The sequence below is a fragment of the Sitophilus oryzae genome, unplaced genomic scaffold, assembly GCF_002938485.1.
Source record: "Sitophilus oryzae breed Bouriz unplaced genomic scaffold, Soryzae_2.0 scaffold_358_pilon_pilon, whole genome shotgun sequence".
NCBI classification, from domain to species: domain Eukaryota; kingdom Metazoa; phylum Arthropoda; class Insecta; order Coleoptera; family Curculionidae; genus Sitophilus; species Sitophilus oryzae.
The window spans coordinates 1358706-2373105 of NW_022146927.1; the positions used below are offsets into that span (position 1 = coordinate 1358706).

At 33.0% G+C, this 1014400-nt stretch overlaps 36 protein-coding genes, 7 long non-coding RNA genes and 1 other non-coding gene across 66 annotated transcripts in view; 23 read left to right on the forward strand and 21 right to left on the reverse strand.

The window, feature by feature from the left end:
- The window catches only part of LOC115884921, a 53684-nt gene extending 10299 nt beyond the window's left edge, over positions 1–43385 (reverse strand). Inside the window, exon 1 of the long non-coding RNA XR_004050631.1 lies at positions 43260–43385. This is a non-coding gene — a long non-coding RNA (uncharacterized LOC115884921). The remainder of the gene's footprint in view (positions 1–43259) is intronic.
- A 57118-nt stretch (positions 43386–100503) lies between these two features.
- On the forward strand, positions 100504–166383 carry LOC115884914 (insulin gene enhancer protein ISL-1). The gene is given in 6 exon segments (XM_030903639.1): positions 100504–100790; positions 137440–137632; positions 140787–141109; positions 155524–155843; positions 163710–163910; positions 164733–166383. Coding segments are annotated over 6 exon segments (1383 nt in total). The 5' UTR covers positions 100504–100636; the 3' UTR covers positions 164925–166383.
- A 571-nt stretch (positions 166384–166954) lies between these two features.
- On the forward strand, positions 166955–168795 carry LOC115884940 (rabenosyn-5). The gene is made up of 7 exons (XM_030903660.1): positions 166955–167190; positions 167242–167501; positions 167552–167702; positions 167753–167967; positions 168017–168214; positions 168269–168437; positions 168498–168795. Exons 1-7 carry the CDS (start codon positions 167055–167057, stop codon positions 168659–168661), a joined length of 1293 nt encoding a protein of 430 aa, XP_030759520.1. The 5' UTR covers positions 166955–167054; the 3' UTR covers positions 168662–168795.
- A 191-nt stretch (positions 168796–168986) lies between these two features.
- On the forward strand, positions 168987–173727 carry LOC115884922 (DNA mismatch repair protein MutL-like). Of its 2 annotated transcripts, XM_030903646.1 has the most exons (8): positions 168987–169111; positions 169169–172184; positions 172232–172450; positions 172514–172771; positions 172826–173010; positions 173174–173309; positions 173387–173538; positions 173592–173727. In XM_030903646.1, exons 2-8 carry the CDS (start codon positions 170855–170857, stop codon positions 173622–173624), a joined length of 2313 nt encoding a protein of 770 aa, XP_030759506.1. In that variant the 5' UTR covers positions 168987–169111; positions 169169–170854; the 3' UTR covers positions 173625–173727. The 2 variants fall into 2 exon arrangements, with proteins under 2 accessions (XP_030759506.1, XP_030759507.1); XM_030903647.1 differs by lacking the exon at positions 173592–173727 and having other exon boundaries at positions 173377–173528.
- LOC115884822 (DNA mismatch repair protein Mlh3-like) lies at positions 169022–170656 on the forward strand. Its single transcript, XM_030903520.1, has 2 exons — positions 169022–169111; positions 169169–170656. The coding sequence occupies exons 1-2, from the start codon at positions 169022–169024 to the stop codon at positions 170654–170656; spliced, it is 1578 nt and encodes a 525-aa protein (XP_030759380.1).
- Positions 173728–174866: 1139 nt separating the features above from the next.
- On the reverse strand, positions 174867–180312 carry LOC115884850 (protein arginine N-methyltransferase 1-B). 2 transcript variants are annotated; one of them, XM_030903556.1, is made up of 6 exons: positions 180199–180312; positions 179624–179865; positions 179424–179567; positions 179246–179363; positions 179041–179185; positions 174867–175720 (listed from the first exon to the last, which is right to left on the reverse strand). In XM_030903556.1, exons 2-6 carry the CDS (start codon positions 179850–179852, stop codon positions 175292–175294), a joined length of 1065 nt encoding a protein of 354 aa, XP_030759416.1. In that variant the 5' UTR covers positions 179853–179865; positions 180199–180312; the 3' UTR covers positions 174867–175291. The 2 variants fall into 2 exon arrangements, with proteins under 2 accessions (XP_030759416.1, XP_030759417.1); XM_030903557.1 differs by having other exon boundaries at positions 179624–179833; positions 180199–180297.
- A 108-nt stretch (positions 180313–180420) lies between these two features.
- LOC115884848 (exocyst complex component 5) lies at positions 180421–183981 on the reverse strand. Its single transcript, XM_030903554.1, has 15 exons — positions 183831–183981; positions 183640–183767; positions 183434–183551; positions 183186–183383; positions 183064–183128; positions 182825–183008; positions 182369–182586; positions 182200–182310; positions 182040–182135; positions 181825–181984; positions 181537–181772; positions 181389–181475; positions 181232–181337; positions 180776–180932; positions 180421–180720 (listed from the first exon to the last, which is right to left on the reverse strand). Exons 1-15 carry the CDS (start codon positions 183861–183863, stop codon positions 180476–180478), a joined length of 2142 nt encoding a protein of 713 aa, XP_030759414.1. The 5' UTR covers positions 183864–183981; the 3' UTR covers positions 180421–180475.
- LOC115884853 (tRNA-specific adenosine deaminase 2) lies at positions 181673–202635 on the forward strand. Of its 4 annotated transcripts, none has more exons than XM_030903563.1 (2): positions 181673–181794; positions 201822–202635. In XM_030903563.1, exon 2 carries the CDS (start codon positions 201934–201936, stop codon positions 202465–202467), a length of 534 nt encoding a protein of 177 aa, XP_030759423.1. In that variant the 5' UTR covers positions 181673–181794; positions 201822–201933; the 3' UTR covers positions 202468–202635. The 4 variants fall into 4 exon arrangements, with proteins under 4 accessions (XP_030759423.1, XP_030759421.1, XP_030759420.1 ...); XM_030903561.1 differs by lacking the exon at positions 181673–181794 and adding an exon at positions 198466–198635; XM_030903560.1 differs by lacking the exon at positions 181673–181794 and adding an exon at positions 198650–198744.
- LOC115884851 (protein HEXIM1) lies at positions 185654–189283 on the forward strand. Its single transcript, XM_030903558.1, has 2 exons — positions 185654–186492; positions 188134–189283. The coding sequence occupies exons 1-2, from the start codon at positions 186241–186243 to the stop codon at positions 188752–188754; spliced, it is 873 nt and encodes a 290-aa protein (XP_030759418.1). The 5' UTR covers positions 185654–186240; the 3' UTR covers positions 188755–189283.
- LOC115884849 (integrator complex subunit 11) lies at positions 190267–198253 on the reverse strand. The gene is made up of 10 exons (XM_030903555.1): positions 198141–198253; positions 197847–198079; positions 197580–197787; positions 197373–197510; positions 197068–197265; positions 196851–197014; positions 195751–195885; positions 195566–195697; positions 193954–194167; positions 190267–191115 (listed from the first exon to the last, which is right to left on the reverse strand). The coding sequence occupies exons 1-10, from the start codon at positions 198251–198253 to the stop codon at positions 190860–190862; spliced, it is 1791 nt and encodes a 596-aa protein (XP_030759415.1). The 3' UTR covers positions 190267–190859.
- LOC115884852 (single-strand selective monofunctional uracil DNA glycosylase) lies at positions 198738–200759 on the forward strand. Its single transcript, XM_030903559.1, has 2 exons — positions 198738–199477; positions 199535–200759. Exons 1-2 carry the CDS (start codon positions 198863–198865, stop codon positions 199784–199786), a joined length of 867 nt encoding a protein of 288 aa, XP_030759419.1. The 5' UTR covers positions 198738–198862; the 3' UTR covers positions 199787–200759.
- Positions 202626–219882, reverse strand: LOC115884847 (chromosome-associated kinesin KIF4). 2 transcript variants are annotated; one of them, XM_030903553.1, is made up of 18 exons: positions 219827–219882; positions 218792–219021; positions 216428–216691; positions 215061–215235; positions 214744–214958; positions 213563–213772; positions 212974–213313; positions 210818–211009; positions 210567–210753; positions 210343–210506; positions 208358–208565; positions 208082–208301; positions 206313–206606; positions 206122–206252; positions 205897–205992; positions 204853–204985; positions 203567–203807; positions 202626–203140 (listed from the first exon to the last, which is right to left on the reverse strand). In XM_030903553.1, exons 2-18 carry the CDS (start codon positions 219018–219020, stop codon positions 203068–203070), a joined length of 3372 nt encoding a protein of 1123 aa, XP_030759413.1. In that variant the 5' UTR covers position 219021; positions 219827–219882; the 3' UTR covers positions 202626–203067. The 2 variants fall into 2 exon arrangements, with proteins under 2 accessions (XP_030759413.1, XP_030759412.1); XM_030903552.1 differs by having other exon boundaries at positions 219704–219876.
- A 183-nt stretch (positions 219883–220065) lies between these two features.
- Positions 220066–245563, forward strand: LOC115884963 (DNA polymerase epsilon catalytic subunit A). Its single transcript, XM_030903686.1, has 29 exons — positions 220066–220291; positions 220357–220480; positions 220542–220760; positions 220813–221524; positions 221581–221734; positions 222812–223195; positions 224136–224479; positions 224666–224933; positions 227194–227455; positions 227958–228101; positions 228179–228387; positions 228445–228559; positions 228643–228893; positions 228953–229136; positions 229698–229854; positions 230121–230545; positions 230688–230875; positions 233893–234255; positions 238310–238544; positions 238614–238882; positions 240825–240964; positions 241023–241227; positions 241321–241430; positions 241489–241633; positions 242636–242762; positions 242828–243069; positions 244079–244233; positions 244295–244396; positions 245172–245563. Exons 1-29 carry the CDS (start codon positions 220203–220205, stop codon positions 245498–245500), a joined length of 6651 nt encoding a protein of 2216 aa, XP_030759546.1. The 5' UTR covers positions 220066–220202; the 3' UTR covers positions 245501–245563.
- A 377-nt stretch (positions 245564–245940) lies between these two features.
- LOC115884964 (ATP synthase-coupling factor 6, mitochondrial) lies at positions 245941–246648 on the reverse strand. Its single transcript, XM_030903687.1, has 3 exons — positions 246537–246648; positions 246237–246397; positions 245941–246182 (listed from the first exon to the last, which is right to left on the reverse strand). Exons 2-3 carry the CDS (start codon positions 246395–246397, stop codon positions 246014–246016), a joined length of 330 nt encoding a protein of 109 aa, XP_030759547.1. The 5' UTR covers positions 246537–246648; the 3' UTR covers positions 245941–246013.
- Positions 246649–246949: 301 nt separating this feature from the next.
- On the forward strand, positions 246950–254324 carry LOC115884965 (zinc finger protein 521-like). 2 transcript variants are annotated; one of them, XM_030903688.1, is made up of 5 exons: positions 246950–247048; positions 247107–247918; positions 248314–248685; positions 251387–251640; positions 253060–254324. In XM_030903688.1, exons 2-5 carry the CDS (start codon positions 247149–247151, stop codon positions 254181–254183), a joined length of 2520 nt encoding a protein of 839 aa, XP_030759548.1. In that variant the 5' UTR covers positions 246950–247048; positions 247107–247148; the 3' UTR covers positions 254184–254324. The 2 variants fall into 2 exon arrangements, with proteins under 2 accessions (XP_030759548.1, XP_030759550.1); XM_030903690.1 differs by lacking the exon at positions 246950–247048 and having other exon boundaries at positions 247163–247290; positions 247355–247918.
- A 4175-nt stretch (positions 254325–258499) lies between these two features.
- Positions 258500–261691, forward strand: LOC115884949. Of its 2 annotated transcripts, none has more exons than XR_004050650.1 (4): positions 258500–258981; positions 260692–260907; positions 261311–261454; positions 261585–261691. It is a non-coding gene; the product is annotated as an uncharacterized LOC115884949 (long non-coding RNA). The 2 variants fall into 2 exon arrangements; XR_004050649.1 differs by lacking the exon at positions 258500–258981 and adding an exon at positions 259861–259946.
- A 1621-nt stretch (positions 261692–263312) lies between these two features.
- LOC115884925 lies at positions 263313–269071 on the forward strand. 5 transcript variants are annotated; one of them, XR_004050636.1, is made up of 6 exons: positions 264655–264784; positions 265266–265370; positions 265569–265783; positions 266165–266308; positions 266435–268297; positions 268951–269071. It is a non-coding gene; the product is annotated as an uncharacterized LOC115884925 (long non-coding RNA). The 5 variants fall into 5 exon arrangements; XR_004050638.1 differs by having other exon boundaries at positions 264656–264719; XR_004050637.1 differs by lacking the exons at positions 264655–264784; positions 265266–265370 and adding an exon at positions 263313–263784.
- A 3418-nt stretch (positions 269072–272489) lies between these two features.
- Positions 272490–274858, reverse strand: LOC115884936. The gene is made up of 4 exons (XR_004050644.1): positions 274700–274858; positions 273985–274236; positions 273654–273820; positions 272490–273522 (listed from the first exon to the last, which is right to left on the reverse strand). It is a non-coding gene; the product is annotated as an uncharacterized LOC115884936 (long non-coding RNA).
- Positions 274859–275313: 455 nt separating this feature from the next.
- LOC115884919 (mitochondrial tRNA-specific 2-thiouridylase 1) lies at positions 275314–276856 on the forward strand. Its single transcript, XM_030903643.1, has 5 exons — positions 275314–275467; positions 275519–275684; positions 275743–275927; positions 275984–276210; positions 276264–276856. The coding sequence occupies exons 1-5, from the start codon at positions 275392–275394 to the stop codon at positions 276846–276848; spliced, it is 1239 nt and encodes a 412-aa protein (XP_030759503.1). The 5' UTR covers positions 275314–275391; the 3' UTR covers positions 276849–276856.
- On the reverse strand, positions 276794–278083 carry LOC115884920 (RNA-binding motif protein, X-linked 2). Its single transcript, XM_030903644.1, has 4 exons — positions 277966–278083; positions 277755–277907; positions 277525–277699; positions 276794–277468 (listed from the first exon to the last, which is right to left on the reverse strand). The coding sequence occupies exons 1-4, from the start codon at positions 277977–277979 to the stop codon at positions 276875–276877; spliced, it is 936 nt and encodes a 311-aa protein (XP_030759504.1). The 5' UTR covers positions 277980–278083; the 3' UTR covers positions 276794–276874.
- A 130-nt stretch (positions 278084–278213) lies between these two features.
- LOC115884839 (derlin-1) lies at positions 278214–279594 on the reverse strand. 2 transcript variants are annotated; one of them, XM_030903541.1, is made up of 5 exons: positions 279467–279594; positions 279277–279400; positions 278933–279200; positions 278786–278877; positions 278214–278726 (listed from the first exon to the last, which is right to left on the reverse strand). In XM_030903541.1, the coding sequence occupies exons 3-5, from the start codon at positions 279192–279194 to the stop codon at positions 278328–278330; spliced, it is 753 nt and encodes a 250-aa protein (XP_030759401.1). In that variant the 5' UTR covers positions 279195–279200; positions 279277–279400; positions 279467–279594; the 3' UTR covers positions 278214–278327. The 2 variants fall into 2 exon arrangements, with proteins under 2 accessions (XP_030759401.1, XP_030759402.1); XM_030903542.1 differs by having other exon boundaries at positions 279277–279470.
- Positions 279595–279753: 159 nt separating this feature from the next.
- On the reverse strand, positions 279754–291243 carry LOC115884841. 2 transcript variants are annotated; one of them, XM_030903544.1, is made up of 2 exons: positions 290972–291243; positions 279754–280594 (listed from the first exon to the last, which is right to left on the reverse strand). In XM_030903544.1, exons 1-2 carry the CDS (start codon positions 291015–291017, stop codon positions 280317–280319), a joined length of 324 nt encoding a protein of 107 aa, XP_030759404.1. In that variant the 5' UTR covers positions 291018–291243; the 3' UTR covers positions 279754–280316. The 2 variants fall into 2 exon arrangements, with proteins under 2 accessions (XP_030759404.1, XP_030759405.1); XM_030903545.1 differs by lacking the exon at positions 290972–291243 and adding an exon at positions 282245–282572.
- Positions 291244–291690: 447 nt separating this feature from the next.
- LOC115884840 lies at positions 291691–292706 on the reverse strand. The gene is made up of 2 exons (XM_030903543.1): positions 292545–292706; positions 291691–292477 (listed from the first exon to the last, which is right to left on the reverse strand). Exons 1-2 carry the CDS (start codon positions 292549–292551, stop codon positions 291732–291734), a joined length of 753 nt encoding a protein of 250 aa, XP_030759403.1. The 5' UTR covers positions 292552–292706; the 3' UTR covers positions 291691–291731.
- A 348-nt stretch (positions 292707–293054) lies between these two features.
- LOC115884923 (trafficking protein particle complex subunit 12) lies at positions 293055–302827 on the forward strand. The gene is made up of 10 exons (XM_030903648.1): positions 293055–293455; positions 294373–294528; positions 295855–296009; positions 297138–297199; positions 297445–297587; positions 299716–299881; positions 301253–301421; positions 301490–301560; positions 301711–301868; positions 302193–302827. The coding sequence occupies exons 1-10, from the start codon at positions 293159–293161 to the stop codon at positions 302436–302438; spliced, it is 1623 nt and encodes a 540-aa protein (XP_030759508.1). The 5' UTR covers positions 293055–293158; the 3' UTR covers positions 302439–302827.
- A 295-nt stretch (positions 302828–303122) lies between these two features.
- On the forward strand, positions 303123–304489 carry LOC115884931. Its single transcript, XR_004050643.1, has 2 exons — positions 303123–303234; positions 303808–304489. It is a non-coding gene; the product is annotated as an uncharacterized LOC115884931 (long non-coding RNA).
- A 3454-nt stretch (positions 304490–307943) lies between these two features.
- LOC115884838 (stromal membrane-associated protein 1-like) lies at positions 307944–312871 on the reverse strand. The gene is given in 6 exon segments (XM_030903540.1): positions 307944–309032; positions 310448–310927; positions 311719–311865; positions 311867–311909; positions 311966–312170; positions 312664–312871. Coding segments are annotated over 6 exon segments (1404 nt in total). The 5' UTR covers positions 312782–312871; the 3' UTR covers positions 307944–308621.
- Positions 312872–315372: 2501 nt separating this feature from the next.
- Positions 315373–320548, reverse strand: LOC115884889 (stromal membrane-associated protein 1-like). The gene is made up of 5 exons (XM_030903603.1): positions 320342–320548; positions 319649–319853; positions 319403–319592; positions 317888–318367; positions 315373–316452 (listed from the first exon to the last, which is right to left on the reverse strand). The coding sequence occupies exons 1-5, from the start codon at positions 320457–320459 to the stop codon at positions 316045–316047; spliced, it is 1401 nt and encodes a 466-aa protein (XP_030759463.1). The 5' UTR covers positions 320460–320548; the 3' UTR covers positions 315373–316044.
- Positions 320549–321896: 1348 nt separating this feature from the next.
- Positions 321897–322519, reverse strand: LOC115884876. Its single transcript, XM_030903583.1, has 2 exons — positions 322241–322519; positions 321897–322185 (listed from the first exon to the last, which is right to left on the reverse strand). The coding sequence occupies exons 1-2, from the start codon at positions 322352–322354 to the stop codon at positions 322039–322041; spliced, it is 261 nt and encodes an 86-aa protein (XP_030759443.1). The 5' UTR covers positions 322355–322519; the 3' UTR covers positions 321897–322038.
- A 200-nt stretch (positions 322520–322719) lies between these two features.
- On the forward strand, positions 322720–322791 carry Trnad-guc. The gene has a single exon. It is a non-coding gene; the product is annotated as a tRNA-Asp (tRNA).
- Positions 322792–325650: 2859 nt separating this feature from the next.
- LOC115884823 lies at positions 325651–326410 on the forward strand. Its single transcript, XM_030903521.1, has 2 exons — positions 325651–325697; positions 325757–326410. The coding sequence occupies exons 1-2, from the start codon at positions 325692–325694 to the stop codon at positions 326408–326410; spliced, it is 660 nt and encodes a 219-aa protein (XP_030759381.1). The 5' UTR covers positions 325651–325691.
- A 284-nt stretch (positions 326411–326694) lies between these two features.
- On the forward strand, positions 326695–352294 carry LOC115884824. Its single transcript, XM_030903522.1, has 16 exons — positions 326695–326883; positions 326995–327121; positions 327332–327552; positions 329949–330205; positions 332546–332803; positions 333624–333741; positions 333870–333990; positions 334053–334107; positions 336786–336848; positions 337729–338064; positions 339978–340294; positions 343235–343419; positions 347829–347982; positions 349066–349242; positions 350722–350923; positions 351691–352294. Exons 2-16 carry the CDS (start codon positions 327054–327056, stop codon positions 351772–351774), a joined length of 2616 nt encoding a protein of 871 aa, XP_030759382.1. The 5' UTR covers positions 326695–326883; positions 326995–327053; the 3' UTR covers positions 351775–352294.
- Positions 352295–352408: 114 nt separating this feature from the next.
- On the reverse strand, positions 352409–353329 carry LOC115884887. Its single transcript, XM_030903601.1, has 3 exons — positions 353054–353329; positions 352798–352926; positions 352409–352737 (listed from the first exon to the last, which is right to left on the reverse strand). The coding sequence occupies exons 1-3, from the start codon at positions 353192–353194 to the stop codon at positions 352681–352683; spliced, it is 327 nt and encodes a 108-aa protein (XP_030759461.1). The 5' UTR covers positions 353195–353329; the 3' UTR covers positions 352409–352680.
- A 480-nt stretch (positions 353330–353809) lies between these two features.
- Positions 353810–357918, forward strand: LOC115884875. Its single transcript, XM_030903581.1, has 3 exons — positions 353810–356829; positions 356894–357007; positions 357632–357918. The coding sequence occupies exons 1-3, from the start codon at positions 353971–353973 to the stop codon at positions 357707–357709; spliced, it is 3051 nt and encodes a 1016-aa protein (XP_030759441.1). The 5' UTR covers positions 353810–353970; the 3' UTR covers positions 357710–357918.
- A 665-nt stretch (positions 357919–358583) lies between these two features.
- Positions 358584–365934, reverse strand: LOC115884882 (NAD kinase 2, mitochondrial). Of its 3 annotated transcripts, none has more exons than XM_030903594.1 (6): positions 365584–365934; positions 361640–362810; positions 361372–361582; positions 361165–361323; positions 360834–361101; positions 358584–359003 (listed from the first exon to the last, which is right to left on the reverse strand). In XM_030903594.1, exons 2-6 carry the CDS (start codon positions 362014–362016, stop codon positions 358771–358773), a joined length of 1248 nt encoding a protein of 415 aa, XP_030759454.1. In that variant the 5' UTR covers positions 362017–362810; positions 365584–365934; the 3' UTR covers positions 358584–358770. The 3 variants fall into 3 exon arrangements, with proteins under 3 accessions (XP_030759454.1, XP_030759453.1, XP_030759455.1); XM_030903595.1 differs by having other exon boundaries at positions 358585–359003; positions 361640–361901; positions 365584–365931; XM_030903593.1 differs by lacking the exon at positions 365584–365934 and having other exon boundaries at positions 361640–362914.
- A 6227-nt stretch (positions 365935–372161) lies between these two features.
- On the reverse strand, positions 372162–381637 carry LOC115884894 (protein quiver). 2 transcript variants are annotated; one of them, XM_030903608.1, is made up of 4 exons: positions 381468–381637; positions 374640–374687; positions 373333–373479; positions 372162–373206 (listed from the first exon to the last, which is right to left on the reverse strand). In XM_030903608.1, exons 1-4 carry the CDS (start codon positions 381493–381495, stop codon positions 372977–372979), a joined length of 453 nt encoding a protein of 150 aa, XP_030759468.1. In that variant the 5' UTR covers positions 381496–381637; the 3' UTR covers positions 372162–372976. The 2 variants fall into 2 exon arrangements, with proteins under 2 accessions (XP_030759468.1, XP_030759469.1); XM_030903609.1 differs by lacking the exon at positions 374640–374687 and adding an exon at positions 379658–379699.
- Positions 381638–395261: 13624 nt separating this feature from the next.
- On the reverse strand, positions 395262–522105 carry LOC115884843 (diacylglycerol kinase 1). The gene is made up of 18 exons (XM_030903548.1): positions 521789–522105; positions 499706–499810; positions 485444–485520; positions 440114–440303; positions 423375–423521; positions 420505–420666; positions 414521–414637; positions 414332–414456; positions 413192–413429; positions 412872–413071; positions 406852–407010; positions 402681–402855; positions 399972–400085; positions 399744–399903; positions 398937–399042; positions 397393–397747; positions 396256–396437; positions 395262–395660 (listed from the first exon to the last, which is right to left on the reverse strand). The coding sequence occupies exons 2-18, from the start codon at positions 499770–499772 to the stop codon at positions 395571–395573; spliced, it is 2664 nt and encodes an 887-aa protein (XP_030759408.1). The 5' UTR covers positions 499773–499810; positions 521789–522105; the 3' UTR covers positions 395262–395570.
- LOC115884842 lies at positions 511581–513423 on the forward strand. The gene is made up of 3 exons (XM_030903546.1): positions 511581–511742; positions 512337–512457; positions 513296–513423. The coding sequence occupies exons 1-3, from the start codon at positions 511658–511660 to the stop codon at positions 513378–513380; spliced, it is 291 nt and encodes a 96-aa protein (XP_030759406.1). The 5' UTR covers positions 511581–511657; the 3' UTR covers positions 513381–513423.
- Positions 522106–523930: 1825 nt separating the features above from the next.
- LOC115884815 (enolase-phosphatase E1) lies at positions 523931–537111 on the forward strand. The gene is made up of 8 exons (XM_030903514.1): positions 523931–524212; positions 526783–527021; positions 529397–529650; positions 531184–531350; positions 532890–533046; positions 533433–533681; positions 534752–535209; positions 536492–537111. The coding sequence occupies exons 1-8, from the start codon at positions 524120–524122 to the stop codon at positions 536636–536638; spliced, it is 1764 nt and encodes a 587-aa protein (XP_030759374.1). The 5' UTR covers positions 523931–524119; the 3' UTR covers positions 536639–537111.
- A 4128-nt stretch (positions 537112–541239) lies between these two features.
- Positions 541240–545188, forward strand: LOC115884947. Of its 3 annotated transcripts, XR_004050646.1 has the most exons (5): positions 542489–542720; positions 543218–543322; positions 543521–543736; positions 544141–544283; positions 544421–545188. It is a non-coding gene; the product is annotated as an uncharacterized LOC115884947 (long non-coding RNA). The 3 variants fall into 3 exon arrangements; XR_004050647.1 differs by lacking the exons at positions 542489–542720; positions 543218–543322 and adding an exon at positions 541240–541720; XR_004050648.1 differs by lacking the exon at positions 543218–543322.
- Positions 545189–546196: 1008 nt separating this feature from the next.
- LOC115884924 lies at positions 546197–552160 on the forward strand. Of its 3 annotated transcripts, none has more exons than XR_004050632.1 (5): positions 546197–547672; positions 548453–548668; positions 549073–549217; positions 549343–551432; positions 552038–552160. It is a non-coding gene; the product is annotated as an uncharacterized LOC115884924 (long non-coding RNA). The 3 variants fall into 3 exon arrangements; XR_004050633.1 differs by having other exon boundaries at positions 546197–547607; XR_004050634.1 differs by having other exon boundaries at positions 546197–546669.
- Positions 552161–562782: 10622 nt separating this feature from the next.
- On the reverse strand, positions 562783–964478 carry LOC115884974 (ephrin-A4). Of its 2 annotated transcripts, XM_030903705.1 has the most exons (7): positions 964451–964478; positions 939336–939381; positions 843706–843766; positions 593973–594121; positions 590885–591059; positions 572024–572246; positions 562783–564445 (listed from the first exon to the last, which is right to left on the reverse strand). In XM_030903705.1, exons 4-7 carry the CDS (start codon positions 594017–594019, stop codon positions 564045–564047), a joined length of 846 nt encoding a protein of 281 aa, XP_030759565.1. In that variant the 5' UTR covers positions 594020–594121; positions 843706–843766; positions 939336–939381; positions 964451–964478; the 3' UTR covers positions 562783–564044. The 2 variants fall into 2 exon arrangements, with proteins under 2 accessions (XP_030759565.1, XP_030759564.1); XM_030903704.1 differs by lacking the exons at positions 843706–843766; positions 939336–939381; positions 964451–964478 and adding an exon at positions 659454–659743.
- Positions 676798–677583, reverse strand: LOC115884825. The gene has a single exon (XM_030903524.1). It carries the CDS (start codon positions 677581–677583, stop codon positions 676798–676800), a length of 786 nt encoding a protein of 261 aa, XP_030759384.1.
- A 14060-nt stretch (positions 964479–978538) lies between the features above and the next one.
- LOC115884826 (piggyBac transposable element-derived protein 3-like) lies at positions 978539–980501 on the reverse strand. The gene is made up of 3 exons (XM_030903525.1): positions 980488–980501; positions 979433–980281; positions 978539–979370 (listed from the first exon to the last, which is right to left on the reverse strand). Exons 1-3 carry the CDS (start codon positions 980499–980501, stop codon positions 978539–978541), a joined length of 1695 nt encoding a protein of 564 aa, XP_030759385.1.
- A 9901-nt stretch (positions 980502–990402) lies between these two features.
- Positions 990403–1014400, forward strand: part of LOC115884827 (beta-hexosaminidase subunit beta-like) — a 38941-nt gene continuing 14943 nt past the window's right edge. Inside the window, 1 exon segment of the mRNA XM_030903526.1 lies at positions 990403–990477. Within this exon segment, the coding sequence (XP_030759386.1) occupies positions 990403–990477 (75 nt within the window).

Genomic DNA, 1014400 nt, shown 5'->3' on the forward strand with positions numbered 1-1014400 from the left:
AAAAGTTTTGCTTGCCGTATCGGTGAGAACCAGCCCCTGGACAGCCCACCTAATCAAGGGTAGGCACAGAAACCGGTTGTGGGAGTGGAGCTTGGTTCCTCCCTTTACGACAAGCAAAACAATTTTCTTTTAACTTTTTATTTTTTTCTCTACTTTCGATTTTTCGAAATTAGTAAAAATGCACAGCTATAGGCAAGAAAATATTATTTATTAATATACACTAAAGCTGTAAGAATTTTGTTCATTTCAGATGAACGGGTCGAAAAACGCTCTTTACCATCTTTTGACGGGAGATGCACTAATATCTCACCGACACTTTACGACATCGTCTATTGATATTGAAAAAGTTTTGCTTGCCGTATCGGTAAGAACCAGCCCCTGGACAGCCCACCTAATCAAGGGTAGACACAGAAACCGGTTGTGGGAGTGGAGCTTGGTTTCCCCCATGGTACAAAGAATACAAGGTATGATCGATAGCGGCTCCAATTTCGTTCAGTTCGCGCATACCACCTGTGACGTCACTAGGAAAATGAGGAATAAATAAAAAATAAAGAAAGTTGACAGGAGATCTGCATTGATCTGCATTCTTTGGGGTTATGGTTAAGAATTGTTTATTTTTAAGACTTTTTAGTTCGTTTAATTTAATAATTACTAAAACCAGCAGTTCCAAAAAAATATATTTAAAAATAATAATTATCTATTAACATGGATTTGGACTTTGGACCATAATAGGTAAGAATACTAAATTTATTTCTATATTCGGTACCTATAAAATTGTTTATTAGGTTTTTAGTTTGCAGTGTTTATGGTAAATAATTTTCATGTTCATTGCCTCTGATTTCACATGAGGACAGAGATGAGGATATATATGGAAAAGTAAACACAAGAGGAATTGTTACATCATTTAAAAAATGTTGGGAATTTTATTGTTTCCCATCGAAAAGTAGAAAATGCCAATGCAGATGAATGTATTGTAATTGTGATAGAAGTAGGGTGATTCCAAGGGTGAAGTTTATTATAATTAGTGACCTGTGCTTCTTTTTATATGTAGATGTTTCAGGTTTTGAGAATAAATCAGTTTAACGAAACCCAAAATTTAGAGGAAGTATTTGCATACCCAGAATATGCCCATCAAGGATTATATAGCTCAAATTTCCTTTAATGGTAGGCAATTATTCAATGCAAATTAACTTTTTAAGTGACTGAAATATTAAATAGTTTACAATATGGTATATCATTAAAAATATATTACTTTTAGGTACAATTAGGGCCCGATACATTTCAAAAAGTAGAATATTATTTTATATTAAATGAGGTATTGTACCAACAATCAATTTATATTAATACCGGAGATTAAAAAATAACAAAATAAATAGTTCTTTTTTTATACTACAAAAATAAACTATAGAATACAACAGTATTTAAAAAAAATAAATAAAAAGTTATGTCCCGGCCGAGATTCGAACTCCGGTCTCTCGCTTCCTAGCCCGACTCCTTACGCACTGCTCCACAGTAACTTGCTTAGCGATAATTCAATGACGGTATATAAACTTGACGATTTGAACTGGCGCGCGGAGCGTGCTGACCAATAGCGAAAGTTTTGCTTGCCGTATCGGTGAGAACCAGCCCCTGGACAGCCCACCTAATCAAGGGTAGGCACAGAAACCGGTTGTGGGAGTGCAGCTTGGTTCCCCCCTTTACGACAAACAAAACAATTTTCTTTTTACTTTTTATTTTTTTTTCTCTACTTTCGATTTTTCGAAATTAGAAAAAATGCACACCTAAAGGCAAGAAAATATTTATTAATATACACTAAAGCTGTAAAAAAAAGACTTGTTTATTTATTTGTTAAATTACATAGAAACCAACGCCAACCCATCATTTTCTAATAGACAATATACACTTTCCTTATTGATGGTTACTGAGTTGAGAGAGAGAGAGAGAGATCGCTTTTAATGCTGCTTGAATTGTATTATTAACATATTTTTTATATTTTTTTTTTTCTTAGTCTACAGGTACCTATCTCCTGATATTACATGGGTACACTATTCATATAAATAAGTTATTTAGGACATAATTTTTCTTTCCCTTTACATAATATACCACAGTACACAAACGCCCTTGGCGTATATACCTAGCGATGATTTTAGGGCTCCTCAGCCACCCTTTAGTGTAGTCGCTAAAAGCATATCTGTGTTAGCGCTCCCCCGAAGACTAAGGGGGCAGGAGGATGGGAGAGTTCTAAATTGGGGTGCCCAGTGACGTAGAACTGAGGGGGGAATACCGATAAGAAAGGTATCTACTATCACACAAAAAATATAGGATTTAATTCAACATTAAAAAAATAGGGACTTGTAGAATCCGCTTTCTGTTGTGGCACACAACTGACATGGAAATCTAAAGGTTTCCTAATTTGGCAATTGACATAATTTGCGGAAATTTTTCGATCAATAATTTGTTTAACACCAGTAATTCAACTCTTTAACATTAACAGAGTGATGACTCTAACACATACTCAAAAAAAAACAAATCAAAATAAGAAACTACAACATTATACTTAAATTTGTATAAACATATAACACAAACTGTGGCTAGCTAAGTATTGTATTAGCTAAGTTATTATTTTTCCCCAACTCAGTTTACAATAGTACCCAAATATTGTTGATCGCTCCGATTATTATTTATCAGAGGTTCAAGGTCTATATGTAACACAAACAAACACAAATTCCATTTTCTTTTTCCTTCAAAATATTGCCGTTTCTGTTCCCGTGCCATTCCTGTTCCATAAATAACTTACACGCATCACTTTCTCGTCTCTTCTTCTTCCTCGCGATCGTTTACCAACCCCTCCCCTACCCCTGGACCTTTAACCCCCCGCTTCCCCCATGTCGCCGACTAATGGAACTTTTATTAGTGGCCCGTTTTAATGCCGGGATACGAGATGAGTGGGTCGTATATTTTAAATCACAGACGAAAGTGTTTTTGGGATCGAGAAGGAGAATTGCGATGCCATTGACGAAGTGAGTGAAAATAGGTAAAAATGCATGCAGATTTATCCCTCTGCTGTTTGTAGTGTAATCAAGTATTTAGTTAATAGGATCCTGCTGAGAGAAAAGTCTGTTTTTTACAAGTTTATATTTAACAGGACGCGTTTTAAAGGCCGGATCCACACGAAACCAACAAAACAGCAACACAAGAAAACTGGAGTTTTCAGAAAAAAATTATCAAAGAAACATACATCTACTGAAAAGAAAAATATATTTTCTCAAACTTTTTTAGCTTCATTTATACAGGGTGTTTCAAAAAACATGTGCCATCTCTCGTGGGGAGATTCCTCACGTAAAAATATGATTTATTTTTCATATCAACATAGGCCCGATTCTGCTTTGTCTCGTAGCTACAGGGTGTTAAAGTCTTAATATTTTTTCGATTTCTTATAATTTCCTCCCAAGTATTTTTAGCGTTTCGAATGAAATTTTGATGGTAAAAGTTACTATAAATGCAATATATTTTGAAGTTAAAAAAGTGTTATATCCACCAGGGACGTGCATATGGGTTACCACTGGAATAGTTTTCTAAAAAAAGCATGTACGCCACTGACTTTTTTTTCTCTTGTTAACAAAATAGAGTAAGCAGTTTAATGCCGATTATAAGTTATCTCTTGATATTTTTTTTTATTTCGGCCTCCTTGATGAGATAAACGCAATTTTATTGTTTTGCATTAATCCAAGTCTAAAAACAATCGTTATAAAAAAATAATATCATTTACTTGCGAAAGTTTTAAATAAGTACTCATTGATTCCTCATCAAAAAAATTCCTATAAACATATGGAAATGCATAATTTTAGAGTTACAGGATGTTAAAACTTTTTAAAATTAGGTTTTTTGTAATTACCTTAAATACCATTATTTTTATTTAAAATTGCTGTAGGTTGAACTAATAGTAATATTAACTAATAGTAATAATATTTAATAATAAAGAGGTAAAATATGTAATTTATTAATTTAATTTTTATTTAATTTTATTAATTGTGATTAATAAAATTGCGTTTATCTCATCAAGGAGGCCGAATTCGACAAATGTTTAAGAGATAACTTTTAATTGGCATTAAACGATCTACTCAATTTTGATCTCAAAAGAAAAAAATCAGTGGCGCATATGTTTTTTTTGAAAAATATTCCAGTGATAACCCATATGCACGTCCCTGATGAATTTATCGACACTGTTTTAGCATTAAAATTGGTAGCACTTATAGTAACTTTTACCCCCAAAATTTCATTAGAATCACTAAAAGTACTTGGAAGAAAATTATAATAAATCGAAAGATTATTAATACTTTAACACCCTGTAGCTACGAAACAAAGCAGAATCGGACCTATGTTGATATGTTGATATGAAAAATAAATCTTATTTTTTCGTGAGGAATGTCCCCACGAGAAATGGCACATGTTTTTTGAAACACTCTGTATAACGATGGTATAAAGCATGAATACTTGGATAGCATTATACTCTTTACTTAATCTTTTTATTCAAAGATTAATTTTTAGTAAACCGATCCTTTTTATATTCAAATAAAACACAAAATATACTGATGGGCAAACTGTATCTAATTATCGTTGAGAAGCTTTGTATTCCATCTGGGGAAACGTGGACAAACAAAAGTCGAATAAGATGTATATACTGATGCTGTGGATGACAGTCCCGTTGTACTCCCCTTCGAAGTATTATTGCTCCTCACGTACACTTCAGAATCCACGACAGCGCACTTAATTCCTATGTAAACATTAAACAGACACCCCCTGTATTAGTTCGATCACCCTGATTCTGGGGCGTGCAAGAAATAAACCAAAAAAGGTCTTATTAGCACCAGTTGAATTTCTGAAGAATAGTTATTTTTATACAAGACGATAAAATGGTATTTCGGGAGACTATAATGCAATTTTATCGTAGTGTATAAAACTATATTTTTTCCATAGCGAGTTACGTTTTAAAAAATATTCAGAAATTATTATTTCAATGAATTTAATACAAGTAGAAAAAATATTGTGCTGCGTTGGCGTTGGTTTCTATGTAATTTGACAAATAAATAAAGCTGTCTCTTTAGTTGTCAGTTTTGAGTCAATATTTTTTAATTCTCTTTCGTGTCGATTGCTGATTGAATTGGAGCCAGAAATGGCTCAAAACGAAATAAGTAAATTACCAACAGATATTCAGGCCGAGGCGACAAACGCCATATCCAAACTACTTCCATTTAAATCCCGAATAACTTATGAAAAGGAATACAAAAATTTTTAAAAATGGAAGCAATTAAAAAACGTGCGAGAAGAAATAAAGTTTTTAACCTATCCTATATGTTAAAGTATCATTAAAATTTAATCTATATAATATAAGCATAGGATATAAGGCAATTTTAACAGTTGCTTTGGAAAAAATATTTAAAATTCTACATTTTCTTTGTTCAAACTTTAGATATTTACTGGTACAATATATTATATTCAGTTTCCCATCTTTTATCATTTCCTTCTATTACCAAATATGTTTTGAATTCAAATGCATATTGACAAGATTATTTCACAAGGAAAAAGATATGTCCCGTCGCGTCGCTCTACAGACTTTTGTTCGTCTGGCGCTTTAATATCGGGGCTACAGATTGCTGTTTTGTCAATCAGTAATAGAGAGACAGCGTAAAATGACTGTGGGAGGATCCACGATCAGCCCTATGCATGCTAGCATTTCTTTTAATTCAAAAAACACGCGCGAGCTTATTCAAACGCACTGATGACAGTTTTGAACAGGTCTGAATGCCAGATGGAAACAGACAATCTACACCATAGACAAGTTTATGAATCTTAGCCATCTTAGCCGATAGTCAAGCAGTCTGATTTGTTTATTAAATTTTATATTTTAAGTATATTATTTTTTATTATCAAATAAAATGAAGATTTTACGATTTTATTACAATTTAGCTTTAATTACTATTATTTATTTTCTTTTTAAATGTTTAACATTAAAATAAAAATATAACAGGAACCTGTTATTTTAAGCTGTTATACAGGGTGTTTCAAAACAAATGCGAAAAACTTCAGGGGGTGATTCCTTGTTCAAAATAAAGGGTAGTTTGCTTCATAAACGTTGGGTCAAAAGTCAACCATTAGGGAGATATTGCGGTACAAAGATGGCGGAAAAATAATGTTGATAAAACTCACCGATTTGAAATTAAAAATGAAAAAAATGACATTAATGTCAGGACAAAAAACATTTTCTGATAAAGAATCTATATAGTGGGCTGCTGTAATTTTTTTAGGAAAAAATCTAGTCGGCCGCTGTTACTTTTTAGGATGTTCCTAATATTATTTTATTTGACATTACTCTACTGCAATACGTTATTCTCTAGATGATTATTATTATCGTTATTATCACTAGATTCTTAATCTAAAAATGTTTTTGTCCTGACATAAATGCTTTACATTTTATTTTTTAATTTCAATCGGTGAGTTCTATCAAAAAACACAAGAGGTAAAAAGGTTCTAAACAAACTAAACTATCCAAACTAAAGCATTTGCATGTGTTTGATAAGATTTTCTTTAAATTTCGTTAACAAGAATGATAGGGGTAGTTTATTTCCAACCCCTTCCACTCATTTTAAAAAGTAAAAATTACCTGAAAGTGTGTTTTCATACCAGTAATGCTTCCATAAAATTTCATTAGTCTATCTTTCGTTTTCAAGATAAAAAAATAAAAACATTATTTTTCCGCCATCTTTGTACCGCGATATCTCCCTAATGGTTGACTTTTGACTCAACTTTTATAAAGCAAACTACCCTTTATTTTGAACAAGGAATCACCCCCTAAAGTTTTTCGCATTTGTTTTGAAACACCCTGTATATAAAGGACAGTAACAGTTTTAACTATTATTTTAAAAAAACGGTTTTGCCCACCACTATAAAGAATGAATTTTTCCCAAAATGTCAATAATAAAAAAGTTTTTCCTCTTGTAAAGACAATCCGGAGACCATCCCGGAGACATACTGTATATAAGCTTGGTGCATTCTCCGCCGGTGCTGCCACCCTCGGAGAATATCGTAAACAACTAGTATATATACAAATACACGGCTTTAAATCGCGAGTATACGAAAAATTTATTATTTAATTATTCTAAAAGTGATGGGAAGTATAATTTGCAAAAATTCTAAAAATATAAATAAAAAAGTAAATATTTTGATATCTTCAAAAGGCCTAACTAGTAGATATTATAATTTATTATTTCAGTTAAAAAAAACTTTTTAGATGAGTTCAAATTCGGTAGCGAGCCTATTTTTAATCACCCTTTTTACTAGTGAGGCATAATTGGGGCTATTTTGGCTATAACGAAATTTTTTAAAGATACATAATTATAATTTTAGAAGATGCCCATGAAACATTTAATCACTAGTTGATTAAAAAAAGTTACGTTTGCATTACTATTGCAAATTATATTTTATTCTCACATAGAATGTAATCTGTTTATTTTTTTGATTATGTAACGAGCACTTTGTTTACTCACTTGTTTCGTCGCTTAAATCCATTTTTCCTTTTGATCAAATCGGTTTGAGAAACTATGAAGCTATAAAATGTTGTTTCGGGAGAGTTGCATATCCGGGAAAGTTAAGTTATTGAATGTTATTGCACCCAACAACGCCTTAATTACGTTCTCCTTTACGTGCTAACATTTTTTCGCCAATTTTATTAACATTTGAAATTATTACAACAAAACACGATGCCTAGTGTAAAATCGCTATTTTTGGGGCTTAATCAACCGGGTCTCACAATGCAAATTCACCTCAAATATCCATTTAGTTGGTCATTGGCAAGCACTCTCTCATTGTACATGAAAATAACAAAACAAACATTTACTAATCTGGATAAAATTGATAGTTAAATAGTAAGACTCACCCGGGGGTACTCCGCCCCCTAGCCACTGATATATTCTATTCAATATATCCCATTCCATATTTTCCATCTAATTCAAATATCATTCGGTTATATATTGGTTAATCATCTTCAACAACTAGCTAGTGTCACCTGAAATAGTATAGGGGCTTCCCCCGGACGCAAATCTGCCGCTAAACAAATTCGCATCCCAATCAAATAGGCTAATTGGGGTACCTCACTCAGGCCTGATCTCACTACCCCAACGCCGCATCGTGTCAATCGAGAAGACAAGGGAGACCTCAAACTCACAAGACCAACCTCGAAGGCAAGACGTCACAAGAGGTTTTCTTCTGGTCAAACGACCCGTTGCCTTACAGTACTTGCAACGTTTATAGTCAAAAGACTTTCAACCCCCAAATATCAGCTCTATAACAAAACACAACACAACAGCCGGCCGGCCTATCTACTACTGACCTGCCGCAGGCAAGCTAAGCCTCCTCTTACATCACAATTTTACCGGATCGTAAATATTTACATTACTTGCCAATGAATCATACTATTTTCTCTAATCGACTTTCAAATAGAGTGTTTTAGCATTACTAGATAAATAAATAGAGAGTTTCCGAATTATAAAACCATTATTATAACCAACTTATTTTCCAAGTTTTACACTAGTTCGAATTCTTTTCACTTATTTTTTACTACCCGAAACAGCGTTACATCACAAAAGTTTTATAGTCTCAATAACTGCACTAGCAAAAAACTAAAATAAACAAAATACAAGAAGCAGAAAAGGGGCCAAAAAAAAACTAAAATACTTAAATATTATGAGAAAACCACACGATTTCTATATTATTTTAATGCGATCAACACGACGCACAGTGCTTCGTCCCATGGACAAAAATCGAAAAAAATACCTGAATATGTAATTTTATACTTATAGCAATGTTCAACCATCCTGTATATTATTTTTCATAAACAGCGTTTTTTGTTAGCAAATATTTTCACTAAAAATAAATTTTACGATCATTGTCTTATCAGTGAAAAGAATAACATTCATAGTAGTTCTGTATATTATGGAGTTAAACGGTACGTACTTAATTGAAAGCCACTATGGATATTGTTAAACAAGGTATGTACTTTAAATTTATTTCTAAACAAGTTCGTGATTGTTTAGTTTTTATTTATTTTTTAAGATGATTCTTAAATGGGTATAAAAATTTTACGTTTTCAAACTTCAAAAAGGGATTTAAAAAAAACATATCAAAACATATCGTATTTATTGAATATTTTTGTTGTCATAGTCATACACTTTTAATTTTTGGATAGTTCACCTGCGTCTGCTTGCGACGAACTTTATTTTATGATACTTTTCAGATGGAGTAAAATTGATAAGCAACGCCAATCTGGTTAATACTTGGCTTGATCATAAGGATAAGAACTCAAAATTATTTATATTTCAAAAAATGCGTTCTTTATTAGATATTGATGAACCTTCCAGTCAAATGAGACACCACTTATGCCTGAAAAAGCTCACTATGTTGGAGCGAAACGTCACATAAAAAAAGTTTCCATCTTTCAATTTATTATAAAACCTCATACCCAAGAAAAGGAAAAAATAATATATGGATGTGGTCTATTAAAGAGGTAACTATTAACATCCCAACCCCTCATACCAATAAAAAGAACAGTAAGAACGCGAAAAAGTAACATATTAGAAAATGATGTACAGAAATATCTTATATGTGAGGATACTTCATCTGCCTGTGATTTGGATACTATAAATTTGCAAGATTATGTCAGCAGTGATTCTTCTGAATCAGAGTAGTTGCGATCTATGCATTTTGTTGTCCTAAAGTAAATTTATAGTATCTTAAGGTTTTTTTTAATTAAATATAACATTAATTTTTCTTTTTCATTAAAGAAAAACATTTTTATCTTATATTAGGCTTATAATGTAGGAATCATGTTCTAATGTTATTTCAGTTCTTTTTTATCACAGGGATTTATTTAATACTTATACCGTTTTCATACTATAAATTATTATTTCCTTAGATGGAACACAACTCCAACATTTTTATTATTTATAAGATTTTTTTCATAAACGTGGGACTAAGAACATTATCATTTAGTACAATGGGAGTACTCATCATTTGTGTCAAATAAACCTAGTTTGAATAAATTGCCTACCATAAAAGAGAAGTTTTGCATTTTTGTCCTCTAGAGCCATATGTTCGAAGCACTGTGCGATGGCGCGGCGCGGCGATGAAATATGTACTGATAATTTCTGATTTCTGCCGTTGAAGCGCTGCGGTCGGAATTGGTTGAAATCAATTGAAATGCACCAAGCCTACATATATACAATCTATAATACAAAAGCGTGAAAAAATCATTATAATGTAATGAAATAAAAGCAGATGAAGCAAAATTTTACCTTGCATCTTGTAGTACATAGAAATTTTTTAACCATTGCGGAGGGTCAGAAATCTCCGCTGGTTGGTGCATTCCTTCCGCGCCCAGCAATATCTTTACAGAAATTACACTTTATCGTGACAATGCCAAGTTGTAGAATCGAGGAAGGGAATAGTAAAGAGGGTGTGTGCCCTTGGGCCCTGATTGAAAAACGCACTCGATGGAAATATCGTCGCCGATACAACGACGATGCTGATGACGGGGAGCGAAACGGGGACGCGAAACAATGCAGTTTCCCGTCGCGACTAATCGGCGAATAGTCGATTGGCTTTTGTCCTCCCAACGCGAAAAAAATGCAATGCCCTTAATCAATCTCTACAGGTTCTATTCTCTTACTCTTCTGTATCCTATTTCTCGACCCTTGTTTCTGAAAAGATTCATTATCATCTATAGATTTTCCAGTAAATAAAGATTATATTTTTTTGGATTATATAGATATTTGATGTAAAGTCCCTGTTTCTTACTTGTTTCAGCAAAGCCACTAAGGTTACTGTAGTACAGCAACCTTAACTATGAAGTAAAGGAGTAACAGTACTATGAAGTAAAGAGTAAAGGAATAAATTCTATCAAATGAGTAAGCTCCCGGATATATCCAGGAGAAAACTGATAATATAATGACACAAATTACCTATAACAGATGCGAAAGAACACCGAATTACGCGTTCAGGTTTCTGTGACCTTCAGAAAGAGTTCATAGACAATCCGCATCAATGTATAGTTTGGGTTATTATTTGTTTGGGTGAAAATAATCTGCACCAATATGTTATCGAGGCATACAAAAAGGTCCACAGACTTCGAGACATACGAAAAATCAAGTCCATTTAGCGTGTATCGCAATTTTCAGACCTTAAAAATTAGTTTTTTATAGCTATAGCAACTGCAGCGACTATGAAAAAAACTGTGTGATTTTCATAGAAAATAAGGGCACCTGTAATTCATTTGAGAATGTTATAAATCGTTAAAAGAGGTTTCAAATCTCTTAGATTTCTATTAATATTAAATAAATTTTATTAAAAATTGAACTAAAATTGTTAGTATCATTAAAAAACTTCAAATTCAAAAATTGTATCAGTCAAATTCCCTCATTTAAGATGAATATTAAAGTAAGTATAAATACAGCTCATTCTAAGCTCTACTTATCTTTAAGAAACATTTAAATCATTGTTGCAATTGGGCCTTAATGCCATTTCGAATGAACAATAGTATTAATAATGTACATTATAATAATAATAAATTTGATATCATAGTGTGTATTAAAACTACTAAAATACTTTTAAATTGGTATTATATTAACAACTTTTGTTTTTTAATCCAAAAAAAAGTTACCAATTTTCTCAATCAAAATATTTGTGGTCCTGAAAAGGACCTTCGTTTTCCCATATTCGTCAAGGTAGGTAGATAAACGGTAAAAAAACAGGATAATGAAATTTAAAAAATTACAAAAATTGTTCAAAAGTGCCTCCCTCTTGCATTAAACAATAACCCAAACGATCATAAAATCCCCTCCTCACATTGGATAACATATCAGGGATGACAGTGTCAAAGGCATTAAATATTTTCTGCCTTAACTGCTCCAAGTTTTGAATTTCTTCATGGCCGTAAATTTTAGATTTTATGTACCCCCATAAAAAGAAATCATTCACCGAGAAGTCAGGTGAAATTAAACGTCAGTCTAAACAAAATTGTAATTTTTGAAAACTTGTCAAAATTTGGAAACACGCTAAATGGACTTGATTTTCCTATGTCTCGAAGTCTGTGGACTTTTCTGTATAATCTCAGAGTAATTTAATAGATTGCTCATCATATTATATCAGCTCGTAGGAGATTAGAAAAAAAAAGATATTTATAGTATAAAAAATAATTTATTTAACAAAATTTAATTAAAGATGTGACAAAATAGTTACATTTCTATTGGTTCTATCGGACTTTTTGCGACTATATAAATCTTTATTTTTTGTAAACTTTAATGCATAAAATATTTTCAATCTAATAAATAATTTAATGATGTAAATAAGAGGAACTTTCTCACATGGGTGGTCAAATTCTATAGTTTTCATTATATCAAACAGCCTCTGAATGTTTTCTTCAGTGCAAAACTCATCAAAATTTAATATAAATAATTTTTCCAGCCTCTAAATAAAATGAACAAATTTTTCCACTTTCATGATCAAAGGCTTTTAAATGGGTAAATAATTTCGAGTTATCCAGAGATTCGGATTCTTTTGCAAATTTTAGACAAATATCACATTGATGTATTTAAGACCCTTTTTAATGATGTAGTCAAACATAATTAAAGGCATTTTGAGTTGAAAACATTTCTCAGAGGCTGTTTGATATAATGAAAACTATAAAATTTGACCAACCATGTGAGAAATTTCCTCTTATTTACATCATTAAATGATTTATTAGATTGAAAATATTTGATGTATTAAAGTTTACAAATAAAGATTTATATAGTCGAAAAAAATCCGATAGAACCAATATAAAGGTAACTATTTTGTCACATTTTTAATTAAATTTTGTTAAATAAATTAATTTTTTATACTATAAATATCTTTTTTTTCCTTATAAATAAACACATTTGCATCCCATTTTAAATAAGATATACAAATTACCAAAACCTAGAAATAACAGTTCAAAAGTTCAACAAAAATCCTACACGCGTTTTTAAAAAGAAACATAACCAGGTTTTTAAAAAGAAACATAACTGGTGTATTTACACCACTCAATAGGCGTGTCGGGTTTGCCGAGCGGTTTCCGATGCAGTCGCTTTCTTTCGCATCTGTTATAGGTAATTTGTGATAATGACTAGACTCTGCATAGGATATAAACTAGTCAAAACTGTAACGTTTTTAGTTCGTTACCTATCTTTTATATATGAGATATGATGTCTGGCGTACTGTCACCGGATTCCGTATCGCTCAGACCTGATAATTTATTTGACACGCTTGGTGTAATTTTAAGGTTCTCAAATCGACAACCCTGTTATCGTTTCACTGCTCTATGGAGGCGCTGTCAGCATCGTTCCAAGGTTTCGCTCTCGGCGCTGTAACCTCACTTTTGGTTTGGCCGGCTGTCACCATCATGTCGCCATCAGCAACCCGGCTTAGAGAAATGGTAATTATTTAAATCTTGCTGCATAATCTGAATCAGCTGCTATTTCGAATCTACAGGGTAGAGTTTTGGATTGGCCCAACTTAACTTGTATTTGTATTATGCTGGCACGTTGGCGTTCTTTTGCTTTTGTCCTCCAGAATGTTGAATGGAAGAAAGGACAATTGCCTTGGTTTATTATTGAGCCCTCGGAAGTATTTCGAGGGTCCAAGGGACGGATGTCCAAGGTACGGACATTATCCTACGTAAGGGTAGTGATTCCTATGGACAGGTGTTCTATGGACGAATGTTCTATGTAGGGGCGTAGTTCCCATGTACGGATAGTTTATCCTATGTTTGATTACCTCAGTGTGGATGTAGCGTAAGCTCCATGCTGCTTTGCTGCTATTTTTAAGCCTTAGTAAATTGTCAACGGAAATATCTTTTTCCTAATAATGTGTGTGTCCTCCGCGGTTTCTACGCACTTCTGCACACCGATTTGTCATAGACTGAATGAGACTCTCTTCAGAAAAGGCGTCCCATTCCTCTCGAAGATTTTCCCCCAAACTTTGAAGATCTGGTGCTTGTGGACGACTTTGTAGTCTTCTCTTTTGTAGGTCCCAAAGGTGCTCAATAAGACTGAAAATCAGGGCTATTAGCAGGCCAGTCCATAATTGTGATATTAGACTCTTCAAGGTATCGAGTAACTAATCTTGCAGTATCAGGCCGGGCATTATCCTGTTGTGATGAATTCTGAACCATGCTGAGCAGCAAATAGAATAACATATGATTCAAGAACCTCATCTCTGTATCGTTCAGGATTAATTATACCTTCTAGAAACACATGCAAGTCAGTACGCCCATTTAAAGTTATACCTCCACCAAAACAAATCGCTTCTCTAACTGTTGTGTCCAGATACCGATCATTTGGTCTTCTGTAAACTCTCCGCCGGGCATCATTATCACTTAGTCAAAAACGGGACGTGTCTGTAAAAAAAACGTGCCTCCACTGATCCACGTCCCAGTGAAGATGTTCTTCAGCAAATATCTTTCGTGTCCTACGATGATTAGCAATTAAATGCGGCACAACAGCTGCTCACCTTGACCGAATGTTCACTTCATGCAGCCTATTTCTTATAGTCTGAGTTCTGAGTTGAAATTCGAGTTCCTCTGGAGATTGTAAGAAAATGTTATAGGTTTCTTGCGGTAAGTGTTCTTTCAGGAAGAGTATAGCTTGAACAAGATACCGATCTTCCCGCGTTACTCCTTGCGGTTGTCCGCGTTACTCGTTGAGGATATGATCAGCGGACAACAAAACCATATTCTCTGTATCAATTCCATAGTCTGGAAATGACCGACTGTGTAACATGAAAAAGCTGCGACACGTATCGTTGCGACCGACCCTTCTGCGGTAAAGTTGTGGCTCTGATAACTTCTTCAGTATCTAAACGCCTTCTAACACAGTTCGGTCTTCCCAAAACATTAAAATTTACCATATTTAACACAAATTTTGACGGTCAAGAAGGCAAAATCACAGTAAATAAGAAACTTTATGAAATTTATGCGTTTTCGAATGCGTCTTTATTGTTATTTTTTTATAACGGGAAATATAATTTTCGTTTTTGTATCAATTTATGCATAAAAATAAACGAAATTGTTCTGATGATATGCTGCTATAAATATACGGAGATAGATCTATAAATATAGCAAATACAGATACACATAATATATGTGATCCCTAATTCGTTTTGATTAGTTTATTAAGTTAACCCTTGAGCACCTCCTAAAAGGGGAAATTCTCCTAATTGCACTAATTGCAACACTACATTAACAGTCAAAAACATCTTAATAACTTGTAACCTACATTCTAAACATAAGCATCAACTTATGCGAATCCATACCATCATTCCTTCAAACTTATAATCATTTTTCACCCCATTCACAACCAACCACCTCTACAATACACCTCCATATCACACCTCTCAGATTTCCATTAGCCTCACAGCTATAAAAAAGAAACGCCGCCGATGCCTCTGTGCCGACGCCACCGTCCATCTCGAAGACGCTTTATTTACGACGCTTTCTAGCCCGTGTCCCTCCCCCAGCCCCCCTCTACACCCCCGGGTAATGGGTCGGTCCCATTAGGGTGTCATGTCGGCGTCTTGTAACGACTTGTCATCTCTACTGCGGGGCCCCCGGTTTGCTTAAAAGGGGCTATTTTTAGCGGAGCGCTAATGCGGGGCTGTCAGCGTCGGGACGCTACAGCGGCGGTGTCATCGTAAAAAAGAGATCGGGGAATTTATGAGGATGGTGCATCGAGATGACGGATAGTTTTGGGGAAGGAATGAGTACAAAGAGCGCCGCGTTGAAGGCGGATTCACACCTGTCACGGATTGAGTGTTGCTGAACGAATAATGAATGTGAGAACACATTTTTAGTGAAAGTGATCAGTATATTCATACTTTTAGTGAAAATGAAAGCTAGTTTTCCTTTTCTTCATTTTGAAAATTTTTCCGAACGTACCTATTTTTTAAAGTAAAGTTTTATATTTTTTAGCCGACCATACCAACAGGTATGATAGGCTATTAAGAACGGCAAAAAAAAGTTTTTTTAATTTCACTCAAAATGAGTTATTTGGGTCATAAATGACCTAAATACAAAATATTTTCATGGTGTCTGTCTGTCTGTCTGTCTGTACCGTCTGTCCGTCTGTAACACGATAACTCAAAAACCGCTAAACAGATTTTAACCAAATTTGACACAAAAACACTGTGGCACCCGAGGATCTGGCCATTAGTTTTTGGTGGTGGTGGGGGATTGGTAAGGGGGTAGGGGAGGGGTTTAAAAATTTTAAAAAATCGTAACTCGAAAATTACAGTAGCTAGCGGCTAGCGAAACGCGGTTTTCAATTTAAGATTAGGAATAATATTTGCAACAAAATTTGTAATAACATCAAAATCAGTCAGAGTCGCAGTTTTTGAGTTAAAAAAATTGGAAAATTTCCTTTACTTTGAAACTAAAAGAACTGCCTACCAACTTTTTATTAACATATTTTAGTATGGGCGGCTATACGTGCCTCCCGGCTACATTTTTTTTTAATTTTCTTTAAAATAGTAAATATCATCGATCGTAATTTTCAAGCCAAGACAACACTGTACTTTTATAGGATTTAGGTAGCTTTTATTATAGCTCATTTTTTTTGTATATGCCTCAAGGGTGCAACAAGAGAATACCTCACCAGGATGGGGTTACCCAGGTTATGCGGCCTGCGGCACCTGACACCCCTTTCAACCCTTTCGTTAACGCCACACACCCCCGAGGACAGATTTAACCTAATAAACCTCCATCATTAGGTAATTGATACTGCTTTTCAGACTCCCTTCGTAGCAACTGATGAGTATGGAGAGTTTTTTCACCTTGAATGTATTTCGACAGTTCGTCAACAAATTATTATAGAGGAACATTGTGGCGTTTTTCATACAATCATCAGCCAAACAGAATAAATTTAATAATACTTTTTTATTCACCGAAATTATTATCGATTGTCATTTCCCAGCCGTCTTTGACGCCGTTTTTTCGATCATTCGGTACAAATATTGTATCATATTATGTCACTTAACTTTTTAATTTATGTAATTCCTATATAACTGCTCAAACAGTTCCTTTATATATTTTTTTATTTATGAATAACCATAACTCTACAGCTACAATTTTCTATGATTTTTCTAAGGCTTTCGACTGTGTAAATCATAATATATCTTAATTAACAATTATTGCCGCTCCAATGGTTTAAGTCATATCTTGGCAACAGAAGGCAGCTTGTGAGGATTGATACGTCTATGTCTTCTTGTAAGCCTATAGAATGTGGTGTACCTCAGGGTTAAGTACTTGGCCCTATTTTGTTTCTGGTGTTTATCAACGACATTGCAAATCTAGACATTAGCGGTAAAATCTGCCTCTTTGCGGACGATACTAGTTAGACTTGGAGCGGTCCAGATGTTACGGCACTATATAATACTATATCCAGTGACTTACGCACCATTAAATATTGGTGCGATTCTAATCTCCTATGCCTCAACCTATCAAAAACTAAAGTTTTGTCATATAAAAGTACTATACAACCTTTTGTACTTAATAACACTATTGACGTCGTCGACTCTTCTGTGAAATTCTTAGGACTTGCAGACAACTCGTTAAAATGGGACTTTCAAATCGAAGCTCTATCAAAGAAACTAAGCACTGCCTGTTTTGCGCTAAGATCAGTTTCTAAGGAACTTAACTTATCAACCTCTAGAATAATATATTATGCCCTTTTTAAGTCGCATCTTCGTTATGCCCTTCCATTCTGGGGTACTTGCTGCGCGACAAAATTTGATCATATTTTCAAACTGTTTTCAAACAGAAACTGTTTTATCATCATTTTTTTGCAGAAAAATTTATGATTCATTTAAAAAAATTAAAATTTCCCAAATTTATTATTTGAGTGAAATAACTATCTACTCAACGTGTTTATTTTTTGTCAATAATGACATGTAGGTATTGACTATTGCCATTCTAAATATCTTGAGAACTGTTGCTCGTAGCGATTTTTACAAAGAGATATTTTTTACGTAAAATGTCACAAAGATGTATATTTTTTCCCTCGGTAGTTTTATACAGGTACGGACAAAAAGATTTTACGCTTCAAAACAGTTAAAACACATGTAACATAAATTTCTCATGTCAAAAAACCCCTAGACACCAATTTTCATCCAAATATTGACGTTACTTCAGAAATTATTTGGAAAAAATCGAAATAAAAATGAAACTTGTACACCCTGTATCTCCGAAACTAAGCATTTTAGGACATAAATTTATAAAATGCAAAATATACTGCCAAAGTTTCCGGAATACAGTTCGGACCATCCTGTATATGTTATCTTTTATACAGATCTTTGTATACCTCGGTATGTTCTATGACATGAAACGTCAGTTTAAGAAGTTCTTAAAACAAAAATCCTTCATTTCCGAAATATTTTCTGTATTTATTCATATTCTCTAGCCGTTCCATGCCTAGCCTACTCTATATCTCCAGGAACTATCCCTCACTCTCTCTCGAGAGTCATTTGTTAAAGTCGCGTGTCCCTGAAACCGTATCCGGAGACTCGAAACGTAGGGCGCCCGGGTCCCGACTTCCGATTCCCATATTTCGTTCCTTCGGGACCCTTTTCGGGACGATGCCTTTGTACGCGTGCCGGCCACAAGGATAATTATTTCTGCCGATACATTGATTGGAAGAAAGAATGGGATGAACTAGAGACATAAATATACTTTGGAGCGGGGGGTTTCAGTGTTATACAGGGTATTTTTTAAATAAGTGTAAGTTTTTTTGAGGGCTGATAGATCAATTATTATTGACAGAGTTTTAATTAACGTCATTTTTTTTGGTGCTTTAAAATGTTAAAGAAGCACAAAATTTACTTAGTTCAATGCTACGGAAAGTTTCTGTGCGCACTATGTACGCATATTTGAAGTTTGAAGTGGAACTTCTTACTAACAGCTAACAGCTATTAAATTGGAGAATTTGAAGTACACGTTTGAAAAAATGACATATAATGCTGTTTCAATATAAATGTTATTTTCAATTTATTTCTCTAATGTGTACAGGGTGTCTCATTTTGGTTGAAATCATACGGCATCTCCGTTATTCGTGAAGATAGAAGTGTACGGTTTGCACAAACCTATGCTACTTTTTTGTCAAACGAAAGATGCCGTAAACAAAATTTTCATAGCCCTCTTCGTTTCTGAGCTACAGGGTCTTTTTGAAAATTTTGCAATTTGGGACACCGCCTGTATCTTTGTTTGTCAAAGGTATCGAGAACGTGAAAACTGTTTATTGTAGAACTTTTTACGTAGAATATAGTGGCGTAGTCTATTGTTCTACGAAAAGAATATTTTTAAAGATATGGAATAAAGTTATAATTTATTAAAAAGTTATGTTTTATTAAATGGAACACCCTGTATATTTATAAATTGTATGATCTAACTTGCCATAAGCTTATATCACTCTATATTTATTTTCACTATTTCCTACAATATTTAAAAAATATATTAAAAGATCATATTTATTAGTAGGCAATGATTGGTAACAAACAAAGATATTTAAACTCGGGTAACAAAAGAAACTAAAGAATTATTAAAAGTATATACTGATATCTGTCTCTTGTTTTATTTTGAGAGCCACTAATAAATTCTTTATATATTAGAGAAACTTAACTCTCTACCGCTATTTGTAAATCTTGGAAGCCATTGTATCGGAACTTTTAAATATTCTTTTAGCTAATTTACGTGAAATATACTTTCAGCAAGATGGAGCTCCTCCTCACAACGAAAATATTAAAATTTTGTTAAATTATTATTTCTCAAATCAATGAATTGGAGCCAGTGGCGTAGCAAGGCAGGGGCGGGCCGCCCCGGGCGGCGACCTTCCCAGTACCTGTAGGGCGACAAAAAATTGTTATAAAGGCGGCGGACGGATTCTGTAGGGGCGGCAAATCTCTCTCCTAGAGGCTCTCCGCCCCGGGCGCCCCTAACCCAGGCTACGCCACTGATTGGAACCAATGGATCCATATGATAGCCTCCCCGAGTCTTGGATTTCTCCTTTCTCGTTTTCTGATCTATGTTTTAAAAAACTATACCCCCATAACACCTTCAATTAACCATACTATTCAATACCAAACACAACTTATGTTAGCTTTACTTTATGCCCACAGACTAGTGATTAGTGTCTAGTGATTAAATATGGTCTGAGGGACAGTTTTATGTATTTCAACGAAATAAATAGGAGAGGGTCGTTTGTGAATGCGCTGGCGGTTTTTCTATTAGACTTTCTCTGGAAAAATCCGGGATAATGACACGGTTTCCGCTGTTTTGACCGGAAGTATGGGGGAAGAAATAGATTTGTGTTGATGGCGAATCCCCTAACCGCGTCATTACTATGATTAAAGAAACGAAAATTGAGATTTCATACCACCACTTCCACATAATATTATGTTGGTAAATAATTTGGTTAAAGGTAGATGGTATGTTGATACATTTTATGTTGGTAAAACAACTAGGCTTTTAAATGTCGGAATTAATGAACATACAAACCATCTATACATATTTAAAAAAGGATATTTTCGCAAACCTAAAACGTGTCAACATTCATGGGATACAGACCACAGACTAAACTTAGCATAGTAGAAGGAAAAGAGTAGTTGCACTCTCCCAAATATTTTCTGCCAATTTTTACAATCTGTCAAATATCGGCAGATTGCACAGCGTTTCAGTTGAGTTCCGTCCGTCGACAATTTTTTTTTTGAAAAAAAATCTGGAATTTTTTTTAGTTTTTAGTTAAAAAACATAATTTCTTCTTAAAAAACATTTTCTTTCGTATACAGGGTCTGGCGGGACTGGCGGGAGTGCGGCGCAGTTCCTATAATAAATAACTTAGAAATTCTGTATAGATGCCCAACGTATCGTGTATACCCTGTATATCAATTACAAATGTTCGTCAAGTACACGAGTCGTGAGAATGCGCCTTTAGACATCACAAAACAACATAAATCTTAGTTAAAAAAGACAAGATATTCATAATAAATAAACCCGCCACAAACTCATCATTTTTCTAGTTTATATTCTACTAATTTATTCATTTTTTATTGTTGAATTTCACCCTATATTCTTTTGAACGTCTTTTAGCCCTTTATGAAGCTCTATTGTTTGTTTACCCAAGTTTTTGTTGTTCTTTTCCACCCGATGGTCTCCGGGAATCACCGGAAATATTAGCATAAGTGTCCTGAGGGTGGCCGGAACGGAAAAAAGACGCGTGGCGTCGGGACGCTACAAGATAAAAAACGATCTCATACTTCCGGTGTATACGAAACCAACCACAAATTGAACGTTATTGTGTCTTTCAGATTTATTATTATCTATTACATCCTTTCATAGAGCAGAAAAACATGGATTTTAATGGGTTTTTTTTTGCGAGGAGGTAAAAAATCTCTCAATATAGTATCAGAGAACGTCATTGGTTATGTCAGATTTTTACTGACTTTAAGCCCCATACTCACACTTCGCTACTTCACTTCGTTCCTTCCTCGCGTCCCTTCGTCCAAAAATCATATATTTACTATGGAAAAATGTCGATTTTATGCGACTGTGTGTTCCTTCCTCCTTCCTCAAAACGCTACTTCGTCCGTTTACTTCCTCGAAACGCTCTTTCCACGTATTGTCGGTTTTTGGAGGAAGTAGCAAAGGAATTATCACGAACACAAAAAAATATTAAAATATATAAAATATATAAATCGATCTTGGAATTCATTCGTAGTTGATTTCTTGATTTGGCAGTACGTCTGTACAGGGTGTCCCATTTGCGTGTGTTTTGCAGGGTTTCTCGTTTATGAGTTAAAATACAAAGATGCGGTTTTCACATTATGCTGTTACTTTTTTATGAAACTAAAGATGCTACATACAGATATGTCCTAGCTCTCTTACTTCCTAAATTATTGCATTTTTATCTGCAAACCGTTCTGATTAAACCTATATTTAAAACAATGTCTTTCTTACGAGCAACCATATAGCCATATTTAAACGCGTTCACTATTAAGAAAACAAAATGTTGTATATAAAGATAAGTATATTCTCCTCGCTGTTTCAAAAAGGTAAAGACTAAAGAGATAAAACTCCAGTTTGGGCCGTTGTTTTCAATCTGTGGCAGACAGTGATCGTCTAGCGACATCTTAAGATGTTTTCGACGAAGAATTCCATCGGTATCGTTAGAAATGCGGACCACCCGTTCTTCAGCTGATAAAACCACGTCTAAATATTTTTATTGTCTTTGGTTTTCGACGAAGAAACAAAGAGAGAGAGAGAGTAATACAGAAGATTTAAACATCACGAGAATTATTGTTTAGAATTTTGTTCAAACAAATCCAAATAAATAAAACAAAGATAACTCGAGAAAAAAAAATATTTGTAAGTGCTTGTTTTGAAGATAATGGTCCTATAACAATAAATTCTTAAACATACATATTACTACACATTCTCATCCCATACAACTATTAACTCTAATCCACTTTGTATCTACCATATTCCAACCCCAAATTTACTCCACAAATCGTGTCAAAAATCCATCAAATCTGTTTATATAAGTGCAAATATTGACCGATTGTATCGCATATATCTTCTGTCGACTGCCAAAAATTGGCACAAGTGACAAATTAATCCTCTTAAGCCAAACCAACGGACATATGCGCTCTTTGTGTGGCTTTCGTGACACGTCATAAGCTACGGAAACTAGCAAGATTATGGAAAGTTCGATACATAATCCCATTGTGTTGGTGATGCTGAATGTAATATTAGTTTGCAAAAGAAAAATGGATTAATAATATATTACTATAGGTTTGTTCCAACCCGCCGCAGAACCGTCACCGAACGATCAGGCTCGTGCGCAATATCAGGCTCGTGCGCAATAATTCAAATGTGTTCCAACCGAGATTTGACGGTTATCGGGCGATCCTATTTGCGTACCCACCTACCTTGGGATCGTTTAGTTACGATTACAGAACGGTAATTTCGGTACATGGTCCAAATTGAGAATTGTTTGGGTTGACTTGCGCATTAAAGCATATTGGCAGGGATTACCAATTTTTAACAGCTGGTTCTGGTCCGGTGTCCGGCTGATGCTTCTGTCTTGGTTATTTCTTACGAACTCGAATACGTGTGCGTTATACTTTTGCTTGTGAGTTTGTCACAATTATAATTAAAAAAATGTGACAACTAATGTCAAAGTTAAAAGGTGTTCAAGGTTTGCGACTAATAAACGAAAATTTAAACAGCATTTTCATATTTTTCGGTTGTAGATAAAACGTTGTACATGACACGTGCGTTTAAACATGATTACAACACTCGTTCACACTCGTTTTTGTAATCATGTTCATAAACACACTTGTACCACAAATTACCTATAACAGATGCGAAAGAAAGCGACTGCATCGGAAACCGCTCGGCAAACCCCACACGCCTATTGAGTGGTGTAAATACACCAGTCGTTTAGTCCGGAAACCTATGCTGTGTCGTATTCGCTTGCTGGAATGACATAGTGCGTGGTTATATGTTTCTTTTAAAAACGGGTGTAGGATTTTTGTTGAACTTTTTGAACTGTTATTTCTAAGTTTTGGTAATTTGTATATCTTATTTAAAATAGGATACAAATGTGTTTATTTATGAGGAAAAAAAATTTATAGTATAAAAAATTTATTTATTTAAGAAAATTTAATTAAAAATGTGACAAATGTTACCTTTCTATTGGTTCTATCGGACTTTTTCGACTATATAAATCTTTATTTGTAAACTTTAACATCAAATATTTTCAATCTAATAAATCATTTAATGATGTAAATAAATTTCTCACATGGTGGTCAAATTCTATAGTTTTCATTATATCAAACAGCCTCTGAAATGTTTTCCAACTCAAAATACTCATTATGATTGACTACATCAATTAAAGGGTCTTCAAATACATCAATGTGATGTTTGTCTAAATTTTGCAAAAGAATCCGAATCTGGATAGCTCGAAGTGTTACCCATTTAAAAGCCTTTGATCATAGTGGAAAAATTTGTTCATTTATTGCTGGAAATGGAAAAATTATTTATATTAAATTTTGATGAGTTTTGCAATGAAGAAAACATTCAGAGGCTGTTTGATATAATGAAAACTATAAATTTGACCACCCATGTGAGAAATTTCCTGTTATTTACATCATTAAATTATTTATTAGATTGAAAATATTTTGTCATTAAAAAATAAAGATTTGTATAGTCGAAAAAAGTCGATAAGAACCAATAGAAAAGTAACTATTTTGTCACATCTTTAATTAAATTTTGTTAAATAAATTAATTTTATACTATAACTATCTTTTTTTTTCTAATCTCCTACGAACTGATATAATATGACGAGCAATCTATTAAATTACTGTGAGATTATATGCCTCGATAACATATTGGTGCAGATTATTTTCACCCAAACAAATAATAACCCAAACTATACATTGATGCGGATTGTCTATGAACTCTTTCTGAAGGTCACAGAAACCTGAACGCGTAATTCGGTGTTCTTTCGCATCTGTTATAGGTAATTTGTGCTTGTATTGTAAATAACTATTAACATCCTGTAACTCTAAAACTATGCATTTCCATACCCATGTTTATAGGGACTTTTTTTTCATATTTTTTGATGAGAAGTCAATGCGTACTTATTTAAAACTTTCGCAAGTTAATGATATTAAAATTTTTTAAAGGTTGCTATTAAACTTAGAACAAGGCAAATGAATAAATTGCGTTTATCTCATCAAGGAGGCCGAAATTGACAACATATCAAGAAACAACTTATAACCGGCATTAAACTGCTTACACTATTTCGCTAACAAGAGAAAAAAAAGTCAGTGGTGTACATGCTTTTTTTAGAAAAATATTCCAGTGATAACTGATATGCACGTCCCTGGTAATGGTGGATATGGCAACACTTTTTTAGCCTTAAAATATGTCACATTTATAGTAACTTTTACCCTCAAAAATTCATTCGGAACGCTAAAACTACTTTCAGCTTCTACGGAACAGTCGATATATGTCATTATTGACAAAAAAATAAACGTGTCGAGTAGATAGTTATTTGACTAAAATGATAAATTTGGGAACTGTTTATTTTTTTTTAAATTAATCATCAATTTTTCTTCGAAAAAATGATGATAAAACAGTTTTTGTTGAACTTTTGGCGCTAAAACATTTGAAATTTATGATTTCAGTCTAATAACTATTTAGTCAAGATGTTTAATTTATGTCAATGATGTGTCAATGATAACAGGTATTTATATTTCGATTCCAAATATCTCGAGAACTAGTACTCGTAGCGATTTTTACCAAGAGACTTTTCTTGCGTAAAAAACTTCGTAAAAGTATATTTTTTGACTCAGTAGTTTTATACAGGTACGGACGAAAAGTTATTACTCTTCAAACCAGTCAAAAATATGTAGGTGGTGCCCTCTACAAGTAGGAGTCATATTGACATCAAAATCAAATTACTCATGTCAAAAAACTCCCAGACACCAATTTTCATCCAAATATTGACGTTACTTCAGAAATTATTTGGAAAAAATAAAAATAAATAAGAAATTTTAACACCATGTATCTTCAAAATTAAGCCATTTCAGGACATACATTTATACGAACTTTCTTACTTATTTTAATCTGCAGAATATGCTGTCGAAGTTTCCGGAATACAGTTCGGACCACCCTGTATAATATGCATCATCGGGCATTTACTTCTTTCAGATTGTTCAAACTGTATCATTAACATTTATAATAAATAAGTTTTCATGTTTTTATAATTATGATCAATAGAACAGTTTATTTGTATTTAGTAGGTATTTAGTACAAAATAAATGTTTTACAAAATATTTTTTTCTCTTTGCATTTTGAGTGATTTTTTTGAGAGCATTTTGAGCATTTTGAGAAGCTCTTAACTCACTGATAATAATTAAAAAAAAATTGTTCTAAAATTTGCAGAAAACCTTGAAATTTTTGATTATAGTCCGCCACTAGATGTTAAAGCTAATAATAAGCACCGGCTTCATTTTCCACGTGAGGAAACCCGTGGAAATCGCCTTATTTACGAATGATTTAACGCGCGAGCATGGAATACTGTCGCGACATATGGCACTAAATCGTTTTATCACATGTTTACCTACAAGCGGCACGAAAATTTACGTATATACGTACATAATATATAAATTTTCGGTAAAAATACTGTTTGCCATATAAGCATCGACGATGTTGCCCAATATTTTGACAGCTCTTCAATTTATAGACAGGCCCGTGTCAATAGATAGACGGCGATAATCGTGGTTTATGAAGTGACAAACAGGTACTTCATAAATTATTATTTTTCGCAACATCATTAGATAAAGGCATGTTTGTTTGGTATAATCATAAGTAAATAAAATTAGACTAGTATTTTTATTATTAATACAAAAACTGTCTTTCTGGCATTTAATAATAAGAGCAAATATTTTTAAGGGTGGTATATTTCGACCCCTATGAGGCTTTTTCGTAAAAAAAATGTTGAAAATCGTGCATTTTTTTTTAATTTTTCTGTTTTTGTTAGAACACTTTTTAGAACTGCCTATTCACCAAAATCTTTGATACTTCTCAGTTATAAGTCCTAAAAAAATGTCTAGAGCGTCTTAGACCCAAAGCAGAAGGACTTTATTATCTTTGTCTAATTTGTTCAGCTTCTCAAGGAATTCTTTGACCAACTTCGAACTGACTAGGGTGTCCGTTATTTACCAAGTTGATCATTTCTCTCACGACGCCCTCTAAATTTTTAGTTTATTGTCTAAAAAAAATAACAGACCATTGTAAACCCTTAATATTCACATCAAACCTTGCCCCAAAGACGATTCATTTCCCATTTAATTTACATGGAAATTTGCCACTTTCTGCAAATATTTTTTTTCTCTCGATCTTGTTCTCTCGTAGCCATGACAATCACATATTCTAGTACAGAATTGAACGCTCTACAAAAAAGGTTTCTTACAATTTTGCGATAAACCTAGTCCTTCAAAAGCTATTCACGGCTAAAGTTAACCACTCGGTAAATTCCTAAATTTTTCAACCTTTTTGAAAAAATGAATCTATTATTTGAAAAAAAGCAATTTTCATGATACCATGATAAACAATTTTGAATTACGGAAAACAATTGAATGCATGACAGGTTGTATTCTTTTGAAGTTATTTTTGAAAAATTTAATCTATTACTGTAAAAATATAGGTATAATTCTGATGGCGTTAAGTAAATAAATAAATAAATAAATGCCTTTATTGTCAAAAAATTTTTCAATTTGTAGACAAAGGTAAACTAACAAACAAAGTAAAAAAAACAAGGTACACAAACAAACAAACAAAAGATAATACAAAACATTATACAAATAATATTGTCAGTCTTATTGTTAAAATAAACATTTATAAATGTTTATAATGTCAAAGAACAAAAAAATAAAAATAATATTCAAAAATATTTAGCTAGTTAATATATAGTAAAAGGCAATGACCTCTAAATAAATTAATTTCGATGTCATTAGTAAATATAGCAATAGCAAACAGACCAGTGTTTACAAGATCAAATTTGATTTTCAAAATATAATTCATTTACGGCGTAGAAAGCCTTGTCTAGTAAATAAGAGTTTCAATGGTTTGGTTTGGAATGAAAAAAAATGATGTTATGGATTTGATTTCAAATGGCAGGTGATTGTGCATTTTTTCGAGTTGTATAATATTGAACTTTAACTAACTCTGAGCGTGGGGTAGGTAGATAAAGATCTTGCTCCGCGTTCCTGAGTGGATAAGTGTGAGATGGCCTTTCTTGAGAAGCTATGTTTACGTATTAGGCAAACGGATTCAAATATAAATAAGGAAGGAAAAGTCAATATTTTTAATTTTTTAAAAAAGTCCCGGCAATGAGTTCTGCTGTTTAGTCCCAGTGAATATCGAACAGCTCTCTTCTAGAGCCTGAAAATGCGGTCAAATTGAGTCGCACAACACGTACCCCAGAATGGAAGGGCATACCTGAGGTGCGACTCAAAAAGTGCATAATAATAAGGTTGGGAATTAAGAAATCTTCAAGTTTAATCAAGTTTAAACCATTTAAGCATAGCTGATTAATTTTAATAATTCTTGGTTAAGTTTTTAAAAGTTGGATTAGTTGGATTTTGATATTTTTTTGTATGTTGGCAAGAATGTTTGTAAAAATAAATTCAAATCGTCAACACAATAGAAAAAAAAATGTTAGGAAAATAACAGAAATTTGCCGAACTTACTTAAAGTTAGTTACTTAGTTAATTAAGTACTGCAAAAGAATACAAGGTCAAAAATAATAAGTATTATATTTAACAACCTGTCATACATTCAATTGTTTTCCATAATTCAAAATTGTTTATCATGGTATCATGAAAATTGCTTTTTTTTCGAATAATAGATTAAATTTTTCAAAAATAATCATAATTTTTTCAAAAAAGTTGAAAAATTTAGAAATTTACCGAGTGGTTAATTTTAGCCGTGAATAGCTTTTGAAGGAGTAGGTTTATCGAAAAATTGTAACAGACCTTTTTTTTAGAGCATTCAATTCTGTACTAGAATATGTGATTGTCATGGCTACGAGAGAACAAGATCGAGAGAAAAAAAATATTTGCAGAAAGTGGCAAATTTCCATGTAAATTAAATGGGAAATGAATCGTCTTTGGGGCAAGGTTTAATGTGAATATTAAGGGCTTACAATGGCCTGTTATTTTTTTTTAGACAATAAACTAAAAATTTAGAGGGCGGAGCGTTGTGAGAGAAATGATCAACTTGGTAAATAACGGACACCCTACTGATTACTTATGTCCACTATTTTTTAAGTTGCATTTATTAAAACCGTCATATTAAGCTTTCAAACAGTGTTTTTATATAATTCCTGCTCGATACAAAGTCCATCCCAAAATATTCGGTCACACGGTAACCTTTCCTTTACCCCTACCCCCCTCTAACTCCCCAGACAGACAGAAACACATACACAGAGACCCAGAAAAAAAGCTCCGATCAATTGCTCGTATTCCGAGTCATTCCTCGCGAACAATGGGCCCCCTGGCGGCCGACCGTGACGTCACGTGGCGCTCCTACCTTCCACGCACGTGCCGACGCCCCTACGCCGCAAATTGCGCCCCCGTCGCTCTGAATCTAACCCCCGCGACATCACTTTTCACAGTCTAATCGTCTCAAAAACGTATGAAGGCATGGAATAAGGGGTTTTGGATGTGAGGGAGGTAGTAAATAAGGTACAGTCTTAGCGTGGGTATTGATAGTACGTCATTTAGTTCATTATCCGGCCGCGTGGCGGCGCGTCGTTCGTGTTTATGAGTATTCGCGGGCGATTTTGACAAGTGTGGCGTTTGGGGGGAGGAGTTGATTGGGTTATTGTCGAAAATTTGTCGATTTTAAAATTAGAGTGTGAGAAGGGTCTAATTGTAAGTGTGAAATTGAGTAACGATAATATTTCAATGTCCGTAGATTTTTGAAGCGAAATTTCTTTACGCGCGCTGGGAGTAAAAATTGAAGGCCGTGACACACGAGCTAGGGAGACGAAAAGTGGTAACAATCTTAACAACATAGTGCACACACAATTTTTTTATTTACATAAAAAGTCTGAATGAGCTTCTGAAAACCTTTAGTTGAGCTATAGGTACTTAAAAGAAATATTTAAAAAAATCAAAAACCAAACTATAAACTTAAAAAAATATGATGGGAACTATAAAATATTAATTCTGCCGAAAAACTTGCATATTTTTCTGAACAATAATTTTTTTCTAAGTATACATTATATCTTACTTAACAAGAATGAGATAATTGTGTTTCTTCCTTACCTGTCTACAACTTATTGAACACTGTAAATACGTTTTCTGTATGAGCAATAAGTACCTGGAAGACAAAACAAACTCAATATTTTTTTAAATACTTGCACTTATTTCAGAGATGCCCTGTATAAAAACGTTATTGTTTTCTAGTAAGACACTTGTTTTCCTCGTACCACTTCCTTAAAGCCATTTCCCACGGTTTCTATTCCTCAGGTGCACACACACTTGCATTTCCTTAACATGAAAATGTGTTTAAATAAACATACCCCTATAACAAGGGTTATAACGCCCTTGCCTTTTTTAATTTACATTTTTACGTTATTAGTTCCTCATAACATCCGTTTTGTGTGCATCTATTTTTTCTTTTAAATTTTCTTATACTTATTTGAATTTTATTTATACAGGGTGAGTCTTAAATAAATTAACAAATTAAAGAAATATTTTCAAGACTGGTAGAGCTCGTTAAAAGAAACATATTTTTTCTTCTAAAAACTAGAAGATCAATATCTAAAAACTAGAAGATTAATATTAACTAGATTTAAAGAACATTTAGCTCAGATAAGATATGGTAGACCGGATAAATCTTGCGTTGCCGAACATATTGTTGATAAAGAACATTGTATAGATCTTAATAATTTAAAATTAATTAAACAAGTCTCAAATTACAGGCAATTAGATGCATATGAAAGCATCAGAATTAATAAATGTAAAGATAGTATGAACAGAGTCAACGGTCCAATTCCTTCAAGTTCTTTGTTCCTACTACTCTAGTGGCGGAAATTTAACTGTTACGCTCAGTTGGCTCTGACTCGGTTTGGCTAGATTTTGCCACGCCCACTCGGTGCCCACTGAGCGAGTATATAAACGCTCAACTTGTAGATTGTACTTTAGTTTATAATCATCTGCTGATGATGCTAACATGGTTAGCGAAACGCGCGTCCAGTGTAAAAGTAAAAGTGTTTTGGTGTATTGTGGTGATTTAGTGTTTTTATTTTGCTGTGTAACACCAAAGGTTCCAACCCTCAACTGTAATATTTTTTCTTTACCGTTTTTCAAATAAATTCAAAATAACCGAGATATTTTATTTTGAAAATTAAAAAAAAATGATTTTTCGCTTAAATTTTGAGAACCACTGGACCTTTCTGGGTTTTCTTTCTTGTAAATTTAATCTATGTTGCCATGTTATAAAAATATTATCTTTTTTAACTAAAAATTAAAAAAAAATTCAAAAATGTTCTCAAAAAAAAAACAAATATTCATTTTTTTTTCGCGAAAAAACCTCATAGACGTGTTTTTGTGGCCGAAATATACTACCCCTAAAAATATTTGCACTTATTTAAGACTCACCCTGTATGTATATTAAGAAAAAATCAGTTAATCAGTTTAAAAAGTCAAATTCAAACAATCTCGGTATTGGATTAAATCTAAGATTATAAATTTCATAAAGAAGAAAAAACAATTCAAACGCAAATACGCCTCTACTGTGATTCTTGGCCATGACTGATCTCATTCTTCCTCTTTACTTTTCATATTTTTTTGACGGTACTGTAAGTACCGACGGTATTCTACCAGCACCTGCTTCTTGTATCCGAGGCGGCATATTAATAACAAAAGAAGACGCGAAAAAGAAGAAGAACGATCGAAGAAACGCGCACCGCGATCGATTTTCATCCGTTTTATTTTTGTTTTTCGCGGGCTTCTATGACAGACGAAGAATATCGACGGAAACTGGTACGGTCAAATATCATCGACAGCAGAAGAAATAGAACTCCGTAGATTAAAGCAAATCAATTTTGAGTCGCTTCATTAAGCTTGACCGGCACAGCGTTGCCAACTTTTACATATTTTCTTTTAATCAAAATATTTGACGAAACAAAAATATATTAACTATAAATATATAAACAGTTATTATTTATATCAACAAAACTCACCTTCTTAACTCTTAAGGGATATAAAGCGTCATTACTATCGCTTTCCCGTTTAAAGTATTCTAATAAGATTGCGATGAGATTTTTGCAGCGGCTATTAAGCTATCTTGTACACTTTGCACTAAAAGAGGTTCTAAAAAGAACAATGTTCGACTGCAAGGTCTGCTAGTAAAAATTATTATAAGCTTAAAATATCACAACACAATTAATTTAAACAAAAAACTCGAAATACAAAACTAAAGTGTCAAAACAAATGACAATGTCAGGAAATAAATAAATAAATGTGGTAATTTTTTACAAAATATTTGTTGGCAGCTATTTCTGTCATAGTATTATTATTTAATTTTGATGACTTTCTCTTTAATTGAATATTTTATGGCAAAAAAATGGTTTAGACTTCAATGCTTCAAAAATGTATCAATGTAACACGCAAAACTGGTAGGTAAAATGTTAGGTGTAAGGGGGTTTTATATTATCAACAATTTTCAATTTTATATTAGTAGGTAAACAACTACAAACAAAATAAAACAGAATAAATGCAGATATTTATTGAGATCAGAATAGTTAAAATAATCAAAGAATTACAAGGTTTGTTCCAACCCCAAGTTTTAGAACGGTTCTGGAACCGTTCTGAAATCATTGGGACTAGTCTTATCCGCATACGTTAACTCGGCACTATTTTTGAACGATTCTAGATTGACAATCGGTTGGAACAGTTTCGGAACCGTTTTTAATATGTCTTGTCAAAACACCGGTTAAAATAACCTCACTTTTTGTTTGATGTAAGATGTAAACAAAACAAACCTTAATAATATTCTTCACAGATATTCTTATTAATTGTATAGAACAGTGGAAACTGTAAAAAGTGGTAAATTACTACAGTTTAACAAATATAGGAAGAGACTTGGGGATAGCACCGGTCGCGCACACGATAGAGAGAGAACGCATTCGGCGGAAGAGAGATGCAGTTACGCTACGAAAAATCTGATTGAAGCAAATTTGTGGGATGTCCACTGCGCATCGAGGGGCGTCTCTTATTTTATATTTCTCACGTCTCTAGCTATACTTGTTAAGTTGTACCTACATTAATAAATAATGGACACAAACCATAATTTTGGTAAGTTTCACTTGGTTAACTATTCGTTTTTTTTTGTTGAAAAGTGTGAACTGTAAAATGTTAAACCCGAGCTAAATTAAATCGACAAATTCTAAGTATAGAAAGAATTCTAAACACTAAAACCCATTAAACACCAAACAAATCCACAAAACAAAACAAGCAAAGGCTCCGGCCCAAATGTCAATCAGCTGATAAAATTTACTAACTGCGCATGTCAGTACAAACAGTTCTCTCTTACTGGCAAGTATCGAAATTCCGGTTCCGAAACCGTTCTAATAACGATCAGAAAATTGGTTGGAACGCAAAGAGAATCGTTCGAGAACGATCCCCATCAAGGTTGGAACGCTTTTAGCCCTATGCGCATGAACGGAACCGTTCCTGAACGGTTCTCAGCGGGGTTGGAACAAACCTACAATTTCAAATAAGTATACTAATCATTAAAATTTAAAATATATTACTTAACATAAATGAAGCAAGAAGGGTGTAAAGGGTAAATAGAACAAGATACGATTTCAATGGTTCTTGTATTGCTAGTTAAAGTAGTAGTAGATTTGCATCATACTGTGGACCTTTGATCTGAACTACTTTGGGAATCAATGGCTTATATGGTACTGTCATACCATGAGCTATGAGGTATTCTATTATTTCGAATATCTACTGTGAAATAGCGAGTAGTCTCTGGCGCGAAAACGAGAGAGACGTCTACAAATAAGGCCACGTTCACAATCTAACCGTAACGCCGAGCAACATCTTCATAAATAGTGCGCCAATCTCTCTCTGGTCCATTTGCGACTTGATTTAGCATTCACTGGACCATAAACTATCTTAATAAATAGAGCAGTGATTGGTGCAATTCATCGGAGTTTTCGTTTGCTTATTGAATTTTAGTAGTCTTAGATAAAATAGATTTATGACTTATCTTTATACTTTATAATATTTTACAAGCCACAGACATGTATAAACTATATCATATTAGCTTATCCAACATTTCCAATGATGGTGTAGCCTCCCTCACATATTTAGATACTCTCTTTGTAGTTGGGCCCATTTTGTCATCTATCGTTGACTTAAATGCGGGTCTAATAAGTTATCCATGCTAATTTCCTAATATCATAGTCCCATCACAGGTTCGCATAGGTCATGACTGGTAGTACATATTGATCGAACGTTAAGTATAAACAAGTCCAAATTAACGAACTAAAACAGCCAGCAATAAAGTATGTCTCAAAATCAATTTAGCAAAAACTAAAGTAATGTACAACAAACTGGTAGACAGAAAAGACATTATGATAAACAACACAATATTGGAAATAGTAGAAGAATATATATTTGTGGCAACTAATACACAACTCAAGATCTCTCCTATCAGAAATCAACAGAAGAATTAAGTTAGCATGGAAGAAACTCAATCATAAAAAATATAATATTCAATGCCCACAGACATGTATAAAATATAAATATCATCATCCATAACTCCTCTAGATGTTTTAATGGTCCATTCTCCGCATGCCACGTTGTATGATATCGCAAAGATAGAGTCATTTCCCGTAGGAAATTCCTACGAAAAAACGCACGCACAGCTCTGAGATTCAACGAATGTGAGCAATTTCCTCTATCAAGAACTATTTTTTATTTAAATAAAATAACTCGAATAAAATATTCCCAGATATTCCAGAGGTATTTCTCGAACTGAAATTATATTTCTAAGCCTACTGTAATGCATTTTTTATTCGGTCATACGGTATTCTTCAAATTTAGGATCATTATGTGTGTATAGAAACAATTTTCGATTTTTTTCCATGCCATTAGACAGGAGGCAGCCCCATATTCTGTTCTTTTTATCAATCAATCAAGTGAAATGGATTTAAAATTGTTTTAAAGTTCTTTTTGAATGGGAGGAGTGATTTATTTTCATTTATTTTCCTTTTTTTTTTCGTTTTTTATTGTAATGAAAATGCAAACACATATATATAAGTGAAACCGCGTATAAATAAAGGATTTCTTTTTAGTGCATTCAGAATATGATTTATAACTAATCTGTGTTACTCTATCCCAATTTAGGGCAAATATTTACAAGATTTCACTGGACGTCTTGTTTGTTGGTGCATCCAGACTGAACGCATTAAACTGTCAATTTGGCTGCCCGATACACGCATACAAATACGCACGGAACGCACACCCTCGCACAGGCAAAACGCTGCGGACCTAGAATAATATTGTTCCTGTCAAATGGCTAAAAGCCTGAGGGCCTACTATATGCGAGACTCTGTTTCAACAACTTACTGTTTTGAGTTTAATGGCTGATTAGGCAAGAATTACTCAATTTTTTCAGGCGGAAATAACGATAATGCAGCATTAGTTACCATCTTTGTAGCCTAGCAGCCCTAAAGACACTCGATTTCATTAAAGGACAGTTTTAGACTTAACTAGTAATAGAATTTTCTAGGTAAACTCTGTTTTTTTTTCTCAGGCAAGATTTCGACAGACGATGACAGAAGAAAAGCAGATGACGTCCCATACCAATCTATTTATTTTACTAAAAAAAGTTTCTAATAATTTTTAAGTTAACTATGGATGGGTTTAAATATAAATCCGTATGCGTCGTCTCTTGTTGTTTTTAACCAGTTTTATTGGTTTATTTCAAAAATGACAGATCGTATTTCAATTTTATTGGTTTAACGGAACGATGAACGACAAACGGACGCCGATGCGTATGAACTCGCCTTTAGATTTTTGACGCTTGTCAAAGTCTTGCAAAATTATAGGTTATAATTTTGTGCCAACTTTTGTCAAATACCTTGCGTTTTGGAAGATGATGCATTTTGATTCGTGTTATTACGTGTGTTTTGTGTCTTTTGAAGTCAAGTGGAGGAAAAATTGAGTGAAAATTAACTGTAGACCCAGAGCACAGTTTATGGTTAATACTCGCTGTCCAGGCAGAAAGTCTTATACGCCAATAAAGTTACCATCAATAAAGTTCCTATACCATCTCGTCGTAGATAAGTGCATCTCGAATATGGTAGAAGGGCCATACTAAAAACTGGAGTAGCTGTAAAATATCGACATCACACGATAAGTAAATCATGGATTTTAGTACTTTAATACTGCTTTAAAAAAATTAAGATTAACGTTAATTAATCAACCTTTAAGGTATAAAATTTGGTGTTATTATTAATAAAATAGTTTGCTTTATTTATGTTGTTTTATTTATTCCTGTGGAATATTACAATTTGTATTTGTACATAAGTTATATTGATAAATATAATCATAAATGCAGGAAGTTCCATAAAGCTTGAAAATAAGAAATAGTTCTATTTAATATTTTTTTGGTATGTGGTGTCTTGTTCTTGTTTTTTTTGTATTAACACATACCGTTTTTTATTAAATAAAATAACTCGATTACATTTTTTCAGTTTTATACTGTTTTTTTCACAATATTTTGAAGTAATCACTTGTCAGTCAAATTTTAAATAAATTTCCTGCTATGCGTTCCAGTTGTACCAACTTATTTCTCTTTGTAAAATAAAATAAACTACTTTGAAAAATTAAAATGACAGACACATCTATCACTGTCAAGGATCTTCTCGTTGGACAGACTATACGTGCGTGTCCTAAATACACTGGATGAACGTAGCTAAGTTACGTTAGACTGAGTATCGAAGCAGGAGGATAGTATACAGGATTCCTATAAACGTATGTCCTAAAATGCTTAGTTTCGGAGATACAGGATGTAGAAGTTTAATTTTTATTTCGATATTTTCTTCGATAACACTTTTTGAAAATGTTAAATTCATTCTCATTATAAATCATCCATTATACTCCGGTCTGATATTCCTGTAGTAGGCCCACCCCCTCTGAATCCTCTCGCGTTTCACCGCCAAAAATCAAACAAACCCCGCTGTCTGAGGGGGTGAGGGGGACGCTCCCATCAGACTACTCCCGAAATACGCCAACAATAATATCGGGTTTCGTAAACAAACCACCCTGCCCCTTCGGGTCGTACACCCCCTCACCGCGGCTTCTCTAGTTAAACAAAAGCCGGAAGAAAGGCATCCTTGCACCCCCTGTGGAAAACCTAACTTAAAAGTCAAAGGTGAGATGTGTCGTGTCGTTGATATTGTTGTTGTTGTTTCATTAGACAGACAGTCTGGAATGAAGTAAGGGAGGTATGGAGGTGCTAAATTTGGTTGACGAATGGTGAAAGGACCCATATAACACAACACAATCCTATAGATATCTTGAGGATATCCAATAAGGGTATAGTGAATATCTTAGGGATATCCAAAAACCAGAGGAGGATATTTATGGGATATCCAGATGGGACAAAAAAAGTCATGTTCGAGACATCCCTAGGCAAGCCTTTTACGATTATTTGGGATATTTATAGGATAATACAAGGATGATGTTGGGAGCATTAAAGAATATTTTTAGGACATTATATGAGGGCTGTTATTTGACAATACTTACTTCATCCTTAGTTTATAGTAAAAACGTTCGTGATTTAGTTTTATTTAGCCACATTTTGACGTTATTCATTGGATATTTTTATTAACAGTTCTAAAATATACCTACATATTATGTCAATGAATTTTGCGTCAAAGTTTAGAAGTTTATTTGTATTAGTACAGAGTTAATATAGTGTTAATTAGTTAGTATAGTGTAGAGTTAAGAGCTTTCAATTTATACTGTACCATCGAAAAAAAACGGCGTTCAATTGGCTTGAAAATTACGATTGATGACATTCCCCATATAATTTTACATACAAAATAACAGCAATCTTCATTTCCAAGCCACCTCTGACGCCGTTTTTTTCGATCGTATGGTATTATACAAGATTATACTACTCTTTATGGAGTCTAGCAGTTTATGTCTAGCAGCAACAGTTTACATCGTAATTGCGTGGTTCTGAATGAAGCTTAAGGAGATTTATTATTTTTTCTTGGATATCGATGACATCCTGTTAGTCCGACTAAAATCCTAAGTAGTTCTGAATAGTCTAAACTGTACTGCATTGCACAAAAGTCAAAATATTTGCCAAATTTTTCGGACTGTGTATTTGTGATTAATGCGAATATTTAGTGTGATCTTTTCCCAATTTTTCAGTTTTTTATTAACATTATTTCAAAAGAAATATCAATTATTTTAAAGCCCTGCAACAATAGCCTATATTTTCTTATTCTACGTCTTTTAATTTATTAGCAGCATTTTATTTAACAGCAGTTTTAACAAAATCGGTGACATGACGAAAATCGCGAAAAAAAAGTCGAAAAAATGTCCATTTTTGATTTTTGGCTATTTTTTACACATTTTCAAAGGCCTTAGAAAAATAGTAACCATAGCCATAGGATTATGAAAACTACAGCATTTAGTACGCAGGGGTTGAGCTCAGGTGGCCTAGGGCTTTTGTTATTTTTAAATGAGAAATAATTTTAAAAAGCACATTTTTTGAATAAAACGTTTTTACATGAATTTCTCTATCAATAAATTTCATATACTTGGTTATCAAACCGTGATCCCGTAGATTACTTAAATACCTACAAATTTAATAAAAAAATAAAAATGAACACATTTTTGAACACAACAAAATAATATCAACTAAATAAAACTAGAAAACGTCATTTTACTGCATCACAAGCAGGGTTCGGAAGTAGTTAATTAAGACGTAATTTACCTGATCAACTACGTGTAGTTTTTCTTCAAAAACTACGTCTTTTCCCGTTCATTAACTACATGAAAACTACGTTAATAAACTATGTATTGATATTATGAATAATTTTGTATGAGGTATAATAGAGATAATATGACGTAAACATTATATTTAAAGCCATATTTCTTCTGTTTTCTTAAATACATTATGTGTTTTTAAAGCTTCAACTTACTATAACCTCACCTCAAACCTTTGATATTTGAAAGTTACATACATAATTTACATAAACTACACCCTCTACATAAACTACATTAACTACATGTAATGTAGTTTATGTAGTTTTTAAAAGTAACATGTAGTTTTCCGAACCCTGATCACAAGCAAATAAAAATTAATACGTAGCCAAGAGTCATAATTCAGGATTTCTCTGGGGGGTGCCCAGCAGCACCTGGGGGGGGGGCGGCACCCACGGGCACCCCTGTAGTTGCGCCAATGCTCATTTCTCTAATTTACCCTGTAACGATAGTTACCATTCCTTTTTCCAAATTTTAATAAAATAGAAGAATAGAACAAACGCCTTATAGCAAGCTGTCATCTATAACGACTTCCCGACGTTTCTACCCTCTCTTCCCAGGTGTCATCATCAGGTGCATGGTGGAAAATAGTGGTTTAGTCGATTATTTCACACGGTCAAGGCACAGGTGGGTACACCACCTGAATTGCGTGGTATTCGTGGATTTTTTGCGCTGTTTCGTGTCGTTTGCGGTTATGCTGGGTACCCAACCGAGTACCCCACGTTGTCGAGTGATAAGATAAGACGAATTGGTGCAGAAAATCGTGGTATTAAGGTATAGATAAGGGTTTCCTGATTTTTTTCACTTGATTAATTAATAAGCGTGATTTATTTTACTTAAATTAGCTCAAAAATTTTGAAAAAAATTATAAAAAATCTTCTGTATACGGGGTGTCCCAATATTCTTTGTACATAGAAGTACTAAGTATTTTTGGAGTAAAAATAGGATAATTTGGCACAATTTACCTCTCTAAAAGTATTTATTTTGTTCGTTAGAGGGTAAGAATAAGAACAAACCCAAACGTTAAATAATTCAAAATTTATGAAGCTTATTATCAGAAATTATTTGTGACACTGACATAAACATTCAATATCCAATAAAAAATCAAACATTCTAGCTACAAAAGGAGCGAACACTCCTCTAACTGGACCAGAACCAGAACCTTCTGCTTCCCAAGTGGAAACCATCTTAAAGCAGAACTCAAGAACTTGGAAGACTCTATCCGTAACATGGAATAGAACGTCCTCCAACGGTCTAAGACACTCAAAGAAATTTCTCAGGATTTACCCGTTAAAAATTTTTAAATATACTTTACTTACAAAAAATATGAATTTTTTAACTCTCCATCTACTGAAAAAAATAATATACAGGGTATTCTATTTAAGAAAACAAAGAATATTTTTTATTTTAGAAAGTTTGGCGTTAGAATGCGTCTATGATTTACGATTTCCACATTTATACCAAAGTAAGTACAGACCATCTAAACTAAATACATAATATAGTTTTGATTTCAGGACAGTTCTTGTATTTTTAACATTTTTTTTAAGAAATGCTAAAAAATATGTTTTTTATTCATTTATTTATATCTCTGAAACTATCCAAATATGTTTACTAATATCTTAGAATTATGTAAAATGATCTAAAAAGAAGACAAAAATGCAGTAATAAACGATCCACCCACACTTTTTTGACCCACCCTGTAGAAGTTAAAATATTTTCATAAAATACATCCTCCTACATACTTTTTTTTGCACTTAAACAAAATTTTCAAGTTTTTTATTCTAGGAGCTACCTACACTTTTGCCGGACCTTGTATATGTCCACGGAATATTGGAACACTCTGTATCCTGGATAAGAATCAAATGCGTCAAAATGTTAAAATGTTTTTTTCAGATGAAAAATATACAGGGTTGTTCACCACATACGACACGGAGTATTGTAGCTAAACGATGAGATTTTTACAAATTGTAAGTTTGGGGTTCGTTGAAGGACTATTAGAGCTACAATTTAAAAATATTTTTACAAGATACAGAGTGTCCCGAATAAATAAAAAATATCAAAGTTGTATTTTTTTAAATGGAACACCCTGTATATTATTACATTTTTAGTTTCTACGATTAAAATAAAGGTAAATTTGATTAAGGTTTATTATACTTAAACCTTACCGTTTTTGAAATATTTTCAATTTTGTGAAATTGCAGTAAAATTTTAAAGCTTCATTTCTCCAAGGGTATCAATGTTTTTAATACTAAATATTTAATGAAGTTTATTTATTGATCAGTTATTGTGTTGCAATAATAAAAATAATACTACCTTATACAGAGTGTCTAAAAATTTATTTTAAATAATTATTAGCTTCAAACGGCAATAACTTTTAGGAGAATCAGATGCACAATTAAATTGTCTATCAAATTGTATTATACCATTGTTTACCTATCCCTTCAAGTTTTCGTAGAAAATGCATTTTCTTATAATTTAGACCTCATTTATAAATATATCCATGGAATATTGACATTTTAGATTGTTTTTAAAGCAACAAATGTACAAAATGTACAGACTAGTAATATTATCGTTTTTAGCAAAACGATAATACCGTATGATCCAGAAAAAACGGCGTCAGCGATGGCTATGGAATGAAGATCGCTGTCATTTTAAATGTAAATTTATATGGGAAATGTCATTGATGTTCATTTCTCAGCCAACTGGACGCCGTTTTTTTTCGATCATACGGTATTACTAGCCCATTTGTATGCAAAAAGAAAACTATTTAAATCTTTATAAAAGAGTATACCATTAATTAAATATAACACCATTATTTCCGCCCATATACTAATTAATGGCACACTTAATTGTGTTCGTTAATAAATTATTATAAATAAATGTGGATTTTTGAGTCAGAAATCAATATAATAATAAGTTATCAAATTAAAGTCTTTGTTGTTATAAATAAGCATTTATTAAAAAATGAAATATCATTTATAAGGTGTTACTTTTTATCACACTGGCTAATGCCCATACAAAATTCAGTTTTTTAGTATTTGGAGCAATTATTATTAATCAACGCAAACAGTCAGTTAATGTAGTTTGAATACTGGAATCATATTAATTGGTCCTCTTTGACAAATATTTAAACAGTTTTTTTTTATTTTTCAATGAAATAAACTTATTATATCGACAATATTAGTATCTGTACTCTTTAAAAATTTCGTACATCTTTAAAAATAATCTGAAATGTCAGTATTCCATAGGTATATTGATAAATTGATAAAGAAGTTTTAAATTACAAGAAAATGCATTTTCTACGGAAACTTAAAGAGGTAGGTAAAAAATGGTATAATATAATTTGATAGACAATTAAATTGTGCATCTGATTCTCGTAAAATATACAGGGTGTTCCATTTAAATTAAACAAGTTATTGCCGTTTGAAACTAAAAATTATTTAAAATAAATTTTTAGACACTCTGTATAAGGTAGTATTATTTTTATTATTGCAACACAATAACTGATCAGTAAATAAACTTCAGTAAATATTTAGTATTAAAACTTTGATACCCCTTGGAGAAATGAAGCCTTAAAATTTTTACTGCAATTTCACAAAATTGAAAATATTTCAAAAACGGTAAGGTTTAAGTATAATAAATCTTAATCAAATTTACCTTTATTTTAATCGTAGAAACTAAAAATGTAATAATATACAGGGTGTTCCATTTAAAAAAATACAACTTTGATATTTTTTACTTATTTGGGACACTCTGTATCTTGTAAAATTATTTTTAAATTGTACCTCTTATAGTCCTTCATCGAACCCAAAACTTACAATTTGTAAAAATCTCATCGTTTAGCTACAATACTCCGTGTCGTATGTGGTGAACAACCCTGTATTATTTTTTATTTTCCTCTGTATTTTTTCAATACAAGCTTCTGTCCTCTAACCTAGCCAATGACATCAATGACAATCCCACACAACTGTCAATAAAACACTGAAAATCATTTAATCCTGATGATAGTGGCGCCAACTGCTCTTATAAGTTACCAGATCGACACGAAGAGACTATTTTGGACAAGTCAAAACATCATAACACCCAAAAATCGCTGTGCATTAAAAATAAAAGAAATAAAAAGCGTGTCATGTGTCCAGATGAAAGATCAGTAGCACAGTTTTTTTATATCTATACACTAAGAAAAAATGAGAAACGGTTATAAATAAAGCATTTTAAATATTTATACAAGGCTTAATGCATTCCGCACATAAATCAGTCCAAGTTTTTCGATTCAGAATCGATAAACAAGTCCCGAGAGAACAGATTTGATAAAAATGGGACACATTCAGAGACCTTGTAGCGATTTATTTGTTTCGGATACTGTGTTTATTAAAGTCGACCGGAATCCAAAAAATATTGTAGAAAATGGGTAAAAATAATCTTAAGTTAGTTTTTACCTTATTAAAACATAAAATACTAAAAAAATATCTAAATCAACCTTGAAAGTATTTTTGTATAACTTTACCCAACAAATTTTTGTATAAAATATATAATAAATAAAATCCTACCTTTTGAAATTCCAGTAATAGAGACTATTTCGCACAAAAACACACTAAAGTCACATTTTTCACTATTTTCACTACTAATTTCTTAAAATACACTTTAAAATTGCAACAAAACATTTAATCAACAAGATTTACTGCCATTTTATATTGCAATTGACAGAAGGTAGCGGAATTGTTCATTTTTTTGTTCTGACCGAGTTGCTAGGTTTCTGTAATTCAATTCAAAGCCAACTAAGTTAGAGTTTTACCTAAACTCGCTAAATTAATGTTGATAATGGATTATTTTTAGCTAAAACCTTTGAAAAATGCCAAAAATACTAAAAAAAATATTTATTTTAATTGCATGCATTTTTCTATTAAATTTAATTAAATTATTTTTATTTAATACTATTATCTATACTGATAAATAAAATCCTTAAGTGACTGACTCACTGATTAATCACGATCCTGCTCAAACCACTCAACGTAAGAAGCTCAATTTTGGCATACAGGTTGATTCTAGGGTGTAGAGGTTCGATAAGAAAGGATTTTTCGAAATTCCAGTTCCAAGAGGGTGAAACCACCCCTCAAATATTACAATATTTTTTATTTAAAAAACGGTCAAGTTTCCGAAAAAACGCTTAAACACCTATATTTTATTTTGTTTTTTTACATATTTTAAGATTTTCTAAAAATGTATACAGGGTGTTTCGAAAAATCTGGTCATTGATTAATCACGATCCTGCTTTAAAGCGCTTGCCGTAAAAAGCTGATTTTTGGAAAACGGATTGACTTTAAGGTGTAGAGGTTCGATAAGAAGGGATTTTTCGAAACTCCAATTCTAAGGGGGTAAAACCACCCCTCAAATATTAGAATAATTTTTTTTTAAAAACCGGTGAGTTTTTCGGAAAAACTCTTAAACTCGTATATCTTATTTTGTTGTTTTACATATTTTAAGATTTTTTAAAAAATTATACAGGGTGTTTCATAAAATATGACCATTGAATCACGATTCTGCTTAAACTGCTTGACGTTTAAAGCTGATTTTTGGCAAACGGATTGACTGTGGGTTGTAGAGGTTCGATAAGGAGGGGGTTTCTCGAATCTCAAATTCCAAGAGGGTGAAAACGCCCCTCAAATATTACAATATGTTATTTAAAAAAAACGGTTAGTATTTCGGGAAAACGCTTGGACAGGTATAATTTATTTTGTTTTTTTTTACATATTTTGAAATTTTTAAAAAATCATACAGGGTGTTCCAAAAAGTTGGGTAATTGATTAACCACGATTCTGCTTAAACTGCTTGACGTAAAAAGCTTATTTTTGGCAAACGGCTTTTTCGAAAGTCAAATTCCAACGAGATGAAACTACCCCTCAAATAATACCAGGTTATACAATAATATCGCCATATTGTTTTTTCCATAGATTTAGGAAGAACAGATATCACATTGTGCATTTTAACCCGATCAAACAATCGGAGGTTGACTACGTACTGTAAAAACCAACTGAGATAGAGAAGGCGACATTGCCACGTCTCAAATTTGCGCCTATCTACTTAGTTTGATTTGCAGAAAAGGTGACTTTAAAACCTTCACCGGATATCGATAAATCTCAATTTCTTAATTAAATTAATAGTTTATTTTTAAAGAAGCATGCGTAATAGTATGTTATTAACCAGAGGATATATGCGTTACTATTAAAGGACATGTTTACTGTTTAATGTGCTGAAACGTCTAGAACTATTGGCAACGTCGCTGCTAGTCTTCCAGAATGAAATGAGCCGTCCGTCCCACCACCCCTCGCGACGGCCCTTGGTCCGTTATAGCGTACTACGTTTAGCTTACGGTGTGTTTGAAGTCGGAATCAAGTCCGAAGTGAACTTTTCAGTGTTTTTCAGTAGTTTTTGCTTTTGTTTAACGTACTTTTGAATCTGCGAATTTTCAATATGGTACGACAGTGTCAAATGTGTGGAAAAATAAGCTCAAATTACCCGAATTTGTCTTTTCACAGGTAGGTATTGTTTCCGCCGCGCCGTAATCGCCGTACATAGGCGTCTCACAAGGGAGCCTCTCACAATTAAAATAATTTCTAATTATATTTGTTGAATTTTGAGCTACTAAAACAAGAACGTAGTAGCCGGTAATTGAATTATAATTCGTCTCAATTACTATTTAACTATTGTAGATCATAACAAATTTGAATATAAACGTTGCATTTGAAACTTTATTATAAGCCAGAAAGCGACATTTTTTTTCTTAAAATTGCGTCATATTTTGGTCATTATATACGATATTCTAAAGGAATTTTGCTCAACAAATAAACAAAGGTGTTTACCCGCCCCTTTTTACATTTTATTGCATTATTATATCTGCCCCTTCGGCCTCGTTTAATCAATTTTTACCACCGTACAAATACCTCTTCCTAGAGTTATTTGTACGGTGTGTTCTTTTTTTAGAATGGGACGAACTGTAAATAATTCTTAGGCTACTAGTTTTATACATACCTATATACAGAGTGACCCAGGCCTCCAAAAAAGCTTTTTACCTATTACGTTATAGGTTTGTAATTTTTATTTCAATTTTTTACATAAGATGGGGGCCATTGTAACGCACATTTTCAAAATATTTTTGTCAACATACAAGGTGATTCTCGGGATGATTCAAATCGCAATACATATGCTTAATACAGTTCATGAAGATTGGGACATTTAATTAAAATTTGATTGTCTGATGAAGCTACCTTTAAAAGTAATGGATTTGTAAATAAACGTAATATTCATTATTATGCAACAGAAATCCCATACTGTAGCACACAGATTTGATACTTTTAATGATAAATGCCTTCTATTGAGAGACTGAAAGGTAATACCTCGTATCAGAGCCATCATAATACAAGAAGAAGACCAAAAGTCAAATCTTGTCTTATATTTTCAAAAAAACACAATTTTCTCATTAAATATTGATTTTAGGTATAGGAAGTTATTAATAATACAAGATTAAACAACTATTACATAGTACTTTACAGGGAGCTATCGATTGCGAACTAACTAAATCGTTACTAATTACTAATTTTAAAAAGTTCTTTTTAAGATCAAAAAAGGTAAAACTAAAACCTAAATTATCATTTGAGATTAAACGGGAAGTTCTAAATAATGTTGCCTATTCTAAACAAGAAAAATGTATTTATAAGTTTTATAACATCTCTAATTAAATTTGGACGAAAATAATATTTCTGTTTGCTGTAGGTAATTTTCTCAGGGAAAATACGTAAATAAAAATGACTTTTTAAGTAAAAAAAAAGTTATTCCAAAAAAGGACTGTCCTTTTCAAAAAAGGACAGGTGGCAACCCTAGGTATTTCTGGAATGGAAATTTAATGGCAAATCTACAACTTTAGTTTGAAAATATGTTCCGGCCCCCTATGTTTACAAAAATGTCTAAAATGTGCTTTACCATTGCCTCCATATTCTGAAAAAAAAAATTGAAAGAAAAGTCACCAACCGCAAACCTAATATTGAACTGTTTCGGAAGCCTGAGTCACCCTGTAAATATTCAAAAGTAACTGAAAGTTTATATAGAATTAACTGAAAGTTTAAATTGAAAATCGACGTTGGAGCGATTTTCGAAAACTACCTACTTACGTTTTAACATAAGTATATGTGGGATATTAATTATATTATTATATTAGACCTTATAACAAAACTCATCTGACGAAAAAGTGTTAATGTAGTATATTAATATGGAGTAAACATTTTACTAATTACTTTACTTTTACTTTACTAATTAAATTCGTTCCAAAAAACGATACGCCACTGGCCATTAGAACAATCCAAATGCGCCTAGTTGCCGGGGTCGGAAATTTTAGACTTCTCTGCCTCTTCTGTCCTTGTTTGACACATTGGAATGTTTGATACACTACCAACGAGTATTTATGAATGAGATGTTCGGTCTATATTTATAATGTCTTTGGTTTTTTCCCATGCTGACATAAATGTGAGAAAATTTTATCCAGTTTGTATGTTAATGGAAATTCTTGCTTTGCTTTATCATCACCATTGCAAATGATTAATTCGACGCGAACGAAGTTGCGGGTACACGCTAGTTAAATATATTTTTCGTTTACCTATTTATTTCTTTTCGACATCAAGAACTTTGGTTTAGTTATGGTATGTATGTAATAAGACGTGTTGAAAGATAAAAATGTATTTATTAATTTTTTATTAAATGTTAAAATCTTTCGAATTGCGGACTTTTTGACAGCAACATTGCTTTAAACTGGGACATCCTTAATTATTAAACACCGTTAAAGTGAAAAAATAAATTTAGGAAAAACAATAAATACTCCTTCTACAAATTAAAACAATTTATATTGTCCAAAACTGCCAGAAACCTTCATATTATTGTCTTCTTTTTGGGTAAAAATCCTTCAGCCTTCAAATTTTCCTTCAATCCGTCATATTCAAGGAAATTCTTCAATTCTGACAACACCGGTCCGGTTTTTTCAAAATCTGCGATGTTTTTGAAAGACACGAAGGACACTTAACCGCCAAATCACCACAAATCTATCGATCTTGGGTCCCTTACCCTTGCACTGTCGATATAACAAGAGCTCATGAATAAGCAGATGTAATTTGCTGAGTGCTAGCCAATCTGCGGTGGTAATAGTCGTAGTAATACTGTAGTAGTGTGCACACTGGCTGTGTGTTTGTCTATCTAACTGGGGAGTCTGTTCTCGGGTCGTCCTGTGCCCTTTTTACTCACACACATACACACTAGCATTGATAAGCGAGAGATGAATATATACAGATGAAATTAAAGCTAATATTTACAGTGGAAAGATGGGATATAATGCTACGAAAGCAGGATAAAGTTTGATAATATGATTTGATTGCCATTGATTGGATCAAGTCAAGTCTTGTGGAAAATAGCGCATAATCGATGTAATTTTTTCGGTAACTAACTTTACATATAAATTGTGTATTGTGTCTCTCTTTCTTGAGTTATATATATATATATATATATATATATATATATATATATATATATATATATATATATATATATATATATATATATATATATATATATATATATATATATATATATATATATATATATATATATGAAATGAACAAAATTCTTACAGCTTTTAGTGTATATCAATAAATAATATTTTCTTGCCTTTAGCTGTGTATTTTTCTAATTTCGAAAAATCGAAAGTAGAGCAAAAATTAAAAAAAATAAATCAAAAAGTAAAAAGAAAATTGTTTTGCTTGTCGTAAAGGGGGAACCAAGCTCCCACTCCCACAACCGGTTTCTGGGCCTACCCTTCATCCCAGGTGGGCTGTCCAGGGGCTGGTTCTCACCGATACAGCAAGCAAAACTTCTTCTATCTGACAGACGATGTCGTAAAGTGTCGGTGAGATATTAGTGCATCTCCCGTCAAAAGATGGTAAAGAGCGTTTTCGGCCCGCTCAAATATATGAAAATGAACAAAATTCTTACAGCTTTGGTGTATATTAATAAATAATATTTTCTTGCCTTTAACTGTGTATTTTTTCTAATTTCGAAAAATCGAAAGTAGAGCAAAAATTAAAAAAAAAATAAATAAAAAGTAAAAAGAAAATTGTTTTGCTTGTCGTAAAGGGGGGAACCAAGCTCCACTCCCACAACCGGTTTCTGGGTATCGGTGAGAACCAGCCCCTGGACAGCCCACCTGATGAAGGGTAGGCCCAGAAACCGGAAAATATATATATATATATATATATATATATATATATATATATATATATATATATATATATATATATATATATATATATATATATATATATATATATACATAACATACAGTCTCTTAGCCAGTATCTGAGACGGTTTTATAGAGGTTAGTTCTCCATCTCCGATATCGATCCTACCAAAATAAACTAATTTTAGATGTTTACAGAAAACCCACAAATACAGATAGAATACTTAAATTTCGCATCTCATTACAGTTTTAGTGTAAAAAAGGTGTCAGTTTCAGCAGTGTTTACAAAATCTTGGCGACGCCCCTGGCCTTACACGGAGCCCTAAAATTCACTTTCGACCTTTGTGCCCTTATTCCAGATCGTAAAATTCCAGGCACAGGTGTGCCAGAGCCGGATAATTACTTTTATGGTGGTTTCTTGTCCATTTACACAAGTTTATTCTTTGGTTATCAGTAGGGTGCGTTACCAGGGGGGTGACAGTAAACCGAAAAATTGGAAACAGTTGTGGCGCGGTTCTACCCAGGCAGAAAGCATGGCCTTCTAGACTGTCCTAAACAAAAATCTGAATATTTCTCTATGATTTCTGTCAATTTCTGCTACGGAACATTTTTATGCACGTCGGCGTCCTGTTCTTTTGTCTTTTGTCTGTGTGTCAGCGTCAGCTCCCGAGGCCTCTGGCAATGGGCAAGGTCGGGCGCCATTTTAATTTTTGCCGTTTAGATTTGATTGGAAGTTTGTTTCTAATATTTCGGCTGAAATTTATAAGCACAAAGATGTTTTTTGATATAAAGTTCCTTGTTAACACTTTAATAAAGTATATATGATATTAATTACATGAAGAAAATGATGAAATCGACGTTTCTGCGTGTAGTAGGTATAGACCATATTATATGTAAAAAATAGGTAATATATTAACTGTTTTATATTTTTTTAACAAACCAAGGATCTTGGGATATTCTTTGCCAGGAGATTTTTTCCGTATCTCTACTTTAAAGACTGATCGGTGATTTTGAGCAATTGAAAGCAAATTATGCAAGGTAAATTATGATTATTGAACTATTATTAGCCTACATTAATTTTCTACAAGATGAACAGAAATGCGTAATTACATATCGCATAGGTACCTATTATGTATTTTCATAGCAATAATGCATGTAGATTATTTTTAAATGTAGTTTTTTAATGTAATTTTCATGTATGTAGATTATTTTTAAAATACAAATGAGGTATTAGATGTATATGTATCATATTTTTTATTAATTTTATTTTCATTCAAGTCCTGTTTGATTTAATTCACAAAAGTCTTATGTACCTATATTTATGTTTTTACATATTTTTTTTTTTGATTCAAGGTTTGTGTGGGTTCCGGTTGCCTTTTTCCTGCTTCCAGTTATTTAGTTTTATGCCTGTGAAGCTGTGAAAACATTTATTTATCTTCAAGTTTCTGTAAGTCAATGCACTGTTACTTTACTAATTCACTTTAACACAGTATCTCTGATATTATTTAAATATTTGATATTGATACAGTAGTTTATTGGTTTATAGCTCTTTAATTGTGTTGATTTGTATATTTACATTGTTTTAAATTCCAAATAAATATTTTTGAGTAATTTTGTTGTATTATTTGCTACTAGAAAGAGTAAAAAGTATATTAACCCTCATTTAAACCTTCTGAACAGCCCGCCATTAAAAACCGGGAACGGAAATAAATTTCATAAAATTGAAATTGTCATGTCTATGTCATGTCAAATGTCCCAGCCGCCATATCTGAAAATTAGTTACCCAGGCAGCCACGCTGTTTCTATAATTTAACATTGACTTGACACTTCTTCTTGTATTTATTATTTTATGTGCGTTACTACATAAGAAGTGGAACGGTTCATTAAATATTTCATTCATGGATTTCAGAAAATATCCCTTGAGTAAAGCAAAGTAACTGCTAAAAAATAAGTGTTCTTGTAAGTTCTATTTAGATATTTCAAATAGTTCTTTTTAAGTAAAACTTCTTTACGCGGCTAAGAAAATCACTATATGATTAACCAAACCACATAATAAACTTGATATTGTATCAACCTTGTGTGCTAGGCAGTAAATTTTCACTTATAATATTACAAGAGCTTAAATTATTTTCGGAAATTTTTTTGAGGGCACGAATATTTTGAAAATTATCCCGAGTCGAAGACGAGGGATAATTTTCCTAAAATATTCGTGCCCGAAAGAAAATTTCCAGGAATAATTTAAGCTTGCGTGGTATTCGGTAAGAAAATTTCACACCTAAATTTGAAAAAAATTAATCCAACATGACATTTTAAAATAATTTCAATTTGTTAAGTTGGCCAAAGGTATTGATGTTTTGACATATTATGTGTTTTGTCATTTTTGTTTTGCGATTCTGTCATTAAGCTATTACTAGTTTTTAAAACGTCTGTACGTAGAGTAAGAGTGTATAGCGAAATGTCGCGATTTGGAAAAGTAAACCAACAAGTCATTAAAGAAGAAATTGAGAAAATATAAAACCAGATAACACCCGAAAATCAAAATCAAGTGTATGCAAAGCAGTTTGTTGAATTTTGTGATGAAAAGTCGTATAATATTCATGGGTGTATGAGTGTAGTACAGCTGGCTACTATACTGGAGGACTACGCATTTAATATGAAAAAAGAAAAATTTTGAAGATTATAAAGGAAAGTGTGGTCAAAGTGATGTGGAACTCTACTGCTAAGCAGTTGCAAGAAATTTATTACGAAAAATATAAAATAAAATTTAATCCGTTTTCTGATGTGGAATTTGTGACCGCCAGAGCTGCGCGATGCTAAGCGCAAATACTACAGAGAGATTCAGCAAAAAAGAAAAGTGAGTGCTTCAGCCTTAACCAGTGACGAATACAAAAATTATTGAAATGTGGGATGAAAATACTACAGATGGGTTGCAGCATCTCAAATTTTTTCACATAGTTTCACATGAGCTGGCATGGAGAGGAGGGAAGGACATTCTGCTTGTATCAATACTTCAAAAGAAGAAACTGATAATTTCGGAAACCCAAAGGTCGGATAGAATATAATCCAATTTTCTCTAAAACCACACAAGGTGGTTCTAAAAAACTGTCGGATAGTAAATGGTTGATTAGAAATTTCGAAAATTCACAAATAATGTCCAGTTCGCTTGTTTTAGAAAGTTGATGGAAAAAGGAAATCTTATTCAAACCGACAGACTATTCTTAACACCAAACCCATACTGGAATCAACCCAATTCGAAAAGGATGGTACAAGAATAGCCAGTTGGTAAGAACATTGTATCTTCATGGTTTAAATCCAGCAGCTTCAGATATAGGAATTGACACTAAAAAGTTAAAAATAACCAATCATTCTGCAAAAGAGCAACAGCTGTTTCGAATTTGGCCAAGAAAGGAGTTGGTGAACAACAGCTCATTAAAATTACTGGACATAGTAATAGTCAGTCGATCAAACCTTACTTACAGTTGGACGCTGAACATCATCAACAGATGATTGAATCCATGAGGAGCATTTCATCAAGTACTAGCCAGTTCAATCATGATCAGAGCACAATGCAAAATAAAACAGAAAATACCCCAGATTCAAACCACCAATTCAAGCCAGCCTACAAACATTTACAATAATTGTGTTTTTAATATTAATAAAACCTATAATTACTAAATGTGTTTCGTTATTATTTTGCTATATTAGTCGATTATCATTAAAAGATTTGGCATTGAAGATAATTCAACATGAAATAAATTCTAAAAAATCATATAGATATATCCATCATATTTCGTTAAATAGAAAATACCAGCTTTAGTTAAATAAAGGCAGCAGAACTATATTTTTAGAACATGGCAATTTCAGAAAGAAATTCATATGTAGGTATATCTAACATATTTCCTTAAATAAAAAATATTACCAACCTTAGTTACATCAAATGCTAAAACTCAAATGGGTAATATTTCAATATATAGACATTGTAGTTCATTCCCATTATGATTGTAGATCTTATGTTTACCTTTTCAACTGTCAAAAAATTTCCACTAAAGTTTCGTGGCGCCTCGAAAAAATTTCCGGAAATTTTTTCAGTTGCCATGGTAACTAGTCAACATTAAAGCATGTTATTGGTTGAAAAGTAGAGGTGTGAAATTTTCATGCATATTTTCATAGGTAATTTATATAAATTGGTTTTTGAAACAATTTTAGAGTAAATATTTTGTAGGTACATCTAAAGTCTCCGCAAGTTATTCATATTTTTTAATTGAAAGAATTTTATAATAGCATAATCTCTTATAAATTTAGTGGACTGTATTTTTTTATGTTTTTTTATTTATTTTTTATTATAAGTGGTCGTAATATTACAATATTCAAAATATTATAGACAAAATATTGAGTTTATATTTGAGGGAAGAAAAGTGCCACACCTAGCTTTAAACCACCGTAAATATACAGGATGGCCCATTAGTGCGAGGAAGTTCAATATCGTCGTCGTTGTCGAAGATGTGAAAAAGTTTTATTCATATGTTTCAAGGTTTATAAAGGGGTGTATCCTAAAATATTTTGTTATACAGGGTATCACAAAAAAGTTATGGTAAAAGTTAGTTTGATTTTTTTTATTATTTTACATCATTCTATATACATTATTCTATATTGGGTATTTTTTATGGCGTCACCAAAATCGCAATATTTAAAATGGTATATCTCAACTTTTAAATGCGACATTCTGTATATTTTTCTGTCAGATGCAGAATTAAAAAGTGAACATTTTTTTATTAATTTAAAGTGTTTCTAAATTTTTACCGTTGTCGCAGATATTCGCAGTATTATATTCCTACATATGGCTCTTTCAACAGTAATTTTTTTCAAAGCCACCTAATATGATCTTTGTCTATCTTGTCTTGTCAAAAATGTTCACCTTTAATTCTACATCTGAAGAAAAATAATATACAACGTGTTGCATTTAAAAAAAATGAGATGACATTTTTAAATACGATTTTAGTGACGCCTAAAAAATATCCTGTATACGATAAAGTAAATTTTCTACACGAATTTATTCCGATATCCTTCATGTTTAGAAGAAAACATAGCAAAGTATTAATAAAGTTATATTCACACTAGTTTTTTACCACTTTTCGTATATAATGTTTTTAACCAAAGTTTTAGTAAATAAGAAATAGATTGGCAACACCGCAGTGTGCTTTAAATAAAGACAGTGTACTATAGCATAATTTTATGCCGAATCCAGTTATCTACAGAAAATTGAACTTGCTTTAAATCAAATAAAAGTCGTAGAAAATCTCTGAAATAGATAATAATATAAAAATATGTCATTATATATTTTTTCCGCATTTATTCCCATCAGAAGATTTTCAGATACAGAAGAATTGTTACCTACACGAAATGTGAAAATATTCTGTTTTCAAACAAGTTTTTACTCGATGATCATTTTTTTTATTTTATTTTATTGTGAACTTATATTTTCCTAAATACATATCTATGGCGAGTAACTATGGCGAGTGCCACGTCTATACTTTGCCTAGTTAATAGACCACGACTATACAGCTACGTCGTCGGCTACGGAGGCGAGAACAAGGTCATATAAAGTGGCAGAAAAAGAACAAAGGATTTGACAAGGAGTAAAACTACTAGTTTCCTTATACTATGGTAGCAGTTAGTAGTAGTCAGAGATATAGATGTAGTAGTATCTTGGTTTAATGGCCACAACTGCCAGGCTATCCGGCCGAGGGATAGAATTATCGTTGTTTAATAAACTAAAAAAAAAATTATAAAATTATAAAGCTAGAATAGTATACGGCTTTATATTAACTCATATCCTTCAATTTAAAATATATCCTTCAAATCCTTCAATTTAATAGCTGTTAGTAAGAAGTTTTACTTTAAATATACAAACATAGTGCACACACAATTTTTTTTCTTTATTCTATATGTTTTTTTTGCTTCTGACATTTACTTCTGAAATGTTAAGCATTTTGTACAACAAAAATCTGTTCGTATAGATTCCAAGAAGCCAAACCATCATCAACAAAAACAAAACCAAAAAAGGGGCTATTCTGCCCCCCTCGAGGCTCCAAAACACACGCGCCCCGAGCGTCTAGCTCTGCCACTAACGAAATCCACTAACAAAATAATCGAATCAGCTAGAATCTCTAAGCGAACTAGAGGAGGCTCAAATAGAATTACTGGGGCCTCGCAGGCTGCTTTAGGGGGGTGTGGGGACTGACGAAGGGGGTTCGATTATTGAAAGCGACACTTACGTAGGGGTTGGATTGCCTCTACTCATAAAACAATTAAATAAATGATCAGGCGAGGGAAGAAAAATGAAAGAAAGATGTCGTGATTAATACATTTCAATTATAGTTATTTTTATCAGATATAAATCAGAAAAATCTAGAGACATATACAGGGTGCCTCACAGTCATGGCACGTTAGACGTTTATGAAGAACCGGTGATAGGATTTTTTTGAAAATTCGGATTTTTGCATAAAGGCACCTGCTCCATCTGTCTAAATTATTTTCAGCATTACAGTGTTGTCGCTTCATACTAAAAGTATCTTCTCTATTTTAAATGAAACACCCGGTATATTATTATATTTTTTGAAACTACTTTCATATCTTATAATTTTTCTATTATACAGGGTGTCCCAGAAATAAGTGCAAGTATTTTAACTGGTAGTATAGTTCAACCCCAGAAACACGCCTATGAGGTTTATTTCACGGAAAAAACAATTTGAAAATTCGAAAGTCCGTTATTTTGGACTTATTTGAAAAACGATAAAGAGAAAATACTATGTTTCTTTTATCCAAATCTACCACCCCTTAAAATACTTGCACTTATTTCTGGGACACCCTGTATTAACCTATACCTATCTCTAATAGTTCTCGAGATAAAAATAAAACATGTGTAAAATTGACAAAAACAGTATCTAAAATTATTTTATTAGTCTTTTAAATTTTAAATATTATACATGGAGTTGAATTTAAAATAACAAAGATTCGAGCAATTTTATAACAAACGGAAATAAATAATATTTTTGCTCTCTCTATGTAATATCCAATCGGTTTATTTAGACGGATCGAATATATCGACTTTCGTTAACTTATAACCCAAATTTCAATTTTATATATATTTAATTCATGCGATTTAACCAATACTTTAGAGAAAAAACTATTAGAGATAGGTGTAGGCTAGTATAACAGAAAAATTATGTGATATGAAATATGAAAGTAGTTTTCAAAAATTTAATAAAATACTGGGTGTTCCATTTAAAATAAGAAAGATGCTACCACTTTTCGAATGATTCGGCAACACTGTAATGCTGAAAATATTTTAGAAAGAGGTGCCTTTATGTAAAACCGGGTTTCCATAAATTTCTAACATGCCATCGCCGTGAGTCACCCTATACAGAGGCAACCAAAGACATAAATAATACTGGTTGGAAGTCTACATACACTAAAAAAACATGAGATTACAGTGTGTAGCATCTTCAGTTTCATAAAAAAGTAGCACAGTGAGACTTATAAAAAAGAAACCTTATATAAAACATACGAAAATAGAACACCCTGTAAACATCTTGGTAAAAAAATCATCACACATTTAGTTACCATCCAAAAAAATCCTTTATGGGTATTTCGCCACTGCACTGCAAGAAAAATCTACAAAATAAAATAGTTACTTTTTGTAAACACTTCTGCGTTAAACCAAGGTAAACCTAAACGGACGCTGCTTGTCAGAATTTGTGTTTACAGTTATAAACATTTGCCTAATAAAGAAAAAAATGCTTAACGTTTCGGAAAGTTTTCTCTTTCCGTCGTCGGAAGCAAAAAAATATAAAGAAACAAGAAAAAAACTATTTAAAATATTTAAATTGAACTATTCGAGAACACTTTACTTTTTAAAACAGATACGTCTACAAGAAATCGTTGACGTTCTGTTAAAATGACATTATATTAAGTTTCAAAATTAATAATTACTACCTGATAACAATTACTTAATAAGGTAAAACCAAAAAGCCCAAGCATAGCATACATCCTAGCACAGCAGCAGACATACTGCATCCTCTAATTACACGAGCTTGGGTATCCAACATCATCCCAGATGAATGGAAACAGGGTCTCATTATTAAACTCCCTAAAAAAGGAGATACCACTAACTATGACAACTGGAGAGGTATTGTTTTGTTAAACACCATTCACAAGATAATATCCTCTATAGTTCATTTAAGGTTAAACTCCTATATAGAGCCTACTCTGAGAGAGAACCAAGCTGGTTTCCGACCGAACCACTCGTGCATTGACCATATTAACCCACATTGCGCATTATCATAGAGCAGTCTATAAATTTAGGTCACCTTTATTCTTATTATTCATAGATTTCATCAAAGCTTTTGACAGTATCCCCCATGCGATGGTATGGAAAACTCTAAAAGAAAAAAGGTGTTCCGGAAAAACTAATTAATATAATCAAGGAACTCTACAGAAACACAGAATGCAATGTGCTGCACAACGGTAGAACCAGCGACAGTTTTAACTTAGGGACAGGAGTAAAGCAGGGTTGCACATTATCGCCGCTTTTATTTAATATCGTGCTCGACAGCGTTTTGACTAAAGCCACAGCAAACATTAGGGGAGTACAATGGACAAATGGATGATATCTGTCTCACAACGCAATCCTTCAAAGACATGGAAATGATGCTCAGACGTCTAAAAACAGAAGCAGACAAAGTAGGATTGAGCATAAAGATCGACAAAACAAAGTCAATGCGCATTAATACAAACAACAACACTCCATTCAATGTAGGAATCAAACATGTCGAGAATGTAACAAAGTTTACTTACCTGGGAAGTATTGTAACAGCAAACGGTGGCGCAGACGCGGATATTGTCAGCAGGATCAGGAAGGCACAGCGAGCCTTTGGTCAACTAAAATCAGTTTGGACCTCCTGTCAACTCTCCATACAAACAAAATTAAGAATATTTAATTCCAACGTCATACCAGTTTTATTATATAGCTGCGAGAAACTGAGAGTGACAAAAATATCCATCAACCGTCCACAGGTATTTATCAATCGCTGCTTGCGGAAAATACTTAAAATCTTTTGGCTAGACACTATACGTAACACCGACCTGCTTCATCTTACAAACCAACAAGAAGTAGGCATTGAAATCCGCAAAAGAAAATGGGGTTGGATAGGTCACACTTTGCGGAAACCTGATAGTAATATAGCGAGATCAGCGTTGGAATTGGAATCCCAAAGGAAAAAGAAAGCAAGGACGACCTGCTCAAACATGGAGACGTTCCATACTGGATGAGCTTCAACAAGTAGGGTCAACATGGAAGGAAGCAAAAACAACTGCCAAAAACAGAACCCGATGGAGAGCTTTCACTGAAGCCCTTTGCTCCGCGTAGGAGATATAGGATCCTATATATATATGTTTATTTATGTTATGTTCTTTAAAATCAAAGAAGCGATTGACATACATTACTAACATCTACAGATGCATGAGCAATACCTTTATTTTTATTAGATTGAATTAAAAAAGCCTCTTTTATTTTTATTTTAGAGGCTATCGCTTCTTTCATTATAATTTTGGCGTTATTAAAATTTATTCTGTGCCCTGTGTCCCATGAATGCTGACAAATCTTAGATTTGTGAAAATCTCCCTTTCTTAAATAATCTTTATGTTCTTTAATTCTAACATTTAACGGTCTAGATGTTTCACCAATGTAAAATTTATCGCATTCACAGGGTATTTGGTATATTACATTTTTTGTTTGTTGTTCTGTATTTATTGGTTTAGTATAAATATTAAAAGTTATTTTAGTTATTAAGTTATTTTTTATTTAGTTACCACTTCTGTTAAGTTTATTTTTATTTATATACCTTTTCCAATAAATCTAATGACGCAAGGATAAATAACTCACTATACCGGTTACGGCGCTCAAATTAAAACAAGCAAGCTGTGACTAACTCGGTCATAATCGGCATGATGCGAACATCGATGGGTGATAAAAAACCCGATGGTGCGGAAGAATTTGCCACATGTTCCCAAAAACACCCATGAATGATGAGTGGGGTGTTAAAAAGTACGAAACGAGGGTAGATATTGATGCCCGATACACTCTTCTGTAGTTATCTGTGAAAAAATGTATTATTATTATTAAAATAATTTCCTAAAATAACAATATTTTGTTTTCCCTCGTATATTAGACAGATGGGTACTTTAATTTTTAATTTAAAGTGGGTAAAAGAAGTCAAATAATTTAGCTACAAACCGCTTAAAAAGTCATCAAAATCGATCCACTAGATTAAAATATTATATTATTGAACGTTTTTTAATTGCTTCCATTTTTGAAAATGTTTGTATTTCTTTTCATAAGTTATTCGGGATTAAAGAAGTTTGTTAAAAAGTAGTTTGGATATGGCGTTTGTCGCCTCAGCCTGAATATCTGTTGGTAATTTACTTAATTCGTTTTGAGCCAAGTGCAAGTTACTTTGTTTTAAGATAATAAGAAAAATACGCTAGGAAGTTCTTCATTCAAGAAACATGGCAATTTTTCCAATAGCTAAATACTCTTTTGATGAAAAATAATAACGACACGCAAAGACGATGACGAAGGACGGTATATACAATCAGTCGGCTGTCCGATCAGTCGTACGTCGCATTTCATAGGTCGCATATCATAGTACGCACGGGTTTTGTTGCTTGGAATTTTCCACTTGGAATTTTGCATAATTTGCTTATTAAACGCATATCGTATAACAAATTAGTGATCGTTATTAACTTGGATTTGTCATTTTTTATGGACAAATTTTACGATTCTTTCAAGGAGTTTCTGAAAAAATGGAAATTAGAGCATTTATTTGGTATATTTGACGGTAAGAGACATTTACCTAATGCACCTGTTTAGATAATGCATGCGTGACTATAGATAGAATAAGACTATAGGTATATCGATTTTTTTATTCAAATAATTACAAAAATTTTAGAATTTCAAGTCGTCGTATTAAAAAATTCAAAATGTGACCAAAGCTTATAATGTTAATAATTTGTTTGCTTTACTTTGATTAATCGTGATGTAACATTTTTTTGTAATTTGTAGAGTGATAAACCACCCCAAAAAATACCAAGGAGTGAAGAAGCAGAAATAACTACTATCGAGGAAAATAATATAACTTTACTTACTACAGACCAGGAAAACCTAAATTTATCAGAAAATAATATACCTCGTAATATGCCTGTATATGATGTATATGCTTCTCTTAGATCAAAATAAATTTTAGTTGAGTCAAAGGTATTCGCTATTGGTTTAAGAACAGTGTTTTTTTAATCAAGAAATGTCCCTTTTCAATCAAGAATTTTTGCATGAATCAAAGAGACTATTGTTCTTGTAGCAAGAACTTCTTTGCATATTAATTTTGGGTCAAGAGTGAAATACTTTGGACAGATAGATTCTTCTATTCTCTAAAGTAATTTTTTAAAGCTTATGAAAAGATAGTTAATGCTTTTGCAGTGGCGTGTCGTATAGGGGGCCAGGGGGGGCGAACGCCCCCTCCGCCCCTATGCGCTTGGCGCCCCTGGCGCCCTTTGAAAAAAATAGAAAAACTAAATTTAACGCTAAAACAAACGGCGCCCTTCCGTGCCCTGAGCTCTTCAAGATAAAAATTGACGTATATATTTCTCACATTTTATTTTGTTTTTAACTTAACTTAAATATAAGCAAACATTCTTATATTTAATAATTTAAATCTCTAATGAAGTAAGCGTATATACTACGTACGAAAGTTTCCATATGGGTTTGAAACTTGAAACGCTACCGCTAGACCATTGTCTATAAATAAAAATACAATGGCTAGACATAACGTTGCACCGGCAGCGCCATAAAGAAAGAAGAGGAAAGCAGTCGCGATAGAAATAAATTCGGGGAATCACCGACCAAAATATAATCGATTATAATGAAGTGCTGAATAAAATTAATATATTGTCCAATCGCACTTGCAAAAGGTTAATATCAACTTATGTACAGCTGCTCATATGAGTACTGCAGTAACTATAGATCTCAAATCATTAAGAGTGAAAAATATTTTGAAAATTTTTAAAAACAGGCCACTATTTTGGCAAATAAATGCAATACGTCAACATCATTTTCCAAAAAAAAAGACAAAGAATAAAAAAAATTCATGATGAAATCCAGAATGATTACCTACATCAAAATTCTGAAGATAATTTGAAGATATCAGTGTTTTATGGTACTTTAGACATTTCAACTGGTACTCTAGAGAATCATTTTGAAGACTTCCTTAATATGTGCCAAAAATTTAATTGTTTATTGGATATGGACCAATATGGATGGATATGGACGCCAATGATGGCAATTTAAAATGTCTTGTGGATTGTTATGGATTATTCTTAAGTTGATGAATATAAACATTTTTGCAGTTTATTAGAAGAAATTAATGCAATGACAACAAATTTGCACCTGACGAATATTTATCATTTTTAATTTCCAATGTCCTAGAGTCATATCCTATCTATATTTAAATAACTGTTTTGTATACTAACTTTTTTAATAAACAAATTTATAATTAAAAAAAAATAAAAGTTTTCATGTAGTCTTATTATTTAAAAAAAGTTTGTAATTTATTTGATCCTTTATTGATCATTGCGCCCCTTAAGGTCTTCGCCCCCTCCGCCCTTTTATCCACGACACGCTACTGTGCTTTGGGCAAAGAAACGTCGTTCTTGGCCCTATTGAAAAGCGCCAATCTTTTGGGTCAAAGTCATATTCATTTCGACTGAGAGATCCTTTTTTTCAGTGTACATAAAGCTAAACTTAATCAAGAATTAAGAGAAAACAATTATTCTTTTAGTCGAAACCCTTCTCAATACTGCCAGATTCTAATCCTATAATCTTCTTGAATTAATCAACGTATTGCGTGTTCTCATGGTCCATTTCACACAATACCGCGTTCATGTCCCTAAAAAATCACACCCCTCGCGCTGTTCTGGCTCCCTTAATCCCTTATTCTCACTTCTGGATGCGAACAAGTAAGAAAACGATCATGGAAGGGATCCAGGGTGGTCGGAAATCGCTAATATTAATTCTGGAGTTGTCCTGGATCGACTATGGAACTAATCTAAGGCTTCGAGTTGGAATATGTTTGCAAGGTCACGTAATTTGAAGGTTGTCGAAGACCTGTGTGAAAAATGCGCTGTGTTTGTGTCTTAGGAATGTATTTATATAATAATAATAATAAGCGAATTAAACTTTTAGTTACGTAATCGAGGGCGCGATTTTTAAATTCATTGTTGCCAACCATGGACATGTTCGGTGCCAGACTGACTAACTGTAATTTAAATTTCCCGCTAGGGTTTCAGATAGTAGCTCTGCTGTAAAATCCTCAAGTTGCCACATTTATTTATTTATTTCCTGACATTGTCATTCGTTTTTCCTGACACTTTAGTTTTGTATTACGAGTTTTTGGTTTAAATAAATTGTGCTGTAATACTTTAAGCTTAAACATTTTGACTAGCAGACCTTGTTCAGGCCAGTCGAACCAATGACTAAAGAATCCAAGGACAAATAACACCCGAGAGCAAATTGCGACGATGCCATCAAACAGTGCCGTGGCACATATTTTTCTTAACCTAGCTGTTTGAAGCAATATTTATATTTTTTGATAATTGTTTTGACTACGCCTATGGTGTATCATCCTAATTAATTACGAAAAAAACGTATTAAAATGTTAACAAAAGGTACAAAACTAGTATCGACGTATAGCACATATCAAGTACATATAGATATTAATTGAAATTAAAGAATAATTATCGAATTCAACAGAATTAGAATTTAGAATAAGTGGGAAGGGGGTTAATCTCTGCGACCTTAGAGATCTATTGTGTCCCCCTTTCTTGAGTTATAACTCATCATACAGCCCCAGGACTTCCTACGGAGACCCGTGTCCCTCACAGTCGAGGAGCTACGACCCAGGCCGGGTAGACGAAACGGTAGCTTGTGTCGCCTGTTGGGTTTAGAGGTAGGAGGTAGGCTCCCGACCCTTGGAGGAGGTGGTAGCTTGTATGCCACTTGCGGAGGATGGTCTCACGCAAGTGTCAGCCACCTCTCCTGTAGTTCTCTTTGGGTTTGGCCCCTTGGAACTTTCATTGTTACTGTTCCCAGTGTCGCTAGGGGGTTTCCCCACAGCTTCACCGGTGATGTTTTTATTACTATTATTACCAGATCTCATAGTGTTCCTATGAGTCGCTAGGGACAGTCGGTCCACTTCTACAGAGCCCCGCATGTAGAAGTAAGGGGTAAAATACAATGGGGTGCCCCCCGGTGCCCCAAGGTTGAGGCTGTCCGTAGCCCCGCCCGGTATCGTTATATGTCTTGGTGCAATTCCCTGGCCACGACACTACAGTCAGAGACAAGACGATGAGTGAGATGCTTCTTAGACCAAGCCAAGTGCTAGGGGGGATTTCCCCCAGCACCTGACCAGGAGCTTCCCCACCAACGACAAGGTCTTGCATCTCCTAGGGGAAGATCGAATTCAATAAGAAAACGCTAAAAGGTTGGAGTGGACTGTTTATTTACCTATGAAACGTAACTCCTGGCTCTTTCGTATCGCTGCTGCTTTTACCCTTGAAAGCTGAACAACTAATCACCATTATAATAAAGTTTATACAAAGTTTACTACACACAAACTATTAAAAATCGCTAAAATTGTCGCTGGTGACCAAATGATGACTCATTGTTTGACACCAAAACAAAAAAAAAAGGTCACAAATTCTGCTGCAGCCCGTATAGGGGCGTTACATGTCCTTATATTCTTTAGTCATTGAGTCGAACATTGTTCTATTTAGAACCTCTTTTAGTGCGAAGTGTACAAGATATCTTAATAGCCGTTGCAAAAAACTCATCGCAACCTTATTAGAATATTTTGGACGGAAAAGCGCTAGTAATTGCCCTTTATTTCCTTTAAGTGCTGTTAAGGAGGTGAGTTTTGTTGGTGTAAATAATAACTGTTTATATACAGGGTGTTTCAAAACAAATGCGAAAAACTTTAGGGGGTGATTCCTTGTTCAAAATAAAGGGTAGTTTGCTTTATAAACGTTGGGTCAAAAGTCAACCATTAGGGAGATATCGCGGTACAAATATGGCGGAAAAATAATGTTTTTATTTTTTATCTTGAAAACAAAAAGAGATAGACTAATGAAATTTTATGGAAGCATTACTGTTATGAAAACACACTTTCAGGTAATTTTTTTACTTTTTTAAAATGAGTGGAAGGGGTTGAAATAAACTACCCCTATCATTCTTGTTACCGAAATTTAAAGAAAAATCTTATCAAACACATGCAAATGCTTTAATTTGGATAGTTTAGTTGGTTTAGAAACTTTTTTACCTCTTGTGTTTTTTCGATAAAACTCACCGATTGGAAATTAAAAAATAAAATGTAAAGCATTACATGTCAGGACAAAAAACATTTTCTGATAAAGAATCTAGTGATAATAACGATAAGAATAATCATCTAGATAATAACGTATTGCAGTAGAGTAATGTCAAATAAAATAATATTAGGAACATCCTAAAAAGTAACAGCGGCCGATTAGATTTTTTCCTAAAAAAATTACAGCAGCCCACTAGATTCTTTATCAGAAAATGTTTTTTGTCCTGACATGTAATGCTTCACATTTTTTTTTAATTTCAAATCGGTGAGTTTTTTCAAAAAAATACAAGAGATAAAAAAGTTTCTAAACAAACTAAACTATCCAAATTAATTTTTTTGCATGTGTTTGATAAGATTTTTCTTTAAATTTCGTTAACAAGAATGATAGGAGTAGTTTATTTCAACCCCTTCCACTCATTTTAAAAAAGTGAAAAAATTACCAGAAAGTGTGTTTTCATAACAGTAATGCTTCCATAAAATTTTATTAGTTATCTCTTCTCGTTTCCAAGATAAAAAATAAAAACATTATTTTTCCGCCATCTTTGTACCGCGATATCTCCCTAATGGTTGACTTTTGACCCAACATTTATGAAGCAAACTACCTTTTATTTTGAACAAGGAATCACCCCCTGAAGTTTTTCGCATTTGTTTTGAAACACCCTGTATACATATTTATAATTAATTTATTTTTGTTTCTTAAAATATTTCGATTAAAAGAAAATATGTAAAAGTGGGCAACGCTGTGCCGGTCAAGCTTAATCACGCGACTAAAAGTTTATTTGGTATGATCTATAATAACTATCCTTATACAGAGTGTTTCAAATTCGAGCTTCTCTAGGCACTGTTATTGTAACACCAAAACTTCCCATACACCTTCGACTATGTTTATTTACTTAGATATGAATATTGGGTGTATTATTTATTAGCAGGAGAATCGATATATTCTCCCCTCACCGCACCTTTTATTCATATACACCCCCTCGACATATTCAAGGCACACCTTCAATTAGATGTTGCCAAGTCATGCGAGGGTCATCTGTTACGTCAGAAAGACACCGTGAATTAAGGTTATGTGTGTGCACGGTGCGTTTTAGCCGATGAGCGATCTCTGGCGCCAGATGTTTATGCTTTACGACCTCTCTGTATATATCTGCGGCTGCTAATTACGTTTATGCGCGTGCACTAGGGCTGATTAGAGGGACCATCTGGTTTTGCCGGGGCCCCACAGACAAAAACAGCAGTTTTTACCGGGATGACGTAAGGAAGGAATGCGTCAGACATGCTAATATCATTTCCTGGTATACGAGCCCTAACAACTATATGTTGGGACAAGGTCATATTTTGCAATTATTGCCCTGGTTTTTCAAAATAACTGAAAAATATACGTTTAATTTTTTAAATATAAACATAGCCATATATCCTAAACAACTTGACAATATTTTTATGAATTTGTAAATCAATCCATATTACAGTAACGGATTTTGTTCATAAAAGGACAAATTTGCTGACAACTAAATGTTGGGACAAGTATTTTTAAATAATTAATATCATCATAGCTATAAACATCATCTTTGCTATAAACGTCACAAATGTCGCAAACTGTTTACTTCAGCATTGACAGCTTCTAAGTGACTCGATACTTTGAGTAGTGAAATTTACTGTAAGTAATTTTAATTTTTTTAATTTTCAATTTTGTTAATTTAATTCAAAGTAATGGTCCGTGGAAAAGCTACAAATCAAAAACTACGCGAAATTATCATTCGTCAATACAGTACGGAAAAAACAATTCGAAAAATTTCTGATGGTTTAGGTATTCCAAAAACCACGGTCTTTAATATAATAAAAAAAATACGGCGAATCTGCCAATGTAGACGTTAGAGGTAAAAGTTCGGAAAGGCCAAAAGTTGTATCTCAGAGAGATTTACGAAATTTAGTAAAAATTTGCGCAAGTCTGCGAGAAGAAGTACCCTTCGCGAAGTAACAGTTAAATGGAATACTGTAACTGGTTTAAATATATCAAGAGAATGTTGCCAAAAAAATATCCATAAATGCGGTCTGGGGTTTTACAAGGTAAACTTTATTTCGTGTGGATAATCAATTACCTGAAGATTATTGATACAAATTCTTATTTAGGCAAAAGAAAAACCGCTACTGACAGAAATTCAAAAGAAAAATCGCTACAATTGGGCAAAATCTAAATTATCGTGGACACAAAATGATTGGAATAAGGTCATATTTAGCGATGAGTCTAAATTTGATGTTTGCGTTGGAGATCATCGAAAACGAATAATACGAAATAAAGCAGAAGCCTTTCATAAAGATTGCCTAAAGAGGGTTGTTAAATTTCCTAAGGGGATTATGGTTTGGGGTTGCATGTCAGCAAGAGGTTTGAACAAATTGAATTTTATAGATGGCACTGTTAACGCCCAAAAATATCAACATATACTTGAGACCTCACTTTTTCCTAGTGCTCAAGAATTGTTTCCAAACGAAGACTGTATTTTCCAACAAGATGGAGCATCGTGTCATTCAGCAAAATCAACTAAGAATTGGTTCGGTAATAATAATATAAAAGTTCTATCCCATCCTCCAAGTAGTCCGGACCTCAATGTTGTAGAAACTGTGTGGCATAAAATGAAGCAATATTTAAGAAACCACCCTCAACGAACAATTTTTGATTTGCGGACAAAACTGCAGGAAATTCGGGATAATTTTTCTCCTCAAATGTGTCAATCTTTGGTAAATACAATGCCATTAAGAGTTCAGGCAGTTGTTAAGGCGAAAGGTGATGTAACTCCGTATTAAACAAATTTCTTGTTGTGCTGTCCCAATATATAGTTGTCAGCAAATTTGGCTTGATTTTGGCAAAATAAGCTATTATCTAAAGTGATTTGTTTGCAAACTTATAAAAATATAGTAAAATTGTCTAGATCATATTGTAATGTTTGAATTTAGAATAATAAACAAAATAAATTGAGTCGTTTTTTACTACAAATTACTATTTTTATTGCAAAAAAAGACCTTGTCCCAACATATAGTTGTTAGGGCTCGTAGTAACTAAAAGCTTTATTTTAGAGATCTGTAACTGTCTCGGCGCACATAGTGATGAGGTGTTCTGGTGTTTCCCCATTTTCCCCACGGAATCTGCATTCATCGTTGTTTCTTAGCTTCAATCTATTAAGGTGTTCAGTGAGGAGACAGTGTCCTGGACAGTGTGACAATCGTAAGATTTATCTTACTTAAATCGAGAAAAATCTTCAAGACTCCTAGACGGAGAGTTGGAGGCTTTTCATTCCAGATTACGGACGGAGTCTTCCAGGCCATGGCGCATCTATAGATTGAGTCTGGGAGAATTAAATTATGGGAGTATTGAAAAAAAGTCGAAAAAGTGCCAATTTTTGGGTATTTTTTACACATTTTCAACGGCCTCAAAAACATAGTAAACATAGACATAATGAAGTCACAAAGCCAATGAAGACATTGGCTTTGTGAGAAGATTGTTTTTAGTGTCTTTGTTTTTCCATCTAAACGTCCATCAGTCAAAGCATCAGTTAATGTTCTTCATAATTCACCTTTTCTTATTCTACACCTCTTAATTAGTAAATAATAGCAGTAGTTTAATAAAATCAGTGACATGACGAAAATCGCCAATTTTCATGACATGATGATATGTATGGAAAAAAAGTCGAGAAAATGACCATTTTTGGCTATTTTTTACACATTTTCAAAGGCGTTAGAAACACAGTAAAGATAGACATAAACTTTTTGAATTTGAGAATTTGTAGGGTATTTTTTTCTGCAGATTCAGAATATATACAATCTTTGATGACTTGGACATCTTGGCTTTACAAGAAAATTATTTTTTTTGGACCCTTGTTTTTCAGCTATTTTTGGTGAAGGTTAAAACATCCCCTAGATCAATTATTACTGTTCTCGTCAATGGCGTATCTAGAGATTGAGTCTGGTAGTGGTAGTATTTAAATAAATCATAAAAGTGACCGAAAACAATTGAATACCTCAATCAATCCTTAATTTATGTCATATACTAATATAACAAATCTCGTTTTTTGAACTCAAAAAAAGTTATAGGGGTGAACCACTTCTGAGACGCACCCGGTATACTTGGCTTAGAGCGACAAAATACGCTCTTTGTGGCTGATTTTAACCGTTCTTTTTTAATTTAAAGAAGGAGTAAATTACTGGAATTACTAAAATGCTTTTACTGACGCGTGACACGAACGAATAAGGTATATCTACCCCAGATACAACGGGGCTTCGTGTATTCTGTCACCGTCGACTTCCGAAACACACAAAGTCAATTTGCCCCGGTTGGGTATTCACTGATTTAATGCATTTTGACGGTAAACAGACAGACAGTGGAGACGATGGCATTTGGCGCGTGTCACACTCAACTAAGAGTCGAAAAAGGCCAAAATATTACGGTATTTTCTTGGTGCCACTGTGTATTATATTTCAGTAGAATAAGATATCTCAACTATAACACCAAAGTCTCATATTCTAAAAAAAATCTTACTATTTTAAAATAGTTAATCCAGTTTATAGGTGCTTTTCCAAGTTTCTATTGTTAAAGTATCACATTTTCCGATAACTATTTATTGCTCTTTGCGTATAGCATTAAACTAAATACATCTTGTTCTTCTTTAACATTTTAAAACAGCAAAAATATGACGTTAATTAAAATTCTATCAATAACAATCTATTAAAGAATGAAAACGAAATTATATTACCATAGAACTGCGTTTTGATTTTTTGACCATTTTTAGGATATTTTCATGTTTTTTATTTATTTTCTCTAAAACGGTATGGAATTTTAGAACAATACTGTAGATTAAAATAAAAAACAAAAATGATGATATATTTATTAATTTTTGTAAAGTGTAAGTTTTTTCATCGACATTTAAAACGAGGACGTATCACGACGACCTCGAGCACCTTCCATCGAGCTATAATATGCAGCGTCATGTAGCTTTTAGCGTTACAATAGAACTGTGGAAAAAATCAGCTTGCGATCTCGATAATGTTGAAAAATGGGCGGAAATCTGTGTCAGCCCCATATTTTTTACCTCAAAAAATTCTCTCTTTGATCCCCCGTTTTTAGATCGGTGCTGTGATAAGTGACAGTGAAGATATGTTGATGGGGTAACTTGTAAGAAGCCGACAATGTCAATTAAATTACGCCTTTACTCTGTTTTTAAGATTATTAAGAATAATTTCGCTAAGTCTGTTAATGAAAGGAAGAAAGTTAAAAATCTTTGTTAATAAACCTTTTTTAATAAATGAGTGGCAACGTAGCTTTTCTGTTTACATTTGCTTTGTGTATCTTGAGTACCTTCGTTTTGTACAGTGAAGTTTATCTATAATTTATATCAAATAAACTTTTACTCATGTGATTAAGCTTGACCGGCACTGCGTTGCCCATTTTTATATATTTTATTTTAATCAAAATATTTTAGGAAACAAGAATAAATTAATTATACAGGGTTGTTCACCACATACGACACGGAATATTGTAGCTAAACGATTAGATTTTTACAAATTGTAAGTTTTGGGTTCGTTGAAGGACTATTAGAGCTACAATGTCCCAAATAAATAAAAAATATCATAGTTGTATTTTTTTAAATGGAACACCCTGTATATTATGACATTTTTAGTTTCTACGATTAAAATAAAGGTGAATTTTATTAAGGTTTATTACACTTAAACCTTACCGTTCTTGAAATATTTTCAATTTTGTGAAATTGCAGTATAAATTTTAAGGCTTCATTTCTCCGAGGGTATCAAAGTTTTTAATACTAAATATTTACTGAAGTTTATTTATTGATCAGTTATTGTGTTGCAATAATAAAAATTTTACTACCTTATACAGAGTGTCTAAATATTTATTTTAAATAATTATTAGTTTTAAACGGCAATAACTTGTTTAATTTAAATGGAACACCCTGTATATTTTATGAGAATCAGATGCACAATTTAATTGTCTATCAAATTGTATTATCCATTTTTTACCTATCTCTTCAAGTTTCCGTAGAAAATGCATTTTCTTGTAGCATTGCATTTCCTCGGAGAAATGAAGCCTTAAAATTTATACTGGAATTTCACAAAATTGAAAATATTTCAAAAACGGTAAGGTTTAAGTATAATAAACCTTAATCAAATTTACGTTTATTTTAATCGTAGAAACTAAAAATGCAATAATATACAGGGTGTTCAATTTAAAAAAATACAACTTTGATATTTTTTATTTATTTGGGACACTCTGAATCTTGTAAAAATATTTTTAAATTGTAGCTCTAATAGTCCTTCAACGAACCCAAAACTTACAATTTGTAAATATCTAATCGTTTAGCTACAATACTCCGTGTCGTATGTGGTGAACAACCCTGTATGAATATATAAACAGTTATTATTTACATCAACAAAACTCACCTCCTCAACAGCACTTAAGGGACATAAAGGGTCATTACTACCGCTTTCCCCTTCAAAATAGTTCAATAAAGTTGCGATGAGTTTTTTACGGCTATTAAGTTATCTTGAATCACTTCGCACTAAAAGAGGTTCTAAAAAGAACAATGTTCGACTGCAAGGTCTCCTAGTAAACATTTTTACACTTAAAGTATCACAACACTATTTATTTAAACCAAAAACTCGCAATACAAAACTAAAGTGTCAAAACGAACGACAATGTCAGGAAATAAATAAATAAATGTGGCAACTTGACATTTGTTACAGCAGAGCAACCACCTGAATCCCCAGCGCGAAATTTAAATTCCAATTAGTCAGCCCGGCGTCGAATATGTCCATGGTTGGCAACAACGGATTTAAAAATCGCGCCCTCTATTACGTAACTAAAAGTTTAATTGATATCAAATATATCTGTGTTATTTGTCTGATCAACCACTATCACATAATAAACTTCCCCTAGGAGATGCAAGACCTTGTCGTAGGTGGAAAAGCTCCTGGTCAGGTGCTGGGGGAATCCCCTCTAGCACTTGGCTTGGTCTAAGAAGCATCTCACTCATCGTCTTGTCCCTGACTGTAGTGTCGTGGCCAGGGAATTGCACCAAGACATATAACGATACCGGGCGGGGCTACGGACAGCCTCAACCTTGGGGCACCGGGGGCACCCCATTGTATTTTACCCTTACTTCTACATGCGGGGCTCTGTAGAAGTAGACCGACTGTCCCTAGCGACTCATAGGAACACTATGAGATCTGGTAATAATAGTAATAAAAACATCACCGGTGAAGCTGTGGGAAACCCCTAGCGACACTGGGAACAGTAACAATGAAAGTTCCAAGGGGCCAAACCCAAAGAGAACTACAGGAGAGGTGGCTGACACTTGCGTGAGACCATCCTCCGCAAGTGACATACAAGCTACCACCTCCTCCAAGGGTCGGGAGCCTACCTCCTACCTCTAAACCCAACAGGCGACACAAGCTACCGTTTCGTCTACCCGGCCTGGGTCGTAGCTCCTCGACTGTGAGGGACACGGGTCTCCGTAGGAAGTCCTGGGACTGTATGATGAGTTATAACTCAAGAAAGGGGGACACTATAGATCTCTAAGGTCGCAGAGATTAACCCCCCTCCCACTTATTCTAATTCTAATTCTAATCACATAATAAATAAAGAGTTTATTATTTTTTTTTACTTTTTCTTAAACCTTTAGAATTATATCCATATATATATTTTTTTTCCTTTCTTGGGTATGAGGTTTTTTTTATTAATTGAAAATGGAAACTTTTTTTTATTATGCGACGTTTCGCCTCATCATGGTGGGCTTTCTCAGGCACTTTATTCTTGAAGCCGCAGCCGCCTTGCTACCACCAGTCTATATAGAAGAATGAATTCTCTGATGAGGCGAAACGTCGCATAATAAAAAAAAAGTTTCCATTTTCTATTAATAAAAAAAACCTCATACCCAAGAAAGGAAAAAAAAATATATATGGATATAATAAATAAAAAGTTATACCTACAGAATTCAAAAGTTTTTTATCATCCCCTTACCCTTATTACTTCATCCCTCAAATGGATTGATATAAAAATGATCTATGACGCTACACGTAACCAAGAAACATCAATCTTCCACATATATTTTCTCTATTTGTCTAACCCCATCTCTTTCTTGCTTTCGTAAAAATATATACAGGAAATATTTCTTTGTTGGCTTGGTTTGGTTGTGACAAGGTAGGATATATGTATATTTAGGCAAACTATTTTTGGGAAAATACCAGGTTTTCACGGTATGATTGGGATCGATGAGGCATAGAAAAATGCGGGGTTGGACAACAAAAGGGCTTGAAGGATTAATGAATAACTAAAAATGTAGGTATAGAAGAAAGGGTGAGATCAAAAAATGCAATGCGATGGTGGCATAGCTAATTTTTGTCGGTTGATTCGATATGGGAAACAAAAATTTTACTACAAAATATATTTTACTATAGTTCATATCAAATGAACTTTTAGTCACGTGATTATGCTTGAACAGCGTTGTCTATTTTTACATATTTTCTTTTAATCAAAATATTTTAACAAAATAAAGTAAATTAATTATAAATATATAAACAGTTATTACTTACATCAACAGCACTCACCACTTAAGGGACATAAACGACCATTACTACCGCTTTCCCGTTCTAAAATATTCTAATAAATTTGCGATGAGTTTCTTGCAGCGGCTATTAAGCTATCTTGTACACTTCGCACTAAAAGAGGTTCTAAAAAGAACAATGTTCGACCGTAAAGTCTGCTAGTAAACATTTTTAAGCTTGGAGTATCAGCAGTATTTATTTAAATCAAAATCTCGTTATACAAAACCAAAGTGTCAGAACAAATGACAATGAAATAAATAAATAAATGCGGCAACTTGACATTTTTTATAGCAGACCTACCACCTGAATCCCCAGCGAAATTTAAATTCCTGTTAGTCAGCCTGGCGTCGAATATGTCCATGGTTATAATGTACAGGGTGGGTCAAATTCGACGCTTTTAAATGGAAACACCCTTTTCTATAGGAGATAGATGAAAACTAATATCGGTGTCTGGAGCTCAATTTTTGTCAAAAACATGATGGTGAAAACCGCATATCGATATCTGTTACCGTTTCGGAGTTACGGGGTGTTTTTCAAAAATATGCACTTTTAACAAATCGCTGTAACTTTTTTGGTATGGAAAATTTTGTATTTTTATGAAAACATTTCCAAAGCACCTTTTCACGTAGAATTTAATGGTTTAAGTATAATTTTTTCAAAATGAATAATTTAAGAATTATCAACAGAAAATTTGATTTTTTATACGGGACACCCTGTATATTTTTAATTTATCGAAAATAATTTAAAATTACCTTTCCAAAAATATAACACACTTGATATTTTGCTCGATTCCTCTTCGAGATATAGAGTAGGAGTAGGCTTTGAACGACACTGGCTGTAATGCAAAAAAATTCTAGCTGTGAGCATCAATTAAAATGAAAATAATGAGAAATGCAGAATTTTATAACAATTTAAAATATATTTAACCAACATCAACACATTAAACTATATCTAATAACAATAAAAATAAATAGCAAACCAAGACATGAGATTTTGCTACAGGTGTTCGACATATCGACCGTCTTTTGTTATGGACAGACAGGGCAGTTTTTGAACATTTCTCGCGGAATTCATTAACTCAGTAGGGGTGAAAGATACCCTCTCATAACTGCTAAGTATTTCTAATTCTTCTCTAGATTATACGGAAGAATAAGGAACCTTTATTTTTCCGCAAATATGTCTATAGGATTAGATCCATCGGCACTAAGTCAGGCGGCCTCGCAGCCAACGGCTGGAATCTTGGTTAGCTATTCAATTATTCTTGAAATTGGATGCAAAAATTTGCTGATAACTTCAGCGTTCAGAGGCGGTGCGTCGTCTTGCTGGAAAAATATGTTTTCAAGTTTCATTAAGGGCATATCATCAATAAGGGATCCAAAGCCTACTCGTTAAAAGTGGCGAACTTTTAAAAATTCTGTATTTCGAAGGGGATTATAACAAAATATCAAGTGTGCTATATTTTTGGAAATGTAATTTTAAATACTTTTCAGTTAATTAAAAATATAGAGGGTGTCCCAAATAAAAAATCAATTTTTCTGTTGATAACTCTTCAAAAATATTTTTTTGGTAGAAAAACAGACTACGCCACTGTATTCTACGTAAAAAGTTCTACAATAAACAGTTTTCACCTTCTCGATAGCTTTAACAATAACAGAGATACAGGAGGTGTCCCAAATTGCAAAATTTTCAAAAAGACCCTGTAGCTCGGAAACGAAGAGGGCTATGAACATTTTGTTTACGGCATCTTCCGTTTGACAAAAAAGTGAGACAGGTTTGTGCAAACCGCACCCTTCTATCTTCACTAATAACGGAGATACCGTATGATTTCAACAAAAATGGGACACCCTGTACAATGTATTTAAAAATCTTTTAGAAAATTCTAATAAATACCTATCACAAAACACTGGAAATAGTAGAAGAATATATTACTTTATATACTCGTTAAGTTTTATGACTTAACTAGATTCGCGAAAATTATTATCGATTGCCATTTCCCAGCTCTCTTTGACGCCGTTCTTTTTTCGTTCAATTGGGTATACTCTATATTAAATATCCAACTACCTTTTTTTTCACCTGTATCTTCAGCCCGCCTTTGATCTCGCTACCTCGAAGGACCAATCTCTTTTAAGGGAGGGCATCAGTACCGCGGGTACCATCGTCGACGGTACCACCATTAAACGAACGCTGACTAGCGCTTTTTCGCCGTGTAATTTATTCTGTTCTCGGCCTTTTGTCTTTGAGCGGGTACTAAAAGCTTCCAGGAGCACAGAGACGTACCGCCGTTATTTCCAGTGGCGTTACAAAAGTTGAAAATTAACAAAAAAAATCGTAAATAGTATATTTCACTTTGAATAAGTGTTAGATAGGTAGTGAATATTTGAATAAAATATTTCTTCTAAAGAAACAGTGTGTACACTATGTGCGCATATTTGAAGTAAATCTTCTTACTAACAGCTATTAAATTGAAGGATTTGAAGGACATGTTTGAAACAGTCACATATAATGCTGTTTTAATATAAATATTATTCTCAATTTATTTCTGTAAGTATATTGAATATACAGGGTGGTCCGAATTGTATTCCGGAAACTTCGGGAACATATTCTGCAAATAAAAATATGTAAAAAAGTTCGTATAAATGTATCTCCTAAAATGCTTAGTTTCGGAGATACAGGGTGTAGAGGTTTCATTTTTATTTCGATTTTTTCAAATCAACGTCAATATTTAGATGAAAATTGGTGTCTAGGAGTTTTTTGACATGAGAAATTTGATTTTGATGACTCCTATTTTTAGAGGGCGCCACCTACATGTGTTTTAACTGTTTTGAAGAGTAATAACTTTTCGTCCGTACCTGTATAAAATTGTAGAATAAAAAAATATACATTTACGACGTTTTTTACGGAAAAAAATTCCTTGGTAAAAATAGCTACGAGTAATGGTTCTCGAGATATTTGGCATCGAAATTATCAATACGTGTCATCATTGACATAAATTAAACATGTTGACTAAATAGTTATTAGCCTGAAATCATAAATTTACCATTTATTTAAGAAGAGAAGAAATTTTGAAACTAACCAACAGCACTGAACCAAAAGTCGACATAAATATAATGAAAAAGTTTATTAATATAATGAATTAAATCATTAATTTTGAGCCGATGAACGATTTCATTGGCACAATGAAAAGTAATTCATTAACTCTATGAACTCTAAGTTCATTAAATCAATGAACAGTGTTCATTAATTTGAAGAACACATTCATATGTACAATGAACAGATTTCATTAATATAATGTACCTAAATCCTTATATTAATGAACCGTTATCATTAATACAATGAAATAATTCTATAACCTATTTAGTTATACATTTAAAAGTCGACACTATTAGTAACTCCTGTTACACCGTATAATCGATGATGAAGATCGCTGTCATTGATATGAAATGTCATTGATAGTCATTTCCCAGCCAACTACCTGAAATATTCTACTATAAATAGATTTCCATTTGAACAAGCCCTTAGCTACAAAGGTAACAAAATTACTGATAGTGCCGACTTACTTACGAGCACAGTAAATTTTTCCATTAGGGATTATTAATAAAAAACAAGTGCAATAAACTAATAATAATTCATTAAACTCGATATAGCGTATACAAATAAAAAATTAAAAAAATCGAATCGACGAAGAGAATAGTAATGTTATTATTAATTTTAGGGTAAATTATAATAAGAAAATTAATTTACCAGTCGATATCCTGAGGGATTTCTATAAAAAGACCATTTCTTCATTATATTAGCTGTATCCTTAGACTTGATAACGTCTAGACGAATTTGCAGCAGGCTTTCCAAGTCGCATCAAGTGGGTCCGATATTAAATTGTCGAATTTGAGGGCTTGAAGGCAGGTCTCAACATCTTCTTCCGGTTCTAAAAGACGTATATCAAAATAATTAAAATGCCAAATATTAAAACATTTGAATTTACCATAATCAGTTCCATGCCTCGACTTGTTACTATGTTTTTCTTCTTTTTGTTTTTTATCTTCTGAAACATATTTGGAAACCGCTGTTTTAATGAATATCCACACCAGAGATCTCGCACAGCGGAATTTGATTTGACAACACAACAAACTAACTACAATACGATAGGACTTTTATTTAAAATATTGAAGAGCACACTTACCGCTCTAATGAAACTAAAGCCTCACTGAATAACTCAACCACACAGACGTTATTAAAGTGCCAAAGTAACCGATCAACATGGCGGACATTTAAGCCCTAATATTTTATTCATGATATTAATAACCGCGTACATTATAGCACACAACCAGAGGATGTTGGTACACAGGTACAGTATAAAGTTTATTATAATGATTTTCTTGGGTTTAAATCAAATGTTTTTTAGCGTTTGCGCGATGGTGCGATCTTTACCAATTTTAAAAAAATATGGAACAAATCAATAAAACGGTAAATTCATAATACCATTTCTTTTCCAACTACAGAAATACATCAACAATGACTATATAACAAAAATATCCTTCAATAATCCGATTACAGGTTCTTTTGAAGCACTCTTCATCAAACCATCAGCACAGGCTATTAAAAATAATCCATTTAAATCAAATTAATTATTTACGATAAATATAGACCGCACGCCCATGGATCGTATCCTACAAAGAGCAGCAACGTTATCGTAATATCTGATCGACGCCCTGATGATGATGGACGTCGAAACGTTCGAAAAAAATAAAAGAAAAAAGAAACGTATATGAAATAATAACAGCACTTGGGTACATTTGGGTGATATTAACACTAAAAGTACTATAAGACAGACCATATAATTTGCTGTAAAGTGCATCGGTTGCTTTAGATTTTTTGTAGTGACTTGAAAATTGTTTTTTATACAGTGTGTCTTTTAAATAAGAACAACTATATTATTAATAACAAGGAATATTTTGGGAAATACCTGCCTAACAGGAAAATATAATAAAAAAATTTGAAAATCCTAAAAGTCAAATTTAGTGATTACCACAGGCACTGTGACATAAAAAAAGACATGTAATAATAATAATAAAGGCGGTAGCTGTGTTTGCAAGGACTATTGGCAATTACGACTCTGTCATCAGCGAATCTTAGATGATTAAGATATTCTCTATCTATTTTTAATCCTTTGTTGGTCCAATCCGGTTGACAGAATATTTCTTCTAGTGATGCTAAAAACAGCTTTGAAGATATCGCCTCTCTTTGTACTCTTTTGCCAGTTGGGAACTCTGCAGATAATATCTACTATAGCATGTGAAACGAATAACTTTGAATTTGACAGTTCCCGCGGGCTTTTCTAGTGTTAATTTCATTAGGTAGTTGCGGCCATGCTGACGCAATGCCGTCACTAATAGAACAGCATCGGAGCGAGATTTATGACGTCACGCTAGTTACATACTACAGATTAATATGTTGTAGAATATTTTTGGTTTATATTTTAAAAATGATATAGTTTACATGAAATATACATAATATACAGTTAATATAAATAAGTTTTTTTCGACTTTGAGTCTTTTTTCTACTGTTTTAATAAATAAGTTAATATAAAAAAATATATATACAGTTAATAAATAAAAACGCTGATTAAGTTTTCATTTGGTTTTTCATTATTTTTTTTTGGTTTAAAAAAAACGTTTCGGCTAACATTATAGCCTTAATCAGTGCTGTGTCATATGATTTTTTTTTCATTTTAAACCAACAAAAATAATGAAAAACTAAATGAAAACTTAATCAGCGTTTTTCCCGAACCTAAATCCCAAGAAAATCAAAAATTTCAGAATAATTTTACATATAAAATGACAGCGATCTTTATTTCATAGCCATCGCTGACGCCCTTTTTTTATAATATTGTATTATTTGCAAATATAATTTTTCGAACATTGATACTTGCAAAATATACAGATAAATTTTGTGAATGCAAATAATAATACATCACTATTAGTAGATGTTGAATGTTTTTTTGTTAAATTAAATCGATTTTCAAACCAAAATTTAAAATATATCCATCATCTTATGTACCTATTTATTATTTGTATATTGTAAAACATTTGCTGCATTTGTATGGTTTATAGTTTATTTGCCAAAGAATTTATTACTATAAATAGGTATATAATATATTGTATTTATTAACTATATATTATGTATATTTCATGTAAACTACATCATTTTCAAAATACAAACCAAGAAAACGAGGAATAATTATGTTTTCCATGTATTCTACAACATATTTATCAATCCGTAGTATCTAACTAGCGTGACGTCATAAATCTCGATCCGAGGCTGTTCTATTAGAGACGGCATTGGTCTGATATTTAGAAATGTCTAAAGCTGATGACATTTGACTTTTGACAATTATGCCATTTCGTGTTGATTTTTGGAAGAAGAGGCAGAACTGTGACTTGTTTTATAATTTTCCTTTTCTATTTCACGAAAGTAAAAAGAGTTACCTATCTGATTCGTTCAGTCACTCAATTTAAAGAATATCAGATAAATATCAGTAACTTTATTGATAGAGGGATTTTATATTTGCCATGTTGGTAAAAAATAACGGTCAAAATTCAAAGTTATTCATTTTATAGACTATACCCTTTGAATAAGAAGACTAAAGAAGGAGCATAATGCTATCCATGTATTCATGCATGGTGGGCGGAAAAAGCGCCATAAAAGCACTCTAGGGTGGGGATCCTTGACAGTTCTGTTTGACGATGCATTTGACACATTTGAATTTGATTTGAAATTTCGTGGATTTGTCAGTCTTTACGGAGCTTATTTTATGTTATTTATTATTTATTCCACTACTGATAGTTGTATAAAGGTAGTAAATCTAGATGAAAATTGTGGCAGAACTTAAATTAATAGTGACACTATCGCGATTTATCGAAAAAGACTCTAAAATAGTTGGTTGTGTAGCGTGCGGTAGATCTCGGCAAAAATTGAGTGAAATAATGGAACAACTTTTCGCTAGTAAGTGACTATATAATATACATACGTGTAGTAAACCGATCACATATGAAATTCACTAAAATTAACTAAATTATATATTTTTCTTGCATTTTAGCTTTTATTTATTACTTGTCAAAGATTAGATGTCAAAGAATTTAGATACGTTAATTTAACTTACTTGCTTCAGTAGCGTATCGGATGTTTGTGGTAATAAATACTTATTATAACTTATCTATTTTTATTAGAATTATATATTTTTATAACAATTTTAATAACTACCAACATTTATTCACAACGTAAAATAAAACAACAAATTATTGAGTCTACCCCACGTCTACCCTACATCATAGATTTACATTTTTTAAATAAAATTAGAACGACACTGATAAACCGGAATTTAAGTCGGCCATATTTGAGGCCCATCGCGGTGTACCTAAGATTTTTGATATGCTCCTTCCTTAGTCTTCTTATTGAAAGACTATACCCTTTGACTAAACCTATATATGACTCTTTATGATATGACGCTTTAACAAAATATGAATATGAGATTAAATAAGGCATTTTATTTGGAACACCCAGTTTTGTAAATACCTACCCTTTGACTGATTCACCGCATATTATCCTTCAAATCAATATCGCCCCATATTTGACTTAGTGACTTCAGGTTTCCAGAGTCAGGTTTTTTTTTCTGTCTAATAGCTGTCTCGCGTGACGTAGGTGTAGCGATGAGCTCCCCCACGTTCTCCTCATCTTTTACCCCCGTGTCCTAGTCACGCGATGCCAAAGATAATCAGACCCATCTGCCCGGTATTTACATTGATTATATTCACGTGAAATAATTCTTTTACTTATAGGAAAATCAATAAAATTTGGCATACACGCGTCATCAAAAGTCCGGAAATAATAAACTCATAAAAAAAATCATTAGGCGAACTTATAGAGAATGTTCTTATGTACAATTTGCGTGTAATTATTTTGTTGTAATACAGTTTTAAAAAAAAACACCCCTATTGCTCAAAAACCGCAAGGGAAAAATTTCCGATTTTGTTAATTTTACACTCAGAAGACAGTCGCTGACAAACTCTGAAAAAATCAGCTTGCGTCCGTAATTTTTTTCGCTCTCTATACGGCGATACAATTTTACTGGATGGCAGTGTGCTTTTTCATTACCTTCTATCTTAGGGAGCTGGCACCCAGAGTAGAAGGACTTTATTTTCTACGTTGCATTTGACTACTACTAGTACTACTACTACTATAATTTCTACTTATGTAGTTTCGATGATGTGCATATTTTTATTTTTCTATATCTTTTAATCTTTTCGGAAATCTACGAAATGTTAAAGAACACAAACAAACAAAACGGCAGATAAAAAATCAAAGTAGGTACACAATATGTTTGTTTATATTTCATAAGATTTTTGGTAGTACCTATTTATTCCGATAATTTATCGATTTTTTTCATTTTTCTCTGTTCCATTAGGTAAATATACTATTTTGAAAATCGCAGTTTTTGTTTGTTCACAAATAGGATCCTCTCCTATATTTGCTTTAGATAAGTCAAACACTGCGATAAGAGATGTAAAATGAAATATATTTCTTGAAAATAGATGGTACTTGAGGTACGGACGCGTCAGGTGCGTTTTCGGTACTTTGAAGGTACAGATTTATTTACTGTATCTTTCTTAAAATGATAAAAATCAACTCTACACAACAGTTAATCAATATTTACTTGTATACTGATCATACAGTCTCAGGGTTTTGACAAAAGCCAGTATCTGAGACGGTTTTACAGAGATTTGTTTTGAGTATTTCCGATATTAGTCGTACCAAAGTGTATAGCACGAATGGTTGTCGTCTCGGCGCACTCAGTAATGAGATGTTCTGGTGTTTCCCCATTTTCCCCACAGAATCTGCATTCGCCGTTGTTTCTTAGCTTCAATCTACTGTACAGGGGTGGATGGGCCATATGGGAAAAAGGAAAAATTGCCGGTAGGCCGGTGGGCCAGCAATATTTTTCGAGCTCCCCTTTGTAAAAAGATTAACGAATTTGACGCGAACTCTGCAGTTGACAGAGAAAACATGTGATGTCTATCTCTTTGCTTGAGAACTAAAAGCCAAGTCTAAATTATTTAAAATAAATGTTGCTAAAATTAATTTACTAAAAATTACTGAGACAGCAGAGAAGAGTTAAATAAGGTTTAAACTAGATTAGATAGTAAAATATTATAATGTCTGGAAAATCCAAATATTCTTATTATTGACTGTAACATAGCATTACCTCAGAGCACATTTATATCCACTGCCCAGGCCTAGTTTTTTTTTTTCGTTTGAGACATGGCATTATCTTACAAGATGCCAAATGTAGAAAAATATAAAGGAAAAGTGATAAGAACTAATATAATAAACTAAAAAATGCAGCAGTTTTAACAAAAAAACACATATACACGACGAGACTGCTGCTCTACCAGAAAAAAGAGAACTTCTTTCTACGATGTGTAAGAAAGTACAGTATGATCGAATAAAAACGGCGTCAGCGATGGCTATGAAATAAAGATCGTTGTGATTTTATATGTAAAATTATACGGGAAATGTCATCGATCGTCATTTCATAGCCATCGCTGACGCCGTTTTTATTCGATTATATATTTTTATCGGAATATACCTGAAAAGCTAAAAATAATGTATTTCACAGGGGATTGGGCCAGCTGAACTGAATGAATCAGGTAGTCTTAAAGTTTCTCAAAATCGTGACTCAAAATCGTAGCCTATTCCCTATTCAAGATCAAATTACCGTTATCGATAATGGAAATAAATTAGAACCCTGTAAAACTGAGCCTGAGAAATGAATCAGTAGAACCCTGCACTGAAAAAAAGGATCTCTCAGTCGAAATGAATATGACTTTGACCCAAAAGATTGACGCTTTTCAATAGGGCCAAGAACGACGTTTCTTTGCCCAAAGCATTAACTATCTTTTTATAAGCTTTAAAAAATTACTTTAGGGAATAGAAGAATCTATCTATCCAAAGTATTTCACTCTTGACCCAAAATTAATATGCAAAGAAGTTCTTGCTACAAGAACAATACTCTCTTTGATTCATGCAAAAATTCTTGATTAAAGAGACACTTTTCTTAAACCAATAGCGAATATCATTGACTCAACTAAAATTTATTTTGATCTAAGAGAAGTCTATACATAATATACAGGCATATTACGAGGTATATTATTTTCTGATAAATTTAGGTTTTCCTGGTCTGTAGTAAGTAAAGTGATATTTTTCCTCGATAGTAGTTATTTCTGCTTCTTCACTCCTTGGTATTTTTGGGGTGGTTTATCACTCTACAAATTACAAAAAAATGTTACATCACGATTAATCAAAGTAAAGCAAACAAATTATTAAAATTATAAGCTTGGGTCACATTTTTAATTTTTTAATACGATGACTTGAAATTCTAAAATTTTTGTAATTATTTGCATAAAAAAATCGATACCTATATTCTTATTATATCTATAGTCACGCATGCATTATCTAAACAGGTGCATTAGGTAAATGTCTCTTACCTTAAAATATAGAAAATAAATGCTCGAAGATTCTACTTACTTAAATCAAGGAATATCTTTGCATTTTTTCGGTCATAAGTTCTGAGAAATTTCTTCGAGTGTCTTAGACCACTGGAAGATCCCCATTCCAGGTCACGGATGGAGTCTTCCAGGTTCTTGAGTTCCGCTTTAAGTTGGTTTCCCCTTGGGAAGCAGAACAGTTCCGGTTCAGCCATTGGAGTGTTTGCTCCTTTTCTAGTTGCTAGTAAGTAACTTTATTTTAAATATTATCTATGAAAAATGAAATATAAATAAAACCCGTGAAAAAATGCAAGTCTTTTTCACGCTTATGATCTTGTTTTTTGTGCAAGACAACATTTGAACTTATTAAGGAACAGTTACTGATCGCAGCAAAGAAAAAAGCATTTCATATCTACTAATAACACTACATAAATAATAACCTCAATGAAATATTAAATGTAAAGAAAAAAAAACAGTAAATATTGCCTTAATTACACATCACATCGCCCTTTTTTACGTCGATGCATATCAACCGACTGAAAAAAGTCAATTTCCCATAATTACCCAATAAGTAAATTGATGTCCGTGCACGGCCGATAACGATCAGTGTGTCGTTCGGTTTTTGACTTTTCCCGCCGCCGCTGGGGGCGCCACAGTCACGTGACGACGTCGCCGCTCACGTCACCTGTCATAGGAGGCGACGCGCGTGACACGTGTCGCTCGCGGCCACGTGAAGGTGTACAATAAACAGGAAGCGATATTGTTCATTTTCATTTGCTCTGTTTTTTATTATTATGTTCTTTCGTATTTTCACACAGAAAAGAGAAACATTTTTTATTTACTTACCTTCTTTATATTGTGATGACAAATTTGTGTTTATGGAAGATCAATAATAGGCCATTTTAAAGATCGATTCTCACTATAGGTACCTTCCGTTTCCATTCCATATCCGTTCCGTATTTTTGATTGTATTCACGCTATACGTATGTTTCTGTTCCGTATCAATTCCATAACTTTTTATTGTACAGGGTGGTCGGAATTGGTCTTTTTTTGAACAGAGAAAACCTATTTCCTGACTAGATAGAGAAAAACCGACATAGATGTCATGGGCTCGATTTCTGAGACACTTTTAATGGCATAAACCGCCTGTTGATATTTTCACTGCCAACTGAGATACGGGGTCTTTTTAATTTTTTTACCATTTTGAAAATTGCCCATAACTTTTTTAATTCGCGGAATAATAAAATTCTGTAAAGACGTTCTTAAGGCACTTTTTTAAGCACAATCCGGTGGCGGAGTGAGTTTTTTTCTATGCTTGCTCTTTTTGTCAGAAATAATAAAAAATATGAGTTAACAATGTCTCCTCAATGAACACCTCAGTACGAGTAGATTGAAGCTATGAAAAAACGAACGGTGAATGCAGATTCAGTGGGGTAAATAGGGAAACACCAGAACACCTCATTATTGAGTGCCATAAACTCTGATACAACTGTTATCGGATGTGGAGAACTATTCTTTGTTTTTTTTTCTTTCTTTTGTTCCTCTTTGTTTTCTTCTTATTATCAATCAAAACATAATCTATACTAATATATAAAATACTAAGTGACTGACTCACTGATTAATCACGATCCTGCTCAAACCACTCAACGTAAGAAGCTCAATTTTGGCATACAGGTTGATTCTAGGGTGTAGAGGTTCGATAAGAAGGGATTTTTCGAAATTCCAGTTCCAAGAGGGTGAAACCACCCCTCAAATATTACAATATTTTTTATTTAAAAAACATATATTTTATTTTGTTTTTTACATATTTTAAGATTTTTTAAAAATGTATACCGGGTGTTTCGAAAAATCTGGTCATTGATTAATCACGATCCTGCTTAAAGCGCTTGACGTAAAAAAGCTGATTTGTGGAAAACGGATTGACTTTAGGGTGTAGAGTTTCGATAAGAAAGGATTTTTCGAAACTCGAATTCTAAGGGGGTGAAACCACCCCTCAAATATTAGAATATTTTTTCTTTAAAAACCGGTGAGTTTTTCGGAAAAACTCTGAAACACGTATATTTTATTTTGTTGTTTTACATATTTTAAGATTTTTTAAAAATTTATACAGGGTATTTCATAAAATATGACCATTGAGTAATCACGATTCTGCTTAAACTGCTTGACGTTTAAAGCTGATTTAAAAAAACGGATTGACTGTGGGGTGTAAATGTTCAATAAGGAGGGGTTTCTTGAATCTCAAATTCCAAGAAGGTGAAAACGCCCCTCAAATATTACAATATTTATTATTTAAAAAACGGTTAGTCTTCCGGGAAAACGCTTGGACAAGCATAATTTATTTTGTTTTTTTTACATATTTTGAAATTTTTAAAAAAAAAATACAGGGTGTTCAAAAAAGTTGGGTAATTGGATTAACCACGATTCTGCTTAAACTGCTTGACGTAAAAAGCTTATTTTTGGCAAACGGATTTTCGAAAGTCAAATTCCAACAAGATGAAACTACCCCTCAAATATTACCAAGTTATATAATAATGTCGCCATATTGTTTTTTTTTCATGCTGACATAAATGTGAGAAAATTTTATCCAGTTTGTATGTTAATGGCAATTCTTGCTTTGCTTTATCATCACCATTACAAATGATTAATTCGACGCGAACGAAGTCGCGGGTACACGCTAATATGTTTATAAAAGGAAAAACCGGAAAGAGCATTACAGTCATATCCTTAACCAAGAAAACAACCCCAATATGAAAGCGCTAAACACAATACCTCAGTATAACAGCCTCGATGTATTAGATACTCCAATAACAGAACAGCAAATAATGGCATCCATAAAACAGCTTAAAAACAACAAATCAGCTGGCTGTGACGCGATCCCGGCGGAAATCTATAAGTGTGCAAGTAAAGATCTTATTGGTCATCTTAAGGCTCTCTTCGATGTCATATGGGAAAGTGGAGAGGTACCTCAGGACTTTTGCAACGCGAATATAGTGAATATATTTAAGAACAAAGGAAGTGCATCAAACTGCGGAAATTACCGGGGAATTTCACTATTGACTATCGGAGGAAAAATTCTTGCAAAAATTATGTCAAATCGCCTTCACCCACATATAGAAAAAATCCTTCCAGAATCGCAAACGGGTTTTCGCACCAACCGTGGCACCGTCGACTCCATATTTTCCATCCGCCAACTACAGGAAAAAGTAAAAGAGCAGCAGTCTAAACTTTATGTTGCATTCATCGATCTAACAAAAGCCTTCGACTCTGTGAACAGAGATGCACTTTGGGCAATTATGAAAAAGTTCGGAGTACCCAACAAATTTCTTACAGTGTGTAAAAGCCTCCATAACAACAACCAGTCAAGAGTGTCACATCATGGATCACTGACCGATTCCTTCCTGACAAATACAGGAGTTATAGGCAGGGATGTGTCTTAGCGCCTCTCCTATTCAACATATTCATGGCAGCGCTCTCCATTATAGTGGACAGCAAACTGCAGGAGAGAGGATTGGGCATTAGATACAGATATGACGGCGGTCTGTTCAACATAAAAAGACTGAGGGCAAAAACACGTACAAAATTCATCACAGAACTTCAATACGCTGATGACTGCGCTCTAGTTGCAAACACGTTACAACAATTACAAGAAATGTTGAACACATATATCTGGGCATACGAGGCTTTGGGCCTGAGCATCGACAAAACCAAAATCATGTGCACTCCCCCGGAAGATCATAACAATGCTATAAAAATCGGAGAAGAACTATTGGAATATGTAGCGGAATTTAACTACCTCGGCAGTTTGATTTCGGAAAAGGCCAATATCGACTCTGAAATTCAGCACAGGATTAGCAGCACCTCAAGAGCATTCTGGAAATTAAAAGACAGGGTTTTCTACAATCATGACTTGAGTACAAAAACGAAACTGGCAGTGTACCGAGCAATTATAATTCCCACCATGTTATATGGGAGCGAAACCTGGGTGCCGTACCGCCGACACATGAAGGCATTAAACAAGTTGCAACAGAGACACCTTAGACAACTCTTAAGAATCCGGTGGTTCCATCATGTCTCAAACGTATCGGTCCTTGAAAAAGCTAACTGCGAGAGTATTGAAGTCATGGTTACAAAATCCCGCTTAAGATGGGCTGGTTACGTATGCAGAATGCAAGAAAACCGCATACCAAAATCTCTGCTTTACGGTGAGCTTGTAGACGGTAAGAGGAGGCCGGGTGGACAATTCAAAAGGTACAAGGACATTTTGCACGAAAACTTAAAGGGGATTAACATGCAGAATCATTAGGAGGAAGCAGTTCACAATAGAACTCAATGGAGAAGAATTGTAAACTCAGTTAACAGCGACAACCAAAAAGTAAAGAGGCAACAAAGCAATGAGATTTTTGAATGTCCGGAGTGCGGTAGGCAAATAACATCACGTATCGGGCTTTTCAGTCACAGAAAAGCTCATGAAAGAAAACGCCTTGCGTGACCATCTTTTGATGCGTGTCGAATACTCGTCAGCGAGTAATGGCAGTATGTATGTAAAAGAAAAAACCGTTTTTGAGTAAAACAGTTTTGCTCTTTCCATGTGCGTCCAGCCTATAAGAAAAATTACGTGTTTTTAGCAAAATGATACAGTGAAATTTACGATGTTTTCGTTTTGTCTGGTGTCGTACTGGTAGAGTACCACCTCCTTCCGACGCCCACCGTTCCTCGTGTTCTTCCATCAGCCGAGCATCATCCGCAAACGACACACAAAAGGTCGTACCTACCGTGCCAGCGGCGCCGATGTCACCTAACCGACCGGTCGTACCTCGGTAGTCGGGGATTTTACGGTACATTAACCAAACATCCACTCGCCGTTGGGCACCTTTTGTCAACGCTTCTCCTTTCTGCTGCTGCTGATGGTACCGATTCGAAGTGATGCGATAGTTATTCGAGCAACGGGTACTTAAATAATCCGCTTAGATTTTATAACTTTAGATGATGTATACTTACCTATTTGGAGGAAACCGGGTGAACAACTCAAAAGATACAAGAATATTTTCCAAGAAAATTTAAAGGGGATAAACATGCGCAATCAGTGGGGGGAAGCAGCGCATGCACAATAGAACGCAATGGAGAAGAATTGTAAAGTCAGTTAACAACGACAATCAAATAAAAAGAGGCAACAAAGTAATGAGATTTTTGAATGTCCGGAGTGTGGAAGAAAGATAACATTACGTATCGGGCTTTTCAGTCACAGAAAAACTCATGAAAAAAAACGTAACCATCATAGGTATTTTGATGCGTTTCAAATATACTCGTCAGCGGGGTAGTAAGTAAGGGCGGATTTACCCAATTCCTTAATTGCTGTTCCTTAATTCTTATTTCTTAGTCTCTAATTTGTAATTCTTAATACACAATTCTTTATCCCTTATTTTTTTAGAGACAGTTATCCAATGTCTTAATCCTTATTTCTTAATTCTTAAAACTGATACTAGTAGATCAAATCAAATCGTTTTTATTTCGCTGTGTTATTGTGTGCAATGAGGTCTATACAAAAAATTGCAGCACTTTCGGGTTTGTTTATAACCATGGCTTGTTGTGTCGCTACTCTCGTGAATCGCCACCGAGGTTGTAGGTGATTTGGGGTTCGCCCCATGAATAGAAGAAAGGACATAAAAGGCAATTTTGGAACTCTAATACAAGACATGCCTTCCTTGGAATTATAAAAATTAAAGTAATTACTAAAAATTAACATTTCAAAATTTCACGCATGCGCATCTACACGTTTTCCTTAATCGCTAATTCGTAATCGCTAAAAAGTTAAAAGTTGGGAACTTTCAAAATAAAGAATTACGAACCGTGGTTAAGAATTAAGGATTAAGACATTGTATAACCAAACTAACTGCATAACACGTATTTTATCTTTTTATAATTTAGCGAATAAGAAATAAGAATTAAGGAATAGCAATTAAGGAATTGGGTAAATCCGCCCTAAGTAATCCCTATTAAACATTTCTATGCTGCTTTAGAGAAAAATTAAGCTAAACTGAAAGAATGAATTTTAACGTTATTACAGATTCTCTCATTGTCATATTACAAAGTGAGTATTTTCAATTAAGAGTATATTTTTTTGTCTACGTGGCAACACTGAGCATCGAATAAGATGGTCTCGGCGGTTCTAAAAATGTAAACATTATTTTCATTAAATGTTCAAACTTAAATAACTTGTAAAAAATGTCTATACCTATGTGACGGATTCATCTCTCCAAACAAAATCCTTTATGGGTTTTTCGCCACTGCACTGCAAGAAAAATCTACAAAATAAAATAGTTATTTTTTCTAAACACTTCTGCGTTAAACCTAAACGGACGCTGCTTGTCAGAAGTTATGTATACAGTAATAAAAATTTACCTAACAAAGAAAAAAATGCTTAACGTTTCGGAAAGTTTTCTCTTTCCGTCGTCGGAAGCAAAAAAAATATAAAGAATAAAGAAAAAAACTAATTAAAATATTTAAATTGAACTATTCGAGAACACTTTACTTTTTAAAACAGATACGTCTATACAAGAAACCGTTGACGTTCTGTTAAAATGACATTATATTAAGTTAAACTTCAAAATTAACAATTACTACCTGATAACAATTACTTAATAAGGTAAAACCAAAAAGCCCAAACTTTCTGTATGATTATTTTTAAATTTTACGTATGTTATGTTCTTTAAAATCAAAGAAGCGATTGCCATACATTACTAACATCTACAGATGCATGAGCAATACATTTATTTTTATTAAATTGAATTAAAAAAGCCTCTTCTATTTTTCTTTTAGAGGCTATCGCTTCTTTCATTATAATTTTAGCGTTATTAAAATTTATTCTGTGCCCTGTGTCCCATGAATGCTGACAAATCTTAGATTTGTGAAATCTCCCTTTCTTAAATAATCTTTATGTTCTTTAATTCTAACATTTAAAGGTCTAGATGTTTCACCTATGTAAAATTTATCGCATTCACAGGGTATTTGATATATTACATTTTTTGTTTGTTGTTCTGTATTCATTGGTTTAGTATGTGATAAAATGGATCTAAGTGTATTTTGTGTTTTGAAAGATGTTCGTATGTTATATTGTTTTCCTATCCTTCTTATTTTTTCCGAAACGCCTCGTATATATGGAATTGTAAGTTGTATATATTGTGTATTATTGTCATTGTGTCTATGATTTGGGGTTTGTATTTCGTTTAATGTTTTGTCAATAAAATATGGTGGATAGTCGTTTTTTATTAATGTATTTTTTTATGTGGTTTATATCTCTGTTTAGTGAAATGTCGTCTGTACATATTATTTTTGCCCTATCATATAAACTTTTTATAACACCTTTTTTTACACTTATACTGTGATTAGATGTGAAATTTAAGTATCTATCTGTGTTTGTGGGTTTTCTGTAAACATCTAAAATTAGTTTATTTTGAAACTTTGACACTAAAACATCAAGAAATGACAAACGATTACCTCTCTACTTCTAAAGTAAATTTTATGATAGGTTCGCGAGAATTTATATAATTCAAAAAATGTCTATTTCAGAAACGTTATGTTGCCATATTGCAAAAATATCATCAACATAACGCAGCCATATTACAGGCTTTTTGAAAAACTATTTATTGTATTATTTTCAAAATCTTCCATAAAAATATTACTTAACAAAGGAGAAAGAGGTGATCCCATTGCCATACCGAAATCTTGTTGAAAAAATCATTATTTAATTGGAAATAAGTAGTTTTAACACAAAGTGTCAACAATTCCAAAATACTATCTATGTTTAATTTTGTTCTATCTATTAAATGTGTATCTTGTTCTAATCTATCCCTAACTATTTTAAGTGATTTATCTACCGGCACATTAGTGAAAAGACTAACAACGTCAAAACTAACCATTAAACTGTTAGGTGTTATATTAATTTTTGAAATTTTTTCTATAAAGTGTGGTGTGTTTTTAATGTATGAATCGGTGTTATTTGCAATCGGATTAAATAACTTGGTTAATTACAATTTAAAAACAAAAAAAAATAGTAAAAAGAAAATATGTTTGTATAGATGTCTGTATAGATACTCCTGTCTATCAGAGAAGTTAAAAATTAAATTATGAGTCAGGAAATCGGGACAAAATAATTATCACAGCGTCGGGTAGTACTTGGAAGCAGCAGTGCAGGATGCGGGTCGTTCCTTGATAGACTAAACTGACGAAAAACACATCCACGAACCTATACAACACTATACATACGCACATATAGAGCGTCGGCAAAGTTGATGGTTCTTATCTCAAGTGGTACTTGAACAGCGTCAAGATGTCGCTAGGTTGGCGGTTCTTGTGAACTAGGATTTTGTCCCTTTCTGGTTATAAGACGCCGACGAAGATTAGATAAGTACTAGATATAAAATTTTGAAGTGAAAAGTGGCAGAAAAAAGCGGAAACATATGAGGAAGAGGCTTAAAAAAATTAATACATTTTTAGTACCGTATGATCGAAAAAAAAACGGCGTCAAATACTCAAGAAAACTCAAAAATTCTGGATGTAAGTCGGCAAATTCGTAAAATAACTAGGCAAATTTCAAGGTAACTTGGCAAATTCTAAAGACAACTCGACAATACTCAACGTAAGTAACAAAGTAACTTGGTTACTTTCAACGTCTCAAGAAAACTCGAAAATTCTCGATGTAAGTCGGCAAATTCGTAAAATAACAAGATAACTGGGCAAATTCTCAAGGTAAGTCGGCAAATTCCCAAGATAACTCGACAATTCCCAATGAAAGTCGCAAAGTAACTTGGTTAGCTTCAACGTGTCTAGACAAATTTTCAAGAAAACTTGAAAATTCTCGATGTAAGCCGGCAAATTCGTAAAATGCCTAGGCAAATTTCAAGATAACTTGGCAAATTCTCAAGGTAAATCGGAAAATTCTCAAGATAAGTTCGTAAATGTTCAAGGCAAGTCATGCAGCTAAGTTTAAATATAACTTGGCCTTTTTTTAGGACAGCCAAAGTAAATCGGCAAATTCTCAAAATAACTCGGCAAATTTCATTGTAAATCGAAAATTCTGAAATTAACTCGGCATATTCTGGAGTAACTCAAAAATTTTCCATCTACTTAAAGTAATTCGGCAAGTTTTAAGGTAGCTTATCACATTCTCGAAATAGATTGGCAAATTTTTAAAGTAAGTTACCTACTTTAAAAATTTGATTAAAAATGTTATTATATGAAAATTTGACAAGTTATTTTGGTAAATAGCCGGCGTAAAAAGTAACTCGTCAAATTTTTAAGGTAACTCGCAAAATTCTCAAATAACTCGGTCAAATTCTCAAAGTAGATCGACAAAATTCTAAGGTAACATCAACATCTAATCTATACTAATATATAAAATCCTTAAGTGACTGACATATTGATTAATCACGATCCTGCTCAAACCACTCAACGTAAGAACCTCAATTTTGGCATACAGGTTGATTCTAGGGTGTAGAGGTTCGATAAAAAGGGATTTTTCGAAATTCCAGTTCCAAGAGGGTGAAACCACCCCTCAAATATTACAATATTTTTTATTTAAAAAACGGTCAAGTTTCCGAAAAAAAAAACGCTTAAACACGTATATTTTATTTTGTTTTTTACATATTTTAAGATTTTTTAAAAATGTATACAGGGTGTTTCGAAAAATCTGGTCATTAATTAATCACGATCCTGCTTAAAGCGCATGACGTAAAAAGCTGATTTTTTTTATAACAGATTGACTTTAGGGTGTAGAAGTTCGATAAGAAGGGATTTTTCAAAACTCGAATACTAAGGGGGTGAAACTATCCCTCAAATATTAAAATATTTTTTATTTAAAAACCGGTGAGTTTTTCGGAAAAACTCTTAAACACGTATAGTTTATTTTGTTGTTTTACATATTTTAAGATTTTTTATAAGTTTATACAGGGTGTTTCATAAAATATGACCATTGAGTAATCACGATTCTGCTTAAACTGCTTGACGTTTAAAGCTGATTTTTGGCAAACTGATTGACTGTGAGGTGTAGAGGTTCGATAAGGAGGGGTTTCTCGAATCTCAAATTTCAAGAGGGTGAAAACGCCCCTCAAATATTACAATATTTGTTATTTAAAAAACGGTCAGTCTTTCAGGAAAACGCTTGGACAAGCATAATTTATTTGGTTTTTTACATATGTTGAAATGTTTTAAAAAATCATACAGGGTGTTCCAAAAATTTGGGTAATTTCTTAACCACGATTCAGCTTAAACTGCTTAACGTAAAAAGCTTATTTTAGGCAAACGGATTTTTCGAAAGTCGAATTACAACGAGATGAAACTACCCCTCAAATATTACCAAGTTATATAATAATATCGCCATATTGTTTTTTCTCATGCTGACATAAATGTGAGAAAATTTTATCCAGTTTGTATGTTAATGGAAATTCTTGTTTTGCTTTATCGTCACCATTACAAATGATTAATTCGACGCGAACGAAGTCGCTGGTACACGCTAGTCTAATTATATAATAATTCCTCTGATTTGTGTAGTTTGTATGGATATATGCAACACACAGTACAGTATACAAGCATTTTTACGGTTGAATAAAACCTGCGTTTTTTAAATACTTTTTTCTTCATTCATTCCATTGGCGTTCAACACCCATCTATAGGGGGCTTAAGGGCGAGGGACCGTATCTCGGCTTGCTGTCACTTTGCGTTCCTTTACGGACCTGTGCCCCCCTTCGGGCATGGCCAGGCGTTAAGTCTTAAGCAGATAATCCGATTGGTTTGCTCTTTTTCACTCCAAATGTCGGCAGATGGTACGGGTACACATACAGTAGCGTATAACGCTTTTTATCGAGGTTATGTATGCGTAATAATGATATGTATATTCAATACCAAATAAACTTTTAGCAAAGATAATTCTACTACGAATAGATAACCCACGTAAATGGGACGGCTTGAACCGGCCAAAAGACATCAATGCACACGTAAACTTTAATATTTCGTGCGGAAACCCTCGTGAACGAGACGCGGCGTTGCCAATAACTCATTTTAGAAGAGATCTATTTAGTTAGAACATTATATTGAATTTGGCATTAAACTTTGGACTTTTTTGGTTCCAAAACTCCTTTTTGGTTCCAAAAAATTTACACGGGATGGGTTTTCTATTGTGTTAACTATAATATTCTTTGCTTTTAGTAACGTAATCGAGGGCGCGATTTTCAAATTCATTGTTGCCAACCATGGACATATTCGGCGCCGTGCTGACTAACTGGAATTTAAATTTTGCGCTGGGGATTCAGGCGGTAGCTCTGCTGTAAAAAATATTATCAAATTGCCACAATTACTTATTTATTTCCTGATATTCTCATTCGTTTTTACACTTTAGTTTTGTATTACGAGTTTTTGGTTTAAATGAATTGTGTTGTAATACTTTGAGCTTAAAAATGTTTACTATAGTAAACATATAGCTATAGCAGACTTTGCAGTCGAACATTGTTATTTTTAGAACCTCTTTTAGTGCGAAGTGTACCGTGTGTTTCACTAAGAATAGCTCTCGGCTGTATCTCGGAAAGTATTAGCCGTAGGGCTTACGGAAAAAAATATTTATAACTAAAGGGGCTACGGGAAATTGCTGGAAATTATTTTCAAGTTTGTAAAATGGCCGCTAGGTGGCGCAACTGGCTATGGAAAATAAGAAAATAGATTTTTTACAGAATTTTGCTTATATAATGGGTACTATAAATAATAGCTTCATAATCTTCAGTAAATTTTGGATTTTTTTTTGGTGGAACCATTTTCCCCTATCTGCTAAAATAAAGTGGTGGGGGAAGGTTAGATCTATCTTTATTTAAATGTTAATAACTCCGGACTGGATGATCAGAATCCAACAAACAGAGCTCGTTTAAAAGAGCGTTTCTTACTCTATATTATACCATAGAAATAATAATAATAGGGTTTTGAACGTAGACGCTAGGGGGCGCTTTCTTACAATTTAACAAACATAGCGCGTTTTTTCAAAAAAATTAAATACAATATTATGTGTTATTTTAGCTGATAGTAAAGAGTAGTAAAAGCTTAAAAAGTCAGCGAAACCCGCATCTTGATATCTTCTTTCAAACCGAAGATATTAGCAAAATTATAATAAATACCAAAACATAAGTCCTTAATTACCTTATCTTTAAAATACAGTATCAGTAGCCCTCTTGATTATGTCCACTCTAACAAAAAAATAAGATAGAAACAGAGTTCAGAAAAAAGCCCTACGCGTTATGTTAGGCATGAAAATTAGGGAATCATGTAGAAATAAGTTTAAAGAGAATAACATACTAACAGTGACAGCTATTTTAATTCAGGAGTGCACTTTATTTTTCTTTAAAAATAAAAACCTATTTAACATTGATAAGCCACAGATAGTATATAACACCAGGCATTCTGATTATAATTATCCAGTCCACAGGCTTAAATTAACAGAATTAGGACCATATTATTATTGTTTGAAATTATTTAATAACCTACCCGATTATATGAAACAAATAGATAATATCGTGCCTTTCAAAAATCATTTGTATAAATTTTTAATAGATTTGGAACCATATAATTTAAAGGATTACCTATCTGTAAATTAATATAAATTAATCATAAAACTAGGTTAAGTTATTTTTGTTTTTGACTCTGTTTCGTTTTATGTTATTTAACATACTTTTGAAATAAAGATTATTTATTTATTTATTTATTATTTATTTATTTTAAAATCGACGATATACCAGAATACCATAATACCAGATGTATTAATATCTAAATAATTAAGATATTAATAATAGTGAACAAGAAACGATGATTCAGTGAAGTCATGGTAGGCTTTGGAAAAAAGTTGCTTTTCGCGCAATAATATAAACGTCAAATTGTTATTAGATCAACATTTTGATAGTCTTAGCAGCGTTTTTTTATCTTTTAAATGCTTTTTCAAAATGCCTATATTATTTGAAGTAGTTAAAGTTTTTGGCATTTTTAAAAAGCAATCAAAAGATAAAAAACGGTGCTAAGACTATCAAAATGTTGATCTAATAACAATTTAACGTTTATACTATTACGTCAAGAGCAACTTTTTTCCAAAGCCTACCATGACTTCACTGAATCATCGTTTCTTGTTCACTATAATTATTAGATATTAACACATCTGATATTATGATATTCTGGTATATCGTCGATTTTAAAATAAACTAACTGTTTCTATCTTATTTTTAGATTAGAATGGGCATAATCAAGAGGGCTACTGATACCGTGTTGTAAAAATAAGATAATTAAGGGCTTATTTTTTGGTATTTATTATAATTTTGCTAATATCTTCGGTTTGAAAGAAGATATCAAGATGCGGTTTTTGCTGACTTTTTAAGCTTTTACTACTCTTTACTATCAGCTAAAATTACATATACTGTTGCATTTAATTTCTTTGAAAAAACGCGCAATATTTGTTAAATTGTAAGACAACGCCCCCTAGCATCTACGTTCAAAAGCTTATTATTATTGTTTATATGGTACAATATAGAGTAAGAAACGCTCTTTTAAACGGGTCCTCGCTTGTTGGATTCCGATCATCCAGTCCAGAGTTATTAATATTCAAATAAAAATAGATCTAACCTTCCCCCACCACTTTATTTTGGTAGATAGGGGATAATGGCTCTAACAAAAAATATTCAAAATTTACTGAAAATTATGAAGCTGTTACCTATAGTACACCTTATCTAGGCTAAATTGTGTAAAAACTCCATTTTCTTATTTTTTGTTGCAGTTGCGCCTCCTAGCGGTCGTTCTACAAACTTGAAAATAATTTCCAGCAATTTCCCATAGCCTCTTTAGTTACAAATATTTTTTTTCCGCAGCCGCTGCGGCTAATACTTTCCAAGATACAGCCGAGAGCTATTCTTAGTGGGACACCCTGTACAAGATAGCGTAATAACAACTGCAAAAAACTCATCGCAACTTTTTTAGAATATTTTGAACGGTAAAGCGGTAGGTAGTAATGGCCCTTTATATCCCTTAACTGCTGTTAAGGAGGTGAGTTTTGTTGATATAAATAATAACTGTTTATATATTTATAATTCATTTATTTTTGTTTCATAAAATATTTTGATTAAAAGAAAATATGTAAAAGTGGCAACGCTGTGCCGGTCAGGCTCAATAACGTGACTAAAAGTTTACTTGATATGAACTATAGTTGCTTCTGGTTAGGTTAGGTAGGTACACAATTTTTCAGAAAAAAATATTAAATAAAATATTGTTAAGTATGGTGTTATCTTCTGAATATGGCTGTCTTATTGAGAAACATCTAAAAAAAACATATCTGTAATATAGATATTGTAGGTACCTATCTCTGTATAGAAAATTCTAGGTATAGATAATTAATACACAAGTATTACAAGTATCTCAAGGCAATCAATATCAATTTTCAAACAAAAAAAAGATACACTTTATTTTCGTCTCGCGTTGAAAATTTTCAATATTCGTACGTAGAATATAATAATAAAAAAGAATATTATATTTTCGAGCGTTGGCATCATCTATCTCTCTCCCTCTCACGCTGCATCTAAAATAACAGTCAATACTTCCTACAGGGCCTTAAAAAGGGGGACTTTTGTATATATTTCCTGTAAAAGGTAAAGAGAAATAAGCCAGGGATGTATTTAGGTAAAAATGTCTTCATTTTTGAAAATTTTGGTGCATTCAATCAATAAAATACCTATCTATTATTCATTGTTTTACAACCCTTGTGTAACTATAAAATATAGTGTCATTTTAAATATAATATAAATATATAGAGTCGTTTAAGAGTTAGGTAAGTCCCCAGTTTTTGCCACACAACCCTCTATGCAGCTACCTAAAGAGATTGCTTTAAAATTAAGTTGTTATATTTAAGGTGACGTAGAGGTGGGAATTCTAGTTCCTTGAGAGGAACTAGTTCCTTAGTTCTAGTTCCTCCAGAGGAATAGTTCCTTGAACTAGGTCTTTAGTTCACAATAGTTCCCGACTAACATTGACATCCCCCTTGCTTGCTAATGCGTTTCGTTGTCAGTCAGAACTATTCACAGTATGATCTGCATAATTTTTATAATGTACGAAGATATAACGAGACGTGTAATTGTGTATGTTAAAAACATATAGGTAAGTTTTATTGCAGATAAAAAAAAATAAAAAAAACTCAAATCAGAATTTAAAAGACTATATCACAAATCAATTGGAGCAAATAATACAAAAATTTTACGAAAAATTGCGTTTTTCCTCACTTCAAGCTTTTTGTTTTTGTCTAAAAATTCAGAATATCTACTTCGTTTTATAAGATATTTCTTAATTTTTGGGACCTAAAGTGAAACATTCCCATAAAATATTTAAAAAACAAACTAAAAATTAAAAATACTATCCACGACAATTTTCTGTGGTAATAACGCCGCGCCGGCTGCGCCAATAGACAAGGCCGAATCCATCGTCGTCGCCTTGTATTATATCTCGGATCTGCCGACTGAATAGATTCCCGTGAACTAGTCTTTTAATAGTTCCTCTATGTCCGGATCCGATAACATACGGCTGGCACTCCCCGCGCCTGCCTAGCATCAATCGCGCTGGCTGATCCATACGTAAACTAGTCGTTTATTTAGTTCCTCTAGTTCCTTTAGGTCCGGATCCGATAGCATACGGCTGGCACTCCCCACTCTTGCCTAGCATCGATCGCGCTGGCCCGATCCGTTCGTACGTAAACTAGTCTTTTATTTAGTTTAGTTCCTCTAGGTCCAGATCCGATAACGTACGGCTGGCACTCCCCACTCCTGCCTACCATCGGGCTACGCGCGCTAGCCGACCCGTCGCCGTCGCATATTATTCTATATCGGTCACAGTCTCGATCCCGGAAGAGGTCCTGAGGAACTAGTTCTTTGAGAAACCAGGAACTAGTTCCTTTCATTCCGGGGTCGGAATAGTTCATTGGAACTAGTTCGTTCACGAATTACACACTTCTAACGTGAAGCCCAATAACCACACTATCTATTTCACAAAATGTCATTTCGATGCCACCAATAAAGAAAATTTAATCAACAATTATTTATACTCAACTTTTTCTAAACTGTCCGCCCACTGGCATATTCAAGCAGTGGCGTGTAGTGCAAATGGCAAAAAATGACAAAATAATAAAATAAGAATAGCATAAATAATTAAGTAATCTAAGTAATTATTTTTTTATACAGGGTGAGTCTTAAATAAGTGCAAATATTTTCTACCTTCTAATCTTTTAATAGGTACCTACAGTATGTCTCTAAAACGGTATGGAAATTTGGAAAAGTATATACAAGATTGACCATTTCAGAACAAGCAAACATTTTTATGAAGAATGCATTTTTCGCAAAATGTCAATAATAAAAAGTTTTCCTCTTGTAAAGACAATCCGGGGACATACTGTACAACTATTGATCTTTTCAAATATACCTATGCAAAAAAATAGATAAAGTTTTTGTTTTCAAACCCAATCATATCACATCCAGATACATATAATCGAACACAAACAATTCCCAAAAATCTCGTACCTCTCTCCAATCCCCGAAAAAAAATCCTTGTAATTTTCCAACCATAAAAAACACGAAAATCAACGTGAAAAAAATCCCAACCCGTACCCCCCGACGTACCGATCCCGACGTACGATTCCGCCACGCGGGGGTGTGACGCAAGGGGAGGAACCCGTCGACGTATCGATCCACTCGCGACCATTTTGTGCGCGACCTCGCCCATTCCCGTCCAATAAAATCATTCCAAAGGGGCGGGGCGAAGCCACGACCACGCCCGAAACTTCCCGAACTCGCCCGACCGGTCTAACCGGCGAGCGCCGAATCGCGCCGGGCTCAGTTTGCGTGAACGCGCCCTAAGAGACGTATGTACAGTGGCGTAGCGCCAAAAACACTGAAAAATCGGATTTTAGTGCTAGCAAGGAGGTTCGGAGTGAGTGTATGATTGTATATTATATTTTCGGTTGAGTAAGAGTGCTGGGGGGAGTAATGGTGATGTCAGAGCAGGGAGGCGGTATCGCCATGCACCACCAAGTGTTGCCCATGCATCACCAGAGGGGGCTGGTGCAACCTAGTCTGGTGATGAACCCCCACAACCCTATTGGGGGTGGTGAGGGATGTGCCGTGGACGGGGCTCAGAACAGTGAGTATTTTTAGTGATTTGTTTCGGTGGTATTGAAGGTTCAAAAAGGGCAAGGTCACCGGGAATGATAAAATTAAGTAAATAATTGATAAATCGCGATGTAGAATTATTTGTATTTATTTTGAACAAGTTTAATTGTACGGAATGAGATTCATTGAATTTTAGGTTTTTGCCACTAAAAGAATACCTATCTACAAAATAAAATAGTTACTTTTTGTAAACACCTCTGCATTGATTCAACGGAGACATGTTAGATCCTAACGGACAGATGATTCACGAACATAAAATCTCTAAGATTGTTTAAAAAAGGCGATTTTCGCAAATCTAAGAGTTTTCAGCATTCATGGGACACAGGGCACAAAGTAGATTATATGAGCCTTTTTTAAAAATTTCTAAAATTATATAATTATGAATTGTAATTATGTCTAAGGAACGTATTATATCTAGTTAATCTTAAAAAATAATTATCCTCTTGAGGTCCAACCTTAAAAAAATATTCACGATTTTGATCTGAATGTCGAAAAATTCCTGGTCTATTGAAAAAAAGAGATGTTGGTTCATAAATTAGTAGTATAACACTCGTTATATATGGTTTTTAATTTTTATTTTGAACATAATTCCAAAATTTCCTTACCTTTTATAAGTAACAACCATGAAATACAATAGAGATTTTGAGTAATAATATAAAATAAAAAACACTCATCTATAACTACTCTAATATAATTTATTTACTTCAATAATGTCACAAATAATAAATTTACAAGAGAACAGTTTCTTCCACATCTCCTACTACAATATTTTTCTGTACCAGCCACTGAAGGTATTTTTATATTTCTTTTGCTAAATGGATTCTATTGCTTTAAAATCTCGAAAAATAATTCTGAAATACTTATTTTATTAATACCTCTCTCAGTTTTTTACCTACTATATTCTTACAAATTATATATTTTAAGACTTAACTCTATTAAACTATCTAAACGAACTGCATGGAATTAATTCATTAATCCATTAGGTATGCATAGTTCAGTAAAATTAATATTAAAATGTTTCCTTTTTCTACATGTTCAGTAAAGAGTGAAGTATATGAAATTTCATTTTAATCGTGCTTATCGCTTTGGAGATATCGTGATAAGTCAGTGAATATATAAAATCAATCAGACATCACATCACATATTTATGGAATCGCTTTAACCTAGCTGTTTTAGTTAACCCAGCAATGTTACAAAGGTTCTCAAAAGGTCTATTATGTCTCTATAAAAAAAATTAAAAAATTAAAAAAAACTATACAATAATTAATTGTAATTATGTCTAAATATATCTATAAATAAAATATTATATCTTTAATTACGTATGTTACAGAAAAGTCTAGATCAACTTAAAGAATAATTTTCATATTGAGGTCCGATCGAAACTCAAAAAAAATGATGTTGATTTCAGTGTCAAAAAGTTCCTATAGTCTAACAAAAATACATTTTTGTTGGTTCATAGATTAGTACTATAACTCACGTTAACCTTGTTAGTTTTTAATTTTCATTTTAAACCGAATTTCTAGAAATTATTTTAAAAAAACAAAGAAATGCGTCTCATAAAAACGCAAATTATGACACAGTAAAATAATATTAAAATTTAAAAACGTTTTTAATGCTTTGAACTTATATCTATATAGTTCTATGATATAATAAGTGTATTGGATTGCACAAATTTGTGGGACAAAGAAAAAAATTTCGTCGTTATCTATTAGTTGATATGTGAAAACTGTAATAATAGTAAAATGAGAAATAAGTACTACTGTACGCAATTTACCTTATTTTTACCAAACTAGTACCTACATGTATCACAATTACCTCGCTTTCTACAAATTGCATTTACCTACATATTTTATGTATCCTTAGAAGAAGGTTTAAAACAAAACTTTCCATAATTTTTCACAACGATATCTCTGGAACAAAAAGTGTAAATCTCAAAAAATAGACTGTTTTGCAAAATACACATTTTTAGGCCTATACAACATGTTACAAAAAATAAACAAACCACATCTTTCAAAATGTTTTGAAAAGAATCAAAGGGAAGGACCAAGAAAAAGGTCGATAATGTAAAGTTCAAAATTATGAAAATTTTACGGAATGTCAATATTAGGTACATATGTGATTGTAAATAAAGTATATATTTATTTTAAAAAATTTTATAAAAAAAATATTTTTACATTTATCTAATCTAATAATTGTTTTGTCTGGTACAATTTCATTTTGTTTAAACAACATCCTAAATCAACATACTCCAAATTTTAACAGGACTGAGATTGGAGTACTATCTAGATTTTGTTTCTCCTTCAAAATTACTACAATTTAAAATTTTAATTTCCTTAAAATTAAGTTTAAAATGTGTACTTACAGGCTGTCATAATTTTGAAAATTAAATTATAGAAAATTACTTGACTTTCAAAGTCTTATCGTTTTATTATCTCTTGAAAACACCTTTGTTTATGAGGTACAAAATGTTTATTTCCTATAACCAACTAATCTCAAAATTATAAGGACTTTTTTTAAATTTGTCGCTGTTTATTTGATTTAATATTTTTTTTTTAAATAAAATGTAAAAAACTGGTACAATCTGGGATAAATTACTATAAGTTAAACAGACCAACAGTACTATACAAGACAAAGGTATATACCAAAGATATAGATGTATGTACTAACAAAAAATTCTAAGTTCACTTACCACTTTGGCTGTATGAGGCCGTGCATTGTCATGCATGAGAATGAAGTTTCTCCCAAAATCATTGGCATATGGTAACACGACAGGCTCAAGAATTAAATCACGATATGTGATTCCTGTTAGAAACCTTTCAAGAAAAACGAGATCGGTTTTTCGGCCTAACTGGACTCTTCCCCAGACCATAACTGTTTCACCTTGATAAGGGTGCACTTCCTGAACATGATCCAACCGAATAAGATTTCCCCGTTCTCTCCATACCCTAAGCCTTCTCGAATCCTGATGAATTCCAAAGTGTGACTCATCCGTGAAGAGAACATTGGCCCATTGTTCATTCGACCACTGAACATGATCTTGAGCCTACAAATATCGTACCTCTCTATTTCCTCTCGTTAAGGGTTGAGCTCTCCAGGGGCGTCTGCTTCTTAAGTTGACCTCTCTTAATCTATTGCGAACAGTGTCGGGACTAACGGTTACATTGTGTGTTTCCTGGAGAATTAAACTAAGCTCTGGTGCTGTAAGAGTCGGTCGACGTCGAGCATTTAATTGTAAAAAATAATCTTGCTGAGGGGTAGTAATGCGATGTCGCCTTGTGTGCCTTTCAGCAACATCACCACTTTCACGGTAGCGTGCACTTAATCGCGATATTACACTTTGCGTTGTGTTTAATGCTCTAGCTACGTCGATTTGGCGCATTCCAGCTTCGAGCATACCCATGGCCCTTAGCATTTCGTCTCTGTTAAGATGTCTACGCTCCATAATGTCGTTTAATACGAAACAGAGTTATTTGAATGAATGCTGGCCAGTTATCATAAAAACATAGCCAGTACAGGTTAAATTCGAACAATTGATGCTAGGTGCTTTTTATATATTTGACAAAAAATGCACAAACACTTCTGCAAATATCCCAAATTTAGAAATAACTGTGACTACTTCGTTTCAATCGAAGTAGAAATAATCGGCCTACAAATATGTGGTTGTTTATTCAAAACATTTATTTTTAACTTTAATAAAATGATATCCCTAGATTTTTCCGGTGTGTGTAGTTTATAGTTTATTATTTCCTTATATTTCGTGTGTTTTACCAAGTTTTACCTATTTTATAATTAGGAGAAAATTTTAAAAACTTATTTCTGATAATTTTTGGATACCGATGTTTTGAATCAACCTTAAATAAATTTAAATAAACTGCTTTTTATTAAAAAAATAAGACGATCAAAATGCTGTGATGAATATTTGACAGCTGTATTATAAAGTATGTTTCATTCATTATAGTATCATAAAGTATGTTTTCAATTAATTGCTTGCAATGACTGCTTGAACCAAGAATAATTAATCATGCAAGACACCATGATTAGCTGACTTAGATATGTTTTCCGTTTGCCTATTTCTTTCTTTTCAACATCAAGAACTTTGGTTTAGTTATGGTAAGACGTGTGAAATACGACCAAACCTTCATATTATTTTTTTTTTCTGGATGAAAATCCTTCAATCCTTCGATCGATGAAATTTTGACTGTAAAATCCTTCAATTCCTGCAACACTGCTCCGAGATATATATAAGTGGCAATGGGAAAAATTAGGTGTCTTATTATAGTACCGGGTGGCCAACTAAGAATGGACGCCGGCTGTATCTTAGAAACTACTTATCGTACAACTTTGGGAAAAAATCTAATAAGTAAATCGACCAAGGGAAATCGCTGGATATTGTTTTCAAGTTCGAAAAATGTCCGCTAGTGAGCGTTTATCTCAAAGCTAATCAGAAAACAGGGTTTTTCTCAAAAATATGCAGGTGAACAGGTATTTTAAATAATACTATTGTAATCATCAAGAAATTTGTAATTTTTTTGATATAGAGTGTTTTACTCTATCTCATAAAATAAAGTGGTGGGGGAAGGTTAAACTTGCTTTTATTAAAATAAGAATAACTTTGGTTTGGATTAGCCGATTTAAACAAACTAGGGCTCATTTAAAAGAGTTTTTCTTCCTTAATGATCTGCAGTATAAATTTTGTTTCCATAATTTTTTTCGTGATAGCTAGAGGGCGCTGTTTGACATCATAACAGATATTGCGCTTTTGTATAAAAAATTTAAATAGGAAGCTATATTACTTTTTGCACAGTTAAATAAATCAAAAAAATTCTAAAATATCAGCGCAAACCGCAACTTTCTATCTTCTGTCAAACCGGAGATATTAAGAGAACAAATCATGTTAGGCTGTCATTAGTATTATATGGTCTAAATATCTATGGACAATCAATAATTTTATTAAAATTTCTAGGAATTTTGTGGCGCCATATTGCTTTTAACAGAAAACGGCCGAATTTCGTATGGCTGATAACTCGGGGTTTATTTCATGTAACGTCATTTAGTTATTAATCCAGTTATAAGTTCGTCCTTGATTTCACTTGTTTTCGTTTTTTTTCTGTTATTTGTTATTATGTTATAAAGTTTATGTCGTTTGGGTCAGTTTTCATATAGCGCCGAAGCGAAGGTGCGAATCTTAAAGTGTTGCACTATTGGTCCAAATCTACCCTTGATGCAAGTAGTTCAGCACCAAGACCGTTGGTCGGTAAATGTTTAGGCAGGAATTCTACGATGGCGAAAGATTGGACTTTTTTATTTATATGAATGAAATAAACTATCCATAATTTCTAAGAGATACATTGCCAATTTTGTTAGGGATCTATCAGCATGAATGCAGTTGGTGTAGTTGTTGCAGTTGGTTGGTAAGTACTTTAGTAGATAGAGACGCTGGAGCGGCATATTTCCATGGCCAGCTAGGTGATCGGATTCAATATGCCTGAGTTTTAATTTATGGGGTCGAATCAAGAACGAACATGGATAAATAACAATTAAATGGTATTAAAATGAAATTAAAATATATGTTTTGATATTTTTACGTAACCAATTTACTTCTTAGCCTACTACTATAATTTTTAGAGCTTATAATCCTAGGCGACAGCCTAATATGATTTATTTTCTTAATATCTCCCGTTAGAGAGAAGATAGAAAGTTGCGGTTTGTGCTAATATTTTGGAAATTTTATGCTCTATTTAACTATGTAAAAGTAAATATAGACTACTATTTAAATTTTTTATGCAAAAGCGCAATATTTGTTATGACGTCAAACAGCGCCCTCTAGCTACCACGAAAGAACTTATGGAAACTAAGTTTACACTGGAGATCATTAAGGAAGAAAAGCTCTTTTAAACGAGCCCTAGTTTGTTTAGATCGGCTAACCTAAACCAGAGTTAACCTTATTTTAATAAAAACAAGTTTAACCTTCCCCCACCACTTTATTTTATTAGATAGAGCAAAATACTTTATATCAAAAAAATTACAATTTTCTCGATGATTACAATAGTAATATTTAAAATACCTGTTCACCTGCATATTTTTGAGAAAAACCCTGTTTTCTGATTGGCTATCAAAGAAACGCCCCCTAGCGGACATTTCTCGAACTTGAAAGTAATTTCCAGCGATTTCTCTTGGTCGATTTACTTATTGGAATTTTTTTCCCAAAGTTGTACGATAAGTAGTTTCTGAGATACAGCCGCCGTCCATTCTTAGTTGGCCACCCGGTACTCTTAGTTTGTTGCTAAGTTAAAAGAATGAATCTTTCCGCCCTGTATATAGGTACTATTAAATGTTTATTTTCTCTCTCGGATGTCTCTAATAAACGCCGCCGGTCTGGCCATCGCCAACTCGGACCACAAAGCAGTACCACAAAGCCGTACCGCAGACGAGACGACGTTTCGAATGCGGGGCGCGCCGTTTAGCGACGGGGTGCTAAACGGCGAGACGCGCTACCGGGGCCGGGGTTCATTGTAGCCGCTGTACCGCCGCCAGTACCACCTATAGAGCTCCGTGGGGCCCTAATTGAGAGACAGACACGGCTGTTAGAGGCCCCCGGAAAAAAAGAGCGGCTGCTAGGGAGGGTACAAACGGATATGGGTGGTTTATTTGTGTTTGTTTTTGGCTACTGCTATTACGGATGATTTTTGTTATTCCTGTTTTCTCACTGTCTATTGGTGGGTTCATACAGCCAAATAAAATAAAATAAGAATAAAATAAAATAAGAAATAAGGAATTCTTATTTGTGTGCGTTCATACAGTCAAATAAAATAAAATAAGAAATATATATTTGCTCATGCGCAGTACGATGAGGCTGGATAAAAGTTAACTTTTACGATTGTTTATAGTATATTTATTTATTCGTTGCCTACTATATTATACATTTTACTTATGTGAAATTATAAAATAAATTAAATCCAAACTGAAAATATTTGTAGGTTAGAATTAAGCGTGCGCAAAGCCGTTTTCACATAAAATAAAACAAGAAGTTAAAAGATAAAGACTTCTTATTTTATTTGTTATTTTATTTGGCTGTATGAACGCATGTACGGTATCCCATATAACCAACTTTCTTATTTTATTTTATTTTATTCTTATTTTATTTTATTTGGCTGTTTGGCTGTATGAACCCACCATAAAGGGTGGTGTGATCAAAAAATATTGTACAGGGTGGACCATTTTGGTTGTTTCTATAGGGTATCTAGGAAACCATGAGAAATATTCAAATTTTGATACTGCAGTCTCGGGTTCTTTTTTTGAAAAAATTACAATGGCGCAAACGGATCGTGGCTATCTTGATCGGTTTCGAAGCTACAGGGGGATTCTCAAATGTTGTACTTTTTGAAGATGTTCGATAGTTTGTTTATTTCAGCAACCACGGAAAAATGAATTATACATTCTAAAGGCACTTTTCTGTGTAGAATGCAGTGGCGTAGTCAGACTTTTTTCGAAAAAAATATTTTTTGAGATATTAACTATACTTATGTTTTTTTTTAAATAGAACCCCCTGTATATTTTTAAATTTTCTTATTCAGCTTGGCATGGGCTTCTCGAAAATATATAACACTCTATATTTATTTTCACTATTAACCTCAACATTTCAAATTTTTCTTAAAATATCCACGTAATGGATAGTAGGCCGCGCCGAGTAACAAAGTAAACGGTTGTCATGGTGATCGGAACATACCTTTGATGGATGCGGAACATTTCATTTCAACAGATTGAAGTGTGTGTATTTTAAATAATAAAAAAATGAGTATATTTGAAAATTTTGAGGAATATAATATGTTAGAATGTTATATTGAGTCTAACAAACATAAGCAAATGGCAGCTGATTTATATTTTGAGCGGTATCCAGAGCGCGAGCAACCAAACCCACAGCCATTTTTAAAAGGTTAAAAGATAGTTTAATCAATTTTGGATCTTTTCAAATACCGCGTCCCATGGGCGCCGGACAGGGGGGGCAAGAGGGGGCATTTGCCCCCCCCCTGGACATTGAAACAGTAAAAATAAAAGCTATCTTTTTACATCTGTAAAATAATCATTATTATTATGAAACTTTGGTAATTATTGAGAAAACTGGAAATCGTCAGATTTTCACCAAAATTGGTATACACCCTATTTTAAGGTCGTAGATTACGAATCTGAAGTTTTTTCTTGGCGGTCTCTTACCGTTTTTCAGAAAAACGGAAAATTATTTCAACATCGAATTTTTCTTAATTTCTCATATTTTTAAGGTTTTCTAGCACATATTTTGTTAGGTATTCAATAAACAATGATGTTATTGCTATTTTCTGTTACTTTTTTAACCAATTCTATGCATAATAGAGGAAAATTTGCTAAAATAAATTTGTAAACAATCTGAAAATGTTGGGTTATGTGTTTCTGGCATTTAAAGCAACGTTGCCAATGCTAAACCTAAATTTAGGGTGATTTTTTCGCTCATTCTGGGATTACGAAAGCCGGTCGCCAGAAGAACGGCTCCTTCCCATAATTGCTATTTTACCAACGAGAACTGACTATTTATAACCACGAAGTTGCACGAAAGAGATTTGATTGCATTGCTTACAACTTCCATGCGGAGGGTGTTAATCTTTTGTTGTTATATTATATCATAAAAAGATTAACCCCCTCCGCAAAGAAGTTAAAACCAATGCAATCAAAACCCTTTCGTGCAACTTCGTGGTTATAAATAGTCTTTATATAACTTCTTTACGGAGGGGGTTAATCTTTTTTTGATATAATATAACAACAAAAGATTAACACCCTCCACATGGAAGTTGTAACCAATGCAATCAAAACTCATTCGTGCAACTTCATGGTTATAAATAATATAATATAACAAAAAAAAAAGATTAACCCCCTCCGCATACAAGTTGAAACCAATGCAGTCAAAACTCTTCCGCGTAACTTTGTGGATATAGGTAGGTAGGTATATTTAATTATTTGTCGATCTCATAATAGGAAATTTATTTAAAATCCCTAATCACCCGAAAAATAGAAGATATGGCAACGTTGTAAATTTTCAAATTTCTAGATTAGGTTTAGAATATATTTGTCTCTCTCATTACATAGGAGAGAGAAAGAAGGATATATCAAATGTCAAACTTCCGTCTGGTCTCAATTTTCTTTGTTATTTTGTTAAGAAAAGTGTTTTTCAATAAAATTTTGGACGTTTTTCTATCCCCAATCAAGTGCAGCTTTTAGATAAACTATAATATAACGGAAATATAGTGAAATTATTACTTTATAGGGCCGAAATAAAGAAAAATTCAATGTTGAAATAATTTTCCGTTTTTCTGAAAAACGGTAAGAGACCGCCAAGAAACAAGTTCAGATTCGTAATCTACGACCTCAAAATAGTGTGTATACCAATTTTGGTGAAAATCAGACGATTTCCAGTTTTCCCAATAATTACCGAAATTTTTAGGTGTTACCTGTAAAATAATAAAAAATGTATTTCAATTTTTTATTCATTTTTACCTTGCCCCCCCCTAAACTTCATTCTTCCGGCGCCCATGCCGCGTCCCAAAAAATTATCAGAAAGAAGATGAAGAAAATCAATATATTATTGTCCTCGGAGTTAAATAAAATGGAACAATACCAAGCCAATAAAAAATAAGTGTGACAGAAACAAAAAAAAACATATTTTAATATAAACTCAGAGGTTACTTCAATCGGGCTTCTCAGTTAATATAAATGGTTTTAGTTTTTTCGATGTTCAGCTTAAGTCCCAAATTGCTGTAACAGATTTGCATCTGGAGCACAGTCATCATTCATACGCAAATCTTTTAAAAACCTATTTACAACGCGTAAAATTAACAGCATGGGATTTCCTATGTTTCCAAGACAATGCACCACTCGGTATATACTCACTGTTATTATCAGTCATTTACAAGCTAGTGTTTTTCGATCATACGGTATATAAACATTGTAAAACCAAATAAAGACAAAACATCAAACAATGTGAGGTTCGCATATATACTATAATATTTTCTCCAATATTTTCAACGCTGTTTTCCTAGTAATGAGCTCACTACTTATTACCTAACTACCATAATTATTGCAGTACGTACAGGTCTAGAATATTTTTTTATTTATGTATATTATGTTTTACATGAATGCGAACTATACAGGTATCTATATTAATTACATATAGTGAGTGATATATGACAGTCATTGTAGGTAAAAGTGTTGTAGGTATATTAGGATAAGCCGGCTATGTTTGTTTTAATAATTAGCGTTTTTTACATATTAAACTTGATAAAATGATGCGTTTTTAGTTTGGTTAAGGTTGTCTGGGTGTTATTTTTAGCCATCTTGTCACAATATCCGGAAATAGATATGGAGAGATAATTGGCAGAAAATTACTCAGTCAGTTCCAAGTTCCAAGAGAACAAAATGAATTTTATTTCACTATATCTCTTTGTTAATGTTTTATTTTCTGTATATACGTTACTAAAACTGTATATAAGAATTAATTTTAATTATAATGAGTCATAAAAAATAATATGATTGAGAAAAAAAACGAGGCAATATAAGAATAAAGAAGACTGGGAATAAAAACGCGCTAATTTTATTGTGGTACCATAAAGCAGTCGGTTGCTGGCAGTACCACAAAGCCGATGGGTCAAGGCCTGACGCTATCCGACGGCTGGTGGTTCTAGAATTTCTGTTTTTTGCTGTTTTTGATCATATATTCAACTTATTTTAATTTATTGCATAGTACAATTTCAATTAATTTCAATTTAAATTATACCTAAGTATTCGAAAAAACGATTACCCAGTTTTATTTGGATTTTTCTTATATTTTAATGTATCCTATATCTTAAGTTATTTTTAAAACTCAAAATTCCTTTTTTTTTGAGAAAATATCTAATTTAAACTTGATAATTTTTCGTTAATTTTCATTATTCCAAAAACGGTTTGTTATATTACTAAATTTATACACAAGAAATTTGTCGAATATCATATCTGGCGTTAAAACTCTGCATAGTTTTGACTCAGTTTTCACATTTTTCATAAGTTAGAGGTTCAGATTCGTCCTGTGTTTCAGGAATTAAGAAGGTTCACTGAAAAAAAGGATCTCTCAGTCGAAATGAATATGACTTGGACCCAAAAGATTGGCGCTTTTCAATAGGGCCAAGAACGACGTTTCTTTGCCCAAAACATTAACTATCTTTTCATATTACGAGGTATATTATTTTCTGATAAATTTAGGTTTTCCTGCTGGTCTGTAGTAAGTAAAGTGATATTATTTTCCTCGATAGTAGTTATTTCTGCTTCTTAACTCCTTGGTATTTTTTGGGGTGTCTCTACAAGTGTAGTTCTACGAAAAATATGTTTTTGTAAATATGAACTAAAGTTATGTTTTTTTTCAAATGGAACACCCTGTATATTTATAAATCATATGATCCGTCTTGCTATGGGCTTCTCAAAAATATATATATCACTCTATATTTGTTTTTACTATTTACTGCAATATTTGAAATAATTTTCTTATTAGTACACTGAAAAAAAGGATCTCTCAGTCGAAATGAATATGACTTTGACCCAAAAGATTGGCGCTTTTCAATAGGGCCAAAGAACGACGTTTCTTTGCCCAAAGCATTAACTATCTTTCCATAAGCTTTAAAAAATTACTTTAGAGAATAGAAGAATCTATCTGTCCAAAGTATTTCACTCTCGACCCAAAATTAATATGCAACGAAGTTCTTGCTACAAGAACTCTTTGATTTATGCAAAAATTCTTGATTGAAAAGGGACCATTTCTTGATTAAAGAGACACTTTTCTTAAACCAATAACGAATACCATTGACTCAACTAAAATTTATTTTGATCTAAGAGAAGTATATACACCATATACAGGCATATACAGTATACAGGACAGGCATATTACGCGGTATATTATTTTCTGATAAATTTAGGTTTTCCTAGTCTGTAGTAAGTAAAGTGATATTATTTTCCTCGATAGTAGTTATTTCTGCTTCTTCACTCCTTGGTATTTTTTGGGGTGGTTCATCACTCTACAAATTACAAAAAATGTTACATCACGATTAATCAAAGTAAAACAAACAAATTATTAAAATTATAAGCATTGTTCACATTTCGAATTTTTTAATACGATGACTGATTCTAAAATTTTTGTAATTATTTGCATTAAAAAATCGATACCTATATCTATATTCACGCATGCATTATCTAAACAGGTGCATTAGGTAAATGTCTCTTACCTTCAAATATAGCAAATAAATGCTCTAATTTCCATTTTTTCAGAAACTCCTTTAAAGAATCCACATATCCTAAAATTTGTCCATAAAAAATGACAAATGCATGTTAATAACGATCACTAATTTGTTATACGATATGCGTTTAAAAAGCAAATTATGCAAAATTCCAAGTGGAAAATTCCAAGCAACAAAATCCGTGCGTACTATGATGTACGACCTATGAAATGCGACGTACGACTGATCGGACTGCCAACTGATTGTATATACCGTCCTTCGTCATTGTCTTTGCGTGTCGTTATTATTTTTCATCAAAAGAGTATTTAGCTATTGGAAAAATGACCATGAAGAATTTCCTAGCGTATTTTTGTTATTATTTTAAAACAAAGTAACTTGCACTTGGTTGAATGAAAATAGATTCAAAAGAAATTTTCGAATTTTTCAAGTTTTCTTGAGTTAAGAGAGTTTTTCTTCAGGCAAAATATTTTCTTTTACGCTAAAATAAATTCTCTTGCCACTAAATTTTTTTTTTCAAGAACAATGACGATTTTAGTTCAAGTCTATCTTTTTTATCAGTGGAGGCCGTGATAAATATCAAAAAAATCAAAATGGTATTTACTAAAATAGTCATTCACATATTAAATTTGGTATTGATATATTTTACTTTTGAATTGTTACCACTGAATCTCTGAATATATTCTTCTTTTTTTTATAACGGAATTTATTATAACGGAATGGGTTTGCAAATATCTAAAAGCTTGCATTATTAATTTTGGTGCACTAGGTACGCTATGGTAAACATTTTCCAGGTGTTCGACATTGTTGTAGTTGCCACGATATATTTCATATTTCAAAAATCTCCAAAACCAGAAATCGAGAACGGACCAATCTCTGAATTAGGGAGGCCATCATTAGTTCCAATACATTGATTTGAGAAATAATAAAATAACAAAATTCTAATATTTTCAAAGTTGTGAGGGGGAGCCCCATCTTGCTATATTTCACGTAAATTAGCTAAAGTAATATTTAAAAGTTCCGGTACGATAGCTTCCAAGATTTACAAATAGCAGTAGAGAGTTAAGTTTCCCTAACATCTAAAGAATTTATTAGTGGCTCCCATAAAATAAAACAAGAGACAGGTAGCAGTATAATTTTAATATAATTCTTTAGTTTCTTTTATTATCAATCATGGCCTACTAATAAATATAATCTTTTTAAAAAAACTTTAAAGTATTGCAATAAATAGTGAAAATAAATATAGCGTTATATATATTTTTGAGAAGCTTATGGCAAGCCCGATCATATAATATATAAATATACAGGGTGTTTCCTTTAAGAAAACATAACTTTAGTTCACATCTTTAAAAATACTCTTTTCATAGAGTAACAGGCTACGCCAGTGTATTCTACGTAAAAAGTTCTACAATAAGCAGTTTTCACCTTCTCGATACCTTTAACAATAACAGAGATACAGGGGGTGTCCCAAATTCCAACATTTTCAAAAAAACCCTCTAGCTCCGAAACGAAGAGGGCTATGAATATTTTGTTTACGGCATCTTCCGTTTGACAAAAAGTGGTACAGGTTTGTACAAAGCGCACCCTTCTATCTTTACTAATAACAGAGATACCGTATGATTTCAACCAAGATGGGACACCCTGTACACATGTTATCCATGCAAATATCTTGAAAACGGTTGCTCGTAACGATTTTACCAAGAGACCTTTTTTTACGTAAAAACGTCGGAAGTGTATATTTTTTCACTCAGTAGGTAATAATACAGATACGGGCGGAAAGTTATTACTCATCAAACAGTTAAAAAAGAATGTAGGTGGTGCCCCCTACAAGTAGGATTCATAGTGACGTTAAAATCAAATTTTCCATGTTAAAAAATACCCAGACACCAATTTTCATCCAAATACCTGGATTAGTTCAAAAGTTATTTTGAACAAATCGAAATAAAAATGAATCTTCCACCCCCTGTATCTCCTAAACGAAGCATTTTAGGACATAAATTTATACCAACTTTTATACTTACTTTTATCTGCAGAATATGCTACCGAAGTTTCTCGAATACAATTCGGACCACCCTGTATTTTTTCCATATTATTACATAATTCTGAATATTTTTAAACAATTCCGGTGTTGCCAAACGTCTCAAACCCCATAAATATATTGGTTAAGTTATTTCCGTAGCAGTTTTATTACCGTCGCAGTGGTTAGTACCGATGGGCGAGCGATTGCTGTGCGCGCCATCTATATAAATTTTTATGGCACAGGAAATAGTGTGAAAAAGGAGAAAATAAAAGTTGAAACGGTCCGACATTCCGCCTCATTTATCACCCCAAAGGCGGCACTGACTTATCAGATTGCAGTAAAATAAAGGTTTTTATAATTCGAAAAGAAAAGAAAAACGTGGCAACATCGCTATTAGTAATAATTTTATTTATTCGATAAAAGTACCTGCCTACTTTTGGATAGAATGTTTGAAATATGTGGTATAATTCTATAAGGAAGAGTATGAGTATAAAAGATCTAGACTATTCATATACAGGGTGGCGCCTCTCAAACACCGCAGAGACTCCAAGGAAAACGACAGTTTGTGTTGAAATGAAATTTTGTGAGCATATGTAGGTTAATTCAGAGCACTTTTTAAAAATATAGAGAGTTCTACAGGGTGTCCCCAAAAAAAGTTACATAGCAAAGTTGTGTTTTTTGTAATGGAACACCCTATATTTTAAGTGAATTTCGGATTCTGAGAGAAAAATAAAGGTGAGTTTTATAAGAGAAGTTGTAGATGACTAATATAGTTTTTTACATATTTATCATTATCTAGAAATAAAGAACAATTTTTTAAATTACAATAAACGCTACCTAAATTGGAATTTACCCGGTAAAGCCTAATATGTAGTTAAATTAACTATTGTACTTTAAATCAAATTAAAACTTGATCCAAAAAGTTATACAGGGTGAGACAAAATTAATATTGAACATTGGTCACCTATAAAAGCATGCTACTCTCTTATTTTAAATGGAACACCCAGTATATTATTCCGATATTCAAAGGAGAATTCATGTCTCTTCAAAATTCTATTAAGGTTGCCTACCTCTCAAACAAAGATTTTCCTAGATATTTTCATTTACATGATTTGATCTGAGTAGATCTTCATTATTTGATAAAATCTAGGTGGCTATGATATGTCTAACGTTACTTCAACATAGCTGTCTAATTAGTCCAACTTTAACAATTAGTTATCATTTTGTGTCAGCAAAATAAAAACACTAAATCACCACAATACACCAAAACACTTTTACTTTTACACTGGACGCGCGTTTCGCTAACTATGTTAAACGCGCGTCCAGTGTAAAAGTAAAAGTGTTTTGGTGTATTGTGGTGATTTAGTGTTTTTATTTTGCTGTGTAACACCAAAGGTTCCAACCCTCAACTGTAATAATTTTGTGTCAGTTAAAACAAAAAAAAATCTCAAAAATTTGCCGAAAATGCAAACTTATCCTACATCAGAAAGAATTGATATACGATTCTATTAGTTGGTGAATGCAGTGTGTAATAACGAAATATAAAAAGTGGGTTTGCATTTGAAAAAGATGTTTTATGATAATTTTTTAATCTCATAATTCCATGACAGCTACAGCCAATATTGTATGACATTCAATCAATGGGAGATTTTTTGCACATCATCTAGATCTTGTAATTCTCTAGAAATTTCTAATATACGCTCAGCCTGGGACACCCTGTGTATGTAGGTACATTTTTCTAGCCGTATCGGCAATTGAGGCACTCGATTGGCATCTTTACCGAACATGACAAAATAAAAAAATCAGGATCAAAATGAATTATACTTAAAAAGTATTATATCTAATATTGTGTAGTTTACGTATAACAACTTAGTTTTAGCTATCTGCTGATGACTATTCTTATTAATTAAGTAAAACAGAAAAACTGAAAGTTTTGAACGAATTTACTGATGTTTGGCCAATTAAAACTCAGCGATGATCGCATCATTTATCGATATATTCGATTCCTAATTATAGTAAAACCGCTGAGACGGAGGAACAAAAACCACATCGAAAATAGGTAGAATATGTAAATTTTGTATGGTTGGACACGTTAAATTATACCGGTCGGCGTAAGTCATTTTGAAGTGTCGATTGGGAATTAATTACTCACATAAATCAAGTGAAATCGATGAAAAAATGTGTGATTTGAAATTCTAATATCTTCGATTTATACGGGGTGATAAAAAAGTAAAATCGTGTTATTTGGAAGTCATAGAAAGTAAATTATTGTTTAGATGTTATAAATAAATAAATGCCTTTATTATCAAAAAATTTTACAATTTGTAGACAAAGGTAAAGTAAACAAACAAAAGAGAATACAAAACAAGTATACAAATTACATTGTCAGTCTTATTGTTTAAAACAAACATTTTTAAATGTTTAGAATGTCAAAGAATAAAAAAATAAAAATAATATTCAAAAATATGTACTAAGTTTATAGTAAATATAGTAATAGCAAATATTAGACCAGTGTCTACAAGATCAAATTCGATTATCAAAATATAAGTCATTTACGGCGTAGAAATTCTTGTCTAGTAGAGGTGTGTAGTTCGTGAACGAACTATAGTTCCAATGAACTATTCCGACCCCGTAATGAAAGGAACTAGTTCCTGGTTTCTCAAAGAACTAGTTCCTCAGGACCTATTCCGGGATCGAGACTGTGACTGATATTGAATAATATGCGACGGATCGGCTAGAGCGCGTAGCCCGATGGTAGGCAGGAGTGGGGAGTGCCAGCCGTACGTTACCGGATCCGGACCTAGAGGAACTAAACTAAATAAAATACTAGTTTACGTACGAATGGATGTTAGTCGGGAACTATTGTGAACTAAAGACCTAGTTCAAGGAACTATTCTTCTGGAGGAAGTAGAACTAAGGAACTAGAATTCCCACCTCTATTGTCTAGTAAATAAGATTTCAGTGCTTTGCAAAATGAAGAAAATGATGTTATTAATTTGATTTCAAATGGCAGGTGATTGTGCATTTTTTTCGAGATGTATAATATTGAACTTTTAACTAACTCTGAGCGTGGGGCACTGGCGTAACTACAGGGGTGCACGGGGGTGCCGCCCCCCCAGGTACTGCTGGGCACCCCCCAGAGAAATCCTGAATTATGACTCTCGGCTACGTATTACTTTTTTATTTGCTTGTGATGCAGTAAAAATGACGTTTTCTAGTTTTGTTTAGTTAATATTATTTTGTTGTGTTCAAAAAATGTGTTAATTTTTATTTTTTTAGAAAATTTGTAGGCATTTAAGTAATCTACGGGAACCCGGTTTGATAACTAAGTCTATGAAATTTATTGATAGAGTAATTCATGTAAACGTTTTATTAAAAAAATGTGTTTTTTTAAATAATTTTTCATTTCTAAAAAAACAAAAGCCCTAGGCCCCCCCTGGGCTCAACTCAGGGGGTTTAACCTCAGGTTTCTTTAAACAACTATCATTGATTTATTTACAATTTAGTCTATGCCTAAGTTTCAACTTAAACATCCCAAAAACGCCCAGCGTCACACTGGACACTGGCCGATATCGTCCGCACAGCCGTCGCGTCCTCGCTGGCGCCTAAAATCGTGTCTCCCGGCCGACGCCTAGTCGTAAATCACGCCAAGCGTCGACCGCAAAGCGGGTCCTAGCGATGGAAACGCCGTCTGGCAGCGCCATCGCGTCAAATGAAGCCGTCCGCAATCGATGTACACGGAGAAACCCGGGTGGGTCTTTGGGGAAAATCACAAATTTGATATTTTTTGTTTTTTCTTAAAGCGGCCCACAGGCTGTTGCGCAACGAGTTGCCAGTGTATGGTAACGTTTGATGCGTTGCGCAATTATTTGATAAGTTTCAAGAATGTTTGAATTCTTTTGTACAACAGGAGTGTTTGCGCAACGCGTTGTGTAGTGTATGTGTGTGTTGCGCTTCGTTGTGCAATATTTTAGTTCTTTTAGTTCTTTCGTCCAAATTCTTTGTTTTCTTTTTCGTTTTTTAGTATCATAGACATCGTCTAGGGTATATACGATAATAATTGACGCAATGGCAATTGAGGACATGATTGTTTCTCGAACAATGCACAACTTTTAATAGAAAGTTTGATCAAAATTTTACAAAGTGGGTGATGCAGTTGTGCAACGCGACGTTACGCGTCGTTTTGTTGCGCAACTTGTTTGCTAATGTATAGGCTGCTGTATCAGCTGTGCAAAGCAACGTTGCGTATCGCTTTGTTGCGCAATTTGTTTTATAATGTTTGGATCGCTTTAGAGTCTATTACGCTGTACTTTCGGGTCGCTCGCAAGGGTCGGGCAAAGCGGGTGTATGGCCGAAGGAAATATAATATATTATATTTCAGAAATCTGCCTAAAGCGGCCCATACATTATCAAACAAATTGCGCAACGCAGGCTGTTACGCAACGAGTTGCCAATGTATGATAGTGTTTGATGCGTTGCGCATTTGTTTGATGAGTTTCAAGAATATTTGAATTCTTTTGTGCAACAGGACTGTTTGCGCAACGCGTTGTGTAGTGTATGTGTGTGTTGCGCTTCGTTGTGCAATATTTTAGTTCTTTCATTCAAATTCTTTGTTTTCTTTTTCGTTTTTTGGTATCATCAACATCATCTAGGGAACATACGATAATAATTGACGCAATGGCAAATGAGGACATGATTGTTTCTCAAACAATGCACAACTTTTAATAAAAAGTTTGGTCAAAATTTTACTAAGTGCATGGGTGAGGCAGTTGTGCAACGGAACGTTGCGCATCGCTTTGTTGCGCAACTTGTTTGATAGTGTATGGACCGCTGAATCAGTTGTGCAACGCAACGTTGGGCATAGTTTCGTTGCGCAATTTGTTTGATAATGTATGGGCCGCTTAAGGCTTAGCCCGATCCTGTCGTGTTAAGCCACACCCAAAATTCCAAACACACGTGCTATAATTAAAGCTTGATTAAGGTTTGCAGAGCTTCAGCATTTGCCATAAAATAGCGGGCAATTTGTTACAAAACCATATAAATTATATATCACTCTAATCACAAAACTTCAATCTATTTCCGTATTGTATTTTAAATGATGCCTTTATTTTTTCATTTCTCTCAGTGTAGTTCCAATTTCTTTACGCTACCTGTAGGTACCACACTGATTTGGGTGTAAATATCTTCCGAATACCTCTGGTCAACGTCAAGGCACTGCCCCTCTGACACTTCTTTTCAGAAACTAAGCGTAAATAAAGTGTCTGGAGACGAGATAAACATAAACAAGAGGGCATGCCGGAAGAAGGTACTCAAAATCAGCCCGAGTGGGTACCTTTAGGGTACTATAGAATCTCTTGCGGATCTACTACATTTCCTGTCATCGAGAAATCTCGTGTTTCTATTCTTTGAAAAGGGAACAGGACAGTGATTCACTGTTGTCAAGAGTTGTAACTTATTATTATATTGATTTCTGACTCAAATTTACATTTATTTTTAGACTAACTTATTAACTAAAACAATTAAGTATTACTTAACTAATTAACTAATTTTTAGGCGGAAATAATGGGGGGATATTTAATTGATATAATACTCTTTTACAAATATTCAAATAGTTTTATTTTTGTAAACAAATGGGCTTACAATATTATCGTTTTTAGTAGCTGTACAAGGTGTCCCATTGTGGTTGAAATCATACGGTATCTCCGTGATTAGTGATGATAGAAGGGTGCGGTTTGCACAAACCTGTCTCACTTTTTTGTCAAACGGAAGATGCCGTAAACAAAATTTTCATAGCCCTCTTCGTTTCCGAGCTACAGGGTCTTTTTGAAATTTTTGTAATTTGGGACACCTCCTGTATCTCTGTTATTGTTAAAGCTATCGAGAAGGTGAAAACTGTTTATTGTAGAACTTTTTACGTAGAATACAGTGGCGTAGTCTGTTTTTCTACCAAAAACATATTTTTGAAAATATGAACTAAAGTTATGTTTTTTTAAATGGATCACCCTGTATATTTATAAATCATATGATCTGTCTTGCCATAAGCTTCTCAAAAATATATATCGCTCTATATTTATTTTCACTATTTACTGCAATATTTCAAAGTATTTATTAAAAGATCATATTTATTAGTAGGCCATGATTGATAATAAAAGAAACTAAAGAATTATTAAAAGTATACTGCTATCTGTCTCTTGTTTTATTTTGGGAGCCGCTAATAAATTCTTTATATATTAGGGAAACTTAACTCTCTACCGCTATTTGTAAATCTTGGAATACGTGTATACGTAAGAATAATCTATCGTATCGAAAATTTTTGATATTCTTTTAGCTAATTTACGTGAAATATACTTTCAGCAAGATGGGGAACATTCCCCCTCATAACTATGGAAATATTAGAATACTGTTAAATTATTATTTTTCAAATCATTGAATTGGAACCAACGAACGCATATTGATAGCCTCCTCGATTCCCGGATTTCGCCGTTCTCGATTTTTGATTTTGGGGATTTTTGAAATACGAAATATATCGTGGGCACTACAACAATGTCGAACACCTGAAAAATGCTTTAATAATTCAAGATTTAGATATTTGCAAACCCATCCCGTTATAAGAAAAAGAAAAATATATTCACAGTTTCAGTGGTAACAGTTATTTCAAAAGTGAAATATATCAATCCCAAATAAATTTTAATATGTGTATGACTATTTTAGTAAATACCATTTTGATTTTTTGTTATTTATCACGGCCTACTAATACGAAAATGATATATTTTAAATATTGCAGTAAATAGTGAAAATAAATATAGAGTGATATATATTTTTGAGAAGCTCGTAGCAAGACAGATCATATGATTTATAAATATACAGGGTGTTCCATTTGAAAAAACATAACTTTAGTTCATATTTTCAAAAATATTTTTTGGAAGAAAACGGACTACGCACTGTATTCTACGTAAAAAGTTCTACAATAAGCAGTTTTCGCCTTCTCGATACCTTTAACAATAACAGAGATACAGGGGGTGTCCCAAATTGCAAATTTTTTTAAAAGACCCTGTAGCTCAGAAATGAAGAGGGCTATGAAAATTTTGTTTGCAGCATCTTCCGTTTGACGAAAAAGTGGGACAGGTTTGTGCAAACCGCACCCTTCTATCTTCACTAATAACGGAGATACCCTATGATTTCAACCAAAATGGGACACACTGTACATTGCTTTAAAAAAAATTTAAATGTCAATATTCCATGGGTATATTAATAAATGAGTAATAAGTAATATATCAATAAATAAATAAGAAAATGAATTTTCTAGGAAAACTTGAAGAGATAGGTAAAAAATGGTATGATATAATTTGATATTTACAATTTAATTGTGAATCTGATTCTCGTAAAATATATAATAGTTATTGTCGTTTTACTCTAGTAATTATTTAAAATACATTTTTTGACACTCTGTATAAGGTAGTATAATTTTTATTATTCCAACACAAAATTTAGCAAATAGAAAAACCTCAGTACAATTTTGAGTTTAAAAACTTAAATGCGCATATTCATTTTAAATTAAAATCACACCCCAACTTTGCCGATCCTTTCGATTAAATAAAGGAGATCAAGCTAATAAAAATAAATACCGAGTGAACGAAAAAAAGACGACAACATCACGCAGAGGGTCTATACAGTGAAAAAGAGATTGAAAAAAGCGTAGAGATGAACGTTAAGATAAGAGGTGGACAATTAGCTCCGTGACGGACGGTGTTTACCGCAGCCGCCGCGCGGTATTCTACCTGTTGGTCGTACCACAAGTCCAGTCGGTACCTCTCTCTGTCCCCTCATGCAAATCAGAGGCGCCCTGGTTCTTGGGTGATCCCCCGCGCATCTCATTGCTGTCTAATGAGGGCGCGAGTATCTGCCAGCCTGCAGTCTTTATAATCTATCCGATCAAAAACATAGAATGTAACTTTTTATAGTGGAACAATTGTGTTGTGAGACTTGGCATTTTTACATTCTATGTTTTTGATGGGATCTCATTTCTTTTTGTTGGTTATTCTCCTATTTTTTATAGGGTAATGGAATATCATTCAATGCTTATTCAAAATTATGTTTTTGTCAATTTTACACATACTTTATTTTTTATCTCGAAAACTATAAGAGATAGGTATAGGATAGTATAATACAAAAACTATGATATATGAGAGTAGTTTCAGTAGCGTGTCGTGGATAAAGGGGCGGAGGGAGCGAAGACCTTAAGGGGCGCAATGATCAATAAAGGATCAAATATATTACAAACTTTTTTTTATATAATAAGACTACATAAAAACGTTTATTTTTTTTAATTATAAATTTGTTTATTAAAAAGTTAGTATACAAACAGTTATTTCAAAGATAAAAGCGTCTTGTTTTAACCGATTTAAAAGAATCAATTATTTCGTCTATATTTAGATCCTGGGCTGTATCTGCTTCAATACTGAGAAGTGGTAAATAATTGGTTCTATCTTGTGTGCTGGTGCACCTCTGGTAATTATTAATTCTTCCTAATCTACTGAAAGATTGTTCTGCAGCAGCACTGTTGGTTGCTATAGTGTAAAAAATCCTCAGTAATGCACATAAAGATGGATATGAAGACTCTGGGCAATGGAAATTAAAAATGATAAATATTCGTCAGGTGCAAGTTTGTTATCATCAGCATTAATTTCTTCTAATAAACTGCAAAAATGTTTATATTCCTCAATTAAAGAAGGTTTAATATCCACTTGGTACAATATTTGTAGATCCATAAGACATTTTAAATTGTCATCATTGACATTCATATCCAATGAACAATTAAATTTTTGGCATATTAAGGAAGTCTTCAAACCGATTCTCTAGAGTACCAGCTAAAGTACCATAAAACACTGATATCTTGAAATTATCTTCAGAATTTTGATGTAGGTAATTATTCTGGATTTTATCATGATTTTTTTTTCATTCTTCTTTTTCTTTTTGTGGAAAATTAGTTGACGTATTGCATTTATTTGCCAAAATAGTAGCCTGTTTTTTTTTAAATTTTCAAAATATTTTTCACTTCTTAATGATTTGAGATCTTTAGTTACCGCAGTAATCATATGAGCAGCTGTACATAAGTTGATATTAACCTTTTGCAAGTGATTGGACAATATATTAATTTTATTCAGCACTTCATTATAATGGATTATATTTCGGTCGGTGATTCCCCGAATTTATTTACTTCGCGACTGCTTTCGTCTTCAATGGTCTAGCGGTAGCGTAGTTTCAAACCCATATGAAAACTTTCGTATCTACGCATACGCCTTCTTCATTAGAGATTTAAATTATTAAATATAAGTAAACATTAATAAAAAACAAAAATAAAATGTGAAAAATATATACGTCATTTTTTATCTTGAAGAGCTAAGGGTAGGTACGGTAGGGCACCGTTTGTTTTTGCGATAAATTTAGTTTTTCTATTTTTTTTTCAAAGGGCGCCAGAGGCGCTAAGCGCCTAGGGGCGGAGGGGGCGTTCGCCCCCCCTGGCCCCCTATACGACACGCCACTGAGTAGTTTCCGAAAATGTAATAAAATACTGGGTATTCCATTTAAAATAACAAAGATGCTACCACTTTTCAAATGATCCGGCAACACTGTAATGCTGATAATATTTTAGATAGATGGAGCAAGTGTCTTTATATAAAAATCCAAATTTTCAAAAAAATCATATCACCGGTCCTCCTGTTATCATCGCCGGAAAGTCGGTTACCGGCAGCGGCTAGACAGCTATCTTTTGATCCATAAGGATATTTCGGGATTTTTCATTCTTTTCCTTCCATTGGAAGCTTAATGCTATATTTTGATGATGTTTTGTTGTAAGAAATTTGACGTTGAAGTAATAATTCCTAAACTTGGTAACCTAGCCTGCTATAATATGTCTTCAAGTGTAGTGAAAATTAATATTCGTGCTTTATCCACAACAAAGTTACAGGGTGGTCAAAAGTGCAGCTAATACCAGAAAGGATAGTACGGCTGTGCTCGACTTGGCAGATAGATCATACCAAATAAACTTTTAGTCGCGTGATTAAGCTTGACCGGCACAGCGTTGCCCTTTTTTACATATTTTATTTTGATAAAAATATTTTAAGAAACAAAAATTAATTAAACAGTAATTATTTACACCAACAAAACTCACCACAAACTAGCTTTAAGGGACATAAAGGACCATTATTACCGCTTTCCTGTTCAAAATATTCTAATAAGGTCTCCAAGAGTCTTTTGCAACGGCTGTTAAACTGCTCTTGTACACTTCGCACTACAAGCGGTTCTAAAAAGAACAAATTTCTGCAACAAAGGTCTGCTAGTTAAACATTTTATGTTTAAAGTATCACAATACAAGTAACTTAACATAAAAATAAACCGTGAAACTTACCAACTTTTATTTTTTTACCACTCTCCGGCATTTTTTATTTCTCCCCCTTTATGTATATTTCCCCCCTTTCCCCTCATCGCTCCTAAATAGCGCTTTTAATTGCCGGCGAAGCGCCAACTGGCGGCCGATCAAATACCTTCCAATCGCCGATGCAAATTTTACGATAAGGCCGTCGCGGTACCACTGAGGAACGGGTACTATAGGTACCGGCGCCGGCTAAACACGAACCCGCAGAAGAATTCATTAAATCTTTTTCCGATCGGAGAGAAAATCGAGAAAAAAATCGGAATTCTTCGAATTGTGGGAATTGGCGAGCGGTCCGGCAACGGTGTAAATGGATTTCTAAAGATATATTTGTGGTTTTAATGGAGATAAAAATGTGTACATGGAATTCTTGAAATATGGGGGATTTTTGAAGCAATCTGGCAACAGTGAATGCTTATTTGTATATGTTATGTAATAATTTGTAAAGTAACTTTTAGATAGTTCACAGTATGTGACTTTTGAGATTTTTACGTCATAGCTGCCTGCCTAGCCTTTTGTTAAGGCGGAGTTGGCTTGAACCCAAATTTATTGGATAATTATTGCATATACAGGGTGATTTATAAATGAGTGCAAGTGTTTTAACCTATAGTAGGTATACTTCGACCCCAGATACAAGCCGATGAGTTGTAGAATGTAGAATGTTTAGGAGGGGAGTTAGTCACCGCGACCTTAAAGATCCATTGTGTGTTCCCCTTTCTTGAGCTATAACCAGTTATAATTCATCATACAGTCTCAAGGCTTTAACAAAAGCCAGTATCTGAGACGGCTCCATAGAGGCCAGCTCTCCATCCTTGACATCAGCCGTACCAAAGTTCATGGCACGAATGGTCGTCGTCTCGGCGCACTCAGTGATGAGGTGTTCTGATGTTTCCCCATATTCCCCACAGAATCTGCATTCGCCGTTGTTTCTCAGCTTCAGCCTACCATGGTGTTCGTTGAGGAGACAGTGTCCTGTTAGGAACCCCGTGACAATCCGAAGATTGTTTTTACTTAAATCAAGGAAAACCTTTGATTTTTCTCGGTCGTAGGTTCTGAGGAACTTTTCGAGTGTCTTAGACCGTTGGAGGACACCCATTCCAAGTTGCGGTTGGAGTCTTCCAAATTCTTCAGTTCCGCTTTCAGCTGGTTTCCGCTTGGAAAACAGAACGGTTCTGGTCCAGTTAGTGGAGTGTTCGCTCGTTTCCTAGCTAGATCATTTGCTTTTTCATTGCCTTCTATCCCTTGGTGAGCAGGCACCCAGAGTAGGAGGACTTTATTTTCTTTGCCCAACTTGTTGAGCTTCTCTAGGCATTCTTTGACCAACTTCGAATTGATGGTTACTGAGTTGAGCGCGTTTAGTGCTGCATGACTATCGGATAGGATGGCAATTTCCTGTTTTCGATAGTTCCTATCTAAGATAAATTGTACACATCTTTCGATAGCGTAAATTTCTGCCTGAAGGATACTGGGGTTGTGAGCCCATTGGTTCGGAGTATTCAGTTTTCGGCCCAAATACTCCTATCCCTGTCCCTGCTTTGGTTTTGGAAGCATCAGTATACCACGTTATGGTATGGTCTTTTATATGCTGAGTAAGCGTTTCTGCCTTCCAATCCTTTTTATTACTCAATACTACAGTGAGGTGTTTCTAAAAGTTGTAAATTCTTGGTATGTCATCCACTGGGAGTTGGAGATGAGTTCATTTTTAGCAAAGAAACGTTAAAATTTTTATATTTTTCTTGACATTTTACGAGGTGACCCTTCCCGTATGCATTTTTACGGATCCTATGTCGTTTCAGCACCGAGGTTCTAATTTCGCATAGGAAATTATGCAATTTCTGATATTACAAACAGTATGCGGTTTTGGCATTACTCATACTCATACAAATCAGTCAAAATGTGTACACAAATTTGTGTACACCTACCCCTGAGGAGCGCCCTTTATAAAAAAATAAAAAATATCCTTTTTGCACTGAAAATATTCATATATTTATTCAGAATTCATTTAGACTGTACGAATAATTAAAAACTTCTGAATTAAGTGAATTCATTAATGCCAAGCGTACTTTACTTTGTATACTGCTTTTATTTATTATTACCTTACTACTAGATTTACTTACTAGATTTTATCGCCCTTTTAATTAATTGAGTTTTCCTCTAATTACAATTTAGAACTCTCCTTTACTTTAATGTCATAAATACGACAGCTGACTTAGAGAGAAACGTTGTTTTGATAAGAAACATAGTGTTTATTTTTAATTAATAAAATAATTTATTATTAATTAAACAAATTATGCGAGTCAGTAATAAAAGGGAAATATATATTCATTGTACAGGGTTTTATAACTTACATATAAAATAAAAGCATTATAATGATACCACAGATTAGGTATCCTATAAGTATACAGATAAAAATCTTGTCCCTAATTCGTGGTACGAAAATTGTTTTTTATGACGATGTGCAAACGAGTCAAATTTCCTGTGCGCAAAAATAAACTCGCGTAAAATAACAATAAACAGCGTAATAGAGAGATATCGCTAAACCGAATAGCGTGCATGGAGGTTAATAAGACCAGGTGTTATTTCCTTTACGTGAGGTGGTATTAACTCTCTTCATTTATAGTTATCGGATCGGAAAGAATTCTGATCGCGTCGCGTCCGCTATTTAAACTTAACCTAACTTTTAATTTAAAACTTTGAAATTGTTTTGTTTACTAGGTATTTTAAAAATAAAGGGCTAAAGTGCTTATTTCCAGTGCTTTATTGTTCAACGTCTGCCAATGGGTTTAGGGCAACAAGCAACAAATTCTCTTAGAAAGGCTAAGTCGTCATCTGCTGTAAACCTAAGACTCTTTAAAGGTTCTTTAGTATTGGAAGAGGTGGAATCCATATTTTGGGCCATATTTATTTAATTAAAACTAATCCCAGCTTCTTAAATATCAAATTACCTAATAAAACTAAAGCAATAATTCAAAACAATTCAAACATAACCTAAAATAGAAGATCTCGCCGGCCGGCTCCGGTTGTCAAATACCCGCACATGCCCATTTAAGCAATTTTTAAACGTTATCAGAGGTTATTTAGAAAGAGCGCTTGGTGTAATTGATCCGCAAATTACGTCAGGCGGTAACGTTATTAGCGGGTGTTGCGTTGACTCGCGTATATCGTAACCATGATAAGGTAAGCGTAAATACTGGGTGACGCTATTCGGTTTTCCGATATCTCTCTAATAACTGTGCCGGTCAGGCGCTGTGCACAATTTTAGAGGCCATAAGTGGGCGTGCTATGTGCGCAAACTAGTCACCTAACTAGTGCCCGATTCCGAAAATTGGAACCACGAAAAACAATAAAGAAAAAACAAAGATTATAATCTGTATAATCTGTGATGATACTTGAAGCCTTGCGCATCCGCCACATCAGGAAAAGAAATACTTTTTATTTATTTTTTTAATTAAATGAAAAACAAAAAATCCGGCGACGACAGTTTTTAGAAGAGCCAATTAGCTGTCTTTTAGTAAAAAGGGCAACTTTCTAGAGTAAGTCGTTACTTCAGTAGAGACAACACAGATAAACATTAGCATTTTATATATACAGGGTGTGCCAATGGAAATTTCCACCCCAATTTTTCTCGTTTAAAATTAAAATTTGGAAAAACGCCCGGACACGTCGATTTATTTTTCAAGGGGGAAAAGAAAATATCATAAAATCACTTTTAGACCTACAACCCCCAAGGCGGGGGAGGCGCCACCCCTGAATTGTGTGAAAGGTCTTTCAATTCCCTTTTTAATGATATAGATGTCATGTACTTTCGTTCAGTAATTTTAGAGATTTATTGATTTAAAGTAGATTTTAATTTATCAGCTAAGTGGTGAAAAAATCGGTTTTTATTTTTTTTTCTCTCTTTGTATGTATTTTTTTGGCAAACTGTGTATTCTATATTTTGTATTTGAACTGATAGATATTAATATCATAAAATATGTTAAAAAACTTCAAAGCGGACATTGCCTACGTAGATATATAACAGAGAATGCGAAACGTATGGCCGGTAACATCGATATGGGCTTTAAATGCTGGAAATTTTTCGAGTTCGTCACATTCCCGTTGTAAAATTTCAATTATACTTTGCGTATTTTAAGCTGAAATTCCCTTGTTTGATTCGTTTAGAGTTGAAAAGCAATGGTGCATGAGAGTGATCAGAGTAACAATTAAAATAGACTTATTCAGTGATGAACCCCGAAACTGAATGCCACCTCTTCACTCTGTTGCCAATTTAGCGGTTTTCCCGCTAAATATAACGGTTTTTTTTCGGTTTAGCGTTTACAATTTTTTTGGCGGCCAACGTTTTTTTTTCTTTGAAATTTTTATATTTTTTTTCCGGAAATTTGTTTATAGCGCTTCGAGAGAATGCAATGTTGCCACCTCCTACGATATCCACATTCTGAATTCTAAAGTGGCACTATTAGCAACTGTTCCAACAATATTTCCTCCCTTATAATCCATATATGTTTTAATATGAATTTCATCCATGAGTAAAATCATATGTTTTTGGTGATCTTTTAAATATTTGTATACATTTTTGGCATATAGTAAAAAAGATTGTCTTTCTTCCAGAGTTGGGTCAGTGAGAAACGAATTACATATAGACTTTAGTGTATCAGGATGCGGCAATGTTAAAAATCCATGATTTCTTAAATACTTATATGCATGAGGACTGATTGTATTTAATATTGCACATAATATTAGGGTGTCGGCTGAATATCGATTTCTTTTTTTTAGATAAAGTTAATAGTTTTAATTGTTCACATAAAAAAGACACTGATGAACTATTATCTTCGTGTTTTAAATTATCTAAAATGCTGCAAACCTGATTAATTATATTATTGAAACTATTTGTTTTTTCCTCTTTTGATGTAGGTTGGGTACTCGATGGAAGATTTTCTAATTTTTCAATCTCATTTATTACTTCTGATAAATCATTAATATTATTTAAGGTAAAAGGTATTTTAAATTTATTTGTGTTTAAGGAAATAGCATGTTCATATAAATATGTGTGCAGTTTTAATTCGGAATCAATATTTATAGAATAAGTAATAATAGGATCTGGAGGTCTTTTTATTTTAAATAATAGAACTTCGTTTAAGTTACTAACTATTTTATGCCATTTTTCAGGAAGTATCCAACTATCAAAAATTTGTTTAAATTCATCGAAGTTTTTAAAAGTTGTTAATTTTTTATAGGTCTCCTATTCCTGTAGACTTTCTGTAAGCGCTTTTTGCAAATTTTGCTCTTGCATAATTGACTTTGCTTCTCTACTTTTTCGGTTGTTATCGGGTTTCGAAAGGTAAGAGGGACAATTTGGAAAAATTGTTGGAACAGAACCTGTTAAAAATGTTGGACGTTGTAAAGGTATATCGACAGTTTTACCTAAGGTTTTACCTGATTTCTCATCAAAATAAGTATTAAAAAATGTGATACTTCCTTTTGAAAAATGCTGCTCGCCTACCCATTGTTTCGAAAGTTGTTCGTCCTTTGGAAAGGCGAAAATATGGACACGTTTGTCGTCGGAATAATTACCACTGAACCCCGGAACACAACACTTATACGGCATGTTTACGGCACAATATCGAACACCAAACACTAAAAACTATCTAAAACCGTGTCAATACTGGAATTACAAACGAGGGCGGTCAAACGAAAAAAATCATCTGGCGCTCAGCAAAACCTCCTTACGGGTAAAATGATTGGTCCAATTCACGTGGGAGTTTTGAATCGGTACAACAGCATTCTGTCTTGCAAAATTCCTAAAGCGCGGCGGCGGTGGTGCCGGTTTGCTTCGGAAATACGATCGAACATAGTAAAAGCACAGTAAAAGATGAATGCCTACATACCAAGAAATGCAACCTTGCCCGTATTGGACAACCGGGACCTTCTTAATATCTAGGTGGTATTGATCCAAATCGTTTTTAAATCATTCTAATAGTCGATGTGTCAAGACTGGGCATCGAACAAGCGGAAATTCTGGTAATTGCTTGGTATTTCAAAATGTTGCCATCATTTTTTTTTAAATTCTCAAAGTGAAATAACTCGGTTATTATCAATTCATTTTAAAAATGGCAAAGAGAAAATATGTTTCTTTTGGCCAGATCTACCACTCCTAAAAATACTTGCACTTATTTCTGGGACACCCTGTATAAATACACCTTTCCTGTAAACCCGGTTTGAAATTGAAATAAATTTAAATTATGGTGTTTTGATTTTTTTTTTGGAAGATTTATACGGAGATATAGAATTCTTGAAATTCGATTATAGTTATCAGTACCATTAACAGGCTTAGTACTCGTACCGTACCGACTGCGTCCACTTTCTAAACCCCCATAGAAAATCGTCTGAAATCGGCTTAAGAAGACCCTCATCGTGCTACGTTTCGTCGTTGGCCTTTCTCCCTTCATCCTCCTGTTTATTGTCGTCGGAGGTCGACGGCGCTCGCCGATGATGGTGCCGGTACTACTCAGACTGCTCAGAGATAAGGACGGCGCCAGCCGAAGACGCTGTAAGTTTCGGCGGAATGTGGAAGGATTATATTATTGGGGTCCCCCATTTTTCGACAGGCTTCGAAAAAAAACGGCCCGCTGATAGGGCTAAGCCATAGCTAGTCCCAGAGCGATAATTAGACAGAGGCAGGGGTGCAACAATTCAGTTTTAAAAATAGATTTCATCGTCTAATGTTTTTAGTGTCTTGTCCTGGCGGGTTAAAAGATGCCCAAATCGTATTTTTAATCATATCTCAATTTTTTCAAACGGAACAAGGGTGACTCATTAGCATATTTGGAAAAAGCATTTTTTTACGAATAATTTGATACCACACACTTGGTATTTCGAGTCAAATTGTCGTTATGCATGAACCGCAGGTTACAATGGGGTCTTTCACTATATTTTGGAATTAGCATAATTGAATAAAGCAATTAATTCTAGAATTTTCTGCTATCTCACTTTCGAAAAATTTGAAGTCGTTCTTAAGAAAATATATAAAAACAAAAAAGCCGGAATACATTTCCCCAAGCCCTAACCTAACCTAACGTTTGGACAACAAAGTGATCCTATAAAAATCCGCACTTTATTTTTAATACGTCACACCTGGCATGTTGAAAAGCGGCAACACGGCGGGTCACCGATGCTGCCCCACCACACAAGGCTATTCAACCTTTTCCAATATGGCGGAGTTAGAAGTGCATTTATTTGGCGCGTATTTTAAAACCTGTTTTATTTCCAAATAGACATTTTTCACACAAATGTCGGGTTAGTTATAAAGTAATATTTCACTAATTTTATAATATACAGAGTTTAATTTCTCCCACATAAGTATGGAAATTTTTGTATTATTACTTTTATGAAAACATCAGTTAGTTACTTTTTTCTAAAAAGGTCTGCTTTCTCAGAAAATAGGTAGGTAGTGTACTAGTGTGTAAATATTCAAACTTGAGGTAGCATATATAAAGGGTGTTAAAATCATCTGAAAAAGAAAGCTAGATATGAAATATATAACAGAAAATAGCAATATAAACTAAATATTCAATTGCAAACACTTTACCTACCATAGTTTAGAATTTACTGCACGTTTGATAAATATATACTATTATGGACAGTATAGGAAGTTACTTGTCTTAGTAAAAGCCTTGGTAAATGCTCTTGAATTATAAACTACACTGGCTTGGGTCAAAATATGGAATATTTTTTTCTATGTTTTAAGCAGCATTACACAAATGGGAATAACTATTTTAGTTTTATAATCTAAATATTCAATTACAAACATTTTTTATATAGTTTTTATTTTGCACGTTTGAAAATCTTTACTATTAAATCCAGACAGTATAGGAACGAAACTTGTCTTAGTAAATTTTGTTTAATGATTGACGTTTCGACCATTTTAAACTACACTTCTTCAGAATCTATAATATACGTATATTTCTTTTTCTACGTTTTGGTAGCATTACAAAAATTATATATACATTTAAACTATAATAGGTAAGGATTGCTAAAAAATATAATATGTGTTTAAAGATTTTATATAAAAAAAAACTAAATACCTTTTATTAAACGTCATTCCTTTTTTGCATAGTTCTTTCAATAAAATTTTATAATCTGAACAAGATGGATTTAATAATAAATTCTGACGTATGTGAGGGGCAATTGTGCAACCTAAAAAAGACTTACATCCAGGCCATTTATATTTTCAAATGTGAAGGTCGTTGTCAATATCTTTCTGTGACCTTTTGGATGTAAAAAGCTTGACTATTCTCCCAATATTTTACTTATAGTAAGGTAAGTGTAAGCAGTAGCCATAACTACATCCTCACTAGGGTAACAGATGCTTTGGCCTTTGGCCTTTTTGAGGCATATTTAATGCACTCTTACCCGAGAACCACTAAGTAGGAGTGAATTATTCTTTCAATAGCTGTCAACCATTTTTTACGAAGGTCGTAATTTTTGAGGAATATAAAAGAAACCTTGGGACCCCCCTCTATAATTCCCGTGACAATTTGGAACAGAGCATGTAAAAGGTATGCTACAATAAAATGTTAATACCTACCCTTTTATACCTATCTTTTTGATTATTGTAAGTAACCATTATAAAGTACTATGCAGACTGGCGGTGAAGGCTTTTTACTCATTTAGGTGTAATATCTTGATTAGTTCTTACCTTTAAAATAACAATTCTTCCAATATTTTAGGCAGTACGCCACAAGCAGAAAAGTTTGAAGTTCCTATAGATGGAATGTCCTTTGGATTTTATTTACACTGTTATTTTATCACAATCATTTCCCATCAACCACTGCACGGAGTGAACACTATCTCTTTAAACAAACTGTGTTGCAGAAATATTTTACAAACATAGATAATTTTTTATTTCTTTGTACCTTTTCAACGTGGACCGATCAACATACTACCATCGCTTGACAGGTTAAAGCTGTTGTTAAAGGTAACGTCAATGCAAACCAAAATCGTCGCCATATATGATAAGTTTTTTGAAAGATATTTGATGTTGATTGGCCTTGAGTAATGTGCAGATGCTGGTCAAGGAAATCGTCAATGTTGCCAGTTGTTTAATCGGAAAACGGTTCTAATGTTCGCGTATTTTTAATAGTAGTAATCAATATAGGCTTACGTTATTTCAAAATTTTATGAAAAACCTATATTGGAAGTGATATGGTGTCATGGAACTATTTTTTTAATAAATTCATCTGAAAATAGTGTTCTATTTCAGATTTTATCCTTGAATTGGGTATATAATTTTTTGTGAAGGAGCCCATTATTTCAAATAAACCATTCTATTCAGAGTGCTAAAAAGATACCGAGGGTGCCATTTAAAAATCAAAAACTGTAGTCATTTCCCAAGCCCTAACCTAACCTAACGTTTGGACTACAAAGTGATCCTATAAGGGTTCCGTTTTTTCCTTTTGCGGTACCGAATTCTAAAAATAGAACTAGTAAAAGCATTTTCATTTTGTTTATTACGTGTTTTCGCATAGGAACTCATCGCACCGTTTAACTGAAAATTAAAGTCGCGTTCAATTAGCCGATCCAAACAAACCAACAGAATTAAGATTTCTGGGAAACGAGCAATCTAAAACGGTACCAGTCCGGCGACTTTGCTTAAAGGGCGACTTTAATAAATTCACTTTCCTCGATGACTGATGGCCGTGAAATATTATTTCAAACATGATGTCGGTTTTGAGTTGATGTCGGTCGCCAGTCTACGATGGTCGCAATGTCGACGGTTTATTTTTGTTCGATAGTTTCAGAAAAATCAATTGGGCTTATTTCCATACGTCATTTTGATGGAAAACGATTTAAAAAAGACATTGGCTAAAAACCGCCGGCGGTATTGTTGATGTATACAAAAAAGTCATTCAACCGGCGGTTAACTATTTTTATATCAGCAAAAGCGACTGCGACCATCGTACATATAGACGGCGCCGGCGTCCACTAAAACATTTCGGCCTGTAGAGGCCAGATTCCTACCTCTACCTATCTACGATAGTCGAGTCACCGCTTTCGCCGTTTCTCGCCGGACTGGTACCGATTCAGTGCGCGTACACCTTAAAACATTTCGGCCTGTAGAGGCCAGATTCCTACCTCTACCTATCTACGATAGTCGAGTCACCGCCTTCGCCGTTTCTCGCCGGACTGGTACCGATTCAGTGCGCGTACACCTTTAGGGTTCCGTTTTTTTTCTTTTGCGGTACCGAATCCTAAAAATAGAACTAGTAAAAGCATTTTCATTTTGTTTATTACGTGTTTTTACATAGGAACTCATCGCACCCTTTAATCAGGCGCATTAAAGTCAGCGTTCAATTAGACCGATCCAAACAAACCAACAAATATAGATCGGGAAAACGAGGAGATCTAAAACACTATAAATTTCCTCGGTTTATTTTGCTTAGCGCCAGCGGCTTTTAGCTTAATTCACTTTCCTCGATGACTGATGGCCGGATAAATATTATTTCTAAACATGTGTCGCTGTGTTGATGTCAGAAGTCGCCAGTTACTAAAAAGTTCACTCGACGGTTTATTTTTGTTCGATAGTTTCAGAAAAATCAATTCGGAAATATTTCCCGTCTTTTTTTGATGGAAACGATTTAAAAAAGACACTGGCTAAAAAACCGCCGGCGGTATTGTTGATGTATACAAAAAAAATACCGTCAACCGGCGGTATAATATTTTTATATCTGTAAATGCCGATAGAAAATTGAATTAATTTGTACCTGGTAGATAAATAATGCCATCCAACGGCGGCATATTGTCAGAAAAATCAATTGGGGAATATTTTTCTCGTCTTTCTTTTATGGAAACGATTTAAAAAAACACACTGGTTAAATAACCGCCGGCGGTATTGTTAATGTAAGTATACAAGAAAATACCGTCAACCAGCGGTATAATATTTTTATACCTATAAATATTGGTGGAAAATTGAATTAATTTGTCGTTGACGGCGGTATGAACTTAACCTGGTAGATAAATAATGCCGCCCAACGGCGGCATATTGGCAGAAAAATCAATTGGGAAATATTTCTTGTATTTTTTTGATGGAAACGATTTAAAAAACACACTGGCTAAACAACCGTCGGCGGTATTTTTAGGGTATATGAAAAATACCGTCAATCGGCGGTATAATATTTCTATATCTGTAAATACTGATGGACGGCGGTATGAATTGAACCTGTAGGCGGCATACTGTCATTTAAACATCAAATACTGCACCGAGAAAAACGAAAAAAAAAGAATGAAACCAAAGCAATCAAAATTTTGATTGCTAGAGCTATAACTAGGCATTAATTCTAACTTAACTTTAATGTTCGTTGATTTGTTATTTTGCATTTAACATGTCAAAAATGTTTATTTTTTTATGCAATAAAATATAGTTTTATTTTGACAACAGTACCTAATCACGGAACTTACGTTTGGAATAACAGTAATACATAAAATTTTCTAAAATAAGGGCGGTATTTTTATTTTTTAAAATATACCGGCGGTATCCTTTATATTATTTATAATTCATGTTAATAAATATGTAAGAATAACAATAACACATAAAATTTGCTAAAATAAAGGCGGTATTTCTGTTTTTAAAAAAATATACCGGCGGTATTCTTTATGTATTTAGCGGTATTCATGTTAACAAATAGGTAAAACCGTCTAATGGCGGTCTTTCTTTCGTCAATTTTCTATATCGCCGGCGGTATAATTTAGCCAATTTGTAAAAAATAATTAAACTGTTAAAATAGATCAAATCCGCCTCTAGTTAAAAAGGAATTAGGCGGTATCTCTGTCGGCGTTCTCCAGTTTTTTATCTGTAAAAACTAACTACTAACTTTTTTCGTTTTTTTTTCAGAAAAGTCGCGTAGATTGAGCCACTGCGTGGGCTGCGGTGGCCAAATCCACGACCAATACATTCTCAGGGTGGCTCCCGACCTTGAATGGCACGCGGCCTGTCTGAAATGTCAAGAGTGTCACATGTTCCTCGACGAGAGTTGTACGTGTTTCGTGAGAGACGGCAAAACGTACTGTAAAAGAGATTACGTCAAGTAAGTACCTATACCTGTAGTTATTAATGTGGAATATCATTATTATTAGAGGAAAATAACCAAATCATAGGAATATCATTTAGATTTTGTGTTATTATCAGTCATACAGTTGCACATGACTTAATAACTGTTTTCTGTTACATATATTAATATACAGGATGGTCCGAACTATATTCCGGAAACTTCGGCAGCATATTCTGCAGATAAAAATAAGTAAAAAAGTTTGCATAAATGTATGTCCTAAAATGCTTACTTTCGGAGATAGAGGGTGTAGAAGTTTCATTTTTATTTCGATTTTTTCCAAATAATTTCTGAAGTAACGTCAATATTTGGGTAAAAATTGGTGTCTGGTAGTTTTTGACATGAGAAATTTGATTTTGATGTCAATATGACTTCTACTTTGGGCGCCACCTATATATTTTTTAACTGGTTTGAAGAGTTGTAAGATTTAAAGCTTCCTTTTCGAGATACAGGGTGTTAAAGTTACTTAAAAAAGAAAAAAAAATTAAGATATTTAAAAGCTATTTAATCGATTTGGATATAACTTGACCCGTTTATAATACTTACTATGGGACTTAATTTGATGTAATTAGATTTAAGTTTACTGGCCAGGGGCGGCGGTGGGGCATCACTGTTAAATTATTTTAAAGGAAAAAATGGGCACGCCACTGCTTTTTTAGAAGTTAAATATTATTTTTGGATTTAGTAATTAAAAATATTATTTTTCTGCCTCCAGACTTTTTTGTCTATCTTGCTTACTTCTTGCGAAAAAAAATAAATTCTAATTGGTAATTAATATTATAATTGGTATTCTAATGGTACCCTGTATCTCGAAAAGGAAGCTTTAAATCTTACAAGTTGATATGAACTTTTTGTTTAATTTTTGCATGTTCTATCGTCTATTAAATTTTCCCGATTAAAATCTGAGACACCCTGTATATGCAATAATATTAATAATATTTTTATAGACAACCGATATCATTCACAGGGAAAAAATAATAGAAAAACGAGCCAACAGTGCGGAACCGGCATATCAAAACGTGACGCGTCACATGTCACACGTTAGGCAACTGTCACCGGAGAACTAATTTAGAGAAAGACTTGCACATGGACGTTTTTGCGTGTGGGGTCCGCCTCAGCACCGCTATCGGGTTATGTTGATTTAAACTCTAATGTTTTTCCTTTTGTGTTTTCCTCTGTGTGTTTATATGCGATTTGTTTTTCCTTGTTTTTTTTTCTCGTCAAACGATGCGTTTGTTTTTCTTTAGGATGGTAATAAACACCTGGTTTAGACCACCTGAGAAATGAATTTGTTGTTTAATATTATAAGTTCTGATTCAAAAAGCTTGATCATTCACAAAGTCATTCAAAAATACAATTAAAATTAAGAAAATATCAATATGAGGAAGATGCGAACAAGTTGCGACTAAATTTTTGGTTAATCAAAAATAATTTTACCTTGGAAAAATTCCATGCCAGTACACAAGGTGCTACAAATTCGGGGTAGAGGTGGGAATTCTAGTTCCTTGGTAGGTAAATGAAACATTCCCATAAAATATTCAAAGAACAAACTAGAAATCAAAAACAGTATCCACGACAATTTTCTGTGGTAATTACGCCGGCTGCGGCTGCGGCAATAGACAAGGCCGAATCCATCGTCGTTGCCTTGTATTATATCTCGGATCTGCCGAATGAATAAATTCCCGTGAACTAGTCTTTTGATTAGTTCCTCTAGGTCCGGATCCGATAATATACGGCTGGCATTACCTACTCCTGCCTAGCATCGATCGCGCTGACCGATCCGTACGTAAACCAGTCTTATTTATTTCCTCTAGTTCCTTTAGGTCCGGATCCGATTACATACGGCTGGCACTCCCCACTCCTGCCTAGCATCGTAATCACCGTCGTATAGTATTATACCTATATTCCTCACAGTCTCGGAATAGGTCTTGAGGAACTAGTTCTTTGAGAAACCGGAAACTGGTTCCTATCATTCTGGGGTCGGAATAGTTCATTGGAACTAGTTCGTTCACGAACTACACACCTCTAATTCGGGATACGAGCATTGGTATCTCGGAAACCGTAGTAGATGTAGATGTATCCGAAACAAAAAAAAATATTAAGTGTGTCATAGCATTGTACTAAGGAGACCGAGTTCTTTCAAAACCTGAAATAAAAAATGCAGGTCCGTATTTAAAATAAATAAATTTGCCTCTGTATCTCACAAATTATCAGCTAATTTGAAAATCTAAAAATACTATCAGGTAGCCCTAATTAAGTGACTAATAGAGAATGTGCAATTAGTTTTTTGATTTTCTAAAAATTAACGGCAGGAAAAAATAAAATTGATTTTCAAAAAAATCCATTTTTTCCAAAAAAACTCTGCAAACCTTGAAATTTTGAAAACTTTTTTGGTGGCATCTTGGTGAACATCCCAAAGCGCAACTTTGCCCTGATTTAACCATGTTCGTATCTAATACGGTTACCGAGATTCCAATGCTCGTACCCCGAATTTGTAGCACCCTGTATAGTAGACGCTTTCGTCGATGTAGATTATGAACTTGCAATAACAAATATACCTACTGAAGAGGATATAATTGCGCACACCGGTTAAACTGTACAGCTAGAAAACGATGTAGATGAAGAAGATAGAGAACAACTGCCGGAAAAAACATCTTCAACATTTGATAAAACGATTTTTGGAAAGTACTATAGGAGCAGAACAGAAGATCGTATTTTAAGTGCGTCTCTGGAAATAGAGACATATTTATAGCAAATTATACAGCTTCCCAAGTGGAAACCAACTTAAAGCTGAACTCAGGAAGTCTGGAAGCCTGGAATGGGAATTTTCCAACAGTCTAACACACTCGAAGAAATATCTATAAAAAAAATTCTTCTCATCAATAAGTGCGCCGAGCCGGCAACCATTTTTTCGATAAACTTTGGTACGACTGATATCTGAGATGGAGAACTAACATCTGTGAAACCGTCTCAAATACTGGCCTTTGACAAAGCCCTGAGACTGTATGGTGAGTTATAATTCAAGAAAGGGTGGACACAATAGATCTGTAAGATCGTGGTGATTTATCTACTCTAAGAGGATAATTTATTTAAAAAAATTAACGTAATTGAACAACTTTATTCTTTGTTTCAGATTATTCGGTACGAAATGCGACAAGTGCGGCAGTTCCTTCAGCAAGAACGACTTCGTGATGCGCGCCAAGAGCAAAATCTACCACATCGACTGTTTCCGGTGTTGCCACTGTGCGCGCCAACTTTGCCCCGGCGACGAATTCGCTCTGAGGGAAGGTGGCGCCCTCTACTGCAAGGAAGACCACGACGTCATCGAGGGCCAGAAGGGTGGGAGTGCCTCGGGTCCGGGAACGCCGCACGCAGGCGCGCAGGAGAGCAATAACAACACTAGTTTGAGTAACAATAACCATAGCAGTAATTCGACGGAGTTGGGGTGTATGAGTGGTGAGTACTGTTTTTTTATGTTGTTTTTTAAGCCTGGTTTATACTCTGGAAAATCCCGGTAACAAAAGTAACGGGAATTCCCGGTTCTTTTGAGACATCATCCCGGTTCCGAAAAGCAGCTCCGGTTCCGGAAACCCTAGTTTATACGGTACAAGTGTACTTGGATGACAACTCAGACCAAGTAACTTGAACAAGTAAATAAATGCCTTTATTGTCAAAAAATTTTACAATTTGTAGACAAAGGTAAAGTAAACAACCAAAAGAGAATACAAAACAAGTATACAAATTACATTGTCAGTCTTATTGTTTAAAATAAACATTTGTAAATGTTTACAATGTCAAAGAATAAAAAAATAAAAATAATATTCAAAAATATTTAGTAAGTTTATACTAAATATCAATGACCTCTAGATAAATTTACCTCGATGTCACTGGTAAATATAGTAATAGCAAACATTAGACCAGTGTTTACAAGATCAAATTCGATTATCAAAACATAAGTCATTTAAGGCGTAGAAAGCCTTGTCTAGTAAATAAGAGTTCAATGCTTTGCGAAATGAAGAAAATTATGTTATGGATTTGATTTCAAATGGTAAGTGATTGTGCATTTTTGTTCGAGTTGTATAATATTGAACTTTTAACTAACTCTGAGCGTGGGGTAGGTAGATAAAGATCTTGCTCCGCGTTCCTGAGTGGATAAGTGTAAGATGGCCTTTCTTGAGAAACTGATACATGCTTACGTATTAGGCATACGGATTCAAATATATATAAGGAAGGAAGAGTTAATATTTTTAATTTTTTAAAAAAGTCCTGGCAATGAGTTCTGCTGTTTAGTCCCAGTGAATACCGAACAGCTCTCTTCTGGAGCTTGAAAATGCCGTCAAATTGAGTCGCACAACACGTATCTACCCCAGAATGGAAGGGCATATCTGAGTTGCGACTCAAAAAGTGCATAATAAACAGTTCTAGCCACTGACAAGTTAAGCTCCTTAGAAACAGATCATAATGCAAAACAGGCAGAGCTTAATTTTTTCGACAAAGCCTCGATAAGCATTTCCCATTTCAGAGAATTGTCTACAACAAGCCCTAATAAGAATTTTACAGATTTTACGACGTCAATGGTGGTGTTGTTAAGTACAAAAGGCTGCAGCGAGTTTTTATACGACAAACCTTTAGTTTTAGAAATGTTGAGACTCAGGAGGTTCGAATCGCACCAAGATTTAATGGTGATTAAGTCAATTGATACAATTCTATGAAGTGCCGTGACGATTACACTTGGTTTAAGTTCTCGCTGGCACTTACTCGGTCGTAAGTCCTAAGAAATTTCTTCGGGTGTCTTAGACCGTTGGGGGATTCCCATTCCAGGTTTTAAGAGTTGCGCATTAAGTTGGTTTTTGCTTGAGAAGCAGAACGGTTCTGGTCCAGTTAGTGGAGTGTTCGCTCCTTTTCTAGTTCTTCTTCTTATCACGCCCTCTCTTGCCGAAGGTTGGCGATCCAAATGGCAATTGTGGCTCTGGAAACTGCAGCCCGGAAGATTTCCGCAGACGAGCGTTCAAACCATCTCCTTGAATCTTTTAGCCATGAGTTCTGGCGTCTTCCTACTGATCTTTTCCCTTGTACTTTGCCCTCTATTATGAGGCGCAGTATTTCGTATCTACCACCTCTCATCGCATGACCCAAGTATTGCATTTTTCTTTCCTTGATGGTGTTCAGTTTCTCTTTTTGTTTCTGCATGCACTGGAGTACTTCATCGTTGGTGATCCTTTGTACCCATGAGATTCGAAGCATCCGTCTGTACACATACATTTCGAAGGCTTCTATTCTCTTTTCGGTCTGTGAATCCAGTGTCCAGCTCTCACATCCATAGAATCACACAGAGAAGACGTAGCACCTGGCCATTTGAGATCTGAGTTTCGCACTGAGGTCTCGTCTTGTAAAAAATGATTTCATACTCAAGAAGATTTTTCTCGCTTGCTCAATTCTTGAATATATTTCTCTTTTCGGGTAGCACTGACTATTGATGTTAGTTCCTAAATACTTTATTGAGGTCACTTGTTCGATTGTTTGTCCCTTGACACGCAGGTGTGTTTTTATTGGAGTCTTAGAAAAGAGCAATAGTTTGGTCTTGGAGACATTGAGATGCAGTCCAAACATCTCACTATAGTGGACTACTTTTCTAGTTAGGTCGTACTTTTTCATTACCTTCTATCCCTTAATGGGCTGGCACTCAGAGTAGAAGGAACTAGCTGTCCACAAGCTACGTTTTATCTGCAGCACAAGCAAATCGTACGATAAGTTGTTGCGTCTGAACTGCGCTTAAGAGTCGCTTTAAATGTGTGTATAGCCCCTTTTTATGGTAGATTGTTGGAGTCTTTTTATAGTCACCGACACATCCAAACAGACAATAATTCCGTTCCTAAAAAAGCATCGTTTTTTTTCTTCTTTCAAAATAAATCTACGCTCATCTCGCTTAGTTTGTGTTTGCTTTCGCCGCCTCGGCATGAAAGGCCCGTCCGCACCGTGAATCGTTGTGTAAACACCAAAAACTTTCATTTTAAAAACGCCAATTAGCGGCCGCATTATCATGGCGGACCACACATAGCTACCGAGCAATAAAAAGTTTATATATATTTCGGTAAGAGCGCATCAAGACGCTAATTTCTTAAATGTTTAACTTTATTTTTCTGTATTTCGTATTTTTTTTTAATTTCCATTATTGGTCAACCATCAACAAAACACCTGTTATACTCTGTGTTTTTTTTCTCAAGTAAGATTTCGACATACGATGTCAAAAGAAAAGCAAATGACGTCCATACCAATCTGTTTATTTTACTAAAAAATGTTTCTAATATTTTTTACGTTATCTATGGATTATTAACTCCTTTGAATAAGAAGACTAAGGAAGGAGCATATCAAAAATCTTAGGTACACCGCGATGGGACTCAAATATGGCCGACTTAAATTCCGGTTTATCAGTGTCGTTCTAATTTTATTTAAAAAATGTAAAACTATGATGTAGGGTAGACGTGGGGTAGACTGAATAATTTGTTGTTTTATTTTACGTTGTGAATAAATGTTGGTAGTTATTAAAATTGTTATAAAAAATATATAATTCTAATAAAAATAGATAAGTTATAATAAGTATTTATTACAACAAACATCCGATACGCTACTGAAGCAGGTAAGTCAAATTAACGTATCTAAATTCTTTGACATCTAATCTTTGACAAGTAATAAATAAAAGCTAAAATGCAAGAAAAATATATAATTTAGTTAATTTAAGTGAATTTCATAAATGATCGGTTTACTACACGTATGTATATTATATAGTCACTTACTAGCGAAAGTTGTTCCATTATTTCACTCGATTTTTGCCGAGATCTAGCGCACGCTACACAACCAACTATTTTAGAGTCTTTTTCGATAAATCGCGATACTGTCACTGTTAATTTAAGTTTTGGCACAATTTCCATCAAGATTTAGTACCTTTGTACTACTATCAGTAGTAGAATAAATAATAAATAACATAAAATAAGCTCCGTAAAGACTGACAAATCCACAAAATTTCAAATCAAATTCAAATGTGTCAAATGAATCGGCAAACAGAACTGTCAAGGATCCCCACCCTAGAGTGCTTTTATGGCGCTTTTTCCGCCCACCATGCATGAATACATGGATAGCATTATGCTCCTTCCTTAGTCTTCTTATTCAAAGATTAACTCTTACTGTTATTAACCAGTTTTTAACCAGTTACGCCGATGCGTATGAACTCGCCTTTAGATTTTTGAGGCTTGTCAAAGTCTTGCCATTATAGCTTATAATTATATGTCAACTTATGTCAAATACCCTGCGTTTTGGAAGATGCATGCATTTTGATTCTCGTATTTTGTGTCTTTTGAAGTCAAGTGGAGGAAAAATCGATGGAAAATTAAATGTAGACTCAGAACACGGTTTATAGTTAATACTCGCTGCCCAGACAGAAAGGGCCATCAATAAAGTTTGTATACCATCTCATCGTAGATAAGTACACCTCATATATGGTACAAGGATCGTACTAAACGTATACTAAAAACTGGAGTAGCTGTAAAATATCGACATCACACGATAGGTAAATAATGGATTTTCGTACTGTAGAAAAATAATATCAAAGGGTACTGGTTTAAATAAATTAAGATTAAAGTATTAATCAACTTTTAGGGTATAAAGTTTGGTTATTATTAATAGAATAGTTTTTTTATTTATTCCTGTGGAATACTACAAATTTGTATTTGTACATAAGTTATATTGATAAATATATACATAACTAGCGTGTAACAGCGACTTCGTTCGCGTCGAATTAATCATTTGTAATGGTGATGATAAAGCAAAGCAAGAAAATATCCATTAACATACAAACTTTTTCCAAAAACGTTTGCCAAAAATCAGCTTTAAACGTCAAGCAGTTTAAGCAGAATCGTGATTACTCAATGGTCATATTTTATGAAACACCCTGTATAAATTTATAAAAAATCTTAAAATATGTAAAACAACAAAATAAAATATACGTGTTTAAGAGTTTTTTCCGAAAAACTCAGCGGTTTTAAATAAAAAATATTTAATATTTGAGGGATAGTTTCACCCCCTTAGAATTCGAGTTTCGAAAAATCCCTTCTTGTCGAACCTTTACACCCTAAAGTCAATCTGTTTTCCAAAAATCAGCTTTTTACGTCAAGCACTTTAAGCAGGATCGTGATTAATCAATTACCAGGTTTTTCGAAACACCCTGTATACATTTTTAAAAAATCTTAAAATATGTAAAAAAACAAAATAAAATATACGTGTTTAAGCGTTTTTTCGGAAACTTGACCGTTTTTTAAATAAAAAAAATATTGTAATATTTGAAGGGTGGTTTCACCCTCTTGGAACTGGAATTTCGAAAAATCCCTTCTTATCGAACCTCTACACCCTAGAATCAACCTGTATGCCAAAATTGAGCTTCTTACGTTGAGTGGTTTGAGCAGGATCGTGATTAATCAGTATGTCAGTCACTTAAGGATTTTATATTATATTAGTATAGATAAGGAAATTTGGCACTCTATTTGTTCTAATGTCGATGGCGTGGGACCTCTATTATTCGAGCAAATATCGAAAACAGAAAAAGGCATCGACGGGCCGGAAAAAACCTTAGCTTCGGCAGAACAAATAGAAAGGAAATTAGAATAAACGAAGAGCGGCTAAAGTGTTTGTTTATTGCGGTTTGTTTGATTTGAGCCTTATAGACCAAAAGCCTTTTACCGACCGACGATAGATCGAAAAACAATACTTGTATAGTTCCAATGTCAACATAAAAAAGAAGAAAAAATAAGAGAAGGTAAAAATCTAAACGGTGAAAGGTTCGAATTTCGTCATATCTCGATCACCTTTTTTGGTAAAATTTGTGAAGAAACAAACAAAAAAAAATAAAAAATCGGTTCCCAGAAATAAAAAAATAAAGAATTAGTAAGTGCCTAAAATTTCTCTTCAAATTAGTTTAAAAAAGAGAATAGCGTTTTTTTTTGCCAAAAATATTCGGAATTTTTAATTTTTTAGGTTGGCATTTTTAGATACCTACATTCGATACCAATTAAACTTTTAGTAACGTAATCGAGGGCGCAATTTTTAAATTCATTATTGCCAACCATGGACATATTCGGCGCCGGGCCGACTAAACGTAGGATTTCCTAACTGCGTCGAGACGCATGCGTCTGACGTGTGCGTTTTTAGATGCGTTGAACGCGCTGCGGCAAACGCACCAGGTTGTGTTTTTCTATCAGCGTTTCATATTAAAATAATGTTCTGGAAAAAAATATTTTAAAATAGATTTTTAAGTTTTGAAGGTTTTGAAATAAGGGACCACTTCTCAAAACCTATTTTAACAGTCCTCTAGGAAGTGTGGCATGCAAGAAGCAAATGGTATCAAGATTACGTTCTTAAAATTGTGTAGATTCAAAAAACATTCCGTATACTTTATATATACGGATAGTTATACGCATGCGTCGAACGCATACGTTCCGACGCATGCGATAAACGCGAGGTACTGGTTCAGTGCAATTATGTACAACTGATTTTCTATGTGAGCGTCTGACGCTTCAGTGTCCGGCAATCGCATGCGGTTATCGCATGACTACCCTCGAGAGGAGTCTAGACGCACATGCTTTGCCAATAGAAAAGTAACTATTTTGTCACATCTTTAATTAAATTTTGTTAAATAAATTAATGTTTTTATACTATAAATATCTTTTTTTCCCTAATTTCCTACGAACTGATATATGACGAGCAATCTATTAAATTACTGTGAGATTATATGCCTCGATCACATATTGGTGCAGATTATTTTAACTCAAACAAATAATAACGCAAACTATACATTGATGCGGATTGTCTATGAACTCTTTCTGAAGGTCACAGAAACCGAAACGCGGAATTCGGTGTTCTTTCGCATCTGTTATAGTTAATTTGTGGTATTGTAGCTAAACGATTAGATTTTTACAAATTGTAAGTTTTGGGTTCGTTGAAGGACTATTAGAGCTACAATTTAAAAATATTTTTACAAAAAACTTCGTTAAAGGCCTATTTTCTTGGATTATTAAATATTATTTAATGATAAAAGAAATGAGTGGTGAGTGGATATTATTAAACAACATAGGGTTGAATACAGAGGGTTTGGAATATGGATAAGGGCGGTATTACCGGAATTAGGCGAAGATTTGCGAGGTGTGAAACGCTGGTCAGTAGGGTTTAGGGTCTGGAACCTTTGAGCATTTTAAATCAAAAGGATTTCAATTTGTACAGGCGTATGTCCGGTATATGTAGATTACGCAGGGCTCTCCCGAAACATCCCGGATTCCCAAATGGGAATAACATGGGAAGTCTAAATGGGGATATTTATGCTTAAAAGCATTTTGGACAACAAAATAATTTTTCTTTACAGCATCAATCTTTTCATTTTTCTTTAAACCGCTCTCATTGAAAAAAATACCGAAAAGTTTTTAAATCGTCAATTTTCAAAGTAATTATTGCTTATATTGTGAGTTAATTTAAATTTAATTTACTCAAAGCCGTGATAATTGTAAAAAAGTAGCATTAAAAACTTAAAAAGCTGAGTGACCTGCAAAAATAATCGTGGATCGTGGCATAACGTCGGTTTCCAATGTTTCATAAGTATTTCATACATGTTCTTATATAAAATAAAGTGTCTTATATGCAACGCACTGTATTTTATTTAAAAAAAATAAAAGTAAATAATAATAAATTTAAATAAACAATATTTGGCGACATAATTCTGAAGAAAGCCGAACGGCTCCGAAATTATCAATGCTTTATTAAAAAGCTTTGGAGGCCTTATGGGCACTTTCCAATCTAAACTTGTTTCTTTTATCTGTGAACTAGCCTTTGTAAAACCGTCTCAGATTTTGGCTTTTGTCAAGCTGAGACTGAGCTGCTTTTGTAGCACTGAGACTGTATGATGAGTTAAAGCTCAAGAAAGGAGGACACCATAGATCGGTAAGGTCAGGGCCGGCGGAAAAGCCGGGCGATCCGGGCGACCGCCCGGGGCGCCGAATGTGAGGGGCGCCACGCCAGCAACTAAAATATTAAAAAAAAAAATGTTCGTGGTATTATACTTATAACTAAAAAGCTATCAACTTTTTGTAAATAACCCTTCTTTCTATAATTCTTGTTTTTATAAATTTTCTCTAAACAAACTGTTTTGGGTCGAGAGCCAACAAAATTGACAGTTTTAGACTGCTTGTTGCTCAAAATTGCACTTTGTCTACTACCCACACCCTTTATTTGTTAATGGCTGATCTGCCCAAAAATTATATGAGACAAATATTCATTCGCCAGAAGCTAAATAGGATCCCGATATCCCTATTATCAAAAAAAAGCTTGTAAGTTTACCTCATTAATTTATTAACAGTAGTGGGAAAAATATCAATCTTTTGGTGATTTTGAATTTTCTGGATTGAATATGTAGTAATACATGGTAAATGGTAGCAGAATCGTAGAAATTTCTCATTAAAGCAAGACAAATGAATGCATCTCAAATCTCAAACACTGCCTCATTTTGAAGCCGACAAAACTGTATCTGATCATACCTATACTGATTCTGCACGAAATAATTGATTGTGAAAAAGAAAAGAAATTTTTCTTAAATTCTTATAGAAAAATAATGCCAATTGCTTTATATATATTGCCATTTATATACCGAGTGCGTCTCAAAACTGGCTCACTCTTATTTTTTCAGATGAAAAAACGAGATTTGGTATGTTAGTATACGACATAAATTAGGATTAATTGACGTATTCAATTGTTTTTGATCACTTCCTCTTCCACCGGAAATTAATAAAATTTTTGATTTTTAAATCAACCGCTGTATATTTCTACTTTATGCTTTGAATAAGAAGACTAAGGAAGGAGCATAATGCTATCCATGTATTCATGCATGGTGGGCGGAAAAGCCACCATAAAAGCTCTCTAGGGTGGGGATCCTTGACAGTTCTGTTTGACGATTCATTTGACACATTGGAATTTGATTTGAAATTTTGTGGATTTGTCAGTCTTTACGGAGCTTATTTTATGTTATTTATTATTTATTCTACTACTGATAGTTGTATAAAGGTAGTAAATCTAGATGGAAATTGTGGCAGAACTTAAATTAACAGTGACACTATCGCGATTTATCGAAAAAGACTCTAAAATAGTTGGTTGTGTAGCGTGCGGTAGATCTCGGCAAAAATTGAGTGAAATAATGGAACAACTTTTCGCTAGTAAGTGACTATATAATATACATACGTGTAGTAAACCGATCATTTATGAAATTCACTTAAATTAACTAAATTATATATTTTTCTTGCATTTTAGCTTTTATTTATTACTTGTCAAAGATTAGATGTCAAAGAATTTAGATACGTTAATTTGACTTACCTGCTTCAGTAGCGTATCGGATGTTTGTGTTAATAAATACTTATTATAACTTATCTATTTTTATTAGAATTATATATTTTTATAACAATTTTAATAACTACCAACATTTATTCACAACGTAAAATAAAACAACAAATTATTGAGTCTACCCCACGTCTACCCTACATCATAGTTTTACATTTTTTAAATAAAATTAGAACGACACTGATAAACCGGAATTTAAGTCGGCCATATTTGAGGCCCATCGCGGTGTACCTAAGATTTTTGATATGCTCCTTCCTTAGTCTTCTTATTCAAAGACTTTATGCTATAGAAAATGACAATCTGAATAGAATGACATATCATAATGTGTCAACTTTTGACATTTTCGCATATGGATTATTTGAAATTGTAACATACGGTTCATAACGACAATTTGACTCGAAATATCAAGTGTGTGGTACAAAATTATTCGTAAAAATTTTTTTTTCCAATATGCCAATGAGCCACTTGTTCCATTTGAAAAAATTGGCATATGATGAAAAATACGATCTGGGCATTTTTTAACCGACCAGGACAAGACACGAAAAACATTAGATGATCAAATCTATTTTTCCAAAGTTCCTTGTTTAAAAATTAATGTTTTTAACACGGCCATGACACTATAGATTGAAATTTAAAATACAATTTTTTGAGCAAAAATGTCAAAAGTTGACATATGATATGTCATTCTACTAAGAGTGTCATTTTCTATCGAATAAACCAGAAATATACCGACGGTGCCATTTAAAAATCAATAATTCTTCGTTGAAACAGGAAGTGACCAAAAACAATTGAATATGTCAATCAATCCTAATTTATGTCATATACTAACATACCAAATTTCGTTTTTTATCTAAAAAAATAAAACTTTCAAGATGCACCCGGTATAGAAAAAACTACCGCGGACTAAGATTGAACAAAGAGAAGAATTTTGAAGTACCTATAAATGAAATTTTATTGTTAAAGTAGCATAAATATGCTTAGTTATTATGGTAACATGTTAACTATTGGGGGGGCGCCAGGTAGGGTATTCGGCCTGTCTCAATATTTCCCTTCCGCCGGCCCTGGGTAAGGTCGCAGTGATGAACCCCCCTCCCATGCATTCTACATTCTACTGATGGAGCCCCACGGCCTGATGCTACTTGGGGATATATCTTTCTTAATTTTTATGACAGTATTGGCAGGTCTGGAAAAAAATCGCGTCTATATGTCGTGCGCAAATTTCGACTGAGCTTTTTATCGCTCTGAGCTAAAAAGATGACCGGTTAATTATTCAAGCGGTGACCGTTGGCTGCGCGAACCTTTGAAGTTAAGCCCCCACTCGGAGGAGAAACGGGTAAATATTTGATGGCGGGTAAACGGGCAGTGCAGGTCACTTTTCGGGCCCGAGCCTCGTTCAAACCAAACAAAGAGAGGACAAACAGAAAGTCCCGAAGGACGTCAACGCGACCGCATCACGGACGCGACCAGAGAGATTATTGTCAAAACGCTCTGATTATCTGGCTAATGGATAATGGATGAGTCCATTGGAAATATCAACCTGATGAGTAAACTATACAGGGTGTTCCTTAATTAATTGAAAGGGGTGATTGTTGGGTGTATTCTAAGAAAAAACTTCATATCTGTACCCTAGAAGCAAACTATGTTAAGAGTCGATTTCACTAGTTCGAAAAAGTATCAAAATAAGCGTTCGGCATTTAACGTTTTATGTAAAGGTGGCTAGGTATTTTTTATACAGATGAAGAAGGGAATTAAAGATAAAGGATTATACTATACAGGGTGGTCCGAACTGTATTCCAGGAAACTTCAGCAGCATATTCTACAGATCAAAATAAGTAAAAAGTTCGTATAAATGTATGTCCTAAAATGCTTAGTTTCGGAGATATAGAGGTGTAGAAGTTTCATTTTTATTTCGATTTTCCAAATAATTTCTGAAGTAACGTCAATATTTGGATGAAAAATTGGTATCTGGGAGTTTTGTGACACGAGAAATTTGATTTTGATGTCAAAATTACTCCTATTTCTAGGGACGCCACCTACATGTGTTTTTAAGGGTAAGATTGAAGGAAAGAGAGGTCTCGGCAGGAAGAAACTATCTTGGTTGAGAAACATCAGAAACTGGACTCACCTAACTTTTGAAGAACTTATAAGGAAAGCCGAGAATCGTGAAGATTTTGCCAATGTGATCGCCAACCTCCACGAAAGAGACGGCACGTAAAGAAGAAGAAAAGCTGTCCCCTGGCTTCTTGCCATGATATCTCGGTTAATTTTGATTTGAGCAAAGAAGTATGTAACCATTTTTATGTAAAATTTGACGCTCCACAACGTTGAACTTGAACTGTTTTTCTAGTTGTTACCGTTTCTCCGAAATTTCGAAAAAATAATTTTATTTATTGAGTTCGCCCCTTCTCGGCGGTGAATTAAAAAAAATCTTTCACAATTCGTTTTTAGATCTTTCAAAGTAACTTATACAGGGTTGTTCACCACATACGACACGTAGCTAAACAATTAGATTTTTACAAATTGTAAGTTTTGGGTTCGTTGAAGGTACAATTTAAAAATATTTTTACAAAAAGCCTATTTTCTTGGATTATTAAATATTATTTAATGATAAAAGAAATGAGTGGTGAGTGGATATTATTAAACAACATAGGGTTGAATACAGAGGGGTTGGAATATGGATAAGGGCGGTATTACCGGAATTAGGCGAAGATTTGCGAGGTGTGAAACGCTGGTCAGTAGGGTTTACGGCCTGGAACCTTTGAGCATTTTAAATCAAAAGGATTTCAATTTGTACAGGCGTATGTCCGGTATATGTAGATTACGCAGGGCTCTCCCGAAACATCCCGGATTCCCAAATGGGAATAACATGGGAAGTCTAAATGGGGATATTTATGCGTAAAAGCATTTGGACAACAAAATAATTTTTCTTTACAGCATCAATCTTTTCATTTTCCTTTAAACCGCTCTCATTGAAAAAATACCGAAAAGTTTTCAAATCGTCCATTTTCAAAGTAATTATTGCTTATATTGTGAGTTAATTTAAATTTAATTTACTCAAAGCCGTGATAATTGTGAAAAAGTAGCATTAAAAACTTAAAAAGCTGAGTGAACTGCAAAAATAATCGTGGATCGTGGCACAACGTCGGTTTTCCAATGTTTCATAAGTATTTCATACATGTCCTTATATAAAATAAAGTGTCTTATATGCAACACACTGTATTTTATTTAAAAAAAATAAAATAAAATAATAATAAATTTAAATAAACAATATTTGGGGCGACATAATTCTGCAAAAAGCCGAACGGCTCCGAAATTATCAATGCTTTATTAAAAAGCTTTGGAGTTCTTATGGGCACTTTCCAATCTAAACTTGTTTCTTTTATCTGTGAACTAGCCTTTGTAAAACCGTCTCAGATTTGGGCTTTTGTCAAGCTGAGCTGCTTTTGTAGCACTGAGACTGTATGATGAGTTAAAGCTCAAGAAAGGAGGACACCATAGATCGGTAAGGTCGCAGTGATTAACCCCCCTCCCATGCATTCTACATTCTACTGATGGAGCTCCACGGCCTGATGCTAGATGGGGATATATCTTTCTTAATTTTTATGACAGTATTGGCAGGTCTGGAAAAAAATCGCGTCTATATGTCGTGCGCAAATTTCGACTGAACTTTTTATCGCTCTGAGCTAAAAGATGACCGGTTAATTATTCAAGCGGTGACCGTTGGCTGCGCGAACCTTTGAAGTTAAGCCCCCACTCGGAGGAGAAACGGGTAAATATTTGATGGCGGGTAAACGGGCAGTGCAGGTCACTTTTCGGGCCCGAGCCTCGTTCAAACCAAACAAAGAGAGGACAAACAGAAAGTCCCGAAGGACGTCAACGCGACCGCATCACGGACGCGACCAGAGAGATTATTGTCAAAACGCTCTGATTATCTGGCTAATGGATAATGGATGAGTCCATTGGAAATATCAACCTGATGAGTAAACTATACAGGGTGTTCCTTAATTAATTGAAAGGGGTGATTGTTGGGTGTATTCTAAGAAAAAAACTTCATATCTGTACCCTAGAAGCAAACTATGTTAAGAGTCGATTTCACTAGTTCGAAAAAGTATCAAAATAAGCGTTCGGCATTTAACGTTTTATGTAAAGGTGGCTAGGTATTTTTATACAGATGAAGAAGGGAATTAAAGATAAAGGATTATACTATACAGGGTGGTCCGAACTGTATTCCGGAAACTTCAGCAGCATATTCTACAGATCAAAATAAGTAAAAAGTTCGTATAAATGTATGTCCTAAAATGCTTAGTTTCGGAGATATAGGGTGTAGAAGTTTCATTTTTATTTCGATTTTTTCCAAATAATTTCTGAAGTAACGTCAATATTTGGATGAAAATTGGTATCTGGGAGTTTTGTGACACGAGAAATTTGATTTTGATGTCAAAATTACTCCTATTTCTAGGGGACGCCACCTACATGTGTTTTAACTGTTTTGAAGAGTAATAACTTTTCGACCGTACCTGTATAAAACCACTGACTAAAAAAATATACATTGCTACGAGCAACCGTTCTCAAGATATTTGGAATGGAAATAGTCAATACATGTCATTAGTGACAAAGAATAAGCACACGTTGAGTATAGTTATTTGACTGAAATAATAAATTTTTATTTTTTTAAATTAATCATAAGTTTTTCTATGAAAATATGATGATTAAACAGTTTCTCTTGAACTTTTGACACAAAAAGATTTCAAATTTATGATTTCAGTCTAATAACTATTGATATTTTTATAGTATTTTTATAGTATTGATAATTTCGATTCCAAATATCTCGAGAACCATTACTCGTAGCGATTTTTACCAAGAGACCTTTTTTATGTAAAAAAAGTCGTAAATCTATATTTTTTTACTCAGTAGTTAGTAGTAACAGGTACCGACGAAAAGTTATTACTCTTCAAAACAGTCAAAACACAGGTAGGTGGCGCCACCTACAAATGAGAGTCATACTGACATCAAAATCAAATTTCTCATGTCAAAAAACACCCATCCACCAATTTTCATCCAAATAAATCGAAATAAAAAATTAAACTTCCACACCCTGTATATCTTCGAAACTAAGCATTTCAGGACATACATTTATACGAACTTTTTTACTTATTTTAATTAGCAGAATATGTTGCCGAAGTTTTCGGAATACAGTTCAGACCACCTGTATTTTCCTTCAACCACACACCCACTTTACATGACCCCTGAGAGCGACCCGAACAGTACAGCGTAATAGACTCTTAATAAATCGAAGAATTCTGGCCATGAGTATTCCAAATTACCAACAGAATTCGAATTACCCTCATTTACTCTACATTTGCGGTGTTGCCAAGATGCTCTAATGTTCCTTAAACCTAAATAATTTTATTATATTAGCATTAAAATATATTTTTTCTTTTTTCCAGATTCTGGCTCGGAGAGCGGCTCCCACAAGGGCGGCGGACTCCGGGGCGGCAAAGGGTAACGTTTCCGCTTCGGGGGCGGCGGAGGAGGTGGTGGAGGCGACGGCAAGCCGACCCGGGTGCGGACGGTACTCAACGAGAAACAGTTACACACTTTGAGGAGTTGCTACGCGGCGAATCCCAGGCCGGACGCCTTGATGAAGGAACAACTGGTGGAGATGACGGGGTTGAGCCCTAGGGTGATAAGGGTGTGGTTCCAGAACAAGCGGTGTAAGGATAAGAAGAAGACGATACTGATGAAGCAGCAGATGCAACAGGAAAAGGTTGGTTTTTATTCGATATTTATTAGTAGAATGGTTGTACCATAAATACAAATATATAGAGCAAATTTATGAAATCACTCCAATACATTTATACAGGGTGTCCCACTAAGAATAGCTCTCGGCTGTATCTCGGAAAGTATAAGCCGTAGGGCCTACGGAATGAAATATTTATAACTAAAGAGACTATGAGAAATTGCTGGAAATTATTTTCAAGTTTGTGAAACGGCCGCTAGATGGCGCAACTGCTATGGAAAATAAGAAAATGGAATTTTTACAGAATTTTGCCTAGATAATGGGTACTGTAAATAATAGCTTCATAATCTTCAGTAAATTTTGGATTTTTTTTGTTAGAGCCATTATCCCCTATCTGCTAAAATAAAGTGGTGGGGGAAGGTTAGATCTGTCTTTATTTAACTGTTAATAACTCCGGACTCTGGATAATCAGAATCCAACAAACGAGGGCTCTTTTAAAAAAGCGTTTCTTACTCTATATTATACCATAAAAATAATAATAATAAAGTTTTGTACGTAGACGCTAGGGGGCGCTTTTTTACAACTTAACAAACAGCGCGTTTTTTCAAAAAAATTAAATACGATAGTATATGTAATTTTAGCTGATAGTAAAGAGTAGTATAAGCTTAAAAAGTCAGCGAAAACCGCATCTTGATATCTTCTTTCAAACCGAAGATATAAACATAATTATAATAAATACCAAAATTAAGCCCTAATTACCTTATTTTTACAACACGGTATCATGCAGTAGCCCTGTTGATTATGCCCATTCTAACAAAAAAACAAAAAATAGAAACAGTTAGTTTATTTTCAAATCAACGATATACCAGGATACCATAATACCAGATGCATTAATATCTAATAATTAAGATATTAATGAGAGTGAACACGAAACGATGCCTCAGTGAAGTCACGGTAGGCTTTGGAAAAAAGTTGCTTTTGACGTAAGAGTATAAACGTCAAATTGTTATTAGATCAACATTTTGATAGTCTTAGCAGCCTTTTTTATCTTTTAATTGCTTTTTCAAAATGCCTTTATTATTTTAAGTAGTTGAAATTGTTTTTTTGAAATTTAAATAAAGATAGATCTAACCTTCCCCCACCACTTCATTTTAGCAGATAGGGGAAAATGGTTCTAACAAAAACGGACAAAAAAATCCAAAATTTACTGAAGATTATGAAGCTATTATTTATAGTACCCATTATCTAGGCAAAATTCTGTAAACATTGTATTCTCTTATTTTCCATAGCAGTTGCGGTCTCTAGCGGCCGTTTTACAAACTTGAAAATAATTACCAGCAATTTCTCATAGTCCCTTTATTTATAAATATTTTTTTTCGTAGGCCCTACGGCTAATACTTTCCGAGTTACAGCCGAGAGCTATTGTTAGTGGGTCACCCTGTACAGAGTTATTCACCACATACGACACGAAGTATTGTAGCTAAACGATTAGATTTTTACAAACTGTAAGTTTTGGGTGCGTTGAAGGACTATTAGAGCTACAATTTAAAAATATTTTTACAAGGTACAGAGTGTCCCAAACAAATAAAAAATATCAAAGTTGTATTTTTTTAAATGGAACATCCTGTAAGTTTCTACGATTTAAATAAAGGTAAATTTGACTAAGGTTTATCACACTTAAACCTTGCCGTTTTTGAAATATTTTCAATTTTGTGAAATTGCAGTAGAAATTTTTAGGCTTCATATTTCTCCAATGGTATCAAAGATTTTAATACTAAATATTTACTGAAGTTTATTTATTGATCGGTTATTGTATTGCAATAATAAAAATAATACTAGTTCATACAGAGTGTCTGAAAATTTATTTTAAATAATTTCTAGCTTTAAACGGCAATAACTTGTTTAATTTAAATGGAACACCCTATATATTTTATGAGAATCAGATGCACAATTTAATTGTCTATCAAATTGTATTATACAATTTTTTACCTATCCCTTCAAGTTTTCGTAGAAAATGCATTTTCTTATAATTTAAACCTCATTTATCAATATACCCATGGAATATTGACATTGTAGATTTTAGAGAATACTTAGATGTAACATGTAACCTTTCACAAGCTAGTAATTTCACTGTTTTGCGTGCTTTAGTGCTGATTCGCTGGTATAACTAGACCTATAATACAGGGTGAATTGGTTTTCAAATAAGTCCAAAATGACCGAGTTGTTTTACTTTGAATATTTAAAAAAAATGATTTTTTGCTTAAATTTTGAGAACCACTGGATCTTTTCTAATCCAAATTAAAAACAAATCGCAAAAAAACTCATAGTCGTGTTTCTGGGGTCGAAATATACTACCCCTAAAAATATTTGCACTTATTTAAGACTCACCCAACTATAGATAATATAATATGGGCTAATATAAATTTGATACGGTATGATCGAAAAAAAAGTGTGTCATAGAGGGCTGGGAAATGACAATCGATGATAATTTTGGCTAGGTCATTCTCTAGACTTCATTTACTAAAAACTGACATCAAACTTGTTAAAAATGAATATTAATATTTCTTTTTGCCTATATGATACGATATCATGTCATTTAACTTCTAATATAATTATACATAAATGCTTTTGACGTCATTACAGGTATTTATATATTATTTAACACGCTTTTTGTGCTTTTATAAAGATCTTGAAACTACGTTAGTGACTTATGTATTATTATGGTCAAATCAAAATGTATAAATCTTTGAATAAAAAGGTATAAATAAACAAACGGTTTGTTTACATTTTGTTTATGATTATACCTATATTGAGACAAAACAAATCAATATAGGTAGTTATAATATATGGTTAGTCTCTCTTTTATACGTGACTATATACCTAAAACAAAGAAAGTAGATATACAAAAAAAATTATAATTATCATGTGTGTCAATGTCAGATTAAGATTACCTCATTTTAATTCGTAATACATCGTACTAATTCATAACAATCTAAAGAATTTATTATTACATGACATGGCAATAAAACATACATATTCATGAGCCTTTTTTATCATAATAATATTTTATTCAATAAGTACCTACAAAAAAAGGTGTTTCATACCATTTGAAATTATGAAATTTAAAACAGTTTCTAATACTTAATTACCTTTACATAAATTACTTTAAGTAAATAATGTATGTATTTAATCAATAACTAATGTTTTAACAATAATACCTAAGTTTTAAATGTTTTCTAATAATAGAAAATAGAAAACAAATAGGAAATTAGAAATTATCTATACTAATATATAAAATCCTTAAGTGACTCACTGATTAATCACGATCCTGCTCAAACCACTCAACGTAAGAAGCTCAATTTTGGCATACAGGTTGATTCTAGGGTGTAGAGGTTCTATAAGAAGGGATTTTTCGAAATTCCAGTTCCAAGGGGGTGAAACCACCCCTCAAATATTACAATGTTTTTTTATTTAAAAACGGTCAAGTTTCCGAAAAAACGCTTAAAACGTATATTTTATTTTGTTTTTTTACATATTTTAAGATTTTTTAAAATGTATACAGGGTGTAACCACCCCTCAAATATTGGAATATTTTTTATTTAAAAACCGGTGAGTTTTTCGGAAAAACTCTTAAACACGTATATTTTACTTTGTTGTTTTACATATTTTAAGACTTTTTAAAAAATTTTACAGGGTGTTTCATAAAATATGACCATTGAATAATCACGATTCTGCTTAAACTGCTTGACGTTTAAAGCTGATTTTTAGCAAACGGATTGACTGTGGGGTGTAAAGGTTCGATAAGGAGGGGTTTCTCGAATCTCAAATTCCAAGAGAGTATAACAATATTTGTTATTTAAAAAACGGTTTAGTCTTTCGGGAAAACGCTTGTACACGCATAATTTATTTTATTTTTTTTACATATTTTGAAATACAAATGATTAATTCGACGCGAACCAAGTCGCGGGTACACGCTAGTGATAGTATAAAGTGTTTTCTCTTTTTATTAAAATATTAAAAAAAAATATTGCGGGGTCATTGTGTCTGATATATTTAAAAAAATTAAGAATATTAATGAATTAATTGTTATATATTCAAAAATAATCTAAAATGTCAATATCCCATGGGTATATTGAAAAATGAGGTAGAAATTATAAGAAAATGCATTTTCTACGAAAACAAGAGATAGGTAAATGGTTTAATACTATTTGATAGACAACTAAATTGTACATTTGATTGTCGTAAACTTACAGGGTGTTCAATTTAAATTAAACAAGTTATTCCCGAATAAATCTAGAAATTATTCACAATAAATTTTCAGACACTCTATATAGGGTAGTATTATTTTTATTATTGCAACAGAAAATTTAGTAATTAGAAAAACTTCAGTACAATATTTGGTTTTAGAAACTTAAATACCCCTAGAGAAGAAGCTATAAAATTGTTACTACATTTTCACAAAATCAAAAAAAGATTAAAGAGCGATAAACCCTAATAAATAAATTAAAGCCTATAACTAATGAAATACTATATTAACATGTTGAAGATAACAAATTATTATGCTTTTTTCTATTCATAGATACGAATTCATCTCGTGTTTTAATTTTATATTCTAAAATTCACCATAAACCCGATAAAATTCCTCTTTTTTCACCTCCCGCACAACACAGGATCAAACCCCAACCGAATTCGCCCTTAATTCCCCTTATTTAAACCTCTCCCTCCTCCCTTTCATACCCCCCAGTACATCACCCCTCTCTCTTTACCCCTCTCCCGCGAAAACAAATCCTTCAATAACTTCCCCCACCACTCCGTCCAGGTATATTTGCCCGTGAGACGCAGACTTCGCCCCACCTCTCCACATATTTATCGATCGATCGCTCCGCCCACGAAAGTGTTTGTGATCGCCGAAAGTAGGCGGGGCGACTCCGCCTCCGGCCAATGAGCGCGGGAGATTGTGCATCGATCAGAAGCTGGAGCGCTGCGATTGGTCGCTGTGCGGTAGCTGGATTTTGGCGCTTGTTAACAAGCGTGTTGGACAGGTTTTTTTTGTTTTGTGTATCGCGTTTTGGTCTTCTATTTTTGGCTGGCGCTCGGGGATCGGTTTGGAGACGGTATTCTTGATTTTTTTTTGGTTCTGGTTCGTCGGTGTGTTTGTTGTAAAGGAAGATGAGTAGTAGTCTTGGCCTTGGTTTGAAATTGTTTTTTAGGGTTGGGTTTTGAAAGGGTATCTAGTATATCTGGAAGGGTGTTTTTTTTTATAAGTTTGCTATGTCTGAATTAAGTTTCGTATTGAAAAAAAGTGTTTTTAATAAAAACAAACATCTCCCTAGGGTGTTTTTTTACTCTTATTTTAACGTTTGAAAATTTATACAGGGTGTCCTAGAAATAAGTGCAAGTATTTTAACTGGTAGTATATTTCGGCCTCAGAAACAGGCCTATAGGTATTTTTTGCTAAAAAATTGGTTAGGTGTGGTTTATTTTTTTTTAGTTATGAGTTAAAAAACATAATTTCTTGATAATATGGCAACATAGGTAGTAGCTTAAATTTACATGAAAGAAAGTCCAGAAAAGATCCAATGGTTCTCAAAATTTTAGCAAAAAATTATTTTTTGGAAATTTTCAAAGGACTTACATATTTGAAAAACGGTAAAGAGAAAAAATGTTTTTTTTTTGACCAGATCTACCACCCCTTAAAATACTTGCGCTTATTTCTGGGACACCCTGTATAGTACAGAGGACAGTGAAAATATAAATACCTACAACCAATGACTAAAGCAATGATTAAAAAATACAAGGACATTAAATGTCCTTGATAAATTTTATCAAACGAACTAAGTTGTTACCATGGCTCCAAACAGTGCCGTGGCCATATATTTTTCTTAACTTAGCTACTTGAAGGGATATTTATATTTTTGATAAATGTTTTGACTACGCCTATGGTATAGGCGGTTTGGTTTGGTTTGGAATCTTAAAAAAACATTTCCAAAATCATAAATATAGGATAGGTACACATAGCTCCTATTTTACTTAAAATAGGAGCAACGTGTGCCTAGTGCGGAGTCAATATCTAATTTCGTTGACCCTTACCCTCAAAATTATCATTCCAATCGCTAAAAGCACTTGGAAGAAAATTATAATAGATATATCGAAAAAAAAAATTAAAAATTTAACCCACTGTAGCTAGGAAACAAAGTACTCGTAGAATCGGACCTATATTGATATACAGTGAAGTTTATATACTGGCATATTTCCAAAACTGACGTTGCCAAACTGATTAAATTTAAAATAGTAAAGCAGTTAAGCATTAAATGAAAAAATTGACGTTAGCAAATTAATGTAGTTAATATATTACAAAAATATAACGAAATAATTTATTACTTAATAATTGGTTGTGGTATTTAATCAAATACTAATACCAATATACAGGTAAATCTGGCAAATGTTTTCGGTGTAATAGAGATGGGAAAATAAGGATAGAATAATGGCTGATGAAGGAGGAAGGTAAACGATTGTATCTCTTGAGTTTAAATATCTTTGGCTCTTACCCTCAAAATTTCATTCCAATCGCTAAAAGCACTTGGAAGAAAATTATAATAGAGGTGTATCGAAAAAAAATGAAAATTTTAACCCACTGTAGCTACGAAACAAAGTAGAATCGGACTTTTATTGATATAAAAGATAAATTTTGTTTTTACGTGAGGAATCTCCCCACGAGAGACATGACGTTTTTGAAACACCCTGTACACAATCTATAAATTGGAGCGATCTCATATTACGTTCTTTATAATTGATATTATCCATACATTTTTCAATTTTATTATTTTCTTATTTTATTTCTATATATTATAAGTCCGAACTGTATTCCGGAAACTTTGGCAGCATATTCTACTGATAAAAATAAGTAAAAAAGTTCGTATAAATGTATGTTTTAAAATACTTAGTTTCGGAGATATCGTTGTTGATATTGTTTCGGTCTAGAAGTTTCATTTTTATTTCGATTTTTTCCAAATAATTTCTGAACTAACTTCAATATTTGGATGAAAATTGGTGTCTGGGAGTTTTTTGATATGCGAAACTTGATTTTGATGTCAATATTTCTCCTACTTATAGAGGGCGCCACCTACATATTTCTTAACTGGTTTTAAGAGTAATAACTTTTCGTCCGTACCTGTATAAAACTAGTGAGTAAAAAAATATACATTTACGACGTTTTTTATTTAAAAAAGATCTCTTGGTAAAAATCGCTACGAATAATGGTTCTCGAGATACTTGGAATCGAAATTATCAGAGTTTTTGTCCTAAAAGTTCAACAGAAACTGTTTTAGCATCATTTTTTCGAAGAAAAATTTATGATTAATTTAAAATAATAAAAAGTTCCCAAATTTATCATTTCAGTCAAATAACTTTCTACTGTTTATTTTTAGTCAATAATGACATGTATTGATTATTTCCAAGGGACATTTTTCCCTAAAAAATCACGAAAATGTATATTTTTTCACTCAATAGTTTTATACAGGTACGGACGAAAAGTTATTACACTTCAAAACAGTTAAAACACATGTAGATGGCGCCCCCTACAAATAGAAGTCATATTGACATCAAAATCAAGTTTCTCTTGTCAAAAAACTCCCAAACACTAATTTCCATCCAAATATTGACGTTACTTCAGAAATTATTTGGAAAAAATCGAAATAAAAATGAAACTTCTACACTCTGTATCTCCGAAACTAAGCATTTTAGGACATACATTTATAGGAACTTTTTTACTTATTTTTATCAACAGAATATGCCGCCGAAGTTTCCGGAATACAGTTCGGACCACCCTGTATATTAGACCTCCATTTTCTTTAATTGGCATTCTCTAACCTCACATAGTATTACGCTTCGCAGGACGGTAGAAAGCTGGGTTACGGAGCCATGCAGGGCATACCAATGGTCGCATCGTCCCCTGTTCGCCATGACTCACCTTTGGGAGTTCACCCTCTGGAAGTGCAGGCTTACCAACCTCCTTGGAAGGCGCTGCACGACTTCGCCATGCACTCCGACCTGGACCAACCTCATCAGCCGGCGTTTCAACAGTTGGTGAACCAGGTAAGTCAATTTTTTAACTAGCTAAATAACCAGGTACCTATATCTAGTACTTCCGAAGATGCGAAGTCAATTCGAATGATTTTTTTCGAATGGTTGTCGAATTTTTCGAAACTCGTTTGTAAAATCGCTGTATGGCTAATTCGCGTCATGTATGTAACAATGTTTTAATTTATCTTTATATTCACCAATATTCTTTATGACTTTATGAAAAAACTTGTATCTCATAGTAAATTTACTTATTCATTGCCAAATTTATCTTCTAAATTCACCAACTTCTTGTACTATTACTATAGAGTGACAACAAATTAAAACATTTTATTATAGGTAGTGTATTTACAATTACTTTTGTAAATTCACAAAGCGTTAGTAAATATTAATAAATTTAATAAAACACGTGTTTATAATTATGATATTTATTATAAAATTAATAAAATGTCACAAAACGGAACTTATGTACCTATGTAAGATACTCATTGCCAACTTTTCTGGTCTAGAAGAACCTTACTGAAATTCTGAGCCTAACCAAAATAGGAAGAAAATTGCCATTAGATACAAAATAAAAAAAAAAACATGCAAGAAAAGGGTATCTAATCAAAACAGTCAACTTAGTAACTTAGTGGCTACGGATGTATAGAGTCCTCTACTCCGGTCTTCTATTAAATTTTACCTCCGATACACATTCTGAAACAATAATATTGGAGACAAGTTTTTACAAGTTTCTTATTAAAAATACTATAATGTATCAATTTTTTTGTAAAATTACTTATATATTTTTCAGTGTACACCAAGTTCATAATTTCTTTCTTTTCTCTCTCCTTTCAGATGCACGGCTACGATCTACCACCTCCCTCGATGGGCGGACCTCCTCCAAGCGGTCCCGGAGGTCCCCACCCCGCCTCCCTCCTAGGTCCTGGCGGTCCTCCCCCTCCTCCCGACTCGATGACGCACCCGGACAGCACGGACGGCTACGTCACGTACCTGGAGAGCGACGACAGCCTGCCGGCCAGCCCCTAACAGGCCTAGCATTTCGGCTTGGCCCTGCTGATGCGCCATCGGCCGCCCCTGGCTCCCCCTTACGAGGAAGCGCAGGACCTGAGCGTCGTGAAGAGCGAACGAGGAGAGGGGACTCGAAACGTGCTGTTCGGTGACGCGGCGTGGGGCATGGACGCGTAGAAAATGTTGTTTGTTGTTTTTTTCATTCTCTCTGTATTCGTTACGTGTAGATAGTGGCGAGAAATGTGATCGAACTAGATTCGTTTAGGTTAACTCTATTTTTTATGTTAAAAAAATGTCTGACAAAAAAATTATTTTTTTTCGGAGAATGACCCAAAAAATAAAATTCATTTTTTTGCGGTTTTATGATTGTATGTTCGGTAAATAAGTGATTGCACTGGTCCAAAAAAGTTTAATTATGATATTAAAGATAATAATGAAAGTTTCATGAAAAAATAATGGAATAAAATAGTAACTCAACTAAAAAATAAACAATAGTTTGTATGAAATAAAAATAGAATATAAATATTACTTTTCTAATAAGGAAAAATTGAAACAATATTTTGTTTGAACAAAATAAATACTTTTATATATTTATTTTGTTTAAATAAACCGTTTTCCTCCCTCTGTATCTGTTACCTCAAAGAGATCATGTAGAAAATGCCGAGGAATGTGATTGAATTAGTCTTTTTTAGATTTACTCGATTTTATGTTAAAGAAAATGTTGTGACATAAAAATAAAAATTCCCTGAGAATTACCCAAAATTTTAAATATAATTTTTTGCCTTAATATAGTCATACGTTATGTAAATAAGCGATTGCACTGCTCCAAAAAATTTTGATAATGAAATTAAAGGTAATAAAGGTGGTTTTCTTGGAAAAAAAGTAATTTGGTTTAGGTACTCAAAAAAATATGTTTCAAATAAGAATACAATTAAACTAAATACCAGAGATTGAAAAATATCTATATAAAAATTTATATTATTTTTTTCAAAATATTTATATATTTTTATATATTTGGGTGATTCTTCGAAAATTCTCTTTTTTTGTCTCCAATAAACTTCGATATTTTGAACGGTCTCGTTAAAAATTAACTAAAAATTGTTACAACATAGCATTCATATACAAAAATTCTAGCAAATCACAAAATTACATTACATCTAAACAAAAAATTGAAAAAATATTGTGTTCAAAGTACAGTGCAATTTATTTCTTTAATTGTAACTTCTTTGTTCATATATGGTAAATGTTATTAAATTTTTTTCTGTTTTAATTATTATATTTATGTATTTTTTAAAACTTGTCATTAACTTTTTGACGAATACTGTGTATACATAAGAACAAACTAATAAAAATGTTTTTTCTTTTGTGTTATAAAAGGCAAATTTTAGACTAAATAATACAAGAAAATATTGAAATGAGATTAATTTAAAATAAGTATTTTTATCTAGAATTTGTTTTCATTCAAAATTTCTCAAAAGTGCAATTAATATACTTAGTTTTTTTTTTGTATTAACTATAATAATTATTGTAAGAAGCCGAAAAAAGTATTTATTATTAATTTATTAGCAAAGCATATTAATTGGAAAAAAATTGATAGCGATTAGTAATAATATTGTAAAATAATATTGTTAAAATGTAAATTGTAAATTTTGTTAACTTGTAAATTACTTAAGAGAAATTATTATTTTTCATTTCTTTTTGGAATTCTAATAAATTATTATCCATCACGGCAGTGTACGCAATATAATAAAAAGAATGAGATTTATTAAAGCATTTTATAAATAAGAGACTTATTATCAATATATAAATAGGACTTGTAAATATAATTAAAAACACTATTGTAAATATCTATTACCTTATTATAAGAATTATAATCAAAACTTGTGTTTTATTTTCTAATATATTCCCCAAAAAAGTATTCTTTAATTTTAAAATTTGTCTTTAGATAATTAATAATTAATTAAATTAAACATCTAATATTAGGCAACCAAATATACACTACTTAGAGTATAGTTAGTTGCCTGTGCTTTAACCCATGACATAATGACATATGAAATGACAGCTAATGTCAAAATAAAAACAATTTCAGTTTAAATTGGGTTAATTGGGTGGATAACTATTTTTTATTAAATTTCATAAAAAAAAATCATGGCTGAAAGCAACGATATCCAGGAAGGTTTCCTGTGCCCTATTTGTTTAAAGGACATGAGATCCCCCAATAATCTAATAACACACTTTCAGGACTTGCATTCTGAAGAGCAAGATATTTTAAAATCTATCAAAGGTGATAATACGATTATATCTCCATTTCCCTACATTATATGAAGATTTTTAGGTATATACGGTAAAGCAAAGAAGAAAATCTTCAAGCTAGACGATCAAGAACTCCAGGATTTTAAAGAATTGAATTTAAACCAACATCAACCGGAATACAAGGAACCCTTGGATCCTGGACCTACTAGAACTCACACTGATTATTTTAAGACTGTTAGAAGGGAGAGACTCGATCATAGAACCGCTGAGACCAATAAATTGATCATTAGACTGGATAAATTGTTAAGAACGTTTGGTTCTGACCGAAAACAGCAAGAACAAGTAAAAATACAATAAAGATATGTAATAAATAATGGTTTATGTAATTACAGGAACTAGTTCAATGGCTAGACGGGTCAACTGTAACCAGATGCCCTTCTTGCGCTGCTAGTTTTAACATAGCTCGAAGACAGCACCATTGTAGGTTATGTGGCAGTATCATGTGTAATAATTGTTCCTATTTCTTACCATATGACATTGCACGTAAGTTTTTATACTTAAAAGTGAGTTTAGCTAGAATAACAAGATTTTAGAGACAATTGTTGCTCCAGTCAACACAGTAAGCGATAGAGAACACTCGGGCAAAGATACAGATAGTTTAAGGATATGTCACCATTGTTTGGATATGTTAGAATCAAGGCGTAGAGTTCAGATAAATCAAATGAAGAAGCCGACAATATGGCATTTGTATTCCTTACTCCAGTCCAATAAAAAGCAAATACAAAACTCTGTTGAGTTGTATACGAAAGTAAATGTTCTTAAATAATAGATATAAGATTATTGTGACAGAATTTTAGATGTATGACTCTCTGATCTCCGGTAAAACAACTTTTCTACTGCAAGATGTTCAGTCTCTGAGATTATCAATCGCAGAGAAGGCTCAAGTAATTGAAACTTTAGGGAAAAAAATTGCTTCCGAGTCAGTGGATCCAGAATCACCGAAAGCGGCTTTAGTTCAGGCAAATATCTGGAAATCTACATCAAATTATATAAGGGTAAAATATTTTAGAAGTTTTTGGTTACTAAGTGATATTATAATACATATCTAGGACTTCTTATTGACATTACCTGTTCCTCCAACTGTTGAAGAGCTTGAAGAAATACGTAAAAGGTGGTCAAGATTGTCTGATGAAGATTTCCAGGTTGATCCCAGCACAGTTCAAAAAGTGACAGTAACTACTGGCTGGTCTCCGGCTAGTATAGCCAACGAAGTTAAAGGTAAAATAATTAATATATTAAAATAATTAAAAATTTGTGTGATTGGTTGTTTTTTCTTAGATGAAGAAGATAATCCTTTAATTCAACAAATAAAAATAGTTCAAAGTTATATAGCTCAAGCTAGACAAGCTCATAGGTATGAGGAGGTAGCTTCTCTGGAGCAAAACTTAAAAATGCTAAAAGAAAATTACAGAAAACAGCGACTTGTAGCCCAAAACAGATAATAAGTATTATTTTATAAGTAGGAAAATATACACATTCCTTGTTTGTGTTCTGCTCTGCAATTTTCTTTGTTATAAGCTAGTCAAGAAATATATTATTTTATGTATATTTTCTGTAATAAAGATGTTCAGCTTTTGTTTTAACGTTTTATTTGAATCTAAACTAATAAAAATCTATACTTTTCGGTATATCGATTAATCGATAACAATTCCCATCCCTAAAAGACAAGGTATGTTCCTAACTTCGCTATATAACCCTGACCGCTATTGCCATATTGTTAACTTCACACCTATCAAGTTTTAACTTGTTTTGACAGTGACAGTTTTTAATAATGCGTTATTTTTCGAAATTCCCACTACGAAATGGAATTAAAACGACTAAATTCCGACGTTATTTCGAAAATTCGAAGTTCATTTAACGTTTCCAATGTGGCACAATGTGTTTTCGAACTGGTAATTGTTAATTAACGTTGCAAACCGCCTTAATTCTCACTGTTTTTCTTATTTCAGATTTGCAATAGTCTAGATGCGAAAGCTTCGTCGGTAGCGGTAAGAGTAAACCTTATTTCTTTTAAAATACAGATAGCGGACAACGGTGAAGGCATAACTAAGGGAAATATGGAATTAATAGGGCTTCGATATATGACAAATAAATGCCGGACGTTAAAGGAGTTCCAGAAACAGCTCAATACTTATGGATATCGCGGAGAATCATTAGCGAGTATCATAGAAAATAGTATTAAAGTCAGTATATCATCAAGAAGTACCGGTTCTTCAGAAACGTTCATCAAAACAATGGGTAAAGATGTTAACATTGAGGTAAAAACAACAAAATTTCGACCTAGCATCGGAACTACTGTTACGGTATTCGGATTTATGAGCAACATTCCTGTTAGACAAAAACGAGTTATAGATGAAATTGAGCTTGAAGGAGTGAAAAAATGTTTAGAAAACTTAATAATTATCAATCCAATGACATCGTTTTCATTGCGGAACGACGCTACTGGTTTGTTACTTCTAAAAAGTCCAAAAAATGCCGATATTATCGGTTCTTTCAGGTCATTACACCAGGATATTAACGATTCTTTCGAATTACTGAAGGTATCCAAACATAAAGTGACTATAGAAGGTTTGTTTCATAAAGACTTCTCACTTTCAAAGAAATACCAGTACATTTACGTGAATAAAAGACCAGTAAATAGTCCTAAACTTCAAAATCACATTTTAAAACTTTTTCAAAAGAAGTACTTTGCTCAGAACCATCCTATTTATGAGACTAAAAAGTATCCAATGTATGTATTTCATATTCGATGTCCCTCAAGCATTGTAGATATTCTGAGTAATTCTATTAAGTCTGAGGTAGAGTTCCAGTCTTGGGATGTTATAATGGCGTGTACAGATAAAATTTTAAACACATTTTTGGGTTTGAATGAACAGAAAATTGAGAAAATGTCTCTGTACAGTCCTGAAGAAGTTAGCTGTGGTGTTTCTAAGGTTTTTGGAGCTGTACAAGGAAGAGCATTTAAAAGAAAAAGCGATGAAGCTTTTGAAAAAGAGAATAACGTGGAAAAAGGTAAAAACAGCAAGACAGAAAAAGTTTTAAGTCCAGGTACTGATCCAACTCAAGCTTATGAAATATACGATTCGGGGAAAGATTTAGTGAAACCTAGTGAACATAAGAAAATAGTTTCAATACTTAGGAAACCTCTGGAGATAAAGGTAAACAGAGAATCAAAAATTAAAAAACAAAAATCTTATATTGAAACGGATTTAAACCAACCTTATCATACTTCAGAAGGATTAGACAAAGAATTTCTGTATTCTAAGCCTAATAGTAATGAAATACAAGGTAAGAACTTTCTTTTGGACAAATTTCTTAGGTCTGCCCAAATTTCTAACGACCTAGATCAAGTTCTGAAATTGGTTATCCTGATGTCAGTTCTGAAACGATCTTGGAATCGAATTTTGTTATTGAAAAAGACGTTAAAGATCATTTAAAAGGAATTAATACTACTATGTCTATAAATATTAATATGAAAAAGAAAAAGTTGAAAGAAAAGTATAAAACTCGTGTCCAAACTCCTTATATGCGTCGTACTAATAGTGGAATGAGTGAATTAAGTGGAAAACTTGAAAATATCAATTTAGGAGACCCAGGAATTAAGAGAAAACCCCAAAACGAATTATACAATTGTCATGAACACCTCGAAAGATAAGACTTTGTATAAGTTTATTAAAAAAACCGATAGCTTGGAGGTTCAGACTTCATCAAATGAAGCTACTACTCCGAAAATATGCACTTGTTACATGAAAAAAGGAAAATTTTTTGAATTTCAGAATTCCACTCAAAAATCTTTAAAGGAAATTTCTAACGATCATGATTTAGAGCTTTTCAAAAAACCTTTGGATCCAAACAAAAACAAGGAGGATTTAAATAGTTTCGAACAGTTTGAGGTATGTGAAAGTCCATATTTTACGGAAATCTCTAAGAATGCCGCAGTAGTTCAAATAAACCATCACGATAAAACGAGTAATTCTAAACAAACACTGAGTCATAGTACGGTATATGACGAATTTCAGCCAAAATTCAACAGTACACAGTTTTCTACTGGTGTAGTGTACAGTTCGGCCGATAATATTGCTTCTAAAAGCAACAGTGCTTTTTTTCGCGATAATAATAATAATAATGACGACATTGTTGCGGAAAGTATGCTAAATGCAAGACCAAACATGCATTTCACTGTCAAAGACTCCTGTTTGAAGCCTAACTGTTGCTGTTCAAATTTCCTTCCTTCAAAACAAGAAATTTTAGATACCATAGCACAAAATATTGAAGCTGTGAATAAAAATATCAAAAATAATCTTCTGGGTATCAACAAACAACAAATAATAGAAGAATCCTTGTCTTTGAATGATAATTTTTCATCACAAACAGTTCATACGCTCCAAAACAACATCATAGCTGAAGAAAGTAATAGAAAAAGTAAAGAACAAGATCCTGAGGCCGATGAATTCAAATTTCAATTTAGTAACGACCTTTTTACTGAAGTATCTTCATTTAAAAGTAGTCCAAACGTATCGATTCATCCAAACAATGAAAATATATTCAAAAATATAAATAACCAATCTCAAACAGTAAAGAATTCTGGAGAGATAAAGAATTTGCAAAATAAACCATCCACTTTCAAGTTTCAATTCAGTAATGAGGTTCTTTCAAGGAATTTTCCTACGCGAAACGATCCACCCAAGAAATCCGATGATTTTTCGGTGTTGGACGAGGCAATTGCTCCTACAAAATCCTTCTTCGATGACACTTGCCTTGTGATAACTTTGCCAGAAACGAATGAAAAGAAGAAGATGTTTGAAGATCTACTGAATGAAGTTAGGCGCGAACAAAACCAAAGCACGTGCAATTCGGGGGAATACCCGGAATTTGAATCTGGAAAAGTCGTTATGGATTCGCAAAACATGTGGATAAAGTGTTATAACGATGCTGGAGGGAAATATTACACTAATAAAAGAACTGGTAATTATTTTTGGTGTTTTTTGCATTTTTTAATTTATTTTCTGTAGGTATGGTATCAAAAACTACTCCAAAATTAATGGAAATGAACTTTTCTTTTGGTTCAAGACTAGGGTTTGTCCCAAAAGGTTTATCACCAGTTTTAAAAGGGCATTTACCTGTAAATAAAGTAATGAGTCAGAAAAGTAAAAATAAACTACAAGAATTTATATTAGAAAGTTACGAAAACGAACTATTGGTCGTAAAGTGGCAAAATTACATTTCCGACGGTGCGTTGTTATCACATTTCTTAAAATTTCCTTGTTTTTTTTATGTGTTTCGATTTTTTACAGACCCTGTTGAATTTTTCAAAGAAATTTATCAGGAAAAAGCCAAAACCATCGAAAATGGAATAATGACTTTACAAAATAGCGCATTTAAAAAATGGAAAAATGAAATCAATTTCAAACAAGAAATGTTGAGCGACTTAGAAATTCTCGGTCAAGCCGATAAGAAATTTATTGTAGCGGTACATAAAACGGATAAACTTTTGGTTTTATTTGATCAGCATGCTGTTCATGAACGAATCAGGCTAGAAAGTATACTAAAAGGTATTTTTTATATCAAAGTTTTAAGAAATGATGGATTAACTCGCGTTTTTATAGAATATAAAGGAAAAAAGTCAAAATGTAAAGAAAACTTAACATTTTTCCTACCAAGGAATGACTTATCTTTACTCAAAAAACACACTAGCTATTTAAGTTCGTTAGGTTTAGATGTACGGTTTTTTACTGATGGTTTGAGTTTACTCAATATTCCTCTTTGTATCCAAGAAAAATACTGTTCTTCTGTAAGTATTTTCCCTTATTAATCAGAAAAAAATATTGTATTGTATGCAACCAGTAATACAGCAAATATAGACAGAAATCTTAGAATTCCGTGTATTGTTAGTTGCATACTATCTACAATTATGTTTTATTTGAATAATAAATAAATAAATATACTTTTTATAGGATTGTAAAGAAGACTTAAACAAAATCTTGTTAACTTTAATTAATGATATACTAGAATTTCTTAAACAAGCCAGATGTTCGACGCCAAAATTGCCTAAAATAATTCAAAACCTTCTAAATTTGAAAGCTTGTAGAGGTAAACCGAAAAAAACATATTAGAAGTTATATTTTTGTTGAAATTTTTAATTATTGTAAAATTAAAGGTAATTTTAGGCGCTATAAAGTTTGGTGACTGTCTATCAAAGGAAGAGTGTGAAGATATATTGAAGAAATTAAAATTGTGTAAATTACCGTTTCAGTGTGCGCATGGTAGGCCGACTATGCAACCCATGTTGCATTTGGATAAAGTCCAATTTACTCCAAAGGTTGTTTTTTTTTGGGTACAATATTAATTTGATTATTAAGTATATTTTTGCAGGTAAAGAGAATAAATTTAAGAAAACTACTATAAAGATATTACTGATGAACAAAAGAATTTTTTTATTTTAAGTACTTACGTATATAAGTTTGTGTTATTTAAAGAAAAACTACAAACAATTTTTTTAATATTTTTTTTATTTGATCGATAATTCAAATATATTTATGTTAAGTTACAGTATTTTTCTATAATATTATCATAAGTCTTTTTAAAATTGTTAATTTTACTATAATAATAATAATATACTTATATTTGCTTTATGTATCTTTTTGACTTTTTTTTAGATTTTTGTTACTCGGCTTGTTCATTTGAACTACTTTAAATTTTCACGTCGTTCAAGAAATTTAATTTTGAAATAAAAATACCAGATTTTTTATGTTACAATTTTATTATTTTTAATATGACTGACCTGTAGACTCACTCATTACTGAGTGTGACTCATAGTTTTAAATCCTAAAGGAAACCCCGCACGGTAATATTTAACGTATCCTGTAACGGTTTTCTTCATATACTTCACCCAGTTCTTCTTTGAAGCCTAGTTTCATGGCATTTGTAACTACAAAGCATGTTCATTTGAACTACTTTATTTTTTAACTACATTATTCAAGATTATATTTTTAAACGACCATACCGACAGGTATGATGGTAGCACAATGGTAGGCTATTAAGATCGGCAAAAAAAAGTTTTTTTAATTTCACTCAAAATGAGTTATTTGGGTCATGAATGACCTAAATACAAAATATTTTCATGGTGTCTGTCTGTCCGTCTGTCTGTAACACGATAACTCCGCTAAACCGATTTTAACCAAATTTGACAAAAAAATACTGTGGCACTCGGAAAATCTGGCCATTAGATTTTTGTGGCGGTGGGGGGTTGGTAAGGGGGTATGGGAGGGGGTTAAAAATTTTAAAAAATCCTCCAAAATTACAGTAGCTAGCGAAACGCGGTTTTCAATTTAAGATTAGGAATATTTGCAACAAAATTTGTAATAACATCAAAATCAGTCAAAGTCGCAGTTTTTGAGATATACCTTAATAGAATATTATTTTCTTTTATCTATGGATATACCTGCGTACAGCGTGACCAAATAGGTTTTAAATCCTAAAGGAAACCCCACACGAGACTTCTTAACGCATCCTGTAACGGTTTTCTTCATGCACTTCCCCCGATTCCTCTAAAGTCCAGCTTTATAGCAAGCTTGTTCATTTGAACTACTTTATTTTTTCACTACATCTTTTAGGGTAATTCTTTAAAAAAAATACCAAATTTTTATGTTACAATTTTATTATTTTTAATACGGCTCACTCATTATATAAATAAGTAATAGTATAGTACCTAAGCTAAATACAAAAATGGAGGAAAAATAATATAGATCACTTAAAGTACAGATCCTTCTTGAAAACAGAACGGTTATTTTTTGTAACGTAAAGACCATCGTTTTTTATTGATCACAATAATAAGGTAAAAAAAATTACGAAAATACGCCTAATAATCTCTCCGTTGAATCCGTTATTTGACTGCCCTAATATTGAATTTGCAACAATTTTAAACCTATATACAGAACGTCCAGCTAAATTTTTCAGAGACAAACAGTACGAAAATAATACTTATTATCACTTTAAGTTGAACGTTCCGTATATACTTGCGTACAGCGTGACCAAATAGTTTTTAAATCCTAAAGGAAACCCCACGAGACTTCTTAACGCATCCTGTAACGGTTTTCTTCGTGTACTTCCCCCAATTCACCTTTAAAGTCCAGCTTTATAACAAAATCCAAGTCTCTGTTGTTCCTCGGGTTGGGCTTCATGGTGAAGGTACCGTGGATCTCTTCGCCTTTCTGAACAGTCATGTAGTCTTCGAAATAGAACACCGTCTGCTTCCAGTGGGTGTAAGGAGCGTCGGGGGCAGTGGTGAAGCCGATTCGTTTGTGGCATTTGGTGAATTCGACAGTGAAGTAGGTGACCAGGGCTTGGACGTAGTCGTTTCTACGGACCCCCAGAGTGAAATTGGATGAGAACTCTAGGTCTTCCTTTTTGACAGTGTACAAGTCGACTTCTTTCACTAGGGCTGGGCCGGATACTACTTGTTTGGGGTCCACTACATCCACTAAAGGCTCACTAATAGCCACCTGAGAAAAATAAAGGTATTTTGAAAATAATTCGATTGCAGCAAACAGCAACATTACTATTGTTAGATTTATTACTATACTCTTTTTTTTTCATATATATACTGTTTTTTTTCTCAGGTAAGATTTCGACAGACGATGACAGAAAAAAAGCAGATGAAGTCCCACACCAATCCATTTATTTTACTAAAAACAGTTTCTAATATTTTTAAGTTAACTATGGATGGGTTTATACAGTGGTGGCCAAAAGTATGGAAACTTTTTTAATTTGTCATTTATGCTGAGAAATTAAAATATGAAATAAAACGACTTATATAATCGTGACCTACAAATAATTTCCTACAAAACCTAATACATTTAAATAAAAAATTACAGCTATCAAAAAATATATAAAAAATTATGAATATTTTCTTGGTCAAAAGTATGGAAACTTAAGAAGAATGTTTATTAAAATTCAAGATAATATAAAAATTACTAATATTTAGTGGAATATCCCTTTGAATTAATTATTTCTCTACATCTTCGTGGCATCGAATCGATCAATCTCGTACAATCTTTACTGGAAATGGCCGCCCATTCAGTTTTTAGCACTTCCCATAATTCATTTTTATTTGAAATAGAATGGCTTCGAATTTTCCTATCCAAATGGTCCCATAAATTTTCTATGGCGTTAAGATCCGGAGACTGTGAGGGCCAATCCATTAGTGGAACATTATGTTCATTTAACCAATTTTGAACAAACTGAGATTTGTGCTTGGGATCATTGTCTTGCTGGAACAACCATCTGAGTGGCATTTCTTCATCAGCATGAGGCAGCATATTATTATCCAATATGTCTTTGTACAAAAAACGGTCCATTATCCAACCTGAGCGAGAGGACCAACACCTGAGCGAGAAAAACACCCCCACACCATTATACTCCCACCCCCATGTTTTACTGTGAGCATCTGGTACTTATGGCTGTACCGTGTACCTTTTGGTCTTCGGATATAACGTCTCCCGTCACCACCAAACAGTTGAAACTTGCTTTCGTCGCTAAACAGTACATTCCATTTCTGATAAGACCAGGTGAGATGATCTTGAGCAAATTTAAAGCGGGCCATCCTATTTTTCTTTGATATTAGTGGTTTCTTCACCGCGACTCTTCCAAAAAGTCCCATGTCATCCAACCTTCTTCTCACCATGCGTGCAGACACCGATATTCCCCTTTCACCCATTTCTCGAGAAATGTCTGTGGATGTTTTTCTTGGATCTCCCATTGATATTCTCTTCGTTACTTTCATTGTCCTGTTGCACAACTTTCTTGGTCTTCCTGACTTAAAAGCTGTTGAAACGTTCCCTGTTTTATTAAATTTACGAATTATTTTCGAAACGGTGCCTTTTAAAATGTTTAAATTTTTACTTATTTGAATTTGTTTATAACCACTCTTGTATAATTCAACTATTGTATTTTTAAATCCGTAGAAATATTTAGACTTGGGCATGATGTTTATATTTATCTGGAAACAAATCATTACCGTTAATCAGCTTAAACTAAATAATTTTAATGTATTTATTTATGGTTTCCATACTTTTGGCCACAAGAAATCTATTGTTCTCCTACAAAAACTGCTAAACAGATTTTTTTCGCTGTGTAATTTTTGGAATACTTTTATTTGCTGATAAGCTGTTCATTTATATTCCTGAGAGTTTAAGCATAGCAATATTTTCTGTGATATTTTAAAAAGAAAAAAGTTTCCATAGGTACTTCTGGCCATCACTGTATCTAAATCCGTCGTGCGTCGTCTCTTGTTGTTTTTAACCAGTTTTATTGGTTTATTTCAAATTAGTTAGTGTAGAAAATACAGTATAAAATATAAAATTTTCTACCTACCCAACCCTGATTGTGGCGAATTGCAACATTACTATTGATACATTTATTCGTCAGTGAAACGTAATAACCTGCTACCTCCATTTTTTACGTTAACAAGTTTTTTTATACCATTAGAAAAAGAAAAAAATACTCTATAAGTAAGTAAAGAAAATTTGCTATTTTAACTCAATAATATCTGCTAACTCCCAGTGATCTGAAATAGCCACCGAAATGCTGCTATCCCCGTAATTTCCGTTACGATCACGCTAAAGCAAACTCACGGATTCTTACTCGTATGTTTCTTTAGTACAGTACGTCGATCCAGGGTCGCACTAGGCTAAAGGGGCCCGGGTGGCAATGTAAGGGGGGCATATGTGGATTTTTTTGCGTATTTTTTCGCCTTACGTTTTGGTCAATTTTTCCATAAAATAATTGGTTTGGATAATTATACTGCGAGCAATTCATCGGCGTGCTATAAATAATTTAAATAACATTACTTACTTGTACAAGAATTTCCATAATACCTAATCAGTTTTATTTTATTCAACGTTTTTCCACGTAAATGATATACATAATTCTTATAAAAATTAAAAAAATAACGAGAAAAGTAATAAAAATTTAATAAAATCACGCACTGTTTTCCAAGCTCGGCGGGTCTACTACCGTTGTATAAAAATTAGGAAAAGCATGGAAGGATTCTACCATATCTTCTAAGAATTATAAGTTTAATTTTTAAATTCTTTTCATATTCATTAAGTCCAAAATTCTGCTACTTCTTTAAAAATGCATTAAAAATTTATTCGTTTTTGGACTTGGTATGTTTTGCTTCTAGACCGACGATATTATAAATACTATATGGTTATGTTATAAAATAACAATAACAAATATCATATTTTTTAAAATTTAATTGATTATTTCTATCTGTTTGGGTAATATTTAATTCCATTTTCAAAATTTCAAACAATAAAGGTTGATCTCCAGAAGTATATTTTTATTTCTGCAAGATGAATATCCCTATTGTATCTGAAAAAAATGATGTAACACGAAATATTGAGTTTTATTGTTCCCCAGCAAATAAAATTCTTATATCTTTATCATATTAACGCATGAAAATACTTCCTGCATGAGTACATATTTTTTTTACCCTCTTTTTTTACTCTCCTGTAAAATTAGGAATAATGGAGTTAGCAGTTTATCACATTTCACCAAGGTATTACTATTTCACTCCTTTTATTGTTACATGCATTCCTCAAGTCCTTTGACGAGGTACACTTATAACTTATTTATTACACCATTTCTGGGTATGTGTATCATTACTTCAGTAATCCATAGTTTATCTCTGACATACCACTGACTAAACACAAAATTAATCAGAGTATTGATAATACCCCAATCTTTCAGACATACATATTCATCAAAAAGCATTATAAAGACCATTTATTTTAAATATCAACAAATAAAAAGCAAGTACCTTTCTGATAGAGCTCATATCAAAACCATACACATCATCCCACCAGTTGATTTTTTCATCTTTATACTGCCGATCTTCGATTGCAGTGATGTACAGGGAACACCTATCAGGAAACAGCAGACCATCGGGTTTCAACCATTTATCTCTGAAATTTACCATAAAAATCAATCATTTTCTATAAAAAACAGTGAAAAAAAGTGTATACCTGGCAAAAAGAACTGTATCTAACATGCTTTCATAGAAGAGGCAGTAACCCATCCATTCGGAGATGATTATGTCCACTTTTTCTATGCCATCAGGAAGAGTTATTTCCTCTACCTTTCCTAAATTACCAGAATAATATAATCTCAGATTCTAACATGAATTTTGATTACAAATATTACCTTTAACAATAGTTATGATGTGATCCAACTTATTTGTTTCAATAATTTTTGTGGCATATTCAACAATATTCGAGCACTCTACAGCAATAACTTTCTTGGCCCCAGCCTTAGCAGCGAACATACTAAGAATCCCTGTTCCACAACCTGTAAAAAAGGCCTAAATTACCGAAACATTCCTTGAACTGTCTGAAGTTCCTTACCGATATCCATGACAACTTTTCCATTAAAAAGATGCTTATTGTGGTACATTGAGTTCCTATACGTCAACGTTCTTACTTCGTCCTTCAACATTTCTTCGTGAATACCGAAATGAGCATAGGAATCAAAGTAGTAGTCCCGTGAGGTCATTTCTTCTGCGGGGATGTCTTCCATCCTTTCCTCTTTTGAGATGTGATTGGTCTGGAGGGGGGCTATTTCCATAGTTTCCATTTTAGTATGAGGTCTATTTAGAGAAACGATAAAGGCCAAATCATTACAATAAGCGGTGGTATGAAAAAATGCTGGTTATTTTGTGCAGCAAATATAAAATGATATTAATAAAGTGTTAAGATATCAATGAGTTCTATGCAAAACAAAAGTACAGCATTAATCAGGACAATAAATTAGTAACAAAAAGAAAAAAACACAGCTATCAAAATAAATGGATGGATGTACGCCGGGTAGTAGACATTGTTTAAATACACGTGCATTTGGTTATGATTTCGATACGAAACCCCTCCTAGATACTTGGATAATCAATAACTTGATAGAAAGTACTTGAAATAACGAAAATTACCTTATTTTAAATCACTATAACTAATTATTTTAACTTTCTTGGCGCCCAAACCAACAACGGTTTGGCGTTCTAAATGAAAAGAAAATTGACGTTTGCCCTTGAAAGGTTGACGTCAAAGAATTCTTCTTTTCGAAATATTAGGCGCTTACTTAAAAGTACATAAAAGAAAATTGATAAACAGTAATACTTTTTTTTATTTCTTCGTTAATACAGTTAAATATAAAAACTAAATACAATATATTTTATAATAATAAATAAATAACAATATATACAGATATTAAACTTTAAAAAAGGCTGGTTTTTGAGCCTTATAGTCGCTCCTGAGTTGAATAAAGTTATGTAGAATAGACTTGTCCAAGTTCACCAAGGAGTCTTCTGAGCAAACTTGGTTCAAATTTTCTGTTTTTACCAAAAGTAGATTACATAATGCGTGTAAAGTTTCAAATAATTCAGTTACAAGGGGACCCAGTGATTTAGTACAGGATCTGTATTCATTCAAATCGCATATCGCAATCATGGCACCTAAAAACATGTATTAAAGGTAGGTAAACAAATATTTTGAATTATATTTCATTACCTGCTGTGTTATATTGAAACTGCAACATATGATCGTAGATAGTTCTGTGTAAACGAATACCAAATTCTTCTAAAACTGCCGTTACATTATTTCCATCGAGACTTGTTTGAATTTCTTTCTTGATGCTGGTTATGTATTGAGACACGTGTTTACAAGCCTTAAAAGTTATAAAATTTGATTTAAATACCTTATTAAATGCAATACAATGTTTTACGTTTTATGTAAAAAACTAATGTTGTGACTAACTTCACAAGGTAATCCTGGCTGCTATCGCCAAAAAAAACAATATTAACTACTGCAAACTTCACACATTTGAAGTTTACATTTTTTGACAGATAATACGTTACTTTTTGATATACCAAAAAAATTCAATAAATGCAATTAAAATAAGTGAATTTACAAGTAATTACGCATAAAAAGTTTAGTTTTTAACAAAGTAATACATAAACAACTTACTGGCGAAGCTACTGTGTCGAAATCATCAGTTTCAGGTTTGAAATCGCTTTTTTTCTGTTCCGATTGCAAATATAATTTAACCCACGTAGTAACAGCGTTCAAACACCTAAAAAATATTACTGTAACAAAATAAAAACAGATTTTTATTAAGTTTAACCTGTCAAGTCCCAAATTTATCTTGCGCTCGATATCTTCAAGAACAAACTTCTTTTTTTGGATGCAATCATTGTGGTAAGGGGTATTACTGTAAGAAACGTATAAAAAATATGTAAAATCCATTATATACCTTTTATACAGTAACTTACTGAACTAATGGGACTACCAAATCCATAAATTGTCTTTCTGCAAGATGTGTAATGTTGTTACTTTGATGAACTACAGTAAAGAAATAAAGAACAGGGGAATTTTTAGCCCCCTCAACCACAGGAATAGCGTGGAGCCCTAATTCAACAGCATAGTCGACATGCTCTATCAGAAGGCTATTTACCAAGGTGTTAAGAATTTTTGAAGCATTGCCAGCTCTTTCTTCAGGTTTTGATAACTATGAAATAAGTCTCTAGTAGGTAAGTACCAGTTATATTAATAATACTTACTAATTGGCACCTAGAAAAAGCATTTTTGGTGTCTTGAAGTATCATAATCGCTAGTTCTTCAGATAGAAACGTTTCCCCACCATAATTCTCTATTTGGGCTATGTTTATATTTGCTCTTGTACCTATAACCGCTTGTAAGTCTCTTCTTAAGTCTTGAAATCTATTAAAAGTATAGTTTAATTCAATATAAATAATAATAATAATTATTTGAATACCCTCCACTTTGAATCTGCTTTTTCTGGTGATTTTTTGTATCGTAATACCTCTGAAGGTTTGTAGCACATCTGTCTTTTAATGATTTAAGTTCAATTCTAAAAGAAAAACGCTTTGATATAAATAGACACATACAAAATTATGGTTAAATAAGATACTTACTGGATATATTCACTAATATGCTTTGTAAATATGTTAGATGTTAATTTTGTTAAATAGTTCTTGTCATTCCCCAAGTTATAGACACTGAGCTCGTTAGAAAATTGATTTGTCCTGTAAAACAACAAAAAATAACGGTAAAATTCAATTATTGCAACAAAACTGTACATACTTTGAGTATAACTCATAGAGCATCTGTAAGTATCCGTGACTTCCCATTTTCGCGCTTAACTTTGAGTCAATATAGTCAGACAGCTTGAGCTGATACAAATTTAAGACAAACTTAGCCATAACTTGCTCAGAATTATTAAAAACCTCCCTTATAATGTCATAATTATGTTTACAAAGGAGTACTAAGTTGGCAAATACATCTTTACCAAGCAGACAACCCTAAAATTGTTTTTTTTTTATTTTAAAATAAATTACCTTATGATACATTTGAACTACTTTCTTATTTTATTCAAAAATTAAATAATTTAGTATTTCAAGTGTATTGCATTTGAACTACTCTCTTATTTAAGACAAAAATAATAATAAAGTAGTCAAAGAGTGTTGCGTTTGAACTATTTTCTTATTTAATTCAAAAATTAAATAAAATAGTTCAAATGAATTTAATTACTCTACTCACTGTTTGGCTTTGATCAATATACGCATCGACACACTGACTGTACCCTTTAAATTGCGACAATACATTTGCTATAGTCCTCATTCTAGTTAAATCTTCTTTAGTCATAGCCCTGACAAATTCTTCAATTAATGCTTTCTCAATATCGGAATATGTTCTTTCTATTTTACGTTTGACACTCTCAAATCTATGAACACAAATTATAGTACAACAAAAATCATATTTCGGTAAAATTATCTTACTTTGGAGATGGTAGATCTTGAGATATCAAAAATAACTTTTGAATTACATCAGCTGCTTCATCAATCTAAAAGAAAAAGGGATAAAATGGTAAAAATTGTTTTTGGTTAGTTTTCTGACTTACCCTGTATGGGTCATTAAATATAGAGCTAGTTAAAGGTCCGTTTGAAAGGAATTCACTGAGATGAGAGAGTAATTTTTGTGCATCTACCACCCGAGCTCTAGGGCCATTTACACTATCCAATTGATCACCTAAATGGAGCACTTTGGTGGCAACAATATTAATTTTACTGTCTAGTTCTTGAAAATTGTCCATTGATTGCTGAAATATGTTCGGTTTTTTTTAATTGAACTATAAAAAGAACCACTTACCTTGTTTTGTTCTAATAAGTTATAGATTTCTTGAAAAAACATCGCTTCATCATCTCTCACTGTCGATTCGAGTCTTTCACATTTCTTTTCCTGGCGTTCTTGTAATAACGTTAAATCTCTATAAATATAAAACACCGAGTTAAGTTTGTGGTTAAAATAACTGTATAAAATGGTTTAAAAAAGAGTTTTAAGGCAAAGTAACATACTTTATAGCTTGCACAAACGATTCATGTAGCAACGTTGGATTTAAATCACCCTCGTCTCCTTCAGCTCTTGTCTCTGCTATGGTCCTCCATGCCAAACGTTCCACAAACTCTTCAGCATCAAAAGGTTCCTTAAATTTACAAAAAATCACACACCTGTGCCTTTCCTGAATGTTATTTAAATTATTTTGTACCTGTTCTAACTCCTTTATATATTGTTGCATCATTTTGAATACGGGGAGGTAAGCCTTTATATAAAAATAAATTGGAATTAATAAAATTTCATTAAATCTTAAAATATAAACATTAAAAATAAACACTCCCAAGAAAAAAACAAATTTATATTTAATTTTAGACCACAGATAGGAAAATGAAAATATGTTTTGAATGACAGGCAGTAAGGGTTCCTGAATTATTAAAAAGAAGAGTATGTCTATCAGAAACTCTGGTAGTTAGAGCCTGATAAGGGTAAAAGATGAAGACATTCAATCCTAATCTGTGAATCCGTAATTTTTCGCAGTTAGAGATCAATAAAGTGAAAAGAAGAAGACAATTTGAATTTTTTGTCAATTACAGCGCCAAATTCAAATTTCTTAACTACATAAAATAGATTTTTTCCTGATTTATAAATTTCATATAATATCAACACGTAAAATGCCTAAAAATAATCATTCTTTGTACTAAAAATATCACTAATAATTAAATTCAACCTATATGGTCAGTATTATGCTGAAAAACTGAAATAAAAAATTACAATAAACAAATAAACAATAATTTTATGAATAAAAAATATCAAAAATAATTTAATTAAACTTATTTGGTCTATATTACATTGAAATTCTGAAATAAAAAATTACATAAATAGTAATTTATCGAGTCGATAAAAATGATAAAGTTTATATAATTTTCGAAATACACTTTATTTACACGGCACATGCAAACATAAATATTACGATGTTACGACATACTAAGGGATATAATTAGAAGTTGAAAACATTTACTATATGCAATAAATTAAATGTTGTGGCTCGAGACAAAGAAGGAAAACAGCTTGTAATTGTTGGTCTAAAAAGAGATAGTTAAATGAAGCATTCATGAGGAGTTTTGGCATGAACGAAATTTTCATATCGTAAACGTTATTTAATAGAATCTGAAAAAATCTTGAATTAAATGAAGTTTTAGTGAGTAATTTCGATATAACAAATATAAAGAAGTAAATTTTGAGTAGATTTATATAAATTAGAACGATTTTCAGATTTTTTTTGTAGATTTTATTTTAAAAAGAAAATATACCAAGAGATATTATCGACTTTTTTGTACTAAATACTGCTTTCCTCACTTATTATATCAATTTTATTGAAATAAAACAACTTATTATTTGTTTAATACAAATTTTATTTAAACAAAATTAACGCATTAAAACGCGACACAAACAAATTCTTTAAAATACTTGAAACAGACAGTTGTTTAACCATTATCTTTAAATCGATTGTCTTTTTATCTGTACAAGACAAAGTATTCACAGAAAATCAATGATTTTTCTTCAAGATTCAATTTTAACGTTAACGTTTACCGGTATTACAGTGTCCTGTAATGCGAAAACGCTCCTATTTTTCTTCAAACTTGCTTCAAACAGCCTACGTGAACTCTGCCACGAAGAACGTAAACAAAATCAAAAGAACGCGATCCGTTGGCCTCTGAAAACGTTTAAAAATAGTCAACACAAAGAAAAACGTTACTTTTTCACAGGGGGTTGCTTGTTCGATATAGTCCAGTCTTGCGAGATTCAGGAAACAAAAGATAGTTGTATTGCGTCGGCGTTGCCAAGTTTACCCGATGCATTTTCCTTGACTTTATTCAGCTAACTATAAAAATCATAAATTTTATATCTGAGTATTATTTTACTTATAAGTAAAGTCTAGTATTTGTTCTAGGCTTGTGCTATTTTACGAAAAAATTAATATAATATACATAGTAGTAAATAAAAGCAAAAATGCAAGAAAAAATATATAATTAATTAGTTAATTTTAAGTGAATCTCATGAAGATTACACACACCTTACACAACCGACTATTTTACAGTCTTTTTCGATAAATCGCAATAGTGCCACTGTTAATTCAAGTTCTGCCATAAAAAAATTCTTTCTAGATTTTCTACCTCTTTTTTCTAAAGACTGACAAATCTGAAAATTTCAAATCAAATTCAAATGTGTCAAATGAATCGTAAAACAGAACTGTCAAAGATTGTTATGAATACATAGATAGCATTATACTCTTTCCTTAATCTTTTTATTCAAAGGATCTGTACCAAAAAAACAACAAAAACCAGAGACCCCATATATTTTTTCCTTTTAATACGGTAAAAAATTGTCACGACGGCAACGTGGCCGTAGGGAAACGCACCGAATCCCGCATCCCTACACCGTTGCAGGCGACCGTCGCGCCCCCAAACGATCAACAATAAAAGCCGCCACAAGAAAATGGCGATTTCGCTTCGATCGTGTGCAGTTCGTATCCGACTCTCTACAGACGCGCGTCCCCACAGGAGCCCCGAGTGAGCATCCCGCAAGGTAATTTTCGTGAAAACAGTGCTAACGGGCGAAAAATGGATGAGAAAAAGTGCGAGAACGGCGATGAAAATCGAGCAAGAAAAACGGGCGACGACGACGCCAGCTCGGCGGACATTTTGAACGGTGCGCGCGCTTCTGGGAAGCCGAAGACGCTCGAGCAGGACGCGACATCTACCGAGGGCGACGCGCCGCCGAAAAAGCGCAAGACGAGGCGCGGGAAATCCAAAAGGAAGATGCCCTACCAGAAGTACGGGAGGATTACTAGGAAAAATACCAGCACTAAATCGGTAAGTTTTTTTTACCTCAAAATATGTGAATTAAGTAGTTCTTTTGTCGTAAATTTACAAATTGTTGGCACATATAGGGTGCCCCGTAGAGGAAAAAATAAAAGGAAGGTCCATTAGAGTGAGGAAGTCCTATTTCATCATTGTTGAGGGAGATATGAGAAAAATATATAAATGTTGCATGTTATAATATAAAGATGCATATCCTAAAAATATTTTGTTTTTTACAGGGTGTCTCAAAAAAAAGTAAGCAAGGTAAAGTTGCAATTTTTTTCAAATTGCAACCAACCCCATTTTTCTGTACAGGGTGCTCCAAGAATAACGGTAGTTTGTATTGAAATGAAATTGTGGAAGCATATGTTTAATTGAAAGCATTCTTTAAAAATATTATGAGTTCTACAGGGCGTCCCCAAAAAAATTAATCAAAGTTTTATTTTTTGTAACGAAACACCCAGTATATTAATTGATTTTCGGATTCTAGGAAGAAAATAAAGGTGAGTTTTATTAAAGAAGTATATGACTAAAATGTAATGTTTTGACATATTTCACAATTTGTGAAAATGAAGAATAAACAAGTTTCAATAACAGCTACTTAAGTTGTAATTTACCTTATATAGCCGGATGGTTTAGTTAAAATAAAAAATAACCATTGTATGTTAAACTAAATTAAAATTTGACATGAAAAGTTTCACAGGGTGAGACAAAATTAATATTGAACATAGGTCACTTTTAAAAGCAAGTTTTTAGAACACCCGGTATATTATTCCGATATTCAATGGAGAATTCATATTCCTTCTTTAATGTTTATATACAGAGTATCCAAAAAAAAAGTAGTAATAAAATTATATTTTTTTTAAATGAGAAATGGGGGTTGCATAATTGCCTGTACAGAATTGGGTTCTACATATAGAACGCTATGTTTGTTTGAAGCACTATGCAGTGTTGCCAGGCTATTTCTTATTTACTAAAACTTTGATTAAAAACCGTATATCTGAAAAGTGGTAAAAACCTGGGAGTGAATTTACCTTTATCAGTACTTTGATGTATTTTCCTAAACACCAAGAATAACAGAATAAAAAATGAAAATTTTCATTGTCTTATACAGGGTATTTTTTATTGCGTGGCCAACATCGCCAATATTTAATATGATATATCTCAATTTTTTTAAATGCGACACCCTGTATATTATTTTTTTAATAAGAACAAACAATTTTTGTATAAGTGTTCCTAAATTTTTAAAGGTTTCGCAGATATTTGAGGTATAATATTACATAGATCTTTTTCAGTAGTAAAATACATATACAAGGGTAAAATATAAAGCAAAACACCATGAGGTGTGTGATAAAATAGCTTGTGTGTCCATCATTACTTTTTTTGGGGCACCTTGTATACAACAAGATTTTTTAGAATATGCACCTTTATAATCCATTAGACTTCTTTGCGCTGATAGACCACTCTGTATGTTTCAAGAGGAGGCTGTAACTTCGACAACAAGCATCTTAGAGCATAACATTATGTTCATAGGAACTTATTCTCAGCTCTCTCTTCTATTTTTTATACCTTTTTTTTCTTTATCCGTTCTTGGTGCGCTATTTTTTTACACCCTGTAGACTATAATACTAACGTCCAATCAATCATTTTCAGGTAAAACCACGTATGGTTAAGCCAGAAGCCCCCCACAACGACAACCAATTCCTTCTCGAAGACCACGGCGATCTAGAAGAGCTAGACGAACGTTTCAAGTGTATTGATCAAGCCTCCACATCCACAGTCACCCGTACCAGAGACTCCAGCTTCAGCGTGGACTCAGACTGTGAGTTCTACTCCTCCCCTGATGATGAAGGCGAGTTCCTCATGAAAGACTTCAACGATCAGTACCAGAGCGTGCAAACCGAGCAACTTCACACGATGTCCAAGCAGGAACTCATCCAAGAATACATGTCTTTGGACAGTCGGTTCTCGCAGAAGTCCAAGGACTTGGAGGAGACTATAAGACGCTTGGAGAAAGAGCTGGAGAAGCAAAAGAACGATAAAGAGTGTTTGGAACGGGAAAATGCTGTTCTCAAAGCGAAATTAGAGGAGGTCGATAACTGTAACAGTGATTCGGAAGACTCAGAAACCGATTCGAGTGATTCTTGTAGTTCTAGTTCGTCTTCGAACAGTCCCAGTGGTGGTAGTAGATCTACTAGCCCCCTTTTAAATGACGTGGACTTTCTAAAACCGAACGGTCATATTTCGCCTACTGCTAGTGTGGAACCCGTGTAAAAAAATTTTTTTTATTAAAAATTAATTTTATTTTCCTCCCCTGTATCATCCGTTTCTTTTTTGTTATTTATTTTTCCCTTATTCTTGTCGATACATTTTTATAAGACTGAAAAAGTTTCAAGATTGGAATTTTTGTTGCCTGTGCATTTTTTATAGTATATTTATTTTAATGCCAATCTTTAAGCTCGGAAGTTTTTGTTTTTATATATAGTTTTTTTTTCTTTTTTTTTTCTCTCTTAGTACAACCAGGTCCAGTGTGGTTTTTTTTGAGTTAATTTTTTTAGGTTTTAAGTTGAATGTTTTTTTTAGATCTAGGGATGAAGTAAAAAAAAAATAATTGGGACTCAAGTCAAAATTCATCTCTAGATTGAAATCAGTTTGTATGTCGAATTTATCTAATTTATTTAATTTTTTACCTTCCTTTTGTGAATATTTTTTTGTAAAAAAAGATGAAAAAAGTCAAATTGTTGTAGGTAAGAAATTTTTATTGTAGTTTTAATGTTTATTCTAATAAAATGTTTAAATAGTCTTTTGGTTTTTATTTTTTAGTGCTCTTTAATTTGCGCTATTTAATTGCTTGCCGGGTGCGTTTCAGAAGTGGCTCACCCCTATAACTTTTGTATTTTTTTGAGATAAAAACACGAGATTTGATATGTTAGTATGTGAAAAAAATTAGAATTGACTGACTTATTCAATTGTTTTTGGTTACTTCCTGTTTCAGCGGAAATGACTACAACTTTTGATTTTTAAATGGCACCCTCGGTATTTTTTAATTTTACTCGATAGAAAATGACACTGAATAGAATGACATATCATATGTCAACTCTTGACATTTTTACATAGGGTTTATTTGGAAACGAAATATGTGGTACCAAATTATTCTTAGAAAAATGCTTTTTCCGAATATGCTAATGAGCCACCCTCGTTTCATTTAAAAAAATTGAGATATGATTAAAAATACGATTAGGGCATATTTTAACCGGCCAGGACAAGACACTAAAAACATTAGACGATCAAATCTATTTTTCCAAGGCTCCTTGAAAAATTAGTGTTTTTAACACAGCCATGGCACTCGAGATTGAAATTTAAAATATATTTTTTTCAAAAGTTGTCATATGATATGTCATTCTATTCAGAGTGTCATTTTCTATCGAATAAAGTTAAAAAATACCGAGGGTGTCATTTAAAAATTAAAAGTTGTAATCATTTCCGGTGAAACAGGAAGTGACCGAAAACAACTGAATACGTCAATCAATCCCTATTTATGTCATATATTAACGTACCAAATCTCGTTTATTTATCTGAAAAAATAAAAAGTTATAGGCCACTTTTGAGAAAAACCCGGTATAATATTCAAATGACGTATATTATTTGTAAATGATAAAAGTTTTTTGTTATCTATTACCTGAAAACTAACCTGAATAATAAAAAAAAATATTATTTTTTTCAGTTAAAATTTTATTATAAATTACATAAAATACATAATTTTTTAAATTACTATACAAAAAAATGATGAAAAAACTTATAGTATCTACGTTGGTGTGTAGTATTAATCTATTTTAAAGTTATTTAATCATACATTAGGAAATTCAATAAAAATACTTGGTTTAAATATTTGTGTTCCTTAGTTTATAAAAAGTAATTAGTTTAAATTATTAAGTAATATTTGTAAAACGTTTTAACAATAGTAGTTCAAATGTATAGGGCGCCCCATTATTGGTATTTTGAAAACTACAAGAGATACGATGTCCGTTAAATGGACTATGGAGACAAAGATGCGAAATTTAATGCTGATCAAAATGCCACCTTAAAAGTTTAAAAATTCGATATACCTCCAAAGATTTTTGAAAAAAAATATTCGGATTTCATTTTTACATATTTTTTTTTACTTCAAAGCTTGAATTTGGGACACTCTGTACAACACCAATATTTATGTCTACACCTCAAAATACTGGGAAAAATTACAAATTTTAGCATCATATTTTTTTTTCATTACACTGTAAAGAACAAAAAATATATTAGTTCATACATCACCTTACGTAGATCAAACGATTGCTGATCAAAAACCTTTTGACGAACGATTGCTAATCAAAAGGTTTCCAAGTTTACTGGCCCATGCTGCTGATCAAACCCAGAATGAAACTGCCCAAATCTTCATCCTGATTCGTCCAAGAAACATAGACAGTTTTTTGTTGCTCTGAGTCTTCACCTTCGACCTTCACCAACACTGATTCGACTGATATCTCTCCCTCTGAGAAGGTCACAGCCCACTGGGGTAGTTTTTCTTTTAATAAAGAATGGAGTTTGTGAGCGGTGGATAGGCTTGGACCTGTGTCATTAATAGCAACTGTTGAGGTGAACCTGCAATAATTAATTTTTAATATAAAAATCAAATTCAAGTGTGTCAATTAAAAATTGAAACGTCAAGCATACTATCAACTAAAGCATTAATACTAGATAAAGGAAATAAATTTATATTGGAATGCCTGTCAAAATTTTGCGTCGGGAAATTGTTTTGGGTCGCGACCGTTATACGCGATCTGGCGCTACTATAGCAGTTGCCAAGAACAACCGCAAAGAAAAATAGAAATCATTTTCTCTTGTCCATATCTCTTATCAAAGTCAGATTCTTCATAAATTATTCATAAGTTTTATTTGCTCAAACCCATGATAATTGTGAAAAAGTGGCATTAAAAACTTAAAAAGCTGTGCTGTGAACTGTGAACTGTACAGGGTGTCCCACTAAGAATAGCTCTCGGCTGTACCTCGGAAAGTATTAGCCGTAGCGGCTGCGGAAAAAAATATTTATAGAGGCTATGGGAAATTGCTGGAAATTATTTTCAAGTTTGTAGAACGACCGCTAGGGGGCGCAACTGCAACAAAAAATAAGAAAATGGAGTTTTTACACAATTTTGCCTAAATAAGGTGTACTATAAGTAACAGCTTCATAATCTTCAGTAAATTTTGAATATTTTTTGTTAGAGCCATTTTCCCCTATCTACCAAAATAAAGTGGTGGGGGAAGGTTAGATCTGTTTTTATTTGAATATTAATAACTCTGGACTGGATGTTCGGAATCCAACAAGCGAGGGCTCGTTTAAAAGAGCGTTTCTTACTCTATATTGTACGATATAAACAATAATAGTAAGCTTTTGAATGTAGACGCTAGGGGGCGTTGTCTTACAATTTAACAAACATTGCGCGTTTTTTCAAAAAAATTAAATGCAATAGTATATGTAATTTTAGCTGATAGTAAAGAGTAGTAAAAGCTTAAAAAGTCAGCGAAAACCGCATCTTGATATCTTCTTTCAAACCGAAGCTATTAGCAAAATTATAATAAATACCAAAAAATAATTACTTTTACAACAAAAGAAGGTTAGAGTAGTTAAAGTCAAGAGTAGCCCTCTTGATTATGCCCATTCTAACCTAAAAATAAGATAGAAACAGTTAGTTTATTTTAAAATCGACGATATACCAGAATATCATAATATCAGATGTATTAATATCTAATAATTAAGATATTAATAATAGTGAATAAGAAACGTTGATTCAGTGAAGTCATGGTAGGCTTTGGAAAAAAATTGCTTTTGACGTAATAGTATAAACGTCAAATTGTTATTAGATCAACATTTTGATAGTCTTAGCAGCGTTTTTTATCTTTCGTTTGCTTTTTCAAAATGCCAAGAACTTCAACTACTTCAAATAATAAAGGCATTTTGAAAAAGCATTTAAAAGATAAAAAACGCTGCCAAGACTATCAAAATGTTGATCTAATAACAATTTGACGTTTATACTATTACGCGAAAAGCAACTTTTTTCCAAAGCCTACCATGGCTTCACCGAATCATCGTTTCTTGTTCACTAGTATTAATATCTTAATTATTAGATATTAATACATCTGATATTATGATATTCTGGTATATCGTCGATTTTAAATTAAACTAACTGTTTCTATCTTATTTTTAGGTTAGAATGGGCATAATCAAGAGGGCTACTAATACCGTGTTGTAAAAGTAAGAAAATTAAGGGCTTATTTTTTGGTATTTATTATAATTTTGCTAATATCTTCGGGTTGAAAGAAAATATCAAGATGCGGTTTTCGCTGACTTTTTAACCTTTTACTACTCTTTACTACCAGCTAAAATAGCACATACTATCGTATTTATTTGTTTTTGAAAAAACGCGCTATGTTTGTTAAATTGTAATAAAGCGCCCCCTAGCGTGTAAGTTCAAAACCTTATTATCACTAATATTATGGTATACTATAGAGTAACAAACGCTCTTTTAAACGAGCCCTCGTTTATTGGAGTCTGATCATCCAGTCCGGAGTTATTAACATTTAAATAAAGATAGACCTAACCTTCCCCCACCACTTTATTTTAGCAAATATGGGAAAATGGTTCTAACAAAAAAAATCCAAAATTTACTGAAGATTATGAAGCTATTATTTATAGTACCCATCATCTAGGCAAAATTCTGTAAAAAATCTATTTTCTTATTTTCCATAGCAGTTGCGCTACCTAGCGGCCGTTTTACAAACTTGAAAATAATTTCCAGCACTGTCTCGTAGCCCCTTTAGTTATAAATATTTTTTTTCGTAAGCCCTACGGCTAATACTTTCCGAGATACAGCCGAGAGCTATTCTTAGTGGGACACCCGGTACAAACCATAGTGGAGCATGGCATAACGTCGGTTTCCAATGTTTCATAGGTATTTCATACATTACAGTTGAGGGTTGGAACCTTTGGTGTTACACAGCAAAATAAAAATACTAAATCACCACAATACACCAAAACACTTTTACTTTTACACTGAAAGTAGCAGTGTAAACTGCAGTGTAAAAGTAAAAGTGTTTTGGTGTATTGTGGTGATTTAGTGTTTTTATTTTGCTATTTCATACATGTCTTTATATAAAATAAAGTTTCTTGTATGCAACACACTGTATTTTATTTATAAAATTAAAAGAAAATAATAAATTTGAATAAACAATATTTGGCGATATATATTTGCCGAACCGCTCCGAAATTTTCAAAAGCTTTTGTCGCGACCGTTGCAAGAATAGAGCCAAATAGTGTTTACATTGTCCTGGGTACTTTCCAATCTAAACTTGTTTCATTTATCTATGCAATAATACATAGATAGCGTTATACCCCTTCCTTAATCTTTTTATTCAAAGATGGACATTTTATAATTTCCTTACCTTATAACATGCCTGTTTATCCCAGCTTCTTTGCAAGCATCGTCCACATCCATCAAACATATGTTACTGTCCTTCATAACCAGAACTCCGTGCAATATTCGCCTTCTTTTGGGATCAGGAGGCAAAGCATTAAATTTTTTAGCTTCCGATTTGAGAAGAGGCAGTGAAACGTCTATTGGAATCTTCACTGGGGTCTGTATAATGTTCGTTTCACCTAAAACACAGAATAAGTTAGAAGTGGCAGCACAGATTATACAGATTATAATCTTTGTTTTTTCTTTATTGTTTTTCGTGATACCAATTTTCGGAATCGGGCACTAGTTAGGTTACCAGTTTGCGCACATAGCACGCCCACTTATGGCCCCTAAAATTGTGCACAGCGCCTGACCGGCACAGTTATTAGAGCGATATCGGAAAACCGAGTAGCGTCATCCAGTATTTACGCGTACCTTATCATGGTTACGATATGCGCGAGTCAATTTTTAACGCAACACCCGCTAATAACGTTACCGCCTGACGTAATTTGCGAACTGATTACACCAAGCGCTCTTTCTAAATAACCTGTGATAACGTTTAAAAATTGCTTAAATGGGCATGTGCGGGTATTTGAAAACCGGAGCCGGCCGGCGAGATCTTTTATTTTAGGTTATGTTTGAGTTGTTTTGAATTATTGCTTTAGTTTTATTAGGTAATTTGATATTTAAGTAGCTGGGATTAGTTTTAATTAAATAAATATGGCTCAAAATATGGATTCCACCTCTTCCAATACTAAAGAACCTATAAAGAGTCTTAGGTTTACAGCAGATGACGACTTAGCCCTTCTAAGAGAATTTGTTGCTTGTTGCCCTAAACCTACTGGCAGACGTTGAACAATAAAGCACTGGAAATAAGCACTTTAGCCCTTTAGTTTTTAAATACCTAGTAAACAAAACAATTTCAAAGTTTTAAATTCAAAGTTAGGTTAAGTTTAAATAGCGGACGCGACGCGATCAGAATTCTTTCCGATCCTATAACTATAAATGAAGAGACTTAATACCACCTCACGTAAAGGTAATAACACCTGGCCTTATAACGTCCATGCAGGCTATTCGGTTTAGCGATATCTCTCTATTACGCTGTTTATTGTTATTTTACGCGAGTTTATTTTTGCGCACAGGAAATTTGACTCGTTTGCACATCGTCATAAAAAACAATTTTCGTACCACGAATTAGGGACAAGATTTTTATCTGTATACTTATAGGATACCTAATCTGTGGTGGCAGTAAGAGTCAGCTTCATTGAAGTATGCGACTCATTTTTTTGACAACTAAATTCACTAGTTCACTGAAAAAATACCGTATGATCGAAAAAAAATGGCGTCCAGTTGGCTGGGAACTGACGATCGATGACATTTCCCATATAAATTTACATATAAAATGACAGCGATCTTCATTTCATAGCCATCGTTGACGCCGTTTTTTCTCGATCATACGGTATCTAGAGTGTCTTATAACTTCATGAATAGAAAATTTATGAAAAAAAAACATGATTACAGTAGTGACACAAAGTATTTACACAAACGAAATTGCAAAAGTTCACACTTTTGTAAAACGATACATTTGAACTACTCACCGTTTGCCGGGTTATAACACGATATACTAAACTCTTGCTGAATTTTCTCCTTTAAAAATGCTATTTTTTCAGCTTCTCCATGCACCAGCATTACATTTCTTGGTTCACAGTACTGTATAAGCTGCATTATTCCTATATACCATACAAAATTAAGATTTTGGCAATAAAATTAACTAAAAACGTACCTTTTGCATCTGCGTGAGCTGAAAAACTCATATATTCCACTGACATTTTTACCTCTACTACTTGTCTGTTTTCAAATTCGATTTTTTTAGCGCCGTTTAAAATTTTGTGGCCTACAGTGCCCTGTACACAAAAACCTAAAAAGGAATAATGAATCTAAACAATTTATTTACTTGTACAGGGTTGGTCAAATGCGAAGCTTTTAAAAGAAAACACCCTCTTCTATAGGAGATAGACGAAAACTAATATCGGTGTCTGGAGCTCAATCTTTATCAAAAACATGATGGTAAAAACCGCACATCGATATATGTTACCGTTTCGGAGTTACGGGGTGTTAAAAATGTGCATTTTTGGTTTGGTTTCGTGGTCAAAAGGTGCTTTGGAAATATTTTCATAAAAATACAAAATTTTCCATAGCAAAAAAGTTACAGCGATTTGTTAAAAATGCACATTTTTGAAAAACACCCCGTAACTTATAAACGGTAACAGATATCGACGATCGGTTTTCACCATCAAGTTTTTGATCAAAATTGAGCTCCCGACACCGATATTAGTTTTCGTCTATCTCCTATAGAAAAGGATGTTTCCCTTTAAAAGCATCAAATTTGACACACCCTGTACTGCTGGAGCAAAATCTGTGACGTAAAATTATAGGATGCCATTTTTTAGGTGACAAAAAAGGAGGTAACACCAGAGACAGTTTTAGCCATTTTTAATAGTTTGTTGTGTGTAGTGAACTTTGTATAAACTTTGTTAAAAAGTTTTTATTTTGTTCAGGTTTCATGTTTAAAAGCAGCAATAAGAAGAAAAAACCAGGAATTACGTTTCTAGGCAAATAAAAAACAATCAATTTTCTGTACTGCACCTTTTTAGCTTTTTTTTATTGAATTTAATTACTATTTTTCTGATATTATACATATTATTGGGCATAGTAGTCCATACTACTTTTGTACCTTTTGTGAAAGTTTTATGTCATTATAGCATTTATTTTCACTATGCTTAGGTTGAAATTACAGAAACAAATAGAAATAAATAATCCTTATGAGTCAGTGTAATGTTAGTTGCCTAACTTTTGGAGCAAAAACTTTGTTCTATCTCTTACCTGGCATAATAATCATATTATTTTCGTTTGGAGCCCATTTTTTGAAAATGAGCAGGCTGAGACCAGCGTGCAACATACCGGGTGTCGCAAAAACAACCATAGGACCAGGATTATCAATATACTGTTTATCAAACGGCTTGATGTGTTTAAAATCAAACATATTCCTTTAAATAAAATAAAATTAAAAAAAAGCTTTTAGAAAATAAATATAACATACCTCTGAACAAATGTTTTTCTGATTTTTTGATTGGTCCACGTGATAAACATTTTGTAATAATTATTTGCTTTCTCTGTGAGACCCAGTGCAAAATATATTGGGGCCTTCAAGTTCATTCTTTCCCAGTATGTTTCCAGTAAAATACATAGTTCTTGTGCTCTTCCCAGAGCAAAAACTGGTATCAATACTTTGCCACCTCTAACAAAAATGTCACTATATTATTTACTGTTATTTCTTAACAGAATTATAATATATATTTAGACACAGCCTAAGATATTAAACTTCTTATGCATATATAACTATACCTGTCTATACATTCATGTACTTTTTTCAAAAAATCCTTCTCTCTGCACCTTTTTGAATCTCGTATTGTTGTGGCATATGTGGCTTCAGAAATTAGCAAATCTGGTCTGCATTTGTCTATCCAAGCAGCCCCCAGATGCCTTAAACCCAAATTAGAAACTTACAGCTCATGAATAACATAAATAATTTATATTTACTGTAATATTTACCTGTCTGGGGTCATGTTATAATCTCCAGTGTAAACAACAGACTGTGATCCTACCTTAATCCAAAACATTGCTGCTCCTAAAACATGACCGGCATAGTAAGCTTTAATTTCTAAATCATTATCCACCATCACAGACTGATGTAATGTTACAGCGACAACTTTTTTCATACAATCCTTGATCATCTGTGAAGTAAAGAAGTTTTGATCTCCTAAAACATACGTTTATATGAAACAGATTAAATATAATTAATGATTCGTGTTGTAAAACCTTTTTTCTCTACTGAAACTTTCCTCATATCTTCTAGTAAAATGGGTGCTATGGCTTTGGTGGGGTGAGTCATGTAGATAGGCCCACTGTATCCCACCATTTCAGACATGTATGGCAGAGCCCCACAGTGATCTAGGTGGAAATGGGATATAATAACGCAATCAATGTATGGTGTTAAAGGTCCCTCAGAGGTAATGTAGGTAAAGTCAGGAAATCTGCGTTCATCGTTGTATCTAAAAGAGGTAATATAATAAAAATATATATTCTACAAAAAAATTGATAAGAGTTGTATACCCCATATGCATTCCGCAATCAAGCATAATATTTTTTCCACCCATGGATAACAAAATACAACTTCTACCGACATCTTGACCAGCGCCTAAAGGGGTTACCTTAAGTTCCGGCATATTTTTAACGCAAATTATCTATTATTTCATTAAAAAAGCCGTAAATATTGATAAACAATCTAAAAAATACGCTGCACAAAAGTCGGGTTAACAGGCAAAATTTTCTGGGGTTAAGTTGTCAAACGCCAAACTCTTCTTTTCATTTTTTTATGGCATTAGGAAAGAAAAAAAATAAAAAATACATTATTTTGTTTATTTAAATCAATACCCCTGTTAAATTATTATTATTTACATAAGTTGAAATAGGGCAATAGTAGTTATATTCTCAGGTTTCAGAAACATAGAAATAGTTTACTGCTGTTGTGGTTTATTAAATTAAAAATAATTTTGTGTAAAAAAGAACCATAAAAGAACGTAACATCTGGAAAAATAATTCAATGACGTAAGTATCTATATTAAAAAATTAGATAATACAATTTCTGTAAGTTTAGTAAACAAAACAAGTGTCTGTAATTTGATTTGAACCTGCGATTTAAACTCTACAAAGGAAAGTATGTAAATTAAGAAGTAGTTTGCTATTAAAACTAATCATAGGTTTAAGGTGTAGTTGTATTGTTTACGGGTTATTGCTTTAAATTTAACTGTGCTTGAATTCGTTTATAAAACACTATGCTGCGAAGTAAACTACAAAAATCTGCTCTCTATGAAGATAGCATACAAAATTCTGAACTTTTGGACTTGTCTCTTCAAAACTGCCCTTCCTCAGAGATCTCTAAGTACTTCCCAAACAAAAACACAACGTCCAATGGTTTTCTCGATAACATTTTCACTATCCAACGAAATCTTAACGCCGAATTAAACCAAATCGATTTCAAGAAACATCCCATTAAATTCGTGTACAATCCTACCGTATACGCCTCAGAACCTTGCGAAAAGTACTTTAAAAGGTACTGTCACAACTCAATTAAGTTATTATTAGTTGGTATGAATCCTGGACCTTTTGGTATGTGCCAGACAGGAGTCCCGTTTGGTGACACAAACTGGGTGAAAAATTGGTTGTGTATCGAAGGCCATGTTTCGAAACCCCCTGTAGAATGCCCTGCAAGGCCTGTACAGGGTTTCAATTGTACCAGGAAGGAACAGAGTGGAGATAGATTTTGGAAATTCTGGAGTGAGTTGTGTGGAACACCCGATAAGTTTTTTTCAAATGCTTTTGTGTATAATTACTGTCCGTTAGCTTTTATGGATGAAGGAGGTAAAAATCTAACGCCTGCCGATATAAAGGTACTAAAAATTCATATACAGGGTGACCCAAATTGTTTCTATTCTTTTTTTTTTTAGGATAGAAAAGTACTCGAATCAGTTTGTGACAAGTACTATTTGGAACTGATTCGATTGGTTCAGCCTGAGCTGGTGATTGCAATAGGCAGCTACATAGAAAAACGTACCAAAGCACTGTTTAAGGCCTCCAAAATGACTCTTCCTGTGATTTGTTTACCTCACCCAAGTCCCAGGGCTGTAAACAATAACAACTGGCCAGAAAAAGCAAGGAATTTCTTGGAAAAACATCAACTGATGCATTTTTTTCAGTAAAAAATGTATAGTGACGAAAAAAAATTTCAAATAACTTGTTGAAAGCCTTTGGAAAGGTTTTCTTAATCAGGATGATCTCCTGTTTCGTATTTTCATGAATTTTGAACTCTATTTTCTGTGTTATATGAATGTTTAAAATATTCTGAATAGCTTAGTTATAAGAATGACCTTTTTTACGTTATTATTAAAAAAAAATATTGTAAAAATGTTACCTATAGGTATCGTAAAGGTGAAACCTTAAAAAAGTGTGATTGTTTTGTTAATATACTAGGTGTCTCAATAATTATTCTACTGTTCCAATAGAGTACTCTATTTTCATGCATATCTACAAGTTTAAATTATTCAGGGTATGAAATATATATGTTGGAGACAGATGCCGAATTCGGCCAATATCCGAAATAATTAGACATATGGCGATTTGTCCGTACTAAACTTGCCAGATGCGTGCAACTTCGTGGTTATAAATAGTCTTTATATAACTTCTTTGCGGAGGGGGTTAATCTTTTTTTGGTATAATATAGCAACAAAAGATTAACACCCTCCGCATAGAAGTTGAAACCAATGCAATCAAAACTCTTCCGCGTAACTTTGTGGATATAGGTAGGTATATTTAATTATAATCGCCATATCGATTCTGCCTCCTACATATACAAGGAATATTTAATTGGCGTTCTAAATGTGACACCGGGTATATTTGTTTGATATATTTATGAAGTTTATATTTTCTATGTTCAGATTTTATTTTTTATAGAACTATTTACCTTGATTTTTAAAGGTTTTTTTTTGTTGTTATTTAAACAAGTTTAAATAATTATTGTTTTTCTTTTCTACTAAAGTTTAAAAAAAAAATCTGTGTTATATTTTAGAAAGTTTTCAAACTTTTTGTTTATCTAATGTATATCACTTAAAGTAAGTATAGTTTTAAGTACTTTGTATATTGCAGTTTTTTTAAATAAGAAAAAACAAAAGTAGAGATAAGATTTTTATTAAAACCCCAAGATAATGAAGTGTAATTATTGACTTAAATGTTCTTTTATTTACATTTAATCATATTAAAAAGAAAAATATATAGAATTTATTTGATTTAAGTAGTTGTATACAGGGTGTCCCAGGCTGAGCGTGCATTAAAAGTTTTTAGAGAAGTACAATATCTAGATTAGTATAGTTAGATCATTATTGTTTCACAACGAGATCTATCGATTAAAACTATTTTTAATATGGCGGCGCTTCCGGAAATACCGGAAGTTGACAACAATTTTCTTATCTTAAATAGGTAACCCCTTTTTATATTACATACTTAAACTTTCTGTAAAATTTTATGAATTTTGATATCAAACACGCTATACCGGTTTAACGCTATACCCATTAACCATTTTTGAGAAAAAAAATATTTAAACTTTTTGGAGAAAAAAAAACTGCCTGTCAAAAAAATGTGTATAATCTAAAGAGAAGATACGTGCCTATCTATTTCAGAGATTAAATTGTTCGAATCTCATAATATTGGCTGTAGAATCGAAATGGACAAAATATACAACGTTTAATCGGCATTAAATGGCCTATACAATTGCAACTTAGCTAATAAGAGGAAAAAAGTCAGTGGCGCACATGTTTTTTTAAATATTCCAGTGATAACCCATATGCATGTCCCTGATGAACCTGTTGACGCTTTTTTAGCATTAAAATATGTAGCACTCATAGTAACTTTTACCTTCCAAATTCTATTTGAATCCCTAAAAGCACTTAGAAGAAAATAATAAATCGAAAAAAGGATTAAGAGTTTAACCTCCTGTAGCTACGAAACAAAGCAGAATCGGGCCCAGGTCGATATGAAAAATAAATCTTGTTTTTACGTGAGGAATCTCCCCACTAGGGATGGCACATGTTTTTTGAAACACCCCCTATATTTTTTAAAGTGTCCCAGTTGAAATTTAAGACCGAAATACTTCTTTGTGTGTCTTGTACAAAATGTCGCATTTTTAGACTCAGGCTGTAATGAATTTTCATACAAACTTTGATTTCCCATTGTTTATTTCAGGATAAAAATCTATGACAAGTATTATTTGGTTGACTTTGACTTGTCTGGATCCTGGAACACACCCAAAAAATGACGTTTGTATAGAAAACCCCCCAAAATCTCCTAGGAAAAAATGTCTACCGCAGAATCAGAGTCATCTTTAAGTGACATAGAGAAATCCTTCATGGAGAAAGCCTTTTGTTACGCCAAGGAAGCCCTACAAAACCAAGAAGTCCCTGTAGGCTGTATCTTCGTTTACCACAACGAAGTTATCGCTGTAGGTCGCAACGAAGTGAACCAAACCAAGAACGCAACCCGCCATGCAGAAATGGTTTGCGTAGATCAAGTTGTAGAATACTCTAAAACAAATTCCCTAAAACTTGAGTCAGTTTTCGAACAAATCGACGTTTTTGTCACTGTGGAACCCTGTATAATGTGCGCAGCCGCATTGTACGACCTGAAAGTACGTAGTATAACGTTTGGTTGTAAAAACGATCGGTTTGGAGGAAGTACCGTGCTAGATGTTAAGGAAATATTGAAGCCGGTCACTGTAGTGCAGGGGGGGCATAGGGCCGATGAGGCTATGGCCCTATTGAAGGAGTTCTATAAAGGACAAAACCCTAACGCGCCTGCGTCGAAAGTCAAGCTCAAAAAATCAGTAGAATAGTACCTTTTGATTTGTTTATATTCAAGTTTATGTTTAAGGTAAAGCCTTATTTTTTGTGTAGTTTTTGGGGTTTTCCAAGAGTTTCTGCCAGATAGTTCTTCATTTTGATGAGTGGTAGATTGAAAACTCAGATTTATTTGAAATAAAAGAACTAATTGTAAAAACAGTTTTTTTAATCACATTATAAAATTATATACATCATTAATAGGAAGCAATATTATTTGCACATTAGATTAAATATTAAAAATATGTACATTAGTTTCTTAAAAATATGTACAACAGTCTTTTTTTTCATTATTATCTCTTAATTTCTTGAATTTTCGCAATAAAATGCCGGACATACATTTAACACAAACGTAAAAATAATCAATGCTGTTAATAAATAAGTTAAATCAATATAAAATACAAGTAATCAATAATCAATACGTCAATTTTCTAAAAAAAGAAAATATAATCGAATTTTTTAATATAGCTTTAAACGAAGTCATCTTCTACTTCAATCCATGAGTCTAACAAAAAGAGTGTTAAAGTCACTATCAATACCGAATCACATGAGATACTCATAGGTTCTATTAATACCAAATTTCTCCAATTTCTGTTCTAAGAATCCAACAAAAACAGCTGCTTATTCTTCAATTTCCTCCTCCTCGGTGCCACGTTTTCATTATCAACCCTGCAAGAAAAAGAGAAAAATCAACCGTTAAATACCTTCAACAAATTTCGAAAATACTTTTTGGCCCGAAATGCTACAGGGGATACCAAGTTTTTCTGCGACTCTCGGCAAAACTCTGGGCTGTGAATGCTTTGGGTCGTTTGGGTTGCAGGATTTGGGATAGGCTGGGTCTTATTGGGTCTCTTTTAGATTAGGGACAATTAATGCGAATATACTATACATGGTGTTCGAAAAATACACGGCCCAATTCAGAGGGCAATTGAGTTGCGTTTCTCTTGGATCATGCGGTATTTGCGCTAGCATTATGGAGGGCAGAGGTGAGGAGAATCATTCTCCGTATATACAGTTCAGTTAGTTACAGTTACCTCTATCCCCGTAGCTAGGATTTGAAATTGAAAAAAAAACTAATAAAAAGAAGATACTTGCCTGGGTTTCTTAAAGGCACTGGTGTCGTCTCCATCAACCGAACCATTGGATGATATGGAATGGGACGAACTGACCTCGGCTGAAGATATTTCAACATTTCTATTTTCGCACACGGATTCGTTACACTTGCAGGACGCCGCGCATCCCCTACCTAGCTTTTTGCAGCCGCATCTCACAGTGTTGCACTTCGTCTTGCAAGTACAACCGCCGTCGGAGGATCGCTTGGTACCACCGTAATGATCTGGAAAAGAAAAAGTTGCTTGTTAATGATTATCAACACGAGAAATGAAATACAGGGTGGTCCGAACTGTATTCCGGAAACTTCAGCAGCATATTCTGCAGATAAAACTAAGTAAAAAAGTTCGTATAAATGTATATCCTAAAATGCTTACTTTCGGAGATACAGGGTGTAGAAGTTTCATTTTTATTTCGATTTTATCCAAATAATTTCTGAAGATAACGACAATGTTTGGATGAAAATTGGTGTCTGGGAGTTTGTTATATGAGAAATTTGATGTCAATATGACTCCTGTTTCTAGGGGGCGCCACCTACATGTGTTTTAACTTTTTTTAAGAGTAATAACTTTTCGTCCGTACCTGTATAAAACTACTGACTGAAAAAATATACATTTTCTTGACTTTTTACGTAAAAAATGTCTTTTGGTAAAAATCGCTATGAGCAACCGTTCTCAAGATATTTCGAAAGGAACAAAAGATAGTCAATACATGTCATAATTGACAAAAAAAAATAAACACGTTAAGTAGATAGTTATTTGTAAAATTTGGGAAATTTTGATTTTTTTAAATTAATCATAAATTTTTCTGCCGAAAAATGATGATAAAACAGTTTCTATTGAACTTTTTACACAATCAAGGTACAACTTATTTTTAATATTTATCTCTACAATCTCTGCAATTTATCTCTACAAAATCAAAATTCTGATGTCAAAAACTTCCAGACACCAATTTTCATCCAAATATTGACGTTAGTTCAGAAATTATTTGGAAAAATTCGATATAAAAATGAAACTTCTACACCCAGTATCTCCGAAACTAAACATTTTAGGATATACATTTATACAAACTTTTTTACTTATTTTTATATGCAGAATATGCTGCCGAAGTTTCGGAATACAGTTCGGACCACCCTGTATACAGCATTGAGAGTGATTAAGCAGAAAAAAGCTTCAAAATGCGTAAATAAATTAATAAAAATACGTTCCCGATAGGTACTATTTGTTAGTCACATGTTAATTGTTGTATTTCTTCAAAAATATTTAACTTACCAGGCATCTGACTGCCTCTCATTAACTTGGTTCGTCTTTCTGCCAGGATTCTTTTACCAAGGGGCGTTTTTCTCCAGTCTGGATCTTTTTCATCGTCGTCCACGAAGGATCCGTCCAGGATATCTTCATTATCCTTCAAAAAATACGTTTGATTTAAAGATTTCGGTATTTAAAAAATATCGATACGAAAAAATCGATATGTTTAACCATTCCTAGTTTATTTAGTGGTAAATTCCTTCGAATAAAGAGATTAAAGGAAGGAGCATATATCAAAAAACTTGGATGGTGACCTAAAATGGCCGACTTAAATTCCGGTTTATCAGTGCCGTTCTAATTTTACTCAAAACGTAAAAATATGATGTAAGGTAGACTCAGTAATTTTTTACGTTGTCGATAAATGTTGGTGGTTATTAAAATTGTTATAAAAATAGATAAGTTATAATAATTATTTATTAACACAAACATCCGATACGCTACTGAAGAAGGTAAGTCAAATAGACGTGTCTAAATTCTTTAACATCTAAACTTTGACAAGTATTAAATAAAAGCAAAAATGCAAGAAAAAATATATAATTATTTAATTTTAAGTGAATTTCATAAATGACCGGTTTACTACACAAATGGTCACTTACTAGTGAAAAATTATTCCATTATTTCCCCCGATTTTTGACCGAGATCTACCGCACGCTACACAACCAACTATTTTAGTCTTTTTCGATAAATCGCAATAGTGTCACTGTTAATTTAAGTTCTGTCACAATTTCCTTCTAGATTTACTACCTTTAAACAACTATCAGTAGTAGAATAAATAATAAATAACATAAAATAAGCTCATTAAAGACCGACAATCCACAAAATTTCAAATCAAATTCAAATGTGTCAAATGAATCGTCAAATAGAACTGTCAAGGATCCTCACCCTAGGTCCCCACCTCCATCTGCCATGCATGAATACATGAATAGCATTATACTATTATACTCCTTCCTTCTTCATCTTTTTATTCAAAAGTAAATTCATATTAAAATATGCATTTCCTGTACTTACAAACGCATCCGTCATATCGACAGGCTCTATTTTAACTTTCGGTACGTCTTTCTTGATTCTTTGCGTAACAGGCGTTAGAGCCTGCAAGGACGTTTTCTGTAATAATAAATAATACATCATTGATTTTCATTATATCTATCAAATTATATACGTTTTCAACACTTTTAACACCGTTTAATGGATTATTTCGCCATTACTAAGGTAGGATACATTTGAACTACTCACCTTTATCTCTTCCAGCCGTTTATTTAGCTCGGTTATAATCCTTTGTTGGTCCTCAAGTTGTTTCTCTTGTTGATCAACGCGTTCATTAAGAAACTGACAACGATTCGCCAGTTCCGAGTCATTGTCTTCATCTGAAAAACAATTTAAAATTTATTTTTTTTATCGCGGAAAATACCAAATAAAAACATTACTTTCGACTTTGACTCCCCGGAGTTGCCTCAACAGAATAGCCACTTTTTCTTCGTAAACTCTCTGCTGGGTGGCCATTTGTTCAGCGTAGCTATCCTCTACGACTTTCAACGCTTGCGCGCTGCTCTCTACTTTTTCTATCAGTTCTTTACGAGTTTCTTGAATTTCGGCCAGTTCCCTCTTTATATGGACCTTCTCCTTGTGCGATTCGGAGGCCTGTTCGTAGATGGCCTTGAGGGCAAATTTCGCCTCCGCCATGGACTGAATCGCGTCGAAACGCGTTTTTGACTTGACCTCTAACGATTTGAAAGAAAGACATATGAACTACATGATGTACATTTGAACTACCAAAAATATTTTTAAACTACCTATATGTATTTTCTCGCATTAGCATCGAAAAGTTTTTGACCATATTTCTAGCGTGTTGAAAGAAAAATACATTTGAACTACACGACGTACATTTGAACTATCGAAGATATATTTGAACTACTCCACGGATTTTCTCGTATTATAACATCGAAACGTTTTTGACTCTTTTTCTAGCGTATGTTTAGGAAGAAAGATATTATTTTATTGACAAAACATTAAACGAGAAATACAAACCCCAAATCATAGATACAATGATAACAATACACAATATATACAACTTACAATCCCATACATACGAGGCGTTTTGGAAAAAATATGAAGGATAGGAAAACAATATAACATACGAACATCTTTCAAAACACAAAACACACTTAGATCCATTTTGCGATCCATGCGATAAATTTTACATTGGTGAAACATCTAGACCCTTAAATGTTAGAATTAAAGAACATAAAGATTATTTAAGAAAGGGAGATTCTCACAAATCTAAGATTTGTCAGCATTCATGCGACACAGGGAACGGAATAAATTTTAATAACGTCGAAATTATAATGAAAGAAGCGATAGCCTCTAAAAGAAAAATAAAAGAGACTTTTTTAATTCAATCTAATAAAAATAAATGTCTCCAAAAAATCCTTTATGGGTATTTCGCCACGCCCAAGAAAGTTTGGGGCTTTTTGTTTTACCTTATTAAGTAATTTTTATTAGGTAGTAATTGTTAATTTTGAAGTTTAACTTGACATAATGTCATTTTAACAGAACGTCAACGGTTTATTGTAGACGTATCTGTTTTAAAAAGTAAAGTGTTCTCGAATAGTTAAATTTAAATATTTTAAATAGTTTTTTTTCTTTATTCTTTGTATTTTTTTGCTTCCGACGACGGAAAGAGATAAATTTTCCGAAACGTTAAGCATTTTTTTCTTTGTTAGGCAAATTTGTATAACTGTAAACATAACTTCTGACAAGCAGTGTCCGTTTAGGTTTAACGCAGAAGTGTTTACAAAGAATAACTATTTTATTTTGTAGATTTTCTTGCAGTGCAGTGGCGAAATACCCATAAAGGATTTTTTGGAAAGAAAGATATTTGTATCACCTGACGTACATTTAAACTATTTCACGTATTTTCGAGTATTTAGAAGATTTCTAGTTTACAAAAAAAATACATTTGAATTACTACATGTATTTCCGCGTATACCAGGCGATCGAAAAAAAACGGCGCCAAAGATGGCTGGGGAACGACAATCGATGATAATTTTGACAAGGTCAATCTTTGCGCCGTTTTTTTTTTCGATCATACGGTACTTGTGAAGTGCTTATGAAGAAAGACATCGAACTACCGAAAATACATTTGAACTACTCGGGACATATGAACTACTGCGAGTATTTTCGCGTAATTTTTTACCTTCGTTCGAATCCAATAGTTTCTGTTGGAGATCCTGAATCTGTACAGACCTCAGCTCGATGTCCTCTTCCAAATTTTTTACCTCGGGACTTCCTGCAGTTTCCGGGTTGTTCTTTAGTTCGTCCAGTTGATGGTACAGGGTGGCGCGATCTTCTAAGAGTCCCGTAAGCGCCGTTTCAGCTTCGACAAGGCTTAGGAACACTTCAAAGTCGTCTTTCAGCTGAGAAAAAACGAATTAATTGACTAGTTTTTATTTTTTTTATTCGATGTACACACCCAAGCCGCTATTTTTTCGACTTTTCCATTAAACCTTATTTCTTGAGCCTCTTTACGCTTATTGAAGGTGTTTTGCAGCCTCTTGTTTAACGCTGCCGCTTCTTCGAATTTTCTTTTCAATACATTTTTTTGTTTTTCGTAGGTTAGCTTCATTTTGGCGATTTCGTTTTGTTTTTTCCTGCCCTGTTCTTTTACTTTGGCCAACTCCCTAAATCAAATGATAAACGTAGTTGTAAAAATTCATATTTCCTTCACTACTGCTATGTTTTAAAACGGAATTGGTCGAATTATTAATCAAAACTGTTAAAATTATTGCGAATTGAAGTTTGACGATGAATATCTTTTAAACGGTTAATTTAATCGACTAATCATAAGAAACCATTTTTACAGAGCAGTGAATTTCCTACAAAACCATGAGCCGCGCTTACAGATACAACCACTTTTTCAGCATATAAATTGAAAAAAAAAATTGTCATTAGTAGACTAAATCGACAGTCGATTCCTTGTAATAGACAATGATAGGTCATTGAGAGAGAGCAATATGGAGCGTTCAGTCTCCAAGTTTCTAGACTTTGAAGATTGGATTGGAGAATATAACCTAAGGATCAGGAAAGGACTAGAGAGTGATGGGATAACTTTCGCTCGAGTAAACGATTATTGTAATAACCGACATCGTTCGATTATGAACGAGCGACGCAAGTGACGAGTACCAAGCGACGAACACAAGCGATCCTAGAATGAAATAAATTGAAATCCGATTTTAATGTAACATACTCGATAAAAAGCCGAGCGAATTTTCTATATACATTGCAGGTAGGGTGCGTCTCAAAAGTGGCTCGCCCCTATAACTTTTTTATTTTTTTAGATAAAAAAATGAGATTTGGTATGTTAGTATATGACATAAATTAGGATTGATTGACGTATTCAGTTGTTTACTGTCACTTCCTGTTTCACCGGAAATGACTACAATTTTGATTTTTAAATGGCACCCTCGGTATTTTTTTACTTTATTCGATAGAAAATTACATTCTAAATAGAATGACGTATCATATGCCAACTTTTGACATATTCGCTCAAAAACAAATTGTATTTTAAATCTCAATCTAGAGTGCCATGTCTGTGTTAAAAACACTAATTTTTAATCAAGGAGCCTTGGAAAAATAGATTTGATCGTCTAATGTTTTTAGTGTCTTGTCCTGGCCAGTTAAAAGATGCCCAAATCGTATTTCTGATCATATCTCAATTTTTTTCAAATGGAAGGAGGGTGGCTCATTTTTTTTACGAATAAACATTTTTTTTACGAATAATATTGTTATAATTTGATACCACACAGTTGGTATTTCGAGTCAAATTGTCGTTATGAACCGCATGTTACAATTTCAAATAAACCATATGCGAAAATGTCAAAAGTTTGACATGTGATATGTCATTCTATTCAGAGTCATTTTCTACCGAATAAAGTAAAAAAATACCGAGGGTGTCATTTAAAAATCATAGTTGTAGTCATTTCCGGTGAAACCGGAAGTGACCGAAAACAATTGAATATGTCAATCAATCCTAATTTATGTCATATATTAACATACCAAATCTAGTTGTTTAGTGAGCCACTTTTGAGACGCATCTGGTATATTTATCCGTTGCGTATCTGAGGGACAAAATTTATGATCTACATCGAAAATGCTTGGAAATAAACTAAATAAAGCGATCAAGCGAATCGCTCGCTGCTTACTACTTGCCGTTCATTACCGAGAGAATATGTGCCCTGCGCACGCAACTTACTGCTTGGCGCTTGGCGTTAACGAGTACTTACAACATGCGACGGGTGAAAACCGTATTTTTAAATACGAGCGATATTTCGCTCGAGTGATCACTCGGTTATTGCAATCGCTTGATACTCGAGTACTCGATGATTGAAATTAATCGGTTTTTCCCATCACTACAAAGTACCATCTCAAAGAATCTACTCTAATCTAAGAACATATTACCTTTCCGTCTGTACTTTCCAGTTGCGGAACCTATCGGCATCTTCGCGCATCTGCCTCAAAAGTTTAATCTTCATCGATTTCATAGAAACAATTTCTTGATTGAGCTGTTTTATTTTAAGTTCGTCTTTTTCCTTCAATTTTATTAGCCTAGACTGTTCGTTGATCTATAAAAAATATATTGTAATAATATAATAATTATATCATCAAAATATGAAGGAACAAACCTTTTTCTTAAGGTCCTTCAGCTGTTCTTCCAGTTCTTGAACGCGCTTTCTTCGTTGTTCCGCAAGTTTGCTAGAAGTTTCTTGCGTTTTGACGTTTTTAAGTTGCCGCATTAACTCGTCCTTTTCTTTTTCCAGCGTCTCGATTTTTTTCGCCGTTTCTAGCATAGCCTGTTCGTCGACCATATACCTATACAAAGATTAGTACAAACTAGAGTTTATACCAGAGAAAATACGACATAACTGGTCATTACCTTGCATTTGTTTGAAGCTGTTTGGCCAGCTGTTCTTTAAGTAACAATTGTTTGGATATCTCTTGCAACTCTGAATTTAAAACAATCTGTCTTGTCGTGTGACATTCTTGTTTTTCTTGCATTTCTTTCGGTATTTCTCCTGACGAATTTCTGGTCGTGTTCAGTAAAATGGTAAACGTTTCTTCATGATTCCTATAAAAAAATAATACCTACAACCTACTTTATTTTCATCGTTTTAAATTCTAATATTGTTTTTAGGGTTCCGTACCCAAAGTAGTAAAAACGGGAACCCTATTACTAAGACTTCGCTATCCGTCCGTCCGTCCGTCACAAAGGTCTATCTTATGAACCGTTATAGCTAGACAGTTGAAATTTTTACAGATAATGTATCTATGTTGCCGCTGTAAGAACAAATACTAAAAACTGAATTAAATAAATGTTTATAAATAAAAAAGTACTTTCACTAAACATTATCTTTTAAGTAAGAATTTTACATCGAATCTTTCAAGTCCTCGGTGGCCGCGTGGTTAAAGCGTTAGGACTTTACGCTGCTATGACGTTGGAGCCGTAGTAAGGCAGGTTGGAATCCTAGTCAAGGCGACTTTTTTTAATCGTTTTTTTTTAATTTTTACATATTTTTACATATTTATTTTTACTTTTTACATATTTATTATTGATTAATACAATTTTTAGTAATATGTTTCTTCATTTTTTTTTAAATTACTTATAGTCTAAGAGCTAGCAAACGTTTTCGAGAAAGTATTTTAAGACGTCTGGCTCTTTGATATATCTTTTATTATGCTCTCTGGAACAGCGTGCAGGCCGTCTGGCTGCCGATACACGTTGCGTTCACTACTGCGCATCCAAAGAAGATCCTCTATTTTTTACTTAGCGCTTTAAATTAAGTAAGTCTCCATTACCTTGGCGGGTAGAGCTTTCGCCTATGAAGTGAATTTTCGTTTTTATTCTGATAGTAAAGTATTAAATATTTGTTTTTTTTATCACCAGAACGGATGGCGTTTATGGGTTTATGATCCGTAGTGTATATAAGTAGAATTTGATACTTTCATTTGATTTGAAGGATTATTGTGGTAATTAATTATTAGATAGGTTTAGGATGGTCTGGCTGCCGCGCCGGTAGGTTGCGTTCACTACTGCGCATCACATGGGTACAGGGTGTCTCATTTTCGTGCGTTTTTTGGGATTTCTCGTTTATGAGTGGAGATACAATGATGCGTTTTTTTTCACATTACTTTGCTAGTTTTTTATGTAATTAAATATTCTACCCATAGATTTGCGCATTTTCTACACATTAACATTAACGTAACTTCTGCCTCTCTTTCTTCAAAATATTTCTTTCAGCTGTTGTTTATTATTTTAATAATGATTTTAATAATACTTTTTTTTAACAGATTGTTATCTAAAAGCTACAGGTTTATTTTCAGTTCAGTTTGTTAAGATAACGATGGAAAACAAAATTATCTGGTTAAATTAAATAAAATAAAATAATAATACTTTTTAAACAAGATTGATTTTGTTTAAAAAGTATTATTATTTTATTTTATTTAATTTAACCAGATATTATTTTCAATAGATATATTATTAAATTAAAAAACTTCCAAATTTATCATTCAGTCAAATAACAATAATTACATGTATTGGCTATTTACATTCTAAATATCTTGAGAATGGCGATTTTTACCAAGAAACATTTTTTACGTAAAAAATCACGGCAATGTATATTTTTTCACTCAGTAGTTTTATACAGGTACAGACAAAAAGTTATTACTCTTCAAAACAGTTAAGATACATGTAAGTGGCGCCCCCTACAAATAGGAGTCGCATTGATATCAAAATCAAATTTCTCATGTCAAGAAACTCACAGACACCAATTTTCATCCAAATATTGATGTTGCTTCAGAAATTATTTGGAAAAAATCGAAATAAAAATGAAACTTCTACACCCTCTATCTCCGAAACTAAGCATTTTTATATGAACTTTTTTACATATTTTTATCTGCAGAATATGCTGCCGAAGTTTCCGGAATACAGTTCGGACCACCCTATAATAAGTAAACCGACATGTGTGAACGAAGGAACGAACGCGCGTTTCGGGCTCCAATTCCGGTACATTTGAACCGTATACTACCACCTACCGTATCTCCGTTTCTGTTTTGACCTGATCGTCGTGCAATACGTTGAAATGCTGCTGTATTTCCTGCAATTTGCCCATGTTGTCTTTGACACATTGCACGTCGTTGTTTTCGAGACCCAAACTGATATTGTTGAAAGTGACGTTGTATTGATCCTTCAGTTCGGCAAGTTTCTTGTTAAGATTGTCGTTGGCGTTCTGCAGAATCAGGATTTTTTCGTGCAGACCCGTTTTATCTAGAAGGGCTGCCGATAGTTGATGTCTTAACTCTTTGATTTTGAAGGCCAATTCTTCGTTTTCAATTTTGAGTTTGTTGATTTCCGAAGCCGATATAGCCGGTCCACCTAAAAATAAAAAAAAACAGTAAATGCACTATGTAACTAACAGCTATTAAATTGAAGGATTTGAAGGACATGTTAGAAATATGACATACAGGGTGTCATTGAAATGGTGTAAAAAAATCGGGGGGTGTTATCACGTTTCACTGACGATATTTAAATAAAAAATTAAGTTTCCATGAAAATAATTGATACCAAACGAAAGACACGACGCAAAATGTGGGTCTATATAAACAACACAAAATAAATATTTACCTTGTTCAACAATTTGTAGTTGTAATTGTTTAATTTGTTTTTTCAGTTGATTGATTTCCGCAGTTTTGGGGTCCTGGTTCACTATAGGCTTGTTCTTAATTTTTCTAGCTCTATCGGCGTAGCGTAAAGTTGACATCGTTTCTTCGTAATTATAGTCAGCTGGACTGACACAGGCGATCATCAGTGTGACGCTATTGCCTCCAAGCGAATCTGCAGAAGTTAAAAAAAACATCGATATTTTAGAAAAAAGAATAACTTAAAATATACGAGGTACCGCAAAAAGTTAAATATAAAGTTATAGGGTTTTTAAATGTCTATTAGCGAATAATAAATTTTCATAGACAGAGGGTACCTAAACATCCCAACCCTGTATATTATTGCATGTTTCAATTCTAAGCAAAAATCGAAATACACACAATGTACCTGAAACCAACCGTTTCCGAGTTATTGACTTTTGAAAATATCACTTAAACAATTAGACGATTAAGACTAATCGTACCCGAGCGTAACAGTTAGATTTCCGCCACTAGAGTAGTAAGAACAAAGAACTTGAATGCATTGGACCGTTGTCTCTGTTCATACTATCTTTACATTTATTAATTCTGATGCTTTCATATGCATCTAATTGCCTGTAATTTGAGACTTGTTTAATTAATTTTAAATTATTAAGATCTATACAATGTTCTTTATCAACAATATGTTCAGCAACGCAAGATTTATCCGGTCTACCATATCCTTATCTGAGCTAAATGTTCTTTAAATCTAGTTAATATCCTTGTTTATATATTCTTATTGATCTCCTAGTTTGCCCAACATATTTCTAATTACAATCTTTACAAGAAATTTCATAAATACCCGACCTTTCCAGTGGAGGTGTTTTATCCTTTGGATTACCTAATAATTGTTGTAATTTATTATTAGCACTAAACACTAGTTTATAATTGACATTCTTAAAAACTCCTTTTAGACCACGGGATAACTCTCTATCAAACGATATTGAAAAATATTTTGACGTTGTTGGGAAATTACAAAATTATGTGTATTACGATTATTGCTTAAAATTGAAGGAAGAATTGAAATATGCAATATTGTGCAGAGGGTTGTATTTAAAAAAAAATTGATGTGCCACATCTTTTTGACCGATCCTGTATACTTAAATTTACTACTAGCTGTATATTTACCCTTTAAAAGTCGAGTAAGATTGCTATCCCTGTATGGTATGAAGCCATTCTGCAATTTTTCGTCCCCCAATGCACTAATAACATTTCCTAGGACGAACAGGCCTTTATTAATATCCACGCCTTCCTTGAAGGTCGTACCTTGGGCCCCCGTTTTTTTGGGCCGCTCTGAACCGGCTAGATCGACCAAATGTAGTTTTGCCGTTTTGTTTTGGCTCCTAAATTACATAGAAACATAATTAAATATTAAACAAATATTTCTTGAATAACTGATTTCAGCTAAACGAAATATGAGGCCTTAAAATTAAATGAAGACTTACTTGTCTAGTTTGTGTTGCATGGCAATATTCACAGTGAAAATGGAATGACTTCGCGAGCTCTGAGCGTTCATATTTGTAGAACCGGTGGCTCTACCGGTAGAGCCCCTCATGAGGATGTCCAGCACCTCTTTGGCGGACTCTACAGGTAATTCTGTGATATTCGGTATATAGACGCCTGTAAACATACAATAAATTATACAGGGTGTGCACAAAAAATTATTTTCCTGTATATTAAAAAAAAACTATACTAATATATAAAATCCTTAAGTGACTGACATACTGATTAATCACGATCCTGCTTAAACCACTCAACGTAAGAAGCTCAATTTTGGCATACAGGTTGATTCTAGGGTGTAGAGGTTCGATAAGAAGGGATTTTTCGAAATTCCAGTTCCAAGAGGGTGAAACCACCCTTCAAATATTACAATATTTTTTATTTAAAAAACGGTCAAGTTTCCGAAAAAGCGCTTAAATACGTATATTTTATTTTGTTATTTTACATATTTTAAGATTTTTTAAAAATGTATACAGGGTGTTTCGAAAAATCTGGTCATTGATTAATCATGATCCTACTTAAAACGCTTGACGTAAAAAGCTGATTTTTGGAAAACAGATTGACTTTAGGGTGTAGAGGTTCGATAAGGGATTTTTCGAAACTCGAATTCTAAGGGGGTGAAACTATCCCTCAAATATTAAAATATTTTTTATTTAAAAACCGGTGAGTTTTCCGGAAAAACTCTTAAACACGTATATTTTATTATGTTGTTTTACATATTTTAAGATTTTTTAAAAATTTATACAGGGTGTTTCATAAAATATTACCATTGAGTAATCACGATTCTGCTTAAACTGCTTGACGTTTAAAGCTGATTTTTGGCAAACGGATTGACTGTGGGGTGTAGAGGTTCGATAAGGAGGGGTTTCTCGAATCTCAAATTCCAAGAGGGTGAAAACGCCCCTCAAATATTACAATATTTGTTATTTAAAAAACGGTTAGTCTGTCGGGAAAACGCTTGGACAAGCATAATTTATTTGGTTTTTTACATATTTTGAAATTTTTTAAAAAATCATACAGGGTGTTCCAAAAAGTTGGGTAATTTCTTAACCACGATTCTGTTTAAACTGCTTGACGTAAAAAGCTTATTTTTGGCAAATGGATTTTTCGAAAGTCAAATTCCAACGAGACGAAACTATCCTTCAAATATTACCAAGTTATATAATAATATTTTATTATATTTAATTATATAATAATAATTTATTTGGTATGAACTTTTTTACTTATTTTAATCTGAAGAATATACTGTGAGAGTTGTTTGGGCCACCCTGTATTTTGAAAAAAAAACATACATAAATTATAGGAATCTTACCTTTGGTGACATCTTCTCTGAGCTCTAGAATGCTCTGTTCTTTGGGCCTATTAGAGAGCAAGTCATACAGGACTTCTCTATATAATTCTGTAAACGAAGTAGTCACGGTGTAATCTACACTAAATGTATCTTTAATATGATCAAATATATCCTGAATGGCTCTTGGTATAACTCCAGGATTCTCGTCGCCATTATATGAAGTACCCATCGAATGGGTTTTCCCAGAACCCGTCTGTCCATAAGCAAATATCGTTACATTCAGCCCTAAAAGGATAAACCCAAATAGCTCACATTCAAAAAGAAATATCTCAGCGTTTATTATACGGTCCTGGACACTTTATCTCCGTGGTCTGTATTTTAATGTGTGCGACAGAGATGAGTATAAATGACCGGTTAAAAGACAGAGAGACACAATAAAGAATTCTCTCCATGTATGAGCTTTTAATTTTAATAGGAAGGTCCTCCGCCTTTCAGTTTTTTATTTTTTTTTCCTTATTAGGTATTAGAAAGAAAAATTCATATCTCGGTATCTACAATTTGGAAAAAATATCTCGTCTCATATATTTGTAGGAAATTGAATTCTCTACAAAAAAGGTCTTTAACAATTTTTTTGTAAACCTCACCGTTCGAAATTTATTAAATGTTGAAGTTTGATTATTTTAAGGCAGTTTTCGTTGTTCTTCAGAATTTAATAACTCGTTAACAAAAAATCATTATGATACGCGCAATTCATGGTTTTGTAGGGAATTCACTGCTCTACAAAAATAGTTTCTTATGATTAATCGATTAAATTAACCGTTTAAAAGATATTCATCGTCAAACTTCAATGCACAATAATTTTAACAGTTTGGTTATCATTATCATTTACTGTCCCTACAAAAAATGCAATAATTTTTTGTTTCAATGTACCCAAACATGCTTAGCGCTAAAAAAATAGAACAGAAGTTTAAAATATATCTTTGTTCATAGAAACTCAAATTTGTAAAATTTTTCCCGAAACTCATAAAATAAATTGGAATTGTTCGAATTATTAATCAAAAACTGTTTAAATAATTGTGCATTGAAGTTTAACGATGAATATCTTTGAAACGGTTAATTTAATCGACTAATCATAAGGAATTCCTGGTTAATAATAATAAAAATGGTTAACCATTTTTGTAGAGCAGTGAATTTCCTACAAAACCGTTAGTTGCGCGTGTCATAATGATTGCTTGTTAACGAGTTATAAAATTCAAAAGAAAAAAGAAATCTGCCTTAAAACAATCAAATTTCAACCTTTAATAACTTTCGAACGGTGAGGTTTACAAAAAAATTGTAAAAGGCCTTTTTTTTGTAGAGAATTCAATTTCCTACAAATATATGGGAACAGATATTTTTTCCAAATAGTAGATACCGAGATAGAAAAATAGAAAATAGAGAACTGAAAGGCAGAGGAGGAGATGAATGAAATTAAAAGAAATATTATCAACTCAATTTTTTTCTAGATTTAATACATTTTTTGATTTTCCATTAAGCTTAATCACTGTCTTTTAGTAACATGTTTATATAACATTGCTATTTAACAAGCTACATATCACATACTAAAAAACCGGGAGCCGTCCACATTATAGTTTTCGTAATCATGAATCGTTTTGGCGAGAAAGAGGTTCTGCTAGGAGCAGCGGCGTGCGTAATTATTTTTGAAGAAAGAGAAAGAAAGTCGAGAAAAAAAGCGGTTCTGAGTCCGCCATAGCCTACAAGATAGATCTATATATAGTTGAACTCAATTAGCTTACCTTTTCAATACCTGCCTCGGCTGTTTCTCGTGGTGTGTCTCTGCCTTTTAAAACCATTAATAACTTAAAAGCAAACCATTTTGAATTATCCACTTCGTCTAAAACCTGATTTGCATTTCTTTTGTTCCCTGTGGAATGGCCCTATTAGATAACGCATTTTTTCTCAACTTTTTCTCTTTCCAAATACATACTTTTTACATCAATTTTACATCATTTACATCAATTTTTAACCATGCATCATGCTTTTTTTTATTTCACTTTAAATGACGGTATGAAAGATAAACTAATTGAGTTCAACTGTATCTAGATCTTGCTGGTAGGCTATGGCGGACTCAAAACCGCTTTTTTCTCGACTTTCTTTCCCTTTGTTCAAAAATAATTACGCACGCCGCTGCTGCGAGCAGAACCTCTTCTTTGCCAAAACGATTCATTATTACGAAAACTATAATGTGGACGGCTCCCTGGTTTTTGACATGTGATAAGTAGCTTGTTAAATAGCAATGTTATATAACATGTTACTAAATGTGGACCCTCCTTTTACACATTAAAATCCAGGCCATGCTTCTACAGTGACTAAATCTGTATATACCTTCGAATAGGTTTTTTAGTAAGGGAGCAACGCATTTTTCGTATAGTTCCTCTTGTGCTGAGTCCGTTCCCAGCACATAGTTGAAGGTAAAGGCCTTCTCAGCTGACCTTACTAGGAGTTGATTATTTTCGGGAATAACTTCAACAATTTCTTTACACCCCTTTGAAATTTCGTGTGGTACCAAGGGTCGAACACGCACAGCAACTTTAACTGAGCATGGATCGGTCATTCTGTAACATTAGCATTGTAAATATAGCTGAATATTACACTGGGTGTTTCAAATTGGAAGCTTTGCCTGCGTTTTAGAACAGTCTTTGGTAAAGACCTTAGATTATATTACTACTCTGAGGTATACATGGAGGAAAGGCTGCATTTGTTAATTATTATAGCATTTACAATGAAAAAAAAAATAGTTATTAACAGTTAATAATTAACGAATCTCAAAGGAAATGTTTAGGTATTGATCTCCTATCTCCTGTACATAGAGTTAATATTTGGTTTAAAATGTATATTAAAATTAAAGAATCTATAAAACATCTAGTAAAAAAACCTCTAATATCTCTGGTACTATTAAGAGAAAAAATTATGGTACCTATGTAAAATATATATTTTTATTTTCTCTTAAATATGCAAACAGATCAGTTGATAAAAAAGAAACTAAGGTATGCAAAATGGCCGTTTTTTCAAACTTTCCCCACTGAGACTGAATGGGACTTTTAAAAGGCTTAAATAGGGGATTATTACCTAAACATTACCGCTGAGATCATTTATTATCTAATTTTATCCACCTTGGCCCCCAGATTTGCCGGGATGCCGGGTTATGCTATATAATATGTTTGAGTTTCTTTTTTATGATTGTTTTTGCTCGTGCAGTTGTAGACTAATTTTGTATTAAATTATTCTTGTACTTACTTCAAATAAAAGGTACCTTATAAATCTACAAATCCACACAATACTACACGTTAAAAAATGATACTAAATAATTAAACGGAACAAAGATTACACGCTTACAAGACAACATAAACACCCACTTACGTTAACGCAACGGTCTGGAAGCAAAAGAGTTAACGGACAACCGATATTTAAAATTGATTTTTGACAAGTGACAAGTGTTATATAATTTTCTACTTAGTCAAATTTATCCTTGTCCAGTCTGTGGGAATAAGCATCAGTGATGCATCTTCTATCTTTGTTTGTTGATTTGAATTACAAAATTTGCACCAATGAGATTCCTCAAATTACCTCTCTGAAGTTAGCGCTGAAAACAAACCAAAGTCTAACCAATAAAAAAAACTCGCGGGAAAGTTAGAAATGTCATTTTTTGAAAGATAGGTATAGGTTAATTAATTAGGTTTTGATAATTTTGCCATTTTTGCTGTTAATTTTATGGATAAAATTATAAACATATAAGATGGTCCTCCAGAACACCGGGAAATATCGGGCCGATAGGCCCGAAAAGTCCGATCAAGTTCAGAAACCCGAAGAAACAGCCGTTTTTAGGTAACAAAATTATATATTTTCTAAAGGACTGTTAAGTGTTTTGTTTCTTGTAAATTATATTGCAGAGAGGAGAGTTCGGAGTTTCGATTACGACAAATGTTAGAAAACGATGCTATAGATGCAAAATATGGTTTTGAACGGGTTCAAGACAATACTGAACGAACTGGCTTTCTTTTAAACATGCATTCAGTAAGTTTCCAATTCTGTTGCTTTCGGGAGTTATAAAAACTATTTTTTCGAATTATTTAAGACCGAAATACTTGACGAGGATAAAAGATTGTGCGCCGCAGTCGATTATTATTTTATGGAAGAAGATGGAACCAGATTTAAAGTATCATGTCCATTTATGCCCTATTTTTATGTACTGACAAAAAGAGAACTCATACAAGAAGTAACACAATATCTTTCCAAGAAATACAGTGGTGTTTTTGGGAAAATTGAAACAGTGGCAAAAGAAGATTTGGATTTGGTACAAAATACACTTTTTTTGTTTGTTTATAATGAAAATAAATATTTTTTAGCCCAATCATCTAATAGGATTAAAACAGAAATACATTAAACTAAGTTTTTACAGTCAGGCAGACTTGATAAAAGTAAGAAAAGACTTACTAAGACAAGTCAAAAAGAATAAGGCAAGACAAAGTGAAAATAGTTACTACACAGAAATGTTAGCTACACATTTAACAAATAATATGAACGAAAATATAGTAGCTAAAGCAAATACAGATCAAACGGAGAATATTTTAGATATCAGAGAATATGATGTGCCTTATCACGTACGCGTCTCAATTGATTTAAAAGTGTTTTGTGGGTCCTGGTATACAGTTAGAACAAGGGGCTCTAGTGATGCCCCTGTAATCAGTCTGAGAAGCGATATAATTGAACGACCTGAGCCAATAGTCTTAGCTTTTGACATAGAAACAACAAAACTACCTCTAAAATTCCCCGATGCAGCTACAGATCAAATCATGATGATCTCATACATGATCGATGCTCAAGGGTATTTGATAACAAACAGAGAAATTCTCTCTGCAGATATTGAGGACTTTGAGTACACACCTAAACCAGAGTTTGAAGGTAAATTTACCATATTTAACGAACCAAATGAGATGTGCCTTCTCCAGAAATTTTTTGATCATATTATGGAGGTGAGGCCTCACGTTTTTGTGACATACAATGGTGATTTTTTTGATTGGCCGTTTATTGAGGCCAGGGCAGCAGTATATGATCTAGGTAAATTAAAATATACATTTTTTTATGCTATACATGTATGAGAACACTTTTTTTAGATATGAAACAGGAGATAGGTTTCTCTAGGAATCGCGAGGGCGTTTTTTGGAGTAGGCCAGCTATGCATATGGACTGTCTTTGCTGGGTAAAGAGGGATTCCTACTTGCCTGTCGGGTCGCAGAATTTAAAAGCAGTGGCTAAAGCTAAATTGAGGTAAGAAGTGTTATCTATAATGATTATTTTGCATTTAGTATTGGTATGTCGGCTAAAAATATATATGAAGATATAGTTGAATTTATTCCCATAAATCATAATGCATGTTTTCTATATTAATATCATTTTTAAGTTTTCATTCTTTGATAAATGGTTATTATTAATTTTGATTAACGTCATATTTCTCTCTTTCTATATTCTTAGTATTGGTATAGTCGGCTAAAAATATATATGAAGATATAGTTGAATTTATTCCCAAAAATCATAACGCATGTTTTCTATATTAATATCATTTTTAAGTTTTCATTCTTTGATAAATGGTTATTATTAATTTTGATTAACGTCATATTTCTCGCTGTTTTAATATGTTAAAGACGCACAAAAGGTGATTGTAAATTTTGCCTCTTTTACATTTTAAAATGTTCATATTGTTTTAAAGAATCAAAACCTCTGACAATGAAAACGAAATGATGAATAATGAAATATAAAAATAAAAAGTGAAAGAAAAAATTAAATAAAAAATGAAAACAAAATGATATTACCATAGAAACGCGTTTTGATTATTTGGGACTTAGAAAATTGAACTGTTTTCACATTTCTTCATTTTTCTCTGAAACGGTGTGGAAATTTGGAAAAGTATAAAAGGGATTAATGTTTTTAGAACAAGCATAAACTATTATAAAAAGTGCATTTTTCTCAAAAAGGTTTTAACTTGTGAAGAGAATCTGGGGTTATATAATTTTTTTACTTCTAGAATTCCGGAAAATACTCAATCATCAATCACATATATCTCTGTTTTAATAAATTTTCTTTCCAGTACATATGAACTACTTTTTCTCTAAGCAACATTTTTCAATTCTAGAACTAAAACGATAAATATCCAATCACTTACAGCTTTTTTTTAATGTATTTTTGTTTTTGGTCCATATGAACTACTTTTTCTGTAACTCATTTTTTACTTTCTAGAACCGAACAAGTAATTACCCAATCACATATCGCTATTTTATTAAATTTTGATTCTGGTACATACGAACTACTTTTTGTAAATCATCAAAAATCCTATTTTCCTTTTTCTAGATACGATCCGGTTGAACTGGACCCAGAGGAAATGTGCCCCTTGGCCGCTTCCGACCCGCAAGTACTTTCGAACTACTCCGTTTCCGATGCGGTGGCTACCTACTACCTCTACATGCAGTACGTGCATCCGTTTATTTTCGCGCTGTGCACCATCATCCCATGCGAGCCTGACGAAGTGCTGAGAAAGGGTTCGGGTACCTTGTGTGAAGCCCTGCTCATGGTTGAGGCGTTTCACGCTAATATAATTTTTCCTAATAAGGAAGAGACGGTGCTGAACAAGCTGACGCACGATGGGCACGTGTTACACCAAGAAACATACGTGGGGGGTCACGTGGAAGCTTTGGAGAGTGGTGTTTTTAGGGCTGATATTCCTTGCAGATTTCGGTAAGTAGATAACTTGTCTATCTGGATTGAAAATTGCTTTTTGTGCCTCGCCTCAAACGTACAGCCCTTGTTTATAAGGGTACAGCCTTGCCACAAAAAGTATAATTTTTATTCCTAATAAAACAATATACTACCTTTTTATTTTTTAACTACATATTTTTTTGCCGAAAAAAAACTTATTGACGTATTATTTAACTAGTCTAGAGTCTATTACGCTGTACTGTTCGGGTCGCTCTCAGGGGTCGGGTAAGGCGGGTGTGTAGCCGAAGGAAATATATATTATATTTCAGAAATCTGCCTAAGGCTTAGCCTGATTGTTACAAACCTTAGCAATTTGTTACAAAACCATATAAATTTTATATCACTTTAATTACAAAACTTCAATCTATTTCCGTATTGTAATGGAATTTTAAATTATGTCTTTATTTTCGAGAAAATTTAGTCCAAACATAAGGAATATTTTGTTGATGTTTTACCATCAAAATCTTAAAAATAAAGAAGTTGTCTAAAAATGTGCTACAATACGGATATATCGTCCTATTGCTGCCAAAAGTCACTAACTAACATTTTTCCGAACAACCAAATTCAATTTCTATGTTTTGAAGCGGAGAATCGATTGCAAAAATCATTAACTACGATTTCTGGCTATTTATGTTTTATTTTAATACCGAATAGTTACTAACTATAACATCTTTATGCAATGCAATTCATCTGTAGACGATTTTTCTCGGAAGTAATAAAAAGTAAGTTAGTGACTTTTGGCAGCAATGGGACGATATGTAGTATAATCCTTTATCTTTAATTTCCTTCTTCATTTGTGTAAAAATACCTAGCGAGACAAGAAAAAAAAGTGCGATTCGTGCGGTGAGTGCGGCTCTGGTCAATGTGCGCGTACCTAAGAGACAGCCTACTTAAAAGTAAAAGACACTCTGTATCTTAGGATAGTACCTGAAGCCGTCGATTCCCTGATCGAACAAATCCCAAAGACGTTAGAGCACGGTATCAGCGTAGAGGAGGGCGTACCCATGGACCTGGTCACCAATTTATCGGAAATCAGCGAAGAGATCCGGGCACAACTGACCGCTTTGAAGGACCAACCTTTGCGTCTGGAGAGGCCTTTAATATACCATTTGGATGTGGGGGCCATGTACCCTAACATCATCTTGACCAACAGACTGCAGCCCTGTGCCATGGTCAACGAGACTATTTGTGCTAGTTGCCATTTTAACAAACCCGGGGCTACTTGCCAAAGAAGCATGGCATGGATGATGAGAGAAGAATACAGTAAGTTTTTACAAAATACATCTAATTAAAGGGGAGACACACCACTAGATACCTAAAACTCCATTTATTCCTTATTGAAGTCATATAAAGAAAAATACAGCATGCTGCAACATTAATAGATGTCTTTGGATTTTACCTAATTTTCCATTTTTAATCTATTGATGTGATTTTTTTTTGTATTTTTAGTGCCCGCTTCTAGGAGTGAATACCAACGCATCCAGCAACAATTGGAAATGGAAAAATTCCCGCCATCTTACCCTGGTGGACCTCGAAGGGCGTTCCATGAATTACCCAAGAAAGACCAGGCGGAATATGAGAAGAAACGTCTTCAAATTTACTGCAGAAAAGTATACAAGAAGTTAAAAATTACCAGAGTTGAAGAAAACACCACTACAATTTGTCAAAAAGAAAATTCTTTCTATGTGGACACAGTCAGAGCTTTCAGAGACAGACGGTAAGATTTTTTATAGGAAGAATTTTGTAAAACCTATCGGAAAAAAATGATAATATTTTAAATAGTTGAAATTCATAAATATATTTTGAACACCCTGTTGGGCATTTAACTAAAATATCTTTACATATTTTTTATTTGTCTCTATAAAACTCCCCTACCAAATTTGATTAGTCCAACTTCAGAAACAGTGGCATCACTTAGAGTTTTTTTCACACTGAGATCGAACATTTGTTTAAACAAATTGAAATATTACAAAAACTAATAATTTTAGCTATATAACGTTATATACAGGGTTGTTCACCACATACGACACGGAGTATTGTAGCTAGAGGTGCGAATTCTAGTTCTCTCCTTGGGAGGAACTAGTTCCTTAGTTCTAGTTCCTCCAGAGGAATAGTTTCTTGAACTAGGTCTTTAGTTCACAATAGTTCCCGACTAACATTGACATCCCCCTTGCTTGCTAATGCGTTTCGTTGTCAGTCAGAACTATTCACAGTATGATCTGTATGATTTTTATAATGTACGGAGGTATAACGAGACGTGTAATTGTGTATGTTAAAAACATATATAGGGAAATTGAAAGAACTTTCGTTGCACGTCATTAATGACACCATGCGTCTTATGGAGTTTGCTGGTGGTCGTATTATGATCTGCAACGAAAGTTATTTTAATTTCCCTTATAGGTAAGTTTTATGGCAGATAAAAAATATAAAAAAGAAACTCAAATCAGAGTTTAAAAAACTATATCACAAATCAATTAGAGCAAATATTACAAAAAATTGCATTTTTCCTCACTTCAAGCTTTTTGTTTTTGTATAAAAATTCAGAATATCTACTTCGTTTTATAAGATATTTCTTAATTTTAGGGACCTAAAGTGAAACATTCCCGTAAAATATTTAAAAAACAAACTAAAAGTCAAAAACAGTGTCCACGACAATTTTCTGTGGTAATTACACCGCGCCGCGCCGGCTGTGGCAATAGACAAGACCGAATCCATCGTCGTCGCCTTGTATTATATCTCGGATCTGCCGCCTGAATAGATTCCCGTGAACTAGTCTTTTAATAGTTCCTCTATGTCCGGATCCGATAACATACGGCTGGCACTCCCCACGCCTGCCTAGCATCAATCGCGCTGGCTGATCCATACGTAAACTAGTCTTATTTAGTTCCTCTAGTTCCTTTAGGTCCGGATCCGATAACATACGGCATATGGCTGGCACTCCCCACTCCTGTCTACCATCGGGCTACGCGCGCTAGCCGATCCGTCGCCGTCGCATATCATTCTATATCGGTCACAGTCTCGATCCCGGAATAGGTCCTGAGGAACTAGTTCTTTGAGAAACCAGGAACTAGTTCCGTTCATTCCGGGGTCGGAATAGTTCATTGGAACTAGTTCGTTCACGAACTACACACCCCTAATTGTAGCTAAACGATTAGATTTTTACAAATTGTAAGTTTTGGATTCGTTGAAGGATTATCAGAGCTACAATTTAAAAATGTTTTTACAAGATACAGAGTGACCCAAATAAATAAAAAATATCAAAGTTGTATTTTTTTAAATAGAACACCCTGTATATTATTATATTTTTAGATTCTACGATTAAAATAAAGGTAAAATATACAGGTTGTTCCATTTAAATTAAACAAGTTATTGCCGTTTAAAGCTAGTAATTATTTAATATAATTTTTTGGACATTTTCTATTAGGTAGTATAATTTTTATTATTGCAACACAATATCTGATCAATAAATAATCTTCAGTAAATATTTAGTATTAAAACCTTTAATACTTTTGGAGAAATAAAGCCTTAAATTTTTTACTGCAATTTCACAAAATTGAAAATATTTCAAAAACGGTTTAAGTGCTATAGAAAGGTTTAAGTGCGATAAACCTTAATCAAATTTACCTTTATTTCAGTTGTAGAATCTAATAATAGAATAATATACAGGGTGTTCCATTTAAAAAAATACAACTATAATATTTTTTATTTATTTGGGACACTCTGTATCTTGTAAAAATATTTTTAAATTGTAGCTCTAATAGTCCTTAAACGAACCCAAAACTTACAATTTGTAAAAATCTAATCGTTTAGCTACAATACTCCGTGTTGAAAAAACATAATATGTTATATGCGCCATACTTTTTTGAAACACCCTGTACACTATAATAATTTTATATTTAACATTTCTTTTTGTAAACCTCTTGTTAGTCATGTTCTTGTGACTTCTTATCTATACTTCACTTGTCTGTTTCTGACAGTTACGAGTATAAAGGACTGTCGAAAAAAGCGAAACAGGCTGTCACCGAAGCTGTCAAAGGGGGTGACGCTTCCGAAATCAAGTCGGCCAAGAACAGGGAGGTGTTGTATGACTCTTTGCAGCTAGCTCACAAGTGTATCTTGAATTCCTTCTATGGCTACGTCATGAGGAAGGGGGCCAGATGGTACAGCATGGAAATGGCGGGAATAGTGTGCTATACAGGGGCGAATATAATTACGAAAGCCCGAGAAATCATAGAACAGGTAATATTTTGACGTATTTGTACAGGATGTCTATTTAAGTACAATAATATACCAATCTTTAAATTTAAAATACAAATTTTACTAATTTATTTATAGTTTTTGAGAAAAAGTGATATTATAATGGTTTTGTTTTACCTGGAAGGTATGAAACCCCAAAAATATATATTATAACTTATATTTATTAAAGTAAACATATCATATAGTCTGTCCAGGAAAAGAATATAACACAATGACAGTTCACTGACATTTCATTTGTCGAAATATGAATTATCTCGCAGAACAGACTATCATAAATGTTCCAATCACCTCGAATGATGTATTTATTGAATTTTTTCTATGGTACTTTTGAACTACTCTACAAAATCATTGTATTTTATTAGGTGGCAACCCTATTTAATTAGGAAAGTCGCTTTATAAATGTATATAGCGATTTAGAAAGAAGTTTATTTTATTTTTCGTGGTACATTTGAACTACTCTACAGGTTATCTTTTTATTTATTAGGTGGGAAGGCCTTTGGAGCTGGATACCGATGGAATATGGTGTATACTTCCCGCATCCTTTCCAGAAAACTTCACAGTACACTCGACCCACGCGAAAAAGAAGAAATTTGTGATTTCCTATCCTAATACTGTCCTAAACGCCATGGTATTTACAACACTATCTCCTAAATATTCAGATGTTTCGTGTTTTTAAAGGTTTTTATCGCACAGTATATGTTATAGGTTAAAGAACACTTCACGAATCATCAATATCATGAACTAGTTGACCAAGAAAAAGTGGAATACAAAATCAGAAGCGAGAATTCTATATTTTTTGAAGTCGATGGGCCGTACAAAGCCATGGTTTTGCCTGCCAGTAAAGAAGAAGGTAAAAAACTAAAAAAACGTTATGCTGTCTTTAATTTTGACGGATCTCTAGCAGAGCTTAAAGGGTTTGTTTTGAGTTTATTTTAATTTTAAAAGAATAATTTTGTATTTTTTTGAAAAAGGTTTGAAGTTAAAAGACGTGGTGAGTTGCAACTGATCAAGAATTTTCAATCTTCGGTTTTCGAAGCGTTTTTGAAAGGAGACAGCTTGGAGTCATGTTATGCTGCTGTAGCTCAGGTGAGTAAAAAAAGTATTTGAGACTTTATAAAATATCTGAAGGTTTTTTTATTATTTTATTATTATAAAAATAAATATTATAGGTAGCTGATTACTGGCTTGATGTTCTCTACTCCCACGGCAAAAATATGCCCGATTCCGAGCTTTTCGACCTAATTTCCGAAAACCGATCCATGTCAAAGAAGTTGGAAGAATACGGAGCGCAAAAAAGTACTTCCATAAGCACAGCAAAACGTTTGGCCGAATTTTTGGGCGACCAAATGGTCAAAGACGCCGGCCTGGCTTGCAGATACGTCATCTCGAAAAAACCGCACGGAGCTCCTGTCACAGAACGGTACAAACGAACTACTTTTACCTATTTTTGTGAATTTAATTCATTTTTAAATGATGTAGAGCTATACCTTTGGCGATTTTCCAAGCCGAAGACGCTATTCAGAAGCATTATTTGAGGAAATGGCTGAAAGATGGTTCAATCAACGAGGTGGACATTAGAGATATTTTGGACTGGAGTTACTACATTGAACGTCTCGGAGGAGCTATACAGAAAATTATTACCATTCCGGCTGCCATGCAAGGGGTAAGCATGTGTTTTCTAACATTTTGGCGTGTTTGTACATTTCAACTACTCATTTTATCTTGACCGTCCATTTGAACTACTATGCATTTTAAAATCTAGCAATGGATAAAAAGACTGTGAAAGTAGTGTATAAAAAAATGGTTTATTTTTTGTTATTTAATAACAAAAATATAGATACACTACTTGAGACTGATTTGTGTAAACTATTTTTGAAGCTCCTTTCTAAGATTTATACACTTCGCATGGAACCAAATATAAAATAAACAAGAAATAACATAAAATAAACTAACATCAACGAAACAAACCCGAAAAAATTCAAATTAAAGTCAAATATGTCAAATAAATCTGACAAAAGCATTGAACTCCTTACTTAGTCTTTTTATTTAGTGTTTTAATCATTATTAATAAATTTGTGTACTTATTACTAGCCTAAATTATTTTTTAATGGTATTAAAAGTCTTGGTACATTTGAACTACTCGGTAGTGTTTTTTAATGAATATAATCATGAATAATACTGATGTTATATCGATTCTTCTATTAATTTATAAATGTTTTTTTAGGTTCCAAATCCGGTACCAAGAGTGAGGCATCCCGATTGGTTACATAAAAAGATCTTAGAGAAAAACGACACTTGCAAACAACGACGTATAACAGACATGTTCTCGCGTTGCTCCAAAGAGGAGTTTAGTAGGTCAAATGAAGCGAGCAGCTCCATAGGTCTGTAAAATGTAATATATAGGTATTAAAATTACACTAAAAATGCCTGCCACTGTACAGAGTGTTCTAATTTCCTATAGGTCCTAAAGGTCACCCTCCAGTTCTGGGACACTCTGTACATAAATTGCAACATTTCTAAATCAAAATTTTATTACTAAACCATCATTTACATTGTCTGAAACAACTCTAGGCCACAGAAATAAGTTAATATAGAGACATCCTAAGACAAGTTTGTTTTTTTTTTTTGAAAAAAAATGTTTTTTAAGGTGACATGGAAGACATAGGTTCAAAACAAACATCTCCCGCTTTTAAAACACCCACAGTTGCCACAGTTAATAAAAAACGTAAACGAGGACCGGACAAAGACAACCAATTTACAGAGGAAGAACTTGATAAAACTTGGAGGGAAGTACTGGGAAATCCTCCACCCTTCGGTACGACCAAAAAAAGCAAGACCGAGTGGATCCTGTTTCAAAAAAGGAAGTGGCTGTTTCAGTCTCTGCAGAAAAACCTTGGAAACCCGAACAAAAAGAAGAAAAACAAAGGTAGTATGGCTGTGTTGAGGTCATCGGCTCCTGGGACTATGGGGGGATTTTTGCAGAAAACACAGAGGACTTTATTGACCACGCCATGGCAAATTCTTCAGATTATTTCTACTGCTACGCCTGGGGAGTTCAAATTATGGGCACTGGTAAGTTTTAACTTATTGTAATTGAATAAAAATGCATTAAAGACTGAAAGAACACGTATTTTCTCATTTTGATTGGATTTTTTCTTAAAACAAACTTTGATTTTATAGATTTTTATAAAAAAAAGTCGTTTTTTTCCTTTAGGTTCAATCAGAATTGTACTGTGTGAAATTGACAGTACCTAGGATGTATTATGCCAACTTGAAAACGCCTAAAGCTAGAGAGGAAGGTGCATTATTTAAAAAGTGTAACAGGACTTTGCCCAGAGCCCGCAAAGTGTACAATCTCTATCTGTATTCTGTTCCTGAAATTTTGTTTATAAAAAACAACGAGTAAGTGTTTTATTATACATATTTTTTTTTAAATATATTAATTGGTAATATATTCCGACCCCAGAAACACGCCTATGAGTTCTTTCGTGAAAAAAAATATATGTTCTTCGTATTTTCTAGCGCGTCTCAGCGCCAAACGCTACACTTTTATTTAAAACGCTTTATAACAAACTTTACAGTCTGTCCAATAACAAAATCCTTGATAGTGTAGAATGTAGAATGTTTAGGAGGGGAGTTAATCACCGCGACCTTATAGATCTATTGTGTGTTCCCCTTTCTTGAGTTATAACGAGTTATAACTCATCATACAGTCTCAGGGCTTTAACAAAAGCCAATACCTGAGACGGCTCCACTGAGCACTCCATCCTCGACATCAGACGTACCAAAGTTCATGGCACGAATGGTCGTCGTCTCGGCGCACTCAGTGATAAGGTGTTCTGGTGTTTCCCCATTTTTTCCACAAAATCTGCATTCGCCGTTGTTTCTCAGCTTCAGCCTACTGAGGTGTTCGTTGATGAGACAGTGTCCTGTTAGAAACCCCGTAACAATCCGAAGATTGTTTTTACTTAAATCAAGGAAAACCTTTGATTTTTCTCGGTCGTAAGTTCTGAGGAACTTTTCGAGTGTCTTAGACCGTTGGAAGACACCCATTCCAAGTTACGGATGGAGTCTTCCAGATTCTTCAGTTCCGCTTTCAATTGGTTCCCGTTTGGAAAACAGAACGGTTCTGGTCCAATTAGTGGAGTGTTCGCTCCTTTCCTAGCTAGATCATTTGCTTTTTTATTGCCTTCTATCCCTTGGTGAGCAGGCACCCAGAGTAGGAGGACTTTATTTTCTTTGCCTTATTTGTTGAGCTTCTCTAGGCATTCTTTGACCAACTTCGAACTGACGGTTACTGAGTTGATCGCGTTAAGTGCTGCTTGACTATCGGATAGGATGACAATTTTCTGTTTTCGATAGTTCCTTATCTAAGATAAATTGTACGCATCTTTCGATAGCGCAAATTTCTGCCTGAAGAATACTGGGGTAGGTGCCCGTTGGTTCGGAGTATTTAGTTTTCAGCCCAAATATTCCTATCCCTGTCATTGCTTTGGTTTTGGAAGCATCAGTATACCATGTGATGGTATGGTCTTTTATATGCTGAGTAAGCGTTTCTTTCTTCCAATCCTTTTTATTACTCAATACTACAGTGAGGTGTTTCTCAAAGTTGTAAATTCTTGGTATGTCATCCACTGGGAGTTGGAGAAGTGGAATTTTCTTTTTGAGGGTGTTCCAAGCCCCTGACCTGAAAATTCTCCCAGTACTATTTCCGTCAATGACCATTCTAATCCTTGATAGTGATAGAGGTGTCTCTCAGTTTAATTTCAGAGTAGTTTATTTTAATTACAAAGAAACGATTTGGGACAATTTGAATACAAAGCGGGAAATTAATATACTGGGTGGCGCACCACATTCGCCTCGGTTGATTATACGAAAGCGGAAAGATGTAGAAACAAAATATTTTATGGGTATATGTCCGGAGCAATGTGCACAATTTAAAATTATTTTGAAAAATACAGGTTGTTTCAGAACTAAGCTCCATACCAAAGTTATATTTTTTCTTATAAATATTATTTATTAAACTATTGTAGGTAAATTAAATAAAAGTAAACTGGTATAAATTTAAATAAGTCCTCCAAACCAAACCTAATCTAATTTCGATTTTGAAAATAGCTACAAACTGTCACTAGAAACTTGCCATGGCGACACTAGCCCTCTTGGTTGCCATTTCATTGAAAAATTGCTCTTTATTCAAAATTTTAGCTAGATAGGTATAGGAAATCTTAATATAGTTTGAAAGAGCATTTGAATCTGCTTCGATTTATTATAAAAAATACAGGGTGTCGTATTTGAAATAACAAAAGTTTTTATGTAAAATAAATCCTTAAAATAGATCAGCAATTTTTGATACCCCTGTATAAATTTAAGGAAGCAATAACATTTTCCAGTCAAGTTTATCTCTACATTTAAACTCACCCGAAGAATTAATTCTGAAAAGTAATGTATGTACAGGGTGTTAAAAATAATCTATTCTATAGTAGCATGCAAATTTGAATATCTTTAAATATATCAAAAATCAAAGATTTTAAACATATTTAACCCTTATAATAAATGCCTTTTTTGGAGCCCAGGAATCCAAAAATGAAATAAAATACCGGGTGTTCCATGAGAAAAAATATAACTTTGGTTTGGATCTTAGTTCTGAAACACCCTGTATATTTCAAACTAATTTTAAATTGTGCACATTGCCTCCCCACATATACCAATAAGAATAATCAATCGAGGCGAATGAGGTGCGCCACCCTGTATTGAAAATTTTAGTGACAAATGATTTCTTCAAAATATTATAAAAAAAAACTGTACAAATATTTAGGGTGTGTGTTAATACAAAAAAAACAATAGTGTAAGTTAAACAAAACACCACATACAAAAAACATCTATAAAAAAGAACTATTTCTTATTTTCAAACTTAAAGAAACTTCCTTCATTATTATTATATTTATCAATATAACTTATGTAGAAATAAAAGAAATTTTAATATTGCACAGAAATAAATAAAACACGACATAAAAAAAACGAAGAATTTTATTAATAATTTTAATAATTTACAAACACTTACTGAATTTTATACCTTAAAAGTTGGTCAATTAACTTTATTCTTATTTTTTTTGTAAACAATACCTTTTGGCCTTATCTCTCTATAGTTCTATCTTTTATTGTTTATCCTATCGTGCGATATGTCTATTTTACGAGATGGTATACAAAATTTATTGGTAACTAAAGCTAATACAACTCTCTGGGTCTACAAATACTTTTCCTTTGATTATTCCTCCACTTAAAAAAACAGAAAATACACTTAATAACACCAAAATGCTACAGCAATATCGCAAATATTTTTCATTTTCCAGAAGGTTGGTTATTTGACATAATTTAACACTAATAATAACATTTTAAGCTCAGTGTATTTTTTCCCACAGAGAACTCTTCATATCCATATCCGACCCAGACGTGGAAGGCATCTACGAAACCAAGACTTCCCTAATATTCAGAGCTCTGGTGTCAACCAGTTGCGTTTGCAAAGTATCCAGAGGCGTCACGCGCCTCGAATCCTTCAGCTTGGATGAGCTGGAAACCGTTCCACTAAACAGACAACCTTACCTTCCCAAAGATTCTTTGAAGCATGTTTATCTGTACCATCACAGACACCAGACCAAGCCGCAGCATATGTTTGGACTGTTTTTGACGCCTCTCAAGAAATGCCTGATTGTGGTGATTGATTCTGTCAGGACGAATCTGATGCCTAATATGGTTAATTTGTACAACACCGAACGTTTAGCAAAGTAAAGAAAAAAAATCATTAGATTTTATAACCTACTTGAGATAAGTAATTCGCGAATTGACTTGGAACTTTGAATTTTCTTATTCAAGAAGGATATAAGATCTAAGGGACTAAATTTGTATGGTTTAGACGTATAAGGTTGTCCTTGTTTAGGAGCAGCGATATGACCTATTTCAGATACGTATAAGTATTTGAAATACAGATATAAATACATTCATATGCAAAAAAACGCAACTGAGAAATTTTTAGTCAAATTTAAACTGTTATATGTTTCTTATTTTTAGCCCTATTTTCATGAATTTTTTAGCAAACCGTATACAGGGTTGTTCACCACATACGACACGGAGTATTGTAGCTAAACGATTTTTGCAAATTGTAAGTTTTGGGTTCGTTAGAGGACTATTAGAGCTACAATTTAAAAATATTTTTATAAGATACAGAGTGTCCCAAATAAATAAAAAATATCAAAGTTGTATTTTTTTAAATGGAACACCCTGTATATTATTACATTTTTAGTTTCTACGATTTTTTTTTAGAATTTTAGAATAAGTGGGAGGGGGGTTAATCTCTGCGACCTTAGAGATCTATTGTGTCCCCTTTTCTTGAGTTATAACTCATCATACAGTCTCAGGACTTCCTACGGAGACCCGTGTCCTTCACAGTCGAGGAGCTACGACCCAGGCCGGGTAGACGAAACGGTAGCTTGTGTCGCCTGTTGGGTTTAGAGGTAGGAGGTAGGCTCCCGACCCTTGGAGGAGGTGGTAGCTTGTATGCCACTTGCGGAGGATGGTCTCACGCAAGTGTCAGCCACCTCTCCTGTAGTTCTCTTTGGGTTTGGCCCCTTGGAACTTTCATTGTTACTGTTCCCAGTGTCGCTAGGGGGTTTCCCCACAGCTTCACCGGTGATGTTTTTATTACTATTATTACCAGATCTCATAGTGTTCCTATGAGTCGCTAGGGACAGTCGGTCCACTTCTACAGAGCCCCGCATGTAGAAGTAAGGGGTAAAATACAATGGGGTGCCCCCCGGTGCCCCAAGGTTGAGGCTGTCCGTAGCCCCGCCCGGTATCGTTATATGTCTTGGTGCAATTCCCTGGCCACGACACTACAGTCAGGGACAAGACGATGAGTGAGATGCTTCTTGGACCAAGCCAAGTGCTAGGGGGGATTCCCCCCAGCACCTGACCAGGAGCTTCCCCACCAACGACAAGGTCTTGCATCTCCTAGGGGAAGGTTTCTACGATTAAAATAAAGGTAGATTTGATTAAGGTTTACCACACTTAAACCTTACTGTTTTTTAAATATTTCGGTTTTTGTCAAAATACAGTAATAATTTTAATGCTTTATTTCTGTAGGCGTATTTAAATTTTTAACCCAAATATTGTACTGAAGTATTTCTATTTTCTAAATTTTGTGTTGCAATAATAAAAATTATACTACCTTATACAGAGCGTCTCAAAATTTATTTTAAATAATTACTAGCTTTAAACGGCAATAACTTGTTTAACTTAAATGGAACACCCTGTATATTTTATGAGAATCAGATGCACAATTAAATTGTATTATACCATTTTTTAACTATCTCTTAAGTAATCTAAGTTTTCGTAGAAAATGCATTTTCTTATAATTTAGACCTCATTTATCAACCATGTTTACCCATGGAATATTGAAATTTTAAATTATTTTTAAAGATGTAACAAATTTTTAAAGAGTACAGATACTAATATTGTCGATATAGTTCGTTTATTTCATTAAAAAAAATAAAGAAAAACTGTAACTGTTTAAATATTTATTAGAGGACCAATTAATATGATTCCAGTTTTCAAACTACATTAATTGACTGTTTGCGTTGAGTAATAATAATTGTTCCAAATACTAAAAAACTGAATTTTGTATGTGTATTAGATAGTGTATTAAAAAGTAACACCTTAAGAATTTTGTTTCATTTTTTGACGAATGCTTATTTACAACAGAGACGTTTATTTTCATAACTTATTATTATATTGATTTCCGATTCAAATCCACCATTATTTAGAATACTTTATTAACTAACACAATTAAGTATGTAATTAATTAATATTTGAGCGGATAATGGTGGTATATTTAATTAATGGTATACTCTGGGCTAGTAATATTATCATTTTTAGCACCTGTACATTTTGTACATTTGTTGCTTTAAAAACAATTTAAAATGTCAATATTCCATGGGTATATTGATAAATGGAGGTCTAAATTATAAGAAAATGCATTTTCTACCAAAACTTGAAGAGATAGGTAAAAATGGTATAATACAATTTGATAGACAATTAAATTGTACATTTGATTCTCCTAAAATATACAGGGTGTTCCATTTAAATTACAAGTTATTGCCGTTTAAAGCTAGAAATTATTTAAAATACATTTTTAGACACTCTGTATGAGGTAGTACTATTTTTATTATTTCAACGCAATAACTGATCAATAAATAAACTTCAGTAAATATTTAGTATTAAAAACGTTGATATCCTTGCAGAAATGAAGCTTTAAAATTTTTACTTCAATTTCAAAATAATTGAAAATATTTCAATAACGGTAAAGTTTAAGTGATAAACCTTAATCAAATTTGCCTTTATTTTAATCGTAGAAACTAAAAATGTAATAATATACAGGGAGTTCTATTTAAAAAACACAACTTTCATATTTTTTATTTATTTGGTACAGTCTGTATCTTGTAAAAATATTTTTAAATTGTAGCTCTAATAGTCCTTAAACGAACCCAAAACTTACAATTTGTAAAAATCTAATCGTTTAGCTACAATACTCCGTGTCCTGTATATATCTAGCTCCAATACTCCGTGTCCTGTATGCAACAACCCTGTATAAATATATCAATTTTAATTCGTAAACTCAGTTTTTTATAAACTTTAGTATTTGGCATATTATACAGGTTTAATAGAGGGTGTATTTTTTACATTAACTTTAAAACACCCTGTGCACAATAATTTAGTGTGTAAATTTTCCTAAAATATAATTTTACGGTCAAAAACATGACTCCTGACCATTTTGTTTTTGATTCTTGTCAATACATGCTTTGGTTAATATTTAAGAGCGAAATGAAGTGATTACGATCAATTTGCAATTTTTTCAATTATCATTACTTTTTGATGTAATTTTTTAATATGACGAGATGGTTTTGGTGATTATTGTCGTCGTAACGTCATTTTACGCTGCTTGGATACTCTATATTAAAGTAGAAAACGGTAAAGACTGACGATACAGTCCTGATTTTAATAAACATTAATAACGATCTGTAATACTAAAGTATACAAACAGAAAAAAAAATTAAAAAATACCCAATAGTTTGTATTGCCCTCCCTTGGCTCCTATAAATGCCTGTATACGTCCTTTCATACTGTCATTGAGGCTGCATATGTCATATTGCGTTATGCTCTTCTATTCTTCTTTAAGAACCAAGCGAAGTTCATTTAATGAAGCTGGTACCGCTTCGCACCTCTAAACCTCCGGCCAGGCATTTCCCAAACGTCGAACATGATGGGTAGTTTATAGTAGTATATAGTTCACAATAATAATCACCAAAGCCGCCTTGTCATATTGAAAAATAACTTCAAAAAGAAATGATAATTGAAAAAATTGCAAATTGTTGATGACAAGTTCATTTCGCTCTCTCTTCATGATCCAAAGAAAATGCTGAGGAGCCATGGTTCTGACCGTAAAATTATATTTTAGGAAAATTTACAGATGAAGTTATTGTACAGGGTGTTTTAAAGTTAAGGTAAAAAAACAACCCCTCGGTTATCCCTGTATAAAATGCCAAATACTAAAATTTAGAAAAACTGAGTTTACGAATAAAAGGTGGTACAATTATATACAGCTTACTAAAAAATTCAAGAAAATAGGACTATAAATAACAAAAATATAACCAAAACGGAGAAATTTGACCAAAAGTTTCTCCGTTGCGTTTTTTTGTATCTGAGTGTATATTATATCCTTTAATATTGGGACAAGAATATGTATGTTATAAAATAATAATAATAATAACCAACATGGAATTTTAGATTGGAAAAGCTTCAGCAAAATGCAGTGTTGCCACCTGAAGACATTCAGTTTGAGATAAAAGTCGAGACTGATGTGGCTCAAGCTTACAAGCTCCTGAATAAAGCTTTGTTGTCATACAAGGAGGAGAAAAAAGGACCTACAATGCTGGTGCTTCAGACCACAATGGATGTTCAGATACTTCAAGGGGTCATTGGTGCTATTAATGATTTTCCTCAAACGCAGATATATGTTAAGGTATTTTCTGATTTGTTCTTTGACAACATATACATATTTTCTAATTATATTTTTTTAATTATTTCTTAGGATGACGATGACCTTTACAATGTCCTAGAGTGGCAAAAAACAGGTGCTAAGGCCATAGTACGTCATTACCTTAACAGCGAAACTGCTTTGGAAATCATGACGGAACAATGTCGATATTTCCACATCCCTCTGGGTAACTACCCGACCGATCCCGCCATTTTTGGGGCTGATTTGTTCTACGCCCGTCACTTAGTGAAAGCGAACCACGTCCTATGGTGCTGTCCACTGGACAAGCCAGATTTAGGTGGCAGTGAGGAGACAGATACAAGGTTTGCTAAGTTTTCCTTTTTTGCGTTTCAAAAATTTGTATAGGTTGTGTGATAATTTATGCAAATTTCAACAAAATAGTGTTGTGTACGAACATCAATCTTATAAATTGTAATTTGTTATCAAGTATTTTAATACTTGAGTTGCAAATTGAAATTGATTTTTTAAACTTTTTATAATGGGATCAAGAGACCCACTATGATTTTTTGTGCTTGACTGATATTTTTAGTATTATAGTAGTGGGAACTATCGAAACATTTGATAGTTGCAATTCATTCGAATAATTCGATAGCTAGTAAGAAAACATTAATTCGATAGCTAGTAAGAAAACATTCGTCGAAAACTATTCGAATAAAAATTATCGAATAGATGCGTCATCTGCCTTGAAATATTGTATTCTAGTAATTCGGCAGCAAAAACCATTCATTTATAAAATTCATTTAGGATCGATTAGAATAAAATATGATCTGGATTTTAGTTGTCGCCCGGCGACGTAGGTTTCCTTCCTAGAAACCCGACAGCGGTCTGTGGCAATTGGCAGTGGTATGAAAGAAGCCGGCATCTTTGATTTTTTGCGTCAGATAAGGACACATTATTTTTTTTATTGAGGTGCTAGTATTTACACAGAAAATACATTATGAAGGGCGCTGTTGCCATATATTGGTATTAGTTGGTATTATCAAAGAATATTATTCTTTGGTATTAGAGTTAGGGATAGTATGTTTATATATTTTGCATTGTTTTTTATTAATATTCTGTTGTTACACTGCAATAATACTTTTTATTTTGGATGTAGGACAATTATTTTTAATGTTTTTAAGCAAATACTGGTTTAATAAATAATAATAACAGTAATAATTTGTTATACCTATTAACAAGAATATTTAAAATCATGAAATATAAACATTTATTTATTTTTTAAGTAGTAGCAAAATGTAAACAACAAATTAAAAGTCCAAATTATTTATATTAGATTCTATTTAAAAATAATAATCTCTAAATTTTTTGGCAGCGTTGGTTTATTAAATAATAATAATTACAGAACTAATTTTTTATATTAACTACAAATTTTAAAATCATGAAATATAAACATTTATTAACTTTCTAAGCAAATTAGAAATCAAAATTATTTATATTACTTTTTATTACTTTATATTACTATTTAAAAATAATATTTACTTTATGGCATTTACTTTAAAAAATAAATGAAATATTTCTTCGCAAAAAACTACATGTAAGAGAATTAGCTTAAACAAAATACAAATATCGTTAACTTTTTTTTAAATTGGCACGTGTAAAACTTTCAATTTCATTTTCCGATCCCAAAATTTGAGTTCGATAACCACATTACTTAAATATGATTATTAAGTTCAACTAATTCATATTATTAAAACATCTAAAATATAAATATGTATTTTTAAACTTAATTGTAAGTTCATCTCATCTCTCTTAAAAATTGCTACTTCTCAAAATTTCCCATTAAGAAAATAGACCATATACCATATAAAAGTAAATAATTGAAAGATCGGGCTACGGAAAATCACACAAATTTTCGGAAAAATTTTGACCACCTGAACACGGCACACAATCGTCAATTTAAAAAAAAAATACTGTTTTAGTATTTTAAATATATTACAAGGCGAAGTTAAAAAAATTTGAAAGAACTAATAATGCACTGACGCACACAAAAATCAAACGAATTACTAAATATTTCATTTATAAAAAGCATTCGATAGTCGTGGCTCAATGATAACCATTTAGTCGCACGGTCGGTCAGGTTATCACATATGCTTTAGTATACAAATGAATGAATGATTTTATTTGAATAAAACCATTCGATAGTTGGAATCATTCATTCAGTAACCATTCGATAGTCTAATTCATTCGATAGTTCCCATCGCTAATTTTTAGACACACTGTATAACATTATTTTGAATCTTCTAGACTTCTAGCTGAAAACCAAGAAGGATCTAGCGAAGTACTTAATGTTCCTGGTTGGTACTCTTCAGTTTGTGTTGCTTTAGACATAGATTGCCTTGCCATAAATACATTATTACAATCCCATCATGTCACAGACATAGAAGGTATAGACGAAATTCAAAAAAATTAATATTATCACTGTATTTTTATAATAATTTTAAGGAACAAGTAACGCCACTGCCTTCGATACCAACCAAGGGGTGTCCATAGATGAAATGTTATCAGGAAACAGCGCTCTTATTTACAATGAGTCTGGTAGATGCGCTGAGGCTTTTAGAATACTCAGAACTATGGCTGGTGGTTGGATGAGGGATATATCACTGTACAGAAACCCGTATGCTGACTATCAAGTCATACATTTTTACAGGTATTTCCCCCCAAAAAAACTATTAAAACCAAAATTCACATTGATTATAAATATTTATTAAATTAATATGAGTTATCTAATAAACTATTTTAGATGGCTGAGATCTTCTAAATCATTACTCTACGAACCGGCAATCCTTAGAACGCTTCAAACTCTGATGAAGAAGCTGTTTTTGCAATTGGTGGCTGAACTGAAACGCCTAGGTCCGAATTTATCCAGAGTAGTTCTAATGAACCGATTTAAATTTACGTTCTTTTTTAGGTTGTGTGATAATTTATGCGAATTTCAACAAAATAGTGTTGTGTACGAAGAAAAACAGCGTTGATGATGCAGTGGCTAATGTTGAATTTGTGGTCAATTCTATAAGAAATAAGGAATTATTTCACTCAATTGATATATCTTACAGGTATTTTTTTTTCTTAAATTAATTCATTTAACACTTTATTTTAAACGCTATATAATCATAAATTGGACAAGCAGATATCGTTCGTTTTATACTGAAATATATATATTTTTTTTGCCACAAAAAAAAAGAAATTAGGTCTCGTTATACCTATTAAACTAACAAAAAAAAACGTCGAAAATGTTTATAATCTAATATAGATCATATAAATAAGAATATTATTGTACGCCCTGATGTGACGTCATATTATGATGTTGACTACAGTGTGCCAAAGGGAATCACGTATCTAGGTGTTTGATGGTCTAAGATTTGGTTTTAATATTATCTTAAAGATATTTTTCCCAAAATGAACTTAGTTTTAGTCAGTGTTGGTAACATTTAGTATGGTTTGGTTTGGTTTTAAAAATTTTATTTGTAAATTAATACCAGTCATAAAAATGAGAAACTCATTTTTATTCTGATGTGACGCCATATAGTTTGAAATAATATTGGCTACAGAGTGCAAAAAATAAAGGCGTATATAGGTGTTACATGGTCTAAGATTTATTTTTAATATTGTTTTAAATAGATTTTGTTGCAAAAATAAACATATTTTTTGAACATTTGGTGTGATTGAACTTTTAAAAATGATATATGTATATAATTTTATATCATACAAATTAATAAGAAACTAATTTTTGCCCTGATGTGACGTCATAACGCCGATGTTAGCTACAAATTATACAGAAAAACGTGTCTAGCTGTTAGATTCTCTATTGTTTATTTTTAATATTATTTTAAAACGATTTTTGCACAGCTAAACTTAATTTAAGTCAGTGTTGGAAATATTTAGTGTGATTGGTTTGGTTATGTAGAAACTAATTTTTGCCTTGATATGACGTCATGTCATGATGTTGGCTACAGAGTGATATATAACAAAACGTGTCTAGGTGTTAGATGGTCTAATATTTATTTTTAATATTACATATTTTAAACTGATTTTTTTTTAAATAAACGTAATTTTAGCCAATGTTGGGAACATTTGGTGTGGCTAGATCCTGCAAACTATTGCGGTGTGAAGGGCAAAACTCAACAGGAATTAGATAAGTCTACTGAAGCAGTTGAAGAAGAAGAAAACGAGGAAACTGACGAGGTAATTTTTTTCTAAATATTATATTCTAAGTATATACCAACTAAATAAAAATATTCTTATTATAGCCTGATATTGATATAAACTGGAGCATGGCGGAACAGCTTCCAGAAACAGCAAGATGTAGGGATAATTTTAAAATCATCATTACCTCGTATCTGAACGCCATCTACATGAGCATGAAGAGTAACAGCAATAAGGGAACACCGATGGTACTGAGTCAACCCACATATGGTCTAGCAAGTCACGAAGAGGTTGTAAAGTACGCCAAAGATCTGATTGCTGGGGAAATCAGTCAAAATTTATTCCAGTAAGTGATAAAATATCCAGAGAAATAAGTAAACGTAGATTCGCCGTAACATTATCTAGATGTCTTCTAGGTTTACTTATTTCTCTGGGTTTACCGATATATTTTTATTACGTGAATTGTGGTAGGTATAGTCCATAGCAAATACGTTTAAATAATTTTTAAACGTATTTGGTCCATAGGCTTGGTGCATTTCAGTTGATTTCAACAAATTCCGACCGCAGCGCTTCCTGTTGATTGGTGCTTCGTGGTTTTGTCATAATATTTAAGTATTTTAGTTTTTTGCTAGTGCAGTTATTGAGACTATAAAACACTCAGGTACGAGGTTTGTGTGATGTAACACTGTTTCGGGTAGTAAAAAATAAGTGAAAAAAAATTCGAACTAGGCGTTTTGTGTTGTGACAATTTCAAATGTTAATAAAATTGCTGAAAAAATGTTAAAGCGTAAAGGAGAGCGTAATTAGGGCGTTGTTGGGTTCAATAACATTCAATAACTCAACTTTCACGGAAACAACATTTTATAGCTTCATAGTTTCTCACACCGATTTGATGAAAAGCAAAAATGGATGCATGCAGTTCGACGAAACAAACGAGTAAACAAAGTGCTCGTTACATACTCAAAAAATTAAATAGACATATACTATGAGAGGATAAAATATAATTTGCAATATTAATGGTATACTTTTTTTAATCAACTAGTGATTAAATGTTTTATAAGCATCTAAAATTATGCCCCACTAGCAAAACCGATGATTAAAAATATGCTCGTTACCGTAGTTGAACTCACCTAAAAAGTTTTTTTAACTGTGGAATAATAAATTATAATACAACATTATAGACCTTCTGAAGATATCAAAATAGAGAATGCTCCAAGCCTATAAAGACGATCATCTTAAAATAGTAGGAAATTGGACTTGGGTTGAAATTGGACTTTGATCCTGACCATTCCATATTTCTGATTACAATAAATTTAAAAGGCACTAAAAGAAGGAACTAAAATTGTTGATTTCAGGATGACAGAAAGGATTCACAACCGGTTAAAACCGGCCCCAGATGGCACTAGCGGCGCTTTAGATTTTGTAAAATCTGTGTGCCACGTGTTGGGACTTGATCCAGCTGTCGAAGACGCGGTAGATAACTTGAAAAGCAACTTATTAAGACTCATAGGTACGAAATGGTTTTAATTCATATTAAAAGAGACTTTTTAAACTAAATAAATTTATTATAGGGGTTGGAGAATTCTCTGAAAAAGCCGTGTGGACTGATACTACAGTTTCTTATGTTGTGCCACAAATAATTTGTAGGCAATGTAACCATTGCAGAGATATAGGTAAGGCTTCATAAGATGACTGAAATAGTTGGTTATTCTGATTTTGCTCATTTGGTCGGTAAGAAATTTAAGAAATTAAAAAATTCCTAGAATAAAAAACTAGGGAATTTTGTTTAAGTGTAAACCTAAAGTGTGTACCAGGATGTATTTCAGGAAAATATTTTAACGTCTAGAGTGGCTCCAAAAAGTGTGAGTGGATCGGGATGATCTTTTTTAAATGAGACATCCTGTATATTATTGCATTTTTGGCTTGCTTTCAGATCACTTTGCATAATCCGAAGATATGGGTAAATATATTTCGGTAGTTTCAGAGGTATTAATAAATAAATAAAAAAAATATATTTTTTTAACCTTTCTTAAAACAATTATTAAAAATACAAGAACTGTCCTGAAATCAAAACTATATCAGGTATTTACTTTAGATGGTCTATACTTACTTTGCTATAAATATCGTGATCTTAAATTATACAGGGTGTTCAAAATTCTACGCCAAACTTTTTAAAATATAAAATAGTTTTTCTTGGTTTTTTTTAATGGAACACCTTGTATATTATTTTTTTATTAGATGGAGAATTAAAAAATGAACATTTTTTGTATTTAGAGTATTTCAAAATTTTTAACGGTTTCGCAGATACTCGCGTTATTATTTCATATGCCTTCTCAATGGTAAAATACAAGAGAAAAAGCATTGGGTGGCTTTGATAAAAATTTACTGTGGAAAAATCGCTTACTAAACAGTTATATTACATTATTCAACAAAAAAAAATATTTTTAGACTTAGGAAGAGATCCTCATAGGACTGAACACGCCTGGTACTGCCCTCTATGTAGAGCAACTTACAACACCGCCGAAATAGAGTGTTTCCTCCTTGACACAATTTCCAGAAAATTTCTGGCTTACAATCTGCAAGATCTACAATGTAAAAAATGCTCCCAAATCAAAATGGAGAACTTGATAGTGCACTGTAAATGCGCATCGGAATTTAGGTGCCTTGTTTCTCAAGAGGACCTAATAAAATTGCTAGAAACGTTTTTGAAATTGGCTGAGATTTTTAATATGCCTGCCCTAGCAGAAACTGTGCAGCAAATTTTAAAGCTTACGTAAGTTATTTGTATTTTTTAATTGTTAGTAACTTGTTTTTTTATCTAAATAAATTATTTTTACTCATTGTTTTTTTTAATTTGATTTATAAATTATCTATACAGGGTATCCGCTTAAATAAGTGCAAGTATATAAAGGGTGAGTCTTAAATAAGTAAAAATATTTTCAGGGCTGGTAGATCTCGATAAAAGAAACAAATTTTCTCTTTACCATTTTTCAATTAAGTTCAAAATAACCAAGTTATTGTACTTTGAAAATTTCCCAAAAAAATGATTTTTTATTTTAAAATGATTTTATTTCTTAATGGTGTATCAAAGCCTTGCAATGTTGCCATCTTCTACATCACTGACATTCTGCATATTTGTGTGTTTTTATAATTCATTTGCCTTCTTTTAAAAGGGTTACACAGAATATTTTTAGTTTAAAATTATTGAAACAAAATGTATACCTTAATAAGTTTATTATTTATCTAATGGCTATACATACATATAAAGAATAGAAACAATTTAATATAAATTACTTGGTGTCCACGGTGATGGGGTCAATGACGGGGTCTTTGAATTGGAAAGTGGGGAATTTAGTCATATCGGTACCGGCACCACCACCAAACTGTTTGGTGATCTTTTCCAGTTCCTGTTTCAATTCTTTCTGCAATTCGGGTGTAGGGTCTACCAAGTTCTTTCCACTTAATAGAGAATAAAGTTAAATTTGTGATTTAAAATATTATTTAAGGACTTACTTGGCGCTTTTTTGCTTGTATTCCCGGATTTTATCAACGAAGAGCTGTTGAATTGGGTCCTTGGCTTTCTGGAGACATGGAGCCAGGATTCCGATATTTCTGGAATGGATGCCGTTCTTCAACGAGCATTTTAGGTTCTTTAAAATTTGGTTTGATAGCATCTAGAAATGTTGAGATTAGGTTACAGAATCAGTAATTATGTAATCATACAATAAACTGAAAATACTAAAGTTTTAGTGAACTTATATTAACAGATATGTAAAATATTGAATTCTGGTTAAATCTTATGAGGTAATTTACCTTAAATCTGCTTTTTTCTTAGGGAAAATTTAGAAATAAGTACTTTGCAACTAGCAGAACCAAAAATTCTTTGACCTCGAATTGTCAAATTCGGAAGAGCTGTCAAAATTGGTTTTCTTCTTTTTAGTTTGGCTTTTTCTGTTTCGACATTGAGCCAGCGTAATTTTGAGCCGAATCATATATATTTTCGAAAAAATATATGATCTACAATTTTTAATTTTCCAAACCAAACCAAACGTTTCAAATCTATATATTTTAATATTTTATGAGTGCTTTAATTATTTTAGGACAAACCAGAGTGATAAACGTTTAATAGATTGATTAATCTCTTTATAGGTGTGTTGTGGCTCATGCCCAAAGGTAGCCATAGTGGCGAAATAAAAGAAGAGAAGAAAGACATGACTAAGACCATAGATAAATAAAAGTAATATATAAATATGATGATAAATATGTACGGAGTGGTACGGAGACAAGAGACAAGACGCCGAAAAAGTATTGTTCTCCTGCCCCATGTATGTGTTTTGTAGGTGTTCTAAAAGAACAATTCATTATTTTTAAACTCTTTTCAAGCATTTCTAATATAGGTAGTAGTACGTGAGTAGTACTCCAAACATGGACAACGAATCAGACGATACTGGTAGTATTTCTGTTGGAGAAGAGGTTCCCTATCTTTCGAAAGTAAATCGTTCTGGTTCCGAAGCTCCTAGTTACTCTAAATTTGTTGAAAATCAAAAGACAGCCTTAGTATACGTCTGCAAGTTTTGCAGTTACAAAGTTCCGACGATATCCTTACTAAAAAAGCATTATTTATGTTGCAGGGAAAAACCTGCTCATACATTTATGTGTTATGTATGCCACCAGGTGTACAAAAATAAAAGAAAACTTTCCGAACACATAAACAAAGAACACAAATCGAAACAGTTGTGCTGCAACAACTGTTTATTCGAAACACCATTTCAAAAGGAATTCAAAGCACATTTCGTTAACGACCAATGTCCAGAAAAGAGAGTGTATTCCTGTAGCGAGTGTACACACTGTACAGCGTCACTGGACAATATACTAAACCATATGACAACTCACTTGCTAGATAAAACACATCTCTACAGCCCACAGGTGTGTGTGCATTGTAATACTGGATTTTTGTCACCGAAACTACAAAGGCACTTGCTTCATCATGACACAGTGGTTAAGAAGTACTGCTGCGAATACTGTAAATTTATTACTGAAGATTTAGAAGATCTGAAGAAACATAGGAAAGAGGAGCATTGCACGGAAAAAATTGATATGGTCAAATGCAGTTGTTGTAATCAAAAGTTTTTTAGTATGCACTGGCTTAAAGATCATATAGCTAAGGAACATAGAACTCCATTTAAAGTTAATATGTAGGTAGAAACAGATTTTATGGGAAATAAATAAATTTGGCATGCACTGTGAGTAGTATCTTAAAAACATAAAGACCAATGTTAACCAGTTAGAACTTTATAATTTTCAAAAACTTGCTAATATTACTTCATTTAATTAGAATATGTTAGAGAGATTAATAATCATAGATAAAGTAATAAATAATGTAGATATAAGAAAATATTTGTGTATGTATAATATTGTCACGATATTGTGACAAAATTACAACCAAAAGCCAAAGTAAATAAAGTAGCTGTGGCAACATTGCTACATGCATTCGTTGAATATTTTGATGACATGCATGCCAACATTTATTAATTTTCATATACAGATTTCATATGAAATATTTTCATAAAAAACCTGTTTTCTCTTCCAGTTCAATAAACAGTCCAACATCAAAAAATGAACAGACCTTACTAACATGCAAGCTTTGCTCTTACTCAACACAATCAGCACTAAGCTTGAACAGACACTCATACACTATTCATCGAGTAAATCTTTATAAATCTGAAAAACTTGATACTGGACCCACTCAATACCATTGTTGTGAGTGCAAGATGAAAACGAGTACTTTTAGTCAAATGATAACGCATTTCGACCGCCACTATACTGAAGAAGGCGGTTCTGTGAAGTATGAGGCGATTGAAAGGCTGGACTTTACGAAAAATCCGCATTACATATGCGACGTATGCGATTTGGTGATCATGGATCAGTGTCAGTTAGCCTATCATAAGCTAGCAAAACACGGGTAAATCAATTTTTTTGAAGGTAGAAGTACCATACGATCGAAAAAAAAACGGCGTCAAAGACTACTGGGAAGCAATGATAATTTTGGCGAGATCAAGAGGTAAACGCCATTTAATTCAAAAGTTCAAATTGGTTTCCTCTTCCTTTTTTCCCTTTTTTTTAGGGTTCCGTACCCAAAGGGTAAAAACGGGAACCCTATTACTAAGACTTCGCTGTCCGTCCGTCCGTCTGTCATAAAGGTCTGTCTTATGAACCGTTATAGCTAGAGCTGTTAGACAGTTGAAATTTTTACAGATAATGTATCTATGTTGCCGCTATAAGAACAAATACTAAAAACAGAATTAAATAAATGTTTATAAATAAAGAAGTACTTTCACTAAACATTATCTTTTAAGTAAGAATTTTACATAGAATTTTTCAAGTCCTCGGTGGCCGCGTGGTTAAAGCGTTAGGACTTTACGCTGCTATGACGTTGGAGCCGTAGCAAGGCAAGTCCGAATCCTAGTCAAGGCGACTGTTTTTTAATCGTTTTTTTTTTAATTTTTACTTATTTTTACATATTTATTTTTACTTTTTACATATTTATTATTGATTAATACAATTTTTAGTAATGTGTTTCTTCATTTTTTTTTAAATTACTTATACGCGCATTCAAAATTAGCTAAATAGGAAAAAAAAGCTTATAATAATATAGTGTCTAATGTTGTATATATAATGGTACGGAACCCTTCGTGCGCGAGTCCAACTCGCACCTAACCTAACCAATTTTTTTCTTTTTTTCTTCTTTTTTCTTTTTTTTCATTTTCTTTTTTTCCCCTTTTTTTTCGTTTTCCCCTTTTTTCTATTTTTTTCTTTTTTTTTTCCTCTTTTTTGTCCTTTTATTCCGTCTTAGTTGGTCTGAGTATAACTCGTATCCTGTTTGGTGACAACAAGGTGACAACTCGTTGATAATACCTGTGATAATACTAACTACAGAAAAAATAATAAGAATTAAAACATCTATAAATCCACTAATAATAAAATATACTACTTAACAACTGTATAAAAGACAAGCAAATAAAAACTGCATTTACATCCAATCCAATACAGGATTCTTAGCTGCTAAGGCTAACCTGGACTGTGCACGCTTTGTTCACGCGGAATTCGAACCTCGGTTCTCGGCCATCATAGTCAATGGCCTTAGTGAGGGTCTATACAATATATCCATTCTTACTCACGAGTTATCCGGCCTCTTCCGGCGGGAATGGGCATTGTGTGATTTTTACACTCTTGCCATTGAACAACAGCACGACAGAGTTTCCAGACGGCCACCCGTCCATCCAATCCCTTCTATTAACGTCGCTTATCTTCGGTGACCTATCGGGGAGTAAAAATTATTTTTAAATTGTCTAGTTTAAAATTCGAGAAAACAATATTTTTTTTTTGAAATAGATTTTGTGTCTGGCAACGTTCTATCTCCTTTTTTAATCTTTCTGCAATTCGTGTTAATTTTTGACAAGTTTTATGTCTCTAGAGATTGACCTCGCCAAAATTATCATCGACTGTCATTTCCCAGCTGTCTTTGACGTCGTTTTTTTTTCTTCTATTATACGCTACCTACAGGGTTGTCCAAATTTGTAGCAGGATTATCATCAACAAGCAAACTTGTGATTTTTTAAATGGGTTGTCCTGTATCAGAGCTGCAAGCTCACACAAAACTTAAGTCTTTTTTTGATTTAAATTAAATCATTTTAATGTCTTAAATCGTTTGATTTTAAGTCATTTTTCGAAAGCTGACTTAAGACTTAAAATTCAAGTCTTTATCAAAACGATTTGTGATTTAAATCTTTAATCCTTTATTTATATATTTTTGTTTTTATAAAAGACTTGGCTCATTAAAAAGATTTAAGTTTTTTTATAAAAGGCTTAAGTCAGGTTTTTATATATTTTTATGATACATTTTTAATAGCAGCTTTTTAAACTGTTAGGCGGCAGCCAAGCAGCAGAATTAAAAAAAATACAAGAAATTGATCTCGAATATATTGAAGGGTACCTTAAAATCTTCCAGCCCTTGGCTTATGCCATCGAATATGTCGATGGCATAAGCATAGTGATCAAAACACATCACCACTTTTTAATAGACATGTATTCGATGACATCTAAACTGTAATCCATACATATAAAGTACTACAAAATCGGTTAAATTATATTAAAAAAGAACATATTTTTGTGTTTGTAGTTGTTCTGAAAATCAACCGTTTTATTTTATGTGGTTTTAGTGTCATTTGTCCCTATAATAAATTAATAATATACATAGGTAATATAAAGAAATCGACCCAATCGGTAATATAAGAAAATTTATATTAACATTAAAAAATAGGTACCTACTTAAATTGAATTCTGGTTATCTTGACTTGAGGGTAATTATATTGATAATAATCATGATTCAAGTCAAAAATATAGACTTAAGTCATAAAAATGACTTGAATTGAAATAAAATGATTTAAACTTTTTTTTTAATTTTTGAATTTGACTTAGGATTTAAATCATTTTGATTTAAGAACTGACTTAAGACTTAAGTCTTTTTAAAACTGGCTTGTTGTAGCTCTGTCTTGTATATTATTTCATTATTTAATTTGCTTTGTTATGAGCTTTCTAAAAATACAATATATTCTATCCTTATTCCCTTAGAGGCATAAAAAAATTAAATATTTTTTTTGTAGGATTAACAACGAGCTGTTCAAATGCAAATTATCTTGTACGTCGTGTGATTATAATTTCCTTACTAAGAAAATATGTTTCGAGCATGGTAAAGAGCACGTCAAGGAAAACAATTTGTCTAGAGTGTGTTTTCTTCAGTCCTATGATGAAAAGGAAACAGGTTCTTTTACCATTGACTACTGCAGTCAAATAGTCACGGTTGAAATTAAGATAATTCAAACTGGACAAACGCTGAAAGAAGATGTTGAAAGAATAAGTGAGTAAAACACATCGGTGCAGAAAGCCGAATTTTACTAATATTTTACTTAATTTTTTTTTAAGAAATAATTTTGAATTTACATATGTATATACAGGGTGGCGCCTCTCATACGGCGCGGAGACTCCAAGGAGAACGACAGTTTGTATAGAAATGAAATTTTGTGGGCGTATGTAGGTTAATTCAGAGCACTTTTTAAAAATATGTATAGAGAATTCTACAGGTTGTCCCCAAAAAAAGTGACACATCAAAGTTGTGTTTTTTGTAATGGAACACCCTATATATTAATTGATTTTTGGATTATAGGAGAAAAATAAAAGTGAGTTTTATTGGGGAAGTATATGACTGAATTGTAAGGTTTTTGACTTATTTAACATTTTCTAAAAATGAAGAACAATTTTCAAATTTCAATAAAAGCTACCTAAATTGGAATTTACTCGGTATAGCCTAATATGTATTTAAAATAACTATTGTACATTGTACTTTAAATAATAGAGATCTACTATTATTTAAAGTTCAATAATCTACTACAAAGATCTACTGTCGCAAATCATAAAAATGAAAATATCTAGGAAAATATTTGCTTGATGGGTAAACAACTTTAATAATATTTTGAAGATATATGAATTCTCCAATGAACACCGAAATTACATGCTGGGTGTTGCATTTAAAATAAAAGAGTAACTGGCTTTTAAAAGTGACCAATGCGTTCAATATTAGTTGTTTTGTCTCACCCCTTTTCAGGTCAAATTTTTATTTGGTTCAACATACAATGGATATGGTAATTAAATATCAGGCTATACAGGGTAAATTAAAATTTAGGCTGTTATGGAAATTTAAATTTTATTCTTCATTATCACAAAATGTAAAATATGTTAAAATCCTTACATTTTAGGCATATGCTTCTTTAATAAAACTCACCTTTATTTTTTTCCTAGAATCCGAAAATCAATTAATATATTGGGTGCCCCATTACAAGAAACACACCTTTGATGTGTAACTTTTTTTGGGGACACCCTGTATAACTATATATGTTTTTATAAAATGCATTCTATTAACGTACATATGCTCCCAAAATTTTATTTCGATATAAACTGCTGTTCGCCCTGGAGCCTTCCCGTCATATGAGAGGCGCCACCCTGTATATATGTAAGTATTTTAAGTTAACGTCTCCTTTTTTGAATGAGGTAGCAACATTGCAAGGCTTTGATAATAATGACATAGATAATAATAACCTGCGGCACGAAAAAGTTTTAAGTTTTTCGGAATATTTCACGTAAAATGTAAAATTTTCAACAACTGTTTTTGCAGAAAAACCTCAGCTCTGTTTCTAGTTTAGAAATATTCCACTAGTTAAAGTACAAGCTCTTATTTAAGAGATATCCTGGTATAATTATAAAATAATCTTCGTTGTTTCAGCCTTCAATGGAAAATTGGAAGTTCTAAGCTTCTTACAAGACGAGTACATCGAAGACATAAAAAGAGCCTCAAACCTGGGCGATATGCTCAAATGGAACATTCCAGAAGATGTAGACCTGGATCCCAGCAGAACAACGTATACCCCTAAAACCAGAAGCAAACGAAGTCTAAAACAACCTGTTACTAGTGAATCCTCCCCATCTTCAGTTAGCAAGACCAAAACACCAGCCAAAAAACGTAAAAGAGTTGGTGTTAACCTCACTAAATCTGTGAAGAATCAAAAACGCCCTCAAGAAGATACCACTGACATGGATTCTTCTTTTGAATCAGTTAGCCAAGAAACTGCCGAAAAGATGAAAATAGAAGATCTTACCCCCACGAAAGTTACGAAGAGTCATAAAGAAGACACAATTAACTCGTATTCTTCTTCAGAACCAGTTGGCAAGAAAACTGTTAAGGAAGAACCCGAATCAAACCAAGAAGATTTTGATTTAGAGCAAGGACTCTTTCAGTACGAAGCAATAGAGGATGATCATGAAGATTTACTAGAGACACAAACAGATGTCATTGAGTCCAAGGAAGGATTCGTCGAATGTCAATTATGTCGGAGGGTCCTGCCCCAAACGATGAAGTCCCTGAAGCCCCACACCAACCGGCACTCCGTGGCGTTGAAAAATCGACTGTTAGAAGTTTTTTACGGCAAATACACGGAAAATGGGTTCATGCCTCAGTGCAGGGTGAGGGCCGTTTTCGAACCTTTAAAAACAGGCAATTCCAAAGTGAAAGCGTCCTATTTCCTGTGCAACTTGTGCGGTGCGAAGGTGCACAGGAGGGTGTACCTAAAAAAACACGTCAATAAGCACGCGAGAGAGCGAAACGGTGCGCGAAGGGTGTCGTTTGTAAAATACCTGCACGAAAACCCAGTAGAATATGTGGAAATGGAATCGGAGCTGTTCCAGTACGAAGAATGTGAGCGGGACGAAGTTAAAGCCAATGAAGTTCAGGAAGGATATCGGGTGGAAGAGGCTCACGCAACTATGAATACTCTCAAGTGTATATTCTGCGATTTCGCTTGTTCTGATAGGGACATTCTGAAAGAACATTATAACGAACATAAGATCTAACAAATAGGAGGTGTACAAGGGCTTTAATGTATAGGTTTAGAGTTGAAATGGATTTGTTATTATTTGGGGAATTGTTTACTTCCCTAGTAAAAATATAAGATATTATACTTATAATATATAGACTCCAAAAGATACAATTCATCTTCTTTCCTTATATTTTCCTGATAGTAATGTTTTATTTTATGTAAAATCATAAGGTTGTTTTATTTTATAGGAGTTTAGACTATTTATTTTTGATTTATTATTTTGCTTTTTTGCTGTACTTGCTGTACTTCTGTCGTCTGTTGTCTCTTTGTCCCATCTCTTTTATCTTTGTCTAATGCTTACCATAGATTATAATTTGAACTCCCTCGTTTGATTATTTTTTTCTGGGCACTGGCCGAATGACCTATACAAATTCTAGCCATTTGAAAGAATAAGAAGCGAAAATCTACATCAATCTGTGGTTGTCCATGTTTTGAACCAGAAGTTTAAAAAAAGAAGAAGAATATTATTTTGATTCTGTGGTCACCGTTTTTTTAAGACGTGAAATACGAAAAAGAAGAAGAACGCTGATGGCGCCATTATGGAAAAAGTGAGAAAATTTTGAACTAAATGTTTCCAAGGTGGCCAAGACATTAGGGAAATCCTGAAACTAAATCAATAATTTTGTAAATCTAAAATGAAATTGAACCGTTACAAAATCGTGATAAATCTAACAAACGTATAATAATACCAACTTTGTCTCAGTAGAAGAAATAATATATTTTTTTTAGACACAGCTGACACAGCATTATTTATGCAGTAAAAAATGACAATTCTTTTTTGCAGGTGTTCAATAATCTGACAACGTTGACGGTGCGACATTTTCCGTTGTTAGCACGAAGTCCTTACGCCGCTCTTATTACAATTTTTCTGATTTTTTATGGAAAAAGGGATTTTTCTGGATACTATTTGAGTGTATTCTGTTCCTTAAGGCCTGTTTAACCTTATGAAAATGTAAGTACTCACTATTTTGCCTATTTTCTATAGTTTTTTCACTTATAAGTTTTTCAATTACGTCATCGTTAAAAGCTGATATATTTTTCCTATTTTCATAATTTACTTTTACAAAATCGAGTGTATGGTTATATAGATACATTTCTTGATGTCTCTATTGTACATTAAAAATAAAGTTCTTAGAATATTGCTTCATATTTAGTAATATTTGGTAGTTTTTCAGTAACTTTTTTTGGCATAGTTTAAAGATGTTTGTTGTTACTAAAGGTAATTTTTTAAGTGTTTATTCGTCCAGGCATTTATTTTCTACGTCTTTTAGAAAGAGTCGGTGTTAGTACACCTAAAGGGGGCCCTCATTCTCAATAATTATATAATACTTTCAGATAAAATAAAATACTTTTACACACGTTTACTAATACAGTCATCATATTTAGGTTACCAATTTTGCATTATTTTAATACCGTATGATCAAAAAAAAACGGCGTCCAGTTGGCTGGGAAATGAACATCAATGACATTTCCCGGTATACCCATTTCCCATATAAATTTACAAATAAAATGACAGCGATCTTCATTCCATAGCCATCGCTGACGCCGTTTTTTCTCCATCATATGGTATAAGGCTTGAATAGGATGATTTTTTAAGGAGCGTTATTAATAATAAGCACTAGGACTTAAAGGCCACCTAAAAGAAGAGACCTGGGCTACCATTTGTATAATCCTGATGTTTGGCTATCATTCTCGTTTACGAGTCTGTATTATTATTTAGTCACACTACTTCAAAAGACTGCATATATTACGTTAAGGATTAAAAATTACTTTAAAAACTCTAACAAATATACTTTTCACATACAGAACAGTAATTTTTAGTAGAAGATTGTGATTTTTGGGTGTCCTAAATATATTTTTTGTTTTGTTTTAGACATTAATAATAGCACATATGAGCACACATTCTTCATGCATTCTTTCACAGAAGAGGAGGTAGGAGTGATCTCAGAGAAGGTAGCTAATCTTTGACCAAGGGTTAAATCCGATGCAGGAAGATAAAAAGCATGGGGACACAAATATTTATGGTAAATTGAGGCTTATCTAACACAGTTCAGCCATATCTACAACTACGACTTTGAAAGTAAACAAAGTAAGTTTTATTTTTTGTTAATATATTACAGGAAAAATTGTACTTTTCACAGTTTATATTTATTTTAGTCACATTATTATATACGTATATACTTATGCTTAAATCAAAACCAGCATGTAACTTAATTTATTTCTTTAGTTCTTAATTTTACTGATTGCCTACTCAATCATTAAAAAAATTGAAATTAAATCCAAGAACAAATTATAGCATTGTTTATTTCTAAATTTAAATTTTAAATGCATCTACTGTTTTAATGCACTTACTTTACAAACTATGGGCTAGTAGATATTATAAAATACTATGTATCTCCCTTGTTAAAGGATTTAATAATATCTATTAACATTAACTAAAGTATATGTAACTGAGTAAAAAAATATGATACAGCTTAATAATTCTATTTAGTAGGTTTTATCTTCGTGGCAATTGATGGTTATGTCCTTCTTCATCTGCAACAGTTTGAAGAAGATGCCCATTACATTGAATAAATTCAACATTCAACAGTGGAATCACGAAATTCAACATTGAAGAGAACCTAAATCATTTTAGGTAAATTGTACTATTTTTTTAAATCAAATATTTCTAATAAATATCTTTTTTTTAAATCAAATATATGTAAAACTTGTAGATATAAATTATAATGAAATGTAATATTACAAATCGATGGTTGTATACAGTTCCAGGGCAGTACATTTATCCTTTTGATGAATATTACCAACAATGCATCAGGACTTACAAGTATATCTAATTTTTTTGGCCTCTGGCTACTTCATTTTCTTATTGGTAAAATCTAATTAGAATTTTACATTATGTTGTTTTTGATTAACTTTCAATTTTCTATAATATCCTGAGTCCCATATTTTCTCCATTGTGGTAATAATAACATCATTCATTAATTCTTTAAAGTATTTTATTGCCTGTATTTCAATAAGTTTCTTTTATTTGCATTATCTTTCTTATGGTGTTATTTTTCTAATGAATTTTAGTTTTGATGGATGCATTTTTATGTCATTTTTTGAATTGATGTAATAACCCATAAATTGCTATAATTTTACAGATCTTGTTGGTTCCCTTTGCCCGTGTTTAAACACACAAAATACACTTAAAACTCCCACAATAAGAACTATTTCCAATCAATTCCTGGCGCATTCGCCATTTATTCAAAAAACCTGACTCGTCCTCAGACGATGTCACTTCTGTTTTTCCTAGCCTTTTTTCCAATGAATTTTTCTGAATAATATCGACTCTAGAGCATCACAGCTAGCCTCCCCGCAAAAGAGGAGACCCGGGTCGCCCCCTAACCCTGATGTTCGGGCATCGATGACCTATGTAGCATGCATAGGTACCCAAGGGAGTCACCACCCTCTGGTTTACGAGCTAGGTGTTCTAATGCTAGAGGCTTCGGCCGGATACGACCTGGCACCCAAGCTCCGAGACTTCTTCGTGCACGTATTCCGTGACCCTCGAAGAGGCAGGGGGCGGGATATCGGACACATTGAAGATGATGAGGGGGGTCCGCCTGTAGGGGGTCCCGGTGGATGTCCGCTCGATGGGTGACGAGGGCGACCCGAGACGAGGCTGCTTAGCTGGGATGGGAACTGACTGGTGAGGCTTAATCGTCGGACAAGGGTTAAATCGGATGAGGGGTGGCGAACTTGATGCTCTGGAGGATTTTTCTTCGTGCACTTCTGTCATATTTTGACGAGATATTCGTTAGAGGAGGCTAAGCATAACTTTTCGTCAATTTTCCTGTTCTTATTTACCAGGTTCTTTTTTATTTTTTAATATCATCTAATATTTTTTTGCTTGGTCTTGCTTTTAGCCTACCTCTTTATTTTTGTCTGCCATATATTTTCTTTACTACTGGAATATCATTCATCAATTCTGTATATACTCTTCCAATGACTCTCCTGTATATTTGTATTATTTTTCAATTCATCATATCCTTTTTGCTATTTTTCTCCCGTATTCTTTATTATGGGAATGCGTCATTTCTATAAATTCTTCTATTGATTGCATTTCTCTTAAGTTTTTTGTATATATTTGTATACCTTTTTTGTGTCATTCTTCTGAGACTCTTCTAAGACGTATTTCGTCATCATCACCTGTATAGAATTATAGTTCTTTTTTGAATTTATTTCAAGCCATTTTTTTCAATGCATCATATCTCTGTTTGTCTCTCATATTGTCTTCATTCTGGGGGGTGCAAAGCTAGTTCGCCTCCACGTGGTGCACCCTGGGTAACGCTAAATGAACTAGCAAAGATTTTCAGTCAGACAATTGAGACAATCCTAGGATCTCCTGTCCATAAGATCCATTTCACAAAGTTTCACTTTTTTTAAGAGATATGATGCTATCAAACGAGGCTAACGGTCTTTCTCTTTATTGTTTTTCTTCTAATTGTATTTCTTAATCTCTTCTTTATGTGTATTATTTCTTATTTTACTGTAATTCTTCTAAGACTTCCAAGTCTTTGATTTCATTTCTGTTGATGCCTACATGGGATTGTATAGTTTTCGATTCTTGAATGGGATATTGTACTGCTTTGGAACAAGGATTTTTGGACAAGAACAGCTGCACTTCAATTCAACCACCCTCATCAAGATACCATATGGTTGATTATATTCAACATTCAATGGTGGAATAGGATGAAATTCATCATTGAAGAGGAATAAAATAATTTTAGGTAAATTATACTAAAATATTTTTTTTTAAAATCAAGTATATTTGACAAACGCCTCATATTCTTGTAGATATTTTGTAAAATATTTAGGTATAAATTCTTTACTGAATACATACAGTACTTAACACGGTTTTCAGTATTATAGTACCGGAAATAATTTAAACATTAATGTGGGTGGTACTTATTAGATTTTATTAAAATTCCTATTATGGGGATTTTGAATGAATTTTTAGACTCTTAGAAAAATTATAGCCGTTTATTAAACAATTAATATTTCAGTCATATAATTTACAGCATAAAGTCTAATAGTTTACTGTTTAGATCATATTATTTAGATGATTTTCTCATAATATCATTCTAAATATTCAAAAAAATAAATATTTTTAACTGTAATTATATTAATAAGTGTACTAACATAATATTCAATAAACTGAATATGCTATAAAATTATTTTGGACATTTTAAATAAGAATCTCGCCTATATTGCAATAATGATCTGTCAAAAGAAAAATGTGTCCATTCAAATTTTCCTTAAAGCCCGCCTAAATGATCGCAGCGCCAATTTATCGCGGTGGTGTTTCTTGTAACTAAATTTAGTTGTGGCGCCATCTGCCGTAATGTAATGAAACTACGCTATTAATAGATGTAGAATTCTGTAAAATTGTCTCTCCTGACATCTAGCGGAAGGTGGCTGTATTGTGAATTTTAGAATAAAGAAATCTACTATTTCGAGTGTGGCACCATCGAACGTGGAATAGTTCAACTCTAACGACATTTAACAGAAATCTATATTTTTAGGGTTCCAAAAGTGTTTGATCAGAGTCATCTATTATTTTTATTTAAACATGTCTTACTGCCGTTTGCCGTCAGGGATTACGATTTTTGAAATTTTTGCTGGAAAAGGTGATTTTATTGTGTATTATTTGTTCATAAACTTTTCTTAAGGCTCTGCTCGATCATCTATAATAGTAAGTACCGTTTATTTCGTGATATTTTACGTATTTTTTCTTCTCCAAAGTTTTTGTTATCGCCAACGGCGTCTCTTGGAATTTAACAATGTTTTTACGTAATAATACTGTTTAAATACTTTCTTTTATAATTTCCTAACGAAAAAATGATCAAACATTACTACGTAATTGTTGATTTCAATACAAATTACAAGTTCTCTTTGTATTTGTTAGCATTGTCTTTGTTTTTGCACTTATAATCCGTCATGGAGACTGGAGTTTTTTCAGATATTAACTTTTGTATGTCTACTATATTATTTTCTATGTTTTAACATCATAAAACATATTTTCTAAAGGTTTGGATATGTTTTATTCTAAATATTACATTGTTTTTTTTTTTCCCATTTTCCCAAACTGCACATTTAGAAATATGGTATTTTAGTTGTATTGTTGTTTAATTTTAGGAAAGGTAAATCGCAAAATTTTTAGATACATTAACCAGGAAAAGATCCTATCTAAGGAATTTCTTGTTTTGATCTGGATATTCTCACACCTTTTTACGTAGTAGGTAAAAACTTTTGTTGTTTTGATTTCTGAAATACAAGGTATTAGTCACACTACTTCAAAAGACTGCATATTATTACGTTAAGGATTAAAAATTACTTTAAAAACTCTAACAAATATACTTTTCACATACAGAACAGTAATTTTTAGTAGAAGATTGTGATTTTTGAGTGTCCCAAATATATTTTTTGTTTTGTTTTAGACATTAATAATAGCACATATGAGCACACATTCTTCATGCATCCTTTCACAGAAGAGGAGGTAGGGGTGATCTCAGAGAAGGTAGCTAATCTTTGACCAAGGGTTAAGTCCGATGCAGGAAGATAAAAAGCATCGGGAGACAAAGATTTATGGCAAATTGAGGCTTATCTAACACAGTTCAGCCATATCTACAACTACGACTTTGAAACTAAACAAAGTAAGTCTTATTTTTCGTTAATATATTACAGGAAAAATTGTACTTTTCACAGTTTATATTTATTTTAGTCACATTATTATATACGTATATACTTATGCTTAAATCAAAACCAGCATGTAACTTAATTTATTTCTTTAGTTCTTAATTTTACTGATTGCCTACTCAATCATTAAAAAAATTGAAATTAAACCCAAGAACAAATTATAGCATTGTTTATTTCTAAATTTAAATTTTAAATGCATCTACTGTTTTAATGCACTTACTTTACAAACTATGGGCTAGTAGATATTATAAAATACTATGTATCTCCCTTGTTAAAGGATTTAATAATATCTATTAACATTAACTAAAGTATATGTAACTGAGTAAAAAAAATATGATACAGCTTAATAATTCTATTTAGTAGGCTTTATCGTCGTGGCAGTTGATGGTTATGTCCTTCTTCATCTGCAACAGTTTGAAGAAGATGCCCATTACATTGAATAAATTCAACATTCGACAGTGGAATCACGAAATTCAACATTGAAGAGAACCTAAATCATTTTAGGTAAATTATACTATTTTTTTTAAATCAAATATATCTAATAAATATCTTTTTTTTAAATCAAATACATATATGTAAAACTTGTAGATATAAATTATAATGAAATGTAATATTGTTTATTTCTTTGTTACAGATTTTGTACAACAAATCGATGGTTGTATACAGTTCCAGGGCAGTACATTTATCCTTTTGATGAATATTACCAACAATGCATCAGGACTTACAAGTATATCTAATTTTTTTGGCCTTTGGCCACTTAATTTTCTTATTGGTAAAATCTAATTAGAATTTTACATCATGTTGTTTTTGGTTAACTTTCAATTTTCTATAATATCCTGAGTCCCATATTTTCTCCATTGTGGGAATAATAACATCATTCATTAATTCTTTAAAATATTCTATTGCCTGTATTTCAATAAGTCTCTTTTATTTGCATTATTTTTCTTATGGTGTTATATTTCAAATGCTTTTTTGTTTGTGTAATTCCTTTTACAGAATTTTAGTTTTGATGGATACATTTTTATGTCATTTTGTTCAGATCGTATCCCATGAATTGCTATAATTTTACAGATCTTGTTTGTTCCCTTTACCCGTGTTTAAACACACGAAAGACACTTAAAAATCCCACAATAAGAACTATTTCCAATCAATTCCTGGCGCATTCGCCATTTATTCAAAAAAACCTGACTCGTCCACAGACGATGTCACTTTTTTTCCTAGCCTTTTTTCCAATGAATTTTCCCAAGTAACATCGACTTCAGAGCATCATAGCTAGCCTCCCCGCAAAAGAGGAGACCCGGGTCGTCCCCTAACCCTGATGTTCGGGCTTCGATGACCTATGTAGCATGCATAGGTACCCAAGGGAGTCACCACCCTCTGGTTTACGAGCTAGGTGTTCTAACGCTAGAGGCTTCGGCCGGATACGACCTGGCACCCAAGCTCCGAGACTTCTTCGTGCACGTATTCCGTGACCCTCGAAGAGGCAGGGGGCGGGATATCGGACACATTGAAGATGATGAGGGGGGTCCGCCTGTAGGGGGTCCCGGTGGATGCCCGCTCGATGGGTGACGAGGGCGACCCGAGACGAGGCTGTTTAGCTGGGATGGGAACTGACTGGTGAGGCTTAATCGTCGAGGATTTTTCTTCGTGCACTTCTCTCATATTTTGACGAGATATTCGTTAGAGGAGGCTAAGCATAACTTTTCGTTAATTTTCCTGTTCTTATTTACCAGGTTCTTTTTTATTTTTTAATATCTTCTAATATTTTTTTGCTTGGTCTTGCTTTTGGCCTACCTCTTTATTTTTGTCTGCCATATATTTTCTTTACTACTGGAATATCATTCATCAATTCTGTATATACTCTTCCAATGACTCTCCTGTATATTTGTATTATTTTTCAATTCATCATATCCTTTTTGCTATTTTTCTCCCGTATTCTTTATTATGGGAATGCGTCATTCATCAATTCTATAAATTCTTCTATTGATTGCATTTCTCTTAAGTTTTTTGTATATATTTGTATACCTTTTTTGTGTCATTCTTCTGAGACTCTTCTAAGACATATTTCGTCATCATCACCTGTATAGAATTATAGTTCTTTTTTGAATTTATTTCAAGCCATTTTTTTCAATGCATCATATCTGTATTTTATTATTTGTCTTCCATATTTTTTCCTTATGGGGTGTCATCATACATCAGTTCTATAAATTTTTCCATTGATTGTCTGACTAATCTTTTTTAGGTATATAGACATTTTTTTGTATTTTTTTCTGAAACTTTTCCAAGTTCATCTATTTTCATGCAATTTTTCAATTTATCTTATTTCTGTTTGTCTCTCATATTGTCTTCATTCTGGGGGGTGCAAAGCTAGTTCGCCTCCACGTGGTGCACCCTGGGTAACGCTAAATGAACTAGCAAAGATTTTCAGTCAGACAATCCTAGGATCTCCTGTCCATAAGATCCATTTCACAAAGTTTCACTTTTTTTTAAGAGATATGATGCTATCAAACGAGGCTAACGGTCTTTCTCTTTATTGTTTTTCTTCTAATTGTATTTCTTAATCTCTTTTTTATGTGTATTATTTTGTATTTTACTGTAATTCTTCTAAGACTTCCAAGTCTTTGATTTCATTTCTGTTGATGCCTACATGGGATTGTATAGTTTTCGATTCTTGAATGGGATATTGTACTGCTTTGGAACAAGGATTTTTGGACAAGAACAGCTGCACTTCAATTCAACCGCCCTCATCAAGATGCCATATGGTTGATTATATTCAACATTCAATGGTGGAATAGGATGAAATTCATCATTGAAGAGGAATAAAATAATTTTAGGTAAATTATACTAAAATATTTTTTTTTAAAATCAAGTATATTTGACAAACGCCTCATATTCTTGTAGATATTTTGTAAAATATTTAGGTATAAATTCTTTACTGAATACATACAGTACTTAACACGGTTTTCAGTATTATAGTACCGGAAATAATTTAAACATTAATGGGTGGTACTTATTAGATTTTATTAAAATTCCTATTATGGGGATTTTGAATGAATTTTTAGACTCTTAGAAAAATTATAGCCGTTTATTAAACAATTAATATTTCAGTCATATAATTTACAGCATAAAGTCTAATAGTTTACTGTTTAGATCATATTATTTAGATGATTTTCTCATAATATCATTCTAAATATTCAAAAAAATAAATATTTTTTAACTGTAATTATATTAATAAGTGTACTAACATAATATTCAATAAACTGAATATGCTATAAAATTATTTTGGACATTTTAAATAAGAATCTCGCCTATATTGCAATAATGATCTGTCAAAAAGAAAAATGTGTCCATTCAAATTTTCCTTAAAGCCCGCCTAAATGATCGCAGCGCCAATTTATCGCGGTGGTGTTTCTTGTAACTAAATTTAGTTGTGGCGCCATCTGCCGTAATGTAATGAAACTACGCTATTAATAGATGTAGAATTCTGTAAAATTGTCTCTCCTGACATCTAGCGGAAGGTGGCTGTATTGTGAATTTTTAGAATAAAGAAATCTACTATTTCGAGTGTGGCACCATCGAACGTGGAATAGTTCAACTCTAACGACATTTAACAGAAATCTATATTTTTAGGGTTCCAAAAAGTGTTTGATCAGAGTCATCTATTATTTTTATTTAGCACCATTTATGATTTTTTAACCGAAAAATTAAACATGTCTTACTGCCGTTTGCCGTCAGGGATTACGATTTTTTGAAATTTTTGCTGGAAAAGGTGATTTTATTGTGTATTATTTGTTCATAAACTTTTCTTAAGGCTCTGCTCGATCATCTATAATAGTAAGTACCGCTTATTTCGTGATATTTTACGTATTTTTTCTTCTCCAAAGTTTTTGTTATTGCCAATGGCGTCTCTTGGAACTTAACAATGTTTTTACGTAATAATACTGTTTAAATACTTTCTTTTATAATTTCCTAACGAAAAAATGATCAAACATTACTACGTAATTGTTGATTTCAATACAAATTACAAGTTCTCTTTGTATTTGTTAGCTTTGTCTTTGTTTTTGCACTTATAATCCGTCATGGAGAGTGGAGTTTTTTCAGATATTAACTTTTGTATGTCTACTATATTATTTTCTATGTTTTAACATCATACAACATATTTTCTAAAGGTTTGGATATGTTTTATTCTAAATATTACATTGTTTATTGCCTTTTTCATAGGTAGTATATTACATAATGTTTTTATCATTCCCATTTTTCCCAAACTGCACATTTAGAAATATGGTATTTTAGTTGTATTGTTGTTTAATTTTAGGAAAGGTAAATCGCAAAATTTTTAGATACATTAACCAGGAAAAGATCCTATCTAAGGAATTTCTTGTTTTGATCTGGATATTCTCACACCTTTTTTACGTAGTAGGTAAAAACTTTTGTTGTTTTGATTTCTGAAATACAAGGGTATTAGTCACACTACTTCAAAAGATTGCATATTATTACGTTAAGGATTAAAAATTACTTTAAAACTCTAACAAATATACTTTTCACGTACAGAACAGTAATTTTTAGTAGAAGATTGTGATTTTTGGGTGTCCTAAATATATTTTTTGTTTTGTTTTAGACATTAATAATAGCATATGAGCATACATTCTTCATGCATTCTTTCACAGAAGAGGAGGTAGGAGTGATCTCAGAGAAGGTAGCTAATCTTTGACCAAAGGTTAAGTCCGATGCAGGAAGATAAAAAGCATCGGGAGACAAAGATTTATGGCAAATTGAGGGCTTATCTAACACAGTTCAGCCATATCTACAACTACGACTTTGAAACTAAACAAAGTAAGTCTTATTTTTTGTTAATATATTACAGGAACAATTGTACTTTTCACAGTTTATATTTATTTTAGTCACATTATTATATACGTATATACTTATGCTTAAATCAAAACCAGCATGTAACTTAATTTATTTCTTTAGTTCTTAATTTTACTGGTTGCCTACTCGATCATTAAAAAAATTGAAATTAAATCCAATTTCTAAATTTAAATTTTAAATGCATCTACTGTTTTATTGCACTTACTTTACAAACTATGTGCTAGTAGATATTATAAAAGACTATGTATCTCCCTTGTTAAAGGATTTAATAATATCTATTAACATTAACTAAATTATATGTAACTGAGTAAAAAAAATATGATACAGCTTAATAATTCTATTTAGTAGGCTTTATCTTCGTGGCAGTTGATGGTTATGTCCTTCTTCATCTGCAACAGTTTGAAGAAGATGCCCATTACATTGAATAAATTCAACATTCGACAGTGGAATCACGAAATTCAACATTGAAGAGAACCTAAATCATTTTAGGTAAATTGTACTATTTTTTTTAAATCAAATATATCTAATAAATATTTTTTTTTTAAATCAAATATATGTAAAACTTGTAGATATAAATTATAATGAAATGTAATATTGTTTATTTCTTTGTTACAGATTTTGTACAACAAATCGATGGTTGTATACAGTTCCAGGGCAGTACATTTATCTTTTTCATGAATATTACCAACAATGCATAAGGACTTACAAGTATATCTAATTTTTTTGGCCTTTGGCCACTTCATTTTCTTATTGGTAAAATCTAATTAGAATTTTACATCCTGTTGTTTTTGGTTAACTTTCAATTTTCTATAATATCCTGAGTCCCATATTTTCTCCATTGTGGTAATAATAACATCATTCATTAATTCTTTAAAGTATTTTATTGCCTGTATTTCAATAAGTCTCTTTTATTTGCATTATTTTTCTTATGGTGTTATTTTTCTAATGCTTTTTTGCTTGTGTAATTCCTTGTACAGAATTTTAGTTTTGATGGATACATTTTTATGTCATTTTTTTCAGATTGTATCCCATGAATTGCTATAATTTTACAGATCTTGTTGGTTCCTTTTGCCTGTGTTTAAACACACAAAATACACTTAAAACTCCCACAATAAGAACTATTCCCAATCAATTCCTGGCGCATTCGCCATTTATTCAAAAAACCTGACTCGTCCTCAGACGATGTCTCTTCTGTTTTTCCTAGCCTTTTTTCCAATGAATTTTTCTGAATAATATCGACTCCAGAGCATCACAGCTAGCCTCCCCGCAAAAGAGGAGACCCGGGTCGCTCCCTAACCCTGATGTTCGGGCATCGATGACCTATGTAGCATGCATAGGTACCCAAGGGAGTCACCACCCTCTGGTTTACGAGCTAGGTGTTCTAACGCTAGAGGCTTCGGCCGGATACGACCTGGCACCCAAGCTCCGAGACTTCTTCGTGCACGTATTCCGTGACCCTCGAAGAGGCAGGGGGCGGGATATCGGACACATTGAAGATGATGAGGGGGGTCCGCCTGTAGGGGGTCCCGGTGGATGTCCGCTCGATGGGTGACGAGGGCGACCCGAGACGAGGCTGTTTAGCTGGGATGGGAACTGACTGGTGAGGCTTAATCGTCGGACAAGGGTTAAATCGGATGAGGGATGGCGAACTTGATGCTCTGGAGGATTTTTCTTCGTGCACTTCAGTCATATTTTGACGAGATATTCGTAGAGGAGGCTAAGCATAGTCTTTGGTCAATTTTCCAGTTCTTATTGACCGCATACTCCTTTTTTTCTTGCTTTTGGCCTATTTCTATTTAACTTTTTTGGTCTGTCATATTTTCTTTTTTTGGAATTTCCTTATTCGTATAGAATTATTTTATCTTTTTTATCAATTTTCATTCTATTTTTTCTCAAATTATCCCTCATTTTCGTGGCTTTATATTTATCCCTATTATTTGTTTTATTATTTTTCACTCATATTTTCATTTCATATTCACTCTTCTCTTTGTTTGCCTTATTCATTAATGTCATCCTTCTAAGCCATAATATTTCAACATTTCTATTTCCTGTATTATGTGTGTATCATGTATTCCTTGTGGGAATGGCATCATTCAGCAATTCTATAAACTCTTCCATTCAATTATTGTCTTCTTATATGTATGTAATTTTATATTTTTTGTGTCACTTTTCTGGGACTTCTAAATTCATTATACATATTTATGCAATTTTTTTTCTCAGCTCTAGATACCAACTCTATTTCGTTATTTCTATCTCATTTTATTTATCTACATGCTGTGAAATCTTCTAATTTTTTCTCTCATTCTTTTAAAATTGAGTTCTTTTATGGAGTACTGCTTTGGAACAAGAATGTTTTGGGAAAGCTGCATTTCCACTGAAGATTCCCTTTTGAAGATGACATTAGATTGGTTAAATTCAACATTCATCAGCCGATTGAGAATATATTTCATCATTGAAGTTGAAGCTAAGTCATTTTAGGTAAATTAAACTACACGGTGTCTTTTTTTTAAATCGATTATGTTAAATAAACACCCAATTTTATTATATTTTGAAAATATGTAGATTTAAATGATTAATTTTGAATAAAGTATTTTGGTGCATTTTATATTGGTTTATAGGCAACTAAACATACAATTTTGTGTATGTAGAGTTGCCTGTATTAGTATTTGAATTTTTTAAATTGTAGTTTTTCCACCTTGGTTTTTCCATATTTTTTTAAATATTACGATTAAAACATTTCTTAATTACTAATGCAGTCAACTTAGTCATGTTTTTCTTGTTTTGCTAAAAAAAGTTCGCTGTGTTACGAAAAATTGCTTATAATATGTATAATACCTACTACCTTATTAATTTACTGAAAATGTAAAGTTATAGAATAGATTTTAATTTCTGTTATCTGTGATTTTAATCAAGTATGTTAAGCAGGCCTCACACGACCAGTATTATTGACAGTATTTCCAAAAACTGTCAGTAATATTGACCGTGTGAGAGAAAAAATACTGATGGGATTGTCAGTATACTGCTGATATACTTTGGCAATCTTGAAGGTATTTTGGAATTTGACAATATCCAATTCAATCAATAATACTGATCGTGTGTTAATTAATTATTTCTTTATATTTTCCTTACAGAACCAAGACTTTCCTGAAGGGTACCGAGAAGATTTATTTACGTCCACATAGACATCAGCATGTTCATCAACACCTTGGATTTTAATGTTGTTTTTATGTTACTCTTGTTAATAAAATATAATATGTTAATAAATAATAATTAAAAATAAATGAGTTTAATTAAACCTAAATACTGTCTAATCCTGAACATAAAGAAAAAGGTATTTATCACAAAAATAATATATTCTAATAATAAACAACTTAACAAGTTGTTCAGAAATAGGCAGTATTTTATATAAAAATAATATCTACCGTTACCCCCTCGCTCTTCTGTACTTCTTATACAACTCCCAGAAAAATCTGCTTTTAACATAAATTGAACGAAAACTTTTTTTAATCCTTGCCCAAAATCACTGATTTCTATCAGGAGCGCATAAGTGTGAAGAGGTAAGAAATAAATTGAGTACCATTATTTACCTAGTCGCTCTTATGTGCTCCTGATACATATCCGAGAAAATTCAATTTTTGTCAAAGGTTGTACGAACTCGCTCTTATATGGCCTGATCGAAAATCCAAGCGTCAGTTTTTAATAAAAGGTAGTCAAAATAAATTCCTCTTGGTAAAAATCAGAGGACTTGACCAACGAGCTCAAATGAGTTAGATTTTTTCGAAAAACGGCCATAACTTCCAAATCATAAGAGATGTCGAGGAACGGAAGTCGGCATTCGATTCCCCTTTCAACCCTCTATAAGGGTGCATAATTAGAGCGCGATCGGAGACAAAAAAAATTTTTCGGCAAAAATGAAGGAAGGTTAACCCCTTACCTCATTTTTCGCCAAAAAATTTTTTGGTCTCCGATCGCGCCCTCGTTTTGTGCCCTTATAGAGGGCTGAAATGCCTATCGAAAGCCGAGTTCCGTTCCTCTCTAGCCCTTATAGTTTCCGAGATATTAAGGGTTGAAGTTTGGAAACGAGGTCGAAGTGCTAGAGATAGCAGAAATATCGTTGATCGATGCTTTATTTAAATGTGGTACTAAATTTGCTCCTTACCTCTTCGCTTTTATGTGTTCTTGATAGAAATCGGCGGTCTTTGACAAAAATTGAATTTTCTCGGACATGTAGCAGGAGCACATAAGAGCGACTAGGTAAATATTGGTACTGAATTTATTCTTTACCTTTTCGCACTTATGTGTCCCTGATAGAAATTAGTGATTTTGTTAAAAGCTGAATTTCCTCGGATCAGGAATACATAAGAGCGAAGAGGTGTTTTCTTAACTTAATTTTTCGTGCAATTAATCAGGTATAATTTTTATATAAAATACTGTCTAATTCCAGAACAACTTTTTAAGTTGTTTAGTATTATTACTTTCTTGATAATTAAATGACTTTTTCGCGATTAGACAGTACTTCTAAGAGGTTAAATAAAAGTAATTTATAGTTATTTTATTTTTTAATGATAGGCATATTTTATTAAAACAGTAGTACATAACATAAAAAGTATGTTAAAATCCAAGATGTTGATGGACATGCTGATGTCTATGTTGAGGTGAACAAATTATCTTCTGACCACCTTTCTGGAAAGTTTTGGTTCTGTAATAAAAAACAGAGAATTAATTATTTAATCATTAACAAGCTTCATTAAAAAATTATTAGTTTTATGACTTTAACTAGCCAGTGAATTTTTAGGGTACATGAAATGAAAGTTATAGTAGTATAGTTATATTAGTTACTTATATCAAAATCTTTGTAACAAAAAGAACTTAGTGCAGTAAAGTAATAGAGAAAAGTTAATAGTTAAGTTAGCTGTACCTGTATTTTTAAGAAATATTTTAATTATAATATTTAAGTGTTAAAAAAATCAAAAAATCAAACTGCTAATGTATGCAACTCAATATACACGTTAGTGTATTTATAGTTACCTACCCAAAAGTAATTTGTGCGCCAAAATAATTTATTTGAAATTAATAATTAATCTCAATGATATATACAAAATACAATGATATTAGGTATTTATTAAATATATCCGAATAAAAAAAAGCAGTTTCTAGTCCAATTTACCTAAAATTATTTAATTCCTCTTCAAATATGAATTTCTTTCTCAATCCACGACTGTTCAATGTTGAATTTAGGCAGATGATATCTCGAAGTGGGTTCATTGGTTAATTAAAGTGCAGGTGTTCCAAAAAATCTTTGTTCCAAAACAGTACAATATCCCATTCAAATAAAAAAAAATTTAAAAGAATTAGAAGACGAACAGAAAGAAAATCAATTAAAAATATACAGTTCTATTTAGACAATAGAAATGAAATGAAATATTTAGAAGTCTTAGAAGAATAGCAGTAAAATAAACAATACTGGAAATAAAAGCTGACTTTAGAAAAACAATCAATATAGAAGACAAAAAAAATAAATTATATTTAAGAAAAAATTAAATTTAGTTTAACCCTTTTAACTCAGTATGGTATGATGGATTGAAAGTCATGAAAATGATTCTAAAACTACAACTCTAAATAGACAATAGAAATAAAATGCCTTAGAGAAATCTTGACACAGAAAAAATAAAACACAATACAAAAAAAATAGTACAAGTAAACGACGACTGATAATATAGAAATACATAAATTAATATAAGAAATGCTAGAAAAGCTAATAGGTCAGGTTTTATGAATAAATGGCGAATGCGCCAGGAATTAGCTAATATTTTGAGATTTTTAAATGTGTTCACAGAATAAATATAACATGAGAGACAAATGCAGAAATAAGTTATGTAGAATTGAAAACTTTACACGAATATGAGTGATGAACTAAAAAATTATACAATTCCACACATTTAAGGGGACTTAGAAATACTATCAATAGAAGAGTTTATAAAATTGATGAATGATAACATTCCAATAAGGAAGAAAATATGGGAGACAAATTGTGAAATAGAGATACGATGCATTGAGAAAATGGGATGAAAACGAATAAAAAAATCTGTAATTCTATTCAGACAACAAAAATGATGAAATATGTTTCAGAAGAATGACACAAAAAATTTATATAAACAGGTATATATGTAAGATAATTGAAAAGGTTTATCAAATAATATTAAAAAAAAAATAAACGGGTAGCTGGTCAATAAAAACTGGAAAATTGACCAAAGATTATGCTTAGCCTCCTCTAACGAATACCTAGTCAAAATAAGACATCAAGCACATGAAGAAAAATCCTCCAGAGCATCAAGTTCGCCACCCCTCATCCGATTTAACCCTTGGGCGACGATTAAGCCTCACCAGTCAGTTCCCATCCCAGCTAAGCAGCCTCGTCTCGGGTCGCCCTCGTCACCCATCGAGCGGACATCCACCGGGACCCCCTACAGGCGGACCCCCCTCATCATCTTCAATGTGTCCGATATCCCGCCCCCTGCCTCTTGAGGGTCACGGAATACGTGCACGAAGAAGTCTCGGAGCTTGGGTGCCAGGTCGTATCCGGCCGAAGCCTCTAGCGTTAGAACACCTAGCTCGTAAACCAGAGGGTGGTGACTCCCTTGGGTACCTATGCATGCTACATAGGTCATCGATGGCCGAACATCAGGGTTAGGGGGTGACCCGGGTCTCCTCTTTTGTGGGGAGGCTAGCTACGATACTCTGGAGTCGATATTACTTAGGAAAATTCTTTGGAAAAAATGCTAGAAAAGCCAGAAGTGGATGTCAGGGGTTTTAAGTAAATGGCGAATGCGCCAGGAATTGATAGGAAATTAGTCCTTATTTTCAGACTTTTAAGTGTGTTATTGTATGTTAAAATTATATTTAAACACAGGCAAACCAAACCAACCAACAGAATCCGAAAGCTTACAGCAATTCATGGCATAAGATCTGAGAAAAATTATATAAAAATGAATCCATCAAAACTAAAATTCTGTACAAGAAATTACCCAACCAAAAATACAAAAGAATGACACCAAAAAAAAAAACAAATAAAAGAAGACTTATAGAAATACAGTCAATGGAATATTTTATAGAATCAATGAATGATATTATTCGTAAAGTGAAAAAATATGCGAATCAAGTTATTGTAGAGAAATAAATGTTAACCATAAACAACATGAATTAAAATCATAAGTAGATGGTATATATTTACCAAACAAATAAAACCTATAGAAATACACTCAATGGAATATTCTATAGAAATGATAAATGGTGATGTTATTCCTATAATCAAGAAAATATGGGAGTCAAGCTTTATAGAGAAATAAGTCAACCAAAAACAACATGGAGTAAAGTTCTAAGTAGAAGGTATTCTATCAAAAAGAAAAAGATGTGCCTAAAACCTTAAAATTGTTTCAAACTAAAAATAGTTGATCTGAATTTTTCTATGATAATAAGTAACCATAAAAAAACTAACTCAGGTACCCAATGGATTTTTTTCCAACTTAATTAAATTAATAAATGATAAAATCCACTGATTAAAAACCAATAAAAATATATTCACCCAAAAGAAGTAAAATTTTAAATATATACTTAAGTACTAATGCCTTTGTTGGTAACATTCATGAAAAGGAAAAATGTACTGTCCTGGAACTGTATACATCCATCGATTTGTTGTACAAAATCTGTAACAAAGAAATAAATAATAGTATTACATTTCATTATAATTTTTATCTACATATTTTACAAAATACCTACAATAATATTAGGTGTTAAATATACTTGATTTAAAAAAAAACACTTAAGTATAATTTACCTCAAATTATTTAGTTCCTCTTCAATGATGAATTTCATCCTATTCCATGTTGAATATAATCAACCTAATGGCATCTTGAAGGTGGTTGAATTGTTTGTATTATTCATCAAAAGGATAAATGTACTGCTCTGGAACTGTATACATCCATGTAATTTGTTGTACAAATGCTGTAATAAAAAATAAATATTACATTTTATTAATTAGGTATGCTATAATTGTTTCTTTTTCTTTTCGTATTAATATTAAATATATCTTAAGAAATATGGGTAGTCTGTTAATAACCAGTTAATAAATTTATTAAAACTCTTTTTAAATAATAAAATAAACTTACTTTTAATTGGATAATGTAAAACCAATCTTGTAAACCAGAGTGATAGCCAAACATCATGATTATACAAGTGGTAGCTCAGAGGAACGATTCTGTAAACATATTTCCTGTCTAGTGACTCATCAATCGTATACAAATAGCATAGCCTAGACAGGAAATTTCTGGCTACGGAGCTTACAGAATCCCACTGCAGGTCTCTTCTTTTAGATGGTCTTATTGGTCTTTAAATCCTGGTATGTATTATTAATAACGCTCCTTAAAAAGAAAATTATAATTATTAAAGCCCTATATTAAAACAATGCAAAATTGGTAACGTAAATATGATGACTGTATCAGTAAACAGTGTGTAGTATTTTATTTTATCTGAAAGTATTATATAATTATTGAGAATAAGGGCCCCCTTTAGGCGTACTAACACTGACTATTTCTAAAAGACGTAGAAAAATACTTATGCCAAAAAACAACTCCTCACCAGCCAAAAAAACATGCCAAAAAAAAACCAAATATTTCTAAATATGAAGCAATATTCTATGTAACTTTATTTTTAACCAAACCAAACCAAACTTCACCGAATGTATCTATATTTGTAGATACTCGATTTTGAAAAGAAAACTTATGAAAGTTGGAAAAATACATAGGTAAGCTTTAATGATGATGTAATTAAAATATTTGAAACTGAAAAAATCTATAGAGAAGAGGCAAAACAATGAGTACTTACATCTTTAGGAGATTAAACATGCCTTAAGGAAAAGAATATACTCAAATAGTGCATAGAAAAACCACTTTTTCTATTAAAAAATCAGGAAATTGTAACAACGACGTAAGGACTTTCTTCCATCTTTCTTCTAACAACGGAAAAACGACCACCGACAACGTTGTCAGATTGAACACATGTAAAACAGAACGGTAATTTTTTGTTGCATAAAATAATGCTGTATCTAAAAAATATACTATTTTTATTCTGCCGCAACAAAGTTGTCCTATATGTTTATTCGATTTATCATGATTTTCTAACGGTTTAATTCATTTTAGCATTTTAGACTTACAAAAATATTGATTTAGTTTAGTTTCAGGATTCTGGTAATATCTTGGCAACCTTGGAAACACTTTAGTTCCAAATTTTCTCACTTTTTCCACAATGGCGCCACTAGCATTCTTCTTCTTTTTTATATTTATGGCTTGAATCATAAGCAGCCACAGATTTGATATAGATTTTCTCCTCTTTTCTTTTAAATAACTTGAATTTGTATAGGTCATCCGGCCTGCGTTCAGAAAAAAATAATCAAAAGGAGAGAGTCCAAATTATAAACTATGGTTAATCATTAGATAAAGACAACAACAAAAATAAACAAAGACGGCATTAATAATATAAAAACAACCTTGATTATTCAAAAAATAAAATGTTAGATAATGTTTAAAAAAGTGGTTTTGGGGGTATCTGGGGGCGTTGACAGTGCCGTCGCTGCTCTGCTATTAAAAAAGAAAGGTAAATAGTATCCCAAGCAACTAAATTGATGAATAAATTCAATTATTACAGGGTTTGATGTCCATGGTGTTTTTATGAAAAACTGGGATGTTATCGACGAAACAGGTATTTGTAAGGCTGACGAAGACTACAAAGATGCTAGTTACTTATGCGAACAATTAAATATACCCTTGCACCCAGTTAATTTCGTTAAAGAATACTGGAATGAAGTTTTTTGGTATCTAGGAACATACTATGTTGTTTTATTGTATATTATGTTATAAATAACTTTTTAGTAACTTGATCAAGGAATACGAGAACGGGTGTACCCCAAATCCAGACATACTCTGCAATAGGAATGTAAAATTTAATTATTTTTATAAATATGCCACCGAGCATCTTAAGGCTGATGCCATAGCTACTGGGCACTATGCCAGAACAAATTTTGGGCCCTATTTAGAGAACTACCATCCTGATAATTGTAAGTAACACTCAAAATATGTGTTAATACTTCTGTACATTATACATACCTTGTAGTGGTAACATTATTGAGGGCAAATGATACTAGAAAAGATCAGACATTTTTCCTATGCCAAATTAGTCAGAAAGCTTTAAGAAAGACCATGTTTCCTTTAGGTAATTTAATGAAATGGGAAGTAAAACATATGGCAGTTGAAAATAATCTAGAAAAATTTGCTGTAAAACCAGAAAGCATGGGTATATGTTTTATAGGACCACGCAACTTTCAACACTTTATTAAAGAGGTACATTTTTACTTCTAACTGTATGTAAAATTATATAAGTTTATTTTTTACAGTATATAATGGATAAACCTGGTGATTTTATTGATATAGACACTGGAAAAATCATCGGACATCATAAAGGATTACATCAGTGGACTTTAGGGCAAAGATCACGCCTTGGTGGATTTGCCAAGTCCTATTTTGTAGCCAAAAAATCTACAGAAAATAATAATATTTATGTAGCATCAGGCACAGCACATCCTGCATTCCATTCAACAACCGTAGTCACTTCTGAGCCGCACTGGATCTCTTCTGAACCTCCCGAGCTCGTAAAGGATCATATTTTACACTGCGATTTTAAATTTCAACATACCGAACAATTAGCTTCATGTAAAGTCTGTAAAACTCATAAAGGGTTGGTAGTGACATTGGAAAAACATAAAAGAGCCTTAACTGCTGGACAATATGCGGTTTTCTACAGGAACAATGAATGTTTAGGGAGCGCTCGTATTCTTAATAGTGGGGCCTCAAATTTTTCATTGTTTTATATAAATAACAATAAATTAGGTGATGTTATAGATAAAGAGAAAAATGAAAAAGAAAATTCAGAATACTATAACGACTGTAATTTATACATGAATAGAAATAAAGTTTGTTAAAATTAATAGTGTTGGTTTTTATTTATTTAATTACCTTTTAAGATTTTATTTCCATCGTTTAGGAATAGTTGGACTGAAACCCACATAATAACGCTTGGGTTTGTCTTCATTGTCACCATCCCTTTCTTTACTTTTTGATCTGTCTCTACGTTTTGGAGAATCTTTTCTATAATCCTCAGAGTATCTCTCTTTGTGTTCTTTGCTTTTTTCTGAACTTTTATGACTCTTTTTCCTCCTGTTTGGACTTCTAGATCTGTCTCTTTTTTAGACTTCACCGCATGATCACTGCTGCTTGAATCACTTGAACTCTCATCTGTATCAGTTTCAGATTTTCGTGATTTCTTCTTTTTAGATTTTTTCTTCTTTTTCTTGCTTTTTTTCTTATCTTTATTTGATTTATTTTTGCTTTCATCTTCAGAGACTTTTTCTTTTTTTATATCTGTGTATATAGGAAGACGGGCCGGTAGTTTTAGTTCTCCTTCAATTTGGTCGGCTATAGTTTCACGCAAGTCTTGTTGAACACGCTCTACTTTGGGTACAATGGGCATAGCCTTTGGGGCACAGCCTTCTGAGTAAAGTTTTTTGGTTTCTTCATCAGTTTTCTTTCCTTCTTTTGGTACCTAAAAAATGTCAGATCATACTAAAATGGTACAAAAATAAAATTGACTTAAGAAACCTTATATTCTTGAACGTGGTCTACACGAATGGTCCTATTTAAAATCTTGATTCCATTAAAATTATCAACTGCTAAAATGGTGGATCTCTGATCCTCATAACAGAGAAAACAAAATCCTCTAGACTTTCCTGTGTCTTTTGCTCTTATAAGATTAACATTTACAACTTCTCCATACCTAAAACAGGTCTTTTGGTAATATAAAATTGAATAAGAATATTATGAATACATACTGTGAGAAAATACAAATAATATCACCTTCGGTAAGATCATAAGGTAGACCTCCCACGAAAATCCAAGCACTATCTTTGTACTGGTCATGCCAAGAGCTCTTACTTGTATTCTGAAGTTCCCGTTCACTTAGTTTTTGTACATTTTTCATATTCCTACAATCAAGAAATAAGTTAAAATGTTTTCACATATAAAAAATGTTACTGTACTTACGTTAAAGGATTCATTTTTAATTATTTTATCAAATTAAAACGAAATTAATATTTTGTTTGGATTTTACGATTTTACAATATTTGGAGGTTAGTTCCGGAAAATCTTCTTTTAATTTATTAAAGGGCCACAGCTGCCGGACAGATTCTTGAACTTTTAAATACTACGTTACGAGGGCGGTTAAAAAATTAACACCTATTGACCTATTTACATTTTGTTTTAGATAAACTTTATAAACTCAGGCTTTAATTACAAAAAAAGAGATAATTTATTCAATTAAATTAATATCTACATAATATAAATGTACATAAACAAAGATAGACTTAGAAAGAACCATTTTATTGTTTGAACAACTTAAAGTCTTGTTAATTCCCTCCCAGTACGTGTCCCTGACCCCAGTTGTGCCCCCTAAACATTCCCGGACCCCTAGGAACCCCCGGTGCTCTTTCTGGAGCCTGACCAAAACCGTGAACACCTCCAATCTCATCAGGAAACCAACTTTTCAAGAATCCAGGAGTAGAGAGTAACGAGGGCCCTCCTAATTCTTGAGGGTATTTGTAGGCAAGGAAAAAATATAAATGCCCCACTAAAATGCCCACTAGTTCCATCATACCACCTCCAGACATGACTAGATTAAATCCAAGAAGAACCCAAGGGAGGAATACAGCTTTGAATCTGGTTCCAAACCAAAACGTTACTATGACGTCTCGGTTGAGTTGACACCAAATATAGAGAACTGAGAGAACTGTGGGATCCATAAGCAGCTAAAATTAAAGTTAACATAGTTAATAATTTGGTTAGTTTAAGTAAGAATTACACTTACAGGCATATCTGCGACTAGGCCCACAATAACACAGCATATCCAGTTGAATAATAACAAATAAGCATAGTCAGCTGGCTTGCCTTGGTACTGACCTAAAAAGAGTAAATATATTCAGTTTTTTAAACCAATTTTAATACCCTTACATACCTTCTTCTAACCTCCTGGAATAATTATACAAAAAATACAAATTTATGAGGTAGTGAAACCCAGTTGAGGGTGTTAATGGATAATATAACACACTAGTAACTAGTCTCCATATCTGTGCTTTCTTAACAGCTTCGTATATTAAAATTAAGTTTACTGGATTGAGTAGTCCAAATCGACCTAATAATGTAAAAGCTACTGTTCCTGTAAACCAAGCCTTTGTGAATCGTGGAATACCCCGATACCAGTCGCCTAAATCCGACATTTTGCACTAAAAATAAAGATATTTTGCTATAGTTCTTTTTTATTAGTTTGTACTTAGATTAAGAATAAGTTTGTACACCTACCTTTTAAAAGGCTTAAACTTCAATAGAGCAGTCTTAAATTTAACACGTTTTCGACTTTTTATTCAATTTAGAGATGTATTTTAAGTTCTAACTGCTTTTATTTGCCTATTTTCGTTGAATTTTCCTTAAAAATTGATAAAATAATGTAAAAAATCTTATTTATCTTCACATAACCTGAAAACCGTCAAACCTATGGAAAATGAAAACGTCATCTTAAATATGTGGCTTTTTTAACCAATGGGAGATCGGGGTGAAGTTGGCTTCAATTGACTCCGTTTACACTGGCGACTTTCGTTCATATTGTAATACAGAGTGTCTGAAATTCAAAGTAAAGCACTGTAATGACTTGATTTTGTATAATTCAATAAATTTAAAATTTCATGCGTCATGTTAGATAGCAAATATTTGTAAGACGATTGAAACTGAGTATGTGGAACTGTTGTTTCGAGGAAACAATATAAAAAAAAGATAAGACAAATTTGATTTATTATTAAACAATGGTTTTTATTTCAATAATAAAAAAATACACAGACTCCAGATACATACAAAATAACAAGGTCGTATATCTATAATAACGTTACAATATTGATATCAATAAATTATAAAAAACATTAGTCACAGGATTAAACCGTATTTTCTACGAAAATGTAGATACAATAATTATTACCATAATCCGCCTTGATACTCGGGTGTGTCAAAAATATTAACACACCTTTTAATAAGATAGACGAATTTTATCAGTGAGTTTTTTACTGTTTTGTAAATATTTGATTACATATGTATACATATTTTGATTTTTATTTTAGAAGAGATAAATTTCTATACAGGGTGTCCCAAAATTTCGTGGACATATTTAAAAGAAATGATAGGATTTACTAAATATTCAACAACTCTCTTAATCGTTACTCTGAGCACCTAAAACTTCCAGTTCTAAAGTTCTCACTGAATTTTTCCCTACTTCCTGTCACCCACTAGCATTTAGTTTGTAAAAAACATGAAAATTGAGAGTTAAAACAGTCAAAAATAAAAGACAGAGATCTTCATTCTTTAAAATTGGCGTCTTTAAAGGAACTACTATCACTGCACACGCTGAAATAATCTTCATCACCCGATTTGCAGCTGTAGAACGACTGTACACTTCTCAAACTCGCGTTGTTGCTGCTCTGCCTCGTCCTTTTAAAATTCGGCTGTAATATCAGCTCCTGTTTCGTCCTGTTATTGCTGATCTCGTACTTGTTCGTCCTGTTCATGATGTCGACCGGCGACGACGATTTTGACAGGTAGTTGATATCCGGCAGCGGTTGCTTAGTTGGAGATTCTGTAAAATCAAATAGAGAAAACACTATAAGATTGTTTGTAATACTTATTAGGGTGGGTCAAAAAAATCGACTATTTTTTTCACTTTATACTCGGAAAAAAAGGTTGGTAGACACCTCTAAAAAATTCTCTCCAAGCATATGAGCCCCTTAATTTTAATAGGAGGGTCCTCCGCCTTTCAGTTTTCTATTTTTTCCTTATTACTATAAGGAAAAGTTTATTATCTCGGTATCTACTATTAGGAAAAAATATATCGCCTCACATGTTTGTAGGAAATTCAATTCTCAACAAAAAAGGTCTCTTACAATTTTTTTTAAACCTCACCATTCGAAAGTTATTGTTACGGATTCCGTGGGTCCACTAATTTAAACTCACGATAAAATACTTAACGAATTTGTTATCTCGCTTTATACACACAATAACTAACTATTTATAAAATTCCTTTACCAAATTGTCCGATTCACAATTTCCAAACGCGGAATATTCAAACTTCAAACTGCTCCAACTGCCAAGCACGGGCCTTTATATTCCCCTACTGACTGTTTCTCGAACCTTCTACAATTCTCGGAGAGCGTTCTGCTTCATACTGGACAATTGCATTGTCTGATTCGCTTACTTGTCAACTTGATTGAGAGATGGCGCCTAAAAATGTATTTTATTTTCTGGCGGATGCGCCATTTTTCTTGACACGTTGCGGTTGTGTAGGCAACCAGTAATACATTTTAGCGCTACATACACCTTGATATTATTAAAGGTTGAAATTTGATTGTTTTAAGGCAGATTTCTTTTTTCTTGTGAATTTTATAACTCGTTAACCAAAAGTCATTATGATACGCGCAAGCCATGATTTTATAGGAAATTTACTGCTCTACAAAAATGGTTTCTTATGATTAGTCGATTAAATTAACCGTTTAAAAGATGTTCATCGTCAAACTTCAATAGAGAATAATTTTAACAGTTTTTGATTAATAATTCGGACAATAATTCCAATTTATTTTATGAGTTTCGTGAACATTTTTACAAATTGAAGTTTCTGTCGTGAAAGTAACTATAAAAGTTCTCCAAAATTTATTTGAAATTTATTATTCTTATAATATTGTTACGGATTCCGTGTGGGTCCACTAATTTAAACTAACAATAAAATACTTAACGAATTTATTATATAACAATAACAATATAAGTAACAGGACGTATCAAGAGAGAAACTTAAACTTGTAAAAATTTTTCTGAAACTCATAAAATAAATTTGAAATGTTCGAATTATTAGCCAAAAAATGTTAAAATTATTGTGCATTGAAGGTTGACGATGAATATCTTTTAAACGGTTAATTTAATGGACTAATCATAAGAAACCATTTTTGTAGAGCAATGAATTTCCTACAAAACCATGAGTAATAAAGTTATAAAATTCATAAGAAAAAAGAAATCCCTTAAAATAATCAAACTTCAACCTTTCATAACTTTCGAACGCTAAGGTTTACAAAAAAATTATAAAAGACCTTTTTTGTAGAGAATTCAATTTCCTGCAAATATATGAGACGAGATATTATTTTTTATATAGATTATTTTTTTAACCTGTTATATTTTAGAGCCATAAAAAACTTTACCCTGTGTTTTGGTCAAATGTTAATTGCAATTACTTATTACATACCCTTGCTTTGACGCAACGTTACGCCTCTGATCATTTTGTTTCCATTTGTTAATTTTCTCTAAGGTAATTTTTTAAATTTTGAGTTGATTGTTTTTATTCATTTGACGGAAATTTGGACAAGATTTGGACGAGCAATATTGGATGACGGACTCTTGGACTGTCTGTCATAATGACGGACGTCTGTTTTTTGCGATGCAACACCCCGTATACAGTAACACGTGAATGCAATCAACGGATAACTGTTATGTCAGTTAAAAACCTCATTTTTAAACTAGACAGACAGATTAATAACAATATATATTCTGATGATTAATAGCGCCATATAGATCAAACTAAATTCTCAAAATAGATTTAAATTGTTGTTGTCAACTGCTGTGACTCATTTTATATAATTCCAATTAAGTATAAAGCTTTCCTTAATTGATTCCTAAATTTTTCTACTGAAAAACAAATATTTAACTAAGTAGTTATCTTATTTTGGATAGTAACAGGTATTTACTAAATTAGTCAATCTTTATTAGATTAATATTTTTAAAAAACAAATATAATAATTTTATAGAAATATGTTTTATAATTGTCTAGGACACATTTTTGTAACTTCGTATTTTTAATCATATCTCAATTTTTTCAAATGGAAAGAGGGTGGCTCATTAGCATATTTGGAAAAAGCATTTTTTTACGCCATAATTTGATACCACCCACTTGGTATTTCGAGTTAAATTTTCGTTACGAACCGCCAGTTATAGTTTCAAATAAACAATATGCGAAAATGTCAAAAGTTGACATATTATATATCATTTTAGCCAGAGTGACGTTTTCTATCGAATAAAGTAAGAAAATACCGAGGGTGCCATTTAAAAATCAAAAGTTGTAGTCAGTTCCGGTGAAACCGGAAGTGACCGAAAACGTCAATCGAATACGTCAATCAATCCTAATTTATGTCCATATAATCCTAACATACCAAAACTCGTTCTTTTAACTAAAAAAATAAAAAAGTTATACGGGTGAGTCACTTTTGAGACCACCCGGTATACCCAAAGTCCATATAGATTCTGTTTTATATTCTTAGATACAACATTATTTTTGTATGATTATTATTCTCCAAGAGATCCTCATTAACATCAGTTACTGTTTTTTATGCCTAGCCAATTCAATCAATTAAAATTATACAGAAATATTTTTATATACAGTAATATAAACCGTAAATTTATACTTAACATACATTAAGAGATATAGAGAAGAATGTCATAAAAGCTAAAAAGTTAAAATAAGAACAAGAACAAAAATTATAAGAACTATGCAGATGTTTTCATTTGACACATATAATATTATGATCTTCTCTGTATAGTTTTAGAATATTAATATAGCCTTTAATTCCTTACAATTATTTAAAAAGTCATAATAACACTTCAAATATTACCTCGATATCGATAAAAAAATCGACTAAATGAACTAAATGTACAGGGTGTCCCATTTTCGGGTGTTCTATGGGGTTTCTAGTTTTGCTACTTTTTTATGAAACTAAAACTAAAGATGCCATACACAGATTTGTCGTAGCCCTTTTAGTTCTTAAAATACAGGGCGAATTTGAAAATTTTGCATTTTTCGACACCCCTCGTATCTTTGTTCTCTTACAACTTATCGAAAAAGTGAAAACAGAGTTCCATAGAATTTTTCACGTAGAATCCAGTGGTGTAACTAGTTTTTCGCTCAGAGCTGTCATTTTCGAAATATGACTCGAAATTATACTTTCTTAAATGGGACACCCTGTATAGTATAATTTTATTATGGTACGTACACAATGGCGCGCTGCGCCGCGAACGCACGGCACGCGCGCACCGATTCGCCTCTATTAGTACGTGTTTTCAAGTTGCGCAAACAGCTAGCCGCGAAGCATCTCCCTCCCGCGCGCATTTATCAGTGACTATGTGTATTTTCTTTGAATAAATTCCATTTTTTGTGTTTTTCTTTGAATATTGTCTATTAATGGAGTGTTTAAAGAGTCGCACTCGTCATGATTAAAATTGCGTAGTTCTCGGACGATAGAGACATGATTAACGACTAGACGAAGGTTCGCGGGATTTCTATGGATCGCGGGATTAAAACAATAAAAGATCGCGTTCGTTAAAACCTTTGAATAAAAAAATAAACTTATTCTCTCTATGGGACACAGTTTTCACCGTTTCGATAAGTTATAAGATAGCCGAGATATACAGGGTGGTCCGAACTGTATTCCGGATATTTAGGCAGCATATACTGCAGATAAAAATAAGTAAAAAAGTTCGTATAAATGTATGTCCTAAAAGGCTTAGTTTCGGAGATACGGGGTGTAGAAGTTTATTTCGATTTTATCCAAATAATATCTGAAATAACGTCAATATTTGGAAGAAAATTGGGAGCTTTTTGACATGGGAAATTTTATTTTGATATCATTGTGACTCTTATTTGTAGCGGGCGCCACCTACATGTGTTTAACTGTTTTGAAGAGTCATAACTTTTCGTCCGTACCTGTATAAAACTACTGAGTGAAAAACTATATATTTCCGTAATTTATTACGTAAAAAATATCTCTTGGTATATTTGGTCTCTTGGTAAAAATCGCTACGAGCAACCGTTTTCAAGATATTTAGAATAGAAAGAGTCAATACATGTCATCATTCACAAAAAATAAACACGTTGAGTAGATAGTTATTTGACTGAAATAATAAATTTGGGAATTTTTATTTTCTTAAATTAATCATAAAAAATCACCCTGTATACAAAGGAGATCGAAAAATGCACCATTTTAAAATTCGCCCTGTGTTTCAGGAACTAAGAGAATTAGGAAAAATATGTGTGTAGCATCTTTAGTTTTACAAAAAAGTAACACAGTAATGTGGAAATCGCATCTTATTCTATACCTCTATTCATAAACCAGAAACCCTGTGTACTGTGAAACACATAAAAATGGGACAGGAAAAAAAATGAAATAGACTACATCTCAATGTTCTTTTACAATGTTATTATTTTATTATTATACCTACAGATTGTTAAACATACGTAAGGTCGTATGATAGCCTTAATATATTCTCCTGAAATGTAGAATGCTGTAGGTATGTATATCGCTCAAAAACCGGAAAAAGATTTATAAGAATGTAATTTGTTCTTGAAAAATTTTCCTATATTGCTGCTAAAATTTTCTTAATATTAATATTTAACATATTTTTTTATCCTTGAAGACATTATCTTATTCTTGTTTATCTAAAAACCTCAAATATTGGTTTATTTTTAAGTACGTACCTAGTTGTTAAAATTAATAGAAGTTTTTAAATAGGATAAAAAATAATGTACCTGTATTATACTTGTCGTAAACATAACTACATAACGAAGTTTAATGTTTTCTCAGTTATTTTCTTAATTATACAGGGTGAATCATAAATAAGCGCAAATATTTACAGGGCTCAGTGGCGGATACAGAGGGGGGCCCATGGGGCCCAGGCCAATAATTCATGTAAGAGTTATAAAATATTAAATATTCAATACTAGACCTTTAACCAGTGTGTGAGATGATCAAAATTTTAGAATTCAAAACTGTTCATGATTAAACATCAACAAAAAAGTCGTTTACCGCATATCTCCAGTAAGTATATGAATTCAGAGCTTTGCGAAATGCGGGAAAGAATGAAAGCGACTTGATATTCAAAGGCAGATGATTGTACATTTTTTTGGCATTGTACAGTATTGAGCCTTTAACTAGTTCTGAGCTCGGGGTTGGCAGATAAAGATCGTGCTCCGCATTCCTAAGCGGATAGTTGTAAGATGGTCTTTCCGGAATAACAGATATGTGCTTGCGGATTAAGCAAACGGATTCAAAAATGAATAAGGAAGGAAGAGTCAGTATTTTGAAATTTTTAAAGAAATTCTGGCAGTGAGTTCTACTGTTCAGTCCCAATAAATATCGAACTGCTCTCTTTTGAAATTTGAAAATACGATCAAATTTTGTCGCGCAGCAAGTACCCCAGAATGGAAGGGCATAACGAAGATGCGACTCAAAAAGGGCATAATAGACCATTCCAGAGGTTGATAAGTAAAGTTCCTTAGAAACTGATCTTAGGGATCGAACACACTGACGACCAGGTCGCACCGGCCAGGTCGCAGCTACCTCTAAAACCATTAAATCAAATGATATAGCGCACACTAACGTCCTGGCCGTCCGTTGGTCGTTGCGACCAGAAGACTGCACGGAAATATTATTTTCTGCCGCTTGTTGCCGGTTTTCTTCCAAATTAATAATTTTTCAGATGAAATCCCTCAAATTCAACGCACAATATTTTATTTTCTATAAGATATAGTGTTTTAGTGTAGTTTTTGCACATGTGCAGAAAATCCAAAGAAATAGTATACAGACTGGATCAAAGGTAAACTTAAATCTAATCCCTTTTTTTATCAAGGGTCGATTCTAGTAAAAACTCAAAACATTTTTATATGACATACCTACTCTATTTATGGTTGGTATGATACCTGTTATTATACCTTTGAGTTTCAATGTTAAAAAATAAAAAAATAACATTTAAAGTTTTTCTACAACCACTTGTTTTTTTTTATTAAATTAGTTTTTTTAGTTGTATTGTAGTCATGTACAAGGAGGACAACTGTATTTTAAATATTATATTTAATTTAACGTTTTTCAAACAGGGTTCATTAGACTATATTTCTATTAGGTACATTATTTTGAAAAAAAAAATTAAGAAAGTAACTTAAACATTCATAAAAATAGAAGTAATTACTGTTGTACATTCTTCGTTATATTGTAAACATTGAAATAACTGGAAGCTAAACTTTCTACCTGCTTATATTTAGAGCCAGTGTCTGACGTTCTTTTTTTACGATGGCCCTAATATGTTTACTTCTAAAGTCGATAAGGGCGCCATATCAGTAGAAAAAAGAAACAGAATATCTCCCCTTTTGTCGGTCGCGCGTACACAAACTTAATTCGGATATTTTAACATTTCTGAAACAATATTTTCTAATTGGTAAAACGTAAAAAATCGTTAGATTTGACAACTCTGTTGAAACTGGTCGTTCATCTGGCCGCAGCTAAAAACGCAATACATCCGGCCAGCCGACGGCCAGGTCGTTGCGACCTGGTCGTCAGTGAGTTCGAGCCCTTAGCGCAAAACAGGCAGCGTTTAGTTTCTTTGATAAAGCTTCGATGTGCAAGTGCCATTTTAACGAGTTGTCTACAACAAGTCCTAAGAATTTCACAGAGTCCACGGCGTCAATAGTGCTGTTATTAAGTACAAAAGGTTGTATAGTACTTTTATATGACAAAACTTTAGTTTTTGAAAGGTTGAGACATAGGAGATTAGAATCGCACCAAAATTTAATGGTGCGTAAGTCACTGGATATAGTATTACAGAGTGCCGTAACATCTGGGCCGCTCCAAGTGTAAATTAATTTTATTTACGTTAATGAAGCAGCATCCACCATAGGCATAGGCAAAAAATTTATCAAAAATATAAACAAATAATGTTGATTTATAACTAAAAAGTCCAATAAGCGTAACAGTAATTAATAAATTAAATTTTGTAACCGTCCGAAAAAGAAATGTTACAATAAACAAATATACAATTCTGCATTTTTTATATTAACCCTCTGACACCTTCTTATGTTAACCCCTTCCCCCGTCCCATACAATCTACAATACATACTCTTATTTAAGGGACATCCTGTATATTGTTTCTATCAATATTATTTCCCTTAAAAACAATACATCGTGATGTATTCTTTTTCAAACAATACCCACTCGAAAAAAATACCATTTAAATAATCTTGAATCGTTCTAAAATTGAAAAAAGCACTATTTCTGTCTTTATTTTGGTTTGTGTACTTTGCTCGCGTGTATCGATAGGAGATAAAAACAAAACAGAGAACAACAAACAGAACCCACTGGATCAAAGGTCGCTAGGCGACGTTTTTTTCACGGGTCGTAAACGCAAATCAAACACGATATTATATCATTATCATTATTAAATCAGATTTAAATTTACAGGAACCGGCTTTTTGGTGAAGTCGCATGTTGTGGTCACCGACCATCATACCTAATTGGTATTATTATAGTGCTATGACGCATTTGTGTTTGACGTCTATCTCCATGTATAATAAATTATTTAAAATCAATATACAGGATGTAAATTAATAAGTGCGAAAAAAAATTGAGGTGATGCATTTTGATAAAAATTAATATCTCTATTAGTAGGGGAAACCAAGCGGGCATTTTGGGATTTTCTCCCTTTTTGTTATTCCTCACTATCCCTAACATACAGTATGTACCCGGATTGTCTTTACAACAGGAAAAACTTTTTTATTATTGACATTTTGAGAAAAATGCATTCTCCATAAAAATTTTTGCTTGTTCTAAAATGGTTAATCCCGTTTATATTTTTCCAAATTTTCATACAGTTCTAGAGAAAATTAAGAAGGTAATATAACTTCGTTTTTATTCTTTGATAGATTGTTATTCATATAATTTTAATTAATGTTTTTTTTTCGGGATTAACCATTTTAGAACAGCAAAATAAAAACACTAAATCACCACAATACACCAAAACACTTTTACTTTTACACTGGAGGAGCGTTTCGCTAACCATGTTAGCATCATCAGCAGAAGATTATAAACTAAAGTACAATCTACAAGTTGAGCGTTTATATACTCGCCCAGTGGGCACCGAGTGGGCGTGGCAAAATCTAGCCAACCGAGTCAGAGCCCACTGAGCGTAACAGTTAGATTTTTGTTTAATTAGTTAAACAACTCTCAAATTACAGACAATTAGATGCATATGAAAGCATCAGAATTAATAAATGTAAAGATAGTATGAACAGAGACAACGGCCCAATTCCTTCAAGTTCTTTGTTCCTACTACTCTAGTGGCGGAAATCTAACTAATTTATCCCAAAAATTTGATAAACAAAAGAAAAATAGATAGATAAATCTGAAGAACCATTTTTTTGAACACATCTTCTAAAATAGAGCCATAAAATAACACTAAAAACACTGTACTGATTTGATTATGGACATGGACAATATTTTGAACAGTAAAACAAGAAAAAAAGGTGATTTTCTGGCCTGAAACCGGTCTTATATTTTTGCCTTCATTTAATTACCTACTACTCCGCCGTTTTTTTTTTGATTTGGTATTCGTACTTTTCGCCTTCTTCATTCAAATCAGCCAGGGTCAATGTGCAAGGCGAGGAAATCACTAGTTTTATTGGTATTAAATATATATGTATATGTCGCTGTGATAGTGAAATTATAATATGATGAAATGAAATCTTTGAAAATTTGACCTTACGTAGATATTTATTATTGTTATATAGGAAGTAGCTATTACCATCCTCAATATACAGGGTGATCGTTTTTTCATTGGTAATTAACCACCAGAGAAGTTAAAAAAATATATATTTTAAGAATTAACTATATAATAATTTTTTATCTATCTTTACTAAAAGGTAGGTATTTTTATTGCTTTATCTATTTTAATTGTTTTTATTCTTTATGGAATAGGAATTATTTTATCATAAAATCAAATTTTTAGCATATCTCAACAAATTAAATAAATACCTTATATCTATTTCTGTAGCCCAGAAGAGGAAGAACCGTTGTCGAGAAAAATGAATTTAAAGTTCTTTTTTAAAGTTATCTCCTAATTACTCAGTTATTTTTAAACCTATGATTGTAATATTTGGTATACGAATACCTAATTTTGAACTTAGTAAAATAGAAAAAGGTAGAACATAAAAAGTTGAGTAATTCATAGAATATATATCTCAAATATGCCAATTTTGGACTTAATATAGTTTGCTTCTAGGGTACAGATATGTAAAATATAAATATATATTTAAAAATAAGTGATTTTTAACTATAAAAACTTTTAAAAATGTATACCTACACACTAAATCTCATATACAGGGTGTCCCAGAAATAAGTGCAAGTATTTTAGCTGGTAATATACTTCAACCTCAGAAACACGCCTATGAGGTTTTTTTCGCGAAGAAAAATTTTTGAAAATTCGGAATTTTTTGAAAATTTTAGCAAAAAATCATTTTTTTGGAAAAAAGAGAAAATATGTTTCTTTTATCGAGATCTACCACCCCTTAAAACACTTGCACTTATTTCTGGGACACCCTGTATAGTGCGCTGTGGTTTCAAAAATTAAATATTAAATTGATTTTTTTTATTTTTTGAAAATAATTTTGAGCAACATTTACAAATTTTTATATACGCAACGTCCGTCTCCAAGATTTGTCCGTTATTCAACAGTATGTTCAAACATCCCCCAGTTGAATTCAATCAATTCAAAATTATGTTAGAAAAAATTAACGTGTAAGGAAGCAAAATAATACTAAAATAGATATAAAATTTTCTGGGAAAGCGGAGGTTTTCGGCATTTTTCTTTGGAAGATATTCTTTCATGGTAATCTCCGTAAAAAATTACAGTTTTTCAGTAGAATAAAAAATATATTTTAGTTTTTATTATATATTTTTTAAGTTCTTATAGTTTTTTTACTAAAAAAATTGCTATAGATACTTTTTTAAGTTTAAAAAACTTTTTTTGTGTAAAAATTACATGATGCGATAGTATTATTTTGGAAAAATATTTTTTTTGCCTCCCCATCTGCGTCCATCATTGGTTGACTCAAAATCTAGTCACTTTAAGAAAAAAATAAAATGAATTAAAACTAACTTACCGTTTTCTGCATTCGATGTTCTTCTAACACAGCACGTAAAAAACATTTTTATCTCACTTTTATACGCTTCACTTAATTTAAGTAAAAATAACTTAATTAAAAGTGCACAAAATGCGAGTTCCACTTCACGAAGTTCAACACGCGTAGGCAAACTAAAAAATGAAGATTAGATACTCGCGCCAATCGCTTATATCTTTATTTTTTCCCGCTAGCGCTCTTATCTCCGTTAACCCGAAGCGGAGAGTTCACCAAAATCATTTTACAAGGCGTCGATGATATGAATATCAATTAGATAAAATACTTACATGAATTCGTCGATCAAGGTGATCATATCCGCTGTAAACCCACTCAAATCTTCTTTCGGGAACGATGGACACTAAAAACGACGGTTTCTACGCTCGAAACAATTTACAAAGAAGAAGATTTCTCTCTTTTCTTCTTTTTCGAAATTCGGGCCATATAGTTCAGGAGTTCTGGCGCTGGAACATAAAAACAGCGGTTTTTATTGCCAAATTAAAAATATGAACAGCTCTGATAAACAGCAAGAGACGTTAACTCAAAATTTATTTTTAAATATCTAGAATTGTATTTTTAAAATCTGGTTTTATTTTTTCATACTATTGACTATCTCTTAGAATCTTTTTTCCGCAATGTTTTAACGTCAATTACTCTATTAAAGAAGCTTGAAGAAAAAGGAACAAAGATATTTTATTCTTATACATATATAATTTATTTTATAAGTTAAATAATGGCTTAAACACTAAACAAGCTCAGTTTTTGTTACATGTATTTTTTCTCTTTCCGAACCTTTTAAAAGTTGATTTTTCTCTTTTAATAACTCATTATGTTGTTTCTGCAATAATAATTCTTCTCTTCTCGTTTCTTTGTAGAAATTAAGCTTTTCTTTTAGTAAGTTCAGTTTTTCTCTCCTCAATTTTAAGACGTTTATGTAAAATTCCTTTTTGTCTCTCCTCATTTGTTCTAATACGTGATTAGTATCAGGATTTTTCTTTACAACCTTATTTTTGTTATTAACCGGTTTCAAATCTGGCATTTTCGATGGAGTAGGCATAAAAGGTATTGTTAGCAAACGTACCTGCTTAATTTCAGGGGTCGTCGTTGGGTTGGGTGTTTTTTTCGGACTAGAATTCATATTAATGTTTCTTTTCCTAACTATTTCTTCCATTTCCTTCTTATATTCGAAATATCTGTATCTCCTGCCGAACTTTCCATTAAGATACTTTTTATAGTTTCTTTCTACGACTCTCCACCGATTTTCGCAATGACATTCAGTGAAATTCACATCGAATTGAGTATTTATCTCCACTGCAATTTTTTCCCACATCTTTTTCATTGATTTTATTTGAAATGAACCGACTTGGTCTCTGTATTTTTTGTATAAATCGAGTAGGCCTAGTGTTAAAACGTGGTTCCACATTGGGGTTGCGGGACTGGATTGTTTTATTAAAGGGTCATAAAGTATAGGTTCACTAGTTTCTTCTATATCTAATAAATCATCACATATTGGATCATAATATATAGTTATATTATAAATAACTTTTGTTGTACCTACCTGTCATATTTGAAATAAAATTGATTACAAATATAAAACGCACCACTGTATATTTCCCTTAAAACAGGAAATCGTCAAAAAGTAAAAAAGTTAAAATAAATGGATATTGGCAAAAACAAAATGGTTGGCAAACTGTTCAAAATGGTTCAAAACAGCATATGCGCATTTGGAACGGTTTGAAAACTGTCAGCATATATTAATATGCCATATACATACAGATAACATAAAAGTACATAATTTTATTACCTTCTCAATTGAGCAGACAACACGGGGTTTCAAAATTAGAATAAAATAATTACTGTTTTTCAATATAATTTCCTTTATATTAAAAAAAATACTTAGACATTTTAAATTTTCAAACAAGTACACCACAGAAAACATAAAATATGCTTCTGCCATAGATAACATAGATATATTGACTAATACCATAGACTCCTAATGCTTATACTACTTTCTGCATATGCCAAGAAAAAAACGAAAAGAAGAAGACAATCAAGTTGTCAAATTTGACGCTTTCCCTTCGAATCAAAACAAAACGGGTTTATAGTTTATATTCCTGTTTTTAGGCAATTTAATGTAAATATTAAGCCAGTTTAAATGTATAATTGTACAAAATGAACGACCAGAAACCCCCTTCGCTCACCCAATACTTCGGAACAGAAGACAGCGTTGAAAACGATATCGAAAAAGATATGATCGAAGCTATGTCCAAGATAGAAAACATAAAATTGACCCCAGAAATAGAAACTAACGAAAAGGGGGAGCCGGAGGTATGCAGAATATTCGCCGAGACGCCCGTAGAGCCTAAAGATCCTACGGCTGCCTTTTTTGATTTGATTGGAAATGATCATATGAAAGCCAGTTCGGATAGTGCAGTTATTACGCAGTTGGGGCTCAGTAGTAAGAGCGAGGTAAGTTTTGAAACACTGAAAATGATGCCTAATGATTATTTTCCTAATTTACGTAATTTATACATGGTGTTTAGGTACATAAATTATATATTTGTACAATTAAAAGTCTCTATTTTACAATATAAAGTTAGCTAACATACATCAGATTAGATGTAGATAATCTTAACATGTTTTAAAAGTATAAAGTTAAGAAAATATGATTGTTAAGCTAAAATAACTTTCATGGGAAGTATTATATGGTCATTTTTGTATAATCACTTGTTTTTCCAAGAAAACTGAAAAAAATCAATACAAAGCACAGCGGTATAATGTGTTTATGAATATTTAAAACTAAAATAAGGGGTAATTCAGTTACTGCAAAGGTCATTAACCGTTAAAAATGAAAGGAAAAGTAGTGTTAAGTAAACATTTCCATTAACTGGACCTGTTTTGTAAGAGGTCAATGACTGCACCTATGCTAAATTCTTCAAACACTGTGCTCAAATAAACAAAAATACAAATAAAACACCTTTTTGTATCCACTAATTACCCTGTCACAATACAAAAGAGTTCAGATAATAAATTACCTTCATTTTCGTAATAATACAACTGAATCAATCAATAGCTTTCCTAAAATTGGACTTCCCCTATTGATTTTATAATTATTAGATTCTTTGTGCGTATCGAAATTGTATTATTGGTTTTATCAATTATTTATACGCCAAAGCAAGGGAGGACGCAGGTAGTTTTTTTCTAGTTAATTCTAGAATCAAATATCAGTGTGAAAGTTTGCTTGTGATATACTGTCTCGTATTTCTTGATTTGTTTTCATTTTTTAATGAATTTAAAATGAAAAAGTGTCTTTGTAGACATGCTAGGTGCAAAGTAGGTGTTAGTTGTTTAAGTAATTTGTTTTATGGACTTTTTTGTTGTTGTAGGAGTCTTATATACCCAGGGTTACATCCAGCGCTGAGACTGATAGAAGAAGGGATGCCTGGATTCCTATTGAAAGAACTCGACAAGCGCTTATAGCGAATGCTACTGCTCCTTCAGGAACTTATATTCCCGATCCGGACATGCTTACAACTCCAGGGGTAAGCATTGCTTTTAAAAAAATAAAATAAAAAAAGAAACATTTTAAATTATACATACATATATGTGGTGACTCAGGGCTGTAAATGCTTTTTCAATACATTTTTTCATAGACTTACAGGGTGGTTCAAATATATTTTTACACTAATGTAGTTTTTTAAATGGAATACGTATTTTTTTCTGATTCAGTGGATTTGCCATATAAATTCAATTGATTTCTGCAAAACGTAATCTGCAATAGCTTACCTTATATACAGGGTGATCCTGATTGAGTTTCTATTAGAATAATAATAAATAATCTTTATCTCAAATTAAAATTTATAAAAATTATTAAAAATACAAGAAATGGTCTTGAAATCAAAACTTTACTAGGTATTTACTATAGTTGGCCTGTACTTACTATGCTATAAACATCGTATCTTGAATCTTACAGGGTGTTCGAAATTTTACAACAAACTTTTTTCTAAAATATAATATTTTTTATCCGTTTTTTATGGAACACCCTGTATATTATTTTTTTTGTTAAATGGAGAATTAAAAAATGAACATTTTTTGTATTTAAAGCATTTTAAAATTTTGAACGGTTTCGCAGATATTCGCGGTTTTATATTACACATGGCTTTTTCAACCGTAATTTTTTATCAAAGCCACGTAATGATTTCTGTCTGGTATTTTACCATCTGCATCTAACAAAAAAATAATATATAGGGTGTTTCGTTTAAAAAAAAAACGAAGAAAAATTATTTTATGTTTTAGAAAGTTTGGCATAGAATTTTGAACACCCTGTGTGATTTAAGATTACGATATTTATAATAAAGTAAGTATAGGGTATAGGTACCTAGCATATTTTTTTATATTTTATATTTTTATTTTTTTTTCAAAAAGGCTGAAAATATTTATTTTTTTCATATACTTATTTACATATATCTCTGAAATTATAAAAACAAGTTTAATAATGTTATAGGACTATGTAAAGTGATTAAGAAGAAAGCCAAAAATGCAATAATATATAAAGGGTTCCATTTAATAAAAAAATATTCCCAATCCACTCACGCTTTTTTGAGCCATCCTGTGGAAGTTAAAATATTTTCCTACAATATATATAGTATGCAGTAAAGGCGGTATTTACAGATGCCTGTCGCACTGTTACAGAGTCCTGTATATGGAAAACACATGCAATCTAAAATTGATGTTACAGATATATCTATAATCATGTCTTTAAATATTTTAAAAAGAATTGATAGACAAAAAAATCGATTTATTTTAAATACAGAGTCTTTTATATTAAAACTCGTGTGAAATAAAGTATTATTATTATAAAAAAATAGGTCTTATTGGAAGAAGAGTTGGGTGACGCTATTGGCGAAGCTGTAGGCGTTTCTTTAGGCGAAGCTGAAGCTGCCCAGAGAAGAAGTCTGTGTGCCAGTGACGTCACGCAAGATGAAAGAGGGTTAAGGGAGTTAGTTCAAGCAGGTTCCTATAGGTTAGAATTAAAAAAAGTATATACAGGGTGGTCCGAACTGTATTCCGGAAACTTCGGCAGCATATTCTGCAGATAAATATAAGTAAAAAAAAATCGTATAAATGTATGTCCTAAAATGCTTAGTTTCGGAGATACAGGGTGTAAAATTTCATTTTTATTTAGATTTTTTTCAAATAATTTATGAAGTAACGTCAATATTTCGATGAAAATTGGTGTCTGGGAGTTTTTTGACATGAGAAATTTGATTTTGATGTCAATATGACTCCTACTTGTAGGGGGCCCCACCTACATATTTTTTACTGGTTTGAAGAGTAATAACTTTTCGTCCGCACCTGTATAAAACTACTGAGTAAAAAAATATACATTTACGACGTCTTTTACGTAAAAAAGATCTCTTGGTAAAAATCGCTACGACTAATGGTTCTCGAGATATTTGGAATCGAAATTATTAATACCTGTCGTCATTTACATAAATTAAACATATTGACTAAAAAGTTAGACTGACATCACAAATTTAAAATGTTTTTGTGCCAAAAGTTTAACAGATAGTGTTTTATCATCATCTTTTCGCAGAAAAATTTATGATTAACTTAAAAAATATATATATATTTCTCAAATTTGTTATTTCAGTCAAATAACTATCTACTCACGTGTTTATTTTTAGTCAATAATGACTATTTCCATTCTAAATATCTTGAGAACGGTTGATCGTAGCGATTTTTACCTAGAGACATTTTTTACATAAAAAGTCACGAAGATGTATATTTTTTCCCTCAGTAGTTTTATACAGGTACGGACGAAAAGTTATTACTCTTCAAAACAGTTAAAACACGTGTAGGTGGCGCCCCCTACAAATAGGAGTGATATTGACATCAAAATCAAATTTCTCATGTCAAAAAACTCCCAGACACCAATTTTCATCTATATAATGACGGTACTTTAGAAATTATTTGGAAAAAATCGAAATAAAAATGAAACTTCTACACCCTGTATCTCCGAAACTAAGCGTTTTAGAACATACATTTATACGAACTTTTTTACTTATTTTTATCTGTCGAAGTTTCCGGAATACAGTTCGGACCACCCTGTATATTGTATTTAAAGGATTAAAAAAAACTTGTTTTATAGGGCTGCCATCAATCTCACTGCCAGATTATTGCAAATTTACGGTCAAGGAAGGGGTAGAGTTGGTAGGTTTCTTTCTTTTTAAAGAACTGCCGTTTGATCGAATGAAAACGGTGTCACGTTAGCCGTAGTTATAATATAAAAAAAATGCGTGTCAAATACTCGTCAGCGAGTAATGGCAGTAGTAGTAGTAGTTATGTAAATAGCTTTAGTAAAGCTATTATTTCGACGCTTACCATAATGCCGTTTTTTTTTCATTACACGGTAGATATTTTTTTACGGTTTAATTTAAAGTAATAATTGATTGTAGGCCACATAACGAAGCATTCTCCCCATTCACTACAACTGTGGTTCACTAGAATAGCGATCTTAGTGAAAACGAAAGCTTATAACATTGCTCAAGCCGAGGCTGAACCTTTTGGTCAATTAGAAAAACCCGATGTTTTTTACCAGGTAATTTTTATTATACTCGTTTAATATACACAGTGGCTCTCTAAAGTAGGTATGTGCAAGCATGTAAATTGAAATTAAAAAAAATTATAAAAGCCATATTTTTCAAGACATTTTTAGAAACTTTCTGCCCTGCAATGTTGCCATCTCCTACGTTACCGATATTCTGCATATTATCTGTTTTTAAAATATACAGGGTGGCGCACCTCATTCGCCTCGGTTAATTATACGAAAACGGAAAGATGTAGAAACAAAATATTTTATGGGTATATGCGGGGAGGGAATGTGCACAATTTAAAACTATTTTGAAATGTACAGGGTGTTTCAGAACTAAGATCCATACCAAAGTTATATTTTTTTCTTATGGAACACCCGGTATTTTATTTCATTTAAGGGTTAAATATGTTTAAAATCTTTGGTTTTTGAGATATTTAAGAATATTTAAAAATGCTAGCTACATTAGAATAGACTATTAACACCCTGTACATTGCTTTTCTCAGAACTAATTCCTGTTCTGAATTTTAAGCCAGAGAAATAAAGTTTATTGAAAAATTTAATTCCTTCGTTTAATGTATACAGGGGTATCAAAAATTGCTGGTCTATTTTAAATATTTATTTTACATAAAAACTTCTTTATTTCAAATACAACACCCTGTATTTTTTCAAATAAATCGAAGCAGATTCAAATGTTCAAACTTTCAAACTATATATTAGGGTTTCCTATACCTATCTAGCTCAGATTTTAAATAAAAAGCGATTTTTCAATAAAATGGCAATCAAGATGGCTGGTGTCGCTATGGCAATTTTCTGGTTAAAGCTAGTAACTCTTTTCAAAATCGACATTAGTTTGTGGACATTATTATTTAGATTTGTAACAGTTTACTTAAATTTAGCTACAATAGTTTAATACTTATTAAACTGCATTATTCATTATTTTATCAAGAAAAATAAAGCAGTATCTGCTGGCGGAACGAATGGATATGTTACTAGTGATTTTATTTTGTGAGGAAAATTGTTTCTTCGCCTCAAGAGCCTATGCTCAAAGATATCCAAATAGGAATCTTCGTAATAAGCGTTCCTTGAAAAAATACTTTTCTATTTCGCACAGCTATGGCAGTGTGGTTTATAAAAAACCTATTAGGCAGAAACCTGTCGTTGGAAGTAAAAAAAATGAATTTGCCGTAATTGGCTCTTTTATAGAAAATCGATATATCTACGAATCATCATAAAATAAATGAGAGAACTACTTCTTCGTATTTCTTGAAAGAATAATAAATACATATTTAATAAAAATTATTTATTAAACTACTATAGGCAAATTAAATAAAAGTAAACTGCTATACAATTAAATCAAGTCCATAAACTAATTTCGATTTTGAAAATAGCTACTAACTGTCACTAGAAACTTGACATCAGCCATCTTGGTTCCCATTTTATTGAAAAATGGCTCTCTCAAAATCTTAGTTAGGTAGATATAGGAAACCCTTATATAATTTGAAAGAGCATTTAAATATGCTTCGATTTATTTAAAAAAATACAGGGTGTCGTACTTGAAATAACGAAGTTTTTATGTAAAATAAATATTTAAAATAGACCAGCAATTTTTGATACCCCTGTATACATTAAACAAAGCAATTAAATTTTTTAGTAAAGTTTATTTCTCTGGCTTACAAGTCAGCACAAGAATTAATTCTGAGAAAAGCAATGTACAGGGTGTTAATAATCTATTCTATTGTAGTATGCATTTTCAAATATCTTTAAATATCTGAAAAACCAAAGATTTTAAACATATTTAACCCTTATGATAAATACCTTTTTTTGGACCCAAGAATCCAAAAATGAAATAAAATACCGGGTGTTCCATAAGAAAAAATACAACTTTGGTATGGATCTTAGTTCTGAAACACCCTGTACATTTCAAAATAATTTTAAATTGTGCACATTGCCTTCCCACATATACTCATAAAATATTTCGTTTCTACATCTTTTCGTTTTCGTATAATCAACCGAGGCGAATGAGGTGCGTTACCCTGTATATTTATCCATATATCAGTGCAGTACAAAAGAGTGGATTGTTTTTTCTGTTATTTTTCATTTCACCAGGTATAACATGATATTGTATCTCTTTTAGTTTTATCCGGATATGTACGGTGGTAGATCTGGGTCTATGGCATCGTTTAGTTTTAGATTATTACTAGCGGAATTGCCCATGCATTGCGGGAAGCCTAAGGAATCGCTCACCAAGTTGTTCAGCATGCTTGCCACCATAAAAAAGATGCTGAGCAATTTAAGACAAGGTAAGTATTTTTTAGCCAACCATACCAACAGGTATGTAGGCTATTAAGATCGACAAAAAAACTTTTTTTAATTTCACTCAAAATGAGTTATGTATTTGGGTCATAAATGACGTAAATACAAAATATTTTCATGGTGTCTGTCTGTCCGTCTGTAACACGATAACTCAAAAACCGCTAAACCGATTTTAACCAAATTTGGCACAAAAATACTGTGGCACCCGAGAATCTGGCTATCAGTTTTTGGTGGGGGTGGGGGGTTGGTAAGGGGGTATGGGAGGGGGTTAAAAATTTAAAAAAATCCTGACTCCAAAATTACAGTAGCTAGCGAAACGCGGTTTTCAATTTAAGATTAGGAATAATATTTGCAACAAAATTTGTAATAACATCAAAATCAGTCAAAGTCGCAGTTTTTGAGATAAAAAAAAATTGGAAAAATTCCTTTACGTTGAAACTAAAAGAACTGCCTACCAACTTTTTATTAACATATTTTAGTATGGGCGGCTATACGTGCCTTCCGGCGCCAATTTTTTTAATTATAAACAAATTTACTTTTGCTTATACTTTTATGACAATTTTGCGAGACAAAGAGATTCCAAGTTGATAGATAGCTTTATCTAATCCAGTACTTTAAAAAATATTAATGTTACGTATAAAATTATTTAACAGGTCAAAACAATGCAAATAGTTATATTATTTGCTTTAGTTTTTTTAATTGGACCTATATTATTTATTTCCTTGAAATACATAAAAAAAGTCCTTCAAACCCTTGGAAGAATATAAATATTTAAATAATCTTTTTATATCGACTAAATAAATAAATAAATGTTTCCTAGGAAGAATTTTTAGGAACTATGAATAATTTATTTCTGAAACAGTCAAGGTTGTGATAAGACCTTGTGAGATTTATTTATATATATTTTCGGATAAATAATATTTTTATTTATTACCTTTAAGATATATCAGTTGAATAAAACCATTCCTTATAGAATTGACCACAAATTCAACGTTTGCCATCATCAAGACTGTTTTTCTTCGTACTCCACACTATTTTGTTGAAATTCGCGTAAATTATCACGAAACTTCAAAAAGAAAGTAAATTTAAATCGGTTCATTTGAACTACTAAGGATAAATTTGAACCTAAGCGTTTCCGCTTCAGTGCCCAATTACAAAAACAGCTACTTCATCATCTGTTTGAAGTATTCTCAGAATTGCTAGTTCGTAAAGTAAATATATAGAAGGTCTCAGTTGATCTCTGGTCTCAGTCATCTAAATTATGTCTATAAACATGTTACCACTTTGAATAATTATATATAATAAAAGAAATTTAGGCCTCGCTCAAATAATTTTTCTTATTGATGATTTTGTTGTAGGTTTGTGCGAAGATGGGAATCCTATGGAAATCGGAGAATCAGATAGAGCCGATTCTCTACGACTATGGAGCGGTAGAGAGGCTAGAGTGATGCACTCTATAATAAACTGCGCCATTTCTCTGAAAGATTACGAGTTGGCTATGGAATTATTGGGACAGCTTTGCGAAAGGTGAACCAAAAATCTAATAAATTAGTACAAAAATATAATAATTATTTTTCTGTATTTTTTTTTCATAGAGACGGGGCTCCTAAGCATTCCCTACTGTCCGCTTTAGGGAGGTTACATTTACAATTAGGAAATATTTCAGGTATGTATATTAAATGCGACATAATTGGGGTTTCAAAATGGTTCCTATGACGTCCTTTCTGTCTTTAATGTATAAACAGCGTTTTTTGTTTAATAAAAATGATTTTGTAGGTAGAATGAGTTGAAATAAAACGTTTTCTTTGCTATACAGGTGCTGAAGTTTGTTTTAATGAGGCAGCTCAATTGGCAGGCCCCACAGGAGTGAGGGAGTTGGTAGACAGAGGTCTTTTGGCCATTTCCCAGAACAATTTCGATGACGCTTACGTCTATTTCCAACAGGCCAGCAACATGGATCCGTCCAATATAATGGTAAGTCTTAACTGCTCCTACATTTCTATAAAAATTCTGGTGTAAATTACCTTCCTTGGTCTTTGAACTATAGACCATATAATAACTAGACACTTCATTTTTATAAAAAGCCTGTAACTAATATTAATAATGAATAATTTTTCTTAAGTCGCAACTATTAGAACGTTTTCTATAAAACTGCTACTGTAAACTTATCTCCCTAGGTCTAGAATCAACTAGACACTTTTTCCTGTCATTTTTTTAAATTTCATCTGTCAAAATCATCTCTTTTCTCGCTTGACAGACTTTTATACTCCACGATAACGTAACATATGTAATTTCCAGATTCTGAACAATATGGGTGTGTGCCTACTCTACGGGGGTCACCTCAAAGAGGCCATAGGAGTACTAGAATCGGCCATAGCCTCAAATCCTATTCACGCCCTTCATGAATCCTTAATTTTAAATTTGTGCTGTCTCTACGACATGGAATCGTCGAAGGGCATTATGAAGAAGTTTGCCTTGCTCAGACAGCTGTCGAAGTACAGCGCAGACGCACCAACAGCTATTTTAGAGAAACTATATGGATGATAGAGACGAATTTTTAGCTTTTTTCTTATTTAAAAATGACCGATAGTTTTCCAAATTTTCAGGCTTTCCGAATTTTGAACTTTCTAGGCACAGATTGAGGAATAACAGCTGACAAACCATAGAATAATAAAATTAAAGAGATATCAAGTCATTTATAATGGTTATGGCTTCCTACTCTAACTCATATACATATAAAAGAATATACTGCGTGTATCGCCTAAATTCTTGTCCCAATATTGAAGGATAGATATACGGTCTTGGACACATTATCTCTGTGGTCTGTATTTTAGTGCATGCGACAGAGATAAATATAAAAAACCCTTTGAATAAGAAGACTAAGGAAGGAGCATAATGCTATCCATGTATTCATGCATGGTGGGCGGAAAAAGGACTCTAGGGTGGGGATCCTTGACAGTTCTGTTTGACGATTCATTTGACACATTTGAATTTGATTTGAAATTTTGTGGATTTGTCAGTTTTTACGGAGCTTATTTTATGTTATTTATTATTTATTCTACTACTGATAGTTGTATAAAGGTAGTAAATCTAGATGGAAATTGTGGCAGAACTTAAATTAACAGTGACACTATCGCGATTTATCGAAAAAGACTCTAAAATAGTTGGTTGTGTAGCGTGCGGTAGATCTCTGCAAAAATCGAGTGAAATAATGGAACAACTTTTCGCTAGTAAGTGACTATATAATATACATACGTGTAGTAAACCGATCATTTATGAAATTCACTTAAATTGACTAATTACATATATTTTCTTGCATATTTGCTTTTATTTACTACTTGTCAAAGATTAGATGTCAAAGAATTTAGATACGTCAATTTGACTTACCTGCTTCAGTAGCGTATCGGAGGTTTGTGTTAATAAATAATTATTAAAACTTATCTATTTTTATTATAATAATATGTTTTTATAACAATTTTAATAACTACCAACATTTATTCACAACGAAAAATAAAAAAAAAATTATTGAGTCTACCCCACGTCTACCCTACATCATAGTTTTACATTTTTTAAATAAAATTAGAACGGCACTGATAGACCGGAATTTAAGTCGGCCATATTTGAGGCCCATCGCGGTGGACCTAAGATTTTTGATATGCTCCTTCCTTGGTCTTCTTATTCAAAGGGTTTATAATACAAACTATTATTATTTTGGTTAGTTCTATTGATACCTGCAGTTATTCTAGTAAAATCTGAATCACCCTGTATACTAAAGATAATCTATTACAGCTGTAGTAAAATGAGTAACTAATTGTGAAAAATAAAGTTCCAACCCTAAATGCCCAACGTTTTTTGTAAACGCCTACTGGACTGGAATATAAATGCATTTCCTCCATAAGTCTATTCTTGCGAGGTCAGAAGTTTTTTGCGCTTCCTCGATGCTGTGAGTATCTTTGATTGGGCAGTTCCAAATCCTGTTTGAAATTGACGTTTAGGACGTTGAAATAAAACCAGAGATATAGAGGGGAAAGTCGCTTCCATATCTCTTCCATACTTCAATACTGGAACATAAATCTTCTCATTGGTTATATGGGAAGGATGCAGTGTATTCTTTTATATGTATATGTCCTCTATGGTTAAAACTCATTTTATTCACAATTAAAACTATTAAATATTCTGTCAAATAGTGACAGATGTGGAGCAAGTCAAGACAATCATTTGACTATATTTTAGTAGTTAGATGTCATAGTCTGTCGAAATATAAAGAATTATTGTCGATTATAGTAATAAGTCCGCTATTATACAACACAAACTCTACTCTTCTATTCGCCTGTTAACACTGTGTTGGTAATAATTGTGATTCGACAACGAAATCAAGCTAAAAATACGTCAAAAATGATCGTATGGGGCAGCCTTTAGTTACTTTTTTAATGCTCTAAGATATAATGAAAACGACGTGATAAGAGGCGTAGAAATATCTGTATAGTTTGGACTTTCGCTGGTGTTCTTGACAGTTTTTTTACATAATTTCTAGGCCTAATGTGACGGCTTTTTTTAAGTATACTGTTACTGTCGGGTATTTTTATTTAAGAAAACAGCAAAAGAACGGGTTTAAATGTAAAAATTTCGGCACATTGTATTTTTTATCGCAATTATCGACAAAAACAATGTACAGGGTGGTTCAAAATTCCATTTTCTCGGTGTTTGAATCACCCTATATGTAGTATGATCAAAAAGAAAACTTTTTGATCATGTTGAACTTTTTTATTGTGGATTTGATCATTTTTGAGGCCTTTGAAGAAAATAATGTAACAATCACACATTCATGATGTGAATTAAAAAGTTTATAATTAATATTTTAAAATAATTGTGGAATGGATAATCTTGGAAGAGTTAATAATGAGTCAGTATAAATCAGATTCTACGAAAAAGTTTACTTTTAAAATAATTATTAGTTGTATTTATTGTTAATTATTTATTTTTTAATATAATGTATAGTCTACTTGACGTAAAAAAATGTGACTGCACTAGTCAATCTTGTTGTTCCGTATTTATTATTGCTAAATTCCATAAACTTTCTTCTCACATTTTACAAACTTTTAACTCTATTAGACTGATGTCTTCTATGTACCTACTCTGTATGATCCAAAAAAAAACTGCGTCAAAGACGGCTGGGGAAGGATAATCGGCGATAATTTTGTCGAGGTCAATCTCTAGACAAAAATTTACACTAATTATAGAGAGATTAAAAAGGATACAAGGTTTCCACATACAAATCTATTTCCAAAAAAAATATTTTTCTTAAATTTTAAGCTATACCATTGAAAAATCATTTTTACTCAATATAGTAATGAACTACAACCTTCTTTCTCAGTCCTTGACGCCGTTTTTCCGATCTTATGGTATATTGCTGTTTTAAAATATTTCTAACGCTTATATAAACTGTGTAATGCTCTTTGCTCTACTGTGGCAATAATAAATCTTATTTATTTATTTATTAAAAGTTGTTTTATTTATTTTCCTTAACTATACCTACTAAAATCGATCTTATGTTAGGGAGCTTCTATACTTTTTTCTCTGAGTCGTTAATAACATCGACATGAAGGACATTAAATAGAAAAAAAAACACTTCGATTGTTCCATCATATAGTTTATATTTTTTTATTTTGGTGACAATTATAATACAGCGTAGACAAGCCAAAAACTACGTTTGAAGAGTACAAAATCTATCAAATAAATAATACTCTACACGAAAATTCGTCAAGTTTATCCTGTTTTGGTTTATATTGCAATCGATCCACTTGGTATGAAGTTACTGAATATGCAACCAACAATACAGCAAGTCCTAACGTATGACACTTAAGGGTACATTCTGTCTATGTTGCATATCTTGTTACGTCATCCATAATAGGCTCAATTACTTCAATATACTCATAAGACCATATTCAGTACGTTACTAATTTAAAACAGTTTTGAATTGTAATAGGAAAAAGTATTTAACTTAAAAATTGCACAAAATAAATAACTTAGTCTTTTTCATAAAATATCTTTGTCGGGCAAGAATGAAAAATAAACATACAAGTAATACTCCTTTGAGGTTAGTAAAGACTTTGAGCATCTGCCAAAAGAGTGAGACGGCAACAACATGCAGAATGCTATAAACAAGGATGAATTTCGGCAGCATATTCTGCAGATAAAAATAAGAAAAAAGTTCGTGTAAATGTATGTCCTAAAATGCTTAGTTTCTCCCAGAATTCGAAAATCAATATATAGGGTGTTTCTATTACAAAAAACACAACTTTGATATGGCATTTTTTAGTAGAACTCTATATTTTTAAAAATTACTCTGAATTAACCTACATATGCTCAGAAAATTTTATTTCAATAAAATTTTCATTCCAAATGCCGAATTTAGTTCAGAAATTATAAGGAAAAAATTCAAATAAAATGAAACTTCTACACCCTGTATCTCCGAAACTAAGCATTTTAGGACATACATTTATACGAACTTTTTTACTTCTTTTTATCTGCAGAATATGCTGCCGAAGTTTCCGGAATACAGTTCGGACCACCAAGTGTACTAGCCTTTATAGGAGCATTACTCATATGACAATGAATCATTATATTTTTGTCCTAAAAATACAAACTTGTCAGTCAGTTATCAATAATAATTGTTTACGCCGTCCTTTATCCATACAAAAAATATATTTGGATAAATTTTAAACAGCACACCATTCCATCTTCCATCTAGCCTGGCCAACGTGGTCGTAAAGGGCCTGAGTCACTAAAATGACGTCACAAAAGTATATCTAATTATTACCTATGTACTATATTTACTTGATTACTAATATCTATCGGATTCTTTTTTCAATAAATACATGTAAAATAGACAAGTACGAAGCCTACTAATGTGACGTCACTGAGAATGACTTGTTAGGCCTGTACGTTCACGTAGGTCACGCTTCTAGTACATAGATTCTTTTTAAATAGTTTAATCTGTTTATTATAGTACTTGTTTATAAGTAAAAACGCCCGAGGAAGACTCCACAGGTCGCACAATTGTCCTAATAATATAATTTTATAAATCTAATTAAAAATATAATTAATCTCAATAAAAATAAGATCAAATGAAGTTGTTTTCGTCCAAACTAAGGAAATTTGTTGCTAATGCCTTGAAGCAATGAAAACAGAAGAAAAACATGGTCAAACTGAATTTAAATATATATTTTTTTTTTAAAAACCATTGATTTTACTTGTTTCAAACACATGTACAGCGTGAAGTGATAAAAAAAATGTCACACAAGTCATAGAAACAACGTTTAATCGAAGTTCTCTTGTGAATTTGTTAAATCTAAGTATCTAAAATAATTATTTTCCTGTTCAAAAACTATGTTTAAATTTTAGAATTTTGCCTCTTAAATGTCAAAAACTCGAGAAGTAAAGCTCAAACTAAAATGAAATTTCTAAGCCTACTATGACGTTTTTTTTTTCACTCTATCACGCCGTGCTTATTGGTTTACGTAAATGCACCTAACACATATACATATAAAAGAATATATTGCAAACATTGAAGGATAGATATTATATAATCGATACCAACTAAACTTTCAATTACGTCATAGATGGTGCGATTATTATCTATCTCTATCTTTTTAGAAGCTCTTTTAGTGCGAAGTGTACAAGATAGCTTAATAGTCGTAAAAAACTCATCGCAACTTTATAAAAATATTTTGAACTGGAAAGCGGTAGTAATGGCCCTTTATGTCCCTTAAGTGCTCTTAAGGAGGTGAGTTTTGTTGATGTAATTAATAACTGTTTATATATTTATAATTAATACATTTTTGTTTCCCAAAATATTTTTTTTAAAGAAAATATGCAAAACTCGACAACGCTGTGCCGGTCAAGCTTAATCACGTGACTAAAAGCTTACTTGGTATGATCTATAGTTTAGGTTTTATATATGAAAGGCGTGTACGTATATTCTTTTATATGTATGTATACGACCTAACATCACTTTAAAAATTACGAAATAAAATACTGCAATGCCTCTTTTCGTTAAATCTTAGATATAATTAAATATCTATACATCTATCCATATAATTTTTTATGTAGAATTCAAATAATCCACACTAAGCCTTTACTCAGAGTTGTTGCATTGTAGTTTTGGCATCCGATTTGAGGTTATGGTGCCTTCTTACCACAACTTACCCTGCACATAGATTCTTTAACGTGGTTATATAACAATGATAAAAGTGTGTGACTTGATTTATTTTAAATCTCTTTTAAATAAGTACCTTACTTAAAAAATAATTAAATTTGATTTCAGACACGGCTTATTCAGTATCCAGCCGCATCACTCGGTATATTTTCGAGAATTTGCGCATAACATTCTGCGCACATCTCCCTACACTGTCGAGTTACTATAGATTTTTGATATATTGTAAAATGAATCAGTAAAGTTTACAGGACAAAAAACTTATAATATTATGAACCCAGATTTCATTCCCATAAAAATATTTACTGTTCTTTTCCTAGTCTTATATAAATTAATTACCATTCAAATGTATGTTTGTTTTTGTGTATATAAGGAACTAAATTACCTTTAAGAATACAAAACTTAAAAAATATCTTTTTTCAAAGTAACCAAGCTGGAATGAATAAGCTGTGCCCAAGTGTTTTACAAGGAAAAAAGAGTTTAAAAACACCGATATATGTTTAAATTTATCGCTACTGCCATATATTAGTGGATAGAGTTGGCGTAGGCCCACCTGCAGGCGCCTGGGTAGCACCATTTAGTGACAAATTACCAAACTGTTGTTGCAACGCCATAGATTGATTATTGAAGAAAGCGTTGGGCATCTGCTGTAGGCCTAACTGATGTTGCTGTGAACTGACAAACTGTTGTTGTGGTTGTTGTTGTTGTTGTCCCAAGGACATTTGGGTGGTTCCCATGTTAAATGAGGATCCAAACTGGGGCTGACTCTGTCCATTTTGGAATGGAGTGGTACTTTGTGACGCAAACTGGTTTGGTAAAAATTGCGTATTTTGATTTGGTGGGTAAGTTGGCGCTTTATTCCAGTTCTGAAAGCCCGTCTGAGGTAAGTACTGGTTCTGTGACATTCCATTTTGAATGAAATTCTGCAATAAGGAAAATAGATGGCTCCAAAAATAGTTCGCAAATTCAGTTATAAAAAAAGGGGGCGCTCTAAACAATGCTATAAGTGTTAAGACCCTAAAGTACTACTACTTCTACTGGATCTGTGTCTATGAAAGGAATTTCAAGAATGCGGACACAATATTGGAGTATGATAAACAGCTATATATTTCATAGACCGCTACCTATACATACAGGTGTGGTAATGTCACATTTAGGCATATCAGTTACATGCATTGGAATGAAACGCCTATAAAAAGTCTAAGCTTAAACAGAGATGGACAACAACTTTCCCTTTTCCACTTCCACTACGACTCTTGAGTTAGATTAACTCCAATAAAAAATGTCTATACCTATGTGGCGGATTCATCTCTCCAAAATCTCTTCAAAAACCGTTGATTTTAACAGAACGTCAACGGTTTTTGTAGACGTATCTGTTTTAAAAAACTAAAGTGTTCTCGAATAGTTGAATTTAAATATTTTAAATAGTTTTTTTCTTTATTCTTTGTATTTTTTTTGCTTCCGACGACGGAAAGAGACTTTCCGAAACGTTAAGCATTTTTTTGTTCATTAGGCAAATTTGTGTATCATCTGTAAACCTAACTTCTGATTAGTAGTTTCCGTTTGGGATTAACGCAGAAGTGTTTACAAAAAAAACTATTTTATTTTGTAGATTTTCTTGCAGTGGCGAAATATCCATAGAGGATTTTTTGGAGAGAACTCCAATAAGACAACAAATTTTGCAAATGGCGCCGCCTCCCATCCACCTGCCCTTTATCTCCATTAATATTATCTCTTCCCGCGCTTCTCCGCGTCGCGCCAGCGCGTCTGTCCTTCGCAGAGTTGCCAGGTCTACCGATTTCGTCTGTAAGCTACCGATCTACCGATTTAAACAAAAACCTAACGACATGCGTCTTTAGCCTTTGCAGTAGAAGCACTTTTTTGGATTAAAAATTAAGCGACTATCGCGTCGTAAACCGTATAATTTAATCTAAATAAGTATTATTGTTTATTAAATTTTGTTTAGAAATTATAGTTCATCGTTCTGTCCGGTCGCAAAATTACAGAGACATTCCCAAAAATCCTTATTATCCCTGATTATGCGCTGCATTGCCGGCATTTCCGAAGATGATATCTTTAGAAAATATTTTGCCTGAAAATATTTGCACAGTGCAGTCGTTATCGGTAAAAATAGTTTATTATTTTTTTATTGATTTTCTTCTTAATTTTTAAATTTTTATAAAGATTATGTCTCATTTACGTGGAAAAACGTCGAAAAAAATAAAAATCATTTGGCATTTTTGAATTTTCGTATAGGCAAGCAATGTTATTTAAAATTTTGACTTTTATATCAAAATTCAATCTTTCTAAAACCTTAAGATAAAAAAAAATAACTTACCTGTTGATTGGGTTGCTGAGGGAAGCCTCCAAACGCCGGAAATCCTCCAGTACCACCCTGAAAAGGTACCTGATTTGTACCACCCTGAAAAGAACCTTGCATAGGGTTCTGGAACTGTCCAAAATTGTTCGGAATGGTTGGTCCGCTACCATACAACGCCAAAATACTGTCCTTATCTAACTTAACTTTCTCCTTCTCAGCGGGCAACGTCTGGTTAAAAAAGTTCTCCTCTTCGGTCTTTGCGCTGTCTTTTGGTTCCTCTTTTTTCGCTTGTTCGGTATTTGTGGCGGTTACAGTCGAGTTTGGCGTTTGTACCGGTGGTACCGCCGATATAAAGTTACTAAAGCTATCCTCGCCGTTTTGTAAACCAAGGAGATCGCTGTTAGTGGTGTGTTTCTGTTTCTCTTTAGTTTCCGGAGTGTTTGACGATGATCTTGACGGTTTAGGGCTAGGATTTGTTGGTTTTGGTAACTGAGGAACCTAGAAAATTTACATTAACAATATACAGGGTGTCCTAGAAATAAGTGCGAGTTTTTTAACTAAAGTAATCGCAAAACAATTTCCGATGCACGTGTTCAACTTTGAGTGACACAGATTGTGATGGATTCATAAGATGAATCTTAATGTAAAATTGGGAAACAATATATTTATTATATAATTTTTTAAAGATTTTTACGTTTTATTTTTAATTTAACTAATAATAATACTAACACTCACAGTAGCAATATTTAAATTTAATGCAGCAGGTACTCCTTACAAATCGAAATAAGTAGAAATAACTTTGAAAGTGGTATAAGGTGCTTATCAATCGTACAATCAAAAGTACAATTTTTAAAAAAGACTATGAAAATCGGCAATAAACGAGAATAACTCCCAAAGATTCAACAACTTGGATCCCAAAGGTTCACATTTTTAAATTTCTACTAAAAATACTTAATTTAATTTACTGTGTATTTTATAATCATTGTAAATTACTATTAAGTATAATGCAGCGTCTACTATATTTCATATATCTTTTTTACAGTTTAGTAAACTGAAAAAACGAAACTAAATAAAGTAAAATCTCCACTTCATTGGAGATTTTACTCAAAACAGTAGACCTCTAACAAAACTAAAAAAAAAAAATAGGCAAATGTAAGATAAGCCTGTAAAAATATTTTACTATTCAAATAAAAATACTGAAAAAAAAAGACATATCTATCACTGTCAAGAATTTTCTCATTGGACAGACTATAACAATTGATAAAAATTTAACTATTTCTTACACTTACTTCTACATTAGCCAGAGGTTTCTTCTCCAAAATAGTCTTCTTCTTCCTTTTCTGCTTCTCCATCTCCTCCTCGATCTCTTTCTCCCAGTTTACTTTTGGCAATGGCGGAGCTACCCATTCCCTAGCAATATATTTCTTGTGCTCATTACTTTGCTCTGATAAACGACTCCAAACTAGTATCATTTTGAGGCCTAGAAATAAGATAACCCTTGTAACCCTTTGAAAAAATCATTAAAATATAACGTACCTTCGAAAATTATCAGGTAAATTTGCTTCATACACAGCCCTCGCTCTGGAATTACCCATTTGTTGCAAGGAAACCACCTGTTCGGGTGTCCAAGAGTCCAGATTCACAGACTTCACTTTGGAGATGTGCACTCCCAAGTTTCTGTGAATACCCGCACATCTTATACAGAGAAAAACGCCGATATTCCATGAAGCCCATCGTGGCCCTTAAAAATAACGTTATATCTTTATGAGTATTAAATTTTATCACAAGCCATAAAAATTATTACACTACCATAATCTGTTTAGAATAAATCTTTTATAACTGAGTATTTAACATTAATCAATCAAGAATCATTTAACAAGATCAACAGAGAATGTTTATTTGTAATATTTGGCCTTCTCCATCTATAAATATATGAAAAAACTGTTTATATTTGATGTAATTGGTAAAGAATTGAAAGTTAATATAAGTTTATTAAATGTAGGCGTTTGGATGGTTGAATATATCTGTTTCATGTTAAGAGATAATACTTTTTTGAGTACCATGGAGTCAGCCTCATGTAAATCGAAAATAATGAGATAAAAATCATGCGGATTGACTTATACGATTAAAAATCGAAGAACAACCGATCAGATAAAGATTTTAATAAAAAAATATGACGTGGAGCGTGCGAAATCCTCCTCAAAAACACATCGATTCAAAAGTACAATACCTACCTTTGGAGTCGCAATCCACACAATACTTATTGTCTTCGTCGCGAAGCAAACCATTTAACACCGACTGGCACTTATCCTGGAGCTGCTTCACCTTATCCTTGTCCCCTTTGAGACTCATTTTCCCCGTAATTTATTTAAACAATGGGAGAAAAAACTATTTGTAAATGACAACAAAGGGTGGTTGCCATTTACAAACGTCAAACTGAGGCGATACGTCACGAATGACAGTGGTGGTGACAGGTCGATTTTTCTTCTTTTGGTCAAGGTCGATGCGGTTTGGTTTGCTGGGTGTTGTTGATTCCGTAAACGGATTATGAATTAAAATAGTGTCCGGATCTGTCAATGGAAGATATAGTACAATTTTTTAAAGTTCCTCAATATGGCCGACCTAGTTACGAAAATTGGTAATTTTTTTAATGAAGTTTTTTTTTTTTTTTAATAACTGTTTATATATTGACAATTAACATTTTTCAGGATTGTCAGGTTGATTGGGTTATTAGGTGATTTGCATAAAACATAGATTATTAGTATTTAATAAGAATAAGGTATTTTTTCATAAAATATCTTTGTCGGGCAAGAATGAAAAATAAACATACAAGTAATACTCCTTTGAGGTTAGTAAAGACTTTGAGCATCTGCCAAAAGAGTGAGACGGCAACAACATGCAGAATGCTATAAACAAGGATGAATTTCGGCAGCATATTCTGCAGATAAAAATAAGAAAAAAGTTCCTGTAAATGTATGTCCTAAAATGCTTAGTTTCGGAGATACAGAGGGTGTAGAAGTTTCATTTTTATTTCGATTTTTTTCCAAATAATTTCTGAAGTAACGTCAATATTTGGATGAAAATTAGGGGAAGTTTTTTGACATGAGCAATTTGATTTTGTTGTCAATATGACTCCTGCTTGCAGAAGGCGCCACCTACATATTTTTAACTGGTTTAAAGAGTAATAACTTTTAAAACATATGTAGGTGGCGCCCCCTACAAATGGGACTCATATTGACATCAAAATCAAATTTGTCATGTCAAAAAACTCCCAGACACAGATTTTCATCCTAATATTGACGTTACTTCAGAAATTATTTGGAAAAAAATGAAATAAAAATGAAACTTCTACACCCTGTATCTCGGAAACTAAGCATTTTAGGACATACATTTATACAAACCTTTTTACTTATTTTCCTTTGCAGAATATGCTGCCGAAGTTTCCGGAATAAAGTTCGGACCACCAAGTGTACTAGCCTTTATAGGAGCATTACTCATATGACAATGAATCATTATATTTTTGTCCTAAAAATACAAACTTGTCAGTCAGTTATCAATAATAATTGTTTACGCCGTCCTTTATCCATAGAAAAAATATATTTGGATAATTTTAAACAGCACACCATTCCATCTTCCATCTAGCCTGGCCAACGTGGTCGTAAAGAGCCTGAGTCACTAAAATGACGTCACAAAAGTACATCTAATTATTACCTATGTACTATATTTACTTGATTACTAATATCTATCGGATTTTTCTCAATAAATACATGTAAAATAGACAAGTACGAAGCCTACTAATGTGACGTCACTGAGACTGACTTGTTAGGCCTGTACGTTCACGTAGGTCACGCTTCTAGTACATAGATTCTTTTTAAATAGTTTAATCTGTTTATTATAGTACTTGTTTATAAGTAAAAACGCCCGAGGAAGACTCCGCAGGTCGCACAATTGTCCTAATAATATAATTTTATAAATCTAATTAAAAATATAATTAATCTCAATAAAAATAAGATCAAATGAAGTTGTTTTCGTCCAAACTAAGGAAATTTGTTGCTAATGCCTTGAAGCAATGAAAACAGAAGAAAAACATGGTCAAACTGAATTTAAATATATATAATTTTTTTTAAAAACCATTGATTTTACTTGTTTCAAACACATGTACAGCGTGAATTGATAAAAAAAATGTCACAGAAGTCATAGAAACAACGTTTAATCGAAGTTCTTGTGAATTTCTTAAATCTTCAATCTATAGTATCTAAAATAATTATTTTACTGTTTAAAAACTATATTTAAATTTTAGAATGTTGCCTCTTAAATGTCAAAAACTCGAGCAGTAAAGCTCAAACTAAAATGAAATTTCTAAGCCTACTATGACGTTTTTTTTTCACTCTATCACGCCGTGCTTATCGGTTTACGTAAATGCACCTAACACATATACATATAAAAGAATATATTGCAAACATTGAAGGATAGATATTATATAATCGATACCAACTAAACTTTCAATTACGTCATCGATGGTGCGATTATTATCTATCTCTATCTTTTTAGAACCTCTTTTAGTGCGAAGTGTACAAGATAATTAATAGTCGTAAAAAACTCATCGCAACTTTATAAAAATATTTTGAATTGGAAAGCGGTATTAATGGCCCTTTATGTCCCTTAAGTGCTCTTAAGGAGGTGAGCTTTGTTGATGTAGTTAATAACTGTTTATATATTTATAATTAATACATTTTTGTTTCCTAAAATATTTTTTTTAAAGAAAATATGCAAAACTCGACAACGCTGTGCCGGTCAAGCTTAATCACGTGACTAAAAGCTTACTTGGTATGATCTATAGTTTAGGTTTTATATATGAAAGGCATGTACGTATATTCTTTTATATGTATGTATACGACCTAACATCACTTTAAAAATTACGAAATAAAATACTGCAATGCCTCTTTTCGTTAAATCTTAGATATAATTAAATATCCATACATCTATCCATATAATTTTTTATGTAAAATTCAAATAATCCACACTAAGCCTTTACTCAGAGTTGTTGCATTGTAGTTTTGGCATCCGATTTGAGGTTATGGTGCCTTCTTACCACAACTTACCCTGCACATAGATTCTTTAACGTGGTTATATAACAATGATAAAAGTGTGTGACTTGATTTATTTTAAATCTCTTTTAAATAAGTACCTTACTTAAAAAATAATTAAATTTGATTTCAGACACGGCTTATTCAGTATCCAGCTCATCACTCGGTATATTTTCGAGAATTTGCGCATAACATTCTGCGCATATCTCCTACACTGTCGAGTTACTATAGATTTTTGATATATTGTAAAATGAATCAGTAAAGTTTACAGGACAAAAACTTATAATATTATGAACCCAGATTTCATTCCCATAAAAATATTTACTGTTCTTTTCCTAGTCTTATATAAATTAATTACCATTCAAATGTATGTTTGTTTTTGTGTATATAAGGAACTAAATTACCTTTAAGAATACAAAACTTAAAAATATCTTTTTCAAAGTAACCAAGCTGGAATGAATAAGCTGTGCCCAAGTGTTTTACAAGGAAAAAGACTTTAAAAACACCGATATATGTTTAAATTTATCGCTACTGCCATATATTAGTGGATAGAGTTGGCGTAGGCCCACCTGCAGGCGCCTGGGTAGCACCATTTAGTGACAAATTACCAAACTGTTGTTGCAACGCCATAGATTGATTATTGAAGAAAGCGTTGGGCATCTGCTGTAGGCCTAACTGATGTTGCTGTGAACTTACAAACTGTTGTTGTGGTTGTTGTTGTTGTCCCAAGGACATTTGGGTGGTTCCCATGTTAAATGAGGATCCAAACTGGGGCTGACTCTGTCCATTTTGGAATGGAGTGGTACTTTGTGACGCAAACTGGTTTGGTAAAAATTGCGTATTTTGATTTGGTGGGTAAGTTGGCGCTTTATTCCAGTTTTGAAAGCCCGTCTGAGGTAAGTACTGGTTCTGTGACATTCCATTTTGAATGAAATTCTGCAATAAGGAAAATAGATGGCTCCAAAAATAGTTCGCAAATTCAGTTATAAAAAAGGGGGCGCTCTAAACAATGCTATAAGTGTTAAGACCCTAAAGTACTACTACTTCTACTGGATCTGTGTCTATGAAAAGAATTTCAAGAATGCGGACACAATATTGGAGTATGATAAACAGCTATATATTTCATAGACCGCTACCTATACATACAGGTGTGGTAATGTCACATTTAGGCATATCAGTTACATGCATTGGAATGAAACGCCTATAAAAAGTCTAAGCTTAAACAGAGATGGACAACAACTTTCCCTTTTCCACTTCCACTACGACTTTTGAGTTAGATTAACTCCAATAAAAAATGTCTATACCTATGTGGCGGATTCATCTCTCCAAAATCTCTACAAAAACCGTTGATTTTAACAGAACGTCAACGGTTTTTGTAGACGTATCTGTTTTAAAAAACTAAAGTGTTCTCGAATAGTGGAATTTAAATATTTTAAATAGTTTTTTTCTTTATTCTTTGTATTTTTTTTGCTTCCGACGACGGAAAGAGATAAACTTTCCGAAACGTTAAGCATTTTTTTGTTCGTTAGGCAAATTTGTATATCATCTGTAAACCTAACTTCTGACAAGTAGTTTCCGTTTGGGATTAACGCACAAGTGTTTACAAAAAAAAATATTTTATTTTGTAGATTTTCTTGCAGTGGCGAAATATCCATAGAGGATTTTTTGGAGAGAACTCCAATAAGACAACAAATTTTGCAAATGGCGCCGCCTCCCATCCAGCTGCCCTTTATCTCCATTAATATTATCCCTTCCCGCGCTTTACCAGCGCTTCCAGCGCGTCAGTCCTTCGCAGAGTTGCCAGGTCTACCGATTTCGTCTGTAAGCTACCGATCTACCGATTTAAACAAAAACCTAACGATATGCGTCTTTAACCTTTACAGTAGAAGCACTTTTAAAAATCAGGCACATTTGGATTAAAAATTAAGCGACTATCGCGTCGTAAACCGTATAATTTAATCTAAATAAATTTTATTGTTTATTAAATTTTGTTTAGAAATTATAGTTCATCGTTCTGTCCGGTCGCAAAATTACAGAGACATTCCCAAAAATCCTTATTATCCCTGATTACGCGCTGCATTGCCGGCATTTGCGAAGATGATATCTTTAGAAAATATTTTGCCTGAAAATATTTGCACAGTGCAGTTATCGGTAAAAATAGTTTATTATTTTTTTATTGTTTTTCTTCTTAATTTTCTCATCTCATTTACGTGGAAAAACGTCGAAGAAAATAAAAATCATTTGGTATTTTTGATTTTTGAATCATTTGGATATTGAATTTTCGTATAGGCAAGTAATGTTATTTAAAATTTTGACTTTTATATCAAACTTCAATCTTTCTAAAACCTTAAGATAAAAAAAAATAACTTACCTGTTGATTGGGTTGCTGAGGGAAGCCTCCAAACGCCGGAAATCCTCCAGTACCACCCTGAAACGGTACCTGATTTGTACCACCCTGAAAAGAACCTTGCATAGGGTTCTGGAACTGTCCAAAATTGTTCGGAATGGTTGGTCCGCTACCATACAACGCCAAAATACTGTCCTTATCCAACTTAACTTTCTCCTTCTCAGCGGGCAACGTCTGGTTAAAAAAGTTCTCCTCTTCGGTCTTTGCGCTGTCTTTTGGTTCCTCTTTTTTCGCTTGTTCGGTATTTGTGGCGGTTACAGTCGAGTTTGACGTTTGCACCGGGGGTACCGCCGATATAAAGTTACTAAAGCTATCCTCGCCGTTTTGTAAACCAAGGAGATCGCTGTTGGTGGTGTGTTTCTGTTTCTCTTTAGTTTCTGGAGTGTTTGACGATGATCTTGACGGTTTGGGGCTAGGGTTTGTTGGTTTTGGTAACTGAGGAACCTAGAAAATTTACATTAACAATATACAGGGTGTCCTAGAAATAAGTGCGAGTTTTTTAACTAAAGTAATCGCAAAACAATTTCCGATACACGTGTTCAACTTTGAGTGACACAGATTGTGATGGATTCATAAGATGAATCTTAATGTAAAATTGGGAAACAATATATTTATTATATAATTTTTTAAAGATTTTTACGTTTTATTTTTAATTTAACTAATAATAATACTAACACTCACAGTAGCAATATTTAAATTTAATGCAGCAGGTACTCCTTACAAATCGAAATAAGTAGAAATAACTTTGAAAGTGGTATAAGGTGCTTATCAATCAAACTTACTTCTCTGACTACAGTCAAGGGTAATAAAAAAAACTTTAATATCACGTTTTCGTTTAAAATAGTTTATCAGGAAAGCTACAAGCTCTTTGCTTCAACTGTTTAAATGTTTCAGCATATTTTCAACACACAATTTCAAGATATACAATACAAAAACTCGAAAATTTAGTTGTAAAAAAAAACTGTTTGTGCTTAAAAGTACAATTTTTAAAAAAGACTATAAAAATCGGCAATAAACGAGAATAACTCCCAAAGATTCAACAACTTGGATCCCAAAGATTCACATTTTTAAATTTCTACTAAAAATACTTAATTTAATTCACTGTGTATTTTATAATCATTGTAAATTACTATTAAGTATAATGCAGCGTCTACTATATTTCATATATCTTTTTTACAGTTTAGTAAACTGAAAAAACGAAACTAAATAATGAAAAAATATAGCAACTTTTCAACAGTTAAGAATCAGCGCCCTCTATTAGATATGTAAATAGTCCACTTCATTGGAGATTTTACTCAAAACAGTAGACCTCTAACAAAACTAAAAAAAAAAATAGGCAAATGTAAGATAAGCCTGTAAAAATATTTTACTATTCAAATAAAAATACTGATAAAAAAAGACATATCTATCACTGTCAAGAATTTTCTCATTGGACAGACTATAACAATTGATAAAAATTTAAATATTTCTTACACTTACTTCTACATTAGCCAGAGGTTTCTTCTCCAAAATAGTCTTCTTCTTCCTTTTCTGCTTCTCCATCTCCTCCTCGATCTCTTTCTCCCAGTTTACTTTTGGCAATGGCGGAGCTACCCATTCCCTAGCAATATATTTCTTGTGCTCGTACTTTGCTCTGATAAACGACTCCAAACTAGTATCATTTTGAGGCCTAGAAATAAGATAACCCTTGTAACCCTTTGAAAAAATCATTAAAATATAATGTACCTTCGAAAATTATCAGGTAAATTTGCTTCATACACAGCCCTCGCTCTGGAATTACCCATTTGTTGCAAGGAAACCACCTGTTCGGGTGTCCAAGAGTCCAGATTCACGGACTTCACTTTGGAGATGTGCACTCCCAAGTTTCTGTGAATACCCGCACATCTTATACAGAGAAAAACGCCGATATTCCATGAAGCCCATCGTGGCCCTTAAAAATAACGTTATATCTTTATGAGTATTAAATTTTATCACAAGCCATAAAAATTATTAGGTATTAATCTGTTTAGAATAAATCTTTTATAACTGAGTATTTAACATTAATCAATCAAGAATCATTTAATAAGATCAACAGAGAATGTTTATTTGTAATATTTGGCCTTCTCCATCTATAAATATATGAAAAAACTGTTTATATTTGATGTAATTGGTAAAGAATTGAAAGTTAATATAAGTTTATTAAATGTAGGCGTTTGGATGGTTGAATATATCTGTTTCATGTTAAGAGATAATACTTTTTGAGTACCATGGAGTCAGCCTCATGTAAATCGAAAATAATGAGATAAAAATCATGCGGATTGACTTATACGATTAAAAATCGAAGAACAACCGATCAGATAAAGATTTTAATAAAAAATATGACGTGGAGCGTGCGAAATCCTCCTCAAAAACACATCGATTCAAAAGTACAATACCTACCTTTGGAGTCGCAATCCACACAATACTTATTGTCTTCGTCGCGAAGCAAACCATTTAACACCGACTGGCACTTATCCTGGAGCTGCTTCACCTTATCCTTGTCCCCTTTGAGACTCATTTTCCCCGTAATTTATTTAAACAATGGGAGAAAAAGCTATTTGTAAATGACAACAAAGGGTGGTTGCCATTTACAAACGTCAAACTGAGGCGATACGTCACGAATGACAGTGGTGGTGACAGGTCGATTTTTCTTCTTTTGGTCAAGGTCGATGCGGTTTTCTTTTTTGGTTTGCTGGAGTGTTTATTGGTCCGCTAAACGGATATGAATTAAATAAATTAATTGTCCGGATCTGTAAATGGAAGATATAGCTCTTACTACCGTTGAACATATTTCAACTCTGTAGGAAATAAAAGTCATAAAGAAATATAGGTAGAAAATAAAGTCTTATATGTTAAAACGACATATAAAACGACTTTATTTTCTATGTAAAGTTATATAGGGAATGTCATCGATCGTCATTTCGCCGCCAACTAGACGCCGTTTTTTTGGATCATACCTTTGATCAATGACTAAAAGAATCCAACAATTCAAGGACAAATAATACCCGAGAGCAAATTGTGACGATGTCACCAAACAGTGCCGTAGCACATATTTTTCTTAACCTAGCTGTTTGAAGCAATATTTATATTTTTTGATAATTGTTTTGACTACGCCTATGGTTTTTATCATCCTTTTAATTTATTACGAAAAAAACGTATTAAAATGTTAACAAAAGGTACAAAACTAGTATCGACGTATAGCACATATCAAGCACATATAGATGTTAATTGAAATTGAAGAATAATTATCGAATTCAATAAGAAAACGCTAAAAAGTTGGAGTGGGCTGTTTATTTACCTATGAAACGTAACTCCTGGCTCTTTCTTATCGCTGCTGCTTTTACACTTGAAAGCTGAACAACTAATCACTATTGTAATAAAGTTTATACAAAGTTTACTACACACAAACTATTAAAAATCGCTAAAATTGTCGCTGGTGACCAAATGATGACTCATTGTTTGCCACCAAAAAAAAGGTCTCTAAGGTCACAAATTCTGCTGCAGCCCGTATAGGGGCGTTACATGTCCTTATATTCTCTAGTCGCCTTTGATCATACGGTATTTGAAGAAACTATATACAAAAACTGGACGACTATTTTATTTTTATTTGTCCGTTCAGCGGACGTTCAGACACTTCGAATAATTCCCGTGTATTTGAGACGCGACGTTGCCAAAACTACCACATTTTCGTTTTGTTTAATTAATTTTCAGGATTTTCTGGAGAAAAATTAGAAAACCTCCTACTAAAAAATTACACTAATCATTAATTAGATCTCAAATTATGGATAGACATAACTTGATTAAATTATAAGCAATTTATTTCTATTTTTAAGATTTTTATCACAATTTTTATTTGGAAAGACATAAATCGGCCAACTAGATTGATTATTTTTAAAAAAATAATTTTCTGATTCTGAAATTAAATTCAGAAACTGTTGCAAAAAATAAAGATCAATGAAAACTTCATTTTTACGTTTATTTATTTCACATCTATGTCTTCTTTTTAAAGGAACACACTCGTAACAGTCAAATATAACAATACCGTAACTAATTTTAATAAATAACGCCTGTGTAGGTTTCTAAACTAGCTTCTATTTTCAAAGGGGCCCTCCGTTGTTTATCACAGCACACTCTTCCTCGCTAAGAGGGGCTCTTCTCCACCGTGCTGGTATTTGAAAGTCCCAAATAGCTTCAGCCGAGCTGCCTTGAGTCTTAGAACCTGCTTTTGCTGAACTCTGAGCGCTCTAAAATTACTTTTTATACTTAAATATCATTACTAACATAATAAAGTGTTATTACCTGAGTCCCTGAACCGCTAGGTACATTTCTGTGGGGCCCATATCGAAATTTAATCAACCGATGCCCTAGTTTAGAGGTTAGAGACAAATTCCTGCTCAAAATAGGGGAATTCATGGCCCCTTCTTTTCTGATATGTTAAATTTCAAACTGAAATCCAAGAGAAGAGTTCAGTTTTGCGAAATTTTTATGCGATAAATAGGTTTTCTTACGAAATATGCCGATTTGTTTTCGAATGTTACGTCACTCAACCGAATTTCGAGGGGTTGTCAAAAAATTCTTGTCAAAATCAGCTGATGGAACATAAAATAAAGTGTAATAAACACATTTATTGGATTGAAATTGTGTATTTTGATTGAAATTTATATGCTTTTTATAGATTAAAGAGTATTTTGGCTTAAAAAAAATAAAATAAGTATACAAAAGTATTTCGAAATTAAATATTTTGGTTTAAATACTATGAAATTGAAACGTTCTACAAGTCTTCGGTAGTATAGTGGTCAGTATCCCCGCCTGTCACGCGGGAGACCCGGGTTCGATTCCCGGCCGGAGAGTAACTTTTTTATATATTTTTTTTATTAAAAAACACCGTTTTGTATAATTAAAACTATTAGCTATCAAAACAAAACAGTAAAATGGTAATAATCTGCATTGTTTCATTGTTTTCTTCGTAATTACCGAGATGATCGATGTATTAAAAGTAATTACATCCATACTAATTAAAATTAAGATACTATTATTATTGTACCATTTGTACCACCTTGGTTAAGTACCACTTTATAAGCAGATGCATCGATTTGTGTTGTGTCAGATTCGCATGAACCTTCGTTTTGAGTCAAACATAAAAAAAACAGTTTTGTTTAAAAAATAACAAAAGAGAAAAAAATATGTTTCTGAACATGTCATGTAAGGTAAGCACTTCTTTAAAATGTTATTTTTTTAGTTGTTTTTTCTCCATCAATATAGAATTATTGAATTTATATTTTTCTTGTCATTATTTTTTTATTACCATCCATACAATACTTATTTATTTGATAATTAAAAATGGAAATATATACAGGGCGTCAAAATTAATAATTTGTTATCCATTATCTTGATTATTTAATTAAGAATGTATCACAATTTTTTAAATCTTCATGCCAAAATATATGTAAATTGAAAATAAATAGAGAATTAAATGGGACGCCCTGTATATTCTTATTTACCGCCTTTTGTATCAGTGTAAGATAAGGCAAATAGATTTATTTTTACCTGACAAATTTTTATTTATGCTAAAAATCTGAACATATTTTTAGAAATACACTGTATAATATATTATAATTTTATTTTTGATGATATTTAAATTTTTAAAAGTTATGCATATGTAATATGTTTATTAGTCTCCTTGATATTTTTGAATTTTATGAATATTTCATAAGAATAAATTCATAAAAATATCATTTTTTAAGAGAAAAAAAAACTATTTAAACTTTTTTACTTTCAAAAATTCCAAAAAATCCATAAAGCTCTCTAGTTAGAGCTATTAGTTTTTTTTCCATACCTAGATGAGCGAAAAAACCGCGTCAAGTTACCTTAGAAATGACGAGCGATGATATTCAGTGTCATATATAATTAAAAAAAGCAAGAAATTACCTATAATCAGTTTACTAAAAATATTAAACATAGTTATCTAGAGATATACAGAGGCTATAGATCGGAGATTTTTTGCACATCATTGTTTCTCTATAAGATATAAGATCTATTGATTAAAAATATTTTCAATATGGCGGCACTTCCGAAAATACCGGAAGTTGAAAGCAACTTTCTTATTTTAAATGGGAACCCCCATTTTTTATTACATATTTAAATTCTCTATGAAATTTTATGAATTTTTATATCAAACACTCTATATCTAACAATAACCGTTTTTGAGAAAAAAAAATATTTAAAATTTTTGGAGGAAAAAAACTGCCTCTCAAAAAAAATTGTATATAGCCTAAGCATCAAATTTAGTGATTACCACAGCCACTGTGACATAATATGTACGTGGTATCGATCTGTTTCAGACATCAAATTGTTCGAAAGTCATAAAAATTATGTATATAGTACATAGACAGCTGTAGCTGTCATGGAATTGAGCGATTAATAAATTATCATAAATCATTTTTTTTCAAATGGAAACCCGGTAATTGTATTTCCGGAAGTGCCGCCATATTGAAAATATTTTTAATCGATATAGTAATCGATAGATCTCATTGTGAAACAATGATGTGCAACAAATCTCCGATCTAGATATTGTAGTTCTCTGGAAACTTTTAATGCACGCTCAGCCTGGGACACCCTGTATATGTATAATAAAGTTTCAAACATAATGTAATATATACGCCTTCTATGACGCTGTTTTCACGCACTCAACCAGAGTATAGGTAAAATATGATCGAAAAAACGGCGTCAGCAATAGCAATGAAATGAAGACCGCTGTCTCATCGATCGTCATTTCCAAGCCAACTAGACGCTGTTTTTTTTCGATCATACGGTATTTTTATATACTTAGGGAATATATATCCTGTTTTTCAGTATTAGAATAAATTATAATAAATATATACTAAGTAAAAAAAATTGTACATAATTAAATTAATTTCCTGTATAAAAAAATCTTTTAAGTCACGAGTTCCTTTTGATGTTAAACGTATATACCTGTAATCTATAATTACCACCTTTTATAGCATTAGCATTCAGAATCATGATTTTTTATACGTTATTCTCTTTAAGGATATATGTATTTTGTATTTCCTGTTTCTATCTTTTTTTGTCTTCATAATAGTTTAAATAAATGCAAAAAACAGACTTTTATAGCAATTCGAACTTAGTAAAAGCAGAGAGCTTGAATGAAATATGTACATACTTTTCTCTTTTAAGGGTGGCCTCATCGTAGCTACGCCTATGGGGGAAGAAAGTAGAGACAAATCTCCTCAAACGTTTTTTTTTTAATTACAGATCACCCTTGCCACGCTTCTGGCAACCACTATATTATTCTCTTCATTTGAGAATACTTCAGCTCAAAAATTTACCATAGAGGAACCGTCCACATACGAAGCCAGATCATCCCCTAGCAACTATCAGTTCGCCAGACAATCCTTGGGATACGATAATTTTCAAAAACTCCCCAGGAACAGCAACAGCGTTGCCGGCTCGTCCAAAAAATACGCCTGGGAACTGTACCAAGACAACGCGCAACATCAAGATATTTACAATTTCTAATATATTATTTATATTTTTAAAGTACATACACATAAATAAAAGTCTAAAAAACATAACTGTTGTCTCTGTTTTCTCTCTGTAAACATTTTAAAATTAGCACTTTTTAGTTTACAGTTATAAGAAACGCATTTACTGTGCTAGAAATTGCATTTGAGTTAGATTTCTTGATGTATTAACATCTTACTAAGTAGTTTTCTATAAATAACTAGCTAAAATGTTGGTAAGTATTTTTATTAATTAAATTAAGCATTCCTAAATTAATATAATTATTAATTTCAGAATTATATTTTATTACTCACAATTTTTCTTTTTCTGGTTACAAATAACGTTAAAAGCGACTCAATAGGAAATAATAATGACGTTAATACAACTATATGCCCGGAAAAATTGAAGAAACAACAAAATCCCAGAGCAAAAAGACAAGTTTACAGTTATTCCGCTTTAGCGGACTTGATATCGAGCTCCAGCAAACCAAGTTTGGCAACATCGACCAGTAACTATGCTAATAACTATCAAATTCCAAATAATTATCAAATTACTGCGAATTCCGGTGTAAAATCTGATCCAGTAAGGTCAAGTTCATCGAATTTGGGCAGTAGTTACGTAAAATCTTATCAACAACCAAAAAATCCGGCTATTTCATATCAAAACAGCTACCAAAATTCAAATAATCAGTATTTAACGCGCCATTATCCGAACGGCCAAGCGTACCAACAGTATTACCAGCAAAATCCCCAGATTCAAAATAATTTTTATCGGAAAACGTACGAGAACGGTGCGAAATCGTACGGAGGAATTAGAAATGAAAATGTGTATTCGAGAAATAAGGTAGCCAATAGAAGACAATTTCAAAATGCACCGGTATCTACAGCAAGACCAACTAGAAAGAATACGATCAAAAGAAAATTTAGGCCTATGCCCGTTTTTGCCTAATGTAGTTTTCAGCTTTTGTTACTGTTATTTTATAGATTTTAAGTTATTTATTTGTTTCTTAACTTGTTAACGTATTTATTTTTTTATCTATTTAATTATAATAAAGGCTTTGATAAAGGTCATGTTATTTTATTTATTTGTTTTGGTTTTCCAGTTTTAAATTTTAATATGGCGCCATCTTTTTATAGGAGTCAGAGATATAGAGGTATCCACAACTTCAGGCTGTAGTTTCTGCAATCGATATATTTAAAAAATCGATATATCGTTGTCATCCCTAACTTATGTCAATGGTGAATGGATTTGTCAACTCTATTTTTATCACAAGTCCTTTAATTTTCTAGTCAGTGTTTTTTATATATTTTTTCTATTTTCACGAACATTTAAAGTGCGAATTGGGTTATTTTGTAGTAAACAAGAGGCAAAGGAAGTTGCCCGAAACTCGCTGTTAATGTATTTAAGCAGTTCTCACTCAGGTAATCCCAATCTAAAAAAAACTCCTTCGGGATAGTTTCTAAAGGATTGTGCTGATACAGTGCGTTAATTTAATGCTAAACGTTAGCCTTATTGGCTAATTTTTCTTGTAGAGACTTGCACAGACGAGGGACACATTGGCTGAATTGTTTTTAGAAAGCCGGACTACACAATGGGAGCGTATCTAGATAAACCAATCTTAGATAAATATGAAGACAGCGGAGAAGCAAACGGTTTGAGGTATCTATCTCTATATCTGTCCCTTATTATTGTCTTTGTTCTCTTCCTGAATAACCAGTGTTAATATAATTTAACTGATTTATATACAGGGTGGCCCCATAGTGTGTGTACCTTATCACAAGTGGGTTAAAGGGACAACAAGTATTAACATAAATAAAATAATAAAAAAAAGAAAGATATTCTGTGAAAAACAGTTTCTTGGTATTTTAGATATGGATTATCGAGTATGCAAGGTTGGAGGACGGAAATGGAAGATGCCCATACAATCAAAACTGATCTGGGCAGAAAAGGGTGGTCGTATTTTGCGATTTTTGATGGGCATTCGGGGAAAAAAGCCGCCGAACATTCTGCTGAGCATCTTCTTAGTACCATCATGTCCACAAACAAATTTAAGAGAGACATTAAAGCTGGTATAAGGGAAGGATTTTTAGGTAAGTATTGAGAGTAAAAGAAAAACAAATTGCCTTAAAATTATATCTACCTTATTTGCCACCAAACTTTAAATAAATAAACACATTTTTTAGTTTTATTTTAGTAATATTTTCATTATTACCTCATTGATATCTATGCACGGTGGCGTTTTTTTATGAGACAAAAAATGTAGTAAATACTATTTTACGAAAAAAAAAATCGATCGTCGGTGCAGTTGGAAAATATTTATACTAAAATTTATGTAGGGGTGGGGGTAGTTTTTACCCTTCCCGTACTTTTTCTTAATTTTTCTGAAAGTCAAAGTTCTGTTAAAGCTTTTAGCTAAACATAGGCACCACAATTTATTCAAATCGGAATAACGGTTCTTAAAATATCTTAAAAAATGTGTTTATTTTTTTAAACTTTGATGCCCTCTTACTGACAAACGAAGTACTTTTGTACAAAAGTATATTGTGTCCGATGAACTAGGAGTTCTATGTCCACGGAATGTTGGAACACCCTGTATATGATCTAGAGGAATTTCATACTAGTGATGGGAATACCGGTTCCACATGAGTCGCGTTACAATAGCGACCGTTCCGGAAAAATACCGCGACAAAATACCGCGTTTTTGTAATCAAGGTTCCAAATTCCTAAGTGTCGCGGTCCTCGCTTATGTAGTATTTCTGGCATTGGTACCTACTTTTATTTTATACTACCTACCTAGTCCCACAAACCACTGTCAAAAAAAAATCTTTATTGGTGACCGGTTTCGGCAATTCCAGCCATCAGACCTTAAAAATAGATATAAACAATAAAACTTATATAAATGTATAAAAGCAAATAAAATTTTCATTTTATTTTATTTGCTTTTACATTTCATCTTTCAAACAACGCTATTTTATACCATGCTTAGTACATACCAAAAATCGCTATTTCAAAAGTAACGTAGCGACGGGAGCACCAACGCCAATAGTAACCGACCCAATCGCTACAGGCGAAAACGAAACCCTAGAAGCGCTCCAGCGACTGCTGGAACGAAGTAAGCCGCCTCCGAGGTCGAGCGTCGATAGCCAGTTACAGCAGTTACTTCTGTTCGCGACAGGGAACTAAAACTCCTGGAGCGCGACGGCTGGAGCGAAGTAGGCCGCCGAGGTCGAGCGTCGATGCCCAGTTACAGCAGCTACGCGACAGGGAACTACAACTCTAGGAGCGCGACGGCTGGAGCGAACACGTCGCCATCGAGATCGCCCGACGCTACGTACAGTTCCAGTAACTATTGTAGGCGACCGACGAAATCGCGACGGCTGGAGCTAAACACTTCGCTATGCGGTTACTACGGTTCAAGCTAACTTCAAGAGTGATTATAAATAATTTATTTGCAAATTATAAATAATTTATAATTTTGTCGTCATTGTGATCGTCGTTCTTCAGTAACAGGTTCCCCATTCGTTGAGGAGCGCGACACGGCGTTACAAAAAAATACCGCTCCAAAATCGCGTTACTCAAATACCGACACATCACTATTTCATACTGCTTAGTGTTTACTAGGGCTGTAACGAGGCCTGTTTTTTAATTTGACCGAGTACCGAGTACTCGGCCTAAAGGTAATGGCCGAGTAACTAGTACTCGGCTGGCGAGTAGTGGAATTGTCGGGTTTTTAATAGTATTAACAGGTTATGCGACCTTTATCAATATATACTAATTATACTATACACCATAACATAATAATATTATATTTTATACATAATATAAATATATAATTTAACATTAAAGAAAGCTAGTTAAAATTCCCGAAATTCCTTGGCCTTAAACCAATGAACTTGTTTGTTTTGCCTATGATTGGCGAGCGGCTGGGATTCCCCGACTACAGACCAATGACCTGGTTTGTTTTGCTTATGGAGATGTTGTTTTGTTCTGTGGTTCCCCATGCAAACTGATATTTCTAATGTGCTGGATTCTGAATTGATTCTTTTAAGGTTCGGTGGCGACGTTGATTTTGTTTTAAGCAAAACTTATATGTGTATCTAATTTAAAAGTGAAAAATAATTCAAACAATTCATAATACCCTTTAAAGTTATATTAAAATGAGTGACATTGTTGACCTCTTTTAAATTATAAGTATTAAATTATTATTTCACTGTGTTTGTGTTATTACTTATACTTATTATTATTATTACTTTGCTAAAATACATTAATTAAAGTTACGAATGAATAACTTTTTGTTTATTTTATTATTTGCCACTGTGAGTCTCATTTCTTTCTGTTTTGGACATGCATAAATGGATTGTTTCTATTACTATACCGAGCACCGAGTACATATTACTCTGTTAAAATTCTGGCCGAGCACTGAACTACTCGGTACTCGGTGCAGCCCTAACATTTACGTATGTAATTTTCGATATATACATTCCAGAATTAGACAGGAACATGAGTAACTGCTTGGAATTAGAAGGAGTTCCTATGAAATCCGGCACCACCGCCGTGTGCGCTTTTGTCACGCCCGATGAAATCATCATTGCCAACTGCGGCGACTCTAGAGCTCTACTTTGCCGGCAGGGACAGCCTTTTTTCGGCACTCTGGACCACAAACCCTCCACGGTGAAGGAGCGTGAACGGATAGTGAACGCGGGAGGCCGCGTGATGATGCGCAGAGTGAACGGATGTCTGGCGGTGAGTGAGCTGAATTCATTTTCGCTGGGAGTCATATACGTAGCTAATATTCTTATGAGGCTATAGTGTGTCTAAGGACAAAATAATTTTCATTACACAGTAATTGAGAAAAATAACCATCTACATATATAAAACTGATAAAATCTAATTGGGTTATTTTATTAAAAAAAAAATTGTGTGTGCACTATGGGTACTATGTGCATATATTTGAAGTGAAATTTCTTTTTACTCACTTTACTTTTACTCTTTACTAAGTCTATATTTTTGACTTGAATCATGATGATCTGCCAGTTAAGTCAGTAAAATGACTTAAATCAATATAATTACCCTCAAGTCAAGATAATCAAGATAACCAGAATTCAATTTAAGTACCTTTTTAGGGTTCCGTACCCAAAGGGTAAAAACGGGAACCCTATTACTAAGATTTCGCTGTCCGTCCGTCCGTCTGTCACAAAGGTCTATCTTATGAACCGTGATAGCTAGACAGTTGAATTTTTTACAGATAATGTATCTATGTTGCCGCTATAAGAACAAATACTAAAAACAGAATTAAATAAATGTTTATAAATAAAAAAGTACTTTTACTAAACATTATCTTTTAAGTAAGAATTTTACATAGAATCTTTCAAGTCCTCGGTGGCCGCGTGGTTAAAGCATTAGGACTTTACGCTGCTATGACGTTGGAGCCGTAGTAAGGCAGGTTCGAATCCTAGTCAAGGCGATTTTTTTAATCGTTTTTTTTTAATATTTACATATTTTTACATATTTATTTTTGTTTTTCACATATTTATTATTGATTAATACAATTTTTAGTAATGTGTTTCTTCATTTTTTTTAAAATTACTTATACGCGTATTCAAAATTTCAGCTAAATCGGAAAAAAAGTTTATAATAATATAGTGTCTAATGTTGTATAGATAATGAATGGTACGGAACCCTTCGTGCGCGAGTCATTTTTTTATTTTTTTAGCATATAAAACAATTATTTTTATATATTATTAGAGGCCCAATCTATTGCTGCTGAATAAAAATCGATAATTTATTTCATGCGACATGAAAATACAACTTTTTTTGTATTTTTTTGAAACCCGCGCATTCACGTCAGATTTTTATATCTTTTGAATCATTTCCTGTTCTAAAAATTTTCGGCGCATATTTTAAATTTTAGGTTTTTGCTACAGCAGCGCCATCTTAAGTCTTCCCTTTTTTGACCATTTTTTAATGCACGAAGATATTTTTCCTTACCTCTACCACAGATTAGGTATCCTATAAGTATACAGATAAAAATCTTGTCCCTAATTCGTGGTACGAAAATTGTTTTTTATGACGATGTGCAAACGAGTCAAATTTCCTGTGCGCAAAAATAAACTCGCGTAAAATAACAATAAACAGCGTAATAGAGAGATATCGCTAAACCGAATAGCGTGCATGGACGTTAATAAGGCCAGGTGTTATTTCCTTTACGTGAGGTGGTATTAACTCTCTTCATTTATAGTTATCGGATCGGAAAGAATTCTGATCGCGTCGCGTCCGCTGTTTAAACTTAACCTAACTTTGAATTTAAAACTTTGAAATTGTTTTGTTTACTAGGTATTTTAAAACTAAAGGGCTAAAGTGCTTATTTCCAGTGCTTTATTGTTCAACGTCTGCCAGTTGGTTTAGGGCAACAAGCAACAAATTCTCTTAGAAGGACTAAGTCGTCATCTGCTGTAAACCTAAGACTCTTTATAGGTTCTTTAGTATTGGAAGAGGTGGAATCCATATTTTGGGCCATATTTATTTAATTAAAACTAATCCCAGCTACTTAAATATCAAATTACCTAATAAAACTAAAGCAATAATTCAAAACAATTCAAACATAACCTAAAATAAAAGATCTCGCCGGCCGGCTCCGGTTGTCAAATACCCGCACATGCCCATTTAAGCAATTTTTAAACATTGTCAGAGGTTATTTAGAAAGAGCGTTTGGTGTAATTGATCCGTAAATTACGTCAGGCGGTAACGTTATTAGCGGGTGTTGCGTTAAAAATTGACTCGCGCATATCGTAACCATGATAAGGTACGCGTAAATACTGGATGACGCTATTCGGTTTTCCGATATCTCTCTAATAACTGTGCCGGTCAGGCGCTGTGCACAATTTTAGAGGCCATAAGTGGGCGTGCTATGTGCGCAAACTAGTCACCTAACTAGTGCCCGATTCCGAAAATTCGAACCACGAAAAACAATAAAGAAAAAACAAAGATTATAATCTGTGCCTCTACACTCCATAGGTTCTACAAAGAATCGCACATTAGACAGACTGTCTCACCGATATAAAACTTGTCCTGTCCTCTGTTTAGGTTAGTCGGACGTTGGGCGACTTCGACTACAAGGACAGCTCCTGCGCCGACCAGTGCGAACAAGTAGTCTCCCCGGAGCCTGACGTCACCGGCCTGACCCGGGACCACGACCAGGACGAGTTCTTGGTGTTGGCCTGCGACGGCATCTGGGACCAGATGGACAACGCGGAGATGTGCGACTTCGTGCGCAGCAGGCTGCGCGTCACGGACGATCTGCGCGAAGTTGCCAAACAGGTGTTGGACACGTGTCTTTACAGGGTGAGTCAATAATTGATAAAATACATTACTAATTTGGAGAGAGCATATACTAAGGGCTGGCAAAGGTTAGTTTTGGGTCGAGATTTCCGTATGTAAGAACAGTACAGTGCGTTTATAATGTACTGAACAAAGAGAGAACAGTAAAAACGTTGCCAAACGTACGTCAGTTCTTAAAATTCTAGGAAAGGGTGTACATCTTGCGTCACGATTTAATTACGTCCCGTGATACTTTATTTGTTCATTTATTAACGAGTCGTTGTAATTTTCCCTATAGCTTGTAAATTTTTAAGTGCAAGTTAGAAACACTTGCACTTTTGATAGAAATAAGTGGAATTTAGCTGGTGTTCGACAGTGGTCGGACTATTAGAACTCTGAATTCAAAAATCGATATCTCGAAATCCATTAGAAATAATTAATTGTAGTTTTTTTTAAACTTTCTTAATATTTCTGCTATATTTTCTTCGCAGACAGTATGTGAAAATCTTTATAAATAAAAAAGTTACTTGATTGCTGAAAATTGCTATTCACTAAAAGTAAATGGATGGTTTTTTTTAAATTTATATGCCTGTTATGTGTTAAAAAGTTGAGTTTTTAAATTATCGCGATTACTGACGTTTTCTCGTTATAAAAAAAATGGACACCTTAACGACATCCTTATAATTCCATTTCAGATGCTCAGAAACATATCTAATAATTTTATCTAGTTATCTTTTCGAAAAAAAGTCTTTTAAAAATATGCGGTTTAGGCTGTTACACCAATAAGTCAATTTTTACAATCCGATATAATTTTGTTGATGGTCCAAAGTTGTTTTGCTTTCAGGGAAGCAAGGATAACATGTCCTTGATCTTAGTTGTGTTCCCGGCAGCCCCCAAGCCTTGTCCGGAAGCCATCTTGGCAGAAAAGCAGCTGGACGACAGGATAGAAGAATTAATGAAAGGTAGTATAAATTATTTATTTATTTACCGATGAAACATATCGCTAATGCAATTTGCGCAGGTCAAAACATAGGTTATACAGGGTGTCAATGAAATTTCACGATGTTTATAGTTTATATCTTCTTTACAGAAATAATGTCGAACAATGAGAAGGAAGAATTCAGATTTGAACATCTAATTGAGAGTCTTTTCAACTTGAACTTTGAAGAAAAGATCCCAGGTTTGCCGCCCGGAGGCGGACTTCATTCTAAGTGAGTTAAGCCAGCGATTTTCTTATATTTTCGATGATTTTACGATATATTTTCATTTTTAGACAATCCTACATAGCAGAACTGTATAGGAAACTCTATCCCGACAGCGCGGAGACTGTAAGTGTATTATGCTTGAATCTTATTTGTTATTATACATTAGTTATTATACACAGACAGTTTGTATTGAAATGAAATTTTGTGAGCATATGTAGGTTAATTCAGAGCACTTTTTAAAAATATAGAGAGTTCTACAGGGTGTCCCCAAAAAAAGTTACATATCAAAGTTGTGTTTTTTGTAATGCAACACCCTATATATTAATTGATTTTCGGATTCTGGGAGAAAAATAAAGGTGAGTTTTATAAGAGAAGTATATGACTAAAACGTAAGGTTTTTGATATATTTAACATTTTCTAGAAATAAAGAACAATTTTTAAATTACAATAAAAGCTATCTAAATTGGAATTTACCCGGTATAGCTTAATATGTAGTTAAATTAACTATTGTACTTTAAATCAAATTAACACTTGATCCAAAAAGTTATACAGGGTGAGAGAAAATTAATATTGAACATAGGTCACCTTTAAAAACATGTTACTCTTTTATTCTAAATGGAACACCCAGTATATTATTCCGATTTCAATGGAGAATTCATGTCTCTTCAAAATACTAATAAGGTTGCCTACCCCTCAAACAAAGATTTTCCTAGAAATTTTTATTTACGTGATTTGATCTGGGTAGATTGGTTAGGTTGTGATAGGTTGGCATATGTTGGCAAAATTTCATTTCGATATAAACTACCGTTCTCCTTGGAGATTCCGCGGCGTATGAGAGGCGCTACCCTGTATACCGCGTGTTACAATTTCAAATAAATCACATGCGAAAATGTCAAAAGTTGGCATATGCTATTATTATATGTCATTCTATTCAGAGTGTCATTTTCTATCGAATAATGTAACAAAATACCGACGATGTCATTTAAAAATCAAAAGTTGTAGTCATTTCCGGTGAAACAGGAAGCGACCGAAAACAATTGAATCAATCAATCCTAATTTATGTCATATTCTAACATACTAAATCGCAATTTTTTATCTGAAGAAATAAAAAAGTTATAGGCGGTGAGCTACTTTTGAGACGCACCTGGTATATTTGTCTTCATTTATATAATCTGTGAAACGAATAACTTTGAATTTGACAGTTCCCGCGGGCTTTTCTAGTGTAAATTCTATTAAGTCCCGTTCTCAGAACAACGTCGTGTCGCGGGCGACACAGTTTGACATTTCAAACAACCAATGGGAGCTGTACTAAATTTAAAATTGACAGCTGTTTGAATTTTGTACAAATCTCATTGGTTCTCTTGACGTGTCGCTGGCGACAGTCGCTGTTCTGAGAACGGGGCTTTAGGTTAGCAGCTTGCGGCCATGCTGGCGCAATGCCGTCTCTAATAGAACAGCCTCGGAGCGAGATTTATGACGTCACGCTAATAAATATATTATAGAATACATACTATAAATATGTTATAGAATACATGGAAAACATAATTATTTTTCGTATTTATGGTTTGTATTTTAAAAATGATATAGTTTACAGTTAATAAATACAATATATATACCTATTTATAGTAATAAATACTTTGGCAAATAAACTATGAACCATATAAATGCAGCATATGTTTTACAGTATGGCTGAAATCATATTCCATAGTCAATGTAGATAGTTTTAGTGTTAAGAATAATAATTTAAAAAAATATGTGGTCATCTTTTGACAAGTTTATATTAGTTTATTAATTGCAGCAAACATTATGTTGTGTGTGGGGTGAATATTTTATATGTAATTTTTTGGGTTATATTTGACACTATTTTTTTCATATGACACAACACTGATGGAGGCTATAATGTTAGCCGAAACGTTTTTTTTTAACCAAATAAAAATAATGAAAAACCAAATGAAAACTTGATCAGCGTTTTTCCCGAACCTAAATCCCAAGAAAATCAAAAATTTTAGAATAATTTTACATATAAAATGACAGGCGATCTTTATTTCATAGCCATCGCTGACGCCTTTTTTCTATGATATTGTATTATTTGCAAATATAATTTTTCGAACATTAATAACAATACATCATTATTAGTAGATATTGAATATTTTTTGTAAAAATAAGATCGATTTTCAAACCACAAAATTTAAAATATATTTTACATTTTACCCATTATCTTATGTACCTATTCATTATTTGTATATTGTAAAACATTTGCTGCATTTGTATGGTTCATAGTTTATTTGCCAAAGTATTTATTCCTATAAATAGGTATATTGTATTTATTAACTGTATATTATGTATATTTCATGTAAACTGTATCATTTTTAAAATACAAACAAAAAATACGAGGAATAATTATGTTTTCCATGTATTCTACAACATATTTATTAATACGTAGTATCTAACTAGCGTGACGTCATAAATCTCGTTCCGAGGCTGTTCTACTAGAGACGGCATTGGTCTGATATTTAGAAATATCAAAAGCTGATGACATTTTACTTTTGACAATTATGACATTTCGTGTTGATTTTTGCAAGAAGAGGAAGAACTGTCATTTGTTTTAATATTTTCCTTTTCTACTTCACGAAAGTAAAAAGAGTTACCTATCTGATTCGTTCAGGCACTCAATTTAAAGAATATCAGTAACTTTTTTGATAGAGGGATTTTATATTTGCCATGTTGGTAAAAAATAACGGTCAAAATTCAAAGTTATTCATTTTATAGACTATATATACTTTTTTACGTTGTTATTACAGATTACAAAGCCATACGTTTACAGCGTGGTGGAACGGAGTGACCAATGGGCAGATGATACAATTTAATTTCTATTATTTTTTATTCCCCAACGAACTGCATATGTGTATATATAAAAACTAAACTATATTTAGTTAGTTGTCCTATGTGAAAATAACAATATTTAATTAGATTATATTTAGGAAACCGAAATCTCCTGTAATTCTAGTTTTTGTAGTTTATTTATTTTCCTTTTTACTGTATTATACACAAAATTGTACAATAAAAACCTTGAAAATACTACAAAAACTGTCTATTTTCCAAATGCATTGTTCTGTATAATATATTAAATCTTAGTACTATATTTTTGATGAGAATCAGTGTTGTAAATAAAATTGTTCACAGAAACTAGTTATATTTTTACCTACTGAAAGTACCATACGATCGAAAAAAAAACGACGTCAAAGACGGCTGGGAAATTACAATCGATAATTTTGGCGAGGTCGATCCCTAGTCGTCATTTACTTGGCACTCTTCTTTATTTTTTAACGGCGCTTATTGTCAGTTGGCTTGAAAATATTTCCACTTATTTAAGAATCACCCTATAAAATAAGTCACTAGAAATCACCTAGAATTTCTAAATAAAATAATTTTTAATAGAGAAGCTTTTGTTTGTTCCTTCGTAGGTAGGCAACCAGTAAATCAGACTAATTACACAGCTGATTGTCATTTTCCTTTGTATTTCTAAGATTGTTGTGTAGTTTTGTAAATAATTTAGTGCAATATAGTTATAATTAAACACTTAACAGAAATCTCCAAACTTATTTAGGGATATAAGTATACGTTTTTTACGTTGGACTGGACAAACATACATATCCACGGTTGTTATTGTTATTATTGTGACGTTTGTGAGGTTATTACAAACTCAAAATCAAAATAACTGGATTGTTTGTGTTTATATTTTGATTGTTTATATCATGTACAATCATTGAAAAAGATCATTCTCTCTCGATGGCGACCAACGTTAGCTCTGAAGGTTCCACTACCAGTACAGCACCAAGAATATTTCATATATCATCCAGTTCGGATGGTTCTAACTTTCACAAGTGTCCCCTTTGTAAGAGTTTCAAGAAGTACTTTTGGTGCAAAGAATGTATTCGAAGCGGGGAAATAACCAGCAGTAGGAATGACGAGAGCTACCTCAATATTCGAAGAGCTTTGATTGAACTGGAAGAGAACAGGTGTAACATTGAACGAACCTGTTCGAAGCAGCTAGAAGGGAAACAACGACGTGATGCTCTGGTATTTATTCTACTTTTCTAAATATTCTGGGCTGGGTTATTTTCGGGGTTCATTAGGTGGCTTTGATAAAAATTTACTGTTGAAAGAGCCGTAAATTTGTAATATTATGCAAACCCCTTAAAAAAATTGAAAACTTTAAATACGGCAACTGTTTATTTTTTAATTCTGCATCTAACAAAAAAATAATATACAGGGTATTCCATTAAAAAAAACAAAGAAAATTTATCTTGATAATTAAGAAAGTTTGGCTTGGAATTTTGAACGCCCTGTATGATTTAAGATTACGAAATTTTTAGCAAAGTAAGTACAGACTAAGTAAAGTAAATACCTAGTATAGTTTTGGTTCTAGGACATTTCTCGTATTTTTAATAATATTTTTAAAAAAGACTGATACCTAATTGCTATACTGTTTTTGGTTTGGTATATAATACCAAAATAAATATATTAATATCTCCGAAACTTCCAAAACAAATTTAATAATATCTTAGGATAATGTAAAGTGTTCAGAAAGGAAACCAAAAATGCAATAATACACAGGGTGTTCCATTAAAAAAAAATCATATCGATCCATTCACATTTTTTTTGAGCCATCCTGTAAAAGTTAAAATATTTTCCTGAAATACATCTAAGTACATTCTTTTGTCTCTCAATCTTTTTTGTTTCAACAACTTTAAAACTATGCATTTCCGCACCCAGTTTATAGAAACTTTTTCATATTTTTTTATGAGAAATCAATGAGTACTTATTTAAAACTTTCTCAGATTAATGATATTAAATTTTTTTAAAGGTTGCTATTAGACTTGGATCAAGACAACTTAATAAAATTGCGTTTATCTCATCAAGGAGGCCGAAATCGACAAAATATCAAGAGACAACTTTTAATCGACCTTAAACTGTTTACACTATTTCGCTAAAAAGAAAGAAAAAGGCCAGTGGCGTACATATTTTTTTTAGAAAAATATTCGATTGATAACCCATACGCACGTCCCTGGTGAATCTGTCGACACTATTTTAGCATCAAAATATGTAGTAGCATTTATATAACGTAACTTTTACCCTCAAAATTTCTTTCGAATCACCAAAAGCACTTGAAAGAAAATTATAATAAATCAAAAATAAAAATAAAACTTTAACCTCTTGTAGACACTATACCGGGTGCGTATCAAAAGTTGCTCACTCCTATAACTTTTTTATTTTATCAGATAAAGAAACGGGATTTGGTATGTTAGTATATGACATAAATTAGGATTGATTGACGTATTCAATTCTTTTCGGCCGATTTTTAAATGGCACCCTCGGTATTTTTTACTTTATTCGGTAGAAAATGACATTCTGAATAGAATGACATATCATATGTCAACTTTTGACATTTTTGCTTAAAACAAAATTGAATTTTAAATTTCAATCTAGAGTGCCATGGCTGTGTTAAAAACACTAATTTTTAATCAAGGAGCCTTGGAAAAATAGATTTGATCATGTAATGTTATTGTCCTGGCCGGTTAAAAGATGCCTAAATCAAAAGTTGAAAGGTCAAAGATGTCCAAATCAAAAAAGAAAATGTCAAAAGTTGACATATGATATGCCATTCTATTCAGAGTGTCATTTTCTATTAAATAAAGCAACAAAACACCGAGGGTACCATTTAAAAATCAAAAGATGTAGTAATTTCCGGTGAAACAGGAAGTGACAGAAAACAATTGAATACGTCAATCAATCCTAATTAATGTCATATGTTAATATACCAAATCTCGATATTTTATCTGAAAAAATAAAAAGTTATAGGGGTGAGCCACTTTTGAGACGCACTCGGTATATACAAAGCAGAACCGACTAAAAAATAAATCTTATTTTTACGTGAGGAATCTCCCCACGAGAGATAGCAAATGTTTTTTGACACACCCTGTATTTTCTAGCAATTGAAGATAAGACAAGCGAAAGAAAGGAGCAGGGTTTTGCAGTTGGCTGTAGAGGAGAAGAGACAAAGAAAGATATCTCTAGGCACAAAATTAATAGATTTGCGCGAACGCAATAGGGAAAGGACCGAAAAAATCAAAGCTTACAAGACAAAGAGCGAAGCTCTGGAGGATTGTGTCTCTAAAAAATGGGAGGATGTGCGTTTGACTCAAGAAAAATTGAACTCTATGCACGAGGACTTGAAAAGATTGTCGAAATTACGAGTACAACAGTTGTTTAAATATGTCTTTCCCATTTCTTTTGTCAAAGCTCCTATGTAAGTATGAAAGTATCAGAAAAATAGGTAGATCTTTGAGGTAGATCTAAAGGAGTTCTAAAAACTGTTCATATACAGGGTGGCGCCTCTCATACGCCGCGGAAGCTCCAAAGAGAACGGTATTTTATATCGAAATGACATTTTGGCAGTGTATGTAGGTTAACCGAAAGCATTTTATAAAAATATATAGAATTATACAGGGTGTCCCCAAAAAAAGTTACACACAAAGTTGTGTTTTTTCTAATGGAACATCCTATATATTAATTGATTATCGGATTCTAGGAAAAATATAAACGTGAGTTTTAATAAAGAAGCATATACCTAAAATCTAAGGATTTTGACATATTTCACATTTTGTGAAAATGAAGAGTAAATTTTAAATTTCGATAATAGCTACCTAAATTTTAGTTGACCTTGTATAGCCTGATATTTAATTACAGTAACCTTTTTTGTGTTAAACCAAATTGAAATTTGACCCGAAAAGTTATACAGGGTGAGAAAAATTAATATGGAACATTAGTCACTTTTAAAAGCAAGTTACTCCTTTGTTTTAAATAGAACACCCAGTATATTTTTTCCGGTGTTCAATGAGGAATTTATATATCTTCAAAATACTATTAAGGTTGCCCAGCCCTCAGACAAAGAGTTTTCTAGATATTTTAATTTTTATGATTTTGCGTCAGTAGATCTTTATTATTTGATAAAAATCTAGGTGGCTGTGTGATATACCTTTTGTTAGTTTAACAAAAATTAAAGATTGTAGAGTAAAATACTCAACGGCAATAAAAAGATACACGTTTAAAACATATTTTAATTATTACAGAATTAAAACTAATTATAAATTTATAATTAGGTGACAAAAATTAACTAGATGAAATCAATTATGTGGAGTTCTACCTCGAAAAGCAACTACAATAATTTCTCTCATGTTGTCGACACTATAGTTGGTCGAGTTTTGTAAACACTGTCTTTAACATATCCCCATAAAAAATCCCCGACTAGATAATATCAGGAGCATTTAAGTATTTTATTAATTGGTGAATGCACACTGCAATTACCAACTAATAGAATCATATCAATTCTGTCTGATGTAGGGTAAGTTTGCATTTTCGGCAAATTTCTGAGAATTCTTTTTGTGTTTTAACTGACACAAAATGATAACTAGTTGTTAAAGTTGGACTAATTAGACAGCCATGTTGAAGTAACGTCAGACATATCACAGCCGCCTAGATTTTATCAAATAATAAAGATCTACTCAGATTAAATCATGTAAATGAAAATATCTAAGAAAATCTTTGTTTTAGGGGTAGGCAACCTTAATAGTATTTTGAAGAGACATGAATTCTCCATTGAATATCGGAATAATATACTGGGTGTTCCATTTAAAATAAAAGAGTAACATGCTTTTAAAGGTGACCAAAGTTCAATATTAATTTTGTCTCACCCTGTATAACTTTTTGGATCAAGTTTTAATTTGATTTAAAGTACAATACTTAATTTAACTACATATTAGGCTATACCGGGTAAATTCCCATTTAGCTTTTATTGCAATTTAAAAATTGTTTTTTATCAATATATCAAAAACCTTACATTTTAGTCATATACTTCTCTTATAAAACTCACCTTTATTTTTCTCCCAGAATCCGAAAATCAATTAATATATAAGGTGTTCCATTACAAAAAACACAACTTTGATATGTAACTTTTTTGGGGACACCCTGTAGTACTCTCAATATTTTTAGAAAGTGCCCTGAATTAACCTACATATGCTCACAAAATTTCATTTCAATACAAACTGTCGTTCTACTTGGAGCCTCCGCGGCGTATGGGAGGCGCAATAATATACAGAGGGTTCTATTTAAAAAAAATAAACTTTGATGTGCCACGAGTTTATGACTGACTCTGTATACTTAAATTTATTACCCGCTAATAGATATTTAAAAATCCTATATAACTTTTATATTTAACTTTTTGTGTACTTCTTATATTTTACCTAATAATAATCGACCGTTCCCATACATATCAGCGACCCTGTATAATACCAATCAGTTTTATTTATACCGGGTGCGTCTCAAAAGTGACTCACCCCTATATAACTTTTTTATTTTTTCAGATAAAAAACGAGATTTGGTATGTTAGTATATGACATAAATTATGATTGATTAACGTATTCAATTGTTTTTTGAAGGTCACTTCCTGTTTTACCGGAAATGACAAAAACAACCATTGATTTTTAAATTGCACCCTCTGTATTTTTTTACTTAGTTTGATAGAAAATGACACTATATCCTATGTCAACTTTTGACATTTTCTTATATGGTTTATGTGAAATTGTAACATGCGGATCATAACGACAATTTGACTCGAAATACCGAATGTGTGGTACCAAATTATTCGCAAAAAATGCTTCTTTCAAATATGCTTATGAGCATTATTGAAAAAATTGAGATATGATTAAAAATACGATTTGGGCATCTTTTGACCGTCTAGAACAAGACACGAAAAACATTAGACGATCAAAACTATTTTTCCAAGATTCCTTGATTAAAAATTAGTGTTTTTAACACAGCCATGACACTATAGATTGAAATTTAAAATAGGAATTTTTTTAAAGCGAGAATGTCAAAAGTTGACATGTGATATATGTCATTCTATTCAGTGACAGTAAAGTAAATAAATATCCAGGCTGCCATTTAAAAGTTGTAGTCATTTCCGGTGAAACAGGAAGTGACCATAAACAATTGAATACGTCAATGAATCCTAATAATTTATGTCATATATTAGCATATCAAATCAGTTATTAAGCCACTTTTAAGACGCACCCTCTATATTATGCACCTCTGCGTTTACTTATTTCCCTTGAGACAGAATGACTGTTTTCTCTAAATTTATTGTGTTTGTTGTTAATTGGGAATACATACTAACTGTTATTATTATTAGGTCTTCGTTTTCTAGTGAGCTAGAATCCAGTGGTGATACTATCACAAAGGAACTGGCTGAAGCCTCCCAAACCACCTACATAAGAAACAGGTGGGTTTATAATGATTATAACAATGAGATGCAATACAGCATAGTGGCCCCGTGCTTGCCAGGTAGCGGTAATTACTCGAGTTACAATATTTGGGGTAAGTAAAATGTTTGTGATAATGTTTGAAGGTATGTAACCTAATATTACATGTAGCCGTAATGATTTGACATTACCCAAGATTAAATATACCTTAGATGGTGCTTAAAGTACAATATACTAAAGAATACATGTCTCCAATCAGTGCCGTGCGTTATATTTTTCTTAACTTAGCTACTTGAAGAGATATTTACATTTTTGATAAATGTTTTGACTACGCCTATGGTGTAATTATTCGTTTTATCCCTAGATCATACTTACGTGGATAAATCAACTCCATAAGTTTAGCATTAAAAAATATGTCTCCAACATTACGACATGCCATTTTCAAACCTTCTTTATTGCACTTATGAAACGTTCAATAGGTTTGTCTTTCTCGAGGACCTTACTTTGCGCATGCGCATTAAAAGTTGCACGTATTTCCAAATTAATCACAATTTTATACGGTTTAGAAAGTACAAATTATACATTATTATGGAAACCAATTTTTCATTGTCATCATATTGTCATAATCATATGTCATAATCTTATTTCCATTGTGTAACGACGCTTGTTTCTGGTGTATTTTATTTTAAAAATTGTATTAATTACTCTTTTATCGACCGCTTTTATATAGCCTAGGATGCAAGTGTGTTCAGTGAGAAGTTAATTTTAGGTTTGTGCAGCTATATTTCTATTTTTTTTTTGTTGGACTCTAAATACTTGTAAAAATGACTAGAAAGTGTTTAGGGTGTGAAAGTTCTAATATAAAGGTCTCCGAATTATCTTTTCATAGGCAAGTAAAGTACTAGTTGTTCTTTTATTTATATTCAACCACATGGATACTTTCTGGTTAGTTTTTCTAGGAATATTGATATTCGTACGGAGTGGCTAAATGTATTTTTCATATAATTTAATTTTTGTGGCAGTAAACATTCAATTTATTGTTCAAATATAAGCATTTTACAAATTAAATTTTTAAAATTAATGTTCAAATTTGGCGCGTAAACGATAGGTCCTCGACAAGGATAGGTAGAGTAGAAGCACCGCGTGTGCAACAAAAAAAGAAGATAAATGGAAGTCGTTGATATGTTTGCGATCGTTTCCATAGTGATTTACTTATCCACGTAAGTATACATCGTCCTATTGCTGCCAAAAGTCACTAACTAACATTTTTCCGAACAACCAAATTCAATCACTAACTATGTTTTGAAGCGGAGAATCGATTACAAAAGTCATTAACTACGATTTCTGGCTATTTATGTGTTATTTTAATACTGAATAGTTACTAACTATAACATCTTTATGCAATGCAATTCATCTTTAGACGCATTTTTCTCGGAAGTAGTAAAAAGTAAGTTAGTGACTTTTGGCAGCAATGGGACGATATGATCTAGGGTGGTATCATAGTAATTAATTATAAAAAAACCGTATTAAAATGTTAACAAAAGGCACAAAACTAGTATCGACGTATAGCACATATCAAGTACATATAATATCAGAAAAATAATTATCAAATTCAATAAGAAAACGCTCAAAAGGTGGAGTGGACTGTTTATTTACCTATGGAAAGGTAACTCCTGGCTCTTTCTTATCATTGCGGCTTTTACACTTGAAAGCTGAACAACTAATCACCATCGTAATAAAGTTTATACAAAGTTCACTACAAACAACAAACTATCAAAATTGTTGCTGGCGACACATTAGTTGTCTCCAAAAAAATGGTGGCTAACAACACAAATTCTGCTCTAGCCCGTATATGGGCGTTGTATCCTTGTATTCTTTAGTGATTGGCATAGATAAAGGAAACAGGTTTAGATTGGTGTGTTCGGCTTGTCGCTAAAACTAGTTATAATTGTTTTGGAGCGCATACGTTGTAGGCCGCTGCTATAGCGGTTGCTAAGAACAACTGCAAACAAGAACAGAAATAATTTTCTCTTGTCAAAGTCAGAACCTTCAAAAATTATGAAAATTTTCAAAATTTAAAGCGCCCCCATTGAAGAAATACCGAAAACTGTTTAAACCGGCCATTTTCAAAGTAATTATTCCTATCTTGTGAGTTTAGTTTTTATTTTTATTTGCTCAAACCCGTGATAATTGCGAAAAAGTGGCATTAAAAGCTTAAAAAGCTGTATTGTGAACTGCAAAAATCATCGTGGATCGTGGCATAACGTCGGTTTCCAATGTTTCAGAGGTATTTCATACATGTCCTTATATTAGTGATGGGCAAAACTGTGTTATTTTTAGATAACAGTTGGAACTGTTATAGTTATTTATAAAAAAGAGCTTAAAAATAACAGGTTTCTTTATTTTATTACTAAATATCTGAAAGAGTATGAGGCGGTCACCGCCAGGTGTATTAACGCAGTTGCAAGTTGCAACAATGACATGCTCGGTGGTAGTATTTCCAGGGTGTCAAAACATTTCTAAATATCGATTGTTATCTAAAATACCTCTCTAAAAACGGTGGTTGTTTACAAATAAGCGCTGTTTACAAATTGCGATATAAAAAAGCCAAAATTCCGCCACTCGTCTATACGTATACATTCCGATCTACCTACGCCTTGCGTAGCAGTATACAGGGTGCATCTCACTCGACGGGCGAGAAGCTCTTAGTTATAATTTAACCATTTGCGGTCAAAAAATAGCAATATAAGAAAATGTGTAGTATATTCTTCATAAGTAAACCAACTACACACTAGAGTTCGAATTAATTTTACACTTAAACTAGCGTGTACCCGCGACTTCGTTCGCGTCGAATTAATAATTTGTAATGGTGATGATAAAGCAAAGCAAGAATTTCTATTAACATACAAACTGGATAAAATTTTCTCATTTGCAAAAATAAGCTTTAAACGTCGAGCAGTTTAAGCAGAATCGTGGTTAATCAATTACTCAACTTTTGGAACACCCTGTATGATTTTTTAAAAAAATTTCAAAATATGTAAAAAAACAAAATAAATTATGCGTGTCCAAGCGTTTTCCCGAAAGACTAACCGTTTTTTAAATAACACATATTGTAATATTTGAGGGGCGTTTTCACCCTCTTGGAATTTGAGATTCGAGAAACCCCTCCTTATCGAACCTCAAGCCCACAGTCAATCCGTTTGCCAAAAATCAGCTTTAAACGTCAAGCAGTTTAAGCAGAATCGTGATTACTCACTGGTCATATTTTATGAAACCCCCTGTATATATTTTTAAAAAATCTTAAGATATGTAAGACAACGAAATAAAATATACGTGTTTAAGAGTTTTTCCGAAAAACTCACCGGTTTTAAAATAAAAAATATTCTAATATTTGAGGGTGGTTCACCCCCTTAGAATTCGAGTTTCGAAAAATCCCTTCTTATCGAACCTCTACACCCTAAAGTCAATCCGTTTTCCAAAAATCAGCTTTTTACGTCAAGGGCTTTAAGCAGGATCGTGATTAATCAATGACCAGATTTTTCAAAACACCTGTATACATTTTTAAAAATCTTAAAATATTATTCTGAAAATTTTTCAGAATAAATAAATACCTAAATAGTGAAACTTAATAACGTACTGGAACATACAGCGCCATAATATCTCGACCTCCGCCCGTTATGCTCGTAACAGGTTGAAAAACAATGTATTTAAAACAACTGATGCGTTATTCTCCAACCTGTTTCGAACCTCCATCGACAATCGACCGATGCAGCAGCGTTCCTTTTCCACTCCTGTTATCTCGACCGCCAGGCGTTATGCCCGCAACTGTTTCAAAAAACCTGCTTCTTTCATATCCTATTATTTTTAAGCTGTTGTAAGCCCAATACGACCGTCGACGGCATCGACCGAAGCAGCTACGTTCGCCGTAGCGCATTCCCCACTCCGTTGTCCGTTGTCTCGCCGCCTGTATCGATGGTTGACGAAATAACATGTTTTCCATCCATACTAGTTGTTTTTTGGAATTGCTTCGAGCAGCATAGAATTTCGTGGCGGTGTAGAGCGCCGACTTCGTTTTTCGTTTCACGAGTGGCCGATCTCTACGTGTCGTTATTTTATATCTGTTATTTTTTAGAAGTAATAACGGTTGCGTTATGTTATTTCTAAAGAATTGTTATAAAATAACAGATAGTTAAATAACAACCCATCACTACCTTATATAAAATAAAGTTTCTTGTGTATGCAGCACACTGTATTTTATTTAAAAAATTAAAAGGAGGTAATAATAAATTTGAATAAACAATATTTGGTGACATAATTCTGGAAAAAGCTGAACCGCTCCGAAATTATCAAAAGCTTTGGAGAGCGCCCGTTGTAAGAATAGCGCCAAATAGTATTTACATTGCCCTTATGGGCACTATTTCTTCAATCTAAACTTGTTTCTTTTATCTATGGTCATTGGCATATACAATAACCAAAAGAATCATGGTAAACTATTCAATTCAAATGTAATTTCTTTAAATCAAGCTCAAAACGCGGATAGCATACCAGTTTCGGAAGATACAGATGTGGAAATGAATCCAGCATTCAGCATATCCGCTGCGCTGACTTACACAGCGCAACTGGTGAACGTCCTGTCGTTTTTTCTGAACGTGCGCCTACCTTTCAAAATGGTCTACAGGTTAGTTTATATAATATACAGGGTATTTTTTTTATATAATCCCGTTTTTTAAAATGTATTTTTGGATCTCATTTAGATAGAAAATGTCAAGGAAAGAAACTTTGATGTGTACCTACTTTAAATTTATGATCATCATGTTTATTTACAATCCGGTGTTTAACCATAGTAAATTTTTTTTAATATAAAATTCAATTATTGAAGTGATTAAAAAGTACTCCCTCAATACAAAAAGAAATGCAACGAAGTTACAATTAAGGAATAAATAATAACACAAATTTAATACAAATTTCAATGGTTTGAAATGACGCGTAGAAAATTGTGACGTCACCTATCAGCATTTGACTGAATAGTTGACAGAGGGCGCGAGCCTCTGAAGAATAATATTATGGCGTGTCTAGTTCTCTGCTACCGTATTTACTATTTACCCATATATCTTAAAATCACGTTAGATTTTTCTATTTTTATTAAGATCGTTAAAAAGTACGTTTTTATGTGGGATTATTCTTTATTACCCCAATATTAAATTTACTTTTATATTTTTTACTACTAGAAATCAAAACTTAATTTTTTTATAATTAACAGGTTACTGCCATTTTTATCGAAGCATTAAACACTACCAAAGTTGTTTGGATGTTCGAGGCTATATCTCTGAGGCGTTCGAGGTTAGATTTGTATTTTGTGGATTTGGCGTTTGGCGTTAAATACTTTGAGTTTTCAATTTTGTTTTGTTGTACCCTCTTTATTATTTTTGTAATGATGGGTGTTAAAGTTTGTTTTGTGAAGGGCTGTCTAAATAACTCTGAAGGCTCTCCAGAAAAAGTTTTTTTTTTAATATAATGACACATGCCAAACCGCTTCGACGCCAGCCACCAGCGTCTCTGGTGGCAAACCGTGACATTTTTGATAGGTGGCGTCAGAGATTGCAAAAGTGTAAATTTGAAATTCTTATAATTGATTAATTTAAAAAAAAATGGGATGAAATTGACGTAAAATAAAAAAATACGGATTTCATAATGAATCATAATCATAACTATAAAACTGTTTTTTTTATATTTTTTTTGCTAATATTGTTTGTTTTTGAAGCGAATTTAGTAGCAACACGATCAACGAGCAGCAATTCGCTAGAAGAGTGGCCAGATTGAACGCCAACATCCTGTATCTTTGCATCACACAGAAAATTGACATTAACGCTTTGCGTGTGAACGCAACCATTCACAACGTGCTTCAGTTGAAGGATAACGAATCGGCTGATTTAGGCAGGTATGTATCTATTTGTAGGATATTAGAGGTAAAAATAATTATATTTTTTACTTAATTACTTATGCTGATTTTTATTTAATAAAATTGATTTTTGGAAATGCTCTCCTGAACAGAGTGCGGACCGTCTGGCTGCCGGTAGACGTTGCGTTCCCTACTGCGCATCATATCTGCTATTTAACATCTGTTCACTACTGCGCATCACAAATTCGCCCGGTATTTCAGGAACTAAGGAGACTAGGACAAACATATGTGTAGCATATTTAGTTTCATAAAACAGTAGCAAAATAGTGTGAAAATCGTATCATTGTATCTCTACTCATAAACGAGAAATTCCATAAACCACACAAAAATTGGATACCCTGTACAGATGTGATGCGCAGTAGTCTACCGGCAGCCAGACCGCCTGCCCCGCTGGTCAGGAGAGCATAGCAAAAGATATATTAAAGAACCAGCTTTCTTAAAATTCTAGTTTTCCCGACGTTGCTAGCTAGTACTATTCTATTTTTATTAAGGTTAGATTGACAAAAAAAAGTGTCAAAACAAGCTTCAGTAGGATTTTTACTATGATTTAGTAGGAAGATTAGCGAAGAGTCGGCAACACTGCTTTAGTGGATAATAGCATAGTATAAGGAAACTAGTAGCTTTACTCCTTGTCAAATCCTTTGTTCTTTTTCTGCCACTTTATATGACCTTGTTCTCGCGTCCCGTGACCACTGACATAGCTGTATAGTCGTGGTCTATAACTAGGCAAAGTATAGTCGTGGCACTCGCCATAGTTTCATAGAGATGTATTTAGGAAAATATGAGTTCACAATAAAATAAACTAAAAAAAATGATCATTGTGTAAAAATTTGCTTTGAAAACAGAATATTTTCACATTTCGTGTAAGTAACAATGATTATTCTTCTGTATCTGAAAATCTTCTGATGGGAAGAAATGCGGAAAAAATATATAATGACATATTTTTATATTATCTATTTCAAAGATTTTCTACAACTTTTTTTAATTTAAAACAAGTTTAATTTTAACATTAATATGTTTGTTTTGTAGTAATATATTGGTTAGGTGATTTTCATTGGATAACTAATACATTGAACAAATACATTGTACTAAATAATAAAATAACATATTTAAACTTCAATTTATTAAGTAGTAATCAATGATGAGAAAATTAACCTGAACACAAGCATGATCACAAATGACTCTCAAAAAAACTCAAAGCTCAATTTTTTGAATTGTTACTACAACCAATAGCAGTACACAGTAAGGCGCTCATTTTTTGTCAATCCGTCTCTGTGCTGGGACGCAACGCTCGAACCTCGCAGGTCGACGGACGAAACTCAACTGAAACGCTCTGCAATCTGCCGATATTCGACAGATTGTAAAAACTGGCAGAAAATATTTGGGAGAGTGCAACTACTCTTTTCCTTCTACTATGGTAATAGTCCAGTTAAAAACCGATATTTCTGCTGTTTTTAGACAAGGGCCGTTAGAACTGAACGATCTGCAAATGACAGTTCTGGAGAAATCTATACCGGCCGATCTCAAGTCTAGCGACGACTCTGACTCCGACGAGGGGGACTCTTTTACCGTGGAATGGGAAGCAGTACCCCACGTACAGTGTCCCGAGGCCCAAGCCGGGCCTGCCACAGTACAATCAACCGTTCTCAACGCTCAACAGGTACGGAGTGAAACATAATATCTATTTTTTTACTGTAGAATAAAAATATACTGCCCGGCATAAAATTCCGCTACCCTAAAAATTTGACAAGTTTGATGTTTCATAACTTTTTATTTTGTAATCCGATTTTTATAATTATGGTATCAGTGTGAAGATAAATTTATTGGCATCATTTTTTATTATCTTAATGGCTTATATTCTTCGGTTAGGTGGGTTTATACCGGGGTAAATCTAAACGTTGTTTTTTGCAATAAATTTAAAACACCCTATGGGAAAAATGAGACGGGCATTTTGGATAAAGTATTTATTATTAAAGGAATGCAACCTTAGATGTATTTCTAACATTTAATTTTTTTAATTATCCCATTATCTCTATTCTTTTATGAGCTACACATTTTTAAGTATAGTATTGACAAACAAATAATAACCCAAACTATACATTGATGCGGATTGTCTATGAACTCTTTCTGAAGGTCACAGAAACCTGAACGCGTAATTGGGTGTTCTTTCGCATCTGTTGTAGTTAATTTGTGACAATAGTGCCAACAAATTTATCTACAAACTAATACCATACACATAAAAATTGGATTACAAATTAAAAAGTTATTAATTATCAAATTTAGTCAAAATTTTAGGTTGGCAGATTTTTGTCCCGGAAAGTTTATTTGACAAATGACTAAATCGTATTTTGTAGCATGAGTTAAAGATTAATTAAAAGATAAATCCAATATAACTTTTTCATATTAAATTTTTGTCTTCATTTTCAGTCAAACAGCATGGCGTATGGGGGTCTGATGAACAGCGCTGTTGCCAGCGTTGCCTCGATGTGGCGCGGCCTCACAGGGCGGTAGTGCTTCAAGATATCCCTAGTATTTAATTTGTATGTTTCTAAATTTAGCAGTAAACGATATAACACAACATCACTATATGTAACGCTACACAATTTAATAACATTGATCTGTCATTGCCAGAATTGTTTTTTTTTCAATCATACGTATATTTTTAAATAATAATTTAGGGTTAAGTTCTTTCTAGGGTATTAAAAAATCATTTTCAATTTTTTTTATAGCCTTTAGTTCCTATGTATTTAGTTCTAACGTTCGTCGTTTTTTTTTTATGTAACTGTGACTTTATATTAGAAAAGATATTTTTTTAGTTATATAGATACTGTACATAAGATTATTGTTGACCTCAAATAGTGAGAAATACACATACCATATTGTCAGAAAGTTTTACTATTATCCAGCGACAATTGTTTGTGGTTGTTTATGAAACTTTTTGATCTCCTTGTATTACTTGATGACCTATAATACCATAAGAGTGTTTAGAATTTACATTTGATTACGAATAAATTATAAGCTTCTTTTGTAACATTGGAGTTTTATTTCAAACCCCAGAGAAATAAGTAAAGTTAGATGAGACAACCTCAGAGAAATAAGTAGACCTAGCATGGTTAATATAATCAAATAAAAACATAAAAACCACTAAAAATTAGAAGTTACTTTATTTATTGACACTTAATTGATAAAAATTCAAACACACACTAGTCGGCCTTATAATATAAAATTCCTTTGTCTGAATACCTCGTACTTAACATAAAGTTTAAAACAAATTATTATTAAAAATCACAGACAAAAATGCTAAAAATATTTGATATTAATGTAACAGTCCACATCCTTATATTAGTAATTGTTTCTTGTGATCTTGAGTGAATCCCTGAATGTTCCATCGATATTAACAAATTTTACATGAAATTATCATTCCCCTAGGTCGGCGCCATTTAATGGACATTCATAGGGGCAGTTACCATTGGTCTATATACAAATATTTATTATATCTACCTTGCCAGCACACGGCCATTATGGCATACTTACATGATATCTTCGGTGAGCCATATATATATTTTCGCTTTTCCTAATTCGCATAAATAGTTGATATTGCGCGTTTAATTTCTCTATACACGATTCGCATACTGTTTTGGGGAGATTATCGTATTTATCCAGCTAAAAATTGATACAGAATTGAAACAAGAAAAACCTTGACCTGTATATTTCATATTAATGCAACGTTATATCATTCTCTATCGAAGGGTCTATCCTTGAACAATACTATACTATTAGGTAAACTTACGGATATTGGTAATAATCTAATTTTGTTAAGTAAATCTAGTTTTTTCGCTTTAGCTGTATACAAATGGATAACTATTTTCTTTTGTTTGGAGCACAGTCGACAGATAAATCCAGGAATAACAGCCTGTCCATAGCTGCCCATTTTATAATTCTGAGACGTCCAACCTTTGAAATTTATCAGAACTATCTTAATTTCGAGAAAAAGTTAGTTAAATAAGGGTTAAATTTAAATGGAAAATGTTTATTTTTGTAATAACATGCTTTGGACATTTGACAAATGACAACTGTCAACTGTCAACTTGGACAGCTGAAGTTAATCTTCTTTTTTGTTATGTGGCCACGACAGATATTCATTTTATGTTTGAAAAAGTGTTAAATTGTGTTCGTGTTTCATTCAGATCAGAGATTCGTGAAATATATTAAAGAAGAGCTTTTTTCACGTTGTCACGGGGGTAACCAGGCCCTATGTAGCCGGATGCTACCAGCGTGGGAGAAGAAAGGCCGTCAGAGTGATCATATTTTTAAAAGACAATCTTTTTTCACCTGTCACGGGGGTAACCCAAGAAAAACTATACAAAAATTCAAGAAAAACGACTTTACTTTGAGTCAGACGCTTTCACGAGCTTCTCTTGTCTTAATTGAAAAAGAAAAAAAAGGATAGATATTCTATCACCTGGCCGTATAGTCCTGGCAGCTTAGGCCGTAAAACCAATTAAGAAAGAAAAGAAGAAGAAAACAAAAAACCCTAGATAATGACGCTGATGTCATTTCTCGATTGACATTGACAGATATTTAAAATTAAAACCCTGTTTGGTTTTCCCGGAAAATTGTGAAAATCTGTTACGAAATTGTACGCAATTGAAGTGCTAAGGGCGCGAAAACAATTTGGATATAAAGAAATGTAGTGCGGAGGCCAAGATGGGCGGTGTTAAGACGCGAGACAAGACTAGACAGCCTTTAAGCGAGAAAACAAACATATTGAGCATGTCTGGCACAAACAAAAGCTTGGATTTTAAAGTCGTTTTAACAGATGTGTTGAAACCGCAACGACAAGTTGATGCTCGCAAAAAGACGTTAAAGAGGGATAAATCGAAAACGAAAAATTCGAAATTGATTAGAAGAAAAGATACAGGAGAAAATACTGGTGAATCTAGGTGCCAAACTAAAGATATAAAAGTTGTATTGGAGGATGTTTTAGAAGGTGAAAAACTTCTTGAATCTCGAAAACAACCAGGAAAGTCTCGACCTAATAAGGTTACCCAGAAAAAGGCTAATGTTTTGAAAGTGTTACTTGAGCCTCTACAAAATAACCAAGTTATCGAGCCTCACAAAAGAAATAATGGTCAAACAAAATTAAACACTGACGATAAAGGAAATAAGGAGAATATTAGTGATTTAAACGTAGTTTTACATGATGTGTTAACAAATACTAAATTAGTTGAATCTCAGAAAAGAAAGTTGCAAAAGGGGCCAAAAGTTGTAGAGAATATTAAAACTAGTGATCTAAGAAGTATAATATGTGATAATTTACGTACTAAAAATTCAGAATCTCATCCTAATAATGATCTGGATAGTATTGAAGCTGAGCTAACTAATTTACCAGAAAATAAGACGATTCATGATAATGATGAAGTTTTACAGAACAATATTGTAGCTAAAAATACTACAGTCAATGGGAATGTTAGATTTAAAACATTGAATGTAGTTCTTGATCCTGAATTTTGTAAAAAAAGTACCAATAAAACTTCTAATTTGAAAGAAATTAAAAGCAATTGCAGTAATATGAATGGTTTTATAAAACCATGTGTAAATAATTTAAAGAAACCTCAAAAAGAGAAGGTTATTAAAGAATTGACTGTAAGTATTCCTAAATTAAATGGTGTAAGAAATAATACTAATACAATCATTACTGAGGACAATCCCGAAGTTTGTAAAAATGGTTTTATAAAACCTTGTGTTAACAATTTAAAAAAACATCAAGAAGAGAAAGATATGAAGGCTATTAAAGAATCGTCCATGAATATTCCTAAATTAAACGGTGTAAAAAATAATATAAAAACAGTCACTACTGAAGACAACAGTAGACAGCTACGTAAAAAGGAACCAAAATATTATTTAGAAGAGTCCGATTTTGATGATTCCAAACTTAACACTATTCCAGATAAACCAAAAACCCCAAAAAGTAACAATGTACCAATTTATCGTATTCAAGTGCCAGAAGAACCCCAGAAGAATAAAAATAAAGAGGACCTCTATGAATTTAACGATTTTAGTCCGAAACTAAAACATCCTGTTAAATGTATGAAAGTTGGAAGGAAATCTTCAATACTTTTTGACAAGGACATGCATAGTATTTTACAGAAAATTGAAGCACAGGAGTTGAAAATTCAAAAGAAAGCCTTGAAGAAGAAATGTCAAATTCGCCCGAAAAAATATGAGAGTAAAATGAATGGCATTATGGAGAGTCTTAGGCAGAAAATTAAAAATAAAAATAAAACTCCTGATAAAAACGAGAATAATATTAATAATATTGATCCAGTAAGTAACATTCCAACAGAAAAATGTAATGGAGTTATTAATAATAATAAGATTATTCGTATCAATAATTTTGATGACGATATCAATGTTATAGTGCATTGTAGTTCAACTGAGGTAACAAAAGAAACTGCATTAAGTAATCCTCCTAGTTCTGAGAACATTACTATGCGAAATAAGCCACCCTTACCTCACTCAAAGCCAGTAAATTTTGATGAAATATCTGTCTGTGATAACTCTAATAATTTTGACCAGTATCCTTTACATGTTACCCATGATGACCATGAAAAAGTTGAATCTTGTTCTGTATTTGAGGAACCCCCTGTAGAATCTCACTTTAACCAGTATTCTTTACCTGTTACCCGCGCCAACCATGAAGAAATTGACTCTTGCTTTGGTTTTAATGAGCCCCCAAATGTTGAAATACCCAAGAAAATTAAAATTATCAATAATGTGGTATTGCAAAAGGAAAAAACAGTTGATTCGCCTCAAAAATTTGATTCTAGAAGACCCAATGCCAATAGTACAATGAGGAGTCCTTGGAGAGTGAATGGTATATCGACAAACCCCCACTTTTTGAGTGTGAAGAACAATGCTTTACCTAGAATAGACCAAGAAATGGTTTTGGATCATACTTTGGCAGAAAAATTTCAAGAACCGTATTCAAGTACACCGGTAAAAAATAATACAAAACCTCCAAGAAAAGAGCCAGTACAACAAAGCATTTTGGACTTTATAGAGAGTAACATAGAAAAAGAAAACAGAGTTTTTGAGAGGAGTTTGTTTGACTGCGAGGAATTTAACAGTCCTGTTAAAAAAAATCGTAGGGCAGCTAGGTTGGAAGCTATTAAATTGTGTCTTACTTTGGATGAAGTGGATATTGTATCTAGCACTCCAGTAAAGAGGAAAGTTTTGGGTGACATCACAAACTCTTCCGAGGAAAGAATTGAGATGGTCACTTTAAGTGACACTTATTTTGGGTTTGACGATTCTTCAAATGTGATTTCTCCAAGAAAAAATGGTTTAAATAACAAAAATAATCTGGTATCCAAGCCCACGCGTTTCGATCAGAGCCTTTTGAAAACCTACACGTCAAAAAGTAAGAAAAATAAGGTTATGTCTGCGCAAGATACCGAGGTAATTGAACCGGAACAAAGTATTTCGATATTTGAGGACTCAGAGGACCAAAATATGGAGGAAATACATATTTTTGAGGAGCCTGAGGATGTCCTAGATCAGCCGGTATGATTGTAGAAACTTAACATTGTGATATTTTATTAAATATTTTATGTTTGTTTCGTTTTAGAGTCCGATTCTGCTTAAAGAACGCAAACGAAGAAGAAAGAGATTGGATTCCACAGGTTCTGAGGCTAGTGATGACGAAAAAAGACGAAAGAAACATAAAAAAACAAAATTGGAGGTGAGTTATGCAGTTTATTACTGAGAAAGTTATAAAAATGTTGTATTTTGTTTATTATATTTATTTTTTACATATCTTTTACACCTAGTTTTTTAGCATATTATTTTTAAGGTTTTACGTGTAAAAAACATATTTTTAACGTGTAAAAGACACGTTTTTTGTCTAAAATATAAAATTCTCCGAGTAATAAAACAAATTTTAGTATAGACACAGTTTAAAATAGAAGGTTTTGCCTGTAAAAACAGTTTTTACGTTTAAAAAAGAGTTTATTACGTTTAAAAAGTAGTTTTTTACTTGTAAAAGACATGTTTTTTATATGTTAAAAATTAAAATTTATGTGTAAGAAAACAAATTTTAACATAAAAACATTTTTTACGTAATTAAAGAAGTTTTCGGGTGTAAAAACAGTTTTTTATTTATAAAAAGGAGTTTATTACGTTAAAAAAGTACTTTTTACGTGTAAAAGACATGCTACGCGTAAGAAAACAAATTTTAATGTAAGAACAGTTTTTACGTACAAAAACAGTTTTTTTATATAATTCTCAATATATTATTATAACCCAGATTTGATTTCTTTTTTATTGTGTGGATGTTATTAAAGATTTTTTTGTATTTATATTTCAGATTGAACAAGAGAAATGGATAGCAGAGTTCAACAAAGAATGCGATGAAATTGATCATCACGAACTTACTTTGGAATAGTTTTTTATATAATATATTTATATGCCATAAAAGTTTTTTCAGGTATTTTATGTTTATTCATTTTTTGTATTTTACTTATATGTGATTCCGAGAGCTATTTTTTTATTTTGAAAGTACAATTCCAGTGCCTTGAGTATTTTTGATGGCCATATTTTTTATGTACAGACCTAATGTTTATAAAAATATATTTATTCTTATTTTTGCCAATATTTGTTTTATTCATATCCTACATAAATGTAAAATAAGTCCATCTAAATGTGTTCTAGCGGTCTGAAAAAATAATATACAGGGTGTTTCATTTAAAAAAACGAAGAAAAATTATTTTATATTTTAGAAAGGTTGGAGTCGAATTTTGAACATCCTGTATGATTTAAGATTACGATATTTATAGCAAAGTAAGTAGAGATCATCTAAAGTAAATTACTAATATAGTTTTGATTTCAGGACAGTTCCTGTATTTTTAATAATTTTTTGAAAGAAAGGCTGAAAAATATATGTATATTTTTTATTTATTTATTAATATCTCTTTATCGAAATATATATTACTCATATCTTAGGATTATGTAAAGCAATCTAAAAGGAAGCCAAAAATGCAATAATATACAGGGTGTTCTATTTAAAATAAACATCCCGATCCACTCACACTTTTTTGAGCCACCCTATAGAAGTTAAAATATTTTCTCGAACTATATTAAGTATAAGAACTTCTCGCGTCACTGGCTAGAATAAAACCGCGCCGTTTTGTTGGTTGCATGTCCATACACTATCGGGTCGAAACGTACGGTTAAAATATGTGTTAAGTGTGTGGGGGCCTTTATCCTTAATGAAATAAAAAACGAATATCATTATAAAACTTTTATTTTCCTATTATAAAATATTTTTTTTTAAAACTTAAATAACAACAAATAGATATAAAATAGAAGGGTTAAATGCTATAAAAATACTTTTTTTCTAAGCGATCATTTCACGACATATAAAAGAAAATATTTAATAAAGTCTGAAGTATTTTTATACAACCCTATACAAAATTAATTATGATTATGTAATCTTTATAAAAAAAATTAGTCCTTAAAAATAACAGTTCTTAGCGCGTCTTCTGGCTTGATCTCGAGCAGTGCAGTGGCGCCGTCATTAAATGGAAAACTTATACCGCCGTCCATGACCAGGGCTGCGTCATAGCAATTCGATCTCAGTTCTAGCTTATAAGCGAAGCCTCTGTTTTTTATGCCCTTGGGATCGGGCCACACAGCCGCTGATATCAGTTCTCTTATGGTGTAAGCCATTTTTTTATCATCTACAATAATAAAATCATAGACATAAACGGCCTACACACGTAACGATTTATCGTGCTGCATGCTGTACGATATCCATCAAAACTGCCGCATTAACGATAAATCGTAGCGTGTGTAGGGAAATTGGATGGTTTGCAGTATGCAGTCGTCAAATCGTTTGCAGTACGGAGCTTCCGTAAAATATCGTATCAACGGGTCGTGTCTGGGGTGGGGTTTGAACGCAAGTGGAGTGTATTCCCTGCCGCAGCGCGCAGTTACGATATAATTTTTATTTATTTTTGGTTTAATCAACATTATGGATTTAAAAAATAAGACGTTCTGGGGAGACTTTATTGATTTACATAGAGAAAATAGATGCCAATGGGATGTGAAATCAAAGGATTATGAAAAGAAATTCGAAAATTGAAGAAAAAATATTTCTTTCTCCAGCAACCACTTTTTACACCATTTTCGCTTTTTGATTTCTTTTTTTTCATCATCTTCATTTATCAGCAATACCGCAGCTACAAGCACGGCAGCTTTCTTCTTTGAAATTCTTGACATAACGGTAGCCCTTCTCGACGAAAAGTGAATAATCTGAACTGTGACAGTACAATGTGTTGCATCGTGTGTCCAAAAAATGGCTGTACTGCAAGCCGTACGATTTTCTTTACGATCTGCAGTTCAACGCGCAGTACGATAAATCGTTACGTGTGTAGGCCGTTATAGGGAAGTTTTTTAATAATTTGAATGTCTGTTGGTATACAAAAATATTTTTTGACTTTTTTTATTACCTTTATAGAATCGTTTCCCCTTCAAAATTTCAACGCACGCTACTGATCGATACGATTTTTTACTTTAAAACACGGATGGAAAAGTAAAAAAAACGCAACGTAAAAAACGATTTTTAAAATAAAAAAAGTATATTTGGTATCAATTAAACTTTTAGCCTTTTAGTTACGTAATCGAGGGCGCGATTTTTAAATTCATTGTTGCCAACCATGGAAATATTTGGCGCCGGGCTGACTAACTGGAATTTAAATTTCCCGCTGGGGTTTCAGGTGGTAGCTGTAAAAAATGTCAAGTTGCCACATTATTTTATTTATTTCCTGACATTAGAGAACAACGGCATACGGTCGAGTCGGCCTACAAACACGTAAACGTTTACGTACGCATGCGCATTTCTTATATTTTCTATTTTTTATACACGTAAAAGATAAAAAATATAAGAAATGCGCATGCGTACGTAAACGTTTACGTGTTTGTAGGCCGACTCGACCGTATGCCGTTGTTCTCTATTGTCATTCGTTTTGACACTTAAGTTTTGTATTACGACTTTTTGGTTTAAATAAATACGTGCAACAAGATAGCTTTAAAGCCGTAAAAAATCGCAACTTTATTAGAATACTTTGAACGGGAAAGCGGTAGTAATGACCCTTTATGTCCCTTAAGTGCTGTTATGAAGGTGAGTTTTGCTGATGTAAATAATAACTGTTTATATATATTTATAATTAATTTATTTTTGTTTCCTAAAATATTTTTATTAAAAGAAAATATGTAAAAGTGGGCAAAGCTGTGCTGGTCAAGCTTAATCACTTGACTAAAAATTTATTTGTACTTGTTATTAGTTTATTACTACATTTTTCTGTAAAAAATAATATGTAGGCGCATAAAATATTCTAGTTGGCGAAAAAAAAAAGGTAACTTTAAGTTCACAAACTCCAGAGATTTATAGAGGTCTGACAAGTCAACGACACGGAAGTTAGTCACATATCGATAAATAAATTTCAGTACAACTGAACTACTAAGTAGGGATGGCAAAATTTTAAAGAGTGTTTTCAAATATTACTTACCTGGTGGAAAAATCAAGTTTTTATTATAGATATCTGCCAGTACCGTAGCCAAACTATCTTTTCCCTCTGTAGGATCGATATCTACCAGTCTTAACAGCTCGGCAACATTCTGAACAGGTTGCCTGTTGATACTCAGATGCCAGGATGTGGATCCTGTGCCTGTAGAAACACAAATACCCGAACATTTTAGATTTGTGTTCTCTGTCGATCCATTTAGACGCATACGGAGATGGGAAACACGTGCTGATAGAGTTTCTCCAATAAAAACCTACAGATATTAATAACATTTTAGTTAAAAAAAACACACAAAAATGGGACACCCTGTACAAACCTCGTTTAAAGCTAGAAACGGCAGCCTTTTATCACCCTCAGAGAGCTTCACAGTGTTCAGTCCTAGCTCACTGTCATGTAGAAAAGTAGGGTTCAAACATTCGTCACTTGTTAGCATGGTGGTTCTAATTCGGTTCCGTAAAAGCCACGTAAAGCTACCCTAAAAATAACAATTTAATAACAATCTTCCTGCCTTGTTCTAACTTACAGCTTGTAATTTGTCTACTGCAGCGTGAATATTGGTAGAATATTTTTTTGGTAGACATAAATATCCTTCTGATCTGTTTGGGTCTGAATTGAACCCTATCACTGGCTTTTGGTTATTATTTACTAAGCTGGCTGCTAACAGGAATGTACCGTCACCTCCAATTGGTATTATTACATCACAATTGTTCACATCTTCTTCAGTATAATTGTATCTAAAAAAATCTCATTATATTTTTGATTCTTTTGTGTTAATTCGAAAGAAATGTTACCGATCAACAACTTTAACATCTAACCCTCTCGATTTCAAAGTTTTCACTATACGCTCTTCGTATTTCTTGTGTAGATCGTAGTGGTAGACTAATTTCTCAATATCAGCGCCCCTGCGTTTCAGGTCGTCCAAAAATTTCGTAACATTTTCGTCTTTGTATTTTCTCTTTTCGTATTCGTATCGGGACAGTTTGGACACGACCAAAACCTTGTCGATCTTGAGGGATTTCGTGGAAATATGTCTGGTAAAGACATTGTTGATACCTAGGATTGTTTTAACGAAATTAAAACTAAGTTTTTTCATAAATAACAAATAAGTACGACATAAATGTAAGGTTAAAAACACGTCACTTAAAAACAATACTGAAGTTAGCCGCATATTGACATTTAAATTTTGTACTAATGAACTACTAACTAGGGATGGGAAATTAAAACAAATAATATAGAGTATCGATGTAATTTTAAAATAAAAATTAAATTAAAAACAAACTTAATTAAGAGAAATTAAATTTAAAATGTAAAAAACGTCGATATAGATTAAAGACAAACGTACACATTGGAAGTTTTACCTGCAATTCTTCAATATTTCCATTGTGTTTAGCGAAGTTGAAAAGAAAAATATAGAATTTTATTACAAATTTGAAATTATATAAATATAGTTTCATTCACAAATAACTAAAATTATTTTTTTTATTATAAAGCTAATACTTGTTAAATAAATAGTATCGTTAGGTAATAATCATCAAATATCTCTAAAAATTTTGTATAATTCCATTATTTTCTAAAACTATATGCAACAATATTAGATTCGATAATCTTAGATATTGACATGAATATTACGTATATTAAAAGCATATTAATAATATTGATATATCAAAACAAAAATATTATTTAAATAAAACTAAATAGATAAAGCAAACATATTATGCTTGTAACTTTGTCAAAATAAGTGAGATTACAAAACCGTTCATTCATTATTTTAATATTATTTTTTATTTGTTGATGTATTGAAAAGATATCGACATATTTATTTTATCGATACATCATCTCCATCCCCAGCTCACATGATCTACTGGCGCTGTCAAAAGTCATAACAAATAATGGAATATACGCTTCCCAGATAAGTACTATTTTAAAAATTGTTTTTTTAATTGTAGAACTGTTTTTTCTTACCTAGAATAATATCCTTATACATACATATATACAGCCGTTACTCGCTGACGAGTATTCGACACACATAAAGAAAATGGTCACTCAAGGCGTTTTCTTTCATGAGCTTTTCTGTGACTGAAAAGCCCGATACGTGATGTTATCTGCCTAGCGCACTCCGGACATTCAAAAATCTCATTGCTTTGTTGCCTCTCTACTTTTTGGTTGCCGCTGTTAACTGAGTTTACAACCCTTCTCCATTGAGTTCTATTGTGAGCTGCTTTTTCCCACTCATTCTGCATGTTAATTCCCTTTAAATTTTCGTGGAAAATGTCCTTGTATCTTTTCAGTTGTCCACCCGGCCTCCTCTTACCGTCCACAAGCTCACCGTAAAGCAGAGATTTTGGTATGCGGTTTTCTTGCATTCTGCATACGTGACCAGCCCATCTTAAGCGGGATTTTGTGACCATGACTTCAATACTCTCGCAGTTAGATTTTTCAAGGACCGATACGTTTGAGACATGATGGAACCACCGGACTCTTAAGAGTTGTCTAAGGTGTCTCTGTTGCAACTTGTTCAATGCGTTCATGTGTCGGCGGTAAGGCACCCAGGTTTCGCTCCCATATATCATGGTGGGGATTATAATTGCTCGGTATACTGCAAGTTTTGTTTTTGTACTCAAGTCATGATTGTAGAAAACCCTGTCTTTTAATTTCCAGAATGCTCTTGAGGCGCTACTAATCCTGTGCTGAATTTCAGAGTCAATATTGGCCTTTTCCGAAATCAAACTGCCAAGGTAATTGAATTCCGCCACATATTCGAATAGTTCTTCTCCGATTTTTATAGCATTGTTGTGATCTTCCGGGGGAGTGCACATGATTTTAGTTTTGCCGATGTTCAGCTTAAGGCCCAAAGCCTCGTATGCCCAGGTATATGTGTTCAACATTTCTTGTAATTGTTGTACCGTGTTTGCAACTAGAGCGCAGTCGTCAGCGTATTGAAGTTCTGTGATAAATTTTGTACGTGTTTTTGCCCTGAGTCTTTTTATGTTGAACAGACCGCCGTCATATCTGTATCTAATACCCAATCCTCTCTCCTGCAGTTTGCTGTCCACTATAATGGAGAGCGCTGCCATGAATATGTTGAATAGGAGAGGCGCTAAGACACATCCCTGCCTAACTCCTGTATTTGTTAGGAATGGGTCGCTCAGTGATCCATGATGTGACACTCTTGACTTGTTGTTGTTATGGAGGCTTTTACACACTGTAAGAAATTTGTTGGGTACTCCGAACTTTTCCATAATTGCCCAAAGCGCATCTCTGTTCACAGAGTCGAAGGCGAATGTGTTAGATCGATGAATGCAACATAAAGTTTAGACTGCTGCTCTTTTTTACTTTTTCCTGTAGTTGACGGATGGAAAATATGGAATCGACGGTGCCGCGGTTGGTACGAAAACCCGTTTGCGATTCTGGAAGAATTTTTTCTATATGTGGGTGCAGGCGGTTTGACATTATTTTTGCAAGAATTTTTCCGCCGATAGCCAATAGCGAAATTCCCCGGTAATTTCCGCAGTCTGATGCACTTCCTTTGTTCTTAAATATATTCACTATATTCGCATTGCGAAAATCCTGAGGTACCTCTCCGCTTTCCCATACGACATCAAAGAGAGCCTTAAGATGACCAATAAGTTCTTTACTTGCACACTTATAGATTTCCGCCGGAATATCGTCACAGCCAGCTGATTTGTTGTTTTTAAGCTGTTTTATGGAGGTCTTTATTTCTTGTTCTGTTATTGGGATGTCTAATACATCGAGGCTGTTATACTGAGGTATTGTGTTTAATGCTTCCATATTGGGGTTTGTTTTCTTGGTTAAGGATATGGCTGTAATGTTCTTTCCAGCGATTTCTAATTTGTTCTTCCTCTTTTAGAAGTTCGCCATTTTGAGCCATGATTGGGCAGCTTACCTTCTTAGTTGGGCCGTATACTTCTTTTTACAGCCTCGAAGAATTTACGATAATCGTGATGCGTGGCGTACTCTTGAATCTGATTCGCTTTTTGTGACCACCAGTTATCCTTTACTTGGCGCAGTTCTCTTCGAAGCGTGTTGTTGGCTGCTTTAAAGTTGTCTACCAGTCTTGGATTATGTGGATTTGCAGTGACGGCTTGATATGCTCTATGCTTTTGTTCCAACAAAGCCTGTATATGCGGTTGATTTTCGTCAAACCAGTCTGGTTGTTTCTTTTTGTTCGACTTTCCCAGTACTGCTTCGCTGGTTTTATGAATCGCATCCCTTAATTGTGTCCAGCCTTGTTCAGCTTCCAATACTGAGATTGAAGTTATCGGTGGAAGTGATTCTTTGATGGCTTCCCGGAGGGCGTCGGCGGTATTGTTGTTTTCTAGACCCCGTACGTTCAATCTGGTCATGTTGTTTTGCTTTTTACAGCGTGGATGTTTGGGTTTTAACTGGATTTTCATTTTTGAAATTAAAAGTCGGTGGTCAGTGCCGCATTCGGCATCTACTCTAGCTTTTGTGAGCCTAACATCTTTTAGATGCGTCCTTCGAACGATTATGTGGTCCAATTGATGCCAGTGGCCTGATCTAGGATGTTTCCAGGAAAGATTGGATGTATTGAAAAGATATCGACATATTTATTTTATCGATACATCATCTCCATCCCCAGCTCACATGATCTACTGGCGCTGTCAAAAGTCATAACAAATAATGGAATATACGCTTCCCAGATAAGTACTATTTTAAAAATTGTTTTTTTAATTGTAGAACTGTTTTTTCTTACCTAGAATAATATCCTTAAGTGATAACTTGTGACCGAACATCAGGATAGACCGCTTTTTCACAGTATTGTTCACATTTATACCGGTTTTTTCTCGATTTCAACGATAACTCGCGCTGAGGTTAGGACGCAATATACTCTTTGACCTCTTTCTTTATCGGAAATTATTTTGTAAAAAAACCAAATGGAGCACAAGCGATTGAAGTTGTTTGCTTGAAGAGCCCGTGGTATGTTGAAATATTTGATTTTTTGCTGTTCCCGCGTCATTCGCCCGCAGTGTTTTTATTAATAACTGCGTTTGAGGTTTGCAACAAGTTGGTTAGATAAAGAAAGTAAATATAAATATTATTTCAACAGTATAAGTGTTTGACTAGTTTAAAATCGGGTTTACAATTATTCAACAGGACGTATCGGTATAACAATATGTTTATTTTTAATGTACAATAAATTTCTTTTTTGGTTTTACATTTAAAATGTTATAGTAGGGGGGCTGAAGATTTAAATGGGGATTTAAAAAGAAAAAAAAAAGTTATATGATGTAGGTATGCTCCTATACTGGTGGAGGAAATTTTTCAAAAAAGTAAAAAATATCAAAAAGAAATACTTTGGAGCTTCTACCTATAGTATAATATGGTTGATGCAGTGTTGCCAGAAGTTTTCGAGCGAATGACTGCTTGAACAGAGAATAATTAATCGTACAAGACGTCATGATCAGCTGACTGATGAGATATGTTTTCCATTTACCTATTTATTTCTTTTCAACATCAAGAACTTTGGTGTGCGTGTAATAAGACGCGTTGAAAGATAAAAATGTATCTATTAATTTTTTGTTAAATGTTTGGTTTGGTTTGGTTTGGTAATACTTTTTAACAGCAACATTGCTTTAAATTGAGGCATCCTTAATTAAACACCGTTAAAGTGAAAAAATAAATACTTCTACTACATATTTTAATAATTTTGATTCTGCAAAACTGCCAGAAACCTTCATATTGTCTTCTTTTTGGATAAAAATCCTTCACCCCTTCAATCAACGAAATTTGACTGTAAAATCCTTTATATTAGGGAAATTCTTTAATTCTGGCAACACTGAGTTCATGAATGGATGGGGGTACTTCACAGGGTGCAAAAAGTTCCCGCTTGAGCTGCCCTACTATAACCTGTAGGAGCCATTTATAAATCTTATAATTTTAACATTTATTAACATTTAATAAAATTCTTATTATCTACGCACTTATTTGATGAAATATCACTGGTCCGGCTTTTGTCTTCACAGAATTTTTTTTTTCTGTCAAAATAAAAGCCAAAATTCAGCAAAATTTCATCGGTACACATAATGTAAATAACATGGATAGGCCAATTGCTTTTGTGAGGGGACTAAAAAGGATTTTACGGCTTAAAAAGAACAATATAATTCATTTTTAAGCGGTATTATCGTGTTTTTTGTTGAAAAATGTGTGTTGGAAGTATAATTTCACTTTTTCAGATACCTAAAAGCATGACATGCTTTCACGATTCACCAGAAACTAAAATCAAAATCCAAACCAAAACGAATTTTGTTAAAGAATAATTTTGTTGAAGTCAAATAAAAGAAAATTTCTCTAATTTGGTGCTCAATATAATATACTTTTCTAGAATAAAAAGTGTCCTAAAGAGGGATAATTTTTGCATACAGCATGTCCCCGGATTGTCTTTACAAGGGGAACAACTTTTTTATTATTGACGTTTTGAGAAAAATTCATTTTCATAATAAAAAATGTCTTGTTCTAAAATGGTTAATCCCGTTTATACTTTTCTATGTTTTTAAATTTAAAAAAACGAGAACATACGGTTCATATCAAATAACTTTTGGACTTTTAGAGCTACAATTTAAAAATATTTTGACAAGATACAGAGTGTCCCAAATAAATAAAAAATATCAAAGTTGTATTTTTTTAAATGGAACACCCTGTATATTATTACATTTTTAGTTTCTACGATTAAAATAAAGGTAAATTTGATTAAGGTTTATTACACTTAAACCTTACCGTTTTTGAAATATTTTCAATTTTGTGAAATTGCAGTAAAAATTTTAAGGCTTCATTTCTCCAAGGGTATCAAAGTTTTTAATACTAAATATTTACTGAAGTTTATTTATTGATCAGTTATTGTGTTGCAAGTTGCAATAATAAAAATAATACTACCTTATACAGAGTGTAATAAAATTTATTTTAAATAATTATTAGCTTTAAACGGCAATAACTTGTTTAATTTAAATGGAACACCCTGTATATTTTATGAGAATCAGATGCACAATTTAAGTGTCTATCAAATTGTATTATGCTATTTTTTACCTATCTCTTTAAGTTTCCGTAGAAAATGCATTTTCTTGTAATTTAAAACTTCTTTATCAATATACCTATGGAATACTGACATTTTAGATTATTTTTAAAGATGTACGAAATTTTTAAAGAGTACAGATACTAATATTGTCGATATAATACGTTTATTTCATTAAAAAATAAAAAAAAACTGTTTAAATATTTGTTAAAGAGGACCAATTAATATGATTCCAGTATTCAAACTACATTAACTGCCTGTTTGCGTTGATTAATAATAATTGCCCCAATTACTAAAAAATTGAGTTTTGTATGTTTATTAGACAGTGTGGTAAAAAGTAACACTTTAAAAATTATATTTTATTTTTTAATAAATGCTTATTTATAACAACATAGACGTTCATTTTCATAACTTATTATTATATTGATTTCTGATTCAAATCCATATTTATTTAGAATAATTTATTAACGAACACAATTAAGTATGTAATTAATTAGTATTTGGGCAGAAATAATGGTGTTATATTTAATTAATGGTATACTCTTATAAATATTTAAATAGTTTTCTTTTTGCTTACAAATGGGCTAGTAATATTACCGTTTTGCTAAAAACGATAATATTACTAGCCCGTACATTTTGTACATTTGTTGCTTTTGAAAACAATCTAAAATGTCAATATTCCATGGGTATATTGATAAATGAGGTCTAAATTATAAGAAAATGCATTTTCTACGAAAACTTGCAGGAATAGGTAAAAAATGGTGTAATACAATTTGATAGACAATTAAATTGTGCATCTGATTCTCCTAAAAGATACAGGGCGTTCCATTTAAATTTTAAATTAAAGAAGTTATTGGCGTTTCGAGCTAGAAATTATTTAAAATAATTTTTTAGACACTCTGTATGAGGTAGTGTTATTTTTATTATTGCAACACAATAACTGATCAATAAATAAACTTCAGTAAATATTTAGTATTAAAAACTTTGATACCCTTGGAGAAATGAAGCCTTAAAAATTTTTAATGCAATTTCACAAAATTGAAAGTATTTCAAAAACGATAAGGTTGAAGGGTGATAAACCTTAATCAAATTTACCTTTATTTTAATCATAAAAACTAAAAATGTAATAATATACAGGGTGTTCCATTTAAAAAAATACAACTTTGATATTTTTATTTATTTGGGACACTCTGTATCTTGTAAAAATATTTTTAAATTGTAGCTCTAATAGTTCTTCAACGAACCCAAAACTTATAATTTGTGAAAATCTAATCGTTTAGCTACAATTCTCCGTGTCGTATGTGGTGAACAACCCTGTATATTTATAACTAATTTATTTTTGTTTTATTATTTTATTATATTACCGTAGTTAACTGAATTTTCATTTTTGGAACTTGGAAGAAACCATATCTTAAAGTTTCTTTTTATTTTCTCTAAAACGGTATGGAAATTTGGAAAACGATAAACAGGATTAACCATTTTAGAACAAGCAAAAATGTTTCCAAAAATGTCAACAATAAAAAAGTTTTTCCTCTTGTAAAGACAATCCGGGTACACACTGTAGAACCTAAAAAAGGGTAAAATTTGTCAAAAATCTAGGTGCAAATCGTGCAAAATCATGCTCTAATAATTTTTGTCTCCTATTTTTTCAGTTTGATGATGATTGCTGTTTTTTTAATGAGAAATGATGATGAAGGGTTAAAATACATTTTTTTGGTTAAAGTTCACTTAATTCTTTAGGATCAACTTTTTGGGGTGATTTATGTTGTTAAAATTGAGTTGATTTTAAAATTAAAATCCACACAATATTTCGTGTGTTGAAATCTCCGCATAGGTACGAAGATATGAATAGATTTTTTGTCTGTTTTTATGTAAAATATTAGGACATACGTCTGATAAACCCATATAAGTCTAATATTGTTTTTTTTTCTTACTGGCAATACTTATTTTCCATACATTTACTCAAATTTTTTGAATATGTGATTCTATTTTTCAACTCAATACCTCCACGCGTTCCCTTGACAGACAGGAACAGACAACAAACTGACACAACTGAACCGGTAAGATTGACATGTATAACGTCATGTGTAGAGTGCGCTTTATTTTTTTATTCAAAACTTCAAAAATGCTTCTTGGGTATTTTTCTATTAAATTGACAAGTTTAAACTATAGAAATTTATGACATTGCCAATTACAAAAAAAAAACAATATAGTCTATGAACAGCAGAGACATACAGTTTGAGCAAAGTATTCGGAATTGAACTCGGTGTGAGAATGATATGATACTATAAAACTACGTTATTATTTTCTTGTATGATATGCTATGTGTTATTATTAAATTATTACTTGCCCAGAAATACTGTCATATTTCTTTTTATCATTTTCTTTTAAAAAGTTTAAAATTATGTTACATCGTTTTTTTTTGCGATAATTACATGTGTGGCACTTTCCTTAAATGTTTCTAATGCAATCTTAATTGGCACATGTTGGCATTGTATTTGTGCCTAAATCACGTGCAAGTTGTATAAAGGTGAGCCCCCACTAGAATTTTTTACGTTAATGTTTCGTTTATACATACACACAAAGAAATTATTATAATGTTCAGTTCATCAAATTATCTATTTTTTAGTGAAGCAACAATACTGTAGAAATTGAAGACTAGAGTTGAATGTCTTTATATTATTTTACGTTAAACAGTCTAGTGGAGACATACCTTAAGTCCTTTAGCGAAAATTCTACATCTACTGGGCGTTTTTCTGGTCAGTTTCGATACCTTTTCGTCGCCCAAAACATGCTTTATTTCTTTACATCACTCTCTTTCTGTTAGTATAGTTGATATTTTTCGAAAATTTCAACTATATATAGAATGTATAATAATACTGCCCTGAAATGACGTCATTTGGTGATTTATGTTGACTACAGAGTTCCCACTATAGTCCGGGTCTATGTAATGATCAATAGTCTACGAGGCCTTCTTTTTTTAAAGTTATGAAGAGAGCGCGTAGAAAAAGAAAACACTTCAGCGTGTTACCTCATTCGAAAAATAAAAAACTAAAAAAAGGATAAAGGTAGATACACTTGTATAAAACAATGGTCTCTCTTTCCTGCAGATGATATCTACCTGTATCCCAAAAACTTATTAAACCCTTAGACTGGACGTACACAGAAAGAACAAAATGAACAAAATTGTTTTAGTCTTTCTTTTTTTAATAATGTATTATTATATTGTGTAAAAAACATATTTTTGTATTTGTAGTTATTCTGAAAATTAACCGTTTTATTTTGGTCATTTTGACTTAACTCGCAGATCATCATGAGGTAAATAAAAAATACAGGGTCCGGCAATAGTGCGTCGGGCTGTAGCTTCTAGAATAAAAAACTTGACAATTTTATTTATGTACAAACGTAAAGGATGTACTAGGATGTATTTCAGGAAGATATTTTAACTTCTACAGGGTGGCTCAAAAAAGAGAGACTGGATCGGGATTCGGGATGATAATGGAACACTCTGTATATTATTGCAAATTTGGCTTCCGTTTAGATCACTTTACATAATCCTAAGATATGAGTAAGTATATTTCGATAATTTCAGAGATATTAATAAATAAATAAAATATATATATATATCGAAGTTTCATAGTGTATTTCGTCTTTTCATGAAGATCCTATGTCACTTCATGAAGTGTCGGTTAGGTTAGGAGTTTAGTTAGGTTATTAGGTTAGTTTTTTTCATTAAGTGACTAGGATCTTCATGAAAAGACGGAATACACTATGAGACTTTCTTAAAAAAATTATTAAAAATACTAGAACTGTCTTGGAATCAAAACTATATTAGGTATTTGACCTTTTTTAAAGTCTTTAGGTATTTACTTTAGATGGTCTATACTTATTTTGCTATAAATTTCGTAATTTTAAATCATACAGGGTTTGCAAAATTCTACGCCAAACTTTATAAAATATAAAATAATTTTCCTTGTTTTTTTTTAAATGGAACACTCTTATTTTTTATTAGATGGAGAATTAAAAAATGAATATTTTTTGTGTTTAAAGTATATGAAATTTTTTAATGGTTTGACACAATACACGCAGTATTATTTTATATGGCTCTTTCAACGGTAAAATATGAGAGAAAAATCATTAGGTGGCCATATGAGATATAAAACCGTGAATATCTGCGAAACCGTTAAAAATTATGAAATACTCTAATTACAAAAAATGTTCACTTTTTAATTCTTCATCTATTGAAAAAATAATATACAGGGTGTTCCATTTAAAAAATGAGGAAAAATTATTTTATATTTTAGAAAGTTTGGCGTAGAATTTTGAACACCCTGTATGATTTACGGTTACCATATTTGTAGCAAAATAAGTACAGACCATCTAAAGTAAATACCTGATATAGTTTTGATTTCAGGACAGTTCTTGTATTTTTAATAACTTTTTTAAGAAAGGCTGAAAAATTTATATTATTTATTTATTTATTAATATCTCTGAAAGGTATAGAAATATATTCAATCATATTTTAAGACTGTGGAAAGTGATCTGAAAGGAATCCAAAAATGCAATAATATACAGGGTGTTCCATTTAAAAAAAACATACCGATCCGTTCACACTTTTTTGAGCTACCCTATAGAAGTTAAAATATTTTCCGGAAATACCTCCTAGTAGATACACACTTTATGTTTGCACTTAAACAAAATTCTAAAGTTTTTTTTTTCTACGAGCTACAGATGCCCGACGCACTATTGTCGGACCCTGTATAGACTTAAGTCATAAAAACGTCTTAAACTACATTATATTGATTTAAGTTGACTGAAATCTTGACTTGACTGAAAGAAAACGATTTAAGTCAAATACTTAAGATATACATTTTGATTTTAGAAATGACTAAGGGCTTAAGATTTAAGTCTTTTTGAAAATTACTTGTTGCAGCTTTGGGCATTACATGAAAACAGTTTTAGTAAAAAACGTTTTTGACTAAAATTGTCTTATTCTTTCTGTGTGCATCTAGCCTAAGATTAAATATCTTACTAAATCAATCGAGGAAAAAAGAAAGAACGAAAAACCAAAAGAGTCTCTCTAACTAATCATGCAGAGCAGGCGCAGAACTACGGCTGTCACTACAGTGGCGATGGCGTGGGGCAGTGTGGAGGAGGGATGTCGCATCAGTGGCGTGCCGCCGTTACACATGTCCTCCTCGCAAAAGCACATGTGCCCCGTCCCGCTACTTTCCATCATGCACACGTGGTCCACCATGAACAGGTTGATCTGCAGCTGCGAGGTACACGTGCGACGAACTACTTCGTAGGCTGCAAAGGGAAAACACAGAAAAATTAAGATTTTATTAGAGTAAGAGGATTTAAAACGTTACACAAATTTTTGGCGCCCAACGTGAGGCGGATTTGTTACGAAAATCCAATTAAATTTTTACTTACGTGATTTGGCATTCCTGACCATTTTGACACAGCATCCATTGCACGTCATCAGAGGGGGTTGGTCTTTGGGCAAAGCCGTGTAATTAAACGGGTCCTTACAGCGCATGTCCGACCAGCTGTCGCACTCGTAGCAGTAGATCTGCCGAGCTAAAAGTAGGCCCGCCGTACCAAATAGTTGTGTTCAAATAGTAGTTCGAATGAACAACACGAATGGACACTCATGGATGTTATATTTTTTATTTTATATTTTCGATTTTTTATTCATGCTCTGTCGCAAAGTAATTGCCAGAATAAATAACCAGTATCCATTTGTGTTATATAGTGAATGTTAAAAAGTTTGCATCAAAAATCGAATGTGATTTTTTATTATTGAATTATCAAAGAAAAAAAAAGAAAAAATACATTTAAATACAAAAAAAAATGTTTTTTGATTCTGCATCTAAAAGAAAATCTATGTTTTTAAAAAACTGAGATATAGCATTATAAATATTGCAATGTTGGCCATGCCATAAAAATACTCCGTATAAGATAATGTGAGTTTTCTTTCACTGGTTTATTCTGTTATCCCTGGTATTTAGAAAAACAACCCTGGAAAGTGTTAATAAAGTTAAATTCTCTCCAGGGTTTTACCACTTTTCTGATATACTGTTTTTAGTAAATAAGAAATAGCATGGCAACACCGCATATCAAATAAAAATAGTGTACTATATGCAGAATTTTATGCTAAATACAATTCTATATAGAAAAATGGGGATTGCAATTTAAAAAAATACAAATGATAAATAATTTTTGTTGGGACACCCTGTATGCAACAAAATATTTTTAGGTTATGTACCTTTATAAACAACGACGATAAATACTTATTATATAATTATTTTTTTCGATAACTCAATAATATTAAATTTTCTGATTTTTGCGAGAGAACTTTTTTACACTCACTGTATCTTCAAAAATGTACATTTTAATACACATATTATTCATCATTAAACCAACGTATCTTTTATAGTTTTTTTGGTTTAATCATGACTATCACAACAAATATAACAAAACAAAAAGAAAAAATTCATGCGTTTCCACAATACAAATTTCCATAACAGAACAATGTACGAGAGCTCGCTCTTTTTCAGAGTAGTCGATCTGACAACGTTGCACCATTGCCACGTTGCCGGATCGAGGCGTATATGAACCAATGCACGCACTCTCCCACGCTCGAGAGTGAAATATGTGTGAGTGAGAAAGAGAGAGAGAGCGTGAGACGACGAGTGAAATAAAGAGAGACAGGAAATGCAAAATAACAGCAAACTTACTCTGACATTCCGCTTTACATACGGTAGTTATAGCTAGCAATATTATCACTGAAAAACAAAGCAAAAAAGAAAATTAATGAAGAAGTTTCGGCGAATGTGAATCGGGGTCCTCTGGTCAGAAATCTCCATTTTTTTATGTATACATTTTGAGTTTTATTTTGGTTGGCGAGACAACACTCGGTATAGGGTGCTCCTGAAAGTTCTGCATAGAATTCTAATATACATTTATTCTCGATGACTAAATATAGTCATTTTGCCTACTAACTACAATTGTGTTTTTCTTGTGCATGATGCCAGGCACTCAAGACTCTGTGTTTTCAGAATTAGTAAGTATATTTAGTTCAGTCTTTTGAAAATATTGATAAATCTACGACTGCTTTTACCGAAAAAAGACAGGATGTAACTAAGAACGTTTCACATTTATGTTTGGCGCCCAACGTGGGGCATATTTCTATAAAGTAGCTTATTTCATTAAAGTAGACCATTACGTCTAAATACCGGTTCCTGATAAATCACTGAAATTAAGCGACGTTAGACGATCCAAGAGTATGGACGGGTGATCGTCTGGAACCTTTGTCATGCTGTTGTTCCTTAGCAATATTGTAAAATCTATTGACACACACTGCTCGTTCAGGCTGATTCGAGGCCGGATGTGATCGGATTTGTCGTAAGAGTCGATTTAGACACTCGCCAAGCCGGTAGACACTTGATGTGGCCGAAGATTGCTGTTCGGATTCCGCCTAAACAGAGTAGATCTCGTTCAGATTCGCCTCAGCGGCAAAAAGGGGACGTCAAGTCATTATTTACTTTTGGAGTTACACTTATCTTTGGCGCCCAACGTGGGGCTTATTTTTTTAAAGTGGCATATTGGCATATTTTATTAAAGTAGTATTATTTCTTTTAGCCATCATTTATTTATAATAGTGTAGTTCTACGGGTAGTGCTACAGAGATGTCAAATTTATCAATTTAACTTTTTACGAGAATTTATAGTTGTACTAGAATTCTTCGCAGACTTTTTGGGTTATCCTTTGTTATGCCATATTCTTTGATGAAATCTAAAAGCGTTAGATGTGAATATGTACAGCCAAGGTTATTTAGAACAACGGAGATTTCTGATAGGATGTTTTTTTTTCAGAAACGTTAAAGATATGGAGAATGAACTTTGCTTAATATTTACTCGTTAGTATACTCGTAAGTACAAGTAGAATTAACATTAATCATTTACATTATGATTTTTTTTCACAATTTAGGGGTTTATGATTCACCAGATTTTTTTTTAACATTTTGTTTCAATAATTTTAAAAAAATTAATAAGATTAACTAATTTTATACTTATGCTAGATGGAAGGGATGTCATAAAAGTCGTTGTGGAACGTGTATTTTGTTCGTTGTGATTATTTTAAATTGTTTGTTGATTACTTTATAACAATTAGTTTTATGCATAGCGTATAAATCTGAATTGATATTGTGTCTGGGCGTGAATTACAGTGAAATTCTTGTGAATCTGAGAAAGAAACTTAAATTAGTTAGATAATTGTGCAGTACTCTATAATATATTTTTGACTTTTAAGAGTTGACTTTTTGTTTGTCTTTAGATGTTCATTCTCCTATCTCTAACAAATCTCGAATATTTAGCGCAATGAAAGGTGTAATATACAGGGTGTTCTTACGTACTGTTACAGCGATTTAAAACACGAATTTACAATAAAAAATAATTCAAACACCCTGTATAGTTCCCATTATTCTAACAACAATAAAAATACCGTGTTTGTGTTTTTCGTCTATTACTTGAACCTCCAAATAAGAGTTCATAAAGTTATGGATCAAGAATATATGACTTGGTTGGAAATTTACCAAAAAAAAATGGTAGTAAAATCACCCTGTATGAAGCAAACAAAAAATAAGGAATAAAGATGTGATTTGAAGCGTCTAAAGTCTATATAAAAATATATATCGGTGAAATGATGTATACAAAACTTTTTTAATTTTACCAGAGAAAAAAACTTGATTTTTTATAGTCTGTTTCGAGAAAACCAAAAATTTTCAAAACAAGGAAAACAAAACAAGGATCCTTTAATGTAAAAAATAATTTACTGGATTTTATAACTTGATTTTATTTTTTTATATTAGATATTATTTTATTTAGTATATTTAAATGTTGTAATTGTTTATTATTTTTTTTTGAACTTAAATTTTGATAAAATGTATTATTGTTTAATGCATATACAGGGTGATTCACTGCGATGGTAAGTTAGGTGTTTTTGGAGAACCAGAATAGAATTTTTTGGAAAAATTTGTATTTTTACATAATTAACTCCTAAAATACCATCGCGGCGAATCACCCTGTATAATAGTGACATCACAACAACTGGATTTATTAGATCTAATTTATAAGTTTTCTCGTAGAAGTAAAAATTCATAATTTGCTATAATATATACAGGGTGTGTATTAAAACTACAAAAATTGGCATGCACTAAAATAAAGTTCTTTTTGTTGTTTTGTCAAAACTTTTTGTAAACTCGGTTTTGTTTGACTTTCCTTGTCGTAGATCTTGACAATTTAATTGGTTTTCACGAACACACTACGCACTACATCTATGTAAATTTTTCTAATTTATCTACAGGGCGTTCAAAAAAACCATACGAATTTTGTGAAATGAAAAGAAAAAACATTAACAAGGTATTCTTATTTTTTCGATGTTATTTCTATATTATATTTAATAATAATAAAAGTATAATTACTATTTTTTCTTAATAATATGATTTAAAAAAGTTTTGTTTTTGATTTTTTGCTAATATAGTTCTCTAAGTTCGATTGCTAAGGGTATTTTTTTAAATTAGGGTTTTTAAGTTGTATGAAAGTGAATCAAAATACATTCCTCTAAGAGACTCACTCAGGTTATATTTGTCGGTATTTAATTTTATACAGGGTGACGCACCTTATTCGCCTCGTTGATTATACGAAAACGGAAAGATGTAGAAAGAACATATTTTGTGAGTATATGTGGGAAGGTAATGTGCTTAATTTAATTTTTTTTACAAATATACAGGGTATGTCAGAATTAAGATCCACACCAAAGTTATATTTTTTTATGGAACACCCGGTATTTTATTTCATATTTGGATCCTTGAACACCAAAAAAGCCAGAGAAATAAACTTTACTAACAAATTTGATTGCTTCGTTTAATGTATACAGGGGTATCAAAAATTGCTGGTCTATTTTAAATATTTATTTTACATAAAAACTTTGTAATTTTAAACTCAACACCTTGTATTTTTAAAATAAATGAAAGCAAATTAAAATGCTGTTTCAAATTATATTAGGGCTTCCTATACCTATCTAGCTCAGATTTTGAATAAAGAGCAATTTTTCAATAAAATAGCAACCAAGATGGCTAGTGTCGTCGTGGCAAGTTTCTAGTGACCGTTAGCAGTTATTTTCAAAATTGAAATTAGTTTATGGACTTTATTTAAATTTATAGCAGTTTACTTTTATTTAATTTACCTACAATAGTTTAATAAATATGTATTTATTATTCTGTAAAGAAAAACAAAGTAATTCTTTGATTTAATTTACGATGACTTGTAAATATATGGTTTTTGTATAAAGAGCCAATTACAGCAAATTAATTTTCTTCACTTCCAACGACAGGTTAATGTTTAATAGGTTTTTTATAAACCACACTACCGCTCTGCGAAATGGGACAAGTAGTTTTTCACAGGCACACTTATCAGGAAGATTCCTATTTGGATATCTTTGGGCATTGAGACCAAAAAGCAATTTTCCTCCCAAAATAAAATCACCAGTAACATATTACTTCGTCTTCGTTCCGCCAGCAGATACTGCTTTATTTTTCTTGATAAAATAATGAATACTTACTTATTAAACTATTGTGGGTAAATTTAAGTAAACTGTTATAGATCTAAATAATAATGTCCATAAACTAAAGTCGATTTCGAAATTTCCACGGCGACACCAGCCATTTGATTGTCATTTTATTGAAAAATCATTTTTTTTCAAAATCTGAGCTAGATCAGTATAGGAAATCCTAATATAGTTAGAAAGAGCATTTAAATCTGCTTCGATTTATTTAAAAAAATACTTAATAATTTAATTATAAAAATAACAAAGTTTTTATGTAAGATATATATTTAAAATAGATGGGCAATTTTTAGTACCCCTGTATAAACTTAAAGAAGCAATAAAATTTTTGAGTAAAGTTTATTTCTTTACCTTATTTTAACTCAGCACAAGAATTAATTCTGAAAAGTAATGTACAGGGTGTTTATAATCTATTTTATTGTAGCACGCTTATTTAAATATCTTTTAAAAAATCTCAAAAACCAAAGATTTTAAACATACTTAACCCTTATAATAAACCCCTTTTTTTGGGCCCAAAAATCCAAAAATGAAATAAAATACCGGGTGTTTCATAAGAAAAAATATAACTTTGGTGTGGATTTTAGTTCTGAAACACCCTGTATATTTTAAAATAATTTTAAATTGTGCACATTGCCTTCCCACATATAGCCATAAAATATTTTGTTTCTACATCTTTCCGTTTTCGTATAATCAACCGAGGCGAATGAGGTGCGTCACCCTGTATACAGGATAATCTCTTGTTATAATAATTCCAATTTTGTATATTAATTTTTATTGATAAAGTATAAAATACCGACAAATCTTAAGTCCCGACTATGCATAACATTTTACCTTCCGTTTTGGCTGTCAGTTAAAACGTTATGTCTAGTCGGAGCTTTAAACCCTGGTCTCAAAAGTTGTATAATTTAAACGTGATGATTAAATAATGAGTTATGATTTTGTAATCTTTAAATCAAAAACAGTCTAATCTATTTTTATAAGTAAAAACCACTACTGAAAAGTCCTTTCAAAAAGGCGGATGTTCAAATCCTCTAGCACGATACATTTGTAATTAACCAAATAAAAATAATTATAAACAAAAATAACAAATGAAATAATCAAAATTCAACTCAATAGAAGAAATTTTACTCACGGGCACATTCCCATTGGGATTTTCCAAAATGTACAAAATAAACTGTAAGAAAACAGGGTTGTTGTTTTTTCAAAAATATCACAATTTTGATTAGTATTACAATTCAATTTTAAATGATAAAAATAAAAAAACGTTTCAATGTTTTTTTGATTTTTAAAAATACTATACTACTTTTTGAGCTCTAGTGTGTTTATATATACGGTGTTAAAAAAATAGTTGTGTAATTACTGTAGTTTTATTTTTAATTATTTTGGACATACTATATTTTGATGTTTTATTTTTTAATATAAATAGGAAATATCGCAACATTTTTATTAATGTATCTAAAAAAATATAGTGTTTAGTGTTCTTTTTTTTGAAGCTAAGTGCTTGACTTATTGTACTACTATTATTATTTTTGTCAAGAAGTTTATTTCAAAAAACACATAATTTATTTTAAGAGATTTAAAAAAGGTTGAATTACACTTTACAATATTTTTCTGTGTAGTTTTTATTAGAAAATTGTATTGTAACAATAACAATATAATTGTAGATTTTGTGTATACACGGTATTTTTTTACTTTATTCGATAGAAAATTACACTCTGACTAGAATTACATATCATATACAGGGTGTCTCACTTAAGATGGATACAAGCCAATATCTTGATTGTTTATTGAGCGATCTTTTTCATTTTTGACAGGAGGCTGTATGGTTATAAGACCTACATTTTGCCCAGGATAAGAAATGCGATACCTCATAGACGTACGTTTTAATGGGGTTTGATATTTTTCGAGATTCAAGAGTAAACTACCCTTAGGACAGTATTTATTTCAAATCTGATAAATTATATTGAATCCTCCTTACCTAAGATAGTTAAGTTCTAATTTTTATTAATATTGATACAGGGTGTGTCATTAAAATAAGATATTTTAATTTTTATTATTATTTTTTTAAGTACTTACAACGCCTTTTTTTCCAAGGCTCCTTGATTAAAAATTAGTGTTTTTAGCACAGAGCATTAGATCGAAATTTAAAATATGATTTTTTTAAGCGAAAATGTCAACAGTTGACATAAGATATGTTATTCTATTCAGAGTGTCATTTGTTGTCAAGTTGTAGTTATTTCCGGTGAAACAGGAAGTGACCAAAACAACTGAATACGTCAATCAATCCTAATTTATGTCATACACTAACATACAAAATCTCATTTTTTTTATCTGAAAAATTAAAAACTGAGCAACATTTGAGACGTACCCGGTATACCAAGCCATAAAGGGTGTTAGGATATATTCAATTTAGTCTAAAAATGGTTATAAAAAATTCGTTGAAGAATTTAAAGTTAAAATTTCGAATAGGAAAAAATTAACAGAGTTTTTTGGAACAACAGAGCTGACCCTGTATAAATCTAGTTTCTTTAGTAGTTGTTATCGTAAAAGAAAATTTAATGTAATTGAAAAATTGCAAAGTGCAAGACTTAAGTTTTACAAGAAAGAAACATCAGAAAGATTTCAGACAAATTATAATACATTATGTGTTTCTTGGAACACTCTGTATGCACAGTGTATGCTGAGCGATAATATAATATAGGTATCTATTTTTGACGTATTATATTTTATTGTTCTGTCTTTGGTGTCTTTCAGCTTTAATTAATATTTTTTCATATTATATTATCTCTCTTCATATAACAACAAATTAACACAAAATGAATTATTAATAATGCAATTTTTAAATATTTAAAAAAATAGTTAAAATAAACCTTCAAAGGTGTGTTAGGTCAAAAAGTAAAACTAACTCTAAATGTAATTTTTGAATATCTAAGACACCTTACCTAGAATAGCTATTAATTCTTTATACATGTTGTCTTCTTAATAAATTCATATCACAAAGGTACCGGCAATATTTCCCGCACTGTATTTTTATCAATTATTTATATTTTTCATCGTTTTTGTGGGGAAAATCTTAGGGAAAATTTACTCATTTTCATTTAGAGCCAGAGTTATAAAGCAGTTTGCGTATTGATTTTCTTGCTTGCTGGTCAGGAGCACTGCAGTAAGTTATAGGGGAGTATCGCAATATAGAGCCGTAACGCTATTTATAGAGTACAGAGCAGAGTTTGATCCTTGTATATGAATTTTTAAAGTAGCTCAACCTAAGACGTTTATGGATGTAAAGCACCAGATGGCGGGGCGTATTTCACAGTCTTTTACTAGAGAAAAATATTTTTTGTTACTCTGAATTTTGAAGCGGCCAATAAAAACAGAGAAAATAAAAATCAATAATTTTCGGACTGTGCCAATTGGTTACTAATCGACCAGATACTTTTTGTCTATTAGATATGCTATAAAAGCTGGTAATTATACAATTTGAACATTGTAAATACCCGACAAATTCCGCAGGGCCGACGAGGTCGATGTTTTTCTTGTTTGTAGTTGTAATGTAAAATTAGATTAATTTATTAAGTTTGATTATAATGTTTAGTGTAGACTACCAGAAGTAATTTAGTAGTGTTTTTATATTTTATTTTCAAGTTAAGTAGTAGGTGAAGGGGTAATTTAGTTATTTTTTCTTTATGTTTGATTAATTAATAAGTTTCATAATTTGTTTTAGTGTAGAATACAAGAAGTAGTTTGTGTAGTGTTCTTGTAAGAGATTATATTCATTTATTTTGTAGTTGAGTAGAAGGTGATGAAGTTATTTGGGTATTTTTTTCTTTTTGTTTTTCTTCTAATAATTATTGTAGTAGTTCTTTTAAATATTGTGATAGATACATTATAATCTTCCTTCTACTTTTCTGGTAGTTGAATATACGAAAAAAAAATCGGATCAAATTTATTTTAAATGAAATTAATCTAGTCTTATTAATTAATCAAATTAAACTAGTCAAATAATATTAATTGCAATCAATTATTAAAAAATATTAATTATTTTGGAAAATAACTTTTGAAATGTAGTATTATTGATAAAATTTAGCCAATTTTTTTTACCCAGTAGCGTATTTCAATATGATCTTATCATTTATCACTGTATAATAACTTTGTTGTGGCAGAAAAATATACCAGTTAGTTTCAAAAATTTTTTTTTTCAAACATCACAAAAGTATTAGTTTTTGCGACGTGATTGACAATATAAAAAAGTCATTTTAACGCCTAGGCATCAAAGTAAAGCACTTTTACGCCTAAGCATAAAAGTATGAAAATATATTATTAAAATGACATAAGTCTCAAATTCAACGAGCCGTAACCATATTTTCTCGATATATAATTACTCATGGTACAAAGAAAACTTGAAAACAAGGTATGGTCGATAGCGTCTCCAATTTCGTTCAGTTTGCGCATATCGCCTGTGACGTCATATGCCATACAACAAAATATCCATATTGTTCAATTGCCACTAATAAAAAAAGACCTAAAATAGGGAAGAATTAAATAACCCCTAAAGTTATGTAAAATCATCGAGCTTGACATTTGAAAAGTTATGACACATTATACACATTTATTATGTGTCATCTGGTTTGAAAATTTGAAATTGGCGCGTGGAGCTTGCCGACTAATAGTGCCGTTTATCACCTGTGACGTGGTGACCAACCTGCGCAATATCATACCTTGTTTCCTTTGTATCATGATAATTACTTACAAGGTATGAGTTTTAAATTTTTTATATTATTTGGAACGTTTGAAATTGTTTAAAAAATTATTTGTGGCGTTTGAAATAGCATGCTTTATTCGGAGTAAAAATGACTTTTTGTGCTTCGGCTGTATGTCAAACGTACAGTCTCGCCATGAAAAGTGTAATTTTTACTCCTAATAAAAACAATATACTAGAACGGCGTCAGCGATGGCTATGAAATGAAGATCGCTGTCATTTTATATGTAAATTTATATGGGAAATGTCGTCAATCGTCATTTCTCAGCCAACTGGACGCCGTTTTTTTTTCATATGGTACAAAGTTAAAGCAAACTTGACTCTGATCATTTTTTACGATTTTACGCTAAGAAAGATTTATTTCGTGTAATACAGATTTAAATGGTGTATTAAGTACATAATATTTATTTAAATGTCAAATAATATTATTCAAGCAGGTGCCAAGATTTTCTTAAAGTTAAGAAAAAATTTAATCAAGTATAAAATTTGAGAAAGAGAGCAAAATTAAAGAGAATATAATTTCCTATAAAAAGGTTATATGAAAATTTTCGCTAAAGTCAACCGTTTATGCACAAAATCAATGGAAATTTTACAATTTTGCGTAAAGTATGATATACATACTATAGTCGATTCAGTTCGAAATCAAATGTCGATTAGTGTTCACTAAATCTAGTTTTAGTTTAGTTTCTTCAATTTTGTCATGAAACAGTGGCGTATCATTAATTCGCTCATTAATTTATGAATAATTAATTGTCGTACTGGACAGCATTCATTGCGAACTTACCACCAGGTTCAGCATTGGTCTGGTTGTACCAAAGATGCCGAAGAATGGGGTTGGAAGAAAACAAAAACAGACATTACTCCAGTCACTGTCATCTGTATCTAATCGATAGATAAAAACATGTAGTCCAATAATGTCGATGGTGACACTTTCACAGATGGCGACGGCCATCTATGATGACGTCATCCAAGATGGCCGTCGCGCCATTATGAACCAAGTGGCATATCTCGGTCCCTGCTGAACCGATTTCAATTTATCTTATTTTGATCGAAAGGTATGTGTACTACCTAAAAAAATATTCCTAACATGCATTGCGAAAAAATGATAGATTCGATGATATTCCATCTTAAGCTAAAAACAGATGATTGTGACACGTTGATCCAGCTCCAAAATCCCTAGTGGCATTTTTATCCTGTAAATGCAAAACCAACAACTGTGGTAAAGCCACAAATGCCTGCGGATGCAGAAAAGCAGGATTAAAATGTTCAATGATTTGTGCATACTGCAATGGGAAATCCTGTGACAACGTCACTGAAGTGGCACTCGACGAATCCGATGAAGAGGGGTTGGACTTGCCTGTAGATATCCCTCTGGCGGCTGAAGATGAAGAGTTGGACGTATTGAGAGACCACCCTGATGAGCCCAGCACAGCAGACATGATCGACTTTGACATCAATGAGCCAGATCCGTCGGGCTTGTGCAGATAAGTTAAAGTTTTTAATTTACCTAGTGGAGTAGGCCTCCGGGGAGACCACGTTAAAATAAACGCGCCATATACTTGGGTGGTGTGGAAACAAGTACACATTTTCAATAATTAAAATTAATTATTCATAAATTAATGAGCGAATTAATGATACGCCACTGTTTCATGACAAAATTGAAGAAACCTTAATCGACATTTGACTTCGGAAAATCGACTATTCATAATATATCATATTTTACGCAAAATTGTAAAATTTCAAGGGATTTTGTGCCTAAACGGTTGAGTTTAGCGAGAATTTTCATAAAACCTTTTTTATAGGAAATTTTATTCTCTTTAATTTCGCTCTCCTCAAATTTTCGCGAAAAACACATAGTTTTCGAGATATTCACAAAATACAGATTTTGTGCGCCATCTTGGCAAGATGGCGGCGCCGGCGGCAAGTCTGGAAATGTGCATTTAATGGATTTTAGTTAGGGACCCCAAAACCTATAAACCTGCAAAGTTGCAAAACTTCCGGACTTTTTTCCAAGCAAAAATCCCCAATGACTGAACTACAAGTGAAAATTCTTTTTTAAACTTGCTAACTATGAATTGTGTCAATAGCGTCAATGATATAAACAGCTTGGACACTGAATTATCGACACATTTTGGGGACATTGCTTTTGAATAACGGACACTCCGTCATAATGACGTACGTCTGGTCAGTTCAGAAATAAAAATACTATATTGCTTTTTATATATTATGGTTTATTTTCAAGAGGTATGATTTAATGGTAACAACAAAGTAAAATTATTAAAAATACGAAACAAAATTATTCGAGAACAACATAATAATATTAATATAAAGCCCTTTTTATTATCAGCAATAATATAACTTCTACACTATTTTACTATATTTTTTTAAGTATCAAGCAATGATATTGTTTTTTGGTATCTTAATATTACTGATAGAATTTTGGATGAATATAGTATATTCACAATAAGGAAAATAAGTATTTCTGTATAATAAATTTTAGTAGTATACATGGATAGTTTTGATATTTGTTAGTTATTTTATTTACCAACTAAAAATCTACATAGCTTTAATAATTTTCATTTTCAGTACATAGGAAAATAAGTCCTTTACGATAATAAATTTCCCTTTAGTAAGAGTCAAAATCTCAAAGAAATAAGTGGCCCTAGAGGAGTCCCACAAATGTACAAATTGTTTAATAGTTATTGATAGTCTTGTAGTATTGTGCTTCCTGAAAGTATTTATCTTCCATACTTACATGTCTGATATTACTACAAACCAACGTTATTTATGTGTCGGTACACATCTACGATTACTTATTTCTCTGATCTCAAGACTCTTCAAAGAGTTTTAAGCAACAAAATATATATACTGTGCTATGTATCGACTCAGGACATACATATGTTCTGAGCCGCTGTATAACCAGGTAGTAGGGAAAGTACATAATATCACATGAAATGCTTTCAAAATAAATTATAATTAAAGAACACATTCGTTAAAAAAATAACAGAAAAAATATTTTGATAAGAACAAAGGTAGGATATATTCTATAGAATACTGTAGTATAAATGGTTGCTTTTTTCATTTGATCTAACAAACTATATTATTTTGGATATTTTTTTCTTAATTTACATTAAATTTTGTTTTTTTTCTTAAACCTTCATGGACGAAACATGTAAAGCTATCAGGACATAAGGCTGCAGCCTTGAAACTTATTGTTTATGCTTTAATATTATTTTTTCATCATACTGTATAATGACAATTATTTTTAGTTTTCTTCTGCCAGTTGCACTATACTATTTTTCTCTGTTGTTGATTTTAAAAAAATATTTTTTCTAGAGAATATAATATTCTAAACGCACTATGTAAATCTGTCTAACAAGAGGAAATTCTTGACAGTGACATATGCTGCCTGTCATTTTATTTCACGTACTCAATGTACAGGGTGAGTCAACGATAGAGTAAAGTCCATTATCTCATTTGTTGCAAGGTTTACAAAAAAATGTTTAATATAAAAGTTGTAGGGATGGTTAAGATACAAATTACAAAATTATTATAGAGTATACAAGGTGCTTCAAAAAAGTGTGGCGGCTATAACATATGTTTTTTTAAATGCAACACCCTATTTTTTATTTTATTTTTAGATTCTGCGTAAAATTCCATAACTGTCTTATATATAATGTTATATACCTAAAATTAATAGTTTTTAAAATATTTCAATTTATTTAAACAAATGTTAAATTGCAGTGTGGTAAAAAATTGTCAGTGGTGCCATTGTTTCTGAAGTTGGAGTACCAAAATTTGGTAGGAGAGTTTTATAGAGCTGAAAAAAAAGATATATGTAAATATATTTTAGTTAAATGATACAGGGTGTTCAAAATATATTTATGAATTTCAGCTACTTAAAATTAAAAAATGTCAAATTTTTTAAATGGGACACCCTATATGTTATCATTATCACTTTTATTAAGTATGTCATATACATATTTTTAATAGTTTGCGATTTATTTCCATTTTTTTCTATTTTTATCCATATTTTTAATACAATTACCCTATAGAATCATAGTTACCATGACAAAACAAAACTGTTTATTATTTACGTTTAACAAGCAGCTTCATAATTAGTTACAATTGCTGGTATTAGTTAAAATTAATTAACTTTACTCAAATAAACTAAATCGCAGTAGTGAATTTCTTGGTGTATTTCTATATTATGAAAGATGACACTTGGGATTTTTCGTCGGGGCGAATAGTCACAGATTAGGGTAATACTAGATTACCTAATTGCTAAAGACTACTGATATAGGAATTTTCTTCGACATACAGTAAAGTTTTTTCTCGTAGTAATTCTGGTTTATAACTCATTTGGTAAAGCCAATATTACTACTGCCGCGAAACCGTCCCATTACACACTGAAGATGTTTTGTAGATAATATAACACCTCTTTTTATAGTAGTTAGCAAAGTACTATATAATATATAGTACTGAACCAAAAAATGTGGTTTTCTAGGTTTGTCGGTGTATATCAGTCACATTGACTAATTAATTTCAAGAAAATCTGTAACTATTATCTCTACCATTTATACTTATTACAACAAATTAAACTAAAATTCAAATTTTGTTCTTAACTTGCTTAACAGACATGAAATTGTGATAATTATTACTTTTTGTCATGGCAACTATGATGTTATAGCGCAATTGTATTAAAAATATGGGTAAAAATAGAAAAAATTGGAATAAATCGCAAACTAATAAAAATAAGTATATGACATACTTACTAAAAGTTGAAGAGTTTTGTAAAATCTACCAAAAAAAAATGATAATATATAGGGTGTACCATTTAAAAAATTTGATATTTTTTAATTTTAAGTAGCTGAAATTCATAAATATATTTTGAACACCCTGTAACATCAAACTAAAATATCTTTACATAGGTCTTTTTTAATATATCTATAAAATTCTCCTACCAAATTTCAGTTGTCCAACTTTAGAATCAATGTCATCATTGACAATTTTTTATTACACTGCAACCTAACATTTGTTTAAACAAATTTAAATATAACAAAAACTATTAATTTTAGGTATATAACATTATATATAAAAAAGTTATGGAATTTTCCGCAGAATCTAAAAATAGAATAAAAAATAGGGTGTTGCATTTAAAAAAAACATATGTTATATTCGCCACACTTTTTTGAAGCACCCTGTATACGGTATAATAATTTCAAAATGTGTATCGTAACCATCTCTATAACTTTTATATTTAATATTTTTTTGTAAACCTCGAAACAAATGAGATAATGGACTTTACTCTATCGTTGACTCACCCTGTACATTTATAAAAAAATACATCAATGCTACATAAAATGTAAAACTATCCTTTGCTTTTAAAATGCCCCTTTTTTTACACAAATTTGAAAATACTTCAAAAATGCTTAAAGTTTAGTTTAGGGCATTGTATGCAAAAATCAAAATGTGTTTAGAGTTTCACGTAGAATCCAAAAAGTATAAAATACAGGGTGTTTCAAAAAACATGTGCCATCTCTCGTGGGGAGATTTCTCACGTAAAAATAAGATTTATTTTTCATATCATCATGGGTCCGATTAATGCTAAAAAATAAATTGTCGTCATATTAAAAAAATAAAATTGTCACACAGTATACAGGGTGTCAAAAAAAATAGTGTATGATGGGTGATTCTACAGATAAAAATAAAACAAAAAGTTAAATAAAAATAATATAAAAAATGTCTATACCTATTTGGCGGATTTATCTCTCCAAAAAATCCTATATGAGTATTTCGCCACTTCAAGAAAATCTACAAAATAAAATAGTTATTTTTTGTAAACACTTCTCCGCTAATCCAAACGGAAACTACTTTTCAGAAGTTAGGTTTACAGATGATATACAAATTTCCTAACGAACAAAAAAATGCTTAACGTTTTTTTATTTCCGTCGTCGGAAGCAAAAAAAAAATACAAAGAGTAAAGACAAAAAACTATTTAAAATACTTAAATTCAACTATTCGAGAACACTTTAGTTTTTTAAAATAGATACGTCTACAAAAACCGTTGACGTTCTGTTAAAATGACATTATAACAAGTTAAACTTCAAAATTAACAATTACTACCCGATAACAATTACTTAATAAGGTAAAACCAAAAAAACCCAAACTTTCTGTATGATTATTTTTAATTTTTACGTATGTTATGTTTATTTATGTTATGTTCTTTAAAATCAAAGAAGCGATTGCCATACATTACTAACATCTACAGATGCATGAGCAATACATTTATTTTTATGAGATTGTATTAAAAAAGCCTCTTTTATTTTTCTTTTAGAGGCTATCGCTTCTTTCACTATAATTTTGGCGTTATTAACATTTATTCTGTGCCCTGTGTCCCATGAATACTGACAAATCTTAGATTTGTGAAAATCTCCCTTTCTTAAATAATCTTTATGTTCTTTAATTCGAACATTTAAGGGTCTACTATTTTGATATATAGAATCACACACTGAAGTTAGATACATTATTTTTTTGACACGCTGTATAATAAAACTTGCTTTTTGAAACAACAAAATGTCATTAATACCTTCTCCAAAACTGTCAGTTTCAAGGCTACTAGCTCCGTTATATACAGGGGACGCTTCAAAACAATATTTCAGTAGCTGATAATTCAAATCGTCAAATAATCTTCTGAAATGTCCCCGGTACATATTAAATATATATATGTATATACAAGGCGAAGACAAAAATATCTTAATTTTAAACATATCTCAACTACACGGGAGGTTTTCTTTTTTATCTTACAATTAAAGCTTCAACAGCAAATTAGACTAGCCCACGTAAATTTTTTTTGTTTATAGTGGCAGTTCTAAATTTGATATAAAATGTTTTTTTTTATAATAATAACGTAGGATAATTTTTATGTTTTTTTTTTATTTGGATTGTTGGATTACTCCATTTTATGTATTCTATTAGATATTAACAGATAAATTTTTATACAGGGTCTCATTTAAATAAGTGCAAGTGTTCGAAGAGGTGGTAGATTATTATCTATCGTCTGTATCTCGGAAACTATTAGCCGTAGAGCGTAGAGCTAGCAGAAAAAATATTTATAACTAACAAGGCCCTGTAGGCCAATATCGGTTATTATTAAATCTACGGTAATCAACAAAAAATGGATCGTTTACTTATTCCAAAAGCTTCATATTTGCTTTATATGAGTTTTGCTATAAAACGCAAGGTTGTAGTTTCAAAAAAGGCAAAAAATGTGCAGTTTTTAGATGAAAAATCAACATTTTCAATCCCTAGGAAAATATTAACTTTCTGAAAAAATGTTCTATAACATTTTTTCCAACAAACGAGGGCTCGTTTAAAAGAGCGTTTCTTACTCTATTCAGGGTGCTACAAATTCGAGGTGCGAGCATTGGTATCTCGGAAACCGTAATAGATACGAAGATGGTTAAATTGGGGCAAAGTTGCGCCTTGGGATGTTCACCAAGATGCTATCAAAAAAGTTTTTAAAATTTCAAGGATCGCTGAGTTTTTTGGAAAAAACGAATTTTTTTGAAAATCAATTTTATTTTTTCCCGTCGTTACTTTTTAGAAAATCAAAAAACTAATTACATATTCTCATAGCCACTTTATTAGGGCTATCTGACAGTATTTTTAGATTTTCAAATTAGCTGATAATTTGTGAGATACACAGGCCGACTTCATTTTTTTAAATACGGACCTGCATTTTTTTTCAGTGTTTGAAAAAACTCGGTCTCCTGAGTAGAACGATATGCCACACTTTATACTTTTTTTTGTTTTGGATACCTTAACAACAACAAAACTATTTATAAAGGTATTAGCAAAAATCTAATAAATACAGAAAAATAAGCCTTTAACCACTTTTATAATATGGTATCAGTGGCCCTCTTGATTATTACCAAATCATTCTAATAAAATAAAAAGTAGAAACGATTAATTTATTCCAATATCGATAATACAGAATACCATAATGCCAGATGTATTAATATCTAATAATCAAGATGCCAATGACTCAGTGACGTCATGGTACACTTTTCGAAAAAAATTACTTTTGAAGTAATAGTTTAAACGTCAAAGTGTTATTTAATCAACACTTTGATAATCTCAGCAGCATTTTTCATAACTTGATGGTTTTTTAAAAATGCCCTAGTTAAAATACTTACACTTATTTAAAACACACCCTGTATAAAAGGATAAATACATTTATATTTGTCAAGTCTCACAAAATTTATCAACATTTAAACAAACTTATTGTGTTTATGTCCGAAATACAAATATTTTAATTCTAACTTATTTTGTATTTTCTTTGTTTTTTTTTTTCATAATTTTTATAGACAAAACATTTAGTATTTATTTCTCTTAAAAATAAAAAATAAATAAAAAAGTAGAATGGTTTTTGTTTCAAGTTTTATACGATACGATCGAAAAAAAACGGCGTCAAATACGGCTGGGAATGAAAATCGATGATAATTTTGACGAGGTCAAGCCCGACTGCCAGTTGACCTTAAGGAGGTTGTAATTTTTTTTTGTATTGAGTAAAAATTATTTTTGTCCACGACCACTTAATAATAAATCAATATTCTACTTCCTAGCTGAAGGAATATGGTGCCCATTTTGTAATGGAGTGAAATATAACAGCTGATAACAGTGAATTATGATAAATTACACTTTGCATTTACTTAACATTTGTTGCTATGCCAACGTGATACTCACACTCACAACATTTGACGTTTTTCTTATCTTTTCTTTTTATTAATTTTGACGTTTAAAATTGTCAAGTCTGTCAAATGTTAAGTAGGTAGTGATTATTAAGTGGCATATCAAGAACTCGTTTAAAATCAAAAAATGAATTATGAGAGTGATAATGAGCCCTGTACACCACCAGAGATAGCAGAGGCGGCCAAATTAACAAGTCTTGGATTGCTACCACAAAAGGATCATTACATGTCTGCCTATAAAAACTTTCTAGACTGGAACTAAAAAATGTTGGTACGATATTTTCATGCAAAGAACTTAAATAATATCAATGAAATTCAAATACATATATAACTTTAAATAAAACGTAAATTACCAACTTTAGTTACACAAAACAACAAAAAGTCAGATGCTGGTACTTCAATTTATCGTTCTCCAACAAGTGTACTCAACTAAAGTTGGTAGAAGTATGTTTTATTGCCAAACAACTTGAAGCAGCAACAATAAAATCAAATACATATATAACGATAAATAAAACACAAATTACCAACTTTAGCTACACAAAACAACAAAAAGTCAGCTGCCGGTGGTACGATCTATCATTTTTCAACAAATTTATTTTACTAAAGGTGGTAGAAAAAAAGTACTAATATACAGGTATGTCGTAAAACACATCTAATAATAAACTTCCCAAATATTTGAAAATAGAATAGTTCCGAGATGACTGCGATTCTCGATGCATAGCAGCTGATGATATTGACGTTTTTATTATCTTTTAGGTAATTTTGACTTATATATATATATATCTTTAGTAAATTTTAAGTAGGTAGTGAAATTTTCCCCTAAAACATGAATACAATAATTAATAGTGAGATTAACATTAAAAATACAAATTCAAACACTCCTCATAATTATTATAATGGCCGTGGACAAAGTATAGTATTCAACTCGCAATTTATAGCCATTATTCACGCAGGGTGAATAATGCGTGAATAATGGCTAGCATAAATTGCTCGTTCAATAATATACTATTAAATGGTTACATGACTGAATAGCCCCCGCAGCTCAGGCCGTTAAACTAAGGCCGTTAAGTACTATTAAATGGTATAGTTTAGATTAGGTTAGGTTGTCGAAGGGGCCAAAACTATCATCGATTTTCATTCCACAGACTTGTTTGATGCAAATTTTTCTTCGATCATACGGTATGTGCCTTTGAGATTAAATAAATTTCTAGCAATAAAACATTAGATTTAATTAATTTTGTGTTATCAGTAGTTTAAAAAAATCTAAAGGAGCAAATTAAAAAATTCATCATTATTTACATTCTCACATTGCCAAGAAAATGTTTTGATTTGCTATTTTTAAGAAAATTAATTTAAAAAAAGTAACACAGTAACAGTAAACGGAGTAGACAAAATGGAAGACAAAAGTTTTACAGAGTATAATATAAATTCCTTTGATGAAGTGAGGTTCCTTTATATAGTTACATGCCTCACAGTTATCCAAAAATAAGGATATTATATCTTCTGGATAACTTGAGAAACAATTATTAATAAACAATTAAAATAAATTATTAAAAATATCAAAAATAACATTCAGTCAAGTTCTCCAAACATAATAACTATTCCTGAAAAAATCAATCAACAAAAATAGAATATAGAAACTAGATTTTTCATAGAATACATAGAATTTACCATTTTTCACATTGAATAAAACATAAACAAATAAACAACATCTTTTAGAAATATCTTAGGATCAAACAACATCATCAACAACCTTAAGAGTACTAGTTTTTTAAACTTAAAACGAATAAATTCAATACCTTAAGTAGACACTACAATATACTGATAATAAACATAGTTTATACAAAAGACAGGTATTAGTTGACACCTTATCTGATAAAAGCTTATTTATTTATTTACTCAAGTAGATATTTATAAATCTGTATGCGCTAAGAAGAGTTAAGAACCGATTAAGTACGATTTCCCTGAATATGCAACCAGTAAAACACCAAGTTGCAATAAGGATTAGGCGTATTGTTGGTTGCATAAGCTGTGGCGTATCGTTGTTAATCGAGGGTTATGTATTGTAAATCGCGGCGAATGGATAGTGTAGGTCCCAATATGGGACAAGCTCGTGTGAAATAACATAAATAATGTAAAAATAATACTTATTTGTACAAGTTTCGAATATAAAAAGGTGTAGCGGCAAATGTGGTGGAAGGCATGGTCCCTAAGGTTCACCTTATTACAAGCATTAGATTTTTTAGTGGAAACCTTTACTTGGTTTTTGAATTTCCAGCGTTTTTATACTGTTTAAATAATTCTTAGATCATATAAACTCACTGTTATACGTAGGTATCTATTTTTTATAACAGATTCTATAAAGATAGACTAGCCATATATAGATCATACCAAATAAACTTTTAGTTACGTCATCGAGGGCGCGATTTTTAAATTTATTGTTACCAGCCATGGACATGTTCGGCGCCGGGCTGACTAACTGGAATTTAAATTTCTCGCTGGGGATTCAGGTAAAAAATGTCAAGTTGCCACATTTATTGTTTGTTTCCTGACATTTTGATTTGTTTTGACACTTTAGTTTTGCCTTACGAGTTTTTGGTTTAAATAAATTGTGTTGTGATATTTTAAGCTTAAACATTTTTACTAGCAGACCTTGCAGTCGAAAATTGCTTTTTAAAACCGCTTCAAAAAAAGCTTTTTAAAACCGCTTATAGTGCGAAGTGTACAAGATGCCGAAGCAGCTTAACAGCCGTTGCAAATAACTCATCACAGCCTTAGTAGAACGATTTGAATGGAAAAGCGGTAATAAGGGCCCTCTATGTATCTTTAGTGCTGTTAAGGAGGTGAGTTTTGTTGATGTAAATAATAAGCAGCTTAACAGCCGTTGCAAATAACTCATCACAGCCTTAGTAGAACGATTTGAATGGAAAAGCGGTAATAAGGGCCCTCTATGTATCTTTAGTGCTGTTAAGGAGGTGAGTTTTGTTGATGTAAATAATAACTGTTTATATATTTATAGTTAATTCACATTAAGTAGTTGATCTACATTATCTCATGGTTTAGTCTACCTTTATAGTCTATCTTTATAAAAATAGGCACTCTTATAACCGGTATGAATGAATAATGAAAAGAGAACATCTTTGTTTATGTTTATATAATCTAGAAGTACTATTTGAGAAAAAAATAGAAAACAAGTAGTTCTATTTTATGTAATTTGTTAACAAATATAAAACGTCAATCATACACTCTTCAGTTATGTAACAGAACAGAAAAGGACATAGATACAAACATAATTTCTCTGTCCTGTTCATAACTCTGAAAAATACGCTATATAACAAAAATAAATAATAATACTGATTGTTTATAAAAATAAAACAAAAAAGACGCGTTCTCTAAGCAGGATTATATAAAATACTTTCCAGTTACTAAACACAGTCAACGAAAAAAAGAGGCAAAAAGATCGCAGAACATTGGCAGGTACATAGAGCAAAAGTTTCGAAGTTAAAGAACTTCCTCGTCATCACCGGACTTCCGGCCTACCGCCGGAAGAACCGGAAGAACCCTTTCTTCTTTTCGGGAGGCGGCGCCATCAGCATAGGTACTTGGTTCTTGTGGGTGATACGTATCTGTAACAGAGAGAAGAGGGTTCCAGAAAAACAACTAAACAATTTAAATGAAAAATAAAAAAGGCTTTTTCAAAAAATATGTGTCATTTCTCGTGGGTAGATTTCTCACGTAAAAATAAGATTTGTTTTTTATACCAACACACGTTGATTCGGCCCAAGAACGGTAAACTAATAGGATTGTTCATCCTTATAAGACGTACGTTCGCCTCTTCCCGCGCTTTAGCTGACAGTTGTGACGACATTGTAGTCCTTGTCATGATTAGTGTGTATTATTAGTTGCCTATGGTAAAGCAAAATATGGAAGTACTCTAAAAAGAATGCCTGCAAAAGGTGATGCCGAGTATTTAATACGATTTATGTCGCATTATAGTAATTTTTACACCCAAAATTTCATTCGAAACGCTATAAGTACTTGGAAGAAAATTATACTAAATCAAGAAAATATTAAGATTTTATCACCCTGTAGCTACGAAACAAAGCAGAATCGGTCCTATGTTGATATGAAAAATAAATCTTATTTTTACGTGAATATCTTCCCATTAGAGATGGCACATGTTTTTTAAAACACCTTGTATAATAGATAGTTATTATTTACCGTGGTAGGAGGTTGCATCCAAGGCTCACCATCGATCTGCATTGGAAATGTTTTCTTCGTTTTGATGGTGACTGAAGAGCATTGGGCTAGTCTCCTACCGCTGGCGGTGATGCCTATCCTGACTTGACCCATGTGCAGGCAGTTGTCCAAGCCTATCACCTCGATAAGACCATCTCCTATATCTGAAATGGAGAGAAATTTTTTTATCAAAGCCACCCAATGATATTGCCATCTAGGGTAATAACTTCTGACATAAACATAAGAGTCTGTAACCCCTAGATCATATATACTTCGGTGGATACATCAACGCCATAAGTTTAGCAGTAAAAAATATGTCTCCAACATCACGACATGCCATTTTCAAACGTTCTTTATTGCACTTATGAAACGTTCAATAGGTTTGTCCTTTCCGAGGACCTTACTCTACGCATGCGCATTGAAAGTTGCAGGTATTTCCAAAATAATCACAATTTTATAGGGTTTAGAAAGTACATAATCATATTGTTATATTCGTATGGCATAATCTTATTTCCATTGTGTAACGATGCTTGTTTTTTGAGTTTTTTTATTTTAAAAATTGTATTAATTACACTTTTATCGACCGCTTTTATATAGCCAAGGATGCAAGTGTGTTCAGTGAGAAGTTAATTTTAAGTTTGTGCAATTATATTTCTATTTTTTTTTTCGTTGCACTTTCTAAATACTTGTTAAAACGACTAGGAAGTGTTTGGTATGTGGAAGTTCTAATATAAAGGTCCCCGAATTATCTTTTCATAGGCAAGTAAAGTATTCAGTTGTTCTTTTATTTATATTAACCCACATGCATACTTTCTGGTTAGATTTCTTAAGAATATTGATATTCGTACGGAGTGGTTGAATGTATTTTTAATATAATTTAATTTTTATGACAGTAAACATTCAATTTATTGTTCAAATATATGCATTTTACAAATTAAATTTTTAAAATTAATGTTCAAATTTGGTGCGTGGACGATAGGTCCTCGACAAGGATAGATGGAGTAGCACTGCGTTTGCAACAAAAAAGAAGATAAATGGAAGTCGTTGATATGTTTGCGACACTTTCCATAGTGATTTACTTAACCACGTAAGTATATATGATCTAGGCTGTAACCCTACCTTGAACTGCCACACTCAAATCCACCGAATTGAAGCTACTCGTACTAATATCCTTCTCCCTGCCTTTCCTTCTGTTTCTTCTGGACCCAGACAAGTGTTCCCCCCACAAATTCGACCCCCCGTGCGTGTAGGGGATGTTCAAGAACGTGATGCCCTGCAGAGGGAGGCCGTTGGCCAGGTCCAAGCCCACACCGTCGCATTCTATCTCGATGGACTCGTGCAGGTTCTTGCAGGAGGCAAAAAGGGTTTCCGTTGTGGCGAATTCAACGTACCACAGTTTGTTCTTCATGCGGCTGTTGAAACGGTCGGGGTTCTTGAGCCGCTCGATGTGGAACTTGTTGCAGATGGCAGCGTCCTGTGGGAGAAGAATAAAAGAGTAGTATTATTAGACTGAACGTACACAGAAAGAGCACAATAGTTTTTGACTAAAACTGTTCACTAATGCAAACTGATCAGTCGCGAGGTTTGGCCTCGTTTAGTTGCAGTTAATGGTCAACGAATCAACAATATCAGATACGCTATGACGATGCAGTAGTAATGACAGACAAAGTGAAGATTTGCAGAACCTACTTCAAAGAATAAATGTATCTTGCAAACATATGGACTGAATATGCATTTGAAGAAAACAAAATTCAGGATTATTACAAAAGACCAAAATGTAAATACTTCAATAGACAGCACGCCAATAGAAAAAGTCCAACACTACAAATACTTGGGCACAATAACAAATGAAACTGCCGAGCAATTGCAAGAAATAAAGTCCAAGATAGAGATAGGCTAAAGAAATTTCTTTGCAGTAGAGATATAAACTTAGATTTAAAAATAAGGATGATCCGATGTTACGTGTTTTCGACCTTATTGTATGGTGCTGAAGCGTGGACCGTTAAAACAGCCGAAATTAACAAAACTGGTCGCTTTCGAAAGGTGGTGTTATGTAACGGTTTTTTTGGTCGATAAAGTTGCAAATATCGACGTGTTACGCCGTATGAACCAGGAAGAAGAAATAAATAAAATCCTTAGGAGGAAAAAATTAGAATATTTTGCACATGTTATAAGAGGTCCTAAATACCAGTTGCCCTAGAATATTATGGAAGGAAAAACCAGACAAAATATAAGGTTTTTACAAAAGACAAAAATGTGTTTGACTGAAACAATTTTGCTCTTTCTGTGTGCATCGAGCTTTAGACTAAGACTGGATAATAATATATACAGGTTGTCACATTTTCGTGTTTTATACGTCATTTCTCGTTTATGAGTTGAGATACAAATATGGGGTTTTCACATCACTGTACTACTTTGTTATGAAGCTAGAGATGCTACACACAAATTTGTCCTAGCCCTTTTAGTTCCTGAAATACAGGGCTAATTTGAAAATGTTGCCTTTTTTTAACCCCATCGTATCCCCCGTGTCCCGTAGAGTTTTTTACGTAGAATTCAGTGGCGTAACTATTTTTTCGATGGGAACTGTCGTTCAAGAAATGTGACTAAAACTTTTGTTTTTACGAAAATGGGACACACTGTACTTACTAATATTCTGTACTTACCACGCCAATTGAAAAATAATTATTAATAACGTTGTACGGTATTCTTGTGTCCGCTATTTTTACCGTAGGATCAGGCTGGGCCGAATCAAATAGCTCTATAGACCACCTAAAAGAAGAACCAAATTTTTAAAAAAATTATATTTTTAATATTTTGAATTTGTTTCTATTACAGGCAAAAAACTCAGAAGTAGAGTTCCTAGTTCCAAATAAAGACTAAAACGAAATACAGTGTGTCTCTTAAATAAGTACAAGTATTTTAATTGGTAGGTAGTAGAAGCACGCCTATGGGTTTTTTGTTGCCAAAGAAAAATTTAAAAAATTAAACTTTTTCTTGACAGTTTTGAAAAACTATTTAGTGCCGCAGGTTAAATCTCCTGAAATTTCTTGACGGTATATCGGTGCCTTGCCATGTTGCCACTTCGTACATTACCCACATTCTGTTTACTTGTGTGTTTATAAATTCACAGTAACTTTAATTTTCTAGACAATAATTACCAAAAATTAATTTTAATTATATCAGTGGCATTACTAAAAATACATTTTACTGTTATTTTCAACTAAATTGAAAGAATAAATCTTAATAATTATTGCAGAGTTTGTTATATCGTCATATTATGAAGCATTTTCAATGAAATGTATACTTTCTTGACCATGTGGCAACACAGGTCCAGCTAATTACCGGTGTACACCGGCGGTTATCAAAATGTTACCTTCAATTATTAAAATTAAATTTATTTTAAAAATAATAAAGAAAAAAATACATGTAAATACTGGCACTTATTAACGAGACATCCTGTATAATATTACCTGTCCATCATTACAGTCGACGCCCTGGCGATCTTGTGCAGCACTTTATGAATGGACTCCCCCTCGTAACCCCCTCCCCACCTCAAACACCTTGCCAGATCGTTTCCTGTACCTAGGGGAATCACAGCTACTCCAGGTTGACACTCCAACTCCACCTTGTCTGGAAAATTAATTCAAAATCGATTATTCTTTGAGAAAAAGAGTAAAAAAGGGAAATTGTGTATTTACCCATGGATTCTAGAACCCATCCCACTGTACCATCACCTCCACAACAAACCACTTTAAAATTAGGAACATCTTTGAACATGTTCAAGCCTTGCATTGGACCGCCTTGGCTAGAACCTGCAAACAACAGAAAAAAAAACAATGTAAATATAGTGTCTTGATTACCGGCTCAAGACACTATATTAGCTTCATTCAGAACCTCGCAATGGGCTCTTTCACTATATTTTGGAATTAGCATAATTGAATAAATCAATTAATTCTAGAATTTTCTGCTATCTCACTTTCGAAAAATTTGAAGTCGTTCTTAAGAAAATAAATAAAAACAAAAAAGCCCAGAATAAAAATCCGCACTTTATTTTTAATACGTCACACCTGGCATGTTGAAAAGCGGCAACACGGCCGCGGCCGGGCCACAATGCTGACCCACCACCACCTCCACACAAGGCTATTCAACGTTTTCCAATATGGCGGAGATAGAAGTGCTTTATTTGGCGCGTATTTTAAAACCTGTTTTATTTCCAAACAGACATTTTTCACACAAATGTCGGGTTAGATTACGTAATATTTCACTATTTTTTTAATATACAGGGAGTCTAAAGTTCTCCACATAAGTATGGAATTTTTTGTATTATTACTTTTATGAAAACATCAGTTAGTGTATATGTATAAATATCTTTTTATAAAAAGGTCTCCTTTCTCAGAAAATAGGTAGGTAGTGTTAAAATATTCAAACTTGAGGTAGCATATATAGGGTGTTCAAAATCATCGGAAAAAGACCAGACATATATGACCGAAAATAGCAATATAAACTAAATATTCAATTGCAAACACATACCTACCATAGTTTAGAATTTACTGAACGTTTGATAAATATATACTATTATGGACAGTATAGGAAGTTACTTGTCTTAGTAAAAGCCATGGTTAAATGCTCTTGGAACTATAAACTACACTGGCTTGGGTCAAAAAATATGGAATATTTTTTCTATGTTTTGCAGCATTACACAAATGGGAATAAATTTAAACTATAACAGGTGAGGATAAGTAAAAAATATAATATATGTTTCAAGATTTTATATTGAAAAAAAACTAAATACCTTTTTGGGGGTTCGTAAGTAAAACTTACGCTTAGCTTAGTTTTCTTTACTCTTTCTCTTTACATAGGGCATTGACTTTGTGGTAAAGATGTCATTCCTTTTTTTTGCATAGTTCTTCAATAAAATATGGGATATTCTGAACAAGATGGATTTAGTAATAAATTCTGATGTATGTGAGGGGCAATAGTGACCTAAAAAAAGACTTACATCCAGGCCATTTATATTTTCAAATGTCAATGTTCTCAATATCTTTCTGTGATCTTTTTGATGTAAAAAGCTTGATTCTTCTTAAAATATTTTACTTATAGTGAGTAGCAGTAGCCATAACTACATCCTCACTAGGGTAACAGAGGTTTTGGCCTTTAGCCTTTTTGAGGCATATTTAATGCACTTCTTACCCGAGAACTACTAGTAGGAGTGAAATTATCTCTTTTAATAGCTGTCAACCATTTTTTACGAATCTCGTCATTTTTGGGGAATATAAAAGCAGAAACCTTGGGACCCCCTCTATAATTCTAGTGACAATTTGCAACAGAGCATGTAAAAGGCATGCTACAATAAAATATTAATACCTACCCTTTAATACCTATCTTCTGATTATTGTAAGTAACCATTATAAAGTATTTTGCAGACTGGCGGCGAAGGCTTTTTACTCAATTAGGTGTAATATCTTGATAAATACTTCTAGTTCTTACCTTAAATAATTAATAATAGAGGAGTACGACAAGCACAAAAGTTTAAAGTTCCCTATGTGGAATGTCTAGTTTGGATTTTTATTACACTGTTATTTTATCACAATTTTCTGATCACACCATGCACTGAACACTAAGAACTAAACAAACGTGTTGCAGAAGCACAACAAACTAGAGATAATTAATTATTTCTGGCATGCAATCGGAACGCGAAACCACTACCAGCTTTTCAGGTTAAAGGTAAACACTTTAATAATGCGCTGCCTTCGCCGCCATATTTGCCTTGCCCATATCATGTTGATTGGCCTTGAGTTGAGGTGGTGCTGGTCAAATCAAATCGCAATGTTGCCAGTTGTTGGCTGGCGCACGAGCACGGTTCTGCAATGTGATTGAGCGTATTTTTCATACGTCATCAATTGGCACTTTAAAATTATTTCAAATTAAAGCAATTTTGAGGGCCTATAAAAAAATTATTCAATGTCATGGAATACTTTTTTTGGATAAATATACTGAAAATAGTCTTCTATTTCAGATTTTGTCCTTGAATTGGGTATTTTATTTTTTGTGAAAGAGCCCATTAGTAGAAAAGGTTGTCAAACTTTTAAATTTTCCACTAACTATACTTCAAAATTTGCGAAAAATGTCATTTTGGCCTTTGATTATCTTCCTTCAAGATAAATTGTGGTAAGAAATCAAAAGTTGATTATTTTATAAGCTAAATATTAGGCTTTCTCTATGGATACAACTGACTAATGCAAGCTGTTGCTATGATATTCTATTACTTTTAATTGTGTTTTTTTAAATATTGTGAATGATCGTAAACTAAAAAAGTACAAGTTTAATTGAAACCACTAATGTATTCCACTAATTGCGAGGTTCTGAATGAAGCTTAAGTAAATAAAATTAAAAAAATTCAGTCTTACCCAATATATGCACTTGTCGTGGGTTTAAAATGTACTGAAACTTCCTCAGGACTTTGTGTCCCTGTCTACCTCCAGATTTAGGGTTGATAAACACAAGAAGGGGTACAGAATTTGCCGATGGGGTGATTTGAAACGACATGGCCGGTTGCTTGGTTTGGTTTGTCGTAATCGAGGTCTAAAAAGTTAAAAAAATTACTATTAGTAAATCTATAAGTAATTCAGCATATTTCGTCTTGGCATTTAGAGTACTACTGCTGGTGTTCCTATATTTAGGATGGCTGGCTTTGTCTAGATTACGTCAGCTTACAACACCTTATCTCCGAGACCGCCGCAGCATGTTCGTTCCTCGAAAAACAAAGCTCGAGCAATATTACGAATGTTGCATCATTGTTAGAAGATTAGTCAGTTAAGATCGACTTTCGAACTTTTCACGTATTTTTAAGCCGAATAAAACGTATTTTTGGGGAAAATAGTGGTTTAATTTAAGTAAAAAGACTAATTGCCTGTCCCAAATCTAACATCAGAAGTGGGATATGTGCCCCAGTGTGCCCCAAAAGTAGTGAAAAATGATTTTTTTAACATTAAGACAGTATTGCGCAACATGGCGAAATGTGATAAATGTGCAAAGTTCTAACGATACCGATTTTGAACTATCAGAAGAATCATTTCTCCTGTGTATTAGTGATCATTAAAGGACATATAAACAATAAAACAATCAATTTGTGAATGCCTTCAGATCGAAAACATTAAATTGAAGAGAAGACATTGTTCCGTCGGAGTGTGTTGGAGATTCAAATGAAAATGTATCAACAAGAGTCGAGCCGATTTCTGAATATTCTAAAGGTACAGTACAGTCACAGTACAGTGGAAAGAAACATTAATTTCCACTTTCAAACTGTTCACATATTCCTAAGCCGAATAAAATGTATTTTTGGGGAAAATAGTGGTTTAATATAAGTAAAAAGACTAATTACCTGTCCCTAATCTAACATCAGAAGTGGGATATCTGCCCCAGTGTGCCCCAAAAGTAGTGAAAAGTGATTTTTTTAACATTAAGACAGTATTGCGCAACATGGCGAAATGTGATAAATGTCCAAATTTCTGACGATACCGATTTTGAACTATCAGAAGAATCATTTCTCCTGTGTATTAGTGATCATTAAAGGACATATAAACAATAAAACAATCAATTTGTGAATGCCTTCAGATCGAAAACATTAAATTGAAGAGCCTTCAGAACGAAAACATTAAATTGAAGAGAAGACATTGTTCCGCCGGAGTGTGTTGGAGATTCAAATGAAAATGTATTAACAAGAGTCGATCCGATTTCTGAATATTCTAAAGGTACAGTACAGTCACAGTACAGTGGAAAGAAACATTAATTTCGACTTTCAAACTGTTCACATATTCTTAAGCCGAATAAAACGTATTTTTGGGGAAAATAGTGGTTTAATTTAAGTAAAAAGACTAATTACCTGTCCCTAATCTAATATCAGAAGTGGGATATGTGCCCCAGTGTGCCCCAAAAGTAGTGAAAAGTGATTTTTTTAACATTAAGACAGTATTGCACAACATGGCAAAATGTGATAAATGTGCAAATTTCTGACGATACCGATTTTGAACTATCAGAAGAATCATTTCTCCTGTGTATTAGTGATCGTTAAATTCCATAATCGTGATTCCATAAATTGAAGAGAAGACATTGTTCCGTCGGAGTGTGTTGGAGATTCAAATGAAAATGTATCAACAAGAGTCGAGCCGATTTCTGAATATTCTAAAGGTACAGTACAGTCACAGTACACTGGAAAGAAACATTAATTTCGACTTTCAAACTGTTCACATATTCCTAAGCCGAATAAAACCTATTTTTGGGAAAAATAGTGGTTTAATTTAAGTAAAAAGACTAATTACCTGTCCCTAATCTAACATCAGAAGTGGGATATGTGCCCCAGTGTGCCCCAAAAGTAGTGGAAAGTGATTTTTTTTAACATTAAGACAGTATTGCGCAACATGGCGAAATGTGATAAATGTGCAAATTTCTGACGATACCGATTTTGAACTATCAGAAGAATCATTTCTCCTATGTATTAGTGATCATTAAAGGACAAATAAACAATAAAACAATCAATTTGTGAGTGCCTTCAGAACGAAAACATTAAATTGAAGAGAAGACATTGTTCCGTCGCGCGTCGGAGTGTGTTGGAGATTCAAATGAAAATGTATCAACAAGAGTCGAGCCGATTTCTGAATATTCTAAATGTACAGTACAGTCACAGTACAGTGGAAAGAAACATTAATTTCGACTTTCAAACTGTTCACATATTCCTAAGCCGAATAAAACGTATGTTTGGGAAAAATAGTGGTTTAATTTAAGTAAAAAGACTAATTACTTGTCCCTAATCTAACATATATTATATTCCTATGTTTATTATTTCCTATATTATATTGATATTTACTCAATAAATACATCTTTCGGTATTTGGTGATTTTAGTTATAAAAGAGAAGGCTCGAACCTCAGCGACCCTAACAAAAAAAAGGACCAAAGCTAGGTCGTGAGAGTATTATTATATTATTATACTACTCGTAGCCTTATACACACACCGGAAAAGTCTAGGGATATTACAATTTTATCCAGCCATCGTCAGTAATTTTATTATTTGCATTTTTGATACAATAAAATTAAAATAAACAAAGGGTTTACAGGACGTATTGGAAATAAAAATGCGAAATTTACCGAATTTTTTTTATTTACCTTGATTTTTATTGAACTCAAAAAATACACACATTTTTTTTATTCTAAACTGTGAATTAAAAAAAAAATAATACCATTTTTACTTAATAAAGAGTATGGCCTCCTCTACTGTTCATTACAGCCCTACATCGTCTCTCCATGCTCCTGATCAGGTTGTCGATCTCTTCTTGAGGTACAGCCTGCCACGCTGCATTCACGGCTCGAACCAGATCCCTACGAGTTTCACGAGGCATACCCATTCTCAAAATTCTTCTTTGGACCGCGTCCCATACGTGCTCGATGGGGTTGAGGTCAGGAGATTGTGCCGGCCAGGGTAAGATTAATTGATGAGCATTGATAAACTCACTTACCACTCTGGCTGTATGAGGCCGTGCATTGTCATGCATGAGAATGAAGTTTCTCCCAAAATCAATGGCATATGGTAACACGACAGGCTCAAGAATTAAATCACGATATGTGATTCCTGTTAGAAACCTTTCAAGAAAAACAAGATCGGTTTTTCGGCCTAACTGAACTCCTCCCCAGACCATAACTGTTCCACCTTGATAAGGGTGCACTTCCTGAACATGATCCAACCGAATAAGATTTCCCGGTTCTCTCCATACCCTAAGCCTTCTCGAATCTGGATGAATTCCAAAGCGTGACTCATCCGTGAAAAGAACATTTGCCCATTGTTCATTCGATCACTGAACATGATCTTGAGCCCACAAATATCGTACCTCTCGATTTCTCTCGTTAAGGGTTGAGCTCTCCAGGGGCGTCTGCTTCTTAAGTTAACCTCTCTTAATCTATTGCCAACAGTGTCAGGACTAACGGTTACATTATGTGTTTCCTGGAGAATTAAACTAAGCTATGGTGCTGTAAGAGTCGGTCGGCGTCGAGCATTTAATTGTAAAAAATGATCTTGCTGAGGGGTAGTAATGCGATGTCGCCCTGGGTGCCTTTCAGCAACATCACCACTTTCACGGTACCGTGCACTTAATCGCGATATTACACTTTGCGTTGTATTTAATGCTCTAGCTACGTCGATTTGGCGCATTCCAGCTTCGAGCATACCCATGGCCCTTAGCATTTCGTCTTTGTTAAGATGTCTACGCTCCATAATGTCGTTTAATACTAAATAGAGTTATTTGAATGAATTCTGGCCAGTTAACATAAAAACACAGCCAGTACAGGTTAAATTCGAACAATTGATGCTAGGTGCTTTTTATACATTTGACAAAAAATGCACCAACACTTCTGCAAATATCCCAAATTTAGAAATAACTAGTGTGACTACTTCGTTTCAATCGAAGTAGAAAGAATCGGCCTACAAATTTGTGGTTGTTTATTCAAAACATTTATTTTTAACTTTAATAAAATGATATCCCTAGATTTTTCAGGTGTGTGTAGTATTACATATTATGATGTCTACGTACCACACTGACATTATCCCCTCCATATCTCGAACCTCGTTTTTGCAGTGACCTCTGTCTGTCAAGAACTATAGGACAGATTGCTGTGGGTGGTAGTATGTGTACAGCGTGTTCTCCCAGTCCGCACTCAGCCTTAACTTGGGAAACGCACTTATTGTGAAGCTGTGAAAAAATAACGTTCTTAAATGCATTATTTTACTTTTGAACATAGGCGGCCAGTTTAAAAATTGGTAATACCGGGTACATCTCGAAAGTAGCTCACCCCAACTTAACATAAATTAGGATTAATTGACGTATTCAAATTTTTTTTTGGTCACTTATTCCTGTTTCACCGGAAATGACTACAACTTTTGATTTTAAAAATCAATTCTATTTTAATTGATAAAAAATAACACACTGAATAGAATGACATATCATACGTCAATTTTGACATTTTTGCATATGATTTATTTGAAATTCTAAGATGCGGTTCATAATGACAATTTGACTCGAAATACCAAGTGTGTGGTGCCAAATTATTCGTAAAAAAAATAATTTTCCAAAAAAATTGAGATAGGTATGATTAAAAATACGATCTAGGCATCTTTTAACCGATCAGGACAAGACACGAAAAACATGAGACGATCAAAACTATTTTTTCCAAAGCGCCTTCATTAAAAATTAGAAATCTAGATTGAAATTTAAAATACGATTTTTTTAAACGAAAATGTCAAAAGTTGACATATGATATGTCATTCTATTCAGAGTGTCTTTTTTTAAAGAATAAAGTAGAAATATACCAGTAATAAGTAGAAATATACAGGAAATGACCAAAAACAATTGAATACGCCAATCAATCCTAATTTATATCATATACTAACATACCAAATCTCGTTTTTTTATCTGAAAAATTAAAAAAAATATAGGGGGTGAGCCACTTTCGAGACGCACCTGGTAGAGTATATTAGAGAGCTCCATAACAAGACAAATAAAATAAAAATAAATAATATAAAGGTGTCCCACAAAAAAAACAGGTTTTGTCAAAACATAGTCAGAGTCATATTTCGGAAATGACAGCTTTTAGCAAAAAAATAGTTACGCCACTGGATTCTACGTGAAAAACTAAACAGGACTCGAAAAGGATCGAAAAGTGCAACATTTTCAAATTCGCTCTGTATTTCAGAAACTAAGACGGCTAGGACAAATCTGTGTGTTGCATCTTTAGTTTCATAAAAAAACCGGAAACCGTAAGAGATACAGGATCGGTTAAATGGAGGCAAAGGATGCTCAATAAAATGGATGCTCAATAAAATGCCGTATTGCATTTTGAATTAAAAAAAAAAAAAAAAAAAAAAAAAAAAAAAAAAAAAAACTGAATTTTCAATTTTGTTTCTATTGTTTTCCTGGCTTTCTGTGTGATATCTCGAACCTCGTTTTTGCAGTGACCTCTGTCTGTCAAGAACTATAGGACAGATTGCTGTGGGTGGTAGTATGTGTACAGCGTGTTCTCCCAGTCCGCACTCAGCCTTAACTTGGGAAACGCACTTATTGTGAAGCTGTGAAAAAATAACATTCGTAAAAATGCATTATTTTACTTTTGAACATAGGCGGCCAGTTTAAAAATTGGTAATATCGGGTACGTCTCGAAAGTAGCTCACACCAACTTTTTTATTTTTTCAGATAAAAAAACGAGATATGGTATGTTAGTATATGACATAAATTAGGATTAATTGACGCGTTCAGAATTTTTTTTGGTCACTTCCTGTTTCACCGGAAATGACTACAACTTTTGATTTTAAAAATCAATTCTATTTTAATTGATAAAAAATAACACACTGAATAGAATGACATATCATATGTCAATTTTGACATTTTTGCATATGATTTATTTGAAATTGTGAGATGCGGTTCATAATGACAATTTGACTCGAAATACCAAGTGTGTGGTGCCAAATTATTCGTAAAAAAAATAATTTTCCAAAAAAATTGAGATAGGTATGATTAAAAATACGATCTCGGCATCTTTTAACCGATCAGGACAAGACACGAAAAACATGAGACGATCAAAACTATTTTTTCCAAGGCTCCTTCATTAAAAATTAGAATTTTTAATACAGCCATGACACTCTAAATTGAAATTTAAAATATGATTTTTTTAAACGAAAATGTCAAAAGTTGACATATGATATGTCATTCTATTCAGAGCGTCATTTTTTAAAGAATAAAGTAGAAATATACCAGTAATAAGTAGAAATATACAGGAAATGACCAAAGACAATTGAATACGCCAATCAATCCTAATTCATGTCATATACTAACATACCAAATCTTTTTTTTTATCTGAAAAATTAAAAAAAATATAGGGGGTGAGCCACTTTCGAGACGCACTTGGTAGAGTATATTAGAAAGCTCCATAACAAGACAAATAAAATAAAAATAAATAATATAAAGGTGTCCCACAAAAAAAAACAGGTTTTGTCAAAACATAGTCAGAGTCATATTTCGGAAATGACAGCTTTTAGCAAAAAACTAGTTACGCCACTGTATTTTACGTGAAAAACTAGACAGGACTCGAAAAGGATCGAAAAGTGCAACATTTTCCCTTGTATTTCAGAAACTAAGACGGCTAGGACAAATCTGTGTGTTGCATCTTTAGTTTCATAAAAAAACCGGAAACCGTAAGAGATACAGGATCGGTTAAATGGAGGCAAAGGATGCTCAATAAAATGGATGCTCGATAAAATGCCGTATTGCATTTTGAAAAATTCCGAATACTTCCGAATATATTCGAAAAAAAAACGAATTTTCAATTTTGTTTTCTATTGTTTCCTGGCTTTATTTGTTAAAATAACTTAAAATGAAAAACACATTTTCATGACTACTTTTTCTGCTCCATACCTCTGTGTGATTAAATATTGACTCTGTCATTTTCAATTTAATTAAATCCTTTCATCACTCTTAAAACACTATACAGAGTGGGGCACCTCATTCGCCTCGATTGATTATACGAAAATGGAAAGATGTAGAAACAAAATATTTTAGGGATATATGTGGGGAGACAACGTGCACAATTTAAAATTATTTTGAAATATACAGGGTGTTTCAGAACTAAGATCCATACCAAAGTTATATTTTTTCTTATGGAACACTCGGTATTTTATTTCATTTTTAGATTCTTGGGCCCAAAAAAAGGTATTTATTATAAGGGTTAAATATGTTTAAAATCTTTGGTTTTTGAGATATTGAAAGATATTTAAATTTGCATGCTACAATAGATTTCATTACTTTTCAGAATTAGTTCAGAATTAGTTCTTGTGCTGAGTTTAAAGGTAGAGATATAAACTTTACAGAAAAAAATTATTCCTTCCTTAAATGTATACAGGGGTATCAAAAATATATTATTTTACATAAAAACTTCGTTATTTCAAATGCAACATTATGTATTTTTTTAAATAAGTCGAAGCAGATTTAAATGCTTCAAACTATATTAGGGTTTCCTACACCTATTTGGCTCAGATTTTGAATAAAAAGCGATTTTTCAATAAAATTGTAATCAAGATGGCTAGTGTTGTCATGGCAGATTTCTAGTGACAGTTAGTAGCTATTTTCAAAATCGAAATTAGTTTATGGACTTAAATTTATACCAGTTTATTTTTATTTAATTTACCTACAATAGTTTAATAAATATTTATTAAATATATGTTTATTATTCTATCAAGAAAAAGGAAGAAGTAGTCTTTGAATTATTTTACGATGACTTGTAGATATATGGATTTTCTATAAAAGAGCCAATTACGGCAAATTCATTTTCTTCACTTCCAACGACAGGTTTCTGCCTAATAGGTTTTTTTATAAACCACACTACCAGGCGAAATAGGACAAGAAGTTTTTCAAAGAAACTCTTATCAGGAAGATTCCTATTTGGATATCTTTGAGCCCTTGAGGCCAAGAAGCAATTTTCCTCACAAAATAATATCACTAGTAACCAATCTATTCGTTCCGCCAGCAGATACTGCTTTATTTTTCTTGATAAAATAATGAATACTTACCTATTAAACTATCGTAGGTAAATTTAAGTAAACTGTTATAAATTATAAATAATAATGTCTATAAACTAATGTCGACTTTGAAAATAGTTACTAACTGTCACTAGAAAATTGCCATGGCGACACCAGCCATCTTGATTACACTTTTATTTAAAAATCGCTTTTTATTCAAAATCTGAGCTAGATAGATATAGGAAACCCTAATATAGTTTGAAAGAGCATTTGAATCTGCTTCGATTTATTTAAAAAAATACAGCGTGTTACATTTGAAATAACAAAGTTTTTATATAAAATATATCCTTAAAATAGATCAGCAACTTTTGATAGCCCTGTATAAATTTAAGGAACCAATACCATTTTTCAGTAAAGTTTATTTCTCTACTTTTAAACTCAGCATAAGAATTAATTATGAAAAGTAATGTACAGGGTGTTAATAGTCTATTCTATTGTAGCATGTAAATTTAAATATGTTTAAATATCTCAAAAACTAAAGATTTTAAACATATTTAACCCTTATAATAAATGCCTTTTTTGGGCCCAAGAATCCAAAAATGAAATAAAATACCGGGTGTTCCATAAGAAAAAATATAACTTTGGTATGGATCTTATTTCTGAAACACTCTGTATAATTCAAAATAATTTTAAATTGTGCACGTTGTCTCCCCACATATATCCCTAAAATATTTTGTTTCAACATCTTTCCGTTTTCGTATAATCAACCGAGGCGAATGAAGTGCGCCACCCTGTATATAGTCACGTTGATATTTGCCGACGTTTCCTACAGAAAATTCCATCACCAGAATATTTTATGCAAAAAAATAAAATAAAAATGCAATGCGGCATTTTATTGAGCATCAAATTGCGCAACTTTGCCTCCATTTAACCGATCCTTTATCTCTTACGGTTTCCGAAATCTCAATGATGAGCGTCGAATTCGAGCCATCCTGTACATTTTCATAAGGGATAAAGTGTACTTACGTACAGTTGTTGGTTAAAGTACCTGACCACAAATTACAATTTCACCAAAATGGCCACAGATTTACTGTCTCTCCCCATCCCTCCGCAGGTTCCACTGGTTTACCGCCAGTAATTCCAGCGGGATTAAACCTGCGAAATTAATTTATGCCCTTGCGGGTAAAACCCCGGCTTTGATTAGCCACAGATTAGAGAGGATAAGTCTTATAGATTTATTACAATTTAGGCTAATCGTGAAGCGTAATTTATCAGATCAAAACGTCGATAGTTTGATAAAAGACCTTAGATATTTTAGTGGTTTATAGCATAGTAGAAGGAAAAGAGTAGTTGCACTCTCCTAAATATTTTCTGCCAGTTTTTACAATCTGTCGAATATCGGCAGATTGCAGATCGTTTCAGTTGAGTTCCGTCCGTCGATCTGCGAGGTTCGAGCGTTGCGTCCCAGCACAGAGATGGATTGACAAAAAATGAGTGCCTTACTGTGTGCTGCTATTGGTTGTAGTAATATTTCAAAAAATTGTGCTTTCAGTTGTTTTTGAGAGTCATTTATGATCATGTTTGTGTTCAGCTTAATTTTCTCATGACTGATTACTACTTATTAATTTGATATTATTTTATATTTTTATTTAATCCTCAATTTTTTATCGATTTTACTTTTGACAACCATCCCTTGCTTGCTGTTTAATGAACTGTACCATCATTGAACAAAAATTTGCTAGTACCGAAAGTACCGAAAAAAAATTGGAAACCCCGGTTCCTTAGAGATATAGTACCGAAATTACCGGTTCCGAAAAACAGCTCCTTCCTTAATCTTTTTATTCAACGGTGAAAACTGAAAACCTTACAGTTTTTCACGTAGAATCCAGTAACCAGTGGCGTAACTAGTTTTTCGCTGGGAGCTGTCGTTTTCGAAATATGACTCAAACTTTTTGTTTATTTGACTTGAACATCAGGTATATACATATATTTCTTAATTTTATTTCTCTTGTATTGTGAAATCAGATAACAATCACCTAAACTTACAGTTATTTGACACCATCTGCAATGTAGTCCTGTCACTCCAGCCTTTACTGGTTTCCTACATCTGCCGCATTTTCCGTGACAGTTTCCTTCAACCCAGTGGTGTAGTAACGTTTGGGATGACTTTTTACTTTTGACATATGTCGCTATACAGCTAGCTGGCGCTCTACCAACACATCTTTCATGTACGGTGTACTTACAAACTGAAAAAAAAACATTATTTGTTTATCACTTACATAATATTCATATGTGTCCTTTAAATCAGTGTAACTACTTTAAGGGATACTTATTTTTTTTTATTGAATTAACTATACTAGACTTACAGGTACAGCACAGCCCTTTTTTGCCTAATCCTACCAGCATGTTTAAGCATAAATTACAATATGCCGGTCTGCTGAAATGTTTTAGTCTCCACAGATGCTTTCCGTCTTCCTTGACGTTGGAATCTAGACCTAAAAGCACTAGAAGTGGGATGGTGGTAAGTCCACCCCTTTTCCACTCCTCTAGAGACACCAAGCCGTCTTTGTTGAAGTCTATTTCGACCATCATGTCTTGGAGAATCTGATAAAGAAAGAAAATTTGTAGAAAAAGAAACTAATCAATGGCGGATAAGATGGCTAATTTTGTTTCCGATAGTTCCTATCAAATATCTTAGGGTGTATTCCGTTGCTTACCTTGGTTATGGTTTTATGTTCCGTTTCTATCGGTTTCCTGAAAGTTTTCTTGTTACGGAACACGGTTCCTGAAAATTTCGGTTATAACTGTCACCAAACTAACCAGCGCGAGAAGGCTGGTTTTTCTGGTTTTGTTTTGTCAATCATTGTCATTTATGTGAGAGAAATCAAGCAAATATTGGAAGTTCGAGTGAAATTCTCATTTGATTTCTAAAATTTGTTATAATATTTTGTATTTACATCCAAAAGCAATGGAGGTAGGCAGTAAAGGTAAATAAATTTCATTAACTAAATAGAATGACTTTTTAGGACCATTTAAACTTATCATGCAGCCATTGTTTCTTAAAGTCAGAAACATTTAAAGAAAACATGAAAAACAAGACAAGTAATCGTGAATGTTTTGTAAGCTATAAAAATATAAATATTGATTAGATTTGTTTATTTATTATTGATCTGTTTTATTATTGGACCTGCAAATCTTCACTTGAGCTGTCTAACGAGTTTAACAGTTTATTAATAAGTACTTTTCAATATTAAACTCCATTGAAAAGAAGAAGCAAATGCAAAAGCAGAGAATAGGTACATTAAAAATACATAAAAGATAAATTTTATAATAAAGGTATTGAAATTTAGAAAACGTCAACATTTGGCATTTCCAGTATTTTACCAAACCGTTCCGTATCAAACCGATGTTCTTCAGGAACCGCTCTTTACCGTAGTTTACCGGTCATTCCGTACAAAAAAAAACAAGAACATGCTTATCAAGTACAGGCAAATTATGCAACTTACAGGTTTCAATTCGGATACATCCCATCCCAGGTACTCCGCCACTGTCATCATCTGATTTACTATACAGTCCACCTCATTTTTATCTAGAAATCCATTTCCGTCAGTGTCGTACAGTCGGAACATAACTGAAATCAAATAAAAGAAAAGTTACTGATAAATTTAAAGATAATAAATTATTATCAGTCTTACATTCCAGCTTGTCTTCGGGTCTGCCGGCCTCTAAAAGTGACAGATAACACACTATGTCTTTTAGTGACACTTTGAGACAGTTGACATCGATGGAGTTTTCCACAATATGCCTTACTTCTGAAAGAGAGAAAAAAAATAATCTGCTTTGAAGAAAAATATTAAAGAAGGTGCATAAATCAACAAAGTTAAGTGGAAAACGATGTCTATGACTTAATTTTTTAAAATGTCAATTTTGACAGTATGACGCCAACTTTATTTTTTTTAAATAGAAACCTCCACATATTTTAGCATCTTCCGGTAGACATATTTTAGCTAATTTCAAAAATATATAGTTTAGTTAGTATACTTTGCGCTTACCGTTTTCGATATACAGTGCATTTAAAAATGAAATGTTCTAGAATCATTTTAAGTGTCTCAGCCAATTTAAAATTTTCTTGTTTCCTATTTTAAGATAGTAAAAAGATATTTTAGAGTATTTTTTCGCGAGTATGTCGATTTTTTATCTGATTTTTTTTAAATTATTTATTATATTAAACATTTATTATACAATATATTTTTAAAATTAGCTAAAATATGTCTACCGGAAGATGCTAAAATATGAGGGAGTTTCCATTTTAAAAAATGAAGATGGCGTCGTATCTGTCAAAATTGATGATTTAAAAAAATTTCAGATAAAAAATCGGCATACTCGCGAAAAAAATACATTAAAATATCTTTTTACTATCTTTCTGAGTTTCTGAATTTATTCCTGTTTCACCAGAAATGACTACAACTTTTGATTTTTAAATGACACCCTCGATATTTTGTTACTTTATTCGATAGAAAATGACACTTTGAATGGAATGACATATCATATGTCAACTGTGATTTCCGGTTATAGGGTTAGCAGTGATTTCCGGTTATAGAGTTAGCAGTGATTTCCGGTTATAGGGTTAGTAGTGATTTCCGGTTATAGGGTTAGCAGTGATTTCCGGTTATAGAGTTAACAGTGATTTCCGGTTATATGGTTAGCAGTGATTTCCGGTTATAGGGTTAACAGTGATTTCCGGTTATATGGTTAGCAGTGATTTCCGGTTATAGGGTTAACAGTGATTTCCGGTTATATGGTTAGCAGTGATTTCCTGTTATAGGGTTTAAAAATGTATGTTTTTAACACAGCCAAGTTAAAAAATACCGAGGGTGCCTTTTAAAAATCAAAAGTTGTAGTAATTTGCGGGGAAACAGGAAGTGACCAAAAAGAATTGAATACGTCAATCAATCCTAGTTTATGTCATGTATTAACATACCAAATATCGTTTTTTTTTAATCTTAAAACATAAAAAAGTTATAGGGGTGAGCCACTTTTGAGACTCACCCGGTATATCAAAATAATTAACGTTTTTTCGAAATATCACAACATGTAATTTTATTTTCTGTCATTTTTTGATGTAGTCTATCGAAATTTTCCCCCACTCGTTGGACAAACCATACATTAGTTGGGAAATTGCGCAATCTTCACATGTTAATGGTACGCCCATACGTGTCCGATTGATATCCGCCCTAGAAAATCTATTTGCGGACGCATACCGTGCGTTTCCCGGATTATTCCCGGATGCGGAGAGATATATAGAATAAAGGGATTGAAGGGGGAGGCAGGATGGGGACTAAGGAAGGGATATATAGGGATACAGCGCTGGAATTTCCGAGGAAATCAAAGGACAGATAGTGTGAGTGGGAGGGCAGAAACAGAGGGCTTGAAGGGAGTGAGGAATGGCAGTAAGGAAGACTGTCACGCGTTAGGGTGGATGTAAAGGGATAAAACATAATATTGTAATCGCAAAACATTTTCCGATGCACGTCATCAATCATATCGACATTGACATTAATATGTTGTATAATTTAAGATACCGAGCAGCTCTTCATTTTATTTTATAGAGCAAATGATTGTAACAGATATTTTATTTAGATTAAAGCTGCAAAAATTAGTTTAAACCGAATTTTATTATCGCTATGTTGGTCACATTGCGCCGTGTTCAGCAATGTTGTCCTACACTGAAAAAAATATTGTTCATAATGTTAATGAACCTTGATTATTAACTGTTGTTTCATTGGGACAATGAGTTTTTTCATAAATATAATGATTTGTTAATCATAGATCGATGTCCGATTTATTAATACTATGAATCTAATTTCATCAATATAATGAAAATCTGGTTATTAAATTAATGTAAGATTTTCATTAATATAATGAACGCGTTCATTGTCCCAATAAACGCGTTCTTTATTTTAGTGCTGAAACTTTAATAAACACATATTCATTATATTAATGTACTAAATCATTATGACAATGAACAATGTTATTAATACAACGAACACACTACATTATATTAATGTACGCGGTTATTAATATCAAGAATAAAATATTAGGGCTTAAATGTCCGCCATGTTGGTCGGTTACTTTGGTACTTTAATAACGTCTGTGTGGTTGAGTTATTCAGTGAAGCTTTAGTTTCATTAGAGCGGTAAGTGTTCTCTTCAATATTTTAAATATTTTAAACAAAAGTCCTATCGTATTGTAATTAATTTGTTGTGTTGTCAAATCAAATTCCGCTGTGTGAGATCTCTGGTGTGGGTATTCATTAAAACAGCGGTTTCCAAATATGTTTCAAAAGATAAAAAACAAAAAGAAGAAAAACATAGTAACAAAAGTCGAGGCATGGAACTGAGTATGGTAAATTCGAATGTTCTTTTAATATTTGGAATTTTAATTATTTTGATATACGTCTTTTAGAACCGGAAGAAGATGTTGAGACCTGCCTTCAAGCCCTCAAATTCGACAATTTAACATCGGACCCACTTGATGCGACTTGGAAAGCCTGTTGCAAATTCGTCTAGATGTTATCAAATCTAAGGATACAGCTAATATAATGAAAAAATGGTCTTTTTATAGAAATCCCTCAGGATATCGACTGGTAAATTAATTTTCTTATGATAATTTACCCTAAAATTAATAATAACATTACTATACCCTTCGCCGATTCGATTTTTTAATTTTTAATTTGTATATGCTATATCGAGTTTAATAAATTATTATTAGTTTATTGCACTTGTTTTTTATTAATAATCCCTAATGGAAAAATTTACTGTGCTCGTAAGTAAGTCGGCACTATTAGTAATTTTGTTACCTTTGTAGCTAAGGGCTTGTTCAAATGGAAATCTATTTACAGTAGAATTATATCAGGTAGTTGGCTGGGAAATGACTACCAATGACATTTCATATCAATGACAGCGATCTTCATCATCGATTATACGGTGTAACAAGAGTTACTAATAGTGTCGACTTTTAAATGTATAACTAAATAGGTTATGAAATTATTTCATTGTATTAATGAAATCTGTTCATTGTACCAATGAATGTGTTCTTCAAATTAATGAACTTAAAGTTCATAGAGTTAATGAATTACTGAACCAAAAGTCGACATAAATATAATGAAAAAGTTCATTAATATAATGAATTAAATCATTAATTTTGAGCCGATGAACGATTTCATTGGCACAATAAAAAGTAATTCATTAACTCTATGAACTTTAAGTTCATTAAATCAATGATCAGTGTTCATTAATTTGAAGAACACATTCATTGGTACAATGAACAGATTTCATTAATACAATGAAATTATTTCATTGTATTAATGATAACGGTTCATTAATACAATGAAATTATTTCATATAATTATTATGATACCGTATCATTAATACAATGAAATTATTTCATTGTATTAATGAAATCTGTTCATTGTACCAATGAATGTGTTCTTCAAATTAATGAACACTGTTCATTGATTTAATGAACTTAAAGTTCATAGAGTTAATGAATTACTTTTTATTGTGCCAATGAAATCGTTCATCGGCTCAAAATTAATGATTTAATTCATTATATTAATGAACTTTTTCATTATATTTATGTCGACTTTTGATTCAGTGTTAATTATTTGACAATTATCCTAATGTCAGTCATTATTTTGTATAATATAGTGTTGTTGTTGAATTGTTGTGAGCAATTCTCTTTTTTTTGCCTATTTTCGTAGTATTTTTTTAAAAATTGCACTCTTAAACACAAACAGTTCTTTTAAGAACTAAATTTTCGAGTTTTTGTATTGCATTTCTTGAAATTGTATGTTGAAAATATGCCGAAGCATTTAAACAGTCGAAGCAAAAAGCTTGTAGCTTCCCTGATAAACTATTTTGAACGAGAACGTGATAATAAAGATCCTTTATTACCCTTGACTGCAGTCAGAGAAGTAAGTTTGATTGATAAACACATTATACCACTTTCAAAGTTAGTTTATTAAATTCTGTAATTATTAGTTTATGCATTAATAACACCCTCTTACTTGTTATTACCACTTATAGCGTTGTAAGATGTACATCAATAAATAAATAAATAAATAACCCATAATAACGCTTAGAATAATCTTCATAATGGACTATTCTTTGCCAAAATGTACTAAGTAAAATAATAAATCAATTGATTACTAAAATATTAGTTATTAAATTAAAAATAAAATACTTAAAAGTCTTTAAAAAATAATATAATAAATATATATTGTTTGTCACTTTTAAATTAAGATTCATCTCATAAATCCATCACAATCTGGCAGCGCTGTCGCCATCGCTTGTCACTCAAAGTTGATCACGTGCATCGGAAATTGTTTTGCGATTACCATAGAAGGCTAAGAATAATTCAGTAAGAAATAAATAACATTAATTCCCCGTCCCCTTTCAAAATGCCGGAACGAGTCGCCTCTGGCCGTTAGCGCTTCCGTGGCGTTTTTTTTTTCGTTTTCTATCTGGCTGGCGGGGTGAGTTTATCGGATTTAGGTTATGTTTGCTCGAAGGAGCCCGGGAAGAAGTGGATGAAACGCTAAGGGCAAGGAGGCTGCCTCCTAAGGGTGGATTAGTGACGTAGTAGTAGTCAGGGGTTATTTTATAAAGTTTTCCGTACTTTTTTAGCTTACCGTCCACTTTTTCGTAGGCGAGTTTTTAACGTCGTAATCGCCAATAAGGTTAGCTAAATTTAGTCTGTGGCAATCTCCCCTCTTGGAAAAGATGTTTCTAAAATAAGCACTTAAAAATTAAAAATAAACTGTCCTAGACAGTGACGGCTCCTCGATAAATGCACATCGTCGACTTTTTTTTACGAAGAGGCCTAGGATAGACTAAAATATTGGAGTCATCTTCTGATCTTTAGGTTACATTCTCCAGTCCCATCCTTTTCAAAAGGTCTAGCAACTTGGATAATGACCCCTCCATATAGGTCTTTGTCAATGGCCTATTATTGCCAAGTACAAAGAACCGACATAGAATGTGTTCTGTCAATTCTTCTTCAGATTGATAAAATCTACACATGGCTTCATCTCTATCAGCAAAATGTAGCCGTTCGCAGGATGTAGCAAAAAAAATGTTACACACTTATTTTTTAGCGCCCAACGTGGGCCTACTGCGTACATGAATTAAAATGGATGCTTTGAATAAGAAGACTAAGGAAGAAAAATCTTAGGTACACCGCGATGGGCCTCAAATATGGCCGTTCGCAGGATGTAACAAAAAAAATGTTACACACTTATTTTTTAGCGCCCAACGTGGGCCTACTGCGTACATGAATTAAAATGGATGCTTTGAATAAGAAGACTAAGGAAGAAAAATCTTAGGTACACCGCGATGGGCCTCAAATATGGCCGACTTAAATTCCGGTTTATCAGTGTCGTTCTAACTTTATTTAAAAAATGTAAAACTATCGTTTAATTTAAATAAGTTTTTCTAGTTTTTTCCTGATTTTTTTTGGGGGGGCATTGACCATTTGATCTCATGGTTAAACCGCCACTGTGTAACCTTATAGATTCTCTCGTTTGACAGAATTTAGATATAAATTCTCTTATTAGTATTATGGGATATTTTTAAGCCTGGAGTTTGATATTTTTAGTAAAATAAATTAATATTTTTACCTTCTAGTTTTCCGTTGTTGATTAACAGTGAATTGTTGGACTTCTTCGATGAGTTCCTTGAGATCTGACTATGAGATGGACTGGAGTCTGTGCTTTTCTTCCCCACCACTTCGTGACAGGAGTATGACGTATGCGTGATGGTCAACATGGGATGGACAGTACCTAAAAACAACACAAATATTCTATAGTATAAATTGCGAGACTTATTTCGTTTTAAAATGTTTATAAGCGTTTTACACGTTCAGTGTGTACGTGATTTCATCTGTAAGAATGGAAAATGTTACATGAAATATACTATACATAGAATTAACTACATGATTAAATATTAATCAATTCAAGTTTTGAATAATGTTGATAAAATGATAAACCTCGAGATATATATTGATAGAGTCGGTTAAATTAATGATTTGTTTGAGAGATATGGAATCGAATTTCTGTTTATCTAGATTTAGATAAATTAAATTCAAATAGGTTTATGTCATAAATTTCAGAGAAATAAGAGAATATAGAGGCGCCAGTAGGATTATAAATTAAAGAATATTCTTTTAAAGCAGTTGTTTGCAACGCGTTTATCGGTTTACCAGGTACATTTTGCGCTGCGCCGGGTGTACAGGGTGTCCCATTCTCTTTTCATTTTTTACCGACACAATAAAGTGATTTTAAAGTCTTTAATTTGAAGTTACAAAAATAAAATATACAAACAATGCAAAAACTATACTCATAAACCAGAAATATTTATTACAATTGAAAAATACTTAATTCTAACGTTGTACGGCTGTTACTGCCTCTAGGTTTACTTATTTCTCTGATTTTACGTACGTTTAATGTGGGATTGAACGTAGGAGAATAGAAGAAACTCTACATCAAACGTTATTCCGCGTCAAACTATATTTATTCTCTTTTGATTTGCATCGTGTGCGACAGCTGCAGGTGTAAAGAGATTTTCCGATGATATCCGGTAAAGGAAAACCGGGAAAATCTGGTTGGAGTTTCTCCGTAATAGTCCGGAAAACCTTCCTGTGAGAGAAACCTCGAAAAATAGTCGGGGAAAACGAAAAATAACAAAATTAAAGCGGACCACAGAGGTAGAGATGTTCAAAAATATGTGTTATAAAAAATCGATATATTTCGGTATCGATATTTTAAAAAAACATTGACGTATAGACGTAAAATTGAATACTGAACAGTATCCTAGATTATTTAAGCCATGTTTCATATACTCGTATTCATACAAGTAATATTATTATAAAGCTAGAGCATTCAGGGTGGTCCGAACTGTATTCCGGAAACTTCGGCAGCATATTCTGCAGATAAAAATAAGTAAAAAAGTTTGTATAAATGTATGTCCTAAAATGCTCAGTTTCGGAGATACAGGGTGTAGAAGTTTCATTTTTATATCGATATTTTCCAAATAATTTCTGAAGTAATGTCAATATTTGGATAAAAATTGGTGTCTGGGAGTTTTTTGACATAAGAAATTTGATTTTGATGTCAATATGATTCCTACTTGTAGAGGGAGCCACCTACGTATTTTTTAACTAGTTTGGGGAATTATAAATTTTTGTCCGTACCTCTATAAAATTACTCAGTGAAAAAATATATATTTATGACGTTTTTTACGTAAAAAAAGGTTTCTTGGTAAAAATTGTTACGAGTAATGGTTCTCGAAATATTTGGAATCTAAATTATCAATACCTGTCATAAAAATCATATCACATAAATTAAACATGTTGACTAAATAGTTATTAGACTGAAATCATAAATTTGAAATATTTTTGTGCCAAAAGTTCAACAGAAACTGTTTTATCATAATTTTTTCGAAGAAATAATAAAATTTATTTTTTGTCAAATAATGACATATATTGACTATTTCCATTCTAAATATCTTGAGAACGGTTGCTCGTAGCGATTTTTACCAAGAGACATTTTTTACGTAAAATATCATGTAAATGTATATTTTTTTACTCAGTAGTTTTATACAGGTACGGACGAAAAGTTATTACCCTTCAAAACAGTTAAAACACATGTAGGTGGCGCCTTCTAGAAATAGGAGTCATATATACCGTGAGCCTTCTCTTTCTCAACAACGCTTATTAGTAAGGCAACGTTGCCAAGAGGTGCAAATATTCCTAAAATTCACGGATTTCCTTAATAAAGTTATAGAAAACTGTCCAAACAACAATTTATCGATTTTTCTCGCTAAAATAGGACATCTCTAACATTCTGTCGGGAAATTTTTCGCTGAAAAATACCGAATGGACGCATTTAACGCGATTCCCCATCGATCTGCTGTCCGTTCATCGGTTTGACCTATCGGAAAAACAACACAACAAACTCCAATTTGGCGGCTTAATCAGGAAAAGTCAGACTTTTCTATCTATCTGGCGTTTGGGATTTTTTTCGTCGTTTTTGTTGTTGTTCCGCCGATGCTCGATGTCATTGAAACTAACGATGTAGCAAATTGAAAATAGTCAGTCGTATATATGCGAACGACCGGAACTGAAGTGGAAAAATTCGGAAAATAGACATTGTTTCTGTCCAGAAATTTATATAGGGTGATTCGCAGGGTAATAGTAGGTTATAGAAAAAAAAATCGAATATCACAAAGTATTAATTTTTGCCAAATATATTATAAGAATATATTGCTAGTGCGAACGAAAATACTGTTGACCCAAAAGGTTAGACTTATGCGAGATTGATATTCCTATTTCTTTTCTTTGGTTTCAGTTGGAGTTCTTTCCACTCATTGTGTAAATGCGGTACTAGCAATATATTCTTATAATATATTTGATTTTTGCTTTTAAAAGGTGTAATTAGTCCTTGTATTCTTTACTTTATTATTACTTCTTTTGTCACTGATTAATTGTTACCTGATTTGCCTCTGGTAGAACAATCGCTATCCGATCTGTGGTGACCTAGAAGCGATTCTCCGAGACCCTGTATCCGCTCCACGAAAGATTTCGGCTTCTCTGTCAGATTGCTCAGATCTGTCAAAGCGTTGACGTTTGGCGTCGAACCTAGAACAAAAAATAATGTCTCTTATAATGATACTATCCTGAAAAAACTAGAAATAAAATCCCTGTCAGTAACTAAAATATAGATGGTTTATAAAAATGTATAGAAACATTTAATATAGCCTGTCAATATTTTTGCTATACTTGTAGTATAAGACGGTCTTAGTTACCAAATTTCATAGTTCTAGGTCAACGGAAAATACACTTTAATACTTTTACCTTTTGAGGTACGGAACCCTAATTACTTCTGAAAGCCCAGAACCGTTAAAACCGTTTTGAAATCAGTACAATCTACAATCATTGTAGATACTACCAAAGCTATCATCGATAGTCTCGATAAAAGCCTACAATATTCTTTAATAGCTTTTATAAGTGGTTCGATAATATCTCAATCGCTTCTGGGCAATATTTCTGGAAAGTAAACGATGGGAAATGCATTTCCTCAAGGAACGCAGTAAAATATGGAAATTTTACGAAAATCGATTTGCTACAGAGAAATGCAACGATATATATGAGCGATTCTGTATAGAATGTCACCTTTTTGATGTTTTTTTTTGTTCAATCTATAACAAAAGTGTAGAAAATTTTAATTCAAGTTACAAGCAAGTCCCCAAAAAATATATATCATGGTAACCACATTTAAAAAAAATAAAGTATTTTCTTCTTCTTACGACTGAGAAAAATCAAATATTTTCCTTGATTTACCTTGCTACGGGGTGTTTAGCAGGACAATGTTTCCTCAATGAATACCTTAATAGATTCAAGCCATTTCAAGCTAAGACAGTTAAAACGTCTTGCCATGGAACAACAGCACAACACAGTTTCGAGGCGGTCACCCCTCCATCCACTCGCATCGTCTAAAGTTGCTTAACTTCGGTGATCTATGGGGAACGGATATTTCAACGTGGCTGGGCAGGTGTCCCTCAGGGTTCAGTACTTGGCCCTATTTTATTTCTGGTGTTTATCAACGACATTGCAAGTCTAGACATTAGCGGTAAAATCTGCCTCTTTGCGGACGACACTAGTTTCACTTGGAGCGGCCAAGATGTTACGGCACTATATAGTACTATATCCAGTGACTTACGCACCATTAAATCTTGGTGCGATTCTAATCTCCTATGCCTCAACCTTTCAAAAACTAAAGTTTTGTCATATAAAAGTACTACACAACCTTTTGTACTTAATAACACCACTATTGACGTCGTGGACTCTGTGAGATTCTTAGGACTTGTTGTAGACAACTCGTTAAAATGGGACTTGCACATCGAAGCCTTATCAAAGAAACTAAGCTCTGCCTGTTTTGCGCTAAGATCAGTTTCTAAGGAACTTAACTCATCAACCTCTAGAATGGTCTATTATGCCCTTTTGAGTCGCATCTTCGTTATGCCCTTCCATTCTGGGGTACTTGCTGCGCGACAAAATTTGATCGTATTTTCAAACTTCAAAAGAGAGCAGTTCGATACTTATTGGGACTAAAACAGTAGAACTCACTGCCAGAATTTCTTTAAAAATTTCAAAATACTGACTCTTCCTTCCTTATTCATTTTTGAATCCGTTTGCTTAATCCGCAAGCACATATGCTCTATTCCGGAGAGGCCTTCTCACAACTATCCACTTAGGAATGCGGAGCACGATATTTATCTGCCAACCCCGAGCTCAGAACTAGTTAAGGGCTCAATACTGTACAATGCCAAGAAAATGTACAATCATTTGCCTTCGAATATCAAGTCACTTTCATTCTTTCCCGCATTTCGCAAAGCTCTGAAATCATACATACTGGAGAGAGCCCCATATGCGGTAAACGACTTTTTTGTTGATGTTTAATCATGAACAATTTTGAATTTTACAATTTTGATAATCTCACACACTGGTTAAAGGTCTAGTATTTAATATTTAATATTTTATAACTCTTGATTTTATAATATATAACATTAGTTTATCCATTTACAGTTTTCCTTTTGTAAAATTTTCTAGACACGCCTGTGTTCTGCAATGTCCATATATGTTTTATTTGTAATTTTATGACGTAATTTTTTTTTTGAATTGATTTGTATTGTATGACATTTTTATTTGTTTATTTGTATATTTGTTTTTGTGCTTTTTTGTTTTGCTTTGTCGATGAAGCTGTTTTGGCTTTTTGTACAATAAAGCGTTTGTTTGTTTTGTTTTTGTTTTGGTACCCAAACATACACAAGTTTGATAGTACAGAGGACATTAAAAATCACAGTTATTAGGGAATGACCCGTATTGGTATTGGATCCTGGGAAAGCCGCTTTTCCATTTGAGCCGCAGGGCGGTAAATTTTCATTGTAACGACCGTTTTCTCGAATTTTCCCAAAGTTATTGGCGCGATTTAGGGTCGTTCGTAAATACTATACTGAATCTAATTGAATGGATGGATCGTTCCGTAGATATTAAAATCGGTAGATAGAAGGTTTATGGACTTGCAGATTGCAGATTGCAGGGGAGGAGGGAAATTAATCACCGCGACTCCAACTTCGATATCAGTCGTTCTAAAGTTTATAAATAAATGCCTTTATTGTCAAATAATTTTACAATTTGTAGACAAAGGTAAAATAAACAAACAAAGTAAACAAACACAAGAGAATACAAAACATTTTACAAATAACATTGTCAGTCTTATGGTTTAAAATAAACATTTATAAATGTTTAAAATGTCAAAAAATAAAAAAAATAAAAATAAGATCCAAAAATAATTTAGTAAGTTTATAGTAAATATCAATGACCTCTAGATAAATTTATTTCGATGTCATTGGTAAATATAGTAATAGCAAACATTAGACCAGTGTTTACAAGATCAAATTCGATTATCAAAATATAAGTCATTTACGGCGTAGAAAGCCTTGTCTAGTAAATAAGATTTCAATGCTTTGCGAAATGAAGAAAATGATGTTATGGATTTGATTTCAAATGGCAGGTGATTGTGCATTTTTTTCGAGTTGTATAATATTGAACTTTTAACTAACTCTGAGCGTGGGGTAGGTAGATAAAGATCTTGCTCCGCGTTCCTGAGTGGATAAGTGTGAGATGGCCTTTCTTGAGAAGCTGATACATGCTTACGTATTAGGCAAACGGATTCAAATATAAATAAGGAAGGAAGAGTTAATATTATTAATTTTTTAAAAAAGTCCTGGCAACGAGTTCTGCTGTTTAGTCCCAGTGAATATCGAACAGCTCTCTTCTGGAGCTTGAAAATGCGGTCAAATTGAGTCGCACAACACGTACTCCAATCTTTGATTTTTCTCGGTCGTAAGTCCTGAGAAGTTTCAAATGTCTTAGAACGTTGTTTAAATTAGTTTCCACTTGGGAAGCAGAACAACCGAGAGCAAAATAGAATAGGAATATGTAATCGCAAATGGGGTGTAATGCTAGTTCGCCTCCTCGTGGTACACCCTGGATAGCGTCTAATTATAGACGCAAACTAAACGAACTAGCACAACTGGCGACCAAACAATCCTATCTGGATCTCTTGGTCAATTCAATCACTATGGTACAAACACATGGAAAAATGCCTAGTCCTTATGAGGACTATGTGGCTAAAAAACTTGGACCTAGCATCCGAGTCTGCCAGTTGAATGTGGAGGAGATTAGTCGAGCAAAATGACACAATGACCCTTCACAAGATTTTAATTGACTACGATGTCGACGTATTGGCAATCCAGGAAACTCACATGGAAACTGAGGATGAACTCCGTTCAAGAGCAAGGATTCCTGGGTATGAGGTTATAGGAGCCACTTATAATAGATCTTATGGTACTGCCACTTACATTCGGAACACAATTGAAAATGCAACTCTGAAGCGTGCTTCTACAAGTAACAATATCCATGAAATTACCATTCAAGTTGGCGAGATCACAGTGTGCAATATTTATAAACCTCCCACTGCCCCATGGCCACAGCATGTCATCCAGCCTTTCCTTCACCCAGCTGTATACATAGGAGATTTCAACAGCCACCACACCAAATGGAAATACAGGGAAAATGATTTGAATGGCGAAAGCCTCATGGACTGGTCAGACGAGCACAACCTATACCTCGTATTTAACGCTAAAGATCCCGGTACTTTTAAGTCTGCAGCATGGAGACAGGATTATAACCCAGATTTGTGTTTCGTTTCTTCAGACAGCAATGAACATCCGCTTCCAACTACACGAACTGTCCTGGATGATTTTCCACATAGCCAACATCGCCCTGTGTTAATAGAAATTGGGTTGAGTATCCCTTTACTAAAATCTTTTCCCCGCTCGAGATGGAACTTCAATAAAGCAAATTGGGAAACATTCTCCAATAATCTCGACAAATGCTTAGGTTGGATCCCCCCTCTAGGGAGAAATTATGAAATGTTTGCTGGTGCTATCATTAGCACCGCCAAGAAAACCATACCTAGGGGTTATAGAAAGGAGTACATCCCAGGATGGGGCGAGACTAGCGAAAGGCTATACAGGGAGTTTCTAGAATCAGGTGACCGCGAAATAGCTGACAAACTTCTGCACGGTTTAAACACTGCGAGACGCCAGAAGTGGACGGAAACTGTTGAAAATTTAGATTTTACAAAATCCAACAGAAAAGCTTGGGCATTATTACGAAAACTGGGTGGAGATAATCAAAGAACAAGAGTGGACACTCCTGTGACTCCAAACGAAAGCGCTTCTAATATTGTTAATACCTCAAGAGCACCACGGGACCGTGCACACACAATCGAAATCAAGCGACAATTAAAACAACTTAAATCATCCTGTGCTGAGGAGACAACATACTCCCAGCCTTTTACCTTCGAAGAAGTATTAGCTGCATTACAACATATTAAGGCTGGCAAAGCTCCGGGATTTGACGGCATCCATTCGGAATTCCTTCTGAATTGTGGTGAATTTACAAAGCGATGGTTGATGCACTTTTTCACCGACATAATTAAAACAGGCACTATTCCACAGTCACTAAAAATCTCTAAAATCATTGCCATCTTAAAGCCTGGTAAGCCTAACGACAACCCACAAAGTTATCGCCCAATCGCACTGCTGAGCACAATCTACAAGCTTCTGGAGAGACTAATCTACAACAGACTAAGCCCAAAGATAATAGAGAATATACCGATTGAACAAGCTGGCTTTCGTCCTGGACGTAGCTGGGTGAATCAGGTTCTGTCCCTAACAACTTACATTGAAGCTCCTGCTTCGATGTAACAACGCCAAGAAAAAACATCAGTTGCTTTTATTGACTTGACCGCGGCGTACGATACAGTTCGGAGACAGGGACTGATCTGTAAGCTAGCTAAAGAAATCCCCTGCCGAAGGACCGTCAACCTAATCGACGATATGCTCCGAAATAGACTCTTTCAGGTAAAACTGGGAGAGAAAGAAAGCAAAAAGATGAAACTTAATAACGGATTGCCACAAGGTTCTGTCTTAGCTTCATGGCTGTTTAATTTATATATCGCTGATATGCCTGCTACTTCAGCTAGGAAATTTGGGTATGCGGATGATTGGGCGATAGCTACAAGACATAAAAACCTCGAGGAGACAGAGGCTGTTCTTGCAGAAGACCTGTATTCCCTGGGAAACTACTTCCGCCAGTGGAGGTTGCAACCGAGCGCGGTAAAGACGGAAGTTAGTTGTTTCCATCTTAATAATAAATTAGCAAACCAAGAACTTAAAATAAGGTTTGAAGGTAACTGGCTGTCCCACAACAACACCCCAAAATATTTAGGCATTACACTAGATAGGACCTTGTCCTTTAAGAAGCACCTCACACAAACTGCAGCTAAGCTCAACACTCGGAATAATATCCTCCATATATTATGCAGCACCACGTGGAGATCATCCGCGAGTACCTTGCGCTCCTCTGCGCTGGGTTTGGTTTACTCTACTGCTGAGTACTGTGCCCCGGTGTGGCTCAATAGTTCTCACACAGGAAAGGTGGACGTCCAAATGAACAACACAATGCGTATTATATAAGGAATAAATACAATAAAATCAACTCCCACTCAATGGCTTCCTATTCTAAGTAATATTCCTCCACCACATATACGCAGGCAGTATGCACTTTTTAGAGAATACACTAAAATTACTGACATGCCGCAACTGCCGATACATTTGGATATCCATGACCTGGTTAGGAACAGACTTCGTTCAAGACGTCCAACATTAACAACCGCAAGCAGCTTACACCGGGACGGTTTTAAATTAACGGAGTCATGGATTATGTGAATGGGAATCAGAGTTACCAGACCACGCCGGGAATATGCCGGCTATAACTCAGAACGCACCAGGCTTTGACATACAACGTAGAACATGGTCTGCGTTAAACCGGATAAGGACAAATCATGGGAGGTGTGCCGATTCTATGTTTAAATGGGGAAAGTCAGCTTCTCCAGAATGCGACTGCAACACTGGCAGACAAACTATCCGGCACATAGTAGAAGCATGCCCATTAAGATCCTATTCCGGTTCCTTTGATGATTATCTGGAATGTTTTGCGATTACAATATTATTTGTTATTCAATTATTATAAAAGAATAAATATATTAAAAACAAAACGGAACAATCATTAATCTAAACTAAACTAAATTAAAAATCGAAAACACAATTAAAACAATAAGAACGCATCGTGAAAGGAAGAGTCTTAAGAAAACTCTTTAAGGAAAACCGGATTATTCTGTTGATGATTTTCTGCGATTTCGGGTAAAGGGAGATATAGAACCCTCGCCAAAACAAGGAAAATGTGATTAAAAGTTTTTTTTCGTGGGCGTCAAACCGGGAAATCGACCTAATTTCGTTGTTCTTTCCACTACGAGGAAAATGTACATGAATCATTAATCGAGAGTTTTTTGGAGCTAACAGAGGCAAGGTTTTTAAGTATATAATTATCGAATTATTTATCTATCAGCATTTATAGTAGCCGTATCAATATATTGGACATCTTTATTTCTATAATAATTATAATGACTTGGCAATTGCACTGTAACATTTTACTAATTAAAATACTTTATTCTTAAGTGCACTGTTTAGATTTACTTAGTAACCGAATTAGTAGATTATCCTTTTATAATAATTATAGTCAGCAATAGCTAACTAAACATTCTACTCCATTTATCTAATCTATTGTGTCCCCTTTTCTTGAGTTATAACTCATCATACAGTCTCAGGGCTTTGATAAAAACCAGTATCCAAGACGATTTCTTTTAAATTTCTTTTTTTAATAATAATTTTTTATTTTTTAATTTTTTTTTAATTTCTTTTTTTGAGATTATTCTTTTATAATTATGGTGTCGTGCAAGCGCCAAGTCATTATAATTATTATAGAAATAAAAATATACAGGGTGTCCCAGAAATAAATGCAAGTATTTTAGTTTAATTTCTCTTTATCGTTTTTCAAATAAGTCCAAAATAACGGAGTTATTTTACTTTGAAAATTTAAAAAAAAATGATTTTTTGCTCAAATTTTGAGAACCACTAGATCTTTTCTGGATTTTCTTTCTTGTAAATTTAATCTACTACCTATGTTGCAATATTATCTTATTAATAATAAACCTAATTATGTTTTTTAACTGAAAACTACACACAGCGTAATAGACTCTTAAATACTTTTTTACGTTACTTTAAAATTTAAAGTATTTTAAATTCAAGGATACATTAGACCAAATTTTACTTGTTTTAAACGAAATATATAGAAAGCTGTATAAAAGCCAATTTATTCTACTCGTAGAGAATCTAACGACTGTAAAATGTGAAGTAGAGCCATTACGATTGAGAATAAATACCGCTTCAGCACTTTTCTAATAGCAATTCGGTTTAATTTATCAATTTTAACGGTGTCAGCTGGGGCGAGAACGAGCAATAAAGAAGAAAAATTTAATTTGCGGACGGGTACAGCGTTTATATCATTTTGGACGATTTGAAGCACAGCTCTAAACTGACGAAATAACTTTACACCCCGCACGAGGCAATAAAAAAATAATTAACAGAGTGTCGCAGCCTTTTGGGGACACTGGGTAGCTCGTACTTGCTGTCCCTTGGTTTTTTATAAACACAGCACTAGAGAACGCGTATATTGGGCTTTCAAAGGGTGTAAAATGTATTTTAATTTTTCATTTATTAGAGTTCCGTACCCAAAGGGTAAAAACGGGAACCCATTACTAAGACTTCGCTATCCGTCCGTCCGTCTGTCACAAAGGTCTATCTTATGAACCGTTATAGCTAGACAGTTGAAATTTTTACAGATAATGTATCTATGTTGCCGCTATAAGAACAAATACTAAAAACAGAATTAAATAAATGTTTATAAATAAAAAAGTACTTTCACTAAACATTATCTTTTAAGTAAAAATTTTACATAGAATCTTTCAAGTTCTCGGTGGCCGCGTGGTTAAAGCGTTAGGACTTTGCGCTGCTATGACGTTGGACCCGTAGTAAGGCAGGTTCGAATCCTAGTCAAGGCGACTTTTTTTAATCGTTTTTTTTTAAATTTTTACATATTTTTACATATTTATTTTTATTTTTTACATATTTATTATTGATTAATAGAATTTTTAGTAATGTGTTTCTTCATTTTTTTTAAATTACTTATACGCGCATTCAAAATTTCAGCTAAATCGGAAAAAAATGTATAATAATATAGTGTGTAATGTTGTATAGATAATGAATGGTACGGAACCCTTCGTGCGCGAGTCCGACTCGCACTTGACCAATTTTTAATAAACACAGATACTTTTTAGAGTTTAAAAAATGTTTGTTGATTTCCATAATATATTATTACATGATCGTCATTTTTTTATTCCTCCTAATATTTGACTTAATTAATGAATATTATAAAAATATATTATACCAGGTGGTGCATCGGTGTTGAAAACATAGGAAATTCCATGTAAATTTTGAACTGTTGATTTTCCAGCGAAATAAATAGGTTTTTTTAAAGGTCTGCGTATGCTCAATACATATACCAAATTTGAATAATTTTGGATAAACCGATTTTAAGTAATTTAAGAAAAGCTGGGTCTTTTTTATATTGAAAAGCGTTTATATCATTTTTGACGATTTGAGGCGGTTCTAAACTGACGAAATAACTTTACACCCTGCACGAGGCAATAAAAAAATAATTAACAGAGAGTCGCAGTCTTTTGGGGACACTGGGTAGCTCGTACTTGCTGTCCCTTGCCGTTTTTTAATAAACACAGATATGTTTTAAGGTTTGAAATTGTTTTAATTTCCATAATATATTAGTACACGATCGTCATTTCTTTATCCCTGCTAATATTTGACTTAATTAATAAATATTAATATTATAATAGATATTTACGATACAAGTGAGTTAACAGCATCATTAAGATACGCGTGTGAAAGTTGCACAACTTGTGTTGTAACCACACAAGTATCTTAATGGAGTTAACTCGCGTGTATTGTACAATATTTTATTTACGTCTAACTATAAAAACACACAATGAATTTTAAAAATTATTGTACTTAACTATATACCTATCCTATATAAAATCAATTACCTTAATACCTTTGTTCAAATAACACCATGCACGGCAATGTGAATATGACAGTAAATAATATTGATGTCACTAGTTTAAAAATGAGCAATTCGGAAAGTATCTCCTTTGACATTGAAGAAGAGGCATTCAGAGCCATTTCTGGATTGCTTCCAGCAAGATCAGAAGTATGAATATACATACTCTAGAGGTGTGTAGTTCGTGAACGAACTAGTTCCAATGAACTATTCCGACCCCGGAATGAAAGGAACTAGTTCCTGGTTTCTCAGGACCTATTCCGGGATCGAGACTGTGACCGATATAGAATAATATGCGACGGCGACGGATCGGCTAGCGCGCGTAGTCCAATGGTAGGCAGGAGTGGGGAGGGCCAGCCGTACGTTATCGGATCCGGACCTAGAGGAACTAAACTAAATAGACTAGTTTACGTACGAACGGATCGGGCTAGCAGCGCGATCGATGCTAGGCAGGAGTGGGGAGTGCCAGCTGTATGCCGTATGTTATCGGATCCGGACCTAAAGGAACTAGAGGAACTAAATAAAAGACTAGTTTACGTATGGATCAGCCAGCGCGATTGATGCTAGACAGGCGTGGGGAGTGCCAGCCGTATGTTATCGGATCCGGACATAGAGGAACTATTAAAAGACTAGTTCACGGGAATCTATTCCGTCGGCAGATCCGAGATATAATACAAGGCGACGACGGTGTATTCGGCCTTGTCTATTGCCACAGCCGGCGCGGCGTAATTACCACAGAAAATTGTCGTGGATACTGTTTTTGATTTTTAGTTTGTTTTTTAAATATTTTATGGGAATGTTTCAATTTAGGTCCCTAAAATTAAGAAATACCTTATAAAACGAAGTAGATTTTGACAAAAACAAAATGCTTGAAGTGAGGAAAAATGCAATTTTTCGTAAAATTTTTGTAATATTTGCTCCAATTGATTTATGATATAGTTTTTTAAATTCTGATTTGATGATCTGGCAATAAAACTTACGTATATGTTTTTAACATACACAATTACACGTCTCGTTATATCTCCGTACATTATAAAAATTATACAGATCATACTGTGAATAGTTCTGACTGACAACGAAACGCATTAGCAAGCAAGGGGGATGTCAATGTTAATCGGGAACTATTGTGAACTAAAGACCTAGTTCAAGGAACTATTCCTCTGGAGGAACTAGAACTAAGGAACTAGTTCCTCCCAAGGAACTAGAATTCCCCCCTCTAACATACTCTAAGTATGAAAAATGGTGCACCGAAAAAAAGTTCACAACTATGGAAATGAAAAGGTACTCATAACATATTTTTCCCATTTATCCGCTACTTTGGGCTTTCTATTCAATGATACGTACTATAATATCTATTAAAATGAATATATATGCTTCATCAGGCATTTATTTCCTTGAAAGATTGTTCAAACTGTATCATTAACATTTATAATAAACAAGTTTTCATGTTTTTATAATTATTATCAATAAAATAGTTTATTTGTATTTAGTAGGTATTTAGTGCAAAATAAATGTTTTAAATATTTTTTTCTCTTTGGTAGTCATCTAAACAAGGAGTGCGATAATGAAAATGCGTGAGTTAAGAAGCTCTTAACTCACTCAGAATGCGTGAGTTAAGAGCTTCTTAACGCACTGACGTAGATAAAAATATATTATACCAGGTGGTGTATCGGTGTTGGAAACATAGGAAATTCCATGTAAATTTTGAACTGTTGATTTTACAGCGAAGTAAGTAGGTTTTTTAAAGGTCTGCAAGCTGCGTCTTTTTTAAATTGAAATGCGTTTATATCATTTTGGACGATTTGAGGCAGTTCAAAACTGACGAAATAACTTTACACCCTGCACGAGGCAATAAAAAAATAATTAACAGAGAGTCGCAGTCTTTTGGGGACACTGGGTAGCTCGTACTTGCTGTCCCTTGGTGTTTTTTAATAAACACAGATACTTTTTAGGGTTTGAAAATGTTTGTTGATTTCCATAATATATTATGACATGATTATCATTTCTTTATTCCTTCTAATATTTGACTTAATTACCAAAGATTATAAAAATATATTATACATTAAGTTGTCATCCTATAATTTTAATTTCAAATTTTATTTTATAAATGTTGGGTTTTTGCCTCATTCAAACCAATTTTAAATTACAAAAATGCATTTAAAGGACGCTAACCGTAGGTAAAGGTAGGTCGCAAGTAAAGTAATGATGCAAATTATAAATGAAAGACTGAAAGCTTTTCTAGAAAGAGAAATTCCAAAGCAGGTTTCACCAAGGGCAGAGGCACTCGGGAACATCTTCTGAATATGCGCCAAATCATAGAGAAAGCAAGGGAATTCAACATCTCTCTTTATATTTGTTTCGTAGACTATAAAAAAGCTTTCGATAAAGTCAGATGGCATCACCTGTGGAAAATCTTAAAGGAAGTGGGGGTACCGCAACACCTTATTTCACTTATCATTCAGTTGAATCAGCACACTACAGACAGGGGTGTATATTGTCTCCTCAACTATTTAACATATACGGAGAATACATAATGAGAAGGTCGCTAGAAACATGGGAAGGAGGCATTTCAATAAATAGCCAAAAAATAAATAATCTACGCTTTGCAGATGATACAGCACTACTCGCTAACAGTCAAGAAGAGTTAATCAATTTAGTAAATAGGGTAGAAAACGAAAGCAATCGGCTCGGTCTGGAACTAAATACGCAAAAAAACAAAATTATGATAGTTGATAGGCAACATAACAACCATCCAAATATAAGTCATATCGACCGCTTTGAAGTCGGTAAGTCATACGTATACCTGGGATCACTATTGACAAATACAGGCACATCGGAAGAAGAGGTGAAGCGTAGGTGCAACATGGCAAAGGTAGCTGTTGGGAGACTGACCAAGATCTGGAAAGACCGCCAGATTTCAAGAGCCACCAAAAACCGGCTAGTCAACTGTTTCGTACTCCCAATATTGACGTATGGCTGCGAATCGTGGACTCTCAGGCAGGCGGAACGTAAGAAGATCGATGCTATCGAGATGTATTGTTATAGACGTATGCTCCGTATCCCATGGACCGAACGCCGTACAAACGTTTCCATTATAAATGAACTTAATATTACTAACAGGCTTTCCTGTAAAATCCGACTAAAACAACTAAAATATTTTGGACATATAATGAGGAAAAGTCCGGACAATATGGAAAGACTCATAATTCAAGGCAAGGTGGAGGGACGTAGACCACGTGGCCGCTCTCCAACTCGATGGATAGACCAGATCACGACTAGCTGTAGCAAGCCAATGCACGATGTCATCGAGATGACAAAAGACAGAGGCGCATGGAGAAAAATCATCCATGATGTTACGCTGACCACTACACTCCCTAATGGGGGTCAGGACTGAAGAGAGAGAGAACCGTAGGTACTATAAAGTAGTTGTGTAGACAGCACAACAAATTACCTTTGTCAATGATAAAATCATAGGTCTATTAACTTAAGGTATGTTGTTATTTGACTGGTTTTTCATTATTACCTGTTCAGTATTAATTTAAAAATAGATGCAGTTCCTCTTGAATTACTTAAAATCGGCTTGTCTAAAATTGTTCAAATTTGGCATGTGCATTGAGCATGCGCAGACCTTTAAAAACACTATTTACCACTTAGATGTAAAATTAATAGGGGAGCCAAAATATTTGAACAGTTCAAAATTTGCCGTCCAGAATGTATATGATACAGGGTGAGCCTTAAATAAGTTCAAATATTTTCAGGACTGGTAGGTCTCGATGAAAGAAACATATTTTCTCTTTATCGTTTTTCAAATAAGTCCAAAATAACCGAGTTATTTTATTTTGAAAATTAAAAAAAAATATATTTTTTGCTTAGAATTTGAGAACCACTGGATCTTTTCTGGGTTCTCTTTCTTGTAAATTTAATCTTCTACCTATCTTGCCATATTATCAAAAAATTATGTTTTTTAACTGAAAACTAAAAAAAAATCCAAAAAATTCCAAATTTTCAATTTTTTTTCGGGTCGAAATATACTGCCCCTAAAAATATTTGCACTCATTTAAGACCCACCCGTATAACGATTATAGTATTCATTACATTTTCCTTTAGAGGATAAAGAAAGTTAAAATATTCCTTCTCCCAACACTTTATTATTTGAAAACCATATTCATAGTCATAATATATTAAATTATGAAACACATATTCTTGTTAAAACTTGTTTATTCCAGACTAATTTAACATATCTTTTTGCTGTCAGGACTAATCTGGACGATGCTTACTTTGTTTATTTTGATTTTGACAGAGAAAAAAATGTAAAAAACAACATACAAACAAAATTCCGATAAATAATATACAGAGTGCCTTTTAAATAAGTGCAAGTACTAACTGCATGGTGTTATATTTCGAATAGAAGCATATCACTTCTCTCTGATGTAGGATAAGTTTGCATTTTGTCTGTAAATTTCTGAGAATTTTTTTTTGTTTTAACTGATACAAAATGATAACTAGTTGTTAAATTTGGACTAATTAGACAGCTATGTTGAAGTAACGTCAGCCATATGACAGCCATCTAGATTTTATCAAATAATAAAGATCTGCTCAGATCAAATCGTGTAAATGAAAATATCTAGGAAAATCTTTGTTTGAGGGGTAGGCAACCTTAATAGTATTTTGAAGAGACATGAATTCTCCATTGAATATCGGAATAATATACTGGGTGCTCTATTTAAAATAAAAGAGTAACATGCTTTTAAAGGTGACCAATGTTCAATATTAATTTTGTCTCACCCTGTATAACTTTTTGGATCAAGTTTTAATTTGATTTAAAGTAAAATAGTTAATTTAACTACATATTAGGCTACACCGGGTAAATTCAAATTTAGGTAGTTTTCATTGTAATTTAAAAATTGTTCTTTATTTCTAGAAAATGTTAAATATGTCAAAAACCTTACATTTTAGTCATATACTTCTCTTTTAAAACTCACCCTTATTTTTCTCCCAAAATCCGAAAATCAATTAATATATAGGGTGTTCCATTACAAAAAACACAACTTTGATATGTAACTTTTTTTGGGGGCACCCTGTAGAACTCTCTATAATTTTAAAAAGTGCTCTGAATTAACTTACATATACTCACAAAATTTCATTTTAATACAGACATTCATAATTCAGACATTCGAAGATCCTTGCCATACTTAAACCGGGAAAACCGGCTGACGTCTCTTCAAGCTATAGACCCATTGCATTACTTAGCATGACCTATAAACTGCTGGAGATTACATTATAACAGAATCTCGCAATCAGTCGAAGACGTTCTTATCCAACAACAGGCAGGTTTCAGAGCCAAGCGCAACTGCACTGATCAAGTTCTTGCTCTTTCCACTTTCATCGAAGCAGGTTTCCAGACGGGGATGAAAACTGCATGCGCATTCGTTGATTTATCATCAGCCTACGACACAGTGTGGAGAAAGGGCATGATGTACAAGCTCCAACAAATGCAGAAAGATCACAAACCTCATACAGAACATGCTGAGCAACAGAAGAATAACTGTACATTTGAACGATAAAACTAGCTCCCCTCGCACATTTAATAATGGTCTCCTACAGGGGTCAGTACTCGCTCCACTTCTTTTCAACGTATATACAAATGACGTCCCGCCAACTACGGCTCTTAAATTTATATACGCAGATGACATGGCACTGGCTACACAACATCAGTCCTTGGAAACAGGCAGCAACCAGCTTACGCGAGATCTTGAAATACTGCATGCATATTACAAGAAATGGTGCCTTAAGCCCAACCCGCTAAAATCGGAAACTGGGGCATTTCACTTGTCGAATAGGTTAGCTAAAGAGGAACTGAACGTATATTTTGGGGAGAAAGAATTAGACACAACCAATGCCCAACATATCTGGGTGTCACGTTGGACAGGACTTTATCCTATAATCAGCACATTACAAAAACCGCACAGAAAATTAAATCCAGAAATAATAACTTGAGTAAACTCGCAGGAACTTCGTGGGGTGCGGATGGAAACACACTCAGAACTGCCGCGCTGGCTCTAACTTACTCGGCGGCAGAGTACTGTGCCACCGGTATGGTACAAAAGTCACCACACGTATAAAATCGACGTGCAGCTCAATGAAGCTATGAGAGTTGTAACTGGGACATTGAGATCAACCCCAACAGTATGGCTCCCGATCCTGGCGAATATTGCCCCCCCCTCAATTTCGCAGAACTGCTATGGCACAAAAGGAGTGGATGAAGGCTTCCACCCAAGACGGCTTACCTATTCAACTGTCTATCAATCCTCCTCCTTCTAAGCGCCTCAAATCTCGTAACCCAATCTGGATGGACGACGAACTTAAGAGCGAGTACAATATGCACTCCAAATGGAACGAGCTTGTGGCTAGCGGTCTGGGAACACGCAACTTGAACTTAGTTGCCGATGTATCGGGTGCCCTCCCGGGTATGGACCTTCCTCGTCATGCCTGGAGTCGTCTAAATCGTTTTAGGGTGGGTCATGGCAGATGCCGTGATATGCTTCATAAATGGGGAATTGAAGACTCACCAGCGTGCGACTGTGGCGCTCCACGACAAACGATGGAACACATTTTGACCGAATGTCCACCCAGAGCCTTTCCTGGGGGCATCCAGAACTTATTTTGCGCTACTTCTTCGGCAATTGACTGGATAAATGACCTCAATATAAATGTTTAATGTAAATTTTGTCCCTGACTACATATATGTTTTATATATACTGGTAATATTTTTAAGTCCTTATATTTCTCATGCATGTTGTATTTGTGCTTCTCATACGAAATATATATATTTTAATACAAACTGTTGTTCTCCTTAGAGCCTCCGCGGCGTATGAGAGGCGCCACCCTGTACAGTACTTTCTTGTTCACGTGGCAACACAGAGCGTCGAATATGTTGAAATTCAGCGAATATGTTCTCAAAATGTGAGTATTTTTTTTTAAACTTCAAATATTTGCTCATATTTACGAGACACTCTGTACAAATAAAAACAAATACTAAAAGCAGCAAGAACAAGCCTTATGTTAGTGACCTTTGTTATGCGATGTTATGGGAGCGCAAGCAGTTGTCGAGCTCAGCACTGTCATCTCCTTAAAGGCTTTACCTTCCACCTTGACACTCTTCCTAACGAATGACAGGAACAGGTGTTTGCACAGCTCCCTGGGCGTCTCCATCTCCAGGTAGGTGTCCAGGAACTCGCAGAAGCCCTGCAGATCGATCTCCTGCAAGAGACAAACGAGAAAAGTTTAGATTTAAACGAAATACGCGGTGTCCTATACAGGATGCTACAAATTCGGGGTACCAGCATTGGTATCTCGGTAACCGTAATAGATACGAAGATGGTTAAATTGGGGCAAAGTTGCGCCTTGGGATGTTTGTCAAGTAGTTCAGTCATTGGGGATCAATAAAAAGGGGCCTACTTGGAAAAAAGTCCGGAAGTTTTGAAACTTTGCAGGTTTATAGGTTTTGGGGTCCCTAGCTAAAATCCATAAAATGCACATTTCCAGACAGGCCGTCGGCGCCGCCATCTTATCAAGATGGCGCCCAAAATAGATATTTTGTGACTATCTCAAAAACTATGCGTTTTTCGCGAAAATTTGAGGAGAGCAAAATTAAAGAGAATAAAATTTCCTGTAAAAACGGTTTTATGAAAATCTTCGCTAAAGTCAACCGTTTAGGCACAAAATCCACGGAAATTTTACAAATTTGCGTAAAATATGATATATTATGTATAGTCGATTTTCCGAAATTAAATGTCGATTAGGGTTCACTAAAACTGGTTTTAGTTTAGTTTCTTCAATTTTGTCATGAAACAATGACGTATCATTAATTCGCTCATTAATTTATGAATACTTAATTGTCGTGCTGGACAGCATTCATTGCGAACTTACCACCAGGTTCAGCATTGGTCTGATTGTACCAAAGATGCCGAAGAATGGGGTTGGAAGAAAACAAAAACAGGCATTACTCCAGTCACAATCTTAAAAGATCCAGCTCCAAAATCCCTATTGGCATTTTTATCTTGTAAATGTAAAACCAACAACTATGGTACAGCCTGCTGATGCAGAAAAGCAGGATTAAAATGTTCAATGATTTGTGCATACTGCAATGGGAAATCCTGTGACAACGTCACTAAAGTGCCACTCGATGAATCCGATAAAGAGGAGTTGGACTTGCCTGTAGATATCCCTCTGGCGACTGAAGATGAAAAGTTGGACGAATTAAGAGACCAGCCTGATGAGCCCAGCACAGCAGACACGATCGACTTTGACATCAATGAGCCAGATCCGTCGGGCTTGTGCAGATAAGTTAAAATTTTTAATTTATCTAGTGGAGTAGGCCTCCGGGGAGACCAAACGACTAAACGGTTGACTTTAGCGAAAATTTTCATAAAACCTTTTTTATAGGAAATTTTATTCTCTTTAATTTTGCTCTCCTCAAATTTTCGCGAAAAACGCATAGTTTTCGAGATATTCACAAAATACAGATTTTGGCGCCGGCGGCAAGTCTGGAAATGTACATTTTATGGATTTTCGTTAGGGACTCCAAAACCTATAAACCTGCAAAGTTGCAAAACTTCCGGACTTTTTTGCAAGCAAAAATCCCCAATGACTGAACTAAAGATGCCAAAAAAGTTTTAAAAATATCAAGAACTGCTGAATTTTTCTGAAAATCAATTTTATTTTTCCTATCGTTACTTTTTAGAAAATCAAAAAAATAATTGTAGATTCTCGTTTGGGAATCTGATAGGATTTTTAGATTTTAAGCTGATAATTTGTGAGATACAGAGGCCAACTTATTTTTTTTAATACGGACCTGCATTTTTTATTTTAGGTTTTGAAAGAACTCGGTCTCCTGAATACGCCACACTTATTTTGTTTTGTTTCGGACATTTGAATACAATTCATTTAAACTAATTTCAAGTCCGGCTCTGTTTTTTTTTAAATATTTAATCTATTCATCGTTACAATATTGATATGCTTTCAAACTTAACAATGATGTGGGGTAAAACGTTGAATATGAAATATCAAAGGCAATAAAATAAGAGGGTGGTAACCCTTTCGAACATGTAGAGCATTAAAAACTAGTTTGTAGAAGTTGATTTATTTATAATAACTACGATTAATATTATGCATATTATTAAAAACTGAGATTTCAAATTCAGAATAAATAAAGTTAAAAATAATATCTTTAAGTTGCTGACCTGGATATTATTTATTTGAATCTTTCAATTGGCTCGATTTTCCTTATTCAATGTTAATTAGCGCTGATCAATAGATATCAATTGTTGCGATGAATATAATCAGATTAAATAATTTAAAAAACCAGGGTCGGACTTGAAATTATTTTAAATACTAATTAAATCGTTTTGTTATTGTTAAAGTACCCAAAACAAAAAAAAGTAAAAAGTGTGGCATGTCATTGTGCTCAGGAGACCGAGTTCTTTCAGAACTTGAAATAAAAAATGCAGGTCCGTATTTAAAAAAATAAGTTGGCCTCTGTATCTTATAAATTATCAGCTAATTTGAAAATCTAAAAATACTGTCAGAGAGCTCTATAATAAAGTGGCTATGAGAATGTGCAATTAGTTTTTTGATTTTCTAAAAAGTAACTACAGGAAACAATAAAATTGATTTTCAAAAAATTCCGTTTTTTCCCAAAAAACTCAGCAATAAGTACTTAAAAACTTACTTACTTTAAAAATAACACCCTGTATACCAGGTGTTTCTCAAAAGTTGACATATGACATATCATTCTATTTAGAGTGTCATTTTCTATCGAATAATGTAAAAAAAAATACTGAGGGTGTCGTTTAAAAATCAAAAGTTGTAGTCATTTCTGGTGAAACAGGAAGTGACCGAAAACAATTGAATACGTCAATCAATCCTGATTTATGTCATACACTAACGTACCAAATCTCGTTTTTTATATGAAAAATTAAAAAAAAAATATACCGGTGGGCCACTTTTCAAAAACACCCCGTATAGAAATGTATTTATTTAAAAAGTCAAAATCCATAACAAATAATTAAGGAGAACGCTAACATTTGTTTGTATATAATTATACTGATTCAGAGAATCTGGCATTCCTAGATCCGATTAAAGTTTTTATTTTTATCCGGATCATTAAAGCCGACCAGTTTGTTGTTTCAATATCCTATTTAAAGTCTTTAAGAGCCCCTGTATAACACTTAAGTGTTAAATGAACTTTAAACTGTGTTATTTATTTATTTCGTCGATTTCGTAGAGCTTTATATTTTAGAGTTTTTATAATACAAAATTAGTACAGATGGTATGTATTTTAAAACAGAACTACATGGTTTTTACTGGATATATGGAAGGAAATATCAAGAAAACAGCTACAGTTAGTCACGTAGATGTAGCCATGTAGACGATAACATGGTATTTTATCGTCGATCGAAAAGATTAATTCACGATGAAATCGCGAGTGAATTAATTTCGGGAGACGATAATACAATTTTATCGTCGTTTATAAAACAATATTTTTTCCATAGCGAGTTACGTTTTAAAAAATATTCAGAAATTATTATTTCAAGGAATTTATTACGAGTAGAAAAAATATTGTTCTGTGTTGGCGTTGGTTTCTATGTAATTTGAGAAATAAATAAAGCTGTCTCTTTAGTTGTCAGTTTTGAGTCAATATTTTTTAATTCTCTTTCGTGTCGATTGCTTAATTGGAGGCAGAAATGGCTCAAACCGAAATAAGTAAATTACCAACAGATATTCAGGCTGAGGCGACAAACGCCATATCCAAACTACTTCCATTTAAATCCCGAATAACTTATGAAAAGGAATACAAAAATTTTCGAAAATGGAAGCAATTAAAAAACGTGCGAGAAGAAATAAAGTTTTTAATCTATCCTCGCTGTTAAAGTATCATTTAATCTACCCTTGCGGTTAAAGTACTATTTTATCTACTATTTTTGATAGATATAAGGCAATTTTAACAGTTGCTATGGAAAAAAATAAATAAGCCTACTGGCGTAAAAAAAGAATAAAACTATGGACCATATTTGTTTCATTTTTTTTCTATTATTGACGGAAACCGTACTGGTCGATTTGGTCACCTCGAGCTTGGAATACCCTCAAAAAGAAAATTTTACTCACATACTAAGAATATACACCTCAGTGTAGTAAATAAATGTGTGTCAAAAACAGAAAAAATATCATCCACATACTTAAACCATACTCTTGGAAAATACTCAAAGTGATTTTTAGCCTCAACTTGCTAATGACGACTTGCTAACTCAAACCTGCTAATGAATAGATTAGCCAAAAATGGAGACAATGTATTACCCATTGCCAAAAGTTGTTATTAAATTGAAAACAATTTTGTTTCATATAATATAGCGATGTAAGCTCAATATATTCCGTCACAGTTTCAACTGAGCGAGTATGTAAACGCTCTATTTTGTAGATATTAGTTTAGTTTTAATCATCTGCTGATGATGCTAACATGGTTAGCGAAACGCGCGTCCAGTCTAAAAGTAAAAGTGTTTTGGTGTATTATTCTGGTGATTTAGTGTTTTATTTTGCTGTTGTAACACCAAATGTTCCAACCCCCAACTGTAACTTCGTTAGTTGAATTAGACTATTAATTATCTACTGTATTATGTATTGTTATACAGGGTAGTCCAAACTGTATTTGGGAAACTTCTTGTATACTACCCTTATTAGGAGTACTACTTATATGGTTTTAGCTTTATTACATTTTGATTGATTTATTTAAGTTTACTTAAAGATCGAGTTAAGTCCTGACAGAGGATAAAGTGTGTTAAAAGAAATATCCAACAAGTCCAGGCTTTCAATTTACCAAAAAGTTTGTATCTTGGTTTCGTGATGTCGTAGCACATTCCCTAAGGAAAACCGGAAGGTCTCCACTAGTTAATCCTCATGATTAAACCAGGAACTTTCGGACATTTCCTGGAATTTTCAGGCATTTTCTTTAGTTTTCCCGGTTAAGAATGTACGAGGAAAAATTGGGCAATGTAGTGACTGAAATTAAGTTTTCTTATTACATTTTTATCAACTGTAAATGGAAAATCTCTGGAGTTGTCGTTAAATTTCTTTGCTCGTGCGAAAAGTGTGATCAACTTTCGACCATACACAAGAAATGAAGAAAAAGGCAATCTTAAATCATACAGGGTGTTTTAAAATTTCCACGCCAAACTTTTTAAAATGTAAAATAATTTTTCTTCGTTTTTTTAATGAAACAAGCCACTGTAACCAATTTTAAAAAAATTAAATATAATAAATTTAAGGGTAAGTATATTATATTAATTATGTTTATATGTAGTTTTTGTAAATACAAAGCCAGCTCTCTTAAAAAACACAATCACCATTTATTATAATTATTTACATTTTAATTTTAGCGATTTTTTTATGTAGACATAATTGTTCCATGATCTCTCTATATCAACATATCTCCAAGTATTATTAATTCTTTCAGACTGTGTTTCGGAGGACAAATTTAATAGAGGACCGCAGTAGAGGACCCTATACATCCATAAGTTAGTAAGTTGACTGTTTTGATTAGATACATTTTTCTTGCATGTTTTTTTTATTTTGTATCTAATTGCAATTTTGTTCCTATTTTGGTTAGGCGCAGAATTCCAGTAAGATTCTTCTAGACAAGAAGAAATGCCAATTAGTATATTACATAGGTAACGTAAGTTCTGTTCTGTGACTTTTTATTAACCTTTATAATAAATATTATAATTATAAACACGTGTTTTATTATAGTTATTTACAGTACAAGTGTCTTTATGAACATGATTACAACAACGAGAGTGAACGATTAGAACGACGAGGTCGTAGACCGAGTCGTTCTAATCAAACGAGTGTTGTAATCATGTTTAAACGCACGTGTCATGTACAACGTTTTATCTACAACCGAAAAATAAGAAAATACAAAGGAAAATACTGTTTTAATTTTCGTTTATTAATCGCCCACCTTTAACTATGACATTTGTCACATTTTTTTCTGAAAAGTCAGTTTGCGCTGTCAAGTAAACGCGAGCACTTTTTGACCATAGACAAACAAATAAAAAGAGACTAGCAAATCTCATGGTAAAGAGTGGGACCGCGTTCCCGTAGCTCAACTCAGAATAACAATTTTGAAACCAATTAGCAGGACCATGGCAGGACGTACGTCTTTATTGCTATCTTTCTTTATTATGTGTGTTTTATATGAAAGAGAAAGAGATAGGTATAAAACGTATCGTAAGACATTATCGCACATTCTGGCTGGCGGAAAATTTAAATTAGCCATTATTAGTAGTATTCTTTCATTCTGAAACTGAAAATTTTCACTTAACTGATTTATTCCCTATACCACGTAAAGGGAACGTGGTGTAGAGAATAAATCAGTGTGAGTGAAAATTTGCAGTTTCTTTCAGAACGAAAGAATACTACTATGATAAGGGAAATTATAAAAAAAGCAAAAATTGTACTGTTTTATTAACATATTTATTTATACATAAAAATAAATAAACTTTTTATAATATAATAACAAAAAATAACAGTGTTTATTCCACCCACCTACCAATTTTAAATGCAGAAGAACTGACTTGCAGGAAACGATCGGCCAATTTTTTTAAAGGGCATTAAAAATCTCATTTTCGAAAAAACTGCCTAATTGCAATAACAAAGTGAATATCCAAGCAAAGAAGACTTTACGAGAATCATGATCCTGAACCATTTTCAAGTTCAGTTTTAATCCTAAAACAAAAGTAAAATAGGTATATTAATAAAGTTTCTGGTTACTATAAACCAGCTATAAACTACCTACCCAAAAAATGAAAAAAATTAATTGTATTAATTTGTTATGTTAAGAGAGGTTCGAAATATTTTTGACACTACTACTTCTACTTTTTTCTTAATAAGATGATAAATATAACTACTTACTTTTATTTTACCGGGTGTGTTTAACATATTTATCAGAGAAAAAGGGCACCAATACATATAGAAGATACTGGCTCCTGCAGCAAATAAAATAACAAATAGTATAACCTACAATTATAAGTAACAAAATATAAATACCTATATGGAACAAAGGAATTTGTTCCCTATCCATATTCATAAGTCAATAAAATGGAGAGTTTAGAAAAAAACGTAAATCACCAAAAGAAAAATTAACAAACATGACGAATTGTCATGATGTTGTCATCCATTTGTCATCTTGGTTGTCATGATGACGAAAACGAAAGGCGATTGTTCTAATTTCTATTTAGAAATTACGTTTTATATGGCTGCTTCTTTCTCTCTTGTGAATATGAACGAAATTTTGCGTTCTGAGTTGCGCTACGGGAACATTGTCCCTCTCTTTGCCATTTAATTTGCCAGTCTCTTTTTATTTGTTTGTCTATGTTTTTGCCCAGAAAAATCATTTAAAAATTACGATGAGCGATTCCGAAAGTCTCCCTTCAGATGTAGAAGTTGCCGCAGTACGTGCCACGGAATCATTATTACCGGAAAAGTTAATATATTTAGATGTTCGTAGTTGTTTTTCATTATTATAAAAACTAGTTGTGTTATAGATTCATAACACCACTAGTTGTGTTATGAATCTCATAACATAACTAAAATACTAAAAAAATAGTGATGTAAAAACGTTATAACTAAACGGTTGTAGATAAAATTTATTAATATTTACAAACGCTTTGTGAATTTACAAAAGTAATTGTAAATTCACTATAATAAAATGTTTTAATTTGTTATACCTTATAGTTAGAGTACAAGAAGTTGGCGATTTTTTACATAAATAATTTTTACATAAATTCACAAAGAATATTGGCCAATATAAAGATATATTACAACATATTTACATTCATGCCAAAAATTAGTTATAGTTATACAGCGATATTAGAAACGAGTTGTAAAAGTAAAGAACGGATGGTAAATTTACTACAATAATGTGAGGCAAGAAATAACCCCCAATATTGTTATTAAATTCACAAAATAATTTTTTCAGTGTACATGGTAATGACATATATTTTCCGACTAATACAAAGTAATTGTCGAGTTTTTATTGGAGTTTTTCATATTACGTCGGTGATCTAAAACGATTTTATTCGTTGATATTCTGGCATCGGGCCAATAAAATCACTTTATATGGCCCAAATTCGAAAACAACTTTAAAGTTATGTCAAACAAATATCATTATTTAGTTTATAGCATTATTTTATGGTCGGGCCCAATAAAACGATTTATTTGTCGGTATGAAACGGTTGCAGCTTTCCATCACGACATTTTGATTTTATTCTTATGAAAAATTCAGGATATATGCGAAAATGCTGTGATGTGAATAAACAAATCGGTATTTAAACTAAAATATCGATTGATCCATGCATAAGCCTCAAAGAGCCTGAAACAAGTCAGTTTTAAAATGACTTAAGTCTTAAGTCAAATTAACATAAAGTTCAAATGATTTAAGTCTTCTTACACCACAGAAAGCGTTTTTAGCGTTTTGCGTTTTTTGCGTCTCAAGCGTTTTTTGCGATTTTACCGTTTTAAGCGCTTTTTTCGATTTGTGTCCATTAAAAACACGCACAAGACGCGGCAGGTCTGCAGTTTCTATCAAGATGTCAATTAGTAACGTCCGTCGCAAGCTCGTGGATTCCCGGTCCGTCCAACAATCAATCCCGTGAGAAAGAGATAGGCGAGATCGACGCCGTTAGCGTTGAAGAGACGAAGATAAAAGATGCTGGGATTGAATTGTGGACGGGCCGGGGCATATATTCGCAGACAAACACAATCTACTGCTAGTGCCAGTGGTGTGTGTAGAAATTTTAATTATTATTTGCCATTTATTTTACGAATTTTAGTTTATATGTGTATAGTTTTTTTATGTTGTAGTGTTGTGATTAGTACTTGTTATAATTATAATATAATATAATAAATAATTATAATTATATAATAGAATAGTAAATATTTCTAGTTGCTAATGCCATTTTAGGACATGATTTATGAAATATTATGGAGTGAAACTTCTTTACGCGCGCTGGGAGTAAAAATTGAAGGCCGTGACATACGAGCTAGTGAGTCGGCCCTGACACACAAGCTCGTTGTAACGAAACGTGTTAACGGCTTAGAAATACGTAGTGACGCGACGTATATTTGTGAGCAGTCCCCGTGTTTATCAAAAATATTGATATTTTAATACAAATTTTGTAAAAGTGAATCAAATTATTACATGTAAAAAAACATTTGTTACACTTAAAAAAATATTTTTATTATTTTACGCGAATAAAACTGTTTGTTGAATAAAACTGTATAAAACTATTTGTTACTAGTAGAAAACTATTTTTTACGCGTGTAAAACTATTTGTTACTGGTAAAAAACTATTTTTTACGTGTAAAAATATATTTGTTACACGTAAAAAACTATTTTTTTATGCGTCAAAAACTTATTGTTTCTGGTAGGAAACCTTTCTTACGCAAAAAAAAAATATTTTTTACGTGTAAACAACTATTTCTTACACGTAAAAAACTAATTTTTGCGCGTCAAAAACTTATTGTTTCTAGTAAAAAACTCTTTTACCCCAAAAAATATCTTTTACGTGTAAAAAACTATTTGTTACACGTAAAAAATATTTTTACGCGTCAAAAACGTTAAAAAAACCTTTTTTACGCAGAAAAAAACACTTTTTACGCATAAAAAACTATTTTTTACGCGTAAGAAAATATTCCTTTAATTTATTACTTTTTCAACATTTCAAACTACACTTTTCAAACATTTCCTTCAAATTTTTGATTTGGTTTGGTTTGTGAATTTAATAAAACCTTCCCAAACAGTAGATGTTCTTTATAAAAATATTTTATAGATAATATCCTAAAATGAAAAAAATGCATACTATTTATTTATTAAATATAACGTCCGCCTATGACGGGGTCTCATCTTAGAAAACGCTAAAGACGCTACAGAAAACAAACTGATTTGTTTTCATTTGCGTTTTTTGCGAGACACGCCGAACGCTACACGCTTTTGGTGTGGCCACTCCTATATATAATCCTGTTATTTTATTTTAGTCGCTAAAAACGCTTCACGCTAAAAACGCAAAAAACGCTTTCTGTGTGGTCGTGGGCTTAAAGCCTTTGACTTACATCATTTTATTTCAAGTCAAGTCATTTTTGTAAAAACTTAAATCGATATAACGTTATTTAAGTCGTTTTCATGACTTAAGTCTATATTTTTGACTTAAATCGTGATGATCTGCAAGTTAAGACAGTAAAATGACTTGAATCAATATAATAACCCTCAAGTCAAGACAACCAGAATTAATTTTAAGTATCTTTTTTAAATTATTATTGTTCTTGTATTACCAATTTGCGATTTTTTACTAAGTATCATATTATTAATTTATTGCAGATACAGATGAGACTAAAACCACATAAAATAAAACGGTTGATTTTCAGAACAACTACAAACACAAAAATTTCTACTATGTTTTTTTTTATAAAGCTTAACCGATTTTGTAGTACTTTATATGTATATCCATTGTAGATAGATGTCATCGAATACATGTCTATTAAAAAGTGGTGATGCGTTTTGATCACTATGTAATATATCGATGGCATAAGCTAAAGGGCTGGAGGATTTGAAGGTACTCTTCAATATATTCGAGAAAAATTTCTTTCGTTCGTCTTTCGGGCTGCATAACGGAGTCGGGGATTTACTTGAAAGACAACATGAACAGACTCACCACGCACGCGTAACACGACATTTTAATTGCTAGTGGTATTGAGTATTGTTTTTTATTCTGCTGCTTGGCTGCCGCCTAAAGGTACGAGCACACTAACCAGAGCCGCACGTGCCGCGTATATTAAAAATTTTTTAGTTCATCCTCAATTAAATATGGAAATAATGTGGATTTTTGCCAATATTGTGAGCCTATAACTTTCGATTCTTTCTCGCAATTTCTTCTTCTTCTATTAGCAAGGAGCTCATAATGATTTCTTGTTTTTTATTCTAGGAGCTAATACAGATACCTGACGCACTATTGCCGGACCTTGTATATCATCAGCGAATTTTATGTGGTTAAGACAGGTTAAGACCTCAATTTGCAATTTTTTTCACTGTGTAGTTTGCTTGCCTTATTTTTGTTTGAAATTCACAATGCATAATTTGCATAACATCGTGTAAAGTGAAAATTAAACGACTTCGCTGAAAATTTGCATTTCTATATTCGGAGTTAGCTAGCTGATAAATAATTTATCCTAAACCTAGTAGCTCGAAGACTCGATGTAAACAGGGCCTTAGTCGCATATTTCCCGTTTCGAACTGACTACGCAAGGTACCATTCTCTGCATATTTCATCGGAATTGTTGCCTTGTTGCCTTTGTTCTTGTTCCTTTTCCCGCTCAACCTATGAATAACTTAGAGAGAGCGAGCACCGTGCCAGAGGCCCTTTGTAAGGACTCGAACAATTCCGGCAGCTTTTGTTTGGCGACCCTTCCTGTGCCTTTGGCTCTTTGCCTATTCTCATTTCACCCACTGCAGGTTTAAAAGTAACAGAAAATAGAATAGAAGTGTTAAGGTTGATTCTCACTATACCTTCCGTATCAGCTCCCTTCCGTTTACGTTAAGTATTATATCATGTAAATGAATAGGACAATGCACACTATCCGTTCCGTTTCCCTTCCGTTCCATATCATTTCCTTCCATACATTTTTTTGGCGGACGGACTGAAGCGTATCGGAAACAGCGTTGTCAAGTTCTTACATTTGTACCAGCTCTGTTAACATTTCGCTCATATTTATTTATTCTTTCACCTCTTAATTAAATCTATTACCTTTTTCAAAAGATACAAATTTTTAAAATAAAACTTTCGTAATGATATTAATTGTACAATAAGCATATGTATAGCGTGAATACAACCAAAAATACGGAACGGATATGGAATGGATATAGAATGGAAACGGAAGTAGTCTATAAAATGAATAACTTTGAATTTTGACCGTTATTTTTTACCAACATGGCAAATATAAAATCCCTCTGTCAATCAAGTTACTGATATTCTTTAAATTGAGTGACTGAACGAATCAGATAGGTAACTCTTTTTACTTTCGTGAAATAGAAAAGGAAAAGTATAAAACAAGTCACAATTCTTCCTCTTCTTGCAAAAATCAACACGAAATGGCATAATTGTCAAAAGTCAAATGTCATCAGCTTTTGACATTTCTAAATATCAGACCAATGCCGTCTCTAATAGAACAGACTCGAAGCGATATTTATGACGTCACGCTAGTTAGATACTACGGATTAATTAATATGTTGTAGAATACATGGAAAACATAATTATTCCTCGTGTTTTTGGTTTGTATTTTAAAAATGATATAGTTTACATGAAATATACATAATATACAGTTAATAAATACAATATATTATATACCTATTTATAGTAATAAATACATTGGCAAATAAACTATGAACCATACAAATGCAGCAAATGTTTTACAATATACAAATAATGAATAGGTACATAAGATATTGGGTAAAATGTAAAATATATTTTAAATTTTGGTTTGAAAATCGATTTAATTTAACAAAAAAACATTCAATATCTACTAATTATTATTATTTGCATTCACAAAATTTATATGTATATTTTGCAAGTATCAGTGTTCGAAAAGTTATATTTGCAAATAATACAATATCATAGAAAAAAAGGCGTCAGCGATGGCTATGAAATAAAGATCGCTGTCATTTTATATGTAAAATTATTCTAAAATTTTTTATTTTCTTGGGATTTAGGTTCGGCAAAACGCTGTTTAAGTTTTCATTTGGTTTTTCATTATTTTTGTTGGTTTAAAATGAAAAAAAAAATCATATGACACAGCACTGATTAAGGCTATAATGTTAGCCGAAACGTTTTTTTTAAACCAAAAGAAATAATGAAAAACTAAATGAAAACTTAAGCAGCGTTTTTATTTGTTAACTGTATATACAGGGTGTTTCAAAACAAATGCAAAAAACTTCAGGGGGTGGTTCCTCGCTAAAAATAAAGGGTAGTTTGCTTTATAAACGTTGGGTCAAAAGTCAACCATTAGGGAGATATCGCGGTACAAAGATGGCGGAAAAATATAAAATGTTTTTATTTTTTATCTTGAAAACTAAAAGAGATAGCCTAATGACATTTTATGGAAGCATTACTGTTATGAAAACATACATTCCGGGAATTTTTTCATTTTTTTAAAATGAGTGGAAGGGGTTGAAATAAACTACCCCTATCATTCTTATTAACGAAATTTAAAGAAAAATCTTATCAAACACATGCAAAAAAATTAATTTCGATAGTCTAGTTTGTTTAGAAACTTTTTAATCTCTTCTGTTTTTTTGACAAAACTCACCGATTTGAAATTAAAAAATAAAATGTAAAGCATTGCCTGTCAGGACAAAAAAACATTTTCACATAAAGAAAAAAGGCTTCGGAATAATTAATTGATCGTAAGATAATAACGTATTGCAGTAGGTCAGATAATATAATATTAGAAACATCCTAAAAAGTGACAGCGGCCAACCAGATTTTTTCCTAAAAAAATTACAGCAGCTCACTTGATTCTTTATTTAAAAATGGTTTTTGTCCTGACATGTAATGCTTTACATTTTATTTTTTAATTTCAAATCGGTGAGTTTTATCAAAAAAACACAAGAGATAAAAAAAGTTCCTAAATAAACTAAACTATCCAAATTAATTTTGTATGTGTTTGATAAGATTTTTCTTTAAATTTCGTTAACAAGAATGATAGGGGTAGTTTATTTCAACCCCTTCCACTTATTTTAAAAAAGTGAAAAAATTACCAGAAAGAGTGTTTTCGTAACAGTAATGCTTCCATAAAATTTCATTAGTCTATCGTTGTTTTCAAGATAAAAAATAAAACATTATTTTTCCGCCATCTTTGTACTACAATATCTCCCTAATGGTTGACTTTTGACCCAATGTTTATAAAGCAAACTAGCCCTTTATTTTGAACAAGGAATCAACCCCTGAAGTTTTTCGCATTTGTTTTGAAACACCCTGTATATTTTTATATAACTGTATATACATTTATACGAACTTTTTTACTTATTTTTATCTGCAGAATATGTGGCCGAAGTTTCCGGAATACACTTCGGACCACCCTGTATAAAAACCCATCCATAATTAATTTAAAAAAATAAACTTTTTTTAGTGAAAAGGATGGATTGGTATGGTCGTCATCTGCCTTTTTTTCAGTCAACATCTGTCAAAATCTTACCAGAGTCATTGTAGATACTATACTAGGAGTCTACACTAAAATTTTTGAGTTTTTTTTCAAGCTGTAAGCTTCTTTAGATAATAGAGGCACTCGAAAAAATATCCCGCTGCTTCTAATTTTAACTTTATTAAAATTTCCTCTTCCCAACATCCACAGGTCTTCAAAACTCACCCTCTCCTAAATACCCTCGCCTTTCCTAAGCCATGAAATAATTATTCCCCTTAAAAATACGAAAGAAGAGAGGGAAAAAAACAAAAAAATTAATGCGGATATTCACAAAAGTCCGCTTTTTTACATTTTTAATTATTCCTTTTTCTTTGCTTACTTACTTTCTTGATTTTTATCGAATGTTTTTTTTAGAGAATTTATTAGGTAGTACTTTGTTGAGTGGAGTTGTTTATTTTTAATGACGATAAAGCTAAATATAAAATAAAATACAGGGTGTCCCAATATTCCGTGGACATAGAACTACTACTACGTATTTTTGGAATCAAAATAAGTTCACTTGACACAATAAAAATATACAGGGTGTTTTAAAAAACATGTACCATCTCTCGTGAGGAGATGATATATATATATATATATATATATATATATATATATATATATATATATATATATATATATATATATATATATATATATATATATATATATATATATATATATATATATATATATATAAATTCGGGTCAAAACGTCCTACGACGTTGTCCGATGCACAACTTCCACCCTGTGCGATTTTCCCATTGATCTTCGGTCAGATTTTTCTCGCTCATCGACCTTCTTGTTCCTTCCATCCATGTTTTCTTGGGACGTCCTCTCTTTCGTTTACCAGGTGGTATCCAATGAATGACTTGTTTTGGAATTCTTTCATTGTGCATTCTCTGAACGTGACCGTATCATATTAATTGTTTTTGTTCTATATCATTTACTATTGTTCCCTCTATTCCCATCTGTTGTCTAATGTCTTCATTTCTGATCTTATCCCTCCGTGAAATTCTCATTGCTCTTCTAATCGCGTCCATTTCTGTTGTCTTTAATTTCCTTTTATTCCTTTCAGTGAGTCGCCATGTTTAAATCCATAGAGTAATATGCTTTTAACTAGTGTCTCGTATATATTATATTTCCTGTTTTTTGTAATTTCAGTGCTCCATAGAATGCCATTTATGCATCTGATAACTCTTCGTGCCTGTATTACTCTGTTGTTTATTTCTCTATCGTCCGTTCCATCTCCTGTAAATATCGATCCCAGGTACCTGTTCTTGTTAAACTTCCCATGCCCTAATAACCATATTATTGTCCAAAATAAGATTTTCTGTATTGGCACCAATTGGAAGGTATTTTGTTTTTTCAGTATTTACTGTGAGGCCCCATTTAGCATATTCTTCAATTATTTTCCGCACCATATCTTCCATGTCATCTTTGTCGTTTGCAATTATGGCCTGGTCGGTCTGCAAATTGCAAGGTGTATCGTGTGGAGATTCCTCATGTAAAAATAAGATTTATTTTTCATATCAACATAGGTTCGATTCTGCTTTGTTTCGTAGTTACAGGGTGATAAAATCTTAATATTTTTTCGATTTTTATAATTTTCTTCCAAGTAAATTGCAATAAAATTTTGAGGGTAAAAGTTACTATAAATGCGACATATTTTAAAGATAAAGAAGTGTCGACATATTCACCAGGGACGTGCACATGGGTTATTACTGAAATATTTTACTAAAAAAGGAATGTACGCCACTGACTTTTTTCTCTTGTTAGCGAAAAGTGTAAGCAATCTATAATGCTGCTTTAAAATTATCTCTTGATATTTTGTTGATTTTGGCCTCCTAGATGAGATAATTTTTATTAATTTGCCTTGATCCAAGTCTAATAGCAATAACCTTTAATTTTTTTTAATATCATTAACTTGCGAAAGTTTTAAATAAGTACGCATTGATTCCTCATCAAAAAATATGAAAAAAAGTTCCTATAAACATGGGTATGGAAATGTATAGTTTTAGAGTTACAGGGTGTTAAAACTTTTTAAAATGAGTTTTTTTGTAAATATCTTAAATACTATTATTTTTTATTTGAAATTGCTGTAGGTTGGACTAATAGTAATAATATTTAATAATAAATTAGGTAAGATATATAATTTATTAATTTTATTTTTATTTTAATTTTATTAATTGTGATTAATAAAGTTGCATTTATCTCATCAAGGAGACCAAATTCGACAAAATATGAAAAAATAACTATTAATTGGCATTAAACGGCCTACACATTTTTGATATCAAAAAAATCAGTGGCGCACATGTTTTGCACGTCCCTGATGAATTTATCCACACATTTTTAGCATTAAAATATGTAGCACTTATAGTAACGTTTATTCTCAAAATTTCATTCGAATCACTAAAAGCACCTGGAAGAAAATTATAATAAATGAAAACATTATTAAGACTTTAACACCCTGTAGCTACGAAACAAAGCAGAATCGGACCTATGTTGATAAGAAAAATAAATCTTATTTTTACGTGAGGAATCTCCCCACGAGACACGGCACATGTTTTTTGAAACACCCTGTATAAAATCAGAAACTTATTTTAGTGAAAAAGATGAATTTGTTTGGCTGTCATTTGCCTTGTTTCCGTCATCCTCTGTCAAAATCTTCCTTAATTCGTTGTACATACTACATATTACATCAATTAAAGTCTTTCTGGCACACTGTTCGGTTTTTATATGATTCAAAATAAAAAATATATAAATTGTAAAATTAGTAATTTTTTAATGGCCATAATGCGTTCTTTCAAAATCATCGAACAACTAAATCATAAACTAAATCATTTCCATAGATCCAGTGACGTACCGTGACTTTGAATTTTGAGACCAAAAACTGACAAATAATTTGTCAAAAAAATCATATTACAGCTATATGTTTTATTTTGCATAAAAATGTTAACCAATAAGTTAGAATAATTATATTTCTTTCCTAACTAAGTGGTTTTATCGCTAAATTTAACTAAAGCTAAATACAACACAAATTTTAAATACGTGGACTATTATAACAACAAATACATCGTAAAAGACTATTTTGGTAGCATTCTGAACGAGGATTCAAATTAAACTTTTTAGAAAATAATTTAAAGGAAAAATGAACCTGCTCAGATGCTTGTTCCGAGTAAAATCCTAGAGCTCTATGATTTGCTTTTATAAACTCTGGCACATGATGCACAATTGCATGAATCTTTGGAGTTATCTTAATACCTAAGTTGAGTATTTCCAATCTAAATTGTTCGATGTCATGTTCAAAATGTTTGTTTAGTGCTTGACCAAAACAACTCAAAACTACTTCATTGAATGCAGAAAACACTGCAATATATTTATTTCCTAAAAAAAAGATGTTTAGGTTTTTGCTTGTCAAAACTTTGAATAGGATTCTTTACCGGGCGATATCGTCTTCAAAATATCCACTTTCTTTAAAAGTTGTCTGACGTTATTTCCGTTACATTTTCCATAATGATCTAGTTTCAATCCCGCTTTTTTATCCATCCTGTTGCAACATTGGTATTCTCCAATTCAAGACATCAAATAGTTTTTGAACCACATCTAAGAAAAGGTGAAGCTCAGGAGGGGGAATAAAGAACTTTAAGACAGGTGTTTCTTCGTCGCCAATGATTAAAGGTATGTTTATACAATTTTCTAAAAAATAATTGCCCTTTTTTATATGGTTCATTGAACAACAGTTTAAAAAATACAAAAAAAATATTTCAAACAAAAACGCTTACTAAAATCTTTGGCTTTTGTTATATTTCCTCCAAATTATTGCCATAAATTTGTATTTTCTGTAATACTCTTTATAGTTCTGAATGATCCTTTAATTTCCATTTCCTTTACATCACACCATGGGCAAGTGTGAGTGGATGAATTTGACTGAAGACCAAGGAAAATCATAATAAGCTTAAAGTCAGCGGCAAAAGTATAGGAACAAATTCCACATATGGACTGCAGATCTAACGTCTCAAAGAGGCTTTTAATGTTAGCATAAGATTCAGACAACTTTGGTCCTAAGCCAATTATGAATAGTTTATTAATTCCAGCACTTTTATATTTCTTGAAATATTCGGGATCATTTTCAGGGAGCACATTCAGACAAACTTTAAGTGATCCACCACCACTATCAATGCCAATTTTTACATGAAAATCTTCAGATAATTCTCTAATTTCCAAAATATATGATAGAAGACCAGATAAATCTGAGCAGTATACAAAAATTAATATTAACTGAATTAACATTTTTCCTTTAAATTATTTTCTAAAAAGTTTAACTGGAATTCTCGTTCAGAATACTACCAAAATAGTCTTTTACGATGTATTTGTTGTTATAATAGTCCACGTATTTCAGATTTGTGTTGTACTTAGCTTTAGTTAAATTTGGCGATAAAACCACTTAGTTAGGGAAGAATTATAATTATTCTAACTTATTAGTTAACATTTTTATGCAAAATAAAACATATAACTGTAATATGATTTTTTTGACAAATTATTGTTTCAGTTTTTGGTCTCAAAATTCAAAGTCACGGTACGTCACTGGATCTATGGAAATTATTTAGTTATTCGATGATTTTGAAAGAACGTATTATGGCCATTAAAAAATTACTAATTTTACAATTTATATATTTTTTATTTTGAATCATATAAAAACCGAACAGTGGGCACATCGTTCGAACATCGCCCGAAAGAAACCATAAATAAATCCGGAGCGGTTTTCGTTATCCCGGATCCTTTTCCCCGGATTCTGACCGAACAAAACCGCCAATTAGCAGCCGCTAAAACCGTTTTAAACTCACCCCCTTTAATTATATCCGGCTCCGATTCCCCCACTCCCCGCCACAAGCGCGGTTTTGTTCGTTGGCCCTTTTTACGCCGAAGTCCCCTCGAGCTCACGGTCAGAAATACCCTGCCTTCCACTGTTTTTTTTCTGATTTCTTCAATGATTCGAATTTTTAGTTAAGTACACTTAAAAAATGTTTAAAAAGGAAAAACTACAACATTGTACTTAGATTTTTGTAAACATATGACATACAATTGGTGTATTAAGTTATTATTTTTCTCCAACTTAGTTTACAAAATAGTGCCTAGTCACAGCAAATTGTGTCAAAGAATATAGTTAGTAGTTTCTTAAGTTATAACTCATCATACAGTCTTAGGGTTTTGAGAAAAGCTAGTATCTGAGACGGTTTTACAGAGGTTAGTTCTCCATCTCTGATATCAGTCGTACCAAAGTTTGTGGAACGCATGTTTGTCGTCTCGGCGCACAGTGGTTTCGGCAATGGAAAAAAAAACAAAAAGAGGGTGTTAAATCGGGTTTAAATTATCCTATCTTACATCGAGTTAGTTCAAAGACAATATAATAATATTACTTTTTTAATTTAATTACCAGTTTTGAATTTACAACACCTCCTTTTTGACAATTTTCTTAATATACGAAACGCGCAAAAATAAAGCGAAAACAAGTAATATTTTACAGCCCTTCTTTTTATTCCTAAAAATCGGTATTATCCAGGAACTGTTTCGTTTATCCATGGGCATTAAAAGTAAAAATCATTTTGCCAAAATATACCGTGCCTTTGATGCAGATTAGTTTGAATCTATTTCTAATAAAATTACTTTACTTCTTACTTTAATCAGACTAGAACAAAAAAGCTTTACCGAGCTTTGGTCTCGGATTAATTTGACTAAAAAAACAACTGTTCAAGTAGTGATTCTATAAATTTTATCGCCACATTCGGCCACGTTTGTTAAAAATTTAAAATAAAAGATAAACAGTGTGGAAAAAAATGAAAACTACATTCTTCATTTTTGCGGATGCCGATGAATTCATTTAATATAATTTACTTTTTTTGCCACTTAAAATTATATAAATATCATTATATTGTATAAGATTTAAATGTTATAAATTACAATAATTTGAACCACAGTGTAACTAAACTGAGCATCAATTGAAGCGTAAAGTGCAAATTTTTGGACTAAGTTAACTTCTTGTATTTTTTAAACTTTTGAAGGAATTTTGAATTTGCCAGCCAGATTCTCAAACATTGTTTTATCGACTATCGAACCGTTCTTTGTAGTTTTTTCTCAATTATTGTTCAGGACCCATAATACAGGATAAAACAAAAATGCGCGCATTTTTAACAAAATTTTAAGTGAGCCTTATTTTGTGGAGGGATTTAGGAGATCCATTTTTTGTGGGTAGTTTGAAGGAGGTGTTTTATACCTCGGGACGTTTATGAGTTTTTTTGGCTATCGCTCTCCATTGCGATGTTTTCGATATTGTGAAATGAAGATATCGTATTTTTAAGTATTATGCATTTTAATGTATAATTAAATAAAGCAAACAAATAATTTTATAAAACTAAAAAGTGTTACAGTTATACAGGGCGTTAAAAATTTATCTAGCTGGTATATTTAAATTATATGAACAGGTTTTATTATGTATCTTGGCATAACAAAAGAAGCATTTAACACTTTTTCATTAACGATACAGTATAATCACTTAGTATAATCATTAATTAATACGCATAATACTCAAAAATACAACATATTAATTTCATAATGAGATAAATTTATTAGAATTAAATACCTGTCATGCATTCAATTGTTTTCCATGATTCAAAATTTTTTATCATGGTATCATGAAAATTGTTTTTTTTTCAAATAATAAATTAAATTTTTCAAAAATAATCATAATTTTGTCAAAAAAGTTGAAAAATTTAGGAATTTACCGAGTGGTTAAATTTAACCGTGAATAACTTTTGAAGTAGTAGGTTTATCGAAAAACTGTGAGAGACTTTTTTTGTAGAGCGTTCAATTCTGTACAAGCCATACCACGTTATGGTATGGTCTTGCAATTGCTGAGCAAAAGTTTCTTTCTTCCGTATATGTGCGTTACGCGCCGCCTTGTATTTTTTTTAGTCATTGCAAAGTTTACTTAAAAAAATAAACAGAGTCACTAGAAAACAGTTACTAGAGTTTAAATTTGTCTTTTTTGGACATGTATGTAATATAGGAAATTACAAAAACTAAAACTAAAATAAAGACTATTGGACAGATTTATCAACCCTCCATTTTTCTCATTAATATTTTCCGCTTTTTCTCCTAGTCCCTCTAAGGGTTGGTTTATTAAAAACAAAAGCCAGAACCGCACATACTTTCCCATTCATTATCTTCATCGGAGGAATTCAGAACTAATTTTGCAAATTCATGGAGTTTACTCAACGCAGGGCTGTAATAAATTATTCAGGGGATATCGGACCAAGGGAGGGAAGATGGATGGGGATAAATGGGGAGTGAAGGGAATGATTCATTTGCCGCGATGCCACTGAATTTATAATAATATAGAATTACTTTTCAAGTATTTTATTATTTCTATTCTAATCATACAAGTAATGCTTCTATTAACAGTCTTCGAATTGCAGGGGTGCATATACAGGAGGGGTAATGGGGGTAATTACCAATTACCCCTACAGAAAGTAATTTATACAATTTGAGACAATTTGTCACAAAAGAATATAATACAGGTTTCGGCAATAGTGCGTCGGGCAGCTCTAGTTCTTAGAATAAAAAAATGGAAATTTTGTTTAAGTGCAAACCTAAAGTATGTTGTAGGATGTAGAAAAATATTTTAACTTCTATAGGGTGGCTCAAAAAAATGTGTATATATATTTTAAAGCCTTTCTGAAAAAAAATTGTTACAAAAATAAGAACTGTCCTGAAATCAGAACTATATTAGGTATTTACTTTAAATGGTCTGTCCTTACTTTGTTATAAATATGGTAATCGTAAATCATACAGGATGTTCAAAATTTTACGCCAAACATTCTAAAATACAAAATAATTTTTCTTACTTTTTTTTAAATGTAACACCCTGTATATTATTTTTTCAATAAATGGAAAGTTAAAAAATGAACATTTTTTGCATAGTATTATTTCATATGGCTCTTTCAACGGTAAAATACGAGAGAAAAATCATTGGGTTTGGTTTGGTTTGGCTTGGATAAAAATTTACTGTGAAAAATGCCATATGAAATATAAAACGGCCATAATCTGTGAAACCGTTACACAATTTGGAAAAACAATATACATGTTGTTCCATTTAAAAAAACAAAGAAAATTTATTTTGTATTTTTGAAAATTTGGCGTGGAATTTTGAATAAATTACGATTACCATGTTTATAGTAAAGTTAAGTACAGACTATCTCTATTTTCCTAAAATATATCCTAGAACCTACTTTAGATTTAACTTTTATAGATTTTGATAATACTTAATAAAAAAGAAAAACACTAAATATTTTTAGAAAGAATTTGCTGATAAGTAAAATTGTTTATTTTTATGGGGACATACAAATGGAGAAACTTTTGTTATTATTACTATAAATTCAATATTGCTTGTGTAAGAAAGTTAATATTTTCTCAGTATTTTTGTAGTTTGTCTGTAAAATGCCTCGTGGTATTAATTTATCAAATCAGGTAAAACAACTGATTATTAAAAAATACCAGGAAGGAGTCAAGCAAGTTGATATTGCAAGTCAGTTAAAATTAAATAAAAGTGTTCTTTGCAAACAAATAAAATTGTACCAAGTAAGAGGATCAATTGAAAGTAAACTTAAACCAGGACGGCCCAGAAAAAGTGGAGCTGCCACTGATAAATTAATATGTAGGTTTTCTTTGAAAAATCCATTTTTTACTGCGGTCGATATAAAAAGGAAAATTCACATGTTTCAATTTCTGCGAGGACTATTAGAAGACGCCTAAGGGAAGGGAAGCTACACGCCAGACGCCCTGCCAAAAAAGCCCTTTATTTCAAAAAAAATCGACGATATCGTTTGGATTTTGCCACAGAACATTTAAATTGGACTTACGACCAATGGAAACAAGTGCTAAGGTCGGATGAAAGCAAATTTAACATGTTCGGCTCCGATGGTATGAAGTGGGTAAGGCGTCCTAATAACGAAAGATACAATCCTAAATATACTACGCCAACTATCAAACATGGGGGTGGCAACGTGCTTGTGTGGGGGTGCTTCTCTGGCCATGGGATGGGACCACTAAGAAGAATAGAAGGAATTATGGATCGGTATCAGTATCTGGACATTTTAAGAAATACAATGTTGCCATTTGCTGAGGAATTGTTACTTCTTGTTTGGAAGTTTCAGCATGATAACGATCCAAACCATACTGCAAAAATCGTTAAAGAATTTGTTGAAGCAGAACAAGTGCCTGTTATAAAATGGCCAGCTCAGAGCCCGGATTTGAACCCCATAGAATTTCCAAGTTTTTTATTCTAGGAGCTAGAGATTTCCGACACACTATTGCCGGACCCTGTATAATACCAATGAAAATAGAAAATCCAGAGCAATACAAAACACAAGTTTATTTTTTCCAGAGTCATAAGTCACAATACCTTTTAGGGCAAATTTAACTTAAATCTGGTAAATACTTTCCTTAAATACAATATGATCGAAAAAAAAACCGGCGTACGAAGATCGCTGTTATTTTATATGTAAAATTATATGGGGAATGTCATCGATATTCATTTCGAAGCCAACTGGAGTTCGTTTATTTTTCGATCATAGGGTACTTCGACTACCCTTCCCAAACTCAATCTCTAAGCTAAACTCAACACCTCATCACTGAGTGCGTCGAGACATCAACCATTTGGAGAACTAACCTCTGTAACACCGTCTCAGATACTGGCTTTCCTCAAAGCCCTGAGACTGTATGACGAGTTATAACTCAAGAAAGGGCGACACAATAAGTCTATAAAGTCGCGGTGATTAATTTTCTCCTTAACATACAAAACATATCCGTTTCATGTGAGAATCGCTACAATAATAGATCTATCACAATTTTATTATAATAGAACATCAGTACCCATTAATTTCTCAGCTTACATTTCACCATTTAACTTTATATCCCCCCCCATTCCAACGCCAAAACGTCAAAACGGTCCATAAACATCTATTAAACGGTCCCCCACGGTGCCCGTGACGTCACCTCGTTCCAAAACCCTATGACGTCATCGGACGCCGCATCGCGCGGTGTGACGTTATCGATCTCCCCCTCCTCTCGGGGTTGTTTGGAGGGGGCTAGGGGAGAGTTACGGTAGCGAAGGGGTTAGGGGGGATGCGCATCCGTCTCTTCGTAGTTGGAATTCTATTTTAGGGATGTAAAATGAGGAGGGGGGTATTGTTTTATTTTTTTTTTCGTTTGTTGTACTTTTTGGGGGTTATTTTCGTTTCTCTGAAAGCGTGTGAAGTTGAGATGGTTTAATGAAGGGATGACTGAAAAACGGCAGTAGTCCCCTAGTTCCTTACGGCCAATGCAAAATGTTTGACCGAATGATGTGGAATGATTGAGAACAATCGATTTCACAGTTCTTGTTTGGTTGATTCAAGTATTATTTTCTGTACAAGGTGATTTACGGCCATGGGACGTTAGACGTTTATGAAGAACCGGTGATTTTTTTGAAAATTTCGATTTGCTCCATCCGTCTAAACTACTTTCAGCATTACAATATATCGCCGCTCCGTAATAAAAGCGGTGGCATCTTTGTTATTTTAAATGGAACACCCAGTATATTATTATATTTGTCGAAACTACTTCGATATCTCAAAATTTTTCTATTACGCTAACCTATACCAATCTTGAATAGTTTTCGAGATAAAAAATAAAACATGTGTAAAAGTTACAAAAACGTGAACTTGAATAAGCACTGGTTATCATAAATTCGGCATATCGAAAGCTAAAATTTGGTCAATGACTAAAGAATATAAGGACATGTAACGCCCCTATACGGGCTGCAGCAGAATTTGTAACCTTAGAGACCTTTCTTTTGGTGGCAAACAATAAGTCATCATTTGGTCACCAGCGACAATTTTAGCGATTTTTAATAGTTTGTGTGTAGTAAACTTTGTATCAACTTTATTACAATGGTGATTAGTTGTTCAGCTTTCAAGTGTAAAAGCAGCAGCAATAAGAAAGAGCCAGGAGTTACGTTTCATAGGTAAATAAACAGTCCACTCCAACTTTTTAGCGTTTTCTTATTGAATTCGATAATAATTATTCTTCAATTTCAATTAACATCTATATGTACTTGATATGTGCTATATGTCGATACTAGTTTTGTACCTTCTGTTAACATTTTAATACGTTTTTTTCGTAATTAATTAGGATGATACACCATAGGCGTAGTCAAAACAATTATCAAAAAATATAAATATTGCTTCAAACAGCTAGGTTAAGAAAAATACGTGCTACGGCACTGTTTGGTGACATCGTCACAATTTGCTCTCGGGTGTTATTTGTCCTTGGATTCTTTAGTCGTTGAATTTGGTTTATATATATATATAGGTTAGGTAAAGTCGACATATTCGATCTGTCTAAATCAACTGATTGTCAGAAAAAGTCAGAAAAAATATGTTGTTTGTAATGTTAAAAAAATATGTTGTTGTGTAATTCTTGTTATTTTAAATTCAAGCCTATGTAGGTATATTATTTAAAAAATCGAAACCCAAATAAAATTGCTGTTCAACGATATATCATGTTCCTATACCTAAACCTTCTGCTTTCTTGAATAAAGTCATTTAATAGTTATTTTTTATACAAGACGATAAAATGGTATTTTAGATATAATGCAATTTTATCGTCGTGTATAAAACAATATTTTTTCCATAGCGAGTTACGTTTTAAAAAATACTCAGAAATTATTATTTAAAGTAATTTATTGCGAGTAGAAAGAATATTTTGCTGGGTTGGCGTTGGTTTCTATGTAATTTGACAAATAAATAAAACTGTCTCTTTAGTCGGTTTTGAGTCAATATTTTTTAATTCTCTTTCGTGTCGATTGCTGATCGAATTGGACAGAAATCGCTCAAAACGAAATAAGTAAATTACCAACAGATATTCAGGCTGAGGCGACAAACGCCATATCCAAACTACTTCCATTTAAATCCCGAATAACTTCTGAAAAGGAATACAAAAAATTTCAAAAATGGAAGCAATTAAAAAACGCGCGAGAAGAAATAAAGTTTTTAACCTATCCCCGCTGTTAAAGTATCATTTAATCTACCCTTGCGGTTAAAGTACTATTTTATCTACTATTTTTGATAGATTTTAACAGTTGCTATGAAAAAAAAAATAATTTGTTACAAATCATTTCCTAAGCATTGTATTACTAATTTATAAAAATCCCAGTTTATTATAGATTCTACTTATTCTATGGTATAATTCTTCTGTGTCTAGTGCCTATTTTTCACATCTAGAAGTCAGAGTGTCCAGGAAAACCTACCTATAAAAAAAGCCATAAAAACCGAAACGACTGCTAGCGGGAAATTATGAAAAGCGAGCGGAATGGGAAAATTAAAAGAAAATAATTGTTTCTTGAGCGGAGAGCGATCGGAAAACAATCAATTTCCCTTTTTATCTCCGAAAATAAACTGGCAAAACGTGACCCGAACGATTTTCCCAAAGTTTTTCCGACGAGGTCCATGATAGGCGGCGGCGGTTTTCATTTTTATATTTTAATTGGTTTTATATTTATTTACGAAAAATAGAAAATAATAATTTTCCTTCGATAGCACTATGCAGTTCCAATACTTTATTTCATTCCAAAATGCGTCATTCCTGGTAGATTGTACAAGGTGGCGCACTTCATTCGCCTCGGTTGATTATACGAAAACGGAAAGATATAGAAACATAATATTTTATGGGTATATGTAGAAAGGCAATGTGCATAATTTAAAATTATTTTCAAATGTACAGGGTGTGTCAGAACTAAGATCTATACCAAAGTTATATTTTTTCTTATGGAACACCCGGTATTTTATTTCATTTTTGGATTCTTCGGCATAAAATAAGGCATTTATTATAAGGGTTTAATATGTTTAAATGCTTTGGTTTTTGAGATATTTAAAGATATTTAAATATGCATGCTATAATAAAAAAGCACAGTTGTATATTACTTAAAACTAATTACTATATTTATTCATGATGAATTCTGATGGTAAATAGCATTGTACAATTTTAATAATTATTATAGTGGTTATTTGTTGAGTAAAACTATGTATGTAAATAATATTAAATATGTTCTATGAAAAGACTATGAAAAAATACAATGCGTGTAACGTTATAGAAAATATAAGTAAAGTAGCATTACTTTATTTAAATTGTTAAATTTTATGCGGTGTTAAATCTGATATGTTGCAGCCTGTAGATTCTAGAATCTATGTCTCGTTATTCATCTGTTAATATAGCGCAATAATAATATCTATAGAAAGTAATACTATTACAAGGCGTAATATAATGAAACCTAAAATCTAAATCACATTGTAACTACTGAATGGACATAAATGTTCTTAATAATCTAACCACTAAATATAGTCCGTACGATATTATTTAAAATGTACGTTACTGTTTAAGACTGAAAATATTTTAGCTGTTAAATGTAAAACTAGAACTTAAATATACACTTAGCTGTTCTTTTATGTAACCTTGCTTCAAACGGTAGCAGCGTGAGGTGGTCTAGCATCTCTGTACTGTTTGTCGGCCATCCTGTTGGCCAAAACAACAAAAGGGGCCAGATTGAGAACACCGTGAATCACTTCAGCCGTAGCTACTGACTAGGCTTAGAAATGGGAGTGAAGCAGCATGGGACTCAAGCTACATCCACGCTGTGGTACTTATATGTAAGAAAAAAATCATTCTTACTGGGGACACTCGTCCACAGGACATCTTTACATAAGATAATGTCTGTACATAAGACACTACCCGTACCTTGGAAATAGTCCGTACCTTGGACACAGTCCGTACCTTGGACACAGTCGGTATCTTGGAAATAGTCCGTACCTTGGACACAGTCCGTACCTTGGAAATAGTCCGTACCTTGGACCCTAAAAATATGAAACTCTTGTTTAAAACCAAACAAGGTCTAATAAACAAAATAAACCTACCTCGAAATACTTCCGAGGGCTCAATAAATAATAAACAACATGTCCTTTCTTCCATGTGACATTCTGGAGGACAAAAGAAAAGGGACGCCAACGTGCCAGCAAAACGCAAATACAAGTTGGGACCATCCGTAACTCTACCCTAAAAATATTCAATAATAATATCGAATCTATAAAAGGTAATAACTCATCTTTACCTGTAGCCTCGAAATAGCAGCTGATTCAAATTATACAGCAAGACTTAAACAATCACCATTTCCAAAAGCTGGGATACAACAAAGCGTCAAAACAAAGTGAGGTTAAGCACGGAGACAGTTGACAGAAGCGATGTTGACAGCGCCTCCTCAGAGCAATAACAGGGTTGTGTCGAACGATAACAGGGTTGGCGACTAGGGAACGTAAAAATTACGCGTCAAATAAACTATCCGGCCTGAACGAGAGGGAATCCGGTGATGATAGGCCAGACATCATATATTATATATAAAAAAGACATGTAACGAACTAAAAACGTTACAAGATCTATACCAAAGTTATATTTTTTCTTATGGAACACCCGGTATTTTATTTCATTTTTGGATTCTTCGGCATAAAATAAGGCATTTATTATAAGGGTTTAATATGTTTAAATGCTTTGGTTTTTGAGATATTTAAAGATATTTAAATATGCATGCTATAATAAAAAAGTTTGTCAACACCCTGTACATTACGTTTCAGAGTTAATTCTAGTGCTGACTTTGAAGCCAGGGAAATAAACTTTACTAAAAAATTTATTGCTTCCTTAAATGTATACAGGGGTATCAAAAATTGCTGGTCTAATTTAAATATTTATTTTAAATAAAAACTTCGTTATTTCAAATACAACACCCTGTATTTTTTTAAATAAATCGAAGCAGATTTAAATGCTCTTTCAAACTGTATTAGGGTTTCCTATACCTATCTAGCTCAGATTTTGAATAAAAAGCGATTTTTCAATAAAATGGCAATCAAGATAGCTGGTGTCGCCATGGCAATTTGCTAGTGACAATTAGTAGATGTTTTTAAAGTCGACATTAGTTTATGGACTTTATTTAAATTTATAGACAGACAGACAGATACCATGAAAATATTTTGTATTTAGGTCATTTATGGCCCAAATAGCTCATTTTGAGTGAAATTAAAAAAACTTTTTTTTGTCGATCTTAATAGCCTACCATACCTGTTGGTATGGTCGGCTAAAAAATAGTCGATTTTTATGCTAATTTATACCAATTTGTATTTTGTCGATACTGTGCCACATTCCTACACTCGCCGCACTAATTTCATTACGACTCTGAGTCTATAACAAAGTCTCTGCTATTTTTAGCCTCGCCATCGTTATATTTACAAAATAAAATATAAAGTTAGCGGTTCCGCTTTGTTTATTTTGATAGGCGATCGACATGACGGTCTTGTGTTGTTTCCAATCGGGATTTGTGGGTCAATTACCGGTCCAGGGTTGGTTCTTACATCAGCAGTGACGTCGAAACGGATCGATAATAGAAATTTTCCCAAAGAAAATACGTTTTGTTATTTTTTCGATATTTTCGGTTTTTGAAATAAATTTTAAGGCATTTCATTTCGCCAGTTAATCACCGCGACATTATAAATCTATTGTATCCCCATTTCTTCAGTTATAACTGATCATACAGACGGTATTACAGATGTTAGTTCTCCATTTCCCATATTATCTGTACCAAAGTTTATGGCACGAATTGTTGTCGTCTTGGCGCACTCAGTGACGAGGTGTTCTGGTGTTTCCCCATTTTCCTCGCAGAATCTGCATTCGCCGTTGTTTCTTAGCTTTGATTTACTGAGCTGTTCATTGAGAACAAAGTGTCCTCGTGACAATCCGAAGACAATCCGAAGATTGTTCTTAGTTAAATCAAGGAAAATCTTTCATTTTTCTCGGTCGTAAGTGCTAAGAAAGTAAGATCGGGGAAGTTAGCAACTCATTGAAAGCAGGAATTATAAAATACGTAGGAAATAGGATCGTATTTTATAGTTTCTGCTTTCAATGAGTTGCTAACTTCCCCGATCTAATTCTCACGATTCTTTTTTACGGCTCATCGTTCAAATGTTATCGTTCAAATGTATATAAATCTTTTTACGGCTCACGATTCAATTGAACCAACCATATTCTAAGCAGTGAATCAAATCTCACGATTCATTTTTAATACTCGTTCAAATGAACGACTCGTTCAATCTTTGCCCACCTCTAGTTTGCATCCACCTTCAATTTTTTGTAATCTCTAGACTAGTAGTTTACGGCTTAGCACAGTTATAAATAATATAATACAGCTTTAGTGCCAAATTGGGAACGAAATTAGATCCATCAGAAACTGCCTTAGGCAACTTTGGAAGCCCAGGAAGAAACGATCGTGGTGACACTCTTTTAAATTTCCTATTAGAGAAAAACTTGTTTCAAATGAACACTTTCTTCCACAAGAAACCCCACCGCAAATGGACATGGAAAAGCCCAGATGGCAGAACGAAAAACGAAATCGATTACTTTATCACTGACAAAAGGTACATATTTAGAGACGTAACGGTCCTTAATAAATTTGCAAAATCAAGCGACCATCGAATGGTGAGAGCCACAATTATATTAAACACCAATTACGAACGGCACAAAATGATAAGGAAAAAACAAAGTAAGACATGGACACACCCGAGAAGTATACAAGAATTCGGAAACCACATCACTCAAACCCTTCAAAACAAATCACCACCAAACGATTTTAATATAATAATATAATAATTAATACTATAATGATATAATAGTAGAAGCAATAACGGAAGCCCAAAAGAAATGTTGCCCAACAAATTTGAAGGAGGAAAAGATCAGTTTGGAAACACAACGCAAAATGGAACAAAGAAGGAAATTGAAAAGCGACGAACACACCAGTCAAGGTGATTTGAATAAACTAAATAAGGAAATATCAAGAGAAATCAGAAAAGACATAACAAAGCACAGAAACGAAAAAATTGTTAAAACTATCGAGGATAATAAGAGCATGAAAATAATGAGACGCAAGCTCACTAATGGAAAAAAAGAAATCGTCAAACTCAAGGACAAAAATGGTAATATAACATCTAATCTTCTTCTTCTTCTTTCTCAGCCTGGTTCCATCCAGTGTTGGATATAGGCCTCTTCTAGGTTTTTCCATGCTTCGCGATCTCTAGCCAATCTTATCCATTGTCTTCCCGCCACTGCCCTGACGTCATCGACCCATCTCTTTTTTGGTCGGCCCACACTTCTTGTTGTTCCCCTAGGTCTCCAAGGATTACTTTTTGGGGCCATCGGTCTGGATCCTGTCTTGCCACATGTCCTATCCATTGCCACTTCAGACTTGCCACTCTTTTAACGACATCTATTAATTTTTTTTGACGTATGTGGGTATTCCGTATTTTTTCCCTAATGGTGACTCCCAACATGATTCTTTCCATGGCTCTTTGTGCTACTCGTAGTTGTTCTGCTGTTTTTCGAGTAATTGCCATAGTCTCTAAGCCATACGTAAGCACAGGTAGAATGCAGCTGTCGCAAGCCTTTTTCTTTAGGTTCATGGGCACCTTTTTATCCTTGAAAATATCGCTCATATTTCCAAATGCTACCCATCATAACATCTAATAGAGAACATTTATTAAGATTGTGGAAACATTCTATGAAACACTATACACCAACCATTCTACTCTAGACTCGAGGAAGTACCTGCAAGGAAAGGTTCAAAATCAGGGTTCTGAGGATGTTCCGGAAATATCTGTAAGTGAAATTTACAATGCTCTAAAAAAGATGACCAAAATGTCGCCAAAATTGTTTATTACTGTTCTTGAGCATGCATTCAAAATGATGGCTTGGCAACAAAAAGGAATAGTTATCGATGGAGAGAGACTCACAAACCACCTACGCTTTGCGGATGATATCGTTATAGTGTCAGATAGTCTGGGAGAGATCAAAGACATGCTTCAAGAACTTAACGATGCATTACACGAGATTGGACTAACAATAAATTTTGACAAGACTAAGATAATGACTAATATGGTGCCCAGCGAACATATACAAATTCATAACAACAGAATAGAATTAGTCCACAAATATGTATACTTGGGCCATGAGATCAAAATAAGCAGAGATAACCAAACCTGTGAACTGGCTAGACGAATTACCTTGGGATGGGCGGCTTACGGAAAAATGAGGGACATCTTTAGAGCAAATATCCCAATACACCTGAAAAGAAAGGCATTTAACCAATGTATCCTCTCGGTTTTGACCTATGGCGCAGAGACACTCACTCTAACAAAAGCAACCGCAGAAAAATTGAGAGTGACACAGAGGCGGATGGAGAGATCTATGATTGGCCTGACTTTGAGAGATCGAGTAAGAAATGAAGAGATACGCCGACGAACGGGAGTGGATGACATTATCCAGCGAATCACAAAACAAAAGTGGAGATGGGCTGGACACATTACTAGAATGGCAGATGGGAGATGGACCAAAAGACTTATAGAGTGGAGACCAAGAGCCGACAAGCATAGCCAAGGCAGACCTCCCACCCGATGGACCGACGACCTGAAACGAATAACAACTAACTGGATTGCAACAGCTAAAAACCGGGAGAACTGGAGACGTTTGGAGGAGGCCTATGTTCAACTATGGACGTGAAAGGGGGCTGCGTGATGATGACAGTTATAAAATATTTTTGAAAATTAACTGAAATAATCAAATATATGACGAGATTACCCACCACGATAAAACATAATTTAATAAATTAGAATAACTCCTACAAAATAGTTTATTGGTGTCTGATATTCTCTCAGCCTTTATTATTATAGTAAATTACTGCATACTATATTTCTAAACGTTTATAAACAATCCAAATTCTATTTTAAGCCGCCTTTTGTTATTTTTCTATCGGATTTTGTCGGTAGATGCGGTTGTTTTCTAAACAAATCAAAAATTCGTTTGAGATATTCATGTGCGAAAGCCGTCTGTGACATAATTGATTAAAAAGACGTAGATAATGTTATATTGACTTAAGTCCTTACAAAAATGACTTAACTTGAAAGAAAATTATTTAAGAAAATTAATTAATCAAAAACATTGCATTTAGAAGTTACTAGGTATTTAAATTAAATTGCCTATCCCTCAATGGTTACACAAGAATATTTAGTTTTAATCATTATCTAATATTTTTAATTACAATATAGTAAAAAAATATATTTCCAAAACTTAAAATCGTAAAACTGCAGGGCAACAGTGACTAACTGTTCTGGCGGTCCGCTTTTTATTGGCATAGTCCACGGTGTTAAACTATTTAAAAAATCGTCTAGTTATTTCTGATTTTTGAATGGATTTTTATCAAGCAATGATGTGTGCTAACAAAAGTATAGTTTTCTCTTAAAACAATAAGAGAACATTGCTTTCTAAAAATGTCCGTGGACTGCACTTTTATTGATATCACACTAAGAAAAAAAATGCATTGTAAAATGCACAATAAATCACGTTAAAATAATTAACTCTTTCTATTGAATTCGATTTACCTAGTTATTTGCTTCATAAATGCTTGCTGATAATATAATATTGTTTTATATACATAATAAAAATTAAAGCGTTCGAAATAAAGTGAACACTGTTTTATCGGATATCTAATATTTAGTCCTTTTAAAATAATTATTACTCTATATGTTTCAAAAGAACCACGTTTAAAATAAACTGGCATTGCTTTATTATTTTTTAAAAGTGTCGCTTGTCTATTTATTCCAATAAGGGCGTCCTTATAATAAATTTATTTTAAGCACGAGAGTATTTTATTTCTATAAGAATTGCTAACATTTCTGTTAGGCTTTTGCCACGTGATTAATATTTTCCAATAGAAAATCATGCATTTGAGGCGGACATCGAAAGATGGTGTTTGGCGGTATTGACGGGATAAGCCCGATCAGCCACACGTTGTTGTATGATTTTTGTGTCGTTCCATTATTTTGAATAGTACAATGATATTTATAGTATATGACAGTTGTTAGTGACAAAAAGGAGAATTGTATAGTTTACAGGTAATGTGTTGTTTAAGTAGTTGTTTAGAGTGATCAAACGTTAACATTATTTCAGTAGCATTATGGCGGCCAAAGGTTTTCTTGAAGAGTGATGGAAACGACGCCGGCCGATATGATGCATTGTGATTTTGAATTTAACGCTGGACGAATTCAACAATTCAAATTTGCAAAGTAATATTTCGCTAGACGATGAGAATTCAGATGTAGAGGAATACGAAGTCAAACTAGCAAAATTGTTAAAAAGGTGGAACTTACTACAGCTTATAAAAGGTAAAAATAAATAAACATTTTGTAATAAAAAATGTATTGATAAACATTACAGAATGTACAGGGTGAGTCAACGATAGAGTAAGGTCATTATCTCCTTTGTTTTGAGATTTACAAAAAATGTTAAATATAAAAGTTATAGGGAGGGTTAAGATACACATTTTAAAATTATCGTAGAATATACAGAATGCTTCAAAAAAGTGTTGCGGATATAACATGTTTTTTTTAAATGCAACACCCTATTTTTTATTTTATTTTTTAAATTCTACGTAAAATTCTACAACTCTATCGTTGACTCATCCTGTACAGAACTGAAATTTGTACAGGGTGGAAAATTTAATGTATTACCCAACTACAATATTTTTTCGCGAAAGAATAAGTGATTGACTTTCGAGTTTTTCAAGAAATTTAAAAACCCCACTTTTTAAATTATACTATGTTAGCGCGGTTTTCTCATCTATAGTGGCGTTAGAAACCTAAAAAATATTGTTTTTTGCAATTATACGATTCAGAAAACTTGCAAATCCTGTATACCCTGTATAGAAAAATTTCTGTTTCAGGTTAACTCCAGTTTTAAGATGGAGAAAAGTATATCATATATTTAACTAAACGTTGCTTTCTTTTTTAGAATCTCTGTGACCTTTAAAGGAATCTAATAAAGACAGATCAATTCCAGGACATTACAAAAACCATTCGTCACTAGACAAAATTCACCAGGATACCCTTATATCTATTATTTTTTTTATTTTGGAAGACATTCAATACAATTGTATTTACCTACTTATCACCAAAAGATTAATTCCGAAATAAAGTTATTTTCCTAATAAATTTGATATTTATTTCATTTAAATTGTTAGTACTGATCCTATTCGATTAAAATCAACTCAAGCTTTAAACAAAGTGACATATTAATAAATCATTAAGCATTGCATTTGAAAATATAAATAGAAAAGCTTGAAATTAAAGGAATGTATTTGAAAAACAAAAGGAAAACACTAATAAACAAATGTATATTTCTTTAAATCAAATAGGCAGCATTTTTATTCTAAATCTGATATACCACTAACAATATGGGCGCCGGACAGTGGGGGCAAGAGGGGGCATTTGCCCCCCCCCCCCTGGATCACTGAAACAATAAAAATAAAAGCTATCTTCTTACGTCCATCTGTAAAAAAAATAATCATTATTATGAAATTGTTAGGTGTTACCTGTAAAATAATAAAAAATGTGGTAATTATTGGGAAAACTGGAAATCGTCCGATTTTCACCAAAATTGGTATACACACTATTTTGAGGTCGTAGATTACGAATCTACTTTTTTTTTGGCGGTCTCTTACCGTTTTTCAAAAAAACGGAAAATTATTTCAACATTGAATTTTTCTTTATTTCGGCCCTATAAAGTAATAATTTCACTATATTTTCATTATATTATAGTTTATCTAAAAGCTACACTTGATTGGGGATAGAAAAGTGTCCAACATTTTACTAAAAAACACTTTTCTTAACAAAATAGCAAAGAAAATTGAGACCAGATGGAAGTTTGACATTTGATATATCCTTCTTTCTCTCTCCTATGTAATAAGAGAGACAAATATATTCTAGACCCAATCTAGAAATTTGAAAATTTACAACGTTGCCATATCTTCTATTTTTTCGGGTGATTAGGGATTTTAAATAAATTACCTATTATGAGATCGACAATAATTAAATATACACCTATATCCACAAAATTACGCGGAAGAGTTTTGATTGCATTGGTTTTAACTTCTTTGCGGAGGGGGTTAATCTTTTTTTAGTTAATCTAATAATATAACAACAAAAGATTAACACCCTCTGCATGGAAGTTGTAACCAATGCAATCAAAACTCTTTCGTGCAACTTCGTGGGTATAAATAGTCAGATCTCGTTGGTAAAATAGCAGTTATGGGAAGGAGCCGTTCTTCTGGCGACCGCCTTTCGTAATTCCAGAATGAGCGAAAAAAACACGCTAAATTTAGGTTTAGCATTGGCAACGTTGCTTTAAATGCCAGAAACACATAAACTTACTTCGGGTTTCTCTTATTACCGATTCTGAACCGTCCTAGAACTGTGATGCGTATGCGCAGAAGGAAATATGAAGACATTATTTCATTTGCGCATGCGCTGCAGAGTTCTTGGACGGTTCAGAATCGGTAATAACAAGAACCCGAACAAAGCTATAATCTAACATTTTCAGATTGTTTACAAATTTATTTTAGCAAATTTTCCTCTAGTATGCATAGAATTGGTTAAAAAAAAAGTAACAGAAAATAGCAAAAACATTATTGATTATTTGAATACCTAACAAAATATGTGCTAGAAAACCTTAAAAATATGAGAAATTAAGAAAAATTCGATATTGAAATTATTTTCCGTTTTTCTGAAAAACGGTAAGAGACCGCCAAGAAAAAAGTTCAGATTCGTAATCTACGACTTCAAAATAGGGTGTATACCAATTTTGGTGAAAATCGGACGATTTCCAGTTTTCCCAATAATTACCAAAAATGTCAATTTTTTATTCATTTTTACCTTGCCCCCCCCTAAATTTCATTCTTCCGGCGCCCATGACTAACAATGACAATAATCACGTATGTTTTATATACACGAGTATATGCATAAAATCAATAGATATCTTATTAATTCAATTATGACCATTATTGAGGCCAAAACATGTTTGATTTTATTTGATTCATTAGCATTATTTTTGATTTTACAACGTTTTTTCTCTCACTGTGGCGCCCTTTCAGATTTGGCGCTACAAGTCTTGGCTTGGTCGGCTTGTACTATAATCCGCCTCTGCACTCAGGCGTAAGTAGTGGCTGTTGGATAAAATTAGTAATAACAAGGGCGAATGCAGATTCTGTGGGGAAAATGGGGAAACACCAGAACACCTCATCACTGATGAGTGCACCGGGACGACAGCCATTCCTGCCATAAACATCTCAGAAACTGGCTTTTGCCAAAGCCCTGAGACTGTTTGATGAGTTATAAGTCAAGAAAGGGGGACACAGTAGATCTGTAAGGTCGCGGTTGTTAACTTCCACCCTCCCATACAATCAAACGTATCAATATTTTTGCCATATCTTCACCCCTTATTTTAACTTCCCCCAATTGTCGACTTGACGTCACGATATTCGTACGATATGGCACCTTCTTCGGTCCCGAGTGACGTCAACGGAAGGCATAGTGGCCTGCGGGGGAGGATTAATAGTTTTCCCCCCTTTTTCACGACCTTTCCGTGCGTGGGTGAGTGGGAGAAAGTTATTCGACTCCCAATAGTGGGTGTGGGAGGATGGAATCCTACAGGAATATTCGGGATAGCTGCGTGCGTGCGTATACTTTACTGTTTGTCGTTTTTTTTTTATTTATTTGACGGGAGATTCCTATAGAGGGTCCGGCAATAGTGCGTCGGGCATCTGTATATAGCTCCTAGAATAAAAGAGTTGTACTAGGATGTATTTTAGGAAAATATTTTAGCTTCTCAGTGTGGCTCAAAAAAGTGTGAGTGTATCGGGATGATTTTTTTTGAAATGGAATACCCTGTATATGATTGCATTTTTGGTCTTCTTTCAGATCACTTTACATAATCCTAAGATATGACAAAATATACTTCGATAGTTTCAGAGATATTAATAAATAAATAAAAAATATATCTATATTTTTCGGCCTTTTCTAAAAAATTATTAAAAATACAAGAATTGTCCTGAAATCAAAACTATATTAGGTATTTACTTTAGATGGTCTGTACTTATTTTGCTATATACAGGGTGGTCCGAATTGTATTCCGGAAACTTCGGCAGCATATTCTGCAGATAAAAATAAGTAAAAAAGTTCGTATAAATGTAGGTCCTAAAATGCTTAATTTCAGAGATACAGGGTGAAGAAGTTTCATTTTTATTTCAATTTTTTCTAAATAATTTCTGAAGTAACGTCAATATTTGGATGAAAATTGGTGTCTGGGAGTTTTTTGACATGAGAAACTTGATTTTGATGTCAATATGACTCCTACTAGTAGAGGGCGCCACCTACATGTGTTTTAACTGTTTTGAAGCGTAATAACTTTTTGTTCGTACCTGTATAAAACTACCGAGCGAAAAAATATACATCCCTGTGACTTTTTACGTAAAAAACATCTCTTTGTAAAAATCGCTACGAGCAACCGTTCTTAAGATATTTAGAATGGAAATAGTCAATACATGTCATTATTGACGAAAAATAAACACGTTACAGTACGTCTGTCCGTTCTGTAGCTACGGGGCATCCGTGAGAGGGGAAACGATATTCTCTCGATGTTTTTCGTAAAAAATTAGATGACGCGTCCCATCAATCAAAATTCGACAAATTTGCAAGTAGCCAATTAAATGAGTGGGTGGAGCGATTTGCGGTTACGTACTCGTCAAGTAGGTGGCGCCCTCTACTACTAGGAGCCATATTGACATCAAAATCAAATTTCGCATGTCAAAAAACTTCCAGACACCAATTTTCATTCAAATATTGACTTTACTTCAGAAATTATTTGGAAAAAATCGAAATAAAAATAAAACTTCTACACCCTGTATCTCCGAAACTAAGCACTTTAGGACACATATTTATATGAACTTTTTTACTTATTTTTATCTGCAGAATATGCTGCCGAAGGTTTCCGGAATACAGTTCGGACCACCCTGTATATCGTAATCTTAAATTATACAGGATGTTTAAAATTCTACGCTAAACTCTCTAAAATATGAAATATTTTTTCTTTTTTTTTTAATGAAACACCCTGTATATTATTTTTTTTAATAAATGGAGAATTAAAAAATTACCTTGTTTTGTATGTAGAGTATTTCAGAATTTTTGACGGTTTCGCAGATATCCGCGACTTTATATTTCATATGGCATTTTCCAAGGTAATTTTTTATCAAAGCCACCCAGTGATTTTTCTCTCGTATTTTACCGTTGAAAGAGCCATATGAAATAATACCGCGAGTATCTGCGAAACCATTAAAAACTTTGGAATACCTACTCTAAATACAAAAAATGTTCATTTTTTATATTTTCCATCTATTAAAAAAATAGTATACAGGGTGTTCCATTTAAAAAAAAATGAAGAAAAATTATTTTATATTTTTGAAAGTTTGGCGCAGAATTTTGAAAAATGTCCTGTATGATTTAAGATTATGATATTTATAGCAAAGTAAGTACAGACCATCCAAAGTATTCTATTAATTTTATTTATATTATTTTCTATTAATTTTTTAGCCGACCATACCAACAGGTATTAAGATAGTCAAAAAAAGTTTTTTTAATTTCACTCAATGAATTATTTGGGTCATAAATGACCTAAAGACAGAATATTTTCATGGTGTCTGTCCTCCTGTCTGTCTGTGTCTCTGTCCGTCTGTCCGTCTGTCTGTAACACGGTAACTCAAAAACCGCTCAAACCGGTTTTAACCAAATTTGGCACAAAAATACTGTGGCACCCGAGAATCTGGCCATTAGTTTTTGGTGGGAGTGGGGGGTTGGTAAGGGGTATGGGAGGGGGTTAAAAATATTAAAAAATCGTAACTCCAAAATTACAGTAGGTATAGCGAAACACGCTCTTCAATTTAAGATTAAGAATAACATTTTCAACAAAATTTGTAATAACATCTAAATCAAAGTCGCAGTTTTTGAGATAAAAAAAATATCAAGTATGGGCGGCTATACGTGCCTCCCGGCGCCATTTTTTCTTATTTAAATCCATAATTAAAATAAAAAAATCCCTTGATTTAAATCATTGCACCCTGTATCAAAGCCATCGTTTTTTTTCTGCTGCAAAAAATCTGCAGTAATTCTGTCTTCGCTTTAATTATAGGAAGAAAAATGCCGAGCGAGTGCATTAGAACCAACAGTTTCCAGAAACTAATCTAAAGAAAACTTTGTTACGTCCTAGCTGCCTTCATTCTCCGCCGGGAAAATAAGAGAGCTTTTCTCGTTAGCCAGGGCGCCGATTAAACTGGAACGTTTTCCCAGCATTTCCCCCCACTAGTTTCCCTTTCATTCTGTCCAATTAGGAAGCCGGGAAAAACTTACTTAGTGTGGAAATAATTACGATCAAACGCTAGTCGGAATTTCAATAGAAAAAAATCTATTAAGTTTGGCATTAAAGAGTCCATTTCACTAGTTCGAAAAAGTAGCAAAATAAGCGTTCGGCATTAATTTAACGTTTTATGTAAAACTGGCTAGGAATTTTTACACAAATGAAGAAGGAAATTAAAGATAAAGGATTATACTATATCCGTATGTAGCAAATTTTTAGTCAACTTCTTTATTTTTAAGATTTTGATGGTCAAACATCAACAAAATATTCCTTATGTTTGGACTAAATTTTCTCGAAAATAAAGCCATAATTTAAAATTCCGTTACAATACGGAAATAGATTGAAGTTTTGTGATCATGGTGACATATAATTTATATGGTTTTGTAACAAATTGCTCGCTATTTTATGGCAAATGCTGAAGTAGTGATGGGTTGTTATTTAACTATCTGTTATTTTATAACAATTATTTATAAATAACATAACGCAACCGTTACTACTTCTAAAAAATAACGACAGGTAGAGATCGGCTGCTCGTGAAACGAAAAACGAAGTCGGCGCTTTGCACCGCCACGAAATTCTATGCTGCTCGAAGCAATTCCAAAAAGCAACTAGTATGGATGAAAAACATGTTATTTCGTCAACCATCGATAGAGGCGGCGAGACAACGGACAACGGAGTGGGAAATGCGCTACGGCGAACGTAGCTGCTTCGGTCGACGCCGTCGATGGTCGTATTAGGCTTACAACAGCTTAAAAATAATAGGATATAAAAGAAGCAGGTTTTTTGAAACAGTTGTGGGCATAACGCCTGGCGGTCGAGATAACAGGAGTGGGAAAGGAACGCTGCTGCATCGGTCGATTGTCGATGGAGGCTCGCAACGGGTTGGAGAAGCAGTCATTTTAGATACGTTGTTTTTCAACCTGTTACGAGCATAACAGGGCGGCGGTCGAGATAATCGGAGTGGGAAAGGAACGCTGCTGCATCAGTCGATTGTCGATGGAGGTTCGAAACAGGTTGGAGAATAACGTTGTTTTAGATACATTGTTTTTCAACCTGTTACGAGCATAACGGGCGGAGGTCGAGATATTATGGCGCTGTATGTTTCAGTACTTACTTATTAAGTTTCAATATTTAGGTATTTATTTATTCTGAAAAATTTTCAGAATAATATTTTAAGATTTTTTAAAAATGTATACAGGGTGTTTTGAAAAACCTGGTCATTGATTAATCACGATCCTGCTTAAAGCCCTTGACGTAAAAAGCTGATTTTTGGAAACGGATTGACTTTAGGGTGTAGAGGCTCGATAAGAAGGGATTTTTCGAAACTCGAATTCTAAGGGGGTGAAACTACCCTCAAATATTAGAATATTTTTTATTTAAAAACCGGTGAGTTTTTCGGAAAAACTCTTAAAACACATATATTTTATTATGTTGTTTTACATATTTTAAGATTTTTTAAAAATATGTACAGGGTGTTTCATAAAATATGACAATTGAGTAATCACTATTCTGCTTAAACTGCTTGACGTTTAAAGCTGATTTTTGGCAAACGGATTGACTGTGGGGTTGAGGTTCGATAAGGAGGGGTGTCTCGAATCTCAAATTCCAACAGGGTGAAAACGCCCCTCAAATATTACAATATTTGTTATTTAAAAAACGGTTAGTCTTTCGGGAAAACGCCTGGACACGCATAATTTATTTTGTTTTTTTACATATTTTGAAATTATTTAAAAAATCATACAGGGTGTTCCAAAAGTTGAGTGATTGATTAACCACGATTCTGCTTAAACTGCTCGACGTTTAAAGCTTATGTTTGGCAAATGTGAGAAAATTTTATCCAGTTTGTATGTTAATGGAAATTCTTGTTTTGCTTTATCATCACCATTAGAAATTATTAATTCGACGCGAACGAAGTCGCGGGTACACGCTAGTTTAAGTATAAAATTAATTCGAACTCTAGTGTGTAGTTGGTTTACTTATGAAGAATATACTACACATTTTCTTATATTGCTATTTTTTGACCGCAAATGCTAAAATCATAACTAAGAGCTTCTCGCCCGTCGAGTGAGATGCACCCTGTACACTGCTACGCAATTCAGGATCTACGCGGATCGAGGGGCAGGGCGTAGGTATACCGGAATGTATAGGTATAGACGAGTGGCGGAATTTTGGCTTTTTTTATATCGCAATTTTTAAACAGCGCTTATTTGTAAACAACCACCGTTTTTAGAGAGGTATTTTAGATAACAATCGATATTTAGAAATGTTTTGACACCCGGGAAATACTACCACCGAGCACGTCATTGTTGCAACTTGCAACTGCGTTAATACGCCTGGCGGTGACCACCTCATACTCTTTCAGATACTTAGCAGTAAAATAAAGAAACCTGTTATTTTAAGCTGTTTTTTATAAATAACTATAACAGTTTCAACTGTTATCTAAAAATAACAGTTTTGCCCATCACTATGCTGAAGAGCTGCAAACCTTAATCAAGCCTTAGTTAAAGCACGTGTGTTTGGAATTTTGGATGTGGCTTAACACGATATGATCGGTCTAAGCTTTAGGCAACGTAGCATTTTTCTGTTTATATCTGAGGTGTATATCTTGGATACGTAACATCATTTTATAGTAAGCTTTGTCTATTTATACCATAGAAAAAAAAACGGGGTTAAAGACGGCTGGGAATGACAATCGATAATAATTTTGGCTAAGTCCAGCCCCTAGACGTCATTTCACTTGGCCCGCACTGTTATTTTTTATTTGAGCTTACTGCCAGTTGGCATTAACGAAGTTGTAATTTATTTTTGTATCGATTACAAATGATTTTTAAATGGTGTATTTGAAAAAGAGATTTTTTTTGGGGAAATAGGGATTTGTGTCTCTGTAAACGTTCTGTCCATCTTAAATCTTTCTATAATTAGTGTTAATTTTGATAAGTGTTATGTCAATTTTTAGAAAATGACGTCTAGAGATTGACCTCGCCAAAATTATCATCGATCGTCGTTCCCTAGCCGTCTTAGACGCCTTTTTTTTCGATCGTATGGTACTTTTCAATACCCCTTTATATAATCAATGTACGTTATCCCATATCTCGTTGGGTTATAAAGTAGATTTTCGCTGGCGCAGGAAACGTATTTCCCTTAAGGGAAATGCCGGGAAATCTGATATAGCGGAGAGCTTATTAAAATGCCTAATGGCATTTTCAGATTATCTAATCGATCAATCAACGTAGCGGACCGTACAGCCAGACTTGACATTTTGCTCTTTTTATAAGCCCTATTTTCTTTATTTTTTTACAAAAAGAAAACTTTAAAAACGGGTAAAGTGGTAGAAAAAGGTACCGAGGACTGGAAGGCCTGGCCTGGTTCCTTTTTAGACCAACTTTCTTATTTACAAATTTATTCGATCATTAAGGTGTCCGATGGCGTATAGAGGTACAGGCTCCCGTCTACGAATCTCAAGGTAGTGGGTTCGAATCCCACACCCGGCATTTCATCAACCGACTATTTTTATTAAGATAAAAAATAGTTTGGGTACCTAGGTCGACTCAGCTTTAAATGAGTACTTGGGATTCACAATCCTGAGGTAATAATACGCCACCTACATGTGTTTAAACTGTTTTGAAGCGTAATAACTTTTTGTCCGTACCTGTATAAAACTTCTGAGTAAAAAAATATACACCTCTGGGACTTTTTACGTAAAAAATATCTCTTTATAAAAATCGCTACGAGCAACCGTTCTTAAGATATTTAGAATGGAAATAGACAATACATATCATTATTGACGAAAAATGAACACATTGAGTAGGTACCGTATGATCGAATAAAAACGGCGTCCAGTTGGCTTGGAAATGACGATCGATGACATTTCCCATATAAATTTACATATGAAATGACAGCGATCTTCATTTCATAGCCATCGCTGACGCCGTTTTTATTCGATCATACGGTAGTTATTTCACTGAAATAATAAATTTAGGAAATTTTTATTTTTTTTAAATTAATCATAATTTTTTCTGCAAAAAATGATGATAAAACAGTTTCTATTGAACTTTTGACACAAAAACATTTCAAATTTATGATTTCGGTCTAATACCATTTAGTCAACAGGTTTAATTTATGTCAATGATGACAGGTATTGATAATTTCGATTCCAAATATCTCGAAAACCATTACTCGTAGCGATTTTTACCAAGAGACTTTTTTCACGTAAAAACGTCGTAAATGTACATTTTTTTACTCTGTAGTTTTATACAGGTACGGACAAAAAGTTATTAGTCTTCAAACCAGTTAAAAAATATGTAAGTGGCGCCCTCTACAAGTAGGAGTCATATTGACATTAAAATCAAATTTCTCATGTCAAAAAACTCCCAGACACCAATTTTCATCCAAATATTGACGTTACTTCAGAAATTATTTGGAAAAAATCGAAATGAAAATGAAAATTCTACACCCTGTATCTCCGAAACTAAGCATTTTAGGACATACATTTATACGAACTTTTTTACCTATTTTTATCTGCAGAATATGCTGCCGAAGTTTCCGGAATACAGTTCGGACCACCCTGTATATTCGAACATTACTATTCTTAAAAAAACTGCCCTCTATTGTTTGCCACCCTAGTTGTTTGCGTCCTCAATGGTTCACTCAAAATCTAGCCACTTTAGTTTTAGTACAAAAAAAAGGAATTCTACACTTACCCCATCTGGATTGTGTTTGTAGTGAGGTCCAACTCCACAATACTCCACCAATACGTCTTGCAACTTCTTGTTGGCATCTACAAAAAAATATAGAATTTTAAGTGAGATCAACTGAGATTTATCAATGATTATGAAGAGCTATTTTTTTTTACTTGAAAACACTCAACTTAATATGTATGTACCTTTTTTTCAAGATTTGACGTTACTGGTGTAGCTTAAAGATCTTCAAGAAAACAGAACAAGGTGTTAAATAAATAAATATTTTCATTTATGACTGATTGGTACATAAAAGTTAGATCATAAAATATAATTTCTACAGAACAGATAAAGAAAACGGGATATAACATGATATATATCTTAGATTCGACCATTCGACCAATGTGTACTACCAGTCTCCACAAATGTCTTACTAAAGCGCATAATCCTTGAAAATTGAATAGTAATAATTGATTTAGGGGACGTCTTAACCTTCATCAGAAATATTTGAAAAACAAGGGTCCAAAAAATGCCTAAAGCTTGATTTTCATGCATCCGTTGTCCGACGATACGATGATACGATATTAATTTTATTGGTTGAAGTTAAAGACTTCGTTTGGTTAGAAACGGTTAACCAATCGAAGCCTTTCAATTCAACCAATAAAATTAATATCGTATCATCGTATCGTCGGACAACGGATTCATGAAAATCAAGCTTAAGCCCTCAAAGGTGTATAAATTCTACATCAAATTTCCTACAAATACTAAAATTTTCATAATTTTATGACAATGCTTACTATGTTTCTAACGCTTTTGAAAATGTGAAAAAAATAGCCAAAAATTGGTTATACATATACTTGAAGAAATGTTTTTCATAACACATAAAAAAATATCTGTAAATATATTTCCAATCATAATAGAATTCTTATTTTTCAAATCATACGCTTTTTGTTCGTTAAATTTATATTTGCTTAAGTATATATTCGTATTTTTCCATCCTTCAATTCCTATGCGAACTGTCATATCAAATATTTGCCCTCTAAATGGGCTTTCGATATTTTTTTATCGTATTTTCTCGGTCCTGTTGAAAGTCTGACGCGTCTGACCCAAATTTGTTTCGACTGTCATCACTTCCAACAGACAACACTGAAAAGCCGATTAATTTTCCCATCAATTTTGGAGCCCTTTTCAGCTTTAAACCGCTTATTAGTACCCCCAGAGTACTCAAATAAAAAAAAAACAATTTTATACAGGTTCGTGTCAAGGACTGTATAATACCGTATGATCGAAAAAAATCGGCGTCCAGTTGGCTTGGAAATGACGATCGATGACATTTCCCATATAATTTTACATATAAAATGACAGCGATCTTCATTTCATAGCCATCGTTGACGCCGTTTTTATTCGATCATACGGTATATATTCTAAAGGACTGTTCGATCGCGTCAAATCTCCGCTATCGTAGTCACCGTGGATGCTTACGTCACGCAGGGACCAGCGCTTCACAGTGCGGCGGATGGTTATTCTAGCGGGACAAAATCTCAGAAGCGTTGTTTGGGACTTAAAATCTAAGAACGTAGCAAATGGTCTAATATACAGAGAAGACCAGGCTACTAGCAACATAGCAAGTTGCCGAACGAATTTACGTTTACCCGATTTGCGTTCGTACTTGAGATTCACTGCCGGCTAGTCGGCTGGTCAGGCAGTTGGCAGTTGCAGTTGTGCTTGGACGGGTCTGTCGTGACAGACTAGGAACACGACGCGAGGAAGCCGAGTATTTATTATTTTCATTTTAAGTGTTTACCTTCACTTAAGGTAACATTTAAAATAAAAATACTTAAATATTTATTATTTGGGTGTGTTTACAAGCCAAAACTTAAAGTAAATAAATTCTTTAAACCCAAAAAAACTAAAATATTACTCTAAATAAAAAAAGTTATAACAAGTGTTCAAAACACCAAACCAAACCTAACCAAACATGTAGCTTTTGAGGATATTGCGTGCGTACCTCAAAATATCTGTGCAAATTTTCCCGAGACCAATATCGTACTTCTGTAGGGTTATGACGACTCAATAAAGGAAAACTTAATTCGTCGGTGAAAACTATACGCCGAATAAAGTTTTCATCAAAAATTGGCCTTTTCCATTACAGATTAATAAAACGCCATACGCCGAAATTGGTCTTCATGGAAAATTTCTTGAGTTTTGCGCGCTTTATACGATCGGTATCCATTCTTTTTAAGGGCTCTTTTAACCGTGCTAGGTGAAGAATCTGTTACCTCAGCAATTTGATTACTTGAAAACGTGGGATTTTGATCCGCGGTAGCACAAATGAACACTTGCTGTAACTCCTTCATTAATCAACATATCAGGTTTTTTGTGTTTTTGTGGGAAAACGCACCCATGTGTTTCAAAATTATTAATAACTCTTGATATAGTAGGTAAAGAGAGAATTGGCCTGTTTACAAAAGTTTGTGGAAAAATTGTTTGTATATTCCGATAAGACCTATTTTGGAAATACCATTTTACAATTTGAATTTTTTCACGAACTTCGTAAAGATCCATTATTTTACTTAAAAAATAAATTTTACACGAGAACTGTCGCGAGATTCTATGTATTCGTTTTGGCTATTAAAACACGAATAAATACAAATTCTGAAACATTCTTATCACATATCTACCTATTTTTATTTTATCGCATTTTTTCGCCCGGTTTTTATCCGGCGAACGGGTATACGCTAATTCGTCCGGTTCTGCCTATGTTACTACTACGCGCACAAATTAACTACAACAGATGCGAAAGAAAGCGACTGCATCGGAAACCGCTCGGCAAACCCGACACGCCTATTGAGTGGTGGAAATACATCAGTCGTTTAGTCCGGAAACCTATGCTGTGTCGTGGAATGACATAGTGCGTGGTTATCTGTTTCTTTTTAAAAACGCGTGTAGGATTTTTGTTAAACTTTTGAACTGTTATTTCTAAGTTTTGGTAATTTGTATATCTTATTTAAAATGGGATGCAAATGTGTTTATTTATAAGGAAAAAAAAAAGATATTTATAGTATAAAAAATTAATTTATTTAACAAAATTTAATTAAAAATCTGACAAAATAGTTACCTTTCTATTGGTTCTATCGGACTTTTTTCGACTATATAAATCTTTATTTGTAAACTTTAATACATCAAATATTTTCAATCTAATAAATCATTTAATGATGTAAATAAGAGGAAATTTCTCACATGGGTGGTCAAATTTTATAGTTTTCATTATATCAAACAGCCTCTGAGAAATGTTTTCAACTCAAAATGCCTTTAATTATGTTTGACTACATCATTAAAAAGGGTCTTTAAATACATCAATGTGATATTTGTCTAAAATTTGCAAAAGAATCCGAATCTCTGGATAACTCGAAATTATTTACCCGTTTAAAAGCCTTTGATCATGAAAGTGGAAAAATTTGTTCATTTTATTTACAGGCTGGAAAAATTATTTATATTAAATTTTGATGAGTTTTGCACTGAAGAAAACATTCAGAGGCTGTTTGATATAATGAAAACTATAGAATTTGACCACCCATTTGAGAAATTTCCTCTTATTTACGTCATTAAATTATTTATTAGATTGATAATATTTTATGCATTAAAGTTTACAAAAAATAAAGATTTATATAGTCGAAAAAAGTCCGATAGAACCAATAGAAATGTAACTATTTTGTCACATCTTTAATTAAATTTTGTTAAATAAATTAATTTTTTATACTATAAATATCTTTTTTTTCCTAATCTCCTACGAGCTGATATAATATGACGAGCAATCTATTAAATTACTGTGAGATTATACAGAAAGACTTCGAGACATAGGAAAAACAAGTCCATTTAGCGTGTGTCCAAATTTTGACAATTTTTCAAAAATGACAGTTTTGTTTAGACTGACGTTTAATTTCACCTGACTTCTCGGTGAATGATTTCTTTTTATGGGGGTACATAAAATCTAAAATTTACGGCCATGAAGAAATTCAAAACTTGGAGCAGTTAAGGCAGAAAATATTTAATGCCTTTGACACTGTCACCCCTGGACCCCTGATATGTTATCCAATGTGAGGAGGGGATTTTATGATCGTTTGGTTTAATGCAAGAGGGAGGCACTTTTGAACAATTTTTGTAAAATTTTAAATTTCATTATCCTGTGTTTTTTACCGTTTACCCATTACCTACCTTGACGAACATGGGAAAACGAAGGTCCTTTTCAGGACCACAAATATTTTGATTGAGAAAGTTGGTAACTTTTTTTTGGATTAAAAAACAAAAGTTGTTAATATAATACCAATTTAAAAGTGTTTTAGTAGTTTTAATACACACTATGATATAAAATTTATTATTATTATAATGTACATTATTAATACTATTGTTCATTCGAAATGGCATTAAGGCCCAATTGCAACGATGATTTAAATTTTTCTTAAAGATAAGTAGAGCTTAGAACGAGCTGTATTTATATTTACTTTAATATTCACCTTAAATAAGGGAATTTGACTGATAAAATTTTTGAATTTGAATTGTTTTTAATGATACTAACAATTTTAGTTCAATTTTTAATAAAATTTATTTAATTTTAATAGAAATCCAAGAGATTTGAAACCTCTTTTAGCGATTACATTCATAGAAAATAAGGGCACCTGTAATTCATTCTCAAATGAATTACATTTAAAACATTACAATTAAATACAAGATAATAAAACTATGATATTATTCGTACATGACACACAAAAACCGTATTGTAAACTATTGCCAAATACATAAAATTATGATATCAGGTGAAATACTTACAAAAAACTCTTTAGCTGTTATTTTTTAATTACTTTGTAATCTTGTGACACCCTGTATATTTTATTTTAAAAAAATCTATTTAATTTTGAAAATAATAAATAAGATAGATATTTTAATTTTAACACTCGGTAATTGTAAATTCATATATACCGTATGATCGAAAAAAAACGGCGTCCAGTTGGCTTGGAAATGACGATCGATGACATTTCCCATATAATTTTACATATAAAATGACAGCGATCTTCATTTCATAGCCATCGTTGACGCCGTTTTTATTCGATCATACGGTACTAACGAAGACAATTTTTTAAACTCAGTGCCTTTTGATGGAGTTGTTTTGTTTTTATACTATCCGATTGAAATGAATTTTTTTGGGCATTCACCTGTTAAGCTTGAACTCCCTGTGACTGTGACTACCTGTGTTGGTAACTATTGGTAACTCAAAAAATCTACATCATTCAATATATCGATATTTGAAAAAAAGTGAAAGTTTGATATCTGCAGAACAAAGGCACGAAGGATAATATACGTACAGTAGGAAAGTACATACCTTTGGCAATCTTCAACATAATTTGGCTTTGGAATAAAATGTATAAGCACTTGTAAATATTTTGTTTTCGTATAATTTCTGCCTTCCTGAGCAGAAAACGACCAAATTTGGTTGATAAAAATATATCGAAATACAAAGAATATCCATGCATTTTTGTATCAGTTGGAATGTCTACTATTTATTCTTATCAGTACACATTTTTTGGCTTATTTCTAACCAAACGCTTATGTCCCGCTAAATTTATCTTCCAACGCACTGTGCGCTCGTCCGTCAAATGCAAAAATAACTGTCACTGTCTAAAATCTTTAGCGCCAACTTCAACTCGGTCCCTAGATGACGTAAAAAAACTGACAGTGCAGGAAGATAGGAATCGAACTATCCTTATCTCTATAGTATCCTTGGTTAACAAATGTTTCATCTTAAAATAAAATTTTAATGAATCACAATTGTTTATCTCCATCATTTACCGATTTAATAATATAGAAATTACAGTTCAATTACAAACAATTCATTATTTATAGTGATTCAAGTCACAAATTTGCAAAAAAATGTCACCTGGATATTCTCGAGCGTGGTTATTTTTTTATTATTTTGAAGGACATCATTCAAGAATCACAGGAATAACATAATTTGCCGATTTCCACCAGCCGAAGTAGCTAAAATTACCAATAAAGTGTGGTGCTGAAAACTACATATTCCTAAAAAATCTGCCATGTGTCTTGGTCACGTCTAAATCGTCAGTTTTTCGAATATGAGCTTCTTTAACGTTCATTTAATATGCCTTTTGCATATCTGTCGCGCTTCAATAAGACTAGCCCACAAACAATTCTCCAGCTACAGTCTATGTCCTCTATTATTGAACAACCCTGTAACATTCCCCACCAGGGGAATCCTCGTTACCCACCCCCTGTCCGCTAGAGATGGGGGAAGTTTTGCATGACAAACTGCGGCGCTTTTTAATACGGGTAAAAGCAGGTGTATGGGGGATGATATGATACGCTACCCTTGTTAAAGTACTGTTCAGACGCAAAGACTTATCGTATAGAGGATACTAACCAAATATGTCATGGAATAGTGTATCCCTAAAGGTTGATTCTCACTATACTGATACGGAACAGAAGCTTACGTATAGTGCAGTGGCGGACTAGGGGGGGGCGGAAGGGGCGGTTTGGGGGCCACGGGCCTAAGGGGCCCCTCGGATCTTGGAGGACTTACAAAATCGAGATGTTTTGTCGCGGTATTTCCCTGGAACGGTAGCGAAAGTAGCGCGGCTCATATGTGGAACCGGTATTTTCATTACTTTGTCATCATAAGTTGCCATTAAATACATGCAAACATTGTTTTATTACATCAAATTGCATTCGTTTTTCAATTTGAAAATATTATAAGCTTTAAAAAATTGATGTTATCGTTTTTCTGCAGCCTTTTTAGAGCTGGGGCCCTTAATACTCCTGGGGCCAGGGCCCATCAGATCCCTACGTAAAGACGGCACTGCCGATGAATTATTACAGTATACAGAGTGTCCCAGGCTGAGCGTGCATTAGATGTTTTTAGAGAACCACAATATCTAGATCGAAGTTTTTCTGCACATTATTGTTTTACAACAAGATCTATCGATTAAAAATATTTTCAACATGACGACACTTCCGGAAATACCGGAATTTGACAGAAACTTTCTTATTTTAAATGGTGTAAATATAAAAAGAGGATTTCCATTTGAAAAAAAAATGATTTATGATAATTTTTTAATCGCGATTTTTTAATCGCCATGACATCTGCTGCGGCCATTATTATATGACATTCGGACTATTTCATTTTTGGCATAGATAGCCACATGTCTTCTCTTTATGGTACAGTGGCTGTGGCAATTTTTTGCTCAAAAACGGTTAACGTTAGGTTAGAGTGTTTAATATCAAAATCCATAAAATTTTACACAGAATTTAAGTAAGTAATAAAAAATGCGGTCACCCGTTTGAAATAAGAAAGTTGCTGTCAACTTCCGGTACTTCCGAAAGTGCCGCCATATTGAAAATATTTTTAATCGATAGATCTCGTTGTGAAACAATGATATGCACAAAATCTCGGATCTAGATATTGTAGTTCTCTAGAAACTTAATGCCTAATGCAGGCTCAGTCTGGGACACCCTGTATAAATACTTCAATTTTGTCAACCATTATTCATAAGTCATTCAATTTCTACAAAATGTGCATTAGAAGTATATCATTACCTGAACAGACCGGGGGCCACATTTAGCTTCGCCGCCCCGGGCCCCCGATAGGCTTAGTCCGCCACTGGTATAGCGTCAATACCATAGACTTAAAATAAAATATAGACTACACTATTTACATCTCAACGCGGACAAACAACCTTTTTTGTACACATGTTTACTTCTGGGTACAGTCGACCGAGCCTTCCTCATCCAGCCTATGTTGTCACGTCTTTAATATTATCAATATTTTTTTTCTTGTTATACACATATATTGAGATATTAATACTACAGTTTAATAAAGTAGGTTTTAATATTCCATAGATGTATTAAATAGTCCTTATACTACTAAATTATAAGTCGGATACTGTTTAATAAGGATAAGTTCTTTACAATATGACAACACCGATTAGAGGCGAGGGAGCCTATTCATTCATTTATTACCTTGTAGTACGTGTCGCACATGTGCGGTAAAGCTTTGTTGCCGCTATCTCCCCGGCTGTATTAACGCATTTTCTTAGCTTGTAGTCCTTAAGTGTTTATTTTATTGACTTTTTCTGTTCAGAAACTATAAAATATGGTTCGCCAGTGCCAAATTTGCAAGAAATTTGACTTAAATAATCCATTTAAGTCTTGAAACGACTTTTTTGACCGGTAGGCAACTCTCAATTTACCCATTGGGAGTCAGTGGCGTTGTTGTAGAAAGGCGCTTATTTAGATAATATTTTAGTAAAATGTAAAATCTGAATTTTTTCTTTTACATTACATTATTTACTTACTTACATTATAACAAAATCATAATTATAACCCTGTTAATAATTAATAATGTTTTTATTAAAAATATATTCCGGTTTATTCTAAAATTAACTTGAGAATCTAAAATAACATACAAGAATTTTAAAATGATATTACATTATGAAACAATATTTTTTAATATACCGGGTCGTCTCAAAAGTGGCTCACCCCTATAACTTTTTTATTTTTTCAGATAAAAAAACAGATTTGTATGTTAGTAGGTATATGACATAAATTAGGATTTATTGACGTATTCAGTTGTTTTTGGTCTCTTCCTGTTTCACCGAAATGATTACATCTTTTGATTTTTAAAGGCACCCTCGGTATATTGCTACTTTATTCGATAAAAAATGACACTCTGAATAGAATGACATATCATATGTCAACTTTTGACATTGTCGGTTAAAAACATATCCTATTTTAAATTTCAATCCAGTTTTTTTCAATCCACTAAGTTTTAATCAAGGAGCCTTGGAAAAATAGTTTTGATCGTCTAATAGGTTTCGTGTCTTGTCTAGGCCGGTTAAAAGATGTACAAATCGTATTTTTAATCATACATATGTCAATTTTTTTCAAATGGAACAAGGGTGACTCATTAGCATATTTTGAAAAAACCATTTTTTTTTATGAATATATTGATACCACACACTTGGTATTTCGAGTCAAATTGTCGTTATGAACCGCGTGTTACAATTATAATTAAACCATATGCGAAAATGTCAAAAGTTGACATATGGTATGTCATTCTATTCAGAGTGTCATTTTCTATCGAATAAAGTAGAAATATACCGAGGGTGCCGTTTAAAAATTAAAAGTTATAGTCATATCCGGTGAAACAGGAAGTGACCAAAACAATTGAATGCGTCAATCAATCCTAATTTATTTCATATACTAACATACTAAATCTTGTTTTTTTATTTGAAAATATAAAAATTATGGGATGAGCCACTTTTGAGACGCACCCGGTATAATAAAGACAGTACCGAGTTAAATAAATGTAGTTTTTATTTTATCCACTTCCTATCACCTTCCTTGCTTTAATGGAACAGATATTATGTTTTCCCTAATTTACATAATAAGACATTACTTAGCCAGAAAAAAATTACAACAATCATATTTTTTTTCTCTCCCTGTCGCCGATTCTATTATATCTGTGGAATAGATCCTGTTTTGATTAATATTAGGGGTTGTAAATGTTTGACTAAAATTAATAATTTATTATTAATTTCAAAAATTACCTAATTTCGATTATAAAATTTCTTCTATAACGTGTATTTTATTATTTTTATCCTTTTTGGACTCTAAATTGTTTTTTCTAAACTTTTAAAAAACCTGTCCTAAATCTTAATAAAATATAAAAAGTTTAAATAAGATATATTTTAATTTAATTATAGCTTCATTAAAATAAAAAATTACCCGGCTATGATACGGAGAGTTCAGGTGTACTTGAGAAACGAAAGACAGTGTTGTGTTTCTCGGCAGAGTCGTCAGGGAACGACCGTTACGACAGAGACAACCTATCTATCGCTCGTGTCGCACTCGTTATAACCTAAAACAATAACACAACAATAACAAGACAGTGTCTGACCGCATGTTCCAGCTATTTATGAATGAGATGCTCAGTCTATATTTTATGTTAAGTCTATGGTCAATACACTAAAAAATACGGAACGGATATGGAATGGAAACGGAAGCTACAGTACTTTTTGTACTACTACCATACTTTTTGTTGTACAATTTATATCATTACGAAAGTTTTATTTTAAAGATTTGTATCTTTTGAAAAAGGCAATAGATTTAATTCAGAGATGAAAGAATATATATCAGCAAAATTTTAATAGAGCTGCTACAAATGTAAGAACTTGACAACGCTGTTTCCGATACGCTTCAGTCCGTCCACCAAAAAAATTTATGGAAGGAAATGATATGGAACGGAAGGGAAACGGAACGGATAGTGTGCATTGTCCTATTCATGTACATGATATAATATTTTATGTAAATGGAAGGGAGCTGATATAGAAAGTATAATGAGAATCAACCTTAATGCGGACACAACTTAGTTTGTACGTTTTATCTGCAACGTACCTATTGTCAATACAAGCAAACCGTACGATATGTCGTTACGTGTAGATCCCGCTTAAAGGATACCTTGTTGGGGATGGTTTGGAGGGGTTGGGGGTACAGGGATGATGTTTTACCGCGTTATGTTTTCGTTATATCCATGTACATACGTATATGTTTATGACACCGTGGGAAAACCCGATGTGTTTTTATTTAAACGAGTAATATAATTAGGGAAATGAATGGTATAGGTATTATTGTTGTTAAGGGTGGATTAATTTGCTATGGGTGTGTGGTGGAATTTTAATTCAATTAGTTAAAAGAGTGATATTGAGACACGTTATGTTAGTGTCATTTTAGGTGAGGAAAGTAAAACAAATTAATTAAATAATGAATAGGAACGCCATAATCTTGGTCCATCAGAGCCAGTACTGGAAACACCCATAGTATGAGAGAGATATGTGACTTATTTCAGATACATTAAGTATTTGAAATACAGATATAAAGAGTGTCCCAAAAATAAGTATTTTAACTGGTAGTAAAGTTCAACCCCAGAAACACGCCCATGAGGTTTTTTTCACGAAAAAAAAAATTGAAAATTCGAAATTTTTTGAACAATGTTTTGAAAATTTTTTTAGTTTTTATTTAGAAAACATAATTTCTTGATAATATGGCAACATAGGTATTAGATTAAATTTACAAGAAAGAAAATCCAGAAAAGATCTAGTGGTTAGATCAAATTTTTTTTTTTGGAAATTTTCAAAGTAAAACAACTCGTTAGTTTTGACTTATTTGAAAAACGAGAAAGAGAAAATATGTTTCTTTTATCGAGATCTACCACCCCATAAAATACTTGCACTTATTTCTGGGACACCCTGTATAAGATACAAAATAGATACGTTTTTCATCTTATATTCGAAATACTTTTTTTAGTTTCATATTGTATCTTGTATTTTGATACATACGTTTTTTTAGTATCTTAGTATTTTATAAATACTTAGTTTGCTAAAATTCTTTTACTAATTATTACCTACAGTTCATACCAAATAAACTTTTAGTCACGTCATTAAGCTTCACCGGCACAGCGTTGCCAACTTTTATACAGGGTTGTTCACCACATACGACACGGAGTATTGTAGCTAAACGATTAGATTTTTACAAATTGTATGTTTTGGGTTTTTTGAAGGTCTATTAGAGCTACAATTTAAAAATATTTTTACAATATACAGAGTGTCCCAAATAAATAAAAAAATATTATAGTTGTATTTTTTTAAATGGAACACCCTGTATATTATTCTATTTTTGGATAGAGGTTCTAAAAAGAATAATGTTCGACTGCAGGAAGTTTAAAGGTATCACAACACTATTTATTTAAACCAAAAACTCGTAATCCAACACTAAAGTGTCAAAACGAATGACAGTGTCAAAAAATAAATAAATACAGCTGAGCTACCACCTGAATCTCTCTCAAAAAGTATTTTAATAAAAGTATTTAGAAAATACATCACCCCTAAAATTATTTACACTTATTTAAGAACCACCCTGTATAGTTTGTCCCCTACACATCCCACATCACTACCGCATAGTACGGTATAAAAATAAAAACAGACAAAACCTGAACAATGAAATAAACTTTATTTTTTTGTACTTCGGCATGCTGATAAATCGGGAAATGGACGATGGGGAGAATTCTCGAAAGGAGAGGAAATGAGAAAATGCCGACAAAAAAGGAATTTTTATAAAAAAATACCAAGCGAAGGAAAATGAAGAAAGAATAGAGATGTGGAAGTGAAATTTTCGCGTATTTTCTCAAACGAATTTTTGACATCCAACGATTCAACAACATAAATATACAATTTCTTGTTTTTAGAGATACACTATGCTCTGTTTTTTTTGTTCTCAGGTAAGATTTTGCCAGACGATGACAGTAAAATCACTTTTAGCACACATATACTATTTTTTCTACACTATTTTTTTATTATATTATTTTATTTTTATTATATTTTTACACTATTTTTTCTACAAACAAGTTTATGCTCGTATATATCAAGGTATTATTACTTTTTACGTTAATGAATAATTCATAATATGTCATTCTGAAATCAAATTAATTATGAAGTTTATGGTTGCTAGCGTAACAATTATCGCTTCAGTGTTAAAAGTAAATCACGTGACTTACTTTTAGCACCAGTGCCTTTGAATAAGAAGACTAGGGAAGGAGCATATCAAAAATCTTAGGTACACCGCGATGGGCCTCAAATATGGCCGACTTAAATTCCGGTTTATCAGTGCCGTTCTAATTTTATTTAAAAAATGGTAAACTATGATGTCAATCATAAAACTATGATGTCAATCATAAAACTATGATCTCAATAATGTCTTATTTTATTTTACGTTGTGAATAAATGTTGGTAGTTATTAAAATTGTTATAAAAATATATAATTCTAATAAAAATAGATAAGTTATAATAAGTATTTATTACCACAAACATCCGATACGCTACTGAAGCAGGTAAGTCAAATTAACGTATCAAAATTCTTTGACATCTGATCTTTGACAAGTAGTAAATAAAAGCTAAAATGCAAGAAAATATATAATTTAGTTAATTTAAGTGAATTTCATAAATGATCGTTTTACTACACGTATGTATATTATATAGTCACTTACTAGCGAAAAGTTGTTCCATTATTTCACTCAATTTTTGCCGAGATCTACCGCACGCTACACAACCAACTATTTTAGAGTCTTTTTCGATAAATCGCGATAATGTCACTGTTAATTTAAGTTCTACCACAATTTCCATCTAGATTTACTACCTTTATACAACTATCAGTAGTAGAATAAATAATAAATAACATAAAATAAGCTCCGTAAAGACTGACAAATCCACAAAATTTCAAATCAAATTCAAATGTGTCAAATGAATCGTCAAACAGAACTGTCAAGGATCCCCACCCTAGAGAGCTTTTTCCGCCCACCATGCACGAATACATGGATAGCATTATGCTCTTTCCTTAGTCTTCTTATTCAAAGACCAGTGCTAAAAGTAAATGCCAAAGAATATACCTAGCTAGAAAAAGAATGGACTCTACCATACTGAAAAATGGTCCTACAGAAGTGGCGTCATCTATTGAGTAGGGCTTGTTTTAAATGGATCGAAGCGCGGGCTTTTTAAATGAGCGTATTTATTGAATTTTACTCTAAAATAATTGAATTTGATCATTAAATCTTATTTTTTACACAAATTCAACAATACCAATAACAAGTATCGTTGTGATGTGTAAAAAAATAAGATTTAACAGTACAACTTATATAATTATTAAATAAAATTAAAGCCAAACGTGTAAATATTATTTATTATTTAAAGTTTTTATTTATAAGTCAAATATTTAAACATCGTTTATTATAATAAAACAAGACCAACGTAATACGCCCAAAGTTTTGTAAATGGAGTAAATATAAATAGGTACTTAAATGATAAATATAAAATAAAAGACTTACATTATATTTTTAGGGCCACAAACAAAAGGAATTGTTTAATTAAAACACATACCTATAACAAAAATTATAGTTTGGGAAACGTTTTGATTTTGATAATCATTTGATAATATGGCGCTATGACAACGACAATATTTTTTGAGAATTTGACAATAATATGACAATGGCCGTTGGAAACTATGGAAACTACAAAAAGATTCTGATTTAACGCCATCTGGCAATAACTAGTAGCTAACTCGATTACGTAACTAAAAGTTTAATTGGTATTAAATATATTTTTGGAGTTTAACTTTGTAATTTAAATAAAATCAGCTAATAATAGGTTATTTTTTAGTATTAATACTTACATTCGGCTAGATCTTGTAACTGTTGGAATTCTTGAGGAGACAGCTTCTCCCATTGGAGAGATGCCATCTCGCGGTACGACGTCAGGATTAAGCCGAATTGTCCATCTTAAAAAAATAAATAAAATTAACAATAAATTCTAATTTTTTGAGAGGAAGGTAGTGCCACCTCTGCAAGTGCTCACAAGAACAAAAGTATGAAAAGAATGTATGTTGGGGCTTGTAGACAGTTTATTTAGTTAGTTTTTTTATTTTCTATGCGTTAGACTTTTTCCTAATACAGATTTTAAATTACAAAATGCATTTTAGAAACACTATGACTATACGGTTGTAGGTGCTATAAACTCAAACGTATCGGCACTCTACTCTACTACGAAAAAGCTAGCTGCGATAGCGCTGAAGTCATGATTACTAAATCCCGCTTAAGTGGGGCTGGTCACCTGGCGGACAACTCAAAAGCTACCAGGATATTTTCCACGAAAACTTAACGGGGATAAGCATGCAGAATCAGTGGGAGGAAGAAGCGCACAATAGAACGCAGTGGAGAAGAATTGTAAACTCAGTTCGTTAACTTTCTCTCCTCTTTACTTTTTGTATTTAGCCTATACAGCAGTAAAAACAACAGGGAAGCCAATATTTCGACAATTTAAAATTTGCATAGGATTTCCTATCTTTCCAACAACAATGTACCACCCGGTATAATGCTTTGTAGTAAAAAAGAATACTTTTAGCTTGTCCCCTGTATAATTCAAGCTATTTGCATAGGACCACGTCATCTATTGTTATTTAATCAACAATTAAGAACCAATTCTGGTAACCGTATGGTATATACCAAGTAAACAGAGACAATAAACAATAATATTAAACATTTCCGATACTTCATTATTTATTTTATTTGCATTCAGAGAATAATAGACGCAGGCCATTTTATTTGTTCGGCGTTATTTTTATCTATTATACCGTATATGAATAAAAATATAATCGGGAGAAGTAATAAGGTAGATTGTATGGGAGTCATACAGTCTCAGGGCTTTGACAAAAGCCAGTATCTGAGACGGTTTTACAGAGGTGAGTTCTCCGTCTCCGATATTAGTCGTAACAAAGTTTATGGCAAGAATGGTTTGAAATGGCGCACTCAGTGTTGAGGTATTCTGATGTTTCCCCATTTTCCCCAAAGACTCTGCATTTGCCGTTGTTTCTTACCTTTAATGTACTGAGGTGTTTATTGAGGAGACAGTGTCCTGTTAAAACCCCATGATAATCCGAAGATTGTTCTTATTTAAATCAAGGAAAATGTTTGATTTTTCTCGGTAGTAAGTCCTGAGAAATTTCTTCGAGTGTCTTACTACTACTACTACAGCCATTTCTCACTGACGAGTATTCAACACACATCAGAACTGTGACTGAAAAGCCCGATACGTGATTTTATCTGCCTACCGCAGTCCGGACATTCAAAAATCTCATTGCTTTGTTGCCTCGATCTTTACTTTTTGGTTGTCCTTGTCTTTTGGTTTTTGGTTGTCTTTTGGTTGTTAACTGAGTTTACAATTCTTCTCCATTGAGTTCTATTGTGAGCTGCTTCCTCCCACTCATTCTGTATTCCCCTTTAAGTTTTCGTGGAAAATATCCTTGTACCTTTTCAGTTGTCCACCCGGCCTCCTCTTACCGTCTACAAGCTCACCGTAAAGCAGAGATTTTGGTATGCGGTTTTCTTGCATTCTGCATACGTGACCAGCCTATCTTAAGCGGGATTTTGTAACCATGACTTCAATACTCTCGCAGTTAGCTTTTTCAAGGACCGATACGTTTGAGACATGATGGAATGCGTTCATGTGTCGGCGGTACGGCACCCAGGTTTCGCTCCCATATGGTGGGGATTATAATTGCTCGGTACACTGCAAGTTTCGTTTTTGTAGATCCTCGTTCGAGTGTCTTAGACCGTTGGAGGATTACGATTCCAGGTTACAGATGGGATCTACGATGCTCCAGCTCTATTTAACCGACGCGTGTTCGAAAGTACCCATTTCTATACTTTGGCGCTCCAATTTTTCGCTTTCGGTGCACTCCTGGAAAGTGAATGTTTTTTTGGTTTATATTTTATTGATTTCGGGGCTATTATTTGCGTCCAATAAAAGTTCATAAATAAATTTATAGTTTCTTTTTTGCGACGTCCGGATTTTGTCCGGATTTCAGAGTTCATTTATCCGGAATTTCCAAAAGCCTTTATGGAAACCCTATAGATACAGTGTGTTTCAAAAAACATGTGATATCTCTCGTGGGGATATTCCTCACGTAAAAATCAGATTTATTTTGCATATCAACATATATCTGCTTTGTTTCGTAGCTACAGGGTGAATAATCTTTCAATTTATTATAATTTTCTTTTAAGTACTTTTAGTGATTCGAACGAAACTCTGAGAGTAAAAGTAAAGTTACTATAAGGGCTACACATTTTAATGCTAAAAAAGTGTCGATAAATTCCACAGGGACGTGCATATGGGTTATCACTGCAACATTTTTCAATAAAAAAACGTGTGCGCTACTGACTTTTTTCTTTTTATAATCAAAATTGTATTGGCCATTTAATGCCAGTTAAAAGCTATCTCTTGATATTTTGTCGAATTCGGCCTCCTTGATGAGATAAAATAAAATTAAAATAAAAATAAAATTAATAAATTATATATTTCACCTAATTTATTATTAAATATTATTAATATTAGTTATTATGACTATTTGTCTAACCTACAGCAATTTCAAATAAAAAATAATAGTATTTACACAACAATTACAAAAAAACTAATTTTAAAAAGTTTTAACATCCTGTAACTCGAAAACTATGCATTTCCATATCCATGTTTATTGGAACTTTTTTCATATTTTTGATGAGGAATCAAAAAGTACCTACTTATTTAAAACGTTGTTGATATTAAAATATTTTTAAGGTTGCTATTAGACTTGAATTGGGACAAATTAATAAAATTGCGTTTATCTCACCAAGGAGGCCGAAATTGACAAAATATCAAGAGACAACTTTCAATCGGCATTACACTGCTTATACTATTTCGCTAACAAGAGAAAAAAGTCCGTGGCGTACATCCTGTTTTTAGAAAAACATTCCAGTGATAACCCATATGCACGTTCCTGGTGAAACAGTCGACACTTTTTCAGCATTAAAATATGTAGCACTAATAGTAACTTTTACCCTCCAAATTTCGTTCGAATCGTTAAAAGAACTTCGAAAAAATATTAAGACTTTAACACCCTGTAGCTACGAAACAAAGCAGAATCGGACCTATGTTGATATGAAAATTAAATCTTATTTTTACGTGAGGAATCTCCCCACGAGAGATGGCACATATTTTTTGAAACACCCTGTATACATCGTTAAAACATACAATAATAATGTTCCTGTAATATATCGTGATTGTGTTGGGAACAATGACTAAACTGTTAAATTTTTAATTTATTTTTGTACCGTTGTATGACGTTAAACCTATATTATGTATTACAAAAGGCACTCGCTTCTATTGTTTTTAAATTAACTATTAAACTACATATTAATAATAAATAAATTTCGCTTGGATTCACAATGAAGTGATTCATTTTATTGCTAGACATATACAGATACTCTTTATGTTTATTTAATGAAGAGGGAATAATATTTGATAAAATTGCAGTCTACTTTTAATGAATATAAAGGTCCGTCTACACTTAATATTTTACCTGTCAGGCTTCGTGCATTCTGCGCTGGTGACACACCATATAGTTTAGTATAGTGCTACATTTTGTAATAATGATTTTCATTTAAATTTCAAGGAGTACAATCTGAATATTCTCTGGCACAAATTGTGAGAATTACACACACTTGTTCGCGATTTTCGTATATAATCAAGCATATTTAACTATTTTGAAGATATACAAATTGATATAGAAATAAAAGCTACAACGTGATGCCTAGTACCATTTTAGACCCAAAATGCAGCAGTTTTTTTGCTACAATTGTGGGGTCTATTACAATTTGCTTTTATTCAACCACTAGCGTATACCCGCGACTTCGTCCGCGTCGAATTCACCATTTGTAATGGTGATGATAAAGCAAAGCAAGAATTTCCATTAACATACAAACTGGATAAAATTTTCTCACATTTATGTCAGCATGAGAAAAAACAATATGGCGAATTGACTTTCGAAAAATCCGTTTGCCAAAAATAAGCTTTTTACGTCAAGCAGTTTAAGCAGAATCGTGGTTAATCAATTACCCAACTTTCTAGAACACCCTGTATGATTTTTAAAAAAAATTCAAAATATGTAAAAAAACAAAATAAATTATGCGTGTCCAAGCGTTTTCCCGAAAGACTAACCGTTTTTTAAATAACAAATATTGTAATACAGTGGAGTTCGTATATAGTAAACCCGTTTATTGTGAACACTTGGTTATAATGAACGCTTTTTGTGTGAAATACATTAAAAAAGTCTTATAAGACCAATGTAAATTTTTACCGTTTATAGTGAACCCGGATACAATAAACTTTCGGATACAGTGAACTCGATTTCGTCAAGGATAAGAGACATTTTCCGTTTATAATGAACTTTTTCGATAATTCCCCCAGGTAATTCCCCGGGAGTGGTATTAACTTTTCTTAAGTGATATTAACTTTTCTAACAGACTTATACAAACCAAAATATCCGACTTGTTTATCAAAGAGTAGGTGGATACATGTATTTTTTGTAGTTTTTATTATTTATTGTTTACTTAGGTTAGGTATTGTACAGAATGTCATTTCTTTTCCACGTTTACTACATATACCGGGTGCGTCTCAAAAGTGGTTCACCCCTATAACTTCTTTATTTTTTTCAGATAAAAAAACGAGATTTGGTTGTTAGTATATGACATAAATTGGGATTGATTGGCACATTCAATTGTTTTTGGTCACTTCCTGTTTCACCGGAAATGCCTAAAACTTTTGATTTTTAAATGGCACCCTCGGTATTTTTTTATTTTATTCGATAGAAAATAATATTCTGAATAGAATGACATATCATATCTGAACTTTTGACATTCTCGCTTATTAAAAAATCGTATTTAATATTTCTATCTATTTCTATCCATGGCTATATTAAAAACACTAATTCTGAATCAAGGAGCCTTGGAAAAATAGATTTAATCGTCTAATGTTTTAGTGTCGCGTCCTGGCCGGTTAAAAAATGCCCAAATCGTATTTTTAATCATATCTCAATTAGCGTTTTTGGAAAAAGCATTTTTTTACGAATAATTTGATACCACACATTTGGTATTTCGAGTCAAATTTTCGTTACGAACCGCAAGTTATAATTTCAAATAAATCATATGCGAAAATGTCAAAAGTTGACATGTCATATGTCATTTTATTCAGAGTGTTATTTTATCTCGACTAAAGTAAAAAAATACCGAGGGTGCCATTTAAAAATCAAAAGTTGTAGTCGTTTCCGGTGAAACTGGAAGTGACCGAAAACAAGTAAATGCGTCAATCAATCCTAATTTATGTCATATACTAAACCAAACTAACATACCAAATCTCGTTTATTTAATTGAAAAAATAAAAAAGTTATATGGGTGAGCCACTTTTGAGACGCACCCGGTATAATATATCTTTGAAGAATGTTAGTACATCATGGCATTTTTTCAAAAAAAAAAACCAACAAACATAATATAATTATCTCTATTTATCCGGTAAACATCAGGTGTGTACAAAAGTCCATTTTTTTATAGTAAACCTCGGGTATAGTGAACCATTTTTGATGCAATTTTCGAGTTCACTATATCCGGACTTCACTGTATTTGGGGGGCGTTTTCACCCTCTTGGAATTTGAGATTCGAGAAACCCCTCCTTATCGAACCAGTACACCCCACAGTCAATCCGTTTGCAAAAAATCAGCTTTAAACGTCGAGCAATTTAAGCAGAATCGTGATTACTCAATGGTCATATTTTATGAAACACCCTGTATCTCGCCCTGTATAAATTTTTAAAAAATCTTAAAATATGTAAAACAACAAAATAAAATAAACGTGTTTAAGAGTTTTTCCGAAAAACTCAACGGTTTTTAAATAAAAAAATATTCTAATATTTGAGGGGTGGTTTCACCCCTTTAGAATTCGACTTTCAAAAAATCCCTTCTTATCGAACCTCTACACCCTAAAGTCAATCCGTTTTCCAAAAATCAGTTTTTTACGTCAAACGCTTTAAGCAGGATCGTGATTAATCAATGTCCCGATTTTTCGAAACACCCCGTATACATTTTTAAAAAATCTTAAAATATGTAAAGAAACAAAATAAAATATACGTGTTTAAGCGTTTTTTCGGAAACTTGACCGTTTTTTAAATAAAAAATATTGTAATATTTGAGATGTGGTTTCACCTTTCACCCCCTTGGAACTGGAATTTCGAAAAATCCCTTCTTATCGAACCTCTACACCAGTAGTTCCCAAACTTATTTTTCTCGTGGACCACTTTCAAAATTTTACTGGTTTCGGTGGACCCCCTGCTGCTACATTTCTACCACATTCTTAAAGTCGCCAAAAAATAAAAATTGTGTCACTTCTGAGTTCTGTCCCTATATTCCGATATGTAAAATAAAAACGAAAAATGGTACATTTTATATCACTTTATTTATTAAAAGAATAGAATTACAAGAAAAATATTAAGGTAATATAGGTTCAGGTCATAATTTTAATTAATGGGAAGGATGTATCTGATGGAGTGTCAGCAAACGATCAATGTTTGGCTTTATTTTTGTGAGCAATAACCGCAAATCCCCCTGCTCTGTGATGTTTAATTTTGCTCTTTTTTTTGTTAAGAGGTTTGTAACGGCACTAAAACTCCTTTCGACAAGGTATGACGAGGGAAAAGCTATTAAAAATTTCCTTGCGATTTCCCACAGTCCAGGATATTTTTCGGGTATTTCTGCTTGCAGCCAAAATGTTGGGTAGCCTTTTCTAAATTTCACCTTCAGCTCCTCATTAGTGCTTAGCTCGAGCAGCTCCTCTTGTAATACAACATTGGCCACTTCCGTTTCATCAAATGGATTTATGATCCATGGTGGTATATCCATCGTCAGTATATCTTCAAACCTGGTTTTGAAGTCATCATGCAGAGCACTTAAATGTTGACTGTAGGTATGGATATCCTCATCAATACATTCTACCTGCGACAAGTTTGGAAATTGAGAGAATTCGCGCCGACTAATGTTTTGCTTCATAAATTTCAATTTCCCAAGAAAAGCCGAAATTATCCCCTTTGTTTTTATTAAATTCAGGCTGTCCCCTTGTAACTGCAAGTTAATATCATTAAATTTTTTAAACAAATCTGTCAAATACGCAATGTCTGCTTTGAATTTGATCAAGTTTTCTTTTAAATCTGGATCTCTACTTTCTAAGAACTCTAATATGGAATCGAAAACAGAGTAAAATCTCGTTAAGCATGCACCTTTCGACAACCAGCGTACTTCAGTATGTAAGAGCAGTCGTTGGAAGTCTTCATCATTTTCGTCGCACAATTGAGCAAATAAACGCGTATTCAATGCATTGCTTCTGATTTTGTTGACAGCTTTTATTACAAAATGAAGAGATTGGTTCAACCTGTCACTTAAATGTTTTGCCACAAGATGTTGTCGGTGGATTACGCAATGAATAGCTGTAAGTCCTGGTATAATTCTTTTGAGATGACTTATAAACCCACGATATCGCCCGACCATTGCAGGAGCTCCGTCTGTTGCCACTGAAATAATGTTTGTAAATGGGATCGATTTTTCCGTAAAAAAATTACTCAGGACATTAAATATTGATTCGCCTTTAGTGTCAGTCTCCAAAGTTCTGGCAAATAGCAATTCTTCGTGAATTTCTTCCTCAACAATAAATCGGACATATGCCAATAGTAATGCTTCATTACTGGGTAACGTTGACTCGTCCAGTTGTATAGAAAAATGAGTTTTTTGCAGATGATTGCACAAAAAGCTTTCGATATCAGAGCTCATTTCATCAATGCGTCTTTGTACAGTATTGTTACTTAATGGAATTCTTTTTAGTACGTCAAATGGAGATTTGTGCAAAACAGTTTTTAAAACCTCTTCAACAGCGGGTAAAATTAATTGTTCTCCGATAGTGTGCGGTTTTCCAGATTTTGCTATAAGTAATGAGATATTGTAAGATGCCCGCAAGCCATCATCGTTACTTTGAGATGTTGAAGCGAACATACTGTGCATGGTGGGTCTCTTTCCATATTTTTCTTTCAATGTTTGAAAATATTTTAAATCTTTACCTATTTTATCAGTATGACACCTTTTTAGATGATCTTCGAGCTTTGATGGTTTCATAGAGTCATTGCTCAAAACTTTGTTGCATAATAGGCACATGGGCAATTGTTTGTCTGCCTCTGATGGAACAAAACCATATTTCAAATAATCGATACTATATTGTCGACATTTTTTCTTTGCTGTAGCCATGTTTCGTGTCAGTTACCTTACCTGTAAAAAAAAAAAAATGTTTTAGTAACAAGTTTTTTTTCTGAATATAGGTATCACACCGCAGCCTTTGTCAGCACGCGGAAATAGAATTACGGCTTGTAAAGGACCAACTAATAAACCGCTGAGACAAATACAGACGTTTTCACAAAACGGTATCAATTTTAAAGTACATAATTTACCACTAATTTTAATAATAGTATAAATAAAAATTGGTGTACTCAGTACTCGAATACTGGGATCATATTTGTGTAGGAAAAAATAAAAGTCGAAATCCCAAAATTGTCCATAAAACGATAACTAACATTTTATTAAATCAATGAGTTCACGCGCTCCGTGTATTTGCGTATTTTTGTCTGCGGCTTCATTGTTAAAACGTGACAAACTGGCATCGAAGTCCAAGCCCCGCCCTTTTTCCCGTCGCCCGCGCACCGCTCGCTCTTTCCGAAAAGGAATAGTTTTGATAAAATAGTTACTTCAAAACCAATTTAAAATGATTATGAAATTACTGTTTTATAAAATTAGTAGTTATTTGCAAGAAAAATTACAAAATTAATTGCTCTGCAATATTGCTTATTCGGCCTTTTTAGAGAGGCAGTGTTTCTCTCGTGAAAAAACAATTGAATAAAACGTGCTGTGTTTGTCTTCAAATCGAAAGAGGACAATTAAAATATCTGTAAGTTACTAAGTTACCTATCTATACAGGCCGTTGTGATCAACCGACTAGTACACGTAAACAAAATACTTAAGTACTATAACAAAAAAAAGGTAGGTTACTTACTTTTCTCCGGCACTAGCAAACACAGATATAAATTTTCTCACAACTTTTTTTTCCAAATTCCGCCTTTTTTTCGAAATTCCGGAAACAAATGAATGCGTTTGCCTTTGGCATCAAGTATTTATAGTGGTGATCAAGTTCATGTCTGAACAAGCATTAAGCATTGTCGGGCGGATAGCGCTTTGCAAGTCTGTACACGAAATTGTACGTAATATCGAATACGCAAGTTTGGACAAGTAACAGTCGCTTGCCTTATTAAAATATTATCTGCTTAGATAGGTACTTAAAAACAATGTAGGTAGGCCCTTATAAAAACTATGCTTACATTTTGCTCTTTACTATCAAAAGCAGATAAATTTTCGTGGACCCCCATTAACATCTTATGGACCCCCATTTTTTGTTCACGCCTACGTAGACCCCCAGCAAGTCTCCCGTGGACCCCTGGGGGTCCACCTGGACCACTTTGGGAATCACTGCTCTACACCCTAGAATCAACCTGTATGCCAAAATTGAGCTTCTTACGTTGAGTGGTTTGAGCAGGGTCATGGTTAATCAGTGAGTCACTTAAGGATTTTATATATTAGTATAGATTATTTTTTGTTTATTATTTTTGATCTTTAAGCTCCTTAAAACTGTGTAGAAACATATTTAAGTAAGTATTTATAACCATTTTTTTGACCAATCAGATGCAGATATTATTCGATGCATTCGACTAAAAAAACATTAATTTGAAATGAATAAAAGATGAGCTAAATAAAAAGTTTTAAGTGTCGTCTCACCACATCCATAAATATCGCAATTTGTTTACGTGAAATATGCATAAACAAATCATTTACAATAAAAATAAATATTGGAATTACCAAAACCTTGTTCTTGGACAAGTAATATTATAACCTGTTTTTATTTTTTAATCTTGAGTTAAGTTTAATGGTGTACAGAGATGGACTTGAAAAGAAAAATGTTTAAACGAAAAATCTAACTATACAAAAAATACACAGTATGTCCCTGGATTGTCTTTACAAGAGGAAAAATTTTCTTATTATTGATACTTTGAGAAAAATGCATTCTTCATAAAAAATTTTGCTTGTTCTAAAAGCATATTTTCAAGTTTTTTTTAATTTCCTCTAAAACGCTATGTAAATTTGGGAAAGTATAAACGGGATTAACCATTTTAGAACAAGCACAATTTTTTATGAAGAATGCATTTTTCCCAAATTGTCAATAATAAAAAAGTTTTTCCTCTTGTAAAAACAATCCGGGGACATACTGTACATCAAATAATCTATACTAATATCCTTGTTTATAAAAAATATATATACAAGGCTAATATATAAAATCCTTGAGTGACTGACATACTGATTAATCACGATCCTGCTCAAACCACTCAACGTAAGAAGCTCAATTTTGACATACAGGTTGATTCTAGGGTGTAGAGGTTCGATAAGAAGGGATTTTTCGAAATTCCAGTTCCAAGAGGGTGAAACCACCCCTCAAATATTAAAATATTTTTTATTTAAAAAACGGTCAAGTTTCCGAAAAAACGCTTAAACACGTATATTTTATTCTGTTGTTTTACATGTTTTAAGATTTTTTATAAATTTATACAGGGTGTTTCATAAAATATGACCATTGAGTAATCACGATTCTGCTTAAACTGCTTGACGTTTAAAGCTGATTTTTGGCAAACGGATTGACTGTGGAGTGTAGAGGTTCGATAAGGACGGGTTTCTCGAATCTCAAATTCCAAGAGGGTGAAAACGCCCCTCAAATATTACAATATTTGTTATTTAAAAAACGGTTAGTCTTTCGGGAAAACGCTTGGACAAGCATAATTTATTTGTTTTTTTTACATACTTTGAAATTTTTTATAAAATCATACAGGGTGTTCCAAAAAGTTAGGTAATTTCTTAACCACGATTCTGCTTAAACTGCTTGACGTAAAAAGCTTATTTTTGGCAAACGGATTTTTCGAAAGTCAAATTCGAACGAGATGAAACATAAGTAAAAATAAGTAATAAAACCAAGTTATATAATAATATCGCCATATTGTTTTTCCTCATGCTGATATAAATGTGAGAAAATTTTATCCAGTTTGTATGTTAATGGAAATTCTTGCTTTGCTTTATCATCACAATTACAAATGATTAATTCGACGCGAACCAAGTCGCTGGTACACGCTAGTATAAAATAAACATAGAAAAGTGTTAATGCCCAAACTCGCAAAAAGTATAATTTAAATTTTATTCTTCATAAAATAATCATAAAAGAGAAAGATATGTGTAATAAAAATCCTCAGAATATTATACAATATGACAAAAAAAAACCGCGTCGGCGATGGCTATGAAATAAAGATCGCTGTCTTTTATATGTAAAATTACATGGGTAATGTCATCGATCGTCTTTTCCCAGCCAACTGGACGCCGTTTTTTTTCGATTATACGGTACTATAGATTTACGACATTTAGTGGAGCATATAAATATGAAATTCTCTAAAAAACGTGTTTAAAATTAAAAAAATAGATTTTTAATTTTCATTCTTGCACTATCGTTCCTGAATACGACCCTGTCCATCAAATCTTTAAATAAAAGTACTAATATTGAAGACATGACGGTACATCTCGCAGTATTCGAGTGATAATCCATTGTTATAAACAATTCCACAGTAAATAACCAAAAGCAAGATGAAGCTAGTACTGTTTTTCTTAAGTTTTCTTGCGGTGGTTTCTTTGAGTTTTACAGCATTGGCACATTATCCAAAAAAACCTGGTAAGCGGCATATTTTTTGTATGAATTTGATTTTTCAAATTTTATTGTCCAAGTTATATTACCTTAGAAAAATTAACCATTGGAAGCAAAATGAATTCTTCCTTGAGTTATACATTGTCATACACATATTGTATGACGGATTTGAGACGATTTTACAGAGATTAGTTCGGTCCAGGATAGGTTACTTTTTCATTACCTTCTATCCTTCAGTGAGCTGGCACCCAGCGTAGGGAGGTTTTCTTTGTCTAATTTGCAAAATAATACTAAAATTGATTTTAAATGTTTTTTATAAATCAATTTTTCAACATTTCCTACATTAACATACAAAAAATGATTATTAAAAAAAGAGTATTTAGAGTAGTTGTGGACAGGTAGGTACAGAAAAGACACAAATATCTCTACATAAAAGCATACTTTAAACTGTATAATAATTACAAAATACTATTATTGAAAAATGTGTCCGCTATTTTTTGCCGCGCCACCTGAGCCCGACATTGGTTGACTCAGAATCTGATTGACTCCGAAATGTCATTTTAATTTTTAATGCTCGTTCAAAAGAAAGTGAATATTTGATTGGAATTGTTGCTTTTTTAGGTACCCCAGGGCATTGTTTTGCTGATATTACAGGTCCTCTAAATAACGGCCAAACGGTACAGGTGAAGAATCAATGTGCTGAAGCCAGTTGTGGTGGCGATGGTACCCTTACTTTAGTAACGTAAGTATATTGATAACACGTAATCAATATTTTGGCTCCTTTTTTTACATAAATTCGAAGAACAAACGAGAAATTCAAAACTGATAGCTATGTTTTACCAATTTTGAACCTCAAGACAAAAAATGACAAATGTTTGACATTTTTAGCCGACCATACCAATAGGTATGGTAGGCTATTAAGATCGGCAAAAAAAAGTTTTTTTAATTTCACTCAAAATGAGTTATTTGGATCATAAATGACCTAAATACAAAATATTTTCATGGTGTCTGTCCGTTTGTAACACGATAACTCAAAAACTGCTAAACTGATTTTAACCAAATTTGACACAAAAATACTGTGGCACCCGAGAATCTGGCCATTAGTTTTTGGTGGGGGTGGGGGGTTGGTAAAGGGGTATGGGAGGGGGTTAAAAATTTTAAAAAATCGTAACTCCAAAATTACAGTAGCTAGCGAAACGCGGTTTTCAATTTAAGATTAGGAATAATATTTGCAACAAAATTTGTAATAACATAAAAAATCAGTCAAAGTCGCAGTTTTTGAGATAAGGCGGATTTAGTATGGGCGGCTATACGTGCCTCCCAGCGCCAATTCCTTCTACATTTTTTTAATACCTATAAAATATATTTTAAAATATAAATATAATATATTTTATATATTTTTTTTTTCAATAGGATACCCTGTATATTATTTCTTATTTTATTTGCCTTTTTATGAGCTTTCTGAAAATATAATATACTCTATACTTATTTTCATAAATAAGGCAAAAAATGCATTATTTAATTTTCAAGTTTTTTTATTTTTTGCGTATTTTTTTATTTTGCTTTTCATTATATTATAGATGTGGAGCTGTGGCTGGACCCAAAGGAGTATCCAAGCCAGACTTAAGAAAAAGCTATCCAAACTGTTGTCCTCAACCATTATAATGTTGAAATTTCCTAAAAATATATTATAGTACCCCCAAAAAAATATTGTTTTCATTTACCACTCTGCTTCTGAGAATTCAGAAACGTAATTTTCATTTAAAGCAATATTTCGTGTTGATTTCTAATTATTCCATTTCTATTTCAAAAGATTTAATGTCTACGTTGTAATACAATACGCGATATCACAAAATATTTTTATAATTAACCTATATACAGTGTGAAACATAGAAATATTAGTAACTATGTAAAATATTACGGTAACATGTTCAATAAAAGCAACAATAGCCGATACAAATTCTGAACTTAAAACTATCTCTACTGCCGAAAAACAATAATAATATGACATTTCAATGACAGTGACATTCAAAAAACAATAAACACAATATCATAGCTATTTTGATTAGAATCAAAAGTAAAGGAATGCTTTTAAACGTTACTGTCTTCTTCAAAACCGAATATCTCCGTCAAAAAAAGAGCTATTGAGATGAATCAAAAACAAACTAATCGAGAATAGATGCATCTTGACGATAAAGTTGTTTATAAATCTCTTACTTTATTAAACAATTCCACAGGGTGTTTCAAACTTTTACCAAAATACTAACATTTTGTTTTCCCTCGTATAATAGCCAGACGAAAACTTTGATTTTTAATTTAAAAAGAGGATAAAAAGTCAATTAATTTAGCTACAAATTGCTCAAAAAATCATAAAAATCGGACTACCAGAACAAAAAATATTGAATTTTAAAATAAATGAAAATTTTAAGGTGGCTGTCTTTTCGTGTCATTACTGACTAGGGCATTCAATCCCGGGATCCCGGACATTTTTTCAATCCCGGGATTGTCTTTTATTTAATCCCGAGACTTTCGGGATTCATCATTACATTTTTTCTTTAATTTAAATCGTACACAAGTCTTTCATGATAGTACAATATGCGCTTATAAACAACCCTGAATATATGGCAACAACGTACCTTATATTTTTTCGTCGCGGGGTCTCTTTTGATCAGCTTGTTTTTTTAAGAAATTGTTTCAAAAAACAAATTTAGATTCTCATCTTTGTTACTGCATAAGTTGTTATTTTAGTAATCTTAATATTTTAGTATCTTTCATCATCCTGTGTTATGCTGTGTTTGTTCGTTTGGTTATGTAAATTAAATAAAAAATGTATATTTTAGTTCCTTTTAATGCTTTTTTTGTTAAATAAACTTAAAAAGTTTACTTAAATAACTCATAATTTCTTGATAATATGGCAACATAGGTATTAGATTATATTTACAAGAAAGAAAATCCAGAAAAGATCCAGTGGTTCTCAAAATTTGAGCAAAAATTTTTTTTTCTTGAAATTTTCAAAATAAAATAACTCCGTTGTTTTGGACTTATTTGTAAAACGATAAAGAGAAAATATGTTTCTTTTATCGAGATCTACCACTCCTTAAAATACTTGCACTTATTTCTGGGACACCCTGTATAATATAAATTCAACGTAATTAATTTATCCCGGGATCGAAAAATTATAATCCCCCGATTGCCCCGATTGAATGCCCTATTACTGACCTGTTTTTGTTTTGAAAAAATAAGATTGCTTAGTACAACCCTGTTATTATAAAATTTTAAACAATAGTACTGAAAATTACTGATTTTATCTCGGGTCTTACTTTATATTTTGCAACACAACTGTATTGTTTTTAAAAATTACAGCAAAATGAAGTTGCTGTTATTTTCCCTAAGCTTTTTGGTAATAGTTTCCCTAGTTTTTTCAGCAATAGACATAATACCGCCTGATAAACCAAGTAAGTTTTTTAAAAAATATTATTATTATTGTTTTACTTCAAACTTTCGAAAAAGAAGATTAAAGGTACGCGCACACTGACCAGCACCGCACTCGCCGCACGAATCGCACTTTTTTTTCTTGTCGCGCACATTCGCATTATTCGCTATTTTGTTTCTTTTTGCCCCTACTACATCCGCATTTGCCAATCGAATTTCTCATCAGTCGCTTCCAGAGTCTTGTCAGCGGTGATAAGTGGTTTTTTTTAAATATTTCTCGACAATGAATGACAACGAACAAGAAATAATTATAAGCTCCTTGCTAATAGGAGAAGAAGAAATCACGAGAAAGAATCGAAAGTTATAGGTTCACAATATTTGCAAAAATCCACATTATTTAAATATTTAATTGAGGATGAACTAAATTTTTTTCAATATGAGCCATGAAAAATTTGCGAACTTTCTTAGTATATTGAATTTCTAATCTCCTCTTCGGCTACCTACGTACACTGAACCAAAAGTCGACATAAATATAATGAAAAAGTTCATTAATATAATGAATTAAACAATTAATTTTGAGCCGATGAACGATTTCATTGGCACAATGAAAAGTAATTCATTAACTCTATGAACTTTAAGTTCATTAAATCAATGAACAGTGTTCATTAATTTGAAGAACACATTCATTGGTACAATGAACAGATTTCATTAATACAATGAAAGAATTTCATTGTATTAATGAACCGTATCATTAATACAATGAAATTTATTTCATTGTATTAATGAACCGTTATCATTAATACAATGAAATAATTTCATAACCTATTTAGTTATACATTTAAAAGTCGACACTATTAGTAACTCTTGTTATACCGTATAATCGATGATGAAGATCGCTGTCATTGATATGAAATGTCATTGATAGTCATTTCCCAGCCAACTAACTGATATAATTCTACCATAAATAGATTTCCATTTGAACAAGCCCTTAGCTACAAAGGTAACAAAATGACTAATAGTGCCGACTTACTTACGAGCACAGTAAATTTTTCCATTAGGAATTATTAATAAAAAACAAGTGCAATAAACTAATAATAATTTATTAAACTCGATATAGCATATACAAATTAAAAATTAAAAAAATCGAATCGACGAAGAGAATAGTAATGTTATTATTAATTTTAGGGTAAATTATAATAAGAAAATTAATTTACCAGTCGATATCCTGAGGGATTTCTATAAAAAGACCATTTCTTCATTATATTAGTTGTATCCTTAGACTTGATAACGTCTAGACGAATTTGCAACAGGCTTTCCAAGTCGCATCAAGTGGGTCCGATGTTAAATTGTCGAATTTGAGGGCTTGAAGGCAGGTCTCAACATCTCCTTCCGGTTCTAAAAGACATATCAAAATAATTAAAATTCCAAATATTAAAAGAACATTCGAATTTACCATGATCAGTTCCATGTCTCGACTTGTTACTATGTTTTTCTTCTTTTTGTTTTTTATCTTCTGAAACATATTTGGAAACCGCTGTTTTAATGAATACCTACACCAGAGATCTCACACAGCGGAATTTGATTTGACAACACAACAAATTAACTACAATACGATAGGACTTTTATTTAAAATATTTAAAATATTGAAGATAACACTTACCGCTCTAATGAAACTAGAGCCTCACTGAATAACTCAACCATACAGACGTTATTAAAGTACCGATCAACATGGCGGACATTTAAGCCCTAATATTTTATTCATGATATTAATAACCGCGTACATTAATATCATGTAGTGTGTTCGTTGTATTAATAACATTGTTCATTGTCACAATGATTTAGTACATTAATATTATGAATATGTGTTTATTAAAGTTTCAGCACTAAAATAAAGAACGCGTTCATTGGGACAATGAACGCGTTCATTATATTAATGAAAATCTTACATTAATTTAATAACCAGATTTTCATTATATTGATGAAATTAGATTCATAGTATTAATAAACAACAGTTAATAATAATCAACGTTCATTAATATTATGAACAATATTTTTTTCAGTGTAGAGTGGAAGGAATTGCGAGTGACGTTAGCAGCACCAGCCGCGTTTTCGAAAATCATTCTGGCCCAAAGTAACACAAACAATATTTTTCTTTGGTCGATGCGGCGCGTGCGGGTCTGGTCAGTGTGCGCGTACCTTAAGGAAGTATAGTACTGAAATTATGTTTTTATGTGTTAATAGGACAAAATTACTGTCATTCTTACGAAACCGGTACCCTGAACCTAGGACAGAAGATACCTCTAGAGAAACAATGTGGGCAGGCGGCCTGCGGCAAGACTGGTACTCTGATAATTACTACGTAAGTACCAAATAAAATAGTTGGTACTACCCGTACTACTTAGGGTGGATCAAAAAAATCAACTATTTTTTTTCAATTTATACTCTGAAAAAAGGGTTGATTGACACCTCAAAAAAATTCTCTCCAAGTTTGAGCTCTTAATCTTTGCTTCTTATTTTATTATTAGAAAGAAAAATTCATATCTCGGTATCTACTATTTCGAAAAAATATCTCGTCTCATATGTTTGTAGGAAATTGAATTCTCTACAAAAAAGGTCTCTTACTATTTTTTTGTAAACCTCACCGTTCGAAATTTATTAAAGGTTGAAATTTGATTATTTTAAGGCAATTTTTTCTCTTCTGAATTTTATAACTCGTTAACAAGAAATCATTATGTAACGCGCAACTCATGGTTTTGTAGGAAATTCACTGCTCTACAAAAATGTTTCTTATGATTAGTCGATTAAATTAAACGTTTAAAAGATATTCATCGTCAAACTTCAATGCACAGTAATTTTAAGAGTTTTTCATTAATAATTCGAACAAATTTAATTTAATTTATGAGATTCGGGGAATTTTTTGCAAGTTTAAGTTTCTGTCGTGAAAGTAACTACTACGAAAGTTCTCTGTTCGAAAATTTATTTGAAATTTAATGAATCATTGGAAAAAATGCAAACCCAAACTGAGCTTAGAACTAAAAAAACTAGAAAAAAAATTTAAAACATTTCTTTGTTCATAGAAACTCAAATTTGTACAAATTTTAAGTTACTTTAATGAACATAACATAAATAAACATAAGATAATTAAAATTACAAACAAATTAAAAAATAATCATAGAGAAAGTTTGAGAGGCTTTTTGGTTTTATTTTTTTTTGTTAGAGAAGATTTTTGGTTTTACCTTAACGTGATATAATGTCATTTTAACAGAACGTCAACGGCTTTTACAGACGTATCTGTTGAAAAAAAATTAAGTGTTCTTGAATAGTTGTATTTTGTATTTAGATATTTTATTAATAGTTTTTTATCTTTGTTCTTTTGTTTTTATCTTTGTTCTTTGTGTTTTTTTTGCTTCCGACACTTTTTCTTTTTTAGTAAATCACTGCTGACAAGTTTGGTTCCCGTTGGATTCAGTGGCGTAACTATCGGTGTGCCGTGTGTGCGAAGCACACGGGCCCGGGCCCTCGGGGCCCCGGGCCGCATTTCCATATCTATCACATGCTATCGCGAATCAAGCAGAATCCTTCCGTTTCTGATGAGGATATATATCCAATGGGTCAGGTTCTATACCTTAAATACCCCGATGATATTGCCTATACCATTTCTTCTCAATTACTCTCCTTCAGACAATGTTTCCAAAATAATTTATATGAAATCAATTGAATATTTCAACTCACTGAATTTATTTTAATTAAAAACCTTTCATCGTCTTCTAGTTTCAGCGAGATTTTAACAGCGTGTTATATTTTTCTCACCATACCTGTTTCTGTTACTCTCTGTTGCCTCGGCTGAAAGATCTTTTTCCAAATTAAAGCTTGTCAAAAATAATTTAAGAAATACTATGGGCGAAAAACGGTAATCAGCTTTGGCAATTATTTCAATAGAAAATGAAGTTACCCGTACAATAAACATTGGTAATATTGTGTCAACTTTCGCCCATGCTAAAGCAAGGAATAAAGAATTCTAAGATGTTCATGTTCCTATTTACATTGTTTATTTTAATTTAGCGTTTTGTTGTTGTTTTTTGTTTTGTTTTTATTTATTTTTTTATTTATTTGATATTTTATATGTTTTGGGTTACATATTCTGTGTTGCAGTAATAAATAATACTATATAAAAATTAATTTGATAATGTTATTTCTAACCTAAAATATGAGTGCATATTATTCAGATTAGTATATAAGTATTGAAATATGTAGGAGCAATAGGGGGCCCGGTAAAATTTTTGCACACAGGCCCGTGAATCTGTTGTTACGCCACTGGTTGGACTAACGCAGCAGTGTTTACAAAAAATAACTATTTTATTTTGTAGATTATCTTACAGTGGCGAAATACCCATAGGACCTTTTTGAAGTGACCTTCTAGGGCTTGACCACGCTAAAATTATTGTCGTTTGACATTTCGCAGCCGTGTTTGACGCCGGTTTTTTTGGATCGTTTGGTATTTATATTCATTAATTTACAGATGTGGAGTAACTAGGGGTCCCAAAGGAGCCACAGTACCAGACTTGACCAAACCATATCCAGAATGCTGTCCTAAACCAATAGTGTGATGAAATTTCAAGAAAATAAATCATAAATAGAAAAAAAATAAAGTTTTTTTTATAAATATAATCTAGGGGATATACAGGGCGATCCGAATTGTATTCTTCTTCTATACTTCGGTAGCATATTCTGCAGATGAAAATAAGTAAAAAAGTTCGTATAAATGTATGTCCTAAAATGCTTTGTTTCGGAGATACAGGGTGTAGAAGTTTAAACTAACATTTCGATCCGTAGTAAGGACACTTTGACATTAGATAATTCTTGGATAATACTTTTTAACTCCATGGATAATACTAAATTCATTCTGGACTTAAGACTTATTTCCAAACAATAGTGTATTTCATAATCTTATTTCAATTGTGTAACGACGCTTGTTTTTTGCGTTTTTTATTTTAAAAATTGTTTTAATTACTCTTTTATTGACCGCTTTTATATAGCCAAATGGATACAAGTATGTTTAGTGAGAAGTTAATTTTAAGTTTAAAATAAGTTTAAATTAAAAAGTGTATACTCATCGAATTTGATACTATTTAATAATATAGTTTTGTACTTTTGTACTTTGGCGTAAAAGTGCTTTACTTTTATGCCTAGGCGTAATTTTTTTTTAAGTTTTTATTTTTTACAAGACCAATATTGGAGTCACGGGTTTCTAAATATTTTTTTATCTTTATTTTTATCTTCAATCTTTTTCATTACTCTGAGCGTAGATCAAAACGTGTTAACCTCGAGCTTAACCTAGAAACAAAAAACGATGACGTCAGGATGTGCTGCTTTATTTAAAGAGATGCCTTCCTTGAATACTATGACGTACATAGAGATATATATTTTAACCGTTGGTATACATATACATCTATACATAAACGTATTGTACACCACCATCTGTAACGTTTCTATGTCTAACGTGTCCTGAATACGTATTGGAAATTTTTATAATGCTATTATAATAATAATTATACTTGTATGGATTGTTAATTTTTGTTTTCATTGTTTTTAATGTTTGAAAGGTCTCTGCGACGCTTTTTTTTCCCGCCCTATACCGGCTACATGTGCCACCTCTCGTAGGAAGATTCCTCACGTAAAAATATGGTTTATTTTTTTTTATCAACATAGATCCGATTCTGCTTTGTTTCGTAGCTACAGGGTGTTAAGTCTTAATTTTTTTCGATTTATTATAATTTTCTTCCAAGTGCTTTTATCGATTCGAATAAAATTTTTAGGGTAAAAATTACTATAAGTGCGACATATTTTAATACTCAAAAAGTGTCGACAGATTCAGCAGTGACGTGCATATGGGTTATCACTGGAATATTTTTCTAAAAAACATGAGCGTCACTGACTCTTTTCTCTTGTTAGGATTTTTTTTTAAATTTTCGTTTAATGCCGACTAAAAGTTGTCTCTTGATATTTTGTAGATTTTTTTAGAACTAACCCTGTATACAATTCAAAATAATCTAATTCAAAAGAGGAATAATTACAAGCTATTTCAAAAGGTTTTTGTGACAGATTATAAGATGCAAACCACACAATCTTTACTTGATATTTTTTTAATGCTTAAATAGCTCGAAAAAAAATATTCCTCACGCCACTGCATGATTGCAGTAAAAATGCAGTGGCGTACGAAAAAAAAACACTTCTCGCACGAGTAAAAATTAAGAAAAATTTATTTTTTTCTTCAAACATACGCATACCATACCTACCTATAGGTATTTCAAGCACATACATATGTTACCAATTTCGTAAATTATGTTTGTTAAAATTAATCTAATTGAAAAGAGAAATATTACAAGATATTTAAAAAAAAATAAAAAAGTACATAAATCTCTGGAGTTTTACAAATCGAAAACAGCTCATGCCAAACAATCCAGATGGTCCATGTATATTCCTATCCCAACATACACTCTCTATTTATAACGGAACACACAAAAAAAACATCTGGTACAGCAGTTTCAAATTAAAAATTCACAATAAAATACTTTCCACCGCGCTCTACCTGAACTTTATTAATAATTAACGCCATAAAACAATTAAATCCTTTAAATTACCTCGTTATCTATCTTACAGCTTCTTGTTATCGTCACAGTCATAGTTAACTGCGGATATATTCTTCCTCTACCGCGAAAAAACGACAGTTTTCTCAGAAAAAACCGACTGACACCCGCATTTTTCTAGTTTTTACGCTTTCCCTCGACCCGGTCCACAGTTTTCCGCGGAATTTCCGCAGTTTTGCGGCTGAAAAACGCTGAGTTTCCTTCGCGGAGCGCTGCAGATTTTTGCGGAACAATTCCTGCTACACAGACGGCAAAGGCGCAAACATTACTGGCGGATCTGGCAACGGCGCAGCATAAGAAGCGAGAGCCTCAAGCGCCGTCACCATGGAAACGGCCGGGCGAATGCTTGGCGCCGTTGCGACATCTAGCGTCGATTGGGGAAAGTGGCGGGAAATTTGCGCGCGTTGCCACATCTCTCGGGGGTTTCCTGAAGTATTCCGTATATGGATTTTTTTAAGGAGTGTGTTTGTTGTTTTTTGATTATAATCGATTAGATTATATCATACAAGGACTAATAATACCCGAGATAAAGTGTTATCATGTCTCCAAACAGTGCCGTGGCACATATTTTCCTTAATTTGGGTTCTTGAAGAGATATTTATATTTTTGATAGATGTTTTAATTACGCCTATAGTGTGTGTTGCTTAAAAAAGAAACCTAACAAATTATTGAGGAGTCTAGCCTTTATTATAAAAGGTTGTAATGTATTATTTATATTCCTAAATAAATAAATATATGACGCAATAAGTAAGTACCATATGATCGAAAAAAAGTAGTACTCTTATGGTGTGCTTTTATACTAAAGCAGTTTATAAAACAACGCTTTTCCTAAACTACTAGGAAATTTAAATTTGTTTCGCAGTAGAAAACAAAATAAACCAGTTTTCCCCAACTTCCCAACAAAGCTTCCCGGTTAAACATACACAAAACAAGAAAAACTTTCCAAAACACATAAACAGCTCTGCCTAGTTGCCAAATATCAAGATCATATGAAGATCGTGTAAGGTTAAACTATTTTTTCTTTTTAATCTTATGCTCTATGTTTAGATACTGCGTTCTTTAGATTTACTTATTTAATTGTTTTGATATTTGTATGAATTTAAATATGGAAATTTGTAGAATTAATAATATAAAATTGTCAGTACGGCAACGTCGCCTACAAAAAATAGAGAAATAAACATTGGCGCCTTTTCCCTGACACTGTTGCCAGATTATTTATTAAGTTTCCTGAAGTTTATTATAAAAAAAAACAAATAAACTTATTGCTTATTGCTTAATTCCCTTAATGCATAGAGAAAGGTAATAAAAATGTTCTTTTTATTACCTTTCTCTATGCCTTAATGCTAACGTATAGATCATACAAAATTAACTTTTATTCACGTGATTTAGCTTGACCGGCACAGGATTTCCCATTTTTACATATTTTCTTTTAATCAAAATATTTTAGAAAACAAAAATAAAGCAGTTATAAATATATGAACAGTTATTGTTTATATCAACAAAACTCATCTGCATAACAGCACTAAGGGATATACAGAGCCATTACTACCGCTTTCCTGTTCAAACTATTCTAATAAAGTTGCGATGAGTTTTTACGGCTATTAAGCTATCTTGTACAATTCGCACTAAAAGAGGTACTAAAAATAAAAATGTTCGACTGCAAGGGCTGCTAGTTGAATTTTTTAAAGTATCACAACACAATTAATTTATTTATAAACCAAAAACTCGTAATACAAAACTAAAGTGTCAAAACGAATGACAATGTCAGGAAATAAATAAATAAATGTGGCAATTTGACATTTTTTATAGCAGAGCTACCACGTGAATCCCAGCGGAATTTAAATTCCAGTTAGTCAGCCCAGCCACGAATATGTTGCCATGGTTGGCAACAATGAATTTAAAGATCGCGCTCTCGATTACGTAACTAGAAGTTTAATTTGGTATCAAATGTATATTCATATAAAGTTTTTTACTGGAATAAGTCCAAGAATAGGTCCCTTACTTTTAGCATAGCATAGATGAAGGCTTTGTATATTTTAAATAAAATTTATCATCTGAGGGAAAAATAAAAAAAATTCACAGCGACAACGGCGCTTTGATTATTCGCGGCAAATTTCCCGCGATCGGCCGTTTCCGCCAGTCCTCGCCGAGATTTCGATCGAGCGCTTGCGCCACTTTGCAAAAATCCTTCGTTTCAGCCGGGTCGCACCACCTGCTTTTAATTTCTCCGTTAAATTTCGGAAATCTCTGCATTTACGCCAGAAAACTTGCCGAAAATAGTCACCTTTATCTCTCTAAACACTCACGATCTTAATTACTACAAAAATGACCGAAGAAAAATCAACTGCAGTCTTCGACAAATGCAACGTCATAGTGGTGGATATCTTGGGCACAACCACTTCCATCAATTTCGCAAAGGTAAGTGAATTAAAGAGATTTTCGTGACTAAAACTGGGGTTTTTCCGCCGGCCGGCACAATTTTCCGACGGTTTTAAGTTATTTTTAATCGCGGAACGTATGGTGTACGGAGTTGGCACACGATACATCTCGGATTTTCATATTTTTGTTTTTGTTACTACCCGGCTTATTTGGAAAGATGGCCGCTGCAGGAGGTTTTGCAATAAAATAATTATTTAAATTAATAATTTTTCTAGTATTTTGCACGTGGTCTTCAGTTAAAATCGATCGGTTCTGGAGCAGGTAAAAAAAGTTCCATCGGGCGTTCAAAAAGGACCCTATCTTTTGTGTAGGCCCTTTATTGTTCAAAAAAAGACACGTTTTTCGGGGTAAATTGACAGATACCGGTCCTTTTGCACGTAGATTTGAAGGAAACTTGGTCATTTTACTTTAAATGCATGTTTTTCATCTGCTTGAACAAATCTAAGACATCGTATTGTCTTCTGTAATTTAATTTAAATGTCCATGTTTTAAATTACCCTAAAATTCTGATTTGAATGTTTTAAGAGACTATTGTAGTTCTTAGAGGTTTTATAAGAAAGAAATCTTAGGGTAGAGTTCACCTTTTTTGGTATAGGAAAATTGAACTTTAAATCAAATTTTTGTCATTTTTCTATTCTGAAATTCAAATTTTGACGGAATCTACTATGTTTTTGATATTCTTCATTCTTTAAAGTTCTGCAACTATGAATCAAGTAGTAATATTTAAATTGTTCATTATTTTTTAAAACAAAATTGTTCTTTCTAGGTTTGACATTATTTAAAAGACTAAATGACTTAGTTTCTGATAAGTTATAATGAACTGAAAATAAAAATTTCGAGATTTAACGAATGCTTTATTATGTATATCAAAAAACAAATAAAATTTCACTCTACCTAAATTAGGTTTATTTTTAGTTAAGTGTATTGGTTGTACAGGGTGTCCCAATTTCGTGTGTTTTACAAGGGTTTCTCGTTTATGAGTAGAGATACAAAGATGCGGTTTTCACATTACTAGGTATGCTACTTTTTTATGAAACGCTACTGATTGACAGCCTGTTAACTAAAAACTGCACAAGTTCATTTTCCGTGCAGTTTATTAAGAAAACAAGATGGAAAGCAATTTTTTCTGGCTATATTTTATATAAATAAAATAATATGTACTCTTTTAAATTAGGTTGATTTATATTAAAAATGTAGATAATGTCTTATTTTATTGCCTTATTTATGAAAAAGTATAGAGTACCTATACAGGGTTATTCACCACACATGACATGGAGAGACAATTAAATTGTGCATCTGATTTTCATAAAATATACAGGGTATTCCGTTTAAATTAAACAAGTTATTACCGTTTAAAGCTAGTAATTATTTAAAAAAAATGAAGACACTCTGTATAAGGTAGTATTATTTTTATTATTGCAACACAAAATTTAGCAAATAGAAAAACTTCTGTACAATATTTGGTTTTAAAAACTTAAATACGTCTAGAGAAATGAAGTTTGAAAATTGTTATTGCATTTTCACAAAATCGTACTTAAATATTTCAAAAACGGTAAGATTAAAGTGCGGTAAACCTTAATCATATTTACTTTTATTTTAATCGTATTAACTAAAAATGTTATAATATACAGGGTGTTACATTTAAAAAATACAATTTTGATATTATAATAGCGTGAACAACTAGTAGATATTGATGGTTGATTGGGATTCCAAGCCAACTGAACTAACTGCCGTTTTTCATTTTTCTTCATACAGTACAATAAAAAAATATATATACAGGATATCCCATTTAAAAAATTAACATAAGTTTGGGTTATATTTCGAAAATGACAGCTCTCAGCGAAAAACTAGTTACGTCACTGGATTCTACGTGAAAAACTCTACAGGACACAGTTTTCATATCTTTTCGAGACGTTATGAGATAACTGAGATACCAGGGAAGTCGACAATAATTACCTACCAATTCGCCCTGTATTTTAAGAACTAACAACTTGTCCTGTCTTGTGTAGCATCTTTAGTTTCATAAAAAAGTAACACAGTAATGTGAAAACAGCATGTTAAAAATGGTAACTTATCTGCCTTTTCTATAAACAAAAATAGAAAAATTAAGTTTCTTTATCTTTTTCTAATACGTCTTGATTTTTAATGTTAATTTTTTAATTTTGCGAAAAAAAAACGGCGTCAGAGATGGCTGAGGAATGAAAATCGATGATAATTTTGGCGAGGTCAAGCCCTATAAACGTCATTTTTTGACCCGTGCTCTTCTGTATTTTTTAATGACGCCTACTGCCAGATTGCCTTAAGAATTAATAAGTAATTTATTTTTATATTGAGTAAAAATGATTTTTAAATGGTGTGTAGTTTAAAACGAGAGAAAAAATAATTTTTTGGAAATAAATTTGTGCGTCGATTTTTGTTAAACGAGGTCTAGAGATTGACCTCACTAAAATTATCATCGATCATCATTCCCCAATTCCCCAGCCGTCTCTGACGCCTTTTTTTCGATTATACAGTATAACAGTTGTTGATTTCTTTTCTAAATTCACTAGGAGACCCTATTTCCCTTTGTCAACAAAAACGTGGAGGAAATCTTGAAAGAAAAATGGGACGACGAGTCTGTCAAGAAGGCCGTGAAACAGTTGAAGGAGGGAGAAGAAGAACTGAACCTGGAAGGAGCTGTCAAACTTGTCAAAGAACTGACGGACAGTGGCAGTGAAAACCCTGGGTTGAAGACTATCCAGGGATTGGTTTACAGCAAAGGATACGAAAATGGCGAACTTAAAGCTCAGTAAGTTAACCTAAGTTATAAAAATATATATTTTTTGTTTTATTAATGTTTAAATTAATAAAACACTTGTTTTTATAGAACTGAATTTAAAAATCATCTAATTTCTTAATATTATATCGACATTTCCATGGCATAGTAACCAATTTATTGACTCTTATTATTTAATATAAGATAAACTTGTTTATTTGTCTAAATGCGGTTACTTCATACATTTACAGGGTGTCCCAGTCTTCAGAGTATCTTTATATCATTCGGATTTCACTCCAGTTTTTTTTATAAAGTAGCCAGGCTGTGCTAGTAAAATATACAGGATGGTTAAAATAATTTCATTTTTACTCACTTAAACTTGTAGTTTTTTTATATGAAACTTGGTATGTTTTTTGTTCAGCCCGACATAGAGATTTTTCGGGACTTTGAACCACCCTGTATATTTCTGTAGGACACTTTTATTTTATGTGATATATACAAGGTTTTTAGATTAAATTATATTGCTGTGATTATAGTTTATAAAATTGAGAGAACTTGTTTTTGTGGGTTATAATATACAGTATGTCCCCGGATTGTCGTTACAGGAGGAAAAACTTTTTTATTATTGACAGTTTGAGAAAAAGGCATCTTCATAAAAAATTTGCTTGTTATAAAATGGTTAATTTCCTGTTTATACTTTTCCATACTGTTTTAGAGATTCAGATAGGGGAAAAAATCGGCTATATTTTCATGTTTTTTATTTAATTTTCTCTAAAACTTTGGAAAAATATAAAGATCAACCATTTTAGAACAAGCAAAAAATGTTTATAATGAATGTATTTTTCTCAAAAAATCCTCCTTGTAAAGACAAGCCGGGGACATGCTGTAGGTGTTGTAAAATTCTAATCAAGATTTTTTAAATTTGTATTTTTTTCTCATGGTCTCATAATATTCTGTAAAGGATTATAAAATATGTTTATTTAATTACTCAGCACTATTTTAGAACATATTTGTTCAAGCTGATAATACATGCTGATTTATATATTTCTTTACTTCAGATTTGCTTGTTTTTTTAGTATTTTACAAGCTCTATGCTACGGAAATTTTTGGTAATATTCTGATAATTTTTTCTAGTAAGGATCTCTTGATTATGGATTATATTATTAACTACTACAGGATGCGATACTTGTCTCGCGTGTGTTTATCAAATTTGATATTTGCGTGAAATGTGGATACATCATTATACAGGGTGTCCCAGGACCCAGGACTCTATCTCGGAAAGTAATACTAACACTGAATAGCCTGTGGAAAATAGTATATTGTTTTATTAGGAGTAAAAATTATACTTTTTGTGGCAAGGCTGTATGATTGACTACATTACAGTCCAGGCACAAAATTTTGCTCCAAATAGAACATGCTATTTTTTTTTAAAACGTCACAAATAATTTTTTTAACAATTTCAAACGTTGCAAATAATATAAAAAGATTTAAAAGTAATTATACAGGGTGGTCCGAACTGTATTCCGGAAACTTCGGCAGCATATTCTGCAGATAAAAAATAGATAAAAAAGTTTGTGTAAATGTATGTCCTAAAATGCTTAGTTTCGGAGATACAGGGTGTAGAAGTTTCATTTTTATTTCGATTTTTTTCAAATTTAATAATTTCTGAAGCAACGTCAATATTTAGATGAAAATTGGTGCCTGGGAGTTTTTTGACATGATAAATTTGATTTTGATGTCAATTTGACTTCTATCTCTCTCATATCTATAGGGGGCGACACCTAAATAATATGTATTTCCGTGATTTTTTGCGTAAAAATTTTTTTTTGCTTGAAAAATCGCTACAAGCAACCGTTCTCAAGATATTTAGAATGTAAATAGTCAATACGTGTCATTATTGACAAAAAATAAACATGTTGAATAGATAGTTATATCTTGAGAACCATTATTCTTAGCGATTTTTACCAAGACATCTTTTTTACATAAAAAACGTTGTAAATGTATATTTTTTGAGTCAGTAGTTTTATACAGGTATGGACGAAAAGTTATTACTCTTCAAAACAGTTAAAACACATGTAGGTGGCGCCCTCTACAAGTAGGAATCATATAGACATCAAAATCAAATTTCTAATGTCAAAAAACTCTTAGAGTCCAAATATTGACGTTACTTCAGAAATTATTTGGAAAAAATGGAAATAAAAATAAACTTCTACACCCTGTATCTCCGAAACTAAGCATTTTTTACTTACTTTTATCTGCAAAATATGCTGCCGAAGTTTCCGGAATACAGTTCGGACCACCCTGTATATTATACCATATAAACAATAATAATATGTATTTGACAGTAGACGTTAGGGTGCGCTGTCTTACAATTTGACTAACATATCGCGTTTTGTACATCTTTTCAGTGTGTTCTCCGACGTTGCCGTTGCCTTCGAACAGTGGGCGAAAACGCGCAAGGTTGCCATATATTCCACCGGCTCGGTCGAGTCGCAGAAGCAGCTGTTCGCGCGCTCGGTAGAGGGCGACCTAAGCTCGCACATATCAAACTATTTCGACCAATCGGTGGGCCCCAAGACCGAGACCGACAGCTACAAGAAGATCGCCGAAGAGCTGTCAAGCAAACCGGAAGAACTCCTGTTTTTGACAGATAATATTGAAGGTAAGCTTAGATATTTGTGGCTGGGGTTATTTTTTAGTAAATTTTTAAGTTTTTGTTATTGTTATCAGTTGGTAGAAGATTCTGACAAGCTTTAATATTTACTAAAAATGTGTTTTTGATGATTTGTACTTTGTACGGAGCTATCAAAAATTTTAGCAAACTATGTCAATTTATTGTCTACAGTTTCTACATGTCCAGATGTAGAAAATTAGTTTTTTATACAGGGTACGGCAATAGGGCATCTGTAGCTCCTAGAATAAAAAACTTGAGAATTTTGTTTAAGTGCATGCCTAAAGTATGTACTAGGATGTATTTCAGGAAAATACTTTAACTTCTATAGGGTGGCTCAAAAAAGTGTTAGTGAATCGGGGATGACTTTTTAAATGGAACACCCTGTATATTATTGCATTTTTGGCTGCCTTTCAGATCACTTTACATAATTCTAAGATATGAGTAAATATATTTCGAAAGTTTCAGAGATATTGTTAAATAAATAAAAAAATATATTTTTCAGTCTTTCTTAAAAAAAAATATTAAAAATACAAGAACTGTTCTGAAATCAAAACTATATTAGGTATTTACTTTAGATACTCTGTACTTACTTTGCTATAAATATGGTAATCGTAAATCATACAGGATGTTCAAAATTCTACGCCAAATTTTCTAAAAGATTAAACAATTTTTCGTCGTTTTTTAAATGGAACACCCCTATATTATTTTTTTAATTGATGGAGAATTAAAAAATGAATAATTTTTGCATTTAATGCATTTCCAAATTTTTAACGATTTTGCATATATTCGCGGTTTTATAATATTTCATATGACATTTTCCATAGTAAATTTTTATCAAAGCCACCCAATGATATTTCTCTCGTATTTTACCGTTGAAAGAGCCATATGAAATAATACCCCGAGTATCTGCGAAACCGTTAAAAATTTTGAAATACTGTAAATACAAAAAAAAATCATTTTTTAATTCTTCATCTAATAAAAAAAAAGAATCTACAGGGTGTTCCATTTAAAAAGACAAAGAAAAATTATTTTATATTTTAGAAAGTTTGTCGTAGAATTTTGAACACCCTGTATGATTTAAGATTACGATATTTATAGCAAAGTAAGTGCAGACCATTTAGAGTAAATACCTAATATAGTTTTTATATCAGGTCAGTTTTTGTATTTTTAATAACTTTTTTAAGAAAGCCTGAAAAATATATTTAATTTATTTATTTATTAATATCTTTGAAACTACTGAAATATATTTACTCATCTTAGGATTATGTAAAATGATCCGAAAGGAAGCTAAAAATGCAATACTATACAGGGTTATGTTGTTCACTGTTCTATTTAAAAAAATCATCCCGATCCACTCACACTTTTTTGAGTTACCCTGTAGAAGTTAAAATATTTTCCTGAAATACATCCTCGTACATACTTTAGGTTTGCACTTAAACAAAATTCCCAAGTTTATTACAGATGCCCTACGCACTATTGCCGGACTCTGTACACCACTTGACCCTAAAATTCCTCTTTCAGAGGGCAAAGCCGCCAAAAAAGCAGGCTTTTCCGTTAGCCTGGTGTCCAGAGAAGGCAACGCCGAACTCCCTGAAGAATCCAGTTCTTTCACAGTGGTATCCAGTTTCAAGGAAATCCTTTTGGAGAATCCGGCCAAGCGCAAGAACACAGAGGAACAGCCCGCAGAGGTTTGTGTTACCAACGCCAGAGGTAGAAAACGAGTAAAATCGTAGATAGTTTTAAGTAAAAATAGATTTTTTTCCCTCTTTGTAGTCTCTTCATTTAAGGTGTTTTGTATTGTAGCTAGTGGTAGTGCTGTTTTTTTTTGTTTCATCCTTTCCTCTTTTCCTCGTTGACTCTGTAGAATGTAGTTATTTTTTTGTGTACATGGTGTGCCATAAAGTTTGATTATGCCATAATTTTGACGTATTTATATGTCATGCGGCAACTGTCATTGCGACAAATTATACAAATCTTCTATACATACGCATAATGTGGGGTTAGATGAAAAGTAGTTTCGAAGTTGATTTTATTTTAACTTTTTGGCACGCCCTGTATATGTCACAGGAAGACAATAACTAAACAATAATATAGAATTTAACTCAGAAGTTTATTGGTATAAAAAGTTGTTTTAAAATTTTTTTGGTTATACATTTATTGACGGAAGTTTTTTCGTTGATGTTTAGATTTTAGTTCCTATAATCTACTTCGTGGATAAAGCTATACCATAAGTTACACAAAACTTTGTCTCTGTGAGTACGTCATGCACTGTTCTCACCAGTGTTGCCACCTCTACCAAAATTATACAGGGTGTCCCAGAAAATAACTGCAGATATTTTAGGGGGGTCAAAAGTAACATCTTTTCACAATTTTTAAAATAAATTGAAAATAATTTATAACAATAAATTGAAAAAAATTAATTGAGTTGTTTAAGAGTTTTTCATGAGGTTTTTGAGGTTATTCAACGCCTCAGGTGAATAAACAAGTAGGTTTTTTTAAATTTCCCGGAAAATGTCAAGAAAACATTTTCAACAATTTTTTTTCGCAAAAAAAACTCATAGGCAAGTATAGGCTCAAGTATTTCTGAGGCTGAAATATACTACCGGTTAAAATATTTGCACTTATTTCTGGGACACCCTGTATTTTCGGTAGATGACTTGGTAAGAATTCGGTAGAAATTTTTGGATATTTTTAATTAATTGTACAATTTCTAAAAAATGACAAATACACAAAAGAAAGACAGAAAATCGATTAAGTCAGTGTCAAAGACAGAGACGATAGATAGTCGAATGTCTTTGATATGTTCTCAACAAGAATGAAACAAATTTACTTATCCACGTAAATTATAATATGATCTAAAGTTTTGTTATTGTTTTCCTTAGTGATCTATTTTTAGTTTAATTTTTTCTCCTGCATATTTTTTTTGTTAACTGTAGTTGAAAATAATCTTTATTTTTTTCTCTTTTTTTTTCTTTTGTAGTAGGTAGACTGATATCGGTGGTAGTTATGACATGACTTGACGTACTGTGTAGGTTAGTGACATAATAATTGCATGCCATTCGCTCTATTCAAGGTACAAAACAGAATGATTCGTTTTAATTTTGTAAATTACGTGTAAATATATATTTTTTTGTTGAAACGAAAAAAGTGTTTTTTTTTTCTCTAAAAACCTTCTAAAAAATGTTTTTTAGATTGTTTTTGTTAATAAAATTTATGGGAATGTTTAGGAAAGGCCTAAGAAATTAGCTAAGACTGATAAAGAAGACGAAACAAACGTTATTGAAGCAGAAAAAGAAGAAGTAAAAAAAGATGAGACTAAAGAAGAAGCTAAGGTACAGGATGAAGCTATGGAAGTTGATGGTGTTAAAGAAGATACAAAAACAGGTAAATAAAATTAGCAAGTTACTCTTTTGGGGGAACACCCAGTGTATTATTTCGATATTCAATAGAAAATTTATGTCTCTTCAAAATATTAAAATTGCCTATCTCTCTGATAAAGATTTTCCTAAATATTTTTATTTTTATGATTTAATGTCAGTAGATATTTATTATTTGATACAATTTAGGTAGTTGTGACAGACCTAACCTTAATTTAACAAAAATTAAAGGATGTAGAGTAAAACGAAGTTAGATAATAAGAAAAGTTACATATTATGTGTATATGAGGTAAATTGTGAAGTAACTTATTTTGTTACTATCTTTACGGAATATTGGGACATATAGTGGGTGTTTCCTTGCCAACATACGTCATATTAATTAATTTTTTACAGAAGAAGCAGAGAAGACTGACGCAACCGTAGAAAAGACTGATGAAGCCGACTCTAAACCCACCGAAACCTCTACCGACGTGGAAATGACCAACGGCGAGGCAGAAACAAAGACTGAAGCGGAAAACCCAGAACAACCCGCGCAGACTGAAGAAAAAGACCAAAAAACCCCAGCTGAAGAGCCAGAAAAAATCGAAGAAAAATCTAAAGAAGAGGAAAAAGTCGAAGAAAAAGCAACTCCAGAAACCACAGGTTGGTTACTGTCTCTTTTTTTTTCATAGAACTCTAGATTTTATGTGTCTTTTATGCATTTTTGTGACCCTATTTTCATTATTAATTAATACTCGAATATTTTTTACAATCTGACAGTGGCGTGCATATAATTGAGGCACCCCAACCTTCTTTGCGCGCGCTGGAAATAAAAATTCAAGGCCGTGACACACAAGCTAGCGAGACGCAAAGTGGTAGCGGCTTAGAGTATGTAGTGACGCGACGTGTATTTGTGAGCAGTCCACGTGTTTATAAAAAATAATGATATTTTAATATAAATTTTGTGAAAGCGAATCAAATTATTACTTGTAAAAAATTATTTGTTACACGTAAAAATTATTTTTATTAATTTTTTTATTTTTCGCATATAAAACAATTTTTTACGCCTATAGAACTATTTGTGACACGCATAAAACTGTTTATTACAAGCCAAAAATTATTTCTTTCACGCAAAAAACAAATTTTTACTTGTAAAAAACTATTTTGTAGGCGTAAAAAAATATTTTTTTAATTTATTCTTTTTCAACATTCCAAACTAGACTTTTTCAAAGGGTTGTCGTTTCGGCACACTTAGTGGTGATGTGTTATGGTGTTTCCCCATTTTCCCCACAGAATCTGCATTTGCCGTTGTTTCTTAGCTTCAATATGCTGAGTTGTTTTTTAACAGGAGACTGTTTCGTTGGTGTCGATCGCTGTGCTGCGCAGTGATGTCAAGTCTGAGAATATTTCTCCCAATTTAGAGTAAAAAATAATTTTAAGTAAATTTAATTCTTGGTTTGAGGTCAAAATTAAAATAAATATTTTAAAAATTTAATACATTAATTACTATTTATTGATAATTTGTTTTTTATTTTATGACGTTTCGACCATTAACTTGGTCTTTTTCATAATGAATCTTCTACTTGTTCCATCTGTCAGAATTAATAATATTTACATGTAAAAACAGTTAAAATTACAAAAATAAAACAATATTGACTTACCCTGAACGTAGATTTGTTATTTTTTGTTAAAACTTAATCCTAATTTTATAGTACATACTTCTTTTCTTATAGAAAAGCCAGTAGATGAAGAGAAAGAGACAGTTGACAGCACGACCGAAGAGCCCAAACCCGAAACGACTGAAGAACCCAAAAAGGAGGAAACCGCAAAGGAAGAAACCGAAGAAAATAAAGAAGCCCAACCAGTAACTGAGGAAAAATCAGAGTCCAACGATGCAGTTCCCGAAAAAAACGAGAAAACAGAAGAACCCAAGGAAAAACCAGTTGAAAACGGCGAAGAACAGCCCGATTCCGCTGCGGAAAGCAGTAAAAACGTTGAAGAAAAGTCCGAAGATAAAGTTGATGAGGTTTCTAAGACAGAGAACAACGTTTCTTCGTCCGAACCTGATGAAGCACCCAAAGAAGAAGAATCTAAGGTGGATTCGGAAGAGAAGGAGAACAAGAAAGATCTTGCGAATGGGTTAGAGAATGGTACGGCAGAAAGTGAGGTTACGACTAACGGGGAAGCTTCTGTAAGTATTTTCATTGTTGCCTTATATTGTATGATAGAAAAAAAAAACGTTAAAGACGGTTCGGGAATGACAATGCATAATAATTTTGGTAAGGTCAATCTCTAGAGGTCGTTTATTAAAAATTGACACTAATATTATTATAGAACGATTAAAAATAGATAGAACGTTTCCAGACACACAGAGACTCTCAAATATTTTTCTGCTACATATTTATATACATGTTTTTTTTTATATTGCTACATTATTATTATTTGACTAGTTTAATTTTATTAATAAGACTAGACTAACCAAAATTATATGATAAAGCACTTTTAAACAAAGTTGAAGGAAGATATAGTGTACCTATCACACTGCTTAATAGAACTACTACAATTAGAAGAAAAACAAAAAGAAAAAAATACCTAAATACCTTCCCCTACTACTCAACTACAAAATAAACGAATATAATCTCTTATAAAAACACTACACAACTACTTCTTGTCTTTTACACTGAACAAATTATCAAACTTACTATTTAATCAAACAAAAATAAAAAATAACCAAATTACCCCTTCAGCTACTACTTAACTACAAAATAAACTATAAAAACACTACTAAACTACTTCTGGTATTTCATACTAAACATATAATTAAACTTAATAAAAATTAATCTAATTTTACACTACAACTACAAAGAAATAAGAAATTTTTTAAAACTAGAAGAAATAAAACTTCGATACTTGCGACCAGTATCATTCGGACAAAGAATATAAAATACTTTAAAATGTGCATTCAGAGAGAAAAAATATCTCAAAAAATCTAAACAAACGTTTGCTTTCTTATCAGTAAGAAAAATTGGCCTCGTCTGCCTTGCGGAATTTGTCGGGCATTTTCAGTGGTCGAATTATACAGGGTATCCAAGAAATAATATATATAATAAATAAATAAATATATTAAATTGTTTAATGATAGAAAATCCGTATTATTAACGTACTGTACCCAAAATCCGTAAATCTACGGATTAATTAGTAGTTCTGGCAACACTGTCTCCGGCAACCACCCACTCTGTCGACTAAAAGCAGAACTACGGTACAGTATTCTTTATCCCCAGCGCTGTAAACGCCCAGCGGCGCAGAGCTAAACTAAATCTCGGGATTCTCGGACAGGCTGGCATGGCGGTAACGCCAACTACATCTCGGACAGGTTTTTAGCCAAGAAATCGCTCATAAGTTTGCGCATCTTCTTATTTCTTCAATCAATGGTTTTATTCAATGTCTGTAACAGTTTATTTCTTCTTTTACAGCCCGAAAAAAAGGTAAACGGTGACAGCAAGGACACGAACGGCAAAGAGGCGGACAGTGCCGTGGAAAAAACGGAAGAAATCGTAGTGAAAAAAGTGGAAAGCACCGAGGCTTCTACAGAGAGTCCGCCAGTGAGCGTGGAAGTTTAGGTCTATCCAATATAAATATATATTTTTTCAATTTTTCCCCAACACGAAAATAAAAAACAGGATTTATTTATGTTCGTATGTTGTGGTATCTTATATAATATCGGCAGGGGAGATCTGTTGGATTTTTATCAATTGTCCCTGGATTTCTGAGGTTAGGATGTTCCATTATTTTTTCCAGTGGAAGACATTTAAATTTGAGACATAGAAAAATATTATAACAGTGTAATGAACAACTTAAAAGACTGAAAATTGTGTGTTAGAAGTTAAAAAATCTTAATACATTTATTTAAAATTATTTAACTGTATCTAACAACTTTTTTTGTTGATAAGATCTTTTTCTTTTATTAAACAATATTTAATAAAGTTTTTTTATGTCTCAATTTTAGATGTCTTCTTATTTTTTTTCTAATTTATTTTAATATTTATTAGTTTTTTAATTCTCCCATACAGGGGGATTAATAACTTGTTTAAATTCGTTGTTCCTAAAACTTCTCTATGTGCCAATTATCCCCACAATTTTCCGAAAAAAAAAGGTTCTCTATTTTTTTAACTCGTACCGACAATTTGAATTTGTGTTTTTATCTGGATATTTAACATTCCTAAACAATAATAACGATTATTAAGAATAATACTCTTGTCGAAAGTAAGTGTGATTTGAACTGAACTGTATGTAGCTTTTCTAATTTTTTAATTTGTGATAAACAGTTTTTTTTTTACTTTCGTCAAAACATTTTGGAAGCGTTTTCAGTATTTTTTTAGAATTAAAACATATATTGACAAAATAATAATACTCTTTAGGTTTTTAAGAGCTTCCAAAAACTATTCGTACACATTTCGTTGTTTCTTTGTCTTAGTTTTTAGTTTTTTAAAGTATTTCGCGTCGTTTTTCTATTAGTTCTTTCGTTTGATGTTAGTTTTTTTACGATTTTTCAACTCATTTCGTTAGTTCTTAGGTGTACAGGCCATCTTTTTTTCTGTATAAAGAAAGTGGCTTACTCAACAATATATTGTATACGTTTAGCACAAAACACCGCATAATAAATTTTTGTAGTGTTCTAAAAAAATGGAGTTTTATTTCATGCAATTGTAGTGGTTAAAATGTATTTTATTAATCTATTTTCTTCTTTACTAGATTTGTTTAATTATTTATCATCGAAATGTATTTTTCCCTTAAAATTCATTTTTATTTCTTAAAAATTTTTTGACACTGGCCGTATGGCCTATATGAGTTCAAGCCATTTAAAAGAAAAGAAGAAGAACCTTGCTTTTATTCTGTGGTTACGGTCTTTTAAGACCTGAAATACGAAAAAGAAGAAGAACGCCGATGGCGCCATTTTGGAAAAGGTGAGAAAATTTTGAACTAAAGTGTTTCCAAGGTTACCAAGGTATTAGCGAAATCTTGAAACTTAATCTAAATCAATATTTTTGTAAGTCTATGATGAATTAAACCTTTAGAAAATAATGATAAATTTAATAAAGATATAATACAAATTTTGTTTCAGTAGAATAAATAACATAATTTATTTTAGAGACAGTATTATTTATCCAACAAAAAATAATCTTTCTGTTTTACATGACACATGACAACAGTGCGCCATTTTCCGTTGTTAGCAGCAAGTTGTTATGTCGATCTTAGATTTTTCCGATTTTTCATAGAAAAGGTGGTTTTTCTGTACACTATTTGAGTGTATTCTGTTCCCTAAGGCCTGCTTATTCTCCTGTAAATGTAAGTACCCATTATTTGGCCTGTATTCTATGATTTTTTTTCACTTTCAAATGTTTCGATTACATCACCGTTAAAAGCTAATGTTTTCCTATTTTCATAACTTACTTTTTCTAAATTGAGTATATGGAAATATAGATACATTCCTTGATGTCTCTAATGTATATTAAAACTATAGTTACATAGAATTTTGCTTTATATTTAGAAATATTTGGTATTTTTTGTTCCACTTTTTTTGGGTCATTTTTAGAGATGTTTTGTATTCCTGAATATATATTTTTTAGGTGTTTATTTCTATAGGCAAACAAGTATTTTCTACGTCTTTTAGAATGAGCCAGTGTTAATTCAATTATAATTAATGTAATTGTTGGGAATGGATCTCCCATTCCCAACAATTACATCAGCAATGGCATAGTATTTTCACAGAAACTTCTTCATCATATTTTAGCTACCAATTTTGCATTGTTTTTAACTATTTGTTTATAATGTTTTAATTATAAATCTCTGTTTTAGGAGTAATTAATATTAATAATACACACAAGCACATACAAAGAAGACCACTCAAAGAAGAGATCTAGAAGTATAGCCTTATATAATTCTGATGTTTGGCTATCATATCCTGGTTTAAAAGATTGTTTTTCCATTATCTAATTAATAGTAAGTTTAAATAATTATTGAAAAATAATTTTAGAAATTATTAAAGGTTTATTAACAAACTAATCATAGTTTTTAAGTCATATTTAATGTTAATGAAAAAAAACCAAGGACTGTAGCATAATCAAATGTAACATTATTTATTTTTTACAGATATTGTACAACAAATCGATGGATGTATACTGTTCCAGGGCAGTACATTTATCCTTTCGATGAAGGTTACTAATACAATGCAAATTGGGACAAAGATAAGTACCTACACATCTAAAATTTGATTTCTTTTGGTTAAATATATTTTTACTGCTTTTTGATATTCATTCAGCAGTTGATTTCATAATTTTTATATTTAATTAAGCATAAAAAAAATTCCCATGGGCCTCTGATTTGCATTTTTAATTTGCGCCAATTTTTGACTTCGGCAACTTCTTTTTCTTTTTGCTAAAATACTATCTACTTACAACTTTACTTGTTATTTTTGGTTGACTTTTATTTCTCTATAATAGCTTGACTCCCATATTTTCTTGATTATAGGAATAATATCACCATTTATTATATCTATAAAATATCCCACTGACTGTATTTCTATAGGTTTTATTTGTTTGGTAAATATACCATCTACTTAGGATTTTAATTCATGTTGTTTATGGTATAACTTGCATTTCGGTATAATAGTTTGTTTCCCATATTTACTTCATTGTGGGAATAACATCATTCGTCGATTCTATAAAATATCCCACTGACTTTGATTTCTATAAGTCTTCTTTTATTTGTATTTTCTTATAGTGCCCTAATATTTTTTTGGTTGGATAATTTCTTGCGCAGAAGTTTAGTTTTGATAGATTCATTTTCATGTCCTTTTTCTCAGATCATATGTCATGAATTGCTATAATTTTACGGATTCTGTTGGTTTGTTACGATAACACACTTAAAAATCTCAAAATAAGGAATAATTTCCCGTCAATTCCTGGCGCATTCGCCATTTATTCGAAAATCTCCCTCGTTCCCAGGATATCACTTCTTGCTTTTCTGTAATTTTTTTCAATCAATTTTCTGAGTAACATCGACTCCAGAGCATCACAGCTAGCCTCCCCGCAAAAGAGGAGACCCGGGTCGCTCCCTAACCCTGATGTTCGGGCATCGATGACCTATGTAGCATGCATAGGTACCCAAGGGAGTCACCACCCTCTGGTTTACGAGCTAGGTGTTCTAACGCTAGAGGCTTCGGCCGGATACGACCTGGCACCCAAGCTCCGAGACTTCTTCGTGCACGTATTCCGTGACCCTCGAAGAGGCAGGGGGCGGGATATCGGACACATTGAAGATGATGAGGGGGGTCCGCCTGTAGGGGGTCCCGGTGGATGTCCGCTCGATGGGTGACGAGGGCGACCCGAGACGAGGCTGCTTAGCTGGGATGGGAACTGACTGGTGAGGCTTAATCGTCAGACAAGGGTTAAATCGGTTGAGGGGGGAGCGAACTTGATGCTCTGGAGGATTTTTCTTTATGTACTTGAGTCCTATTTTGACGAGATATTCGTTAGAGGAGGCTAAGCATAACTTTTCGTGTTGTTATATACCAGGTTCTTTTTTATTTTTTAATATCATCTAATATTGTTTTGCTTCGTCTTGCTTTTGGCCTACCTCTTTATATTTGTCTGCCATATATTTTCTTTACTACTGGAATATCATTCATCAATTCTGTATATACTCTTCAAATGACTCTCCTGTATATTTGTATATTTTTTCAATTCATCATATCCTTTTCACTATTTTTCACCCGTATTTTCTTTATTATAGGAATGCGTCATTCATTAATTCTATAAATTCTTCTATTGATTGTATTTCTCTTAAGTTTTTTGTATATATTTGTATACCTTTTTTGTGTCATTCTTCTGAGATTCTTCTAAGACATATTTCGTCTAGAATTATAGTTTTTTTTTGGAATTCATTTTCATGCCATTTTTTTCAATTTCTGCAACTAAATCATATCTATTTTATTATTTGTCTTCCATATTTGCTTCCTTATGGGAGTGTCATCATACATCAGTTCTATAAATTTTTCCGTTGATTGTCTGACTAATTTTGTTATATTATGTAGGTACATTTTTTTAGGTATAGACATTTTTTTCTGAAACTTTTCCAAGTTCATCTATTTTTCCTTCCCTTCACCAGTTTTTTTCAATTTATCTTATCTCTATTTGTCTCTCATATTGTTTTTATTCTGGGGGGTGTAAAGCTAGTTCGCCTCCACGTGGTGCACCCTGGGTAACGCTAAATGAACTAGCAAATATTTTCAGTCAGACAATCCTAGGATCTCCTGTCCATAAGATCAATTTCACAAAGTTCCACTTTTCTTTAAGAGATATGATGCTATCAAGCAAGGCAAACAGTCTTTCTCTTTATTGTTTTTCTTCTAATTTTATTTCTTAATCTCTTCTTTATGTATTATTTCTTATTTACTGTAATTCTTCTAAGACTTCCAAGTCTTTGATTTCATTTCTGTTGATGCCAACATGCGATTGTATAGTTTTCGATTCATGAATGGGATATTGTACTGCTTTGGAACAAGGATTTTTGGACAAGGACAGCTGCACTTCAATTCAAGCACCCTCATCAAGATGCCATTAGATTGATTATATCCACCATTCAATTAGATCAACATTCAATAGGATGAAATTCATCACTGAAGAGGAATAGAATAATTTTAGGTAAATTATACTAAAATATTTTTTTAAAATCAAGTATATTTGACAAACGCCTCATATTATTGTAGATATTTTGTAAAATATTTAGGTATAAATTCTTTACTGAATACATACAGTACTTCACACGGTTTTCAGTATTATAGTACCGGAAATAATTTAAACATTAATGTGGGTGGTACTTATTAGATTTTATTAAAATTCCTATTATGGGGATTTTGAATGAATTTTTAGACTCTACTAAAATTATAGCCGTTTATTAAACAATTAATATTTCAGTCATATAATTTACAGCATAAAGTCTAATAGTTTACTGTTTAGATCATATTATTTAGATGATTTTCTCATAATATCATTCTAAATATTCAAAAAAATAAATATTTTTTAACTGTAATTATATTAATAAATGTACTAACATAATATTCAATAAACTGAATATGCTATAAAATTATTTTGGACATTTTAAATAAGAATCTGGACTATATTGCAATAATGATCTGTCTAAAAGAAAAATGTGTCCATTCAAATTTTCCTTAAAGCCCGCCTAAATGATCGCAGCACCAGTTTATCGCGGTGGTGTTTCTTGTAACTAAATTTAGCTGTGGCGTCATCTGCAGCAACGTAATGAAACTACGCTATTAATAGGTGTAGAATTCTGTAAAATTGCCTCTCCTGCTATCTAGCGGAAGGTGACTGTACTGTGAATATTTAGAATAAAGAAATCTACTATTTCGAGTATGGCGCCATCGAACGTGGAATAGTTCAACTCTAACGACATTTAACAGAAATCTATATTTTTAGGGTTCCAAAAAGTGTTTGATCAGAGTCATCTATTATTTTTATTTAGCACCATTTATGATTTTTTTAACCGAAAAATTAAACATGTCTTACTGCCGTTTGCCGTCAGGGATTACGATTTTTTGAAATGTTTGCTGGAAAAGGTGATTTTATTGTGTATTATTTGTTCATAAACTTTTCTTAAGGCTCTGCTCGATCATCTATAATAGTAAGTACCGTTTATTTCGTGATATTTTACGTATTTTTTCTTCTCCAAAGTTTTTGTTATCGCCAACGGCGTCTCTTGGAATTTAACAATGTTTTTACGTAATAACAGGTAATAATACTGTTTAAATAATTTCTTTTATAATTTCCTAACGAAAAAATGATCAAACATTATTACGTAATTGTTGATTTCAATACAAATTACAAGTTCTCTTCATGTTCTCTTTGTATTTGTTAGCATTGTCTTTGTTTTTGCACTTATAATGCGTCATGCAGACTGGAGTTTTTTCAGATATTAACTTTTGTATGTCTACTATATTATTTTCTATGTTTTATCATCATAAAACATATTTTCTAAAGGTTTGGATATGTTTTATTCTAAATATTACATTGTTTATTGCATTTTACATAGTATATTACATAATGTTTTTTTATTCCCATTTTTCCCAAACTGCACATTTAGAAATATGGTATTTTAGTTGTATTGTTGTTTAATTTTAGGAAAGGTAAATCGCAAAATTTTTAGATACATTAACCAGGAAAAGATCCTATCTAAGGAATTTCTTGTTTTGATCTGGATATTCTCACACCTTTTTTACGTAGTAGGTAAAAACTTTTGTTGTTTTGATTTCTGAAATACAAGGGTATTAGTCACACTACTTCAAAAGACTGCATATTATTACGTTAAGGATTAAAAATTACTTTAAAACTCTAACAAATATACTTTTCACATACAGAACAGTAATTTTTAGTAGAAGATTGTGATTTTTGGGTGTCCTAAATATATTTTTTGTTTTGTTTTAGACATTAATAATAGCACATATGAGCATGCATTCTTCATGCATCCTTTCACAGAAGAGGAGGTAGGAGTGATCTCAGAGAAGGTAGCTAATCTTTGACCAAGGATTAAATCCGATGCAGGAAGATAAAAAGCATTGGGAGACAAAGATTTATGGCAAATTGAGGCTTATCAAACACAGTTCAGCCATATCTATAACTACGACTTTGAAACTAAACAAAGTAAGTCTTATTTTTTGTTAATATATTACAGGAACAATTGTACTTTTCACAGTTTATATTTATTTTAGTCACATTATTATATACGTATATACTTATGCTTAAATCAAAACCAGCATGTAACTTAATTTATTTCTTTAGTTCTTAATTTTACTGGTTGCCTACTCGATCATTAAAAAAATTGAAATTAAATCCAAGAACAAATTATAGCATTGTTTATTTCTAAATTTAAATTTTAAATGCATCTACTGTTTTAATGCACTTACTTTACAAACTATGTGCTAGTAGATATTATAAAATACTATGTATCTCCCTTGTTAAAGGATTTAATAATATCTATTAACATTAACTAAAGTATATGTAACTGAGTAAAAAAAAATATAATACAGCTTAATAATTCTATTTAGTAGGCTTTATCTTCGTGGCAGTTGATGGTTATGTCCTTTTTCATCTGCAACATTTGAAGAAGATGCCCATTACATTGAATAAATTCAACATTCGACAGTGGAATCACGAAATTCAACATTGAAGAGAACCTAATTCATTTTAGGTAAATTGTACTATTTTTTTTAAATCAAATATATGTAATAAATATTTTTTTTTAAATCAAATATATGTAAAACTTATATAATATAATATAGATATAAATTATAATGAAATGTAATATTGTTTATTTCTTTGTTACAGATTTTGTACAACAAATCGATGGTTGTATACAGTTCCAGGGCAGTACATTTATCTTTTTCATGAATATTACCAACAATGCATAAGGACACAAGTATATCTAATTTTTTTGGCCTTTGGCCACTTCATTTTCTTATTGGTAAAATCTAATTAGAATTTTACATCCTGTTGTTTTTGGTTAACTTTCAATTTTCTATAATATCCTGAGTCCCATATTTTCTCCATTGTGGTAATAATAACATCATTCATTAATTCTTTAAAGTATTTTATTGCCTGTATTTCAATAAGTCTCTTTTATTTGCATTATTTTTCTTATGGTGTTATTTTTCTAATGCTTTTTTGCTTGTGTAATTCCTTGTACAGAATTTTAGTTTTGATGGATACATTTTTATGTCATTTTTTTCAGATTGTATCCCATGAATTGCTATAATTTTACAGATCTTGTTGGTTCCCTTTGCCCGTGTTTAAACACACAAAATACACTTAAAACTCCCACAATAAGAACTATTCCCAATCAATTCCTGGCGCATTCGCCATTTATTCAAAAAACCTGACTCGTCCTCAGACGATGTCACTTCTGTTTTTCCCAGCCTTTTTTTCAATGAATTTTTCTGAATAATATGGACTCCAGAGCATCACAGCTAGCCTCCCCGCAAAAGAGGAGACCCGGGTCGCTCCCTAACCCTGATGTTCGGGCATCGATGACCTATGTAGCATGCATAGGTACCCAAGGGAGTCACCACTCTCTGGTTTACGAGCTAGGTGTTCTAACGCTAGAGGCTTCGGCCGGATACGACCTGGCACCCAAGCTCCGAGACTTCTTCGTGCACGTATTCCGTGACCCTCGAAGAGGCAGGGGCGGGATATCGGACATTGAAGATGATGAGGGGGTCCGCCTGTAGGGGGTCCCGGTGGATGTCCGCTCGATGGGCGACGAGGGCGACCCCGAGACGAGGCTGCTTAGCTGGGATGGGAACTGACTGGTGAGGCTTAATCGTCAGACAAGGGTTAAATCGGTTGAGGGGGGAGCGAACTTGATGCTCTGGAGGATTTTTCTTTATGTACTTGAGTCCTATTTTGACGAGATATTCGTTAGAGGAGGCTAAGCATAACTTTTCGTGTTGTTATTTACCAGGTTCTTTTTTATTTTTTAATATCATCTAATATTGTTTTGCTTCGTCTTGCTTTTGGCCTACCTCTTTATTTTTGTCTGCCATATATGTTCTTTACTACTGGAATATCATTCATCAATTTTGTATATACTCTTCCAATGACTCTCCTGTAAATTTGTATATTTTTTCAATTCATCATATCCTTTTCACTATATTTCACCCGTATTTTCTTTATTATAGGAATGCGTCATTCATTAATTCTATAAATTCTTCTATTGATTGTATTTCTCTTAAGTTTTTTGTATACCTTTTTTGTGTCATTCTTCTGAGATTCTTCTAAGACATATTTCGTCTAGAATTATAGTTTTTTTTTGGAATTCATTTTCATGCCATTTTTTTCAATTTCTGCAACTAAATCATATCTATTTTATTATTTGTCTTCCATATTTTCTTCCTTATGGGAGTGTCATCATACATCAGTTCTATAAATTTTTCCGTTGATTGTCTGACTAATTTTGTTATATTATGTAGGTACATTTTTTTAGGTATAGACATTTTTTTCTGAAACTTTTCCAAGTTTATCTATTTTTCCTTCCCTTCACCAGTTTTTTTCAATTTATCTTATCTCTATTTGTCTCTCATATTGTTTTTATTCTGGGGGGTAAAGCTAGTTCGCCTCCACGTGGGTGCACCCTGGGTAACGCTAAATGAACTAGCAAATATTTTCAGTCAGACAATCCTAGGATCTGCTGTCCATAAGATCAATTTCACAAAGTTCCACTTTTCTTTAAGAGATATGATGCTATCAAGCAAGGCAAACAGTCTTTCTCTTTATTGTTTTTCTTCTAATTTTATTTCTTAATCTCTTCTTTATGTATTATTTCTTATTTGCTGTAATTCTTCTAAGACTTCCAAGTCTTTGATTTCATTTCTGTTGATGCCAACATGCGATTGTATAGTTTTCGATTCATGAATGGGATATTGTACTGCTTTGGAACAAGGATTTTTGGACAAGGACAGCTGCACTTCAATTCAAGAAGCCTCATCAAGATGCCATTAGATTGATTATATCCAACATTCAATTGGATCAACATTCAATAGGATGAAATTCATCACTGAAGAGGAATAGAATAATTTTAGGTAAATTATACTAAAATATTTTTTTTTTAAATCAAGTATATTTGACAAATGCCTCATATTGTAGATATTTTGTAAAATATTTAGGTATAAATTCTTTACTGAATACATACAGTACTTCACACGGTTATCAGTATTATAGTACCGGAAATAATTTAAACATTAATGTGGGTGGTACTTATTAGATTTCATTAAAATTCCTATTATGGGGATTTTGAATGAATTTTTAGACTCTTAGAAAAATTATAGCCATTTATTAAACAATTAATATTTCAGTCATATAATTTACAGCATAAAGTCTAATAGTTTACTGTTTAGATCATATTATTTAGATGATTTTCTCATAATATCATTCTAAATATTCTAAAAAATAAATATTTTTTAACTGTAATTATATTAATAAGTGTACTAACTAACATAATATTCAATAAACTGAATATGCTATAAAGTTATTTTGGACATTTTAAATAAGAATCTGGACTATATTGCAATAACGATCTGTCTAAAAGAAAAATGTGTCCATTCAAATTTTCCTTAAAGCCCGCCTAAATGATTGCAGCGCCAATTTGTCGCGGTGATTTTTCTTGTAACTAAATTTAGTTGTGGCGCTATCTGCCGCAATGTAACGAAACTACGCTATTAATAGATGTAGAATTCTGTAAAATTGCCTCTCCTGACATCTAGCGGAAGGTGACTGTACTGTGAATTTTTAGAATAAAGAAATCTACTATTTCAAGTGTGGCACCATCGAACGTGGAATAGTTAACTCTAACGACATTTAACAGAAATCTATATTTTTAGGGTTCCAAAAAGTGTCTGATCAGAGTCATCTATTATTTTTATTTAGCACCATTTATGATTTTTTTAACCGAAAAATTAAACATGTCTTACTGCGGTTTGCCGTCAGGGATTACGATTTTTTGAAATTTTTGCTGGAAAAGGTGATTTTATTGTGTATTATTTGTTCATAAACTTTTCTTAAGGCTCTGCTCGATCATCTGTAATAGTAAGTACCGTTTATTTCGTGATATTTTACGTATTTTTTCTTCTCCAAAGTTTTTGTTATCGCCAACGGCGTCTCTTGGAATTTAACAATGTTTTTACGTAATAATACTGTTTAAATACTTTCTTTTATAATTTCCTAACGAAAAAATGATCAAACATTACTACGTAATTGTTGATTTCAATACAAATTATAAGTTCTCTTTGTATTTGTTAGCCTTGTCTTTGTTTTTGCACTTATAATCCGTCATGGAGACTGGAGTTTTTTCAGATATTAACTTTTGTATGTCTACTATATTATTTTCTATGTTTTAACATCATAAAATATATTTTCTAAAGGTTTGGATGTGTTTTATTCTAAATATTACATTGTTTATTGCATTTTACATAGTATATTACATAATGTTTTTATCATTCCCATTTTTCCCAAACTGCACATTTAGAAATATGGTATTTTAGTTGTATTGTTGTTTAATTTTAGGAAAGCTAAATCGCAAAATTTTTAGATACATTAACGAGGAAAAGATCCTATCTAAGGAATTTCTTGTTTTGATCTGGATATTCTCACACTTTTTTTACGTAGTAGGTAAAAACTTTGTTGTTTTGATTTCTGAAATACAAGGGTATTAGTCACACTACTTCAAAAGACTGCATATTATTACGTTAAGGATTAAAAATTACTTTAAAAACTCTAACAAATATACTTTTCACAAACAGAACAGTAATTTTTAGTAGAAGATTGTAATTTTTGAGTGTCCCAAATATATTTTTTGTTTTGTTTTAGACATTAATAATAGCACATATGAGCATACATTCTTCATGCATCCTTTCACAGAAGAGGAGGTAGGAGTGATCTCAGAGAAGGTAGCTAATCTTTGACCAAGGGTTAAATCCGATGCAGGAAGATAAAAAGCATCGGGAGACAAAGATTTATGGCAAATTGAGGCTTATCTAACACAGTTCAGCCATATCTACAACTACGACTTTGAAACTAAACAAAGTAAGTCTTAATTTTTGTTAATATATTACAGGAACAATTGTACTTTTCACAGTTTATATTTATTTTAGTCACATTATTATATACGTATATACTTATGCTTAAATCAAAACCAGCATGTAACTTAATTTATTTCTTTAGTTCTTAATTTTACTGGTTGCCTACTCGATCATTAAAAAAATTTGAAATTAAATCCAAGAACAAATTATAGCATTGTTTATTTCTAAATTTAAATTTTAAATGCATCTACTGTTTTAATGCACTTACTTTACAAACTATGTGCTAGTAGATATTATAAAATACTATGTATCTCCCTTGTTAAAGGATTTAATAATATCTATTAACATTAACTAAAGTATATGTAACTGAGTAAAAAAGATATGCTACAGCTTAATAATTCTATTTAGTAGGCTTTATCTTCGTGGACAGTTGATGGTTATGTCCTTCTTCATCTGCAACAGTTTGAAGAAGATGCCCATTACATTGAATAAATTCAACATTCGACAGTGGAATCACGAAATTCAACATTGAAGAGAACCTAAATCATTTTAGGTAAATAGTACTATTTTTTTTAAATCAAATATATCTAATAAATATTTTTTTTTTAATCAAATATATGTAAAACTTGTAGATATAAATTATAATGAAATGTAATATTGTTTATTTCTTTGTTACAGATTTTGTACAACAAATCGATCGTTGTATACAGTTCCAGGGCAGTACATTTATCTTTTTCATGAATATTACCAACAATGCATAAGGACTTACAAGTATATCTAATTTTTTTGGCCTTTGGCCACTTCATTTTCTTATTGGTAAAATCTAATTAGAATTTTACATCCTGTTGTTTTTGGTTAACTTTCAATTTTCTATAATATCCTGAGTCCCATATTTTCTCCATTGTGGTAATAATAACATCATTCATTAATTCTTTAAAGTATTTTATTGCCTGTATTTCAATAAGTCTCTTTTATTTGCATTATTTTTCTTATGGTGTTATTTTTCTAATGCTTTTTTGCTTGTGTAATTCCTTGTACAGAATTTTAGTTTTGATGGATACATTTTTATGTCATTTTTTTCAGATTGTATCCCATGAATTGCTATAATTTTACAGATCTTGTTGGTTCCTTTTGCCTGTGTTTAAACACACAAAATACACTTAAAACTCCCACAATAAGAACTATTCCCAATCAATTCCTGGCGCATTCGCCATTTATTCAAAAAACCTGACTCGTCCTCAGACGATGTCTCTTCTGTTTTTCCTAGCCTTTTTTCCAATGAATTTTTCTGAATAATATCGACTCCAGAGCATCACAGCTAGCCTCCCCGCAAAAGAGGAGACCCGGGTCGCTCCCTAACCCTGATGTTCGGGCATCGATGACCTATGTAGCATGCATAGGTACCCAAGGGAGTCACCACCCTCTGGTTTACGAGCTAGGTGTTCTAACGCTAGAGGCTTCGGCCGGATACGACCTGGCATCCAAGCTCCGAGACTTCTTCGTGCACGTATTCCGTGACCCTCGAAGAGGCAGGGGGCGGGATATCGGACACATTGAAGATGATGAGGGGGGTCCGCCTGTAGGGGGTCCCGGTGGATGTCCGCTCGATGGGTGACGAGGGCGACCCGAGACGAGGCTGCTTAGCTGGGATGGGAACTGACTGGTGAGGCTTAATCGTGGACAAGGGTTAAATCGGATGAGGGGGGGCGAACTTGATGCTCTGGAGGATTTTTCTTTATGTGCTTGATGTTAAATTTTGACTAGATATTTCTGAGAGGAGGCTAAGCATAATTTGTTGTCATTTTTCCAGTTCGTATTGACCACATTCCTCTTTTTTTAATATCATCTAAAAATTTTTGACCAATCTTGCTTTTGGCCTACCTCTATTTCACTATTTTTGTCTGCCATATTTTCTTTATTACTAGAATATTATCATTCATCAATTCTATAAACTCTCTCTATAAAAAACGTTGCTAAGAGCATTGATTGCTAAGAGGATATTCTTACATTTCTATTACCTGATAGAATTCTATCTTATGTTTTATCCATTTTCGTGAATTTTCGTCGTCTTTTTTGTATACAATTGTATATTTTTCTCTCTCATTCTTCTTTGACTTTTATCAGTCATTTTCATGCAATCGTTTTTAATTTATTATACCTTAATTTTTTATTTGTCTCCCATATTATCTACATTCTTGAAGGATTCTAGTAAATCTATTAATTTATGTATTTCTGAGTTATCAGTCATCATTCACTTGTATCGTTTTTAATTATTTTTGTATTGTGTAATTCTATGTCCAGGCTTCCCTAAGGCATTTTATTTCTTGAAAGCTGAGAGGTGTAATTTTAGAATCACTTTTCTTGGCTTTTTTCAATTCATCATATCATGCACAGTAAAACTTTACTGTTTCTTGTATTTTTAAATTACTTGTTTTTATTTATGTTATTGTTTATAGTATTGCTATTCGTTTAAGACTCTCAAGTCTTTGATTGTATTTCTATTGATGCCTACATATAATAGTTGAATAGTTTTATACAAATTTTGTTTATTTTCCAATTGATTTTTTTTATTCTGCTTCTGATTCATTTTAAAATTGAATTTTTGAATAGGATATTGTACTGCTTTGGAACAAAGATTTTTCGGACAAGGACAGCTGCACTTCAGTTGAACCCCCTCTTCAAGATGTCATTTGGTTGATTAAATTCAACATTCAGCAGTGAATTTCAGGATATAATTCATCATTGAAGAGACAGGAATATAGTTTTAGGTAAATTATACTAAAAGGTGTCTTTTTTCAATCGATATGTTTAATAAATACCTAATATTATTGTATTTTGTAAAAGATATAGATATAAATGGGTAATTTCAAATAAAACGGCGCAAATCAAACCGGCAAAATTTGACGCCACAATTTATCAATGTATAGGCAACTATAAATACATTAACGTGTATATATAGTTGCCTATATAAAAAGTGAGAATTTTTAACACTTTATAATTAGTGTAATTAAAATATTTCTTAATTACAAATACAGCAAACTTAACTATATTTTTTCCTCGTATTACTATTAAAAAAGTTTTCTATGTTACGAAAATTCCCATACATATATCTTGTAATATTTTATGTACCCTATCAATTTACTGATAATTTCAAGTTATAGAAGTATCGTATGATCGAAAAAAAAACGGCGTCCTGTTGGCTGGGAAATGACGATCGATGACATTTCCCATATAAATTTACATATAAAATGACAGCGATCTTCATTTCATAGCCATCGCTGACGCCGTTTTTTTTTCGATCATATGGTAATAGTTTTTAATCAAGCTTGTTAGTGAACAAATAATTAATTATTTCTTTATATTTTCCTTACAGAACCAAGACTTTCCAGAAGGGTAGCCAGAAGATTTATTTACCACAACATAGACATCAGCATGTCCATCAACTCCTTGGATTTTAATATACTTTTTATGTTACTCTAATATACTCTAATTACTCTAATAATAATAAAATATAATATGTAAATAAATAATAATTAATAATAAATGAGTTTTATTGAACCAAAATTAAAACTACTGTCTAATCCTGAACAAAAAGAAAGTCATTTAAAAATTACATAAATAACATATCCTAATATTAAACAACTTAACAAGTTGTTCTGGAATAGACAGTATTTTTATATAAAAATAATACCTACCTTTACCTCCTCGCTCTTATGTACCCCTGATACAAATCCAACATAATTCAGCTTTTAACAAAAATTGGATGAACATTTTTAATGCTTGCCCAAAATCACCGATTTCTATCATTAGCACATAAGTGTGAAGAGGTAAGGATTAAATTGAGTACCAATATTTACCTCTTCGCTCTTATGTACTCCTGATACATATCCGAGAAAATTCGATTTTTGTCAAAGACCGCACGAAAAATTTTAAACCGAGTCAAAAATCGCCGATTTCTATCAGGAACACATAAAAGCGAAGAGGTAAGGAGCAAATTTAGTACCATATGTAAATATAGCATTAAACAACGGTATTTTTGCTATCTCTAGCACTTTGACCTCGTTTCCAAACTTCAACCCTTAATATCTCGGAAAGTATAAGGGTTAGAGAGGAACGGAACTCGGCATTCGATAGGCATTTCAACCCTCTATAAGGGCGCAAAACGAGGGCGCGATCGGAGACCAAAAAATTTTTTGGCGAAAAATGAGGTAAGGGGTTAACCTTCCTTCATTTTTGCCGAAAAATTTTTTTTGTCTCCGATCGCGCCCTAATTATGCACCCTTATAGAGGGTTGAAAGGCGAATCGAATGCCGACTTCCGTTCCTCGATATCTCTTATAGTTTAGAAGTTATGGCCGTTTTTCGAAAAAATCTAACTCGTTCGAACTCGTTGGTGAAGTCCTCCGATTTTTGCCATGTGTAATTTATTTTGACTACCTTTTGTTAAAAACTGACGCTTGGATTTTCGATCAGGAGCATATGAGTGCGAGGAGGTATTTTTCGATACCAGGAGTAGGCAGTTGCATTCACCATTTAGTCAAGAATTTTAAATGTCATATAGAAAATAGAATTCTTAAATTTGTACCAGGAGCACATAAGAGCGAGGAGGTATTTTTCGATACCAGGAGTAAATAGTTGCATTCACCATTTTGTCAAGAATTTTAAATGGCATATAGAAAATAGAATTCTCTTAAATTTGTACCAGGAGCATATAAAAGCGAGGAGGTATTTTTCGATACCAGGAGTAAGCAGTTGCATTCACCATTTAGTCAAGAATTTTTGATACGGTTAACTTTTAATTTTAATGAACTTATTGCTTGGATGTGTTGATTTTAAAATTGAATGTCACTGTCAGTGTGCAGTAGAAAGGGCTTTCAGAGGCATTGAGAAAATGTTACCTGTTATATTGCTGTTACTACCGATAGTTGTATTGATATATATATATATATATATATATATATATATATATATATATATATATATATATCATTATATATTTCTCACAATGACTAACAAGAACCAATAAAAGAGTAACATTTTCAACATTGCCCATAGTTCATGATCATTTTCGTAAATGCCCTGTGTATAGCAATGTCTGTAACATATACAGGGTGTTACCTAAGTAGTCAAGATTCAGTGTGTTCATATAAACTGACGTTTGGGGTCTCTACTTCCTTTTTGACTACAGGGTGTTAAAAAATTTAAAAATTGACTACTTATGGAAACACCATGTAAATTATAAGGGATTTGAAATAAAACCAGTCAAGTATATTACATTGTATGCGACTTTATTGCAATGCAAGCATGATTACAAACTAATAATGAATAAATAATACATTTTTTGCTATCATGTACAGAGTGATAAGTGATTTCATCGTTTTCCAACAATGACATGTTAGAAAATATGCTTTCGTACGGTTCGACCTCTTCCTGTCATCCAAATGACAGCTATTCATTTACAATTTCATTTATTAATAATAGAGATAAATAAAAAAAACAGTTAATGTGGGTTCACATGCATCCGTCATGCGTTGTCAGTCGTTGATTTTATTGGTTTACTTCAAAAATGACAGGTAATACCGCAACACAATTGGTGTGATGACGGAAAGACGGATGACGCATGACGGATGCATATAAACCCACCTTTAGAAATAAAAACAAGAGAGTAAAATATAAATATGTATAATGGTGTAAATCACATCACAAATCAAGTCAACATCGAACTTATTTTATTTTGTTTTATATTGATATTTTGTACAGGGTGTCCCATTGTTCGTGTTTTACATGGTTTTTCGTTTATGAATAGAGATACAAAGATGCGGTTTTCACATTGCTATGATACTTTTTTATGAGACTCAAGATGCTAAAGACAGATTTGTCTTACACCTCTTAGTTCCTGATATAGAGGGAGAATTTGAAATTGATGCATTTTTCGAGTCTCCTCGTATCTCCGATATCTTATGGTTTCGAGTCCCATAGTTTTTCGCTGGAAGCTGTCATTCTTGAAACATGACCCACATATGTTTTTTTTAAATGGGACACCCTATTTTTTTTCATTTTATTTGCCTTATTATGAGTATTCTAAAAATATACTCGGATTTTTCCTTTCTAGTTGCCGTGTGTGAAATGATTGGACAAGTGCATCAACATTTACAAAAATAAGAATGGGCTATATTTTTAGAAAATTGATAACAAGGCAAAGAAAAAAATATACGGGGTGGCGCACCTCATTCGTCTCGGTTGATTATACGAAAACTGAACGATGTAGAAACAAAATATTCTATGGGTATATGTGGGGAGGTAATGTGTACAATTTAAAATTATTTTGAAATGTACAAGGTGTTTCAGAACTAAGATCCATACCAAAGTTATATTTTTTCTTATGAAACACCCGGTATTTTATTTCATCTTTGGATTCTTGAGCCCCAAAAAAGGTATTTATTATAAGGGTTAAATATGTTTAAAATCTTTGTTTTTTGAGATATTGAAAGATATTTAAATTTGCATGCTACAATAGAATAGATTGTACATTACTTTTCAGAATTAGTTCTTGTGCTGTGTTTAAAGGTAGAGAAATAAACTTTACAGAAAAATGTTATTCCTTCCTTAAATGTATACAGGGGTATCAAAAATTGCTGGTCTAATCTCAAAAACTAAACATTTTAAACATATTTACCCCATATAATAAATGCCTTTTCTTGGGCCCAAGAATCCAAAAATGAAATAAAATACCGGGTGTTCCATAAGAAAAAATATAACTTTGTATATAATAAAATATAACTTTGTATAATAACATCTTAATTCTGAAACACCCTGTATATTTCAAAATAATTTTAAATTGTACACATTGTCTCCCCACATATATCCCTAAAATATTTTGTTTCTACATCTTTTCGTTTTAGTATAATCAACCGAGGCGAATGAAGTGCGCCACCCTGTATATTCAAAAATGACAGTTCCCAAAGAAAAGCTAGTTACGCTACTGAATTCTACACCAAAAATTCAAAGGGTCTCAGGTTTCAAAGGGGGTAAAAAACGCAGTATTCTCAAAATCGCTCTATATTTTAGGAACTAAGAAGACTAAGACAAATCTGTCTGTAGCATCTTTAGTTTCATAAAAAAAAGTAACATAGTAGTACGAAAACTGCATCTTTGTAGCTCTACTACAAAAATGGAACACTTTGTAGGTACTATTTTTTTTGTAATTTATAGTTTAAAATTTTTTAAAACACTTTTTTTAACGTTCAATTAGTAGTTATTTAAATTAGTAGAGAGAGTTATTTGAATTAGTTGTTATTTTATTTTAAAAAGTCAAACATTTTTGATGCCTACAAAAAATAACAAATAAAAAAAAAAATAAATTGATGAAGACTTTGTACGTGATTCATTTTAGTACTCTACAGAAGAATTCTCTTAAAGAAAATTACAAGAAAAAATTAAATACAATAATAAAGAATTACAGGATTTGATCTAAAACGAGAAACAATAATTCGCCTAACTAAACAAAAAAATAATATATATAATCTTTTTTTCCTTATTTAATATGTACACATTACAAAAATAATATAAACACTCGAGTTTACGCGATATTCTAATATGCCAATGTCTCGTCGTCGTGTGGAAATATACACAGGGTGTCCGAATATTCCGTGGACATATAGAAGAACTAGGTATTTTTAAAATCAAAATAAGTTAAATTGGATCACCGGAATATTGGGACACCCTGTATAAATATACAATAATTATCAATAATTAAAATAACTTAAAAGAAAAACAATCACACTATACACTTATTTTTTTTTTGTAAAGTGACCCAAAGAAACAAAAAAAAATGGCAAACAATCATTTTCATGGGAAGGTATGGCATGTATACCGTATAATCGAAAAAAAACGGCGTCTAAGACGACTGGGGAATGACAAGGTCAATTACTAGACGTCATTTTTTAACGCCAGCTGGCAGAAAGGGACCTCAACAAAATTATCATCAACTGCTATTCCACAGCCTTCCTTGACGACGTTTTTTTTCTCGATCGTATGGTACTAAAAAACATAGAAAGGGAACACTATAGGGTTTTTAGGGAATGTGTATCTTTCAGTGACCGGTGTAAGTACATATATCGTCCAATAGATGGCTCTCCTGCGATATTTACACACACTTATACAGGCGTAGAAGAACCATCTACCGGTGGACAGTGGATAAACCTGTATATTATCATTAATATTAAAAACTATCTATATAATATAAAAAAATTACTAAATTCGTGTGTATTTTTTTCCTTTTTTTAGTTTTGTGTGTGATTCACTTGTGTACGTGTGTTTTTGTGGTGGGGGTAAGGGAATAACAAAGGGATAGGGCTGAAGAGTTTTTAGAGGCCTAAATGAAAAGCAAGTAGTACTGCAAAAATAGTTTTGTGTATCAGTCTTACGATAATTTTTCGAAAATTCTTTTTTCACAGTTTATTAAAATAAAATAAGACAACATATAATTTTAATAAAAATTCATTGAAAAAAATATAATAATATATAAAATTTATATACTTTTTTTATTACAATAATTTTTTTGTTGGTAAATTTTTAAATTTTCTTTGTTTTTTATTAATTATTATTGTTAAAAATGTACGGTTACCTGATATTTTAAAAACAAGAGGTATAGCTACTTAAAACTATTACAAAAATGTTACTATAACTGGAATAATATACAGGGTGAGTGATAAATAAGTGCAAATATTTCAGGGCTGGTAAATCTCGACAAAAGAAACACATTTTCTCTGTAGCGTTTTTCAAAACTCAATCAATGTAGTCCAAAATAACCGAGTTATTTTTTTTACTTCGAAAAAAAAATTTTATGATTAAATTTTGAGAACCACTGGGTCTTTTCTGGGTTTTCTTTCTCGAAAATTTAATCTACTACTGTTGCCATATTATCAAAAATTCCCAATGTTTTTTTTGCGAAAAAGGAGTTTCTGGAGTTGAAATATACTACCCCTAGAAATATTTCAACTTATTTAAGACTCGCCCTGTATAGAAAATACGGTATTATGCGGACAGATCAACAACTGATGCAAATTTTTATGCAAAAATCTTGTCAAATGCTGAAAAATACCGAAAAACATATTAAAATGTAAGACAGATATCTCTTGTATCTGGGCTTTTTCTTTATTTGTCAATGGTATTTTATGTACGTAGCACATGACTGAACTTTGTGATGTACCACAATAAAAACATATTATTCGTGGGTTTTCTTTATGTTTTTGGATAAAACCACTGAATTTAAAATCTGCAAACTTTGCGACAGGCATTTTAAAAGATGTTTGACGTAAAAAAATATAAATAGATTTTAATTTTATTTCAACATGAAGTAGCTTCATATTAGAAAATGTAATTATTAAGATACCGGCTACAAACGCTTCATACCAGCGGCGTAGAGTGGCGGCAATACGAGGGTATTTACCAACACAACAAAGTTTTTTTCTTTTTTTTATTAAAGTCTTGAAGTTACAAAAATAAAAAATACAAAAAATGCAACAGGTAAAAAAAATCAAACCTTTTAAAAAAGAACTAAATTTAGGTAAAAAAAACGAAGTTGTGTGTTATATTTTAATTTTAAAATTAAGATCAATTTAGTATGCATATTTATTTAATTTATTACAGGAAATCTCAGTGACTTTTTTTTGACATTTTTTACAAATACCTCTCAATTTTTTAAAATATCCAGTACCGTACTAAAAATTTAATGTTCTTTTTTTTTGGTCAACTACTACTATTCTCGTCACATAAAAATCACAGGACCGGGCTTAGGGGTTGTTTGGGAAGGGATTGATGAGGTAAACGATGGAAAAGTTAGGTTAGGAGTGGGGGGGCGGGGGGTATTTTTTTCTACACAACATACAAAAACTGTACAAATATTTAATAGTATTATCGTTATTTTTTGTTAATAGTAATTTATTCCCGTTCAAATACTTCGTCGAATATCATATTTTTAGGTTTGTAATGGTATACTCGATAGTGAAATAAAAAATTAATATACAGGGTACCCCAAAATATTCAATTTAGGTGTTTTTTTTTCCAACATGCTAAAGAACTATAATTATTGAAAAAAAATGATTTATAGAGTTTTTTATTTAATTTGTACTGAAAACTAATGTTTTATATTAATCACCAATCACAGGCTTGTATTTCATTATGTTACTATTCTTTTCTGTCAACTAAAAAAAATCCGGAAATTTTAAAGTCAAAAAAACGATTGACGATTTGCTTCTCATAAATTCAGACACCCTGTATATTATGTGTTTGTAAAAAAAACTAAGTAGGCCTTGTGGAAAGAGTACTTTTTTCCTTTTTGTATCGAATACGAGGGATATAAGAAAATGAATTAAAAAAAATAATTTTTAAATGCATAACAATATCGAGGAATGTATATACTGAAAAAAAAATCAGAGCTGTATCAGTTAAAATTAAACAGTAAAAAATATTTATACAGGGTGATTTACGATTTGTAGTAGATCTACACGTTTGTGAAAAACGGATTTAAAAAAAATGTTGCTGTTTCGTTTGAGATACTAGATACTAGTGGCTTACTTTTTATTTGCTAAAAAAACACACTAAACACTTGACGAAACAAATTTCCGTTGCGTTTTTTTGCATCTGACTTTCATTTTTGTAATAAAAATGAGTTAGTTTTTTAGTTGAAACAGAAGATTAAAACATTCAGTATAATCCTGATTTAGTAACTATGTTTTGCATTGTATTTAGTCGTTGCTTTTTAAAAATATTTCATAATATTAATACACAAAAAACAGTAAATTTATTATTACCTTTTAAACCTTGTCGCTATTGTCCTACTTATAACATTTTTAATTTAATCTTATGAAATTTGGTTGTTAAAGAATACAAAAACAATCTAGGCTTGAAATTGACTTTTTTTCTCACATTTATAGAACAACAATATTAATATTAATATTTTTGAGAAAACGATTGGATAAGTTTTTAAAATTTCATATTTAAAATCTCAAATTTTCCAAACCTTATACAGGATGTCCCATTTTCGTGTGTATTACATTGTTTCTCGTTTATGAGTAGAGATACAAAGATGCAGTGTGCTACTTTTAATGCAACTAAAGATGCTACGCAAATATTTGTCCTAGATCTCTTAGTTCCTGTGAAATTGATTTATCTCTCGACTCCCCTCGTATATCGGTAACAAGCCAAATAAAACTTGAAAAAAATACACGGAGTGTCCCATTAAAAAAACACATAAATTTGGGTCATATTTCAAGAATGACAGCCCTAAGCAAAAAACTAGTTACACCACTGAATTCTAAGTGAACAACTCTACATGACTCAGTTATCAGCTTTTCGATAAGTTATAAGGTAACCGAGATACGAGGGGGTGTCGAAAAGAACATCAATTTCAAATTCGCCTTTTATTTAAAATAATGCCTAAAATAATGCAAGTAATGCGAAAACCGCATCTTTTTAGCTCTTCTCATAAACAAGAAATCCTGTAAAACACATGAAAATGAGACATTCTGTACAACCTATACAGGGTTGTTCACCACATACGACGCGGAGTATTGTATCTAAACGATTATATTTTTACAAATTGTAAGTTTTGGGTTTGTTGAAGGACTATTAGAGCTACAATTTAAAAATATTTTTACAAGACACAGAGTGGCCGAAATAAATAAAAAATATCAAAGTTGTATTTTTTTAAATAGAACACCCTGTATATTATTACGTTTTTAGTTTCTACGATTAAAATAAACGTAAATTTGATTAAGGTTTACCGCATTTTAATCTTACCGTTTTTGAAATATTTAGGCTTTTGTCAAAATACAGTAATAATTTTAATGCTTTATTTCTCCAGGAGTTTTAAGTTTTTATAACCAAATATTGTACTGAAGTATTTCTATTTACTAAATTTTGTGGTGCAATAATAAAAATTATACTATCTTATACAGAGCGTCTAAAAATTTATTTTAAAGTAATTTCTTTAATTTAAATGGAACACCCTGTATATTTTATGATAATCAGATGCACAATTTAATTGCCGATCAAATTATATTATATCATTTTTACCTATGTCTTCAGGTTTTTGTAGAAAATGCATTTTCTTATAATCTAGACCTCAATTATCAATATACCCATGGAATATTGACATTTTTGATTATTTTTAAAGATATTGTAATATAATAACAAATTTTTAAAGGGTACGGATACTAATATTGTCGCTATAGTTCATTTATGTCATTAAAAAATAAAAAAATTGTTTAAATATTTGTAAAAGAGGACCAATTAATATGATTCCAGCATTCAAACTACATTAATCGACTGTTTGCGTTGATTAATAATAATTGCTCCAAATACTAAAAAACTTAATTTTGTATGTGCATTAGACAGTGTGGTAAAAAGTAGCACCTTAAAAATGTTATTTCATTTTTTGCCGGATGCTTATTTATAACAACAGAGACATTCATTTTCATAACTTATTATTATATTGATTTCTGATTCCAAATCCACATTTATTTAGAATAATTTATTAACTAACACAATTAAATATGTAATTAATTAATATTTGGGCGGAAATAATGGTGGTATATGTAATTAATGGTATACTCTTTTATAAAGATTTAAATAGTTTTATTTTTGTAAACAAATAGGCTGGTAATATTATCGTTTTTAGCACCTGTAGATTTGTTGCTTTAAAAACAATCTAAAATGTCCATATTCCATGGGTATATTGATAAATGAGGCCTAAATTATAAGAAAATGCATTTTCTACGAAAACTTGAAGGGATAGGTAAAAGTGGTATAATACAATTTGATGGACAATTAAATTGTGCATCTGATTCTCCTAAAATATACAGGGTGATCCATTTAAATTAAACAAGTTATTGCCGTTTAAAGCTAGAAATTATTTGAAATAAATTTTTAGACACTCTGTATGAGGTAGTATTATTTTTATTATTGCAACACAATAACTGATCAATAATTAAACTTCAGTAAATATTTAGTATTAAAAACTTTGATACCCTTGGAGAAATGAAGCCTTAAAAATTATTAATGCAATTTCACAAAATTGAAAATATTTCAAAAACGATAAGGTTGAAGGGTGATAAACCTTAATCAAGTTTACCTTTATTTTAATCATAGAAACTAAAAATGTAATAATATACAGAGTGTTCCATTTAAAAAAATGCAACTTTATATTTTTTTATTTATTTGGGACACTCTGTATCTTGTAAAAATATTTTTAAATTGTAGCTTTAATAGTCCTTTAACGAACCCAAAACTTACAATTTGTAAAAATCTAATCGTTTAGCCACAATACTCCATGTCGTATGTGGTGAAAAACCCTGTATAAATATTTGATATTCTTAAAATAAATTTATAAAAAGCTGTTTTAAAATAATTATTATGATATTTTAAAATTCGAATTACCTATGTTTAGATACAGTTCTGTTCAAGAAATGTATAAATAAAATAAAAATAGTATACCGCTGTCACGCGAAAAAAATATGTTTGCGGACACGTAGAAAACTATTAATATAGGCCTGACGAAACATCATAGCAAACAAGGACTTCATAAAGCGAAAGAAAGATGTTATCGATTTTTTTTTCGACGTGTATCGATACTATTGCACATCACTACTACTTCACGAATCGATGTCACATAGACCGATGTTTTTTCCGTGCGATTTTAAGCCAGACATAAATGTATAACATACAAAAATATTTTTTCTACAAACCAAAGTATAAAAAAAAAAAATTTTGGATATATTACATTATCTTTAAAAAAATACGATTCTAAAGATAAATCAGTAGGAGAAAACAATAACAAAGATATCGATTTGTTGGTATCGATCATAAAAAATCGATTTTCTACATTCATATAATATAATATATATAATTTATATAAATATTTTTTGTCATAAGGGGGTTTTCAATTTTTTTTTCAACATTTTTTTACTTAGGTCGTTCTGAGTTCACTTTCATTTTTATTTAGGTCCTTTCGTCATGCAATGTTAATGCCAAATATAATATTTTCGGGTAAATATATAGTATAGATATTCGATTAATATAAACATACAAAAACGGTGGGGAAAGGGAATTTTTTCGGTTTGTGTAGAGATGGGCGATCGTATCGAACTTTTTTCTCCATATCGATCTTTTTACTTTTTTAAATGTCAGTTTTTTTTCTTTTTTATTCAGTATCGAGTGTATATTTATAATTATTATTGTCATTCGTATTCTCATTAGTTTTTTGACGTTATTCTTCTAAACCTTTAAAAAGTCGATTTTTTCTGACGGAAAAAAGTTCGATACGATGTGTATACACGGTTATTAGGACCACACATTTATCATCGCTTGATATAAATATATTAAGTGTGAGAGGGGTTTATTTTTTTTTATACCGTATTCTTAAATAATAAATATTATAGTAAACATTTTTTGTTGTATTTTTTTCAATTTTTTGTTATTTCTCGTATAACATTTTAGGGGACCACAGAACGGTGATATATTCTGACAAGGCTGCATCTCTAAAATTAAACAAGACATATACGGGGTATTCCTTTTGGAAAATGGTTTTCATTAAAATTCTAATGTTATTATAGATATCTTTCCGGATGAAAATCGTTTATAAAAGAAAAGTCAGTAGCGTACCATTTTTTTCTCCAAATATAAATATAATTTGAAGCATGGTCGAAGTTAATAAAATTGTTTGTACATCAAAAGAGACTTCTCGATGCATAGAAAACGTGTATGAAGTTTCATAAAGATATCGATAATAATATTAAAGTTATTATTAAAAAAAACCCACCCTGTATACCATTAAAAATAAAGAATTTCAACATTTATTAGATTTAAATGTAAGTTTGTATAAGGATGGGCGACCTTATCGAACTTTTTTATATCGACTTTATTTTTTTAGAGATGTTAGAAAGATAAGAGAATAGGACCGACTTTTACAGTGTTTAAACAAGGCATTATTTTGCTGTATATAAAATGATTTAGAGATATAGCCCTGCCGAAATACGTGTAACGTATAAATAAATGCAGTGTTTCCTTGTTCCTTCTCAACATTTCCGGTTTATCGACGAGTACACGCACATACATACTGTCCTAGTTCCGTTTTATCGTACAGGGTGTCCGTTTAAATCCCGCACGAACACACGAAGGGGGAAAAAAGAGGTTAGGTATCACAATTTTTCTCATAAGAGGACATCAGGGTAGAACGGGACTTCTTTTTCTGGTTTCTGACCACCAACCAGTCCATTTTTTCTATATTTTATAAATATATATCACGAAAATACACGGTCGGGTACGTTTAAAGGTAAAACAACAACAAGGTGGTTCGATTCTCACAAAAAACTATCGAGTTCATCGCCACTGCGCCAAAACTATCGCCACGCCCGTCGCAAGCATAATCACGCCTATCCGGGGCGGGGCCAGCCAACAGGTCCCGCCTCCCAGCGTCAGCTCCTCGCTCTTCACCACCTCGTTCGGGTGCTTGTTGTAGGCCTTGGACTTTTTCGTGGTAAGGGGCGTGGCTCTGGTAGCAGGCGGCGTGACTGGGGGTGGCGTCGGACGCTGCGGGGGCGGGGTTACGGGGTACCACGTGGGCCGCGGCGGTGGAGGGGTTTGAGGCGGAGCTGTGGGTGGTTGGGAGGGTGGGCCCCATACTTTGAAGACGATCTTCATGTTGTGGGTGGTGCAACGGCCGCCTATCCTCCTGTGGAGGTCGTCTGAGGTCGACGTGGAGATGAAATAGTAGTCGTGGCCTGGAATTAAAAAAAAATAGTGTTATATTATGTTGTATAAATTATTTTCTTTATTATTGTAATTATTTCGGTCTTTTTTTTTGTATAAATATATATGTCGCAGGCGAATCGAATAATCCGGCTTTTTCTTGATATAGACATTGAATTTAGTAACTGAAGTTATAATGAAAATAAAGAATATCTGGATCATTTTAAAGTTGTTAATGATTCGGCAGGGCGGGCGAGCTGTTGCAATATCAATGAGTATACAGGGCGAGTCTTTCCGTATTCTTAAATAATAAATAATATATAATATATGAGACGAGATATTGTTTCCAAATAGCAGATACCGATATATTAATTTTTCTTTCTAATAATAAGAAAAAAAAAAGAAAACTGAAAGGCGGAGGACCTTCCTATGAAAATAAAGAGCTCATATTTGGAGAGAATTTCTTTGAAGTGTCTACCAACTTTTTTTAAGAGCATAAAGAGAAAAAACATGCTTAAATTGGGGCCACAAAGAATAAAAAAAAAATATACTAGTTTTCCTTCTTATTTTTCCCTTTCAACGAATACTTTTACAAACGTACCTATATTTCCCATCGTCTTCGCTCGTCTGTTAGGCCATTTAATCGGGACGAACACGAACCTAAGTCGGCGTGTAATCGTACCGAAAAACGAACGAGACTCAGCTCTAAGTGGACATTTATTATTCCTTTAAACAAGTCACTGGCTTCAAAAGGTTCGCTCTCTCACTACACTTAACCGTCTTTTCCCCTGAACGGGGTTTCCCGGCAAAGAACGATCGCCGTATAGCTTTTCCACAGAGAAAGGGAAAAGCGGAAAAGCCATAGATATAAATTTCGTCTCGGAGTTTGACGTTTAATATTATCTCGTTCTATAGACATCGGGCAAAAGTTTTTCAGACAGAAAAGTAAAAGTTTGTAATATTCAGATTCAGTGCGGTCGTGTTTATTCTCTTCTTTTGTTTGTTATTGTTAGATTTTGAAATTATTTCACTGTAATTTTAGATATACATTTTTGAGACCTTTTCAGATCTGGTGTGGTCCGCAACTTGGAAACGAAACCCACCATATTATAGCTCTTATTGGCAATGACATTCTATTATTATTATTTATTCTATAGGTATACAGGGTGTACCAGGCTGAGCATGCATTAGAAGTTTATAGAGAACTACAATATCTAGATCGGAGATTTTTTGCACATCATTGTTTCACAACGAGATCTATCTATTAAAAATATTTCCTATATTATAAATACTGCCAGCCTTAAGAGTTTAAAAAGTGTATTTATAAAAACATATCTCCGTATTTTCGTTCTTTAGTGATATCTAATAGTTGATATTATTGATATTATTAATAATATAATCGAATTCGTAGGATCGAAAAAAAAAACGGCGCAAATTTGGCTTGGAAATGATGATCGATAACATACTGCTTTTTGAACAAAGTGTCACAATATGACATGGCCAGATCTATTGTTTTACATCACTTGACGTTTAGTCATAGGCTACTGATTAAAATCAAGAAAATATACCCTTTAAAACTAAATCTGAAATAACTTAAAAACGATTTATTTTAGGTATAGAAAAATATATACTCAAAAAGTAACGAATTGGAAAACCTTTTCACTAGTGAAATAAAAAAAGTGAGTTTCCATTCGAAAAAAAAATATTTATGCTTAATCGCTTAATTCCTTGACAGCTACGGCCAATATTAAATAACATTAGAGCAATTGAATCTTTGAAATAGATAGCCACTGTTACATAAAGAGAAGACAGTCCTTATGTCAAAATGGCTGCGATAATCGCTAAATTTGACGTTTAGGATATACACATTTTTTTGACAGGCAGTTTTTTTCCTCCAAAAATTTTAAATATTTTTTTTTCTCAAAAACAGGTAATATTAACTACAGAGTGTTTGATATCAAAATTCATAAAATTTTACAGAGAATTTAAGTATGTAATAAAAAATGGGGGTACCCATTTAAAATAAGAAAGTTGCTGTCAACTTTATTGAAAATATTTTTAATCGATAGAACTCGTTGTGAAACAATAATGTGCAAAAAATATCCGATCTACATATTTTAGTTCTCTAGAAACTTCTAATGCACGCTCAGTCTGGGACACCCTGTATTTAGTTCTCATTGTCAATGACATTATTTATTCTATAGGTATATAAAAAGCAATAACCTAAATATATTTCGATATAATAGATTAATTTAAGCCCATTCTCAGAACAAGACTCCCCCGCACCTTTTTGATGAATTTTTAATGACCTCTCCCCTTAATCCCCACTCGTAACCAACGACAGTGTCGTCTTGGTTACTTGCTCCAAGGGGTAGCTGACAGTAGAGGGGAGGACAAAACGAAGAAGGCACGAGGGTTGACAGCGGCACAACGTTGGAGGTTTGGGATAAACGATGAACTAACTGTGCAGGAGAGGGGGAGAATTCGAGACATAGGGCGAAGGGGAGATGGTGAGCGGGAAAATAGGGGGGAAGGGATGGTAAGGGAAAGCCCTTATCGATCCGAGCAAGGTCTGTAAACAATTGGAGGTGAGTGAATGGCATGCAGACACGTGCGATTTTTTTCGGTAAAAACAAGGTGTATTTTAAGTATGTACGTATATGCCGTATAGGGTTTATTGATTATTCTTTGCTTTCTGGAGGGTTTAATTTCGCGGTGTCTACGGTTACTGTGACGGAATTTTATACTTCGGGTATAAAATTCGTTCCAAGATTGCATTTTAATTTTAAATCTTAAACACCCTTTTTTCAATTATTTGTCGTCAAAAATAAAGTTAACTGTATAAAAGTTCTTTGTAACTAAATAGAATAGTTTCAAAATATTTGCAAATTATTATTTTCCCATAATTTTTTGTTCGATATCGATACTTTTTTTCGAGTTTTTATCAAGACGACCGCAGAAAGTACTAAAAAGACACGGAATTGTTTGACAGGAACGAAAAACACATGTTAGAGATGTACACACGTATCGATATATTTTTGATCGATATCGATATTTTCGATTGAATTTTTATTTCAAGGCGACAGAGGAGGGTTGAAATGGAAAATACACAGAAATATTCATTTTTCGAAGAAAAATACGCATGCTAGAGGTATCGATATATTTTTGTTCGATATCGATATTTTTGATTGAATTTTGATTTTAAGCAGATGAGGAAGGCAGCGAAAAAGCCAGGAATATATTAATTTTTCGAAGAAAAATACGTAGGTATGTTAAAGATGTTGATATATTTTTGTTCGATATCGATATTTTCAATTGAAAATTTTATTTTAAGACAGCAGAGGAAGTCACTGGAAAATACACGAAAATATTCATTCTTTGAAGAAAAATACGCACGTTAGAGATATCGATATAGATATTTTCAATTAAATTTTTATTTTAAGGCGGCTAAAGAAGACACTGAAATAGACATGAAAATATTAATTTTCGAAAAAAAAACGCATGTTAGAGATATCGATATATTTCTGTTTGATATCGATATTTTCAATTGAATTTTTATTTTAAGATGGCTGAGGAAGACGTTGGAAAAGACACCGAAATTTTCATTTTTCGAAGAAAAATACCCATGTTGGAGATATATTTTCTTGAATATCGATATTTTCTATTAAAAGTTTATTTTTTAAGACGCGACCGAGGAAGCTACTGGAAAAGTAACGGAACTATAATAAACGCAAAAAATGTTGAAACATAATTTGGGGCTTTACAGGGTGTAAGAAATGTTAAACATAGACGATATACATATTCTTTAAATAAAACACCTTTGAAAAAAGGTTCCATCGTAAAATCTAATTAAGTTAGACAGGTAGGTACGTCGATATTTCAAAACCCGGCCTGTCATTATGACAGTGGTACCGTCACCGAACAAACGGTAGGAATATTTTAGATATTACGAATACCGACAGGCCAAATGCGACCACAGGTCTCAGACAACGGTCGAGAATTCGTGTAAAAACGGGTTTTCGACTCGCATTTACATAGATCCGGAATTATTTTTCGGTTTTATCCTGATGTCCATCTCTCGGCTCGGCGCGCCGCCTTATTTATTATTTCCGATGGCTAGATACATTTTAAAATGGGGGCTAAGCCGAAGCGGCGACAGCCAAGGCAGACGGTTATAGGCCGTGAAAATGCCACGGGAATGTTCGCATCGCTCGAATTCACCGAAAAAAAAAAACATATCTTAGGGATGTACTCCCGTATCGATAATTTTTTGGTTCGATATCGATATTTTCTGTTCGATATTTTTTCAAGGCGCCAGGAGAAGGCAGTGGGGAAGCCGTCCATGCACGGATTTATTTTGTACACGTATCTATATATTTTTTATTCGATATCGATATTTTCGATTCGAGTTTTTTTCAAGACGAACAGAAGGCACTGCAAAAGCCGCAAAATTGTTCAAGCAGGGAGGAAAAAGCATGTTACAGGTGTACACACGTATCGATATATTTTTGTTCGATATCGATATTTTATATTAGGTAGTTTTTTTTCAATGTAACAGGGGAAGGACACTGGAAAAGAAAGATATCGATATCTTCTATTACAGTTTTTTAAGACCAGTGTGAAAGGTATTAGAAAAGCTACGAAAATTCGAATTTACAAAAAATAAAAATATACATGTTAGAGATGTAGATCCATCGATATTTTTTTTGTTGGATATCAAATATCAATATGTTTTATTATTATTTCTATGCGATGCGAACATTCAAGTGAAAATGCCACGGGAATGTTCGGATCGGTCGAAAAATCATACAAAAAAATAAATATATCTTCGGGATTTAGGGATATACTAGAGTATCGAACATTTTATTTTCGATATCGATATTTTTGATTCGAGTTTTTTTTTTCAAAGCGACTGCAGATCTAAAAGATATTTTATAGATGTCACGTAACGATATTTTTTTTCGATATCGATATTTTACATTAGGGTCTCTTTTTCAAGATGACTTGGGAAGGTACTGGAAAAGCCCCGAAATGCCTCAGAGTGTTCGTACTTGAATTTACAGGAAAGAAAAACGCCTGTTAGAGGTATACGCAGGTATTGATATATTTTTGTTCGATATCGATATTTTCGATTCGATTTTTTTTTCAAAGCAACTGCAGAAGATAACAAAATTGTCCGGACAAGGACAAAAGCATATTAGAGATGTAGGTACAGACGTATCGATATTTATATTTTTGTTCGATATCGATTGAATAATACTACAACTTTCTTTTTCAAGGCGACAGAGAAAAGTACTGGAAAAGAAGAAAAGAAAGACACGGAAATGTTCGCATTTGAATTTACAGGAAAGACAAATACGCATGTTAGAGATATACGCATGTATCGATATATTTATTATTTTTTTCGTTATCGATATATTATATTAGGGTCTCTTTTTCAAGATGACTTGGGAAGGTATTGGAAAAGCTACGAAAATGCCTCAAATAGTGTTCGCACTCGAATTTACAGGAAAGAAAAAAATGCCTGTTAGATATGTACACGTATCTATATCGATAAATCGATACACTTTTGTTCGATATTAATATTTTCTATTAGAATTTGTTTTCAAGACGACCAAAAAAGGTACATACTTGAAAAGCCGCAAAAATGTTCGCGTACAAATATACAGGAAAGAAAAGTGTTAGAGATGTACACGCGTATATTGTTTGTTCGATGTCGATATTCATTCCTAATAAATAAATATTATTTATTAAGATTTTTTTAGTAAATAAGTTAAAAAAGTGGCGAAAGCGTTTTTCTATTACATCTTGTTTGCAGATTTTGGGTACATTCGTCTTGCATAGTTTTTTCTGTTTATATTATTGTGCTTGAGTCTACAACAGAATGCAACATAAATATGTCAGAAAAAATCCAAACTATAAAAACTATCCTTTTTATTTTTTCCTAGTATCTCATAATGACATACATATATGAAATGCATGGTATCTATGTCGGAGATAAAGATCAAGCTACATTTAGTGGTTAATTACGGTATGTATAATGAACAGTACCAAGGTCTGATTATGGGATTGTTTGCTAGATCATTTACATGAATTCTCAACTCACTTGAAACTAATTTGCTCTTAAGCAAAAATAATTATTTTAAATTTAAGTAAGTGTAAACGAATGGGTATTCAAACGAAAGACACAATTGACTAGCCATAAAAATAACATGACAGAAGATCATGACCAAGAAAGTGTGGCAATAAGAAAAATTAGGGATCTTAAAAATCTTAAAGCTTCATTCAGAACCTGGCAATTAGTGGAATAAATTAGTGGTTTTGATTAGCGTAGAAGTTTGTTCCTTTAATTTCAATGTAAGGATTCAGAATTAGACATCAGACAATCTTTAAGGCTATCGGATGACTCAAATGTTCTACAAGCAGAGGTTTACGTCACAAAGGAAGCGGCTAGTTGTATACGAGAGAAAATGCTGATAGACCAATAGGGAATATAGTGATATACTCTGACAGCTGGGCCGCTTTAAGAAGCATTACCATGCAGTTAGTGAGATCGAAAACTGTGATGGAATGCCGAGAAGCACTGTCCTGGCTGCGTCGTAGGGGGCGGGACTACTCTGTGCTGGGTGCCAGGCCACAGCAATGGTGGTGGGTAATCAGCAAGCAGACAGACTCGCCAAAGATGGGGCCAGGGGAGAGGCCGTGGCAGGTGACCCACCACTTGTGACGATCAACACACTGAAGGAACTAGGATCAACACACTGAAGGAACTGATAGGAACTGCCATCAAGGCCAAGCAGCAAGAGACGTGGCAACACCGTGAGGACTGCGCTACAGCTCGAAGACTATGGCCAGTGCTAGATAGCAAAAAGATAAAACGACTACTAGAGCACAAAAAGGACCTAGTACGCATAATTGTAGGTGTCCTCACTGGAAACTGTCCCACGGGGGTAAACCTCGTGAGACGGAAGATTTCCAATGACGACTACTGCAGAGAATGCGGAGAGGAAGAAGAAACCATAGAGCACCTGCTGTGCCACTGTCCGGCACTGGAATACCGACGCTTTAAAACTTTAGGGCAAGGTTTTTTGGAGGGACTAGAGGAAGCAGCAGAAGCCAACATCAGCGACATCAGGAACTTTGCAAAGAGCTGGAAGTGCTTTAACGCAAAGAAAGAATGAGAGGAAGGTTTGACACAACAATAACAGGGGTATCGCAATGGGCCCAAGTCCTCCGAGCGGGTTAGGGTTGGGTTAGGGATGCTGGGGTTTGGGATCAAACATGATCCCAAAGAGAAATTGTAGTTAGAAATCAAAAGATGATTGTTTTATACGCTAAATATTAGGCTTTCTCTATGGATACAACTGACTAACGTACTGTTGCTAGGATATTCTATTAGTTTTAATTGTGTTTTCTAAACCTTGTGAATGATCGTAAACTAAAAAGTATAAAGTGTAATTAAAACCACTAATTTATTCCACAAATTTCGAGGTTCTGAATGAAGCTTAATACTTGCTACCAAATGATCTACGAATTGTTTCCGATCGATAATAACTAGTTTTGCTTTATTTTTATAAGTTTTAATCCATATCTCTATAATAACAACTCACCTGGTAGAAATTCCAGGCCACCAGGTTGCGGCGTGAACGGCCTGAACGTGATCGTGAAGTACATGAGCTTGTAGGGCTTGTCGCACACGGCGATAATCCGCGGATTCGGATTCGTTATCCGACACGTCTCGTACTCGTCCTTGGACACGTTGTAGATGATGTACTTCTCCATCTCGTCGTCGTCCCGCGTGTTGGGCGTGTACACCGGACAGATCAGGTTCACCTGGAAAAAGGGCAATAATTGGTATTGAAGTAAAAAAGAGTAACAGAAAGTAAGGTAGGCAACTAAATATACATTGAATATTAAACGCCGGCTTTTTAAACCAAAGAAATATTTTTTACAAAAAACCTATCTATTTTCAGTCGCTTTGCAAAAAGCCTAATCACAATTAGATAAACAGGATCGGTCATAAAGTTGTGTCACATCAAACTTTATTTTTTTTTAATGAAACCTCCTGTACAGGATGTCTCATTTTGGTTGAAATCATACGGTATCTCCGTTATTAGTGAAGATAGAAGGGTGCGGTTTGCACAAACCTGTCTCACTTTTTTGTCAAACGGAAGATGCCGTAAACAAAATTTTCATAGCCCTTTTCGTTTCCGAGCTACCGGGTCTTTTTGAAAGTTTTGCAATTTGGGTCACCTCCTGTATCTCTATTATTGTTAAAGCTATCGAGAAGGTGAAAACTGTTTATTGTAGAACTTTTTACGTAGAATACAGTGGCGTAGTCTGTTTTCTACAAAAAAATATTTTTGAAAATATGAACTAAAGTTATGTTTTTTAAATGGATCACCCTGTATATTTATAAATCATATGATCTGTCTTGGCATAAGCTTCTCAAAAATACATATCACTCTATATTTATTTTCACTATTTACTGCAATATTTAAAAGTTTTTATTAAAAGATCATATTTATTAGTAGGCCATGATTGATAATAAAAGAATCTAAAGAATTATTAAAAGTATACTGCTATCTGTCTTTTGTTTTATTTTGGGAGCCGCTAATAAATTCTTTATATATTAGGGAAACTTAAGTCTCTACCGCTATTTGTAAATCTTGGAATACGTGTATACGTAAGACTAATCTATCGTATCGGAAATTTTAGATATTCCTTTAGCTAATTTACGTCAAATATACTTTCAGCAAGATGGGGAACATTCCCCACATAACTATGGAAATATTAGAATACTGTTAAATTATTATTTTTCAAATCAATGAATTGGAACCAATGAACACATATTGATAGCCTCCTCGATTCCCGGATTTCGTCGTTCTCGATTTCTGATTTTGGGGATTTTCGAAATACGAAATATATCGTGGGCACTACAACAATTTCGAACACCTGAAAAATGCTTTAATAATTCAAGATTTAGATATTTGCACACCCATCCCGTTATAAAAAAAGAAAAATATATTCACAGTTTCAGTGGTAACAGTTATTTCGAAAGTAAAATATATCAATCCCAAATAAATTTTAATATGTGTATGACTATTTTAGTAAATACCATTTTGATTTTTTGTTATTTATCACGGCCTACTAATAAGAAAATGATATATTTTAAATATTGCAGTAAATAGTAAAAATAAATATAGAGTGATATATATTTTTGAGAAGCTCATAGCAAGACAGATCATATGATTTATAAATATACAGGGTGTTCCGTTTGAAAAAACATAACTTTAGTTCATATTTTCAAAAATATTTTTTTGGTAGAAAAACAGACTACGCCACTGTATTCTACGTAAAAAGTTCTACAATAAGCAGTTTTCGCCTTCTCGATACCTTTAACAATAACGGAGATACAAGGGGTGTCCCAAATTGCAAAATTTTCGAAAAGACCCTGTAGCTCAGAAATGAAGAGGGCTATGAAAATTTTGTTTACGGCATCTTCAGTTTGACGAAAAAGCGGGACAGGTTTGTGCAAACCGTACCGTTCTATCTTCACTAATAATGGAGATACCCTATGATTTCAACCAAAATGGGACACACTGTACATTATTGCATATTTCGGTTCTTCCTTCAATTCTCAGCAAAAATCGAAATACCTATATTTAGGTACCTACATACAATGTACCTCAACCCAACCATTTCCGAGTTCTTGACTTTTGAAAATATCACTTAAACAATTTGATTTAATTAATTTCGGTATGTTCAGTTTCATTTAACGATTCTGTCGAAACTGTAATACTTAATAATACGTGAGATTAGTTCTTAAGTTAGCATTTATAGATGTATACAATGAGAGTATATCAAGTTTGGAAATTACAAAATTTTCGTTTAACATTTCAATTCTTCAATTTATGTACATTGTGTATTTCGATTATTGCTTAAAATTGAAGAAATAATTGAAATATGCAATAATATACAGGGGGTTTTATTTAAAAAAGATAAAGTTTGATGTGCCGCAACTTTATGACCGACCCTGTATAATTGCCGAGTTCAGCGCTTATCACAGTTCACGTGAACTCGAGTTTAAACTATGTTTGTACAATCGGGCCTAAATATAACAATTTTAGTGAAAAAAAAACACAAAAAAAGTTTGGTCACAAAGCAGACAAAGCCTCTCAATTTGACCTACTACTCCACTGACAAACAAATCACACAAAAGCCCAGCAGAAGTATTTAATATTTCAGGACGCGTCCGGCCTGATGACTGTGTCCTTTCGCACACAAATGCGTCCGCACGCACGATAATCGGCCGTGTCCGGCATACCGATGAGGCTACGGCACGTGCCACTCTGTTCCCTCGCAGGTGAGAGAGGATGACTAGCGTCGCGACGTCTGCAGGGAAAAAAAGAGAAAAATGCGGCGTCTTAAAGAGAAAGAAGAAAATCTGACGGAATATTAACCTAAAGGCGGGTTCTCACTTGTCAGTTTCGCTGACGCAGTCTGACTGATTCATTATCAATGAAAAATAAAAATCAACGATTGTATTCACACGTTTCATGTTTTGCTACATTCAGTATTCAGTTGGTCCAAACATTTTAACGTGGTGATTTCGCAGACACGAAAATGGTTAAAACAAAATTGAAACCAGGTGTTCGCGAAGTTTGTTTACAATTAGCAAATGAATTACAGAATATTCTGGTGAATCAGAGAAAGAAGAAAACGTTTTTTTAAAGCAGATACGTCTACAAGAAACCGTTGACGTTCTATTTTAACAGAACGTCAACGGTTTCTTGTAGACGTATCTGCTTTAAAAAGCGTGTTCTCATAATAGTTTGAATTTAAATATTTTAAATACTTTTTTCTTTATTCTTTGAATTTTTTTTTGCTCCGACGATAGACTTTCCGAAACGTTAAGCATTTTTTTCTTTGTTAAGCCAATTTGTATAACTGTAAACATAACTTCTGACAAGCAGTGTCCGTTTAGGTTTAACGCAGAAGTGTTTAAAAAAATAACTATTTTATTTTGTAGATTTTCTTGCAGTGCAGTGGCGAAATACCCATAAAGGATTTTTTTGCAGATATATATTAAAATAATTAATTAACTATAACTTGTAAACTGAACAAATCACGAAAATGTAGTTCTCACGCTTCAGTTTCTATTCATTATTCGATAATGATCAGTCAAAAATGAAAAAAGTAGAACTGGTTTTCACTTTAACTGAAAGTACGAATTTACTGATCATTTAACATGAAAATGTGTTCTGATGTTCATTATTTGTTCAGTATCACTGAATCAGTCAGACTGCGTCAGCGAAACTGACAAGTGAGAACCCGCCTTAACCTAATAGCCTAAGAGCTGACGACATATTTAGAGAACATATTTTAGGCAAGCTAGAATAACTAAAAATGTATAGTTTATTAACTGGTGAACCCAGAATCCTAAGTCTGGCTGGGGGGTTGGGGGTATTTCGCTACTGCGCAACCCATAACAATTGCAAAAAAATAAATCCAAAAAACATTCTTTAGGCAACTTGAAATTTGTTTATTCTTAAATTTTAGCATCTATTTAACCTAGAAATAAGTATGCCAGACTTTTTTTTCGGGTTTAAAGTGTAACCAGACCAATCCAAATATGCTTAATTATTATACCTGGAAAACATACATTAGGCATTCTAAAATTTTTACAGCGTGTTTATTAGATGATATTAAAAAATATGTGTTAATTGCCAGACGAATTCAATGGGATTTAATACTTGCCAGACGTGAATAAAGATTTTAAATGAGCGCGATAAGAAAGTCTTATGAGTATCTATAAGCGCGAGAAAGATATAGTTTATTGAGACCCGGCGGTAACAGCATTTTGGAGTCGTAAAAACTTAAAAAAAAACTAACTAATATTGAATAAATAAAAAGAAACATTTTTTAAAGAAGCAAAAATGTATGATTAAAATCCTTTCAATAAGAAGCCTTTTTAATTTAAGTATTTTGTATCTGAAAGAATAAAAAGACGAATAATTATTTAAAAATTTGAATAAAATAATATATATTTTTTTCAAACGTCACAAAAGTATAATTATTATTATACTTTTGTGTGACATATTATATTATTATTAATTTTTGCAACCTGATTGACAATATAAAAAGTCATTTTAACGCATAAGCATAAAAGTAAAGCACTTTTACTTACTTTTGAATCTACTTAGAAAGATTAACAATGGTAGGTACTTTAATAAAATTCCAGAATACTTATTTTTTTAGCACCGTACATAGTACCCTTTTGTCGGGACTACGTTTTCTGGTAAAACCACTTCTTTAAATTTTAAACCATGTTGTTGGCGCACTCTTAAAAATTCTTTGCATTTTTGTAGTCTGCCTTCATCAAAAACAATAACTTTGTCACTAGTAACTTTTTTACAAACTACACAACTTAAATGTGTTTTATCCATTGTGATTTAGTAGTTAGTAGCGAAATTAGTAGTTACTAAAATATTTATTTGCAGTAATTATTCTAAACTGATATATAAACACTATGAACGTCAATATTTAATTTATAAATACATATTTGTACATGGTAACTTAATTCCAACAAAATAATCTCTGAATTAAAAGCCTGCAAATAATTGAAATGAAACCGAAAAAAAAATTGTTTTTATGAAAATTTGAAGTATACATACTCCAAAATACCGTTACGTCAGCCGCATCGGCTGCCGACGGGTCTCAATAAACTATCTTTCTCGCGCTTATAGATACTCATAAGACTTTTTTGTCGCGCTCATTTAAAATCTTTATTCGCGTCTGGCAAGTATTAAATCCCATTGAATTCGTCTGGCAATTAACACATATTTTTTAATATCATCTAATAAACACGCTGTAAAAATTTTAGAATGCCTAATGTATGTTTTCCAGGTATAATAATTAAACATATTTGGAATGGTCTGGTTACACTTTAAACCCGAAAAAAAAAGTCTAGCACACTTATTTCTAGGTTAAATAGATGCTAAAATTTAAGAATAAACAAATTTCAAGTTGCTTAAAGAATGTTTTTTGGATTTATTTTTTTTGCAAATGTTATGGGTTGCGCAGTAGCGAAATACCCCCAACCCCCCAGCCAGACTTAGGATTCTGGGTTCACCAGTTAATAAACTATACATTTTTAGTTATTCTAGCTTGCTTAAAATATGTTCTCTAAATATGTGGTCAGCTCTTAGGCTATAACCAAGAGTCGATTTTGGATGAACGATTTTTTTGATCAAAAAAAAAAAATAAATATGTTTTTTCTTTTTAGTTAGCATGAAAATATCGTTCAGGATGATAAAAGAAAAATTCTGGTAAAGTTTGAGCTCTTAATATTAATATTAAGAGGTGAAAGAGGAGAAACGGGGAAACCTTTTTTAGGGGAATTTTATTGTGTCTAACAAATTAGCGTATTGTAAAAATCAATACATATTCTTGTAGGAAATTAAATGGTCTTCAAAAAAGGTTTGATATGAATTTTCATTTAATCGACTCGTTTGAAAGTTATTGAAGATAGTTCAAATTCAAATCGTATATGATAACTTCCACAATTTTTTATATTTTATAATGAAAAATAAAATATGATATCAAAACATAAAATATCATATTTTTCGTAAAGTTCATCAAGTGTTCTTTGTTAAAACATTGAAGTTGTTTTACGAAATACAAATAATCGTAAGAAAATGTTGTCACTTAACATCATTTTAACATAATTTTTATCTGACAAATATTTCTACCATAACCTAACAAACAGTTTACAATGTTAATTACAATAATTAGGAATATATACTATGTACCAAAAAATATGTCTTTCACTTATTACCTACTAAAAAAACTTGTCACATGCTCACAATAAAAATGGGGACATTTTAAACCATATATCTTGAAAAATGATCTAAAACTTGCCAGGTTCTTGATCAACATCGATCATACTTAATTTATTTGTGCTAGATTTATAGACTACTTTCGTTTTTTGCCCGTGACAATAACAACAATCTCCGAAATTCTAATTACAATACCAATTAAACTGTATATAATATCTTGACATATTAAAAAGAAATGAGACAAAATGAGATAGACTCGAAAATATTTTATTGTATTATGTAAAAGCAGACGGCATTCTTATTAGTTCGACCTAGAAACGACAGAAAAAAGATTGATTTTCATTTATATATTATATTTCTGACCGCTCCTTGCTGGTTTGGATCGCCTTGATAACGATATTTCGAATAAAATCAATCAAAATAGGACAAAATATATAGATTAATAGTGGTTTGGATTTATCAGAATTTCAATAAAACCTAAAAAAAAATAACGTCAGTGTTTGAGGTCTCTTCACAAATGTCATACTTCACGCATTAAGCAGCTATCTACCGGGTGAGTCTCAAAAGTGGCTCACCCCTATAACTTTTTTATTTTTTAGTTAAATATTACTATATACATTATAGTTTTCGTAGTCATGAATCGTTTTGGTGAGAAAGAGGTTCAGCTCGCAGCAGCGGCGTGCGTAATTATTTTTGAACAAATGGAAACAAAGTTGAGAAAAAAAGCGGTTTTGAGTCCGCCATAGCCTACCAGCAAGATCTAGATACAGTTGAACTCAATTAGCTTATCTTTTCAATACTTGCCTCGGCTGTTTCTCGTGGTGTGTTTCTGCCTTTTAAAAACATTAATAACTTAAAAGCAAAAAACTATTTTGAATTATCCACTTCATCTAAACAATGCAGTACCTGATTTGCATTTCTTTTGTTCCCGCTGGAACTGGCCTATTAGATAACGCATTTTTTTTCTCAACTTTTTCTGTTTCCAAATACATACTATGAAATGAAAATCGCTGTCATTTTATATGGAAAATTATATGGGGACTGTCATCGATCGTCAATGTCCAAGCCAACTGGACGGGAGGTCGACGGGACGCAGTTTTTTTTCGAGCATACGGTATTATCGTCAATAATATATATATATATATATATATATATATATATATATATATATATATATATATATATACTATATATATATATATATATATATATATATATATATATATATATATATATATATATATATATATATATATATATATTTACAACACTGATTGTAAAATCCATTAAATGTGTATGTCTCTTTACAAAAATTGTGACGACTGTATTGATATGTTTATGTTATGTGTGTGGAAACCAATGTTGGATATTGGATTATTTTCTTCGCTAAGATTTCAGAATGAAAATGATAAAATTGTAATAAGTAAACAATAAAAATTAAAAATAAAAACTAAAACAAAACGACCGAAATCTACGTTCAAGTAATAAATTTTGATAAAGACCCTACCAGGTCGAAACGTCAATGAAATTTTTAATATAAAAAAAACCGTTTTTCTCATTTTTACCTGACCTAAAGCCAAGAAAAAATTAAATAAAAAAAAATTGAAGATAATTTAACATTACACCTGACCGCACTAACCAAATATGACAGAGGTAATAGCCTTAAACCAAACGCGTCGAAGACTGTCACTAGCTTGTTCCATCTAAATAACAGGGAAGCTAACAGAGCAATAAATATCAATTGGAACGATCAGCAACTGAGATTTTGCCCACGGCCAGCTTATTTAGGTGTCACATTAGACCGGACCCTGTCATTTAAACATCATGTCGAGAAGACTAGGGCCAAAATTTCTACAAGGAACAACCTGTTGGGAAAGCTGGCAAGTTCCACCTGGGGGGCTAATCCGCACACACTAAGAATTACTGCTCTTGCACTCTGCTATTCTGTTGCCGAATATGCCGCACCAGTCTGGAAATGCTCCTGCCATGCCAAAAAGATGCTGAACCAATCGTGCCGTCTAATCACCGGATGCCTAAAACTCACATCGGTCCAACAGCTACACCTCATCAGCGGGATAGCTCCACCCCACATAAGGAGACAAGTTTCCAGCATGAAAGAGAAACAGCAAGCTCTTTCCGATACCCGGCACCCGCTCTTCGGGCAATACGCCGCTAGACCCAGGTTGAAATCTCGAAAAAGTTTTCTTTCTGCCGTCCAGCCACTTGATAGCAGCACGGCATCCGCAAATAGACTAGAGTTGTGGTCAGCAACTTCAACAACTCCAAACGATTTTGCTCTAAGGCCAAAAGAGGGCCTACCACTTGGTGCGGAACAGGCATGGCCGGTGTGGAGGAGTCTGAACCGTTTGCGTACTCAGGTTGGCAGATGCAAGACAAACATGAACCAGTGGGACTACCTTGACGGACCTGTATCCTGTGAATGCGGAGAGGAACAAAATATGAGGCATCTTCTCGTATGCCCAAATCTCCCAAACACATGCAATCAGAGTGATCTGGCGGAGGGAAATACCAACGCTCTGGAGTGTACCAAGTACTGGATATCCTGTATATAACCGCTGTGTGCATATATATTTTTTGTAGTTTGTCTAATTCTGTACAAGTTTTGTTCCTATTTATGTTGATTGTTTGACTATGTTTTTTTTAAATGTATGATGTACCTTTTTTATTAATTTGGTCGTTTTGTATATTTTATATGTGTGTTTTTGTATTTCTTGATTTTTTTTCATATACTGAGTTGGACACGAATAAATAATGCCCGTTTTAAGGTTGATTCTCACTATACCTTCCGTATCAACTACCTTCCGTTTACATTAAATATTATATCATGTAAATGAATAGGACAATGCACACTGCACACTATCCGTTCCGTTTCTCTTTCGTTCGATATCCTTTCCTTCCATGAAGCGTATCGGAAACAGAGTTGACAAGTTCTCACATTCGCACCAGCTTTGTGAACAAATTTTTAAAATAAAACATTCGTAATGTATTGTACAATAAAAAGTATGTAACTGATACGGAACGGAAGCTTACGTATAACGTCAATACAATAAAAATACGGAACGAATATGGAATGGAAACGGAAGGTATAGCGAGAATCGACCTTAAAGTGTCCAGGTTTCGCATGCATATGGCATGACTGGTAATACACATTGGTCGAATGCTTTCTTCTTTAGATAAAGTGGCATTCTAGATTTGAATATGTACTTTTGAGTAAGTAACTTTCTATGCCATAATAATTTATTTGTATGCTTGAAAAACATAAGAAATGAAACAAAAACATGAAACTAGGTATCTTGAAGAAGAAGACCTCGGGTTAACTCTCCATCAAGTTATATTGGAATATAACAAAAACAGTGATAATTTACTTGTGATTTGAAACGCGGAAAACATTTTCAACGAAGAAAACCGCAAATATTTTCGAAAATAAACCCTTCCGAACGCCGCGGTACCGAAAAAAGCCGACACTATTCGAAACTTGAAGAAGGAAAAAACACAGCCGGAGGAACGGACACACAACATTGTCGAGTTGCGCTCACGAAAATGTGCCGGTACCTCATTAATTACGTTTTGACAGCGGCCGAGAGAGTGTACGACCGGCCTCAAAACCAAAAAAAAATCGAGGTACGACCCAAAAATACGGGTCGAACAAGGACGGAACGATACAGGCGATGTACAGGATGGTCCAAAACACTTTCTGGGCTCCTATATCCCGTAAAGGCAATGACGAAAGAATACAAGTACAATTCATACAAGAATACAAGTGTCGATTCTAGTAAAAATTCAAATTTTTATATGACTATTTCATATACTCTGTTTTTTCTCAGGTAAGATTTCGACAGACGATGACAGAAGAAAAGCAGATGACGTCCCATACCAATCTATTTATTTTACTAAAAAAAGTTTCTAATATCTTTTAAGTTAACTATGGATGGGTTTAAATATGAATCCGTCATGCGCCTTGTTCTTTTTAACCAGTTTTATTGGTTTATTTAAAAAATGACAGATCATATTTCAATTCTATTGGTTTGACGGAACGATGAACGACAAGCGGACGCCGATGCGTCTGAACTCGCCTTCAGATTTTTGGGGCTTGTCAAAGTCTTGCAAAATTAAAGGTTATAATTTTGTGTCAACTTATGTCAAATGCCCGGCGCCACAGTGGTGTATTTGACACAGATAGTTGATCGAAATTTTTTTATGTAGACCTTATATAAATTATTGCTATTTTCAATTAACGAGGAAATAATATGAACAAAATAAAGGATAATTCGTAGATTCTAAAAAAAGAAAGAAAAATCACTGTTCCAGTGTTTCCACGGTCAATGTCACTAATGCCAGTAGTAATATCGCAACTAATACTACTAATGCTACGACTGATCCGCGAGCAATGCCCATACCACTAAAGTCGCTACTAATGCCAAATTGTGCTATACTGCTAATGACACTAATGCGATCGCTTTGTACACAAGAATGCCATCGCGGTTTACACCTCGCATTAGTATATCAATGATTGGCAAATTAGAGGAAACCAAGAATGTTTTTCTCATTTTATCAGCAAAGTCGCAAAAAGTCGCAGTATTTTATTTTAGTGTATGAAAGCCCAATGTTTACTAAGTAAAACGTGTATAGACAATATGCTGAATTCTTCGAATGCGCAACTAAACCTCTAAGTGTAATAAAAATGTCACAAATTTAATCAAATTTTCTGAACGCCTAACTTTTAGTTGCAAAAAAAATCGTTAGTATAGGGAATATCAAAATAAATAATACGTTTTTGTAGAATACATACCTGCAGCTTGCTGAGCCATTTTCAATCAAAACAATAATATACACGTAAAAAGAGCCCAAGAACAACGACAATTTATAATTTTAAACATAAAATTTAGCCATTTACCTCTTATCTGTGAGAAGTAACAACTTTGACGTTTCGTTGAAACAAATGAATGCAACTAAACACACCCATAGCAACGCCATACATGGCAGACATGATTTAACTTATCATTTATCTCTTTTTGGGAAATCTTAAACACATTTGCTTTTTCGAATTTCGATCACCTCTTTCATGCTAATACCCCACCGTGCGGCGTTTTGGAAGATGATGCATTTTGATTCGTGTTATTACGTGTTTTGTGTCTTTTGAAATCAATTGGAGGAAAAATCGATGGAAAATTAACTGGAGACCCAGAGCACAGTTTATAGTTAATACTCGCTGCCCAGGCAGAAAGTCTTATACACTAGTAAAGTTACCATCAATAAACTTTGTATACCATCTCGTCGTATATGGTACAAGTATCGTACTAAACATATACTAAAAACTAGAGCAGCTGTAAAATATCGACGTCACACGATAGGTAAATAATGGATTTTAGATTTTACTGTAGAAAAATAATGTCAAAAGGTACTGGTTTAAAAAAATTAAGATTAAAGTTAATTAATCATCCTTTCCTTTAAGGTATAATAATAAGTTATATTAATACTAATACAATTTTTGTTCTTTATTCTCTAATATCTGATGCGACCCTGTGCGACGTCTTCTATTGTCGGACCACCCTGTACAGAAGAAAAGAGAAAGACGGATGGGCGAGGAACAAGATAAGGTAAAAAAGAACAAGGAAAACGAGTGGCGATCAATCATCTCGGTTACGAGGGGCACCGGCGATCTGAGACGGTACCGCCGCCGTGGTACCACGATATTATTCGGTTTATTTTGCCAAAAGAAAAAAAATCAACGGACAACTAAGTACAAGCAGGATTAAGGGATAAATTGTGCTTGTTCGTGTCAAAAGTTAAAATCCGAACACAGACTGTAGACTCTCTACAGGCTTTGGTTTTTGCATTATCCTATAAAAAATTTCCAGATTATATTAGTATATACAGAGCGATCAACAACGATTGAACAAAATACGAACTAAATACAGCCAGCAATAAAGTAGGTCTCAAAATGAATTTAGCAAAAACTCGAGCAAAAACTAAAGTAATGACCAAGGAACTATTATAGACAGAAAATACATTCTAATAAATAACACAACAGTGGAAATAGTAGAAGAATATACTATATATTTGAAACAATTAATACACAGTTCAGTGAGTTAACAGCATCATTAAGTTACGCGTGTGAAAGTTGCACGAGTGCGTAGCACGAGTTGTTTAACCACACCACAAGTATCTTAATGGAGTTAACTCGCGTGTATTGTACAATATTTTATCTACGTCTAACTATAAAAACACACAATGAATTTTAAAAATTATTGTACTTTTAACTATATACCCATCCTAAAAATCAATTACCTTAATACCTTTATTCAAATAACACCATGCATAGCAATGTCAATATGACAGTAATTAATATTGATGTCATAGTTTAAAAAATGAGCGATTCGGAAAGTATTCCCTCTGACATTGAAGAAGAGGCATTCAGAGCCATTTCTGGATTGCTTCCAGCAAGATCGAAACTGAAGCACAAATTACCTATAACAGATGCGAAAGAAAGCGACTGCATCGGAAACCGCTCGGCAAACCCGACACGCCTATTGAGTGGTGTAAATACACCAGTCGTTTAGTCCGGAAACCTATGCTGTGTCGTATTCGCTTGCTGGAGTGACATAGTGCGTGGTTACATGTTTCTTTTTAAAAACGCGTGTAGGATTTTTGTTGAACTTTTGAACTGTTATTTCTAAGTTTTGGTAATTTGTATATCTTATTTAAAATGGAATACAAATGTGTTTATTTATAAGGAAAAATAAGATATTTATAGTATAAAAAATTAATTTATTTAACAAAATTTAATTAACAATGTGACAAAATAGTTACCTTTCTATTGGTTCTATCGGACTTTTTTCGACTATATAAATCTTTATTTGTAAACTTAAATATATCAAATATTTTCAATCTAATAAATCATTTAATGATGTAAATAAGAGGAAATTTCTCACATGGGTGGTCAAATTTTATAGTTTTCATTATATCAAACAGCCTCTGAGAAATGTTTTCAACTCAAAATGCCTTTAATTATGTTTGACTACACCATTAAAAAGGGTCTTCAAATACATCAATGTGATATTTGTCTAAAATTTGCAAAAGAATCCGAATCTCTGGATAACTCGAAATTATTTACCCATTTAAAAGCTTTTGATCATGAAAGTGGAAAAATGTGTTCATTTTATTTACAGGCTGGAAAAATTATTTATATTAAATTTTGATGAGTTTTGCACTGAAGAAAACATTCAGAGGCTGTTTGATATAATGAAAACTATAGAATTTGACCACCCATATGAGAAATTTCCTCTTATTTAAATAAGTCCTGAAATTTCCTCATCATTAAATTATTTATTAGATTGAAAATATTTTATGCATTAAAGTTTACAAAAAATAAAGATTTATATAGTCGAAAAAAGTCCGATAGAACCAATAGAAATGTAACTATTTTGTCACATCTTTAATTAAATTTTGTTAAATAAATTAATTTTTTATACTATAAATATCTTTTATTTCCTAATCTCCTACGAGCTAATATAATATGACGAGCAATCTATTAAATTACTGTGAGATTATACAGAAAAGTCCACAGACTTCGAGACATAGGAAAATCAAGTCCATTTAGCGTGTGTCCAAATTTTGACGAGTTTTCAAAAATAACAGTTTTGTTTAGACTGACGTTTAATTTCACCTGACTTCTCGGTGAATGATTTCTTTTTATGGGGGTACATAAAATCTAAAATTTACGGCCATGAAGAAATTCAAAACTTGGAGCAGTTAAGGCAGAAAATATTTAATGCCTTTGACACTGTCACCCCTGATATGTTATCCAATGTGAGGAAGGGATTTTATGATCGTTTGGGTTATTGTTGAATGCAAGAGGGAGGCACTTTTGAACAATTTTTGTATTTTTTTAAATTTCATTATCCTGTTTTTTTACCGTTTACCCATTACCTACCTTGATGAACATGGGAAAACGAAGGTCCTTTTGAGGAATTTTGATTGAGAAAATTGGTAACTTTTTTTTGGATTAAAAAACAAAAGTTGTTAATATAATACCAATTTAAAAGTGTTTTAGTAGTTTTAATACACACTATGATATAAAATTTATTATTATTATAATGTACATTATTAATACTATTGTTCATTCGAAATGGCATTAAGGCCCAATTGCAACAATGATTTAAATTTTTCTTAAAGATAAGTAGAGCTTAGAATGAGATGTATTTATATTTACTTTAATATTCACCGTAAATGAGGGAATTTGACTGATACAATTTTTGAATTTGAATTGTTTTTAATGATAGGTACTAACAATTTTAGTTCAATTTTTAATAAAATTTATTTATTATTAATAGAAATCCAAGAGATTTGAAACCTCTTTTAGCGATTTATAACATTCTCAAATGAATTACAGGTGCCCTTATTTTCTATGAAAATCGCACAGCTTTTTTCATAGTCGATGCAGTTGCTATAGCTATAAAAAACTAATTTTTTAAGGTGTGATAATTGCGACACACGCTAAATGGACTTGATTTTTCGTATGTCTCGAAGTCTGTGGACCTTTTTGTATGCCTCAATAACATATTGGTGCAGATTATTTTCACCCAAACAAATAATAACCCAAACTATACATTGATGCGGATTGTCTATGAACTCTTTCTGAAGGTCACAGAAACCTGAACGCGTAATTCGGTGTTCTTTCGCATCTGTTATAGGTAATTTGTGACTGAAGTATGAATATAGATACTCTAAGTATGAAAAATGGTGCACCGAAAAAAAAGTACACACCTATGGAAATGAACAGGTTTCATAACTCATAACATATTTTTCCAATTTAGTGCAAAATAAATGTTTTACAAAATATTTTTTTCTCTTTGGTAGTCATCTAAACAAGGAGTGTGGTAATAAAAATGCGTGTGTTAAGAAGCTCTTAACTCACTCAAAATGCGTGAGTTAAGAGCTTCTTAACTCACTGACGTAGATAAAATTACTTAACATACTATTAATTTGAAAATTCTATGTCTATTTCTGTAGATGTAGAAAGTGCCTCTAGTAAAGTGCCAGACTTTCAAGAGGCTTGCAGCGAGTCCAAAAACAAGACTAGGAGAAGCTCATCACTACCAAAAGGCTAGATGGTTATAGAAATGCTCGTCCAGTGTTAAGAATATAGTGTTGAATAGTGGTGAATTAGTGTTTTATTTTAATCGGTTGTTGAACCTTTTCGTAACATCACAGATCGAATCAGACATTATACAATTACAGAACACCAAAGTTATATGGAGACATCAAAAACTTTTAATATATCTTTAGCATCTTCTTCTGCTCGGGAAAAATAAAAACATTTCTCGAAATATTTCAGATGCGCCGTTTTCCCGACTTTCCACGAAAATACGGAAAAACCGGTGAATTATTAAAAAAGGACACAGACGCTGCTCCGACCCGGCCTGTCAAAAGTGACAGGGAAAAGCCAGCCGAGTTGGAGGGGGAAGGGGGGGGGGGAGTTTCGCAGACTATCCAGCGGGAAATGGCAATAGTAAATACAGGGTGAGTCGATTTGAGTTCTAATCAATGTTTTTCTTTTAATTTGTTTATATTCGGATATTTTAGAAATTATTCGATATATTATTATACTTTTTTGGACAAGAATGTTACACCATTGTATTTGGGAGATCATAAGATGGGAGGTCATAATCTGATTGTCTCGTTTGTTTCGTACGCTGATAAAAAAGATAGACTTGAACTAAAGTCGTCATCGGTCTTGAAAAAAGAAATTTAGTGGCAAGAGAATTTATTTTAGCGTAAAAGAAAATATTTTGCCTGAAGAAAAACTCTCTTAACTCAAGAAAACTGGTTTTCTTGAAAAAATCGAAAATTTCTCTTTAATCTATTTTCATTCAACCAAGTGCAAGTTACTTTGTTTTAAGATAATAAGAAAAATACGCTAGGAAGTACTTCATTCAAGAAACATGACCATTTTTTCAATAGCTAAATACTCTTTTGATGAAAAATAATAACGACACGCAAAGACGATGACGAAGGACGTTATATACAATCAGTCGGTACTGTCGGCAGTCCGATCAGTCGTACGTCGCACTTCATAGGTCGCACATCATAGTACGCACGGGTTTTGTTGCTTGGAATTTTCCACTTGGAATTTTGCATAATTTGCTTTTTAAATGCATATTGTATACAAATTTTAGGATATATGGATTCTTTAAAGGAGTTTCTGAAAAAATGGAAATTAGAGCATTTATTTGCTATATTTGAAGGTAAGAGACATTTACCTAATGCACCTGTTTAGATAATGCATGCGTGACTATAGATAGAATAAGAATATAGATATCGATTTATTATGCAAATAATTACAAAAATTTTAGAATTTCAAGTCGTCGTATTAAAAAATTCAAAATGTGACCAAAGCTTATAATTTTAATAATTTATTCGTCCGTCGTTGTTCAAGGTGTTAACTATCCAGGACCCCAAATATTTGAACTTGTAGACCTGTTCTAAGGTATTGCCCTCTATTTTAATAGGAATTGGTACATTTTGGTTCTTTCCAAATATCATGACTTTAGTTTTAAGAGAATTGATCTTCATCTCGTATTTCTTACAGGAGCCTTCAAGTCGTTCCACTAAACTCTGGAGACCAGTATCAGAATCGGCAATAAGAACTGTGTCATCGGCAAATCTAATGTTGTTAATGACTTTGCCGTTGACTTTAATACCCCAATCTGTTGAAGAGAGAGCTTCCCGAAAAATCGCCTCAGAATAAACATTAAATAACGAAGGAGACAGCACACATCCCTGTCTTACTCCTCTCTGTATATTGACTGGATTGGAATTGTCATTTTCAATTTTCATGTGGGCTGTTTGTTGCCAATATATATTTTTCAGGAGTGTTACATCTTTGCTGTCAACTCCCAACTCATACAAGATTTCGATAAGTCTCGTATGTTTGACTCTATCGAATGCTTTTTCGAAATCTACGAAACACACATACATTGGTTTTTGTTGGTCTGTACACTTCTGCGCCATCAATTGTAAACAGAATAAGGCCTTTCGTGTTCCCAACACCCTTGTCTTAATTATTTTAATATTTTAAATGGTTTTGATATTTTAATTTCAGTTTTTATCGAGGAACAATAATTTTTATATATCTTCTCCGTAGAAATAACCCAATTTTAATAATCCCCGTAATAATCTAATTTATCTTAATATCTCCATTTTTTGTCAAAAAAATATTTTTAATCACCCTGTAAAACTCTGTATAGAAACAGACCGTGAGGAATGAGACGACTGGAGGGATACAGGGAGTAAGGGAGGTGGGAGCAAAGAGGGAGAGGCATACCGAAATCCGACGTTTAATCGTTTTAGGACATGCATATTTGATGGAGCCGGTTAAGAGATGGAACCTGGAGAGTTTAGTAGATTATTTTCGTCGATTTGGAGGCTCATCATCGTCAGCGAATGGGATAGAGGGCGAATTTGGGAGAAAAAGTCGGAAAAATCATTAATTTTTAATTTTTTAATGCGGGGTAAACGAGAAGCTTTTGCTCCCAGGTGCAGAGTTAGTTAATTGGTATTGGAAAGCAACTATTGCCATATTGATTACAGTAGATTGGGTACAGTTGAAAAATCGAGTTAAAATCTAAAGTATTGTTCAAGACAAAGCTGCCAAATGAAAATAATTTGATATATTATCATCGAATTTATTATACAGGGTGGACACAATTTCGATGCTCAACATTGGTAGCTCAGAAACTACGAGAGATACGAATTCGGTTAAAAGGGACAAAAGTTGCGTAATTAGAAGTTTGACAAACACCTATGAAGAAAACTCCGGTATTCTGATTAGTTTCGGATTTATGTCAAAAAATTAGATTAATACGTTTATTTTAAATGACAATATCTTCAGAACTATTGTATCTATTCCAACGCATAGTTGGTAGTTTTATACTTTTGATCTCGTCCTTCTTAAATGCCGTTTTCAGAAAATTTCTAAGCTTTGTAGATTCCGCACAACGAGCAAAAAATAATCTATACGGTGGTATCTATAATTTTTATTCATTATTATGTAAATTCACTAAAAAATTAGATTTTTTAAAAATTCGCTCAAAAGATCAAGTCTGCTTTGGAAATCCAATTGGCACTTTATATGACAGCAAGTTATTTTTTGTTTATTCTTTTAAGTGTCAAATCTGTCAAATTTAAATTTAATCTCTGACATATTTAAACAAAAACAAGAAACGGATAGATATGATGAATATCTAAAATAACAGGTTTAAATAATGCCATTAGCAATAAAAAATATATTATAAAAACGTTATTAATATTTAGAGTTTAAAATAGTGACAGCGTTCAGCGATGAAGTAGACGAATCAGACCGTTTTAGGATAGACTTATGCAAGATTGATATTCCTATTTCTTTTCTTTGGCTTCACTTTCCGGTCAGTGTAAATTCGGTACTAGCAATATAGTCTTATAATAATATATTTGATTATCATATAACCACAAACGTCAAAGTAAGCATTTGTTTTCTTTTCGTGACTGCTTATGAATTCGTAACAAAGTTCTGTAAATTCCAATACGTAGACAAAATGCTATTACTCCAAAATTAACTATTTTACTCACCTGATCGTACTCAAATTTTAAATTATTCCTATTTACGTCTATAATGTTGTCGGTATTGTCTATACGAAAGATGGGGTTTGACGAGTTCCAATGTATCGTGTAGAACCGCGCGCTAGAGGGCGTCGCCGTCGCAAACACGAACGCCTGCAGGCTGAACAGGAATAGAACCACCGTCCTGCAACAAAGTATAAACATACGACATACAATAATTATTACTTACATTTTGGGAATAAAGAAATACATTTGTAAAGATAAAGTGGGTACTATTGTATATTTTTATATATAATATGAACATTGTTCTTTTTAGAACCTCTTTAAGTGTACAAGATAACTTACTAGCCATAAAAAACTCATCGCAACTTTATTAGAATATTTTGAACGGGAAAACGGTAGTAATAAAAGTTAAAAACTGATACCTCTCTATATGAATACAAGCAGCTTCGTAATCTGGTAACAAGTGCTGTACGGAACGAAAAAAAAGCTTATCTTGAATATAAATTTAGACTAGATCCTGCTTCTTTTTGGAAAACTTTAAATAACCTTAATATTACTTCTAAAAGCTCCGATGCGTCTGCCTTGCAAAGTTTGTTTTATCCTTGATTATATATATAGACAAAGGTTTTATTGATTGGTGGGTTCTCCCAAAATATAAATTATGGTACCTTTTTTCCTTTCTGTTGCCATAAAATACGACTTTTTAATACCTGTTCGCGGCTGACCGATTCGTTCATTTAGTTTTTAGACGTTCTAGCTAGTACATCTGTACATCATACCTTATTTTTTATATTATATTATTATATAAAGTGAAATCTATATTTAGAGGGTAGTATGTAAGGGTTTTAACAAAAAAATTAACAGATTGGAGTAGTTCAAAAATTGAACTCGCTGAGCTTCAAAAGAAATGTTTCCTAGAGCAGCACAATTTAAAAATGTCTCAAATACAGGAAAAGCATGAAGCCTTTATGAGGCAGCAAGAAAGGGAGCATGATGAGAGAATTCAATTTTTAAAATTTAGTAAGGAACTAATAAAAAAAATAATTGACCAATAAATACTTAACACACAATATATATGAATTTTGAAAATATGCATACATATTATATCGTTTTATTTCTTTCACATATTACATATCTAGAGAAACAACAAGTATACTGAATTGTATTAATTTAATATCATTTATTAATTATTGTTATTTAATTATCTACTTATAATCAGAATTATCAAAAATATAAATAATAATCCTATACATACAATAAAAATATTATATACATAAATCAAAATATACACAAGAGTATGTAATGGTAATTTATTTTATGGTAATTATAATCACAATTTAATTAATTAACAAGTTATTTTGACTTTAAAACATTAAGACATTGTAAAAATGTTTTAGTAAAATAATAATGAAACATTTTCTAGACGTAAATAATTAGTTCTAGGTGTAAATAATTAATACTCTATATCTAAATAATTAATATTCTATATCGTAAAATAACATATTTACAGTGATTCAAAATATTCATTAATTAAACTATATATCTAACAGTATTATTTATACCACCCAAGTCATTTGGAACATGTTCTCCTATATTATTTCCAATGTTTATTTCCGCTTCAATTTCATCAGTTACTAATGGTGTTCGATCTGCAAAATGACACAATATGTTATGAAGAACAGCAGCGGAAACCACTATCGCTTCTACTTTATCAACATTTAAACAGATACCTGTCGCTAATATAGGAAATCTTCTTTTTAGTACACCAAAACACCTTTCTATTGGGTTTCTTGTTCTTATCTGAGCTTCGTTAAATAAGTTTTCAGCCCTCGTTGTTGGATTCGCCAAAGGGATTATTAGGTATGGTTTTACTCCATACCCACTGTCCCCTACTAATAAATTATTTCCATATACTCCATTTTCAAACTCAGCCTTTACTCTAGAATTTCTAAAAATCATTGAATCATGTGTAGCACCAGGCCATCTACACACAATGTTAGATATTTTCAAAATGCTGTCACAAATTGCTTGGACATTAAATGAAAAAAATCCTGTCCTATTGCGGTAATTCTCTGCATTTGCCCCCCCAGGAGATTGTATCTTCACATGCATACAATCAACTGCTCCTATGCATCTTGGAAAGCGACAAATATTATAAAATCCTTGTGCCTTTGAATTTCTATCTTCCACTCCCATTGGCATTTTAATAAAGTCCTTGCTTAAAGATGCTATAGCTCTAGTTACTTTTGTAATCAAGCGGCTCGTAGTAGACTTGTCTACACCACTGATATCACCAACACTTTGTAGAAAACATCCCGTTGCTAAGAACCGTAATGTGATAAATACCATGTCAGCTGGTGTTAAAGCATGATTTCTAAAAATAAAAGCTTAAATAAGATACAGTAAATATACATAATTAAACTTACTTGTTTGTTTTAGATGCAATTAAACCGGAAATTTCCTCTATTAAATAATTCACAATAGGTTTAACAAGTCGAAATCTTTTCTTAAAATCCACGTCATTCCATTTGTCTCACTAATTCTAAAAAGTCTTCGTCGTCCGTTAATTCACCTAATAAAGGATCCATTACGAAAAATCTTAATAACAAAACGATATTCAAAACAACGAAAAGCGGAATATGTCAAATAATAAGGTTATGTCTACCCCTGAACGACGCTTGAACCGCCTAATGTCACCGGTCAGTTGACCGGGCAATTTGAACGGCGTTCAGGCTTGGTACAACGCATTTTTTGCTTTGATCGTCGTTCACAGTTGATCTGTCGGTGAACTTCTGAAGCCTAAGTGTACAAGATAACTAACTAGCCATAAAAAACTCATCGCAACTTTATTAGAATATTTTGAACGGGAAAACGGTAGTAATGGCCCTTTATGTCTCCTAAGTCCTGTTAAGAAGGTGAGTTTTGTTGATGTAAATAATAACTGTTTATATATTTATAATTAATTTATTTTTGTTTCCTAAAATATTTTGATTAAAAGAAAATACATAAAAGTTGGCAACGCTGTGCCGGTCAAGCTTAATGACGGGACTAAAAGTTTATTTGGTATGAATTGTATTAAATGGGTGGTACTGACCTGAGCAGGACGGCGCTGAAACTGGTACCGGGTGGCCAGGGTCCCATATCGGCCTCCTCTTCTTCGGGGGTCGGCGGGGCGTCCACCGGCGAGTGTCCCTCAGGGGGACACTTCACGTGGGCCTCACCCCTGCTACCCCTATCACTGCCCTGAAGCAATCAGAAAAAGCTCACATTAGTAAAAATTCAATTAATAGTTATTTTTTATAATAACTGGTGGATAAAATTATCATCGACCGAAAAGTTTAATGTTGGGTGTTGTTATTAATAAAATAGTTTGTTTTATTTATGTTGTTTTATTTATACCTGCAGAATATTACAAATTTGTAATTGTACATAAGTTATATTGATAAATATAATCATAAATGCGGGAAGTTTCATAAAGCTTGAAAGTAAGAAATAGTTCTTTTTTATATTTTTTTGGTATGTGGTGTTCTTGTTTGTTTTGTATTAACACATACCGTTTTTAATTAAATAAAATAACTCGATTACATTTTTTCAGTTTTATACAGTTTTTTTCACAATATTTTGAAGTATTCGCTTGTTAGTCAAATTTTAAATATATTAATTTCCTGCTATGCAGTACTTTGTGCCAACTTATTTCTTTGTAAAATAAAATAAACTACTTTGAAATTAAAATGACAGACACATCTATCACTGTCAAGGATCTTCTCGTTGGACAAACTATATCATTTAATCTACCCTTGCGGTTAAAGTACTATTTTATCTACTATTTTTGATAGATATAAGGCAATTTTAACACTTGGGAAAACAAATAAGTAAAAGCAACATATTATTTGTGTGACAAAATTACTGTAGCAAGTTACACTACTGTTAGATCCAGTTTCACTGTTATTTTTCCCTTTTCTAATAATTAATTTTAAGGCCTCCTATATTCAGTATAAAAAAAGGCATCGATTTTTCATAAAAAAATATCCCCTCTAACTGAAAAAAAAACTCTTCAATTATTCACCACGTCTGTCCCAAAAAGCTTTAACTTTTACGCAGAAGACTAGAAAAAATATATCCCCCATCTCTTTAAGCTTCTCCTTCGCTCATTTACAGTAATCCCCCTCAAGAAAAAACTAAAATGAATAAAAGAACTACTTAGTACTTCATACTTTTTACAATACACTGATAAAAAATAAACTCGCGTAAAATAACAATAAACAGCGTAATAGAGAGATATCGCTAAACCGAATACCGTGCATGGACGTTAATAAGGCCAGGTGTTATTTCCTTTACGTGAGGTGGTATTAACTCTCTTCATAAGACTCTTTATAGGTTCTTTAGTATAGGTTCTAAGACTCTTTATAGGTTCTTTAGTATTGGAAGAGGTGGAATCCATATTTTGGGCCATATTTATTTAATTAAAACTAATCCCAGCTATTTAAATATCAAATTACCTAATAAAACTAAAGCAATAATTCAAAACAATTCAAACATAACCTAAAATAAAAGATCTCGCCGGCCGGCTCCGGTTGTCAAATACCCGCACATGCCCATTTAAGCAATTTTTAAACGTTATCAGAGGTTATTTAGAACGAGCGCTTGGTGTAATTGATCCACAAATTACGTCAGGCGGTAACGTTATTAGCGGGTGTTGCGTTAAAAATTGACTCGCGCATTTCGTAACCATGATAAAGTACGCGTAAATACTGGATGACGCTATTCGGTTTTCCGATATCTCTCTAATAACTGTGCCGGTCAGGCGCTGTGCACAATTTTAGAGGCCATAAGTGGGCGTGCTATGTGCGCAAACTAGTAACCTAACTAGTGCCCAATTCTGAAAATTGGAACCACGAAAAACAATAAAGAAAAAACAAAGATTATAATCTGTATAATCAGTGTTAATATTGAGCTTATAAAACAATCAACTTTTGATTTCTAATCACAATTTCTCTTGACGGATGATAATCAAAGGCCAAAATTACATTCCTCACAAACTTTGATAATTAGTGGATAAGTCCACTAGTGTGTTTGTTAACTTTTTTTACTAATTGAAAATGACTACCACTAATTTTGACGTTCTGAACGCTTACATTGAAATAAGAGGAACAAACTTCTACGCTAATTGAAACCCCTAATTTATTCTACTAATTGCGAGCTTCTGAATGACTGTGTACTTTTCAAGATAAATTTTATTTTATATATATACTCAAAAACAAGGCACAAACAGATTTCTACCTCATATAATCAATTATCAAAGCAATACATATTTATTTACTTGATTTAAATTGTTACGAGGCATGTTTTTTAAGTAAGTACCGTTTTGCGATTCCGCCGCCGCAGCGCTACGGTCGGCGTTCCGCGCATGCAGCGCAATGGTTACCTACATCTGCAATAGGCAATGCAACAGACGCCAGTACAGTCTGATTCTTCATCTGTATACTGTTGTTTATCAAAATTGTTTAAATTCCTCCGATTGATCGTGAGCCCCGCCGATTGTTTAGACCGTTGGTAGCTGTCATCGATTGAATAGTGCTAAAGACGTAATACCGATCGTATTTATTCATCGTGATATCTGTGGGTTTGGTAACAAAAACATTCCGTAAAATTTCAAAGCAGCTAAAGCTAAAATCTGAAATTTAATGTTACTTCATAGATATACAATAATAGAGAAAAATGTTACCCGGCTTTGTACATCCCAATCAGTCTTCTTTGTGGTCGCATGTACGGCTCAAGTAACTGAATTAAAAAACGGCACAAGTCTTTGGATAACCGAAATTTTTTTATCTTTAATAAATTGCCTTTCACTCAGTTCTATGAACGCAATCCCCGGATTGCGCAAAACATTAGGGCAGTTCTGCATTTTCTAGGTTTCGAATGGCCAAAACGTTCATTAAGTCATCCACTACTATTATTGATACACCTAAACCCAACTACAAACATGGAACTATCAAATCTAATAAGCGCACTTAGAAAACATACCCTTACGATGCTGTCGATCCGCTCGCAAGAGAACGCAGGGAAATTTGCTAATACGCAAAAATACGAACACTTAAAAATTGGATTTTAGTGTTGATCGAAAAGTTGCGAACAATTTGCAAGGAAACGAATAGCCAAAAATTGCCCCCCTGATTCTTCATTGTATACGTTGTTTATTGAGTGTTTAAGATGCCTCCGACAATCGTGAGCCCCGCCGATTGTGAAGTACGGGCTGTCATACGATTTCTTAGTGCTAAAGACGTAAAACCGATCGATATTCATCGTGAGATCTGTGAAGTTTATGGAAAAAACATTATGAGTGATGGAATGGTAAGGAAATGGGTGAGAGCATTTAAAGATGGCCGCACAAATGTGCATGATGAAGAACGGAGTGGGCGTCCTTCGGTCGTTAATTAAGATTTGGTGCAGAAAGTGGACGAAAAGGTGACAGAAAACAGACGCTTTACAATTTCATCATTGTGCGACTACTTTCCTCAATGTTCTCGTAGTGTTTTGTATCGCATTGTGACCGAGAACTTGAATTACCAGAAATTGTGTTCACGTTGGGTTCCGAAAATGTTGACGGATTTGCACAAAACCCAACGCTTAGCAGTGCATTGACTTTCCTTGAGCAGTACCACAATGAAGGTGAAGATTTTTTAGACAAAATTGTTACTGGTGATGAAACATGGGTGGCCTACGTCACACCAGAATCGAAACAACAGTCCATGGAATGGCGACATTCATCATCACCCAAAACAGTGAAGTTTAAGCAAACTATTTCTGCCCGGAAAATCATGTGCACAGTTTTTTTGCGCAAGCCTACAATCTGCGCCGTGCAATCCAAAACAAAAGACGTGGCAAATTGAGTAAGGGTATTGTTTTGCTGCATGACAATGCCCGTCCACATGTGGCTAATCGGACCAAAGATCTCATCAAATCTTTTAAATGGGAAACTCTAGATCATCCTCCATACAGCCCTGATCTGGCGCCCAGTGACTACCATTTATTCCTGCACTTGAAGAAACACCTGGGCGGTCAGCGTCTTCAAGACGATAACGAAGTCAAAACAGTTGTGATACAGTGGTTAACCAGTCAGGCGGCAGAATTTTATGAGGAGGGTATTGAAAAACTGGTGCCACGTTATGACAAGTGCCTCAATATTCACGGAAATTATGTAGAAAAGTAGATTAAGGTACAGGCTTTCATGTAAAAATAAAATTATTGCGATATCTTTGCACGTTTTTTTTAAATTCCAAAACGGTACTTACTTAAAAAACATGCCTCGTATTTAAGCTATTTATTTAGTTTTTCCTGTGTACAAACGAACTTCCAAGCATTGCATTGGTTAGAGCCAGACAAAAAAATCTAAGGTACTCAAAAAACGAGCAGGAACAAAAAAATGACGGACCCTGATGATGGGGAGCGTTTGTGGCAAGAAACTGTTTATAATACAGTCTTGGTCGGTCTAAGATTACAACGCCTGAGTTTTTTGCCGAACTTCACTGATCCTTCCCTAGCTTTTCCTTCTCACAAGGAAAATTTCAGGGAAAATTGATGTGCCGGACCTTTCTTCTCGTTCTTTCTTATTGAACTTCGCAAAAAATAAGGTTTTCTTTATTAAAAAAGGCGATAGAATGTTGCCACGTTTATCAAAATATCAGGAACTCTAGAGTAATTGACAATTATTATTGTCACTGGCAATTTCAGGTGTATATTCAATTCTCCCTATCTATCGTGTACGATGTCATATGGCAAATGTAGCTTGAATTTTTTCACGATCTTGGTATTCTCAACCTTCTTTTTTCGAAGCAACTGACGGCACTTTTGGCCCCCTGTAACTTTGTCGTGGATAAGGCAAGAATCGTAATTTTTAGTGATCAAGAGGACAAACTATATGACTATATTGCCAATATATCTACTACAGGTTGTCTTTTACATTTTAAATATAAAGGTAAAAAGACAGCAGATAACTTTTAAACACCATTGTTTTTTCGAACAATAAAAGAGAAATGGGGATTGTTAAACTACAACCCGAATTTGGGTTGTTATACTACAACCTTTAATAACATTCTTTGTCTCAATAACCAAAATTTATAAACCAAAATAACACCAATGCGTCTCGAACGGTAGTTTAAAAGCTATTACTTAACACCTATATCATCTCTGTTCCTTGATTGATTTCTCCCTCCCTAGTTTTCGAATAATATTTTAAAAATCAATAATTATTTATGTATACAGAGTGTCTTAAAACTGAATGTTTTAGATTTAAATATGTTTATTAGCCGACCATACCAATAGGTATGGTAGGCCCGAGGGGTGTCTCACTATCGGAATTACCTGTACAGGGTGGGTCAAATTCGACGCTTTTAAATGGAAACACCCTTTTCTATAGGAGATAGACGAAATCAAATATCGGTGCCTGGAGCTCAAGTTTTGTCAAAAACATGATGGTGAAAACCGCATATCGATATCTGTTACCGTTTCGGAGTTACGGGGTGTTTTTCAAAAATATGCATTTTTAACAAATCGCTGTAACTTTTTTGCTATGGAAAATTTTGTATTTTTATGAAAACATTTCCAAAGCACCTTTTTACGTAGATTTAATGGTTTAAGTATAATTTTTTTAAAATTAATAATTTAAGAATTATCAACAGAAAATTTGATTTTTTATATGGGACACCCTGTATATTTTTAATTTATTGAAAAGCATTTAAAATTACCTTTCCAAAAATATAACAAACTTGATATTTTGCTCGATTCCTCTTCGAGGTATAGAGTATATAATATTCGCCCCCTTTAAATTAAGTAGGCTTTGAACGGCACCGGTTGTAACGCAAAAAAATTCTAGCTGTGAGCATCAATTAAAACGAAAATAATATTTGCTTTGAGAGATGCAGAATTGTATAACAATTTATAATATATTTAACCAACATCCACACATTTAAACTATTAACAATAAAATTAAATAGCAAACCAAGACATGAGATTTTGCTACAGGTGTTCAATATATCGACCGTCTTCTGTTATGGACAGACAGGGCAGTTTTTGAACATTTCTCGCGGAATTCATTAACTCGTGGGGGTGAAAGATACCCTCTTATAACTGCTAAGTATTTCTAATTCTTGTCTAGATTATACGGAAGAATAAGGAACCTTTATTCTTCAGCAAATATATCCATAAGATTAGATCCATGGGCACTAAGTCAGGTGGCCTCGACGGCCAACGGCTGGGATCTTGGTTGGCTATTCAATTATTCTTTAAATTGGCTGCAAAAATTTGCTGATAACTTCAGCGTTCAGAGGCGGTGCGTCGTCTTACTGGAAAAATATGTTTTCGAGTTCCATTAAGGGCATATCATCAATAAGGGGTCCAAAGCCTACTAGTTCAAAGTGGCGAACTTTTAAAAATTCTATATTTCGAAGGGGATTATAACAAAATATTAAGTGTGCTATATTTTTGGAAAGGTAATTTTAAATTCTTTTCAGTTAATTAAAAATTTAGAGGGTGTCCCAAATAAAAAATCAATTTGTCTGTTGATAACTCTTAAATTATTAATTTAAAAAAATATATACTTGAACCATTAAATTCTACGTAAAAAGGTGCTTTGAAAATGTTTTCATAGAAATACAAAATGCTTCCATAGTAAAAAAAGCTACAGCGATTTGTTAAAAATGCACATTTTTGAAAAACACCCCGTAACTCCGAAACGGTAACAGATATTGATGTGCGGTTTTCACCATCGTGTTTTTGATGAAAATTGAGCTCCAGACACAGATATTAGTTTTCGTTTATCTCCTATAGAAAAGGGTGTTTCCATTTAAAAGCGTCGAATTTGACCCACCCTGTACATTTTCTTGGCAGTCTCTGGCAGTCATTGGCAGTCTTATGGCAGTCGCCTATAATAAATACATGGCAGTCATAGGCAGTCTTCTTCATAGTCATTGGCAGTCGCTTAGCAGTGGAAAGATATTTTGGCAGTACGTGTACATTTTTTACCCGAGTGAGACACCCCTCGGGTAGGCCATTAAGATCTTTGAATAAGAAGACTAAGGAAGGAGCATATCAAAAATCTTAGGTACACCGCGATGGGCCTCAAATATGGCCGACTTAAATTCCGGTTTATCAGTGTCGTTCTAATTTTATTTAAAAAATGTAAAACTATGATGTAGGGTAGACGTGGGGTAGACTCAATAATTTGTTGTATTATTTTACGTTGTGAATAAATGTTGGTAGTTATTAAAATTGTTATAAAAATACATAATTCTAATAAAAATAGATGTTATAATAAGTATTTATTAACACAAACATCCGATACGCTACTGAAGCAAGTCAAATTAACGTATCTAAATTCTTTGACATCTAATCTTTGACAAGTAATAAATAAAAGCTAAAATGCAACAAAAATATATAATTTAGTTAATTTAAGTGAATTTCATAAATGATCGGTTTACTACACGTATCTATATTATATAGACACTTACTAGCGAAAAGTTGTTCCATTATTTCACTCAATTTTTGCCGAGATCTACCGCACGCTACACAACCAACTATTTTAGAGTCTTTTTTTCGATAAATCGCGATAGTGTCACTGTTAATTTAAGTTCTGCTTTCACAATTTCCATCTAGATTTACTACCTTTATATACAACTATCAGTAGTAGAATAAATAATAAATAACATAAAATAAGTCTGTAAACACTGACAAATCCACAAAATTTCAAATCAAATTCAAATGTGTCAAATGAATCGTCAAACAGAACTGTCAAGGATCCCCACCCTAGAGAGCTTTTATGGTGGCTTTTCCGCCCACCATGCATGAATACATGGATAGCATTATGCTCCTTCCTTAGTCTTCTTATTCAAAGATTAAGATCGACAAAAAAAGTTTTTTTAATTTTACTCAAAATGAGTTATTTGGGTCATAAATGACCTAAATACAAAATATTTTCATGGTGTCTGTCTGTCTGTCTGTCCGTCTGTAACACGATAACTCAAAAACCGCTGAACCGATTTTAACCAAATTTGGCACAAAAATACTGTGGCTCCCGAGAATCTGGCCATTATTTTTTAGTGGGGGTGGGGAGTTGGTAAGGGGGTATGGGAGGGGGTTAAAAATTTTAAAAAATCGTAACCCCAAAATTACAGTAGCTAGCGAAACGTGGTTTTCAATTTGCAACAAAATTTGTAATAACATCAAAATCAGTCAAAGTCGCAGTTTTTGAAATAAAAAAAAATTGGAAAAATTCCTTTATTTTGAAACTAAAAGGACTGCCTACCAACTTTTTATTAACATATTTTAGTATGGCGCCAATTTTTTGTCAATAGGAGAGTCATCTCAGATGGGATTAAGATATAAAGGAACATTTTCAATGTTAAAATAACTAAGGAACGTCTATGGGTTAGTTCTTTTTATATACAGTTCAAATCGAAAAAAAACTCAATATTTTTCAACGTTTCGTCGACCAATACAGCGAGAGCATCAATTTTCGTACAAAGGCGTCTCAAATTTCTTATATAGCACGGTTGTTACGTAACCCGTTTCATGTCCCGAAAGCCGGCGTGAACGGCGCGAGAAAAAAAACTGTATTAATAACCTACAGAATAACGAGCGCTGTATAGAGAGCCGGGCTGCCTCTTTGATAAATTGAACGGAACGGTTAAAAAATATTACACGGAAATTAACTTGTAAAAATATGAATATGGCGGGAGAGAAGTAATATGGCGTCCATTAGAGAGAATAGCCACTTTATAAAGCTAGGAGAATGATTTGAATTTGATCTGTGGTCTTTTTGTTTAATAAGAGATTTAATAAAATGATTAAAAGTAAAACGAAAAATATATGCGTTTTTTTGGTGTTATAATAATAATAATAATAAACACAAATATAGTGAGTACATAACAGAGGAAAAAGATGAATTAGTAAAGATTATTAAGAAGCAAGACGAAGCAAGAGCAAAATACTCAATTACGAAGGAAACAGCACGAATCAGAATGAAATATGACACAAATGAAGAAACATCCAGGAACATGAAACTGAAAATAAGAGAAGAAATAGAAAAGCGAAGAATAGAAAGATTAAAAGAAAAACCACTATACGGACAATTTATGAGACATTTAGATAAGAACTTCGTCAATAAAAAGAGTAGAATACAATGGTGTAGGATTGAAAGGAGAGACAGAAAGCCTAATAATGGCTGCACAAAATCAAGCCCTAAGTACAAGATATGGACAAAAAAAGATCTTCAAACAAAATGTGGATAGTAGATGTAGATTATGTCATGGGTCAGAGGAACACGTTAGTCATATCATCGCTGGCTGTACAAACTTGGCCGCCACTGAGTACACTCATAGGCATAATAAAGTAGCTGGCTATATATATTCGGAATGGAAGTTTGTGCGAAATACTACGAGCATATTCCTGAAACAATTACAAACATCAAAAACAAAGACAATGAAGTAACAGTAATGTGGGATTTGCCCATCATAACAGATCGACAAATAAATGCGAATACACCAGACATCGTGGTACATGACAAAAAGAATAAAACTTACCAACTTATAGATATATCAGTACCAGACGATTCCAAGGTACAATTAAAAGAAAACGAGAAGATAATGAAATATAAGAACCTAGAAATAGAAATCAGCAGAATGTGGAATGCAAAGTCTTGTACTATACCGGTTATTGTGGGCGCCTTGGGAACCATATCCAAAGGAGCAGAACTACATCTGAACCGCATCCCAGGAAAATCATCTATCCAAGAAGCCCAAAAGATTACGTTGCTCAGCACGGCTCACATCCTTCGCAAAGTGTTGAACTAAGTTGCTTTGATCCCAGGCCGGGAACTGGACTTAGTCAATAATTACCGGAGAACTTCAACCGCCATCTCCGTGGAATATGTTAAATAATAATAAAATCGTCTTTATTTCAGGAAAAAAAAACATATTACAAGTAATGCAAATGCATTAAGTAAATGTATCAAGTATTAAGTAGAGTGGCGAAGTTTAGCTTAGCTATTCTTATACTTAACCACTTGTACTTAACAGATGTTAGATTTTACACATAAATAATCAAAAACACTACTAAGTTTGATTGATTTTTGATTACAAATAATAATATATAATAAAAATTACAAAAAGTGGAATTATAAAAACTAAAAGAAAATAAAATATAATATTCAGAAATCGAGATATCAAAAAATAATAATAATACCAAAAAAGACACATGCAATGGAAGTAATAATTAATAAAATTATCTGCCCATATGTAACATTTTATTATAGGTATGGTAGGCTATTAGGATCGGCAAAAAAAAGTTTTTTAATTTCACTCAAAATGAGTTATTTGGGTCATAAATGACCTAAATACAAAATATTTTCGTGGTGTTTGTCTGTCTGTCTGTCTGCCGTCTGTAACACGATAACTCAAAAACCGCTGAACCGATTTTAACCAAATTTGGCACAAAAATACTGTGGCACCCGAGAATCTGGCCATTAGTTTTTGGTGGGGGTGGGGGGTTGGTAAGGGGGTATAGGAGGGAGTTAAAAATTTTAAAAAATCGTAACTCCAAAATTACAGTAGCTAGCGAAATGCGGCTTTCAAATTAAGATTAGGAATAATATTTGAAACAAAATCCATACATATATAAAAGCTCAAAGGGCTTTTGAGCTTTATATATGTTTTTTTTGTTACATCCATCCCGCCGAAACTGCTTTACCAATCTTGATGATTCTTTTTTTAAATGAAAGGTCTAGATTTGTTATGAAGTATTTATAAATTGTTGAATGGCTATATCTTTGTGTAAATTGACTAAAATAATAAAACATACCTAAAAAACACCTACACACAATACCTCCAGAAATAAATTATTTGTCATTGTCAGTGGTTTGTCAGTTAGATTATATATCAAATTTTTAGATATTTTAGGGATCAGTTCATACAGTCAGCTTTAGATACATAAATATTAGAACAAAGGTTCGTTTAAACGACATTAGTGAATTAGCTACACAAAGCGATTTTAGGAAATTCATACTCTTAGAGAGTAAAATTATGTCGGAACAATTTGTATGAAAATTCCTTACTATGTGGTCTAGAAGAATGAAATCCTACAAAAAGAATTAGAAGATATTTTTGAAATTCATTTTTTATTTAATAGGTATATTTGACCCCAGAAACACGATTATGAGTTTTTTCGCGAAATTTTTTTTGAAAATTTGGAATTTTTTGAAAAACCTTTTGGAATTTTTTTAGTTTTTAGATAAAAACCATAATTTCTTGATAATATGGCAACATAGATAGGTAGTAGATTAAATTTACAAGACAGAAAAACCCGAAAAGCTGCAGTGGTTCTCAAAATTTAAGCAAAAAATATTTTTTTTTGGAAATTTTTAAAGTAATTCGAAAGAATTATTTGAAAAACGGTAAAGAGAAAATATGTTTTTTTATCGAGATCTACCAGCCCTGAAAATATTTGCACTTATTCAAAACTTGCCCTGTATAATACCCAGAAAATCGACAATTGATAACTTTCATATGAAATACGAGTAGCTCTAAAACTCTTAAAAACATAGTTTAAATAGGGCATTTGTAAGGGTCACTAGCTCTATATACAAAGTAAATCATTTAAATCAATGCATGAACTATTCGAGGTGTAACGCGAACGTAGTCGCGGGAAAAACCTAGTTTATAATAACATCAAAATCAGTCAAAGTCGCAGTTTTCGATATATTAACATATTTTAGTATGGGCGGCTATACGTGCCTCCCGACGCCAATTTTTTTTTTCGAAATGCTATGCTATTAGTAAATCCAAAAATATATCGCCATTTTAGATTGTGAGATTTTAGAAATCAACTAGCAGAAGCTTTTTGATATTCATAATTGTCGATTCTACTGCTGAATCAGTTAAAATAAGCAAACGATAAAACAGCGGAAAAAACCGTACATATAAAGTTTTTCTAGAAAAATTAGAGTTTCCTTTCCATATCAAGTCTTTTTAAAGCACATATTTCTAAAGTTACTTTATAACATAAACGATTTTTCCCTGTTTTCATCTACTTGCTTCTTGCGCAAGTTAGTGAGTGCGTTTTCTATAGAACTTTATTTCCCACCTCAAATGCGACACGAAACACGCATTTTTCCAACAGGGAAAACTCCCACAGCTGCCATTTTGAAATTTTCTCCCTTCTGAGTTTTCTCCTATACTTACACCATTGTATTTCCACTTGTTATGTAGGTTTCCTCCCAGTTATTGACATACGTGTATGGTGGTGTGTATACATGCATGTTTTTTTTTGATGTGTACACAGAAAAAAATATTCTGGTCGACAGTAGAAAGTATTTTTTTGTAAATAAAATTAAGGCAATACACAATATATGACCGCCAAAATATCGTTATTAAAAAATCGGGGTTGATGGTAGAAGGGTAAAAATTTAGGGTTGTATGTATTTTTAGGGTTCCGTACCCAAAAGGTAAAAACGGGAACCCTATTACTAAGAATTCGCTGTCCGTCCGTCCGTCTGTCACAAAGGTCTATCTTATGAACCGTTATAGCTAGACAGTTGAAATTTTTACAGATAATGTATCTGTTGCCGCTATAAGAACAAATACTAAAAACAGAATTAAATAAATGTTTATAAATAAAAAAGTACTTTTACTAAACATTATCTTTTAAGTAGGAATTTTACATAGAATTTTTTCGGTGGCCGTGTGGTTAAAGCGTTAGGACTTTACCACAAATTACCTATAACAGATGCGAAAGAAAGCGACTGCATCGGAAACCGCTCGGCAAACCCGACACGCCTATTGAGTGGTGTAAATACACCAGTCGTTTAGTCCGGAAACCTATGCTGTGTCGTATTCGCTTGCTGGAATGACATAGTGCGTGGTTATATGTTTCTTTTTAAAAACGCGTGTTGGATTTTTGTTGAACTTTTGAAATGTTATTTTTAAGTTTTGGTAATTTGTATATCTTATTTAAAATGGGATGCAAATGTGTTTATTTATAAGGAAAAAAAACATATATATTATTATTTATAGTATAAAAAATTAATTTATTTAACAAAATTTAATTAAAAATGTGACAGAATAGTTACCTTTCTATTGGTTCTATCGGACTTTTTTCGACTATATAAATCTTTATTTCTAAACTTTAATACATCAAATATTTTCAATCTAATAAATAATTTAATGATGTAAATAAGAAAAAATTTCTCACATGGGTGGTCAAATTTTATAGTTTTCATTATATCAAACAGCCTCTGAGAAATGTTTTCAACTCAAAATGCCTTTAATTATGTTTGACTATTTGTCTAAAATTTGCAAAAGAATCCGAATCTCTGGATAACTCGAAATTATTTACCCATTTAAAAGCCTTTAATCATGAAAGTGGAAAAATTTGTTCATTTTATATACAGGCTGGAAAAATTATTTATATTAAATTTTGATGAGTTTTGAACTGAAGAAAACATTCAGAGGCTGTTTGATATAATGAAAACTATAGAATTTGACCACCCATGTGAGAAATTTCCTCTTATTTACATCATTAAATTATTTATTAGATTGAAAATATTTTATGCATTAAAGTTTACAAAAAATAAAGATTTATATAGTCGAAAAAAGTCCGATAGAGCCAATAGAAATGTAACTATTTTGTCACATCTTTAATTAAATTTTGTTAAATAAATTAATTTTTTATACTATAAATATCTTTTTTTTCCTAATCTCCTACGAGCTGATATAATATGACGAGCAATCTATTAAATTACTGTGAGATTATACAGAAAAGTCCACAGACTTCGAGGCATAGAAAAATCAAGTCCATTTAGCGTGTGTCCTAATTTTGACAAGTTTTCAAAAATGACAGTTTTGTTTAGACTGACGTTTAATTTCACCTGACTTCTCGGTGAATTATTTCTTTTTATGGGGGTACATAAAATCTAAAATTTACGGCCATGAAGAAATTCAAAACTTGGAGCAGTTAAGGCAGAAAATATTTAATGCCTTTGACACTGTCACCCCTGATATGTTATCCAATGTGAGGAGGGGATTTTATGATCGTTTGGGTTATTGTTTAATGCAAGAGGGAGGCACTTTTGAACAATTTTTGTAATTTTTTAAATTTCATTATCCTGTTTTTTTACCGTTTACCCATTACCTACCTTGACGAACATGGGAAAACGAAGGTCCTTTTCAGGACCACAAATATTTTGATTGAGAAAATTGGTAACTTTTTTTTGGATTAAAAAACAAAAGTTGTTAATATAATACCAATTTAAAAGTGTTTTAGTAGTTTTAATACACACTATGATATAAAATTTATTATTATTATAATGTACATTATTAATACTATTGTTCATTCGAAATGGCATTAAGGCCCAATTGCAACAATGATTTAAATTTTTCTTAAAGATAAGTAGAGCTTAGAATGAGCTGTATTTATATTTACTTTAATATTCACCTTAAATGAGGGAATTTGACTGATACAATTTTTGAATTTGAATTGTTTTTAATGATACTAACAATTTTAGTTCAATTTTTAATAAAATTTATTTAATATTAATAGAAATCCAAGAGATCTGAAACCTCTTTTAGCGATTTATAACATTCTCAAAACGCGTAATTCGGTGTTCTTTCGCATCTGTTATAGGTAATTTGTGACTTTACGCTGCTATGACCGCTGGAGCCGTAGTAAGGCAGGTTCGAATCCTAGTCAAAGCGACTTTTTAATCGATTTTTTTTTAATTTTTACATATTTTTACATATTTATTTTTACTTTTTACATATTTATTATTGATTAATACAATTTTTAGTAATGTGTTACTTCATTTTTTTTAAATTACTTATACGCGCATTCAAAATTTCAGCTAAATCGAAAAAAAAAAGCTTATAATAATATAGTGTCTAATGTTGTATAGATAATGAACGGTACCAAACGGAACCCTTCATGCGCGAGTCCGACTCGCACTTGACTAATTTTTTTTAATGCCACATGATAAAAAACTAAAAATAAAAAAAATTGTGTAAAAAAAAAGGGGTAGACCTTTATCACTTAGGGGTATAAAATATAGATAACAACCTATTCTCAGACCTACTGAATATGCGTATAAAATTTCATTTCAAAATTTCATTCATCAAAAAAGGATTAAGCCGTTTCGGAGGAATAGAGTAACTAAAACTGTGACACGATAATTTTATACATATTAGATATATCTTTCAAAATAATCTAAGGTATAATAATATAACGTCATCTTTCAGATTTCCGTCTCAGTGGCAAAATACCTAGGCTTTTTTATGAAATTTTAATTTAATTAAACTTAAAAATCGGAAAATTTGATTTTAATAATATTAAAAATAAAAAAAAGCACTTTTTTGTGTGTATCTCAAGCCTTCATCCCCCATACCCCTCAATCCCCCATTAATTTCTTCCTTCCTGCCTCTCTTGCATCCCTTCTCAACCCTTTTATGCACATCTCCCCCCTCTTTACTGCACCGAATGCACTTACGCACATGCTGGGCCCCACACACATGCTCACGCGTTGAGAAAAAAGACGAAGTAGGCTGTGGGGTGAAGGGGGACGCAAGCCCAGCCTCCTTTGCGATAAAAAAACGCCCCCGTGTACGGAGAAAAAAGCATGTCTCCCATCGGGGTGATTATTATGAGGAAAAAGGGTTGGAAAATGCCAGGAAAATGGAGGCCGTCGTTGAAATCTTGATTCTGGACGACGTATACAGGGTGAAAAATAATGAAGAAAACAGTCTAATGAATTATACCGTCGTCTAACACATAAAGAGTCGTAATTGACATTTTGAAAATTTTACAGTAAAGTGAAAAAAAAAGTGTTTAGTGTGATCTAAAAATTGACTTTAGTTAGATATGCCAACAGTTATTTTCATTTGAATGAGATTTGGGGTTCCTATATTTTGCTAGACCTTTAAGATTTGACTTCCACAAAAATCAAGAAAAAGTACTGGAAGGGTGAAAACTGCCCTCACACCAACATAAATTTCATTAGAAATATTTTCTATCAATTTTCAATTCTTTCTTTTCTCAAAAAATATGCAATGTGGCGTTCTTTTATATGAGACAAAAAATAAAATTAAAATACCTAATCCGAAAAACTACCCCTAATAAATTCACGTATGAATTTCCATTTTCCCTTATTTTCCGCTAACGATATTCGGAATTTTCCGCTTTATTTGCTCCCATCCGACTAGCCCCGACGCGAATAGCCGAAGATCGCTCCTAAAAATCGACCCCAATCAGCGATTCTAAACCCTCTGACCCAGATCTAATTCAATTTTCCGAATTTTTCCGCAGGGAAAACTCCTTCCGCTCGTTCGTTCTGTATTTCCACATTTCCACGTCTTCAGAAATTGTAAATTTCCCGAAAAAAATCCAACAGAACAACCGTGTCCAACGTAAAAAAGGTTAAACTTCATTTGTGCACCAAGGGATCTTTATCCCACTTTAGGAAAAAATTATACAATACACATTTTCTAATACCTACCTAGATGTAGATAATTTTTTTTTAAACAGTTTATTTATATTAAATAATTATTACAAAACGATATTATTTTCACAATGAGTTTTGTAAGTTTAAAAATTAAATTTAAATCAGAAATACAATCTTGTAGTAAACTTGTATGTGTCTAGACATATTCACAAAATTTGTGTAAATTTACCATAATATATTTAGTAAAAAATGACGCCAGGTCACGTGACTTCTTGTAAAGCTGATGCGCATTAAGTATTCGATTGAAAATGTAGTTAGGAGGAATGACGAAGGACAGTTCAGGAAAAAGTCTCAGAACGTGGGTGATTAGTGTTTTTATAATAATTCAAGGGTAAGTATAGTCTGTTTAACGAATAACTTTGAATTTGACAGTTCCCGCGGGCTTTTCTAGTGTTAATTTTATTAGGTTAGTAACTTGCGGCCATGCTGACGCAATGCCGTCTCTAGTAGAACAGCCTCGGAGCGAGATTTATGACGTCACGCTAACATAATTATTCTTTATATTTGACTATGGCTGAAATCGTACTCCATAGTCAATGTAGATAGTTTTAGTGTTAAGAATAATAATTTTAAAAAATGTGGTCATCTTTTGACAAGTTTATATTAGTTTATTAATTGCAGTAAACATTATATGGTTTGTGGTGTGAATATTTTATATGCAATTTTTTGGATTATATTCGACACTATTTTTTTATATGACACAACACTGATGAAGGTTATAATGTTAGCCGAAACGTTTTTTTAAACCAAAAAAATAATGAAAAACCAAATGAAAACTTAATCAGCGTTTTTCCCGAACCTAAATCCCAAGAAAATCAAAAATTTTATAGAATAATTTTACATTATAAAATGACAGCGATCTTTATTTCATAGCCATCGCTGACGCATTTTTTTCTATGATATTGTATTATTTGCAAATATAATTTTTCGAGCATTGATACTTGCAAAATATATAAAATATAAAATGTACATATAAATTTTGTGAATGCAAATAATAATACATCACTATTAGTAGATATTGAATGTTTTTTGTTATATTTGGTCGATTTTCAAACCTCGAAATTTAAAATATATTTTACATTTTACCCATTATCTTATGTACTTACCTATTCATTATTTGTATATTATAAAACATTTGCTGCATTTGTATGGTTCATAGTTTATTTGCCAAAGTATTTATTACTATAAATAGGTATATATTATATTTATTAACTGTATATTTCATGTAAACTATATCATTTTTTAAAATACAAACCAAAAATACGAAGAATAATTATGTTTTCCATGTATTCTACAACATCCTACTACAACAATCCGTATCTAATTAGCGTGACGTCATAAATCTCGCTCCGAGGCTGTTCTATTAGAGACGGCATTGGTCTGATATTTAGAAATGTCAAAAGCTGATGACATTTTACTTTTGACAATTATGCGATTTCGTGTTGATTTTTGCAAGAACAGGAAGAACTGTCACTTGTTTTATTATTCTCCTTTTCTATTTCACGAAAGTAAAAAGAGGTACCTATCTGATTCGTTCAGGCACACAATTTAAAGAATATCAGTAACTTTTTGACAGAGGGATTTTATAATTGTCATGTTGGTAAAAAATAACGGTCAAAATTCAAAGTTATTCATTTTATAGAGACTACATTTTATATATGTAGTTCCTGTAAATATAAAGTTAGCCCTCTTAGAAAATACAATCTCCATTTATTATAATGATTTGCATTTTAATTTTGGCGATTTTTTTATGTAAACATAATTGTTCCATGATCTCTCTACATCAACATATCTCAAGTATTATTTAATCTTTCAAACTGTGACTCTACAGGGTTGTTCACCACATACGACACGGAGTATTGTAGCTAAACGATTAGATTTTTACAAATTGTAAGTTTTGGGTTCGTTGAAGGACTATTAGAGCTACAATTTAAAAATATTTTTACAAGATACAGAGTGTCCCAAATAAGTAAAAAATATTATAGTTGTATTTTTTTAAATATAACACCCTGTATATTGTTCTATTTTTGGATTCTCCGATTGAAATAAAGGTAAATTTGATTAAGGTTTATCACACTTAAACCTTACCGTTTTTGAAATATTTTCAATTTTATGAAATTGCAGTAAAAATTTTAAGGCTTCATTTCTCCAAAGGTTTCAAAGTTTTTAATATTAAATATTTACTGAAGATTATTTATTGATCAGATATTGTGTTGCAATAATAAAAATTTTACTACCTTATACAGAGTGTCCAAAAATTTATATTAAATAATTACTAGCTTTAAACGGCAATAACTTGTTTAATTTAAATGGAACACCCTATATATTTTAGGTGAATCAGGTGCACAATATAATTGTCTATCAAGTTGTATTATACCATTTTTTACCCATCTCTTCACGTTTTTACAAAATGTATTGAAAGCCCATTGGTATACAAAAAAATATATTTAAATCTTTGTGAAAGCGTATACCAATTAAATATACCACCATTATTTCCGACCAAAAATTAGTTAATTACATACTTTTAAATTGGTTTAACTAATAAAGTATTCTAAATAAATGTGAATTTGGCTCAGAAATCAATAAATAAGTTATGAAAATGAACGTTTCTCTTTTTATAAATAAGCATTCGTCAAAAAATGAAATAAAATTTATAAAGTGTTACTTTTTACCACACTGTCTAATACACACACAAAATTCCGTTTTTGAGTATTTGGAGCAAATATTATTAATCAACGTAAACAGTCAATTAATGTAGTTTGAATCCTGGGATCATATTAATTGGTCCTTTTTAACAAAAAATATTTAAACAGTTTTTTTTATTTTTTAATGACATAAGCGAACTATATGTAGTTTGAATGGTGGAATCATATTAATTGGTCCTCTTTTACAAATATTTAAACAATTTTTTTATTTTTTAATGACATAAATGAACTATATCGACAATATTAGTATCTGTACTCTTTGAAAATTTGTTACATCTTTAAAAATAATCTAAAATGTCAATATTTCATGGGTATAGTGATAAATGAGGTCTAAATTATAAGAAAATGCATTTTCTACGAAAACTTGAAGAAATAGGTAAAAAATGGTATAATACAATTTGATAGACAATTACATTGTGCATGTGATTCATGTAAAATATATAGGGTGTTCCATTTAAATTAAACAAGTTATTGCCGTTTAAAAATAGTAATTATTTAATATAAATTTTTGGACACTCTGTATAAGGTAGTAACATTTTTATTATTCCAACGCAATATCTGACCAATAAATAATCTTCACTAAATATTTATTATTAAAAACATTGATACCCTTGGAGAAATGAAGTCAAATTTTTACTGCAATTTCATAAAATTGAAAATATTTCAAAAACGGTAAGGTTTAAGTGTGATAAACCTTAATCAAATTTACCTTTATTTCAATCGTAGAATCTAAAAATAGAATAACATACAGGGTGTTCCCTTTAAAAAAATACAACTATAATATTTTTAACTTATTTGGGACACTCTGTATCTTGTAAAAATATTTTTAAATTGTAGCTCTAATAGTCCTTCAACGAACCCAGAACTTACAATTTGTAAAAATCTAATCGTTTAGCTACAATACTCCGTGTCGTATGTGGTGAACAACCCTGTATACAGCCATAGTCTCTAAGTTGCTAAGTTGACTGTTTTGATTAGATATCTTTTTCATGCATGTTTTTTTATTTTGTATCTAATGGCAATTTTGTTCCTATTTTGGTTAGGCGCAGAATTCTAGTATTATCTTACATACCTACATAAGTTCTGTTTTCTGACTTTTTATTAACCTTTATTATAAATATTATAATTATAAACACGTGTTTTATTAAATTTATTAATATTTACTAACGCTCTGCACTGAAAAAATTCAATTATTTAACTGTCTACTGACAATTTAAGAAAAGAAACACACTGACATTCTCCTAAGACGATTCTGGTGACGTTTCGACCAGCTAATCGATGTTCCTCCTTATTCTACACCCGGTACAAATCGTCCTAGCAACGAAAGCATCATTAGCAAGCTTGTCTGGCCGACATCGGACCGGTGTTGAACAACCGCGATTAACAAAACGGCTATTAACGTGAAACAAGCACTGCGGAGGCGTGGCACCTAACGCTCTATTTTCGTTTGAAGAAAATTGTCAACGGTTTTGTGACAACAACCAAAAAATAGGCACTGTCTAGTGTCCGCCCCTCGTACTGATTTACCGATGTTTTTTTGAATGGAAAAAGTTATTTCGGATACGGACTGTCTGCCAAAAATGTTTCTGGAATTTTTGGTTTCGGTCAGACAGACGGATAACGAGAAAAGAAAGGAGTGTTTATGTAACAATGACTTAAGGTTGTAGGAAATAGTCAGGTGATATTTTTAGCCAACCTTAGGATATAAGAGTTGAACCAAAAAAAATCGTTATATTAAATAAACCCTTTTTGAGTCGCATCTTCGTTATGCCCTTCCATTCTGGGGCACTTGCTGCGCGACAAAATTTGATCGTATTTTCAAACTTCAAAAGAGAGCAGTTCGATATTTATTGGGACTGAACAGTAGAACTCACTGCCAGAATTTCTTTAAAAATTTCAAAATACTGACTCTTCCTTATTCATTTTTGAATCCGTTTGCTTAATCCGCAAGCACATATCTGCTATTCCCGGAAGGCCATCTCACAACTATCCACTTAGAAATTCGGAGCCTTTGAATAAGAAGACTAAGGAAGGAGCATATTAAAAATCTTAGGTACACCGCGATGGGCCTCAAATATGGCCGACTTAAATTCCGGTTTATCAGTGCCGTTCTAATTTTATTTAAAAACTGTAAAACTATGATGTAGGGTAGATGTAGGGTAGACGTGGGGTACTCAATAATTTGTTATTTTATTTTACGTTGTGAATAAATGTTGGTAGTTATTAAAATTGTTATAAAAATATATAATTCTAATAAAAATAGATAAGTTATAATAAGTATTTATTAACACAAATATCCGATACACTACTGTAGCAGGTAAGTCAAATTAACGTATCAAAATTCTTTGACATCTGATCTTTGACAAGTAGTAAATAAAAGCTAAAATGCAAGAAAATATATAATTTAGTTAATTTAAGTGAATTTCATAAATGATCGGTTTACTACACGTATGTATATTATATAGTCACTTACTAGCGAAAAGTTGTTCCATTATTTCACTCAATTTTTGCCGAGATCTACCACACGCTACACAACCAACTATTTTAGAGTCTTTTTCGATAAATCGCGATAATGACACTGTTAATTTAAGTTCTGCCACAATTTCCATCTAGATTTACTACCTTTATACAACTATCAGTAGTAGAATAAATAATAAATAACATAAAATAAGCTCCGTAAACACTGACAAATCCACAAAATTTCAAATCAAATTCAAATGTGTCAAATGAATCGTCAAACAGAACTGTCAAGCATCCCCACCCTAGAGAGCTTTTTCCGCCCACCATGCATGAATACATGGATAGCATTATGCTCCTTCTTTAGTCTTCTTATTCAAAGTTCGGAGCACGATCTTTATGCATAGCGCACAACCAAATTGTCACTCTAAAAAAAGACAGCGACTTTTTTAGACATATGTCACTTGTCTTGTCATTATTCGAATTCTCAAAATGATGTCAACAAAAGTTTCATCTTAAAATAAAATTCTAATCAATCACAATTGTTTACCTCCATCATTTACCGGATTAATAATACATAAATTACAGCTCAGTTACAAGCAATTCATTATTTATAGTGATATATAAAAGTGAGTATCACTATTCTCTGCGATCCGGAGAATGGCAATTGATTTATACCAGGGTTGGCATCATTTAAATCAAATGATTTTTTTAATTTTAATGTGATATAAATTAAAAAAAAATATTTTATTGAAACTTTATAATAAATAACTGTAAAAATTGTGTCCTAGAAAACTAGAAAAAATATTTCTATAACAGATATAACAGAGAATAAATCGAAAAATAATTGTAAATGTTATAAAACTATAATATAAAAATATCTATTCATCAATTTACACGTTGGACCGATTTTTGAAGTAATTTCATGTGAATCCATTAGACCGCTAAACGCAGGGATTTATTTTAAAACTTATGTATAAGTGACAAGCAGTTCGTTGTTCGAATACATGTCATCCGCAAAGTCTAGTACAGAACCAGGTTCTTCTGATATAGAGACTATATACATATATTCATTCCCGAGAATCTATAATCGTTCTCAGAAAATGTGTTGTTTTGAAACGGTTTTATGTTTCCAAATTCCTACCGACAATTTGATCTGCAGTAAGTAGTTTAATTTTGACATTAGATAGTACATACTAATTTCAATCTCGACTTAGGACTACTTCCGAACAATAGTGTTTTATTAGGAGTAAAAATTTTACATTTTTTGACGATGCTGTACCTTTGAAGGACCATCGTAAAGTCATTCCGACGTTACAGGGAGGCACAAAAAGTACATTTTTACTCCGAATAGAACATACTATTTCTTTTAAAACATTTTTTAATTTATTATTTGCAATATGAACAGTAATCGTGCAACAATTTGTACACTCGTTGAATTTGACACTCAATATCAGTTTAATAATATATTTTTCTACTTTTGTGCTTAGGCGTAATAGTGCTTTACTTTTATGCCTAGGCATTAAAATGACAAAAATGACAATATTTTTGAGATGTTTGAAAAAAATCCTTTTGATCTGAAGCGAGCGACTTTTTTTTGCGGAATATATAGTGGTGACAGAAGTGGAAAAATGAAACGCGCCGGAGAATTGTTAATGTTATCGGTATCGGGCAGAGTTATAAAGATTTAGCTATTTAGGATAGGACTTTAATTGGAAATAAGCCCTCGTCATTTGGAAATCCGATTTAAATATTGTTTCGAATTAAAATCAAAAAAATCTGATTTAAATAAAAAAAATCTGATTTTTTTTATTTAAAAAAATCATGAATTTTTTCAACCCTGATTTAAACCCCTACACACAGTTTTTTCACAAATTACCTATAACAGATGCGAAAGAAAGCGACTGCATCGGAAACCGTTCGGCAAACCCGACACGCCTATTGAGTGGTGTAAATACACCAGTCGTTTAGTCCAGAAACCCATGCTGTGTCGTATTCGCTTGCTGGAGTGACATAGTGCGTGTAGGATTTTTGTTGAACTTTTGAACTGTTATTTCTAAGTTTTGGTAATTTGTATATCTTATTTAAAATGGGATACAAATGTGTTTATTTATAAGGAAAAATAAGATATTTATAGTATAAAAAATTAATTTATTTAACAAAATTTAATTAACAATGTGACAAAATAGTTACCTTTCTATTGGTTCTATCGGACTTTTTTCGACTATATAAATCTTTATTTGTAAACTTTAATAAATCAAATATTTTCAATCTAATAAATTATTTAATGATGTAAATAAGAGGAAATTTCTCACATGGGTGGTCAAATTCTATAGTTTTCATTATATCAAACAGCCTCTGAGAAATGTTTTCAACTCAAAATGCCTTTAATTATGTTTGACTACATCATTAAAAAGGGTCTTCAAATACATCAATGTGATATTTGTCTAAAATTTGCAAAAGAATCCGAATCTCTGGATAACTCGAAATTATTTACCCATTTAATAGCCTTTGATCATGAAAGTGGAAAAATTTGTTCATTTTATTTACAGGCTGGAAAAATTATTTATATTAAATTTTGATGAGTTTTGCACTGAAGAAAACATTCAGAGGCTGTTTGATATAATGGAAACTATAGAATTTGACCAACCATGTGAGAAATTTCCTCTTATTTACATCATTAAATTATTTATTAGATTGAAAATATTTTATGCATTAAAGTTTACAAATAAAGATTTATATAGTCGAAAAAAGTCCGATAGAGGCAATAGAAAAGTAACAATTTTGTCAAATCTTTAATTAAATTTTGTGAAATAAATTAATTTTTTATACTATAAATATCTTTTTTTTCCTAATCTCCTACGAACTGATATAATATGACGAGTAATCTATTACATTACTGTGAGATTATATGCCTCGATAACATATTGGTGCAGATTATATTTTCACCCAAACAAATAATAACCCAAACTATACATTGATGCGGATTGTCTATGAACTCTTTCTGAAGGTCACAGAAACCTGAACGCGGAATTCGGTGTTCTTTCGCATCTGTTATAGTTAATTTGTGGTTTTTTAATGTTTTAAATCGACTAAATAATAAAAAAAAATATTTTTTACATGCTCAAAAACCAAATTTATGATCAAATAACGTGTCGATTTATTAGTTAGGCCCTGCTTACCACAATGCCCGGTATGCAAAACATACAAAAGCGCCACATCGCGGGTCCTCGTCGAAGACGTTTTTAACACTACACTCCCACGCGGAGGTGAGGAATTTCAGGAGGTAATATGGGTGAAAATGAGACGGGTGACGGGTGAACTCCGTTCCGCGAAGGTTCGGGTGAACGCACTGAACCGCTGGCCGGGGCCGTATTTGCATCGTTTTGGTTGTTTTTCGGGTGTCTTTATAGGTGGTAGGTACCTGAATTAATTTAATAATATTTCGGACGGTTCTTTCAGAATTTGATGTCTTTAACTGGGCACCTTGAACTCTCAGCTTTAATAATAAAAAAATAAATGAGATTCTTGATTATCTGGTATAGGTACTTTTTTAGTACCTTCAAAAAAACCCTACGATTATTTCGCTATTTGCACTGTAAGAAAATCTAAAAATAAAATAGTTATCCCTTAATTGCTGCGCTAAGCATTTTTTTGTAGAGATGAATCTGCTACAGGGGTATTATCTCGGGTATTAGGGTTGTTCACCACATACGACACGGAGAATTGTAGCTAAACGATTAGATTTTTACAAACTGTAAGTTTTGGGTTCGTTGAAGGACTATTAGAGCTACAATTTAAAAATATTTTTACAAGATACAGACTGTCCCAAAAAAAATAAAAAATATCAAATTTGTATTTTTTAAATGGAACACCCTGTATATTATTACATTTTTAGTTTCTACGATTAAAATAAAGATAAATTTGATCAAGGTTTATTACACCTAAATCTTACCGTTTTTGAACTATTTTCAATTTTGTGGAATTATAGTAAAAATTTTAAGGCTTCATTTCTCCAAGGATGTCAAAGTTTTTAACACTAAATATTTACTGAAGTTTATTTATTGATCAGTTATTGTGTTGCCATAATAAAAATAATACTACCTCATACAGAGTGTCTAAAAATGTATTTTAAATAATTTCTAGCTTTAAACGGCAATAACTTGTTTAATTTAAATTGAACATCCTATATATTTTAGGAAAATCAAATGCACAATTTAATTGTCTATCAAATTGTATTATACCAATTTTTACCTATCCCTTCAAGTTTTCGTAGAAATTTTTTTTTTATAATTTACACCTCATTGATCAGTACACCCATGGAATATTGACATTTTAGATTGTTTTTAAAGCAACAAATGTAAAAATGTACAGGTTCTAAAAACGATAATATTACTAGCTGATTTATATACAAAAAAAACTATTTCTATCTTTATAAAAGAGTATACGATGAATTAAATATACTACCATAAAAAAAAATTTCCGCCCAAATATTAATTAATTAGGTACCTACTTAATTGTGTTAGTTAATAAATTATTCTAAATCAGTGTGGATTTGAATCAGAAATCAACATAATAATAAGTTACGAAAATGAACGTCTCTGTTGTTATAAACAAGCATGCGTAAAAAATTAAATAAAATTTTTAAGTTGTTACTTTTTACCACTTTTTGTCTAAAACACATACAAAATTCAGTTTTTTAGTATTTGGAGCAATTATCATTAATCAACGCTAACAGTCAATTACTGACATTAATGTAGTTTGAAAACTGGAATCATATTAATTGGTCCTCTTTAACAAATATTTAAACAGTTTTTTTAATGAAGTAAACGAACTATATCGACAATATTAGTATCTGTACTCTTTAAAAATTTGTTTCATCTTTAAAACTAATCTAAAATGTCAATATTCCATGGGTATATTGATAAATGCTGTCTAAACTACAAGAAAATGCATTTTCTACGAAAACTTGAAGAGATAGGTAAAAAAATGGTATAATATAATTTGATAGAATCCTGGATTTGAAGAAAACATTGAATACTGGATTATCCGCCAGACAGTCCGAGTTAAGTCCTAACGACGTTTTCAATTTTCCATTAATTAAGAATGAACTGCGTGGTCAGAGGTTCCAGTAGCCAGATGAAGCAATCAGCGCCGTCAAAATCGCAATTTTGAAGATACTAACAAGCGAGTGGAAAAACTGCTTTCAGAATTGGTTCCGACGGATGCAAAATTGCTTTTTTCTTCGTGGAGAATACTTCGAAAAACAGTAGTGTTTAAAAAGCTATCTACTGTTTTACCTCTATAGGCAAAATATAAAAGACAACCCTCGTATTGTACTCGGACACAAAAAAGTAGAGTATTATTATAGTAACATCAAACTAAGTATACGCGTACAACAACTTAACGAGAAGTTGGCGATGTTACTATAAATCTACTTACGTGTTTATGACATTATTAAGACGCTTTCAAGTCACCGGGCAGAAAATTATGCCGCCGAATGAAATAAAAAGGATTGAGGATGATCTAAATGTGGCCGGACGCCAAGACAAGGTCGTGGCACCCGTAAACCCGTTCAAAACTCTCTCGAATTTAGCTAATTAACAAATTTACACATCGTACGCAAAAGTACGCTCGTTCAATGATAGGTTTATAGTATTCGGTCATTATTTAAATGAGTGTGATGATTTGGTATGCGTTTGATCTCGGTCGGCAGTGCTTTAAAGTTAAATGAATTAGATACTTATTTTTTACGTAAACAAAAGCTGTATTATAGTAAATTTTTATTGGGGAATATCACCAATTTGGAAATTTGGTTGATTTTAAAAATTCGAAGTTTTCGCTCTGTATTTCACGCAGTTTTTAATTGTAAATTAATCCCTTCTATTCCGAATTTATTTTGAGCATATATTATAGGGCACAACAATAAGACGAAGTTTTTTGCTCGAACTTTGTGACACCCTGTAGGGTGCAGCAGCTGTAGTATAGCTATTGCTAAATCAAATCACATTGTAGCCTCATCTTTTGTAAGAATTTTGTTTTTTTAATCACGACATTATCTCTATTCATATTGGAGATACGCTGCTTTAAAACGAACGTTTCGGAAAAATGCTTTGCAGGCACAACCACGACCAAACCAATTCACATGTAAACGCGCAAACTGAAGGCGTGCTCGACGATGTCTTGGAGGTAGCTGGGGTCCTGTGCTGCAGACAAGCTGTTTTCTTTTAGTCTTCGTTGGATTGTTCTCTCACTGACTTGAGTTCTACGCACGGCTTGTAGCAGATGTTGATTCTGAAACGCTGTAATTCTACGATTTCGTAAAGTATTCAGTCGTCAATTGCATTTGTCTTCCGTTTTCTTCCGGAACCCAGTCGCCTGGTGAAATTTTCCGTTTTCATATACCGATTTCAGGCATCCTGGACTGTTGTTCGAGGTATGCCCAGGGTATCCGACACATAACATTGACTTCGGCCATCCTCAATTAAATACGAGCAACATCCGTTGTTGTCATATTGCAAATACTCATAAAGGCAGAAATTGTAATTGCAAATACTCATAAAGGCGGAAAATTCACTAAGCCACAAGGTCGTATTTAAGCCAAGTTTTCCTGGCTGTTTTGCAGGTATTTAAAGTATTTTCTGGTACCTTCGAATCTGGGAGACCCTGTATATTTTATGATCATCCCAAATCCCAATTCCATTTTTTACGATCATACGGCGCCATTTTTCTCTATACACAGAGAAATGCCGTACTTACGACACAAAAAAGAATACAACGCTTTCAGTACCAACGTCTGTCTCCGGCTATCTGGCCGTATCATATTTATATATGTTTATTAGCTGATATAACTCGGCGATAAAAGGAATAATACTGCACAACGGGAAAAATAACAACAGCGTATACACAACTCCAAGGAAGAAAGAAAAAAACGACAACAACAAAAGAAAAAGAACCGAAACCACATATATAAACGTTTCGAATACACGTCGAGCAGTACCCGATATGTACCAGTATTTCTGCATTGTTCGATTGCCCGGTACAATATAAATCGTAAAGGGGGCGTGGTCGTGTAGCCGCCGCCGCAGACCACTAGATGGCGATAAGCGGCTCGTCGGACAGAGTACCGTACTACCTCCGATATAGTCTCGCAGCTCGGGCCGCGGTTTTGCTGCGTTCATTACGAGTACTCTGACTTTTGACTCCGCAACGCATGGGTACCTGGCCTTATCTGGCGTTTGGTATCTTTCTTGTTTTAATTCGCGAAAAAGATGAGATTTTCCAATGTCTTTGCATGCCTATTTATATTGTTACTGATTCCGTGAGTTCTTAGTTAAAAATACACGATAAAACACTTTTTTTGTATCTAGTGCGCGAAGTGCTACTTTGGTGATCGATACTTGAATTTGTTAAGGTAGGCGTAGCCGAGTTGAAAAATTAGTCGAAATCACCAAAGTATTTCGCGCACGAGTTGCAAACAACATTTTTTCTACAAACATTAAAATCGAAATATCCCTAAAAATTATTATTATCTATCAACAATAAAATTTAAATATCAAATAAAATTTGAGTGTCAAATACCGAGATCAAGTACCTCTACATCAAAATTGGATAGTGTCTCAAGTCCCAAAACGCCCATATCTCAAGCAAAGAACTATCTAGTTTGGAATTAAATATTGGTTCGTGTACTGGTTGTACTATTAATGTTAATATTGTAAATAATAACTAGAATATGCATTAGTGTTAAGTTTGATATTTGTTATTTGTTTTATTGTTGAATATTTCCTAAAAAAGGCATTTATTATAAAGGTTAAATATGTTTAAAATCTTTGGTTTTTGAGATATTTAAAGATTTTGCATGCTTGCAAATTTGCATGCTACAATAGAATAGATTATTAACACCCTGTACATTATTTCAGAATTTCAGAATTAATTCTTGTGCTGAGTTTAAAGGTAAAGAAATAAACTTTACTGAAAAATAGTATTGCTTCCTTAAATTTATACAGGGGTATCAAAAATTGCTGATTTATTTTAAGAATTTATTTTACATAAAAACTTCGTTATTTTAAATAGAACACCATGTATTTTTATAGTAAATCGAAGCAGATTCAAATGCTCTTTCAAACTATATTAGGGTTTCCTATACCTATCTAGCTCAGATTTTCAATAAAGAGCAATTTTTCAATAAAATGGCAACTAAGAGGGCTAGTGTCGTCATGGCAAGTTTTTTATTTTTTTTTATGGCAATTTTGCTCTTAAAAATTAACCAAGGCATGTGTTGACATGAGTCAAACAACAAAATATTCAGCAGTCATGGAGGACCATTTGCTGACGAAATTATTGCACAGGGTGTTTTAAAGATATAGTAAAAAACCAACTCTTCGATTACATCTGTATAATAAGTCAAATATTAAAGTTTATAATAAACTGAGTTTACAAATTAAAAAAAAATATTTATATACAGTGTGCTAAAAAAATCAAGGAAATAGGGCTAACATTAAACGCCGGCCTTGTTGCCGAAAAGAGGAAAAAACTTATTTGAACTGCTAGAGACCAGGCCTCCATTCTCCATATTCAACCAGATTTAGCTCCCAGAGATTTTTTTATAGCCAAATGGAAAATATTGGCCAGATTTACCTATTAGCGAAATTATGACGGTCTATTTAAACAAACTTCGAATTTTATTTTTTCTCCACGATACAATAGTAAGAAACACAACCAAATAGCCCTTTTTTATTGCTCAGTCACGTGGAAATAACGTAATTGGACAAGCTTTTGCTTATTTTCAATGTGCATAATTAATATAATGGTACGAAAATAATAACTGGTGGGGTTTTAGTCGTTTAAAACAAACTTTTATTTGTTCCTTGTACAAAATTAAAGTTTTGAATTTCAATATAAAACAATAATAAGCAATATTTATTTAAGTACTTCGTTCTAACTTTCTTTGGATCAAAAGGTATTTTTTAATATGTCTATTTGTAAAGCAACTTTATACAGAGTGATTTGAAAAATAACATTTAGGAGTATCTGTGAGAAAAAAGTAACTTCAACTTAATGATAACTATCCTCACAATAGGAACTGACCTCAAATCCAAGGGGGCAATAGCGGCAGAGGGCTATATCCTATACTGTCAAACATGATTTGTTTACATTTTGCTGGTATATTTTGGGTAGAAAACAAATCAATGTTTATGGTTGGGCTATCTTTTGGAAAAATCTATGAGTAGAACAGTTAGATATTATAAAATACCGTCAAAATACATGGAAAAAATTGTGCAGTGGTATTCTTATTGTATAGCTCTAGCAATATTTGTTTTCCCAAGTTCTTTCAACAATAGACACAAAAGAAACGAAATATCGATTTTTAATGAAATTCTTCTGGTCTTTCTTCTAAGCCAACGGAAGGTAAGTATAATGCGGCATAGCAATCGATTATAAAAACTGCTATTTCACCCAATATAATAATAACGTAAATTCTTTAATACTGGCTTGGATCAGATAGTAATCTAACAGGAATTAGGTAGTTATATATAATTTATTTGATTTTATCAGGAATAAAATCTGAAATGTCTTTATTTTCCACCAATAAGACACTTTTAATGGAATTAAATAACTTTTTTTCCATAGCAACTGTTAAAATTGCCTTATATCTATCAAAAATAAGAGATAAAATAGTACTTTAACCGCAAGGGTAGGTTAAAAACTTTATTTCTTCTCGCACGTTTTTTAATTGCCTCCATTTTTGAAAATTTTTGTATTCCTTTTCACTATTCGGGATTATTATTCGGATATTTATCAAATTACATATTTTTAGTTTATTTAAATACATTGGTTCATCGGTACATTCTTCTTGGTTATTAAGGGATTTGTTGACTTCGCATTGTCAATTAATAGTGTTTTCTTCGATTTTTATAAAAAATATGGTATATAGGCGGGATAAAGGGAAGAAGATCTTTCATGTGTTGCCTTTTAGAGTTGTTACGTTACGTCTATATGAAATGATAAGATTTATTTCCTCGTGCAGTTTTATTCAAATCAACAAACTGTAAGATATCTAAGTATTTGTAAAGAAAAACAGCATAACTTATTGATGTAGTAATAGTGAAAATAATGGTAAATCAAAATATACTTTCAGAATCGATAGAATCAGACTTTTCAGATGGCTGATATTCTGATTCACTTGGTGCAAATGATTCAGATTTTGTTTCATTGTCATCCATTTTATCAAAAAACTAATTGTTTAGCTCTAAACTTTAGCACGTGTGTTAAAATCGTGCCCAGCGTCAAATTTTATGCACTTGATCCAGTTCACTTCTGAAAGGAATCATCAGAATATTCAGAAACCAAACAGAAACAGACTATAGCTACTTAATGCGTGAAGTATAACTTCACTTCATGGAAAAAACAATATTTTATAAACGTATAAAGACGATTATCTTATAGTGGGGTATGTTAGTTTGAAATTATGCCAAAATACTTCACATCTGGCAACCAATGCACCCTTTTGGATTTAGATAGTACATGGATAGAGAAGTCTAAAAAGCTCGGGACACAAATTTTTCTGGCCCTCTAGCGGTCTTGATGACGTAATCAAAATGGCCGTCAAAATTTTTAGACACGCTTCTATATTTCCCGCTATAAGTTAGTTTTACTTTCCGATATTAACAAATATTGTTAGTGATTATAAAAGAGGAGGAAACGCGCTTTTTAATGGTATATTTCACAAAATTATTTACGTTTATAATAACAAAAATATTTGTTACTTAAAAAAAAATGTTTTTTAATTTCATTTTTCCGTCAGATTTTTCTAAATAACTTGAAATTCGCTATATTTAGCTAAAAATGTGTTCTATACTTTTTTCTTCGCAAATTACCTTTACAAAGGTATATATTTCTTCTATTTTATCATAAACAGTTGCTAAAAATCTGCCAAAACAATGTAGCGTTGCACAGCTAGTCGTTAGGGCAGCAATGTAATTTATAGATTTCGTAAAGTAATACAGCGGTTTTGTAGCTGCTAAAAAGCAAAAAATTTAATAACTAATTTTAGATGAATAAGTAAATAAAGTATAGCTTTTTTCGGAAGACAAAACTTTGATTTCCGTTTTAAAATCGCACACATGAAGCACACTCAAGGTATAATTGTAAAGTAGCTTTCAAACATACAATAGTTAGAGAAGTCATATACAGAGTAGAGGATTTGCATTACCCGTTCACTTATGATTACCGATCACTATCCGAGCACTGTCCTTCACATACACAAAGTTTTGTACAACGTATTTCCATTTTAACACATTTACAAGATGTACATCGCTTGCGGCAAGTACAGGAGGTAAGTTCTACACAGTGTTTTGAAACTTCTGGAATTGTTATCCACACAGGTCGGTATGATCCTTCCGAAGTTAGTATCCATCCCCACTCGGTTGGTGAATGTATCGTGTATTGTGCAACGCGACTTTTGCTCCAAATCCTAGCTTGGAATGTATTTTTTTAATATTTATTTTTTCTGGCTCGTTTGATATGTTCCATTTTCACCTTTTATAACTTTATTATTGTGTTCATGAAGCTGATCGTCAGATATTGCAGAAAAAGTTGTAGCAGTTTTGCTGCTCGTAAAGTTTCCACGAAGAAATTGAGCATGTACATCTGGATTTGAATTTGCATGTAATTCTGCAGTGAAGAAGTGGAAGCAACGACGCATTACTCCTAATTTTTTTAATACCAGGTTCATTGTGTGCATGAAAAGCGGCAAACGATATTGTAGGCACGTGCTCGTATGTACATACTTGTTGTATGTATGCTCGTAGGCACATACTTGTATGTCGTCAATATACACTCTCTGCAGGACAGAGTTAAGCCAATGACTTAAAACTTTCCTAGGGGTGAATGCAGGATCGTGGTCGGTGTACTGTGGATTGACAGTTGGCAAAGGTGGATCACTTGTTACTTTACCAGTTGCAGGAAGAGTAGTGTAATATTCAGGTAGACCGTTGAGAATTTGTTTGTTCCACTGCTGGATACGAATGCTGTCATCGTCTATCTCTATAGTTGCTTCACTGTGAGGATGCTAAATAATAGTAACACTTGAACCATGGAAAGAAGTAACGGCAGTAGAAGAAGACGGGTTGTGATCAATGTTATCTATTGCTGATGTTACAAACACAGTGGGACACGACTTAGGAGGGTAAACACCATCTTCCGTATATTTATACAAATACATTAAAAATTCCAGCAATTACATTTGATAGTTAAATAGTCATTAGGTCGTTGTATTACTTTTCAGGATGTATATAAATTGTGTTTTTACCATAACGACTAGATGTGTAACGTTACAATATTTTGGCAAATTGTCAAAAACCGTTTGTGACAAAATAGAAGTCATATATACCGCTAGAAAGATAATTCTCTGACGAACAAAAAAGCATATGACACATTTTTAGCTAAATGTAACTGATTTCAAGTTATTTAGCAAAATGCGATGAAAAAAATTAAAATTAAAAAAAAATAAAAAAAAATTTCAAATATTTTTGGTTCTGTGAACCTAAACTATAAAACCAAATACACCGTTGGAAAGCATGTTTTCTCCTAATTCATAATCACTAAAAACATATGTTAATATCGGAAAGAAAAATTGAGTTATAACGGGAAATCTAGAAGCGTGTCTCAAAATTTTGGCGGCCATTTTGATTACGTCATCAAGACCACTAGAGGGCCAGAAAAATTTGTGTCCCGAGCTTTTTAGACTCGTCTACTTATCTGCTTTCTGAATCCAAAAGGGCGCATTGGTTGCCAGATGTGAAACTTTTTTCAGCCATCTCACCCCACTATTAAAATAGTAGGAAATTGGACTTGATCCATTTTAATTCTGACTACTCCGTATATCCTTTAAGGGCATCACACATACAAAACGAATATTAATACAAAGATAGTAAGCAAAGTTATTACTGGTCCCAAAAAAAAACAGTAAACAAATCGGCTTGTTTACCAACACCGCCACTCCACACCGGTGTAAGTACCACCAAGTACCACTTAATCGCCTTCAATTTGTTTTATATAGAATTAAGCCAAGACTTAAAAACGACCCGACGGTGTGGCCAACGGTTACAGACAGATCTTCCATCTCTCCCTCTCTTACTATCCGATAGCGAACGACAAGGACAGAGAGAGAGGATCAAGCGTCTCGCACTTTTTTTGTCACTTGATTTACGATATGTCGGCCGCTTCTTCTCTTCAATATTTTATTTGCTCTCTTCGTTCTTGTCTCTTGTTCTTCTTCTTCTTGTGTTTTGCGTTTTTTTTTGGTTTTCTCCTTGTGTCATCGTATGGGTGTTTAATTTTATTACTGTACGGTGCAAAGATGGCTCAATTATCGCCAGTATGTCAAAAATGTCACGACGAGTAATAAATATAATTAATATAATTATAAGAGTAGTATGGCTTTATTTTAAAGTTTGCTTAAATTTAAATAATTAAAATTATTTTAACTGTAATTGCCTTAAGTTACTTACTTACTGTCATTATTCCCTGACGAGTATTTTACACGCATCAGAACATGGTTATACGCAAGTCGTTTTCTTCGTGCATGAGCTTTTATGTTTTCTGCCTACCGCACTCCGGACATTCAAAAATCTCATTGCTTTGTTGCCGCTATACTTTTTGGTTGTCGCTGTTAACTGAGTTTACAATTCTTCTCCATTGAGTTCTATTGTGAGCTGCTTCATCCCACTCATTCTGCATTCCCCTTTAAGTTTCCCCTTCTCCACCCGGCCTCCCCTTACCGTCTACAAACTCACCGTAAAGCAGAGATTTTGGTATGCGGTTTTCTTGCATTCTGCATACGTGACCAGCCCATCTTAAGCGGGATTTTGTAACATGACATCAATACTCTCGCAGTTGGCTTTTTCAAGGACCGATACGTTTGAGATATGATGGAACCATCGCATTCTTAAAACAAGTTTGTTGTCTAAGGTGTCTCTGTTGCAACTTGTTTAATGCGTTAAACCTAACCAGGTTTCGCTTCCATATTTTTATGGAATTAGGGGATTATTATTGCTCGGTACACTGCGAGTTTCGTTTTTGTGCTCAGGTCATGATTGTAGAAAACCCTGTCTTTTAATTTCCAGAATGCTCTTGAGGTGCTGCTAATCCTGTGCTGAAATTCAGAATCGTTATTGGCCTTTTCCGACATCAAACTGCCGAGGCTGTTGAATTTCCTGCCGAGGTAATTGTTGTGATCTTCCGGGGGAGTGCACATGATTTTAGTTTTCTCGATGTTCAGCGTAATGCCCAAAGCCTCGTATGCCCAGGTATATGTGTTTAACATTTCTGGTAGTTGCTGTAAGGTTTTTGCAACTAGAGCGCAGTCGTCAGCGTATTGAAGTTCTGTGATGAATTTTGTACGTGTTTTTGCCCTGAGTATTTTTATGTTGAACAGACCGCCGCACGGTGGGGTATTAGCATGAAAAAGGTGATCGAAATTCGAAAAAGCAAATGTGTTTAAGATTTCCCAAAAAAGATAAATGATAAGTTAAATCATGTCTGCAATGAATGGCGTTGCTATGGGTGTGTTTAGTTGCATTCATTTGTTTCAACGAAACGTCAAAGTTGTTACTTCTCACAGATAAGAGGAAAATGGCTAAATTTTATGTCTAAAATTATAAATTGTTTTTGTTCTTGTGCTCTTTTTACGTTTACATTATTGTTTTGACTGAAAATGGCTCAGCAAGCTGCAGGTATGTATTCTACAAAAACGTATTATTAATTTTGATATTCTCTATACTAACGATTTTTTTTGCAACTAAAAGTTGGGCGTTCAGAAAATTTGATTAAATTTGTGACATTTTTATTATACTTAGAGATTTAGTTGCGCATTTCGAAGAATTCAGCATATTGTCTATATACGTTTTACTTAGTAAACATTGGGCTTTCATACAGTAAAATACAATACTGCGACTTTTTGAGACTTTGCTCATAAAATGAGAAAAACATTCTTGGTTTCCTCTAATTTGCCAATCAGTGATATACTAATGCGAGGTGTAAACCGCGATGGAATCGTTGTGTACAAAGCGATCGCATTAGTGCCATTAGCAGTATAACACAATTTGGCATTAGTGGCGACTTTAGTGGTATGGGCATTGCTCGCGGATCAGTCGTAGCATTATTAGTATTAGTTGCGATATTACTACTGGTATTACTGGCATTGTCCGTGGAAACACTGGAACAATGATTTTTCTTTCCTTTTTTAGAATCGACGAATTATCCTTTATTTTGTTCATATTATTTCCTCTTTAATTGAAATTAGCAATAATTAAAAAAAAATAATTTCGATCAACTATCTGTGTCAAATACCCCACTGTGCGTCGTATCTGTATCTAATGCCCAATCCTCTTTCCTGCAGTTTGCTGTTCAGTATAATGGAGAACGCTACCATGAATATGTTCATCATAGAAAAGGCGCTAAGACACATCCCTGTCTAACTCCTGTATTTGTTAGAAAGCGATTGCTCAGTGATCCATGATGGTGACACTCTTGACTTGTTATGGAGACACTGTAAGAAATTTAAAGAAAAATTGACAAAAAATTGAAAAAAAAAACACATATATATTTATATGGATAAGAAGGATTTTGTTACACAGTTGCGGAATTTGTAGTGAATTTTATATAGGAATAACTTTGACAAACATGTCAATGTAGTATTGAGCAATAAGAAGGATTGGAAGAGCGAAACGCTTGCCCAGCAGTTAAAAGACCATACCATAACTTGGTATACTGATGCTTCCAAAACCAATACGGGAACAGGGATCGGAGTGTTTGGGCCGAGAGCTAATTACTCCGAACCAATGGGCACTTACCCTAGTATCCTACAGGCAGAAATCTACGCTATCGAGAGATGCGTACAACTTATCTTAGATAGGAACTATCGGAAACAAGAAATAGCCATCTTATCTGATAGTCAAGCAGCGTTAAAGGCGATCAACTCAGTATCAATCGATTTGAAATTGGTCAAAGAATGCATAGAGAAGCTGAATAAATTAGGCAAAGAAAACAAAGTCCTCCTACACTGGGTGCCTGCTCACCAAGGGATAGAAGGCAATGAAAAAGCAAATAATCTAGCTAGGAAAGGAGCGAACACTCCACTAACTGGACCAGAACCGTTCTGCTTTCCAGTGGTAACCAACTCAAGGCGGAACTCAAGAACTTGGAAGATTCCATCCGCAACCTGGAATGGAAATCTTGCAATGGTCTAAGACACTCGAAGAAGTTTCTGAGGGCTTATGATCAGAAAAATCACAGATCTTCCTGGGTCTGAGTAAGAACAATCTTCGGATTGTCACGGGGTTTTAACAGGACACTGTCTCCTCAATGAACACCTCAGTAGATTGAAACTAAGAAGAAACGGCGAATGCAGATTCTGTGGGGAAGATGGTGAAACACCAGTACACCTCATCACTGAGTGCGCCGAGACGACAACCATTCGTGCCATGAACTTTGGTAGGACTGATATTGGAGATGGAGAACTACCCTCTATAAAACTGTCCCAGATACTGGCTTTTGTCAAAGCCCTGGGACTGTATGATGAGTTATGATTCAAGAAAGGGGGATACAATGGATCTGTAAGGTCGAAGTGATTAACCCCCCTCCCACTCATTCTAAAAAAAAAATATAGGAATAGGCGACTTTTGCTGAAGTTTAGGACTATATTTATGTAGATTTCAGGGTCGACTATTAACATATGTCATTATAGGCCATTTAAAAAAATGGATAAGGCGGGTTTTGCAACTTTTGTCCCCTCATATTTTGACCATACCGAGCCTTTGACAGCCTTTGACCATACCGATCGCTCATTTCTTCCTGTCTTTTAATCCATGCAGCAGCTAATGCCCTAATCGTTCCTACGAAATATTAAGGAATTCAAAGGATTTCCATTCCATCTCAGCCGGGTTATTATTCTTTCGAGCACCGCGAACGCCAGTGATTAATCATGTGAATGTTGACTCATCGTCTCATCGTATCGGGAGAAAGGATCTTATTTTTCCGTCTGCGATTGTCAGAACGGGTAACAAATCGTCCAGATAAGGCACCGAAACGTTGGTTGGAGTCAACGAACCTCTGCTTTTTAGGTGTCACATCCATCATATCGATCATATTCTAAATACCACCTAGATTAATATTAATGTCGTGTGGCATCAGAGTCGTTTTAAGTCGCGTTTGATTGAAGAGAGTGTAGTGTCATCTAAATACATCCGATTGTAGTTGTTATATCAAAAGTTTACAGATGTAAACTTGGGTTGTACTGGATGATGATAATGCTGATGTAAATGCTTGAGGGCACTTTTTTTGCATTTTTGGTTTCCCTAATAAAATATATATACAGGGTGTCCCAGGCTGAGCGTGCATTAGAAGTTTCTAGAGAACCACAACATCTAGATCGGAGATTTTTTGCACATCATTGTTTTACAACGAGATCTATCGATTAAAAATCTTTTCAATATGGCGGCACTTCCGGAAATGCGACGATGAAATCGCGAGTGGATTAATTTCGGAAGACGATAATGCAATTTTATCATCGTGTATAAAACAATATTTTTTTCCATAGCGAGTTACGTTCTAAAAAATATCCGGAAATTATTATTTCAAGGAATTTATTACGAGTAGAAAAAATATTGTGCTGGGATAGCGTTGGTTTCCATGGTTGGTTTCTATGTAATTTGACAAATAAATAAAGCTGTCTCTTTAGTTGTCAGTTTTGAGTCAATATTTTTTAATTTTCTTTCGTGTCGATTGCTGATTGAATAGGAGCCAGAAATGGCTCAAAACGAAATAACTAAATTACCAACAAATATTCAGAGGCTGAGGCGACAAACGTCATATCCAAAATACTTCCATTTAAATCCCTATAATAACTTATGAAAAGGAATACAAAAATTTTCAAAAATGGAAGCAATTAAAAAACGTGCGAGAGGAAATAAAGTTTTTAACCTATCCTCGCTGTTAAAGTATCATTTAATCTACCCTTGCGGTTAAAGTACTATTTTATCTATTATTTTTGATAGATAAAAGGCAATTTTAACAGTTGCTGTGGGAAAAAAATATAAACATATATACATTTACCTGTAATAAGTGCTTATTTATCACAGATTTAATTTATGCTGTACGCACATTAGTTAATCGCTAAAAATTATAACTTTTTAATTAAGCTTAACTTTTTGAAGAGTGATTGTACTCGTACTATTTTTGATAGATATAAAGCAATTTTAACAGCTGCTATGAAAAAAAACAATAAATTATCATCTATACTAATATATAAAATCCTTAAGTGACTGACATACTGATTAATCACGATCCTGCTCAAACCATTCAACGTAAGAAGCTCAATTTTGGCATACAGGTTTATTCTAGGGTGTAGAGGTTCGATAAGAAGAGATTTTTCGAAATTCCACTTCCAAGAGGGCGAAACCACCCCTCAAATATTACAATATTTTTTATTTAAAAAACGGTCAAGTTTCCGAAAAAACGCTTAAACACGTGTATTTTATTTTGTTTTTTTATATATTATAAGATTTTTTAAAAATGTATACAGGGTGTTTTGGAAAATCTGGTCATTGATTAATCACGATCCTGCTTAAAGCGCTTGACGTAAAAAGCTGATTTTTGGAAAACAGATTGACTTTAGGATGTAGAGGTTCGATAAGGAGGGGTTTCTCGAATCTCAAATTCCAAGAGGTTGAAAACGCCCCTCAAATATTACAATATTTATTATTTAAAAAACGGTTAGTCTTTCGGGAAAACGCTTGGACAAGCATAATTTATTTGGTTTTTTACATATTTTGACATTTTTTAAAAAATCATAGAGGGTGTTCCAAAAAGTTGGGTAATTTCTTAACTACGATTCTGCTTAAACTGCTTGACGTAAAAAGCTTACTTTTGGCAAACGGATTTTTCGAAAGTCAAATTCCAACGAGATGAAACTACCCCTCAAATTTTACGAAGTTATATAATAATATCGCCATATTGTTTTTTCTCATGCTGACATAAATGTGAGAAAATGTTATCCAGTTTGTATGTTAATGGAAATTCTTGTTTTGTTTTATCATCACCATTACAAATGATTAATTCGACGCAAACGAAGTCGCTGGTACACGCTAGTACTATATATTTTAACAATTTTTATTGTGCAAAACTGCCAGAAACCTTCATATTATTGTCTTCTTTTTGGATAAAAATCCTTCAGCCCTTCAATCGACAAAATCTGACTGTAAAATCCTTCACATTGAAAGAAATCAAAGGAAATCCTTGAATTCTGGCAACACTGGGTCAATAATATCGCCACACGACATCCAAACAGCGATAGAAAATACAACACAGGCTATAACTGTGACAATACAATACGTCACAGTTTGTCCGAGTCCGAGCTCTCAGAGCTCCGACAGATATTTCGTAGCTCAAATGTCCTGGATTATCAAAAATTTTCATAGAAACTCTAAAGGCGGCGAATAAAAAACTAATAAAACAATTTGGGATTAAAAATTCCTTAATTTACGTAACATTTATTTAAAAATTACCTTAAACAGTTTGCATATATGGTAAAACAAAGCTTTTCCGACAAAACACAATCTTTTTGCTTATTATAAACCCACCTTCGTTCAAAAAATTACCTTCTAAATGAGCCCCGCTCCCACAGAGCCCCCCCTTGGTCCCCCCAAAGCTATCGCACTGACATCTAGCGGCGGTTTTATAGCCCATTACGACCGTCTATGGGTCCGTCAGTGGCGTGGGCGGGTGGTACACGAAAAAAAAACTCTCCGGCCCAACTAAAATATAAAATACGGAGTCGTTAGGTTAGAAATGGGAAAAGCCTTTGTGTGTTTGCCCGTAATTTTTTCTCTTAATTTAGATATTGGCTTGTTTTAAGGTTAATAAAGATATTTACATGCCCGTCGTGGTGATAAAGAACAAATTAAATGGGAGTTTTATCAGTAAACCTACTACGTCGAAACACTGGTTTCCGATATATTACCAAAGTTAAGCGACGGTAGACGATGCGAGTGAATGGACGGGTGACCGTATGGAAACTGTGACGTCACAAATTACCTATAACAGATGCGAAAGAACACCGAATTACGCGTTCAGGTTTCTGTGACCTTCAGAAAGAGTTCATAGACAATCCGCATCAATGTATAGTTTGGGTTATTATTTGTTTGGGTGAAAATAATCTGCACCAATATGTTAAAAGGTCCACAGACTTCGAGACATACGAAAAATCAAGTCCATTTAGCGTGTGTCGCAATTTTCACACCTTAAAAAATTAGTTTTTTATAGCTATAGCAACTGCAGCGACTATGAAAAAAGCTGTGTGATTTTCATAGAAAATAAGGGCACCTGTAATTCATTTGAGAATGTTATAAATCGCTAAAAGTGGTTTCAAATCTCTTGGATTTCTATTAATATTAAATAAATTTTATTAAAAATTGAACTAAAATTGTTAGTATCATTAAAAACAATTCAAATTCAAAAATTGTATCAATCAAATTCCCTCATTTAAGGTGAATATTAAAGTAAATATAAATACAGCTCATTCTAAGCTCTACTTATCTTTAAGAAAAATTTAAATCATTGTTGCAATTGGGCCTTAATGCCATTTCGAATGAACAATAGTATTAATAATGTACATTATAATAATAATAAATTTTACATCATAGTGTGTATTAAAACTACTAAAACACTTTTAAATTGGTATTATATTAACAACTTTTGTTTTTTAATCAATTTAATCCAAAAAAAAATTACCAATTTTCTCAATCAAAATATTTGTGGTCCTGAAAAGGACCTTCGTTTTCCCATGTTCGTCAAGGTAGGTAATGGGTAAACGGTAAAAAAACAGGATAATGAAATTTAAAAAATTACAAAAATTGTTCAAAAGTGCCTCCCTCCTGCATTAAACAATAACCCAAACGATCATAAAATCCCCTCCTCACATTGGATAACATATCAGGGGTGACAGTGTCAAAGGCATTAAATATTTTCTGCCTTAACTGCTCCAAGTTTTGAATTTCTTCATGGTCGTGAATTTTAGATTTTATGTACCCCCATAAAAAGAAATCATTCACCGAGAAGTCAGGTGAAATTAAACGTCAGTCTAAACAAAACTGTCATTTTTGAAAACTTGTCAAAATTTGGACACACCCTAAATGGACTTGATTTTCCTATGTCTCGAAGTCTGTGGACTTTTCTGTATAATCTCACAGTAATTTAATAGATTGCTCGTCATATTATATCAGCTCGTAGGAGATTAGGAAAAAAAAAGATATTTATAGCATAAAAAAATTATTTATTTAACAAAATTTAATTAAAGATGTGACAAAATAGTTACATTTCTATTGGTTCTATCGGACTTTTTTCGACTATATAAATCTTTATTTTTTGTAAACTTTAATGCATAAAATATTTTCAATCTAATAAATAATTTAATGATGTAAATAAGAGGAAATTTCTCACATGGGTGGTCAAATTCTATAGTTTTCATTATATCAAACAGCCTCTGAATGTTTTCTTCAGTGCAAAACTCATCAAAATTTAATATAAATAATTTTTCCAGCCTGTTTTATCGTCTTGTATAAAAAATAACTATAAATCATATTGTAAAATTAAGACATTTATTTATTACTTTTTACTCGGTTTTTTACTAAAATACTTCCATATTCTACGAATCAAAACCTCCTAAAAAATTGCCCAACCTTGATGTCCCTCTAATTGAGTCTATTTTATGGTGTTTTAATATTTCCCACTAATGTACGTATAGATAAAGATGGGTCTATTAAGGAATGTTTCTGGGGACTTTTTAATGGACGAATAATAGGCAAAGATATAGACCCGTATAATAGGAGATCATTAAGATATAAAAGAGATATAAAAAGGCCCGGAGTACTATAATTAGGAGTGTGTATTTTGACACCATACTTTTAACTGTTAAGATAGAGAGAGATATTTATTAAAGAATAGAATATTTCTTTATTTTTAGCCGAACATACCAATAGGTATGGTAGGCTATTCAGATCGGCAAAAAAAAAGTTTTTTAATTTCACTCAAAATGATTTATTTGGGTCATAAATGACCTAAATACAAAATATTTTCATGGTGTCTGTCTGTCTGTCCGATGTCCGTCTGTAACACGATAACTGAAAAACCGCTAGACCGACTTTAACCAAATTTGGCACAAAAATACTGTGGCACCCGAGAATCTGGCCATTAGATTTTGGTGGGGGTGGGAGGTTGGTAAGGGGGTATGGTAGGGAGTTAAAAATTTTAAAAAATCGTAAACTCCAAAATTATAGTAGCTAGCGAAACGCGGTTTTCAATTTAAGATTAGGAATAATATTTGCAACAAAATTTGTAATAACATCAAAATCAAAGTCGCAGTTTTTGAGATAAAAAAAAATTGAAAAAATTCCTTTACTTTGAAACTAAAAGAACTGCCTACCAACTTTTTATAGGCTATACGTGCCTCCCGACGCCAATTTTTTATTTCCAGTGACACAAAACTTTTTCTATGGAAGGTAATAAGAAAGCAAACGATCTAGCTAGAAAAGGAGCGAACACTCCACTAACTGAACCAGAACCGTTTTGCTTCCCAAGTGGAGACCAATTTAAAGTAGAACTTAAGAACCTGGAAGACTCCATCCGTAACCTGGAATGGAAATCTTCCAACGGTCTGAGACACTCGAAGAAATTTCTCTTCGATAAGATAGAGAATTCTCTATCACATAGAGTAGACTGCTCTTTACCAGGGTCTCGTATATCTTCCGTTTTTTCCCTATTTCATTACTCCAAAATACTCCATTCAGACAGCTAATTGTTCTTCTAGCTTGTGATGTTCGTTTTTTTTAGAACTAACCTCTGTAAAACCGTCTTACACACTGGCTTTATCCAAAGTTTTGAGACTGTATGTACAACCTTCTGTATATGATTTTGTGGTTTGTTTTTAATATTTACTTTTATTATGTTTATCCCTAGATCATATACATACAGGGTGAGTTTCCTGGAGATAGAGAGTCGTTTAAATGGGGAAAGAATTGCAGTTTTGTGGGGTCATAATTATGCGCCTTTCAGATTTTTGAAAAAGTTCATGGCTTACTAGATATTTCGAAAAAAACAAATTTTGGCTATTTTAAAAATTGTCCCTAATTCCATTACAATCTATTTTAGACAAAAAGTGTTCAGATAAAACTTGTAGATAATCACATTCCTAATGAGTTTGTTTTCTCCGATTTTTTATAAAACCTGTCATTTTTGACATATGACACAAACATATGTTTTTTTAAATGGAAACCATAGTTGGCTATGACTTCATAAAAAGCGCCATTTTTTAAGCTTTTCAGCAATATAAGCTATAATATGTTTCTTTCACAAAATTACTGACTTATAGCCAATTCTTATTTTTCTTGACTAATTTCACTTAGTTAGCCATGGAAACAAGTTCAATCGTCGTTGCTCTCAGAAATGTGAAATTGTGTTACATCCAATCTTTGTAAATTAAAATAAATAAAAAATTTTCAAATGAAGAAAAGCGTGTAGGATTATTGGTTCAACTTTTTCTTGGCCATACAGGATACGTTGACCGGTGAAAGTTACTTACGTTTTTAGGGAACGGTTTTCAATGGTGTTCAAATTTTGTTGTGATTTATAACTTATAAAAGACAAAATTTTGGAGTTTGAAAATCGATCTAATTTAACAAAAACATTTAATATCTACTAATAGTGATGTATTAATATTTGCATTCATAAAATTTCTATGTATATTGTGCAAGTATCAATGTTCGAAAAATTATATTTGCAAATAATAAAATATCATAGAAAAAAGGCGTCAGCAATGGCTATGAAATAAAGATCGCTGTCATTTTATATGTAAAATTATTCTAAAATTTTAGATTTTCTTGGAATTTAGGTTCGGGAAAAGCGCTGATTAAGTTTTCATTTGGTTTTTCATTATTTTTATTTGGTTTAAAAAAACGTTTCGGCTAAGACTATAGCCTTCATCAGTGTTGTGTCATATGAAAAAATAGTGTCGAATATAATCCAGAAAATTACATATAAAATATTCACATCACACACTACATAATGTTTACTGCAATTAATAAACTAATACAAACTTGTCAAAAGATGACCACAAATTTTTTAAAATTATTATTCTTAACACTAAAACTATCTACATTGACTATGGAGTACGAGTTCAGCCATAGTCAATGTAGACAGAATTAGTGTTTTAGTATTCTACAACATATTTATTAATCCGTAGTATCTAACTAGCGTGACGTCATAAATCTCGGTCCGAGGCTGTTCTTTTAGAGACGGCATTGCGTCAGCATGGCCGCTAACCTAATAAAATTAACCCTAGAAAAGCCCGCGGGAACTGTCAAATTCAAAGTTATTCGTTTAACAGACTATAACTAGAATTAGATTGGATTAAAGAAACCTCTTTTATTTTTACTACACTGCCCATGAACGTGTCTAATAATTTTATTAAACCAAATAAAAAGGTTCTTCTTGTAATTCAAGCACCCACTCTGTCCATTCTATGCCATTCCCAGATCATTTAGGAATGGTTACACGCTCTTAACTCCGTGTCCCAAAAACCTTTTCTCGACTCTTTCCTTTTCAGAAAAAAGAATAAGAAGGGCCCACGAATGCTGCGTAGCCTCTCCAAGGGCAACAATAGGGCTCGAGGACCCGTAAAAATCGCAGCCTCCTTCGGTTTTTGGGGCCCTTTTGTGCGGGCCGAATCGTCGCAGCACCAGGTGTAAGGATGATGTATCGGCAACGATGCCCATTTTTCAAGGGCTTTGAACGTCTGTTTAACAGTTATTTAATAGACTGGGACGTAAAAACCGAAAATGTATGATGGTTTTTAAGGAATTGGCCCAGTAAACCGTAAAATGTAAACAGAAATCGTTAGTTTATGCAGTTCAAAAAATTAGCTTGAGCAAAAAGTTTCGTCTTGGATTTTAATCAAGGTACAGCACGTTAATAATTCGGATTTTCTATCATTAATTAGGTACAATTATTTAAATTATTAAAGTGAATACAAGAAGCATCCAACTTTTCGTCTCTAAGAGAAATGCAAGTTGTAGGAGTCGGAATAAGTAAATGTCTTGTACTGGAATGCTGGTAGCTCCTGCTTCTACGTGAACTGCTTTTAATTTCTTATTTGATGTATCTTTCTGTCCCATGATTCTTTATGTTATTTCGGTTTTCTGTTCAATTGAATTTTCAGTGTAACCTTCAGCAATCGAGCTTGATCGCCAACCTCCATGTCGCTTGTTATCGAATGTTATTTCCGCTCCTGAATCTGCCAGCATTGTTGCAGAGCTGCGCCGGAAACAATGACCAGTGTATTCAATGGCGTTGAGACCAAGAAATTCCGCTATCTTTTTTGGCATACCTCCAATTGTATTGATTCCAACTGGCAGGATACAGCATTGATTTTTTCGATACGTCAAGAAGAATCGCTGATGTGTCACATTGAGTGGTCGAAGTTTTGCGTACTTGCGAAATACATGTAAGAAATTGATACCATCTATTGGTGCCTCCGTAATCGCAAATACTCTTGGAAAATGAGTTTTTGTATTCGGAATCTTCACACTAATAAATGACTGACAATCTTTAATGGCATCTACGGTCAAAAACGTAATTTCTTCCTTCCTGCATGCTCCAAATACTCCAACGATTAAAAAAACTTTAGCTAACAGGAATTCTTTGTCATCGTCTTCTTTCATGAACCGTTCTATTTCCAGTTTTGTAAATACTTTTGATTTCTGTGCCTGTTATCCGGAAGCTTTTCTTTTTAAAAATGCAATTGAATTTGCTAATATCTACGTTTCTGTTCAGGTAAATCATGGTGCGGAGCATCGATATTTACTCCACAGAGTTGACGGCTTTCTTCTTCTTCTTATCACGCCCTCTCCTGCCGAAGGTTGGCGATCCAAATGGCAATTGTGGCTCTGGAAACTGCAGCCCGGAAGATTTCCGCAGACGAGCGTTCAAACCATCTGCTCAAATCTTTTAGCCATGAATTCTGGCGTCTTCCTACTGCAGATCTTTTCCCTTGCACTTTGCCCTCTATTATGAGGCGCAGTATTTCGTATCTACCACCTGTCATCACATAACCCAGGTATTGCATTTTTCTTTCCTTGATGGTGTTCAGTATCTCTTTTTGTTTCTGCATGCGCTGGAGTACTTTATTGTTGGTGATCCTTTGTACCCATGAGATTCGCAGCATCCGTCTGTATATATACATTTCGAAGGCTTCTATTCTCTTCTCGGTCTGTGAATCCAGTGTCCAGCTCTCACATCCATAGAGTAACACAGAGAAGACGTAGCATCTGGCCATTCGAGTTCTGAGATCCGCACTGAGGTCTCTTCTTGTAAAAAATGATTTCATTCTCACGAAGATTTTTCTCGCTTGCTCAATTCTTGAAAATATTTCTCTTTTCGGGTCGCACTGACTATTGATGTTAGCTCCTAAATACTTTATTGAGGTCACTTGTTCGATTGTTTGTCCCTTGACACGCAGGTGTGCATTTATTGGAGTCTTAGAAAAGACCAATAGTTTGGTCTTGGAGACATTGAGATGCAGTCCAAACATCTCACTATAGTGGACTACTTCTTAGTTTCAATCTACTGAGGTGTTCATTGAGGAGACAGTGTCCTGTTAAAAACCCCGTGACAATCCGAAGATTGTTCTTACTCAGACCCAGGAAGATCTGTGATTTTTCTTGATCATAAGCCCTCAGAAACTTCTTCGAGTGTCTTAGACCATTGCAAGATTTCCATTCCAGGTTGCGGATGGAATCTTCCAAGTTCTTGAGTTCCGCCTTGAGTTGGTTACCACTTGAAAAGCAGAACGGTTCTGGTCCAGTTAGTGGAGTGTTCGCTCCTTTCCTAGCTAGATTATTTGGATTTTCATTGCCTTCTATCCCTTGGTGAGCAGGCACCCAGAGTAGGAGGACTTTGTTTTCTTTGCCCAATTTATTCAGCTTCTCTATGCATTCTTTGACCAATTTCGAATTGATTGATACTGAGTTGATCGTTTTTAACGCTGCTTGACTATCAGACAAGATGGCTATTTCTTGTTTCCGATAGTTCCTATCGAAGATAAGTTGTACGCATCTTTCGATAGCGTAGATTTCTGCCTGTAGGATACTAGGGTAAGTGCCCATTGGTTCGGAGTATTTAGCTTTCGGCCCAAACACTCCGATCCCTATTCCCGTATTGGTTTTGGAAGCATCAGTATACCAAGTTATGGTATGGTTTTTTAACTGCTGGGCAAGCGTTTCGCTCTTCCAATCCTTTTTATTGCTCAATACTACATTGAGATGTTTCTCAAAGTTGTACGTTCTTGGCATATCGTCCACTGGGAGTTGCAGGAGTGGTATTTCCTTTTTGAGGGTGTTCCAAGCCCCTGATCTGACAATTCTCCCAGTACTAATTCCGTTAGTGACCATTCTAATCATTGTCGCATTGGCATATCTACCAATGACGCCGGTCAAGCTTAATCACGTCACTAAAAGTTTATTTGATATGAACTATATTGGGTTTGAAGTTTGAAGTTTCAATTTCAAACTTCAACTTTCAATCTCACCGTGCAGCTTTTAGAGATTGCATAAAACCAAACCATTTTATTTTTCATTTTCTCCAGACACAATGTACCTAAATGTGTATACATGCATCTTATCTAAAAATACAGATGTCAAGACGTTTTTCTACTTCTTTTTTTGTAAAAAGCCTACTACAAAAATACCGACCACTCTAAAACTGTTATTTTTAACGTTTGGAAAGAAATAGATCGTCGGTAACTTAGTTAGGCCCATTGTCTGGGCACTCCAGGTGCGATTCTGAATGGTCTTGGGCCCGATGGTCTTTTTTCGGGCCCTTTCTTACAACCTCTAACCGATATTCGATGAACTTCGAATAGACTTACAATGAACCTGAGGATTTTGTCGTTTTGACAGTGAGCTTTTGTGCCTGAAGACTTTTCAAGTGGGTTTTATATAACGTTTTTGAAGATTTTAAAGCGTTCTATTTTATATTATCGATCGTTACAGCATTAGTTTGTGTATCATATTAGTTATGTGTCCGTTATTTACCAAGTTAATCATTTCTCTCACGACGCCCTCGAAATTTTTAGTTTATTGTCTAAAAAAAATAACTGACCATTGTAAACCCTTAATATTCACAATAAACCTTGCCCCAAAGAAGATTCATTTTCCCATTTAAATTACATGGGAGTTTGCCACTTTTTGCAATTTTTTTCCCTCCTATCTTGTTCACTCGCAGCCATGACAATCATATATTCTTCTACAGAATTGAACGCTCATTAGATTTGAAGATTTCTTAATTTTAGGCTTTTAGCCCAACCTTAACACTATCAGAATTAAGCAAAATAAAAACACTAAATCACCACAATACACCAAAACACTTTTACTTTTACACTCATCAGCAGAACTAGTTTATAATCATCTGCTGATGATGCTAACATGGTTAGCGAAACGCGCGTCCAGTGTAAAAGTAAAAGTGTTTTGGTGTATTGTGGTGATTTAGTGTTTTTATTTTGCTGTGTAACACCAAAGGTTCCAACCCTCAACTGTAACTATCAGAATTGTATATTTTTACAGTAATTAATTTATTACTGTAAAATTTTTCAAAAATAATAATAACTTTGTCAAAAAAGTTGAAAAATTTAGAAATTTACCGAACGGACAAAGCAGGGAATCTGAGAGGCCAAATTCATTGATTTGGGAAAAATTCTCATATTATCAAAGTTGTGAGCTGGAGCCTCATCTTGCTGAAAGTATATTTCACCTAAATTAGCTAAAGGAAGTTCCTATACGCTAGCTTCTAAGATTTACAAATAATGGTATAGGGTGTTAAGTTTCCCTGATATATAAAAATATATTAGCAGCTCCCAAATTAAAACAAAATACAGATAGCACTATACTTTTAATAAAATCTTTAAATATTGGAGTACCTAGTGAAAATAAATAAATATGTGTTATATATTTTTGAAAAACTCATGGCCAGCCAGATTATATATTTTATAAATATATATGAAAATTTTGTTCACAGCATCTTCCGTTGGGACAGGTTCGTGCAAATCGTATCCTTCTATCTTCTTATCTTCACTAATAACGGAGATGCCGTATGATTTCAACCAAAATGATCGTAGGGACACCCTGTACAGTGAGTTGATGTAAATTGAACTATTTCCGAATACTTATATATGTACTATAAAATAAAATCATTTAAATCGTTTCTTTTTCACAAAACTTCGACATGAGAACCAGACGCAACTTCATAAATATATCAATCGATTTGGTATAGTCTTGCTACAGCCATACTTTTTTTAACATTTCTTTTTGCTTTTAATAGCTTTTCAGAGAGGATTTCTATAGATTATCGATTGGATACACCGAGAAATGGCACTCATCGATTTAGTAGGTGCCTTTTTTACCCACTGTGTCTTTCTATTGATCATGTTTAGAGAAATAAATTTACTTTTTCAATCTCTTTTGTTAGTTTTTTCTTTTATGTGATACCAGTTTTCTTTACGAATATGGAGTGTGAAATTGACTAATTATATATACCAGATCTGTTTGTATTTATTTAGTACTGTTTTATATTAAAGAAAAATAGCATCAATGAGATATACTTTTGATTGAAGATGATTAAATTGGGTACACTGAAAAAAATATAAGTAATTTTACAAAAAAAATATTGATATGTTGTAGTATTTTTAATAAGAAACTTGTAAAAATAAGATATTTTTACATAGTTTCATAAAAAAGGTAATTTTGCAAAACAGTTTATCAATATTAAATGATTATTACTAAACGATATTATTTTCATAATGAGTTTTGTGAGTTTAAAAATTAAATTTAAATCAGAAACATAATCTTGTAGTTAAAATTGTATGTGTCTAGACATATTCGCAAAACCTTATGTAAATTTACCATAAAATATTTAGTAAAAAATGACGCCACGTCACGTGACTTCTTGTATAGGCTGACGGTATTGGTACGTTAGTATGTATTCGATTGAAAACATAGTTAGGAGGAAAGACAAAGAACAGTCCAGGAGAAAGTCTCAGAGCGTGGGTTATAAGTGTTTTCATAATTTAAGGGTAAGTATATTATAAAGCGAGCCCTCTTAGAAAACACAATCTCCATTTTTCTATTTCAATAATTTTTGGCATTTTAAATTTAGCTATTTTTTTGTGTAAACATAATTGTTTCATGATCTCTCTATATCCACATATATCTCAACTATTAATTATTCTTTCAGACTGTGTTTCGGAGGACAAATTTAATAGAGGATTGGAGTGAAGAACTCTCTCTATACATCCATAGTCTCTAAGTTGGTAAGTTGACTGTTTTGACTAGATACCTTTTTCTTGCATGTTTTACTGGTATCCAATGACAATTTTGTTCCTATTTTGGTTAGGCGCAAAATTCCATTAAGGTTCTTCTAGACAAGAAGAGATGGCAATGAGTATCTTACATGCATAAGTTCTGTTTTGTGACTTTTTATTAACCTTTATAATAAATATTATAATTATTTGCTAAATTCATTTGCTAACGCTTTGTGAATTTACAAAAGTAATTGTAAATTCACTATAATAAAATGTTTTAATTTGTTGTTACTCTATAGTAATATTACAAGAAGTTGGCGATTTTAAAAGATAAATTTACAATCTATGCTAATATATAAAATCTTTAAGTGACTGACATACTGATTAATCACGATCCTGCTCAAACCACTCAACGTAAGAAGGTCAATTTTGGCATACAGGTTCGATAAGAAGGGATTTTTCGAAATTCCAGTTCCAAGAGGGTGAAACCACCCCTCAAATATTACAATATTTTTTATTTAAAAAACGGTCAAGTTTCCGAAAAAACGCTTAAACACGTATATTTTATTTTGCTTTTTTACATATTTTAAGATTTTTTAAAAATGTATACAGGGTGTTTCGAAAAATCTGGTCATTGATTAATCACGATCCTGCTTAAAGCGCTTGACGTAAAAAGCTGATTTTTGGAAAACAGATTGACTTTAGGGTGTAGAGGTTTGGTAAGAAGGGATTTTTCGAAACTCGGATTCTAAGGGGGTGAACGAGGGGTGTCTCACTCGGGTAAAAAAAGTACACGTACTGCCAAAATATCCTTCCACTGCTAAGCGACTGCCAATGACTATGAAGAAGACTGCCTATGACTGCCATGTAATTATTATAGGCGACTGCCATAAGACTGCCAATGACTGCCAGCGACTGCCAAGAAAATGTACAGGTAATTCCAATAGTGAGACACCCCTCGGGGGTGAAACTATCCCTCAAATATTAAAATATTTTTTATTTAAAAACCGGTGAGTTTTTCGGAAAAACTCTTAAAGACGTATATTTTATTTTGTTGTTTTACATATTTTAAGATTTTTTATAAATTTATACAGGGTGCTTCATAAAATATGACCATTGAGTAATCACGATTCTGCTTAAACCGCTTGACGTTTAAAATTGATTTTTGGCAAACGGATTGGCTGTGGGGTGTAGAGGTTCGATAAGGAAGGGTTTCTCGCATCTCAAATTCCAAGAGGGTGAAAACGCCCCTCAAATATTACAATATTTGTTATTTAAAAAACGGTTAGTCTTTCGGGAAAACGCTTGGACAAGCATAATTTATTTGGTTTTTTTGCATATTTTGAATTTTTTTAAAAAATCATACAGGGTGTTCCAAAAAGTTGGGTAATTTCTTAACCACGATTCTGCTTAAACTGCTTGACGTAAAAAGATGAAGATGAAACTACCCCTCAAATATTACCCCGCCATATTGTTTTTTCTCATGCTGACATAAATGTGAGAAAATTTTATCCAGTTTGTATGTTAATGGAAATTCTTGCTTTGCTTTATCATCACCACTATAAATGATTAATTCGACGCGAACGAAGTCGCGGATACACTCTAGTGAATAAATAAATTTACAACGAGATACACACTTTTTAAATAAATTCACAACGAATATTGGTGAATATAAAGGTAAATTATAACATATTTACATACATGCCACAAATTAGCTATACAGCGATTTTAAAAACGAGTTGTAAAACTAAGAACGGATGGTAAATTTACTACAATAATCTGTAGCAAGAAATAACCATCAATATTGTTTTTAAATTCACAAATTAATTTTTCCAGTGTACTTATAACTGTAAAAATAAAAAAATAAACATTCTACAGGCCAATTTTTTAAAATAGATACATTAAAATAAACATAACACAACGCAAATCCCTACTTATAAAGAATCAAAAGACAAATTCCTCCATATAGGCGTCTTAAATACGAATTTTAAACCTATCGACTCTGCTAAACATCATTTCTATGTAAATGCGGGTAAGACGGCGCGAATGAAACCGACCAGCCCGGCATTTGCAATTTACACGACCTTATTTTTCGTTAGCGGCCCTAAACACACGACTAAAGTTATGTAAATATCAGTGTTAAGCGAGGTGTTAAATATAGGGCTGGGTAAAGCATAAGAAATGATCGTTTAAGGTAGTAAATAATGGTGTAAATTAATGCCGATGAAATTTATTAAGAAAAACATTGATAAACGATATAAAAATAAAAGTATTCGTTTATTTAGTTGGGACTTGTAAGTGTTCCACCGATTATTAGTTATTTAACCCTTTATAGGTTGATGGTCGCTAAATCGACCACTTTAAGTTAACGTAAGTGGTTGAATATTCGACCAGTAAGCATCGGTGACACCGAATTCGCTGTGTATCATATAGGGTGTCCCAGAAATAAGTGCAAATATTTTAACTGGTAGTATAGTTCAACTCCAGAAACACGCCTATGAGGTTTTTTTGCGAAAAAAAAATGCTGAAAATTAAAAATTTTTCTTGACATTTTCCGGGAAATTTGAAAAAACTTTTTAGTGCCACTTGTTTATTCACCTGAGATTTGTCTACGGTGTATCTAAACCTTGCAGTGTTGCAACCTCCTATGTTATCCACATTCTACATAGTTCTACATTTATAAATTCATAGACAAATTTCTACTCAAAAATTAGGAATGTTAAATTTAATCTTTTATCAGTGCTCATTAATAATTATTATAGAAAAAAAAACACATTAATTATTTTTAGTACTTACCCTTTCAATGAAAACTTAACAAAAACCACCGAAAATTAACTAAAAGGCTAAAACATTACGTTTATGACGTTTACGAAAATGATTCGTCATATTATTCACAACCAGGTCACAAAAAAGAAATTCCTAAAATGTTTATCGTAATTTAGAATTCAATATATCGAAAACAGCCCAACGAATAATCGATTAATTTCTGTTTTGTTTGTTTTATTTCAACCACTGATTTACAAAACACCTTGAAAAGCGCACATTATTTTGAATACCGTCTCTTATCGCCACTTTACGAACTACTTTCAATCTAAGAAAATACATGTTTCACTCAACAATTTTAAATACGTATTTTGTTTTTTCGCTATTTTTTCGATGTATTTCGACAGCCCAAACGTCTCGCGTCGACCAAGAGTGCCACGTGTGAACTGGTCCTTTGAGCCGCGCCGTCGTGGCGGGCTTGCATCAGACGACGATGTTAAGCAACGTTGCCGTAGTTACAACCATTTCAAATTCAAGACATTCGAAGCAATCAAATTCGTATTAAATTTTAAAAATAAAACAGAGAAACATGAAAGGAAACAAACAAAACAAAAATGAATTGATTATTCGTCGGGCTGTTTTCGATATATTGAATTCTGAATTACGATAAACATTTTAGAAATTTCTTTTTGTGACCTTATCAATAATCAATTCATTTGTGTTTTGTTTGTTTCCTTTCATGTTTTTCTGTTTTATTTTTAAAATTTATAAGAATTTGATTGCTTCGAGTGTCTTGAATTTGAAATTGTTGAAACTACGGCAACCTCGCATGACGCAAGCTCGACACGCCGGCGCGACAAAGGAGCAGTGAGCAGTTACCAACCAGTGATGCGCGACTGTCTTGGCCGACGGTTGGGCTGTCGACGGAATTGTCGAAATACATCGAAAAAATAGCGAAAAAACAAAATACGTATTTAAAATTGTTGAGTGAAACATGTATTTTCTTAGATTGAAAGTAGTTCGTAAAGTGGCGGTAAGAGACAATAATTCTCAACATTTATTCATTCAGAAAGGTATTCACAGTAGTATGTAATGTGTGCTTTTCAAGGTGTTTTGTAAATCAGTGGTTCAAATTGTGATGAAGCCTATATGAAAATAATGTGTTAAGTTAAAAATGGGGAGTGTTATTTTAGCAGATTTTATAATAGCATGTACAAGTAAAGCAGCAAAATGAAGTGTATTTTAGTTAAGTGTGTATCGAAAAAGAGAACTGTCGCAGTTACATCGATCTGTCATAAGTATCTTTTTTAATGTTGAGTAAGTTTTTTAATTTAACTTTTTTAACTTTTAAACGTTTAACTTTTAATTCATTTTATGTAATAATATAACAATCTTAAAAATGTAATGCATCTCTGCAAACTCCTCAGGTGTGGTGATTTTATGACTTACTTTTAAACAAATACTTTCTTGTCCATATGGCAACACAGTGCGTCGAATTAACTGAAATCCGGGCTTGATCCGGGTAATTGGATGTAGTTGGCGATATCTGCCGGCGGTTCTCAAAATGTTGCGATTATTTTTTTAAATTTTCAAAGTTAAATAATTCGGTTATTTTCAATTTATTTTAAAAATGGTAAAAAGAAAATATGTTTATTTTGACCAGATCTACCACCCCTTAAAATATCTGCACTCATTTCTGGGACACCCTGTATAGATAATAATTATTGTCCAAGCATTTACATCTGTAGTAATTTAATATGATTTTAAAACGAGTCTTTTACACTTTTAGACAAAATTTTCAACAAGTTCCATACTGGTTTAATTAAATCTGCGTTTATTTTTAGTTAAAACTTAAAACTGCGATTTTTATTGCAAATAACGAACTTTTGACTTTTCCACTAATTATACTTCTAAATTTGCGAGGAATGTCATTTTGGCCTTTGATTATCACCCGTCAAGAAAAATTTTGGTTAGAAATCAAAAGTTGATTGTTTTATAAGCTAAATATTATGCTTTCTCCATGGATACAACAGACTACCGCAAGCTGTTGCTAGGATATTTTATTATTTATTTATTAAATATAATAATTTTGTATATCACATAATAATAAATAATAGTATAAATTCTTGGTCTATTATATAGCGGGTGCGTCTCAAAAGTGGCTCACCCTCACCCGAGCCCTCACCCTTATAACTTTTTTTTTCAGATAAAAAACGAGATTTGGTATTTTAGTATATGACCTAAATTAGGATTGATTGACGTATTGTATTGTTTTTGGTCGCTTCCTGTTTCACCGGAAATTACTACAACATTTGATTTTTAAATGACACCCTCGGTATTTTTTTTTACTTTATTCGATAGAAAATGACACTCTGAATAAAATGACATATCATATGTCAATTTTGACATTTTCGCTTACGGTTTATTTGAAATTGTAACATGCGGTTCATATAGACAATTTTCTTCGAAATTATACTAAGTGTGTACTACCAAATTATTCGGAATTTTTTTTTTCCAAATATGCTAATGAGCCACCCTTGTTCCATTTGAAAAAATTGAGATATGATTAAAAAAACGAGTTGGGAATATTTTAATCGGCCAGGACAAGACACGAAAAACATTAGATTTATTTTTCCAAGGCTCCTTGATCCCGCGCAGACTTACACGAATATTTACATAACCTTGGGTGTATCTATTGTCCAGGGTTGGGTAAATTGCAAATTTATTACGTAATTTATTACCGTAGTCTCGAAAGTAGCAAAAAGGGAGCATATTGTTAAGGTCAAGGTGTATTACTGGTTGCATAATCGCAATGGTGCATTGAGGAACCTGGCGAATTCGACAGAAAGTAAAAGAAAATTACAGAATTCTTTAGAAAATTCCAGAAACCATCGTCAGGGGGTATATAAGGCCCGCGCTTTGACAGTTGGAGGAGTCTGAAGATAGTCTGAAGTCTGAAGTTTGCTAATACCGCGAAATACCGTTAGAGTAATAGTAGTTGCATAAATTATGTTGTAAATAGTATAAGTTGTGTGTACAGAGTGAGACAAATAAATTCGTTCAGTATTTTATCGTGAGTTTAAATTAGTGGACCCAAGGAATCCGTAACAATATTTTATCTTCTTAATAATATTTTTAAAAATTAGTGTTTTTAACACAGCTATGGCACTCTAGATTGAAATTTAAAATACGATTTTTTTTAAAGAGAAAATGTCAAAAGTTGACATGTGATATGTCATTCTATTCAGAGTGTCATTTTTCTATGGAATAAAGTAAAAATATACCGTAGGTGCCATTTAAAAAACAAAAGTTGTCATCATTTCCGGTGAAACAGGAAGTGACCAAAAAAAAATTGAATACGTCAATCACCGCTGATTTATGTCATATACTAACATACCAAATCCCGTTTTTTAGCCGACCATACTAATAGGTATGGTAGGCTATTAAGATCGGCAAAAAAAAAATTAATTTCACTCAAAAAAGAGTTATTTGGGTCATAAATGCCCTAAATACAAAATATTTTCATGGTGTCTGTCTGTCCGTCTGTAACATGATAACTCAAAAACCGCTGAACAGATTTCAACCAAATTTGACACAAAAATACTGTGGCACCCGAGAATCTGGCCATTAGTTTTTGGTGGGGCTGGGGGGTTGGTAAGGAGTATGGGAGGCGGTTAAAAATTTAAAAAAATCGTAACTCCAAAATTACAGTAGCTAGCGAAACGCGGTTTTCAATTTAAGATTAGGAATAATATTTGCAACAAAATTTGTAATAACATCAAAAACAGTCAAAGTCGCAGTTTTTGAGATAAAAAAATTGGAAAGATTCCTTTACTTTGAAACTAAAAGAACTGCCTACCAACTTTTTATTAATATATTTTAGTATGGGCGGCTATACGTGCCTCCTGGCGCCAATTTTTTTATCTGAAAAAATACGAAAGTTATAGGAGTGAACCAATTTTGAGGCGCACCCGGTAGAATGAAATAAAATATCGCTCTGAAAAATTAAAAGCATAAATCCTGTGTCCCAATTTTTCGATAAAATCTCACATACTTCACTATTTCCAAAAAATCTAATCAATTCTCGAAATAATTAAGTTGTTTTTCGAAACAAGCTCGAAAATTGACCTACTGAAACATATTTCAGCGATCACTTAAAAAGAAATATTAGTTCAAAAACTAATTATGAACATTTTTACTGCGTTGAATATGATTTATGTTTTTTAATACACGTTTCATATTATTGTTATGGCAAAATCGTGCTTGGGATACATATTTAAAACAGCACGTTCTTCATCTTGTTACATTATAAACATGTTTTTTTTTAAACATGTGGCGAGTGTGTTATATCCTGGAAAAAAAATAACATCTGTATGTGACTTAAGAAATATAATCTGTAAGTAACTAATAGGTAATAGGTACTATGTAGTATTATAGGCATTATATAGTTTGAAAATAAATCAAGGGGGATGTTAAAAATCAGTCTCAGTATTGTAATAAAGAGATTATTATTAGTTATAAGCAGTGGCGGCTCGTGGTCATTATTGCAGAGAGGTCAATATCTAAAAATATTGCGTCGATTTTTTTTAAGACGCGCTCTCGGACTCGTCCAAATTTAATTAGTTTCTTACAAGGTACTTGACCATTTGACCTTATGGTTAAGCCGCTACTGGTTATAAAAACAATCACCATGAATACCAAAATAAAGCCTTTTTAAAATAAATCAAATTACTTACAAGCGATACCAATTTAATGTTTAGTTAGGTTAATTTTTGTTTCCTCGAAATATTTTGATTAAAAGAAAATTCGTAAAAGTAGGCAACGCTGTGCCGGTTAAGCGTAATCACGTGATTAAAAGTTTAATTGGTATGGACATGTTTTAGTAGTTTGTTAGTTTGAGATTGATGACTCCTCTGTTGATATTTATATCCAGTAAGAGACCAGGTTTGCACGGGGATAAAGTTTGCCTGTACGATAAAACTGAGCGTCTATGGGGGCTTTTAGATATTAATATTTTAATTTTTAAGGCTTAGAACTAAGTAATCCAAAATGATTTATCTATCTGTTTTCGTCCCCGAATTAGATTTGGCCCAATACAGAATGTTTGTTCCAGTGCTTTTAATCAAAATATTATCTCCTGGATAAGGTTGCTCTTGTTTTTGCAGCTGTCCATATCGTCGGATAGGATAGATTATACTTTGCCGCTAACATATGGCCTGATGGTGCCTTTCATCGGATTGTTTAACGTATTTTTTATGGATTAGCTCATTTTATTTATTTTTGCTATTTAACAGTTCCAGGAATAATAATTTTTTTGTTTTAGCCTTTTTCTTGATAAGTGACTGGATAATTAATATGTAATTTTGGTAGTGTTTAGTGGTCGGACAGTAAAAACTGAACACAAACGCAGATCAAAGGAAATAAAAGTTGTCCGACCACCGGTCAAGCGAAATTTAATATAATTGAGAGGTCGGACAGTAGCCCCTTTTCGTCATATTGCAGGGTTCAGACTGATTTTCTATGAGATCTTGGTTATTTTCAGACAGGAAGCCCAAAGTAAAATAGAAGTTTTAAATGGAGTTTTCATCAATACGATAAAGATACATTAGAAAAAACTGTCCAAACTGTCCGAGAAGAGGGAAAATCGCGTAAAACATGCAGATTCCAAGTCAACAGTATACAGTACAGGACTTGTGACAGGACCGTAATAAAGGCAAATAAGCGACGCGACGTTCGCAAACGGATGGAACCGGCACTTGTTTTAGCCAGAGAAATTGAAGAAAAAATTGTTACCTGGATTGAAAACTTAGCCGTTTGCGGATTTCCAATAAAAAAAAACAGGTATTATTTAATACAGTTGAAAAAATTGTATCTAGAAGAAGAAAAATTGAAAACGCTGTTTACTAATGGATTGGAAGCATGGTTTTATGAACTGCATTGGTACCGTTTAAAACGAGGTTTAAAAATGATTTTTTCAATAGATAACATACAACAAAAAATGGTATATTGTTCAAGATTAAATTTGCTTTAAAATTATTATTACAACCTACCGGACTGTGCAGAATCAGCCAATCACAAAGTGTCCGACTTATGGCAACTACCCGGCCGGACACTGGCAAACTGTCCGACTTAATACTGACAAAACAGCACATTTATCACTTATAAAAATAATTAAAATCATTGATAGGTTTATGAAAAAAACTGTTATATTTAACGTGAAGCCACACTATCTAGGTATAGTCTGTGAAACGATTAACTTTGAATTTGACAGTTCCCGCGGGCTTTCCTAGTGTTAATTTTATTAAGTTAACAACTTGCGGCCATGCTGATGCAATGCCGTCTCTAATAGAACAGCCACGGAGCGAATTTTGTGACGTCACGCTAGTTGGATACTACGGATTAATAAATATGTTGTAGAATACATGGAAAACATAATTATTCCTCGTATATGTAATTTTATGGATTATATTCGACACTATTTTTTTCATATGACACAACACTGATGAAGGCTATAAACGTTAGCTATAACGTTTTTTTAAACCAAAAAATAATGAAAACTTAATCAGCGTTTTTCCCGAACCTAAATCCCAAGAAAATCAAAAATTTTAGAATAATTTAACATATAAAATGACAGCGATCTTTATTTCATAGCCATCGCTGACGCCTTTTTTTCTATGATATTGTATTATTTGCAAATATAAATTTTTCAAACATTGATGCTTTCAAAATATACATATAAATTTTGTAAATGCAAATAATAATATATCACTATTAGTAGATATTGAATGTTTTTTGTTAAATTAGATCGATTTTCAAATCCCAAAATTTAAAATATATTTTACATTTTACCCATTATCTTATGTACCTATTCATTATTTGTATATTGTAAAACATTTGCTGCATTTGTATGGTTCATAGTTTATTTGCCAAAGTATTTATTACTATAAATAGGTATATATATTGTATTTATTAACTGTATATTATGTATATTTCATGTAAACTATATCATTTTTAAAATACAAACCAAAAATACGAGGAATAATTATGTTTTCCATGGATTCTACAACATATTTATCTAATCTAATTAATCTAACTAGCGTGACGTCATAAATCTCGCTCCGAGGCTGTTCTATTAGAGACGGCATTGGGCTGATATTTAGAAATGTCAAAAGCTGATGACATTTTACTTTTGTCAATTATGACATTTCGCGTCGATTTTTGCAAGAAGTCTGTCACTTGTTTTATTACTGTCACTTGTTTTATAACTGTCACTTGTTTTATTATTAACTGTCACTTGTTTTATTATTTTCCTTTTCTATTTCATGAAAGTAAAAAGAGTTACCTATCTGATTCGTTCAGGCACTCATTTTAAAGAATATCAGTAACTTTTTGGACAGAGGGATTTGATATTTGCCATGTTGGTAAAAAATAACGGTCAAAATTCAAAGTTATTCATTTTATAGACTATATTTCATAAAATTTCATTTTCGTGCCACTAATAATAGTTATTTTTTCCATAGCAACTGTTAAAATTGCCTTACTTATATCTATCAAAAATAGTAGATAAAATAGTACTTTAACCGCAAGGGTAGATTAAATGATACTTTAACAACGAGGATTTAAAAACTTTATTCCTTTTCATAAGTTATTCGGGATTTAAAGGGAACTAGTTTGGATATGGCGTTTGTCGCCTCAGCCTGAATATCTGTTGGTAATTTACTTATTTCGTTTTGAGCCATTTCTGGCTCCAATTCAATCAGCAATCGACACGAAAGAGAATCAAAAAATATTGACTCAAAACTGACAACTAAAGAGACAGCTTTATTTATTTGTCGAATTACATAGAAACCAACGCCAACCCAGCACAATATTTTTCTACTCGTAACAAATTCCTTGAAATAATAATTTCTCTCGTAATTTCTGAATATTTTTTAAAACGTAATTCGTTATGGAAAAAAATATTGTTTTATACACGACGATAAAATTGCATTATCGTCTCCCGAAATTCATTCACTCGCGATTTTATCCCTCGTGAATTAATCTCTTCGGTCGACGATAAAATACCATTTTATCGTCTTGTATAAAAAATAACTATTAGCTTATGTAATAATTGATCGTGTAATTTATGTAAAATTCGAAAATTAGCACCATATTAATTGATTATGATAATTACAGCCCACGATATATTTATTTGTACAACTATAATTACACGCATTATAATGCCGGACGTGAAAACAATCCCAGATAAAATCCCGACGACGTGCGCATAGACACCACCGTTTAATATACCGTTTCGGACTTTTGATTTTTTTCTCCATTCTTCCTTTTTCCTAATGGCTACAACGTTTCATTCAAACAGATTTGCTGCCATGCCGTTAGACGATGACCTACTATAGATATATCTATAGTAGTATTAACCAATAAAGAGCTATCTACGTGTATTTTATACATAGTTATAACATGCATTGTCGATTTGGAGCTTGGTTTATGGCACGACTAGTCATTTTTCATTTTGTACCAAATGGAAAATCATACTTATTGTTATCAACTTTCAGCTAATTTATTATTATTGTTAGTTTTAAAGTATCTTCCAATGACTAAAGAATACAAGGACCAATAACATGATTTAAATCGAGATTTAAATCAAGTGATGGTAATTATTGGGAAAATTGGAAATCGTCCGATTTTCACCAATATTGGTATGTATACACCTTGTTTTGAGATCGTAGATTACGAATCTGAACTTTTTTTCTGGCGGTCTCTTACCGTTTTTCAGAAAAAAGAAAAATTATTCCAACATCGAATTTTTCTTAATTTCTCATATTTTTAAGGTTTTCTAGCACATATTTTGTTAGGTATTCAATAAACAATGAGGTTTTTGCTATTTTCTGTTACTTTTTTAACCAATTCTTTGCATAATAGAGGAAAATTTGCTAAAATAAATTTGTAAACAATCTGAAAATGTTGGGTTATGTGTTTCTGATATTTAAAGCAACGTTGCCAATGCTAAACCTAAATTTTTGGTTTTTTCGCTTATTCTGGGATTAGAAAGGCGGTCGCCAGACGAACGACTCCTTCCCATAACTGCTATTTTACCAACGAGATCTTTTTCGATCCTCAATCAAGTGTGGCTTTTAGATAAACTATAATATAATGAAAATATATTCTCCAGCCATCTCTGACGACGTTTTTTTTTCGATCGTATGGTAGGTGGTTTCAAGAATATGAGTTAGAGCCAAAATATAATAATATATTAAAAACTGTGTTAAAAACCTTAAACAATCCATAATTTTTTGTTATAAACCTTCCAGTACCAACCAAGTTCATTTACCTTTGTAAGAGCTGATGTAGATAACTTACAGATATTTTCAACTCAAAACGACTCAAAATATATCGAAAAATTCTAAAAATCAGCTATCTGAATGGCAGCAATCTCATAACAACCGAAAATTTTACAATAACTGGTAAATTTACCTTCTGGTAAAGTTTTATATGCTTGCAATGTAATTAGATGGACAAAACTGAAAAAATAGGTATTATCAAAAAAAAATTCAATTCCTATAAGTCAAGTTCATTATGACTTAAGCAACAAAATGAGTCAACTCAAGCCAAACATGAACAAAAAACACAGCTAAAAAGCTCAAAAGATACATGGTTCTTTCATTTTAAACCACATAAAAAATCTGGATAAAGTAATAAATAGTGGTGAAACTGAAATCTACATATTCCTTCCTCTAAATTAGGTTATTCAAGTCAAATATGAGAAAAAATATCTCAGAAACATGAAAAATACAGTTTTTTGTAAACTGTGAACTTATAACTTATTTTTACACTTTTAAAGTCTTTAAAATAGTTCATGCTTTGGTAACTCTTAAAAACTTCGTTAAAGTTCATTCCCCTTTGTAAGAAATCATGTAGGTACTTAAGTGCTAAGCTTCAGCATAAAATATATCAAAGAACAGCAAAACTTTAGCCATTTGCTTGCAGCATACACAATTCTTTAAGTTGCAGAAACGTACTTTAAAGGAAAGTGTATAAAACCCAAAAATAATAAAAGAAAACCATCAGAAAATACAAAGTCAGGATTTCTTAATTTTCGATCCGTTTAACTATCTACAAGTAGACTGAATAAGAGTTCTTCATAAAATTCATGTAAGTAGGTATGTAGGTAATTTTAACTCAACAAAGTGACAATTTTAGAAAATTCAAGTATTAGCATAAGACAATAATAATCAAAACCCAAGAACAACTCAAAAAACGTTTGGTTACTTTGAGGAAAACTTTCCATAAAGTTCATTTAAATACCTTTGCCAGAAATGATTTATATGTATTTTTGATAAAAAATATATAAAAAACTGTAAAATTTGAGCTATCTGATTGCTAGACTTTACTTTAGTTATAAACCATTTGCATTGAAATTACCAAAGACCAAAGCATTTCCTAATTTCAGACACTTCCTATAAAATCAGATGGTGGAAACTGAAGATATACATCACAGCAGATTAAAAATCATAATAGGTACATCAATTATAAACCAAGAACTTCAAGACTTTGAACGAAATCAGGCAAAACACGAACAAAAAAAACAGCTAAAAGCTCACAAAAGATACATGGTTCTTTCATTTTAAAACCACGTACCTCTATCAAGGGTTAGTAGTACATCAACTTCTCTAGTCCTTCCATGTTAGTACCAAACACCACAAAACTCACCGAGCTACTTCTTAATCTCTTCGCAACTCTCATTTTCTTCGTTCTAGGGCCTTTCACCCTCCGCTGAACGACAACCAAAGCCACATCACTGCACATACAAGCACTATCACTGAACTCCCGCAAAAACAACGACACTTTCACACTGAAAAGCTCCTTTTTAATTCACTTTACAACTTTTTTAACCCGAAAACACCGAAACAAACGACAAATTTACTGTTGACACTTTGATTCGACAAACTTCGTGTAGTTCCGTCGGCGTCGTGCGGCGCATCATCACCCTGGCAACGATAAAGCGCGACTGGAGAAGCGTGGAATCGCAGCCGACTTCACAACTTTCGGCCTCTGGGATCAGATAAGCTGCGGTATGGCGGTGGGGCGGTAGGGGAACGTTGAACGGCCGGTCAGCGGGGAACGAGAGCGAGGGAGAGGGAAAATAAGCGGTAATAGAAGGGAAAGAGATGGAGTGAATGGTTGGGGAGGATGGTGGGAGGGAAGGGAACCGCCGCGCCTCGGACGACCGCGTTCCGCGAGCGTGTGTAAGCGGCTTAAGGATTGAAGTAGAGTCCGAGAAGTGAGTGACTGACTGGATTGACCGTACGAAGACTTTTTTCCTGTATTCTTCGGTTTTTATTCCCGTTTGTACCTTATTTCTTGAGGATATAAGAGGAAGAAAGTGCAAATAAATAAATAAATCGTTATAGGGTGAATTTAGTGAATTAGCCAGTGGTCTAAAAAATGTGATGAAATTTTCTTTATTGGTGGGACGGAAATGAAATTTTATGAAATAGTTAAATATAAAGTTTTTTTCATAAAAGTACTGCTTGCCAGTGTCCGGCCGGGTAGTTACCATAAGTCAGACGCTTTGTGATTGGCTGATTCTGCACAGTCCCGTATTTAATATAATATATACAAAGTGGGTCTTAAATAAGTGCAAATATTTTCAGGACTGGTAGATCTCGATAAAAAAAACATAATATTTTCTTTACCATTTTTCAGATAAGTCTAAAACAACCTAGTTATTTAAAGTTGAAAATTTAAAAAAAAATATTTTTTTTGAAAAAATTTTGGGAGCCACCTGATTTTTTCTGTATTTGCATCCCTTTTAGTGCCCTAACCATAGAGTAAAGCCGTAACTATGGTAATATCAGAGATTAAGAAATTAGACCGTGGGAAAATTTGCGGTGAACAGGCAGTTCTAAAAAGTTTTCGAAAAATATACAGGGAAATTTAAAAGAAAATGCACTCTATAGCTACGAAACAAAACAGAATCGGACCTATGTTGATATGAAAAATAAATCTTATATTTAAGTGAGGACTTGACTTTGTAACACCCTGTATAAAGTCGCAGTGATTATAACTTAACATCTACATTTATATGAGAGGGTCTACAGCTAAAATTGTTACAATCAAGAATGAAACTTGATTTATATACAGGGTATTTTTAAAATATATTCCTGACACGTCGGTATTTAAATTTAATTCTAACAAACTTCTTATTCGGTATTGGACTTGATGATGCTAATATACAGTCATTATTTTCAACAATCACTGCCCACGTTTGGGTTCCAAATGTGGGCATACCATTGTCTACAAATAAAATAAATATATTATTCGTAAAAGACTATTTTGTAACGTTGTTGAGCATGTCACATTAGCATCCTAACTGTTTATAAACGATGTTTTATAAACAATTTGTTCAAATTTATTTCAAATACCCATTTATTTTATTTAATTGGATACAGATGGTTTAATTTTAGTTAGTTTAATGTTCTATTCTGAATCTTGACTTGAATTTATTATTTCTGATTTTTTTTAAAAAAAAATGAGGTGTACTGGTGTTTCACCATCTTCCCCACAGAATCTGCATTCGCCGTTTCTTCTTAGTTTCAATCTACTGAGGTGTTCATTGAGGAGACAGTGTCCTGTTAAAAACCCCGTGACAATCCGAAGATTGTTCTTGGGAGTTGCAGGAGTGGTATTTCCTTTTTGAGGGTGTTCCAAGCCCCTGATCTGACAATTCTCCCAGTACTAATTCCGTTAGTGACCATTCTAATCATTGTCGCATTGGCATATCTACCAATGACAATGTGCAGTGGTGTTAGATCTAGAATGACCTCCATTGCTGCTGTTGGACAGGTTCTCATGGCTCCTGTGATGCAAACACATGCTAATCTCTGGACTTTGCATAGGTTTAGCCTTGCCGTCCGTTGCTCTAGTTTTGTGTACCAGGCAACTGCTCCATAAGTAATCATGGGTCTTACTATCATGGTATACATCCAGCGCAAAATGTTAGGGGAGCAGCCCCATCTATTTCCGGCCAGTCTTCTGCATATCATGAGAGCCTTTATGGCTTTGCTGGTAGTGTTCTTAATATGCCTGTTCCACAGGAGTTTACTGTCCAGGGTTATTCCCAGGTATTTAACTTCCTGTGTTGGCAGTATTTCCTTTCCATCTAGTTGGATTCTTTTCAAGTTTTTCAGACTTCGCCTTCTGGTGAATGGCACTATCGCGGTTTTGTCTGAGTTGATACTCAGCCCGACAGTCCTACACCATCTCTCAGTGATACGGAGTCCTCTTTGGATAATATCACACAAGGTGCCTTCATGTTTCCCCCGAGCGATCATGACTATGTCATCTGCATACCCAATGCAGTGTATTCCCGCTAGAGTTAATTCATCTAGTAGTTCATCCACCACCAAGCTCCACAGCAAAGGGGAGGTTACTCCACCTTGTGGAGTTCCTTGCGTTGTTTTAACAGCTACAGTTTTGGTGCCCATCTGAGCCTCTGCTGTTCGTGTTGACAGCATTTCCCAAAACCAGCGAATAATAGTTCTGTTCACCCCTCTTGTTTCTAGAGATCGCCTGACCACCTTATGTGGTATATTGTCAACCGCCCCCGCAATATCCAAGAAGGCACAAATTGCTGTTTCTTTGCTATCCAGACTTGTCTGTATTAGCTCCGTTAATTGGTACAGAGCAGTTTCTGTGGTGTTAAAGTTACTTAAAAAAGAAAAAAAAATTAAGATATTTGAAAAACTATTTAATCGATTTTGATATAACTTGACCCGTTTATAATACTTACTATGGGACTTAATTTGATGTAATTAGATTTAAGTTTAATGGCCAGGGGCGGCGGTGGGACATCACTGTTAAATTATTTTAAAGGAAAAAATAGGCACGCCACTGCTTTTTGAGCAGTTTAATATTATCTTTGGATTTAGTAACTAAAAATATAATTTTTTTGTCTCCTGACTTTTTTGTCTATAACCTAACCATTATTATTTAATTTATTATCCAGGGTGGAGTGAATAAATGAATTTATTTTTTTTCGCAAGAAGTAAGCAAGATAGACAAAAAAGTCAAGAGACAAAAAAATAATATTTTTAATTACTAAATCCAAAAATAATATTAAATTTCTAAAAAAGCAGTGGCGTGCCTATTTTTTCCTTTAAAATAATTTAACAGTGATGCCCACCGCCGCCCCTGGCCATTAAACTTAAATCTAATTACATCAAATTAAGTCCCATAGTAAGTATTATAAACGGGTCAAGTTATATCAAAATCGATTAAATAGTTTATCAAATATCTTAATTTTCTTTTTTAAGTAACTTTAACACCCTGTATCTCGAAAAGGAAGCTTTAAATCTTACAAGTTGATATGAACTTTTTGTTTTATTTTTGCAAGTTCTATCGTCTATTAAATTTTCCCGATTAAAATCTGAGACACCCTGTATAGGCATGGAACACGTCAATGAGTTTTTTTTCATAAAAAAAAAACGTTTTTGCTCCAGCCTATTGTACAGGGTGGGTCAAATTCGACGCTTTTAAAAGGAAACACACTTTTCTATAGGAGATAAACGAAAACTAATATCGGTTGGAGCTCAATTTTTATCAAAAACATGATGGGAAAAACCGCATGTCGATATCTGTTACCGTTTCGGAGTTACGGGGTGGTGTTTTCAAAAATGTGCATTTTTAACAAATCGCCGTAACTTGTGTGCTATGAAAAATTTTCTATTTTTGTGAAAACATTTCCAAAGCACCTTTTTACGTAGAATTTAATGGTTTAACTATAATTTTTTTAAAATTAATAATTTAAGAATTATCAACAGAAAAATTGATTTTTTATTTGGGACGCCCTGTATATTTTTTATTAAATGAAAAGAACTTAAAATTACCTTTCCAAAAATATAGCACACTTGATATCTTATTATATTATTTCCCTTTTTAATACAGAATTTTTAAAAATTCGCCACTTTCAGCCATTAGTAGGCTTTGGACCCCTTCCCCTAATCATCAATTATTGATGATTAGCTGAACATTGAACTGCCTCTAATGAAACTCGAAAACATATTTTTCCCGCCAGACGAGGCACCGCCTCAGAACGCTGAAGTTATCAGCTAACTTTTTCAGCCAATTTCGAGAATAATTGATTAGCTAACCATGATCCCAGCCGTTGGTCGTCAAGGCCGCCGCACTTAGTGCCTATGGACTCTGTATCTCGAAGAGGAATCGAGCCGTAAGGCAATTTTAAATTCTAAAAAAATATTCAGGGTGTCCCATATAAAAATCAAATTTTCTGTTGATAACTCTTAAATTATTAATTTTAAAAAAATTATACTTAAACTATTAAATTCTACGTAAAAAGGTGCTTTGGAAATGTTTTCACAAAAATACAAAATTTTCCATAGCAAAAAAGTTACAGCGATTTGTTAAAAATGCACATTTTTATAAACACCCTGTAACTCATAAACGGTAACAGATATCGACGTGCGATTTTCATCATCATGCTTTTGATAAAAATTGAGCTCCAGACACTGATATTAGTTTTCGTCTATCTCCTATAATAGAAAAGGGTGTTTTCCATTAAAAGCGTCCAATTTGACCCACCCTGTACAAAATTGTAAAAATTATGACTTGCAACAATTATTATTACTCTGGACACAAAAATACCATTTGATTTTAAAAAAATCGGTTTTTATTCATGCAAATAATTCAGTTAAATTAAGAATGATTGCTCTGTGTGTATGAATTTTTATCCATATAGTTCCATATAGCTCTATCTGTGTAAGTATACCCTAGATACATTTGTCAACAAATTATTTACAAATGTAACAGGATACACAGATTTATTTTCATTATGAGAAACTAGCCAAGATTAAAACGTTTGTATTTTTTATTTTTCTGATTACAATGTTTTATTTTTCGAGGTACAAGATGTAACATAACGCTTCTTATCGAGTTTACATTGTTACAACAATATTTCTGGTTAAAAATTTGTTTAAAAAGAATTACAATAAATTGAAAAATCGTAGGTTCGTGGGAAGCAAATATTTCATTGTTCACAGATATTAAAAAAGGCGTCAAAGTAAGCGTAATTAAAAGACCATACCATAACTTGGTATACTGATGCTTCCAAAACCAATACGGGAACAGGGATCGGAGTGTTTGGGCCGAGAGCTAATTACTCCGAACCAATGGGCACTTACCCTAGTATCCTACAGGCAGAAATCTACGCTATCGAGAGATGCGTACAACTTATCTTAGATAGGAACTATCGGAAACAAGAAATAGCCATCTTATCGATAGTCAAGCAGCGTTAAAGGCGATCAACTCAGTATCAATCAATTCGAAATTGGTCAAAGAATGCATAGAGAAGCTGAATAAATTAGGCAAAGAAAACAAAGTCCTCCTACACTGGGTGCCTGCTCACCAAGGGATAGAAGGCAATGAAAAAGCAAATAATCTAGCTAGGAAAGCAGCGAACACTCCACTAACTGAACCAGAACCGTTCTGCTTTCCAAGTGGTAACCAACTCAAGGCGGAACTCAAGAACTTGGAAGATTCCATCCGCAACCTGGAATGGAAATTTTCCAATGGTCTAAGACACTCGAAGAAGTTTCTGAGGGCTTATGATGAAGAAAAAATCACAGATCTTCCTGGGTCTGAGTAAGAACAATCTTCGGATTGTCACGGGGTTTTTAACAGGACACTGTCTCCTCAATGAACACCTCAGTAGATTGAAACTAAGAAGAAAAGGCGAATGCAGATTCTGTGGGGAAGATGGTGAAACACCAGTACACCTCATCACTGAGTGCGCCGAGACGACAACCATTCGTGCCATGAATTTTGGTACGACTGATATTGGAGATGGAGAACTACCCTCTATAAAACCGTCCCAGATACTGGCTTTTGTCAAAGCCCTGGGACTGTATGATGAGCTTTGATTCAAGAAAGGGGGACACAATGGATCTGTAAGGTCGAAGTGATTAACCCCCCTCCCACTCATTCTAAATTCTAAATTCTAAATTCTAAGTAAGCGTATAAGATATAGAGAGTGTTTCTGTGTAGTATCTTCAGGTATGCTTCAGGCATGGTAGATCAGGAAAATTGTTTTGTCAGTTTTAAATAAATTTTATTGAAAAAACAACTGAGTTATTAAATCCGGGGACATACTGTAGACCAGTGGTCAGTTTCCTTCCTTAACTCTACGAAATCGAGCGCAATCCGGCAACGTCGCCCTCGTAAACCGGTCATTTCCCGTACGGGACCGCGGGTTATCTTAATGGGAACCGCAAAATAAGCAAATTCTTCCATTTCCTTTCTTCTCTTTGGCCGTCCGTTTTTCTCTGTTTCTCTCTCGCTCTCTGCTTCGGGTCGTTTTCTAGTAAAAGGCTCCGCTTAATTGGTCGTAGAACTGCTGTTATCGGAAACAAAAGAAGAATTTTAGAAAGGCGACTCACCCAAATGGGTTTTCGCGCACGGCAAAAACAAACAGACGAAATGACTAACGCCAAACGACCTGCCCTGCTGCACTAGGAATGTTTCTATAAATAAATATCGATGTGTTAAACACCAGATTTGGAGAAACTAAATAATCATTCTATCAACCGGCCGGATAGCCCTGGCAGCTGTGGCCATTAAACCAAAATACTAGTACATCTATATCTCTGACTACTACTAACCAACAATTTGTTTTGTGTGGTCTGTGGTCTGTTTTTGTTTAAATGTTTTGTTGATTATTCATTATTTATAGTGATTTATTATGGGAATATGTAACGGAATTCAATTACCTCGGCAGTTTGATTTCGGAAAAGGCTAATATCGCCTCTGAAATTCAGCACAGGATTAGCAGCGCCTCAAGAGCATTCTCGAAATTAAAAGACAGGGTTTTCTACAATCATGACCTGAGGACAAAAACGAAACTTGCAGTGTACCGAGCAATTATAATCGCCACCATGTTATATGTAGTACCTATACATTATTTGTACATTGTAAAACATTTGCTGCATTTGTATGGTTCATAGTTTAGTTGCCAAAGTATTTATTACTATAAATAGGTATACACGTGCGGCAAAATTTCATTAGCAATAGGAGCTTTTCAATGCGATACAAAAAGATGGTAAGGCTGCAAAATACACTGCAGTATAACAGAGAGGGATAAAGTGTGTTTTCCCTACCATTGTATAGGGGAAGTGATCATAGAAGTGATACGATACGACGAGAGAGCCTCTGCGTGAGGGGGCGGGTCTTTAAGACGCTTGTGTGGGGGCTACCGGGTACTAATAGAATAGAATCCAAAAAATAGAAAGACGAAGGACAGTGTTGCCATTCTGTTAAATCAAAATTATGTTGGCTTATCCTAAATCCCGAATCTTCTAATCCCATTATCTTGCCTACTTAATGAAATATTAAATAAAGTACAAAACAATTTTAAGAACGTTTTCTCTAGGCACATAACAACTTCTTTCTAAAACAAAAAGTAACATGCAGAACTTTGAAATCATTTCTAAAATAGCAAGTGCAATTCTATGAAATGGCAATACTGTACGATCTTCCTTCCAGTCGCCCCGACACGCGGCGGCGGTGACAAAGGAATTAGGCCGAAAAAACTTTATAAAGGAGTAGCCGAACAGGGTTGCCGGGTTTGTTAGATTATAATTCCATACAAGAACAAAATTCTCGGTAGATCTTCAACAAAAATCAAAAGTACAGAAACAAAATCAAATATAATATTTAAGTCCAAAATTAGCATTCCTATGTGTCGTAATACTAGATCACTCAAATAAAATACAAATATAATAAATATAACAAGAATTAGAAATAGCTAGGTATATTATATTCAATGCGAGATTCTGAATCATACGTTCTACTCGCCTGGGGTAGTTTTGTTTTAAGGTTCGACATTTCGTGGTTTAGAGATTTAGCAATTTCAAGGCCACGCTTTTGATTGGAAAATTTTGAGGTTTGGATATGAGAATGGGATGGGACAGTGATTTCCCCAGTATGGTCTTGGGAGATAAGCTAAGGTTGGGGGCACGTGGATGGGAGGCGGCGGAATTTCCAAAATTTGTTATCTTATTGGAGTTTGTCTAACTCGACAGTCGTAGTGGAAGTGGAAACGGGGAAGTTGTTGTCCATCTCTGTTTAAGCTTAGACTTTTTATAGGCGTTTCATTCCAATGCATGTAATTCCTATGCCTAGATATCCTATTACCGGACCTGTATATGTTGTAGTTATTAACAGTATATTATGTATATTTCATGTAAACTATATCATTTTTAAAATACAAACCAAAAATCTGAGGAATAATTATGTTTTCCATGTATTCTACAACATATTTATTAATCCGTTATATCTAACTAGCGTGACGTCATAAATCTCGCCCGTAGGCTGATCTTTTAATAGAAGGCACTGCACGAGATACTTTGGTGAGACGGCCGTCTAATCAAGACCGTGTGTTTCGGCGCGCGTAAGGAAGTTTCACTTCAACAAGGCTGCATTCGGCATTAAATAGGATATTTAAAAGGACCGAATACAATGCGCATGCGTATGATAAATCGCTACCATTGATCACTACAAAAAAGCCACATATTTGGTATTTCCATTGGAAATACATTTTTTACAAAAGGCAACATTGCATTCGAGAAAAAAACACGAAGTTTGACAACGCCGTAGCTCGTGTTAAAGGTCCGAGCTCACTGCGGCGTTTATCAGCAGGATGAAATAAGTTCCACATCTGTAAGTTAATCTGTGTCGATGTCAATATGTATAAGTTCCTTATTCTACTAACAATAACAAATTAGGCAAAGAAAATAAATTCCTCCTATTCTGGGTACCAGCCCATCAAAAGATAGAAGGCAATGAAAAAGCAAACGATCTTGCTAGAAAAGGAGCGAACACTTCACTAACTGGACCAGAGTCCCTAGGGGAAATCAACTTAAAGCAGAATTCAAGAACCTGGAAGACTCCATCCGTATCCTGGAAAAGGAATCCTTCAGCGGTCTAAGACACTCGAAGAAATTTCTCAGGACTGAAAAAAAATCAAAGATTTTCCTTAATTTAAGTAAGAACAATCAGTTTTTTTACATGACACTGTCTCCCCAATGAACACCTCAGTAGATTGAAGCCTTGTTTATATATTCTTAAAGTTATTCAACCAACTAGACAAAATGTGCTGCTAACTGGAGGACAAATCGTGAACCTTTCGGGGCGGAGTCAAAAATATCGATTATTTTCGTTATTTTCTTCAGAGTAATGTAATAATATAGCCCGGGTATCTGCGAACTTTAATAGTGATCAGCTTTTATTGGTAGCTTCAAAGTTCAGGGTAACAAAAAATATTTTTCTGTAGGGAAACCGGTCCTGCCATCTAGTAGTCTTAGTCCATAAACGTCTTAGGTTGATCTACTTTAAAAATATATATACAAGGATTGAAGCTAAGAAATAATCTTTGACCCGTTTTTTTTTATCGTATGGTGCATCATTAAAAGTATTATATATTCACATATTACATAACGATATAAAAATCACATATTACACGAACGATAAAAAACATCGATATATTTGGACATCTTTAGTCCGGTGTCTTGATTTTTTCTAGGTCGTTTTGTTTTGGTGATGCGGTTAGAATCGAATATATTTTTCTGTTAAATATTGCAAAAAAGCCACAGGATTTAAATATTTATTTAAAAGATTGTGAAAGGAAACGTAAAAATACCGACGAAAGTAATCATCAAGATTTTTTTGTGTAAAACAACTTTCCTTTGTGAAAAAGATTCCCATAATAAAATTATTTTAAGGAACTGGTAATTTCAGAAACAATTTTGAAGATATGAATAAGTTAACATATTAAAAATGGAGGTATCCTCTAAGTATATAGTATATCTTAATATGGCGAAAAGAGAAGCTATAAAATACTGTTTTTAACGAAAAAACTAATAAACGTAAAAAATAGTTTAAGGAATTATTAGTAAAGTACAGGGTGGCTCCTCTCATACGCCGCGGAAGCTCCAAGGAGAACGGTAGTTTATATCGAAATTATATTTTGGCAGTATATGTAAGTTAATTGAAAGCATTTCAGGGTGTCCCCAAAAGAAGTTACACATCAAAGTTGTGTTTTTTCTAATGGAACACCCTATATATTAATTGATTTTCGGATTCTAGGAAAAAAATAAGCATATACCTAAAATCTAAGAATTTTGACGTATTTCACATTTTGTGAAAATGAAGAGTATATTTTAAATTTCGATAACAGCTACTGAAATTTTAATTGACCTTGTATAGCCTGATATTTAATTACAATAACCATTGTATGTTAAACCAAATTGAAATTTGACCCGAAAAGTTATACAGGGCAAGACAAAATCAATATGGAACATAAGTCACATTTAAGGGCAAGTTACTCCTTTATTTTAAATGGAACACCCAGTATATTTTTCCGGTGTTCAATGGGGAATTTATATATCTTCAAAATATTATTAAGGTTGCCTACACCTCAGATAAACATTTTCCCAGATATTTTAATTTTTGTGATTTTGCGTCAGTAAATCTTTATTAGTTGAAATAACCTAGGTGGCTGTGTGAAAATTAAAGATTGCAGAGTAAAATACTCAAGGGTAATAAAAAGATACACGTTTAAAACATATTTTAATTATTACAGAATTAAAACTAGATCAAATGCTCAAAATGCTTCCTTTCCTCTGTTAACTGCATAAAATGATTGCCTTTTCAAAAGGATCTTTTCATTTTAAAAGGCATATGTGGAGTTCTATCTCGAAAAGCAGTTACAATAATTTCTCTCATGTTGTCGACAAGTTGGTCGAGTTTTGTAAACACTGTCTTTAACATATCCCCATAAAAAAAACAGACTAGATAAAATCAGGAGCATTTAAGTATTCTATTAGAATCATATCAATTCTTTCTGATGTAGGATAAGTTTGCATTTTCTGCAAATTTCTGAGATTTTTTTTTGTTTTAACTGACACAAAATGATAACTAGCTGTTAAAGTTGGACTAATTAGACAGCTCTGTATGTTGAAGTAACGTCAGACATATCACAGCCACCTAGATTTTATCAAATAGGTAATAAAGATCTTCTCAGGTCAAATCATGTAAATGAAAATATCTAGGAAAATCTTTGTTTGAAGGTTAGGCAACCTTAATAGTATTTTGAAGAGATATGAATTCTCCATTGAATATCGGTGACCAATGTTCAATATTAATTTCGTCTCACCCTGTATAACATTTTGGATCAAGTTTTATTTGATTTAAAGTACCTGCAATAGTTAATTTAACTACATATTAGGCTATACCGGGTAAATTCGAATTTAGGTAGCTTTTATTGTAATTTAAAAATTGTTCTTTATTTCTAGAAAATGTTAAATATGTCAAAAACCTGACATTTTAATCATATACTTCTCTTATAAAACTCACCTTTATTTTTCTCCCAGAATCCAAAAATCAATTAATATATAGGGTGTCCCATTACAAAAAACACAACTTTGATATGTAACTTTTTCTGGGGACACCCTGTAGTAATCTCTATATTTTTTAAAAGTACTCTGATTTAACCTACATATGCAGCATATGCTCACAAAATTTATTAATTATTTCAATACAAACTGTCGTTCTCTTTGGAGCCTCCGCGGCGAATGAGAGGCGCCACCTTGTACCTACTGTGCTTAGAAAAACCCAAAATCATAAAATTTTGAATTGTACCACTTTTGTCGGAAAGCAGCGATATGCAAATATCTATTTATATTTTACGATATGTTTAGCGGGGTAGCTCGAAAAGAATATCGATAATCGAATATAAGGGGTAATAGCTACAGTAAAAGGTTGGCAAGAAAGACACGAGGGTCGGAGGGGGTAGATCGTAAAGAGGGCGCGTCGTTCGACAATGTAGCACGTTCCTAGGGGCAATTAAATGTCTCTGGGAGGAAGGAGAGCGATAAAAGCAATGCACCGTCGCGTTTACAATGTTGCCGATGTGCCGTCGGGCATGAAAAATGACGGGGGGAAGGAAATATATCGCGCAATAGAGAAATATAAAAATTTTAAGAGTCGCGGGTCGTCCGAGCGGTAAAAACGATGACTTGAGGGGGTTGAAGGGGGTTGAGGGGTTTGCTAACATGATTTACTACGAGTTTAATTTTAATCGTATACAGAATTGGACAATAGAAGATACAGACTTTAATGACTTGAGAATTATACAAGACAGTATTTTAGAGTAAATTATTTTCATAGATAGTTTATTACTTCAAAAAAGTCCTATAGGTATTTCGCTGTAAGATAGAATGATAGAAAAAGAAAGAATTATCAAAGAAGTAAGAAAAATCGAAGAGAAGAAAGAGAAAAACAAAAATTAACTTTGAAAAAAAAAATTGTATCGTTGTGAACAAGGAGACTTTACAGATTTTCCTCGTTTTTGTTTTAAACAGGGTTGCCACAAGCTACACAATTGTGTATTTTGCTACACATTTGCTTCCATGACTGCACAGCTACACCGCAATGGCCTGTGCTACACATTTTGAGATTTTACATATTTATTATAAAAACTAATACCAGAACAGTAAATCAGCTGACAAAAGCTGTTTTTTTTGCTTTTAAGTTATCTAAGTTACATTAAAAGAGTCCGCAAGTGAACTTTAAATTTTGAACTGACAAATATCATTTTCGGTCATCTTATATTGGTCGAGTCAAAAACGGTAAATAGACAGGATTGCTTAATTCCTTAAATAATACATAACACGTACTTTGGCCAAATTTCACTGTAGTTCGGTCCACTCGATGGCATACGTGAATAATATTCAATTACTATTTTACTTTTCCTCCCATATCAGCAAGGACTGCAGTTTCTATGGACAAATTTGGCCGATTAAACAGTCCTGAATTGTTTACAGTTTTTAAACAGACTTTTTAACCGGTCTAATTTTTCCATATATCGTTAGTATATCGTTAGTTATATTTCCATATATCGTTAGTTTCGCGACATGAATTTTGACGACATTGCAATATTTGCTGGCATGAGAGGAAATGAAATGGAAAATGAATATATTGACGTATACAAACGAGTGGAAGTGAGACTCTTATCAAGACTCGTAATAATTATGCTTTAAAATTTGGCGATTTTACGTCTTATTCTTGGTCTTATTGGATAGTTTACAATTATTGGTCATGGATTGCTACACAATGCTACACATTTTTATGGTCAAGTTCTGCACAATCAAAAATTTTCTTGTGGCAACCCTGGTTTTAGTAATCGTGAATGTTGAATGTTTTTGAGAAACTGGCCTTATGATTATACAGGGTGTCCCAGAAATAAGTGCAAGTATTTTCAGGGGTGGTAGATCTCGATAAAAGAAACATCTTTTCTCTATATCGTTTTTCAAATAATTCCAAAATAACATAGTTATTTTACTTTGAAAATTTCCAAAAAAATGATTTTTTGCTAAAATTTTGAGAACCACTGAATGTTTTCTGGATTTTTTTTTCTTGTAAATTTAATCTAATACCTATGTTGTCATATTATCAAGAAATTATGATTTTCAACTAAAAACTAAAAAAAAATCCAATTTTTTTTTACAACCTCGTAGGCGTGTTTCTGGGGTTGAACTATACTACCAGTTAAAATACTTGCACTAATTTCTGGGACATCCTGTATCACTTGGACGTACATAGCCAACAATAGATAAAGAGATTATCTAAATATGCGAGGGAGGCTACACCATAATTGGAAATGGTTGAATAAGCTGAAAATGATGATGATGAATAGCAGATTTACCCCTTTTACTACTATTTACGTAGAAAACACGTGAAACAAAAAGACAGTATTAGCGCCTCATTTACCACCAGCCTCTCTTAATTTCTACCAGCCAGTACATTTAATATTCGTCGTCCAACTTCCCAGAAATCTTTGCAACCTTTTCTTCTTCTCTTCCCTGCTTCGCCACGTTCGTTTTGTTTGGTGTCGCGTTACGGAGCTGTCCGCCGAAATGCTTCCCCCCTCTCCTCCCGGCACGTCTTTGACGTCCGACCGCCGGCCCGTGTAGAACACGACGTTTCGACACATTTCAGACCTCGCGACGGGCTCAGGTTTCGGCGCAGCGGCACCCGGTTCGAATCGGTTCCAACGGAAAACAGAACCAATGAGAAGGGGAATAGTAGAGTAGATATAAAATATATTTTTTTTATTTAATTACCGTGAATATTTCACTCATGTACAAAAAATCCCATATGAAGCGGATAATCCGGAATTTAACCATAGTTTTTTTATTGCAAATAATTAATCTTCATACTATTTTATGACACCCGTATTTTTTTTATTTTACTTCAATTTCACCAAAAATTAATCGATGTTAAGAATTTCAAATTTACACTTTTGCAATCTCTGACGTCACCTATCAAAAGTGTCATGGTTTGCCACCGGGTACAAAGGTAAATAAAAACCATTTTTCTAAATGTATTTTAAAGTGGATATAAAATTAATTGTAAAATAAAACTTAAGGAACTTATATAAAAATTATCTTCACAGCAGAATCTCGTACTTTTGCTGACATATTGTTGTCTTGCCGCTTCAAACCAGGCTTTTCGACGGCTTTCATCCAAAGGAACAGTTATAAAAACTTTTTCTGGAGAGCCTTTAGAGTTATTTAGACAGCCCTTCACAAAACAAACTTTAACACCCTTCATTACAAAAATAATAAAGAGGGTACAATAAAACAAAATTGAAAACTCAAAGTATTTAACACCAAACGCAAAATCCACAAAATACACATCTAACCATACGAACCCTCGAACACCTGGAACATTTTTGGTAGTGTTCAGTGCTTCGATAAAAATGGCAGTAACCTGTTAATTATAAAAATTTAAGTTTTAATTTCTAGTAGTAAAAAATATAAAAGTAAATTTAATATTGGGGCAATAAAGAATAATCCCACATAAAAACGTATTTTTAACGATCTTAATAAAAATAGAAAAATCAAACGCGATTTTAAGATATACGGTGTAAATACGGTAGCAGAGAACTAGACACGCCATAATATTATTCTTCAGAGGCTCGCGCCCTCTGTCAACTATTCAGTCAAATGCTGATAGGTGACACAATTATCTACGCGTCATTTCAAACCAGTAAAATTTGTATTGAATTTGATTTATTATTTATTCCTTAATTGTAACTTCGTTGCATTTCTTTTTGTATTGAGGGAGTACTTTTTAATCACTTCAATAATTGAATTTTATATTAAAAATAACAAAAATTTACTATGGTTAAATACCGGATTTTGCAACATTGCCGGAAAGTCGGTGACAGCTAACATTTGATCCATAAGAATATTTCGAGATTTTTATTTTTTTCGAAATTTGAAGTTTGTGACACATCTAAAAGCACCTTTGAATTTTGATGATCTGTCAGGGAGTCAATGTCGAAATTAAAGAAATTTGACAAGCGATAATTCATAAACTATGAGGTGTAATTACTAAATATTTTTTTAATTTAGCCAGCTATATTATGTCATCATGTGTAGTGAAAATTAATATTCTAGCTTTATCCACAACGAAGTTACAGGGTGGTCAAAAGTACCGCTAATACCTTCGAGAAAAGGATGGTACGGCTACATGAATATGTATTGATGTTTACTACAACACGCTGATTTGTTAGACTTACTTTTTTTACTTTTTCGTATTCGGATTATATTATAGTTTATTAACCCAGTAATGGGCTACGTCCAATGCTTCCCGTTTAGCCAGCCATAGGTCATCGAGGGTACATCTGTGGGGGCACGCAGGACATTGAAGAAGATGTTCCATGTCCTGAAAGGCGCCGCAGTCGCATTTGTCGTCATTTCTGTCCAGCAAACCCCATTCGATCAAATTGGATTTTACTGGGGCCACCCCAGTTCTGATTCGGTTGAGCATTCTCCAGGTTTTCCAGTCGCTAGAAACACCATTTGGTGGGTCCTCTCTAAGGGGTAGAGGGAGGGAGGTTCATCCAGGGGGTGGCTTAGGAAACGGCGTCTGGATTTAAGTCTACCTGTGCCGCACTCTTGGCCAAAAATTGAGTGACGAGCATCAAAGGTTTGTTTTAACTTCTCAGTATGTTCATGAGCTTTTCTGCGTAAATCGGGGCTTGTAAAACCTGCGGCCTTGTAAAGGTTTTCTAAGGGGATGGGTTTCATACAACCTGTCACTATTCTGCATGTTTCATTCAGACTGATGTTCACCTTTTTTGCATGGACCGATCTACACCACACTGGGGAGGCATAGTCTGCAGTTGAAAAACACAGAGCTTGAGCAGAAGTTCTGACCACGGTAGGTTTGGCTCCTCATTTACTATTGGTCAGCTTCCTTATAAGGGAATTTCTGTGCTTCTACTTTTTGTGTGTTTTTTCGAAGTGATATTTGTAAGTCAATGTTCTGTCCAGCACGACGCCAAGATAGGTAGGCTTATCTGTGTGTTCTAGTAGTCCCATGTAACATTAAGTCTGCGGGTCGCCTGTCTCGAATTAAGGTGGAATGCACTCACTTTAGTTTTGGTGGGGTTGGGTTTTACAGAATTCTTTTTGTAATAGGTTGACATTGTTTTTAGGGCGCTTTCTAGTTTCTCCTCGATATTTCGAACCCTTTGCCTTCAACTGTTATTGCTAGGTCATCTGCATATGCAAAGGTTCTAGTGTTATCTGGAATAGGTTGGTCATTTGTATATATGTTGAAAAGAATTGGTACCAGCACGCTCCCTTGTGCCAACCCATTCTTCTGGTTTCGCCATCGACTCTTTTTGCCCTCGAGCGTCACGAAAAACTGCGTTTTAGAGCAAGGATTCGAGTATCTTGACTAGGTGGTAATCTTTCAAGGTCTCATTGGCTTTATGCAGTAATATCTTGTGGTTTACCGTGTCATAGGCGGAACTTAGGCCGACTAGGGCCAGCCCTGTGATGTGTTTATTCTCAAAACCCTCCTCGATATGTTCTGTCAATGCGAGGATTTGACTGGTGCTTTCCAGGTCTGAATCCTGCCTGTTGTGGAATCAGCTTTGAATCGACGGTCTTCTCTATTCTGTAGAGGATTAGTCTTTCGTAGAGCTTAAACAGATGGCAAAGGAGGGATATGGGTCGGTAGCTTTTCGGAGACTCTGGATTTTTCCGGGTTTAAGGAGAGCTTTTGACTTCCGCCACAGTTTTGGAATTTGAAAGGTTTCGCGACATACGTTGAAAAGTTTAAGTATCCATTCTTTGGTTCCAGGACCGACATTTTTGATCTGTTCCACGCACATATCGTCATTCCCAGCGGCTTTTCCATTCTTCATGGTATTTATACCATTGTTCAACTCTTTCATGGTAAATGATTTCTGAAAGTTGGTGTTTTCAGTTGGTATTAGGCGTTTGATTTTGGTTTTCTGGCGTTTGGAGTTGAATTTGCCATTTAGAAGGAGTTGGTTGGCCACTTGATTGGGTGTTACATTGGCAGGGGCCTTGCTTAGTTTTGGGTCACCATCCAGTTTCTTGATTAGATTCCAAGCTATTTTACTACTATGAGACATGTCCATTCTATCCAGGGTTTCTATCCATTTCTTCTCACGTGCCTCGCTGAGAGCTGTCATTAAAGCTGTTCCGCAGGTGATGGTTTGATCGCTGAATGGATCTTCCGCAAACAATTGTTCGTACTGCTCCAGGGTGTCCCTTGAGGCATTCGAGAGCCCTGGAATGTAATGTTGTCTGCAGCCCCTAGGAATATATCGTCTGGATATCTTTCGCAGGGACTCAACAAAGATGTGGTAGTTGCTTGGTGTTGGGGCCAAATTGGCTATTTCCTCATCCAGCACTTGGGAGTATTCTGGCCACCTGGCTTTCATAAAGTTGAATCTTTTGAATTTGTTACAAAGCAATAAAATTAAAAAAAATCCCGTGTTTTTTGAATGGGAAATAGAAAATCACGATGAGACACTTCTTAATATTAAAAGTTCAAACTTTACCAACATTTTTTTTTAATCATTGTAAACGATATTTTCAAGGCAACTAAAAAAATTTTTATATAATTATTTTTTTTGTGCATCTTATCTAATGCACCCTAATGCAAAGCTTGTATGGAAACCATAACTGAAACTGCAGTACTGTCTCTACTTTTTTATAGAAGACCTTTTCTCTTTTGTCTCTCTCTCTCTCTTTCTGTTTCTTCTTTCTGGTTTTCTTCTGTTTCTTTCTGGTTTTCTCTCGGTTGTGGTACCAGCTCCGTACGTTAGCGTACCGCTGAACCCATGAAAAAATAAATATCCGACTCGGTTATGTTTCCCATCAAGTACCGCCGTACTGCTAGGAGAAGAACACGTGAAATAGTGAAGGTTACGGTTTACGGTTTGTTTTTCTTTCAGTCGCGGTCTCCTTTTATATTATATATTTTTCTTCTTGGAAAAGGGAGAAACATTACGTAAGCATGTCAGGAGACGACGATTGACGTATGATTATAATTGAGTGAAAAAGATTTGGTTAAAAATATACAGGGTGTCCCAGGCTGAGCGTGCATTAGAAATTTCTAGAGAACTACAATATCTAGATCGGAGAGATTTTTGGCACATCATTATTTCACAACGAGATCTATCGATTAAAAATATTTTCAATACGGCGGCACTTCCGGAAATACCGGAAGTTTACAGCAACTTTCTTATTTTAACTTAACATACTTAAATTCTCTGTAAAATTTTATGAATTTTGATATTAAAAAAGTTTTTGAGAAAAAAAAATATTTAAAATTTCTGGACGAAAAAAACTGCCTGTCAAAAATATGTGTATAGCCCAAAACGTCAAATTTAGTGATTACCGCAGCCACTGTACCATAAACAGAAGACATGTGGCTATCTATTTCAAAAATTAAATTGTTCGAATGTCATATAATAATGGCCGCAGCTGTTATGGAATTGAGCGATTTAAAAATGATCATAAATCATTTTTTTTTCAAATGGAAACCCACTTTTTTATTTCGCTAAAGGCTTTTCAATTTGGTACTTTTTGACTATACATGCTTCTATACCTACCTAAAATAAATCGTTTTTAAGATTTGTTGTTTCTTTTTGACCAATTTCACTATTCGTAATTATGCAATTTTCTTTTGTTTACGATACTTTCCAAAAATCCCAAAAAAGTTTTTTTATTAATACCTACTTCAAACTTTGTGAGTTGCTTATAAAGACTCTAAAAACAACCACCAAAAAAAATCTTGACAAATAAGTTATTATTAGTGAAAATATGAATAAGTTTGTAAAAATCTGAACATTTTTGGACCAAGGAATGTTTGCCAGGTTTTTTTATTATTATAAGTTCCAAAATTTGATACCTATTGATTCTACCTTTTAAACGAACTTTGAACCGTCAAAAAATATTAAATTTTAGCCGAGTTTCATCCAAATATTGACGTTACTTCAGAAATGATTTGGAAAAAATTAAACTTCTATACCCCTATATCTCCGAAACTACGCATTTTAGGATATACATATGTATACGAACTTTTTTACTTATTTTTATCTGCAGAATATGCTGCCAAAATTTCCGGAATACAGTTCGAACCATCCTGTATATACTTTTCAAAGGCACCCCCTATCGCATCACATATTAAATCCGTCCGTCTCAAATTTTCCTCTTTCCCGCCTGAAATTTCCCTACGTCTGTCAATTTTCCTCCGCCCAGAAATATTAAGCTGTGGAATTTCGCGCCTAGTCAGCACCGTCCGCTTTCGGTGGAGTCCATCGGCGTTGCCCTATCATAAGCTTCAAGCCTTCAAATGATCTTAATCGTAAAACGACGTGGCAACGCGGCGGTATCATCACGATTAGCCTGATTAAACGGTCCAGGATTGGCTCGTTCCACTGGATTATTAATTAGGATGAATCCGCCGCTGCTCGCTGTTCTATTAATCTATTTCTCGCGATCTTTTTCTGGATAGATGGATTTTTGCGTGGCGTTAAGGATTTAATTAGAGGAAGGATTATGTTATAATTTTGAGGTTTGACACCAGAGGCACTGTAAGTGGGTTAGATTGATCATTTGCATTGTTAGAATACGATTTAACTGTGTTTTTACTAGTTTTTTTTTTAAATTTATAGTTATTTTATTGAACTATTAGCAATGTAACAATGAGTGTGATTAAAAAAACCCTATATAATAGATCTTGCTTCGTATCTGGCTGTATAAGTGGGACTTATAGTGGAAAAAAGGCAAATAAAGAACGGGGTGAAAGAAACCCAACCTTTTCAAAGGTCCTAATGTAAGTGGTATAACTATTTATTTAAAAAAAAATATGGATAGATGATAAGATTTATAAATATGGATAGATGTTAAGATTGCTAAGATGTTAAATTGTGAAAGTTTGCATAAAAAATTGTTAAAATATGTTTTAGGAGTTGAAATTCGCCCTCTAAGGGGATGTATTGACGAATAAATCTTGTTTAAGAAAAAAATAAAATCTGTCTTTGGTGTATGAAATTTTGCACAGATATCCCTTAAGGGATGAAAGTGAGTATTCATAATGACATACATAAGCAGTTTTTGGAAAGAGGGTAAAATTTGGAAAAGATTGTTAAAATTGTTGTTTTAAAAGTATTGTCAAGAAAAATGGCCTATCCGCCAGAAATTAAAAATGTATTACTGGTTGCCTGCACAACCGCAACGTATCCGCCAGAAATTAAAAGACTTTTTCAGGCGCCATCTTTTAGTCAAGTTGAGAAGTAAGGGAATCAGACAATGGAATTGTCTGGTATGAAGAAGTACGCTTTCCGAGAATTGGGGAAATTTCGAGAAGCAGTCAATAGAGTATATAAGCCGGAGCCATCGACAACTGAGACAGTTTTTGAAATTTGAATATACCGCGTGGAAATTGAAAATCGGACAATTTGGTGAAGGAATCTTATAAATAGTTAGTTTGTTGTGTGTTATAAGTTAGTAATTGTGTATAAAGTGAGAAAAATAAATTGTTAAGTATTTTATCGTGAGTTTAAATTAGTGGACCCACGGAATCCGTAACAATTGGTGTCGGAAGTGCGATTCAAGAGGATTTTAAGAAGAAATTAAGTGGATTGGAAGATTTTTGGACCGGATTAGAGTATTTTTATGGTTGGTACAAGGGAACAAGCGAGGAAAATGGAGGAAGTAAGCAAATTATTGGGCGATTTTATGGAGAATATGCGAAGAGAGAAAGCAGAAGAACAAGAAAAACTGCAGAAAATGCTTATGGAAAATCAAGAAATTAGACAAGAACGGTTGGAGAAAATTGTAGAAAACCTAGAAGTGCGTCGCCAGAAAGAAAAAAAAGAAGAACAGGACCGGCTTGAGAAAATTTTTGAAGATTTGAAAATTCAACGACAACAAGAAAAACAAGAAGAACAAGAAAGACTACATAAAGATAAGGAAGAGGAAAAATTACAACGACAACAAGAAAAAACAAGAAGAGCAGGACCGGCTTGAGAAAATTTTAGGCAATTTAGAAATCCGTCAGAAGAATGAATGGAGGGAAATTTTAGAAGATATAGAGAGGCACCGCCAGAAAGAAAGACAAGAAGATCAAAACCGTCTTAAGAAGAACTTTGAAGAACTAGAAAGAAGGCAAGAAATCCACCTTCAAGAAGCCGTAGAAGATCTGGAGGAACGCCTTCAGCAGAAAATGGAAAAATTAGAGATGGACCTACAGAAGACCAAGGTACAAGTAAAGACACCTGGCGTTCATGGAACTGCGAACCTCAAGGCCCCGACCTACGATGGACAAACCACCTGGACGATGTACCACCGCCAGTTTGAAGCAGCCGCCGCTGCCAACGGATGGACTGACCAGGAGAAAGCAGCGGCACTTGTCATCGCGCTGCGTGGCCCTGCCCTGGAACTGTTGCAAACTATTCCTGCAGCCCAACAGCAGGAATACCAAACTTTGGTCGCTGCACTGGACAGAAGATATGGCGACCAACATCGACGCCAACTTTACCAGGCACAGATCAAGACACGCCTGCAGAGGTCCGGAGAGAGTCTGCAGGAATTTGAAGCAGACTTACGTCGGCTGGTACACCTAGCGTATCCTGAAGCACCGGAAGGATTTAGGGAGGAACTCGCTGCTCAGTGCTTTATCAGCGGACTGAGGGACAACGAATTACAGAGGGCGCTGCAAATATCCCGATTTTCTACCAGCAGCGAAGCACTGGTCAGGGTGCTGGAAATCGAAGCTGCTTTTAGCGCCATCACTAGACCGAAGATAAGATCGGTAACGGTCGAGGAACAGCCCGAAAGCACTCACAGAGGTTTGGAGGAGATGTGTAAGAAAGTCGACAAACTATGTGAGCTACTAATAAACAAGGGAGTCAACAACACCCAGACAGAGAACCAGAGAAGATTCCAGGGCATAAGGTGCTTTAGATGTGGCAGGAATGGCCACATTAAACGGGATTGCCGCGTTCAAATGCGATCCCGTTCACCATCCAGAGAACGTAGGCACCAGGAAAACTAAAATCAGTCAATACTAAGGGGCGAGTATTGACTGGGGAGAACCGAGCCCCCAGGATTTTTTCCATTAGAAGTCTAGGAAGAACCGCTGACAGTTTGGTGATCAACGGGAAGGTCAATGGTAGAAGAATTCGAATGACTGTGGACACAGGCGCTATGGTATCGTTGGTGCGGACTAACTCGGTGCAAGGATTGAAGATGATGCCTCTTAGAAGAAGAGTGTATTTACGTACAGTTACGGGGGAAATGGCCGTTGTACGGGGAGAGGCTTTCATGGAATTGGAGTTAGGGAATTTGAAGTTTCGGCATAGCGTTTTAGTGGCAGACATTGAAGATGATTTTATCATGGGTATGGATGTGATCAGTCAACATGGTTTTCGTTTGATCACCATAGAAACATCCTGAAAATCGGAAATGAGGAATTTTCTGTATCTAAAGAGAAGAGACCAGGAAATATGGAAGAAAGATCATCGAAAATTGTGATGATACCTGGTGATACCAAGAAGACTGTGTTCGGGAAACTAGAGAAAACCGCTGGGTGCCGTGTAGGACGGGTACAAATTATCGACAACGACCTAGATCGACGACGAGCTACCTTGGACAAGAAAATGCAACATCGCGAAAGCACTATCAGAGTAAAGAATTTTAAACTGAGAACTGACGAACAATGGACGACGTTACAATTGAGGAAAGATCAAATGGAAGATCCAGACATCGGAGCAATACTACGGCTCAAGGAAGGTAACGGCGAGAGACCACCGTCGCAGGATATTGCGGACAGAGGGCTGGTTTTCAAAGCTCTCTGGGCTCAGTGGAATTCACTGGTGATTGAGAATGGATTGTTAAAGCGCACGTGGGAAAGTGCGGATGGCAGGACCGTAACAACTCAGTTACTGGTACCAAGGAAGAAAGTCACCCAGGTATTGGAAGAAATTCATGGTGGTAAAACTGGAGCCCATCTTGGGGTAAACAAGACCCTGAGCAAGCTGAGAGACCGTTTTTACTGGGTGGATTATTGTGAAGATGTTAAGAAATGGTGTCAACGTTGTAAGATTTGCGCAGCTAGACAAGGACCAAGTACTCGATCTGGAGGAAAAATGGAACAAGATAACGTTGGACTGTCGTTCGAAAGAATCGTTAGGAAGGAAAGATTATTGGGAATTCATAAGGCCGTGAGAAGTAAGATTACGCTAGCCAGTGACCGGATGAAAGCTCGTTACGACCTCAGAGCTAATTCTACGGGATTTCAACAGGACGATAGGGTATGGTTGTATAACCCACAGCGCAAGAAAGGAAGGTCCCCAAAGTTAACTCCAGCATGGGAAGGTCCTTATACAGTCATCAAGAGGATAAATGATGTTGTGTACCGGATTCAACGCAGCCCTAGAAGTAAGATGAAAGTAGTTCATCTGGATCGATTGAAGAGATACCAGACAGGAAACCTTGATCGGGACGATCAAATTTGAGAAGGGGGCATGTCAAGAAAAATGGCCTATCCGCCAGAAATTAAAATGTATTACTGGTTGCCTGCACAACCGCAACGTATCCGCCAGAAATTAAAAGACTTTTTCAGGCGCCATCTTTTAGTCAAGTCGAGAAGTAAGGGGAATCAGACAATGGAATTGTCTGGTATGAAGAAGTACGCTTTCCGAGAATTGGGGAAATTTCGAGAAGCAGTCAATAGAGTATATAAGCCGGAGCCATCGACAACTGAGACAGTTTTTGAAATTTGAATATACCGCGTGGAAATTGAAAATCGGACAATTTGGTGAAGGAATCTTATAAATAGTTAGTTTGTTGTGTGTTATAAGTTAGTAATTGTGTATAAAGTGAGAAAAATAAATTCGTTAAGTATTTTATCGTGAGTTTAAATTAGTGGACCCACGGAATCCGTAACAGTATGAAATTTTATGTTTTTATGAAAAACTATTAATCAATCACTAACACAATCACACCATAAACTATTTAATTCGCATTTGTCATCGAGAAACAATTAGTGTTTACATCAAATCAAAGGTTGAATTGGTGATATTTGTTGCTGGAAATCTTTTTTGTGCAACAGTTATAGGGAAGATTTATTTTAGCAGCTTATATTTTTTTTCGGTCGTGTATGCACTAAAAAGAACCATATAATGAAACAATTTTATAATAACAACTTATAAAAAGAATATCTAAAACCGGCATCTGATATAACCTAACTTCTAACTTACTTTTCAAACTCAAATTTAAGGTTTTGTATTCACAATTTTAGCCACGCACATTGTTCAATTAGAAAAAAACACGTTTCTAAAAGCTAAATCTGGTAAAAATATGCCCAAATATTAACTGAACTCTATAATTTATAACAAAATAGTAATTCTTGCCATAAGAAGCTGTGTATTTCTCAATCTGTCGGATCACATGCGCCCCTAACGGCGATTTTCGAACTTCATTTAGATCTCAAAAACTGGGCCCATAATTTTTACGTTCGATTCGCCTCCTCCTTCTAGCCTCCATAGTATATGTCAATACCTTGTTTCGCTAGGGCTTCTATTAGAACCGTTATAAAACAATAAAAAGAAGTGTCTAGAGTTGTTCCGATGGTCTACAGTCTTTCGCGTACAGGATACGCGATAAACGATACAAAAATCTAGGTTGTTTTATAATATGAGTTTTTATGAACACCCAAACTGTCCAAACGGCGAAATTTTTCCAGCGATATGACTGAAATCCTGTAATATATTTATATGGAAATAATGCACTCGATATTTCTTAATCAACTATGTTAATTCTCCTTCCCCTAGGAGATGCAAGACCTTGTCGTTGGTGGGGAAGCTCCTGGTCAGGTGCTGGGGGGAATCCCCTCTAGCATTTGGCTTGGTCTAAGAAGCATCTCACTCATCGTCTTGTCCCTGACTGTAGTGTCGTGGCCAGGGAATTGCACCAAGACATATAACGATACCGGGCGGGGCTACGGACAGCCTCAACCTTGGGGCACCGGGGGGCACCCCATTGTATTTTACCCCTTACTTCTACATGCGGGGCTCTGTAGAAGTGGACCGACTGTCCCTAGCGACTCATAGGAACACTATGAGATCTGGTAATAATAGTAATAAAAACATCACCGGTGAAGCTGTGGGGAAACCCCCTAGCGACACTGGGAACAGTAACAATGAAAGTTCCAAGGGGCCAAACCCAAAGAGAACTACAGGAGAGGTGGCTGACACTTGCGTGAGACCATCCTCCGCAAGTGGCATACAAGCTACCACCTCCTCCAAGGGTCGGGAGCCTACCTCCTACCTCTAAACCCAACAGGCGACAAAGCTACCGTTTCGTCTACCCGACCTGGGTCGTAGCTCCTCGACTGTGAGGGACACGGGTCTCCGTAGGAAGTCCTGGGACTGTATGATGAGTTATAACTCAAGAAAGGGGGACACAATAGATCTCTAAGGTCGCAGAGATTAACCCCCCTCCCACTTATTCTAAAAATTTTTCTAATGTTGATTCTCAACTAATAAACAATATTACAAATTACAATAATAATACGCTGGGGTGGGGTTTCTAGACAAAGACAAAAACCGCCACTTTTTATATCGTCTGTCAGTAAACTACCAAATACAAGTGTATATAAAGTTGTCTACCTTAGAAATCCTATGAATGACGCGGTCAATGGCCAATATAAACTATATCTATCGCACCTTGACCCACTGTATTTTCTATACGTAGTATACCTTACCTTGGTGGCGTCACGAGCCGCGACACTTAGGTGTTTAATAGGTGAGCGAGTTTAATAGGTGTAAAACTATAAAACATAGAGGGAACCAAGGACAAAATGAAACTTTGACCGGCAGCAGAGAAAATGGGTAAAATAAAATGTTTTCAAGTGAAAGTTGGACAAATTAGGAATATTTTAGGATGCAAAAAAAGTGATATAAAAAAGTATAATTTAAATAAGTTTTTCTAATTTTCTCCTGATTTTTTTGGAGGGGCATTGATCATTTGACCTCATGGTGTTAAGCCGCCACTATTGAAAAGTAAGGTAGTGTCTTATTATTGGCCAGACTTTTTGGAGGATTGTCCTCGCTTTTACAGGGTATTTCCCAACCTCCTCTGACAACAGATGTTCTGTAACAATAGAAAACTTTTACACTCCTCATAACAGAACCATAATAAAACAAGAAAAAGAAGTGTCTAGAGGTGTTCCGATGGTCTAAAGTCTTTCGCATACAGGGCGTTCTTCTCCTTCCTTATCGATTTTAATAAAGCACTGTCGCAAGAGGAATGATGGGTCTGCGCTGGTCCGGCCTGGCCAGCACCGATCGGACGGTCGCTCGCTTTTCAGAAAAATACGAAAAATGCCGTCGCATTGTTTTCGCGACGGATGGACGAGTTATGCGACGAGAAATGCCAGCCACGGAAAATACGTACACGCAGAAAAATTCCGACGGCTTTTTTCGTTCTTTTTTTGTTTGAAAAAGAGGGGAAATAAAATAAATAAATGTTTTGTTTAGTTGAAGATGATTTCGAGGTTAGTAAGACGGAGAAAACAGTCCAACTATGTCTAGAGAAGCTGAACAAGTTAAGCAAAGAAAATAAAGTGCTCCTACTCTGTGTGCCAGCCCAATAAGGGATAGAAGGTAATGAGAAAGCAAACGATCTAACTAGAAGAGGAGCAAACAACGAGACTAACTGGACCAGAACCGATTTGATTCTCAAGTGGGTGGGATAAAAGTAATTTTATTAATTTGCCTTGATCCAAGTCTAATAGCAACCTTTAAAAAAATTAATATTATTAACTTGCGAAAGTTTTAAACAAGTACTCATTGATTCCTCATCAAAAAAATGGCACCGGGAGGCACGTATAGCCGCCCATACTAAAATATGTTAATAAAAAGTTGGTAGGCAGTTCTTTTAGTTTCATTTTTCCAATTTTGGTCCGCGGTTATTTCCCCTATCCGCCACCGGGGGTCGCGTCCGATGGGAGTTTGGAGTTCTTCACACGGATTTTCTCAAAAACGGACTACGGAAACACGGAATATCTCAAAAACTGCGACTTTGACTGATTTTGATGTTATTACAAATTTTGTTGCAAATATTATTCCTAATCTTAAATTGAAAACCGCGTTTCGCTAGCTACCGTAATTTTGGAGTTACGATTTTTTAAAATTTTTAACCCCCTCCCATAAATTTTTAGGCTTCATTTCTCCAAGGGTATCAAAGTTTTTAATACTAAATATTTACTGAAGTTTATTTACTGATCAGTTATTGTGTTGCAATAATAAAAATAATACTACCTTATACAGAGTGTCTAAAAATTTATTTTAAATAATTATTAGCTTCAAACGGCAATAACTTGTTTAATTTAAATGGAACACCCTGTATATTTTACGAGAATCAGATGCACAATTTAATTGTCTATCAAATTATACCAAACCAAACCAAACCAAACCAATTAATATGATTCCAGTATTCAAACTACATTAACTGACTGTTTGCGTTGATTAATAATAATTGCTCCAAATACTAAAAAATTGAATTTTGTATGGGCATTAGACAGTGTGATAAAAAGTAACACCTTAAAAATTATATTTCATTTTTTAATAAATGCTTATTTATAACAACAGAGATTTTAATTTGATAACTTATTATTATATTGATTTCTGACTCAAATCCACATTTATTTATAATAATTTATTAACGAACACAATTAAGTATGTAATTAATTAGTATATGGGCGGAAATAATGGTGTTGTATTTAATTAATGGTATACTCTTTTATAAAGATTTAAATAGTTTTCTTTTTGCATACAAATTGGTTAGTAATATTATCGTTTTGCTAAAACGATAATATTACTAGTCTGTACATTTTATACATTTGTTGCTTTAAAAACAATCTAAAATGTCAATATTCCATGGATATATTGATAAATGAGGTCTAAATTATAAGAAATGCATTTTCTACGAAAACTTGAAGGGATAGGTAAAAAATGGTATAATACAATTTGATAGACAATTTAATTGTGCATCTGATTCTCCTAAAATATACAGGGCATTCCATTTAAATTAAAGAAGTTATTGCCGTTTGAAGCTAATAATTATTTAAAATAAATTTTTAGACACTCTGTATAAGGTAGTATTATTTTTATTATTGCAACACAATAACTGATCAATAAATAAACTTCATTAAATATTTAGTATTAAAAACATTGATACCCTTGGAGAAATGAAGCTTTAAAATTTTTACTGCAATTTCACAAAATTGGAAATATTTCAAAAACGGTAAGGTTTAAGTATAATAAACCTTAATCAAATTTACCTTTATTTTAATCGTAGAAACTAAAAATGTAATAATATATAGGGTGTTCCATTTAAAAAAATACAACTTTGATATTTTTTATTTATTTGGGACACTCTGTATCTTGTAAAAATATTTTTAAATTGTAGCTCTAATAGTCCTTCAACGAACCCCAAACTTACAATTTGTAAAAATCTCATCGTTTAGCTACAATACTCCGTGTCGTATGTGGTGAACAACCCTGTATAATTTTTTAATTTAATGTGTATTAATTGTGATTAATAAAATTGCGTTTATTTCATCAAGGAAGTCAAATTTGACAAAATATCAAGAGATAATTTTTAATTGGCATTAAACGGCCTACACGATTTTGGTATCAAAAGAAAAAAGTCAGTGGCGCACGTTTTTTTTTAAATATTCCAGGGATAACCCATATGCACGTCCCTGATGAATTTATTGACAATTTTTTAGCATAAATAAAATAATCTAGCACTTATAGTAAATTTTACCCTCAACATTTCATTAAAATCACTAAAAGTACTTGGAAAAAAATTATAATAAATCGAAAAAGATTATTAAGATTTTATCACCCTGTAGTTACAAAACAAAGCAGAATCGGACCTATGTTGATATGAAAAATAAATCTTATTTTTACGGATCTTTTTTGAAACACCCTGTATGAGGTGACGTCAGTGATTAACTTCTCCTTCCCATACAATCTAAAATCAACCCCTAATAGGTCTGTTCGTTTTCCTGTTATTATCGATTCTGAATCGTCCTAGAACTCTCCAGCGCATGCGCAAATGAAATAATGTCTTCATATTTCCTTCTGCGCATACGCATCACAATTCTAGGACGGTTCAGAATCGATAATAACAGGAAAACGAAAAAAGCTAATATACTTTGAATAAGAAGACTAAGGAAGGAGCATAATGCTATCCATGTATTCATGCATGGTGGGCGGAAAAGCCACCATAAAAGCTCTCTAGGGTGGGGATCCTTGACAGTTCTGTTTGACGATTCATTTGACACATCTGAATTTGATTTGAAATTTTGTGGATTTGTCAGTCTTTACGGAGCTTATTTTTATGTTATTTATTATTTATTCTACTACTGATAGTTGTATAAAGGTAGTAAATCTAGATGGAAATTGTGGCAGAACTTAAATTAACAGTGACACTATCGCGATTTATCGAAAAGACTCTAAAATAGTTGGTTGTGTAGCGTGCGGTAGATCTCGTCAAAAAAATTGAGTGAAATAATGGAACAACTTTTCGCTAGTAAGTGACTATATAATATACATACGTGTAGTAAACCGATCATTTATGAAATTCACTTAAATTAACTAAATTATATATTTTTCTTGCATTTTAGCTTTTATTTATTACTTGTCAAAGATTAGATGTCAAAGAATTTAGATACGTTAATTTGACTTACCTGCTTCAGTAGCGTATCGGATGTTTGTGTTAATAAATACTTATTATAACTTATCTATTTTTATTAGAATTATATATTTTTATAACAATTTTAATAACTACCAACATTTATTCACAACGTAAAATAAAACAACAAATTATTGAGTCTGCCTCACGTCTACCCTACATCATAGGTTTACATTTTTTAAATAAAATTAGAACGACACTGGTAAACCGGAATTTAAGTCGGCCATATTTGAGGCCCATCGCGGTGTACCTAAGATTTTTGATATGCTCCTTCCTTAGTCTTCTTATTCAAAGCTAATATATTGAAGTCCTTTATTTTATTGAAATACTTACGTCAAATTTAGAGTACAAGCAACGTCAAATGTCAAATTTTCTGACGACTTCATTTGTATATTATGGACTTGATCGGCTAATTTAATACACTCGCTCCGTTCCAGATGTTCCCCATCGAAAGTGTTAAATATTTTTTAAACATCAATTTCAGATGTTTTCTTTTTCACTAGCGAGACCAGGTGTTCTGACGTTTTAATTATAACACTGACAATACGCTAAATATTTTATGATGTTTAGCTGTTCGCCATGTGTAAAGAATTAAGTTATAATTTATATACGAAAGCATTCTCGCTTCTTCTTCTTTTTAGAAGAAAAGGATTATATTAGGAGTGTTAAATTTAAAAACATTATTTAGTTCGCCATAATCGAATACAAGTTTTTTTTTAATACTAATCTACATGTATACAGGGTGATGTTCTCTATGGGTATCTCGAAAACTACTGGAGATAGAGAGTTAAATGGGGAAAGAATTGCAATTTTGTGAGGTCATAAATACGCGCCTTTCAGATTTTGAAGAAGTTTCATGGCTTACTACAAAGGTATTTCGAAAAAAACAAATTTTGGTTATTTTAAAAATTGTCCCTAATTCCATTATAATCTATTTTAGACAAATCGTTTTCAGATAAAAGTTTTAGATAATCACATCCCTAATGAGTTTGTGTTCTCCGATTTTTTTCTAAAGTCTGTCATTTTTGACATATGACACAAACATATGTTTGTTTTTAAATGGAAACCATAGTTGGCCATGACTTCATAAAAAGCGCCATTTTTAAAGCTTTTCAGCGATATACTATAATATATTTTTTTTAAATTACTGAGATATAGCCAATTCTTATCATTTTTGAACAATTTCACTTAGTTGTAGTTCATATGAAAAATTCAGTTCAGGATCTTCAGTTTGTTCTTCTCCTACTTTCAGGTATTCGGTTTTTGTGAGGTTGATATTGATTCTTCCTCAAGTTTCCTGAACATATAGTCGGCATCCTCCTCACAACTTCGTCGTCTGCAAAAAACAAGGTCGATAGACAGTGGTTGTCAATCTCTATTCCCATAGCTCTACTCTTCCTTCTCCAGTTTTTCAATGCCTCCTGGATATATATTTTAAATAAGTTAGGTGATAAACTACACCCTGTATAAATAAATTTTTAATTTATTTTTCGACGAAGCCCTAATATAATTTCCAAAAACTTGCATGAAAACTAGCGATGGGAACTATCGAATGAATTAGACTATCGAATGGTTACTGAATGAACGATTTCAACTATCGAATGGTTTTATTCGAGTAAAATCATTCATTCATTTGTATACTAAAGCATATGTGACAACCTCGCCGTGCGACTAAATGGTTATCGTTGAGCCACGACTATCGAATGCTTTTGATAAATGAAATTTAGTATTCGTTTGATTTCTGTGTGCGTCAGTGCATTATTAGTTCTTCCAAATTTTTATAACTTCACCTTATAAATACTGTGCTATTTTTGCGTTTATTAAAATATTTAAAATACTAAAATAGTAGTTTTTTTTAATTGACGATTGTGTGCGTGTGCAGGTGTCAAAATTTTTCCGAAAATTTGTGTGATTTTCCGTAGCCCGATCTTTCAATTATTTTATTTTATATGGTCTATAGGTCTATTTTTTAATGGGAAATTTTGAGAAGTAGCAATTTTTAAGAGAGATGAGATGAACTTAGAATTAATTTTAAAAATACATATTTGTATTTTAGATGTTTTAATAATACGAATTAGTTGAACTTAATAATCATATTTAAGTAATGTGGTTAAGTAAATGGGGGGTTCTCGAACTCAAACTATGGGGTGAGAAAATTAAATTGAAAGTTTTACACGTGCCAATTTAAAAAAAAAGTTAACAATGTTTGTTTTTTGTTTATACTAATTCTCTTACATGTAGTTTTTTGCGAAGAAATATTTCATTTATTTTTTAAAGTAAATGCCAGTAAAAGTAAATATTATTTTTAAATAGTAATATAAAGTACCTAATATAAATAATTTTGATTTCTAATTTTTTATTTATATTTTTCTTCCATTACACTGCATGCTTAGAAAATTAATAAATGTTTATATTTCATGATTTTAAAGTTTGTTGTTAATATAACAAATTAGTTCTGTAATTATTATTATTTAATAAACCAACGTTGCCACAAAAAATTTAAAGACTGTATTATTTTTAAATAGGATATAATATAAATAATTTTGACATCTAATTTGTTGTTTATATTTTGCTACTACGTAAAAAAATGTTTATATTAAATTATTTTAAATTTTGTTGTTATAGGTATAACAAATTATTACTGTTATTATTATTTTTATTAAACCAGTCTTTGCTTAAAAACATTAAAAATCATTTTCCTACATCCAAAATATTTTATTATCTAACCTAACCTAACCTAACAACAGAATATTAATAAAAAAAAATGCAAAATATTTATACATACTATCGCTAACTAACTAAAGCCAAACAATAATATTCTTTGCTAATATCAACTAATACCAATATATGGCAACAGCGCCCTTCATAATGTATTTTCTGTGTAAATACTAGCACCTCAATAAAAAAAATAATGTGTCCTTATCTTTATATGACTCCGCAAAAAATCGAAGATGCCGGCTTCTTTCATAGCATTGTCACCGACCGCTGTCGGGTTTCTCGGAAAGAAACCTACGTCGCCGGGCGACAACTAAAATCCAGTTAATATTTTATTATAATCGATCCTGACGAATAGATGAATTTTATAAATGAATGGTTTTTGCTGCCGAATTACTAGAATACAATATTTCAAGGCAGATGACGCATCTATTCGATAATTTTTATGCGAATAGTTTTCAACGAATGTTTTTTTACTAGCTATCGAATTATTCGAATGAATTGCAACTATCGAATGTTTCGATAGTATTCATTCGATAGTTCCCACTACTAATGAAAACCCTACATACATGTTACAATTTTTCTTTCGCCCAGCATATACGACCAAAAGGACGATTTTAGCATACATCGTTCTTATACCCTGACCCTTAACCTCGGCGCTTTTCCATGATGACCATACTTTCCACCCACCACCCCCCGTTTAATACCAATCTAAGGGCAACGCCCACCTTTGAAATGACAACGATGGAACTGGAAGGGCAGAGCGAGCATCCGGTCAATTTGCAAAGCGAATGGAAAATGGAAAATCGGAAAATGGCAGCCGCGCCCACCTTGATGGCTTCTGTGCCTGTAATGCATTCCGGCGATGATGAAAGCAACGCTTCTTTTATTTAACTTTATTTTTTAATTGTTTACCAGTGGCGTTTTCAGTGTGGCCGAAAGAAATATATATATTTCAGAAATCTGCCTTAGACTTAGCCCGATCCTGTCGTGTTAAGCCACACCCAAAATTCCAAACACACGTGCTTTGATTAAGGCTTGATTAAGATTGTAGAGCTTCAGAATTTGCCATAAAATAGCGAGCAATTTGTTACAAAACCATATAAATTATATATCGCTGTAATCACAAAACTTCAATCTATTTCCGTATTGTAACGGAATTTTAAATCATGCCTTTATTTTCAAGAAAATTTAGTCCAAACATACCGAATATATTACCATTTCTAGATGTATTAGTTATTAGAAATACTAATAATTGCCTGGAATTTGATATCTATAGGAAAAATACCACCACACGCAGATATATTCCTAATGAATCACATCATAGTGTTGAACATAAAATGGCTAGTTTAAATTTCTTAGTTCATAGATTACTTAGTTTCCCACTTTCCAACGAAAGATATGAAATAGAAAGAGATTACATTAATAATGTAGCTGAGTGTAATGGATATTCTCCTTCACTAGTTGATAAATTAATTAGAAAACGTAGGTATAGGTTAAGGATTTCTGAAAATTCGACTTTTCAAGTGGAGAAAGACACGTCTAAATATTTTTCAATACCGTTTGATAGAGAGTTATCCCGTGGTCTAAAAGGAATTTTTAAGAATGTCAATTATAAACTTGTGTATAGGGCTAATAATAAATTACAACAATTATTAGGTATAATCCAAAGGATAAAACACCTCCACTGGAAAGGTCGGGTATTTATGAAATTTCTTGTAAAGACTGCAATCAGAAATATGTTGGGCAAACTAGAAGATCAATATTAACTAGATTTAAAGAACATTTAGCTCAGATAAGATATGGTAGACCGGATAAATCTTGCGTTGCCGAACATATTGTTGATAAAGAACATTGTATAGATCTTAATAATTTAAAATTAATTAAACAAGTCTCAAATTACAGGCAATTAGATGCATATGAAAGCATCAGAATTAATAAATGTAAAGATAGTATGAACAGAGTCAACGGTCCAATTCCTTCAAGTTCTTTGTTCCTACTGCTCTAGTGGCGGAAATTAACTGTTACGCTCAGTAGGCTCTGACTCGGTTGGCTAGATTTTGCGACGCCCACTCGGTACCTACTGGGCGAGTATATAAACGCTCAACTTGTAGATTGTAATTTTAGTTTATAATCATCTGCTGATGATGCTAACATGGTTAGCGAAACGCGCGTCCAGTGTAAAAGTAAAAGTGTTTTGGTGTATTGTGGTGATTTAGTGTAATTTTATTTTGCTGTGTAACACCAAAGGTTCCAACCCTCAACTGTAATATACGGAATATTTTGTTGATGTTTGACCATCAAAATCTTAAAAATAAAGAAGTTGTCTAAAAATGTGCTACAACACGGATAGAGTATAATCTTTTATCTTTAATTTCCTTCTTCATTTGTGTAAAAACACCTACCTAGTTTTACATAAAACGTTAAATGCCGCACGCTTATTTTGCTACTTCAATTACATTTTTATTAAACGCAGTGGTATCAGGGACGATGTGCCAACAATTTTTTACAGTAAAAATTTCGAATTCTGAAGGTGTGCCGTTGGAATTTTAAATTCGCCAGATTGGCCGAAGATACTGTGCCGCTGGTTGGCTACATAATAAAATTCGCGTCGAATCGCGTAAAAAACACTTGAGAGAGTCACCGAAGTGGCATAAAAGTCATGTAAAATATGTTAATTAACTATAAAAATTGAATTAGAATCGGGGAATGTGGGAGAGATTTTTATCATAGCGTTTAAAATTAAGAAAAAGCAATAAAGAAGGCAGCGGTATGCAGTGGCGGCGCGAATATAAAATAAAAATAGAGTTGTATCCCAAGAAAATATTAAAATGCCTTTAAACACGAAGTTTTGATTTAAACTTGAATTATTTTTGACATAAGTTACTTTGAAAGATCTAAAAATGAATTGCGAAAGATTTTTTTTTAAATTCACCCCCGAGAAGGGGTGAAAAATATAAATAAAATATTTTTTTCGAAATTTCGGAGGAACGGTAAGAACTAGAAAAAAAAAGTTCAAATAAAAGTTGTAGAGCGTCAAATTCTACGTAGAAATGGTCTCTATAATTTTTTTGCTCAGATCAAAGTTAACCGAGATAGAGCAGCTAGAATCTAGGGAATGATAATAGAAATTTTAAAAAAATTATAAGTTGCTAAAAAATCATATACAGGGTGTTTCAAAAAACATGTGCCATTTCCCGTGGGGAGATTCCTCGCGTAAAAATAAGATTTATTTTTCATATCAACATAGGCCCGATTGTGCTTTGTTTCGTACCTACAGGGTGTTAAAGTCTTAATATTTTTTTGATTTATTATAATTTTCATCCAAGTACTTTCGGGGGTGAATTTAAAACACCCCTTCTTAGGAGTGAATTTAAAAAAAATCCTTCACAATTCGTTTTTAGATCTCTCAAAGTAACTTGAATTTTTACGAAAACTTCGTATCTGAAGGCCTATTTTCTTGGACTATAGGGTATGTATCTGAAGTATATTTACTGTATTTGTCTTGTTCCTAAAACTATAAACAAAGAATGTAGCGATAAAAGCCGTGCGGCAAGAGCGACACAACGAAAAGCCGAGACGTAGAAAACTCCGGAGATGTCATCGGGTTTGAGTTGTGGTCGCTGTTTTCCGATATAAAAGCTTGTCCTGAGAACCGACCCATAGAGGCACCGAACGGATCAACAAGTTTCTCTACGTCTATCCCTCCTCCCTCACTTCTCTTGTACGTTTAACTCACTTCTTATTACCTAAGAAATCAGGGTTGGGTACGTAGCAAAATATAAATTTATTACGCGAATTTACTACGTAAAATATTTTTGACGTGGATCAAAAAATCTGACGCGATAAAGCTTCTTATTGACTAAGCGTTCAAGGTTGTGAATGTAGTAAAATATATATTTGTTACATGAATTTATTACTTAAAAAAATGGTAATTATTTTCTAGTTTGATCAAATTGATTTCAAAAATATATAAACTAGCACAAAAAGAGCATATCTTCTTAATAACAATTTTCAAAAATTTAACAAATAAGGGAGTTAACAATGGTGGTCGATATTTCAACCAGAGACTGTTAAAGCAAATAGATAATATTATGTAATGATCTAATGTACATAATGTATAAACTGTATGTATCATCCAATGTAAGAAAAAAGAGTGGTAAGTTCGTTTTGATTATCTCTGTTAGCTTTCTGCTCAAAAATATGCCCATATCAAGTAAATCGAATTTTGTTTTTCGAGAAACTGGCATCCTATGAGAAATGATCGAAAATATACAGGATATGTTAACGATTTTAGAAAATATCATCCGAGCCGTAAATTTGGTGCACTAAATAAAAAGAAATAAACGTCACAGATACATTTGTTTCTATATATTTTTAAATTTTTGTCGCACAAAATTTGCATAGAAAATGCTTAGACGACAATAATTATTACCTATATGATACATAGCGAATTCAGTGTCACCAATGCTCACTGGTCGAATATTCAACCGCTTATGTTTTCGCGCCAATTCGGCCAGCATATAGATATGGTTGATTAAATGACCAAGGCGCGCATAGAAATAAGAATAGCAAACAAACTGGACGATAATACACTTCCACGCCACTGATTAGTTGGTTAAATTAAAGTGGTCGATTTAGCGACCATCAACCTATAAAGGGTTAACCAGGCCAGCTACTATGCTAATGAAAAAAGGGTCAATATTTATTGTCTTCCATAATTCCATATGTAGGTATAATATGTCATTTTGTGATGATTTATTTTTAAAAACATATATTTTCCATTGATGTTTTCTGCCATTCGAGGTTGAAATGTTAAATATGGAAACCGAAAATTCATACTCGACCCCGATATTATAACTGACAGCTCTAAAAGCCTTCTACTGTTAATTATTTTCATATTGATATGGATCCGCGCCCCTGAGGTTGTCAACATCGCCTGTTTTTCGTTTGAGTTTTGAAGTGGGATGATATAGAGAAATTGACACATTTTCCGATAAAATGTGGCCCATAGGATAATGTAAATATAAAATTTAGATATGCAGATATAAGTTATACACACACCGGAAAAATCTAGGGATATCATTTTATTAAAGTTAAAAATAAATGTTTTGAATAAACAACCACATATTTGTAGGCCGATTCTTTCTACTTCGATTGAAACGAAGTAGTCACACTAGTTATTTCTAAATTTGGGATATTTGCAGAAGTGTTTGTGCATTTTTTGTCAAATGTATAAAAAGCACCTAGCATCAATTGTTCGAATTTAACCTGTACTGGCTATGTTTTTATGATAACTGGCCAAAATTCATTCAAATAACTCTGTTTAGTATTAAACGACATTATGGAGCGTAGACATCTTAACAGAGAAGAAATGCTAAGGGCCATGGGTATGCTCGAAGCTGAATTGCGCCAAATCGACGTAGCTAGAGCATTAAATACAACGCAAAGTGTAATATCGCGATTAAGTGCACGCTACCGTGAAAGTGATGATGTTGCTGAAAGGCACACAGGGCGACATCGCATTACTACCCCTCAGCTAGATCATTTTTTACAATTAAATGCTCGACGCAGACCGACTCTTACAGCACCAGAGCTTAGTTTAATTCTCCAGGAAACACATAATGTAACCGTTAGTCCTGACACTGTTCGCAATAGATTAAGAGAGGTCAACTTAAGAAGCAGACGCCCCTGGAGAGCTCAACTCTTAACGAGAGGAAATCGAGAGGTACGATATTTGTGGGCTCAAGATCATGTTCAGTGGTTGAATGAACAATGGGCCAATGTTCTCTTCACGGATGAGTCACGCTTTGGAATTCATCCGGATTCGAGAAGGAACTGTTCCACCTTGATAAGGGTGCACTTCCTGAACATGATACAACCGAATAAGATTTCCCGGTTCTCTCCATACCTTATTATCTGGGGAGGAGTCCAGTTAGGCCGAAAAACCGATCTCGTTTTTCTTTAAAGGTTTCTAACAGGAATCGCATATCGTGATTTAATTCTTGAGCCTGTCGTGTTACCATATGCCAATGATTTTGGGAGAAACTTCATTCTCATGCATGACAATGCACGGCCTCATACAGCCAGAGTGGTAAGTGAGTTTATCAATGCTCATCAATTAAACATCTTACCCTGGTCGGCACAATCTCCTGACCTCAACCCCATAGAAGCACGTATGGGACGCGGTCCAAAGAAGAATTTTGAGAATGGGTATGCCGCGTGAAACTCGTAGGGATCTGGTTCGGGCCGTGAATGCAGCGTGGCAGGCTGTACCTGATCAGGAGCATGGAGAGACGATGCAGGGCTGCAATGAACAGTAGAGGAGGCTATACCCTTTATTAAGTAAAAATGGTTTTATCTTTTTTTTTTAATTCACAGTTTAGAATAAAAAAAAATGTGTGTATTTTTTTGAGTTCAATAAAAATCAAGGTAAATTTGAAAAATTCGGTAAATTTCGCATTTTTATTTCCAATACGTCCTGTAAACTATTTGTTTATTTTAATTTTATTATATCAGAAATGCAAATAATAAAATTGCTGACGATGGCTGGATAAAATTGTAATATCCCTAGACTTTTCCGGCGTGTGTATTTCGGAAATTATTATATACAGGGTCCGGCAATAGTGCGTCGGGCATTTGTAGCTCCTAGAATAAAAAAACTTGGAAATTTTGTTTAAGTGCCAACCTAAAGTATGTTCTAGGATGTATTTCAGGAAAATATTTTAACTTCTATGGGGTGGCTCAAAAAAGTGTGAGTGGATGGGGATGATTTTTTTTAAATGGAACACCCTGTATATTATTGCATTTTGGGCTTCCTTTCAGATCACTTTGCATAATCCTAAGATATGAGTGAATATATTTCGATAATTTCAGTGATATTAATAAATAAATAAAAAATATATATTTTTCCACCTTCCTAAAAAAAATTATTACAAATACAAGAACTGTTCTGAAATCAAAACTATGTTAGGTATTTACTTTAGATGACTTACAAATACCGTAATCTTAAGTTATACAGGGTGTTCAACATTCTATACCAAACTTAGAAAAATATACTTCAGGCTATTTTTCAGTGTTTTAAAATCTATTTTAATTAATTCTGCCGTTTTTTCTAATTCCCTTTCTCTTCCAATCCGTTCTTCTGAGATATTTTTATCCGTATTTTTCTTTTCTACTATATCGTTAACTTTATTACGACACTCTGATAGACAGGTTAATAGAAATTTGATTATGTGCTAAGGCAGCGCCGATAAGTATCTCCTATATTATAGCCGGGAGATTGTTGTGAAATATATATGGTTTTAATGAGATGTAACATAAAAAACAACAGGCATAAAAGGCTTGGAACAGTGTGATAGTAGAACATTAAGAAGTGAACGAGATAAACAAAATCTATAATTGCTTTTTCTTTTTATTGGGTTTTGATAAAACCGAAACAGTTTAGAAAAAAGTTTATATGGATAGTGATTTTAACGTATTCGACAATCTTAAATTTATTTCAATGTATACTTTTGTATACACTGAAAAAATTATAAGTAGTTTTACAAAAAAAAATATAGATACACTAGCGTGTACCAGCGACTTCGTTCGCGGCGAATTAATCATTTGTAATGGTGATGATAAGCAAAGCAAGAATTTCCATTAACATACAAACTGGATAAAATTTTCTCACATTTATGTCAGCATAGGAAAAAACAATATGGCGATATTATTATATAACTTGGTAATATTTGAGGGGTAGTTTCATCTCGTTGGAATTTGACTTTCGAAAAATCCGTTTGCCAAAAATAAGCTTTTTACGTCAAGCAGTTTAAGCAGAATCGTGGTTAAGAAATTACCCAACTTTTTGGAACACCCTGTATGATTTTTAAAAAATTTCAAAATATGTAAAAGAACCAAATAAATTATGCTTGTCCAAGCGTTTTCCCGAAAGACTAACCGTTTTTTAAATAACAAATATTGTAATATTTGAGGGGCGTTTTCACCCTCTTGGAATTTGAGATTCGAGAAACCTCTCCTTATCGAACCTCTACACCCCACAGTCAATCCGTTTGCCAAAAATCAGCTTTAAACGTCAAGCAGTTTAAGCAGAATCGTGATTACTCAATGATAAAATAAAAAATATAAAAATACACTATTAAGAATCTAGTATCACAAATATAGTAGATAACATAATTTAAACAATTCCAAGAATTTATTTCTTTAAGTATTTAATTTAAGTTGCAGTGTTTTGACACAGCTGGAACAGTTGGAACTGGAACTGGTATAGGATAGCACATAAACCTGTTCCAAGCCCAGTTCCAAAACAAACCTGTTTCGAACATAACAGATCCTGTTCCAAAGCGTCATCACTACGCACAACGCTCAGTGGAACGAAATATGCTGGGAATAACCAAGAGAGACCGTAAAAGATTAGAGTGGATACGACAAAAGACCCAGGTAATAGATGTCATCCACGCAGAGTCAAATCCCTCAAATGGTAATGGGCAGGACACCTGGCAAGAAGAACGGACAACAGATGGACCACAAAAATTACAGTTGATATTCACGAGGAATTAAGAGACGTAGAAGAAGACCGAACGTGAGATTGGGACCATGATATTAGGAAATTGGCAGAGATAACTTGGGCCCGCATAGCCAACAATAGATAGCCAATGGGCCCAACTACAAAGAGAGTATCTAAATATGTGACGAAGGCTACACTATAATTAGATATGGTTGAATAAGCTAGAAAATGATGATGATGGTGATTTATATACATATCACAAATTAGCCATACAGCGATTTTACAAACGACTTGTAAAATTAAAAAACGGATGGTAAATTTACTACAATAATCTGTGATGGCAAGAAATAACATTCAATATTGTTATTAAATTTACAAATTAATTGTTTCAGTGTATCTATTAAAGTTAATGATTTATTAAATATGTGAAGGATATGATACTATTTGAGAAAATATGCGGAAAAAGATTTTTTTTTCTGTTCACATCTGGTTTTTATATCTTTGGGTATCTTTCATTTTGTACAGAGAGATTTGTCTATATTTATATCATTTATCTGAGGTGTTACCAAATAGATACCCACAGTATTTAAAGAAGAATCTAAAATATAGGGACCACACTGGGCAATAAGAAATTATAAAGGCATTTCCCTTTGCGGTACGTTTAGAACAATAGGGAAAAGGATTCGAGGAATCGGCTGAAAAATCTGCGAAAATATCACACACACATACACATACACCGAACCAAGAACTTCGTTCGTTCGTTCTTCGAGGCGTTCGACCTCAAGGAGCCCAACATGCACCTCGGACCTCAGCTATGCAACGTATTTCGGTCCAATATATCGATAATATCGTCAGTCAGAAGTTCTCTCTATATATCGTCGACCAGCGTCAACTCGTCAGCGAGGATTCCGTAAAAAAGCGGGGAATATAACTCTCTAAACCAACGTTTCTTAACCTGTGGCCCGCCGTCTTATCTATGAACATTTGAATCTGGAAATTAAAAGACAGGGTTTTCTACAACCATGACTTGAGCACAAAAACGAAACTTGCAATGTTTCGAGCAGTAATAATCCCCACCATGTTATATGGAAGCGAAACCTGGGTGCCGTACCGCCGGCACACGAGCGCATTAAACAAGTTACAGCAGAGACACCTTAGACAACTGTTAAGAATCAAATGGTACTACCATGTCTCAAACATATCAGTTCTTGAAAAAGCAAGCTGCGAGAGCGCTGAAGTCATGATTACTAAATCTCGCTTAAGATGGGCTGGCCACGTATGCAGGATGCAAGAAAACCGTCTACCGAAATCTCGTCTTTACGGTGAGCTTGTAGACGGTAAAAGGAAACCGGGTGGAAAACTCAAAAGGTACAAGGATATTTTCGATGAAAACTTAAAGGGGATTAACATTTCAAAGCACACAACAGAATGCAATGGAGAAGAATTGTAAGCTCGGTTAACACCGACAACCAAAAAGTAAAGAGGCAACACAGTAATGAGATTTTTGAATGTCCGGAGTGCGGAAGAGAGATAACATCACGTATCGGGCTTTTCAGGGTGCAGCCACACTATCCTAAAAACGGCGTATCGGCGTAACGGCGCAACGACCTTGAATCGATTTCCAGTAATTCTATTGGCTGAAATTTTTGACAGATGATATGACAGATAAAATTTCTGACAGATGAATGTTTCAGCCAATAGAATTACTGGAAATCTATTCAAGGTCATTACGCCGTTACGCCGATACGCCGTTTTTAGGATAGTGTGGCTGCACCCTCAGTCACAGAAAAGCACATGACAGGAAACGCCTTGAGTAACCATCTTCTGATGCGTGTCAAATACTCGTCAGCGAGTAATGGCAGTAAGTAAGTAAGAACATTGAATGTCAGCAATATCAGCAAGTGGCATATTTCAAATTCAAATTCAAATTTCTTTATTAGACCCCATTAAGTTTTACAGAATAATATTAGTATTAATAAATGTGTGTCTAAAGGGATCACACCGCGATTAAAAACCCGATACAATGGCACAAAGTGCCAGAGTGGTGCGACCCCAAATACAAAATAGAAATAAATTAAATTATAGAAATAAACAAAATTAAAAAAATTAAAATTATATAAAAAAAGTGAAAATATAATTTTATCAGGGATGAGCGGAGATAAGCAGAGAGGCATAATGAAACAGTGTAAAAAACCGAAACAGCAACAATTCAATGACGGGCATATCAGAAAAACAAGATCTCAAAATCAGTCGAAGAAATTATAATATTTACGAATTTATTAAATGATTTTTTAATTTGTTTTTATAATCTGTAAAGGATTGAAATTTAAAGTTATTAGAAATATTATTCCACAAATGTGGCGCTATGAAACTGAAAGATTTTTGGAAATTAGCTGTTCGGTGTTGAGAAATTTTAAAATAATGCACTTGTCTAGTCGAATGATCATGGTCAACGTATTGAAACAATGAGAACAAATAGGAAGGCTGCTCTGTATTAAAATTAGTAAATGAATGTCATTAAATGAAATTGTCGTCTGTTAGTTATGGATAAATAGATAAATTTTTAAGATGTTTTATTATATGATCTCTAAAACTGAATGTTAAAAAGAAATTTTGGAGTTTTGAAGTATTTGGATTTTTCTAGAGAATCTAGCGTTTATGGATGTACCATAAACAACATCGCCATAATCAAATAAAGATAAAATAATTGTGTCACATAACTGATACTTAGTCATACGAAAATTCTTCAATCGTATATAAACATCCTTTAATTTAGTTTATATTGCCAAAGAAAAGCTTCGCATCATAATAGACTCCAAGATTTTTAGTCTCTGTAACAATGGGTATCGCAACATTATCTATATGGATATTCATGTTACCAGCCGTATTTGTAATTTTGTTTATATCACTACCAAATATATTTTTAACTAAAATTTTAATTTTAGTTAATTAATTTTAACCACGTTTTTTGCAAAAAATAGATAAAAAACTGGCACACCCGACTGCATACGTCTTGTCATCAAAGCTTTACCACAAGCTTTACTAAACAAGACTGATGCACACCACTGCTTCTAGTTGCATATATTTGGCGCTAAATTTAAAAATGTGACTAAACCATGTAATTATCAATTTCGCCCCAAACTATGGTACAGGAAATCAATTAATATAAATATCATGCGATTCAGCTTTAAAACATAATTTCATCCAATTGATTTGAACTTTATCCAATTTTATCAAATTTTTGGGTGAATTTAAAAAAAAAATTATAAACAAATATTAGAAGAAGCACTGAAACATTTACTGCTTTTCTCATCCACATACATCTGTGCATTCTCTACTCTTGTATAGATAAAAAACAAATACAGAAACACATTACAATTAGAATCAGATTTAAGATTACAACTAAGTAAAAACATCAACCCCAATATTACTAATTTAGTTGCAAGAAAGCAGCACCAACCTTCGCAATAATACAGTTTTTGTACTAAAAAAATTTGTCCCAGAATTTCAGTGTTTTTTTTTAATTAGGGGGTCCTTGAAATTGTGCTTGATTTTTTAGGGTTCGCGAACTGAATAAGGTTAAGAAACGCTGCTATAAACCAATGTTTTCCAGCTATACATGGTGTCCCAGAAATAAGTGCAAGTATTTTAACTGGTAGTATAGTTCGACCCCAGAAACACGCCCATGAAGTTTTTTTCGAAAAAAAAAATGTTGAAAATTTTATATTTTTCTTGACATTTTCACTTATAATATCACAAGAGCTTAAATTATTTTCGAAAATTTTTTTGAGGGCACGAATATTTTGAAAATTATCCCGAGTCGAAGACGAGGGATAATTTTCCTAAAATATTCGTGCCCGAAAGAAAATTTCCAGGAATAATTTAAGCTTGCGTGGTATTCGGTAAGAAAATTTCACACCTAAATTTGAAAAAAAAATATTAATCCAACATGACATTTTAAAATAATTTCAATTTGTTAAGTTGGCCAAGGTATTGATGTTTTTGACATATTATGTGTTTTGTCATTTTTGTTTGCGATTCTGTCATTAAGTTATTACTAGTTTTAAAACGTCTGTACGTAGAGTAAGAAGTGTATAGCGAAATGTCGCGATTTGGAAAAGTAAACCAACAAGTCATTAAAGAAGAAATTGAAAATATAAAACCAGATAACACCCGAAAATCAAAATCAAGTGTATGGAAACAGTTTGTTGAATTTTGTGATGAAAAGTCGTATAATATTCATGAGTGTATGAGTGTAGTACAGCTGGCTACTATACTGGAGGACTACGCATTTAATATGAAAAAGAAAAATTTTGAAGATTATAAGGAAAGTGTGGTCAAAGTGATGTGGAACTCTACTGCTAAGCAGTTGCAAGAAATTTATTACGAAAAATATAAAATAAAATTTAATCCGTTTTCTGATGTGGAATTTGTGACCGCCAGAGCTGCACGCGATGCTAAGCGCAAAATACTACAGAGAGATTCAGCAAAAAGAAAAGTGAGTGCTTCAGCCTTAACCAGTGACGAATACAAAAAAATTATTGAAATGTGGGATGAAAATACTCCAGATGGGTTGCAGCGTAAATTTTTTCACATAGTTTCACATGAGCTGGCATGGAGAGGAGGGGAAGGACATTCTGCTTGTATCCAATACTTCAAAGAAGAAACTGATAATTTCGGAAACCCAAAAGGTCGGATAGAATATAATCCAATTTTCTCTAAAACCACACAAGGTGGTTCTAAAAAACTGTCGGATAGTAAATGGTTGATTAGAAATTTCGAAAATCCACAAATGTGTCCGGTTCGCTTGTTTAGAAAGTTGATGGAAAAAAGGGGAAATCTTATTCAAACCGACAGACTATTCTTAACACCAAACCCATACTGGAATCAACCCAATTCGAAAGGATGGTACAAGAATAGCCCAGTTGGTAAGAACATTGTATCTTCATGGTTTAAATCAGCAGCTTCAGATATAGGAATTGACACTAAAAAAGTTAAAATAACCAATCATTCTGCAAGAGCAACAGCTGTTTCGAATTTGGCCAAGAAAGGAGTTGGTGAACAACAGCTCATTAAAATTACTGGACATAGTAATAGTCAGTCGATCAAACCTTACTTACAGTTGGACGCTGAACATCATCAACAGATGATTGAATCCATGAGGAGCATTTCATCAAGTACTAGCCAGTTCAATCATGATCAGAGCACAATGCAAAATAAAACAGAAAATACCCAGATTCAAACCACCAATTCAAGCCAGCCTACAAACATTTACAATAATTGTGTTTTTAATATTAATAAAACCTATAATTACTAAATGTGTTTCGTTATTATTTTGCTATATTAGTCGATATCATTAAAGATTTGGCATTGAAGATAATTCAACATGAAATAAATTCTAAAAAAATCATATAGATATATCCATCATATTTCGTTAAATAGAAAAATACCAGCTTTAGTTAAATAAAGGCGGCAGAACTATATTTTTTAGAACATGGCAATTTCGAAGAAATTCATATGTAGGTATATCTAACATATTTCCTTAAATAAAAAATATTACCAACCTTAGTTACATCAAATGCTAAAACTCAAATGGGTAATATTTCAATATATAGACATTGTAGTTCATTCACATTATGATTGTAGATCTTATGTTTACCTTTTCAACTGTCAAAAAATTTCCACTAAAGTTTCGTGGCGCCTCGAAAAAATTTCCGGAAATTTTTTCAGTTGCCATGGTAACTAGTCAACATTAAAGCATGTTATTGGTTGAAAAGTAGAGGTGTGAAATTTTCAGGAAAAAATTGAAAAATTTTTGAGTGCCGCTTGTTCAGTTTCCTCAAATTTGTTTATAGTGCTTCGAGAGAGTGCAATGTTGCCACCTCTTACGATATCCACATTCTGTATGTTTTATAAGTTATAAGTTCACATTTTTAAATTTCTACAAAAAAAATACTTAAATTAATTTTATTCATTGTAGATTACAATTAAGTATTACAACGTCTACTATATTTTGATTTGATTGAGGAACCGTTATGACGGGCTAGTGCCCCGGTGTCCCCTGTATCCCGCCGCCACTGGGCTCTATCTCTGGGGCTTCGGAAAAGGCCAAGGCCGTAGCTGCATCAACAGAGCAGAAGACGTGGCCAAAGGTACTACCCAGGTGCTCGCGCTGCGAAAGAATCTCTTCTTTGCGATTTATGAAAGGTATACGAATACTATGACGTGGAAACCAATGAAAAAGTGCCTGTTTGGTGGATTTTCACCATTTCCATCAGTGGAATGAAGCATATTAAACATATATAATTTGAGATATGCATTAGAAAAATTATTCTTAATAGTTTTCGATCGAAAAAAACGCCGTTCAGTTGGCTTGGAAATGAACATCAATGACACTCCCCATATAATTTTACGATTTTTTTTCGATCATATTGTATGTAGAGTCAAAACAAATCTAAATACTCGTATGTGGTGAGTTATCTTTTATACATGTCTATGGTTAAAATAATATCGTCTTTTGGAATAGATACTAATTTAATAAAATACATTACATTGTTTTTTGTAGCATCTTCATGGGGATGGGGGATCAGAACTTTACATTGGCAATTCAAGTGTGCTTACCTGAAAATAAAGAAAAAATAAATTAATATATTTTAATTCTACATAAAATATCAATGGTTTTTATTTGCATATACAGGGTGTTTCAAAAAATATGTGCCTTCTCTTGTGGGGAGATTCCTCATGTAAAAGTAAGATTGATTTTTGCATATCAATATAGGTCCGATTCTGCTTTGTTTCGTAGCTACAGGGTGTTAAAGTCTTAATATTTTTTCGATTTATTATAATTTTCTTCCAAGTACTTTCAGAAAAAACTTCGACATATTCATCAGGGACGTGCATATGGGTTATCAGTGGAATATTTTTCTACAAAAAGCATGTACGCCACTGACTTTTTTTTCTCTTATTAACGAAATAATCTAAGCAGTTTAATGCCGATTAAAAGTTGTCTCTTGATATTTTGTCGATTCCGGCCTCCTTGATGAGATAAACGCAATTTTATTAATTTGCCTTGATCCAAGTCTAATAGCAACCTTTAAAAAAAATTAATATCATTAACTTGCGAAAGTTTTAAATAAGTACTCATTGATTCCACATCAAAAAAAATATGAAAAAAAAAAGTTCTTATAAACCTGGGTATGAAAATGCATAGTTTTAGAGTTACAGGATGTTAAAAAAACTTTTTAAAATTAGGTTTTTTGTAATTATCTTAAATATCATTATTTTTTTATTTGAAATTGCTGTAGGTTGGACTAATAGTAATAATAACTAATATTAATAATATTTAATAATAAATCAGGTAAAATATATGATTTATAAATTTTATTTTAATTTTAATTTTATTAAATGTGATTGATAAGGATCAGTACCTTCCCATCACTCAAATTCCCTATCGAATAGCGTGAACAACCCTGTAGAATATTTTTCAAAATATCATAATGTAACCGAAATCCAAAAGTACCATTAATTATACAGGGTTGTTCACCACATACGACACGGAGTATTGTAGCTAAACGATGGGATTTTTACAAATTGTAAGTTTGGGGTTCGTTGAAGGACTATTAGAGCTACAATTTAAAAATATTTTTACAAGATACAGAGTGTCCCAAATAAATAAAAAATATCAAAGTTGTATTTTTTTAAATGGAACACCCAGTATATTATTACATTTTTAGTTTCTACGATTAAAATAAAGGTAAATTTGATTAAGGTTTATTATACTTAAACCTTACCGTTTTTGAAATATTTTCAATTTTGTGAAATTGCAGTAAAAATTTTAAGGCTTCATTTCTCCAAGGGTATCAAAGTTCTTAATACTAAATATTTAATGAAGTTTATTTATTGATCAGTTATTGTGTTGCAATAATAAAAATAATACTACCTTATACAGAGCGTCTAAAAATTTATTTTAAATAATTATTAGCTTCAAACGGCAATAACTTCTTTAATTTAAATGGAATGCCCTGTATATTTTAGGGGCATCAGATGCACAATTAAATTGTCTATCAAACTGAATTATACCATTTTTTACCTATCCCTTCAAGTTTTCGTAGAAAATGCATTTTCTTATAATTTAGACCTCATTTATCAATATATCCATGGAATACTGACATTTTAGATTGTTTTTAAAGCAACAAATGTACAGACTAGTAATATTATCGTTTTTAGCAAAACGATACTAGCCCATTTGTATGCAAAAAGAAAACTATTTAAATCTTTATAAAAGAGTATACCATTAATTAAATATAACACCATTATTTCCGCCCATATACTAATTAATGACATACTTAATTGTGTTCGTTAATAAATTATTATAAATAAATGTGGATTTTTGAGTCAGAAATCAATATAATAATAAGTTATCAAATTAAAGTCTTTGTTGTTATAAATAAGCATTTATTAAAAAATGAAATATATCATTTATAAAGTGTTACTTTTTATCACACTGTCTAATGCCCATACAAAATTCAGTTTTTTAGTATTTGGAGCAATTATTATTAATCAACGCAAACAGTCAGTTAATGTAGTTTGAATACTGGAATCATATTAATTGGTCCTCTTTAACAAATATTTAAACAGTTTTTTTTTATTTTTTAATGAAATAAACGAATTATATCGACAATATTAGTATCTGTACTCTTTAAAAATTTGGTACATCTTTAAAAATAATCTAAAATGTCAATAGTCCATGGGTATATTGATAAATAAGTTCTAAATTACAAGAAAACGCATTTTCTACGGAAACTTAAAGAGATAGGTAAAAAATGATATAATATAATTTGATAGACAATTAAATTGTGCATCTGATTCTCGTAAAATATACAGGGTGTTCCATTTAAATTAAACAAGTTATTGCCGTTTGAAGCTAATAATTATTTAAAATAAATTTTTAGACACTCTGTATAAGGTAGTATTATTTTTATTATTGCAACACAATAACTGATCAGTAAATGAACTTCAGTAAATATTTAGTATTAAGAACTTTGATACCCTTGGAGAAATGAAGCCTTAAAATTTTTACTGCAATTTCACAAAATTGAAAATATTTCAAAAACGGTAAGGTTTAAGTATAATAAACCTTAATCAAATTTACCTTTATTTTAATCGTAGAAACTAAAAATGTAATAATATACAGGGTGTTCCATTTAAAAAAATACAACTTTGATATTTTTTACTTATTTGGGACACTCTGTATCTTGTAAAATTATTTTTAAATTGTACCTCTAATAGTCCTTCATCGAACCCAAAACTTACAATTTGTAAAAATCTCATCGTTTAGCTACAATACTCCGTGTCGTATGTGGTGAACAACCCTGTATTTCAGAAAAAAACCTCAAAATTATAAAGAGCAGCATTAGCATTAGCTCCATCAAAATAAAAACAAAAGAGCCAGACCAGAAAGAGCCATGGCAAAAAAACAAAGCTCAATAGAGCATGAAAAGGGTGGGGATGCAGAATCGGGGGGTAAATTGAGGTATTGTGTGGTTGGAAAGGGGACAGGGGAGGGAGATAATCTTCTATTCGCCACTGCGTTTGCTTTTAATCACCATCAAATATTTAAACTTGGAGTGGTGCAGAGATTATCTAATGCAACTGATGGACGCCCCGTTGTGGCGAATAATGCAAGCAAAGAGTTTGGGGAGTAGAGATGGATTTAAAGAATTAAGAGGTTAAAATAAAACAGAGATAGAGGTGGAAAAGAATGGGAGGATAGGTGGGAGTTGTTTTAGTTTTGCACGTAGAAAAGTTTTTTCTGAAGGTTTAGACCTTCTGGAGTAGACGTTGAAATTGAACGAAGGGAAATATTATTTTATAAGGACTGAGAGGAGTAAATAAATCTTACCAACTCTGGACAACTTAAATATTATTCTATTACACAATGAAATAAAAGTAACTGAATTCTTCATATAAGCTAATATCAGCTGCTAGCCATAAATTGTTAGTTGAAATAAACTCTTTAGTTGAAATCTGTCCTGGCGATTCAATCGAGGAAACATGTCTCAATTTTAGACTTTCTAAGGGACTATATCGGACACATTTTTTTGCTCTTTTTTATTTTATAGAAAAAATACTTTTATCCAACAGCCACTACATATACAGATACCGTATGATCGAAAAAAAACGGCGTCCAGTTGGCTTGGAAATGACGATCCATGCCATTCCCTGTATAATTTTACATATAAAATGACAGCGATCTTCATTTCATAGCCATCATTGACGCCGTTTTTATTCGATCATACGGTATTACTCACATGTATACATGCATATAAAATAAATAATATCACTCGCGTGAGTTTTTGATTTTTTTGACCATTTTATAGAAATTATTAAGCTTTCTTTATAAATTACTAATTCAATTATTTATTTAAATTAACATTAACATTAAATAAAAATGATTTTTTTGTAGATTCAGAAATTGTAAAACCTGGTATGCCTCCAGATGCTGTCCCTCCATTGCTTGAAATAGGCTGTCAGTACAACGGCTCGTTCTGGAACACTTACTGCACCTTGAATCTTTTTCGCAATCTCTATTTTATTGTTGATGGACTCTTCGATATATCCTTCCACAACCGTTGCAGATCTCCATCTTCCGTGTCTTTTTAACGTTGTCATGTTCACTCCTGCATTTGCCACTAATGTAGCGGATGATCTCATACAATGGCCAGTGTATAGTGTATTGCTCAATATGTTGTAGGCCCAAGTACTTGTGGAAGATCTTTTACTTATTATATACTGATTATATATATTATATTACTAGATTTACATATACTTTTAGGGGGGCTTAAGTCTTTTGGGGGGGCTTAGGTCACTATATGATAAGATTGATGTGAGGTTAAAACCAATTTTATACGACACGTACTGGACATCTGGGGTCGCTAAGCCCCCCCTGCCCCCCCCCCTAGTTGCGCCTCTGCTTGCTGGTTAATAATTCACTATTTTATCGTTAAAAAATCGCGATTTATCTAAATGATATTTATCTTAATATCAGTGTTATTACGAAAAAACGCACACCTTGAGAAAATTAGCTAAACATTTCTCAGCGTGACTTATATGTAAGACTAGCGTGTACTGGCGACTTCCTTCGCGTCGAATTAATCATTTGTAATGGTGATGATTACGCAAAGCAAGAATTTCCATTAACATAAAAACTGGATAAAATTTTCTGACATTTATGCCAGCATGAGAAAAATAATTTGGCGATATTATTTTATAACTTGGTAATATTTGAGGGGTATATAGTTTCATCTCATTGGAATTTGACTATCGAAAAATCCGTTTGCCAAAAATAAGCTTTTTACGTCAAGCAGTTTAAGCAGAATCGTGGTTAATTAATTACCCAACTTTTTGGAACACCCTGTATGATTTTTTAAAAAATTTCAAAATATGTAAAAAAACAAAATAAATTATGCGAAAGACTAACCGTTTGTTAAATAACAAATATTGTAATATTTGAGGGGCGTTTTCACCCTCTTGGAATTTGAGTCAACAATCACGTTTGCCAAAAATCAGCTTTAAACATCAAGCAGTTTAAGCAGAATCGTGATTACTCAATGGTCATATTTTATTAAATGAATTGTTTAACAAAATAATTTAGAATTACAAATGTACCATTTGCGTTACGTACGTCAAAATACTTGCTTTAACTCTTGTTTACACGACAACGCAACGGCAGACGTAACGTAGGTTTCTGCGTTACGTGTCGAGAAATACGTATACGTATTGTGCCTTGCTTTAACTATCTAATAATCTTCTGGTAGAACTTTATAGTAGCGATGGGAACTATCGAATGAATTAGACTATTGAATGGTTACTGAATGAATGATTTCAACTATCGAATGGTTTCATTCGAATAAAATCATTCATTCATTTGTATACTAAAGCATATGTGACAACCTCGCCGTGCGACTAAATGATTATCGTTAAGCCACGACTATCGAATGCTTTTTATAAATGAAATTTAGTATTCGTTTGATTTTTGTCTGCGTCAGTGCATCATTAGTCCTTCCAAATTTTTATAACTTGCCTTCTTAATACTGTGTTATTTTTGCGTTTATTAAAATATTTAAAATACTAAAGTAGTAGTGTTTTTTTTTAAATTGATGATTGTGTACGTGTGCAGGTGGTCAAAATTTTTCTGAAAATTTGTGTGATTTTCCGATCTTTCAATTACTTAATTTTATACGGTATATGGTCTATTTTTTTAATGGGAAATTTTGAGAAGTAACAATTTTTAAGAGAGATGAGGTGAACTTACAATTAATTTTAAAAATACATATGTATTTGTATTTTAGATGTTTTAGTAATATGAATTAGTTGAACTTAATAATCATATTTAAGTAATGTGGTAATGCGGTTAAGTAAATGATTATCGAACTCAAATTTTGGGATGAGAAAATTAAATTGATTGATTAAAGTTTTACACGTGCCAATTTAAAAAGTTAACGATATTTGTATTTTGTTTATTTTAATTCTCTTACATTTAGATTTTTGCGAATAAATATTTTATTTATTTTTTAAAGTAAATGCCAGTAAAAGCAAATATTATTTTTAAATACTAATACAAAGTAATAAAAAGTAATACACATATATATAATTATTTTGATTTCTAATTTTTTATTTATATTTTTCTTCTATTACACTGCATTCTTAAAAAATTAATAAATGTTTATATTTCATGATTTTAAAATTTGTTGTTAATATAACAAATTAATTCTGTAATTATTATTATTTAATAAACCAACGTTGCCACACAAAAAATTTAGAAACTATATTATTTTTAAATAGGATCTAATATAAATAATTTGGACTTCTAATTTGTTGTTTATATTTTGCTACTACTTAAAAAAATGTTTATATTAAATGATTTTAAATTTTGGTGTTAATAGGTATAACAAATTATTACTGTTATTATTATTTATTAAACCAGTTTTGCTTAAAAACATTAAAAATCATTTTCCTACATCCAAAATATAAAGTATTATTGCAGTGTAACAACAGAATATTAATAAAAAATGCAAAATATATAGTGATAGTATAGTCATACCATCCCTAACTAACTATAATACCAAAGAATAATATTCTTTGCTAATACCAACTAATATGAATATACGGCAACAGCGCCGTTCATAATGTATTTTCTGTGTAAATACTAGCACCTCAATAAAAAAAATAATGTGTCCTTATCTTTATCTGACTCAAAATCAAAGATGCCGGCTTTTTTCATACCATTGCCACCGACCGCTGTCGGGTTTCTAGGAAAGAAACCTACGTCGCCGGGCGACAACTAAAATTCAGTTAATATTTTATTATAATCGATCCTGACGAATAAATGAATTTTACAAATGAATGAATTTTATAAATGAATGGTTTTTGCTGCCGAATTAATATATTTCTAGGCAGATGACGCATCTATTCGATATTTTTATTCGAATAGTTTTCGACGAATGTTTTCTTACTAGCTATCGAATTATTCGAATGAATTGCAACTATCGAATGTTTCGATAGTATTCATTCGATAGTTCCCACTACTACTTTATAGTATAACAAAAAATAATTTACTGGGTTAAAGAAGTACCGATAATCGACACCTGGTCCCCTGTCCAGCAGGCACCCTCATATTATTAATTCCCAACAAGCGCCTGTTCTAACCAACCAACCAACGGCAACTTACAGCTCCGTAATCCCTTGTAGCGGATTAGGCAGGTCCTTATCGACGGATTAAGACGTAGAGATGACATGGACACGAGTCAACACGCACGTCACCATACGGCACCTCGTTTTAATAAGAACACGAAATACGAAACGTAATCGCATTACCTGCGATTAGGCCGTGTCTATTATGATAATCCTGGTAGGGATGGGGCATTCGTATCGATCATTTTTGAGTCTGGAATATCGATAGTTTTTCGTATCGAATATTTATTATATTTAAAATTCTCCTAAATAAGAGCAAGTATTTTAACTGGTGGCATTTTTCGTCTGGTATACCGGGTGCATGTCAAAAGTGGCTAACACATATAACTGTTTTATTTTTTCAGATAGATACAGAGAACATATCGTTGAAAACCAATTTTGTTGGTCTTTTGACTTTATAATATATTTTCTTTTAATAAAAATTATTTAGAAAACAAAAATAAATTAATTATAAATATATAAACAATTATTATTTGCATAAACAAAACTCACCTCCTTAACAGCACTTAAGGGACATAAAGGGCCATTACTATCGCTTTCCCGTTCAAAATATGCTAATAAGGTTGCGATGAGTTTTTTACAGCTATTAAGCTATCTCGCACACTTCGCACTAAAAGAGGTTCTAAAAAACAATGTTCGACTGCAAGGCCTGCTAGTAAAACATTTTAAGCTTAAACGATCACAAATAAAATTCATTTAAACCAAAAACTCAAAGTAATATAAAATTAAAGTGTCAAAACGAATGACAATGTCAGGAAATAAATAAATAAATGCGGCAACTTGACGTTTTTTACAGCAGAGCTACCACCTGAATCCCCAGCGCGAAATACAATTCCAGTTAGTCAGCACGGCGCCGAATATGTCCGTGGTTGGCAACAATGAAAGTTAAGAAACAAGATGGGGAACACCAGAACACCTCGTCACTGAGTGCTCCGAGACGACAACCATTCGTACCATAATCTTTGGTACCACTGATATCGGAGATGGAGAACTAACCTCTGTAAAACCGTCTAAGATACTGGTTTTTGTCAGATCCCTGAGAATGTACAATCTACAATCTAGAGTTGTATTTAAAAGAATAAATATATGAGTAATTTTATAACAAACAGAATTAAATCTATTTTTAAGTATATCTTCCTGTGCGATATCCAATAGGTGGCTTTGGACAGATCGAATATATGGATTTTCCTTAACCTATAACCCAAATTGCGCTCCTATGTGTTTGTATTGCTAACCTATATTCCAATTGCACTCCTTCCAACGCTATCTAAGATCATAGAAAGGTTGGTTAAAAGAAGGCTGGTATCTTTTCTGTTTAAGTACAAAATACTTAGTGAATATCAATTTGGATTTCTAAGCAACAGGTCCACAAATGACGCTATGTTTTCCCTCCTTAATAAAGTTTACTCCAGCCTAAACAACCATCATTCTACAGCAACAATTTTCTGTGATTTTTCTAAGGCGTTCGATTGTGTAAATCATAAGATCCTAATTAATAAACTGAAGCACTATGGGTTCAGGGGATCATCTCTCGAATGGTTTAAGTCGTATCTGAGCAACAGAAGTCAACTTGTGAGGGTGGATACCACGTTGTCTTCTGGCAAGCCAATAAAATGTGGAGTACCACAAGGCTCAGTATTAGGCCCTATTTTGTTTCTTCTTTTTATTAACGACATTGCTAACATAAACATCAGTGGCAAAATATGTCTTTTTGCGGACGACACTAGCTTCACTTGGAGCAACAAGGACATCACGGCACTTCATAGGATTATATCAAATAAATCGACTTAATCACCATTAAATCTTGGTGCGATTCGAACCTCCTGAGTCTCAACATTTCTAAAACTAAAGCTTTGTCGTATAAAAACTCGTTGCAGCCTTTTGTACTTAACAACACCACCATTGACGTCGTAAAATCTGTAAAATTCTTAGGGCTTGTTGTGGACAATTCTCTGAAATGGGACATACATATCGAAGCTTTGTCGAAAAAATTGAGCTCTGCCTGTTTTGCATTAAGGTCTGTTTCTAAGGAGCTTAACTTGTCAGTGGCTAGAACTGTTTATTATGCACTTTTTGAGTCGCACCTCAGGTATGCCCTTCCATTCTGGGGTACGTGTTGTGCGACTCAATTTGACCGCATTTTCAAGCTCCAGAAGAGAGCTGTTCGATATTCACTGGGACTGAACAGCAGAACTCATTGCCGGGACTTTTTTAAAGAATTAAAAATATTGACTATTCCTTACTTATTTATATTTGAATCCGTTTGCCTAATACGTAAACATGTATTAGCTTTTCAAGAAAGGCCATCTCACACTTATCCACTCAGGAACGCGGAGCAAGATCTTTATCTACCTACCCCACGCTCAGAGTTAGTTAAAAGTTCAATATTATACAACTCGAAAAAAATGCACAATCACCTGCCATTTGAAATCGAATCCATAACATCATTTTCTTCATTTCGCAAAGCATTGAACTCTTATTTACTAGACGAGGCTTTCTACGCCGTAAATGAATTATATTTTGAAAATCGAATTTGATCTTGTAAACACTGGTCTAATGTTTGCTATTGCTATAAATATAGCAATAGCAATATTTACTAATGACATCGAAATAAATTTATTTAGAGGTCATTGATATTTTACAATAAACTAACTAAATATTTTTGAATATTATTTTTATTTTTTTGTTCTTTGACATTGTAAACATTAATAAATGTTTATTTTAAACAATAAGACTGACAATATTATTTGTATAATGTTTTGTATTATCTTTTGTTTGTGTACCTTGTTTTTTTACTTTGTTTGTTAGTTTACCTTTGTCTACAAATTGAAAAATTTTTTGACAATAAAGGCATTTGTTTATAATTTCAACATTCAAAATGCCGAATTCATGATTTTACCAGTGCTTATTCAAGGTCATACAAACTATCGATATTTTTCTCTTTAAGCCGTCACTAATATCGAACTTTTTCCTGTTGTTTACACGCACTATTAATTAAGGAACACGACTCGAATAAATGGAGTGCCTTGGTGCGTTTCTTTCCCTAGAGAACGGTGGAAAAATCAACCTTTTCCTCCATTTCCAGCGATTTTTCTTATTTTCTTTTTCTCCACACTTTTCCTTGACTTTTCTCTTTGCTTTGCACTTGTTCTCGTGCGTATTTCAGGTTGATTAGATGGATTAGGCGAAAAACGCGTTTTTCGGAGAAGGGCGGAATGTACAAGGGATGAAAACAGAAAGGTAAGGGTGTCTCGCTGAGTGGTTTCTGCCCTCCTGCCTTTTGAATGTAATTTCCGAGCGATTCCTTGAATATTTCCGATTCCTTACTGTTTGTTTTGTCGACGGTGCTTGAGTTGAGAGGGTCGAAGAAATATCAACATTATTTTAATATTTTTTTTTAATAAAAGAAAAATTAAAGTCTTTATTTTTCATAGAAGTCTTAGAAATAAAAAAAAACACTATTTATCACAATACACCAAAACACTTTTTTACTGGACTCGCATTTCGTTAACCACATTATAGTTCGTATCATCAGCAGATGATTAAAATTACACTGAAAAAAATATAAGCGTTTTTTATGTAAAAATAACTGTAAAAATCACTGTTTTGATTATACAGTGTTGTTCACCACATACGACACGGAGTATTGTAGCTAAACGATGAGATTTTTACAAATTGTAAGTTTGGGGTTCGTTGAAGGACTATTAGAGCTACAATTTAAAAATATTTTTACATGATACACAGTGTCCCAAATAAATAAAAAATATCAAAGTTGTATTTTTTTAAATGGAACACCCTGTATATTATTACATTTTTAGTTTCTACGATTAAAATAAAGGTAAATTTGATTAAGGTTTATTATACTTAAACCTTACCGTTTTTGAAATATTTTCAATTTTGTGAAATTGCAGTAAAAATTTTAAGGCTTCATTTCTCCAAGGGTATCAAAGTTTTTAATACTAAATATTTACTGAAGTTTATTTACTGATCAGTTATTGTGTTGCAATAATAAAAATAATACTACCTTATACAGAGTGTCTAAAAATTTATTTTAAATAATTATTAGCTTCAAACGGCAATAACTTCTTTAATTTAAATGGAAAGCCCTGTATATTTTAGGAGAATCAGATGCACAATTAAATTGTCTATCAAATTGTATTATACCATTTTTTACCTATCCCTTCAAGTTTTCGTAGAAAATGCATTTTCTTATAATTTAGACCTCATTTATCAATATATCCATGGAATATTGACATTTGAGATTGTTTTTAAAGCAACAAATGTACAAAATGTACAGACTAGTAATATTATCGTTTTTAGCAAAACGATAATATTACTAGCCCATTTGTATGCAAAAGAAAACTATTTAAATCTTTATAAAAGAGTATACCATTAATTAAATATAACACCATTATTTCCGCCCATATACTAATTAATGGCATACTTAATTGTGTTCGTTAATAAATTATTATAAATAAATGTGGATTTTTGAGTTAGAAATCAATATAATAATAAGTTATCAAATTAAAGTCTTTGTTGTTATAAATAAGCATTTATTAAAAAATGAGATATCATTTTTAAGGTGTTACTTTTTATCACACTGTCTAATGCCCATACAAAATTCAGTATTTTAGTATTTGGAGCAATTATTATTAATCAACGCAAACACTCAGTTAATGTAGTTTGAATACTGGAATCATATTAATTGGACCTCTTTAACAAATATTTAAACAGTTTTTTTTTATTTTTTAATGAAATAAACGAATTATATCGACAATATTAGTATCTGTACTCTTTAAAAATTTGGTACATCTTTAAAAATAATCTAAAATGTCAATAGTCCATGGGTATATTGATAAATAAGTTCTAAATTACAACAAAATGCATTTTCTACGGAAACTTAAAGAGATAGGTAAAAAATGGTATAATATAATTTGATAGACAATTACATTGTGCATCTGATTCTCGTAAAATATACAGGGTGTTCCATTTAAATTAAAGAAGTTATTGCCGTTTGAAGCTAATAAGTATTTAAAATAAATTTTTAGACACTCTGTATAAGGTAGTATTATTTTTATTATTGCAACACAATAACTGATCAGTAAATAAACTTCAGTAAATATTTAGTATTAAAAACTTTGATACCCTTGGAGAAATGAAGCCTTAAAATTTTTACTGCAATTTCACAAAATTGAAAATATTTCAAAAACGGTAAGGTTTAAGTATAATAAACCTTAATCAAATTTACCTTTATTTTAATCGTAGAAACTAAAAATGTAATAATATACAGGGTGTTCCATTTAAAAAAATACAACTTTGATATTTTTTATTTATTTGGGACACTCTGTATCTTGTAAAAATATTTTTAAATTGTAGCTCTAATAGTCCTTCAACGAACCCCAAACTTACAATTTGTAAAAATCTCATCGTTTAGCTACAATACTCCGTGTCGTATGTGGTGAACAACCCTGTATATCTTTTTCTTGCATTTTTTTTAATTTTTTATCTACTGTCTAAATTTTGTTCCTATTTTGGTTAGGCGCAGAATTCCAGTGATGTTCTTCTAGACAAGAAGAGATGTCAATGAGTATCTTTTTACATACATAAGTTCTGTTTTGTGACTTTTTATTAATCTTAATTAAAAGAAATTAAATTAAAGTAAAAATTAAAAATTTATTAATATTTACTAACGCTTTGTCAATTTACAAAAGTAATTGTAAATTTACTATAATAAAATATTTTAATTTGTTGTTACTCTATAGTGATATTACAAGAAGTTGGCGATTTTAAAAGATAAATTTACAATGAATAAGTAAATTTACTATGAAATACCTACACATTTTTTAAATAAATTTACAAAGAATATTGGTGAATATAGATAGAGAGAGATAGAGAAGATATATTATAACATATTTACATACATGCCACAAATTAGCCATACATCTATTTTACAAACGAGTTGTAAAACTAAAGAACGGATGGTAAATTTGCATTGCTCAATAATGTTATTAAATTCACAATTTTTTTTCAGTGTAGAGCTAAACGATTGAAGGACATAAATATGAAGTTAACAAATAATAAAATATTCAAAAAATGAAACTAAAACTTAAAAACTAGTCTTTTAAGAAACCAGAAACTAGAAACTAGTTCATTTTGTTTCGAGGTCGATTCGAGGTCGATATTTTTATTCATTTATCTGCTCCAAAGAGCAACCCTCATCTACCCCATATCAAGGACAACGTTAAATTAGTCCAGAATATGGTGTGCGTCCTTTTCCCGAAATCCCATATCAGGACCGGGATAAAACAGGAGCCGGATCGAACAGTGGAGCGTGGGGTAGCGAGGGGAGACCAGGGCTCGACAGATTGATGGATGGGCTTTGTAGGGGGTTGTTTTTCGATACGGACCCGCTCGTTATCTTATCAGTTTTCTTGTTTGTTGCTGTTTACGGTCTTTAGCGGGTATATGGGCGAGTGTGTGTGAAAGATAGGAAAGTTGTGTGATAGCTCACTAGACAAATTGGGTGAAAAATAGGGAGGGATTATCTGTATATTTATATTATCTCGATTTTTTATTTATTTTTCCCATTAAATGTTACTTATTTGTTTTTTATGCGTTATGAGTTTGAAGTATTTTTGTTAAAGACTAGAAAATGGTATTTTATCGTCGACCGAAAAGAATGAAATTTATTAGAATTTTATTAGAAAGAATTAATTTCGGGAAACGATAATGCAATTTCATCATTGTATACAGGGTTCGGCAATAGTGCGTCGGGCATCTGTAGCTCCTAGAATAAACAACTTGAGAATTTTGTTTAAGTGCATACCTGAAGTATGTACCAGGATGTATTTCAGGAAAATATTTTAACTTCTATAGAGTGGCTCAAAAAAGTGTGAGTGGACCTGGATGATTTTTTTTTAAATGGAACACCCTGTATATTATTACATTTTTGGCTTCTTTTCCGATCACTTTACATAACCCTAAGATATGAATAAATACATTTTGATTAGTTTCAGAGATATTAAAAAATAAATCAAAAATATATATTTTTTCAGCCCTTCTTAAAAAAATTATTAAAAATACAAAAACTGTTCTGAAAACAAAACTATATTAGGTATTTACTTTAGATAGTCTGTATTTACTTTGCTATAAATATGAAAATCGTAAATTATACAGGATGTTCAAAACTTTCTAAAATATAAAATAATTTTTCTTCGTTTTTTTAAATGGAACACCATGTATATTATTTTTTCAATAGACGGAGAATTAAAAAATGAACATTTTTTATATTTAGAGTATTTCAAAATTTTTAACGGTTTCGCAGATATTTGCGGTTTTATATTTCATATGGCATTTTCCACAGTAAATTTTTATCAAAGCCACCCAGTAATTTTTCTCTCGTATTTTACCATTGAAAGCGCCATATGAAATACTGTGTGTATCTGCGAAACCGTTAAAAATTTTGAAATACTCTAAATACAATAAATGTTCATTTTTAAACTCTCCATCAAATAAAAAAATAATATACAGGGTGTTCCAATTAAAAAAAACAAAGAAAAAATATTTTATATTTTAGAAAGTTTGGCGTAGAATATTGAACATCCTGTATGAATTACGATTACCATATTTATAGCAATGTAAGAACAGACCATCTAAAGTAAATACCTAATATCGTTTTGATTTCATAACAGTTCTTGTATTTTTAATAATCTTTTTAAGAAGGGCTGAAAAATATATATTTTTAATTTATTTTTTAATATCTCTGAAACTATGGAAATATATTTATTCATACCTTAGGGTTATGTAAAGTGATCTGAAAGGAAGCCAAAAATGCAATAATATACAGAGTGTTCCATTTAAAAAAATCATCCAGGTCCGCTCACACTTTTTTGAGCCACCCTATAGAAGTTACAATAATTTCCTGAAATACATCCTGATACATACTTTAGGTTTGCACTAAAACAAAATTCTCAAGTTTTTTATTCTAGGAGCTACAGATGCCCAACGCACTATTGCCGGACCCTGTATAAATCAATATTTTTTTCCATAGAGAGTTACGTTTTAAAAAATATTCAGAAATTATTATTTCAAGGAATTTATTACAAGTAGAAAAAATATTGTGCTGGGTTGGCGTTGGTTTCTATGTAATTTGACAAATAAATAAAGCTGTCTCTTTAGTTGTCAGTTTTGAGTCAATATTTTTTAATTTTCTTTCGTGTCGATTGCTGATTGAATTGGAGCCAGAAATACAAAAATACAAAAATTTAAAAAATGGAAGCAATTAAAAAACGTGCGAGAAAAAATAAAGTTTTTAACCTATCCTCGGCGCTGTTAAAGTATAAATGATCTACCCTTGCGGTTAAAGCACTATATAAAATGTGTTTTTTTAATCAAAATAATTATTAAATAATCAGTCAAAAAATGCAAACTCCTATAAAAACGACATATGATAAAATATAACTAATATATTTAGCAACATTGTACTTATAATAATAAAATAACATATCTAAATTTCAATAATTGTTAATAAACATTGTAGGGACTTCAAAAGAACTTCACAAGTAAGAACAATAAGAGAAAGTATCACTATTTATTTAAAATAGTTTGATTTCGACTGCTACACCGTGGGGTATTTGACACAGATAGTTGATCGACATTTTTTTATGTAGACCTTATATAAATTATTGCTATTTTCAATTAAAGAGGAAATAATATGAACAAAATAAAGGATAATTCGTCGATTCTAAAAAAAGAAAGAAAAATCATTGTTCCAGTGTTTCCACGGTCAATGCCACTAATGCCAGTAGTAATATCGCAACTAATACTACTAATGCTACGACTGATCCGCGAGCAATGCCCATACCACTAAAGTCGCTACTAATGCCAAATTGTGCTATATTGCTAATGGCACTAATGCGATTGCTTTGTAATAATAACAATGCCATCGCGGTTTACACCTCGCATTAGTATATCACTGATTGGCAAATTAGAGGAAACCAAGAATGTTTTTCTCATTTTATCAGCAAAGTCGCAAAAAGTCGCAGTATTTTATTTTACTGTATGAAAGCCCAATGTTTACTAAGTAAAACGTATATAGACAATATGCTGGATTCTTCGAAAGGCGTAACTAAATCTCTAAGTATAATAAAAATGTCACAAATTTAATCAAATTTTCTGAACGTCTAACTTTTAGTTGCAAAAAAAAATCGTTAGTATAGAGAATATCAAAATAAATAATACGTTTCTGTAGAATACATACCTGCAGCTTATTTGAGCCATTTTCAATCAAAACAATAATATAAACGTAAAAAAGAGCACAAGAACAACAACAATTTATAATTTTAAACATAAAATTTGGCCATTTACCTCTTATCTGTGAGAAGTAACAACTTTGACGTTTCGTTGAAACAAATGAATGCAACTAAACACAGCCATAGCAACGCCATTCATGGCAGACATGATTTAACTTATCATTTATCTTTTTTTGGGAAATCTTAAACACATTTGCTTTTTTGAATTTCGATCACCTTTTTCATGCTAATACCCCACCGTGCGCTAGAAAGTATCTATGAACTTTCGGATGTAACAAAAAATAATTTTTTAATTACATTTTATTAACGAGTAAAAAAAATCGGTACCGAAAGAACCGTGAATTTTTATTTCGAGTCCTGGTTCTTTGATGCCTCAAAAGAACCGGGAATTCCCGAAATTCGTCGGAATATATCCGAGGACTTTCTGTAGGAGGTGGCAACAGTGGCGAAACGTGCCCATTGTCCTTCCGAGACAAAAAGCCCGAAGAAAGAGACAAATCAGGAACGAGTTAAGAGGAATTAACGGGCGAATGAGGCCCAAATTGCTCCTAAACACTTCGGCACACAATCTTTCCTTCGTTTACGCTGCCTACCGAGATTATCTTGTTGACTGAACGACAATAGTTTGGTTAGTGGTAGGGATGGGTAGCGGAAAATCTATCCATATCGTCTACAGTGATTTAGATTGTAGATCGTTTGTATGGGAGGAAGGAAGGTAATCACCACGAACTTACAGATCTTATATTGTGTCCCCCTTTCTTGAGTTATAACTCACTATACATTCTCTGGGCTTTGAGAAAAGCCAGTATCTGGGGCGGTTTCATCGAATTAAGTTCTTCATCTCGGATATCAGTCGTAGCAAAGCTTATGGTACGAATGGTTGTCGTCTTGGCGCACTCAGTGATGAGGGGTTTCTGGTGTTTTCCCATTTTCCCACAGAGTCTGTATTTGCCGTTGTTTCTTAGTTTCAATCTACAGAAGATTGTTCTTACTTAAATGAAGAAAAATCCTTGATTTTTTCAGTCGGAAATTCTGAGAGATTTCTTCTTCTTCCAGTGTCTTGGACCGTTGGAGGAAGAGCATAACGGAAGTCATCCGTTTATTCACCACTTTAACCAAACCAACCAACAAATGTATGTAAATTTCAAAACAATTTCAGATGCACGTGATGAACTTTGAGTGATAAGCGATGGCGACAGCGCTACTAAATTGTGATGGATTTTTGAGATGAATCTTAATAATTGGGAAACAATATATTTATTATATAGTTAGCGTGTACCAGCGACTTCGTCCGCGACGAATTATATAGTTAGCGTGTACCAGCGACTTCGTCCGCGACGAATTAATCATTTGTAATGGTGATGATAAAGCAAAGCAAGAATCTCCATTAACATACAAACTGGATAAAATTTTCTCTCATTTATGTCAGCATGAGAAAAAACAATATGGCGATATTATTATATAACTTGGTAATATTTGAGTTTCATCTCGTTGGAATACTTTCGAAAAATCCGTTTGCCAAAAATAAGCTTTTTACGTCAAGCAGTTTAAGCAGAATCGTGGTTAAGAAATTACCCAACTTTTTGGAACCTGTATGATTTTTTAAAAAATTTCAAAATATGTAAAAAAACCAAATAAATTATGCTTGTCCAAACTAAACCAAGCGTTTTCCTGAAAGACTAACCGTTTTTTAAATAACGAATATTGTAATAATTGGGGGGCGTTTTCACCCTCTTAAAATTTGAGATTCGAGAAACCCCTCCTTATCGAACCTCTACACCCCACAGTCAATCCGTCAAGCAGTTTAAACAGAATCGTGATTACTCAATGGTCATATTTTATGAAACACCCTGTATAAATTTATAAAAAATCTTAAAATATGTAAAACAACAAAATAAAATATACGTGTTTAAGAGTTTTTCCGAAAAACTCACCGGTTTTTAAGTAAAAAATATTTCAATATTTGAGGGATAGTTTCACCCCCTTAGAATTCGAGTTTCGCAAAATCCCTTCTTATCGAACCTCTACACCCTAAAGTCAATCTGTTTTCCAAAAATCAGCTTTTTACGTCAAGCGTTTTAAGCAGGATCGTGATTAATCAAAGACCAGATTTTTCGAAACACCCTGTATACATTTTTAAAAAATCTTAAAATATGTAAAAAAAGAAAATAAAATATACGGGTTTAAGCGTTTTTTCGGAAACTTTACCGTTTTTTAAATAAAAAATATTGTAATATTTGAGGGGTGGTTTTACCCACTTGGAACTGGAATTTCGAAAAATCCCTTCTTGTCGAACCTCTACACCCTAGAATCAACCTGTATGCCAAAATTGAGCTTCTTACGTTGAGTGGTTTGAGCAGGATCGTGATTAATCAGTATGTCAGTCACTTAAGGATTTTATATATCAGTATAGATTTTTTAAAGATTTTTACCTTTTATTTTTAATTTAATAATTAATATTGTAGTAATTAATTTATTAACAGTAGTCACTAACACTCATAGTAACAATATTTAAATTTAAAGCAGCAGCTACTCGCTACAAAGCGTTAATAAGTAGAAATAAGTTTGAAAGTGGTATAATGGGCTTACCGATCAAACTTACTTCTCTGACTGCAGTCAAGGGTCATTAAGGACCTTTATTGTCACGTTCTCGTTCAAAATAGCTTATCAGGAAATCTACAAGCTCTTTGCTTCGACTGTTTAAGTGCTTCGGCATATTTTCGACACACAATTTCAAGAAATGCGATACAAAAACTCGAAAATTTAGTTCTTAAAAGAACTGTTTGTGCTTAAATGTACAGTTTTTAAAAAATGACTAGGAAAATCGGCATAAAAAGAAAGATTTCCTCCCAAAGATTCAACAACAACACGATATTACACCATAGATAAATGAAACAAGTTTATATTGGAAAGTGCCCATAAGAACAATGTAGACACTATTTGGCGCTGTTCTTGCAACGGTCGCGACCGTTGAAGTGAATCGGCTTTTTCCGGAATTATATCGCCAAATATTATTTATTCAAATGTATTATTATTTTCTTTTAATTTTATAAATAAAATACAGTGTGTTGCATACAAGAAACTTTATTTTATGGACATGTATGAAATCTATGAAACATTGCAAACCGACGTTATGCCACGATCCACGATGGTTTTTGCAGTTCACAGTTAACAGCACAGCTTTTTAATGCCACTTTTTCACAATTATCACGGGTTTGAGTAAATAAAACTTAAATTAAACTCACAAGATAGCAATAATTACTTTGAAAATGGAAGCTTAAAACACTTTTCGGAATTTTTTCAATGAGAGCGGTTTAGATTTTGAAAGATTTTATAATTTTTGAAGACTCTGACTTTGACAAGAGAAAATTATTTTTGTTTGCGGTTGTTCTTAGCAACCGCTATAGCAGCGCCAGATCGCGTACAACGGTCGCGACCCAAAACAGTTTCGCGACTCAAAATTTTGACGGGCAATCTAAATTTATTTCCTTTATCTGTGATAATGACTGACATTATGATAATTGTCAAATAATAAACAACAACGTTGCTGATCGCGGCGCAATGTGACCAACATGGCGATAATAAAAATCGTTATAAACCAATTTTTGTAACTTTAATCTAAATAAAATATCTGTTACAATCATTTGCTCTATAAAGTAAAATGAAGAGCTGCTCGGTATCTTAAATTATCCAAGAAATTTAAACATGTTTGCCAAAATTTCATTTAAGTCAGGTTTATATGCTTTAGTGTCAATTTTGATATGATTAATGACGTGCATCGGAAAATGTTTTGCGATTACCGTACAAAATCTACCAAACTTCAAAACTAACACAAACCGGCCCATCTCTAGGTACAGAGCAAAGGGTGAGATACAGGATGCAACTGTTTGGTTTGACTTTGACTGGAAGACGGGTACGTTCGGGCGGTAAACAGCGCCCTCTGTTTGCTCGCGTGTGCGTTACTCGTTAGCACGGAACGGGTTACGTTTGTTTTTCCACAGGGGCGATAATTGGACGAGTCGTGGACGGAAAAAATTATCGTTACGGGCTAATTTTCTTTGTCTTACCAGGTATTCCCAGCACGGAGGCCTAGATAAACATGATTTTCTTTTAAATAAATATAAACGACGAGTCTTGTTATTGACAAAACTCGTTTAGAAAATGAGACATATCTTTTTAAAGACAGGTTCTTTCAAGTATAAATATCTACCTTTTTTACCGAACGGTAATATAGTCTATCCAAAGAGAAGATCCCTGACAATAACCGATGTGTCTATCTTTTTTATCCACAGTCCACAGGCAAATTATTTTTTCTTTCATTTTCGGGATGTCCTTTAACGAAATATTCCCTACATTGGCTATTAATTGAGGGAATTTAGCAACTCATTGAAAGCAGGAATTATAAAATACGATCCTGCTTGGGCTGCTACAATCCTGCTTTATCCTGCTTCAAATCCCAACCCAGCAACACCTACCTATTTTGAGCTATAGTTACATACTATTTTGGTTGCTGACTTCCCAGTTGGCAACACATGGGAAGGAGGATCGCCAAAACTGGTTCCTGCTTGTGTTGCTATACCCCTGCTGCGAATGTCTTCCCAGCAACATTTGCTGTTTTTAAGATAAAGAAAAAAAATTAGTCTGATTAATACAATAAAATCAGGATGGCTGAAACAAGTTCCTGCTTTGGCTGCAATAATATAGGAGAATAGTCAATTCTGGTAATGTTGCTAAAGAAACATGGTCTATTGTGAATGAGTTGAGAAACAAAGCTTCTTCGTCTAGCAATATCTCTACCTCACCTGAGAACCTTAACGATTACTTTGTAAATGTAGCGAAAAACTTAACTAATACCATATGTCCTCCTCATGATCCACTTTCTTATCTCTAATGATATTGTAAACTTACACAGTTTCTTTCTTTCTTTCTGCCCGTAGTTTTAGAAGAGCTTCTGCAGTACAATTAATACCATCAAAAATAAATCCTCTTCTGGGACCGACGGGCTAACTTTAAAAATGTTTTCGAATCTGCCAGAAAGCACTCTGAATCACCTAACAACTTTAATAAACATGTCGTTCCAAAATGGTATTTTTCCAGAATGTCTTAAGACGGTAACAATCATTCCTCTGCATAAAGGAGGAGACAAAGATGAAGCTTCTAACTATCGCCCAATTGCACTCCTTCCAACGCTATCTAAGATCATAGAAAGGTTGGTTAAAAGAAGGCTGGTATCTTTTCTGTTTAAGTACAAAATACTTACTGAATATCAATTTGGATTTCTAAGCAACAAGTCCACAAATGACGCTATGTTTTCCCCCCTTAATAAAGTTTACTCCAGCCTAAACAACCATCATTCTACAGCAATAATTTTCTATTATTTTTCTAAGGCGTTCGATTGCGTAAATCATAAGATCCTAATTAATAAATTGCAGCACTATAGGTTCAGGGGATCATCTCTCGAATAGTTTAAGTCGTATCTGAGCAACAGAAGTCAACTTGTGAGGGTGCATATCACGTTGTCTTCTAGCAATCCAATAGAATGTGGAGTACCACAAGGCTCAGTACTAGGCCCTATTTTGTTTCTTCTTTTTATTAACGACATTGCTAACATAAACATCTTGGCAAAATATGTCTTTTTGCGGACGACACTAGCTTCACTTGGAGCAACAAGGACATCACGGCACTTCATAGGATTATATCAAATGACTTAATCACCATTAAATCTTGGTGCGATTCGAACCTCCTGAGTCTCAACATTTCTAAAACTCAAGCTTTGTCGTATAAAAACTCGTTGCAGCCTTTTGTAGTTAACAACACCACCATTGACGTCGTCAAGTCTGTAAAATTCTTAGGGCTTGTTGTTCTCTGAAATGGGACATACATATCGAAGCTTTGTCGAAAAAATTGAGCTGTGCCTGTTTTGCATTAAGGTCTGTTTCTAAGGAGCTTAACTTGTCAGTGGCTAGAACTGTTTATTATGCACTTTTTGAGTCGCACCTCAGGTATGCCCTTCCATTCTGGGGTACGTGTTGTGCGACTCAATTTGACCGCATTTTCAGGCTCCAGAAGAGAGCTGTTCGATATTCACTGGGACTAAACAGCAGAACTCATTGCCGGGACTTTTTAAAAATTAAAAATATTGAGTCTTCCTTCCTTATTTATATTTGAATCTGTTTGCCTAATACGTAAACATGTATCAGCTTCTCAAGAAAGGCCATCTCACACTTATCCACTCAGGAACGCGGGAGCAAGATCTTTATCTACCTACCCCACGCTCAGAGTTAGATAAAGTTCAATATTATACAACTACAAAAAAATGCACAATCACCTGCCATTTGAAATCAAATCCATAACATCATTTTTTTTCATTTCCTGCAAAGCATTGAACTCTTTATTTACTAGACAAGGCTTTCTACGCCGTAAATGAATTATATTTTGAAAATCAAATTTGATCTTGTAAACACTGGTCTAATGTTTGCTATTGCTATATTTACTAATGACATCGAAATGAATTTATTTAGAGGTCATTGATATTTTACTATAAACTAGCTAAATATTTTTGAATATTATTTTTATTTTTTGTTCTTTGACATTATAAACATTTATAAATGTTTATTTTAACAATAAGACTGACAATATTATTTGTATAATGTTTTGTATTATCTTGTACGTTTGATTTGTATAAATCATAATAATTATCTTGTAGGCTTGATTTCCATTTAAAAAATTATATTTTTTATTATTTCTGACAAAAAGAGCAAGCATAGAAAAAAACTGACTACGCCACTGGATCGTGCTTAAAAAAGGGCCTTAAGAACGTCTTTACAGAATTTTATTATTCCGCGAATTAAAAAAGATATGGGCAATTTTCAAAATGGTAAAAAAACAAAAAGACCCCGTATCTTAGTTGGCAGTGAAAATATCAACAGGCAGTTTAGGCCATTAAACGTGTCTCAGAAATCGAGCCTATGACATCTATGTCGGTTTTGCTCTATCTAGTCAGGGAATAGGTTTTCTCTGTTAAAACAGACCAATTCCGACCACCCTGTACATGTGAATTCCAGGCAGAGAACGGCACTCCATTCATTTGATTTAATAAAATAAGTAGGGCTATTTACAAATTTAGCGTTTTATTTACATAACCTATTCTCCTCAAATTTCCCGAAATATTGCTTCTGTTGAGGCGCATCCGAGGTAATCACAATAAAAAAAATATTTAACACAACGTAGGTTCCTTTCTTTCATTTAAATTGCTTGTTATACAGTTGGCCAAAATACACACACCGAAAAAATCTAGAGATATCATTTTATTAAAGTTAAAAATAAATGTTTTGAATAAACAACCACATATTTGTAGGCCGATTCTTTCTACTTCAATTGAAACGAAGTAGTCACACTAGTTATTTCTAAATTTAGGATATTTGCTTAAAGTGTTTGTGCATTTTTTGTCAAATGTATAAAAAGCACGTAGCATCAATTATTCGAATTTAACCTGTACTGGCTATGTTTTTATGATAACTGGCCAAAATTCATTCAAATAACTCTGTTTAGTATTAAACGACATTATGGAGCGTAGACATCTTAACAGAGACAAAATGCTAAGGGCCATGGGCATGCTCGAAGCTGGAATGCGCCAAATCGACGTAGCTAGAGTATTAAGTACAACACAAAGTGTAATATCGCGATTAAGTGCACGCTACCGTGAAAGTGGTGATATTGCTGAAAGGCACACAGGGCGACATCGCATTACTACCCCCCAGCAAGATCATTTTTTACAATTAAATGCTCGACGCCGACCGACTCTTACAGCACCAAAGCTTAGTTTAATTCTCCAGGAAACACATAATGTAATCGTTAGTCCTGACACTGTTCGCAATAGATTAAGAGAGGTCAACTTAAGAAGCAGACGCCCCTGGAGAGCTCAACCCTTAACGAGAGGAAATCGAGAGATACGATATTTGTGGGCTCAAGATCATGTTCAGTGGTCGAATGAACAATGGGCCAATGTTCTCTTTACGGATGATTCACGCTTTGGAATTCATCCGGATTCGAGAAGGCTTGGGGTATGGAGAGAACCGGGTTGGATCATGTTCAGGAAGTGCACCCTTATTAAGGTGGAACAGTTATGGTCTGGAGAGGAGTCCAGTTAGGCCGAAAAACCCATCTCGTTTTCTTGAAAGGTTTCTAACAGGAATCACATATCGTGATTTAATTCTTGAGCCTGTCGTGTTACCATATGCCAATGATTTTAGGAGAAACTTCATTCTCATACATGACAATGCACGGCCTCATACAGCCAGAGTGGTAAGTGAGTTTATCAATGTTTATCAATTAAACATCTTACCCCGCCCGGCACAATCTCCCGACCTCAACCCCATTGAGCACGTATGGGACGCGGTCCAAAGAAGAATTTTGAGAATGGGTATGCCTCGTGAAACTCGTAGGGATCTGGTTCGGGCCGTGAATGCAGCGTGGTAGGCTGTACCTCAAGAAGAGATCGACAACCTGATCAGGAGCATAGAGAGACGATGTAGGGCTGTAATGATCAGTAAAGGAGCCAATACCCTTTATTAAGCAAAAATGGTTTTATCTTTTTTTTAATTCACAGTTTAGAATAAAAAAAAATGTGTGTGTTTTTTTGAGTTCAATAAAAACCAAGGTAAATTTGAAAAATTCGGTAAATTTCGTATTTTTATTTCCAATACGTCCTGTAAACTATTTGTTTATTTTAATTTTATTACATCAGAAATGCAAATAATAAAATTACTGACGATGGCTGGATAAAATTGTAATATCCCTAGACTTTTCCGGTGTGTGTATTACCTCTTCAACTTTGTTGACGAATTTGAGTTGTTACACTACACTATGTTTCTCCCAGCAAATACACCCTGCCCTGGGCCTGTCCTTGGGGTGCTCCCCCCAAACGAGGACCGGGGGCGTTGTAATTTTCCTCTATCGCGCGCTTTCCTCCACTTTTTACGACGATTTCCCATGCAAATCCTCGCGCTCGGCTTATTTACGGGCTTGCCGTGACCTGCGGATATTCCCCGTCGGAGTTGCAGGACCGGAATGGCCGATAAGGGCCCACCTATTTTCTCCACCGAGTCCCTCTATCGCCCGATGGAATCGCCTAGTTATTACGATTAGGTAAATTAGATCAAGAGCAGCGTTGAACCGTACAAGATGTCTCGTATGGAGCAGGCTTTATCAATGCAATACAAGGTGGAGTTGATATACTCTGTTTTTTCTCAGGTAAGATTTCGTCAGACGATGACATCCCATACCAATCTATTTATTTCACTAAAAAAACGTTTCTAATATTTTTTTTAAGTTAACTATGGAAGGATTTATAAATAAATCCGTCGTGCGTCGTCTCTTATTGTTTGTAACCAGTTTTATTGGTTTATTTCAAATATGACAGATCATATTTCAATATTATTGGAGCGCCGCAACGATGAGCGATGCATGGACGCTAAAGCATATGAACTCGTCTTCAGATTTTTGAGGCTTGTCAAAGTCTCGCCAAATTTAAGGTTATGAATTTGTGTCAAATTAGTCAAATTATGTCAAATAACCTTCGTTTTAGAAGATTATAAACAATTGTGAGTTGTTTCTGCATTTTAGTTCGTATTATTACGTGTGTTTTTCGTGGAAGAAAATCAAGGGAAAATGAACTGTAGACCCAGAGCACAGTTTATAGTTAATATTCGGTGCCCAGACAGAGAGTTTTATACATCAATAAAGTTACCATCAGTAAAGTTTATACAGGGTGTTTCAAAACAAATGCGAAAAACTTTAGGGGGTGATTCCTTGTTCAAAATAAAGGGTAGTTTGCTTCATAAACGTTGGGTCAAAAGTCAACCATTAGGGAGATATCGCGGTACCAAGATGGCGGAAAAATAATGTTATTATTTTTTATCTTTAAAACGAAAAGAGATAGACTAATGAAATTTTATGGAAGCATTACTGTTATGAAAACACACTTTCTGGTAATTTTTTCACTTTTTTAAAATGAGTGGAAGGGGTTGAAATAAACTACCCCTATCATTCTTGTTAACGAAATTTAAAGAAAAATCTTATCAAACACATGCAAAAAATTAATTTGGATAGTTTAGTTTGTTTAGAAACTTTTTTATCTCTTGTATTTTTTTTATAAAACTCACCGATTTGAAATTAAAAAATAAAATGTAAAGCACTACATGTCAGGACTAAAAATATTTTTAGATTAAGAATCTAGTGATTATTATGATAATAATAATAATGTAGTATATAATAGTAAAAACAAACAATCTTTTTAAAATATAAAATAATTTTTCTTCCCTTTCTCAAATGGAACACCCTGTATATTATTTTTTCAATAGATGGAGAATTAAAAAATGAACATTTTTTGTATTTAGAGTACATATTTCAAAATTTTTATGGGTTTCACAGATATTCGCGGATTTATGTTTCATATGGTATTTTCCGCAGTTAATTTTCATCAAAGCCACCCAGTGATTTTACTCTCGTATTTTACCGTTGAAAAAGCCATATGAAATAATACTGCGTGTTTCTGCGATCCATTAAAAATTTTGAAATACTTTAAATACAAAAAATATTCTTTTTTTAACTTTCCATCTAATAAAAAAATAATATTTTAGAAAGTTTGGCGTAGAATTTTGAACAACCGTGTATGATTTAACAATACGATATTTATAGCAAAGTAAGTATAGACTATCTAAAAAATATAGTTTTGATTTCAAAACAGGTTCTTCTATTTTTAATATTATTTCTTAAGGAAGGTTGAATAAGATATGTTTTTTATTTATTTATTAATATCTCCGAAATTATCGTTTTTTAATATCTCATATCTTAAGATTATGTAAAGTGATCTGAAAGGAAGTCAAAAATGCAATAATATACACGGTGTTAACAATAATTAAAAAATCATCCCAATCCACTCACACCTTTTTGAGCCACCCTATAGAAGTTAAAATATTTTCATGAAATACATCATCGTACATGCTTTAGGTTTGGTCTTAAACAAAATTCCCAAGTTTTTTTTGTTCTAGGAGCTACAGATGCCCGACGCACTATTGCCGAACCCGGTATAAAAGTAACATTTTTTCAAAACAATCAGATTTTCCAGTCCTAAGCTTATAGGACTAGATTGATAAGCTTTTCTTCTCTCTGTTTTTCATCCGGTTTTTCTTTTGACCTTTTCCCCTCAGTAGGTTGTTAGACGAGTGGATCAGTATTATGGGAAACCTTTTTTAGAGATAGGAAAAAAGGATCTAAAAAGGATGTCAATAAGTTGAAAATCGTCCTGTGGAGGCATAGACAAGCTCCTTTTTATTCTTTATTTTTATTTTCGGTGGGTTTAATATATTATGTGGCGAAAATTTGGGTGCTTTTATGTTTTTCATATACACACACCGGAAAAATCTAAGGATATCATTTTATTAAAGTTAAAAATAAATGTTTTGAATAAACAACCACATATTTGTAGGCCGATTCTTTCTACTTCGATTGAAACGAAGTAGTCACACTAGTTATTTCTAAATTTGGGATATTTGCAGAAGTGTTTGTGCATTTTTTGTCAAATGTATAAAAAGCACCTAGCATCAATTGTTCGAATTTAACCTGTACGGGCTATGTTTTTATGATAACTGGCCAGAATTCATTCAAATAACTCTGTTTAGTTATTAAACGACATTATGGAGCGTAGACATCTTAACAGAGACGAAATGCTAAGGGCCATGGGTATGCTCGAAGCTGGAATGTGCCAAATCGACGTAGCTAGAGCATTAAATACAACGCAAAGTGTAATATCGCGATTAAGTGCACGCTACCGTGAAAGTGGTGATGTTGCTGAAAGGCACACAGGGCGACATAGCATTACTACCCCTCAGCAAGATCATTTTTTACAATTAAATGCTCGACGCCGACCGACTCTTACAGCACCAGAGCTTAGTTTAATTCTCCAGGAAACACATAATGTAACCGTTACTCCTGACACTGTTCGCAATAGATTAAGAGAAGTCAACTTAAGAAGCAGACGCCCCTGGAGAGCTTCAACCTTTAACGAGAGGAAATCGAGAGGTACGATATTTGTAGGCTCAAGATCATGTTCAGTGGTCGAATGAACAATGGGCCAATGTTCTCTTCACGGATGAGTCACGCTTTGGAATTCATCCGATTCGAGAAGGCTTAGGGTATGGAGAGAACCGGGAAATCTTATCTGGTTGGATCATGTTCAGGAAGTGCACCCTTATCAAGGTGGAACAGTTATGGTCTGGGGAGGAGTCCAGTTAGGCCGAAAAACCGATCTCGTTTTTCTTGAAAGGTCTCTAACAGGAATCACATATCGTGATTTAATTCTTGAGCCTGTCGTGTTACCATATGCCAATGATTTTGGGAGAAACTTCATTCTCATGCATGACAATGCACGGCCTCATACAGCCAGAATGGTAAGTGAGTTTATCAATGTTCATCAATTAAACATCTTACCCTGGCCGGCCCAATCTCCTGACCTCAACCCCATCGAGCACGTATGGGACGCGGTCCAAAGAAGAATTTTGAAAATCTGGTTCGGGCCGTGAATGCAGCGTGGCAGGCTATACCTCAAGAAGAGATCGACAACCTGATCAGGAGCATGGAGAAACGATGTAGGGCTGTAATGAACAGTAGAGGAGGCCATACCCTTTATTAAGTAAAAATGGTTTTATCTTTTTTTTTTTAATTCACAGTTTAGAATAATAAAAAAAAATGTGTGTATTTTTTTGAGTTCAATAAAAATCAAGGTAAATTTGAAAAATTCGGTAAATTTCGCATTTTTATTTCCAATACGTCCTGTAAACTATTTGTTTATTTTAATTTTATTATATCAGAAATGCAAATAATAAAATTACTAACGATGGCTGGATAAAATTGTAATATCCCTAGACTTTTCCGGTGTGTGTAATAATATACCGTAGACAGGGTTGGATATTTAAAATTTTTTATATTCTCTACCGTATTTTCTACACAACCTAATTTTCTACACGTAGAAAATTAATTTTCTACACCATCTAATTTTCTACATTATCTACATGATTTCAGACGTAGAAAATTAATTTTGTATATTGTAAGCCTTTTTTGAGTTTATACTTATTTCAAATACTTCAATCACAACGATTAGTACAAGAAATAACAATATCCATATTGTTATTTATTATTTAACAAATGGGTAGTATACAGGGTGCTACAAATTCGAGGTAAGAGTATGGGTATCTCGGAAACCGTAATAGATACGAAAATGGTTAAATTGGGACAAAGTTGATCCTTGGGATGTTCATCAAGATGCCATCAAAAAAGTTTTAAAAATTTCAAGAATGGCTGAGTTTTTTATCGTAGTAATTATAAAAAAATCAATTTTTACAAACTAGTTTCTACATTCACAAATGCACAAATTTATTTTTCGTTCAGTCTTATTTATAGCTCTTTGAACATATCTTCTTCTTATACTTCCGAATCCATTTTGTACTCTTTATTGTAAATGTTGAAATGTACTGATTTCACTTTTATAAATTAAGTCAAGTAATGCTTCCCCCCTATAGAATTTAAAGAAAATAGACAGGAAGAAACCTCTAAAGTGAAAAAAAAACGGCTTGAAATATACAAAATTAATTTTGTATCTGTTTTCAGATCTTTATACGTTTTCAACTTAATATTCTACATTTTCTACGCACTTTTCTACATACACGTAGAAAATTAATTTTCTACGCGTTGTTACCCAACCCTGGCCCTAGATTAGCTCTCTTATACAAGGTGTGTCTCTTTGAGAATAAAATGAAAACATTTCTTCTAGACCTGTTTTTGGGGTCGAAATATACTACCAATCAAAATATTTTCATTTATTTAAGAGATACCCTCATTTAAAAAAAAACTAGAAGGTAATATTTATCAAAAACTTGACTCAAATCCCATGGTTTGTTTCTTTTACTGAATTTTCTAGCTCAAAAAATTAGGACAAACTCAAAGCCTGTTAACTTTTGTACAAAATAAAATGCCAACAATGTAGTGCATACTCCATGCACCTACACACATGCAATTTTATACCTGTCTGCGTGAACGCTGCCGCTGGTAAAGTTCCGTCTCGGGCCGTGCTTTTGTCCCGGTGCGAGAACGACACGGAGGCGTAACCGGAGCCACCGCAAGTAGGTAACCACGGCCGCTGCCGGGAGCTACTGGATACAAATGGCGTCTTTCCGGTGCACCGGAGATCGGATTACATGGTCTCGTTAAAGCGGAGCTTAGTGGGCTCGAAGTGATTCCTATTTATTATGTTTTGTCTTCTATTTTTTGTTCCATACAGGACCTGGTGGTCTTAAATTCGTGTTTTGGATTTTAACGTGCGAGATTAGATTTTTTTGAGAGACGAGCAAAACTGGGATTCTCCAATCGCAATTGAAACTACTATTGCGATTTTTAAATCGCTGCGACTGTAACCTGCGATTGCCATTTTAATATTTAAAACAGCCGCTACATTATCCCCGAAATATTTCCAGAAATATTTCGTGAAACATTTGAAAAAAATCAATCGCAGTTTACTATAAAACGCTTCAATGGACCACAAAATTACATTTGCAACAAAATCACAATCGCAGCAAAAGCGCAACTCGCAACTATAGTAAGATTGGTTGCCTAAATTGAAACTTGCAAATAGAAGAAATCGCGGTCGAATTTCCCTATGAGAGCCAATCGCAGGTTGCGATCGCGATGTTCCCGTCAACCCTTCGTGGGACATAGGGCTTCTAAGAGATGTTTCCATCTGATCCTATTCTGAGCTGTCTGTTTGATCTCTCCCCATGTTTTCCCGACCTCTCGTGCTTCAGAGGTTACTGTTCTTCTCCAGGTATTCCTTGGTCTTCCCCTGGCACGTCTTCCCTGTGGATTCCATTCAAGTGCCTGTCTAGCGATATCTCTGTGGGTCTGCGCAAAATGTGCCCAATCCAGCCCCACTTTCTTTCTTAATTTCGATATCTATTCGATTTTGTGATGTTCTTCTCCACAGTTCTTCGTTGTTAATTTGATTGGGCCAGAAAATTCTCAATATTCTTCGAAGACACTTGTTAACAAACACCTGTAGGCGATCCATGAGACCACGCGTAACCTTCCATGTTTCGCATCCATAAAGCAAAATAGATTTGACATTGCTATTGAAGAGCTGGACTTTAGTTTTTTTTTGCTATATATAGAGGAGTTCCACACAGGTGTAAGCATGCCAAAAGCTCTTTGTGCTTTCAAAATCCTTTCCTCTATATCTTTCTCTGTGCCCCCATCGCTGTGAACCATACTTCCCAGGTACTGAAATTCATCAACTTTTTCGATGCCTCGGTTGGAGAGGTATAGATCTTGGTTGTTGGGAGTATTTGACCTCATTTCTTTGGTTTTCGCTACGTTGATTTGAAGACCGACATTATTAGCTTCCTCTTGGAGTCTAAGAAGTTTTTGAGACATATCCGAATGTGAATGGGAAAAGATGCATAGATCGTCTGCGTAATCCAGGTCTTCTAGCCTGCTTAAGAGTCCCCATTGTATCCCTAGTGGTTCTTTAAATGCTCTATTTAGTGCTACATCCAGAACGATGTTAAAGAGTAGCGGCGAAAGTTTGCAGCCCTGTTTTACACCTACTACAATAGAAATTTTCTCCCCCACTTAACCTTTATGTAAGAACGTCAAGTATAGAGGCAGAAATAGTCTCTGGAGAAACATCCCCCCATAGAAGTATTTTACAAACGAGTCTAAATCAATAACAAATCATATTTTAAAATTTTAAGATAAAAAAAACCATCTCAAACCTGTCATCCACAACATTCCGAGTTATGGACGAGCCCAAAAAACGCTCCCCATCCCTTATTATGCTAATAATTCGCCCCAAGACCCCCCTTCCCGTTTGCAAATCCCCTCAAACAAAACCAAATCAAAATAAAAAATGCTTCGGCGCCCATTAGTTGCAGATGCAGGCGAAAAATTACCCAGAAAATGGCCCCAAAGACAAGCTCGGGGGAGTTGGAGGGGGAAATTCGGGGTCCTAGTTACGTAAAGTAATAGCTAAGCGCATATACGAAAAGAAAATTTATAGGTTCAAGTAATATGCATGGTAACTGGACATCATTTTGATAAAATGTCATACCAAAACAAGTTACAGAAGCTAAAATACATCTTTTTATCCGGTATCGGTAAGTTTTTATCTTATATAGGGTGTTTAAAACTTTAAAAGATGATCCCTTGTTAAAAATAATCGGTGATATGATATATGTATAAAATCGTTGAGTCAACTATTAGGGACTTATTGCAGTACAAAGATGGCGAAAATTAATGTTTTTCTTTTTTATGTTCAAAAAGTTAGTTAATTAATTTAGATTATAGTTATTATAGATGTTATTAATTTAGAATAACGTCATATTTTTTGCTGTTAAAGTATCACATTTTCCGATAACTATTATCACCCTTTCCGTAGCATTGAACTAAATAAATTTTGTGTTTCTTTCACATATTAAAACAGCAAAACTATGACTATGACTAAACTTACTGTATATTAATCAGTGAAAAAATAAAAACTATTGGACTAACCTAAATTTTAAAACAGTTTTTACGGCATTCATTATATTGGTTACAAGACATCTACGAAAAGGCGTGTCTAGGTGTTATGTAATGGTCTAAGGTTCGAGGAGAATCATCTGCATGTTCGGAATAAATTTGAGGTTAGTTATGGTAGTGGGGTAGCTAAAATGACACCCCCTAAGGTCGTAGATTTAAAGTGGCGAGCAGGGATAAATGATAGGAGGAGGCGATGCCTTAATTATAAATTATTTTAATTCTTACTATCTACTCTTTCATCATAGAAATAGTAAGACTTTTTTTTGGTTTTTAATTTTACATAAGCATACTAATTTTGGAGCCAAAATCTTTTTTTTAACGTCACAAAAGTATTAATTTTTGCGACGTGACTGACAATATAAAAAAGTCATTTTAACGCCTAGGCATAAAAGTAAAACACTTTTCCGCCTCAGCACAAAAGTACGAAAATATATTATTAAATCGACATAAAGTCTCAAATTCAACTAGTGTAACCGTAGTTTCTCGATATATTATTACTTACAAGGTATTACTTTTAAATCTTTTTATATTATATTTCCAACGTTTGAAATTATTAAAAAATTATTTGTGATATTTGAAAAAAATAGCATGTTCTATTCGGAGTAAAAATGAGTTTTTGTGAAAGCGTTTCGAAATTGACAGTTTTTGATATTTATGAGATTCGAACTTTGAATAAAAAGACTAAGGAAGGAGCATATCAAAAATCTTAGGTACACCACGATGGGCCTCAAATATGGCCGACTTAAACTTCGGTTTATCAGTGCCGTTCTAATTTTATTTAAAAAATGTAAAACTATGATGTAGGGCAGACGTGGGGTAAACTCAATAATTTGTTATTTTATTTTACGTTGTGAATAAATGTTGGTAGTCATTAAAATTGTTATAAAAATATATAATTCTAATAAAAATAGATAAGTTATAATAAGTATTTATTAACACAAACATCCGATACGCTACTGAAGCAGGTAAGTCAAATTAGTGTATCAAAATTCTTTGACATCTGATCTTTGACAAGTAGTAAATAAAAGCTAAAATGCAAGAAAATATATAATTTAGTTAATTTAAGTGAATTTCATAAATGATCGGTTTACTACACCTATGTATATTATATAGTCACTTACTAGCGAAAAGTTGTTCCATTATTTCACTCAATTTTTGCCGAGATCTACCGCACGCTACACAACCAACTATTTTAGAGTCTTTTTCGATAAATCGCGATAATGTCACTGTTAATTTAAGTTCTGCCACAATTTCCATCTAGATTTAGTACCTTTATACAACTATCAGTAGTAGAATAAATAATAAATAACATAAAATAAGCTTCGTAAAGACTGACAAATCCACAAAATTTCAAATCAAATTCAAATGTGACAAATGAATCGTCAAACAGAACTGTCAAGGATCCCCACCCTAGAGAGCTTTTTCCGCCCACCATGCATGAATACATTGATAGCATTATGCTCCTTCCTTAGTCTTCTTATTCAAAGGATTCGAAATGACAGTCTTTTAGGCACTAGTACCTAAAAGTGACATTATATATAGTATAAAAGTAAAAAATGAAACGTTAGAAACAATAAAAATATTTAAATATTTATTTATTATAAATCTTAAAGGTACAATTATTTAAATTATTAAAGTGAATACAAGAAGCATCTAACTTCTCTAAGAGAAATGCAAGTTGTAGGAGTCGGAATAAGTAAATTTCTTCCCTCAGTAATCGAAAACACTCTTGGAAAATGAGTTTTTGTATTCGGAATCTTCATACTAATAAATGACTGACAATCTTTAATGGCATCTACGGTCAAAAACGTGATTTCTTCCCTCCTACATGCTCCAAATACTCACATTACTAATTACTCGATAACACAACTTTAGCTAACAGGAATTGTTTGTCATCGGCTTCTTTCATAAAGCGTTCTATTTCCAATTTTGTAAATACTTTTATGTAATTTTTTAATTTCTTTGCCTGATATCCGGAAGCTTTTCTTTTTAAAAATGCAATAAGGTTTGTGAATTTGCTAACATCTACGTTTCTGTTCAGGTAAATCATGGTGCGGAGCATCGAATTTTTACTCCACAGAGTTGATGGCTCTATGGTAGTGGATAACTTTAGGAAATAGGCTTGCTTGCTAGCTACATTTTCTGTGAAATTTTCAACAGGATTTTCTTTGATCCAGGTTTCAAAGTCGTTGTAGATGGTCTCGTATAAGTTTTTCGACTTCTCGCGCACTAACGTAGATAGCGCAGTTTCAGCAGCTTGTTGAATATCCAAAGACTCGTCATTATCACTCATTTTTTCACAAAAATTTGTAGGAAATACGGCGACGTTTGAACCTGACAGAACTTTGTCATTAAACAATGCCTTAGAAACCGATTAGCAGATCATTTTAAAAAATGTTTAAAAATGAATAATAATAATGCATTAAAATCTCAAATTATCCGTTTTTACAACACATTCATTTCGCATCTTGTTACATAAATAGCTATTTTGTGCCTCGCCTGTATGTCGGAACATACAGTCTGTCCACAAAAAGCATCATTTTTACTTTTTATTCCTAATAAAACAATACACTATTATCATTATCCACCGTTTAACAGTAATTTTTTAAATGACCTAAACATTATCTCTGTTAGAGAATTACTTGAACCAAAATATCATGGCACAATCAAGAGTACAAGGGTATATATCACTGTTAAATATAATAAAAGGATCTATAAATATCTACTGATATAAATAAATATCTGAGTAGGTGTAGATTTATGAAAAATCCATAGTTCCATTTTTCCATTTTTCTTTGGCCTTTCAAGAAAATATGATCTAAAAATATTTGCCGATGAACTAAGCGGGGGGCCTTAGGTGGTCGTCAGGGACAAAATCCCCTCCCACCCCCCACCACCATTTCAGCTGCACGGTAGAAAGTAGAGAGCGTATCTGTCAATATTTGTCCCGGGTAAACATCATAAAAAAGAAGAAAAGGCGATAGAGGCAGTGGTGGTTGAACTGACCCCGTTGCAGTGGACACGGGGCATCAGGCTTGGCTGTTCGATGTTTTTTTTATTATATTTTTTCTCGATGAATTGATCTTTCAACTAGAATTTTCCCTGTATTCTTTTATTCTTGTTATAAAAATATTATTTACATTTTGTTTTCTTTTGTATTGTTTTACTATTAGATTAATATAAAAATATATTTTTTGTGAAAGCGTTTCGAAATTGACAGTTTTTGATTTGACAATTTTGCGTCCCATGCTATTTCCTAATTTGTTCAGCGTCTCTATAGGCATTCTCTGACCAACTTCGAATTGATGGTTACTGAGTTGATCGCTTTAAATGCTGCTTGACTTTGACTATTGGATAAGATGGACATTTCTTGTTTCCGATAGTTCCTATCTAGTTAACTATTAAGTTTTCTCTCAGATTGCAGCTCGGGCATCAATTATAGTTTAAAATAGGTATGCTTAACACAACTCGCTTATGAAACAACAGTAAATAACGTTTTAACAATAAGACTAGTGAATCAAAAACCCAATTTTAGCGAAAAGCAACCGGGAACAATGAAAGAAATCCCAATTTATCCCGATCCCTATAAAAGGGACGACTTTACGAACCGTTAAAAATACCAAACGACCCAAACTTCTTCCGCATTATCTATCTAGGGGGCCGCGGGATGAACCGGAAGCAAGGAGAAACGTCAAGGAGTTAAGGGGAGTGGGGGGAGGGGTTAAAGTTAAGCAGCCGGAAACTTCTAATGCGATAGAGAAGAAAACTCTTTTAACCTCTTTTTCGGGAGGTTTTACCCCCTTGATCGTGAAGGGATGAAGGAGGGTGGTCGTAGTGGAAAAATGCGAGCATCGTCAGGAAATGTTGTAGGGCGAGTGATGCCGTTAGGAACTCGAGTATCGGATTTCGGGGAAATTGGGACAAATTGGATGATTTGACAACGTGCCTCGTTCGTGATTAGAGGGCGGTCGTTTTTTTAAACTCTGTATTCAAATATAAACAAAGTGATATTAAATTTTGTTAAAATAAAATATTTTTTATAGATGTAATAAACGAATTTAGTTATTTTGAAAACATTCCGAAATCAGTAGAATAAAGGCACAAAACAAAACGTGCACCGGCATTCCTGTGCCGTTTTTCTGCTAATTAAAATTTTAGCGCAGACCAATTATTTCCACTTTTCGCGTTTTGTGCGAGGGACACAGGGCCAACCGATTCCCCCCGGTCGTCCATTATTAAATTTTACAGCCCTAGGGCCCTTTCGGGGGCAAAAAATGACCGCACCGGTGTTTCATATCGGAAATAATTAGCGGAACTGACTGTAATTGACCACTAAACACATATTAGTTTCCGAATTAGAGGAAATTTTGCCGTTTATATTAAACGAACTGGACTGTGAGTTTGCATAGAGAGTGATTTTTCAAGCCGATAGTCAGTAAAGTGTTCTGGTGTTTCCCCATTGGTGTTTGCACAAAATCTGCATTTACCGTTATTTCTTAGCTTCAAGTCTTCCAGCTTCTTGAGTTTAGCTTTAAGTTAGTTTCTACTTGGGAAGCAGAACGGTTTTGGTCTACTTAGTGGAGTACTAAGTCAGTATAGTTAGTAGTATATTTTTGCGTTTTCTAAGATACTATATAACTTTTGGGGAGACTATGTAGCTTGGGTAAAAACCTAAACAGCATCACAAACCGTTTAGTGCGGTTGTATTTACGTATATCCCCCCGTTGATAGTTCGTTCGCGCTCAGTTTAAGCGCGTATTTTAAATTTTAAAGCATCGTCGACCGGCTCTCGCGTAATATTTTTATCGTCAAATTAGATGTATGGCCCGCTGAACCGTCTCTAGGACTTGGCAATTTGAATTTTTACGATCCGCTCATTCATTACTCTCGACGTTTCGAGGATCGGAAAAGGGCGGGACAGGGGGCGGCGTCCAGAAACAGGGGGTGGAAAGGGGGTAGTTAAAATACGGAGATAAGAGTTATTACAAAAAGCTGTCATATTTTTATGGCAGCTGCAGTTTTGGTTTTATTTTACGGAAATGGATTTAACTGTCTAAGTTCCAGACGTTTTCATTTAAATATGTAATCTCTTGCTAATATTTTGATTTCAGTTAATGTTTCAGTCCTCTATCCTGTACTATTTCTCTATTGTGTCATTCCTTGTTATGGTCGGTCTTTCCCTCAATATTCATCAGATCAAATATATTTTACTTATTCTTTTTGATGGGGTTTTTGTGTTGTTTTGATGATTGAAATGGAAAATACTTATCTTTTGGACGGAAGAATCAATGGATGCTTTATTAGAATCGTGGGGTACCTACTAGAGACACTGTATGAGAAGACTATATAATAATAATAATAGCTCCCGTATATAGCGTTTAACGCCTTGGGAGTAGCAAGGTACAGCTTGCTATGCTAGAGCCAATTTTGCTCTGCAACCGCCTATTATTACCTCAGGATTGTGAATCCAAAGTACTCATTTAAGGCTGAGTCGACCTAGAATTTAGAATTTAGAATGAGTGGGAGGGGGGTTAATCACTTCGACCTTACAGATCCATTGTGTCCCCCTTTCTTGAATCATAACTCATCATACAGTCCCAGGGCTTTGACAAAAGCCAGTATCTGGGACGGTTTTATAGAGGGTAGTTCTCCATCTCCAATATCAGTCGTACCAAAATTCATGGCACGAATGGTTGTCGTCTCGGCGCACTCAGTGATGAGGTGTACTGGTGTTCAGTTAGTGGAGTGTTCGCTCCTTTCCTAGCTAGATTATTTGCTTTTTCATTGCCTTCTATCCCTTGGTAAAGAGACGATAGATGACGATTCAAGCACTGATATAGTCGAGGAATGTAAGTATTGTATCGTTGGCGTATAATATATTATTATATAAAACTTCCTCTGTGCAGAGGTTAGTTCCCGTATCGACGTATATTATATTGACGTATATATGACATATATTGACGTATCTCTGATATCAGTGGTACCAAATTTTTTGGCACGAAGGGTTGTCGTCTCGGCGCACTGCGATGAGGTGTTTTCTACTTTGGATGTGTCCTGCAGCCTATATTCTTCCCTCTAGTCTTATTAACTTTTGAACAGTTGGCAACTCTGCTACGAGCAAACAAACACATAAAAGCCTCACAACAAGAACAATAGACGTCAAACGACGCGACGTGGTTGTGGCGTGAAAATATTCGACAAAATACGGACAGTGTTGTCGATAAAAAAAAGGGAGAGAAAAAAATAGATACAAAAGATGAGGAAAATGAAATAAGAGAAGCGCGGCGAACAGAAAAAAAACCTAATTAACAAACTAACGAGAGATGGTAGCAACGAAATTAGTATTTTTATCTTTAAACGATCTATAGCGATGACGAGGTCGCTTTTTAATTGGACGAAGCAGCCGAAAATGAAGAAGACAACGGCGAAGAAGAAGGGGAAGAAAGAAGAACAGAAACGGGCGACTGGTATAGAGATCGATGGAAGAGATGGGAAGATATGGGCTTTTAGGAAGAGGTTTTGTACCTACAGAGTGTATATGTTACGGTTAAGGTCCGATATTCAGTTAATATCGACATTACTCGGTTAATCTCTAGAATAACACAAAACAAAACAACCAAAAACAAAACAAACTCAAACAATAACCTGTTAATATCAACATTAACCGGACATCGGACTTATAACCGTAACATATACATTATATATATCTACATTTATTTATTATTCTTACTTAAATGAAGAAGAAGAAGAAGCAAATCTTACAGATTTATGTTTAAAATTTCTTTTCATCTTTAGTTGTTAAAATACGTAAATCAACAGGAAATAATATCCTAATTCATTTTGGCTTCATCTCATCAACGATACGACATGTTCCCTACATGTCTCATGCTCTAAACCCTCATACATACGGACCAACTCCCCCTCTATATAGAGCAAAGCAAAGAGGGTTTTTTTTTATTATTTTCACGCCGATTTCAATGGCTTAGGTGCGAAAATAATAAGAACAAACCGTCACTCAGACGGCCTGCCATGTGTGTACGCGCATTTAAGTGTATACGGGGGAAGCCAGAAGTAAGAGGAGGGCAGAGAATTTTCTTTTTGTCTTTGCATACAGAACAGAACGCTTGAATGGACTGGGAAGCAGTAAGGAGGGGTAAGAGGAAGGGCCATCAAGCAATGATGCGTTTTTTTCCTTGTTTTTTCGAGTGTGGAGAAAGGCGTGAAATTATGACGTATCGCGATGGTGGTGACTGATAGTGTGGAAAGTTCTCTTAATTTTTTTTATTATCTTTTCATATACGCTGTACGGTCTCTTACAGGGTATATTCTAAATACATATCTGTGAAACTACGGCGAGTGCCACGACTATACTTTGCCTAGTTAATAGACCACAACTATACAGCTACGTCAGTGGTCACGGGAGGCGAGAACAAGGTCATATAAAGTGGTAGAAAAAGAACAAAGGATTTGACAAGGAGTAAATCTACTAGTTTCCTTATACTATGGTAATAGACTCGTAAGATATTAATATATGATAACGGTTCTGTAAGTTAATGCAAAACCAAAGATATAGAGGTATGAAGACAAAAATATTCTTAGGCCATGATGGCAGCCATTGTCTAGCTTAGGTCCTACAGGGGATGGCATTTGTTGTAGTTTACTAAGAGTGGTACTCCACTGTAGCTACAAGTGCCTACTGTGACTCAGTTCAACACACTTTAAAGTTCACCCTCAACACCCAACCGTTTAATATAGGTGGTTATATCCAAGGGTGATATATCACCAAGGTTTGATAAGTCTAGCATATTTTTGCCAAACATTAAGATATTTCATGTCCGATTCCTAATCGAATTGTTTGAAGATAAAAATTGCTAAGTTCGTATCTATTTGGTATGTATTATGATCTAAGGTTAGGGGATGGAAGCTGCATACAATAGCCTCTAGTGAGGGAAACGTAGAAGTTTATTTGAGCGTGAGGGAAATATTGGGTAAGGTTATGGAATCTTCGATCTGCCAGAGGCGGCGTAGACTCGCCGCTAGAATAATTTCTTCTTCTTGGCCATTCTGTCGGGGCCCATTCTATTCTCTTATGTCTACATTTCTCTGTTTGTCCCTCAATGTGTATCCAGTTATCATTCTTAAGGTCTTCATTTCAGTAGTTCGTAGGATTCTCTTTGTTACTGATGTTTCTGCTCTGGTTTCCGCACCATATGTCATCACTGGTCGTATGCAGGTTTTGTATATTCTTGACTTAATTCTGTACTCAAATGTTTGTTTTTCCATATGGGATATTTAAGATGTCCTGATATTGCGGCAGCTTTATTGGCTTGTTTCCTTACTTCTTCTTCCAGGAATCCTGAGCTTGTAATTTTGCATCCGAGGTATTCGAATGACATTTTCTGATCAATAGTTTTGTTTTTTATTACCAATTTGCACCGTAGAGGCTCCTTTGTAATGCATTTGGTCTTATTTGTGGAAATTTGCATGTTAAGTTTTTCTGCCTGTCTGTTAAAAGCTTGTAGCATTCTTTGGAGGTCGTCCTCTGACTCTGCAATAAGTACTGTGTCATCGGCATAGCATAATATGTTTACTTTATGCATTCCCATTCGATATCCTAATCCAGTATTCTTGACGGTTTTTATTACTTGATCCATGATTGTGTCGAATAACAGAGGGCTGAGACTGTCGCCTTGGCGAATACCAGTTGTAGTTCGAAGATGATGCGTTAAGGTAAAGTTTGTTCTTATTTGGGTTGTTGTGTTTGTGTTTAAGTCCTTGATAAGTTCTGTGAGTTCTTTGGAGACATTACCGCTTTCCAAGATGGTGATGATGTCTTTTAGTTGGACTCTATCAAAGGCCTTTGTTAAATCTATAAAACATAGATAGGCTGGAGAGATATATTTTAAGGATTTTTCAACTAGTTGCCTGAGTATGAATAGTGCATCGGTAGTTGATCGCTTTCTTCGGAATCCTTGTTGTTCGCTTATTGGCGCTTATTGGCACTATTGAGGAGATTTTGTCCGCAATGATCTTAGTCAGAAGTTTTAGCGAGGTGCTCAGTAATGTTATTCCTCTATAGTTTGCTGGGTCTGTTTTATCTCCCTTTTTAAAAATGGGTATTTTATAATTAAGAATAATTTCGATAAAATAAATATTTAAAAATCAAAATATCTCGTATTATTGTTAAAATATTTTTATTATTTTATTTCATTATGAGTGACAACATCGGCATTATTAATATGTCAGTCGAATACTGAAAATTATATTTTTTAAAACAGCAGACAAGTTCAAAAATAGCAAAATTCATAATGCGATGTTTATTCACAAACGAAGGAATATAGGTTTCTCAATGTTCAATTATTTTTCAAACTATAAACTGTATGTTCTATAGTAAGTAAAAAGGAAAAAAAAAACAAACAATATTAATTTATAATATATTTTTTTTATATCCAAATACAACCACATAAATTTGTGAAATCTGTATAGTAATACAAAATACAAAATCTCCAGTCAGAACAAAAATAAAAACAAAACGCACACCAGAGCACAGAATGGCTCTATTCAAAATAATTTGGCGATTTTTCCATTTTTGCCGCACAATAAGCTTCAAGTGTTTATACATAGAGCCCGCGCTTTATTTTTATTTTTTTAAGTATCTATTCCGATTTTTTTATGGGCTGCTCCCTAATGCCGAGTAGGGATGGGAAGACCCGGTTCATTCCCGTGACCCGCGCCTCACCAGGTCATTCATTGAAATGACCCGTTCATCATGATTCGTTCATATGAATGATCGCTGTACTGTGTTTCAGTGTAACTTATTCAGAACATTCGAAACTCGGAACGCTGAATGAAATGATGCATGAATGATTTTATCTTAATCATTATGAAGAAATATTATCGCGATCGCGATGACGCGATGCCTAGCTTGATTAACTAATAATGTGAAAACAATATAAGACGTAAATTACGGTAAATTAGATATTAAAATGCGGCTCGGATGTTTGCATTGATCGTTGAACGGGCCGGGGTTTAATTCGAACGACGCGACGCGATACGTAAAAAGAGTTCGTTTGGTTCGTTTTTCATTTCAATCTTCAATGATCCGATCGTTGTTTTAGGTTCAAATTCAGTAAGACACGCAGGAGAGGATTTTGTGTTTCGGGTCATATGATTGATAGGGTCACGTGAGGTGACCGAGTCAATCACGGGTCTTTCTAAAGATTCGATCATTGTGAACGAATCATTCACGAACGACACATCTCTAATGCCGAGGGTCAATTTTTCCGGCATTTTGGGTTTTATGCCTTTTGTTGCTGTTTTCCGACTATTAATTAGACCAAAAAAAACTGGATAAAGCCAAAACCTCCTAAAAACGAAAGCCACAGCACAATCAAGCAACGTCAATGCTTCATTTAAAATAAAAACCCCGTGACAATCCGAAGATTCTTCTTCTTCTTCTTTCTCAGCCTGGTTCCATCCAGTGTTGGATATAGGCCTCTTCTAGGTTTTTCCATGCTTCGTGATCTCTAGCCAATCTTATCCATTGTCTTCCCGCCACTGCCCTGACGTCATCGACCCATCTCTTTTTTGGTCGGCCCACACTTCTTGTTGTTCCCCTTGGTCTCCATAGGATTGCTTTTTGGGGCCATCGGTCTGGATCCTGTCTTGCCACATGTCCTATCCATTGCCACTTCAGACTTGCCACTCTTTTAACGACATCTATTAATTTTGTTTTTGACGTATGTGGTATTCCGTATTTTTTCCCTAATGGTGACTCCCAACATGATTCTTTCCATGGCTCTTTGTGCTACTCGTAGTTGTTCTGCTGTTTTTCGGGTAATTGCCATAGTGTCTAAGCTATACGTAAGCACAGGTAGAATGCAGCTGTCGTAAGCCTTTTTCTTTAGGTTCATGGGCACCTTTTTATCCTTGAAAATATCGCTCATATTTCCAAATGCTACCCATGCCAAATGGATCCTGCGTTTGATCTCTGTATTTTGGTTTTCCTTGCCCATCTTGATTTTATGACCTAAATATATATAATGGTCTACGTTTTCAATAATAACGTTGTCAACGGTAATGTTATGGATATTGTTGCTCATTATCTTGGTCTTCTTCAAGTTCATTTTAAGGCCAATTTTCTGGGATTGGTCATTTAGCTCATTTAGCATGGTGTTCAGTTCTTGAATGTCGGTGCTCAGCAAGACAATATCGTCTGCGAACCTCAGATGGCTAAGGTGTACCCCATCGATGTTTAGACCTCTATTTTCCCATTCTAATTTCTTGAAGACATTTTCCAGTGCCAGTGTAAATAACTTGGGAGAGATGGTATCTCCTTGTCTCGCGCCATTGCCGAGTGGTATTTTTTCTGTTTTGAGGTCATCATCTAATTTAACTTGGAAAGTTGCACTATCATAGATATTTTTAATAATGGAATAATATCTGGAATCAATTCTCGCGTCCTCCATTGCAGCTAGAAATGACCAGGTTTCGATGCTGTCAAAGACTTTTTGGTAGTCTACAAAGGCCAAATGTAGAAGTATATTGTATTCTGTTGTTTTTTCAATGACTGTTTTAATTGTTTGTAGATGATCGATGGTACTAAAACCTTTTCGAAAACCTGCCTGTTCTATGGGCTGATAGGAATCTAGTTTCGTAGACAGTCGGTTTCCGAAGATTGTTTTTACTTAAATCAAGGAAAACCTTTAATTTTTCTCGGTCGTATAGGTGGAAGTAACGCTTGTCGGGCTTTTACAGCTTTTTTAATATTTCCTCCAATTTAATGGAAACTTACACACAACCAAACTTATTTGGAATCACTCATTATTTCTGGCTAAACTTTTTGCAAAGAAAAAAATGGAATACAACTTAAAGATAAGACTTTTTGTTTGAATAAACATGATAATAAAGAATAAACGACTGTTGCCATTTTCTTTCTTGTGAATTTTGTGTTCAGTAAGAAAAGGACGATTGTCCGGTAATTTTCATTCGATCCAATCGAAATCGATTCGATCGAAAATAAAAAATGCCTTATGTTGGATTATTATTATACAGAAGAGAAGAATTATTGCTCTCATTGAACGAGAAATGCCTCAAAGAGACATAGCAGAAATAGTGGGCGTTACCCAGGGTGCTGTATCGAAAACATATGCTGAAGAATGAACTTTGAACTAGGAACTCTCAAGAACAGGCCCAGACAAAGTCGTCAAAGAATCACAACAAAACCGCTTTGTGTGCCAAATTGCTAGAAAAAATCCCAATATTTCTCATCCAGAGCTACAAAGACAACTTCTGGCAGCTGCAGGTGTGAACGTTTCAGTTGAAACCATAAGAAAAAGCCTTTGTGCTCGAGGGTTGTACAGTAGAAGAAAGTTTCGGGTCACATTGTTATCTCGGCAAAATAAAATTGACCGGCTAAATTGGTGCCTTCGATATCAAAACTGGACAATTGAGATTTGAAACAATGTCCTTTTTTCGGATGGGACCAGAATTGGCCTAAGATGACCTTCCAATTCGGGTTCTCAGAGCTCCAAGAAGACGAGCGAGACTCCAGGCTGCCAAATCTGTACCAAGATATAAAGGAGGAATTGTAATGTTCTGGGGAGGTATTAGGCTGGGAGCAAAAACTCCATTGTTGCCACTTCAACAAACTTTAAAAGGTCGGAGGTATGTTGATTTAGTGCTAGAAACAATCGTTAGGCTTTGGGGAGCTGCAACTGGGAAAATTTTAATTCCATGCACAATAAAACACTTACCCATTCCAGAGTAGTTATATAGAGAATGTCTTGAAACTGAAGATGTCATAGTTTTGGACTGGCCTGCATGTTCACCAGATCTAAACCCTATCAAACACTTGTGGGACTATAACTCAAAAGAACGGTTAGAGCTCGTCGTTAAGGTCGTAGTGATTAACTTTCCTCTTCCAATACAAAATACAATTTAGAATCGCGGTACAAACAGTTTAAGCTGCGGCTCTGGTATTTTAGTAGCTATTGGTTAAAAAAACGTATGCCAAAAATCCACCGGATCGTATCTATTTCATCCAAAGGTCCAGAGAGAAAAAATCCGGTTTTGTATTGTGTGCTTTTTGGATTTTTTGTTGAAAACTGTTCAATAGCGCGGTGTGGTTTTCCAAACTAACGCTTTCGTGCTGGATAAATCGTAATGATACCGTCTGGAACCTTTTTTTGTCCCGTTATGTACTATATTATAGAGATTAAGCCGATGATTTTAATGCATTATTTGCTATTTGTTTGGTTGAAATCGTTTAAATCTCGTCAAAACCATAAAATGTAAAAAAAATGCGCCTTCTACTAAGTACAAAAAGTTGCGAGATATCATGTAAAACCAAGTCATAGATCAAATACATACACAAACATACAAAGCCTTGCAAGATCCACTTCTGGACTTAAAACCACCTATCCTAGAGTAACTGCCAACAAACAATAATTTTAGACGAATTATAGACGGTACGAGAGAAGTTTAATTAAGTTGATCGGTCCTTCTGGGAGAATAGGTATAGTAATTCAGTTTTAAAAAGATGCAACTCAAAACAATGGCGGATTCTTTAAACATTTTCTAAAATAACTTAAGGTGTATGTAGTGATATTATTTTTTTAAGTTTTAGTTTGTATAATGTAAATTGTCAAGAACTGTTTAATAATATATTCTGACTTTTTATAAGTGATAAATCATAACAGAATAAGAATACCATGCATACCATGCCATCTAAGTGAAATTAGTCAAGAAAGATAAGAATGGGCATAACTAAATTTAACTTTTCTTGAACATGTCTTGAAAACCGTTCTCTAAAAAACGTAACAATCACCGGTCAACGTATCCTCGAAAATGTATGGTCAAGAAAAGTTGAACCAATAATCCTAGATGTTTTTCTTCATTTGAAAAATTCATATTTACAATTTTTGTCATTTACAAAGTTAATTTACAAAATATGTATATATGGAATTTAGTTTCGGAGATATACATTTAATCGGTCATTTTAAAAAAAAATAATTTCATTTTTCAGAAACTATTAGAGACAGAGTTTACCAAAAATGCTTTTTATAACTACTAGCGGGTAAATGAATTTCTAGATATATTACGAATTTTTTTGGAACTTTAGTTTCGGAGATATAAATTTAATCGGACCTTTTTAAAAAAAATAATTTTATTTTTCAGAAACTATTAGAGACAGAGTTTACCAAAAATGCTTTTTATAACTACTAGTGGGTAAATGAATTTCTAGATATATTACGAATTGGCTCAGTATTTTTTCGAAGAAAACATATTATAGCTTATATCACTGAAAAGCTTAAAAAATGGCTATTTTTATGAAGTCATGGCCAGCTATGGTTTTCATTTAAAAAAACATATGTTTGTGTCATATGTCAAAAATGACAAGGTTTAGAAAAAAAACGGAGGACACAGTCTCATTAAGGATGTGATTATCTACAATTTTTATCTGAAAACTTTTTGTCTAAAATATTGGCTTACAATGGAATTAGGGACAATTTTTAAAACAACTGAAATTTGTTTTTTTCGAAATATCTAGTAAGCTAAGAACTTTTTCAAAAATCTGAAAGGTGCATATTTATGACCCCACAAAACTGCAATTCTTTCCCCATTTAACCGACTCTCTATCTCCAGTAGTTTCCGAGATGCCCACAGAGAACATCGTAGGAAACTCACCCTGTATAATGAAGTTTGAAATTCATTGAAATTTTAAGGTTAAGGTGTAATAAAAAATAAAAGTGGTTTGGTGTTTGGTATCATTATTTCTTGTTTGTAAATCATACTCTGAATGGATTAAAGACAAATCCATCGAAACATCCTGCTTGAAAAGCGAAATAAAATCAAAAACAGTTCGTAATACAGAGCCAGTCGATAATTCTTTGTTACTTTCGTGTTACTTTGTTACACCGAGCGATCGAACACCGACAAAAACGACCGACGTCTGTTCTCAGAATTCAGTCTCTTTCATTTTTCATAACCGAGCCTCAGACTTGGGAGAGTCTATTGCAGATGTCGATGACCGATATTCTTTTATTGCGGGCATATAAGGACGAAAACACATCTTTATAGCATAAAGGGACTCTGTTTATCAATTAATAATAAAAATTAACCACCAATTTTCTTTTGTAAGCTTTTATTTCACATGATTAGATACCTTAAGGGTGCACAACCTTTGACAAACAAATTTGTTTGTTATTTGTGGCTATCAAATCGCCAATCTAAGGCTGCAAATTAAAGCATTTTACGAGGCATGTTTTTTAAGTAAGTACCGTTTTGGAATTAAAAATAACCTGCAAAGATATCACAATAATTTTATTTTTGCATGAAAGCCTGTACCTTAATCTACTTTTCTACATAATTTCCGTGAATATTGAGGCACTTGTCATAACGTGGCACCAGTTTTTCAATACCCTCCTCATAAAATTCTGCCGCCTGACTGGTTAATCACTGTATCACAACTGTTTTGACTTCGTTATCGTCTTGAAGACGCTGACCGCCCAGGTGTTTCTTCAAGTGCAGGAATAAATGGTAGTCACTGGGCGCCAGATCAGGGCTGTATGGAGGATGATTTAGAGTTTCCCATTTAAAAGATTTGATGAGATCTTTGGTCCGATTAGCCACATGTGGACGGGCATTGTCATGCAGCAAAACAATACCCTTACTCAACTTGCCACGTCTTTTGTTTCGGATTGCACGGCGCAGATTTTTCAATGTCTCACAATAAGATGCTGCATTGATTGTCTCATTACGAGGCAGAAACTCCATTAGCAATACTCCTTTTCTGTCCCAAAAAACTGTGCACATGATTTTCCGGGCAGAAATTGTTTGCTTAAACTTCACTGTTTTGGGTGATGATGAATATCGCCATTCCATGGACTGTTGTTTCGATTCTGGTGTGACGTAGGCCACCCATGTTTCGTCACCAGTAACAATTTTGTCTAAAAAATCTTCACCTTCATTGTGGTACTGCTCAAGGAAAGTTAATGCACTGCCTAAACGTTGGGTTTTGTGCAAATCCGTCAACATTTTCGGAACCCAACGTGAACACAATTTCCGGTAATTCAAGTTCTTGGTCACAATGCGATACAAAACACTACGAGAACATTGAGGAAAGTAGTCGCACAATGATGAAATTGTAAAGCGTCTGTTTTCTTTCACCTTTTCATCCACTTTCTGCACCAAATCTTCATTAACGACCGAAGGACGCCCACTCCGTTCTTCATCATGCACATTTGTGCGGCCATCTTTAAATGCTCTCACCCATTTCCTTACCATTCCATCACTCATAATGTTTTGTCCGTAAACTTCACAGATCTCACGATGAATATCGATCGGTTTTACGCCTTTAGCACTAAGAAATCGTATGACAGCCCGTACTTCACAATCGGCGGGGCTCACGATGTCGGAGGCATCTTAAACACTCAATAAACAACGTATACAATGAAGAATCAGACTGTACTGGCGTCTGTGCATAGACAAGAGATGTAGGTAACCAGCGCGCATGCGCGGAACGCCGACCGTAGCGCTGCGGCGGCGGAATCGCAAAACGGTACTTACTTAAAAAACATGCCTCGTATTAAAATTTAAAAACTAAAACCATTTTTGTAGTTGTAAAACACGGAAACATTGTGATAATAGGAGAAATGCTATTTTACACTTTATTTTTTTTTCTAAAGATTCTAAACCATTTCAAAATTATATACTAGTCGTCGGCCATTTAAAAATCCTTCGAATTTACTTATTAAACGGGAAAACGTCTTTATTCCGATTGCGTAGAGGCAAACACACACAAGAGAAGAAACTCAAACGTTCCCGTTAAAGTTTTCCCTAATGACGTCTACCTTCGTTCGTCCCTTTTCCAACATTTTCACCGCTTCCCCTCGTAAAAATTTCCCTGAAAATCAGTGGCAGAGTGTAAGGCTCAAGTTATGACTTATATCGCGATTCGTAAAAAATAAAAAAAAATAAATAAAAACGTGTGAATCAGTGGCGGATACAGAGGGGCCCTAAAATCTATAAATAGGGTTAAATATTGGTTTTTGAGTTAAAAATGGCGCCCAAGAAAGCATATTCTAAATTATCCTGTATCCGCCCTTGGTGCGAATGCCTATTATTGTCACTTTTTATAGAAATATCAGTTGAACACAAATATCTTCTTGAACTTGGTTGTCAAACAATACCGGATGCGTCTCAAAAGTGGCTCATCCCTATAACTTTTTTATTTTTCCAGATAAAAAAACGAGATTTGGTATGTTAGTATTTGACATAAATTGGGATTGATTGACGTATTCAATTGTTTTCGGTCACTTCCGGTTTCACCGGAAATAACTACAACTTTTGATTTTTAAATGGCACCCTCGGTATTTTTTTACTTTATTCGATAGAAAATGACACTCTGAATCGAATGACATATCATATGTCAACTTTTGACATTTTGGCATATGGTTTATTTGAAATTGCAACATGCGGTTCGTAACGACAATTTCACTCAAAATACCAAATGTGTGGTATCAAATTATTCGTAAAAAAATGCTTTCTCTAAATATGCTAATGAGCCACCCTCATTCCATTTGAAAAAAAATGAGATATGATTAAAAATACAATTTGGGCATCTTTTAACCGGCCAGTACAAGACACTAAAAACAATAGACAATCAAATTTATTTTTTGAAAGGCTCCTTGATTAAAAATTAGTGTTTTTAACGCATCCATGGCACTCTAGATTGAAATTTAGAATACAATTTGTTTTTGAGCGAATGTGTCAAAAATTGACATATGATATGTCATTCGATTCAGAGGGTCATTTTCTATCGAATAAAGTAAAAAATATAAGTTCTAGTCATTTCCGGTGAAACAGGAAGTGACCGAAAACAATTGAATACGTCATTCGGTCTTAATTTATGTCATTACTAACATACCAAATCCCGTTTTTTTATCTGAAAAAATAAAAAGGTTATAGGGGTGAGCCACTTTTGAGACGCACCCGGTATATTCTACGGTCAATATTATTTGACATTCGAATAATATAATTTTTGAAATCAATAGCCACATGTCTTCTCTTTATGTCACAGTGACTGTAGTTATCACTAAATTTGACGTTTAGACTATAGAAATTTTTTTGACAGGCAGTTTTTTTCCTTCAAAAATTTTAAATATTTTTTTTCAAAAACGGTTATTGTCAAGTACAAAGTGTTTATATCAAAATTCATAAAATTTTACAGAAAATTTAGGCATGGAACAAAATGGGGGCAAAAATGGGGGTATATATGGGGGAAGTACCGCTATATTGAAAATATTTTTAATCTATAGTATTTAATTCCTTGTTAATATTGTTTATACTCTGTTTATATTTTTAATTTACATAATATTTATACGAACAAGTCTTTGACTTTATAATGTATACTATTTATTTATTTATATGTATTTATATGTATTTATGAATAAATTATTATTATTATTATTATAGATCTCGTTGTGAAATAATGATGTGGCAAAAAATCTCCGACCTAGATACTATAGCTTTCTACAAACATTTAATGTACACTCAGCCTGGGACATCCTGTATATTGACATTCTTGTACATCTTTAATTAAAAAACTCTAAAATCTGTCAAATTTACTATGACAGAGTTTTTAAGAAAATGGAGTAAAATTTCTTTTTTTAAAAAAAATTGCACAAGTATTTTTTTTGTTTGGCGTGCCGCCACTGCCTTGATAGAGAAAACTCGCCGAGGAAAAGCGGCGGGTTTTCCCCAGACGTTAATTAAAAGATATGGAAGCTAAGTTTTGGCGAGAGCTGCCGCGGACTGTTTAATGAAGTCGCGGGGGTCGGGAACGTCAATATTAGGAAAAGTCCTAGTGTGATGACGGTACTATACCTACCACTACTACTACCTCCGAATTTTCTATTTCCGCTGTCGAAGTTTTCCGGCACGAGTTTTCCGAGCGCGGTTCTAAATCTGCGAAAATTATAATTTCATAATCCCGTCCCCCCCCCCAAGGTTTAAGTTCGAGATTCTCGTGAACGTGAACGGATTACGAATATTTTTCGTCATAATCTTGACATATCAATTCTAGAATTTAGTAAAGATGACTTTTTTATGAAAATAATGAAAACTTAACCCGAGTTTAGTCGCTATATTCGATACCAATTATTGAAGTAATCGAATCAACCATGGTCGTATTCGGCGCTGGACTGACTAACTGGAATTTAAATTTCCCGCTGGGTTTTCAGGTGGTAACTCTGCTGTAAAAAATGTCAACTTGCCGCATTTATTTATTTACTTCCTGACATTGTCATTCGTTTCGACCATAGACTTAAAATAAAATATAGGCTACACTATTTACATCTTAACGCGGTCAAACAATATTTTTTGTAAACATGTTTACTTCTGGGTACAGTCGACCGAGCCTTCCTCATCCAGCCTATGTTGTCACGTCTTTAATATTATCAATATTTTTTTTCCTGTTATACACATATATTCAGATATTAATACTACATTTTAATAAAGTAGGTTTTAATATTCCATAGATGTATTAAATAGTCCTTATACTACTAAATTATTTATACTACTAAATTATAAGTCGGATACTATTTAAAAAGGATAAATAAGTTCTTTACAATATGGCAACACCGATTAGAAGCGAGGTCGCCTATTCATTCATTTATTACCTTGTAGTACGTGTCGCACGTGTGCGGTAAAGCTTTGTTGCCGCTATCTCCCCGGATGGATTAAAGCATTTTCTTAGCTTGTAGTCCTTAAGTGTTTATTTTGTTTACTTTTTCTGTTCAAGAACTATAAAATATGGTTCGCTAGTGCCAAATTTGCAAGAAATTTGACTTAAATAATCCATTTAAGTCTTGAAACGACTTTCTACCGGTAGGCAACTTTCAATTTAACCATTAGGATTCAGTGGCGTTGTTGTAGAAAGGCGCTTATTTAGATAATATTTTAGTAAAATGTAAAATCTGAATTTTTTCTCTTACATAATCATTTATATAAAGGCTTTTGTAGCAAAATCATAATTATTATAACCCTGTTAATAATTAATAATGTTTTTATTAAAAATATATTCCGGTTTATTCTAAAATTATCTTCAGAATCTAAAACAACATACAAGAATTTTAAAATGATATTACATTATGAAACAATATTTTTTAATATACCGGGTTCGTCTCAAAAGTGGCTCACCCCCATAACTTTATTATTTTTTCAGATAAAAAAACAGATTTGTATGTTAGTAGGCATATGACATAAATTAGGATTGATTGACGTATTCAATTGTTTTTGGTCTCTTCCTGTTTCACCGGAAATGATTACATCTTTTGATTTTTAATGGCACCCTCGGTATATTGCTACTTTATTCGATAAAAAATGACACTCCGAATAAAAGGCGACATATGTCAACTTTTGATATTGCCGCTTAAAAACAAATCGTATTTTAAATTTCAATCCAGGGTGCCATGGTGTTGTTAAAAACACTAAGTTTTAATCAAGGAGCCTTGGAAAAATAGTTTTGATCGTCTAATAGGTTTCGTGTCTTGTCTATTGTCTAGGCCGGTTAAAATGTGTACGAATCGTATTTTTAATCATATGTCAATTTTTTCAAATTGAATAAGGGTGACTCATTAGCATATTTGGAAAAAACATTTCTTTATGAATATATTGATACCAAACACTTGGTATTTCGAGTCAAATTGTCGTTATGAACTGCGTGTTACAATTACAATTAAACCATATGCGAAAATGTCAAAAGTTGACATATGATATGTCATTCTATTCAGAGTGTCATTTTCTATCGAATATAGTAGAAATATACCGAGGGTGCCATTTAAAAATTAAAAGTTATAGTCATTTCCGGTGAAACAGGAAGTGACCAAAAATAATTAAATGCGTCAATCAATCCTAATTTATGTTATTTACTAGCATACTAAATCTTGTTTTTTTATTTGAAAAAATAAAAAAATTATGGGGATGAGCCACTTTTGGGACGCACCCGGTATAATAAAGACAGTGCCGAGTTAAATAAATGTAGTTTTTCATTTTATCTACTTCCTATCACCTTCCTTGCTTTAATGGAACAGATTTATGTTTTCTCTAATTTAAATAAATAAGACATCACTTAACCAGAAAAAAAAAATACAACAATCATAATTTTTTTTTCTCCCTGTCGCCGATTCTATTATATCTGTAGAATAGATCCTATTTTGATTAATATTAGGGGTTGTAAATGTTTGACTAAAATTAACATTTTTTTTAATAATTTCAAAAATTACGTAATTTCGATTATAAAATTTCTTCTATAACATGTATTTTATTATTTTTATCCTTTTTGGACTCTAAGACGTTTTTTCTAAACCTTTATTTAAAAAAACCTCTCCTAAATCTTAATAAAATATAAAAAAGTTTAAATACGATATATTTTTAATTTAATTATAGCTTCATTAAAATAAAAAAATTACCCGGCTATGGTACGGAGAGTTCAGGTGTACTGAGGAACGAAAGACAGTGTTGCATTCCTCGTCAGTGTCGTCAGGGAACGACCGTTACGACGGAGACAACATATCTATCGCTCGTGTCGCACTCGTTAGAGCCTAAAACAATAACACAACAATAACAAGACAGTGTCTGACCGCATGTTCCAGCTATTTATGAATGAGATGCTCAGTCTATATTTTATTTTAAGTCTATGGTTTCGACACTTTAGTTTTGTATTGCCAGTTTTTGGTTTACATAAATTGTATTGTAATACTTTAAGCTTAAAAATGTTAACTAGCAGACCTTGCAGTCGAACATTGTTCTTTTTAGAACCTCTTTTAGTGTGAAGTGTACAAAATAGCTTAATAGCCGTTGCGAAAAACTCAGCGCAACCTTAATAGAATAAGTTGAACGAGAAAGTGGAATAATCGTCCTTTATGTCCATTAAGTGCTGTTAAGGAGGTGAGTTTTGTCGATATAAATAATAACTATTTGTATATTTATAATAATTTTATTTTTGTTTCCTTAAACATTTTGATTAAAATAAAATATGTAAAAGTGGGCAAGGCTGTGTCGGACAAGCTTAATCACGTGACTAAAAGTTTATTTGGTATGATCTATGTCCGCCTTTTATTCTAAATAATCAAAGTATCAGACACTCACTAACCGCGGACAAAGCACATACCCTGCTGGTCATCGAAACTATGTGGTCTGGATTTTAATGCGTGTGACAGAGAATAATATAAATGACGGACAGATAATATAGGTTGACGGACAGAGAGACAAAATAAAAAGCGGCATACATTGTTGCCGGTTTTTTACGATTGTAAGAAAACGTGTGCAGAAAAATTAAAGCTATTTTAAAAACTTTCATCTATACTACTGAAATGAAGAAAATATATCGAAGCTAAAAAATATAATCTATTACAGCTCTAGTAAAATGAGTAACTAATAGCGAAAAATAAAGATCCAACTCTAGATGCAAGAGTTTTCGTAAACGCCTACTTGTACGGTTTGAAATTTTGATGCAAAATCCGGCAATACCGCGTAGAAGAAATGTATCGACCCAATTTTTATCTCTTTTTAATACATTTGATTTTCCATTAAACTCTCTACATCACTGTCTAACACGTTAAAATGCAGACCGCACTGTTTTGATGACCAAATCGGTATAATATGGGGTGTTACGTCAAATATCTTGTCTTTCTGGATTAGTAAAAAAAATGAAAACATTTTTATGAATAAAATTATATAACAAAGGTTGGCTTAAATTGATTTTCAGAACCCATATTTTTCCAGTATACGTTTAAAAAATTATTCCGATCTTTTCCTCTTAACTATCCCATAATACCGATGTTCCGGAAAAAAACCTCCCTCTTTTTCCGGAATCCGCCTTTTTCCAATCATCCTTACCCCTCCGCATCCTTTTCTATGTCTCTTGACATACCTCTTTCTTCTCCCTTCACCCTTTAGGTCCCTTTTACCCACTCTCTGTCTCTACAAACCTGCCTTTTACTACCAAAGTCCTCAGTTTCACGTATATGTATGCGTGAAATCAAATTAAAACCGGTGCCTTTGATTTCAGGGACCATTAAAGGTGCGAAGATGTATGCTGTACAAGGTGTTGCATCTACCAAGGGAGTGCAACGGTAATATTATGAATTATAAAGAATAAAAATAGAAGATATCAAAATCAACCTGTTAACTTTTATCTGAAAAAATAAAAAAGTTATAGGGGGTGAGCCATTTTTAAAAATCTATATATACTACCGTATGATCGAAAAAATAACGGCGTCAGCGATTTGAAACGGGGTGAACCATTTTTAAAAATCTATATATACTACTGTATGATCGAAAAAAAAACGGCGTCAGCGATGGCTATGAAATGAAGATCGCTGTCATTTTATATGTAAATTTATATGGGAAATGTCATTGATGTTCATTTCATAGCCATGGCTGACGCCATTTTTATTCGATCATACGGTATTAATGCTAGTAATATCTACTTGAATACGATTTTCTGTTTCACAGTTTTGGCAGACACATTATGTTATGTAGTATTAGGATACGTCTCAAAAGTGGTTCACCCCTATAACTTTTTTATTTTTTTCTGATAAAAAAAACGGCATTTGTTATGTTAGTATATGACATAAATTAGAATTGATTGATGTATTCAATTGTTTTTGGTCACTTCCTGTTTCACCGGAACTGACTAGAACTTATGATTTTTAAAGGACACTCCCGGTATTTTTTTACCTTAATCGATAGAAAATAACACTCTGAGTAGAATGACATATATGTCAACTTTTGACGTTTTCGTATGGTTTATTTGAAATTGTAACATGCGGTTTATAACGAGAATTTGACTCGAAATACCAAGTGTGTGGTACCAAATTATTCGTAAAAATATGCTTTTTCCAAATATGCTAATAATCCACAATTGTTCCAATTGAAAAAATAAAGTTATGATTAAAAATACGATTTGGCCATCTTTAAACCGGCCAGGACAAGACATGAAAAACATTAGACGATCAAATCTATTTTTCCAAGTCTCCTTGATCAAAAATTACTATTTTTAACACAGTCATGGTACCCTAGATTGAAATTTAAAATACAGTTTTATTTTAAGCGAGAATATCGAAAGCTGACATATATATGATGTATCATCATTCCATTCAGAGTGCCATTTTCTGTCGAATAAAGTAAATAATACCGAAGGTGCCATTTAAATTTAAAAATCAAAAGTTGTATTTATTTCCGGCGAAACAGGAAGTGACCAAAAACAATTGAATACGTTAATCAATCCTGAATTTATGTCATATAGTAACGTACCAAATCTCGTTTATTTATCTAAATAAATAAAAAAGTTATAGGCTTGAGCCACTTTTGAGAAACATCCGATATACTAGCCTTATATATAGAAGTATTGCTTATATGGGTGTAGCAAAAAACCATAGCCAAAAAGCATGGACATGGCAGAAAGGACCTCGATGTTTCAGACACATCGATGTCTTGTTTGCATCGCGTATAGCAGGTAAATTAAAGCAGGAAATTTAAAAATCGTGGTCTACACGTGTTTCGTTAGAACGCGTGGCCGTTGATATTGATTTAACCAGCGTCACGACGCTCGCCGTCGCGATGCGAAGGGCCCTTTTCTGCACCTTTTCACTCGTAGTCCCGTCAACAGGGGCCCTTCATAATATGCGCCCTGCGAGGCTTCTAAGCCCTGCGTGCACACGCACGGCCACGGTCGACTCGTCAGGGATTTGCTAATTGTAAAAAAACCTTTAGAATTGTTGAGGTATCGCTAGTTTAATTATGAGGAGAAAATGAAAGGTGAAGACTTATAAGTGCTTTGAACCAAGATCAAAGATGAATCAAAACAGTGAAAGTAAGTAAGTAATAAATTTTGATTTCCCAAAAATACATAGAAGCCATGGATTCTATATATTCTTCATATACAGGGTGTGTCAAAACAAATGCGAAAAACTTCAGGGGGTGATTCCTTGTTCAAAATAAAGGGTAGTTTGCTTCATAAACGTTGGGTCAAAAGTCAACCATTAGATATCGCGGTACAAAGATGGCGGAAAAATAATGTTTTTATTTTTTATCTTGAAATCGAAAAGAGATAGACTAATAAAATTTTATGGAAGCATTACTGTTATGAAAACACACTTTCTGGTAATTTTTTCACTTTTTTAAAATGAGTGGAAGGGGTTGAAATAAACTACCTCTATCATTCTTGTTAAGAAAATTTAAAGAAAAATCTTATCAAACACATGCACAAAATTAATTTGGATAGTTTAGTTTGTTTAGAAACTTTTTTATCTCTTGTATTTTTTTGATAAAACTCACCGATTTGAAATTAAAAAATAAAATGTAAAGCATTACATGTCAGGAGAAAAAACATTTTCTGATAAAGAATCTAGTGGGCTGTTGTAATTTTTTTAGGAAAAAATCTAGTCGGCCGCTGTTACTTTTTAGGATGTTCCTAATATTATTTTATTTGACATTACTCTACTGCAATACGTTATTATCTAGATGATTATTATTATCGTTATTATCACTAGATTCTTAATCTAAAAATGTTTTTTGTCCTGACATGTAATGCTTTACATTTTATTTTTTAATTTCAAATCGGTGAGGTTTATCAAAAAAATACAAGAGATAAAAAAGTTTCTAAACAAACTAAACTATCCAAATTAATTTTTTTGTATGTATTTGATAAGATTTTTCTTTAAATTTCGTTAACAAGAATGATAGGGGTAGTTTATTTCAACCCCTTCCACTCATTTTAAAAAAATGAAAAAATTACCAGAAAGTGTGTTTTCATAACGGTAATGCTTCCATAAAATTTCATTAGTCTATCTCTTTTCGTTTTCAAGATAAAAAATAAAAACATTATTTTTCCGCCATCTTTGTGCAGCGATATCTCCCTAATGGTTGACTTTTGACCCAACGTTTATAAAGCAAACTACCCTTTATTTTGAACAAAGAATCACCCCCTGAAGTTTTTCGCATTTGTTTTGAAACACCCTGTATAGGGCATGGATTCATACGGCATGGAAACATTGTCATATAATGCAAAACAAAAAGGTATTAACAGTAATTAAATCAATGATATTATACAAATATGTAAAACTAAAAAAATTCTATTAACTAACACATAACTAGAGAAAAAAAAGAAACAAAATATAATATCAACAAAAAAGAATATAAATATAAATGTTACATCACTTCAAAATTATAAATTAAATCTACATCCGATTCAAAAAACTCATCCAGTGTATAGAAGGCATTTTGGTACAAGAACTCTTTTAAAACTTTTTTTACCTTATTTCTAGACAGTTGTCGAACTAACTGTTTCAGGAAAGAAATTGAATATATTAATTAACATTATGTAATCAATATTGCTCTGTGAATAATTAAAATTATACTTGTCTGGGACAAGATTGTTTTTATTTCTTGTAGTGTACTTCTGAAAGTCTTCAGGGAATTGGTATTTAAAAAAAAATCTGTTTTGAATTTTTGTGGGATTACTTCCTTGATTATTACTGACTTGATCAAGTATTGATACACGTTTTTTAAATAGATTTTTACTACTTCCTACATAGAAAATCTTCAAAATAAATAGTATTTTAAATATGGTGAAGAATACATATATTTGTGACAAAAATACACTGCTCGGGAATACGACCAGAAATCAACCGAAAAATTAAGTTAGCATGAAGTACTTATGGAAGAAACTCAATCATATTCAAATCTAGAAAGCCACTTTATCTAAAGAAGAAAATTTTCGACCAGTGTGTACTACCAGTCATGACCTATGCATGCAAAACCTGGACACTTAAAACGGACATCATAAGGAAACTGCAGATCACACAACGCTCAATGGAACGAAATATGTAGGGAATAACCAAAAAAGACCGTAAAAGAATAGAGTGGATACGACAAAGGACCCAGGTAATAGATGTCATCCACAAAATCAAATCCCCCAAGTGGCAATGAGCAGGACACCTGGCAAGAAGGACGGACAACAGATGGACCACAAAAATTACAGCATGGTACCCACGAGGAATTTAGAGACCTAGAAGAAAACTAACTTGAGTATTAGGAGATTAGCAGGGATAACTTGGGCCCGCATAGCCAACAATAGACAGCAATGGGCATACCATAATTAGAAATGGTTGAGTAAGCTGAAAATGATGACTCCTTCTTGTAGGTGGCCCCATCTATAATATATTCTTTAACTGATTTGAAGAGTAATAATTTTTCTTCCGTACTCGTAATTACAGTAGGAAGGAAAAATATGCATTTTCGTTTTTCCTACGTAAAAAAAGTATTTTCGTAAAAATTACTACGAGTAACCGTTCTCAAGGTATGTCATGATTGTGAAAAACTAAACATTCTGACTAGATGATTAGAAGATTAAAGAGACTAGATGGTTACAGAACGCGTTTTTGATATAAAAAAAAAACAATAATACGAGCCCTAACAACTATATGTTGAGACAAGGTCATATTTTGGAATTATTGCCCTGGTTTTTCAAAATGACTGAAAAATATATGTTTAATTTTTTAAATATAAAAATAGCCATATATCCTAAACAACTTATTAAGACAATATTTTTATGAATTTGTAAATCAATCCATATTTACAGTAGCGGATTTTGTTCATAAAAGGACAAATTTGCTGACAACTAAATGTTGGGACAAGTATTTTTAAATAATTAATATCATCATAGGCGGCTTTGCTATAAACGTCACAAATGTCGCAAACTGTTTACTTCAGCATTGACAGCGTGTAAGTGATTCGATACTTTGAGTAGTGAGATTTACTGTAAGTAATTTTAATTTTTTTAATGTTCAATTTTGTTAATTATTTAATTCAATGTAATGATCCGTGGAAAAGCTACAAATCAAAAACTACGCGAAATTATCATTCGTCAATACAGTACGGGAAAAACAATTCGAAAGTAGTATTCCAAAAACCACGGTCTTTAATATAATAAAAAAAATACGGCGAATCTGCCAATGTAGACGTTAGAGGTAAAAGTTCGGGAAGGCCAAAAGTTGTATTTCAGAGAGATTTACGAAATTTAGTAAAAATTTGCAAGTCTGCGAAAAGTACTCTTCGCGAAGTAACAGTTAAATGGAATACTGTAACTGGTTTAAATATATCAAGAGAATGTTGCCGAAAATATATCCATAAATGCGGTCTGGGGTTTTACAAGGTAAACTTTATTTTGTGTGGATAATCAATTACCTGAAGATTATTGATACAAATTCTTATTTAGGCCAAAGAAAAACCGCTACTGACAGAAATTCAAAAGAAAAATCGTTACAATTGGGCAAAATCTAAATTATCGTGAACACAAAATGATTGGAATAAGGTCATATTTAGCGATGAGTCTAAATTTGATGTTTGTGTTGGAGATCATAGAAAACGAATAATACGAAATAAAGTAGAAGCCTTTCATAAAGATTGCTTAAAGAGGGTTGTTAAATTTCCTAAGGGGATTATGGTTTAGGGTTGCATGTTAGCAAGAGGTTTGGGCAAATTAAATTTTATAGATGGCACTGTTAACGCCCAAAAATATCAACATATACTTGAGACCTCACTTTTCCTAGTGCTCAAGAATTGTTTCCAAACCAAGACTATATTTTCCAACAAGATGGAACATCGTGCCATTCAGCAAAATCAACTAAAAATTGGTTCGGTAATAATAATATAAAAGTTTTATCCCATCCTGCAAGTAGTCCGGACCACAATGTTATAGAAACTGTGTGGCTTAAGATGAAGCAATATTTAAGAAACCACCTTCAACGAACAATTTTTGATTTGCGGACAAAACTGCAGGAAATTTGGGATAATTTTTCTCCTCAAATGTGCCAATCTTTGGTAAATACAATGCCATTAAGAGTTCAGGCAGTTGTTAACGCGAAATGTGATATAACTCCGTATTAAACAAATTTCTTGTTATGTTGTCCCAATATATAGTTGTCAGCAAATTTGGCTTGATTTTGGCAAAATAAGCTATTATCAAAAGTGATTTGTCTGCAAAGTTAGTTTATTAAAATATAGTAAAATTGTCTAGATCATATTGTAATATTTGAATTTAGAATAATAAACAAAATAAATTGAGTCGTTTTAACAAAAATTACTACTTTTATTGCAAAAAAGGCCTTGTTCCAACATATAGTTGTTAGGGCTCGTATAAATAGCAATCCAAATTTGGAAATTCATACGATATTGCAATCTCTTAGAGAACAAATAATCTTTTAGAAAATAAATGCAACATTCTTTTAGTGTTGATTCCTCAAAATACAGAATAGAATTCCTTTAAAAAAATGGTCGCGCCACTGGCTTTGGCTCGTCCCCACCCTCCCGCAAACTCGGATAATTGTCCTACACGTTAGATACTCAAAATCACATCCTCCAAGCTGCGCTTTCAAAGGGTTTCTCCTCCATACCGTACCCCCTCACACCCCCGCACCTGGAAGGGTAGGAACACGACTACACATACACACGTATTTCCTCCCCTATAGCTATGTCCCTTATCCCTTCTTATGTCCCTTTTTTGCAATTCCTTTAAATTTACATCATGGATTTTATGTATTACGTTAATGATATACATATACTTCATATCAAATAAACTTTAAGTCACGTGATTAAGCTTGACCGGCACAGCGTTGCTCACTTTAACATATTTTCTTTTAATCAAAATATTTTTGGAAACAAAAATAAATTAATTATAAATATACAGGGTGTCCCAGAAATAAGTGCAAATATTTTAACTGGTAGTATAGTTCAACCCCAGAAACACGCCTATGAGGTTTTTTTGCGAAAAAAAAATGTTGAAAATTTAAAATTTTTCTTGACATTTCGGGGAAATTTGAAAAAAACTTTTTAGTGCCACTTGTTTATTCACCTGAGATTTCTCTACGGTGTATCTAAACCTTGCAGTGTTGCAACCTCCTATGTTATCCACATTCTACATAGTTCTACATTTATAAATTCATAGACAAATTTCTACTCAAAAATTAGGAATGTTAAATTTAATCTTTTATCAGTGCTCATTATTAATAATTATTATAGAAAAAAAAACATTAATTATTTTTAGTACTTACCCTTTCAATGAAAACTTAACAAAAACCACCGAAAATTAACTAAAAGGCTGAAACATTACGTTTATGACGTTTACGAAAATGATTCATCATATTATTCACAACCAGGTCACAAAAAAGACATTCCTAAAATGTTTATCGTAATTTAGAATTCAATATATCGAAAACAGCCCAACGAATAATCGATTAATTTCTGTTTTGTTTGTTTTCTTTCATGTTTCTCTGTTTTATTTCAACCACTGATTTACAAAACACCTTGAAAAGCGCACATTACTTTAAATACCGTCTCTTATCGCCACTTTACAAACTACTTTCAATCTAAGAAAATACATGTTTCACTCAACAATTTTAAATACGTATTTTGTTTTTTCGCTATTTTTTCGATGTATTTCGACAGACCAACTGTCGCGCGTCGGCCAAGAGTGCCACGTGTGAACTGGTCCTTTGAGCCGCGCCGTCGTGGCGGGCTTGCGTCAGACGATGATGTTAAGCAACGTTACCGTAGTTACAACAATTTAAAATTCAAGACATTCGAAGCAATCAAATTCGTATTAAATTTTAAAAATAAAACAGAGAAACATGAAAGGAAACAAGCAAAACAAAAATGAATTGATTATTCGTCGGGCTGTTTTTGATATATTGAATTCTGAATTAGGATAAACATTTTAGAAATTTATTTTTTGTGACCTTATCAATAATCAATTCATTTGTGTTTTGTTTGTTTCCTTTCATGTTTTTCTGTTTTATTTTTAAAATTTAATAAGAATTTGATTGCTTCGAGTGTCTTGAATTTGAAATTGTTGAAACTACGGCAACCTCGCATGACGCAAGCTCGACACGCCGGCGCGACAAAGGAGCAGTGAGCAGTTACCAACCAGTGATGCGCGACTGTCTTGGCCGACGGTTGGGCTGTCGACGGAATTGTCGAAATACATCGAAAAAATAGCGAAAAAACAAATTACGTATTTAAAATTGTTGAGTGAAACATGTATTTTCTTAGATTGAAAGTAGTTCGTAAAGTGGCGGTAGGAGACAATAATTCTCAACATTTATTCATTCAGAAAGGTATTCACAGTAGTATGTAATGTGTGCTTTTCAAGGTGTTTTGTAAATCAGTGGTTCAAATTGTGATGAAGCCTATATGAAAATAATGTGTTAAGTTAAAAATGGGGAGTGTTATTTTAGCAGATTTTATAATAGCATGTACAAGTAAAGCAGCAAAATGAAGTGTATTTTAGTTAAGTGTGTATCGAAAAAGAGAACTGTCGCAGTTACATCGATCTGTCATAAGTATCTTTTTTAATGTTGGGTAAGTTTTTTAATTTAACTTTTTTAACTTTTAAACATTTAACTTTTAATTCATTTTATGTAATAATATAACAATCTTATAAATGTAATGCATCTCTGCAAACTCCTCAGGTGTTGTGATTTTATGACTTACTTTTAAACAAATACTTTCTTGTCCATATGGCAACACAGTGCGTCGAATTAACTGAAATCCGGGCTTGATCCGGTAATTGGATGTAGTTGGCAATATCTGCCGGCGGTTCTCAAAATGTTGCGATTATTTTTTTAAAATTTCAAAGTTAAATAACTCGGTTATTTTCAATTTATTTTAAAAATGGTAAAGAGAAAATATGTTTATTTTGACCAGATCTACCACCCCTTAAAATATCTGCACTCATTTCTGGGACACCCTGTATAAACAGTTATTATTTACATCGACGAAACTCACCTTCTTAACAGCACTTAAGGGACATAAAGGGTCATTACTACCATTTTTCCGTTCAAAATATTCTAATAAAGTTGCGATGAGCTTTTTACGGCTATTAAGCTCTATCTTGTACACTTCGTACTAAAAGAGGTTTTAAGAAGAACAATGTTTCACTGCAAGGTTTACTAGTAAACATTTTTAAGCATAAAAATACATAAACACTATTTATTTAAACCAAAAGCACATAATACAAAACTAAAAGAACAATGCATTGTCAGGAAATAAATATATAAATGCGGCAACTTGACATTTTTTACAGCAGTGTTACCACCTAAATCCCCAGCGCGATATTTAAATTCCAGTTAGTCAGCACGGCGCCGAATATGTCCATGGTTGGCAACGATGAATTTAAAAATGGCGCCCTCGATTACATAACTAAAAGCTTAATTCATATGAAATATACTTCCATTAATTAAAATAACAATAATAATAATATTTCCATTAAAATGAAAGAACTATTAAAAAAAGCTGAAGAAGCACGACAAGCGTTGCTTCCAGCTAAAAGTGAATCAATTTCAGTGGCTGGAATAGAAAAATATTGAAGCAGGGGATGTCGATGAAACTGTTCTCTTGAATATTTATTATACAGGGTGTTTCAAAACAAATGCGAAAAACTTTAGGGGGTGATTCCTTGTTCAAAATAAAGGGTAGTTTGCTTTATAAACGTTGGGTCAAAAGTCAACCATTAGGGAGATATCGTAGTACAAAGATGGCGGAAAATTAATGTTTTTATTTTTTATCTTGAAAACAAAAAGAGATAGACTAATGAAATTTTATGGAAGCATTACTGTTATGAAAACACATTTTCAGGTAATTTTTTTACTTTTTTAAAATGAGTGGAAGGGGTTGAAATAAACTACCCCTATCATTCTTGTTAACGAAATTTAAAGAAAAATCTTATCAAACACACGCAAATGCTTTAATTTGGATAGTTTAGTTTATTTAGAAACTTTTTTATCTCTTGTGTTTTTTTGATAAAACTTACCGAGTTTTATCAAAAAAATACAAGAGATAAAAAAGTTTCTAAACAAACTAAACTATCCAAATTAATTTTTTTGCATGTGTTTGATAAGATTTTTCTTTAAATTTCGTTAACAAGAATTAATTCATTAGAACAATTCAACATTAGAACAGTAATGCTTCCATAAAATTTCATTAGTCTATCTCTTTTCGTTTTCAAGATAAAAAATAAAAACATTATTTTTCCGCCATCTTTGTACCGCGATATCTCCCTAATGGTTGACTTTTGACCCAACGTTTATGAAGCAAACTACCCTTTATTTTGAACAAGGAATCGCCCCCTGAAGTTTTTCGCATTTGTTTTGAAACACCCTGTATATGACTTTACTGATGCAAATAAATTATTAGTGTAGTTAGATGAGTGTCCATTTTCATTTTGTATTATTATTCTAAATCTCCATTGCTAGTTATCAGTTATAGAGAAACGCTACTGTTCCTGTTATAGTTTTTATGATTCATTTTTAATAGCGTTTGACTACCGATCAGTGTTTTTCCCTCCTAACAAAACACACACCAAAAAAAAACGAACGAAAAAAAAATGAAAGGAAGAAGTAGCAATAATAAAACAAACGCAGTAACCCAACCCTCAGTCAACTCGGCGAAGGTGTCTGACATATGTCCGTGTCATTCGACACCCTGTATTAAGTGACGTGGGGAGGTGTCGCTCAGAGGTAACTCCACCTATGGGCGAGACACGAAGTGGGAACAAAAAAAAACGATGGAAAAAAAGAAAAAAAGGGGGTTCGATGGGGCTTCGCCGCCATCTTGGACCCAGCGGGAGCCCAATGGGTGCGGTGGTATGGAATTGGGTCTCCTATTACCTTTTGTTTCAGTGCTTCACCATTTTTCGTTCTTTTTTTTACATTTCGTCACCTATACTCGTAATGTTTGGTTTTATGGGACATTATTTTTTTAAATACGACCAAAATAATTTTCACTAGTAATACCACTAGAGGTCAAATTATTTCCGGAAATTTTTTCGAGCTCATGAATATTTTGAAAATTATCCCGAGTCGAAGACGAGGGATAATTTTCTAAAAATATTCATGAACGAGAAAAAATGTCCGGATTTAATTTGTCCTCGTGTGGTATTCGGTAAGAAAATTCCACACCAAATTGTGTTTGAAAATCAAATAATTAAAATGTATTTTTCGATTTTTGGTCGAATTGATTATTTAATTACTATGACAACTAAGTGACACCCAAACCTAAAAACTATTTCAGTTTTGCAGATGTCAAGCGGCACGGCTTAAAAAATGTTTTGCTTCGGTCATGAAAGCAAAGAAAATATTCACCAGGAGATTAAGTTGACACCCGCGAATACTAGGAAATCGAAGTCAAGCGTATGGAAGCAGTTTAAAAAACTTTCATCTCAGCTTTGTAGTTGAAATGTATCAAAAAGTAAACAAATAAAAACCAGACTCTCAAAAGATATTCTGTCATTATAAACGTCAAAAAATTTCCAGTATAATTCGCTGTTGGGTGCCCACAAGGAAAAAATTTTCACTTATAATATCACAAGAGCTTAAATTATTTTCGGAAATTTTTCGTGCCCGAAAGAAAATTTCCAGGAATAATTTAAGCTTGCGTGGTATTCGGTAAGAAAATTTCACACCTAAATTTGAAAAAAAAAATATTAATCCAACATGACATTTTAAAATAATTTCAATTTGTTAAGTTGGCCAAGGTATTGATTTTTTTGACATATTATGTGTTTTGTCATTTTTGTTTGCGATTCTGTTATTAAGCTATTACTAGTTTTAAAACGTCTGTACGTAGAGTAAGAAGTGTATAGCGAAATGTCGCGATTTGGAAAAGTAAACCAACAAGTCATTAAAGAAGAAATTGAAAATATAAAACCTAAAAAAATTCTAAAAAAATCATATAGATATATCCATCATATTTCGTTAAATAGAAAAATACCAGCTTTAGTTAAATAAAGGCGGCAGAACTATATTTTTTAGAACATGGCAATTTCGAAGAAATTCATGTATGTAGGTATATCTAACATATTTCCTTAAATAAAAAATATTACCAACCTTAGTTACATCAAATGCTAAAACTCAAATGGGTAATATTTCAATATATAGACATTGTAGTTCATTCACATTATGATTGTAGATCTTATGTTTACCTTTTCAACTGTCAAAAAATTTCCACTAAAGTTTCGTGGCGCCTCGAAAAAATTTCCGGAAATTTTTTCAGTTGCCATGGTAACTAGTCAACATTAAAGCATGTTATTGGTTGAAAAGTAGAGGTGTGAAATTTTCTCAAAATATTTTGATTTCATACAAAAATGCATTGTAAATTAAGAATAGATTTAATTCATGAAAGAAGATCTCTGTAGGATCAGAAAACTAAGCACAAAAGCCAAAAAGAAAATGGAAAAAAGTACAGGTTGATCTCAATCTAGGAGGCAGATATTTTACTTACTATTTATTAATGTATTTAATAAAAAAAACTATTTAAAAGTTAAAAAAACCTACCAAATTTTTCGGTCTGAGTAGTTGTGATTAATGCGAATATTTAGTTTGCCCTTCCATATCTTTTTTTTTAGATTTTTAGTAGCATTATTTCAACAAAAATATCTATTTTTCATAAGCCTTGCAAATGAATGAAACAATTCGGGAAATCGGTTGCCGAAGTACTACCACTCTAGGCTTCCTATATCGTACCTTCTCTCTGAAATATATCTACATATTCAAATCTAGAATGCCACTTTACTTAAAGAAGAAACCATTCGACCAGTGTGTACTACAGTGATGACCTACGCATGCGAAACCTGAACATTTAAAACAGACATCATAAGGAAACTGCAGGTCGCATAACGCTCAGTGGAACGATATATGCTGGGAATAACCAAGAGAGACCGTAAAAGAATAGAGTGGATACGACAAAAGACCCAGGTAATAGATGTTATCCACAGAGTCAAATCCCTCAAATGGCAATAGGCAGGACACCTGGCAAGAAGAACGGACAACAGACGGATCACAAAAATTACAGTATGGTACCCATAAGGAATTAAAAGACTTAGAAGAAGACCAAACCTGGGATGGGAACATGATATTACGAAATTAGCAGGGATAACTTAGGCCCGCATAGCCAACAGTAGACAACAATGGGTCCAATTGCAAAGAGAGTATCTAAATATGCAAAGGAAGCTACTCCATATAGTGATGTTGGTAGCGAATATTTCCATTCGAATTTTGCAGGAAATTTCAGAAATTTCCGAAATATTCGGTCCCAAAATCGCGAATATTCGCAAAAATCCGAATTTAGCAAGAAATTTATTTTCAAAATTCGAGACATTGAGCAAAAATTTGAAGACATTGAAAAATTGAAGAATGCTTCTCCGCCTTACAAAATAAAAAACCTATGGCTCTAGAACCAATGCTTTTTACCGCGAATCTCTTGGGCCCCTGTTTCCTGGGAGAGCACCTTAACAATGAAGAACACATAGCCGCTATGGAATTGATCAACAATATCACCAACAATCATCCTCAGTTTGTCAATAATAAGCCATTTTTACCTCGCCAAATCGGGTTTATGGGCTCTCGACTACGTCTGGATGTCAGTTAAAAATGTAGACTGTCTAAGTTGGTGGCAAGCAATGTGTAAAAATACTCAGTTGAAATCGACCTTGAAATATTTAGCTGTTGCTCTGCTGTCTTTACCAACGTAATCTGCAGCCACAGAGAGAAGTTTCAGTACTTACAGTTTTATCCATACTAAAAAAGGAATCGCTTAACTGCACAAAAAGTCGGTAAAATAATGTTCGTAGCTCATAACAATAAATTATTACTACAAAAAGAAAAACTGGATATGGAGCATGATATTCAACAACATGAAATTCCTCCAGAACCACTAGAACTCGTAGAGGTAGAGGTCCATCCTTCAGAATCAGAACCAGATGATACATCAAATATATCTGATTTGGAAATAGAAACTGACGAAGACAGTACTACCACTACTATAATACCCTATGAAGATAGGACCAGCTGGGCGCCTGATATTCCGGAATAGAATAATTCAGTTATTTGTGTTTTACGTTTTTTAAATTTATATTTCGTGCTTTTTTGTTTTTTTTTTAAATTCATAGTCATAGTTTGTGGTTTATGCACAAAATACAAATGTTACCAAATGATTTTTGTTATGGGTTATGTTTATGACTTTTATGGGTAATGTATTGTTTATTAAAAATATAACAACTAATATTCTGTTTATTGTTTTTTTTTCCACTTACATGTTGGTATCAAATGTCTATCTAATTTATTCCTTTGTTGTATCGACAAAAAATATATAAAATTGTAAAATTTCCTAATATTTCATAAATTTCCGAAAGTTTCAGAAATTTCCTGCAACAATCAAACATTTCTGAAATATTAACATCACTAACTCCATAATTGAAAATGGTTGAATACGCTGAAAATGATGATGATGATCATGCTTAGATACTTACGTTACTTGCTGGGTATTATTGTGATTATTGCCCTGTATACATCATTATCCGTAACATGTATATCTATCTTTCTATTTGTTAAACACGCACATATCGTCTCGTGTTTCCAACACTCTTTTTTATACTTTCTCTTTTCGCCAACTTGGGGTTTGCTTTCTTGGCGCCCCGCAGAGATACCATATCCCGTTTCTGTTGGGGATTTTTTATTCCGGTAAATATCCCCTCCCCCCTGTTTCAACCCACACCATCATTAAGCCATCGTCCAATCAGAACGCCTTTGCATGCGTACGGGTGCGTAAGACGCATACATGGGGGTGTATTGTCTCTCGAGAGGGTGATTGACACCTTTTCGCACCCCAGACCTTTAAAAAAGTGGAAGGATTCTTTGCTTTTTCTCCTTTAATTATGCGATGCACTGAGGGTGTGAAAAATTTTACATACTACCCTCTACGATTGCATATAACACTTATATGCAATCATACAGGGTGTTTCAAAAAATATGTGCCATTATCTCTTTGGAGATGGCACATATTCTGGGACATTCCTCACGTAAAAATAGGATTTATTTTTCAAATCAACATTAGGGTCCGATTCTGCTCTCTTTCGTAGCTACAGGGTGTTATAGTCTTAATATTTTTTCGATTTTTTATAATTTTCTTCCAAGTACTTTTAGCGTTTCGAATGAAATTTTGAGGGTAAAAGTTACTATAAATGCGACTTATTTTAATGCTAAAAAATGTTGACACATTCACCAGGGACGTGCATATGGGTGATCACTGGAATATTTTTCTAAAAAAGCATGTACGCCACTGACTTTTTTCTCTTGTTAGCGAAATAGTGTAAGCGGTTTAATGCCGATTAAAAGTTGGCTCTTGATATTTTGTCGATTTCGTTCTCATTGATAAGTTAAACGCAATTTTATTAATTTGCCTTGATCCAAGTCTAATAGCAACCTTTAAAAAATTTTAATATCATTAACTTGCGAAAGTTTTAAATATATACTCGTTGATTCCTCATCAAAAAATATGAAAAAAGTTCCTATAAACATGGGTACCAAATACATAGTTTTAGAGTTACAGGATGTTAAAACTTGTTAAAATTAGGTATTTTGTAATTATCTTAAACACAATATTATTTTTTTATTTGATATTGCTGTAGGTTGGACTATTAATAATAATAACATTATATAGTAATAATATTTAATAATAGATTGGTTAAAATATATAATTTATGAATTTTATTTATCTTTTAATTTTATTAATTGTGATTAATAAAATTGCGTTTATCTCATCAAGGAGGCCGAATTCGACAAAATATAAAGAGATAACTTTTAATTGGCATTAAACGGCCTACACAATTTTGATATCAAAAGAAATAAATTCAATGGCCCACACGTTTTTTTTTGAAAAATAATCCAGTGATAACTCATATGCACGTCCCTCATGAATTTATCGACACTTTTTTAGCATTAAAACATTCAGCACTTATAGTAACTTTTACCCTTAAAATTTCTTTCGAATCATTAAAAGTACTTGGAAAAAAGTTATAACAAATCGAAGAAATATTAAGACTTTAACACCCTGTAACTACGAAACAAAGCAGAATCGGACCCTAATGTTGATTTGAAAAATAAATCTTATTTTTACGTGAGGAATCTCCCAGAATATGTGCCATCTCCAAAGAGATAATGGCACATATTTTTTGAAACACCCTGTATGATTGCATATAAGTGTTATATGCAATCGTAGAGGGTAGTATGTAAAATTTTTCACACCCTCAGTGCATCGCATAATTAAAGGAGAAAAAGAAAAGAATCCTTCCACTTTTTTAAAGGCCTGGGGTGCGAAAAGGTGTCAATCACCCTCTCGAGAGACAATACACCCCCATGTAGATATGCGTCTTACGCACCCGTACGCATGTAAAAGCATGCAAAGGCGTTCTGATTGGACGATGGCTTAATGATGGTGTGGGTTGTAACAGGGGGGAGGGGATATTTACCGGAATAAAAAATCCCCAACAGAAACGGGATATGGTATCTCTGCGGGGCGCCAAGAAAGCAAACCTCAAGTTGGCGAAAGGAGGCAGTATAAAAAAGAGTGTTGGAAACACGAGACGATATGTGCGTGTTTAACAAATAGAAAGATAGATATACATGTTACGGATAATGATGTATACAGGGCAATAATCACAATAATACCCAGCAAGTAACGTAAGTATCTACGCATGATCATCATCATCATTTTCAGCTTATTCAACCATTTTCAATTATGGAGTTAGTGATGTTAATATTTCAGAAATTTTTGATTGTTGCAGGAAATTTCTGAAACTTTCGGAAATTTATGAAATATTAGGAAATTTTACAATTTTATATATTTTTTTTCGATACAACAAAGGAATAAATTAGATAGACATTTGATACCAACATGTAACACATATATACATAATACAATAAAATAACACATACAATATGATCTAGACAATTTTACTATATTTTTATAACTCTGCAAACAAATCACTTTTGATAATAGCTTATTTTGACAAAATCAAGCCAAATTTGCTGACAACTATATATTGGGACAGCACAACAAGAAATTTGTTTAATACGGATTTACATCACCTTTCGCCTTAACAACTGCTTGAACTCTTAATGGCATTGTATTTACCAAAGATTGGCACATTTGAGAAGAAAAATTATCCCAAATTTCCTGCAGTTTTGTCCGCAAATCAAAAATTGTTCGTTGAAGTGGTTTCTTAAATATTGCTTCATTTTATACCACACAGTTTCTATAACATTGAGGTCCGGACTACTTGAAGGATGGAATAGAACTTTTATATTATTATTACCGAACCAATTTTTTGTTGATTTTGCTGAATGGCACGATGCTCCATCTTGTTGGAAAATATAGTCTTCGTTTGGAAACAATTCTTGAGCACTAGGCAAAAGTGAGGTCTCAAGTATATGTTGATATTTTTGGGCGGTAACAGTGCCATCTATAAAATTTAATTTGCCCAAACCTCTCGCTGACATGCAACCCCAAACCATAATCCCCTTAGGAAATTTAACAACCCTCTTTAAGCAATCTTTATGAAAGGCTTCTGCTTTATTTCGTATTACTCGTTTTCGATGATCTCCAACGCAAACATCAAATTTAGACTCATCGCTAAATATGACCTTATTCCAATCATTTTGTGTCCACGATAATTTAGATTTTGTCCAATTGTAGCGATTTTTCTTTTGAATTTCTGTCAGTAGCGGTTTTTCTTTGGCCTAAATAAGAATTTGTATCAATAATCTTCAGGTAATTGATTATCCACACAAAATAAGGTTTACCTTGTAAAACCCCAGACAACATTTATGGATATATTTTCGGCAACATTCTCTTGATATATTTAAACCAGCTACAGTATTCCATTTAACTGTCACTTCGCGAAAAGTACTTCTTCCCGCAGACTTGCAAATTTTTACTAAATTTCGTAAATCTCTCTAGGATACAACTTTTGGCCTTCCCGAACTTTTATCTCTAACGTCTACATTGGCAGATTCACCGTATTTTTTTTATTATATTAAAGACCGTGGTTTTTGGAATACTTAAATCATCAGAAATTTTTCGAATTGTTTTTCCCGTACTGTATTGACGAATGATAATTTCGCGTAGTTTTTGATTTGTAGCTTTTTCACGGACCATTACTTTAAATCAAATAATTAACAAAATTGAAAATTAAAAAAATTAAAATTACTTACAGTAAATCTCACTACTCAAAGTATTGAGTCACTTACAAGCTGTCAATGCTGAAGTAAACAGTTTGCGACATTTGTGACGTTTATAGCAAAGCCGCCTGATGATATTAATTATTTAAAAATACTTGTCCCAACATTTAGTTGTCAGCAAATTTGTCCTTTTATGAACAAAATCCGCTACTGTAAATATGGATTGATTTACAGATTCATAAAAATATTGTCAAGTTATTTAGGATATATATATTTAAAAAATTAAACATACATTTTTCAGACATTTTGAAAAACCAGGGCAATAATTCCATAATATGACCTTGTCCCAACATATAGTTGTTAGGGCTCGTATAATATGTCATTGATTTTATCTATTGTCATCGATGTTATAGACAATAAACTGAAAGAATCATTTAGTGGTATATTTCTATACGTTTTTTAAGTAAAAACCACACAGCACGTGACTTTTTATGCTTTCGTTGGCTTTTTTAATGGCTTCTCAACTCGATGGTCAGAGATACCGTACGTCCAATAACGCAATAGCTCTTTTTCCCGTCCCTTTATTTTTCGAACGATATATTTTTATCTGAAAACATTTCAATAGGTTCGTTTTCTTTTGGAAGCCCTTCAGAAGGGCCCTTATTACTCTCTATATAAAGGAGAAGAAAAAGAACGTAGAGAACTGTAATGGGTCAAGGTTTAAAGTGTCTTCTTTTGTTCAGGGTTGGATCGGTAATAGAGTAGTAATTTACTACGAGATATTACGTAATTTTTAATGTAATAAATAGGGTTGTAAGTAATTTTAAAATGCTTTTGAAATAAAACATCTTTACGCGCGCTCGGAGTAAAAATTCAAGGCCGTGAGACACGACACACGTCACGAAAAGTGGTATTGATCAAAAAAACACTTTTCATGATATTTTGACGACGTTTCGTGCACTATGAAACTCCATTGTCAATGGCGAATTTCACTTCACATAGAGCACACAATTTTTTTTAAAAAAGCATTCTTGTAAAAACTTGTTAAAGCCTTTCTGAGATAAATTCGCCCTATACACGAATAATATATGTGAGAAAGTAATAAAAAAAGATCGGACATCGAGACAAGGAACGATAAAATAAAATCAGCCAATAAATGAGGAACAGAGAAAAACATTCGGCCAGTTATCGACTATAGCGTAAAAAGCAAATGTCCTTGTTCTGATACGATTTAACCCAAACGGAGAGGACTTGGGGACCGAAAGGGGGAGCGGGGGTGGATTCGGTAACCCCCGGCAACTCCTAACTTCCTCCCTGGAGGGCCGAAAGTCCGAAAATCTCCTTTTCCACCCTCATTAACTGATTTGATTGACTTGTTTTCGATCTACTGTACTTTTACTGGACGGGGATGATGTAAGGGATGATTTAGAGTTGTAATTCGTGATTTTGCTACGTTTTAGTGTGTATTATTTAGAAAGTATTGCATTTTACACTTTTCACTGAGCCTTGTTTTGTTTGAATTGTTTCATCTTTAATCTTAAAATCTTACGTTTTTAATTTAATAAATTAAAATTCTCAGTAAATTTGTTTAAATAATTAAATTCAATTTCAATTATTTAATGTGTGTATTGTCGAGCTTTATAGCTAAGCCCTAGGCTAAAAGCTAAAAATAAAAATATTTCGACAGTGCGAGGATGCGACTCCATCTTGAACGACGCCAAACGCGAGCCGGGGTGAGCAAACTTTCCGGCTTCGATTCCGTCTCCTGTTCGCTGTTTTAAGGATGCTTCACGCTATACCGTGACGGGTCCGAGCCGTGCGTCGGTGAAGACACGGCCAAACATTGTCTAGTGTTCTTTACACATATACATTCATGCCAGGCCGAGCACGATCCGAGCTTTGCCGGAACTCGTCCGTGCCCCGTCACAGAAATGTCGGTGTGCATTTTTTTCTCGGATCTGCTTCGTTCCCACCACGTTGCGGAAAGCATGTATGTACTTTTCCTGGTGCCCCGACTGCAATCTGCAGTCATGATATAAACAAAGTACACTTTTTATCATGTCTGTAGTAGGTAGTGAATCAGCAGTATTTGATGACAGGCAGGGGCGGATGGGGAAGTGGAAACCGGCCCGGGAAAAAGAGGCAACCGGCCCAAATCCACAAAAACAAAATGACAATAACGAAGAAACATATTTTATTTATTAATATATAAGTAAGTTTTTTTTGCCTCCGGTTTTTGAAAAAAAAATTAAATTGTCTTGATCAAAATTTTCGTAGAGACCAATATTGGGTCAGACATCTGAATTTTTACTACACAGTGGCTCAGTTTTACAGGGTTCTACTGCTTTATTTCCATTATCGTTATTTATTTATATAGTATATTTCACGATTTTGAGAAAATTTAAGACTTCCTGATTCATTCAGTTCAGCTGACAAAATACATTGCTTTTAGCTTTTCGGGTATATACTTTCTTACACATTGTAGAAAGAAATTCTCTCTTTTCTGCTACAGCAGCAGCCTCGTCGGCGGCGTGTATACGTGTTTTTAACTGAATGAACCGCGGTCGCCATTAAAACTGCAGCATTTTTTAGGTTATAATATAGTTCTTATCACGAAACTTTTCCTTTATAGGTCCTTTCCTACATTTGGAATCTTGTATGATAATACCATGACTCAAACGAAAAAATCTTTCCAGGCAATACCTAGGCAGTGGATATAAATGTGTTCTAATGTAATGCTATGTTACAGTCCATAATAAGATTATTTGGATTTTCGAGACATATTAATATTTTATTATCTAATCTAGTTTAAACCTTATTTAACTCTTCTCTGCTGTCTCAGTAATTTGTAGCAAATTCATTTTAGCAACATTTTAAACAACAATTTAGACTTGGCTTTTAGTTCTCAGACTTGGCTTTTAGTCCGTCCCCAATTCAAACCAAGCATAGATGTGTTTTCTCCGTCAACCACAGAGTTCGCGTCAAATTCGTCTACCTTTTTACAAAGGGGAGCTCGAAAAATATTGCACCGAGGCCCCCAGTTGTCAATCTACGTTCTACGTTACCGTATTCTTAGTATAGATTTAGATCGAGACTATTTAAATTTACCTAACGCTATTTATTAGTTATTAATAAAAGAATAGTGAGTAAAACTATACGGGGTGAGAGAGCACTACAATAAGTGCAAATATTTTCAAGGGTGGTATATTTCGACCCCAGGAACACGTCTATGAGGTTTTTTAGCAAAAAATATGTTAAAAATCGAGCATTTTCTTTTAAATTTTCCTGTATATTTTCGAAAACTTTTTAGAACTTCCTGTTCACGGCAAATTTTCCTACGGTATAGTTTCTTAATCTCTGATATTACGGTACTAAAAGAGATACAAATACCGAAAAATTGAGGTGGCTCAATTTTTTTTAAAAAATAAATCTATTTTTTTAAATTTCCAAACTTTAATAACTCGATTGGACTTATTTGAAACTCGGTAAAGAGAATATATTATGTTTATTTTATTGAGATCTACTAGCCCTGAAAAATATTTGCACTTATACTCACCTTGTATAATAAAAATTTTCAAACCCAACAAACAACAGATGATTATAAAAATTATAAGTGTACTAGAGAAAGCCATTTTACAATAGTTATTTTTCAAATTGGTGCTTATGTTTAAAAGCAACTGACGATAAACTGATGCAAATTGATTAGTTAGTTATGGAGTCACTAAGGATCTTACGTCACTTTAGTTAGAAGACTAACCATTTAATTTTTGTTAATCAAATCTTTTTTTGAGCTCTAATCGGGACCGGTCCATCGGCCCATCTCTCCACCGGCACACAGGGAATTTTCCCGTTTTCCCATATGGCCCAGCCACCCCTGATGACAGGGAATGCATAAAACTGGACAATAAAAGGATGTAATGAAGAAGATAGGTCTTTCATCTTGCCCTTTGAGCAGGTGTTGTTCTTTCTTCATCAACTGTAATTGGTACCAATTCCACTTGCGAGAACTTTGGCATTGTTCGTATTAAATCTTCGTGTGTCTATGGGGCTGTGTTTTATAATATATTCAGAACTAATACGAGCCCCGTTATCTCGGTGTTGCATAAACAGAAGGCTCGGACGTGGCTCGGTGTCTACTTCACAGAACGTGCCCGGCTCGGACACGGTCCGGTGTACTGTGAATCACCCTTTAGTCGGTGTGTGATGCGATTTTTTAAACACATCTCGTTCGCGGTATTAAATAAACAATATATTCGACCGATTCTGAATGAGGCTGTAAAATTTAATAAAAAATAATTATATAAATTAAAATAAATTTTATAAAAAAAATAATTTTGCAATCATTCTTCAGTTCTATGGTGTATTTAGAAAAATTAAAAACTATTGAAGAAGGACCTCCAAACCACATTTTGAATATTTATGTGGTTGTAAGGCACTCATAAACTTTTTTGTTTGTATTCTGTATTATTTTATCTAACAGATACGTTCACAGCTTTGTTTTTCCCTAAATTTCATTCTTATTTTAAATCGGTTTGATTATTTTTTTAACCTGTTACATTTTTTGGATATTTTATTTTTCTAACTTCAAAATTAAAGACTTTTTTCCATAGCAACTGTTAAAATTGCTTTATATCTATCAAAAATAGTAGATAAAATAGTACTTTCACCGCAAGAGTAGATTAAATGATACTTTAACAGCGAGGATAGGTTAAAAACTTTATTTCTTCTCGTACGTTTTTTAATTGCTTCCATTTTTGAAAATTTTTGTATTCCTTTTTATAAGTTATTCGGGATTTAAATGGAAGTAGTTTGGATATGGCGTTTGTCGCCTCAGCCTGAATATCTGTTGGTAATTTACTTATTTCGTTTTGAGCCATTTCTGGCTCCAATTCAATCAGCAATCGACACGAAAGAGAATTAAAAAATATTGATTCAAAACTGACAACTAAAGAGACAGATTTATTTATTTGTCAAATTACATAGAAACCAACGCCAACCCAGTACAATATTTTTTCTACTCGTAATAAATTCCTTGAAATAATAAATTCTGAATATTTTTTAACGCGTAACCACAAGAATAAATAATAACTTAATTGCAGTTACTTATTACATCTCCATGTATTGACGCCACGCTACGCCGCTGATACTGTTACTACTAGAAATGGTAATGGAAATATCGACTGTTATTGAGAACTATCGATAGGTATCGATACCTATCGATAGTTCTCAATAACAGTCTCGGGGAGTTCTCCACAACTAGTCTGGACCTTCCTGAAGGCTCCCACAATGTACATATTTTATACCCCATAAAAAGTGACAAGGGTTGGGTGGGGTGTAAAAAGCAACCGGGCGTGGTCTCCTCTTTTCACCGCCGCTAGGGGGCGGCTATGGTGGTCCGCGGGGGGTGGAAAAGATGGAAAGACGACGGATACGGGGGAGCAGGTGGGAGTGGGTGGTTGTGTGTAAAATTTCCGACGCAGCAAGAGACCGTATACACCGGGGCGTAGTCGTTTCCGTAATTAGTTTTCATTAGATGTAAAGCGTCTCACGTCGTCCGCAGAGTCTGTCCGTGGTTTTCCCGCTCCGATTTTCCAGGGAAATTTACGAAATACCGCATCAGATTTTACGTTTTACCCGCGTCTTTCTTTCAGCTCAAGGAAACATTTAGTAAAGTGTTAAAATTTTTGGATTAAATGATGCTAATATCCGAATTTTCATCAGCAATTCGTCATTTTTTTACAATAACTTTTACAAGAAGAATATAATAAATTTTAATTATTATTTTCAGTAAATCGGTGCTTTAGTTTTATGTTTGCAAATATACAGGATCCGGCAATAGTGCGTCGGGAATCTGTAGAGCTCTTATACAATAAAAAACTTGGGCATTTTGTTTAAGTGAAAACCTAGAGTATGTACAAAAATTTATTTCAGGAAAATATTTTAACTTCTGTAGAGTGGCTCAAAAAAGTGTGAGTGGATCGGGGTGAGACTTTTTTTAAATGGAACACCCTGTATATACAGCAAAAAATGCAAAAAATGCAAAAAATGCAATAATATTATTGCATTTTTGGCTTCCTTTCAGATCACTTTACATAATCTTACAATATGAGTAAATATATTGCGATAATTTCAGAGATATTAATAAATAAATAAAAAATATATACATATATATTTTTCAACTTTCTATAAAAAAATCAAAAACTTTCCTGAAATCAAAACTATATTAGATGGTCTATACTTGCTTTGCTATAAATATTGTAACCTTAAATCATACAGGGTGTTCAAAATTCTACGCCAAACTTTCTAAAATATAAAATAAATTTTCTTTGTTTATTTTTTTAAATGGAACACCGAGTGGAACACCCTGTATATTATATTTTTATTAGGTGGAGAATTAAAACATAAACATTTTTTGTATTTAGAGTATTTCAAAATTTTCAATAATTTCGCAAATACACGCAGTATTATTTCATATGGCTCTTTCAACGGTAAATACGAAAGAAATCATTGGGTGGTTTTGATAAAAATTTACTGTGAAAAATGCCATATGAAATATAAAACCGCGAATATCTGCGAAATCATTAAAAAAATTTAAATACTATAAATACAAAAATGTTCATTTTTTAATTCTCCATTTATTGAAAAAAATAATATACGGGCTGTTCCACTTAAAAAAACAAAAAAAAATATATTTTAGGAAGTTTGGCGCAGTATTTTGAGTACCCTGTACGATTTACGATTACCAGTACAGTACGTTAAGTACAGACCATCTAAAGTAAATACCTAATATATTTTTGATTTCAGGACAGTTCTTGCATTTTTAATAATTTTTTTAAGAAAGGCTGAAAAATATAATCCTTTATTTTTTTATTAATATCTTTGAAACTATCGATATTATATCTATTCATTTTTTAGGATATGTAAACTCATCTGAAAGGAAGCCAAAAATGTAATAATATACAGGGTGTCCCATTTAAAAACTATCATCCCGATCCACTCACACTTTTTTGAGCCACCCTGTAGAAGTAAAAATATTTTCCTGAAATTCATCCTAGTACATACTTTAGATATAGAGTTAAACAAAACTTCCTAGTTTTTTATTGTATAGGAGCTACAGATTCCCGACGCACTATTGCCGGACCCTGTATATCTAATTGAAATATTTGTTTATAAAAAGCTTTTTTCTTAAAGTACCAAAGAATAATGACCTATCTTCAACAACAATTTGTTGCGAAAATATATTTAAAAAAAAATCCGCTATGAGTATGCGTCCAGCCATTCACTTTAAATTGTTTCTTTTAAGAACTAAAAGAAAACGTTCCTTAAACAGGGACTTATTGTTATAACAAATAAATAGTATAACTATTTATCTATTAGTCAGAAGTGGGCAATTAAAAATTTTATATATTTGCTAAAATTTTCGTTTAACGACAAGAGAAAATTGTTTCTCGAAAGTAACGATGTGTCATTTCTAAAAATGTTAATTATGGCGCCAATGGTAACGTTGTCATTAAGCTAAATAAAGAAATCTTTTTTGTCATGATTTAGATTAACAGAACAGAACAACAGTCATATTATTTAATTTAATTTTCTTTCTATTTCATTTGCTATTCTGAAGATGTTACAATTGCGATTCAATCATTCATTCATCAATGTGTACGTTGCACAAAACAATGTTCAAAATAAATTACTTTTATCTACGTCAGTGAGTTAAGAAGCTCTTAACTCACGCATTTTGAGTGAGGTAAGAGCTTCTTAACTCACGCATTTTCATTACCGCACTCCTTGTTTAGAAAAAATATTTTGTAAAACACCTACTAAATACAAATAAACTGTTCTATTGATAATAATTATAAAAACATGAAAACTTATTTATTATAAATGTTAATGATACAGTTTGAACAATCTTTCAAGTAAATGCCTGATGAAGCATATTATTATATTTTATATTCATTTTAATAGATATCATAGTACGTATCATTGAATAGAAAGCCCAAAGAGACGAAGGCTTATAAGTAGCGGATAAATTGGAAAAATACTCGTATGTTATGAGTACCCTTTCATTTCCATAGTTGTGTACTTTTTTTTCGGTGCACTATTTTTCATACTTAGAGTATGTATATTCATACTTCTGTTACGATCTTGCTGGAAGCAATCCAGAAATGGCTCTGACTGCCTCTTCTTCAATGTCAGGGGGAATATTTTCCGAATCGCTCATTTTTTAAACTAGTGACATCAATATTATTTACTATCATATTGACATTGCCATGCATGGTGTTATTTGAACAAAGGTATTAAGGTAATTGATTTTTAGGATAGGTATATAGTTAAGTACATTAATTTTTAAAATTCATTGTGTGTTTTTCAGGGGTGGATGGGGAAGTGGAAACTAGCCCGGGAAAAACAGGCAACCGGCCCAAATCCATAAAAACAAAATGACCATAACGAAGAAACATATTTTATTTATTAATATACATATAAGTAGGGGTATTTTTCGCTCGTGCGAAAAAGTTCTTTTGCTTCTGATTTTTTAAAAAAGATTTAAATTGTCTTGATCAAAATTTTCATAAAGATCAATCTTGGGTCGGACATCTAAATTTTTACTACAAAATGGCTCAGTTTTAAAGGGTTCTACTGCTTCATTTTCGTAATCGAGAACGGTAATTTGATCTAGAATAGGCTACGATTTTGAGAAACTTATTTTTAGCTTTTCAGGTATATACTTTCTTACAAATTGTAAAAAGAAATTCCCTCTTTTCTGGTACAGCAGTAGCCTCGTCATGTATACGTGTTTTTAACTGAATAAACCATTAAAACAGCTGCATTTTTTAGGTTATTATATAGTTCTTATCACGAAACTTTTTCTCTTACTTTTCTACATTTGGCATCTTGTATGATAATACCATTATCATAACTTAAACAAAAAAAACCTAGGCAATACCTATAGTAGCAGTATATAGCAGTGGATATAAATGTGTTCTGATGTAATTCTATGTTACAGTCAATAATAAGAATATTTGGATTTTCGAGACATATTAATATTTTATTATCTAATCTAGTTTAAACCTTATTTAGCTCTTCTCTGCTGTCTCAGTAATTTTTACTGAATTCATTTTAGCAACATTTTAAACAACAATTTAGACTTGTAATAGATAAACAGAATAACTATATATCTGTTAGTCAGAAGTGGGTAATTAAAAATTTATATATTTGCTAAAATTTTTGGTTAACGATAGCAGAAAATTGTTTTTCTTGAAACTAATGCCATTAGACAAGATGTGTCATTTCTGAAAATGTTAATTACGGCGCCAATGTTGTCATTAAGTTAAATAAAGAAATTTTGTTATAATTTAGACAAATAGGACAACAGTCATAGTAGGTAAAAGGTGTATATACCGGGTGCCCACAGTGTTAGATAAAAGAAACTATGCAAAATAGAACACTTTTCCATGTGTTTTAAGGTTCCTGTTGTTCAACCATTCCTGTATGTACTATAATATCATTTTTATTTATTTATACACCATCTTTTATTACGGCAATCGATGAATGCCCTAGTTAAAGTCCTGTCCAGAACCCATCGTGCTATAAAAGGAAAAAAAAATAACTCCCTCTGCTCACCCCTACCCCGCGCCGCTACTGCCAATCACACGTCAATCCGATTTTTATATAGAAACCTGACACTTCGCCTATATCACCACCCCCGCGCTCCTCTGGGCCCCTTAAAAGCTTTTTTATGCCGCCGTGTACACGAAAAAAAATGATCTATGTAACGAAAAAAATTATGTTTGGATGAATAACTTACTTGAGATATCCAAAGTAAACCTGCAATATGAAAAAGAGTCTTCCGCCACAATCACAAGGTTCTTTGAAAAGAGTCAATATGCAATTTAGTTGTTACTATAGTTTATACTAGTTTAGAAACCCTGGGTGTATCAAGGATAATTTTATTTTTTATGATAACAGGCATGAATTTACCAGCTTGAAAGTCTTCCATACCAAGTTAGTAGTTGGTATTTTTCCAAAATGTCTTAAGACGGCAATAATCATTCCTCTGCATAAAGGAGGAGACAAAAGTCCACAAATGACGCTGTTTTCCCTCGTTAATAAAGTTTACTCCAAACTAAATAACCATCATTCTACAGCAACAATTTTCTGTGATTTTTCTAAGGCGTTCGACTGTGTAAATCATAACATCCTAATTAATAAACTGCAGCACTATGTGTTCAGGGGAACATCTCTCGAATGGTTTAAGTTTTATCTGAGCAACAGAAGTCAACTTGTGAGGCTGGATACCACGTTGTCTTCTAGGAAGCCAACAGAATGTGGAGTACCACAAGGCTCAGTACTAGGCCCTATTTTGTTTCTTCTTTTTATTAACGACATTGCTAACATAAACATCAGTGGTAAAATATGTCTTTTTGTGGACGACACCAGCTTCACTTGGAGCAACAAGGACGTCACGGCACTTCATAGGATTATATCAAATGACTTAATCACCATTAAATCTTGGTGTGATTCGAACCTCCTGAGTCTCAACATTTCTAAAACTAAAGCTTTGTCGTATAAAAACTCGCTGCAGCCTTTTATACTTAACAACACCACCATTGACGTCGTAAAATATGTAAAATTCTTAGGGCTTGTTGTAGACAATTCTCTGAAATGGGACATATGCATATCGACGCTTTGTCTTTGTCTTGTTTTGCATTAAGATCTGTTTCTAAGGAGCTAAACTTGTCAGTGGCTAGAACTGTTTATTACTGTGCTTTTTGAGTCGCACCTCAGATATGCCCTTCCATTCTGGGGTACGTGTTGTGCGACTCAATTTGACCGCATTTTCAAGCTCCAAAAGAGAGCTGTTCGATATTCACTGGGACTAAACAGCAGAACTCATTGCCAGGACTTTTTTAAAAAATTAAAAATATTAACTCTTCCTTCCTTATTTATATTTGAATCCGTTTGCCTAATACGTAAGCATGTATCAGGTTCTCAAGAAAGGCCATCTCACACTTATCCACTCAGGAACGCGGAGCAAGATCTTTATCTACCTACCCCACGCTCAGAATTAGTTAAAAGTTCAATACTATACAACTCGAAAAAAATGCACAATCACCTGCCATTTGAAATCAGTCATTTTCTTCATTTCACAAAGCATTGAAATCTTATTTACTAGACAAGGCTTTCTACGCCGTAAATGACTTATATTTTGATAATCGGATTTGATCTTGTAAACACTGGTCTAATGTTTGCTATTATTATATTTACCAATCGACCATACATCGAAATGAATTTATTTAGAGTTCATCGATATTTACTATAAACTTAGTAAATATTTTAGAATCTTATTTTTATTTTTTTTATTCTTTGACATTGTAAACATTTATAAATGTTTATTTTAAACAATAAGACTAACAATGTAATTTGTATAATGTTTTGTATTCTCTTTTGTTTGTTTGTTTGTTTACTTTATTTATTTACTTTACCTTTTCCTACAAATTGTTAAATTTTTAATAATAAAGGCATTTATTTATATTTAAATTTAGTACATCGTTGGTAAATCAAAAACTGTACTTGTAAATGTTCTTAAACCTTGTTTTTTTCTCGGTGTACATTACCAGCGGCCAGCGTTGCGGTCTACCGAAAAAAAATCCCCGATAATGGCGGTTTTTTACCCGCCGAAACGTTGTCCGCGTCCAAACAAATTATCAATCAACGCCCGCGCGGCTGTCAGGGGCGAGGATAAAGGGGTGCGTCTCTCCCCCCGGTCAAATATTGACAGGGCCGATGAAAGAACCAGAATTCGGCTCGCTTTTTGTCTGTTTGTATTTTTTAGCCTAACTCGATTTTTTCCGGCGTCGTTTTGTATTCCGGCCTGGTCTGTGGACGTAATAGGCTTATCGCATTTTACCATTTTATCCTCTGTTTAGTTTTTTTTCGGGGGTTATATGCGTGTGTTTTTTTTTTCGTGTAAAAGATGCAGTAATGGATCAGTTGTAGTGATTTTTTTGGGGGGATAAATACGAAAAAGTAGAATCCTATCAGATTTTTAACTATTTTTAACATCCAGCTGGCGGGCGCTGTGAATGATCATTTTTGCCCTAATATTAATGGGCTATATTATAATAATAATAATATATTAATGGGACCCTTTGCTGGAAACAGTGCGACTTTCGGAGCCTTAAAAAACCTTCATATTCCTTCAATTTCAGAAAACATTCCAGATCTTGTGAAAAATCATCAATTTCGTGTATTTTAACTTATTTCTGGTAGTTTTTGGACACCGATCAATTTAAACAAATGATTCAACAATCAAAAATGCTGTGAGAATAATTAATCGTACAAGACGCCATGATCGGCTGACTTATTAGATATGTTTTCCATTTACCTATTTATTTCTTTCGAACATCTAGAACTTTGGTTTGGTTATACAGGGTGGCCAATCGAAAACGTTCCGCTAGGCATAACGGCCAGGGTATTTTTTTTCAGAAAAATCAAAAACACGTCAATTTTGTTTATGAGGGGGACAACTTTTGCCCCAATAATGATTGCAAAATCTTCAAACCTCTAAGCGGGGGTGTCATCCCCCAATTTTTTTTCAAATAGGAAGGGGGGTCAAGTGGTACCGCAGTGAAAGGGGCTTTCTATTCTCTATACTTTCCCGTTTCGTTTTTGAAAATCGGTCAAGTCATTGAGAAAATATGAAGGATTGAAATTTGAAAAGTTTATTTAAACATTTATCAGAGTAAATGATTAGGGTAAATTCCTTCGACCAATTTGCTGTTTTTTCTTATTATTTCTAGATGTTTACGCATTTTTTCACTTGCCACAAGGTAGAACGATCAGGTGCGATAGTTGCTAGATAGTTGTTCTGTGACCTGTGCGTTGAAGTTCTTCTCAATATCGTTAAATTTTTTAACAATTATGGTGTACTCACTCATCGGGTTGCGCAGATATTCAATGAATACCATCCTGACAAACACCTTTATGGCAAAATTGTCCGCTAGTTAGTAGCAAAATTTCGCGAAACTGGTTCCGTTATGAATAAAAAGAGGCAGAGGGAAAATCCTGTAGTAAATGAAGCTATGGAGGTATTCGTATTGGACCAAATTGCCATGGATAGTACGCTGAGTACAAGAAAATTAGCCAATAAGACCGGCGTGAATCGTACAAGTGTCCAAAGTATATTAAAAAACACAAGTTCTACCCGTACAAAATTCAGTTGGTATAAGAACTCAACGAAGAGAATTTTGATCGTTTCTTGCAATTTTGTGAAACTATGAGTGAACGAGTGGCGAATGATAATAATTTCCTATTTAATGTGTGTTTTTCGGGTGAGTGTACTTTCTTTTTGAACGGTGTAGTTATTCGGCACAACTGTCGGTACTGGCCTGGGCTGAGGACAACCCCAGGGTTTTTCACGAGGTGCACACACAAAACCTTCAGAAATTGAACGTGTGGGCTGGTATTTTTGGAAATTCTATTGTAGGTCAGTTTAACGATATTGAGAAGAACTTCAACGCACAAGTCACAGAACAGCTATCTAGCAATTACCGCACCTGATCGTTCAACCTTGTGGCCAGTGAAAAAATGCGTAAACATCTAGAAATAATAAGAAAAAACAGCAAATTGGTCGAAGGAATTTATCCTTATCATTTACTCTAATAAATGTTTAAATAAACTTTTCAAATTTCAATCCTTCATATTTTCTCAATGACTCGACCGATTTTCAAGAACGAAGCGAGGAAATATAGAGAATAGAAAGCTCTTTTCATTGCGGTGCCACTTGACCCCCCTTTCCATTTAAAAAAAGTTGGGGGATGACAGACCCGCTTAGAGGGTTAAAGATTTTGCAATTATTTTTGGGGCAAAAGTTGTCCCCCTCACAAAAAAATTGACGTGTTTTTGGATTTTTTGAAAAAAAAAATTACCCTGGTCGTTATGCCTTGCGGAACGTTTCCGATGGGCCACCCTGTATATGTTTACAATTTTAACCTTCTGACTTCTATCCCCTCTCCATGGAGAAAATTCTGGAAAAAACTATCCATTTCAACCATTTTTTATCTGTTTGAATGATTTAAACAACAAATATTTAAACAAAGATTACCCTATTAATAGAATATATTAACTTTGCTCAAACAATGGAAAATAATTTAAAAAAATCACGAAATGAAGTTGATTTAAAACTCGCCTGTACGTATATGAAAAAAAAACTAATGCTGGGCGTTTATATTTCTGTTTTGGCTAAAAATTACATTAGGGCTTGGACAGGTAAAATGTTTGTTTTTTATTTGTTTTTGTTATTGCAGCGTTAAAAGCTTTACGATTTGTTGTTTTTTAACTCTCTCTTATTCCTAGTTACTACATTACTGGGCAAAAATGTTTTAATATCACTGTTTGGTAAAGGATTTGTTTGTACAAATTATTGTTTCATCATGAAAAACACTACAAAAAAATATGTTTCATGTTTTTCAAATTCACTTAATGGAAATTATTTTTTTTATACCGGGTGCCTCTCAAAAGTTTTTTTATTTTTAAACTTTTTTATTTTTTCAGGTAAAACACGATATTTCGTATGTTAATATATGACATAAATTAAGATTGGTTGATGTATTCAATAGTTTTTAGTCACTTCCTGTTTCACCGGAAATTACTACAACTTTTGAATTTTAAATGGCACCCTCGGCATATTTTTACTTTATTCGATAGGAAATGATACTCTGAATTGAATGACATATGTCAACTTTTGACATTTTCGCTTAAAAAAAATCGTATTTTAAATTTCAATCTAGAGTGCCATGGCCGTGCCAAAAACATTAATTTTTAATCAAGGAGCCTTGAAAAAATAGATTTAATCGTCTAACGTTTTTCGTGTTTTTTCCTGGCCGGTTAGAAGATGCCTGAATCGTATTTTTAAACATATCACAATTTTTTCGAATAGAACAAGGGTGGCTCATTAGCATATTTAGAAAAAGCATTTTTTTACGAATAATTTGATACCACACACTTGGTATTTCGAGGCAAATTGTCGTTATGAATAAGAAATCTTGTCTTGACAAGCAATTTTTTGTCTTGTAATATTTTCAGGAATTAAAAAAATCTTGTCTTGACCATTTCTTGAGAGTTGATTTCTTGTCTTGATTCAAGAAATCTTGAAATTTCTTGATATCTTGACAAAAGGGGAACCCCCGTTTAAAATTCGTTTATTAAAGGGGAACCCCCTATTTAAAAGTCGCGGTGAGATTGGTTAATATGATGTTTATGCTTTATGCGTAAAATCGAGGGTCAGGCATCTAATTTTCAAAAAATTCAGAAACTTTGGGCTCATTATACTACAGTAGCCAAAATCATCAGATTTACATAATTTTGTTAATTATTATTATTATTTTATCTAACATTAAAATGAGTGATTGTTATGGTTCGTTGAGCAGCAACATCGTCTGAGCCATTCGTAATTGAATCTGGTTCAGAATACCTACCACCTCAGACACCTGGACGTAGAAGTTTAATTAGTGACTTTGACAGTATATAGTAACGGTGATAATACTACTACAGATAAAAACAGTCAAAACAATGATAAAGGCTACTCTACTTCAGTGGCGCACATTAAAGTGTATTATTTTTTTTATTTTAAAAGTTTTACGTTAATTAAAAAAGTCTATATACCACATTTAAAAATTAAAAAAAATATTAGGCATTAAAAAAGTTTCCAATTTAATTTGGCCCACAGTATGCCAACTTTGGACATCCGACTTTAGACGTACTTATGCCAACTTTGGACATCTGACAAACTGCCGCTTCGTACAAATATTTTTTGCTTAATAATTTCAGAAATTTCAAGATTTTCTTGATTTCTTGTCAAGAAATCTTGATCTTGAGAAGTCATTTCTTGTCTTGTCTTGAAAACCAAAAATCATTTCTTGTCTTGATCTTGTCTTGAAATCAAGACAAGATCAAGACAAAATCAAGACAAGATCAAGAAGTTGTCAAGAAAATGACGACCCCTAGTTATGAACCGCATGTTACAATCTCAAATAAACCATATGCAAAAATGTCGTTCTATTCAAAGTGTCATTTTCTATCGAATAATAGTTATTTTTTATACACGATAAAATACCATTTTATCGTCTACTAATTCACTAGCGATGAAATCGCGAGTGAATTAATTTCGGGAGACGATAATGCAATTTTATCGTCGTGTATAAAACAATATTTTTTTTCCATAGCGAGTTACGTTTTAAAAAATATTCAGAAATTATTATTACAAGGAATTTATTACGAGTAGAAAAAATATTGTGCTGGGTTGGCGTTGGTTTCTATGTAATTTGACAAATAAATAATAAAGCTGTCCCTTTAGTTGTCAGTTTCGAGTCAATATTTTTTAATTCTCTTTCGTGTCGATTGCTGATTGAATTGGAGCCAGAAACGGCTCAAAACGAATTAAGTAAATTACCAACAGATATTCAGGCTGAGGTGACAAACGCCATATCCAAACTACTTCCATTTAAATCCCGAATAACTTATGAAAAGGAATACAAAAATTTTAAAAACGTGCGAGAAGAAATAAAGTTTTTAACCTATCCTCGCTGTTAAAGTATCATTTAATCTACCCTTGCGGTTAAAGTACTATTTTATCTACTATTTTTGATAGATATAAGGCAATTTTAACAGTTGCTATGAAACGGTGAAACAGGAAGTGACCAAACACAATTGAATACGTCAATCAATTCTAATTTATGTCAAATATTAACATATCAAAGCTATTTTTTTATCTGAAAAAAATAAAAATAAATATAGGGGTGAGCCATACCGGCCGATGACAAAAAAACTAAAAATAATTGATTTCTTTAAAAAAAATTAAATTTTGACCAACTCTGATTTTAGATCATATATATAAACGTTGAAATCCAACCAAAAATGTAAGAAAAAAAATCAAGGGTATGTACCTTCTTTGTTTATTGAAACTCAACACCCCGAGAACATCTTTATTCACCGAAAAGCAGAGGCTATTTGTCCAGTTGATGCCCTCGCATACCGACATGGTACGCGTATTAATACCGTTCGGTGGAGAATTTTAACAAGACGGTACCGAAGCAACCAACACCACAGATAATGCCTCTTGTCCTGTCCACCGTGCAGGCCAGACTCGATGCCGGCGTACGATTGCGCTCATTTTTCAATTTTAAATCGAGCCTCTACCTAATTTACCTGCTGCATTTTTTAACACGGTATTATTAGTTTCACCTTTACCTGTACGTGTTTTCTTAGATCTTGTATTCTATACGTGGATAATTAAATTCACTTCACTTTTGTCGACCCTGTAGAACATATTTTTGAAAAATGTCCTAAATTAACATACATATACTCCCAAATAAAGTGGGTCTCAAAATGAATTTGCAAAAACTAAAGTAATGTTCAACGAACTAGTGGAAAGAAAAAACATTCTAATAAATAATACTGGAACTAGTAGAAGAATATACAGGGCGGTCCGCCGAATTGTATCCCGGAAACTTCGGCGGCATATTCTGCAGATTAAAATTAGTAAAAAAGTTCGTATAGATGTACCTATGTCCTAAAATGCTTAGTTGTGGAGATACAGGGTGTAGAAGTTTCATTTTTATTTCGATTTTTTCCTAATAATCTCTGAAGTAACGTCAGTATTTGGATGAAAATTGGTGTCTGGGAGTTTTTTGACATGAGAAATTTGATTTTCATGTCAATATGACTCCTACTTATAGAGGGCGCCACCTTAATACTAATAACTTTTCGTCCATATCTGTATAAGACTACTGAGTAAAAAAATATACATCTACGACTTTTTTTTACATAAAAAAGGTCTCTTGGTGAAAATCGCTACGAGTAATGGTTCTCGAAATATTTGGAATCGAAATTATGAATACCTGTCATCATTGACATAAATTAAACATGTTGTCTAAATAGTTATTAGACTGAAATCATAAATTTGAAATCTGTTTGTACCAAAAGTTCAACAGAAACTGTTTAATCATTATTTTTTGCAGAAAAATTTATGAATAATTTAAAAAAATAAAAATGTATTATTTCAATCAAATAACTATACTCAACGTGAGCTTATTTTTGTCAATAATGACATGTATTGATTATTTTCATTCTAAATATCTTCTATCTTCAGAACGGTTGCTCATAGCGATTTTTACCAAGAGACATATTTTACGCAGGTATATCAGTAACAAGTACCCTAAGTCGATTATACGGACGGATCCTTAGAGATTTAATAGAACAGGAATACCAACAACAAGAAGAGGAGGAACACTCTGGTTTTCGGACTGGGAGAACCTGTACCGATAATATTTTCTGTCTGAAACAACTAATAGAGAAAAAAAGTAGTATTGATCAGGAGACACACCTCATGTTTATTGACCTTCACAAAGCATATGATACCGTTCCAGTTAACAGACTATTCAAGGTACTACAGGACACCAACATTAACTACACCTTAATTAGAGCTCTGAAAAACTTGTACGAAGAATCGACATCACAAATTAAAATAGGCAACACATTATCTGGAAGATTCTTTGTCAATAAAGATCTACGACAAGCGATGCTATGTTTCTCCACATTATTTAAAAAATATATGTAGCAAAGGCCTTGAGACAATGGAAGAGAAAATGTAATGGAATGGGCATTAATCTGGGAGATACCTGTCTATATACCCTGCAGTTCGCAGATGATCAAGTTCTTATGGCCAACGATAAAGATGATTTGGAGTACATGACAAGGAAACTACAAGAGGAATATCAACAATGGGGTTTGGAAATAAATACAGGAAAAACTAAATATCTACCTATTGGTGCAGAACTATCTAGCGTACATCTAGAAAATGAAGAGATAGAAGCCTGCAATGACTACACCTATCTATCTCATATATATATTAATTGATTTTGGATTCCTAAGGAAAAAAATAAAGGTGAGTTTTATTAAAGAAGCATATTATACCAAAACTCTAAGGATTTCGACGTATTTCACATTTTGTGAAAATGAAGAGTAAATTTTAAATTTCGATAACAGCTACCTAAATTTTAGTTGACCTTGTATAGCCTGATATTTAATTACAGTAACCATTGTATGTTAAACCAAATTGAAATTTGTCCCGAAAAGTTATACAGGGTGAGACAAAATTAATATGTAACATTAGTCACTTTTAAAAGCAAATTACTCTTTTATTTTAAATGGAACACCCAGTATATTTTTCTGGTGTTCAATGGGAAATTTATATATCTTCAAAATAGTATTAAGGTTACCTACCACTCAGACAAATACTTTCCTAGATATTTTAATTATCTAGATGAAATCAAATGCTCAAAATGCTTCCTTTCTTGTTACTGCATAAAATGATTGTCTTTCCAAATGGATCTTTTCATTTTAAAAAGCATTTTTTAGGTGGAGTTCTACCTTGAAAAGCAGCTAAAATTAGCGATGGGAACTATCGAATGAATTAGACTATCGAATGGTTACTGAATGAATGATTTCAACTATCGAATGGTTTTATTCGAATAAAATCATTCATTCATTTGTATACTAAAGCATATGTGACAACCTCGCCGTGCGACTAAATGGTTATCGTTGAGCCACGACTATCGAATGCTTTTGATAAATGAAATTTAGTATTCGTTTGATTTTTGTGTGCGTCAGTGCATTATTAGTTCTTCCAAATTTTTATAACTTCACCTTATAAATGCTGTGCTATTTTTGCGTTTATTAAAATATTTAAAATACTAAAATAGTAGTTTTTTTAATTGACGATTGTGTGCGTCAAAATTTTTCCGAAAATTTGTGTGATTTTCCGTAGCCCGATATTTCAATTATTTTATTTTATATGGTATATATGGTCTATTTTTTAATGGGAAATTTTGAGAAGTAGCAATTTTTAAGAGAGATGAGAGAATTAATTTAAAAAATTAGAAATTAATTTTAAAAATACATATTTTAAACTTAGAAACTTAGAATTAATTTTAAAAATACATATTTGTATTTTAGATGTTTTAATAATACGAATTAGTTGAACTTAATAATCATATTTAAGTAATGTGGTTAAGTAAATGGTTATCGAACTCAAACTATGGGGTGAGAAAATTAAATTGAAAGTTTTACACGTGCCAATTTAAAAAAAAAGGTAACGATGTTTGTTTTTTGTTTATGCTAATTCTCTTCTCTTACATGTAGTTTTTTACGAAGAAATATTTCATTTATTTTTTAAAGTAAATGCCAGTAAAAGTAAATATTATTTTTAAATAGTAATATAAAGTACCTAATATAAATAATTTTGATTTCTAATTTTTTATTTATATTTTCCTTCCATTACACTGCATGCTTAGAAAATTTATAAATGTTTATATTTCATGATTTTAAAGTTTGTTGTTAATATAACAAATTTGTTCTGTAATTATTATTATTTAATAAACCAACGTTGCCACAAAAAATTTAAAGACTATATTATTTTTAAATAGGATCTAATATAAATAATTTTGACATCTAATTTGTTGTTTATATTTTGCTACTACGTAAAAAAATGTTTATATTAAATTATTTTAAATTTTGTTGTTATAGGTATAACAAATTATTACTGTTATTATTATTTTTATTAAACCAGTCTTTGCTTAAAAAACATTAAAAATAATTTTCCTACATCCAAAATATTTTATTATCTAACCTAACCTAACCTAACAACAGAATATTAATTAAAAAAAATGCAACATATTTATACATACTAACCTAATTATATTTACTAACTAACCTATTTATACATACTAACCTAACTAACTAAAGCCAAACAATAATATTATTTCCTAATATCAACTAATACCAATATATGGCAACAGCGCCCTTAATAATATATTTTCTGTGTAAATACTAGCACCTCAATAAAAAAAAAAATGTGTTCTTATCTTTATATGACTCCGCAAAAAATCAAAGATGCCGGCTTCTTTCATAGCATTGCCACCGACCGCTGTCGGGTTTCCCGGAAAGAAACCTACGTCGCCGGGCGACAACTAAAATCCAGTTAATATTTTATTATAATCGATCCTGACAAATAAATGAATTTCATAAATGAATGAATTTTATAAATGAATGGTTTTTGCTGCCGAATTACTAGAATACAATATTTCAAGGCAGATGACGCATCTATTCGATAATTTTTATTCGAATAGTTTTCAACGAATGTTTTTTTACTAGCTATCGAATTATTCGAATGAATTGCAACTATCGAATGTTTCGATAGTATTCATTCGATAGTTCCCACTACTAGCTAAAATAATAATTTCTCTCATGTTGCCGACAATATTTGATCGAGTTTTGTAAACGCTGTCATTAACATATCCCCATAAAAAAACAGACTAGATACAATCAGGAGCATTTAAGTATTATATTAATTGGTAAATGCACACTGCATTCTCCAACTAATAGAATCATATCAATTCTCTCTGCTGTAGGATAAGTTTGCATTTTCGGCAAATTTTTTGTTTTAATTGACACAAACTGATAACTAGTTCTGAAAGTTGGACTAATTAGACAGCTATGTTGAAGTAACGTCAGACATACATATCACAGATCACAGCCACCCTAGATTTTATCAAATAATAAAGATCTACTTAGATCAAATCATGTAAATATCTAGGAAAATCTTTGTTTGAGGGGTAGGTAACCTTAATAGTATTTTGAAGAGACCTCATGAATTATCCATTCAATATCGGAATAGTATACTGGGTGTTAATTTAATTAAAAAAAAATAAAAAACTACAAAGAATGTGAGGGAGGCTACACCATAATTGGAAATGAGTAAAAAAGCTGAAAATGGCGATGATGATGGTCCAAAATTGTATTCCAATAAAAACTGTCGTTTTCTCCTTGGAGCCTTCGCGTCGTATGAGGCGCCACCCTGTATAATACATCCCTTACAGTAATAGCAACCCTTCTATTACACGTCTTCTTCGACCCCGAAACACTTCGTATGCACGTCGTGCGCGGCTCAATCGAAGGTTTAGAGCCACGTTAGACATCCCCCCATCCCCTCCCAAATTAATTACGCTCTCCTTATCAGTTAATAGAACCGGGAGTGGGGGTGGCAGGCCTTTCAACCCCTTCACAGTCAAGGGTTGTTCAAACCGGATCAATTGAACAGATTTTAGTACAATAATTCTATATACACTATATTCACGGATCGTCTTTACTAGAGGAATTTTTTTTATTATTGTCATTATTGTTATTTTGAGATAAATGCATACTTTATAAGAGTTTTTGTTTGTGCTAAAATGTCCAAATTTCTATTTTTGAAAAAGTTTTTGAAAAATTATGAAAAATTATGGTTGTATTTTTCACGTAAGTCCTAAAAATCAAATTGCCTTTATATGGAAACTAGCCTGTACCAGCGACTTCGTTCGCGTCGAATTAATCATTTGTAATGGTGATAATAAAGCAAAGCAAGAATTTCCATTAACATACAAACTCGATAAAATTTTCTCACATTTATGTCAGCATGAAAAACATATGGCGATATTATTATATAACTTGGTAATATTTGAGGGATAGTTTCACCCCCTTAGAATTCGAGTTTCGAAAAATCCCTTCTTATCGGACCTCTACACTCTAAAGTCAGTCTGTTTTCCAAAAATCAGCTTTTTACGTCAAGAGCTTTAAGCACGATCGTGATTAATCAATGACCAGATTTTTCGAAACACCCTGTATACATTTTTAAAAAATCTTAAAATATGTAAAAAAACAAAATAAAATATACGTGTTTAAGCGTTTTTTCGGAAACTTGACCGTTTTTTAAATAAAAAATATTGTAATATTTCAGAGGTGGTTTCACCCTCTTGGAACTGGAATTTCGAAAAATCCCTTTTTATCGAACCTCTACATCCTAGAATCAACCTGTATGCCAAAATTGAGCTTCTTACGTTGAGTGATTTGGGCAGGATCGTGATTAATCAGTATGTTACTTAAGGATTTTATATATTAGTTTAGATATCATTTAGTTTTCATTCTTTGGGAATGATTATGGAAAAATGATTGTGAGAGAGTTACACGTATATCCAAAATAATCACAATTTTATACGGTTTAGAAAGTACAAATTATACATTGTTATGGAAACCAACTTTTCATTGTCATCATATTGTCATAATCATATGTCATAATCTTATTTCTATTGTGTAATGACGCTTGTTTTTTGCGTTTTTTATTTTAAAAATTACAATAATTACTCTTTTATCGACCGCTTTTATACAGGGTGTCCCAGAAATAAGTGCAACTATTTTAAAGGGTGGTAGATCTCGATGAATGAAGCATATTTTCTCTTTATCGTTTTTCAAATAAGTCCAAAATAACAGTTATGTTACTTTGAAAATTTCCAAAAAAATTGATTTTTTTCTAAAATTTTGAGAACCACTGGAACTTTTCTGGATTTTCTTTCTTGTAAATTTAATCCAATACCTATGTTTCCATATTATCAAGAAATTATGTTTTTTAACAAGAAATCTAAAAAAATTTCTAATTTTCAAAAAAAATTTTTCGCGAAAAAAAAGTCATAGGCGTGTTTCTGGGGTTGAACTATACTAGCAGTTAAAATAATTGCACTTATTTCTGGAACACTCTGTATAGCCAAGGATGCAAGTGTCTTTAGTGAGAAGTTTATGTTTATAATTATAGTATTATTTTTTTGTTGGACTTTCTAAATACTCGCAAAAATGACTAGAAAGTGTTTGGTGTGTGGAAGCTCTAATATAAAGATCCCCGAATTATCTTTTCATAGGCAAGTAAAGTATTCAGTTGTTCTTTTATTTATATTAAACCACATGGATACTTTCTGGTTAGATTTCCTAAGAATATCGATATTCGTACGGAGTGGCTAAATGTATTTTTTATATAATTTAATTTTTGTGAAAGTAAACATTCAATTTATTGTTCAAATATATGCATTTTACAAATTAAATTTTTAAAACTAATGTCCAAATTTGGCGCGTGGACGCTAGGTCCTCGACAAGGATAGATAGGGTAGAAGCACCGCGTGAGAAACAAAAAAAGAAGATAAATAGAAGTCGTTGATATGTTTGCGACAGTTTCCATAGTGATTTACTTATCCACGTAAGTATATATGATCTAGGTATGTTTTTCTTTCAATTTTCCAAGTTTTCAGGAAACATTGGCAGAATAATTGTCTGAAAAGACAGAAAGAACAAACTGTAGAATATTTTCACAAAGTTTTTTAACTCCTGGGGTTAAATTAACAACCCTGTTCTCAGTACAAACGATTTCCGGCAACGCCAGCCCTGCCAACTACCCCCAATCCAGCGTTACACCGTTGATCGCGTCTGTTCGACGATTCCCGTCGATTAGACGGGCTAATTAATCTTTTTTTTTTCGTGTTTTGGGGTGTTTTCGGGGTAGCTTAAGGGGTGGAAAAGGAACTAATTCGTTTATCTGCGGAGAGAAGATCGTCAGACGAAATGTGTTTTGTTCGTAATTCGCTAAAGAGCGGATCTTTTTACCGAATTACTGTGTTGTTGGGTAAATTAAATGATGAAACAAATGAGATGTGAAGTATTATTTATACTTTTTGTATCTAGATGTAGATTGTAGATTGTATTTTTGTAGAGGGGGAAGGTTTTCTAGGTCTATACACGAAAAAAAATCATTTCTATATTCAAGAACAATCATACACTTAAAATTTTACACTTTCTTTAAGGATAGTATTCTTTCCATGAGTACAACAAATATTTGGAACTATTTTACTTTTACACTTGCTTTTTAAATATAGTTATAGTCACTTTAAGTAATTTTGAATCTAAAAAAAAGAATAAAATGACTTAAATATTTAAGAAAAACTTATATTACTATCAAGTGAATAAATCCTTTAACAACGAAGAAACTAGTATTAAATGAAGGATAAATGCTTTTATATAATAACTAGTGTGTACCCGCGACTTCGTTCGCGTCGGATTAATCATTTGTAATGGTGATGATCAAGCAAAGCAAGAATTTCCATTAACATACAAACTAAGATAAAATTTTCTTACATTTATGTCAGCATGAGAAAAAACAATATGGCGATAGTTATTATATAACTTGGTATAATATTTGAGGGGTAGTTTCATCTCGTTGGAATTTGACTTTCGAAAAATCCGTTTGCCAAAATAAGCTTTTTACGTCAAGCAGTTTAAGCAGAATCGTGATTAATCAATTACCCAACTTTTTGGAACACCCTGTATGATTTTTTTAAAAATTTCAAAATATGTAAAAAACAAAATCAATTATGCGTGTCCAAGTGTTTTCCCGAAAAGGCTCGCCGTATTTAAAAAACAAATATTGTAATATTTGTGGGTCGTTTTCACCCGCTTGGAATTTGAAATTCGAAAACCCCTCTTTATCGAACCTCTACACCCCACAGTCAATCCGTTTGCCAAAAAATCGGCTTTAAACGTCAAGCAGTTTAAAGTAGAATCGTGATTACTCAATGGTTATATTTTATGAAACACCCTGTATAAATTTTTAAAAACCTTAAAATATAAAAAAACAACAAAATAAAATATACATGTTTAAGAGTTTTCCGAAAACTCACCGGTTTTAAATAAAAAATATTCTAATATTTGAGGGGTGGTTTCACCTCTTAGAATTCGAGGAGTTTCGAAAATCCCTTCTTATCGAACCTCTACACCCTAAAGTCAATCCGTTTTCCAAAAATCAGCTTTTACGTCAAGCTTTTAAGCAGGATCGTGATTGATCAATGACCAATTAATCAATTTTTCGAAACACCCTGTATACATTTTTAAAAATCTTAAAATATGTAAAAAAGAAAATAAAATATACGTGTTCAAGCGTTTTTCGGAAACTTGACCGTTTTTAAATAAAAATATTCTAATATTTGAGGGGCGGTTTCACTCTTAGAATTCGAGTTACACCCTAAAGTCAATCCGTTTTCAAAAATCAGCTTTTACGTCAAGCGCTTTAAGCAGGATCGTGATTAATCAATGACCAGATTTTTCGAAACACCCTGTATACATTTTTAAAAATCTTAAAATATGTAAAAAAGAAAATAAAATATACGTGTTTAAGCGTTTTTCGGAAACTTGACCGTTTTTTTAAATAAAAATATTCTAATATTTGAGGGCGGTTTCACCCCTTAGAATTCGAGTTTCGAAAAATCCTTCTTATCGAACCTCTACACCCTAAAGTCAATCCGTTTTCCAAAATCCAGCTTTTTACGTCAAGCAGCTTTAAGCAGGATCGTGATTAATCAATGACCAGATTTTTCGAAACACCCTGTATATATTTTTAAAATCTGAAAATATGTAAAAAAAAAATAAAATATACGTGTTTCAGCGTTTTTTCGGAAACTTGACCGATTTTTTAAATAAAAAATATTGTAATATTCCACCCTTTTTTACCCCTTAGGGATTTATCTTACGTAAACATCATAAAAGGAACCCCTGTGCAAAATTTCAGCTTTCTAGGGTCAAGGGTTTGGTCTGGGCGTTGATGAGTCAGTATCAGTCAGGACAGTCAGATTTATATATATAGATAAGTAGTATTCTTAACTTTTTCAAAACTTTTACTTGAAATCGGTGTATTAAGACTTTAAATAAGTATATTATTCTGGGCGCGAGAATAACACCCCATTTTCAAGAGTTACTATTCTTATATTAAGCGATCATCCCCAACAGCAACAACGCAACAGTGCATTCCTGATTCCTATCTTCATTTGGTTTCTGTTTCTCCTCTGCGACACGAGACGCGCCGAGTACTTTATATAAAGTTTTTTTGTTATCGTTTGTGCTTGTGATATGTTAAAATGGGAGATGACGGATTTGATCCCAAAATTTCAAGGTAATTTTAGCAATAATCCTACATTATTTGATGACATTGGTTTGAGGTTAGGGAGACTCCATTTTAATATGCATTATTTCTTATACATTGGTGGTAAACTAGGTAGGTACGCGTTTGGAATGATTCAATCCAGTGGTTTAACATTTTTATTATCCGTTTCTCGTTTTTCAATTATGATGCCACTTGGTTTCCAATATCTACATATATTGGGGAACAGTTAGCTTTATTGTATTTTTTCTTATTACAGCACTTATCAATTTGGTAGGTGATGTTTGGCTAATCTAATTTACAAAACGTTAACCATATTCAGGTTATTTGGTGCAAACCCGATTTTAGGATAAACTAGTTTTTCTTAGGACGAATATTAACCGGGATCGGAAAACTATATAGTTCTCACAAAATTCGGTAACGTGTTCCCTATGCTTTCGGAGGTTCGGGTTCGATCTTGTTAGAAACTCTTGTTTTGGTAAAATCCTCGGTAAAATCTTTTCTTAATTTCCATTTACAATAGGTATGGAATTTTGAAATATCACCAGAATAACGCTGAATATGGTTAATACTATTTAAATTAGATTAGCCAAACATCACCTACCAAATTATATGCTTTTCGTAATAAGAAAATACAATAAAACTGTGTAATTTCCCAATATAGGTAGATATTGGACAGCGGCATCGCTAATTAAAAACGAGAGACAGTAATAAAAATTGTTAAAACATAAATGAATCATTCCAAACGCGTACATACCTAGTTTATCACCAGTGTATAAGAAATAATGCATATTAAAATGGAGTCCCCCTAACCTCCAACCAATGTCATCAAATAATGTAGGATTATTGCTAAACTATTTCAGTGTGTCTTCCCACTCACGTTCGACCTCTGAGTGGTGCAAGTCTTGATAAAACAGCCATTTTCAATGCTAATTTACTAAATAATATACGTCTAAAATAACGAGAGAAAAAAAAGATTCTGATTTAATAAATACTAAAAATAATTAACTAAATATATGTAGGTGTTCCTGTGTATATTTAAATTAGTTTAACTTCAGGCAAATTTACCGAGCTCTCCAATATAGTAAGTAGATCTTCTCGTATAGTGTCTCTAGTAGGTACCCCACGATTCTAATAAAGATTGATTCTTCCGTCCAAAAGATTAGTATTTGTCCAAGAAGCACCACAAGTATTATAGTATATAGTCTTATAAACAATACAATTTTTTTACTGTTATGATATACTACTCAATGAGTGTTGGTTTAATATGTAAAATGTGAACGTGTGTGGTGTGATCTCTAACTGTATTTTTGTCTGACGATGCTCGTATGAGCGAAACACGTGTCACCTAGCTTAGTTTTGTAACGTTTTTAGTTCGTTACATGTCTTTTTTACATATAATATATGATGTCTGGCCTATCGTCTCCGGATTCCCTCTCGTTCAGGCCTGATCATTTTGTTGGTACGCTTGGCGTAATTTTTACGTTCCCTAGTCGCCAACCCTGCTATCGTTTCACTAGTCTGTGGAGGCGCGCGCTGTCAACATCGCTTCTGTCAACTCTCTGTGATTTAACGGCGCTTTTGGTTTGACCGTTTGGCCTGTCAGACGCTATTAGTCCCAGTTTTTTTAGAAATGGTGATTATTTGAATCTTGCTGTATAATCTGAATCAGCTGCTATTTCGAGGCTACAGGTAAAGATGAGTTATTACCTTTTATAGATTCGATATTATTATTGAATATTTTTAGGGTAGAGTTAAGGATGTCCCAAATTGTATTTGTATTTTGCTGGCACGTTGGCGTCCCTTTTCTTTTGTCCTCCAGAATGTCACATGGAAGAAAGGACAGGTTGTTTATTATTTATTGAGTCCTCGGAAGTATTTCGAGGTAGGTTTATTTTGTTTATTAGACCTTGTTTGTTTTAAACAAGAGTCTCATATTTTTAAGGTCCAAGGTACGGATAGTGTCTTATGTACGGACATTATCTTATGTACGGATGTCCTGTGGACGAGTGTCCCCAGTAAGAACGATTTTCTCTTACATATAAGTGCCACAGCGTGGATGTAGCTTGAGTCCCATGCTGCTTCGTTCCCAGCTATAAGCTAGTTAGTTACGGCTGTGTCAATTCATGGTGTCCTCATTCTGGCCCCTTTGGTTGTGTTGGATGGCTGAGTACAGAGATGCGAGACCACCTCACGCTGTTACTGTTTAAAGCAAGATTACATAAAGAACAGCTAAGTGTAGATTTAAGTTCTAGTTTTACATTTAACATTTAAACATTTACAGTCTTAAACAATAACGTACATCTTAAATAATATCGTACAGACTATGTTTAGTGGTTAGATTGTTAAGAACATTCATGTCGATTTAATATTTAATATAAATATTAATATTAAATATAATTTAGATCTTAGGTTTCATTGCATTACATATTGTAATGGTATTACTTTTATAGATATTATTATCGCACTATTTTAACAGAGGAATAACCAAACATAGATTCTAGAATCTACAGGTTGCAACATCTTCGATTTAGCATCATATGGAATATATCAAATTAATTAAAGTAATGCTATATTTCATATATTCTCTTAAACTTTACATGTCTTGTATTTTATCGTAGTTGTTTTCATTGATATTTAGTACGACTCTTACCACCACTTTCTTTGACATATAACCACTATATATTTATTAGAACTCTACAGTGTCATGTACCATCTAAGAACATCATGAATAAATATAGTCATTAGTTTTAAGTAATATACAACTGTGTTTTCTTTCTCTGTACATGCCTGGCGCCTAATATTTATAATTTCGAGTTATTATTGTTAATTAGTTTCTTTCCAGTGAAATACCTTATCCACGACTGCTCTACCAACGAAAAGCTGCCGTTCGCAGTGATAATGTTTAAAAAAAACGCTACAGTTTTAATAGACATGTATAAGACCGAGACTTTGAGTCTTTTTTCTTCCTCATAATAAACAAAATCTTATTTGACTCTAGTTCTCCGAACTCGTTGACCGACCAACTAACTGTTTTCCCGGAGCTATTCATCAAATTTTTCGACGTCCGCAACGCCGATTTGTGAATGGAGAAACTGTATTATCATCGTTGACGAACGATTCTCCTTCTTTATCCATCCCAATGCGTGAAACCACGGGTGAAACGAAGACAAAAACCCTGTCTGGCCGACGAACAAAAAGACCTAGAGATAACTACACTACGTGGGCAGCTGTAAAAGAGAATTCTTTCGCTGCACTGACTGGGGTCAAGTTCTCCTATGAAATAGGGTCAGGATGTGTGCGTTTTGAACGAATGGATGACCCCAGGGACTACTTCAGAGGGCTAAAATATCCGTGTGATTTATTATAGTGCTATTCCAGAAGAGTGGAGGTGTATATGTGGTTTGGTTAATAGAATTCTGTATTAATGCTTAGCTTCTAAGGCAGGGTTACCAACTTTCAAACTAAATAATAGAGGACGGGAGGGTAAAAAAGCGCCACAGGAGAAACATTTTTGAAAAAAAATGCAGTTGTCCCCTCCTACTTTCTTAAGAATATTTATACTCAAAGCTTGTTAAAATAGAACAAACGATTTTCTACAAAACTTTATTTCAAAAAATAAGTAAATATAGAAAAGCTAAACACATGTTTATAAATATTATTATTCCACAAGAAAGACACATTGTTGCCTGAATTTTATTAAGCATTTTGGCGATGGGCGAATATTTTTTAAATGTTAAGCTTGGTGTGTAAAAAAGGACTCTTTTAATACGTGAGAGAAAAAAGAACAATACGATCAAAAAGAGGACTGTCCTCTGGAATAGAGGACGATTGGCAACCCTATTCTAAGGATATATGAAAGAATTATATCTAATTTAACCAAAATGTCACAAATAATGTCTAATGTCTTAACAATTATTACCTGGGTTTGAAAAAATCATGATTTAAAAAAAAATAAGAAAGATCTGATTTTTTTTATTTAAATCAGATTTTTTTAATGTAAATTCATAACAATATTTAAATCGGATTTCCAAATGACCAGGACTTATTTACAATTAAAGACCTATCCTAAATGGTTAAATCTTTATAACTCTGCCCGATACCGATACCGATAACATTAACAATTCTACGGCACGTGTCGTATATTCTGCAAAAAAAGTCGCACGTTCAGATCAAAGAGGATTTTTTTTCAAACGTCTTAAAAGTATTAATTTTTGTCATTTTAACGTCTAGGCATAAAAGTAAAGCACTGTTACGTCTAAGCACAAAAGTACAAAAATATATTATTAAACTGATATTAAGTGTCAAATTCCACGAGTGTACAAATTGTTGCACGATTACTGTTTATATTATTTGCAATGTTTGTAATTGATTAAGAAATTATTTGTAATGTTTAAAAAAAATATTAGGTTCTATGCGGAGTAAAAATGTACTTTTTGGGCCTCCCTGTAACGTCGGAATAGCTTACGATGATTCTTCAAAGGTATAATTTTTACTCATACATCATAATAAAACAATACATTGTTCGGAATTATTCTTAATTCGAGAATGAAATTAGTATGTATTATCTAATGTCAAAGTGTACTTACTGCAGATCAAAATGGTGGTACGAATTTGGAAACATACAACCGTTTAAAAAAAATAAAACCAAATATTTTCTGACGATTATAGATTCTCGGGAATGAAGATATAGTCTCTATATTAGAAGAACCTAGTTCTGCACTAGACTTTGCGAATGATATGTATTTGAACAGCGAATATTTGTCACTTATACATAAATTTTAGAATAAATCCCTGCGTTTAGCGGTCTAACGAATTCACACGAAATTTCTTCAAAAATCGGCCCAACATTTAAATTGATGAATCAGATATTTTATATAGTTTTATAACATTTACATTATTTTTTGATTTATTATATATACTGTTATATGTGTTACAGAAATATTTTTATAGTTTTCTAGGACATGATTTTATAACTTTTACAGTTTTTTACTTATTATAAAGTTCCAATAAAATTACTTTTTTGATTTAAATCACATGATTAAAAAATCACTTGATTTAAATCACGATTTAAATCACGATTTAAATCACGATTTAAATCATGATTTAAATAATTTGATTTAAATCATGCCAACCCTGATTATTATTACTACTACTACTACTGTCATTACTTGCTGACGAGCATTTGACACGCATCACAAGATGGCTACGCTAGGCGTTTTCTTTCATGAGTTTTTTTGTGACTGAAAACCCCGATACACGATTTTATCTCTCTTCCGCACTTTGGACATTCAAAAATCTCATTGCTTTGTAGCCTTTTTACTTTTTGGTTGTGGCTGTTAACTGAGTTTACAATAATTCTTCTCCATTGCGTTCTATTGTGCACTGCTTCCTCCCACTGATTCTGCATGCTTATCCCCTTTAAATTTTAGTGGAAAATATCCTTGTACCTTTCGTGTTTTCCACCCGGTTTCCTCTTAGCGTCTACAAGCTCACCGGAAAGAAGAGATTTCGGTAGGCGGTTTCCTTGCATCCTGCATACGTGGCCAGCCCATCTTAAGCGAGATTTAGTAACCACGACTCTAACGGTCTTGCAGCTAGCTTTTTCAAGAACCGATACGTATGAGACATTTAAAACCATTTTATTCTTAAGAATTGTCTAAGTTGTCTCTGTTGCAACTTGTTCAATGCGTTCCTGTGTCGGCGGTCCTTGTTTGAACATACAAATTGTTGAATAACCTTGTTGAAATAATGATCACGATGATTATTTAACAGATACTTTGTATCGATATATTGTGTCGATATATTTCAACATTCCTAATTAATGCGACGTAAAACAAGCGATGACGGAAGTGAAGACTTGTGACGAGGGGGGCTTGAAAACAAGAAAAAACCTCGTATTAATAAAATTAATTTTGCCCCTCGAAAAATATGCCTCGTCCCTCATTCCTTACCCTTCTGCCCGCGCTACCGCGATGGAATGTCCGCCTTGAATATTATATAAAGCATGTGAAATGTTTTAATCGAAATTTTTATTATTAAAAAGGGTTTAGGCCATAGTGAGTGCGGATGCGTGTGTATGTGGCGTCAGATGGCGGGCGTGCGATGTTGTCAGACGGATGTTTTTTTCCCGCTATATTAAAACTTTGAAAGTTTAAAAAGTCAAGTAAGCGGGTTATTGTATCAAGCCCAGTCTTTACAGAAAGTCAGCCACGCACACGTAATAGTGTTGTGATACTATAAGCTTAAACATGTTTACTAGCAGACCTTGCAGTCGAACAATGTTCTTTTTAGAACCTCTTTTAGTGCGAAGTGGTATAAGATAGCATAGTATAAAAACTCATCGCAAAATTATTAGAATATTTTGAACGGGAAAGCAGTAGTAGTGGCCCTTTATGTCCCTTAACTGGTGAGTTTTGTTGATGTAAATAATAACTGTCTATATATTTATAATTAATTAATTTTTGTTTCGTAAAATATTTTGATTACAAGAAAATAAATAAAAGTGGGCAACGCTGTGCCGGTCAAGCTTAATCACGTGACTAAAAGTGTATTTGGTATGAACAGTAGTGATGGGTTGTTATTTAACTATCTGTTATTTTATAACAATTATTTAGAAATAACATAACGCAACCGTTACTACTTTTAAAAAATAACAAATATAAAATAACGACACGCAGAGATCGACTGTTCGTGAAACGAAGTCGGCGCTATGCACCGCCACGAAATTCGATGCTGCTCGAAGCAATTCCCAAAAAACAACTATAGTATGGATGGAAAAGCATGTTATTTCGACAACCATCGATACAGGCGGCGAGATACAACGGACAACGGAGTGGGGTATGCGCTACGGCGCGGCGCGGCGTGTTGGGCTTACAACAGCTTAAAAATAATAGGATATAAAAGAAGCAGCTTTTTTGAAACAGTTGCGGGCATAACTAGAGATGGGCGGTTATTGGTAAAAAACCGGTTATAGGTTAACCGGAATTATCTTCAAAAAATAATAACTTGACAAAATTAACCGACACAAATTAACCGGTTATTCAAATAACCTAACCTAGCAAAACTAAATATTTAGTTTTCCTATAGGTTTACTTACCTCTACACACCATAGGTCTACTTCAAATTTAGATAATAAACTTAGTTAAATCGCATGATTAAATAGAGATTGTAGCAATGTAAGTATGTATATGTACAAAATGAGTTTAAATAAAAATGCTAACCTCACTTTTTTGACTAGACATGGATATGATATTAAAACTAGTAATTACTTAACGTTCAAATAAACCACACAACTCACAAGTTCTACAATCTACAACCAATTTATTTTAATCAAATACCAAAGAAAAATAAAGAGATTAAAATGAATAAATAATGAAAGATTATCTTCATTCATTACTTGAACTTCAATTTTGTATTCTTAGTCTAAGCTTCAAGAGAGACTTCAAACTACAAATAAAATATATTTACGGTGAAACGTGGGTGAAACTGGGCGAAACCATGGAAAACTTTTGAAGAACCGTTGAAAATCCGTTAAAGTTGGTTAAAATTTAAATTAGAATTTAGAGAATCTATTTGAAGTTAGGTTTGTATCACTTGGCTAGCTGGTGGCTAGTAGTAGTCTATGGCATTAGTACTTTGCTTTATGGCCCTGACCTGTCAGGGCCATTCGGCCGTTGTTTTGATTATTATCATCAGGGTTCGCCTGATGCCTGATTTAATTTTGACATTTGATGTCATATATTTTCGTTTTGGGAGCGGGAGCGGGATCTCCCGTTATGGTCGTAATATCGGGAAGATCCGTGCCGTTCGCTTCTTCGAAATTTACGATTCAAACAGCTAATATTTAATTGTTACTTGTTTTAAACAAGTACGATTTTTTAAAAAATAACCGGCTATAGGTTATTGAACGTAATGCAATGTTATTAGGTTAACTGGTGAAAAAAAACTACCTTTAAATAACCGGTTATTTTAGAGGAAAATACCGGTTATTCAAAAAACCGGTTACTTTTGCCCATCTCTAGGCATAACGCCTGGCGGTCGAGATAACAGGAGTGGAAAAGGAACGCTGCTGCATCGGTCGATTGTCGATGGAGGCTCGCAACGGGTTGGAGAATAACGCATCAGTTGTTTTAGCTACGTTGTTTTTTTACCTGTTACGAGCATAACAGAGCGGCGTTCGAGATAATCGGAGAGAATCGATGGAGGTTTGAAACAGGTTGGAGAATAACGCCATCAGTTGTTTTAGATACATATTGTTTTTCAACCTGTTACGAGCATAACGGGTGGAGGTCGAGATATTATGGCGCTGTATGTTTCAGTACTTTGTTATTAAGTTTCAATATTTAGGTATTTATTTATTCTGAAAAATTTTCAGAATAATATTTTAAGATTTTTTAAAAATGTATACAGGGCGTTTTGAAAAATCTGGTCATTGATTAATCACGATCCTGTTTAAAGCCCTTGACGTAAAAAGCTGATTTTTGGAAAACGGATTGACTTTAGGGTATAGAGGTTCGATAAGAAGAGATTTTTCGAAACTCAAATTCTATGGGGGTGAAACCACCCTCAAATATTAGAATATTTTTTATTTAAAATTGGTGAGTTTTTCGAAAAAACTCTTAAACACGTATATTTTTATTTTGTTGTTTTACATATTTTGAGATTTTAAAAAATATATACAGGGTGTTTACCATAAAAATATGACCACTCAGTAATCATGATTGTGCTTAAACTGCTTGACGTTTAAAGCTGATTTTTTGGCAAACGGATTGACTGTGGGGTGTAGAGGTTCGATAAGGAGGGTTTGAATCTCAAATTCCAAGAGGGCGAAAACGCCCCTCAAATATTACAATATTTGTTATTTAAAAAACGGTTAGTCTTTCAGGAAAACGATTGGACACGCATAATTTATTTTGTTTTTACATATTTTGAAATTTTTAAAAATAATACAGGGTGTTCCAAAAAGTTGAGTAATTGATTAACCACGATTCTGTAAACTGCTCGACGTTTAAAGCTTATTTTTGGCAAATGTGAGAAAATTTTATCCAGTTTGTATGTTAATGGAAATTCTTGCTTTGCTTTATCATCACCATTACAAATTAATAATTCGGCGCGAACGAAGTCGCGGGTACATGCTAATTTAAGTGTAAAATTATTTCGAACTCTGGTGTGTAGTTGGTTTACTTATGAAGAATATACTACACATTTTCTTATTATCTTCTTATCTATTGCTATTTTTTGACCGCAAATGGTAAAATCATAACTAAGAGCTTCTCGCCCGTTGAGTGAGATGCACCCTGTACACTGCTACGCAATTCAGGATCTACGGGGATCGAGGGGCAGGGCGTAGGTAGATCGGAATGTATAGGTATAGACGAATGGCGGCATTTTGGCTTTTTTATATCGCAATTTGCAAACAGCGCTTATTTGTAAACAACCCCCGTTTTTAGAAAGGTATTTTAGATAACAATCGATATTTAGAAATGTTATGACACCCTGGAAATACTACCACCGAGCACGGCAACTTGCAACTGCGTTAATACGCCTGGCGGTGACCGCCTCATATTCTTTCAGATATTTAGCAATAAAAAAAGAAACCTGTTATTTTTAAGCTGTTATTTTAAGCTGTTTTTTATAAATAACTATAACAGTTTCAACTGTTATCTAAAAATAACAGTTTTGCCCATCACTAATGAACAGTATAAAGATATCGCATTTAAATAGATTTGTTTGTCTCAAATAGATGCGTCTTTATTAAAGCATTTTCTCTTCCTTTTTTTATTCGCGCACCTCAAAACTAATTATACCAATCGGAAAATCTAGACGTTCCGCGTGAAATTCCCGGAATTTCAACAAGAATTTCCCGCCCCACTTTACACCGCCCCGAGGAACCCTAGTTTTCCTTCTTTCCCGAGGAATGGTGTTATTTTTTCTTTTTTTTTTCTCGCAGTTCAATCAAATTTTCAAGAGACGGGAGTTGAATGCATAATTGTTAGCAAGATTCTTCGTTAATATTTTTTCCGGCACGCTTGTTTTTGACTAGGGATGGTCATAGTTAAAAAAAGATTCGATATTTTAAGTATTGATATTAAAAGTAACTAAATAATAGTTAGGATAACTAGGTTAGATTAGATTCTTAGAGGTGCCCATTCACATACAGTTCACCGACAGTTGTAAGACTGTACGATCTGAACTTAAGATCTAAACTTTGTCAAGCCACACACAATGCAGTTACGTCGAACGATGCGATCTTTCACCACACACACCAACTTGATCTTGAAGTGAAAAATGTTTTTAAATACAAAAAATACACTTCTCGAGCTTTTGTTATTGCAAGAGCCAATTACAAAAACAAAAAAGCGTTTCTGGGTGAAGATTGGTTGTTACAACATGATACATTATCTCATATGTAGTGCGAAAATTAAGAACTAGTGCAACAGATAACTTTAAAAAGTACCTCAGGATGAATGACACATGTTCTAAACTTTTAAAGATGGTTAAGCCCTTAATATCAAAGAAAAATACAAAAACGGTTTACCTTAACACTTTGATTTTCACGCTTTTTAAGTTCTTTTCTAAAGCACTTCGCAAATTGTTTATTCTTTTCTTTACAGAATCAATAGTTATTTCAGTTGAGGGTTGGAACCTTTGGTGTTACACAGCAAAATAAAACACTAAATCACCACAATACACCAAAACACTTTTACTTTTATACTGGACGCGCGTTTCGCTAACCATGTTAGCATCATCAGCAGATGATTATAAACTAAAATACAATCTACAATTGAAGCGTTTATATACTCTCGCTCAGTGGGTACAGAGTGGGCGTGGCAAGATCTAGCCAACCGAGTCAGAACCCACCGAGCGTAACAGTTAGATTTCCGCCACTACAGTAGTAGGAACAAAGAACTTGAAGGAATTGGACCGTTGTCTCGGTTCATACTATCTTTACATTTATTAATTCTGATGCTTTTATATGTATCTAATTGCCTGTAATTTGAGACTTGTTTAAGTAATTTTAAGTTATTAAGATCTATACAATGTTCTTTATCAACAATATGTTCGGCAACGCAAGATTTACCAGGTCTACCATATCTTATCTGAGCTAAATGTTCTTTAAATCTAGTTAATATTGATCTTCTAGTTTGCCCAACATATTTCTGATTACAATCTTTACAGGAGATTTCATAAATACCCGACCTTTCCAGTAGAGGTGTTTTATCCTTTGGATTACTTAATAATTGTTGTAATTTATTATTAGCACTATTCACAAGTTTATAATTGACATTCTTAAAAATTCCTTTTAGACCACGGGATAACTGTTTATCAAACGGTATTGAAAAATATTTTGACGTATCTTTCTCCACTTGAAAAGTCGAATTTTCAGAAATCATTAACCTATATCTACGTTTTCTAATTATTTTATCAACTAGTGAAGGATAATATCCATTACACTCAGCTACATACCTAATGTAATCTCTTTCTATTTCATATCTTTCGTTGGAAAGTGGAAAACTAAGTAATCTATGAACTAAGAAATTTAAACTAGACATTTTATGTTCAATACTATGATATGATTCATTAGGAATATATCCGCGTGTAGTGGTATTTTTCCTATAGATATCAAATTCCAGGCAATTATTAGTATTTCTAATAACTAATACATCTAGAAATGGTAATCTGTCGTTGTTCTCAATTTCATGTGTAAATTTAATGGAAGGAAAACGATTATTTAACTTAGAAATAAAATTATCTTTGGTGTCTGAATGTGTGTCAAAAGCAGCAAAAATATCATCCACATACCTAAGCCATACTCTTGGAAACTACTCAAACTGATTCCTAGCCTCCACTTCAAACCTGCTCATGAATAAATTAGCCAAAAATGGAGACATGGTTAGCGAAACATGGTTAGCGAAACGCGCTTCCAGTGTAAAAGTAAAAATGTTTTGGTGTATTGTGGTGTTTTATTTTGATCAATAGTTATTCCAGCAATTTTTCATTATTTTAGTTTCTTCTTGTCTGTTTGAATAAACTTTACTTTTAATTTTCCACAGATAGCCCAATTGTCGTTACAAATCAATAAAATCGGTTAAAAAAACTTCCAACTTGTCAAAAGCTGGGAACGTACGATTAGACCTCTCGATTTTTCGCTATACAATTCGGTCGGTCGCGCCGTGAGATTCAAGCGATCTGTAGATTCAGACCTGTCGACGGTCTGTATGTGTATGGAGAAATTTTAACTGAAGATATACAAATCGACAGTTCTGTAATGCTGTAATTTTTGCGGTTCATTTGTTGTCCTGCCCATTGCCACTTAAAGGATTTGATTCTGTGGATGACATCTATTACCTGGGTCTTTTGTCGTATCTACTCTACTCTTTTACGGACTTTTCTGGTTATTCCCAGCATATTTCGCGACCTGCAGTTTCCTTGTAATGTCCGTTTTAACTGTCCAGTACCGTTATTATCTTTGTCTTTATAATTTCCTCTTTATTTTAAACCTAAAAAACATTCGACTAGCTCTGTCTCTGTCTGTAATCGCAATGAAATTATCTTTCACGCAGCAATGCATACATTGTACGTCACAAATGCAACTCCCCCGACAATTTTTTCCATTGTTCGGCGTTTTGCGCCATTCCGAGCATCGTATATATTCGTTTTCGGCCTCGGATAAAATCGTTTCCATTTCCAGCATCCAGAAAGCCGCGGCGGGCGATAATAAATCTGTTAATTTAACTTCGGAACCGACAACCGCCTGGATTATGATAGGTATCCAGGGTATCCAGAGGCTTTTGGAGTCAGTATCGTAGATTTGTGGGAAACAATGCGAACGAAAATAACTTTATTTCATTAGAAATCGAATGTTTTTATTACGAACCTCAGTAAAAGTATCAGTTTTAGCGTTATCTGTTTAGACATAAACAACTGACAAGTTTATGGTATTAATGTTAATAATAATCTATTGACATTAAGAGAATCAATCAGGCTATTCAACTGATCTGCGTATCTGGAAAATTGCCCGAAAAGATAATTCCCCTATAAACATTTTACCGAGGCCATTTTGCCCTTGTTCTGTGTTATTTTACACAAAAAGTTTTCAGTTAAAATTTGTAGAGAATCACATCCTTAAAGAGATTGTGTTCTCCTTTTTCCTAAAGCCTGTAATTTTTGACATATGACACACATATTATGTTTTTTTAAATGGAAATCATAGTTGGTCATGATTTCATAAAAAGCGCAATTTTTTAAGCTTTCCAGTGATATAAGTTATAAAATGTGTTTTTTGAAAAATACTAAGTTACACAGGGTGATCCGAACTGTATTCCGGAAACTTCTGCAGCACATTCTGCAGATAAAAATAAGTAAAAAAGTTAAAATGTAAAATATTTGGTACAAAGTATAAATGTATGTCCTAAAATGCTTAGTTTCGGAGATACAGGGTGTAGAAGTTTCATTTTTATTTCACTTTTTTCCAAATAATTTCTGAAGTAACGTCAATGTTTGGATGAAAATTGGTGTCTGGGAGTTTCTTGACTTGAGAAATTTGATTTTGATGTCAATATGACTCCTACTTGTTCGGGGCGCCACCTACATATTTTTTAACTGGTTTGAGGAGTAATAACTTTTCGTCCGTCCCTGTATAAAACTACTGAGTAAAAAAATATACATTTACGACGTTTTCAACGTAAAAAAGAAAAAATCGCTACGAGTAATGATTCTCGAGATATTTGGAATCTAAATTATCAATAACTGTCATCATACTCATCATTAACCTAAATTAAACACGTTGACTAAATAGTTATTAGACTGAAATCATAACTTTGAAACGTTTTTGTCCCAAAAGTTCAACAGAAACTGTCTTATCATGTGTCATCGGGTCTACCAGACCACTTTAACGTAACGATTAAAGGAAAATTATTCAGTGTAGCCACCACCACCACACAAGGCCATTCAACCTTTTCCAATATGGCGGAGATAGAAGTGCTTTATTTGGCGCGTATTTTAAACCCTATTTCATTTCCAAATAGACATTTTTCACACAAATGTCGGGTTAGATTACGTAATATTTCACTAATTTTTTAATAGACAGATAGTCTAAAGTTCTCCACATAAGAATGGATTTTTTTGTATTATTACTTTTATGAAAACATCAGTTAGTTACTTTTTATAAAAAGGTCTGCTTTCTCAGAAAATAGGTAGTGTTAAAATATTCAAACTTGAGGTAGCATTATATAGGGTGTTCAATCGGAAAACAACCAGAAATATATGACAGAAAATAGCAATATAAACTAAATATTCAATGGCAAACACTTACCTAGCATAGTTTAGAATTTACTGAACGTTTGATAAATATATACTATTATGGACAGTATAGGAAGTTACTTGTCTTAGTAAAAGCCTTGGTAAATGCTCTTGGAATTATAAACTACACTGGCTTGGATCAAAAAATATGGAATATTTTTTCTATGTTTTGCAGCATTACACAAATGGGAATAAATTTAAACTATAATATAGGTGAGGATAACTAAAAAATATAATATGTGTTTCAAGATTTTATATAGAAAAAAAAACTAAATACCTTTTTGGGGGTTCGTAAGTAAAACTTACGCTTAGCTTAGTTTTCTTTACTTTTTCTCTTTACATAGGGCATTGTCTTTGTGGTAAAGACGTCATTCCTTTTTTTGCATAGTTCTTCAATAAAATATTGGATATTCTGAACAAGATGGATTTAATAATAAATTCTGACGTTTGTGAGGGGCAATTGTGACCTAAAAAAGACTTACATCCAGGCCATTTATATTTTCAAATGTCAATGTTGTCAATATGTTTCTGTGATCTTTTTGATGTAAAAAGCTTGATTCTTCTTCCAATATTTTACTTATAGTGAGGTAAGTGTAAGCAGTAGCCATAACTACATCCTCACTAGGGTAACAGAGGCTTTGGCTTTTGGCCTTTTTGAGGCATATTTAATGCACTTCTTGCCCGAGAACTACTAGTAGGAGTGAAATTATCTCTTTTAATAGCTGTCAACCATTTTTTATGAAGCTCGTCATTTTTGGGGAATATAAAAGCAGAAACCTTGGGACCCCCTCTATAATTCCCGTGACAATTCGGAACAGAGCCTGTAAAAGGCATGCTACTATAAAATGTTAACCCTTTAATAACTATCTTTTGATTATTGTAAGTAACCATTATAAAGTACTATGCAGACTGGCGGTGAAGACTTTTTACTCATTTAGGTGTAATATCTTGATAAATACTTCTAGTTCTTACCTTAAAATAATTAATAATACAGGAGTACGAGACAAGCACAAAAGTTTGAAGTTCCCTATGTGGAATGTCTGGTTTGGATTTTTATTATACTCTTATTTTATCAAAATTTTCTGATCACACCATTCACTGAACACTAAAAACTAAACAAACGTGTTGCAGAAGCACAACAAACTAGAGATAATTAATTATTTCTGGTATGCAATCGGAACGAGAACTAATAAACAATTTAATAATGCGCTACCTTCGCCGCCATATTTGCCTAGCCCATATCATGTTGATAGGCCTTGAGTTGAGGTGGTGCTGGTGTAGCCGTTGAGGGTCGAACATCTTCGAACGATATCATGCCAATAGCATCCTTTAAATTTAAACTGGTTGAGATAATTTTAGCACACGTTAATATACGATATTCCAGGCTCGTACGACAGTGCGACTGTGACCTAGTAAGGTCCCCGGGGCACGCCTATGACCCTTCGCCCCGCCAGGAAGCTAATGGAATTTCGGACTCGCACCAAAGCCAACCGAATTGTTATGCAAATCGTCCTTGTTACGAACATTCTGTATATCCATCGGCGGTGGCGAGCAGACATTAATAATTATTAGGGCTAAACTAAGCTAGGCGACGAAAACGACGGAAATACGTTTTTGAAGATTATGTGGGGAAATTTAAGACCATTCGGCAACAGTGTAATGGCGGATTTTTACGCAGGAATCTAATCGGGTAATTATGAATTTTAAAACGTGAAATTTTAATCATAAGTTCAGGGACAGGGATATGAATATTTGGGTCTGATACAAACTAAATACTCTGAACCGAGTGGGGCACATTACCTCATCTAGCATCGTTCTAGTCAGAAACGTCCTAGCTTATCGAAGAAGATGCGACAGCTCATCTTGGGTACGAACATGAGTGGAGGGCAGTTCTTGCTTTTCCGGCGCATCAGCCCGGTCTCTGGGACTATTCTTGATCACTCACATCTTCAAATATCGCTCACATCTCCCATCTCCGAAAAAGCCATAATAACAATACAATCCAGAAAGCCGCGGCGGGCGATAATAAATCTGTTAATTTAACTTCGGAACCGACAACCGCCTGGATTATGATAGGTATCCAGGGTATCCAGAGGCTTTTGGAGTCAGTATCGTAGATTTGTGGGAAACAATGCGAACGAAAATAACTTCATTTCTTTAGAAATAGAATGTTTTTATTACGAACCTCAGTAAAAGTATCAGTTTTAGCGTTATCTGTTTAGACATAAACCACTGACAAGTTTATGGTATTAATGTTAATAATAATCTATTGACATTAAGAGAATCAATCAGGCTATTCAACTGATCTGCGTATCTGGAAAATTGCCCGAAAAGATAATTCCCCTATAAACATTTTACCGAGGCCATTTTGCCCTTGTTCTGTGTTATTTTAGACAAAAAGTTTTCAGTTAGATTGTGTTCTCCTTTTTCCTAAAGCCTGTAATTTTTGACATATGACACACATATTATGTTTTTTTAAGTGGAAATCATAGTTGGTCATGACTTCATAAAAAGCGCAATTTTTTAAGCTTTTCAGTGATATAAGTTATAAAATGTGTTTTTTGAAAAATACTAAGTTACACAGGGTGATCCGAACTGTATTCCGGAAACTTCTGCAGCACATTCTGCAGATAAAAATAAGTAAAAAATGGCCCTATTGAAAAAAATTAAAATGTAAAATATTTGGTACAAAGTATAAATGTATGTCCTAAAATGCTTAGTTTCGGAGATACAGGGTGTAGAAGTTTCTTTTTTATTTCACTTTTTTCCAAATAATTTCTGAAGTAACGTCAATGTTTGGATGAAAATTGGTGTCTGGAAGTTTCTTGACTTGAGAAATTTGATTTTGATGTCAATATGACTCCTACTTGTTCGGCGCGCCACCTACATATTTTTTAACTGGTTTGAGGAGTAATAACTTTTCGTCCGTCCCTGTATAAAACTACTGAGTAAAAAAATATACATTTACGACGTTTTCAACGTAAAAAAGGTGTCTTGGAAAAAATCGCTACGAGTAATGATTCTCGAGATATTTTGAATCTAAATTATCAATACCTCTCATCATACTCATCATTAACCTAAATTAAACACGTTGACTAAATAGTTATTAGACTGATATCATAAATTTGAAATGTTTTTGTCCCAAAAGTTCAACAGAAACTGTCTTATCATGTGTCATCGGGTCTACCAGACCACTTTGACGTAACGATTAAAGGAAAATTATTCAGTGTAGCCACCACCACCACACAAGGCCATTCAACCTTTTCCAATATGGCGGAGATAGAAGTGCTTTATTTGGCGCGTATTTTAAACCCTGTTTTATTTCCAAATAGACATTTTTCACACAAATGTCGGGTTAGATTACGTAATATTTCATTAATTTTTTAATATACAGGGAGTCTAAAGTTCTCCACATAAGTATGGAATTTTTTGTATTATTACTTTTATGAAAACATCAGTAAGTTACTTTTTATAAAAAGGTCTGCTTTCTCAGAAAATAGGTAGTGTTAAAATATTCAAACTTGAGGTAGCATATATAGGGTGTTCAAAATCATCGGAAAGTAACCAGAAATATATGACAGAAAATAGCAATATAAACTAAATATTCAATGGCACACACTTACCTACCCTAGTTTAGAATTTACTGAACGTTTGATAAATATATACTATTATGGACAGTATAGGAAGTTACTTGTCTTAGTAAAAGCCTTGGTAAATGCTCTTGGAATTATAAACTACTCGCTTGGATCAAAAAATATGGAATATTTTTTCTATGTTTTGCAGCATTACACAAATGGGAATAAATTTAAACTATAATATAGGTGAGGATAACTAAAAAATATAATATGTGTTTCAAGATTTTATATAAAAAAAAAACTAATTTAATTAAATAATTAATAAAACTAAATACCTTTTTGGGGGTTCGTAAGTAAAACTTACGCTTAGCTTAGTTTTCTTTACTTTTTCTCTTTACATAGGGCATTGTCTTTGTGGTAAAGACGTCATTCCTTTTTTTTGCATAGTTCTTCAATAAAATATTGGATATTCTGAACAAGATGGATTTAATAATAAATTCTGACGTTTGTGAGGGGCAATTGTCCTGACTATCCTCACTAGGGTAACAGAGGCTTTGGGGCCTTTGGCCTTTTTGAGGCATATTTAATGCACTTCTTACCCGAGAACTACTAGTAGGAGTGAAATTATCTCTTTTAATAGCTGTCAACCATTTTTTATGAAGCTCGTCATTTTTGGGGAATATAAAAGCAGAAACCTTGGGACCTCCTCTATAATTCCCGTGACAATTTGGAACAGAGCATGTAAAAGGCATGCTACAATAAAATGTTAACTCTTTAATAACTATCTTTTGATTATTGTAAGTAACCATTATAAAGTACTATGCAGACTGGCGGTGAAGGCTTTTTACTCATTTAGGTGTAATATCTTGATAAATACTTCTAGTTCTTACCTTAAAATAATTAATAATACAGGAGTACGAGACAAGAACAAAAGTTTGAAGTTCCCTATGTGGAATGTCTGGTTTGGATTTTTATTATACTCTTATTTTATCACAATTTTCTGATCACACCATTCACTGAACACTAAGAACTAAACAAACGTGTTGCAGAAGCACAACAAACTAGAGATAATTAATTATTTCTGGTATGCAATCGGAACGAGAAATAATAAACAATTTAATAATGCGCTGCCTTCGCCGCCATATTTGCCTTGCCCATATCATGTTGATAGGCCTTGAGTTGAGGCGGTGCTGGTGTAGCCGTTGAGGGTCGAACATCTTCGAACGATATCATGTCAATAGAGCATCCTTCAAATTTAAACTGGGATAATTTTAGCACACGTTAATATATGATATTCTAGGCTCGTACGACAGTGCGACTGTGACCTACTAAGGTCCCCAGGGCACGCCTATGACCCTTCGCCCCGCCAGGAAGCTAATGGAATTTCGGACTCGCACCAAAGCCAACCGAATTGTTATGCAAATCGTCCTTGTTACGAACATTCTGTATATCCATCGGCGGTGGCGGATATCAGCAGACATTAATAATTATTAGGGCTAAACTAAGCTAGGCGACGAAAACGACGGAAATACGTTTTTGAAGATTATGTGGGGAAATTTAAGACCATTCGGCAACAGTGTAATGGCGGACTTTTACGCAGGAATCTAATCGGGTAATTGTGAATTTTAAAACGTGCATTTTAATCAAATCAGGACCAGGGATATGAATATTTGGGTCGAAAACTAAATACTCTGAACCAGTGGGCACTTACCCTAGCATCGTTCAGGCAGAAATCTACGCTATCAAAAGATGCTACAGCTTATCTTAGGGTACGAACATAGTGGAGGCAGGTTTCTGCTTTCCGGCAACCAGCGCCGTCTCTGGGTACCTATTCTTGATCACTCGCCTCTTCAAATATCGCTCACATCTCGCATCTCCGAAAAAGCCATATAACAATACACGTGATGCGTAACTTTGCGTATATGCATCACGTGTATTGTTATATGGCTTTTTCGGAGATGCGAGCAGGGTTCGGAAGTAGTTAATTAAGAGGAAATTTACGTGATTAACTAACCTAAACTAACCATATTCAAACGCCCGCCGCGCCGGCGCCGCACATAGGGGTATTTGGTCTATAAACTTGGCCAAAAGTTATGTTTTTTTATTTTCATTTTTTATCTTAACTGAATACAAATCTATAAATACTAAATGTAAGCACGTTTATTAGCTTTTTTTAAGTCGTAAGTTGACTATCAAATAAATAATATATTTCAATTATAAGTATGAATTATCAAGATTATAAAATAGTGGAATTATTGTTTGTAGTGCTTTTTTTGCAAATTGTTTATAATAACTGTCATGATGGATACAGAGCCAGCTGGCAAGTCTTGTTTTATGCCATATTTTTATTTTGAAACGTTTCCTTCTATTCTATTTCTTTATAATGTTTTATATTTAAAAAATCAGAGGCATTTTTATAAGGTGTAAGACTATTCGGCAATATTCCGCATGGAAATTAGTATCCGTTCAATGCTTAAAGTCTCCAGCTTTGGAATATGTACAAAAATCTTGCCAATATTTGCCACTACCAAAAAAAAACATTGATTTAAATAGATTCTTAAAGGAAATAGTCTTTACCCTATAACACCCATCCTCGCTCAAATATCGTCTATAACAGTAGTTCCCAAACTTATTTTTCTCGTGGACCACTTTCAAAATTTTACTGGTTTCGGTGGACCCCCTGCTGCTACATTTCTACCACATTCTTAGTTCTAAGTCGCCAAAAAATAAAAATTGTGTCACTTCTGAGTTCTGTCCCTATATTCCGATATGTAAAATAAAAACGAAAAATGGTACATTTTATATCACTTTATTTATTAAAAGAATAGAATTACAAGAAAAAATATTAAGGTAATATAGGTTCAGGTCATAATTTTAATTAATGGGAAGGATGTATCTGATGGAGTGTCAGCAAACGATCAATGTTTGGCTTTATTTTTTGTGAGCAATAACCGCAAATCCCCCGCTCTGTGATGTTTAATTTGCTCCTTTTTTTTGTTAAGAGGTTTGTAACGGCACTAAAACTCCTTTCGACAAGGTATGACGAGGGAAAAGCTATTAAAAATTTCCTTGCGATTTCCCACAGTCCAGGATATTTTTCGGGTATTTCTGCTTGCAGCCAAAATGTTGGGTAGCCTTTTCTAAATTTCACCTTCAGCTCCTCATTAGTGCTTAGCTCGAGCAGCTCCTCTTGTAATACAACATTGGCCACTTCCGTTTCATCAAATGGATTTATGATCCATGGTGGTATATCCATCGTCAGTATATCTTCAAACCTGGTTTTGAAGTCATCATGCAGAGCACTTAAATGTTGACTGTAGGTATGGATATCCTCATCAATACATTCTACCTGCGACAAGTTTGGAAATTGAGAGAATTCGCGCCGACTAATGTTTTGCTTCATAAATTTCAATTTCCCAAGAAAAGCCGAAATTATCCCCTTTGTTTTTATTAAATTCAGGCTGTCCCCTTGTAACTGCAAGTTAATATCATTAAATTTTTTAAACAAATCTGTCAAATACGCAATGTCTGCTTTGAATTTGATCAAGTTTTCTTTTAAATCTGGATCTCTACTTTCTAAGAACTCTAATATGGAATCGAAAACAGAGTAAAATCTCGTTAAGCATGCACCTTTCGACAACCAGCGTACTTCAGTATGTAAGAGCAGTCGTTGGAAGTCTTCATCATTTTCGTCGCACAATTGAGCAAATAAACGCGTATTCAATGCATTGCTTCTGATTTTGTTGACAGCTTTTATTACAAAATGAAGAGATTGGTTCAACCTGTCACTTAAATGTTTTGCCACAAGATGTTGTCGGTGGATTACGCAATGAATAGCTGTAAGTCCTGGTATAATTCTTTTGAGATGACTTATAAACCCACGATATCGCCCGACCATTGCAGGAGCTCCGTCTGTTGCCACTGAAATAATGTTTGTAAATGGGATCGATTTTTCCGTAAAAAAATTACTCAGGACATTAAATATTGATTCGCCTTTAGTGTCAGTCTCCAAAGTTCTGGCAAATAGCAATTCTTCGTGAATTTCTTCCTCAACAATAAATCGGACATATGCCAATAGTAATGCTTCATTACTGGGTAACGTTGACTCGTCCAGTTGTATAGAAAAATGAGTTTTTTGCAGATGATTGCACAAAAAGCTTTCGATATCAGAGCTCATTTCATCAATGCGTCTTTGTACAGTATTGTTACTTAATGGAATTCTTTTTAGTACGTCAAATGGAGATTTGTGCAAAACAGTTTTTAAAACCTCTTCAACAGCGGGTAAAATTAATTGTTCTCCGATAGTGTGCGGTTTTCCAGATTTTGCTATAAGTAATGAGATATTGTAAGATGCCCGCAAGCCATCATCGTTACTTTGAGATGTTGAAGCGAACATACTGTGCATGGTGGGTCTCTTTCCATATTTTTCTTTCAATGTTTGAAAATATTTTAAATCTTTACCTATTTTATCAGTATGACACCTTTTTAGATGATCTTCGAGCTTTGATGGTTTCATAGAGTCATTGCTCAAAACTTTGTTGCATAATAGGCACATGGGCAATTGTTTGTCTGCCTCTGATGGAACAAAACCATATTTCAAATAATCGATACTATATTGTCGACATTTTTTCTTTGCTGTAGCCATGTTTCGTGTCAGTTACCTTACCTGTAAAAAAAATGTTTTAGTAACCAAGTTTTTTCTGAATATAGGTATCACACCGCAGCCTTTGTCAGCACGCGGAAATAGAATTACGGCTTGTAAAGGGACCAACTAATAAACCGCTGAGACAAATACAGACGTTTTCACAAAACGGTATCAATTTTAAAACATAATTTACCACTAATTTTTAATAGTATAAATAAAAATTGGTGTACTCAGTATCGAATACTGATCATATTTGTGTAGGAAAAATAAAAGTCGAAATCCCAAAATTGTCCATAAAAACGATAACTAACATTTTATTAAATCAATGAGTTCACGCGCTCCGTGTATTTGCGTATTTTTGTCTGCGGCTTCATTGTTAAACGTGACAAACTGGCATCGAAGTCCAAGCCCCGCCCGCCCTTTTTCCCGTCGCCCGCGCACCGCTCGCTCTTTCCGAAAAGGAATAGTTTTGATAAAATAGTTACTTCAAAACCAATTTAAAATGATTATGAAATTACTGTTTTATAAAATTAGTAGTTATTTGCAAGAAAAATTACAAAATTAATTGCTCTGCAATATTGCTTATTCGGCCTTTTTAGAGAGGCAGTGTTTCTCTCGTGAAAAAACAATTGAATAAAACGTGCTGTGTTTGTCTTCAAATCGAAAGAGGACAATTAAAATATCTGTAAGTTACTAAGTTACCTATCTATACAGGCCGTTGTGATCAACCGACTAGTACACGTAAACAAAATACTTAAGTACTATAACAAAAAAGGTAGGTTACTTTACTTTTCTCCGGCACTAGCAAACACAGATATAAATTTTTTCTCAAACTTTTTTCCAAATTCCGCCTTTTTTCGAAATTCCGGAAACAAATGAATGCGTTTGCCTTTGGCATCAAGTATTTATAGTGGTGATCAAGTTCATGTCTGAACAAGCATTAAGCATTGTCGGGCGGATAGCGCTTTGCAAGTCTGTACACGAAATTGTACGTAATATCGAATACGCAAAGTTTGGACAAGTAACAGTCGCTTGCCTTATTAAAATATTATCTGCTTAGATAGGTACTTAAAACAATGTAGGTAGGCCCTTATAAAAACTATGCTTACATTTTTGCTCTTTACTATCAAAAGCAGATAAATTTTCGTGGACCCCCATTAACATCTTATGGACCCCCATTTTTTGTTCACGCCTACGTAGACCCCCAGCAAGTCTCCCGTGGACCCCTGGGGGTCCACCTGGACCACTTTGGGAATCACTGGTCTATAATATACAAATTACTTTCTTGTCCTAGCATCCTCATCCAATTGCTTGGTTTTGCACAGAATGGCCCTATTTGATCGGTGGAAAGGGTTTCAGAGTAGAGGAAAAAATACTGTGTAGGAAAAACAAAATGGGGTTGCATATTAGCACCCTCTCCTCTAATAATTAATATTACTAGCAAAAAAATCATTAAACATAATTTTGGCCAACTTTTAGTTCTTAATACCCTCTGTGCGCCGCCAGCGCGTCCACAAGCAGAAATAAATCAATGTTCGTTCCGGTAAAAGCGAGAACGCCGATGAATGCTGGTTGACGGCGCCTACCTGCTTTCACTGTGAACTAGCCGATTTGATAACACGCTTTAATTTTTCAAGGTTATAAGCGCGAGGCGGCCGGCGCGGCGCTACTATGTACCCATATACAGGGTGTCCCAGAAATACGTGCAAGTATTTTAACTTAACTGGTAGTATAGTTCAACCCCAGAAACACGCCTATGAGGTTTTTTTCTAAATAATTTTTTTTTGAAAATTCGGAATTTTTTGAAAATTTTTTTGGAATTTTTTTTAGTTTTTATTTAAAAAAAATAATTTCTTGATAATATGGCAACATAGGTAGTAGATTAAATTTACAAAAAAGAAAATCCAGAAAAGATCCAGTGGTTCTCAAACAAATCTCGAAGTAGGTAGTGGAAAGAATGTGTAAGGACCAAGAACTATTGACTACAATAAAACGACGGAAAGCAGCATATTTTGGAAATATTCATATTTTTCGAAATAACAAATATAGTTTCCTACAGCTGATCGTTGAGGGAAAGATTGAAGGACGACGAGGCATCGGGCGTAAACGGTTTTCCTGGTTGCGGAATTTGCGTCAGTGGTTTAATATAGGAGAGGCCAGCGCAATTATCCGTTTGGCTCAAAACAGGGAGGAATTCCAATTGATGGTCGCCAACCTCCGATGAGGAGAAGGCACAAGAAGAAGAAGGTTCTCAAAATTTTAACAAAAAATCATTTTTTTTGGAAATTTTCAAAGTAAAATAACTCCGTTATTTTGGACTTATTTGAAAAACGATAAAGAGAAAATATGTTTCTTTTATCGAGATCTACCACCCTTTAAAATACTTGCACTTATTTCTGGGATACCCTGTTTATAACAATAAACGTGATGCGTATACGCAAAGTTGCGAACGATGTCAAGAATAGGTACCCAGATTGGCGCTGACTACAAGTAAGCGGCAAACCTGCTTGCACTGTGTTCGCACACTTAGAAGCTATCGAAAACACACAACACACATTCACCTTATTCCATAGAAATTAACACTCTGAATAAAATTACATATCATATGTCAACTTTTGACATTTTCGCATATAGTTTATTTGATATTATAACTTGCGGTTCGTAACGAAAATTTGACTCGAAATACCAAGTGTGTGATACCAAATTATTCGTAAAAATTGAGATATGATTAAAAATACGATTTGGGCATCTTTTAACTGGCCAGGACAAGACACGAAAAACATTAGACGATCAAAACTATTTTTAAATATTAAAATACGATTTTTTTGAAGCAAAAATGTCAAAAGTTGACATATAATGTGTCATTCTATTCAGAGAGTCATTTTCAATCGAATAAAGTAAAAAAGCGACCAAAATAATTGAATACGTCAATCAAACTTAATTTATGTTATATACTAACACACCGCATCTCACTTTTTTGACTGAAAAAATAAAAAAGTTATAGGGGTGAGTCACTTTCGAGACGCACCCGGTATATAGTCGTGAAAATTGGCGATTTTCGTCATGTCACCGATTTTGTTGAAACTGCTGTTATTTACTAGTCAAAATGCGTAGAATAAGAAAATATAGGCCATTGTAGTCTTGCGAGAGCAGGAATGGATGTAGGAGACGTTTTAATCATCATCAAAAATAGCTCAAAACAAAAAAAAAATCTAATTTTATTGCTATGATTACTATCTTTACAAGACCTATAAATATAAAAAAATATGTATTTTTAAATTTTCTATTAAATGTGACAGAAAAAGGAGACTTTGCTATAATATATTAGGCTGAAGCAATTTTACAAAAGCCATGTAAAATAATAATGATTGAAATTAAAGAAACCCTTAGTAAATATTTAATATCATTCTTTTTTTTTCTCACTCAGAAAATACATTATCAAAGACCAGATTGAAGGAAAACAGACTATCTGGAAAAACTGGATTAATATTCGGGAAAACCCTCCACACCCCACCACACCCTATATAGTCATTTTCTGCACCGCGGGAGTCCCAGGCAGCTATCTCCATCGCGCACCATTTTTTACTCTTCCTGCTCTTCTTTTCTGTCTTTTCGGGCTTTTATTAATATAAGCATAAGCAGGGAAAATAAGAGAATAAAATAAAGCAGCGAACACTGAGGACCCAGAAAAAACAACAACGGAACGTCATAAAATTTACGGTATTTTTTATTCGTATTTTAACGAAGTGGTGGGGGGTGGAAAATTTGATGGTGTTACAATCCTGGAAAACAGTTGGAGATTTTTATCCTTTTGCAAAGGAGTACGACAGGAAAACTCTCTCTCTCTCTCTCTCTCTCTCTCTCTCTATCCGCTATATGCTTCCCATAGACTGATCGGAAGTATCTTAGCAAGACACAGTACTGCTACTGTTGGACATGTGCAGTATGTAGTAACATATTTTGTAGTAAGTGTAACAATGGCCAAACAACTACAAAGAGAAATGGTTGAATAAGCTGAAAATGATGTTGATAATGATGATAATCCAATGTTCGAAAAAAATAAAGAGAATACTATTTTTACTATTATTATTTACTTAATTCCTTAAGTGCTATCTCCAACTGTTAAACCTCGTTTGACCACCCTAATTTTCCACGAAAAAAAAGTTGCGAATTTTTCCCTTCGCATACATAACAGGGAAATTGGGCGCGCTCGGGGTAAACCCCGGGGGGTAGGGACGGTTTCGGGGCGTTAAAAATTTAATAATTTTATCGCAAAGCCGAAGAAAAAAGCGCGTCGTCGCTCCCCGGCGTCCCAACAATGGCGTCTAGGTTTCGTCGAATCATCGCCTTTTTTATTTTATTAATTATCCTCCGGGACCCCGCTTTCGACCTGTCGCTACCCCTTGAAAGCCACCCTAAGCTGCACAGTTCCTCATTGTGTTTATATCATGATCGATAAGGGGATAAATTAATTCATCTTTTTTTTGTCTACGTTATTTGACGATGCTGAAAAATAATTATCCACAAATTTGTCTTGATTTCTCGTTGATTATTTTTTAAAACAATAAACAAAGGGGTTGAAAAGAAAAACGTTTTAGCTTAAAGACGCAAATTTCAACAACAATTAAATCATGTTACTTGCCTACTGCCATTACTCGCTGACGAGTATTTGACACCGTTTCCTCTTACCGTCTACAAGCTCACCGTGAAGAAGAGATTTCGGTAGGCAGTTGCCTTACATCGTGCATACGTGACCAGCCCATCTTAAGCGGGATTTAGTAATCATGACTTCAGCGCTCTCGCAGCTAGAATTTTCAAGGACCGATACGTTTGAAACATGGTGGTACCATTTAATTCTTAACAGTTGTCTAAAGTGTCTCTGTTGCAACTTGTTTAATGCGTTCGTGTTCCGACGGTACGACATCAAGGTTTCGCTTCCATATCGTGGAAAGATTCCATTCTAAACTTGTTTCCTTTATCTATGGTTAAAGTGACATTTTAAATTGCCAATTGACGTGTACCAAAACGTCCGCGGAATGTGCGACCGTCACGGCGCTAGGTGGCGCGACGTTCGGCCTTGCGAAGCGCGCCAATATAACGCCATGTTTACTGATCGATTGGACAAACACATAACTTGAATTGAATCGCCCTCTCTGCCCTTTGCCTCCCCTCGTCCGTCAGGCTCTTTCAATAGCGCGCCCTGGCTATCCATATAGCGCCCTTCCATCATGGTGGCCTTTCACCATTATCGCCGCGCTGCGCTGATGCTTTTGTCTATTTGCACTTTTGTTTTAAGGAAAAACCGGACCGGACTGGACTGCCCTTTCGGGCCGAGAGAGCTGCCCTTACAGTTCTGACGTTTCGACACTTTAATTTAATGTCCGATGACCTCATCTTCAGGAAAACTATCGTTCAGGTCGATTTTTTTGGGAGATTTATTTTGTTCCATTCTGAAGTTAATCATCTCAACCTTACAACAACCTTACTTATCTATTGTGTCCCTTTTTCTTCAGTTATAACTCATTATACAGTCTCGGGGCTTTGACAAAAGCCACTATCTGAGACGGTTTTACAGAGGTTGATTCTCCGATATCTCCGATATCGGTCGTACCAAAGTTTATGGCATTGCATAACCGAGTAATATCCCCCACCAAATCATTCAAGTACTAATTTTTTGTAATTCGATCTGACTATCAATTTGGGGCTACACAAATATCACTAGAAATTCCAAAGGATGTGGTACATTAAAAAGGATATTAAACATGAAGAAAAAAGCCATTTGCATAAGATATAATATTCTTTTTTACATAGCAACTGTTAAAATTGCCTTATATCTATCAAAAATAGTAGATAAAATAGTACTTTAACCGCAAGGGTAGATTAAATGATACTCTAACAGCGAGGATAGGTTAAAAACTTTATTTCCACTAGCACGTTTTTTAATTGCTTCCATTTTTGAAAATTTTTGTATTCCTTTTCATAAGTTATTCGGGATTTAAATGGAAGTAGTTTGGATATGGCGTTTGTCGCCTCAGCCTGAATATCTGTTGGTAATTTACTTATTTCGTTTTGAGCCATTTCTGGCTCCAATTCAATCAGCAATCGACACGAAAGAGAATTAAAAAATATTGACTCAAAACGGACAACTAAAGAGACAGCTTTATTTATTTCTTTTTGGTCGACGATAAAATACCATTTTATCGTCTTGTATAAAAAATAACTATTTATTCTTTAAATGTTATTGGAAGGTATTAATTTTAAATTCTTTCGTATAGCTTGTTCGTAATTATATACCCCTTTCATAGCTAATCCACGTGGATAATACGGCTATCTGTCTCTGTCAATTCGCCTCCATTATTCATTCCTTGTTTTTATGATTAAAGAGATGGAAATCGCTTAAAAGAAACCCTTGGAAAACGAAAATCTATATGAGAAGGGGTTAAATAATAAATCTAAAAAGATGGAAGTAACAAATAACCATGCTGTCTTTTCCCAAATGTTCTTAAGAAAATATTTAAATCATGTTTAATAATGCAGTATAATCGAAAAAAAAGCGGCGTCAACGATGGCAATGAAATGAAGATTGCTCTCATTTATTGATCATCATCGTCATCATTTTCAGCTTATTCCACCATTTCCAGTTATGATTCTAGGCGGATCCAAGTTATCCCTGTTAATTTCCTAGTATCATAGTCCCATCTCAGGTTTGGTGTTCTTTTGGCTACCATGCTGTAATTTTTGTGGCCCATCTCTTGTCCGTCTTTCTTGCCACTTGGAAGGATTTGATTCTGTGGATGACATCTATTACCTGGATCTTTAGTTTTATCCACTCTATTCTTTTACGGTTTTTCTTGGTTATTCCCAGCATATTTCTTTCAATGGAGCGTTGTGGAACCTACCGTTTCCTTATAATGACCGTTTTAAGTATCCAGGTTTCTCATTGGTCGAATGTTTTCTTCTTTAGATTAAGTGGCATTCTAGATTTGAATATAATTAAATTTCTTCCATAAGTACTCCATGCTAACTTAATTCTTCTGTTGATTTCTGGTAGTAGATATTCCGAAATATGTTCGTCTACTAGTTCTTTGTACATTACTTGACTTTTTGCTAAGTTCATTTTGAGACCTACGTTATTGCTGGCTGCAGCAATATAATAGCGGACTATAGAATTGCAATAATTCTTGCCTTGCCAATTCGTTGATCTTTTCGTTGCTCTGGATGTCTGACCGACAAAACGGAAAGTCAGTTTTCTAGACGGTCTTCCGATTTAACTGACAGGCAAAACGTTATGTGTAGGCCGAACTTTAAATAAATGAATAAAACACTGTTAAAACTCCAAACAATCAAAAAATAATCGCGGCTCGTAGCTTTCTTCGCTCTGGTAAAAAAACGAGTTGATTTAACGGGGGTAGAAGTGAATCGCGTGCCGAAAGGTAATAAAAATTTCTCGCCCTTCCCCTACCTCAAACCGACACGATGATTTTATTAATAATTTTCAATTGTTTCGGCCTACTTGGCTGTTTTTTTGGACTGTCGTTTCGACTTTTCGTCATTTCCCCCACAAAAATTCGCTTTTTCCCTATTTTTGTCGAAAAATTACCATAAATATGTTATTATCGGGGAAAAATGGACGTTTTCGGCATTTCTTATCGTTGTTTACCTCCATTAGTTATCCCATTTATTAAAGTAACCTATTTACAAGAGATTTGTTTAGGTAATCAGTGGAATTTTATAGGGATATTATACACAGGCAGGTATATAAACGTAGACCAAATATAGTTTTAAAAAAATAGAATGTGTTACCTTGGGAATTAAAAAGAAGGCACTAGAAGGTAAATCTGGCAAATGTGGCCGGGCGGTCTACAAATTCAATATATCATCAAAAAAGTGGTAAATTATCGTCATGCAAACATCAGAGGTGGGATTGTCTTGGTAAAACAACATTTTCTTAAAAAACGTATTAATTCAGACATATTTTTAATTCGTGGGCCGATAGCCAGCTAGAGGTGGGAATTCTAGTTCCTTGGGTGCCGGCTGTGGCAATAGACAAGGCCGAATCCATCGTCGTCGCCTGGTATTTTGTCTCGAATCTGCCGACTACATAGAGTCCCGTAAACTAATCTTTTAGTTAGTTCCTCTAGTTCCTCTTAGTCCTTTCGGTCCGGGACAGGTAACATACGGCTGGTACTCTCCACTCCCGCCTAGCATCGAGCTACGATCGCGCTGGCCGATTCGTCGCCGTCGCATATTATTATATATCGGTCACAGTCTCTATCCCGGAATAGGTCCTGAAGAACTAGTTCTTTGAAAAACCAGGAACTAGTTTCTTTCATTCATTGGAACTAATTCGTCAGGAACTAAACACCTCTATAGCCAGCCCATAAGTCTAATCTAATTTAACCTGTCTTTCATTTTTTTATTCAAAACTTCAATTGACTACGGACTAGCTGGTTCATTTCGACTGTTTTTACCGAAATTTAGAACCTGGTCTCGGTGAAATGCGGCTTCTTATAACTTAATAACGGTAATTTGCTCATTACGAATATACCGTATTTTTTCCAACATGCGTCGAGCGTCACGGGTACCATATACCCACGGCGAGTACCCCGCAGGGGGTCCGCAGAATTCTAAACGAATTGAAATATCACCGGGACGCGGGTTATTTCTTCTCGGTCGGAAAAGATGACCATGGGTGGTTTGGAAGTGGTTTACGAGGTGTCGGACGTGGTCGAGTCGAATTAAAGAAATTTCGGGACTTGAATACGCACGCATCAGGCGAACTTTTACCAGAGAGCGTGTTTATCATCTCTTTCTGTAGTTTTTAAATTATATATTTCATTTGGCTTCTCTAACTGTAAACGTATTTATTTCAAACTGTATCGTAAAGCACACCATTACATTGTAGCATTAGCCGTTACAAAAAAAGATCTAAAAACTAGGTCTAATAAAATGTAAAATTGAAGAGTTCAGTGATGAACTAATTCAGTGATTTGTATAAATATTGTAGAATATTACTCTGAAGTAGTATCAAAAGTATCAGACACTTTCTATGGACCTGAATTTTTATCAGACGATAGCAAATCAAAAAGTGGATCTTTGATAAAGATAGACTTTATCAAAGCTCTACAAAAATAAATGAACTTTACTTATTTTTACATATGTTATTAAGACAGCTATTATAAAGTTATATTTAATCAGTCAGACAGATTGTAATGACCAAACATGGGAGCGCGGGAGAAATATGCGCATGCGTTTCCGAGTAAAGTATTTAAATATTTTAAAAATACTTACTGCTTTCGATTATTTTTGCATCTCAATATTTGAATAAGATAAACTTTTTTATTAAAGTAATAATTAATCATTATTAAAGTAAATTAATTTATTGCATATAAACTACTCAAAACAATTTGAAAAACAAGACATTTTGATTTCTCTGACTTACGTTTTTAAATACATAGTTTGGATACTGTAAAGGGCAATATTCGAAAATAAGTCTGGGAATGACATGCAATTTTTAGTCGACCGATTATTTAGTTGTAAAAGTGAAAACGATACATACTGGAGCCGATCGGCCGACTATTATTTGATTGCATGTGTGCGTGGCTCCATAAGAACTCTATTGGTTACAAATCTTAGGCTCTCAGTAATGCTCTCATGTTTATCATAGATCTTACTCTATAATATCATGGTTCCATCTTAGGTTTGGTCTTCTTCTAGGTCTCTCAATTCCTCGTGGGTCGTGGGTACCATGCTCTCTTGCTAGGTGTCCTGCCCATTGCCACTTGAGGGATTTGATTCTGTAGACGGATCTCTTATCTGGACCTTTTATCGTATTCACTCTTTTCTTTTACGGTCTTTCTTGGTTATTCCCAGCCATAGACAAACTAACAAAAGCAAGACGTGTCAACGCTGTACTGCAAAACGGTAACAAGTTTGATAAGAGTTTATTAATTCATTCTTGTCTTGAATTTCAAGACAAGAAGAGACTTTAATATGCAAGAAATTTCAAGAGTTTTGCAAGATTTCTTCAATTCAAGATTTTTTGAAAGTTAGAAATGATACATTTTTTTAAGTGATAATTAGGTCTTTGCGCAAGTTATGCCGGGTTTATACAATATATACATAGTCGTAATCATAATCATAGTCATCATGAAAGTTAAACTATCCACTTATAAACCTGTTGACATCTACCATGAACTTAGCCTTTAATTATGTTACCCAACTTCACTGATATAAAAATTATGTTTATGAAAATGTTCTATAAACGCACATTAAAATTGTGTTGTGATTATGACGATGATTAAGACTGTGATTATGATTACGACTTATACAAATGTTGTATAAACCCGGCATTAATATTGACCAGTGTTCATTTTTTTTTCTATCATAGTAATATAAATAATAAATAAAATAAAGTCGTGGTAACAAACCGTATATTGGTAATTGGTATTATATACTCTGTTTTTTTTCTCAGGTAAGATTTCGACAGACGATGACAGAAGAAAAGCAGATGACGTCCCATACCAATCTATTTATTTTACTAAAAAAAGTTTCTAATAATTTTTAAGTAATCTATGGATGGGTTTAAATATAAATCCGTCATGCGTCGTGTCTTGTGGTTTTTAACCAGTTTTATTGGTTTATTTAAAAAATGACAGATCGTATTTCAATTTTATTGGTTTGACGGAACGATGAACGACAAACGGACGCCGATGCGTATGAACTCGCCTTTAGATTTTTGTCATTTTTGACGCTTGTCAAAGTCTTGCCAAATTATAGGTTATAATTTTGTGTCAACTTTTGTTAAATACCCTGCGTTTTGGAAGATGATGCATTTTGATTCATATTATTACGTGTGTTTTGTGTCTTTTGAAGTCAAGTGGAGGAAAAATCGAGTGAAAATTAACTGGTTAATATTCGCTGCCCAGGCAGAAAGTCTTATACACCAATGAAGTTGCCATCGATAAAGTTTGTATACCATTTCGTCGTAGATAAGTGCATCTCGTATATGGTAGAAGGATCAAACAAAACACATACTAAAAACTGGAGTAGCTGTAAAATATCGACATCACACGATAGGTAAATAATGGATTTTAGTACTGCAGAAAAATAATGTCAAAAGGTACTGGTTTAAAAAATTAAGATTAAAGTTAATTAATCAACCTTTAAGGTATAAAATTTGGTAGGTGTTATTATTAATAAAATAGTTTGTTTTATTTACCTATGTTGTTTTATTTATTCCTGTGGAATATTACAAATTTGTATTTGTACATAAGTTATATTGTTAAATATAATCATAAATGCGGGTAGTTTCATAAAGCTTGAAAGTAAATAATAGTTCTTTTTTATATTTTTTTGGTATGTAGTGTCTTGTTCTTGTTTGTTTTGTATTAACACATACCGTTTTTATTAAATAAAATAACTCGATTACATTTTTTCAGTTTTATACACTTTTTTTGACAATATTTTGAAGTAATCACTTGTCATCTTGTCAATCAAATTTTAAATGATTTCCTGCTATGCGTTCCAGTTGTACCAACTTATTTCTTTGTAAAATAAAATAAACTACTTTGAAATTAAAATGACAGACACATCGATCACTGTCAAGGATCTTCTCGTTGGACAGACTATATACAAAATTATATTGGTATAATGGTATTATAAAAAAAAACTAGCGGTAGTTAAAACTAATGGTGGGTTCGTGGGAGCACGCTATTTGCACTATTTGGTACTAATTTTCATGCACGAAATTGCTCCGCGACCAAAAGTAGTATCAAATAGCGCAAATAGTACACTCTAGCTTGACCTTTCCGTACACCCTGTGTCCAAACTTTTCCAACCAATCTTCCATAATAAAGAAATAAAATAAATACCATAAAAAATAAAAGTAACAAATCCTGTTTCGTCAAACGGGCGAGTATAACGTAGTTCGTTTGCGTTCCGTTAAGATTTTTTTTTGCTAAAATTAGCATCGTTGTTCATTTTTCCGTATTACATTTTGTATACGACACTTTCTATGAAATAAAATATAGAAATATTATTACCTTTTTGTTAGAATGTAAAATTTTTCAAGACAAGAAATTTCAAGAGTCTTGCAAGACAAGACAAGACTTTGCCATTCAAGAAATCTGCAAGACAAGACTTATTTCAAGACAAGACGAGAAATTGATTTTCAGGACAAGAATTCTTGTCTTGTGCAACACTAGTTTAAGGTTAAAAATAGATATAACTGTTTTTATTAAGGTCCTGAACCTACGCCAATGACAAACTGTAAACAAACGTTTTTTAGATTTTGCTTATACATATATCTTGGTCGAAAACAAATCAATGTTGTTTTTTAGATTGTATGTATATTAAAGGTTAAGAGCATGTAATTAAATTCTGGTTGACACAATTCACTAGCGAGGGCCAAAATAGTAACTAATAATAATTACCTGAAGAAACAGCCGCTAGAGGGCTGCGAATCCATCGAAGTGGTAGAAGTCTATGCTTCACCTGAAACAAACAAACTAATCTGTTAATGGATCTAAAAAGTTATTTTTATGTTTCAATTTTCAACTTTCGAACTACAGCCCAAGTAGCATTTGGACGTTATCTAACGTCGGGTATACGTCGCGTTCAATAAACCCGACGTCGGGTACCAACGTCGGTTCGACCGCCTGACGACCCTTATTTGCACCTAAATGGGGAATACAGATTCGGGTCGCCTCGACGTCGGTATCTGACCTAATAGGGAATGTAATTCTACCAATTACCAACGTCATATTACATTGGATTTTAGTTACTTAAAATTCGTCGCTAAGCACTTACGTTACGTTTGGTTTCATATTCGCTACCAAGAATACATAAAAACCTAACCAAACTACCTAATTACAAATGGATTCATAATCACTCCTCGAATAGAACTATAAGAGCCTATCTAATTTCATATTATAATAATTCTGAATCATTAATCCAGACATCAGTTTAGTCAACGGAAGTCACTTTTTTGATATATCTGATTAAAATACTCCGGAAAACAACGAGCGCCTTCAAAAGTAGGTACATTTATGAAATAAAAATATCTATAAAAAGTAACTAGCAAAATATTTTTTTTAATTTCTAGCTGGTTTAATCATAAAACTGTACTGTGGTTCCCCCAAACTCAACATTATCAATATTATTCTACTAGAAATCGGAATGTGAATATAAATTTTAAAAACAAAAAACGATTTTAAAATGGCTAACAATCGGATACCTGTTAAGAATGGCGGATTTCTGTGTCCGACTTAATATGAACTACCAATATACCAATTCCGACCGGGTCTCCAACATTAGTCGTCTCACACGACCGAAGCCATCAAACCGGACGACCGGCAATCGTATTATGACGTATATAATTCCAACGTACGCCACGTAACCTCACTTTGCGTATCAGTGATTTGTGCAACTATATTTTAGTTTTTGTTTTCTCTTTAAAACAATGGGCAGCCACTTTTTTAAGATAGTATATACAAAATTTAAAAGAATTGGAACCAGTACCTCACATGAGGGAGGAGGATGGGGTATGCTGGTTTTCTAAGTTAAAAAATGAAATTAAGATGCACCAGTGTAATGCAGCATCTCTTCCGGATAAAAAGCATTCGTGGGCGGAGGAAGACCTCACTACTACTATTATTATTTTGCAAAAGCCTCGACCTCTTTCTGTAAAATGTAGTTGAATGTCTAAATGCCTTTTTAGTGTTTTTTTAGGCATGATAAAAAAATTAAGTTTTTTTACAAAAACTTTTTATTAGGTTATGTTCATGATGTTTATTAGGCCGCAAATGCTACTTAATGGGTTGTATTTACGGACGTAAATAGAGATACGTAAATTAGGTTACAAATATGAACATAAAATACAACAAAATATAATTGGACGTTACTTTAGGGATTATCAGTGAGACGTATCCTATTCGGACAACGGGTAGGCGTCGGGCTAGTTCAAGTGTAGGTACGTCGTGCAAGCCAACGTTGGAACGACGTTGGGAAATTAATAAAAATGGTACGTTGTTATTTTGTACGTCGACAGATAGTTGGATTTACCGACTCGGATCCAACGACGTCGCTTTTAATAGGAAAGCGACGTCACCAGTCGTATCACCAGCACCCGACCTAAATTTGCACAAAATCTGACGTCGCTTCAGGTCAGATTTAGTTCGAAGTCAGATAGATGCTACTTGGGAGGGTGAGCATTGGCGCCCCTAATACGCCGGGGAGGCTCCAAGGAGAAAGACAGTTTGTATTGAAATTAAATTTTGTGACCATATGTAGGTTAATTCAGAGCACTTTTTAAAAATATAGAGAGTTCTACAGAGTGTCCCCAAAAAAAGTTACACATCAAAGTTGTGTTTTTTGTAATGGAACACCCTATATATTAATTGATTTTCGGATTCTGTGAGAAAAATAAAGGTGTGTTTTATAAGAGAAGTATATGACTAAAATTTAAGGTTTTTGACATATTTAACATTTTCTAGAAATAAAGAAAATTTTATAAATTACAATAAAAGCTACCTAAATTGGAATTTACCCGGTATAGCCTAATATTTAAGATATATAAATTCCCCATTGAACACCCGAAAAATATACTAGGTGTTCCATTTAAAATAAAGGAGTAACTTGCTTTTAAAAGTGATTAATGTTCCATATTAATTTTGTCTAACCATGTATAACTTTTCGGGTCAAATTTCAATTTGGTTTAACATACAATGGTTACTGTAATTAAATATCAGGCTATACAAGGTAAACTATAATTTAGGTAGCTGTTATCGAAATTTAAAATTTACTCTTCATTTTCACAAAATGTGAAATATGTTAAAATCCTTAGATTTTAGGTATACGTTTCTTTAATAATACTCACCTTAATTTTTTTCCTAGTATCCGAAATCGATTAATATATAGTGTAGAAAAAACACAACTTTGATGTGTACCTTTTTTCGGGACACCCTGTATAATTCTATATATTTTATAAAATGCTTTCAGTTAACCTACATATGCTGCCAAAATTTCCTTTCGGTATAAACTACCGTTCTCCTTGGAGCTTCCGCGGCGTATGAGAGGTGCCACCCTGTACGGTTAAAAGATACGAAGGCGTACTATCTTTCTTTCCCATGTTTAAAAATATATATTTGATGACACCAGCGCGGATTAAACGCAAAACGCTCCCGACATAAAATCCAAAACGACATTTTTCCATTGAATACTTCCAATATATATCATACGGCTATAATGCTCCCGGTAACGGTACAGCCACAAACCACCCAGTGCGGCCCGAGCCTCGTAAAATTAACGAAGAAACCGATTGTAAAAAGAAGAAGAAAAAACGGATAAAAGAAGAGCCAGCCGAGCTGCTGAAGAGGATTAACAAAGGAAGACGCGGGCCAGCGTTCCCAGGCGCGCGCGGTGTGAACACGCCCTAACGCGGCTAAATCATCGTAATGCGACGTTTAGTGGCGACATCTAGCGAGCGGCGAGGACGCACCGTCGACGTGGCTACCGCTCGGGGCTCTCTTTATGGCCCCACATTCCGCGGGCATATACCCGAGACCTGGGGCTCCATTGTTTCTGGGCTGCATCAAAGGTTTCTTCGGAGAGTGACGACGAAAAACGGTACACCAGGTCCATAGAATGTCAAATATTCTCAGAGATATAAAGGTATTGTAGGCTCAACTCGCACAACAGCGCAACCTATACGAGGGAAGTCTCCGCTGCAGACACTGCGATAAAGATCCTGAAACAGCGGAGCATAAACCCCGAGGAATTATGCTCCCATCCTATCATGGGATGTCTATGCACAAATTGATGCAGGGTTCAAGAATAAGACAGTATAGGCAGAGATAGTAAGTTTGACTTAAATCAATAAACTTGTAAAAAATCAACGACGGACGGCGTATGTATATGAACCCACGAATATCTATAAAACTAAAGATGTCATCAGGCCCTAGACACTCAATGGTAATTTTATAGAACTACTAGTTTCTTCCGCATCGCTAGACGGCGTAAAAGACATTAAAATACAGGTTTCTAATTTATTTATGAAGATGACATGGCAGTCTCTGTGTTGTCTACCGTCTATGGTCTAGTTTATATTCTTTGGTCTAGTTGACAAAATGTTAGTGATCCGTCAAGTTATTTTTAAATCATTATTATAACAATTATTATTAATTCAGATATTCCTGATTTGTCGGAAAGTTCAGTGATTCCAGTGATTTGTGTTTATAGTTTGATTAAAACTTTGTTGTATGATTAAAACTTTGTAGTTTAACAGTTTTATATTGTCAAAAACTGATGACATTAATATCAAAAATAACTAAGGGTGTATTCCGTTGCTTACCTCGTTTTGTAAGCTATAAAAATATAAATATTGATTAGATTTGTTTATTTATTATTGATCTGTTTTAATATTGGACCTGCAAATCTTCACTTGTGCTGTCTAACGAGTTTAACAGTTTATTAATAAAGTACCGTATGATCGAATAAAAACGGCGTCAACGATGGCTATAAAATAAAGATCGCTGTCATTTTATATGTAAAATTATATGGGAAATGTCATCGATCGTCATTTCCAACCCAACTGGACGCCGCACAGTGGGGTATTTGACACAGATAGTTGATCGACATTTTTTTATGTAGACCTTATATAAATTATTGCTATTTTCAATTAAAGAGGAAATAATATGAACAAAATAAAGGATAATTAGTCGATTCTAAAAAAGGAAGAAAAATCACTGTTCCAGTGTTTCCAAATTTTCAATGCCACTAATGCCAGTAGTAATATCGCAACTAATACTATTAATGCTGCGACTGATCCGCGAGCAATGCCCATACCACTAAAGTCGCTACTAATGCCAAATTGTGCTATACTGCTAATGGCACTAATGCGATCGCTTTGTACACAACAATGCCATCGCGGTTTACACCTCGCATTAGTATATCACTGATTGGCAAATTAGAGGAAACCAAGAATGTTTTTCTCATTTTATCAGCAAAGTCGCAAAAAGTCGCAATATTTTATTTTAATGTATGAAAGCCCAATGTTTACTAAGTAAAATGTATATAGACAATATGCTGAATTCTTCGAAATGCGCAACTAAATCTCTAAGTATAATAAAAATGTCACAAGTTTAATCAAATTTTCTGACCGCCTAACTTTTAGTTGCAAAAAAATCGTTAGTATAGAGAATATCAAAATAAATAATAGGTTTTTGTAGAATATATACCTGCAGCTTGCTGAGCCATTTTCAATCAAAACAATAATATAAACGTAAAAAGAGCACAAGAACAACAATTTATAATTTTAAACATAACATTTAGCCATTTACCTCTTATCTGTGAGAAGTAACAACTTTGACGTTTCGTTGAAACAAATGAATGCAACTAAACACACCCATAGCAACGCCATTCATGGCAGACATGATTTAACTTATCATTTATCTTTTTTTGGTAAATCTTAAACACATTTGCTTTTTCGAATTTCGATCACGTTTTTCATGTTAATACCCCACCGTGCGCCGTTTTTTTTCGATCATACGGTACTTTTCAATATTAAATTCCATTGAAAATAAGAAGCAAACGTAAAAGCAGAGAATAGGTACATTAAAAATGCATGCAAAATGCATGGTATTGAAATTTAGAGAACGTCAACATTTGACGTTTCCAGTATTTTACCAAACCGATGTTTTTCAGGAACCGCTCTTTACTGTAGTTTACCGGTCTGGTTCGCCTGGTTTTGCAACGGAATACAGCCTAAATTTCCGATAAATCACTTTTAAAACCAGATTCTTAATCCAATTTCTCGTTAGTGTAACAGCGTAACTGGACACCGTCACGTTTTCCTTTTTTAATTTAATATCTTCGCAACCACATCAAGCTAAACGATACCGAATCTCTACACCACTCGAAGAATCCTCGTCAGAAGCTCCCCATATTGGATTACCTTCAGATTGTTTACGAACAAGCGAGTTCTAGGGGGCTCGCACTATCTACCTTCCTCCCGCATTTTTTCCTCTCCGACACACCTGTCACTTCGAGTAACGTCAAAAATCTCCACCGCGTACAAGGGGAGGTTAGACCATAAAAACACGTAGATACCGTATTTTCGACGAGATTTTTGTAGTCGACATGACCGGTGAAGTGACGTCACTTCAGGGCAAAAATATAAGAGTACAAATTTTACAGTTTTTTTTTAAATGATATACCGGGTGTGTCTCAAAAGCGGCTCACCCCTGTAACTTTTTTTTATTTTTTCAGATAATCAAACGAGATTTGGTATGTTAGTATATGACATAAATTAGGGTTGATTGACATATTCAATTGTTTTGGCCAATTCCTATTTCACCGGAAATGTCTATAACTTTTGATTTTTAAATGGCACCCTCGGTATATTTTCACTTTATTCGATAGAAAATGCCATTCTGAATAGAATGACATATCATATGTCAACTTTTGAAATTTTCGTTTAAAAAAATCGTATTTTAAATTTCAATCTAGAGTGCTATGGTTGTGTTAAAAACACTAACTTTTAGTGAAGAAGCTGAAAAATAGATTTGATCGTTTAATGTTTTTCGTAATGTATGTCATGTACTAACATACTCTGTTAATGTAATCTCGTTTAATAAATAATGTAACATCTCGTTTTTTTATCTGAAAAAATAAAAAAATATATATAGGATTAAGCCACTCGAGGAAAAAAATATTTTTTTTTAATAAAAATGGATTTTTCACCATCTCATAGTGAGCCACTTTTGAGACGCACCCGGTATAAAAGTAAACTCCCCAATAAAGGTTACAGAAAAACTATATTGTGTCAGCTAGAGATGAAAAAGGAGGCATTAGGAGCTAAATCTGCCAAATACGGTGACCAGGTCGTCTACAAATTCAAAATCTCGTCAAAAGTGGTAAATAATTATAAGTTTTCACGATGCCAACATCAGAAGTGGGATTGTCTTAGTGAAACAAAATTTTCTTTAAAAAAAAACAGACATTCTTTAATTCAGACATATTTTTCATTCCTGGTGAGAAAATTTGACTTCCTACGTTAAACGATTGACACTTTATGTGATCAAAGCCATTGAAAAAAGCTAGAGAAAAATCATATGAATAGAGTTTCCATACAAATTTTTGGAAATTCCTCGAGCTTCATCATTCTTCACTTACAAAATAGGTGTCTAGTCAATTTATATCATCTAACGACTGAACTACCTTATGGCTGTGAAAAGGGTGAAGGGTAAAGAGGTTCTTGGTATTGTTTTCCCCGTACGGAACCGGAGACGGCAGTCTTGTCGCAGTGCAAAAACAAATGTCGCGACTAATTTGCAATACAAGGGTCTGAACGGTAGGTACCTTCAAGGTGTGAGAAACGGATATCGTGGCAGTACTTTTCTAATAAAGCTGCGGAAAGGATTGAAATAGATTTGGTGAAAAAAGGGTGATAAAAGATGTAGGATTCTAAAAAAAAGTCTTAATACTTTAGAACAAATCCTACCTGAGTGTCTCTTAAATATGGCCAGCAAGTATCACAGCAACTCACAGCGAAAAAGGCATTTGATCAAAACATTGTGTCAATTTTTAAAATTAAAGACAATGTCAGTCCTATATAATATTTTATTTAAAATTCATCATTGTCTAGTCATCATCATCATTTTCAGCTTATTCAACTACATATTTCCATTCATGGTGTAGATACTTTCTTTGTAGGTGAGCCCATTGTTGTTATAGTTATCCATATAGTTATCCTTGCTAATTTCCTAATATCATGGTCCTATCTCAAGTTTGGTCTTCTAGCTCTCTCAATTCCTTTTGGGTACAATGCTGTAATTGTTGTGGTCCATCTGTTTCAGTCCTTCTTGCCTATTGTCATTTGAGGGATTTGATGCTGTGAATGATATCTATTACCTGGGTCTTTTGTCGTATCCACCCTGTTCTTTTACGGTCTTTCTTGGTTATTCCCAGCATATTTCATTCTATTGAGCATTGTACGACCTGCAGTTTCCTTATAATGTCCGTTTTAAGTGTCCAGGTTTCGTATGCATAGGTCATGACTGATAGTGCCCATTGCACTATGGTTTCTAGAAGCTAATTTTTTGGCCAAAATACATCACTGACTCACTGTATATGGACTTTTTTGTAAGTATAATGCAAGCAGATATACAAATGAAGAAGACCACATGCATATATTTTTGTTTAGTTTTCATTTTTATTCCTTATCAGCATTTATATTTAGACGTTCTAGTGAAGTATTTGTGCCTATTCAGTTGTTGTTTATTTTTGGAAGAGTGGATATATTTCAGTGGGATATAAAAACGGATTACTGTTATTTTTACCCATTATGGTATGTATTTTTAAGAAATCACTAACAATTGCACATAAGAATCAGCGTCCATTATTTTTTAATTAATTAAAAATAATGAGTTTAAGACAGAACATACATAAAAAGTTAAAAGTTTAGTTTGACTTATAACAAATTCTCCATGTTTCTCCATGCTATATGTTATTGTAAAATTTGAAACAATCCTTTCTGAACATATCATGGAAAAAAGTGGCTGCTACTAGCTGCAACTTTTTTTTTTAAAGATTTTTTTTCAGCTATGTATCGATTGAAAAAAATAGATCTTTTGGAAAAATGGCTACAAGGGGCCGATAAAGTTGAGAAAAACGGGTATGTTTCAAATTTTGTAAGACAGAAATTTCAGAATAATGAACAAGAACTATCAGGCACAATGGAAAAAAAGATAAATCGCCTTTGTATAAATTTTGGAAGAAGATGGCAGGCGGCTTCGTGGCTTAAAGATTGATTTTTAAAACAAAATTATGACTGGTTGAAGAAGGATTTTATCCTTGAGTTAAAGGAACCCCTTCCATCCACATCATCTGCCGGCCGCCCACGGTTACCTTTTTCGGAGCAATCTTCCAGAACCCAGAGAAGAACGGCCTCAAAAGTTTCCGAGGAACATAAGCAGGATTGGGCTTTACTTGTGCACGCTGCAAAATACGTTACTTGTGCAGGCTGCTTTGTAAATTTAGTTATCCTGCCGATGTACTTAGCCTACTTCGTGTACCTGTCTTTATCGAAAAGAAGTTAAATGAAGGACAATTTGAAGAGAAGCATGGAAAAGAAGAGGAATACGAGGAAGAAGAAGAAGAAATGCAAAAAGAAGAAGAGCAAGGAGATATTTCTAAAGAAGATTGTTTTTTTGGACAGCAGTAATTCGATAATTGATCAAGTTTCTTTTTTGGAACTAGATACAGAAGATGCTTCATAGGTAAAAGTTAATCACAAGTTGAATAAGATAATTAAAAATAACTTCATTTTATTAGTCTTTTATTATTTTATTAAAAACACAAATTTACAGTCAATATTTTCCATTAAATGTAAGTTGTTTAATTTTGGCCAAAAAAGTAGCTGCTAGAAACCATAGTGGAATGTTTTCTTTTTTAGATAAGGTGGTAGTCTAGATTTGAATATGATTGAGTTTCTAGTACGTTGTCTAGTACATTTAAATAAAGATGATGAGTATTTCTCATGATATTCTACTCTATGATACATTGTCCCTGCGGTTTTTTAAATAAATTCAAAATAGCCCAGTTATTTTAGTTTGAAAATCAAAAAAAAATCTTTAACTGCTTTAATTTTCTACTTTTTGTTCCTCTAATTTTTTTTCTATAACATATGGAGTGGTCAGAATTAAAATGGATCAAGTCCAATTTCCTACTATTTTAAGATGATCGTCATCACACATTTATAAAATATTGTCTTTTCCAGTAGAGAAATGAATCAAGTCATACTTCACGCATTAAGCAGCTATAGCCTGTTTCTGTTTAGTTTCTGAATATTCTGTCGATTCCTTTCAAAAGTGAAATGGATCAAGACCATAAAATTTAACGCTGTGCGCGATTTTAACACATGTGCTAAAGTTCAGAGCTAAAGAAAGATGTTTTTGATAAAATGGATGACAATGAAAAAAAAGTCTGAACCATTTGCACCAAGTGAATCAGATTATCATCCATCCGAAAAGTCTGATTCTATCGATTCTGAAATTATACTTTGATTTATCATTATTTTCAATATTTTTACATCAGTAAGTTAGGCTGTTTTTCTTACTCTAGTTTGCAATTATACAATTTAAAATATAATAAAGCATTGTTTTCTTCTCCAGCTTGTTTTATTTTAGTTAAAATAAAAAACTATAACTTTCATTTTCGGAAGTAATTACCCAAGTGCATCAAAATTACCGATAATTTTTCAGGAAAGCATGTTATCTAAAAACTGCATGAGTTTATATTCATATTTTGCCATAAGAGCCCGACTCCAAAGGAGGAGGGCTCTTCCAAAATATGAATATAAACGAATGCTGTTTTTTATTGACAACATGCTTAAATGAAAAATTATCATGTTAATTTTGATGCACGAGTATAATTCGGTAGAATATTTCCCGAATAAAAAACATGAAAATACAAGGGAAAATACATAGATTTTTTAAAGACATTTATTTTTACATATTAAAAAAATCTATTTAAAAATGAAGCAATAAAATGAAACAGAACTTACAATATTAGAAATTAAAAACTACATGAAAAATTGCAGTGAAAAACACAGTTGTAAAAATTATTATGTTTAGATTCCGTTGCGGTACTTGAAGATGCTGAATTTGAGTAGTTTCTATCTTTTATAAAGTCCATAAACTGTTTCCATACATACTGGTGATTAATTATAGAGTTTTTCAACTTACTTTCGGCAACTTTTTCTTCAATTGCACTTAAAGAATCGTTTCCAAATCGAGACATTTTTAGAATACCTATTAAAAATAATTTACGTCCAAGTTTACGTCTATTAAACATAATTTACTACAAATGTGTCATTGTCACTTAGATATTCTGCGGGAAATTACCGCCGAAAATTACCTGCACTGATAAAAAAGATAGACTTGAACTAAAGTCGTCATCGTTCTTGAAAAAAAAATTTAGTGTCAAGAGAATTTATTTTAGCGTAAAAGAAAATATTTTGCCGGAAGAAAAACTCTCTTAACTCAAGAAAACTGGTTCTCTTGAAAAATTCGAAAATTTCTCTTGAATCTATTTTCATTCAACCAAGTGCAAGTTACTTTGTTTTAAGATAATAAAAAAAGTACGCTAGGAAGTACTTCATTCAAGAAACGTGGCCATTTTTCTAATGGCTAAATACTCTTATGATGAAAAATAATAACGACACGCAAAGACGATGACGAAGGACGGTATATACAATCAGTCGGCAGTCCAATCAGTCGTACGTCGCATTTCATAGGTCGCACATCATAGTACGCACGGGTTTTGTTGCTTGGAATCACTTCACTTGGAATTTTGCATAATTTGCTTTTTAAACATATCGTATATCAAATTAGTGATCGTTATTAACATGCATTTGTCATCTTTTATGAACAAATTTTAGGATATATGGATTCTTTAAAGGAGTTTCTGAAAAAATGGAAATTAGAGCATTTATTTGCTATATTTTAAGGTATAAAAAAGAGGCATAAAGAGAGATAAAGAGGCATTTACCTAATGCACCTGTTTGGATAATCCATGCGTGACTATAGAATAAAAATATAGGTATCGATTTTTTTATGCAAATAATTACAAAAATTTTAGAATTTCAAGTCGTCGCATTAAAAAATTCAAAATGTACCAAAGCTTATAATGTTAATAATTTATTTGGTTTACTTTGATTAATCGTGATGTAACATTTTTTTGTAATTTGTAGAGTGATGAACCACTCCAAAAAATACCAAGGAGTGAAGAAGCAGAAATAACCTAAATTTATCAGAAAATAATATACCTCGTATCTAATATTCCTATATATGATGTATAGACTTCTCATATATCAAAAGAAATTTTAGTTGAGTCAATAGTATTCGCTGTTGGTTTAAGAAAAGTGTCTCTTTAATCAAGAAATGTCCCTTTTCAATCAAGAATTTTTGCATGAATCAAAGAGACTATTATTCTTGTAGCAAGAACTTCTTTGCATATTCATTTTGGGTCAAGAGTGAAATACTTTGGACAGATAGATTTTTCTATTCTCTAAAGTAATTTTTTAAAGCGTATGAAAAGATAGTTATTGCTTTGGGTAAAGAAACGTCGTTCTTGGCCCTATTGAAAAGCGTCAATCTTTTGGGTCAAAGTTATATTCATTTCGACTGAGAGATCCTTTTTTTCAGTGTGCTTCTTATGAGATTTTTTGTACATAAGTAAAATATTCTCCATAATTATCTTCTAGGACCTCTGAACCCCTCATATGTTGCTTCATTATGAAGTTATTGAATTCTTAACTGAAAATTTATTGTAAAAACACAAAATTTTCTCTCATACCTAGACTTATCTCGAAATATACCACCGCTAAAAATATTTGCACTAATTGGAGACTCACCCTGTATTACGTCCTAGATATTCACAATTGGCAAAGTAAATGCAAATAAAATGCTTTGAATTCAAGCGAATTTCGTTTGCAAATTATATAATTAAATTGGAATTAGACTAGCTGGTAAATAAAGTAAATAGTAACAGCACCAGGCGGTAATCTAATATTAAAATCTGGTTCTCTCTCTTTTTGTGGATAACATCGGGAATCCTTCCTGACAATTGAGCTATTAAAGATTCATGGCAGCCGGTTTTCTTTCGGAGTGACACTTCATTACTAATCCATAGTGTCAATTTCAATTCTCCGCCTGCATTTCCTTGTATAAATAACTAATAAAGGCAAACTCGGAGGGGAAACAGATAACGGAGTTTGAAAAGATAGAAAGCATTCGGACTTATTTCAATATTTTAAATGATAAATAAATAAATACCTACTAATAGTTCAGTCATTGGGGATCAAAAAAGGGGCCTGCTTGGAAAAAAGTCCGGAAGTTTTGAAACTTTGCAGGTTTTGGGGTCCCTAACTCTTTTTCTCTTTCTCAGCCTGGTTCCATCCAGTGTTGGATATAGGCCTCTTCTAGGTTTTTCCATGCTTCGCGATCTCTAGCCAATCTTATCCATTGTCTTCCCGCCACTGCCCTGACGTCATCGACCCATCTCTTTTTTGGTCGGCCCACACTTCTTGTTGTTCCCCTTGATCTCCATAGGATTACTTTTTGGGGCCATCGGTCTGGATCGTGTCTTGCCACATGTCCTGTCCATTGTCACTTCAGACTTGCCACTCTTTTAACGACATCTATTAATTTTGTTTTTGACGTATGTGGGTATTCCGTATTTTTTCCCTAATGGTGACTCCCAACATGATTCTTTCCATGGCTCTTTGTGCTACTCGTAGTTGTTCTGCTGTTTTTCGAGTAATTGCCATAGTCTCTAAGCCATACGTAAGCACAGGTAGGATGCAGCTGTCGTAAGCCTTTTTCTTTAGGTTCATGGGCACCTTTTTATCCTTGAAAATATCGCTCATATTTCCAAATGCTACCCATGCCAAATGGATCCTGCGTTTGATCTCCGTATTTTGGTTTTCCTTGCCCAGCTTGATGTTATGACCTAAATATATATAACGGTCTACGTTTTCAATAATAACGTTGTCCACGGTAATGTTATGGATATTGTTGCTCATTATCTTGGTCTTCTTCAAGTTCATTTTAAGGCCAATTTTCTGGGATTGGTCATTTAGCTCATTTAGCATGGTGTTTAGTTCTTGAATGTCGGTGCTCAGCAAGACAATATCGTCTGCGAACCTCAGATGGCTAAGGTGTACCCCATCGATGTTTAAACCTCTATTTTCCCATTCTAATTTCTTGAAGACATTTTCCAGTGCCAGTGTAAATAACTTGGGAGAGATGGTATCTCCTTGTCTCACGCCCTTGCCGAGTAGTATTTTTTCTGTTTTGAGGTCATCATCTAATTTAACTTGGAAGGGTCCCTAACTAAAATCCATAAAATGCACATATCCAGACTTGCCGCCGGCGTCGCCATCTTTCCAAGATGTCGCCCAAAATCGGTATTTTGTGAATATCTCGAAAACTCGTCTTTCGCGAAAATTTGAGGAGAGCAAAATTAAAGAGAATAAAACTTTCTATAAAAAAGGTTTTATGAAAATTTTCTCTAAAGTCAACCGTTTAGGCACAAAATCCCTGGAAATTTTACAATTTTGCGTAAAATATGATATATCATGTATAGTCGATTTTCCGAAATCAAATGTCGATTAGGGTTCACTAAAACTAGTTTTAGTTTAGTTTCTTCAATTTTGTCATGAAACAGTGGCGTATCATTAATTCGCTCATTAATTTATGAATAATTAATTGTCGTGTGGACAGCATTCATTGCGAACCTACCACCAGGTTCAGCATTGGTCTGGTTGTACCAAAGATGCCGAAGAATGGGGATGGAAGAAAACAAAAACAGGCAGTACTCCAGTCACAACGTTGAAAAATCCAGCTCCAAAATCCCTGCTGGCATTTTTGTCCTGTAAATGCAAAACCAACAACTTGGTAAAGCCTGTGGCCTATGCAGAAAAGCAGGATTAAAATGTTCAATGATTCGTGCATACTGCAATGGGAAATCCTGTGACAACATCACTGAAGTGTCACTCGACGAATCCGATAAAGAGGAGTTGGACTTGCCTGTAGATATCCGGCTGAAGATGAAGAGTTGGACGTATGGAGAAACCACCTTGATGAGCCCAGCACAGCAGACACGATCGACTTTGACATCAATGAGCCAGATCCGTCGGGCTTGTACAGATAGTTAAAGTTTTTAATTTATCTAGCGGAGTAGGCCTCCGGGGAGACCACGTTAAAATAAACGCGCCATATACTTTACCTCTTGGGTGGTGTGTAACAAGTACACATTTTCAATAATTAAAATTAATTATTCATAAATTAATGAGCGAATGAATAATACGCCACTGTTTTATGACAAAATTAAAGAAACTAAACTAAAACTAGTTTTAGTGAACCCTAATCGACCTTTGATTTCGGAAAATCGACTATACATAATATATCAAATTTTACGCAAAATTGTAAAATTTCCAGTCGATTGCTGACTGAATTGGAGCCAGAAATGGCTCAAAACGAAATCAGTAAATTAATAATGATAATAGCTCCCCTATATAGCGTTTAACGCCTTTGGAATAGCAAGGTACAGCTTGCCATACTACAGCCGTTCGGTATACAAGGAACAAATCAGTAAATTACCAACAGATATTCAGGCTGAGGCGACAAACGCCATATCCAAACTACTTCCATTTAAATCCCGAATAATTTATGAAAAGGAATACAAAAATTTTCAAAAATGGAAGCAATTAAAAAACGTGCTAGAAGAAATACAGTTTTTAGCCTATCCTCGCTGTTAAAGTATCATTTAATCTACCCTTGCTGTTAAAGTACTATTTTATCTACTATTTTTGATAGATATAAGGCAATTTTAACAGTTGCTATGGAAAAATAATATTATAATTTAACATTTTTTGTTTGTTTTTCACACACATGATAATAAAAAAGATGAAAATGTATATGGAAATTCTAGTGTCGCGTCGGTCAATGCAGTATCAAAAAAGCAAATTAATTCAAAACATTACGACCGTTCATAATGACAGCTGCTAACCGCTGTCCCAGAATATATAAGACACAAAAACCCCAAATAAATCAGCCCTAGACCCGACCAAGCAACAATAAAAGACCGTCTTAGATATCGGCGACACCAAAAAGTGTCATCCATAAAAAAACACAGTCAAAAACAAGATGCCGCCACTCAAATTAGACCCAAACTCCTTCTACTTGGGTAAAAAGAATAAAACAAAACGGAAAACACACATTTCTGGTCGCGGTCGTCACATACACAAGTTAGACCCGGCTCAGAAAGACCAAAGAAACCGAAATGGTGGCTCGTAATTCCTGTGGAAGGCCCCAAATTCGCGGACATCCATCAGGCCGGCTCAATGAGGACGGACAGCTCATGTTTAATGCAGACTAAAGAAGAGAATATAGGTGAAGGGATGAGAGGATAGAAGGGGTGTGTGGTAGAGAGTCACGAAATGAATCGATGTGAGCAAAACAATCGATTAAAAAAAAATTAAGTTTGAAACTTTTGTTCAGTCTGAAAAGTGTATTTAAGAAGGTCAAACTTACCAAAGTCTGATCAACGAGGGAGGATTTCCTGAGAGCACAGTTGTTATATGTCGTTTTAATTTACAAATACATTGTATTTTCTGTCATTTTTTTAGATGCCGTCTGTTGAAATCATCCTTGATTGGTTGAAGAGACTTATTAATATCAATATTTGTTTAAAGCTCTGATAAACAATGTTTGATTGTTGTTGAGATAAATCATATTATTATTATGGCTTGTTGGTGGTTATTCTAGCAGAGGCAGTTTTAAGGTAAAAAACACTGAAAAAATATAAGTAATTTTGTAAAAAAATATTGATATATTAGAGTATTTTTAATAAGAAACTTATAAAAATAAGATATTTTTGCATAGTTTCACAAAAAAATGTAATTTCACAAAACAGTTTATTAATATTAAATGATTATTACTGAACGATATTATTTTTAAAATGAGTTTTGTGAGTTTAAAAATTAAATTTAGACATCTCTAGACATATTTACAAAACTTGTATAAAACAAAACCATGATATATTTAGTAACAAATTACGCCACGTGACGTGACTTCTTGTGAAGCTGATGCGTATTGAGTAACCCAACTAGCAAATATAGTTCCCAGTCCTTTTTAAAATGTCACTGCCTCTAAAGTATAGTTCCTAGGCCCACTCCGCCACTTAAAATGTTACTCTATAAGGAATAGTCACTTTGAAGTATATTTCGAGAGTGACCGGTTAGTCCCAACCTACCATAAAAGTGGAAAATAAACACCCCGATTGCAAGTCGCAAAGATGTAATTTAAAGAAGTGGCTGGAACTACCCGACTCTTCGAATATGACACCATAAAAGACCAAAAACTTTATAGTAATAATTTAAGTTACGGGGTAGTCGAGGCCACGACACCTAGTTACTTCTTAATTTATAGTAGCATTGAAAGTAGCAAAATGGTTACTGCTACCTTCCTAGGTCACTATAAAGTAGCCGTCGCTCATCCATTGCCACTAAAAAGTCAGGGGGGTCAAAACGGCTACTTTATAGTGACCGTAACTTAATATACCCTAATAAATGTAATTGCCTCAGATTGCATCGCGTGCTGCTCTGTTTTATTGTTTTCTTTTACTTGCTTTTAAGCTTTATTAAAATTTTGTAAAATCCCAAAGGTGAATAAAAAGAAATTTAGATATTCTAGTACTTCCAACCGAAGAATTAAACAAAAGGAATCACTGCGAGCCGATGCATCAACAGAAACAAAAAATACATCTTTCTGTAATCCTACTGATGAACATCATAAATCAGGTAGTGACTGAGACATTTTTGAAGCTGTTTCTGTAGAAGAGTGTAGTGTTAGTTCATCTGAAACTGAATCTCAGAGGAGAACTAATTTGAGAACCAACAATATAAAACAAGAGCTAAAAGAGTGGGCGTTAGAATACTCTATACCTCATGTAGCTCTGAATAATATAGAAACACTAATAATAGAAAATGCACAATAAGTAAAAAATAACTTCAAAGGACAAGGCGGAACGTTATAGTGGCACCAATGGAATCGCCACCACCGCGATCGGTGTAGCAACGCTCCAATTAAGCGGCAATTTGGTGGCGCAGGGAACGTTCTTGGAAAAATCACTTTATGGTTCCAAAGAATCGTTGACCATGTAGTTCCAAAAAAGTTATTGTTTCTATAAAGTCGCCTTTGGATAGCTGCAATTGTCACTTTATCAATCCGAAAATTTTAAAGGTCCAAACGGGTAGGGTTGACCTAATATGTTATTGTTCCCGGTACTTTGTGGAAGCATATGGAACTATAAAGTATTTTTCGGATTAAACGGCCATATTTTTTTCATAAATTTTTAGACGAACAACCAAATGGCTCAAACATTATGCGTTTTTAAGCTAAATATACCTAGATTAAAGCTTTTTTCCTTAGATATTTTGTTATTTCTGACTGTGGACTAATATTTTAAAGTTTGACCCCGATTTCAATCACATTATTATTATTTTTTAATTACAAACATGAGTTTCTATTGCAAATAATATAATAATTTGAAATATTTAAGAGGCGCTCGAAAATTTTGTTATATAAACAAACTATTTTATTCAGTAAAGTTGATTGCGTTCTGGAATTTACCGAAAAAAGGCGTTAAAATCGCACGGTAAATAACAAATAACGAAAAAATAATAATGGCTTCCATAATTATTTTCCATCATGACATTATTTTTATGAAATGTGAAATTGCATGAAGAGGTCGCTGCGAATAAAGTTCAACAGTTTAACGAAAGTTCCACATGTCGGTGGCTAACACTTGGCTGCCACGAACCCGCGACTAGGCAGCTTCGTAACGGATAAGTCGCATTCACCAGTAGGCTATTTTATAGTAACACATCATAGTAACTCTTTAGGGGCAAAAACTACCCAAGACACTACCCGGCTACTCAAAATCTTTCCCCATTTTGGTCGCAGTTACTTAGCAGCTACGAATATACGACGTAGCCGCCGATGGTCACCGCCCACTTTGTAGTGGCTTTGATAGTAGCAGTTACGTATCTGCCACTATAAATGCTAGTTGGGAATCGACGTAGTTAGACGTTAAATTTATTAATATTTACTAACGGTTTGCGAATTTACAAAAGTAATTGTAAATTTACTATAATAAAATCTTTTAATTTATTGTTATTCTATAGTAATATTACAAGCAGTTGGCAATTTTAAAAGATAAATTTACAATGAATAAGTAAATTTACTATGAGATACACATTTTTTAAATAAACTCACAAAGAATATTGGTGAATATAAAGATATATTATAACATATTTACATACATGCCACACAAATTAGCCATACAGCATTTTTACAAACGAATTGTAAAACGGATGATAAATTTACTACAATAATCTGTGGCAAGAAATAGCCCTCAATATTGTTATTAAATTCACAGATTAATTTTTTCAGTGTAGTCCACATTATCCTGAATTAAAGCAAAACTAATTTTAGGTTAGTAGGTATTAATATCCATTCATAATCGATCAAATAATCATATCGATACAAACTATTGATTATCGAACAAAAAAAATATCGATAGTCAAGCCCATCTCTAGTGACAGGTATAAGGGGGCCCCGTGGTAATAATTTCGGAAATTTAAAAAATGCTTCCCTCGTTCGAAAGGAAGGACACGCCGCGGAATATTTTTTCCGTTTCTTTGCCTCGTTTTTTTCTGTTTTCTTTTTTTTTTCTTGCTCGGAGAAACGATTTCAACGTTAACGAAGTGAAATTTCGGAAAAAATCGAAGAGGGCAGAAACGTCAACGCGGTTAATTGACGTTTTTATTATATGGAGAGAGGAAAAAATAAAAAGGAACAATGTCAGAAAGATGCCAAGAATTGGGTGCTTGAATACATCAAATTTTTGATTATGGGAAAAATAGATAAAGTACCTTAAGGATAAATAATAACAAAAAAAATGGTTTCTGGGAGTTTTTTGATATGAGAAATTTGATTTTGATGTCAATATAACTCCTATTTGTAGGGGGCGCCATATATATGTGTTTTAATTGTTTTGAAGAGTAATAACTTTTTGTCCGTACCTGTATAAAACTACTCGGTAAAAAAATCGCCACGAGCAACCGTTTTCAAGAAATTTAAAATGGAAATAGTTAATACTTTACTATTGAAAGAAATAAACATGTTGAGTGTACCTATAGTTATTTGAATGAAATGATAAATTTGGAAACTTTTTATTTTTTTTTAATTAATAATAAATTTTTCTTGGAAAAATTATGATAAAACAGTCTCTGTTGAACTTTTGGCATAAAAACATTTTAAATTTATGCTTTTAGTCTAATAACTGTTTAGTCAACATGTTTAACTTATGTCAATGATGACAGGTATTGATAATTTCGGTTCCAAATATCTCAAGAACCATTACTCGTAGCAATTTTTACCAAGAGGCCTTTTTACGTAAAAAACGTTGTAAATATATATTTTTTACTCAGTAGTTTTATACAGGTACGGAAGAAAAGTTATTACTCTTTAAACCAGTAAAAAAATTGTAGGTGGCACCCTCTATAAGTAGGAGTCATATTGACATCAAAATCTAAATTTCTCATATTAAAAAACTCCCAGATACCAATTTTCATCCAAATATTGACGTTACTTCAGTAATTATTTGAAAAAAATCGAAATAAAAACACTTATCTGCAGAATATGCTGGCGAAGTTTCAGGAATACAGTTCAGACCAACCTGTATGTAACATTGATGAAATAATGAATAAGTTATTATTATTATATTGTTTTTGATTTGCCAATAAGCTGGAGAGGCCAATAATGAGGGAGATAGAGGAAAACTTCTGTAAGCTTAATTCTGTTTTTTGTTTTTCTTATTAATACATTTCCTGTAACAAGAAAAAAGTATTATAAGTTCAGTAAGTTTCTAAAAGGTATTAATTAAAGCTGATTTGTTAACTAAGTTCTTTTGAAACAAAAGTTTTCCTAATAATAATCGAAAATATAGCAAGCCAGGATTTTCCGATATAATTTTTGTAAAAATAAAATACTTATTTGTTCTTTTCATTTTGTAATTGAGCGATCTAGTTCCGGAAACTTTATAATTAATGACACAAAATTTTTAAATTTCAGTATTGTTTTAAGAAGGTTTATTGTTTTGTTCCTTTTAATATATTTTTTTTCTTTTTTGGCTCAAAACAACACAAAGTCTTACTCATTGTGAAGCATGTTACGGTTCAAAATTTCACCGTAACTTATTTTACTTATTCTGCTTATTTTTAGGAATAAAACTAAAACTTACTTGAATAACTTGAATAGCGTTTAATTAGCTTACTTCTTAACTGTACATATAATTTCTAATAATATCTTATCTATTAAGTCTCATCATCACAACAATTTCTTTGGATGGAGTTGTCTCCGATAACTGTAATATAAAACCTCATTAATATAATATCAATTTGTCTGTTTAAAACCTACCTTTCTTTCTACAGTGGTTACTAATTCTTTATTTAGACTTATGCTTGTGTTAGGATATTTTCTTGGCATATTTCTTCGGAGGATTCTTGAACATAGACTTGATGTGATTATCTTTTGTCTGTTTTCAACGCAAATCAAGTGGGAATATTGGGTCTGCAATATACATATGGGTTAAGGATTTTATTATGTATTTTTCCTCTGTGGAATCAATTGGTTTTACCTGATTATAGTTGATTTTTCCCTAAATTTCATCTTGTTTATATTACGATTTACAGACTGACGTTTCAATTGTTTGTCAGCTGATCGTGTGACACCGGCGTTGAAGGTTGACAGATCGATCTTTGTAAATTAGGTTTTCGATCTTTTTAATCGGTTTTTGTATGATCGGAAAATGTATTAATAATTTTCCGAAGATACTATGTTCATATATGGATTATTATAATTTTATTATGATGTAATAAAATGTTTCACTCAATCCGTATACATTAAATAAAATTTTATGTAAAATTTTATGTAAAATTTTATTTTGGGTCTCTTTGATTTACTGGTTGCCTGTGTTAAATTTTATGTTGGTATTTCTGACTTGGAATCGAGCATGTTCTGAGGATTTTGCAAACCACTTGTCCTTCTTCTACTTCGAACCGCCGCGCCGTGGTAAACGCAACAGCGTTTCTGATCCTGACTGACTGATAAAAACTCCATTGAAGTTTTTTGGCCTTGCCTTGCCGTTCCGAATTGGGATTAATTCTTTGGAGTTGTCTGGAATTCTTTTGTGGGTCGAGAAGACTGGTTGTGCAGTTTTGGCACTAGTTGTGGGCGATTTTGGCCTGTGTGTGGTTCAGAATTCCAGAGAAGCCTTGTAGAGGGATATATTCGTCAGTTGGCAAGAGACATGTACAGCTGTGTAATGTTCTTTTGTACAACTATTTATTTTAGAGGACAAGATTTTTTCAACACGGACTGTGTGTGATGGTCGTACGAGATGAGTACGAGGACTTTTAAAGAACCCTTTTCCATGGAGTAACTAGTAGTGGTATTTTACTATGTCCAAATCAGAGCATGTCACTAAAATAGATCATATTTTAGGGTTCTTTCTTTTCCTTGGCTGTACTCCTTTAGAGTTTAAGATGATGTATGTTTAGATTAGGATTTTTTTTATTTGTACTGGATTTGGGGTACTGCGTACTGCAACCAATGCTACTGTGACGTGAATGCCACTGTGACGAGGAATGCCACTGTGACACGGAAGACCAGACACCTGGATTTTCTCATGGACTGACTGGAACGACCACTGGATAATAGATAAGACTTTAATCATCTCTTATTTTATTGCGTTTGTGATTGGTTAAAATTTATTGCATTTAATATACGATCGTATGTGAACTTGGTATACCAGGGGATTTTTTTTACATTTAAATTTCATTTTATTCTCTATAGTTATTTAATCATAATCACAAATACGCATCAGGGTTGTTCACAGTTTAGTCACAACAATATTCTGTGATACTATTCATGGTTTAATTTATTTTACGGATTTACTTCACTTTTACAAGAAATATTTTATTAGTATACATATATATATATTAATAATTAATTAATTCTTATTTAAATATTTGCTACATTTTATGATAGATTTTGACAATTTGTTTTAACTTCAGATTTAGTATTTATTAAACGAATCCAGTAGATTTTAGACCTTTCAATCAATACACTTTTTCCATACACCTTCCTTTTGATATCTCTTGTTCTGTGCATATATTTTATTTAATTATTTACTGAGCTAGCTGGAACCTTTTTGTAACGGAACCTTGTGAACCTGGAGTTCCCGTTATAAGCAGTTTAAAATAAACAATATATAATTAATGTTCTAAACTCTCGCCAATATATACAAAGAAGCCAAAGCAAGAGTAATGATATATAAAACAACCCCATAGTTCCCAACTGGCAAAGGAGTAGGACAGGGAGACACGATATCCCCAAAGCTAATTACAGCAGTACTAGGAGAAATCTTCTTCGTCAACTGGACTGGACCAAGAATGGATTAAGTAGATGGAGAATATCTTAACCATATCGTCATCCACAGAGTCAAATCCCTCAAATGGCAATGGGCAGGACACCTGCCAAGAAGAAAGGATAATAGATAGACCACAGAAATTACAGCATGGTACCCACAAGGAATTAAGAGACCTAGAAGAAGACCGAACCTGAGATGGGACCATGATATTAGGAAATTAGCAACAGTTTTGTTTCACTTCTTCTTACTTCCGTTTAATAAAACACTCTGTACATTTTCTAATATCCAAAACACACAAAATAAAACGCTAACATATATTGTATACAAGCAATAGTACCAGAATACTGCAGTAATGACTTTTGTTCATCTCAACTAACCAAGAAAAAGAAAAAAAAATACTAAATCTTCATTAAAATCAACGACAACCCATTACACCAACTGAAAAAAAAACGTAAAATCTCATCACCAATAAACATATCAACGCAGATAAAGCTACCTAATTCCCCGACTCTAATAAACATATTTTATTTGACAGTTTTGACGTTCTCACCGCATCACATCGGGTCCTTTCTAAAAACCATTTAAAAGAAACAATGTTGTACCGCGGCTCGGTCGTACTACAAGCAGGTACACGACCTCTACCATGTCGAAATCTGGAATTACATTAGGACGGCCCTGTTTTGGGTTTTCTCTTGTGTGTCCTTCGGTTGAAATCTGTCGATGACGCGTCGGTAGTTCTCTTGGACGGTAATGTGATATTTTTTAAGTTTTTGGAGCTGTCAGGTTACACGTCAGTACTAGGGACAGAGTAGTAAAAACATAGATATACCCTAGATCAGGGATGGTGAATCTTTTTTGTGACGTAGGGTCAAAGTTTGTTCATATTTGTTTTAGTCACAATACATACCGTCGGCTTTATGATGAAAAGGCGTATCTCGATTTTTGGCGATTTTGAGATATCAACGTCATCACATGCCCAATGGGTCATATTTTAACATAGCGAATTTGCGCATCTCAATATTGTACCTTTTTCATTTATATTAGTTTTGAAATTTGCCCCCATCTCAAATACCACAATTCTTCGTTATGACGAAGAGACGTATGTTGAATAGGGCTCTTTGTTATATCAGTATTTATTGTTATACTCTGTTTTTTTTTTCTCAGGTAAGATTTCGACAGACCATGACAGAAAGAAAGCAGATGACGTCCCATACCAATCTATTTATTTTACTAAAAAGTTTCTAATAATTTTAAGTTATCTATGGATGGGTTTAAATATAAATCCGTCATACGTCACGTGTCTTGTTGTTTTTTTAACCAGTTTTATTGGTTTATTTAAAAAATGACAGATCGTATTTCAATTTTATTGGTTTGACGGAACGATGAACGACAAACGGACGCCGGTGCGTATGAACTCGCCTTTTAGATTTTTTGTCATTTTGACGCTTGTCAAAATCTTGCGCAAATTATAGGTTATAATTTTGTGTCAACTTTTGTTAAATACCCTGCGTTTTGGAAGATGATGCATTTTGATTCGTATTATTACGTGTGTTTGTGTCTTTTGAAGTCAAGTGGAGGAAAAAATCAGTGAAGTGCTGTAGACCCAGAGCACGGTTTATGGTTAATATTCGCTGCCCAGGCAGAAAGTCTTATACACCAATGAAGTTGCCGTGGATAAAGTTTGTATACCATTTCGTCGTAGATAAGTGCATCTCGTATATGGTAGAAGGATCAAACAAAACACATACTAAAAACTGGAGTAACTGTAAAATATCGACATCACACTATAGGTAAATAATGGATTTTAGTACTGCAGAAAATAATGTAAAAGGTACTGGTTTAAAAAATTAAGATTAAAGGATTAATTAATCAACCTTTAAGGTATAAAATTTGGTAGGTGTTATTAGTAATAAAATAGTTTGTTTTATTTACCTATGTTGTTTATTTATTCCTGTGGAATATTACAAATTTACTGTTGTACATAAGTTATATTGATAAATATAATCATAAATGAAGATAGTTTCATAAAGCTTGAAAGTAAATAATAGTTCTTTTTTATATTTTTGGTATGTAGTGTGTTGTTCTTGTTTGTTTGTATTAACATACTGATAAATAAAATAACTCGATTACATTTTTCAGTTTTATACAGTTTTTCTATTGTGAAGTAAGCACTTGTCATCTTGTCGATCAAATTTTAAATACTTCCTGCTATGCGTTCCAGTTGTACCAACTTATTTCTTTGTAAAATAAAATAAACTACTTTTAAATTAAAATGACAGACACATCTATCACTGTCAAGGATCTTCTCGTTGGACAGACTATATACCAATTATTATACTCGTACTACAAGAAAGATGAAATTTGAGAAAGGTCCTTTTGTTTTAAGTTATGAAAATGCATGCGAGAGAAAATCACACCATTCTTGGGACAAAATAAAACTTCTATCATGGCAGCAGCTCTCTTTTACAGTGTGATTTTAGAGTATATTTTTTTTGCCAAAAACCATTGTTAGGATGAGCTAGACTCTGCATAGCTGTATCGGGTATGCAAAAGATTGTCCGAGAATAAATGGCCGAATAAAAGGAAATTTTTGACTGAAAGCAAAACAACGAAACGAAAATTGCCCTAATGATAGGATTATATCAAATGATTAATCACCATTAAATCTTGGTGCGATTCGAACCTCCTGAGTCTCAACATTTCTAATTGGGGCTTGTTGTGGACAATTCTCTGAAATGGGACATACATATCGAAGCTTTGTCGAAAAAATTGAGCTCTGCCTGTTTTGCATTAAGGTCTGTTTCTAAGGAGCTTAACTTGTCAGTGGCTAGAACTGTTTATTATGCGCACGAGGTCGCACCTCAGGTATTCCCTTCCATTCTGGGGTACGTGTTGTGACTCAATTTATTTCACATTTTCAAGCTCCAGAAGAGAGCTGTTCGATAATTCACTGGGACTGAACAGCAGGAGAACTCACTGCCGAGACTTTTTAAAAAATTAAAAATATTATTGACTCTTCCTTCCTTGTTGCCTTATTTGAATCCGTTTCGAGTTTGCGGAAAAACTCTTAAACATTATATTTTATTTTGTTGTTTTACATATTTTAAAATTTTTAAAAATTTATACAGGGTGTTTCATAAATATGACCACTGAGTAATCACGATTCTGCTTAAACTGCTTGACGTTTAAAAGCTGATTTTTGGCAAGCGGATTGACTGTGGGGTATAGAGGTTCGATAAGGAGGGGTTTATCGAATCCCAAATTCCAAGAGGGTGAAAACGCCCCTCAAATATTACAATATTTGTTATTTAAAAAACGGTTAGTCTTTCGGGAAAACGCTTGGACACGCTTAATTTATTTTGTTTTTTTACATATTGTCAAGTTCAAGGTGTATTACTAGTTGCATAACTGCATTACCGCTACATAACCACAACGTGCATTGAGGAACCTGGCGAATTCGCCAGAAAGTAAAATAAAATTACAGACTTCTTTAGAACGTTCCAGAAACACTCGCCAGGGGGTATATAAAGGCCCGCGCTTTGGCAGTTGACAGTCTGAAGTTTGATAATACCGCGTTTTAAACTGTGAATTAATTGGCGAAGGTGCCAGTACCGTTAGAGTAATAATAGTAGTTGCATAAATTATTGTTGTAAATAGTATAAGCTGTGTGTGTACAGAGTGAGAAAAAAAATAAAATCGTTAAGTATTTTATCGTGAGTTTAAATAGTGGACCACAGATCCATAACAATGCTATTTTGAATTTTTAAAAATCATACAGGGTGTTCAAAAGTTGGGTGACTCGATTAACCACATGCTAAACTGCTTGACGTAAAAAGCTTATTTTGACAAACGGATTTTCGAGAATCAAATTCCAATGAGATGAAACTACCTCAAATATTACCATGTTTTTTTCTCATGCTGACATAAATGTAAGAAAAATTTTATACAGTTTATATGTTAAATTCTTGCTTTGCTTTATCATCACCATTACAAGCTGAGATTAATTCGACGCGAACAGTCGCGAATTTTATAGTTTGGGTTATAACATACATACATACATACAGCCGTTACTCTGTGACCTTCGACACACATAAAGAAGATGGTCCGCAAAGGCGTTTCTTTCATGAGCTTTTCTGGGCCAGAAAAGCCCCGATACGTATTGTATCTGCCCACCACACACTCGGACATTCAAAAATCTCATTGCTTTTGTTGCCTCTTTACTTTTGGTTGCCGCTGTTAACTGAGTTTACAACTCCTCTTCCATTGAGTTCTGGCCAATGAGCTGCCTTTTCCAACTCATTCTGCATGTTAATTCCCTTTAAGTTTTCGTGAAAATGTCCTTGTACCTTTTCAGTTGTCCACCGGCCTCCTCTTACCGTCTACAAGCTCACCGTAAATCAGAGATTTTGGTATGCGGTCTTCTTGCATTCTGCATGGCGACCAATGCATCTTAAGCGGGATTTTGTGGTGACCATGACTTCAATACTCTCGCAGTTAGCTTTCAAGGACCGATACGTTTGAGACGCGATGGAACCACCGGACTTTCTCAAGGATTGTCAAGGTGTCTCTGTTGCAACTTGTTTAATGCGTTCCGTATTGTCGGCGGTACGGCACCAGGTTTCGCTCCCATATAACATGGTGGGGATTATAATTGGCATGGTACACTACAAGTTTTGTTTTGTACATAAAGTCATGATTGTAGAAAACCCTGTCTTTTAATTTCAGAATGCTCTTGAGGCGCTACTAATCCTGTGCTGAATTTCAAGAGTCAATAAGAGGCCCCTTTTCAGAAATCAAACTGCCAAGGTAATTCTGCCATATTCCAATAGTTCGCTACTCCGATTTTTATAGCATTGTTGTGATCTTCCGGGGAGTGCACATGATTTTAGTTTTGTCGATGTTTAGCTTAAGGCCCAAAGCCTCGTATGCCTAGGTATATGTGTTCAACATTTCTTGTAATTGCTGTACCGTGTTTGCAACTAGAGGCGCAGTCGTCAGCGTATTGGCTTCAGCAGGTAAATTTTGTTTGTTGTGATCTTTGCCCTGAGTCTTTTTATGTTGAACGGACCATAAATGCGCAACTGTATCTAATGCCCAATCCTCTCTCCTGCAGTTTTGCTGTCCACTATAATGGAGAGCGCTGCCATGAATATGAATAGGAGGCGCTAAGACACATCCTGCTAACTCCTGTGTTGTTAGGAATGGGTCGCTCCGGTGATCATGATGGCAGCACTGACTTGTTGTTATGGGCTTTTTACACTGTAAGAAATTTGTTAGGTACTCTACTAACTTTCATAATTGCCCAAATCTCTGTTCACAGAGTTGAAGGCTTTGTTAGATCGATGAATGCAACATAAAGTTTAGACTGATGCTCTTTTACTTTTTCCTGTAGTTGACGGATGGAAAATATGGAGCCTCTTTCTAGTATATAGGTGCAGGCGGTTTGACATTATTTTTGCAATAATTTTTCCGCCGATAGCCAATAGCGAAACTCCCCGGTAATAGTTATATAGAAATAATATAGCGGACAATAAGTCTGAGTTATAATAGAAAATTTGAAGTCTTTTAAGATACCTTGGAGACTAAAACGTAAAAAACTTATAACTGATATATTTTTTCAAGTGACTACCACATTTATAAGATTTAAACCTCCCCTCGTACATCTCAAAGTTCCTCTTTTTGCTTTTAAGAGGTGGTGTTTCTGAACTTTCCGAAATTTTATTATGCCTGATAAGTCGTTCTTTAAATTATGTTCTCGATTTATGCGGACGTTCGCATTTTATATAACCTCACATTTCAGAGGAAATTGGGAAGCGCTCTAATTTTATAGAGTGCATTTTGCGTTGCCATTGCACATTTTTTGTTTTATTTTTTAGGTTAGAGTAGGATATAGTTATGATTTATTGATGATTGAGTCGTTATTTGGTGATATTGAAATAATATATTGTACAGGGTATCCCATTCTCGAGTGTTGACTAGAAGAAGCAATAGATAGTAATTCTACGTGAAAAACTCTATGGGACTGAGTTTTTACCTTTTCGATGAGTTTATCAGAGATACAAAAAAAGTCGAAAAGTGCAACATTTTCAAATTCGCCCTGTATTTCAGGAGCTAAGAGGACTAGCACAAATCTGTGTGTAGCAACTTTAGTTTCATAAAAAAGTAAGACGCACTGAAAAAAAGGATCTCTCAGTCGAAATGAATATGACTTTGACCCAAAAGATTGGCGCTTTTCAATAGGTCCAAGAACGACGTTTCTTTACCCAAAGTATTTACTATCTTTTCATAAGCTTAAAAAAATTACTTTAGAGAATAGAAGAATCTATCTGTCCAAAGTATTTCAATTTTACTATGACTCAAAATGAATATGCAAAGAAGTTCTTGCTACAGAACAATAGTCTCTTTGATTCATGCAAAAATTCTTGATTGAAAACTGGACATTTCTTGGTGAAACTTTTCTTAAACCAATAGCGAATACTATTGACTCAACTAAAATTTATTATTTTTGATCTAAGAGAATCTATACATCATATACAGGCATATTACGAGGTATATTTTCTGATAAATTTACAGGTTTTCCTGCTGGTCTGTAGTAAGTAAAAAGTGATATTATTTTCCTCGATAGTAGTTATTTCTGCTTCTTCACTCCTTAGTATTTTTTGGGGTGGTTCATCACTCTACAAATTACAAAAAAATGTTATCACGATTAATCAAAGTAAAGTAAATAAATTATTAAAATTATAAGCTTTGGTCACTTTTTTTTGAATTTTTTAATACGACGACTTGTGAAATTCTAAAATTTTGTAATTGACTATAAAAAAAATCGATACCTATATTCTTATTATATCTATAGTCATGCATTATCTAAGGACATGTGCATTAGGTAAATGTCTCTTACCTTCAAATATAGCAAATAATGCTCTAATTTCCGTTTTTTCAAAACTCCTTTAAATAATCAAATGACAAATGCATGTTAATAACGATCACTAATTTTGTTATACGATATGCGTTTCAAAAAGCAAATATGCAAAATTCAAGTAAGAAATGCCAAGCAGAAAACAAAAACCCGTGCGTACTATGATGGCTTGCGACCTATGAAATGCGACGTACGACTGATCGGACTGCCGACTGATTGTATATACCGTCGCCGTCATCGTCTTTTGCGTGTCGTTATTATTTTTCATCAAAGAGTATTTGCTATTGGAAAAATGCAATGTTTCTTGAATGAAGTACTTCTAGCGTATTTTCTTATTATCTTAAAACAAAGTAACTTGCACTTAAGATTTGAATGAAAATAGATTAAAGAAATTTTCAGATTTTCAAAGAACCAGTTTTTCTTGAGTTAAGAGTTTTCTTCAGGCAAAATATTTTTTTTACGCTAAAATAAATTCTCTTGCCACTAAATTTTTTTTTCAAGAACGATGACGACTTTAGTTCAAGTCCATCTTTTTTATCAGTGCGGTGATGTTAGAACCGCATCTTTGTAACTCTACTCACGAACGAGAACCCTCACAAAAAAACACAGGGAAATGGGGCACCCTGTTCATATACAGGGTGATTCATTCAAAACTTAAAAAATAATGGTATTTAAGAAGTAATTTTAAAAAGTTTTAACATCCTGTAACACTAAAACTATGCATTTCCATATTTCCATAATAGGAACTTTTTTTATCATATTTTTTGATGAGGAATCAATGAGTAAAATCTATCGGATTTATAATTTGATAAAGAACTTTAATAGAAAACCTAATAAAAATATTAATGATAACTGTAACATTATCTTTGTTCTGTTTTGCTAAAATTCGAACTGCATAGTCGAAAAGTAGAAGTGCCCATCAGCCAAGCATTTTCAAATGTTTGAAAAAGTTTATAATTAATGATTTTTTTGCTCCCTGTTATAAAAATCTGTTCCAGTCTAATTAAATTTGTGAAAGACCGCGGCCACATCGTCTAGTTTCGTCGCGGCAGTAACTTATTAAGGGCAAAAAGTTCCGAAACATTGATAAATCGCGAAAGTTCGCCAGGGCTAGCTCATAATAGTGCAGAGGTAGTGCTGAACTGGAACAGGCCATAAAAATGTTATGAGGACAGTTCGAGCTAAAAATGGCTTTTCGGTAGACTCGAACAACCGAAAATTGAATAAAGATTAATGAATTTTATAATCTACAATCTTTCTTTCTGCGTTTCTTCGATTTTATTTCATAATTGTTTTTTTTTTCATATTTCTTTTATATGTTGTACTTTAGTAAGCTACATTGTAACGTTTTTAGTTCGTTACATGTCTTTGTATATGATATATGATTTCTGGCGTATCATCACCGGATTCCCAATCGTTCAGGCCGGATAATTTAATTGACGCACTTGGCGTAATTTTTACGTTCCCTAGTCGCCAACCCTGTTATCGTTTGACACAACCCTGTTATCGCTCTGAGGAGGCGCTGTCAACATCGCTTCTGTCAACTCTCGTGCTTAACCTCACTTTTGCTTTTAGCGCTCTGTAGCCTATTATAAAATAATTAACTAGAAAGAAGTGTCAACTCTATGTGTTAAATCGATGGAAGCAGGCGTACGCACCGAAAGCCTTCGTTGTCGTCTGGAGAATAATTTTTCAATTGACAGGTTGACATGATGGCTTCATTTTTATTTCCGTTTCCGGTTATTCAATGGCGGGCCCTCTTTCAGTTTAAATGTATTTTGTACTCTTTCTTATCATAAATAAAACAAAACAAAATTTTATTCAAACATATTTATTTGAAATATGAGACAACGGACTAAATAAATATAAAAATAAAGTGAATGATTTCAGCAATTACTTAATTATATGCAATTTTAACGTAAATTAGTAGGCTATAAGCATGACTTACACAGTAATTTATAAATAATATTGCTTGTATTCACAGCCATCAAGGATAGAAAACAGGGGGCAGACATGAAAACAGGAGCCTTATACAAAAATCTGAAAACAGAAGAAGCAAATTTTTTTTATACTAAAATTAACAATGTAAAAATATCAAGGTATAAAATATAAATACTGTTTAAAAAAGCGTCCATTATTTCCAAAGAGACCTGGTTTGTAAATCAAAAGAAGCAAAAAAGAGACTGTTAGTCGAATAACAATCAGATTGTATCCAGTCAGATTTACTGCATTATTGACCTAAATCGCACATACTGGAGATAACTTTAATGTTGGCTATAGTTAAAAATGATCTTACCTTGCTGTAAATTGTTTCCATTTTCAAAAAAATCGCCGATCATAAACATAACAAATTTTCTTGCATCCCAAAAATACAGAAATAGTGTTTATTTACTACCTATTTTTAATATACATGGGACATACCTAGTTCTGCAGAAACGTCTTTTCTCAGGATTGTTCATGTAATAATATTTTATATGCCTTACTACCAGCCTATATTTATAATTTCTGCCGAAATATCAGTGTGAATTTACAAAACAAAACTAACCGGAGAATTAAAATGGCGTCGAAATTTGTTCTAGACAAATCTGAAGTTGTCTCTGAAATCTGTCAATTCTAAACTGTGAAATTCAGACAATACTTGAACGAAACATTGCTGTCCCTTGTCTAGGCGGCCATACTTGTCGTCGGGAGATGACAGGATTGGCCGCAATGACTGTTTCCAATTTTCCTATTTCACTGTCACCCCCCTGGCTAACCTAACCATCCGGCTTTTAGAAATGGTGATTATTTAGAAATCTTGCTGTATAATTGAATCAGCTGCTTTATTTCAAAGCAACAGGCTAAAAAGATGAGATATTATCCTTTTTAGATTCGATATTATTACTGCATATTTTTAGGGGTAGAGTTTTGGATGTCCCAACAACTTGTATTTGTATTTTGCTGGCACGTTGGCGTCCCTTTACTTTTGTCCTCAAAATGTTACATGGAAGAAAGGACAGTTTCTTTGTTTATTATTGAGCCCTCGGAAGTAATTCGAGGTAGGTTTATTTTGTTTATTAGACCTTGTTTGGTTTAAACAAGAGTTTCATATTTTAGGGTCAAGGTACGGACTATTTCAAGGTACAGGCATTATCCAGGTCTAGTAGTCCAAGGTACGAGGTAGTGTTCCCTTGTACCATTATCTTATGGACGGATGTCCCGTGGACCAAAGTAGAATTGATTTATCTTACATATATAAAGTGCCCCAGCGTGGATGTAGCAGGCCCATGCTGCTTCGTTCCATCTATAAGCCAGTTAGTAGCTACGGCTGTATTGATTCATGGTGTCCCCATTCTGGTCCCTTTTTGTTGTTTTTTGGCCAGCTGGGATCGCCGACAGACAGTACAGATATGGCCAGGCCTACCTCACGCTGCTGGTCTTCCTTCGAAACAGGATTGCCTCAAGAACAGCTAAGTGTAGATTTGGGTTCAGATTTTCAGTCGATTTGCAGTCTTAACTTAATAACGTACATTTTTAAAATAATATCGTACAGACTATATTTAGTGGTTAGATTATTAAGAACATTTATGTCGATTTGATATTTAAATATGATTTAGATCTTAGTTTCATTACATTATGTCTTGTAATGGTATTACTTTTATAGATATTTAGTACAACTCTTAACCACCACTTTCTTTGACATATAACCACTATAATAATTATTAAAATTGTACAATGCTATTTACCATCACAGTCCATCTTGAATAAATATAGTCATTAGTTTTAAGTAATATACAACTGAGTTTTCTTTCTCTCTACATGCCTGGCGCCCAATATCTGTATTTTTTTGTTTATTGTTATGGTTAGTTTTCTCTCTAGTGAAATACCTTACCCACGATTGCTCTCCGATGAAAAGCTGCCGTTCGCAGTGGTAATGTTTATAAAAAACGCTACAACATATAGGAGAGCTATACCTCTGTAGTTTTGACACTCACTCTTATCTCCCTTCTTATGTATAAAGGTTGATTCTCACTGTACCTTCCATATCAGCTCCCTTCCGTTTACATAAAATATTATATCATGTAAATGAATAGGACAATGCACACTATCCGTTCCGTTTCCCTTCCGTTCCATATCCTTTCCTTCCATACATTTTTTTTTGGCGAACGGGCTAAAGCGTATCGGTAACAGCGTTGTCAAGTTCTTACATTTGTACCAGCTCTGTTAAAATTTTGCTGATAGATATTTATTCTTTCATCTCTTAATTAAATCTATTACCCTTTTCAAAAGATACAAATTTTTAAAATAAAACTTTCGTAAAGATATAAATTGTACAGGGTGGGTCAAATTCGACGCGTTTAAATGGAAACACCCTTTTCTATAGGAGATAGACGAAAACTGACTAATATCGGTGTCCGGAGTTCAATTTTTATCAAAAACATGATGGTGAAAACCGCACATCAATATCTGTTACCGTTTCGGAGTTACGGGGTGTTTTTCAAAAATGTGCATTTTTAACAAATCGCTGTAACTTTTTGCTATGGAAAATTTTGTATTTCTATGAAAACATTTCCAAGCACTTTTTACGTAAATTTAATGGTTTAAGGAAGTATAATTTTTAAAAAATTAATAATTTAAGAGTTATCAACAGAAAAATTGATTTTTTATTTAGGACACCCTCTATATTTTTGAGTAACTGAAAGAATTTAAAATTACCTTTCCAAAAATATGGCACATGATATTTTGTTATAATCCCCTTCAATGCAAATTTTTAAAGTTCGCCGCGCAACTTCTAGTAGGCTTTGGTTACTTATTGATATGCACTTAAGAGACTCGAAAACATATTTTTCAACAAGACGACGCGACGCACCGCCTCTGAACGCTGAAGTTATCAGCAAATTTTTGCAGCCAATTTCAAGAATAATTGAATAGCTAACCAGATCCCAGCCGTTTGGCCGTCGAGGCCGCCCTGACTTAGTGCCCATGGATCTAATCCTATGGATATATTTGCGGAAGAATAAAGATTCCGTATAAATAGACAGAATTAGAAATACTTAGGAGGATTATGAGCAATTGCTTTCACCCCCACTGAGTTCATGAATTCCGCGAAATGTTCAAAAACTCCCCATGCAATGTCCATAACAGTAGACGGTTATGGACGAACGGATATAATTTACCTGTAGCAAAATGTCATGTCTTGGTTTGCTATTTATTTTATTGTTATTAGATATAGTTTAAATGTGTTGATGTTGGTTAAATATGTTTTAAATTGTTATAAAAATTCTGCATTTCATAGCAAAAAATATTATTTTCGTTTTTTAATTGATGCTCACAGCTAGAATTTTTTGCATTACGGCCGGTGCCGTTCAAAGCCTACTTACTTATTTAAAGCGGGCGAATTTTTATATGCTCTATATCTCGAAGAATCGAGCAAAATATCAGAAGTGTGTTATTTTAGTAACACAAAGATAACTTTTAAAATATACAGGGTGTCCCATATAAAAATCAAATTTCTGTTGATAGTATAAGTATTAATTTTAAAAAATTATATAGGCTAAATAGGGTCCCCAGCAAAAACAACTTTTAGTATTCTGCAAAATTTTCCATAACTAAAAAGCCAGCATTTGTAAAAACATCATATTTGAAAAAACACCGCTCTCCAGGCCGGCTATTGAACCTATCTCTATAAGGGTGTTTCCATTTAAAAACTTCAGGTGACCCATCCTGGCTAATAAAAAATATGGAACGATACGGAACGGAAGCTTACGTATAGCATCAATACAATAAAAGATACGGAACGGATATCGAATGGAAACGGAGAGTATAGTGAGAAGCAACCTCAATTAAGGCAGATTATTGCTTCTTTCCACTCTTTTGGTATTTCTTCTTTCTCCCATACAACTTTCAGTAGTTCCTGGATGTGTTCCGTCAACTTGGACCCTCCATATTTGAGCAGATTATTAGCTGTTGCAAAAAACTCATAGCAACTTTCTTAGAATATTTTGAACGGGAAAGCGGTAATAATGTACTTTTATGCCCCTTAAGTGTTGTCAAGGAGATGAATTTTGTTTATGTAAATAATAACAACTGTTTATACATTTATAATTAATTCTTCTTTGCTTCCTAAAATTTTTTGATTAAAAGAAAATAATATGTAAAAGTAGGCAACACTGTGCGCGACTAAAAAATTATTATGATCTATAGAAACTTTTACACTGTAAATTTCACTGTGATGACACAGTGTGATGTATTATTTTAGGTAAAATAATCAAGCCGTATAGACACGGTATTCCAAAGAGAATTCGCTTTTGCATCTATCAATTAGAGCGTGGATAGTTGTTAGCAACAGCAAAATACGACTGCATAGAATATTTTATAACGTGACAGGACAACAGAGTACCGCTAATGTACGACAGAAGTCCCTTTAACGAAGTTGAAAATTTAATTTGGTTCCTGCACGGTGGGAATATCGAATATACAGCTCTTCTATATGAAAATGCAGTGATTAATCGTTATTTTTAAGGATACTGGGAATTATTATACAAAAATTGAAAAGAATATGATAGGTATAGATGTATATAACTGGATTTAAGGTAATTTATAAACTATTTATCAAATTTAATTTAACCAATCCAGTTGATGCCCATTCCTTCAATATATGCAGATTTTTTAAAAAAGAATGTGAGCTGTATATTGTCCTGTAACCCAAGCAATTTGTGAAGCTTATTATCATTTAGAAAACTACCTTTCACACTTCACCATTTACCATTACTTTTGGACTCTCAAAGTAAATCCGAGAGTAAATCCTTATTTTCTGTTATCTCTCCAATATTGTATCTTCTTAAACATTATCTTTAAACACATTTAATCACATTTTTCAATAAACTGAGGCTGGTAATTCCAATTCACTCTTTCTAACTCCTCTATTTAATAAACCGGCACGAAAAGAATAAAGAAAACACCCATAATTAGACGTAATTGATTATAATATCGTAGAGAACTCCCACCATGGCGATCAGTCATCTTGTCAGTGGTCTGGATAAAGCCCCAAGACGTCAACTGGCTGATGGAGAAAGACGGGAAACCGGAGGAAAAGAAAAAACTGGAGGCTGTTAGTCACCGTGGAAAATTAAATTCTCCTCCTGGCGATGTGTAGTTTGTTTTGAGGGAGAGTTATTAGGGGACGAAATAGTTGCCTTCAAAGTTGGAGAACCATGTAAATTGGGAGTTTGATACATGGCATCGTTGTTTCCAGTCGTTGTTTGTTGTTTCTCTAAGTGTTTGTAGCTTGTAAGATATGTCCTAGCTTGTTGTATCTTTAACTGAATGGAGAGTGATCAATGGAAATAATGAATTATAAGAATAAAATTAAAAATAGCATTAAGTTAATCGTAGAAATTAGTTATTTATAAATTAATACATTTTAAAACGACTTCTTCAATAAAGAAATACTGGTAATTTCAATATACTTCTTCTAATTCCTCTATTTAATAAACTACCACGAAAAGAATAAAGAAAACACCCCTAACTTGACGTAATTGATTATAATATCGTAGAGAACTCCCACCAAGGCGATCAGTCATCTTGTCAGTGGTCTGGATAAAGCCCCAAGACGTCAACTGGCTGATGGAGAAAGACGGGAAACCGGAGGAAAAGAAAAAACTGGAGGCTGTTAGTCACCGTGGAGAATTAAATTCTCCTCTTGGCGATGTGTAGTTTGTTTGCCGAGGATTTATTAGGGGACAGAGAGAAATAGTTGCCTTCAAAGTTGGAGAACCATGTAAATTGGAAGTTTGATACATGGCATCGTTGTTTCCAGCCGTTGTTTGTTGTTTCTCTAAGTGTTTGTAGCTTGTAAAAATATGTCCCTAGCTTGTTATATATACTAACTAGGAATGGAGGAGGTAATCCAATGAAATAATGAATTATAAGAATAAAATTAAAAATAGCATTAAGTTAATCGTAGAAATTAGTTATTTATAAATTAATACATTTTAAACTTGAAACTTCTTCAATAAAGAAATATGGTAATTTCAATATACTTCTTCTAATTCCTCTCGCCCAATAAACTACCACGAAAGAATAAAAAGAAAACACACCCTAACTTGACGTAATTGATTATAATGAAAGGTAAGGAACTACCACCAAGGCGATCAGTCATCGTGTCAGTGGTCTGGATAAAACCCAAGACGTCGACTGGCTGATGGAGAAAGACGAAGCGGGAGGAAAAAGAAAAATGGAGAATGTTAGTCACCGTGGAGGTGAATTCTCCTCTTGAGTGTGTAGTTTGTTTTTTTTTTTTTTTTTTTTTTTTTTGCCGGGAGAGTTATTATTAGGGGACGAAATAGTTGCCTTCAAAATTGGAGAACCATGTAAATTGGAAGTTTGATACATGGCATCGTTGTTTCCAGTCGTTGTTTGTTGTTTCTCTAAATGTCTGGAGCTTGTAAAATATGTCTTAGCTTGTTGTCTCTTTAACTGAATGGAGAACGATCAATGGACATAATGAATTATAAGAACAGAATTCAAAATAGCACTAAGCTAATCGTAGAAATTCATTATTTATAAATTAATACATTTTAAAAGGACTTTTTCAATAAAGAAACACTGGTAATTTCAATTTACTTCTTCTAACTCATATTTAATAAACTACCACAGAAAGAATAAAGAAAACACCCATAAATTGTTGTAGTGATTATAATATCGTAGAGAACTCCCACCAAGGCGATCAGTCATCGTGTCAGTGGTCTGGATAAAGCCTCAAGACGTCGACTGGCTGATGGAGAAAGACGAGAAAAAGCGGGGAAAAGAAAAATGGAGGCTGTTAGTCACCGTGGTGAATTAAATTCTCCTCTTGGCGATGTGTAGTTTTGTTTTGCCGAGGAGAGTTATTAGGGGACAAAATAGTTGCCTTCAAAGTTGGAGAACCATGTAAATTAGGAGTTTTGATACATGGCATCGTTGTTTCCAGTCGTTGTTTGTTGTTTCTCTAAGTGTTTGTAACTTGTAAAATATGTCCCAGCTTGTTGTATCTTTGAATGAGGAGGAGGCGATCAATGGAAATAATGAATTATAGAATAAAATTAAAAAATAGCATTAAGTTAATCGTAGAAATTGGTTATTTATAAATTAATACATTTTAAAACGACTTCTTCAATAAAGAAATACTAGTAATTTCAATATATGCTTTCTTCTAATTCTACTCTATTTAATAAACTACCTGAAAAGAACAAAAAACACTTGACGTAATTGATTATAATATAGTAGAGAACTACCACCAAGGCGATCAGTCATCGTGTCAGTGAGGTCTGGATAAAGGCTTCCAAAGACGTCGACTGGCTGATGGAGAAGAACTGAAGCGGGAGGAAAAGAAAAATGGAGGCTGTTAGTCACCGTGGAGGTAAATTCTCCTCTTGGAGATGTGTGTATGTAGTTTGTTTTGCCGAGGGAGATTATTAGGGGACAGAAATAGTTGCCTTCAAAGTGGAGAACCATGTAAGAGTTTGGAAGTTTGATACATGGCATCGTTGTTTCAGTTAGTTGTTTGTTTCTCTAAATGTCTGGAGCTTGTAAAATATGTCTTAGCTTGTCTCTTTAACTGAATGGAGAACGATCAATGGACATAATGAATTATAAGAACAGAATTCAAAATAGCACTAAGCTAATCGTAGAAATTCATTATTTATAAATTAATACATTTTAAAAGGACTTTTTCAATAAAGAAACACTGGTAATTTCAATTTACTTCTTCTAACTCCCTTATTTAATAAACTACCACGAAAAGAATAAAGAAAACACCCATAAATTGACGTAATTGATTATAATATCGTAGAGAACTCCCACCAAGGCGATCAGTCATCGTGTCAGTGGTCTGGATAAAGCCTCAAGACGTCGACTGGCTGATGGAGAAAAGACTCTGAAGAAGCAGGGGAAAAAAAATGGGAGGCTGTTGTTAGTCACCGTGGTGGTGGTCCTCTACTTTCTTGGCGATGTGTAGTTTGTTTTGCCGAGGGAGAGTTATTAGGGGACGAAATAGTTGCCTTCAAAGTTGGAGAACCATGTAAATTGGGAGTTTGATACATGGCATCGTTGTTTCCAGTCGTTGTTTGTTGTTTCTCTAAGTGTTTGTAGCTTGTAAAATATGTCCTAGCTTGTTGTATCTTTAACTGAATGGAGAGTGATCAATGGAAATAATGAATTATAAGAATAAAATTAAAAATAGCATTAAGTTAATCGTAGAAATTAGTTATTTATAAATTAATACATTTTAAAACGACTTCTTCAATAAAGAAATACTGGTAATTTCAATATACTTCTTCTAATTCCTCTATTTAATAAACTACCACGAAAAGAATAAAGAAAACACCCCTAACTTGACGTAATTGATTATAATATAGTAGAGAACTACCACCAAGGCGATCAGTCATCGTGTCAGTGGTCTGGATAAAGCCCCAAGACGTCGACTGGCTGATGGAGAAAGACGGGAAACAGGAGGAAAAGAAAAAAATGGAGGCTGTTAGTCACGGTCGATCATGGGTATTAACGTTTGTTTCGATGTCGGAACCGTGGAGAATTAAATTCTCCTCCTGGCGATGTGTAGTTTGTTTTGCAGAGGGAGAGTTATTAGGGGACAAAATAGTTGCCTCCAAAGTTGGAGAACCATGTAAATTGGATGTTTGATACATGGCATCGTTGTTTCGAGTTGTTCGTTGTTTCTCTAAGCGTTTGAAGCTTGTAAAATATGTCCTAGCTTGTTGTCTCTTTAATTGAATGGAGAGTGATCACAATGGAAATAATGAATTATAAGAACAGAATTAAAAATAGCATTAAGCCAAGCGTAGAAATTCATTATTTATAAAATATTACATTTTAAAACGACTTCTTCAATACAGAAATACTGGTAATTTCAATTTACTTCTTCTAATTCCTCTATTTAATAAACTACTACGAAAAGAATAAAGAAAAGACCAGTATCTTGACGTAATTATTACTATAATATCGTGAGGAGAACTAACACCAAGGCGATCAGTCATGTCAGTGAATAAAAGTCAGGCATCGACTGGCTGATGGCAAAAGACGACAAGGAAGAAAAGAAAAAAATGGACGCTGTTAGTCACAGAGGGAGAATTAAATTCCCCTCCTGGCGATGTGTAGTTTGTTTTACAGGAGAGATATTAGTGGACGAAATAGATGCCTCAAAGTTGGGAGAACCATGTAAACTGGAAGTTTGATACACAGCAACATGGCATCGATTGTTTCAATCAGTTAGTTGTTTCTCAAACTGGTTGTAGTTTGTAAATATGTCTTAACTTGTTTAACTCTTTAATAGATTGGCAGAACAAAAAGTAGTTTTTGTTGGAACATGCTACTATTTAAAATATTATTCTAAATTGATACATATTACCGACAATGCTTATTTTTACTCGATGAGGGAACACTCTGAACACAAATGGTTTCTATTTCAGGTGTATATACTCGATGTATTTAATCATCAGCCGTTTATACGTCCCTTCATCCACACAAACACAAATAAAAGGGGTGTTTGATACATTTTGCAACGCTTCCTCTGATGACGTGTACAGCCCTCGACCCGATCGCTTTTAATTGAAAACATATTCGACCTCTTTATAAGCGATTCGAATCAGTAGAATGGTAATGAAACCATCTGTCTGAGGTTTGACCCAATTCACCCCACGTCATATCTTCTCTCTTTTTGTTTAATTAGTTTTCCTTGTTCGTATATTTTTCTTTTCTAAATTTTGCTTTGTTTAGAAAGCATTTTCTAATATATCATCGTATTAAGCACTTCGGCTGAGAACCTCGCAATTAGTGGAATAAATTAGTGGTTTTCAATTACACTTTTTTACTTCTTAGTATACGATTTACGATGTTCTCAATATCTAAAAAATACAATTAAAAATAATAGAATATCCTAGCAACAGCTTACGGTAATCAGTTGTATCCATAGAGAAAGCCTAATATTTAGCTTATAAAACAGTAAATTTTTGGTAAAGAGAAAATCTGTTTCTTTTATCGAGATCTACCAGCCCTGAAAATATTTACACTTACTGAAGACCCATCTTGTATAATGTTATGTCATATATTGATATTAAAATAGCTTTTTCTTCGTGTTTTTTTTGCTTCCGACGACGGGAAGAGATATACTTCCCAAAACGTTGTTTCACCACAACAACGATGTTTTCACCACAACGACGATATTGGACTTCCTCTCGCTAATGGGCCACCCTGTATACGAAAAGCGGGGTCTCCCCGATAATAATATACACGTCAAATCGACTATCGCGAGCCAGATTGTCACTGTCAGGCCCTTGATAATAACCCAGCGAAACGATAAAGTCGCATTAAATTGGATTTTGACGAAGGACGGATTTGCTATAGCGGCACGTTACCGAGGGGGGTAAAATAACGGTCACCTGTCGCTCTGCTACCCCCATCCTCCCCGCCTCTTTTTAATCCCTCCAGTCCCGGGTTTGATCGATAAACAATATCCCTAATATAAACAAAAGGATTATATTTATTATGCGGAACAGGAATTAGTTGAATGGGTTGGATAAAATTGCCGATAGGTTAATACCAAGTAGTAGAGCTCCAAAACGAGAGTAGATACTTGAATTTTTAACAAACAAATACAATAATAATCCGTATTAGTATTTATAAAAATATAAGTACAAAATTAAATGAAAAAAAAATTATAGAAAGAAAATCTCTCTAAATATGTTGGGAATAAAGCTTGATTTTCAAGAAGTGTCTAGCCCTAGCAGTCAACTATTAAGCTTGACCAATCAGGTTGGTTACCGTGGTTATTTGAAGGGTGTTAATTCATTTGTGTTTGTCAAAAATTTTAACGTGATTGGTCGGGCTTAATAGTTGCTTGCTAGGGCTAGACACAAGTGATTTTCATGCGTCCGTTGTCCGACGATACGATGATACGATATTAATTTTATTGGTTGAATTTAAAGACTTGGATTGGTTAGAAAATTACGCAGTTTTTTGAAATTTATTGCATTTTCATGCCTCCGTTCATCGGATATACGATTTGCTTGTGATTGGCGTCATTTTATATTTTCATTTCCATAACGATTTCACTGTTTTATTATATTCTAAGAGCTAACTGTTTTAAGTTTTTTTAATTTCGAATTTAATTTTTTATAAATAAATGCCTTTATTGTCAAAAAATTTTACAATTTGTAGACAAAGGTAAAGTACATAAAATACAAACAAAGTAACAAAGTAACAAAACAAGTAAACAAACAAAAGAGAATACAAAACAAGTATACAAATTACATTGTCAGTCTTATTGTTTAAAATAAACATTTACAAATGTTTACAATGTCAAAGAATAACAAAATAAAAATAAGATTCAAAAGTTTATAGTATATATAGTAATAGGAAATATTAGACCAGTGTTTATACAAGATCAAATTAGAAGCTTAGAAAGCCTTGTCTAGTAAATAAGAGTTCAATGCTTTGCGAAATGAAGAAAATGATGTTATGGATTTGATTTCAAATGGCAGGTGATTGTGCATTTTTTTCGAGTCGTATAATATTGAACTTTTAACTAACTCTGAGCGTGGGGTAGGTAGATAAAGATATCGTGTTAGTGGTCTGGATAAAGCCCCAAGACGTCGACTGGCTGATGGAGAAAGACGGGAAACCGGAGGAAAAGAAAAAACTGGAGGCTGTTAGTCACCGTGGAGAATTAAATTCTCCTCTTGGCGATGTGTAGTTTGTTTTGCCGAGGGAGAGTTATTAGGGGACGAAATAGTTGCCTTCAAAGTTGGAGAACCATGTAAATTGGAAGTTTGATACATGGCATCGTTGTTTCCAGTCGTTGTTTGTTGTTTCTCTAAGTGTTTGTAGCTTGTAAAATATGTCCTAGCTTGTTGTCTCTTTAATTGAATGGAGAGCGATCAATGGAATGAATGAATTATAAGAATAAAATTAAAAATAGAATTAAGTTAATCGCAGAAATTAGTTATCTATAAATTAATACATTTTAAAACGACTTCTTCAATAAAGAAATACTGGTAATTTCAATATACTTCTTCTAATTCCTCTATTTAATAAACTACCACGAAAAGAATAAAGAAAACACCCATAAATTGACGTAATTGATTATAATATCGTAGAGAACTCCCACCAAGGCGATCAGTCATCGTGTCAGTGGTCTGGATAAAGCCCCAAGACGTCGACTGGCTGATGGAGAAAGACGGGAAGCGGGAGAAAAAGAAAAAATGGAGGCTGTTAGTCACCGTGGAGAATTAAATTCTCCTCCTGGCGATGTGTAGTTTGTTTTGCAGAGGGAGAGTTATTAGGGGACAAAATAGTTGCCTCCAAAGTTGGAGAACCATGTAAATTGGATGTTTGATACATGGCATCGTTGTTTCGAGTTGTTCGTTGTTTCTCTAAACGTTTGAAGCTTGTAAAATATGTCCTAGCTTGTTGACTCTTTAATTGAATGGAGAGTGATCAATGGAAATAATGAATTATAAGAACAGAATTAAAAATAGCATTAAGCCAAGCGTAGAAATTCATTATTTATAAAATATTACATTTTAAAACGACTTCTTCAATACAGAAATACTGGTAATTTCAATTTACTTCTTCTAATTCCTCTATTTAATAAACTACCACGAAAAGAATAAAGAAAAGACCCGTATCTTGACGTAATTGATTATAATATCGTAGAGAACTAACACCAAGGCGATCAGTCATGGTGTCAGTGGTCTGAATAAAGTCCCAAGACATCGACTGGCTGATGGCAAAAGACGGGAAACAGGAAGAAAAGAAAAAAATGGACGCTGTTAGTCACAGAGGAGAATTAAATTCCCCTCCTGGCGATGTGTAGTTTGTTTTACAGAAGGAGAGATATTAGTGGACGAAATAGATGCCTCCAAAGTTGGAGAACCATGTAAACTGGAAGTTTGATACATGGCAACATGGCATCGTTGTTTCCAGTAGTTGTTAGTTGTTTCTCAAACTGGTTGTAGTTTGTAAAATATGTCTTAGCTTGTTTTAACTCTTTAATAGATTGTAGAACAAAAAGAAGTAGTTTTTGTTGGAACATGCTGTATTGTAAAATATTATTATTCTAAATTATTCATATTACCGACAATGCTTATTTTCCTCGACGAGAGACACTCTGAACACAATGGTTTCTATTTCAGGTGTATATACTCGATGTATTTAATCATCACCCGTTTATACGTCCCCTTCATCCACACAAACACAAATAAAGTGTTTGATACATTTGCAACGCTTCCTCTGATGACGTGTACAGCCCTCGACCCGATCGCTTTTTAATTGAAAACATATTCGACCTCTTTATAAGCGATTCGAATCGAAATGGGAATGGTAATGAAGCGCCATCTGTCACAGGGGGTTTGACCCAATTCCTCCACGTCATATCTTCTCTCTTTTGTTTGCTTAATTAGTTTTTCCTTATTTCGTATAATTTCTTTTCTAGGGAATTTTGCTTTGTTTTAGAAAGCAGTTTTCAATTATATCATCGTATTAAGCTTCATTGAGAACCTCGCAATTAGTGGAATAAATTAGTGGTTTCAATTACACTTTATACTTCTTAGTATACGATTTACGATCATTCAAAATATCTAAAAAACACAATTAAAAATAATAAAATATCCTAGCAACAGCTTGCGGTAATCAGTTGTATCCATAGAGAATATATTATTATTAATTGTTTATAAATTAATACATTTTAAACGACTTCTTCGATAAAGAAATACTGGTAATTTCAAGATACTTCTTCTAATTCCTCTATTTAATAAACTACCGAAAAGAATAAAGAAAACACCCCTAACTTGACGTAATTGATTATAATATAGTAGAGAACTACCACCAAGGCGATCAGTCATCGTGTCAGTGGTCTGGATAAAGCTCCAAGACGTCGACTGGCTGATGGAGAAAGACGAGAAGCGGGAGGAAAAGAAAAAATGGAGGCTGTTAGTCACCGTGGAGAATTAAATTCTCCTCTTGGCGATGTGTAGTTTGTTTTGCAAAGAGAGAGTTATTAAGGGACGAAATAGATGTCTCCAAAGTTGGAGAACCATGTAAATTGGAAGTTTGATACATGGCATCGTTGTTTCCAGTCGTTGCTTGTTTTTTCTCTAAGTGTTTGTAGCTTGTAAAATATGTCTTAGCTTGTTGTCTCTTTAATTGAATGGAGAGTGATCAATGGAAATAATGAATTATAAGAATAAAATTAAAAATAACATTAAGCTAATCGTAGAAATTCATTATTTATAAATTAATACATTTTAAAACGACTTCTTCAATAAAGAAATACTGGTAATTTCAATTTACTTCTTCTAATTCCTCTATTTAATGAACCACCACGAAAATAATAAAGAAAACACTCGTAACTTGACGTAATTGATTATAATAACATAGCGAACTACCACCAAGGCGATCAGTCATCGTGTCAGTGGTCTGGATAAAGCCCAAGACGGCGACTGGCTGATGGAGAAAGACGAGAAGCGGGGGAAAAGAAAAAATGGAGGCTGTTAGTCACCGTGGAGAATTAAATTCTCCTCTTGGCGATGTGTAGTTTGTTCTGCAGAGGGAGAGAGTTATTAGGGGACGAAATAGTTGCCTTCAAAGTTGGAGAACCATGTAAATTGGAAGTTTGATACATGTTAAAAGTTGTATCCATAGCCTAATATTTAGCTTATAAAAGAGAGTAAATTTTTGATTTCTAACCATTTGCTCTTGGCGGATGACAATCAAAGGCCAAAATGGCATTACCTCCGCAAATTTTGAAGTATAATTAGTGGAAAAGTTGAAATTTTGGTATCCTTTTCCACTAATTGAAAATTCCTACCACTAATTTTCACGTTCTGAATGCTTAACGTTATATAACAGTAATATGAACAAGTGGCCGGTCGTAGCTCCAGCGTTATTGTGTCGATCTGCGGAGCAGAAGGTACTGGGTTCGATGCCCAGCCAGTACGGTCGCTTTATTTATTTAAATAAAAATATTTATTTATCTAAATAGAGCGACCAATAAGCCGCCACCTCAAGGAAGGCAATGGCAAACCACCTTGAGTATATTTGCCTTGTACAGCATCTCAAATAGTGCCATTCGGATTCGGTAATAAACTGTAGGTCCCGTGTACTTGTGACACTGATGACACACATCACAAGTACATGCGAGAGGTAGCCGACCAAAGATATTTAAACTCGGGAGATGCAACCGATCCATTCATAAATCCTTCATCACACATTGGTTTGCAAAAATCAACGAGTGCGAGAGAGAATGGACAGAGAAGGGAATAGGATATCGGCGCAACGGCAACAATGTAGTTGTTTACAAAGATTAGACGGTTGAGGTCAATTTCCAGTGGCGTGCCGATCGACCGACAGTATTTTAAGGAAATTAAAATAATTGTTTAATAAATTTAAAAAAAATAATAATAAAACTTACATATTTGTCGCATTGTAAAAAGTTGAGGGAGGATAGTAATAGGAAAAAAATAAGTTGAGGGAGGATAGCGAAATAAATAAAAACCGGTATAATTTTTTATTATAAGATGGCTTTTCACATAAGAATAATGATTAAAAAAATCAATAAGCGTTTTTTACTTTATTTTATTAAATAAAATACCGAATTTTGGGTGTATTAGAAAATCATAAATAAAATAAAATGGTGATTGTTTAGTAAACGGTTTCTTCCCTTAGTTTTAAAAAATATTTAGTTTTTTTTCTCTTGTTTGCAAAGGAAAATTCATATTGTTTATAAATAATAAAAAGTGCATGTGCAAAGAATTTCAATACAATAAAATGTAAAAATACAACAAAATGTAGTAAAGTCATAAAATTCATGTAATAAGTACATTAATTAAATGTATGTCAAAAGATGTCCATTTACATTATAGCAACCAAAATTTAAAACAAAAGCCGTATTAAATTGTAACGGCAACAAAAAAAGTAAAGCCGAAAAATTCCATTTTTGGTACACCCCAATAAAATTTTCACAAAAGGTAGGTAATGATTTGTCAAACCAAAAAAATTTAGTGATTATCACAGCCCCTGTGACATAGATAGCCACATGTCTTCTCTTTATGTCGCAATGTGGCTGTGATAATCACTAAATTTGACGTTTAGGCTATATACATATTTTTGACAGGCAGTTTTTTTCCTCCAAAAATTATAAATATTTTTTTTTCAAAAACGGTTAACGTTAGGTATAGAGTGTTTAATATCAAAATTCATAAAATTTCACAGAGAATTTAAGTATGTAATAAAAATTGGGGTCACCCATTTAAAATAAGAGAGTTGCTGTCAACTTCCGGTACTTCCGAAAGTGCCGCCATATTGAAAATATTTTTAATCGATAGATTTCATTGTGAAACAATGATATGCACAAAATCTAGTATCTATAGGGAAATTGGAACAACTTTCGTTGCACGTCATCAATGACACCATGCGTCGTCTTATGGAGTTTATTATTTTTTTTATTTATTAGCAATTATTTTTTTTTATTTTCAAAATAAAATAACTCGGTTATTTTGGACTTACTTGAAAACCGGTAAAGAGAAAAAATGTTTCTTTTATCGAGATTTACCAGCCCTGAAAATATTCACACTTACTGAAGACCCATCTTGTATAATGTTATGTCATATATTGATATTAAAATAGCTTTTTCTTCGTGTTTTTTTTGCTTCCGACGACGGGAAGAGATATACTTCCCAAAACGTTGTTTCACCACAACAACGATGTTTTCACCACAACGACGATATTGGACTTCCTCTCGCTAATGGGCCACCTTGTATACGCGGGGTCTCCCCGATAATAATATACACGTCAAATCGACTATCGCGAGCCAGATTGTCACTGTCAGGCCCTTGATAATAACCCGGCGAAACGATAAAGTCGCATTAAATTGGATTTTGACGAAGGACGGATTTGCTATAGCGGCACGTTACCGAGGGGGGTAAAATAACGGTCACCTGTCGCTCTGCTACCCCCATCCCCCCCGCCTCTTTTTAATCCCTCCAGTCCCGGGTTTGATCGATAAACAATATCCCTAATATAAACAAAAGGATTATATTTATTATGCGGAACAGGAATTAGTTGAATGGGTTGGATAAAATTGCCGATTGGTTAATACCAAGTAGTAGAGCTCCAAAACGAGAGTAGATACTTGAATTTTTAACAAACAAATACAATAATAATCCGTATTAGTATTTATAAAAATATAAGTACAAAATTAAATGAAAAAAAATTAAAGAAAGAAGCTAACTATTTTAAGTTTTTTAATTTCGATTTTAATTTTTTATAAATAAATGCCTTTATTGTCAAAAATATTTACAATTTGTAGAGAAAGGTAAAGTACATAAAATACAAACAAAGTAACAAAGTAACAAAACAAGTAAACAAACAAAAGAGAATACAAAACAAGTATATAAATTACATTGTCAGTCTTATTGTTTAAAATAAACATTTATAAATGTTTACAATGTCAAAGAATAAAAATAAGATTCAAAAGTTTATAGTAAATATAGTAATAGCAAATATTAGACCAGTGTTTATACAAGATCAAATTCGATTATGAAAATATAATTCATTTACGGCGTAGAAAGCCTTGTCTAGTAAATAAGAGTTCAATGCTTTGCGAAATGAAGAAAATGATGTTATGGATTTGATTTCAAATAGCAGGTGATTTTGCATTTTTTTCGAGTCGTATAATATTGAACTTTTAACTAACTCTGAGCGTTGGGTAGGTAGATAAAGATCTTGCTCCGAGTTCCTGAGTGGATAAGTATGAGATGGCCTTTCTTGAGAAGCTGATACATGCTTACGTCTTAGGCAAACGGATTCAAATATAAATAAGGAAGGAAGAGTTAATATTTTTAAAAAGTCCTGGCAATGAGTTCTGCTGTTTAGTCCCAGTGAGTATCGAACAGCTCTCTTCTGGAGCTTGAAAATACGGTCAAATTGAGTAGCACAACACGTACCCCAGAATGGAAGAGCATACCTGAGGTGCGACTCAAAAAGTGCATAATAAACAGTTCTAGCCACTGACAAGTTAAGCTCCTTAGAAACAGACCTTAATGCAAAACAGGCAGAGCTTAATTTTTTCGATCTGATCGATGGCTTTGAATTAAATTTCCGTTTCTTCTGGGAACGCGACGAAGGGTTTTTTTTTGTTTTAAATAATTAAATACTTTATTTATAAATTTTCCTACACTACTGCGCATCATATCTGTATTCAACATCGGTTCACTACTGCGCATCACAAATTCGCCCCGTATTTCAAAAACTAAGGAGGCTAGGATAAACCTATGTGTAGCATATTTAGTTTCATAAAAAAGTTATTGATGGGACGCGTCGTCTATTTTTTTACGAAAAACATCGAGAGAATATCGTTTCCCCTCTCACGGATACCCCTTAGCTACAGAACGGACAGACGTACTGTATAATGAGTTTTTCCATACAGTCAGTATCCTCCTCATAACGTGACCGAAATATTTAAGTATACGTGACTGTATAAAAATTGAGACACGTTCTGTGATAATCAGTTGATTCATTGGTTCATTCATTGGTTCATTGGTTCATTGGTTCTGTTATTCATTGGTTCGCCGCACAGTGATGCCGAAAACGCGAAAAGTGGCAAAAAATAATTTCTCAACTTACTACTACATTTTTTAAAATTATTTTTGTTAAATGTGGTTTTCTAAGTATATAAGTGATGTCTTGAATTCAGAAAATTGAATTATGTATACAGAGTGTACTTAAATTGGCTGTAAAAAATAAAAAATGGGTTGTAAGAAATGTAATTATATTATTTTGTCTTTAATAGCATATTAATTTAATACTCTATTCTTTGTAAAGTTTAAAAAATCAAAAAAGTTTGTGTAAACACATAAATAAATACACAGGGTTTTATTTTCAGCCCCTTACAATAGAATTAGCATTTTGTTTTTAATATAACTAATCCTTTTTTCAGAACTAGTTACCAATAAGCATTACTTAAATTCAACTTAAAAAAGATATGTATATTCATTTTCATGAAAAAAAAGAAAATAAATACATCTGTATATTTTATGTATAGTTAGTATTCATGAGAGTAACACCAAAACATCATCTAAAAGACTCTAAGAGCGCTCTTTTCGCATTAGATGTAATCAGTTGTTCACTTACAACCATTTAATATTAGTTATATTTTTAAATGTTCTATAATTTGGAAATATCTGTATCGGTAAAAATATTATACTTAGATTATAATTAGAACTTAGTTACAAGAATATAATATACGCAAGAAAAAGAAACTAAAAATTATCCTAAATCTTCTAGATAAGATGGATAATATATTTAAGATGGATTTAGCAAATGGATAAAAAAATAGAACAATTTAATCTATAATAAGTTTTGGAGCCTCAGGATGCTGTTCTATTTTACTTGACAGGAGAAGTCTCTTTATTTTACTTGACAGGTGATCTCTTACTATATCCGAAAAAATTAGTATCTAGAAGGTGCATGACATTATTGATAAAAATTGTTGACTGAATATTGACGCATCATAGACACATTGACACGTCTTTGTATTTTATATTAACAATAATTATTCAAAATTAATGAGATTTCTAATAATACTAAATTTAATGTCATATAAGCACAAAACAAATAAAAACTTAGGCTTAACTGGGAAAAGCTAGTTAAAATTACACATTAAAAATTATTTTTAAATTTGAATACTTTGTATATCGAAAATTAAATTGAATAAGAGAAAATATATTACAGTTTCCTTTCTAAAACTAATTAAAAATAACCAACAACAATATTTGACAGCACCTAAGAAACACCCAGTAATATACTGTCATACGTAATTTATTTTGGGAAACTAAATCATGGTTTTCGGGAGAGTTAGGCAACCTAAAGGGTATTTGTGGGTTAATGTTGGTCATGAAACTTGGTAGTTATGAAGAAAAAGGCTAATAATTGTAACCTACATCATATTTTTTTGGAGCAATTTGGAGAATTTTTTATTAGCTTACATAAAATGTAATTTTAGATTAAGCCGTTCTTAATTACATCAAGGTCTTTATTGATTTTTTTATGGTACTAGGGAAGTTAAAACTAGAATTTCCATGAGGAAAAACAGTTGAAAACATTGTACTTTCTCAGAGTACCGTCAGTTTTTAGATAATTTATCACCAACGTTAAAGGCACTAATTTTATTTAATCAAAATTTAATCAAAATATTTTAGCTTCAGCTAATAATCTTATAAGCTCGAACATTTCTTATAAGGGATTAATAATGGGCCCGTTTTTATTCAAAAATCTTCACGATTATGAAAATATTAGGAACTATATTGATTTTCTGCCACTATTGGGAACTTCTGCATCACTGTGCGCCGGGCAGTCCAGGGAATTCTGAGCATTCGTCACCAACAGTACATCTCAGTTGCGTCAATCAAGTGAACAAGACTTTTTTTTAAGTGTTTAGATATGTTTTTGTCTCGCCATATCTTTGAGAGTTTTCGCACTGCCACCCTTGTCATTTCACATCTTCTTATTATTTCCCCTTCTAACGATCCTGTGTTGTTGATAAGTGACCCAAGATATGTACTATCTTATTTACTTTACAGGAATCAGCAGTTAAAATTTATAAATAAAGTATTTAATTATTAAAAAAAACACACTTTGTCGCGTTCCCAGAAGAGAAGGAAATTTAATTCAAAGCCATCGATCAGTCAAGAGCTGATATTTAAATAAATGTTATAGGAAAATTTTCGACAGGCTATAACAAGCGATACAACACTATACCGCCCCGACCGACCGCTCAAACTTTCAAATTACATCCGCCATCTTTTCCTCTACAGAGTCTCTATCATAGATATTACAAATAATAGAACACCTGCGGAAAAATGTCGAACATCTATTTGATTTTAATTATTGTTTCCAATGATTCTTTTAGATTCGTTTTTTTTTGCTTTTACAAAGAATGGATTTCTAGAGGGAGACTTTAAATTAGAAGAAACCCCAACCTCTTAGTCATCATCATCGTCATCTCCAGGTTATTCAACAATTTTTAATTATGGTGTAAAACCTCCCTCACATATTTAGATACTCTCTTTGTAGTTGGGTCCATTGGCTGTCTACTGTTGGTTATGCGGGACCAAGTTATCCCTGCTAATAACCAAGTTATCCCTGCTAAACTATGTCTCCTGAACATTTTGCTTTTTGGATCATGTCAATACATGCCTAGGTTAATTTTTAATTGAGAAATGAACTTGCTACCAACAATTTCCAATGTTTTCAATGATGATTTCTTTTTGAAGTTATTTTTCAATATGACAAGACGGCTATGGTGATTATTGTGAACTATATACTACTATGAACTGCCCATCATGTTCGACGCTTGGGAAATGCTTGGCAGGAGGGTTAGAGATCGCTAAGCGGTACCCAGCTTCATTAAATGAACTTCGCTTGGTCTTTAAAGAAGAATGGGAAAACATAACGCTATATGATATATGCAGCCTTGATGAGAGTATAAACGGACGTACTGTTTGACCAGCGGATCTGAAGCTACGGATGGAATGCAAGAAAAAAAAATCGATATTGCCACGTTTATCTATAAAATTGCAAAATTGCCAGACATGAACTATAAATTTAATATATTTTTATTATATATAATGTGTTTAGCATATATTCTGACGTATATTATTAAGGAATTTTAACGTAGTTCATATTGTTCGATATGTTTTATTTAATAACTTATTTCTTTCATTCTGTATAATCTGCTTATTATGAAAGTTGAAGATTTTCAACGATATCATTAGCAAACCGGCATCGCCGCGCATGGCCGCCTATTCGTCGAACATGATTGGCCAGAGTACGTCACAGGATTTGTTACCACGCGGTTGCCATGGCTTTTACGCCTTTCCTATTCGCTTGCTTTATCCCCAACTTCACGGTCTCTTCTGAAAAGAGTAGGAATATTGAATACTGATATATACTAATATTGAATACAGTGGCGGTGTAATTTTTTTGATCATTATTACTTACTACTATTTTTCGTATATTTGATAGTTAAGTTGTGTTTTATTATTTTGTTATCTTGTTATCATGTTTTTCGTTCGTAGTTTTTAATTATTAATATCAAGTTTGATCGTATATTTGTGTTTTAAAATGAATAAATTTGTTAAGGGTAAGACACTACATAGTCAGACAAGAGAAATAATAGCTAATTTATATAGGTAAGTTAATAATAACGTGGATGAAATCTCATTTGTTTTATTTCCTTGTGTTCATAATAAGGTTTGCGATGAAGAAGCTACAGAGAGTTCGCTTTAGTTGCCGCTTAAACGTAAACTTGAGCGGATATTTTTTTATACCGGAGTTATCGGCTATAAAAAAATTTACACAGAAAATAAAAAAAAAGGCTGAAAACTAACCCCGATAAAATGATATCCAGCTCTGGAAAGAAACGACCACGTGAGACTGCTGTCGAAAAGCTCGACGACTTTTTCGAAGTGGTCAGGAATTTGATAAATAGATTTTATCTCGAATTCAAACTCGTCCCCACAATTAGAAAGCTTTTGCAAAAATTGCAGGAAGAATCGAATTTTCCTTTTGCAGGAGACGCTTAGGGGTTATTAAAATCAAATGAATTTTTTTGGCGTAAATGTCAAAATAACAGATAAATATTAATGGAGCGGCCCATTATATTGCAGAGAGAGATATAAATATATAGGCGAAATTCGAAAATATAGCCAAGTATTATCTATTTGGATGAAACATATGGGTAGACAATGACCTAACCTTTAAAAACTGCTGGCGGAGCGATACAATATCTGGTGTAATAGGCAATATTGGATCTACTGGTGAGTAAAATTATATGTTTGCGCTTCCAAAGTTAACTATTTTCAAGATTTTTTTGCTGGAAATAGTTATATCTAAAATTTTGTATTATAGAAAAAAATATAGTTAGTACAGATATATAAATAAATATACCTCAAGACACAGTCTTGATCATCTGCTGATGGCAGACATGGTTAGCGAAACATGCGTCCAGTGTAAAATTAAAAGTGTTTTGGTGTATTGTACTGATTTAGTGTTTTATTTTGCTGTGTAACACCAAAGGTTCCAACCCCCAGCTGTAATTATTTCTTCTATTATATTAACAACACAATAATAAAATGATTCAAAATATTTAAGGGAGCTTTAATAAAAGCTTTTAGTGTTTATGTGCTAACTCAACAGTAACGATTCAAACAGCATAAAGTTTTTTGAAAAAAATTATTAATCTGAGTACTATATTTATGATACACATTATTTTCATATAACACCGTACGCCCATGCCTATTTTATGAATGAAATTGGGCGTGTTTTGTTTACAACTGCATTCCCCTGCCGATACCCCGTAGCTACAGATCCGTTGGTCACACTATATACAGGCGGTTAAGTAGCCTAAGGAGGCAATACAAAGTATTAGGGTATTTTTTACAATTTCTTATTTCTTTCTGTTTGTATACTTGAGTATTACCTTTGGTATTACAGATGTTTTCTTTAATATCGTTAGATCTGTTATAGTTTATTATAACCCGGACTGTATCGTTAGTCTTTAACTTTTTTTTTAATTTAGTATAGAGTATCCTAGTATCCAATACAGCGTAATATGATGTTACGAGAATAGTCACCAAAACCATCTCGTCATATTAAAAAATTACACCAAAAAGTAATGATAACTGAAAAAATTGCAAATTGATCCTGATCATTACGCTCTTCAAAATTAACCAAAGCATGTATTGACATGAATCAAAAAACAAAATGCTCAGGAGTCGTAGTTCTGATCGTAAAATTATATTTTAGGAAAATTTTCACACGAAATTATTGCACAGGGTGTTTTAAAGTTAGGGCAAAAAACAACCCCTCGATTAATATGCTAAATACTATTAAAGTTTATAAGTTTATAAGAAACTGGGTTTACGAATTAAAGTTGATATAATTATATACAGCTTGCTTAAAAAATCATAAAAATATGGCTAAAAATAACAAAAATATAACACTTTAAATTTGACAAAAAAATTCTCCGTTGCGTTTTTTTGCATCTGAGTGTATGTAGATACACTTCTTGTATGTATATAGATATACAACAGATAAAAGTTGTGCCAGTAGGGCATCTAAAATGACGTCACTCATTTTTTTGATTTTTCAGTTACGCCCTTTGAATAAGAAGACTAAGGAAGGAGCATAATGCTATCCATGTATTCATGCATGGTGGGCGGAAAAAGCACTCTAGGGTGGGGATCCTTGACAGTTCTGTTTGACGATTCATTTGACACATTTGAATTTAATTTGAAATTTTATGGATTTGTCAGTCTTTACGGAGCTTATTTTATGTTATTTATTATTTATTCTACTACTGATAGTTGTATAAAGGTAGTAAATCTAGATAGAAATTGTGGCAGAACTTAAATTAACAGTGACACTATCGCGATTTATCGAAAAAGACTCTAAAATAGTTGGTTGTGTAGCGTGCGGTAGATCTCGGCAAAAATCGAGTGAAATAATGGAACAACTTTTCGCTAGTAAGTGACTATATAATATACATACGTGTAGTAAACCGATCATTTATGAAATTCACTTAAATTAACTAATTACATATTTTTTCTTGCATTTTTGCTTTTATTTACTACTTGTCAAAGATTAGATGTCAAAGAATTTAGATACGTCAATTTGATTTACCAGATTTACCTGCTTCAGTAGCGTATCGGATGTTTGTGTTAATAAATAATTATTATAACTTATCTATTTTTATTAAAATTATATATTTTTGTAACAATTTTAATAACTACCAACATTTATTCACAACGTCAAATAAAACAACATATTATTGAGTCTACCCCACGTCTACCCTACATCATAGTTTTACATTTTTTAAATAAAATTAGAACGGCACTGATAAACCGGAATAGAGTCGGTCATATTTGAGGCCCATCGCGGTGGACCTAAGATTTTTGATATGCTCCTTCCTTAGTCTTATTATTCAAAGGTTACGCCTATACTTGAGGTTAGGTTAGGTTAGGTTAGGTTTGAAACGCTTACTCAGCATATAAAAGACCATACCATAACGTGGTATACTGATGCTTCCAAAACCAAAGCAGGGACAGGGATAGGAGTATTTGGGCCGAAAACTGAATACTCCGAACCAATGGGCACCTACCCCAGTATCCTTCAGGCAGACATTTGCGCTATCGAAAGATGCGTACAATTTATCTTAGATAGGAACTATCGAAAACAGGAAATTGCCATCCTATCCGATAGTCAAGCAGCACTAAACGCGATCAACACAATAACCATCAATTCGAAGTAGGTCAAAGAATGCCTAGAGAAGCTCAACAAATTATGCAAAGAAAATAAAGTGCTTCTACTCTGGGTGCCTGCTCACCAAGGGATAAAAGGCAATGAAAAAGCAAATGATCTAGCTAGGAAAGGAGCGAACACTCCACTAACTGGAACAGAACGTTGAAAGCGGAACTGAAGAATCTGGAAGACTCCATCCGTAACTTGGAATTGGTATCCTCCAACGGTCTAAGACATTCGAAAATGTTCCTCAGAACTTACGACCGAGAAAAATCAAAAGTTTTCCTTGATTTAAGTAAAAACAATCTTCGGATTGTCACGGGGTTTCTAACAGGACACTGTCTCCTCAACGAACACCTCAGTAGACTGAAGCTGAGAAACAACGGCGAATGCAGATTCTGTGGGGAAGATGGGGAAACACCAGAACACCTTATCACTGAGTGCGCCGAGACGACGACCATTCGTGCCATGAACTTTGGTACGGCTCATGTCGACGATGGAGAGCTGGCCTCTGTGGAGCCGTCTCAGATATTGGCTTTTGTTAAAGCCTTGAGACTGTATGATGAGTTATAACTCGTTATAACTCAAGAAAAAAACACGCAATAGAACTGTAAGGTCGCGGTGATTAACTCCCCTCCTAAACATTCTACATTCTGAGGTAGATGTACTTCATGGCTACGTACTTCTATCTTCTATGTTCACTAATGTTTATGGTCTCCCCCTCATTGATCCCCTTCCCAACCCTGGCCCTAACCCTCGTCTAAATTGAATATCGAAAAGTCGATCACAGGCAAATTATGTAACGTATTAACTAACTTTAACCGCGGCAGCAATTTGATGGAGTCGAGCACGTAGATATTGGAAAACAACCCCGTGAAGGGTATAGAAAATATAGAAAACTATTTTCGGTTTAACTATGTATACTTATTTAGGTATCTAAAAATAGGGGATTGGATATACATTGTATATTTAATATTGTCGACCTAAATCGGGAAAGGTTATAATAGGAGGCCTGAAACTGAGTAATACAGGGTGTTTCAAAAAACATGTACCATCTCTCGTGGGGAGCTCGTAAAAATAACATTTATTTTTCATATTAACATAGGTCCGATTCTGCTTAGTTTCGTAGCTACAGGGTGTTAAAATCTTCATTTTTTTTTCGATTTATTATAATTTTCTTCCAAGTGCTTTTAGCGATTCGAATGAAATTTTGAGGGTAAAAGTTACTATGAATGCGACATATTTTAATGCTAAGAAAGTGTCGATATATTTACCGTGGACGTGGATTGGGTTATCACAGGAATATTTTTCTAAAAAAGCAGGTACGCCACTGACTTTTTTCTCTTGTTAGTGGAATAGTGTAAGTAGTTTAATGCCGATTAAAAGTTCTCTCTTGATATTTTGCCGATTTCAGCCTCCTTGATGAGATAAACGCAATTTTATTAATTTGCCTTGCTCCTTGGAGCAAGACTATTAGACTTGTCTAATAGCAACCTTTAAAAAATTTTAATATCATTAACTTGCGAAAGTTTTAAATAAGTACTCATTGATTCTTCATTGTGTGACTTTTTGGAAAGTCTCGACATGCTTCAGTTATCCTTTGCCGCAATTCTTGCAACGAACCTGGTTTTGTCTTGTAGACTATGGATTTAGTGTAACCCCACAAGAAAAAGTCTAAAGGAGTGAGATCAGGTAACCTTGGCGGCCACTCGATTGGACCTCTTCTGCCAATCCATTGCCTTGGATAATATTTATCCAACCACCGCCTTGTGACAATAGAATAATGCACCAGTCAAATTTCCGTCGATGAAAAATGGACCTATAATTTTATCGCCTAGTATTATTCCGCACCAAACATTGAGCTTTTGGGGATGTTGGGTGTGTCCTTCAACAACAATATGCGGATTCTCAGCGCTCCAGTAGCTGCAGTTCTGCTTATTCACATTTCCGTTTAAAAAAAATGAGCACTTATCACTAAAACAAACATAAATGTTACTTAAATCTACGCAAGTATTAGTTGTACAAAAGGCGACCTTATTGCTGTGGTAGCAATCTCTTCCAGGCAAACTTTGGGTGAGAGAGAAACCGAAATAGTGATATTTTATAAGTATATAAAAAAACAATAAAACAATTTTATTTATTTACTTATTATGAATTAGTAAAATAAATTGATAGGTTGTAGTCACAGAAATTGACAGTTATTTGGTCATCACATTCCAAGTCTTTTGTTAGATCACAATTTATGGAAAGAAGTGATAAATTATTTAGTCGATGGTTCGACATTGTTGTCCTATATTTATTTTCTACATAGGACATCTTGGAGAAGGAGCGTTCTGCTTCACAGCTAGTGATTGGCAATGTTAAAAAAATCTTTAAAATGGTATAGCAGTTAGGGAACACGTTAATAAGTTTATTTTCATACATGAGTATAAAATGTCACTGCAAGAGGTGTAAGACTCAGACATAGATTGGAATAAGTACGATTTTAATTGAATGCACTCATTCACTAAATGCTCGTCTACGTCATCGGGATAGTAATCAATAATATGAAGTGCAATTTCCAAATCTATGTTTTCGATATTTTTGTCTTGCAAATCCATTAAAAATTTGAATTTTTTGCTATATGTCTCATAGACTTGTCTCCTTTTATTTAAATCCATAATCAGCTTATCCAACGCAACTTTTAACGTGTCTCTTTAAATCTTTCTGCGCCGTATACTGAGAATTCACCTGTAGACTTATCTGAAAATTTTGGGATAATGCGTCTCTTGTTTATGGAATTGTAGTCTATTATTACACTAGTACTTAATTTTTTAGCTTTTTCGTCGTATTCCTGTAACATTTGATCTGATTGATGTCGTATGTTGCTCACAAAGTCTTTTAAAGAAAGAATTAACTTGTTGCCTTCACAAATGTCTAAACCAGGGCTCTGTATTTTTTTATTAACCAAATGAAATCTCTCCAAAACTTCTTCCCAAAAGATAATCAAAATTGCAGTCTCGAGTTTCGCCATTTTATTGAATAAATTTCGTGCCTCTTTCCGGAAATCAACTTTCTCAACCTTTTGAACATTTTCATAATGTCATCATAATTATTTTTTAAGGCTTTGACAGCATCATAGTGGCAAGGCCATCTTGTCTGGCTTAAACTTTTAATCTGAATTTTCAACAGTTCCCACCTATGGGTCTATTGTTTTTCGCGGGGCCTGGGGGCCCCTTGTAACCTCGGGGCCCTGGGCTGCAGCCCAAACAGCCCGTAGGTAGATCCGGCCCTGAGTGGGGTGTTGCAATTTAAAATTTTCAAGTGAGTAGGGGTGCCGCCTAAGGGGTAAGTCGGGGTGGTTCAAAAAATACGTCATATGTATTCCCCCTCGATATTATAGAAACGGTATTTTTTTATATCTTTTGTGGTTTAAAAATTATAGCAATTGTAAGTTTTCAGTGGCCCACCCTGCATAAACTAAGGAATTCCGGAACCCGTAACAATATTATGTTTGTTATGGTCAAAGTTATGGTCAAAATAAAAATTCATTTTTACAATATATGTATGTATAATATTATGAAATTAGTTATTTTATGATTTGAAATATAAATATGACCTATTTAAATCAAATAGAGTTATGAAGTGACACCCAGTACCCAACGGTACGCGTTTTATTATTATTAGAAAGTACTTTACAGTCAATTAAACGGTCGTAGGTGTTTACCAGCATCGGCTGCCACTCACAACACACTACGGTACTGCTAGTAAAGCGACTCGACAAAGAAACGAACTGAAGGAACGACCGAATAAAAATCAAGCAGGAATTTTCGCGAGCGCGAGTCTTTCATCTTAGTCACACGTTCGTTCAATCATACAGTTTTCTATTCTAAGTAGGAATGATTTAGTACTGCCCACCAGAGTACCACCGGTCGCTGTGTGCAATATGATACAATAGCCAGATTAGATCTGACGTAAACCCGGCAACTTCGTGAGGTTTGGCGTCGCTTGTGCTGTCGCAGTTACAAAACAGACGAAAAAGAAGTGTTTGAGGCGGAAAAAAATGGCCAGGCGTAGGTTGGCCAACGCCACGACTAGGGTTCTTTGTTTAAAAGTTGTGGCACATAGGTCACACAGCAGCTTTGTGTTATTCTAAACGATTGCCAGCTGTAATATACACAGTTGGCAAGGTCTGGTTTGGCAAGGTCTTGATTTTCGTGTGTACGAAGAGTACCTACAGTCTCATTCATTCATTCATTGCCATAACTCGCTGACGAGTATTCAACACGCATCAGAAGATGGTTAGGTATATCGATAGTGATGTTATCTTTCTTCCGCACTCGGGACTTTGCCTCTTTACTTTTTGGTTATCGTTGTTGAGTTTACAATTCTTCTCAATTGCGTTCTGTTGTGCACTCATTCCTCGAATGGTTTTGTCTTGTAAACTATGGATTTAGTGTAACCCCACAAGAAAAAGTCTAAAGGAGTGAGATCATGTGACCTTGGCGGCCCCTCGATTGGACCCCTCCTGCCAATCCATTGCCTTGGATAATATCTATCCAACCACCGCCTTGTGACAATAGAATAATGTACCAGTCAAATTTCCGTCGATGAAAAATGGACCTGTAATGTTATCGCCTAGTATTCCGCACCAAACATTGAGTTTTTGGGGATGTTGGGGTGTCCTTGAACAACAATATGCGGATTGTCATCGCTCCAGTATCTGCAGTTCTGCTTATTCATCACGTTTCCGTTTAAAAAAAATGAGCACTCATCACTAAAACAAATATTTTTAGTGAGTGGAGGTTCCCTTCGAATTTCCTCCGTCATTAGTTCACAGAACTGAATTCTTCTATCTGGATCGTCATCGCCAAGTTCCTGCAGAATATTCATTTTGGAGGGATGGAATTTATGCATTTTCAATACTCTTCTGACAGATGTTCGAGGTATACCTGTGATTGATGCTTCTGGATTGACCAATACCTGACCAATAACTTGTATCTGCATTTCTTCATTCAGTACCCTGGGCCCTGTCCTTTTTTAGTTACGTTTTTTACGTTTTTGTCCGGATTTTTCTCATTGAAAGCGTGGGCCGTTCTCAAATAGCACATACCTTCAGCACCATAAAGAAAGACTATTTGAATTCCTTCTTCCACCAGTATAAACCATTTTTCTTTCAAATAAGCGAATCAAATAAAGGTTAGGTTAGGTTACACACACTACAGTCTCATTCATTCATTCATTGCCATAACTCGGTGACGAGTATTCGACACGCATCAGAAAATAGTTATGCAAGGCGTTTTTTGCATGAGCTTTTCTGTGACTGAACTGCCTCTTTACTTTTTGGTTGTCGTTGTTGAGTTTACAATTTTTCTCAATTGCGTTCTGTTGCGCACTCATTCCTCCTGTTGCGCACTTATTCCTTCCAGTTGTCCACCCGGTTTCCTCTTACCGTCTGCAAGCTCACCGCAAAGAAGTGATTTCGGTAGGCGGTTTTCTTGCTTCCTGCATACGTGGCCAGCCCATCTTAAGCGGGATTTAGTAATCATGACTTCAGCGTTCTCGCAGATAGCTTTTTCAAGGACTGTTACGTCTGACACATGGTGGTACAATTTGATTCTTAACAGTGGTCTAAATTAGAAAGAGATACTAAAAAGTCAAATAATTTAGCTACAAATTGCTTAAAAAATCATCAAAATTAATAATAAAAAAAAATTATCCATAAGTTTGAACATAATTTAATACACAGGATAGAGGTTTCAAAAAAGTTGCTATGCGAATACTCAACTATATGTCATTTTTTCGTTTTATTCTTCAAATATTTCTACTGCACTGCTATGACGTTTCAAAATCTATTTCATCCATCAAAATCGAAAAACTCTTTCAAATCTGATCGTCTCCTTTCTTTATTTCTTTCCCTTTTTCGTAGGGTTAGAAAAATAAATCACGCCCTTTGGATTTTAATGGGATTTTAATTGTTTTTCGATGGCCCCACTCGGAGAAAAACGAATTTTTAATAAAAATGATTAAGGAAAAACCTTTAAGTTAAAGGCTGGACTTAAACATATAAAAAGCAAAACTGTTTTAGTAAAAACCTTTTTTTAACGTCACGAAAGTATCAATTTTTGCGATGTGATTAGTCACATCATTAAAAGAAGTCATTTTAACGCCTAGACATAAAAGTAAAGCACTTTTACGTTTAAGCACAAAAGTACGAAATAGCTATTTATATAACAAGTTGCGAAATGAATGTGTTTTAAGCACGGGACGCAAAATTGTCCAACGAGGCGAAATCCGGGTTGGACAGTGCGTTGAGTGCTTAAAACACTCTTTTCACAACGAATTTCATACAAGATTTTTTATAAAATGGGATGATTTGAGATTTTCATGCTATTATTATTATTATTTATTTTTAAACATTATTTAAAATGTTTTGGTAATCGGTTTCTAAGGCATTGTTTAATGACAAAGTTCTGTCAGGTTCAAACGTCGCCGTATTTCCTAAAAAGTTTTGTGAAAAAATGAGTGATAATGACGAGTCTTTGGATATTGAACAAGCTGTTGAAACTGCGCTATCCACGTTAGTGCCCGAGAAGTCGAAAAACTTATACGAGACCACCTACAACAACTTTGAAACCTGGATCAAAGAAAAACGTGTTGAGAATTTCACAGAAAAGGTATTGCTAGCCTATTTCCTGAAGTTATCCACTACCTTAAAGCCGTTAACTCTGTGGAGTAAATATTCAATGCTCCGCACCATGATTTACCTGAACAGAAACGTAGATATTAGCAAATTCACAAACCTTATTGCATTTTTAAAAAGAAAAGCTTCCGGATATCAGGCAAAGAAATCAAAAGTATTTACAAAATTGGAAATAGAACGCTTTATGAAAGAAGCCGATGACAAAGAATTCCTGTTAGCTAAAGTTGTCTTAATCGTTCGAGTATTTGGAGCATGTAGGAGGGAAGAAATCACGTTTTTAACCGTAGATACCATTAAAGGTTGTCAGTCATTTATTAGTATGAAGATTCCGAATAAAAAAAACTCATTTTCCAAGAGTGCTTACGATTACTGAGGGACCAATAAATGGTATCAATTTCTTACATGTATTTCGTAAGTACGCAAAACTTCGACCACTCAATGTGACACATCAGCGATTTTTCTTGACGTATTGAAAAAAATTAATGCTGTACCCTGCCAGTTGGAATCAATACAATTGGGGGTATGCCAAAAAAGATAGCGGAATTTCTTGGACTCTCCAACCGCCATTGAATACACTGGTCATAAAATCATTTCACTGGTTTCTTAGCGACATGGAGGTTGGCGATCAAGCTCGGTTGTTGAAGGTTACATTGCATTGTTACAACTTGCATTTCTCTTAGAGACGAAAAGTTGGATGCCTCTTGTATTCACTTTAATAATTTAAATAATTGTATCTTGAAGATTTATAATAAATAAATATTTTCATTTTTTCTAACGTTTCAAAAGTGTCACTTTTAGACAGGGTTGGCATGATTTAAATCATGATTTAAATCGTGATTTAAATCAAGTGATATTTTTAATTTTAATCATATGATTTAAATCAAAAAAATAATTTTATTGAAACTTTATTATAAATCAAAAAATAACTGTAAAAGTTATAAAAATGTGTCCTAGAAAACTATAAAAAATATTTCTATAACATATATAACAGCTAGGATCGCAAAAAAAAATGTAAATGTTATAAAACTATATAAAAATATCAATTATCAATTTAATTGTTGAACCGATTTTCGAACTAATTTCGTGTGAATTCATTAGACCGCTAAACGCATGGATTTATTTTAAAATTTATGTATATGTCATATAAACATATAAATTTATGTATATGCCAAGTATTTTCGGCGCCGTCGTCCGAAATAAGGGAAGGCGCCTTTCTCCAATAATAGCTTTTTTCGTTTTCCTGTTATTACCGATTCTGAACCGTCCTAGAACTGTGATGCGTATGCGCAGAAGGAAATATGAAGATATTATTTCATTTGCTCATGAGCTGCAGACTTCTAGGACGGTTCAGAATCGCTAATAACAGGAAAACGAAAAAAGCTATTATAATATTAAGCCAAAATTTCTAATGACCAGCGGCGCGGCGCCCGACATTGGTGGATAATATATTTTCACCACTGGCGTTCATAGATAAAAGTATTACTTAAATTTTATGTTAATTTGTTGATAAGTTTCAAAAAATGGTTTTTATTATTTTTTAAAGTCAGTGACCGCAGGCGCCTTTAGGGCTTTGGCGCCGTCGTGCGCCGCACGACCTTGCCCATATGGACTGTATAAGGCCTGTATAAGTGACAAAAAATCGCTATTCGAATACATATCATTGGCAAAGTCTAGTGCAGAACTAAGTTCTTCTAATATAGAGACAATATATTCATTCCCGAGAATCTATAATCGTTGTCAGAAAATATGTTGTTTTATATTTTTTTTGAATCGGTTGTATGTTTCTAAATTCCTACCGACATTTTGATCTGCAGTAAGTACTTTACACTTTAACATTAGATAATACATACTAATTTCATTCTCGACTTAAGACTATTTCGGGACAATACTGTATTGTTTTATTAAGAGTAAAAATTGTACTTTTTTTGACGATGCTGTATCTTTGACCTGTAAAGCTATACCGACGTTAAAGGGAGGCACAAAAAGTACATTTTACTCCGAATAGAACATACTGTTTTTTAAACATTACAAATAATTTTTTAATCAGTTTCAAACATTGCAAATAATATAAACAGTAGTCGAGCAACAATTTGTACACTCGTTGAATTTGACACTTACTATCAGTGTAATAATATATTTTTGTACTTTTGTGCTTAGGCGTACCAGTGCTTTAGGCTGTTACTTTTATGCCTAGGCGTTAAAATGACAAAAATTAATACTTTTGAGCCGTTTGAAAAAAAATCCTTTTGATCTGAAGCGAACGACTTTTTTTGCAGAATATATTGATGATCGATGTGGAAAAATTACACGCCCCGTAGAATTGTTAATTTTATCGGTATCGGGATACAGATTTAGCCATTCATGATAGCACTTTAACTGAAAATAAGTCCTAGTCATTTGGAAATCCGATTTAAATATTGTTTTGAATTAAAATCCAAAAAATCTGATTTAAATCAAATTTTTTTTATTTTTTTGATTTTTTTTTAAAAATCATGATTTTTTCCAACCCTGCTTTTAGATACTAGTGCTTAAAAGAATGTCATTTCGAATCTCTCTAAAAATCTAAAATTTTGATCATTTCACACACTGGTTAAAGGTCTAGTATTTAATATTTAATATTTTATAACTCTTACATGATTATTATATCCATTTACAATTTTCCTATTGTAAAATTTTATTGATACGCCTTTTTTGTGTTCTGAAATGTTCATGTATGTCTTATTTGTAATGACGTAATTTTTTTTTAATTGATTTGTATTGTATGACATTTTTTATTATTTGTATATTTTTTGTGCTTTTGTTTGTTTTGTAAATGCTTTGTCGATGAAGCTATTTTGGCTTTTTGTACAATAAAGCGTTTATTTTTTATAAAAAATTGTTTATATTGCTTAGGTTTTTCCCATACAAACCAATTAATCATATTATTAGATTAAACTCCTCTCAATTATAAACGTTTTTATTATTACACTCTTTATATATGTACGTTATTCTAGAGAATACAATAAATCAGATTTCGAGAAATTCTAATCACTGTTATTATTCACCAATAAAACACAGTCTCGCACCTATACGTCAGGCACGGGGACCAAATAAAATAAACGCGAATACGTATATCTCGTACGCGAATCTCTCTGTTGTTCTAAGGCTGCGTTTGTAGAGAGAAACGACTACGCGACGTTGCGGTGCAGTATGCAATGTCAGAGATGTCAAACGCAAGGTGCCAAGATAAGGATTCTCCTCTTGTATTGTTCCCGGGGTTTCGAGCGTGAGCACGGGCTTAGATAGTAAGTACCGCTAGAGCATTACCGTTTTCTAGGCGTTTTAACAGGAAAAAAATGCAGAATCATACTCGCACATACGTCGCTATTAATACGTACCTACAGGGTGGTCCAGTAATAGATGACGTTACGTTTGTACCTTGGGTTATAGAATGTAGAATGGTATGGCAAAGGTCCTCCTTTCTGGAATTACAATTCATCAAACACACTGAAAAAAAGGATCTCTCAGTCGAAATGAATATGACTTTGAGCCAAAAGATTGGCGCTTTTCAATAGGGCCAAGATCGACGTTTCTTTGCCCAAAGCATTAACTATCTTTTCATAAGCTTTAAAAAATTACTTTAGAGAATAGAAGAATCTATCTGTCCAAAGTATTTCACTCTTGACCCAAAATTAATATGCAAAGAAGTTCTTGCTACAAGAACAATAGTCTCTTTGATTCATGCAAAAATTCTTGATTGAAAAGGGACATTTCTTGAATAAAGAGACACTTTTCTTAAACAAATAGCGAATACTATTGACTCAACTAAAATTTATTTTGATCTAAGAGAAGTCTATACATCATATACAGGCATATTACCATGAATTTTATTTTCTGATAAATTTAGGTTTTCCTGGTCTGTAGTAAGTAAAGTGATATTATTTTCCTTGATAGTAGTTATTTCTGCTTCTTCACTCCTTGGTATTTTTGGGGTGGTTCATCACTCTGCAAATTACAAAGAAGTGTTACATCACGATTAATTAAAGTAAAGCAAATAAATTATTAAAATTATAAGTTTTGGTCTCGTTTTGAATTTTTTAATACGACGACTTGAAATTCTAAAATGAAATTCCTGTATACGTCCCCTGGTAGTTATTCTAAATAAATCTACTTCTACAAACTAGTTTCTACTGCTCTCCATGTTCGAAAGGGTTCCCACCCTTCCTATTACACAAATTTATTATTCCTTCAATTTAATTTATAGCTCTTTGAACATATCTTCTTCTTATACTTCCGAATGCATTTCGTACTCTTTATTTTAAATGTTGAACGATATTGATTTCACTTTTACAAATGACGTCAAGTAATGACCCCCCTCCCCCTTACAATTTTAGTGACTTTTTTGTAGAAAAAAAATAAACGTCAAATTTTCTGTACAATTTGTTACTACACAAATCAATCCAAGTTACCTACGGTAGCTGACATATCATGTAGATACATATAGCGAGTTGTTCGAAAGCGTATATTTAGGATTTTGCCCCAACTCATCAATCGAAATGGCCTAATGGAATATAATTTGAATATTTGATGAACAGTCGCACCAACCGACGACTGTTCAATATTCAAACTAGCGAAACACTAAATATTTAATTTATACAGATTGAAACGATTAGTTCGTTACAATTAATTTCTCTTTAAGGGCATCAATGCGAACGTTATATTGTTTATTAAATCGCCAGTTTGATTGCTGCAAAATTGGAACAATATAGTTTACACCGGGTGTTATTCAAAAGTGGCTCACCCCTATAACTTATTGTTTTATCAGATAAAAAAAGGTGTTTTTGGTATGTATTGATTTTTTAATGATACCCTCGGTACAATTTTCCTCCGAATTAAAGAACATAAAGATTGGGAGATTTTCACAAATCTAAGCTTTGTCAGCATTCATGGGACACAGGGTACAGAATAAATTTTAATAACGCCAAAATTATAATGAAAGAAGCGATAACCTCTAAAAGAAAAATAAAAGAGACTTTTTTTAATACAATCTAATAAAAATAAATGTATTGCTCATGCATCTGTAGATGTTAGTAGGTAATGTATGGCACACACACACAATCGCTTCTTTCATTTTAAAGAACACAACATAAATAAACAAAACATACGTAAAAATTAAAAATAATCATACAGAAAGTTTGGTTTTTTTTGGTTTTACCTTATTAAGTAATTGTTATCCGGTAGTAATTGTTAATTTTGAAGTTTAACTTGGATATAATGTCATTTTAACAGAACGTCAACGGTTTTTGTAGTTTTGTAGTTAAGTACATATCTGTTTTAAAAACCAAAGTGTTCTCGAATAGTTGAATTTAAATATTTTAAATAGGTAGTTTTTTTTCTTTATTCTTTGTATATTTTTGCTTCCGACGACTGAAAGAGAAGCATTTTTGTTCGTTAGACAAATTTTTGTATATCTGTAAACCCAACTTCTGACAAGTGACTGATAAAAAAGATAGACTTGAACTAAAGTCGTCATCGTTCTTGAAAAAAAAAAATTAGTGGCAAGAGAATTTATTTAAGCGTAAAAGAAAATATTTCGCCTGAAGAAAAACTCTCTTAACTCAAGAAAACTTGTTCTCTTGATAAATTCGAAAATTTCTCTTGAATCTATTTTCATTCAACCAAGTGACTTTGTTTTAAGATAATAACAAAAATACGCCAGGAAGTACTTCATTCAAGAAGCATAGCCATTTTTCCAATAGCTAAATACTCTTTTGATGAAAAATGGTATAAAATCTCCAAGTGGTATAAAATCTCCATCATTTGCCGTAGTCTTAGCAATCTTATCAGCATCTTCATTACCTCTTATACACACATGGCTAGGAATCCACATTAGATCCACAGTCGAACCTTTAGATATTGAAGTGATGCAAGTCGAGCGATTTAACGGCTAGAGGATGTTTTGGTGATAATTCGTTTAGGCATTGTAATGCATTTAGTGAATCTGAACATATCACCCATTTGGAAGGAGGTCGGTTGGAGATTATTTTTAGAGATTCTTTAATAGCAAAAAGTTCGGTAGAAAGGATGCTGGTTGTAGGAAGTAAGCGATATTTATAATACATATTGTTAGGTAATATAGTGCATCCTGCTGCCTGGGAGAATTTGGAACCGTGTATATTATATTATCTGGAGATAGATCTTGAATAATACCGTAAAATGACGCTTTTATTAAAGATGGAGGGGTGCTTTTTTTGTCTAGTTTGATGAGTGTATTATTCATTGATGGAGCAATTAATTCCCAGGGAGGAGTGGTGACATTTCGAAGTGCCATGCATTCAGGAATAGTGATGTTGTGATCTTTGCAAAAATTGGAACAAATTTGCTCTGGACTATTGGATCTAAAATCGAGTATAATATTTGGAGAAACAAGTGGTCGAAAAAAGGAACTATACGTTGGGTATAATGCCTAAATTTAACTACAAAACTCTGGAAAAGTATAAAATGCCTTTTGTGTATGCCGTTATAATAAATAAATTTGAATGAAGTTTACATAGAAAGCCAACCGGCTAGGTGAGGATAAGAGAAAATCAGCGCTATTGCCGAATTTCACACTTTTTCCCTAAATCTAACTACAAAACTCCGGAAACGTCTAAAAACCCTTTTTCCAACTGCCGTTTTAATTTATACCGTTTATTTTCCTTTGAATAAAGTTTCCGTGAAAAGCCAAACGACTAGAAACGGGGGGAGAAAACCTGAAAGCAGGCCCTTTTACTACAGGCTGCATTTTCCAACGGAGAACCAAAGGGTTTCCAGCTGGCGAAACAGGGAACTTTTTCGAGTACGCAACTCGGTAATTAACATCGAAGGTTCTGTTTTGCTCTTGTTTGGTCTGCTCGGATTTTTCAATACTCTGTGCCGCTGTGTGTATGCGTTAAAAGTTCAGTCGGCATTTGCAAGGGGTGACCCAGTGGTTTCGAAAAAAGTTCGTAGCGTTTTTGCTTGTTGAGAACAACTTTAAAAACAACATAACTCGATAGAAGGAGAATATACAATACGGTCGAAAAAAAAACGGCGTCAAAGACGGCTGGGGGAATGAAAATCTATACTAATATTATAAAATCCTTAAGTGACTGACTCACTGATTAATTACGATCCTGCTCAAACCACTCAACGTAAGAAGCTCAATTTTGGCATACAGGTTCATTTTAGGGTGTAGAGGTTCGATAAGAAGGGATTTTTCGAAATTCCAGTTCCAACTGGGTGAAACCACCTCTCAAACATTACAATATTTTTTATTTAAAAAACGGTCAAGTTTCCGAAAAAAAAAACGCTTAAACACGTATATTTTATTTTGTTTTTTTACATATTTTAAGATTTTTTAAAAATTTATAGAGGGTGTTTCGAAAAATCTGGTCATTGATTAATCACGATCCTGCTTAAAGCACTAGACGTAAAAAGCTGATTTTTGGTAAACGGATTGACTTCAGGGTGTAGAGGTTTGATAAAAAGGGATTTTTCGAAACACGAATTCTAAGGGGGTGGAAACCACCCCTCAAATATTAGAATATTTTTTATTTAAAACACGGAAACACTTTTAAACACGGAAACACTCTTAAACACGTATATTTTATTTTGATGTTTTACATATTTTAAGTCTTTTTAAAAATTTATACAGGGTGTTTCATAAAATATGAAAATATAACCATTGAGTAATCACGATTCTGCTTAAACTGATTTTTGGCAAACGGATTAACTGTGTGGTGTAGAGGTTCGCTCCTTATCGAACCTCTACACCACACAGTCAATCCGTTTGCCAAAAATCAGTTTAAGCAGAATCGTGATTACGCAATTGTTATATTCATGTGATTACTCAATGGTTATAATCATGTTCAATGGTTCGGAATCTCAAATTCCAAGAAGGTGAAAACGCCACTCAAATATTACAATATTTGTTATTTAAAATACGGTTAGTCTTTCGGGAAAACGCTTGGACACGCATAATTTATTTTGTTTTTTACATATTTTGAAATTTTTTAAAAAATCAAACAGGGTGTTCCAAAAAGTTGGGTAATTGATTAACCACGATTCTGCTTAAACTGCTTGACGGAAAAAGCTTATTTTTGGCAAACAGATTTTTCAAAAGTCAAATTCCAACGAGATGAAACTACCCCTCAAATATTACCAAGTTATATAATAATATCGCCATATTGTTTTTTCTCATGCGGACATAAATGTGAGAACATTTTATCCAGTTTTTATGATAATGAAAATTCTTGCTTTGCTTTATCATCACCATTACAAATGATTAAGCTAGGTAGACGAAACGGTAGCTTATGTCGCTTATTGGGTCTAGAGCATAGACAAACTAACAAAAGCAAGACTTTTCAAAGGATTGAGGAAGTCGAATTATTGTTTTTGCGCTGGCCAGTTGAGTCAGAAATCATCGCGCAGTCGCACTCGTCAAACCTAACCTAAATAAAACGAAAAACGTTTTTGCCTTGAACCATCCTTGAACGAACTGTTGAATTCCTGATTTTGCGTTTTGTTTGGTTATTACTTTATTTTATTAGCGTACAAAACGAAAACAAATAATTTAATACATTTTACATTTATGAAGAACATAATAATTACTGTGATTATACATATTATTGTGGTTACATCGCTAACGTAGACAAAACGAAGGTCCTACAAATTGACTGTAAGTTATAAGAATCTTTATCTTTTTAATCTTTTTATGATTTGAATTTTTGTGCTTTATATTTTATAATAGACTCGAAATGTTAATATTTTTGAAAATTCTTGTGAAAATGTGAAGTTTATGTTTTATATTTGAAAAAGTTGTATATTTTTAAGATGTTTCTTGTTGTTCCTATTATTAATATTATAATATACATAATAATTTTTTTGTACCTTTTGAAGAATAATGCTTTTATTTCGTTTACCATAACTGTTGTTTTTTTATCATCTTTTTTGTTATTTTAATAAGAGGAATACGTTTTCGTTTATTAAACTTTTGTTTTTATATCTGTTATGTCCAGAAATTATTGTTTATTTTACCGATGGAAATAAATTTATTTGATTTTAATAAACGCTTTTTAATTAAACATCCTTGTCTAAAAGGCTACTACAAAATACACAATCCATAAGTAAACCGTCCTCGTCTAAAAGGCCAGTTGACGCAAGCGCGGTAATAAACTCTTATCAAACTTGTTACCGTTTTGCAGTACAGCGTTGACGCGTCTTGCTTTTGTTAGTTTGTCTATGGTCTAGAGGTAGGCTCCCGACTCTTGTTGGAGAAGGTGGTAGCTTTTGTGCCACTTGTGGAGGATGATCCCAAGCCGCCCCTCCTGTAGTTTCCTTTGGATTTGGTCCCTTGAAACTTTCATTTGTAATGTTCCCAGTGTCGCTAGGGGGCTTCCCCACAGCTTCACCGGTGGTGTTTTTATTACTATTATTACTAGATCTCATAGTGTTCCCACGAGTCGCTAGGGATAGTCGGTCCACTTCTACAGAACCCGGCATGTAGAAGTAAGGGGTAAATACAATGGGAGAAATTCTGAGAAAGTAGAAGAAGAAGAAATAATATTTTGATCATACGGTATAAACAAATATTTTCAAATCTCCCCTAATTTTACAAATTTCACTGATGTTTTTTACTGTTTCCTTTCGGCATTGCTTCTATAAAGCACATTAGCTTTGCGAAAGCATTGTGGAAAGCATAATAGGGGAATGTACGCGTGCCACAGCGTGGTGTATCTAGGGCTGTATCAAATATCGTTCATTTTAATTGACGGAATTATCCGTCTGCAGCAAGCTATAGTCCCGATTCGTTGTTACGGGCAACATTAATTAGGGCAGGATGCGTGTAGCTACTGCCAACAAAACCCCTGTTTACCCACAAACGAAATAGAGATAAAGTTATTTTATTTATCTCTATTTAAAATCACGGTATGCTCATCTATAGGACTGGCTATTCCTGTCACATATTGTCAGAAGTACAAAAAAAATCTAAATGTAACAACTGCAGAAAGACTAATAATAGCAGGTTTAATCGTGACTGACTAAGTTAAGAAAAAACTCAAAATTTAAGTGAGGATAATCACTACACAGGCTAATAAAACTACCTCTTCAAATTCAGTCACTGTTTGATCGAGCTCGAAACAACAATGTCACAAATTAACTACAACAGATGCGAAAGAACACCGAATTACGCGTTCAGGTTTCTGTGACCTTCAGAAAGAGTTCATAGACAATCCGCATCAATGTATAGTTTGGGTTATTATTTGTTTGGGTGAAAATAATCTGCACCAATATGTTATCGAGGCATACAAAAAGGTCCATAGACTTCGAGACATACGAAAAATCAAGTCCATTTACCGTGTGTCGCAATTTTCACACCTTAAAAAATTAAGTTTTTTATAGCTATAGCAACTGCAGCGACTATGAAAAAAGCTGTGTGATTTTCATAGAAAATAAGGGCACCTGTAATTCATTTGAGAATGTTATAAATCGCTAAAAGAGGTTTCAAATCTCTTGGATTTCTATTAATATTAAATAAATTTGATTAAAAATTGAACTAAAATTGTTAGTATCATTAAAAACAATTCAAATTCAAAAATTGTATCAGTCAAATTCCCTCATTTAAGGTGAATATTAAAGTAAATATAAATACAGCTCATTCTAAGCTCTACTTATCTTTAAGAAAAATTTAAATCATTGTTGCAATTGGGCCTTAATGCCATTTCGAATTAACAATAGTATTAATAATGTACATTATAATAATAATAAATTTTATATCATAGTGTGTATTAAAACTACTAAAACACTTTTAAATTGGTATTATATTAACAACTTTTGTTTTTAATCCAAAAAAAGTTACCAATTTTCTCAATCAAAATATTTGTGGTCCTGAAAAGGACCTTCGTTTTCCCATGTTCGTCAAGGTAGGTAATGGGTAAACGGTAAAAAACAGGATTATGAAATTTAAAAATTACAAAATTGTTCAAAAGTGCCTCCCTCTTGCATTAAACAATAACCCAAACGATCATAAAATCCCCTCCTCATATTGGATAACATATCAGGGGTGACAGTGTCAAAGGCATTAAATATTTTCTGCCTTAACTGCTCCAAGTTTTGAATTTCTTCATGGCCGTAAATTTTAGATTTTATGTACCCCCATAAAAAGAAATCATTCACCGAGAAGTCAGGTGAAATTAAACGTCAGTCTAAACAAAACTGTCATTTTTGAAAACTTGTCAAAATTTGGACACACGCTAAATGGACTTGATTTTCCTATGTCTCGAAGTCTATGGACTTTTCTGTATAATCTCACAGTAATTTAAGTATTTTAAATATTAAGTATAAAAAATTACTTTATTTAACAAAATTTAATTAAAGATGTGACAAAATAGTTACATTTCTATTGGTTCTGTCGGACTTTTTTCGACTATATAAATCTTTATTTTTTGTAAACTTTAATGCATAAAATATTTTCAATCTAATAAATAATTTAATGATGTAAATAAGAGGAAATTTCTCACATGGGTGGTCAAATTCTATAGTTTTCATTATATCAAACAGCCTCTGAATGTTTTCTTCAGTGCAAAACTCATCAAAATTTAATATAAATAATTTTTCCAGCCTGTAAATAAAATGAACAAATTTTTCCACTTTCATGATCAAAGGCTTTTAAATGGGTAAATAATTTCGAGTTATCCAGAGATTCGGATTCTTTTGCAAATTTTAGACAAATATCACATTGATGTATTTGAAGACCCTTTTTAATGATGTAGTCAAACATAATTAAAGGCATTTTGAGTTGAAAACATTTCTCAGAGGCTGTTTGATATAATGAAAACTATAAAATTTGACCACCCATGTGAGAAATTTCCTCTTATTTACATCATTAAATGATTTATTAGATTGAAAATATTTGATGTATTAAAGTTTACAAATAAAGATTTATATAGTCGAAAAAAGTCCGATAGAACCAATAGAAAGGTAACTATTTTGTCACATTTTTAATTAAATTTTGTTAAATAAATTATTTTTTATACTATAAATATCTTTTTTTCCTTATAAATAAACACATTTGTATCCCATTTTAAATAAGATATACAAATTACCAAAACTTAGAAATAACAGTTCAAAAGTTCAACAAAAATCCTACACGCGTTTTTAAAAAGAAACATATAACCACGCACTATGTCACTCCAGCAAGCGAATACGACACAGCATGGGTTTCCGGACTAAACGACTGGTGTATTTACACTACTCAACAGGCGTGTCGGGTTTGCCGAACGGTTTCCGATGCAGTCGCTTTCTTTCGCATCTGTTATAGGTAATTTGTGATAATAGTTGAATAAGCTGAAAATGATGATGAATAATGTAAAGTCAGTCAACATAATGAGAACGTCAACGATTTTCATAGAAAAAATGTTTTAATATTTACTTCTAAAAACTATTGTCACTTTTTTACTTTACTCTTCTTTAACAATTTTCGTTGTCGAGAGTATCGTTATGTTAATAATTATTAACAAAATACGCGGAACTAAATTATATTTGCCCATGATTGTACGTTGGTACATACGCTGTAAGCGGATGCGGTTCATTAAACACAAAAATTGCGAAAATAAACAAATTTACCTAACAATAAAGATTAAAACTGGCGATAAGAGCGTTTACAGTATGGCAAACAATTACGCAAGCTATCCTAGAATATAACTCGCAAATAAGGGTAGGTATGTTTGCAGATTGAATTTTATTGAAAAGTCTATCATATTATACCGTAAAAATAAGTAATATGTAGATTAAAAAACTAGAATCATGCTTTAATAAGGGGAAAAATAATTTTTAATTGTTAACAAAGGTAAATTAAAAAAACAAATAAATTAAATTAGATTAGACAATAAAAAGGCCGATAAACTAGCAAGGTAAGGGTCAATACTACCTTGGTTCAGAGCCACTACTGGGAATACAAAATGTAAGACATACAGGTTGTTAACTGGACAGTTACTTATAGGGGAACAGAATGGCAACATTGCCTATTGAGAACGCATGCACTTACAGGGTTTTCTGCCGACCCGTCTCGTCGCGTCAGCATTGTCTATCGATGAGCGGGCCGAGATTGCCATATTTCAACCATAAAGCTCTTGCTGCGAGTAATAAGCAAATTAACAACCTGTATAGTGCAGTAAAACTCTTCTTCTTCTTCTTTACTTGCCGTCTCTTTCGTGGAGGTTGGCGATTACGTTGTCAAAATCTTCACGATTCTCGGCTTTCCCTATGAGTTCTTCAAAAGTTAGGGGAGTCCAATTTCTGATGTTCCTCAATCAAGATAGTTTCTTCCTGCCGAGACCTCTTTTTCCTTCAATTTTACCCTTAACCACAGATAACACATAATGCGAAATAGGACAAGTAATTTTTCAAAGGAACGCTTATCAGGAAGATTCCTATTTGGATATCTTTGAGCATAAGCTCTGGAGGCCAAGAAGCAATTTTTCTCAAAAAATAAAATCACTAGTAACATATGCATTCGTTGCGCCAGCAGATACTGCTTTATTTTTCTTGATAAAATAATGAATACTTTCTTACTGAACTATTGTATGTAAATCTAAGTAAACTGTTATAAATTATAAATAATAATTTCCATAAACTAATGTCGACTTTGAAAACAGTTACTAACTGTTAATAGAAAATTGCCATGGCGACACCATACTGATAAAAAAGATAGACTTGAACTAAAGTCGTCATCGTTCTTGAAAAAAAAAATTTAGTGGCAAGAGAATTTATTTTAGCGTAAAAGAAAATATTTTGCCTGAAGAAAAACTCTCTTAACTCAAGAAAACTGGTTCTCTTGAAAAATTCGAAAATTTCTCTTGAATCTATTTTCATTCAACCAAGTGCAAGTTACTTTGTTTTAAAATATTAAGAAAAATACGCTAGGAAGTACTTCATTCAAGAAACATGGCCATTTTTCCAATAGCTAAATACTCTTTTGATGAAAAATAATAACGACACGCAAAGACGATGACGAAAGACGGTATATACAATCAGTCGGCAGTCCTATCAGTCGTACGTCGCATTTCATAGGTCGCACATCATAGTACGCACGGGTTTTGTTGCTTGGAATTTTGCATAATTTGCTTTTTAAACGCATATCGTATAACAAATTAGTGATCGTTATTAACATGCATTTGTCATTTTTTATGGACAAATTTTAGGATATATGGATTCGGTGCTTGTCAGATATAACACCCTCCGAATTTGGCATTTATTTATATATCAGTCGAAAGCATACACTTCAATAAGAATTTTAAGCAAAAAAAAATTGCGGATGAACCACAAATTATTGAAAAATAAATAAATTAAAAGTGCATTTTTAGGTTATGGTGAAGTTGTATAAGCGTGTAATTATTGTAAAATATGACGATTATATGCATTTTTTATTAATATAAAGGTCAGAATTAATCAGTGAGAAGCATTAATAAGTCATAAGTCAAAAATAGAGTTGGTGATATCTTTTGTAATATTTGCCTGACCAATTTACTCTTTCGATTCAAACTTGCCGCCGGAGCCGTCTGTCACCATTTGTTGTTAAGGATGTAAGCTGCCTAAGCATTGTTGCCAAAGTTATTTCTTGTTTGTATGATACATAATACCGTATGATCGAAAAAAAACGGCGTCCAGCTGGCTTGGAAATGACGATCGATGACATTCCCCATATAATTTTACATATAAAATGACAGCGATGTTCATTTCATAGCCATGGCTGACGCCGTTTTTTTTTCGATCATTCGGTACGTTACATGATACAAAAAAAGAGTTGAGACCGAAAGAGTTTTGATTGCGTTGGTTTCAACCTTTCAGTGAGTGTGTTAATCTTTTGTTTTGTTTTTTATTTTAGTACGAATCTGATAGCTTTCACTTGATTTTACGTGCCGGTCGCCGGACGAACAAATCCTTATACAGTAGCGCTGTCACGATAAGAACAGATTATAAGTTATTTTAAAATCAAGACATTGAAAGCACTCAGATTCGTATTAAAATATAAAAAAACAACAGATTAACCCCCAAACAAGTTGAAACCAACGCAATCAAAACTCTTTCGTGCAACTTTGTAGTTATAAATAGTGATCTCGTAGGCAAAATATCAGCTATGGGTAGGAGCAGTTCCTCAGGCGATCGCCTTTTCTCTTAGATCATTTTCTTGATTTTAAAATAATCTGTTGTTAACGCGAGTTTTCTTCCGACCAGCACGTGTTTTTTAGTGAACCTTTCAAGAAGAAATGAATGAATCTGGCAACGCCGACAAAATTTGGAGGAGTTTTCGCATAGAAAGTAGCCTGTTGTAGCAATAATTAGATGTTTATTTTTTCATTAAATTATGGATCATCCACACTTTTTTTTGGCTTGAAATACTTATTTCTATGTATGCTTTCGAGTGATATAAAAAAAAGTACAAAATTCGGAGGGTGTTATATCTGACAAGCACCTTTACCTAATGCACCTGTTTAGATAATGCATGTGTGACTATAGATAGAATAAGAATATAGGTATCGATTTTTTTATGCAAATAATTACAAAAATTTTAGAATTTCAAGTCGTCGTATTAAAAAATTTAAAATGTGACCAAACATTATAATTTTAATAATTTATTTGCTTTACTTTGATTAATCGTGATGTAACACTTTTTTATAATTTGTAGAGTGATGGACCACCCCAAAAAATACCAAGGAGTGAAGAAGCAGAAATAACTACTATCGAGGAAAATAATATCACTTTACTTACTAGAGACCAGGAAAACCTAAATTTATCAGAAAATAATATACCTCGTAATATGCCTGTATATGATGTATAGACTTCTCTCAGATCAAAATAAATTTTAGTTGAGTCAATAGTATTCGCTATTGGTTTAAGAAAAGTGTCTCTTTAATCAAGAAATGTCCCTTTTCAATCAAGAATTTTTGCATGAATCAAAGAGACTATTGTTCTTGTAGCAAGAACTTCTTTGCATATTCATTTTGGGTCAAGCGTGAAATACTTTGGACAGATAGATTCTTCTATTCTCTAAAGTAATTTTTTAAAGCTTATGAAAAGATAGTTAATGATTTGGGCAAAGAAACGTCGTTCTTGGCCCTATTGAAAAGCGCCAATCTTTTGGGTCAGTCATATTCATTTCGACTGAGAGATCCTTTTTTTCAGTGCAGCCATCTTGATTGCAATGTTATTTAAAAATCGCTTTTTATTCAAAATCTGAGCTAGATAGGTATATGACACCCTAATATAATTTGAAAGAGCATTCGAATCTGCTTCGGTTTTTTTTAAAATACAGGGTGTTGTATTTCAAATAACAAAGTTTTTATATAAAATAAATCCTTATAATAGATCAGCAATTTTTGATACCCCTGTATAAATTTAAGGAAGCATTACCATTTTTCAATAAAGTTTATCTCTTTACCTTTAAAGTCAGCACAAGAATTAATTCTGAAAAGTAATGTACAGGGTGTTAATAATCTATTCTATTGTAGCATGCAAATTTCGATATCTTTAAATATCTCAATAACCAAAGATCTTAAAGATATTTAACCCTTATAATATAAGTCAAGTAAATGCCTTTTTTGGGCCCAAGAATCCAAACTTGAAATAAAATACCGGGTGAGAAAGAAAAAATATAACTTTGGTATGGATCTTGGTTCTGAAACACCCTGTATATTTCAAAATAATTTAAAATTTTGCACATTGCCTCCCCGCATATACCCATAAAATATTTTGTTTCTAAATCTTTCCGTCTTCGTATAATCAACCGAGGCGAGTAAGGTGCGCCACCCTGTATAGTTAGTTAGTTTAGATATAGTTAGTTTAGTTTTAGACATTTGTATATATCATATCATTAACTTAAGTACTGTTAATAACTTTTGTTTTGCATTATGTGACAATGTTTCCATGCTCATATGGGGCTTCTATGTATTTTTGGAAATAAAGATTACTTAATTAATACTGAGAAAAAAAGAGGATACTTTACTTCATAATCAAAGGTATCTTCGAACAAGGATATTTGCGAATACCTTACTTATTCTTTAACCATTTCCCTGTTTCCGATTTTCCTTCTTCAGGTTTTCTTAGTTCTTTTTTCCCTGCATTGGCAAAGTCTGCCCTCTCTATCTTCCTTTAAAAATTCGAACACGCCTCCTAATACCGGAGACCTTTTCATCTCGATAAATACTTACAGATTCAATTTGGCATTAGCAGCCTGGAGGAAAAACGGACGACGGCAGTGGCAGCTAAGGCCAGTGTTCGGTGAAAGAAGCCTCACACCGATTTGAGGAGAAAATTAGGAAAACTTATTTAAATTATACTTTTTGTAAATCACTTTTTTCATCCTAAATTATTCAAAACTATTCCCAATTTTTCCAATTTTCGCTTGAAAACATTTTAGTTTACCCATTTTCTCTACTGCCGGTCAAAATTTCCTTTTGCCCTTCCGTCCTGCTATGTTTTACACGTATTAAACTCCAAGTGCCGCGGCTCGTGACGGCAACAAGGTAAGGTAAACTACGTATAGAAAATATAATGGGTTAAGGTGCGATAGATATAGTTTATATTGGCCATTGACCGAATCATTCATAAAAGGATTTGTAGGGTAAGCAACTTTATATACACTTGTATTTGGTAGTTTACTGACAGACGATATAAAAAGTGGCGGTTTTTGTCTTTGTCTAGAAACCCCCCAGTGTGTTATTATTGTAATTTGTAATATTGTTTATTAGTTGAGAATCAATATAGTTGATTAAGAAATATCGAGTGCGTTGTTAATACACAGGGTTGTTCACCACATACGACACGGAGTATTGTAACTAATCGATTATCAATCAACGCAAACACTCAAATAATGTAGTTTGAATACTGGAATCATATTAATTGGTTCTTTAATAAATATTTAAACAGTTTTTTATTTTTCAATGAAATAAACTAACTATATCGACAAAATTAGCATCTGTACTTTTTAAAAATTTGTTGCATCTTTAAAAATAATCTAAAATGTCAATATTCCATGTGTATATTGATAAATGAAGTCTAAATTATAAGAAAATGCATTTTCTACGAAAACTTGAAGAGATAGGTAAAAATTGATATAATAAAATTTGTTAGACAATTAAATTGTGTATCTGATTCTCATAAAATATACAGGGTGTTCCATTTAAATTAAACAATTTATTGCCGTTTAAAGCTAGTAAATATTTAAAATAAATTTTTAGACACTCTGTATAAGATTCTATAATTTTTATTATTGCAACACAAAATTTGATAAATAGAAATACTTGAGTACAATGTATGCCTTTAAAAACTTAAATACGCCTAGACAAATGAAGCATTAAAATTAATACTGTATTTTGACAAAAACCTAAATATTTCAAAAACGGTAAGGTTTAAGTGGGATAAACCTAAATCAAATTTGCCTTTATTTTAATCGTAGAAACTAAAAATGTAATAATATACGAGGTGTTCCAATTAAAAAAGTATAACTTTGATATTTTTTATATTTTTCGGACACTCTGTATCTTGTAAACATATTTTTAAATTGTAGCTCTAATAGTCCTTCAACGAACCCAAAACTTACAATTTGTAAAAATCTAATCGTTTAGCTACAATACTCCGTGTCGTATGTGGTGAACAACACTGTATTTTATTAAATTTCGCCGTTTGGGCAGTTTGGTTCTTTATAAAAACTCAAATTATAAAACAACCTAGGTTTTTATATCGTTTATCGTGTATCGCGTATAAGGTTTGGTTTAGTTAATATAAATCAATATTTAAATTTTTAATATCGAAAAAAAATTAGTTTTAGTTGCCGTACCTTTGTCGTTTGGTCGTAGCCGAAGGTTTAAAATGCAGCGCGAAATTTGTCTAGGTAATAATTCATAATTTTCGGGTTCTGGAAAAATGATGAATTCTTGTTGACTGATTCTGGAATAGATATTTTCAAATAGACAGCATATGGTGTTTAGTTTGTAAAATAGTACGGTTAAAAGAAAACAAATTGCTTAAATTTCGAAAAACGTTTAGAACTTACAATTCTACTCCATTGCGTTCTATATTGTGCGCTGCTCCCTCCCACTGATTCTACATGCTTATTCCTGTTAAATTTTCGTGGAAAATATCCTTTGTACCTTTCGAGTACCCCGCTCATCACCAAACAGAGGCAAGAGAAATAGGAATGATGAAAGATAACGCCAATATTACAAAAAAAATATAAACAAAATTTCTCTGATTTTTTTTAGAAACTTCTTTCAACGACGCATCGGCCATAGCTCTTTTGCCCCTGCCATTCGGTTTTAGGGATTTAATTATTACGACTATATTTTCTACCGTCTCCTCGGAATTATACAGAACAGTGGGAACTGGCGGAGACGGAGGGGAAACCCCGACGTCGATCCCCCCAGGGAGCCTCGATGACGCTGAATTACTGTAGTAATTACGCCTTCTTACCAGTGGCGGTCAATCTTTCCCCCCCTAGTGTTGAAACGGATATATCCCGGTACTAGGAATTACATGCCATACACAGACATACTCGTATATTTCAGTTTGGTATTTTGTTTCTTCACATTTAGAAGCAGTTGCTGCTGAAAACGGGAACATCTTGGACACAAATTGCAGAAAATGTTTCGAAACTTTTTCTCTAAAAGTTTTTTTTTCTACAAAATTCATCACAGAACTTCAATACGCTGACGACTGCGCTCTAGTTGCAAACTCGTTACACAATTACAAGAAATGTTGAACATATATTATATACCTGGGCATACGAGGCTTTGGGCCTTAAGCTAAACATCCACAAAACTAAAATCATGTGCACTCCCCCGGAAGATCACAACAATGCTATAAAAATCGGTGAAGAACTATTGGAATATGTAGCGGAATTCAATTACCTCGGCAGTTTGATTTCGGAAAAGGCCAATATCGACTCTGAAATTCGGCACAGGATTAGCAGCGCCTCAAGGGCATACTGGAAATTAAAAGACAGAGTTTTCTACAATCATGACTTGAGTACAAAAACGAAACTTACAGTATACCGCGTAATTATAATCCCCACCATGTTATATGGGAGCGAAACCTGGGTGCCGTACCGCCGGCACATGAACGCATTAAACAAGTTGCAACAGAGACATTTCAGACAACTTTTAAGAGTCCGGTGGTTCCATCATGTCTCAAACGTATCGGTCCTTGAAAAAGCTAACTGCGAGAGTATTGGAGTCATGGTTACAAAATCCCGCTTAAGATGGGCTGGCCACGTATGCAGAATGCAAGAAAACCGCATACCAAAATCTCTGCTTTACTGTGAGCTTGTAAACGGTAAGAAGAGGCCGGGTGGACAACTGAAAAGGTACAAGGACATTTTCCACAAAAACTTAAAGGGAATTAACATGTAGAATGAGTGGGAAAAGATAGAACTCAATGGGAAAAGATAGAACTCAACTTCACAATAGAACTCAGTGGAGAAGAATTGTAAACTCAGTTAACAGCGACAACTAAAAAGTAAAGAGGCAACACAGCAATGAGATTTTTGAACGTCCGGAGTGCGGTAGGCAGATAACATCACATGTGATAAAAACGCTAATATTGGACAATGTAGAATATTTTAGAACATTTTTCAATAACTTTCTTCAGAGAAATGAATTCCCTAAAGAATGGAAGAGATCCAAATTAACCCTAATAGAGAAACCCCGGAAGCACCTAAATGATCCACCAAAATATCGTCCGATTTGCCTCATTGATGTAATCGGGAAAGTCTATGAGAAATCATCAATACGCGACTCTTGGAAGAAATTAGGAAGAAACGAAATGGTATGCATCCAAACCAGTATGGATTTGTAAAGGGGAAATCTACCACACATGCAATGAAAAAAATATCGGATATCGTGAAAAGAAAAGCCACTTGGCATAATGCTTTGATTTTAGTCGACGTTAAAAATGCATTTAATTGCGCGTCATGGAAAATAATTATTAAAGAACTTAGAAGATGGGGCATAAGTGGATATTTGGTGAACATAATAAGAAGCTACCTTGATAATACATTTATAGTTCTCAATAGAGAAGATGAAAGAGAGGTATTCGGTGGCGTCCCACAGGGCTCGGTGCTGGGGCCAACTCTGTGGAACATATTCTACGACAGTGTCATGGAGCTTACTGTACCAGGTGGGACAGAGTTGATCTGTTACGTCGATGATCTTGCTGTGATAATAACAAAAAAAACCAAAAGAAACAAAAAAAATAAACGACCTCGACCTAATGCAGACTGTCGATGATACACTAAAAATCATAGCCAGATGGATGCGTGAGCACAGACTCGAAATAGCTGTGGAAAAAACAGAGGCGATTTTACTGAGCCGCAAGAGAAAAGTTGACCATATAAGGCTTAATTTTAAGGATATAATAATAAATCCAGTAAAGCAAGTCAACTATCTTGGATTCCACATAGACCGTGCACTCACGATGGGCCTGCACATCAAGGAGTTGTGTGTCTGAAATCACAACGAACTGCTAAAGCGTTGTCCGCAATACTGCCAAACGTTTGGGGCCCAACACCAGCAAAGAGAAGAGTGTTAGCATATGCGTGCCAGGATATTATTATGTATGGAGCACCTGTGTGGAACGAAGCAACCAATATGCAGGTAAATAAAAAAAGACTTGAAGGTGCACAGAGAGACATGGCTTTGAGGGTCTGCTCGGCGTATCGGACAACTTCAACTGAGGCAGCCTTGATGATATCGGGTCTGGTGCCCTTGCATCTTCTCTCAAGAGAAAGAGAACGACTCTTTCTCAAGGGTGAAGTACAAACCAGGGCAAGCAGAGAGATGGAGAGAAACCGCACAGTGCAGCAGTGGCAGGCAGAATGGGAAGTATCACAAAAAGGAAGATGGACATATAAGCTCATCCCAAATATAAATATGTGGATTAAAAGAAAGCATGGAGAGGTAAACTTCTATCTTACTCAAATATTGAGTGGCCACGGAAATTTTGGGAGTTCCCTGTGTAAAATTGGAAAGAGGGAACTGTGCTGAACCGAATGATACTCCAGAACACACAATGTTTGCTTGTCCAAGATGGGAACAAGAAAGATGTGAGGCACGCATGACGATTGGTGGCAACATCTCCGCAGATACCTTCTTAAAATCGGTAACAGAAAGAAGAGAAAACTTTGAAGCCATCTCAAAACTGGCCCAAAATATACTAGAGGCAAAACACAGCGAAGAGCAGGGGTAATGACAAAAAAGGGTAATACGTAAAGGTATTTTACACAAAAAAAAAAAGATAACATCACGTATCGGGCTTTTCAGTCACTGAAAAGCTCATGAAAGAAAACGCCTTGCGTGACCATCTTCTGATGCGTGTCGAATACTCGTCAGCGAGTAATGACATTAGTAGTAGTAAAAATTTTGATTCCGCATCGAAACAGTTTCCATTTTGTGTCAAGAAACAGGCACAATTACTAAAAACATTACCTAAAATGTTTCCAAAAATGCTACTAAGGACGTCTATGGTTTTTCACGTTTTAGTCGATACGTTCCTATGGAGAGAGCCGTTGTTCGGCAAAGGGTAAATTGGGGGTGAGTTTGGGGGGACTTTAGGGTACGTTGGGGATCGGAAGGGTGGGGGGAAGGGTTGGGAAAAATGTCGGAATGAAATACCTGCGCTAATTAGAGACAGAGTGCCCGCTTTCCGCCAAATGCAGACAGGCATTTTGGGGGCTTTAATAAACGTATATGATGAATATAATAAATCTGTATTGAATTCGGTGTTTTTTGCTCTTTTTTTTTCGTTGTTATTTATATTAAAATTATTTCGTTTTAGTTGTCGGTATATCGGAGAATATTTCACAGAGATATATCCATTTTAATTACAAACTACTGAAAAAAATATCGGAAAACAGGCAAATAAATGATTACAGGAGTCGGGATGTTTTTGAATATACAGTATGTCCCCGGATTGTCTTTACAAGAGGAAAACTGTTTTATTTTGAGACATTTTGAGAAAAATACATTCTTCATAAAAAAGTTTGCTTCTTCTAAAATGGTTTAATGCCGTTTATGCTTTTCGAAATTTCCATACCGTTTTAGATAAAATAAAAAAATGGAAATATGGTTGAATTTTTTTCAAGCCCTAAATTTCGATTTCATTCTTTGATAAATGGTTATTATTTTGATTAAAGCTTCATTCAGAACCTCGCAATTAGTAGAATGAATTAGTGGTTTCAATTAGCGTAGAAGTTTGTTCTTTCTTAATTCAATGTTCTCTCTTAATTCAATGTAAGCATTCAGAACGTCAAAATTAGTGGCATAGTCTGTGAAACGAATAACTTTGAATTTGACAGTTCCCGCGGACTTTTCTAGTGTTAATTTTATTAGGTTAGCAACTTGCGGCGCAATGCCGTCTCTAATAGAACAACCTCGTTTGTATTTGTCCTCTCCTGCTGCATTTGTATAGTTCATAATTTATTTGCCAAAGTATCTATTACTATAAATAGGTGTATATTATAATTATTGTATTTATTAACTGTATATTATGTATATTTTATGTAAACTATACCATTTTTAAAATACAAACCAAAAATACGAGGAATACTTATGTTTTCCATGTATTCTACAACATATTTTATTAATCCGTAGTATCTAACTAGCGTGACGTCATAAATCTCGCTCCGAGGCTGTTCTATTAGAGACGGCATTGGTCTGATATTTAGAAATGTCAAAAGCTGATGACATTTTACTTTTGACAATTATGACATTTCGTGTTGATTTTTGCAAGAAGAGGAAGAACTGTCAGTTGTTTTATTATTTTCCTTTTCTATTACACAAAAGTAAAAAGAGTTACCTATCTGATTCGTTCGGGCACTCAATTTAAAGAATATCAGTAACTTTTTTGGCAGAGGGATTCTATATTTTCCATGTGGGTAAAAAATAACGGTCAAAATTCAAAGTTATTCATTTTATAGACTATAGACATTTTCAATTAGTAGAAAAAGTTATCAAACTTTTAACTTTTCCACTAATACTTCAAAATTCGCGAGAAATGTCATTTTGACCTTTGATTATCTTCCGTCAAGAGAAATATGGTGGTTAAAAATCAAAAGTTGATTGTTTTATAAGTTAAATATTAGACTGACTAACGCAAGATGTTGTCAGGATATTCTATTAATTTTAATTCTGTTTTTTTTAAACTATGTGAATGATTAAACTAAAAAGTATAAAGAGTAATTGAAACCACTAATTTATTCCACTAATTGCAAGGTTCTGAATGAAAACGAAATTATATTACCATTGAAACGCGTTTTAATTTTTAGAACTTTGAACTTTGTTTTTCTAAATTTTCTCTAAAACGGTACGGAAATTTGGAAAAGTATAAACGGGATTGACTATTTTAGAACAAGCAAAAATGAAGCAAATTTTAGAACAAGCAAAATTCATGCATTTTTCTCAAAATGTCAATAATAAAAAAGTTTTTCCTAAGTTTTTCCTCTTGTATACATAGATAATCTGGGGATAAACTGTATACTCTAAAAATAATATATATGTACCACTTTATTTGGTATACTGAATGATAAATTGTTCTAGTATAATCTTGATATAAAAAACTCTTTCTATAAGTGCTTAACCATCAAAAAAATATGTCGCACGATAATATTGTAACAATATATACTTGTATAATATAATCTGAGAATCTCGAAATAAAATAAAAAATAAAAGGCCATAGAAAGAGTGAAGGTCCGTGTTATAGACCACCTGTTCGTAAGTACCTAACCAGCCAAAAGAATTTTGAAAAAGAATGTTCTTTCTGTATACTGGGTGTCCCAATTTACCACTACTTTCCACATATACTCTGTTTTGTTTTACAAAAAAGGCAGTTGACGTCCATACCAATCCATTTATTTCACTAAAAAAAGTTTGTAATATTTTTAAGTTAACTATGGATGAGTTTATTATATTATATTTATTTATTCGATGCCAATTAAAGTTTTAGTTACGTAATCGAGGGCGCGATTTTTAAATTCATTGTTGCCAACTATGGATGTATTCGAGGCTCGGGTCTGACTAACTGGAATTTAAACTTTGTATTGTAATATTTTAAGCTTAGACATTTTTACTAGCAGACCTTGCGTAGTTGAACATTGTTCTTTTTAGAACCATATTTAGGGTGAAGTGGTACAAGATAGCTTAGTAGCCGTAAAAAAAGAAATCGCAACTTTAAATACAACAAAAGAATATTTTGAACGGGAAAGCGATAGTAATGGCTCTTTATGTCCGCCAAGTACCGTTAAGGAGGTGATTTCTGTTGATGTAAATAATAACTGTTTAAAAAAGGTAGAAAAAAGACTCAAAGTCTCGGTCTCAACGTTTATACAATGTTAAACTGTTACACGTGTTTCGCTCATATACGAGCATCATCAGACCTAACAAGAAAGAACCTAAATAAATAACAAATAATAAAAAGGTCGTCATAACTTACAAATACAATTAAAATTAATCCAAATACACGTTCACATGTTACAATTAAAACAACACTGAGACGAGGCTGAAATGACCGGCAAATATTTGCCAATAAAAAACAAACAGGAACAAAAAATCAAAAATAAAATAAAAAATGGAATAACCCAGCGGGATTTGAACTCTAGCCTCCCGGGTGGGAACCAGAGAGCAAAGCCACCAAGCTACCATACTACTGAAGTAAAGATTCAGAACTCAACAACGGCCGAATTAATCTTTCAGATTATTGAAAATTAATGTTGGTTCGAAATTAAAAATGTCATTCACGCACACAAGAACCGGACTTTTTTTAGCTCTAGTTATTTCCATTTTCTCCAATAAATCAAGTTTTTTACTTTTTTGGCATTCGTGCAGAACACTAACGTTTTCTGAGATGGAAAAATCGTGACCTGTGGCTAATAAGTGGTTCGCAAAAGCCGATTTAGTCTCAGTTATATCCGAATTTCTGTATTTATTGACAAGGCTCAGATGTTCCTGTACTCGGGTGGAAATCTTTCTACCCGATTGCCCCACATAGACCGCTTGACAGTCGCCACAATTCAAAGAATAAACTCCCGATTTAGAGAGCCTCTCCCTTTTGTCTTTATTTCTAACCAAATTTGCTTTTAATGTATTAATAGTTTTAAAGGAAATAGATAAATTAAGATTTTTAAAATATTTTGCCAATTGGGTGAAATAATACCAAAAAATGTTAAAAACTTTATACGGGCCTCTCTGTAAATTTTTCGATGTATGACATTATAAGACATCTTGTACCTATTTACAAACTTATAGTAAATTTTGTTAATAGTTCCTAGCGGAAACCCGTTGTTAAAAGCAATTTGTCTTATAATGTTGAGCTCTTTATTAAACGCTTCTCTGGATAGTGGCAAGTTACATAATCTATAGAACAAAGAATTAAACGCTGCGAATCTATGGGAATATGGGGAGTTAGAAATATGCTGAATAACGTTATCTGTGGAGGAGGGTTTTCTAAAAATGTCAAACTCTATTTTATTATTATTTCTCATAAGTAATAAATCCAAGAACGGTTTTGAAGTAATCATTTGTCACTAGTATAATTTTCTTTTAGCTTTGCGTTCCAATTTTACCAATTTATATCTTTATAAAATAAAATAAACTATTTTGAAATTAAAATGAAAGATATATCTATCGCTGTCAAGAATCTTGTCACTGGACAGACTATAGTAACCAGATTTAGCTAAGTTTATTAGCTAATATAATAAATTTAAATGCTGGAGTTTAGTGCACTCACTTGAGGTCGCCCTGTACATTTCTCTCTGTATATTCGTTCGCTCGCAAGGGTCAAGAATGTCCGTTCTGTGGTCATTTTTTGTGAGAAAATGGACGATACAGATACACGTCGGCGAGCAGTCCGCCACCGGTATAATTTTCATAACAATAGCGCAGCCTCATATTCGTAATAATAATAAAAAAAACCGGTATTTTATGATATTTTTAGAACTATAGCCGCAGAGGTAAGTGACTTCTTCACCTTTCCCGTAGGCCGGGCGTTCGGGTAGATGTTGACCAAGCTGTATTCCGCTCGGTATTACATTTGGAATACAAATATTTTCATTCTTACTCAAATGAATATAAGTTTATATCGTCTTGGTGGCGCTAACCATAAATAAAGTCGTAAATTCCTTGGGAATTAACGGGAATTAAGATGCCATAATTCCCTCTAACTTTTATGGGTAACAACCATGAAATACAATAGAGATTTTGAGTAATAATATCATGAATGTCACATACAATAAATTTACAAGAGAACAGTTTCATCGACATCCCCTGCTACAATATTTTTCTGTTCCAGTTACTAAGGTATTATTTTTTATCTGTCTAAGTCGAGCACAGCCGTACCATCACTTTCTCGAAGGTATTAGCGGCACTTTTAACCCCCCTGTAATTTCGTTGTGGATAAAGCGAGAATATTAATTTTCATTACACTTAAAGACATACTATAGCTGGTTGGGTTACCAAAATATCTAGTAATTATCCCTCATAGTTTATGAATTACCGCTTGTCAAATTTCTTTAATTTCGACATTGACTCATTGACAGATCATCAAAATTCTAAGGTACTTCTAGATCTGTCACAAACTCTAAATTTAGAATTTTAGGTAGCTTTAAGCTTATAACCAAAGGAAAAAATGAAAAATTTCGAAATATCCTTATGGATTAAAAGTTAGCTGTCTAGCCGCTACCGGTAACTGGCTTTCCAGTCGAGAAAAAGGTAGAAAACAAGAATTAATCGGAGCGGTCTCTTCTGATTTTATTTAAATAAATGTACCAACAATAATTCAAAGAGTATGATTTTTTTCTAGTCAGACTTTAACTTGTAATGAAGTCCCTATTTATTTTTTTAGTTTAATATGTTAAATGCTAGGCTTGAACATATATCGAGCAAGGCTTTGATAGCGCGGCGCGAAAGTATTCCGCTATAGTACATCACCGGGAGACACGAGTTCGAAGTTATCTCGGGTCATATTTTTTTTATTTTATTTTAATATTTTCTCTCATAAAAATTTAAATTCAAAATTATCAGGTGTCCATATTAGTCGACGCCGTGGTAACCGTGCTTGTTGATTGTTTCCATTTTGACTTTGACAACTCCATTATTGATGTTCAATTTTGTGTTAAACGTTCAGTTTTAGCAAAAAGCAAAAAATAATATTAGTATGGGCGATTCTGATTCTGAAAGTGTCCATTCGGATATTGAAGGCATTGCGGAAACCTTGTCGATTCCCTACTTCCCAAAAAATCAAGACAAACGTACGAGCAAGCCTATGTAAAACTTGAAGATTGGTGTAAAGGGAAAGGAATCAAGAAAAGTAGTAACGAAAAGGTTCTTCTGGCATATTTTGAACATCTTTCTAAACATAGGAAGGCTTCATCACTTTGGGTATATTATTCCAAGCTACGTTCAGTTATATCAGTGAAGAAAAATACAGATATTAGTACTCGATATTGCATTTCTAAAAAGAAAAACGGAAGGATTTCGGTCAAAAAAATCGATAATTTTAAGAAAAGAAGACATAACTCGTTTTTTGTTGGAAGCCGATGATAAAACTTATTTCCTGACAAAAGTTTCATTGATAGTGGGACTTGCGGGAGCCTGCCGGCGTAGTATCGAGTTGATAAATCTGCAGCTGCAAAATGTTAAACAAAATGACAATGCATTCATGTCATTATTCCATTTACGGAAACAAAGATATCACGAGATTTTTTTTATAACGAAAGGGAATGTTGAAGGAATAAATATGGTGGAAATGGTTCGAAGATATATAGCTATGCGGCCAAGCAACACGGGGTACAGAAATGGAAAATGTATGAACCAAACCCAACCCGTTGGCATTAATACTTTAGGGAAAATGCCGTATAAAATAGCATTGTTCCTAAGTCTTCCAAATCCACAACAATACACTGGACATTGTTTCCGTAGATCGTCTGCGTCGTTGCTTGCAAATTCAGGAGTGGATTTATTAACTGTTAAAAGACATGGTGGTTGGCGCTCTAACACAGTGGCAGAGAGCTATATATAAAATTCCAAAGAAAATAAGAAAAAAGTGTCATGTAATATTTTGGGTAACATTTCTGGCAATGATGGGTCTTCAACAAGTTCAAGCACTCAGGAAATAAATTTACTTTCTGAAAATTCAACTCACCTGTCATCGTCTGGAATTAATTTAACCAATTCTACTGGTATTATAATTAATGTTTACAATACATAGGCGTATTTACGTACCAGGTACCTTTTTTTGCTTGTTTCTTATTTTAAAATTTGCGTGTTGTTATGAATTCATAATAGCACTAGTGCCATAATAGCACCAGGGGCGGGAAAGTGAAATAGCAAAAGCGGTTCCACCGTTTCCACGGAAATCTCAAATAAAATAGTTCCAGCCCTAGCCACTAGATGGTAGTGCAATTAATTTTTAGGTTAAGAAGTTGCTACTAGTTATTGCCAGATGGCGTTAAATCAGAATTTTTTTTTAGTTTCCATAGTTTCCAACGGCCATTGTCATATTCTTGTCAAATTCTCAAAAAATATTGTCGTTGTCATAGCACCAATCATAATATTATGAAATAAATGATTATCAAAATGTTTTTCAAACTATAATTTGTTATATGTGTTTTAATTAGACAATTCCTTTTGTTTGTGGCCCTAAAAATATAATGTAAGTCTTTTATTTTGCTTTCATTTAAGTACCTATTTATTATATTTACTCCATTTACAAAACTTTGGGCGTATTACGTTGGTCTTGTTTTATTATAATAAACGATGTTTAAATATTTGACTTCTAAATGAAAACTTTAAATAATAAATAATATTTCACATTTTGGCTTTAATTTTATTTAATAATCGTATAAATTATACTGTTAAATCTTATTTTTTACACATCACAACGATACTTGTTATTAGTATTGTTGAATTTGTGTAAAAAAATAAGATTTAATAATTAAATTTAATTATTTTAGAGTAAAATTCAATAAATAAACTCATTTAAAAAGCCCGCGCTTCGACCCATTTAAAACAAGCCCTACTCAATAGATGACGCCACTTCTGTAGGACCATTTTTCAGTATGGCAGAGTCCATTCTTTTTCTAGCTAGGTATATTCTTTGAATAGCACTATAAAGCCATAATGACATCCAAATGACAATGTTATTATGTCATAATGACATTATCGTAGATTAACGTATTAATGTGTTTGTTATGTGTTTATATTACGGTTTAGACGACAAATATTTTATGTTGACTTATTTTCAAGCAATTTATACCAATAACATTTTTTCCATTGGTTGTCCATCTGTTAAAAGAATGTTAAACACGACTTTTAAGAGCGTGGAGGGGTAGAGAGGCGAATATCGAGTTCCCTATCGATCACCTCTTACAAGCTGACGCGTCTCTCAAAAATTATTGTAGCTTTTTTTTGGCTCGCCGCCGCATGCATCGAAACGTGTCCTATACACTGCGCGTTCTTTTTTTACGTTTTTTTATTATTGGCCAGCGATGTAAAGTTTGACAGCCCTTCAAGATGTAATCTTAAAGGCCGGTTCACGGCGTTTAACCTCGGCGGCATAAGTCATTTTAGCCGGAGATGTATGTGAAGAATAAAAAAACTCTAAGCAGTACCTATAAGTACTGTACGACACGAATGTATATAAATGTTGCATCAAATCATTTCAAAATTAAATGGTAAATTAAAAAAATCGTATATCTATACTAATATATAAAATCCCTAAGTGACTGACTCACTGATTAATCCCGATCCTGCTCAAATCATTCAACGTAAGAAGGTTGATTCTACAGTGTAGAGGTTCGATAAGAAGGGATTCTTCGAAATTCCAGTTCAAAGGGGGTGAAACCACCCCTCAAATATTGCAATATTTTTATTTAAAAAACGGTGAAGTTTCCGAAAAAACGCTTAAACACGTATATTTGATTTTGTTTTTTACATATTTTAAGATTTTTTAAAAATGTATACAGGGTGTTTCGAAAAATCTGGTCATGGATTAATCACGATCCTGCTTAAAGCGCTTAACGTAAAAAGCTGATTTTTGGAAAACGGGTCGACTTTAGGGTGTAGAGGTTCGATAAGAAGGGATTTTTCGAAGCTCGAATTCTAATGGGGTGAAAAATAATATTTGGGGGGTGAAATAAAAAATATTCTAATGAATATTTTTTTATTTAAAAACCGGTGAGTTTTTCGGAAAAACTCTTAGACATGTATATTTTATTTTGTTGTTTTACATATTTTAAGATTTTTTATAAATTTATACAGGGTGTTTCATAAAGTATGACCACTGAGTAATTACGATTCTGCTTAAATTGCTTGACGTTTAAAGCTGATTTTTGACAAACGGATTGACTGTGGCGTGTAGAGGTTCGATAAGGAGGGGTTTCTCAAATCTCAAATTCCAAGAGGGTGAAAACGCCCCTCAAATATTACAATATTTGTTATTTAAAAAACGGTTAGTCTTTCGGGTAAACGCTTGGACACCCATAATTTATTTTGTTTTTTACATATTTTGAAATTTTTTAAAAAATCATACAGGGTGTTCCAAAAAGTTGGGTAATTGATTTTACAACCAAACCACGATTCTACTTAAACTGCTTGACGTAAAAAGCTTATTTTTGGCAAACAGATTTTTCGAAAGTCAAATTCCAACTAGATGAAACTACCCCTCAAATATTACCAAGTTATATATAATAATATCGCCATATTGTTTTTTCTCATGCTGACATAAATGTGAGAAAAATTTATCCAGTTTGTATGTTAATGAAAATTCTTGCTTTGTTTTATCATCACCATTACAAATGATTAATTAGACGCGAACGAAGTCGCGGGTACACGCTAGTAAAATAATAAAAATTATTAATTTATCTTGATTTTTAGGGAGAAATTAAAAAAAAAACATTTTATCATAGAGTTAGATAGTGCAAAATAATCCTGTAATTTAATGGAAAGAATTCTATGGAATGTTCCACTGCGTTTTGTCTATTTGTTGACAATTTGTAGCATTTTATTAACTAAAAAAATGGAAAAGTTACTTACTGGTACATTATACAGCCCAATTGTACTTGCGTATGTAACTGCTTACCTGCAATAAAAAAGAAAATATATGAATAAAAATTAAAAACTTAAAAATATATATATACAGGGTGTTTCAAAACAAATGCGAAAAACTTCAGGGGATGATTTCTTGTTCAAAATAAAGAGTAGTTTGCTTCATAAACGTTGGGTCAAAAGTCAACCATTAGGGAGATATTGCCGTACAAAGATGGCGGAAAAATAATGTTTTTATTTTTTATCTTGAAAACGAAAAGAGATAGACTAATAAAATTTTATGGAAGCATTACTGTTATGAAAACACACTTTCTGGTAATTTTCTCACTTTTTTAAAATGAGTGGAAGGGGTTGAAATAAACTACCCCTATCATTCTTGTTAACGAAATTTAAAGAAAAATCTTATCAAACACATGTAAACAAATTAATTTGGATAGTTTAGTTTGTTTAGAAACATTTTTATCTCATATTTAGTATTTTTTTGATAAAACTCACCGATTTGAAATTAAAAAATAAAATGTAAAGCATTACATGTCAGGACAAAAAACATTTTCTGATAAAGAATCTAGTGGGCTGCTGTAATTTTTTTAGGAAAAAATCTAGTCGGCCACTGTTACTTTTTAAGATGTTCCTAATATTATTTTATTTGACATTACTCTACTGCAATACGTTATTATCTAGATGATTATTATTATCGTTATTATCACTAGATTCTTAATCTAAAATGTTTTTGTCCTGACATGTAATGCTTTACATTTTATTTTTTAATTTCCAATCGGTGAGTTTTATCAAAAAAACACACAAGGTAAAAAAGTTTCTAAACAAACTAAACTATCCAAATTAAAGCATTTGCATGTGTTTGATAAGATTTTTCTTTAAATTTCGTTAACAAGAATGATAGGGGTAGTTTATTTCAACCCCTTCCACTCATTTTAAAAAAGTAAAAAAATGACCTGAAAGTATGTTTTTTTCATAACAGTAATGCTTCCATAAAATTTCATTAGTCTATCTCGTTTTCAAGATAAAAAATAAAAACTTTATTTTTCCGCCATCTTTGTACCGCGATATCTCCCTAATGGTTGACTTTTGACCCAACGTTTATAAAGCAAACTACCCTTTATTTTGAACAAGGAATCACCCCCTAAAGTTTTTCGCATTTGTTTTGAAACACCCTGTATATAAACACAGATCCAATCCTTACCTATATTTTTTTAAAGAGTTTTTAAAAAGAAGTAAAAATCTATCATAATTTGCTATGCCCCAGATACCTACATAATATTGTTTTTTCCATAGCAACTGTTAAAATTGCCTTATATCTATTAAAAATAGTAGATAAAATAGTACTTCAACCGCAAGGGTAGATTAAATGATACTTTAACAGCGAGGATAGGTTAAAAACTTTATTTCTCCTCGCACGTTTTTTAATTGCTTCCATTTTTGAAAATTTTTGTATTTCTTTTCATAAGTTATTCGGGATTTAAATGGAAGTAGTTTGGATGTGGCGTTGGTCGCCTCAGCCTGAATATCTGTTGGTAATTTATTTATTTCGTTTTGAGCCATTTCTGGCTCCAATTCAATCAGCAATCGACACGAAAGAGAATTAAAAAATATTGACTCAAAACTGACAACTAAAGAGACAGCTTTATTTATTTGTCAAATTACATAGAAACCAACGCCAACGCAGCACAATATTTTTTCTACACGTAATAAATTCCTTGAAATAATAATTTCTGAATATTTTTCAAAACGTAACTCGCTATGGAAAAAATATTGTTTTATACATGACGATAAAATTGCATTATCGTCTCCCGAAATTAATTCACTCGTGATTTCAGACGATAAAATACCATTTTATCGTCTTGTATAAAAAAAATACTATTTTCCTTGTTTGATGTTTAAAGTCATAGGCTACTATAGTTCAAATTAAGAGAAAAATACTTTAATATTAAACCATAAAAAACTTGAAAACGGATTACTTTAGTTATAGAAACATCTATATCAAACATAGTAAATAGATTAATCTTTTTGGTAATGAGATAGAAAAAGTGGGGTTCGATTTGAAAAAACGAATTGCCATATCTTTTTGATGAATTAATTCATTACTTACATGTATGAATTTTTCGTAATTTTATATTTGTAATAAATAACTACATTCGCCTTCTTTGCAGTGTTATTTGATAAATATACAAGAAAGTAATACACAAAAGTTTGTAGAATTACACATCTGATACCCATAAACAAAGTATTACATTAAATAACTGCGAAATGCTGTCGTTCTTGTAAAATGTTACAGAAAGCAGCGGTATGAGTTTCTTAACTTGAAATTAAATTATATCATTTCCACGAATTGTCGTTTAAAACCGGGGTTGGAACGACATAGTTTCCCAGGAAAGTTACGAGTTTTCTTGGGAAATGGCCAAAATTGAAACGCAGCCAACAAGAGTTCATCCTTTTGCTCCTACATCACCAGAGCGTAAACGATATATCATGATGAAGTTATCTTTCAAAACACGCAGGATCATAATACGCATATATTAAAATGAAGTGATTAATAATATAGTTATTTTTTGAAAAAATCTATTTTATTTTATAAATTTTCTTCTAGTGTCGAAAACAAGAAATAAACCCGCTACAATACACAAGATTGTGAGGTTTGTGTCTCCTTCCCCTCATTAGAGAATTTCCACTAATTTTTATGAACTCACACAGGGTCAAAGAGCATTTATTAACAAAAGTATTAATTTTTGCGACGTGATTGACAATATAAAAAAGTCATTTTACCGCCTAGGCATAAAAGTAAAGCACAAAGCAAAAAGGTACGAAAATATATAATTAAACCGAGATAAAGTGTCCAATTCAAATATTAAAAAAATATTTGTAACGTTTGAAAAAAAAGTGGCGCCGGGATAGTAAAATATGTTAATAAAAAGTTGGTAGGCAGTTCTGTTAGTTTCAAAGAAAAGGAATTTTTCCAATTTTTTTTTATCTCAAAAACTGCGACTTTGACTGATTCTGATGTTATTACAAATTTTGTTGCAAATATTATTCCTAATCTTAAATTGAAAACCGCGTTTCGCTAGCTACTGTAATTTTGGAGTTACGATTTTTTTAAATTTTTAACACCCTCCCATACCCCTTTACCAACCCCCCCCACCCCAACCAAAAACTAATGGCCAGATTCTCGGGTGCCACAGTATTTTTGTGCCAAATTTGGTTAAAATCGGTTTAGCGGGTTTTGAATTATCGTGTTACAGACAGACGGATAGACGGACAGACAGGCAGACCGAGGGGTAAACCTCTGGTGGTATTTAGTGTACAAGCACTTGGTAATATTGGTATTTTTTTGATACTTTTGGTACTAATTTGGTATTTTTGGTACCAATTTGGTATTATTTGGTAATAAACTGGTATTATTTGGTAATTAACTGGTTTTATTTGGTATTAAACAGGTATTTTGTTGGACATCTGGCAACGGTGGATGTGGATTAGACACACGTGGCGACGGCCGGAATTGCATCATTTCTAGCCCATTTGCATTGAAAATGAGCCGCCTTCGCGCTTTTTACAAGATCAAAAATTTTTGGTGTTGACCTATTTTATATGAAGTATTTTAAAGTTTAATATTTAGTGTACCTATACACCTATACCTATATAGTGTACCTATATACCTATATACTTATACCTCGTAATATACATACTTAAGAATAATTACTTGTGTCTCGAGGTTAGGTTGCTGGCCTATTTGAAAAATAGGTTATTTTTACCCGATATTAATTGCCAAGCGTAGAAGAGAGCTTTGAAGAAAGAGAGTAGAAGAGAGCTTTGAAGAAATAGAAGAACAAGGTGGTTTCCGCGCTGGGCGTTCTTGTACAGACAACGTATTTGTGTTTCAACAAATAATTGAAAAAAGGAGAGCTCGAAATTTGGACACGCATCTGGTATTTATAGATTTAGAGAAAGCCTATGACACGGTGCCTTTGAAGAAATTATTTGAAATCTTGGTTGAGGCAAATGTGAGTAAAACATATATCAATGCAATCTGGAATATGTACAAAAATCCAAAAAGTATGATCAGACAGGGGAAGTTCCTATCGGAATCCTTCCTGACATCTAAAGGACTTAGACAGGGGTGCAGTTTATCACCTACCTTATTTAAAATATATATCCAAGAGGCATTGAAAAACTGGAGAAGGAAGAGTAGAGCTATGGGAATAGAGATTGACAACCACTGTCTATCGACCTTGTTCTTTGCAGACGACCAAGTTATTGTTGCAGGTTGTGAGGAGGATGCCGACTATATGTTCAGGAAACTTGAGGAAGAATACGACAGATGGGGACTCAATATCAACCTCACAAAAACCGAATACCTGAAAGTAGGAGAAGAACAAACTGAAGATCCTGAACAACACATACATGAAATTAAAAGGTGTAGCGAATATAAATATTTAGGAAGTATTATATCTGAAGAAGGGAACTCCAAGAAAGATATACATAGTAGAGTTCAACAAGGTAAGAAAGTAATCCGTCTTTTAAACCATCTCCTGTGGTCAAATAAAACATCCATCCAAACAAAGATAAGGATTTACAAAGCAATCGTAGAGCCAATTTTAACATACGGTGCCGAATGCTGTCAATTTACAGCAAAAGAAAGAAGGATGGTCGAGTCAGTGGAGATGGACTTTCTCAGAAGAGTATGTCGCATATCAAGGATGGCACACATTAGAAATGAGGAGATCAGGCAAAGAACAAGGCGAATATATACCAGCACCGACAACATCGAATCGAGACAGCTACTATGGTATGGGCACGTAAAAAGAATGGGAGAGGAAAGATGACCAAAAAGGGCAATGGAGTATCGTCCCCAAAGCAGAAGGAAAAGAGGAAGACCTACAACTACGTGGTTAGATGGAGTAGACCAGTATATGAGAGACAGAGCTATTAACCAGGAAGAATATATATATATATATATATATATATATATATATATATATATATATATATATATATATATATATATATATATATATATATATATATATATATATATATATATATATATATATATATATATATATATATATATATATATATATATATATATAATTGCCAAGCTTGCAATTTTTCAATGGATAAAAATGGTTTTTACACAAAAACGGTACATAGCGTCATACGAAAAAATGTCAAGAAATTAAAGAACTCGCATCATGGAAACATAATATGGATCTCGTTAGAATTTCTTATTTTTCTTGTGCATATAATTATATTTTTGAGCTTATAAGTAACAAATAGCGCAAATATCAAAAAATTCAATTACTTTTTATGTCTTGTTTTTCTTTTATAAATTTTTGAAGTATCGATGTTAATGGAACCGTTAAAATGACTTTTTAACAGGGTTCGGAAAACTACATGTTACTTTTAAAAACTACATAAACTACATTACATGTAGTTAATGTAGTTTATGTAGAGGGTGTAGTTTATGTAACTTATGTATGTAGCTTTCAAATATCAAAGGTTTGTGGTGAGGTTTTAATAGAAAACAGAAGAAATATGGCTTTAAATAGAATATTTACATCATATTATCTCTATTACACCTCATACAAAGGAAAATTATTCATAATATCAATACATAGTTTATTAACGTAGTTTTCATGTAGTTAATGAATGGGAAAAGACGTAGTTTTTGAAGAAAAACTACACGTAGTTAATCAGGTAAATTACGTCTCAATTAACTACTTCCGAACCCTGCTTTTTAAACGTGTCATGACAGTAGCTTTATTCGAGTTCCCAAAAAGAACGGTTCTAGAACGGTTCAAAACACTCGTACAATATGATTTTTTGCAACTTTTGACATGAATGATTGCCGTAATTAGACTGTGCGATTGTTTTAAACCGTTCTAGAACTGTACTTTTTTGGAACTCGAATTAAGCTTATATATGTTTTTCTGACCTAATTATCGTAGTTTGACATGAATAGGCCCTAAAGCTCCAAATATCTTAAATTCTTTAGATACTAAAAAGAATAATACTAATTTAGTATTTTTGGTTGTAATTTGGTATTTTTTTGGAAATAATTTGGTATTTTTGGTACTTTTTTCCCAAAATTGGTATTTATTGTACACCATTTTTGGCAGCGGTTTGCCCCTCGAGACAGACAGACAGACAGACAAACACCATGAAAATATTATGTATTTGGGTCATCAAAGTATAAACGGGATTAACCATTTTAGAACACGCAAAATTTTTTATGAAGAATACATTTTCCTCTAAATGCCAATAATAAAAAAAATTTCCTCTTTAAAGACAGTCCGGGGACATACTGTATACTATACGGAGCTTTATACATCTCTTCACAAAATAACAATTCCACAAAGATCAATTCAATGCCAAATCGACAACCCACATTATTTTTGGTTAACCTGTCATACTAATTTTTCTGTAAATTTTTAATACAGCTGTTATGTGTCGCGTATATAGAGAAAAAAAACTGGAATCTGATAAGCCAACAGGCATTCAAAAATCGTTTCTAATAAATGGTCTGATATTAGGAAGTTATCAACACATTTATTATCGACGCGGCTGTAGAATGGCCGGTCGTTTTCTATGCTTGACGACTTATTAAATTCTTTCCTTATAGCCATGTAACATTATTTATCGCTGTAATTTGTTTTTTAAGTATCGCCACAATCTTTCCTATACGTTCCAACACTGATTGCGGGGCTTTAGGAAAAAATGGGAAATTGTTTAAATAATGGCTTGCTTGATAAATCAATTTGATAAAAAAATTGTATGTTTGTACGAGTGTGAGTTGGGTTGTTAGAACGGTTGTTTAAAATTCGACTCTCACCAACAGTCCAGAAGGCAATGATTTTTTTTGTACTTATTTTCCCAGTGGGTGAATATAGAAAAGTATGTTCGGAGACCGGATGTTGACATTATATGACAATTTGTGAGCCTGGCTTGTGAGCAAGTGAGTACACTGAAAAAAATATAAGTACTTTTACAAACAAAATATTGATATATTAGAGTGTTTTTAATAAGAAACTTGTAAAAATAAGATATTTTTCCATAATTTCACAAAAACATGTAATTTTGCAAAATTTAATAGAAGACCGGAGTAGAAGACTCTAACCTAACCTAACCTATCTAATGGCAATTTTGTTCCTATTTCAGTTAGAAACAGAATTCCAGTAAGATTCTTCTAGACAAGAAGAGATGGCAATGAGTATCTTACATACATAATTTCTGTTTTGTGACATTTTATTAACCTTTATAATAAATATTACAATTATAAACACGTGTTTTATTAAATTTATTAATATTGCCATTTTTGCCATTGCCAATTTTACAAAAGTAATTCTAAATTCACTATAATAAAATGTTTTAATTTGTTGTTAGTTGTTACTCTATAGTAATATGTAATATACTTCAGCAACTCCCAGTGGACGATATGCCAAGAACGTACAACTTTGACAAACATGTCAATGTAGTATTGAGCAATAAGAAGGATTGGAAGAGCGAAACGCTTGCCCAGCAGTTAAAAGACCATACCATAACTTGGTATACTGATGCTTCCAAAACCAATACGGGAACAGGGATCGGAGTGTTTGGGCCGAGAGCTAATTACTCCGAACCAATGGGCACTTACCCTAGTATCCTACAGGCAGAAATCTACGCTATCGAGAGATGCGTACAACTTATCTTAGATAGGAACTATCGGAAACAAGAAATAGCCATCTTATCTGATAGTCAAGCAGCGTTAAAGGCGATCAACTCAGTCTCAATCAATTCGAAATTGGTCAAAGAATACATAGAGAAGCTGAATAAATTAGGCAAAGAAAACAAAGTCCTCCTACACTGGGTGCCTGCTCACCAAGGGATAAAAGGCAATGAAAAAGCAAATAATCTAGGTAGAAAAGGAGCGAACACTCCACTAACTGGACCAGAACCGTTCTGCTTTCCAAGTGGTAACCAACTCAAGGAGGAACTCAAGAACTTGGAAGATTCCATCCGCAACCTGGAATGGAAATCTTGCAATGGTCTAGGACACTCGAAGAAGTTTCTGAGGGCTTATGATCAATAAAAATCACAGATCTTCCTAGGTCTGAGTAAGAACAATCTTCGGATTGTCACGGGGTTTTAACAGGACACTGTCTCCTCAATGAACACCTCAGTAGATTGAAACTAAGAAGAAACGGCGAATGCAGATTCTGTGGGGAAGATGGTGAAACACCAGTACACCTCATCACTGAGTGCGCCGAGACGACAACCATTCGTGCCATGAATTTTGGTACGACTGATATTGGAGATATCGGGAACCGTCGTATAGACGGGAACCGTCCCAGATACTGGCTTTTGTCAAAGCCCTGGGACTGTATGATGAGTTATGATTCAAGAAAGGGGGACACAATGGATCTGTAAGGTCGAAGTGATTAACCCCCCTCCCACTCATTCTAAATTCTAAAAAAAAAATTCTAATATGTAATATTATAAGAAGGTGGCGATTTTAAATGATAAATTTACAAAGAATAAGTAAATTTACTATGAGATGCACATTTTTTAAATACATTCACAAAGAATATTGGTGAATATAAAGATATATTATAACATATTACATACATGCCACAAATTAGCCATACAGCGATTTTACAAGCGAGTTGTAAAATTAAAGAACGGATGGTAAATTTACTACAATCTGTGGCAAGAAATAACCCTCAATATTGTTATTAAATTCACAAATTAATTTTTTCAGTGTATGAATTTAGCGCGCCTGGCGAGCGTTCAACGAATCTGACAAGGCTTTTGGGATGTTCCACATTAGCCCGACTACACAGTGTATCCCAGAAATAAGTGCAAGTATTTTAACTGGGAGTATAGTTCAACCCCAGAAACACGCCAACATAGGTAGTATTAACTTTGCAAGAAAGAAAATCCAGAAAAGATCCACTGGTTCTCAAAATCTTAGCAAAAAATATATTTTTTTGAAATTTTCAAAGTAAAATAACAAAATAACGTTATTTAGGACTTATTTGAAAAGCGACAAAGAGAAAATATGTTTCTTTTATCGAGATCTACCAGCCCTTAAAATAGTTGCACTTTTTTCTAGGACACCCTGTATTTGCAGCTGTAATTATAATATAATCTATCATCTGACAAATTTTTAGGGCTGCGAAAACAAGGGAAATGGTTTCAATAATTTTTATCCAATTTTTCACCTGCCACTGTTTAAGCATTCTCATATTGGCCAAACTATTTTTTTTTTCTTAACTGCACAACATCTCTCACTAATAGAACTACTTTTATCTTTGGAAAAGTACCCAAGTAGCATCTTAACTTCGAACTAAATCTGACCTGAAGCGACGTCAGACTTTGTGCAAATTTAGGTCGGGTGCTGGTGAGACGACCGGTGACGTCGCTTTCCTATTAAAAGCGACGTCGTTGGGTCCGAGTCCGTAAATCCAACGATCTGTCGCCGTACAAAATAACAACGTACCATTTTTATTAATTTCCCAACGTCGTTCCCACGTTGGCTTGCACGACGTACATATACTTGAACTAGTCCGACGTCTACCCGTTGTCCGAATAGGATACGTCTCAGTGATAATCCCTAAAGTAACTTCCAATTATATTTTGTTGTATTTTATGTTCATATTTATAACCTAATTTACGTATCTCTATTTACATCCGTAAATACAACCCATTAAGTAGCATTTGCGACCTAATGAACATCATGAATATAACCTAATAAAAAGTTTTTGTAAACATACTTAATTTTTTATTATGCCTAAAAAAACACTAAAAAGGCATTTAGACATTCATTTACATTTTCCAGAAAGAGGTCAAGGCTTTAGCAAAATAATAATAGTAGTAGTGATGTCTTGCCTCCACCCATAAATGCTTTTTATCCGGAAGAGATGCTGCATTACACTGGTGCATCTTAATTTCATTTTTTAGCTTAGCAAACCAGCAGACTCCATCCTTCTCCCACATGTGAGGTTAGGCTTAAAAAAGTGGCTGCCCATTTTTTTTTAAGGAGAAAACAAAAACTAAAATATAGTTGTACAAATCCACAAATCACTGATAACGCAAAGTGAGGTTACGTGGCGTACGTTGGAATTATATACGTCATAATACGATTGCCGGTCGTCCGGTTTGATGACTTCGGTCGTGTGAAACGACTAATGTTGGAGACCCGGTTGGAATTGGTATATTGGTGGTTCATATTAAATCGGACACAGAAATCCGCCATTCTTAACAAGTATCAGATTGTCAGCCATTTTAAAATCGTATTTTGTTTTTAAAATTTATATTCACATTTCGATATCTAGTAGAATAATATTGATAAGGTTGAGTTTGGGGGGAACCACAGTACAGTTTTATGATTAAACCAGCTAGAAAATTAAAAAAATATTTTGCGAGTTACCTTTTTATAGATATTTTTATTTCGTAAATCTACCTAATTTTGAAGGCGCTCGTTGTTTTCCGGAGTATTTTAATCAGATATACAAAAAAGTGACTTCCGTTGACAAAACTAATGTCTGGATTAATGATTCAGAATTATTATAATATGAAATTAGATAGGCACTTATAGTTATATTCGAGGAGTGATTATGAATCCATTTGTAATTAGGTAGTTTGGTTAGGTTTTTATGTATTCTTGGTAAATATGAAACCAAACGTAAAGTAAGTGCTTAGCGACGAATTTTAAGTGACTAAAATCCAACGTAATATGACGTTGGTAATTGGTAGGATTACATTCCCTATTAGGTCAGATACCGACGTCGAGGCGACCCGAATCTGTATTCCCCATTTAGGTGCAAATAAGGGTCGTCAGGCGGTCGAACCGACGTTGGTACCCGACGTCGGGTTTATTGAACGCGACGTATACCCGACGTTAGATAACGTCCAAATGCTACTTGGGTAGTGCAGTATATTTGTAGTTTCTACAATTCTTTTTATAAAAAAAACTCATAGGCGTGTTTCAGTATAACTTATTTGATTTTAATAAAAAGAACCAACACTAATAACGAATTACGAACTAAACAAATTATATTTCCAGTTAATAAATCATTTTTTATTTCTTTTTTCCTCGACACCATATCTAATAAATCTGTGGTGTTAATCGAAGTTTATTTCGAATAATTTTTAATTTACAACAACAGGGGAAATAAGCTCGAGTAAAATAAATTTTCCAAAACGTCTCGGGCTATTAACATTTCCTTTACTCCATTCTAATAGTTCACTATTAAAGGTATTGATTTATTTCTATTTTGAATATTTAATAAAGAAAAACGGAGAAAATGTATATCTTAACGGGCTGCGGAACAGTAATGAGGTATTTTACTATTGAGGAACTATTGAATAATTAATTTTTCGTTTTTTTCTTTAGTTGAGGGTCTTGGTAATATTTAGGGCATAGAAATATGTTGTAGGGTTGTCGGTACAAGCGTTACTTCGACCTAAAAGTGTTACTTTACCAAAAGGAATATAAAAAAATATCTTCAGTGGCTGGGACAGAAAAATATTGTAGCAGAGGATTTCATTGAAACTGTTATCTGCTGTAAATTTATTATATGTGACATTAATGATGTAAATAAGTTATTAGAATAGTTAGACGAATGTCCAGTTTCATTTTATATTATTACTCAAAATCTCTATTGTATTTCATGGTGGTTGTCTATAAGAGGTACAGGGAATTGTAGCATCTTAATGTCTAAAAGGAGTTATGATGGATAATTAAGATATCTCTATCTACATATTTTTAATTCTTTGTTGGTCCAGTCCATTTGACAGAAGATTTCCGGTAGAACAGCTTTGGGAATATCGCGTCCCCTGTCTTATTCCTTTGCCAGTTGGGGAGTTGTTTTATATATCATTACCCTTGCTTTGGCTTCTTTGTATACAGGGTTGTTCACCACATACGACACGGAGTATTGTAGCTAAACGATGAGATTTTTACAAATTGTAAGTCTTGGGTTCGATGAAGGACTATTAGAGGTACAATTTAAAAATAATTTTACAAGATACAGAGTGTCCCAAATAAGTAAAAAATATCAAAGTTGTATTTTTTAAATTGAACACCCTGTATATTATTGCATTTTTAGTTTCTACGATTAAAATAAAGGTAAATTTGATTAAGGTTTATTATACTTAAAGCTTACCGTTTTTGAAATATTTTCAATTTTGTGAAATTGCAGTAAAAATTTTAAGGCTTCATTCCTCCAAGGGTACCAAAGTTTTTAATACTAAATATTTACTGAAGTTTATTTATTGATCAGTTATTGTGTTGCAATAATAAAAATAATACTACCTATATAAGGTATATATAAGAGTGTCTAAAAATTTATTTTAAATAATTATTAGCTTCAAACGGCAATAACTTGTTTAATTTAAATGGAACACCCTGTATATTTTACGAGAATCAGATGCACAATTTAATTGTCTATCAAATTATATTATACCATTTTTTTACCTATCTCTTTAAGTTTCCGTAGAAAATGCATTTTCTTGTAATTTAGAATTTATTTATCAATATACCTATGGAATATTGACATTTTAGATTATTTTTAAAGATGTACCAAATTTTTAAAGAGTACAGATACTAATATTGTGGATATAATTCGTTTATTTCATTAAAAAATAAAAAAAAACTGTTTAAATATTTGTTAAAGAGGACCAATTAATATGATTCCAGTATTCAAACTACATTAACTGACTGCATTGATTAATAATAATTGTACCAAATACTAAAAAACTGAATTTTGTATGGGTATTAGACAGTGTGATAAAAGTAACACCTTAAAAATGATATTTCATTTTTTTAATAAATGCTTATTTATAACAATAGAGACTTTAATTTTGATAACTTATTATTATATTGATTTCTGACTCAAATCCACATTTATTTAGAATAATTTATTAACGAATACAATTAAGTATGTAATTAATTAGTATATGGGCGGAAATAATGGTGCTATATTTAATTAATAGTATACTCTTTTATAAAGATTTAAATAGTTTTCTTTTTGCATACAACATTATTGTTTTTAGCAAAACGATAATATTACTAGAATGTCAATATATGATGTCAATATTCCATGGGTGTCAATAATAAAATGTCAATATTCCATGGGTATATTGATGAATGAGGTCTAAATTATAAGAAAATGCATTTTCTACGAAAACTTGAAGGGATAGGTAAAATGGTATAATACAATTTGATAGACAATTAAATTGTGCATCTGATTCTCCTAAAATATACAGGGCGTTCCATTTAAATTAAACAAGTTATTGCCGTTTGAAGCTAATAATTATTTAAAATAAATTTTTAGACACTCTTATATATACCTTATATAGGTAGTATTATTTTTATTATTGCAACACAATAACTGATCAATAAATAAACTTCAGTAAATATTTAGTATTAAAAACTTTGGTACCCTTGGAGGAATGAAGCCTTAAAATTTTTACTGCAATTTCACAAAATTGAAAATATTTCAAAAACGGTAAGGTTTAAGTGTAATAAACCTTAATCAAATTTACCTTTATTTTAATCGTAGAAACTAAAAATGTAAGAATATACAGGGTGTTCCATTTAAAAAAATACAACTTTGATATTTTTTACTTATTTGGGACACTCTGTATCTTGTAAATTATTTTTAAATTAATCTAATCCTCTAATAGTCCTTCATCGAAGCCAAAACTTGAAATTTGTAAAAATATAATCGTTTAGCTACAATACTCCGTGTCGTATGTGGTGAACAACCGTATATATTGGCGAGAATTTCTATTATAAGGTCTGCAATACCTTGTTTCGCTAGAGCTTCTGTTATTGCCTTAGGATATATCCAGTTGAGAGCCTTCTCAAAGTCTATAAAGGCTATGGCTAGTGGAAGTTCGTGTTTTTTTTGCTCGGATGATAGTTTCTCTTAGTGCATGTATGTGATCAATCGTGCTGAAGCCGCTTCTAAAGCCTGCTTGTAAATCTGTTAAATACTCACTAAAATAACTAATTTAGAGCCACTCTGTATTAAAATGACAGTTATATTTAGTTTAAAATATAATTATTTCTGTAATTTAATTTCACTGGAAATTGCATTGCAGTGTATTATATTAATGTTAAAATGTTGTGCATAATAAAAGATGTATAAAATTATCATATAAAACAAAACTTCATCGGACGGCATTCTATTTCGTAAGATTAATTAAGTTTCGTCTAAGAGCGGACGATAATTTACTTTTATAGTTTTGGTTTTCTTACAAATGAGGGCGTGCATCTTGGGACCAAGCCAGACAATGGAATTCTTGCCAGAAATACACCACTAAAAACGAATAAAAGGATTTTTTGCATCGTTTTTTTTTTAAATATACATAGTCTCTTAACAATTTAATAAAAAAAATACCATGTAAATCGTAAATACAGGAATATATACCGGGTTAGCTAGAAGTCTGGACAACGGTTTAAGTTAGGCATTTTACGTAGAATTTAAAAATAGTAATAAAATTGGTAAGTATTATACAGGGTGGTCCGAAATGCATTCCGGAAACTTCGGCAGCATATTCTGCAGATAAAAATAAGTAAAAAAGTTCGTATAAATGTATGTCCTAAAAGGCTTACTTTCAGAGATACAGGGTGTAGAAGTTTCATTTTTATTTCAATTTTTTCTAAATAATCTCTGAAGTAAGGTGAATATCTGGATGAAAATTGGTGTCTGGGAGTTTTTTGACATGAGAAATTTGATTTTGGTGTCAACATGACTCATACTAGTAGAGAGCGCTACCTACATGTGTTTTAACTGTTTTGAAGAGTAATAATTTTTTGTTCGTACCTGTATAACACTACCGAGCGAAAAAATATACATCTCTGTAACTTTTTACGTAAAAAATATCTCTTCGTAAAAATCGCTACGAGCAACCGTTCTTAAGATATTTAGAATGGAAATAGACAATACATGTCATTATTGACGAAAAATAAACACGTTGAGTTAGTTATTTCAATGAATTAATAAATTTGGGAATTTTTTATTTTTTTTAATTAATCATTAATTTTTCTGCAAAAAGTGATGATTAAACAGTTTCTGTTGAACTTTTGGCACAAAAACTTTTCAAATTTATGATTTCAGTCTAATAACTATTTAGTCAACAAGTTTAATTTATGTCAATGATGACAGGTATTGATAATTTCGATTCCAAATATCTCGAAAACCATTACTCGTAGAGATTTTTACCAAGAGACCTTCTTCACGTAAAAAACGTCGTAAATGTGTATGTTTTTACTCAGTAGTTTTATACAGGTACGGACGAAAAGTTATTACTCTTCAAACTTTTCAAAAAGTTAAAACATATGTAGGTGGCGCCCTCCACTAGTAGGAGTCATATTGACATCAAAATCAAATTTCTCATGTCAAAAAACTTCCAGACACCAATTTTCATCCAAATATTGATGTTACTTCAGAAATTATTTGAAAAAAATTGAAATAAAAATGAAACTTCTACACCCTGTATCTCCGAAACTAAGCATTTTAGGACATACATTTATACGAACTTTTTTACTTATTTTTATCTGCAGAATATGCTGCCGAAGTTTCCGAAATACAATTCGGACCACCCTGTATATAATTCGTAGATACTGGAATGTTTATACCAGGTGTTTTTTTTTTCATCCCTAAAACTTATTTAAATTTTTTGAGACAAACAAAAACGAAATTTGGTATGTTAGTAAGACATACATAAATCTGGATTGATTGGTGTATTCAATGATTTTTCTGTCACTTCTGTTTCATCAGAAATTACTATAACTTTTGAATTTTAAATGATACCCGCGGTATTTTTTTACTTTATTTAATGAAAAATGACATTCTGAATAGAATGACTTTCAGAATAACATATCATTTTCGTTTAAAAAAATGGTATTTTATATTTCCGGGAATGAATCTTTTAACTAAATATAATGTAGTCAAAAATAAATCATCATCATCATGTAGCCATCGTTGTCCACTGTTGAACGTAGGCCTCCTCCATATTTCTCCATGTCTCTCGATTTTGGGCCGTCATCATCCAATTTCCAGCAAAATACGTTTATCTGCTCGAGGTCGCCATTCTAACAATCTTCTAGTCCACCTGTCTTTAGATGTTCTCGCCACATGACCTGCCCATCTCCATTTCACTCGAGTTACTTGTTCCACTATGTCTTTAATTTTGTTTTTTTGTCTGATAGTGTTATTAGGAATTTTGTCTCTTTTAGTTATTCCAAGCATGGCTCTCTCCATGGCTCTCTGGGCTACTCTTAAATTTTCTGCTGACTTTTTCGTTAATGTTAGAGTTTCCGCTCCATATGTAATTACCGGCAAGACTGTTCATAAACTTTCCTCTTCAAGCATATGGGTATATCACTTTTAAAGGTCTCCCGCAGTTTGCCAAAAGCAGCCCAACCCAAACCTATTCTGCGCTGTATCTCGTGTGTTTGGTTGTTCTTTCCGATTTGTATTTCGTGCCCGAGATATTTGTATATATGTGTTTCTTTTATGTCGGCGTCACCTATTCTGATGTTCTGTATCAGCACTAAGTTTGTCATTATTTGCGTTTTACTCGTATTTATCCGGAGACCGACTTTTAATGAGGCCTGCACTAATTCTTCGAGCATCTGTTTTGAATCTCCGATGTTATCTGAGACAAGGACGATGTCATCTGCGAATCTGAGATGTGTCAACCTTTCACCATCGATATTTATGCCCCTATTCTCCCAAGAGAGTGATTTCATTGCGTATTCAAGGACAGCTGTAAAAAGTTTAGGCGAAATAGTATCCCCTTGTCGAACTCCTCTGCCTACCTCAATTTTATCTGTTGTTTCGTGAAGTTTTACGGTTGTGGTGGCATTACTATATATGTATTCTATAAGCCTTGTATAGCTATAATCTACTCTTCCCTGCTCCAATGCTGCTATTATTGATGTTAATTCTACTGTGTCAAATGCTTTCTGGAAATCAACGAACACCAATGCTAGGGGCCTGTTGTATTCCACAGATTTTTCTATCAGGACTTTAATTACTTGAAGATGATCGTTTGTTCCATAACCTTTCCTAAAGCCTGCCTGTTCTCTTGGTTGATAGAAATCTAGTTTACGTTCGAGACATTTGGCAATGATTTTGGTAAACAGCTTATACAAGTGACAAAGAAGGCTTATCGGTCTATAATTTTCAAGCTCGGTGATATCGCGTTTTTATGGAGAAGTATCGTTATGGCGTTGTTCCATTGAGACGGGATTATTCCTTTTTCAAGGCATAGATTAAATAAGTCTTTAATCCATTTTAATTCCTCCTCCGAGTTTTACAGCCTCAATCACTATGCCGTCCTCGCCCGGGGCTTTGTTATTTTTCATTTCTTTTAAGGAGTTTCTGATTTCTTCTGTAGTTATTTCCGGTATATCCTCTGATCCCTGGTTAACTATCTTTTTGCACAGACGTTGTTGACTGTTGTATGTTTGTTGGTGATTACTTGTGTACAGTTCAGTGTAAAAGTTTTCTGTTATTTTCAACAGCCTTTCTCTATTTGTTGTTACGACCCCTTGGTTGTCTTTTAGTTTAAAGATCTCTCTCTTTCCATTTGATAGTTTTCCCCGCAACACCTTCATACTTTTATTCTCTTCTATAGTTCGCTTTATATTATCTGTATTAAATTTTCTTACGTCCTTTCTGATTTCTTTAGATATTGTTTTGTTCAATTGTCTCAGGTCTTCAGGGTTTCTGTTATTTTGTTTTAACATTTCTTTTCGCAAAGATATCATATTCTTTGTATTTTGGGTGAGTTTTTGTTGTTTGTTATTAATTTGTTGGCAGTGTTGTACTTCCGCTTCTTTAATGGCTTCAACAATATTGCTACTTATATTTTCAATATCGTGTTGGCTGTATAAGGTCCGTTCTTCCAGGAAAGCTGTAACGGAATCTGCATAGTTGGAGTCACTGTGAGGGGTCAATTTCGTTTCTTGTTTGTTCATCCGGGCTTATCCAAGTCCAACTTCTGTGTTCTTTCTTCTTGAAGAAGCTATCCGAAGCTTGCGAGAGAAAGTTGATCATTGATTTGATCAACTAATCAAAAATAAATACTCAATTAAAAATAGTTGCTCAATAATACTACAGTGAGGTGTTTCTCAAAGTGATACATTCTTGGCATGTCATCCACTGGGAGTTGGAGAAGTGGAATTTTCATTTTGAGGGTGTTCAAAACTCTCAAGTTGACAATTCCGCTCAAAAAAAAATACACAAACCATGAAAAATTCAAATAAAATTGAAATGCGTGAAATGAAACGCCAAACAAAACTACCTATTAAGAAATGATAAGTGACTGGTAATAAAAACTGGTAAAAAGATTGTATTGATTCTGTATTAATTATAGAAAATCTGCTTTTCTATATCTAACTAAACGAATTGTTTATTAAACCGCGCTATATTTCTTGGGGCTTATTTCGTTTAGGACAAAATCGATAGTGGCCTAATGGACGTAAATACCCATTTGGCCCAGATACGGCTTTATTGGCTTTCGGGCATTAGAAAATCTCGAAAAAAGACCGAAAAAACCCACTGGTAAACCCCCGGCGAGCGATGCAGAAAATTAAACCACCCCTATTTTTCATTTCGGCCATATTTAACACGACAGTCCACCAGCGTTGCCGTCTATCGAAAAATTACGCCCATTACACAGATATAGATGTAGAGACAGACCGCTAAGATCAGATTAGATGATGGTTTTTCTGAAAATATACAAATACAACGAGGTGTACGTCAGTGGTGCATCTTGTCTCCTTTTCAATATACAGGGTGTTTCAAAACAAATGCGAAAAACTTTAGGGGGTGATTCCTTGTTCAAAATAAAGGGTAGTTTGCCTTATAAACGTTGGGTCAAAAGTCAACCATTAGGGAGATATCGCGGTACAAAGATGGCGAAAAAATAATGTTTTTATTTTTTATCTTGAAAACGAAAAGAGATAGACTAATGAAATTTTATGGAAGCATTACTGTTATGAAAACACACTTTCTGTTAATTTTTTCACTTTTTTAAAATGAGTGGAAGGGGTTGAAATAAACTACCCCTATCATTCTTGTTAACAAAATTTAAAGAAAAATCTTATCAAACACATGCAAAAAAATTAATTTGGATAGTTTAGTTTGTTTAGAAACTTTTTTATCTCTGCATATTATTTTTATTATTGCAACACAATAACTGATCAATAAATAAACTTCATTAAATATTTAGGATTAAAAACATTGATACCCTTGGAGAAATAAAGCTTTAAAATTTTTACTGCAATTTCACAAAATTGAAAATATTTCAAAAACGGTAAGGTTTAAGTATAATAAACCTTAATCAAATTTACCTTTATTTTAATCGTAGAAACTAAAAACGTAATAATATACAGGGTGTTCCGTTTAAAAAAATACAACTTTGATATTTTTTATTTATTTGGGACACTCTGTATCTTGTAAAAATATTTTTAAATTGTAGCTCTAATAGTCCTTCAACGAACCCCAAACTTACAATTTGTAAAAATCTCATCGTTTAGCTACAATACTCCGTGTCGTATGTGGTGAACAACCCTGTATATTTCCTCTAGGGATAACTTGGGCCCGCATAGCCAACAATAGACAACAATGGGAGTTTCTAAATATGTTAGGGAGACTACACCATAATTGGAAATGGCTAAATAAGCTGAAAACGATAATAATGAAATGTTTTTTGAATGCCAGAAACAGCGAATACTCAAATTTCCTTAATTCCAGATAAAAAATATCAAAATTTACCTTTTCTTCGTGTGTACGTGTTTCAATCAAGGACTAAAAAAAGAAAACGTAGGGCTTCCAGATGGCCCCAAGGGGACACCAAAACGCCAACAGCCCTTCGGAAACCTGCCGATCCCGGCTCCGGCGTCGGCATTTGCATGGAAAAGCTTTTAGCCCGGATTTTTCCGGTGAAAATCCGGTCCGGCAGGTACACTACGTGGTTTTTCCGGAGCATCCGATGCAAGGGAGTGGAAAACGGCGGTTTTCACGGCGAATTGGCCTTAAGAGAGTGTTTACGCGAATGCGGAAACGTTCTTCTTAAAACAGTTCCTTTGTGGTACCTATATAACTAACACCAAAAATATGTCATCACCGCTCCATACTTCATTTTCTCCATTCTCACAATAAATGGAAAAATAAATTCAAGATTTGTTCTTTTTCTTTTAAATAATTTAGATTTTCGCAGTTAGAATAATCACAATGTCCTAACAGGCTGTCTGACGCCTTGCTCGCTATTTTCCTGGTAAAATGGAACAAAAGGGGGTCCCTGCTATGGCCCCCTTCGCCCTTTGCCGGCGTTTCCTGTTTCGAGGCGAACGGACCTATTTTAAAAGAGAGAAAAGAACAGAAGACAAGCAGCAAGCAGCAACAGCACTATACGCGTCTAAAAGAAGCCAGACGCCTCGGCATAATTTTCCAAAGAAAATAAACAGTGCAGGCTGCGTGAGGTGGTTTATGAGATTCTACTCGAAAAAATATGGAAGTTTCTTATGTTAATGTGTTTTTTCTTGAACGGAGATTGTAAGCCAAGTTTTCGTCAAGTGGCTGTAAAGTCAACGAAACATTATCCGATACGCCATACGATTGAGAAAAAACCAGCGTCAAAGAGGGCTGGGGAATGGCAATCGATGCTAATTTTCGTTAGGCCAAGCCCTAGAAACACGATTATGATTTTTTCGCGAGATTATCTTTTAAAAATGTGGAATTTTTTGGAAAAATTTTGGGATTTTTTTAGTTTTTAGTTAAAAAACATAATTTCTCCATAATATGGCAACATAAGCAGTGTAGATAAATAATAAATTTACCAGCAAGCGGTAGTAATGGCCCTTTATGTCCCTTAAGTGCTGTTAAGAAGGCGAGTTTTGTTAATGTAAATAATAACTATTTATATATTTATAATTAATTTATTTTTGTTTCCTAAAATATTTTGATTAAAAGAAAATATGTAAAAGTGGGCAACGCTGTGCCGGTTAAGCTTAATCACGTCACTAAAAGTTTATGTGGTATGAACTATATGTTACTGGGGTATTATCGTAAAAACATACACAAACTATGATTTAACTTAAATGACTTGCAAATAAGGATATTTTCTTTGGTTAAATTATGCCAGATGCATTTTTCACGGAGGAAATGTACGCAATTTGCTCCCCAATTTCAGTCAATTTTTATTCTACAAACAATAGAAACGGGAACTTCCTGAAGGTAAACCATACATGTACTTATCCACGCTCGGCTGGAAGTGTGGGATTCCTTTAATATCAAACACTGAATTGGATGGACCGTTTTAGCCGAGTAAGCAGGGGTAGAACAAGAATTTTCTTTGAATTTTTCGCTGTAGGCAGCTATTAAAACGAAAATAATATTTGCATTGAGAGATGCTGAATTTTATAACAATTTAAACTATATTTAACAACGTCAACACATTTAAACTATACCGGGTGCGTCTCAAAAGCGGCTCACCCCTATAACTTTTTTATTTTTACAGATTAAAAAAACGAGATTTGTTATGTTAGTATACGACATAAATTCGGATTGATTGACATATTCAATTGCTTTCGGTCACTTCTTTTTTTTTTATTTTTAAATGGCACCCTCGGTATATTTTTACTTTATTCGATAGAAATGATACTCTGAATAGAATGACAAATTATATGTCAACTTTTGACATTTTCGTTTTAAAAAAATCGTGTATTATATTTCAATTTAGAGTGCCACGGCTGGCGTTAAAAACACTAATTTAATCAAGGAGCCTTAGAAAAATAGATTTGATCATCTAATGTTTTTCGTGTCTTATCCTAGTCGGTTAAAAAATGCCCAAGTCGTGTTTTTAATCATATCTCAGTTTCAGTAGCTTATTTGGAAAAATCATTTTTTTACAAATAATTTAGTACCACACACTTGGTATTTCGAGTCAAATTGTCGTTATGAATCCTCGTTGACATATTATTATGATGTCATTCTATTCAGAGTGTCATTTTCTGTATCGAATAAAGTAAAAAAAATACCGGTGAAACAGGAAGTGACCAAAAATAAATAATTGAATACGTCAATCAATCCTAATTTATGTCATACACTAACGTACCTACCAAATATCTTTTTTTTTCTAAAAAAATAAAACAAGGTGGAAATTTAAAAGAGACAAAAAAGTACAGTAAGTGTACTACTAAGTTTACTTTATTGACTTTTTTAATAGTTATTTTTTTTGCAAATTTTAATTAAAATTTTTAGAGAATAGTGTCAACATTCCTTTAATAACTCGTGATGACGATCTTCCAATTATCAACTATATATTTATTTAGATGGGAGTTGTACAAAAAATATACGATTCTCTAAAAAAGGACAGTTATGGCAAAGGATTTTGAACACCCTGTGTGATTTAAGATTACGATATTTATAATAAAGTAATAATAAAATTATATAAGGATTCTTGCCACTTAACTGCTAATATAGAAATTTAATTCTACGCTGTGTTTGTCATAATGCGGATCAACCTGCTCTCCCTACCGGTTTCGGAGCCCTACTCCATCATCAGGTGAGCTTGGGAGATCCACAAAATGACAACCACAGCGCAGAGATAGTTAATTCCGACTTGTCGGAAAGTATCGGTTAGATATTAAGTCCCGAACGGGAGATAGCGGCCTGCGTGCAATGGTAGTACTTTCGTACCACCGAGGCGCAATTATCGATAGTAAAAGGATGGTAAAAGGCTTTTTTTCAGGCAAGCCAAATTATAAAATAGAAAACAAATTTCTTGCAGTAGAGGTATATAATAAAATTATATAAGGATTCTTGCCACTTAACTGCTAATATAGAAATTTAATTCTACGCTGTGTTTGCAACGCAATTCTTTTATAAACAACTTTTTTTAAATACAGCTATCCAAGAACATTTACTTTTTAGCAGATGTATGTCTATCATAAACTGTTAATGTTCTGTTAAAAAATTTTGAAAAACCTAGAATTCTTTTCAAGAAAAAAGTCTACCACAAATGTATAAACATTATTTAAACAAAATCATCTAGTACCATCTATTGTAAAACTGTTTTTTGTTGACTGTAATTTATTCCTACCTTAATTTATCAAATCATATAAAATTATTCTCGAACAATTCCCCCTTCAAGACAATATTCCTTTCAATTGTCGTTTTTAGAAGTCATACCTTATCACCTCTCTTTCTCTATCACCCCCTATTCATTCCTCTTCTCCGTCTTATACCCCACATCGCCCCCTCTACCACCACTTTGCAATTTGCTTATTAACAATACAAGTCTAATTGCTAATTAGTCAGCTACATTCCGACTTGGCGGTTTGTATTAATTCTACAATTATATTTGGGGGATTTACAAGCGGGGTGGGTATTATATTATTCAGATTTTAAGGGAGGATATCTCAGCACAAAACGATTAAGGATTATTTTGGTTTGTTTGTTTTTTATCGGGGGGTAAGTCTACCACCGGCTGCGGCTCAAAAGTGGCTCACCCCTATAACTTTTTTATTTTTTCAGAGTGTCATTTTCTATTGAATAAAGTAAAAAAATACTGATTTAAAAATCAAAAGTTGTAGTAATTTCAGGTGAAACAGGAAGTGGCCGGAAAGAATTGAATACGTCAATCAATCCTAATTTATGTCATATACTAACATACCAAATCTCGTTTTTTTTATCTCAAAAAATAAATAAGTTATGGGGGTGAGCCACTTTTGAGACGCACCCGGTATTATTTAAAAATCGAAACATAAATAAAATTGCTTTTCAACGATTATATATCATGTTTCTATACCTAAACCTTCTGATTTCTTCAGTACAGCCATTTAAAAGATAATAATATTCTATTATGGTTGTTTCATTTAAAGAAAATCGTTACCATAACAAATATTTAAACTTTATAAGTATCATTTAGTAGAGTTTACTTGCTAAATTTCTAAAATTGTCATGGTAATAAAATTTTTGAAATGAGACTATAATAATAAAATTATTAATTTTTAAATAGTTCTACTTAAAAAAACGGAAAGTTTAGGTATAGGAACATGATATATTGTTGAAAAGCTATTTTATTAGTCTTTTGGTTTTTTAAATAATATACATACGGTTGAATTTAAAAAAAATAAAGATATGAGCAATTTTATAACAAACGGAAATAAATAATTTTGTTAAAAAAATTTTGGTTCACCCTGTATAATATCCAATGAGTTGATTTAGACAGATCGAATATATAAACTTTCGTTAATTTATAATCCAAATTGCACCTTTTAAAATGTTCAATTCATCATTTTACCAATGCTTATTCAAGTCCATGATTTTGGCAATTTTACACATATTTTATTTTTTATCTCGAAAAATATAAGAGATAGGTATAGGTTGGTATAATAGAAAGAGTATGAGATATAAAAGTAGTTTCCAAAAATGTAATAACATACTGGGTGTTCCATTTAAAATAACAAAGATGCTACCACTTTTCAAATGATCCGGCAACACTGTAACGCTGATAATATTTTAGATAGATGGAGCAGGTATCTTTATGTAAAAATCCAAATTTTCAAAAAAATCCTATTACCGGTTCTCCATAAACGTCTTTCAAAGATACCATCGCAGTGAATCACCCTATATAATATATCTTTGTGACGAGTTCATTTCTTAAAAAAACTTCTGTCTCATTCTTGTGATAACTTTCCAGTTGGATAGTCCACGAACAGTCATGCTGTTGATATGAATCCAAAAAATGCAACAAAATACTTTTTGGCTACTTTTATACTCATTTTGTCGTTTTTTTTAACGCAAAACTAGCACACCGAAACCACAAAATAAACTATTGAACACAGAACTCAACTGATTATGTGTACGATTCCAATGCATTTCAAATTGTCTGAAATTAACCTGTAAATTCGCTTAGGACGCATTCATTGATCGACAAAATTGATCGATTTAAATCAAAAAATTAGTTCACAATATGCATATTTTTGTTAGATTTTGCTTGATCAATACACAGATCCATAGTTTTAAGAAAAATATACCCGAAAATACGAACAAGTTATTATAAAATACAAACTAGGTACTTACATTAAAATAACACAATCCAGAATCATGCAACACGCACATCCACATCAAAGTCAAAAACACTCAAAATCAGTACATTAAATTTCATAATTCACAAAGAACCACCGTAAAAATATTCTACAAGATACATTAAAATAAATTAATCGACAATAAAAAGACGCTTTTATCTTTTGCATCGGACGACTGACAGGTCCCGATCTTCATTTGTCCGTGTTGCTAAGAAACCCAAACATCACCCGCCAACTCTTCGATATTCGCGCCCCGCTGTCGATGTCGTTGCGAGTTGAAAGAAATTGCAAGCTAAGGCAGGGTCTAGATTAATATAATAATATAAATTGATATTAAATAGATATTTCATGCGGAGGCTCCAAGGAAAACGACAGTTTGTATTGAAATGAAATTTTGTGAGCATATGTAAGTTAATTTAAAGATTTTTTTAAAAATACAATGAGTTGTACAGGGTGTCCCAAAAAAAAGTTACGCGTCAAAGTTATGTTTTTTGTAATGGAATACCCTGCATATTAATTTATTTTCGGATTCTTGGAGAAAAATAAAGGTCAGTTTCATTAGAGAAGTATATAACTAAAATGTAAGGTTTTTGATTTATTTACCATTTTCTAAAAATGAAAAACAAATTTTAAATTTCAATAAAAGCTACCTAAATTGGAATTTACCCTGTACGGCCTGATATTTAGTTAAAATAAGCATTGTATGTTAATTCAAATTAAACCTTGACCCAAAAAGTTATACAGGGTGAGACAAAATTAATATTGAACATTGGTCACTCTTAAAAGCAAGTTACTCTCTTATTTTAAATGAAACACCCCGTATATTATTTCGATATTCAGTAGGGAATTCATGTCTCTTAAAAATACTATTAAGGTTGCCTACCCCTCGAACAGACATTTTTCTAGATATTTTTATTTTTATTATTTAGTTTCAGTAGATCTTTATTATTTGACAAAATCTAGCGTTAATATTTGATAAGTTTTATGTCAATTTTTAGTAGATGACGTCTAGAGATTGACCTCGCCAAAACTGTCATCGATTGTCATTTTCCAGCCGTCTGTGACGCCGTTTTTTTTCGATCATGCGGAACTTTCATCGTTGTGGTTCAAAAGGAAGTACATTTTGACAAAATTGTGTTTGTAGAAATCTATTTTATTATTTTATACATTGCTATTAAGATTTTTAACATTTTTTTTATTACTAGGGGTATAAAAAGGTAGTTTTTTCACCAATCACAAATCATATACATAAAAAAATTATTTATTGTCCAATATCCAGAAAAATAAGTATCCATCAATTAGAAATACTATATAATCGAAAAAAAAACGGCGTCAAAGACGTTTAGCGATCAGAAGAACATTTGAAACGATATTCAATTGATTTTCTGGTTGGTAAATACTTTTTAGTTTGTCATTTTTGCTTCCCCAGCATCGCACGTGACCGGTAGTTCCCTCCTCACAAACTTCCTCCCCTAACAAAGAGGATTTCGTGGCTACTTGTTGTTATGATTTACGTTTCCCCTGTAACACGGCGACAGACGACGACGCCATTTTCCGTGACCGAAATCGTGTTCCGTTCGATAAGCATCGCGACGCTTTCTGCAAAATACGTTTTTAAAAAAATAGGGACAGGTGAAAATATCGATTTTTTTTATTATCGATATTTCTAATATCCATATTTATAATTATTGTGATTAGTAGTAGCAAAAAATGATCTTATTACCAGTTCTCTATAAACGTTAGTTCTCTGTTCTCTGTAACTATAACACTATCCGTCCAAATAAATACAAATCTTACACCGTACGAAACTCTACCAGATATTTTATAGTACCGCCGCCGGTGCAGTAGTTACCGCGTTTTATTTGTTTTTCAAGGAAAAAAATATGGGTTTATTTATTAAATAAAATCGAATATATATGCTCACAGGCGTGCGTGTATATATTCGTGTGGGGTCTGGATGCATTTTGATTGTTTTCTTTAAACAGTATGTAGTTTGGATTTGTTTTCCGATTTCTCGTTAACGTTCGATAACGATTTGTTTGTCTGTTTGGATGTAATTTAAAAATAGATTTTTATTTTTTAAATGTGTTCGGAGTAAATATACGTAAAAATGAACAGGATTCATCATTATAATAACAAGTGCATACATACGTTTATAGAACTGTGTACAGCCAACAACTTCAACTACTTCAAATAATAAAGGCATTTTCAAAAAGCAATTATTAAAAGATAAACAACGCTGCCAAACAATACTATCAAAATGTTGGTCTAATAAGAATTTGACGTTTATACTATTATGTCAAAAGCAACTCTTTTCCAAAGCCTACCATAACTTCACTGAGGCATCGTTTCTTGTTCACTCTAATTAATATCTTAATTATTAAGATATTAATGCCTCTGGTATTATGGTATCCTGGTATATCGTCGATTTTGAAATAAACTAACTGTTTCTATCTTATTTTTTGTTAGAATGGGCATGATCAAGAGGGCTACTGATACCGTGTTGTAAAAATAAGGTAATTAAGGGCTTCTTTTTTGGTATTTATTATAATTTTGCTAATATCTTCGGTTTGAAATAAGATATCAAGATGCGGTTTTCGCTGACATTTTAAGCTTTTACTACTCTTTACTGTCAGCTAAAATTACATATTATACTATCGTATTTAGTTTCAGAACTAAATACTAGCGTCTAGGTTCAAAACCTTATTATTATTATGGTATAATATAGGGTAAGAAACGCTCTTTTAAACGAGCCCCCGTTTGTTGGATTCTTATTATCCAGTCCGGAGTTATTAACATTTAACTAAAGATAGATCTAACCTTCCCCCACCACTTTATTTTAGCAGATAGGGGAAACGAAACCAACCCTGAAAATATTTGGACTTATTTAAGACTCACCCTGTATATTATGATATTTTATTAAGTATCTTATTTTTAATTCTTTTGTTTTTTGGTATACTTCTTCCTTTTATATTTTGTTCGTTTAGAGTTCAAGTTTTTATTTGAGTTTTTTTAAGTTTATAATCAGTAGATTTAAGTAAATTTATTGAAATAAATAAATCTAGTGCAGAAGCTATACCTATTCTGCTTATATTCTAATCATTTAAATTTTGACTGAAATCGAATTATACAGGGTGGCGCGTCATATACGACGCGGTTTTTGCAAGGAGAACAAAAGTTTGTATTAAAGTGAAATTTTGTGAGCATATGTAAGTCAATTTAAAGAATTTTCTAAAATTATGTAGAGTTCTACAGGGTGTCCCAAAAAAAGTTACACATGAAAGTTATGTTTTTTTGTTCCCCTATATATTAACTGATTTTTGGATTCTAGTAAAAAAATAAAGGTTTTTTTCATTAGAAAAGTATATGACTAAAATTTTTAGTTTTTGAAATACATTCATCGGCACGAAAAATGGGCACCTTAAAACTTTGATGTATTTTAAAGGTTAATATATTTTGTTTTAATGGGCCGACTTTGATGATTTTTTAAGCAGTGTGTAGCCAAATTATTTGACTTTTTAGAATATTTTTCTAAATTAAAAATGAAACGCCCCATCTGTTAATTATACGAGGGAAAACAAAATGTTGATATTTTGGTGAAAGTTTGAAACACCCTGTGAAATTATGTAAAACATCAAGAAATTTAAAAATAATTTTATCATCTAGATACATCATTTCTCGATGGTTTGTTTTTTTGGTTCATCTCATTAGCTTTATTTTTGTTCGAAATATTCGGTTTTAAAGAAGGCACTAACATTTTTTCCTAATTTTTACATTAAGACCAAGCATTTGTTTTTGGGCCTAGTCAACACATGTAGTAAGTTCTGGTTGCGAAGCAGGCCTTCTTGATATAAGATTTGCTTAATTTAATCTTCTTCTTGTAGTCTGTTAGTTAATATGTACCGTCCTTAAGTGCAATTCATTATCAATTTGAAAAGCTGGCAAACGGCGGTTTTTTAGCGATAAACTTACAATAATCGATCGTCTCGATTAGAAGTTCTCATACGAAGGTTCCTGGACGTGGTCATAATTCAAAAACCATTATTTAGTATACTCTATGGTATTAAGGTATTTTTGGAACCGGAATTTTATAGCAAATTCACTGAACTCGAATAAATAAATGATATATATTTGACTCGCCCTGTATATCTGTAAAAATATTTTTGAAATGTGAACTACCATTAAACATATATTTTGTAAAAGGTTTGGAGTGCGCCGAGACGACGACCATTCGTGCTATGAACCTTGGTACGTCTGATGTCGAGGATGGAGAGCTGGCCTCTGTGGAGCCGTCTCAGATACTGGCTTTTGTTAAAGCCCTGAGACTGTATTGTAGTGTAACAACCCAAATTCGTCAACAAAGTTGAAGAGGTAATATTTTGGCCAACTGTATAACAAGAAATATAAAAGAAAGAAAGGAACCTACGTTGTGTTAAATATTTTTTTTATTGCGATTATCTCGGATGCGCCTCGACAGAAGCAATATTTTGGGAAATTTGAGGAGAATAGGTTATGTAAATAAAACACTAAATTTGTAAATAGCCCTACTTATTTTATTAAATGAAATGAAAGGAGTGCCGTACTCTGCCTGGAATTCACATGTAAAAGAGCACGGCAGAGAAAACCATGATCACTATTCCAGAGAATCAAACTATGCTGTCCTGAACTTTAATAAAAGAGAAATAATACTATAGAAACTGTCCTCATACCTAGGTTTATAGTTTAATACACTCAAAATATGCCACATTTATATCGTTCAAAACTGAAGAGTTTTTTGTTAGTTTAACGGGTCCCCACCCGTAGGTACGAAGTCCCTTGTTGCGGAATCGACGCTAAAGTTGAAGGTTTGGTGCCAATATCTTATAATTTAATAAATTGTAAGTTATTCTATGAATTATTTTATTAATTGTTTTTGTTTGCCCTTTTGCGAGCTAAGATATTCGCCCATGCAAGGTCGAAAATTGTGAGTACACTCAACAAGGCTCTTATTCTCACAAACCACAAACATCGGCACGAAGGAACAGTAAACGATTTTATTTAGATTACTTTTAAACTGAAATTATTTACAGCATAAATAGATTCCATTAAATACATACACATGTTATATATTGTCTTTGTCAGATCAAATAAATAATGAAAAAGCTTTAGAACAGAATTACAACAAGAAAACAAAATAATATGATTTAGTTAACATTACTTAAATAATGAGAAAACTTTTACTTTACCTTTAATAATATTCTTTGTCACAAAACTCAAGAACCAAAATAATATCAATGCGTCTCGAATGGTAGTCTAGAACATATTATCTATCACATCTGTTCGTCGCCTGATTTCCCTCTCCCTAGTTTGTGAATAATATTTTTAAAAATCAATAATTTTGTTTATGTATACAGAGTGTCTTAAAAATGAATGTTTTAAATTTAAATAAATATGTCTATTTTTAAATAGGCGGTTCATCTCAGTATGATGAGTTATAACTCATTATAACTCAAGAAAGACACAATAGATCTATAAGGTCGCGGTGATTAACTCCCCTCCTAAACATTCTACAAGCTACGAATTTAAATGGGTAAACTTTGTAATATATATATGTTATTACATGAAAAAGAAATAAATAATGAGGGAAATGTAAAAAAAGGAGAAAAAAGATTAAACGGCTCAGCCCTCAACAACTCGTAACCGTATACACCAGTGTACACCAGTGCAGACACGCACACTCACACTCACACAACCACACCTACACTAGTGCACACTGATGTAACTGCCTTCAGGCTTCATCAGTACGGTAAGGAATCAGGAAGAGAAGAAACCGATCCCAAAACACAAAAAAACCAGGAAGCAAACGATGCAACGAGGCACCGTTAGCAACCCAGGAGATGGAAAAACAAAATTGATGAAGAAACGAAAATAAAAGATGGAAAATAAAAGGAGCAAACGGGAGCCTAAAGCCCCAATTTGCAGCCAAGAACCAGAGTCGCCCAGGTTACATTTCCCTCACTATTTATTTCTTTTTCATATTGGTACCACGGCTAAGGGTATTGCGGCGGGTTGCTGTTGGCCACCTCCGCGGCTGTTCTGGACGAAGCCCACAATCCTGGGCGACTCTGGTTCTTGGCTGCAAATTGGGGCTTTAGGCTCCCGTTTGCTCCTTTTATTTTCCATCTTTTATTTTCGTTTCTTCATCAATTTTGTTTTTCCATCTCCTGGGTTGCACACGGTGCCTCGTGGCATCGTTTGCTTCCTGGTTTCTTTGTGTTTTGGGATCGGTTTCTTCGCTTCCTGATTCCTTACCGTACTGATGAAGCCTGAAGGCAGTTACATCAGTGTGCACTAGTGTAGGTGTGGTTGTGTGAGTGTGAGTGTGCGTGTCTGCACTGGTGTACACTGTTGTATACGGTTACGAGTTGTTGAGGGCTGAGCCGTTTAATATTTTTTCTCCTATGTTATTAACAATACAATGCAAATTTTTTTATAAAAATTCGTTCACAGTAAACGAATTCCGAGGTTTGTATCCCATAAGGGCTTAAAGCACTCCACTATTAATAGTGATTTTTATAAATGTGATAAACTTTATAATCGTTTTTGTACGAGGTCCAATAAGAATAGCAGGACATTGAGGGTTGACAGGATGAATTAAGCGAGCGATAAAGCATGAATGCCGGCGCCATCTGTCGGAATCCTAGGCTCGCACAACACTGTACAGAACGATGGATAATTTGTGCCGCTCTTAATCGTCCTATTTATTCGAAAATTGCCCCAATATTAAACCTAGAGCCGCCTCTCTTTGGAGCTCTAGAGAGCTCTGCGGACTGTGTGGAATAAATGGGACAAATTGCTGGGAGGTTTTCACCTATTTTTTCTTATTTTCGTCGGTGTTTCACAGAGGCGTAGTATACGAAACTGAATGTGAAAAGGGCATCTGCAGTTTTTTGTGTATTTATCTTTTAAAATCGCCAACTTCTTGTAATATTACTATATATAGAGTAACAACAAATTAAAACATGTTATTATAGTGAACTAGCGTGTGTACCAGCGACTTCGTTCGCGTTGAATTAATCATTTGTAATGGTGATGATAAAGCAAAGCAAGCATTTCCATTAACCATTAAGTACTAACATATTGAAATAGTCGCGCCTATACTAACAGACCGTCTGAGAGACGCATTAAAAAAAATCATATTTTGTTCGTGTCTAACAGATTTTTTGTAAGTGGAGTGAATCATTAGCATTAAAACTACAGGAAAAAAATATCTAATGCTTATATTATGCGAACATGTTTTATATTTTTGAAATAAAGTACTAATTTTGGATTTTTGACATATCTTTGTTTCTCATCGAGACAGAAAAAAAAGCGAAAGGAAAATGAAAAAATATATTATTATATTTAGCATATAAAAACCTATCTATTAAGCACAAAAAAGCAAAAGAAAATATAAAGAATAAAAAAATGACAATGCCTAAAGATGGGCTTGTTCCCTACACACTTTTTTCCGCATTCCAAACAAATTGTTCTCTTCACTTTCTTCGATATTAGTTTACTGATCGTTCACATCCATATTTTCATCATCTATATCAAAACATACACAGCTACATACCATTAGATATTAGTTAAAAACCGTTTTTTTTACCTTCTAATTCGAATTCAGAATTATGATCGCTCTCTATGGCAAAATTTTTGCCACATTCGGATTCTTTGTCACTATTTTGCTATTATCGCTGCCAGTCCCTTCAAACCACTTTAGAAGAGTATCCTTGTAATCTTTCTTGCCATACTTTAAATGTTTTGAGCTACTAGGTTCTTGATTCATTCCACAAATTTAAAAAAAAACTTACGTTAACGCTAACACTCTCGTCTGTCAGACGGCATCGACAGTTTGAACTAAAATATTTCGGAAACTACACACTTTCGCAAATTGCCCTGCCGGCCTTTAACTTGTTTTGATGCGTATTGAAATTACATAGTTGGATGATAATTAGAAGTGGAGAGGAGAGGAGATGTCATATGTCCAGCTAGTCCTTTGCGTCTGTGAGACGGGGTGTTAGTACTTAAGGGTTAACATACAAACTGGATAACATTTTCTCACATTTATGTCAGCATGAGAAAAAACAATATGGCGATATTATTATATAACTTGGTAATATTTGAGGGGTAGTTTCATCTCGTTGGTATTTGACTTTCGAAAAATCCGTTTGCCAAAAATAAGCTTATTACGTCAAGCAGTTTGAGCAGAATCGTGGTTAAGAAATTACCCAACTTTTTGGAACACCCTGAATGATTTTTTAAAAAATTTCAAAATATGTAAAAAAACAAATAAATTATTCTTGTCCAAGCGTTTTTCCGAAAGACTAACCGTTTTTTAAATAACAAATATTGTAATATTTGAGGGGCGTTTTCACCCTCTTGGAATTTGAGATTCGAGAAACCCCTCCTTATCGAACCTCTACACCCCACAGTCAATCCGTTCGCCAAAAATCAGCTTTAACCGTCAAGCAGTTTAAAAAGCAGAATCGTGATTAGGTACTCAATGATCATATTTTATGAAACACCCTGTATAAATTTATAAAAAATCTTAAAATATGTAAAACAACAAAATAAAATATACGTGTTTAAGAGTTTTTCCGAAAAACTCAACGGTTTTTAAATAAAAAAATATTTTAATGTTTGAGGGATAGTTTCACCCCCTTAGAATTCGAGTTTCGAAAAATCCCTTCTTATCGAACCTCTACACCCTAAAGTCAATCTGTTTTCCAAAAATCAGCTTTTTACGTCAAGCGCTTTAAGCAGAATCGTGATTAATCAATGACCAGATTTTTCGAAACACCCTGCATACATTTTTAAAAAAAAATCTTAAAATATGTAAAAAAACAAAATAAAATATACGTGTTTAAGCGTTTTTTCGGAAACTTGACCGTTTTTAAAATAAAAAATATTGTAATATTTGAGGGGTGGTTTCACCCTCTTGGAACTGGAATTTCGAAAAATCCCTCCTTATCGAACCTCTACACCCTAGAATCAACCTGTATGCCAAAATTGAGCTTCTTACGTTGAGTGGTTTGAGCAGGATCGTGATTAATCAGTATGTCAGTCACTTAAGGATTTTATATATTAGTATAGATTATCATAGTACATTATATTACTAACGTTTCGCTCCCTTGGCATCGGTTTTCATACACGGCACTGTCTGCTTCCTGTTAAACGATTTGTAGGCGTAACCCCGGGTCTCCAAAGGCATCCATTTTCAGGGGGTAATTTTATCATTTTAATGCCCTATTCCCTATATACATTAAATGGCATGTGTCTCTCGTTTTTCCAGTATTTATTATTAACCAATTTGACAGACTAAAGGACCATTAGCCAAAACGTTTAAACGGTGGGAAGAACTCGGGCATTCATTCGTGCAGCCATTTTTTCGATAATTCGTCGAATTGGTGTAATAAGAGCTTACTTTTTGTTATACTAACTACATAGGAGTCCCAAACTTGTTCGAAAAGAACGTTTGAAAGCGTTTTTTTCTTTGTTGGTTTTGAATTTCTTATACGCTTAGGGATATGGTAATATTAGGACACATTATTAAATATTTTACTATACGATCCAAAAAAAACAGTTTAAAGAGGGCTGGAGAATCACAATCGATGATAATTTTGACGAGATCAAGTCCTAGACATCTTTTACTTTTATTTTTTAATAGTATTTACTGCCAGTTGGCCTTAAGGAGGTTATAATTTATCTTTATACAGGGTGTCCCAGAAATGAGTGCAAATATTTTAACCAGTAGTATAGTTCAACCCCAGAAACACGCCTATGAGTTTTTTTTTTGCGAAAAAAAAATGTTGAAAATTTTATATTTTTCTTGACATTTTCCGGAAAATTTTGAAAAACTTTTGAGTGCCACTGTTCACTCTCAGGAAATTCGTTTACCGTGCCTATAGAGAGAATCTCGGAGAGAATGCAATGTTGCCACTTCCTACCATACCCACATTCTCTTGTCTTAAGCATAAGCACAGTCACAATCACAATTTTCATATGCGTTTATACAACATAGTCGCATTCATAACTTGGAATGTAAATACAGCTGATAAAGTAACCTAATTTTCTTATTTTTGTATTTCATAATCATTTTAGAAGTTTTTATCCAACATATACCATTACACATACACTCCAAATATCTATGAATCTGAACATTACAAATCTATCACTTGCAAAATATTATTTAAAATGTTTCACATAATAATTAAACACTAAACTCACAAATACAACAAAAAGTGTTAAAAACTTGCTTTAATAACTACTTGAAACCTCTACTGAACTCTCCCACAAAACTGGTGTAAAATTAATGATTTTTCACTTTAGGTAGAGTTTGTATTTTGTATTTTGGTTAATAAATAAGATGATCAGCACGTTCGACTATTAGAAATCTTTCTAATAGTATCGAGCTTTTAAAACTCCAGAAAGTTATCGGAGATTGTGTTTAAAATGTTCGTTAGTGCATATTTTTGTGTCGGTAATCGGTATCGGTATCGGTAAATCGCGATGGCCTATACAAATCCGAAGAAGGTGGATATGCTTCTAAACTCTACCTAAAGTGTGAATTTTGCATACTTCCTCCTGGCAGGTGAAGGGGCTGCGGAAGCTAAGAGGCTTTATTCCGAAGAGTATTCGAATAGACAGATCACGAATGCTCGAACCTGTGTGAGTATATTAAAAATAAAAGAATTTCGGTTTGGTTTGGTTTGGATTGGACTTCCATTGTCTTTATTTATTTTGATTAACCCAACGTTTCGGTCAGAAGGATCACTTACCGTTATCAAGTGTAAACTCTGTGAGCTGTGAGTATGATTCAGCATTTGAGGGATTTTGGAAGTTTGGATCCTCAGGTGGCATCAAAGTTCAAGTGTTGTTAAGAATTGTAGTGAAGTTAAGTGTAGTGTTAAGGGCAGTTTAGGACTGGTAAAATGGAAAAAAAGAAAGCTTTGTAATTATATCGATCTTCTATCGGGTTATCCTTTTTTAATGTTTGGTAAGTTTTTTTTTCTTTTAATTTAATTTGGGAAATGTGGGAAGTATGGCTACTGGCGATCATCCACTTAGTGTTATGGAATTTTGCAAGTAGTTTTTAAGACTCTCTAGTCGCGGCAACAGCGGGCGGCGAACAAGGCGAGATCCGGGAAATTGCCGATTTCCCCCGGCGCGGCGGCTCTCAAAATGTCGCAATTTATTTTTAAAACTTTCAAAGTTAAATAACTCGGTGATTTTCAATTTTTTTTAAAAATGGTAAAGAAAAAATATGTTTCTTTTGATCAGATCTACCACCCCTTAAAATATTTGCACTCATTTCTGGGACACCCTGTATTGAGGTGTACTAGTACTAAAATGGTGTACTTAGTTTAAAATTCTAGAAAAAAAAAAGATTTGTGTGTTTCTGGATACATTCTATCTTTTTTTAACCTTTCTGTCAATTTTAGGTAAATGGCGTCTAGAGATTGGCTCCGCCAAAATTATCATTGATTGTCATTTCCCAGCGGTTTTTGACGTCGTTTTTTTTCGATCATACGGTATTATTATTATTACTACTTATCTTCTTTACACCCACTTTCAGCTTTCCTAAATTACTTTTTTTGTTACACAATAAAAAACGAAATCCCGCACACAAATTTTATACAATTCCCGAATATTTGTTATTAAATAGAATTATTTATAGCCGCAGCTTCTCGTTTTACTGTGGCACTAAAGAAGGTGTTAATGCACACTTCTCAAACCGTAAAACCTCATAAACTTTTATTTATTTACTTTGGGAAAATCATTATGATGTAAACCGTCTGAAGAGGGGACTGTCAAAGCCACAAAACGGACCACAGCGTAGATTAAAAGCTGGTGTTTTCGGAGGTTTAGGTACTGATATTTTTTTTCGACGATACAAGGCATGTCTAAAGGGGCCCATAGACGATACAATCGGTTGTACAACTGATCGTACGATAGGTTGGACGAAAAATCGTTCAGACAGACCGTAGATACTTTGGCCCATAAACGTAACGACATTCTAAAGCGACTTGTAGTACGATTAGTTAAATGTTTTAAATGAATTAGTTCAGTGTGACTCAGTGTATGTTTGACTATGCCACAAACCATGTCAAAAAAAACCGTAGCTGACTAGCTGCTTTAGTAGTCGCATTTTTTTCGGATGATAATAGCCCTGTATATGAATTGTTAAAGTAGCTCAACCTAAGACGTTTATGGATGTAAAGCATGTAAGAACTCTATTTTTCTATGCTACGTTTTCTTTATCTGACGTAATAAAAAACAGACATTTCAAAAGCCGGAGCGCAATGGAATTTCGAATGTAAACAAAAACAAGCCCAAAATTCATGCTACCTGCACTTTTCAAAAAGGTTTCAGATAACATTCAATACAGTATCGCCGTCTAAAACAGTATTAGACAGCGTCAGAGAAAGAAGTGGTACGCGCTTATTAAATTAAAACTATTAAAGTTTCTGAGGTATAATTAAGGTTTTGTGGTAGTTCTGTGTGGCATTTGATAGCCTGTGTGGCTTGTTTTTTTAGCCTGTGTGGCATTTGATAGCCTGTGTGGCATATTTTTTTAATAGTCTGTGTGACTAGCCTGTGTGGCATGTTTTTTTAGCCTGTGTGGCATTTTGATAGCCTGTGTGGCTTGTTTTTTTAGCCTGTGTGGCATTTGATAGCCTGTGTGACTTGTTTTTTTAGCCTGTGTGGCATTTGATAGCCTGTGTGGCATATTTTTTTAATAGTCTGTGTGACTAGCCTGTGTGGCATGTTTTTTTAGCCTGTGTGGCATTTTGTTAGCCTGTGTGGCTTGTTTTTTTTAGCCTGTGTGGCATTTGATAGCCTGTGTGGCATTTTATTATTTTATTTAAACTTGTATTTTTAAATTGGACTATTGATAAATCATTCAAGTACCTGTTTAATTTTAAATTCACTTTATTTTAATAATAACTGGTAACATTGTTGCTCACACCATGTTTTTTCTTTAATTGCAGGTAGGTCATCTCGGTAGCCGGGTCATACAAGACTTTTGTTGCTATACAACATTTGTCCATTTGCAGCGCCCAGATCAAAGTTGGCTATTACCATTAGTAACGTACCGTCTATTAGTATTATTTTTATTTTATATTATTAGTTGTATTTTATTATACAACATTTACGCCCTTTAAATTTGTTTTACGGTTTTTATTTTTAATTTGAGTTGACCGCCTGAAATAAAAAAAAAAAATTTGGCCCTTACAAGCACCAGATGGCGGGACGTATTTCACAGTCTTTTACCACAGAAAAATATTTTTTGTTACTCTGAATTTTGAAGCGACCAATAAAAACAGAGAAAATAAAAATCGATAATTTTCGGACTGTGCCAATTGGTTACTAATCGACCAGATACTTTTTGTCTATTAGATATGCTATAAAAGCTGGTAATTATACAATTCGACCATTGTAAATACCCGCCAAATTCTGCAAGGCCGACGAGGCCGATGCTTTTCACTGATAAGAAAAAAAATGTTTGCTTAGATAATTTTCGAGATATTTTTTCTTTCGAACGCACATTTTTAAAGTATTTTATATTCTTTGTCCGCTTGATCTATTATATTGGTCGCACGTATCGAAGTTCTGTTTCTTCTAGTTTTAAAAAATGTAAAACTAGAAAGAAATAAGATTTCTTTGTAGTTGTAGGGGTTGTAGTGTAAAATTATATTAATTTTATTAAGTTTAATTATAATGTTTAGTGTAGTATACCAGAAATAGTTTAGTAGTGTTTTTATAGTTTATTATTTTGTAGTTAAGTAGTAGGTGAAGGGATAATTTGGTTATTTTTTCTTTTTGTTTGATTAACCCATTAAGTCCTAAAACTACTTTTTCCAAAAAACGCATTTTTTTTATGTCAATTTGGGTTTAAAATAGTCTACTAATATTTAATAAAATAGTAAAAAAAATCATAAATTGTTCATTTGCTCAGGAAGTGGTGTACTTTTAAAAGGCCGGTAGGACAATATACTGATTTATTTAAAAAAACCTACATTGGAAAACAAAACAAAACAAATATCAAATAAGGTGAGATTTACACAGTATGATAATTGAAAAAACATTCCTTCGGGTGCAGAGCGACCTGGCATTTGTCGCACAAAAACTTCGCTCTTTTATGGCACAGGGCACATCTGCGCTGGTTTTCAGAATATACCACTAGATGGCCTCTTCCATCATAACGGGAGTGTTCATGCTGATTCTTTGGTGTTTTTGAAGGTCCTCTCTTGGTGGTACGTTTATGGGTCTCTAATAGCTCCATAGCAATCGACCTCCGAAAAGATAGCTGATCCAAAGTGCCGCCATCCAGTTTTTGCAAGTGCCAAGCGTTTTGTACTGCCATATCCACAGAGTGGGTCCATAATGGAAAATACCATTTTTTTCCACGTATTGTAGTTCTATATTGACCAATATTCTGATCACTTCGGTCGACGCCGCCCATGTTTTCGTTATATAATTTTATTAGACATGGCTGGTCTACTTGTACGTGTTTTTTTTCTGATTGGGAATATCTTTTAGCTTTGCCCAGTGGAAAAACAGACGATGCATTAGATGCCAGACTAACAACGCTATTATCATGCCATTTACAAATGATTATGTCATTGTCTGCAAGAGCGTAATCAAAAGACCCTCTATCTTTCTTTTTCATGTCCTTTGCTGATTGTAAGGGGCTACTCGGAATACGGTTTTCTTTTATGGTTCCTGTTGCTTTTACGTTTCGTAGTTTGAGCTCTCTCATAAGAGAAAGAGAAGTAAAATAATTGTCAAAAAACAAATGAAAAGGGCCGTAAGGTAAAGTGCCCAGCACGTCGGCATATTTCAAAACCACAGCAGATCCTAAACCTAACTGAGAATATTCTTCAGGAATGCTAGAGTTTGAACCCTGATATGGATCAAAATTTACAATATATCCAAGTCGTGTTGCACCTACCCACAATTTGTACCCACAATTTGTAGAATTGGCTTTCCACGGATGAACTGTTTACATCCGTGACGTCCAAAATAAGGAACCATAGCCTCATCAACACTATGATATTCTTCTATTGGCGCATATTCATGAAATTTGTTATTTAGTGAGTCAAATAATGGTCTCAGTTTTGAAAATTTGTCTCCTTGGGTTAGCTGGCTGTTATCATTGAAATGAATGTTATTTGTCAAAAACTGAAACCGATCTCGTGATATGGCAGCAGCAACAAGTTTATTGTTGGTGTCGTCTGAATTTTGCCAGTACATTTTTCGTCTAGACACTGATGAGTAGCCGCTAAGGATCATTATACCAATATAGGAAAATAGTTCATCAATTGTAACATCACCAAGGCGATTTTTCTGGCGCGCATAAAGATTGGTATACTCGAGAATTTGAGTCATAACAGTGTCATCAAAAAATAACTTGAATAAAGTAGCGGGAGATCGTTGGTGTTTTATGTTTTGAACTGGAGCCCACACGGGAAAAGAGTTGTGTGTAAGATCTTGCTTGGTGTATGAAAACTCTTTGAATTTTTTTGGTTTGCGTCGAACAAAGTTGGCTAAAGGTAGGTCATCATCAGAATCCCAGTCATTGGAGGTATCAATTTCTACTTCAGGCTCACATTCTACTCTCAATTGAGACCCTGGTAGATTATCCAACACAACGTCTTCCTCGCCTGAATCTTCATCAGTAACAGGGTCATTTGAGTTATCTGGGGGAAAAATAGTAATGCTGTTGGGAACGTCCATCGTGTCGTCATCTTCCAGCTCCGCAATAAGCTCAGCTAACGTAAGGGGTCGCTTTCTATTATACCTAAAATAAAAATACAAGACATTACCTAATAATAGTACTAAGTCCTACCGGCCTTTTAAAAGTACCATAATATTTCAAGCCCTAATCAGCTGTTAAATATAAACCCAAAGATAAAATATGACTTGTACACTACGGTTTAGCTAATAAAGTACTAAATCTAATATAAATTTAAAAAATATTTTATAAAAAAGTCATAAGAAACTTACCTCCAATTATCCATTGCAAAAATCCGTTTACCACGTGTTTACAAAGAGCCGGCTAAAACAACGTTCACTTCACACTGCGTAAGGACTACTAATTTGTTGTTTACAAAAAACCTTACTCACTGAAGAATTGGTGGCGCCATCTTATTTTAAGTAGCGCAACTGTGTTTTAGAATTAGGTAAAAATGCGATACTTTATAAAGTACAGTAGGACCAAATGGGTTAATTAGTAAGTTTAATAATTTTTTCAGTGTAGAATACAAGAAGTAGTTGTGTAGTGGTTTTATAAGAGATTATATTCGTTTATTTTGTAGATAAGTAGTAGATTTGGCATGAAGGTATTTGGGTATTTTTTTTTTGTTTTTCTTCTAATTGTAATAATTCGATTAAGTATTGTGATAACTACACTATCTTCCTTCAACTTCGTTGAAAAGTGCGTTATCATATAATTTTGGTTTTCTGGTAGTAGAATATACGAAAAAAAAATCTGATCAAATTTATTTTAAATTAAATTAATCGAGTCTTATTAATCAAATGAATCTAGTCAAATAATAATAATAGTTAGTTTCTAAATACTATACAGGGTGAGTTTCCTATGATGTTCTCTATGGGTATCTCGGATATGTAAATATGTAAATAAATATGCGCCTTTCGGTCATTTTATATGTAAAATTATATGGGAAATATCATCGATCGCCATTTCATAGCCATCGCTGACGCCGTTTTTATTCGATCATACGGTATTTTAGACAAAAAGTTCTCAGATAAAAGTTACTCCATTATTTTCATTGAAACACCCAGTATATTATGCCGACATTCAATGGAGAATTCATATATCTTCAAAATGCTATTAAGGTTGCCTACCCTTCAGAAAAATATTTTCCTAGGTATTTTTATTTTCATGATTTTGCGTTATTAGATCTTTATTATTTGATAAAATCTAGGTGGCCTTTTGTTAATTTAACAAAAATTAAAGAATATAGAGTAAAATACTCAACGGTAGTAAGAAGATACACGTTTAAAACATATTTTAATTATTACAGAATTAAAACTAGATATAAACGTATAATATTGTGACAAAAATTAACTAGATGAAATCAAATGCTCAAAATGCTGCCTTTCCTGTTCACTGCATAATTTCTCTCATCTTGTCGACAATAGTTGGTCGAGTTTTATATACACTGTCTTTAACATATCCCCATAAAAAAGCCCAGACTAGATAAAATCAGGGGCAATTTCTGAGATTTATTTTTGTTTTAACTGACGCAAAATAATAACTAGTTGGTAAAGTTGGACTAAATGAGACAGCTATATTGAAGTAACGTCAGACATATCACAGCCACCTAGATTTTATCAAATAATAAAGCTCCACTGACACTAAATCATAAAAATGAAAATATCTAAGACTGTTGGACTAATGAGATAGCTATATTGAAGTAACGTCAGACATATCACAGCCACCTAGATTTTATCAAATAATAAAGCTCCACTGACACTAAATCATAAAAATGAAAATATCTAAGAAAATCTTTGTTTGAGGGGTAGGCAACCTTAATAGTATTTTGAAGAGACAGGAATTCCCTAGTGAATATTGGAATAATATACTGGCTGTTCCATTTAAAATAAAAGATTAACTTGCTTTTAAAGGTGGCCAATGTTCAATATTAATTTTGTCTCACCCCGTATAACTTTTTGGATCAAGTTTTAATTTGATTTAAAGTAACAACAGTTAGTTTAACTATATATTAAACTATATCGGGTAAATTCCAATTTAGGTAGCTTTTATTGTAATTTAAAAATTGTTTTTTATCAATATATCAAAAACCTTACATTTTAGTCATATACTTCTCTTATAAAACTCACCTTTATTTTTCTCCTAGAATCCGAAAATCAATTAATATATAGGGTGTTCCATTACAAAAAACACAACTTTGATATGTAACTTTTTTGGGGACACCCTGTAGAACTCTTAATATTTTTAAAAAGTGCTCTGCATTAACCTACTCCGCGTCGGAGCCTCCGCGTCGTATGAGAGGCGCCACCCTGTATATTAATAGGCTTTAATACGAGTATCATAATCATTACAATTATAAAACAGAAAACGCACGAGACACCTCTGGCAATTATTCAAATCAAATTATCTATTCATTAGAAGTAAATAAGCATCATTGGTCAGGCCTCCGTGACCATTAATATAAAATGTGGCGTTTTGTGTAATGAATGCCCCTTCTCCTATCTGCAGATCTAAAATTACATATGTACGGTAAACTGATATTATCCCACGCGAGCAGTATCATTACTTATTTATGATTTTTGCGATATTAAAAAACGCAAATAACTCAGACCTTGCACTCCGTGCGTATAAGGTTACTGAAAGGGAAAAGTTTTTTCGAAAGTATCAGTTACAATTAAAAAAAGCTATACTTTTTTCTGTGTTTAAGGAACGCACTTATTTTTCGCTTTATTTTTTTTTGATTTAATGTATTTTATTTGTATATGTAATATTGATATTACCGACTTTTATCATTTGTGTAAATTAAGTGTCACATTATCTACCTTCTACCTTTATTTCTTATAGATCTATTGCGTCTCCCTTTCTTAAGTTAAAACTCATCTCATATAGTCTCAGAACTTTGACAAAAGTCAGTATCTGCGACGGTTTTACAGAGGTTAGTTCTCCATCTCCGATATCATTTAGATCGGGTCTCTCTGATCATGAAGCAATTTTAACTAAATTTTCGATAAATTCCAAAATCAAAAATGCCCCTCGTAAATTATGCCGTATTTTTTCAGAAAAAAATGCTCAAAAATTCAGCCACTTATGTAAAACAACCAACTGGGATACTCACTCTTATGATGTCGACACCGAATTTTCTATTTTCGTAAAATCATTAACCAGTCTAGCGTTCAAATCCTTTCCTCTTAGGCTGTGACCACTAAAGGTCTACGCATATCTTCTAAAAACATGCGTTCATTATCTCATTTAAAAAAATTCTCAGACAGTGTCTTCTTCCACAATTACGTAAAACTATACAGAAAAATTTATCATAAGACTATAAGAGCCGCTAAGGACCTTTATTATAATAGGAGAATCGCCAATTCTGGTAATGTTGCTAAAGAAACATGGTATATTGCGAATGATTTGAGAAACAAAGTTTCTTCGTCTAGCAATATCTCTACCTCTCCTGAGAACCTTAACGATTACTTTTTACGCATTTTCAAGCTCCAAAAGAGAGCTGTTCGATATTCACTAGGACTAAACAGCAGAACTCATTGCCAGGACTTTCTTAAAAAACTTAAGAGCCGCTAAGGACCTTTATTATAATAGGAGAATCGCCAATTCTGGTAATGTTGCTAAAGAAACATGGTCTATTGCGATGATTTGAGAAACAAAGTTTCTTCGTCTAGCAATATCTCTACCTCTCCTAGAACCTTAACGATTACTTTTTACGCATTTTCAAGCTCCAAAAGAGAGCTGTTCGATATTCACTAGGACTAAACAGCAGAACTCATTGCCAGGACTTTTTTAAAAAATTAAAAATATTAACTCTTCCTTCCTTATTTATATTTGAATCCGTTTGCCTAATACGTAAGCATGTATCAGCTTCTCAAGAAAGGCTATCTCACACTTATCCACTCAGGAACGCCGGAGCAAGATCTTTATCTACCTACCCCACGCTCAGAGTTAGTTAAAAGTTCAATATTATACAACTCGAAAAAATGCACAATCACGTGCCATTCGAAATCAAATTCATAACATAATTTTCTTCATTTCGCAAAGCATTGAAATCTTATTTACTAGTCAAGGCTTTCTACGCCGTAAATCTATACTAATATTATATAATCCTTAAGTGACTGACATACTGATTAATCAGAATCCTGCTCAAACCACTCAACGTAAGAAGCTCGATTTTGGCATACAGGTTGATACTAGGGTGTAGAGGTTCGGCAAGAAGGGATTTTTCGAAATTCCAGTTCCAAGAGGGTGAAACCACCCCTCAAATATTACAATATTTTTTATTTAAAAAACGGTCAAGTTTCCAAAAAAACGCTTAAACACGTATATTTTATTTTGTTTTTTTACATATTTTAAGAATTTTTAAAAATGTATACAGGGTGTTTCGAAAAATCTGGTCATTGATTAACAACGATCCTGCTTAAAGCGCTTGACGTAAAAAGCTGATTTTTGGAAAACAGATTGACTTTAGGGTGTAGAGGTTCGATAAGAAGGGATTTTTCGAAACTTGAATTCTAAGGGGTGAAACCACCCCTCAAATAATACAATATTTTTTATTTAAAAAACGGTCAAGTTTCCGAAAAAACGCTTAAACACGTATATTTTATTTTGTCTTTTTACATATTTTAAGAATTTTTAAAAATGTATACAGGGTGTTTCGAAAAATCTGGTCATTGATTAATAACGATCCTGCTTAAAGCGCTTGACGTAAAAAGCTGATTTTTGGAAAACATATTGACTTTAGGGTGTCGAGGTTCGATAAGAAGGGATTTTTCGAAACTCGAATTCTAAGGGGGTGAAACCACCCCTCAAATATTAAAATATTTTTTATATAAAAACCGGTGAGTTTTTCGGAAAAAACTCTTAAACACGTATATTTTATTTTGTTGTTTTACATATTTTAAGATTTTTTATAAATGTATACAGGGTGTTTCATAAAATATGACCATTGAGTAATCACGATTCTGCTTAAACTGCTTGACGTTTGAAGCTGATTTTTGATTGACTGTGGGGTGTAGAGGTTCGATAAGGAAGGGATTCTCGAATCTCAAATTCAAATTATCTCAAATATTACAATATTTGTTATTTAAAAAACGGTTTGTCTTTCGGGAAAACGCTTGGACAAGCATAATTTATTTTGAAATTTTTTAAAAATTCATACAGGGTGCTCTAAAAAGTTGGGTAATTTCTTAACCACGATTCTGTTTAAACTGCTTGACGTAAAAAGCTTATTTTTGGCAAACGGATTTTTCGAAAGTCAAATTCCAAAGAGATGAAACTACCCCTCAAATATTACCAAGTTATATAATAATATCGCCATATTGTTTTTTCTCATGCTGACATAAATGTTAGAAAATTTTATCCAGTTTGTATGTTAAAGAAAATTCTCGCTTTGCTTTATCATCACCATTACAAATGATTAATTAATTCGACGCGAACGAAGTCGCTGGTACACGCTAGTGACTTATATTTTGATAATCGAATTTGATCTTGTAAACACTGGTCTAATGTTTACTATTACTATATTTACCAATGACATCGATAATATTGTTATTAATTCATATAATACATCGATAAATTTGTTTAAAGGTCATTGATATTTACTATAAACTTACTATTTTTGAATCGTACTTTTATTTTTTTATTCTTTGACGTTGTAAACATTTATAAATGTTTATTTTAAACAATAAAACTGACAATGTAATTTGTATAATGTTTTTGTATTCTCTTTTGTTTGTTTGTTTACTTTACCTTTGTTTACAAATTGTAATTTTTTTTGGAAATAAAGGCATTTATTTATTTATTTATTTATTTATTTATTTATTTATCAGTCGTACCAAAGTTACCACCTAGAGTAGGAGTACTTTATTTTTTTTGACTAAATGCATTAGCATTTTGAAATTAGAAAAGCTGTCTTATTGTGTCTTAAAACGGAATTTTAGACGAAAAACTACTAGTAAAAAATTATACCTTTACTGCCGATTACATAAAAAAAATTGTTCCAAATTTTAATAATATTCAGGGAATAATACTTGCATGTTAACATCTTCCAAAAAATAAGATTTATAAATATTTATACTTAAAGAATTTTTAACACACACCTCAACCTTTTACTTTATCCTAGTACGACACCTAGAGACCTACAAACTGAACAATATATCTCATTCTTTAAGAAAATCTAGATCTCTCTTTGAAGAAACAGTAGAAAGAGAAACAAAAGAACAATCGTGGCACACTCTACAGTGACACAAATCCCAGTGGCGGCTGATGGCGTGCACTGGCGCTACAGGGCTGCTGAACTTCCAAAATAATTAATTAAAAAATGTAGGAAAGACCCATCATTCTAACATATACGTTAGTTTATATTTTATTTTTATTTTTTGTAAAATTTCCAAGACAAATCAAAATTTTTACAAACCACCCGTCACTGTATTGACAGAATAACAGATTCTGTTTCAAACGGTTGTTCGATAGTTCATCGATCTAACGCACACAACAATTCGTTTATTCAATTCGATACTTCTGATTCTTTTCGATTTCTGTCCTATCATCGACGTTAATAATGACAGAAAAGATGAAAATTGGGTCATTTCTTCCGTTGCCAGACACAACAATACGACATGTACCGTATTGTGGAGAGGTTTGAACTTGGGACTGAGCGGAAATCGATAGGGAGGGGTGATAGTATCGATATGTAATGAGATTGTATCGATTTTTCATTTGCTAGGGTTAAATTTGATAGATGCATTGAATAAAAGGTCTAAAAAGTAAAAAATGTTAATTTGATTTCAATTCGACTAGGGTTTCCGGAACCGAAGCTGTTTTTCGGTACCGCGCTTCTTAGGAACCGAGATTTCACGTTTTTTTCGGTACTTTCGGTACTGACTATTTTTGTTCAATAGTTGTGCAGTTCATCAATTATAAATCAAGGGATGGTTCTCAAAGTAAAATTGATAAAAAATTAACATTTTTGATCAAAATAATATGAAATTATTAAGTAATCAGCCATGAAAAAATTAACACGAACACAAGTAAAGAAAAAAGTAAATGTAACTTAAATTTCACATCAAACAACATGAACCAACTTAACTGAATTTGAGACAAAAGCCCTAAAATATTGAATTAAAAATGCAACTATCTATTAAAACCTAACATAATAAATATTATAGGAACTTCAAAAGATAGAAGAAGCAGGAACAATAAGAAATAGCATCATTACTTACTTAGAAGAGTTTGATTTCGATCGCTAGAAAGTATCAAAAGTATTTCGCACGTAACCGCAGTGTCCCGAAAGTACCGATAGAACCGGGAGTTAACAATTTCGAGTCTCGAGGTTCTTTCGAGGTTCTGAACCCTAGTTGCCATACAGTTTAACTTAACTTTGAACCTTTGAGATCCTAAAGTGAAAACGGTTTTTGATTGTAAAATATATCGATAGTTTGGCTCATTCCCAATTTTGTTACTGTCCCTTTGTCGACTCGGCGCCTTTGATCTGCCGCCGGGGCACAAGTCATTTCGGTTACACCGCGACGTCCTGCAGCTCGACACGTTGTTCCAATTGCTTTTTCTTTCTTTTTTTCGACGCTGTGATGCTGAAAACGCCGGCCCGTGATTTGCATTTGATACGCGATAGAATTGCGAAGAGTTAATTTTTAACAGGCTTTTGTTAGTTTAATTTAAAATTGTTAAGTGACCGTCTGGCCATTTTTATTTCCGAGTATTTATTGTCTCTCACGTTTCGCTGGGTGGGTATTTAAAATTTAAATTTGTCGAGAGTAGATTTGTTGCTGTAAAGGCACCCATACACCTCGGTTGTTTTCAGTCAGGCCTTATAGATTGTAGATTGTATGAGAAGTTAATCACCGCGACCTTATAGATTTATACTGTCCATAGAGTGGGAATTCTAGTTCCTTGGGAGGAACTAGTTCCTTAGCTCGAGTTCCTCCAGAGGTATAGTTCCTTGAACTAGGTCTTTAGTTAACAAGTGACATCCCCGTTACTTGCTAATTGGTTTCGTTGTCAGTCAGAAATATTCACAGTATGAAGGAACTATCTGACTAAATGAAATTTTGGCAGAAATGTTTAAAAAAAAATAAAAACTAAACGTTCTCCAATGTTTAAATTTGTGATATGATTTAAGATACCGAGCAGCATTTACTTTATAGAACAAAAAATTGTAACAGATATTTTATTTAGATTAGAGCTGCAAAAATTAGTTTAAATCGAATTTTATTATCGCTATGTTGGTCACATTGCGCCGTGTTCAGCAACGTTGTCGTTTATTATTTGACAATTATCGTAATGTCGGTCATTGTTTTGTATAATATCGTGTTGTTGTTGAATCTTTGTGTTTAATTCTCGTTTTTTGTCTATTTTCATAGTATTTTTTTTAAATTGTACTTTTAAGCACAAACAGTTCTTTTAAGGACACAATTTTCGACTTTTTGTTTTGCATTTCTTAAAATTTCTGTGTTGAAAATATGTATATATGAATAAATGACTCATAATAACGCTTAAAATAATCCTCGTAATGGACTAGTTTTTGCCAATATGTAATAAGTAAAATAAGCTATAAAACAAATAAATCAATTAATTACCAAAATATTAATTATTAAACTAAAAATAAATCTAACTCTTTAAAAGTAAAAATCTTTAAAAAATGATATAATAAATATATCGTTTTCCAATTTTACATTAAAATTCATTCTATAAATCCATCACATGGCAGCACTGTCGCCATTGCTTGCGTCGCACAAAGTTGATCACTTGCATCGAAAATGTTTTTGCGATTACCGTACTATCTATTTAAGTCTCACCCTGTATTAGAATGTTTCTGCATTTACTTATTTCTCCGGGGTAACAAGCAGATCGTCGGCATTCTTCTCGTATGCAAATAAAAAACATTTCCTTCCCATTCTCTTTCTCTCGATCCTCGCCTTTAATTGGGCCCCTTTTTTTCGCTTCTCGCGCCGCGCATCTCATTAATCCGCGCCCGATGCGCGTCACTGATCGTGCCGCCCCTGATCGCTCATAATTAATCTAATTGGACGCCACTGCGACTCGGACAAATCGCGCCGCGCTGCCGCACCGATACCTATCGTTAAGTCGCGGTGGAAGAGACGGGTGGCAGAGGGGAGAGACGTAGAAACGTCGCGGAATTATTTTAATTGGGTGAAGATGGAATGGTGATACAAGGTTGTGGAGGTTTGGTGATAAACGGGGTGATATATTAATAATAAATAATTACAATATTCAGGGTGGTTCGAACTGTATTCCGGAAATAGTCAAAAATTTCAGTCAATTTATGACTTATGTCAATGAAGATAGGTATTGATAATTTCGATTCCAAATATCTCGAGAACATAGCGATTTTTACCAAGAGACCTTTTTTACGTAAAAAAAACGTATATTTTTAGGTAAATGTATATTTTTTACTTAGTACGGACGATACAGGTACGGACGAAAAGTTATTACTCTTCCAACCAGTTAAAAAATATGTAGGGGGCGCCTTCTATAAGTAAGAGTCATATTGACATCAAAATCAAATTTCTCATGTCAAAAACTCCCAGACACCAATTTTAATCCAAATATTGACGTTACTGCAGAAATTATTTAGAAAAAATCGAAATAAAAATGAAACTTCTACACCCTGTATCTCCGAAACTAAGCCTTTTTGGACATACATCTATACGAACATCTTTACTCATTTTTATCTGCAAAATATGCTGCCGAAGTTTCCGGAATACAGTTCGGATCACCCTGTATACTATTTTTTTATCTCAAAACTATAAAAACATATACAAAAAAAAGACAAGAACGTTTTTTTAAGCTAGTCAGAGTCAAAGAAGAGTATGTTATAGTACGTAATAAAGTGGATAATGGTAAATCATCCTCAATCTTGTCATATGGTTCTTCTTTCTCTTTACTTAATTGAGTCAAATCTATTGGTATATCGATATCTTCTTCTTCTTCTATCCCTTTCTCAGCAGCCTCTACCATTCTTGGATGTTCTTCTCCATTTAGTAAATTTTAATTATGGACAATATAAGTAAGTTTTCCGGCCCTTTCCACGGTAAGTTTGTTTCTTCTTTGCCGATGGACAAATCCATAAATATCTACTAAAGATTCTTTTCGGTTGCGGCTGTTAGAGCCAACAGACTTATTTTAGATCTGGAGGAAAAATGGAACAAGATAACGTTGGACTGTCGTTCGAAAGAATCGTTAGGAAGGAAAGATTATTGGGAATTCATAAGGCCGTGAGAAGTAAGATTACGCTAGCCAGTGACCGGATGAAAGCTCGTTACGACCTCAGAGCTAATTCTACGGGATTTCAACAAGACGATAGGGTATGGTTGTATAACCCACAGCGCAAGAAAGGAAGGTCCCCAAAGTTAACTCCAGCATGGGAAGGTCCTTATACAGTCATCAAGAGGATGTTGTGTACTGGATTCAACGCAGCCCTAGAAGTAAGATGAAAGTAGTTCATCTGGATCGATTGAAGAGATACCAGACAGGAAACCTTGATCGGGACGATCAAATTTGAGAAGGGGGCAATGTCAAGGTGTATTACTGGTTGCATAACTGCATACTGCTAAAAAAAATCGCAACGTGCATTGAGGAACCTGGCGCATTTGCCAGAAAGTAAAGAAAATTATAGAATTCTTTAGAAAAATCTAGAAACAACCGCCAGGGGGTATATAAGGCCCGCGCTTTGACAGTTGGACAAGTTTGAAGTTTGAAGTCTAAAGTCTAAAGATAGTCTGAAGTCTGAAGTTGGAAAATACCGCGAAATACCGTTAGAGTAATAGTAGTTGCATAAGTTGTGTTGTAAATAGTATAAGTTGTGTGTACAGAGTGAAACAAATAAATTCGTTAAGTATTTTATCGTGAGTTTAAATAGTGGACCCACGGAATCCGTAACAATAGATAGGCTAGGATGTTTTCCAATCTAGCAAAGGACGAATCTGATACTTTGCTACATAAGTTGCTTCTATTTGTAGCCAAAATTCGTTTCGAAGCAGAGGTCTTACTGTGTTTGAGCATCAGAAATATCTGGACTATCATCAACTGCTAAGCTTTTTAATGAGTGTTTAGTGCCCAAAAAGTTTTTTAGACAAGAAACAAAGTAGCCCCATCTTGTTTTCACAAAAAAGAGGAAAAGAGTAGAGGGGAAAAAAGCAATATTTCCAGTGTTACCGATCTCGCGGTAATATTACGTAATATTATCAAAATTATCGGTAATATTACCCTTTACATCACTAGTTCTCCATCTCCGATATCACTCCTACCAAAGTTTATGGTAGAAATGGTTGTCGTCTCGTCATGTTTCCTAATATGCATGTTAATATAAGAGAAATGAATGTTATGTTTAAAAAAAATAAAATGATATATGTATTTAATATAAAAAATGCAACATGTTGATATCGAAATAAATGAGGAAAACACAAAGGAAAATTTTTAGTAAATCGCCTTGTTAAGGAGGGATTTTTCTATATTTTGGAAAATATTGATTTCAATATCGGGTAAGTTGCTCACATCTATTAAGGATGTCTTTCCAGAAAAATACTCTGTCTCGTTAACTTGATTTATACGGAAAATAATTTTCCGATAACTCGAGCAGATACAGGAGCCCGTTTCAAAGAACGACTTTCCTATATTTCCTACACAATGTTATTACATATATGTTTTATACAGTGAAAAGCAAAAAACGTTATACGAAATTTCTTCAGCATGTTTATAACAAAAAATTTGACTTTGACATATCAGTCACGTGACATGTCAAGCGACTAATTACAAACATGTTCTATACATTCATACTTTTCAATAAAAACATTAAGGAAGGACATTATAATAATTATAGAAATAAAGGTGACTAATATTAATAGTAACAATTTATAACAAAAATTGTTGAATAGGTGCTTAAGGAGAGACTAAATAAAATAAACTGACTTGGTTTTACATGAGATATTCTATGTTTTTGATGGGATTCTAGTTTGCTACCCTTTTCTCGACTGAAAAGCCAGTTAGCGGTAGCGGCTAGACAGCTAACTTTTAATCCATAAGGATATTTCGAGATTTTTCATTTTTTCCTTTGGTTATAAGCACCTTTGGTTAAAGCTACCTAAAATTCTAAATTTGGAGTTCGTGACACATCTAGAAGTACCTGAGAATTTTGATGATCTGTCAGTGAGTCAATGTCGAAATTAAAGAAATTTGACAAGCGATAATTCATAAACTATGAGGAATAATTACTAGACATTTTAGTAAACTAGCCAGCTATAGTATGTCTTCAAGTGTAGTGAAAATTAATATTCTTGCTTTATCCACAACGAAGTTACAGGGTGGTCAAAAGTGCCGCTAATATAATACCTTCGAGAAAAGGATGGTACGGCTGTGTTCGACTTGGCGGGGGCACTGCTGTGCGCCCAGATAATATACCTACCTATCTTGAAAAAAGCCACTGAAATTTATAAATTATTTTTTTACCCCAAGTTAAAATCTCATTAATTAATATTTTCAATTATCAAAGATGCTGATAAAATTTTCAATCAAGGAAGAATCTCGACAAAAAGCCCCTTTATATACCTTCTTCTCTTTCCTACGTTCAATTTAATATATTTTCGTGCAGACTTAGACTTCTTCCTTTAATAAACAACATCGGGAAAATCGTTTGAGAGCATTTTCCAGCTAAACAGGACTTTTCTACCGTCCTTATATGTGAGTCTCCCTCCCTTTCAAAGACGGCATCTTTATAAAATGGTAGATACTTTTATTTTTCTGTATGTTGTCGGTCTCTTGACTTTAATACATTTTTCATTTTATATATCTGAAGAAATATAAGAAGTTATTGTATAGGGATAGATATACAGGGTCGATCAGAAAGTTCGTATATCACATAGGATTTTTTATACAAGGTGCTACAAATTCTGGGTACGAGCGGTGGTATCTTGATAAGCGTAAGAGATACGAACATGGTTAAAGTTACGCCATAGTTTAAGGAAAAGAGTAGTTGCGCTCTCGCAAATATTTTCTGCCACTTTTTGCAAGCTGTCGAATATCGGCAGCTTGCAAAGCGTTTCAGTTGAATTCCGTCCGTCGAGCTGCGAGGTTCGAGAGTTGCGTCCCAGCGCAGAGACGGATTGACAAAAAATTAGTGCCTTACTGTGTGCTGCTATTAATTGTAGTAATAATTCAAAAAATTGTTCTTTGAATTTTTTTAGATTTCCATCGGATGTAAATCGGCAAGCTGATAGTAATTATCAATAAACATTTAATTATATTTGTTTATTTTAGAAGCTGAGATATTATGTAATTAATTAAATGTTATTATTTTTTTTAGCATGTGGGCAAATCTTAGAAATAGTTTTTTAGATATACAGGTTGTCTCAAATATGCGCATGAAAATATTCTTTGGTCAGGGGATTTACCATAAAATTTTCATTCCAATAATAATTTACGAGATAATTTATATAGATTGGTTTTTGAAACAATTTTCGAGTAAATATTTTGTACATCTAAAGTCTCCGCAAATTATTCATATTTTTTAAATGAAAAAATTTTATAATAGCATAATCTATTATAAATTTAGTGGACTGTATTTTTTTATTTTATTTATTTTTTATTATAAGTGGTCGTAACATAACAATATTCAAAATATTATAGACAAAATATTGAGTTTATATTTGAGGGAAGAAAAGTGCCACACCTAGCTTTAAACCAGCGTAAATATACAGGGTGGCCCATTATTGCGAGGAAGTCCAATATCGTCGTTCTTGTCGAAGATGTGAAAAAAGTTTTATTCATATGTTTCAAGGTTTATAAAGGGTCGTATCCTAAAATATTTTGTTATATACAGGGTGTCACAAAAAAGTTATGGTAAAGTTAATTTTATTTTTTTTTAATTATTTTACATCATTCTATATACATTATTCTATATAGGGTATTTTTATGGAGATGGCGTCACAAATCGGAATATTTAAAATGGTGTATCTCAATTTTTTTAAATGCAACATTCTGTATATTATTTTTCGGTCAGATGCAGAATTAAAAAGTGAACATTTTTTTATTTAAAGTGTTTCTCTAAATGTTTAACGGTTTCGCAGATATTCACAGTATTATATTACATATAGCTCTTTCAACAGTAAATTTTTATCAAAGCCACCTAATATGATCTTTGTCTGATATTTTATCGTTGAAAATCCCATATGTAATGAAATACAGAAAATATTTGCAAAACGCCTAAAAATTTAAGAATACTTTAAATACAAAAAATGTTCACTTTTTAATTCTACATCTGAAAGAAAAATAATATACTAGGTGTTGCGTTTAAAAAAAATGTGATACAATATTTTAAATATTACGATTTTGGTGACGCCATAAAAAATACCCTGTATACGATAAAGTAAATTTTTCTACACGAATTTATTCTGGTGTCCTTGTCATGTTTAAGAAAACATAGCTAAGTATTAATAAAGTTATATTCACTCTAGTTTTTTGCCACTTTTCATATATAATGTTTTTAACCAAACAATAAGAAATAGGATGACAACACCGCAGTGTGCTTTAAATAGAATCCAGTTATCTACAGAAAATTAAACTTGTTTTAAATCAAAAAAAAATTGTAGAACATTTCTGAAATAGATAATAATATAAAAATATGTCATTATATATATTTTCCGCATTTCTTCCCATCAGAAGATTTTCAGATACAGAAGAATTGTTACCTACACGAAATGTGAAAACATTCTGTTTTCCAGCAAGTTTTTACTCGATGATCAATTTATTTTATTTTATTTTATTGGGAACTCATATTTTTCTAAATACATATCTGTGAAATTACGGCGAGTGCCACGACTATACTTTGCCTAGTTAATAGACCACAACTATACAGCTACGTCAGTGGTCACGGGAGGCGAGAACAAGGTCATATAAAGTGGCAGAAAAGGAACAAAGGATTTGACAAGGAGTAAATCTACTAGTTTCCTTATACTATGGTTACGCTTTGGGATGTTCACCTTCAGAAAAGTTTAAAAAAATCAAAGATTGTTGAGTTTTTTGGAAAAATCGATTTTTTTTGAAAATCAATTTTAATTTTTCCTGTCGTTACTTTTTAGAAAATCAAAAAAACGAATTGCACATTCCCATAGCCAATTTATTAGGACTATATTACAACAGTATTTTTGAATCTTCAAATTAGCTAATAATTTGTGAGATACAGAGGCCAACTTAATTTTTTTTAATACGAACCTGCATTCTTTATTTCAGGTTTTGAAAGAATTCGGTCTCCTGAGTACAGGGTGGGTCAAATTCGACGCTTTTAAATGGAAACACCCTTTTCTATAGGAGATAGACGAAAACTAATATCGGTTTCTGGAGCTCAATTTTCATCAAAAACATGATGGTGAAAACCGCACATCAATATCTGTTACCGTTTCGGAGTTACGGGGTGTTTTTCAAAAGTGTGCATTTTTAAAAAATCGCTGTAACTTTTTTGCTATGGAAAATTTTGTATTTCCATAAAAACATTTCCAAAGCACCTTTTTACGTAGAATTTAATGGTTTAAGTATAATTTTTTTTTAAATTAATAATTTAAGAGTTATCAACAAAAAAAATTGATTTTTTATTTCGGACACCCTCTATCTTTTTAATTAACTGAAAAGAATTTAAAATTACCTTTCCAAAAATATAGCACACTTGATATTTTGTTATAATCCCCTTCGAAAGACAGAATTTTTAAAAGTTCGCCACTTTTAACTAGTAGGCTTTGGACCCTTTATTGATGATATGCTCTTAATGGAACTCGAAAACATATTTTTCCAGCAAGACGACGCACCGCCTCTAATCGCTGAAGTTATCAGCAAATTTTTGCATTCAATTTCAAGAATAATTGAATAGCCAACCAAGATTCCAGCCGTTGGCCGTCGAGGCCGCCTGACTTAGCTCTAACATGGCTAGCATGGATCTTATTCTATCGATATATTTGCGAAAAAATAAAAGTTCCTTATTCTTCCGTATAATCTAGACAAGAATTAGATTACTTAGCAGTTATGAGAGGGTATCTTTCACCCCCAATGAGTTAATGAATTCCGCGAGAAATGTTCAAAAACTGCCCCGTCTATCCATAACAGAAGACGGTCGATATGTCGAACACCTATAGCAAAATCTCATGTCTTGGTTTGCTATTTATTTTTATTGTTATTAGATATAGTTTAAATATGTTGATGTTGATTAAATATATTTTAAATAGTTATAAAATTCTGCATCTCTCATAGCAAATACTATTTTCGTTTTAATTGAAGCTCACAGATAGATTTTTTTGCATTACAGCCGGTGCCGTTCAAAGCCTACTCATTTAAAGCGGGCGAATTTTTATATACTCTATATCTCGAAGAGGAATCGAGCAAAATATCAAGTGTGTTATATTTTTGGAAAGGTAAATTTAAATTATTTTCAATTAATTAAAAATATACAGGGTGTCCCATATAAAAAATCAAATTTTCTGTTGATAATTCTTAAATTATTAATTTTAAAAAAATTATACTTAAACCATTAAATTCTACGTAAAAAGGTGCTTTGGAAATGTTTTCATAAAAATACAAAATTTTTCATAACAAAGAAGTTACAACGATTTGTTAAAAGTGCATATTTTTGAAAAACACCCCGTAACTCCGAAACGGTAACAGATATCGATATGCGGTTTTCACCATCATGTTTGGTTTGGATACCGATATTAGTTTTCGTCTATCTCTTATAGAAAAGGGTGTTTCCATTTAAAAGCGTCGAATTTGACCCACCCTGTACAATGATATGCCACACTTTATACTTTTTTTGTTTTGGGTACAGTAACTACAAGAAAACTATTTAATTATTATTTAAAATAATTTCAAGTCCCACTCTGTTTTTTAAATTATTGGATCTGATTAAATTCATCGCAACAATATTGATCAGCGCTAATTAATACTGAATAAGAAAAATCGAGCCAATTGGAAGATTCAAATAAATAATATCCGAGTCAACAATTTAAAGATAAGATTAAGATGCATAATATTAATCGTAGTTATTATAAATAAATCAACTTCTACAAACTACTTTCTAATGCTCTACATGTTCGAAAGGGTTACCATTCCTCCATATTGCACAAATTTATTTCTCGTTCAATTTTATTTATAGATCTTTGAACTTTCTTCTTATAATTCCAAATGCATTTTGTATTCTTGATTGGAGATGTTGAGATGTATTGATTTCACTTTTACAAATGACATCAAGTAATGTTTCATTGATTTAAATAAGAACCTCTTAGTAGATTGAGGCTAAAAAACAACAATGAGAATGCAGATTCTGTGGAGAAAATGGGGAAACACTAGAACACTGAGTGCGCCGAGACATCAACCATTCATGGCAAAAACTTTAACACGACTGATTTCGGAGATGGGAACTAACCTCTGTAAAACCTGTCTCAGATACTGGCTTTTGTCAAAGACCTGAGACTGTATGATGAGTTAGAATTCAAGAAATGAGAACACATACAATCTACATCTTGAAATCAATCGATTTGACACTTGTTGTCATTTGTTCTCTATATTTTTGTTCTTTATAGGTATCTCAAACGTTGGTAATATTATTTGAAGGCTAATGATGTTGTAAAGTGAGAAAATGCAATTGAAATAATGAAATTTTCTTGAAGAAATCGCTGAACCCGACTGATACAATGTATCGTATCGATGTTTGGGCTGTAACTTGAAAAAAAAGGAGTCAAAGAAATGCAACAAGACGAAGAAGAAGAAGAAACGGTCTGTAGGTACATCAGACATGGAGGTATCGCGAGTATGTCGGCCCACAGGCCAAAAAAACCGACACAAAATATGAAGTGGCCGGCTCTGGGTCCCCAAAAAGAAAAAAGAACGACAACTGATCGCTAATCAATACAAATAGATGTTCGAAATGCGGTTTTAACTGATGATGTTGATGAATAATATTGGTTGGTTTGTAAACTTTTTCTTTATTTATTTCACTACCTGCACATATATGTAGGTACAGTCTATCGTATCTATACGTTTATCGGAAATACCAATCATTTTTTTCCATAGCAAATCTTAAATTTGCCTTATATCTATCAAAAATAGTATAGATAAAATAGTACTTTAACCGCAAGGGTAGATTAAATGATACTTTAATAGCGAGGATACGTTAAAAACTTTATTTATTCTCGCACGTTTTTTAATTGCTTCCATTTTTGAAAATGTTTGTATTCCTTTTCATAAGTCATTCGGGATTCAAATGGAAGTAGTTTGGATATGGCGTTTGTCGCCTCAGCCTGAATATCTGTTGGTAATTTACTTATTTCGTTTTGAGCCATTTCTGTCTCCAATTCAATCAGCAATCGACAGGAAAGAGAATTAAAAAATATTGACTCAAAACTGACAACTAAAGAGACAGCTTTATTTATTTGTCAAATTACATAGAAACCAACGCCAACCCAGCAAAATATTTTTTTCTACTCGTAATAAATTCCTTGAAATAATAATTCCTGAATATTTTTTAAAACGTAACTTGCTATGGAAAAAATATTTTTTCCATAGCTATATTTTTCATATGTTTATTTTTTTTATCTGCAGAATATACTGGTAGAAGTTCCCTTTCCTCCCTCCAGGGTAATTTCCTAATAAAAAAAGGTTCTGAGAAATTTCTTCGGGTGTCTTAGACCGTTGGAGGATTCCAATTCCAGGTTACGGTTGGAGCCTTCCAGGCTCTTGAGTTCTGTTTTAAGTTTAATATACAGACAGAAAATAAATCAAAAAAAAATCACAAAAATACTACAACGCTCCCACAAAAAATTTCCGAAATGAGAAATAAGATCAGTGAACTAAGAGGGCGATGAAACAGTGCCCCAATGCGGGGGCGCAGTCCTAAACTTTACCCCCTCGGCCCCCCTTCTAATCGAATTAGGGCCGTTTTGATGTCGAACGCACACAGACGGTCCGGTTCTATCGGGCACAGGCCCGACCGCCATATTACCATAAACAATAAAGTCTGTTTATAATCGACGATTGATTTATATTATCGGGCGGATTCAATCAGGATCGATCGTTTGACCGGGCGAGCGGAACAGTAGCCACTACCGCAAACTGACGACTGACAGCGCTTCGGGAGAGGAAACTTTTCAATTAGTATCAGAATTGTGTGTAGTAGGAGGTACAGATATTTGAAAGTAGAGACGTATTGTTAATAAAATCAACGAACAGTTATTTTACAACTATTTTATTTATAGACACGCTAGAGTACACGCTAGTACTCGCGACTTCGTTCGCGTCGAATTAATCATTTGTAATGGTGATGATAAAGCAAAGAAAGAAATCCATTAACATACAAACTGGATAAAATTTTCTCACATTTATGTCAGCATGAGAAAAAACAATATGGCGATATTATTATATAACTTTGTAATATTTGAGGGGTAGTTTCATCTCGTTATGGAATTTGACTTTCAAAAAATCCGTTTGCCAAAAATAAGCTTTTTACGTCAAGCAATTTAAGCAGAATCGTGGTTAATCAATTACCCAACTTTTTGGAACACCCTGTATGATTTTATAAAAAATTTCAAAATATGTAAAAAAACAAAATAAATTATGCGTGTCCCAGCGTTTTCTAGCCGTTTTTTAAATAACAAATATTGTAATATTTGAGGGGCGTTTTCGCCCTCTTGGAATTTGAGATTCGAGAAACCCCTCCTTATCGAACCTCTACACCCCACAGTCTATCCGTTTGCAAAAAATCAGCTTCAAACGTCAAGCAGTTTAAGCAGAATCGTGATTACTCAATGGTCATATTTTATGCACACACAACATCCTGTATAAATTTTTAAAAAATCTTAAAATATATAAAACAACAAAATAAAATATACGCGTTTAAGAGTTTTTCCGAAAAACTCACCGGTTTTTAAATAAAAAATATTCTAATATTTGATGGGTGGTTTCACCCCCTTAGAATTCGAGTTTCGAAAAATCCCTTCTTATCGAACCTCTACACCCTAAAGTCAATCCGTTTTCCAAAAATCAGCTTTTTACATCAAGCACTTTAAGCAGGATCGTGATTAATCAATGACCGTTTTCGAAACACCCTGTATACATTTTTTAAAAATCTTAAAATATGTAAAAAAACAAAATAAAATATACGTGTTTAGTGTTTTTTTTTCGGAAACTTGACCGTTATTGATCAGTGAGTCAGTCACTTAAGGATTTTATATATTAGCGTTGATTGAAAGAACTGGGATATTAGTATAGATAACGGTTCTCAACATGAAAATAGCAGTGCCTTAACGGGAATTTAATCGTGGTTCATACAAGATTGTTCAGAAGTTTGTAGTAGGTAAGGTCTAGATATTTGAAAGTAGAAACCTGCTATCAGTTATTGACAACGGTTTTTTATAAGTAACAGTTGTAAACAGGTGTTACTTCCAAAATATAACAGGTATGAAAATAACAGTGCCTTGACAGCGACTGTTCGTGGTTCACTCAAGATTCATCAAAATTGTCTATAGAGGGATGTCTAGATGTTTGAAAGTTGAGAGGTACTGTTAATTAATAAACAGTTATTTCCAACTGTTTTATATAAAAAAAACAGTTCTCAACAGGTTTTACTTCCAAAAAAGAATATACATAGAATACAGGTGCAACGGAAAGTGGAAAGGTCCATGTTGGGAGTTACACTTAGAGATAAAAAACCCTATCATACCATACAAAATGGAACAGGAGTTGGAGATGCGGTGATATCTGTCTTACATCTTAAATCGAATTGGGCAGGACATGTTGCTACGATAACAGATGGACGGTGAACAAAGAGACTTGTGGAATGGAGACCAAAACACGAGGCCTATATAGAAGCAGAGGACGACCTCCTAGTCAATGGACAAATGATATTAAGAAAGTGGCTGAAAACTGGATTCAAGTGGCACAAAATAGAAAGGAATGACTAGAGTTGAGGGAGGCTTTTGTTCGGCTGTTGACGGAATAAGCTAAATGATGATGATGACGGTACTTCCAAAAAATAGCAGTTATCGACAGCGATTGTTCGTGGTTTACACAACATTCATCAAAATTGTCTTGATTGATTTCTGTTTCAAAGAAAACCGAGAAAAGATCCAGTGGTTTCCAAAATTTAAATCAAAAATCACATTTTTTGAAATTTTCAAAGTAAAATATCTCAGTTATTTTGGAGTTATTTGAGAAACGGTAAAGGGAAAACATGTTTCTTTTATCGAGATCTACCAGCCCTGAAAATATTTGCACTTATTTAAGATTCACCCTGTATAATTACATATTACAAAAACTTTGTGCATGTTTTCCTATAAAATAATTACGCCCGTTATAATTACTCGTAATAATTAAACAAAATCAACGAAATTACTAATGAAAATGGCGGCAATTTCCGTTTGCACGGAAAACCGGCCACTTTTAATGGACAGCTCGCTGCCTTGTTGGGTCGCGTCGCTCCATCATCCGGCAGGAATTCAGACGCAGCTGTCGACTCACGATATTTCACTCGGCGTTATTTACTCGCGGTCCCCTCTACGATCATCGGCCCTCATTTATCCACCTCGATTTTTTATGCGTACGCGTTAAAATCATGCCAATTTTCATACTAATCCAATTAAAATACCTGCGCCATTTTTGCTTGCCAGCGTCCCGATTTCGATATTTCATTTAAAACAGTCGTTCTATAACGGAAATCAGCGAATAATTAAACTGATTTTTAAATTTACCTTCATAACCGCGGGAGGGGTACAAATGTACCCCAGACATAAATTTTTGAGGATTTAATTGCCTCTGAACTATCATCTCTAACATACTTCCAATTCAGTACAGTATAGGGTGTTTTAATTATTACATTAGTGACATTCTATATCCGATTCTGCTTTGTTTCGTAGCTACAGGGTGTTAAAGTCTTAATATTTTTTCGATTTATTATAATTTTCTTTCAAATACTTTTAGCGTTTTGAATGAAATTTTGAAAATAAAAGTTACTAAAAATTAGAAGTAGGAATTCTAGTTCCTTGGGAGGAACTAGTTCCATAGTTCTAGTTCCTCCAGAGGAATAGTTCCTTGAACTAGGTCTTTAGTTCACAATAGTTCCCGACTAACATTGACATACCCCTTGCTTGCTAATGCGTTTCGTTGTCAATCAGAACTATTCACAGTATGATCTGTATAATTTTTATAATGTACGGAGATATAACGAGACGTGTAATTGTATATGTTAAAAACATATAGGTAAGTTTTATTGCAGATAAAAAAAATAAAAAAGAAACTCAAATCAGAGTTTAAAAAACTATATCACAAATCAATTGGAGCAAATATTACAAAAATTTTACGAAAAAATGCATTCTTCCTCAAGCTTTTTGTTTTTGTCTAAATTTCTTAATTTTAGGGACCTAAAGTGAAACATTCCCATAAATTATTTAAAAAACAAACTAAAAATCAAAAACAGTATCCACGACAAGTTTCTGTGGTAATTACGCAGGCCGTGGCAATAGACAAGGCCGAATCCATCGTCGTCGCCTTGTAATATATCTCGGATCTGCCGACTGAATAGATTCCCGTGAACTAGTCTTTTAATTAGTTCCTCTATGGCCGGATCCGATAACATACGGCTGGCACTCCCCACGCCTGTCTAGCATCAATCGCGCTTGCTGATCCATACGTAAACTAGTCTTTTATTTAGTTCCTCTAGTTCCTTTAGGTCCGTATCCGATAACATACGGCTGGCACTCCCCACTCCTGCCCAGCATCGATCGCGCTGGCCCGATCCGTACGTACGTAAACTTAAACTAGTCTTTTATTTAGTTCCTCTAGGTCCGGATCCGATAACGTACGGCTGGCACTCCCCACTCTTGCCTACCATCGGTCTACGCGCGCTGGCCGAGCCGTCGTCGTCGCATATTATTATATATCGGTCACAGTCTCGATCCAGGAATAGGTCCTGAGGAACTAGTTCTTTGCGAAACCAGGAACTAGTTCCTTTCATTCCGGGGTCGGAATAGTTCATTGGAACTAGTTCGTTCCCGAACTACACACCTCTACTATAAATGCGACATATTTTAAAGCTAAAAGTGTCGACATATTCATCAGGGACGTGCATATGGGTTATCACTGGAATATTTTTCGAAAAAAAGCATGTACGCCACTGACTTTTTTTTATCTTGTTAACGAAATAGTGTAAGCAGTTTAATGCCGATTAAAAGGTGTCTCTTCATATTTTGTTGATTTTAGCCTCTTTGATGAGATAAACGCAATTTTATTAATTTGCCTTGATCCAAGTCTATAGTAAATTCAATCCCAAGATGCACCAAACGTAAACAGAGACATGAGGCAAGCACGTGAACAGGAACGCTGTAGTAATATAACCAGGACCGCACTAAGGTTGGATATTTCAAATCATAAAATTATTATGTATATTTTTATGATTTTTTTACTATTGTTTATATTTTATGATGGAAATTTATATTATATAAATGGGTAATTATTGGGAAAACTGGAAATCGCCCTATTTTCACCAAAATTGGTATACACCCTATTTTGAGGTCGTAGATTACGAATCTGACCAAACCTAACCAACCAGCGGTCTCTTACCGTTTTTCAGAAAAACGGAAAATAATTTCAACATTGAATTTTTCTTTATTTCGGCCCTATAAAGTAATAATTTCACTATATTTTTATTATATCATGGTTTATCTAAAAGCCACACTTGATTGAGGATTGAAAAATGTCCAAAATTTTACTGAAAAACACTTTTCTTAACAAAATAACAAAGAAAATTAAGACCAGATGGAAGTTTGACATTTCATATATTCTTCTTTCTCTCTCCTAGCAAATTTCCTCTATTATGCATAGAATTGATTAAAAAGTAACAGAAAATAGCAAAACCCTCATTGTTTATTGAATGCCTAACAAAATATGTGCTAGAAAACCTTAAAAATATGAGAAATTAAGTAAAATTCTATGTTGAAACTATAAGAGACCGCCAGGAAAATGTTCAGATTCGTAATCAACGACCTCAAAATAGGGTGAATACTAATTTTGGTGAAAAATCGGACGATTTCCAGTTTTCTCAATAATTACCTTTAATTTTTATCAAACTACATATAATTAGAGAAATAAAGTGATGGGAAGGGGGCAGGGAATATTAAAATATTACATTACTCTTTGGCACGACCGATTTTAACAAATTTGGTGTTTTTTAAAAGTACTTAATTTGTCCTTTAAAATAATTATCTTTTTATTTGGTACTACTGATTTATTTATTTTCATTATTGACAGCAATATCTGAATATCGGTATAAATAGGTATCTGTTTCTATAATACTATTTGCAAAAAATGCAATGATGTAAACGTTTTTACATCATTTAAAAGACCAATTGCATTATAACATAATTTAATACATTTTAGTTAACAAAAAAAGCACTTAGTTTTAACATGCTTTCGTAGCCTGCTGTATTATCCGTTTTAAAGTATAACGACATTTTTTTTGAAAAACCAGTAAATAAAAGACTTCTATTTTTTTTTTACATTTACTAACATTAGATTTACAAAATTTATAATTTTATTAACATTTACAAAATAATAATTTTATATAAAATATATAACTTTTCACTTTTTGTAGTAAGTACGTGTGTACTAATTGTAAAAATATTTTATGCAAACATAAATATTATTTTCTCTATTTGTAACTTGTAACTTGTAACTTGTACGAAGTGATCAACAATTATTATTGAAATAGTTGACCGTTCTGATGTTACTCGCTTGGTTGGGAATAAATTTAAAAAGCATTTTTATTTTATCAAACAGTTTTCCTTAACGCGCTATGCAAGCCGACCCTGTAAAAAAATCTCAACCGCATACCTCAACGGCTCTATGGCTGGCCGGCCAATCAGGGTAGATTTCGCCGCTGGCACGTGCTGATCACGCACTGTGCATTTGTTTATACTGGTGCATTTTGAATTTGAATACAACAGCAACCTTTAAAAAATATTGCGAAAGTTTTAAATAAGTACTCATTGATTCCTCATCAAATATATGAAAAAAAGTTCCTATGAATATGGGTATTAGATAGGGTAAAACTACGAGAAAGCCCTAATAAAGTGGCTATGAGAATGGGCAATTAGTTTTTTGATTCTCAAATATTTTAAGATTTGATTTCCTAATATTACTAAGTTGTCCCTGCCAATTTCCTAATATCATGGTCCCATCTCAGTTTAGGTCTTTTTCTAGGTCTCTTAATTCCTCGTTGGTACCATGCTGTAATTTTTGTGGTCCATCTGTTGTCCGTTCTTCTTGCCAGGTGTTCTGTCCATTGCCACTTGAGAGATTTGATTCTGTGGATGACATCTATTACCTGGGTCTTTTGTCGTATCCACTATATTCTTTTACGGTCACTTTTGGTTATTCCCAGCATATTCCAGCGACATGCATTTCGCGTAACTTTCAGTACATTCAATAATACTTCAACTAATAGAGATAAATCACATAGAATTATCTATGGTTCAGTATGTTTTGTTCTTGACTTCCACGTAATTCCACAGAGCACCCAGTCCCTCTACAAAAAGGACCAACACTAAATATTTAATAACCCAATTTCAAAATCCATTATTTTAAACAAGTTTCCGATTGGAAGGCAATTAAAGTGGAAAAAAGTACGATAATTGGAGCCGATGCTGGAAGCCCGTTTCGCCGTGTTCTTTTTTCTGGATCTGCGTCCATCCAGGAACGATGAAAAGGTCAGTTTTCCGAGCAAAAATCGAAGGCGCTCTTTTTATTCGGATTTTCCGAATTTCACTTGAGTTCGTTTTGCGTTTTTCATCCGTAGCACGTGTCGTCTATTTGCATTTACAATCTAATCCACGAAATATGACGTTTAGATGAATATAGAATCAGAGTTAATAGAATGTTCAGCAATCGTTCGACAGAACCTCATATATTGTGTCGTACTCTCTTCTCTAAAGTATACAATGACATATTCAATCAAATGTGAAACAAAGCCGTTTTACATTGTTAAATTTCTTGTAGGTATAATAATGGATTTATTTTTTGGAATTCTGAAATTACAGAGTATTTATGAGCATATACAGGGTGTTTCAAAACAAATGCGAAAAACTTCAGGGGGTGATTCCTTGTTTAAAATAAAGGGTACCTAGTTTGCTTTATAAATGTTGGGTCAAAAGTCAACCATTAGGGAGATATCGCGGTACAAAGATGGCGGAAAAATAATGTTTTTATTTTTTATCTTGAAAACGAAAAGAGATAGACTAATGAAATTTTACGGAAGCATTACTGTTATGAAAACACACTTTCTGGTAATTTCTTCACTTTTTTAAATGAGTGGAAGGGGTTGAAATAAACTACCCCTATCATTTGTTAACGAAATTTAAAGAAAAATCTTATCAAACACATGCAAAAATTAATTTGGATAGTTTAGTTTATTTAGAAACTTTTTATCTCTTGTGTTTTTTGATAAAACTCACTGATTTGAAATTAAAAATAAAATGTAAAGCATTACATGTCAGGACAAAAACATTTTTAGATAAAGAATGTAGTGGGCAGCTGTAATTTTTTTAGGAAAAAATCTAGTCGGCCGCTGTCACTTTTTAGGATGTTTCTAATATTGTTTTATTTGACATTACCCTACTGCAATACGTTATTATCTAGATTATTATTATTATCATTATTATAACTAGATTCTTAATCTAAAAATATTTTTAGTCCTGACATGTAATGCTTTACATTTTATTTTTTAATTTCAAATCGGTGAGTTTTATAAAAAAAATACAAGAGATAAAAAAGTTTCTAAACAAACTAAACTATCCAAATTCTTTTTTTTGCATGTGTTTGATAAGATTTTTCTTTAAATTTCGTTAACAAGAATGATAGGGGTAGTTTATTTCAACCCCTTCCACTCATTTTAAAAAAGTGAAAAAATTACCAGAAAGTGTGTTTCCATAACAGTAATGCTTCCATAAAATTTCATTAGTCTATCTCTTTTCGTTTTCAAGATAAAAAATAAGAACATTATTTTTCCGCCATCTTTGTACCGCGATATCTCCCTAATGGTTGACTTTTAACCCAACGTTTATGAAGCAAACTACCCTTTATTTTGAACAAGGAATCACCCCCTGAAGTTTTTCGCATTTGTTTTGAAACACCCTGTATACCGTGTGGTGCACCGGAACTCGAGACATAGGTAGTAAATCCCATGTAAATTTTGAAAAGATGAAATATCATAGATGATTTTATGCAAAAATAGTATTAGACTTTTTTGAAAAGGCGTTAAAGTTGGACTTTCATCTAGAATAACGTTTTATTTGGAATAGGCATCTAAAAGTTATTTGCAAAAATCTACCCTCAAACTGCTAAAAATTTATAATACGGCCTAGAGAAAGCTACAATTAAGATACCAGCAAAAATATGATTTTGTCAGTTTCAAATTCGATGTCACGTTTTTTTTGTTTACAAGAATTTATGTGGTTTGGTTGGTTAACTTTTCTCTGAATTGGAATACTATTACATACATACTGCCATTACTCGGTGACGAGTATTCGACACACACATAAAGAAGATGGTCACGCAAGGCGTTTTCTTTTCATGAGCTTTTCTGTGACTGAAAAGCCCGATACGTGATGTTATCAGCCTACCGCACTCCGGACATTCAAAATCTCATTGCTTTGTTTTGCTTTTTTACTTTTGGTTGTCGCTGTTAACTGAGTTTACAATCTTTTCCATTGAGTTCTATTTTGAGCTGCTTCTTCCCACTCATTCTGTATGTTAATCCCCTTTAATTGGGACTGCAGTACCAAACCATAGCAGGATGCGTTAGAGTCTAGCATGGCCAGCGTGTAGAGCAGATTCGACAAATGGAATTTTGTTTTAATATACTAGTTTCCGGTATGAGTATTAACTGAAACTGAACTAGTTATTGCGTTTTGTATTAGCATCAATAACATTCTAAAGTTCGAAATATATACAGTATGTCCCCGGATTATCTTTACAAGAGGAAAAACTTTTTATTATTGACATTTGGAGAAAAATGCATTCGTTATAAAAAAAAAATTTGCTTGTTCTAAAAATGGTTAATCCCGCTTATACTTTTCCAAATTTCCATTCCGTTTTAGTGGAAAATGTCCTTGTACCCTTTCAGTTGACCACCCGGCCTCCTCTTACCGTCTACAAGCTCACCGTAAAGCAGAGATCTTGGTATGCGGTTTTCTTGCATTCTGCATACGTGACCAGCCCATCTTAAGCGGGAATTTGTAACCATGACTTCAATACTCGCAGTTAGCTTGTTCAAGGAACGATACGTTTGTGACATGATGGAACCACAGGGTGTTTAAGAGTTGTATAAGGTATCTCTGTTGTTGAATTGGAATGATCATTAACAAATGAATTAGCTGAACTGAGAATAGTATTCGCTGTGTATGACTTGTTTGCTGTTCATTACTCGATCACTGCAGGCCTCGCGCAATAGTTCCCCATTCGCAGCCAAACAATACCGCAAATGATTTTAAAATTCACGCCTCACAATATAAAACTGTTAAGAGGAGAATATTTAGAATTCCACAGAGATGTAGTTTTCAGTTCATTTAAATTTCTGTATTTAGTATACTATACATAGAAGCAGTTTTTGAGTGTGCTCCACAGGAATAAATCGTTCGGGAAAAGATCCTGTGATTTTTTCTTACTGTTTCCCCAATAGGCCAATGATTCTCTTTTCTTCAACATGAAGAATATTCAGGTCATTGCTGTTTTCTTCCTGTTCAATTATTTTTGTCTTCACACTTCCATGTGCTTAATACCATGCCTCTAGTTTCAAACAGAACCGCAAGCTCACAGAAAACTTAAGTCTTCTTTTGTTTTAAATAATTTTAATGACTTAGGTCATTTTTCGAAAGCTGACTTAAAACATAAAATTTAATTTCTAATTTTTCATTCCAAAAACGTTTATAAAATGTATAAACAAATAAAAAAAATCGCTACAAATAACCCTCTAAAAAGGGTCTATCAACTCGGCAACCGTCGATATTCAAGCACTCCTACCGATAAGACACCTTCCTCAAGGTGAACGTTCATATATGGGCACAAAGGAAAGGAAATACATATACACACACAGGCACACATACTGGAAGGCAACGTGAAAGAAGAAGAAGGAAAAGAAAAAGACGGAGGTACCGAAGAGTAGGGGTCAGGAACCTGAAGATGCCGAATATCGACTGCTGCTGCTAGCAGTACCAAACCATAGCAGGATGCGTTAGAGTCCAGCATGGCCAGCGTGTAGAGCAGATTCGACAAATGGAATTTGGTTTTTAATATACTAGTTTGCGGTACGGGTATTAACTGAAATTGAACTAGTTATTGCGTTTTGTATTAGCATCAATAACATTCTAAAGTTCGAAATATATACAGTATGTCCCCGGATTGTCTTTACAAGAGGAAAAACTTTTTTATTATTGACATTTTGAGAAAAAGGCATTCGTCATAAAAAAAATTTGCTTGTTCTAAAATGGTTAATCCCGTTTATACTTTTCCGAGAAAATTTAGAAAACCATGAAATAGTATATTAAACAACGAGTTTCGAAAACGACGTTTTGCACACGAGTTCGACAGTTTGCTGCCACAAGTCGAACGAATGTACAAAGAAGTTTTCGAACGAGTTTTTTACGCTATTTTTTCTACGACTACAAATTAGCAGCAGACTCGCTCAGTTTCTGTCAGTTTTGTGAAATAATTTGCGATGTAATGATGACACTTTTCTTACGGCTGCGTTGCGTTTGGCGTTTCAGCTAAACATTGGAGGTTAAAAATGTTAAAATTGGCACATGTCGTATGCAAAATGACACATGTCGTGCGGTAAATCCTTAGCACACAACAGTTTGCAAAACGCCAATTTCAGATCGAGTTTTCCCTGTGTAAAACTGCATTTTCTAGGCTAGTCGTAGAAAAACATAGTTGAATTTTTCTAAATCAAAAACTGTTCATATGGTAATAGCATTTCGATTTCATTCTTTGACAGATTGTTATTAATAAAATTTTAATTAACATCATATTTTTTGCTGTTTTAAAATGTTAAAGAAGTAATGTTATATTTAAAACAACACTGAAAAATATGATGTTAATGGAAATTAATAATAACCATCTATCAAAGAATGAAATCTAAATGATATTACTGATATTACCATAGTAATATTTTCATGTTTTTTTATTTTCTCTAAAACGGTATGGAAATTTGGAAAAGTATAAATGGGATTAAGCAATTTAGAACAAGCCAAATTTTTATTAAGAATGCATTTTTCTCAAAATGTCAATAATAATTTTTTTTTAGTTTTGTAAAGATAATCTGGGGACATACTGTTTAGGGAAGACAATATTTTAAAGCATTTTATGTACTTACTGATTTTCTCGACAACGTGCTTAGCTTTGCTCACCCTGTAACAGAACAAGTATATTAGAATAATATTATACCACCTAATAAGAATAATAATGTAATATACAGGGTGTCCCAGAAATAAGTGCAAGTATTTTAACTGGTAGTATAGTTCGACCCCAAAAACACGCCCATGAGGTTTTTATTGCAAAAAAATGTTAACATTTTTATATTTTTCTTGACATTTTCCGGAAAATTTTGACAAACTTTTGAGTGCAGCTTGTTCAGTTTCCGATTTTTTTTAAAGTGCTTGGAGGAAATGCAATGTTGTCACCTCCTACGTTATCCACATTCTGTATGTTTATACGCTATAAGTTCACATTTTAAATTTTCTACAAAAAAATTGGCGCCGGGAGGCACGTATAAAATATAGGAGGCCCATACTACAATATCTTAATAAAAAGTTGGTAGGCAGTTCTTTTAGTTTCAAAGTAAAGGAATTTTCCAATGACCCATGAAATATCTTTGGTACTTCCTGGTCATTTATTGACCCAACATAACTCCATTTGAGTGAGAATTAAAAGAAACTTTTTTTTTTTTTTTTTTATCTTAATAGCCTACCATTTACCTGTTGGTATGGTGTTATATTAAAACCGTCTAAAATAACGATGACGACAGCCCTCCTGGACTGTCCTTTCGAACTGGATGCCATGTGTCCATCATACGCAGTTTACCATTAGCTGAGAAGTATGATTCTTCGGTTGGGGGGTTAAAATTAATTATTAAATTACCAATTATTATATAATTTTTTTTTTTTTTTTTTTTTTAAAACTGAATTATAACGGGAAAACTCTCCTGGACTGTGTCGTTTTGATCTGGATGGCATGTGTTCAGTAGCAGTTTGCCATTAGCTAAAGAAGTACGTTTCTTGGATGGGAGGTAAAAATTATTTTAAATAAACATATTCATCAAAAGAATATATAAGAAACGCGAATTATAACGAGAAAACTTTCCTGGACGGGTCCTTCGTACTGGAATCGCATGTATCCATCAGCAGTTACCATAAGCTGAAGAAAGTATGATTCTTCGATTAGGGGGTAAAAATTAAATTCTTAAATAACAAATCATCAAAAAGAATATATTAAACAATCTAAACGAGAAAACTTTCCTTGACTGGGTCCTTCCGAACTGGATGGCATGTGTTCATCAGCAGCTTCACCATAGCTGAAGAAGTACGTCTCTTGGATTGAGAGGGGTAAAAATTAAATTTACCTTAAAAAAACATATTATTCATTAAAAATATATTAAAACCGAAATATAACGAGAAGGCCCTCCTGGACTGGGTCATTTCCAACTGGATGGCAGATGTTGCCATCAGCATTTTACCCATTAGCGAAAGAAGTATGATTCTTCGGTTGGGGGCTTAAAATTAATTAAAATACCATATTATCATCAAAAGAATATAATTAAAACCGAAATATAACGAGAAAGCTCTCCCTGGGACTGGTCCTTTCGAACTGGGATGCATGTGTCCATCAGCAGCCAGGTTTACCATAACTAAAAGAAGTACGTTTCTGGATTGGAAGGCTTAAAAATTAATTAATAACATTATCATCATCAAAAGAATATATAAAACCGAAGCGACCTATATAACTGCGAGAACGAACTTTCCTGACCTGGCGTCCCTACTCGATACTGGATATGGCATAGGGTCCATTCACGCAGTTTACCATAAGCTTGAAAAGTGAACTTTCTTGTTAGGGAAATATATGAATTAACCTTTAAATAGAGATTAGACAATTAGTGTAATATCATTGGCCCAATCAAGACAGTAACAAAAGTTATTAGGTAAACGAAAAACCAGACTAGGCAAAACTATAGTAACGCAATGACGGAAGAAGGAAATTAGTAAAACTCCATCGTTAATCAGCGACCGTGGACTGGGCCTTCGGAAACACCACGTACTGCGGCTTTTCAGGGCGCAGAAAAGCTAGTCGGCAATGAAGAAGAATACAACGCTCTCTATGCTAGTGGAAACGAAATTCTTCTGATACGTCGCATCACACATACTTCATACATCGAGTAATGGCGAAGATTTGTAAGTACCGAGTAGTAGTTACTTATCAAGGTACGTTTTCAACATGTACGGGTATTCTAGAAATTGATTAGCTCCAAAGTATATTTTATTTCAGAATATCAAATAATTTATTAAACTTAATTGCACATAAAAATACTGTTAAAGATTAAAAAGTTAAAAATTAAAAAAATATAATTAATTTATTTGATTTGCATTTCATAACTGGAAACAAGGAAACCCGCGATTATATACGTTATACCCCCATCAAGCACAAAAACTTATGCTATTAACTGCACTAAGAGTTTTTAGAGAGGAAATAATGTAAGCTCTACCCTAGTATTAATCAGTACATTTGATGATATGGTCCTCCGAACCGGATATTGATTCTGTTGTCAAAATATAATTGGCGTAACCACTACAAGTTTTTCTTCTATATATATCCATCAATAGGGAGTTCAAATGAGTAAATGGATTCTTTTAGAGCCACCAAGTATTCATCCTACTAACAGATCATCCTTAAACCGATGAGTCGAACCATAAAATATCCACTAGGTTAATTTTGTGGGGGGGTTAAAAAACAAAATTTTTACAAAATGTAACTATGCCAGTGATATTCTGTTTATAACTAAATAACTTTATAATATTTTTTTTTTTTTTTTTTTTTTTTTTTTTGTATGTTTTTATTTGTATACTGTTTATTGAAAAACCGAAGTATAAATTCTTTATTTATAAAAAAAAAAAAAAAAAAAAAAAAAAAAACTTTGTATTTTTTTAAATTTTATAAAGTGTTAAATTAACATTAATTCTTGACGTTGACTGTTAAGGTGCGGTAACCATACTCGATCTTTAATCAAGTCTATTGTGGTTCTCTTCTGCATTCCTAAATTACGTCTGTACAGTCCAATCTTTTTTCAAAATCTTAAAACTTGGAAACTCTGCCCTTTAAATAGCTCCTTATTAATGGCTTATTATTTCCTATTACAAGTTGTTATGATAGTTCGACAGTTCTGGCCGTTTCTTCTTTAGATTGACAAAATCAGCACACGGCTTCGTCTGTCAATCCTATCAACTTTAAAATCCTCTCATTTTTCAATCCCTGAATTAAATTCTCATTGGGAATGGTGTCTGCAAAGACCATGCTTGCAAAGACCTACTGAGTGTAATTTGACGCAAGAATATGCAGACTGGAGTGGAAGGAGAGGCGAGTTAATTCACTCTCGAAACCCCAAAAATTATAATGTCTTGATAATATAGTAACTTCACCATACAAAAATTATAACTAACATACATGGATATCTTCCTGTTGTAGGGGCGACAGTAGCGTTCTTTGGCGGCCTAATTGGTTACCATCCCCCTCGGACAAGAGAAGATGTTCATCCTCCGAGGGAGTTGCCATTTCTATCTGCCTCGCGAGAGTGGAGAAATAATACATCCAATCTCTCTCCTGTGGTAAAGGTTATTTATACATCCTCATATAATCCTATAACCACTTCACAGCATAAGTACAGAGGAAGCTATGTCTCTGGCTGAGGAATTTCCTTACTATAGTAAAATGAGAGACTGCGCAAATTGATCTATTCTCCATTTTCATCCGACTTTATAATTATGGTCTCTCCTTAGACCTGAAAACTTTCCTTTGGACTGGGTCCTTTGAACTGGATGGGTACCCAGGTGTTTGTCTATTCCCGAAATCTCATAA

Excerpts from the sequence above, each read along its gene's own strand:
- LOC115884826 (XM_030903525.1), bottom strand. Across the intron at positions 979,371-979,432 it reads ATTGTGGGTACAAATTGTGG|CATTCCTGAAGAATATTCTC; the intron begins GTAGGTGCAACA and ends TTCAAACTCTAG.
- LOC115884922 (XM_030903646.1), top strand. The coding sequence starts at position 170,855 with ATGAACACCTCGAAAGATAAGACTTTGTATAAGTTTATTAAAAAAACC. Across the intron at positions 172,451-172,513 it reads GCAAAATTACATTTCCGACG|ACCCTGTTGAATTTTTCAAA; the intron begins GTGCGTTGTTAT and ends GATTTTTTACAG. Across the intron at positions 173,539-173,591 it reads AAGTCCAATTTACTCCAAAG|GTAAAGAGAATAAATTTAAG; the intron begins GTTGTTTTTTTT and ends ATATTTTTGCAG.
- LOC115884965 (XM_030903688.1), top strand. The coding sequence starts at position 247,149 with ATGGACAACGAATCAGACGATACTGGTAGTATTTCTGTTGGAGAAGAG. Across the intron at positions 248,686-251,386 it reads CATAAGCTAGCAAAACACGG|GATTAACAACGAGCTGTTCA; the intron begins GTAAATCAATTT and ends TTTTTTTTGTAG. Across the intron at positions 251,641-253,059 it reads AGAAGATGTTGAAAGAATAA|CCTTCAATGGAAAATTGGAA; the intron begins GTGAGTAAAACA and ends TCGTTGTTTCAG.
- LOC115884822 (XM_030903520.1), top strand. The coding sequence starts at position 169,022 with ATGGAATTAAAACGACTAAATTCCGACGTTATTTCGAAAATTCGAAGT. Across the intron at positions 169,112-169,168 it reads CACAATGTGTTTTCGAACTG|ATTTGCAATAGTCTAGATGC; the intron begins GTAATTGTTAAT and ends TTCTTATTTCAG.
- LOC115884887 (XM_030903601.1), bottom strand. The coding sequence starts at position 353,194 with ATGGGCAGCTATGGACAGGCTGTTATTCCTGGATTTATCTGTCGACTG. Across the intron at positions 352,927-353,053 it reads TTAGATTATTACCAATATCC|CTGGATAAATACGATAATCT; the intron begins GTAAGTTTACCT and ends ATCAATTTTTAG. Across the intron at positions 352,738-352,797 it reads TGGCTCACCGAAGATATCAT|ACCAATGGTAACTGCCCCTA; the intron begins GTAAGTATGCCA and ends ATTTGTATATAG.
- LOC115884919 (XM_030903643.1), top strand. The coding sequence starts at position 275,392 with ATGTTTAAAAAAGTGGTTTTGGGGGTATCTGGGGGCGTTGACAGTGCC. Across the intron at positions 275,468-275,518 it reads TCTGCTATTAAAAAAGAAAG|GGTTTGATGTCCATGGTGTT; the intron begins GTAAATAGTATC and ends CAATTATTACAG. Across the intron at positions 275,928-275,983 it reads GAACTACCATCCTGATAATT|TGGTAACATTATTGAGGGCA; the intron begins GTAAGTAACACT and ends CATACCTTGTAG.
- LOC115884843 (XM_030903548.1), bottom strand. The coding sequence starts at position 499,772 with ATGGCATCTCTCCAATGGGAGAAGCTGTCTCCTCAAGAATTCCAACAG. Across the intron at positions 414,638-420,504 it reads CAACAACGGAAAACTAGAAG|AAGTAAGGCATATTGTGGAA; the intron begins GTAAAAATATTA and ends TCTCTCTTTCAG. Across the intron at positions 396,438-397,392 it reads TTTGAGTGTGGCAGTTCAAG|ATATAGGAGATGGTCTTATC; the intron begins GTAGGGTTACAG and ends TCTCCATTTCAG.
- LOC115884963 (XM_030903686.1), top strand. The coding sequence starts at position 220,203 with ATGGTCCTCCAGAACACCGGGAAATATCGGGCCGATAGGCCCGAAAAG. Across the intron at positions 230,546-230,687 it reads AGTTCAAATTATGGGCACTG|GTTCAATCAGAATTGTACTG; the intron begins GTAAGTTTTAAC and ends TTTTTCCTTTAG. Across the intron at positions 230,876-233,892 it reads TTGTTTATAAAAAACAACGA|AGAACTCTTCATATCCATAT; the intron begins GTAAGTGTTTTA and ends TTTTTCCCACAG.
- LOC115884847 (XM_030903553.1), bottom strand. The coding sequence starts at position 219,020 with ATGACCGATCCATGCTCAGTTAAAGTTGCTGTGCGTGTTCGACCCTTG. Across the intron at positions 215,236-216,427 it reads CAGAGAAGATGTCACCAAAG|GCGTCTATATACCGAATATC; the intron begins GTAAGATTCCTA and ends GTATGTTTACAG. Across the intron at positions 204,986-205,896 it reads TCGATATGACGGATGCGTTT|GATAATGAAGATATCCTGGA; the intron begins GTAAGTACAGGA and ends TATTTTTTGAAG.
- LOC115884815 (XM_030903514.1), top strand. The coding sequence starts at position 524,120 with ATGACCGAAGAAAAATCAACTGCAGTCTTCGACAAATGCAACGTCATA. Across the intron at positions 533,047-533,432 it reads TAAAGAAGATACAAAAACAG|AAGAAGCAGAGAAGACTGAC; the intron begins GTAAATAAAATT and ends AATTTTTTACAG. Across the intron at positions 533,682-534,751 it reads AGCAACTCCAGAAACCACAG|AAAAGCCAGTAGATGAAGAG; the intron begins GTTGGTTACTGT and ends CTTTTCTTATAG.
- LOC115884825 (XM_030903524.1), bottom strand. The coding sequence starts at position 677,583 with ATGAAAGCCAGGTGGCCAGAATACTCCCAAGTGCTGGATGAGGAAATA.
- LOC115884853 (XM_030903563.1), top strand. The coding sequence starts at position 201,934 with ATGTCTACCGCAGAATCAGAGTCATCTTTAAGTGACATAGAGAAATCC.
- LOC115884940 (XM_030903660.1), top strand. The coding sequence starts at position 167,055 with ATGGCTGAAAGCAACGATATCCAGGAAGGTTTCCTGTGCCCTATTTGT. Across the intron at positions 167,191-167,241 it reads TATTTTAAAATCTATCAAAG|GTATATACGGTAAAGCAAAG; the intron begins GTGATAATACGA and ends GAAGATTTTTAG. Across the intron at positions 167,703-167,752 it reads CTTACCATATGACATTGCAC|AGACAATTGTTGCTCCAGTC; the intron begins GTAAGTTTTTAT and ends ACAAGATTTTAG.
- LOC115884850 (XM_030903556.1), bottom strand. The coding sequence starts at position 179,852 with ATGGAAACTATGGAAATAGCCCCCCTCCAGACCAATCACATCTCAAAA. Across the intron at positions 179,364-179,423 it reads CATCATAACTATTGTTAAAG|GAAAGGTAGAGGAAATAACT; the intron begins GTAATATTTGTA and ends CTGGTAATTTAG. Across the intron at positions 175,721-179,040 it reads ATATGAGCTCTATCAGAAAG|GTGGCTATTAGTGAGCCTTT; the intron begins GTACTTGCTTTT and ends TATTTTTCTCAG.
- LOC115884848 (XM_030903554.1), bottom strand. The coding sequence starts at position 183,863 with ATGATGCAACAATATATAAAGGAGTTAGAACAG. Across the intron at positions 181,476-181,536 it reads TTGGTAGTCCCATTAGTTCA|TAATACCCCTTACCACAATG; the intron begins GTAAGTTACTGT and ends CGTTTCTTACAG. Across the intron at positions 180,933-181,231 it reads TCGACACAGTAGCTTCGCCA|GCTTGTAAACACGTGTCTCA; the intron begins GTAAGTTGTTTA and ends ATAACTTTTAAG.
- LOC115884974 (XM_030903704.1), bottom strand. The coding sequence starts at position 659,549 with ATGTGCAGTGATGTGGCTTTGGTTGTCGTTCAGCGGAGGGTGAAAGGC. Across the intron at positions 591,060-593,972 it reads TTCAGCGCCGTCCTGCTCAG|GACGGTGGTTCTATTCCTGT; the intron begins GTCAGTACCACC and ends ACTTTGTTGCAG. Across the intron at positions 564,446-572,023 it reads TGGCCTGGAATTTCTACCAG|GCCACGACTACTATTTCATC; the intron begins GTGAGTTGTTAT and ends TTTTAATTCCAG.
- LOC115884875 (XM_030903581.1), top strand. The coding sequence starts at position 353,971 with ATGGGCGGTGTTAAGACGCGAGACAAGACTAGACAGCCTTTAAGCGAG. Across the intron at positions 356,830-356,893 it reads AGGATGTCCTAGATCAGCCG|AGTCCGATTCTGCTTAAAGA; the intron begins GTATGATTGTAG and ends GTTTCGTTTTAG. Across the intron at positions 357,008-357,631 it reads ATAAAAAAACAAAATTGGAG|ATTGAACAAGAGAAATGGAT; the intron begins GTGAGTTATGCA and ends TTTATATTTCAG.
- LOC115884842 (XM_030903546.1), top strand. The coding sequence starts at position 511,658 with ATGAAGCTAGTACTGTTTTTCTTAAGTTTTCTTGCGGTGGTTTCTTTG. Across the intron at positions 511,743-512,336 it reads ACATTATCCAAAAAAACCTG|GTACCCCAGGGCATTGTTTT; the intron begins GTAAGCGGCATA and ends TTGCTTTTTTAG. Across the intron at positions 512,458-513,295 it reads GGTACCCTTACTTTAGTAAC|ATGTGGAGCTGTGGCTGGAC; the intron begins GTAAGTATATTG and ends ATTATATTATAG.
- LOC115884889 (XM_030903603.1), bottom strand. The coding sequence starts at position 320,459 with ATGAGTCTCAAAGGGGACAAGGATAAGGTGAAGCAGCTCCAGGATAAG. Across the intron at positions 318,368-319,402 it reads AACCTCTGGCTAATGTAGAA|GTTCCTCAGTTACCAAAACC; the intron begins GTAAGTGTAAGA and ends TAAATTTTCTAG. Across the intron at positions 316,453-317,887 it reads CTCAGCAACCCAATCAACAG|AATTTCATTCAAAATGGAAT; the intron begins GTAAGTTATTTT and ends TCCTTATTGCAG.
- LOC115884894 (XM_030903608.1), bottom strand. The coding sequence starts at position 381,495 with ATGTATAAAGAATTAATAGCTATTCTAG. Across the intron at positions 374,688-381,467 it reads AGAATTAATAGCTATTCTAG|TGATAATATTGCTAGCTATA; the intron begins GTAAGGTGTCTT and ends TTTGTTTTTCAG. Across the intron at positions 373,480-374,639 it reads ATGTAAAGCGGAATGTCAGA|CTCGGCAGATCTACTGCTAC; the intron begins GTAAGTTTGCTG and ends GCCTACTTTTAG.
- LOC115884882 (XM_030903594.1), bottom strand. The coding sequence starts at position 362,016 with ATGCGGCTAACTTCAGTATTGTTTTTAAGTGACGTGTTTTTAACCTTA. Across the intron at positions 361,583-361,639 it reads GATGTTAAAGTTGTTGATCG|ATACAATTATACTGAAGAAG; the intron begins GTAACATTTCTT and ends AGATTTTTTTAG. Across the intron at positions 361,324-361,371 it reads CAGTAGACAAATTACAAGCT|GGTAGCTTTACGTGGCTTTT; the intron begins GTAAGTTAGAAC and ends TGTTATTTTTAG.
- LOC115884839 (XM_030903541.1), bottom strand. The coding sequence starts at position 279,194 with ATGTCGGATTTAGGCGACTGGTATCGGGGTATTCCACGATTCACAAAG. Across the intron at positions 278,878-278,932 it reads TTCCAGGAGGTTAGAAGAAG|GTCAGTACCAAGGCAAGCCA; the intron begins GTATGTAAGGGT and ends TACTCTTTTTAG. Across the intron at positions 278,727-278,785 it reads GCCTAGTCGCAGATATGCCT|CTGCTTATGGATCCCACAGT; the intron begins GTAAGTGTAATT and ends CTTTAATTTTAG.
- LOC115884876 (XM_030903583.1), bottom strand. The coding sequence starts at position 322,354 with ATGAATTCCCCTATTTTGAGCAGGAATTTGTCTCTAACCTCTAAACTA. Across the intron at positions 322,186-322,240 it reads CTAGCGGTTCAGGGACTCAG|AGCGCTCAGAGTTCAGCAAA; the intron begins GTAATAACACTT and ends AAGTAATTTTAG.
- LOC115884920 (XM_030903644.1), bottom strand. Across the intron at positions 277,700-277,754 it reads ATTATTTGTATTTTCTCACA|GTATGGAGAAGTTGTAAATG; the intron begins GTATGTATTCAT and ends GACCTGTTTTAG. Across the intron at positions 277,469-277,524 it reads ACCACGTTCAAGAATATAAG|GTACCAAAAGAAGGAAAGAA; the intron begins GTTTCTTAAGTC and ends GACATTTTTTAG.
- LOC115884841 (XM_030903544.1), bottom strand. The coding sequence starts at position 291,017 with ATGTTTTTTACGTGCTGTGTTAGAAGAACATCGAATGCAGAAAACG. Across the intron at positions 280,595-290,971 it reads AACATCGAATGCAGAAAACG|AATCTCCAACTAAGCAACCG; the intron begins GTAAGTTAGTTT and ends TTGATTTTACAG.
- LOC115884964 (XM_030903687.1), bottom strand. The coding sequence starts at position 246,397 with ATGCTATCAAACCAAATTTTAAAGAACCTAAAATGCTCGTTGAAGAAC. Across the intron at positions 246,183-246,236 it reads TACAAGCAAAAAAGCGCCAA|TGGAAAGAACTTGGTAGACC; the intron begins GTAAGTCCTTAA and ends TTCTCTATTAAG.
- LOC115884851 (XM_030903558.1), top strand. The coding sequence starts at position 186,241 with ATGGATGAGAAAAAGTGCGAGAACGGCGATGAAAATCGAGCAAGAAAA. Across the intron at positions 186,493-188,133 it reads AAAATACCAGCACTAAATCG|GTAAAACCACGTATGGTTAA; the intron begins GTAAGTTTTTTT and ends AATCATTTTCAG.
- LOC115884849 (XM_030903555.1), bottom strand. The coding sequence starts at position 198,253 with ATGCCGGAACTTAAGGTAACCCCTTTAGGCGCTGGTCAAGATGTCGGT. Across the intron at positions 197,788-197,846 it reads AGTTTCAGTAGAGAAAAAAG|GAGATCAAAACTTCTTTACT; the intron begins GTTTTACAACAC and ends CGTATGTTTTAG. Across the intron at positions 197,511-197,579 it reads TATAACATGACCCCAGACAG|GCATCTGGGGGCTGCTTGGA; the intron begins GTAAATATTACA and ends TTTGGGTTTAAG.
- LOC115884824 (XM_030903522.1), top strand. The coding sequence starts at position 327,054 with ATGGGAGCGTATCTAGATAAACCAATCTTAGATAAATATGAAGACAGC. Across the intron at positions 333,991-334,052 it reads GGAGGCGGACTTCATTCTAA|ACAATCCTACATAGCAGAAC; the intron begins GTGAGTTAAGCC and ends TTTCATTTTTAG. Across the intron at positions 349,243-350,721 it reads GAATCGGCTGATTTAGGCAG|ACAAGGGCCGTTAGAACTGA; the intron begins GTATGTATCTAT and ends TGCTGTTTTTAG.
- LOC115884852 (XM_030903559.1), top strand. The coding sequence starts at position 198,863 with ATGCTGCGAAGTAAACTACAAAAATCTGCTCTCTATGAAGATAGCATA. Across the intron at positions 199,478-199,534 it reads TAACGCCTGCCGATATAAAG|GATAGAAAAGTACTCGAATC; the intron begins GTACTAAAAATT and ends TTTTTTTTTTAG.
- LOC115884923 (XM_030903648.1), top strand. The coding sequence starts at position 293,159 with ATGAACGACCAGAAACCCCCTTCGCTCACCCAATACTTCGGAACAGAA. Across the intron at positions 294,529-295,854 it reads ACATGCTTACAACTCCAGGG|GTCTTATTGGAAGAAGAGTT; the intron begins GTAAGCATTGCT and ends ATAAAAAAATAG. Across the intron at positions 301,561-301,710 it reads ACAATTAGGAAATATTTCAG|GTGCTGAAGTTTGTTTTAAT; the intron begins GTATGTATATTA and ends TTTGCTATACAG.